At 41.3% G+C, this 1011115-nt stretch overlaps 12 protein-coding genes, 5 long non-coding RNA genes and 1 pseudogene across 22 annotated transcripts in view; 6 read left to right on the top strand and 12 right to left on the bottom strand.

Moving 5' to 3' along the window:
* LOC135494025 (gamma-aminobutyric acid receptor subunit beta-4-like) overlaps positions 1–40612 on the bottom strand; it is a 98585-nt gene extending 57973 nt beyond the window's left edge. The window contains exon 1 of the mRNA XM_064781776.1: positions 40527–40612. The gene's annotated coding sequence lies outside the window, so the exon portion shown is untranslated. The remainder of the gene's footprint in view (positions 1–40526) is intronic.
* Positions 40613–73602: 32990 nt separating this feature from the next.
* On the bottom strand, positions 73603–74973 carry LOC135494024 (uncharacterized). The gene has a single exon (XM_064781775.1). It carries the CDS (start codon positions 74971–74973, stop codon positions 73603–73605), a length of 1371 nt encoding a protein of 456 aa, XP_064637845.1.
* Positions 74974–87419: 12446 nt separating this feature from the next.
* Positions 87420–89067, top strand: LOC135493947 (uncharacterized). The gene is made up of 3 exons (XR_010448324.1): positions 87420–87492; positions 88359–88422; positions 88704–89067. It is a non-coding gene; the product is annotated as an uncharacterized LOC135493947 (long non-coding RNA).
* Positions 89068–155910: 66843 nt separating this feature from the next.
* Positions 155911–756080, top strand: LOC135493844 (gamma-aminobutyric acid type B receptor subunit 2-like). Of its 2 annotated transcripts, XM_064781458.1 has the most exons (17): positions 155911–157759; positions 300588–300725; positions 342163–342333; positions 383015–383128; positions 386818–386883; positions 416579–416767; positions 459480–459701; positions 487199–487259; positions 525356–525451; positions 527643–527793; positions 549714–549846; positions 592788–592904; positions 635412–635534; positions 684650–684985; positions 707284–707439; positions 707752–707906; positions 755084–756080. In XM_064781458.1, the coding sequence occupies exons 1-17, from the start codon at positions 156149–156151 to the stop codon at positions 755826–755828; spliced, it is 4584 nt and encodes a 1527-aa protein (XP_064637528.1). In that variant the 5' UTR covers positions 155911–156148; the 3' UTR covers positions 755829–756080. The 2 variants fall into 2 exon arrangements, with proteins under 2 accessions (XP_064637528.1, XP_064637529.1); XM_064781459.1 differs by lacking the exons at positions 300588–300725; positions 342163–342333; positions 383015–383128 and having other exon boundaries at positions 157724–157759.
* LOC135493510 (thymidine kinase 2, mitochondrial-like) lies at positions 581394–584253 on the bottom strand (annotated as a pseudogene).
* On the bottom strand, positions 675580–677883 carry LOC135493848 (golgin subfamily A member 6-like protein 7). Its single transcript, XM_064781468.1, has 5 exons — positions 677727–677883; positions 677171–677242; positions 676843–677073; positions 676345–676520; positions 675580–676096 (listed from the first exon to the last, which is right to left on the bottom strand). The coding sequence occupies exons 2-5, from the start codon at positions 677200–677202 to the stop codon at positions 675906–675908; spliced, it is 630 nt and encodes a 209-aa protein (XP_064637538.1). The 5' UTR covers positions 677203–677242; positions 677727–677883; the 3' UTR covers positions 675580–675905.
* LOC135493150 (uncharacterized) lies at positions 723474–724560 on the bottom strand. Its single transcript, XR_010448201.1, has 3 exons — positions 724494–724560; positions 724128–724193; positions 723474–723722 (listed from the first exon to the last, which is right to left on the bottom strand). It is a non-coding gene; the product is annotated as an uncharacterized LOC135493150 (long non-coding RNA).
* Positions 727163–728528, bottom strand: LOC135493909 (uncharacterized). Of its 2 annotated transcripts, XR_010448319.1 has the most exons (4): positions 728471–728528; positions 728045–728120; positions 727767–727837; positions 727163–727546 (listed from the first exon to the last, which is right to left on the bottom strand). It is a non-coding gene; the product is annotated as an uncharacterized LOC135493909 (long non-coding RNA). The 2 variants fall into 2 exon arrangements; XR_010448318.1 differs by lacking the exon at positions 727163–727546 and having other exon boundaries at positions 727554–727837.
* A 46910-nt stretch (positions 756081–802990) lies between the features above and the next one.
* Positions 802991–804820, top strand: LOC135493659 (uncharacterized). Its single transcript, XM_064781148.1, has one exon. The coding sequence runs from the start codon at positions 802991–802993 to the stop codon at positions 804818–804820; it is 1830 nt and encodes a 609-aa protein (XP_064637218.1).
* A 7596-nt stretch (positions 804821–812416) lies between these two features.
* LOC135493096 (uncharacterized) lies at positions 812417–814523 on the top strand. The gene is made up of 3 exons (XR_010448183.1): positions 812417–812489; positions 813365–813428; positions 814190–814523. It is a non-coding gene; the product is annotated as an uncharacterized LOC135493096 (long non-coding RNA).
* Positions 814524–912192: 97669 nt separating this feature from the next.
* On the top strand, positions 912193–918865 carry LOC135493847 (uncharacterized). Its single transcript, XM_064781467.1, has 3 exons — positions 912193–912293; positions 913466–913756; positions 917959–918865. The coding sequence occupies exons 1-3, from the start codon at positions 912253–912255 to the stop codon at positions 918554–918556; spliced, it is 930 nt and encodes a 309-aa protein (XP_064637537.1). The 5' UTR covers positions 912193–912252; the 3' UTR covers positions 918557–918865.
* Positions 918866–933297: 14432 nt separating this feature from the next.
* LOC135493170 (G2/M phase-specific E3 ubiquitin-protein ligase-like) lies at positions 933298–934535 on the bottom strand. Its single transcript, XM_064780193.1, has 3 exons — positions 934373–934535; positions 933755–934013; positions 933298–933383 (listed from the first exon to the last, which is right to left on the bottom strand). The coding sequence occupies exons 1-3, from the start codon at positions 934387–934389 to the stop codon at positions 933318–933320; spliced, it is 342 nt and encodes a 113-aa protein (XP_064636263.1). The 5' UTR covers positions 934390–934535; the 3' UTR covers positions 933298–933317.
* Positions 934536–935620: 1085 nt separating this feature from the next.
* Positions 935621–937242, bottom strand: LOC135493367 (uncharacterized). Its single transcript, XR_010448225.1, has 3 exons — positions 937188–937242; positions 936284–936355; positions 935621–935679 (listed from the first exon to the last, which is right to left on the bottom strand). It is a non-coding gene; the product is annotated as an uncharacterized LOC135493367 (long non-coding RNA).
* Positions 937243–939672: 2430 nt separating this feature from the next.
* LOC135493658 (uncharacterized) lies at positions 939673–946843 on the bottom strand. The gene is made up of 7 exons (XM_064781147.1): positions 946819–946843; positions 946564–946647; positions 944177–944245; positions 942676–942744; positions 941956–942039; positions 940323–940436; positions 939673–939854 (listed from the first exon to the last, which is right to left on the bottom strand). The coding sequence occupies exons 1-7, from the start codon at positions 946841–946843 to the stop codon at positions 939673–939675; spliced, it is 627 nt and encodes a 208-aa protein (XP_064637217.1).
* Positions 946844–947283: 440 nt separating this feature from the next.
* Positions 947284–955631, bottom strand: LOC135494143 (N-lysine methyltransferase KMT5A-like). 2 transcript variants are annotated; one of them, XM_064781950.1, is made up of 5 exons: positions 955609–955631; positions 954723–954851; positions 953987–954140; positions 952568–952775; positions 947284–947367 (listed from the first exon to the last, which is right to left on the bottom strand). In XM_064781950.1, the coding sequence occupies exons 1-5, from the start codon at positions 955613–955615 to the stop codon at positions 947305–947307; spliced, it is 561 nt and encodes a 186-aa protein (XP_064638020.1). In that variant the 5' UTR covers positions 955616–955631; the 3' UTR covers positions 947284–947304. The 2 variants fall into 2 exon arrangements, with proteins under 2 accessions (XP_064638020.1, XP_064638019.1); XM_064781949.1 differs by lacking the exon at positions 955609–955631 and adding an exon at positions 955344–955503.
* A 14665-nt stretch (positions 955632–970296) lies between these two features.
* On the bottom strand, positions 970297–976054 carry LOC135493822 (uncharacterized). 2 transcript variants are annotated; one of them, XR_010448298.1, is made up of 2 exons: positions 973270–976054; positions 970297–970338 (listed from the first exon to the last, which is right to left on the bottom strand). XR_010448298.1 is itself a non-coding variant. In XM_064781406.1 (2 exons), the coding sequence occupies exons 1-2, from the start codon at positions 975016–975018 to the stop codon at positions 973467–973469; spliced, it is 1170 nt and encodes a 389-aa protein (XP_064637476.1). In that variant the 5' UTR covers positions 975019–976054; the 3' UTR covers positions 973063–973466. The 2 variants fall into 2 exon arrangements, 1 of the variants encoding a protein (XP_064637476.1); XM_064781406.1 differs by lacking the exon at positions 970297–970338 and having other exon boundaries at positions 973063–973474; positions 973857–976054.
* A 15967-nt stretch (positions 976055–992021) lies between these two features.
* On the bottom strand, positions 992022–1002764 carry LOC135493904 (uncharacterized protein K02A2.6-like). Of its 2 annotated transcripts, none has more exons than XM_064781551.1 (2): positions 1002653–1002764; positions 992022–997268 (listed from the first exon to the last, which is right to left on the bottom strand). In XM_064781551.1, exon 2 carries the CDS (start codon positions 996698–996700, stop codon positions 992561–992563), a length of 4140 nt encoding a protein of 1379 aa, XP_064637621.1. In that variant the 5' UTR covers positions 996701–997268; positions 1002653–1002764; the 3' UTR covers positions 992022–992560. The 2 variants fall into 2 exon arrangements, with proteins under 2 accessions (XP_064637621.1, XP_064637620.1); XM_064781550.1 differs by lacking the exon at positions 1002653–1002764 and adding an exon at positions 997641–997688.
* Positions 1002765–1006072: 3308 nt separating this feature from the next.
* LOC135493655 (uncharacterized) lies at positions 1006073–1008248 on the top strand. The gene is made up of 5 exons (XM_064781145.1): positions 1006073–1006101; positions 1006532–1006604; positions 1007540–1007620; positions 1007839–1007928; positions 1008144–1008248. The coding sequence occupies exons 1-5, from the start codon at positions 1006073–1006075 to the stop codon at positions 1008246–1008248; spliced, it is 378 nt and encodes a 125-aa protein (XP_064637215.1).
* Positions 1008249–1011115: the final 2867 nt, after the last annotated feature.

Here is a 1011115-nt window from a genome sequence, read left to right as displayed (position 1 = left end):
TATTTATACCTCAACAGGAAGTTGACAGATACTGGTTCCTGTAACATAGCACATGTTCTCAAGGTAAAATTTCGAGGGCAAAAAACTCAAACAAAAGATGGAAATAGTTGACAGTTGGCTTTGTCTATGAAATTGTTTTTTTCGCCATCCTTGATAATTTTGAAGTTATGAGGCATAAAGGTGAAATTTTTCAAATTTCCGTTAACATATAAGGTATATCATGCATTGCGTTGCATCAGTCTATGCATGACTCTATGTCTAGACGGCGTTGAAACTTGGCCAGATGTATTCTAGAAGTGGCAAGCTGTTCAGAAATATATAGGTTTGTGTGAGAGTAAGGTACTGCCAAGTCTACAGCCGATGGAACTGGGGTATGCAGGAAATGACGTCGCATCATTTTTGGAGGCAGGTAGGCCTGGCCTCTGCACTGGCTAGTGAGACCATAACGTAACACACAATTTTGTGACGTCATACGATGTAAATGGCGACCTTCATGGGCCAGAGTGGTTTTTTTGGCGGGAATGGCCAGCCAAACGTTAATAGGCCCATAGAAGTCATATACAACCTGATATCCGCTCAGAAGTTTCTGGGTCGTTTTAAATGCTCGCTGTGAATACAGAAATGAAAAGCAGTGTGACTCTATTCTACTTATTCTTTAACAATCCATTCACCCATCCACGTTACAGAAAAAGCATCAGTTAAGTTTTATGGTTTTGGGGTACCCTTTCAATAATTGCAAATGTATTATGATCTGGTCAGAAGACCCTAAATCCAATCTCTATTATGAAGTGTGCTCAGGTGACACACTTTCTTGGGAAGGTTTTCGCTTAAACAGGGCGTGAAAAAATGTGGCGTCTTGTCAACGTGGTTTTACTTGATGTTTATAAGTGAGCTAATAGACGAGCTCGACAACACCAGCGCCGGATTATTAGTAAGTATTTGCAATATAAAGCGCGGCTCACCGTGTCACGCAGATAACCTCACGTTGCTTTCTCTTACAAAATTTGGCCTCGATTGGATGATGTTTCGTTCGTTTCAATATCTAGTGTGTGGCGCTATGACTACAATGCTGAACAATGTTGTGTCATAGTTCTACGGGAAGCAGCTGCACAATGGAAGCGAACAGAAAACGAAAGAAAAGTAACCAGTTGGTCAGTGAGAACGTCTTTCATGTTCACCTCGGGATACTAGTTCATAAATACTTGAATTCTACGTAGAGAATTGTAGAATCTGCTCAGAAACTGAATAATGCACTCATTCATGAGCATCATTGGACCAAACCAGCAGCTAAATGATTTCAGCCCAACGATAAGCCATATTGCCTTGCAAGAGCTCTGTATATGGAGCTGAAATTTGGTGTCAAGAAATTGCCCTCTCAGAGCTAATAATTCTAGACGAGGCCCATTGTTACTACCTTTTAATAAAATGACACACGGTTTGAATCGACTGACTAGCACATCCGTATGTCAACCAATGTTAGGCAGTCCTACGTTACAATGTTGTTTAACAGAAGGTGTTTGCAATTTTTCGGGCAAATGTAAACGTGCCTGTAAAGTAACTTTCACTGAAAGTTTTGAAATATAGATACGCCCATGTGGCGCAACGTGCGAGCAAAGCTGAGAGTGCTAAAAGTTTAGGATATATTTTCCGAAGCTAATAAATCTTATGAACATACACAATTACCGCGAATATCTGAACGGTTATTTGGAAAATAATGGTAGCTTTCCAGTAAACGAAGCCGGAAAATATCAACTCGCGCGCGATCTGGTAACGAGAATCTGACTCTGGCAGTATTCGTACTGTCTCTTTATAACACATCAAAAAACGAGAAAAGAGTACCTGATAGTGTTATGCACCATTGACAATACCCCGGAACAATCGACTAATCGATTAATCGACCCAATGAAGTTTTGAGTTTATAGCCGAATATCAACTACGGTAGGAAGAGGCGGGAACATCAAGTCCTTCATATATTGGACACTTCTGTATCGAAATGTTTTATTTATCATTTAGAGTATATCTGGTAATATCAGTTTTTAAAGCACCTTATGCGATAAGGTTTGGTTTCCCGCCCGACCAACAAGTGCAAGCATCAATGTTCTCGCAGGCCGCTAATTCAGTGAAAATGGTGAACAGTTTTAACGGGATCATCACAAGTGAAAATCAGATTTTATAGATTCCCGCTTCTATTGTTCAAGACATGCCAAAGGGTCGGGCAGATTATGGGTAGGGCTTTGGTTCGGCAGTCTAAAGTAACAAATGTTACCAATTATTAAAAATTCCAATAATGGTTAACACATTGACCTTCATATATGGAAGCAAGGAGCTACTAGTATATGTGTAGCAATCTTTTCCAATTTCAACTGTACATGCAAATCGAAAAAGGAAAAGGTATACGACTGTAACAAGAGACTCATTTCGGAACTAGGCCATTTTAAGGACAAATGGACATGCCTGGAGCAGATACGCTGTTTTCTTATACTGTTAATTAACTGGATGGAATAATTTGATGGTCTTTGTTTTGAAAATCACTGTATTGCATTTACATGAAATAACTGCAGAAAGACGCGTAAATGTTGTCAATTCAGCTGCTGAACAGCATGCAAAGCATGCCTCCACTCCTTAGCAATCTCCTGCTTGGTGGCTCCAAATGTAATTGATCACTAATAATGCCTAGATGCAATGGTCATTATGTATCATATATTAGACCTAAAACATGATTAACCCGATACGTTTTGCATGGTGACGTCAAATTATTGCAGCTAATCAAATACATGTACTTTTTTTGAACATGTACATGTTAACATAGTGTTTGTGGTAAACATTTTCTTTAAAAATACCCACACTTTACTCCTGACAATTGTTCGATTTAATGCCAGCGGTGAGTACTTTATTTCAATATCGTATTTCTGTGCATAGAGGTTGGAGTAGTCCGGTATCTGGCCCAAAGTGAAACATTCACTATCGTTCTAAATGCGTACTAACCACTTATACTCAAACTCGGCGACAGAATCAATACCAAGTTGGCGAAGTGAAAGTGTCTTGTCGACCAAAACACACTTGAAATGCTTGGGCAACTTCTTTCTAATGTTATACTTTGATTACTGCCTTAGATGCAGAGCTCACATTTGTACCACAGTTGCTATAAACCAGTAAATTATGGTGATTTAGATTACTGTGACAGCAGGCCTTCCCGACCGTTTGTCGGTTTTTGTCGTGGCTAACCCGGATGCACAAACTTTTGACTAGGAACGAATCACGACCAGTGAGTTCGACTCGTATTCATAATTCCTGGCGACTCTCCTGCAAAGAAACGGTGTTACCGTTATCAATCGCTTACAGACTTAAACATGTAAAGGAGCAGGGCTGGCGTGTTATCCTTTCAAAATGTAGTCCAGGCGCTGAGCGGGTTTTTGTGTCACCGAGAGATGCCCAAAAACACTCTTCGAATTATCAAAGTAGAGCATCTGAATATATGGCAACAATTTCGTGGTCCTTCCCAAGACAATTATTTGGTGCATCTCCCGAACGCATGGGGCTAAAGATTAACAGCTATTGCCGGCCTGGGCAATTAAGCCACTCGGCGCACATGCTTATTGGTCACAGCAGGCCTAATGGAAAATGCACACGAAATATCAATGAAATTAGCTTTTCGGGTGGGGTGTTAAAATAATACCGGCTCCCGACTTGGCATTTGCATAGGTTGAAAATTGCTTAGCTAGTAGCCTGTAGTTTGAATGATAGAGAAATTGCGTTTTCGGAGCTTTTCTAGCTGGCGGGCTTCTTTCATCATAAGCCTTTACGAAGTAAGTGGTGACCCCTGAGGTAATCCGGAAGTAACCTGGATTGCGTCAGAGCGCCAGGTCCCGAATTCCATGCAGCAGGTCCTAGACTGAAGCAAAGCAAGCACCCATTGTGCGACCATATCAGATATACACATTTCCTTAATGTTCCTTGTCAGGATTCCTGTATCCACCTTGTTGTATGCATTGTCTAGATCAAACAGACCTATTGCTGTGTGAATCTGTTTCTGCATAGTCTGTTGTATTCTGTGTGCAAGGACATCCATGTTGGAGATGGTTGATTTTCTTGGGCTGGCTCGCGCTATCTCAGGGTCTAGGCATTCGCACCCTTTAAGGTCCTTAAATATGCTGGCCGGCTGCCACCATACATTTGACATGGTAATAAATCTGTACACCTTCAGTATGGTGAGATTCTTATCAGGCTTTGATAGAGTCACGCCAATCAAAAGGTATTTCGCCTTTTCTCATGAATTCGCCAAATAATGTGAATTAGTTCTGCCATTGAATTGGCCCGGTGGCGAGGAGTCCATCCTGATATTTTGCAGGATGCGTTTAACTTCATCAAGTGTTACATGTGGCTGATTGAATTCGTCGCTGTTCTGCTGGATGCTTGTTTTCACCTCCGCCAGTGTGGTATTAACCTTGTCATCGGAGTCTGCCTGCAGTTGTGATAATAATCTGGCTTGATACGTTCTTAGTTGTTCACATTTGTGTCAGTCCTCTTCTGAGGTTCCATGCAGCAACTTTAACAGCTTCGCTAGTTCCCAGAAGCGGTGGGTCGATCGGGTCACTCTCACCCCAAAAAGCTCCAATTTTCTCTGCTTTCTTTTATTATTGTTTGGCTTCATACCGGGCTTCTAATCATACTTGTAAAAACTCGACCATTCATTGCTTTACTCGTGAACTCAGTGAGCAGGTTAAAATGTACCTAAGTTTGTCAAACACCCTGTAGAAATATCATCCATTGCTAAATATTTTTCTCTTTATGGGGTTTACATGATATCAAGCTCTTCTTACTTCACTGGCTTCCCCAGACATTGTATCATCATTGTTAAAAGAAGATAAACGAGCTTCCTAGACCGATCTTTCATCCTTTGGATATGGTTCATGAATTAGTTATTTCTTTTGTCGAGCAGCTTCAGTTGTCACAACTAGAATAACGACTCGTCTTTTTTGCACATATATGAGCTAGTTGTACGGGTATGCATAGAGTAGAAGCCTCAAGAAAGAAGACTTTATGGCATGCTGCAATGTACGACAAATAATCTCAAAAACAGATTAGTTAAAAAAAACCTCTTACTTAGATTTCCTCATTGCATGAAATTGCCACTTTTCAACCCCTACTTGGCGGTCGCAGTTTTTGAAGGATTGTTATGGTTAGGGTCTCAAAATGACGCTAATGCTCTCAATTTAAACATTGATTAAGAAACTCTATCACCTGAAGACATTATATGCACATCTTTTTTTTGTCAAAACTGCCTGTCATGAGTGTGATGGTCATGAGGAGTACAAAGTGGCAAAATTTTCCAATAGATCGCGCGTAGATTGATTTGCATACCACTGAACCAACACACATAACTCCTCCCTCCAACTTGCTGTGAGGTTTTGTCCCCAACTCACACCATCAAAATTGATGGTAGGCCTAATTAGCTATACACGTGGCATAAAGCTTTGCAAACCATCGATGTATGGAAGAGTCATGTAATATGAACAACATGTCATTTCACCAAGCTCTTTACATCGCTATTCCTGGCCATGCTGGCTGTGAAGTCACCATACTTCAGGATTATCTAATAAAATTCCTGGAAAGGCCACAGATTTTTCATATGCTTTAACATTTGTAGGCCTATGCTCATGTCTGTACATTGGCCTTCAGTGCGATGTTGGTCCAAAACTGGTTCCTTTCAAAACCTCATGACTAAGCCCATCGGAAGTAAACTGAAAAAAACGCAAATAAAATCATCATTTACTCATAAACTATGTACATGTAGGTGATTTTTTTCCGCAAAATGACAGCTTGCCCAAGCAATGACCCTTATTCACGCATTGATAAGGTTTTGGGCAGAGAAAAGCCAACGTGTTTGCTTATTCATTGCACCAACAAATTCTTTTGTTTCTCATAATTAGGAAGATTTGTCAACCTGATAGACCGTTTCATTTATTCAATATTTGTTACTGACCCCAGATATATCTTTGATATAGTTAGCAAGCAGCATTCTTTATTTTATTTCATATTTTAGGTTTCAGACTTGGAAAAATTCACCCAGTATCTCTGCCTCTTATAACCCCATCCTCGACAGATACTCCAGTAATCACAGAAGGTGCTTGTTACTGAAATTGATGATGAAACATAGTCACATGCTCTTTACAAAAGGGCACAGAGTAAATAGGCGGATTTTATCATCAAATATCGAAAATTTCTTTGTTGGTTCAATTATCCATAGTAGAGTTATCCTCTGAAGATTTTAAAATCCCAGGTCAGAGTACATTCATAATAATAAAGAAAGTTTTGTACCAGGTCTTGTCAACAGGACGCAGACACAATGTTTGATCATGTCACTCCGGTAGAAATTGGCAGATGTCATTTTCAGTGCTGTTTAAGATTTTACCAGAGATGCAGGCATACAAAATCAAAGTTATCCACATTACAGAGGAAAATAATTAAATCTTGAAGGAAAAATGTGACCCGCTCTACCAAAACTAGGCGCTTGTCGCATCTGAACTTGACAGGTTGATACGGACTTGTTGTTCATTTCCCTATTGTAGAACTTTGTGTCACATTCAACAAAAGTTCTACAATAGGGAAATGAACAACAAGTCCGTATCAACCTGTCAAGTTCAGATGCGACAAGCGCCTAGTTTTGGTAGAGCGAGTCACAAATACACATTTTGGCCGAGTTTGTCTGTAGTTTGGCAAAATGAATATCCCCAGTTTGTTGGCCGCGGGCTGCGCAGTAATCCGACATGATAATTCTAACTGCTGCTCTTGTTGTTGGGGACATTCAGTTTGGGACATTTAGAGTGGATCGAATCATCTGCCCTTCTATCATATCCCCACCAAGGCAATATGACGTCAGACGCCTTTCAGCCGGGTGTTATTAAAGCCCGCAGCACACTAGCCGCCAACTTTGGCGACAAGAAGCGTTCAGCTGACGCCTCTCGACGCCAAAGTTGGCGGCCAGTGGATCTCGGTCAGAGCACACCTTCCCAGAATCGGCGTCCAGTAGCGTCTTTTCCGCCACTTTAGGCTGCCATTTTGAAATCATGTGACATCAAGACGCAAGCTGATTGGCCATAGCCTTGCCGCCGACGCCAATTCAGGCGGCCATCCGTAGCACCCCTGGCTTTTTCTTGCGTTCAAACGCGGCGACACGCGTCAAAAATCAAACATGTTAGATATTTGGCGTTAAGTTGCGGTAAGTGGCGGCAAGTCGCGTTCGCCGACGCCGTTCGTAGCAGACTAGGGATTTTTCAGGCTTCAGGACTCTTGCGGCAAAAAACGCCAGTGAACGCCGAAGTTGGCGGCTAGTGTGCTGCGGGCTTTAGTGTGTATTCCCCCGCGTAAATCCGCCATGCGTGCGGGATAAGGGCAGCAATTTCGCAAGGAATAACCCCATATCCCTTCGAAAGTCATTCTATCATCCCTCCCAGCCATTGGGTTTACTAGCATAATACCCGTGGCTTGGCTTACTGTGGGGTTGGGGCAATTTGGGTGAAATGAAATGATATGTCTGTGATGTTGTCTTGATTTTGATGATTGCGACAATCTGGGTGATATGAGTTGATTGGTCTAAGGGGTTTTGACTTTGTCTTCTTTTGGTGATTGAGGCAATCACGGTATATGTATTGATAGGTGGGGGGATTTGTCTTCATTGCGTAAAATAGGTCGATGTGTGATGTGGAGCACTCCGCGCCGACCCAAGTGTTTACAAATCAAACATGATGATTTCGGGGGATGATTTTCCTCCAAATTACTTACACTATACGCGTTTTTGGCCAAAACGACCGGAAAAATCAAACTCCACCACTCTTCAAAGTGGTCTCGAGTTATTTTGACGAACTATTTCGCGAATGGTGAAGAGGCAATGGCGTGAAGTTACGAACTTAGTACAACAAATGCCGCGAGCATAGTGGGTGGCAGCACCAGACGGAGGAAGTAGTTCGGCTAGGGTTTTTTCGACACCCTCCGCACGGACTCCACTCGTTCCGGAACACTCACTTACATGTTAATCTGCAGTGGTTAGCCTGTTTTCATTGCAGTAAAGAAATGTTAATCTGGATTTTATATTATACATTGTATTTTATATTTGCCCCGGGTAATCATATAGGGAGCTGTGCGCTACTTTGCGCCCAGTGCTTGGGTCGGGTGAGGCGGTTTTGTCATTATGTGACATGTATCACGTGATGAATTCCCACACGGTACTTCGAAAAATTAAGAGCAATTAACAACGTAAGGTGAAAGAGTACGACCAAAATAAAGGGGGAAAATTGCGGAGATGGATGAATGTTTTAAACATAGTGGCCCCAATACTTTCCCGGCTTATTTTCGTATAATCCCACACTTTTGAGTTAAGAGATGACCCAATATGCAAATTCAGACCTGCTGAAATGCCCCCTTATATTAAAGAGTATGCCCATATATAGAAAGAACAAAAAAAAGCTATTTCTTCGAGATCCCTGCAAAGTTTACCCATTTAACCCGGCGAGGACCATCTCCATATCAACCACGACTTTCAGGAAAAGTTTCGAGGTCATCCGATCTGAACTGACGGAGGAGATGTGTGACAAACTATTTCAGCTCTACGTCCATTATAGTAGTGATTGTGGTATGGAACAGTTCTAGAACTGTTGAACGGTGACGATATACTTGGGACATTTTCAACAATACAATAGAAGGGAATGTTCTGTCACTGTTCCAACCAACATCACATTTCTTCAATGGTAACCTGGCCTAAATTGATTACGGGATGACAGATAGATCAAGGTCATGATCAATTATAAACTGTCAAACCTGCATCAAAGGGGTATTATCCACTGAATACTACATGCACACCCTACAAAGTTTTCACATTTTACTTGTAACCTTGTTGTTGAACTAATCAAAGTAGATTCTATTTTTAAACACAGTGAGCTATTATTGCTAACTTCCATACTGGATTGGCCTAAGCTCTACCATGGCAACACTCATTACTTATTCATGTGTGTGTACACTAGCGGCACATAGGGGGATAAAATAACTTAGCAGGACCATTGCCTCAAAATTGGGCTCAGTTGTAAAAAAACAGCTGTACATACAATGAAACATGGTGACGAATTGCTTAACTGAAAGATTAAGACGTAAATGACATAGGGTAGTAAAAGCAAATGCAGCTCAGTGGTACAAGAATCGTCGGAATCGGTAGACGGGTCCCTACGGTGGCTGGGAAGGGACATATGCAAAGAAAATAAATCTCGTTTTCCCGACTTTTTTATACTACTTGCGCAAAATAAAATTTTTCAAATCCGTTTTCCTGACTTCTTATATCCGTTTTCCCGACTATTTGACACATGTTGCATGGCGGTGCCGTGTTTTAGGTCAATAAGCTATTGGTAAGTCCCCAACGAAGTACTTTATTTTTATACAATAGATGGACTATATAGTAGCCTACATCGTGACATAAGCCGGCTGTGGGTAAAATGTCGGGAAAACGGAAGTAAAAAGTCGAAAGTACGGATGTAAAAGTCGAGAACACGGAAGTAAAAAGTCAGGAAAACGGGAAATAAAAAGTCCGAAAAACGGAAGTGAAAAGTCAGGAAAACGAAAAAAAATGTCAGGAATACGGATTTGAAAAATCTAATTTTGCGTAAGTAGAATAAAAAATGCCGGAATTTTTTTAAAATTTCTTTCGCGTATGTTCTTTTCCAGCCACCGTAGGTCTGAACCCTGATCTACAGCTGCCGAAAGAACGGCTATAATATTTCTGTTTTTTAAATTGGAGGTTTTTTTGGACTAATCTGTTTTTGATAATGTCTATGATATGATCATCAAAATCAAGACCCATTAAATTAGAATGTAAACTTAATCAACCAATCACAGGCCCCGTGCCAGAGATATAATCTTAATCGTAAAAATTGAATCAGCACAGAGACTACATGTTCTTCGACAAATGCAGGCGTCAATCAAAATAGTCTGCTAAGGATCGTTTTTTGACCTGAGAAGTTTCAATCAACCTGATAAATGGCGGATTGCAAGAACGCATGCCCAATGTCTGGTTCCAGCTGATTGTTGATTGGTTGGTCATACTGCACTTCCATTTAGCATGTTTAGTATAAAAACTGAATGGAATCTTTCGATCAGTCACAGATGATGAATTCTTCCAGAGTTTAACAGACACACATTTTGTATTGATGATATCTTATTGCAAACCTCGATCTTCACCTAAACATCTTTACATCAACGGGATGGTAGTTCAGAACGCATAAAGTCGATACTGCTTGATGATTACAATGCAAAAATATTTCCCAAGTGTTCAGATACAAGGCGTATCAATTTATCATACAAGTGTTTTTTCTCCGAAATTTTGACGAATTTGACGCATTTCATTAGTTCAATTATCGAAGCGTAAAATAATAACCATGACGAAGTTGACTGAGTCAAACGTGAACATTTTTCTTACAGGCTCTCGATCACATCCAGAAGGTTCAGATATGTCCTGTCCTGCTACAGATATATCATGAAAAAGCAGCTGACTTAGAGCGCGTATGAGGACGAAAACCAAGCCGCCGTGGGAGCCATGCAATCCTGATGTACCTACACCACACTGAAAATGGATTGAGTACAAGTTGTTGGTGTTCACGTAAGGCCGTGAACGGACAGTGCCTTTATTGTTCCAAAATGAATTCAATATTCGATACACTCCTAACCAACCATACATGCCGAGCTGAAGCACAGCATTTTCTCGAGTAAAGTTCCTTTTCCGTGCATGCATTTCTGCCAGATGCAATCGATGTTCAAGGGATCTAGCTCTCATAAAAAAGCTGTGATCAATTCGTGTAGCAAAACTGGAATTTCCCGAAAAACTCGGGTGAGTATGGGTTACTAACATGACTGTTGAGTAAGAACTGGTAACGTTTGTAATGACTGCATAGTATATAATTATATGCAAATATATATTAGGTTACCCCACTTACTGTACTTATGCCAGAGCAACATAATCATACTGTTTATACATGTATATATTAGACTTGAATATGAAAATACGTCTTTTTATGTTAAAAGAGAATAATATACATGCATTTATCTAAAATTGTTGTATCAGGTGGCGAATAGCATTTCTTCTTAACTGTCTGCTTTTTCGAAACAATGCATTGTTTTTTTTTTGGAAAAAAGGTTTCCTAAATTTCCGCCCAGAAGGGGTAAGATTTGTTTTAAACGTGATAAGCGGTTTTCGTCGTAGCATGCCCTCTGACGTGTTTGCCAGAAATGTTACATTTTGCAAATACCGTCAACAGAAAAATCGACGGCCTTATAATGTCGATAAATCAACGATATCAGCGAGTTAGCGTCATGATTTTCGTTGAAAAAATTGGAAATATCTTGGGATACATGTCAATTCGACGTAGATGTGGTGAAAATCGTAGTGTTATAATGGCTTCGTTGCAGGTCGCAGTGACAAAGATCAAATCCATCTCAGGGCAACTTGATTTTTCTGTACTACATGTAATTTCATTCATACATTGTAGTATTTGTTATCACTGAAAATTTACAATATGTTTTCCACACAATCTCTTATTCGTCATCAAATCTCAGAGAAGTGATGTTTTCAAAGATGGAGGGGCAAACCTTTCTCACCGGTGTTGGGTGGCAAATTTATTCATTCCGGTAAATTTTTTTTCCCCCACTCTATCATGTCCCACAACGTCCCACAACGAGTGATTAAAATATCTAGCCGTGCACGGTGGTTGAACGGCGAGGTCCGGCATTTGTCAAACAAAGTCAATTCAGCTTACAGAAGAGCGAAACGGGATGGTAGGCAGGGCTCTTGGAATAGATACAAGGTGATACGTAATCGGCTGAGGGATAAAACGAGAGCGAGTTATAGGCAGTACATTGGCTCTTTAGGTCGGGATGTTAAAAAAAATCCAAAGCGTTTTTGGTCGTTTTACCAGTCTAAGGTCAAAGCTGATAGGATCCCAAGGAGAATAAGCTCCAATGGAGTGACTGCTATTATAGCCGACACTGACAAGGCTAACGTGTTCAATGATTACTTCCATTCCATTTTTTCGACTGCTGATTACGAGTTACCTGATGTACCTATTGTCAATGATCCATCTCTTGAGCTAATAGCATTCAAATTCGATGAGGTCTATAAGTGCTTGAGTGCCTTAGATGTAAACAAGGCCAGTGGTCCTGACAATATATCTCCAAATTTTTTTAAGTCTTTTGCATTTGACCTAACTGACTCATGTACATTTATGTTTAATATGAGCATGTCGTCAGGAAGCATGCCTTCATCATGGAAGCTGGCTAATGTAACTCCAGTACATAAAAAGGAGGATAAGGGCAAGGTAAATAATTACAGACCTGTGTCACTTTTACCTGTTGTTTCAAAGGTCCTAGAGAGATTAATTCATAATAAAGTTTATCCTGCTATCCTACATCATTTGAATGATGCACATCACGGGTTTCGAGCAAAACGCTCCACGGGTACACAAATGGTTGATGTTCTCCATCAGTGGGGAGAAGCTCTAGATAAGGGTAAGCAAGTGGATGTAATTTATCTGGATTTCAGTCGTGCTTTTGATGTTGTTCCACATAGACCTTTAGTCCACAAACTACAAAGTTTTGGCATTAGTGGTAGACTGTTGAAGTGGTTTGAGTGTTATCTTACAAATCGTCAGCAAAAGGTTGTCATGAATGGTGTCAGCTCACAAGCTCGGGATGTGACTTCCGGCGTGCCCCAGGGGTCAATACTAGGCCCCCTCTTGTTCTTAATGTATGTAAATGACCTGCCCAACGTTGTCGACATAGATACCCTTATGTCGTTATTTGCTGACGACTCTAAAATTTCAAGAGTGATAAACACGGTTCAGGATAGTCTGATGTTACAAGCAGATCTTGAGGAGATAGATAGATGGTGTGTCAAATGTGGTATGAGCTTAAATCCCATCAAATGCCAGTTCAGGTGTATTACAAGAAAACTTAATCCTGTAAACTTTTATTATAACATTCAGGGTAAAGTCTGGATTAGAGTTGACGAAATAAGGGATCTGGGCATCATAGTCAGTAAGGACCTAACTTTTAATAAACATATCAACTGCATTGTAGGTAAAGCCAATCAGAGATGGGCAATGATAAGGAGATTATTCGACCGGACTAGGCACCCCACTATGATGCGTACATTGTTCAATGCATTAGTGAGATCCAAACTGGAGTACAACTCTGTGGCGTGGGATCCCTTAACTAAGGAAAATCTGATTAAGTTGGAGAAAGTACAGAGGAGAGCAACTAGACATATGGTTGGAAACCCAGATATGAATTACAAGGATAGGCTAGAAGTTTTAGACATGGTGCCTTTGTCCTACCGTAGGGAAATTCTAGATTTGTGTTTCTTGCAAAACTGTCTCCAAGGTAACCTGGACTTGGATGTCAATCGTTTCGTATCATTTAGAGAGAGAAGAGGTGACCCATTTTTCATGAATGTTCATCTGATGCGCACATAGACTTTTTGTCGGTCGTATTTCAATCGTATTAGGGGCATCTGGAATGAGCTGCCCGTTGGCACGCGTCGTCCGGTGAATATTCAGAGGTTCAAAAAGGAGCTAAGGGCTGAATATGGACAACAGATATTTGACCCGGAGGACGCGTGCGCGTGTGTTAGCCGCTGCAGGTGCCCAACCTGTCGTCTATAAACATATGGTTAAAAAGAATGTAGGTAAAATAGGTACAGGTAAATTAGGTACGGGTAAAACAGGTACGGTAAAATAGGTACGAGGTAAAATAGGTACAGGTAAAGTAGGTACAGGTAAATTAGGTATGGGTAAATTAGGTATGGGTAAAATAGGTGCTAGGTAAAATAGGTACACAAAAAAGAGAAACTAGGTAATATAAAGGTATGATCATATATTTTTATCATGATTCTTTTATTTCTGATTTTATCAATGCTTATTGAAAGAGTTCTCTTTATGATAACTTTTTACTTTTTATGGGAAAAAATCATGCACTTTAGATAAGTTTAAGTAAGTTCGATAGATTAATGCATTTTCATTTAACTGTGCCAAGTTTGTGCTGTAACTCAGAGGTCGTCATTTGTGTAAAAATAAATACATGCAGTTTCATTAAACTGTATTTTGCCTTCGTTTTTACCACTTGTCGTTGTCACCAAAAAACTCTCAATTCAACATATAAAAAAACCCAGGAACCCAACCCCAGACTTGAAACCTAAGAAGCCATACGATCATTAAAGAAGAACTTTTCCCCTCTGTTATTTTTGATGAGACATAGAAAACATTGAGGCCATACCAAGATGTTGGAAACCATACAAAAGCAGAAAAAAGCAGGTGCACTCTTGCTGTTGTACCAGACAAATCTATTTTTCTAACAACAATCAATCATAGTTACTTAGCAACAGTTAATCATAATTAGTATTAGTTGGTAGTGATATCACCACCAGAAAAAAACAACAATCACTAGATAATTATTTCAATAACAAGCATTAATTAGCACTCCAAGTAATTGATTAAAACAAAATTATCATAAAGTGAACCCTTTCAATAAGCTCAATTAGCATTGAAGAAGTGAAAAATTTAAAAAATCAGGAAACTCAGATAAAATTTTGTGATTGTACCTATTTTACCTAGTTTCTCTTTTTTGTGTACCTATTTTACCCGTACCTATTTTACCTAGTACCTATTTTACCCGTACCTAATTTACCCGTACCTATTTTACCTGTAGCTATTTTACCGTACCTATTTTACCCGTACCTATTTTATCTGTACCTATTTTACTGGATACCGGTTAAAATACTCTCTTTTTTGTTTTAAAATGTTGGTATTGTAATTTAATTTTAGCGGACACCCGCAAGCAGGTCTCTGACCTTTGGGTAGTGCCGCATGGGCACTGGTTTTTAGGCTTGTTTTTAATTTGTTATTTAATTTGTTCAATTATACTTTATTACAATTGTATGTATCTTTCTTATCAGCGTCCATGAAATAAAATAAAATTATATTATATTATATTATATTATGTCTATTGAATCTTGACCCAAATGGCTTTGATATTGCTTCAATGTCACACAACGCATGTATTAGGGAGGATACAAAATAAAGCAAACACCTCTGGAAGTTCAGATTGCCATATTGTTATGTTATTTCTATAGGTAACCACTAGAGGGATAAAGTCTGTAGATAACAATCATACAGTAACAAATATATAATATATTTTGCCTTGGAGTAGTATACGACTTGGGACATTGACACCCCTATCACTATTGATCATTGCCGAAATGTAGATTGATGTAAATACATGTACACTGAATTCTATGGGTTAAAACCAATTCCATTCCCCAAAGATTTCGTCGGCTTGCACGATGTTATTCATGGAATTCACAAGGCGATATTCCAGCCAATTTATTTGAATGAATACTGGCAACTTTCTGGCAACATAGAATTGAATGACAACATGCAATGCAGTACAAAGCAATTGGGAGAAAAAAAATCTTGAGGTCAATGCACGTGTGGGCAAAAAATAAATTAGATTGCTGATTCTGTTGTAAGCAGAAGATAAAACCAGAGTCTTTCAAATAAACTCTGATAAAACGAAGGATGGGGAGACATCCAGATCCTCTTCTCATTTCCCATTAACAGAAAAATTGAAGGAGTATTTTTGCCAGCAGACAAACTGCACAAGAGAAACATGACAAACGGCAAGACTGACATAGATACGGATCGAAACTATATGTACTACTTCATATTTCGAGTTGTTCTCCACATGAAGATTTATGCACAAAATTCCAATCAATGTTTCCGCTAACCGAGTGAATCTAAGTAATCAAAGTTTATTTGACAACTTATGGTCCGTATGCACTTATGTAGCAAATATAAAGTATTGTCGATTGTTTGAGTTGTCTTCCTGTGACAGTTCTAATGTGATGTTTGCAATTACATCCCTTCATGACTGAATTCGACATCCTTTATGCTTTCAAGCCAAATTTCATAATTCATCATCCTTGTGCATGGTTCTATGTTTGCACGGATAATGCTTTTCTGCAACATGAAATTTAGGCCATTAGGTAATTTTTGAATTTAAATGAAAAAAAGAGCTCTTTTATATAGCACTGTCAATTGTCTCACATCGCGATACATTTACCACCTGAGACTAACACATACGCCTTTCTGTAGAATTATAACGAAGAACAACCCGATGCCATACACTCTAGTAAGGCTTTTTCTTACTTTTAGCGGCTTCTCTAACTTTTTCCCGATTAATATCCGACACAAATTCGACATTCTCATATTTTAGAAAACCGGTGAAAAACACTGGGAGCCAAACACTCCGAGTGACCTCGGACAATGTCAGATTTTTGTCGGATAGCACAGGGAAATGTTACAGATGTTACCTCGGCTCTCAGGTCTTCGTCTATGGCCGAGTTCGGGTGCGAAGAGTCAGACCGGAACGTCGGATCAGTACAAACGCCCAGTAGGTTCATTCTTACTCAAAATGCAACATTCAAAACTCGACCTGGCACGTTTTCGAATGTATGTTTAATGTCTTCTAACTCGAAACTAACTTACTTTACTAACTAGGTATACGGTTAAATATTTAGAAGATGAGGTTTGAATACTGAATGTTTAATTTTGAGTGACCCTTTCTTGGCTATTGTATTCCCGATTCACCTCTCGTGACGTCATTATTCACCTTATTTGCCATGCTGGAGGAGCCAAACCGGAAGTCACGTGACCCAAATACCAAGAGAAAATGACATGATTTATTCATGTTGCTCCTATTTCAGTTCATTGACCAATACTAGGTACATTTTCGTAATATGATAATCGGTTAACAAGGACCATCGTGTTGGTTTTAATGAATTCTTTTCAAACTATCTGAAAAGAACTAAGATACTTTTACTCGACTATCAGGAGATAGTAAATTATACACGACATGTTCATTTTAAATATGACGTTGTACCACGTGACACTCCTCCTCTACCCTCGGGTCCCAGACAAACTCGGCCGGGGTAGAATGGGAGTGTCACGTTGTATTACGCCGTGTTTAAAATGAACATGTCGTGTAGGATTTACTATCCCTGTTTGTCGAGTCAATTCCTCTTGATTAGTTTGAAAATAATTCATTTAAACCAACACGATGGTCCTCAATAACATAATATATTACAAACATATAGTACCTGAAATGGTCAAAGAACTGAAACAGAACACAAGATGTGAGTATGTAAATACATGGTGTCGTATTTTCTTTCATCAACGGTCTAGTTTTTTACTCTATATGTAACGTATATGACTAGATTTATTTTGAACGAGGAGGCGTGTTGGAGGCGCGCCTTTAAATATTTCAGTGACATTGATTGATCGCCGCACTGTCACCGCTTGCAGAACTAAAATGACCTATTACAAATCGATGCAACTCTCGAATATGGAGGGTTACGGCATTTTTGCGTGTCTTCTAGTTAAAAAATGGCGGATTTTTAGGAGGTTCTTGACAGATTGAAATGAAACTAACGTTGTTCATTGGAGAAAATCAATATATTTTCTTTGAGATTAATTAGATTAGGCTGATTGCTTCACAATTATCTGAAGAAAACGCCTAACTCACTTCGTACTTAGTGAAATCTTTCCCTTTATACTTTTACGCTTAAGTATATTGATCGAGAGTTGCTATTGGTGGGCTTCCACCCGATCTACCACATTGGAGCCGCATGCCGATGAACCAGCCTCGCAGATCAGCCAGACATATAAAACGAAGTCCCTGATGTCAACAATAAAACGAATACCCCAAAACTATAAAACGAAGACCCTGATGTCAACTATAAAACGTGGACTCCCGAACTATAAAATAAAGACCCTGATGTCAACTATAATATGAAGACCCCCGAACTATAAAACGGCGACCCTGATGTCAACTATAAAACGAAGACCCCCGAACTGTAAAACGACGACCCTGATGTCAACTATAATACGAAGACCTTGAATCACTATGCAAGTACCAGGTGAAATCGGGTGCGTTTCTTCCATGATTTATACTCTCCCAGCTGCCAATCTCGTCCCAGCTGACTTTATTGATAGCTTAAATTTGTCAGTAGTTCCAGAATCCACCTTTTTGTGGAGGACGACGTCATCATGGAATGCATTGGAAATGCTTTGTTGTCGTTAAAAAATAAACTTATATTCATTACGGGCCGCAATGGTAGTTGATAAAGCTTGGAATCAGTGAAACCATGTAACCAGTGATAAACCTTGGAATAGTCAGTACTAAACCGTGGAATCACTGTGCAAGTTCCGCGTGAAATCGGGCGCGTTCCTTCCACGATTTATACCCTCCCAACTGCCAATCTCGTCCCAGCTGACTTTATTGATAAGCCCCCCTTTAGGAGGGGCTCTTAAGATACACGTGTGTGTGGGAGTATATACTGATTTGATGAGAAATAAAGAGAGTAAATATTGTATATCCTACAAACAATTTTTTTTGGTATTTTTCTGAATTAACTCCGTTGAGTTTACCGATTTCTCCGCGATCTTCCGGTGGTGGTTGCTATCCCATTGATTGAAATTAATTTAAATTAATTTAAATCTTCATGGGAATTCGCTACATCATATGCCTAAGAAATTGGCCAATTATATTAATATTTTTATTAGAGAAATATCCGTCCTAAATAATGACAGAAAAGGGTGGTTTATTTCAATTTTGTGTCGACATGATCGAGGTCACGTGACATAAAAAAAACAATCGCACACACCCGTCCAAAAAAGGCACTTTAAGAAAAACAAATACGTTTTTCCAGCTTAAAACCACACTGACGACTAAGTTATATTGGTCTTCTGCCCAAATCTGAAGTATCAAAATGAATCACAAACTAGAACTAGCTCTATTTAGCAAAAGTTGCGTGAAAAATTCGGGTGAGCGACATTCTGCACCCTAGCGGCCAATAATTAAACTACTTTCAGCCGTCTACTCCGGTCTCGTTAGGGAGTTTTTCCCAAATGTACGCGATGATGACGTGCCCCATTAACAGGACGTAACATCTATTTTAAAATGCGTTTCCAAAGTGAATGCATGAGGACAACCTATTTGTGTCGTTTATCACTGGAAACGCCCGATTCCCGTGAATAAGGACAATCACAATGTATTACATTACCAAAACAAAAATGTGTCGGAAGGAACTATATGGATGGTCCCATCGCACCCCCCCTCCAGCAGTATGACACAGAAGGGCTAGTTGACTGTCCACCGGGGGGGGGGGGGGGGGGTTTGGGGGGAGCTTCCCCCCAACGCACTGGTAAAAACCTATGTCGACGGAGGGGGGTTTGGGGGTGTCCCCCCATTGTAACAGCTGTAGTTGTTAGAGCTTGCACTTAACATATGCTCGTAGGGGGGTTCGGGGGAGCTCCCCCGACCTAAAGGGGGCTCACTAAGTCCTTGACTTTACATATTAGCAATTTGCCAGTAGTTCCAGAATCAACCTTTTTGTGGAGGATGACGTCATCATTGAATGCATTGGAAATGTGTTGTTGTCGTTAAAAAATAAACTTATATTCATGACAGGCGCCATTGGCAAATATCTAATTATTGCTCTTCGATGAAAGCAAAAGTAAGCTTTTGTGATTGTTTTGTATTCCATATACTAAAATAAAACGTTTTTATTAGAAGAATCATTTGTATATATAATGCTCTGATAAAGCTCAGTAGATATGACAAACACACGGGAATCACTAAAAAATGTGTCCGCTTAGAACTGGTTACATCACGAAAATATCTCTACATCCCTCGATGTATACATGAATATGCGAAATCGCGCACAGCCAAGGAATTTATTCACATTTTTCATCTCCAAACCCGGCTAAAACCGGTACTGCATGATGTAGTCAATCTTCTCTGTATCACCCTGTATGATTACACCGCTCCGTAGTTCAAATATACCCCGTGTGGTGGCGTAGTAAGCGGCGCGCTGATTGTTCCATATTATTGGTGTGTGGTGGCGTGTCGTGACGTGCATGCCTATATTTGGGAGATCAGTAATGTACACTGGAGGCGAGGTATGACTGGGTTGTTCTAAAATATAGATTATTGAATCGGATATGCGACTGATTTCTAAACTACCGTCAAATTCCGATCTGATCATGTAAAAATAAGCTCCAAATATTGTTTCGTAACCACCTTAGGTTCAAATGGCATTATTTCATGTTTTTATGCATTTTTAGGACTGATTCCAAGGTTTATCACTGGTTTCAAGGTTTCACTGGTTCCAAGCTTTATCACCTACCGGCCGCAATTGCAAATATCTAATTATTTCTCTTCAATGAAAGCAAAGTAAGTTTTCGTGATGGTTTGAATTCCATATACTAAAATAAAACGTTTTAATTAGAATAATTATTTTGTATAATACTCTTATAAAGCTCGGTAGATAGGACAAACATGCACACGGGAATCACTAAAAATGAGTCCGCTTAGAACAATCTGGACACTAAAGATCCATGCACTTCATTGCACCAACGTTTACGAAAACGTCGCGTCTCGTCACGTTTACACTAATGTAAAATGGTAGTATGTAAACACTGAAACGTTTCAAAAGAAACAGGTCAAACGAAACGAGTCAAAGTTAAAAATATGGCATGAAAATGAATATTACTGAATAATAATACTGATGATCCGTTAAATTGATAACAATAATTCTGTTTGCGTACTTTGATAGTCTGGATCGATTTTTAGGCGATGAATTTGGTAAATTGTTTGCAACACGGCGACCCGCCTTGGCATTCCACATTTTCAGCGCAATAAGTAAATCGGCCTCGTCCCCGTGCATGCTGCATGTAATTTGATTGGCTGCTATTTTTAGATTTGGAATAGATTGAGCTGTATAACCATAGATTAACGTCTTCGCAATTTGTCTTATCGGACGGTGACGTCACTGATGTCTACAAAACCACACCATAGGACAGGGAAATGCCAGATAAAATGCGAAAAACATGAATAATGCTATGACCTCTGCTCTGCAGCGCTGATGCTCCGTTTCCGAGTGCTACGTTCGAAAGAGTTCAAGACAAAATTGGACATGTTACATTCAACGTGTTCCAATAAATCGTCGTTATTGTCGTTACAAGTATACGATAGCGCTATATATTGGGCAGGGTACGAGGTTATGTGGGGAAATACCGTTTTATGTAAATTGTGGAATAGCTGAACGGACTTTGGTAAATCTATTTATAATTAGTCGCTTTCTGTTTGAATTTCTGTGGCTTTTATGCGGTAAAAATACAAAACAGAGCCTTGAAATACAACACATCTACATTGTGCATTGTCAATTTCGCGTTTTGACCATTTATTTGACTCGTTTCGTTTGACCTGTTTCTTTTGAAACGTTTCAGTGTTTACATACTACCAATGTAAAATGCATGGTGACGTGACGACGGCCAACACTACGTCATGTAAACGTTGTTCCCAATCAAGTGCATGAATCTATAGAGACGCTGATTTCGTTCCATACAACGCCTCTATAACTAGTAAATTGCCACCATCTTGAAAAGCAGTACCGCGGACATGTAGAACAGGAAAGAATCGTTCTTATTGCTGTGAGGCTATGGCAATACCACAAAGCCCGCGATGCCCTCCATACAATTATCTTAAAATCCACTATAGATTCATGCACTTGATTGGGAACAACGTTTACGAAGACGTCGCGTTACGTCACGTTACACTAATGTAAAACCGTCAGAGTTACAATGCATCGTGACATGACGACGGCCAACACTATGTAAACGTTGTTCCCAATCAAGTGCATGAATCTTCTGATTTATTCGTCTTTACTGTGTGTCAGAATGGTCCTTAGATGGTCAAATAAGTCCCGGACCGTCGCCACTTTCAAGATGACTCTTTTTGGTTATCGCATTTGATTGGTCAAATTTCCATCACATGTCAAACACATGCATGCAATCTGTACAAAGATTGGTGCTGTCATCGTGAAAGAGGCACCGGTACGGTGGCAACAGGACTACCAGCCTTAAACTGTCTCCTCACACTTTCCCGTAAAAATGGACATGCATCCCCGAAGGGTCCCAGTTGGAGAGTCTATTTAATATAGGGGTACAGAAACATAGGCGAAACAGGAAGTAGGCGAAAAAGGAAATAGGTGAAGCGAAGCAGGTAATACCTGTAGGCGAAACAGGAATAGGCGGAACGGGAACATGCCTAGTACCTAGATCTACCTAACCACCCTACCTAGCATACTTACGACGAGGTTGGTCTCACAAAAGTCACATGACTAAGTCATGGGAACGGTGGACATGGACACATGAGGTAAACGCAGATTGAAGCTTTTTTGCTACGTAAGGTAAAATGGGGTATTTGTAGCCCCGGTCTAATTGCAGCCGCTGGCAATGTTTTTGTTTCATCTTCCCCAAGGCCACGGGGTATTTGCAGCCCCTGACAACAAGTCTTGTATTTTCTCTGAGAGGCATTATTTTAAATTAAGTGCCCTAAATTTAGGCTGTAAAATTGGAAGAGGTGCCACTACAAGATGCAGGGCGGTTTTAGTGAATCTGCCTGGAAATCTCTTGCGTGACCAAAGTTTTAGGTGAAAAAGGGGCTACAAATACCCCATGTTACCTTACGTAACAAAAAAGCTTAAATCTGCGTTTGCCTTATGTCTCATATTCTGTCGTACGGTACCGCGAGATTCATCAACCGAGCTTCGAATATAAGATGTTGAGACCTGATCGGGAGTAAAGTCAGGTAGACCGAAGTCCCAGGACCGAAGTGTACCAAAAGGACACTTCGGTTACACGGTATCATGGGTATTGGTTTGGTGTACCAAGCATAATATTGACTTCAGCGTTACTGCACCACTGCAATTTATATTGGCGGGAAGCTGCCAAGCTACGTTACACCGCTAGTGTAACAGACTTAATGTCCCTATGAAAAGTGTCTTTCCCTGTTATATAATGACGATTGAGTTGTGGCTAAGACAGTCAATGCCGCAGATAATAAAAGTCCACATCAGAATTCGTTGTTCTATGGCCACTCTTGCAATGCCATAAGACTGCTACCCTGGCAATGAATATATGTTATTGGTACATACATAGGCAGAGAACAAGAACCGCTAGAACTACTTGACTCAGGAGTAGGAGATCGCATTTCTTCTTGAAGCTAATACATAGAACTTCAGCAAATATACAGCAGATGTGTCGTCTGTTTTCGGTCAGTATAGCTCTTGACATCCCGCCAAAAACAAGTAAACTTTCAGATATCAGGTCGATTTACTAACATATTCTGAACATTCTTTTGGTTCCATGTATTAAAACAACGGGTGTGGACTGAACATTTGTTCGCAGGATGAAGTGTCCGGGGACAAACGATTCTATAACAAGAGGCTCAAGAGCCTGGCGCTCAGCTGAAATGGATAAGCGAAGGCAAGGGCCAAGTGTGTGTTGGTACCGTTATTATGAGGCAACGTGAAGCTGTAACGTCTAGCACGCAGAAGTGCTGGTGCGAAAGACCTTCTTGCTATATCAGTGCATGCTGAAGTACTGAGTTGACGTCACCCTGCTATTATGACGTAAAGTAATTTCTATTGCCGTTGCAGTAACTAGTGGGGTGTGTGATGACGTCAAGGAGTCGTGTGGTGACGTCAAAGAGTGGAGTCCTTGTCTTCATGCAGCGTGGGTAGAACTAATAACATGCACATGGACACAAGGTACATAATTATTACAGTGTATTTTGTGAGGTGGGGCCTTGTGCTTTACAATGGTCAAATGAACCGACTGTTGTCTGGACATTGATGAAGTGGATGCAGCCAAATGTTTGGGACGGTCTTTTTTGTATGTGAAGAAAAGAAGATAAAGAGTTGGTTAACAAAATGAACTTTATTGGTGCGGCAGATATTTGAAGCCTTTCGGCAGATATTTGAAGCGCCTTGCGGCAGATATTTGTTGCCTTGCGGCAGATATTTGATAACGCTATCCGGGAATGGAAAGCAGTAAAACGAGTAAGCACACCTTACTCTAAATGTGGGAACAGCAAGTGCTTTCCTGGACTTGAAATGTGTCAACGACTCCTCTTGCAATAACCAACAACAGTTAATCTGTAATAAAAAGAGAAGAGAAATTAACACTGACTGAATAAAAAAGGGTGACATAGACGGGGAAATGTACACCACCGGATACAATCTGTGCTTGATCAGGCATTTGTCAGATGATATCCTGAACAAGGCATCTATGGAAGCAAATCCAGAAAGAGACTTAACCTTCGAAGGGCACACTTATTACTCAGTGAAAAGTCAGTCCTGTGGGCTGTTTTCCAATTCAAAATAAAAGTGTAACCTCTTTAAATTAGTCTCACAGACTGAACCATAACACTCAACAGCCAACCGTGCCCACATGACGTGAGCCGAGAGCTGGGCTTAAAAATGAGCGAGTGGTGTACTACATTTTGAAAATTGTCTATCGTCTACGACATGCGACAGAACAGGATCTAGTGGACTTAATGATGAGGTACTATCAAATAAGGTGTCCATCAAATGAATCATGAGGGCCTGTTGAGTTATACTCTAAGCCTGCTATCCTATAGGGCTAGGCTATCGTTTTTGTCTTTTTTACAGCCTACAGTACAACCATGCACAGCGCAGTGTACAGACAGTACAGGATTGCAAACCAAAAACATGAGCATTGCTGCGTAACGAAACTGCAGTGGAATTCATACTACGATGTCATAATGTGACTTTCAAAATAATTGTTGTCACGGCCAATGACCAGACAGGGAGAAAACAAACGTAAATGGCGAGATTTGTTGCAAAATTGCCAGCCACAACAACTCAGGGACCGTAGCCGAAATGGCCGACGGCGAATTCTCCGGTCGCTAGCGCAGCCCATAAACAAGCATCAATTTTACCAACTTTGGGTGCAAGCTTGGTCATAAAAGTTACAGAACTGTTAGAAATACATCTAAACAACATATATATACAGTTAAAAGTGCATAAAAATCCCGATTCAACCTCCGGGCGCTACCTTTTTTTCTCCGCCAGACTCCGGGCCCTACCGGTCGTTATTTAGTGCGACCGTCACCAGAGTGTTTATCAAGATCTTTCGCCGTTTTAATTGCGCGTTTTAGGCAGATTAATCAATTATTACATGCATGCATTATATATCACCGAAATGATAATTGCGTAGGCTATTTGAAACTAATTTCAGATATTATTTTCGATCTTTGAATTGAATTTAGGCGAGTGATTTTTGACACCCGGTCACACGTCCACCCCGGCAAGCTTGGCGCTGCCCTTGCAACGAATGTCGCAACAAAGATTAAGAAGTCCGCAGCTCAGGAGATTTTTATGCCCGCCGCAGAGATTGTGAATCAGGTATTCCTGAACCAAGACATTCAGACCAGAACAGAGCCCATCGAAGCGCTGCAAAACCCCGTGAATTTAGCAAGAGCAGCGAATCGTTTTCGGCAGAAGATGCGTCCAGCTGAACCAAAAGACCTACAGTTCGAAATGGACGAAACTCACATTCCCGAGGACTTCTTTCGTGAAGAAATTCGAGTAGGTGGAAAACGGTACATGGTACATCGATGGTACGTTCAAGGTCGTCAAAGATCCCTTTACGCAGCTGCTGAGTGTCCACGCATTCGTACGACAAGGTGACGACATGAAGCAAGTACCACTGGTGTTCGAGCCCAGTACCGCCAGATCCAAGGGAGACTATTCGCCGTATGGGATGACTACATCGAAGGAAGGAAAAACGCTCGTCAGTTGCTCCGTTCATGTTCCCATCTCGTTGCCCCAAGTTCGGACGGTTATATGGACTAAATGTGATTTGAACTGTGATTTGAACTGTAATTTGAACTATACAACTATATAAAATCTATACTATACTATAATATATAATATAATAAAAAATATATACTATATAAAAGACTCATTATTATTATTATACTTGCGCTTGCTCTATAGACCCTGCCATCAAAGACAAGTATCTCTTGAAAAGATTTCCTCAGGATGGAATACTATCAGCTGACACCCTCAACTACCCTTTGCTCAAGGCGGTACAGGGCCGTTTTGACCCGGGACCGTTTTGACTCGGGGCCGTTTTGACTCTATTAAAGCGGGGCCGTTTTGACCAGGGGCCGTTCTGACTGGTAAGCGGTCGACATATCAGGACTTGCAAAATTCAAGCGAGATCGCTTGCATCATCGGCACGTTTGAAAAACCGAATTTCACAAATTCCACAAATATTTATCACATACCATATGTATCACCACAGAGGTAACTCTCTAGACTATTTGAAACCAAGTTCAGATACTTATTTTCACAAAAATTCGAAGCTATTCAAGCGATTTTTCACTGGTAGAGATCGACGGAAACAAATTTCTCGCTCTAAAATGACATGAGACGAGCACCAACTTTCGCTAATTTGTGCACAAAATTTCCGCAATATTATAAAAAACTATTGATAAATCTGAATTATATAGAATCTTTTCAGTACCTTAACAAATTTCAGGTACATGGTCATGTTGATTAAAAGAGTATCAACCGATTGAACATGAGAAATTTCACTCACCTTCATTGAAGCAGCGACTACGGCCATTTTTAAATGGTGGCATCTCTTCTATCGATCGGCCTATCAGCGGCACTGCTTGCAAAAAAGTTGAGCCACCGCCAAATTTAAAATCGCCAAAATTCAGTCAATGTGCCTGCAGCGCCAACTGGCGGTGAAAACTATATCAATTCCATTAAAAGTAAAAAATGAAAAAATATTTAAACGTATTTAGCCACATTTAAAAACAATATTTGCTCTGTGGACCGAGGTAAAAAGGGAAAGAAATCTAAACGCGAAATGACCTCATTCTAATTCAACGAAGTGGCTAGGCCTTCCTGGTCAGAAATGTCCAATTTTGTCCACAGATGGTCCCTCAGTTAGATGGATGGATGGATGGATGGATGGATGGATGGATGGATGGATGGATGGATGGATGGATGGATGGATAGATTGCAGGACGGACACCATTTGAACAGCTATTCTACTAGCTCCGTTTTAGCTCTGAGCTAAAAAGCTTTTAATCTCTAAGGTAAAATTCATGGGCCTCAGGACTTTTCCGCAATCAGAATATGTTACCATAGATGAGGATGGTTCCACTCTTTTCAGGAGGACCATTAGAACTGTAACACCGGTATTCTGGCCTGAATGACTTTAGACGATGGCTAACTTCCTTCGTTAAAATGTTCGACAGTACAGTAGACACACGGCAGAACTCGCCGACATGCATGCATCGCATGAAACCTCTAGCGGTCATTTTAAAAACAACTTCGCCCGCCCGGCAATTAAACGAATAACAACACTTGAACAATGATTGACCATTTGTTAACTGGTCTCACTTGACTGCACAATTAGCAACAAGTTCATTGGCGAGCCAGGTCACTGAGAAAATCATGTGAAAAGAAAAAAGGGAAATAATTTCTATCGGTTTCGAACTCGGGACCTTCGATTTTTGATCGGTATCCTCATCTCCACCAAGTCTTGGTTTTGATTGGAAAATAAAGTTGCACATGATGGGTTAACATTATGCAAGGACGTCGCGGCGTAGTTGTAAATCACATGTTAATTCAACATAACAATCCGTGGCCGAGAAAGTATCGAAAACAGAGGTCCTGAGTTCGAACAAGCTAGAAATATTTTTCTTTTTTTTCGTTTCACGATGATCTGTCGCGTCAATAATCGTGCTGTCTAGATCTGCGCAGTCAATTGAGACCAGTTGTTTGGTGTCAATATATGTTTCAACTGGCGTTGGTCGATCGATAGTCGGGTGATTTTGTTTTTTATCTTGGTCGCTGGGGGTTTACTTGCAATCATGATAGACTTACAAACGTCCATGCCTCTGGTGCATTTCGATTATATGATAGGTCAGTATCAATAAAACTAAATACGGATTTAGTCTCGCATTACCCATCTTACATCTTTGATTTGATACCGACGACATTCTAATTTTTGAATATTGAGGCGTCACTTCTGTGAAAACACTTGATTAAAAGAGCAGCTCTTAGCGATATTTGATTAGGCTGGTTTGTTTGGGGATTTATTTTTCTCACATTATTAGATAAGCACTTCATGGGATATTGGTTCGGCCGAATATCAAACTCATCGTAAGCCACGATCATTGCCGGTGTGTCCATCCACTAAGGGGTATTATTCGTGACTGACGTCCCCACAGTCTTAGGCATTCTCCAGCGCAGCGATAATATTCAAGCATATTCTATCTGCCAGTATTGGCTTCCATTGCACGTGTAATGCATGTATACTGTACACAAATGTTCGCGGCAAGAATGCTCGAACAAAATGCCGTAAATGTGGCGATTTACTAAAGCTATTCAAGTCTGCTGTATTGTAACCCTGTTTAATATTACTGAAGTGAATATCTATACCCATTTAAAGCCGATTAAAACTATTCAAGGACCAAATCTCACCTCGCTTTCCCTCGCTTCAAAGCATCGTCTGCACACACAAACCTGATAAGACAGCAATTTTCCTTACCGAACCAAAATAGTGCGCATAACATCCCTCAAAATCAATTTGTTTTTGTAGAATTTTTTTCAGACAAAGACCTTTAAATGCACCATGACAACCTTCTTTGAATTTTTGGAATAAATGAAATGGCCAGGGCCATTGTGCTCACCTCATGTGAAGGAAAGATGGATAAAGATCATGGTATTGTGTCATGTAGTTTTAGGTTTGATGTAGGTCCAAGCAATTACAATTTCCCCAAAATGGCCAATTTACAGTACATTTGACCTCTGTGACCTTGCCGGTGTGTTCATCCACCCTGGAGGCCAAACGGCAAATCAGATCGGACCAAACTTCGGTACCTTAGATCACCTGACCAAGGGGTACATGTGTACTTAGTTTGTGATCAAAAGTCATTGCGGTTAAGAAACGTGCCATAGTTACGGCCTGACGGCCAATTTACGCCATTTGACCTATGTGACCTTGAAAAGTAGGTAAAATTAAAAACCTGTGTGACATATACTGTATGGTGGTTAGATGTACTAGACTCATTTTTGCGTCGGACTGGGCTTTCATCGATCCCAGTCAGCTCACAATGTAAAGGACCCGCATACACGTTCGATCCGTTTGAAGGATCAAACAAAACGCTTATAGATCACATTTGCATAAACTCGCTACTGCTTGAATGTTTGAAGACATGTGAAGTGGTGGAAGATGTTGATCCAAATACATCCGACAATTTAGCCCTCCATGCAATACTGAAACTCAGTACCTCAGAAACAAAGGATCATTCCAATGAGGAACCATTGGTACAGCGAAAACGAAAACGATAATGGAAGTATTGCGCCAAAACTGATTTCAGCAAAATAGTACAATACCGGCAGGAACTGAAGCGCCAGTTGCCCGACATAAGTCAGAGTTATTTCTTTACCAGTCGCGACATTGACAATGCGTATCAATCCAGTCGTCAGCGCTATGTTAGTGGCATCCGCGCGAACTATACCTGAATGTGTGTTTCGAAAGAATATCCGTCCAAATTGGAAGGAAACGCTCAAGCCACTTCACCAGAGAATGCGCGACGCCCGGCTAGCCTGGACAGCAGCGGGTAAGCCCAGGGACTCAGACTCGACTGTCTACAGAGAGTATAAAGAGAAGAAAAGTGAATTTCGCGCAGAGTTTCGCCAACAAAATGCAAAGCTACAACAAGAGTTCTACCGGAAACTTAATGAAAGCGCAGAAATTGACCAAACCAAGTTTGGGAAACTGCTCAAAGCCAACCGTCGGACCCCAAATAAACTACCGCCACCGATGCGCTTTGACGGAACAATCTTCTATAGTTCCACCGACATAACGCGTAAATGGGCGGAACACTATGAAACGCTCTACACACCAAAGGTGAAACCGGAATATGACGCCGCCTTCAAACGATTCGTGGATACCAAACTAGAGGAAATGATGCGAGAATCGGCTGCCAATCACGACCCCTCATTGGACGCCCCCTTTACCACTGAAGAGCTAAAAAGTGGGATTCGACAGCTAAAGAACGGGAAAGCCGGAGGGCATGGTGGAGTAGGCAACGAACACATCAAATATGGCGGGCATGCCCTTCATGTCAAAATTACAGAACTCTTTAACCTGTTCCTCAAACATGAATATATTCCGAGAGATGCAAAACGGGGAGTTATACATACACTGTTTAAAGGTCATGGGAAGAACAGGAGTGGTCCGAATAGCTATCGGCCTATCACATTGTTACCAGTCTTGTATAAGTTATTTGAAAGGCTACTGCTGACTCGGTTGCAAAACTGGACCGCAGACAATAATATTGTCTTTCCGAACCCACAGCAAAGCGCCTATCAGAAAAATCGCAGTTGTGTATCCACGTCATTTGTCATGATGGAATCGATATACCATCAGATCGAAAACATTCTAAAGTGTACGCTTGCTTCTTGGACACCCGTAAAGCCTACGATACCGTCTGCATTGAAGGTATCCTGTATAAACTATTTCTGTTTGGTATAAATGGGAAATTCTGGCGAGTTCCAAATAATTGTTATACAGAAATAGAAAGCTGTGTCACAGAAAACGAATTCTCCTCGCCGTGGTTTGCGCTTAAACAAGGCGTGAGACAAGGTGGCGTCTTGTCAACGTGGCTTTACTTGTTGTTTATCAACGCGCTAATAGACGAGCTCGACGACACCAGAGACGGATTAAACATTGATAAAATAAACTGCGGCTCACCGTGTCACGTAGATGATCTCACGTTGCTCTCTCTCGCCAAATGTGGCCTTGATAGGATGATGTCATGTTCGTTTCGGTATTCAGTCAAGTGGCGCTATGACTACAATGCCGAAAAATGCTGTGTTATAGTTCAAGGGGAAACCGCTGCGCAATGGAAGCGAACTAAAAATGAAAGGAAATGGGCGCAAGGTAACCAGTCGGTCAATGAAAAATCCTCTCATGTTCACCTCGGGATACTAGTTGATAAATACTTAAAGTCTACGCAGCGAACTATTGAAGCTGCTCAGAAACTGAAGAGCCAAGTGGTTTCAGCCCAATAATAAGCCACAACTTGTACAGAACGATTTGCCTTCCCAGAGCTCTTTATGGAGCTGAAATTTGGTGTCAGGAAATTGCTCTCTCAGAGCTGTTAATTGTAGAAAGAGCCCACCTTTACTGTCTTAAAAGGATGCAAGGATTTAATCGGCTAACGAGCACAACCGTGTGCCAAGCAATGATAGGCAGTCCTACGCTACAGTGTTACTTGGACAGAAGGTGTTTGCAATTTTTCGGGCAACTTGCAAAAATGTCTGAAAATTCCCTTCCTTTGAAAGTTCTAAAATTCCGATATGCCAATATGGTCGAACGTGCGGATAAAGACAGTAATAAAAGTTTAGGCTATGTTCCAATCCTCGTAAATCTTATGGACAAATATAATTGCCGTGAATATCTGACCGATTACTTTGAATCGGATACATGTAGCTTTCCAGATAAAGGAATCTGGAAAATTCTAGTGAACGAAGCAACATTACTGTTTGAAAATAAACAATTTGTGTTAGACTGCCAGGAAAATGGCCATCAGAGAATACTGAACATTGAAAAGTCTCTAGACTTTCCGTCTATGCTCTGGATTTGTGCAAAGAACGATCCGAACTTAGCATCAAATTATGCCTTTCTGGCAAAGTTGTGTACACTGCGTGTCGAACCAACCGAAAAATCCTGCGAACAATGTAACAGCGTCTACACGGACCCTCAAGTTCACCCTTTTTGTCAATGCAATGCCTTTAGCAGTAACAGCTGGGAACGGTTTTGGGACAGCATTGAGCAAAAATGCGACGCTAATGTTAGAAGCGAACTCTGGAATGTGATGGACAGTGATTTGGTCGAAACATTGCTGGGGAGGCAAACAGATAGCCTCGATTTTGATGAAATGTCACAAGTTCTGGGTGTTACTGCCGCCACCTGGCGGGCGTGAGGCGAAATAGTTCAGAGACACCTTTACTTTAATTTCTTGATTTGTCTCGTGCAATTTTGATTTGTTGCTTGCTGTAAATAACTATACATTATTGTTGTTCTGTAATCTTCCTACAAGGAGGAAATAAAGAAATATATATATAATCACATTTTTAAGGTTTTTGGATTTTGCCCCTGGTGGTCAAGTGGTGAATCATATTGGAGCGAACTTCGGTCCCTGAGATCACCTGACTAAAGGGTACTTGTGTACCAAATTTGGGATTGCTAGTCATTGCAGATTAGAAACGTGCCATAGTTACATCCTAATGGCCAATTTACGCCATTTGACCTCTGTGACCTTGAAAAGTAGTTCAAATCAAAAACTCGTACGATATGTGATGTACCTACCATAAAATCTTTATTGAAAACGGATCATTAATAGGAGACATATCACACTTTTTATGTTTTCAGTTTTGGCCCCCTGGTGGCCAGACCGCACCGAAATTCAGTGTCAGAGTAGCTCTGACCTAGGGGGTTTATGTGTACAAAGTTTCAAGTTCATAGCACTAGCGGTTAAGAAACGTGCCACAGGATACGACGACGACGGACGACGACGGACGACGACGGACGACGATGGACAATGACGGACCACGACGGACGACGGACACAGGGCTATTGCATAGACTCCCCTAACGGTGAGCCAAAAAGCCACAGAAAGTCATATTCTTTTGTAAAGAGCTTCTTTACCACATTCAGATTGCATTAGCGGCCAATTCAAGCAGTGAGAGTAGGACGGCGCCTTGTCACACTACTATCACTGCGCAGGGAGTATGAGTTTTTAGATGACGAAGAGGAAGTTGGTTATTACGGTAATGATAGAAGTATTTCTTGGGTCTATCGGGACATCAAACCCTGCAATATGATATCAACAGCCATGTGGAGAGCTATATTGCTGATCGACAAACGTGCAATACTTTGATGATATCATTTACATGTGATGTCCATTTTGCCTCCGGTATTGGCAGTGTTTCACAGAGGAATATTCTACTCACTGTCTATATAGTATATACAAAGCCAGAACAGTATATGCAATGCAAGAAAAGGCGAAGCCGAACCTTTTAAATCAATCCAAAATAATTTAATATTCATATAACGGTTTTCATGTCTATCTCCTCCAGGAAAAGGGAGGAGATGCGCGTGCAGACAGATTCATGTGCTGCAATACCTTAAGGATTAAAGGGAGACAATAGGGCCGTATTGACGACAGGAAAAAAGCCACTTGCGATTCGCTTGAATCCGAATGTGGTCTAAATTTTTCCCGTCTAAATACATGATCCGCATCAATGTCGTCCCATCCGGATTATAAAAAAAACATCGATCTAGGTAGTTTTTAATCTAGATGCATCCGAATCAAAAGCGTCGTCTAAACCCAAATGGATACCAAATCCGGATTAACCTAGGCGCATGCGCACTTACATATATATTTTTACACCTCCGCAAGCAAAAGGTATTGGAGAGTTCCACATCTACAGAAATCCGTCAAGATGAGACCGGATTGCGCTGATCGTTTAAATGCGCGCATTTTTTTAGACCTGAATGTGGTTCGATCGGATCGCATCCGCATCCGATCCGAATGTGTTTTATTCGCCTGCCATCTAAATGGCCCTTATAGCTAAGAGCCAGGTAGGCAATACAAAGTTGCTCAATGTCGCCAAAAGGGTGTTTCCTATTTCAGAGATTATTAGGAATATAATAATAACCTAATCAAACACAATTAAGTTCCAATGCTGTTCATATAATTCACCCGAGGACAACCTATTTGTCCCCCTCCCCCCCCCCCCCCCCATAGCGGGGGAACTATTATCCTAGTTACGAACGGGCAACTCCCACTTACCACATCGTTTTGCACAGGCCTAAAATTTTCTAAGTTCGCATTGGTCACTCATAGTAGCGGGCGGATGGCTTTAAAAGAACAGACATAATGCCGCTGGCTATTACGTGTAGGGCTACCAGTATTTTTATGTCCGCGCGCATTACCGTGGGGGATTTCATATTTGGTTTTCATCAATATACCTGAGTTTGCCAAAGACAGGTTTCAATCAGCTTTGCTTTGCAGAGAGAAGACAGCGCGGATGAATTTACTAGCCCTGATGCGGGTTTTAGTGATTTCCGTTTGGACGATTTTCATTCTTGTTGTGAAGCGATGGATGAAGAGAACGAGTTAGGACCACGTACCTCGGCGAAGGTTGCAAGTGTATTCCATGCAACAGAAAATTTACTATTTGGATGAGTATTGGCTTGCCCACCTGGAGGGATTGGCCACGCATGCACCCTACCAGCTTTTCCTGTTTCCGTAATATTCGGGAAGTAATATTCCGCGAATGGATCAGGAATGAAGATGACCTCAGACTCACTTATGAGGAGAGCCAGCGAATAAGGCGTATGAGGCGGTTCCGGCAACTTGGAAACGGACTTTGGCCGGAGGTTGAAGGCACTATAGACGAATGTTCAGGGACAGAAGAACAAAGGATTTCGGAAAGACACCCCATATCGTATCGCCGGTCAACACGAAATTCGAAGAAAATCCAAACAAAGCCGCCCAACTCGTTGTTGAGTTTCAGGCGCTGATTCGCCATCAGATGCTTGAAAGGGACATTCCCAAAAGACACCTCCTCAATATGAGTCAAACTTGTGTGCGGTATGAATATTCACCGAATTACACCATGGACTAAAAAGGCCTACTGACATTTAGGACATCCGAAAGAAGGTTGCACTGTTACCCTGGGTGTATCAAGTGATGGAAGAAAAGGCATAGCGGAGGTGAACTTCCGCCGAATTGTGAGAGATGGAGCGGTTATGGCAGAACTGAGGGAACACGTGACAGCAAACGTACTGGTAACCTCCAGTCCCAATGGATGGGCGAGAATAGAGTTATTGGTGGAATGGGCTGAAACAGTGCTGAATGACTTCGTGCCTGATGGTGAAAACTTTTTTCTCGTCGTGGACCGATACCCTGCCCACCGTAACGAACGTTTTCTGTTAGCTGTGCAGGCCATCGGAGGAGAACTTGAATTCGTTCCCGACAATAATGTATGCGTTCAAATGCAGGCTAAAAGCCATCTGGAGAGCCTGGAAAATTGGATACACTGATGAGAACGGACAATGTCCATTGATAACCCGCCCTGAAGTTTTACGAATGGTTGGCCTCGCATGGGAGCGCATCGAGCCCGAAGCTATATGGATAACTAGGTGTGTCAGTCTTTTAGTTGCAGAAAATGTAGAGATTAATCTTAATGACTTGTGAATTGAGGAAGAGGACGATGTAGAGGGTTTACAAATTTTGTCAGAGCCAGAAGATGATTACTGAATTGACATGCACAATGTAGAAATGAATTACAATCAATCGCGATTCTATCGGTGTTGTTCGTTTTGTAATGCTGATTCTACCCAATGCCAACTAAAAAGAAATGCAATAAAGAAAGTCCTTAATTAAATAGCATTTAATTTTAAGGACTTTCTTTATTGTTCTTTACGGATTTCCTTTCAGGAAAAATTTAGTGAGTCATAGGGCAAGCAGTCAAACTATTGAAATTCAATGCGTTCCTGAACATGATCTACGCACAAGACATGCCACCTTTCAATAGCAAATTATTGCGACCTTTAATGAGCATAAAGGTGACATTCCACGTGAGAGTTTTCTATCAGAAGTTCACTCTGAGACACTCTCAGACACCAAGTCGCATGTGGACAAGACGCTGCGAGCAGCTGTCCGAGAGCGATCAATAAATGTCAGAAGTGTTTAGCTGGGCGATCTTATGTCATGTGGACGGACCAAAGGTAGGTCATTTCGGACACTTTTTGTTATGTCAGATAGTGCTCTCAGTAAATAGGACTGGTTCTATTTTGCAATAAACTTCCAGCAAGTATTCAATGCATTGGTCATTTGGCGCATATGCATAGCTACCAGCAACATGGAAGCAAGAAAAGAGTGGAGTCGGAACGACACGTTCCAACTGATAGCTGTGTTTGAGGGCAACCTGTGCCTATGGGATGTGCAATCTAATCTCTACAGAAACAGGGGAAAGAAGGCGTTGGGGTGGAAAGAAATTGGGGCAGTTGTGGAGAGTGATGTTATAGAATCCCAACCAGTATTGCCAACTCTTCGAAATCAGCTGCTGTCATGTGCAGAAAATTTTGAAGATGCTTCGGATCTTCAAGGAGTAATTCCTGCTGAAGAGCATGATAGGCCCCATAGGTTTCTCTTCTCATCAGCCACCTGTGAACCCAGATCTTGTGTTTCCTCTTCGGTTTCCTCTTCGTTTGTAGAATAATGTACACCGCTGCCGCGGCTGCTACCTCCGCTCTCTTCGAAGGCAACATACTAAATGACCTTTCCCAATAGGCCTAACTCGCACGTGGAGGGATCAATGACCGTCCGATGGCTGTTTTCTGACAGTTTTACTCTGACGTGGAAGAAGCTACGAAAACATTCTCTCGAGAGAAACTCGCGATAGCTAGAAATCATCTCTCCGATAGGAACTGTCAGTACGATTTCCTCGCACGTGGATGGATCAAATATATTCATGTCGACAGTCACTGAGAGAAAATGTCGACACTTTCTCTCACGTGGAATGTCGCCTTAATGAACGCTCATTGAAATGGTTATGGTTATCCAACTTTCAAAGGCAAAAATTCGAACTGATGACAATAATAGTGGCAGTACATTACTTAGCAAGTTGTGTCACATTCTCATCCGCCAGAACATGGTTATTTCGTCCTGTTCATTTCATCAGCATTCAAATGACCACACATACCCCCTACTGAAATCGGGAAAAATCTGGCCTATGCGCATGAAACGATGTAGTAAGTGGGCGTTTCCCGTATATGACATAAAACTATTTCGCACGTCGTCCCTTTTTATATATCAGGGAGGATGTCAATTGGCCGCAAATGTTTGGAAAGACATAGTAGGCCTACAATGAATGGTTGGGTGTTCCAATTGAACAGAATAATTCTTTTAATGGCATAATATGTTGAGTTGAATAAATAATTTTTTTCTCAAACGCGATGCCCTACAGGGTATGTAGGGTAGCCAGCCAGTAATAGCACTCATCATGTATTCACTTATCTTGCACGTCTGTCACTTGATAACTAAAAACATCTCAAATAATAAGCACGGCTCCGTAACTACTTCATCTAAGCCGTTCAAAACCCAATATCATCACCAAAACCTGATTCATTTAACCTGCGTCATTAACTCAAAATATAGGATTACTGAATTTTCTGACAACAAAGATTAGCTTTTGTCATTAAAGGAAAAATATAGACAGCAGCTAGGCAGGCAAAATGAAGTTACACATAGTTACCAATAGGGGTCTCTCATATATCACAGTGGGTCAAAATGATTCACGTTTGAACGAGGAATATATTTATTGCGGAATCTGACATGACCAAGGGCCCTTACAGTGTATATAAGTCACCTGAAGATGGCCAAATTAGCCACTCAGCTCCTGCCTATAGTTCCCCTTTAAATCAGCCAATATCCCCAATGTTTCTCATTGATTAATGAGATACAAAAAATATCCACCATCTGAAGGTTTCATTCTCTTCTGCGGTATGCATTTGGATTGTATGTACAAAGACGACATGGCTACAATCTTTATCAGGGGCATCTTATAAAACACTAAAGAGGAAAATAACGTTTTTCTATTGATTATTTTTGCAGGTTGGTTCGAAATATCGCGCCGCTTATTTTGCCATTCCCTTAATTATTGTCCATGTTCGTTCATCCGTGTTGTAGTTATATGGATATGGGATAGGATAGGAAGAGAAACTTCGTCAATTATATATACAAGTCTATCCTCGTGTAACCACTTCAAGGCCGTTTGCAATATCACAGTATTGCTGAAGTACGTTCTCAGGGAGCAGCCTCTCAGCACAGCGGATACATCAAGCACGAGTCGAGCCTGATTTCCACTTAAGAGCAAGATATCCAATGGAATACAAACGACATCACAGGCCATCATTCGTCACCCTATTAGCGCAAGTCCTCTGGGTTAAGAAATTTTTTTGCTTTCCCAAATGAACTGGATCCGTATTGTTACCCGTGACATGGCCTCTTTACAAGGACAAACCATCTATATGTTCGAGGAAATTAGAATTCACCATCAGCGACATGTAGGGAAAGAAATTGGCCGTCCGTGTGCAGCGATCAATGCGGACCTTGTATCCCCTTCCTCCTTTCAGGCGATCGACACTTTGTCGAGACCAAAAAGTATCTTGTTCGAGCAAAATTTGACCAATCACCCTGGATGTCGTCACTGTTCACCACGAAACCACCTAGTTTCTAATGCTGTAGGAACGGTGCTCATATCCAGATAATCCCAAGCGAAGGTGATGAACGCCAGGAGATCACGGTCACGACCGGTGCGATGTACCAATATTGATAATTTACCAGTAAATCACCAGAAGAGACGAATGCAAAGTGTGCATAATACCAAGAATAAATAAAGACTAGTCTTCATCAATAATTAATAATACCGCCCTAACTTTCTCATTTGAGAAGCCATATTGGCAATCGGACCCTCAACTGTCTCTGACAGGGTTCAGCAATATTTCGCTACATTGCATTCTTCGCCGGAAAATCGACATTTCACAAATACGATCGACAGAAAATCGAGAGAAGTATAATGTAATTTCACAGTATTTCAAGTCCATTTCAATTATTTCAGTGCATTTGTAGCTGCATGGCGTCTCTGGCTGATCATTGGTATAAATCCGTTGCTCCATTTTATAACACACAACATCGCCAGAAATCACTGACATTCAGAATTTCCCGCCATTTCTACTGCCGCGAACGAATGACGTCATCTGTCACGTTCACCTGGCCCTAAGCCCGAGTGCCTAAGCCCATGGAGGGGTGAAGGCCTTCGGATATGCCAAGTGGTCTCCTATTGACCTAGGCTACAAGTGCTATTAGGACCCCCTAGACATTTGCCCCCAACTGAAGGACTCGCTACCAGTACCAGTATCACTGCAGCGCCATCTACAACACTGTATATACCGCGTGTATTCGTTGAACAAGACGGCTAATCGGGTCCTAGATCGAGGTTGGTTCACTCTGATGAAGGGTATTTTGAGACTGTCCCTTAGATCAGGTGGTTGTCATGTGACAGCCTCGAATTTCATACTGGTAGACGCATCTCGACAACAAAATACGGTCAGAAAAAGGGTTTCTGGGGCTGCTGAGGGCCTCAATTCTCGCTACCAGGTTCTCAAATTTTTCACAGGTTAGCAAAATTTGATGCACTTTGTTACTAAACTGCAAGATAATCGTATACTCTAAAAATAAGATAAAAATAGAGCTGATAGTTCAGAACGTTTCCCGTCTGATTCGATTTTGGGGCAGACGCTATTTTGTATTGGGACGAGGAAAGAAAATCATTTTTTCTTCCAGATTTGGCTACCAAACTTTGCCAGAACACTGAGAAACAAGGCCAATTTTCGTTTCGCTTAGGGAGCAGATTGCAAAAATGTTTGAGCCTCAATAATGCATTTAGTTCGGAAAAATGTGAGATACAGGTGTTTTTTCGACAATGAGATTTTGGGGTGACAAAAAACGACATGGGTATTAAGCAGGACCACATTTCTTAGCTCATGTATGGATATTCCCCTTTACCATGATGACCCGATTGCTCCTAATCTGCGCATGCGCGATGTATTCTATGCCCGTGATTTCTGGCGATGATGTCCTTTCTGGAGCGTAGTATCGACATAACGTCAGTTAAAGTGTAGGATAAGACATTAGACAAGTCGGTGACTCTTATGATAACTAGAACCAAGTATATGACTACCGTTTACCTCCTTCTCTGCACACTTTCCAGTTTTATAAATTTCGTGATTAGGGCCCATTTCACAGCGACGTATTCTAGCTTGGATTCTAGCATCGATTATTCAGGGGCAAAAGAATAGAGGAAAGTTCACTGAACCTGACCCGGACAGTACCCTGATTAACCCTGGCCGGCCCTAAGCTTGACCCTTACCCCAATTTCTTGACTTATGATTAGCTCCTCTCTGTATCCAATGTCCGGCATTTTTCCTGGTATGTTACATAGGAGATATCTCTTCGAAATCCTCAATTTGGTCTTTCTCGTAAAGGGGGGACATAGAGCCCAGAAAGTATAGGAGGTTTTGAACATAGAATCCGGGGAGCATATAGAACCCGGACTCTTCATGACTGTCAGAACATTTATTTTAAAACTACAAAAATCATGATAATAATGAAGTCTAAACAGAAATGACAGACAAGTTTTAGCCACGGAAGAGCCGAATAAATGAAGCCTTCTCAGCCTGCCTCCATTATGCTTTATCAGTAGCAAAACGCAATCTCTTACATCCGTACAAGTATAACGATATAGTTAGGCTATCAAACCTATTTAATATTTGAAATAAACTTGAATAAACCTACATATGTACGAACATAACTTTCTAACAAAACGAACGCAACTCTAGCCCCCCCCCCCCCTCTTAAGTCCCAAGATTAGTTTAAAAGAAATTCACATAACGCTAACCTACCTTCGTATGTGTATAATCCTAAGAAGTAGTGTGCAATCATTATCGTTGTGAAATAGAAATAGAAACTCGACGTCCAGGACACTGCCTTATAGCACTCTTACATTAGAACTAATCGATTTCTAACAGCAATCGACAAGAGTAGCACCGCCGCCTGGCAATCGAAGCCACCGGTGTTGAATGGCATTTCTAAAAACATATCACAGTTGCACATTTTATCATTTTATGACCGCATTCTTCTGTCTGGGATAGAGCCTCATTTGCGTGACCTGCTCTCTAACGAGGGACCAACATACAACATCGGGTAATTCAGAAAAACGCCTGTCTTTTATAGTTTTATAACTAAACGATGAACGAACAGAAAGTATCTAAAATTTGCGCACATAGGTTCAGCAATTATTATGTAAATTTTAGCACGGTTGCTATTGTATCTTTAACAAGGCCTTGAATTTTACAAGATGTGTGAAAAATTTCCGTATCAAAATTCACGTTTTTAACCAAAATTTAGTCACGAGCAGGCATGCACAACAAAAGAAATTTGATCAGCACATAGTGTTCACTTCGATCCTCGTTATTGCAATTGTTAAGTGATATGATACGTTATTGGTGATATAAATTACTAGCCATTTATGACCCGAACTTATTACTAACATCGGTTATTGCTCTAATGACGCCATCATTCCCAACCATAGACATGATAAATAACGGTGTTTGCAACTCAAAATTGCTCCGGTCAGTCTGAAAGTATTATGTAAGGAATTGCATGGATATCATTCTAGGCCGTGTCTCTACTATATCATTTATCACAAATGCAATAATAACAAATACAAATATGGACCATTTTTACGCGTGACTCATCTGTAAAACCGAAATACTCAGACTTAGCGATGATGTCACATCAGTGGCAGCCAATCATGTATCTGATAACTTTACTAGTAAAATAGGCTATGAAACAATCAAACATGTTTGAGGCTAAAGTCTATTTTTTTTCTTTTAGTGTTTTGTGGTCCCGTGGCTTTTAACCCAAAATTTATTGCTGGCACTTTTTCAGAGAAAATGGTAAATCACTGATACGGTGATATTTCAGGCGTCCTTAATATAACGTTACTATTTAACATATATAATCGCCACGGTGCTGCAATTAACTGGCGGGATGTAGAACTCGTCATTAGAGATGTGTATGAATTGTATTTGGTCGCCTTCTTGATACGGAACTCCAAAGAGCAGTTTTTTTCAGAATAATCTGATATGATCAGCGTCGGCGTCAACCACAACACTTTGACTTTCCAATTCTTAAAAGCGGCAGGCAATCGTAATAACATAGATTTTTCTGATGTTACAAGCCTTTACGGTCGATCGCAGCAGAGCGTTTTACTACATTGTACTTATTGATTGCACAGTTGGTTAACGTAAATTTGTTTTTCTTTAATGGCCATTGCTCTTAATACGAAAGCCCAGACGAATCATTAGAAATACGAAATACAAAATACGAGATTCAATATCCAATCCAACCAATCAGAAGGCAGTTAACATACTGATAATTCTCATGGCTAATGAAATGCCGTCTATAGCATTCGCCGTTGGATCATAATAAGAGTGACCATAATTCTGGATGTACAGTCCTTCCAGAAAGTAAATGTCCACCGTTTTTAAAAAATATCACAGAGATAAATTAAGATATTTGAATGCAGTTTTCAGCAGAGTATGGTATATTGTGTTCGTCATATATCTGTTGTATTTGGATGCACCTAATTCCATCACTTCATTATGTAATAGACACTTGAAAAGAGGTCAAAAAATCACTTTTTTAATTTCATGTGCCTTTTCAAAAATTCAAACGAGCCCAGAACTGTGCTTTATGACCATCATTTTTTGGCACTTGTAATTCCATAGAGTGTGTTCGATAGTCATGACAGATGCATATTTTTTTCTTATGTAGAATTTTTATGTTATTTTGTTAATCTCTTCCATTACCTTTAATAAAGACCCCCAACCCTTCGTGTATGAGATGAGTTGGCCATAAAGACCCTGACTGACTGCATTGCTGACTATGAGGGGTGTTCTCAAAGGTCACCAGCTGTCTGAAAAAAAAACAATTACCTGTAGCGAGCTAAAAACTATTCTTCAAAATAAAAGAATTTAGCAGGAATTTTCTAGTAATGAAAGCAAAAGAAATTTGTTGCATCATAGTTCACCCATACATTGTGAAAAAGAACGAAAATGAAATTTAAAAAAAGGTGACGTTTTGGACATTTTTAAAATTGCCTGTTACATAATGAAGAGACATGATTAGCTGGGTCCAAATACACCAGGTACAAGACCAACTAGATATACCATCACCGCGGAGAATCAACTGCACACTCACTGCACACTCACCGAGATTTTTGACTCGGCAGCGCCCTCTCCGAACCAGTTATCACACCTCACCGAGACAAAATGGCGGATCGTGCGGTTTCCAGCGATGATATCGATAAAAAAGGCACCAAATATCTTGTCAAAACGATGCGAATCACACTTTAATATGATCTTTGCTCTGCCTAAGATACCGATGCATCAATTCATGCTTCATTTATTTTGATTACTTTTCCCAGCGAGTCGTTTGAACTGTTCCCGTTGCCAAGATCACGGATGAATCTTCATTTGAAACCAAAACCTTGCTCTGTGATGGTCGAAAAGCAGGCAATTTTATGGTTCTCTTCATTAAAATCATGCCTTTTTCACAGCATACACGTAATTTGCTAGAGTAAACTATATTACATGCAATAAATGCATTGATGAGTCGTGAATGTTAATAATAACGTGTATGTTTGTCAAAACAAATTGAGCAGCACCCTCTCCGAGCTCGCACAGGCTTCATAACGATTTAGTGAGGTGCTGGTTTGTCTACATGCTGGTCAGACTTTCGAAAATACTGAGAAGTACTGAAAATTGCCAGGAACTTCTTTAAAATGCCAGTGCTCTCAATTCTCATATACAAAGGATCGGAGTCTGGCAGCCCCAGTATAGGCATATATACTCTAAAGCCTTGTTTTTATGGGTACACGTCCAATATTCTAGTCCATGGAATAGATCACGCCCCCCCCCCCCAAATCGCACTAGAAAAGGGCTACTAAGATCTATTCAAAGGCATGGCCAATGGGCCTACCACCGAGGCAGAATGACATCTGGCCGACTTCAGTATGGCCAATTTCAAGGTGTCCACGGCCGATTACGACGATCGTTTCGACTAATAGGTTTTGTCACCAATTGCACAAGAGTGGCAGACAGACATTCTGTCTTCTTTCCTATATGTCCTCAAGGTCATCCTAGGCCTGTATAAGCGGGTATCTAGTTCCAGTTGCTCACTTTGCCAATTGTGAAGATGGATGGTCAAGAGCCATTGCGAAAACGCCGGAGAAATTATACAGTTAGAGAGAAAATAGCCAACTTGCAGGACCTTGAGGCTGCTCTGTTGGACGGAACCGTCAGCAGTATGCGTGAATTTTCAGAACACTATGGAATCTCAGTCCGAACAATGCAGATATGGAATTTGTAAGAACTAGAAGAAAAAGCTGGTGAAGGAAACGGCAAAGTCCGATACGTAAAAGAGGGGAACGTTGGTCTTTGGCCTGATGTTGAAGAAAGACTAATCGTCTGGTTTAGAGGGGTCAGAGAAAAAAGGCTGCCTGTCGCCGTCGAAGACATCCAAGAGAAAGCTATGTCAATTTTCGAAGACTAGTGGCACGCGTTACCCGCTGACGATAGACAAGATTTCATCCGGACTCGATCAGTCATGCACGAATTTCACGCTTCGAACGGCTGGGTAGCGAACTTTATGGACTGGAAGAAAATTTCATTCCGGAAAGCTAACAAAAATACGACGACCCTCCCAGCTGATGTCGCCAATTGTGTGCAAGTGTTCAGAGAAACGATCGACCGATTTGAAATCCGATGAGACTTCTCTTTAACAAACGTTTGCCTTGTTTGAGCTACGACCAACGTACACATGCAGCATAAAGGGAGCAAAGTCCGTGGAAATCCGCACCTCAAGGTCCAACACCAAACTTGGAAGTACAGTTACTCTTGCAATCACTGCAACCGGCGGAAAAGTGGCGGCTCACGTGACTTTTCCAAATAAAGGATTCGTCAGGCAGCTTGCAGCCTTGGCGGACCAAGAGCTACCAGAAAACGTGGTCATAACTTCATCAGCAACAGGTTGGATGAAGGAGGAGACACCCGAACATTGGTTTGAACACGCCTTCCAACCGTATATAACCGCGGTACCGGATTCATCGAACGGAAAATTTCGGTATGCAAACTATGAACCTTGGGGGAATCCTCGATTTCATTTCCGCCGGTTGTACATCACTTGTCCGACCCCTGGCCCTGACTGTCATGAGATCCCTCAATAACCATATGCGCAAGAGGTGGAAAGCATGGAAAAAGAACCACACGGATAGAGAGGGCCGATGCGAACCAATTCAGCTGATGTATGTTGTCACCGTTGTAAGTGAGGCTTGGGCTGCAGTTGATGGGGCCGTGATTGAAAAAGGTTTTTGGATGGCATTGTGACCGGTCCCTATTGAAGCTGGGCCATTCCCCAACCTTGAGGAGGAGGAGGAAGATGAGGAACCGGGTTTGGAATTCGTACAGGTTGAAAGGGACGAAATTAATATGGACTGAACTCTTATCATTTGGACGTTGAGCATTATGACATGTAAAAATTAAAGTGTCCATTTAGGATTTGGGGGTAACTACTTCAAGAGTCCTTAATTATTGTTTCAGAATTATTCTAGTAATCTATGGATAAATGGTGGAAACAGCAATCTTAATTGTGATAAGTAAGTATTCAAGTAGAATAAATGACTATGAAAGGAGAATCGTCGACAATTCGACAATTACCCTATCCAAAACCTGTGTTCGGAACGGGCACCGCAAGCCTAGCATTCGCTAACGTTAACACAGGTTTTCATGTGCATTTTTAGTGTAAAAGGTGGTGTTAACGCTAGGGATTGTGTTATCGGAGCCAGTTCTTAACCTCTCGTGAAAGCACTCTTACATGACAAGACCATATTATACAAGCGCTAACAGTAACGTTAGTCTTAGGATTTCCTAAAACTCGTATTTATCCCAGATCTCGCCCCAAACCATCCAATCCCAATAAATCAATTCACTGATTAATTTTTGGAGCCACCCTGTATCAAACCGCGAGTTGCAATAGGCCTTCTCACCCAATGGGATCAATTTCAAATCCAGACTACATGTCGATTTCACGACCCGACAAGCGACTGAGCGAAGTTCCTTCAGACATTCATAGAGAACCCGACCTTAGCCATGGTAAGGTCCCATTGTAAAGACACCATGCATGTGAAATAATTGGGCCGGTCACGCAAGATTTTAATGAGGTGGACACTTGTACCCATAAAAACAAGGTTTTAGAGTATCTTTGGTACATGTAGACGCGGTACTAAGAAATGGGTACATGAACTATATGTTATTGTTTTTTTAATTTCAGCATCAACTTCGACAAGTGTCATCAGTTGGGCTCACTTTTGGACCGATGAAATCTCATAAGTACCGTTCTATGGCTGCAGCAAAGCCTTCCGTAGAAGTAGAGACATGGTGCGCCACGAGGAGTTTTGTCAACGATGAACTGTTTACTTTATGCTTTGCGTTCAAAATATTTTGTGATTCTTCGGAGACATAAGATGTTGGAAATAACCTGTAAATATTTTGTGAATATTGTTGAAAATGGTCATAGATTGAGGTAATGAGATGTCATGATAGGTCATAAATTGGTTCTTCTAATGGTTACCATATACTTTAGGCTAGAGCAGTTGTTACCTTAGAAATCATGAGATTCGCCATAAAACACCAACTGGTGATTGGAATTCCAGTTTTGTAGCAAATCGTTCAGTACATGTCTTCTATAATGAAGCATGTAAAAAAATAAATAGGCAAGAATCATTTGGGAAGAGTTATTGATTTGGAATAAATTTTATTTTTTTTAATAAAAGGTTTGACTCTGCTTTTTTGTGTTGGCTCCACCACATCAAGCATGAGGTGAGGTATTTCTTAGCTAGCACTGGTCCTCATACATGTTGTATGCTTGATTTGGATACTCATTTGGATGATCACTCAGAATCTCTTTTCTTGCCACTTATAGTAGTCATAGTATGGATGACTTGAAGTGTGCTTTCATCCACACAGTGGGCTCACAATCACCTGTTGAAGGAAGGAACACCATGGGAAATCAAGAACCACCTCGGAGGGCTGCGAACTCGAAAAAAACAACCACGCAGAGTTGGGTGCAAGGCTACCTCTAGGAATTGAACTTAGTCCACTGCGAGAGTTAAGTTGCCTTGATATGGAGAGATGGTTGCCGAATCCTTGGGATAGACAGTCTCCTCCAAGAGTGAATTCCTCTTGGTCTCCAATATATGGCAGGACTGTCTCCATGGGACTGTCGGAGTGGTACAGTGGAAGCATCTGTGCCTGTCACCTCGAGGTCCCAGGTTTGATTCCCAGTTGGTCCCAGTACTCATGTGATAAGAGAGGACGACTCTCTTCGACTGCTTAGGTTTCCTCCGGGGTCTCCAGTTTCCTCCTACTTACATTACAATAGCCCAACATTGTTTATAGAGCAAATAATGTCCTAATTAGCTCTCAATTCAATAATTTACCATCTCCCGGTAATGCAAGGACTGAACTTCAGTTGAGATCCCAATTTGTTGATCTTTCTAGACTTGAGGACAGCTTCTTCAAAATGTCCATAGCCAGACTGTGTACCAATAAAGTACGAGAGAGGGGAAGATAGGGGAGCGGTTGAGGCCAAGTACATGTAATCAAGGAGGGTTGTCCCTGTTTGCAAGAGGGTTGTCGCTGTTCACGACAACAAGGGTGGCTCCAATAAATGGCCGACATCAAAGGCATTATTGTTACTTCTCATAAGTTCTTAAATAAGCTGGACAAGACACAGGTAGACACAATAAGGCCACTTGATTCTCATTTGTTATACGGTTACACTGTACAAATAAAATGTATTTTCTATTTACAAAGTTCAAATTGGCTCCACGTATTTTTAAAATGTCCATTTTATATTATGTTTGACGAAGCCAAGTTGAGGTCGTCCTTACATAATATATTCGTGAACAACTTCAGCTGCGTTCAATTTGGAAACGACAGCAGGCATGGCACTGGCAGACTACATCATTTTGTTAGCTTCTGTTCCTCTTCATTCATCAGGGCCTGAAAAAGAAGATTGATGATTCTAAGTTCATACAACAAATTCTATTTTGACCTGAAGATGGTAAAATAGGCTGGTAAGGGTATTGTCGCGACTCATTTTTGGGACCAAATTCACATGAAAAACTAGCTGAAACTGTCCAGCTGCATACATGTAGTACATGTAGTATGGTCATGCATATATTGACCGTGACAGACTCGTTATGAAGCCTGTGCCAGCCCGGAGAGGACGTTGATCAACCTGTTGGGGTCAACAGACGCCCTATCACGAAAGTATGAATCAAAGTACTCATCACATGTATTGCCTTTCAGTCTTTCAAGAAATGTATGATGTTGGCAAAATCGGTATGAATTTTACGAAAGAACGTCATTATATTGCATGCACGAAAGGACAATCGGCTAACATTTTTGTTTTAAAAGAAAATGTATATGCAATTCCGGCAACTGGGATTGTTCAAATGACTCATTGGGAAAATATATCAGAATAACAGACGCACGAATTGATGCATCATTATCTTAGGCAGAGCAACGATCATGTCAAACTGCGATTCGCATCGTTTTGACAAGATATTTGGTACATTTTTTGATCAATATCCTCGCTGGAAATCGCACGACCCGCCATTTTGTCTTGGTGAGGTGTCAGAACTGGCCTGAGCCAAGTCGAAAATCTCAGTGAGGGTGCTGTTGATTCTCCGCGGTGACCATTCTCTGCTGAAAACCGCAATCAATTATCTTATTCTATCTCTCTGTGATAAAAAACAACAACATGCGAACATCTACTTTCTGGAGGGTGTGTACATGTCGAATGATGCTTGCTTGCCTTTTCCCTCCATATCCCGCCATTGAGACGTTCAACGGCCATGATGTCACTATAAATGCCAGCAGAATGAAAGTTACAGTTGATAAGGGGTTTCAGACGTGTGAAACAGTCGTTGTAGGTTGCTTAGAAGAGATTAAATACCATTCAAAACTTTAAAGATATTTAGGGAGAGTTTGCTTGACAATGTGTCAAATGATAACGATACAATATATCGGCAATACTCGATGTTCAACTATAGCTATTGTACCAGTTCTGTTATTCAAATCTATGACTGTTGGGTTGGGTTGAAGTATGTTGACATGTTCGTCACTGCAGGATTCTTGCTGGAACGACCAGATGAACAAAACAGGACCAACACGGATGTAGCCATTACTCCACATGGTTTATTACCCGCACTACGCATGCGCACATAGATAATATCTCATACAGCTTGTCTCACAAAAGAGGCAATACACTACATATGTAAATTGAACATAATTTCACACTCATACATAATGAGTTCTTGTGAGCCCCTCATGCTCAGCTGCTATGGATGGGTTTAGTGACTAAGCGCAAGCATTAAAAATAGACTGAAAGGAGTGACTTGCTGTTTGTATTCTGAAGTAGTTCTGGGCCTACACTCCAGAATATTTGCAGATAGGAATGTTTCTTTGTGAAACACCTTGTTTGATGAAAGTTCTTAATAATAATAAATGAAATATTAAAAAGTGCTTATATAGCGCACTACGTTTCAGTGAAACCTCAGTGCGTTTTACAATATAAAAAATATTGATTTTAAAACAATTTTGAAACAACATTTAAAAGGATTTTAGAAAGGTGGGTTTTAACCACGACCTTGAAGCTGTCCACCGAACCAGCAAACCTGATGTGTGGGGGCAGATCGTTCCACAGAAGGGGAGCGGCGACTGAGTACGCCCCAGCACCGTAGAACAGTGTTTTGTAACGAGGAGGAACGATCAGCCCCATTGACGAGGAACGTAGAGTTCGTGCTAGCTGATGGGCAACCAAAAGGTCGCAAAGGTCCATTAAAACATTTGTATGCTGAGAGCAGAAATTTAAAAACACATCTTAATTGTGCCGCTAGGTGGTGTTGATTCAGCGAAACATGAAAAATCGCCATCTAAAGAGTATTTTCCAGCCGTGAAAAGGAGTTGATCTCATTTTCTATCACTAAATTCAGTCCAAGATATCAATTGAAATAATTATCTGCCTTTACTTTCGAGGAATCGTAATGCTTGTAAGGAGAAAATTGCATTTTTATTTAAAAAAATATTGTGAAAAATTGCAGATTTTCCGGCGATGGTCGCTGTTCAAAATCTTCACAAGAGCAAACCTTAATATTTTTTACAAATTCTTTTCTCAAGAAACTACTGATAAATGTCTTAATTTTCGGTATATGTTAAGATTATATGCAGATTAAAGTGGGTTGGCCACCGACCGGAGGAGCGATTTCCAACTTTGTTTTTTCTACGGCAATATGTACTCGATGAGGTCTTAATTATATGCAGCGACGTCATCGTGGTGAGAGAATTTTGCGAGACACGGGGACGCGGGCTACTGACTGCCTAAGAGAACCAAACGAGTCACTTAGAACAGAAAATTTTCGCACCATAAAACTGTCGCGAATGCCAGCTGGTGGACATTATTCCCGGCATAGCATTTTCGTGCGTGAAGATTTTTTTCTTATTAAAATAAAAATTGTCTATTTTGACCAAGAGCTACTTCTAGTGAATAGGTGCTGAAGTGTACTTGTCTATACAGTCCATTGTCAACAGGTCTCAAGGTATGGACTAATCAAGCCGATTGCACAACAGATGAGCGTTGATGTAGGCAAAAGTCATTGAAGAGGTGTTGAATTTGTGCTTGGTAGGTGAAATTATTATTAGGTGCTAATTGCAAGAGTGTACGCGGTCTCTAATTAATCACCTCTTTATGGTTGAATAAGCTTAGCTCTACATAGGGCCTGGCTGGATGCAATGCCAACGATGAAATGGGACTCTTTCGCGGCAGAATATTATCGCGAGCATGACCTACTCGCAAAATTAGCGAAATATCCTGCTCGCGGAAGGTTATCGTTCTTCAGGGTGTTTCAAAAAAAGGAAACCGAATTAATTTGTTAATTTCCTGGACATGGCTAGATATTTTGGAAATTAGCATCACCATACCCAATGATGTCCTCTTTCTTAAGACACTAAGAAATCAAATTTACTATCACAGATGACTGAACACGAAACAGTTCAATCAACCATGGCAGAACTGGTATTGCACCATATAGACGTTTTGGTAGTAAACTTTGTCTGCCCAGTGCAGGGATTTTGTTTGTCTCCGGTGCTCCTTTTCTTAGACCAACAAAATGCAACTTACAACTAAGTGCTCAGCGTGTGTTTGAGGTAAAAGAGTGGTTGGGGACTGGAAGTCTCCAGCAAGTAGCAGATGCATTTGGTGCGATCAACCAAGAGATTAAATGGCCATCGAGGTCCCCTGACCTCACCCCCTGTGATTTTTTTGTGGGGACATCTTGAGAACCAAGTTAATAAGTCGCCTTCACAAGATATCAATGACCTATATTTAGGCATGACTTCTCCTTTAATGACTCTATTGGAAATTGACATAATGTGAGCCTAGTGTGACTTTGTGGATAGTTATAGTTGGGTGGAGTAATTTTAACTTGTGCTATATATTATGTATATTGTTCCATGTTTTGGTTGAATGGTTTGTTATGTTGCTGTTGTACCTGTAAACGCGCTTTTCTAGTTTGTTTTTTTAGTTTAAATAAAGATTTTATACAGAGCAGAACGTTCGTTCCTTCGTGCTCCCAAAACTAAACACAGTCCTCGTGCCAGAATCGTCGCTGCAGTTGAGACCTTAAGAGGACAGTGAGACGTAATAAGGAATGCATTGAGAGCAATGAGAACCAGAGCTTAGGAATGAGGGGCGTGTCGAAGGACATTGGAATTAGGTTGGGACAGGAATGAACACCCAGATGTTAAATCATTGAATAAAAATATTGCTAAGGACGCACCGGTCTTTCATTTTTGTCTGAGTTCCGCTGCGGTAAATCTGGTGCAAGACCCGTTCTGACTTGATTGATTGAACTGCTTCGTGCTCAGTCATCTGCTACAGTAAATTTCATGGTATCATATGAAAGAGGACATCATTGGGTCATAAATGGTCGTTGCCAATTTCCAAAATTAGCCATGTCCAGGAAATTAAAGAATTAATCTCGGTTTCCTTTTTTCTGAAACACCCATTATAATGATAATCTTTCGCGAGCAGGATAATTTCGCTAATTTCGCGAGTAAGTCATGCTCGCGAAAATATACACCTTGTACAGCATAAGAGAGATATCACACTTTTTAGGTTGCCACCTCTCTCCCCCTGGTGGCCACATGGAGAATCAGATATGGCCGAAATTCAGTGTCAGAGGTCACCCGACTTGGGGGTCCTGTGTACAAAGTTTCAAGTTCATAGTCCTAGCGGTTAAGAGACGTGCCACTGTTGTTGAACAGGATACAGACGACGACGTACGCCGGACTCTGTGGTAATGTATAAACTTCCCTTCGGTGAGCCAAAAAGCCAAGGTTCGCTACTTTATTTTAAAAGAAACTACAGTTTTTTTTGTAAGCACCTTGTTATAGTTAAGGAGAGAAAGCTCGTTCTTGACAAACAAATCAGATTTGTAAGCAAGGTTTGCTAATTCAAAGTGCAGGATGGGGTCAAATTGGTTAAATGCAGGCTAATGTTAATACAAGCCTATCGGCGTCTGATTCACAATGTGGTTTGTGAGGAGTGTCATAGTCGTCAACAGTGTAGCTTACGTATTTCGAAGACCAGTGGAATTGGCGGCGTCAAATTATTAGTGAAATTTATAATTTACAAATTACAAATTACAAATCGTTTATTGAAACCGTGTAAAAAGTTACATTTTACATAAGATGAAAGTACAATGACCATAAGCATGATGAACTAAATAACTGGTGTGACATTGTTGTGGATTTGGTGGTGTGCAGCTGGAGGAGTGGACAATGTCACAACCAGGGTTCCTACATTATATACAGTGGAACCTCCGTTAGTAGACACCTCTCTATTAAAGACAACCTTTCCAATAAGGACACTGGTTTTGGTCCCAAATTGGTTGTTTCCATTCAATTTTGACTTCTCTAATCAGTCTTTGGGTGTTCCGAATGCTTGACACATTTCGAACATGTTTTGGTTGGAAACAACCCTACAGTCTTACACTTATGGCTGAATGAATGACAGTGCATTTTCGTGTTAGCTCGGTGACGAAATGCTGCGACACTATTCGTCACCAACATGCTTGATGGGTGGTGCCATCTGCACAAAGGACGATGAATTAAATAACTGATGTGACATTGTCGCTGCATTTGCAGGTGTCCACATCGAAGAGTAGATGATGTCACTACATGTACCAGGGTTTTTACTTTCATACACAATGGACCTACTTTTTGTGGACACCTTTCTATTGAGGACAACGTCTTTAATAAGGACAGTAGTTTTTGGTTCCAAATTGGTTGTTTCCATTCAACTCGACTTCTCAGTTTAGGACACCTCTCTGTTAAAACAGCACTTTTCAGTCCCTGGGGCATTTCTGGAAATTTCATGCTATAGAGCAATTGGTTCAGCTAAGTGACAAGAACAGTACTATAAGACGGTTTTAAAAAGTTGAAAATTATTTATTTAAATGACATATGAATGGTTCAGCAGTAATTGGCAGTGTGCATTATGTAATGAAATATGATTTACATAATATAACATTTTTGTGACAAATAGTACAGATGATGGATAAATCGATACAGTGGATAGCTGTTAGAATATGCAATACATGCAATAGCATTTGTTTTTATTGAGATTTTGCGAGAACCAAGTGGTATTTTGACAAGATAATAGAAAGCCAATAACACATGACTTCAATACATTGACATTGTAGTACTTGGTATACTAAAAATATTCAAAGATGGGTATCTTGAGTTAAAGTACAAGATGTATGAATGAAGGAGGCACTCGGGTAAGAAATGGTGTCGCTAATGAAAGATTAGAATTAAGACATATCTCTGTATTTCATGTGGTGTACTGACAAATGGTGCAGTTTGTTAGCAATTTTGTACATAGTTGGTGTGTCATGTTTATTCATACATCTTGCTATATAAAAGCGAGTGAGAGAGGCATTGTGACATTAGAGTGTTGTATATCTATAGAATATGTGACCCGTCACAGCAAAACCAGGTACATGTCGCACAGAAGATGAGCCTAAATGACACCAGGAGATAATGGAAGAAATTGATGTGCTCATATTTTACAAAAGGCAGACAATAGATAAATGAACAAACAGTCCGTCTCAACCTGCCAAGCTCAGAGCGACATGCGCCTGGTTTTGCTGTGACGGGTCACATATACAAAGTTTACATAAAACAAGATTTGTATGTTTATTTAGGAGGAGTACAAAAGTTGTATATAAAATGCCGACTTCATAATGATTTATAGGACACAAAATTTGACATGACAGCATTTTATAAAATATGAATAATCTATAATGAGAATAGTTTTGTAGCACCAATGATTTGAAAATACTGAATTTATTTATTGCATGAATAGAACACAAATGAAATGGCCAGGGCCATTGTGCTCACCTCATGTGGAGGAAAGATGGATAAAGAGCATGGTATTAGGGCCGTTTAGACGACGCGAAAAAATCCGGATGCGTCCCGAATCCGGATTAATTTTTCGTCGTGTAAACGCAAAAAGATCCGGATCAATGTGGTTGCATCCGGACTAAAAAGGTACCATCGCCTTGGGTGGTTTTAATCCGGATTCATCCAGATTCGATCCGAATGCGGTCTTTTCGCCTGTCGTCTAAACGGCCCTATTGTGTCATGTAGTGTTAGGTTTGATGTAGGTCCAAGCAATTACAATTTCCCCAAAATGGCCAATTTACAGTACATTCGACCTCTGTGACCTTGAAAAGTAGGTCAAATCAAAGAAGACCCGGGTGACACATTGAATGGTTGTTAGAATTAGATGTACCTATGATATAAAATTGGTGCCAATCGGGCAAGTCATTACTAGGAATAATGGCATTTTGAAGAATTTAGGATTTGGCCCCCTCCCTGGAGGCCAAACGGCAAATCAGATCGCACCAAACTTCGGTACCTGAGATCACCTGACCAAGGGGTACATGTGTACTTAATTTGTGATCAATAGTCATTGCAGTTAAGAAACGTGCCATAGTTACGGCCTGACGGCGAATTTACGCCATTTGACCTCTGTGACCTTGACAAGAAGGTCAAATTAAAAACCTGTGTGACATATACTGTATGGTGGTTAGATATACCCATGATATCAAATCGGTGGCAATCGGGCAAGAAGTTAAGGAATAATCACATTTTTAAGGTTTTTGGATTTTGCCCCCTGGTGGTCAAGTGGTGAATCATATTGGACCAAACTTCGGTCCCTGAGATCACCTGACTAAGGGGTAAATGTGTACCAAATTTGGTATCAATAGTCATTGCAGTTTAGAAACGTGCCATCGTTACATCCTAACGGCCAATTTACACCATTTGACCTCTGTGACCTTGAAAAAGAGGTCAAATCAAAAACCCGGAGGATATATGATGCACCTTTGCTAGAAGTACCTACCATATTTTTTTCAAAATTTCCCGACTACTATTAAGGGAGATATTGCATATTTTCACTTTTAACATTTGGCCCCCTGGTGGCCAAACCATGAAACGAATCGGACCGAAACTTGGTCTCCAAGGTGTCATTACATAAGGGTACATGTGTACCAAGTTCCAACTCAATAGCTCTAACAGTTACGAAACGTGCCCTGCTAACGGACGACGGACGACGACGACGACGACGACGACGACGACGACGACGACGACGACGGACGACGGACGCCACGGTATGGGATAAGCTCACCTCTGCTAAGAGGTGAGCTAAAAACAGGATGATTACATGATTGTCACATGCGTGAAATATATTGTCATGGATGGGCATTGGGAACAAAAAGAATTGCTGTTATCAGCTGCATTGGTAGCGATTGCTTTAGCTGATTTTCAGAAACTGACAGGAATGAGAATGTTGATATATAGTGTTGAAAAAATATTTTTATAACATACATTGCATTCAAATAACACTAAGAAGTAGACGAGTACTAATTTCGCACACTTGAAAATATATGGACATTGACTGTCACTGGTAGTGGTAGTAGAGTAATTTCATGCCATCAGCAGCACTAATTCAGACAGTTTTCGCTGTGCTTCAGTAACTGACTGGAATGACTAAGTTTGATTGTGCTGAAATGATACATAATTACGTACATTGCATAAACAAAATGATTACAAGATTTGTACTGTCTTGAAATATATGGACAGGGACAGTCACTGGAAGTTTGACATGCCATCAGTTGCACTGCTCCCGACAGTTTTCACTGTGCTTCAGTAACTGACTGGAATGACTAAGTTTGATTGTTCTGTATTTGCCTCCATTTGGATTTTGTGAACAAAAGTTACTAACCTTGTGTAATTGAAGTGTCGAATTCGCCTTGGTCGAAATGATAATACAGTAAATAAATCTATTGAATGTTGCTGAAAAGAAAACATTTACTACGTTAGAAGCCATGTACATGATAACACCACCACCACCATTATCAATATCATCACAAGTCAACTGGGGAATATGTGTGATATTTGTTCAAAACTTGCGTATATGGTATTTGCAGGTCTATTGTATTGTAACATATTTTTCACTTTCAAAATTAACTTTTTTACTAGAAATTATGAATCAATACTAACCCTAAGAAGCGTATGAAATTACAGAAGGCCTTCGTCGAAAAATGTAATGAACTTGTACTCATTCGTGTCATTAATCCTGAAAGCAGCACAGCATAACAGTGAAATTACCGTGACATCAATGGATGTCAAACTAACGTAGTGACGTAAATTTGAATTCGAAGTGCACAATTTCACAATTAAGGTTTTGAACACATTGAGAACTGAAAAACTTCATACAAATGCTTTCACACCAATGATATGATTGTGGCGCTCCTGATGAGGTATCGCCCTCTGCTAAGCAGCTTTGGTCGTAACTAGGGTAAATGTTTTTTTCAAGTGATATGAGCGATGCAATACCTTAGTTACCACCAGCGCCACGTAGCAGTCAATGAAGTTGTGCTGGTACCCCATTAACGTCATGCTTCAAATTTGAAGAAATTAATATTACCTTCATCAAGTACGTAATATTACACCAGGCCTTTGTCGAAAATGTAGATCTCGAAGTCTAACTGTAATGAAAGAAAACATCAATGTGACAATATGGTCTACTATTTATGAGGGGGAGAACGGGTATTTTCGGGACACTGGGATGGGCCGAAAATAACTGTCGGGATTCGGGATAGACATCCTTATTTTAGCGGGATTCGAGACAAGCCGTGTTTTGCGTCACGATTCGGCTAAAATTGCGTATTGGGAAACGGGATAAGCCTTTTTTCCTAACGGGACGTCGAGACAGTTCCCCCCCCCCCCCCCCTTCCCCGTTCCCACCCACCCTCATGACATGTAGCATTGACTAGTATTGTTACTCACAATCTATTTCTTTGTAATTGATACTGGTAGTATCAATGTGAAATATGCCACACGTTGGGAGCATGCAAGGCCTAGTACAATACACCATCATCACAATCAAATATTTCAATAATACACTGTCAACGAGAGTGAATGTTCAACCATCAATCACGTGCATTGTTGTGTACATCCCCCATGACCGCTTGCGCCCCGCTGACACGACGAGCACATGGCTGATCCAATCCATCGCCTATACACTACTTTACAAAAATCGACACCTACTGAAACTTTCACTAATTATTCTCGGAAATGTACTTTATCGTTACATCAATAAATGCACATTCGAATTTCAAAACTACCACTTATTTTTGCCGTGAAACCATGGAGGTATTATTAAGAAGGAGAGAGAACGGCCTAAGACCTCAGAATTAATCCCCTACTAATCCCCGGCTTGCATTGTTTGCCCCATTGTTCTCCAATACACATTCCTCGCGGCAGCGCTCTTTGAGTACGATCATCCCTTCCGACAGCGAACCGAACTGCAGCGCCCTCTATAACATTCGACCCGTAGTCGAAAGTTTTATTCTCGTGTTTCGCGCTTTGTTGTTGTTGATTTAGTTATGGCCGCGAGTTCTTCGAATTCGCGACAGAATTCTCGAAAAAAAGAGACCAATATCGCAAAAATCGGTTGATAGATTCCAGACGCACAGTAGATTTAAGGTTTGTACTATACTTACTTTCAAATTAAGAATTTAAGTGTTTCTAAAACTTTCTAGAAAGAACGATTTTGACCAATAAATAGATGAAGGTTTGAATGATTGTATACATATTGTCAAATGCATGCGAACTGATGCGAACATTTAGAATTTTGTTTCTGAAGATCACCGTTTTCTGGAAAAGCAGTATGGCCACACCCCTCTCTCTAGCTACTTTCTATGGCCGATTAGTCACGGAAGTTGCCGATCGCGACTCGGAAACTAGCTCGGCAGTTTCCGATACTTTCCGACATAACGCGCTCGGCCGGCCGGGGTATTGGAAGGCATTAACGCGAGGGGTTTCGAATACACATATCTATTGTTGTCCAAACATCGGAAGGATGATTGTATCCTTTGAAGCGGGCTCCGTTCTCTCTCCTTCTTAATAATACCTCCATGGTGAAACTGACCTGAGTTATCGACACACCGTCACTACGAAAAGAGGAAGAAGCAGGTCCGCATTTATCGAAATATTGCTAAATATAATTGTCAAAATGTCGACCAAATTACCAATTAAATCACAATAAACTTATCAAATGTTCACTCATGCCTTTGGGTGAAAAAATACTGATTTTTCAATCATTCTCAATTTTACAAATCACCAATCACAAAAAGAAATAATGATGCAACCCAAAATAGATGAGATTTGACCACTGGTATAATTCCGCCATCTTGGATATCGGCATCGTCACCACCACTTCAAATTCTAAAGTCTTATTCAGGCCTAATATGTGTCACCTGCTGTGGTAAAATGGCTTGTTTTATCAATAAATAACAAAATATGATATTTGTAAATAAAATCGGAGATCTTCTGGTGTGTTTTTATGTGAATTTATTACGAACTATCAATGCAGCGCAGGGCAGCCATCGTGTTCTCATGCGTAGTGGCGATGCGATAGCCATCCGCGGCACTGCTTTTCAAGATGGTGGCAATTACCCAGTGCTGGAGGCGTTGTAAGGAAAATTGAGAACAGGCCCCTAATGAATGAACTCTCAACGATATCGATATATTTTCGTAATTCCAGCACAACTGTTCAACAATGAACGTCCACCGACAATCCCACTTAACGAATATTAATATCAATTCATATCATGTATCTTAAAACGCTTTTATTTCATTTTAAAAAGAGTTATCGAGTGAACGATGACCTCCTACCGTACCCTCGAAATAAACAGCCAAAATGACCACAAAAACACCTTTTTAGAAAAAAACAGCGATTTTTACGAAATAAATGTCATCAGAGACGAAACTAGACACTAATTTAGCTAGGTATGCACAGTAATAGTACCTGAAGTGATCGATTTCAAGGAGAAAATACACTGAAAACAACTTTTCAGGAACAGAAATAAGATCACATTGTGAACATTGTGAATAAAAAAGCCGCCCATATATTCCTTTAGTCAATATCATTTTCAAAAAGAACAAAGATATTAAAGTGAAAAATCATCCACTCCTTTCAATGAACAAAAGATCTACCGGGAATGGCCATGAAATATAATTCTAAAATACCTTGGTACCGTAAAGTCAACTTTTAAATGGAAAATGCATAAGCCTCGTTCTGAGAGTGGAGTGTTTTGGACACGCAACCAAGATGCTCCACCAAAGTTCCCTCGGGTTGCACTAAAATGTGGAAACCATGCACACAGCTCACTTCAGAAGTTTGAGGCTCTCAAAACACTGCTTCAAACACAAATCAGCCAAGGAAGCATCAACCACCCTAAATTTTTTAATGAGCACTACACATATTTGCTGAGAAAATCGCTCCAAATAGCCCATTTGCGCGGATTTTAGCATCACTTGAGCGAGCCGATGCGGACTTCCTATACGCGCTGCCGTAACATAATGTAAACAACGGCGCTACCGGCGCTCCGGGCCGGCGATGGATGGTATTTGCCAAATTCGCACATATTCAAGTTATTTTCGTGGCCTATCTTTTTAAGTTTGAGGTATTTTAGAATAGAAATTGAACCCTCGGCTTCGGACCTTGGTTGAGTTACCAAGACACTCTCGAGTGGAGCTAAATTTTCGTCCAAACCCTCGCCTATCGGCTCGGGTTTGGACTGTATTTTAGCTCCACCCTCGAGTATCTTGGTAACTCAACCAAGGTCCTCCGCCTCGGGTTCAATTCCTTAATCTAAACAATTTTTCCCGGGAATATCGAGTGCCATCTATTATCACAAGACTTAAATCAAAACACTGCGATGGAAGCTCGATGCTGGCATTTTAACGTCGTGATCTATCTTGATAAATCAATTAAAAGTCGAATGACGAGCTCGCCCTGATGTCTTCTACGTTTCTGTTTATGATTAATGTTTTCCTAATCCAGATCGACTCCTTCCCACACAAGAGGTATCGATTTGGTTCCGATTTGATGACCTTGCTGTCCTCAGAGTGCATGGTTGGTTTTGGCAACATACTATTATTGACTTGTGGTATTCGCCGTGTGATATTTTTCTCTGACTACACGAGCGAATTGTTATTGTCGTGTTCCGATTTCTCCCCGTCTCGCCAATGTATGTCTTAGGACAATACCCGCATGGCATCTGGTATACTTTTAAATCCGAGACGTCCTGGATGTCAGGTTTGTCTTGAAATGACAAAGATGTGGAGGTCTGCTCGCTGTGGATACACCCACCTGGTACTCCGTGTATATATATATATACGGGGCACCTGCTGTGTCCTGCTGGTGGGGACCTGCTGCTTTCCTTCTGGTTTAGACGGTGTCTTTTTGCTCCTGTAGCGTTGTTTCTCGACCTCGCTTCTGGCCTAAACCAGGTAGCTACATTTTCTCAGGGCGTTCTTGATGTGTGCCTTCTCGATCGGTCTCTCGATCATGTTGGTTCTTAATAGTGAGAGTGTATGGTGAATGGCATGCTGGGTTGTGAAGTTCTGTAGACATGGTAGACCGTGGTCTAGTGACTCCATCTTTGGCCAGAATCCACACAAGCTACTCGTGTTTTTCACCTGGTAGTTTTTTTCCTTGCCCTGACACCAGATATCCTTGGTTTTACTTCTCATTCGAAGTACTGTGAAGAGCTAGGAACTTGAGTTCCTTGAAAGCCACGCCGGTTCATCCAGAAAACCTTGTCATATATAGGCTGGATTATTGCAACGATCTCATGTTGAACATATCCGCTGAATTGGCGTCAAAGCTCCCAATGGTGCAAAACTATGCTGCACACCTGGTATATCGCACTCGCAGACGCGACCATATCATACCAGGGCTACGGGACCTCTACTGGCTGCCGATAAGAGCGCGCATTGAGTTCAAGATTCTCACCATAGTGTTCAAATGCCTACATGACCAGTCCCCAGCATACCTCGTGGAATCCTTAGCGCCATATAACCCGACGCGTACGCTTAGGTCTGCGGAAAAAAGTCTTCTCGCAACGTCAAGGTTCCAAAGCTTTTTTTTGGGGAGAACTTTCATTGCAGCAGCTCCATTGTTGTGGAATTCCCTCAACCAAAGCCTACGCCAGATTGACACACTTGAGAAATTCGAAGGGCCTAAAGACGGAACTATTCAGGAGGCACTTCATGGTGTGAAAAAATGGGGGGATTTTGAAAATTTCTAAAGAGGAAATAGTGCCATATAATTTTAACTTTACTTACTCACTTACAAGAAATACACTTCTGGGTTCTACCTGGGGTCGGAAATTTTTTTTTAAAAACCACCAACGTTATCTACTGAATAAGTTTTTTCCTAATTATTCTTTGTGTTATTTCAACTTAAACTCTTCCCCTTTTTGTTATTCCCGACGGATTTCTTAAAAAACACTTCATGCAAAATCTGCAAAGTTCTGCAGGGTGCATTTCACTATTCAAATTTCAGCCAATGAGAGTGCTTGTCGACTGCTGTCTTTGTTTTCAATTGTGACCGCGTTGCTAGGAAAGATGTTGGAGCCATTGATTAAGTGAGCGCACTTTGTCCGCCTCATCCAGGGAACAACCATATGTTTACTCGAAGGCCAATTCAACTGCAAGCCAGGGTAGGAGCTGATAACTGACCCTTTTATTCAAGTCTGCCCGGGTTGATGCCCGAAGTGGAAATTATTTGTAGAACAAAGGATTTTAACGAGAGTAACCCATTTTCAGGGTACACTTATCTACAATAATATTATGAAAGAAAAATATTTGCTCTTTGTCAAACGATTTTATTTTCGAAATTTAATGAAATAACTCCTCATTGCAAGCACAGAACAACGCATAGTTTCATGAGACGCACGTGGATCCATACCAAAACTTGATGCACTTTATTCTTCGTCGACTCCCAACGTGTATGGCTGGCGGGAGTGGACAAATATCTGAATTAAGGGTCGGGATAAATCAGATTTATACCACGACTATATTCATAATAGTAGACAGCCAATCAGACCCCCGCATTTCATGAATTATGGTGACCATTAAATCTGAATTATACCACGACATAAATGAATCAACCCACGACTATAATCGTTTTAGACCCACGACTATATTCGTAATAGCAGACAGCCAATCAGAGAGCCGAATTTATGGACGGAAGTGCGATTTATGGACGCCGGAAGTGCGATATATGGACGCCATAAATAGCACTTCCGGCGTCCATATATCGCACTTCCGGCGTCCATAAATCGCACTTCCGTCCATAAATTCGGCTCTCTGATTGGCTGTCTGCTATTACGAATATAGTCGTGGGTCTAAAACGATTATAGTCTTGGGTTGATTCATTTATGTCGTGGTATAATTCAGATTTAATGGTCACCATAATTCATGAAATTCGGCTCTCTGATTGGCTGTCTGCTATTATAAATATAGTCGTGGTATAAATCTGATTTATCCCGACCCTTAATTCAGATATTTGTCCACTCCCGCCAGCCATATTATGGCTGGCGGGTATGGCTGGCGGGAGTGGACAAATATCTGAATTAAGGGTCGGGATAAATCAGATTTATACCACGACTATATTCATTATAGTAGACAGCCAATCAGAACCCCGCATTTCATGAATTATGGTGACCATTAAATCTGAATTATACCACGACATAAATGAATCAACCCACGACTATAATCGTTTTAGACCCACGACTATATTCGTAATAGCAGACAGCCAATCAGAGAGCCGAATTTATGGACGGAAGTGCGATTTATGCCGCACCATAAATGATACGATTGCCACCTTCTGGTTGGTCTAAATATGCCACACCACAATTCCTATTTATGCCGTGGCATAATTGTGAATTCTGCCGCGCCATTATTCACGAGATCCGATGCTTTGATTGGTTGATTTATGCCGTGGCATAATTCTGAATTTTGTCCACTCGCGCCAGCCATAGGCGCAAGCATTCCACATTTCGTGTTTAAAACAGTCTGTTCGTCCTTGAATTTGCTCGACAATCATCCCTGGCTGGATGATTAAATCAGCTGTTCATCGGACTAACCATCCTTCCTGACCGTAAATTGGATGCGCTCCTCAGTCACGAGTTCCATGTCGCATGGGCAGATGTCGCTTCCAATTCGGAATTCATTGAACAGACGATGTCGTGGTTTGCTGTGACCGCGGTCTAAACGTGTCTGAGTATTTGCAATTCCGAGTAGTTTGAACAGATTTGAATACAGATTGACATGTATTTATTTTTTCCAAATTGAAAAGTGACGGTCTCTCTAGCTATCCATTGTATCGAAGCATTGAAATATCGGAAACAACCAAAAACGTGCAGAAAAAATGTATCGTACATGTAACTGGATCAATATACATGTATAATTCATTCGCGAAAAGACAATCGGATGCAATACAGAAGAAGAAAAATCTTGGCTCCCGAATTCCTAAAACTTTCGGGTTCTTAAAAAGGCGTTCGGGGTTAACAACTAGTTGAATAATCCAGCTCGTATTGGAGGGCCTAAAAACGCTGATACTGCGAAAGATTTCATTGTGTTAGAAGTATGGGGCATATAATTTAAATTTCTCCATATAGATATTCACCCTGGAGAATCAATTCCCCATCTTGTATATTCAAGGCAGGCCTTCCAACGTACCAAGCAGTACTGCATAAAAGATTCCTGGGAAAATGTCTGCATCCAAAAAAAGACAAGCCAAAATGTGCGCTTATTGGTAAATTTACTAAATAATATAGGTTCATCTACTGGAGATCTGGAAACTAGGACACTTGGACACACATTAAATCTTGCCCTTCATTATCATTTTGTTGGAAGACTCCAACTTGACACATACAATCCAACAATATTGAAAAACCTTCTCCTTTCACGGGACGCGGGACAGGCTAGCTAAGTTTAGAGGCCTGGTCGATTCTCGGAAGTCTGGGGAATCGATTCTCCAGGGCTGATTTGCCTCATTGAACAAATAGCACCATTCAATGATTGTAGAAGAGTTGTTAAAGCAATACTATGAATAGAAGATAAAACCATACGCCGGCAAACGCTATAATACGTGAAAATCATTTTGCATTAAAAAAGATAACTCTCCCGACCAAAAACATTGTATGAAAAATGTAACTTTCTTATTTAACACCCATTTCAATTGATATTGGCCACATTCCGTGAAAAAATGTTAAGCCCTAATCAACCAACAAATACATAAATATATCGGGTTGCCCCTCAAAAATTGTCACTTAATTCACAAGTCGATGACTCTATTACATTGAACGATATAACAGTGAAAATGTGAAAGCCTTTATTACCAGATAATGACTGTCGATGGTTAATATTTTAAGGTTACATGTTTGACAGTTTGGCAAGTAAAGAAAAAAAAAAAAAAACCCAGCGTCCGGGAGGAAATTACTTTAGACGAGGTAAGGAAATACATTTCTTCTATGAAAAAAAGATACGAGCAGTTTGCGGGCAACGCCGAGGACATATTGAGTATTTATTCAAGTAAGATTCTGGTAAATACTTAATTCCGGCAAGGTTATATTTTATTTTCCTCCCTCTGACAAAACTGTCACTTTAGTGCAGAAGGCGTTGTGAGTCTCTAATTGACAGTCAATTCAAGAAAACTTGTCATGATTTGTCCTGATAATCCTTTGATAAAGACAGAAGACAGGAGTGTAGTAGCTTGCTGGGGGGGGGGGGGGGGGGGTTACACTTGGCCCTTTTTTTACCGTGATTTTGGCCGAAAAAGTCTTAAAAATTGTAATTTGCACCTCCCCCAACTCAGACCAAAAAGTTACCGACGCTCCTTGTCGAAAAAGAGGGGACTATAGACCTCGATGTGAGTGGGATTTATTCAAAAACAATGGACCGGGTATTGGACTAAGCCAAAGTTTTTTTATTTCATGAGAATGCATTGCTGTAGCAGTTTTTTTCCAAATTTTTCCATGTATATATTGTTGCAGCCGGGTAAAACTACGCTCCTCCTTGCGAGATCTCGTGATATTTGGGTGGTCGATCTCTCCGTTCATTGAAAACGTAGCTACAATCCAACCTTGCGTCCGGAATTGGCGGATGCGCAATGACTTGAGACGAGGCTGATATTGGTGATTCTACAAATTGCATCAACCGGAAATATCAAACGTAGTCTAATTGGGAGAGGGTACAGGTACATTAGATTATCTCTATGCCGTTTGGGACCCCGGTTGATAACATTGCTGGCCAGAATAATTTTCATGTCTGACATCTGAACCCCGAACTAATCGAGAGATACAAAGTTCAGTAGAAACAATCGTCAAACCGCTTACCCATAAAGACAACTGCCAAAGTTACTATAATCTCCACATCACATTGTGTAATTCATTTTGATTGTCCCTTGTGGGCTCCAATATGCGATGTTGCAGCTCACTTCAGCAGAAATTCGTTATGAGCTAAATCAGTTTTATGTCGGAGAAACCCGGGGGTATTGGCTGATTAGACTGGGCTGACCGAGAAAATAATCACCAATGCACTGCGCTATATGTAAAAGCAGGCTATTTCTCGCAGCCTTAGTCGTATTGTCCATTGGGACAGTGGATTGCTGCAATAAATTAGAGAGAGTAACGAACGTGCGTTTATTTTCAGGCGAATATCAATTAACCTCTGTCAGATCAAATCATATCAAAAATTAAAACAAAGAATTAATTCACTATATTCATGACAGGTATCTTTATTTTGTGCCTATCAAGCGGTTAGTTGAGAACTTGAAATTTGTAATTGAAGTGGAAAATCTCTTATTGCTTGAATACATAGTAACATAGATTTCAGCAATGCCGTTATGAATACAAATTTACAAATACTATAAATACCAAGTTTCAGCAAATTCGTGAGCAAAACAAGTACACTACCTCCTGGACCACCAATAATTCCGAATGGCGTACCCCTTTAAAAAGGAGTTACATGTATAGGAAAGGTGATTTTGAAATTACTAAGAGTTTGTTGGCCACAAGATAGTGCTTTAGGCGTGTCAGAGTAGTATTTACACGTAACTGCAACGCAGACGAGTCGCGATCGGGTAATCATCGCCCAATTGTAGGCGATATACAATACACTAAACCACGTGAGTTGGATTTCTGAGGTATCACACTAGTCAACTCGATGGGGGGGGGGGGGGGGGGGCGACGTCACGTTCATGTCAGCCAATTAGGTGTCAGTAGTGTAACCTCACGTAAAATCACCAGCGATTGCGTGTCTGGTAAAAGCTGTGTAGTGAAACAATATTCATATCAATTGACATATGGATTTGTGCAGGGGACTTGAAATATTGATCGAACGTTAGTAACCTAGGAAAGATGAAGCATTTTTACGGCTTTTCTTGCTGTCATGCCTTTTTGGCTCACCGTATTTTTTTTAAAATTTAATTTATTCGTGTAAAATACATGTACAATATTAAAATTAACATAACAAGACATTTACAACCAATATACAACATGATAAAATGTACATGTACTACACAGGTAACCATGTAGGTCGAAACCTATTATATGGTACCTGGAGAAAAGCAGGGATCGTCGGGATGCAGGCGCCATGCGCACCAACTAGGTAGGCCGACATTTTGCACAGCGGCAGAAAGTGACGAAGGTGCACATGTCATCAACATCCAGACGATCCAACCTGTTGACATATAAAACCTTTATTGAAGGTTTAAAAGTGTTCTTTTTTAAAATACGTATTTGAGTCGGGAGACTGTTCCAAAGTTTGGGTGTCCGAACCCAGAAAGACGCACCGAACGCTTCCGAGTGGAATCTCGGCTGCCCAAGTCGTAAACCGTCACCCCTTTTAAGAGCCGGGCTTATAAAAACACGTGCATCAAAATCCAGACGATTATACAAATAATTGTGTATAAAAACCAAATCCTTAATTTCGCGACGGTACGACAGGGGCAGCAGAGACAACGCTCGCAAACGTTCAACATAAGGATTGTCTGGGCCACAGATGTGACGAGTCACTCTCCGCTGAACACGTTTCACGCCTTCCAGATTACGCCGTACATGTGTGTCAAATACCTCCGTACCATATTCAAGGCGACTACGCACCAGTGATTTGTATAACATAATATTAGGGGAGTCTATAAACACCGCTGTGTCCGTCGTCTGTCGTGGTCGTCGTCGCGCGTCGTCGTCTGTATCCTGTTTCAAAAACAGTGGCACGATTCCTAACTGCTAGAGCTATGAGCCTGAAACTTTGTACACAGGACCCCCAGGTCAGGTGACCTCTGACAATGAATTTCAGTCCTATCTGATTCTTGACTTGGCCACCAGGGGGCCAGAGGTGGAAACCTTAAACGTGTGAAATCTCTCTTATGAGTGACTCGTTTTCGATGAAATATTGTCATATCCAGACAGTTCTTCAACTCATGGGCGACTCTCTAAAAGAATCCAACAGAAAGACGAATATTCTAAAAAGCACTCTGTTCAACGTTAATTAATATGAGGAAGGCTCAGGCCTTGATATGGAGCTCTTCGTTAATAGGGCTGGTAAGCGAGAAGACTCGGTAGGGGGGGGGGGGGTTATATAATTAGGATGATGCCATCATGGCAGTTTACCGAAGAAGCAGTTGGCTAGCACACAATGTCAATGATTGATGGCGAGTAGTTGGTGGGTGGGAGAGGGGGATATAGTTAGGATGATGCCATCATGGCAGTTGACCCAGTAGACGCTGTCGCAGTATAGAAAATAAGTGGGGAGAATGTGGGAAACTAAACACAACAGGAGAAGGATAGGTATTTTTGCCCGGAGATAAGCATAATGATCCCAAGACCCAAGTGTAATTAAGATTTATATTCTAATTCAAAAAGACCAACGTCGCCTAGACATACAGTCATGCATAGACTGATGTAGCACAATGCATGAGACACCCTGTATAACGCAAATTTGAAAAAATTTCACCTCTATGCCTTATAACTTCAAGATTAACACCTGATCACTTGGTCAAACTTGGTCAGATGTATTCTACAATACAAGAGATATGCTATTCAGAAATGTATTGGTTTGTGTGAGAGTAACGTACTGCCAAGTCTACAGCCGCTGGAACAGGGGTATGCATGAAATGACGTCGCGTCATTTTTGGAGGCAGGTAGGCCTGGCCTCCGCACCGGCTTGTGAGACCTGAGGGTAGCGCGTGCGTTTGAGTTAAGTGCGCATGCGCTTTCTACGGAAAATTAAAATGGCCAGTGTTGTGGACGAGTGGTTTCAGGTTTCACGGTAGGATTTTGACATGGAAACGGGGAAATAGACATTGAGACCAATGTACTTTCAAGATTATTGCATTATTAATGGAACCAGACCGTTGACATATTGTCACACCCCATGATATTGACGAAATCGTCGTCGAAACGGGCAGCCCCGGACCGATCATGTTGGTGCGCTTGAAACTACGGAAAAGTTAGCAGACGGAAAATCTTTTGCGGAATTTTGCCAGTTCAAAGCACGATTTCGTCGCGGAAAGAGAAAAATAATCTCTGGCAGCGATGCAGCTTGTTGTTTAATGCATTTCGATTCGCCCCAGGGTATCGTTACACTTTGATTCGGCCCTGTTTTGACGAAATCTTCAACCGAACAGCGGCTTCTCTGCGTAAACATCGTAGCGTCCCGCTGAATACTTGACTTGCCAAACTCAGAAATGCAGCGCCACTCGCGGACAAAGAGAGAACAACTCGACATTTTTTTCACCGGTTTTCGCTGCGCATGCGTACCAGCCATCCGGAAACTAATAATGGCGGCAATCTGAACTTGTTTTGTGTAAGTTTTTGAGAGTTCAAAAAGTTCTTTAAGGCTCATGATTTAAGATAATTTAGCAATCTGATAACTATTACGTGTTAAGAAACAGACGTACCACAGTTATAATCAGTTTACCTGTGTGAATTTGCTTTCACTGCGTGTAGAACAGTTGTTTTTCTCGTCCGTCGCCGCGAACTGTCACCGTCCACATAAATCATGTATGGACGTATCATGTACATCATGTATTAATGGTGTGTGTTTACAGTGCCAGTGGCTGAACATGTAGGCTAGGACCTACCAAGTGATCAAAAACGGACAGTATGCCTTTAAAGCATGCTCATCATGCTCATCCATTCTATTATTAGGCCGGCCCCCTCTCAGTCCTGTAGCATGTAGTACCATGAGTACATCACTACAGGGCCAGGGGCAGGGGCCTTAGGCTAGCCCTTATCGCTGTCAATCACTCAATGTCTGACTGGGTTCATCAGCATTATTTAACACAACAAGCAACGATGGACTCAAACTCAAAAGTCGAGATCAACAGACAACGAAGAGGATGCCTCCCTGGCACGGCTGCTATCACATGGAATGTGTTTATACATACTAGTACCCCTATATCCAACTTAGTTTTCCAATTTCCGATTTCTATGTATCATCTTCCTGTTAAAACTATATGAAACAAAAAATGTTTTAAGCGTCTTTTTGTATTGCCGAATTGATAAACTCCACCAGAAGGATGTGCAGTACATGCATGTACCTGGTCCTCAGGAATCCACATATTTGATGAAAGGATGGATGTTAAAATCCAATGTGAATTGCTTAGGAGAAATCAATACTGCTTTCACTGTGGATGAGACCTTCCCCCTAATGTCTGCCTTGGCATCTTGAGGTTTACTATGTTCATAGCCTAGGTGTCTCCAGCATCATCCTGAGAACTCAAGTGTTCACCCCCCGGCATTGTCCGAGGGCAGGATGGCATGGATCGTGCTGATTTGTCAGGAAGCCAGCATTGGAATGTGCTAAAAAGAACCCATTTAAGAATTTCAACTGAAGCACATTCCTAGATTTGACCACATTATAATTTACCCTTCACCAAGGTGAAGTGTGTACGACATGTACAATGTTTCCTGACCCATCTGTGGAAAGAATTGTGTGACATTTAGTCTCTTCTAGAAAGACTCCCATCCCAAAGCAAGAATGATGAGAGTATTCTGGTCATCTCATATTGGTTGATTTTAAGGTTTTTTACCCAGTTGCCAGCAGGACAAGTCTCAACAGATGTCTGGTTGTCTGTCCTGAATCTGAGGTTGTCCTGTATAACACTAACAGGCTGTGAATGAAAACTGGAGAATCTTCAGTTGTCCAGATATCTGTAAATCACGTTGACCCGGACAAGTGCTCTCATGAAGGACCCCAATGCTGTAATGTCTTTCCTTCAGCTCCCTGCTGCCCTGGAACTGCTCCCCCCAAAAGCTGGTATTTAAATGAGAAGTCTTGAACTGGCTGTCTCTGAGTACACATCCACACAGGCACCGGAGGAAATCAGTTAATTTGTTACATTTCTTGCAGGTCTTGATCAATATTTCACTTCCTGCAAAATGTGTAACAATGCTGTTTCGATAACCTGTGCCCTTATTTCTCATTTCAGTACCAGCAACTTAGGTACTATATGTGACAAGTAACTGAAGGTTGTCAATATTGTCCCAATTAGTCTAAACATGCCAGATGAACCCACTAGTGCTAGTATTTCTATGGACAGCCTTAGGCTATGGAACATCAAGGCATTAAAATCGTACCTGGCAGCCCGCAACCTGAAGCTCTCAGGTGTGAAGGACGATTTGGTTGCAAGGGTGTTTTTTGCGAAAGAATTGGGTCTACCGGAGGTTCCCCAGGCAGCTGAGAGACTCCGGCAGTCCCATGAAGAGTACAAGGCCCTCCTCACAATGCCAGATGGAATCACCATCCCGGACCCCCTTTGCCTGCAGACAGGATGGATTAAAGAGGATGAGGGCGTTGTGCTCTGGCCCCCCGTGTTTTATCAGGACATTAAGAAATACCTGATGTGCGAACACCCCAGCCTTCAGAAGGATCTCTCAGTAAGGATTCTGAATGCGTACAAAGAAAATAAAGCATTCAGCTTGTTCGATCGCGCATGGGTGAAGGAACTCCTGATAAACACAATCAGTGACTCTCACCCAATGTGCCTCTTGAAAAACAAATGCACGCCAACAGAGAAGATAGCCGGAGACAAGCTTTATGAAATCTGGGTGGCAGTAAAGAAGGTTGATGGGGAAATTCTGCGATCATACTGCTCATGTCCTGCAGGGTAAGTAAAAAAAATTACATAAAAAATGAAAACAAGTAGATTTTACAGGTAAATAATGATTTATTGGATGTGATAGCACTACATTGTCCACCACAGAACAGCTTTTCATACATAAAAGAAACTGATGGATGGGAGAGCATCACTTCAAAATGATGGTGATACAATGATAACACAGATGTACTAGTATTTTTTAAATGTCTACAAGAGCATGGGATGAAGCCCTCACACAGTAATGCAGTAGAGCCACCTATCAGTACGAATTGTAACTAAACGAAAATGAAGACAAGGTCTTAGGTTGTGACAACATTACCACAATATTACTCACAGTTCTGACTTTTATTTTCCAGTTTGGGTGGCACATGCAACCATGTTGCAGGGCTACTCTTCAGATTGGAAGAAGCCAATATGACTGGAGAGACAAACCCTGCATGCACCTCCAAGCCAAGCAAGTGGGTGATACCGCCAGCCAGAACTTCGGTAAAGAATGTGCCCCTGCAAGACCTGATAGTTGATTGGAATAAGCCCAAACATGGAGTTAGAAGTAAGTAGGCCCACATGTACAGTCAATCTCGCCTAAGACATGCATTCTCATCATCTACATATTATCACATATTGGAGTACAATGTAATGTAGTCTTACTCAATGACTGAATGTTCATTTCAGGTCAAAGACAGCCAATGTATGCCTCACAAAGGCAGAAATTTGATCCTCGGAAAACCAGAAAAGCACCCCCATCGCTACAGGATTTCGTAGATGTAATTCGGGTCAGCGCTCCAGGAGCTGTGCTACTGACTGCTGTCGAAAAGGAGCAGTTTCCTGATGACGAGGCTGAGGGTGCCGACGTAACACAAGAGGATACAAACAGAGAGCCCCCTACACTTCTTGATATGGCCAAGACCTACACGCAATCAACCTTAAATGTTAATGAGGATGACTTTATTGATTCACTAATGGTCTTTTCGGAAAAGGACGCAACAAATTTGGAGGAGAACACAAGAGGACAATCAGATAATCCTCAGTGGGTCCGTCACAGAGCTGGCAGAATCACTGCATCTAATTTTAGAAAAGTGTACACCAGGTTCAAAACCCTGAGCAATGAAACAAGTCAGTGTACAGGTAATCAGAACCCAGAGCCAATCGTGAAAGAGCTCATGGGCTATTCATCTGTTCAAGAAGGGATTGCCGCCTTGAAATACGGGAGAGAGATGGAAAGTGTGGCAAGGGCCAAATACGAAAGTGTTATGAGAACAGATCACGTTCACAATAACATGATTGTGTCACTGTGTGGATTAGTTGTAGATCCTCAGTACCCATTTCTTGGAGCCAGCCCTGATGCCCTTGTTTCATGTGACTGTTGTGGCCAGGGATTGTTGGAAATAAAATGTCCTTCATCCATAGCCCAGGAGTCTCCCTTGACAGCAAATGTGTCATACCTTGAAAGGACAGATTCTGGTGAGCTGACATTGAAAAAAAATCATCAATACTATGCCCAAGTCCAGGGCCAAATGGCTCTGGCAAAGAGAAAGTGGTGTGACTTTTTTGTTTTTACCAAACGGGGGTACTTTCTGCAGCGGATCAAGTTCGACCCAAATTACTGGCAGACCATTCTTGAAACCCTGAAGAAATTCTTCAGAAAGTACATCGCCAGGGAGCTGCTCTACCAGGAGATCCGACAGAAATTGGGTGGCTCTCCGGCCCAACTGGGTCCCTCCCCTGCAAGACCACCATCAGGAGCCGACGTCCCCTTAATAATGGACCACCAATCATCCCCAGAGGGGCTCCACAAAGGAAAAGGCAAGGCGCCCATGAAGAAAATTAAAAAGAGTCAATTCATATGTAGAGCATGCCAAAAACCCTGCCAAGAGGAACCTAATATAAAGCGATTCGGGCAAAACAGCATTGAGTGTGACGATTGTAAGACCTGGTGGCACTTCAACTGTGTTGGTATCTTCAATGAAGACGATATCCCTGCCGATTGGGACTGCATTGACTGCGAGGCCAAACGGAGACCAACAAAAAAACAGAAGGGCATGTTGGCCATTTATAACTAATTCATACTGTCATTGCTCTCAAACTCAACCAACCATGATGACAAGGGCCTGTGGTGTTCACACTAACAGTTACATCAACTTTGAAATCAACATGGTGTTGTTTATACATGTACCATCAAAAACTCCAACATTTTCAAGACAAAGTATGAAGTCCAGGGTATGAAGTTCGAATCACTCATACTGATTCAAACAGGTATTCCTAGGGTTTTTTTGCATTCTTTTTACGGTCTGGTGGGTTACATAGAGCGGGGCGCAGGTTGCTTAGGGCAATACATATAGTTAGCATGTCATCCAATTGTGGCAAAACTGTAATTGGAACTTCATACTTTAAAATTCTGAAGTATTTGATTCGCCGTATGGCCTGTTCAACATAGATCCTTGTATTGGCTATGGCTTTGGTTCTCTTAACTTCTGCCTTGGTCAATTGGGCTTGTCCTTTCAGGCCAGGTGGAACATGTAACTGACACAATTTAGAAGCAAGTTCTTCTTGAATGGGGAAGCCCCGATCAGCCATAACTTCATCAAATGGCTCAAGAATATCCAAGAAACCAGAATGTCTAGAGATACTCAAGTCACTGGTCCTACCACCCCAAGTTTTTGACCGATATTGGATATGACCATTTGGTGTAATACTAATAAGGAACTTTGCAGTGTTGTGGTGCTTGTACGAGGACCACGTAGCTGCTTGGATCTCAGGGTCATCACTGGTTTCAACAAATATTTCTGAACAATCTATAATATGTCGTACTTTTGGGAATGACGTGAATTCAGTAGGGCGATTTTCATGGAAAACATCCTTGGATGGAACAAATATAAACTTCTCAAATGTTTTGGCCAAAAATCTTAACCATGTCGCTAAAATCCGAGAACACACACTCACACTTACTTCAAACCTATCCGCCAAATCCTTCTCCAAAGAACCAAGTCTCAATCTCATCAACGTGAGCATGAATTCATCCTTTGCAGTCAAATGTCTATTACTACTACGATGTGGTGTCACTTTGTACTTTCTCTTTATATTTGCCTTCACACATAAATGAGCTGGGCCATGCCAGTATCTCAGTGTCTTGGCATCATACTCGAACAAATCATAGAATCTATCAAATGTCTCTCGGTTCGGAAGACCAGTGTAGAACTTTATATCAGTGTCCTTCTGTAGATGAGTATGTGAGAATTTATGAGTTTGAATGACCCTTGACAGTTGTGGTGTCTTACGTTTTAATTGTTCTAGTTCAAGTGATTTTATCTTGGCTTGCAGTTTTCTGCAAGATACACATGCTACCTTTTCATCTTGTGTACTAGTTGTTACATGAATGGCCCCAGGGCTTTTTCCTGCCATGGCAGGAGATGTGAATGATTGGTCTTCACCAACACTGATTGTCTCTTGGCTCTCCTCCATTGCTGCATGAGATGTTAACAGTCCTTCTGACTTGTCGTCTTCAGGAAAATCATCAACACCGGTGGTGCAAATGAAGACTGGGCTACTAGTACTATCCATTCCAACTGAAGCACTGCCTGTTTCATCACGCATGTCACGATTCTGATCCTTGTGAATCACAGGTGATGGCATCAGTACAATTGGATCTGATTCTGAATCCACAGTGGTACGGATAGAATGATCACTAACCCCTGGTTGAGGTAAAACGATCTCACTTTTTTCACTGATACTACCATATACTGCAACATTTACGTCACTGTTTTTTGTATTGGCTTCACAAAGCGACTCCCCACACACTTTCCTCTTACGAGAAATTTTTTTTTTCAAAGGATGCCCCATTTTACACACTGGATAGGGATTTTCCTGCGATGGAAAACCATCCACAAAGTGGACAGAACAAAGACACGACCTTTCATTGGGCTCCCACGGTCGTTGTCTCTTATCCAATTTGTTGATCAACAGTGTCCATTGCTGCCTTTCCATTATTATCCTCGGGAAGCGATGGAGAGTAAACAGAGGAGGGCATGAGCATGCCTTTTCAGTATAGGCCACATCATGCTTTAAACATGTCCTCAAGCTCCATTGTTCCAACACTCTACCGGTGTTTGGGCAGCCGATGGCTTCGCAGACGTACTCTCTTTTGAGTGGCATGATGCACGATCGGAAGAGTCAAGAACAGTATGGAATGGTTTTTCTACAAATAACGTGTCACCACTCATCACTCTACAGCCTGAAAGTGACAGAGAGCAGATATCAGTGAAGAGCAGTAATATACGTAAATGCTCACTTTCTGTTTCTCCCTAATAGAAAATCCTCCCCCCCCAGACATTTGCCCAAAGGATAGTCACCTACAGTGTTCAATTCTTTGGACGTCACATCCATGTTGTGGCATAACCTTGTAATTGTCACAACCTTGTTTCGTACAACATTGCCTCATCCTTGAAGACATCTCCTTATTCTTGGTATGTTCTGTAGTATCTTATGATGCCTTATTTGTGTTTTCTAGTTATACTTTTGCTATCTATACATGTATATCCTGTAACTATGTACCAGTACCTATCATCATCGCAATGATTGAATAAAGAATAAGACTGATTACGACCAGGATCGTACTACTAGTATACCAAAGACTTTCGTTCGGTCCTTGATTTTTGGAGAAGTCACAGTAATATAAAACTCACCAGGATTGATAGTGCCACCAACACTGTTCTTTCCTTCAGTAAGTTCTTCCCATATTAGTGCAAATGATACCATTCATATTTATTGGATTGAATGATCTGATGATGCATTGTATTGTCATTGTTGACATTGATGTCGATGATGGGGTGGATGTGCCATGTGAATGTCATGTGCGGTGGCACCCCGGCCTGGGCCCTGCCACTGCACTGGCAGTGTCAGCATGGTCCTCTAGCTCAGTGACGAGTGTCAGTGTCGACAGTGACACTCATTGCACTGTCACTCACTCGTCACTGTCCACCATGTCCACTGACAGTGATGTGCACACTAGGCCTACACTACACTTACAGTACATTCCGATCCTTGGACCTTGCGATCAACGCCATAAAAACGGATAGAAAACGACGTTCATCCGCAGCTCCACCTTTGCAACTAGGCCTAACTACTTTCCGAAAATGATCATGATTTTTTCAACATTTTTACCTTTTTTTGATCATTTTGTCGGTCGGCGAGAAGATTTATTTATAGACATGACCACGAAAAGCGGAAATCAACTAAAGATGACGGCTGGTACGCATGCGCAGCGAAAACCGGTGAAAAAAATGTCGAGTTGTTCTCTCTTTGTCCGCGAGTGGCGCTCCATTTCTGAGTTTGGCAAGTCAAGTATTGTTTGGAAAAAGAAAATCTCTCCCCAGGTAAATTGCTGTGCATTAGCGTATACGATTCGCGTGCAAAAATGTCACCTGGGTGCGGAGGTTTTCTGGTTCCGGTCAACCGGGTCAAGTTTTTTTCGTTGACGGTATACACACACACACATTCGACCCTTAACCATAAAGCTCGCTTAAGAGCTCCCTATAATTACATACACTATAGTTCTACTCTGATGCTGATGCGATGCTGCATCCCCTGCATCCAACTCTGAACCGCGCCGAGACACGGCACGCACGTGGCAACAATGTAAACAGACTGCGTCATCCAATCACGACGCGACTACAACAGAATGTCGTGACGTCGAGCTCTAAAATGTAAACAAACACACACGACGGAGAACGGCCGCAAATGTGGTTCAGAACATCGCTGATAAAAGTATGAAAACGGGGAAATATAATGCAATGAACACACAGGTTTGATTCTACATTGGCAGACGAATCAAACCTGGTACTTAGTTTAGAAATACATAAAGGGACAGAGTCGTAATCATCGACGGGAGACGGGGCAAAATGCCGAGTTTTAGCGAGAATACACAGTGAAATATACGCACAGAAACCGCGCTTAAAGAAAGTTCTGAATCACAAATGCAACAATGAATATACTTATAAAACCTATATAAAACTAATCTGAGAGTAGTAGTAAATGCCTCCCGAGAGTATCACCCTGCTATACTTAGCCAAATTATAATAAAAGCAATAAATCGAAGTGCGTTTGCGCGGATGACTCACATAAATTATCTCCCGGAAGAACCGCTTCCAAATAAGGCCATGACGTCGTCATGACGATGGAAACATTGGGTTTCCCCAGAAAGGGGCGTGGCGCCCTGGCAATACAATATTTATGGTAGGTTCACCTAGTAAAGGATACATCACATACTATACGGGTTTTTGATTTGACCTAATTTTCAAGGTCACAAAGGTCAAATGGCGTAAATTTACCGTTGAGTGTAAATATGGCACGTAATTTCTTAACCGCTAAAGCTATGAACTTGAAATTTGGTACACATTACTCCCTACGTCATGGAACCTCGGACACCGAATTTCAATCTGATCTGATTCTCGGCTTGGCCACCATGAGGCCAAAAGTAAAAAAGGTAAAAAGTGCAACATCTCGCTTATTAGTGACTTGTTTTCGATGATATTTTTATGGTAGGAACTCCAAACAACGATACATCACATCTCATACTGACTTTGGTTTGACCTATATACTATATATGTATACTATACATGTAGCATGTTTCTTAATCAGGATGAATTCCTATCCAACAAATATCTATACGGTGAGCGAAATGGCCCTTGGCCATTTCATTTACTTCTTGGCACAGGGATAATCGGACTTTTGGGGTCTTTAAAATGGCACGATTGCCAGTTGAAAGTCATTATCTAGGTGTGTGTTAAACTACAAATGACACAACATTAGAATTAAACTTTCATAATAGGATCAGTTTGGGTTTTGAATGATGGTTGTGATGCTGTTCAATTTTAAAAGAGTATTTTTTGTAACACCTATAGCTAGTGTACGAGTTGTTCAAATAGATATTACGCAATTACCATTATTACCCTAGCTATAGTCCTCATGTACAATAAAAAAATTACGACGTTTCAAGAAGTATCCGAAGTGCATATGTACTACACTACATTTAGATTGGCAATCTCTGCCAGCTAAGGTAACCAATTAACTGGTTAATTTGATTGAACAAGGACACACACACAGATGAAACCTCACTCCGGCGCTCTACTAACATCAATGACACTGATCTCCTGTTTGGTAGCATGCAGGAGCGAAGTTGAAGAATCGAAGAACTCAGAGACCCCGGAAATTGAGACTTTGAACAAGAAGGTCGGCCGAATTTGATGATTGAATCTTGGTAGGACATTGGTAAATTATCGGAGACGAAAATGAAAAAAGCCCAAAACCCCACCGGTTCCCATCAGCATGGCGAAGTTCCATTCTGTCCCCAGCACCTCTGAAGAACTTAAGATTTAGCAAAAGGGCCTTTTGGAATCAGCCCCAAGAGTAAAATCTAGCCACGATAGACAAGTTTTCCTTGGAAACGCTCGGATTCGAGGTGAGGTCACGCCAGAGATCCTTAGAAGAGAACCGTAAGGGCGGCGATACATCATCAATTCCCTACGATGGCAGATTTTGACTTGGACCCCAGTGCTATGGAATTTAGGACCAGGAGGAATACGTACCTGGAACTGACTACAGAGAACCTGATCGCCTTTGAGGAAGAACTCAGTGGGAACCCGGACGCAGATAAAATGGAATCAAAGGAAAAAGAGCCTCCGAGCAGAGGACCTGTGAGTGTGACGAGGAGTCAAATCAGCGGGCTGAAGTCATCGGTTACAAAAGCTATCACAAAACGGAGTCAAGCGGTTACAGATGACAAAGGTAAACATGAGATCGAACAGTTGGAGGTGATGGTGACAAAAAAGAAAGACAGAGTCGTCGAGGCGTTGGAAATATATGGAGCGGAAAAAGGAACAGAACGAATGATGCTGGAGGAGATACAGGGATATGAAGAGAAGATTGAACTAGAGTTAACAAGAGTAAGAGAGCTGTTCGAGGCTTCAGTCGTAGGGAGTACTAGAACAGGACATTCCCATAATCCGTGAGATTCCAGAGACGCACACCGCCTCAAGCTGCAAGACGAACGACGATAGACAGATCGACACAGGATAACGTACATATTCCTGCAGAAGAGCAACAGCCACCTAACAGTCCAATTCGCGCACCGAGAACAGAACCTCAGCACACAACGACATCACCACCTGTAGTACACCAACATATTTATCCGAGCAGCCAACCACAGGAGCCCTGGATGTCACCGCCTGTAATACCACTACAGACTTGTCCAACTAGTCAACCACCGCACACCATGATGTCATCACCTGTAGTACATCAACAGATTGGTCATATTAGTCAGCCACTGCACACAATGATGTCATCACCTGTAGTACATCAACAGACTGGTCATGCTAGTCAGCCACACGATATTGGGATATCGTCACCCGTACAATACCCACAGACTCAGCCAACTAGCCACGCAACGGACACCAGGATGACATCATCTATACTGCACCCACCGATCAATCCAGCCAGCAGACGCTCACACCCAGCCCGAGGATTGGCAAAAATTCAGCTGGACAAGTTTCACGGAAGAATACCCGAATACAGAGGGTGGCGTGCAGCATTTAATGTAGCAGTCGACCGGACGGAAATACATGATGATCAGAAGATGCTGCGGCTTAGAAATGCACTGGGATCAAAAGCAAAAGCTCTAGTAGATGATCTGCAAAATTTCTCATCGGCACAGTATAAAGAAGCTCTCAGGAGACTTGACAGGGAGTACGGTACAGATCAAAGAGAAGGAGCACGCCTGCTTGACAAGCTACACAAGTTCCCTCCAATCAAGGAAGGAAAAGAGAAGGTTGAAAAACTCAAGGAGCTACTGAATGTCCTTAACACGACCATATCATTTATGCAGTCAGCCGACAGAGAAGCAGAACTGGGTGATGGTATGATGCTGTCAGTAATTAAGAGCAAGATTCCTGAGAATGACCTCTTCCTGTATCATCAATGGAGAGAGCAGAAAGACCAAGGCCACACGCTGATGTCAATGAGGGATTGGCTGGAGCAGCTGGTCGAAACCAGGACCATTGTGCGAGAAGCAATCTATGGATTTGAAGACAGAAATCCTGGTCAAAATGAGAAGCAGCCATGGAAAAGGCAAAAGGAACTGGGAAACAGCAGGACTCTAGTCACTATGACAGCTGAAAAGTCTGACAAAGAGAAATGTACGATTTGCCAGTTTTACAACCATCCAATGACGGATTGTCGGAAGTTTAAAAGGTTGACACTAAAAGACAGATGGCAAGAGGTGAAGAGAAAAGGCCTTTGCAGAATTTGCCTTCGTCAAGGACACATGGGCAGTGACTGTCCACAGAAATCAACAGATGAAAAGAGCCACTGGTTGCTGAGACCTAGTCAAGAAGTAAAGAAAAGTAAAGAGTTGAAAGAAACGGCCACCAAAGAGAAGAAGAACACAGAAACTGCATCTCCAGAGAAGAAACAGCAAGGCCCAGAGAAGAAACCAAGTCCAGGGAAAGGAGGGGACGCGATAGCTACTGTAAATACAGGCAGCACCATCTCATTGAGGACAGTGCTAGTTATCCTGAGAAATGGGAGCAATACGGTGCAGACAGTGGCGATGTTAGATGATGGGTCAAGCTCAAGCTACATCTTGGAAGACATAGCACATGAACTAAAGCTGGAGATGAAAAATACTACCACCAAGACAGCCACAGTATTTGGCGATAGGAAGGAGACCTACAATTCCTGCAGAGTAACAGATTTCTTCATTGAAGATTTGGAAGGAGAAAACAGTATCAAGCTGAAGGGCCTATGGACACACCCAGTATTGGTAGGAAAGGCACCGGTAATTGACTGGTCAGATGCCTCTAGAAAATGGAGTCATTTAGCAGATGTCCCTTTTGTACCACAACCAAGGAAACGAGAGATTGGCATTTTGATAGGGAAGAAGATTGGGAACGTAAAGACCAACCCTCCAGAAGAAAACGGATTTTACATCCCAATTTTCCCCGTAAGGAAAGAAGAGAGGGAGACAACCAAGGTTCGGATGGTACTTGACTGCGCGGCGAAATTTGAAGGGAAGAGCCTCAGCTCTGAAATCTACCCAGGACCAAAGCTTTTGAATGATTTGGTTGATGTCCTCTTGCGATTCCGGAGATATCCAGTAGCAGTGAGTGGAGACATATCAGAAATGTTTTTACAGATAGAGCTGAAACCAGAGGACAAGAAATTCTACAGAGTAATTTGGAATGGAGAAATCTTTGAGTATCAGAGAACTGTTTTTGGTGATTGCTCTTCACCATACAAGGCCAACCAAGTTATACAGAAACACACTGAGAGTCACAAAAAGGATTTCCCAGAAGCTGCCGACACTATAGAAAACGCATTGTACATGGATGCTGCCTTAGATAGTAAATGTACCCCTGCAGAGGGGCGCCAAGTCAGGAGGGAGTTGTCAGAACTGTTGACAAAAGCTGGGTGGAAAATGAGAAAATGGATATCCAACAACCCCTCAGTATTGGAAGAGATAGCCATCGACGAGAGGGCCTCATCTGTCAACCTGGACCGAGACCGAGACCAATTGCCTGTTCACAACGCCCTTGGAGTGGTTTGGATTGCTGGTGAAGATGTTTTCACATACAAGTCTAGCGTAGTGGGACAAGAAGAAACCTTTTCAGCCACGAGGAGGGGTCTGCTCCGGTGTATGGCCAAGTTATTTGACCCTCTAGGATTGCTGGACCCGTACAGGATAAGGGCATGGATCATTTATCAGAAAACATGGGTGCACAGTCAAGAGTGGGATGCGCCGATTGATGAAAACCTAGCAAAGGAATGGTATGCATGGGTGACGGAACTCCAGAGTCTGAGCAGCATCAAAGTCAACAGACACATCGGGATGAGTCGCGGTCTCTCTACAGAGCTACATGTTTTTGGAGACGCATCCAAGGAGGCATTTTCCACCACAGTCTATGCCAGAACACAGATGCCTGATGAGACCTTTCGTGTGAGGCTGATAGTGGCAAAGACGAGGCTTTCACCATTGAAGACGGCATCAATCCCAAGACTAGAGTTATGCGCCGCTGTCTTGGGGACGATAATAGTTGAAAAAGTCAAGAAGACACTTGAAAGTGGACGAGATGCTCAGCCCTTGAACGTCACGTACTGGAGCGACTCCATGAATGTCTTGTACTGGATAAGACGTCCCGGAAAAGAATTCAAGACCTACGTCGCAAATAGAGTTGGTGAGATCCAGGTGAGAAGCTCAGCCGACCAATGGAGGCACGTACCTACAAAGCAAAACCCAGCAGATCTACCCACCAGAGGTCTTAGTCTTGGAGAATTAGCTGAATCTCAGCTCTGGTGGGAAGGTCCAGATTTCTTGCAGCAAGATGAGGACAAGTGGCCCCCCAGAAAGATCCCACTTCAGGATGACATCATTGAAGAAGAGAAATCACCAACTTTTGCCATTGTAAAAGAAACAACAGGAGAGGACCCAACCAAGTTCTGCCTGCATCCAAGTCGTTGGAGTGATATGAATCGCCTTGTCCGGAGGATTGGCTATGTCAGAAGAATAGCCCAGTGGATGCTGAAGAAGCCATTACCTCAGGGAGCCAAATCCGGGCGGGGAGAACTTTCCCCTGAAGAAATTCAAGAGGCTGAAGACTGCTTAGTGAGACAGACTCAAAAGGAGAGCTTTCCAGAGGAGATTAAAGACCTTGCATCTGGGGAGAAGAGAGTCAAAAGGTCAAGCCATTACTACTCACCCCTTTCCTCGACAAGAAGAGACAACTGCTCCGTCTTCAATCACGTTTGGAAAGGGTTGATTGCTTGAAAGACAGCGCTAAGTTTCCTGTGATATTACCAAGAAGAGGAGATGTAACCAGACTGGTTGTACAGAGAGAGCATGACAAAGTTGGTCATCCAGTGGGAAGGGAAGCCACAATCCACCAAATAAGGCAAAGATATTGGATCCTGAAGACCAGAGAAGCTGTGAGAGAATGGGAAAGAAATGCTCCAACTGTATCCTGCGAAGGGCAAAACCTGCTCAGCAGATGATGGCACCAATCCCAAGATTTAGGTTCAGTCAACCTTTGAGAGCATTTTCAAAGTGCGGCATCGACTTTGCCGGGCCTTTCTTCACTAGACAAGGCCGAGGAAAAACCCAAGCCAAGAGATACCTCGCAGTCTACACCTGTCTACAAGTGAGAGCGGTCCATCTTGAGCCCGTATATTCCATGGACACGGATGGGTTCCTTATGTCTTTTTCCAGAATGACGAGTAGAAGAGGAGTGCCCGAGGATGTCCTCACCGACAATGGGTCCAATTTTGTAGCAGCAGAGAGAGAGCTGAGGGAATTGGTGGCAGCCATAGACTGGAGCGCCATTGAGAGAAAAACCGTTGGCTATAAGAACACCGAAGGTATAAGATGGCGGTTCAACCCACCGGGAGGACCTCATTTCGGCGGGACATTTGAAATTATGGTGAAGGCTGCAAAAAGGGCTCTGAAAGCCATCATGGGGAAAGCAGACATCTCAGATGAAGAATTCCATACCTCTGTAGTAGAAGCTGAGGGGTTAATCAACTCCAGACCCCTGACACCCCCCAGTTCAGACGCTGATGATGAGCCACCATTGACACCAAACAGCTTTCTACATGGCCAGTTGGGAGGCCAGCTGGCGCCACCGACTACAGACGTCATCCGATACAACCCCAGAAGAAGATGGAGACATGTCCAGAATCTGTTGAGACACTTTTGGCAAAGATGGCGGCAAGAAATCCTCCCCCGGCTCCATAATCATCAGAAGTGGCTTTACCAAGAGAGAAATTTGCAGCCAGATGATCCAGTACTGGTAGTAGATGACAAACTTCTGAGGGGTCTGTGGAAACTTGGACGCATTGCTGAAATCCACCCTGGAGAAGACAAATTGGTACGTGTGGTAACGGTGAAAACTTCAAATGGTGAATACAAACGTCCGGTAACTCGAATCTGTCCACTGGAGTTTCCTGCTGATAACTAAACGTGCAAGGAAGGAACTTTTGAACACAAGTCTTCCATCAGATTGTACGTCATCCAGTTTTCTAATGGAAGAGTCTTCAAGGACGCTGAAATCGCCGCTGATCACGATCGTCGCCATAGTAGTATCTTCAAATCGCCAGGATATAAAATCAAAAGTCTGTGTGGTGAGAAATTATTGACAAAAGAGATTTTCCAGGGTCAAGGCCAATATGCATTTTTTGGATTTGGTCAACATTTGCTTTTTGATTTTTAATACTAAACAGTAAACAGTTATACCTGTCATTCTCAGAAGAGAAGTTGAAAAAATTAATTGAGCCTTGTCCAGGAGAGTTTCTCATGTCATGAATTTCTCTATGTGTTTGGCTTAAGCCAATGCTAGTATTCTGATTCGAAAGGATTGTGAAATTTAGACAAATGGGAGTGTAATTTCCTTCCATTGCCACTGCACGTGGTGCATTTTAGAACTGTGAGTTACTTGTGGCATGTGAGGGTGAAATAGGACACTCCAGTGATGCCAAGACTGACACAAAAGGAACTCCTAGTGTGTGATTCATCGGAAATTCTTCCTGCCTTCAGTATAAGCCTGATGATCCTTCTCAGAGATTAAAGTGCAGCTTCCTCTAACTTCTGATCCTCTCATAATTAAGATAAGATTAGCAGTTGTTGGTTAAAAAAGGGTTAACGCCTGGATTCAAATAGTTACCACTTCCAAGTTTAATGTTTACATTTATACTCTGCTTTAATTTGATTTACTCTGGGTTAAAAAGTTGAAACTTAAAATAAGATTTTGAGATTCTTTGATTATAGAAATATGTTGCTATAATTCACAGTAGATAACTGAGAGAAATGTTTATTTTGGACTGTCCGGGTGTCGCTATGATTTATTTGAAAAGGGATCATATCGAGAGGAGGGGAATGTGGATGAGAAACCGGCTAGGTACCGTATGGTCCTTATAATTCCAAGACAATTTTTGATTTAGTTACTTGAATGTAGACGGCGCTCGGGTTTTGGCACGAGCGCTAGGATTTGCAACACGTTGAAGAATAAAGTTACAATCAAAGTTGAAATTCTCGTTGTTGGATTCATGGAACAATTACACCTGTGTGCACGTATAGATAAGATCCGGATGCAAAGAATTTGAGGGCGACCAACACCTGTGTTTCCACATTCAGGCTATGATTTCTGTCCGTGTCCCTCATCAAATCATCCCTCACCAAGTCACAGATGAAATGTATGACTTCAGAATTGAATCTGTACTTTTTCTGCAATTTTATCTCACTAAATTCCTCCAACGGCAATGGTCTGTGGCGGAAATTACGCTGAAATCTGCGATTTTGGGCTGGAAAGTCCAGGAGCAGCATCCTGTGCGCAACCATCTTGGATGATAGAGCAGACGACAAATGCTAGCGGTGGCTTAGCAAGGAGATATCGGTGCCCCCTGGGCCCGCTAAATATGACCAGATTTAGCAGGGAGATAATGACCCGCTAAGGAAAAAAAAATTTGAACAACCCAATTAGCGACTCGCTAAAGTTAGCAGGGGTTTATCCTGTACCTAGCCAGTCGCTAAGAGTTAGCGGGGCTTTGAACAGCCCAGCCAATATCATCAACACCAGCAGCTATAAGTTCCAAAAATAATGATATCATGTGTCTGAAATTGTAAGAGCTTATGGCCGCCGTTCGCGTGCTTAAATGTGCGTATTCCACACATCTATTCTAGGTTGGATTGCATGAGACGATCAAACAAACAGAAAAAGCTTGACGTTTAAACTAGGATATAGGAATCTGAATGTCCCGATTTAATTCTAGAGACACCAATATCTTAGAGTTAACTGTTCAAATGTATCCGAAGCACAAATAAATTCGAACCAAGTAGGAAATAAAATCGCATCGTACTAATCAAAAGCTCTCCGCAAACGAGCAACTTTCATCACTGCGACCTACGAGCGAAGCCATAACATCAATACGCTAATTGAGATTGGAAAGTAGCAGAAGATCGATTGGTTTAATTGCAATCAATCGTGATGTTGTAATGGCCACACTGCGACATATGCGAGTATCGCTTGTTTGTGAAGCTCCGAAAGTGGCTTATATCATGATTGTTGAATTGCTGTGCAGTTTGAGTTGAGATCGCTAGCATGATGTCAATAAGAAAGTCGGCGTGTGTTCGCCACTTTCCCCAAACAGAAGTAAGGTTGGATTTCCTGTCAAGTGACATGTAATGACCGATCACAACCCCTACTCTATCATGGCCGTGCTTACAGCGCCGAAAAAGCGTCATAGCTATCATCTGATTGGTCAGTAGCTGACAGGCCCCAAATTGCTTCTTGCAAAGTGGCTAATGGAATGTTTCATTCACGTTATCGGACATCATCACCCTGGGGAATCACTTCCCAAACTGACCGAGTTTCATGTTTATTCAAAGCAAGGAAGGTCTTAAAGACTTACCGAATATCTCGTTAGGAAAACATATGGTAGAGGAATTGGAAAATGTGTGCATTGCAAGAAAAACAACCAAATATGCGCTCATTTATAAATTTACTCAAACATGTGTTCATCAGCCAAATAGAAAAATAAAACATTATAAGCACTGAATATTGAGGTAAATTATCCCCTGGACGCAAGGGCCCAACGCGCCGCGTAGCGGCAAAAAAGCGAAGCTGGCGAAACATTTATAACGGGTCACCGTCACTTATTATTGGACTTATAGCGCATTTACGGGGTTGCAACTATTTTGCTTTATAGTGTCACCAGGAAAGAAAAGCATGCGACCTAACGCCGATCTATTTGTATAAAGTGATAATCGGAAGGTATATAGTAGGAAATATCAATAAAATAATCATTCCATTTCGTCTTTTGAGGGCATTTTTGATTGTAAAAAATATATGTGTACGTCACCGTAGTCTCTGCAATGATAATTTTATCAGATCAGTCTCGCGCAAGTAGAAGTTCTTTACCTGTTAGTTCTTCACTTATTAGTCTCAACGTCTGGCGCAAAGCCAGACGTTTTCCATTACGATTTCACTACGATGTTTGACAAGAAGGAGCAGTGCGCGAGATATGCTAATGAGCAGACTTCCCTCGCTTGAGTTTCTGAAGAATGTTCCATATCGCGCTAAGCTAATCACTACTGATTATGACAGGCGTGCAACGGTAGGTATCTGCTCCCCAACTTCCACCCTAATACGGTACAATAAGTTACCATTTGATGGGAATGGGACAATGCCCTCACTGTGTATGGAGTCATAGGGATAAGAAGACATTATTCATTAGTGTTGGTACAAGTGATTTTGCCCAAAAAGCATGCGCATTCAAAAAAAAAAATATGCAAGGTAATCATGTACATGACCATGACGACGTGCAGAAAGTGCACTGGCCAGTGCATACCCTATGGCTATGTACTAGCAAACATGATAAACATGAACAACATCATTATTCATCGGCAGTTCATTTTACTCCGAGCTTTTCCTGAAACATATAGCCATGATGATTAGGCCTACCATGTACCATGACCAATAACAGCACTAGATCATGTAGATGTCAACAAGTTCACATGAACCGTATAATCCCGCATGGCGCATGTGGGGCATGCGTCTTAACCAAAGCCCCAAAATCACTTGTTTTGGTCTATTTCAGTTTCACTTGTGTTTCCCCCGTCTCCCAGTCCATAATACATTTACAGTTTACAATCCCCGATCATGGCCCAACAAAAGGTCATCGGTTGACTAAAGGAACACAACTGTTCAATGTATTTATAGTTGAATGCGATCAAACTACGTCTTTTCAATCGTGGATTGTAAATTTAACCCCATGGGCCTAGGGAAGGCCCTATAACAATACTTTCGACACAGTTATTATCTCCGCTGCCTCCACCATGTTACACACAGTGCTCACTGCTGATTCTAAAATGCGCCACCTAGTCAAAACAGGACATATGTTCTTCTAGGAATAGATCTCTTTCCAATATTTCGTCATTCCACTATCGTCATCACCTCATCATACTTTCATTGACATTACAGGCACACATCCACAGAGCACTCTTCAAATCATCTACACAGTGGTTATCCAACTAGGATTATAAAGGTAATTTCTTAGCCCCGCACAGTGGGTTTCAGTCTTGATAAAGGGGCACTATCCAAGATAAAGTTACAAGAAGTAGTCAATAGGGGTCTCTCACCTCTCACTGTATGTCCACACTATTCACGCTTGTACGAGGAATACATTCAATGCTGAATCTAACAACACCCAGTGCCCTTACTCTGTATATTAGTCACTGGAAGATGGCCCATTTCACTCCTTCCTTCTAATTCACCTATAGTCTCATTGCAAACGCCTCAGTTCTATGATATCACATTCACTTTCAGCTGTCATGCAACGCAACAACTGTGCTATCTGCCATCGCACATCAACGAAGAAGTGCAGCCGCCCACATTCCACCTCACGTCTGTCCGACCAGCTGCAATCCTCGAGGACGCCCCACTGTACCACGATTTCACTACGATGTTTGACAAGAAGGAGCAGTGCGCGAGATAGGCTAATGAGCAGACTTCCCTCGCTTGAGTTTCGGAAGAATGTTCGATATCGCGCTAAGCTGACCACTGCTGACCATGACAGGCGTGCATTGGACTGGTACAGGTTGGAATTGAACATTGAATATGCTGGTGGTGACGCTTTCTGATGAGAAGTTGGTCGTGACTGATGCAGTATCCTTGGACTTGTCCACAGCATCGTTCAATCATTGCTCTCTGAGCTGCCTTGATTCTGTACTTACCCAAATACTAAGACCAAAGTCTGTTGACTGTCCTTTAAGAGAGACTGGCGCCATGCCTAGAGATATGACTGACCCCTATTGGCAAATTTGTATGACTTTATCTTGCCTACCTAGCTGCTGCCTATAGTCTCCCTTTAACTGCGGAACACTTCAAAGTCGATAAAATACCATGTTCCACCTTTTAATGTGTTCAGACCGCCATTTTCAAAATAATCGAGTCAGGACACTGCCTTCTAGTCTCATAATAAATTTTGCTTTCCTCAATAATAACATTTCTTCTTCTTCAATGCTTTCATCATTCCAAACTTCTCCTCCTCGGACTTTTACAGGGGTACAGTCATGGCAATCAAAACCCAAATACTGAGACCAAATGCCTGTTGACTGTGCTTTAAGAGAGACTGGCGCCATGCCTAGTCTCTCTTAAAGCACAGTCAACAGACACCAACCCCCTCAGACTCAGAAACCACAAACGCCCAACCCTTCCTGCTACCTTAATACTTCTGGGTAACTCTAAAGTGCACACTCGAAATCAGATCATACTTGGCAATTTCTTCGCTGCAAACAGAACATGACGGCGGTGGATGTTCTCTCCATACGATGCAATGAGCGCAATTCTCTTTGATGGGAGACTCCAACCATACACTTTTATCACATTATCTTGATTTTTTTCATCTCGCAAGTCGGGCAAACGCGACAAATCGAAAGGTTCGTCTGATTCTCGGCAAGCTGGTGAATCGATTATTCAGGGTGACCATGTATACCATAGTATAGAATACACTGCGCACTAACCCATATGTTGCCTCCGAAGAGAGTGATTGAAATATACCACCATCAATCTTAATAGTCGCGGCTCTGGGGATCTCATCCGTCTGGGCTAATGTGCCGCCGTATTGTTTTTCAATGGAAATTCACGAATCTTTCATTCGGCATGTTAAGCGTTTCGTTTGACTCGTAATTTCAGCATCGATGAGTTTGTCCGGAAGCGTGCGTAGGTTTCAAAGCTATGAATATTTTAGCACTGTGTAATGATGGAATGTTTCCAAGCGATTACAAAACAAATGGATGCGGTTTCTGTGTCTTGAATCACGCTATAACCAAGCAAGCGCAGCTAACATGTGAAAGGGGTTTTAAGAACTTCTTTTGACCAGTTTTGAATCGCATTCTGCTTGTCGTTTGTCGATTTATTCGACCCGACTGTTCATGATGATCTGTTGTCGGCGTCGTCGTCGTCGTCGTCGTCGTCGTCCTCCTCCTCATCCTCATCCTCCTCCTCCTCATCATCATCATCACCATCATCTTCAAGTTCCCTTAACCTAATTGGGACTATATGTAAAACCACTCAAGAATTGGCACACATTTTTGACCAGTCTGTACATGTTTTTTTCTCTCAAATCCTTTATTTGCCCGATCATTTTTAGACATTTTAAACTACGCCTTTACTACAGTATTATGAAATTCAAGCAACATACTACAAAATCTCTTTCCTTTGATAAGGGCAAGGTCCGAGCCAGCCCAAAATTTATCTTGTACTGGCAAAACAAAATATTGCGCAGATATGAGATACCCGTATCGATTCGTTAATTTCAGTACACCAAGGTAAAATCGATACGGAACGTCATGCCTGCGTTATTTCCGATTTGTCGGAACTCCCTGTTGGCAACTGGCCTTGAACCAGAAACAGCATTCATTAGGTACCGGTGACAAGATAGCGTATAGCTGTGGTCGTTTTGATATTGGCCCATTACGCGGTAGTCGGTGTCAAAGCACATCGGTTGTTGCACCCATATTCACCGTGGTTAAAGTGGTACGCTGTTCGTAATTACTGGTCATGTTGTTGGTCCAGTAAAATGGAAATGCACTGAATACACAATGCCGTAGTGCGGAATTATGCATACCAATTTGTAGAAACCAGGTACTTGTACTTTGTATAATAAATTATTTGTATACACATCGCCGTGTCGAAATTTATATCCAGTATGTATTTAAACAATTTGATCAAATATCACGACCGGCCTTTATTGAGTATTCCCACAAAGCGTCTCTACTCTCGTTCATCAATCATGGAGATGACATTTCTTCAAGCCGCGTTACCATGGTAACAGGCCTATGTTGGAATACATGTATGTGAAATCAGGCCAAATTCGGATAAATTTATATATTTACAATCGGCATTTGTATCAAAATGAAAATATTTGCTTCTGTTGTTGTGACTAAAAGGAGCAACTCCGGACACAACTTAAGAGAGTATATCTTGAACAAAATACATTGTATTTTGTGAATTTGAACAAATTAACTTCAGATTCTCCATAAGACTGCACACAGAATTGACGTTAAAACATCATTTCTGTTTGCACTCTAATAGAGAATCTGAAGTTAATTTGTTCAAATTTTTAATCATTTTGACTACAGTCTGAAGAATTTATGTGGCTACCAGCTACACCAAATTGAAGTTTACGTGGTGAAACAAATTGAAATATTATTTTTTCCACTTTCCCAGAGACTTGTTGCTTTCCCCGTGCAAATCAGATAGTTATCTCCGCAGCGAGGCAAAGTGCCTGCTGTCCGATGCGATATTGATTCACCGGGGTGATATTAATATTCGGAATGATGATCCAGTAAAGAGATGGAGACAGTATATCAATAGACCTAGCTCAACTGCCAATAAACCGGGATGCCAATATATCTAGACGTATGAAGAATATCTGTCATTTCCGATAGATAATCAATATGTCAAATTGCTTTGGATAATATGAAGGACACCATTCGGTTTGAGCACAACTAATTAAAAACACATCAAAACACAATCCAAATTAAGGCACGTGTGTCGCGCGCCCTACCTCACGGAGCGCCCAAAATGTCGTGTTTGAGAGTCCGTCGGTGCCTACGCCTAAAAAATCGGTTATTTTTCGTACCAAAAAATCGGTGGCCACGCCAAAGATGATGGTTGCATGCACAGCAACATGTTCTGCGCGCTCATGGTGTCATCATATTTTCGTTGGACATTGACATTTGTGTATAAACATGTGCAGTCCTACCAGAAAGTAAATGTCCATAGATTTTTTTAAATATCACAGAGATAGAATAAGATAATGGAATGCGGTTTTCAGCAGAGAATGGTATATCTAATTGGCCTTGTATCTGTTGTATTTGGACCCTGCTAATCCTTTCTCTTCATTATGTAAAAGGCACTTCTGAAAATGTCCAAATAGTAACTTTTTTTAAATATTTTATTTTCGTTCTTTTTCACAACGTATGGGTGAACTATGATCCAACAAAGGTTTTTTGCTTTCATTACTAGAAAATTCCTGGTAAATTCTTCATTTTGAAGACTAGTTTTAGCTCGCTACAGGTGATTGTTTTTTTCAGACAGCTGATGACCTTTGAGAACACCCCTCATGATTAGCAATGCAGTCAGTCCGGGCCAACTCAGCTCATACATGAAGGATTGGGGGTCTTTATCAAAGGTTATGGAAGAGAATTAAAAAAAAATCATAAGCAAAAATGTGCATTTGTCATGACTATCGAACACACTCTATGGAATTGCAAGTGCCAAAAAATGATGGTCATAAAGCACAGTTCATGGGGTAATGTGATTTTTTGAAAAGGCACATGAAATAACAAAAGTGATTTTTTTTCCTTTTTAGAATTGTCTATTGCATACTCGCAGACTCCGTAGCGACTCAGATTTACTACTTGTGGTACCAGCTACGCGCTGCGTAACTTTTGGGGACCGAACTAGGAAAGCTATGGAACAATCTTCCCTGTAACATACGGTTAGCAAGTAACATCGGCCAGTTCAAAGCACTCCTTAAGTGTCATCTTTTTAGGGAGTGTTTTGCATTGTAAAGCGCTCGAGAATATGCCTTGCATAATTCGAGCGCTAAAGAAATTCTTTTATATATACTCTTATATATCTTATATATATAATGAAGGGATGGAAATGGGTGCATCAAAATACAACATATGTATGACCAACTAGATATACCATAGTCTGCTGTAAAAAAACCGTATTCAAAGATCTTATTTTATCTCTGTGATCTTTTAACAAAACGGTGGACATTTGCTTTCTGGTAGCACTGTACATGAACAGCTGGAGACTCGTTATTACACTCATATGCGGCATATCCACTAAAACTATGTGACACAAAACTACCATTATAATTTGTTAAATCCGCTGTATCCGCGGAAGCCGCGAAGACAGTTTTTCGACAATCGTTGGTGGTCGGAGGTTCACTTTCATTGGATAGTGGTGTTATGCTTTGGTCAATGGTTCGATTCTTATGATTTCTTCTTCAATGGGAATACAGCAGAACCTCTCTTTTAAGGATACCCTTGAGACAAACAAGAACTGTTCTTAATAAGGAGGCTAAGTGTGATGTAATGCTTTGGTCATGTGTTCGATTCTTAAGATTCTCTCTTTAATGGGTTGGTGTAGTGCTTTAACAGGTCATTGGTTCGATTCTGCAAATTTACTCCTCAATGGGGTGGTGTAGAGTTTTTAACCTCATTGTGTATCAGATCGGAAGTAGGGTGAATGTTGCCTTATTTCGTAGATTTAGGAACAAATGGTGTCTCAAAGCAGAGGTAGGACGCTCAGAACAGAGGTTTTGAGTTCATATGGTGTCACAGATGGGTGGTAGGATGATTTGTGTCTTGGATCCGAGGTTTTGGATCACATGGTGTCTCACAGCGGAGATAGAGTGGTTGGTGTCTCAGATCAGAGGTTACGGATCATATGGTGTCTCAGATCGGAGGTAGGGTGAGACACAAAGCACCCTACCTCCGATATAAGACGCCATGCGATCCAAAACCTCAGATCATAGACACCATGCGCCCTATTTCTGATCTGAGACACCTTTAGGCCCAAAGCCTCCGATGTGAGACACCATACATCCTACCTCCGATGTCAGACACCTTTAGGCCCAAAGCCTCCGATCTGAGACACCTTTAGGCCCAAAACCTCCTATCTGAGACACCATACCCCCTACCTCCGACCAGTGACACCGAACTTAATCAGTGCCTGTGTAATAGCCTTAAATGTCCCCAAGGAAGAAGTGTTCTTCGCTATTTGTATGGTGATAGATTGAGGAAGAGTTATATAAAGACCTATAATATGCGATACAAAAGAGATGAGCCAGATTCCAATCTTGACTCGATTGGCATTGATTGTACGGAGAGAGCTCATAGAGATTCCAGAATGTATGTTCGTAATATTTGCAGCCCCCAAAAATTATCACATGACGACGAACTTCACACAGTAGACAAGGATATATGGGAACGCTATAACAAGTGAAAGTTGTTAGCTTGTCTAAATTGTCGTCTGCCAATGATTACAGGACCATCATTTTTGGCGTGGCCAGCGATTAGCAGGGTCAATATGTAAAAAATATCCCCTTACCCCAAAGAAATTGAAACTGCTTTACCAATGGCTGAAGCAGATGAGAGAGCGTCGCCTCGCAGTCTCCGTTCTCGACATTCAAGATAAGGCGTTGGTAGTGTGGCATAGCTAGTGGAATGAGTTGGCCCAAGATGTCAGAGAAGTGATTCAGCATTGTCGCCCTCAGCTATGGGATTTCAACGCATCCATAGGCTGGGTGGAGTGCTTGAAGAAGAGGCGCCACGTGTCCCTACAGAAGGTGACCAAGAATACAACGACCGTCCCCGCTGATGCTGTTGCAAGGATCCAGACCTTGTCCGAGATGCGGTTACTGGGACCATCGATTGTCCTGTTTGACATGAGAACCATGTAGACGGTCAACACCACGGGGGAGAAGGCCATAGACGTCCGATCATCCAGGTCCAATACCAAGCTGGGAGGCACCGTCACCCTCGCATCGCAGTCTCTTGAGCAAATGTGCCGGCGTACATCAACTTTCCCAGAAGAGGTGTCATCCGGGTGTTTGCAGCCCTCCAAGACAACCCACCAACAGATGGAAAGATTACCCAATCGGAAACTGGTTGGATGAGGGAGGAAACGGCGCACCACTGCTTAGATGAAGTCCTATCACCCCACGTCACCGACAACGAGGCCGACCAGTTCCTGTTAATCGTCGATCATAATCGGGTCCACCGGACAGAGAACTTTCGGACGAGAGTCCGCAACATGAGAGGCAGCCTGGATTACGTACATGCTGGTTGCACATCCCTCGTACAACCGTTAGTCGTTGCAGTCATGAAGTCCTTCAAATGTCACGTACGGCGACAATGGAAATCGTGGAAGAAGGACCACACGGACGAACTAGGAGACTGCTTTCACATCGGCCTGAGAGACGTGACCAACACCATCAGAGATGCCTGGAATGGTGTCGATGAGGACGTTATCATCAACGGCTTTGAACATCGTTTCGACCAAGGCCAATCAAGCTGGACCACAGGCTATCTTGGAGGAAGAAGAGGAGGCTGTCGTGGATGGCCCAGAGTTCGTGAATGTAGTCGAGGAGGACATTGTGATGGACTAGAACTAGAATTGACTGTGGGTGTTGTGAATGATTGTGGGTACGATTCTGAACGCTGGACAATCTAATAATTTTTAGTCCTTCACTGATCACTTCGGACAAGACTGTACATTCCGAAGGATGTTCGGTTTTTCCTTTCCTTTTTAGGCGCGCGCACCGTCGTTTTTGGACCCCCAAAACCGACATTTCAGGCGCTCCGTCGCGTTAGGCGCGCGACACACGTGGGAGTGGGGGGGGGGGGGGGGAGAAGTTGGTTTCTTAGCCCTTCCTTGGACACATATTATTATGACGATTTTTGACCTTGATCGCAGGCTGGACACGATTGGGTCGGAATCCGGCCGAACTCCGATCGAATTTTGTCATTAACAGTTTTAGAGTAACCCATTAGATCATTGTCTTTGTTGAAAAGCCACACATCAATAAATAGAGTCATATAATCATACTCTGGACAAGTCCCGAAATACATTTATTATTCCTTACAATTCTCGCCAATTTCTGCATGTCAACCAAATCGGCTTGCCACTTCTGTTGATCAATGAAAGATGCCACTATTTATAAAAATGTAAATTTCTTAATGGCTAATTTATGCAGTTGGTTAGTTGGCGTGATGTCGAGAAATTCGTTGAATTCTTTTTGCTTGGTGAGTTTCTAATCTTCCTCGACCTGTTTCCACAGCTTACTCAACAAACTGTAAGCCACTGGACATTCGTGATTGTAAAACAAATATCTGGGGATTGTTTTGCTATAGGCTTTTAGGACTTCCATGAATTTTAGGACCACGCATTCTGCTAGAAATCTATTGGTAAAACGAGTCATTTGCTAATTGATATAATTGCTGGATGTTATACATGCGCAGCTATAACCGGAAAGTTTTGCTGCATTCCCCAATGACAATGGCATGGCTTAGTTGTTTGAAAGCGTTCCCCACAGTTGCAAATGTCTTAGCATGTTATGGTATTCCTTGAAAACGTAATATTCTGTGCTGTAGTTTTCCCTTCTAAAGTCATTGGGTGTTGCTGATATCTGCTTGACACGCGTGTACGTTACCGAACGCCAGTTTTGAAAAGCATGCTCGCCATGCTAAACACACGAAAAATGCTTTTCCCTTTTATCTGAAAAGACGGGTTTGTACAATCATTGTTGACCCTATTAGGCAAAAGCGGCTTGAAGAAATGACAAAAGGTCTCAGGAAAAGAGGTTACCCAAGGAAACGAATTCAAAACGGAATCACTACGAATCAATACGTTAAAGAGGTCCAACCGCGAGTCCGAAGCCCCCAGTAGTGACATCTGCGACTTTGTGACGTCACTACTTCCATATAAGGAAGATCATTTCCATAACCTTACAACTTTGCTCTCTATGAGTTAAAATTTGCGAGCAGCAGGTGGATTCCCCCAGCCAGAGTACTGTCTGCTGTTTCCATTATGGGTTACATAATCGGCAACAAAGATGCCAGTCATCTGGTATATGAATAAATAAACAAGCCAAAGGTCATCAATAGTTATCTTGGTCAACCGCCGCCTGGAACCACGGCTGGAACCTCGCCAACGCCATCCATTAACGCGAGGGTCACGTGAGGGCCTGAGCGGGTCATCAAAGCGGTTCCCAGCACAGTTCAGATGAGCCCTTGGAAGAGGCTAATTCCCCAAAGCGCCAGGGACCTTCATTAATGTTCATGTATTAATCATAGATCATGTGATCCTACGTCACTGACGGGAATTTCAACATAGAAGCAGGAAAACGGTTATGACTGTGGGGTGTTTTCCCTTGCCTTTGCGATATCAATACTGCATGATGATCATCCTGAGCACATATCATATACCAGCAATTCTACTGTTTTCAGACATCACTTGCAAAAGTGTCTTGCAAGCAGAAAGTTTGTGCCCTTCCCAGCATGCAATGTACCTTGTAAGAAACGCATGACCAGGTGAACAATTGTCGACAGAGTTCAGTGGATTTTTGACCCTTAATAAGGGGGGGGGGAGTTGATACTTGTACCAGAGGCAACTTGCTGAAGTCCAATCCTGTACTGTAGGATCTAGGTCTGCTTTTCGAAGGGGTTTGCATGGTTTTTAAAAGTCATGAAAACTTTGTGGACCTTATTTGCTGGTAACCAAATTTATGATATATATTTATATTTGCATCTTAGAATACTGCCGACAAGATCAAACTGTAAAAAGTGACCACAGTAATGAATGTTGAACTATTGGAATAAATTGCATTCAAGAATATAATTTACTTACTGTTGTTTTTTTTCAAGTTACAACAGGTCTTGTACCCCAACTGGCCTTCAGTAACCCCGATGTGAAAATGGGTATCAAACTTAAGGTTCCTAACACCTTTCACCTCCCAGTTACAAGGCCTTGAGTTCTAGATACCTTACCACTGGGCCACACCCAGATCAGGAGTCGAAGATTATTCCCTGTGGTTGGGCAAACCCCAAACTCCCCAAACTATCCCATGATATAAGAATTAAACCCATATTTTACTCTGCGAACAAAGCACTAAGATGACCTGTCAATCTTTTCATAAGAAAATTTCAAAAACATTGGATACCCCCAAACTTTTAAGCATAAACAACTACTTGAGTATACTATAGTACTTCATCCATGTAGATTTCTAAAAATATCAGTTACAGGAACCATGTGACATTGTGGATGTAAACAAATGGCACGTGATCTCATTGATAGCGTATAAGTCAATATGATGTCATACATGAATATTAATGAAGGTCCCTGGCGCTTTGGGGAATTAGCCTCTACCGGCCCCAGAAGCGATCACTCTCTGCGGACGCATATGTAATCCGCCTTCGAGAACGAGAAGACCTGCCCTAAACCTGATGACGTCATACACAAGAGTTTGCCAATCTCGGTGAATTGGTTCTCGGAACGGGATAGCGAAACCTCACTATTATAACCCATGTTGATCACACACAAAAATGCACTGCCGCAGAATCGACCAGTACTAAATGCTTCATTAACTTGAGCGCTCCTCCTAACCTTGATAACCGTGACTACCGCCATTTCCCGGAGTATTGCTTTTCACGTTGTATCAAACCGCTACTGACGGTGAACGATCGGCTTATTCAGGTGGAAAGAGCAATTGACGAAGTGGCTTGCAAGGAACCGATTGATGACAGGTCCAGATGGCCCTCTTTATAATGCGATCCATAAGTTGTAGTGATGACAGACGATGTATGTCTACCCAAACATGTGGTAGTGACATACCATACACGAATGCCGTTAAAAGGTTGATAATTTGGACCCACACGCAAACCAGAGAGCTGGCCTTTTTTCCCATCGTTCCTTGTAAATCCCTTAGCCACTGACTGACTACCTAATTACAAACCTATTCATCCGTTATCTCTACGCACCAGATTGGTTAAACGACGGCGAGTGGGTTTAGCTTTAGCGACGAAACAAGTAAGATTATACCCATACTGGCGTATATCCACATTCGTGATAATGTAAGCAAAAACAAGTAAGGATAAGCATGATCCGAGAAAAGGCTCATTGCGAAAAGCTGCAATTGAGGAGAAGAGAAACTTAATGGTGTATTTTTGTTTGTACGGCGTATGGCTTAAAGGCTCCACTTTGGAAATTTTTTATTTTATTTAGTGACGAGGCACATTTCGACCCGGCATCAGCCCGACAGTCTAATGAGCAAGCGCAAACATCCCTGAGTCTAAACAACATGACTACATTATAGGTGGTGCGCAATATAGAATGAAATTGATATATTTACACCGCAAAATCCACAATATTTGTTCTGATGCGATGGAAAAACATCGTCTGAAAAGGTGGGCCCACGCCTAAAAATTCAGCAGTCTTATAGCATTTTAAATGTCAAAACCAAGCTCATTATAATGCCTCGCTGCACGGACAAGGAAGCTTTATCCTACCTCCGTACGCTACCACTCGATACCTGGGGATCCGCAGGAAACATTTGTCTTATGACCTCTATGATTGCCCGGGGTCGTTTGACGAGAGACGATCGGAAATGTATTAAGCATTAATTGATTTGTAGAGCAGTAGCATTGTCTTGAATTCAATACGTTAACAGATTAGAAGCAAATTTTCCTGAAACCTATACAAAGTAGACGTTGTGGCCGCGAAACAGGAGATGAATTTAGTATCCAAATGGGGACTCGGAAATGCATTGAATGTTCCGCTACAGTTACCTCTCGTGCACCTGTGTGACTGTACGCTATGGTTACATCATGAAGTTAGTGGACAGTCATGACAGTGTCCAGTTGTAATCATAGCGGACAGTATACCAGCTATAACTGCATTTTAAGTCACGTTATGAAACACTTCAAGCCAAATGCTTGTTATAACATCTTCCTAGTGGTGTACATGCTACACAATGCAGCACGTGCAATGATAATCACAATTTAGGCAGATATAAGCGCAATTTGTACTCTTAATTGGGCGTAGGGCTACAAAAACACTGATTTCACTGCTTAGGTAGGACAGCTTAAACCTATTAACAGATGTTTTTGAGCTATCTTCTAGAAATACGAACCAGCTAATCCTCGTCGAGTGCCATAGAACAGGAACTATTCGCGGTTGAATCTGCCTGTGCTTTCAATTTATTTGCTGTCGTCTGCTAGCAGCTTCGGTAACCATAGCATACAGTGATTTGCTGACACTGTCCGAATCCCCACACTGGAAAGACAGCGTTTGAAAATTATGCTTTGACGGCATATTAATGCCAGGCAGATCTAACGCCCCGTTTTCATTTTGCAAAAGTTTACCAGAAATTAACTTCTGGTAGTCGTATGAAGCCACTGATAATGCTTGTTTAACCCATCATTTTCAGTGTAGAAGTATTAAAATACCATTTCAATTCAGTGGCGTTAGCAAGAAATACACTTTTTTCCAAGCATTTCTTCTTTTTGAAATGCCATTTTGTTGTTGTTTTTTTACATGTGGTGTTTAACAAAAGGACACTTCATAATCAAATGCACTATGTATACTGCACAAAAAGTCACCATATTACCTGGCACAACCTTTCCTTCCGCTGAAGACAGTGTCATACTCATGAGAATAGATAAATCAGAAGAGTTGAAACATCACGTTTTTAAAGTATCATTTCCATATTATACATGAAGATAGTGATTGTCGTTGTGTCTCCTGTTACCTACCCTCGGAAGTATTCGCAGCTTGGCGATCTCACAATGGTGACTCTGCCACACTTCCCTTTATCCAGTAAGATCCAAAAAAAATGTTATTCACATTTTCCGTACTGGAGTAAAACTATTATAAATCAGAACAGAACATCTCTTATTCGGCCCAGAGGGTCAGAACCTGAGCATTGACAATGATGAGGCGACAGCTCTTGAGACATATTTAAGGCTTGGTAACCATGAAGCATAATTTATCACAGAATTGCAGTTCCTCTTATTAGGGCAATGTGTTTAATCTAGAAATGATTCAACTTGATGCCACGAATCTACCGGCCATGCCATTTTGTATCAGATGTGTCTCCAGCGTTAGAACATATTTGTTTACTGACTATTGTATCTTAACCAAAAGCAGCAAATGCTGCTTCTTAAATCCCGCGTTCTGTTGCTTTCGCATCCTGTTAGAGAAAAACAGCCACAACTACGATTTTGGATTGGTTATGAACTGTTCTTAAAAGCCGGTCCAAGAACTTGGTAACCAGAGATTAAAATAAAGATATAAACAATCGACTTGATTAGGGTACGGATGTTAACATAATGATGAACGATAGAGATACCGAATGCAGGAACCTCATCCTGGAGAATCAATTATCCAGACCGCCGATAATCTTATCAGGCTTTCTAACTTACCGAGCAGCCCACTCTGGATAGAGGGTTTCTTTTCTGCGAGTTGCGAGTTGCGAGATGGATTTGCGAGTTGTGAGTTACATTTGCGAGTTGCGAGTTACATTTGCGAGTTGCGAGTTGGATTTGCGAGTTGCGAGTTACATTTGCGAGTTGCGAGTTGCGAGTTGGATTTGCGAGTTAAAAATGCCAGATGCCTTCTTTCAATTCCAGTGTCATTAAATGGGTCTAAAAATGTCAAACTAGCCCAAATCGCAAAAGAAAACCCCCGGGTAAATCTTTTCTGCGAGTTGCCAGCTGAAATTGGCAAAGCATGGCCAAATGCCCTTGTATTTAGTCATGTATGGCCACACTGGTAGGATGCCTCATATCAGAGATGCCCCCTCTCATTTCCAGTGTCATTTATCGGGTCTAGAAATGGCTAACTAGCCCAACTCGCAGAAAAAAAAACACCCTGGGGTAATTCTTTTCTGCGAGTTGCCAGCTGAAATTGGCAAAGCATGGCCAAATGCCCTTGTATTTAGTCATGTATGGCCACACTGATAGGCAGCCTCATAGCAGAGATGTCCTCTTTCATTTCCAGTGTCATTTATCGGGTCTAGAAATGGCTAACTAGCCCAACTCGCAGAAAAGAAAACACCCTGGGGTTATTCTTTTCTGCGAGTTGCCAGCTGAAATTGGCAAAGCATGGCCAAATGCCCTTGTATTTAGTCATGTATGGCCACACTGATAGGCAGCCTCATAGTAGAGATGTCCTCTTTCATTTCCAGTGTCATTTATCGGGTCTAGAAATGGCTAACTAGCCCAACTCGCAGAAAAGAAAACACCCTGGGGTAATATTCTTTTCTCCGAGTTGCCAGCTGAAATTGGCAAAGCATGGCCAAATGCCCTTGTATTTAGTCATGTATGGCCACACTGATAGGCAGCCTCATAGTAGAGATGTCCTCTTTCATTTCCAGTGTCATTTATCGGGTCTAGAAATGGCTAACTAGCCCAACTCGCAGAAAAGAAAACACCCTGGGGTAATATTCTTTTCTCCGAGTTGCCAGCTGAAATTGGCAAAGCATGGCCAAATGCCCTTGTATTTAGTCATGTATGGCCACACTGATAGGCAGCCTCATAGCAGAGATGTCCTCTTTCATTTCCAATGTCATTTATTGGGTCTAGAAATGGCTAACTAGTCCAACTCGCAGAAAAGAAAACACGAATGCTGTGTAAGGTAAAATCGGGGAAAAGCAACCACCTTTTTCACTATCACCTCGATTAGGCCTACACCTTTAGATGCACTAAAACCTGCAAGGATAGTGTAGAGTGGCATGTCTTCTAATGATAAAACAATGCCTGTGAACGCATGGTAAGACTGGTGATTAGGGGTTGCTTTTACCCCAAAGCCAAGAGGTAAAAGAAATATGTACATGTATTTGAATTATAAATTTGGGAAATATTCAAGAGAATTTACCATGATTTGCTGATTTCAGCAGGCAACTCGCAGAAAAGAATTACCCCTGTGGATTTTCTTTTCTGCGAGTTGGGCTAGTTAGCCATTTCTAGACCCAATCAATGACACTGGAAATGAGAGAGGGCATCTCTGATATGAGGCATCCTATCAGTGTGGCCAAACATGACCAAATTCAAGAGAATTTACCATGATTTGCTAATTTCAGCAGACAACTCGCTGAAAAGAATTACCCCTGTGGATTTTCTTTTCTGCGAGTTGGGCTATTTCAACATGTTTTGCCCATTGAATGGTACTGGGAATGAAAGAGGGCATCTCTTATATGAGGCATCTTACCAGTGTGGCCAAACATGGCCAAATTCAAGAGAATTTACCATAAATTGCCAATTTCAGCAGGCAACTCGCAGAAAAGAATTACCCCGGGGTTTTTCTTTTCTGCGAGTTAAACTAGTGCAACATTTCTAGACCCAATAAATGACACTGGAAATAACAGAAAGCATCTCTGATATGAGGCAGCCTATCAGTGTGGCCAAACATAGCCAAATTCAAGAGAATTTACCATAAATTGCCAATTTCAACTGGCAACTCGCAGAAAAGAATTACCCTGGGGGTTTTCTTTTCTGCGAGTTGGGCTAGTTAGCCATTTCTAGACCCAATAAATGACACTTGAAATGAGTGAGGGCATCTCTGATATGAGGCATCCTATCAGTGTGGCCAAACATGGCCAAATTCAAGAGAATTTACCATAAATTGCCAATTTCAACTGGCAACTCGCAGAAAAGAATTACCCTGGGGGTTTTCTTTTCTGCGAGTTGGGCTAGTTAGCCATTTCTAGACCCAATAAATGACACTTGAAATGAGAGAGGGCATCTCTGATATGAGGCATCCTACCAGTGTGGCCAAACATGACCAAATTCAAGAGAATTTACCATGATTTGGCAATTTCAGCCAGGCAACTCGCAGAAAAGAATAACCATGGGGCTTTTACCTCTTCTGCAAGTTGGGCTAGTTCAACATTTTTTGGCCATTGATTACCAGTCGTTCATTACCAGTGTCATTGATTGGGTCTAGGAATGTCTAACTTAGTTGCCTGCTGAAATTAGCAAATTGTGGTAAATCCAACTCGCAACTCACAGATGTAACTCGCAACTCGCAAATGTAACTTGCAACTCGCAACTCGCATGAAAGTCGCACTCATCTGGATAATGCTACTTGAGACCCGGGAAAATGGCTGCCTCACAAGAAATACTGCCAAAATCTGCACTAAATTCGAAGATAAATATAAATAACCAGCGGGTTACTTTGTGTGGTCCACGGAACAAATCGATTGATGCAAATTGTCCAATTTGCACGCTATTCATAGGAAAAAATAACAGTGCATTATTCATCTATATTTGATTCAAATAATGCTTGTAGAACCTTATTACCAAATAAACACAGCGATATATTGTTGAAAGACTCAAACGACACAGTTTTTTCCCGCCTTTATTGAACATTTGTTTCCTTTCCTAGGACAGGCTGGATAGGCAAAATGGAAGGCCTGCCTGGTTCTCGGCAATCCGAGGTTTTGATTTTCCAGGGTGTACGTCACCTAGCTAGCAATCAATGAAAAGCCAGATCAGTTATTACTATTGGCAACAACATGCTCTTAAAAACCAAAAACCAAAAACCCTAATTCCGTTGTGCGAGATGGGATTTTTACATGGGCATCGCAACTGTTCCACAGGATGGTACTATCTGTATTTTTCCCCATACCAGTAGCATGTTCTCTTGATGTTTCTTCCTTAAAGAGTAAGTAGAAAGCATTTAAAATCGTTCGAAATATAGTTTACACATCAGACATTAACTCGATACATCACAACTGACCAAATTTCTGTGCCGAAATATTGCCACATGACCTATATCAGAGATTTAAATCGGCCGTTCAAGGGGCAAATATCTTGGCGCCAAAAACAGACGTCGGCCGTGTTTTGAAAAACGACGTCATACCATGTAAATTCCAAGAAGGACGTCCTCGTGTCACCTACGGGTCGGGTACTTGCGAAATTTACTCACCTCGGCGCAACAGAGGTCGACATGACGTACCATACGATGTTAATGGCGGCCTCCATGGATCAATGCGCTATTTCGGCGGGAATGGCCAGCCATTCGTAAATGGACCCATAGAAGCCATATACGACCTCATATCCGCTCAGAAGTTTCTTGGTCGTTTTTAAATGCTCGCTATGACTACAGTAATGAAAAACGTGTGGATTAGACTATTGTACTTACTCAATCAACTTACTCTTTAACCGAAAGTCCGAACCACCATTTCAAGAGCCAGTCCATGCGCAGTGCAAAATCTGCCAAAAGTGATACGATGGCGGAGTGGGGGGGGGGGGGGGGGGGGGGGGCGATTCCGGTTGATTCTAGTTGATTCTTTACCAAGATTATTACTGGTAGAGCATTTTTCAGGTTACAATTAAAGGAATAAATGGCAGGCAAACACGTTTTCAGTTTCATTGGCGAAAATTACCCCAACTTCAAAACAGGATTAATGAAAACTCTTTGAATTGCAATAAACGATACACTAGAACGGGATGTAACCTTAGGCTTGCCTGAGATTAGCAAGCCATGCCCAAAACTGCCTTCCAACACTGGTGAAAAATTGTTATCAGGGCACGGCATCAGTGTAATTCTACAAGTGGCGGCGCATTGTGGCAAGTTGGCACATTATCCTCCTGACCAGGTAAATCACACATCCAAGTTGTCCCTTTAAGGACGGTCACTATATAAGCAGGGCATATCAAGAAGCTACTTTTAAAGCATTTAGGTTATGATAACAGCGTTTCAGGTAGTGCTTTCATTAATTACATTTCCTTGGGCGGTGATAATGAACTTTCTTATTTCCTGTTTATAAGCCCGGCGCAGATTAGTTAGGGAGATACGGCTTGATGAACATGCGGACAATAGGGTATGTAATAGGGTTTAATTCAGAGACTCGCGTATGGCTTGATGATGCATGAAATGCTTTGATACCGACTGGGAAGCGGTAAGGGCATTGTATTGAAGCTCGCTTTAGAGGTAACCTGCAACACTTTTTAACTTAGGGAAAAAAAATAGGGCATAAGATAACAAACACAGTGGTGAAAACCGCGTAAATATCGAACTACCCATCTTCTAGTAATGGCAGGTATTAAATTCAAACATGCTAGGTAGTGCAGGAAGAACAAACTGATAATGTACATGCCTATATTTTAAAATTGTACATTTACATGTTCACTAAAAGCTTATTCCTGTGACAAGGCAATTAAAATATAAGCATGAAATTATCTAAACTTCATTTCAGTACAGCACAATGTACATCATCAATTTGTTCATCCTGCAACACCTGGAATGTTTGAATTACAAACTGCTATAACTTTAAGATGAGTACATGTAGTTAGATTTTTATGCAGTTTTCACACTTGTGTTTCTTATGTTATTCCCTATTATTCATATCCCAAGTTAAAATTTTAATGAAAGCATTTCAGGTCACCTTTAAGGAGTTTCTTATTGGTTAGCGAACTTCGTGTTTTCCTAATGAAAAGCGGAAGTTTGTTCCAGGGATCTGGAGCTGATTTTTAGAAAGACCGCCCCCAAAAATTCCTTGTATCTTGTGTGCGGCACTATCAAGGTAGGGTGCTTTCAGATCTCAGGGAGTAGGACGACCCTCGGCCAAGTTCCACCATCTTGAGACAAGACCACTAATGAATATTCATAGGTTGGAGGCTCGAGGCCTATCAATTAGACGAGTGCATGTTTTTTACTCTCAAGTACATATTTGGAGAGGTATTGAAAAAATATTTGCTGTGGCAAGTCTACAGATATAAAGAAATTATTTGATGAAAAAATTAATTTCGAATTTTGCTAATTGGGTAATAGGGGGCGTGTTTTGAGTTTTTTCTGCCAGTTGGCTGAAAACAGTGGAAATATCAAAGTCTGCCTATTTGTCGATTATAAAAAAATTTCCATGGTCAATCACCAATTTCCATCGCACCAGTTACTCGCAAGACTAACCCGTATATCATATCCGAATTTCAGTTTCACTACTTGACGCGTTCTTTGATGCGTCGCGGTCAAACATTGACAATTTAACTGCTAAAAGGCTTAAAAAATCAATTGTGGTCTTGTCTCTATTTACACTACATTTTGGGTCAATATAGTGAAAAATTTGAATGTGCTCAAATCACTCTAATTCATTTAGAATATTGTATTGCTGATGATTTAAGGTCAAAACAAGCTAAAATAATGAGAAAAAAACTTAATTTGACCCAAAAAAGAGTCAACCTAACCCCGGTCTAAGTTCGGTTTCATTTTTACAAGTCTTGTTGTGTTGCCATTCATTTTGTAATTTCTTTGAAACTACTTAGGCCTTGATTCTGAAAGTTGTGCCCTAAGCAGCAAAGATATTCCTAAATCACATCCTAAATTTTCAGCTCCATAGCTTGCATATTCTGGCCAGGGCAGGTCTTTGAATTTGGTGCTGTTGGCTGCAAAATCATGACTTTTTGTCGATTTTGTCCTCTTTCGTCGCTTTGGCACAGTTGTACCACTCTTTGAAATGTCTCTCATTTCTCCAAAAATGTCCAGATATGACTTTCCTTTGTTGGAGAGTTGTGGGATGTCATGTACATTAGTTTGAAAAAAATCTCAAAATGTCAACCCCTGAAATGTACCTTCATTGAGACAAGACCACTAATGAATATTCATAGGTTGGAGGGTCGAGGCCTATCAATTAGACGAGTGCATGTTTTTTACTCTCAAGTACATATTTTGAGAGGTATTGAAAAAATATTTGCTGTGGCAAGTCTACAGATATAAAGAAATTATTTGATGAAAAAATCAATTTCGAATTTTGCTAATTGGGTAATAGGGGGCGTGTTTTGAGTTTTTTCTGCCAGTTGGCTGAAAACAGTGGAAATATCAAAGTCTGTCTAATTTGTCGATTATAAAAAAATTTCCGTGGTCAATCACCAATTTCCATCGCACCAGTTACTCGCAAGACTAACCCGTATATCATATCCGAATTTCAGTTTCACTACTTGACGCGTTCTTTGATGCGTCGCGGTCAAACATTGACAATTTAACTGCTAAAAGGCTTAAAAAATCAATTGTGGTCTTGTCTCTCTTACTCAGATAGGCTGGTGCAAGTCCATTGATCATGATTGCCTTATATGTGAGCAAAATTACTTTGAACCCTAGCCTTGACTGGCAACCAATGGAGTTTAATCAGCACGGGAGAGATATGGTTAAAACGCGGAACAGGACTAACAACCTTTGCAGGTACATTTAAGACTCGTTGCAGCCATTTACACAGCTGTTCAGAGATGCCACACAGCAGAGCATGTACAATAGTCTAATTGTGATGTTACAAACGCATGTAGTTTTTGTTGTTCCGGCACTGAGAAACCTGCTAACATGTGTCTGCATCGACATGTGTTTGCCAAAGAAGACAAAAGTAGACAAAGTGTGATATGGTCATCGTCAATCTCAATTGAAGCAGTGTCAACCTTCTTCGGTAATTGCCTGGACCCAATCAGAGGAAACTCTGTCATAACATATATAATCATATTATGAAAATATACCTGGTATTGGTAAATTAACTGAAACGTGACACAGGAGGTGAGTAATATGAATAAAAAAATGGCATATTTCGCTTGGTCTTTGTTAGTCTTATCACGTGCTCTCACTTATAGTCAGGTGACTTACTCGGGTCGGCCCCGTTGAAGGTCGGACCTGCATCGCGAATGATAATGATAATAATCATGAGACTTATATAGCACTAAATCAAACTGGTTTCAGTCGCTCAAAGCGCTTCACATTATTACCCCTAGCTGTTGGCCTGTACATTCGTGATTTAAGCTCTAGTATAAGGTCTAAAGTGACGTCACGAGAGGTGAATTAGGAGCCCAGAAGGCCCACTAGAAAATAAACATTCCATAATAAAACATCATCTTCAATATCGAACCGTTTACTGTAAATAGTAAAATAAGTTATTTTCGAGTAAGAAAACATGATCCATATATTTGCAAACCTGCCTTGGAGTTCCATAATAATGTCTTTCAAGGTGAATGAACAAACACAAATTATGTTAACATTATTAAGGTTGATCTAAGATATTGTCGTCTAGGTCACATTATAGCAAGGCCCTAGATTCAAACGGACATTTAATTTTGGGGTCGGGGAAATTAAAAAGCTGAAGCGCCATAGTCAATGAATGACCCCTGACGTTCTTTGATATTATTTCATCTAGGTAGATGTCGATCAAGAAGAAGTAAATGTGCATGGCGATCAAAACAGCCAATTCAAATTTAGGGAAAACGTTCTTGACAACGGCGGCTTTTGAAAGCACTTTTCAGAAATACCAGGGTCTGCATTGAATTGCTTTACAACCACCGCCACGCAGTCTTATATATCTCAACATACGCAATCCTTGTATCAATTAGTTGGTCCTCATCAGCTCGACCTGTTGTCCTGAACACCATCAACTTGCAGTTGTTATTTGAGCCTTCAGCATTCTTGTCACCACCAGCGCGAGGCAGTGAAACATTGTAATATGCTGGCAACTGACGAGCTTCTATCCGGATATGAGTAGGAGGTTGTCGACTTCAAAGAGGCCATCATAGTGTAATATTACGACGATATTGGTCAGGTTCTGAGTTGACAAGATTCTTATTGCGGCGTAATTGCTGGAGATGTTTCTTTCACTGTGTATTGCTCACGGGCTGTTTTAGCCAGTGAACTTAGGGCCAAATGCATGCATGGCTTAGTCTAGAAAATCTGATCAAGGTCTGAACATGTTTGGGTATAGACCATTATTACAAACACAGCCAACTTTGCGGCATAATAATTAACTTTGTATTCGGTCTATGATATTGTAATTTTGAAGGCAGTCAGATAATGATGCTGTCTGTGATTCAATTATGAAGTGTTTATACACCATCCAAAAAAGCTGAAAAAGCTTTTGTTTAATCATAATTAATTATGAGACTTACGTATAGCCCTACCACAATTGCTGAAAGCGCTTCACAGTATTTTTACCCTACCTATATTGACCTGTACATTCGTGATTTATGTACATGTAGTAATTTTTGACCATGTAAAAAAGATTAAAAAAATACCAATTGGCGCATTTCAACATGTAACTCGATGATGATTGAGATTGAGATTGGGTTACGATGAAATAAGTTAGGAAGGCTCACCCATCTCTCTCATGGAAATGTCTGGCAGGGATGAAATCACTAACGAGACGAGAAGGGCGAATATATAAATAATAACATAGTTGCCTATTGATGTGTCCGTAAGGCATGCAGTCAAGTAATTATTACATTAGGATGACTATCCTCATGATGAACATAATTAATGCACAATAGAGCAATACGGATGTGTAGAAAATAACCCGTCATGAGATAGAATATACATTCTGTCATTCTTCTCAGCATATACATCACAGGCGCATACGTATCTAGAGACACCTTGCTCCTGCTCTGGAGCTCTTTTAAGCAGTGAACTGAAATTTCAAAGGTGAGATGGGAGTCTGATCGTTGTTGTCCAGAGAACAGCCTCCAAGGTTTTGAATGGGCATTCACTTCATTTTTAAGGAGTTCTGGTTGCTTTAGGATTTCAAATTCTAGCCAAAATGGCGTTCCCTTTGGTAAAACCTTTATATCTAATCACTTCTCATTCTCAACAGCAGACATAACATTAAGCACTCTTATCATTCTTGTCGATTTTCCAGGTTTTCCATCTTCTTCTTCGCATGTTACTTTAAAAGATCGGATGATTGTTCGAACCAGCGAGGTACATCTCCCTGGGACCATCTCTACAAAACCCGGCGCATTTTTAATGTGACGCTGCACCTGTACATTTCGATGGGCCGGGAACATGTTCCATATCAACAGGAACGGAAATTCGTCCCCTACAAAGAGAATAAGACAATCGTTCACCCATGAAAGATGGGTCTGCCAGTTGGCTCAACCCGTTTCGGACGCCGACACACGAACGTTGTTGGAAGCATTTTCCCTCAAACCCTTAATTTCTGCGCCGTCTGCCCTTAGGCCTTAGAAGATGACATTTGAAGGCGTTTTCCTGACATTTACTGTTCAACGTACTCTCTACTATACAACAGTAGAGCATTTCACTGTTGTCGATATGGCATTAAACAGTGAACATTCTACTGTGTGTTTGCTTTTGCGCACATTCTCTGCGCAACGAAGAATACCATTAAATATTCTGGAATATTGTTGAATGACCACGTGTTTTTAATTTGTACTATATATATCGTTTTTGACTGTAGCCGAATAGATAATCAATCAATAAATCAATTTGAATTTGAAATTTTGACTCTTTTATTTCATTTTAGCAGTGAGCATGGGCGGCTACAGGGGGATCATTTCCAACAACCTGTCACAATAAGAGACCTTTTTCCCCTATGTGCCAAGAGTATGAGGGGTTGGGGCGGTTAGGTCCTATCATTCACAGCCACGAGTCACAATCTCAATGGTAACTTTTTGTCTCACGTATGGGCCCACTCATTGTTAGTTCAAGAAGCGGATAATAGACGGCGAAAGCATCTGGCCAACTGTGAAATGTCTACTGTGTAAGCGGAAAATGGAGACAGTGAAGAGTTCACTGTTTTGTGCGGAGCATGCTCTGTACTGTTATACCCAATGTGACAGTGCACCCTAATTGTGAGTTACCACGAGAAGTACGCACATCAATTTGTTTCGCTCCCTCAGCGTTGTGTGTGTACTGTGGTGCCATGTCATAAAGTGCAAAAGTTTCATTCATATTAATAACAAGGTCTATCCCATTTTGGTCAAAAGTCTGAGCAACTTGCTGCCGAAAATTTGCAACACGCTCATCCGCGTTTTCGCATGGGATAGCTGAGGACTTTTACATTGCTTTCGATAGCTTATGCTATTCCTGGAGAGAAAACTGGTCAGCCAACCTTTGGACGCCCTGAATTCAACTTGTTGAGGCCGATGCTCACGGTATTACATGCGCCCACAGAGGCCTTGCTCATCCGACCTCTTCTTGATATTGTCACATTTCTTCAAGGCCTACTCGCTACAAGAAAGGCTATTGTGCACCAGCAGAATGACATGGTGTTGTATGGAGAGATGTCTAATCAACTTAACTGGACCTAAAACCGGGATATTCAACGACTTTCCATTCGAACAAGTTTCGCGGGCCGACCGATTAACGCATACTATACATTATATAGACGGCATGTTTAAAAAATAACCTGCCTGTTTTTTTTCAATAACAACTTGGCTTTAATAGAGACATGTATACAACCTAGTTTTCTTCGATGAAACATAGTTTTCATGGAAGAAGCATAGGTTATAATACCATTGTTCAGACTTGCGAAAAAAAACCAAATGGTTTTTGTCTCGAAAACTTGGGTTCATTGAATAAAAACGTGGTTTTCATCTATGAAAGTAAATACGAGCAAGGGGAAGAACAGGTAAGGTTGTTTTTGTACTGAAAACTAGGTATTATCAATGATTGAACTGCAAACGGCTTGCTATAGTACGTCGTCAGAGGAAAGATGCTGATGCAAGAAAATTGGGTTTGAAGTTGATTTGAATGAGCAGGTCAATGAATCCTTTGGAGAAGGACACAGGAATTGGATGATGGAAATCTTGTTTTGCAAAGATAAAAATAGCCAGATGTCTTTAAGAAAAGGATGTCAGCAGATTGAGACACTCATTTGGAGACGCATCAACAGGTGCATATTATAGAGCAGTCATCCTAATGGAAAATCTAGATAGGATTCTTCAATTATTATAGTCTTATATTAGTAAAGATGTTGCTTAGTTCCGTGTACATGGACATGCGTTACATTATTCGTTTAATATTCTTTGTTACAACCTTAACTAAGAATCTTACAAGAACCTTGTAACGGGTGTATGTAAACGAAACTGAAAATCAAGATCTTAATAAATAATCTTATAAAAACCTGATCTGGATTTTTTTACCTGGAAATCTACACCAGAGAGTTACCTATGGCAACGGCATAGTAACTTCTCGTCTGGTAGCTTCAAAGACCAATCTCGCCCACTCTTGTCGCTAATTAGTAGGCCTATACCGATCCTAGAGATCATGACAGCGATTCTCAACCTGCATTAAAGCTCAATAAGTTGTCACAGTCTAGGGTCACCTTCTGGTGCGACAGTTGTAACGTTCTATGGTGGATAAGACGCCCAAGTTAAATGTTGAAACTCTTCATAGACAACTGAGTAGAGGAAATGCAATGCTGTACAGATGGAGATCTCGACACTGGAGATTTCAGCACATTTTCTTACTGTCAAGAGCCGTCAAAATACCAGATTTGGTCAGTCAGCAACAGTTGAGGAAACCATTCGAATTGGACCAAGCGCATCAAATGATACGCAAACGGTAAACCAATGAAAGGCCAGTATCTATTGAACCTTACAAGTGATTTGGGGGCCTTGAAACTCCTTATATTTATCAATGAAACCTTATTCCCGCCTAAGGTTTTGACCGGGCCGTGCAAAACTCCCCTTTTTTTCCCAGGCAGTTTCCTTTAACCAATCATTACCTTTCTTATATCGTAATTGTGATAGTTTTATCATTCATGATAATCTTCCTACATGTCCAATTCAGCCAGAATGACAAGAGAATAGGTTTGATACAAGAGCTGAAACAGTGTTAACTGATATCGGATTGTGTATAACCGGAATTATCAATCGGTCAGATTGACAACCAGCTGAGAATGATGAATCTCTATGCCCTTGCCACGTTGCTGAAACGTGTGGAGCAGAGAAAGACATCCATGATGCTGAAGGTTTCCTTATCAGAAAATCTTCAGGCCAATCGTCGAAAAACGAATACTCATCCCTGAAAACGGAAGGGAGCATGCCAGAGTCGAGTCCGCTTGCCAGTCTAAAGCCAAAATGTGAGAGGGGTGTTGTATTGAAAATCTGGACACTAGACATCTTATCATCAAAGCAAGGTACCATCAGGCACCTCGATTTTTTAGGCGTCCAATAGGGATACTTGCAGCACTATAGCAAAATACTGGATAGTTCGCGTTCGTGAGGAGGTGGGAGACGATGAGGCCAACACTAACTTCTGTAGTTCTAGGAGACTATAGAGTCACCAACCAGCCTATGGCTCAATAAACAATGTCGGGGGTAACACAGCCTCTTCGAGCCTTCACTAACACATCCGTCGATTGCCCCAAACATTTCTAACAAACATATTCGACGAGTTCAAATAAATATATCGTTGTGCCTCTTCACATGCCACGCATCCCGGGCTCTGCATTTAGAGATGGCTTAACCCAACGACACTGACTCAGTAGTATGGGCTTTACATCATTTTACCAAAAGAGTACGAGGGTGCCGCTTGAAATTACATCTGGCAATATTTGTATTTTTGAGGGTGCCTCAGAGAACTCAATGGAGTTATTCACCAACCTTTACACACATACTTTGTGGTCTTCATAAATGCGGCTGCCAAAATGAGTGATAAAAGATATCTTGGAGCAATCAGACATCAAAGATGAAGAATTGCAAACTGCCTTTGCGGGAGATGAGGCGCTACTTTAGGTTATTCGAGTCCTTTTACATACAAGTTTGCAGATACTCTGGATGTACTGCCTCTCATCACCCCTATAATTACTTTCTCAATGGCCACCGGTCAGCTTTAATAAGCACCAGAAAACGATTATCATCGATGGAACCCGTTTTACACGCTGGCAGAAGATACAGACAAATTCCAGATCTTCTAAATCATTCTTTTGAGAATTTGATGTGGATTGTTCTGTTAGGAATCCATACATGAGAGGTAATATTCTTCAGTCAACCAATTATTTGGAACAAACTCAATAGAGGTATCGGGGAACATCCCTCTTCCCCTTTTTTAGTTGACTGAAAACATTCACATCCCTGGCAATCTTGAAGACGCTAGTTGAATAAATTGCTCCCCTGTTGTAGCACCGTCACAAATGGAGAGATACGAAGAAGGATTTGACCGTTGGAGTTGTCGTTCATGAAGTCACCGACCGAGGTCCAGCAAGGGGAAGTTAGTCTCGTGAGGTCGGATTACCAAATAATTTCCCGGAGAGGATTGTCACGCCAGAGTCTAAAACGTCTCCCGAAAAATTTGGCGCGAAGACTGTGGTTCGCCCAATCGTCTGGTTGGGTCCGTTGGATTGTTTAGGACATCAACCCAGCGGAGCAGCCAAATGTGTCATTAGGATTCCCAGCCAAAGGCAATACGAGAGGCCGCCTATTATCGTTAGAATAAACATCCAAAAACCGCAAGACCCTAAAAATGCAAACTTATGTCGTCAGCCTCGGTGGACTTATAGCGGGACACATGTGACCCTCTGGGAGGTATGGAACGGTTGAGAAGGGTGTTATTTTGATTTTATTTCAACGGCGATTGTCGTTACCTGTGTCAGTTATTTAGGTCAAAGCCATAAACATTGGTTGATTATGTGTTTGTGGCATGTTATTTAGCAATTGGTGATGGAACCAAACCATGCACACTATTCATCTAGACTTGAACTTGGGGCGAGGTTGACCGAATAATGGCGGTGCAGTCCAATGATGCGAAGACTAGTGTCCAGAATCCGAAATCTGCTTCCAGCTTTTACCAACTACCCGTATCTCCTAAGCCTAAGCGATGGAAAATTGTGCGCTAGCTAAGATTAATATTGCTACTTAATGACAAATTTGGTCCTATGAATGGTAAGAGATAGGTGACTACTAGACACAAAGCGCTCAGGTAATCGGAACTAAAAATAATACATTTATAGTTGCTGCTTTTGCTACTCGCCGCACCTAATACTGTTTTCATTTGTCATGCAAGACTAAGCAAGGCAGACTGACCCCGGTGACACTAAGATCGACTCTGGTGAATATAGGGTGAAAAAGGAGCGATCGATGCTCGTGCAAGTGATTGCGTCCTGTATGGATACTGATCAATAGATTGATTGATATAGCTCGGATAAGAAGCTAGCGTGGCAACGCTGTCCTCAACGTAGCTATCACACGCCATGTATAAAATCCTTCTGATGCTGGCAATTAGTAAATACATTTTTGTATTTTGATTCATCATTCAACTTGTAAATTTACGTTGAATGTTGAAGTACAGTAAGATTATGTGCAAAGCTAAAAACTGCCAGAGAATAGTGAATTAGTTACATGCAGGGGAAGGGCATCCTAGAGTAACGGCCACACCAATTTCCAGTCATTTTTCATGGCACTTTTAACATTTGACGCGTTTTCCGTCAAACATGTCAGAGAACGACCTTGAAATTGAAACTTTGCTATATTTCATCAGCCAAAAGGCCCAATTGACACATATATGGCACATATGGATAGGATTTTATATTTTCTTTTCCTACCATATATGATGGCAATACTGGAGGGGAATGACTTAAGTAACACTTAAGGAGCATCGACATTTTGCACAGATGGTGGTGACATGTTATCCTGATACCTTTTGTTTAGTTTCGAAAATTCACTTCAGTGGAGTAGTAATTAATTTTTAATCTGATCAATCAATTCTCCTTACCATGCTCAGATACATCATGACTTTGAAAACGGTGATATACGTCGCAAGAAGATGATGCGACAAACTCGGTGAATACCGGGATTACCACATCCACAGCGGTTGCTCAGCCCATGCAACTGTTGAATATAGGTATTGCTTACATATATCATCCTAACAAGCAGGGCAAATAAGTTATTAAGCCACTGCATTACTAAATAGCTTCTGAATCTGAGCGTGGTAAGGGTCTTCGCACTACGAATCAAGCTGGCTCCCACAGATGCGGTCCAAAAATACCAGTTCCCAATACGACTGGCATACGCGCTCAGCATCAACTATGCTCAATGACAAACATATCAGAAGATATGACTTTTTGCGGCCAAAACCACTCTCACTCGGACAATTATACGTCGAGTGTTCAGAGCCCGGACAGTCTGGCGTCTTATTGCATTTCAAGCCACTTTATAGAGCACTTTGAGCCAAGTGCTTGTAATCATATCTGCATATTCTTGTGTACATGCTACACAACACAACACATGCAATAATCTTCACAATTTATGCAGATATGGTAGAAATAAGCGCAATTTGAACCCTGAATTAAGCATAGAACTACAAAAACACTGTTTTTTTCTATTCATTCAGGATAGCTGCACCAATACAAACCTATTGACAGACGTGTTGAATTTATCATCTAGAGATATCTACCAAGAAATCCACGTCGAGTGCCATAGAACAGGAATTATTCGCCGTTGAATCGCCGAGTTTTCAAATTTGTTAATGTCGTCTGCTAGCGCTGTGGAAACCATAGTGGAAAGTGACTTTCTGACACTGTCCGAATTCCCAACACTGATGTATGGTCCACATTATTAAGGTACAAGTTTTGATTATAAGTTATAGTTATTTATGTACGAGGGAAAGTTTTGGTCGACATTTGGAGTAGCTGTTGATCATGACTTTACCTCCAAAATATTATTTTTAAAACTCATTCGTCAATCGGATGTTGATCGAGGGTCGGAGTTCGAAAGACAACTTGTTGCTTCTTTACCCCAATGCCCCTTTCTTGTTGCACATACAGATAAACACGGTTTACACCTCTACATAAAAAAGTGATCCAGCCTCTGCAAGGTTTATGACAATGTTCTTTCTATACATGTACAACTTTAAATGTCTTACAATTTTACTGGTAAAGTAATTTTAGTTTAAAAGCCTATTTGGCGAACGATACAACTACAATTGCCATTTTTCCTGTCACGAGCATGTACGTTAACTGGATATCTGAATTCAACTGTTGTTTTTGTTATGTTGCTGAATATAATCATCACATGCGCTACACATCGTACACAAGAAATGTCCTTCGTTTCCACACGCTTCGTTTCCTTGCTTCCACATAGACACCATCATCGAACATTTCACATACCTACTGCTAAACAGGGATTCGGAGAACAACATGACTGCCTGGGATAGTTCGGACTTTTTTTATCGGATAAATCAGGAATTGAGTTAGAAAACCATTTATGGCAGGAGACGCTGGTCTGTAACATTAAATACACATAATAATACTCTGCTTTTACAGGGATTATGGTAGCGATGATTTTGCTTGTAGTTCATTTGTCACTGTCCATGATTGCGGGCGATAAACCAGGTGCTTAGGAAATTGGTACCATGTGCATGTCATTATGAAATTTATTTAGCTCGCTGTAGGTGCTAAGCGTCAACCATCATCGGTGGCCTATGTTCCGGGGGATTTTGCATGATGGCGTGAGTAATGGGTGAGTTTTTAGCTGCGAGACTATGGTAGCTTGAATGCAACACGAATTCAAACTTTTTCTTTTTTCCTCAAGCGTTCAGTGTTTGTCGTTGATAGCTAAACATCTACCTAAATAGTATATAGATATCCGTACTAGAGATGGGACCGCTGCACACTACACTGCACATGCAGGTATGATGAATACGGGTCCGAACGTCCCAATGGCTTTTAAAAATCCAAGTCGTCCTGAACCTGGTGAAAACTTCCTTCTTATTTGGTTTTTGTGAGTCGTCCGGATCCCCTGACCTTATAAGTCGCCCCCCCCCCCCTCAGATGTGATAGAGAGTTTTAGGTCCGCAACGCAACTTATAGCAAAACTTATACGTATACTTACACGCAATGTAATGTTTAGTTTACAAAAGGATCGCAGCAAAAATGTTGAACCCTTTTTTTCTTTCGTGACTGGACGATCACACAACTGATTTGCTTTTCTGAGGATTATAAGGCAACATCTTGATAATTCGTATCGCTCCAAAAGGTGCTTTAGAGCTGTACGAATGGTTTTATCTTCAAGGAGCTGTACACGTAATGCATACGATGTACTTTCCCAGTCACCGTACATAACAGATATCATGACTCCTGCAAGATGTATGATTGCTGTGAGCACTCTGATTGTTTTTAGAACACCCCGGTATCAGACAGAAACACACATTGATTAGGCTTCTTATTCGCCCGTCACGTGACTGATACTGACGTACTGACCTGATCATGAAGCACCTTGACTTCTTTTTTATTGTTGTGTTAATGAACATCACCCTGTACATGCAAAGCGATAGTTCGAATAGACCCTAGAAACATTGTGCTATATGTAGATACACTCCCTGCAAGGCGAACTACCTGACTGCTGCATGTATTATATTCTCAACGCTTGGTTGCGCAAGATATTCCGGAAAAAAGCAATTTTGATACTAAAGGTGCTGATTTTGTTCCTTACAAAGCCTCTAGAACTGGTAACTTGCCACCATCTTGGAAAGCAGTGCCGCGGATGTAGAAAAGGAAATAATTTTTCTTATTATAATGAGGCTACGCATCACCCCTAAGCCCGCGAAAATGATTGCTGCACCACGCTGCGTTTATAGTTCTCCATACAATCATCTTAAACCCACCAGTAAGAGTCAGATTTTATTGATAAAGATCATATTTTCTTAGTTATCAATAATTATCGTTTTTGAGAGAAAGTGGCACTAATTCGGTCTGAATAAGATTTACTGTCCGAACTGGTGATGCAGTGGATGACGTAGGATTATCAAAACCCTGAATCTCAGGATGCTGACATCCAAGATGGCGGCAATTGATCAATTTCAGTGACTGAATTTTTTAAATTTCGGCACTGGGGCGAGTTTTGGAATATAGCTGCCACCTTTGATAGCCATCAAACCGTGCGTATACACATGAAGAAAACTGCTGATATCAGCATGGCAGCTATTGGGATGGTGCTCTTCCTGACATTCAGACTTCATAACAGTGTCACACACCAGAAAACTAATTACTTCACTCATGTTACGCCTGCAGTATTTTGAAACGAATTTAGATCATACCGTTGATGCCGCTCATAGTACCGAGCCAAAAGTCGATCGTTAAATGACCATTGGTATTATCAAGGGCAATATCACCAAGCAGTCAGGTGCCCAGTTATCTCTTATTCTACGGGTAGTTGGTAAAAGCCAGACTCGGATTTTGGACTCGCTGTGGGCCTTATCGAATTTGCGGACGGATTGGACTGGAACCGTTCGGGAGTTTTATTGCAAAAAAACCCCGACAAAATTCCTAATAAATTCTTCATTCTGCGTTTTTTTTTATTTCAAAGATTAGTTTTAGCTCGTTGTAGGTGATGGTTTTTTTTCAGACAGCTGTTGACCTTTGAGAACACCCCTCATGGTCAGCAATGCAGCCAGTCAGGGTCTTTATTGACAACTCAGCTCATACATAAAGGATTGGGGGTCTTTATCAAAGGTTATGGAGAGATTTTAAAAAATCACATAAAAATCCGAAGCAAAAATGTGTATTTGTCATGACTTTCTATGGAATTGCAAGTGCCAAAAATGATGGTCATAAAGCACAGTTCATGGGCTCATGATGTGAATTTATAAAAAACGTGATTTTTGGACCATTTTTGAAATGTTTGTTACATAATGAAGGGATGGAATTAGGTGCATCCAAATAAAACATATACATATATGGCCAACTAAATATACCATACTCTGCTGAAAACTGCATTCAATCTTATTTTATCTCTGTGATGTTTTTAAGAAGCGGTGGACATTTATTTTCTGGTAGGACTGTACACCAGGCTAGGCAGATACGATAACGTGTTCTACAAAGTGACTTAAAATGGAATATATGACTGCAGATTCCGCTATGGTTACTTTCATGCACTGCTATGACTGTCCGCTATGGTTACACTTGTACATTCATGACAGTGACACAGGTAACCATAGCGGACAGTCTGCCGTCTTTTATTGTATTTAAGTCACTTTATAGAACACTTTGAGCCAAGTGCTGGTGTACGTGCTACAGAAATCTGTTCAGGGGTCTATTACGTAACAACCACTTATCAGAACAATACGTGTTATATCTCAAAAAAATTATCATAGCCTCTACTTTCCACATCTGAAGTTTTTTCTGCATACAATAATTGATAAAAAGGTATTAAGAGTTCAAAACGTAAAATTATTTTAATCATCATGTATACGGAGCATATACTTTACTCTCAACAAAATATCATGCGTTCTCAATCCTGAGAGACGCTAACAATTTAGAATGTTGGGACCTCTTACCTCTTACCGTTTCAGAACACTTCCAAGGAATGAATTCAGAGCTTTAAATCTTGACAGATTAAATTGTAGCATTCCACACCGTCAAGCAGTGAAGGCTGGACTAGAGTTTTATACAAAGTCTTAGCATCAGTTGCCTAACCAGGAAACGGAAATCCCTTATGGGCAAGGCCAAAAGCGGCTTTCCTAGCTTTAATGATTCTCTACATGGCTAGATACGAGCGAAATGGGGAAGCGACCATTAGGTTTTACCCCGGTACGTCAAGTTCGATACATGGTGTCAGTCACCAGTGAGTGATGACCCACAACCAGGCAGCTGAGACACATGTCTTGTTGGACATGCCTACCGATTTTTACTGAATAAAAGCGTAACTTCACTTCACACTTTTCGGGGTTGAAAATGTACTCACGTAAATCACCAAAATTACATGCCAAATTCGCACGACATGTTATTCCTCAAAGCTTGGAAGCTCAAATGTGTGAATGTAATGTATGCGCGTAATGTATACTCTCAGCAAGCGAATAGTTTTGATCGTCGGTTTTTGATACGAATCATTTCCTGTATGGCCGTTACAAGCCGTTGTCTGAATATGATGTGAACCTGTTTACCGTTCAATGCTGCCCCCTGTGACGCTGTACCCGCAAATGTTCAATGAACAAAATGCTGATAATGACGTACACGGCTTGTTCGCATCGTAAACATAGTGGTACCCGGGTTAACTGTCTTTGCGTTTGGCCTGATTTTACAACGATTACTCCCCATGTAACCACGATCTAGGATGGACAGGCTGTGTATTATGAATAGGAAAAGTCACCTAGGGACCGTTGCGTAGAATACTTTTTTGGCGAAATATTGCGCAAAGTCCAGTAAGCCCGATGCCTTACCATCATCGCAAAAATACATCAAGGTATTTTTTTTCACTTTCTGACGTTCTTTCCCTATATTCCAATCTGGCTCAGTCTTAAAGGTGACCTGAAACACTTTTTCTTAAAATGTTAACTAGGGGTATAAATACTAGGGCATAACATAAGAAAGTGTGAAAACCGCATTAAAAACCAAACTACTCATCTTAAAGTTATAGAAGTATGTAATTAAAACATTCCAGGTGGTACAGGAAGAACAAATTGATGATGTACTTTGTACTGTACTGAAATGAAGTTTTAATAGTTCCTTGCTTATATTTTAATTGCCTTATCACATATACGAGCTTTAAGTAACATATTAATGTACAATTTTGAATTTTAAAATAATAGGCATGAAACTATAAAAAAAACTTTATTTCAGTACAGTACAATATACATCATCAGTTTGTTCCTCCTGCACCACCTAGAATGTTTGAATTTTATGCCTGCCATATATGATAACTTGAAGGTGGGTAGTTCGATATACTATGAGGTTTTTCACGGCTGTGTTCGTTATCTTTTTGCTTATGTCTAATTATTCATTCCCTAAGTTAAAACGTGTTGCAGATGACCTTCAAAGGGATTCACTCCAGAAATCACAATTGGGTTTTCTCTATACCGAATGTAAAACGCCAAGAACTGGGCATAATTCTGCACAGATATCAAACAATTATTTTAACCCAACTGGCGTCACAGCACAGACTGTTACATCATCCGCGTATGCAATACTACGGTTGCAGGGAAAGGACATGGTGATTTTTATTTTCAATTACGATGTTTATTTTTTATCTCAGGCGCCTGACTTACTAACTCAGGCGCCTGACTTACTATCTCAGGCGCCTGACTTATACTTACTTACTCAGGCGCCTGACTTACTAACTCAGGCGCCTGACTTACTATCTCAGGCGCCTGACTTACTTTTTCAGGCGCCCGACTTACTCTCTCAGGCGCCCGACTACTAACTCAGGCGCCTGACTTACTAACTCAGGCGCCCGACTTACTAACTCAGGCGCCCGACTTACTATCTCAGGTGCCCGACTTACTAACTCAGGCGCCTGACTTACTATCTCAGGCGCCTAACTTATACTTACTTACTCAGGCGCCTGACTTACTAACTCAGGCGCCTGACTTACTATCTCAGGCGCCTGACTTACTTTTTCAGGCGCCTGATTTACTAACTCAGGCGCCTGACTTACTTTTTCAGGCGCCTGATTTACTAACTCAGGCGCCTGACATACGAAAACGAGGCTGGTTGATGCACGCGATACTGGGCATTTTACATTTTGACATAAAGACGTCACAGAAGAAGAAGGGTCACTGCGGACGTATTTAAGTATGGTATGTATCACTATTGTGTAATGACGATGAGATCAAAGACAGTTAGTAGTATTTGATTCAATTAGGTCTTTTTGGCAACTTAACTATATAACTAGGCCTAATTTCAACACGTACGGCATGATGCTTGGCTATTAGCAGCGGCACTGCCAGTGGTGACACATCCAAAACACACACAGTGTATTAGGTACATAGGCATACATGGTAGTTGATCTGCAGGTATACTAAAGTATTCAGCATCCGTAGCGACGTAAACCGCCACGAAGCTGTGTTAAAGGGACAACTTGGGCATGGGATTTACCAAGCCTGGAGGATAATGTGCTTAATTGACACCATGCGTCGCCACTTGGAGGTTGATCTCTGATAATGATTTTTGCCAGTGCTGTGAGGCTGTTTTGGACATCATGGCTTGCGAATTCCAGGCAGGCTTAAGGGGTAACCGGAAAAACGCCGACCGACCGACCGACCGACCGACCGACTGAGCTGCCAACCTACCGTCATATGCAGTATCCCTTTCGCTTCTCTATAGCACATGTATCTGTGTAGTGCCCAGCGCAATGGACGTGATGGAGTCCGACGTGTCTGACAGCAGCATCTTCAGTCAATTATACCGGGAAAACGAGCCCACGCGGTAAGGAACTGATAACGATACTCTAAAGATATGCTTTGTCCACATGGTCGGTGGATATAAAAACATGATTTGGGCCTAATCTATGCACTGTAGTTTTTCTACTCGAGTGTATCGACCGATGCAATGCATGAACTGCAACGCGCAACATGCATTTGTTGTCATTTGACCAGTGCACGTGCGCTTGTTTACAATTTCATTTCACATGACCTGCTATCGTGGATTCTATATATCACATTGACTTATGAGACCTGTGACTCAACTACGAAACTCCTTGGGTTGGCAGGTCAGTCGGTCGGTCGGTCGGTCGGTCGGTCGGTCGGTCGGTCGGTCGGTCGGCGTTTTTCCGGTTACCGGCTAAATGTTGCACCCCGTTCTTACGCATTGTTTATTGCATTTCAATGATTTTTCATTGATCCTGCGGCGGAGAAGTTGCGGTCATGCTCCAAGCCGTTTTTGCATGATAAACCTACATACTAAAGTAGCTTATGCCAAAGTTTGCCATTTAAGTGAACGTGACATTGATGACAAAATTTCCTTTGTCTCAACCAGGCCCTGATTATCAAATTCGTTTTGCCCTCCCCCGCCATAACCACAGTTACCAACCGTGATTTTAAAGGGGCCTATATCAGTGAGCAAGTGGTATATTGATCCTTAGAGCAGAGAGTTTATGCAAGTATCAATTTGTTACTTGTACCCCCCTCCTCAAGGGTAGTTAAGCTATCACCACTAATCTTTGCCGATGCTTGAGTAGTATTTATTTTTCCTTTAGTGAAAATTTGGCGAAGCTGGAAAGAATAAGCACGCTAATGTGTCGATGTCTTGTCGAACATACAGCCTTACCCAGTAAAATTAGTCCGGTTACTTTATATGATGGTGATAACTGATATATTGTTGAGGGTGATGTCTTGACGAAAGAAAAAGTAGCATTGGTGAAAAAAGGGGTGATGCTTGAGCCTTAAGATGTCGTTATAGGGTGATAAGGTGTCGTACCCTTGAGGAGGGGGGTACAAGACACAAATTGATACTTGCATTACGGATGCGACGGCTCTCTTCGGTGAGGTCTGAATATGATATATTCCAAATCACAAATGTCATCCGTCGAATGTACGCGGGAAATGCGCGCCGAATTACGCGCCAGCGACATCAGAGTGACGCAGGTTTTTGTGAATTGGACCGTAATACCGTTACATTGCTTACCTTTTCATTAACAAATGATTTGTTTTCATTTCAGGATGAGCAATTACGCGAATTTCTCTTGTCGGAGAGAAAGTTGCCAAATGAAGTTGTTGATGAAATGCGAGCAGAGAAGGTATGTTTGAACTATACAACTCTATCCATAAATCGCTTTATTAAAAATACAATCTTTTAATAGAAATATAAAATATTCAATGCGACATTTCTGTAGAAAACATCGAATTTGTAATCAATCTTCAAAAAAAGCATTCAAAAACACTGAAAGGGTTGTTTGAATAAGGCCACATCAAAAAAAATATTTTGGGGTGATTTTTCACCTCTGAAATGGCACCTCACCAGCCAAAGCAGCATACTAGAACGAGTCTGAAGCAAAGCATGATAGTTAGTATCCATGTTTTTCAATGTAGCTCATCCAATGCATTGTGCTAGACTCATTCCATGCTGCTTTAGGCTACTGAGGGGCCATTTCAGATGTGAAAATCACCAAAAAAATAAATTTTTGGAAAAAAAAAACAACAAAAAAAACCTCCCTCCTCACTTTTTAGAGGTGTAACTGATGCTAAACTAGCTTTTTTTTATGTGGCCTTATGGGAGGTAATCAAGACGTCCCCTCTCATGCACTGTGCTACCAGCCTTAGGCTGAAGTTATAGAATGTCACGTTCAGTTTTCAGGGCAACTACTTGAATTTCTTACTGAGTGTTTATTACATTACTTCATTCTTTTATCTTTTCAGATTGACATCACAACGATTCAGCTAATTCTTTTATCTTTTCAGATTGACATCACAACGATTCAGCTAATGAACGATGAACAATTAGCGGTATACATCCTACATTTCGGAGATCGCCTTGCCACAGTACAGTTTTGTAACAACTTTTCGAAGTCCGTATCTCACTCTGTAGTCATTGGCATGACCACCAAAAAGAGGAAAGACAATCTACTTGAAAACTTAAGGAAAAGGTTTAAAACCAATAGCGAGGGAAACAAAGAGTTATGCGGCCGCAACTCGCGGCCGCAAAAAGATCGGGTGGTTGAAATCGGCTGGAGCCATTTTGATCAATCTTCACTAACCTACAAGCAAGTGCGCAAACACAACGGAGGGGCACTAGACATGTGCGTGTGGAAAAACAAGGAAAGAAAAATGACGTTCTGAAAAAGACAATCGATATATTTTTCCCCCATTGCGTTTCCCCGAAAGGACCAGCAACGGACTTCGCATTTTCGTTAAAAGATTTCAAAGGGTCAGATATTCAAGATGACATCACTCTCGGCGAAATGTATGATATCACTAAAATGCGCTAATTATGATTTTACATGGCAACAAGCAAGAAAGGGTGTGATAACGACGACGACGATGATGACAGTGATATAATGGGAGCTACAATGCATTCAAGTCCCACCTCACGAATCCAACAAACCCAGCCATCCCACGCCGAGGGTAGAGCACCAGCAGAGTTCCTACCTAACTCACAAACCCAGCCATCCCACGCCGAGGGTAGAGCACCAGCAGAGTTCCTACCTAACTCACAAACCCAGCCATACCACGCCGAGGGTAGAGCGCCAGCAGAGTTCCTACCTAACTCACAAACCCAGCCATCGCACGCCGATGATAGAGCGCCAGTAACTGATGAACTGCCGGTAGGGCCACTTACATCAACACCGCAACATATGTATTTAGAAGAAACAATACAGTTCGGGCCGATATTGGGATTGGACTTTCTGGAACCCTTGGATGACACGGTGCCACTACAACCTAACTTCGAAAAAGAGCCGAGGCAGCTTATTATAAAGCGGTCGTCTTGTCTCGATGACATGATAAAGGCATTTTCAGATGAGTCGATTCGGTCCGAACGACTGTACTGCAGGTGGAAAGCGGACAGTGGCGATCTTGAGGCTGCTGTTGGTGATGGGGTGTTTCGAGATTGCGTCTCTCAAGTCTGGATCGAGTTTTTCAGTCAGTGCACAGTTGGCGGCCAGTGTTGCGAAGTGCCTTTCCTCAGACACGATTTCACGAGTGAGAAATGGAAAGCTATCGCGAGAATATACCTTATTGGCTGGCGCGAATTTAGGTATATTCCGAATCTTCTTGCAGCCCCATTCATGGAAGAGGTTATCTATGGGAAGACGTACAGCTCCCTAGTCGAAGCGTTCATCAACTACGTAGATCGAGATGAAAGGGAAGTTTTGAAAAAGATGACGCAGGATTTCCAACCCGAAAAACTAGATGACCTGATAGAGGTACCTAGCACGTACGATTGCAGAAAACTTCTAAATGCGAAAAACTATCTTGCCATTATTGAAGAAATTGCCCACAAGCAGCTAATACAAACGCCAATGTACGTAATAGACCGCTGGCGCTTAATCTTAGGGCCCCTGGCGTTCGAAAGCCATGCATCATTTATGCAACTGTACGCGTTGTTGACCCCTTCCAACAAGCTTGTGAAAAAAACGCTCATCTTCCCAGAGAAGATGACAGATGAGAAGAAGGGGGCAAGCAAATATCTCACGAAGTTTGTCGCAGGGCTTGACGACAGGTTATTGAAGAGATTTCTCAGATTCTCTAAGGAGGTAACCACTAGTGCGCTACTTGTTCCAGTGCTAACCTTTCGTCAGCCCGCATCATTAGCAGAGTATAGGTAGTAATTAAGGGCAAACCTTCCAATCAAGCAAAGTAAGGGCTAACATGTTGAGATCCGCAGCATTTTTAGCTCAGCTGACAAAGTCAGCGGAGCTAGTAGAATAGCTGTTCAAATGGTGTCCGTCCTGCAATCCATCCATCCATCCATCCATCCATCTAGGGACCCATCTGTGGACAAAATTGGACATTTCTGATTGGGAAGGCCTAGCCACTTCGTTGACGGTGCTAAATTAGGAGTTGCCCAAGGTGAACTCAAAACACGAAAAATCAGCGCGATCCGACCTGTATTAAGAGAATGAGGTCATTTCGCGTTTAGATTTCTTTCCCTTTTTACCTCGGTCCACAGAGCAAATATTGTTTTCAAATGTGGCTGAATATTTTTTAGTATTTTTTCATTTTTTACTTTTAATGGAATTGATATAGTTTTCACCGCCAGTTGGCACTGCAGGCACATTGACTGAATTTTGGCGATTTCAAATTTGGCGGTGGCTCAACTTTTTGCAAGCAGTGCCGCTGATTGGCCGATCGATAGAAGAGATGCCACCATTTAAAAATGGCGGTAGTCGCTGCTTCAATGAAGATGAGTGAACTTTCTCATGTTCAATCGGTTGATACTCTTTTAATCAACATGACCATGTACCTGAAATTTGTTTAGGTACTAAAAAGAGTCTATATAATTCAGATTTATCGATAGTTTTTTATAATATTGCGGAAATTTTGTGCACAAATTAGCGAAAGTTGGTGCTCGTCTCATGTCATTTTAGAGCGAGAAATTTGTTTCCGTCGATCTCTACCACTGAAAAATCGCTTGCATAGCTTCGAATTTTTGTGAAAATAAGTATCTGAACTTGGTTTCAAATAGTTTAGAGAGTTACCTTTGTGGTGATACATATGGTATGTGATAAATATTTGTAGAATTTGTGAAATTCGGTTTTCAAACGTGCCGATGAAGCAAGCGATCTCGCGTGAATTTTGCAAGTCCTGATATGTCGACCGGGTGTCAAAAATCACTCACCTAAATTCAATTCAAAGATCAAAAATAATATCTGAACTTAGTTTCAAATAGCCTACGCAATTATCATTTCGGTGATATATAATGCATGCATGTAATAATTGATTAATCTGCCTAAAACGCGCAATTAAAACGGCGAAAGATCGTGATAAACACTCTGGTGGCGGTCGCACTAAATAACGACCGGTAGGGCCCGGCGTCTGGCGGAGAAAAAAAGGTAGCGCCCGGAGGTTGAAACGGGATTTTTATGCACTTTTAACTGTATATATATGTTGTTTGGATGTATTTCTATCAGTTCTGTAACTTTGATGACCAAGCTTGCGCCCAAAGTTGGTAAAATTGATGCTTGTTTATGGACTGCGCTAGCGACCGGAGAATTCGCCGTCGGCCATTTTGGCTACGGTCCCTGAGTTGTTGTGGATGGCAATTTTGCAACAAATTTCGCCATTTACGTTTGTTTACAATTATTTTGAAAGTCACATTATGACATCGTAGTATGAATCCCACTGCAGTTTCGTTACGCAGCAATGCTCATGTTTTTGGTTTGCAATCCTGTACTGTCTGTACACTGCGCTGTGCATGGCTGTACTGTAGCTGTAAAAAAGACAAAAACCATAGCCAAGCCCTATAGGACAGGCTTAGAGTAGAACTCAACAGGCCCTCATGATTCATTTGATGGACACCTTATTTGATAGTACCTCATCATTAAGTCCACTAGATCCTGTTCTGTCACATGTCGTAGACGATAGACAATTTTCAAAATGTAGTACACCACTCGCTCATCTTTAAGCCCAGCTCTCGGCTCACATCATGTGGGCACGGTTGGCTGTTGAGTGTTATGGTTCAGTCTGTGAGACTAATTTAAAGAGGTTACACTTTTATTTTGAATTGGAAAACAGCCCACAGGACTGACTTTTCACTGAGTAATAAGTGTGCCCTTCGAAGGTTAAGTCTCTTTCTGGATTTGCTTCCATAGATGCCTTGTTCAGGATATCATCTGACCGATGCCTGATCAAGCACAGACTGTTGTTGGTTATTGCAAGAGGAGTCGTTGGCACATTTCAAGTCCAGGAAAGCACTTGCTGTTCCCACATTCAGAGTAAGGTGTGCTTACTCGTTTTACTGCTTTCCATTCCCGGAGAGCGTTATCAAATATCTGCCGCAAGGCAACAAATATCTGCCGCAAGGCGCTTCAAATATCTGCCGAAAGGCATCAAATATCTGCCGCACCAATAAAGTTCATTTTGTTAACCAACTCTTTATCTTCTTTTCTTCACATACAAAAAAGACCGTCCCAAACATTTGGCTGCATCCACTTCATCAATGTCCAGACAACAGTCGGTTCATTTGACCATTGTAAAGCACCAGGCCCCACCTCACAAAATACACTGTAATAATTATGTACCTTGTGTCCATGTGCATGTTATTAGTTCCACCTACGCTGCATGAAGACAAGGACTCCACTCTTTGACGTCACCACACAACTCCTTGACGTCACCACACACCCCACTACTGCAACGGCAATAGAAATGACTTTACGTCATAATACCAGGGTGACGTCAACTCAGTACTTCAGCATGCACTGATATAGCAAGAAGGTCTTTCGCATCAGCACCTCTGCGTGCTAGACGTTATAGCTTCACGTTGCCTCATAATAACGGTACCGACACACACTTGGCCCTTGCCTTCACTTATCCATTTCAGCTGAGCGCCAGGCCCTTGGGCCTCTTGTTCTTTTATGGGTGTCAAGTGGCATTAAGACAAGTTTATTGCTTTGTATTATTGCGTACATACCAGTGCATATTTCATTGCATTACTGATAACAGACAACGCAATAACGGTCGTCAAAATGCACCTCGTTTTCTGATCTTAACCAAAGACCATAGACTCTGTTTTAACCCTCTCTAAAATCTAGGGTAGATACACCCGTGCATACTCAGTGGATCAAACTACATCACTAAATATGCCCCTGCTCAACGAAGTTGAGATGGAGGCATTATGTTCTTGGCTGGTTTCCGCGTCCGCGTCCGCACTCTATTCCGCTCTATAACTGAGGAACCGCTTGTCCGGTAGACTTGAAATTTTTATGGTGTGAAGGCCTAGGGTCTCGAAGGTTCCCTATTCATTTTGGACCAAAGCCCAAATCCAAGATGGCCGCCAGGCCACCATATTGTTTTTTTTGCATTCCGCCGCCTAACTATAGAACTAAGTGAGTGATAAACCTGAAACTTCTGTGGTGTGATGCTCTAGTGTAGGGGAGGTTCCCTATTGATTCTGGGCCCGAACTAAAATCCATCATGACCGCTAGGCGGCCATCTTTGTTGTTTGCATTCTGCCCCATAACTTGAGAACCGAGTGAGTGATAAACCTGAAACTTCTGTGGTGTAATGCTCTAGTGTAGGGGAGGTGCGCTATCGATTTTGGGCCCGACCCAAAATCCATCATGGCCGCCAGGCGGCCATCTTTGTTTTTTTATTCCGCCCCATAACTTGAGAACCGAGTGAGTGATAAACCTGAAACTTCTGTGGTGTGATGTTCTAGTGAAGGGGAGGTGCCCTATTGATTTTGGGCCCGACCAGGCCACAAACTTGATTTTTGCATTCCGCCCTATAACAGTTTAACCCGAGAACCATTCCATCTCCATTGCATACTGTGATCGGCGGAGATTTCAACTACAATCTACTCAAAGAACGTCTTCAAGTGCCGGGACACCCCCTCCATTCATTTCAACAACTCATCAAGGAAACCACAACACTCAACTACACACTGTTAGATCACATCTATATCAAGTCGCATCCTGATGAAATACATGCAGGAGTGTGCAGAACATACTACAGCTACCACAACCCAGTCTACGATACGTTCAATCAGTAATAGAGTGGCCACTCGGCATCCCTTGGAAGCAACTCCTCCTCTTCGACCACTGCCTCCACAGCTGCTACCAGAACACCAGCTACGATACCCATCCAATTGATGTTCCTCAACTCCCACCTCAGCCCAACACACCAGCCCACAAATTCGGCTTCTTCCATATAAAGCAATGGCGGACGAATGCCCAAGAGCTGTAACAAGCAAACCGTTTCCACTGTGACGACTGCCTTGATCCACAGCTGCTCTCCGAACACCGATTACGATGCCAATCACCGCTTCAAGGCTGATTACTCCACCAAGGACACTTCTTTCCACTGTAACCACCTCCAGAGCTGCTCTCAGAGCACCAGTTACAGTGCTCATAATCAGTCCTTTCATGGCTGATTACTGCAACAAGGACACGGTTTTCACCATGACCACTGTCTCCAAAGGTACTCTCCAAACCCAACTTACGATGCCCATCATCAGTCCTTTCATGACTGGTTGATGAAAACATGTCACACTACATACCGTATTTATGCGCATTTTAGCACATGCGCTTATAAACAAAAATCGCTTGTTTTAGGGTATATTTTCAGCCTTCACTTTGCCCAATTATAAACGCATGTGCTAATATTTTTCGGAGACGTCATCGTCACTGCATCGAAGGGAGGCTGCATGACTTCTAATAGCATGCTGGAAGAATACGTGAAGAAACTGTCACAGTCCCGTGCTGCATGCTTCCATGTTTAAACCCGCTAGCATGTTAACTCTGAATACCGCGCACTGCCACATGAAAGACGAAGAGAAAGACACTTTTAAAAAGCAAAACACACAACTGCTGTTCATTCCAGGTGGAATGACCCTCTCCTGCCACCAATCAACACGCACATCAAGAACGTTTTTGTTCAATTATAAGCGCACTGCGCTTAAACTGTGCTTATAATTGAATTTAACTGCACCCTCAATTAGCGCGTGCAGTGCGCTAAAATGCGCATAAATACAGTAAGCAGATTACTACCAGTATAAGCACTTAAATTCATTTCCTTCAACCTACCCAACATTAAAAATATGCCCACTCAGCGGGGGCATACATTGCGATTCACACGAATCGCGTTGTGTCTAGTTCAAATATTCGATTTAGAGCAATATACCGGTACCTTAACATAATTTGAAGTAAATGTGTCTGAATGACTGCGGTAAACACACAAAAATCATCTTACTGTGGAGATAATCTTTGCCACGAAAAGCCATTTTGGTTAATCCCCTTCTAATCCATTTATGGTATTCTCTTTGTTGGGAAAAGATAATGATCAATTTAAACTCTGTCGTGGACAAAATTATGATCTGGGGCAAAAAGACGGTGTCTTCTAATATAGGTAACGATCATCTCTGAATAAGACGGTTTTTTGTGAGATTGATGGCAAGAGACTAATAAATTCTTATATAAATTATTTATTCATACATTGTCTTTTTGATTTACTTTGCCTTTGAATGAACGAAATAATTGAACGCATGTCCAGGTATGCCTGAAGAAAAAGGAACGTTGTAAACTAATGTTTATAGTTATAGAAGCCAGTGCATAACAAACGGCGAAACAGTGTTGCACTAAAATCGGCCAGGTCAGGCTCGAACGATGACAATTATTTCGGGATTTGTAACCAAGTCCGAAATTCAATCCACAGCACCTTTCTCTCATGTCTGTGCATTTCCTTTCATCGCCTAACATGCCAAACACGCGCCTATGCTAAGTCATAAGTGCAATGAGAATGTCTCTCAGAGTAATGTATAAATGTCTGGCTTCGTCAGGATTTCTAAGTCATAAGTGCATTGAGAATGTCTCTCAGAGTTATGTATAAATGTCTGGCTTCGTCAGGATTTTTTTTTTTTGGGGGGGGGGGCACCAGACCGTTCTCTTCCAAGAAGGATGCAACATAGTTCAAACATGTCCTCATCGCAAGGATACTGCAACTGTAATGTGCAGTATTACTCACAGGCTCTCACTTTTGCGTCGTCAGCTTCACAGATGTAGTCGACTGTATCGAACGATTCCGGCACCGTGTACATCATGAAAGGACGTCCATGATTCATGCTCATATTGCGATATCCGCGGATCTTGTGGATATTCCATAGATGTGACACTTCTCTCAGTTCCTCCTGTAATGGAAATGCAATCATCGTAAAAAGTAGTCGCCTATACATGTAGAAAGGGACGACACATTACGGGATATACATGAACATTAACTTATCGATTTTGCAAAATGTAGATCCATGACGGGTACCAGTAGGCCCAGCACAGTGTCACTGTGACCGAGTTCAAATAGCGACCCCAATATGGATTGAAATTTAGGTGGGAAAATGTGGAGTTTAACGAGGGGCAAGCCCGGTGTAATCGCTCTAGGCAAGAACTCGGAGGTGATTCTTAGTAGGCCTGCTAAGATGTGAACTTTAAACGGGCCCCATCAAGGTGACAACATCGTTCAAAGATTAGCCTACCTGTATTAAACCCATAAAGCAGAATCGGATCAGCTCCTTTTCAATCAACTCTGCGCCGAAGTAACCCTGGCCTTGCAACTCACTAAAAAGAGCAATCCAAAAAAAATCCCCACCATGACTCTATTCGCTGATTCGCCGTGCTTCTGCCATACTGAAAGCACCGTTCCCCATCGCCGGCACCATCCTCCCTAAGAAATGTCTGCATATGCTCAGTGTGTCCGTTTTCTGTACCTCGGTCTGCACGTATTAACCGTGGACAACCGCTGTGTTTTCTGACAGCTTTAATGAAATACCCTCCAATTACTGCTGGGTCACTGTTAGTTCTATATGCTTCCAACCACAATAAATATCGCGAAAACCCATCTATACAGCCACTGATACATATTCCGTATGGTGTAAGTTTGTCATATCCATCAATGTGCCAAATGCAATTTGGCCCTTTGACGGTATATCTTCGTCTGATTAATCTTCTAGCTTTTCTTAACTCCACGCCCTCAGGATCGAGAATACTCAAAATGATGCGCACTGTCTCTTTACTAACAACGTAGTCATTGCTAATACATTTCAGATGCATGAAACGACACCCATGTAGTTGCCCTGATTTAGACAACTGTGCGTTAATAAAGTCAACCACTTCGTCGAAATCGGTGAATTGTCGCCTATACAGCTGCAACTTAGCAAGGACGCGTCTTAGATGCCTTGCACTAATCCTAATGCCGAACCGCTCTTTGAGAACAGCGAGGATTTCCTTATGATTCAGCGCAAGACCGAACAGTTCCTTAACGATGGCATCCATCTTGAGCTCACCAGCCTCGTTTTCGTAAGTCAGGCGCCTGAGTTAGTAAGTCAGGCGCCTGAGAGAGTAAGTAGGCGCCTGAGATAGTAAGTCAGGCGCCTGAGTTAGTAGGTCAGGCGCCTGAGATAAAAAATAAACATCGTCATTGAAAATAAAAATCACCATGTCCTTTCCCAGCCACCGTACAATACAATTGTAAATGTCATCACCAATATGAATTCCAGTCTCATACGTGGACAGCCTAGTCAATAGATCGTTTGCAAAAAAATTAAAAAGTAGCGGAGATAATGCACTTCCTTGACGTATCCCTTGTTATTTTGAACACCTCACTTTACGAACAGTTACTTAAGATCGTGGCAGTAGATGATTTATACAGGTCAAAAAGAAACAGCCAGCTTGGGAGGGGTAGTTTGCCTCTCAGCTTGTAAAAAAAGACCCGCATGCCAAACTTTATCAAAGCACACTGCAGACCTACACCAGTGAACCCTTCTGGTTCGAACTGCAAAAATGTCATTAAGGAAAGAACATGCTTGGGTCGTACCAACACCTCGACGAAAACCAAACTGAACATTATTACCATGGTCGCTTTGCCTCACCCTGAATGTGAAGGCTAATTTTCTCAGACACAATTTGGTCACTCTGAGTGTTTGGTTCACACCTCATTTAACCCCATTCACCATAGGCCTTTGATCTTCATTGCTATTGTTTATATGACAGTATAAGTCTGCAAAATAATTGTTATTATATTTATCAGCATGCAATGATCGTCGATCAGTGCTTTCAAGTTTGGCTTAGGGCTCCTCGTTGGGAAGCGAACAGATGCAGCAGAGTATTAGACAAAGAAGTTAATGTAAACAGTTACCCAGCGGACAAAAGCGCCTGACACATTTAAATACGATTTGTTGCTGTTTCTTGATGCTATTTATCGAATAATTCCTTACTCGGCAAGAATTCCATGGTAACCGAGAAACACCATGAATTAGTGAATAACTAGTGATTGCTAAACATTTCTTCAGAAAACACAGACCCGATATATTTCCCGAGGCTGTTTAGGGTTGACTTGTACTGATTTCATACAGCGTTGTTATTATACATTATCTTACCGAAAAAAGCACCAACCATAAACGACAAAATTGTCCGCAGGCAATTTATATTTTTCTACAGCCATCTTCCTCTGACAACCTTTTAAGAATTTGCCTGGAAAGGAAATAATCATGCGCTAAAGATAACATTGTATTGATTGAAGCTACTACGCAGAATGTAGCTTTATCGAAATGATAATATATCATCCAGTATGTGGCATTCAGTGGTTCCTTTTTTTCGTGAGACATTAAGTTTACATTTTCTGGAATAGCTTAATGTTGTTCACGCTTTAATGTTGTTATACGTTTATTTTGCGTAAACAGTCGTGCAAGAGGGTAGTGAAACGGTTTAACCGATGTTGTAATGGAAAAGGAGAGGGGGGGGGGGGGGGCTCTTTCGGCTATTTTCACTTAGTCTCGGGCCCAACTTGTGAAATCTTAATAATCACGATGCCCTGATATGCGATTATTCATGCCATTTCTTATGGTGTGTAAGGCCTGTCCATGAATGCAATAGGCAAGGTGCAAGCTATCCCCTTCAAGCTGAGAGAGCTGCATAGGGCATCAACGTATATTCTGTCAAATGAAATAAAATAGCAAAATATGAAAAATAAAAAAAACAAACTAAATCGTGTAACACAAGTTGGAACTTTTGGTGTAGTTGGCTAAGGCCTAGAGTGTATATGTTTTGGTTCGTGGTTCGGTTTGTCCAGATGAAGCTACTTTGGATTAACTTTTTGCTTTGCATTTTGGATTCGTGTGGTGATTTCGATGGACAATGATGATGATGGGGCGGACGATGAGCAGGCAGGATATGAAAAGAGGCGTCTTCATGGTTACAGCTTAAATCAGCGGTTGGACTACGTTGACATTTTCAGTCGCACCATGCGATAGGCATCGACCATCCCCAGCCTGTTCTATTTAGTATCCACTCACGGACTTTTTCTGGATGGGTAGATGAATACGAGGAAATGGCAGAAAGGCGTGATCGATGCACACAAGATGAGAGATTCCGACGTAGAATTTGGCAGCATGGCCATGATGATCAAGGTATCTCCACTATTTGTCAATTCCACACCCGGCAGAAGAAAGCCTTTGTTTGCCCCATTTAGTACAGCAAATGCATTACAGGTATAGGCTATCTCGAAAAGTCCCAGTAAAGTGCCCCTCAAACTTGGCAGATGTGATTTGACCCCAACTCATATACGAAATATTCCATTGGAATACAAAAACTGTATGCAACTGCATCAAAGTATCAAATATCAAAATGTCAAAATATGAAATATCAAATTTTCGAATCCTTCGTGTATAGAAAGGCTAAGACAACACTCCTAGCATGTCTGGCGAGTGTCCCGAAGGATCTAAACGTTTATATTTTTAAAGTTCTATTGTTAAGGTGTAGAACAATGGGAAACGTTGCAGTTGCATCTATTTTTTTACATTCAAATGGCATATCTTGTATATCCTTATTGGAGTCAAATCACATGTGTCAAGTTTGAAGGGCACTTTACTTGGACTTTTTTCGAGATAGCCTGTACCTGTATTGCATTTGCTGCACTAAATGGGGCTAGCAGTGGCTCCATCCGACTCGTGTGAAATTGACTGATATAGTTATGTACCACTCGTATTGCGTTAGTTTACCAATACCACGCAAGCAAATGTTCCTGGCCAATGGCATTGTTCGATTGACATCATGTGATCTTAGGTTATCATATCGTATTGGATCCAAAAAGGCAATGATGGATCCAAATAAAAAAGGAATGTAGGGTAAAATCCCCCCCCCCCCCGGTAAATATCCCCCCAGTAAAAATCCCCCTACTGTTAAAATATGTGTATTTTGCATTAGGCCTATAGATTAGGCTCAGGCTTGTTTTCCATGATTACGTATATTCCCCGATTCTATTGTTGGGCAAACCTTTTCTTTGTTGCCCAAGTAAAAGAAGTGAGCACCATAATTTGTCTGAAAACAATGGTGTAATTTATTTTATAGTGATTCTGCTATAGCCCACAACAGGACTACTGTAGGGGATATTTACCAAGGATATTTCATCCTGTCGCTACATTATGTAACAGGACATTTTTAAAATGTCCAAAAGTCACTTTTTTATTTCATTTTCGTTCTTTTTCGCTTTTGTTAAAAAAACCTGCTAAATTCTTCATTTTGAAGATTACTTCTAGCTCGCTACTGGTGATTGCCTTTTTTTAGACAGCTGGTAACCGATGAGAACACACCTCATGGTCAGCAATGAAGTCAATGAATGGGGCCATTCAATTCAATTGATGGTTCAATTACAATTATGAGCAGAGGGTTGTTCAAAGGCTGTCTGTTGCAACTGATTCCTAAACAAACCGTGATATTTAATTGTTGATGGCCACACAAATGTTTACTTCGAAACCCAATGACTATAGTCATGTCCATAATAGGAAATGTGATATAAGTTAGTTTTACTGTAATTGTATGGCCCTATCTAAGAGCTCGAACAAAGTTGGAAAAGCATCACACACGTATCCATAAAAAATTGTTTACTGATGAACCAACAGAAGAACCAACATACTGCAATAATAATGCCAATCGTCCTTTAATGGTCCGTGGAGCACTTGTTAGCACTTCTTTAGAGAAATGGACCTACGCGCATAATAATCGGGGATGAGGGTCAGTTAAAATGGATAAGTTAGACCCTTTTGTAACTTAATGAACTGCATCCCACATCCTTAGCAGACGTTTTGATACAGACTCTAAATTTATTATTCATATATCAATTGTTGACCTGACTACAAAAATATCTATCGTTTGTACTGTTTGGTTCATTACCGCACGCTCACTTCATTATTCAACCATAAACTAGGCTGGTGGAAAAAGAACGAGGTTATCTCAATGGAAGAAGTCCAACCGTTAACAGTAGGACGAATACAATAGCATGCTGATTAACAGGGAACAGGTCAAGTTATGTGGCGTTCTTTACTGCTGCTGTGGGCTTAATAGGTTTTACTAAAAAATGAAAAAGCTAGAACCTGGATTTCGAAAAACAGGAGTTGGTCTCTCTTGCACTGTCTTGTAACTCAAAGACAATTAGCATTGCACTGCATCACGTCATTTTAGAAAAACATTGGCTGGTGAACTGGTTCAATATTCCTTTTCCAAAAACAGCATTCGCTTTACAGAAAAATAACATAAACAAAGGTAACGCTTTAATTGGTAAAAAAGTTTTCCCTATCAATCATCAGAGAATCAATCGTTGGACTATAGAAACTGTTTAAAGATTGGTCAAACATAATTACGAGACAGTACACTATGATACAGAGAACTGTCCAAATATCATAAAATAGAATCCATTTATATTTTGTATACACATTATTATATGGTTTCTCGCCAGATTCAGTGAAAATCTGAATTTACAAATTCAAATTCAAATTCAAATACGTTTATTGTTACCATATAAAAGTTACATTTCATATCAGCAGAAATTGCAATAAACGGGTGTAAGGTGCAACTATGACAGGTTAGAAGGTATTGAAGCATGCTGAACATTTATTCAAACCATATACAGTAAAGAGAAGAAGAAGTGCAGTGGTGCGAGACTTGGTTAAGTATATGAAAATATTGTACAAAATAAATTCGACTCTATATTAGTAAGGATCGACAATGAAGTTTTTATGGAAGGTTTTCTAGACTGAATTTGAAACTAGTTCTAGACACATGTCCTTCAGATGACATGTGAAATATAAATATACCCATGTCAGAAAATTTGCAAATTGACGGATAGTTTGTCTTTAAAGGATGCAACATAGCGTTCCTTGCAATACTATGTTTAGGACAATTTAAGAGAAAGTGAAATTCGTCCTCAACGACTGTGATATTAAGAGAATGACAGAAGTCGCAGAACCGTTCATCTCTTGGAATAACAGGCCTTTCGTATCTGCCAACCTCTATTTTAAGTCGGTGACAACTTAACCTAAGACGAGTGAAAGCAATTCTCTGACTTCTGCTTTTAATGTCATTCACCTAATTTTAATCCTCAAATTCATCCTTAAAAATAACAAGACTTGTAAACTTCCCTCCATCCTCAACCCTGTATTTACATATGAATTTTCCAAACTCAAACAGGCTAAAATATCTGAGGTTTCAAAACTCTGAGCCAAAGGATGAAATGCCAGAATACGAAGATTGCCAATTAAATATGTATATTGTATTACTACCCAATTTTATATAGTGATATCAATGGTTATTTTTTTTCTGCAGTATTTGGGATGCTTCATTTACAACAAAAATAGTCCAAGTCACATTGAGAAGGAAGATCTCTAGAGATGGGCGGAAAATACAGTATCTAAATCATTGTCTCAGTCTACACTTTCTGTAATTTAATTTTTAGTTATGCACTGGTTTTTTTTGGCCACATATCAATTTGTCCTTCGACAACTAAAATAAATAAATAGTCCTAGCCCGTGCTGCAGTTCCATTGGATACTCGTGCTAAATACGTACGTTCCCCCAGATACAAGCTACATGTTAATAGTTACATTGACCAGAACTGCTTGGCAATCAATTAAACCACAGTGTCAGTGTTTTCTTTAATTTACAGGAATGGCATCGACCAGCAGGACATTAGGTCACTGGACGACTAGTCAGCTTACATTTACCATACTTGACATGCCATTGGCTGTGAGACAGTAGGCTTTGTTTTTACTGGAAATGTCACGTACGCAGACAATCAATATCGTAGAGCGCTATATAAGGGCAAGCATTCTAGACATACCTTAAATAAAACACGCATGTCTTCATGCGTCCGACGGTTTTTATATAACACTACTTGGTACGCAAGGTAGCAGCAGCAGTAATTGAACGTTATCATGTTTTTTTGACGACAAAGGTTCAACACCGAAAATCAGTGTTTTAGTACAACTGTAATTAACTTACCGTTAAACACATTTGATACCCCCCCCCCCCCCCCCCCCCGGGTTCAACACCTTATCGCCTTCTTAAGGGTCAAGCATTGACCTCAGTTCACCACATTTGACTGCTGAGTTCACTGAATAGATATTACGACTCATGGATCACCACCGCCTTGATGAATTGCCAAGTTCCCAAATCCCTAGCATTTCCCAACATGTGCTTCAAGTGTCGACTCTGGCACTGCCTTGAATTCCTCACATAAATAGCCGGGCTATTACCGGCTATTCTACATGAACTACAAACCTGACAGAAAGTTTGTATGATTGTAGCTGAAGAGCTACCTAAAGCCGGACTCAGACAGCAAACTATCTAAAGTCTTTTAATTGATACCAACCCTTCAGGTAACTTCCTTGTCTGTGTGTTTGGTCCCCAAACTTTTCTTTGCAAAGTAATTTGATACTCTGCCAAGTGTTGGTGGCTGAAAGCGCCTGCTCTATTCTCACCAAGCAATTTGTTTATATTGGCGTGTTGTTGACAGGTGTGTTGATATCTAAACTAAGTTGGTCAATGGTATTGACCTCAAAATAGGTCTATTTCTGGTGTTTTGAGTGATACCAGATTGCATTCCGGTGTCTGAAAATGCTGGAGATATGTGTAGTGGGCATTTGGTCAGTAGTATCCTGTATACTGAATAGAAGAAGAGCTCTCGCAGATACTTGTAACATATTTACGGCGGAAACCTTCAAATTCATAGAGCTGGTACAGGATCGAACAGGGATATGGGATGTCACGTCAAAAGAATACAAGAACAAGCATATCAAATCCCTAAATAACATTGAAATTGCCCTTCTCTTCCTCTGGACAAGCACTGTCAGCATATCAACAGTAGCCATCTTTGTATTTTCCCTCCAGAACCATCAAGGTCAATCTTCGGTAGCCCACCGCAGGTGCATGGATTCAATTAAAATAGAGAGTTAGATGTTAGTCTGTCTGTGCACTGTTTAGATACTTGACCAACTTGGCCACACCTGCCTTCAATACTTGGTGACCTAGAACTTTAACAGTGTGTAGTCTGTGTCCGCTTTAAGTCAATTAGTGAAGGATTATGTACTTGAGTCGGGGCATCCGATAGCAGTTAATTTATAAAGCATGATGCTGAGTATTGCAACATGCACGGTAGGCTACACCACAGAACAGCATGCAGTGCCATCCAGGCGGTGGTGATCCGTGAGTCACAATCAAGTGCATCCCGCAGCCGGCCCCCCCCCCCCCCATCTGCACGAGTCGAAATGGCTAAAACTGAGCGACCTTTCTGAATCATTGTGATTGCCTAGCGGCCAAATTATCAAATGACTGCTTGCCGACATATACCAATCATAAACATCGCACTTCTGCAATCCCTAGTTACCCCTTCCGAGGGTAGAAAGACTGTCCATCATCGTTTTATGAAGCTGTCCTGCCAAAAGGATTAAGTCGTCCCCCTAGATGAATTAGCAGTCCCCCTCGAGATGATTTGCAAAAATTAAGAAATTCCTTATACAATGACTGCTTGCCGACATACCAATCATATACATCGCACTTCTGCAATCCCTAGTAACCCCGTACCGAGAGTGGAAAGACTCTATCATCGTTTTTTGAAGCTGTCCTGCCAATAGGATTAAGGCGTCCCCCAAGATGAATGTGCAGGCCCCCTCGAGATGATTTGCAATAATATAGAAATTCCTTATCCAATGAGTACTTGTCGACATACCAATCATATACATCGCACTTCTGCAATCCCTAGTAACCCCGTACCGAGGGTGGAAAGACTGTCCATCATCGTTTTTTTAAGCTGTCCTGCCAATAGGATTAAGGCGTCCCCAGATGAATTAGCTGTCCCCCTCGAGATATAAGTCGTCAGATACTCAAAACCGTAACACATTACACGCTAACATGGGGGATTCGCTTGATAGCCCTACAGTATGCCATTACACTGCGTAAAATATGTGTTGCAGCAAGGTGATATCACGTTTCTCGGGCAAGGAAAATCGTATTGTCATCGACAACCAGCTTTATTTGATCAGACGACTAAGGACTGTGCAAAGAGCCCTTAGCAACCGTTACCAATGGCTATTCTCGGACATTGAAAACGGTACCATGCTGAAACATCATAAAGCGTGGCAGCAGGATTGACAATGACATTATTCCTTCTCACCGGCGATTCTAAACATTTCACTTAAAGTACGTGTATCATTCATGTATATCCAATTTACATTGTTTTTTTTAACTAATGTATTCCTTTACTTCACCAGAAATATTGGCGAAGCTCGTCTCCATGGATACAGTTGGCAGCTTTTAAACAAAACTCAGAAGAATGTATTTTGATACCAACCTGATGATTAACCGAATAAATTAGAGTGATATGTTGGCGTTAATTATTTTCAAAGATACAAATAGCAGATGTGGCTGGTAAGGTGATAAAATGCATGATACATGTACTTAGTAGAGCGTCAAAAATATGTCCGAGCACTAAGGCTTGAGATATGAGTCACGCGTAAATACTTCAACTTTGAAAATGGCATATATGTTTTTTATTCATTTATTGCCCATTTGTGCAATGTAACATAACTGATCATTCTTTCATTTCGTAGAGTATAAATTCCCATTGACATGAATCATTTTTGGGTACTACACCCCATTATTTAAGGATGTTTGGGAATGATGACGTCCTTATGGCGATAAGCATTCTGATTTTATCAAAAATATCGGGTAATAAAGACCGAGAATCACTAATAACGTCTCATTTAGCAATTGAATTGACTAGAATATATTGTTAACTCGCTTTTAAAAATACAGTGTAAAAACAAGACCATTTTAATTTTCGGTGCATGCAGCGACACCACACCTGGTCATGTCTGAGAGATTTCAATGCAACGAAAATTTCTTGAGAGCGTCCCCATATCCATGAAAGCACTCTCAGCTGATTGAACCCGAGATCAGACCTCTACCCAAACAGATGCAGTAGATCGCAACGCATCAATCACGGAGTCGATCAAGACTGACACGGGTGGGTACCTTTGTCCGCCAAGGACGTGCTTTCAGGTTTTTCCCCATTATTGACCATTGTACCGTAAAGAAGTAACCTTATGTACTATTATTCAATGCCAGATTATATAAATATTGCACGTCAAGCCATAGAATAGTATGTGATCACCTCTTCTAGTATAAAAGGTAACACACGACTCAACTTGAACACTAAAATTACCGGTGTGACAGCGGATATAGTCCCCCTGGAGTCATAGTCCGGTAGCATTGTATTTGACCAATTAAGCAGCATGATCTATTGTACCGCTAACCCTAACCAAAACATTTAGCAATGCGGGCTATTGTTACACGGACTATCAGCCCTAGGACTACTATCCCTTCCACACCTGTTAGGCAGTTGTGTAAAAAATACAGGTCTGAAATATCGCGTATGAACGACAATGGTAAAATATTTAATTCAAGTAGCCTGGCGGAATAATCCTTTTCGTTACCTAACATATGCCGGGTGGCACGACGTTGGACCGTTTGGAGACGACACAGGTTCCGCTTTCAAGAGTGTCCCATGCAACCGAACAGTATTCAAGTTTACTGCGCACTACAACGCTGTTATACATAAGTTTCAAAATATTCACGTTTGAGCAATCACCTGTGACTCTTCTGACCGCATACCATGCCCCACACGCACTAATTGCGGCCTGATCAATGTGCTTGTTCCAAGTTAGGTCGAATTCGACGGTGATTCCAATGTCTTTTACATCATTAACCCTATTAATGAGAGATTCACGAAAGTCGTAATGAGAAATGACGGGGTTAACCTTACATGTTATAGAAATCACTTGACATTTGGCGATGTTGAAATTCAGACCCCATTTTGAACTCCAGCTCATCAGACTGTCGAGATCACATTGCAAGTCTATACAATCGGTCAAACTGGTAATTGTTCTATAATATTTCGCATCATCGCCGAATAGACTAGACTCAGTCCGATTGCTTACAACAGACGGCAAATCATTTATAAGTAACAGTGGGCCCAAAATGGAACCCTGGGGCACCCCAGAAATAACAGGCCAACGAGAAGAATCTGCTCCATCGATGATCCCTCTTTGCTCTCGGCCCTCCAAATAGGACCTGAACCACTCTAAACGTTGACCGTGAAAACCGAATGAACGTAACTTGTGACATAACAGGTTGTGCGGCACGTAATCAAACGCCTTGGAGAAGTCTAGGTACAGGACGTCAACCTATCCACCACCGTCCAGAACCCTACCTATTTTCAGTCAACTTCAGATGGCTGAATCTTGACTTGATGGTATCATTGGGCAATATTATGTGCCAAGAAATGTTATTGTATGCGTATATATACTATAAACGTGAGTTCGTGTCACTGACCTCAGCAATTGGATATAAAACTATGTGTCGAGAAGTCCTGAACTCGGCGTGCAATCGCGCGGGTAGAACATTTTTTTCGCGCCAGGGGTTGTGCATGCAAAAATTAACGAATAGCACGTTTTTTTTAAACAAGAAGCAGAAAAAATGGATCAACGTAAGGCACTATTAGATGAAATATTTTAATTAGGATACAGACGAAGGACAAACTAACTGAAGTAGAATGCCGCTCACTCCTTCAATCGTAACGCTTATTTACCCGAACCAGAATCCGTTACGGTAACCTTATTCAAACCTTACCCTCTTATCCTGAGATAAAAGGCAAATGTGCCTGCTTTCATCATTGCATGACATGTACAAATCTTTAAAGACCAGATTTTAAGTTCCGCATCGAATCAAGTTTGGTCAAAATTGAAACATGCAGTCAAGAGATTTTGCCAATGACTGTTTTGTTCACATGTTAGGCCTATGTAACAGCTTTGTTTTGGTTTCTAAGGGACGTCAGATTTTGGATTTACTGACATAGATAGGCTAATACAGATAAGGCTGATGTTCGATTTTATACTAAATCTGTCTATACTACATTTCCTTTTTACAGGGTGTGTCAAAAAAGTATACAGTTTGATCAATAACCCCAAAATTAGCACTTTATATTTTTGGAAAAGATTTTCAATGGATATTGGTAGGTTGGGGTTTAATGCACATCTGTACAAAATTTCACACCCAGCTTTCACGCATTAGCGAGAAAGGGCAAATTGCCTGAACCAAGTTAAAACACGTTTGCACCGCAAAAGGATGGTATTTAAATTGGATCAAAGACCATGGGAAAGGACATTGGGCATCCACCTTGTTTTCCACAAAAATTGCTAATTACAGCATTAATCCTTTGGCCTCCACATCAATTTCAAAAAGTATACATTTTGATAAATTACCCCGATATTAGCATTTTTTATAATTTAAATTTCATTTTTTTATTTCTAGAAAATATATTTCAATGGATATTGGTAGGTAGGGGTTCAATGCATATCTGTACAAAAAATCGGACCCAGCTTTTCGCGCATGAGCGAACAGGCGCAATTTGAAATCTTAAAACTGCCATGCGTGAAAAGTGATGGCATTTAAAACCATGGAAAGGAAGATAAGGCGCATCTGCTATGTTTTCCACTAAGTTTCCAGATTACAGCATTAAACTTTTGTGGAAAACGAGGCGGATGCCCAATGTTCTTTCCAATGATCTTTGATTCAATTTAAATGCCATTCCTTAGTGGTGCAAACCAGTTTTAACTTGGTTCAGGCAATTTGCCCTTGCTCGCTCATGCGTGAAAGGCTGGGTGTGAAATTTTGTACTGATGTGCAATAAACCGTTACCTACCAATATCCGTTGGGCATATTTTTCAAAAATATCAAGTGCTAATTTGGGGGTAATTTATCAAACTGTATACTTTTTTGATACACCCTGTATAATGGTACATCGCAGCATTGAATTAGAATGAAGTGAATTACAATAACAGATGCTGTAACTGGCGTACAGATATTTTTTTACAAGTTTTCTCTTTTATGGATGGATATATTTGAAAAATTATTTTTGTACAATATAGCCATTTGTGCATTCCAGATGCTAACGATAGCTTTTTTAATGTTTTGGCCGGAAATAAAGAATTGTAATAATAGCAACTAAAATGGAATGTATTCTTAGAAAAAACGGATCATTAACACCTGCACGCAGCATGCCTCGATGTGAGAGTTACAATCTGAAACGGGTATCTCGCATCGTAAAGTCTGCAGAATTGTTCAAAACTCAAAGTATGACCTCTAATTAAAAACGAATTTACTCTATACTGATCGGTCAAAATTGTAATTTTTTATGCTGAGAGGGAAGATTGGAAATGAAACATACATTGAAATAATTAGGTACCGTTTAATTATGTTCTATATGTTTATATATCTTTTTGTTGGAAGAGCGCACAAGAGATGTGTCATAGGGGCCTAGGTGAACACCAGCCTTAATCAGACCATTTGTGGATATATGTTGAATGTAATTCATTCGCTCAAATAACAGTTTTCTAATGTGAGATCTGGCTTCTAAAATAAATATAACCTGTTTACAAACACAGCGAAAATATAATTAAGTCATTTTTTGGAATACAATAAACTCATTCTCATATGCAAAAGTATGCTTTCATGTTTGAACACTAGAAATATCAATGAAAAACATATTTCATATCATACAAATTTTTAGTTGGATTGAAGGATATTTTTTCCTTCTAAGTAGGGCAATAGCCTGATCTACATCGCATATTGTGGTGAACCCGCCGCCTGGCTCCAACAGACCAGTTGCTAGCCTGGTAATGTAATCTAGTTGTTAAAGCTGACATGCATGCATAAAAGCCCTAACGGACAATTTAGAAAACGACCGTTCGGAGACAAGACCACAATTGATTTTTTAAGCCTTTTAGCAGTTAAATTGTCAATGTTTGACCGCGACGCATCAAAGAATGCGTCAAGTAGTGAAACTGGAATTCGGATATGATATACGGGTTAGTCTTGCGAGTAACTGGTGCGATGGAAATTGGTGATTGACCACGGAAATTTTTTTATAATCGACAAATTAGACAGACTTTGATATTTCCACTGTTTTCAGCCAACTGGCAGAAAAAACTCAAAACACGCCCCCTATTACCCAATTAGCAAAATTCGAAATTAATTTTTTCATCAAACAATTTCTTTATATCTGTAGACTTGCCACAGCAAATATTTTTTCAATACCTCTCCAAATATGTACTTGAGAGTAAAAAACATGCACTCGTCTAATTGATAGGCCTCGACCCTCCAACCTATGAATATTCATTAGTGGTCTTGTCTCAATGAAGGTACATTTCAGGGGTTAAAATTTTGAGATTTTTTTCAAACTAATGTACATGACATCCCATAACTCTCCAACAAAGGAAAGTCATATCTGGACATTTTTAGAGAAATGAGAGACATTTCAAAGAGTGGTACAACTGTGCCAAAGCGACGAAAGAGGACAAAATCGACAAAAAGTCATGATTTTGCAGCCAACAGCACCAAATTCAAAGACCTGCCCTGGCCAGAATAAGCAAGCTATGGAGCTGAAAATTTAGGATGTGATTTAGGAATATCTTTGCTGCTTAGGGCACAACTTTCAGAATCAAGGCCTAAGTAGTTTCAAAGAAATTACAAAATGAATGGCAACACAACAAGACTTGCAAAAATGAAACCGAACTTAGACCGGGGTTAGGTTAACTCTTATTTGGGTCAAATTAAGTTTTTTTCTCATTATTTTAGCATGTTTTGACCTTAAATCATCAGCAATACAATATTCTAAATGAATTAGAGTGATTTGAGCACATTCAAATTTTTCACTATATTGACCCAAAATGTAGTGTAAATGGAGACAAAACCACAATTGATTTTTTAAGCCTTTTAGCAGTTAAATTGTCAATGTTTGACCGCGACGCATCAAAGAATGCGTCAAGTAGTGAAACTGAAATTCGGATATGCCGCGTCCCCGCCAGAATATGACCCATCTATTCGGGCACTTCGTGTCAGCAACGTTTCAACATGACCAACACCATTTGTAGCTGACCAAATAATTGCAAAATTGAGCAATTATCTCAGGATGAATACAGGTAAAGAAGCCTTATACATAGATATAGAAATAAATTTTCAAAAGGGATTTGAAATAATATTTTCACAGTGCTCACGATTGTCATTGTAACACGTGCTTCTTCGGTTCTTTTTTGCTCCGAGTACCCGCATGTCCCAACTAAATGACGCTATTTTCTTGTAGAGGCAATCAATTGTTCATATCAGCATTACCTCATAAATTATCCGTGTTCACGAAGTTCTATTATGCCGTCAATTGATTTGTGATCGCAATAGGGTAAATGGTTATGCAGACTGATAAAGTCACCCTTTTCGCCGATTCAATATGCCATGAATATGCCAAGTGTCAAAACATCATTTACATCTTATTTGCATGTCAAACGTTATTCGATGACCAATCAAATATGTTTTAGCTCAACATGACACCAGGGGTAGTACAAGTCACCATAAGACCGCGCAATGACCCCTGGGTAATCGAGGTTGGGTGTCTATCATGTTTCAAGTGCAGTTGGTCGTTTGGTGGTCGGGCGTTTGTGTTTTTCTAACTTGGCCGTATGGGTTTTTATACATGCATGTCAGCTTTATGCTTATAATTTTTCGCTTTGTTTGTAAACAAGTTATACGGTGTACTATATAATGCTCATATCTGTGGAATGGATAGGACCATAAAATGTTTGGTGCACTTTTACTCAATCCTTAAATTACCAAGTACATGTATTAGTATGAATTGTTCGATACCTGGAGTATCGGCCTTTACTCATTAAAACTAGTACTTATTTGTTGATATTTAACTGTAAGATTAGCAACTTTGTTACTGTAAACAAAAGGGTAAGACAAATATATCTGGCGATTGAAAAATATGTAGACCACATGACACAATCACAATGCTAACCTATTTTATAACGATTTAGACTGTATGTTATCAAGTCGAATCCTGCCGTGGAGAGCTAGTTATGTAATCTGAAACGATAACGTAAATGAAACCCTACAATTGTTATCGGGATGCCCAGTTGTCAGCCGCAAGCTTAATTTTGTGAACGATCATTGCTAATTAGATTCTAGAACATCACACAAAAACATAACATTAGCGAGCTGTCGCAAATTTCAGTTCCGATTTCCGAAATTTTACAATGTAGTCATCATAGCAATTGACGATATAACCTTTATTTTGCTCATCCAAAGTAGGGAGCCTTTGTGATACCTTGGCGTCTATAATCCTTCGTCGTCGCCGTTGTCGTCCGCCATCTGTTAGCGGAGCACATTTTGTAACTGCTGCGCAAGATGGCCGAAACTTGGTGTGATGGTAGCTTTTTTGGCAATATCTGTCCAGAGAACGTCTTCGTTGTCGCGATTATACTAAGTTTTGAAGCCAATCGTTGTAGCTACAGAGTTACACATTTTTCATGGTAGGTATATAATAAGGTTTCATCACATATGAGACGAGTCGTTGATTCGATGCATTTTTCAAGGTAACAAAAACTGAACTCTAAAATTTCACTCAAGGTGGAACCTTTCTTCACCATTTGACAGCTTCTTCAAATATGATATGTGGACAATCATAAGGCACCTCTGCAAATTGCCTCTATCCGGCAACCTATAACATAGCAATGGTTGTGAAGCGATATTTACCCTTCAATGGGTTAAGTGCAAATCGCGTTGAAAAGTCCGCTGTCGGTATATATACAGAGCTTGATAATTCTCATGACAATAATACCTTCATAGATATTTGGTCCGTGGTGAATAAAAAATTCAATTCCCGAGGTAGTTTTAAAGTTTGCCATGCATTGATATCAAATTTCACTCTCAATGTACGGCGCCACATCTTCACCGCAGTCCACAAACTGCATTAGGAGCGGTTTGAATGTGCTGTGAATTCGCCATTAGATTCTGATATCGAATATATTGGTTTGTCATTGATAACTTGCACAATAATAGCTTTACTACCGACTGTATCGGATGCAATTTCAAACAGGAGGTGATTTGGATTTCATATTGAAATAATGTAACAGGGATCGTTGTTCTGTTGAAATTAGACGGAGTTGGAATACAAGTGCGTGGTTTCACTTGGTGCTATTACATTGTATTATGTTTACCTACATTTTGCGCTTGTTATATTCAATAGGTTTTTTCAAATCAAGCTGAATGCGATTATAATCGCATTTAAAATTTCTGAGGCAACTGAATTGAATCATTAATCATTAGTACGAACTTATGATATCAGTGATACGGATAAATTACTTCTGATTCGATTTTACTTGCTGATTTACTTGGTGAACAACACTGCGATTGAATGGCATGCCCTACAACCAGTCCGCCATTACTTCATGAAAGTAAGCAATATTCAGAGGCACTTCAGTAGTAGTAGCCTATAATGATCCTCTTCGCTGACAAGATTACATTCCGGTATTTGTAACTATTGTGCGCACTACAACATGCACAAGAGGAATGAAAATGTCCAGAGTTGATCAATGTACCTACTGATAGCTGATTATCACCATATTGAAATTACATATATTTGTCTGATAACCGAGATCGATGGCATTCGCCATGCTTCATGATGTCTGTCTGGTTCTTCAATAATACCCGACTGGTCGAGGTGATGCCGCGTCTGATCGACTGGACCTGTCATACATGAAATATGAGTGAGATATTGACTGAATAATGAATATCCCAATAGTCATGATGGTGGTCATGGTGGGGAAATTTCACCACACATATTTACCACACTGGTAGTGTCATACTGAGTAAAATGTTGTTATACGCGGTCGGTGTAGAGTAATGACCCCATGCCATACTGTAAACTAAAGGATACTCAGCTTTCTACTGTGCATATTGGACTACGGCGAGACTGTATGGTTTGCCAGAAAAGAAACCCCGATGCCAGGTGGTTCTCAGAGTGTTGCAAGTAAATCTCTAACAAATACGATCCTGATAAATTTATCCTAGTTTGCCAATCTTATTCGAATCGGATGATCAAAATTGTATAATGCATTCACTAAGAAAGATGACATCATGAACCTGGAAATTGACCAGTTTCTTTTCAAATTCCCGATTTCCTGCAAGGCAGGTCCATGAATAATCGATATATGACGTGACACAATTTAACGCGAAATCAAATTTATGCCAAATACATGTGTACAGTATTGGCCTTTTCTGGGCGGGAGTTTGAGAAAACACTTTCTTCAACTGGCCAGGAAAGAAAACATACACTGGAAGGTGCAAGCAGTTTGGAAAAATACTACATTGTATTTGCAACCTGATAAAACAGCGGATAGACGATTGAGTTAATCGTTTATCATCCTTTGATTCAGCCTACTGGAAGGATGTTTTACTGTGGAAACTTATGTTACCTTCCAAGAAATTCGGTTTATACGAATGAACAATGTTTGTGATGGCGAAATGTGACTTAACCTCTAGCGCCTCTTTAGTATAAAATGTGTTGACGCCCATACATGCCATACTGGTTATTAGTTTCCAGTACATTTATTGATATTTTCCTGACATTTACCTAACTTCGATGCCTGGATTGATAGACCTATTGCTGATTTTGACGCAACACATTTAGCTTATAGTAATTTGTTATTAAGCAATTACAATATATTCATTTGAATTGGATCATAGGTGAAATGTTCAAGCAGGTCTGCTTCATGTTGAACCATCTTGCATCTGCTGATTACAACGCAAAATGGTCCGAGTTGGGGTTCTGGGGATCGAGAGCTTGAATTATTTCTGTAGTTTTAACCGGCGGGGATTCTAGAAGCTACAATTCACCGCACTCTTCACCGCGCAGGGCGTGAATATATGAGTGTCTGCAGAATGAGACAATAGGCTGAGGGGATCGAAAGGCACGGCACACCATCTAATTAGATAAATTTCCTTGTCATTTTGATTAACCAATGTTTGATATGGCTGTTCGACTGTTCGATTGTACAGCGATATTCCGCCACTCGGGACGAACACTACAGTGAGGAACCTGCTGCAGCTTCGTGATTTATCCGACAACGTCATAGAGCTGTTGCAGGCGCAATGTTATCTGAGAAAAATGCCGTTTTGTGATTGGACGTTTAACGTTCATAGTTACCCGTCGTCGAGACGCCAAGTCAACGAATAGGCTCTGTTCAGTAACGTTGTCCACTGATTTAAAACAGAATTGATCATGACCTGATGTGAAAAATTTTCAACCAAACTCGTCCATCTTCTTTTCATTGTTATCAAGACAAGATTTCTCACAACTCAAGGTCAAAGATCTTTCAGAACTTTTAAACATTCCAGTTATTGCCCTTTTCGAGGCGTTTCAGAGTAAAATTTCACATATTTTGTTGGCACTAATCGTATTTAGTAATTAACTTTGAGGCAAACCAAGCGTCCTGCGAGCTTTATATAAGGGCGTCAAATGCTTTTTGCCCTGAAGTTACTCTTATGACGTTTACGGAATACTAAATCAACCATTTCAACGATAAGAGCCCTGAAGTACCCGTCTAGATCTACCCGTCTAGGTGGTGGTGGCTTCCAAATGAAACTGGAAGAGTTATTGAAATCGATATTTGGAGTAGCTGACTTACCTGGTACTCTACTTTTGTGGAGAACGGGCCGAAGAAGGTCACGACATTTTGCACAAAAAAACAATAATTTCTCCATAATAGTAATAATCAATAAAACAAGAGGTGTGAGACTAGGTTACGTGTATATAAGAATAGAAAATCTAAACAAAATTAATCAATAAATCTGAACATTTTGTGGTAGATCCATGGGAATTCTAGTTCCGGTATCTCATGCACTGTTGCCAACCGAAGTACCGGCAGAATCTTGAGCAAGTGGCGGCGACGTTGGCGGAGGCGGGAATAGACGGGAATAGACACCCAAATATTGTGTACATTTGTTAGTGCATTTTAAGATAAAAATTCGTATGGTTTATTTGTCGGATGCACTGCACTGTCAGTGTCAATATATGTGATACTGCCGTGAGAAAGGGTATGTATGTGTGATTTAACTGGAAAGAAATGATTGATCCTAGATTAGGACGACAATGAAGTGTCATGGTTGGGGTTAGCAATAGAATTAAAAGGAGGGGTCGTGGTTGGGGTTGGCATTGACACGATTATGAAAAAAAAATTTCATGGTTGGAGTTAACAATGCCAATAGTATCCAGCTGAAGGGTCACGGGTTAGCAATAGCATGAATAGGAAGGGCCATGGTGGGGTTTAGCAATACCATCAAAATGAAGTGACATGTTTGGGGTAATCTATAGCATATGAAAAGGGTGTTGATGTTAGTTAGGGCACCAAGATGAAGGGTCGTGGTTGGGGTAAGCTATAGCATATGAAAAGGAAGGGTCATGGTTGGGGTTAGCTGTAGCATCAAAATGAAGGATCACGGTTGGGGTAAGGTATAGCATATAAGAAAGACGATTCAGGGTTCGGGTTAGGAAGAGTATATGAGAAAGACAGGTCATGGGGTTGGCAATAAATCATCAAAACTAATGGGTCATGTTGGGGGTTGGCAATAAGCGTCAAAATTAAGGGTCATGGTTGGGGTTAGCAAAATAGCATCACAATTAAGGGTCATGGTAATTGGAGCAAGCTGTAGCCAGGGGCCATTGTGCTCACCGTACAATTATATGTTTGGTGGTTAGGAATTCATGCTGGTTAAGAAACATAACCTCTGTCACCTTGAAATGTAGGTCAAATCGAAAACCCGTAGGATATGTGATGCATCCTTGCTTGGAGTACCTACCTTAAAAATATTATCGAAAACAAGTCACTCATAAGCGAGATATTACACTTTTTCCTTTTTCAGCTTTGGCCCCCTGGTGGCCAAGTCGAGAATTAGATCGGACCGAAATTCGGCATCAGAGGTTATATGACACAGGGAGTCATGTGTGACTAAATTTCAAATGTATAGCTTTAGCGGTGAAGAAACGTGCAATAGTTAACACTCAAAAGGCCAATTTACGCTATTTGACCTCTGTGACCTTGACAATTAGGTCAAATAAAAAAAAAACCCGTATGATATGTGTTGTATTAGGGAATCCCCGGGACCTCAGATGTGACATGTGCGGATGTTTCCACTGCGCCACTCCCACAGCCTCCGACAGCCAAATCGATATCGGGTAGCAATGACTTCTCAACAGGGTACGACGTGAACTTGCTCAATATGATTCGACCTAATCTTATCCAAAAGGTTTCATAAATTTCTAAATCACTTATAATGCATGTTCTTGCGGTTTGTCACTCTTACCGGTATGTTTCATATCAAAGCAGTAGGATTTTTAAGCGTCAACATGCTCAAAGGATTGCAAAACAGGCTCATAGGTCATTAGATAGCGTTGACAAATCACGAGAGACAAGGAATCATTTACACTTGAACCCCCTGGGAATCAAAATAATGGACTCCTAGCATTACAAGTCGAGGCACCGATGAATAAAAGAAATATCGATTTCCCGTCGAAGTCATTCTTCTGTCGGCGGTTCCGAGATCTTATCACTAGAGGGTCGAGGCCTACCGTGAAGCAATCACCAATACAAAAGTTGATGAGCATAGGCTTTAGCAGTCATACATCATATTTCAAATCGGCATTGTCATCGAAATTCACAAGCAAAATATCATAACACAATTGTTTAGCCCTTGAAACAAGGGAGGGCAGTTTCATAGAAACGGAATCGAGGAACTCGACATTTAAGACTGCTTGGTGCTCGATCGGTACTCACATTTGCCTCTTTCTTCTCTGGGGTGAGAAAAGGATTTGGATCGGTGATCACCACACCGCCTTATTCTTTGAAGAGAGGGATAAGCAGAGATTCGGTTGAAAATGAGCACACACTTGCCCAAAATATGACCAATATTATTGGCTTACTGGACCCAGAAAGCAGCAATAGCTTGGTGTTTTAATTGAAGGCTGCCATCTCAAATCTAAATCAGTGTTGATGAAGTATCTTAAGCAACGCCATCCTCAATCCGCCACACAAGCTCGCCATCATTGATCCATAAGCTGCCGGAGAGAGGCGAAGTAGTGCGAGACTACAGGAGCGAAAAGATCAATCTAGAGTCTGGATAGGGATCAGTCTTCACACGACTATAATAAGGCAAGCATCATTCAGCACTGGATGTGCACGATATAACCGTAACTAGGGAAGCATGTGTAACCATAGTGTTCGGTGTTAGAATGAGAGGCAGTGGATCTTTTGCTCTTCTTTTTGCGGGATATATTGGACGGCAGTTTGATAGAACTTGGTAGGACAGGGCTACCATCTCCACCGGAACGAATGTCAAACAGGGAAAATTACCATTCTTTGAAGTTGTGCTTTGCTTTTACCGCGGAATTATGGGGTGCTTGTTTAGTTATGCGTTCGCATTGCTGACGAGTTTAATGTTCATACACATGCACTTCTGTGACATAAATTTTGAAAGGTTTAAAGGGGAGAATAACCAAAGTGCGAATAATTACACTATCTCTGCTGAAGGTGAGAATCACACTTTAATCAGTGATGGATTTGATATCAGTAATGGCTCAAATTTTGGAAAGCAACGTACTTTCGAAGGCAACCTAAATAGTGCAAGCGATGACAATTCCGACATTTTGGATAATAGCAGTTTTGTATCAAACACCTCAGCATATGCCAAAGATTATAATATTGCAAAACACACAGAGATTGATGACAATGATGTCGGTGATATTGTAGGACTTTCTTCAGGTATTTATCCAAGCACAACCATAGATGCTGCCGAAAATAAAATTTCTTCCCTCCATTCAGAAGGATTACGTGGCAATTTGGAGTATGCAACTGGCGGGAGAACTAATAGACCAAGTAGCAACGGTTTCGGGGAGGATTTGACAAAAAGGAATGGATACTATACAAAGAGATATTCAAATAGTGGTTATTTTCGTTCTTCAAATGTTATTGATTCGCTTGGTGTAAAACGTCAGTCTGGTGCGGTGAATGGTGGCGATAATTTTGAGTCTTCACATGATACGTTGTCAAACTCCAGTGACAAATTGATATCTAGCAGTGGTGATGTAGTGTCTAAAAGTGATGTTTTGTTGGCAGGTAGTGATTTTGTTCATGAAAGCAGTACTTTGTTGACCACAAGTGATGATAATTCAGTAACAATAACTAACGTTTATGTAACAAATAATTATAACATATCTAATTTAAGTATCGTTCAAAGTAGTAGTTCATATGTTGCCGATGATATTAATGTGATGGCCACATCTAACAACTTAGATAAAAAAGGCAAGCAATTTACTTTAGAAAGCGTAGCTGCAGTAGCGACCAGTCGAGAGTTGATTGACTCTTTCGACGGGATACGACCAATGACCCCCTTATTGAAATATCGAACAGAAAAGGAAACTTTGCATCAGAAGTTTGACGCACATAAAATCCACAAATCCGAAACGCCATTAGAAGGATCTTTCTTCATCACTTACACTAATAATAATACTTCCAAGTCAGACCTTGTTTTACCCACCAAAACAATTCCGTTGTCCTTCATGCATACCACCAACACAGTTGCCTCCAAGAGAATACATTTCAACGAGCCATCGCGGCACATACTTCCAAATAGGGTCAAGTCGTTCAATGAAAATGCAACTATGCAAAAACAAAATAAAACCTATCGCCCACTTTCTAAACTCAGAGATAAAGATACTCTGCCGAGTAATCGTACCTTACCCAACGTTATCAAAGGTAAAAGGGTGAGGACGGATTTCCATAAGTTTCTCCGGACAGGAAATCGTGGTCTTGGCGGCGCAGCGGAATACAATTCTAACTCAAGGAAAAGAATTTATATTGGGGGTCTGTTTGAGTTGAGCCAGACCACGTATAGTGTAAATGGTCGATCTGAACTGGCTACGGCCCAGATGGCTATTGATGACGTGAACGAGAGAGGGATACTTAAAGGATATGAACTAGTGATGAAACACAATGACACAAAGGTAGGCATAATTTTACTATGAACATTTCGATTTGTTTCTGTGTCGTAATAGGGTAGCTCCTATACTACGTTTGTCGCTACATGGCACTGACTGTAACTAGGGTGTTGTATTGTTGTGACTGAGATGTGGTTTCCTTTCTGTGTAAGGTTTGACGTCATTTTGACGGGTACTCTACTGACAGTTAGTGCCACCTATTAGGATGACGATACCATGCAAAATATCTTGATATGCCATGCAGCATCTCACTGTACGGCATTACAGTGACGTCGCAGAAAATCAGATGCGAGCAAAAATGAAGCATATTTTTTCAGTGGATTTTGTAAGATTATTTATTAGTTCAGGCAAAACGTATCGTAACGTAGTGTAATGGTCAGAAGTGCATGGGCTGGAGCAATGATTGAACCGTTGATCTGATGTCTGCATACTGAAAAGTGTGAAGTCAGATGATAACCTCTATGTCTGACAAAATCCAAAATGTTTACAAGACATACAATATCTTTTTATCCTGCCGAGCAACTAATACACTTATTCTATTGTTAGCGCTAATTGTGATCGGATGGAAATTCTGAGACGAAATAGTTCATTTTTATGCGGTTTAAAAAGTAAAGCAATGATGACTACAGATCAATCTATATTAGTTTTTTACGAAGAAATCTGTATTTTTCATCCCAATAATATTTAGAATTAACCAATGGTTTCAAATTACGCTTAAGACGTTGATATCATCAAACTAACTCCCCGAATTTTTTTTTTCCATTATTCGTTTAGATAACTACTCGGTATTTGACTGCCAAATGCCGATGCAATTGTGCAAAACTTTGCTTTTGGTTTAGCAATTGATGTTGCAGGTGAGATCGCCTGATGCCTTTTTGCAGACGATTATAGCTAATCTCCAACTAGCGCGCTTATTACTCTATTATTGCGTCGTGTGGTGGTAATATGTGACAGAAAGATTAACTCCCAGACGTGTTCTGATCTAGATCTCTATGTTTCTTAGCCACTGAGTCTGGTCAATAAGTAATACGCCATTCTGAATACAGGGACTGCTAGCCTTGTATGAACGTCAATTGGTTCAGTGATAAAGACAGCCGAAAATGTTATGTGAGGATGTCCTTTTCCTTGGTCGATATCCCAGCGACACGGCCTGTCTTATCACGAATTTCATGCTTAACAGGAGTGTTACTCCCAGCATAGCTCAACAATCGGAATTTGTCAGTCTTCAAAAGAGGATTTCTTTGCTCTCGTCAATGTCTGCAATTTATTCTTCGCCTCTCAGAATGTTTGCTTATCCCTTGGTGACCTTTCCTGCTCTTTACCAGATCCTATTTTTCTGTCTTTTTTCACCAACTCGTGATACAGATAATACAGTGCTCTCTTGAAAGAACCTTGTTTCGAATTAACCTTGGGAATGTAAATGTCAACAGCCTCACAAATCCGGCGCTAAAGAATTTCCCAAGCTTCCTAACACCGCACTTCATCAAGCAGAGACAAATCCATTCCACTCAGTCTATCTTAGTCCATCATGGGAACTAACATGAGAAATGTATTCCAATGTCACCGATGCTATCGCAAATTGTGACACTGTCAGGTTATCATAATTTGCATTTTAAGCTCGACCGTTGGTGAATTTTTGAGAGGGAAATATATTTTTTTTCGGTAAAGCATTTTTTGTTCAGTTTTTCTATGTTTGTTTTTCACTGAGCAGAAAAAAGGAAGTTAGACTGTATCTTGAAACAACATGTATTATAAGGGGATTCAATATGTAGTGATCGGATAGGGCCGTGTCGGTAAGCAATCTTCTAGTAGAATAGGCTTATCAGCCTTCATTGTTATTACTGCTCTTAATCATTGAGGTCGTAACTTCATCGCCAAGTATTCTAAAATGGATAGCCTCACCGTCAAGAGACTAAACAATGACAGTGTCTTTCATATGTGTATGTGCTATATCATATAGACTGTAAAGATAACAAGTCTCAAGCAATGTACATGTATCTCCAAGTCCCGGGCAGTGTTGCGCTATGTTTCTCTCAGATTTTCGTAAACGAACGCAATATTTTGCTTCATCCTTTTACTGTCATTATGATTGTTTCGGTGCGTTCAGCTTTCGGCCAGATCGGTGAGTTTTATGTGTTTGACACAGCCATGATTGGGGTTTACGCTGTGCGAGACAATGTAGCAGAGACCAAAGGAGGCGGAGTCGTATCTTCTGAGCCTATACCGTATCAGTTGTGTTGTACAGCATCTTATAGTGACTAATTGCGGCAATGGGCCTATACTTCATGATTAAGACCTGTCATGCCTGTGAGAGATCTATTATTGTGAGAAATGTTAATTTCTAGTGTAACGGGAAAGCCGTTCCGAGCGGTCCAGGTGTCACTAGAGACAGGGACAAAGGCACAATCAGGAAGACATTTCTGAATTCCTCAGGCAGGGACTTTCAAAAGGGATCAGGGCCATGGAGAATCGGAGGATATGACTGAGTCAGGAAGATGAAGATGCTACTCTACCACAAAGGACAGACACTTATATGTGATTATAGATTTTAATATCAACACTTGACTTCAACTATTTACAACTATTTACAACTACACGAATACGAGGACACAACATGGAACTCTTTAAACACAGCAAGCAGCGCTTGGTCTGATTAAAACACTCCCCAACAATCTCATATTTACAGTAACTGGTTGAGAGAAGGATATTGACTCATGTCAATATCCTCGCCTTCTATAAGACGGACCAAGAGTTCAATTAACTCGTCCAAAAACTCAACTAGATCTTCTAGTTCTATAAAAGTGCCTATGATGATGATATCATCTGGATATATGTGCACACTTGGTGCATTCAGGGGAACCGAAGGTTCTGGCATCTTTAGAATTGATTGTTTACCTCCCCAGAAATACCAATAGATTAGATAGGATTGCTCAAATATAACCCTCTGGGTTTAGGAGCTGACTCAAGTCAATTTGGAGTTGGTACAACCAAAAAGATCAAGGCTACTGTCTTTGCTTTGTCTATAGATTAATCAAAGGACATTCATCCTCATGGATAACCAGTGCTGCTATAAGCAAGCTACACAATGCATGAACATGTGCGTGAGGAATCTGACAGAATGTAAGACAGTACTAACCTTACCTAAATGATAATTCTCAGTGTACTAGTAAGAGTTCTACTAGGAGAACCGCTAGTCGGCTAATTGGTCTAATTGATGTAATTGGTGCAATTGGGCCTGGTGTGCAGGCAATCTGATTGTTTTCGGGCTTACATGAGCTTTTATACCCCCCTACGGGGTCCTTCCACGGGCTACCCCGTCCCCAGATAATTCACGATCCTTGAAAGATGCTCGAAGTTTTGAAAGATGCACCAACTTTAGGCACAATTTGTGACCACACTTCAAAATCCAGAGTATTGAAATCGACATCCCCAAATGCTATAAACATAGTTTTACCACATGAAACACTTTAAAACACTCTTTGCTCAAAATATCCTGCTTTTGAACCACTTTAAAACTTACAACACGTGAAAACAAAGGTCCAGCTTCCAAACAAATTGATGAGAATGACGTCATCAAACATGGCGGACAAGTTTACAAAAGTCCGAAATTGCACCCATAAAAACACTTATTACAAATACACAGTTACTTATAAACTTACCAGGAAGCTCTAGATAAATTGGTCCTAAGGAGACAAAGGTCTCTCCAAAGTTTGATGATCTAACACCACACAGTTTTGTGTAAAATTGTCTTCAAACACGAAAATCTGCTCCGGTAAAAATCTTCTAGGTACACATTAAATGCAAACCCGGAGAACGAGTACTGACGGCACAGCGGTTGTATGTACAATGCGGACTTAAACAGGTCCCAAGACGAAACGAAGGAGCTAAAGGTTAATTTTGTTACACTAGCATAACGCGTTTTTCTAGGTTGGACAATTCCTTAGGATGTTTGTTCTTCATGTTTTCAGTCAATCGTAACCCGCAACGGATCATATCGTAACGCGTACCGTTGGTCGAAGACAGTATGTCGTAGTAGATGTAATCGCGAAGCAATACATCGATGATGGTTTCAGGTTAAGCATTGACGAATCCTTTTATCCCGGTCACTTCAAACAGGTTTCATCTAGTTTTATTTTCTGACCCAATTGAACTTCCTAAAATCAAAACAGCAGCACACTCTTTAGGTGACGAGAGCGATAGCCATATGAAAATAAGCGTGTTATAAGCCAAGTGCTGTACCAGGGACGTGGGACGTGTATACACTGGATGCGATTCACGGCTTCCACCTAATTGTTCCTAAGCGGACAGGGGTGTATTAGAGGTCAAATTACCAGGGTTTGATTTGGTGGATGGGTTCTTGCTAGACATCTGTTCTCTCTTAGAGTCAGACTTTTCAGATATTAAGCAGATAATTTGTTCAGATGGCATACACATTGATCCTCTGAACATATCTTTTGTCGATTGTTGACAATTAAGCGTTGGTTATTTCTAGGTTAATACATAGTTTGACGAGTGCGTGCCAATACAAGCTAAATTTATTTCAGATTATCACAGAGATAAAATAAGATACTTGAATGTGGTTTTCAGCAGAGTATGGTATATTTAGTTGGTCATTATATCTGTTGTATTTGGATGCACCTAATTCCATCCCTTCATTGGGTCAGGTCAAGTCTTGGGGTTGAGAAAGTGTTAGGTGTTGGTTTTGGTGTAGTGTTCGTGTAGGAGGCCTACCCCAACCCCTCACACCGAGCTTGGGTTGGACATCGGTGTAACACTTTGAGCAACACCAGGGTGACACCGGGTGTAAGGTCCCGGTAGGTGTAAAGCCGAGGACACACTACCAAGAAAAATTGGCCAATGGTGATTAATTTAATTGACTGCAGATGTCTTGTCATATGTGAACGGTCCGGCAATTCACTTGGCCAATGAAATTAGATACTCTCACCCAGTCTTGGTGAGTTGGTGGGGAGTTCTATATTTTCGCCAAGATTACCACCACAGGGGGGCTACTTCAGGTAGGATTGTCGTTTGTGAATGGTTCACCAACTGTTTCGAGCAAGGAAAATGTAAACAAGAGGTTTTGTTTTTAACTCTTTCAAGCCCTTCACACCAAGCAAAAATGAATTCATGTTACTAGGCACTAGCTTTTTTTAGCTATTTGAGTCTACATTTCAAGGTGGAGTTCCGATTATATGTTTTTGACATGTAAACCCGTACTTTGAAGATTGTTGGCTGTTTTGAGAATGTCCATGGGCCTATAAAACTACAGGTATATACCTGATTAATCAGGAGCAATGACAGCAATGGGTCTCATAAGTAATTTTTCCCTCCATTGACGTCACAGACAGGTACAGGTGGCTTAAACTGTCTGGGCCTGACATTGGTGTGAACGCACAGTTGTTGAGGCCAGCAAGAGTGACTTGCCAGGTGACCCTACATCTGTTTCTGATCTTGGTGAGCAATAGACGGTAGTCTGTCCTCGGCTTAACACTGGTGAGTTGACTAGGTGTTTGAGTTCACGCCGACTTGTTTTCTCGCTTCAACCAAAAAAAGACAATTTTACCCTTATTGGTGATTATTTTCGAGCCCTAAGTGAGATGTGAGACCAGGATTTTTGTGAAGACTGCCGATTTCGTCTCGGCGCGGCCGAAGCGGAATCGATGATTATCACATCAGCGGAGTTGACTGCGGAACGGCAAGAAAAAATCGATATGTGAAGCCGCATGTGTGTGGCGGAAAAACTGTGTCAAAAGTACTATTTATACCAAAATTCCTTGTTTCTCATTTATCTTTATTTGGATAAAACATTACTCAAGGATTGTAATGAGTGTGACTGTTTGGAATGTCATCGCCTTTGTCTGACATTTGAGTCTTTTGATGAACTCAAAATTTCACAGATTTTCCAAAAAATGGCGGCCGGAAACGTCAACACGATCTGTCACTTCGATATTTTCGAATTTTGTTGATTCTTCTGTACTTACAAATTAGTGAAGTATCTAGAATAATTTTTAAAACAACAATAGTTTGCGTGGCTTTGTTTGGCGCATGTATGCCTCTGTCGTGCTGATGATAAGCTAGTTGACCTGGACTCGTTATTTCACAAAAACTGGGACAAAAAACATGGCTGACTGAACACCTTGACAACCTAAAAATTTGACCACTCCCAAACACCTACCTCTAGGAGTAGGTGTTACACCTGTACATTTCTCCAATGCATTTGCCTTGTTTCTTCAGGTGGGCCAGGGTAGGTGTAACACTAGTGTCAGAAAAGTGTAACACTTTCCCAACACTAGTGTTGAAATCTTGGGGATTCCCTCCTCAAACACCGGTGTTACACCGGTGTAACCCAACACCGAGCAGGGTGGTCAAGTGTTGGTGTAGTGATGGTGTTACCTTGGTGACGGTGATACACTAACACTTAACACTTTCCCAACCCCAAGACTTGACCTGACCCATTATGTAACAAACATTTCAAAAATGTCCAAAAATCATTTTTTTTTATTTCATGTGCCTTTTCAAAAATTCAAATTAGCCCATGAACAGTGCTTTGTGACCATCAGAGTGTGATAATTCTAATTCGGTTCGGCATCATTAGAACCATGGCCATGACCATTGACACAACACATATTGTTACACTGGGCCTGTGACTGTGTACCTAATTAAACTTCAGACTTACTGTAGTTTCATGAAAATAACACCACTTCATTAACAGCCGGTGTCGCCGCCCCTGACTCATAGGGTGGCGAACAGAGCTGTTGAGAAGGCCGATCATTGGCTGGGATTCCAGAGAGGGTTGTCCAGGCCTCATATCCAATATACTTCAGTTTCGAGTCCAATCCTTATTGTTTGGGTTGTTGAAACCGATTCGTAGGTCTCCTGTGAATGGGATAATGGGATCGGGCCTTCGGCCATTGTACTGAGTGTCCCAGAACATTTTCAACTAATCGTCATTGGTAGTGTAAAGGGTGTCTCAGTGCTAATGGCTGATAGTGTCCAGGGTGTCCATGAAAAAAGTCCAACTGACATATTGGCTTCTGCTGGTTTTAGGGACTGACCTGCCCTTTCAAACTGAGGCACTGCTCAGGGAGGTAATGGAGCAAGTCTTCGGGTCTTATCATCCCTTCGGGCTTTCAAAGATACTTTGCAGTGCGAAATTGGTAAGAATGAGAAGTTGTCCGTCACATATCTGGAGACAAAACCGAACATCCCTCTGAATGTACAGTCTTGTCCGAAGTGATCAGTGAAGGAATAAAAAAGAACGATGTGCGCCGGCAACTTTGCTCCAGAGGCTGCGATGCAGAGGGTGACGGTGTATCCAACCTTGGTAGACCTGGATGATCGAACGTCTATGGCCTTCTCCCCCGTGGTGTTGGCCGTGTACATGGTTCTCATATTAAACAGGACAAAGGTTTGGTCCATGTTAAAGAAGAACCGCATCTGTATATCAAGACGATCGATGCTCCCAGTAACCACATCTCGGAAGGTCTGGATCCTTGCAGCAGCATCAGCGGGGACGGTCGTTGTATTCTTAGTCACCTTCCGTAGGGACACGTGGCGTCTCTTCATCAAGCACTCCACCCAGCCTATGGATGCGTTGAAATCCCATAGCTGAGGGCGACAATGCTGAATCCCTTCTCTGACATCTTGGGCTAACTCATTCCACCAGCTTTGCCACACTACCAACGCCTTATCTTGAATGTCGAAAACGGAGACTGCGAGGCGACGCTCTCTCATCTGCTGCAGCCATTGGTAAAGCTGGTCCTCAACCTGTGGCCATAACGGATCACGGGGCTCCATCACCGTCTTCTTCCGGCCATGCCCTTGTTCTTGCTTCTGCTCGAGGTCCTCGAGATTCCACCTTCTTAACGTCTCCCAGGGGATGTTATAGTGGGCGGCGAACTCTCTCATACTGCGCACCGTACCGTTCACCAGTGCCTCCGTCTGGTCTCTCAGGTAGGCAAGTTTTTCTGTTACGGTGTAGCGCCGGCGTCGTTTTCTCAGCAGCTCTACAGCATCCATTGTCGCACAGGTTGTCTGCAATGTGGGTACCCTCAGTGGGGCTTCATTTATAGGCCTAAGAGGCCCTAGAATTACTCAAGAAAACCACAAATCCTAGAAACTTCGATTCTTTTTTCTCCCACGTAGGCCTAGGGAGTCTAAATCAAAACAGAGGGTTGTAGAAAAACAGAGGATGAGCTCCTCGTTTTTCTTCGGAATTTCGTGACTACTATCATTGCCTGAATCTTACTTTGCTTTACTAATGCAAGCATTCGTAGATTTTTCTTCAGAGTTTCAATAAGGACTTTTTTGTTTTGGGGGATTTGGATCAATCTAAAAGGTGCTTCAGTTTTATGAGACAACCTGTATAAACGGTCGGCGAGTGGCCTTACCACATGCGCACTCATCGACCAGTAGGCCCACAACACTTCGAATCAATAGGGCTGCGGTAATAAGTGGTTTAGCGTAACCGTGACAGCTCGGCTGAGCCATCACAAGGGCCAGCGAAGTCACTCATTGGTTACCTCTGGTGAATAGACTCGAGAGAAGAGGCCGGGCCTTGAATATCCCGAAGTGGTGTTATTTTCATGAAACTACAGTACTTTCAGCATTTTGACTTATTATTATTATCATTATTATACAGAATTTATATAGCGCCCTAATCAGAAAATCCGCTCTATGGCGCTTTACAGAGATAAAACATTCATTGCACACAAATATTGAAAAAGATAAGATATTGATAATACATGTAAAAACTTGTAAACATTTAAACATTGTAATAGCTTTTAAAAAATAAGGTCTTCACTGACTTCTTATATACATCGAGACTGGAATTGTCTTACGGCCAAGGACAGTGCATTCCACAGGCCAGGTGCCACCTGTTTGAAAGATCGATTTCCATGTCGTACCGGTTCTCGGTAACGACAGAAGGCACTGGTCTGTGGAACGCAACGCTCGAGTTGGCGCGTGTTTCTTTACTAAATCCTCAATGTTTATTGGCGCTGTTCCATTCAGTGCCTTGTAGGCATACAGCAGAATCTTATACTGTACCCTACAATGCACCGGAAGCCAGTGAAGCTGAAAGAGAACCAGAGTTATATGGTTACTTACTTGACTTTCGGTAGGATCTTCGCCTTTCTCACCACAGACTCCGGCCTTGCACATGTTGACATGTAATTTCAGTGATATAGATCGATTCAGAAACTCGGGCAAGTACCCATCATTTACATACTTTACTACTACTAATTACCGCACTGCAGTGAAGAACTTGAATTATAACAAAAAGCCAATTTGTTTGGTTTTTGTGGGTGTTGAAAAGCCAGAGCTGGCCATTGATTATGAAGGGAATTTCAAATGAAGGTGACCATGTTGTGTCGAAGAGTGCGCTACTACGTCTTGATGTATCTTAAACGAGGAACTCTTCTGACCGCCTATCACATCCTACATGTGGGTCAGATTCATCTTTTTCCTCCTTCACCATTACGTTTGTAGCTTATACAATACCGTGGCGTCCGTCGTCTGTCGTCGTCCGTCGTCGTCGTCGTCGTCGTCGTGGTCGGCCGTTAGCGGAGCACGTTTCGTCACCGCTAGGGCTAGATGGATAAAACTTGGTGTGATGGTAGTTTTGTGTAATATGCCTAGATGTATTTTTCTTTTTCGCCATATGACCTACTTTTTGGCCTCCAGGCGGTCATTGTGGAAATTGCTTTTTGCCTTTTTTTAAGCTAATGGTTGTACGTAGAGTGACGACATTTTCATTGTGGGTGTATATAATAAGGTTAAATGATATATCACCCGGGTTTTTGATTTGACCTACTTTTCAAGGTCACAGAAGTCAAAGTTCACTAAAACACCGATAGGTGGCACATTACGTTTCGATTTGGTTTTAAACTTGTGAGGACATGTATCTAGAGACCCTTTATTCTACCCCAAAAACTTTGTTCCGCTCGGACTTCAAATATGGCTGTCAGGCGTCCATCTCGAAAATTAAACAAAGTCGGATTGCAACCAAATTTCACGTGATTGTATATCTATTTACTTTCTACAACACCCTTGATTTTCAGCAAAATCCATTGACCAATATGGCCGCCAGGCGCCCATCTTGAAAATTAAACAAAGTTCTATTATTCCGAAACTAATGATCGGATTGCAACCAAAATTCATGTGATTGTGTATCTATGACATGTACACTCTTCAATAACCCTGAAATCCAGTCAACCTTATAACCAAAATGCTACCGGTAATTAACTTTCTTTTGTGCCACTGAGCCGAAAAGAATAATTTTATCGAATGGAATTAAAACTGGTAAACTAGCCAGAAACTGTTCTCCCATATCCACTGCAAATGACATGCATTACATTACCCGAGGTGAGCACATGGTCCCTGGACCATTTCATTTATGCATAGGAACGCTTTTCGCACTGGTTTTTGGTCTTTATTGGTAATCATTCGGTATTATTCCAATCTAGGTTGACGACGTGATTTTGCTGTGTAAAAATACAAAATTCTATTTGTAACATTTGTTGTACATTTCACCTTGTGTCAGACAACAGCTTGTGATAATGTAAATTGACTGACGGTTTTGTTGACCGCCGTTAAAAACTATTGTTTCATCAGAGATGGGTCATGTCAGGTCAACCCAAATTATTATAGCTGGCTTCACTTTAATGGTTACGCAATGTACATGTACCATCAGAAATGCTCCTATCTAGTCAATGGTGTGGCTTTAACTAGAGACACCAGTAACTTTGAAAATACTTTATTTCGAAATAATGTTTGATAAACTAGTATGGAATCTCAAATGTATCATTGTTGGTACATAAAGGGTTACCATTGTATCGTTTGTATCTAAATCAGATATTTTTATGATCAAATAATATAATCTAGGTATAAGAATAAAGAAACCTATTATCTTTATGATTAATGACAGGATATTGAGCTATTTATAGGGGCTATAAAACCCCGAACCAACGCGCTACAAATACCCCGAGGGTACCTTGGTCAGAAAAGTGTCTCATCAAAATTTAGTTTTGATAATGACATCAAATGCCGCATACAACATTCTCTATACTCAATACTAATCAACTGAACCCAGAAGAATTAAGGGAGCAGGAAGGGGTGGGCGTTGGTGATTTCTGAGTGTGAGGGGGTATAGTGGTGTCTGTTGACTGTGCTCTAAGAGAGACTGGCATCATGTCATATAATATTATCAGCGCAGTGCCCTGGTATAAGCGCGCAGCGCCTTTAGGTTGGGAACCTGCTATAGTTCCTTCCGCCAATGTTTTTTTTTGATAGACAGTTTTTCCGTGTAACTCTTTAGCAGTAACTCAACTCCATCATCATAATAGCTGGCAAAGAAATGGAAAATGCCCCCCCCCCCCTCCTGAAAGGTGTCCGGACTATTGTAGTCTGGCACCCTGGCAGATTCTTATGAAAAGTGCAAGCTCTATTGAAATCGCGCAACTGTCAACATGGAGAACCCCCCCCCCCCCACCCCCGTCCTTCTGACATGTTTTAGCCAGTGCATTGGGGGAAGGCCCCTCAAACCCCCTATTGGCCTCTCAATAAGTCCTTCCGAGCTGCTTACCCCGGGGCGCTCGAGTGGAACCCCCAAACCTTCATGATGGTACAGTCCTGCGACACGTTTAACCCAGAGCGAGGAAGAGGTACTCCTTTGATGGTACCCTAACCCCAACCATCAACCATCATTACCCTTCATTTTCACTGGCATGATATTTGCAAGACTGCCAAAAGGTCGTACTGGTGGCTTCCTTGAGACAATTGCTTGTAGTTGTACCCGGGCAACCAATTCAAGGGGTCAGGGATCAGGTTTTTCCCCAACCAACATGTTGCCGAATGGTTGATGCATAAAAAATTGGTTGGAAAGGGTTTTTGCAGGCCAAAGGACTGGAAGACACTTGACTCTTGAGGAACACCAGACTGATGAACAAAGAACCTGAGGAACATAGAACACTCTTCATATCTGGGAGCATAAAAAGCCTCCTAGCGAATGTTGATTATTCTTTAGAAAAAAACAGAAGATCTGCAAAATCAATGGTACTCCATGAAAACATACATTCCTCCTTGTGTCTTCGGATCCCACCACGGCCCATATGGAATTCGTTCAAAAGGTTTATTGAAATCTCAAAATATTTTTTTTTCTCGAAACGCCTGCCCGTTTTTTGCTTCGTTAAGTCGGGATTATATCCATTTTAAGCATATTTTGGATATTATTACTGAAGTCTCAAAAATCAAAACACATATTTGCGCCAGACTAATAAGTGAAGAAGGTCTGGCTGCGTGAGACTACTGTGATACAAATGACCATTGCAGAGACTCTGTGACGTAGACATATACTTTTTACAATTAAGAATGCTCTCAAAAGACGATAAGGAATGATTATTTATTCACATTTCCTGAACTATATACCTTCTAATTATCACTTTACATAAATAGATTGGCGTTAGGTCGCATGCTTTTCTTTCCTCGTGACAATATACAGCAAAATAGTTACAACCCCATAATCGCGCTTATATGTAAAGTCACAAACTTAGTGCACCCCCCTTTATGTCAGGGGAGCTCCCCCGAACCCCCCTACGAGCATATGTTAAGTGCAACCCCCTCCGTCGACATAGGTTTTAACCAGTGCGTTGGGAGGAAGCTCCCCCCAGTCAACTAGCCCTTCTGTGTCATACTGCTTGGGGGCGATGGATTTCATGATATTATCCAGTGCAATTTGAGAGGGAATGAAAATTGTGTCTTTGGACTTGGTTGTGACTGCCAAGTCAAGTGCCAGTGCCACAAAATGCCAAAAATAATTATTGTGAAAGGCCGTGTTATGAAAAAGGTCTCTAAGTATGTTCTGAATGGTAATAATGATCAATTGAATTGGTTTACTGCTGTTAAAATTACTAAATATTGCAAGAAATTTGGAAAATTTGAAAGGAAGAATCGAAATCGTGTCATTCGTGTACGGACGCCTGAAGCAGACGGCCAAAAGTAGTTTGTTCTCTGTCCACTAGGGTGCAGAATCTAGATGGTGTATATTTAGAGTTCGGCCAATTTGCCAACTGAGACTTGTTTCACGAATCTGCGCGAGTTTTGATTCCGCAAATAAACAGCACTTTTGTACAGGATTTAAGCTGTTAAGGCGGACATGCAAATGACATTCTTTGATCTGTCCTGAAGTATGTGTCGGGTGGATAAATCCCGATAAATCCCCCGCCCCCGAACCCCCCTAAAATTGTTGGGATTATTAGGCCACGGCCGATGTGGAAATGATTTCGCAGTGGTGTATATATTGGCAAAAGAAAAAAAGTCAATGTCACGTGACCTCGGCAAAATTGCAACAAAACGTCGGCATTTTTGTGAGTAATGCGTGATTTAGGCGGCAGTTTTTCTAATTAGAATACAAATAAATGTTTCCTGTTTTTTTTAGGCATGTGGGGGGGGGGGGAAAGGCCCCCCGAACCCCCTAAAATTGAAATTAATTCTTGAAAATTGAAAATCAGCCAATGGGGCGCGACCTACCGATCCACTGGAGTGACGCACAGACCCATGAAACTACCCCGCATATTTATCAGCGCCATTTTTGACCAAAAATTTTTGTTTCAAGCTATACAGAGAATTTGTAATGGAAATGCACTAATTCCTTCGCGCATGTATAGCTTACGCACCCCTACCTAAAGGGGGGTGTATAAGTCAATAATGAGATCACGGTGACCCGTTATAAATGTTCCGCCAGCTTCGCTATTTTGTCGCTACGCGGCGCGTTGGGTCCTTGCGTCAAGTTTCAAATATATCAATGCTCTGTAATTGTGGAAAATTCATACCTGCGAAAAGTTCGATCCAAATTTTGTTGTGCCTGTGTCTGATAATGTTTACTTCTTATAGCCAACGCTCTTATATAACATGTTGCATAATGCAAAACTATTTATGTTGTGATACTCTAGAGTCACTTCTATCATATCTATGCTTGGGTTGGCTGAATAATTCCATGGTTACCGGAATATTAATCAAAAACATAGTCAGGGGCTACAATTACCCCATTTTACCTTATATTGAAACCGCTGGTTAATACCTGGATGGGCCAGTCAAGGAGCTGCTCGTGGTTTAGCCCATTTCAACCTGCCTGCACCACAGGTATAATGCTAGTAAAAATGATCAATTCTTGTCTGTCAGATGCATTCGTATTTTGTCAGTCTCACTGTGTGTAGGTATCAATTCCGCTTCGCTTGAGGACCATTCCATTTTAAAGATGGTATGTCGTAATTTTAAACAACCTTACACTCTTCCATTTGACTGTCCGCAATGTTGTACGGTATTAAAGGGACAATATAGGCATTGACAAACTGTATGACGTAACATGCCGTAGCAAACGCTAGATGTCGCCCTTTCCAGCAAACCCATTTAAATTCTCCACAAACCTAATACGCAGGGCCTGTTCCGAAGCAGTGCTACAACTTCTATGTGCAGAATACAAGATCATTGTCCGAGGTTACTTCACTAGCGTGTGTACAGAGAGCTATTGCATAGCGATGCATCGAAGAATTTTGTGCAGTAGCGGCTCTCTTGGTACCTCACAAACAACTATTCCCGGAGTTTTCCAGCGGGTGCGTCCCGGCTTTGATCATTGGTATTATCAAGGGAATGATTACCAAGCTATCGGCTCTATCCTCTCCATGTGGACCGATGAAGGCGCAGCATGGAGCCATGGATCTACGTTATGACGTCTTGTTGTAGATATCCGGTACTTCCTTGTTGCGTGAGGAATCGGGGGAGCCCAAAACAGATGGCGGATGACGTGACATGCTTTTGTTTGCAGATAAAAATACACTGAGTATATTCGTCGTCTTTTCCTAACGTGGCCTCGAACATCAAGAAAAATGGCAAAAAAACAATCGTAGTTTGCAAGGCTCCCCCCCCCCAAATCTCGGTTTGAACACTGCCGTCACTGCCCTAAGTGACCGGCTGTTGATGAGGTTAACTCAAAAAGACATCGCGGAATCCCGCGGGCTTCGGGGAGCGGGAAAGAAACTGGTGCGCTTGAGATTCGTTGACCATTCGATTGCGAAGATGAACGCGTTTTTCTTATATTTGAGATCGTAAAAACAAAATTCAAAAATCCTCAAAAACTTTCAGAAGTTTAGTTTGCTATAATGACACAGGAGAAGAATAAACTTTTTGAAATAAAAGCCGCCTGTCCCTTCTCGGAAATATGGGTGAAATTTGGGTGCATCGTTGATATAACTCTTCACCAGGTTTTTCATCAATTTCGGGGGTTTAATTATCGTTATCTGTTAACCCTTGTGTGGCAATTGAACTATTGCCAAAAACAGTTTGTGAATTTGTGACAGCATTTGGCTTTTTCGACATGGTTAGCCCAAGTGGCAAATATTTGCACAACGCATCGGTGATTGGTTACGCACCGATGCAATTCTTCTGAAAAATAGTCGATATAACATAATTTGTGAGGCCTTTTCCAAGCGCATCATGGTAAAAACAGCAGATATATTTGCTGTACTGACCTCAAGGAGGCTGTGCACTTCCCGTAGTTGCAGGTGTAAAAGCATAATTTTTACTCGGACTCTTGGGCACATCCAAGTTACATCTTGGGAGTAAACGTGTTGTCACATGTTTGTTATAACCCATTTTGAAATGATGCCCTGTTGTCAAGACGCATTGGCTAGCCTTCGTAACAGAGCGTGTTAATCCAACGTATAGTATAGGGAAATAAACGTTTCTAGTTATTTGTTATCTTCCAGATAGTTCGACGGGTAAGAAATTTAGTTTCCATTGCAATTCAAGAAAGCATGCATTTTGCTTTTCGAATCGAACAAAAGACAGTGAATAAATGTAAATCAGACATATTGAATCTCATACTCCAATGTCTGACCATCATGTATATTTCGATATATACATGTTTTAGCAGTTACGGAAGCTTCCCCCATTTCAAATTTAGTTTATTGAAAAAGACGATATTAAACTTGATGAAAGGCAGGCGCGAAACGTTTCCATCAAGAAAGGGGACACAAAAGCGACGTATCATTGACGGATTACATCTTATTAAAATGTCCCTCAAAATCGCAGGATAAATCTCAAATGATGGAAGCCGACCTTTACATATCGCCATGTTCCAATATCAAGTAAGCCACATTCGCTCTTGTATCAATATTAGCAATGCTCGAGTTTTATTAAAATTGAATCGAAAATCTCATTTGATCTCGAATGAAGCAAAATTCATTTGATCTATTAAACACCTGATCTAGCAGAGGTTGCTTATCTAGACATCTCCTCAAAGCTTGAGTGAAGTATGACGGCATCTAAACCCCGTATTCGACTGCCTCGTATGCACAGTATCCAAATAATTCCCAACGTTGATACCTTTTTATGGTGTACCGATTATTGAGAAATCGAGTCAAGAGTTTACAAAAGTACCAAAATAAACGCGATACGCTGTGGAAGAAAATAAATACCAGCCCTTTAAGCCCTTAGCTGTAGGGCTATTATTGAAAAGGATGACATGAGGTTATGGTATGCCGTTCGTCCAATAATTTACAGAACTTAGTTTTTGATATGAACACCTGGTTTTCTACTTTAAACCTATGCTTCTTTCATTAAAGCTTCGTTTAATTGAAGAAAAGCATATTTTGGTAAATAAAAACAAGTTATTTCTTCATCAAAACACCGTTTTTATTGAAAAAGAGCAGTTATTTTTTCAAAAACCTAGTTTCCAATCCACTCGCGTAGAAAACCTAGTCTTTATACCGCGTCACCTCAGCACGCGTGTTTCTTCTTGTAGATCTGTGCACTGTGTCCCGTTTAACCAACCAGACTACACCTTCGTACCAAGTGAGGGAGCCAAGCCATGAATAGGGTTTATGTGGTGAGATGATTATTTTCTAAATGAGACTTCCCCAGGCAGTCCGTGTGGTCTCTGGACACTTGCCCAATGCAACGTTATCGGGATTTACAGACTTTATATAACTTGCAAGATGCTGAAGTATAGTCCTTTTAGTGTCCCTGGCACAGTACCTTGAATTAGGTGTTTTAAGTGAGAATTATCGGAGTCTTGGAATTACTCAATCCGTGCGCGTTATTTGGGCTGGCTTATTATAAAATGCAGATTTTCTAGGTTCAAATGAACTTCACTCTTTTACTATTTGGAAAGCATAAACCAACAATCATGACATATATCGTCAATGTCATAAGATAATATTGTTTTCTTACTATCTTTCTCTCATATGTTGCACCAGAGCATTTGGAGTCCATGTTACTCCTCCACACTGATCCAGGCAAAGTCACACGACTCACCTTACTGACTTTGCGTTCAAACGCCGTGAAATCTATTCCGGGTAATTAATGGAGATACATCCTTTGCCTCTCGTCATGTAACAAAATCAATTCTGTGAAACTCAAAAGTTCCCGTATGTGTCAATAAAATGTATTTCTGAAATGAATAGGAAGTTCATATAAGTAGCCTGTTTACATGTACGTATGCCAAAAAATGCACTAATTGCCTCTTCTCTAACCATGCACTAATGACTACGTCATGGGATACGCCAACCTCTCAGGCTATGCGCTGATTGGTTCGTTTAACTGCGTTTGACCAGTTAGTCTAAAATGTGAGTAGGAAATCAGCCGGAATAGCGAACGTGTAGTTTTACATAGCCACTTGACTCTTGTCGCCTGCCGCAAATCATGGAGCCATGCGCAAATAGTGAAATGATTTTTTTTTAAGTCATGATATTTCTCGAATTTGTGCCATTCTTTTTCATATATTCTGAAATGCTATTGAGACAAAATTTCACATTTCTGCTAGACAAATTTTGTAATATGGATTTAACATTAATTTGGGGCCAGGGTAAGCATTGAAGTATTTAAAATTCTATATCTATAAGATGGACAGACAAAGCTAGATTTGTAGCACGCCTCAATAACTGCATTATCAGTGTCAGTGATTTACTTTTCAACAATTTGCTCCTGATAACTTTTTGATTAAACGCCTCGTGATCACAAAAAACAACTACAACATATAAACGTCAATAGCTGTTTGATGGTTTGGGAGCAGATCTGGCTAGTAATGTGATCAGATTTATGACTGCCTGCCAATGATGTGAGCTCATCAATATAAGATGAACCACGCAACTTAGAAAATGGCAAATATTTTCTATATTGATTATCTGTATATTGCCCATTTGTTACCAATGTAATATACGTATATGAGTCCATCAAGCTCAGCTAGAGTATATCCATTCATTTCGTAAAATACTCTAAAACCTCGAATGCAAGGAATAAGGAATTTGAATGGAGATGGGCCAATAAGTCATGTCTTATTCTTTTATCAATGACGTGGGCCAATGGAGTTCGCATGTGTTATAATCTTACTCTGATCTGGGCTGACATTGACAGTGAAACGAAATCAACATCACTGGTTATAGCAGGCCCATTTCTTCTTATAAAAGAGACCCGATTGTGTCGTTTCTTAAGAATTGATATTGAGGTTTTAGAATACCTCCTCCATTGTAATGATTGGGGGGGGGGGGGGGGGGGGGGGCTCATTCTTTGTATTTGAGTATACAGGTTATCCTTTCATATAATGTATTTTGGGTGACATTGCAATGAAGGTAAAAGGGGGTAATTGCAGCTCCGGTCGAATTGTAGCCCCTGACTATGTTTTCGATTTATATTTTATATTCCGGTAACCATGGAATTATTCAGTCAACCCAAGCATGAATTTGAAAGAGGTGACTCTTGAGTATCACAACATAAATAGTTTTGGATTATGCAACATGTTATATAAGAGCTTTGGCTATAAGAAGTAAACAAATCAGACACATGCACAAAAAAAGTTGGGATCGAACTTTTGGCAGGTATGAATTTTCCTCACTTACCGAGCATTGATATATTTGAAACTTGGTTGGGGTGATCAGCATTGAGTGTAGAGAATATTGCATTGGACATTTGATGTCATTATTAAACGTAAGTTTTTCAGAGACACTTTTCTGACCTCGGTGTATTTGTAGCGCGTTGGTTCGGGGTTTTGTAGCCCCTATAAATAGCTCAATATATCCTGTCATGAATCATGAAGATGCTAGGTTTCTTTATTCTTATACCTGAATCATATTATTTGAACATAAATCTTTCTGATTTAGATGCAGTAGATACAATGGTAACCCTTTATGTACCAACAATAATGCATTTGAGGTTCCATACTACTTTGTCTAACATTATTTCGAAGTAGAATATTTTCAAAGTTGCTGGTGTCTCTAGTTAAAGCCATATCATTGACTAGATAGGAGCATTTCTGATGGTACATGTACATTGCATTACCATTAAAGTGATGCCAGCTATAATAATTGGGGTTGATACATAACCCATCCCTGAAACTAAAGTTTTTAACGACGCACGACAATACCGTCAGTCAATTCAGAATATCACAAGGTGTTGTCTGACACAAGGTGTAATGTACAACAGGGGTGATAGTTAGATCTTTGTGTTTTTAAACCAGTTTAAAATCAGTTTGATTTGTGACGATATTGTTTCAATTGTTGGTAAGTGATTGCATCGAACATCAAGCACAAACGACTCTTGGCGTCAACCATAAAATTTGGCCTGCCTACTATTGTTGGCCTAGTGAGAGGCGATCTTAGCTCCAGTTCCTTTTGAATTGCCATCTTAGTCAAATGATCCCTTCCAAATGATTCAAGATGAGCAGTAACCCAATAAACGTGAAATTGACTTCCCTCATACTAGATAGGAATGGATAGTGGTTCTTGAATAATCCTATGTAACCGGGCAAGAGTAGGACTAGAGGGTGGAATTTACTACAAACATGTCTTAAGTATTCACAACCACTCTTGGTGAGACCCCTTTGTGGGCCTAATGAAATGTATGGCGCATCTTTAGTTGTACATGAAGGTATAAAATACGTTATAGGCAAGGATAACCTGTATACATACGCTGCTCGCTGGAGATGTTGCCACTCTCCTCATGGGGGAAAATACAACAACGAAATTGATCGGAAATAAACTTACTTTTCTTTACCGATATCTTCAGGAGTCTCACCATTTCTACCTCTCACACAAATCTACAATTAGTGGTGATATTAAATCAAATTTACAATTAGTGGCGTTTGGACTACGGAAATAGTCTGTTAGCTGGGGTTAATGAGCAACTCCTGCACAAATTACAACTAGTGCAGAGCCGTGCAGCAAGAATAATTACAAGGACTCCACTACGTGAGCACATAACACCCGTTTTGAGAACTCTCCACTGGCTTCCGATACCATATCGTATCGATTTCAAGGTTTTACTCATGGTGTTCAAAGCCAAAAACAACATGGCTCCATCATATATCTCGGACATCCTGCCATCGTATGTCCCAGGGCGATCCCTGAGATCGGATAACCAAGAGTTGTTGGTGACTCCCAGGTATCGCCTTGAGACATTTGGTGGCAGAAGCTTTACAGTTTATGCCAGCAAATTATGGAACTCCCTGGACACTAACACCCGCAACAGCTCCACCGTCAGCGAGTTCAAAAGAAGATTAAAAACCAAACTATTTGAACAGTGTTTTTGTTAAGCGCAGCTGAGCAATTTTTCTAATTGGATTTTGCGCTATATAAATGCTATTTGTATGTATGTATGATATATGGCTTATTTCTCTAGTTATCGTGGTGACAAGACATATTAGTTCATTCTCTTCCACTCTTTACCCCTGACGCCTGTCCTGGTGCTACACTACAATGTGCTAGGAGGAGCAGTACTAGGCTGGAGAATCAGTCATTTCTGATAGCCAAGATGTCAGCGGTATGATGAGCGACCTGACAACGAGCGCGAGAAAGAGATATAGAAGATCAGTAACAATAAGGAAGACCGCCGAGTATCTGGCGGTCTTAATAAATATGTTACAGCATCATTGGCGTAGTGGTTAGGGGAAGATTAGTGGCGTAGTGGTTAGAGAACCGGGCTCATAATCAGGAGGTCATTGGTTTGAGTCCGGAAGGGTCACTGTTGTTTTGTCTTTGTGTACTTGAGCAAGGCACTTTACCCTACTTGCTTCTCTCCACCCAGGAGTAAATGGGTACCTAGCTGGCAGAGTTGGCACACTATGAATGTTAGTCCTGAGCGCTGTATAGCTGTAGCTCGGACATGTAATACTCACAAAGAGTAGAACTTGAACCATGAATGTACTGGCCAATAGCCAGGAGTAATAATGTGAAGCGCTTTGAGCGTCTTAAAAAACCAGTTGGATTTTGCGCTATATAAATCTTATAATTATAATAATTGTAATAATTGTAATGATTGTGATAATTGTAATAATTATAGTAATTATTATTACTAGCACATTAGAACCCGTGTGTGTGCTGTCTAAACTCGTTCAGTTTTTTGTGGGACTTTCGTTTGACCATGACTCCACACATTTTACCCTCTCTATGTATATGATAATATGAGAGTCGTTTTGTTTGTAATATTATTCGTACAGTATCATAAACTTTCGTATTTGCACTTGAACTCATAGTCTATGTAGGGAAGGTACATCTACTAACAGATCCTTCCCCACCCCTCTATTTTGCTGATTCACATATGCACCCTTCACAGTGTATTGTATCTTCATCTCATATGAATCATAATTATGAATGTGTATTCATAATAAACTTAGGTGAATTTGAATTTGTCTAAACTGGTTACCTAGATGATCCCCTCGTACACTGTATTGTAATATAGTTTTTGTGGTGTGTGTGGTATTGCAATATGCGGATGTTATCGGGGTGTCCTGCACGACTCGTTGCAACATGAAGTTGCCCATGTGCAAAGAAATCCTTCGTGAGATAGAGTCCTACTTTTGAAAGTGTTTGTCCCTAAGCCTTTTTAGCTGTCATTGTGAAAATGGTCGTATGGGGAATTGACGTCTTGTCATCTGGAACGGGAAGATGTTGTCCGACGGTGAGATGGGTATCCTGAGGATGAAAATTGTATTTCCTTGGTGTATACCAGTAGCAACTTCAGCTTCGATTATATGTGAATGTAAGCATTTTGTTATGTATCTAGTTCTGTTGCAGTGGCCGTTTGCTGGGTTCAAGATTCTTAGAAGCATTATTGGGCAATGGTTTGATGTTGAGAACACGAGGCGGCATGCCAAAAGGACAGAGGCTGTTTAGGAATTCCACTGAATATTGGTGGTTGTCAGAACTTTTGTATTTCTTGATGTGTCCCGGGAATGTGTCAATCATGTAGTTATTTGATCAGTAGCCTGATTTGCGGGGCTGGAATTGCTCTGGAGCAGAGTCATTGTGGATTGCGCTGGTTTTCCTGTATTGCTTCGAAAACAAATACACCAAGGTTTACGAGTGTGTCTTCAGGGAGAACATGTTGGGTTGGCAGACGTATCTTGTTGTCCCCTATTTCTGGATGAACTGGCATTAATCCTTCTCCTATTTTTAAGAGATCTTTTGCTAATTATCAAGAATGGCGAACCAAAAATGATGATATACAGAAGAAATTAGAGTGCCATGTTGGCATTGAGTTCATTTCAAGATCCAAATAGTATGGATAATTTATCATTGCACCACCATCTCTTCAATTTTTAAGCCTTGCCGATACACTGCGGAGGCCAGTGAATGAATCGAGTTAAGACTTTTTCGTCCGAATATTTTAAATTGATCTCTTGACGCTATCACTCAAAGAGCACTTTACTGTGTCAGCAGAGAATGCCTCGCTTTCCGATCGAGTTGTGCACTTGGGGTATGGGTATATTCTGATCAGTAGACGATCAAAAATGCACATCGCGAACATTCCCGAGTGCTCGGCTTCGGCCTTACCCAGGAATGTATATTTGAACAGTCAGCTTTAATTTCTTCCTGCGCTACACATGGGACATCAAATACTCTGTTTGCTCACGTATACCGTGTTCGGGCGCCATATTTAAGAGGCCCAAAAGGATGAATACCTCCCATACCTAATACAAAGGTTAGGCCGAGTTGATTTGACTGATTGGCTAAGATCGTGGCGCAGACCTATGACCAGAGACACCCAATACTTGCAGTCCACTACCACTGGTTGATGAGATTTTAAATGAATTGAATGGGTTGTATTACCAGACAATCGTGTTTGGGCTTTATTCATGGCATGACCGAGGCGGAGCAAATGGACAATGCCCATTCATCACGTGGGCAAAGGAAAACCTCGCCTGATGTCGTGAACCCGATTGCGTTCCCCACCAAATGAATGGACACTGTTATTTTGTATTAGCGGTATATGAAGACGGTATACGTGAGGAAACAGACTAATTCGTTACAATGGTTAATGTTTGCGATTGCCCCGATTTCATTTTACCACAGTGACCTGCATATTCGTATGCGGCCAAAGTGATCAGGATGTCGATAAGCCATAAATAACCCATGCGAATAGCGGTTGCGGCTCATTAATAAACAATACATCTGTTTTGAATTAGTCCACGGACAAATCTTAAAGAAAGATTGCATGATCGGGAATGGCTGTTTGCTTACGTTCATGTCGTTCGCGACGCATCAAATACATTAATATATGTTTTCACTATTCCTAAAGCGGTTGCATGCATACAATCATGTTCATCTAGCTCATAATATGAACACCTTCTTCCTGCGACTAAAATTTAGCTTTTTTGGGCTATTCACAGAAATTTAGCTTGCTAACCATAGATTATGGGAGGAATATGCCTGCCTGCGATTTTTTCTTAAGGCTTGCATGCATGCGAAGCACCTATTGTGAATAGATGGGGAGAGTAAAGGGCGAGTGACAAACTCGTCCTCAGTAAAATGTGTTTTTTTTAATAGCTGAGTGGCATTAGACTGTGGTCTGAGGTAGGAGGAAACAGCAGACCCCGAAGAAAACCTACGCTGTCAAAAAGTCACCCTCTTTGCCACATGAGTGCCAGGGCAGACCGGGTAACGACCCCGTGACACTCCGAGGTGACTGAGGCATGTTTACTGTGCGCCAACCCGGCAGACCGTAAAACGCCATTGGTGATAGCTAGGTTCATAAGCATCGTACTTCCTCGATCAGCAGTCATGTTAGTAGAGCGAAATCCTTAATCGATATGATGGCGATGTTCGAAAACGGGCAACTCAGCCACAACAATGCCGTTGAGAATGCTGCACTTTGACGATGAAATAATAATTTTTTTTAGAAGCTACATGCAACTCTAGTGGAACCTCCCTTAGCGGACACATCTCTATCAAGAACAACCTTCCTATGAAGGACACTTGTTTGGTCCTAAATTGGTTGTTTCCATTTCAATTTAACGTCTCTAACCGGGACACTCTCTATTTAGGACAGCATTTGTCAGTCTGTATTCGTCCATGATAATGATTTTCTTCAATGATAGCTAGGCGTCATTTAATGCGTCAGTTTTGGTAACAAATCGGCTTTAAAATGACACGATAAGATCGACCGAGTGCAACAGTGGAAGATCGGTTAATTCCGACGTTTTAGAAATGAATGTGTCAAGAAACCACAAAGGCTCAAGTCAGACATACCGAAATTAATATGTAAAGTCAAGGACTTGGTGAGCCCCCCTTTAGGTCGGGGGAGCACCCCCGAACCCCCCTACGATAGCGTAACGTTTTTACCCAGTACAATGGAGGGGAAACCCCCCCAAACCCCCCCAAACCCCCCATGTTGGGACCATCCATAGTTCCTTCCGACACATTTTTGTTTTGGTAATGTAATACATTGTGATTGTCCTTATTCACGGGAATCGGGCGTTTCCAGTGATATACGACACAAATGGGTTGTCCTCATGCATTCACTTTGGAAACGCATTTTAAAATAAATGTTACGTCCTTGGGCACGTCATCATCGCGTACATTTGGGAAAAACTCCCTATCGAGACCGGAGCAGACGGCTGAAAGTAGTTTAGTTATTGGCCGCTAGGGTGCAGTATGTCGCTCACCCGAATTTTTCACGCAACTTTTGCTAAATAGAGCTAGTTCTAGTTTGTGATTCATTTTGATACTTCAGATTTGGGTAGTAGACCAAAATAACTTAGTCTTCAGTGTGGTTTTAAGCAGGAAAAACGTATTTGTTTTTCTTAAAGTGCCTTTTTTGGACGGGTTTGTGCGATTGTTTTGTTTATGTCACGTGACCTCGACCATGTCGACACAAAATTGAAATAAACCACCCTTTTCTGTCATTATTTAGGACGGATATTTATCTAATAAAAATATTAATATAATTGGCTAATTTCTTAGGCATATGACGTAGCGAATTCCCATGAAGATTTAAATTAATTTCAACCAATGGGATAGCAACCACCACCGGAAGATCGCGGAGAAATCGTAAACTAAACGGAGTTAATTCAGAAAAAAACCAAATAAAATTGTTTGTAGGATATACAATAGTTACTCTCATTATTTCTCATCGTTATATACTCCCGCACACGCGTGTATCTTAAGAGCCCCTCCTAAAGGGGGGCTTAATATGTAAAGTCAAGGACTTGGTGAGCCCCCCTTTAGGTCGGGGGAGCACCCCCGAACCCCCCTACGATAGCGTAACGTTTTTACCCAGTATAATGGAGGGGAAACCCCCCAAATCCCCCCCCCAAACCCCCATGTTGGGACCATCCATAGTTCCTTCCGACACAATTTTGTTTTGGTAATGTAATACATTTGTGCTTGTCCTTATTCACGGGAATCGGGCGTTTCCAGTGATATACGACACAAATGGGTTGTCCTCATGCATTCACTTTGGAAACGCATTTTAAAATAGATGTTACGTCCTGTTAATGGGGCACGTCATCATCGCGCACATTTGGGAAAAACTCCCTAACGAGACCGGAGCAGACGGCTGAAAGTAGTTTAGTTATTGGCCGCTAGGGTGCAGTTTGTCGCTTACCCGAATTTTTCACGCAACTTTTGCTAAATAGAGCTAGTTCTAGTTTGTGATTCATTTTGATACTTCAGATTTGGGTAGTAGACCAAAATAACTTAGTCTTCAGTGTGGTTTTAAGCAGGAAAAACGTATTTGTTTTTCTTAAAGTGCCTTTTTTGGACGGGTGTGTGCGATTGTTTTGTTTATGTCACGTGACCTCGACCATGTCGACACAAAATTGAAATAAACCACCCTTTTCTGTCATTATTTAGGACGGATATTTATCTAATAAAAATATTAATATAATTGGCCAATTTCTTAGGCATATGACGTAGCGAATTCCCATGAAGATTTAAATTAATTTCAACTAATGGGATAGCAACCACCACCGGAAGATCGCGGAGAAATCGTAAACTAAACGGAGTTAATTCAGAAAAAAACCAAAAAAAATTGTTTGTAGGCTATACAATAGTTACTCTCTTTATTTCTCATCATCATTCATTATACTCCCGCACACACGTGTATCTTAAGAGCCCCTCCTAAAGGGGGGCTTATCAATATTGCTTTCTGATATGCAGGATCTGAACTATATTGTGATTAGGGTGTCTGCGAGTGCGTGCGTCTGTTATTCTGGGTTTGGTGTCTGTCATACCTTCACTTTACCCCTGTGCCAGCAGTCACAACCCTGTAAAGGCGACCTAGCCCTAGGCCCTAGAAACACGAATTGAAAGCATCATTAAAATTCAGGTCTCAGCTAACCGGGTCAAGGTGAAATTGATATATCGAAGGTCGAATTCTTGTTTGACACGCTCTGTTACCATCGATAACTTTACTTCTCGGCAAGCAACAAATACCTTGACCCAAGCAAGTTACTGGCACCATTGTCTCTTTCTACAATCACTTTGTGATTGCGATATTGCGGTATTTTAAATTTTGGTGATATGTCATGACTTAGTGCAGTTAACAGAAACAGAAACAAACATGTCTTCCTCGTCCAAATGTTGTGTTATATCAAAATTTTCACACAAATCCGTCAGCGTCATGTAATATTATGAAATATGAAGTAATATTTTTATATCTTAAGACTCTTATGATAATGTGCATTAATTGTACACCCGGCGCTAGATAGTAACCTGGAACAAGCACCTGCACTGAGGTTATCGATCAAGTTCGGAGTTCAAGGTCAAACTGCTCTAAAATGGAAACCTGCTCAATAGTTCAATTCCGAACTTACCAGTGGTGTGGAACCCGCATATACACCGAGAAGCCCTGAAGAAATTATGACCATTAAGGTCAGGGATCAAGATCATGCATGGTCAATCAACTCTAAATTGGGATGTCCTCATAACGAGCAGATACTAGCTAAGGGCCTACAGGTTATTGGAGGTGCTCTTTCATAATATGGGATTACATTGAAGTGCGGGGGTCAAGGTCATGGTCTTACCAGTAATAAGCTCATCGGAAAACTGTAGGAGAAAACTGTATCTCGTCTAGAGGGACTGATAGAAGCATTATAATGGCCATTCGATGTCGATGAAATAATCAATTACGAGGTCAAAGATCTAGGTCATCGTGATACTGCTCACTTTTGATAGTGACAAATATCCCAATTTCTGGAACAGAAAGAAAGAAGAAACCACGTCGCATGGATGTTTGTTATGTTCGGGAATTTCATGGTCTTACCACATTCAAGGTCAGAGACCTTTGTTCTAGGATTTTAACTGGAAAATATTTTTAGACGCCACTACGTTGTGACCGTGGCGAAGGAGGCAACGAAAACGTTACATTCGTATAAAGAATGAAAAGGTTATATAATATCCGTTTTGCAGATAACATACATACCTTTTTATCTGGAGAGGGAAATTTCGAACGATATCAAACAACAGTAAAAACAACAAACAACTCGGTATATGGCCGATATGTTTTTATGAAGAGATGACGTTTCTTTTACATTGTACATCATTTCATATTATAGGACTTGAAGTTCAAGCCAAGGAGACGTCACCGCGACTAGATCAATTATCGCGTTACTGCAGCTTAACGTTCCCAATCAAAATCTTTTAGAAAAATAATTCAGTAGTGAATAATAGTACAGGAGAAAAACAGACATATTGAACAAATAACTCTATAAATCATTTTAGCTGCAATCACGTAAGTATGGCTTGGGAACCATCCCACGCCACTCAATACATTTTACACACGCTACATACAGGCGCTTCCACCAAAGATCAAACACTCCTATTTCATCGATCCAACAATGCGTAGTACAATAAATACATCATGTAACTGAAAACCACCGTTGTCAGTTGCTTTGCACAAAAGAAATTGCACAGTGATTGGTAGATATGTGATATTCATGTGACGTAAGTGACGGCACTGTCTTGGAATGTCAACAATTTAATGTCCGTACAAGCTTAAAGTGTTCATGCCGAAAGCAAATGATTCAATTTCCACGCGCCTCTGATAGAAGGGTTAAGCCGAAATGAAATGGCTGAAATGGTCGAAATGGTCGAAATCATCGAAACAACCGAAAGATGTTTCAATATAGAGAGTTGTGGGAAATCATCGATGCTGTTGTGAACTATCAACATAACCTAATCAATTCATGGTTGCAACCGCCAAAATAGTAATCTCTGTGCCTTTGTTCATGCCATGCACCACGCAAAGACTATGCGATACATGGCCAGAAATAGTACGACTGAGATAGTCTGGTTCCTCTGACAAACGACAGATGGCGTCTCGAATCCAAGTCAGTCAGTTGACCGAAATTAAAAGGTCATTGTTATTACGAGGATATACCCGAGGCGCGGGCTGTTCGAGGTATAAAAATCGGATTGTGTGGGTGCTGGTATGTTGTGGGTTTGGTGTAAATGGGGTGCTGGTTTGTGAGAAACACTTTTTTTCATGAGTGTAATACTTCTTGAAAACGGAACTATGTAACCATGTACATGATGTACAGGCGTCCACAATGCTAAACCAATTCTCGGAAAACCAAGATGGTGCAGACTGGTGATGTACTCGATAACAAGCAGCGATTAGCGCTAGGAGGGTTTAAGTTACCGGTGTGTGCGTAAATCTTGTCTCCCGTTGGGTACATTGTGTCCTAAGATGAGCTATTATTGAACGAAGGCTATGGCACGCCAAAGCGGAAAATATTCAAGAAATTGAATCCATATAAAAAATATTCAAAACATGTGAGATATTATGTAAAATGACAATGCCAACTGTGGCAAAATAAAATGTATTCACAAGTCACATTTTTTACTTCGAAAGGCATTACAATTTGTAGCAGAGGCTAGTTCCACCGTTCCTATTCTAGATGGCGCCAGCACTTTCACAAGCACGGAGGAAGGATATTTGCTGTGTGGAGCATGGATTAACGCTGTGTTCTTGGAACTGAAACGCTGGCGCCATCTAGACCAAGGATTGTAGAACTATCCTGTGTCAAAAAAATGTATCCCTTAGAGTCCCTTTAACTAATTATCTAGGGTGTATCAGAAAAAATTAGACTGTCGAAAAAAATCATCATAAAATGAACATAGGGAGGAGTTTTGAAAAACTGGCTACACCCCTTTGTAGAGGGTGTGATTCTGCATCGTATTATACCAGTGTCATCGTTAACACTTTACGTTCCAATGAGCATGGACAATTTGAATTTTGAAAAATTAAAGTCCTTTGCGCACGGGAATGTGAGGGTTAAAATTGGATGTGTCAAAGTGAATGAAAAATTTAGATGGAGTTTTACTCGCATGCCAAAGCGTTTTTGAAATAATTAACCCTTTCACCCTCTAATCCTGAAACAAAACTATCTCATTTCTGAGTGTAGATCTTCATCAAGGGGTTAACGCAATGGCATGAAGTGGTCGTGACCATAATAACCATAAGTCCTATCTTGTCAATTTCATATTTTCTTCAAATAGCTACCTTATGTTGGTTAGATATTAGGCCTAACGTAATTCCTGGCCATAAATCTGTGAGCATCTGTGCATTTTGTCCTCACTGTTTGGCTTGTGTCCTGTGGTATGGATGCAAAATGGTCAGGCCACAGTATACCCCTCATCAGAGGTCTTTTCTGGTTACTGAATATCTCCAAACCAAAAGTGTCCCTACTGTTCTTGAGCGGTTCCAACGTCAATTTCCAAATGTGAGAGTTCCAAGTCGTGCCACTGTCTTCAACAACGTCAATAAGTACCGTACTTCTGGAACCAGCCACAATCTCAACAAAGGGAGGTCGGGCCGACGAAGGACGGAACGTACTCCAGCCAACATTTAAGCAGTGAGGACCCTCCTCGACAAACACCATGTCGGACAAGAGAGAGAGGAGACCATCAGCTGCAGAAGGAACGGTCTTGGCATGTCGTCAACCACATTCAATCGTATCACGCGCCTTGACCTGCGATTCCACCCGTACCAAATGATTAAGAGGCATCAACTTCTTCCCGGCGATTTGGCACGTCGCCTACGATTCTGCCAGTGGTTGCTTGGACAGCGGCAACGTTTCCTCGATGACTTTATCATCGGAGATGAGTCTGGCTTCGCCATGAATGCTTTTGTGAACAGCCATAACGTAAGGGAATATCACCCGAGGGGAGAGCAGCCACTTGATTTTGCATACGAGCGCAATGACGCCCGGCACAAGGTGACGGTCTGGATTGGCTTAGTCGGCAACGGAGCCATCGTCGGACCTTTCTTCTTTCGCCAAAACCTGAATGGCCAGGACTACCTCCAAATGATCAATGAACGTGTGGTTCCCACTATCAACAGAATGCGCAGGTTTAGACCACAAGGAAGGGATGCCATCGAATTCCGGCGCGCTTGGTGGGCGCAGGATGGCGCGCCACCCCACAGACGGATATGGTAGGCCGTAGGGGACATTAATGCCGATTTAAGTTCTAGAACATAATTATTTATTGTCTAGCACGTAAATCAGCCTATCACAGAGCACGAATTTAGTTCTAGCACGTTAATCAACCAATTGCTGACCAGGAATAATGGTCTAGCACATAAATCAGCCTATCACAGTGCAGGAATTAAGTTCTAGCACGTTAATCAACCAATCGCTGACCAGGAATAATGGTCTAGCACATAAATCAGCCTATCACAGTGCAGGAATTAAGTTCTAGCACGTTAATCAACCAATCGCTGACCAGGAATAATGGTCTAGCACATAAATAGCTATGGTGATTGGCATGAGGGCCGTGTTGGACATAAATTCATTACGGTCTAGAACATAAATCAGCCAATGGCAACCATCGTTTCAAACATTTCAAACTGGTCAGCGATTGGTTGATTAACGTGCTAGAACTAAATTCCTGGTCAGCGATTGGTTGATTGACGTGCTAGAACTAAATTCCTGCACTGTGATAGGCTGATTTATGTGCTCGACTATTATTCCTGGTCAGCGATTGGTTGATTAACGTGCTAGAACTAAATTCCTGCACTGTGATAGGCTGATTTATGTGCTCGACCATTATTCCTGGTCAGCGATTGGTTGATTAACATGCTAGAACTAAATTCCTGGTCAGCGATTGGTTGATTAACGTGCTAGAACTAAATTCCTGCACTGTGATAGGCTGATTTATGTGCTCGACCATTATTCCTGGTCAGCGATTGGTTGATTAACGTGCTAGAACTAAATTCCTGGTCAGCGATTGGTTGATTGATGTGCTAGAACTAAATTCCTGCACTGTGATAGGCTGATTTATGTGCTCGACCATTATTCCTGGTCAGCGATTGGTTGATTTTTTGGTCGTTTTTATTAACAATTATAATGACAATTATGTTTATGTATTTTTGGTTGAATGGACATCATAAAAGTCGGAGAATGCCGAGGTTGCGTCATTTGGGTGAATTTGAAAAGGCTGGAACATTAGCGGAAAAGGAAGTTACGCTGTGCGTACGCATGCTCATTGCGAATGCAATGCGTAATGCGTATTAGGCGCGCAACACTACGAATGCCAATGCGGCTTGGTCAGAGGGACTTTGTTAAAGCGGTTAAAAACGGACTTGAGTGTGACGCCCCAATGCGTATAAACAATTTGATACGCAGTCAATTCGCATTAAAAAACGATAGTGTGACCACGACATACATCGAAAAGAGGAGAGTTGACGAATGCCAATATTCCCTTAATACTCTATCGTCAACGTGAAATGGGAGATGCGCAGTGTCACTCGGGAATCTCTAGGGTCACGAGTGATATTACGCAACGAGCATTGATCGTTGATCACTTGTTTGGTAGAAGCGGGGGTGGAACGACATAGTGAAACATCTTGATGTACTCATCGCACGTAAACCGGATGGACATGTGAAACTCCTGGTATACCTCAAAGCGACACACACATATCAAGACCTTAGTTTCACCTCACACCACCCAATACATCAGAAATTGGATGTGGTCAGGAAACTCATTGACCGATGTCAAACCTTAGTCAGTGAAATAGAAGACAGAGAAGCCGAGAAACGCCATATCCGGGAGGCACTTAAACGCGGTGGCTACCCGGGTTAGTCCTTCAAGCAAGTGAAACAACTGATGGTCAGACCCAAAGCCACCAGGAACAAGAACAGACAGGATGTTCGAGACAGTAGAAAAGGCATGGTCTTGATACCGTACGTACAAGGGGTCCTAGAGGTACTGGAAACAGTTTGCGAGAAACACAAAATCTCGCCAGCCATGAAGCCACACATGACACTACGCAAAATGTCGGTCCATTCCAAGGATAAACGTGATATCAAGGAGTCGTGTGGGGTTGTATATCAAATACCTTACAAGAACTGTAGTCAAGTGTACATTGGTGAAACCGATAGACAGTTGGGGATAAGGCAGAAGGAACATCGGAACGAAACCACGGAGGTCTATGAGTAACATTACACCAGAGCGCAGAGAAAACTCTCAGAAACGACGTTCCATAGATCATGTTGAAGGACTTAACAACACAATTTATTGGGACAATTCTTAACTGTTAGCACAGGGGGACCATGCGGGTACGAGAAAGATCAAGGAAGCCGTAGAAATCGCAAGCAACAACAAGAGGCCATGAACCCAGACGAGGGCAACTAGTTCTTACCCAGGGTATACAACCCACTGCTTAGGCGGAAAGGCAGAATTGCGAGATCTCACGAGAACTCGCACTCTAAACTCAGTGGTCGAAAATATTAGCCAGGTAAATAAATCCTCAGTTGTGAAAAAACGAAAACTTTTCGGAGGACCTGATGCAAAGCCGCATTGAAACCGGTTATAAATAGTTTAGGCGATATATTAAATTGTAGGTGTTGATGTTAATATGAGGTAAACTGTACATAACATGCAGGCCTCGTATACTTATTAAACGCAGCAAAAGCCCATATCTCGCAGCAGGTTGCAGAATACAATCTTTGCATTAGGGATGCGCATTCTACCCTGCTGCAACCCGCTGGCGAGGCCTGAGTCCAAAGAGAGTGAGAATATTTCTCTGTTTATACTGTTTATATTGTTGTTCACTTGTCATTAACTAGACGTAGCTAGCCATCGCCAGCTACACGCTTTTAATGCCTCTTGCACCACATTCGACAAGCCAATGCCGAGCAATAAACTTATTATATCAATTCATTCATGGATGATTATAACGGTCACCAACCAAGTTAGCCAAGAATTCCTTTAGTTTACTCTGCAGCTGCGATGAAAACACACAACACTGTTATCGCAGGGAATACAATCCGATGTTTCAAAAAGGCGGTTCAATGGTTTGCTGAACCTCTCTATCCTATTCGACCAGCAAGATGGAAAAGCAAATATCTCAGATATTTTAGGCAAGATTGCATGTTGAACGCTTCTTCGTTTTTAGGTATTTTGAGTGAACTTGCGTTGACTTAAGGCTAATCGTACTGATTATGTCAGCTGCAAACGCATTTCTTTCCAGAAATCTGGCAATTCTTTTACTTGATCGTGCTTTATTTCAATCACTCGAGATCTTTTTCATAGCTCAATCCGGCCATCCTTAAACGAGTGGGTGGCTTTTTACTTCAATGTTGTTCTTCCCCTGTATCATTAATAAACTATTTTTTCTGAAAATGTTTGACCTCATCCAATTCATCTCAACTCTTAGACTGTAGAAACACGTATTAAAGGAATTTTAGTAGAATGATGAATGAGATATCTTGATGGTTGGTGAACTGCATAGCTTCTGTTCATAAAGGGTATATCAGTAGAAATGCAGGTCCTCGTCAATGACCATGTCACCTTCGTGGCTAGAGCAATACACTTTACACTCATTTACATTCTAGGATCTATATGGCCTTTGACAGAGCACTTATATGTTTGACTCTATTCTTCACTACATCATGGGCCTAATGCAAGATACTTCATTTGTGCTGGGATATAGGCATTGGGCAAGATTTTTTATACTTCGCCGTGTTCAGATATTGGGGCTCGGGCAAGACACTAACTCTGTACAAGGATGTTACGCATCGGGTGAGACTCACTCTTTACATTCTGTTGAGATCTTGGGGCCTGGGCATGATACTTAGTTTGTGATAGGATATTGGGCGTTGAGCAATACACTTTACCAAGTATTTTCTTGTTTTTACAGGATTCTATAATTTGACGGATAAAAAGCAACATGATGTCAATGCTAAACAATTATGTTGCGTGCCTACACTATTTATACAATAGTTAATGAAACTCAAAATAAATGTGCAATATTGCTTGCCTTTTCAAAGAAAGTATGAAAGTTCCCCTTTTACATGTAAAAATAAGTATGCAGTTGACAGCATCACAAAAATGTAGCGGGCTGACAACATTGCAATTCGCATCGTTCAAATATCATGGACTATCTTCAGTTACTCCCTTGGCGCGTGCGGAAGTAACTTGGGTTGAACATTGGAAAGATCATATTTTTGCCATCTGATATATTCGTGAGTTACAAAGTAGCAGTCCGATTTTTAGAAAAACGAATCATATGTCGAGTACATTGTAGGAGATAATCATGTTAGTCATAGTTATTATCTGCACATACATGATTGTGTAAAATATTTGTGACCAGTGATGGTGGTAGTGATTCACATTTCTTTAAATGCTCATGCCTGGATAGTAAAATATTCACCATCATTCTCGCTACGCATTCAGTGGTACCTGTGGTATTTATAGTTTTGATGATTAGTAAAAATATGTTATAATTCAGCTAAAAGTATTACATTTTGGTCGATAATGATTCAATGATCCAATAGCTTGTGCTATTGCAAAATCGTTTCTCAGCAGCGTCCTTTGTGAATCGATATAATGGCTGGATTAACCTAATAAATATCAAACACGAGTCACATTTGAGTACATTGTTGCTTGAAAAGGTTCGCATATCGATCACACGCTTCGGATACGCGCGCTTCGATATGTGGCCTGGCAACTTATTAGCCGGAGGGGTAGTTTTAATTTGCTAAGTCACTGCTTGTGCTGATCCGGTTTATTGCGTTTCGTTGATGTTGGGATACACTGCAGGCTGTTTGTGTGAGCGGAGTGGCTTCAAGACGTTTTATAGCACCAGCAAAAAACGATTCTATATAGACACACAGGTTGCCTGTTTAGAATGATAAATACTGCATTTTATCAAATTTATTGTTATATTATTGCATTTTACCAAATTTATTATTATAAGTGTTTGCATATCTGCCAACGATTGAAAAATACAAAAAATGGCACTTGCTCTTAATAAATGCAATAAATAAAGGCCATGGCGGGTTTTCCTAGCGTAGTTCGATTTTTGTCATCATGGAAAATGCTTTCAGGAAAATTATAAACGTGGATTTAGGTATTAGGCATAAGCCACAAAATCTCTAAACATCATTAACTTTTTCAATGTTCGAATGAAAAAAACAAAAACAATTACAGCCACTTATATTTCATAACCTGCCATACACTTAGCTGCAGTTTTGCCAGAGGAACAGAAATTTCGAAATCGAACATGCAGTCATGTACCATGACACAATCGATGCGGAAAATTTAGCCGTTTTGCGAATGAGCAGCGCAGTTGGAATAACTGAAGGAGAAAATTTCGGACAATGGAAAGTGATTTTCATTTACTAATGAATGAGCCTTTTACAATGTGCTGCAAATTGCAGTGTCCCAAATTAGTCCGTCAGAAAATATAAGAAGCCTTGATGATGCAAGATGCATTTTTATCATTACCGTGTACCGGTATGGCAATTACATTCTACAGAGTTTTGGCGCTGTATAAGATTAGGTTGCACTCGGTAGTTGATAAAGCTTGGAATCAGTGAAACCTTGGAACCAGTGATAAACCTTGGAATCAGTCCTTAAAATGCATAAAAACATGAAATAATGCCATTCGAACCTAACGTGGTTACGAATCAACATTTGGAGCTTATTCTTACATGATCAGATCGGAATTTTATGGTAATTTAGAAATCTGTCGCATATCCGATTCAATAGTCTATATTTTAGAACAACCCAGTTGTACCTCGCCTCCAGTGTACAGTACTGATCTCCCAAATATGGGAAGACACGCCCACCACACACCCATAATATGGACCAATAGCGCTCCTCTTATAAATACGCCACCACCACGCGGGGCCTATTTGAACTACGGATCGGTCTGTTCATACAGGGTGATACAGAGAAAATTGGGGGCCTGTCATGCATTATGCATGGATAAGGTTGACGACTATGTCTAGGCCTAATTGTCTATGATTGACTGATATTTTATAACAAACGATGAATAAAAGAAGCCTAGTCATGTATGTTTATTACCGAAGTTTGCGGATGAAAATTTCCTTCGCCGTGAGCGATTTCTTACATCTTCCAGTACGCATCGAGGGATGCAGAGATCTTTGTGACGTCACCAGTTCTAAGCGGTTTTTTTTATTCACGTGTGTGTTTGTCCTATGATCTCGTGCATCTAGTACCGAGCATAATACTTTATCGTCTATGGAATACAAAACAATCATAAAAACTAATTTTTGCTTCCATTGAAGAGAAATAAAATATTTTAACGACCACAGCGCATTGCCAATTGATGACGTCATCCTCCACATTAAAAATGTTGGTTTCTGAACTAACTGGCAAATTGCTATCAATAAAGTCAGCTTGGACGAGACTGTCAGTTGGGAGGGTATAAATCGTGGAAGGAACGCACCCGATTTCCCGCGCTATTTGCACAGTGATTCCATGGTTTACATTGAATATTCCAAGGTTTATCAGTGTTTCCAAGGTTTCACTAATTCCATACTTTATCAACTACCGTTGCACTCATATTTGACTCGGGATTTGATCAGCTTACGTGTTGTTCTTCACCAGAAAAATTAAGCAAGGGATGATGGTAGAGTCCTGATCTCGCTAGAGTTGGAGGGGCACTGTTGATGACGTTCGCGTTCATCCTGATCTTCAGGGCTGTATTTGCTCACCGTAAGGGAGTCTATACAATACCGCAGTGACGGGGTCCGTCGTCGTCGTTTGTATCGTATTTCATAAATCAGTGCAGCTACAACTGTCAGTTCTTTCCTCCAGATCGTTGCTTATGTATCAAGACAGACTTACTAATTTGTGTAAATTCAGTTAAAGGAATGGACGGCGTTCAACTGCAGTATGTTTGTTCTTCTTCCGGTCCCTTCTTCAGTAAACTATTTTTCGGAACGTGTTTAATGGGCGGTTTTATCCGCAAAAAAAGGACGTTGCAAAACAAGGTGATTATAAATATGTGTTTTTAAACGAGGAGGTTACGAAACGCGAGGTCGTACTTGTTATAGACGTTTGGTGGCGCTGGTAAGACGTGTTTGAATGTTTTTTTTGAAACAAGGTCGTACTTTTTATAGACATTTTGGGGCACTCGCAACACGGGTTCGCATGTTTTTGAAACAAGGTCGTACTTTTTATAAACGTTTGGAGGCGCTCGCAAAAAATCCAGCAGACGTTTTCGTGTGTGTTTTTTAAAACAGGGTCGTACTTTTTATAGACGTTTGGTGGCGCTCACAAGACGTGTTCGTTTGTTTTTTGAAACGAGGTCGTACTTTTAATAAGCGTTTGGAGACGTTTGTAAAAATCCAGTCAGACGGCAATATTGTATCTTGTGGGCCGGGGGGGGGGGGGGGGGGCTCTTGCAATCAATCACTTTTGAAATGTGCACAACGACATTTATCGAGCCTCGAAGGAGAGACTCTACCATGAAGTCAGCATTGTCCTCCGGATCTACATCCCTTTCTATAGATATTTGTACCTCGCGACGAATACGATTCAGGCGATCAGTGAAGTGGTTAAATAGCAAGGCCTTTGACATTATCGTAAAATAAGCCCTGTATGTCGATCGCACGTCACTTTACATACAGCAATAACAAAATTCTTCGCTTATAGCAATATCAAAGTTTTCACGAGCGCCCCCAAACGTTTATAAAAAGTACGACCTTGCTCAAAAAACATTCGAACACGTGTTGCCAGCGCCACCAAACGTCAATAAAAAATACGACCTCTTGTTTCAAAAAACATGCGGACACGTGTTGCGAGCGCCCCCAAACGTCTATAAAAAGTACGACCTTGTAACAAAAACATGCTAACACGTCTTGCCAGCGCCACCAAACGTCTATAAAAAGTACGACCTTGTTTCAAAAAACATTCGAACAAGTGTTGCCAGCGCCACCAAACGTCTAAAAAAGTACGACCTCGCGTTTCGTAACCTCTTTGTTCAAAAACACATGTACAACCACCTTGTTTTGAAACGTCCTTTTTTGCGGATATAACCGCCCATAGTGTTTGATGCTGTTCCAATATTGTTTCTGCTCTTAGATAGTAAAAACACGCGTTATTCGTAATTTTTAGTACGCATGCACAAGTCCTGGCGCGAAAAACCTTTCCCGCCCCGTAAGTGCACGCCGAGATTGGAGTTCACGTCACCCCGCAATTACGACGCAACTTCGTTTCCGTCAGCGTCGCAGTAGTGGGGTAATGAAGAGCAATCTGGAACGTCTGGATATATCGATATCAACACCAAGACGTCACAGGGTGAACCATGGCTTCAGGAAGCACCTCATACTCGTGCATCGGTCCACACGGAAATAATCAGTCAGATTTTGAAGTTTAAGCTAAGCTGGCTTTGCAGCGTAGCTTATGGTTTGTACTGGAGCTGGCCAAAAGTTGTTCAAGCCAAACAGTTGCATTTTCATCAGAGTTTGCTGCAGCTGGGCCAGAAATTTGCCAGGATACCAATATTTTGAACTCTTGTTTCTATAGGATTATAGCTTTTTACAGCAGAAAGACTAAACGCCCGGTAATTGTCAGCAATTGGCAGATTTTAAGCTGAACAATTTTCGTCTGCTCAAAACTGACAAAACGGTCACGATCCTACCTTTCTCTGTAATGTGTTGAACGCGCTACACTTGGCATTGGCATTGGCATTGCCCTAAGTCATTGCAGTCGAAGCTGATAATGTGATGGCCGCTTTGTGAATGTATATTGAGTGTGTACTGTAAATGCTGGCCACCTTTGGCACTCTATTTGTTGGGAGTAGGGGTACATGTGGAGCTCAACAAGGTAGTAGAATGTAGTAGGACTATAACTCTGCCGTAATCATTGATTTCTTTATTTCTCCAAGTCCTAAAACCAAACCGGTGAAACTTGTAAAGACAGAACGTTTCGACACTTAAAGGGGTTGTGTGAAGTAAAAGGTACGCCATTATGAAGTGGAAATTCTGCTTCTAGACACTAAGCTGAAGATGCCAATATCATTTTTTTTAAATCGGCCCGAGTAATACGCTTATCAAGGTCCGCAACTTCCCGCGCAAATTTGAAGTTCGCGCATGCGTGGTATCATTGTGGAGCAGAATGCATTCGGCGATGACTCAGTCGATATGTGATCATTCGCACATCGATCGATCGCGTCTGACATGTCCGACGTAGGCTAACCATAGCAAAACAAAACAAAGACTAGAATGCCTCGGCAATGTTCTGCCTTGTATTTTGTGAACTTTGCGAATCTAATGGAAAGCAGCCATGTTTATTACTAAACGGTACTTCCTGTGGCAAAACGGCGAATCTTCCTTGATTGTTCGCGCTGCCGCTGGCTCGCAAGCCGGTACACTATGACGTAAAAATGACATTTGGCGGAAAATTCGAAACTTACGGTCATTTTCGAAAAAAAAATCATTATACATATTCTTTCCGTAACTTAACCTCGTTTTGGATATATCCGGCCTCATGAAGACAACATTCCTGTTTTGGACCCCTAATTCACACAACCCATTTAATACAAGTCCAAACTTGGCTCTTAATGGTATTGCAAAGAAAGTTTCTTGAATCCGGTAAACAAGTGTTGTTAATTATACTAAACAAGTGTTGTTAATTATACTAATACTGTGAAGTCACATCATTGAAGGCAGAGAAGTCTCATCCTTGAGGACGACCTACTACTGGAACTATAAAACGCTCTCACAGCCTCAACATTAGGCTAATTTTAGATACTTAGATGCTCTCTAAGATATAGATTCTCAGCATAAAGTATGCCCTCAATAAGAACCTAGCCAATGCACGAGTACGCACAACAGTGTAGCACTACTGGGGCCACGCCCTTAGGCCTCAAAATCAAGGACCGTCCGAAGACACTTCTTGCTCCAAAATGTACTAAAAATGCACCTGGCCGTATCTTAGCCTAAACGAATACTAGAATAATAAACCGTGACCCTTAGAGAGCACAGTCATGTAAGCGGTCGGGGGGGGGGGGGATTGCCGGTCCGAAACAAGTCGCAATAAAGATCAATTTTAACAATGTTTTGGGCAGCAAACTTCCAGACTGTACACAGCGAAGGGACAATATATTTATCTTGTTATACTTATTTGGTATCATTACCTCTTTGATCCCAAACGCACAACACTTGAAATTTAACTTGGCCGAAAAGTGGACTCTGACATTCTTTAAAAGCAATGGCGAAAAAGCACTGCGCAATCGCAGAAGCTGAGCATATTTCCGTATCCGACTGTTTTTGCGCGCTTTCGTTGCGCGTCCCTTAGAAGCACTTGCATGTTCGTTCATTTCAAAACATACTTCTAATCTAAATTTGTCATAACGAGCAGTTAGAAAGTGGTATTTCCCTATTTTTTTATTCTTTATGGCAATATGCCTTTGAAACTGGTCGTTTTGTGGGGTTATTTTGTCTGATTCTAATTGATATTGCCCATAAAAGACACGTAGAGAAACCCAGATTCATGCATTCAATGCTCCGTTTTAGTTACTATACTGTGCTGTAGATGGCTCTACTGTAGCTTACAATTCATACGCATGGGCGAATTAAGGGAGTATAAGGCTTCCAATGCCTCGTTGGTTTTATCCCCCCCCCCCCCCCCCCATATTCCGCATCTGTGTCATTTTTATTCTCTTTGCAAAAAATATTCTAAGTCATCGGAGCTATCTCTTCTCTGTACACATTTTCTTCAAAAGGAGTTGACCTTTTCTCATGTTTCTTGTCAAAATAACAATGATGTCGTAGAACTCTGATAATGACACTGGTCAGAGTACACAAATAATAGCGAGGAAGTAGTCTGCTGGAATTGCAATTACTTTTCAACGAACAATAACACTGCCATTCTCAGTCTATGCTGATACGCAAAACCGCGAGGGAGCTGCGTGAACTGGGCCTACACTATTTACCATACATTACACACCCGATACCGGTACATGAACAAATGCAATGCACTGCAGCATATGTGAAGGAAAGTAAAGTATGCATTGCAAGTCGTGTGTCCAAACTGTACCAAGGTGCACTTTAGTAAATAAGGGTGATTTTTTTTCAAATTTAACTTTTATAATTTTTTTGATGATTTAGGCCTAGGCCAATTTTATTTTACCCCCCCCCCCCCCAGTTCACTAATTTGCACCCAGGTTTTGATCTTTTTTTACATTTATATTTTACCGTACCACAAACATGAACAGCGAGCCATAAATGGTTGTATATCCTCTCACGACAGACTACTCATTCAAGTTGTTTTTGTAACATAATCGGGTATGTCAATAATAAATGTCGACAGGGTTATCTCTGAGTTGACAGTATTATCTTATTTTGATGGTGCTCTTTTTAAAGTGCTATTTTTTTCTAATTTTTACAGGATGTTGCAGTCTATTATCTACGAGTCATTCCAGTGGTTTCCGCATATGGCTGGTGCGAGTGAATAAAATTCAGAATTATGCCACGGCATAAATCGGAATTGTAGTGCACCATATATCAACCAATCAAAAAAATCGGATCTCGTGAATTATGCCGTGGCAGAATTCAGAACTATGCCACGACATATATAGGAATTGTATAATTAGACCAAGCAGAAAGTGGCAATGGTTTTATTTATGTTGCGGCATAAATCGCACTTCCGTCCACAATTCCTATTCATGCCACGGCATAATTCACGAGATCCGATGTTTAGATTGGTTGATTTATGGTGCACCACAATTCCGATTTACTTCCGTCCTCCATAAATGACACTTCCGTCCACTATTCTTATTCATGCCGCGGCATAATTCACGAGATCCGAGGTTTTGATTGGTCGATTTATGGTGCACCACAATTCCGATTTATGCCGTGGCATGATTCTGAATTCTGTCCACTCGCGCCAGCCATATCCGCAGGCATAGTGGTGTTACTGTGCATGCTGCGGAACTGGTGACACGAAACCAATCAACCAGTCAGCCATGAGATTGATAGGATCGGGAAAGAAGACGCTCTATCTTAGCTGATTTGTCCTTGACGTTTTGGTCCTGATTATACATGTTGATTGAATAAAGAAGCCTTGAAATTGAAAATGCAACTCTGAATTTTTATTTATTATAAAGAAAGCTTGTCTATTAAACCTAAACTCTTGAAAATGCAACCTTTAATTGAAAGCTCAATGAAATGTAACCCTACATTGGCGGCATTGTAGAATCCCACTTCCTGCCTACAATGTAGATGAGAGTGCGTTTGGATGTAACGCTATGAAACATTGGCATTGAGTCCTAGCACGCACTGAACCTTCAAACTGAGCCGATGAAATACCACAAGGGTGCCTTATGTTTAAACTGTTGAAGTCATCCAAAAGACCGATTTTTTTCTTCTAGAGAGTATGATCGGTAACGGCGAGAAGGTCGGATATCAACATCATCATCTACTCCATTATCTATAGGCAATACGAAATTGTTCCGAATGACGAGGAGTGTTAGAAATTTCTCGCCGAACATCATTTTGGTTTCGTCTTCAAACGAGTAATGTAATGCAAACATGCGCCAACAGAGGCCTTGCTCATCCGACCTCTTCTGCATATTGTCACATTTCTTCAAGGCCTACTTGCCAAAAGAAAAGCTATGGTGCACCAGCAGAATGACATGGTGTTGTAAGGAGAGATGTGTAATCAACTTGACGAGACCTAGAACCGGGATATTCAACGACTTACCATTCGAACAAGTTTCGCGGGCCGACCGATTAACGCATACTATACAGTACATGTTCTGGACTGGCCACTGCATAAACCGGTTTGTTGCTTATATGTATACTGAACTGGTCTCCCCTGAAAAAACGGTTGGTAATGTGTAGAATGGAATTTGCATTCGTTGCTGGACCAGTTGATTCATATAAAGAGTGCTTTCACGACCAGCCTTATTGGAGGGTAGGCCAATGATTTTTCATTGTCATATGCCTGACTTTACTGAATCAAATGCTGTCCTGGTCATCCGTGCTTGCATTCTTTTGTCTGTTCTTCCAGCATGGAACGTGAGGACATCACATGAAAGTACTCTACATACATGAAAGATTTTATCCAGTACGCATTTAACCCTGCGAATTAATTCGTCCCATGTCTTCGTGCCAATGTGGTGACTCAATATTGCTATGCAAATATCGGTAATCAATTGGTAGGTTGCTGGACCTAGCCTGAGCTTGGTGGAGCTTTCATGGATTTATAGTCCTACGTGTATACTACCCCCAAGTGGAGCTGATCATTAATTCAGTGCACTCCAACAGTCGGCAGAGCTGAGGCCATGTTACTGTCAATAGTATGTGTCAAGGTACCGTGGGTTAGATGCGCCGATTTTTAATTGGGATTTCTGACTGCTGGTAGTATTTGGGGTCATCATGACTAATCAGGGTCCATGAGGTTACTCCGAACTTGGTTCTCTTCTGATATTTTCTCTTTACAGGTTGTAGGCCTAATTCTACAGCTATCCTAACCATTGTATGCTTCCCCTCTAACCTCGTTCTTCAAATAAACCTGCTGTCCCGAGGCGGGCGGTCTATCTCAGTGCTTGACATGTAGAATTCGTGCGTGTACATATGTAGATGACGGGCTAAAGAAAGGTGAGTTTCATCGCCCGGTGAAGAACAACTAGATTCATGCCTGGACCATGGGGCCAATTGGTGAAAGGTAAGACTAAAACAATTAGGTGGTTGCGGGAACCGCACTAGCAGACCACCAGTAACAATCAATACTGCAGTGAACATTCCTATTAGTTGACAAAGGACAATATGTGCGAGTATCAAACTGGCAGTTATGAAGGTACCTTTCAGCTGACGTACTTACCTAGTGACATTAATTAAGGACCATTAGAGCCAATCTGGTCAAGATATGGTCCCTTCACATACAGGTATAAGTCTGCATTGTTGCATGATTGATATAAGAGGGTGATGTAAGAGACTGCATCATAGCCAGATGTCACAATCCAGTACATCAAATAAGAGACCGCATTGTAGCCTGAATGATATAAGTGAAGAGGGTGATGTAACAGACGGCATTATGTCTGATGTCACAATCAAGTAAGAGACGGCATTGTAGCGTGATAGATATAAGCGAAGAGGGTGATGAAGGAGACGTCATCATGCCTCATGTCACAATCAAGTAAGAGACAGGCATTGTAGTCTGAATATTAAGAGAGAAGAGGGTGATGTCACAATCAAGTAAGTGACCGCATTGTAGTGTGATCGATATAAGAGAAAAGGGTGATGTAAGAGACGGCATCAGGCTTGATGTCACAATCAAGAGATTACATTGTAGCCTGATCGATATAAGGGAAGAGGGTGACGTAAGAGACGGCATCATGCATGATGTCGCAATCAAGTAAGACTTCATTGTAGCCTGATTGATATAATAGAAGAGGGTGATGCAAGAGACGGCCACAATCAAGTAAGAGACCGCACTGTAGCCTGATTGACATGAGAGACGAGCGTTATGGGAGAGAATAGGGCAGTGTCACAAGAACTAATCTAAACTAAAGGTAATGACGGAGATATTTGCACTAACCTACCTTTATGACCTTCTGCCCTACTTTAGGACTGTTATAGCTGAAGTAGTCGTGTTTGGTATTGAACTAAAGGTAATGAACAGTAGGTTTGTGCTAACCCATTTTCATTACCAACTGACTTACTTGGAGACGCTTAAATCTAAAGGTGTCGCCCGTGTTTGATATCAAACTAAAAGTTTTGAAGAGTAGGTTTGCCCTGATCTACTTTTATGACCTACTCAACAACTTAAACCTCGTCAGAGGAAGGCAGTCGCGTTAACGGTATCAAAGGTGTTGAAAGAGCAGTTTTGGGCTGACCTGCTTAAACACACTTGTAGCAAAGGCAGTCGTCTTTGTCATCAAACTGAAGTATTGAAGAGGGGATATGACAAAAGAACCACTCAACTACTTCACTAACTGCAGTTCAAATAAAACCTTCACAACTGTCATCCACTCTAGGGGCCAAATTAATAAAGGGCGTTTAAGACATGTGTAACTTCTCCCTGATTAGTTTCAGGGTCTATTCATATACTATAAAGCTTTACATGAAGGACCTGAATCTGTCTATTCAGTAGTTAAACGTTGTTTTAAGCTAAACGCCCTTTATGAATTTGGCCCAAGCTTGATTCCATCTAGTCTGTCCACATCTCCCTATCTACCATAAACCTACATTTTGGTACATGCATATGCCCTGTCATTCAACTCATTCCTTGCTATTCAATTCCGCCAGCGTAGCTTTTCAGGCCGTCCGACCTCTAGTTCCTTTTTTGCTGCAATTTGTTGATGGAAATTACTTATGTAGAACAGGAGGTGACTGGGCAGCCGACCGCTTTTCCGATGTTGACTCAGATTTGACCAGAGTTAGCTCTCCATGTGTCGATCCTTTCCATGAGGAACGATGCTCTAGTAAGACGGTTCCTTGAGCCATGGATCTCCCCTGTGACGTCTTTAGTTCCTGATATCGAATGTGTATCCTTGTAAAACTTTTATGGTCCACTGAAACAATCCAACACTGGGAAAATTGTCGCAACATTCAAAAAGTGCATGCAACATTTCGAAAATTACATCAACAATTTTAAAACGACATGCAACCCGTGAAAAATACATAGCAACACTTTTTTAATGTTCAACGATTTTTTGTGCAGCACTTTTTTTGCGTAACATTTTTTTTTCGTTCAAGTTTTTTTTGCACAATTTTTTTTTCGTTCAACATTAACGTGGCCACGCTGCAGTCACATGACCTCATAATTGATGACGTGTTATACCTGTTGGTGTCGTACTACGAGTTTACCTTAAACTTACAATTAACGACAACAACAACGCTGTTGCTCATGTTGTTGATGTCGCCGGGATAAACTCGTAATAAAATTCCTGATGGGCTGTAAAGAAAAGTATGAGTTCAAATCACTTAAACTATTGTAAGTTCTTGATCTGTTGCACTTATAATACCATAATAAAACTTTTTTTATTCCAAGAATTATTTTATTCAACGCACTAAAAAGCTCGGTACATACAAGCACAACTGTCAGACTTGGCAGGACGGCGGTACCAGTCTAGACTTGACCAGAATACTCAGTTCTAACTGTAAACAAATACACGTGTTCCATTCTAAAAATAATAAGTTGGCGCATGCGCAAAGGTGTACCTCCTCGAGTGACTCACCCGTACGTCATCAGTTATGAGGTCACGTGACTGTAGCTCGGTCACGTGAATGTTGAACGGAAAAAATGTATGGCGAAAAAAAATGTTGAACGAAAAAAAATACCCCATCGGTTCTCAAAGTCATCATGGAGTCAGAATTTCTGTCGAAGGATACATGGTCCGAATTTTTATGAGAATTTTTACTTGAAGCGGCAAGGAACAAAAATGTTTGGTGAAATATGCCCTATCCAGGGGACCCTCCAAATGAACGTTGGACTTCGCTGAAGAATTTGTTTATTTTCGACTTGAAAGTGCTAAACCTCTAGATTGATAAGCGTGATTTTAAGTTGGACGAAGTCGATCGAGGAACGGCGAGAGTTCACATTTCCATTGTGTCCTTCTAGGGATGCACGAGGAAGTAGTACTGACAGGAAAGAGGGCAGGACATATGTGGGTAATATTTGGCAAATAAGCGGGGGCTTCCCCGATACTCTTTCTGAAGTTCAAGGCCCATGAGGGAGCATCATATGGCGCATGTCACTAAACATTTGACGTTGTGTACCACAAGGACAGTTCTCCTATCAACAAGCTCCATTGGGGATGTTATTTTGTCCAAGTTACATGAGTTCAGGTAGATCACATGACGCAAATCCTATTTCTGCTTGGCTGGCAACTTAAATATTTTTTGCAATATTGCAACAAAGAATTGCTTTGCATTTAATTGCAAGATTTTCACAACATTGTAACATTCATATTCCTCTGTGCACACTATGCAACATTTTGCCAACCTTTGTTGCAACCAAGAATGTTGTAAAAATTTTAGAAAATGTTGTCAGTACAGGACGTACTCCTCACCAGAAATATCAGGGAAAAAGTAATAGGCGCTTGACGTAGGCGCGCGATTCATGATAGGGAGTTTTTGTAATTAAATCCCACGAAACGTTCACGTGAACGCCTATCTCATTGTTCGAGGTCAAACAATGAAGTAGGTGTCCACTTTGGCGTTCCGGTGGATTTGCGAAAAATCCCTAGCGTTGGTGAAGGTTTACACATGCATTACGTGTAATATGCAAGCATACACTACCAATTTTCTTCAAACAACCGCGATATATTTATCAATGACCAAGTGTAATCCGTTCATGCACATTCGAATCAACCATAAAGCACTATATTCATATGTTCATGGTCATTACGAAGCAGACATCTCATGAGGGATACGAAGACTCAATATAACATAGTCGATGATATCCCAAAGGAACATTGGAAAGTTCTTCAATAATGCATATACCTCACAAATTATTGTCAATTTCGACTTATGTGTATTGTGTTTATCAAGATTCCCAAAAGGTGATGTTCGGAGATTTGAACGGTCCTTGAAGCAATCGATGGCGTTGTAAATTATTTTAGGATCTCGTTCCCTAGTCTGAGTCACACAATAATGCGAGTTCGCAGCATTTACAACTCTTAATGCCACCACACACAATGTCCGGATTCCAGTGTGTTTGGCATTTTTTTCCAACTGTATATTGCTAGAAATGGAAAAACGGTGCTCCATCTAGGACATTACAACATCGATCCACATGTTTTACGTCATAGATTCGCTTCCTTCTGATTGGTTGAATGTTTTGCTGATGTACACTGTGTTGTACGAAAGGTTCGGGGAAAAAATTGTCACTCCTCCTTACCTTTTGGTGTCATTATCAATCGCTGGCTGTTGTCATCCTTCAGACCACATTCATTGCCAATTAATGTCCAAACAGTAAAGTTTAAAAGCCACCCTTAGCTAATAAACTGAACTAAATTGCAAAACCTTTCATGTAAGTAACTTATAACTGATGCCAATCTTTCATCATGACTACAGTAGTTTAGACAGAAACTAATAAAATCAAAATCTGTGTTCAGTAATATAGGTCTATGCAGGTGTAATTTGGTACCCACAGCATATCATTACAGTAGATTATACTGTCCAGTAATCTTATAAGGTAGAAGGCTTACTGGACTTTGCGCAATATTTCGCCAAAAAAGTATTCTACGCAACGGTCCCTAGGTGACTTTTCCTATTCATAATACACAGCCTGTCCATCCTAGATCGTGGTTACATGGGGAGTAATCGTTGTAAAATCAGGCCAAACGCAAAGACAGTTAACCCGGGTACCACTATGTTTACGATGCGAACAAGCCGTGTAAGTCATTATCAGCATTTTGTTCATTGAACATTTGCGGGTACAGCGTCACAGGGGGCAGCATTGAACGGTAAACAGGTTCACATCATCTTCAGACAACGGCTTGTAACGGCCATACAGGAAATGATTCGTATCAAAAACCGACGATCAAAACTATTCGCTTGCTGAGAGTATACATTACGCGCATACATTACATTCACACATTTGAGCTTCCAAGCTTTGAGAAATAACATGTCATGTGCGAATTTGGCATGTAATTTTGGTGATTTACGTGAGTACATTTTCAACCCCGAAAAGTGTGAAGTGAAGTTATGCTTTTATTTAGTAAAAATCGGTAGGCATGTCCAACAAGACATGTGTCTCAGCTGCCTGGGTGGATGTGGGTCATCACTCACTGGTGACTGACACCATGTATCGAACTTGACGTACCGGTGTAAAAGTAACCCACGACCTACCTAGCTGGAGTCCGCCGGACTCTAACTCCTGGGAATCTAAGTCCTACGGTTCTGGACGGCTAGGAGCTGGAGTCCTAGGACTTAGGTTACTAGCAACCAATATCCTTGGACCGTGACTCCTTAGGAATGTAGGTCCAAAATCTAGTAATCTCCGTCCTAGGTGGACTTCCATTACTAGAACAAACTACTTTAATACCTTGCGAATAAGAACCAGCGGCCATTTTTGTCTGGGCAGATCCACCAATGTCATAATGCATACGACAGCCGCCCTTGCCATTCATGTGCATATAGGCGAGACCAGGCCTAGCACCAGTTATTGCGTGACACAATCTGTGGTTTCTTCTGTGATGCAATGAGACATGTTAGTTACTGAAATGCTGAAATGGTTATGTGGACCAGGATGAGAATAAAAGGAAGGGTAATTCTGGGATTGTCTGTCTGCACTATGGCTGAACATCCTAGAAGACGCAGGCGCTACACTCTGCGCGAAAAAGTAAAGCTTCTCGCTGACTTCCATGCCGGTAATGAAACCGTGGGAGCGTTTGCCATCACAAACCGCTTGCCAAAATCTACAATGATGAAATGGTTAATGAGTGAGGATGACATTCATCATCATAGAGCATCGTCAAAAGCCAAGGGTTCAGAATTAGCGTGGAGAGAACGTGGCACTGGTAAGTCTAGGGAACCATGGCAAAGCCCCCTGAACATTAAGGGTACAGCTAAAGTGAAGGGAAACTGAAGGATGCATTTTTGCATGGAATGTGGCAAAGAACAAATTTAGTGATTTGCTGACAGAGTAAAATGAACTGTTATCTTTTAGGCCTATACGAAGAGATGGAGGCAGACCTAGCTGATTGGCTCGATGAGAGGCGTGCCCTGAGAATGGCGATATCACATCACAACATCAAAGATGCATCGAGGGAACTGTATCAACAGTGGTGGGTTGGATTGGCTATTGCAGAACAGACCCGTATATTGAACGATTACCCACGGAAATCTCACTTTACAGCATCAAATGGCTGGTTATCAGGGTTTAAGAAAAGGTACAGCATCTCCCTTAGAAGGAAGACCAAGGACAGCCGACAGGTGCCAGATAATGCTGACGCCCTAGTAGCTGCATTTAGGGAAAGCGTGCATGAACAGCATGAACATTATGAAGATTATCAAGTGGCAAATGTAGACGAGGTTTTCACCCTTTTTGACAACCATGGCAGTTATACCTACAACCGAACAGGGGCAACGCAGATTGATATCAAATCTTCGTGGGGCAATCCTAGGCTGGGATGTACCGTCACTTTAGCAGTCACAATGGCAGGGGGAAAATTACCCCCGCACATCACCTTCAGACGTCCAACTGCAGCCGCATGGCAAGAGCTTCAAGACAATCTGCCTGAAGATGTAGTCGTGGCACAATCACCAACGGGGTGGATGAGAGCAAATGTTATGTTAGATTACCTCGGAGAGGTGTTCATCCCCTTCATGCATCAGGACCAGGACGACCAGGAAGACGGGTATCTACCTTTCCTTCTCATATGGGATCGCTGCCGTGTGCATCTTACAGAAGAAGTTGCCCTTCTCATCATTGAGAATGGCGGTGTTATTGAGTTTATTCCACCAGGTTGTACCCCCATTGCGCAGCCCTTGGATGTTTCTGTCATCCACAGCTTCAAAGTCCGTCTTCGGCTGCTATGGAGATTGTGGAAACAGGAACACACGACGCCGGATGGAAATTGTCCAAGGATTTCAATTTTAGAAGTGACACGCCTTGTCCGAGACGCATGGCAGGAAGTACCCGAACAGGTGGTGCAAAATTCATTTCATGCTGCTGGTATTGGGCGTGGGGTTCCACTGGTTGGGGCAGAAGATCTCGAACAACCTGCTGGGGACGTCGATGAGGGACTAGAATTTTTTAACCTGCCAGAGGAAGACCTTGTCGAGGACCCTGATGAATAACAGGACCTGCAGGCTTCTTGAAGCCGTCTCATGCCATTACCTTTTTTGGGCTACCCTGTAGAAGTGTTCATTTTGCCATTAAATGACCACATCAAATCTTGTTTCTTGCAGGCATCCGCAAAACTTGCTTTTTTCTTAGAGGTTAAAATGCATTCAAAATTCCTTCACCGACGTCACCCTGCCGAGCATAAAATTGAAACAGTGTGTAACCATCTTTCCCATTATGGTATACTAAGGGTTAACATGGTGGGATTTGACCACAAGTCAACGACATCGATAAAGAATTCCCCTTTATGTCAATTCCCGAAGCCTATTCATGTAGTCAAATCAAGCACGCCTACTCACATGTCGTGGGCGGGACAAGTTAGGCCTCACTGGTGGCCAGGATCGGTTCTTATTCGCAAGGAATTAAAGTAGTATTCCAAGTCCTATGCAAAACTACAGTAGATTTTCAAGGAAGATACATTACTCTACTCAAAGTGCCTGCACCTAATTTTCATTCGCAGTGAGGTGTTGCAGCTTACCGATTTTCTATGGCAATGGCTTTTACAATTTCATTCGCCTTGTACTGTACATGTATGTACATAAATAAATCAACAAGTCATTCTGTTTTACCAGATTCTGTATTTAATGCAAGTATTCACAAGGGTTGACATAAATACTAGTATCATACCCTGCTCTTGAATTGGGCTCTCAAATCACTCTGTTTTTAACCAGAATTGATACATATTGTGGTATTGATAATGTGTTGACAGTGACATGAAGACTGGAACGTAGTTTATTTCTTTTCATTCTCAGACGGCCCCTCATGCCATATCTTTAAGTTCGCCCCGTTTATTGAGGATTTCAAGTGGATACCATCCTCGTTCGTTAACAAGTATCCCCCGCTCTTGGTCTTGCTCCTTATGACATACGGGCCCAGCCAAGGTAACGCAGATTTTCCCCCTTTTCGATCCGATCGTACCAAATTTTTCTTCAGGACCTTAGTTCCAACGGGGATATACTGGAACAAAAAGAAATATGAAGTTTGAGAACAGAAGTTTGCAATACATGTAAGGTGCCACTTGCCTTAGACAATAGCTTCTTTGCAACATTTCCCTTCTTCAGATCAGTGACGTCATCTTCGCATGGTCAAATGAAGCAACATTTTCATGAATAATACATGAATACGTTTTGTCTAACACTCACGTTTTGAGAGATCCTCCTCTTGTTGTAATGCGTTTCTTGTCGCCCCTGGGCCTTCTTGATGTTTTTAAGCACTTTCTGCCCTATAGACTCTCGCATTCTAGTAACTCTCTTATTGACCTCTGCATGTTGTTCACTCCCACTTGGTCGGGGTTCGTCTGCTTCGGCGTTTCCCTCAGGTTCATCCACATCTTCAGGAAGAATGGGTTCCCTAAAATGAATAATGATTGAACTTGCGCGACACATAATAAGAGTGATTCAAGGATATTGTAACCACTTATAGCTACACACGCAGCGCTTAAAACAATATTGATAACCAGTTAGTACTTGGAAACTGGTAAGTACATGTCAGAACGAATCACTTACTTATTATCAATCTAAGCTGAATTTAAGACTTTTTTGGTGTCAAAAGTTTGGGTCAATTTTCCTTTCCTTTTAGACAACAGAAGACCAATAATTACCTGCCATACATGAGGAAAAAGGGAGAAAATCCCGTTGAGGCGTGCTTTGAGGTGTTGTACGCGAACACGACTTGAGGCAATTGGTTCTCCCAGTCATCACCTGGCTCCATCTTTAGTAGCATTGCTTCCAATGTCTGATTGAAACGTTCTGGAGAAAAAAATACAACAAATGAAGCGAAATTAATTTACGTATAAAACAGAATTAGAATATGTGGAATTGTAATGTATTGTCTGCATTTATATAGCGCTAACAAGTTAAGTTGCCTTCAAATTAAAATTCGCTTATTTGATATAAGTGTTCAAGTGTATCCTTAGAACAGTAAGCACATCAGTAAACACTACGCATAAATTAACCATCCATCGCTTACCTAAGGCCGACGAGTGGAGATTCGCAAGCGCGTCATCGATCTGTTTTGGCGTCATAAGGACCTTGCGCCAAGGACTTTCGTGTAATTCCCCATCTTGGTCAGCATCATCGTAAGTGCCTGGGACGTCGTTTATCTTCTTTTTCAGTCGCCGATACATGAGTTCACCGCGTTCAAGCTGTAAAAAGACGTATGCTGGTGTTAACAGTGAAAGCATTCATGGTTGTTGCTTCCCAGTCTAGTTTTTTTTTAGAAATTTGAAATTTTTTTGCTTGCAACAAAATTGCCTGTTTGGGATGAACACTGTAGTCGTGCGTACATAGCATAGGCCTTTTCCTCTCCAGCGCGAAATCTAATGGTACACTTTTTCGACAAATATGTGCAACAAATTCGGTGTTGCTGATCTAGATTTCAATACATTTTAATGGCATGGGGTCTATATATTGATTGAATTTGAAACATCATAACCAAAATCCTACGCAACGCATCAATAGCCTTCTCAAAAATAAGCTTCCTCCAGTCATCCGGACCTATTTTCCTAGGAAAAAAAGTCCCCAAGACCTCCTTTCCTAGGAATCTAACTCCCCGGACCTTCTTTTCTAGGAATCCAAGTCCCAAGACCTGCTTTCCTAGGAATCCAAGTCCCCAAGACCTGCTTTCCTCGGAATCCAAGTCCCCCAGACCAGCTTTCCTTGGAATCTAAGTCCTCAGATCTGCTTTCCTAGGAATCCAAGTCCAAACTTACCTTAAAATTGTTCTTTGCTGCTCGGCGGATGGACCGCTTCCTCGAAAGACTGCAACGAGCTGGATGGGCATGGTCCCGTAAATAGCGAAAAATAATGTGCGGGTCATGAGGTGTTCTTTCGGTTGACATCTAGGCAGGAATGAAGGCCAATACAAGTTTCCACTTGCGTTTTATAGGCCTAGGCTACACTGATGATCATGATTGAATGTTGAGTCACTCGAATGATTGTAATCGATTGTGCAAGATGTAATGAAGAGAAATAAACAAAAAAAGAATAGACCGAGCGGGACTCGAACCAGCGGTTTCTGCTTACTAGGCAGGGACCATGACCACTACACTATGGGGGATTGGCTGGCAGACATCCCAAAATTTTAAATATTTGAACGCATGTTCTATTATATACCGAAGGACATGCGTATGTAATTTAAGTGGGTACGGACATTGGTTACGGGGACCTCAATTTCTGTCACTGTTGTAAAAGAAATCTAAGTCCCCCAGTAATCAAAGTCCTACCTTCCTTTTATATATATAGGAATCGTAGCCCAGGAAGGGAAGTCCGGTTAGGACAACCGTTCCCAAGAAATGGGGGCCCGTAGGGCCCCCATTCCTTGGGAACCAAGGTCCGTAGGACCTTGGTTCCGGGCGGACTTGCATTTCTTTTACACCGGGGTAAAACATAATGGTCGCTCCCCCATTTCGCTCATTTCGTTTCGTTGCGCAAAGTCCAGTAAGCCAAGGTAGAATGGGGTATTTGTAGCCCCTGCACTGTTTGATGCATGGGGATATCGATCAATACTATAGGCAGGGGCTACAATTAAACCGGGGCTACAAATGCCCCACTCTATCTTACATGTCCAGGACACCTAATGAACGAACAAACAGGCGCCAAGCTTCTACAACAAGGCCGCATCACATGGATCTCAGCAGTCGAATTCCTTGCAGTATGTTGGCGGCACCAGCCTGTTGAAGAAGGAAGAAGGCTATTCACTTTGTTGAAATGTACTTCTGGTGCATTTTTATGTAGCTTACATCTCAGAATTTGAACTGGAACTAGACGTTTTTAATTTTTAGTTTTTAATTTTTAGAGCATTCTTTGAGATAATTATGCCTTGTCAAACACCTAGCGATGAAGTAGAGCTGATGTCATGGGCAACGTCAGGGCTTCCACTACAAGGAGCGGCAGCTATAGTTTACTATGCAATGTACGATTTGTCTCAGCTTGTTGATGGTGGGTTCTAAATCAACTTTAGATTGCAATTACTGTATCTGATTATGAATGAGTTGGCTCTAGGCCTAGGGTAATGTCCTTCTATTTCTATTCTTAGCTCGACCTATAGAACAATTCCTGCGTATTAACCCCATTTTACGACATTAATTCAAATAAAATATTGGCGATGCTACCCACGACGACGTGGTGATGGCGTTAAACAAAACAGAACATATATTTTGCACTCTAATCTAGTGCTCCCTCATTCACAAATTTTGTGACAATGTTGAGCATGGAGGAAACATTCCTTGGTTGAGCATGAGGCGAGGCGGGGGGGGGGGGCTTAGATGGCACTGCACGTCTCTTTAAAACAATTTAATACTATCTGCATGGGATTTTCTTAAATCTGGTTGTGACGGTATACACATTAAGCCTGTGCATGATGAAAAGGTAGGCCTATATCGATGCAAACAAGACTTGCACAGATCGTGTATTGTACTGCATGCATGAGCACAGGCCTGTCAGAGCACCACGGATGTCTACCAAAATTGGCTCTGTATATCTAAACTTCAGAACCAAATAAGAGACGCATTTATTTTCCGGGATATCCACGCGCGATACTGATAAATCCCATACGCTATCCCTTACTTTTTGAACCAAACATGTTCTAATCGAGGAAATCCGGGATTGGGTGTGGTCATTGACATGCGTCATGTTTCGCACTTGTATTAGAATATTTTTGGACTTGTATTAGATATCAAAATCTTTCAAAGAAGAATGAATAGCTGGAAAAAAAATCGCGGACTGGACGGGCCCCGAACCCACTCTGTCTAGAGTACCAGCACAACGCCACAGACCACGCATCCACTGAGCCAGCTGCCAGAGATTGAAAATTTCTACATAATTTACACAAATCCTTATACTATATAGTGCTATAGAGACCCTAACCCTACCCCTATCCCTACCCCAACCCTAAACCGTCCCGGGATGGGGCTTGGAGCCAGGGCGGGGAAAGAATCGCTAAAAGCCTGTATATCTAAAATATAGAGGAAAATGTTTAGTTCATATTTCTGCCACTACACGTATACAGTGGCGCTACTAGTAGGGATGGACCCTCTCTTTCAAACTCTCTGTCTTTGTTTACATTGTGTAGCGTAGCATAGCGCAGTGGAATAGAGTCGGCCTCATGATCAGGAGGTCGTGGGTTCGACTCCCGGCCGAGTCACTCCTTGCTTCCCCGACTGGTCAAGTTCAAGTGAGCGCCTTCTCGTTGCTCCTTGAAACCCCTGATTGATTTCTGTGGAGATAATATATATTCTGTGGAGATAATAATTTGATATCCCACAGCGCTTTAACAGTTCCGTTACTGAGGAGCGCTATATAAATGCGTGACATTATTATATTTCCTAAGAGATGGCAACACTGCACCATACGCGAAGAAGGGGTCATCTATCCGTTAATTTACTGCAAAAACTAAAATATTTGGAACATGCAAAATGCTGTATACAGGCCTTAGTTTTCTTTGACGGAAAGTGTCAGCCGTAAAGAAAAGCCGTATTGTGGATCTGATTCGTGTTTTCTTGATAATAAATTCCTTGCACTTTTCTTTATTTGCCGCGCAATCCAGGAAAAGTTTCATCAAAAAGAAATGGTCGAAAATTGGTAAAGTCATGCTTTATTCTAAGAAATTCTGAACAGGCCGCCGTATGTTACATCCGCTGTGGTGGCTTAAGTACGGTAGCTACCGTGCTTAAGTTTTTGGAAAACTTAAGTTGGCCAGGCTACGAGAAACCGGTGTGACAGCGGATATAGTCCCCCTGGAGTCATAGTCCGGTAGCATTGTATTTGACCAATTAAGCAGCATGATCTATTGTACCGCTAACCCTAACCAAAACATTTAGCAATGCGGGCTATTGTAACACGGACTATCAGCCCTAGGACTACTATCCCTTGCACACCGGGCTAGATTCTGAACTCTGTATCTAGCTTAATACACCCACCTGACACTAAGCGTGGCTCCCAAATCTCAATGTCATTGCAAGTCCCACTTTAAAACATAACTGCGTCGCGTCTATCTTTTAACATCGGCCTAATGAACCCGGCACAAACCAATCTAATTTCTACCGTTCAAAATTGGTGTTTAATGATCCTGATCGGCTTCAATCCTACTGCGAATAGTAGCTGAAACAAACCGGGTTTTAGGGATTAAGATCCGGAATGATGAAATTTACACCCAATCCACACGTCGATGATTGGATATTTAGACTAAAAACTACCATTTTGACCTTTTCGGGCAAACGTGACTTGAGTTACTTCGACGGATATTTCCAGTATTGCCAGAGGTCAGTGAAACTTTGGTAGTTGGCTGCGTCAACTGATATCATGGGATAATTGTCATTGACCTGCCGATCTATCGCTGTTGTGCATCGGCATCCCTCCTCGACCGCCGTCCCTGTCCCCAATAGAGAGAGAGAGTCGGGCGTAAAGAGAACAAAGGTGTTCACTAAGAAATGTTCATCTGTATAGTCCAATAAACTTGTGTCCTTCTCTACACTGTTGGGCAAAGTGGTTGTCACCCCTGCGATGGCAGATATGATTTCATATCCATTTTTAATTTATTTTGATATGGTAAACATTAATGAGTGGAAACTTTGCAGTTTTACACACATGGTATTAGCGGGTGTTTTTGGGCCATAAACTTGCACATGTTTGCCATCAATTGCTTATTAATTGACAATTTATCTACGGAGGCTCATCAGGGACCTAAACTATGGAAAACATCTTTGTCATTGTTTCACTCTGTTCTCTCCATCTGACCAGATTTGATTGTCCAAATTGATAGGAATTGCACAATTGGGTTATTTCTCACTGCTTGCATACCTAATATCGCGTATTGCCCCCACGGGCTGCAATGAGCGCTGCAATTCGTCGGGACATGCTCGTAACGAGGCTTTGTATCCTTCGTTGGGGGATTTCGCCCCAAATACGTGTCATGGGAGAGGGGCGGCGACGTCTCAACTTGCGTCGAGCTTCTTCGGTAGATGTGCTACCGGGATCCGACGGTGAACAGGTCGTCACCTCCAAGTGCTGCAGGAGCTAGTAGTATGATCGTCCTCCAATATCAGACGTACAGGGATGATAGGGAGATGGTTGCTATCCACTCCATGTCACAACAGCACGCTGCTAAAGACAGACACTCCATCCGTGATCGTGATGAGATACTAGTAAAACAAGTCTGACATACATCACCTGTATGTACATTGTACACAGAATCGACGAACTATTCCGTTTCACGTTTGCACACTGCCTTCGGCTTTATAATCACAGATACATACATAGTACATACATACATACACAGTACATAGTACATACATACATACACAGTACATAGTTCAAGAATCCGGACAACTTCCGCCCACTTCGCACACGTGCGCCACACTGTCAGAAGCTCATTTCACTACAGTCAAGTTACACAAACGAAACTCGGCTCGGACTCCCCTGCGAGGACCCCGTTGCGCCCTTTTATTGGGACGGGAAAGGAACTTGTGGAAATGTGAATCAATCAGCCAATCACAGTGCTCGCCGGTTTCACATATTTGTAAAAAGAGGCAACGCCTCTATCCTAAGATTACGGAATTATTTAAAATACGATGGGACCACGTTGACCCAGTTTAAATTGAAACGAGATAAATCTACTCCCCGACATACGGACAATTGTATCACCAAGGTCGGCAAGGTTCTGAGGCTGAGGGTCCACATTTTCGAGTTCTCTGCCGATATGGTCCCACAGGTGCTCTATAGGGTTCATATCCGGGCTGTAAGGAGGCCAGTCCAGACGGTTGACGTCTTGTTCGTGCAAGAAATTGTTCACTATTGCTGCTCTGTGGGGTCTGGCGTTGTCGTCTGCTAGTGTCCAGGTGTTGCCGAAGTGGGCCCTTCTGGGAGCACGTGATCTCGGAGGATCTCCAAGTAGAGGAGACCGTTTACATTTTGCTCTAGGACGCGGACTGCAGTTTTTCCATGATAATGAATGGCGCTCCAGATATGGACTGAACCACCTCCAAATGGAACACGCAGCCCTACACAGTCTTCCCGAAGCTGTTTGCCTGGTAATTGACGAACTCTGACCCTGCCATCAACACGGAACAGCAAGAAACGGGACTCGCCACCAAAGACGATGTGGCGCCACATTTCGTCCGGCACGTCAGCATGCGCTCTCGCCCACAGAAGCCGTCGACGTTTTGCCGCATCTGTCAATTTTGGACAGACTACCTGCCTTCTTGCATGATGCCCGGCAGCAATCAGCCTACGTTTTACCGTTGTCCGACTAGCGTCAACATTATCCTGGTTTGCCAGTCATTGCGCAGCTGTGTCGTCGTTTTCTTACGATCTGCACGGCAACGACGCAAGATATGACGGTCGTCTCTTTCATTAGAGATGCAAGGACGACCAGTAGGTCTCCCAACGTTAACATTACCGTCCTGTCGCCACTTCGAAACCCAACTTTGCACCGTCCTTTTCGAAAGTCCCATCACTTCGGCGATGGCGCCAGGACCTTGCCCGCTGCGCCACCTTCCAATGGCCTCACCTCGCTGAATTTGGCTGTATGGGCCGGGCATGACAAGTTCTGCATTGGCTGGTCAAGAAAATCCAATAGGATTGCGTTGGTTAACCAGGAGAATGCACGAACACCTAGTCGGCTGTGGACTAGGCATAGGACAGAAAGGACATGGTCAGCAGAAACACTCCTTTTATAGTGTCTTATTACATCACACGACTGCCATACCCTGTGACGAAATTGAATTAGGTCACTCATGTCAATTTTAATCTAAGAATGAAAGAAACCTGACCATGATTGTGGAGAAATATGGATATAAACCTGAAACTCACAATTTTCTATAGGGGTGACAACCATTTTGCCCAACAGTGTATGTCACCCTTGGTAGAGATTAATCATATTCTGCTTAAAAAGGCAAAATACAATGACCTCTTGTGGTGCACTTTATTTGAGGAAGATCAAAGTTAGATCAAGCAGGCACCACTGAAAAATGAGTCTACGGATAATGAGATGCTGATTAGATTTAGTGATGTAATACCGTGTATTCCAATTTAATGCGGATTTTGATATTCACTTTAGTTTTAAAGTTCCTATCAGAACACAATGACACTTATGTTGTAGGTGGCTCTGCGATAATGGCGCAGTATTTTGGATTTTTCTCCCGCAAAGGTTGTGTTTTTGGCTCACCGCAGAGGAGTCTATACAACACCGCAGCGTACGGTGTCCGGTGTCGTCCGTCGTCGGGCGTCGTTTTCTGTCGTCGTCTGTCGTCGTCTGTATCCTGTTTCAAAAACAGTGGCACGTTTCTTAACCGCTAGGACCCCCAGGTCAGCTGACCTATGACAATGAATTTCGTTCCGATTTGATTCTCGACTTGGCCACCTGGGGGCTAGTAGTGGAAACCTTAAAAGTGTGATATCTCTCTTATGAGCAACTCGTTTTCGATAAAACTTTCTCGGTAGGTTGTCCTAGCAAGAATACATCACAGATCATATGGGTTTTTGATATGACCTAATTTTCAAGGTCACATAGGTCAAATGGCGTAAATTTGCCGTTTGAGTGTAACTATGGAACGTTTCTTAACCGCTAAAGCTATGATCTTGAAATTTTGTACACATGACTCCCTACGTCATGTAACTACTGACGTCAAATTTCGGTCTGATCTGATTCTCGACTTGGCCACCTGGGGGCCAAGACTAAAAAGGTAAAAAGTGCAATATCTCGCTTATTAGTGACTTATTTTTGATGATTATTTTATGGTAGGTACTCCAAGCAAGGATACATCAATGTCATACCGACTTTGGTTTGACCTGTATACTATACATGTAGCATGTTTCTTAACCAGGATGAATTCAAATATCTATACGGTGAGCACAATGGCCACTGGCCCTTTCATTATTCAAGACGTAGTGATGGTTTCTCCGCATCTTATATAGAAGACATTAATGAAGAAATATAGACTTATATCTGTTGGACTGTTTCTTCTATTCCTGGTTAGCTGTGTTTGAGCCACCAAAAGCCAAAATACTTAGACTTTTTGAGCTCCTTGTATACACATACACGCACTGAGGCCCATAGTTCTCGTCACGCTTTAGGAAACATAAGTATTTATATATGAGTAAGGGCGATGACTGCTCACTTTACAATGGATTCGTTTACTACGCCTCTGAAATAAGACGATTTAAAAAAGAGAATGCGGTAGGAGCTCTCTCCAATGCGAGGCATTTGCCCAGAATAGAAACTGGCGAAGGCAGATCGTGAGAATCTAGATGGCGTGAACGAGGAAGTGGACGCAGATGGCGCGGGGAATGAGGCCCAAGAAAATCATTTGGTAAAATCGGGTGGAGCCGAGAAGGACTGTGTGCTGCGGGAGGCTGTGATTCTTCAACCTGTGTTAGCGTACATGTGGTTCGGCTTACAGTCGGCGACAAATGAACAGGTCAAGAATTCGGTAGTTGACTTTTACACAAGGGGTCAGATCTTGATTGCGAATGAATTTCTATGGGAGAAAGTTGGTTCTGAAGTGATCGGTAGGATAGTTTCCAGAAAAACCACGAATGTAAGAAAGGAGGAGGAATCAAACACGATTGAAATAATAAACGCGTTGAATGCTCTAGACAAACAAATGAGATGTCGATGCTGGCAGTTCCGGCGATGGACTTGAACTCGTACCCTCGGTCTCATCCGAGGGAAATAAACATCATCTCTATCGTGGAGAGGCTCAGTAAACTTGAGAAACAGCTTAGTTCCATTGAGGACAGAACTGTGAAAAATAGGTTAGATATTAGCGATGTAAAGGTGAATCGTGATGAGAGGAGTTCCGGTGGATGGAGCCGATGGATGGAGTGTATCTTGTCTCCCTTCAGCGGGTGCAGAGAAGAAGTTATCCTCGTGGGTGGACTACAAAGTCGAGGAATGGAGGGATAGCACATGAGATTTATCAGATAAGCCAAATAATATAGTGAGTTACGCTGAGAGTGTGGTTCAAAGTCTGAACCTGCGCGGTGGTCGTGGCGGAGGAAGGGGTTCCGCAAGGGAGCCGTCTATCCTTGCGGTTCCATATCGTTCGGTTCTGCGGCTGAGGGGTTGCAACTGCTCCCTGAATTCCAGAGACTCGGAAGGTTGCACCTCAGTGACCAACAAGAAGATTAATCGGAGAAATGTGATCATAATCAGTAGGCCTAAATCAGACTGTGCACTCAAGGGGGCTCCTGAACCGAAAAGAGACTTATTCATCTTTCGGCTAGATTCGGAGCCGACGGATGAGTCTCTCAGGAACTACATTGTAGAAATGGGCATTGTTGTGAATGAACTGGAACTCAAGTCTGAAGTGAACGCCAATTTCAAGTCGTATAGACTAAGCGTGCCGAAGTCGCAGTTTGCCAAGTTATTATTTGGGGACATGTGGCCAGAAGGTGTGGGTTTGAGAAAGTATTTTGTACCGTCTAAACAACGGTGATGTGGGCGTCCGGACATTTACTGTTTTTGATCATGAGTATCATGAACTTTACTTCATATAATAGCTGTTGACTTGGGTCGGGGCGAAAGGACTACATTGCTGCCTAATTAAGCCTCAGGAACATTGGATGCTTGATCAGCAGCTTGCTAAGTTGAGGGCGGACTTGGGCAGTGATATCTTATTGCACGGGGTATCCGGTATAGGAAACACTTCTTTGTTTAGGGCGTCCGTATGTTGGCGTAGCAATAGCTTGGCATGAACATTTCAAAGGTGTTGTCACTCCGATGGATTTTGATTCTAGGAGTTTGTGGGATCACCATAAAATTGGATGGGCTTGATGATTATATTGCATTTACATGCCTACTGATAGTGGGGGTCAACAGAATCTTCAAGAGTTTCAGAACACGCTGATAGAAGTGTCTGTGTTATTGCACGGTCATGAAACTTCTTATGTCATTGTTGGGGGAGATTTGAATACCGACCTAGGTAGACTTGCACTTTTGGATTTTATGAGACAGGAAAATTTATGTTCTGCGGTTAATCATTGGCTGGTATTTTAGAATGTTCCTTTATTTTGGTCAAAGGTTAACCGATCATAAGGTAGCCATTGGGAAGGTCTTCTTTTCATAAGGTTGACCTTAGGATTGTCGTTTTTAGAACCGATCTTATGCAATTCCTTTATCGAGGAATTCCTTTTGTGAAAGGTGAACTTTAGGAGGGCCTTGTGAAGGGATTCCTTATGAAAGGCCTACTTAAACCAATTATCTCCTCGGCGCACAATGGGGAAGGGTGCAACATATTTTAGCAACATATGTGTTCATGGAGGTCTGTGGCACTTGGCCCTCTAGTAGTGAATGAAATGGAGTCAAAAGGAGGAGAAAGTGGAGGAGGGAAGAAGAGTAGTCGCATAATCTTTTCCGAGCTCGAAAAGCACTTGCTAGTGTCAATCCTCCAGAAGGAAAAATAAATCCTAGACGTGAGAAAAAACACGACCGAGGCAATAAAGGACAAGAATGATGCCTGGGAGCGTATCGTCGCCAAGTTCAATTAACAAAAAAGGATACTGCCTGCGGATATGAAATCCCTCAAAAAGGTATGGGACAATAGGAAAACCAAGGCAAAGAAGGACGTCAGCAAAGAGAAAAAAAATCGCCAACAGACGGGTGGCGGCACAATAGATCCAGATGCCACAGCTGATGAAACCGCCCACATGGTGTCCTCAATGTGTAGTGATGTGCTAGCGCCTCTAGACAATGATGTTGAGGATGACACAGGTTATCATGGCCAAAGTAAGTTATCTTTATTTTCCCAGTCTGGTACAGCACTTCATAAAACACGATACAGCGAGGAATCCCTGCAACATACCAGTCTTACATTTATCATCATCATATATTGGAGTAATGTACATGTATGCTGGCATGATCATGTGCATGCCCAGTATGGAAAATACAAAATCGACATTGGAAATTTCCGAAGTTAGCCCATTTCTAACAATTTGACTTATATGTCTCTCAATTTTCGAGCATATTTTCATTTCTAATTCTCTTTCGAGTAAAATTCTCCTCAGTTTTGCAATTCTAAAATGAGAACAATTTTAGTCATTTTCATGAAAAATTGTAAATTTGTTACTTTGTATGTTTAGATGTGACTCCCTTCCATTGTTCAAAATTTCAGCTTGCAAAACGTCATTGCCAGAGTCTTCAACATCCAAAAGATATGATGAATTAGATGAACCAGATTCACCACCGATGGTCGAAGTTGACAGTCCCGCACACCGCTTGACCACACCTACGCCAGCTGCATCGGAGCCGAAAAAGGGAAAGCCACATATGAACATAAAGGCACAGCTGGATTGATGCCGTCATCAGAACAGTCCAATACGTCAGCTGTTGACAGGGCACTCGTAATGCAGGAAACGAAACATGAGCAACAGGTTAAACGTCTGAAGCAGAAAATCACGTTTGAAGAGGAAGAACACGAGGAACGTTTGAAATTGATCAAAATGCAAGAGGACGTTGTCAGAGAGTTACATGACAGAATGGACACTTCTGCTAGTGGTTCAAACCAGTCCAGTTATTCATTGTTCCAAATGCTCTCTGAGATGAGTTACCAAACTGTCATCTGAAGTGTACATGTAATAAATTCTGAAATGATTACTGAAAATATTGTTGAACAATAGTTTGCCTCACGGCATTGCTAAATGCATCATTGTCCATTTACTCATCCTCATCTCCATCACCGTCCTCTTCATCTTCATCTTCTTCATCTGAAATGTCAGGTTCCCCAATGTCCCTAGCGAAGTTATGGAGCACAGCAGTTGCAGCTATAACTTTCATTGCTGTTTGTAATTTACATCGTATGCCAAGTTTCAAACAGGGGAAGCGTTTCTTCCAAATCACAAATGTACGTTCCACAGTTGAACGGGTTGTGACATGTGCACGATTGTAGCGGATTTCTCGCCTGCCATTTGGGTTGCGGAAAGGCGTCATTAAGAATGGTCGACACGAGTATCCCTTATCACCGAGCATTAAACCTGTTAGTTCGTTATTTTCGAATCTGTGGCATATCACGCTGTTGTCAAAGACCCGTGAGTCATGTGTCGAGCCCGGCCATCTGGCAACAATATTTATGAAACGGTGGTCCGCATCACAAATGCCTCGTACGTTTAATGACATGAAGCTTTTTCTGCAACGATATATTTCCTTATTTTCCACAGGCGGGCTTGAATGCTTATGTGGACACCATCAACACAACCGATAACCTGTGGAAACCCAGCGATATCGGTGAATTTCCGCTGCATAGCTCTAGTTGCTGCCTGCTGTTCTGGAACATCCTTATGAACTGTGGTCGTTTCCTTGCTCGGGCATTTGAAACTTTCACAACAATTTTTGAAATCGATGATTGTGAAATATCAGTTAAATCACCTGCTACAATTTGAAACTTCCTGCTGCATAGAATCGTAATGCTGTTTTCAGCTGAATATCTGGTGGAATCGGGTTTCCTCGATTGTCTGGCGGCTCGGGTAAATCGTCTTGTAATAGGTCCAACATTTCCGTAAATCTTTCCCTGTTGAATCGGTACTGTTTTTCGAATTCTCGGTCATTCCTTCGTTGATCAGGGTCAACATAATTGACGTGACGTATCCTCGGAACCCGTGGAGCACCAATATCCTGCAGCCTCTCTATGTTTGCAAGCCTCTCTACGTAGTCGCCCATATTGATGCTTTAAAAGTCCCATGCAAAATGACAAAGAGAGAGCAGTTTAAAAGCTTAAGGTCGGCTAAAGGTTGCCTCAGACCATCCTTAGAAATAAAGGAATTCCTAAGCAAAACTAAAGGTTGACTTTTTGATAAGGAAAGTTCTAAAAACGATGTCGACCTTACGAAAGGTAAAGAGAGAAGGTTGGCCTTTTCCTGCAAATAAAGGTTGATTCTAAAATCGCGAAAGGTTGATCTAACATGAGAACAATAGGCAAAATGTATACCTTTAGACTAATGGAACATTCTAAAATACCAGCCATAATGTATCGCAGGTGGACTTCTCTTATGAAAACAAATCAAATGGTAGTAGATCGTTGATTAATCATTTCTTGATTTTTTAAAGCATGTTTGATCGCATTGATTTATATGAGGTGTAGCCGTCAAGGCCAGAAAAGTTCACACGACCCGTAATTCTTTTTTAATGTTCGGTAAACTGTAGGAAAACCATTTATTTGTTAATCATTAACAGATATAATGTACAGGTATTGGCTAAGAGAAAACTGAACAGAATATAATTTGAGAAATACAAGTTTAAATAACTCACCAATTCGTGGCTAGTTTACTGGGTAAAAAATACACCGCTCCAAGGGCATGGAAGAAGACTAACTAAAATAGGTTCCCTCATGTGCACTCACAGCTCAGGCCCAGGTTAATTATATAAGCTATCTCATTAGGCCTACTATTATTACAGCAAGTCAGAAATTCCACAAGGGCCTGAGCCATAACTGCAACAAAAGGGAACCAAATGTAAAATATAAAAAGGTAACTTAAAGAAAAAAGTAATTTGAATAAAAATTGAAAGAAAACCTTCACAGCCACCCCCATGACAGCGTTGTCTGACAACGGTGTCTGAACAACTCCAAACGTTAAGTACTTCAAACTTATATACATACCGGTATTAAACTATATACAACACGTGTTCATCTTTGTTTACTTTTTGACATTCTATAATTCAAACAATATTATCCTATTCTACCAATCAAACTATCATTTAGAACAGTGTGACAATTACATGTAACACCATATTTGATGAAACTTTCTAAATCTTTGTCTTCGCTTGTTCAAGGAGACATAGCCTTGCTACAGGTCGCATCAAAATTCCATCTTTTGTTTTCACTTTCACAACTCTAACTCGTCCATCTGCGCTAGGACAGATTTCAACAACTCTGGCAAGGGGCCAATTTCCACGAGGTTCATTATTGTCATTCATCATAACTACATCGTCAACACTGAGGTTGGGAACATCATCAGTCCACTTTGGAGTAATAGTCAATGTAGGCAGGTATTCTTTTTTCCAACGACGCCAAAAATGGTCTAAGAGAACTTGTGTTTGGCGCCATCTTTTCTACTACACATATCTGAATCTGAGGACTCCACAATTTGTGAAGTGTTGTTTGGAATGCCAAGTAAGAAGTGAGCAGGAGTTAAGGGTTCCAAATCATCAGGACTAGAACTAACATGAGTCAAGGGACGGCTATTCAAAATAGCCTCAACTTCACAAAGAAACGTGTGGAGGGTATCTTCAAAGACACAGTGATTTGTCAGGACAGCATCGAGCGAACGCTTGACTGAGCGTACTAATCGCTCCCATACGCCACCCATATGTTGCGCCTTTGGTGGAATGAAATGCCACTCAATACTTCTTTCAGCGATACTCTTGTGGACTTTGTCCGAATCAATACTAGCTATTGCCTCCTTAAGCTCCCTGTTTGCTCCCACGAAGTTTGTGCCGTTGTCGCTAGATATGCCTCGGTGAGCCACGACGAGCGATGAACCTTCTAAGTGCTAAAATGAATGCATCAGCATTCAGTGAGGGTGCTAATTCTAGATGGACAGCACGAACTGACAAACTAGTGAGGAGACAAACCCAACGTTTCTCTCGACCACGGCCCCGCTTCACCATGATTGGTCCAAAGTAATCACAACCTGTATTATACCAGACAGAATTCATTTCAAAGCGAGCCAACGGAAGCTGAGCCATCTTTGGCACCCTAGATATTATGCGACGCCTATGACAGATGCGACAAGCCTGAATTACACTTTTCACACGTGCACGAGCGCGCGTGATCCAGTATGTTTCGCGTAACCTAGCAATGGTGAGCTCAGCGCCTGCGTGATTTACGCCAATGTGTATTTTCAGAATCAACAAAGTGGCTATTGGATGCTTGCCAGGGACAATGATTTGATGCTTACTTTCATATGGAAAGGGAGTATTGGTCAAGCGACCACCGATCCTCAGAACACCATCAACCATTACTGGAGTCAGTGATTTCAACAAACTGTCACGTGGTAATTCTTTACCCGTGGAGAGTGCCGAAATTTCATTCTCATAGTATTCGGACTGTGCACATTTGATCCAATAAGTTGTCGCTGCCTCTAGTTCAGAAACTACCAAATTACCACTGCGACGAACCTGGTTTCTCAAATTATGACAAAAGCGCATGCGCCAAGCAGTCACACGCAACAATCGAGGCAAGTTTGAGAAGATGGATACATCAGCAAGAGGAGTCTCGTGAACAACCAGAGCGACAGAGACTTGCTTCAATTCACTGTCATTCGATTCCAACACGGGAACATACAGGCCACTCATTTAACCAAAGAAACTCTGGACCACGAAACCAACGGTGATCAACACTCAAGTGATGCAACTGAATACCTCTAGAACAATCATCAGCTGGGTTCAAGACACCCGGTACAAACCGCCATTGAGTGTTTTCCGATTTGGACCTTATCTCAGACACGCGGTTTGCAACGAATGTCCTGAGCCTTTTGGATTCACTGTAAATGTATTGATATTGAAGCACAATTAATGAATCTGTCCAAAGGAACGAACTTCTGATATCAAGATCCAGCTCTCTCAGAACAGTTTCATGCAACCTCACAGCCAACACAGCACCTTGGAGTTCAAGACGTGGCAACGTAAGACATCGGTCCTTCAGAAGAACAACCTTAGTTTTTGACATGACAAGAGATTCGTACAATTCACCACTTTCTGATGAAACAAACAAGTATGAGCAGGTCGCGAACGCAGACTCAGACGCATCACAGAAGGTATGCAACACGAACGTTTCCGGGACAAACTCGCATGGCCAGTAACATCGAGGGATATGAAGACCCGGGAGCTCACTTAGCTCTTCACACCATCGGGTCCAATCACTGGAGTCCGCATCACTTACAATGTCATCCCAACCGTAACCTTTCTCCCAGAGACTCTTCATTATCAACTTTGCCCTGAGAACGAACGGTGACAACAAGCCCAAAGGGTCAAATACGGAACTCATTTTGCTCATGATTCCTCGTTTGGTGCAGACATTTTGAATCACAATTGACTCGAAGCAAAACACATCCGATTTCATATCACAATTGATACCAAGTGTTCTACGAGAGTGCGTATCATCCAGGTTCAAATCTACAACCGTTGAGATTCCCAGGCTATCATCCAGATCTTTCAAAGCGCTCAAAATTTCTGGACAATTTGAAGCCCAAGCTGTCAATTTGAAACCACCTGAAGCAGTGATCTTAATTAGCTCCACAACAAGATCAATAGCTTCTTCAATTGTGCACTTGTACAAAGCTTTCAGCATGTCATCAACATAGAAGTTGTGCAACACAGTATCAATCACCAAGGGACTAAACTCATCGATGTGGTCCAACGCACAGCGGCGCAAGCAGTAATTAGCGCAGCATGGAGACGATTTTGCACCGAATATGTGCACGACCATTTGGTATACATCAGGAGGATCATCACTTTCTAAGTCATCTTTCCAAAGAAACCTGAGAGCATACTTGTCATCTTTGGGAACCAAGACCATGTGAAACATACTTTCTACATCGGCGGAGATTGCTATGGGACCACATCTAAATCTCATCAAAATTCCGATCAAATTATTTAGCAGATCAGGACCCACTAACAAGTGATCGTTCAAACTAGAACCAGCATACACAGCAGCAGCATCGAACGCTACTCTCAATTTGTCTGGCTTTTTTGGATTGACAACTCCATGGTGTGGCAAGTAATGTGTACGCTCACTCGATTGACTAACCTCCTCCGGGGACAGTTTACGTGCAAAGCCCTGAGAAATACACTCATCAAAGAAAGTTAGGGACCACTTTTTATTTTTAACATATTTTTTTTTAAATACAGCACATATTAAGGACTAGAAAATACCTAAATATTAAAATATGAATATCCTGTATGACCTCCAAGACACAGTCATCAAGTTCACATGCTGTTTGTTACAGTTGTTGCATAACTTATTTCTAAACTTGTCACAACCTGAAAATGGGTGTTTTGGTGTGTCAACTTTTTCACAATTTTAGCCTAAATGTCTTGTCATCAATGTCAGCATGGTCAGTAGCGAGTATGGCCTCCCCCTGCTGCAATAACAGCCTGACACCGCTGTCTCATTGAGTTTATCAGACGATTAACATCTCTGACATCAATTGCATCCCAGGCAGCCTCCAAGGCCACACTAAGCTACTGCAACCCATTTGGCTGCACCTCAAGCGCTCCAATACTCCTTCCCATCATGTCCCATACATGTTCTATCGGATTCAAGTCCGGGGATTTCGCTGGCCAGTCCATACGCTCAATTCCATGATCCGCCAGGTACTGTGTCACCACCCTCGCTGTGAGGGGACGGGCGTTGTCGTCCATGAAAATGAAATTTTCCCCAGCGTTTTCTGCAAAGGGAACCACAAAAGGTTCCATGATTTCATCTCTGTACCTAACACCTGTAATTGCTCCCCCTGGGACCACATAGAGGCGAGTGCGTTGACCGTAGCTGATTCCGCCCAACACCATGATGCTGCCTCCACCATAGCGGTCATGTTCAGCGATGCAGGCATCTGCAAATCTCTCTCCCTGTTGTCTCCAGACTCTAACATGTCCATCATTGTGGTCCAGGCTGAATCTGCTCTCATCTGAGAACAGAACACGGCGCCATTGCTGATGGGTCCATCCCACATGACCACGAGGCCAATTGAGACGGATTCTTCTGTGAGCAGGGGCTAATGAGTTGCATTGCAGTGGCCTCCTGGCATGGATGTCGGCTCTGTGAAGTCGGTTACGGATGGTTTGATTTGAAACAGTCACCCCAGTTGCAGCAGTGAATTGGTTATTGAGTCTGTGAGCACTACTGAAGCGGTTGCGACGACAAAGAGTCACTAAGTAGCGATCATCCGTCGCAGTTGTTGCTGATGGGCGGCCAGTACAGGGTCTCTGAGTATCGCCTGTCTCCCGGTGTCGTTGGTTAGCACGACTGGTGACACTGTGAGACACACCCATCATCTCAGCTACTCGTCGCTGACTGAAGCCAGCTTCCAGCATCCCTATGGCTCGTGCAACCTCTACTTCACTCAAGTGGCATCTAGGCATCTCTCTTGTCAGAATGCTGCCTGAGCTTGGTGGGAAATGCAAGGAAAAGCACTTGCATGGACTTTTGTACCACTTTATGTGGTCAGCTGACACACCAAAAACACCCATTTTCAGGATGTGACAAGTTTAGAAAGAAGTTATGCAACAACTGGAACAAACAACATGTGAAATTGATTACTGTGTCTTGGAGGTCATACAGGACATTCATATTTCGGCATTTTCTGGTCCTTAATATGTGCTGTAAAAAAATATGTTAAATATAAAAAGTGGTCCTTAACTTTCTTTGATGAGTATATACTTATTGATCACATCTCTATACTTGTCGCGAAAAGGAGGGTTGTTGTTCAGTTCACGTTGCAATTGTTCAAAGCGGCGCTCTGCTTGTGGCTTATTATCTACAAGATCCGGGGGTTTCGACCATAACATGCTGACTTCATAATGACCGTTCTCTGTAATACGTGTTGTTGTGTCAAGCGTTTCTTGTGCTCGTTTATCTTCCATTGAATAGGGGACATCTGTTGCATCGAGAGTACCAAAGCTTTCGGTTTTCCAGAACCGTTCAACACTCTGTTCCAAGTCGGTGATCTTGTTGATCAGAAAGTTGTTGACACTCACATCATGTTCATTACCAGAACTATCAGGTTGAGTACGATCCACACCCATTACAGTCCATCCCAAGGGGGTATGTACGGCGATTGGCAGATCTACAGGGCCTTCCCGGACTTCTAGTTGTGTGTGGGCCTTGGTAACAATAACCCCTATCAAAACCTTTATGTCTAGCGAGTCAGGCGCATGTTCCAAGTTCAAATGTTGTACATGTGGCCAGGATGAGAAATCTGCATTGTTACCAGCATGAACCGAAAGACTAAAAGGCTCACTAAAAGTCCACGCTTCTTTTACTCTAATTAGTGGTTTGGAATCATTTTTGGGATCACTCAACCAAAACGATAGACTTGGACTTGGACACTTGGACTGTTGTTCCGATAGATTGCCACCAACGCCACACACGCGTAACTTTGATGAGGGACCTTTCAAACCAATACTTTTTGCAAAATCTTCTTGTATGAGTGTAACCTGACTACCACTATCAAGTAACCCGTATGTATCAACGACCTGTCCACTGGGAGTGTGAATTCGCACCGGCAATGTCTGTAGATATACCACTGATTTTCCTTTTTCATGAAACCAACACCAACGGAATGGACGTCTGGCTTACTTCCTTCCTTTGGCACGCCTGCTTTAGTGTGATCTGATGAGAAACTACTTTGAGCCAGCTTAGGAGCCAAAAAAGCTTCATGAAGGATTGTAGCATGCGATTTACCGCAATCTTTAACTTTGCATCTTAGCTGGAGGAAACATCCACTAGACCTGTGGGTAGTTTTGGTACACGGAAAACATCTGCCCTTTTCCTTAAACCAGGCTAGACGCTCACTTGGCGTATTACGGGAAAATTTAGCGCATGAGTCCAGCCAATGTTCACCATTGCAAAAGACACAGTATTTCTTAACCTGGGTATAGGGTGTAGTCAATGTGGTTACCGTTTTCTTCACCTCATGTCCCTTCTTAGACTTGTCAATACTCTGATAACACGGCGGATCTGACGACAACGATGTAAAACGCAAAGCATTCTCTTTAGACTTCAGCCATTGACAGAACAACTCAACTGTTGGGTTTCCTTCGCCCTTCTTAACTACCCAATTCCCCCACGATTCTTGCATACTATCCGGAATTTTGGAAGTCAAATCACACAGGAGACATTTAGCTTGTAAATCTGCTTCGTAGCCCATGCCTTTAAACATTTGAATCAACTGAGACACATTTGTGAAAAAAGTACCCAAATCGCAAATACCGCGTAACTTCGGCCACTGACGTACCTTTCTAATGAAGCCATCAATTACCAGTGCTGGGTTACCATATCTATCCCTAAGTTCAGTCATTTGGGGTAATCCTTAGCGTCCAGTAACAGACCAAATACCTTGCTGCGTGGCTCCGGGCCTAAATACGTTTTAAGATAGCCTAACCCTTGCCCGTCAGTCATTGCGGGATTATCATGAATGAGGTTTTTGAATCACAGAAACCACTCAGGCCAGTCAGCCGGTTTACCACTAAAAACTTCTATCTTAAACTCAGGCAAACCTGGACCATAGTGAACAAAAAACAGAGGATTGTGAACATTTGACTGAAAAGGCGCAGGTGGTCTATACACCTCCTGCTGTTCATGATTAGATCTACAATTATTTTCATGATGGGGATCCTGGATCCAAGAATCAACTTTAGTAGCAGATCTTAGTACAGGTGGTTGCACTTTCGCATCAGCTTTATAAACATTTTCATGCAACTCGAAACATTCATATATAGTCATCATAGACACACTATCAGATTTTGAATTCAGTTCAAGTTCCTTTAAGTCATAACTAGCACGCGCGGTTTCTAGACGTTTCTGAATATTCAATTTGCGTGTTTCAAGTTCAATCTGTTCTGTCTCCAGTTCAGCACATTTTGTCTCATAACGAAGGCGCAGCTCAGCTTTCTTTAATTCAACGGAATTACATGTAGTTCGTTCACTGGATGACAAGTGTTCACGGGGTTGACTACCATCAGGAACTGCCAGTGTGTCAGGTTCGTCAAATTCATTGTCTATTTGTATACGGACGTCCTTCTTAGGGGTTTCGAGGACCTTCCAGGCGGTGTCAAGGGCCTTAGCTGTTGGGCGTATCTGACGACCATACCGAGTTTTATGAGTAGCCATGTGTACTATTTAAAACTACTCACCTGCCACGCCCTGCACTGAAGCTTGAGGAGCGGTGTCCGTATTTGGTACCAACTGGTTTCCTAATACTAGGAATTGTTTACTGTAGCCGTCAAGGCCAGAAAAGTTCACACGACCCGTAGTTCCTTTTTAATGTTCGGTAAACTGTAAGAAAACCATTTATTTGTTAATCATTAACAGGTATAATGTACAGGTATTGGCTAAGAGAAAACTGAACAGAATATAATTTGAGAAATACAAGTTTAAATAACTCACCAATTCGTGGCTAGTTTACTGGGTAAAAAATACACCGCTCCAAGGGCATGGAAGAAGACTAACTAAAATAGGTTCCCTCATGTGCACTCACAGCTCAGGCCCAGGTTAATTATATAAGCTATCTCATTAGGCCTACTATTATTACAGCAAGTCAGAAATTCCACAAGGGCCTGAGCCATAACTGCAACAAAAGGGAACCAAATGTAAAATATAAAAAGGTAACTTAAAGAAAAAAGTAATTTGAATAAAAATTGAAAGAAAACCTTCACATGAGGTGTTACACCAAGGTCATAGTTTGTCTGATCATTCTAGTCTGCATCTAGGTTTGAATATTTCTTGTAGTTCTCGATAGGGCACCAGGCCTAAAACACGTGGGAATGAACCATGTTGGGAGAAAGCGCATATCGGCGACGTTGAAAATTATTGCAATTTGTTGGATGAATACTTGAGTGCTATTGATATTCCTGTGGATGCAATAAATTGTAGAAATTATTTCTGTAGGTACATCAAGCTGAAATAGAAAGGCTTCAGGACGGTATAAATGATGCATGTATTAGTGCTGCTGATGTCTCTATTCCTGAAAAGAGTGCAAAGTAATCTAAGGGTATTGCTGACTGGAATGATGAGGTCTAGGTTCTGAAGGAGAAAGCTATTCTCTGGCACACCATCTGGGTTAAAAATGGACGGCTTTATAACGACAAAGTAGCCGACAGTCGTCGTCGGACTATGGCATCATATCATTATGCTGTGAAAAAGGTAAAAAAAATAAGAAGGAGAGAGTAGCAACTGTTAAATTAGTCATAAAAACGCAAGGCAAGAGTAGTATTTAAGTGCATGTCCATGATACCACCATACAGAGGGTGGCAAGGTGGGGGTCAAAAGTTTTTAATGAGATTTGGCATGCAAGACCCATTCACTAAGATAACAATCCACAGCAATTATGAGCTCAGCCAAGTAACTGGTTGCTGAGCTAGGGGTGGGCCTATTTTTGGGGTCACGTTAAGCCATTTTTGGTCAATTTTAGGCCATTTCTGAGGGCGACTTTGGACATGCGGACCAGGACGAAAGAGCAATTCTGGACAATACCCTTTTGTGTGGTAGTAGTACATGGTCTGTTGTGTTCACCCAAGAGAAATCATAAAGCCATGGCCTCTGCCCAGGCTACTATAGGCCTAGAAAGATTATGTAATAGGTCATGGTTACAGAAGAGGTCAATTCAGACCAATGGTTCTCAGCCATTGCAGGTCTCTGGATGTTGCAATATGCCTCATATTGAAGGTAATTACATCACCATTCAAAATCCAAAAGAAAAATCCAGGGAAGTCCATGGGTTTGGTCAGGGTGTCCCAATAAAAAAGAGATTTTTAGCAAAAAAAGGAGATTTTTCACTCATTATCAAGTGGCGCCGCCTATTGTGTATTTATGGAAATAGTCTCTTCATTGCCCAAATTGGTCCTTGACCACAATTATTTCCTTTGTGGTACTGTGTGATGTTATAAAAAGGACAGTTTGGGTCACCATTGCAATGCATGGGCGGGGGGGGGGGGGGGGGGGGGGGCACTCAGTGATCTGAAGAGATTCCACTTCCCAGGGTGGTCGTGTACCTAAGCCTCCTCTTCGAAATTTCAATCCTCGGTTGGCGGATAAGGGACACTTTTCATAAATAATCCACTCCCAACGATGCCTGTAGCCAAGCTAACTTTTCAAACAAAATCTAAATCAATATCAATATCGTTGTATATAGGGGACACCCCCTCCCGATTCATGGTTGGTCTGCTTGGACCAACTATTTCTTTAGCGTTACATCCAGAAAAGTAAGGATTTTCACCTGCATGATCAGGCAACAAAGCCAAAGGTCAGGACAGACCTCTGCAGACAGCGAATTCTATCTAATCACACATGAACGAGAAAAGTAAACAAGCAGTCCACCAGAAATAATGAAAATTAGTACTACAATGTATAATGTACTATGACTTCTTTTCACTATATATGACTATTTACAACATGAACACATACAAAAACACATACAAACATACAATGGCCAGCCCCCCCCCCCCCCCACAGAGTTTTAAAGCAGCTGACCTTTGACCTGGTAAATACACAATACATTGTATATCAAAAACAACAACAGCCGTAATGACACCAAATGTCATCCTGGGTATACATTTGTATCTAGTGTACACATGTACCAAGGATAAAAACGGGGCAACAATAAGGATCCTCAACTTTGACCGGATACCAGGACCAAGTTTCTGATTTCTGTGGCATTTCTGAAGTTAGGCTGGTATGGCACTGAAAGCAGCCACTCACAAGAGTTCGGTCTGAATCTAAGCACCTAATACCATAATTATATTGTACATGCAGGGTGTCCCAGAGAGTGCGCCACAGGGCCCATTTGGCTGTGATAACCATCCAGACTACAAGGCTGACAAGTTGAAAGGTCAACAAGAAACTCTTTTGCCCTGTCTAAATATTGGATAATACCGTATCACTAGAGCTATCAGATTGGTACAAAAATAGCTTTTAGTCTCAGTATGAACATGGATTGATAATATTAAATACAGTCCAACTGGTGTCTCATCTGCTGTACATGTTCCAGGGTATACAAAAAATCCAGTCGTCTTATTCAAAAACATGATGCATTCTACATGGAGGCCATGAAAAGAACTTCTCATTTCTCTAAAACATACAACGTACAGGTCAGCAATCCTCTTTTCAAAGAGAGGAATTGGAACAGATGCTTTATGTCTAGGTCACCATTCATTTCATGCTTCAGTAGCAATATTCTAGGTTACAATATAAAAACTGGCCCTGAGGTCAATGTTTGACTAGATTTTTTGAAAAAATGGAAATTGGGAAGTTTTTTCCAGGGTCACCATGCAGATTCAATGATCACAAAGATCCAACGTATTAGAAACCTGCCTCCTGAGCAACTTTGTTTCTGAGTCTGCGTCGCACCACAGCAGCAGATACAGCAGCAACTTCCTCCTCAGTTGATTCTTCAACAACTGGCCCACCAGGGAGATGTCCACATTTCTGCTTTGTGGACAACCTACTGAAATAGCTCATCACCTGCTGTGATGTTAGCCAGTGCTCCTTGCTGAATGTAGCCTTCAGACGTGTGGCAACATTTGAGGGATTCTCCTTGATACTGGTGTCGACACCTTTCATGAACTCTTTCCCGCACCTCTGGGGCATTGCGCCGTGCAGTCCGTTGGCCACGCTGAGCCCATCCTATTTTAACGAGGCTGGTTCCAGACTCAACGGTGCCCGACACTTCAATAGCACCACTGGAAACAGAAGGCTTTGCAAGGGCATCGACTTTTTCAGTCCACTTCTTCTTGACTTTATCGATTTCCGTGTCCTTCAGTGGGAGGGCATCATAAGTACCGCAAGCCATGTGCATGGTGAGTGCCTCCTGGCTAGGGAACATCCTACCGCAACCATCTTCCGGGCATGGCACTTGCACAAACTGTGAGGAACTGTGGGCACTAAGACTTCCTGTGATTTGATCTGGTAGAGTGTAATCACCTATGACTACACCAGATGATCCCTGTCTGGTCTTCTTCAGTACAACATTGTGGCTATGGAATTGGCCAACCCCGACACCATACGCTGTCCAAGCCCGAATGCCTTCTTCCTCAAATTGAAAGTTTGTGTACGACGTTATTCCTTGCCAAGTGCCCTTTTCTTTGGCTGCTCCAGGCTTAAGCTTTAGGGTTGCAACGACAACATAGCAACCGCGTACTCCACCATACGTCTCAAGAGCATTCTTCATATCCAGGGCAGTCTGGATATCATGCCCTTCATTCACATATCGCTTCATGTGAGCCTTCATTGGGGCAATTTTTCTATCACATATATCTTTGCCCGATTGGGCCTCGCTAAAGTCATATCGTTTTATGAAAATCCCCTTGGCTTTAGACAGTGATGGCAGAGACAATAGCAGGGAAGCGTTGTGGTAACAACCCGCATTGTCAGACCGAAGGAACAGCTCTGTCACTTGTGGTAATTCGACTTGAAGCTTTGCGATGCAGGCCTCAATCAACGAGTAGACACTGAACCAATCCTGCTTGCACTGATCGAGCACGTGGACAAAGCAGTGTATCTGGACATTGGAAATCCTTTATTATTTCAGAAAACCGCACTTTAGTTGAAGTGTTCTTTCTTCCTCCATGCTGCATCCATGCAAATGACCTGATAACATGTGCCATGCTTGTGTAACTGTTGCTGTTGTTGCATGCAGGACGGTTTCCAACCTAACCGCTTATCTCTCGAAAGGGCTACTCGGCCCCAAAAGGATTAAAATTGAGGGGTGGCGGGGGAAATGGTAAATTTCATATCCTAAATGTCTCACTAATAAGCGCGCAGCAGAAAAGCCGAAGGCTTTTCTGCGAAGCGCTACTATGGTTAACGTGCATACGACGTCATCCAATGTAAACAATGTTTCTCAAGTCCATGGATTCGTTTCAAATGGCTTAAATTTGACTTAAAATGGCCGCCAGAAGAGATAAACGCGCGAAAGTAGTAACTCGACTATTCTAAGCTCCGAGAGAGAACCACACGATTATTCTCACTGTTTTTTAATCAAACTTCAATTTCAGGGGGTTTACCCCCCGACATATGTGTTTTGATTTTTGAAACTTTAGTGATAATATCCAAAAGATGCTTAAAATGGATATAATCCCGAAATAATGAAGCAAAAGACGGGCAGGCGTTTCGAGAAAAAAAAATTATTTTGAGATTTCAATAAACCTTTTGAACGAATTCCACACGGGCCGTGGTGGGATCCGAAGACACCTCAAGGAGGAATGTATGTTTTTATGGGGTACCATTGGTTTTTTCAGATCTTCCGTTTTTTTCGAAAGAATAATCAATATTCGCTAGCAGGCTTTTTATGCTCCCAGGTATGAAGAGGGTTCTATGTTCCTCAGGTTCTTTGTTCATCAGTCTGGTGTTCCTCAAGAGTCAAGTGTCTTCAAGTCTCTTGGCCAGCAAAAACCCTTTCCAACCAATTTTTTATGCATTCGGCAATATGCTGGTGGGGGAAAAACCTGATCCCTAGATCCCTGACTCCTTGAATTGGTTGCCCAGATACGACCACAAGCAATTGTCTCAAGGAAGCCACCAGTACGACCACTTGGGAGTCTTGCCAATATCATGCCAGTGAAAAGGAAGGGTAATGATGGTTGAGGGTTGCAGTTAGGGTACCATCAAAGGAGTACCTCTTCCTCGCTCTGGGTTAAACGTGTCAAAGGACTGCACCATCATGAAGATTTGGGGGTTCCACTCGAACGCCCCAGGGTAAGCAGCTCAGAAGGACTTATTGAGAGGCCAATAGGGGGTTTGAGGGGCCTTCCCCCCAATGCACTGGCTAAAACATGTCAGAAGGACGGGGTTGGGGGGGGGGGGGGGCCTCTCCATGGCGACAGTTGCGCGAGTTCAATAGAGCTTGCACTTTACATTAGAATCTGCCAGAGTCCCAGACTACGATAGTCTGGACACCTTTCGGGGGGGGGGACATTTTCCATTTCTTTGCCGGCTATTATGACGATGGAGTTGAGTTACTGCTAATGCGATTCACGGAGAAAACTGTCTATCAAAACAAAAAATTGGCGGAAGGACTATAGCAGGGTCCCAACCAGGGGGTTTGGGGGGTTTCCCCCAACCTAAAGGCGCTGCGCGCTTACTAGGGCACTGCACTGATAATATTATTGGCTCACTGTCTATAGTGACCATTAAAGTTGCATGGGTTTTTTAACCTCATTTTGCGATAACCTCGTTTGTCCATAAGGGCTGACCGATTCGGGCGCAATCGGCATCATTGGCTGTGTTTGGCATCATAGGTGTGTCTCGTGAAGTGATTTTGGACAACAAACCATCGTATATATCTGGGTTTTTTTTTTTTCCATGTAATTTTGCCACGCCCCTTTTCCAGGGTGTTATTCATATTGATTTATTAAGCGCGCAGCAGAAAAGCCGAAGGCTTTTCTGCTAAGCGCTACTATGGTTAACGTGCATACGACGTATCCAATGTAAACAATGTTTCTCAAGTCCATGGATTCGTTTCAAATGGCTTAAATTTGACTTAAAATGGCCGCCAGAAGAGATAAACGCGCGAAAGTAGTAACTCGACTATTCTGAGCTCCGAGAGAGAACCACACGATTATTCTCACTGTTTTTTAATCAAACTTCAATTTCTGGGGGTTTGCCCCCCGACAAATGTGTTTTGATTTTTGATACTTTAGTGATAATATCCAAAAGATGCTTAAAATGGATATAATCCCGAAATAATGAAGCAAAAGACGGGCAGGCGTTCGAGAAAAAAAATTTTATTTTGAGATTTCAATAAACCTTTTGAACGAATTCCACATGGGCCGTGGTGGAATCCGAAGAAACCTTAAGGAGGAATGTAATGTTTTTATGGGGTACCATTGGTTTTGCACATCTTCTGGTTTTTTCTAAAGAATAATCAATATTCGCTAGCAGGCTTTTTATGCTCCCAGGTATGAAGAGGGTTCTATGTTCTTCAGGTTCTTTGTTCATCAGTCTGGTGTTCCTCAAGAGGCAAGTGTCTTCAAGTCTCTTGGCCTGCAAAAACCCTTTTCAACCAATTTTTTTTTTTGAATTAACCATTTGGCAACATGTTGGTGGGGGAAAAACCTGATCCCTGACCCCTTGAATTGGTAGCCCAGGTACGACCACAAGCAATTGTCTCAAGGAAGCCACCAGTACGACCTCTTGGGAGTCTTGCCAATATCATGCCAGTGAAAAGGAAGGGTAATGATGGTTGAGGGTTGCAGTTAGGGTACCATCAAAGGAGTACCTCTTCCTCGCTCTGGGTTAAACGTGTCAAAGGACTGCACCATCATGAAGGTTTGGGGGTTCCACTCGAGCGTCCAAGGGTAAGCAGCTCGAAAGGACTTATTGAGAGGCCAATAGGGGGGTTTGAGGGGCCTTCCCCCCAATGCACTGGCTAAAACATGTCATCAGGACGGGGGTTGGGGGGAGGGGCTCTCCATGGCGACAGTTGCACGAGTTCAATAGAGCTTGCACTTTAGACTTTACATTAGAATCTGCCAGAGTCCCAGACTACGATAGTCTGGACACCTTTCGGGGGCCGGGGGGGGGACATTTTCCATTTCTTTGCCGGCTATTATGACGATGGAGTTGAGTTACTGCTAATGCGATACACGGAGAAAAATGTCTATCAAAACAAAAAATTGGCGGAAGGAACTATAGCAGGGTCCCAACCAGGGGGTTTGGGGGGTTTCCCCCAACCTAAAGGCGCTGCGCGCTTACTAGGGCACTGCACTGATAATATTATGGTCATATGTACGTACATTCGTACAAGGGGACGAGCTTACTATGTTCCAACAAATCGAGTACATGTACATTCGCAAAATGTTGATTTTTTGGACGCGTGTGAGTAGTGCAAATCGGCCACAAACAATTTATTCCATTTGATTCCATTTGATTCAATCGACAAATATTTAAAGAAAAGAACGAATATCGTGCCAGTTCGATAGTTTCAGGTTTGATTAGTAAGGTTTGATCCGGGGGTGTGATAATGATATGCTACATTAGCCGATAATCAACCTGGGATCGATGAAGTATTGCAGGTGTATGACTGTATGCAACTAAGCTTATGGTGAGCATTCGGAACGAGGTAATCACCGTAATTCCCGTCATCCATTAATGTTTACATCGTTCACTGCTTGCTTTCCGTACAAAATCAGTAAGTTTTCAGATGTCGAGGTGATGGAAATACTCATCGAAGTGTCAATTAGTTGTCTGTGAATCGCTGGCAGCATTGGTATGACCTGGTTTGGGTGACACTGACTGACAGAGTTGCACTTGCAGCCTGATGCGGATGGCCGGTGAATTCTGAAGTCAACGTATACGTATAGGCCGGACATCCTAAACAGCGTCCACCAGCGTCCACCAGGTTTCAAAGTTATCAAAATTATATTTTCGATCCGGGGGTGTGATAATGATATGCTACATTAGCCGATAATCAACCTGGGATCGATGAAGTATTGCAAGTGTATGACTGTATGCAACTAAGCTGATGGTGAGCATTCGGAACGAGGTAATCACCGTAATTCCCGTCATCCATTAATGTTTACATCGTTCACTGCTTGCTTTCCGTACAAAATCAGTAAGTTTTCAGATATCGAGGTGATGGAAATACTCATCGAAGTGTCAATTAGTTGTCTGTGAATCGCTGGCAGCATTGGTATGACCTGGTTTGGGTGACACTGACTGACAGAGTTGCACTTGCAGCCTGATGCGGATGGCCGGTGAATTCTGAAGTCAACGTATACGTATAGGCCGGACATCCTAAACAGCGTCCACCAGGTTTCAAAATTATCAAAATTATATTTTCTTGACATAAATCAATAAAATAGGTTATTTAAAACATATTTTGCAAGTTTTATTGCAATATATTGAAAAATAAGTGAATTATCTGTGCTGGAAGGCTGTAGGAAAAACCCGGAGGAAAGGCTGGCGGTATGTTTCTTCTGGATTAGGCCTACCCACAAGTATGTCTGTGAATAATTTAACAATCTGTAATGAAAAAGGTGAATTCACTGATGACGGCTCATCCAAGGCAACCAATTTGGCCCCAGGCTTTGGCCAGGATTATTTGCCTTCTCTTCCCAACAGCGATGGCTATGAAAACTCCCTGCACTCCTTCGTGTACGTGGTGAAGTCTTTTCAATGTATTTCACTATTTTTAAACAAAGATTAGATTGCTTATGTAAACTCATTCTTATCATGTACATGTATTTTGCAATTAACGTAGCGAGAAGTCACCACTATAACAGATAAAACTTACATCAATACGCCTGCATATTTCACTGGTACAGTAACCTGGCCCACTAGCACTGGCTCCACCATGTCCACTTGCACTGGAACGGCTACAATAATCGTTCGTGCCAACCAACAAAAAAATGTCCAAAAACGAAGAACATCTAATCCGCCGACATTTTTCTAACAAGCCGGCAGTTTCATAACCCTGGTATGCAAAAGTTATATGGCTCTTGAACGAACTCCCCAACGCCTCATTATCCACGTACTTCAAAATTGATACAGAAAAAATTGCAGTACGCTTCTCGTTGTCCGACACTCCCGCCATTTTGGTTTTTTTCTTCCATAACCTCGGCGGACTAATTCCACATCGCCCGCGGAATGCCGAAGACATTAGAAACCTGCACACCAAACGTCGTCGGCTAACTGTACACCTTACGACTTTGCCTCCAGACGTAATATTATAGTAGGAGGAGTACAGCTTCACACCACAAGTTTGTTGTGGCAATCTACGTCATCATGTCTTTAGTGGCCGCATCAGGGACACCATGCTAAGTCACATAAAGTGTGTTGTGGAGGTGTGTCCGCCAGACTACCGCGTGATTGGTTGACCTAGTTGATATCTGTGTCAATTCGTTGTTTTTGCGACGACCAATAATGACGAATCATCAGCAAGAGTATTGACTTGTCGTAGTGGCCGGTAAGGGCGATGGGACGAGGCCTTATCACTAAGTCCGTAGTGTAACTAGTTGTAACAACCCTTCTTGGTTTATGCACATTTTGCAGTATTTATACCCTTAAAGAAGCAAATGTTTTCAACACATATAATCTGTGCCTCTTAATGATTCAGCGATATCTAGAAATCATCACTTGCGTGTTTCCAGGGAATGTGAAGATTGTTTCATATTTTTGCATTTTTCTCCAAATATAGGGTTTAAAATGTGCCTTAGCCTGATTATACTTCTAAGCTCTTCAATTAGTACTCGCATTTTAGTCTGGTGGTCCGCCATCTTGGATTCAGTAAGTGAACCAATTGGTCCAGTCCCTGTTGACAACATTATAGCAATCATTTCTCACAGTGAGCCATTATCGCCGAAGGGCTTGTTCAAATAATATTTTGGGAGGGATTCATAAGGGGATCCAGAGATATATGCTTTATATGGTCTCCGGGAGGGGACCCCGGAGGGACGCGCAGTCGGGCCCGCTGCGAAGAAACCAGAAGAGTTCCCTGGATTTTTTTTTTTAAATTGAAAAGCAATATAGTAAGCTTTATCCATGTAAAGGTCACTTGCCAAAGACCTGCAATGGCTGAGGAATCTTGTCTCAAATATGGCACATTTTTCAAAAATGGGGTGTAGAGCATTTTTGGGACACCCCTTACCCTCCTATAAGAATATTTTGGGGCAAATAAAAATTATGGAAAATATGGCTCAAGGCCCCATCTTTCAATTCCACATCAATAGTATTCTACAAGAATTCGGGAACTGGTGCCAAAATTAGCTGCAATTGGTCTAGTTTGGGGGTATTTTCTAATAAATAATGCATAGGAAAGGGTTAATGGTCGTACACTGGAACCATAGGGTGTATGGCCAAACGAAGCCACCAGCCTTCATACCTCCCCCAGTGTACCCCATGGTAAAAATTGCAACCAAATCTGTTGACCCCCCATCTTGCCACTTCTGTATGATATTGCATGGTTCTCTCATGGACTGACACTAAAGAGTTTTGGAAAGATGTTAGTAAAATCAATAAGAGAAATAACATTCTCCTTAATACTATGGACAAGGTTGATGAACCAGAGTCTGTTTGTAAGGTTTTTTTTGCTGATACAAGTGTATAATCATGATGATGGTGAGATTGAGGCGCTTATGCTGGATATGAATAAGGGTGTACGTGAGAAGTGTTGCAGAGGGGGTTGTTCAGAAGGGCACTCAATTTCATATGAAGATATAGTTTGGGGCATGGAAAAGCTATAGAAAGGCAAGAGTGATCGATTGAAGGTCTCAAATGTGACTATTTTATTAATGGGGAGAATGAATTGAAGGTGATGATATTCCTTTTGTTGTCATCAATGGTGACTTCAACGGACAATTATAGAGGCATTTCAATAAGTAGTATTATAGGCAAGATTTTGGATTATGTTTTCCTTCATAAATACCGCAATGTTTTTTTTTTCCGTCAGATATGCAATTTGGTTTCAAACATGGGTTTTCTACTGCCACTTGCAGTACGGTGGGTGAGGTGATTGAATATTCTAATAGTCAAAATACTAATGTATATTGTGTTATGCTAGATGCCTCGAAGGCGTTTGATAAGGTGCATTTTACTAGGTTATTTCGACTTCTTTTGCGGAAGGGGCTATGCGCACTGGTTTCTAGACGCAAGGATCCAACGCGCCGCGTAGCGGCAAAATAGCGAAGCTGGCGAAACATTTCTAACGGGTCACCGTGGCCTTATTATGGGCTTATAGCGCGATAGTGGGGTTGTTATTAGTTTGCTCTATATTGTCACGAGTACAGAAAAGCACGCGACCTCACGCCGACCTGTTTATGTAAAGTGATAATGGGAAGGTATATAGTTCAGGACATGTCAATAAAAAATCATTCCATATCGTCTTTTGAGAGCATTTTTAATTGTAAAAAATATATGCCATGTCACAGAGTCTCTGCAATGGTCATTATTATCACAGTAGTCTCGCGCAGCCAGAAATTCTTCACTTATTAGCCTGGCGCATGCCAGACTTTCTTTGTAAGAGACGTTTTCCAGCATGTTGTATGTGGGCAGAAGCAACACTGCGCAAGATTACCTCTAGCAGGGGCTAATAATAGATTATGCCAATGAGCATGCGATTTATTTTTTCACACCAGGTGCGGCCATTTTGTTTTCCATATATGGCAAATGCGTCATAATTTATTCATTTATTGATACGAATGAATTGACGTTTTTGGTCTTGGAAATCCCCATTGAGTTCGCGCGCCGGTCACCGCACTGAATGACCTACCTTTTGTTTTAGCGCGCGATAATTAGTTTGCTTAGCTCGCGCAAGGATCCAAATTTTTTTCTCGAAAAACGTACATTCTACATGCAATGACGATGCTGCATAAATTATGCTATATAGGGAAAACAAAATGGCCGCACCTGGTGTGAAAAAATAAATCGCAATGAGCATACCTTCCTCATTGAGTTTTCCCATAATGGTCCATATCGCACGAAGCTCGGGACGGCATGGTTCTTCTATTGCATGAATAGAGCATTTTCAATTGTGAATAATATATGCCTACGTCACAGAGTCTCTGCAATGGTCATTTTTATCACAGTAGTCTCACGCAGCCAGACCTTTTTCACCTATTAGTCTGGCGCAAGCCAGGCGTTCTTTGTACTAGACGTTTTCCACCACAATGTACATGGCCCGAAGAAACACTGCGCAATATTACCTCTCGCTGGAGCTAAGAATAGATTATGCTAATGAGCATACTTCCTCATCGAGTTTTCCCAGAATGGTGCGATTTGAAAAGCCTGTGTTTCACTTCGTGAGTGGCAAACCGAAATTGAGATAATGAAATATTCGTTCTTCTATACAAGTCATTTATTGCAGCCTGTATGTCTCTCTGTGGGTATCAGGGTAGGATCTATCATTTCAAGGAATTGAGAATATATGTGGCATGGTTAGTATGTATTAGAAAACTTCTGAGCTTACCGTATCGTACGCATAATGCTTTGATTCCGTTTATCATACAGGATTTTCCAATTCAAGCTCAGATAGAAAAGCGCTTTGTCACCTTTTTTGAGACTCTGGGTGTCAAACAATGTATACCTTCGTCTTTGGAAATGTAATATTGAGGGTGGGAGCAGGGCGTCTTTGGGGAAAAGTTTTAATTTCTTGGTTTCTTGGTTGCTAAGCATAGATGGGATAGGAACAAATTGCCCATGTAATATTCTATGACGCGGGATGTTAGGATGATGGGTATTTTATTTATCTATGCATTTATTAAAACCTCCTTTGCAGGAGAAACAGTACATAACACAAATGCATAATACAATCAGTTTGGCACACTATTTACATAACTAAAATGCTTTAACTAGAAGCCTCGCAAGGTGATAGGTGATATATGTGGCTGGGCAAATCAGGACGTTAATGAGTGGTAGGGATAGGGGATTAATATTCTGAAAATGGGGGAAATTGAGGACGTGCTTTTTGAATTATGCGTCAATTAATTGATTAGTGGCCTCTGTATAATAATAGAGTACAACATGTAGGACTGTAAAATAACTTAGCATTTGTAGTTTGTATGCCAGGCTTATTTCTTGATAGTAGGCTACCGGTACTGTTAATTTATTTGTCATGCACGACCAACTGTAATGCACCCCTGCACTTTGATTGTACCAATATGTACGAATAAACATACATATATTGCTCATCTTATAATTATCATTAAATTTTTATAATTTCTCTGATTAGGTTCTACCAATTATTAAGTTTATTGTTATGTAACCTGATGCTTTCTTTGTAATCCAGGTTATTATGACAGACTTCTTCATAATTGTATACTCAACACATTTTATGGTAAATTTCGTAATGGTATCTGAATTAAATTAACTAGTATTTCAAGGCAATATTTTATATGCTTAGAACATAAAGTTTGAGACATTTACTATTTTTTTAGGTTTCTTTGGGAAAGTGGGGTTTACAAACCATTATATTTTTCAAAGATGTCTTCTATCAAAGCAGTATCTAATAATACCCCGAGTTTTGCGACACAAGACAGGCGTTATTATTCACTAACATTTGAAGAAACCAAACAATTTTGTGCTCGCGATATATGAATCACGCCAGGTTGAAAAGAAGTCGGTACAAGCATAAACGTTGTGCTCCATTGCATAACCGTAACCTTCGTTTGATTGCCGGTTCAGTAGAAATCGATTAGTGATGATAAATTAATAGGCATATCGGGTGAGTTTAATTTTCATCGGTAGATGGTACATGTAGTTCATGATGTAAAGGCATGATTGGCATAACTGGTACCCTGCCACTGAAGAACTTCTATTCATGAACAGTGGGCACCTGTTTCAGCTCCGCGCTTCGCAGTAAGGTATGAATAATACGCTGTGGAAATGTCTCCTCAACCGAAGAAATGACGGATGGCTCCTTCGAGAATTGATATTGCCTGTGATACCACAGTGGGATCAAGATATTCAACCTGTTTTTATAATCTTCACACATCTGGATCATCGACGCAATTTTCTTGAAGCTCTGGTTCCATTTCTTTATTTGGAAAATAAAACTTCAAGACTAAAGTGCCAGAGAAATATTTGTTTGTTTCTGATGCTATCAATAAAAAAAGGACGAATCCCTTGCTTTATATATTCGGTTATTCAGTAAAAACTGTCTGACTGTCTTCATAGTAGACAAACAGAAAGTAATATGTACCCATTTCCGATGTAATGTCATACATATGTCGGGTAAACTAGGACGCATAAAAAATCACAGTAAATTTAATTTGCTATTTTCTTTAAAAATGTGCCTCTTACAACTTTTGGATTAAAAGTCTCGGATCACAAAAATACACACAAAAACACGTTCACTTTCGACATGATGTAATATCACTGAGACTCCTACTCTCATCCCCTCGGTTGAGTTCCTCTGGGCCCAGAGGGTAGAGAAGGAGTGTCAAGTGGTATTAAGTCATGTTACAAATAAAAATGTCATGTATGATTTACTGCCGTCTGATTGTCGACTAAAGATATCTTATCCTATCTTATCTGTTATGGTATACGGAAAACTCCCACTCACCACATCGTTTTGTACAGGCCTAAAATTTTCTGAGTTCACATTTGGTCTCTCATAGTAGCGGGCGGTTGGGTTTAAAAGAACAGCCATAATGTCGTGGGCTAACATGGCTATTACGTGTATGGCTACCAGTATTTTTAAGTACGCGCGCAATACCGTGGGGGATGTCATAATAGTATACATTGGTGTTCATCAATTTACCTGAGTTTACCAAAAAATACAGGCGTTTAGTCAGCTTTGCCTTGCAGAGAACAGGCAGTACGGATGAGAATACTATAGGCTTGATGCGAGATTTGGTATTTTACGAATGGTTGGCCTCTCATGCGAGCGCATCGAGCCCGAAGCTATACAGATGCTCATTGAAATGGTTACGGTTATCCCATTTTCAAAAACACAAATTCGAACCTATGACAAAATAGTGGCAGTACTACATAGCATAGTTGTGTCACATTCGGGATATGCCGGTAACAGCTCATCCACTAGAACATGGCTATTACGTCCTGTTCAATTCATCAGCATTCCAACGACTACACATACCCCCTACATAAATCGGGAAAAAAATCGGACTCAGAAAATTTGGCCTACGCGCATGAAACGATGTGTTAAGTGGGAGTTTCCCGTAGTTTCAAAATAATTGACTGAAATTAAACGAAAACGAGAATCCTTGTCAATATAATACTATTACAAAAACGTACCTGGTATCGAACAATCAACTGAAACGTGACAGAAGAGGTGAGTCAAGTGAATAAATGTATACGTCTTGTCTTTCTTCGTCTTGTCACGTGCTCTCATCCCCTATGGTCACGTGACTTCATCGAGTTAGCCTGACATATTTTGAGAGTTGAGCCCGCATCGCGAATAAGGTCAAAAATGACGCCACAAGAGGTAAACGGGTATGCGAAAACCAAGAAGGCACACTCAAAATGAAGTATTAAACGGATTTTTAAATTTGAACCGTTAACTTCAAAAGCAAAGTATGTAAGTCATTCTCGAGAAAAAAATGAAATAAAACATACATTCGCAAAGTCCCAGATCGAGGTTTGAATATAGCACTTTCAGAGTTTCAATGAAGCAATTGTGCTTTCATACCGATCCACTGGTTCGGTCTGACTCCTCAGACCCGAGCTCAGCCCTCGCATCCCCGGCGAACTCGGCCTTACGAAATTGGTACATGTTGCAAAACATCTAATTCCCGAGAGGCGCATATAGGCCTGCGACTCAACAAGTTTTAAATGCTGATCACGATAATTTATGAATTAAGTTTGAGAATGATATGCACATATATACGGTGGCCCATATAGGACATGCGTTTATTTTCAATATGATAGAAAAAAATTCTTTTTACAATGCGTTTTTTTTCTCTCGAATTACAACCGCCGTCGGATTTATTTCTCACCGCCGAAAAAATAATTTCCACCGCCGGGTAAAAAATAATAATTCCCACCACCGCCAAAGAAAATAATATCCACCGCGGTGGAAATTAATATCGACCGCGGTGGAAATTGATATCGACCGCGGTGGAAATTAATATCCACCGCGGTGGAAATAATATCCACCCGGTGTCAATAACGAATTAGCTCCCGCGGTGGATATTATTTCCACCGCGGTGGATATTATTTCCACCGCGGTCGATATTAATTTCCACCGCGGTGGATATTAATTTCCACCGCGGTCGATATTAATTTCCACCGCGGTGGATATTATTTTCTTTGGCGGTGGTGGGAATTATTATTTTTTACCCGGCGGTGGAAATTATTTTTTCGGCGGTGAGAAATAAATCCGACGGCGGTTGTAATTCGAGAGAAAAAAAATGCATTGTAAAAAGAAAAATTTTCTATTATATTGAAAATAAGCGCATGTCCTCTATGGGCCACCGCACATATACATGTACTATTAGATAAGAACAAAAAAGGGTAAAGCATCGGTTAATGTGAACTTTTTTTCTACTGCTACAATCCGTCTGAAGGGCATGTATTTTACCCAGTGGTTAGAAATATCGAGGGATGGAGTCTATTGAAAAACACTGGTGCCTGGATGAGATGGGATAACTTTCGAATACATGTCGATTCACAGTTTGTTCTAAATAACATTTGGTGGTTATTGTCATTTCAATCTTCAGCGCCGTCACTAATTTACTAAATCAGCATGTAGTCAACATGTTGCTAACGATAATATCTAAATTCTTACAGGAAGCCGTTTAGAATGGACCATCAGCAGCTATCTTTTATGTCAGCGTCTAAATTTTGCGGGTCCTCGAGTACGAGCATCTCTGCAGTTATTGCAAAGAAACTTTATAATCATAACTATCCATTGAATATGTACAGAAAGTAAATGTCCACAGTTTTTTTTAATATCAGAGAGATAGAATAAGATAATTGATTGTGGTTTTCAGCAGAGAATGGTATATCTAGTTAGTCATGTATCTGATGTATTTGGACCCAGCTAATCCTGTCTCTTCATTATGTAACAGGCAATTTTAAAATGTCCAAAAGTCACTTTTTGTTTTATTTTATTTTCGTTCTTTTTCACAATGTATGGGTGAACTATGATGCAACAAATGTTTTTTTTTGCTTTCATTACTATAAGTTTCCTGCTAAATTCTTTCATTTTGAAGATACGTTTTAGCTTGCTACAGGTGATTGTTTTTTTCAGACAGCTGGTGACCTTTGCGAATACCCCTCATAGTCAGCAATGCAGTGCAGGGTCTTTATGGCCATTACTCAGCTCATAAATGAAGAATTTTTTTTATCAAAGGTTATGACAGAGATTTTTAAAAATAACATAAAAATCCTTAGCAAAAATGTGCATTTGTCATGACTATCGAGCACACTCTATGGAATGCAAGTGCCAAAAATGATGCTCATAAAGCACAGTTCATGGGCTCATTTGAATTTTTGAAAAGGCACATGAATTAAAAACGTTTTTTTGGACCATTTTTGAAATGTTTGTTACATAATGAAGGGATGGGATTAGGTGCATCCAAATACAACAGATATATGACCAACTTAATATACCATACTCTGCTGAAAACCGCAATGAAATATCTTATTTTATCTCTGTGTTACTTTTTAAACGGTTGCCATTTACTTTTTGGAAGGACTGTACATCTGTTGGGATGGCTTTAAAAACCTTCAGAATAAGACCCGCACTGTAAAAAATATCGGTAAATTTACAGGGAATAAACAAAAAAGTGCTGACAATTTTTACAGGCGTCAACTGTTTTTTCATTTAACCATATAATGTACGCTATTTTCACAGATTGCCACTGTTTTCATCACATAAGTGCAAAATTTTACTGAATATTGGTTATTTTACAGATTATTTTTTAAGTCACAAAATATGTACTATAAAAGACATTGGTGCATCAGTAAATGTTCGTGTAAAACACAAGAAGTGGTTTTAATTTTTACTGAATCCACTGCCTTCACGTTTTACCAAATAAAATGTACTGTATTCTTACAAATCATTTCTGTTTTCATCACATCGTTACCGCACTTACAAATAGCTATTTTTTTAATAGTTATTTACCAGAAGGGTCTGTGGCAAATTTGTTTGATACAGTACTGTACTGTAAAACTGCGGTGTGGGGGGGGGGGGGGGCATTCCCATTCCTTTTTATTCCTCCCTCCCTCCCCCGTCCCTCTCCAACCTCTCTCCATCCACTTCAATGGCTTGGTATCCATCTCCCTCCCTCCATCCCGCCGGCGTTTTCGATGGGGGGGGGGGGGGGATACCGGTACATAGAGCGCCATCCGAAGCCTATACGTGGAAGAAAACGTTCTCTTATATTTACAGAAACCTCATGCATAGGCGCAATGCTGTTGATATCGTAGGTCTAATGTGGGGCCCTATAAAAGGCTGTTTTCATCACAAATGCAACTTTTAACAAAATTTGTCTAATTTTTACAGAGGTTTTGAAACACAATCACAATGTCTGTGCTGTAAAATCGGCACAGAAGAACAGACACTATGTGAATTGATGTGACACAGATGCTGGTCTGCTGGTAAGACCCATATTGTCGTTAATGTAAAATAGTTATGAAACATATATACGAAAAAATCCTTTGTATAAGAATATTTATTAGTGTAGGAGGTATCCACCCATAAAATCCAGATCACCGTCAAGTCGATATTTCTTGAAATGAAAATGAAAAAAAACAATATATAGATCTTTCAGAAATTATTTAGGTATCACATTTTCGTATCTCTGGTCACTTAATCTTATTGAAGGTGGTCGTGATCGCGTGATAGACGAACGCCTACAGCCCTTGCCGCATATCTTTGCTATTTTTTAACTACGTCTTATACAACCAAGTGTATTTGGAAAATACTGAGATGTAGATAAAATTACAACTATGTTTTCTATGAACTGATGGTACTGTAAAATTACAGTAAAAAGTACTTTTGGCAGTTTCTACTGTCAACAAAAGAACGGGCTACTGTAGCATAATACAACAACAACTGTAAAAAGACAGTTGTTTTTATGGATAGATAGTGATGTACATTTACAGTAGAAAGTACTGGAAACGTGCTTCCAGTACCATTTACTGTGAAAAAACCGATATTTTTTACAGTGCGTGTGATGTCAGCAAGAAGTCAAAGATTAAGTATTCTTCTGATACTGATTTCATATTGCATCTCTGCCTCTCGCTAGCTTTACACGGGAAAGTGTATCTGATTGACCTGCGAACTGAACAAAAGTCATCCCCTGACACAAATGACAACAACATAAGTGGGTGAACGAAAAAGAACAGGCCATCAAGCTAATGTCGCGCGACATTCATCTGTTTCAGGCCTATCGTGCAATAAGGAAATGTGCACAAAATATCCCGTAGTTACCATGGTGATTCCAACATTCCATCATCGTATCATAGCCATGCTAGAACCAAGCAGATATCACGCAACTTTTACAGTGCTCTTAGAATAAAAACTTAGGATTAATAGTTTGCGTAGATGTATTTATATTAATTCGGGCTGGATTTCAAGCAGGAGGCCAGCTGGTTTTCTTTGAGGACACATGTTTCCTTCATCGTTTACGAAAACTATATCTGCCGCGTATTTGGTTTTTGCGCTCAAACACTTCCCCGACATACTCGAATAATACACAGAATGCTTTTTTTCAAAATGTGCGGCAGATCCCGGAGAAAAAAGGATATGCAATATATCCTCCAAAAGCAGCAATTTTCCCCTAAATACGTATAATACACATTTGCTCATGGAGTGCAAATGGGATAGAGGAGAGATACGTTATTCGCAATACCGCTATGATGACTCAGAGTTTTTAAAAACAAAATCAGAGCACCAATCGCATCCGCTGCGGAGAAAAATCTGCCCGCCCCTGATTTGTGGAAACTCTCATCATGACAAGTAGAGTATTCACTTACTATGTTTCTAGGCAGAAAGTATGTACGTAATGGCTAAAAAGTATTTTCGGTAATTTTTTAATACGGAATGAACTATCAAATTTCTATCATTGTTAATGCTTCTAAATACCTTATGAATTCTGTTCCGCACCTCTTAATTTGAAACGTGATAACTTTGTTTGTTATGCCACCCGATATAAACTTGACTAACGTCCTCTTTCCCCATGCCTTCAGACCCCCAAGTGGTATCAGTCTTTACATTTACGTATGGTAACAATATAACCTTTAGGAAAGGTATGCCCGCATGTTCCGTTTTATTTGACCACTTGGGAGCCAAATTAATCTGAGAAGAATCCAATATGTCATCCCCATGGATAGGCTTTCCAATATAAAGTCGCAATGCCGACGACATCCATGCCTACGCAAAAAAGGAACGTATAGTTACTAAGATTATAGAGGAAGGCAGGCAACTTTTACATCTTGGATAATTGAAAACTACGGTATTTTATCATATGGAAGTCATAGTTTTCACCTGTTGGGAACTTATGCGATACCTTGGCGTCCATCGTGCGTCGTCGTCCTTGGTCACTCGTATGTCGTCGTCCGTTAGCGGATCACATGTCGTATATACTGGGGCTATATGGCTGAAACATGAAATGATAGTATATGTTGTGAGAATTATTTCATTTTCGCGATGTTGCCTACATGTACGTTCCTGTCTCTAGGCGACCATATTGAAAACTTGTTTCAAAGCTAGTGATTGTAGATAGAGCGAGTTTATGAAATAAGGATCACATATCACACGGGTTTTTGATTTGCCCCCTTTTTTCAGTGTCACAGAGGTCAACGTTCAAAATTTCACCGTCCGGTGGTACGTTTCGTTATTGTTATATTTAGGAGAATAAAATTTCAAGAAAGGGTTTATGCAGATACTTTATATGTGTACGCCAGATTTCGGTCCTATCAGACTCCAAATATGGTCGAATCAAATATGGTGGAATGTGTTTTTCCGCATGGTAATATCAAGGTCATGGGTTCAATCCCCATGTACGGCGCAGGTTTTTGTCATCTTTTTTTCCTTTATTTATTTTCCTTTTCAATTTTATCTCACTTTTTATATTTAGTTCTAAATCAATTTTGCAGTGGCCATTTTGGAAATTCATGTTTGCCATTTTAAATTCAATGGTTGGAGTTACATGTAGAGCGACACTTTTTTTGGTGGGTGTATCTTATAAGGCTACATCAATGCCTAACCTACTTTTCAAGCATGCCGTGCAAATCCTGTTAGGGGGCTAAGTGTTCTGTTAACAGTTGGAGTTCCTGAAATAATCTCCCTAACCGGAATTGCTCTTGGTGATGTCACAGAGGTCAAAGTCTCCACTTGTTACCAATCCGTGAACGTATTGAGTTCAAGACAATGCTTCTCATGTACAGGGCAAGAAACGGACTTGCCCTTGTTCACATACACTGTTGGGCAAAATGGTTGTCACCCCTGCGATGGCAGATATGATTTCATATCCATTTTTAATTTATTTTGATATGGTAAACATTAATGAGTGGAAACTTTGCAGTTTTACACACATGGTATTAGCGGGTGTTTTTGGACCATAAACTTGCACATGTTTGCCATCAATTGCTTATTAATTGACATTTTATCTACGGACGCTCATCAGGGACCTAAACTATGGAAAACATCTTTGTCATTGTTTCACTCTGTTCTCTCCATCTGACCAGATTTGATTGTCCAAATTGATAGGAATTGCACAATTGGGTTATTTCTCACTGCTTGCATACCTAATATCGCGTATTGCCCCCACGGGCAGCAATGAGCGCTGCAATTCGTCGGGACCTGCTTGTAACGAGGCTTTGTATCCTTCGTTGGGGGATTTCGCCCCAAATACGGACAATTGCATCACCAAGGTCGGCAAGGTTCTGAGGCTGAGGGTCCACATTTTCGAGTTCTCTGCCGATATGGTTCCACAGGTGCTCTATGGGGTTCATATCCGGGCTGTAAGGAGGCCAGTCCAGACGGTTGACGTCTTGTTCGTGCAAGAAATTGTTCACTAGTGCTGCTCTGTGGGGTCTGGCGTTGTCGTCTGCTAGTGTCTAGGTGTTGCCGAAGTGGGCCCAAGGAGGATACCGCGGTGACGTCACATCACATGATCCCGACCCATATTACTGATCGCTATGGCCAATCAGATTCAGTCTACTGACAGCAGCAGCACTGAACACATCTCCACGTCACACTGTCTGGTGCGCTCCTGTACACAAAAACACCAAAAGACATGAAATATTGCAATACCTAGTATGGATTCTTCCTGTGTAAAATAATATTTACAGAGCAGATCAACTTCCACGAATAAAAAAGACGTTTGGCGTGGCCAAAGTGCGGAAATAATGTCTCCGGTAAAATACACTACGAAATACACTAGGCAATGCACTACGCAATATACAGTAGAGATGCAGTTGAGTTTGTTATTGTTTTGACTTAGAAGCCCGCCCATATCATAATATATTCATGTATTCATGAAGTATGAACTCATTTCTGTCCCATACAACTCTAAGAACAGTCAATTTCTCCTTAAATCATCACCGAAACCGCGATATCCGCAGGAAGATTTCGTTCTAGTGTCCGAAAATGCATGATCTTACAGGGGCGCTAACTCGACAAATAGAGGGGATCTATGGGGATCTATGCGAGTTTTAGGTCCTGCAGGTCTCGAACTTATAAAATCTGTAAACATGCCTCCAAATCCCATTATGATAATGAAGAGATTGCCCCATATCTGGGAGACTGTTTTAAACCATCGCTAATTTTGTAAGATCGGTGCCCGGCTATTTGGTTTAAAAAACCCTATTTTTCCCCATCAAAACAGCACTTTTCATTATTCAAATGATAGCTTATTGTCTGAAGACTTATTTCATAGCAGAAAAGTACTAATAACTCTGATTTGATGCGAAAAATCTAACTTTTTTGATGACTTGATTTTCCCTTGGCCGTGGATCGAGTTTACAATATGCAGCGCCATCTTGGAAAGACGTGACGTCACCGCGGTATCCTCCTTGAAGTGGGCCCTTGCTTCTGGGAGCACGTGATCTCGGAGGAACTCCAAGTAGAGGAGACCGTTTACATTTTGCTCTAGGGCGCGGACTGCAGTTTTTCCATGATAATGAATGGCGCCCCAGATATGGACTGAACCACCTCCAAATGGAACACGCAGCCCTACACAGTCTTCCCGAAGCTGCTCGCCTGGTAATCGACGAACTCTGACCCTGCCATCAACACGGAACAGCAAGAAACGGGTCTCGTCCGGCACGTCAGCATGCGCTTTCGCCCACAGAAGCCGTCGACGTTTTGCCGCATCTGTCAATTTTGGACAGACTACCTGCCTTCTTGCATGATACTCGGCAGCAATCAGCCTACGTTTTACCGTTGTCCGACTAGCGTCAACATTATCCAAGGACGACCAGTAGGTCTCCAAACGTTAACATTACCGTCCTGTCGCCACTTCGAAACCCACCTTTGCACCGTCCTTTTCGAAAGTCCCATCACTTCGGCGATGGCGCCAGGACCTTGCCCACTGCGCCACCTTCCAATGGCCTCACCTCGCTGAATTTGGCTGTATGGGCCGGGCATGACAAGTTCTGCATTGGCTGGTCAAGAAAATCCAATAGGATTGCGTTGGTTAACCAGGAGAATGCACGAACACCTAGTCAGCTGTGGACTAGGCATAGGACCGAAAGGACATGGTCAGCAGAAACACTCCTTTTATAGTGTCTTATTACATCACACGACTGCCATACCCTGTGACGAAATTGAATTAGGTCACTCATGTCAATTTCAATCTAAGAATGAAAGAAACCTGACCATGATTGTGGAGAAATATGGATATAAACCTGAAACTCACAATTTTCTACAGGGGTGACAACCATTTTGCCCAACAGTGTATTTGCTCTCTTCCCGTTGACCTCGGGCGACCCATGAGGTCTGAAGACAACTGTCTCCTGGGGATCCCCAGGTATCGCCTGGAGACGGATACGGTGGCAGGAACTTCCTTAGACTTTGGATAGTACTCAGTCTTGAAAGTCAACTGACTAAGACTGTTGCCATACATTTTCAGGCGTGTGCTAAAACCCCATCTGTTTAGACGTTTTTTTGAGGCACGGCATTAGAGCAAATTCATTTTGGATTTTGCGGTATACAGGACGTGTAAATTTCATTCAGTCAATTATTCAAAATTCAAGATTACACTGAAGGAGGCACATTGCTTTTTGACATGGACTCTTCAAACACATTTTACTTATTAGCATAAAGGAATAACCATAGAGGTCCCACTTAAAATTACGTATTGGGCATTTTTTCACATTATTGTAAAGCTATCGAAGCATATCTTCGCATTTTGGCCTCAAAATAAAGATATTGATTTCCTCTAACAAACGGCGTTGATCGCAATTCAATCCGTCAATTACTTCTTAAGATATCCCCCTTTAAAGTTAGAGATAAAGTTAGAGGGGACAAGAAAAAATACACCGTGAACCCACTAGCGTGAGGGTCTTATTGACCAATATTGTGTAATGTTAGTTCTGCACGGGTTGAAAATATAGCGACACTGATTCATATGGTACGCCGTTTGCTTCAAAAATTCCAAAAAAATTGAATATAATCAAAAAGAAAAGAAAACACAATATCTTGAAATCAATGACTCAAATTTACAAATATTACTTTGTTTTAAGAAATATTATCAGACCAAACAAAAATAAAGCGAGTGAAAACGGGTCATCGAACAAAAAATGTAATCGAACATTCAAAAAAATTTCATCCAACAAAAAAAGACATCCAACAAAAAAAGTTATCGAACATTTAAAAAAATATCATCGAATAAAACAGTCATCGAATATGAAGAAAAGAAATTGAACATTTTGACGTCATCATTTCTTGTGTGTGCAATCCCCGACCTTGGCCTTGGCACGTGTACTTGTTTACTGTTTGAACTTTGAGTATTCTGGCCAAGTCCGACAATGTTGTGCTAGTACCTACTTTATTGGTGCGACGAATAAAAAAATCATTGGGATAAAAATGTTTTATTATGGCATGATAAGTACAAATCACTCCAAATATTGAAAAATCTTGATCTGTTTTACTCATACTTTTCTTTACGGCCCTTCCGAAATGTTTGTGAGTCCCCCACTCTCAATTAAAGTATTCACGATATCATTCCCAGTTAACTCACGTTCAGCAGCTGACAAATTGACAGCTGCTGCAGACCCGCGATTGCGTTCCTCCGCCATTAAATTTAGCCAACCGCATGTACCACGGGAAAGCAGTTCAAAAGAACTAGTGACGTCATAATGTTCGATTTATTTTTTTAATGTTGGCTTATACTTTTGTTTGATTACTTTTTTGTTGGATGACTTTTTTTCTCGATGATATTTCTAAAAAATGTTCTATTACTTTTTTGTTCGATGTCTTTTTTTGTTGGATGACATTTTTTGAATGTTCGATTACATTTTTTTTGTTCGATGACATATTTTCCCTCGCTATATATTTTTGTTTGGACAAATAATATTTCTTAAAAATAAGTAAGTAATATTTGTAAATTTAAGTCATTGATTCCAAGATACCGTGTGTTTTTCCTTTTCGATGATATTTATATTCTTTTGGAATTTTCAAAGCAAACGGCGTGCCATAGATTCATTCAAGCCATCAATGTTATTGAAACAGCCAACATGCCTCCTCATTATAATTGAAATGTGCCGAATAACCACCGAAATTGGCCACCCATGCAAGAACGCATCTCAGCGGCTGTGCCCTAACACATTTCAACACGACACATTTACTGACATTAGTAATGTCAGAAATCTAGTTGTCGGGGTGGGAAAAAGTACTGGTTAACCTTCGTAGCACAATAGAAATAAGGTGTTCCCATTACAGTGTTGGAGGGATACAATCGGATAATAACAATAAACTAGCATAACCGTGTAGTGGGCATAATTCGGGTGGTAGCTAGAGTTGAAAGGCAGGCCTATATTATCATAGGCTGTGCCACTGACCGTGTTTTGTTTGTCATCCGTTCAGTATGTACACACATTTTTCCAATTTGTTAGATACCCCCCCCCCCCCCCCCCCCCCGTGTACGCATAGGTGATACAAAGTAATGTACAGCAAATTAATGTATTGGAGTACGCAAAATGGCCCCTATATCGTAACCATGGTTACTGAAATATAAAAACCAAACTTTGAAGAAATCGGCCCGGTAGTTTCTGGAGTCACCCAAAAGGCCAGTTGTGGGGGCGTTGCCGGACACGCATTTATTTCTTTATTGACTTTTGTCTTTTGCATGATAGGACCCAGCCGGCTACCACCACACCACCCTCGGCTAGGCCTATGAATATGATTATGATAGGACCCAGCCTACCACCACCCTCGGCTAGGCCTACCTATTTCCGGACAATATCACTGAACGAACATACGAACGTAAATGAGTGCAACCTTTGTACATGTAAGTTGCTGGGCGGCTGGCGTTGGTTGACAATGACACGCTGATCATTGCTGATGGATTGGTGCTTGGCCGTTGGCATTGGTGGTGTAGGGCGCGCGATCTATTGGGCCAGGCGGTATGCTAGGCCTACACCGCGCCGTCGCGACTCAACTTGTCGGCGCGGCGGTGGGTCGATCAGATATTCCGGCATGCAGTCATTATTTGTGGGAAATTTCCTTTTTAGAACGACAAAATTGCACTCGCCTTGCTCAACATGCAGTCGACAAATTCAACTTGGACAATCTCGCAAATTCGCACGAACGGTGTGATTCTCTCTGTGATGACGTCATTAGCAACGCGTAGAGAAACTTCCAGCGAAATCGCAAATGAGTGCTTTAGCAAGTGAGTTCTTGCGTTTTCCTGACAAATGCAAGAATAAATTGGCCGCTGACTTTGACAAATGGTGCCGAGGAAGCAAGTTTAAAAATGCATGTCGAATCGTATAGTCGAATCGAGGGCTTAAAAAGAAGTTGCAAAATGGTCGATCTTCAAAAATTTACTGACACTTGCTGCGAAAACATGGCGGTCGGAGTAAGACTGAGACGGGGAAAATCTATATAAAATCTTTAAATTTTAATACTTTTCATGTATGATTAGCGATTTGACCTATACGTTGCATCAGGAGAGTATATTCCAAACAACCATGCCGAATTTCGAGGCAAAACAACATCGGCAAGTGTGAGTTTATTCGTCCCCCTTCCAGTATTATTATATAGATGCTGGTCTGAACGCCCCTTAAAATGAACTCATCGTTTGTCTGTTTCTGATGGGTCGTCATTTCCTCTCACGGTAAGCACATGTTTTTATTTTGCAAACCTTTTCCCACCTTAGATTTGTATGTCGCATAACGTGTAGAAAACGAATGGCATTTTGAGCGAACTTTGTTGCAGCTGTTGAGAGAAAACAATAAGGATTTCTTCGAAGGCATACACGAGCAAGCAGGAAGTCATAATGTCGAGGAAATTCAATTCAATTCAAGGATTTAGAGATGAAGTTTAAAATTCATTGCCAAAGGCGCCGTTGGAGTAGAATCATTGGCGCGATCTCGGAAAGACAACGGCAGATTGGCGCTACAGTTCACTAATAAATGCCAATTCACTGCTAAGCCACTCTACGCAGCCTATACATTATTAGGCGAAATTACCCTAATGATGTCAGGTCTAAGTTACTTGTTGAAAGCTGAGTCTTATTGAAAGACTCCGTTGAAAGTAAATATTACAGTTCTCGAAACCGCCCTTACCAAATAGGAACATGCAGTGTGGTTTCGGCTAAAGCAATTATATGATATCATAACTATTGCAAAACATCCCGAAACGAAGCGTTGTGACTCTTACGTTATTGTTTATGTTGTAGTCAGTAATTATGTTGAAATGGGTTAGCCAAGAAATTAAGATTAAGGTTAAACATGTTAAAGCTGATATGCATGCATAAAAACCATAGCAGCCGAGTTGGATAGCACCAAAAATGTATAAGCGAGCGAAAAATGTCCAACTAGAATCACACAAAAATATCCAATTTTCAACCCCTAGCATTTCATTCGATTCCTACCAAAACACACCAATTTTGGTCTCATTTTTTAGGATGGGGTGATTTATGTACAATAAGCCATGCATCATACAGCTTATTATCACAACATTGCTGAAGATTACCAATTTGTGACCTATCTATGCCTAATCTAATCCAACGCCGAAGAATGTTGGTCTTGGGTAAGGTATCGTCAGGTAGACGGGAGCGCAGGTCTTGTGTAAACATTATGCTCTTAGAAGCACGCAATTACTGCCAATCACTCCATTGTCACTGTTACGACTTGCGGATGAATAATAAGGCTTCCTTCACGACTAGCAGTTAAACGGATAGTCGAGGCTGTTGAATAGGCAAAGAAAAACAAATCTATCAACGGGAACAATTTCGAAAAATAGCGCCAATTGATTCAATTCAGTGATATAAGACATTAATAGTGAATGACAGTTAATTTCCTAACGTGTAATGATTTTTAAACATCATTCACTTACTAATTTGAATGCATGCATGAGGATCAACAACCTCTTCCAAAACAAAGTCAAATATGTCTATCAATATTCTACCAAAAGATATTTTAAATGCAAATATCATATTAAATGGTGTGATATATAACATTCTGCAGGATGTCAGTGACGAGTTACTGAAATAATAGATTTTCGGTCAGGTTTCTTTATCGATTAACTGTCGGACGAAAATATCCTGAGGAGGTCGAAATATTGTCTGGAAATGAGTAGTGTAGTAGCACTGTCTACAGGGTGGCCCAGAATTATTTTCCCTCAGACAATGGATACACAATAGAATACTATTGTGCATGGGAAAATAATTCTGGGCCACCCTGTAGAGGTACGGGAGCTTTAATGTATATATACGGCAGTTCTTTTGCGCAGGCCCTAAACGTTTTTCCCTCAGTTGCACAGGTTAATCACAATCATGACAGTGACAGTGCACGCGTCTCTGATTTAATACACTGGGCGAATGTGAAAATGCTTTAAAGAATATTTCAATTGACGAAATATTAAGCGTAAGATCCACACATAAGATCGCGTTTCAGAAAGAGCGCCGTGGCCTATTGGATACGGCAATGGTCTCAGATCCCCGCGTTGATGACGTAGGAGAGAAAACTAACACTGAATCTCAGAATTTTTGTTATTAGTCGGTAAGGTATCAAAAAGGTGGATGTGATTAAATGGCAGCACGCTAACCAAAAGGTAATTGACTCAAGAAGAGAAGTCTCACTTCTGCACCCAAGATTTAGCTGATTAACGGCATTGATGTACTGCAAAATAGACCTTTAGTGGACTGATAAACCATGACAAAAAACTTTCTACAAATCCATTCAGAAGCTTTTACTTTAAGCTGGACAAAATACCGTCCTCTAAAATGAGAAAAATACGTTTGAAGTTTGCCCTATAACGATATTTTACCTGTTTTAACATGGTTGATCCTTACACCCGAAAGGCTGTGCATCCGTACTTTTGTCTGTGTTGATCAGTGTACGTCTTGATGTGATGTACCAATTTGATATTCTAATATCATCCTAATGGTAGGAGATGAAATACCTATTTGCAACACACAGTGTAGCAGAGATCCTTAGCTTGGTCATGTGAATAGTTAATGGTTAGATATTATCGAACTTCGACTGCAGGGATGATTTCTAGAGGACCATTGCATGATCTACGAAGGAGCTAATAATTGACCTATTTCAAATTACGAAAGAACTTTGAGTGGGTGAAACACTTAAAATTGGCTCATTCTCATAATTACGGTAGTTTCCAAGGCGCAATATGGAAAGGATTTTGCAGAGTTAATGAAAAATGACTTTCATCTAAATTTCCGTCTGCTCAAGAAAAGTCATAAAGCATTGCTACGCATTTGGTAAATCGTGTACGTTGACCATCGTGGTACGGCTGTTCACTCAGATAATGCGGCTGCTACAAGTAAAACAACTATATTAGCTCACATCTATTTAAAACCGCCAACAGATAACCACAGACGGAGAAAAAGCATGTTTGTTGGTCCTTTTCTGCGTTTAATCCTTCAAATTCTCATACGCAGGCCTTAGCTGAATACAAAACTCACATGTCAATGACGTGCCTTGATGCACTAATGACGTGAATTTAGGGATAACAATTGCGATTTGGACTGGACATAATTATGGCACGCCAAACAAGAAAATATTCAAGACTCAGGAATATTATTCAAGAATTGAAAGAAAAAAAAATATTCAAGATGTTCAAAAATATATTCAAGATTTTCAAAATATATTCATTATATTCAATGATGTTCTGGAAAAAACTGTTCAACAACCACTACTATAATGGACGTAGAGCTGAAATAGTTTGTCACACATCTCCTTCGTCAGTTCAGATCGGATGACCTCGAAACTTTTCCTGAAAGTCGTGGTTGATAATATCAACCACGACTTTCAGGAAATGCACCTCGCCGGGTTAAATTGGTAAAATTTGCAGCGATCTAGGAGAAATAACATTTTTTGTTCTTTCTATATATGGGCAGGGGCCTTTTCAGCAGGTCTGATTTGCATATGGGGCCATCTGTTAAATCAAAAGTGTGGGATTATACAAAGATAAGCTGGGGAAGTATTGGGGCCACTATGCTTAAAGCATTCATCCATTTCCGCAATTTTCACCCTTTATTTTGGTCGTACTCTTTCACCTTACGTTGTTAATCGCTCTTAATTTTTCGAAGTACCGTATGGGAATTCATCACATGATAGACGTCTCATCATAACAAAACCGCCTCACCCGACCCAAGCACTGGGCGCAAAGTAGCGCACAGCTCCCTATATGAATACCCGGGGCAAATATAAAATATGATATAAAATCCCGATTAACATTTCTTTACTGCGATAAAAACAGGCTACCACTGCAGATTGACAAGTAAATGAGTGTTCCGGAACGAGTGGAGTCCGGAGGGTGGAGGGTGTCGAAAAAACCCTAGCCGAACTACTTCCTCCGTCTGGTGCTGCCACCCACTATGCTCGCGGCATTTGTTGTACTAAGTTCGTAAAACGCCAACTCTTCACCATTCGCGAAATAGGTCGTCAAAATAAGTCGAGACCACTTTGAAGAGTGGTGGAGTTTGATTTTTCCGGTCGTTTTGGCCAAAAACGCGTTTACTGTAAGTAATTTGGAGGAAAATCATCCCCCCAAATCATCATGTTTGATTTGTTAACACTTGGGTCGGCGCGGAGTGCTCCACATCACACATCGACCTATTTTACGCATATCAAAATCAAGACAACATCACAACCCCCAGACATAAAATTTCATTTGACCAAAATTGCCCCGACCCCACTGTAAGCCATCACCCTAAAACAACCCGCGCCACGGGTATTATGCTAGTGAGTAACAAATATTCAAGACTCAAGTGACCCCGAAAGTGATGACGTCATTGCGCATATAAAAACATGGCCGCGGGCAGGAATATGCATGGCGTGAACCATGATATAAATGATTTAATAACTGCATCAAGTTTTGAGGATGTTGTGTGCGATCTTCGGCGTGATGCAGGAGATGTACCACTGCAGGAACTGATCCGGTTAGTGAGTCTCGAATATTTTTCAACGCAAGGTTGAAAAAAAATTTTCCACAGCATCATTTAATATATTTTGAATATATTTTGAAAGTCTTGAATAAATTTTTGAACATATTGAATAAATTTTGAAATCTTGAATACATTTTGAAAATCTTGCATATATTTTGAAAATCATGAATATATTTGAAAATATTCAATATATTTTTGAACATCTTGAATAGATTTTGAACATCTTGAACACATTTTTCAATTCTTAAACAATATTTCTGAGTCTTTTTCGTTTTCTTGTTTGGCGTGCCATACATAATTGATACGAATACGTGGTCACATAAGTTGGGGTTTTCTCAAGTCATCTTTCTTTACGTTTCAACGTACGCGGTTGTCTACATGTACACGTTTAAGTTTTGCCATACGTTGCGGATCTCAACATTAAGTTGACTACTTTTTGCAGGCCAGTCTCTGGTCAGTCATGAACAGCACTGAAAATGACATCGTCTAACTTATACCATGGTGACATGTAAACGGACAAAGACTTATTACATGACTTACTCCATTATTATGACATACCCTGGCCTGGGAGTTTTGAAATGGACAACTCTATTGCACCTGAATTTCTCGGAATAATCCCGTCAGTGAATAAGCAGTAGGCGGAGCTTCAGCACCGGAGGATGTTAAACGGTCCCTCGCGTCATGGAAATTAGGTGACATGCTACCTGTCGTTAATTTGTGGTACTGATGACCCTTAGAGCACATCCGTCAGCAGCCAGAAAAGCCTGGATAAATTAGCAATTGCTAGGGCCATTTTTCGGTTGAAGTTGGAACTGAAACACTCCAGTCTATACTGATGTTTACTTTGGACGATATAAGCTACAAAATGAGACCAAAATTGGTGTGTTTAGATGGGAATTTAGTGAGCTGCTGGGGGTTGAAAATTGGGTATTTTGTGTAAATTTAATTGGACGTTTCGCTCGCTTATACATTTTTGGTGGGAGATAACAAACGGATTCAATTACTAAGTTTGCAACATCTAAGGTTTCAACAAGTTGTAACGTTTCAAAAAGTTTTAACTTGTTGAATAAATCCTTAGAAGTTAATTAAAACTGACTCAAGCGTACATTGTAAACAAGCTTCATGTCATGTATATATATATATTTATTTATTAAAGTGTCACCATTACGTACAATAATGCCAGCCTATGAAGGCTTACGAGACACTGTATGTAGCCAGTAAAATATTCACCTACAAACAGAGTCTTTCAAATAAAGAGTCAGGACACGGCAGGTTTCCTTTGATCCCAAAGCTCTCTCTGGCAATTAACTTGAAGCCATGGTGAAGCCTATTTTAATTCAGCTTCAAACTAGGCCTTTTCGATGAAAATTCAACGAAAACATATACTCTGCTCATGCAATGTATATATGATTTATCGGGTAACAAATACATAATTTGTTGACTTACATTGATGTGAACAATCTAACAATTAAGTAAATTTTGATTAGCTGCTGATTGCCAAAAAAATCAATAATCAAACCGCAATTAAGCTTTTATAAATAATTAGGTTGTAATCAATGGCTTGCTTGTGCCAAGCACATATTCCGTTGTGTCTTGTTTGTAAGGTTTATAAGACAAATGGCATGTTCAACAAAATTGGAACGGCATTCCTCACCACGTTGTGCTTTAATGTTTGCCGAAACAAGCTCATCAATGGGGAAATGAACCGTTTTCTAATCTCAAAAACCAAGAAACTGGACTTAAAAATAACAAAACTATCAAATATCCCAGTAAATAACAGTCAGATCAAATTAGGAAGTTTTTATAAAACACAAATTTGATTTCTAAACATGTTAACGTTTGACCACAAAAGCCGAGACATTTTGCATTTGTTCATACTTTTTTCGTTTTTTACCGCGAACGCAAAATTAAACCTGCTATAAAACTCGTTGTATTCGGTCAAAATTGTTTAGATATGAATATCCCATCAGATGACAACAAAAGGAACCATGTGATACCCCTAGATGGACCAATAATCTCAGACATACTTAACTACTAACCACAAAACATAATATGTGATGTTCTCACAATTCTCATAATTCTCACCGTCCTACATAAATGACACTTCCGTCCATAATTCCTGGCTTTCTGATTGGTTGAGTGCTTTTGCCGAAAAGACCAACACACATACGCACCTCTACACTGAAAAATTACTGAAAAAGTACACACATATTTTGCTTATTTTCAAGTTGTAAATCGCATAATTTTACATGCTTTTAATGCCAATCTTGAAAGATGCTGGTTAATACTTTAGACTCAAGATGTTGAGATCTGCAATGCTAGTTTGTCATTCAGGATTCAGTTTTTTGGCATTCTTATCCATCAGCAGTAGATCCAGCGTAATATTATAACGGTCATTGGCAGCAGCATTCGGGCATAATACAAATTTGTCATCTGGATTTCTAATGTTCTTTGCATTAAATATAATTCACAAGTCGCGTAAAATGAAAGTTTTCTCGACTACGGTGATAAAGAGTTGCATGAATTCTCCGTAATTCTGACTGGATGATTTGCCACATCAGTGAAAGAGTAAGCTCCCCATCTCTAAGCTCGTTATACAGGGTGTTCCAAAAAAACTGCCCAAGCATACTTTCACTACCCAATGTCCGAAACCACTGGTATGAATGGATAGAGTATTATTTCGAGAAGAAAAATGAGACCAAGGTGACTCGATTCGGTCCAGTAGTTTTACTCCAGAGTCACTTTTGTGAAGCAAAGTCAGTGGTCCTTTATAACTAACTCACCAGTGAACCGAGAATTAAGCATGATAGATACAGGGGATTAGTTGTTATGCAACAATGCTCATAGATAAGTGTGTGTGTGTGTGTTTTCAAGTCACCAAAAGCTGGTTAGGAAGGGTGGCCTCAACATGGCCCAAGCCAGACCCCAGTACATGGCTGAGCAACGTACGTTTATGGTTCTGACGTACAACAGAATTGACAACGTGGATGAGACCCTACAATTATTTGAGAAACATTTCCCAGAAGCTCGTCAATCAGCCCTGCAAAAGTACAGTTGGTCGGAATTACGAAAAGTATCAACAACATTTGACTAGTTCAAACAGAAACAAAAGGAACTCTGGTCGCCCTCGAACAGTGAGATCAGAAGAAGGAATTGCAGAATTCCGCCAAAGCATCTTGCGAGATCCACATCAATGCAAGGGACGGAACACTATCGGTGTCGGACCTACGTCTTTCACTCGTCTTGGTCATGAAATCAAGTTCCATTCCTACAAGATGCAGGTGCGACATGGAATAATCGAGACAGATTATCAACGCCGGCTGAATTACTCCGAATGGTTCCTTCATGATAACAGGAAATCTGTCATTATCAGAGATGAAGTGAAATTTCCTCTAAACGGCAAGGTGAATACTAAAAATGTAAGGGAGTACGACCAGTTCGATAATCTTCCTCTAGATTTCAATGCAGATATTCGTACGGATGTTCGAGATTCTTTGCATCGCTGGTGCGGCCTGACAACTGGAGGAGTCTTCTTACTTGGGCCGTGAAAATTCGAAGGAAACCTGAATGTACTGATGTGTCTTGAAATGATTAATGAATTCGTGCTGCATGAATGTGAGCACCTGAGTGTGGAGACCAATGATCATTGGTGCTTTCAAGATGGGTGTCCAGCTCATAGGACAATATAGGCTTCAGGAGATATTCCCTGGAAGAGTCGTAGGACTTGGACATCCCATTGAATATCGTCCTCGATCACCGGAAATGACACCTCTCAATTTCTTTCTGTGGGGATATGTGTAGTCTACCGTGTATGTACCCCCCTTTTCCCAATATTTAAACATTATACGGGAACGATTGGATGAAGCACTGAGAAACGTTCCAAGTGATATGATCATTCGATCTACGCAGGACGTGTAGAGGAGAGCAAAAGTATGTGAAATACAAAGAGAAAGGCATGTTGAACGACGCATCGCAAAGTGAGCTTTGAGACACAATCGGTGGTGTAAATTGGGACGGAGAGACCGATGCCAAATGGATTACTAGTAGCCTAACTGTTCCATAAGATGTTAAGTTGAAAATAAACTTTGATTTTCATGTTCGACATTGGTCTGTACTTCATTTTCGTTTGACCTTCCCACGGGATCCCGGCACAGGATAATACTTTTGTCAGTTAATAGGCGACGCTGCTGCGTATGCTCTTGATTGTTCTGTGAGGAACAATTCACCAAGAGCCTCGACCTTGCTTTACAAAAGTTGCTCTAGAGGTAAAACTTCTGGACCAAATCGAGTCATCTTGGTCTTAATTTTCTTCTAGGAATAATCTCTATTGATTCATTTCCATGGTTGTGGGCTCTGGATGGTGGAAGTATGCTTGTGCGTTTTTTTGGACCACCTAGTATGACGAGCTTAGATATGGAGAGCTTGAGCAGTTAGATTTCGAGATATATAGGGAAAAAATGTAACTTTGGCGGCCATCTTCGATTCAATATAGCGGACATCTGGCTTCAATTACGTTTGTTCTATTTAATTCGTCAGACTCAAAAACAAGGGGTAGGCGTTGGAATTAGGTCCATAACTGCAGTCGATTTTGAGATATGAGCAAAAACGTGTGATTTTCTCGGCGGCAATTGTGAAATCTGTGAAATTTTGATGGTGTCATTTGACTGGTTGGGTTCAGAAAGCTAATTAAAATTAATCGAATGGAACAATCGAAATAGAGGCCAGATGGCCGCCGAAAGCCCCATTTTTGTATATTTCTCGAGTATTAGATGGATATCAACGCCTATACTGAGCTTTCTGAGCTTTCTGAGCCAAACCAACCAAATTCAACCATGAAAATTCCAGCGACCATCTGGATTTCAAAATGGCCGCTAAAATGACACTTTTTTTGCCTATATCTTGAAAATTAGGTTTCTACCTACATTGAGTATCTCGAGTATTGTAATAGATAAAGGATGGATTTAAGAAAGCTATAGGCATAAGTATTGCCTCTAATTTTCATTTCTTCGTCGGTTTTCTCCTTGAAATCTATTACTACATGTCTAATTTTTTTCACAGCCTAGCTAAATTTGTATGCAGTTTTGTCTCCCGTCAGATTTATTTGGTATAAATCGCTAGTTTTTTGAGAAAAGGTGTTTTTGTCGTCATTTGTCCGTTTATTTCGTGGTATTTTGGGTGATGTCCGTTTACTCGATAACTGCTTTTGAAAATCAAATAAAAGGTTTTTAAGGTATTTGATATGGATTAACACAGCTATTTGTCGAGTGGGAATGTCGTTAGACGTTGACTGTTGAACAGTTATGCGGGAACGACGAAAATATGTCCTCATTGTTGAGAGTATATTTACTTCATGAATTAGAAGAACCTATTGCCTTTGAGAATGCCGAATTGTAAAATGGAAGGTGATTGACAAACCTGGTGTTTGTCGCCAAAATTAATGTATGCACGTGTTATTACTGTTTATTGGAATTTATTTCTTATTTTTGATAATTTCGACGTGTTCTTATAGAGTATTGCGTCATTAATTTTTTGTGATTGCGGAACGCCTTTTAAGTTAACAAGCCGTTAAAATTTGAATCGAAGGGCTGAAAGCTGAATATTGAAACGACTACGGTATCGTTTTGGTCCGTAAGATTGCTTTTATTTTTAATGACAACTATACCTTCGTCATCCCCAGGTTTTCAATTATGTATCCAATCTTTTGCAAGAGAAGATCAAGTCCGTCAAGGTGTTTCTGTTGGCAATTTTCATGTTAAAAGTTCGCTGTTTACATTTTCTGGTTCGTCCACCATTTTTTATATGTCATGTGACCTCGAACTTTTTCATGGGTTAGTTCAATACCTGGCAAATGACAATGGGAAATGGCGATGTGCCAAAAGTATATCAAGCTATAAAACAGTACCTAATTTTCAGTGGCCTGTGGTCTAACCAATCCAACGGTGAACCTGAGGCGATAGGCTTGTTGATTCACTTGTTAGTGACAACGATGTCATTTGTAGCGCCGATTTCTCGGCGATGGCATAACCAATGTTCATTCAAAAGGTATCAAGGTGATGATCGCTAGTTGTATCCAGTTCAATCAGAAATGAACATAAATGTCCATAGATATGCGTTTTTTTGCACTTTTTGAAATCAAACCTGGAAGCAGGGTGCAGCTGTGTACGATGCTCATGTTCATGCCTTATATAAAGAGGTAATAAAATGGCAACCTGTGGCGAGAATGGAATTTTGTTGTGCAGATTCACTGAACGCGGTAAGTTATATACATGGATGTATACAGACGGAAGGAGTCTATTGGGATTGAGGTTACCAATCCTAGCATTAGCAAGCATGTCTATAGATAGCATGTGCACGGCACGGATGTACTCTAATAATAGTCTATGGATGTACTCTAATGGTAGTGCGGAAGTACGGTAATAGTACTGCTAAGCGATAGATAAAGTGCCTGTTCCAAGATCTCCAACACTAGAGGATACCCGAGTTCCTGTTATCAAGCAATCCGTCCTGTGTCTGACAGGTAGTAAACAAGCGTCTCGGAGGACTAGGTCAATGTTAACCGGTTCCTGCAGTGATCTCTGGCTGCCTTTGTCCTGAAGCGGTGACAAGGGGTTTCTGCTCATGATTCTGGGACTAAGATCAAGTGGGAGACCTCTAGATGGGCAGAGAGAGGAGTGAATCCTACCCGAGAGTTTTAGGGGATGCTCGGCGCCCGTCTAGTGAAACACATAGTCATGCAGCATTCAATGAACAACCATGATTTGATTTACGTTTTTGCGGTGAGCTTTATTTCGAATAAGAACTTGGCCGGAGGTTTATGTCGACGTCCTATGGTTTACGTTGAGTTCTCGGAGGACTAGGTCAATGTTAACCGGTTCCTGCAGTGATCTCTGGCTGCCTTTGTCCTGAAGCGGTGACAAGGGGTTTCTGCTCATGATTCTGGGACTAAGATCAAGTGGGAGACCTCTAGATGGGCAGAGAGAGGAGTGAATCCTACCAGAGAGTTTTAGGGGATGCTCGGCGCCCGTCTAGTGAAACACATAGTCATGCAGCATTCAATGAACAACCATGATTTGATTTACGTTTTTGCGGTGAGCTTTATTTCGAATAAGAACTTGGCCGGAGGTTTATGTCGATGTCCTATGGTTTACGTTGAGTTCTCGGAGGACTAGGTCAATGTTAACCGGTTCCTGCAGTGATCTCTGGCTGCCTTTGTCCTGAAGCGGTGACAAGGGGTTTCTGCTCATGATTCTGGAACTAAGATCAAGTGGGAGACCTCTAGATGGGCAGAGAGAGGAGTGCATCCTACCAGAGAATTTTAGGGGATGCTCGGCGCCCGTCTAGTGAAACACACAGTCATGCAGCATTCAATGAACAACCATGATTTGATTTACGTTTTTGCGGTGAGCTTTATTTCGAATAAGAACTTGGCCGGAGGTTTATGTCGATGTCCTATGGTTCACGTTGAGTTCTCAGAAAAAGGCAGCTGTAGAGTTTCTTAGTGAGCTATGAGGTTGTCAAGTGATGGTACTGAGTCTGTCGCTCTTTTCTATTGATGCAGTGAGTGATTCGTATGGGTTAGGTTCCAATTATGTAAGTTCTTTTCTGATATGTGTGCTTGAGAAGATAGTTCTCTAAGTTCTGCAAGAAAATCATGCTCAAGGCAGGTGTGAATCAACCTGCCCTAACCATTGCACCAGCCTATCTGTTCGATACAGGTATATGTTTTAAACTATTACTAGATTACAAAGTATCATTCATGCAAGTACAAGGTGAGGTACATTATGTATACCGTACTTCATGACTTGGCAGATGAAAAATCCTTGATGTTAGCCCCCACCATGAAGACATGAACTAATATAGGCCATATGTTGCAGAAGGCCCAACTAGAGTGGAATAAGAACTTAGCAGTGCACAAATTTAAAAGCATCTCGACAGATTCTTGTCCCTTCAACAGATTACGATCCACTCGAAAGGTTACGAACTTCATCTCTTTTTTCTTGTTCCCCTTGGTTCGTTCTGAGCGATTAAGATTGACACTGACTTTTGCAATGATGACAAGGTTCTTCTCATAGTCGTTCATCTCCTGCATATTCAAACGTATACTGTGCACTAGATTAGGGTCCAACTCTTTCATACAGAGTCATTTCCTGAATGCTGCATAGCCACAGAGGAAATTTGCGATCTTCTGAATTTCGACTGCCTCATCAGGATTGAACATCATATTGGCAACACGTTCCATGGCAGCATCAGCATCGTCATGTACATAAGGTCCCTGTTCATCGGTGTCTGATTAATCAGAGTCATGACCAGCTATAGGAGGGGCAGGCTCAGCAGCACCATTATCAGTAGTGTGTACATCATGTACATTATCAGCATGTAAAACAACCTCCTCAACAACATCGTTATTATCATCGAAATTTCCACCCGAACCCCCTGGATCATCATTTTCAAGATTGTCAAGAAGCGTATAACCCTCCTCAGTGTCACTTTCATTGTTTTCAGAGTCATTATCGCTACTCACAGCGTCCTGACCACCAAAGATATCGTCGAAGAGTTCGGCAAATTGTTCCCTATCAATTGCCCCGGCAAGATTTGCCGATTCCAGTGCGTTCAGCGCATTTGCAACGCGCTGAGCACTCTCATTGTCTGCTCTATCCATTCTACAACACTATTCACTCACTTACATCCACTTTATTTTGATTTAAATGCTCGAAAGTGAGACTTTTAAACCGTAAATTACGAACGTGCTTACTCCGCGTTATTAAAACATGGGTGCTGTCATATTCCCACAATGCATTGCGCGGAGTGTCTCGACCAATCAGCGTACAAGAAGGTTTTGTTTACGCCTACAGGAGTTTGAAAACCTTGGTTTGATTGGTTCAGGTTGACGTCAGCGGAAATTCCAATGCCATATTTAGAAAGTAGAGAGATTCCCCGTTGTAATAATACCAAATATGGCGCAATGGGATTCCCAGGTCGTCCGCGAGAATGCGGAGAAAAATGCCAACTTCTGAAGAAAAAAATGGATAAAACAAAGACTTCTCAAGACATGCTTCATAGAAAATTTCAAAATTATGGTCATCTTAAATGTTTTTTTGGCTATTTTGATTTTTAGGATCGTTAGATTGTATATTAATGAACTCATTTTTGCCATAATCTCAACTTCGTCGAAATCTGCATGTTACTGTGTTTTGTGCTGTAGCTCATAATTGGCCTGTGCGCATTCCGACTCATTTTGCTAGCAGGGGTCACAGTAACCAGCTAGTTGTGTCTGCCAATCAATCAGAATTATTACACCGTGAATGAGGATAACCATAATGACCTCATTTTTCTTTTGTGACTTCCTTCTTTTACACCGCTAAGTATTAACAAGAGATAAACTCAAGTCTTATACAATTGCTAACATTTTACATAAAATCGAAACCTCTAAGTCGATGCCATGTATAAAAGCTGTGAGTGTTAACCCTTTAAAACAACAGACCATACGGGTAAACCGTACATCCCTCCTTACCAACAAGACATTACTCCGGAATGTCTTTTCAGAAAAGTTTTTGCTTAAAACTCTACTGAAAACTAAAAAAGAAAAAAGTTTATTTTTGTGCGATCTAAAGCTACGTATTGTCAAATTCCTCGTACACAATTCAGTAATCCCAATGTGGTTTCGCTGGGGGGGGGGGGGACCTAGGACCATCTGCGTGTAAAGTGGTGTAGTCATTAATCCAGCCAGTTGTACTTTATCATCTTGTGTTGTAGTCCTAGGTACTGGGTGACTTCAAAGTTGGTGTTAGTGTTAACTTTGGGAAAGTGTTATAGTTTTTCAGCAGCCCTGGATGCATCATTTCCACAAACAAGGCTGTATACCCTTAGCTTTACACCTTAAGTTTGTGTTGATCGCAGCGTCATTCAGAAATATTGTCTTTGTTGCTGCATAAAAGCCCTAACACTTTTACAAAATTAACACTAACACCAACTATGAAGTCACCCAATGTGGCCGATAGGTCATACCCTCCTATTTGTCGGGAATTTTCGAAATAAGCCTCCGTGTTATGGTAAGTGACAGGTGCCGATGCGTGTTCGTATTCTTTGTGATAATGCCGAAAGGTCTGCTGTTGGTGGTGCTGCAGTTTTGTTGAGAGTGCTTCTACTGTCGATACAGGGCTGCTGGATAGGAGGTCTTTAAATGTGTCCGTTGTAACTTCCGCTTGGTCTTTAAGAATTGCAGTGGCAATGGTTGGTGAGACATCGTGAGTTACGGGGCGAATGCTCTCCGCTGTATCGCAATCGAAATCGATGTGGGTTGTATTGGCGTTGTAAACATCATTGAATCGGGGCGAATGGGAAGCCATGGCGCTTAAAGCTTCCCCGTCCCATAGGCGTTTCCCGACAAATTGCTAGGCCGTGACTGTGTTGATGTAGTTGCATTCTGTGTCGGTGGGTATGTTCTGCAATTTTCAGTGGTGCGTCCACCCACACCGTTGTGTTGACAATACATAGGCGAAGGGGTGCTGCTGGGGGTGGGCGAGTTGTTGGTGCTGCTCCATTCGGTTGTGGTTGCCAGCATCTGGACGCAGTATTTCCTGCTTTACCGCAGTTGGTACTATGAAGACGTTGTCGGTTGTAGCCTTCTGTAAGAGGCTGTTGCACTCCACTTGTTTGCGATGGTTGCATTGCACTACTCTAGATTTGGAATTTGTCATGGGATGACATGATGCAGTTAAACTTTTGTTGCGTGGCCAGTTGGGCTCTTTCAAACTCGACGCTGGTGACAAGATGCTGACACTTATGTAACATTGTGTTTGCCGCCTCCATTACATGCCGTATGGGTGCCAATTCCGCACCTGGGAGTCCTATGTCCCTACATGCCTCTACATTCATGGCATAGGCGATGGCTTGTTCCAGTGTAAGTGGCCTTTGACGAAGAACGGCTGACTTCAGGGTAGATACAAAGTCTTTGACAACGATTATGCGTCGTTCCTCTACAGGAATACGTAGTCGTACGCATAATGACTGAAATGTATTGACATAGGGTGAGTTGACATTGCTAATTTAATCTGGTGTTAGGTGTTAGTGTAACAGATTTTTCACACTAATTATAAATACTAGCATAATACCCGTGGCGCGGGTTGTTTTAGGGTGTTGGGTTACTGTGGGGTAGGGGCAATTTGGGTGAAATGAAATGATATGTCTGGGGGTTGTGATGTTGTCTAAACTCCAGCACTCTTCAAAGTGGTCTCGAGTTATTTTGACCAACTATTTCGCGAATGGTGAAGAGGCAATGGCGATAAGTTACGAACTTATTACAGCAAATGCCGCGAGCATAGTGGGTGGCAGCACCAGACGGATGAAGTAGTTCGCCTAGGGTTTTTTCGACACCCTCCGCACGGACGCCACTCGTTCCGGAACACTCACTTACTTTTTAATCTGCAGTGGTTAGCCTGTTTTTATTGCAGTAAAGAAATGTTAATCAGGATTTTATATTATATTTTATATTTGCCCCGGGTATTCATATAGGGAGCTGTGCGCTACTTTTCGCCCAGTGCTTGGGTCGGGTGAGGCGGTTTGTTATTATGTGCCGTGTATCACGTAATGAATTCCAATACGGTACTTCGAAAAATTCAGAGCAATTAACAACTTAAGGTGAAAGAGTACGACCAAAATAAAGGGGGAAAATTGCGGCGATGGATGAGTGTTTTAAACATATAGTGGCCCCAATACCTTCCCGGCTTACTTTCGTATAATCCCACACTTTTCATTTAATAGATGGCCCCATATGAAAATTTAGACCTGCTGAAATGGCCCCTTATGTTGATGAGTATGCCCATATATAGAAAGAACAAAAAATGCTATTTCTCCGAGATCGCTGCAAAGTTTACCCGTTAAACCCGGCGAGGACCATCTCCATATCAACCAGGACTTTCAGGAAAACTTTACGCTCTACGTCCATTAAAGTAGTGATGAAGTGACTTGTGTTACATGTGTGTTTATGTCGGTGTTAGTGTAACGGATATGATGAGAAATCTCAACATACTTCTAAGCCTCACATTACAGCTTTATATAATGTACACCATTCCCAAAGTAAAATATTTGGAGAACATTTCAAAAACCGCCTTTGAAAAGAAAATCGTATAATAGCAGTGTTAAGTTAGAGCGTTTTCATCATTAGTCGTTGGACCAATCGTTAACTATTGAATTTTGCCCTACCTGACCTTTGTGAAAATGAGGTCACACCAAAAACATGCATCCTCCTTATATACACACTTGCCATACACATTTCAGTGAAATTCTCTTGAGTTCAGTAAATGCATTTCTTTTTTGCGGATACCTCCTAGTCATGCTAGTGTTGAAACCGTTAATAAGATCAGGTCAATTTTCAATAGCCGACTGATACTGATATGCTATATTATTTTTCTTCAATTTGAAGATAATAGGCTTTTGATTTACTGCATATCAAAAGAAATCAATCCCAAAAATCTTGAAGCAGACTCCAGCGTTTATGTCGTCAGTTAGACTCTATCATTATCAAAAGTCCACCAAACAATTTATACAACACAGAAAACCCCATGCAATCCAAAGATTTAACTATTTATGTGTTTGACAACTAGATTACCTAATCAGGCTAGCAACTGACTTTTTAGAGCCAGGCGATGGGTTCACCACAAGCTGTGACGAAGAATCAGACTATTGTCCCACTTTGGAGGACAAATATCTATTAATCCTACCAAAATTGACGCATGTCTGCTTTTCATTGACATTTTCAATGTTCAAGTGTGAAAGTATACTTTTGCCCATGATAAATTTAATTACTGATAGTTATATTTGCTTAAGAAGCCAGATATCACATCTAAAAAGTTTTATTTTAGCTAATGCGTCAAGTGAGAAAACTAAATCAATCCCAAAAACAACATAGACCCCCAACAAATAGTCCAGTTTATTAGACAATCCAGGCAAGCTTTGATTATTTTTTTCAAGTTTGCTTATTTTTACAGAAAATGCATCAAATGCATCAATATACTATACTTTACACTATCAATATGTATTTCTAATTAAAAGCTATGGCATACCTTATAATAAGATAAGGTAATACCTTATAATAAGAGAATGTAATAATTATTTGGTAAGAAATCCAACATCAGCCTGACCTATGTCAGTGAACCCGCCGCCTGACTTCACTTAGAAACCAAGGCTGTTACATAACATGTAAATGAAACAGTTAATTTGCTGTATCTCCGGACTGAGTGCTCCAATTTTGATCAAACTCGGAGTTCTAAATCCAATCTCTTAGGTTTTTTACATGTCATGCAATCAATAAAACAGTAATATTGGCGCTCCATCATCATCTTGCTCTAAGTGGTTCTAAAATCAATGAAATTCATGAAATGATCGTAGAGAGGCAACTATTCCTCTTTTTATTATCATAAAGCTGAAGAGAAGGAGACAAGAATGTCATGTGTGGTCGAAGCTATTTAATTAGTCTCTCGCAGCGTGATCTCATACAAGATACATAGAATTACAGTAATCAAAGCAAATTACCAAATTATATTAGAGGTTTACATATCAAGGGTTAGCCAGCTCGGGCGGAAGACGATTTCGCGTGAAGGTCTCAAAGTTGACTACAAATCGTTTACGTAGATACCAGATAATAATAATGATAGGTATTGGATCAGGATAAAACAAGGGTGAAAGAACAATTTAGTTGGTGTGTACTACTCGTCACTTCCGGTATTATATGGGTGAGTTAAGCTGTTAGAAAATGAAAGTGTGCCGAACAGGGAGATCTGATCATATCAGGGGAGTAGAAATAAGCCATCAATGAAAAAGTGCAAAATGTGAAGAACTGTGGGACCTGAAAATGTTATTGTTATGGTTAGGATGGAATCAATTGGGGTCACGTAATCTTCTGTGCAAAATACATAGTCTGTGTCAAGACCACTAGCGAGTCGAATCACAAGTGCACAAAGATTACAGGTGGAGGAGCACTCGAAGAATGTGTGATTTGGATCATCGTTAGCAGAGCAGAAAAGACAGTCGGGAGTTCGGGCAAAGCCAGCATAGTAGTGGAATACTTGGTTGGCTATGGCACCATGAGAAATCCGCCATTACACGTCTTTATGCTCTGTTGGAATGGAAGAAGTGTAAATAGCCGAAAACCTCGGATAATTTGCCGACAAGAGAAAATCCTTTCACTTGTATCCCGGTTGGTTGGCGTGTGTTTGGGAGTAGTGGGCACTACAAAAAATGTTGTAGAATTTCTTGGTGGCCAGATCCTGAAACCACAGATCCGAAATCACTTTTCTGAATCGAGTGGATCAAGGACACTGAGGGGCGTGCAGGTTTGCTGGCCCAAAGGAGGGGACTCCGGAGACCGAATTATTTCGACCCAAGTTTCGGGAATAGCCCTGAGTAGTTCATGATGCTCCTTTTCCAATAGGCGAAGAGAGTGGTTGCTTGCAAGCAGATGGATTTCTTCCACGGCTTTGAGGGAACCATCGGATTGAAAAGACCAGCAATGGTGGAAATTTGAGTGAGGTTTAGGATAGAATTTGAGGGGGTGTAACCTGGCAGGAGGGTCGGGTTGAAAAAGATTGTTCCAGAGACAATTTGATATCTGTTGTCAACAGTGCTGAGGATGGTTAAAACAGCTTGGGAAGTCATGCAATCCCTCATGCACTAATAAAGTTTGGTGGACGGATGCTAAAACTCCATCGGTAGATTACACATGAACCACTGAATGTCATAGTTCAACGCCCGATAATCTCTGAAAAAATATATCGGCACATTCCAAACGCAGGATGGTCCGCCTCTCCGAAATACATGTGTTTGCAGAAAGCTAGTCGGAACAAAGCAATGTTGGATGCTACGCCAACTAGGCCGAGGCCACAATCATCCACGTGCAGAGAAAGAAGGCTTTGCATTACACAGTGACGCTTACCATGCCAGAATGAGTTGGTGAAAACAGCCTGAATGTCAGAGACGAGTTTCTTGGGAGGTGATAAAATACGAAATTTATGCCACAGCATTGAAGCTGCCAGGCAATTGATGACTAGGACTCTGCCCTTCAGAGAAAGGAACGGGAAGATGGGCTTCCATCGACTAATTATGCGCTTGACAGATTGTAAGGTATTCTCCCAGTTCTGGTCTTCAAAGGTTACATTATTCCAGAAATGGATACTTAGAAATTTCAACCCATCACTACTCCACGAGAGGTTGAGTAGCGTGTCCAATCTATCCTTCCAGGCCCCACACCACAGACCCTTTGTTTTTACCATATTGATTTTTGCGGATGAAGCAATCTCATAGAGATCAAGGCAACGTGACAGGGCGGTGAACTCAGAGTTTCTGGCTATGAAAGCATTAATATCATCAACGTAGCCAGATAGCTTTTGAAAGCTTTTCTCGTCAATGGAAAAACCAGAAATATTTGGATTAACCCTGATGTAATGAAGAAGCGGCTCTATACATATAGGGTAGAGTGAACGTGAAAGAGGACAACCCTGACGAATACCCCTTCCGAATTTGAAAGGACAGGTGAGGTCCCCATTCAGCTTGAGAAGACACTCAGGATGGCTAAAGATAAGGTTGACGAAAGATATAAACTGTACCCTAGCGCTGATAGACACATGAGAAGCCCTTTGTGATCGACACGGTCGAAGGCTTTCTCCTGATCAAGGGCGATTATAGCAAGAGGAATGTCCCTATCATAACGAGGTTAATAGTGTCCCGAATTAAAGAGAGATTATGATATATGGTTCGATTTGGAACCGTGTACATCTGGTCCGGATGGATTACTTCAGCCAATGATTGCCTTAATCTATTTGAAAGTACCTTAGTGAAGAGTTTGTAATCTGTACACAGCAGAGAGACTGGGCGCCAGTTTTTGATAAGACCAAGGTTGCCAGATTTGGGCAAGAGGGTAATGACAGATCTTGTACAAGACTTCGGGAGTTCATTATTTTCAACCGAGTAGCAAAAGACCTTGTACATGTCTCTGCCCAGGGTGTCCCAGAACACTTCGTAGAACTCAAATGGAAGGCCATCTATTCCAGGCGTTTTGTTCCGTGGACTATCTTTAACTGCCGAGTGAATTCGTTAAGGTCACAATCTGCATCAAGGGTATCCTTGGAAAGTTCGGAGAGACGATGCAAATCCTTCAGAAGCTCATCTTGTGCCTTTTCATCTGTAGGAGATTTTGTATAAAGCTGTTGGTAGAAAGCTTCGGCAGTTTTCTTGATTTCCAAAGGATCAGTTGTTATTTCACCATTTTCATTTTCTAAGGAGGATAGGGCTCTCTTGTTGCCATTTCTGTGCTCCAAGTTGAAGAAGAACTCTGTGGGTGAATTTAGGTGATGCTGGAAGGGAAACTTGGTTCTATTACACGCACCCTGGACTTTTCTCGACGCTATTTGTTCGAGCTGTTGCCTTTCCTCAGTCAAGAGTGTAACCTCCTCTTCCGAAAGTGACGGCCGGTTTTCTAGCCTCTCAATAGAACGCTTCAGCCTGCATTCAGCATCCCGTATCAAACGGCTGCAATATGAACAGTAGTCCTTTGTTATTACTCGGATGTGGTTTTTGCCTATTTCCCACCACATGGCAAGAGACTGAAAATCGCCCTGACTGTTCTTCCAGTCTGACCAAAATGATTTAATTTCATCTATGTATTGCCGTTTTGTAAGAATGGATTGATTTAGACACCAATGATTTTTGAGGATTTTGATTCACGACCAAGCTTCAAAGACAACTTGATTGAGTTGTGATCAGACCGGAAGGATGGAATTATGGACGAATGCCGGGCGAAAGGAATGAAATGATCATTTATGTAGAATCTGTCAAGCCTTGCCGCCGAAGAATCAGGCGCATCACTCATCTTCCTGTACTGAACTAAATTGGGGTGATGTTCGCGCCAGGCGTCGATGAGGTCAATTTTGTCAAGAAGAGTCTTAAGAGCCACACTGGAGGGCAGGTGGTTTTCCTTTCTTACATGTTCTATCCAGCATGGGGTTTAGGTTGAATTTAAATCGAAAAGACTTAATGTGACTTAGGCCCTTTTCCCTAGTACAAAGGGGGATGTAATGAATGTTATTAGTTACTGGTCCGAATTGACGAAGCTGCGTTAATATAGCATCGTTGGGTAGAAAGAGTGGTACCCCCGAAATGATGAGATTGGTGGTCGGCTTACCAACCGGGTTAACGTCCAAGAAGTTGACCCATGAGCAGCAACAAGGTCTGCAAAGTTTTGAGACTTGAAGAAAACTTTGAAGCGGCGATAATATTCTTCGCTCCGACAATCTTGGCTATTTGGACTAGGTAATCATCCAAGGTAGCGTCATCAATAAACCTGCATTGTATTCCATGTTCACGGCTCATACCCAAGAAAGGGTCCTCTTTAACCAATTGAGTAATCGGATCATTCAATACCTCCGCGAATGACTTGCTGCTATTGATTGGTGATCTAGGCCTGCCTGCACTACCAGTGCTAGGCGGGCGTGTAGGCCTATTGCGTGGTGCTGTGTATGCCTTACTTGGCCCGGGAACCTGCGAATCTTGCATGATTTGGAAAAACAAAGTTCACCAAAAACCCCAAAACGGGCACAAAAGTGACCAAAACTAACCAGTCAGAAGCTAGCCTGCGTGTTTACAAAAACAGTGAAACAATAAGCGAAGAAATACTTGAATCCTAAATAGGCAAAAAATGCGTGAATATCGGATACCAACATGAAACGTGAAAATAGCGATTATAATAATAATAATAACACTTTACTGTCCTCCTTAACAGAAGAATACAATACATGTACAGACAATAAAAGAATATAAACTGCTTACAGAGACCAGATAAAACATTACATTGCATCTTACTCATAAAATACAGCAGTAATTAAAACACTACATTACACAACCAGCAGTAAAAACGGCAATAGTATTACAATAACAATGGATTAAAATGACTTCAATAACAGATTTGCGAGTTGTTTATCCCTTGGAAGTGCACTGATTAAAACTCTCAGAGTGTAGTAGGGCCCACAGGCTATCCACTACACCGTCCGCAGAGACGCAGTCTTTCTGCATCAGGGCAGTTTTATTGCTGGCCAGGGCTATAGTTGATGGGGAGAAACTACCCCGGATAATATTGCTTATCAGCGTGCCGGGGCTATTACTGCTGGTTGTTATGTTCCGTACGAGAAGCACCATGTTTACGTTTCTGACAGGAGTATCAAATTTAAAAATACGGTTATATAATGAAAGCTTTTGCTTATTGATAAAATCCGAAACTTTGCCAATATCTAGGGTTAAAAGTAACTTGGTGTGGCAACACCGCTTAGCAAAACCAAAAAATACGTTTTATATTGTCACTTTGGCACTTCTCCAGCAGACGGTATCCTGAGCACTTAGGGATAAGAAATTCATTCCAAATGTGAGGATATGACTTACAGTCGGTCATGTTAATCCGGAGCGTGCCATTTTTGATAAAATGTTGACCAGCCCCCAGAGTCGGTTCGGAAACGTAGTAATAGTATTTAATTAATGATTGTGATCGTGAGATTTGATTGATCTTTGCCGAAGCGTCTGATTATTCGAAAGTCACACCGAGTGACGAAATGCTCACGTAAACGTGTCATTGTCCAGTTTGTAATAACAGTGAGTAATGTCGTTAAAATAGAAGAAAGTGGACGTTCACGTTCAGGTGAGTTGCTGAGTGTTGAGCCAATACTTAGATTACTTAAATTAGTGAAAAGTAGATTCGTAAACATCGATAAGATGACTTATTAATCTCGTCGGTCGTATGAAATGGTATCAGGACACTTCCCCCCTGGACATTTGCCCCCCGGACTTCTGCCCCCGGACTTCTGCCCCCGGACTTCTGCCCCCCTAGGACATCTGCCCCCCGGATTTTTGCCCCCCGGACATTAGCCCCCCTAGGACTTCTGCCTCCCTAGGACATCTGCCCCCCGGATTTTTGCCCCCCGGACATTAGCCCATTAGAACAGTAGAAATCCATAGTAGAAAAGATACAGGCTAAACAAACATGCACCAGAATTAACACCGATACATGCACTAATATTTTTACCAGCAAGTATATACTGAAAAGTCTGAATTGCTTAACATAATATCAATATCTTTGAAAATTTGGCTTGATTCTAGTAATGACAAATACACACTACCTGTGTTCACCAAATCATTCACCATACAAGCTATACGAATATAACATATGAGCTGACACTAAAGCAAGTTTACACACATCTGTGAGTTGGAGGTAATGCCGTTATGCTAGATGACTACAGCAAAATTTACATTAAATTGACCACTTTGTAAAGATTCAGATAACTTGGTCATATGCATGGCACAGAAGAGCAAATACACAGACTGCTCACCAAACTTGATGAAGTTTCCGATTGAATGTCACATTCCACACCGTGTTTGTATGAAATCACAATATGCAACACACGCGCAAGTTATTTTCAACTGAGTTGCACAAACACACTGAATTGATAATGTCCAAGAGTCATAGTCTATCCTCGATAAAGCATCAGCAATCACATTGTCCTTTCCTCGAATGTGCCTTTTTTTGATATTGAGTCATTGCAAGTACATATACCATCTCATAAGTCGAGCATTATGATTTTTCATTTTATGAATGAACACCAAAGGGTTATGATCTGTGTACACAACCACTGCATGCGATGGAGAATCCAGAAACACCGAAAAATGCTGCAGAGCGAGGATCAACGCAAGACATTCTTTCTCTATTGTAGAGTAATTTGACTGGTACTGGTTGAGCTTTTTAGAAAAATAACAAACAGGACGATCGACACTACACTCATCTTCCTGCAAAAGCACACTGCCCACGGCCAAACCACTGGCATCAACAGCCAACTTAAATGGTTTAGAACAAGAGGCCCAAGGGCCTGGCGCTCAGCTGGATGACCTAATAACATAGGACTGAGGGTGTAAAGTAGTAAATATCGGCTTTATACTACTGTTTGAAGGTCAAGAGAACACGTTATACCACTAAAATTTCCAATGCAGAGCTGCCAGCTGGATGAAATATGATTGAACTAATCATCCATGGTATGTAAATATTACAGGAGGCAATGGAAGATATCCCTACTTCAGTATGTTGTATCGGTAGCTTTACAGAAAAGAAGTGTCAGAGAGGATGAGACTTCTCCATGGACAACTGTGGTATGTCCAGGCTGGGTGTAATTGAGAGGTATCCTGATTTAACAGAGGTCAAAATAAATAGAAATGACCAGTTTGGGACTAACACCACTGTCTTTTTTTTAATAAGGTAGAGATTACAGGAGTCAACAAAATTAATTTTATTGAGAGAAATTGACCTGTCCTGCAGGTGATTGGAATTTACAATACAAAGGGTCGTTTTTCATGACATAGTGCTCTACTGCGTATCCCTAGTGAGTCGATCGGGAACCAATCTATCCTTGGCGCAGACAGGTTCAAATTGGCTATATCTTGAATAGATTCAATTGCGATGAAAATCTAATGCAATAAAGGAGCAATATCGAAGAGACAAATTAATCAAACCAATTGTCCACAGACTCGGACCCTGCAATGGCGTGGTGTATGCGTGCATATAAAAGTATATCAATTGGTCCGATAGAGATGATGAGGCAATGACAATATGCCTCGTTCCTTAGTCAGCAATATGCCCCTTTTTATACAGAGAAGAAGGAGAACCCAGATAGGCATTCACATGTCGGCTTCCAAATGGCTCGAGGAAAACTGTACTATCACTACTATAACTTTAAAATGCGTGCTCCTCCTACATGTAGCAATGTCTCGGCCAAAAAGGCACTTAGTCGACAGGCAAGCTAGAAGTTCAGCACCGTGAGCAGCTCCTTGGTAAGTCCATGTCAGGTTCCGCCCGCCTCTTCAGATACATCAAGTATTGAAAGCTGTGGTGAGCACATAAAAAGACCATGGTCACCTTAATTTGAAAATCCCTTCATAATCAAGGGCTACCTCTGACTAAAACAGCACCCATAAACAATAGACCACCAATTTGACCCCAGCTCCTAACTGCGGGAAAACCCAAGTCCAGCAACCAAAAGTACCAAAAATACATTTTTGTTTACATTTGAACTACTGCACACATGCGTATGTTTACAATTTCCCGCGAAATCTCGAAAATCAGGTGACCTGCAATCGTGGATTGAAAATAACCTTAATCGGGGTTCAGCAGGTCAGCAGGTATACCGGCTGTTCCAATCATCCCCCCTACAGCCAGCTGTTCAAAAGGTAATGTTATTCACCCCACAGGGAGTGCAGGTAATTGATTAAGCCCCTGCATGACTTAACAGCAATGGCTTGGCTTCTGTGAGTGGTAAGGATAATTGACAGTGTCCGATTACAAATCCCTCATTACTGCTCCGCTGTAGCAAATTTTTGAATAAAACCAAGACGTTGCATCAGGGTATCCAACGCCTCTAAGTGTGACTTTATTCGTCCCCCTTCTAATATTATTGTATAGAAGATTTAGACCAGCGATGACGTCATTACTGGTGATTCCCTACGTTGTCCAATGAGCGCTTTTTAAAGTGTGCCATTTGGCATGCATTAGCATGCAATGCATTTTATCAGCGCTGCCAATTGCCGAACAGAATGCCGTAGCTCCATCAATTTGCAATCAATTTTTATGTGAGTAACATTATTGTGTTGCTTAAAACGTCTACTTTTTACTCATGTAAGAATCGTAGTACTAAAAACTAATATGCAAACAGAATCATGCCGATTCACTGCACATACTGTGGGAATTCTCCACTTCAAAATACATCGCGAACAGAGCGTGCACTTCCGATATCGTTTTCACAGAATTGTGGCCAAATTTTCATGAACTAATTTCTGAAAGTATTCCCTTAAGACCTTATGACTACCCACTGAAAGGAACTAGTGATAATATCGCCTGCTTGACTACTTTTTAGCAGAAAATTGGTTACTTGTTGCAAAATCAGTCTTCCATCTTTAGACTGGCCACAGTGGGTATGCTGAAATATAGCCTGGTTCCCTGGCCAATTCAATGCGCAGAATACAACTGCGCAACTATACGTCATAACCCGGGCTTTTAAATCGTCAAAAAATCTGTCAAATGTGCCTGTAGCGCCAACTGGCGGTGAAAACTAAACTAATTCCATTACAAGTCGAAATGAAAAATTATTAAAATATATTCGGCCAGATTTGAAAACAATATTTCCTCTGTGGACCGAGGTATAAAGGAAAGAAGTTTAAACTTCCCAATGACCTCATTCGCCGAATGTAGGTCGGATCGCGCTGATTTTTGGTTTCTGAGTTCCCCTTGGGCTACTCCTAATTTAGCAGCGTCAACAAAGTGCCTAGGTCTTACGGTTACAAAATGCCCAAAATTGACATGGAAGGAAGGATGGCAGGAAGGACGGACACCATTCCCTTAGTAATATGACCAGCTTCGCTGACTTTGTCAGCTGAGCTAAATATCTGGAGCGACAAGTACAGAACTGGTCATCAAAAGTGCCTTCGCCTTTTGAAAGCTACTTTCGCATTCACCATTCCATAGATATGGAACCTCCTTTTTTAACATATTGGTCAGCGGAGCAACTATTTGAGATAGGTTGGGGCAAAAACGCCGATAAAACCCAACCATACCGAGAAACCTCATCAGAGACTTCTTGTTTCCTGGAGCAGGATACTCCAACATAGCCTTCACCTTGGCTTCTATGGGTCGAACAAGGCCATGCCCAAGAACGTGGCCGAGATAGATCACCTAACCACGGAAGAACTCGCTCTTGACCAAATTAATTGTGAGGCCAGCATCACTGATCGGGACTCGCTCAAAAAAATGACTGCATGGCAGCTATGTGTGCATTAAACGAATCGTCACCAAGTATAGCATCGTCCTGAAAACATTCAGCATTGCTCATCCCCACCATCACCCGATTCATCAAACGCTGATAGCTAGCTGAAGCATTTTTAAGTCCCATCGGCATAACTTTTTGACGATACAAACCAGTAGGAGTAGCAAAAGCAGAGATATCCTTGGCCCTGTCAGAGAGAGGGACACCCCAATACCCCTTAAGCATATCAAAAGTGCTAATGTATCTAGACTTTCCCACTTTTTCAATGCAGTCATCCTGCCTTTTGTTCGGAAAACAATCCGTTTTTGTGAGCAGGTTTACCCGGCGGTAGTCTTGAACCACCCTGTAACTACCATCCTTTTTAGGGATTAAAAGACAAGGACTGGACCACTCACTATGACAAGGCTCAATAATATAATGTTCCAACATATACCCTACCTCTTTTTCAAGAGCTTGGTTTTTAACAGGACTATTATGATAAGGACCAATTTTTACAGCTTTTGCATCACCAACATCAATATCTTGCTCAAGAACATTAGTCTTAGTCGGAGCATCAGAAAATACATGAGAATATTCCAGTACAAGACTCTTGACAGCATCTCGTTCACGCTTGATCTTAATATGTGCTAACTTTGCATCTAATGTTTTTGATACATCTGAGTTCTTCAACCTTGGAACATAGTCTGATACGTCTTCATCACAACAACTCTCAGGCACGCAATTTAATGCAACCGAGCCAAGCAAAGTATCAGTAGGACAGACATCAGGACCGTGATACGCTTTTAGCATAATTATTGACATGACAAAGTCTAGTCTGTTTCACCCTGTCTGGAGTGGAAATGACATAGTCAGCGTCACAAACCTTTTTGATAATGTTGTAAGGGCCAGAATACTTGGCCTGGAGAGAGTTACCCTGAAGGGGTAGAAGAGCTAATACACGGTCTCCTACTTGAAAATTTCTCTCCTTGACTTTTTTGTCAAACAAAGACTTAATTTTTGACTGACTGGATTCCAAATTTGACGTTGCCATCTCAACAGCTCTAAACAACCGGTTTCGAAATTTCGAAACATAGTTTAGAAGATTTACACCACGTCCAGTACCAACATCTTCTGACTCACAAAGCCACATTTCTTGGATCAACTTCAAAGAGCCTCTAACCTCGTGCCCAAACACCAACTGAAAAGGACTAAAACCTAAAGATTCCTGAACACAATCATTCTCTAACAGAGAAAAGAACCAGTGGGACTCCTTCATCCCATGACTTTTCATTCTCATAGCAATAGGCAGAAAGCAAGTTCTTCAGTGTAGAATGGAACCTATCCAAGGCCCCTTGAGATTCAGGATGATAAGGACTGGATTTTACATGCTTTATTCCAAGCTGACTCATAACCTGTTGAAATATTTTTGAAATAAAGTTAGAGCCGTTATCCGACTGCGAAGCGTCCTTTTGCAGGCCGACCCAACTGAAGAACCTGATCAACGCCTTTACAACAGATCTGGACGTAATGTTACGGAGAGGTATGGCTTCGGGGAACCTTGTCGCTGCACACATGATCGTTAACAAGTATTGGTTTCCACTAGACGACTTTGGCAAAGGGCCAACACAATCAATGATTACCCTGCTAAAAGCCTCCACAACAGATGGTATCGGTCGAAGGGGTGCCTTGGGTATTGTCTGGTTTGGCTTTCCAACAACTTGACAAGTATGGCACTCTCCACAAAATTTTACCACATCCGATCGAAGACCAGGCCAGAAAAATTGACTCAAAACCCTCTGATACGTTTTTGTAATACCGAGGTGGGAACTCATAGGGGCGCCATGAGCAAGTTTCAAAATTGTCTGCCGGCAGGACAACGGAACAACAACTTGATGTCTTACCCTCCAGTCATCTAACTTACTAGCATCTGGAGGACGCCAACTCCTCATCAAAACACCACCTTGTTTAAAATAATAAACCTGTTCATCTACACCCGCAACATCAACAACTTTCTCAGCGAGCTTACAAACCTCAGGGTCGCTTTCTTGATCCCTGATCAAATCTTTACGGCTGAACATAAATACATCATCATCACGTGAAATATTTTCATTAAAATGCTCAGTACCAGCAGGTGAATCTAAAACACCCGACACACCACCAGTCTGCTCAACAGACTCAAAAAGATTATTCAATGGTACACTCAAATCATCTTGTGCAAAGGCAGACAACTCAGCCTTAGTCTTAGACCTTGTGAAAACACAGCTTGTAAAAACTTCAGGGAATTCCTTTCCCAAACCATCACAATCACACACTGAGAAATCAGGCTTAACCTTGACAATGGGGTCTACAGTAACTTTACCACCTGCTAAATCATTGCCTAAAATAAATGACACACCACTTACAGGCAAAACAGGCCGCACACCAACTTCTGCAGCACCTGAATACAATTCAGACTTCAGATTGACATTATGCAATGGTACAGAAATGAAATCCCTACATTCCACCCCCTTGATCAGAATGTTTTTACCTGTGTGAATCTCATCACTCAACTCCAAAACACCCTCCAGCAGTAAAGACTGAGAAGCTCCTGTATCTCTCAAAATAACAAATGGTACACAAGAAGATGAGCCTGGAATAGAAATATAGCCAGTTGATACAAAATGTAAATATTGAGAACCAACCTTGCAAGTATGACGGTTTATACCACGATCTACAATGAGTGCACTCTCACTTGGCATCTTTGTGTTCTTTCTTTTCAAAACTAGACAGTCAGCCATTTTATGGCCTTCCTTTTTGCAATAAAAACACCTACTATCTCTTGTGCCCTTACTACCTGGCCTTGGCTGAGAAGAGGCTGCCCCAGACTGACTAGAAATAGAAGAATTTACCACAGGTTGTGAAGATGCAGCTGCAGGCTGACTGGAACTAACTGATGAATTTCTGGCCTGCGAATATGAGGAGTAAGCACCCTCTTACCAAATACATGTTTGTGTGTAAGGTAATAATCATCTGCTAGCGTAGCTGCTTCCTCTAAATTCTTCGCTTTGTGTTAATCCAAGAACATTTTGATTTCTGAAGGCAAACACCGTTTGAACTCCTCAACTAAAATCAAGTCTCTCAAAGAACCATACTCTTTGGCACTGACTGAAGTACACCACTTGTTAAACAAGTCTTCCTTTTCCCTAGCAAACTCAACATACGTGACACCATCAGCTTTTCTAAGATGGCAAAATTTCTGACGGTAAGCCTCCGGAACAAGCTCATATGGTTTTGAAATTTCCCGTTTTACCACCTGATAATCAGCTGACTGACCGACTGACAAAGATGAATATGTTTCCTGGGCTTTACCCTTTAAAACACTCTGTAGCAACAAGGTATAGATCTCCTCAGGCCATGCTAAACTGTGGGCCACCTTCTCAAAGTGCAAAAAATATTTGTCGACTTCCTTTTCATTGAAAGGAGGGACTAACCGGATATGCTTGCTTGCATCAAAACCAGACGCATGCCCTACTGAACCAACATGTATACCGCGGAAAGCAGTAGCCGCTCTCATCTCTAATTCTTTCAAACGGATCTGATGACCAAATTCTAACTTTCTTTGTTCAAATGCAAGTCTCTGTTGCTCGAGCTCTAACTCCTTCAATCTAATTACGTCAACAACCGGTTCATCACTGCCAATAGGTTTTTTGCCACTTGCCACACTAAACACTTCAACATATTTCACAATTATCTTCTCCAGAAGACCAGATACCAAATATCTAAGATAACCTGCTTCCTGTCACGTTTTGCGACCAAAATACCGAAATGATCAGCTAGACTGATCAAATTGACCTTTAATAGGTCCTCCAGCATCCCCCAATCAGGATCCTCCACAAAGGCTTCTAAATTGAAAGCCATCATACACTAGCACAACACAAAAATGTGACAAAATATTCAAAAATAATTCACACGAACTTCAAAAATGTACTAAGTGTAATTCAAAATCTGTGCACAGACCAAAATTGCTAGAAGACTTCAAAGTGACTCAATGATATCACAGTCTACGCACGAACAATATCTGCCACAAGCAAGGTTAAGTAAAAATTATGTACCTGTACTCAATCAAGTGCAACAATCGCACACAAAAGTTATTTCTCAGACTCAACTGAGAAATACTACAAGAAGAAATCAGAAACCATACACGGGTTTACAGATTTTCACAAATGACATGCATGTGAACATATAATTTAATGCCAGTCAAATGCACATCACATAGATGCACAGCACAGTGCAGTGCAGTGCCCGTGTTTACAGTCCGCCAATACAACAATGAATGGCGATACTGGACACAATGCATGTACTAATATGAGTTTTACTTGCCTTCGCAAGGGTCAAGCGCGCCATGTTGAAAAAACTATTTTCCACTAATCGGAATTTGGACGAGCCCCCATATGTCACGATACAACGGCTCGCTAAAGTATCGTGGCCTCAAAAGAATCCACAAAACCATAGAAATCGAATAGAAATAATTTAATGAACACAACTTGAGATGGATAGAGAAATTTACAAAAGTTTGGAGACAAGAAAATCTACGTGTTCACTGGTTGAGAGATGGCGGCGCTTGACCCAGAACAGTGGTGCCATCTGCCCAAAGTAAACCACACTAACGTCACAACCAAGGACAGAGAGACAAGACGAAACGGAGACAAACCAGCTTCGTCACAGTGTCCGAAAACGTCGGTGTCCGCGCCCACAAAACGGTAATTTTTCTTGCCAAAAACATCGGTGGCCACGCCAAAAATGACGTTCGTGTAATCCTTGAGATAAGCTAACAACTATCACTTTGTATAGTGGTCCCATATATCTTTGCCTTCTGTATGCCAGTTCGTCATCAGGTGATCAGATTTGGGGCAGCAGATATTACAAACAGATGTTCTGGAATCTCTATGATATATCTCCGTACAATCAATGACAATCCAGTCAAGATTAGGATCTGGTTCATCTCCGCTGTATTGCATCTTTTAAGTCTTTATGATTATAACCCTTCCTTAACATATCACCATATAAATAGCAAGGCAAACTTTTTCACTTGGGATATTTAAGGCTATTACACCGGCACTGTCTAATGAAGTACACTGATGAGGTTATGAGCTGCTGACTGTCGAATCAGTAGGAACAAGGAATACAGAGCAGTCTATTGAGAACAGGCAGTGCACATGGCGGTGTCCCATTCGACTACACCCAGTTTGCATACGTTCTTGAGTTTGTACATATGAATGTGATGCTTCCGTTACATTGCGGACTCTGCAATCATGGCAATATCGCAAGGCACAGCTCGCACTCGTTTCGTCAGCACCCTGCAAACAAATGATTTTCATCGCACGGTTTACAATTATGGCTGCAATTAACGATACAAATACCTCTGGTCTAGCGGTAAAACCGGTAATTGCCGTGTGTAACTTGATAATTGCAGGGCGCAGCTATTAAATATCGATTGTTGACCATCGAAATAGATTTTTCCGGCTCGCATCGAATCATGATAGCAGGTCGCAGCAACGAAAACCGCCCGTTTGAAAGACGCTTTCGGCTCATAACCTGTGAAAGAAAAATAAAGCGAGAATAGCAGGGATTCGTCATGACTCTCTCTACATCATCCTTTCTTGCCAGAGCTACATTTGTAACATGCATGTAAGATGATACGCCCGAAGCTTCGTGTTTCAGATTAAGTACTGTTGCCGACTGAATGTTATGCAACAAGTACGACCCACGTTCCTAAATATGTTCTTTTAACCAAAGGCTGGAGACTGGATGTGTATCAACTGTAGTCATACACTTCCCTAAGACGCTTCTTAATCTTATAAACTGGTGGTAGTAATTAAAAACTCCCCCTACCAAAAGCAATGGCCCAAATAATCGTGGCGTCGGCATAGATCAAACAACCTTTAAAATCGAGTTATCACCCCACCGTGCTCAATAGTTTATAGCTAACAGTTTATAATCACAACACCTTTCGGGCTGTTTACACTTCGTGTAAAATCGAGAGGCGAAGGCGAATGTAAATGCGACCTCAGTCCTTGATATTGCCAATAGTGACCTCCATGTTACGATGCGACATTAGACAGACCTTCCTCTATAGGAGCTATGTCTAAAATGACCCGAAAATGAAAACAGGCGCGAAAAATGCGTCCATCTAGAATAAAACTTCGAAATAAAATATCTCATTCACCGAACCAGAAGCGATAGATTCGTAGTCACATACTGCTAGATACCAACTACACATGCATGCAAAACACCCTGGCGACTTGCATATGAGTGTAACAACGGGGCTCGAGCTGTTCATGTGGTAGGCATTATTTAAGGAGCTGTAGAGGCATGTTCCTAAAACATGCATTGTGACGTCAGTTCATGCATATCAATGAATTTGTGACCTATATAACACGCATGCGCAGTGATGTGCCAGCGGGAAAGTATGGTGGTTTTTTTCTGAACTTGTAGGAAATGATATGTTCTGTTTGAGTTGGGTGACTTTTCTTTTGCAGACTTGAGTACCAGTAGACCCTACTTCGAGTAGAGTACCTACCTTTTCTGCATCATATACATGTATGTCTTAAAAAAAATCAAACAAAATTAGTGGTGATCCGGATACAACATGTTTGTCTCATAAATGCTTGCACTTCTTTATTCGAGCATCTGCATGCCACTCTACCTGCTGTAGATTAGGCTCTGAGGAATATATAGGGATAGATGAATAGATCTGGTCTGATCGGCCTCATAGCAGCCTGGCCTCACAGGCCTTGAAGGCTTGGCGATTGTTAAAAAAAGGTTTAATTTGCTTGGCATTCATTTCCCCTTAAATTTAATCCCAAGATACTTTTTATTACTACTGCCTTGTTGGAAAATTACCAATCCCGCCCCCCCCCCCCCCCCCACCACCATGCGGCATGACTTGAAGCAAACAGGTGGAATAGATATTGGGGAGAAGTGGGTTAAGTGTACAAACTCTCCATCCGATCCATGTAAACACAATACCCCACGTGTTATTTTTGACGGAAATGATTACAACCAATCGCATTGGTCACATTTTCTCATTTAATATGTGTGTTACATACGTCACAACCTCATTAATATGCATGGACTGACGTCATAAGGAACATGCCTCTACAGCTCCTTAAATAATGCCTACCTGTTCATGTTCACGTACAGACCCAAATTTCAACGAAAGTACGATGACGTAATGAGCGCAGAATGTGTTGCTGAGTCTGCAACCATTATTTTGCTGCGTGGTCACCGCTTTTTTTGGTACGAAAAATTACCGATTTTTTAGGCGTGGGCACCGACGTTTTTGAACCCCCAAAACCGACATTTTAGGCGCTACGTCATAGGCGCGCGATAAGCGTCAGGTTAATTATGCGCAAACGCAGTGCGAATGAGCAGATATACTTGATTACTGTTTAAGTTGATAAGAAGAAACAATCAAGTAAAAAGCCTTTTCGATTACAACTGAGGATAAGCCATTTTCCTGAAAATGTATGAAAAAAAATCAAAATGGCGGATAGCGAGAAATCTTAATCCAAAGCAAAATTACGCAAAATTAATCCATTCAAGCACTTTATGGCTTAGTTATACAGTATATTTGCGTAATGTTATATGTGTATTTGTAGCTGATTTTGAAGAGATAGCAGTACATTAGAAGTAAACGAAACATCCAAGACCAATATTTGTATGACATGACATGACATGACATGACATTTCCCCCCCCCCCGGACAATTCCCCCTGGACAACTCCCCCTGGACTTTGCCCCCCCCCCGGACATCTGCCCCTCTAGGACATTTGCCCCCCGGACATCTGCCCCCCTAGGACATTTGCCCCCCAGGCACCCCGCTTCCAAATATGCTCCCCCCCCCCCCCCCAATGAGTCTTTTTCTATCAATTTCTCAGCAAAATCCATTGTGGATTTCCAGGAATTCTAAATGCTTATATGAATGCACTGCATGATTCAGTGAATCTGTATGACTCCCAAGATTGCCACGTCAACATCATTTGTCAAGGCTAGACTGCACACAGAAGCTAGCATAACAGGATGGAGTTCACAACAACCATCAGAGGGGCCCGAAAATTAATTTTTGAGGGCTACTGCTATGTAAAACAGAAAGCCCAGCAGGAGGCAGGGAGTGCTTCGAATGTGAAAAGAGGAGAAAGAACCAATGCAAAGCAAGGATCCATATAATGGGGAACAGAGTGGTGCAACGGACGATCGGTCATACCCATGCGGGGGATGCTGCAAGAACAGAAATGCTAACAGCTCGTGCCAATATGAGAGAACGGGCAGAAACGACGGAGGAAACTCCACAGCAAATTATCACGGAAGGTACCCGGAACTTGTCTGACGGAGCAAGTGGGGCAATGGTTGCCGTGGACAACCTGCGCCGCAATATCCGAAGAAACAGAAAAGAGTTGGGAATCCACTGCCGGTTCCCGTAAATGCAGCTGCTGTAGTTATTCCGCCAGGTCAGCAAGTGACATCTAGAGATGGTCCCTTTCTGGTGTTCGACAATGGTGAAGGGAATCAAAACAGAATCATAATCTTCATGAGTGAAGATGGAAGACAGTGCCGTCTTGGATCAAACTACTGGTTCGCAGATGGAACTTTTAAAACTGTCCCTGAGGTGTTTTTTCAACTATATACCATTCATAGACTAGCAGGCAATGGGAGAGTTTTCCCTTGCGTCTACGCCCTCCTTACCAACAAGAGACAGGAGACATATGAACGTGTTCTTCAGGAAGTGTCAAACGTTGCTGGTGGGGTTAACGGGCTTGCTCCGACAGAGGTTCTCATCGACTTGAGAGGGCTGCCGTAAACGCACTGGTCAATGTCTTTCCCGGAGTCACAGTCAAGGGCTGCTTCTTTCATTTAACTCAGAACGCCTACCGCCAGGTAAGTAGCGATGAATAAAATACACTGGCAAATCATAGTGTACACTACAGTTGAAAAACCAGCGCTCAGCCTTTGTACGGTTTAAATTCCCATTTCGCCACTTTCCATTTCACCCCCTTCCCGATTCGCCCCTTTCCCATCTCGCCCATTTTTGTACATTTTCAAAGAAGCTATAACCAAGTTAGGCCCTGTGACATGATTTTGCTTTTAACAAAAGAGGGGGCAATCATGGAAAGAGGCGAAATGGGAAGGGAGGGGCGGAACGGGAAGGGGTGAAATGGGAAGAAACCCTTTTATACCTGAAATCTTTCAGATATGTAGGCCTACCTACTTCCAAATCTTGGTAGAGATTGAGGCAATCCCCCCCCCCCCCCCGCCCCAACTATAGGGCCTAGGCCTGCACCTTACACCTACTTTGCATTACAGATTCAGGCCCGTGGCTTAGCCGATGCATACCAAGCTGATGCAGAATTTGCCTTGGAACTGCGCATGATTCCTGCCGTGGCATTCGTACCCGTCGCCGATGTTATTGACGTAGGTCTATTCAATGAACTAAGAAACAACCTACCTGATAACGCACATCCCATTGTTGAGTACTTTGAGGCAACGTATCTTGGTGCACCGAGGGAGGATGGAAATGGTCGAAGGAACCCTATGTTTCAAATCGGAATGTGGAATATGCATGAGCGCACTATGCAGGACATACCGAGAATCAACAACCATGTGGAAGGGTGGCACCGTTGCTTCCAAGCAGACGTGGGGGCACACCACCCTAACTTCTGGAGGTTTCTTGATGTACTGAAGCGTGAAGAAGCCCTGACCCATATGGAGATGGTACAACAGCAGGCAGGGGAAAATCCTCGGGCTCAAAGGGCCGTCTACCGAGATGTGCAGCTAAGGATGAGGAACATCGTGGCGGACTACGCTAATAGGCCTACCATTGCTTTTCTGAGAGGCATTGCACACAATACTAGTGAGGGCTCTTGATGCAATTGACAGGTACTAATAGTAGCCTACTTACAGTGACATATCAGTGACCAGTGTGATTTCTTCGAAATTGAAACTTAATTTATAAGTTGGAAGTTATATGCACACATCAAACTACGTGTACATTCAATTCAAGAAATGTGAAGTTTGCATAATCCTTTTGGGCTTTCTATAGCCTACATCAGGTGCAAGTGAAAAAGCAAACATTTTGTTGCAGTAATTGTTGGTGATTGAGACAAGAGGACTCTGGTGATTTAATTGCTTTCCCTCCTACTGGTTAGGTTGAAATTGGACTTTTAAACAAATTAGAGACTGACAGGGTCAAGAAAAAAAATCACTTTTTGGTTTTGCATTTCTTGTAATTTGATACAATGTAAAGGTTAGGAGTTTGGATAATCCTTTGATTGAGCCTAATGTTGACCTCGAACTAGAACAAGGACCCTACCTTGACATGAAGCAAAGGTCCACTTGAAATTGTGTAGGAGTGAGCGATCTTTCATGATAACCGGTTGTTGTTGTTGTTTTTTCAAAATAAGGACATTGTTTGTGGATAAGGACGAAGCAAAATTAATTCTTTGTGGATTTTTATTTTGTAGTAGTTTAGTTTGTTAACTGGCTAAATCATTATGAAGCTCACTCATGTAAGGGATTGTTCAAGAATTACATACACAGAGCTAGGGTAGGGGACTGAGAGGTGGATGGGTAGCTGTGCCATGGGTGCATTCAGAAATTGCCAAAGTTTGTGTATGTTATACCGTAATTGAATGACCCCTTACCGGAACACATTAAATCGGGGGAGGTCGTCCTAGGGGCAGAATAGGTTGGGGCAGATGTCCTGGGGGGGGGGGGGGGCAAATGTCCTAGGGGAGCAGATGTCCTAGGGGGCAGATGTCCAGGGGGGAAATGTCCGGGGGGGCAAATGTCCTAGAATCAGTATCATGGCTAAAAAGCATCCTGCAATTAGTGCAGAATATTTACAATCCCCCTAGATAAAGTTACATCGACAACATTATGCGACAACTCAATTATTTGGGAACTATGCTCGCATTAATTCCTCAGCCTGGTTCGTTGTTCGGTAGCAATATTTTGCTGTGAAAAAGCAATGTATGTATTCATACGCCCTTTACATCTCTGTATTATACAGTGTAAAGCGAATCAACTTTTACATGATTTCTCGAAGTAGTCCGGCACTAATGGTTATATCGAAGAAAAGACGGTATGCGAAAAGCTTCGCTGGCAATTAAAAATTGCAAGTTGTAGCGATTTTTCCTCCTGGTTGACTCGGTGTTGTACCGGATGCTTCTGAGATATAGCACCATCCATAGAGTGTCACACTTGATCATTGTCACAACCATTACTGTGGTTTATAACAACCTGGTTAAAGACTTGTCTTGACAAGTCTAATATATGAATAGGATAACCCAAGTACTCTATAGATGATCCCAACGTACGTTATCCGAAGGGCGCCGCTACAAAGTATGTGGGTAGGTATAAATGGCCAACAAAGTCATCAATTTTAACGAAAACGTAGATTTCTTTCTGTCTCATAAGGTATTGTACATCGATCAGGCTCATAACCTTGCTCAGCAATAAATTCCTGTAACATAACCTAACGGTCGTTTCATATATTTGCTTTCATATTTAGTATAAGCCATGGGTGGCCCGATGCCATTTAAAGTAGAACATTAGTGTATTCACGACCCTTGTCAACTACACCAGCGGCGTCCCGACGGGGCGGAGCCCGCCGGGAGCCTGAGTACCAACCTTTCGGCTTGAGACCCAAGTCAAGAGTGATTACATAACAAAATTTTACGTCATTTATAGCTTCACGACGTCACGCCACATCCAATCACGAGGCTAGAATCACGTCACGTGACCCGAAATTTAGTCAATTTTTGAGAGTGAGTGCCGAATATAATTCGAAACGGCAAGCATGCGGTTCTAATAACCAGAAAACTGAAACATGGAATTGATCCCATAATGTTAGAAGAAAAGATAGGAAAAACTTCCATGGCTTTTTAATGGAAGAGTTTTGAGCACTTTTGAACTAAACACAGGGCATCTAGGAAATGACGCCGCCGTGCGTAATGGTTAAGCCTTTAACGTAAATGGATGTGACGCCGCATTCTCAATTTATACCGATACGATCGCCTCGATAACTCTATAACGAAACATATAATCTTCAATCGAACCCATCCAAATCTTCCTAATGATTCTCAAGATCATATATACAAATTTTGATAATGGTTATATGTCTAAATCTTACATATTTTAACTTCTAAAACAGGTGTCGGACACTGGAAGCTCGAGCGTCTAAGGTATTACGTCAGTAGAATAAGACGGCGGAATCGCACTTCATCTAGCTTTGTCATTAAATGTCTTAAACTAAAAGCACATAACCCTAAAATGGTTACATACTACTGGTAGTTGACATAAATAAGAATTCGTATTCAGGATTTAGTGAGATTTTGATGTATGGTTTAGGAAATATTAAAGAATGACTGAGGGACGTGTGTCCAGACCGAAAGTGTACGTCGTTGTCAACGTAAAGTGACTTGACGCGGATCACAGGCCGTAGAAGGCGTGACCCGTAAAACTTGAAAATATAGTATCATAGATGAGTCATAACCCGAAAAAGACGTACACCATTGTCTCAACAATATCTCTGACTACAAAGTCTTTAAACATGAAAGAGTTCATATGCGTAGGCGGGCCTTTTTTTAATGGATATACGGTGGATTGTCCGAAAGAACTGTCATCCAGGCGCGCGGAGAAGAGTCCGACGGCGCGTCAAAAGTGTCCTATCAAATCTCTGATATCTTCATTAAACTTTCGATCATATCATGATTTGCATAGCAAGAATATGAGGTGAGTGACCGCAAGTACATCATCTGGGCGTAATAAAGGATTTGGTGAGGAAGAAAATATGTTTTAGATGGAGTTTTGAAACGTAAACAAGTATAAAACCGTAGCGGTGTAATGTACACGAAATGTACACAGAGCATAACAATGGACCACACAATGTGATACACACAGAGACAAATACTGTTACGTTACGTGAAGGAGCGACCAGTTTGATGATTTATGGCACTCAACTCGGATTCAAAAGCTTATTTCTTATCTCAAACTAGAGTATCTGTATTTTCACATACAACAAACCCAAACTAAGGCTCGAGTGATGGAGGTAGTAATCAAGGAGCAAAATTTAAAGGGGGAAAAGGAAATTACAGTCTTACTTGCTGTACTGGACAAACAAAGGGGCGTTTCAGTGGTAGATGGAGACTATGGAAAGGAGGGTGGGAATAATTTTGAATTGCACGTAAGAATTTACCAAGAATTTACCAAGAAAAGAAGCGAAAAAAACGTGATGTTTGAGTTTCAGGCGAGAAATCTCGCTTAGGAAGTGCTCGAGAAGAGTTCGAGACTAACACATCGTTGTTCGCTGATGATGACGTCATAGCCCGTATTTGCGAATCCCTTGCATCCGTGCTTCTGCCCTGGTAACAAAAGTTGCTGATTGGATCGCCTGAATTACTGCAAGAGGAAAACTGAGGTTTTTAAAAATACAGCCTCGAGAATGGACAGCATTTAAAACCCAAGGATGATATTTAGTTTTTATAGAAAAAGAAGAATCGTGGTAGTCCAAGATTAGAATGAATTCCATGGCTACATAGGCATGCTATGGAGACAGTCTTATTTTCTTTGCTTAGGCATTATGGTTAGATTTCTTTCAACACTTTCTCCCTCCAATGTTATTTTGCAGGCGAATTCATCGATGCGCTTGAGAAATCTTCACCGAATGGGCGTGTTTGTATATTTTAGAAACCTATTTTTGGCTATTGATCAAGGGCGCTGCACATCACAATATGCAGCATTCCGCAATAGAAACATCCAGCCCTACATTATATGCACATGGTTTGTATACCGGTACTTCGAGGAGCTCGCGAGCAAGAACACTGCAATAGAGGGAAATTGTTGGCGCTGTTCCTCATCATATTATGACAAAATTTGGACAGCGATGGCTGTCATGGTTATATTCGTCGGAAATAGTTTTTGTTGTGTTTTTCTTTCTAATATAAACCTTGCTTTTATGCATTTTTAGTGTGACCCTGGTGTTGGTATGGACGCCCTGTTTGATTTCATCTACAACAAACCCCAGATTCACATGGTCATCGGTTCAGCATGTTCGTCCGTCACTCAGACCATTGCTCAATTAGTCTCGAATTGGAATCTACTCCAGGTGAGTTGATCCTGGTGTTAAGTTTTCTTTTCATTTTACCTCAGTCTGGTAATTGTCGATGTTTATGGTTGATGATTATCCAGTTATTTTAAAGCTGACTGCATGCATGAAAACCTTAGCAGCCAAGTTAAAAAACACAAACGCCCGTCGGCCATGTTTTAAAGCTGAACTTCATATACAAAAACAGAAGCGTCCAGTTATTAAAAAAGACCACCGCGCCGCTGTGCGGTGGCCGAGAGAAATGCAAACGCCCGAAACACCTTCAGAAGTCTGCCAGAAACATGATAGTCTACGGCGAAACACTAGCGCTGCCGTCAGTCTGTCACTAGAACACTGGAAGTGCTGTATCATGAGTTTGGGTACACATACAATAACACGTAGGCTATGTCCAACCATGCTGACGGAATACAATTTACCTCCATGGTCGTGCGAGTGTACTGATGAGAAGCTGAACGTAAAAAAGAGAAGTTGGAATTATGCTGGAAAATAAATAAGAAAATAATCTGTTCCCCACCAACAAATAGACCTACATGAAGGTCTACATACTCTAAAACCTCGAATACGAGGAATGAGGCTCCGCCCTCACTCACTACAATGGAGGAGGGATTTTAAAACCTCAATATCAATTCTTAAGAAACGACAAAATTGTGTCTCTTTCATTAAAAAAACATGGGCCTACTATAACCACATGATGTTGATTTCGTTTCACTGTCAATGTCAGCCAAGATCAGAGCAAGAGTATAACACATGCGACTCCATTGGCCCATGCCATTGATAACAGAATAATAGTAATACCCGATTTATTTGCAATTCTCTCGGCCACCGCGCTGGGGCGCGGTGGTCTCTCTTTAAAACAGACGCTTCTGTTTTGTTCATGCAGCTTAGCTTTAAACTGTAGAGTAGGAGTGTCACATGGTATTACGCCATATCAAAAATGAATAGTTCGTTTGGGATTTAATATCACCTTATTGTCGAGTAACGGTATCTTAATTCAGTTTGAAAAGAATTTATTCAAACCAACACGATGGTCCTTGTTAACACATTAATATTACGAAAACATGACGCAATGGGTGAGTAACATGAATAAATGATGTCATATTTCTCTTGGTCTTTGTTTGTCATGCCATGTGCTTCTACGTACGTATGGTCACGTGACTTTCTCGGATTGGCTCCTTTAGCTTCTGAGGGTCGAGTCCGCATGGCAAATTAGGTCCAATTGGCGTCATGAGAGGTGAATGGGGATAACAATACGCAGAGGCTTCCACAAAATTAAACAGTATTCGTATCTCATCTTTGACCCAACAGGAGCCATAGCCACCTTGCTACAAGCCGCCACGAACGCCCTGAACCGCCATATCTATGGCACGCCAAAGCGGAATAAATGCAAGACTTGGAAATATGATACAACGTTTTGAAATATATTGCAATCCTTGAAAAAACATGCCAACATTTCAAAAACTTATTCAAGATTTTCAGAACATGTATCAAGAAATTTGAAAATATTATGCAACATTTCCTAAAAATGTAGGTCAACTTGTTTTCAAAAATATGTGGCAACCCTTGAAAAAAACATGGCAACATTTTGAAAAAAAGTGCAGAACCATTCACGTTACCAAACAATACCTCGTGACCTTCCTTTTCCACTGAGGAACGAGCTTTAATGCGGTGGTACATCTGTTGGATACATGTCGTCCATATGTGCACCAAGTAACATGAACATGCATGACATGTAGTTTCCGCATTTTCGAAGTTTGGAAATGATCGAAGATCTTTAAATCGAATCAATAGGTCTGGTTCAATATCGGACTTTGGCTGGCGTTTGCACTATTCGTCGCTATCTCACAGAAATACCACTGCAAGCTCGCTTCCAGGTCTTTCAAGCCCATAAAGGAAAGTCACGTGAATGTTGCGAGATTTTTTTCAAAATGTTGCCATGTTTTTTTCAAGGGTTGCGATATATTTTTGAAAACAAGTTGACCTACATTTTTAGGGAATGTTGAATTATATTTTCAAATTTCTTGATACATATTTTTAAATCTTGACATGAGTTTTTGAAATGTTGGTATGTTTTTTCAAGGGTTGCAATGTATTTCACAAAGTTGCATTATATTTTCAAGTCTTGCATTTATTCCGCTTTGGCGTGCCATACATATCAACGTTGTCCTTTAAAACGGCTGAAATACCCAACTTGGCAATCCCCGACTACGTCATCCTATTCATATCAAGCCAATGTACTGGGCTATCCAAATATGGAATAAAATCTGCGGGTTTCTGTTCTTGGTGTCGGGGAATCACTGGGATCTCACGACGGGAAATCCCGGGATCGCGGGTCTTCATTTTTTGTGCAGTAAGGTCGCCACCTGCATCTCTCCATAGCGATGAAGTGAGTTTGGCTCCAAGAGTTGACCCCAACCACCACCAAAAGTTTGGCAGAACTGAATTCTTTAGTTTATTAGCTTTCATATTAATATAACTCGTTATACATGATTTTGAATTCCAACAATTCATAACGAACATTGAAAAATTCATGACTGTCCGGATTTTTGAAATCCTAAAAAAATAGACGGTTACAGATGAAAGTGCCAAAAAAATAGGTGGCTCTATATTGTACCTTTTGTTGTGCCCGGGGTTTTGCCACAGAAAAAAAAGGATGCCGTTTCATTTATTTGAATATTATTATTTGATATCTGTGACATTTAGCGTCAAAATATAAATCATCAGTTATCAAGAGAAACAGAACTATTGCATCTTTTATAAATTGTGTTAATTTATGTTTTCTAATTAGCGCAACACAAACAATATATAACTATTTTTCAACACTTGTGATTGTCCCTTTAATTTCGGGCAGAGGGACCATGGGACAATTTCAGCGGGTGCATGTAAATTGGACATTTGGCGGGAGATTGTATTTCACGGTCAGGTCATGCGATAAATGTTTCATGCATCTTTTGCACATTTCAAAATAAAGTCTGCGAAGTTATGAAGAGCAGTGGCCTTTGCATTGTCTTATAAAAGCCGTACCCTGGAGCACAGTCCGTAATTTTGGTTGAATTTGAATGGATTTTTGTGGCCTTTTAGGGAGGTTTTCGTGGTCTTGTCAACCGGATCACTTCACTTAGGGTATATGATAAATTCGCAAATGTAACAGATCGAGTTTTGAATACTGCAGTTTGGGAATGATAAACCTACTACTTGGCGTTCGTACTGATCCACGCGTTCGGTCCGACTGTTCGCGCCTGAACTCGGCCTCAGATATGATAGACTACCAGCAGTGGTGCTACCGTATTCACTTACATAGCACTGAGCGTGCACCATCGCTATGATCATCACTTCACATGCATACTGATAAATGGCCCTTGCGCGCTCGCGCGGACATAGTAAGAAATCGAATGTATTCTCATCGAACAGTCCATAAAGACACGCACGGTTTTAATACTAGCATATAGCAGAAAAAGATTTTGCATCTGTAAAACTAAAATACAACAACTGCGAGCTCCTATGATTATCATAGGTTTTCATCCATCTTCCTTTCATGTATCTGATGAATTCACTTTCCCAATATTGTAAACGGACACTCTTTCAAGCCATATTGAAACTGAAAATGGTACAGATGGCACCCCGGATAAACAAAATCCTGAACTCCGGGCATTGTGTGCCAAATCCATGTTCCTATCCCTTGATCGTGCGTCCAGGCAAACGGCGCTCCCTTGCTACTTAAGACGCGATAAAGTTCTGATTCAACTTATGCATTCGGATTTTAGGATCTTAGAGAACACGATCGGTGAAGTTTCACATAAAAGGTTCCGTCCGATAGGCTGCAATAAGTGAGAAGCTTTTGTTGTTAATACTTGCTTTACGATCTTTTGCTTCGACTGCCGCCCTAGCAGAGATATGGTGCTTAAAACCAGTCCGTAGCAGGCCCAATAGCTCTAGATCCGAATGTACGCGTCAATTAAATTCTACCATTTTAGGTATGCCGTGGAAGAGCTTTTTTTTTTGAGGAAACCACTGAGAGACTCGTAATTCACGAATACCAAATGACTTAGAACCCGGACTCGCACACAATGCCCGGAGTTCAGGATATTAAATCTCCGGGTCAAAAGGTATCCTGACATAACCAGTGGTTTAAAATATACTCCACCTCTCGATATTTCAAAACCCTGATGAAATCCATGCCCTTCAGACGGACTAGCGGTAGGAAAAAAACACGCCCAATCAGCGCGTCGCTCTGTATTAAAAGATTTCGCACGAGCAACACAGAACAGTTATTACATCATCAACAAGTCATACCCGGATTTCTGAGTGGAACTGGAAGCCTATTGTCAAATGTTCATCCTTAGAGTACTGATCTGCATCGGGCATTTTACAGGAATTTACCGCCCCGGAAAATGTCAACCAGAGGTTGATTCGCTAGCAGTGCGAAATCCGCTTTTAAGCTTAAGTTATCGAAGGCTATATGTTGAATTGCGCGTCCCTCGCTGCAAATTTACTTCATTTCGTAATAAAGACAAAAAAACACTTCAACAGAATGTTTAACAGTATGAAATCGATGTAGCTTAAGGAATCAAAATGTTAGAAACTTGTTAGATTTTAGCAAGATCTGTGTTTATCGTATGATACCGCAAATCTGAAAATAAACTATACATTGGGTGAGTTCACAACTCAGCTTACACACTGTGTTATATGTCAGTGTAACAGGTATGTTAACATTATGTTAACCTCGACACCTAAAATTGTGGTTCAGTTAACATCCTGTTTATTATGGTGTTGACATCATCTGGCTTCTTTCAATGACAGACCACTATGGTTCGACATATCTTTTTACGTATCTGTTACAATAACTACGAATGTGAACTCGGCACTAACATTGGTGTTGCATACATGTTATACTGGCATTAGTGTGACAGATCTGTTGACTCCGAATATTTTCTGTTAAACCAAACAGATCTGTAATAGGAGATGTTGAATTAATCCCTACAAACTGGAATCTGTTCAAGCATTGATGTCATTATTTTCTAATCATCAATTGATCTTTACAGTTTTTTTGCAAAAATTTTACTTTTTATCAATACGTAGGGGAATAGTTGCCTCTCTACGATCATTTCATCAATATCATTGATTTTAGAAAACTTCACTAACACTAACCACTAGAGGTTTAGCTGGTGTAACATCGTCATGAGTTCACAGCTCAAATCTGTTAGCAGCCATCTTCAAAAGCACATTTAGAGCAAGCTGATGATGGAGCGCCAATATTCCTGCTTTATTGATTGCATGACATTTACAAAACCTCAGTGACTGGATTTAAAGCTCCGCATCAAATCAAGTTTGATCAAAATTAAAGCACTCAGTCCAGAGATACAGCAAATTAACTGGGCCCGTTTGTTAGAAAAAAAGTTTATTTTAACATGCCGTTACCAAACAAACCGTAAATATGTTGTTGTTAGAAGCAACATTTTAAGCATTTTTGGTAACAGCTAGTTAACAACATGTTATCTTCTGTTCAGAAAAAAAATTCCCATAATTCATTGCAAATTTTTTGGAATTGATCTACTTCCTGTAAAAAAAATCAAAATGATGACAAAGAAATCCAAGAAGCCCAATTTTACAGCCAGGGAAGTAGCAATTCTGACTCAAATGGTGAGGCAGAATGCGTCGATAATGACATCCAAGTTCCGTAACATGACCGAGAATGATAGGAAAAATGAGTTGTGGACAAAGATAGCCACCAGTGTCAATGCTGTTGGCATTTGCAAGAGAACCTCGGATGAGGTGAAAGAGAAGTGGCGCCAGTTGAAGGCCAAGGCCAAATCACAACAGGCCAAGGCCAAGAAAGAAGAGAAGAAGACGGGAGGTGGCCCAGCTGTCGCACTGGATATGGTGTCAGAGACCATAGCTGATATATTCAAGGCTGACCCAAGCTGGGAAGGAATTAAAGGAGGCTCGGAGTCTGCAGCTTGTGCGTTTACTACTCCACCCCCTGCTGCTACTGCCATAAGTCATCATGCCATTGCCAATGTTGCCAGTGAAACATTTTTTCCTTTGACAGTTGGACCAGAGCCAGCATTTTTGACCAAGGTAAATCATATATGTTAGAATCATTCCTTTTGTGCATATTTCAAAGTCAAAATTTGCCACATTATAGGGCAAAAGTGAAATGACAGCCAGCAATGCCAATGAGCAACCAATCAAAAACTTATAATATCTTTTTTATGTCAAATACTCCTTCATTAAATTTGCCTTTAAATGTCAGATCTTTATTGCCTAAGTCATGACAGTTTGTTCTTGAGCATACATCTTTATTATTCTAAGGGTAAAAGTAACTCATTAACTTGAAAAAAACACGCGTGCTTGCAGTTCATGAGTTGGCACTGTGCCAGCACCAAGCCTAAAAAAATCAATAATGGCGGCCATGCTGCTTCTGACAATCTGATCACAGTGCATGGGTTTTCTGTGTCCGTCTCCATTGAAAGGAAGGCTGACTATTCATATAATACACCCTAAAGTGTTCACCAGAATATAATATTTTACAACAGTTCACCTAATAGTCATGCCATGTCGAATTATGCCTCCAAAACATGCTATGACTCGAGATTACTTTCAATGCATGTCCGGCTGGTTTTACGAAATGTATGGCCATATAATACACCCTAAAGTGTTCACCAGAATATAATATTTTACAACAGTTCACCTAATAGTCATGCCATGTCCAATTATACCTCCAAAACATGCTATGACTCGAGATTACTTTCAATGCATGTCCGGCTAGTTTTACGAAATGTATGGCCATGCACACTGATGATGCACACAGCTGCAAAGCCAATGGTGTCAGGTGATTTAGTTACATTAACATAGTTTGTTGTCAACGTTTTTGAGATTTAGAATTAAATAAGTACCAAAAAAATTAAATCTGAAAGAAGACAATTTATTGTTTCGTATTTTCATTTTTCTGATAGCTAATTTTTAAATTAAAAATGACTGAAAATATTCATTGTAGTGTATAGCCCAAATACCTATGATTCCAGCTATTGCTCCTCCAACTCAGTAGTATAGGGTGCAGATGCAGTAATAATACCATGATAGTGGCTCAAATATGACAATCATTTCAGCTCATGATATAGTTGCAATATTTCATGACAAGATGAAATCAACTTCATCTTTATGAGAAAAAGAAGTAAATTTTCTAAAATCTACTTTTGCTGTGAAAATATTCCAAGTCATTTTTTAAATATTATATAAAACATAAATCCTTGTTTAACATCAATACCAGTATACACAATGTTAAAAAGGTACCTTCGATTTTGGTAATTGAATTTACTATTATTTTATTCTCTTTTAAAGCCTTGTCGACTGTGGTCGAAATAACACCGGAAAAAGAAGAAGTCCAACGCCTCTGCATTGAAGCCTCTAGTGGACATGTTGAGGACCTGGGGAAGTTTGAGGAAATGCCCATGGAAGAAGATGGTGCAGAACTTGAATCGCTGAGATCGATGGCAAGACGAATAGAAAGAATGGGGAGGGGTAGAAAGAGGGAGAAGTCAGCAGTGAAGGCCACAGAGGAGAAAACTTGCGGACATGATTGAGTCAGAAATACGCAACAATGAACTCAGGAGATGTGTTTTGGAACTCAAGATAGAAAAGTTAAGGTTGGAAGTTGCGAAGTTGAAGAGAGAGAGTTGAGTTGAGAGTTGAGTTTGAACTGAACAGAGAAAGTGAGAGGAGTATAAATAGGCTAAAGGCTTTTTTGGACTGTAGAGACTGTATAGAATTGTTATCTTATTGTTATAGAATTGTTATCTTAAAATTGTTATCTCATGAGACTGTTTATGATATTTCTTTTCATATTGTTAATATTATTGTAATATTATTTAGGACTGTAGAGACTGTATAGAACTGTTATCTCAAAATTGTTATCTCATGAGACTGTACATAATATTTATTTTCATATTGTTATTATTGTTATCCAAGGAAAATGTATGTAATTGTTATTTTGATATTGTTATTGTTGTTATATCATGTAGTAAATGTTGTTATTAATTAGAGAAGTTTATGATTTTAACAAATTAAGTACTTAATTTTCTTTTTAAAGAAGTATTTTGAAATACTGACTCAATATATAGGTTCCGATATCTAACAAATGCCAAATAACAACTTAACAATCTGATCAATGCTGATAGGTGGACATGCATGCTACTTCGACTTACTATAGTTTATGAAGTTAATAGTCTAGACAGACAGACAGACAGACTTGAAACAAAAGGACGTTCAAACTATAACATAACATAGACTGGCTGAATGACCTTCATTGAAAATATGACTAGAAAATATAAGTATACATACATGTACACTTATTTACAGAATATTTACACATGAGCAGCAAAAACAGAGCTGAGTAATACATGTATATCACAAACAATAAAGTCAGGTTGATTTGCATTACAGTGATCACGGAACCGGTAGCCATCACTAAGTCTATCACAAGAGTTCTCCAAAATATGTGTAAGCAACATAGTCTCTCACATGGCCACCATCTTCTTCTCCATTCTAGATAAATCTCAGCAACGGTTCTGGGACATCTGGTCCTTCTGGAAGAGGTTCCTTGAGAAGATGTGCAATGTTGTGTAGCACCGCATATGCACAAATGATGTTACACACTCTGGCTGGACTCATACGAATTTCCTGGTGCAGGACACCAAATCTTCTCTTCAAAATACCAAAGCATCTCTCAATGGTTGCTCTTGTCTTCTTTTGAACCCGATTGTAGTGCCATTGTGCATTGGTCATCGGCCTCAAGTAAGGGGTAAGAAGGAATGGCCTGGAGTAAGAAAAAACAACAACTAAGTATAGGAATATGTCATACATTAAAAACCATAAAAACATGAAAAACAAGAGCACAGTCTCTTCTTATGGGGAGTGAGTCATCTTTAAAAAGAACAAGCTTTTTTATACCCTTATCAAATTATGAAGTCTTAGTTTTTATTCAAAATATTACCTGCATGGATAACCACTATCTCCAAGAATATATCCCTCTTCAATGCCATGGTTTCCCTCTGAAAGGTATTGGCCAATCAAACTTTCTTTAAATATGTGGCTGTCATGGGTGGCCCCAAGCCATTTGGCAACGACATTCAAAAGTCTACCTGAAATGGGCAATATTGTGGGTATATTATCCAATATCATAATCGGTATTATAATTCTTGAAAGATAATGATGATTCCAAATTTTCCACTATCATATTATTATTAGGTCACAGATAGTATCTGAAATTGACCCAGAACAAAGTCAGATTGATAGAACTCACTTTAAGCAGAATTACGTGATTAATTCAACAATTGCACCCCATATCCAAGATAAACATGCACCAGCTGACCCCATCCATTGCCATCATGGCGTTTCAAAAATGGAAGTTGATTTTTTCTGTATACTTTTTGACTGTTTTTACAATAGCAGACCTCTGATGTGGACACAATTTGTGGGTATTGAGAAGAACATAGTGGAAGCATTGTAAAGGTTATTTTACTTACATGTGTCATCGCAGGTAGCCTGCACGTTTATGCTGTGATAGTGGGCCCTGTTGACAAATGCTGCTTCGTAGCTAGCCCTCTCAGCCTGATTGACTTCTTGGAGTTGGACATGCCAGTGTGCAGGTGTGCTGGGGGCCTGTATCTGAATGTGTGTGCAGTCAACACAGCCACAAACGTTTGGGAAGCCTCCCATACCATAGAACCAACGCTTGATTTCCTCTCTTCTTGTAGGACTTCTTGGCCACATAACAAACTCGTTTAACTTGATTGCTAAAGATTGGGACACATTTGCAATGACTCTTGAGGTAATACCAATGTTTATTCCAAAGTTGTCACCGATGGTAATGAGTTTATCCTCTGTGGCATAAAATTTCAGAGCTATCAATACTTGAGTTATTGTACTGAGACTCTGAGTTCTGTCTGTGGGCCGGCTAAGCTCATTGTCCAAGAGGTTACAGATCAACTCAATACCCTCTCTCCCAAAGCGAAAACGTTCCTTATTGCCTCGTCTCCTTCGAAATCAGTTAGTGGGCAAATTTTTCTACGAAATGTCCTTTTTTTAAAGGTGAAGTTGAAAATTATGAAGTAATTGATCATGTAAAAGTATCCTGGCGGCCATTTTTTTGCAGGTAACATGTACCTGACGCAGCCCCTTGACAACGTTATTTGTAACGACATGGTAACATGAAGATAACATGATGTTAGCATCAAAATGCTTTCTAGCAACAGATTTAACGAGTCGTTTAGGGTAACATAGACTTAACGACATGTCAACATACCGTTAGGGCCTAACATGCTTTCTAACAACCGGGCCCTGGTGTTACTTCGATCGGAGTAAGCTACTCCGAACGAGGTCTGACGTCACGGCGCGATACCCCAATCGAGGTAAAGTACCCCAATCGAGGTAGAATGGTTACTCCAATCGAGGTAATCGAAGCTTGAAACTTGACTGTCGTCTGTTCTTTCACCAATGCGCACGATATGCGCATGCTCCGCAGGTTGTTTCCCCGTTCAATGCATTCGCGCCATCTAGCGGAAAATTTTCACCTGACATTGACGCGTGGTTTTCCTGGCGGTTTTTTAAAATTTTGGCGGGAAAGGTAGGTGCTTAATCAAGTTACACGAGTTATGAACCACTTAGCTTATAACATGTATAATTGAGCTAATATCTGACTGCAGTTCTTTTAAATACGAGTAAGGAGGCTGTTCCTAAGCAGGTTTAGGCAATGACCTTTGCAGGCATGTACTTTAACAAGTGTTTTTGATGCAAGTTTTGGCCATCAAAACATGGAAAAGTACTAGTACATGTAGTGTCTTTTGCCTCCCTCCCCCCCCTCCCCATCTTATATTAAGGACGTACGGCCCTGCTTTAAAGGTGCGGTACACTGCCCCAGGGCCACCCTCCCCACCGTGGACTCTGACGACTATGGGTTAGGACCACCAGAGGAGGTCTAGGCATGCTAGGAGGGGATAGTTCTGTCGTGCATAGGCCCATCGTTTGAAAGCTTGTCTTCCCTATGTCGGGGGCGTGATACAATACTGGTACTGGTACTTTAAGTATGTGGTGGGTGAAAGGAGTGAGCAAATCCTAGGCCTTTATTATTATATGAGATTTGTTTCATTTTTACAATCATTTAAATCATTTACATTTTTAGTGGAGAGTCATGTCGTTCCTAAGTGAGGAGGAAAAGGCAGTGGAAGCCCTTCTGTGTTCGGAGGTAGCAGTGGCACCGGTCATCTTAATCCCCGAGGTCAATGGTAGTGGTGGTGGAGTAGTTGTGGCTGAATTTGAGGTCGTCACGCCGTCAGCCGAGCCCACCCCAAATCCGACAGAATCAGCTGCTAAGGTAAAGACACTTTGAACCCCAGTCACTCTCACTTTAATCAGCACTAACTTTGTACATGTTGTATTTCCCTGCATTTGTTCTGTCTTTAGCAGGTTAATGGACCCCCAAGCAAGAAGTTCAAAGGGATGTCGATGATGTGCCATAAGCATCACACTGGGCCAATGAACACATTGGTGTACATCAACGATCCTCACCAGAGGATGAAAACATTCAAGTCCAGGAAGGACACTATCGTTGATAAGGTAAGCTCAGATTTTGATCACATACAGACCACATCTTACAAGTTGCAACTTTCAATGTGTTGCTAACATGCTTATTTCAAGAGGATTTGGGTCTTGGGCAATGGTGTCGGTAATGTCCTCATCACATTCCTGCTCTGCTATATCTGTAAGTAAACTATAGTACAGTTCTACAAGTTTGTATTTGTTTTGGCATGCCTAAATGCCCCTAAGTGTTTCCCCTGCAAGTCATTGTCATTGATATTCTGGATTGTTTCCAAAGTCTGTTCCTTAATGTCATCTTTTGTCTTGTTTTTCACATCTGAGAAATGTTCTTCCTCTTCTTTAGTGACGGGTGAAACACTTACTGTCTGTGGTGTGGTATCATGGAAAACACTATCCAGAAAATCTTTATGGACTTCTCTCCCTTTCTCCATGAAGCAACTGAGTTCACTACACAGCCTTTTCCCAGAGACGGAGCGAAGTGGTTTTGCTTCACCTGGGTCGGTTACAAATACTGCCCCGCACAGCATGGTTCTTGTTGCTTTCACTTCTGCATCATAGTTGCGGGGTGCTCTCTGTGATGAACTTGAAATGTCAGCAATGCCCATTCTTGAGAAGGTAACAGTGCGTAACTGAAATATTAAATGAAAGAGACATTATTTACTACCGGTATTTTATAGCATCTTTAGACAGAATCCTCATTGGACAATAATTTTTCAGGCTAGATCATTAAGAGCAACTACCCATGCAAGGGTTCACCTCGAGATTTGGGATGAGCATGGTAAATCATTCAAGCAAGGGGAAGACATTTTTGTGGCCGACACCATGCCCGCCAAACCTGCAAGCGAGATGGCATGTTGCAGTACTCAAACGGAGATGCCATCAATGTCGGATCAGTCTACCCAGTCAGAGGTCCAGGAGACTGTTCCAGGACCAGCACCTGCCACAGCAACTCTTTGCAGGATTTGCAAACGAGGTGATGCATCGAATGGACCATGGTTGGGTTGCGATGTGAGGTCATGCAAGTATTGGGTACATGGCCGGTGCATTGGATTGGTGTTCAATGTTGATGACTTGTCAACTAAATTTTATTGCCCTACTCACATTAAGAAATTCAAAAAATGAACAAGAACCAATTATAATGAACTATAAATAAATGAAGTAAAACCTGATGGAGCTGATGACTTGTCAGAATCAACTTAATTTTATTGCCCTACTCACATTAAGAAATTCAAAAAATGAACTAGAACCAATTATAATGAACTATAAATAAATGAAGTAAAACCTGATGGAGCTTATCGTAGTTATTGCATTCTCGCATCCAATTCTCTGGTGTTTCCCTGGATGGTACGAGTTTCTTGATTTCTTTATTCAAATTCTCTAAGATCAGGCGCCTCTCCCTTGGTCTCATCCCCAGACACAATGAAACATTCCGTTTCCTAGGTACTCTTGCTCACAGGAGGTGGGTATCTGCAGCGATCTAATACGTCCTTAGTCTCAATCTGTCTATATTTGGGGTGGTTCCTTACGAACCACAGTGGCGCGAAAGCCCACCGCCCGGCCAACATTTTTTCGCATGCCGGCACGGAACAAGTACATGCTGTCTATAAGGGGGAGTAGACACTTCAGCATCAGTTGGTAAGTCGGGTCCTCTTGTTTATCCGCCCATTTGAAGAAGCCATCTAGAGTAGCACCAGCAGCCCCCACTTCGCGGACGTACGGTCCAAGGATTTCATCGGCAAGAGCCAGTTGCGTTATCATCAAAATGTCCCATGATTTATGGTGGTCGTTAGCTCTTTTGCAGTAGGCCTGAGCATTAGCAGTTTTGAAACCCATCAATTTTGCTACTTCACTTATGATGATTTCCCAAGCAAACTCGAAGATGGACTTGGTCATGTTCATTTCAATGTGACCTCCACCCGGGCGAAGCAAGACCCAATCGAACTCTTTATCTTCTTCATTGATCTTTAAAAGTAGTGTAAATGGCAGTCCATCACATACGATCTCCAACCATTGACGTCCCTCATCGTTGTTTGTATATTTGGCTATACCAGTCAATTTACCAATGTGTGTCTGAACTACTTTCAGAGTTTTGAAACTGTTGGGTTGACCATACACGGAGGTAACACTGAAACACATACTTGATCCTTCTTCTGATGCCGAGACTGCGCTGCACTATAAGGGTCATTGATGTCGGTAGTTGGTGCTCTGTCCGCACCCTGTTCTTCCTTGATTATGCCATCTAGTCTCTTATGAAGGAATGCATCGAAGTGCTGCTTAGACATACGTTCTCTTGTTTTCTCTATCAAATCCAAATTTTCCTGAAGTTCACGTGCACCACTTCTATTCCTCCACTGTTTGGGCGACAACTCTGCCATATATTGTAAACGACTGGTGGCCTTCGACGCGGATTGAATTTGACAAATTGTAGTTATGATGCTAACTGTCATCTTTGAATCATTGGTAACCCTATATGTTTTCTTTAAGAGCTGTTCATTGTCGAATGCAACACAAATATCCCCATCGAATACTGACGTTGGCCTCAGACTACAGTTATTCAACCAGTTAAGCATCACAGTGTAACTGCCTGATGTAGATGATACACCATTCAGAGTTGTTGCTAATCTACTTCCACTAACTGTGTATGAGACGAGATTTTCCGCAAATGCCATTCCTGATATGTAATTTAGATTTCTAGCATGGTTTAATTGGTCTACTGTTTTTAATAAGCAGTACAGTTTCTTTTCAGATACACCTTTGCAGTAAGGAGGAATTCCCATCGCCCCCAAAAACACTGACATCAACAAAGATGTTTTGTCGTCTTTAAGATGTTTCTGTCTCGCCAAATTCTCTTCAGTCTAGCTAGTACAGCTGCAGCCTTAGCTATACACGTTTTCGCCTCCTTGAGGGAAATACCATCCTTCCTTTGTGTGGCACCTAGGTAGATGAACTCTGCCACACGTTCTTGGTGGTAGTCTCTTGAACAACGCGACGTAATTTACATTATCGTTGCAGTACATGTAGCGGTGTAATCAAGCGCCTTCAGCGAGACGTCGTGGTGTAGATTTTCGTAGGCCTCACACGGGTCTAGTCGAAACCAACATCGGAAAAGTGTGTTAATTCAATCTGTTTTTGATTTTTTCCCCAATTTCCTGTGTTATCTCAATGATCAAAACTGCGACTGTAAAATGGATGGTAACTGGGCAAACGACAGCATGGTAATAATGCCCTTACTAATGCCAACGGTCATTGAAGCATACGTCGATATGTTCACCTCCACTGGATCTCATTGTCTTCGTCTTCTCGAGGCAGATTTCCATATAATATATGCCACTGGTTTTGTCAACCTTCTGTGAGCGGTGGATTTGGTCACTTGTTGAGCCATGTAGGAAATCGATGTCAACGGCAAACCTCAGATCGCTGATCGTTCCACCCGTGAACGTCAAGGGTGACTCCAGTTCAAGGAGTGACTCGGCCAGGATGTTCTCGATGAAGATGTTGCACAGAGGTGATGGTAGAAAGCAACCTTGCCTTACTCCCATAAATGCCGGCTAACCCACAAGTTTGTCGATATTCAGAACTTGATTTTGGATTTTCTATAACAAATTACAAACCGATCACGAATCACTCAATAATTACTAATACAACTGCATAAATTGTTAGCACGTTTGCATCAATATCATCCAAAGTGGTATGACGTCACGCTGGCACGTGACTTCAGCATTGCCTTCATTCTGGTCTTGAAAGCCGCCGGGAACGGTTTGTGTCGGCCCATTGCTGGAGGAGATTCACTGAGCTGGCGCGCCTTGGGGTGACTCAGTGCATTCTAATGATAAAGTTTTGTACTGTGTTTTCCTGGGGCATGCATGCTTAGGCTATATCAGTCTATCCTGGGGATAGACATACTGTCCTGCGGACAGTCACCTGTCCGTGGGGACCTAAACCGTACCGTCGGGGCCAGTTTGTGTCTATCCAGGGGATAGACAGGCTGTCCGGGGGACAGTCTCCCGTTCTAGGGGACGGGAACCGTTCCTAGACTGGCCTTTGGCGGTCAGAGCTAAGAAATATGAATTGTCTAGCCTAGGGAGACCAGCTGAGAAGCTAGTACTTCTCGGTTGTAGATTTGTGGAAATGAACATTCCTCAGGGAATATGGTGATCGTAGCCTTTGTTGGCATATCAACCCGAAAAAAGCTGATTCTCCAGATGAAGATAGAATGATGGATGAATGAACATTTTGACAATGGAAAAAGTCGGAAGAGGCAATAAGAGATTCCCCTCAGATTTGCGGGGAAATACAAATCAGGATATTGGCGATATAATGGAAAGTTTGAAGTTGTCCAACTTGATAACGTTTATATCAGTTGGGGATAGAAAGTTCGAATTCTGGGTGATTTGACATCAGATTAGAACCTAGAGGGGTAATCTATATATTGCTAGGAATTGGCGCTCGATGCTTAGCAATATGCAAAGTGGACAACGGTGCTGTATTTACCATAAACAGCATTTCCTGTATCAGACGATGTATGTTTAAAACAGACCGTCTCATCAAGCCGTATTCCAATTAAAAACGTCCAAGATACGCATTAACTACATTTGGAAATACGTATTACGATTGTTAATGGAGTGCACTGAGCCTTTGTTAATAGCCGTACTATTTGCCTGTATCGAGATTTGTACCTTATCATCAGACGAATGGTAGGCACGTTTGACAATTGTTCAAGCTTTTGAAAGGGGTATCGAAAACGCCAAATTATCAATGTTTATCAGATCATTGCAACTTGCTTGAAATCCAAGGTATGCAGAATCTGTTCACTGACATACAGTTAAGCGACTTCGCCGAGAACGGTTTATAAAAGGCAATCTGTAGGTCGAAATTCAGTTTCAAATGTATACTGCAGCAATTCATGCCACGATAGCGGCGATTCTAGGGCATTTGCCCCCCGGACATCTGCCCCCCGGATCTTTCCCCCCGGACATTTGCCCCCCGGACATTAGCCCCCCTAGGACTTCTGCCCCCCTAGGACATCTGCCCCCCGGACATTTGCCCCCCGGACATTAGCCCCCCTAGGACTTCTGCCCCCCTAGGACATTTGCCCCCCGGACATTTGCCCCCCGGACATTAGCCCCCGTAGGACTTCTGCCCCCCTAGGACATTTGCCCCCCGGACATTTGCCCCCCGGACATTAGCCCCCGTAGGACTTCTGCCCCCCTAGGACTTCTGCCCCTAGGACATCTGCCCCCGGACATTAGCCCCCCTAGGACTTCTGCCACCCTAGGACATCTGCCCCCATAGGACTTCTGCCCCCCTAGGACATTTACCGCCGGGGACAGTCAAAGAGAACTTGGATGAGTCGGTCAGTCCAAGAGTAGCAGGATGATCAGCTCTGGCCTGTATTAATAGATTTAAGAGCATACTTATATGCATTACTCCAGGGCAATCCATAGGTCAAATGTAAGAATGGTAAGGATTGCTGTATTTCTTTTAAATGAAACAAACTGAAGGTAGCAGAATTACTGAAGGTAGCAGATAGGCCACCCTTCAGTAATTTTCAGCACAAAATAACTTAAATAATCATTACCTTCTTTGACCTGTACTATGACTTCATTTCTTGATTGGTTGTGATGGTGGAAGGAGACGGAGGTATCATGTGAAGTTTTCTATTTTAATCAAACAACAAACAAGTTTCAAAACATCAGATATACATGTACATGTAGTGATATACATGTGCATATAGCAGCACAAAAAAGAAAAAGGCAAGAATCGCCAGAGAAAAACCAAATACAAATTACAGCTTGGTCAATGAACCTCTGACCATTTTAGAATGAAAACAGAATGAAGAAGATCAGAACTCCAACCCTGAGTTAAAATGTACTGTAACACTCGTGAGTACCCCTAACAATTGCTCATCTAGCCCGCTTCAAATGACATCAAGGTAAAATGAACAAAGTTTCAATGTCAACTTAATTTTCCCATCGACACTACAAGTTAAAATTATGGGCAACCCCTCTCAAAAATCCAATAATGTCCCTATTGGGGTAGTCTACTACAAGGTTGTGCAACCTCTGTTGCACATTCCTGTACACAGCTCGCCGGACAGGAGGATTTTGGCCTGCTTGATTTTGGACCATTTGAACATGTGTCAGAGCATCCTCTCGCTTTAGGACCTCAAGAAATTTCCAGAAATTAGGGTGGTATGCCCCAACATCAGACTGAAACCGCCGGTGCCAGCCTTCCACGTGGTTGTTGGTTCTCGGTAGGTTGTCAAGTGTGCGCTGATGCATATTCCACATGGGTATGGGAAAGAGGGGATTTCTTCTGCCATTGCCATTATCTCGCTCTTCTCCAATGTATGTAGCTTCGAAATACTGCAGAATAGGAAGAGCATTATCTGGGAGATAATCCTGCAATCCATTGAAACCAGCAATAACATCATCTTCAGGGAGGAATGCCAAGGAAGGAATCATACGGAGTTGTAACGCAAACTCTGCATCTGCCTGGTAAGCATTGGCCAATCCTCGGGCTTGAACCTGACACAACTATGGCAAGCAATAAGGGCAAGCAAAATATTTTTAGATTATCGCCCATGGCAATTGTCGGGGCCGCCGGTTAAACGTTTTAATTTTTTATTGAATCGTGGTAAATCCGTAAACAATTGCTTTGACTGATAAATGACGAGTTGAAGAACCTGGAGAATCAAATATACCGGGTACGATTATCAAAAATCAATTAGAAAAAGAATTTGGGAGGTCATATGACAGACGTTCCAATTTTTGGAATGTTTCAATTTCTTTTGGAACTCCAAGCATACTAAAATTGGTATGTCTGATTTATTTTGAACGAACCAAAATTTCAGGTTTTCCCCCAACTTCGGCATATTTACCTGACGATATACATTTTGAGTCATGTGAAAGAAACATCCTTTCACCTCCACGTCGGGGAACACGTCCAGTATGGCATTCATGGCTGCCCGTTCGAAGTCAATGAGCACTTCTGTCGGCTGGAGGCCGTTCACCCCACCTGCGATGGCCGACACTTCTCGAAGAACACGCGCATAGGTATCCTGTCTCTTATTGGTGATGAGAGCGTACACACTAGGGAAAACACTTCCGTTAGCTGTTAAACTGTGAATGGTGTACAGTTGGAAAAAGACTTCTGGCACTACTTTAAATGTTCCGTCGGCAAACCAGAAATCAGACGTTGCAAGGCATTGTTGCCCATCTTCACTCATATTAATAAAAGTATTCTGTCAGCTTCTCCTTCACCATAATTATCAAACCGTAAAAAGATACCATCTCTAGCTGTCATTTGATACTGTCTGGGGATAATAACATCTGCAGCACTGGCCGGGACAGGAGGTTGGTTTCCAGCACGCTGTCTGTTTCGTCGGATATTTCTGCGGACGTTTGTTATGGGTGTCATAGCTCCAGCGGCTGCATCACTCATGTTTTGCACTCCTGCTGTAATTATCTGTTGTGGAGTTTCTTCAGTTTCTTCCGCTCTCTGTTTCATATTGCTCCTCACTGTCAGCATTTCAACTCGAGCAGCATCTCCAGCATGTGTATGGTCGTTCACCCTCTGCACAACCTGGTTGTTCATGATGTGCAACTTTGCTTTGCACTCACTTCGTCGTCTTTGCTCACATTCCCAACTTTCCTTCCCCTCGCTTAAATCTTTTTGCTTAACATAACAGAAACCTTCAAAGAGAAGCTTCCTCCCTCCACGACTAGTTGCTATGAACTCCATGACTGATTGACACTGGCAGAACTGTACTAGTACAAGCTCTATGGTCGGTCACATGTACATGTACTAAAAATAGATTCACAGAAACATTGTATGACAGAGGCATTTCTCAGAAAAGGCGTATCATTAGGCCACTTTAAAAAAAAGCTGGTTAGCGTCCTTGCTTCTGGGAGGAGGTGGGTAGGGGGAGGTGTTTTTGTTTTTTTTAATTCATTTTAAGGCTGAAAATAAAGCTGCTGAGCAAATAAAGAAAATCTGAAATATGGAAAAATCCGGGTAGGTGTACATTCTAATGTAACATGCACTATACATTTTTTTTGGCTCTCGAGCACTTTGTCGAGTAGGAAGGGGACGCTAACTAACTTTTTTTTATTCGGGCTTCGCTACGCAAGCCTATCGCGTCACAAGCATCGGAATAGCATTCCGCGACGTTACTATATATAGAATTATCGTTACTATAAATAGAAAAGAAACAATGTATTCATAAATCCTATGGGGGCTAATGCCCGGGGGGGGGCAAAAATCCGGGGGGCAGATGTCCTAGGGGGGCAGAAGTCCTAGGGGGGCTAAATGTCCGGGGGCAAAAATCCGGGGGGCAGATGTCCTAGGGGGGCAGAAGTCCGGGGGTAGAAGTCCGGGGGGCAGATGTCCAGGGGGGAAGGGTCCTGATACCGATAGCGGCATGGTGATCCCAGTTAATTCGTCTACATGAACATCCTATCGTGGTTCTATTTTATATAAAACAGAACAAAAATGTAAGCAAACAACAATTTGGCTGATAAAATTTTACTTAAATTTTCAGCAAGCAAGTTGTTCTCCGCGCAACGGTTCGTAATACGTGTGAATCACTGGTGTGCGATCAGAGCGGAGAGACGTGAAGTGTCAAAATGGCCGCTCAATCAGCAAAAGGCACTCAAACATAGCACCGGCGAGAACCTTTAAAAGTGTGCAGTGTGCGACAAAACCTACAGACATAAAGTGCACTTTCCGGGATGGTGTATGAGATAGTGCTCGACGAGACCGTTCATTTCCGCCGACGTTTTCTCACAAAAGTTGCATAGAAACATTGCTCCTGAAATATTGGGGTAATTGAAGGCAACTCCCGCGCCCGGAAAACATCAAATATCAACTTCTGGTAGTAAGGTTACATTTTAGATTGGGAAATATATGACTGTTCGTACCAAATTTCGAGTGAAGTGCGAGCAATAATGTTTAATCGCTTGACCATAAATACAACCTTTACACTTTCAGTGCGTTACATTGCTAAACCAGTGTGCAGTACATTTTCATGAAGTCAAGATATTTTACGCTGTATCTCAGCAATGCAAAATGCATAGTACTTCCTACTTCGTTAGTCTTTACTGTTGGCATTGTAGTACAAGATATCCCTGCATGAGGCGTCAATTTCAGAGGCTTTGCCATAACAAAACATCAAATGTTCACCTTTTAACGTGAATATTAGCTCTGTTTCTCCAAATTACATGTACATTCCTACCAGAAAGTGAATGTCCACAGTTTTTTCAAATATCACAGAGATAGAATCAGATAATTGAATACGGTTTTCAGCAGAGAATGGTATATCTAGTTGGTCATGTATCTGCTGTATTTTATTTTATTTTATTTACGAAGGTTATTTATTGTTCATCCCGGCTTCATCACTAGATATATGTTTATAATACTGTAATATATAGCATGCCGTGTCAATAATAATAATAATAATAATAATAATAATTCATTGTAAAAACCTCCAAATAAGGAGCAGACAACACAAATATGCAATAAAAATCACACACAGAGAACGAATAAAAAAGCGATCAAAAGGGTGAAAGTAAAAGCTTCAATAATTTATGGTTTTTCCGGTTTAGATTGGCACATAAGGTTTTTACCGAATCGACAACCATTCTCCTCCCTGGTGATACGTTTAGGCCTACTTGTTGGATTTACAAACAGGACATTGGCGGCAGAGAGGCCCGACGAACTTAACACTCGGTTACACAGGGTACCCTTCATTATTTTTTTTTGTGCCAATGACGACGTCTCGTGCTTTACAATCGATGGAGAGAATCCTTCTTGAAAGTCCAATTTGCTTCTGTTCGATTACTTTCCGCAGGTTGTCAATATCTAATGCCTCTAATAGAGGGCTATGGTGACAAAATTTCGATAAACCAAAGCATCGTTTGATCAGGGAACCCTGCAACTTTTCCAGTTTCCGAAAATTGCCCCGACTCAGATCAATTGTGTGCATACCGTAAAATAGTGACAGAGAGCACACGCTCTCCCAAAGTTTCACTTTCGCACCAGTCCAAAGACCTAGATAACGCATACCACAGCCACTTAAACTAAAGAAGGCATTTCTACAAGATCGCGCGCGGTTTTCAACATGTCCACTGGCGACTTTCTCGAAAGCGAGTTCTCCATCACACATCCAGAAATAGCCCATTCAGGGTCTTTCTTTAGTATTGATTTACCGATCACCATACACTTTGACTTTTTGATCCCGAAGGAAAATCGCCATTCTTTGGCATACGAGTCACAAAGATCAATAAGATATTGTAGGCCAGTGGATGTCAGACTCAGCAAAGTAATGTCATCGGCATAGGCAAAACATTTTAAGACAGTAGCACCAATCCGTATTCCACCGGGACCAGGACATTCAAGTTTTCGTAACAGGTCATCAATAAAAATGTTAAAAAGAAGTGGAGATAAAACACTGCCTTGACGGGTTCCTCGTGTTATTGGAAAGACTGGGCTTCGACAGCCGTTCCAACGGATCTCAGCGTTCAAGAAGAGTAAAATTCATAAAGAAACATCCAATTGTCCGGAGGCAATTTATCCATCACTTTGAAAAAGAGGCCTGCGTGCCAGATTTTGTCAAAACATTTTTCGGCGTCCAATAAGGGGGAACATTTCTCCTTTGCATACATGGATACATCATTAAGTAACACAGAACAGAATTCTGTACCTCTCCCTTTGCGGAAACCATATTGACAGTCACTTAGATCCACCTCCTCCTGTGGTTTCACAAGCAGCTCAGCTTACCTCGCAAAAACAGATCCCAAGGTTATAGGCCGGTAGCTATTCGGTAAGTTAGGATTGAGAGTAGGTTTCTTTAACAATGGGATAACTACCCCGGTTCTGAAACAGTTCGGAACGACATGCCTAGAGAAGACTGTAGAGTACAGCGCCGTGAGGTGTCCGATCAGGCCAGCTGAGCAACCGTATGCCAATTGCTCCGACGTGATACCGTCTTGCCCCGGGGCACAACCCTTGCGTAGACCAAGGACTTTCATTTTAATTTCTTCAGAAGAAACACATGAGCTGAAAACTGTGGCAGAGTTTTTTGAGTAAAAGTCCTTAACTTCAGTTTCAATACTGAGTTGCCGTTTCGTCACATCTTTTTTCTCATCATGCATAATGTTGCTGAAATGAGCCATAAAGTCGGAGACAGTGAGCAGAGACGGCACTTTTTGAGGGCTCCGACTCTGTCTAATGGAGCTCCAGAAAACACGACTGCGATTCTCCTTGTATTGATCCGCAATACGAATAACCCGGTTATTTAGCCTTTGCTGAATTAGAAGACGCGACGACTGGCGATACTGTTTTTTTCACATTTTTGTAACAGTCAAAGACAGGGCCACTTCGTGGGCGGCCGTTATCTACCCACAGTTTCCACCAAAAAGATTTCCGCTTCTTTAACTGGGTCATTTCAGGACACTAATACTTTCGACGGGGCCCAGCAACACGTTCACAGTTCGAATCCTGCAGCGCACCATGCATGGAGGCAATAATAGTGTCACAATATTGGTCAATGCGAGACTGAATCGACTCGCGGTTTTTGCCCGGGCGCACACAAAAGACTGGCACGCGTTCAAGTTTTTCCGCCAGGAGTTGAGCATACGAGTCTTTATTGTTAGTCCAATCCTGCTTAGGTGGAGGAACATAGCGAATTCCCCGGTCAGTTTTGGGAGCCCCTGCTTTAATGCGCAGTTTGAATTTCATTGCAATTGGTAGATGGTCACTAACGTTGTTGCTCTCCTCCGGAATGATCCTACATTCTGTGACAGAAGCAACATCGTGGGTGTTGGCCAAGATGTGATCAATCCATGTGAAAGTCCGAGATTTATGAACAAAGTACGTGTATTGGACTTGTTGTTTATACCTGAAGTCCACAACACTCAGTTCATTTGCAGCCATGAAATCGTACAAGAGAACACTGTTAGCATTGAAACACTTCTCCGTAGCCCAGTTACTATCTATCATAGTGTCCCTTGGCAGACGGATGTTAAGATCACCGCACAGTTTTATGGGAGCCTGCGGTCCATATTCGTCAATGATACATTGTAGCGCATCTATAGTTTCAATGTACAGTGAGAGTTGACCAGCGTCACCAGACTTGAAGTACGGTAAATAAACATTGACAATGATGGAAACCGGAAAAACGCCGACCGACCGACCGACCGGCCGACCGACTGACCTGCCAACCTACCGTCATATGCAGTATCCCTTTCGCTTCTCTATAGCACATGTATCTGTGTAGTGCCCAGCGCAATGGTAACCGGAAAAACGCTGACCGACCAACCTTCCGACCTACCAACCCAAGGAGTTTCGTAGTTGAGTCACTGGTCTCATAAGTCAATGTGATATATCCAATCCACGATACCAGGTCATGTGAAATGAAATTGTAAACAAGCGCACGTGCGCTGGGCAAATGACAACAAATGCATGTTGCGCGTTGCAGTTCATGCATTGCATCGGTCGAGACACTCGAGTAGAAAAACTACAGTGCACAGATAAGCCCAAATCATGTTTTTGTATCCACCGACAATGTAGACAAAGCATATCTTTAGAGTATCGTTATCAGTTCCTTACCGCGTGGGCTCGTTTTCCCGGTATAATTGACTGGAGATGCTGCTGTCAGACACGTCGGACTCCATTACGTCCATTGCGCTGGGCACTACACAGATACATGTGCTATAGAGAAGCGAAAGGGATGCATATGACGGTAGGTTGGCAGGTCAGTCAGTCGGTCGATCGGTCGGTCGGTCGGTCGGTCGGCGTTTTTCCGGTTACCTCTTTAGAGTATCGTTATCAGTTCCTTACCGCACCGACAATGATAGGCCATGGGACGAGTGGCAAAAATGTGTCTAGAAAAAGGATTCCGTTTGACAAATTAGCGGGCAAATTGAAAACAGTCGTTTTTGAGTAATATGGGGGTGCTGATTTCAAAAATCAATTTTTCTCCCGCGTAAAGTTGCACATTAAGTCAGAAATGAGACCCTTAATAGGGCCTAATGGTCCCAAAGTAGGGGTCAACAAGTTGATGTCATCGAAACATATCATCATGGGTATCAAAATGAAGGTCTATGGGGGTACTTTAACATTGCATAGTTTTTGGCCCCCTTAACGAACCGTGGGACCCCCCAAGGGAGGGTCAAAAAGGGCAAAAGTGGTAACTTTGACCCTGTCCCACGATCTTCATAGGGACTATAAATGGATAAAAACTGTTTTATTTGACAGTAATCGTATAGACCTTCAAAATGATACCCATGACAACACTCTCGGGGTAAGGGTTGCCGAGATAGTAATTTTGACCCCTTTTTAGGCTCCAAATTTAAGATCTCGAAAACCTTTTGCCCAAGGGTGTCGTCATGGGTATCTATGAAGAGGTCTATGTGAGTACTGTCGAATAAAACAGTTTTTATCCACATGCGGTGCCCATGAAGCTCATGGGAGCCTCCCTACATACACAGCCCTCGTTTTCGGGTAAGAGGGGGCCGCCGCAATATGAGATGCTGATGAAGTAGCATTTTCAACATTTTCCGAGAATGAGCCCGAAGCAGCTGCATGGGTTATGTCCTTCACTTTTACGCGAGCTCTTCTCCGAACTCTCTTCTCCTCCCTTCTCAATTTCGATTGTTGCCATTGGGAAAGCGCGAACCCGCTAAGGTCCTGCTTCTCCTCGTCAATGTCTGTCTCTTCCGAAAATGAAGACACCGAGGCTTCTGTCCCAGAGTCGGCTTTGGCAGCATCATTTGGAAGGCACACATTACAGTTCTCACCCGCTCCGTGGTTACCGCTCAGACTGGACACAAGGCTGAAGAGCTCCGCAATTTGCTTTTTCATGCGATTGATTTCGGTGTCTTGGTCCTTTACGGTTTTTAGGAGGATAGCATAGTCATCATCAGTGTTTCCCTTGGTTTGTGATGCCTGTGCAGCATCCGTTTGGTCATTTGCATCATCTGTTGCGGGTTTGAATATCCTGCCAAGCTCTTTGGAGTGCGACCTATTCACAATACTATAGCCTATGGGAAAAATATCGTCGACCAGTTTATGTTTGGCATTGCGTTTGACGAGACTTTTCTCACTGAGGTCTGGAAGACACTTGACACACACCGAGCACAGGTGTTTGCGAAGTTCATTGAGATTATTCTGTTGTAGTTTCGAAAGGGAGACTCTGATATCATTCTGAGCAAATTGAAAAATATTCCCAATCGACACCTCAAATAGGGTCACAAAGTTCGTCTCATTCTGCTTGGATTCAAGTTCCTCGAGGGTGTTTAATTCAGCCATTGGAGACGTCAGAGTCGCTGATGTACGATGGCACGCGCTGCCTGAGCTGGCGATCTCTTCAGAGAAACGGGCAGCGTCACATTTCGCACACAATAGTAGGTCTCCTTGTCTGAGACGAGTCTCCGATTGTCCTTGTGCATGCGGACACGGTCCGTCCGGCAATAAACAATGGAAAACGGCTTAATTCCCCTCAGACAGCCATATTACATGATCCTTTTTGAATACCAAGTATTTACAAAACGATAAGTGTGTTTTTTCAGCTGGTTGTTTATTGATTAACTTATCACAAACTATACCAAGCACATCATCAAACTTGTATCTAAAGAAATTATCTGCACCCCAGATCTCTGATCCATATAAACAGATTGGTTTAAGTAAGTGGTCAAAGAGATGAATGCATATCATAGGATTAAATTCATGACCTGAAATATCATATCTTAGTTTAAACAAGGTCTTCTGAGCCTTATTAGGTAATGTTTGTTTTGCTTGCAAAAAGACCCTGATGCATTCAAAATGATGCCAAGATAACGATAATTTTGTACATTGCGAAGTAACGTACCATCAAAAGACGGATTAGTTAAAAAAATTAACTTAAAAAACAGAAAAATATCCTTTTTCGGCAGCTGTGTAGATCAGGCACCAGTCTACTGATTCAGACGATTATTGTACCACTGAGCTGCATTTGCTCTCTACTACCAAATGGCATTTACTTGTTAGTCTTTCAGTTGAGCAATTCATCACCATGATGTATTGTATGTACAACTTTTCTATTTTACAACTGAGCCCAATTTTGAGGCAATGGTCCTGTTGTGTTCTTTTATTCCCCTATGTGTCGCTAGTGTACACACACATGAATTAGTAATGAGTGTTGCCATGGTAGAGCTTAGGTCAATTCAGTGGGCAGGTCGTGGAAATTAGCAATAATAGCTCACAGTGTTGAAAAATCGACTTTGATTAGTTTCTTTTTGTAATTCTAAACAACAAGGTTACAAGTAATACGTGTGAAAACTTTGTAGTGTATGCATGTAGTATTAGGTGGATAAAACCCCTTTGATGCAGGTGTGTCAGTTAATAATTGAGCATGACCGTGATCTGTCATCCCGTAATCATTTCAGGCCAGATAACCATTGAAATATGATGTTGGTTGGAACAGTGACATAATTATCGTTCCTTTCTATTGCATTGTTATAACTGTCCAAAGTCTATCGAAACCTAAAAATTTAATTTAATTTAATAATGCTGCTTGCTGACTTATCAAAGAGATATCTGGGGTCAGTAACAAATATTGCATAAACACTCCTAGTTTAAATCTGGGGTACTTGTGGCAAGAATTATCTAACCTCTTAAAGTTTATGTCTTCTGTCAACATGGCACACTCCTCTCATTAGGTGTCATTAGATCTGCCTCAAGAAAAACATTCCATTGACATAGGAACCTTTTTGTTTCACAAGCCTTATCAGAATATAGCAGGCACAAAGTACACCTGTTCTATTGCTATTCATGCCAACTCAGTTGATATATTACGAGTTTGTTTCACTTCATGTTGACAACTGTTGCTATGCCATTCATGTATTAATTTCTGCTCGTGGACTAGACAAACTTAAGGTGGAATTTAGTAGGTTGTATCATTATTCTGCATCCTGACTCATGTATCTCATATGATGTCTCATATGTATGAGGTGATACATGTGGAAGATATGTATTGTATGTGATAGCATAGGTAAATTTTGCAGAGTGGTCAGTAGCCGAGTAGGCACAAGAACAATTTTTGTTTTTTTTGGACCACATACGCTTTGCTTTGAGAATGAAGTAAAAGGATGACCAGTAAGTACAACATTATTATAACTTTATTTCGTATTGGAAAATTTGGCATATAAGTAATTCTATAGTGAAAATCTGCAATGTAGGCGATATGAATAGGCCTACATTAGTAGTTTGGCGTCAAGTTTGGGAAGGACAAGATTTTATTGGCTTGGGGTAAAATGTAAAGTGGACACATTTATTATTGGTTCATAGCAGCCTTCTAGATTTTCTGCAATTTTGGTCAAAATTAAATAAGGAACTTGAGCCATGGTCGTGGGCCATAGCCCCCCCCCCCCCCCCCCCATACATGTTGCAGGCCCTACCTATTCATGGTAGCATTGAAATATTATAAGTTTTCCATTTTTTACACTAGGTTATCCAATATATACATTATCATAATTTAAAAATCCATTCTTCTAATGTTGCAGAAATGATGACATGGCTGATGTTGCAATGAAAGGATGGACGAGCAACAACTTCTTTCAACACTTTCAACACACCTTGAAGGGTTGACTCTAGAAACAGCGGACACCAATGCAATTCCTTTGATCGAACTGGATGATTTTTATGCCTGGCTTAGGAAAATAAATGCAACGTCAAAAAGTTCAATGTGGCAGCTGTTATAAGTAAATATGACCATGGTAGCGGTATTCGGACTGTTGAGAACAAAGCAAAATTTTCCTTCTCTTCGCTTTTACGTTACATCTTTGCCAAACAGGATGAGGTGGAAATATGCAAAAGTGTTGCCAGTGATTTATCTAAACTACTGTTAAAATGTGCTTTTGGTGGAGACGCAGTGGATGTAAGTGCCAAGGGACTAGCAGTAACACCAAAACTTACGAAGCCAACTGTGTACGAACTGTACTGTGCATTAAGGGATGACGAGAATATCTTTGGTTCTTTGGAGGACAAGAAACTGGGCTTTCTTAATGAGGAGCCACCATACATTTGCAGTGAAAAATACAATGATCGGAGACTGTTCGATGAGGATACAGTTCATGGAAGAGAATACGATTGTGAAAGGAATGCCGAAGGATGCTGCCATAACAGAGACATGGCATTTGCCATCTTGTCAAAATCAAGATGTTTACAAATGCAAGGATACCCTGTCCTTGAAAAAGGCAGATATGAACCAGGCTTTGTTTTCTTTAACCCCAGCAGAAGTCAGACAGGAAGAATGTTTCAAACATGAAGCATTCTGGGGTCTAATTACTTCCTCCTTCATTGAGTTTCGGAAGAATGTTCCATATCGCGTTAAGCTGACCACTGCTGACCATGACAGGCGTGCATTGGACTGGTACAGGTTGGAACTGAACATTGAATATGCTGGTGGTGACGCTTTCTGATGAGAAGTTGGTCGTGACTGATGCAGTATCCTTGGACTTGTCCACAGCATCGTTCAATCATTGCTCTCTGAGCTGGCTTGATTCTGTACTTACCCAAATACTGAGACCAAATGCCTGTTGACTGTGCTTTAAGAGAGACTGGCGCCCAGTCAACAGACACCAACCCCTCAGACTCAGAAACCACAAACGCCCAACCCTTCCTGCTACCTTAATACTTCTGGGTGAAATGACATGTTATTCATATTACATGACTTTTCCATTCATCGATGGGTTGCAAAGCTTTATGCAACGTGCATAGCTAATCGGGGCTACCAGCAATATCACAGCAAGTTGGTGGGAGGTGTTATGTGTGTTATACGCAAATCAATCTATGCGCGCTCTATTGGAATATTTTGGCACTCTGTACTCCTCATGACCATCACACTCACTCATGACGGGCAGTTTTGGCCAAAAACAGTTGTGCATATAATATCATCTGGTGAAAGAATTTCTGACTTAATGTTTAAATTGCCATGTTCGACTGTAAGGGGAGGGCATTACGTAATTTTTAGACCCTAACCATTACAATCCTCCAAAATCTGCGACCGCCAAGTAGGGGTTGAAAATTGACAATTTTATTCAAAAATTTAGGAAATTCAAGTTAAAGGTTTTTTGAACTAATCCGTCTTTGATACTATTCAAGTGAAATTCGTTTTTTTTCGTATTTATTTCCAAATGCGCACGTTTGCAGTATAAACCCAATTGATTGATTGACTTCTGAAGGCCAACTGCGCAGCTGATAGAGATAACCATACAAGATCATCAGCATACAAAAGGCACCGAATTATTATTAACTGGAATAGTATCGGGCAAATCATTCTTAAACAGATTCAAAAGAAGAGGGCTCATTATTTCACCTTGTTTAACACCAGTTGTAACATTAAATGATTCAGTAGTATCATTATCAAATTTGATTCAGTCTGAGCTGTTTTCATACATATTCATAATAAGATCAAACATCTTACCTCTTATATTCTGTTTTAGTAATTTATAATAAAACCCTTTGTGCTAGACACTCTCGAAAGCCATCTTAAAATCGACAAAACAGGCAAAGAGTGTCTTTTAGAATCGTTCAACATATTTTTCTATTGGAGTTCTGAGGACAAAGATGTGATCCGCTGTTCTAGCCTTTTTCTTAAAACCTATTGTGGATGGACGCATGGGATTTGGAATCCCAATCAACTCAGAATTCTTGATACACTCTCGAGACGACTGGAAACAAACACAGCATTGGAAAAAATTAATTTATTCTCGGCACTGACATTCGCTCTCTGTGACTCGGTAAAGTGTCCAACGTCCAACAGAGGGAACATCTGAGTCACGACAGATTTAAAGGCGGGATGGCACGAACATACTCCCTCCGATTGGTCTAAAGGATCGCGAAGACTATCCAATCCATACGTGCCATTGCGCTCGAACAGTCCATTACCGTATTTGGTACCACGTAAAATGTCACTCAAAAAACAATGAAAGTGTCTGCCAGAACTTACACTGGCAGTGAAGTCCAATTACTGTCCTTGCATCAATCTACATTCACAAATCCAGAAAACGCGAAAAGATTGTATAGAATCCGATATGCACAAAAAAACACCATGTCTCGTCCGAAGTATTTTTGGCAAACCAAGATTAGCTGTGCGCAGAAAAATTGCCCATGGCAGAAATATTGTATAAGTTTTGGACCCATACAAACAACGAAACCAGAAACCCAGAAGGCTACCTACCCTCTAAATATGATAGCAACACAGCTCTCGCTTGGGATACTGCCATACAAGATCCGACATGAACTAAAGCACTATAGAATCGCATATCCGATATCCGATAACTGAATTTTGAACGATTCACTGAATCAATTAACCCTTAACTACACTGGGTTTGAATAATTGATATTCAAGCACTATTCTGTAGCAAACCTGGAAGAGGCCAAATACTACCAGAAGTTAGCAAATTAAAAAAACCATTTAGTGAGATGTCCAGATTAAAACACCACGGTAGCGAATAACTAAAATCGTGATGGTCTTTACCAAGTGAGCCCATTAAATGCACTGAAACAACTAATCACATCCTCGATCAACTTACTGAATCCAACAACGAACGAAGAGTTTCGCACAGAGTATGAGTCCGTCCTCCTCAATGTCCTTATCAGCAACCGTCTGCGTGCTTTCCTCAAGCAGACAAAGCTTGTGAACTGGACGTTTTAGAAAGGAATCTCCACGTTTCACTTACACGACACGAACATGACTACCATCTCCCGGATTCTGCCCATTGGCCAATGGACCCGAACCTTGTCGTCATCCGACACCAGTACCATATCTCCAATCTTGGCATTTCGTTGCGGTAAATGCCACTTCGCTCATTCTTGCGGGGTAGCCATGTACTCAGGTACGAATCTTCTCCAGAAGTGGTTTGCCAAAAGCTGGACGTGACGCCACTTCCGACAGTGATACTGATCTGTGTCCTCGAAATCTCCTTGAGGTAGAGATATGGCAGGTCACTGAATGAGCAAGTGCGCTGGTGTCAGCACCTCCTCATCCTTGCTGTCTTCGCTGCTTCTGCACAACGGCCGGCTGTTCAGTATCCCTTCGACTTCTACCACAGCAGAATACAGCACTTCATCGGAGACTAAGCTTGTGCCCCAAATGGCGTTAAGGCCAAGCTTAACCGACCTCACAAGCCTTTCACATATGCCTGATATGTGAGGTGCTTGTGGTGGCTAAAAGTGCCACTCCCGATTGATCTGACCTTGATTCCAAGCTGCCAATGCTTCGCTCAGCTCCCGATTTCCACCAACAAAGTTTGTCCCATTGTCAGACCAAATCTCTTCTGGCTGACCTCTACGACATGCAAATCTCCTGAGTGCATTCAGAAATGAGCTCGTGTCTAGGGAATCCGCCATCTCAAGGTAAATAGCTCGAACGTTTAAGCAGGTGAAAAGGACTCCCCAAAGTTTGGTAGTACTTCTTCCCCTTTTGGTCAGCATCGGCCCAAAATAATCCACACCAGAACGTGTGAACAGGGGATCATACACCCTCAGCCTGTAGTCTGGGAGTTTCGCCATCATTTGCGTCATCCGCTTTGCATGTCGCTTGCGGCATCCAATGCAAGCTCTAAGTACCTTCTTTAGGAGGGCACGGGCTCTGCAAATCCAGAACTCTTCGCTCAACTTGGCGAGTACGTGCTCCTGACCGGCATGACCAACAGCATCATGGAAATAACGAACCAGCACGTCCGCTACGTGATCATGGCTTGGCAGTATTATCGGAAATTTACTGTCAAAGGACATCGGTGCTTTTGCCAATCTTCCTCCAACACGTAACACCCCATCGACCAACACAGGGTTCAGTCGATGCAACTGACCTTTTTGCTCAGACTCTTCCCGTCTGTTGGATGCTGTCAATTTCTTCAGCAAACGCAACTGCCTGCACCAACTTTACAACCGTGAGTTTCACTTCAACCAATTCCTGGACCGTGATTTCTCGAATAACTGAAGACTTGTCTCTCAGGTATCTGCAGAACTTTGTCAGAATCGACACAGCTCTCAGCAATCTGGTCCATGATGAGTATCTCTGCAGATTATTCTCGACTGACGGTGCTGATGTAGCAACCGTCCCAATAAACTTCTCTTCCTTGATCTCCGAATCATTGCCAGGCAAACACGGTACACCTTTGGAGTAAACGAAGTGTACATTTCCAAGTTGCTGACCAAATTGATATCGTACATGGCTTTTTCTACATATCGACGTCATATCAGATGACCGAATGCTCAGGAGTGGGCAATGATGAGGAGATTACCAGGCAATGGAGTTGGGATTATCGATGGTTCGCCACAACTGATCAGGAGGCCGTATCGAGGAAACCTGCAACAACTGTTCTACTCAGGTCACCGCCACTCCCACGTGATGAACGCGCAGTTGCTGGTTGATTCGGAGAATTACGAAATCAGATGCCGTCCTGGTTTCCAGGGATCAACCACTGATGCTCTCTGCTACAGGTAGTTCCTGATATGCAATTTCTTTTATTGGTTACCAACAACCAGATCATTTTAAAAGTAACAATTCATTATCTCATAAGTTAACGATGCTATCCCCTGATGGTGAATGTAGGAACTAGGCAACTAAAACACACGAAACATTTGGTTTTGGTTTTATAGTGAAAATTGGACAGATCATTCCTCAATCCTGATTTTTTGTAGGATAATGGAAGAACCATTGGTACCACACGGGACGAACATTCTGGCAGATCAAGGGTATCCAGATGAGGTCCCACTCGTGGTGACCCATGGCCGTGGAAGAGAGTTCAGGGCTGGACGGGTGAGAATCGAACACTGTCTTCATGACATAAAGATTGTTCGGGCAGCAGGTGTTCGGTCACGACATCGCCGAAGAACAATTCCCGCAATTTTTGGTTTGGCAGGTGGTTTAAGGAACATGCGCAGAAACAGCTTCAGAAGAATGAATGTCCTCGTTGGTTAAGTCATTTAGGGTTAGAGCTTTATAGATGTCCCACTTTATAGATGAGGCACCAATTTCTGACTACCTCCGTTTTAAGTAAAAGTTAAACGAATCTGAAATTATTTTAATGGGCAGGGACCAGGCTATACTCAATTCCTTTTTCGGAGAGACCACCTGACTCGGCCAGTGTTTGGTGCTTCATTATCATGTGGCCTGTCATTTTTCAATCCATTAACTACTTCAGTTCAGGCTTATCCAAAGCACCCATTATTGGTGGAGTCACGTGGTCTCTTACAAAAAAGATTAGAGTATTTCTCTTTGTATATAGTGCATTGCTGGTTTAGACCAGCGGAGACGGTATGAGAAAAATGAAGAGAACAAAGAAAAATACTGTAAAGATACGAATAAAGTTTATTCTTATCTATACATGGCCTTTGCTGTTGGATCATTCATCATCAAGATGCAGGTTCTGTCTCATAAATCGGATCATGTATCCTCTAAGTTCATCTTCCTCGGCCTCTCTTGCCGCCATCCTGTGTAACATGTCTCTCATCATCAACTGATTCTGCGCCTGCAATTGTCGGAGTCCACCCCTGAAATTCAAATTTATCATCAGTTGTTCCAATAGTTATCATCAGTTGTTCAAGGGAAGTATTTAGATGGCAGGACAGGGCATTGGTGAGTGGTTTGGAACACATACTATTTTCCTTCATCTAGTAGTCGGATAAGTATCTCAGTTTAGACATGGCCAGCATCTGCAATAGGTTATTGATGTATCATCAGCTTATATAAGACTATCACCTTGGAAGTTCATTCGCAGCTCCCTCTTGTCCGACTGGCTCTTGTTGACCACCGTCTTGTTCACCACCATCGTTCATTCTTGCCACTAGGTCGGCAGCTTCGTTGGCCTCTGCTTGGTTCATCTGAGCCTGGATGAATAAAGTTTAAGAGGTATGACACAAGTTTTTTCTGACCAGACTAATCAATAATATAACTGCTTTCACGCCAGTAGTAGCCGAACACATGCGGGCAAATATCCCGAGAACATCACGAATACTGATTGGTTGATTGATGATTTTGCAAGAGCAACTCTTGGAAAGTATAAAAGTATTGAATTACCTAAAACATTTCAAAGCGTCAGACAAGGTTGGTCCTCGAACATTGCATACTTACAGCTAACTCTTCTGGATTGTTTAATCCATCAAAATTGAATACAAATCGATCATCCCTCCTGGATCAGCAGGCAGATGGCCATCTACAATTTCCCGTCTTCTTATTGCTCGACGAACAACGCGGAGGCGATTGATGATGCCATTGAGGTGTCCATTGTAGATGGCGTGCGCATGCGGCGTCAACTCCTCCCGTCCTGCCAGGAAGGCCCCGATCCTGGCGTTGTCATTGCCCAATTCATGTTGGGCTTCGCGAAATGCTTGGATTTCCTCATCGGTTACTGCATCTGGGCGCTGCCTTCTTGCCATTCTGATCTGTACTGTGCCTGCTGACAGTCCAACTGACAGTGATTCAAGACTGTCTGGGCCAATACAATGGCGGTACCACAACCCAGACTGTCCTCGAGATTACAGCAACCAGTTATGTTTTTTTTCAATTAACTTTCTTGGCATTGGAAATAATGTGCTATTGATGTAGGCCTAATAGATCAGGGTCTTACCGTTTAGGCCTAAACTCACTCATGCGACCCAATTGTATTCCAGAATTCAGAACCTTGCCCAGTTCTGTGTTATCTAACTAGGCCTTACATTATAACAATAATAATAATAATAATAGTAGAAAATTGTGTCATATTCCCCCAGACAGTGTCAGGACTGGGACTGTCCTGAGTAGGTAACAATGTTAATTCGACCACAATTCCAGAGCTTCGGGAATGTCCCTGACAGAAGGACATGATTAAATAACTTTGTGTAAATATGAAGGTATTTTGGTAACGATGCCTTAATCATTTCATTACTGATTCTATCAGGACCAACCGATTTACCAAGTTTAAGGTCTTTAACTACCTTGGAAACTTCTGCTTTAGAACTTTCTAAATCCAACTGAGTAAAAGACGGTTCTGATGTTGATGAAGAAATCTCCCTCAACATTTCAGGAGGCGTATTCGGTTCTTCTTAAACCAATACATCGTTTAGAGGAGAATCCGGGTTGCGAAGTTCATCAACCAATTTCCAAAAATTCTTTGGGTTCGAGTTTGAAAAGGATTCAATTAATTTCTGCTTAACCTGAAGTTTTTTCAATTTCAAATTCGTCTTATATTGCTTCTTCTCCATAAATAACTTACCTCTAATAAACAGTCATTTGGATTCTTAACAAGCTGTTTCCCTATAACTATAAGGTCTTTCCTAATGCGAAAGCAAGCTTTATCAAACCACTTTTTGTTTTTCCGTGAGATCACTATATCTTTATGAAATGTTCGTTTCATATACTTCCCAAGTTTAGCTGCCTTTCGGGCTGCTGATATTAGGATGTTATTCAAGTCCGTCACATTCGAGTCAATACCGTCAAGTGGAATGTGACTGTTCTTTACCAGTTCAATTTTTTCCAAACATGCTTGAGAAGAAAGGGCCTCTTGAAAAAGGTTTGTTGAATCACCACCCCATATAAATTTGGGTGGTAATGGTGTTAGATTTACTCGGTCAGTGACAATAGTAGATCCATCCTGAGAATGATCTTTGAGTGTCAGCCTCAATGAAATCATACAGTGATCACTGAGATCCTCAAACAGATCATGAACTCTAAAAAACAAAATATCTGTGAAAGTGCTAAAATATGCTAAAGAATAATCTACTGTGCTGCTGCCGTTCCATTTATGGCAAGTAAACGCACCTCTCGTGTCTCCCAAAATGCGTTCATTTAAAATCTTTATACCAGAATTCAATAAACGATCTACATACTCTGCTGGGTGAACAGTTTTATCTCTATTGAGCCTGTGGAGATTTACAAAGTCCATAGTATCATCAGACAGATACGAATTAGGAAGGGAGTCATACAAACAACGTCGTAATCTTGAATAAATTACATGAAGGATTGGGGGTCTTTATCGAAGGTTATGGATAAGATTAAAAATATAACATAAAAATCCCAAGCAAAAATGTGCATTTGTCATGAATATCGACACACTATGGAATTTCAAATGCCAAAATATGATGGTCATAAAGCACAGTTCATGTGCTCATGTGAATTTTTAAAAAGGCACATGAAATTAAAAAAGTGATTTTTGGACATTTTTCTAGTGTTCGTTACATAATGAAGAGATGTAATTCGGTGCATCAAAATACAACAAATATATGACCAACTAAATTATATCATACTCTGCTGAAAACTGCATTCAAATATCTTATTTTATCTCTGTGATATTTTTAAAAAAAACGGTGGACATTTACTTTCTTGTCGGACTGTACATCCACATGAACAACAACGACCGATGATGCACGCATAATAAGCAGAACCGGATTAAATCACAGGAACTTACCGAAAATTATAAAAATATGTGTTACTTCGAATATCATAGAAAAACGGAAGTTCCCAATACATATTGGTCGCTAAACCGATACGATTATCCACCGTGATGATGGGTTTCCGTTAAAGGATCGTTATGATCTCGGAGACATGTGTGTAATGAAGGTCCTATACAATTTTTATGAAGAATTGAATTGGTAGTTGTCACTGTGGTCAAGCGCATCACATGCATACAATAAGAACAATACGATATAAAGCGAGCTCGACTGGTATTTGAATAAACCCTCATAACACTCTGCGGCTGCGGTCGATAGGCTCTTCTCATTGGGTTTGAGAAGTTGGCTCCCAGTTCTCACATACTTATTCGTGCCCATTTTGAAATTTGTTATTTTGCCTGCGATTACCTCCAGTATGGGCGTGAATCAGGACCTGGGAGTTAGGTCAAGTAATACCCAGTTCTCAATTCAATTTTCTCTTAAATATTAACCATCCGAATTCCGATAACTCCTTCGATTGGTTTTAACCCCTTGTTACTCAAGCTCCCGATTCTCATTGCTTGCTCCCGATTCAACTGGATGTCCGCTTAACCGTTTGTAACTCCACTTCCCGATTGAAATCCTAGCTCCCAATTCAACTCCAAATTCGTTTAACCCTTCCCGGATCAAAATGCTAGCTCATTATTCATTTTCCGAATCGTTTTACCCTTTCTTATTCCATTTCCCGATTCAAATGCTAGGTTCCGCTTCAATTACCAGTCAGTTCAACCCTTTAGTCCATTTCCCGGTTCAAAGTGCTAGCTGCTTATTCGTTTTCCAATTCGTTTAACCCTTCTTACTCCATTTCCCGATTCAAATGCTAGCTCCCAATTCAACACCCAATTCGTTTAACCCTTTGTAGCTCCATTTCCAGTTTCAAAGTGCTAGCTCCTAATTATTCGTATTCCGAGTCGTTTTCCCCTTTCTTACGCCATTTCCCGATTAAAAAAGCTTGCTCCCAATTCAACTCTCAGATCAATAAACTTTTTCTTAGTCCATTTCCCGGTTCAAAATGCTGGCTCCTTATTCATCTTCCTAATCGTTTAAGCCATTCTAACTCCACTTCCCGATTCAAATCCTAGCTCCTAATTCAACTCCTAGTTCCTTTAACCCTTTCTCAGTCAATTTCCCTGTTCAACATTCTAGCTCTTTATTCGTTTTCCAATTCGTTTTACACTTTCTTACTCCATTTTTCAATTCGTTTTACCCTGTCTTAATCTTACTCCATTTTCCAGTTCATTTCGTCATACCATAACCAGTGATTTTCAATATACATGTACTCTGCCTTTTGTATACGAGGTAGGAGTATCAAAAACCTGTATCTCAGGGTGAGTTTATTTAAGCCTTTCTTACACCATTTCCCGGTTCAAAATGCTGGCTCCTTATCCATCTTCCTTATCGTTTAAGCCATTCTAACACCATTTCCCGATTCAAATCCTAGCTCCCAATTCAACTCCTTGTTCCTTTAATCCTTTCTAGGTCAATTTCCCGGTTCAACATTCTAGCTCCTTATATGTTTTCCAATTCGTTTTACCATTTCTTACTCCATTTTCTAGTTCATTTCGTCCTACCACAACCAGTGATTTTCAATATTGTCATATCCAGACAGTTCTTTAACTCATGGGCGACTCTCTAAAAGAATCCAACAGAAAGACGAATATTCTAAAAAGCACTTTGTTCAACGTTAATTATAATTACATACACTATATAGCTCTACTCTGATGCTGATGCGATGCTATCCCCTGCATCCAACTCTGAACTGCGTCATCCAATCACGAAGCGACTACAACAGATGTCGTGACGTCAAGCTCTATAATGTAAACAAACACGCACGACGGAGAACGGCCGCAAATGTGGTTCAGAACATCGCTGATAAAAGTATGAAAACGGGGAAATATAATGAAATGAACACACAGGTTTGATTCTACATTGGCAGACGAATCAAACCTGGTATTTAGTTTAGAAATACACATCGATGGGAGACCGGGCAAAATGCCGAGTTTTAGCGAGAATACACAGTGAAATATACGCGCAGAAACCGCGCTCAAAGAAAGTTCTGAATCACAAATGCAACGATGAATATACTTATAAAACCTATATAAAACTAATCAGAGAGTACTAGTACATGCCTCCCGAGAGTATCACCCTGCTATACTTAGCCAAATTATGATAAAATCAATAAATAGAAGTGCGTTTGCACGGATGACTCACATAAATTATCTCCCGGAAGAACCGCTTCCAAATAAGGCAATGACGTCGTCATGACGACGGAAACATTGGGTTTCCCCAGAAAGGGGCGTGGCGCCCTGGCATTACAATATACTCCGCCTTTTGTATACGAAGTAGGAGTATCAAAAACCTGTATCTCAGGATGAGTTCATTTAAGCCTTTTTACTCCATTTCCCGGTTCAAAATGCCTATATTAAACCTATATAAAAACCAGCTATAAATCGACTATAAATCGACTATAAATCGACTATAAAGCTATAAATCAGCTATAAAACCAGCTATAAATCGACACTCAGATCATTCAACCCTTTCTTAGTCCATTTCCCGGTTCAAAATGCTGGCTCCTTATTCATTTTCTTAATCGTTTAACCCTTTCCAACTCCATTTTCCTATGCAAATGCTAGCTCCCGATTCAACTCCCAATTCGTTTAATCTTTCTTAGTCTATTTTGCAGTAATCAAAGTGCTAGCTCCTTATTCGTTTCCTGATTCGATAAACCTTTTCAAACTCCGTTTTCTGGTTCAAATGCTAGCTCCCGATTAATCTCTCTACTTTGACTGGATGTGATTTTGTGTAATAATGTACTAACAATGGTAATGACTCTGTCTCACAGCTGGGATTGGATTTTGCTATGTCCACGTGCTAGCAGTGTCGAACATTGTGTCGTAAGGCTAGGACTGAATGTGGACGTGTTTCCTACTTGCTAGCATTGTAGATGATTGTGTCTCGTGGCAAGCACTGGATGTGACAGTGACTCCTTCGTGCTAGGGTGTGGTGATGAATGTGTCTCAAGGCTAGGACAGCTGGGTTTGCCAATGACTCGTACATATAGCAATGTAGGTGATTGTGTCTCGAGGTCTGGGTGTGGAAATGGGCCATCGAATGGATGTATTAAATTACGAGTTGGCATTTCTCGATGCATTAATTGGATCGTGTGATAATATAATAGAGTGATACATTGGGATGGCTGAGCGATTTAATTTTTCACACCAGGTGCGGCCATTTTGTTTTCCATATATGGCATAATTTATGCAGCATCGTCATTGCATGTAGAATGTACGTTTTTCGAGAAAAAAATTGGGATCCTTGCGAGAGCTAAGCGAACTAATTATCGCGCGCTAAAACAAAAGGTAGGTCATTCAGTGCGGTGACCGGCGCGCGAACTCAATGGGGATTTCCAAAACCAAAAACGTCAATTCATTCGTATGAATAAATGAATAAATTATGACGCGTTTGCCATATATGGAAAACAAAATGGCCGCACCTGGTGTGAAAAATAAATCGCTGGCAGAGTAGCTGGGGGTATGTAGCAATTTTTTATGTACTTTTAGGACATGCCTACTTTTAAGCTGTTTCTTGCCCTGGGGGATGTTGTCTTTTGGGCGTCCGATTTCTAGTAAAATAGATGATCTAATTTTTTCGAGCGATGAGTGGATTACGCGATTACGGAAGGTATCGTGATTATCTCTTCAATTTTGGGTGTTTTGGGGGGCCGGAATTTTTACAAAATATATTTCTTAAAAACTTGAAACTTCGTACTTGCCTGTGTGGCTGTTGGAATGCTTCCGGGCGGGCTCATTTAGTGGGTTTTTGGTGGGGATGAAGCGGAAAATAGGTGACTTATAGGGGAGTTCTCCAGTGCCTAAAAAACCTGCGTACTCAGGCGGGGATCAGATCTTTTTCTAGTACTTGTTTTATAATCCTCAGATAAGCAAATCAGTTGTGTGATCATCCAGTCACCAAAAGAGGCAAAGGGGTACAACAATTTGCTGCAGTGTTTTTAGAAACTACATTATGTAGAAAGTTCGCATATATCTTCTAACAATAAGCTTCTTTTAATTTAAAAATGACTGAAAAATAGCGAGTTATAACTATCTAGTTTGACCAGTGTTGGTCATATTGCGCGCTGTCCATTGCTTAATCTAACCCGCCTATTGTCCGACAGCTGATATCCCATTGTAATGCTCGAAGATCTGTTCAGGGATGAGGCTCATGGGCAAATAAGCCCAATCTTGGGAGGACCTGAATTGTTCGAATTAGGTTCTGAGGGGCCGGTAAACGTAATGAACGCACGGCAAATTCGAAGGTTCGTCCGATTTTTGGCAAGTTGGATTTCGTACCCCTCGACCGAACCACTTTCACCTCAGATGTTTTATTTTTTCAGATCTCATATGCTGCTACTTCGCCCGCCCTCAGCAACACGGATTATTATCCGGATTTTTATCGCCTTGTTGCCGCCGATTCATCACATAACACTGCTCGGAGGATTTTTATTCAACATTTTGCCTGGAATACTATTGCCACAATCACCGAAGATGCAGAAATTTATACACTCGTGAGTACATTTATCTAAAGATCATTTATACATAATTGTATCCGCCTACGTCGTACATCATGACCCAGAAGTATCCCTAAATGAATTTCCTCTCGGGATACTCTGAATGCATTACCTTGAAAAAACACCTCGGGTGGAGGATCATAACACCCAAATACAAGAAATTTGCTTTTCAATGCGTTGAAAGAAATAATATACTCAAGCGAGAACTCACTCGCAACCTTCAACAATTTCCTAAGCCCGAATAATGACGGCGCTAAAATAATGACATCATCTGCATAGGCAAAGGCGCCAAAGAACATGCTGCCAATGTGGCAGCCAACCCCAGATTTACCCAATTTATCTAAAAGTTCGTCAAGATATATACCGAACATTACTGGTGATAAGACACCTCCTTGTTTCACACCATTCCTAACTGAGAATTCCATTGATAAAACCTCACCCCACTGTACTTGCATGATCTGATTTGTATATAAATTGGCCAGAAGTCGTGCAATTAAAGGGCACAGGCCTTTCTTCATCAATACCTTAAATATTTTAATGAAATGAACACAATCGAAGGCCTGACTTGCATCAAGCATAACACAGTAGACTGCAGTTTTGCAGCTATTGTAATATTCTATAACCTCATTCACAACAGTGCTGCATGTAGCCGTTGACATCCCAGCCTTAAAACCTAACTGGGAGTCAGATGTAGATAAAATAGAATCGTACTTCTCTAATAGGATGTTATCAAGAATCTTGCCAATAATGCTGCTCAGAGAAATACCTCTATAATTCTCTGATGAACATAAAGACTTCCTATTATTTTTAGGTATTGGTATTACATAAGACCTTGTAAAATTAGTAGGACAGTAACCATGTGAGATTATCAAACTAAGCAGAAACGATATATACGTATAAAGTTTAGGACCACCATTTATAAAATGATAAGATCTAATGTCTGAAATACTGTCCTTTTTTCCCGCTTTAAGCTGTTTCACCCCCCAACCAACTTCTTGCACATTAACTCGATGATCATTCTGGCATTGACCAACACAGCAATTTTGTAAAATACTATCATTTAGACTCATTTTCAACTCATGCATTTCATCAACTTCATTCGGAACTGAGTTGTATAACCTACTGAATTTATTTGCAAAAACTTGACATATCGCCTCACTCTACTCAACACCGTCCATAGTATTAGGTGTCACACGACCTGTACCTTTTATTTTCTTTACATCTGTCCAGAATTCCTTACTACTCTTACCCCTAGTTGAGTTTGCCAATTTTTCTGCAGTTACCTTATCTTGATTCTTTTTCACCCGTTTTACCGCTAAATGATATTGTGCCCTAGTGTGGCGACGTATGTCTGCGACGTTACCATGTCTTGGTCTCCCATTTTCCTTCCATAACTCATGCTAAACTGAGCCCGTCTGTTTTGCTCACTGATTTCTTCGTCCCAACCTGCTCTACCGCGAAAGGTACTCTTATTACTAAAAGGTATGGTTTCATCACCTACCCTAACGCATGCCGATACTATATCATCGTGGAATTTTTCTATATCCCCAGTGTGGTTCGTACACGAGTAATTATTACAACTAAGTGCATGAAAGGGAACATTTATTTCGCCTAATTTGGCTGTTAATAAAATACTTCCTGATACCTCACAATGTCGTCTTGAGCGACACTGTCCCATAACTGCGTTTTTACCGCCTTTCTATCATTGATATCGGACTTTTTATCAGTTTGATTATTTACTTCAACAACCAGTTGTAAACTAGAGTGGTCAAAGAGGTTGTCTGCTTTGTGCAGGGCACTATATTTTTTGATTCTATTAAAAACACTCTCCGATACCAGAAAATGATCGATGAGTGATCTGTCACCTGTTATTTTGCTCCCATATGTGTAATCTACGTCACAAGTAGTATGTGTCTTTCCACAAAGTAAACTCCCCTCTTCCATAAATTTTAAGAGAGCTCGGGTATGTGCTGAATCAGCTCTACTAAAATCTGTGTTCCAGTCACACACCCATTATAATATCCGGGGTATTTGCAGCTGCAAGTATCGCAGAGATTTCTTCTGGTGGCCTCCCGAATTGGTCGGCATGTACACATTTAACAATATAACTTTGTTTTCTATTTTTTAACTTTTAACCTCAACAGCACATACACGTTTCGAAACCCATTGTACAGGTATAACAACTGCATCCATTCTTTGGTCCCAGGCAATCGCCACGCCTCCGTGCGGCCGGCCAACCAGCAATTGCTCAACGTTCATACCAGTAACACCATGAATGTTCACATTGATACCCAATTCACCTCTAAGTTTTTGCAATTGGTCTTCAAACTGCCAGTGTTCTTGCAGTAATAAAAAGTCAGTGCATGCGTTCAGTTCACACATGTGTTCAACTCGCTCTGATCCGAGTCCATTGCTATTGTACGAAGTTCAGCAAGCCCATAATCATACAACTAACAAGAAAGAGTTGGGTACTGGTGATTGTTTTATCACTACTCTTGGGAAACAAATACTGTCTTTTCATCGATAAACCACCGGTTCCTAATATTCAGGCCAAACCCACCTTATGATGGTACGTAGTAGAGGATCACAATACACGCATGGTAACGACCAATAGCAGTAGACTGTCAATTTGGAAGGCAGGCCTAGGTTTTAGAGGAGCTGCTGTATGTTTCGCAGGTGACCTAATAGGGTTGCGTCATTTGTACGGACGAGTGCCGCGGCGGAATAATACGGGGTGTCCCACAAAATACTCCACCGGTTTTTACAGGATGTTCAATTTCAAAATTTGAGTACCTTAAAAAGCGTAAAAAAGGCATATCAAGGCTTGTTTGCTAAGTGTAATGGATGATTGAGAGGAACTTCGAACAACAATGTCTGGTCCATAGTTTGGAATCCGGGAGAATTACCTTAGCATTTTAGTTGGGACAACACGTACGCCTAATAGGGCAAAAAATGTTGAGTAATCAGTGAGGTTTCAGGCGTATGTAAAGTTTGGGTAATGTCGGAAACCTCTTCTTGCCTTGCCTACAACTTGTAGAAATATGGATGAGCCACTGCCTAAAAGAAAGCGTAGTTATTCCATGACGGAGAAGCTGCGATACCTGCGATACTTTGAGGTTGCCACTGGAAATGGCACTGTGCGAACGATGACAGAATTTGCCAACCACCACAACATACCTTTTGAGACGTTTCGCAGGTGGAACCGTCATGACCTGGAATTGAAGGAGGAGCAGAACCGGGGCAAAGACCAAAAGGTGAAGCAGAGGATGATTGGTTACTGGCCTGAGGTCGATGACCAACTAGAAATTTGGTTCCGGGATGTTCGGCGAAGACGTCTACCTGTTGTGATCCAAGATGTCCAGGAGAAGGCCGTGCAACTATTCCAGACCTGGTGGGAAGCCCTCCCAGAAGAGCGCCGACAACTCGCCACAGAGGCAAAACCACTAATGCATGATTTCCATGCATCCAACGGCTGGGTGGAATTTTTTTGAAGAGGAAGGACATCAGCCTGCGGAAGGTCATGAAGAACACTACCACCATTCCAGAAAACGCCGTTGTCCTGGTTCGAAACTTTCGTGATGAAATAACCAACACCATCGAAAATGTTGGTATACGAATGCGCCTGTTCTTCAACATGGACCAGACTTTCCTCCTTTTTGACCTCCGCCTAATGTACACCCTCAATGAGAAATGTGCCAAGGCTGTTGATGTACGAACCTCCAGGAAGAATGCAAAGCTGGGATGTTCTGTTACACTTCGCGTGGCGGCAAATGGCGATAAGATGCGAGCCCACATCACCTTTCCGAGAAGAGGACTTGTTCGCGCGCTTCGAGCTCTGGAAGAGGCCGAGTTGCCCGAAAACGTTGTGGTCACATCGTCCGCCACGGGATGGGTCAGACAGGAGACGAGTCACCATTGGCTTGACGAAATCTTCATCCCATACGTCCATGAGGCCCATGCTGAACATTTCATACTTTTGGTAGATCAGTTCAGAGTACATCGAACGGAGAACTTCAGGAATCGTCTCACTGCAGAAGGGGGCAGACTCAACTTTGTACCGGCCGGATGCACATCTTTGGCACAACCCCTGGATGTGGCTGTCATGAGATCCTTCAAATGTCACGCCAGACAAGCATGGAAGTCATGGAAGACCGAAAACACCAACGAAGCAGGCCAGTGTGATCCAATTGGACTCAGAGATGTTGTCAACATCGTCAGCCGTGCCTTGGAAGCGATCAGCCCAGAGGTCGTCGAGCATGGATTTGAGAAAGCGTTACGCCCACAGAACATAGACGCAGGTCCACACCCAGTTCCGGATGACGACGAGGACGACGAACAGGGGGTAGAATTCCTCAATCTGCCTGATGAGTTTGAGCCTGAAATAGCAGGGCAGTAAGCAATCGGGTCAACAGAGAAAATCGACAACCGGACCAGAATAAAAATCCAAAATAATGAATAAAAAAAAACAAACAAATGAGAAATAAAAAATAAAAACAATGAATAAAGGCAAAAAAAGATGAATAAAGATTGGATGAAAGCCAATCTGAATAAACCTGAATGCATGAAGCATCGCTGTCTTGAAGCGATGCTGGTAGAGCCCCCAAAAGGCCTGTGATGCCCACTCAAACGCGTTTTATGTGAGAAAGGGTTAACGTTGATCTATCAAACAGACCCAAACCGCAAAACCGCACTGAAACCGCAAACTCAGACCGCAAACCACAATAAACGCGAGCGCTTTGCATATCCTATGTGTCTCGTTAGGCCAATCTGTCATTCTACTAGTAATACACCTACTTCATTCAACTTTCGACCAATGAGTGAAATGGTATTGTGCCCTGTGCTCGCGGTAGGCGTATGCATTAATCCTAATGAACCGGTCTTACATCGATGAAAAGACGGTATATCATGATTTGTCCTCGGTGTTTTCATCCTCCTTTTTGGAGGGACGTTGTACTTTCTTACACGTAGGCCTTTAGGCCATAATGCGTCGTCAAATAATCTGCTGAATTCTGACTTCGCTACAATTAATCGGAACGATCTAAACTTAGCATTGGCATGCGACACTAGCTGTAATCCCCTGATTTCAATCTTGTTATCAGCGAGATGTTTCATAAGGTCCTCTTTCTCGGTGAAAGGGTCAAGCCGAAAAATAAACAAGTCCCTGTTGGGTTCAGAAGCACCTTTGAAACCACAATTCGCATCTGATATGCCTGTGATCACCCTCGGTCCCCATTTCTCTCTCCTTTTTAACTTTTTCTGTTCATAACTGGATACTCGATATTCCCCATCATAATCATCCGCACTAGTTTCACTCAGGGACCGGCAACTTCCCCTCAATCTTAACACGTTTTGGGGCATAGGCGGATTAGTGCGCCCGTGGCCACGCGCACTTCTAGAACCCCGCCCCCTACTCATAGGTCTGGATTTCGAACTATATATTATACTGTTGAAAGTCATCTGGCCAGTGACTCCGCTTTCGGTATTACGTATAGTCTGGGTATCGCCCCATATCGATTCACACCGAGCCGGCTCAACGGTCGGCCCAGTCGGCCTACGCATCGCACCACTCTCCTCATCGTCAGTGACAGTACTTTATGCTTCCATGTTTCGGCATATGATTTGTGTGGTTTGTTATCGGCATTTGCTTTTAATTCTCTCGTGTCATGTGAACACTTTTCTACCATCTCTTGCATCTGACTCATTTTGTGTTCTAAACTATATGATCTATCAGCAAACGATATATTGTTCAGTTCCTCAGGTCGGGATCACGATTCTCGGCATTTTATTCACTTTGTCAAGCTTTCTCAGTGCGGCAATGATATCACTAGTATTCGCCTCCTCCTCCGGCCTCGCGGAAGATGACTTGCGCACTTGCAAGTCACCTATTATATCACACAGATTAGGTTTCGCTCCCCATAACTTATTTTTCGCAACACGAATCTGACTAGCAGAGTTATAACCAACCACTGCTTTCCGTACATTATCATTCGTACCCGTTTGCTGTCCAAATACAATATATTGCAATACAGGATCATAAATAATTGGTAGGCCAGTATCTTCCTCCTGTGGGGCGGTATCTAGTTGTTTCTCAGAAGACCCTGCATCGTTCTCGGCGCGTTCTGGTTCCCCCGATTCGACGTGCTTGTCAACATGATCTCCCTCTCTTCGTGCCATTTTCTGGTCAGGGCTTCCTAATCCCTCCTGTGGGGAACGCTGATTTCCTTTACACTTTTCACCAGCTTGTCTCGGTGTTTCTGTGGTTCCTAAAAGTGATCGGTTATTGTTTTCGAAGCCATTAGAGCGGAACAGAATTCCGGCTATGGTGACTACTGTTGTTCTTTTCGTGTCACATACACACACGCATACGCATATACAATGTACATGTATGTAAGTCCTGTTCACACTCAGGGAAAAAACTTCCCTCACTATTTCTCCAAAGAAGTAGGAATGGAACCTCCTTCAAAAGAATAACACCTAGACCTCACTTTTCTATAATGTACGACGTATGTCTCCTCATCATCCAGTCAATAGGAGACAAGGTGTTTCCAAGATAAACCTTTTTTTATCAGCGCAGGCTAATCGAAACAACCGCCGTGGCAGCCATCTTTTTATGACAATAGGAATGAAACGAAAGACCCGATTATTCCAGGTAAAGCAGCTGCTGCTTTCTTAGCAAGTTCCTTAAGCCAATTAGCAAACTTCTTGAGACCTCCTTTTACTTTATCTGGTATTGATGGTTCTGGTTCTGGTCCTGGTTTAGGTCCTGGTAGTGTAGGTTTAGGGACAGCTTTCAGAGCGTTACTGATAATAAAACCTAGAGTTGTGAAGATCATAACTACAGATGATACTATGGCACCAATGGTTACTCCATACGTTTTAAAAAGTAACTTAATTCTATCATTTAATGAAATATTTGAATCTGGTTTAATTAATACATCTTTTATTAAACGTTTAACATTTTCAGTTTGTGACTCCCTCTCACTGTCAATCTGCCATACCTTTGCCCTTTCCTCATGCAGTTTGTCTTCTAGTTCAGCTATTTCCTTTTGTAGTTTATCCATCTCAATGTTTTATTAATCAGTTGACTTTTAGCTTGATCATAATCACCTTTAACTTTATCAAAATCATCTTTAGCTTGATCAAGATGATCTTCTAATGCTTGGTTTTTTTCTTCGTCATCTTCCCAACCTTTTAGATAATCTCTTGTTAAGTTTTTCATTGTATTTTTGTATTTTTCCAATATCTCTTATAATATATCTTTCTCTTTATTCATTTCCTCTATTTGATCGTTTAGTTCCATTATCTGCATATCCTTTTCCATTTTTACTGCAGCAAGATCATCACCAGCCTTTTTTAAGGCTCTAACTTCTCTCATTACATTATCCGTGAAGCATAATTCTTTAAGTTAATCATCAGTTGCGTCAATCAATTTATCTATTGGTTTGGGTGATTTAATAACTTCATAGATTAATGTTTGTGTCCGCGCCTACCAGTAAAGACTGCCGCGTTGCGCGGTTTGGGCGGAATATGTCTTGTGTGTTGTAACGACACCAGTACGATCGCGTCAATTTGTGTCACGGGATTTCGGAACGGGACAGTTTTGGACGAAATTGCGATGAAAATCAAGACAAAATGTTAGGAGCATTGGTTGTAAGGCAAATAAATTAGTTTTGAGATCTTTTGTATGAGTTTAGTCCCTGTGGATACGTTGATGCATACACTGATACAGTCGTACGCACGGAGCGTACATGGTGACACAAAAGGGATATGTTGAACTGAGGTCGATCGAATGACCTACTTTACCCGAGTAATGCCGTCCGCGATTGACGGACTGGTTGTCAGGCGGACATGTTTAACGTTGAAGCGCGTCACTATGGAGTGGTGATCGGTAGTGGTCGCTATGGGAAATCTTTAGTAGGACCACGGAGATTTCCGGTCAGAAACGACTCGAACTGAATGCTGAAAGGACTGTGTAGAGGCCTACACTGTGTATACACGTAGTGTATACTGGAATAATTCAAACGTGTTGCATCCTGATGCATGGACAGATATTTGTTTAATATTTTGCTTCGTTTTATCGACTATCGTGCTGTGTCAGGTTGTGTGCCGGAGGCAAACCAGGCGGTGCCCACTAGCCCTCTTCGAGCGAAGCCGCCTGCGATATAATCAGCTTATTCAGAGGCTAGCATGGAGATGCCCACGCGTTTATACTTTTAGACATGACCGTTCAGTCGTAGTGAACCTGAACTTCTTATATCGGGGAGACGATATTCACTTTACTTCGCGTCGCGGGCTAGAACTGTATCATTTCAGTATCCGGGGAGCTATAGTGATTGCGCTGCGTATTCTATGGTAATAGGTTGAGTGAGGTAACCGGAAAAACGCCGACCGACCGACCGACCGACCGACCTACTCGCCGACTCTGACAACCTCACTTACGGCATCCCATTCGCGCCTCATAGCCCGGTAACCGGAAAAACGCCGACCGACCGACCGACTGACCTGCCAACCTACCGTCATAGTGCAGTATCCCTTTCGCTTCTCTATAGCACATTTATCTGTGTAGTGCCCAGCGCAATGGACGTGATGGAGTCCGACGTGTCTGACAGCAGCATCTCCAGTCAATTATACCGGGAAAACGAGTTCACGCATTAAGGAACTGATAACGATACTCTAAATATATGCTTTGTCTACATGGTCGGTGGATTTAAAAACATGATTTGGGCCTAATCTATGCACTGTAGTTTTTCTACTCGAGTGTCTCGACCGATGCAATGCATGAACTGCAACGCGCAACATGCATTTGTTGTCATTTGACCAGCGCACGTGCGCTTGTTTACAATTTCATTTCACGTGACCTGCTATCGTGGATTGGATATATCACATTGACTTATGAGACCTGTGACTCAACTACGAAACTCCTTGGGTTGGTAGGTCGGAAGGTCGGTCGGTCAGTCGGTTGGTCGGTCGGTCGGCGTTTTTCCGGTTACCGTTGAGTGACACTTATTAACATTGAGGCAGTCACGGTTCGGAACTTGACTGTTATGTGTAAGCAGCGACCTATAGTAGATACTAGTCTCGCACAAGCTCATGGCTGGATTGTTGCCAACCTAAGTTAAAAACTGTTGTGTTTGTTTGATAGCTGGATTGCCAGCCCTTGAATTTATATAATCGTTTGCAGTATACCTGCATGGCTGGATTGTTGCCAGCCTGTCATTTCATTGTTTGCATTGTAATTCATGTATGGCTGGATTGTTGCCAGCCTAAGTTGAATCGGCAGCATTAGAGTATTCGACTGGATTGTTGCCAGTCTGAGTTAATCATCATCGTACCAGTAGTCGTTGATGACTGGATTGTTGCCAGTCGAGCTGGACGCAAGGGCCCAAAGCGCCGCGTAGCGGCAAAAAAGCGATGCTGGCGAAACATTTATAACGGGTCACCGTCACTTATTATTGGACTTATAGCGCATTTACGGGGTTGCAACTATTTTGCTTTATAGTGTCACCAGGAAAGAAAAGCATACGACCTAACGCCGATCTATTTGTATAAAGTGATAAATGGAAGGTATATAGTAGGAAATATCAATAAAATAATCATTCTATGTCGTCTTTTGAGGGCATTTTTGATTGTAAATAATATGATGTGAACGTCACCGGAGTCTCTGCAATGACAATTTTATCACAGCAGTCTCGCGCAAGTAGAAGTTCATTACCTATTAGTTCTTCAATTATTAGTCTTAATGTCTGGCGCAAAGCCAGACGTTTTCCATTACGATTTCACTACGATGTTTGACAAGAAGGAGCAGTGCGCGAGATATGCTAATGAGCAGACTTCCCTCGCTTGAGTTTCGGAAGAATGTTCCATATCGCGCTAAGCTGACTACTGCTGACCATGACAGGCGTGCATTGGACTGGTACAGGTTGGAACTGAACATTGAATATGCTGGTGGTGACGCTTTCTGAGAAGTTGGTCGTGACTGATGCAGTATCCTTGGACTTGTCCACAGCATCGTTCAATCATTGCTCTCTGAGCTGCCTTGATTCTGTACTTACCCAAGACCAAATGCCTGTTGAATGTGCTTTAAGAGAGACTGGCGCCATGCCTAGTCTCTCTTAAAGCACAGTCAACAGACACCAACCCCCTCAGACTCAGAAACCACAAACGCCCAACCCTTCCTGCTACCTTAATACTTCTGAATTCCTATTGGAGATCGTCGACGGAGCAACATTGTACTTAGTACCGTACTAGTGGAGGTTTGAATTTGAATTTTGTCAGAATCGCCTTGATAACCTTGTGGTTAGATTGATGCTAGCCCAAGGTGAGACAACGTTGGATTTGGTGGTCGAATTTTCGTCGACCCCAGATCGTTTCAAAGGATATCAAAGCATACACTGGTATGTTATAGTATTGGATCTTGTTGCTGTACACGTCATGCATGTGTTGTAATTGTCTCTGCTGTGTATCTAACTCAAGAAGATTGGAAGTTTGAGCCTCATTTGTTGTTGCTGTTTATTGCCGACAGTGTGGAGCAGCCATCATATCAGAAATATATTGGTCATTGTTCGCCCTGGTATTCGATGTACCCATCCGAGGTCGTATACTAATCACATTGAGCTCTGAGTCAGAGTGAAGGACTTGGAGACCTGTGCTGTGGCATTATAAGGTTGGAAGTCGTGAGCAGTATATGAGTGGACCATTTGGGATTGAGTTTACCAAGCGTGATTGTGAAGACATTGGAACAATATGAAGGGATATGAGGAGGACAGCAGCCACCAGGCAACAGTGAGGGCAAAAATCCAGCTTGCCAGTGCCACAAAGCTCCCAAGCTGGACAACTGGGAATAGGGCTAGCTCGAGACGAGCAGGTACCCGTAGTAGTGGTGCAAGCCAGATACGAAGACACTTGCAAGCAGAGAGGAAGAAAACCGAGCTTGAAGCCCGACAGCAAATTGAGGAGGCAAGAATTCAAGCAGACATAGCACGTGCTGAGTTGCGCATAAATTCCCAGATGCGCCTTCGCATGATTGATTTAGAATGCGAAATGCAAGCTACGCAATCTGACCCGGATGAAGAACTTTCATACCGATTGCATGATTTCAACAATGAAGACCCTGTGAATAATCATCCTGCTCTAAACGAAGATGCTATGATGGATGATTATGAAAATATAGCTGAGGGTGATCAGTGTGTGTTCGGGTTGCGGTCAACCGGCGACACAAGTGATGAGCATGCTGCCACTGAAGAACAGCAATGTGAAGATACTGGTGAAGACCAGGTTGTTTCGGGGTTACAAGAAAAGAAAGGTAGTCGTAAGGAGCCTTTATGTAAGCCTGGGGAAACTGTGACACTAAACCCTGTTAGTGATCATGGTGATCATAGTGTTGGCGTAGATCATAGTAAGCTGCCTCACGTTGATTCTGAAGACACGAATGGGCATGTTGACGCTTTTGGAGATGGGATACATCAGCCCAAGCCTTATGGATATATTTCCGAGCCAAATGTCGGAAATGAAGGGACTTTCATGTTAGTAGCTGGCACCCAGGCCAGCCATGGTAAAGGCGGCATTGCAACTGTAGGTCAGAATGGCAGAGGTAATAATGCCATTCCAGCTGGTCAAGAGTACAATGGAAGCCAGTCCAAGCCTACGTATAGTATTACGCAGAATACTAGAAGATCCGGTGTGCGCCCAATCAGTGGTACGCAGATGAACATACTGCATCAGTCTGAGACCAACATGGTTGGATGTGAACAGACGAGTCAGCTGCATGTTGATGTTCAGGATCAGGATGGTCAGCAAGTCCAGAGTCCGGCTTACCAGGTTAAGCAGAACCACACGGATCAGCTAGTCCCGGCCCAGGAGGCCAATCAAGTCACGAATCAACAGCCAGTCATTTACGGCCCTAAGCCAACAGCCTTAGTGGCAGCAGGAGATTTGGCCAACTTAGCTCAGACACTAGAACGAATGACGGCACACCAAGAGTTGCCCGCACCTCCAGTTATGATATTCGATGGGACTTCGGCTGATTACCCTAAGTTCATTTGGAATTTCAGTGACCGGGTTGGAACGAAATCATTCACTGACAGTTTCAAGTTGTCACAGCTAATCATGTGCTCGCGTGGTGAGGCCAAGAAGGCCATTGATCGCTACGAAGGAACCAGTAAAGGTTATGAGATGGCCTGGAAGGTGCTTCATGAAAGATTCGGTCAACCGTTCCAGATCGTCAAGTCATCTGTTGACAGACTAACAGCAGGACCCAGAATTCAGGCTCAGGACAGAAAAAGCCTGCTTGAGTTCGCTGATCAGTTGGAAGCTACACTGCAGACCCTGGACGATCAGCACCTCCTTGCCGAAGCCAACACCCAAACGTTGCTTTAGGCAATCTTTAGCAGACTGCCAGCCCATGTGCAAGGAAAATGGGTTAAAAAGGTTGTGGACCTTGAAGCTGCAAATATCCAACCGACGTTAAAGCATCTTGTACGTCTGGTGTCGTCCTTGGCGAAGACCGCCAATCATGCTGTGTATGCTGTGGCCGCCAGTGGCAGAAACAATCAGAATGCTGTCACTGGGTGAGCAAAGGTCATGGAAAAGGGTTTGAGATTACCAAGACCAGTCACACTCGGGATCCTGAGAAGAAATCCACATGCACAACAATGTCAACGCAACCAATGTCTGATCAGGGAGTTGCTAAAAGTGGACAGCAGGAGTCGAGCACAGGACACAGTGTGCAAAGAAATGGTGCCAAGTTTACTAGGGTGTCAAGGCCCAGAAATAATGCTGCTAAAGATGAGGCCAGGAGCAGTGGTGGTAATAGCGAGGCTAAAGCCAAAGGCACGAGAGATACGAAGTCTCACAATAAGGAGCTGAGAAGGTGCCAGTTCTGTGATCAGGACCACCTTGTCTCGAATTGTGCTCAGTTTAAATCTAAGTCGGTGGAGTTTAGGAAACAGTTCGTCCGCAAGGCGGGATTATGTTTTTGCTGTCTTTGGAAGCATTACGTAAAGGACTGCAAGTGGAAAAAACCGTGTACAGAGACAGGATGTGACAGACTCCACCATCCATTACTACACCAGGAACAAGAAGTTCATATTGGATCATTGGTTAGTACTTCCAAGCCAACCCAGTCTGTTTTGCTGAAGGTTATACCTGTGCGGCTCTACTCAAAGGACAAACAGAGTCTGACAACGTTTGCTATGCTAGACTCGGGTTCGACAGTTACAATGATAGCCAAGTCCATCGCAAGTAGGCTCGGTATTACTGGTTTGCCCGAGGTCCTAAGTGTCAACACAGTCTTGGCAAAGGGTCAAATTAAGGAGGTCAAAATAGCCGAGTGCTTCCTCAGTCCAACTAGCGAGGAAGAATCTCTGATACCAGTGAGCAGAGCTCACGTAGTGGACGAGCTACATATAGATGAAAGGTACAGGCCTGACGTCGTAGACTTGTCAGGATGGAAACATCTACAAGGTCTTGATCTTTCAACTGAAGTGGATGTAAAGACTGTTTCCATATTGATTGGTGAAGACGTACCACGGGCACATGCTGTGACTGAAAGCCGTTATGGAGAGTGCCCGGACACCCAACCTTATGCTGTGAAGACCCCCTATCATGGTGTGTTGCTGGACCGACTTGCAAGACTGGAGATCAGCCTGTGCCCAGCTGCAATGTACTCGTGGCGAGTACTGATGTGCTTGGGGGTAATGGTGATCGGACGAGTGAGTTGGCCAGCGAGTAAGTAGAGCTTGAAGTGAAGGGAGGAGGAGAGGCATGGTTTTACTTGTGACGGCATAAAAAGGATGTCGGTAGAAGACAAGAGAGCTATGCAGATCCTGGAGTCCAAAACTGCATTCGTTGATGGGAATTACCAGATTGGGCTGCTGTGGCGCGAGGAAAACCCATGTATTCCTAACAACAAGGCATCAGCCGAGAAAAGGCTAAGAGCACTGCAGAAAAGGTTCGCCAAGGACTCAGAGTATGCTGCAATGTATCGCAAGGCGATAGATGACTACATTACCAAGGGCTATGCTGTGCAATTATCTGACGAGGAAGCAGCAGTGACCACAAGCAAGACTTGGTACCTCCCGCAAAATGGTGTGCAGAACCCTAATAAGCCTGGAAGGGTTAGAGTCGTGTTTGACGCCGCGGCACGTTATGGTGAGACTTCTCTGAATCAAGAGCTCCTGCAGGGACCAGACTTAACCAACAGCCTAGTCGGGGTCCTGACGCATTTCCGTCTAGGAAAGATTGCTGTTACTGCAGATGTTGAAGCAATGTTCATGCAGTTCAAAGTGCCAAAAGAGGATTGTCAAGCACTAAGATTCCTGTGGTGGTCAGATGAAGCTGACGCTACTCCGCAGACGTTCTGCATGACCCGACACATATTTGGGGCAACAGATAGTCCCAGTTCATGCACATATGGTCTTCGAAGATGTGCAAATGACAACGCCGAGGATTTCGACAAATCTACTGCTGTGGATGCAGTCAACAAAAACTTCTATGTAGATGATCTGCTAAAGTCTGTTGATTATACGGCGCCTGCTATACGTCTGGCTCTGCAGTTGATCGAGATGTTAGGTCAGGGAGGCCTAAGATTGACGAAATTCATTTCAAACTCCTTGGAAGTTTTGTCTGCTATTCCTGAGGAGAATAGAGCCATAGGATGCAAAGACCTCATCATAGGTAGTCCACCATTAGAAAGGGCCCTGGGAGTGTCATGGAATGTAGCATCAAACACACTGAGTGTGAAAGTTGGTGAGATGGATAAGCCAAACACTCGGCGAGGATGTCTTGCTGCGGTCAATCCTTATATGACCCACTTGGCCTGGTAGGACCAGTCACTCTTCCTGCCAAGAGGATCCTACAGATGACTACAAAGTTGAATCTTAGCTGGGACGAGCCTTTACCCGAAGTGATTCTCCATTCTTGGTTTCGATGGAAAGAATGTCTGAAGAAACTGGGCCAGTTGTCTATCCCTAGGTGTTACTTTAGCGAACCTGAATCGGCTTACATTTAACTCCATCATTTTGCCGACGCATCAGAAGTTGGTTATGGGACCGTCAGCTATCTACGTCAGGTCTCAGCATCAGGAAACATCAACTGTTCAATGGTCATGGCGAAGGGCAGGACAGCTCCCTCTGTGTTTTTGACAGTCCCACGCTTAGAGCTTCAAGCAGCTGTTGTAGCGGCTAGAGTAGACTGTCTCATCAGAAAGGAAATGGAGTTGGAAGTGTCACGTGCTGTTTTCTGGACAGACTCGAGGATTACCCTGCAGTACATATATAATAAATGCCGGCGGTTCAAGACATATGTAGCGAACAGGGTGACCGAGATAAGGGACACCACTAGCCCGACACAATGGAGACATGTTCCTGGAAAGGACAATCCTGCGGATGACATATCCAGAGGACAGACAGGTGAAGCCTTCTTAAAGAATCCGAGATGGTTTCAAGGGCCTAAATTTCTGAGTCAGCCCGAAGAGAATTGGCCAGCAGCAGAAGTGAAGCCCCTGGAGGGAAACGATCTTGAAGTTCGCGAGGAGAAGGTTGTTGGATTGTTGCTAACATCTTCTGCCTCTTTGGATAACATGATTGCAAGATGCTCCAGTTGGATAGGCCTACAGAGAAGAGTTGCTCTTCTGCTTAAGTTTGCTGATATGATCAGGAAAGAGGAGAGGCCAAAGCTTGGCATGGATAGAGCAGCTAAGTCCATTGTCATGTATACTCAGAGAGGCTTCTATGCAGAAGAAATTGCTGACCTCAAGAGTAATGGAAAAGTAAAGCAATCAAGCCAGCTACGTTTACTGAATCCAGTTCTCGTGGACGGAGTTCTACGTGTTGGTGGGCGACTGTCAAGAGCCCCTACCTCATTCGATGCTAGATATCCGATGATCATTCCCGGAGGCACTCATCTATCGTCGGTGTTGATTCATCATTATCATCAGACGACGGCACATGCTGGACAGGAGCATGTACTTGCAGCGTTTAGGGAGAAGTTTTGGATACATCGAGCTAGAATCTCTGTCAAGAAGATAATACGTTCTTGCATTGGCTGTAGACGACGCTTGGCGAGCAGACTGACCCAGAAGATGGCGGACCTCCCGGCAATGAGATTGGTTGCTTACGAACCGCCTTTCTCCCGTACTGGGCTAGATTACTTTGGCCCCCTGATTGTCAAGCGAGGTCGCTCACAGCTGAAACGACGGGGAGCGATTTTTACTTGTCTTATTGTAAGAGCAGTCCACCTTGAAGTTGTCGAGTCACTCGATGCGAGTTCTTTCATCAACGCCTTGAGAAGATTTCTCGGAAGACGTGGGGATCCCAAGGACATCTGGTCTGACAACGGGACCAATTTCACGGGTGGTGAAAGGGAACTGAGAGAAGCCCTGCAGCATTGGAATGCACAGAACGTTGATGATGAGCTTGCTCAGAGAGGAATAAACTGGCATTTCCAACCGCAAGCAGCATCCCACATGTCTGGAGTCTGGGAGCGGCTTGTCAAGTCGATTAAGCTCGCCTTGAAGGCTCTACTCGGACAGGCATTGGTGAGCGATGAAGTCCTCGCAACAACCTTTGTTGAGGTTGAATGAGTCCTTAATAGTCGACCTCTGTGTAAAGTGAGCGACGACCCGAAAGATGATGAAGTTCTGACACCAAGTCATTTCTTGCTGCAGAAGCCGTGCAAATCGCTACCGCCAGGCCTCTTTGTTAAGGAAGACGCATATCATCGGGAAGCGCTGGAAGCACTGTCAACTGCTTGCCCAGCACTTCTGGAAGCGCTGGTTAAAGGAGTACTTGCCCGCATTACAGGAGCGATCGAAATGGCACCAGGAAATGAGGAACGTGTCGGAAGGAGGTCTCATTATGATCGCTGATGATGACACCCCCAGGGGTCAGTGGCCATTGGCCAGGGTGTCTCGAACATTCACCGGAGACGACGGTCAAGTTAGAGTTGTGGAGGTGAAGACTAAGACATCCACATTAGTGCGACCCATTCATAAGCTGTGCATGCTGGAAGCGAGCAACGAGGATTTAACTTAGAGACTATTATGTAACGCGACGCTGAGGACACTCTTATATCGTAGTGGCACCTTGGTTGTTAGTATTATGCGCGTAGTTATAGGACACTTCGTTGCAGTTGTTTTGCGCTAAGAACATTCCGCGTTTTTGTTATGATGTTTGGTACATTTGTTGGACTTGTGTGCGCGTGCATTCACGGTATTTAGATTGCTTTGCGCTCTTTTGTCTAGTGAGACATATTTCTGACTTTTGCGTTCGTTTGATTGTGATTTGGACTTGTGATTCGATATTGCACCTTGTGTGCCTTGGACCTTTGGATTACCAGTAGGATCATTCATATCGTGTTTGGACTGATAATGTTGTTAAAGTGGCACGTTTGGCGCTCTGGTTTGTAATGGCTCGACTTGTTTACGTCACCCCATTGGGGGGAGTATGTCCGCGCCAACCAGTAAAGACTGCCGCGGTGCGCGGTTTGGGCGGAATATGTCTTGTGTGTTGTAACGACACCAGTACGATCGCGTCAATTTGTGTCACGGGATTTCGGAACGGGACAGTTTTGGACGAAATTGCGATGAAAATCAAGACAAAATGTTAGGAGCATTGGTTGTAAGGCAAATAAATTAGTTTTGAGATCTATTGTCAGAGTTTAGTCCTTGTGGATACGTTGATGCATACAGTCGTACGCACGGAGCGTACAGTTTGTGTTTCACCTGATAATAAAGGTTGTCTTAAACTTCTACTACCTTTCATAGGCAATGTTGCTTCATCTGGAACATATGGTCTTGAATCTGGTTGAATCATTCCTTTAATCTTGTTAGCAAAATTTGCACCCAAATTTTGTTTTAATGTACTTTCAGAATATAACTTTCCTTTACTACCATAGGTTAAAGGAATTCCCAATTGTTTACCTTTTGGTGTATCTATTACTTTCAATTTCAATTTTATTTGATCGTCAGTAAAACTAGAGATTTCTTTTTCGTCAGGTAAATAATAAAGTTAACATAAATACGTGTAATATATTTCTGTGTAAATTAATTATCTTATCACAAGATCTTTTGTAAAACCTCTTGCTATTTCTGGTGTAGAGATTGAAGTATCTGTAGTTAAATTACTTTCAACACCTGGATTACTATTGTAGCTTGTATCACTAGTATCACGAATTCTTTTTGAAACATTAGTATCCATACTTTCATCAATGGTTTCAGTTGGTCTAAGACCACCCATTTCCTCCATTTCAAAATCTTCACCTCCTTCATGCATATTTATCATGTCTGAAATTATCTAATCAGAAATTATCTAATCAGAAATCACTACTGTTCGCGCCTAAATTGTGAATTGACTGACTCTGGTTAGAAAAGTAGTTATAGTGAATGGCTAGTGAATTGTTACCTTGATTCTTAATGTGTATAGGAATGAAACTGAATTCTTTTGCTGGATTTGGGTGTAACCCGTTTGTGTATATGTTAGTTAATTGGGTTTAGAATTTGTTAGTCTAGTTCCAGCTGTGCCATAGTGTAGAATGGTTTTTTGTGCAGTTGCAATATACATGACTAGCATTGTACCCGTGGCGCAGGCAGGTTCAAATGGGCTATACCTTGAATAGATTGAATTTCAATAAACATCTAATGCAATATCAAAGGAGCCTCACGAAGAGACAAAGTAAACCAACCATTTGTCCACAGATCGGACCTAGCTGTGGCGTGCTGTATGCGTGCATATAAAAGTATATCAGTTGGTCCGATAGAGATGATGAGGCAATGCCTCGTTCCTTAGTTAGCAATATGCGCCTTTTTATACGGAGAAGAAGGAGTACCCAGATAGGCCTTCACATGTCGGCCTCCAAATGGCTCGAACCAATTGCACTATCACTACTATAACTTTAAAATGCGTGCTCCTCCTACATGTAGCCAGGTCTCGGGCAAGGCACTTACTCGACAGGCAAGCTAGAAGTTCAGCACCGTGAGCAGCTCCTTGATAAGGCCATTTCAGGTTCAGCGCGCCTCTTCAGATCAAGTATTGAGAGCTGTGGTGAGCACATAAACATACCATGGTAACCTTCATTATCAGGGGTTTATAGCTCTGGCTAACACAGCACCCATAAACAATAGACCACCAATTTGACCCCAGCTCCTTACTGCGGGAAAACCCAAGTTCAGCAACCGAAAGTACAAAAAATACATTTTTGTTTACATTTGAACTGCACACATACGTTTGTTTACAATTTCTTTCCCCGCGAAATCTCGAAGATCAGGTGACCTACAATCGTGGATTGAAAATAACATTAACCTTGGTTCAGCAGGTGAACACGTGTACAGGCTGTTCCAATCATCCCCCTACAGCCAGCCGTTCAACAGGTAGTGTTAGTCACCCCACAGGGAGTGCAGGTGATTCATTAATACCCTGCATAACTAAACAGCAATGGCTTGGCTTCCGTGAGTGGTAAGGAGAATTGACCGTGTCCGATTAAAAATCCCTCATTACTGCTCCGCTGAAGTAAATTTCCGAAAATAAACATGACGTTGCATCAGGATAACATATCACATGCAAACGTGCAAAATTTCGAGACGAAACACGACCCCTAAATGGCACTTTAGCGAGCCGCCTTATAGTATTATGATATAGATTTTATCTTGAAGAATATACATTCCTCTTATGTGAACCATCGTTAGTTATCAACTATTTCGAAAACGAGCGAAGAATATACATTTCTCTTATGTGAACCATCGTTAGTTATCAACTATTTCGAAAACGAGCCCATTCATGGTCTCTCCGACCGGATACAGCGAATAGTGCAGAGTGCCGACTTTTGATACGTGGATAGTGCAAAACGAACGAACCTTGGATAGCATGAACCTTTGGATTGTTTGTGAATGAAACTTGGTGACTTGTGACTGAAACCACTCGACCCTTTGGGGTACTTGTGGAAACCCGATATAGATGGTGAATTCATGTGGTGAATTCAGTCTTGATCCAAACGAAACGATTGGAGCCTTGAAAAGGTACTAGTGGTATTTCGATTTGGGTTTTGAATGACTCTTAGTGAAATTCGACAAAATTGATAAACATGGTATTCGAAACTTATGCGCAAAACTATACGAACATGTTCAAGCGTTACGTAATCTGAAGGAGCCTACGGAATCGTGGGATTCGTGGTTGGTGTACGTGCTGAAAGTCAAGTTGGACCGGGAGACGAGGATGGAATGGGAACGGCATGTTTCGACGGCTAAAAATCCGAGATTCGAGGAAATGGTAAAATTCTTGAACGAGTTTGCTAGCGCGATGGAATTGTCGGAGCAGAAAGGAGCAAAGGGCAAACGGTCCTCATCAGATACGTGGCATTCGAATGGGAGTAGTCTGTCGCAGAATCTGATGCACTCGGCATCAAACCGGGATCAGTGCTTTCTCTGTAATGGTGACCATAGATTACCGCAATGTAACGAGTTTCTGGCATTATCTCCGGAGGAGCGCAAGAACAAAGTGCGCGATTTACGCTTGTGCCTGAATTGTTTCTCTCGAAAGCATTATATCGTAAATTGTCCGAAACCCGCAAGTTGTAGCCATTGTAGTAAAAAACACCATCCAGTGTTACATTTCGGTAACCCTGAGGTGCAGAAAAGTGCGGCTTTCGGTTCCGGTACTTCTAATGTGTACGTTGCGAGTTCTGAGGACAGAACTGAAACTCTACTGCCAACAGCGTTGGTTCAGATTCGCGCTGCAAATGGTCAGTTGCCATGCCGTGCCTTGATTGATTCAGGTTCGCAGATAAGTTTGGTTACGTCAGCCTTTGTGCAACGCGCTCGCTTGAAAAGGGTTAAAGCAAAATGTGAAGTTCTGGTGCGTGGTATTGGTGGTTGTACTGAAGGTGCTGTTTCGGACATTGTTGAGTGTGAATTGACACCAGCTGGTACCCTCTCGGAGCATGGCTTAGTATTCCAACCTTATGTTATGGACAAGATTACTGGTAATCTACCTCTACAAAGGGTCGTGGTTAGTGGTTGGCCAGAGTTACAAGGCCTGACATTAGCTGACAAGCATTGTGGTACGCCTGGGCCTGTGGACATGCTTATTGGCGCCGATCTTTACCCGAATATTTTAATGGCTGAAATGTTGAAAAGTCCTGATGGTAATCTTGTGGCGCAAAAGACTGTGTTTGGTTGGATCACTGAATGACCGCTTGATGGTTGGGCCGAAAGTACAGGATGACCTATTTGATCTGTTAGTGAGATTCAGGAAACACCCAGTGGCGCTTTCAGCAGATGTTGCCAAGATGTACAGGCAATTTCGGTTAGCAGATTCTGATAAGGACTATCGTCGTTTTGTGTGGCGAGACAACCGTACAGATTAAATCGGTGACTATCGAATGACTGTTGTGACTTTCGGAGTTGCATCGTCTCCACACCAAGCACAGCGTGTGCTAAAGCAATTGGCGCATGATGAAAAGGACAATTACCCTCTTGCAGCACCTGTGCTTGAGAATGATCTCTATATGGATGATGTGGTTTCTGGGGCAGAGGATACAGCTAGTGCCATCTGTTTGAAATGTCAACTTGATGGTATTACTGACACCTTGAGCTTAGAAAATGGATCTGCAATGACCCTGCTGTGATTCAGTCTGTACAGAAATCTAATGATGGTGTCTTGGATATGGACCTACAGACACTGGACAATCCAGTGAGAAAAACACTTGGAGTTGTATGGGACTCTTCATCTGATTCATTTCTGTCCGAGTAGATTTCGGTGCTAGTGAAGACCAGAACCCTGATAATGTGACAAAGCGCCAGTTACTGTCAGAGACATGTAAGGTGTTTGATCCACTGTGATTATTGGCACCTACAGTGATGTGCGCAAAAGCAATGTTTCAGAAACTGTGGTTGCTAGGCCTCAACTGGGATAATGTATTGCCAGACACTGAGCTGCGCGCATGGTTACTTTGGAAATCGGAGTTGCATCGTGTCAGTGACAGTGTTGAAACCAAGCGTGAAATGAAATCGACAAGGATTGACACAGCTACGGCGCATGTACATGTAGTGGAATCAAGCGTGATGGCGAACTTTGACTTGTTTCCGTACTCAGTTCTGTACAAGCCTGTCCGCATTAGCGCGTACTGCTTACGATGGCTACAGGCACGTGATCCTGGGAAACATGTGCTTAAGGGTCCCCTTACGTGTGCTGAATTAGACAGTGCTTTGAAGCTTTGGATTAAGCAGGCACAGAGTGATAAATTCAGTGAGGACATGTCGAGGCTGAAAGATGGTGAAACTATGGTCTCAAAAAACTTACAGGCATTGTGCCTCTTCTTGAACAGTGAGGATGTTCTCTGCGTTGGAGGTAGACTTCAGGAAAGTACGCTCAAATTCGCGACACGACATCCGATTCTATTACCAGCTAAGCATAAGCTGACATTTTTTATCATTGACGCTGAACATAAGCGCAACTTGCATGCTGGACCGCAGCTGCTGCTAGCTTCCTTGCGCCAAATATACTGGATAATAGGTGCGCGAAACTTGGTGCGTTACTTTGTGCGTCAGTGCGTAGTATGTTGCAGACAACGCGCGAACGCAATTCATCAAAAAATGGGACCTCTTCCCGCTGAAAGACTGGCCCCCTCTTGCTTAGGATTGGCAGAGGCTGAGGGTGCAGAACTGAGAAAGCATGGATTGCATTGTTTATATGCTTAGCGGTGAAAGCAGTGCATCTTGAACTAGTCTGTGGCCTCACTACAGAAGCGGCCTTCCGTAGGTTCATTTCCCGCCGCGGGAAACCTGTGACAGTGTTTAGTGACAATGGTAGCAATTTTCGCGGTGGATACCGAGAAATGCGCGACTTGAAGAAACTGTATGACTCTCGATCGCACAACGAGACCGTGGCAAAAGCTTAGGCTGAAGAGAATATAAATTGGCAATTCTCTCCTCCACTTGGTAGTCCCTTTGGTGGTCTATGGGAGGCTGCAATTAAGAGCGTCAAACATCACTTTAATCGTGTCATTGGAAATGCTCGTTTGACCTACGAGGAGATGTCTACGGTTCTCTGTCAGAGGCTTGTTTAAACTCACGACCTCTATGTCCACTGAGCACAGATCCATCAGATCTCCAGGTCCTCACTCCAGGACATTTCCTCATCTCTGCTGAGCTTAATGCCTTGTCGGAACCAGATCTCACTGATGTGCCAGTTAATAGACTAAGTAAGTGGCAGCACTTGCATTTGTTGCATCAACATTTCTGGAATAGGTGGTCTCTAGAATATTTGAACACTTTGCAGCAACGGAATAAATGGCCCCGGCCTCAGAAGAACTTGTATGTTGGAGATCTAGTCACATTGCGTGAGCCGAGCTTGCCACCCATGAAATGGCTTATGGGTAGAATTGTCCAGGTTCATCCTGGCAAGGACGGACTTGTGCGTGTGGTTACCTTGAAAACCGCTGGTGGGCTACTTAAGCGCCCTGTGGTGAAGTTGGCGCTGTTGTTGCCAGCTGAGAATTAGATGATGTGATATTGAATGTAACTGATCTAGTCATTCAAGGCTGGGGGCATATTCGCGCCTAAATTGTGAATTGACTGACTCTGGTTAGAAAAGTAGTTATAGTGAATGGCTAGTGAATTGTTACCTTGATTCTTAATGTGTATAGGAATGAAACTGAATTCTTTTGCTGGATTTGGGTGTAACCCGTTTGTGTATATGTTAGTTAATTGGGTTTAGAATTTGTTAGTCTAGTTCCAGCTGTGCCATAGTGTAGAATGTTTTTTTGTGCAGTTGCAATATATATATGATTTTATCTTGAAGAATATACAGTCCTCTTATGTGAACCATCGTTAGTTATCAACTATTTCGAAAACGAGCCCATTCAATCACATAATCATAAAAACAATAAATGCCCCACAGACTGCATACAGTATGAACGTAATTGTATTATGTGTTTCATTGTCATTTTTAATAGTGAAAGGAGTAACAATATCAGTACTAGTTCTGATATCATTCTGTCTGTTAGCTCCTACAGTAGTGGTAGTAACATGAAGATCCTTAACTTTCTCAACATTAGTCTTAACCTTTATTTCCTTAACACTATCTCCTTCCATTACTGGTGTTGCTACTATCTTTTTTTATTGATATCGTTAATACCAGGCATTACTTGGAGCTATCAAGATGTTATTATTGTAGTTATCTTACCTGCATTTAGAACCATGTTTGACCCTATGATGTACAGACCAGGTCCTATTACAAAATCTAGTCTTGTATGTGTTTTGGTAACATCTTTCTGGTACCTTAGAATAGAAGTCAGAATATCCACATGTTTATTAATTGAATCCTTAAGCAGCTTTTTAAACTGCATCTGAGCATCTAATTCTGTCCCGGGTATTCAAACTATCGGTGTTCTAGTTTCTCCCTATGATCCCAAAAGACAGTAAACATATGTCCTGATAGAATCCTTCAATCTCTCTATCCCTGGATTTGAAAACCCTTATTGTAGTTATCTTACCTACATTTAGAACCATGTTTGACCCTATGATGTACAGACCAGTACTGATGTACTGGTGACTTAAGAGTCATAAATTGTTGGTATGTTCAACATGGTTTCTGTTCTATCACATCAAATACATTTTTATGTCTACTGAAATGATCCTTGATGAAAATATCAGGGTACTTAAAATTAGTCATACCTACATCCCAATCAGCTTTAAACATTGGTGGCATTCTGTTCTCATGTACTTGCATCAGAAAGAAATTAATTTTAAAATTATTGATGTAATAACCTGGATCTGTTATCGTCGGGTCGTAATCCGGTTCACTCAAGGAAATCCACCATCCATTACTTTCAACACTGAGGAATGATATTCATCATTAAGCTTAAACTCACTCAATAACTGTCCTAGTTTATTACGATTATGTTATTGTTAACTTCATTAAGAAGTGTTTCACCTGGTAAAGGAATTTGCAAGTTTTTCATGACTTTACACATTTGATAACAAGCGTGAAATCTGTAAAATGATCTTATCATTGGATCACTGTGGTTTGAATGGTCATTAATTGAAATCCCATAACCAGTTGTTGCAAACCATACAGCCAGGTTAAATTGATTCTGGTAAAACGATAGTGGATTATCAATCAGTCTTAGACAATCCTTACTATTTTTCAAACTTATTAACCCAGAAGTTATGTTAAGTTCTTTTAGAGTGAAAAACCTATTAGGGGTAACATAAACATCAAAGTTAAAAAAGTCATATGTAAACATATCCTTATGTTGTATTGTTAATGGGTAATACCTAACCAGTTTTTTGTGTGGGCTAACCACTTTTGGGAGTTGAATGAAATCCTGTCCATGAGACCAACTGTTACTCCTAAGACTCTGGTGAAACGTCATGTGATAAAATAACTACCATTTTTAATTATTTACCATTAATTCTGTAATAATATACCAGTGTACAGGTTTTACAGACTTTACCGGTTGTAGTAAAGTATGTAAAGTTTAAGCATAATGCATGCAAGATTATTTCGGTTTTGTATTGGAAATAAGGCAACTTTAATTTGGAAATAAGGCAACTAATTGATAAGTTTTGGCTTTTTTTCTACAATAGTCGTAGATAGCGTATATTTCATCATCCTAATACTAATGTGTCACACTATGGTCGCTAGCAACGATCATTTTCAGAAGGATGGCCGTCAAGAGAATATAATTCGTTCATACCCAAGCTGTGATGTGAACTCGGATCTTCTGTGTGGTTATCAAGTATAATTACCATCGCAACAGAAGTCCTTTATCTACTCTTAAACCATACAGTTTAGATTAAATGCTCTGGTGATCTCATTAAAACATGGGCCTACTTCCTGGATCATTGTATCGGCCTGGAGCGATCAGACCTGGATTGGTGTGTGATTGGTGTGGACATGGTGTAGTAATGCGAAAAAGTGGTAAGACTAGAAATTGCCTTTTTCCTAAATAAAGCATGAAAACGAATGTTTCTATGCTTGTTTTAGGAATAGTCGTTGACTGTCGTACTCTCATTATCCTACTACTGAGTTGGCACTACACAGTGGGGACGGGGTCCGTTTTGTTGACATACATACATAGACGTATCACCTAGACGTATCACCAGGGAGGAAAATGGAATTGTCGATTCGGTAAAAAAACCTTATGTGCCAATCTAAACCGGAAAAGCCATAAACTATTGAAGCTTTTACTTTCACCCTTTTGATCGCTTTTTTATTCGTTCTCTGTGTATGATTTTTATTGCATATTTGTGTTGTCTGCTCCTTATTTGGAGGTGTTTTTTTTTACAATAAATTATTATACATACAGGATGTCACATCACCTTCCTTATAGATGAACATAACATGAAGTTGTAAACTTTGAATTAAGATATTTTGGTTTTGTATATAATGTAAACTAATGAAAGATATATGACTTTAAAATTTTAAACTATAAATTGATAAAATTGTCTCTTGATTCATAAACTCTCAATTGTCTCTTAATATGTTAGGCTTTTCACGTGCTTTCTGTCTCTGGTTGACCTGCGGAGTTGTTGTTGTGGTTTTGGTTCACTCGACCGCGACTGAATATTAAGGTTTACTTCAGGTCCTTGTGATGAAATTGATTTGTCAACATTAAGTTCATTTTTTACGTTGATTTTATCAGGCACTATTGAAGCAGCGGGTATGTTTACATTCGGCGCGTTTACAAAGCTGTCTGAATTTGCTACCTCAGCCTCAGGTGCAATTGGCACTTTGTCCTTGGCCTCACCGTTGATGCTGGTTCTATCAGCATCTGATTCTGATAGCTCTGATTTGTCTCTAAACAATAGTTATTTGAAGAATGATGAGTTTCTGGTAACATTTCTCCCATCTACATTTGCTGTTATAATGCTACCTTTCTAAGCTATGACAGTTAGTGATATTTCGTTGGGAGTGTTTCCTTTTGCCACGTTGAATTGGAGTTTCACAAGCATAGCACACCTATTGCTGGATCGTTCGTTTTCACATAGGATTAATTGTCAGCATGGGTTTTCAGTTTCAGTTTCTTTTCGTAATCACGCTTTTTGACTATTTCAGCAACTGGATCGATTTCTGGTATTTGCGGTAGTTAATTCTGGACTGAACACCTTAAGAACTTGCGGGAGCGATGCCGTAAGTATCATGCGGTGAAGTTCTATAGTCTCTCAAGAACGATTGCAGTCCTTTTTAAAGTTGGTTCCTTGCGTTTTTGACACTTTCAAGTGCTTTTTGAATGCTTGCACGAGTCTTTCAATTTCGCCATTGGCACGCGGCCAAAGAGGTGTAATTTAGCGGTGCTCAAATCCAAGGATATCTGCGAACTTTGCAAATTCATGTCCATCAAATGGAGGCCCATTGTCGGATTTGACATTCCCTGGAGTACCAATGGTTGAGAAAATCCTATCTAGCTTTGGAATTACGCACTGGGCAGAAGTACTCATCTATCAAGCACAGTTTCACCTTCTGCGTAAGCAAAGTCAACACTTGTTTTGTAATAGGGTTGACATTTCCAATGGTTCACGGGTTGTTCCGAGTGTATCGATTTGACATGGCAGACAAGATGTGACCTTTTGCTCTACCATCTTTCCATAAGCGGAAACCAGGGCCCATATTCATAAAACTTCCTAAGTTAAGTATGAATAAACCGTAAGTATCATGCTAAACCAAGCATGATACTTAACTTGGAATTCATAAACCTACCTAAGTGTCATACCTGGCTTAGTATGATGCGTAAGTCTAGTCATCATGCATAATTTTCCCGGCTGGTCGTTGTCAGGGATTATGTAAAATTTCAATCACCGCCATGTTAAATTTTGTGGTTAGAGTTGAGTGAAACGTACTGAAAAGTGACAAGTATAGCGTCTAGACGGGAAATAAAACCTGTTGGCTCAACTGTTCCAAGGCTTATTCAAGTTCAGTTAGCAATGGAAGCAAAGAAAAAACCGAATTTCAGTGAAATCGAGAAATTTCGTCTTTGCGAAGAGTATGAGCGGGAATTCTCTGTTCTCACATCAAAGTTTTCTTCAACTGTCACGAATAAGAAGAAACACGAGGCCTGGGAGAGGATAACTGCCAATTTGAACAAAAGAAACCCTTCGGTCACCCGGACTGAAGCACAGTTCCTGAAAAATTGGCAGAATCTCTCTTCAGCTATGAAAGATGAATATCGCCTGTATAGAATGATGATGCCACTGCCAGTATCAGGTACGTCATCACTCACAACGCGTTGCTAAAGTTAACATCACGTATATTTTGAAAAAGCAGTGAAAGGCAACTACATTTATTTACTAGTAGTCTGTTAGCATAATTAGCATAATAGGTATCGGGACTGTTTGTACAATACTGTCTATCGTGTCAAAACCTTGGCTAAAGTATGATTTCAATACCATACAAAAAGAGTTAACAAAAAGCATTTTACACTTGTTTCAGTTCTCAAGATCCAATTATCAGCGATTCCAGTGAGCAAGATGAAACAACAGTATCGACCCCGCAAAAACAACTCCCCAAAAAGTCCTGTCATGTTGTCCACTCCTTAACACACAAGGGTCCAAGGTCTTCCACTGCGCCAGCATTACCAACTCCATACCCTCCGTTGGATGACTATCAGCCTGAAAATAGACCAAAAGGCAAATTTACCAATGATAAGAGTGATGTCATTGTTCTCCAAAAATAACTTTTGGCTTTAGAGAAAGAGCGAGCGACACGTGAAATTGAGAAACTCGCTTCGGAGAAAAGGAAATTAACACTCGAGATCGATGTATTGAATTTGAAGAAACAGAAGTTAACTACTGATATGCAACATGTTTCGCCTGGGACCAGTCAAAGCGGACAACATAGCTACTACTTACATAATAATAATAATTCCCCTTTCGACTATTCTCTTACAAATTTGTAGGAAATATAGTTTTGGAATATGCTGAAATAAAGAACATTTATAACGCAGAACATTTCTTCTGTCCTACTTACAAAATGTGTTTACTGGAAGTGATTGTTCACAATGACGTTCCGCGCAGCAGCTCCATTTGCTCTATCTGGAACTACAGCAGCATTTTCAGGGTCATCATCAGGTTGTGGTTGCCGTCGATTCTGATGCTCAATATGCACATCTTCGAAATATGGCAGTCCTCTGTTAATTGCAATGTTGTGAAGGGCTGCACACACCGCAATTATCTCGCATGATTTCTGCGGGCTGTGTCTTAGTTGACCATGCAGGCAGTTGAACCGTCGTTTCCATTGACCCATTCCTCTCTCAACAAGGCACCTCGTTTTCTTGTGGGACTTGTTATAGCGACGTTGTGCTGCTGTCTCGGGGTTTCAGAATGGCGTCATCAACCACGGTCTGACGGGGTATCCACTATCTCCAAGTAAAATTATTTCACCATCCTGACGCGACATGATATCTGAAAGTCCACTCTCCCTTAGAATTACTGAATCATGCGTACTTCCGGGCCACTTGGCAACGACATTTATGAATCGATATTGTGCGTCCATCACAACCTGGGTGTTGATCGAATAGTACTTCTTCCGATTGATATACCGCCATTCGTGCTGCGATGGACCTAAAATCCACACGTGAGTTCCATCCACAACGCCCACAACACCGGGAAAGTTGGCTATGTCGTGAAATTCATCAACAATGTTGGGAATTTCAGCCCGCTCTGGAAACTTAATGAGCCTTGGAAGCAAAGGCAAAAGGGCTTGGGTTACTTGAGAAATAACCCTACACATCGTAGGTTGTGAAATGTGCACTGAGTCCCCAGTAAGTATCTGAAAGGACCCCGTGCCATAAAAGCGTAATGCAGCAAGAACATTCAGTTCCCTCGGTAGGGCATGGTTCCTCAATATTTTTGGGTCGAGTTCATCCCCAACGGCATCAATTAGTTCCAAAACCGTTTGACGGTCGAGTCTATACCTTCGGTAAAGTTCTAGATCGTTGTATGCGTCTAGGCATGTAGGCGATCTCGGAAAACTCGTTCTCTTCGAATAGCACGCCGTCTGACAACTTCTTCTTGCACGGCAAGCATTAATGCGGCCATGCTGCTCCAATGTCTCTTGGGGAATGTCCAAAAAATCTGTGAATTACCAACAGGCTTATACTTAGGACAGCCGAATGGGTGTCTCAGATCTAAGTGCCAATTTGTGCATGATACATTAGGTAAGTAGTATATAGAATTCGACTTAAGCATGATACTTGAGTTAAGTGGGAACCTAAGTATCATACTTTGAAAAAGTATGTTTATGATATTCATAAAAGTTCCCAAGTTAAGTATACCTAAAGTCTCAGTGTCATACTAAGCTATGCATGATCCATACTGTAAAGTTTGCGATAAGCGGTCGTGGCGCGAAACCGGCAATACAGAAGATCTATGAATGTTCATGTTATGGGCCGGTATTTGAATGCACTGGAATAAACAGGCGGAGTGCGTAAAACTAGGGGTACTGGCTATTCACCTTTTGTAAATAAAAATCGATAAGGTAATGAAGTTAGTGTCACGTAATTTTAAAGGGAAAAATTTTAAAGCCCTACTGTATGCCATGCGACTCTTCGTGTAGTACATGTACTGTACCATGAATCTGAAGAAAGTAATCTGTGTTTTTTGCCTCCTGGCACACTTGGCCTTTTCTATGGAAAACGGAGGTGACGCTGTTGGTAATGCTGATCCTGAACCTGAGGATGATGATGAAGTTTTTGACGCGGCACAATATCCTCGCCGCCATAGGTCATACTCAATTCAAGAAAAAAATCGTCTAATCGATGATTACCAAAATGAAAACATCAGGGTTCCTCGCGGCGTGACTGCGGCAGAGTTTACAAGAGCTCACAACATCCCTGCAACAACTATGCGCCGATGGCTTAACGAGGAAGATCTCCGAGATAGACATCGGGTAGCCACGACAAGGCAGAGCCACATGCAGAGACAAAGAGAGAGAGAGATTGGTGAGTGTTACCTTCGATGAAAATGCCAAAACTAGTCTCTCACAGAGGAGTGTGGTTATGTAAAATTTAGAATTCGGAAGCACTAGTTTTTTTTGGAAAATTAGTACTCTTTATTCTTTCAGCGTATTGGCCCGAGGTGGACAAACACGTACGAGAGTGGGCAGAGACTAGGCGGGAGCAGGGAGTACCCGTTTCCGGTGAAGACTTGATGGATAAGGGACAACGGTTTTTTCAATCAATGGTGGGCAGAGCTTCCAGCAGCGCGGCAGCAAGAGTACCGGGATAGTAGGCCTCAACTGGTTGAGTTCAGAGCAAGCAAAGGATGGCTGAGCGGATTTTTAACAAGAAATGGCTTTAGCTTCAGGAAGCAATGCAAAGATTCGCGAACAATACCAGAAAACGCTGGGCAACTTGTGGCGAATTTTAGGGATGACGTAGCTCAGAAAGTTGAGGAAAATGGAATCAACCTAGTTGTGAACATGGATGAAACTTTTGCACTTTGGCATATGGCACCCCAGTACACGTACGATGTCAAGGGCAGGAAGCAAATTGACGTGCGAACTTCTCGCAGCAATTCTAAATTAGGTTGCACCGTAACACTTGGAATTACGTTCGATGGCAGAAAAATGACAGCAAGTGTCATTTTAAAGGGTCTCGTCGCAGATGGCGACGAAATTCAAAATTTGACGGAAAACGCTCCTGAAAATGTACAAGTTAGCGGATCTGAAACGGGCTGGGCGAGTTGGCAGACTATTCTTTCTTGGGTCAACGTATGCCTTCTTCTTTTTGTAGGTGACGCCTTCCCATTTCTCTTGATATGGGACATGTTCCCCGCTCATCGAAATGCACAAATCCGTCAGGAAATTGAAGATGCCCCCGGTTTCATTGAGATGATACCGGGGAGGTGCACACCTTTAGTGCAACCACTGGACAAGACGATTATCAGATCTTTTAAAAGTAATCTCCGCAAAAGGTGGAAAGCGTGGAAGATTGAGCATAACGATGAGCGAGAGAATTCCCCTCCCATAACAAGGGGTGAAGTGTTAAGTTTGATTGGCGAATCTTGGGCCCGGATAACCGCCGAGGCAATTCACACCGCCTGGCGAGCTTGTGGCCTGCTTCAGGCTGATGAACCCGTCCCTGAACACGTAGACCAGGACATTGTACACTTTGATGACCATAATGACGAGGACAATGATCTGCATTTTCTTGACGACGAAGAGCTGTAATACCCATTCTTTCGAATAAAGAGCGCCTTGTTATGAACTACTCGTTCGTTTCCATTGAACTTGTAAGCCTAGAGGTTCATGTCACAGTGTGCCTCATAGCGTATTAACCTGGAATGTAAACGGCCCTGAACATGTGTTATTATTGATTTACCATATTGCCGGTGTAACATCTCTGGTTGTTTCCCATGTGTCAGTGTTTCCAAACAATAGGCAGCTAGAGAGACCATGACTTTTCAATAGGGGGAAACACATAAAAACTTGTCAATCTATCTTTTAGCGTTCCCAAACAATGATGGGAAACACTCAAAAATAGAAACACTCAAAAACATTACACCGGTTTCGCGCCACGACCGCTTATCGCAAACTTTACAGTATGTTGGAATTCATAAAACTACTTGGGCGTCATGCCTTGCTTAGTGTGATTAACAAATCTAGGCATCATGCATAACCTTTCCGGCAAGTCGTTGCTAGGCCAGTATGTCAAATTTCAACCATGATCATGTCGATTTTTGTGGTTTGGCTTTGAGTAAAATGAAAGGAAATGGGCGAGATCGTGTGGATTGATGGCCAACTGGTTGTTCAGACAGTGTTATACATTCTAAAAGTGTGCATTGGCTTCTTTCAATGATCTCTGTGGTGGAGAAGACGAAGAGAAAACCAAACTTCTCGGAAGCTGAGAAATTCTCTCTTTGCGAGAATGAAAGATAATTTACCACGCTCACAGCAAAGTTTTCTTCCACTACGTATTTCGAACCATAAAAAACATGACGCATGGAAGGAGGTCACAACGGCCCTGAATAGGAGAAATACTTCAGTTTATGGCAATGTTATGAAGGGCTGCACACACTGCAATTATTTGGCATGATTTTTGCGGATTGTATCGTAACTGTCCGTGCAGACAATGGAATCGTCTTTTCCATTGACCGATTCCTCCCTCTACCAAAAACTCTCGCTGCAAAAACTTTCAGTTCTCTTGTTAGGGCGTGGTTCCTTAGTGTGAGGGGGTCAAGTGCGTCACAAACAGTATCAATCAGTTCCAAAACTGTTTGTCGGTCCAGTCTATATCGTTGGTAGAGTTGCACATCATTGTAATCGTCCAGTGGATGAAGACGGTCCCGAAACACACGCTGTCTTCGTATTGCACGTCGTCTGGCAACCTCTTCTTGTGCTGCCAGCATTAATACGGCCATACTGCTCCAATGTATTTCAAGGAATGGCCCGAACCGACTGCGAATCACCAACCTTCTTAAACTTAGGACAGCCCAAGGGGTGTCTTAAATATAAGTGTAGAAATATGCATGATACATTAGGTAAGTAGTTTCTTGAACTCCACTAATGCATGGCACATAAGGTAAGTGTGATATAGAATTCCACTTACGCATGATACCCTAGTTAGGTAGCAACATAGGCATCATACTTCACTTAAGTAGGTTTATGAATGCGGGCCCTGACCTTTTTCTCTTAGTAGTCCTTTGGTTTACGCGATTCCAAGATGTCCTGAATGTGCGATATCGGTAGTTCTTTCCGGAAGGCTAATTGCACAATGCGGTCAGATTTCAAGACAAGGGTATCAGTACATGTCAGTTCGTCTTTGATTCTTTCGAACCTGGAGAGTCCTGCCAATGACATGCTTAATGGCGGATCGTCCATTTACCAGATCGTAATGATGACATTGTGGCTTGCAATAATGGGTCTTGTGCGGTAGCCAGTTCAATTTCAGCAGATGTCATTGCTTTCGGTATAGCGTTTTCCACAATGTATGCAACGTGATTGTCCCCTTCATCAATGGTCACTTTCCCTGGCACACTTATTGGATGACGTGATGCATAAGCCCCTTTTCCACTATCAAAAATTGCCGGGCCTTGACCCGGGTCGAGCACGGCTCGGTTAAAAAAAGTGTAATGGAAATGGGTCGACCGGGCTCGGCACGGTCCCATTTCCATGTGGGCCGAACCCCCCAAAAGGACGTGAGCTCGACCCGGGTCGAGCACGGTTCGGCAATAAAAATCAGCAGTGGAAACGCGAACTGGGCCGGGCCCACTTATCTGAGTAATAGTGCGCAAGCTCACTAATGACCTTGACCGTTGTCATTCCCCGGTATTTCTGTCACTGTGCAGTTCTGTCGTAAGTTATTCATTTATATCGCTACAACATGCCAGCAGCAGCACCTTCAGCAACAACAAGAGGGGCAACATGGAGCGTTCCGGAAACGCTCCAGTTGATTATTATTTGGGGCGAGGAGACGATACAGGCTCAATTGGAGGGGGCTCGCCACAATAACAAGATTTTTTCGCAAATCGCCGTGTCCCTCTCAATGTCAGGATTCGAAGGACGTGATGGCAAGCAGTGCCAGGAAAAAGTGAAAAAAATGGAAAAAAAGTATCGGGAAGTTCTTGATAACAATGGCCATCTTTAGAGAATTTTACTTACATTCCTAACTCCAAAAATAGGAGAGTAGCGCTGCTGACAGCGGCCGATGTGGACACCAGAATTTGGCCTGGATATTATTGCGCGCAATGGAAATGGTACAAAACAAGTGGGCCGGGTCCGGACCGAGCACGGCACAGTTGAACAGGGACAGATTGTGCGGTAGTGGAAAAGGGCCTATAGTCTGGGGGATTATTTGATCCTGGACGGTATTCCACTGTGAATCGGTAGCGTTGAAGATCTATTAGCCATCTCTCGATTCTGGCTGATGGTTTTGACGTAGGATTGTTGAAAAAATTCACTAACGGCAAGTATGGCATGCCAAAGCGGAATTTATTCAGGACACATTTTTTACATCAGGACTGAATTTTTACGCCAGAATCACGCTACAAATTGCGAAATTGTACAAAAATTTATCTCAGGACAAAGATTTTACAACACCAGATAAAATAATCCTATCCATGTATTTTTTTTCCCTTCAGAATAATTTATTTTCACGTTTTAAAAAAAATGATCAGGACGAAAAATACGGCAGGACTGTTTTTCCTTCAGAATTTTTTCGACGCCAGGACTCACGTGACTCCTTGCAGAACGCACGTGACCACTTAAACCGATGACGTCATATATAATATTTTTCGCAACTCACGAACTTTTCTAAAGTTTGGCGATTTTGCTATATGCAGCTAAAGAGGTATCATCATATTTCTCTTAACCGTAATGTGTAATCAAATCGGCATTAAACCCTAGTAATTACTTACTTTTAATGATAAAACACCACCAAAATCAGCCAATCCACTGTATATTGGATAGTACATGTTGCATTGGAATTGGGGTTTCCCGGCCCCGGTAACCTGGAGCCCAGTGAAAAATCATTGATACCAGGGCGCCGAGTATCAACATGCATGAACATGCAATATCGTTCGTCCACTGTTAATCAACGAGGCGTCCTGGACCATCCGCTGCGCGGCGGATTGGGTCGAGGTTACCTGGACTAAGCGAATTGGCAAAACACAGAAATGGTGAATGGAAATGCAGCGATGATGCGCGACGTATTCGTTTTCGCGGTCACGTGATTTCTGCCATGAGTCACGTGATCGCTGGCAGGAGTCACGTGAATTCTGCGAGAATTTTTCGTTCTGCCCGCAAAACGTCCTGACGTCGAAAATATTCTGAAGGAAAAAAAGTCCTACTGTATTTTTCGTAATGAATTTTTTTTTTAAAAGTGAAAATAAACTATTCTGAAGGGGAAAAAATACATGGATAGGAATATTTTACCTGTTGTTGTAAAATCTTTGTCCTGAGATAAATTCTTGTACAATTTCTCAATTTGTAGCGTGATTATGGCGTAAAAATTCAGTCCTGATGTAAAAATAATTGTCCTGAATAAATTCCGCTTTGGCATGCCATAGGCAAGTGATAAGTTATCACGCGGCATTCTTTCCTGTAACAGTATAAATGGAATCTCTTGATTGACCAGTATATTGACAGTGCCTCGCGATCAATTTGCGGATATCTGGATTCAGTTGGGGTCAGCGGATTACTAGCGAAGTGAAGCGGGTCGATGTCTTTAGTTTTTAAGTCCTGTTGCGTAATCACAGCACCTAAGGCAACGGGACTGATGTCAACAAACAGAATGGTTGGCTTTTCGGGATCAAAGTAACTTAGCGTAGTCTTTTCAGACAGAGCCGATTACAGTTTATTCAGTGAAGCTAGTTCCTCTTCTACCCATTGCCATGGGACGTCTTTGCATGTCAGGCGGCGCATTGGTTTCGCTATGGTTGCGAAGTCCTTGATAAATCGATTACAGATTGATGCGGTACTAAACAAACTTCTGACTTCAGTTACATTTGTCAGAGCCTTTATCGCCTGAAGATTTGCGACCTTTTTCGGATCCGGAGATATTCCTTTTGCGCTGAACTTGTGTCCGAAGAATTTCATGCTAACAACTCTGAATAGACACTTCGGTAGATTGACGGTTAGATTGTTTTCGGATAGTCGTTGTAACACTAGGCAGAGTCGTTCATCGTGTTCCTTTGTGTTTTTACCGCCAATATATATATCGTCACTTATGTTGCGTACTCCTGGGATTCCTTTGATCACATCACTGATCTTTTTGTGAAATATCTCTGCCCAACAGGACATACCGAAATGCAGCCTCTTATAGCGCCATAATCCGATATGAGACGAAAAGGTTGTCAATTGACGTGATGCTGGATCAAGTAAAATTTGATGATATTCTTGTTTAAGATCGAGTTTACTGAACACAGAGCAGCCATTGAGGTCAGCAGTTATGTCATCGATAGTAGGAATCACATGACGTTCACGAATGGTTGCACGGTTAACACAACGCATATCCACGCATTTCGGATTTCGTTGGGATTATAAGTTTTGGGTACGACTACAATAGGCGATACCCACGGAGTAGGTCCTTCGGCATGTTCGAGGATATCGGAATCTGCCAAGTCCAATATTTTGTCTTTGACTCGTTTTCTAACATGGAAAGGTAACTTTCGATGAGGTTGTGCAACTGGTATGGCATTTGGGTTAACGTGGATATTAACAGGATCTCCATTGCAGGCTCCCATAACTTTGGTGACGTTAGGGAAATCGACAAGACAATCAGGAATTTCTGTTCCCTTGGTAACGACGTTAGCTACCCTGATTAGGTTTAGCTTTTGAGAATTTCTCCAAATGATTAGCGAACTGCTTGGTCCTTCCACGACGTAGAACGCTTTTTGACACTGACGATTGTCATTGCAGAGGTCTGCTTCAAATTTGCCACGCAAGTTAAAAGGAGTATCAGACATATATGGAAATATTCTCGTTTTCGATGAGGTTAGCCGTGGTAGAGGTACGATATTGCGATAGTCTTTCGTATACAGAATATTCAATGTTGCTCCAGAGTAAGCCGTTACTCGTGTGCGGGTGCCGCATATTGTGACGCTGAAGACTGAGTTTTTTTTACTGATGGACGTGGTGGTGATGTGGAATGAATATTCATCGTCGTCTTCCGAGTTGATGTTGTGGTTACTCGGTATCATGGTTACTCGGTCTCGGTTAAGATTTGCCTCGATTCTGGTTGGTAGGCTTGCTCGTGTCGTAACGACATACTTTCCAGAAATGATATAATCGACCACAGCGATTGCGCTCCTTGCCCTTTGCAGGACAGTCACCTCTATGTGGATATGATCCACCACATAGACCGCATACGTTATTACGATCACGATGATTACGATTGCGATTGCTCGGATTTTGCCTTTCGATGATTTCCTATGCAAAGCATTGGACTGATGTGTATCACAGTGCTTTTCGTTGTCAACAGTTTGGCTGTCTTCCAGTTCCATAGATCTAGCCGTTTTTCAGCAGATTGGCTAAGGTCAACGATTGTTCAATTGATTTCCGGCGTAGTCGATTATTGTTCGTCCCTTGTATAATTTGGCGTTTGATTTCAAGATAACATCTGCGAACTCACACCGTTTTGCAAATATCACAAGTCGTGTGTAGAATTCACCTACAGTCTCAATGTTTAACTGTTTCCCTCTCTGGAATGAGTACACCAAATGATCGATACATTTCTGAGGTTCTAGGTACTCACTAAACGCTTTCACCACACACTTGTATACATTGTCAATCAACGTGTCCGTTGCATCGACTTCAGGCACAGCCAATGTCTCGAGTATGTCACTTGTTGTTCGCCTGCATAATGCAATAACATTGCTTTCTTTCGTGCGGCTTCCTTGATGGCCATTGCATCAAACATGTTGTTTATACGTCGAATGTATTTGGTGAATCGTATCAGAGCAGTTTCTCTTGGGATAAGGTCGAATTGGGTAGATTGATCGCCGCCATCTTGGATTTCAAGATTTGGAAAGTTTATGTGAGTAAAAGTTCGTTTCCTAACGTTTCCCAAACGCGTTTTGATAACATCGATAGTTCATTTGAAAATACGGATCCCATCCTCGTCGCCATTGTAATGTCCCTTCTGTCCATAGCCGACATGTACTAATCAAGTTACACAGTAAGGGTATAATATGACACATTTAATATACGTCTTTGATGGTGTCCTCCGATACATCCGGGTAATCTAATTAACATATAAATACATACATACAGGATGTTACAATGATCCCATGTTTCCCATCAAATAAAGAAACTAGATGCATTTTGCTATCTACTGGTGGAAATGGAATTCCCAAATCATTCTTTTTGAACCACTTTAGGCCAGTTTGAAGATCGTACACATTTTGCCATTTATTGGTCAATTCTTTATTATTTTCGGGATCCAAGTGGTGTCAGAGGTGCGCCACCTATCAGTGTATTTATGAATTAAATGCTATGACTTCTCTGGATTCATACGAACCCAGAAATGTATAGATTATGGTGCCTGTGATGTATAATTTGGCCTAAGCAGGAACTGAAATACTACCTTGTGTCGGTTGCCGGGGGCCTATTGGACGCTGCCCGTGACACCGTCCTCCGGACTGTGTAGTGCCACCTGAATTCACTATTTTTAGGGACGAGGTTGAAACAGATTTAAAAACTGGAATTTCTAATGCGACCCATTTGGAACTATACTGGTAAAAGCTTAGAAATCATTTAATTTACATTCAATATACATGTACAGTCCTACCAGAAAGCAGATGTCCACGGGTTTTTTTAAATATTACAGAGATAGAATCAGATAATTGCGATTTTCAGCAGATAATTGTAGTTGGTCATGTATCTGTGTTGTATTTGGACCAAGCTATTTGGACCTTTTTTGTAATGTTTGTTACATAATGAAGGGATGGAGTTAGGTGCATCCAAATACAACACATATATGACCAACTGATTGTATACCCTGCTGAAAACCACATTCAAATATCTTATTTCATCTCTGTGATATTTTTTTTTACGGTGGACATTTCAGGTAGGACTGTACATGAACGAGCATAAATCTACTTTAAAAGCAAGTATGATTGATGAATGAGTATATTATTTTTAAATGTGGGTAGTTTCATATGTGGTGTCAGGCTTACATGGTTTGGGAACGTTCCAAGGTTAAGACCCTAACATGCTCAGGCAATGCCTGACGCATTAAGGGCTGCATTAGGCAAAGAAAGGATGCCAATATCTTAAGGGAGGGGGGGGGTTATTTAAGTAGGGCATAGCGAAATGGTTGTGTAGGAGTATGCACATGGTTGCATAATTATGACGGTTGCATTAGAATGGGAAATAATGTACAGAGTGGCATACAGGTAATAGGTTTTTATCTAAGTTAGCTTATTAAAAACTAGTAGTTCAGCTTCAAGAGGGAGGGGGGGGGGTTATTTAAGTAGGGCATAGCGAAATGGTTGTGTAGGAGTATGCACATGGTTGCATAATTATGACGGTTGCATTAGAATGAGAAATAATGTACAGAGTGGCATACAGGTAATAGGTTTTTATCTAAGTTAGCTTATTAAAAACTAGTAGTTCAGCTTCAAGAAACAGCAACTTTTATTTTACGCCCTGTATATGAACGTATGTGGTATATAATACTCTGTTTCGCTTTATTGGTCTTTAGCGTTTAGCTCTCTTTATAATTGACGCATAGCCTAACCTATTCGTTTTGCACTTTTGTGGAGGAGGCTTACGTGTCTAAATGAGCTAATGAATTATACACGGACTGGTCTGACATTGATTCTAATATCTTACAATGTCTAGTGTTGATTACGAATAACTCAGCGTGAGAGAGAATTAAGTATTCCTATTGGAAATCTAGGAGGCGTTTTGACATTTTCCTTTTTATTACAGTGTTCATTGTGACCGTATTTGAGCCTTGGTACTCTACAGTAAACTAAGGCAAAAATCTAGAGCATGATTTTTGTTTCGTACGGTGATAAGTACACGCTGTGCATTGCATTGTTGGGGAGTCCCCTTCCCGAGTTTCAACCTCGTGATGGGATGTTTTGCCTTGGTGAGTTTTAGTCCGTGTTTTACCCCTTTTATCTCTCCTCAGCGATCATCAGCCTCGCTAGCTGCGACCCTCGAAGCCAACGGACTTGTTTATTTATGTATTTACTTTACTATTGACTGGCCATTAATACAGATTAACACATTGATAATTTCAGGCAGTAAGCGATATGTCTAAAGTTTTCGAAGGTGCTAATATATCCATCATGGCTTCGCCAACATTCCGAGCCAGCGAACACAAGGACCTACAACTAAAAATGGAGGATTTACAGGCAAGTTTGAACCAATTCTGCAAAACGTATTCCATTAATTCCAGGATTTCTTCGCTGTGAGATTGTGGAATGTGATAAACTAAGGATTGACCTGATATCACCTAAAGTGTGATAGATTCTCGACGATATTCCAGACGTTTATATGTGTGGATAGATTGCATGAATGGTTACGGACGCCAACTTGCATAGCTCCTAATCCTTCGTACTTGTATGGTTTCTTTAAAGTTGATTCTCAATCAAATCAACATCGACACACTCTGATTTGCATAAATTGACACTGCCAAACATCAATATCGTACGGAAAGCAAACGGATTACGAAACTAACACGACTGCGTGATGACATTTCTGCAAAATCGAAAGCCAATTTAAAAATCTCGCAAAAAGATGCCATGTAATAATTTAACATAACTTTGCGTAAGTTACGAACTTGTTCAGTGCTGATCTTGAACTACTTGTAAGCTTACATAATCATACTCAACGCCGGAGAACTTGACACAAACCTAGCAACTAAAGTACGCGAGTTACAGTCAGCCCTACGCTAAGTATATTCAAGCCTTTTATCAATATCAATATACCTTATCTGCAATGATTCGGTATACAAAAGGAATATACAAGGAATTTTAGTTTTCCGAAAGATTCATCCAAATTATTTTAATATCACAAGAGGTGAACCAGGAACATTAGATATAGGTCAAAGTTTCTGATACCCTTCCTAACATTCCAGTGTATTTTGAAGAGACGTGTGCGAGAATGCATTAAAGCTGTCATGCAGGCATTATAACCCTAATGGCCAAATAAGAAAAAACACAAACGCCCGCCCACTAAACGACTAATTGCACTGTACTCACTTGACTGCAAAAACAATAAGTTCATTGTTGGGATAGATATATGGTGTCCAAAAGCGCATTGAGTAGGGAAACCTGGAAAGGCGCTATATAAGAACTCAATATACACGTATCATGATAGAATGGCGTCTTGTGTGCCATCAGCACCGTTATCAGTTTCATAGTGGCCTTTAAAAATTTTCCTTTTACAATATCATTGGCAAAGTGTCATAAAAAAGATGCATATTAATCAGGAGAAGAACATGACACCCTGTCATGATTACATGAGCACGCAGCTATTTTTCGAGTTTTAAAGATGCAAAACAAGTATTAACACCATGCGTGAGGAACTATCTGATGAGCTGGCAGTCGATTTTAAACAATAATCGCGCGAGGTCGCAATGGCCACTAGTAATACTTATGTATGAACTGATGCTCATAGCTACGCCCGACGCAAGGACCCAACGCGCCGCGTAGCGGCAAAATAGCGAAGCTGGCGAAACATCCGTGGCCTTATTATGGACTTATAGCGCGATTGTTGGGTTGTAACTATTTTGCTGTATATTGTCACGAGGACAGAAAAGCACGCGACCTAACGCCGACCTATTTATGTAAAGTGATAATTCGAAGGTACACAGTTCAGGAAATGTTGATAAGAAATCATTCCATGTCGTCCTTTGAGAGCATTTTTAATTGTAAAAAATGTATGCCTACGTCACTGAGTCTCTGTAATGGTCATTTTTATCACACAGTAGCCTCGCGCAGCCAGAAGTTCTTCACTTATTAGTCTAAAGCATGCCAGACTGCAATTGTCATTTTGATCACAGTAGTCTCGAGCAGCCAGAAGTTCTTCACTTATTAGTCTAGGCATGCTAGACTTTCTTTGTAGGAGATGTTTTCCAGCCCGATGTATGTGGGCAGAAGCAACACTGCGCAAGATTACCTCGAGCAGGGGCTCAAAAAAAGTTTCATTCTAAAATTGTGTGATCATTATATTGGTTACCATCAACCAGGGTAATTCAGGTGGGTCTGCGTTTTTTAGCTCGGGGTCTTCGTTTTGTAGTTGGGCCTGCGTTTTGTAGCTCGGGGATCTTCATTTTGTAGTTGGGTCTGCGTTTTGTACATGTCTGCACTCTTCGATCTTCGGATTGTATACACCCGTTTACATGTTTTTCGACTAAAAGTCGGACCAACGCCCGAAAAAAAGGGTAACTTATCATTTATTGCAATTCATCAGCCGGCTCGGGTTGGGCGGGGGGGGGGGCGGAAAACGCTGATTCCTTACACTAATATTTTTTTACTAACCCTAGATATCTCTTTGATATAAGTTAGCAAGCAGCATTCTTTATTTTATTTCATATTTTAAGGTTTCGGTCTTGTAAAATATTTAGAAAAAGTCACCCAGAATTTCCTCCTCTTAAAGCCAATCCTTGAAAGATACTCCAGTAATCACAGACGGTTCTTGTTGCTGAAATTGATGATAACATGGTCACATGTTCTTTACAAAACAAAACAGTGCCTTGATTTTTTAAGACGTTGAAAATTGCTATTTTGGTTCAATCGTTAATAGTAGAGTTGTCCTCGAAAGAGAACCGTTCTAAAATTCTAAAACCCAAGGTCAGGGTATGTCGTAATAATAAAGAAAGTTTTGTAATAGGTCTTGTCACGCAAACGCACAATGTCAGATCATGGCACTCTGGTAGAAATTGGCAGATGTCATTTTCAGTGCTGTTTTTTTACGATTTTACCAGAGATATAGGCATACAGAATCAAAGTAATCCACAATGCAGATGACAACAATTACATCTTGTAGGAAAAACAAATATTTAGGCCGAGTTTGTCTACATTTTGGCAAAATGCATATCCCAATTTTGTTGGCCACGGGCTGCGCAGCATCCGACATGATAATTCTAACTGCTGCTCTAGTTGTTGGGTACATTCAGTTCGGGACATTTAGAGTGGATGAATTATCTGCGTTTCCATTATATACTGACCAGGGTTATTTGACATCAGACACCTTTCAGCCAGGTGTTATTTGGTGTAAATTCCCCCGCGTAAATCGGCCATGCGTGCGGGATAAGGGCACCAATCTCGCAAAGAAGAACCCCATATCCGTTCGAACGTCATTCGATCATCCCTTTGAACCATTGAGTTTGTTGTGGTATGGAACAGTTCGACAGGGCACATAATCATTTACGGTGCACAATAGAATTGTATTGTGTATCCATTGTGTGAGGAAAAATAATTCCAGGCCACCGTATAGAACTGTTGAACTGTGCCGATAGACTTTGGACAATAGAAGGGAATGTTCTGTCACTGTTCCAACCAACATCACATTTCAGTGGTTACCTGGCCTGAAATGATAACGGGATGACAGATAGATCACAGTCATGATCAATTTTTAAACGGACACACCTGCATCAAAGGGGTTTTATCCACCGAATACTACATGCACACACTGCAAAGTTTTCACATGTGTTACTTGTAACATTGCTGTTGAGAAATATAAAAGGAAACTAATCAGAGTAGAGTCTATTTTTAAACAATGTGAGTTAGTATTGCTAATTTCGATATTACTACCAAACCACTGGATTGGCCTGAGCTCTCTCATGGCAACACTCATTACTTTTTCATGTGTGTGTACACTAGCTGTTAAAGAATGGTCTTAAAATGCACGAGTACGATGTCAGTAAATACATTGTACACTTGGGTTTACTTTTTGTGAATTATTGAGTATGCTTATTAAGGGTTGACCATAGGTACTACGATTTTGCCTAGGACTTTACTCTAAAAACAATTAAATCTCTTTCAAAAGATGGAGATGGAAATGAGTCGTAACATAATGCTCAATTCAATCTTTTCAGGAGGAAGATGCTCGAATCATCATTGGAAGTTTCGGCGAAAACGCAGCCAGGCAGGTGTTTTGTGAGGTACTGTAATCTACTGACTGGTTTGTAGGCCTGTTTTCACTACAACGGCGGTTTTGGGAAACTGTGATGTTATCACAGCCGTTGAATTTATTTTGATGTGTGTTATTGGTTCGTAAGAACAGCAGTGTCGCTAGAGTACCCCGCTGTAGTGAAACGAGAGTTTTGAGTGATGACGTTGGTTACCATTTCGCGTCATTGTTTTAGGGACGCTTGGTTCAGATCGACTTCTTCTGCGTTTCTATCACAAGGTCAATGAGATATATCTGAAATGAAATATTGCAAACACTGGCAGTTGTTTATTTTTTATTCCGCCTATTGTATAGTATGACTTATCCGGCCATTACGACCAACTTGTCCAACGAGCAAATTATTGAATATACACATTCCAGGCAAAGTTGTGAAAGGCCTGATTAGGGTTACATGCTCATGGAAATCGTCCTAGGCGTACAATGGGTGATTTCAAAGTTGGTTTTGGTTTTAGTGTTGGGTGTTAGTGTCTGTTTTATTCTTAATTTCTACCCTTCATAACCTATGTCTGGATAAGACCAAGTTGAGGTTTTAGTTTAACACCAACACCTGGTTTTATCTAAACTTCTAAAAGCTGGACTGAAACTAAGAAGAGGTTTTATTTTGCAGGTAAAACTAACAACATCTGCATTTTCCATAATGAGCACAGATGTGAGGAGACTAAATGCCAACATTGTGAAGTCTTCATCTTGACCACAGAGCCATCACTGTGACTGAATGTGCTTGTCTTTGTCAATGTCTAACGTGCCTGAGTTGTCCTGACCAGCACGATTTGAAAATGGTGTCAATTCCAGCCAGGCCTATATTGTGATCAAAAAATATGGTCTGCTGTTGAAAAGAAACTCATAAGTGAAAAGCCCATAATTTGGCCTGGATTATGTACATGTATATTATTCAATAATTTGCGTGTTAGGCAGGTTAGTCGTAGTGGCCTGATAAGTCATACTATACATTATTGTAGCAAACATTGTGTGCGCATGCATTGAGGTCGAGAAGACTTTGGTCGGTACTTCACAGTTTTATTGCCCAAAAAAAGTTATAAACACGGTAAACTGAAATATAGCAAGAAAAATACATTTATAGTATTAATATATTTCGGATTTGTAGTAACCACTTGACGTATTCGTGGTGTTGGTCGAGGCTGGGAATCGATATTACATTAGTTTATTAAACTAACAACAAGCGACATGCGCATGTCTGGTTTTATGGGCACCTATGCAATCTAAACCTGGTCGAATTCTATCCTCAGAGTTAATGTAACGGTATGTGTAAAGTTGAAAAACAGAACAGCCATATTTTGAGAGTTTTTGCTTATTACGATAAGGTCATTTATGTATATCACTTTACATTCGCTTAAAAATGAAACACAGAAAAGAAAATCGACCGCTGCGAACTCGGGCCGCTGGCTTGTTACGCCAAGTGTGTTTACCATTTTATCATACCCTATTGTGCACTGATCCGGCAGACAAGACATGGGAAAAACAAAAAAATTACCACGAAAAAATGCATTCAAACTTCACCAAAATCAAGGACATTGTACAAACGACCGACTTTAATAAGATGACACCGAACTCGCCTCACCTGATGTACGTGATTGCCTCCAGAGCTTGGCAAGTAGTACATTTGAGCAAATGAAGAGAAAAGGAAATCTACTATAAAATTATTATTAAACTCTGAACTGAATAGATACAGTACACTCACTACACATGCTGCAGATAATGCAGGAAAAAGTATGGGAAAGGGAGTGGCAATGTGTAGAACTAGTGAAATAGGTCTAAATAATATCACCTCTGTCAAACGGTTACACGTGAATATAACTAAGATGTTACCTGGTATAATGATGTTGGTTGTTTGAATAATTTGGGATTAAAAACAGAGAAATTTGGGGTAAACCAGCACCAGGTTCAACATCAGTAAGACCAAGATGACCTCAATTAGTAACAACTGAAACGCATACATTAATTAATGATGTAATCAGTTCAAACCAACCAATTGATAGAATAATTGACGCCCCGAAGAAGAATTAACTGCACTAGGTTTCACAGAATATGCCTTGAGAGAAGTTAAAAGAGGCTGGTTATGATGTTGCTGCTGTAACGAGGTTTAAATATATGCAAATAGAAGAGCTAGAAAATAAGCTTAAAAATTCAACCAGAGATTATGTAAACTCTGTAGAAGAAGATGTTGAAAAAAATCTAGCATTACAAGAAGAAATTGTTAAAGTTAAAGACAAACTTGATATGGAAAGAAGAAAGGTATTTGAGTTGGACAGAGAAACGGAGAGTGGTGCAAGCATAATGAAACGGTTAATAACTGATGTCTTGAAGAAACCAGACACAGAAATCCCTCTATAGGATAGAATTAAGTTTCTCTTCAAAATGGAAGGCTTAACAATTGATGCCGTAGTAGCAGCTATTCCTATGGCGTTAACAACTCTAGGCCTGCTTATCAGTAGTGCTTTGAAACCTGTTCCTAAACCGGGATCAGGACCAGGACCGGGACCACCTAAGCCCGATCCTAAACCTTCGATACCAGATACTAAGGACGTTAAGATCTGGTGTTACTGGTGAAACTAGTGACGAAAAGACATTTAAGAAAGTGTTCGGTAATAAACACAAGCTACCATTGAATTTTGAGATATATTACAGTCATGCTCCGTTTTACAGGTTTCCAATTGATGAGTAAGTAATCATTGAGATCACATTAGCGCCCAAGGAAAAAATCATAGTAACAGACACAAGTGTAGCAATGAACTACAAACTTGAAAATATATGTTTTGAATACAACACAGTAACTCACAAAACAATATCCAGTCTGCTCAGTAACAAGTACAATTCTGGCTTCTCAATCTATTACGATTGGGGAGATCATTTCAAGACCGTCAGTGTTCAAGCTAATGATACAGTAATTAACGAGAATATCAATTTTCCAAGGATGTCCATTAAAGGCGTATTGCATCTATTCGTGTCAGATTATGTTGACGGTTCTAGAGTTTCCGAGATGTTTGAAAACCCCAATATCACTAAAGTACAGATTACAAGAGAGGTTGTTTCTCATCAAGTGCTCCCCGAAGGAATGAGAATGATGGACCAATGGGAGGGGTTCAAGGAGCAATTCATGTCTGAAGATCTAAGGAAAACTCATGACTGTTTCATGACAATAACATTGATTCTAGAGACTACCCAGAACGGAGTTCAAGTGATTTAGCTATCAATCTCAAAAAAGAAATTCAGAGTTCATATAGTGTTAGCTTAACTGATGCAGGAATACCTTGTTCCTTTCACAACATAAGTGAAGCTATGGATAATAACATATTTTATATATTAATTGGTCGACTGTTGTCAGAGATTACGATATCTGATGGTCTTTGTGACCTAGAAAGTTTTACAAAAATGTTTGCAAATCAATTGAAAGAACATAACGTAAGTAGAAATGCTGATAGATTTTATTTAGAAGAACCCACCAGCAAGGTGTACATGCAATTAATAAAGAGAAGGAATGAGCAATATCAAATTATGTTTATGGGTAAAAGCAATGTGTGCTGACGATGTAGTTTTCAAGCGTCTGCTATTAGTATAATTATGAGGGTCAAGGTCATATCATAATCGAGCGCCCTGATTGGTTGGTTTTTTCTGACTTCGCGGCGGTCGGAGTTGGATCATTGCGACAGACAGAAAAGTCTTGGAAGAGAGAGGATCGCCTATTTTTCAGGATTCAAAAACGCCCTAAATTCGAGAACGTCATGCCAGGGGTATAGAAGAACGAAGCCTGCTGTTTCCACAGACGGACGACCTAGAGAAGGAAGGACTGAGCATCTTGTATCCATCGAAAAAATGAACTTTTGAATCCTGTCAAAACATTCAAAGTTTGAAGGCGTAGCCGCCATTTTTAAAACTCCGTCTTATCGTAAACATTAAAAATAGCTAAATAAGATCATAACTACTTGGCAGGGGATCCCCTTATAACATTAAAAACCTCTCTTCCGAACTTTGGCCAAATTTAACTGATTTAATATGTTGACGTCCATGTTTTAAAGACTTTAGTTAGACAATCATGTTGACTTGTTTAGTCTTTTAACATATTATTACATGGCGGATGTACACTGTATAGTACACCGTCTTCAGTTACATATTGTTTGTGTCGGAATTAGCCGGCAGCACAGTATTTAGTGCATTTCGCACAGTGCATTTACTGCACCTGTGTCTCACAACTGGTTGACCAGTCTTACCGAGCCAAAGGGTGTCGCCACTTGGGAGCTGTTATCGTCGAGCTGCCCAGCGGTAGGGGGATTACGTTTCATCTAGAATTGACATGCATTTACAGATGTTTAGATAGATGTCGCCATTATAGATGATACCTGTTGCAGTCTAGTCTTTTAGCCGGACGCCGTTCGTACCCCGTTATTGCCATAGTGATGTCAAGTCGTTGAGCCAGATGTCACTTGTAAATCCCCGTTAATACCGTCAAACTAACGTAGATGTCGCCAGCTGTGGATGTCGCCGCCGTAGATGTCGCCTGCTGTTGGAGGTCACTGCAATATATGTTGCTGATCTGATGTGACAGGTGAGAAGCCAGACGTGGTCAGCCGAGTAAACGTTGTGAGTTCACTATTATTCCAGTTTTGAACCTTTAGTTAGTTGGTCACACTGGTATATATATTTTAAGCATTTACTGCTGTAAACGCTTGTTAGTCAATAGTAAATATCAACATAGTGCTATATAGTTGAAAGCACTCTTAAGTCATAACATTTAAACGACCTATACCGAACTAAGACTTTATAACATTGAACTGCCCCTTACGAGGAGAACCGATGTCGACAACAGGATCATCGAGGACCGCCTGCTGAATCTTCATGCCAGGGATCCAGAATCCAGTTTTCAAGAATACGTTAGCCTGCTAGTAAGATATACCTATTTAGAGTAGATATAGATACATACAGTCCGCAATCGTCGGTACATGGTCTCTCCGACCGGATTTATTAGAAGACCAGCCAGATAATCGTTTGTTTGAATTTAAAATATTTCTCCTCGTAAGTTATAATGGCGTTCTTTCAGCTTCGAAAATCCACTCGTGCCAGACAGCGACCATCGTACCTGAGAGACTATGAAGCTTATGGAGATGACGATGATAACCCGTTGGATTTAGAGAAAGTAGAAGTGGCGAGGCTCGCTATCCATAGTCGTATGGTCCGAGATGTCCAGAAAGTCAACGCCAAGATGTTGGCGAAAGGGAGCAGAACTCTGTTGAGAAGACTGGTGGTGAGAATGGCGATGGCCTTGAAGGAGCTTGAAAAAATACGGAAGGTGAGCTTGCTGACTTCCCGAGACGATGTAGAGAGAGTCACACACTGGTATGAAGGAGTGAGAAGAGAGCTTGAGGATTTAGAAGATGAAGTAATCGAGCATAATGATGACAGGGCGGATGAGACAGCCACAGCATTTAGTGATGTAGGAAGCCTTACCTCAGCTCATCAGCCCTTTGATGAAGAAGAAGAAATTAGTGCAACTGGTGGGATGGGTGAGATACCACCAGCGGAGGAACAGCCTCCTGTTGTGAATGGTGAGCCGCCAGAGATAAACCAGGTTGAAGATGAACAGCACCCCGGTGAAAATGGTGCAGTCGAAACCAAAGCCGATCATGTTGGCCCTAGAGAGACAGATGTCAAACCAGAAGTACAGAAGCCAGATGAGTTGGATGAAGTTCATGCACTGCCAGACAACCCTCTTTTACAGTTAGATGCAGGGAGAGTTAAGACCACAGCTACTACTGTCACAGCCCCAACCTCTGTGCCTCAGCAGGAGATACCACAACTGAAGCCTCAAGTTGACAGGAAGGAAGCCAAATTAACCTTTCCAGCCAACCTTCAAAAAGTTGAGAAGACAACGGTGTCGGATAGAGCCCAGAGAAAAGCCGAGATAAGGACTAAAGTTGCTGAGTTCCGTGTGAAGTAAGAGAAGTTGCGTTATCTTGAGGAGCATAAGATTACAGAGGCTGAGCGAGATTTAAAGCTGAACCGTACCAGGGATGAAGCAGAGAGAGCCGCCTATGAGACAAAGTTGTGGAACGATGGAGCCAACAACATGCCGTCCTCTCCTCATTCGATCCCGGAGATGAGTAAACCTACCTTTATGAAGCTTTCAACTAGTAAGCCACCCACTTCAACTTCAAAACCAATGGTTACTTCCACTCCACGTCCACCCTTAGCTGAGATTATGGAGAAGATTAAAGACAGATCTGAGGTTTCCTGGAAGCTACCATCACCTTCGTTTAACCTATCAAAAGTTCACACTGAAGAACTTGTTGACGAAGATCTAGCGAAAATGAAGAATGTCCCGACGTTGTTTCATCGAATGGCAAAGCCTCGTTTACCTACTTTTGGCGGGGAGAGCGATAAGTATGTGTATTGGAGAGCACAGTTTAACTTGTTTGTGGATAAATTGGATCTGCCTATTCATGTTAAGATGTTGATACTCAAGCAGTCACTCTCTGGAAAAGCCCTGCAGTTGGTAGATCGTCTTGGATATACCGACACTCAGTATACAGTGGCATTGGCCAAGTTAGATCAACGTTTTGGCGGAGAGAGAAGATTGCTCCAGAGGCATATTGATTCCATTATGAGACTCCCAGTCATCAAAGAAGAGAACAATCTCCAGGCCTTGGAAGAATTGTCTGACCGTCTTTGTGATGCAGTGGCGGAGTTAGCAGATGCAGGTAGAGAGTTTGAGTTGATCGGCCCATCTCCTTTGTACTCGCTAGTAATTCAGAAGATACCTGAATCCATTTTGTTACAGTTGCATGAGAAGCGGATGTCTGATCCAGATGGGATAGCTGCCTTTGCGGATTGGTTGAGCCAGTTGGTGGCTCTCAGACTGGAGCTAGCCGAAGTTAAAGGGAAACAGAAAGAGCGAGACGGTGGTGAAACAAAGAAGAAATCAGCCTCAGAATTCTACTCGAAATCTAGAAATTTCCATAAGAGCCAACGTTAACCAAATAAAGCCACCACTGCATCCATGACTGCCTCTGGGAAAGAGGATTGTTTAGCTTGTGGACAGTTGCATAAATCTGAAACATGCAAAGGATGGAAGGCGTTAACACTTACCCAGAAGTGGGATTTAGCTAAGGAGAAGCGAGCTTGCTATAGATGCCTTAGTATTTCACATTTTGGGAAGGATTGTAAACAAGATCAGAAGTGTGGATTTGATGGATGTCAGTATAATCATCACCAGCATCTACATGCCCCTTTAACTGAACCTCATAACACAGCACGGAAGCCAAAAACAGACAAGTCAACAAAACCTATCAAGAAGAAACCCTATAGTGTCAAGAATACCAGCACAACCTGTAATAAAGCGAGTCAAAAGAGCCCAGGAAGTTTAGATGATGCAATAGCACTGAGATTGCTTCCAGTCAACGTGATAGGACCAGATGGTGTGAAATTGGCTCTGCATGCCTTATTAGATGAGGGATCTGACACAAGTTACGTGAAGGAAGAAGTATTACATACCTTGGGAATCAAAGGAGAAATGGGAAAACTATATATCGCCACCATTTCCAGTGAGGTTTCTTGTAAAAGCCAGAAAGCTGAGTTAGTTATAGAGAGTTTAGCTGAGAATTTTAGAAGGAAGATAGAAGTCTGGACAATGCCTAAGATGTGTACTAACCTGAGGGTGCTGAATTGGAATCAGTTGAAGAAAAGCTATGGTCATCTGAGTGGCATCCAGTTTCCAACCAGCCCTGGTGGAAAGAATGTTGATGTGGTACTTGGATCAGATTATCCCGAGCTGGGAATTTGTTTAGAGAAACGGCAAGGAAACCCAGGCGAGCCAATAGCCAGAAGAACTCCATTGGGATGGACCTGTGTCGGGAAAGTAAAGACTGGAAGAGCCCGGATTGGGAACAGCCTGTGTACATCTATTCGATCAATTACCAGACCGAGTCAGATTGATGAAGAGATGAGAGCGCTGTGGAATCAAGATTTGATAGAGAATCCAGATGTAGACAATTTTAGTCCTGATGAGAAGAAAGCCATAGCCAAAACCAAAGAATCTTTGAGATATATCGGAGATAGATTTGAAGTTGGAATACCTTGGAAGGGAGAGAAACCCAATCTTCCTGACAATAGAAGTATGGCTGAAAAACGACTGAGAAGTCTGGAAGAATCGTTCCTGAGAAGGCCAGAGGTGGGAGAGCAGTACAAAAACGCATTCAATCAGAATATCGAGAAGGGATACATAAGAAAGTTGTCACCTGAAGAGGAATCCGAGAAAGGATGGTATCTGCCCCACTTTGCCATTGTGAAGAAAGATAGAGAGACCACAAAAGTGCGAATAGTATACGATGCAGCTGCGATGTTTGAAGGGAAAAGTCTGAATGATGAGATGTTGCCCGGGCCAAATCTGCAGAATGACCTTGTTAAGATATTGCTCAATTTTCGTCGTCGTCCCGTAGCCTTGGTTGGAGATGTGAAGGAGATGTTCAACCAACTTGTTTTGAAACCAGACCACTCTACTAGATTTCATCGCCTGTCATTGAGAGATTTACAGCCAGATCGTCCCATAGATACGTATTAAACAGTTAGAGTGGTATTTGGAGATCGAGCTTCACCTTATTTGGCTATGTTTGTACTGAGGGAGCAAGCAGACCGAGAGTCTAAGAAATATCCAGTAGCTAGCCAAGTGATAAAATCTTCGACTTACATAGACGACATTATTGATAGTTTTGAAACTACAAAAGTGGCCAGGGAAATACGAGAAGACTTGCAGACGGTAGTAAAACCAGCAGGGTTTGACATCAAAAAATGGGGAAGCAACCAGATAGAAGTTTTAGAAGGTGTAGCTGAAGAATACAGAGCAGCAGGAGTAAAAATCAAAGAGAACAGCTTGCCTAGTATGAAAACTCTAGGAGTTTGGTGGGACGCGGAGAGTGACCGGTTCACCTACAACGTCAAACTGGATCAAGAAAGCATCACAACCAAGAGGCAGTTGCTGAGCCTGGTGGCTTCGATCTTTGACCCCTTTCAATTGTTGGCCCCTCTGGTAGTCAGAGGCAAGATCGCCCTGCGGATGTCATGGTTATCCGGGCGAAACTGGGATGAGGAACTGCCAGCAGATGTCCTCAAGTTGGTTGCCAGCTGGGTGACACAGATGAAGGAAGCCAAGAATCTGTCCATTCACAGATGTTACCGTCACCGGACTGTCACAGATATCCAAGAAGTCACAATTCATATATTCACCGACGCTTCCAAAGACGCTTATGCTGCAGTGGCATACTTGAGGTTCGTGTATAGTGATCGAACAATAGAAGTGACGTTTGTTGCAGCGAAGATGAGAGTGACGCCACTGCGAGCGACGAGTATTCCTAGGTTGGAGCTGATGGGAGCAGTAGTGGGTGTGAGACTAGCCAAGTCAACAGCCAAAGTTTTAGAGATACCCCTACAAGATCACCACTTTTGGACAGACAGTACTGACGTTCTGTATTGGGTTCATGGACAATCCAGGAAATACAAGCATTTTGTGGCTGATCGAGTCTCGGAGATACATGAAGTTTCTTCACCCCAGCAGTGGGCTCATATTCCTGGGAAAATTAATCCAGCGGATGATGCTACTAGATGTCTTAATGTCAACGAGATTTCAGACCAGGACAGGTGGTGCAGAGGAGCAGAATTCCTGAGAGAGGAGAAGGATAAATTGCCAGAAATGAATGTGATGAAAACCAAAATTGTTTTTTCAGTGAGTGCAGAGGCTGGAGCAGAGGAGAAGAAGAATGCTAACACCACTTTTACTCAGAGGAATTTCGAACCAACCATTCTTACTGACAGACACTCAAATTGGGTAAAGCTCAGGAGGGTGATGGCATGGGTTCTGCTGTTTGGAGGTGTCATCCAAAGGAAAGAGACCCGGTAGACATGTTAGAGGAGTTAACGGTCTACTCGCAGATATAAGAGTGAGATTCTGGCCTGTGAATGGACGAGAAGCAGTGAAGAAAAGTGGAAGAGGCTGTATAGACTGTAAGAAGCAGAGAAAACAGATGTGTGAACAGAAGATGGCGCCACTTCCAAGCCTAAGAGCTAACATCCCGTTAAGAGCGTTCGCCCATTGTGGAGTGGACTATGGAGGACCATTCCTAGTCAAGTTGACCCGAAATACCAAAGCCAAGAGATAATATATGTCTATTTACATGCTTATGTTCCAGAGCAGTTCACCTAGAAGTCGCCTTTGGTTTAGATTCGGCCAGTTTCTTAAACGCCTTGACCCGGATGACCGCCAGGCGAGGACGTCCTTTGGAGATGGTCTCAATTAATGGGACACACTTTATCGGAGCAGAAAGAGAGTTGAGAGAATTATTGCAAGAAATCGACCAGACAAAAGTTGGTAAAAGGTTAGCTGAGCAAGGAATTCACTGGCGGTTCAACCCCCCTCTTGGGTCGCATCACGGAGGAGTATTTGAAAGCATGATCAAAGCAGCAAAGAGAGGAATGAAAGCGATATTGGGTGAAGCTTGCGTAACAGACGAAGAATTACTAACCGCAGTGAATGAAGTAGAGGGGCTGTCGAATGCAAGACCGTTAACCTACTGCAGCAAAGATCCTAAAGATGAAGCTGTACTGACGCCTAACCACTTTTTAATGGGACAGGCTAGAGGTCAGTTAGCACTCATGGTAACAGACGAGATAGCATTCAATCCCAGGAATCGATGGAGATACATCCAAGAATTAGTGAAGAAAGTTTTGATAAGATGGCAAAAGGAGTATTTGTCATTGTTGCAGAACCGGCCCAAATGGATGGGAGAGCGAGAAGATTTGAAAATAGGGGATATTGTGTTAATGGTAGACCCCAACTCTCCGAGAGGAAAATGGCCTTTAGGGAGAGTGTCAGAAGTATTCCCTGGACAGGATCGTAGATAATGATAATGAAGTTCTTGTATAGCGCTTTTCCATGGATTTGGTCCGTGCTCAAGGCGCTCCCTCTCCGTGTGATCTTGTAAATAAGTGCGTTTTTAGTTGTGCCTTGAAAGTGTCAGTGTTTTGGCAATCTTGTATGCGCTTGGGGAGTTTGTTCCATAGCCGTGGCCCACATGCAGCGAAGCTACGGTCCCCAAAGTTCGTTTTCGTTCGTTTTTCACAAATAACCGTTGAACCAGATCTTGTTGTTCGTGTAACCTCCTTGGTGCAAAGAAGTTCCTGGAGGTACGTTGGCGCAGATTGTCTCAGACATTTGAATACCTGCAGGAGGATTTTGAATTCAATCCAAGCAGACACTGGGAGCCAGTGTAACTCGCGCAGTGTTGGGGTTATGTGCTCAGATTTCTTCGTCCTGCACACAATTCGCGCCGCAGTGTTTTGTACACGCTGCAAGGGCGCGATCGTCTTCTTTGGAAGGCCGTACAAAATGGCATTATTGCAGTCCTATCTGGAAGTGACGAATGCATGCACTAGGCGTTCTCGACTTGTCTGATCTAGGTATTTTCCTATCCGGTCTATGTTGTAGAGATTTGCGTACGAGGCCTTGCAGATCATTTTTATATGGGTCTGCATAGTCATATTCTGATCGATCCAAACACCAAGGTCACGAACACATGGAGATTTGGGAATCCAGACTTCTCCTACTGAGATACCTGTCACCGAGCCTGTTCTACGAGAGGATACGATGTTACACAGATCAGTCTTAGGAGCGTTTAGGGCGAGTTTGTTGACGGACAGCCATTCCTTAACATCCGATATGCAGCTCTCAGTCTGATTCACCATCTGTGTGCCTTGAGATTGATCACCACAACGTGCCGAAGAGATGAGTTGATTGTCATCAGCATACAGTTCGTATGGGACACCATTTCCACGCATGACATCACTAAGCGGCAACGTATAGATTGTGAATAAGACGGGTCCCAGTACGGAGCCTTGTGGCACTCCATATTCAAGAGTAACGCGATTCGAGGAGGACTGACTGATTACTACCGACAATTGTCGATCTTGAAGGTAGGATTCGAACCACTTTAATGTCATATCGTTCAGACCAATTCGTTCGTGTAGCGTGTCAAGAAGTATCACATGATCTACAGTATCGAACGCGGCTGACAAGTCTAAAAGCACCAATAACACTTCATCTCCAACATCCAGAGAAGTTAGTACATCATTGGTAATCCTGAGTAGTACTGTATCCGTGCTATGGCCCTCTCTGTAGGCAGACTGGTGTGGATCATACAGACTGTGTTCCGTCATATGTTCCCTCAAGCGCACTGCCACTATTCGCTCAATCAGCTTTGAGAGATAAGTCAAGTTCGAAACTGGGCGATAGTTACCCAATACCTCTTTGTCAAGTGACGGCTTTTTGAGGAGCGGTTTTACTAACGCAAACTTTAGGCATGGGGGCACATGGCCCAACTCGTATGACATGTTTATGATCTTTACAAAGGTCGGCAAAAGCGAGTCAACACACTCTTTCATAAGCGATGTAGGGATTGGGTCGAGAGAACATCCCTTAGACGGAAGAGAGAGTATGATCTTCTTGATCTCACTTTCTGATGTTGGGCGAAAGTTCCGAAGTACATGGTCACCATTCGTTTCTATGCGACCTGACGCTGTTCCTGTAGCAGAGGCACCATTTTCGAAGCTGTTACGAATCTTCCTGATCTTGTCACTGAAAAACTCGCTAAAATCCTCAGCAAGCTTTTTTGGGTCTGAATGTTCTGGTAAAGGTGACACAGTCTTTTTCCCCAGAAGCTCATTGACAATTTTGAACAGGTCACGGTTGCTACTCGTTTCAATCCTGGTCCGGTGAAACAACAGCTTAGCTTGCTTGATAAGAACACATACCGCATAACTCTGGGCTCGTAAGATTTGCCTGTTTATCTCAGTCTTGTCCTTCCGCCATGCCCTATCATACCTCCGCCGGACCAATCTGGCTTGCGAGATCTCATCCGTGAACCAAGGGGCCTTATTCCTAACCACTACTGAGCGGGTAACCTCGGGCGCATGCTTATCTAGAATATTACGGAGTACAGAGTCATATTGCTCCACCAGATTGTCCAAGTCGTTGCATGGGTTTAACACAAGACTCGAAGCCTGAACATCCTCACGGAAAAGCTTAGCATCAATGTCTTTGAGTTTCCTGTAGATCACTGATTTGGTAGCATTTTGTGGTTTCGGTATCTTTATCGCACAATGAACAGCGAAGTGATCAGTAGAAAGTGATGGATCTACTTCGATATCACAAACAGCACTGACATCACTACTGCGAGTAAGCACCAAGTCTAGCATATTGCCCTTGACATGTGTGGGTGCGATTACATGCTGAGTAATACCGTAGAGTCAGAAAGGTCCAGGTTTACTCCGAAGGAAAGGAGTGAAGACGTCCTGTCAGCAAACTAGCCCTGCTGCTGCCCGGAGCTGAACGAGAAGAAGATGTAGATAGTCGTTAGAGGCCTTAGACAAAATTAGATGAGGAACCAGAGTCAGAAATTAGCAGAGATAGCAGAATTGATGCGTGACTATGTCTAGTCACAGGGGGTGATGTGCTGACGATGTAGTTTTCAAGCGTCTGCTATTAGTATTATTATGAGGGTCAAGGTCATATTATAATCGAGCGCCCTGATTGGTTGTTTTTTTCTGCCCAGTTGGTCCAGCCAAGCGGGGAAGGACCGGAGCGATCTGTCACTCAAAACACCGTTTAGCCCCTCGCACGTACCAAAGAAGCAGTGAACGTCAGATATTGATAAATCAAGCGGATAAAGATACCCAAAAAGGTCTATAATCCTTATAAAAACTAATCGGTTGAAAGGAAGAATTTTAATACTTGGATACGGACGAAACAGTCCATTAGCTTACAGTCAGCTGCCCAACGAGGCTTCACTATATGTTGCCGCTTATTAACTCTTAATGACGCCTTTTAGTTGCTTAAAGGAACTTCCTACTCATAATGGTGTAGTGGAAACCAATCCTATGACCAATGACCTTATTGGCCGTGTACACATTTGACTAGATACTGACCACATCGGGTTCGACACCTCCGGATCAGTATAAGCGGTCCAGAACCAGTTCTGGCGAGAGAGCGACTTTAAGTAGCATCGGCGAGGGGTATTAAGTTATTTTGACGGCAGATCTCAACCTTAAAACGAGCAAGGTTCTGCTCAAAGACCCAGAAGGAATCAACGCAGGGGAATTTATGCTCGTCATGCCGAATCTTGACCTTATAGAACCCAAAGTGTAATACCAAATAATTTCAGAAGTTTTTATAAGTAAGGAAAAATAGAGAAATGAGCAAAATGCTTTGGGACCATCGGTCACTACTTTGACATCTACAACACCTCCCCCCCTGGGGAAAGATTCGACCCGAATCTCCCGGCCCTACAACTCGCGATAGGCATTCAACGGCAATACATACAATGACTATAGAATCATAAAAAGTTACAAATATCCACATACCCGTAATGAACTATAATATAGTTAGAAATTTCCAAAATATACACAGTCATACCCGTGGAATATAAACTGTCAGATATTTCAAAATATCCGAGAAAAAAAGGAAGAAAAATAATATATATACTAGGCCAGAGCCCTCTATTTAACAGTGTGTACATTTTGACCATAACTTTTGGTGAAAAAGTACACTTAGGACCAATCAATCAGCACAAAATTTTATATGTAACTATCAAAAAGCAAATTTCCGTGATGGCCTGATTCTGTAGATTAAGAATCAACCACAGATTGAGAAATACGTGTAATTCCACTTTGATCCATCCCAACTATGTATTTACCACAGCTTGGCATTTTGATAAGCACTATGTGCCAGTGCCACACTTCCGGTCGTGGATTAATACATGTATCTGCCCTATATATGTAAATGTACCCCGTTATGCCGATTCTGAGGAAATCATTCGGTATATCCTTGACACAACACGTAAAAACAAATATTTGCAGTTGGTAGTCAAAATAATCTCCCCATTCATAAAAGTAATCACAGTTCGTAAAGTCCGTAAAGTCCAAAATGATCTGCCAATGCAAGGTACTTCCCTGAGAGCGTAAAAATAAAAACGACTTGAGAGTCAAAAGAGAGTCTAAAATATTTCTCAAATGACAAGTGTCACTGTTACAGTCACTTCCCTCCCGGGAAAGAGGACTCGTCCTCGATGTAAAAGTTCCTTCTGGCACCAGCATCTCCGTTTAACACATACTGCACCGCTGCAAAGCCCTGTGGTGATGGTCTATATGATGTGCTGACGCGTAGGTACTGCCTATAAATCCGATATATATTTTGGGGGGGGGGTCGGTACCGGCAATATGTCAAGCGTCCCACAGCGTCTTAGAATCCGATGAAAGCGAAGGTCGGGCACCGGCAATAGGTCAAGTGTCCAATAATCTGGCGACCAGGAGTTCCGGAGTTGAATAACGTTCAGCAGCTCCGTGACGTGGTCCTTGCAGGTCAAACCGCACGGAGTTTTCGAGGCAATGGTATATGAGATAGGATACGACGGCATCAGAACATCCGTTTGAATATATAGGAGTACCCTTCCGTTCCATCGGCATGATATAATAGCTGGTATCTGGCGGTTACGTCCGTTGGTCGGTTATGCCCAACCAACACGGCAATAGATTAGACGTAATGTCATTGGACGTTGGTTATGGCCAGTTACGCCCGGCCTGGTATCATCTCGAAGGTGACGTGGCTCAATGGACATATTTTGGTATTCAAAGTCCGCACTCGCATGGCTTTGAGTTTGGTGGCAGTATGCATAAATGAAGATAGTATATAAAGTTACCAATTTATTTCGACGTCCGTTCGAGATGTACATGTAGTTGACAAGGCAGAGTTCATACAATATGGTTGATACAGACGTGTCAATGAGCTGGAGCAGCAGAATAGGTCCCTATAGCTGGGCATCCAAACCAAGGATGTAGCCTATTCGCTTGCTATTCCGGAACTCCAAAACATGATCACAGAGCGACCTTATATAGTCTAGCAGTTATGAAACAGTTACGAAACCAAAACTGTTTACTAACAACGATCACAAAATAAAGTTATCATACTTGACTTGCTTCAAGAACTGTCAAACCCGTCAATCACGGACCTACCAGCCAGGTAATAATTGCATAAAACATGTAACATGTAACTCAAAATGGTCCCTTAAACGACTTGCACCCATTAGCTCGTCACGGACTCCTATGTCTTAGTCATTAAATTCCCAAATAATCACATTTGGAGCCAAAACCTGACCATAGGAATGTTATACCCTAACGACGAGGCTTTAAGTCGCCTTATGTTTTAGACTACTACTGAGAAAGGCTTCTGAGGAATTTCATGAACGGTGATAAGTGCCCTTTCACACGACCACAAGTTACGGCTATTAAACAACCGAATTTAATAACTTAATGAAGCCCTAAAATCCCTGTCTGGACAGTAAATCCGGCATTAAGAGTTATTACATCCACACGATCAGCCTAGACTGTCTTATACGGAAGTTACGCCTACTTTACACAATACATAGTTTAACAATATACATATGAACTTCATGATAAAGTAGCCAACTGGAACACTATCCATTAGACCGATAAAGAAATCTAACATTGGAGATATGATGACATACACATTTGATAAACCAATACAGTTACCATGTAAATCAAAGTTCAATAAAATAGAGATCATATTTTAATATGATCAGTTAAAACTGATGAAAACGACAACATTATCAATCCTAACGGTTTTGACGTAAGATACCAATTGTTAATAAAGACTATGACTTCGTCATAAGAGCAAGGCTCACTTCGTCAATAGAACAAGGCTCGACTATGACTTCGTCACAAGAGCGAAGCTCCAAAGCTCAACTATGACTATGACCATGACTATGACGTCAAGAGAGTTTTGCTCGACTTCGTTAAGAGAACAAAGTTCGACTTCACCTAACTAATAAAGGGTAAATCACCCTAATTATATGACAGGTATTGGTGCGATGATTGGTGGTGCTTTGCTGTTTTCAACCTGGTGATTAATTTCAATCCCTTTTTAACCTTAAGTTCGTCTATGTTATACTGCCTCTTGTCTTTAGAGATAACACTTTTTTCTTCTAAGGCATCTTAAATTGCCGTTTCATCCTTGTAAACAAACAGGACTAAAATCCTGATGTTCCCTGAAATCCTTCACAAACGAATTGTAATTCTGAACCAGTAACCAAACAGACAGATAATAGTGTCTTCCGGAAAAGGCTAAATGACATAACTCCGAAACCTTTTTCTTTGTGTCTCTACATTTAGCACAATCATCGATAATGAATAACATTTTTGAACCTGTAAATACTAGAGTAGCAAAATGAAGCACAAGATCCAAGTCACTTGACATAACTTCTGGATTAACTATGTGGATATTTTTATCTGCGTAAATCCATTTCCTGACGTGTGTCGTATTGTTGAAATAATATGTTGGACAGAAAATTACTATTTCATGGAACTAATTACGATATCCCTTTTGTAAGAGATCAAGAGTAAAATATATCTTGCCACTATAGTCACACCGGAGATGAGCATGTGGCTGGTAAATAAGCAGTTCTTCGAACTCCGTTCTCTGTTCGAACTCCGTTCACATGACTTTGTTCTGTTCTAGCTTTGTTTGCATTTCAAATCTATTGAAATAGAAATGAATTCAAAACTGGATACTGAAACAGAGCTCGAACTCGACAAAGTCCAGAGAACAGAGTTCGAACAGTATCGGAGGGATTTGTACTACAACCCTGAAAGTCATGTAGCTTATAGTTCATTGAGTAAAATGTAGAAACAGGTAAAGGAAGATAAAGTTCTGATAAAGTACAAGGAAGTGAACTAATTTCTAGATACCCTGCCAACCTACCAACTATACAAAACAGCTACTAAGAAATTCACCTTTTGAAAGACAATAGTATCTTATATCGATCAACAATTGCAAGCTGACCTGGTTGACATGCAGAAGTAGAATAAAAATAAAGGTTACAGGTACAGTCCTTCAAAAAAGTAAATGGACACACAAAAATCAAATTTTCTTGAAAACGGCTGGTGATAAATCGATGCGGTTTGCTGCATTTGATAGGGCATTTAATTGTGCATCATGATATCTACCACTTGGAAATTTGCTATTTTACCTATAAGTCAATTTTTTCGATTTATGAAAGGTTCCAAAATCAACTTTTTTATCACGCATTTTTTGGGGGCAAATTTTATATTGACTGGAAGCTTCTGTTGAGTTATGAGTGAATATCTAAGAAATTCCACAGTTTTCACTTGAATCTGCAACTTATTAACCCATTCGTGCAAAAGGGTTTTGTTACCCGGTCTTCTACTGCGGAGATGCCCCCTTGATATTATTCACCTGGCCCAGACAACCGGAATCATGTCACCATTTCAATGGCCTTGTTTAATATGCCTATGAATATCTCTCCCAGGCCTAGATTTGGCAGCTGGACAATGGGTTCACCAATATTACTTTACCCTCGCGTTTACAATACATCAATGTTAACAACATTTCCACCCCCATTCAAAACCTCAGCCAATAAGGAATTAACACTCGGGCTGCATGTTGAAACTGACATAATTGGCTATGGTCGACTTCTCCAAAGTAATTCCAAAGTCAATAAACAAGGTGCAAAATTTTGACATAAAGTGATGTTTTCCCACCAATTAACACAAGATATTTTCATCACCTTGATGGGGACGTGGGTTTTTCATCATGGTGATTCATCCTATCAAGAACAAGTACGAAAAAAATCGGAAACGAAAAAGTTGATTTTGGGGCCTTTTGTAAATCAATAAAAGTCGGTATTAGATAAAATGGCTAATTTTTATGTGGTAGATACCATGATGCACAACTAAATGTCCTATCAAATGCAGCAAACCGCATCGATTTATCACCAGCCGTTTTCAAGAAAATTTGATTTTTATGTGTCCATTTACTTTTTTGAAGGACTGTACATACTGACAGTCATAGATTTATTCAGCCGTTACGCTTGGGCTCTAGCAGTGAAGAGTAAGAGAGAAGAAGAAATCAAAGACGCATTTAAAGTGATTTTCAGAGAGGCAAAACCAGAAAAGATTCAATTCAATCCAAACACTTCAATGAACTCTTAAAAGAAAACAACATAGCATGCTTCTCAACATTTTCAAGTAAGAAGGCAACAGTGGTAGAAAGATTTAACAGATATTTAAAGGATACAAAATGGAAGTATTTCACTGCTAAGGAGACCAACAAGTGGACTGACCAGCTAGATGACTTGGTCAGTGGTAACAATAGCTCATTTCACTCATCAATAGGTATGTGTGACATGTACGAAGGAATAATGAAGAGAACGACTGGATGGTTCCTATAAACTTTGTTTCTGAAAAAATAGAAATGATCCAAAATTGATAACACTCTGAAATCCAATAACACCTTGTCACATGTCACTTCCGTTATATAGTATTAAAAGAAATTACTACCTGGAGTCACATAAATAGGCCGAGAAACAAGTACCTTGACCAAGAAACTCATTGCAAACAATTCCCAAGATCGTCAGGTGCTGCCACCAACACTACGGTGGACAAACTACAAAATCAGAGAAATCTCACATTTTCACTCTCTGTCATGAAAAGACCAATATTTCCCAACCAAATACCTAGATCAAACAAAGATTGAGGACAACAGTTCAGCTACCAGCAATGGCGTTTGAAATAAAATGGGAACTCACCATTATTGCAAATAGAGACTTCACCCTGAACATAATCACACAGATGGATATTCCTTCATACACATCAGCGTATGTCTATCTATAACCTGACCGGGACCAAATTAAAATGACAGCCATGGCTTTCAAAGTACTTTCCTGAGTCTTTTACTCACTTTCTATCAACATGATGGGGGTAAGGGGGATTATGTGCATTCTCCCTTTTTACCTGGAGTTGTTTCCATCCAGTTTCTTGGACAGAAAAAAGGTGTAAAATCCCTTCAACGAAAGGGGAAAAAGCCTGGGAAAACGTTCCTCCACACAGACGCAGAAAGAATCGCGAGGTCACAGAGAAAGTTGGCGCGAGTTAAAAAGCGCGCAGAATTCAAATCACAGTGTGTACTAGAATCGAAGAGCGCCTCAATTAAATTGAAAATAAAAGATTTTAAGTGAATATTAGTGCGCTTCACAACAGTATGAAACCAGTAGATGCTAGAAAGATTTAAAACGAAGAATCGGTATGGTACAACCTTTATGGTCTTCACCTCAAAAACCTTCGGTGATCCAAAGTACAATGTAGGTGACAGCGTAAGAATTTCAAAGTATCAGTCTATTTTCGGTAAAGGCCACCTTCCCAACTTCACCGAGGAAGTATTTCAGATCAAACAGATCATCTTCACCTATCCTATCGTCTACAAGCTTGAAAATTATCACAAAGAGTAAATACAAGGTTACCTCTACGAACAGGAATCGAGTTACGTTCCTGATCCTGATCCTGACCAATCAGAGTACAAGATCGAGGAGATATTAAGGTACAAGACCTGTAAAGGTAAGAAATACGGATTAGTGAATAGAGAATAATAGTAGAGAATATATTTAGTGAGTAACTACTCCATTAAACAATATTTGGGTTATTTAACCACCTCTTTCACAACGGGGGTATCTACCATTACAGGAGTATCTATCATCACAACCTTCTCTTTAACACTCTTTTACTTTTTCTAAAACTTAAAGTAAATTATAGCGACAATAACAACTGCTGCCACAGCTAGCTTACTTTGTAAGTTACCAGATGAGGTCTTAGAGACAGTTTCTTACTCTTGTTCAGGTTCTGGTTCAGGATCGAGCGAAGCCCTCTTGACTTTGTCTAGCTCTCTGCTGCTGGTTTAGGTTCTGGTTCAACCTTGTTGGGCTCAACCGGTTCTGGTTGTCTGGTATCCCTTTTCAACCTCTTAAATTCTTGTGACCTTTTACCTAACTCTCTAGACCATACTAATTGCTTCTCTGATCTTTGTTTCTTGGGTTTCTCAATGCTTGTCACCTGCATCACAGGAGTCTCGTGGTCCATTTATCTAAATTGATTTTCCTGACTTTGTCTGTTCTGGCGTTGCACATTTTGAATATCCTGACAATGCACTAAAGTGATAAGAGTTGATGATGCCAAAGCAGTTAATGCTCCCATCCTAAGACACAGCCCTAACCACTTGTCAAGTTCATTGGTAACGAGGTAATCATTTCTTAAGTCTTCATAAAGATCATCTGCATCATCAACCGGCAAGAACATCTTTGTTAATTTAGTCTAAGATTTCAAGACTGTCTTACCTTTATGAATCATTTAGCCATCTTTGTCTGGTAGACTCTATGATGTTTCAAGATTCCTTCTCTGTCATGCTATCTACATCATTAAAGGTAATCTGTTTATTCAGAAATATCTGCTTTAACAAGTAGCAACTAACACTTCAAGGTCTTGTTTGGCTTTAATACCACTATCAATTAAGGCTTGTTGACTGCTAGAGCTTTGTTGACTGCTAGTCGTGCCTAGTTGACTCATAGTTGAGGCCAGTTGACTCGTATTTGAGGCTAGTTGGTGACTAGGGTTACTAGCCCTTGACTAGCGTTACTAGCCCTTGACTAGGGTTAACTAGCTCTTGACTAGGGTTAACTAGATTTTAACTATTCAACGACCCTTGTCACTTTGTAGTGTAGTTTTGTTGAATATTTGTTCTACCTTGTTGATACCTTTGTTGTGAATTAGAGTTAGTTACACCAATATGTTTCATCTGTTGTTCGATTACCGCTGTGTTGTTCATTGTATTTATTTCAATGGCATATTCAAGTTTGTTTTAAGCTTTACTCTTACGTTCTGATCTACGATAAGATAAGATATATCTATTAGCCTTTAAGCGACATGGTAAAACCATTCGAGCTCTGGAGCATTGCTCCTGGGATCAAGTCATGCTCTCGGGAAAAAGTCTGATTCATTGATCAGTATCCTTAGCAATGATTAAAATCTCATTAACATCTTTCTTCTCAATTTAAAAAGAATACTTCTTGTGAAACCATTCCATATCTTGTTTAAATCACTGATTTGTCAATTTTAGTTGATAAAAAGGACATTTTTCTAGTTTGTAAAAATGACACCAGGTGTCGCTTTTTAGTTCATAAAATGACACCAGGTGACAACATCCCTTATCCAGTATGGTTTAGAACTGTTCTGATTGATTGTTGGCATAGACTGGTGGTAGAGATACTTGATTTCCATTCAGAAGTCCCGAGTTCATATCACAGTTGGCTTGTTCTCTTAATTCTAGTCTGATGAAAAATTTAGTTAAAAGACTAACAACTAGGTGGAGTTGGTCAGTTGCTAAGAGTCCTGGCAACGGCGATCATGCCAGGAGTACCGTTGCTATCAAAACAAGTGCGGAAGCTCAAATATAAATACTCACTGGTAACCAAGCTCATACCAGGAGCACCGTTGCTATTAAAACCAAGAGTACGAAGAGCAGCTACACTACGAGAACACCCATGTCTGGGAAAATGATTTGATCCATCGGAAACTAGATAAGGGGAGTACCCATACCAGTGTACAGGGTGTAGAAATAGGAAAAAGTGGTAATTCTAGAAATGGCCTTTTTTCTAAAATTGAGCTCAAAAACCATGTTTTTAGGCCGTTTTTAAAAAAGTCGTTGATATATCACCTTTCCTATTACTCAAGCAAACTTCTTCTATCAATTCAGAGCATACTATGGATGGGAGACAGCAGAGTAGAGGAGCCAGCTGCAGTACGATATTGACGATTAACAGGCATGAATGAATGAATGAAAATATTTTTTTTATAGCGCCCTCCCCTATTCCACTGTAGCAATGTTCTACAGCGCCCCCCACATAGTTCCTCACGCCCCAAAATAACGACGGAAAAGATGCGTCTTTAGGTCCTTTTTAAATGAGACTAATGAGGTCTCCTGCCGCAGTGCTGAATCAGTAGGTCCTGTGCCCCTTAATGCATGCTTAATAATCGTACTCATCCCAAGATTTAGCAATGTAAACATACACTAGCCTGCATTTTCCTTTCTATTTTCGGACACAAAAAACTACATACAAAATGATCTAATTCATAATAAATAGTAATTTTTATTTTTTTTGTAACTTATGGTTACTTCACACATAGATATAAAAAAAATCGATCAATACTTCTTCATTTCATCAGTTTAATTCATAATCGTCTAAATCTGCTACAGCATGTGCTTTCTCATTCTTTATACCACGATAGTCATATACAGGGTGTCACACTCTCCCCTACTTAAAAAGGAATGGGCCACATAAAAAGTATGAGCCACAAGTCAGATTCGCCACCACAGGCACAGTGTAAACAACACTGACGAACTGCTCGACCTAACCCGCTGACAACAACAATTTCTTTAATTCTTCCCATGGAGAGTCGGACAATCTGCATATGTTACAGTGACAATCCAAATACACAACTCTTGGTATGGTGCTGCACAGAAATACACTGATTTTCCATGCAGAACATTCTGAGAGTACTGTAATGTGGTCCAAACTTACTATCTTTGAAGTCGCACAATTAGCAATTTTTCATGTCCTAATAATACACCCATTTCTAACATTGTATGGACATGAACTACAACACACTGACTTTAAAGCGACCAAAACACGGATTTCATCTCGGGAAGAGACTGGGTAGCCATCAATGCACATTGCCAATGAAGAGAGGTTACTAGCACATCATCCAAATATTACTTTTCTGCAGCAATCTCCAAGCAGAACTGCTAAACTAAACTCACCAGATTCACAACCCAAACGCCAAGTCAGTCATTGTTTGCAGAACACAATATCACTGATCTCATAATACAAGGTTATACTACTTAAAACTGTTCACTAGACCTGAGTTGAATGTGAAAAACGTTTTAAATCTAAACGTATTTTCAGCAGATGACTGTCCTGCGACATTGCAGCAAGTTGGTGAGTAGGCTGAGCAATCAAGACCGAATTGATGGAGGCGACAGTTGCCTAAGTTGAGCCGTTCTTATCCCAACCTGGATAGCATTCAACGTGGCAGCCACTTCCTCCACGTGATTCACTGTCTCTGTACATTGTGCATGTACCGTTGCATGTCCACGTGACAAAGTATCGGCATCAATATTCATTTTACCGGAGCGATATTTCAGAATCAGCGGAAATTGACATAGCTCAGCCATCCATCAATGGCCTGTTGCATTGAGCTTAGCGTTGGTAAAGACTCTGAGCTGCTTTGTCTCAAGCTGCACTTATTTGATGTAAACTTCAAAGGAGTTGATGTAAATGTCCAGACTGTCTTTACTGCTTGCCTCAAGGTGGTGACAATGCATCTACTGGACATGTTCTACAATTCAAAATAATTCATATAAAGGTCCAGACTGCATTTAATGGCTGTCCCTAGGTTGTTACTGGACTGTTTTTTCTCCGCCTGAACTTCAATGGATTTGGTGTGATGATCCTGACTGCAGTTACTGGTTGCGACCATGCATCTACTGGGTTGTGACTGTCCAAGGATCACCATTGCAACTAGTAAGATTACCTTCAACTCGTAATCGTGCTCTTTGTATGAATTCATATGAAGTTATATGTGTAAAACCAGATGGACCAAGCGAAGCTCTCTGGCCGTAGGTCTCTAGTTTAACTTTCAGTTCCATATCATGTTAAAAAGAACAAATTATTCTGAAACGAGCCAAATTCAGGTTAAATAGATTCAGTTGTTACTCGAGGCCTTTATTTAGACTAGCTGGACGTAGTAAAAAAAACCTCTTATGCAGTTCACTGACTGGAGTCAGTAATGTTATGCAACGTTATGTATTGTTACCCAGATGCCCAACTCACATAATCAACTACCTGGGGGAACTCGAAACTGCTAATATTACACCTCAATTTGTTGGTTTTTTTTTAGATGGATATCCCTTGTGCATTGCAATTGCTAAAATCCTCATAGAAAATAACCGCAAGCGTTACATGTTCAATTCATAGGGTGATATGCATAAAAAGGTATTTATTACTGTTAGAAGCAAAAAGGAGAAGTATCAACTAGCAGTAACTAGTAAATGTAAGTAAAAGGTCTATTTCGAATGCATAATATTTACCTTTTACTTCAAAGGTAATGCTTCTACCAGACTAGTAATTACTAGTTTACAACTGTGATGTCAGCCTATTCAGAGGCCTGGACAGAGGTTATGTAAGCTTGCTTATGCTGTTCTTAACTATTGTACTGCTTGACCCTTTTGTTACCTCTTTCAAAGTAGTAAAGTATTTTGATGATATGCATAAACTGGCTAATGCTTTTTACTTGAAATGTATTGCCTCATCTCATTCTCCGAAAAAGCAGTTACATCCAAATGGCATTTTCTTCATGAAATCAGAAATCAGGTTTGATTGATTGGACGGGGTGTTGGTATTAGGACATTTATACTTCTTCCTTTTCTTCGAATCTTTTATTAATACTGCCATTTGACAGAAATAACTCCGATGTGCTTGATTTCCAAGGTTGTTCTACAGCTACCTTGAGATCTAGGTGTATTTACTACAAAATATGTAGTATTTACTTCATTTTTTGCATTTCGAATGAACTATTTACTACTTTTTAAGTCAACACTAGACGAGTAAGTACAAGTAAGTAAGTCCATAGAAAAGGATATCCGACTTTAAATGCAGATTACTAGAATCCTGGGCAATGTTCCTGAAATACAAAGGTAGCAGTAGAAAGCCTAGTCTGTCTTTTATCACATGTTACCTGGATCATTATGTAACTGCCATGGATGACTGAGCAATCATGACCTTTATGAATTGTGGTAAAATCAGCACTGTGCCAAGTTAACTTATTTTGTGGCAGTGGATGCGTATATAAATGGCTTTTAGTTTTCTTTGGCTGTTACATAATGTTAGGGGACCGGCCATTCATAATGCACTATTATTATTATTATTATTTATTAAATCCAAATAAACAAAATTACATATTGAGACAATTGCCAGGGCTTAGGCTGAAAGCATTAATAGCCCTGGTTACAATGGTATACAAAGAACAAGTTAAATCAAGATAAGGTAACATACTTTGAATGGAAAGAAAGGGATGCAAGTAAAGGTAAAGTAACACAAATAGTTATAGTTTGTACAAAGGTAGTGATTGATGAGGGGTTCCATTGATATGGCACTAGTTACCAGAAAAGGCGATAATATTACTGAGAAAAGTGGCTGTTTTTTCTACAACAAGCCTGTTTGAAGTAAGGTCCAATGAAAATTGACCATTAAGAAGAAAATGGAGCCTCTCATCAACACGAAGATTGAAAAACCTAACAGAAGTAAGGTGTGGCAGCAAACCAGGATCATTCAAGAAATCGTTACGTAAATCATTTAATAAAGGGCAATTAAAGAGAAGGTGTTTAGTAGATTGGGAGTGAGCCCCGCAATCACAAGATGGACTTAAAACGTTGGTAAAATTGTGGGAATAAAAGTGACACCGAAAAACTAAGTCACACCTTGTCCTATTGAGTGAAAGTTCATTTTTACGAGTAAGAGCCAATTTTGTAGAAGTAAGAAGGTTATGTTTACCTCCCAGAAAAATTCGGATATTGTATTTAAATGAGTTTCTTGAGAAGCAGTTTTTTATATTGACAGGCACAGACTCCCAATCTCTAATTACACATGGCACAGTTGACTTGCTAAATCTTGCAGATGATCTAGGGGGAAGTACATAGTCTCGCTGGGTCCTTAGACGGCCAGGAGGCGCCCGATTACGATAAATGTCAAATATTTCATTGACATAACATGGTACCAAATTGTGTTGTACCTCATACAAAAGCACCAATCTTTTTTCCCTACGCCAAGCAGAAAGTGTCATCCAATCCAAACATTTTAAAACCTTTTGGGTGTTAGTCCCATGAATACAACCACTGACTATAATGGCACCCCTATAATGGATTTTATCTAATTGAGAAAGTAGACCCTGATTGGTAAAGTCAAACAAATGTAATAGATCCATATTCAAGATGAGGTAATATAAATGATAGATACATGCATTCAAGATGCCTTGATTGAACCGTAAACTTCAAAGCATTCAGTGGATTTAACATGTTGTTACATTTCACTACAATATTGTTGATATGCATGTAAAAAGTCAAACACTCATCAAGTGTAACACCAAGGTGCTTATGGAATGCGCCCCTGGGAATAACTCCCGTACCCAAAGACAGAGGTGGATGGTTATTGATAGTTTTACGAGGAGAGTGAAATATGACCTCTTTGCTTTTTGACGCTTTAAAATCAAGTTTCCACACATCCGACCAAACTGACAAATTGTGAAGGTCATTTTGAATAAGAGTATGGGTTTCGTCAATGGAATTCGGCAAGGCCGGGAAAAATAAAGAACTGTCATCAGCATAAAGATACAAGATACAATTTTTAACAACATCACTTAGATCATTAATACACAATAAGAAGAGGAGCGGGCCAAGTATAGAACCCTGTGGAACACCACTATTTATATAACCTGTCGGGATCAGATCCGAAGAAGAACTTTCGATCTTTACCTTAACCTTGCGGTTTGAAAGATACGACCTGAGCAGTTCAAGAAGTTTTCCCCTTATACCATAGGCCTTAAGCGTTTGAAGGAGAAGAAAATGTGGAACAGCATCTAAGGCCCCCGCAATATCAAGAAAAACCCCTCTAGTTTCCTTACCATTTTCAGAATTTGAAAGAATCATATTTACAATACTTAGAAGCTGCTTATCAGTACTATGACCAGGAAGAAAGCCAGATTGACGTTTGAATAAAAGCTCATTGAGCTGCAAATGATCATGCATAGATGAGTACACAACCTTTTCAAACAACTTAGACATGGAGTTTAGCAGGGTAACAGGACGGTAATTAGAAGGACATGACTTACTCCCTTTATTCTTATAGATCGGCACTATGATGCCTAATTTCCAACAATCAGGAAAACTGCCATGCTGTAGGAGGACATTAAATAACTCAGACAGTGGTTTTGCAAGAGAAGAAGCTACAAGTTTGAGCATTTTATTTGTTACACCATCGACGCCGCCTTGTTTTGAGACGTCCAAGTCCAATAGAAGTTTTCTGACCTCGAGTTCAGTGGTCCTCAGGTCACTAATTGATGCCATTGTCCTTGCAGGGAAAACTGGGGACAAGACCTCATTGTGGTCATGATGAAATTTGACCATAAACTGTTCCAAGAATAGCTGGCACTTTTCCTGCTGGGAAACATACATTATTATCATTGTGAACAATACATGGGATACCAGAGGCAAACTTTTTACCGAGAAGTTGCTTAATAATATGCCAATAGTTTTTGCTGCTGGACGAACTGGTATCATAATGCACTGAAGGAAGTGTAACCCCCGTATGTACGAATTTTTGACCGAAAGCATAACGGGTGTGGTAGCCTCCGGATGGAGCCCCGCCTCGCCGACTAATTATTGTTAGGGATCGTTTGAGAGAACTATTTGGTAACAGAGTAATTGCACTGTTCCATGATGTTGAATGGCCTACTTGATCGCATGATCTTACACCCGTCAGACCCCCAGCTAACATCCAGGAGTAATTTAATGAATCATTGTGTAAATCCCTAAGTTGAATGCTAACTTGGCACAGTGCTGATTTTACCAACTTTCATAATGGTCATGATTGCTCAGTCACCATGGCAGTTACATAATGATCCAGGTACCATTTGATAGAGGAAAGACTAGGCTGAAATACTGCTAAGAATTCTAGTAATCAGCATTTTAAGGTTGGGTATACCGTTTTTATGGACACCCTGTACTTTCAAGTAAAATGTTTTACTTCAACTTTATGAATACAATTGGAAGTAAATGCTACAAATTTCAAGTAAAAAGTATTTACATGTACCTGTTTTTATTATCTTTACATATTTTAATGCTATACAACATTTTTGACCAAAAAAAAATTGTTCTTCATTCAGTCTGTTCTCTACGATATCTTATTTGCTTTGTGTTGTTTTCAATCTTATCGGTGGTAGGACCCAGAAAATGTTGAATAATTGATTTGTTTCTTCCGTACATGTACATCTTTTTTACATTTTTCATCTTTCCTAAAAAAATGAATATTTATCGTTCATTACGCTTATTGAAATCATTATAGCCAAAATATGCGGAAGGCACATGTTTAATACATCATTTTTATGTATCTCCTCAATATTTTTGAAAGGTTTCAACAGTATTTTTTTTAAACAGTATTTTTTCTGTAAGACTCTGAATGAATGAAACGAGGGGTTACGTGTTAAAATTGAAAATACGATTTTCATAGGCTTACATTTTTTTCACATTTTTCATCTTTCATTTTTTTAAGTAAAATCAGCAGATACACCGTTGGTAAAATCTATCACGCATTTTGCTTGTTGACTTTATCATAGAAAAAACCGCAGAAGGCACTTGTTTAAGCCATCATTCGTATTATTTTATCACATTTCATTTCATTTTTTATGTTTTTGAAAGGCGGTTTTCAACAGTAATTTTACTGTGAGACTAAGAATGAATGAAACTAGATCTGTACCGAGGCAATCAGAAGGCTTCCTGGGCTTGTGGCCTAAAGCATCCCGAAAAAATGTTGTTGTGTTTTGCTCCAATTCGTCACCTGTTTTTTTTTTCTTCAAAATGCTCTATGTATCTTGTGGTTCATATTTCAGCGAAATTTGTTGACCCCGTTTCTATGTCGTTTCAGGCTTACCGTCTTGGCCTGTATGGTCCCCGCTATGTCTGGATGATACTTGGCCAGTACACAGACAGGTGGTGGACTGTTGGAAACAACACAAACTGTACCGTGACGCAGTTGAGCATGGCAGTGTCGGGACTGTTTACAGTTGATGCACTGAATGCCCTCCTGGGGGAGAACCCTTCAACGTCTGGACTGGTAAGTAAAGCATGCAGTGAATTGGGTACGGTGGTCAATTGAAAATGCATCTCACGTTTGCGTTGAATTGAACAAAAATAGCTTAAAGCGAACTTCGTACAAGCAATAAAATGCCCTTACCGCCCTCAGTTGGTATCAAAGCAATTGATTCATCGTCAAATCATACGCGAGTTTCTGAATTGAGCTCTATTGCAGGCCCTACTGTCCGCATATTCATTAGCCCAAGGCTAGCTCACTGAGAAGGTTTAATTCTTATCGCCCGAGAAAAGTGAAAAGCAGACCGAAACGCTGGTCTAGCGAAATCCCCTTTGATGCTGGGATTCACTAATGACAAATTCAGTGTGCGCTTACATCATAAGGATTTATAACATATTGATCACCAAATGTTGCCTCTGTATTTCGATATATGTTTTAGGTCCAACCTTTTTACTCCCATTCTGCATGAAAAACTTGGAATCTCACATCAAGGCCTGGTGCTTGCATGTGCCATTGATCCGTGTTTTTAGAATAAAAAAACCAACCTATTTAACTGTTATTAACAATTTAATGCCCTATTGCAAAAGGCCTAGATTTCCAACTTTCTGATCATTTCAGCCAATGTTTTGAAAAAAGTAATCGATACTTAGCAGCTACTTAAATGTACATGTGGCTACACAGGACCTGACTCTTACTAATGAAATAGTATTTAACTTACTAATTAAATTAGTTATTTGTTACCAATTAATTGATAAGATAAATATTGCTAAGATTTAAATTGCAAGAATCTTATTAGAAAAATCTAATTAACGTTTTCTTAAGAAAAAAATATAAGAAAAAGTTTGCTTCAAAAAGAAGAAAAAATCTTATCGAAATCTTACACGATCTCACACATATCATTATTGGTAAGAAATGAATTGGTAAGAAATTAGCAAGAATATAACTGATAGCACTTTTCTTAATAAGAAATTGGTAATTTCTATCTTATAATATTTTAATTAAGAAAAATCTTGGTAATAACCTTGCTGAGATAAATATTTGCCAGTGCCGTTAATTCTATCGCAGCAGTAAACTTTTATAAAAAAGCTAAGTAACGAGCTGATTTAAGACCTTTACGTATGTCAAATAAGTCTGGGGTAGGAAGGGAAACTTTCAATGTAGGAGGGTTCATTGTTTCTGCACATATATATATATCACTAGTGGGAGGCTTTTTCCGACTTATCAACAGTTTTCTAACTTTTTCCTGATTTATCCGAAATTTTTCCGACATTGTCCGACTTTGTGCGTAAGGTCAGATTTCCATAGACTCTGTGAAAAAAAAGGTCTTCCAAAAGTAGGCCATTAAAGATCAGAGTCATTTGATAAATGATTTAATGAGGTGTGTTGCAAACACCCAGAGTGACCCTAGTTGTGAGTACTAATTACTTCTTCCCCTTTGGAACATTTTCATGTCACATATTAGTGCATCTGGCTTGGGTCACTCCATGTAATGTCGGATAAATAAGGAAAAAGTTAGAGAAACCATTAATAACCATAAATAGTCGAGAAAAAAAACTACCACTATAGTGTATCTGATCTCAGCGTAGCTAAGAATCGGTAAAACTGCACTTTTCCCCTCACTAAAGAACATTGACATCGAGTTTGGCGGCATGTCCTCTATCTTAAACCCAAGTTGCATTGACACTTTTAGCATTCTGCTTACCTTTGCCTGCCATCGGATAACGTATGCTTTTCGATTCTCTTGAATCGGTTCAACTATAGCTAGAACATATTGCTGGACACCAAAATATGTATTCTATGCCAAATATGAAGCGAAATATGGCCCAAAATTGTGACATGGCGGCCATTTCATTTTTTACGTCACATTTTGACTCTTTCCGGGACCAACATTATCCTTAACTTTTATATGTTATATATGTTGTTCATGGCTCTAGGAAAATTCGTCCCCGGATAATTCGTCCCCGGAAAACTCGTCCCCGGAAAATTCGTCCCCGAGAAAATTCGTCCCTGGAAAATTCGTCCCCGAGGAAAATTCGTCCCCAGATAATTCGTCCCGGTGGATAATTCGTCCCTGGAAAATTCGTCCCTGAGGAAAATTCGTCCCCGGAATATACGTCCCCGAGGATAATTCGTCCCCGGAAAATTTAACAAAAGTTGAAAGTTTCCGACATTACTTTCTAGTAATAACTACTACCTTCTCCTTTCGACTTTTCTCATTCAGTGTTATATCTCTATTTACTACCCTACTAGCTAGTTACCTACTCCACTTTTTTCATAGTAGGTAGAGGTAGGCAGGCAAAATACATTTTTTTTTCTTCAAATAAGTATTTTTACTGGTCAGAATGAAAGAAAAGCTCTAAATTCTTCCATAAAATATTTTGCCTGCCTACCCTACCTGTTATAAAAATAGTGGGGTAGGTAACTAGCTAGTAGGGTAGTAAAGAGAGATATTACACTGAATGAGAAAAATCGAAAGTAGTAGTTATTACTACAGTCCATTCGACAAGACTTAAGGGTCTTAAAAAGTAAAGTCAGAAACTTTTAACTTTGTAAAATTTTCTGGGGACAAATTATTTTCGGGGACAAATTTTCCTAGGGGACGAATTATCCAGGGACGAATTTTCCTTTGGGACGAATTATCCGGGGACGAATTATCCTCGGGGACAAATTATCCGGGGACGAATTTTCCTAGGGGACGAATTATCCTCGGGGACGAATTATCCGGGGACAAATTTGCGGGGACGAATTTTCCGGGGACGAATTATCCGGGGACGAATTTTCCTGTAACCGTTGTTCATATGGCCCAGCAGTAAAGGAAAACACCATAAAACGTGTTCTGTCAATTTTTTTTAGGTGTTATTTTGACTCCACTAGATGCTGGCCTATTAGCAGTTCTCTGAGCTGACCTACTGTTGCTCTGTATTACCTCCTAGTATTGTCCCTGGCATAAACTTCGTTTATATCATAATCTTAACCTTTGATGCATAATCTTATCCCTAGATCATAATCTTATTCTCAGAATGTTTTTAGGGGTAAGGTGCTATTTTGACTCTACTGGATGCCTATTTGCAGTTCTTTGAGCAACCCTGTGGTGCTCTGTATTATCTTCTAGTCTTGTCCCTGGCATGAACTTCGCTTAGATCATAATCGTATCCTCTGATGCAGGTTGTGTTTCATCCACACTTAAAAAGGCACATTCGAAGCGCCGTTGTTCCAATCACTAGCTGCGTGACCGGTTTCGCCTTGCAGTTAACCACTCGTAGCAGCTTCTGCATGCTATCTCAACATACCGGAGCTCCCAATGTCGTGATCTTCCCTCAGATTGATATCCATCCATTCCAGTGATAATTTGATCATCTTCCTGCCAGTATCTAATGAGGGTCTGAGTTACCTTTACTACCATATGTTTGTTGACTTCCAATTCTCCTTGTACTTAAGGTAAGACCATTCTCACTTCTAGTATAATGAAGGCGTTTTGGTACTGGTATATACATGTAATCGACAATACACCGTCTGGAGTTTGACTTTGATAATCGCGTTTCTGGTCTCAATAATTCATGAGTTTTAGGCCAAATCTGACAACTTTGTTTTACCAATGAATTACGACACTGCATCACAACCTCGTTAATGGTCATGATGACTCGATTCACCCCTACAAGCTATAGCCATATACCAGAATTGTCGGCCTATGTTCTATATTGTCAGAGCTATTGCCAATAACCAAATTTAGGGATGATTGTTGTAGCTATCTTGGATTTTCTATGATGCAATCTCCTAACACATTCTTAAACATCCTTAGATTAGAGGATTTGTTTACTACCAAAAACTACGGCCGTACTCCTAAATTGTCAGCCTGCTGAAATGGACAACGAGTTATGGCACATCACAGAATTTAGGCAGTCACCGTGGCGGCCATCTCTGATTTCCAATAATGCAATTCCCTTACAACCTCATGAATAGTTTTGAAGGATTCATTTACCCTTCCTGTTACCCGATCTCAAGACTCATACTCTGCATTGATTATGAGCGCTCCGACAACACGTTTTAAAATCCAAAAATATGTAATTTATTACCTCTTGTTTTAAGTGATTAATTCATCAAGTACTTCATTTTACATCAGAAACATGGTATTGATTGGATAAAGCTGATTAGCGCATTACTATTGCCTTAACTATACCCTTACTAATTCACAATACGACTAGTTGGAGGGCGTACAATTAACTCATGTTTCGGAAATTCATAAAGTGATACCTCTGCTATCTATTTCAATCATACTGTAGTTTCATGAAAATAACACCACTTCGGGATATTCAAGGCCCGGCCTCTTCTCTCGAGTCTATTCACCAGAGGTAACCAATGAGTGACTTCGCTGGCCCTTGTGATGGCTCAGCCGAGCTGTCACGGTTACGCAAAACCACTTATTACTGCAGACCTATTGATTCGAAGTGTTGTGGGCCTACTGGTCGATGAGTGCGCATGTGGAATGACGTAAATGGTAAGGCCACTCGCCGACCGTTTATACAGGTTGTCTCATAAAACTGAAGCACCTTTAGATTGATCCAAACCCCCCAAAACAAAACAAGTCCTTATTGAAGCTCTGAAGTAAAATCTACGAATGCTTGCATTAGTAAAGCAAAGTGCGATTCAGGCAATGATAGTAGTCACGAAATTCCGAAGAAAAACGAGGAGCTCATCCTATGTTTTTCTACAACCCTCTTTTTTTGATTTAGACTCCCTAGGGCTACGTGGGAGAAAACAGAATCGAAGTTTCTAGGATCTGTGGTTTTCTTGAGTAATTCTAGGGCCTCTTAGGCCTATAAATGAAGCCCCACTGAGGGTACCCACATTGCAGACAACCTGTCCGACAATGGATGCTGTAGAGCTGCTGAGAAAACTACGCCGGCGCTACACCGTGACAGAAAAACTTGCCTACCTGAGAGACCAGAAGGAGGCACTGGTGCGCAGTATGAGAGAGTTCGCCGCCCACTAAAACATCCCCTGGGAGACGTTTAGAAGGTGGAATCTCTAGGACCTCGAGCAGTAGCAAGAACAAGGGCATGGCCGGAAGAAGACGGTGATGGAGCCCCGTGATCCGTTATGGCCACAGGTTGAGGACCAGCTTTATCAATGGCTGCAGCAGATGAGAGAGCGTCGCCTCGCAGTCTCCGTTCTCGACATTCAAGATAAGGCGTTGGTAGTGTGGCAAAGCTGGTGGAATGAGTTAGCCCAAGATGTCAGAGAAGGGATTCAGCATTGTCGCCCTCAGTTATGGGATTTCAACGCATCCATAGGCTGGGTGGAGTGCTTGATGGAGAGACGCCACGTGTCCCTACGGAAGGTGACCAAGAATACAACGACCGTCCCCGCTGATGCTGCTGCAAGGATCCAGACCTTCCGAGATGCGGTTACTGGGAGCATTGATCGTCCTTATTTACAGATGTGGTTCTTCTTTAACATGGACCAAACCTTTGTCCTGTTTGATATGAGAACCATGTACACGGCCAACACCACGGGGGAGAAGGCCATAGACGTCCGATCATCCAGGTCCAATACCAAGCTGGGATACACCGTCACCCTCTGCATCGCATCCTCTGGAGCAAAGTTGCCGGCGCACATCACCTTCCCCAGAAGAGGTTTCGTCCGGGTGTTTGCAGCCCACCAAGACAACCCACCAGCAGATGTAAAGATTACCCAATCGGAAACTGGTTGGATGAGGGAGGAAACGGCGCACCACTGGTTAGATGAAGTCCTATAACCCTACGTCACCGACAACGAGACCGACCAGTTCCTGTTAATCGTCGATCATTATCGGGTCCAACGGACAGAGAACTTCCGGACGAGAGTCCGCGACATGAGAGGCAGCCTGGATTACGTACCTGCTGGTTGCACATCCCTCGTACAACCGTTAGACGTTGCAGTCATGAAGTCCTTCAAATGTCACGTACGGCGACAATGGAAATCGTGGAAGAAGGACCACACGGACGAACGAGGAGACTGCCCTCACATCGGCCTGAGAGACGTGACCAACATCATCATAGATGCCTGGGATGGTGTTGATGAGGACGTTATCGTCAACTGATTTGAAGCATCGTTTCGATCAAGGCCAATCGAAGCTGGACCACATGCTATCTTGGAGGAAGAAGAGGAGACTGCCGTGGATGGACCAGAGTTCGTGAATGTAGTCGAGGAGGACATTATGATGGACTTGAACTGACTGTGGGTGTTGTGAATGATTGTCGGTACGATTCTGAAAGCTGGACAATCTAATGTGTATCTTTAGCTTTGAAAAAAAATTGAATCGGGATTTGCATAGTTCTTTTTTATTCCTTCACTGATTACTTCGGACAAGACTGTACATTCAGAGGGATGTTCGGTTTTGTCTCCAGATATGTGACGGACAACTTCTCATTCTTACCAATTTCGCACTGCAAAGTATTTTTGAAAGCCCGAAGCTGGTAAGGGATGATAAGACCCGAATACATGCTCCATTACCTCCCTGAGCAGTGCCTCACTTTGAAAGGGCAGGTCAGTCCCTAAACCCAGCAGAAGCCAATATGTCAGTTAGACTTTTTTCACCCTGTACACTATCAGCCATTAGCACTGGGACACCCTTTACACTACCAATGACGATTAGTTGAAAATGTTCTGGGACACTCAGTACAATGGCCGAAGGCCCGATCCCATTATCCCATTCAAAGGAGACCTACGAATCGGTTTCAACAACCCAAACAATAAGGATTGGACTCCAAACTGAAGAATATTGGATATGAGGCCTGGACAACCCTCTCTGGAATCTCAGCCAATGATCGCCCTTCTCAACAGCTCTGTTCGCCACCCTATGAGTCAGGGGCGGCGACACCGGCTGTTAATGAAGTGGTGTTATTTTCATGAAACTACAGTAAATTTGTCAAAAACCGGTTGAAAAAACATTTTTAAGGGTGAACTTGTGAACAACAACGTTTTCCACGGACAATTCCGCTGAATAAAGCCATCATGTTGGGAAGATACTCATGAAAATACAAAATCTGAAGTAGGGAATATATTCACTATAAACCTTGGTCATGAACTGTATGAAGTATTGTTGAATTAATTGAAGAATTACAGGATATACACCACTTTGAAATATAGCCGAAATCGATGGTCTCTCATTTTATGCTATGGGCTATAGCTGAAAAAAATACAATAGAAAATGTTGATATTAAAGGTTCAAAAATCAACAACGAAGTTTTTGATCTTTTTTTAATTCAAGGGGTAATTGTTTTTAAAGTACTCATTTGTATTCGCCTTTACAATCATGCTTAGTAGTCCTTATATCATTTTTCCCTATAAAGCACCAGTAATCTTCCATTACCCATAAAAATATGGGATTCATAGCTTCGGAATCAGGAAAGTTATTAGTTATCATCTAGGGGTTATTCACACAGGTCCAGAATGACAAAAATCTCGATTTTTGAAGATTTTTTTCCACTTACTAAAGTGGTAAAATGCAAAAACGAAAACGATGGGGACCGACGAACTAAATAACTATGCAAAAAAACCCGACTTATCTTTTGTTTCCATCGCGAACAGTCAACAACGACTTTTTGATACGTCAATTTTGATAAAACTTATGAGATTGATACAAATTAATGAAAGTCATGTAGATTTCCTAAAACTTGGCCAATTGATATGATTCGACTTTTGTGATGAAGGGTACTATCTCCTCTTCAATTTGATAGGATTTTTTTGTAAACTGTCTTTAATGTTATTTAATGGCCGGTTTCCATAGAAACCAATAAACAGTGTTATACAGCAAAAATAGTTAATTTGGGGCTTTAAAAAATCCAGTTGCCTCTATTCACATAATTATATCCCAAAAGAATGGAGACTGTTGCTATGATGGATCAAAAATTGTTTCATGTTGTTACAAATTTATTTTCGAGACTATTATTGGCATTAATGAACGCCAAAATAGGGGTAAAGTCAGCAGAGTTTTTACAATTTGATGCATGCATTGTAAAAACTTATTCAATATGATACACGGTACCTCTTGGTATATTTCGGGTTTAGTAGATATTGCAGAAAAGAATGCTTTTTGTCGCGTTGAGTTAAGACGTACATTGCCCAAGTAATTGCAGTTTTTGTAACCAAGCCTCAAGCGTTTCTTTGACTGGGAAAACTATGTCCCAAGCACTATGTCGTCGTCATATAGGTAGGGTTTTTCTCGAGGAACACCCGGGGAACCGTGGCTGCCTTCTACCTCAACTGGTCCGGGAGATCGAACTTGAAGTTGTGTCCCCCCTGTGGCAGCCATCTTGTTTTTGACGTCACATTTTGACCCTTTCCGGGCCTTAATTTTCCTAAACTTTTGATATGTTGTTCACATGACCCAACAGTACAAGCAAACACTACAAAACGTTTTCTATCAACTTTTTTGGGTCGTAAATCGACTCAACTATTAAATAGCAGCAGCAGAAACTCAGCATGGCAGTGTGCGTAATATCTCATCGTTAAGATATCTCTTATTTTTGTTGGAGTATGAAAGTAGGTCGATTTGGATCAAATTGTAGGTCTCAATCTCATCGTCCATTTGATTCAATCCCTTTGATCATTAGCAGTTTAGGTACATTGCTATTAACCCTTTCTCACGAATGCACGAGTATTCATTTAGTTCATTAATATCAATGGGGAATTCTTGATCCCAGATGTCAGATATTGCATATGGTACCACCCAGAGCTTCGTTGCCAGAATCTACATCTGTTTTAGATTAACCCGGGGCCACGGGTAGCGCTAGATTAGGACTTTCTCACGTTCGCAGTTTGCTTTGATGTCTGTAATATGCCACATTTGTGGGAAAATAAAGATATGATGATTCAGTTGTTAGTATGAAACCATCGTGTTTAGTTCGCCATCAGATCTGCGATCGCTGCAACTCCCATTTAGTAAATGTGTAGGAAACATCTTGCCATTTATGACACCAGATTCGTTCAACCTTATCGGTTACTTTTTCATGCAGGACACCCGTGACATGTGGTTAACAAAGATTAAGCGAGCACGGCTTCGCCGTCATGATCTGAAAAATAAAATGAGTAATAAAGATAAGCTTACCCTGACATTTTCAGGAGCATGTTGCTGTAACTCCTCGATGACATCGGCAGCTTGGTTGCGGAAAATCACCTCTGAACGTGCTTTCCGACCGTCGGCTGTTATGGTAAGGGCCATCGTAGTTCCTAGCTTTTTGTTAACGCAGCTTGAACAAAGGTCCATCCTCCGGAAACCTTTATCGTTGTATTGTAGGTGCAGAGTGGTATCGAGTCGTATAAGCACGCTCTGCCGGCAATCTTCAATCAGCTCATTGGCGTTTGCAGGGAGGGTTTTTGAATCGTACGTGTGACGTCGGTTATTCATGTGAGTCCTGCCAAAAAGATGAAAGATTATTCAAAAGGATACAAATCTCAGGGCACCACACCGACATTTTAGGACAAAAGTATAAAATACATGGTTTGCTTTATATATTGAAACTCTTCATCTCGTTGTTTCTGTAACGGGCAGATAAGGATGTTTACCAGCATCTAACTAAAAGAGGTGGCACAGACTGAAGGACAAATTATCTTTTTTTCCCAATAAATTCATCTTGGTACATCCGCAAAAAGTTGCTTAACAACCCACTCGATGCCCTGAATGCAATAAGATTGAGTTGGGTAGGCTGGTACTCCTCTTTGTCCTCTTGCGGTAGCTCAATCCACCTTGTTTGAAATGGTGCCTCGACTGCAGCCTGCAGCCTCGGGAATCCAAAAGCTCTTCTTTGGTCGAACCATTTTTGAAGGTGGTTATAATATAATATAATATAATTTTATTGCATGGACACTGATAAGAAAGATACATACAATTGTAATAAAATATCATTGAACAAATTAAATAACAAATTAAAAACAAGCCTAAAAACCAGTGCCCGTGCGGCACTACCCAAATGTCAGAGACCTCCTTGCGGGTGTCCGCTAAAATCAAATTACAATACCAACATTTTAAAACAAAAAAGAGAGTATTTTTAACCATATGTTTATAGACGACAGGTTGGGCACCTGCAGCGGCTAACCCACGTGGACGCGTCCTCCGGGTCAAATATCTGTTGCAGCCTGTGTCCATAGTCAGCCCTTAGCTCCTTTTTGAACCTCTGAATATTCCCCGGACGACGCGTGCCAGCGGGCAGCTCATTCCAGATGCCCCTAATACGATTGTACGGCAGCATTTTAGTGCCACTAAAGAAGAAAAAAAAGAAAACATTTCTCGTAATAACGACTTTTAATCTCGTAATAACGACTTTCTTTCTCATAATAACGACTTTTAATCTCGTAATAACGACTTTCTTTCTCGTTATAACGACTTTTAATCTCGTTATAACGACTTTCTTTCTCGTTATAACGACTTTCTTTCTCGTTATAACGACTTTTAATCTCGTTATAACGACTTTTAATCTCGTAATAACGACTTTTAATCTCGTTATAACGACTTTTAATCTCGTTATAACGACTTTCTTTGCTCTCCTCTGTACTTTCTCCAACTTAATCAGATTTTCCTCAGTTAAGGGATCCCACGCCACAGAGTTGTACTCCAGTTTGGATCTCACTAATGCATTAAACAATGTACGCATCATAGTGGGGTGCCTTGTCCGGTCGAATAATCTCCTTATCATTGCCCCTCTCTGATTGGCTTTACCTAAAATGGAGTTGATATGTTTATTAAAAGTTAGGTCCTTACTGACTATGATGCCCAGATCCCTTATTTCGTCAACTCTAATCAAGACTTTACCCTGAATGTTATAATAAAAGTTTACAGGATTATGTTTTCTTGTAATACACATGAACTGGCATTTAATGGGATTTAAGCTCATACCCCATTTGACACATCATCTGTCGATCTCCTTAAGATCTGCTTGTAACATCAGACTATCCTGAACCGTGTTTATCACTCTTGAAATTTTAGAGTCGTCAGCAAATAACGACATAAGGGTGTCTATGTCGACAACGTTGGGCAGGTCATTTACATACATCAAGAACAAGAGGGGGCCTAGTATTGACCCCTGGGGCACGCCGGAAGTCACATCCCGAGCTTGTGAGCTGACACCATTCATGACAACCTTTTGCTGACGATTTGTAAGATAACACTCAAACCACTTCAACAGTCTACAACTAATTCCAAAACTTTGTAGTTTGTGGACTAAAAGTCTATGTGGAACAACATCAAAAGCACGACTAAAATCCAGATAAATTATATCCACTTGCTTACCCTTATCTAGAGCTTCTCCCCACTGATGGAGAACATCAACCATTTGTGTACCCGTGGAGCGTTTTGCTCGAAACCCGTGATGTGCATCATTCAAATGATGTAGGATAGCAGGATAAACTTTATTATGAATTAATCTCTCTAGGACCTTTGAAACAACAGGTAAAAGTGACACAGGTCTGTAATTATTTACCTTGCCCTTATCCTCCTTTTTATGTACTGGAGTTACATTAGCCAGCTTCCATGGTGAAGGCATGCTTCCTGACGACATGCTCATACTAAACATAAATGTACATGAGTCAGTTAGGTCAAATGCAAAAGTCTTTAAAAATTTTGGAGATATATTGTCAGGACCACAGGCCTTGTTTACATCTAAGGCACTCAAGTACTTATAGACCTCATCGAATTTGAATTCTATTAGCTCAAGAGATGGATCATTGACAATAGGTACATCAGGTAACTCGTAATCAGCAGTCGAAAAAATGGAATGGAAGTAATCATTGAACACGTTAGCCTTGTCAGTGTCGGCTATAGCAGTCACTCCATTGGAGCTTATTCTCCTTGGGATCCTATTAGCTTTGACCTTAGACTGGTAAAACGACCAAATACGCTTTGGATTATTTTTAACATCCCGACCTTAAGAGCCAATGTACATAACTCGCTCTCGTTTTATCCCTCAGCCGACTACGTATCACTTTGTATCTATTCCAAGAGCCCTGCCTACCATCCCGTTTCGCTCTTCTTAAAGCTGAATTGACTTTGTTTGACAAATGTTGGACCTCACCGTTCAACCACCGTGCACGGCTAGACCTTTTAATCACTCGTTGTGGGACGAAAAGGTTAATGCCATGCCTTACCAGCTGTTCCAGGCCACCTCAATATTCCGACCCTGATGTAATTCTTTAAAACCTGAACCTGGACCAAGTTGTTCATGAATAAAGTTGCGCAATCCATTTATGTCTGCACGCCTCCAATCCAGTACTGGCCTTGACATTTGATCTGCCCTATAAGCATGTGCGTCAAACTGAAAAACGATTGGAAAATGGTCAGAACAAAACGATCCAGGCCAAACTTCGAGTTCATTCACAAGCTCGGGTTTATTGGTCAAAACAAGGTCTAAAATATTTCCGGCTCTATGGGTAGGTTCATGAACAGCTTGCCACAGCGAAAAATCAAACAATAGATTACAAAAATCTTGCGTAACATCATTGACCGTCGGTGCCATAGCATGCCAATCAATGCTTGGAAAATTGAAGTCGCCCATAACACACATATGTGAAAAATTTTGTGAACATTTTTGAATGACGTCATGCAGGTGAACAACAAAATCATGCGCAGGTAAAATCTCGTTTGGAGGGCGGTAACACAATACTATTCCAAGCATTTTGCTGTCACTAAGTCCTACTTCAACAACCAAGCATTCTAACGCATCAGACTCAAATTCCTGCCTCCTGGTGGATGGGATACAGCCTTTAACAGCTAGAAATACTCCACCACCACGCACGTCATTCGGCCTATCCCGTCCATACATTTCATAACTGTGTGGTAAAATTTCACTGTTTAACAAACTAGAATTTAACCATGATTCTGTCGCCGCAGTCACATCAAATTCATTACATAACACTAAACTTTGAAAATCCAGAAGTTTGTTTTTCTCATCATCAACTGTCTTAAGGCTACGCGCATTTAAATGAATCACATTCAGGCCAGAGCATTTATCGGTCGCATTTTCCTACGCTGATGAGTCCCGTCTATCGCCATTGCGCCTTTCCGACGAAGCATCCCTAGGATGTCTTTGTCTGGGATGGGAGTAATCCATCGGGGTCATACCCCGGTTACCGTGTTGATGACGTCGATTAACTCTCTCCCCGTTAACGTTTCTATCCCGTACACTCGCGTTATCTAGTTCAGCATTACCTCGCCTACCACGATTTGGACCAACAGTTGTCCAGTTCTCATTTCCAGAGTCCCGGTCCTGGCTTCGAGGTTGACTATAACCACCATGATTGACCGCGACCACGCCACGAGCACCCGGTATATTATTCACAATAGCCATGAAGTTTGTCTCCATGTCGCGCACTTGTTTTGATTTGTCATGGTTGATCGACACTTGTGCATACATGCGGCTATCTCGGAGTCTACTTTTAGCAACCATAACGTTCCTTTTATCCTCTGCATTCTTCAGACTGGCAATCACAATGCCTGGTCTTGAATTGTACGACTTCTTGCGCTCAGCGTAGTGTACCTCCACGGACAATTTGATCCCTTCCCTAATCAATGCATTCACTTTGCGTTTTACGTTCTCATTTTCACTCTCCCTTAGATTTCGAATGACAATATTCAAGGAGATGTCATCAATAACTGAAGCCTTCTTTACTGAATCAATCTCGTCCCGTATATCCGAGAGTGATGCTTCCATGTCCTCCCTAACAGAACGAACTTTGTCGTTGACCTTGGCGTCAACGGTTACGCTTAGCCTATCGAATATTCGTTCCTCAAAGCGTGTTTCGAGATCGTCTATCTTAGTCGTAAACCTAGCTTCAGAATCGGTGATTGCTTTAAGAACTTCTGAATACAACGAGTCAGTGACTTTAGCACCACCTTTGACCTTAGACTTTTTCACTTGTTGCTTTTTTACTGGTGCCTTCACTTGTTCCGGTACACACCAAGTATCTGTCCCGGAGTCCACAGTCTCACAGTTTTCTCCTTTCGAGACATTCTCCACACTGGCACCTGAATCACTTTGAATGTCCAAGTCATTTGTGGGTTGTTTAGACAGCTTTAGTGATTTCAGATATGAAAGCATACTAGAGTTTTGCTGAAGCGTGGCGTTGTCCAGTGACAGTGTCCTCATACGCTTATTAGTGCCCGTACATTTGTTAGCACTTGCATGCACTGCGTCCGCCATATTGGAACACACTGATTCAGAATTTTTGATCACAAAAATCTTCAAAACCCCACACTTACTGTCAGTTTTATCAAATTTTATCCCAGTCAATCGTCTCACGGATATTTATTCCTTCAAATATGGCACTTGAGACACACTTTTATAAAATCCTAACTTAGTAACACGACAACTTTACGGGTCCCATAAAACACCTGTCCAGAGTCAATCGGTGACATCACTAATATGTGGTTCTCCACAGCTTCAAATTCACAGATTCAAAAGGCATTAAATTCCCAAGACCAACCCTCCATTAGCGCTAACGGTGCACTATCGCTGGTTAGTGTTGTACATTTCATAAACCACAAAAAGTGGCTACATTTAGCGTGTCGGACCATTCTGTGGACTTCAAACCTGTTGGATTTTAAAATAATCGATCGTCTGATTGTTCGTCAATCGATTGTCTCAATTAGAACACAGAAAGCCGTATGTAGCCGTCTTAACTTACCCGCCTCTAGCCGTCGACGTCCCCCTTCCTGTGTCGGTCGGTGCTTTAGCAAATTTCTGATATCATCCTCTCGTTGGCTAACAAATCACGAAACGTTCGTGGATGTATTCGATAGCGTCAGGCGTACGCCGTAGGGGTCCGGCCATGGGCATGGCCTAAAATGTGGATCTGAATTTAGTCATCGAGATAGCGAATCTTCTCGGCAACCGTGTAAGAATGGAGATGTCGTGTAAACCTGCGCAAGATCCATCCAAATCAATGCCGGTGTAAAAGAAATGCAAGCCCCCCCCCCTTTAATCTAAGTATGGTCTTTTGGTTAAAGTGGATAGAGTCGCCGAGTTCCTTTATTGAAGATAATGTAGCTAACCCCAACCAAACCATTATCCTCATTCGTTGACAATTCACAGCTATTGTATGGGGTCCTGAATTCCTAGGACGTCCATTCCTTTTACACCGGGATTATCCTCAACATTATTGTATTCGTCAACATCACTGTCGTTGTCAGTCACCATAGCCAAACACGGATGTATATGGTGGCTTAAAAACAAAATCTCCATATTCATGAAAACATGGAACAAGAGACTATAAAAGACTAGAAGTTCAGATTCTAGGCCTACTAACTTAATCATTAATGACAGATGGTTACTCGTCATTTTGCGAAGGAACTCAAACTAGTAGGCCTTCAAACCCACGTTCAAACCGCTGTCGCGTGAAGGGTGAATCGCCGACTCTAAACTGCTATTGTTAGGGAACATCGATATCCTTTCCGCACATAGAAACGCGAAATTACTGTAGGTGGTAGGAAAATTCATGATTTTCAATAAATGAAATAAAGGAAATATCCACCAAAATCTAGATTGATCCATCAAATTTATTCTGTGAATTATTGTTCAGTAGGCCAATAAGTTGTTCATATACACTGGTTTCAAAAACATTTCGTTTGTATAGATGCTGACATGGACATTAAATAATATACTTTAATACCTTGCGAATAAGAACCAGCGGCCATTTTTGTCTGGGCAGATCCACCAATGTCATAATGCATACGACAGCCGCCCTTGCCATTCATGTGCATATAGGCGAGACCAGGCCTAGCACCAGTTATTGCGTGACACAATCTGTGGTTTCTTCTGTGATGCAATGAGACATGTTAGTTACTGAAATGCTGAAATGGTTATGTGGACCAGGATGAGAATAAAAGGAAGGGTAATTCTGGGATTGTCTGTCTGCACTATGGCTGAACATCCTAGAAGACGCAGGCGCTACACTCTGCGCGAAAAAGTAAAGCTTCTCGCTGACTTCCATGCCGGTAATGAAACCGTGGGAGCGTTTGCCATCACAAACCGTTTGCCAAAATCTACAATGATGAAATGGTTAATGAGTGAGGATGACATTCATCATCATAGAGCATCGTCAAAAGCCAAGGGTTCAGAATTAGCGTGGAGAGAACGTGGCACTGGTAAGTCTAGGGAACCATGGCAAAGCCCCCTGAACATTAAGGGTACAGCTAAAGTGAAGGGAAACTGAAGGATGCATTTTTGCATGGAATGTGGCAAAGAACAAATTTAGTGATTTGCTGACAGAGTAAAATGAACTGTTATCTTTTAGGCCTATACGAAGAGATGGAGGCAGACCTAGCTGATTGGCTCGATGAGAGGCGTGCCCTGGGAATGGCGATATCACATCACAACATCAAAGATGCATCGAGGGAACTGTATCAACAGTGGTGGGTTGGATTGGCTATTGCAGAACAGACCCGTATATTGAACGATTACCCACGGAAATCTCACTTTACAGCATCAAATGGCTGGTTATCAGGGTTTAAGAAAAGGTACAGCATCTCCCTTAGAAGGAAGACCAAGGACAGCCGACAGGTGCCAGATAATGCTGACGCCCTAGTAGCTGCATTTAGGGAAAGCGTGCATGAACAGCATGAACATTATGAAGATTATCAAGTGGCAAATGTAGACGAGGTTTTCACCCTTTTTGACAACCATGGCAGTTATACCTACAACCGAACAGGGGCAACGCAGATTGATATCAAATCTTCGTGGGGCAATCCTAGGCTGGGATGTACCGTCACTTTAGCAGTCACAATGGCAGGGGGAAAATTACCCCCGCACATCACCTTCAGACGTCCAACTGCAGCCGCATGGCAAGAGCTTCAAGACAATCTGCCTGAAGATGTAGTCGTGGCACAATCACCAACGGGGTGGATGAGAGCAAATGTTATGTTAGATTACCTCGGAGAGGTGTTCATCCCCTTCATGCATCAGGACCAGGACGACCAGGAAGACGGGTATCTACCTTTCCTTCTCATATGGGATCGCTGCCGTGTGCATCTTACAGAAGAAGTTGCCCTTCTCATCATTGAGAATGGCGGTGTTATTGAGTTTATTCCACCAGGTTGTACCCCCATTGCGCAGCCCTTGGATGTTTCTACCATCCACAGCTTCAAAGTCCGTCTTCGGCTGCTATGGAGATTGTGGAAACAGGAACACACGACGCCGGATGGAAATTGTCCAAGGATTTCAATTTTAGAAGTGACACGCCTTGTCCGAGACGCATGGCAGGAAGTACCCGAACAGGTGGTGCAAAATTCATTTCATGCTGCTGGTATTGGGCGTGGGGTTCCACTGGTTGGGGCAGAAGATCTCGAACAACCTGCTGGGGACGTCGATGAGGGACTAGAATTTTTTAACCTGCCAGAGGAAGACCTTGTCGAGGACCCTGATGAATAACAGGACCTGCAGGCTTCTTGAAGCCGTCTCATGCCATTATCTTTTTTGGGCTACCCTGTAGAAGTGTTCATTTTGTCATTAAATGACCACATCAAATCTTGTTTCTTGCAGGCATCCGCAAAACTTGCTTTTTTCTTAGAGGTTAAAATGCATTCAAAATTCCTTCACCGACGTCACCCTGCCGAGCATAAAATTGAAACAGTGTGTAACCATCTTTCCCATTATGGTATACTAAGGGTTAACATGGTGGGATTTGACCACAAGTCAACGACATCGATAAAGAATTCCCCTTTATGTCAATTCCCGAAGCCTATTCATGTAGTCAAATCAAGCACGCCTACTCACATGTCGTGGGCGGGACAAGTTAGGCCTCACTGGTGGCCAGGATCGGTTCTTATTCGCAAGGAATTAAAGTATTATTTCTAAAATGCATTACCATATCCAGTATTCACTGAATAGGCCGACACGTCTGGCGGCCATTAACAAGTGACTGCTTTTTGACAATAGGCTCAGTAGCGCCGAGGTGAATTCGGAACTTCATTGTTTTTTTTCTAATGATTCCACAGTCACTTTTTGATTTTGTTTTCAGAGTTTATGTGTTTTGCAATGATGGGAACTGCCACTGTAGAATGGAAGGTGACTGGAGAGTTGACAGCTTGGTAATAATAATACCCTTCATGATGTCATTGGTCTTCAAGACATGTGAGCTACAAAAAACGAATAATCTCACTGCGCATAATAACCTGTTAGAGAAGAGACATTTTAGCCTTCGTTCAGCGTATCTCGATCACTGGCGTGAAAGCTACCCTCGTTTAGTGGTGGTTGATTGTGGTGAAAAATAAAGCTCTTTCATTTTAATAAGATAATGACTAAAGTTGTCATGCGTGCAGGTTGAAGTGAGCTAATTATCCTGGATGTGTAATTGTAATCATAGACACTTGCACCTTGTTGTCCAATGGGAAGATTGTCATCTTCCCATTTGGAGCATAACTTTATCTCGATTTATCCATACCTGCATCCTACTTGTCATAGCCCTGATGTGCCTGATGTCTTAACATACATGAGAGCGCTTGACAAACTCTGAATAGGATCTTCACTACATCTAGATGACTCTTGTTTGTTTTTTTTACTTCGTCTTCTAAGGCCGATACCAAGCTTTCTGATTCATCAAGTCGTTTGCCTGAACTCATTTTTTGACAGCCCATCCCTCCCTGTTGTAATTTTAGGCCATTCATTGGTGACCAAAAAAACTCGCGTCTCACGATCATCGTTATCATCCTAGTGGTTACATGTGACAGCAAGTGAGCAAGGCATAAGGGACAAATCCCCATCTGCCTAATCGGTATAATGGTCAATTGTTTTCCTCTGGAGAGTAATGTTTGGCGGTTCTAATATTTTGTCTATATCTGCAGTACATTTCTCCTCTGGGTGGGCTGACTCTAGCTCCTCACCACTTGTCTTATTGATGACAGTCTGAACGGCTCCTGACTAGGCCAGTGTTTTCGTTGTCCAACATGTCGGGACTCATGGTCTCCTTCCCACGTGCGTGCGAGCAGGTCAACAAAAGGGAAGACGCGGCTCGGGACGATTTTGCCTTTCTTTTTATGGCGGGAACATAGAGAATTTACCATGTTCGTCGGAGTTCGTCGAAACCGATTCCCCTCAAAACATGAACAACAGTATTTTACTGAGGAATTAAACTGGTACATGTACGTGTAAAATAAAAACAGTTTTGCTGCTGAGAAAGTAAAACTTTAATCTTTTGATAACTTTTAAATCGTATTCGATACTTAAGTTAGCAAGTCAGTAAAGTAAGTTTACTCACTCAAACGACCATGTACTGTACATGGTATACATGTACATGGTTGCTAACAGGTGGAAAAAAACATGTAAAACAATTTTATCACCGATCTGTACACACACGTCCCCCGCCACGTGAGTGCACGCCGACATCGAGGTTCACGTCACCCCGCTATTACGATATAAGGTTTACAGCCACTTGAAGATGAAACCATTCGTACAGCTCTAAAACACCTTCTGTCTTATAATCATCAGATAAGCAAAGCAGTTGAGTGATCGTCCAGTCACGAAATAAAAAATGGTAAGCTTTTGGAAAATATACATTTCGCCTACAAATGTATTTTTCTAACAAATGGCTATTTTTAGGGCGTCCGAAGTTTGTGGCACCAAGAGACTACAGGGTGTTAAAAACACTTTTACTTTTTAAAATCTAAGTAACTTTTCTAATAGTGAGCTTTGGCCAAACGACGACATTGGTCATCAGAATTTGCGCTTTACTGACGCGTACACACACGTTTTTCGGATAGTCTATTCGCAAGCAGCTCATTACGCGTATGTAAAAAACAGATAATAAAACAAGAGTATTTTTCAGTCTTGCATGTAACCAGTGAGTCGTCGTTCACACAGCGTTTTCGTTTCGGTTTTCTTCATTCATACAATGAGACTTATTTCATGTTTTGTATTCAGTTGATGTTACATGTATATTTTCCACTTGTAGTGAATGGCATATCCATGTTAAAAGGCATATTTCCATTGAGAAGCCTGGGCATTTCGCAGGTGATCGACTACCGGGTGCTTTTGTGACGTGTGCACTTGTTTCTAAAAGTCGCAATCTAATTACCGACGTCTTACAAGCTTCGTACACGTTTGTTGAAAACAGTTACAGAAATCATCTAACGGTATCCTTTCAAGTCGGAATAAGATCAAACTGTTTTGGAAAGAGATTCTTAATACCCCTATCTTTTATTTGCTGTGGGTTTTTTTAAGGTCGTTGAAACTGTAAATGCCACATTTTGCCGTTGAAATGTAAGCTCTAACCGTTGAAACAAGTTTCCCCTGGCGTGCTGCGTTGGCTGCGCCATGCACGATATAGAATGTTCCATTCAGATAGCAGTGTAAGGAAAATAAATCTCTGGAAATAACTGTCTCGCTGCATTTGTTCTTTTCCATGATCGTCCAATTAACTCTGGTGCGAACGTAATTATGGGCCCCACGTGGTATTAGTCCTACTCTATTGTTCACAGATTTTTCAGGTATTTATGGCCTGTGAAACCAACGTCCTGTAGGTCACGTTAAAACGTGACTTTCACCCTGTCACAACGGGACGCCATCTATTTGTCAAAGAATACAAAGCTGGCTTGCAGTTTGATAAAAAATGTATTGTCATTCATGAGTATACTATCTGTATCGATATATCTTAAATCGGATGGGAGAGGATGTAAAAGGCCTATACCCACATGAGTGATTCGGAGAGTTCTTTTTAAGGCTTTTGTTATTTTACGCCGCATTGTCCACGAACAAACATCGTATCTTCGTAGAGAAACGCTCTCAATCGCTTACGTTGATACCTTAGGACTGGTTGATGCATGTGACTTCTACTCTTATCAAAATGGCAAAATGTGCCGTTTCAATTCAAGTTGACACTTCAGGCTGAAGGAAATCGAAAACTTGCACTCTGCTGTCTCATTCATGTTCCTTTCGATCACATTCTTCACAGCAGATTAAATCCGTAACAAAAAAATAGAAATAATCCGAAAATATTCTGCACGCGAAATATTTCCGCTCTACAGTATGTAATGCATAATATTTTGAAACTGTAAAATTGAGATACATGAACAATTTACAGTGTTCATACTTTAAGTGGAGTTTCAAATGTTCTGGAATAGTGGATTTTACTAAGAGGTCTCATCCTCATTGCATGAATCCAATCAAAATTAAATGCCATCGGTTTTTGAAATGAGGGTAACATGTATGTTTATGTTTGTTATGTTCACTATATTGCAATGTCCATTGGTTGCGCTTAATTGTAGAATAGGTTTGAGAAGTTTTGTCAGGACTCCATGGAAAGTGAAAGAGGAGAGGAATGTCTGTTTTACTTTTCTATCGCTACCTTCCGAGATGAATGGGTTCAGATCGGTGAACTTTTTAGATTATGCCAGAGTTTGGTATTTGAAAGACTCTGATTATGCAAAGAGAGTGTTCACAGATCCTCTTTTTTTAAATGAGACATTTCACTACTATAATTGCTCATTATGTTCACACGAAACCTAATCATCAGTCAGTCAGAGTTTGAGCGAAATCAGCCCAAACACAAAGCGTCCTATAGTACATAAAGTCTGTGACATTTCACTAGTTTTTGAGGTTTTTTTGTGCCAGTGGGGTTTATAAAACAATCTTTAAACAAAGATGAATGATCTCTAGGCAAAATAGCATTATATTTTTGTTCAGGCAAATCAAATTTATCAATCTGACAGTGGTTTCACCAAAATTGAGGCAAGAATATGATCACTATAGAAAAGCTATATTTTGTAGATTATTAAATGCAAGAAGAGTGCTTACAAATTCTCTTTTTAGCTCACCTCTTAGCAGAGGTGAGCTTATCCCATACCGTGGCGTCCGTCGTCCGTCGTCGTCGTCGTCGTCGTCGTCATCGTCCGTCGTCCGTTAGCAGGGCACGTTTCGTAACTGTTAGAGCTATTGAGTTGAAACTTGGTACAAATGTACCCTTATGTAATGACACCTTGGAGACCAAGTTTCGGTCCGATTCGTTTCATGGTTTGGCCACCAGGGGGCCAAACGTTAAAAGTGAAAATATGCAATATATCTCCCTTAGTAGTAGTCAGGAAATTTGGAAAAAAATATGGTGGGTACTTCTAGCAAAGGTGCATCATATATCCTCCGGGTTTTTGATTTGACCTCCTTTTCAAGGTCACAGAGGTCAAAGTTTGCTGATTCACTGAACAGTAGCATGTTTCCTATCTATTTTAGCTAGAAGGTTTTAAACCAGTGTGGACATATATCTGGGGATTCTCTATTCCACCCCTAAAATTTCGGCCGTTCGGACATCAAATATGGCCGCCAGGCGGCCATCTTGAAAAATAAACACAGTACTATTACTCCAAAACTAATGATCGGATTGCAACCAAATTTGATCTGGATGTATATCTATGTACTCTCTACTAAATCCTTGATTTTTTATCAAATGTGATAGCCAATATGTGTGCCAGGCGGGCATCTTGAAAAATTCTTAGTTTGGCCACCCGGGGGCCAAATTTAATGTCCAAAGTTAAAATGTTTGATTGCTCGTTTAATAGTGGTCTGATTTCTATAACATTTTTATGGTAGGTACTCCTAGCAAGGATACATTTCATAAATGTGGGTTTTTGATTTGACCTACTTCTCAAGATCACAGAGGTCAAAGTTTTCCTATGGCACCGCCATTTTACAATGACGGCACGTTTTGTCACTGCTTTAGCTACAGATCCCTAACTTGGTACGAATGTACCCCTATACTCTTAGACTAAACTGCAGTCTTTTTCTGATTCTCAGTTTGGCCAGCAGGGCCCCAAATGTTAATAGTGGACTCTCCCCTTCACAAGAGGTGAGCACAATGGCCCTGGCCATTTCATTTGTAAGATGAGATATTTCACTGCAAAAACTGCTCAAATATCCATACATACATACATACATAACGATACTGCAATAGGCTTTTAGCCTGTGGCAGGTTTTTTCTTCAATACTTTTGTTTGCGTGGGCATGGCGGGGTGTGTACGGAATTTGATGATTGACCTAGGTTCTGTGCTGTAGAGTTCGGATTTGAAATGAGTGTCAATCATATTTTTGAACTGGTTTAGCGAGTTGGCATTCACTGCTTGTTCTGGCAAGTTATTCCACGGATCTATGATTCTGTTGGTAAAAAAGTACTTTCGGATGTCTAGTTTGGCTCTTGGTTTGTTTAACTTATACGAATGACCTCTGGTTTGATAGGTGACATCGACAGGTTGGGTTAGATTAAGTCCATCTATGTTGTAGTAACCATGGGTGATCTTGTAAGTTTCTATTAAGTCCCCTCGAAGTCTTCTTTAGGATAAACTCGGGAGTCCTAATTTGCAGAGTCTCTCCTCGTAACTGATTTCTCTTAATCCCGGGATTAACTTTGTTGCTCGTCTTTGTACGTTTTCCAGTACGGTTATGTTTTTTTTTCAGGTGGGGGGCCCATATGACATTTGCATATTCGAGGTGTGGCCTTACCAAACTTTTAAATAGTGTCGCAAACATCCTAGTATCCAAATGGTCAAAAGATCTCCTGATCATTCCAACAATATTTGTTGCTACATTAGCTACATTGTTAATGTGGTTTTCAAAAGTCAGGTTTCTATCGATAATCACCCCCAAGTCCTTTTCGCAATCTGATTCTAAAACCTCATGTCTCTGGCCATCTTTCCTCAGAAAGTATTCTGCTTGTGGATTGTTTCTTCCGAGATGTATACTCTTACATTTATCCATATTAAATCTGAGTTGCCATAGTTCGGTCCAATCATCAAGGTTGCTAAGATCTGTTTGCACCGACTGTGTCTGCTCTGTTGTTACGACTTCTGCTATGAGTTTGGCGTCATCCGCAAACATCATTGCTAAGTTCTCCACGCAGTGAGGGATGTCTATGGCAAGCCAAAGCGGAATTTATTCAAGACTTTAGAATTACCATTCAAGAAGTTAAATATAAGTTCAAGAAGGAAATACATGTTCAAGACTAAAATATGTTCAACCTTGAATCAAATGTTTTCAACCTTGAATAAAATATGTTCAACCTTGAATAAAATATGTTCAACCTTGAATAAAATATGTCCAACCTTGAACAAAATATATTCAACCTTGAACAAAATATATTCAAGACTCACGTGACCATATTCAAGACGCACGTGACCACAAAATTGATGACGTTGTTGCTCATGTTTTGATGCTTTACGGACTTTCCCGAACCCGCGTCCAGACTTTCCCGAACCCATGGTACTTGTGTTGCGTTTCGGAGCTCGAATTGTTCGCACGAGGTTGTGACACATGGTTGTACACGTACCTAGCCGCCTACACCTGACATGTACTGTAATCCTACACATCATGACATGGATGCCGAGTGAATGTCAGAGTCGATACATGTTTCACAGACATATAAGGCAAATTATAGGTTCAAAATGCGCAATGCCTCTCACCTTTCATTCTTAAGGCCGACACCACTGTATCGGATTCTCGTTGTCTTTTGACATGTTTGAGTGTTTAGGCTATACAGGCAATCAATCATGTCGTGAAACAGAACGCATTAGAAGTACCACAGATTCTACGCTCTACGTCATCAATTTTGTGGTCACGTGCGTCTTGAATATGGTCACGTGAGTCTTGAATATGGTCACGTGAGTCTTGAATATATTTTGTTCAAGGTTGAATATATTTTGTTCAAGGTTGGACATATTTTATTCAAGGTTGAACATATTTTATTCAAGGTTGAACATATTTTATTTAAGGTTGAAAACATTTGATTCAAGGTTGAACATATTTTAGTCTTGAACATATATTTCCTTCTTGAACTTATATTTAACTTCTTGAATGGTTATTCTAAAGTCTTGAATAAATTCCGCTTTGGCTTGCCATAGATGTCGTTCACGTAATAAATAAACAATAGATGTCATCGTTGTGTAAAAAGTCCAAATGGTGGCTAATTTGAGTGTGCTCGAGTTGGCACTGTTGTCCGAAGATGACGACCTGCTTCTCTACTCGTTGGAAGATGCAAGTTCTTCATTATCCACCTTGGACCCAAGTTATAGTAGATTCAATATAAATATGATCTCCGATGAGCAGAGCAAGGTGATGTTTAGGTTTACGAAAGATGAAATTTCCCGACTTGCCACTGCTCTGGACATTCCACCAGTCTACGAAGGTCCCGATAGGTCTGTGGTGACAGGGCAAAATGGCCTCTGTATGCTCCTACGCTGGTTAGTGTACCCAAATAGGTTATGCGATATGGAAAAAATCTTCGGGAGGCCGAAAAGTGTTTTATCAGGACTAATTACTACAGTACTTGAGGACGTGTATTCTCGGTTCAGGGCGAAGTTTACTGACCTGGAATCGCACCCATGGATGAACAGAGATACCATTCGACAATTTGCCAATGCCATTCACGAGAAGGGTGCTCCTTTACGAAATTGCTGGGGTTTTATTGATGGCACCCCAAGACCTATTTGCAGGCCGACAGTGAACCAAAAAGTTTGTTATAGTGGACATAAAAGGGTGCACTGCATTAAATTCCAATCTGTTGTGGCTCCAAATGGACTCGTCGTAAATCTTTACGGACCAGTTGAGGGAAGGAGACATGATTCAGGCATGTTGAGGATGAGCAACCTATTGCAGGATTTGGAAAGGGTCAATTTCACGATGAATGATCATGAGCAAACACCTATGTGTTTGCATGGGGATCCCGCTTATCCGGTGAGGGCTCAGCTTCTGGCACCATTCAGGGGTGCCATTCTTACAGAAGATCAACAAGAATTCAACAAACGAATGAGCGCCGTACGAGAATGTGTTGAGTGGCAATTTGGAAAAATTGTTAACAACTTTGCTTTCCTAGTCTTCAAAAAAAATCTGAAATTGTACCTCCAGCCTGTTGGCAAGCTGTACATTGTAGGGGCTTTGCTGGCAAATTGCCACACGTGTCTGAATGGTTCTGTCACTGGTACCTACTTCAATGTCGACCCACCAACATTGGAAAACTACTTGGTCTTACAATAGGAATATAACATTTGGCATGTTTGGAGTTGATATGCATAACTTGCTGTCAGAATTAATTACCTTAGTATTTCATTCCAGCTTTAGGAAGACTGGCCAGGGGAGAAAAAGAAACAGTGAAAAATGGCCAACTCAAATTATATTTTTTGTCTGTTTTGGGGAGAATCTGTAATCCAATAAACTGTTGAAATTTGGCCCAAGTACAATAAAAAAGCTACCTGTGGGAACAACATTTACACTTTATTTATTCAGTTTAATTTGGTTCCATAAGGTGAAACAATGTAAACCATCTTGTCCCATCAAGGGTCAACATTCACAAGACCAGTTGATCTGCTCATTTTGGGTCAACATTCACAAGACCAGTTGTGGGTGCGCGCATGCCTTTGAATTTTCCCGCCTCCAAACTTTTGAGCTGAAGCGCGGCGATATGGGATGTTTTGGATGCGTGCCCAGCCCCATGTGTTTCCGCCTAAAACTATACAATGATTTTGTGAAGAATCCGTGGATTTTTGTCTCGTAAACTTTGAATTTCTCGAGGACTGAGGGTGTACAGAGGTAAATGTTCTTAACGTATATCAAAAGTAACATGTATAGACTGTACTGACGTAGTTGTCATGATAATGATATGACGCATTTAGATACAAATTCAGTGTTTTAATCGATGGGTTTCCTCACCCTCGCTGTCTTTGTAATTTTGTAGTTCCCAACTGTAACGATAGGTGGCAGCAGCTGTCAGTGAAGACACTGCTCATCTTGTTGGTTTTAATGACAGTACAGAACATCTTTAATAGTTTATGACTTTCCTCTTGCCCCTTGTAACATCTTAAGAGTCTCTATAATAGCTGTCCTTGTAGAATCCCTGACTGTCTTCCTGTACAAGTTCCTAGCTGTAAATTCTGTCTCTACAGTAGTGTCTCCTGTAAGACGTCCCTAAGGTTGTGACACACCATTTCATGTACCGTACTACTAATGTAAGGCCCGCTGTATTCTTTATCCGTCCCTTTCCTATTAACTGAGATATTTGATTCTCCTATGATTAATTTCTATGTTTTCTTATGATTCCAATCGTTTGTATATTTTCAGTTTTACGTAGTGCACGTAGTGATGATTAGTAGTAATAAAGACGAAATTGAGAAGATTGAACGTTATGACTTGATTTCTGCACTACAGAGGCCACACCAGTTGATCTGCTTATTTCCAACCTTGACTTGACCTCCAGTATGTTGAATTGTGCTTGGAGATTCAAGATGTGTAAAACCTGAAAAGTTATTTGTTTGCCAACTTGAGGAGAGCCTCCATAAATCCTCTCCTTTCTTCATTTGCTGCTTCTAATCTCCTTTCTTCTATGGCTATCCTCCTCTCCTCTAGCTCACTCTTTTTCTGCAGATAATCCCCCACATCAAATTTCGATTTCTTAGGTGTTGGCTCCTCTGAAAAGAAAATGAAAACCATTCCAAAAACATTATTCCAATACAATGACATTTTAGCATGAGGGGGATGGTGTTGCCAAGTGGTATGTGAGGCATTCTGTACACAGTTATGGACTTACTACTCAGTCCTTCCATCGCCTTTCGGCGGACCTCCTCTCCTTTCTTTTCCAATTCCTTTATCTTCTGGTCAACCTTGCCTTTTTACTCTTTCTTGGCCTCCTCAGACTCCTATTTTACATCACGAATCTCCTGTAATAGTTGATCCCTCTCCGCATATTCTTCTTCTGTTCCTGATCTGAAATATGACGCATCATGGAAAGATTTAACATAATGTGTGCTTAAAATTCTGAAAGAAATAAGTTTTTGGACTGAAAACCCACCTATTTCGACTGGTCTCCTTTAGCCTTCACTGACTGGGTGTTTTTAACCTATCATATCAATCATGTTCAGAGGAATGAACATGGTATAGGTCCTATTTATCATGTTTATTATTTGCATGAAATTGCTTTTCTTCATTCATGAGAAATTACTCATCTGTGAAAGCTCAAGGTGAGTAAATTCATGCTCACCGGCTTAGAGAATCATGGAATACTCACTTCTTCAGATTTGCCATATCCTCTTTTATATATGCAGTAAGAAGGACACTCAGTCTATCCTTTACTGATCTCTCTGTAAAGGGTTTGGCATCGGGCCGGAGTCGGGTAACAGCTCTGTTTGTTTCTGCAGCAACTTTTTCCCATTTGGCTGGGTCCGAATATGGATTTACTGCAGCAACTTCTCTTAGAAATATTATGTCGATGGCTGGACAGAACCTTATGAACTTTTTCTCACTTGCCATGATGGTACAGTGGTGAGGTCACAGTCAAAGATATAAATCTGAAAAAAATGATATTTGTGAGAAAATAAAAGCTACTAGTTACATTCCATAGTGACAGTCCAAGTATTTCTATGTACCCCCTTTGTCATGTTTGTACTGTGAACCCCTGAAACATGCCTTGGTGCAAGGGTCTGGGTGGGGGGGGGGGGGGGGGTAGTAGGACTCTTCAAACGGTGTGCCAAGTTTCATTTTAACAAAAATTGGCCATGTCTCTGTCTGTCAAGACCACCAAAATTGTCAAAGCCAAAGGCTCCATTTTACTTCATTTGCAAATCTCCAAACCTGGAAATATAGTGATGGGCCTCAAAATTGGATTGAAGAAAAACAAACTCATAGTCCACTGGGTAGTTTTTGCACAGCAGCCCAAAATACGTGGGCATATTGCCTAGGCCTTCACCGCTGCAAACAAAACAACTGTGCAAAAATAACATTTGACATGACATCTACGCAAATGCCAATGCATGCAATGTATTGCATGCTGAGGGTTGAGCTGTTGAAAAAACCAACAGTGAAAACACAGTCCCATTTGTCGTTCAGATGACCGCTAAATTAATAAAAATGGCTTTGTTACATCCTCTTTATGAACAACTTGCCGTTGGACACTTTGCAATGTTGGGTTATTCTCGTAAATGGGAGAAACTGAGCGAAAAGCTACGACGTTTGACACTTACAAGATACAGCAGGTTTATCTCGGAAGACGTGAACGGGATAGAATCAAAATATGCGCGAATCGATGACGTCACGTCATTTTCTGATGACGCGGCGCTAGGCTATCACGATCCCGATCCCGGGAGCGAAATTTTTTTCTGCAGGATACTTCTGCCACTGTGTACATCTGACAGCCAATCACAATTGGCGCGATCTTTGACGTCACACTGTTTATTTATGCATGATAATGCAAATACAATGGACGATACCGAGTCGCATGCCGAGTGCCACTTCAACTGTGAATGTGACAATAGTTCATTGTCTGACCCCAATTATGCACAACTCAAGGTTTGTGTCGTCGTGTTTAGGAATGAATTGCACAGATTCATTGTAAAATTGATGATATTATGCGTACAAAAGAGGCATCAGCTGATCTGATCGCTACATTGCAGTGCATGCATTGATTTGTGAAATTTTAAGGGGCAGTGACACTGACAGTGTTGCCAATGTTGATAATTATTAAAGGGACAGTGTATTCGATGTCTCGCGATTTGTGAAATTTTAAGGGGCAGTGACACTGACAGTGTTGCCAATGTTGATAATTATTAAAGGGACAGTGTATCCGATGTCTGCTGTTGATTTTGGTAGTTTGAACATTGTTGAAGGGCCATTGTATAAAACACATTTTGACAAGCAAACAAAATAAATTGAATGGTGGCGTCACCTATGCATATACATGCAGCAGAACTAGTTACACGGTTGACAGATAAACATTCAACCTCGGCTATTTTGCCGAGCACAGTGCGCCTTTAACAGACAAGTCCAATAAATACAGTCCACTCGACAATGAAAATACATGTTAAGATACTGCAAATAAATATATTTTAGCTAATATACTCCTCAACCATTTGCTAACTTGTTCTTTCCAAGATTATCAGAACACGTGGCATTGTTGACATTATTGCGCCATGTGGAAAGATGATGTCAACAAAGACACGTGCTTGCCTTGAATTCTGATTGGCTGTCAGATGTACACTATGCCAGAAGTATCCTGCAGAAAAAAAATTCGCATCCCGGGATAGCCGAATCTCTCTAATGTCGGACCAAGGACACTGCCTTGTGGTACTTCGCTGGTCACAGCCGCCCACTCGGATGCTGCTCCGTCTACCATAACCCTTTGCCTCCTATCTCTTACGAAGTCACATATCCAGTTGTAGATATTTCCTCGCACGCCGTAGTATTGTAACTTATTTTTCAATCGCTCATTGGGCACAGTGTCGAAAGCTTTGGAAAAGTCTAGATAAATTACATCTACAGGGCTACCTTGATCTAATAAGTCGGTGATTTTGTCAAAGGAGGTCAAGAGCTGGGTGACACAGGATCTTTTTTTTTTTAATCCATGTTGGGTAGCAGACAGCTGCGGGGCTAATTGATTGTTCAATTTAGTCTTTATAAAGCCTTCCATTATCTTGCATACCACTGATGTTAAGCCAATTGGTCTGCAGTTGCTGCTCCTGGACTTGTCTCCTTTTTTGTGTATGGCTGTTATTTCAGCTTGTTTCCAGTCGGCCGGCAGTATACCTTCTCTTAGCGACTTGTTGAATATGATACACAGAGGGCTTGCTAATTCATTCCTTAGTTCCTTAAGGACTCTGGGGTGAATTCCGTCGGGGCCAGGCGATTTCGATGCATTTAAATTCTGTAACTTCAACAAGACTTCTTCTGGGGTGATGGAGAAATCGTCATTAATGTCTGGTATATCTCGAGTATCTGGTTGTGGGGTTAGGGTTGGGAGGTTATCGAGATTCTCATCAGTAAAAACACTGGTGAAGAAATTATTTAACTCGTCGGCTTTCTCCTTGGCACTATCAGCTTTGGTATCATCATTTCTGTTTATAACTGGAATTCCAGCTTTTGTTCTCGTCTTCGATGCTGCGTAACTGTAAAAGGCCTTAGGGTTTGTCTTGGCATTCTCAGCTATCTTCTTCTCAAGTTCTTTTTTTGCTTTCCTGATTTCCCATTTGACCTGGTTTCTGTAGCGTGCATACTGATCATAGTCAATTCCTTCCTTGGTTTCCAGGTACCTTTTGAAGGCTGCCCTCTTTTTTTTAACTTTTATCATGGCATGTGGGTTTAGCCACAGTGGTTTCCTTCTCGCCATTGGATGGGCCCTGGTTGGCACGTATCGCTTCGCAGTTTGCAGGATCTTCGTCTTAACAAATAACCAAGCTTCTTCAGTGTCTAACTGCCCGATTTCCTCCTCCCATCTAATGTTCTTGAGATCACTTCTCATCTTATCGTAATCCCCCTTGGCGTATACTGGTTTGGCACGGGACGTATTACTATTTACGGTATAGCATTTATATAGGAAGTTTAGGCAAGTATGGTGGCTTTTACCCAAACGAGGGAGTATATGTACCTCGTCTATCATATTCTCCTCATTCATAAATATCAGATCCAGTACATTTGGATAATCATTGCCTCAATAGTGTGTGGGTTCCTTCACATGCTGGTACCAATAGCAGTCTCTGATTACCTCAAGAAAACGACTGGCTGAGTGGTTTGGTCCTACGTTTGACGTTGATGAATTCAAGTCTATCTCTGGGTGATTGCAGTCGCCCATGACTAAGTAGTGGCTATAACCCAGGTTGCTGATCTCATAAAGTGCTTGCCTCATTTTTTCCTCGTTGTCACCCCTCGTAGGGTTTGGTGATCTGTATATACAACCGACTAGAAGTTTGTCATTGTCTCTAAGCTTTATTTCAATCCATACGCTCTCCTTAAATTCGCTTACACTATGGCTTAACTTGGTGTATTCAATATAATTTATAACGTATAACGTATAACGTATATTCCAACACCTCTTTGCTTGTCATCTGCTCCAATATTGCTGACAAGATGGTATCCATCTAGGTTAAATTCTGACTCTTGGACTGGATAGCGAGAGTTTTTTGGGAGGATCTCTGAAACTCCAACTATGTCCGCCTCACTTACATACATCGATTGCTCTAATTCTGATCTCTTATTTAACAGGCTATCCGCGTTTAACGATAAACATTTGAAACCTAACTTTGAACGAGTGTTAATATTAAACTTAGTTGAAATATGTGCAGAAGGTAACTTTGTAATATTTACATCATTGACTAGGTTGGGTGTGCACCCTAAATCTACACGTTCTCCTCCTCCTCCTTCTTCTTCATTTTCTCGTAGTAGGCTTTGGCCTCCCTCTGTTGGAGTGGAGTCATATTCCTCTTCATGTATATCCTTTTCATCATTGGATCCGGATTGTCTTTTAGTAGATGACACGCCCGAAGTACGGAGTATTTTGACCTAGAGTCTTTAATTTCTACAATTAGTTTTCTGGGATATGTGACACTTTTTTTCCCTGTCCTTGTGATTTTTTCTGCTACCACATCCTCCTGATTTATGGCTCTACAAATAGCTTAAAATGTCTGTGCATCGTCTTCTATTCTTTGCCTAGTATCCTCGTTGTCACTCTCTGGAACATTGAAAACTACTAAGCTATTTTCTCTTAGGTTTCTTTGTCTCATTTCTCTTGCACTATCGGAGATAACGGCATCCCTAGTTTTGTCTAATTTGACACTTACTTTATGCATAATTTTCGCAGGTATAACTCCTCGACAATGCTTTCAAGGGCAGAGACATTTTGCTCTAAAGCATTTTGCCTCCCCTCAAGTTTTGAATAGGCTTGGAGTAGTTTTCCTGCTGATCTGTTACATTTTTGACAGTACCAGTGTATGCTACTATCCTCGTTAGAATTTTCTTTAAGGAACTCGTAGTTTGGGAATGAAACGTTCTCACATTCTATGTGGTGCCAGAATTCACAAAATTCACACTGAAGTGCGGGTTGGTTATCTGCAACATTCATCTTACATGAGCCGCAGGGCGCAGGTCCTTCCTCTTTCCCAGTGATTTTTTTTGGGTCTTTGTTCTGGTTTCCAAGAGATTGGGAGGATGAATGATATAAATTCTAGCACTATTTACACTAGCGTTTTCATGACCTGCACTCCGATGCACGTACCAGTAGTAGTGAATGCACACAATGGTAAACAATGACAATATGACGTCCTTGGTAGCCGAATTTTGCCTGATGGGGATTTCAACAATCCCGAGTTAAACAGTTGATCGATTTCGTTCTTTTTACTTCTACCTAATGTTGATACCGTATATTCGAGGATCTGCTAGTTATGCGACTTGAAATTTGAGTCGTTAGTATGATTTTTGACGTAGAAACGGGAGCAGTTTAAAATTCGGTCCGATACCCCGCGCATGCGCAAACCCATGTTGTCACAGACCTAATAATCAGTCTATCAAAGTTCTAACAAAGTTGGCTGAAACATAAAGCGCCCTTACAACAACATAACTTTTATAATCTGTGTAAAATTTATGTTCATCAAAGTCACTATTTTCAAAAATCAGCCATGCTTCCAGTCACAGTAGTCCTAGCTACACTAAATACTAATAAATATGTTAAGCATAGTATATCATATACTATACTAGTAACTGATCTCAACATCGGGTGAGACAGAATGTATTGTGTAGGACGTGGCTTGTCTTACACAATATTTTGTAGATTAATACAAAGAGAGTGCTTGCATATCTTCTTTTTTTTGTAAGATAAGATATTTCACTGCAAAACCTGCTCACATATTCATGTTGTAACATACCTAATAATCAGTCTGTCAAAATTCTAACAAAAGTAGCCCGAACATAAAGCGTTCTAAGAACAACATATCTTTTATAATCTTTGTAAAATTTCTGTTCATCTAAGTCATTATTTTCAAAAATCAACCATGCTTTCAGTCAGAGTAGTCCTCACTACACTAAACAATGATATACAGTAAAATCACCTGTTGTTGGTGTTGGTCAGAAATTTGGTAGGCCCTGGTATTGAAGATATTTGAGGCCCGGAATAGGGGTATTATGTGGTCATGCTGGATCGCCTTGTCTGATCAGTGAAGTAGACACAAAAAGGCTATGACTGGCGTTGATTTCATGATGGACATTTTTATTTGGGGTTCTTATGAGGCCCAATATTCTTTTTAGACCAGGGGTTCAATTGTGTGTGCCTGAAGTAGGCCAATGAACTTGATGTTGGTATTGACCCTTCCCGTTTGCAGGCTGCCTTCAAACTGACAATGGGTGGTGTGCATAAAAAAGAAGTAAATATACTACTAGTAGATGAAAAATGTAAGATCATTTACTAGTAGTAAATAGTAAAAGTATAAGTAAAAGGTCAATTTCATATGCATAATCTTTACCTTTTACTTCAAAGCTGATGCTTTTACTTGACTGGTATCTACTTGTTTACAACTGTGAGGTCAGCCTATTCAGTGGCCTGGGCAGAAGTGATGTAAGCCCAGTTATGATGTGGTAAGCGTGTAATGCGGCTCCTTTGTTATATCTTTGAAAGTTACACAATATTGTCGTCGTGCAAAATGAAGCATACAACAATTACACTGGGAACATTTTTCAGCTGTAACCTAACACGTCCTTGCAGGATAGGGAAACGTTTCTTGTCCAAAACACCGTTCAATTATGACTATTTCCTTCTCATGACACTTGTTGTAATGATCTTTGCTCTGGTAGATTTACCGGGTCCTTGAATGGGGTAATAAGCCAGGGGGCAATACCGTATCCATCATCCCCTAACAACAAAGCATCCGTCTCCGATTTGGCCATGAAAAGTCCCAGGTCAGAGTATTTCCAGATTCTGCTGTCGTGGACAGATCCTGGCCAATTGGCTGCGACACTTTTGACTACTCTCCGGCATCACACGTTGCTTGTACATTCAAAGTGGCCACGCCCTTTCGACAAATGAACTCATCTCCGTGGTTTTTGGTTTGAAAATCTGCACATGCGTACAATCCAGTGCTCCAATGGCACAATGAAATTGATATTTCGCTTGCCACGAATCCTTAGCAGTCTGAATATCTGCTGCTTCAGTTGGAAACTGGATCCAAATATCGGCTTTCTCTACAATCTGGTCAAGAATGGCAGCAAGGGTCCTTGATGCTATGCACTGATGTAACCTGGATCCCCAACATGCCTAAAAAAAACCTCCATTTGCTGCTTGGAAAAAAGAGTGTCACCCCTAGTCTCAATTCGTTCTACAAGAAAATGTTCGGCCATCCAAATGACGTTTTCCTAATTAAATCAAAATTCCGGTCGATACGTTGAACCTGATGTTGGTCTTCGTGCGTTATGATCCTTCCTCTTCCTCGGTACACCCATAAATGTAGCCATTTCCCAAAAATATGTCTCTCCTGTTTGACTTCCAAGGTTGGTCTGGAGCTACCTTGGAATTTTGAAGTATTTACGAGAGGATTGGTAGTAATTACTTCGTTTTATGCATACTGATTGCAGTATCTACTAATTTTGGAGTAAATGCTAGAGGAGAAAATACTTCTTGCGGCTACTAGTAGTAAACACTTTTAAGTAAAAGGTTTTACTTCATCTTTATGCATACAGATGGCAGTAAATACTAGAAATTTCAAGTAAAAATTATATACTAGTTTTTATGCATACCACCCAATGCGTCTGTACATCCTTTACCTTCTCTTTAACTCTCTCCTGATCCTCTGCGTAGGAGGTATGGACCAACAAAACGATGGGAATGAGCCACAGGGACGTGTACCAAGACGGCATAACAGCTACTCTGTTGCAGCCAGGCTTAGGCATGTCCTATATTGTGAAACCGCTATCGAACATGGTCGTGTACGTGATGTTGCAGAGTATGCGGGTAGTTGTAAAACAAGAAACACAGAAACGAAACAGAAACACAGAAACGAAACAGAAACACAGAAACGAAACAGAAACACAGAAACGCAGGAACGAAACACAGAAACGAAAAATAAATGGGTTTTCATAAAAGTTGGAATTGAGGCACAGGCATAGATGGCACCTCGATTGTAGGTATTATTTAAGGAGCTGTAGAGGCATGTTCCTAAAATATGCAATATGACGTCAGTTTATGCATATATTTATGAAGTTGTGACATATATAACACGCATGCGCAGTGATGTGCTGGCGGGAAAGTTGATAATGGCCGAAATGACAGATGTCATTTTTGACAGATCCGATCCATGTAAACACAATACCCCACGTGATATTGTTGATGGAAATGATTACAACCAATCGCGTTGGTCACATCATCTCATTTAATATGTGCGTTACATACGTCACAACCTCATTAATATGCATGAACTGACGTCATAAGGAACATGCCTCTACAGCTCCTTAAATAATGCCTACCTACTTGATACTTTCCATGACCAAGTCGTTGTTATCGTCGTTAAAGTAAACTCTGAGGATGACTCCATCAGGGGCACGAAGGGAGTGCAAGTGTAACAAAAGCTGGCAATAACAATATGCACTCGAAAAATGCAAGGCCTTGGAAAAAATGAAAGCAATACCATAAAACCAACTCCATTTCAAAATGTAAACAAACACACGTGGCATTGTTAAAAATAACGCGAGTACGGCAATGTGACCTCATCTGGATGGCGCGCACGTGCACTATGTTTACATTTTGATGTCAACTTACTTGACCAATCAGAAGCCGGTTGACGCGTTCTCCCTAACAGCAAGTTTCCGGATTTTGAGGGAGGTTTATACTCATTTGCATAATGTATGAACTTCAGAACCTAGGAGCACCGCTATCGCTATCTTGAGGCATTGAGGAGGCTAAATGGGATATTGGAAAATGAGCATTTCTTCTTCCATCCGACAGAGTACCAGTTTTTGTTACACCAGCTTTTGCGGCAACAACCATGGCGACAGGATGGCGTCTGAGGACCAGAGTTCGCCACAGGAGTGGCTGTTCCTGCGTTTCTGTGTTTCGTTCCTACGTTTCTGTGTTTCTGTTTCGTTTCTGTGTTTCTTGTTTTACAACTACCCAGAGTATGCCAGGCGTTATCGCCTTGCGGAGACAAGTCTTAGACGATGGATTACTAATAAAGGCTGGTTGATAAAATAAGCGGACACTAATGCTGAATCAAGGCGGATTTGCGATAGGGGTCGAGGTATGTGGCCTGAAGTTGAACAACGAGTTCATGATGATTTCCTGGATAACCGCCGTCTCGCTCTTCATGTGACTTGTGCAGATTTACTGCAGAATGCTGAACAGCAATTTCAACTTCGGTGGAATGAGCTTGACCCGCAACAGCGTGATGAACTTAGCTTTAAAAGGCTTTAGGTATCTCACTTCAGAGCATCTGTAGGTTGGGTGCACAACTTTATGCAAAGAAAGCACATTTCAATCCGCAGAAGGACACTGCTTCGTTACCAGCTAATGCAACTGAGCGTGTGAGTTTGTTTCAGCAAAATGTGAGGGACGCTGTAGCTCACAACCACGTTAATTATTTGTACAACATGAACGAAACATTCATGCAAATGACATGGACTTCCCGCCATTATACACTGCAGCTACCCATGGGGAAAGGAATATTAACATTGGGTCATAAGAATAAAAACTAGTGTCACGGGTCGCAAAGAGTGTGCCAGGGCCTTGTCCTCCTGTCCTCCGTAAGATGTTGTCTGGGACTGTAGCAAATAAATGGTAGGGACACTCGAATGGCTAATCAAGAGGTCGGGAATCAGATACGCCGAGACGAGAGGAAGTCGTTGAATGTAAGTTAATAACAACACAAACAAGAAACGAATTATTAGGTCATGCTAGTCACTAATGTCCACACAAGAATATTCAGTTTCGCAGATTTTATAACATATGATATCACAATACTGGTGTGAGCTTACTTCCACGACAAGCTGATAAAATGTTTAGCCCTGAAGCTAGATTGTTACGCTCGGGAGCGGAGTTGAAACCTTTGCCCTGAGGCTAGATGATAAGCTCTGCTCGGAAGCTGACTGTTACGCTCGGGAGCGGAGTTAAGACTATTGCTGCTACTTCGTTGAGAGCTGTTCGTTCTACAAACGTACCCTTATTTAGGAATCAAAATCAATAAATACCGAACGAACGTATCTTCAGACCCGTAGAGTGTGCGTCATTGCACTTTTCTGTAATTCTAAATAGTTAGGGTTTCCCAAGGTTATCGTGGTCTGGAAGTTCAAGCTCGAGATGTTATCTACCTTGCACCATCAGCTACACAGGTGTTTACAATGTTTTAGAGAAAGCGTGGGCTATTTTAGCTTCAACAATTGCACTACGAACTATCTGACTATGGAAAGATGACCAGATTTTGACATTGGCTTTTGGCTAAAATTAGGAATGGATTGGAGATCGAAGTTATTTGGCTATAACACTTACAGGTTTTACAGGTTTGTCCGATAGTAGTTTCTTAAAGGGTAATTTGATTGTGTACATGAAGTACCTGAGGCTGATGTAGTAGATAATAGTTTAATTGGTTATTTGTACAAAGGAATTATATTACATAAGTGGCGTCATAGCGTAGAGGATGGGATTGTTTTACAATTTGGGATGACCCCGTAACATACCCCTCTGCTGCTAATGTTCGGCCTGAACATTTTTTTTTTATTTATTTATTTTTTCATTGTTGTTATTTGTGACGACGTTATCAGGAGTCTCTGCATGCAGCACTGCCAGGTCAATCAAGTTGCTCTGTTCTGAGTGATCTGATTTCATGCATCCTCGTGGCTGGGTGATGAAATTGGCCACGTGGGTACCTGCGTACAACATTATTGGTACGTTTGTCAAATTTGTTACTGGTTGTACTAATTTATTGCGTCTGAGTAACTTTTGTTGCAAGGACAGCAAGAATATATGGAATTCTTTCATTCGTTCCATTTTTGGTACTAGTCTTCCCGTAAGAGGTCGATTCACCGTCGTTTTGAGCTGGAGTTTAAGGTCAGTTATCTCTAAAGGAGCCAATACCTTACCCGTGTCCATAACTACTCGATATACGCGTGTTGGGCTTGGAATTGTTATCAATGGCACACCTTCAGAACCATTGATTGTCAACAGATTTTTGCTAAAGTATATTAAACACCTTTCCTTTTGCAAGAAATCATAACCTAGGATTACCGGCACCGACATTGTATTGCACAAATTGAAGGGGAAGTGGATGGTTTGCTCACCTATTTGAAGTGGTAATATCATGATTCCTTTTATACCATAGATTCACCGCTAATAGACCTGGCTGATGTGAACGAAGGCGCATATAGCTGCCATTTATAAGGATGTGTGTCCAACGTGGCTAACATGGATTGTTCTACCAGACTGATCGATGCACCGCTATCGCATAGGGCGTGGCACGTAGTACCAAACATTTAAATTTCGACATAATTCCCAGTTTTACTAAATTGACCAGCAGCCAAGGGCTGAAGATTATTGCAAGTCTATTGGTTATCATAATTTGTCCTATATTCCGGCAACTCGCTGATTTCTTCTTCTTGGTTCACCAGGTCAGACATAGTATCATTTGGATGAGCCTTAGAATAATGCATAAATTTATCGACAGGATTGTCTCTTATTGGTGGAGCATTCTGATTTGATTCTTCAATTGCTACACCTGTTTTGCCGTGTGGATTTTCCTCAGGCGTTGTGGTCTGGTCGATGTTTTCAGGTGTGGCTAAGTGCCGTGAAAGTTCTGTCAAATGAGTTACCTGGCCAAGCCGTGGAATTCGTTCGTTTTCTTTTTGTTCTATCACATCGACACGAAACACATTTTGTTTACCATTTTTCTCAGTGGAATCGTCTGCGACAACTTTGATTGTCAAATCATCAAGAAATATCGATGGACGTTGATATACGTCTATGTTTGGCTTGTTTTCATGATTCATGATATTTGGCCGAGTTACAACACTGGCTACATACTTACACCATTGGCTTTCTTCGACCTGGGTCGGGATTATTTTATTCCCTATACCTCCAATATTACACTTTGTCTGAACTTGAATTGGGTTGGACCCGTTTTCATATGTACTAGTAATTACTTGTGTGCTGAGTACTGGAATTTTAACTATTTCTTCGGCCTGAGCCGGCACACCTTCTAAACCATTTTCTTTCACGTACGTGGGTACAATTTTCTGCTCACACTTCAGTGGGATTCGCACTAACGGTAATTTCTGCCAATTTTAGTTCTGTTATTGGTTCTATTTCATAGTCAATACTGTCTATTGGTTCATCAACATAATTCATAACACATTCCTGCACAGGTAATACAGAAAATACATTTGGATGTTGACTGGCCAAAGTCGGGACACCTTTCCATTTAGGATTCTGTTGACTAAGGCGTCCGTCTCTGCTTGACAACCTATTACCTTACAGAGCATGCTCCGCACAAAACAGTGAACTCTTCACTGTCTCCATTTTCCACTTACACAGTAGACAGTTCACAGTTGGCCAGATGCTTTCGCCGTCTATTATCCGCTTCTTGAATTAACAATGAGTGGGCCCATACGTGAGACAAAAAGTTACCAGATTGTGACTCGTGGCTGTGAATGATAGGACCCCGACCCCTGATCACTGCCAAACTTTATATGTGAGACAAAAAATTCCTGATTGTGACTTACGGCTTGGAATGATGGGACCCCGACCCATGACCACTGCCAAACTTTATATGTGAGACAAAAAGTTACCAGATTGTGACTCATGGCTGTGAATGATAGGACCCCGACCCATGATCACTGCCAGACTTCATACGTGAGACAAAAAGTTACCAGATTGTGACTCGCGGCTGTGAATGATAGGACCCCGACCAATGATCACTGCCAAACTTTATCTGTGAGACAAAAAGTTCCCAGATTGTGTCTCGTGGCTGTGAATGATAGGACCCCGACCCATGATCACTGCCAAACTTCATACGTGAGACAAAAAGTTACCATATTGTGGTTCGTGGCTGGGAATGATAGGACCCCGACTCATGATCATTGCCAAAATTCATACTTGAGACAAAAATTTACCAGACTGTGACTGGTAGCTGGGAATGAGAGGACCTAACCACCCCAACCCCTCATACTCCTGGCACATAGGGGAAAAAGGTCTCTTATTGTGACATGTTGTTGGAAATGATACCGCCTGTAGCCGCCCATCCTCACTGCTAAAATGAAATAAAAGAGTCAAAATTTCAAATTGATTTATTGATTTATCATCTATTCGGCTACAGTCAAAAACTATATATAGTACAAATTAAAAACACGTGGTCATTCAACAATATTCCATATTATCATACCTCATTAGTATGTGAGCCAATCACGTCGCGTCATTCACGACCACGTGCCATGCGATAATTTTGACTATTCCACGGCATTATTCCACGGCTGACGTCATCGATGACGCGATATTGCAAATGGCGGCCATTAAGATTTCGACGAAATCGGCGATAAAAAACAGCATATTTACGGCGTTTTAAGCCAGGAAGTTGCACAGTGATACTGTCAGGGTCTTGAATTACACCCACAAAGTAGGTAGGTTGCATTGGGTGGGACTGTTACATCCACGAACAGAAAGTACAAGGCATTCAAGTTGGGCCTGGACTCGCTTCAAACAAACATCGTCTGCTAATGTAAACACACACTGTCTACAGTACATAATGTACACGTCTTGGCTCCATACATGATTTGCGTATCTGCCGATTAAAAATCACTTTGACAGTAGTTTGGGTCGCTGTGCAAAACCTGCTGGGCCGATTTCTTCAAGGTTTGGTTTAAAGCCTCGTGAAATAATTTTTGACCTGACAAATAATTTTGACTATTCTATGGCTTGACATGCAATATTTATATAATATTCAATGGTATTCTTCGTTGCGCAGAGAATGTGCGCAAAAGCAAACACACAGTAGAATGTTCACTGTTTAATGCGATATCGACAACAGTGAAATGCTCTACTGTGGTATAGTAGAGAGTACGTTGCACCTTATTTTGCCATGTTAAATCCATCTGTAAATCTTGTCCGTAGTGGTCTTCATAGCGGGTTGGATCATACCGATAGACATGTCCTCGCGTATCCCGCTCTACTGGTTTCCCGATTGTCTGTTGAAATTGCCTCCCGTTTGGTTTGCTGCTCCGTATTGTCTGGCTGGGACTGAACTCGGTCCAGAGTTTAGGGCGAATCCATGGGTGCCTGGTCCTCATCTTCCGTACACTCCTGCTTGTCGACATTCTGCTGTTGTATGATTGCAACTGTCATGATTCCTGCAGTATTTATCCTGTCTTCTGCCACTGTCCATTTCCTGGTTCTGCTGTGGGTTGCGGAAACAACGGTCGTAATAGTGTCCTGAACGCTTACAATAAGTGCAGAAAGGCCTCGTTGACGGCTTCGAATTGTATTGTGGGGCTTGCGGTGTTTGCTCCATTACCCTATTGAAAGAGTCCCTAATCTCGGTCTTCAAGGAACTCGTCATATCCTCGATCTTTCTAGTAATTTCTGCCTTTTCTCGTTCTAATTCGGCGGTTCTGGGTGAAATGCCCATAACTCTTCGAACATAGTAATATGCAACAAATCATCTTGTTGTATGTACTTTATATATCACTATATTGTTTTACAATAAATTAGAGTTAAAATGTAATTAGAATATCAAGCCTTCTACATCTATGCGTTTGCATGTACCTTATACTACAAGCCACGTGCTAGGAGGCCCCGGACTCTTTTTTCCTATACCCAATATGGATGTAAAGCTTCCGTCTTGCCTGACCCCACAAATTGCCGCCAGCAGTGCATTTATAGCGGGCTCGGTATTCGGCTGAAATCGCTATCGTGAACCGGGATATCCCCTCTTTAATAATGGGACGTGGTGATAAAACTTGTTAGGTATTTTACCTTTAAATGTTAAGATGTTTTTTTCTTCATCCGCTCGAATGTCTTATTTCAGAAAACAGATGAGTTTTTAGGAAAGTACACATCTCTTGGTCTTCCATCTCCAAGAAGTCCCTATGCACCACAGACTTATGACACTGTATGGGCGGTGGCGCTCACCTTGAGAGAGGCAATTTTAAGAGAAGCAAAAATATATGAGTTCACATACAACAGTGGAATAAAGATGAAGAATATGTTCAAGAATATTGTGGAAAACCTGGAGTTCTTCGGAGTTTCTGTAAGTAGGAATGTGGGCGTTTGTTGTGTCCTTTTCGATGTTTCCTTTAACAGTTAGTTGTTATCTTCGGAGAATGATCGCTTCAGCCTTAAAACACAACTTATAGTATTTCTCTGATTTCACCCAGACACGAAGAAGGCCTATCTTGAAGTCGGTGAGAGAAGATCGAAATCTAAGATTCTTGATAATGCCATTGTTTAAAGGAATGGGCGACCTTTTACTTCAATAGGTTCATTATTCTCCGGTTTCATAAGCACACTATACATCTGAAAGTTTTTGACAAATTTTAGCACAGCTGACGAAAGTTAGCAGAGCTGGTAAAGTAACTATTCGGATTGGCGTCTGCCCCTCCATCCGTCAACATGGGTGCACGTTTTTAAATCTTAAGACCTAGGCAGTTCAAATCTGGCCATGAGGAAGAACAGCCAAGGAATTGCCCCTGACAGAAAATTAAGCACGGCTCGACTTAAATTCTTCTCACCATGGGGCTAAAGGCGAAATGTCGAAACATATATTTGCTGCTTTATTCCAGAGAAAAAATCTTCGCTGACCTAGTTTTGAGCAGATATGAATTTCCTGTTTTTTTATTTTCCATGTATGTAACATTTCTTTATTTTTTCTCTTTGGAAGGCGGCCAGTATATGCATTATGCGGTGGACCCCCTTGCGGGCCTTTTTTTGCAAAATTTTATAATTTTTTTGGTCGTCGATCCTACTTTCATCAAGTAAATAGGTACTTTGTTCACCGCATAATGCATATACTACACCATTAAGCCGAAAAAACACTAACATACCAAGGTCCTAAACTTCCTAAAAAACGTCTAAATCGATCATCGAAACCATTTTCTTCACCAAAAACATTAATCTAAAAATCCGACACATCCAAATCTCAAATATTCCTGACTTTTCCACACCCGAGGGGAGTTAAATCCCAAAAAACTATAAAAAAAACGTTACAATCCTAAACCAGATATTTCACCAAAAATGCTACTCACACCTCCAACAATAAATAGATATTCGTAAGGTTTCATTTCCCCCACTTGATTGTTAAAAATCTTTTAATTCTGGTCTTTTCCCAAGTTGTACTCTGTTCTCTGGGTGAAGTTTGTTGTAGAGAACAAAAGATGCATCAACATTTTGAAAATCAATCGCACTTTCATTTTCTCTTTTCGATTGAAGGTTAACGAAATCAATGCTCTGTTTTCGATGATCATCCCAAGCCTTACATTCTCTTTGTAATTTTTCAACATCTAAATCATGTCTTTTCATTTCATTTTGATAACCATTCTTATCTATGGTTTTGAAAAGATATCCTGCCCCAGAAAAGGCAACAGCAACTAGAATGTGGAAATATTTCACTGCAAAAGAGACTTGCAAATGGTTGGAGATTCTTGACAATCTAGTGAATGGTTACAACAACACATCTCACTCATCCATGGAATGAAACCAATAGAAGCTAGAATAGAAGATAACGCCGGAACAGTCTGGTACAATCTCTCTGGTGCATTTCTACTTAAAGATTATGGTCAACCAAAATACAATCGCACTTTCATTTTCTCTTTTCAATCGAAGGTTAACGAAATCAATGGTTGTTTTCGATGTTCATCCCAAGCCTTAGATTCTCATTGTAATTTTTCAACAGCTAAATTATGTCTTTTCATTTAGAAAAATCACGTCTTTTCATTTAGTCTTGATAGCCATTTTTATCTATGGTTTTGAAAAGATACCCTGGCCCAGAAAAGGCAACGGCGTTTACTACGGCACCAATTATCATTCCAGCCATTTACAAATTGTGAGAAAATGTTAGTTAAATTAATGGTAAAACCTTCGGAGAATTCCACGGAGAAAGAAATTTCAAAAGAACAATATCTGAGAGACTTATACTTTAATCCCCAAAGCCCTGTGGCATATACCAATGCAAGTCAACTTTGGAGAAAAATAAAATCTGACGGCAAACTTTTTAAAAATTCACTTTCCGAAAAACAATGATTTCTTATGTGGATCAACAATGGCAAGCCGATTTAGTGGATTTACAGAAGTATCAAAAAGACAATAAACTTCAGATACATTTAAACTGTCATTGATTTATTCAGTCGTTACGCTACTGCTTTACCTCTCAAGACTAAGAAGGGAGAAGAAGTTACCGATTTATGTGTCACTATTTTCAAAAAAGCCACAATTTGATGATGGTGTCACGGGTCGCAAAGCGTGAGGCCGGGGCGTGTCCTCCTGTCCTCCGTAAGATGTTGTCCGGGACTGCAGCAAATGATAGGGACACTCGAATGGCTAATCAAGAGGTCGGGAATCAGTTACGCCGAGACGAGAGGAAGTGGTTGAATGCAAGTTAATATCAACACAAACAAGAAACGAATTGCTAGGTCATGCTAGTCACTGATGTCCACACAAGAATATTCAGTTTCGCAGATTTTATAACAGATGATATCACAATACTGGTGTGAGCTTACTTCCACGACAAACTGATAAAATGTTTAGCCCTGAAGCTAGAATATAGTCACTGCTCTGAAGCTGACTGATTGTTACGCTTGGGAGCGGAGTTGAAACTATTGCCCTGAGGCTGGTTGATAAGCTCTGCTCGGAAGCTGACTGTAACGCTCGGGAGCGGAGTTAAGACTATTGCTGCTACTTCGTTGAGAGCTGTTCGTTCTAGAAACCTACCCTTATCTTGGTATCAAAATCAATAAATACCGAACGAACGGATCTTCAAACCCGTAGAAGGTGCGTCATTGCACTTTTCTATAATTCTAAATAGTTAGGGTTTCCCAAGGTTATCGTGGTCTGGAAGTTCAAGCTCGAGATGTTATCTACCTTGTACCATCAGCTTACACAGGTGTTTACGATGTTTTAGAGAAAGCGTGGGCTATGTTAGCTCCAACAATTGCACTACGAACTATCTGACTATGGCAAGATGACCAGATTTTGACATTCGCTTTTGGCTTAAATTAGGAATGGATTGGAGATAGAAGTTGTTTGGCTATAACGCTTACAGGTTTTACAAGTCTTTCCGATAGTGGTTTCTTAAAGGGTAATTTGATTGTGTACATGAAGTACCTGAGGCTGATATAGTAGATAATAGTTTAATTTGTTATTTGTACAAAGGAATTATATTACATAAGTGGAGTCATAGCGTAGATGATGGGATTGCTTTACAATCTGGGATGACCCCGTAACATCCCCCTCTGCTGCTAATGTTCGACCCGAACACTTTGTTTTATTCATTTATTTTATTTATTTTGATTTTTTTTTTCATTGTTGTTATTTGTGACGACGTTATCAGGAGTCTCTGCATGCAGCACTGCCAGGTCAATCAAGTTGCTCTGTTCTGAGTGATCTGATTTCATGCATCCTCGTGGCTGGGTGATGAAATTGGCCACGTGGGTACCTGCGTACAACATTTTTGGTACGTTTGTCAAATTTGTTACTGGTTGTACTAATTTATTGCGTCTGAGTAACTTTTGTTGCAAGGACAGCAAGAATATATGGAATTCTTTCATTCGTTCCATTTTCGGTACTAGTCTTCCCGTAAGAGGTCGATTCACCGTCGTTTTGAGCTGGAGTTTAAGGTCAGTTACCTCTAAAGTGGCCAATACCTTACCCGTATCCATAACTACTCGATATACGCGTGTTGGGCTTGGAATTGTTATCAATGGCACACCTTCAGAACCATTGATTGTCAACAGATTTTTGCTAAAGTATATTAAACACCTTTCCTTTTGCAAGAAATCATAACCTAGGATTACCGGCACCGACATTGTATTGCACAAATTGAAGGGGAAGTGGATTGTTCGCTCACCTATTTGAAGTGGTAATATCATGATTCCGTTTAATACCATAGATTCACCACTAATAGACCTGGCTGATGTGAACGAAGGCGGATATAGCTGCCTTTTATAATGATGTGGGTCCAACGTGGCTAACAAGGATCGTTCCACAAGACTGATCGATGCACCGCTATCGCATAGGGCGTGGCATGTAGTACCAAACATTTAAATTTCAATTTATCGACAGGATTGTCTCTTATTGGTGGAGCATTCTGGTTTGATTCTTCAATTGCTACACCCGTTTGCCGTGTGGATTTTCCTCAGGCGTTGTGGTCTGATCGACGTTTTCAGGTGTGGCTAAGTGCCGAGAAAGTTCAAACAAATGGGTTACCTGGCCAAGCCGTGGAATTCGTTCATTTTCTTCTTGTTCTGTCACATCGACACGAAACACATTTTGTTCACCATTTTTCTCAGTGGAATCGTCTGAGACAACTTTGATTGTCAAATCATCAAGAAATATCGATGGACGTTGATATGTACGTCTATGTTTTGCTGAGTTACAACACTGGCTACATGCTTACACCATTGGCTTTCTTCGACCTGGGTCGGGATTATTTTATTCCTCATACCTCCAATATCACATTTTGTCTGAATTTGAATTGGGTTGGACCCGTTTTCATATGTACTAGTAATTACTTGTACGCTGAGTACTGGAATTTTAACTATTTCTTCGGCCTGAGCCGGCACACCTTCTAAATCATTTTCTTTCACGTACGTGGGTACAATTTTCTGCTCACACTTATCAATGGGATTCGCACTGACAGTAACTTCTGCCAATTTTAATTCTGTTATTGGTTCTATTTCATAGTCAATACTGTCTATTGGTTCATCAACATAATTCGTAACACATTCATGCAATACAGAAAATACATTTGGATGTTGACTGACCAAAGTGGACAGCGTTCCATTTAGGATTCTGTCGACTAAGGCGTCCGTCTCTGCTTGACAACCTATTACCTTATTTTGCCATGTTAAATCCATCTGTAAATCTTGTCTGTTGTGGTCTCATAGGGGGTTGGATCATACCGATAGACCTGTCCTCGCGTATCCCGCTCTACTGGTTTCCCGACTGTCTGTTGAAATTGCCTCCCGTTTGGTTTGCAGCTCCGTATTGTCCGGCTGGGGCTGAACTCGGTCCAGAGTTTGGGACGAATCCATTGGTGCCTGGTCCTCTTCTTCTTCCGTACACTCCTGCTTGTCGGCATTCTGCTGTGGTATGATTACAACTGCCATGATTCCTGCAGTATTTGTCCTGCCTTCGGCCAGTGTCCATTTCCTGGTTCTCTTGTGGGTTGCGGAAACAACGGTCGAAATAGTGTCCTGAACGCTTACAATAAGTGCAGAAAGGCCTCGTTGAGGTCTCCGAATTGTATTGTGGGGCTCGAGGTGTTTGCTCCATTACCCTATTGAAAGAGTCCCTAATCTCGGTCTTCAAGGAACGCGTCGTATCATCGATCTTTCTAGTAATTTCTGCCTTTTCTCGTTCAAATTCTCGTATGATACCAGTTCTTGCCGTTTTTTTATGGACGTATTGTTGCCTTGTAATACGGATGCTGTCAGGGCGCCATCTCCTGTTGCGGCATCACTTTCTATTTCCAAACACACCTCCTCTGTGAGGGCCACGGCGATGGCATCATTCAGGGTATCTGGCTGATGCCTCACAACAGTGGATCGTAGCCATGGTTTTAATGCCCTTATGAACATGGTTATGCGTTCCTCTGCCGTGACATTCAGGCGAGCACAAGCAGCAGTAAAAGCGTCCAGAAATTGTTCCAATGGTTGGTTAGGACCCTGTCTGAAATCATGAAATCTCATCCTCTGCACATACTGTGCTTGTACGTTGTTAAATCTTTCCACGAAAACACGTTTGATTTCATCAAAATTTCCGTCGCCTCTCAAGTCCTCGTCCAATTCACTGTACCACTGGAATGCTCGACCGTGCAAATATAGGCAAAACTACTGGCACCATCTAATCGGCCTTATTTGAGCGGCAATCATAAAATCCTGGAATTTAGTTAGAAATTCCTCCTGGTTTTCAGAGCTATGTCCATAGAAAAACCGAGGGCGTAAACTTTCTACTCCTTTTGGTATGGCAGCGATTAATACGTCATCCATTCTGTCTCTCATTTGATCAAGTTGCACTTGTATTTCATCCATTTTAAAAGGAAACAATGTCAATATTTACCAAGTCCTGTTTAAAGTAGACCCTCACTTCCTCTCACTCCACTATGTCACGGGTCGCAAAGCGTGAGGCCGGGGCGTGTCCTCCTGTCCTCCGTAAGATGTTTCCGGGACTGTAGCAAATAAATGGTAGGGACACTCGAATGGCTAATCAAGAGGTCGGGAATCAGATACGCCGAGACGAGAGGAAGTCGTTGAATGTAAGTTAAAGGGAACTGCCCGGGAAAAAAGGTTGTTTGATGAAAACTTTGCAAAGTTTCTTCTTGGGACTCGAAATCCATACTACTATTCTCTCCATTTTCCATTTTCTCCTCTCTCCAACTCACTACTATCGCTATTGACTGCGTAACATACACTAACATTCTTTCGCTATCATTGCTAACTTCATTTACTAGAACACTGACCTCTTTGTAGCCGATTATGTAACCCATAGTGGAAACACCTGACAGCGCCGCCGGGCATGATCCACGTGCTACTGGCATATTTATAAGCCGAAGGCTTTTCTGCGAAGCGCTACTATGGTTAACGTGCATACGACGTCATCCAATGTAAACAATGTTTCTCAAGTCCATGGATTCGTTTCAAATGGCTTAAATTTGACTTAAAATGGCCGCCAGAAGAGATAAACGCGCGAAAGTAGTAACTCGACTATTCTGAGCTCCGAGAGAGAACCAGACGATTATTCTCACTGTTTTTTAATCAAACTTCAATTTCTGGGGGTTCACCCCCCGACATATGTGTTTTGATTTTTGAGACTTTAGTAATGATATCAAAAAGATGCTTAAAATGGATATAATCCCGAAATAATGAAGCAAAAGACGGGCAGGCGTTCCGAAAAAAAAAATGTTATTTTGAGATTTCAATAAACCTTTTGAACGAATTCCACATGGGCCGTGGTGGGATCCGAAGACACCTTTAGGAGGAATGCATGTTTTTATGGGGTACCATTGGTTTTGCAGATCTTCTGTTTTTTTCTAAAGAATAATCAATATTCGCTAGCAGGCTTTTTATGCTCCCAGGTATTATGCTCCCAGGTATGAAGAGGGTTCTATGTTCCTTGAGTTCTTTGTTCATCAGTCTGGTGTTCCTCAAGAGTAAAGTGTCTTCAAGTCTCTTGGCCAGCAAAAACCCTTTCCAACCAATTTTTTATGCATTAACCATTCGGCAACATGTTGGTGGGGGAAAAACCTGATCCCTAGATCCCTGACCCCTTGAATTGGTTGCCCAGGTACGACCACAAGCAATTGCCTCAAGGAAGCAACCAGTACGACCTCGTGGGAGTCTTGCCAATATCATGCCAGTGAAAAGGAAGGGTAATGATGGTTGAGGGTTGCAGTTAGGGTACCATCAAAGGAGTACCTCTTCCTCGCTCTGTCAAAGGACTGCACCATCATGAAGGTTTGGGGGTTCCACTCGAGCGCCCCAGGGTAAGCAGCTCGGAAGGACTTATTGAGAGGCCAATAGGGGGTTTGGGGGGCCTCCCCCCAATGCACTGGCTAAAACATGTCAGAAGGACGGGGGTTGGGGGGGGGGGGGGGGGGGCTCTCCATGGCGACAGTTGCGCGAGTTCAATAGAGCTTGCACTTTACATTAGAATCTGCCAGAGTCCCAGACTACGATAGTCTGGACACCTTTCGGGGGGGGGGGGGGCATTTTCCATTTCTTTGCCGGCTATTATGACGATGGAGTTGAGTTACTGCTAATGCGATACACGGAGAAAAATGTCTATCAAAACAAAAAATTGGCGGAAGGAACTATAGCAGGGTCCCAACCAGGGGGTTTGGGGGGTTTCCCCCCAACCTAAAGGCGCTGCGCGCTTACTAGGGCACTGCACTGATAATATTAACTCGTAGTAAATAAGGTTGTAAAAATATGCAAATGAGATGCCGTGTATGGAAACCATGACGTCACTAAGCAGTTCTTATTTCTGCTACGGGTGGCGCTGTTGCTTGCTTCTGGAGGCGCTCTTCAACCTCTTTAATAACAACACAAACAAGAAACGAATTATTAGGTCATGCTAGTCACTAATGTCTACACAAGAATATTCAGTTTCGCAGATTTTATAGCATATGATATCACAATACTGGTGTGAGCTTTCTTCCACGACGAATTGATAAAATGTTTAGCCCTGAAGCTAGAATATAGTCACTGCTCTGAAGCTGACTAATTGTTACGCTCGGGAGCGGAGTTGAAACTATTGCCCTGAGGCTAGATAATAAGCTCTGCTCGGAAGCTGACTGTTACGCTCGGGAGCAGAGTTAAGACTATTGCTGCTACTTCGTTGAGAGCTGTTCGTTCTAGAAACGTACCCTTATTTAGGTATCAAAATCAATAAATACCGAACGAACGTATCTTCAAACCCGTAGAGTGTGCGTCATTGCACTTCTCTCTAATTCTAAATAGTCAGAGCATGCTCCGCACAAAACAGTGAACTCTTCACTGTCTCCATTTTCCACTTACACAGTAGACAGTTCACAGTTGGCCAGATGCTTTCGCCGTCTATTATCCGCTTCTTGAATTAACAATGAGTGGGCCCATACGTGAGACAAAAAGTTACCAGATTGTGACTCGTGGCTGTGAATGATAGGACCCCGACCCCTGATCACTGCCAAACTTTATATGTGGGACAAAAAGTTACCTGATTGTGACTTACGGCTGGGAATGATGGGACCCCGACCCATGACCACTGCCAAACTTCATACGTGAGACAAAAAGTTACCAGATTGTGACTCGCGGCTGGGAATGATAGGACCCCGACCCATGATCACTGCCAAACTTCATACGTGAGACAAAAGTTACCAGATTGTGACTCGTGGCTGGGAATGATAGGAGCCCGACCCCTGATCACTGCCAAACTTCATACGTGAGACAAAAAGTTACCAGATTGTGACTCGCGGCTGTGAATGATAGGACCCCGACCCATGATCACTGCCAAACTTTATATGTGAGACAAAAAGTTCCCAGATTGTGTCTCGTGGCTGTGAATGATAGGACCCCGACCCATGATCACTGCCAAACTTCATACGTGAGACAAAAAGTTACCAGATTGTGACTCGTGGCTGGGAATGATAGGACCCCGACCTATGATCATTGCCAAAATTCATACTTCAGACACAAATTTACCAGACTGTGACTGGCAGCTGGGAATGAGAGGACCTAACCACCCCAACCCCTCATACTCCTGGCACATAGGGGAAAAAGGTATCTTATTGTGACATGTTGTTGGAAATGATACCGCCTGTAGCCGCCCATCCTCACTGCTAAAATGAAATAAAAGAGTCAACATTTCAAATTCAAATTGATTTATTGATTTATTATCTATTCGGCTACAGTCAAAAACTATATATATAGTACAAATTAAAAACACGTGGTCATTCAACAATATTCCAGATTATCATACCTCATTGGTATGTGAGCCAATCACGTCGCGTCATTCACGACCACGTGCCATGCGATAATTTTGACTATTCCACGGCATTATTCCACGGCTGACGTCATCGATGACGCGATATTGCAAATGGCGGCCATTAAGATTTCGACGAAATCGGCGATAAAAAACAGCATATTTACGGCGTTTTAAGCCAGGAAGTTGCACAGTGATACTGTCAGGGTCTTGAATTACACCCACAAAGTAGGTAGGTTGCATTGGGTGGGACTGTTACATCCACGAACAGAAAGTACAAGGCATTCAAGTTGGGCCTGGACTCGCTTCAAACAAACATCGTCTGCTAATGTAAACACACACTGTCTACAGTACATAATGTACACGTCTTGGTTCCATACATGATTTGCGTATCCGCCGATTAAAAATCACTTTGACAGTGGTTTGGGTCGCTGTGCAAAACCTGCTGGGCCGATTTCTTCAAGGTTTGGTTTAAAGCCTCGTGAAATAATTTTTGACCTGACAAATAATTTTGACTATTCTATGGCTTGACATGCAATATTTATATAATATTCAATGGTATTCTTCGTTGCGCAGAGAATGTGCGCAAAAGCAAACACACAGTAGAATGTTCACTGTTTAATGCGATATCGACAACAATGAAATGCTCTACTGTGGTATAGTAGAGAGTACGTAGTTATGGTTTCCCAAGGTTATCGTGGTCTGTACCATCAGCTTACACAGGTGTTTACGATGTTTTAGAGAAAGTGCGGGCTATGTTAGCTCCAACAATTGCACTACTAACTACATGTATCTGACTATGGCAAGATGACCAGATTTTGACATTGGCTTTTGGCTAAAATTAGGAAAGGATTGGAGATAGAAGTTGTTTGGCTATAACGCTTACATGTTTTACAAGTTTGTCCGATAGTGGTTTCTTAAAGGGTAATTTGATTGTGTACATGAAGTACCTGAGGCTGATGTAGTAGAGTTTAATTTGTTATTTATACAAAGGAATTATATTACATAAGTGGAGTCATAGCGTAGAGGATGGACCTTTTTTACAATTTGGGATGACCCCGTAACAATGGTAAAGAATTTTACAACAGGTTTCTTAAAGAATTACTAGAAAAAATAACATCTAATGGTTCTCAACTTTCTCAAGCAAAACAGGCAGTTGTTGTCTAAAGATTTAACCGCACTTTAAAAACTAGAATGTGGAAATATATTTTACTGCAAAAGAGACTTACAAATGATTGGATATTCTTGACAATCTAGAGAATGGTTACAACAACACATTTCACTCATCCATTAGAATGAAACCAATAGAAGCTAGAAAAGAAGATAACGCCGGAACAGTCTGGTACAATCTCTATGGTGCATTCTGCTTAAAAATTACGGTCAACCAAAATACAAGATTGGTGACAGTGTGAGAATAACTAAATACAAAACAATATTTTCTAAAGGTTATCTTCCTAATTTCACAGAAGAAGTTTTTAAAATAAAACAAATAATTTTTACAAAACCTATTGTCTACCAACTTCAGGATTATCAATCAGAAACTATAGACGGTTATTTTTACACAGAGGAATTAAGTTACGTTCCAAGCCCAGATCAGATCGAATACAAGATTGAAAAAGTTTTATGTTACAGAACAGTTAAGGGGGAAAATATGGTTTAGTTAAATGGAAAGGATACTCAGAAAAAATCAATGAGTGATAACCGATTTCAAACATCAAATCAATTTAAGTTGAAATTTTAAGTGTTTTTTAAGAGAATTCTGCCTGCCAAGTGAGGCCGGGGGTGGAATAACAATGACTAGGATCGATTTGGAAATCGTTTATATTGATATCTATCAATTTTTCATAAAGGTATGCTAAAAGTAATCCATCAGATTTTAGGTACAGATCTATAAACTGCACGCTTTGTGCCACTCCGTGTTGGTGTTGGCTTTTGTTTTTAAGTGATCCCAAATCTCTTTTGCTTTTTGATAAACCTCCGGTGACTCTATTTCATTTTTCAAATCGTTAAAAAACATATCTTCTCTTAGTGTTTCTATGTAACTTTCTTGTGAGGTGTAAAAAGAATATGGTACAGAACCTCTCTTTCTCAGTAATTTAAAATCTTCGTTGCCTGGGTAAAACTTCCTGGTGATTTTGAAGTCATTATCTACCATTGATTTTGTGATATTGTCCAACCCGGATTGCAGAAATCTGAATGAATCCAAAAACCGCAAACAACCAAATAGCATTCCGCGAAGATGAGGTCACTGCAGCTGCTGCCCTCTATTTCCCCATTGCTGAATTACAGGCAATGTCGGACAAACATGCGGTTTCGTAATGGATTCAGGCTTTTTAACTAGGGCAGTTAGATTCAATCTGGCACATGTCCGAGTGTTGGAAATACTACATAATTGTTCTGAATATTTCTCTCTCTGACTCTATGGTATCAGTCATGCTAAAAACAATGCAGGGTCAAAGATAATTGACTTTGAAATAAGCTCAAATGCGTAGAAATAAGTGTCGATGTCCGACTGTCACGTGACTAAAACGTCATCAATATCTTATGCAAATGATCTTGTGAGCTATAAATAGTAACTTCGCGGAATGCTATTGAAAAGAAATATATTCCTCTGCTGATTTTGGGAGCAGTTTCAGGCAGTTAACTTTTGTCTTCCAAATCAATGTTTTGACCAGTGTTTTGACGAAAATATGAGAGTCATAGTGACAAAGATTGTGGAAGAAAATCGGAACAAAGTTGACGCGTTTTGCCAAGAGGTTACATAGGTTGTTGGCTGCACCTCTGAACTTACAGCTGTCATGATCATGACCCACGAACCAGCGGGAGCTGGCGATCCATTTTTTCAGTGTTCTTAGTTGTTTTACCACAATAATAACAGTTTCCATTTTGTTCATCAAACTCAAACTTTGCTTGCTCTACGCTAGTCAATTCCATTTTTAATTCCGTATTTAAAAGTTTCCCAAATTCATCTTCCCTCTGCATTAACCATTCACAAAACCAATCAACCGCGTCCTCCCCGCGGTATGACAAATATGCGCTTTCAAAAAGTTCTTGATAATCTGAGTGAATGTAACATCCCACAGCAGAGGCTTTTTGGGTTTTTAATCACTTAGTTTTTTCTGAATCCTCAGTGTATTCGATACCCTCAATGCGTTCAATGTGCGTTGCATGCATGTTTTCAACAGCATTTACATGCGTGCTAGTTGCTTTGAAATCGGCATACACTACGAAGTAGTTTTTAAATTTAAGATTTGCTGTTGCGCTTCCCTTCTGCAGCATTTTGATTTCACAATAATCATGAATCCCCAATTTCTTTTTGTGATTAAGTAGAGCAATTTCCCTATCAAAAGCATTCATACACCTTCTACATAAATATTTTTTATGACTGGTATTATTCCGAAAAAACACAGATATATTTTTCGGTAGCATATATGTTCTTGGTAATACACGTATTCATCTTCAAAACCTTTGGACAGATAGAGTGTTTCCAAAATGTAATCCAGAATATTTTCTGAACCTACCTTATTAGTTTTCAACCCAAAAATATTGATCAAAAAAATATTTTCTCGTCCTATTTTTGGTACATCTTTTTTTACACATACTGGAAAATTACCTATTTTGATTTCACCTTCATACTTTCTGTAGAAACCAGCATTAAAATGGTGATTAGTTGGTTCATAACGTGCTGCTATTAAACTCTACAAAAAAACACTTCCTGTCATTACATTGTACATCAATTATCGAACTAGATTTGTAAGGAAGTTTAACGAAGTGCCCACCTTTGGTGTCTCTGTACACAACTAATATTAAATCAGATTTGTTCATCTTTTTAAGCGTTAATCCGCTGCTCATAAAATACCTCTCCTCGATTTGTAGTTTTAAGTAATCCAAACATTTTCGTAAAGCAACTTCTGGTTAACATTCCAAAAAGACCACCTCACGTGGCGATTGAATACCATGAAGGATTTCGGTGTTACGCTTTATGCTTTATCGAAATTATGTTCCACGGTAATACTTATCTTAAAATGGGAGCTGTTCATGAGAAGAGATAACACCTCAACAGATTTCTGTTTATATTTCGCCAGGTTTGTTGCTTCCTGAGGTTGTCAAAATTATACAGTTACAAAATCTAGAGGAAGTCCACTCTTGCCACCGAATTTTTACCTTTAATTTTCCTAACCTTTACAGATTTTTTTTTTCTCTTTGAGCATTAGCTCCCACTGGAGGGTTGTGAGGTCGATTCCTTTGGAGTGTACGAAGTAGCGCGAAGCGTGCTATCTCCTTCCGGAATGCCAGCTTCATTCGAAGAATACGGCTCAGCAGGTTCTTCCTGGAGTTCCTCAGGTTTCACCGGTAGCGAAGCATATGGCACAGCCAGTTCGTTTGGCAGGGCGAATATTTTATTGATACTCTCCAATGATTGTTTTAGGCTATTTTTGTGTTTTTCAGATTTTAGATGTTGTTTGTATTGTTTTGATAAACCTTCAGAGATACAAACACTGCAAAGTCTCTTTTTTAGTTTTCTATTTGAGCGCATCCATCGGGAGCTGGCGTCCCCTTAAGACACGAAGTGCTGTGAAGCATTAATGTTGCTCTTTCTTAAATCGTAAAAAACTCGGTTAATGCGTCTATCTAATGAAAAAAAATGTATAATAAATGGAGGGCCAAAAAACTAAAAATCAAGGCATTGAAGAGAGCGAAAATCTTTTTACATTTTTAGAAGATTTTAACGAAGATTTCAAACCTAAAACAGAAAAGAATTATGATAAGCTTGAAGACCTAGATATTGGCGCAAAATTCAAAATCAACGATATTTCCAAAACACAAAGTAAGTTTGGTGAAAGATTGGAAATTACTCTAGAGCTTTTAGAATTGGAGAGTATCGTTGACATCACAGTTTACCTACCACAACATTTCAACAAAATAAAATAAAATCCCAGAGAGAAACCTTGAAGGGAAATCCTGAGATTTACTTTGTTTACAATGGGAAAAATAAAAACCAACATCACGAAATCTGATTTGTTCAATAAACCTATGAATCCAAAGAAATTTAGAAAAACAAAAATCACTAAACACCAACTGATGTACAACTAGAACCTCTCTTCTTACTAAATGAGTAGAATTTGGGGTTACTCGAAGCATCCAAAAAACTTGAAGAAAATACAAGGAGAAATTCAGGTAGATCCGGATGATAAATATCAAGTTCAACAACCTCCGAAGCAACCGGTAGCGGAACATACTGCGAAGCAGACATTATTGTCATTAACAACAAATATAAGGATATTCCTAGGGAAAATTGTGGCACCCAACTGAGATTCTAGCAATTCGCATCTTTAAAATTATCTTAAATAAATGAGTGAGAGTAGCGAAAATAAAATTTACCCTGATTTACGGGCTACGCCACATTCTTCGATACTCGCATACACCCATGTTGACGTATCTGCTTCACCGTATTCTTCGACACCTAAACCACAAGAATTCAGACTCCAACAGATTTTTGAAGTCAAGAAATATTTGGAGGATGAGATTGAGTTTAGGAGAAAGATATTATCCAAATACAAAATGGCATTCAATGCAGTTACTGGTATTAGTCACTTTCTTAATTTAACTAATATAGCAGTTGGTGTGTCCGCATTAGCTGGTGTCATCGGCGCACCAGTAGGTTTTGCGTTAGGAGGGGTGACAATTGGAAGTGCCCTTATCTCATTGGGAGAAAAAAAACATAATTAATAGGAATGTTGGCCATTTCAAAACTTAACACTATAAATGATTTAGTCAGTAAAGCCATAAGTGATTCCCACATTACAACCAAGGAATTCTCATTAATTATCAAAGAACAGAAAGAAATATAATATACTTCTTTCTTATTATTTCTATGAAAAATGCCATCCGAAAAAAAACCCCGAGTGATACTCCTACAGAATCTAGTGTTGATGTTGAAACCCTGAAACAAACTTTTTAGAGCAGGGGAAAAAAAGCACTAACAGAATTGCTAGAAAAACTCAAGTCACAGTAAATTATGTTTACAACAACAATTATCCAACGCGCTTTGCGCCACTCCGTACGCCACTTCATGTCCCTTTGGGATGCCAGCCCCCTCTGGAGCACGCTTCGTGCCACTCCATGCCAGTGCGCCTCCCTATTTCGTTTAAAAAAAATTATGCAGAAAAACATAGGAAGACCATTGACTATGACGTTTTTAATTTTGCTGTTTATGTGAGTGATGATTACCTTTTCAAAATAAAAGGAAGTAATATAACCCTCACCGAAAGGCAGTGCACTGAAAATGACTGCATCACACTGCTTTTGACTGAAACCCCCACTGCATATGACTGTCTTAGGCATATTATTTTTTCTTAATGTTTTAAAACCACTGATTTTGACTGAAAGACCACTGCAAAGCACTGCCACTTGCATATCATTATGAACGACGTATTTCAAAAACACTGCCTATGACTGAAAGACCACTGATTTTCACTTCTCCAACTCTGATCGAAACCCGTGGCATTTTCAACATGACTGAAAACCGCTGATTTATGACTGTTGGGATTAAGACTTGATGGCAGTGTAAAGCAGTGGTAATTGCAGTCAAATTCAGTGTTAAATATCACCCATAATGCAACCTGAGACAGGAAGCTATTAAGTTCGAATTTGATAGTCAAACATTCAAGAAATCATGGTAGCTCTTCATATTTCTCGATATTTACCCGAATTTCAATATGAGAAGAAGGGAGATTTAGTCAGTTTGAATTGGAACACATAAGGAGCCAAATGAATGCAAAAAGGGTAATCTAGACAGACACTGAAGTTGTATTTTCAGCAAATCAAGAAGGCTGTAGGCCCTATAGGTGTTGTAATGTATGCATAAACTGCAAGATATCTGCATGGGAGCTGCAGTCAACAGCTGATGTTGTGGGCAACAATACACAATAATCAGTCTGTTAGATCATTATTCTACAAGCCACGTGCAGTTACTTTATTTGGACGTCAATTTGATCTAGCTTCAATCCCTGACATCACTGACAGTAGCTATGTGCCATGTGTTGTTTCAATTGCCTAGTAACCCCATCTGACCACTGTCATTATGACAAAGTTTGCAATGACGTAGGTCAAGGACGCGAATTTGTCATCTTTTTACTGTGTCACGTCATCATGCAATGGCGATGTCCTCTATTTGTGCAGATGACGTCATCACTGCCATAGTGGACGCAAACACACCGTCTAAAATAGGACAGCAAAAGTAACAGTTGGCTAGAAGTTTTTGCTTTTTCGAACACTTTCTTTGGTTGTCATCAGCACAGGGGGGTCACGTCCCCCAAACCTCTCTCGGCATCCGTGCCTGCATGCCATTGAATAAATTATTCATGCATATTAACACTGAAAATGACTGCTCCCTCCAGGAGGTTTTGGAAATGGCAGTCAAAATCAGTGGTGTTTCCGTGTGGATTCAGTGTGCTGCGAAATATTTAAATTAACACTGAACCCCACTTCCAGCCCTGTGCATGATGCATAGTGGGGAGTCATTTTCAGTGTCAAAAAACAGTGGATCAGTTAGCCTAAATATTTAAATGAGCACTGCTTTTGACTGCCTTACCACTGATTTTGACTGTCTTACCACTGCTTATGACTCCCTAATCTCTATTTTTGATTGCTGTATAACTGTATGCTTTGGTAACGCGTGACTGAAAAACACTCTCTATGACTGCTTTCCACTGATTTCAACACTGCCATCAAAATGTGAGGTAACACTGCAACCTGACTGAATCCTGACTGATATCACACTGCTTTTCGGTGAGGGAAATCCGGGATTTTTACGATTGAAAAATGGATCAGATTGTTTGCGACTGGAAAAAAAACCTTGCCGTATGGTTTGCAACAACCGGTTGTGGGTTTCAGTCAACGAACACTTGAACCACTTAACTCCAATGATCATATCGTTTTATAGATTTCACACATATTATTAGGTTTGTCTGGGTGAAATCAATTTTAACGAAACTAATAATAATATTAATCGTCGAAGGCTAGGTGAGTTGCTAAGTGAGTTTGGGTTAAAAGACGAATATGATTTTCGGTGTTTGATGGATGGACCTCCTGCAGTGTCCCAGACTATAATCTCAACATTACAGATCCGGGCTATTACATAAATGACTCAAAAATAAATTTCTTCCTGATGCAGGTTAACGAAAATAAAATGTCTCCAATGTTTAATGCGGATTGGGATACTGGAATTGCTACCTTCAAATACCCAGATACATTCATCAGGTGGCATGTTAATCAACATAAAAATGTTTTGACATTATCAAACAGGGTATCAGGACCCTTCCCCCCTGGACATCTGCCCCCCGGACTTCTACCCCCGGACTTCTGCCCCCCTAGGACATCTGCCCCCCGGATTTTTGCCCCCGGACATTTAGCCCCCCTAGGACTTCTGCCCCCCTAGGACATCTGCCCCCCGGACATTTGCCCCCCGGACATTAGCCCCCATAGGACTTCTGCCCCCCGGACATTTGCCCCCCGGACATTAGCCCCCATAGGACTTCTGCCCCCCTAGGACATCTGCCCCCCGGATTTTTGCCCCCCCCGGGCATTAGCCCCCATAGGATTTATGAATACATTGTTTCTTTTCTATTTATAGTAACGATAATTCTATATATAGTAACGTCGCGGAATGCTATTCCGATGCTTGTGACGCGATAGGCTTGCGTAGCTAAGCCCGAATAAAAAAAAGTTAGTTAGCGTCCCCTTCCTACTCGACAAAGTGCTCGAGAGCCAAAAAAAATTTATAGTGCATTTTACACTAGAATGTACACCTACCCGGATTTTTCCATATTTCAGATTTTCTTTATTTGCTCAGCAGCTTTATTTTCAGCCTTAAAATGAATTAAAAAAAAAAAAACACCTCCCCCTACCCACCTCCTCCCAGAAGCAAGGACGCTAACCAGCTTTTTTTTAAAGTGGCCTAATGATACGCCTTTTCTGAGAAATGCCTCTGTATGACAGAGGCAATGTTTCTGTGAATCTATTTTTAGTACATGTACATGTGACCGACCATAGAACTTGTACTAGTACAGTTCTGCCAGTGTCAATCAGTCATGGAGTTCATAGCAACTAGTCGTGGAGGGAGGAAGCTTCTCTTTGAAGGTTTCTGTTATGTTAAGCAAAAAGATTTAAGCGAGGGGAAGGAAAGTTGGGAATGTGAGCAAAGACGACGAAGTGAGTGCAAAGCAAAGTTGCACATCATGAACAACCAGTTTGTGCAGAGGGTGAACGACCACACACATGCTGGAGATGCTGCTCGAGTTGAAATGCTGACAGTGAGGAGCAATATGAAACAGAGAGCGGAAGAAACTGAAGAAACTCCACAACAGATAATTACAGCAGGAGTGCAAAACATGAGTGATGCAGCCGCTGGAGCTATGACACCCATAACAAACGTCCGCAGAAATATCCGACGAAACAGACAGCGTGCTGGAAACCAACCTCCTGTCCCGGCCAGTGCTGCAGATGTTATTATCCCCAGACAGTATCAAATGACAGCTAGAGATGGTATCTTTTTACAGTTTGATAATGGTGAAGGAGAAGCTGACAGAATACTCATTTATATGAGTGAAGATGGGCAACAATGCCTTGCAACGTCTGATTTCTGGTTTGCCGACGGAACATTTAAAGTAGTGCCAGAAGTCTTTTTCCAACTGTACACCATTCACAGTTTAACAGCTAACGGAAGTGTTTTCCCTAGTGTGTACGCTCTCATCACCAATAAGAGACAGGATACCTATGCGCGTGTTCTTCGAGAAGTGTCGGCCATCGCAGGTGGGGTGAACGGCCTCCAGCCGACAGAAGTGCTCATTGACTTCGAACGGGCAGCCATGAATGCCATACTGGACGTATTCCCCGACGTGGAGGTGAAAGGATGTTTCTTTCACATGACTCAAAATGTATATCGTCAGGTAAATATGCCGAAGTTGGGGGAAAACCTGAAATTTTGGTTCGTTCAAAATAAATCAGACATACCAATTTCAGTATGCTTGGAGTTCCAAAAGAAATTGGAACATTCCAAAAATTGGAACGTCTGTCATATGACCTCCCAAATTCTTTTTCTAATTGATTTTTGATAATCGTACCCGGTATATTTGATTCTCCAGGTTCTTCAACTCGTCATTTATCAGTCAAAGCAATTGTTTACGGATTTACCACGATTCAATAAAAAATTAAAACGTTTAACCGGCGGCCCCGACAATTGCCATGGGCGATAATCTAAAAATATTTTGCTTGCCCTTATTGCTTGCCATAGTTGTGTACGAAATGTCATTTTTTTCAGGTTCAAGCCCGAGGATTGGCCAATGCTTACCAGGCAGATGCAGAGTTTGCGTTACAACTCCGTATGATTCCTTCCTTGGCATTCCTCCCTGAAGATGATGTTATTGCTGGTTTCAATGGATTGCAGGATTATCTCCTAGATAATGCTCTTCCTATTCTGCAGTATTTCGAAGCTACATACATTGGAGAAGAGCGAGATAATGGCAATGGCAGAAGAAATCCCCTCTTTCCCATACCCATGTGGAATATGCATCAGCGCACACTTGACAACCTACCGAGAACCAACAACCACGTGGAAGGCTGGCACCGGCGGTTTCAGTCTGATGTTGGGGCATACCACCCTAATTTCTGGAAATTTCTTGAGGTCCTAAAGCGAGAGGATGCTCTGACACATGTTCAAATGGTCCAAAATCAAGCAGGCCAAAATCCTCCTGTCCGGCGAGCTGTGTACAGGAATGTGCAACAGAGGTTGCACAACCTTGTAGTAGACTACCCCAATAGGGACATTATTGGATTTTTGAGAGGGGTTGCCCATAATTTTAACTTGTAGTGTCGATGAGGAAAATCAAGTTGACATTGAAACTTTGTTTATTTTACCTTGATGTCATTTGAAGCGGGCTAGATGAGCAATTGTTAGGGGTACTCACGAGTGTTACAGTACATTTTAACTCAGGGTTGGAGTTCTGATCTTCTTCATTCTGTTTTCATTCTAAAATGGTCAGAGGTTCATTGACCAAGCTGTAATTTGTATTTGGTTTTTCTCTGGCGATTCTTGCCTTTTTCTTTTTTGTGCTGCTATATGCACATGGTACATGTACATGTATATATGATGTTTTGAAACTTGTTTGTTGTTTGATTAAAATAGAAAACTTCACATGATACCTCCGTCTCCTTCCACCATCACAACCAACCAAGAAATGAAGTCATAGTACAGGTCAAAGAAGGTAATGATTATTTAAGTTATTTTGTGCTGAAAATTACTGAAGGGTGGCCTATCTGCTACCTTCAGTAATTCTGCTACCTTCAGTTTGTTTCATTTAAAAGAAATACAGCAATCCTTACCATTCTTACATTTGACCTATGGATTGCCCTGGAGTAATGCATATAAGTATGCTCTTAAATCTATTAATACAGGCCAGAGCTGATCATCCTGCTACTCTTGGACTGACCGACTCATCCAAGTTCTCTTTGACTGTCCCCGGCGGTAAATGTCCTAGGGGGGCAGAAGTCCTATGGGGGCAGATGTCCTAGGGTGGCAGAAGTCCTAGGGGGGCTAATGTCCGGGGGCAGATGTCCTAGGGGCAGAAGTCCTAGGGGGGCAGAAGTCCTACGGGGGCTAATGTCCGGGGGGCAAATGTCCGGGGGGCAAATGCCCTAGGGGGGCAGAAGTCCTAGGGGGGCTAATGTCCGGGGGCAAATGTCCGGGGGGCAGATGTCCTAGGGGGGCAGAAGTCCTAGGGGGGCTAATGTCCGGGGGGCAAATGTCCGGGGGGAAAGATCCGGGGGGCAGATGTCCGGGGGGCAAATGCCCTAGAATCGTCCGGAACTCCGCCATATTGTTGCTTGTGAAGATGACGTCACGCAGCAAGGGAATTCCCAGTCTGCTAGCTCGATTTCTACCATTTCCTCGTCTTTGACCTCTTCTGAATCCTGACTGACGACCTCGAAAGAGTCCTCGGGTATCCTCCCTACTTCACAAATCCCAATATCGGGGAATACTTCAAAATCTCGTGTTCTTGACATTGTTTTGTGGGGCTGAGTCGTTGCTTCTTGGTGAAAATAATTCGTCTGCTAAAATTCAGAATTTTATACCTACCCAGGCGGTCATTGGTTACGATACCAAGACCGCTCCGATCAAAACGAGGCGTAATGTATTTTGTATTAGAAACAATGATATACTGTGACTAAGGCCTTTTAGAATATCTTTTCATACCTGTTAAGGCCATTGCTTCATACCTATTTTCAACCTATTTCTTCATAGTAGACCATTCAGTCTTTACTATTTTAGCTGATTAGCTCATTTTTGGATTGCCTCATTGTTACAAATAGTTCAGTCAAAAAAGTATTGTTCCTAACATATCAACTATCCTATTTTACGATTTAGAAAACCGTCATGATATTTATACATATAAAATATGAGTTTTGTTTTGATCCTTGATCTGATTCTAGGTTTTTAACTACTTGTTTTAGACTAATGTTTCAAGGCTGATCCTTACTTACTTTCTGACTTACATCCTATAGATAGCCACTTGGCTACAATTCAAGCCTCTTTCAGCAGGTGAATCCTCGCAGTTATGCAATATTTACAGGTGTTTTCCAATAATGTGTATCAATGGGAAGCACAGCCGCTAGTGTACGAGGCCTATGTGGGATAAACATGCAACATAACATGCATAGTTACATATAAAGAATGGAATGATTTTGCTTCAAATCGTCTCTAAGTATAGTGATGAAGGCAGCACTATACACTTGTTCTGGTATCGCATCTAATTGATTGATTCTTTATTCATAAGTCTAATTCATTCAAGAGGGAAACTAGAGTTGACGTAGCGTCAATACTTTGAAATCGATAACATCACCTTGTTTTATTTCAATAGGATGGGAAAATATTTTAGTTTCAGTTTTATATTTCACTTTTTCTACATCCGCTATCGCTGATTTTTTTATTTTTCCTTTTTATCTTCTATTTACTGTTACTGCTATATCATAGGGACGCACAGTATCTACACTCAATCCAGCTCTTATGATTCTGCCATCACACATCATGATATAACCAGTTTTCCCACTTCTACCAGCACAAAAGGTGAAATCATAAACACTTTGATGTAATTTTCCTTTTTCACAAGCCCTTATTGTAATAATGGGCTTATGCATATTCAACTTTCCAAATTCTTCATCAATAGCAGTAACATTTTCATTGTACTGATGTTGTATATCCTCTAAATCTTCAATACTATATTGATGATCATCACTCGGGCCGGTACACATTTCATTCATGTTTTACTTCAATGAACAATATTAGCACAACGCTGATCTCGAATAACTGCCATTCAGTCTGCTACCACAAAGACTAGCATATCATATCCTCTCTCAGTAGACCTGGTCAATTCAAACTGTAATCCATGCTTGATGTTATTCATTGACTTGTCAGTACCATGCAACTCATTGTCCCCAAAGTCCAAATTGGTTTTCATAAAAAGATTTAATGTTCTGAAAGGTAACTTCGTTTATTTTAACTTCTTCGCTCATAAAATGTTTTTTAGCTTTCATCCAATTTGATGACATGCTTTCATACCAGATTTGTAAATACAGTGACTGATTCCTTCAGATGTATTGGTGACATTGGTGATGTCTGGATTCTGAATGGATGTTCTCTCGCCGTCATATTCAGTATAGGCATTTTGGAAAAAAAATCGAATTCCCTTGACCGATTTACGGTTGACATCAATATTAATATCTGTGCGCTTGAACATGCCAATAGATTCAGTACGGAGCAGGTGAATATCATCAAACTCATATTGTTGACCCGAATAATTAAGCCTCTGTCATTAAATTTGATATTGTATTCTAAAGGTTCTGCTATATACCATGGATAATATGGAAGTTTTGAATCAAATAGTTCGAATTCCAAATCAATGCAATAGCGTTTGCCTATATGCTTTTACAATGGATTTGTTTTCTGTATGTTTTTGTCAAAACCTTGCAAAGCTCTGTTTTTCCGTTGGTGTTTGATTAGCCGAATGTCTCTGAAGGTATTCAATATGTAAGCTTTTACATTTCAGTAATAGTCATTCCTCAAAATTTAGTTGTAATCCGATAGACTAAATTTCAAGGTCAATTTGATTGAATGGGGAACAATCACACAATCTTTTTCAAGTTGGGGAATTTTCACACAGAGAGTTTCCCCAGGTTTTATTGTGTTTGATTATTAATGATGACCTCATAATTGGCATCGCTTGGCACCAATTCCATCTAAAATACGCCTTAAACGTTCTACATCTAAATATTTTCCTTATTGAGACATGTTTTATTATACATACAAAAAAATTATAAAATAAAAGATGGCGGATATGGATAATAATATAATTTGAAAATCCTGGCTATGATGAAAATTATGACGATTTTCAAGATGCTTTAGAAAAAGATAAGCTACAAACTTAGGCTGAAGTTTATGATAATGATCATATAGGTGAATTTCCACAGGTTGAGCAATTAAGTTCACCAGAGCGAAAAATGCAGGTTATTGAACAGAAATTAATTGCCAAATATGGACGATTGGATGCATTAAACATGGGTGATTTAAAAGTTCATATTACATTTAGAGATGGCGCATATTATTATACGGCAGATGATAATGAACTTTGATTAACATATCTAAAGTAGTAAAAGTCGAGGTATTAACAAGGGTGATTTAAAATCAGCTGATATTTTACGTGGCAAACAACATATTTTAGCAGCCAAATTCTTAAAATACTTCGATACACCAGCAGTTGATCAAAGAGTAGACGAAACGCCTAAGAAAGGGGAAGGTATTCCGAAGTCAAATTCCTTTAATGGGAGATTAGATAAAGAGGCTGAATCTAATGTGATTCAAACTTACCTAGCATGTCGATGATTCAACCACATTTAAATGTTGATGGCCTCACAAAAGTAGGAAGTGTTTACTTAGAAACCCATTGAATATAGTTACATTCGTCATAGGAAATATAATGTGATGAGGTAATTGAAGAGGTTAAAGTCATAACATAAACGCCCGTAACTTTTATTGTTGGAGATGGTACATCTTGGCCATTGTAATGCCCTACAAGTTTGAAAAACGTGGGCAAAATGTTTTGCTAAAAAATAAATGCAATCGAAATGCTTAAGTTATAAAATGTCCCGAAAAAATGGGCGTGGCTCACTCGGAAAGGAAGGGGTTAATCGGAACCGAAATGGGTGATTTTTTTCTATTCCAGCCGCAGTACTTCACAGCTGAGAAATATGAAAAAAATCGGAGATGGTGTGTTTCCAACTTTCGTCAAATCTGTAGTGCTGATCTTTGAAAAATTGCCTCTTTCTTCACACTGGATAGTCGAATACATTCCCATGGAATACCTGGGGCTCTTTCTCAGGTAGCCGATTCTGTTGTTTTGGGATAGGCTGAGCCAACATACGGAAGGCGTCAGCTAGACCTGAATCCCTCTCTGTATATTTATTCTTAGGAGAAAGTGTCATTTTTGTCTTAATGTTTCCGAGTCAGCTGTGATCTCGCAAATAGATTCGCGGACTTTTTCAATGACAAAATTGAAAAAAAACCGACTTGAATTGGCGTCGGACAATGACAGTGATGCCATATCTGAAAATGACGGAGATGCTGCCACCTGTGTCTATCAGACCAGGGCCGAACCAGTCCAGTGCCTTACCGAGGTTGAGCCTGTTAACCGTGATGAACTAGTTTCTCCTGTCAAAAAATTGCCGTGCAAGTCTTGCAAATTCTACCCGCTTCCCACATGGATGGTCAAATCTGCCACTGACGATCTTGGATCCATCCTACTAAATGTCATCAATGCATCTCTGAGAGATAGGGAAGTCCCTCACTCGATTAAGATCGCGCTTGTGACACCTCTGCTAAATAAGCCACAACTTGGCCCGGGGTGCCTGCAAAACTCTCGCCCTCTGAGCAATTTATCGTTCTTATCCAAGCTATTGGAACGGGTCATTGCACTTCGTCTGACAAAGCATATGAACACAAAACTCCTACATGATATCTTTCAGTCCGCATATAAACCTCATCACAGCACGGAAACTGCTCTGCCGAGAGTGCAGAACGACATCAGGATGATGGTCGATGAAAATGGAGCTGCAATTTTAGTCTTACTCGATTTGAGTGCCGCATTCGACACCATTGATTATAAGATCCTCCTGGAGCGGCTCGAAAAGCTTGTGGGCAGTGGCTACACACTAAAGTGGTTTGAGTCATATTTGTATGATAGAGTTCAGCACATTCAGATAAACGGATAAAAGTCTTCCGCCCGGAAGCTTTCTTGTGGTGTACCACAGGGGTCTGTGTTGGGCCCTATTCTATTTCTTAAATATATCATTCCACTTGGACACTTGATGGACCAAGGTGCTAATCCACGTGACGGATATGCTGGAGACAACCAGCTACATGTCGCCCTTCAAATATGTTCAGCCGCGTTACGAATTTTAAATCTTGAGGATTGTCTTGCCTTAGTTCAGGGCTGGCTGATTGTAAACAAACTGAAAGCATTATTTCAAATCCGGCACGTCGGCCGCATGCGAAAACTTCTTACGCTAGAAGTTTCTTGTGCAATCGACTGTAATCGCCAGACGGGATTACTGCAAAAGCCTTCTTGTTGGCGCGGATGAAAACGTCCTTGACAAGCTACAAAAGTCAAGAATCACGCAGCACGAGTGATCACAGAGACACGTAAACGGGAACATATTACCCCCGTGCTGAGAAATCACCATTGGTTACCTATCCGTGCGCGTATAGCATTCAAAGCAATGCTCCTCATATACAAAGCAAGAAACGGACTTGCCCCTGCTTACATATCTGAGCTCCTGTCATCCTTTTGTCCCGGGCGATCTCTGAGGTCTGAGGACTACCGTCTCCTAAGGATCCCAAGGTATCGCCTGAAGACGTCCGGTGACAGGAGCTTCCTTGTGCAGGCGGCCAGATTTCGGAATAAACTCAGTATTGATATCAAAAAGGCTAAGACTGTTTCCATTTTCAGGCGCGGACTTAAACCCCATCTGTTAAGACGTACACGGCGACGATTCGCCATTTCAGTAAGGAATTTATCGTTTTCTATGGTTTTCTCTACTTTCCGCTGCCGCAAATAATTCACTTAAACCTGCGATCGTAGTCTACTTCAACATCAAACACGTTCGATGCCATGCTTGGTTTTGTTTATACGAGCAACGGGAGTGGTTTTACAGTGGTAGTTGTTACGATCAATGAAGAAATAAAGACGTCTCTCATTCTAAATCGAATGTTCATTGACCTCACACCAATGACGGGTTGTTCCTTTGTCTCTTACCGAGGACAGAGGACAGACATTGACTATCAGCCGTAGTATTAAGTTGCTGTCTTTATATTGCAACAGTGAAGACACAGAAGGGCTTTGAAACTTCACTAAATTAAACACTTGTTTCATCAGCTAAATACCCTAACCAAACACAGTTGGCACTGCAAACATGTCAACTAAAACACTCCTCTTGGGCCAATTAAAAAAGCCCTGCAGAGTGACAGTGCCAGAAAAAGACTCTTTCTGCTGTCATTTCGTTAGGAATTACCTCCATCCCGGCCTTATCTTTTTACAATTTTCGTATCAAAGGCATGGTTAAAGTTTACGATTGCGGTGGACGGGAATGGCATCTTTGCATGCTCGCTAATGAATTGGCGCGAAAGCAAGGTTCGCCAAATTTGTAATTCGTTACGAAAAACATAAATCCTGTCACAAAATGAATTCCTTCTTTTATTGAGTTTGGCAACAAAAATATCCTTTGAATATATTGTTTTTAAATGTGACCATTTTTCTTACAATTGCATACCACAACGACCATTTGTGTGTCCGGCTTGAAACTCTGTGTGATGTTCATGCCTTAATGGAGATAGTATGCACCATATCTGAACCTAAAATCACAAACGTTTTTACCAATATAAGCATTTTATTGGTTGCATTTTTGGGGGGTCACCCTGTAAAAATATGTACCGGAGCCATGATAATTTGGTATCTAATTCTTTTTTAGGGACCAGTGTCATTTGAAGGTCCGGACAGGCGAGGTGTAACCGTTCTTCAGCAAAACCAAGGTAAGCCAGTGACCAAACATACATCAGTACTGTGCGAGGGCGCAAGGGTCATGGTGTCGCTGCTACTACACATGCAGTGCTCTGCGTTCTAGGACACTTCGTCCTGGACAACTATCCCCCCCCCTGTCAAATTGCCCCTGTAAAATACCCCCCCCCCCCAGTCAAATTGCCCCCCCCCATGAAATTGTCCCTCGTTAAATTGCCCACGATTAAATTGCCCCAGTGATTTTTTTCTTTACAATGTGTTTTCTCCTCAATTTGCATCCCCAAGACTCCCTCCCTCCTGCCAAGTCCTATGCAAACCCATCTAAGAGAAGCTTTCGACCACTTATAGCTCCATTTTTCGAAATTGTCTATGGCTATGACTGCAAGGGATCATGGATTAAGATTCCTTGTGGAGAAACTGATCTTCCACTACCATGAAATTCATTAAAGGACGATCTCATGAATTTTTTCTAATGGCAATATTGCTGTGGGCCGATTTTACGGGGGGCAATTTGGCTGGGGGGGGGGGGGGGAAATTTGACTGGGGGCCATTTGACTAGGGGACAATTTTACAGGGGGGCATTTTTCTAGGGGACAATTTTCGCGGGTAATGGTCTGGGGTGAATTGTCCGAGGGGAGGAGAGTTGTCCTGATATACCAGTGATCTGTCATGTCTGTCAGTGAATACGGTAGAACCACTGCGGACTGCTGATTGTCTATCATATATGAAGGGCAGTGAAGTATGACATCTGTGTTACATCTGTGTCTTATATCCCATGTACAGTCCTACCAGAGAGTAAATGTCCACCATTTGAAAAAAATATCACAGAGATGAAAAAATATATTTGAATGCGGTTTTCAGCAGAGTATGGTATAATTAGTTGGTCATATATTTGTTATATTTGGATGCACCTAATTCCATCTCTACATTATGTAACAAACATTTCAAAAAAGGTCCAAAAATCATGTGCCTTTTAAAAACTTCAAATGAGCCCATGAACTGTGCTTTATGACCATCATTTTTCGGCACTTGCAATTCCATAGAAAGTGTTCGATGCACATTTTTGTTTAGGACTTTACGTTATTTTTTAATCTCTTCCATTACCTGGGATAAAGACCCCCAATACTTCATGTATGAGCTGAGTTGGCCATAAAGACCCTGACTGACTGCATTGCTGACCATGAGCGGTGTTCTCAAAGGTCACCAGTTGTCTGAAAAAAACAATCACCTGTAGCGAGCTAAAGCTAATCTTCAAAATGAAAAATTGAGCAGGAATTTTCTAGTAATGAAAGCAAAAAAACCTTCCTTGCATCATAGTTCAGCAATGCATTGTGAAAAAGAAATAAAATAAAATAAAATAAAAAAGTTATTTTTTGGACATTTGCCTGTTACATTATTGAGAGACAGGATTAGCTGGGTCCGAATACAATAGATACATGACCAACTGGATATGCGATTCTCTGCTCAAAACTGCATTCAATTATCTTATTCTATCACTATGATATTTGTTTAACGGTGGACATTTACTTTCTGGTAGGACTGTACATGTATACAGTATACATCTTATGTATAATAAAACACACAGCATCATGTCATGAATCACATGCGTTGTTGATGCTTTACATGGTACCAGAAGTGGCCAATTTTTTACATTAAAATCAAAAGAGTATCGTAAATGCAAAAGGATGAAGTACTAGACGAAATTTCAATCAACAAGAAGACATTGATCGAAAAACCGGATGCATGGTATTTACGATTGAAGTTGATGGTAACTGAGCCTGTAGGACAGTGCATTGAATGCCCAGGACGTCATGTGCATCGTAGAACACTTTCTATATTAGTCGTATGTGCATTGACTGACGTCTGTAACCGTAACGATGTATAAAAATCCACATATGAAATGGGAACACGATGATTCAATCAGAGAATAACAAGATGATTAAATCAGAGAATTTCATTTCCGAATTTCAATTTGGAGGCCCCTTGAACGCAAAAACTGAACAAGAAAAAGTAAATTACCTGATGACGTAAATGGGTGATAAGGGCCGTGAAATCCATTTTACGTTTCTCTGGACCCCTGCCGTGGCTGCAGCTGCAGACAATGGTGTGGCCGCAGTACCAGCAGCAATTACACCCTACCAAGTGTATTTGCAAAGTTTGAGGCATACGTCAGGCCCAAACGCAACCAGATTCGAGCAATGGCGAACTTCCACAGAGTGACGTGACAAAAAAGTCAGAGGAAAAGTTCGATGTTTTCGTCACCGACTTGCGTATCCTCCTGAAAGATTGTGACTGCGTAGACGAAGACCGGATGCTAAGGGATGCGATAGTTCTAAGTTCCCTGCATCAGAGGGTTCGCGGACAATAGTGTCTTGATAAAGGCGATGACCTGGACCTTGCCCTCGTAGTGAGAATAGGTCAGAATTACGAAGTTAGCCACCATAGCATGAAGATTATAGGCGAGGACCAGAAAGTTAACTTTGTGAAACACTGCTAGAAAGTACGATTCCATGGTAGTTGATATAAGTTGGAATCAGTGAAACCATGTAACCTGTGCTAAAACCATGGAATCAGTCCTAAAAATGCATAAAAACATGAAATAATGCCATTGGAACCTAAGGTGGTTACGAATCAATATTTGGAGCTTATTTTTACATGATTAGATCGGAATTTGACGGTAGTTTAGAAATCAGTCGCATTTCCGATTCAACAATCTATATTTTAGAACAACCCAGTCATACCTCGCCTCCAGTGTACATTACTGATCTCTCAAATATGGGCATGCACGTCACGACACGACCACCACACACCCATAATATGCACCAATCAGCGCTCCGCTTACTACGCCACCCTACGGGGCCTAATTGAACTACGGAGCGGTGTGATCATACAGGGTGATACAGAGAAGATTGACTACATCATGCAGTACCGGCTGGCACTTATCCGTACATAATCTTAAGCATGACAAGAAACGTATAAGAAGATTTATTACCGAAGGTTTTAGCCGGGTTTGGAGATGAAAAATGAGAACGAATTCCTTCACGGTGAGCGATTTCGTACATTTTCATGTACACATCTGGATGTAGAGATATTTTCGCGATGTCACCAGTTCTAAGCGGACACATTTTTTAGTGATTCCCGAGTGCATGTTTGTCCTATCTACCAAGCTTAATCAGAGCATCATATATACAAAATGATTCTTAGGAATTAGTCGCAGATCCGTTTTAATATTCCATATTTTGGAAAAACCCAAACGTCCTCCGGGTAGGCCTAGTGACCGGCTAGTGACCTAGGCTTGGTAAGGTCCGTATAGGCCTACCCCTGATGTCACTAGCCGGTCACTAGGCCTACCCGGAGGACTGTTTCACCATTCTTTCAAAGAGCCTGCTAATAAATAAGGATACAAGAATTCCCATTTCTTTTACAAGGGAAGCCTTTATTTTAACGATATAGAACCAAAACTTCTGATGAAAGTAAAGACTTTTTCCATTGATTGTGTGAAAATGAACATTTGGGTTTGTAGACTTTCACAATCAGATGAATATTTTTAATGATATGCTGTAAATGTGATATGTTTGATATTACCCGGTGATGTTGTGATCTCTGAGTGTTGGTGTTGCTGTCAGTGCTGTTGGATATCACTCAGTGTTGTTGTGGACCGTGAGTGTTGAGGTTGATGTCAGTGCTATTGTGGTATCTGACAATCGAAAGTGTTGTTATATGTTCGATATACTCCGTGTTGTTGTGAACGCTGTATGTTGAGGTTGGTAAGTGCAGTTGGTGATCTCTGACAATCGAACAGCTTTTGAATATGTTGAATACTTCTCAGGTGTGCCACGGGTTTGTGAACTCTGAGAATGCGTTGGTGATCGGTTCGATATTACTCTTTTCTGCTGTAAACTGCGAGCTCTTATAGATTGATGGCAGTGCTATTTGTGATCGTTTACAATCGGACTGCTGGCAGTTCAAGCCAAACATGATGAGTGATCATCGGAAGCCTTATATAATCCCTTAATGATGCCTCGTTCGTAATACCCCCCCCCCCCAATCCTAGCTCCCCGGGCGGTTAGTTTAAGGGTTAGGGTTATGGGCAGAGGTAGACCAATACTTCGTCCCGAAAAGTGACGAAGTGCGAGGGGCCTATTGTGAAAATGATTGGTTAACCAAACAATGGCATGATTGGTTGGCTAGCCTTATCGGATACTCTTTGTAATTTTTCAATAGCTAAATTATGTCTTTTTACCTCGTCTTGATAACCGTTTTTATCTATGGCTTTAACAATATATCCTGCCCCTAAGGAACGGCGTTTACTACAGCACCAATTATCATTCCAGCCATTTACAAACTGTGAGAAAATGATAGTTAAATAAATGGTGAAACCTCCAGAGAATCCCATGGTGAAACCGTCTACGTCGCTCCCTCCGAAGAAAGAAGTTTCAAAAGAGAAATATCTGATAGATTTGTACTTTAACCCCCAAAGCACTCTGGCATATACAAATACATGTCAACTTTGGAGAAAAATAAAATCTGATGGGAAGCTTATCAAGTACAGAGAACTAAAATATTTCCTAGCTAATTTGATAACCTACCAACTGCATAAACCAATCACCGAAAAATTCACTTTTAGAAAAACAATGGTCTCTTACGTGGATCAACAATTGCAAGCTGATTCAGTGGATTTACAGAAGTATCAAAAAGACAATAAGATATATTCTATAATATATATATTACGTCAGATATATTTCAGCTGTCATTGATTTATTCAGTCGTTTCGCTTTGGCTTTACCTCTCAAGAAGAGGAAGACGTGAATGATGTATCTGTCACTATTTTTAAAGAAGCAAAACCCGAGAAACTACAATTCAGTGTTGGTAAAGAATTCTGCAATAAATCGTTAAAATACTTACTGGAGAAAAATAACATCGAATGGTTCTCAACTTTCTCAAACAAGAAAGCAGCTGTTGTCGAAAGATTTAATCGCGAATTAAGATTTAAACGAGAATGTGGAAATATTTCACTGCAAAAGAGACTTTCAAATGGTTCGAGATTCTTGACAACCCTCTTGACAAAAGTGAGTGGTTACAACAACACATTTCACTCATCCATTGATAGGAAACAAATCGAAGCTAGAAAAGAAGATAATGCCGGTGCAATATTTTTGAGTGTTTCTGTTTTTGAGTGTTTCCCCTCATTGTTTGGGAACGCTCAAAAATAGATTGACAAGTTTTTCTGTGTATCCCCCCTATTGAAAAGTCGTGGTCTCTCTAGCTGCCTATTGTTTGGAAACACTGACACATGGGGAACAACCACAGATGTTACACCGGGACTGTCTGGTACAATCTCTACGGCGCATTTCTACTGAAAGTATATGGTCAACCAAGAAGTATTTAGATAGCAGGAAGGGATGGGCGTTTGTGGTTTCTGAGTGTGAGGGAGCATAGGGGTGTCTGTTGACTGGGCATGGTGCCAGTCTCTCTTAAAGCACAGTCAACAGACAACCATGCAGTCCCGAGTTTCGCGCGATATGGACCATTCTGGGCAACTCAATGCGGAAGGTATGCTCATTAGCATAATATATTATTAGCCCCTGCTCGAGGTAATCTTGCGCAGTGTTGCTTCTGCCCACATACATCGTGCTGGAAAACGTCTCGTATAAAGAAAGTCTGGCATGCGCCAATAAGTAAAGAACTTCTGGCTGCGCGAGACTACTGTGATAACAAGAGCAACGCAATGCGTGGCATATGCCCCCGTGGAGCACATTGAGTTGGTGTATTAGGAAAGTGAAGTGTTTTTCAGACAACCCCGGGCAGCTGGTGTCATAGCTGACTGGGTTTAGTTGACATCGTGAAAGAGTTATTGGCCAGTAATGCCCGCTGTACACGTTGTCTTTTTCTAACCACATAAAAAGTTACATGGTTATTACTCAAAGCGTTCTCCTTAAAATGAGTGGAAACGACAAGTTTACAGACGGCTAATGGAACGGACATTAGTAAAAAAAATGCCTCCGCAATGCATTACGAATTGGCGGGGGCATAAAAATGAATTTGATCAGAAAAATGGTTCTCGTGCAATTGATGGAAACCGATTTCAAGCACGCCGCCCTGGTGGCCATATTGACGATCGGAACAAGCCAGTTTTCGAAAGGAACCTTCTTCCAGTCACCCCCAACGCAAATACCGAAAAATAAATTTGATCGGACGAACAGTTCTCCTCGAAATTGACGGAAACTGATTTCAAGCACGTCGCCCTGGTCGCCATATTGACAATTGGAACGAGCCTGTTTTCGAAAGGAACCTTCCTCTGGTCACCCTCAACGTACATACCAAAAATGAATTTGATCTGACTAACGGTTCTCCTCGAAATTGACTGAAACCGATTTTAAGCACGCCGCCCTGGTGGCCATATTGACAATCGGAACGAGCCTGTTTTCGAAAGAAACCTTCCTCTGGTCACCCCCAACGTACATACCAAAAATGAATTTGATCGGACAAACAGTTCTCCTCGAAATTGACGGAAACCAATTTCAAGCACGCCGCCCTATAGGCCATTAGAATCAGAACAAACCCGTTTTCGAAAGGGACCTTCCTTTAGTAAAGATCAACCCACGAAAAAAGTTTCGTGGTTATCGCTAAAAGCGTTCTCCTTAAAATGAGCGGAAACGAAACGTTTTCAGACGCCTGACGCCTGACGCCTGAAGCCTGACGCCTGAAGCCTGACACCTGACGCCTGACGGACATCGGTAAAACATGAATAGTATTTAATAACCTCATTGACAACAAATGTACAGTCAGTAGTTGATACACCCTTTTTATAGCCAAATTGCATGTCTGAAGACTGAAGAGTATCGCTACATTTTTGTAAAATGACCATTTCGAATAGTTTACAAAACGGGCGGTTCAGAGCAATGGCTCTATAGTTAGAGGAATCATTGAGTGATTTAAGAGCATTCTTCGGAATGGGCAAAATGGTACTAGATAACATATTATTAGAGGCATAACCGTGCCTTAACATACTCGTAAAAAGGATTGATATCAGAGTGCACAGCCTCGCCGTACCATGTTTCAAGTGGTTCGTAGAGAGAAGCGTGTGGCCATCATTTTTGTTATACTTAAGTGAATTTACAGCAAGGATAATGTCATCAACCGTGGTTTGGTGCATATTAGAACACACACTCTGACCATTACAACACTTAGACAAGGTCATTGGAATCACCTAAAACTGAGTCCATATCCTCTCTGTCATAGGATACCGAGTTATACAGTGTCTCATACTTATGAGCAAGATGCCTGCATATAGCCTCTTGCCCTACATGGCCATCCACATTAATGGCTAAGCGGTTGGATGTTGGATACCTCTAGAAATCCTGAGAAGAATGCTGATACCAATCCAGTTCCTGGCGATGGGATAAATTATAACTCGTCATCGAGTACGGGAAGTAATTTAATAGTTGGTTCATCATTAGATTTTAGGGATCCGAATGTTGACTACAGGACGATATTCCCTGTGGATTCATCAGATGTATCCGAAATAAAAATAAGGGGAATTCTAAATGCTCCTGGTTTCATAAATAACAACCCCCTTAAGATTACAAAAGGAAATTGAAAGGAACTGTTGGGTCTCGTTAGCTCACCTCTTAGCAGAGGTGAGCTTATCCCATACCGTGGCGTCCGTCGTCCGTCGTCGTCGTCGTCGTCGTCGTCGTCGTCGTCGTCGTCGTCGTCGTCGTCGTCGTCCGTCGTCCGTTAGCAGGGCACGTTTCGTAACTGTTAGAGCTATTGAGTTGAAACTTGGTACACATGTACCCTTATGTAATGACACCTGGGAGACCAAGTTTCGGTCCGATTCGTTTCATGGTTTGGCCACCAGGGGGCCAAACGTTAAAAGTGAAAATATGCAATATCTCCCTCAATAGTAGTCGGGAAATTTTGAAAAAAATATGGTAGGTACTTCTAGCAAAGGTGCATCATATATCCTCCGGGTTTTTGATTTGACCTCCTTTTCAAGGTCACAGAGGTCAAATGGTGTAAATTGGCCGTTAGGATGTAACGATGGCACGTTTCTAAACTGCAATGACTATTGATCCCAAATTTGGTACACATTTACCCCTTAGTCAGCTGATCTCAGGGACCGAAGTTTGGTCCAATATGATTCACCACTTGACCACCAAGGGGCAAAATCCAAAAACCTTAAAAATGTGATTATTCCTTAACTTCTTGCCCGATTGCCACCAATTTGATATCATGGGTACATCTAACCACCATACAGTATATGTCACACTGGTTTTTAATTTGACCTTCTTGTCAAGGTCACAGAGGTCAAATGGCGTAAATTCGCCGTCAGGCCGTAACAATGGCACGTTTCTTAACTGCAATGACTATTGATCACAAATTAAGTACACATGTACCCCTTGGTCAGGTGATCTCAGGTACCGAAGTTTGGTGCGATCTGATTTGCCGTTTGGCCTCCAGGGAGGGGGCCAAATCCTAAATTCTTCAAAATGCCATTATTCCTAGTAATGACTTGCCCGATTGGCACCAATTTTATATCATAGGTACATCTAATTCTAACAACCATTCAATGTGTCACCCGGGTCTTCTTTGATTTGACCTACTTTTCAAGGTCACAGAGGTCGAATGTACTGTAAATTGGCAATTTTGGGGAAATTGTAATTGCTTGGACCTACATCAAACCTAACACTACATGACACAAGACCATGCTCTTTATCCATCTTTCCTCCACATGAGGTGAGCACAATGGCCCTGGCCATTTCATTTTTTTTACGATAAGCTACGTTGAAAAGATTATGAAAGATAAAGATTTCAAAATGAATTGTCCTGGAAATCCTGAATTTAAAGATAGAACTCTATACATGCATAGTAAGAATATTAAAGGATAATTAGTTTTGGTTAGGATAACGGATCCCCATGAGAGTTTGTTAAAGCTAGATGAAATTAGGAAATTTGATGGTGGTGACTTGGTAGTGTATAAATTAACTACATTGAGTCATTATTAAGAACCCGAAATTCAAATTTCTGGTAAAAGAATCGAACAAGAGAGAAAAGAAAGAGAACCATCAGAACAAATTCAGATGCATGAGATTGTTCCTGAATTACAACCACCCTCACCGACACGAACCCGAATCAGCAGACCAACAGAACAGAGATCAAATTTAGAAGACCAAATCGAAGATACAATTCATAGTGATGATGGAAACTATGGTTCAAGCAATCTCATTGAAACATAAATGACAATTGTATCTAATACAACTGATCAAGAAGTAGAAGAAGTATTCGGTTCTAGAGAAATTAAAAAAGCAATCCTCAGTGTGTGAAAGAAATGACTAAAAATATAACCGAACCTGGAAATGATATTGAACTACTTGACTTGACGAACAATACGGCCAGGAAGCTGATCCCGCGGAGAAACGGAAAATAAAGGAATTATTAGACAAAGAAAATAAAAATTTGAAATCCCTTAACTATGAATATGATTCCCAAATTGAAAGATGGAAGAGAATCTTGAACGATTTTCTGAAACAACCAGATTCAAAGATTCCCCTGAAAGATAGATTAAAGCAGATATCCCAAATCTTTGTCAAAATGGCAAAATCTTTGAAACAGTTGATATCATTTGAAACCATAATTATGCTCTCCTCAAAATAGAGTTTGAATAATAATTTTTTGTTGGGCCATTTGGCATCTTGGCCGATAGCAACACCCTTGACAGCGTTTAATTACATCCCTTGTCAGCCATGTTGCACCATTAGAAAACAAACCACACATGGTTCAGTCGCTGAGCATTTTTAAAGTGACATGGCCTCCATGTGTGCCAATCCGGACCACAACATAGGTGTCAGGTTTATGGATGTTTCTGTAATCGTATTGTGTACAGAGGTTGTTGTCATTGCTTATCGTACCTTTAAGGAACAGGTAGCATGTATGCAGGACCGAAATAGTTTACAGGTAGTTTCAGGTGCGATTCCCCCGCTGCAATGCGCCATAATGCTAGCCTTTCATTGGCTGCAAAATGTTCCAGTCAGTGGCACATTGCCCGGGCGCATTGCGGGCCTACCTGTGTGACGCAGCGATGACGCTTTATGCTGCATTGCAGTGGCGTATTGCAGCCCCTTTTTGGCACCCTGATTGGTTGGTTCCTGTAGATATGCCCTTTCCTTGAAGGTGGATATACAATTATTATTATGATTTCGGATAGTCAAGTAAGAGTCAAATAAACGAAAGTACGGATCGTATCTACTTCTCGTGTGGAAGTTTCTCCTTACGATCCCGGAGAGTTAGTTTCCCCAGGATGGACGGAAAGGTAAAAATTGGTCTCCCCCTATAGTTATGGCCAATACGACGAGTGGAAAACACGATTAGATAACACTGGTGGAGAATGCAGTGGTTTAAGGAGAGACGGAAGCACGAGAAGGACGCTGAATGTTTGGTTTTGGAGTAAAAACACGTAAATCGACTCAACGAGATTTTGACGCTGTTTCCTCGATACTCAATCCAAGCATGGCTACTTCGGGCGAAGCTGCGGAGAGAGCGGAGCGATTGATCAGCGAACTGGAAGAACTTCGCGTGGCTTCCGAATTGCAACGAGTTTCCTTCGACAAATACCGGCCACGTTATTCGTGAATGCAAGCTGAAAAACGTACAGTGACATCAGTGTGGTGCATAGGGTCATGTTCGAAACAGGTGTCCTCAGCGAGACGGGCCCAGAGATTCCAGGCCAACCGAGCAGAGAGCCGGAAATGAGAGCCAACAACAGGCCCAATAGGGCCCCGGTAGACAGAAGTGGCAAAATCTGTCAAAACCAGCAGCGCCTCCAGATATATCAGAAGAAGGACAATGTAATAAAGATTCAAGGACGTTACATAACGTAACGCCGAATGTCGGACTGTCAGGACAGCCAGTCACTCCCGAGTTACGTGGAAAGAAGTCTGACATTCCCCACTGCGACGCTGTGAAGACCAGGAAAAACGACCGAAAGAAAAAGAACCGTGGTTCCAAGAGGAAAGCTCCATCTGATTCCGGACTCAATGACGAGAAATGCTCACCAACCATTGCAAATTAAGATAGCAGGACAATTCCGTTGAAAATCGGGGACACGACCGTGGACACGCTTTTGGACTCGGGTGCATCAGTGTCGGTATGTAGTTTTGATTTTTTCAAACATTTCCAAGGTCCATTCAATTTGCAACCATCTCAGAGTACTTTGGAATGTGATATCACCTGTGCTAACGGGGGGAAAATTACCCCGTGGGGATCGGTCAAATTGCAGATCTCCTTATTAGATAAAGACATCACCCAGCAGGTAGAAATTCTGAAAGGTATCACACAACCTTTAATTTTGGGAATGGACTTTTTAACTGCAAATGGCATTATTCTAAATTTGAAAAATAACACCTTGCAAATGGATGACATAATCATACCGATTGACACTGATGCCAAATTCGTGTCCCGAGTCCGGTTATTGTCTCAAAATACTGTTATTATCCCATCAAGATCAGAAGCTATTATTCGAGTATTTACAGCGGGTAGAAATAAGGCAGAAGGCCAAGCAGGGTTTTTAGATCCACATAATAAGTTGTTTCAGAAACATGGGCTGTTTGGAGCCCACAGCATTGGTATTATTAAACGCCGGGTGTGTCCGATGAAAGTGTTGAATCCCTCAAATGCACCAATTCGAGTATTTAAAGGGGCACATCCTGCTACCTTGTCCACAGTTGATCTTGATGCAAAAATACCTGACCAAGAATTAATGTCCGTAGATGATGAAGGCATCGGTAACGAACCAAATACACCACTGTTGTCACATTTAAAAGATTTGGTTGAGAAGTCGTCATTAACTGGTACTGATAAGGATGAGTTAGAAGCTTTGGTGACCCAATATTCGGACATTTTTGCTGAAAATATATTAGACTTAACCGAAGCAAAATATTTCGAATGTGAAATTGAAATGAAACCTGGTGAGATTGTTCGTAAACGCCCGTACAGGGTGCCCTATGCACTTCGTGACATCTTAGACAAGCAATTGGAAAAACTACAATCAGCTGGTATTATTGAACCTAGTACGTCAAATTGGAGTTCACCTGCCTTACTTGTCCCTAAAGGAACTGGACATAGGTTGATAGTAGATTTTGGAGCCGTTAACAAACTTGTAAAATGTCAGGCAACGCCAATTCCATCTATCAATGAAACATTGGCCATGTGCGGCCAAGCTAATGCCTCTATCTTTTCAACGATGGATCTGAACTCAGGTTTTTTTCAACTTAAACTGTCCAAAAAATCACGTGAAAAGCTTGCTTTCGTGACGAGCCATCCAGGTAAGCTTTGGCAGTTCTGTAGGCTGCCGAGGGGTGTCTCTGCGTCACCCGCTATTTTTCAGCAGTTTATGCAGAGTACTATACAGGGCGTTCAAAATACCATGGTTTACCTGGATGATATCATTTCGTTCGCCAGCTCATGGACTGAACATAAACAACATTTAGAACAACTTTTTATACGGCTACGAGCTGCAAATCTCAAATTGAAACCCAGTAAATGTAAATTTGCAAGAGATCAACTGAATTTTCTCGGCCATGTTTTAAATTCCGATGGGATTCGGGTGGATGACAATAAAATTAAAGCTGTGAGCGAGTATCCAAGACCACAATATTTGACGCAAGTCCGTGCATTTTTGGGCCTAGCAAATTACTTTCGTAAAATGATCAAAAACTTTGCTGCTATGGCACTCCCGTTGAATCAGCTTACCAAGAAAAATGTGCGTTTCCATTGGTCACCTGAGTGTGACGTTGCTTTTGAAAAGCTAAAACTTGCATTGACTACTGCTCCTGTCTTAGCGTATCCAGATTTTACAAAACCATTCTACCTGCATACGGACGCATCAAATTTCAGTATGGGGTATTCACTTGTACAAATTAATGACAAAGGGCAGGAGGTTGTGATTGGCTATGGCGGCAAAGCATTTGATTCGGCACAACGGTCATATTCGGCATCTGAGCGAGAATGTCTAGCAATAGTATGTGGCATCCAGCACTTTAAATTCTTTCTTTACGGGAAGCCATTTATCATCCAAAGTGACCACTCTTGCTTACAGTGGCTTTTCAAACAACAGAGTGATGGTGTTCTTACAGGTAGATTGGCTAGGTGGAGTTTGATTCTGCAAAGTCATCAATATACTATTCAACACAAAAGTTGTCCAAAATGTGGTGATGCAGACGGTCTTTCGAGACGACTGTATCACCCATCACTAAACACTATCAATTTTGAGAATGTAAACCTTCCCAAAGAGCAACGTAAAGACCCTGCGCTCAAACAAATCATTGATTACCTTGAAACTAAAGTACTACCTGACGACAAGTCGGCAGCTCGCCGTTTGTTGTTGCGAATAGACCAATTTGTTCTGAAAGATGATGGATGCCTAGTACACCTTACAACTTTAAACCGAAACGCTGATAAAGATATGGTCGTATGCCCAGTGATTCCTAGCCACCTGCGTGCAGAAATCTTACACGAATTACATGAAACAGGTTTTGGTGGGCACCAAGCCATTGAACGAACATATCTAAAGATAAAAGAACGGTTCTATTGGGACAATCAGTACGTTGATGTTAAGGAACATGTAAAGTCCTGCGTAGACTGTCAAATCCGTCAAACAAACAAACCAGTGACTCGGGCTCCTTTAAATCCATTACCAATTCCACCGATCATGTCTGCTTGGAGTATTGACTTTGTGGGTCCATTGCCTACCACGCCACGTGGTCACAAATATTTGGTTACTTTTATAGACCATTTCTCGTCTTGGATGGAAGCATTTCCAATCAAAGATATGACTGCCAAGACAGCAGCTACTATTTTAGTGGATGAAATCTTTTGTCGATTCGGAGCAATTTCTACAATCTTATCCGATAGAGGGACGCAATTTTTGTCACAATTGTTCAAAGAAACTGTACGCATGCTTGGAGCTCAGTCATTATTCACGACGGCTTACCATCCTTCCTGTAATGGCAAACTCGAGAGACACCATCAAAGTTTGGGACAAATTCTCTCCAAGATGGTCTCGGACAAGTCACAAACGTCGTGGGATCTATTTGTGCCCTCAGCTTTATTTGCTCTTCGAACGTCAGTTGGCACAGTTTCAACGAAATTCTCCCCATACGATATCGTGTACGGTCGGCAAGCCCAGGTACCCATCAAGAGAGCACTTAATCCGCTAAAGGAGACATTTACTACCTACGAGGATTATTACGGTAACCTGGTCGCAAAACTCGATCTCATCCATGACACGGTAAAGAAGAACTTTGAGGATAGTAAGCGAAAGATGCGTCAACAATACAACAAATCTGCTAAGGAGGTTGACATAGAAGTCGGAGATCGTTTTTGGCTCTATCACCCAGTCTTGAAGGTTGGTCAATCCAAAAAGCTGGCGCAGAAATGGATCGGCCCGTACCGCGTCATCGGTAAGCAGGGAAACGTCAATTTCAAGATCCGTACGGAGGATAACAAACCTGTCACGCAGCTTGTCCATGCCAACCGTCTCAGGCGAGTTTACGATCCCCATAGACGACCCAAGGAGCCACCCGTCCAACTTCTCCCAGCTGACGGACAAGACCATGCCGTGCTGAAACCAGATGAATTTCCACCTGATGCCTTTGAACGGGATGTACAGGTTCCGTTAGCGCCACGAGGGGACAAGAAAATCAAACAGTCAGGGCGACAACGCAGAGTTCAGGAGGCGATCGCACCTGGATCTCAGCCTCAGGCAAAAGAGGAACCTGATGACATTTACTATGTAGATAAGATCGAAGGCCATAAAACGGTCAAAGGAAAGCGATCGTTCAAAATTCGTTGCATCGGTTTCTCACAGACAACTTGGGAACCTATTGAGAACATTTTGAATAAGAACTTGATTAAGGAATACGATGAACAGCGAAAGCTGCGCAAACGGAAGGATTAGTTACTTCCGGGTGTTTCTGCGTAGACGAGACTTACAAACTTCTACCTTCAGATCTGAGCAATATATCTTGCCTATGCCGCCTAGAAGTAAGATAGGCCGGCATAGTACACACCTTACGGTACTTGGATTAGTTCCAACCGTTGTTTATAAACGGAAAATTAATGCATGGTGTTTAGTGCCGACAATACATGTCATTGCTACACCTGCATCGCTAACGTTTGTTTGTTTATATTTTACAGTATAATGAATGAATGACGTGACCAGGTGCACCACGTGATTAAGGAGTTTAGTACGAGAATTGGCAATAGGTTTCGAAGGACAGTTATTTCATAAACGATTCTCCCTCATAGCCATTGCTACTGGTGTGGACAATAGACATGGCGTTCTTCCCATATCGCTTGTTTCTCTTAACAGTTGCAGTAACTTTAATGACTATTGCAAATGTACGTGCCGACTCGCCAAAGAAGACAATTCTCAGAATCAATAGTGGCGTAGTCTTCCACTATATTGCAACGGGACACCAACAGAACTCATATTGGTACCATAGCTTTGCATTGGACTACTTCGACTTCACTATTTTGGACACACATATTTGGACACCGTCATGTCCTTCCCCAACGGATTTTTTCTGTGACGACGTACAAAAAACAGTCTTATTGGCCAACCGTCAACGTAGGAAAGCTCTTTCCCGTATCCGGCAATTACAAACATTGATTAGGGAATTGATGCCTCGACCGTCTTCGGCGAAACGTGCAAAGAAGGATTTGATCGATTTTGGTGGAACAATTATAAACGGACTTTTCGGGGTTGTCACAGAAGCACAGTTAGATCAAGTCAAATTGCATCTTAATAAACTTTCTAGGGCAGGAACAGTCAACCGCAATCAAATCATTAAGATCAAAGGACAGCTTTCATCCCTTATAAATATGACAGACACACGTTTTCAGAGTGCCTTTGAAGCCATTAAGTTAAATCACCAGGACAATTTACTGCTGCAAGCCCGTCTTGGCAAACTTCAGGCGGACGAATTCAGACTGGCCGATTATGCACGACAATCCTACCATTTCATTGGTTATTTAATGGTTTATATGGACACCATCATGACAGTGGAGGAACAAACTATTAGCTGGTTGCGAGGTATTAACACTTTAATGAAAGGCTATTTGCCTGCAGAATTGATTCCTGTACCGAGTCTTCAGATCATCTTAGCATCCATCACCACGGAACTCAAACTGAAATATTCTGATTTTGGACTGCTTTATGACAAACCAAGTATGTACTATCATGCAAAGGGTCTTGTTGCTTACACTCAGACGGTACACTCCATTGTCATCAATCTCAAATTTCCTGTTACCAGTCGTAATACTCGATTTTTGATATATTCGGTACAGTCCATTGAAATGCCTTTAAATTCAACAACTACGAACACCACACGAATTATCAATCTCGACCCCTACCTTGTAGAACTTGTTCAGGTGAACATATTATGTACTGTACGGCGGGCATTCCAATGCGGCCCCGCAGTCGTCAATCTTGCCTTTCTGTTTTGTTTTACGACCAGCCCGGAAAGGTATTGGAACATTGTACTTTGGCATATAAAACGCATTATGATTTGAATTCAATTGTCCAAATTGACGACGATCACGTTTTAATATCACCGTCAAAAAAAAATTGGCAAATACGTTGTCCAGGGTCCAGATTGATTCATGAGCAACCAACGAACTACGGGCTAATAGCACTACCTTGTCAATGTAGTATTGAGTCTCCAGAATTTTACTTACCCCCACGGATTAGTAACTGCCAAGCAAAAACGTATAAGCTCACAGTGTACCATGCAATCAATTTACCAGTTTTAAAGGCGTTGTCTGACCCAATTACCCTACAGGGGGTGCGTTTTCTCATGCGTACAAACAACCACAGAAGGCGAAGATTCCTGCTTTCCCCGTAAAACGTGGTGATTGGTCTCGAATTATGGCAGTCGAAAAAGATGCCGAAATCAATTTTAACAAACTCGCTGCATCTGCCGCGAAATCAGATAAGGAATTGTATGCCAGTCAGGCCGATGAACTCTTTGATACTTTGCAAACAACAAGTCCACGAGATTTGCCAGTGGTCAACTCCGCTGGAGTTTTACTTTCTCTATTGATTAATGTCATGTTACTTATCAAGGTACACAAGCTTGGTATTTTAGTCGTTTCCCTTCAGGTGCCAAGGGCATCTGCACTTCCGGTTAAAGTTCTTAATTCAACTGATGTCCTTTCGTTAAGCTTTTCTAAACTGCAAGAGGTTATTAAGGGTGAAAGGACAATTGAAGCTATTTTGAAATTTACGCTCTTAAGTGCAATTTTGTACATTACTGTGCGGTACTTCATAAATGACGGATGGCGGTTTTTCGGAAGGCGTTTGTTACGCCGCAGTTCAATTTCTAGTCTCGTTGCGGGCAGGACGCCGAGTTATTACTTGAGATTGATTCCCCAGATGGGCGTGATCAGGTTCTTCTTAGTCTGGGTCAGGTTCCTTGCACAGGTTGGCCTATTGCAGTGACTCATTTGTATCGTACACTTGTTACCTTCAAACAGAGTTTTGGAATGGTGCGTATTCACATAGAATACCCACCTGAGGTGCATTTCCAACAATATCTTTTGGCTAACGTGTACCTCCTTACGCTCTTCCGGTCGAAGCTCAAATTCTTAACAGCATCCGACCAAACACAATACAGACTGTATTAAAATTATGACAATGTCTGTGTTGTTTTAGCACCACCATTACAACCGGCGATGTCTACGTCAGATGTTTTGGCCTAATATTCTAAACATCTATCGCTAAGTGGAAACCTTTTCGTGCCACTATTACATCAAATGGAACAGCCTGTGCAAACGTTTATTACAGTGTATGTTTATTACAAAGGGCAATCTGCCAGCAGTACTTGTTTCTAAATAAGCCAGAATCATTGTGTCATTGTTGGCCAGTCTTCAGCTCACATTGCTTTTACCAAGGTAGCACATTTTCTCAGCATTTTGAAGAAGGTGTTTTTCATTACAAAATTTCTATTTTTTTTGGTTAATGCTATTTAATATTTCCCGTAGACCTTGGGTAAGAAACATTTGAGCTGAGGCCGACGGTTGTTCTTCGTCAAATAAAATAGGCAGGAAAGTTACTACGAACGTGGTCATATTCAAATATGTCCTGACTTACTCGTTGAACGTACAGTCCTTCAAAAAAGTAAATGGACACACAAAAATCACATTTCTTGAAAACGGCTGGTGATAAATCGAAGCGGTTTGCTGCATTTGATAGGGCATTTAGTTGTGCATCATGATATCTACCACTTGGAAATTTGCTATTTTACCTATAAGTCAATTTTTTCGATTTATGAAAGGTCCCAAAATCAACTTTTTTATCACGCATTTTTTGGGGGCAAATTTTATATTGACTGGAAGCTTCTGTTGAGTTATGAGTGAATATCTAAGAAATTCCACAGTTTTCACTTGAATCTGCAACTTATTAACCCATTTGTGCAAAAGGGTTTTGTTACCCGGTCTTCTACTGCGGAGATGCCCCCTTGATATTATTCACCTGGCCCAGACAACCGGAATCATGTCACCATTTCAATGGCCTTGTTTAATATGCCTATGAATAGCTCTCCCAGGCCTGGATTTGGCAGCTGGACAATGGGTTCACCAATATTACTTTACCCTCGCGTTTACAATACATCAATGTTAACAACATTTCCACCCCCATTCAAAACCTCAGCCAATAAGGAATTAACACTCGGGCTGCATGTTGAAACTGACATAATTGGCTATGGTCGACTTCTCCAAAGTAATTCCAAAGTCAATAAACAAGGTGCAAAATTTTGACATAAAATGCTGTTTTCCCACCAATTAACACAAGATATTTTCATCACCTTGATGGGGACGTGGGTTTTTCATCATGGTGATTCATCCTATCAAGAAAAAGTACGAAAAAAATCGGAAACGAAAAAGTTGATTTTTGGGCCTTTTGTAAATCAATAAAAGTCGGTATTAGATAAAATGGCTAATTTTTATGTGGTAGATACCATGATGCACAACTAAATGTCCTATCAAATGCAGCAAACCGAATCGATTTATCACCAGCCGTTTTCAAGAAAATTTGATTTTTGTGTGTCCATTTACTTTTTTGAAGGACTGTACCTCCCCAGACAGATTGAAACCTCCTCACTATGCTCACCATTTTGTCAAAATTGAAACTTGCAGTGATTAAGTTAAGGTCGATAATATTGCTCAGTAAGTTTAGAAAATCTGAATTGACATTGCATTGTTCTGATATATGTGGGTATTTTAATGTTGTTTCTTAAAAAGACAGCAGACGGGGTATACTCTGTACGAGTACGTTATTCTTGTAACGAATTGCGTGACAGACATTTAAAAAAAAAGAAAAAAAGTTGTGGGTCAGCGTATAAATCGTCTGCTGTCGCAGGTATCGGAAATATTCCGCAAGTAATAATGTTTGGATTGAACGTTAATTTTTAAGGTACCAGGACATATTCCTTTGGTTTCCAATTCTGGAATGTTTTTCAACGCATTCAACGGCGGATTGAGTGCCAAGAATTATATTGTATTCTGCTTACCCCACCCTAAGACAAGTGTTTTCAATTCAAATTTATTTTTCCATTTTATTAATGTTCTCAATATTTTATCAAAGGTATACGCATGCATGTATAGGCGGTTACAAGGGTTAATATGCTGATTTCGGAGATAGTTACCTATTTATGTTTTGCAACTGCAAAGTAGACAGTCTTTCCATCACCGTCCGGTCATAATTGCCTCCTGGGAAACCGCCAGAGATAATCCAATTCTGGTGCGGTGTCCGGATACGCTAGCACCACATCCCCTCCTACGTAGGGCGTCGGGTGCCTTATTCGAATATAGACGTTCGTTTCCTCTCGAAAACGGTAAAAGTGGGCCGGAATGTCAGCAAAATAATATCCGTAGATATAGGGCAGACCCATATCTTCCCCTCCCGCATTAAGATCGAGACAAAGACTGCCTCCTTGCATCAGTGCCCTAAGAAAGGTCAGGGTCTCTTCTACGGTGCGAATGTCAGTTGGCAACCGCGGCAAAGCGGCCGGATTGTTGTCCCTGTCCTCATCATTGCATGACGGTAGAATGATTTCGGCCGTTTCTTGGGTCACTAGGGCCAGCACGGGCGGTGTCAGGGAAAATAGCGCTCTGCGGGCTATATCCCTTTCAGCCGTGTGCCGATGCGGCGTTTCAGCTACCATAAATGGCAGATTGTCTGCATTGGGCACTGCTTGCTCCATTGCTGGCCGAGGAGCTGGCTCATGATCAGGAACTGGGACTGGTTCGACCAGTCCCGGTGGCTCCTCTGGAACTGTGTCCACGTGATTGCCCTCTTGACGAGCCTCCTCACGTGGAGACTCGGGCGAGTCGGCAATGACCACCGTTTCCACTGTGAATGACAAAAATATTGACCTATTTTGGAATTTTATTGCAATTTAAGCTATTTAATCAATTCCACTGAGCATCAAATCTTGGTAACAGTAACGTAGCTGCCTATATGTATGTGTTGCATAACTACACGTATCTATAATCTAATCCATTGTCGAGTGTTGAGTTTAATTTCATCATATTTAAATTTTTATTGTTTTTATTTTTCATTTGGCCGAGTTATTTACAAGCGGACAATATGTTTCCACATCATTATTCAATACTATTAGCCGATATATTTATGAACATCTATTTGAATTCGCCTATGCCTTCCGTACTAATGCAGAGAAAGTTAAGTAACTTACCAGTTCTTGGTTTTTTGGTTGGCGTAGCCATTTTATTTAAAATCCACTGATTTCCTTTTATTAGTCCGAAGTCAAACGGCAAATTTCTGGCCATGTGCCTCAGAAATAGACAACTGGACACCAAATTGCTTAAATTTCCTTTCATTTTTTTCACACTTTCCTTAGTCTAGTCAAGGCACCGCATTGAATTATATCACCGGTTGTGTCTTAAAGTAACTATACATCATTGATGCACTTAGTGATTCTCATTCTGTACAAATAAAAAAATAAAAATTCTTTCCACAACTTGTTTAGGTCTGCGTTCTGTAATAACGGGATTTCTTCGAATTCTTTACACCAACCTCCTCACTTTAATGATTTTTCACTTGACTGCGAAGCAAATGGACCACGTTACTTCTGCATTGGCACCTTATTCCGTTTCAATCACTATAACGATTAGAATTTCACAAAACAAATGACAAATACGAATTAGCTTTCTTCACTACGAACGATGATTCCGCCTCGGGCGTTATTTAAATTCATCGGCTTAATTCCTTTTGTTCGGGAAAACAAGTATCTTACCAGTGTATGACACTTTGTTTCTTTGTTCATGTCAACGTTAAAGTCAGCCATTCATCATAACACACATACATTCGTCGAAAAGGTGGTGTTAATGCCAATTTGATGAGTACATATACGACATTAATTACGAGTTACCACGATGTATTGCTTGTATATTTAGCTTATTTCAGCCTTGTGCTGTCTTGAACAGGGCCTAGGTATATTGGTGCAGAGTTTCCGTGACCGTACCAGCCTCTCCGTGCTTCTATTACTATTTTATGAACGATAATTTTGTAAGAATTAAGTGATGTGGTCTTAAGGACAGTCTAATGAGTGACATATGAAAGCAAAGTTTATTTCAGTCGTTTTCTATTAATAAGTCACAACTAAGAGATCGGGGTACATCATCGACACGTTGCACCGAATTTGCTCTATGTGTAATTGCCTTGTTATGAGTATTTAGTAAGCCCCCCTCTTAGGAGGGGCTCTTAAGATACACGTATGTGCGGGAGTACATAATGTAAATGAATGATGAGAAATAAAGAGAGTAACTATTGTATATCCTACAAACAATTTTTTTTTGTATTTTTCTGAATTAACTCCGTTGAGTTTACCGATTTCTCCGCGATCTTCCGGTGGTGGTTGCTATCCCATTGGTTGAAATTAAGTTAAATTAAATTTAAATTAATTAAAATCTTCATGGGAATTCGCTACATCATATGCCTAAGAAATTGGCCAATTATATTAATATTTTTATTAGAGAAATATCCGTCCTAAATAATGACAGAAAAGGGTGGTTTATTTCAATTTTGTGTCGACATGGTCGAGGTCACGTGACATAAAAACAAAACAATCGCACACAGCCGTCCAAAAAAGGCACTTTAAGAAAAACAAATACGTTTTTCCAGCTTAAAACCACACTGACGACTAAGTTATATTGGTCTACTGCCCAAATCTGAAGTATCAAAATGAATCACAAACTAGAACTAGCTCTATTTAGCAAAAGTTGCGTGAAAAATTCGGGTGAGCGACATACTGCACCCTAGCGGCCAATAAATAAACTACTTTCAGCCGTCTGCTCCGGTCTCGTTAGGGAGTTTTTCCCAAATGTACGCGATGATGACGTGCCCCATTAACAGGACGTAACATCTATTTTAAAATGCGTTTCCAAAGTGAATGCATGAGGACAATCCATTTAAGTGTCGTATATCACTGGAAACGCCCGATTCCCGTGAATAAGGACAATCACAATGTATTACATTACCAAAACAAAAATGTGTCGGAAGGAACTATATGGATGGTCCCATCGCACCCCCCCTCCTCCAGCAGTATGACACAGAAGGGCTAGTTGACTGTCCACGGGGGGGGGGTTTGGGGAGCTTCCCCCCAACGCACTGGTAAAAACCTATGTCGACGGAGGGGGGTTTGGGGGGTGTCCCCCCATTGTAACAGCTGTAGTTGTTAGAGCTTGCACTTAACATATGCTCGTAGGGGGGTTCGGGGGAGCTCCCCCGACCTAAAGGGGGGCTCATTAAGTCCTTGACTTTACATATTATCACGAATTATTATGAATTCAAATGAACCCCTAGGCGACGGGTGTCGCCCTTTTTCGAAAGGGGGGATGGTGTAATCGTATTGTGTACAAAGGTTGTTGTCATTGCTTATCGTACCTTTAAGGAACAGGTAGCATGTATGCAGGACCGAAATGGTCTACAGGTAGTTTCAGGTGCGATGCCCCCGCCGCAATGCGCCATAATGCTAGCCTTTCATTGGCTGCAAAATGTTCCAGTCAGTGGCGCATTGCCCGGGCGCATTGCGGGCCTACCTGTGTGACGCAGCGATGACGCTTTATGCTGCATTGCAGTGGCGTATTGCAGCCCCTTTTCGGCACCCTGATTGGTTGGTTCATGTATATATGCCCTTTCCTTGAAGGTGGAAATACAATTATTATTATAATTTCGGATAGTCAAGTAAGAGTCAAATAAACGAAAGTACGTATCGTATCTTCTTCTCGTGTGGAAGTTTCTCCTTACGATCCCAGAGAGTTAGTTTCCCCAGGATGGACGGAAAGGTAAAGATTGGTCTCCCCCTATAGTTATGGCGACGAGTGGACAACACGATTATATAACATTTCCAATTAAGTGTCATTGCATGGATAGACCATGCAAAAAGTGATAACCTGATGGTTCACCGATTTCAATGAAATTTGGTGGACAGGTACACTTGACCAACTTATGAAAGAATGTAGGATATGAGAAAAAACTATTTGTTATTTATCGAGTAAACTAACAATTTGTAAATTTCGGGGTCGACGAGGTTATCTTTAAAGGATTTTCAATCGGTTATTACAATTGGTCCTCAACAAAAAACGACAAATGCTGCAATATTGCTTTCCCATCATATGGCCTGCTTAATTCCAGAAAACCAATAATAAAAATCCTGAAATTCTGGAGATAGGGGCCAAAGTATAGCCCTTCCACCCTCAACAGGGCCTTTGTGTCGGCAACTTCAAAGGCGAAAATCTCAACTGCCACAGGGATTTGGGTAATAAAACTTTGTGGATGTATGGCCACTCACACCATCTTTTATAATCAGCAATCAAAACTTCGTGCGCTAGTGTAGTCTTTGAATAACAGTCGTCGATAACCATCATGATTTATATGATTTTTCACGTCTGGACTGCTTTTCCCTATTACACCGGTTACATCTAAAACATGGAATGCAGTCTTCAATATGTTGAATACTTAGCAGGAGGGCTCTGAACACCTATTGAAACATCTTTTCTAAGCCATGCATCCCAGAGAGGCCAATTTGCATGGTTGTAGGGGGAGTTGCTTGTACTTGGCTCCTTGCACAAGTCCATTCCAGGCTGTTCATGACAGTAAAATACAAATAGCAAGGTAATGTTCATCTGAGAACCTCTTCTATTGGGTTGTTGGGAGGGCTTAGAGAATGAGTTACAGTAGGCCCCTACCATCAACAGGCCTTTGCACATGTACTCTCAACCATCATGTGAATATAACCGCATATTCCTCTCATTATGCCGCCATGTTCTCCAGGAGGATACCGCTAGAATTAAGGAAGAAATGAACAACAAGGTCGATAGTAGAGAGAAGCAGTCATGTGTTTCTCAGATTTTTATTATATGTAGAACTAAGAGTAATATTCAGACTATTATGATCATTACACAGTGAACCCCGATGATTGGTTATCCTGGTCAAGGCAAATGCACACTTAGTAATAGACCACTCAACTTTAGTCCTGTAATATGCCATTGAGTTTTGAACAACAAAACAGACATACTAGTCCTTAGTAATACAAAACCTCATAGGCCTCTATTTTAAAACAGGGAGACATACTAGTCACACTAAGTCCTGTAATACATGTACATTATGTATCATTACATTACAAATCAACCTGTTCAATCACCTGAGCTTGTCATCATGCTGTCAGCAAGTTGATGCTGGGCATCGGAATGGCTGTCAACTCTATCTCTGCTCAAATGACCACATTTCTGTTGGCAAGCAAGCCGGGAGACATAGCTTGAGACCTGCTGTGTTGTTAACCACTCATCTTGTGGAAAGCGGCCCTTTATCTTCTTGGCTGAAAGTAAACAGCAGAGAGAATATCATACACTGGTATGCTATAATGTCGTCTTATGAAAAACAATGACTGGGTAGGCTAGGACTAGGAGTAGCCTTACGGTAGGCCTACCTGCTGTTGTTGATGCCGCACTTTTTCCGCCTCCACCGCCTCCTTGTGGCCTGAATCGCAGTCTTTACAAATTGCTGCAATGTAAAAGATCAAGATGCCAAGAACTACCCTAGGCTAGACTGATGCGATACATAGAACTGGAAAGGCCTCCGAGACCTAGGCCTATGTATGTAGTATCAGTCACGCTAAGTTTGATTGTTGAAATGAAACAATTAGAGATGGGAGCCAACCTACCTGATCCAATTGGCAGCAAAACATTCCAAATCTGGTTTATCTCCTTCGAGACTAGCGCTGGAATGGCATGGTCTTTACATGGCACGCGTTTCGAAGATACCGAATGGAGGGGGTGCTGGCATTTACGGGATGGCTTCCAGTCAAGGCCCAGTTTATATCGGTGGGTAGGGCAGATTGTCAAGTCCTGGTCGACATCACCAAACAAACCTGCACGCAGGGCGATCAGCTCCCATTCGGCCTTTGGGCCAATGCTACCTTGCACATGTCTGAGAAGGGGAACTTTCAGTCCGAGAAGATGTCTGTGTATATCCTTCTTACACTTCTTCAGAACAACACAACTAGCCTCGCCTGGATACTTCCGTATAAAGCCACATCTCAATGCAGGGAAGATGTCTGAAAACCCGCAGTTAATGGGCTTTGGGCCCTGTTTTTCAGTCATTTCTAACAGAACTGTCAAAACTCTTCATTCATGCATGCACTTTTTTTCTTTCTTTTGCATTTACAAGTAAACTTGTAAAGACCAGTTCCGGGGCTGCCGTACAGGTCTGGTTGAACTATAAAAAACGGGTATAGGGCCTACCCTAAGTAGAAGGGTTGTTGAGGGTGGGTAGGGGGTATCTGGGGGCAAACATATGTCTTTTGATGACTTTAACTGAGGGAATGACGACACTTGCTCGTATCACAGGGGTTTATGCCCATTTCCTGTGTAACTGAAAAACCACTAAAAACCAGGGGTGTTCATGACCCTCAGTAAAATAAAGGAAAGTACCGCACAAAGTTTTGATTGTTCTAATTGAAAGATTAACACTTCATGTCACTTATGATAAAAGATTATTTTCCCAAACCCTGTGGCAGTTGAGAAAACCCAAAATATGTTCAACTAATTTTTTGGGCCCTAAGGGACAGGGCAACTTTAAGGGCCATGATACCCTTAATCCCAAAATGATATGAAGCCCATTTTTTTTCAGAATCCGGCAAATGACCTATACTTCAAAACCCCTGAAAACAATATGTGGTAAATTAGCTGGGGCAGGTGCAAAAAATTGAGAAATGTGGTCGATTTTTGGTTAAAAAATCTCACTTTTTTAAAGGGGAAATGAACAAAACAGAATTTGACCCCTAAAACCGGACCAGTGTGTTTTTTTGCCGAAAGGCTTTACCTGCCCACACCCTACCCTAAGACCAAACTTTGGGGCAAATATAAGCCAGATCCGTGATCCAGTGGGTTATCACCTCCTTTTGGTTTTTGCATGGTCCACTCATGCAATGACACTTAAATATGCTTGTACGCCATTTTCCCCACAAAAGAAAAGAAAAGGGCAAGGATACGAACACTTTAATCCAAACTAAGTTAAAAGAAGATTGTTGTTCCCATCAGTGATCTGAAGTAAGACTTTATGATATAAGCAGCTGGTATTTCGAAAACAGTCCTTGATTTAGGCCTACCAACTTCAGTACAGACACATCACAACCTACCTCATATGTTAAGAAAGATTGTATAGTCCAAAGTAATGCATACAGATTCCAGCCTCCTCCTCTGCACTGACACCTACATTTCACATTATGGATACCAAACTAACAGACCTCTGGCCACGCAAAGCACATAGCCATAGCCTACATTTCTTATCTAAAAAAACAAGTTCAATGACTTGATGACTGATGCGTTTGCTCAACAGAAATTTCTCATGAGAGTAGCTGAATGCAGCTATGGTAGACCATGATGAGATGAAGGAATATATTTTCGATGATGTCGATTCATTTGGTTTGGGTATGTGATCAATTAAGAAAAAGTCATTTATATCTCTGGGAATTCAAAAATAATTTTTCAAATAATTAAAGTGAAATGGTTCTAATATCAAGGGACTCAATCACCATTATGTGCCATTAAGCATCTTATCGACAATCCCTGGTTTCTTTTTGCAGCCGTAACACTTCCATTCCTCAGCAAAATCTGACAATTTTCACGCTTATACCCGGATGTTCTGGGCTGATATACATTTTATTTTATAGGCAGATAAACATTTTTCGTTCTTTGACTTTTTCTATTCTTGCTGTTAACCATCAAATTGTACGATAAAATACCACCATCAGACTCATATCAGGCCCCAGCAAAACTATCCAGAGTCACTGAGATATATACTTTAAATCCTAAGAAACAGCCTGGTAAATGAGTTCATGACCCCATAATACATTTATCTATTCAAGCTGTCTGGCTTCTGAGCATTCTATCTGTGCTGCTGAGTCTGTGTACACAGTTAGTTGACCTAAATGTGACCTGCGACAAACAAGCTATATGGCCTACATTTTGTACACAGGAACAATCCTTGGTGTCATCAGAATACAATTACGATTAAAATTGTTGTCATTCAGTTCGTTGGAATAAAGCTGTTCAAAATCATCAAAAGTATCCCCTTCTCTGTCCACAAGAATTATGCTCTAAAATCTTCATCCTGAAAATTATCTCATGATGAATATTCAGAGAGATATTTATCACTTTTGTTTGAGCCACATGGTATATAATGCATACTGTTGTGCCACTGGCCACCTTGTTTTGTTTTCTAATGGTGTAATGTAGCAGTGCTCATTAGGCCATAGGAATGATTAATCCTGTCCGAGTGATTTAAAAAGATGATGAGGCTTTTTTTCATTTTTCATTATTCATTATCGGTTTACAGTCTGATTTACTGGTCAAAACACGCGATTCAGCAAGTTCCAGTAAATGGAAATCAGGTCGGCCATCAACATGAGGCATTGAAAAAAATGTCATTATTATGATGAAGAGCCTACCCTGCCAAGTTTTTATTGTGTTTTTCAATCATTTAAGGTAAATATGAACCACTGGAAAGATTATTTAAATAAAAAAATGATGGCAACAATAAAATAAATAGATTTAAAGAAAAATAATGAAAATATTTCATGTTCGCTCAGAACCCATGCGGGAGGTGGACGGTAAACAGGATTAATAATACCCATGGCCTTATCATATGGATTAATTCTGCATTGGAACAATTAATGACTTAAGGCCTTCTTGTTGGAGATAAGTGATTTTTTTTCCTCTTGATTATCAATTTGCCTGTACTGGCCTCACAGGAAAACACTTTTTGTTCAATTTTGGTATTTTCAGCAATTATTTGGAATATCTCCTTTAAGGTTACGTTTTAAAATTGATTTTAGAATTGGTTTAAAAATTAGTAATAGCTTTAATGACCATTGGCATTATTATTGCAGTATGTTTGTTTTTCAGTTGGTTCATTACTAAACTATTGTTCTAAACGTGTTTGATGCTTTTCCAATTTTGTTTCAGCTCTTAGATAGTAGAAAAACGCGTTATTCGTTATTTCTAGTATAACAAGTCCTGGCGCGAAAGACGTTTCCCGCCCCGTGAGTGCATGAAACCGCTATTAAGACGCAACGTCATTTCCATTTATCATCGGAAGAAGCTATATCCGCAGTAGTTCCCTTACGCGCAGAAAAATCTAATGATTATTAAATGAGGTCTTAAAATGGTTTCAGGAGTACCATTATTATGACGTCAACGATGGAATTTCCTGGTTGGACTTAGGAAATTTATGATGAAATGACTAGGACTGTGGACTTGGGGAGGGGCCTTCCCTTCCCTTACTTCGTTACTTCGAGATTGGTTATAACCACTCACAGTGGAAAAACTGATGATTGGTATTTTTTAACTATATATAGAATCATAGTAAAACAGGGAATCCTCATGATGGGCTAAGTGATTTTGCCAAGGGTGCGTATGCAGAATTGCATACACAAAGCATATGACCCCCCCCCCCCTCCCCCTATACACTCTCAATACACTTTTGAATGACCCCAAAGTGGACCCGGGACCTTCTTAGTGAATGAACCCATGCATTTTCCCGCTGATCCATTAAAGAAGTCTGCCCACGAAATCTCAACAGCCTTCAGTCATAGGTGCTGTCCTCCCGCGCATTTTCCTGTTCCAGCAGTCTCAGTCTCTGGACTAATTGCACCCTGAAATACCCCAAGGGAACCTGTATGCAATGGTATGAATAAAATCTGTTGACTCTAATGGAGCATACAGTGTCGGTATATTTCGTGGGCAGACCTCTTTAAGTGTATGATGAAGATAAACAAAGGGAACAGAGTCTTAAACACATTTTAAATAAAAAAAACATGTTTATTTCAACGATGCACTTGAAAAAGTAAAAAACAAATACATGTTCTGGGTTTGCCGGATGTTGCTTCATATCGATTCTTAAAAACAGAATAGGCCTATACAAATACAAATTTATGAGCACCTCTGAACATTGAGTATACATTTATGGCACACTAACATAATAGTGCATACTTTATGAACAATGTTCATACATTTGGCGCAGGCAAGAGTGTTGTGTGATGAGGCATACTTATGGCAGACTTTACAGCCATTGACAACAGTAACCGTCAGATCACTGCATGAAACAGAACGTTTACTGTTAGGGAATGGCATAATATAACAATTCTCTAAACAAACTTGAAGTTGCATTCTCAGAATGTCTTTATCAAGCCCCATGGTTACAGGATCTTGTCCATTGCAGAGAGCAACACCATTAGCTATGGCATGCAATCCACAGTCATGTCCATTCAACTGCCTGTTTTTCTCCGAAAAATGTGTGGCCCATGTCACATTGGTATCATCCGCCATTTTGTTTAGTAAACTAATTAAATACTCATGAGTATCATGGTAATTTATTTATGAGCTTACGCGAACTACTGCGGATATAGCTTCTTCCATTTTTCAACGCAGTTGGGGGTTAATGTGACGTCGGAAAAATCTATATCACCATGACGTCAAGGGGCTGAAACGCCGTACTAGTGCATCGTTCAACGTGGAAAGAATCGATGCGTTTAGAGCTAACTCGGGTCAAATCGGAGTCAACATCGGAAATGCGCGATGGTCAGATTTTGAATTTTTCCTTTTTTGTGCAATTTGTTGATGGAAAGTTCTTATCTAGAATAGGAGGTGACTGGGTAACCGACAGCTGGGAAATATTGCCCTGGATAATGCCAATGGTCCTTTAAACACACATGTTAATATGAGTAGTATGGGACAAATTGACTTTTGACCTAGTTTCATATGACCTTGGAACATATGAAAATTCATGTGTTTGACCTTGAAATCGGTATGGGGATATGTCTTTGACCTTGAACGACATGAATGTCGATATGTGGGTAAGTTTATCACTTTTAAAACTAGACCATTGGGTCGAATGTCCCATAGCCACCCAATACATCTTCATTTTATGGACAATAAAATTACTTATCTAATGCATGATACTTTGTACATTATACATGCCTAAAGTGTGACAAATTCCCAGCACATACTCTACTATTAATGAAAAGTCCAAATGTTTTTCAGTGTTCTACAATGTCCATCAAGAGAAAGGTAAACTAATGGTAAATCCATACTATGATAGTACAATAGTTAAAGAAACACAATACTCAATGCTCTGGTCAACATATATATGGAGTGAGGGTAATCTCAACCTTGCTTTCGAAACAGCCCTCAGCAAGGAGTCGGGTGAAATGGTGTATGTCGAAGCGTGTCAATGCAGCATGCAGATAATCCTCCTTTCGCCTTCATTCTCAAAATGAAAGTTCTCGTTCATACAGCAATCATGGTCAGTCTGACTGCGCAAATCGTTCAGGCATCCTTCACAAGTGAACTCCTAATCATCATCCAAATTCGATTGCATGAATTTTGCACTTACGGCAATGATCTGACGGTCAAGGTGGGAATCTTTCAGTCCATCAACTCAGGAATGTTGGCTAAAGTTCCTCTCTCTTAATACTCTTCACACTGGGATTTTCATGAGCACGCCATATCTAGTTGGTTCCAGTGGTCCATTCTTGTCGATAACGAAATTTCGAATGTCCACATTCATTTTACGATTGAGGAATGAAGTGAGAAAATAGATTTGATGATCAAGCATCCACAGCAATAGTAAAAGGAAAGATGATGAACGACAATCCATGACTTTTTTAAAAACAACCCCAAAAGACATGGTATTTGACCTTAATTATAGTAAAAACGCCATTTCTAGAAATACCGCTTTTCCTTAATACTAGGGCTAAGCTTATGTTACTAGTAGTTGTGTTGCTAAATAGAGGATTTATTTACCCATTAGCAACACAACATAAGGATATGTTTACGCATAACTTCTTTAACTTTGATTTTTACGTTACCTTTTTTTTCTGTAAAACACTTTAACATAACTCCTGGGTTATTAAGTTTGAAAAATAGGAAGGACTGTCTAAGATTGATGAATAACCAACTACTGATTAACCAGAAATAATTTAACATGGCTGTATGGTTTGCAACACCTGGTTGTGGGGTTTCAGTTAAAGACCATTTAAACCACAGTGATCCAATGACCAAGTCATTTTACAAGTTTCACAGCTTTTACCAAATAAGTGAAATCATGAAAAACGTACAGATACCACCACCAGGTGAAATAAATTTCAATGAATTAAACAATAACATAAATCGTTATAAACTTGGACAGTTACTAAGCAAGTTTAAATTAAATAATGAATATGGTTTCTTAGTGTTTGAAAAAAAATGAAGGGTGGACTTCCTGGAGTTTACCAGTTCTGTCAATTTCCAAAGCGGCCGAAAATGGGATCTCCTATTGCAACCTACACTACATCATGTACACAACCCATCCCTATGTAGGCAAAATATTGGTCATCTTCATAGTGCTCAAAAGTTAAGAAAACGAGGGGATGGATCTAAGGGGGTCTATGGTGGTTTCTGTCTCGGTAGTTCGTATTTTTGAGGGACAGGGTTGGGAAATTCCACTTTCTGCTTCTATCAATAAGAACAACCGCATAATGTGAAGGTCACTCCATATCAACATTTGGATATGCTGCGAACATTTACCATGATAAAAGTCGGAAAACTAATCACAGACTATGAATTCTGTTTCATCTCATTATCACGTCACTACGTGATCACTTGAGATAGTGTACGCCCACTAGCTCCTCACTTGTGACCTTGCTACGCTCCTTGCAAGACGTTCTTTGTTTTACTTCCACTTGTGACCCATTTCGGATTTTATCATGGATTCTGAAGTTTTGGACTACATTGATGATGATGATGTTCAAGCGGGCCCCTCTAATAAGGGTGCCACGGATACTAAGGATGCCGGGGGACCTTCCCTCGGTGCAATTCTGCTGGGTATGTCCCAGACATTAGAGCGCCTTGATAAGCGCATGGGCGAAGCAAATATTGTTGAGCAGCCCAAGAAAAGAAAAGTCACACAAGAAGCGCTAGACGCTGGTGCTGACGATGATGTTGAAATGGCCGACGATGATGATGCTGAGGCCCTGCTGGCAGGATCGTCTGATGACGATCACCCTGCCGAATATAATGAGGAATCTGAGGACGACGATCCGTTTTCCTCGATTGCAGATGAGGTCGTAGAGACCGAGAAGTGTGGCCCTGAGCTAGGGGCGACTCTTGCCAAAATTATAAATAAACGGTTCTGGGAACCGACGGCCCTTGACCTAATCAAGGAAAAACAGGCAAATTATGCAAAACCAAAGAACTGTGAGGCTTTGACGGTCCCACAGGTCAACCCGGAGCTAAGACGCAAACTGTCCAAAGAGTTGAAAAACCAGGACAAAGGGCTCGGGTTTTGCCAAAAAGATCTGGTGAAAGGGTCTATTGCAGTTGCTCAAGCAACTCAAGAAATATCCAAGCTAATAAGCAAGGACAAACGGGAGCCGATCATTAGAAAGCTCATCGAGGCTCTAGCGCTATTTGGCCATTCTAATTATTCCCTTTCAATGCGACGGAGGGAATTGATCAAACCGGGCCTAAAAGCCAAATATGCCGGTTTGACCTCCGAAACGGTCCCTCTCACGAAAAACCTGTTTGGGGACGAGATAGAAAAGACCTTGAAAAAAGTTGGTCGTACGGATGATGTCGGCAGAGATGCCGCTATCAGTTACAGAGGAGGCCACCGTAGTTATGGTTCAAAAAACTACGGAGGCTACAACCCCCAATACGGCCGGGGGAATTATCGAAACAACCAATACAGGGGAAGAAACTCAAGAAAGCCCTGGCCCAGACAATCATGGAAGAAGCAGCCCGGCAGCGGGACAGCAGACAGAAAGTAGAAACTAGGATTGTCACTCCGCAACCCAGCTCTCCAAAAGCTGTGGTGAGTTGCTGTCTCCCTTCTTCTGCATGCATGAACTACCAGAAATTTGTAGATAATACAATTAAGATTTCAAGATCTGAAGTTGAGAACTTTGAAGCCGGCAGAGTGGCTAAATTCAAAGATAGGTGGAAAAACTATACCTCTGACCCAGTCATTTTAAACGCTGTGTCGGGATACAATATTGACTTCATACAACAACCATATCAGGTTAAGCCCCCTCATGAGACGAAATTCACCGAGGAGGAGGGCGCAATAGTTGACAAAGAGATCTCGCAACTCTTAAGAAAGGGTGTGATCTAAGAATGTGATGAAACGGTACTCTTCCGAAATAAGGAGGGTGAATTTATTTCTACTGTTTTTACCCGCCCCAAAAAAGATGGGACGTCTCGAACAATCCTGAATCTAAAATATTTGAACCGGTTTGTTGAATACCACCATTTTAAACTGGAATCGCTGAAAACAGCTGTTGAAATGATGACACCAGGCTGTCACATGGCGACAATTGATATCAAAGACGCCTACTACTCTGTACCCATTTCAGAGAAGGACAGAAAATACCTCCGATTCCATAGAAAAGGGACAAAATATCAGTTCAGGGTCTTTCCCAACGGACTTGCCCCTTGTCCTCGTATATTTACCAAACTTTTGAAGCCTGTTGTGGCAATGTTGAGGAGAAGTGGAGTACAACTGGTAGTCTACATTGATGACATTTTTACTTGCGCTGGAAGCTCGTCGGAATGCCAGCGCAATGTTCGCCTAATTGTTGAAAGCTTACAGACGTTGGGTTTCATAATCCACCCAGAGAAATCATCTTTACACCCCAAGCAAACAGCTACTTTCTTGGGATTTGATCTCGATTCATTATGCATGGTTGTGAAAGTTGCAGCCAATAAACGACTAGGGATAAAAGATGCATGTAATGAACTCCTCCAACTAACCAATCCCAGGATAAGGTTTGTGGCTGAAGTCACTGGGAAACTAGTTGCAGCATGTCCGGGTGTGCAGATGGGACAACTTTATTACCGGCAACTTGAGAATGAGAAAATCAGTGCACTGCGGCTTTCCCATGGCAACTTTGAAGCCCGGATGACATTGTCTGACCTCGCGAAGTCTGATCTGAAGTGGTGGGTCATAAACATTGACAGTACAAGTAAACCACTCTCCCTTGGCAACCCAGACTTTGCAATCTGGACTGATGCTTCAGATGCTGGATTCGGTTTCTCAAGACCGGATATTAGTGTGACCAATGGGGACACATGGAAACCAGATGAGGCTGGTATGCATATAAATGTGAAAGAAATTACTGCTGTTTGGTTTGCATTAAAGGCGCTGTGCCCTCATGAAAGAGATAAACATATAAAAGTATTCACTGATAATATGACCACCTTGGCGTACATAAGAGACTTTGGTGGGAGCCATTCCTTGCAATGCAACGAAGTGGCCAGAAAGATTTGGGTTTGGGCTAGGGATAGAGACTTGTGGATCTCTATTGCCCATGTTCCGGGTGTTGATAATGTTACAGCGGATCGGGCTAGCAGGCACTTTGATCATGAAACAGAGTGGATGTTGGACCCAGATGAGTTCAGAAATATCATGCAACATTATCCAAAATTCGATATAAAGCTCGACCTTTTCGCATCGAGAAAAAACTATCAGTTGGATAGATTTATATCCTGGAAGCCCGATCCGGATGCAGAGGCGGTAGACGCATTCACCTTGAATTGGGGAACTGAAACATTTTATGCTTTCCCACCTTTCAGTATAATCAGCCGAGTCCTTCAAAAGATCATCCAGGACAAGGCCTCCGGCATCCTAGTGGTTCCAGACTGGCCCACTCAGCCTTGGTATGCGACAGTGAGGAAGCTGTTGATAGACAAGCCCCACATCATTCAAGCGAGGAAGCATCTCCTACGAATACCGGGAGTAGACAAGCTCCACCCACTTTGGAAACGAATAAAGCTATTGGCCTGCCCCTTGTCAGGGAGTCGTTGTTAGAGGAAGACATTTCTGCAGAGGCCGCCGAGGTTATCTTACGGTCTTGGCGGGGCGGGACACGTGTCGGTTATGACTCATATCTCAGGAAATGGGAGTCTTTCTGTCTCAGGCACGGGTGTGATAAAAGACATCCATCTGTGAGCAAAGTGCTTGACTTTTTGCTACAACTATATAAGACTGGCCTGGGACATAGTGCACTTAATTGTGCAAGATCAGCGCTGTCTACCATAATCATCTTTCCAGGAAATGTGCCTTGCGGACAACATAAAAGAGTTTGTCAATTCCTCCAGGGTGTCTTTAACGAAAGACCTTCATTGCCACGCTATACGGTTACATGGGACATCAATCTCGTCCTTCTTTACCTTGAAAAAGTGGACACTTCTTCCATCAAAGAGTTGTCGCAAAAGACAGTTACCCTATTGGCCTTACTTACAGGTCAAAGGTTACACACACTACATAAATTAAAAAGGGAGAATCTCAAGTTTTCAGTTGGTGTGTGCAGTTTCTATGTGGATTCTTTGCTAAAAACAACTAAGCCAGGCAGACATCGGAAGGCCATTGTCTTAAAAGAATTTACGGATAGGCCTGATTTGTGCATTGTTGACACGCTTAGACATTATGTCTCACGGACAGATGATGCCTGTACGGATGGTGCTCTGTTTATTAGTTATGTGAAACCTAATAAGGCGGTTAGCCGTGACACACTTTCCCGTTGGGTGTCGTGTTCTTTAAGAGACTCTGGTGTTGACATTACATCATTTTCACCACATTCTTGCCGTTCTGCCTCTACCTCAAAAATGAAAGCGATTGGTGTGCCGATAGACGATTCTTGCATTGTGGAGGATGGGCAAATGCAAAAACTTTTGCGAAATTCTATGATAGGCCGGTTAACACATCTGATAATGATGCCAATGCTGGACAGGCTCTAATTAAAGCGCTACCTGCTAAATAGTGGTTTGCTGTTGTGTTCTGGTGACTTATGCAACTTCATACAATATAATATGTACTAGTAGAGTCGAGTTATTACATACTCTAATACAGTAACTAAGGTAGTTTGTTTATTGTTACTCATGTCCTCAAGTCTTTCAAGTCTCAAGTGATCACGTAGTGACGTGATAATGAGATGAAACAGAATTAAAAAATTACACGAGACTTACCTGGTAAGTTGAAGTGTGATTGTGATTCTGTGAATCTCAGAATCACAAACGGAGGGATCACGCACCCTCCCTAGGTTTGTTCCCTTCCCTGTGATCCTTTTTTCTTTGAGGACATTCCTTATTTGTTTAGCTGAGGATTCAGCTTCGTTCAATAGTGAGGAGCTAGTGGGCGTACACTATCTCAAGTGATCCCTCCGTTTGTGATTCTGAGATTCACAGAATCACAATCACACTTCAACTTACCAGGTAAGTCTCGTGTAATTTTTTAATTTAACATTACTGTTGTGAAAATTAATTAAATTCAATCATCTACTAGTGGATAACACTTAGGGGTATTAGTTCGTGATTGTTTATTTAGGTAGTTCATGTGATTTTATAATCGATGAAAACGTCGATAGCAACACGTGTCTTTGTTTACATTAAAGCCGCCATTTTGAAAAAATGCTGTGACATCACCGTGGAACCTCCGTTGTGCGATGTCATTGGTGATTAGATGACGTCATCAGTGGGTTGGTCCCGCCAAAATAATTATGGTCGGGTGAGGAAATACCGCAATGTCTTTAATGGCGGGATTCTCGGAGACTAGTACTGTTTTGTTAATAGTTTAGCTCATCAGAAACCAGTGTTGGGTTTTAACGGTTGCTCATGCGTGCGTGCATCTTTTTGAGAATAAAAACCCCACAAAAAGTCTTGTAGTTTCGTGGATGTGGCTTTTCACCACATTCAGCTTACAATGGTGGCCATTTGAAGCAGGGACGGAACATCGTCGATATAAATAGTTCCGATCATGCGCAAGGAACGTAACAATGAAAATGACCTGAAGTTGTGTTGGGGCTTTCTCTGGATTGCACTTCTCCGGATATAACTATAGCATCGCAGATTTCATCCTAACTCGTGTCGTAATTCCTTCGAACTTTTTCTCACATTTTCTCTTTAAAACATTAGTTTTAATGAGATTTTAAGTGGGGAAGACTTCATTTTAAGCAAAAGCATCTCGTTCGGACACTTTCCCTGATTCTAGGAAAGTTTGCACTTACTCTTTGTGGAAACAAATTTTGATGTTTTTCACAGCATGTCTGACGGATCAGTGCATATATGGTATATGATAAGATACAGAAACAAGAGGAATTTGACGATTATTGGTGACCCTGTACGGCGCGCGGAATCGTGGTCGATTGAGACCAGTAATTTATCCCATATCTTAATATCGACAATGTGTGCACGGGATGTTATACCGCTAAGGATACTTTGTTACCCTGAGCGATATGGCGTCATGGGCACTCGATCGCTTAACTATTCTCATTCCGTTTTGGAACAATCATTTTGAGAGATAGAGACACGGCGAAGAGTCTTAGCATCCTTGTGCCATTAATTTATTTTTCGTAGCGAAAAATGATAACACTAATGAATCTGCCCTCGTACCTGTATCAGGTATCAAAATTACTTGGTCAGTTCATGTAACTAAAATACACCAAGGTTCGGCCTGCTACAGTAACAAATCCATCTTCTATATTCCGATTTTCAGGTGGTAAAATGGTACGTCTTGCTCTCTGCTACCCCGACAGTGATACACTTGACTTCCAATGTCCTGGATGTCAACCTGTCCTTTGGCAGGGCAAAGGTAAGTCAGGAGTCATTTGAATTAATGGAACTGATCGAAAAGTTGTCAATGGAAAATGGGGTGAGGCCAGATTAAGAGTAAGTACGGCATCAAAGATGGCGGCAATCGATCAATTCGAGTGTCTAAATTTTTTTTAATTTCGGCTCTTTGGCGAGTTTACTCAGAAGCAACAATCTAGCCGATACTGCATTACTTTTAATGCAAAAACATGTTACTGAAACTAAAATATGTAGGACATGCAAACTATTGTATACAGGCCAAAGTTTTCGTTGACAGAAAGTGTCAGCAAAATGCGAAACATGTCGCTTTTCGTATGTTATCTTTGACATTATATCTAAATAGTTTAATAGAGATCAGTGACTCTGAAGCAGGCGTTTGCTTTAAAACGGGGTGTTTGTAACGACCATGTTCAGCTGGTCGAAGAATTGTTCAAAGTCCTGCTGAGCGGAATTGGCTTGGGTGTACCACGACACCCGGGAGACCTCTGTCCCAACGCGCGTCTATCGGAATGGTCGTTGGCTTTGATGTTGAAGCCATATGCTCCCTAGTTGGCTGAGTCTTATTTGAAAAACTCTGATGTGACTAACCATACATCGTACTTCTCGCAGTCAATCAGGAAAACAAGGTTCTTTGATTTAAAGGAATGTACTGCTAAACAATTTGGGGTTGTCTCATGAAAAAAGTAGAGGGAATGTGAAAACTTACTTTTAAATCACCACACTAAGTTCAATCAAACTGAATTCAAAATCAAGCCTTGCAGGGGAGTGGTTCACTTGTTTTTTTGACTGATATGGCAACTTAACAGCACTAACACTTACAAAGTGCTTTTTCGTGATATGACGTACTCTCTGGCCTCCAGGCGGCCATCTTGGAAATTGTTTTTTGTTGCCTTTTTGAAGCTAATGGTTGTACGTAGAGTGACGTCATTTTTAGCGTGGGTATAACTAATAAGGTTTAATGACATATCAACCGGGTTTTTGATTTGACCTACTTTTCAAGGTTACAGAGGTCAAAGTTCACTAAATCACCGATAGCTGGCACGTTTTGTTTCTATTCGAGCTAGAAGGTTCTAAACTTTTGAGGACATGTATCTTGAGACCCTCTATTCTACTCTAAAAATTAGTCCCGGTCGGACTTTAAATATGGCCGCCAGGCAGTCATCTTGAAAATTAAACAAAGTCCTATTCCTCCAAAACTAAAGATCAGATTGCAACCAAACTATATGTGATTATGTATCTATATACTCTTATCAATATACCTAATCTTCAGTCAAATCCCATTAGAGACAAGGCCACCATTGATATGCTAAGAATTTTAGCAGTTTAATTGTCAATGTTTAACCGCGTTGCATCAAATACTGTGTGGGGTTGTGAATCTGAAATTTTGATATGCTATTCCGGACAGTCGAGCAAATGATTGGTGAAAAGTAAACTGGTAGTTAACCACGGACATTTTTTGATAATCGACAAATTGCACAGACAATGATATTTCCACTCTTTTCAGCCAACTGGCAGAAAAATCTCAAAACACGCCCCCTATTGCCAAATTAGCAAAATTCACAATTAAGTTTTCATCAAATAATTTATTTATATCTGTAGATTTGCCACACTAAATATCTTTTCAATACCTCTCCAAATGTGCACTTGATAGTTAAAAACATATTCACGTCTAATTGATAGTTCTGGAACCTCCAACCAATGAATATTCAATGGTGGTGGTCTTGTCTCATGACAAATATGGCCGCAGGCCGCCATCTTGAAAATTCAACAAAGTCCTATTTCTCCTAAACTGTTGAACAGCTGTCAACCAATTTCCATATGACATGTACACTCTTCAATAATCCTGAAATTAAGTCATCTTTATAACCAAAATGCTATAATTAGTTGGTACCGGAAATTTTCTTTTGTGACATTGAGCCGAGAAGAATAATATTATTCAATGGAATCGAAACTGGTGAAAATTGCCAGAAACTGTTCTCCCCATATCCACTGCAAATGACGTGCATTACATTACCCGAGGTGAGCACATGGTCCCTGGACCATTTCATTATTTCAATATTTTCAATATAACTCTGGCATACCTAGTTTTCAGTCAAGTTTCCCTGGAAATCCTACCCTGGGCGATAACTTGAAGCGATGTATTCGATATATTATTGAAATTCACTGCACTGGGGGCACATTTTTATTTTCAGGTGGAAAGGTTCCAAATGATAAAACGAATATCAAGTCGTACATGAAAGTCATCCAAGTCACAGCATTTAATGCCATCACAGGCATCTCGTGTTTCGGAATCACGATGGCATTAGTTTTCCTCTCCTTCAATCTTTTTTATAGAAAATTAAAGTAAGTATATAACGCCATGTCATTGATTTACTTTACGTGTATAAATTCAAAAGTATAATAGATCCGATGCACTCTCCTTAAATTCAATTCCCGAAAACACGAAATACATTGCACATAAGATGTCTACTACTCAAAATATTGAACACTTACGCCGCATGCAGAGTTATTATGTTTTTTGTTACCACACAAATAGCTGAGTTGATTGAGTCAGAAATGTTAGTATTGGTTTTGTAAGCCATTCAAAGTTTAATATTATTTAGCTTATCTCAAAATAAATAACATTGATTGTAACATTGATACATGTATTCAGTGAGGCATTAAAAATCAAGAATCAAGCCTCCCTCAAACATTTAATGTCAAAGATGTATAAAATATGGTGTGTTTATTAAGGAATATTGTGTTTTTATAATTTCTCCATGATTCATGGTTGCTCAGAGAAATTTGTAGCAAAAATATAATTCTTTATCTTATATAATTTTTTATCTAGCACTGGGTATCTAACGCAATGGTAACCATAGTGTCAGCGCCTTGCTGACACTGTTCGAATCCGAACTCTGTTAAAAGCAGTGTTTTATTCCCAGGGTGTATGTAAATCATTTTGTAACTCAAAAACCTTTCCGTCTTAATCTTAATACCTTAATATGAAGAAAAATTACTAATTTTGGATGAGTATGTTTTACCTGACTTATCAACTGCTTAGATCACAATTGCTGAGAATTCATGCTTATTTATTAACAATAAACATGAAAAGTAGCTAATTCAATTTGGGTAGTTTAGGTCATTACTCGCACGCCCTCAAAAAGTGGAGACTCCACTGTACTTTGTGTGAGCACAATGGCCAGCTCGCATCCATTCCCCGATGGCAAACTTGTTCATAAGATACGTGCCCGGCGCTCAAATAAATATTCATATTATTTCGGGCTATTCCAATTATCGACTGAATGGGTGGCTCGGGTGCACTTGCTGAACTTGCAAAAAAGGTAATAGGTCCGCGGCCACTCGGCAGCGTGCCTCGCCTTCGGCCATGACATAGATCTACGTGGGTGTGTGATGGTGCATTGAGGGCACATGTAGTTAAGGTGTTTCTTATGGCCTATCTATAACAAGGCCTGGGTCTAATTAATTCCGTTGCTCCAGTGATTGATGATTAAAAGCTCCGACTAGGCCTTAGATTTAGAGCCCATGAGAGATGTAACTACATTCATTAATGCTTTTGAGTCCCCCTCCGGTCTATGCTTTAAGGTCTATTTGAGGGGAATTTCAAGAAGACTGAAACCACTAATTCTGTGAGGAATTAACGGTGAGGGGTGGTTATTCCACAGGAGCCAAATGGCTGGGGATTATTGTTCCGGGGGAGGCTAATCAGGGCATGTTGTCCTGGGGTATTTGTCAAGGGGGTACTTTGTTCAACAGACGACCATTTGAACCACAGTGATCATTTGATTAGGTCAATTTACAGGTTTCATGTTTAGTATCAAATGTTAAAGATACTTAAAAATCTAGAGATACCAACACCGGGTGAAGGTAGTTTCAATGAAGGTAATAACAAAAATCAACCGTAAGAAACTTCGAGAGCTATTGCGTGAGTTTGGTTTAAAGGACCAGTATGACTTATCGGTATTCAATGTTAATGGTGGTTGGCAGGGTTGGAGTGAGCCACATACCATTGATAAATGATCCAGGGTTTTACCTTATTGATGCTAAAATTAATTACTTGTTACACCAGGTTTATGAAAATAGAACATCTCCTATGTTCAGCAAAGACTGGGATAGTGGTATGGATACGCTTAACTGGAGTTCAGGGTGGATTAGAGATTCCCTCAATAAACACAAGCATGTGTTTCTTTCTCAAAACCAGAAACCTACTCAAACATATCAGATGTTTATTATTAAAAAATCTAAAGGTTTAAGTAATCCTGGGATACATAGGTTTAATGAATCTATCAGGACATATGTTTACTGTCTTTTGGGATCACAGGGACATACTAGAACACAGATAGTACGAACACCCAGGACAGAATTAGATGCTCAGAGGCAGTTTAACAAGCTGCTAATGGATTCAATGAATAAACACCCTGATATTCCGACCTCAATTCTAAGGTATCAGAATGCTGTTACCCAAACACATACAAGACTATATTTTGTAATAGGACCTGGTCTGTATATCATAGGGTCAGACATGGTTCTAGATGTAGGTAAGATAGATAACTACAATAATAGCATCTTGATAGCTCCAAGTAATGCTAAACCTGGTATTAAAGATATCAATAAAAAGAATATAGTAGCACCACCACTAATTGAAGGAGATAGTGTTAAGAAAATAAAGGTTAAGACTTATGTTGAGAAAGTTGAGGATCCTTCTTTTAAGACCCATGCAGGAGAAAATAGGCAAAATGATAATAGTACTAGTACTAATGTTCCTTTTAAGAAGGATTATGTTGCTCATGTTACTATTAAACATGATTATGACGCACATAATGTAATTAAGTACACACTGCTTGGTAGTCTTGGAGCATTGTTTACTTTTATGATTAGATAATTTCTGATTAGATAATTTCTGAAATTATAAATGTTGCTGAGGGAGGATAAGGGTTTGAAATGGGGGAAATGTATGGTTTTAGACCAAATAATATTCGTGATGAAAATATGGATATAAGTAATTTAAGTAGAATTCGTGATACTAGTGAAACAAGCTACAATAGTAATCTAGGTGTTAAAAGTAATTTAACTACTGAAAATCCATTCTCTACACAAGAAAGAGTAGGAAGTATTGTAACAGAACTGGTGAAATTAGAATCACATAACACAGCTATTGAGGATAAACTAGATGGTGCATTGAAAGGAACAAATTGAAAATATGATATTTATAAACTGAGTATTCTTGCACCAGATATTTTCGATAAAGATGGTGCTTTAGTATTCTATCCATCAAAGGAAGAAGTTAATAAGTTGACACCAACCCAAAGAAAATAATGCTATCACGTATTCTGACAATGGTTATATTGTATTTCCTTTAACTAAAACTAATGGTGAATTCTACTCTTACAGAACTTCAAAAGAAAAGTTTGGTACAACATTTGCTGACATGATTAAAGGAATCATTGAACCAAGTTCAATACCATATGTTCCAGGTGAAACAACAGTGCCTATCGAAGGACCAGCACCTGTAAGACAACCTCAGTTAGTACAAGAACCTGAGGTTAGAGCTCGATTAGAACTAGAAAACCAAATTACTCAAACAGATAAATCCGTAGAAAAATTGTCAGATACAAAGGAAGAAGAACTTAGGGCATTCGGTTTTAGTGATCAAGATATTAGAGAAATTAACGGGATAAAAAATCAAGGTAAAAATATTGCTGGAATAAGCTTGATTAGAACTAGAAAACCAAATTACTCAAACAGATAAACCCGTAGAAAAGTTGTCAGATACAAAGGAAGAAGAACTTAGGGCATTCGGTTTTAGTGATCAAGATATTAGAGAAATTAACGGGATAAAAAATCAAGGTAAAAATATTGCTGGAATAAAAGCAGAAAAAGACGCACAGATAATGGAACTACAAACATAGAAAAATGAACAACAAAGACAAATAAAAGAATTAGAAAAAGAACTAGAAGAATATGATGCAGTAAAAGAAGAAGAAAAAGAAGAGTTAAGAAATACAATAAAAGAAGTAGAAGAGAAATTAAAAGAAGAAAAGGAAAAAGTAATTAGGATAGAAAATGAAAGAGAGGGACAAATTGAAAGAATGAAACGTTTATCAATTAATGTTTTGAAGAAACCAGATTCAACGATTCCTTTAATAGATAGAATTAGGTTACTTTCTAAGATGGACAGGTTAACTATTGTTGCCATAGTAACAGCTGTAGTTATGATCTTCACAACTCTAGGTCTAACTATCAGTAATTCTCTGAGTAAAGTAGTTAACCCAATCCCTGATAGTAAAACAACTGCAGCTAAACATGAAGATAAACCTAAACCAGAACCTAAACTAGAACCTAAACTAGAACCAACAATATCAGACAGAGTAAAAGAAGTTCTCAAGAAGTTTGCTGATTGGCTTATGGAACTGGCCAAGAAATCAGCAATTGCTTTACCTGGAATAATCGGGTATTTTGTATCATTCTTATGTAAATCAGTGGCCGGTGTTGTCGGTTTTCTGGCTGAACACATGATCATAGTATGTTTTATTATTATTACCTCAATAATCTATGGATTGATAGAGGGAGTTAAAGTAGTAAAGAACGTAGAAGTAGAAGTAGAAGTAAGTCCTAGTCACGTAAAGCGTAATAGTAAGAAGTAATAATGAATTTTACCAATAAATAATGAATTTTACATTGATAATAAATAGAATGGCAGGATATTTACTCAACATGGATAGAGCACATAAGATTCCACTTGGATTGAAGGCTGACAGGCAGCACCATGTGATTACACATAACCCCTCAACTGCTAATCCAAAGGAAACACTGTACGTTAGGATACCGGCATTGAGAGAGAATACATTCCTTGTCCCTAGATCTCTTTATCTGTCGGCTGATGTCACCATCTCTGGTGATTCAAAGAATAGTGTGGTTAATAACCTCGGTAGAAACTTGATATCAAAGATGGTAATTAAGTGGGGAACAGAACAGGTATTTGACCTCAACGAATACAAGGCATTATTCAACATTTGAAGATTTGTGGTTAACAGAAAAGGAAAGAAATGATAGGGTGTGTCAAGGTATTCAAATAGACAATCTAAGGAAGTTAAGAAATGATAGGGTGTGTCAAGGTATTCAAATAGACAATCTAAGGATGTTAAGATCTGGTGTATCTGAAGCTAATGTCACTGGTGAAACTAGTGATAAAAATACACTTAAGAAATTGTTCGAGACCAAATACAAGATACCACTAGATTTCGAGCTATTCTATACCAATGCTCCATTTTACAGAAAGCTAAACGAACAAGGCGTGCAAGATGAAGAAAAACCAGTGATAAAAAAACTAGAAGAAAAACTAGTGATAAAAATACACTTAAGAAATTGTTCGAGACCAAATACAAGATACCACTAGATTTCGAGCTATTCTATACCAATGCTCCATTTTACAGAAAGCTAAACGAACAAGGCGTGCAAGATGAAGAAAAACCATCACAAGATGAACCAGTAATAGCACCTATTGTTGATATCAAACCACTTGTGATTAAACCACCTTTTGTGAATAAACTGTCTGGTGTCCCTGTAGTGGTGAAGCCACCTTCAAGATCTACTAGATCTTTGTGAAATATAACTGCTGCTGTTGATTCTAGTTTCTCGCATTAATTAAATGGAAGACCGAAGTAGGCTTTAGATTTGAGTAATCAAAATAAGAGTAATCAAAATATGAGTAATCAAAATATGAGTAATCAACATATGAGTAATCAAATATGATCGATGAACAGAATAACCAGCCTATTGGGACGAAGTCCGACCTAAACCCTCAGGGTTTCAGACTTAATCAAATCAGTGAAGTTAAGAAGTTCTTTGAAGCTGAGATTGAATGCAGGCTGAAAACATTTATGAAATACAAGAAAGGTTTTGATGTGATTACTGGGTTTAGCCATGCCCTATATTTCACAAGTGTGGCTGCTGACTCTGCTGGTATTTCAGCAGTAGCAGGAGTCATCACTGTTCCAGTAGGTTTTGCTTTGGGTGGTGTGACAATAGTAAGTGCCATTACTTCATCACTACTTAGTTTTCAGAAGAAGGTGATACTTAGGAAAATTGAAAGCATGATATCACAATTGGCCATTTCCAAACTTAACACAATCAATGATTTGGTCAGTAAAGCCTTAACTGACTCTCACTTCTCTACAGAGGAATTCAGTTTAATTTAATCCTCAAGGAAAAGAAGAAGTTCATTTCCTTGAAGAATGCCATTAGAAAGAGACAAAGGGAGGCTAGTTTTGACGTAGAAACCCTTAAGAAGACTTTTCAGAGGAAGGGAAAAAACTAGCACAGACAGAGATGTTAGAAAAACTGAAACATCATCATTATTATCATTATTCTAATGTACAACAATCATTGCCTTCAGCGCCACCTTATTCACTTTAATATTAACTAAATTTATACTATTGAAAGGACAAATGTACAAATTCATTCCTTTTATAGAGTACTTTAGTTTTTATTATTTTTAACTTGAAGACCAGGGCCCGGTTGTTCAAAGCACCGATAAGGTTATTGGTCGATAAGTGTTGTCGGTGGATAAAAATCAGTTGTCGGCCGATAGGTAATCCACCGACAAGTATGAGTTGCTCAAAGCCAATTTTTAGGCCCTTTTAGTTGTCAGTGTATTTGTCAATGGATTATCCCACAATGCACCTTGTCACCTTACTTCCTGAATCACGAAAAAATGTCTGACCAAGAGCTGTCTGCTGCAGAAGAGAATAGTAAAATTGTTAGGAAGAAGAACTTTACCGATAAAGAGGTGGCTCTGCTGCTCGACTTAGCAGAGCCACACACCAAGCTCTTAACGTCGGTAGTTGATAAAGTATGGAATTAGTGAAACCTTGGAAACACTGATAAACCTTGTAATATTCAATGTAAACCATTGAATCACTGTGCAAATAACGCGGGAAATCGGATGCGTTCCTTCCACGATTTATACCCTCCCAACTGACAGTCTCGTCCCAGCTGACTTTATTGATAGCAGTTTGCCAGTTAGTTCAGAAGCCAACATTTTTAATGTGGAGGATGACGTCATCAATTCGCAATGCGCTGTGGTCGTTAAAATATTTTATTTCTCTTCAATGGAAGCAAAAATTAGTTTTTATGATTGTTTTGTATTCCATAGACGATAAAGTATTATGCTCGGTACTAGATGCACGAGATCATAGGACAAACACACACGTGAATAAAAAAAACCGCTTAGAACTGGTGACGTCACAAAGATCTCTGCATCCCTCGATGCGTACTGGAAGATGTAAGAAATCGCTCACGGCGAAGGAATTTGTTCACATTTTTCATCTCCAAACCCTTCCAAAACCTTCGGTGAAAAACCTTCATCTACGTTTCTTGTCATGTATAAGATGATGTACGGATAAGTGCCAGCCGGTACTGCATGATGTAGTCAATCTTCTCTGTATCACCCTGTATGATCACACCGCTCCGTAGCTCAAATAGGCCCCGTGTGGTGGCGTAGTAAGCGGAGCGCTGATTGGTCCATATTATGGGTGTGTGGTGGGCGTGTCGTGACGTGAATGCCCATATTTGGGAGATCAGTAATGTACACTGGAGGCGAGGTATGACTGGGTTGTTCTAAAATATAGATTGTTGAATCGGATATGCGACTGATTTCTAAACTACCGTCAAATTCCGATCTGATCATGTAAAAATAATCTCCAAATATTGATTCGTAACCACTTTAGGTTCCAATGGCATTATTTCATGTTTTTATGCATTTTTAGGACTGATTCCAAGGTTTATCACTGGTTCCAAGGTTTCACTGATTCCAAGCTTTATCAACTACCCTTAACGTCAATGTTGACAAACACCGTCACCAACAAACTGAAGAAGAGCGTTTGGTTCAATATTTTAAGACAAATCAATGCCCAGGGGGGTGGAACAAAGAACCTAGAGGGAAATCAAGTGCAAATGGCAAGGGCTGACAAGTGGAGCCAAGAATAAGATTGCTAAGGAAAAGAGAGAGAAGAGGAAGACCGGAGTTGGACCAGGCCCACGATCGTTAGACCCCGTGTCACAGAAGATTGTGAGCCTTTTTGGTGACAGCCCAAGCTGGGCTGGAATCTCTGGTGGTGTGGAATCTGCAGTGTCATCAACATCAGCAGCACTGCCAACAGCACCAAATGCCAGGTCAAATGGGTATTGGTCTTCTAAGACAGCCCCAGAGATGCTGGCTCAACTAACCACCGGTTTTCCCCCACCTACACTGTTAGAAGGTATGACACACGGATTTGTCTAATTTAACTTTCATTTAGGCCTATACTGTTCAATTACATTTTCAGGAGAGAAAACAAACGTCTGCTAGGCCCACCACCATCTTTTGGCAGACTGCCAGCCAGGAAATCGCATGTCGGCCATTTTTTCATTCTTTTCAAAAAGTTCAAATTTCGAGTCATAAAAACTGGTAAAAACAAACAAATTGGTCCTTGACCTTCGAACATCCTGAACTCTAGATACTCATAACCGATGTGAAGATAATCTCATCTTATGACAACTTCATATAGGGCCTGTGTGTGAGAGAAAACGAACTTTAACAGCAGTACATGCTTGCACACTGATTGAACATGTTAAATGATGCCGCAGGTCCAGTGACCTTGACCCTATAATTTATGCAAGTGCATAACATATGGGGTGCTGTTTGTGAATCGAAAATATTGTTGGAAATAGACTTAGTTTCTAGCTTCCATTTTCCTAGTTAATACTGAGTGAATAACAATCACATTTTAATGTCATGAATGTTGTTGTGTTCATTGAAATTTTTAAAACTTCGAGTTTCCAGGACAATTCAAAACCATTTTGAAAACTTTGTGACACAATGTAAAACACTACACACTACAGTGAACCACTCCATCCAAATTGGTGTTACTGTTATTTCAGATAGTCAACATTCCTATGAGTACAACGAGGAGCAGAGGGAGCTCAGGAGACTTGTGGAAGAGGCCAGTGGAAGATGGGAATCGGAGCAAGAGCCGTCACAACCGGTATCCACAGACTCTGAATTCAATGCCACAAAAGAAATGGCCATCGCCATAGAGCGGAGGGGCGGAAAAGGGAAGAGCAAGGGGAAAGGGAAGGGGAAGAAGACGAGCAGTGCATCTACTCAACTTCCTGCCACTGATGGACAGTTGTCAACTGTAGATTGTGTCAAAACGTACCAATGCATATGCCCTGTCCAGCACGCTCTACTCTTAAAGGAACTGTCAAATGCCGCCCTGAATGAAAAGAAGATGAAACTGGACATTTTGATGTTGGAGATAGATTAAAACTGTTGGATCTTTACAACTCCAGAATTGCCACTTTCGTCTTCATTTCATTCCACAAAGAATGTCAAATGTCATTTAAACCCTATCTGTATTTGAAGGAACTGTAATTATTTTATTATCACCCAAAATGTTACGTCTTACAGACACTTGTATATAAAGTTCAACGTCAAGAATAATATTTGTTTATCTATGAATTAATCTTAAAATCCTTTTCTTTTGCAGGGTTCAGTTTCAAATTGCAGCAACACATACACGCCGTACATCCATGAACTCCAATGTATTAGTTACTGTTTACCTAAAGTGAATACCATTATGTTTTTCATTGTGAATGTCAAGCAGGTTCAACATTAAAATTGGTATGATCTAAGATCAGAAAAATTTGTTTTTGGAAGAAATAACTCATAAAAGATATGCTGGTGTATCTGTGATGCTTGTTTTGAAAGTAAGTCTTACTACATACACTCGGTGAACCCTGAATGTGTATTTAGAGAGAGGGGGCATACTCCGTCAAAATGATATGGATTGTTGAAGTTTGCCTATTAGAAGAATCGTTCAGTGACAAATTTCCGCATAGCAAACCCATCATTGGGACCCTGGTAGACATGTCTTTGTCGTGGTTCTCGCCTTGGACGTCCTAACAGCGGCTCTCTTCTGTCTATAGCAATACTGTGCAGGACACATTAAGCTATGATGGTTTTGCGTGTTCTGTCAGGACGCATGCGGATTTCCCCATGAAGACAATGAAATCGTCTCTTCATCACCCAAAAACAACGCTCGATGGAATTGCGTGTCTTCTTCTGAGCTGAGTTATAGCGTTTCTCAGCACGTGTTGTGGGCGTCAGATAGGGGGTTAAAAGAAACGGCTTACACGGATAGCCGGAATCTCCCAACAGATAGCCTTCTTGCATGTTGTTCTCGGAGGGGTGCTGTCCGATTTCTCTCTCCTTGAAGATGTGGGACTCATGTGTGGCTCCAGGCCAGCGAGCTACAACATTTATAAGTTTCCCAGCAATAAGTTAAAAAGAATGTTTAGTAGTTTTATCTTAATATCCTTATAGAGATCCTTGGGCACTGATAAGTACCACAGTCACACAAAGAAGAGGATAGGGGCAAGATGAAGTTACACACAGTGGTCAATACGGGTCTCACCCATCTCACAGTACGTCAAACCTATTCATCCTTGTATGAGGAATATATTTAGTGCTGAATCAAACATGACCCAGTGCCCTAACTATGTAAGTCTTCTGAATGTGGCCAATTTAATAGCTTCCTGCTCCTGCCTATAGTCCCCCTTTAAGTTTTTTGATTGAGCATTAGAATGATAAGCATCGCAGGACATATTCATAGATCAAGCTTTTATTAGATTTTTAGTTTAGATAAATATTATACAGAAATTGATTTTAAATTTTTTTTTTGAGTCACACTGTAGTTACGATTTTGAAAGATATGTCATCCCATATGCCAGGAAATTTGTGCTATCACACACTGTCATGACTGTTTTGACACACAAAATCGCATGGTTTCTTCCCAAATTAATGATCTGGCAGAGTAGGTACGCAGTATAGAAGTGGATGTCTGCGCTTTTCTGTGCGTTTGATGAGTTTTCAGGTGCCCAATAGCCACAGAAATCATGAAATGAGCGAGTGTAGTGTAGGCGGTGACAGTCTATGTACATGATGTACATGATGTACATGATGTACATCAAGTCAATGGTTAAGATACACTCACACTCATTTCACTGACTGCTAGAGTACAAGCAGTAGGCCTTTGTGTTCAAATTACCTCTGTGGTCACAGATTCCCTGTGTGTTGATACTGTGGTACTGCCTACGGTTGACGAAGCAAGACTCGTAGGTCGGTTTATTAGGGCCTTCTCCATTTTCACGAAACCACAGTGGGGTTGATGGTGACTGTATCTTAATGTGGGTACCATCAACGCATCCGATGACTTCTGGAAACCCAGCCATTTCAGAGAATCCTGTGTGAATTTTTCTGCACTCGTCCTGTTCTGTGGGCCATTTGATAACGTCATCTTTGAAGCCAACCAGGGCATTACTAACTGCCACGACAATTTTGCTTCCTGTGCCCTTATCGTATCCCTGTAAATCTCCAACGATTTGCAGAAAAGACCCTGAGGCGTAGAAGCGAAGGGCTAACATCACTTTCCTTTCAGAAGAGAGGCTTTTGTTTCGCCTGGTAGGCCTCTCCAGTTTGTCCTTTATCAAGTCAGTGATGTAAATAATACTTGGCCTGCTGGATCTATATCGTTTTCTTAACCCTTCATCATCATATACATGTATATCCAAATCATTCTCTCTATGCCGGAAAGTTTTGGGTTTTTTCATCAAATTGGAAAACAGGAGCATTCTGTGTGCGGCCATTTTGTTTCTGAGAATGCCTGACAACAAGAGTTGTCAGTGTTTTTTTAGGTTTATCGGTGCTCAAGAGCACCGTTAAATATATCGGTGGTATTGTCAGCAGTTAGAGCTTGTCGGAGCTTCTAACAACCCAAAACTGTCGGTGGTTAAAGTTATCGGTGGTTTGTCCGCAAACTATACACCGACAAGAGATATCGGTACTTTGAACACCTGGGCCCAGGAGTTAATTGGGTGTAATCCCTTATGTTGTAATCCATTACAACACATGGGTTATGTACGTCCTAAGGACACAAAAAATATCTCTCATGATACTCATGATACTCATACTCCTGTTACTGTTACTCCTGATACAGCAGTACAGCCACCTATGAAACAGTGTGACATAAGTACAGAATCTAAGGTTGAAATATGTCGTAATTGTAAATGATGGACATTGTTTGAGTATGCTAAAAACTTGAACCTAACAAGGTTCACAACTAAAAGTATTAAGTACACGTTTTGTCCTGGAGCCGAGTAACAGTGACAGGGGTCAATCTGACAGTAATTCTCAAATAAATCAGCTAAAAGTAACACATCAGTTTTAAGGTACAAGTCAATGAACTCCCTGTGATTCCTGATCCCATAGGGTCTTAGCCTTTTCATAGGCTGAATCCGATGCCATTTCATTTTTCAATTCGTCAAAGAACATGGCCTTCCTTAGGTAAGTAACATTGTAACTTTCATGTGACGTGTAAAAGGAATAAGGAACTGATCCTTTCCTCCTCAATAGTTTGAAGTTTGTAGTATCAGGGAACATCTGTCTAAACTTGACTGTAGAAATCTGTACGAGTCTAAGAACATAAAACGCCCGAACTGAAATGAAATGTATTGTTCTGCGGTTTTAGCAAGTAATTTAAGTTTCTTATGTTGGGGTGGTTTAGTCATTAAATCGTTAATGAATAGGTAAGATTCATAATTACTTAGATTGTGAAAAAACACAGGAACGAACATTGCTTTCTTTTCATTCAGATTCCAAGAGCTGTGAGCAGCAGCTCTAAAACTACCACTGTAGTGATCATGGTCCTTGACCATATCATAACCTAGCTGATCGCAGTAGAAACAGTGTGCTTCTTTTGTGGTATCTCTTCCAGTCTTCATCTGTCATCATTAAAGGAATGTTTAAGTTCAATAAATTAGAGAATTGTTCCTCCATTTTTAATAAGTCAATTACAGACACCAACGCCCCTGTGACATTTGCATTCACTATTGAAGTGTTTTGGAAAGTCAGAGTGAACAAAAACTCCAACTGCTGATGCCATCTGTTTAAATAGCTTTTTGCTTCCTTCATTAACATTATTTTACTGGGTTAACAACAGGAATACCTACTGATTCAAAATTAGCATATATCACAAAAGAAACTCTGTTCTTGAATGAGGGTTTTTTAAACTTAAGTTGAGACCATTTACTATTCGGTATAGGTAGACTGATTTTGCAGTAGTCATGGTCACAGCATTTATTTTTATGATTGCCTAATGTTAATTTCCGGTAAAAGTAATTCATACATCTCCTGCAAAGATACACTTTATGGGAAACTGACCTGAAGAAAAGATTGATGTCTCTTATGTACATGAAATGGTCTTTGAAGTAAAGCAGATCGATTACTTCATCATCGTCATAGTTCTTACCGTTCCCAGACAGATAGAGATTGTTGTCATGCTCGATCTTGGGGATATCCTTGACACAAACAGGAAAGGTGTTAATTTTGATTCTTCCTTTATTGAGTTTGGTTAGAGTTTCAATTGTGATATTATCAGTTGTAATTTTATCAGTTGTGATTTTGTCAAATTTAGCAGCCAGTAGACTCCAGAAAAAAACATTTGTTATCATTTGATTCCACATTGATTACAGCTTTTGCTTTGAATGGTAGTTTATTAAAATGACCGCCCTTACACCTCTTGTATGAACAAATGGTCATGTCACATGACTCTATTACGTTCAGTGTCAGGCCCAATCCTAGAAAGTATCTCTCCTCAATCTGGGCCTTAATGTAGTTTAACTGGTTGGTTATTACATAGGCATCTTGGTTTCTTGATATAATGCTTTCCATTGGATACTGAATTGGATATACAACGCTTTCACCATTTCTATTGAACTGAGCGAACACTGATATGCTTACTTTGTGGTGGTAGTCATTGAGTTGAAATAACACTTCTTCTAACTTATGTTTGTATTCATACACTTGTTTCGCTTCTCTGCCAATTTTCACTAATGGTGACTGCAGGCTTACCAAATTCCTTTACAATTTTTACACCAGTCACTTTTCTTATGTCATCAAGCTCTTCAGTCTCAAATGCAAGTTTCTTATCTTCACGTTTAGGAATCAGTGGCTGCACCCTTTGAGCAAGCACTCCTTGAGTTAAAGATAATGTTTGCAATCCTTGGGTTTAAGTCTGCGGTGATGTGGGTGGTAGAGCAACATGGATATAATTTGGATTTAATCTGGTCTGATATCCTTTGGTTTTCCTGTGAACGGCCATATTATTGTATGATATGTATTTCTCACACGTATGGCAAATCTTATTTTTATCAATCATTTCTATTTAATTTTAAAATATCTATTAAATGTCATTAATCATAGAATGAGATACCAAACCTACTGTATCTAATTTCACTATTAGGCATTTGGCTATTTTCAAATATTACCGCATCAATATGACACAGAAGGAATTCCCTGTGCTCATTGATGATGTAATCACCATACAAACGATGATTGTTCAAATAGCAACAACAGTTCCGAGATGTACAGATGACTAAAATCAATACAATATTTTAGTCAGTAGGCCTAACTGGTGAACATCGATATCGAACATGCTTTTGCATACTAGTGGAAAGTATGTAAGTTTTGGAAAGAAAAAGTAACTGTGTGCATTATTGAAGTGATCAGTCCAGAGCACCAGTTTTCTGATGATTGATTGATGCATGACAATTGGTAGTTGATGTTTGGTTGATGATTGGATGTTGATATTGATGTCGAGGATGCAGACTGCCAACACGGTAAAACACGAAAGAAGAAACTGATGATAAAAAAAAGATATAGTGGGGGTTGAAACTCCATTCTTACCCTGCCAATGATAACTAACCGTAGAAGTTGTTATCATGTGACAGCATATGTGTGGACTATGCAATATCAGGCTATGGTATCACCTTATTTGTTTGTTAGGCGATATGGCCTGTAAAAACAGATGTTAAAAACAGATGGTTTCCACGCAGGATACCCGAGCAATGATTGCGCATGCCTGACATTTACATTGCGCATGCCCGGTGTTTACCTTGTAGTTTCATGAGATACTGAAAGATGTCACTGGAAATTGGTTGTTAAGGATGAATATTTCCTGTTAACATTGACGACCATCGTTCTTAGAACCATTTTTGCTATTGCATGCTAACTTACGGCAAGTGCGCATGTCCGTTTTCAAGGCGAAGGGAATTACGGGAAATTATCAGACTTAGAAATCCCCGCCAAATTAAAACCTCTGTCGAGAATGGTCTCTATTTTGTGATTTTGTGATCAGTGCTATTAATAGGGAAAGGCGATGGGATGGTTTTAGTGTTTATAATTGAGCCATTCTTAGTATTTTCGTTCCAAATATTGCCGAAATATTTGGAATGAAATACTAGGAATATTGCGAAAATATCATGACCTACATTCCTACCAGCGCCTTTCCCTTTTACTTTAGTTAATTAGAAAATGTTATTCATGACCACACTCTACAACCATTGAAAAACTGTGACTCCCATCTCCTGACTAAGCCTATTTTGACCAAACATCTTTTCATTGCGTTTTTATGAACTTACTTCACCAGCACTACCTTAGAATTAACCAGGCAGCAAACTACCAAAACCGCATGATTTGCAGGAGAGTCAATTGGATAATTGGATTGTTCTCCCAATCAACCTGAACTTTTTCAACCTATCATTGAATCTTTCTACATGTATTCTTGCCTTGTAGCGATTTTCCTAGTCAACCACTTCTTGTGGAGTCAACTTCTCTCCCCCGTTACGAAGGGGGGGGGGGGGTATGTACACATCAACCTGCTTTCAATGTTCAAGTAGACTTTCTTTAATCGTAAATCCCTTATCTTACTAGAATCGATTCACCAGAAGTAATCGCATCAATCATTCCATACTTCTCAACTCACACTTGTCTGCCTTTGACCCAGATCACGCAACATTGTTTGTCCGCACGTGACACTTGTGCACAATATTTCGTCAGGACATCAAATCGGGGAATTACTATTTTAGCTCCAGTGCTCATTTCTACTAAGAACGATTTCGTTTCTGGGTATTTCACGAAAATGAACAAATCCGTTCCTGACTACAATAGACCCGAGGAAATGAAAATTTTAGGCAAAAGTCGTCGTTGGATGTCGTTTATCGTTGTTCTCATCGCGACAGAGGGACAGGCATATGATCAATCTAGGCGAACCATCGTTTACTCAGAACACTGTCTGCAAAGAAGTCCTCTAAACCAACAATTAGGTTACATTGCCATTGCTCCCCCCCTCCCGTATTATATGGACATCTTTTCCTTCCCTTCAAACAAGTACTTCTCCACGGGTCCATCTCTAATTTCTCATAATCTGCGAGACCTTCAAAGAGATCATTCAAAAAGCAATTGCAAAGGTGCTCCCTCATGTGATGGAAAATGTCAGTCTCTTGACAAACGTCCAACCACCCGATGTTGCAGATGTCAGATTAGTCGGATGAGGATGACGCAAGAATGTGTTAACAGGGATAGAACACTGAGCACTATCGCCAATATCTAGTGACAAAGTCCGATGGAGGCCTATATAGATGGGGGAGAGCGTAAGTCATAGAAGGGCCCAAGTTACATAAAAAATGTAATACAAGTTGGACCTTGTGGTGCAGGAGGCTTAGGCCTAGAGTGTATGGCTTGAGGTTTGTGGTTCGATGTGTCAATATGAGGTTACTAGTGATACTATGTGATTTACAACTTTGCGGAAATACGTCCGTTTTTAATTGTTGATCACAAATGTAAAGCTCAAATTTTCCATTTTTAATTAGATTTATTATAAAATCGCTGAATGTAAACCACCGCGACCGCGAAAATGTTCATGTTGTGACGTCATCAACGAAAACGGCATCGAAGCGAGCCGTCCGGGCGGGATTAAACCATCAATTTTTAGAAAATGTGCATTTCGATTCGAAAACCTTACCGATTTATGAGAAAGGGACGTAGTCATTTGTCAAAAACAGCTAAACCATTATATGGTGAAATTTTACACGAGTTACCTTTTAACTGTTTGGTTTGCATTTTTGATTTGTGTGGTGATTTCGATGGACAGTGATGACGATTATGACGATGGGGCGGACAATGAGCAGGCAGGATATGAAAGGAGGCATCTTTATGGTTACAGCTTAAATCAGCGGTTGGACTACGTTGACACTTTCAGACTGCACCATGCGATAGGCATCGACCGTGTCTGGTCTATGCGTTTCATTTGCGAACCATTTTCGTATACACTCACAGACTTTCTCGAGATGGGTAGATGGATACGAGGAAATGGCAGAAAGGGGTGATCGATACACGCAAGATAAGAGAATACAACGCAGAATTCGACAGCATGGCCGTGACGAACAAGGTACCTCAATTTTTTTGTCAGCAATTGACGAAAAACGTTTGCCCTCAAGTGGAGTAAAAGATCATTGTGAGCTGTTTCAGTCAGTTGCATTTTCGAGATTTGTGTTTGAATAATTTTGATCAGGTGACTGTTGTTAATCCTTGAAAACGCACCGGAGAAAAAAAACGTCACTTTGCTTCAGACAGCCGAAGCGATCACGTTATATCAGGAGGCGAGGCGTAGGCAAGCACTCACAGGAACTTTTTGTTTTGTGTCTGAATACGGCTGCCCAAAAAACGAAGAAATGAGATATCCCTAAACGTCTCAGCCGTATTACTCTGCGTGCGCCTCGCTTAAAAGAAAAACTCATTCTGATACGGATCACCAAAATTAAAGTTTCATTTTCTTTCTGGTTTTTTTTCAGTATTTTGGCCAGAGATGGAAAACCAACTCCCCCTCATCGTAGATCAATACCCGACCCATCGGCATCACCTCTCCAGTCTAGAAATCCAACGAGCGAATAGAAAGGACTACCTCCTCCCATCTGACTTAACCTTTAACCCCATTTTAAGAGCCACCTCGGGTTCTAATGGAAAGCATGGGAAATTGGGCATGCCCATGAGGTATTAAGAAGGACACTGTGGTCTGATTTCCCGCCTAGAAGTAGTCCGTATGATCAGTCTCGGCTGGGAAGATTGACCGAACGATTGATCGACAGTAGATTGTGGCTGAGCTGGCTTCTTCCAGAAGGAAATGTGGGCGCAGTGATCCTACCTTCATTAAATGACGAACTGATAGAGGATGATGATGATAATGAGTTGAGGTTTGAATCGGATGTCGGTGATGATGATGATGATGAATGATTCAACAATAAACCTTTTTTAGTAACGTTCATTTAGTTTAATCCATTCATTTGTTCAAATACTGCCAATTACCCCACTGTCAGACCAACTTAACAGTTTATCAATTGGCCAGACAATTCGATTGGATAACCTTGTATTATTGTCCCTGTTCAAACTGTGAAATCCGAAATCCCGGTGCCCTATCTTGTGCTGTAACACTGGAGAGCATACGGGAGCTGTTGTCATGCTTTTGCCCGGTTGCATACCGATTACCTCATAGAGTTAAGGACACTTTTATGGTTATCTAGGCCACCGACCATATAATATACTAGTCTACTCTAGTTGGAAGGCCAGTGTTGTGGGGGAGTGAATTAGATCTTATTTCCAAGTGTTGAGTATTTGGAGGCATGTGGAGGGTTGTTATGCGTCATGGTTCAGGTTCTATTGTATGACACTTAACAAAGGGAAACCAGATATGGTCCTGAGTACAGTAGTCGAATGGAAGAAAACACACGCTGAAGTGGCCGCCAGTAGTAATTGTAGAGGCCTCCATCACTAACTTTAAGAACACATCGCAGACACTGGGATGAACACTGCATTTCTAGTGTGCCGAGGCATTAAATTATTCCGAATTACGTTGTAAACTGTATGAAATTGTCCTCAGAAATGCACCGAACTGTGGAAAATTTTTACAAACATAATACAAACAGCTGGAGACAGGTTCCGATGGTACTGTACCGAGGGTTTCAACTTCATCTTGCAGATGGCAGCACTGTCCTTCAGAAAGTAAAACCCCGAAAAACTATGTTTGCGCTGAAAATATGGAATCGACAAATAGCTGAAGTTTTTTCGCATGGCCAATCTGCTTCATACTTCCAAAAATGACCAAATACAACCCAGTGGTTAATGGAGATACGGCAAATTACGCCAAATAGGGTCCAGTAATGATTTATATATTGGTATAGATTCACTCAAAACTCTCAACTAAAATGTATAGTTTCCGCATTCCTTGTATAAATGTATCCACATAGAACGTATGTAATACTGATCATGAGGAGCCTCATAGCCTCGTGGTTATCACTGCTGGTTACCACGCAAAAAGTCCATGTTCGATCCCGGGGAGAACCCAAGATTGTATTTCTGGATGAAACGGCGTTGCTTTCAAGGAACTAAATTCCTTGCTCTTCACAACACGTAGAATACAATGTATGGCGGATGAGACAAAAAGCCGTGGTCCCTTGTACCTGAGTGTCTATACCAGGACAAGTAAAATGTCCCACATCCGCCGATAGTGAACTCCATACCTCCGGCGAAATTACAATAGGGTTACGACACCGGTAACGATATGATATGATGATGGTACTATAATGTACACAACATATTATATTTATCTTACCATGTAATATTATCTAATTTTTGTTACAGAAAAGAATATATAGATATAATTGTCAATTATATCCTGGCTAATTTCTTGCCAATAACAATATTTTCAGATATTGTAAGATTCTAATTAGTATTTTAAATCTTGGCAATAATTATCTTAGTAATTAATTGGTAATATATAACTAATTTGATTACAATTAAATAGTAGGATTCGGGCCCTGGGTCCAGTGCCTCAAAAAAATATTTTGGTCGTTTGGTCATTTGATGCTGCAGCTGCGGGAATATGCGTTTTGAGCGGTTGAGGAACGATCTACTGAATCGCTCTAAATAGCCACCCAGACAGCCATCCGTGTAAGATTCATACAATATTCTTAGTTGCGATCATAGAGTTTCATGAACACGTACAGTCCTTCCAGAAAGTAAATGTCCACAGGTTTTTTATTATCACAGAGATAGCACGAGATTATTGAATGCGGGTTTCAGCAGAGAATGGTATATATGGTTGGTCATGTATGTTGCATTTGAACCCAGCTAATCCTGTCTCTTCATTATGTAACAGGCAAGTTTTAAAATGTCCAAAAAGTATTTTTTTATTTTATTCTATATTCGTTCTTTTTCACAATGTATGGGTGAACTATGATGCAACAAATGTTTTCTTTGCTTTCATTACTAGAAAATTCCTGCTAAATTCTTTCATTTTGAAGATAAGTTTTAGCTCGCTGCAGATGATTGTTTTTTTCAGACAGCTGGTGACCTTTGAGAACACCCCTCATAGTCAGCAATGCAGTCAGTCAGGGTCTTTATGGCCAACTCAGCTCATACATGAGTGATTGGGGGTCTTCATCAAAGGTTATGGAAGAGATTAAAAAAAAGAACATAAAAATCCTACGGAAAAATGTGCACTTGTCATGACTCTCGAACACACTCTATGGAATTGCAAGTGCCAAAAATGTTGGTCATAAAGCACAGTTCATGGGCTCATTTGAATTTTTGAAAATAAATGAAATCAAAAAGTGATTTTTTGACCTTTTTTGAAATTTTTGTTACGTCATGAAGGGATGGAATTAGGTGCATCCAAATACAACAGATATATGACCAACTGAATATACCATACTCTGCTGAAAACCGCATTCAAATATCTTATTCTATCTCTGTGATATTTAAAAAAAACTGTGGACATTTACTTTCTGGAAGGACTGTACATGTACATTCGTAACGACATACTTAGTTAGGAACTTAAAGGCCATATATCAAGGTTTGAAAACATGCTTGATACTCATGAAATATGTTGAGGGTTAAAAAACAAGATCCCAGACATTAAACAAATTCTAATAATAAAGTCATTATTTAGTTATTTCAATTTTCAATTTTAAACTATTTGAATTTCCCACCACAAACAACTTTAGATTAGTTCCACATGTGGCCGCTAGGGATTTTTTGATGACGTAGATCAGGTCAGTCAGAACAAAGCAAGATGGTTTCCGCATACAGTTCAGAGAGTGAGAGCAGTGAATTTGAGGATGTTTTGGTCGATACAGAAGGATATTTAAACGTTGAGCCGTACATGTTCGAGCCATTAATATCACTAGATCATAATGAGAGTGATCATTCGGACGAAAGTGATTAGAATTTGTGGTTAATCAATTTGCATGGCAGACCTGCCGATATAGCAAAGAAGACATTGATAGACGGTTGCAGATACATAACATGTATGATTTTTGAATAGACTAATGTTGCACAATATTGTTTCGCCTTGTCAGTGTTGTATCGCCAGTTATGTCATGACGCTGAACTACTATTGAAAAGTGACGGTATTATGCACAATCATCTTGACGTGACGATATAATGCCGTGCAACGTTAGATAGGCCTAGATGTCAGATGGCAATAATCTGTCATTGACAGTGGCTGTCACTGACACTGACCTGTGTCGCTGTCACCTTGCTATGGCTGGAACACAAGAAGACACTATGGGGTATCACAGGCCCCAATAGGGCCTACACATTATGTATAACAACCGACCTCAGCAGCCTCGGGCATTAAATGCAATTGACATGGTTGGAACAGCTGTTTTTAACAAGTGGCATTTAATATTCAGTTGGATGCAGATATCCGGCTTCATGTGATAATCCGTATCGATAAAGTGATCACTGCAAAGTTTGGCCGAAGGCCCAGGCTTCCAACACTCCAAACGTTTGCACTTCCGAATCCACAGCTTCCTCCTCTCTCGTTCAACTGGCTTTGGAAATTCATGAAAATGGGTCCCATCCGTCATTCGATTGTTCTTTGTGCTATCCTTGACACAATTCGGAGCCACACAATACACCATAGTGAATGAAACACATTACTTCCAGGTGTGCATAATTAATTAAGGCCCTCCTGCTTTTATGATTGCATGACATGTACAGATAACCTGATCTACATCACAACTTTTGCTGAACCCGCCGCCTGGCTCTAACAAGCCAGTTGCTAGCCTGATTAGGTAATCAAGTTGTCAAACACATAATTGGCTATATCTTCAAAATGGATGGAGCTAATTGCATTTGGTTTTCTGTATTGTATAAAGTGTTAGGTACACTTTTGAAATCGTCTTACAGCAGAAAATGGCAAAAAACCTTGATATATGGCCTTTAACTAAGAAGTTTAGAAAAATCTTGAAATTTTGCGGGGAGGAAGAGGAATATTTTCAATGTCTTCGATCTGTGACTCAAGAAAAAACTTTTGCGCTACTTTCAGATATATCAAATTATCGAGTCCCCGACTCAACAACGTGGCTGTGATTGGTTGTATATGGGTCTACTTGGCTGTCATCCTCCTTGGTTTCGATGAAAGAAATATCCCAGAGGCCTTTTCCCCTGCAGCTTGCACGGTACGTAATAGTCAGGAATTTTCAATTTCACAACACAGGGCATTGTGCCAATCTTGCGTATTAACTCACCTCACCAGCCCACTATGACGTTATTTATATTGTTTAATCTAGCTTTTTTAATGGGACATCGATGGTTCCTGATGACACCACACATTCCCCAATTACAATTTTGAATGATTTAAACCATGGAGGTATTATTCTTAATAATACCTCCATGTTTAAACAAAACCTCGGGCAAGAATTTATTTTCTTATTAGTTGTTATCGGCGATTTAAAGATACTAGAAGTGCGATCTTGATCACAGGCTGCACGAGTAGGACGCTTTTTCCGACCTTTAAGCAGTTTCTCCTACCTTTTCCTGATTTATCCGACAATTCTCCGACATTGTCCAAAAGGTCGGATTTCCAGGAAACCTGTGAAAAATATCAGGGCTTCCCAAAATAGGCCATGATACAAATGACTTAGTTAGGGTTAATGAGGTGTGATGCAAACACCCAGAGAGATCCTAAGTTTGAATACTAATTAGCTACTCTCCTTGGACCCATTGCATGTCACACATGTGTGCACCTGGTTCGGCCCAATCCATGTAATGGGCCCTATGAATAAAAATTAGCATTTCCTTGGAAGGAAATTCTTCAAGTAGAAGCAGTACAAGTATTTGCTAAAATTAGAAGATTATGCTTGTTTTGGTATGAATAATGTGGGCCTTACACTGCAAATGCTTCGCTACAAATCTTCAAGCAAATGCTTGACTGTCAGTCCCGATATTATATTTCTTATGAATATTCGGTGCAGGTAATCTATTTCATCTTGTGGTTTTGGTATTGTTAGAAGATGTAAAGCATCCTAAACTTCAGGGCTTTTCAGTACTTGGCACCTATAAATGACCAAGTTTTTTTAGTTGTGTGGGAGAGGAGCACACAACTGACCCTGGTATTCGAGGATAGGGGGTCCTGATGAAAATATTTTGGCGAAAGTGCTAAGTGTTCTGTCCTCGTTAACACACTCTCTCGCGTCATCATCAGCCAACTCATCCAACGTACTCTCTACTATACCACAGTAGAGCATTTCACTGTTGTCGATATCGCATTAAACAGTGAACATTCTACTGTGTGTTTGCTTTTGCGCACATTCTCTGCGCAACGAAGAATACCATTGAATATTATATAAATATTGCATGTCATTGTCAAGCCATAGAATAGTCAACATTTTTTGTCAGGTCAAAAATTATTTCACGAGGCTTTAAACCAAACCTTGAAGAAATCGGCCCAGCAGGTTTTGCACAGCGACCCAAACCACTGTCAAAGTGATTTTTAATCGGCGGATACGCAAATCATGTATGGAGCCAAGACGTGTACATTATGTACTGTAGACAGTGTGTGTTTACATTAGCAGACGATGCTTGTTTGAAGCGAGTCCAGGCCCAACTTGAATGCCTTGTACTTTCTGTTCGTGGATGTAACAGTCCCACCCAATGCAACCTACCTACTTTGTGGGTGTAATTCAAGACCCTGACAGTATCACTGTGCAACTTCCTGGCTTAAAACGCCGTAAATATGCTGTTTTTTATCGCCGATTTCGTCGAAATCTTAATGGCCGCCATTTGCAATATCGCGTCATCGATGACGTCAGCCGTGGAATAATGCCGTGGAATAGCATCCTGAGCTTCAGGTTTTTGATACTCCTACGTCCCATACAAAACCCTGAGAAAATCCATTAGAATCGACAGCGAAGGGTGGCTGTTCTGATAACCTGATACACTGTGCGTAATGTATGTATATATAGTGTTTTATATGACAATAAAATGTATATGAATAAAGTTTAAGATAATCCTATCGTCAAATCGTTTTATACTTCATCGATTCTATGCTGTTAAACATTGTGTAGACGTGTAATTGTGTTTTAATTAAGTAATGAAATAAATTTGCAGCGGGGTGCGCGCAATACGAAGGAACAGCACTGAAAAATTCAGAATTTTCATAAATACCCGGATGTTCTAAAAATAGCAGCTAATGAAAATACGCGTTTCATGGCGCTGATTGACGCCATCTTTGAAATTTAACTAACCTACCTCGGACCCGAGCCCTATGGTGCAAAAGACTATACAATTGATAGTGCATCTGAGAGCATTAATTCCTGGGTCCGTGGTTTACGAATTTCCGAGACTCAAATACAACCGACGCTCTGATTGGGCGCTTTTTTTTCTACCGCTACAATCCGTCTGAAGGGCATGGATTTCCCCAGGGGTTTGTAATAGCGAGAGCTGGAGCATATGGAAAACCACTGGGTGCCGAGGATGTGGAATAGTCAAAATTATCGCATGGCACGTGGTCGTGAATGACGCGACGTGATTGGCTCACATACTAATGAGGTATGATAATCTGGAATATTGTTGAATGACCACGTGTTTTTAATTTGTACTATATATATAGTTTTTGACTGTAGCCGAATAGATGATAAATCAATAAATCAATTTGAATTTGAAATTTTGACTCTTTTATTTCATTTTAGCAGTGAGGATGGGTGGCTACAGGCGGTATCATTTCCAACAACATGTCACAATAAGATACCTTTTTCCCCTATGTGCCAGGAGTATGAGGGGTTGGGGTGGTTAGGTCCTCTCATTCCCAGCTGCCAGTCACAGTCTGGTAAATTTTTGTCTCAAGTATGAATTTTGGCAATGATCATGGGTCGGGGTCCTATCATTCCCAGCCACGAGTCACAATCTGGTAACTTTTTGTCTCACGTATGAAGTTTGGCAGTGATCAGGGGTCGGGCTCCTATCATTCCCAGCCACGAGTCACAATCTGGTAACTTTTTGTCTCACGTATGAAGTTTGGCAGTGATCATGGGTCGGGGTCCTATCATTCCCAGCCGCGAGTCACAATCTGGTAACATTTTGTCTCACGTATGAAGTTTGGCAGTGGTCATGGGTCAGGGTCCCATCATTCCCAGCCGTAAGTCACAATCAGGTAACTTTTTGTCTCACATATAAAGTTTGGCAGTGATCAGGGGTCGGGGTCCTATCATTTCCAGGCACGAGTCACAATCTGGTAACTTTTTGTCTCACGTATGAAGTTTGGCAGTGGTCATGGGTCGGGGTCCCATCATTCCCAGCCGTAAGTCACAATCAGGTAACTTTTTGTCTCACATATAAAGTTTGGCAGTGATCAGGGGTCGGGCTCCTATCATTCCCAGCCACGAGTCACAATCTGGTAACTTTTTGTCTCACGTATGAAGTTTGGCAGTGATCATGGGTCGGGGTCCTTTCATTCACAGCCACGAGTCACAATCTGGTAACTTTTTGTCTCGCATATAAAGTTTGGCAGTGGTCATGGGTCGGGGTCCCATCATTCCAAGCCGTAAGTCACAATCATGAATTTTTTTGTCTCACATATACAGTTTGACAGTGATCAGGGGTCGGGGTCCTATCATTCACAGCCACGAGTCATAATCTGGTAACTTTTTGTCTCACGTATGGGCCCACTCATTGTTAATTCAAGAAGCGGATAATAGACGGCGAAAGCATCTGGCCAACTGTGAACTGTCTGATCTGTCATCTAACTGGGAAAATCCTGCTCGCATCCGTTTAATAATTTGCCACGTTATGCCTCTACTGCTAAGGGAGGGCCCCCTTGCAATTGTTTTGGAATGATTACTTCGATAGAAAAAATTGTCCTCCACCTCGCCAGACCGAAACCGGAGTTCTCGCAGATTGTGAAGAAACACTTAACATTTGTTCTTTCGTGCTTAAAGACCCATCTCGACTGTCGTCCGAATAAATTGTAAAATGCTATGACCTCCGCTACACGTGGCCAAATAAAATCTACACGACATGGCTTTCATGACAAATACAATTTTCGTGACCAAAACGCATAAAATTAGCCATTCGGGAGATGACAAACCTCTTACTTCAACTTTCTAGGCACCTCATCAGGAGCAACCTTGAAAAATCGAAGCATTTCCTATTAAGTGAAAACCATATACTATGCGTTATTCATATGAAGACAAGCATTCTCTCTCTTTAGAAGCAAACTCTAGCTGATAAAAAGCGTTTTCTTCGACTTGTAGCAAAAATTTCAATTTCCGAACAAGGTTTTATTCGTACGAGTACCAGCAAAGCCTTCAAAATCGGTAAAGAAAGCAAATGTTTTTATTCATATAGCCCAATATGCTTTGAGTTGAAACTTACGCAGTGTCTAGAGAAGATTAACAGGGCCAACCCTGTTACGTTAGTTTAAAATCCAGTTCATATTAGCAGCGCAGTGGCCATGGAAAGTGAGGTATGTGTGATCGAAAAAAACAGGTTTACCATATGCTACTTTATATACCGTATACATATAGTGTACGATGCATACGGCAGAATCAGATCAAATGTGGGTGAGGTGCACCGAAAAGTGAGGGGTGCGATATACATGTACAGAAAAATTACACGTATTTCTTCAGTGGTATGGGCGGCGGTAACGGAGGCAATACTGCGGGAAGTTCAGTATGCTGTGAGCCGTGTCTTTGTCCGTTATTGGGTTGCATCCTGGTTGGCAGATTGTCAATTACTATCACTGTCATACAAGAACCAAAAAACAGATTTGGTTACCAATTTTCAACAACGCTGTATGTAGTCAGTACAATGCCAAAGCCATGGCTGATGGCCGCAGCGGCGGTTGGACCCGCCGCATCACCAACATCAGGCTCGAAACGTTAAGGGTTGGCAATAGGTACCACTATTTTGGCTAGAACCTGAAATTCAAAATCAATTAGAACTCCTTCAAAGTGAAGTGAATGCCGATTTAAAACCTGGGAGGCTGTTCTTTAGAAAACAAAGAACAGACTCCCACCCTTGAAATTGCCATTTCCTTTGTTTTGAAGGAGTTCTAATTGATTTTGGATTTCAGGTTCTAGCCAAAATGGGGGTACCTCTAGCCAATCCATAAGGCTCAATCCCTCCAAACTCAGGACAGCTTCTTCCACGCGTTCCGCAAAATCATCTGCGTTAATAATAATTGATCTTTCATTGCTATCTTAACGTAAATTTGAGATATTTTATGAGCAATCGCTCGACATTTAGCATTCGCACTCGTCGTCCATTTTTGTTTTGAAACAAGGTAATGGTGGGTTCCAGAGCAAACGTCACGAGCCTCATTAAGATCGATCAAGAGTCAAGGGGTTTTCCCCAAGGCAAGCACATTCAAAGCTATCCATTGGACTCTTTTCGCCGATTTTAGGCAGAGTCAGCGCTCGAGGAACTTCAGTAATGCCTAACCGCAACCCTGAAATGTGACAGCAATTATAGGCCTTGGTTTTCAATTGTCCGCTGATTTGCGCATACTATTTCGAAAAGCACTGTAGTGGGCTCGTGTTGTAAATAGTAAACAAACCGACGTGAGAGATAAAGTTTAAAAATGTTCAAGCAGTTTTTCTCCACTTTCATAAAACATTTTTCAAAGGGGCTGTTCACTTTATAATCAAGGGTGCAATTTGTGGTCCCCGAGAAAACCGTAAGAGATATTGCGCTGCCATTCGCAGGGATACTCTAGTGTATTAAATCATTAATTATAGTGCAACAATGATTTTGATTCCTTCTAATTATTTAAAACAATAGGATTTTGTGCATCAAAAAGGGTGAGAAATAATGCGATTGGATTCCTGAAACTTGGCACATGTATTTGGAAAACATTTAAGCTAATAAAGAAATTGAAAAAATCTAATATTTTGACTTGAAACCAGTTGAAATCCAACAGAATATCATACCTTTCATGCTATCCGAAATCGAAAGAAAGTGATAAGATTTGTGGAGTTATTTCCAGGTATGGAGATCTTATTCTCATTTGGGGGTGAAAGGTGTCATTGTGGCTCTGAATGAGTGTTTGGTCAGAGTCATGGGTCATTATTAGTTAAGCCTATGTAGTAACTTGCCTGGGGTCCGAGACCAATGACCCATGTTGGCACTTGTTGTTTTTGAGCTGCTTTATTGTTCAAATAGGCATTTACAATAGGGTTTTAGAATACTTCAGGGATTTGGTTTGCCAGGTGCACTGGTCTTCAGCTGGGGGTTTGGAGAAAACAACAGATTACAAGAGCACTTGTAATATGAAAATGCCTTCATTTACATGTAGGCCTTGACAGTGCATGTCACAGCCCAAGTTCATTAGGCCTATAGCTTCAGGACAAGATAGATGTAGTTTAGTCATCAGAGACTGGTGTTGGCAAGATGGTGTTGCATCTTTGCGAACGGTGTGGTGCCGTTGTGATTGATGAGGACAACAGAAACTCACATCTGCTTCGGCATCAAAAACATTTTTGTGAGAAGTCGCCAGCCGGTCCATACTGTTACAGGTGTGGCCACACATTTTCAAGGAAACAGTATTTCTTGGATCACTTGTGTCCCTTTTCTTCCATCATCTTGGAACCATATACGACGCTCATCAAACCAAAAGATGCTGCTTCCCTTGTGGACTCTCTTCGAGACAATACATTTATGCAACGAGCAACAATTTGCAAGTCAGGAGGCTGGGCTCTACCAGGATGCTGGCCCCTCACGTTTACTCCTTCCTTCATGAACCAAACGGCTACGACAACTCTAAACGACATATCTCTAGTCAATGGGTATTGTCAATTAGAGACAATGATGGAACAGGATACGCTAAAGTACGACAGTAACATTCAGGTATTCGATGAATCGAATGCAAAAACCTACTCTCTGATGCCACCCTGGACTCTACCGAAACCAAGAAATGGACTACGTATTGATATGAATGAGAATGTGGTGCAAGTACGCACAGGTGTACGGGTAAGTTCCCCCTCCTCCTCTGTCTTCGCAAACTGTCATGTCTCTCAATTTCAAATTCAGGCCTTGTGTTTCTGCCCAGGCCAGGTGTAAACAACCTCGCAAACAATGAAGGTCTTAATTCATGGATTAACTCCAGTCTAATTGTGAGAATGTAGAAAAACGCAAATATCTCGAAAAGTAGGTCATCCACTTCTTAAAAACTTGAATATTCGATTTATATTAATAGACCTTTTCGCCAATGGCTCCCGGAGGGCTTCATCCCATTGTTGGAGCCTCGGAGCTCCATTGTTTGGGCATACAAGCATAGGCCCTCTGGGAACCATTGACGAAATGGTCTATCATCTTTGTAAGGTATATGCCAAGTTTGATCAGATGTTCAATTCAAATTCTGATATAAAAAGCGATTTTTATGTTGTCATAATGCATTATTCAATTCGACTTCTCCGGATTACAACTTTTGCGCTGCTTGTGAGGAGAAACGTAAGGCCTCTATTGAGTGTTAGATCTTCAAAGTTGATTTATGTTTTCTTCAAAAAGCCCAACTTGAGCAATAGCATGTCTAGTTGTCATGACTGTTGAGTCTCTATCACAAGATAAATCAAATACTGAATTTGTCTAAGGTAATGGGCCTTATTCGAAAGTGCAGAGGTCAAAGTTGGAACTAAAATGTACACATGAAAATGTACAGGGCAATGCACAGGAACGATCGGAAATCAGTCCGTTTTTGCCAAAGTACACCAGTTCAACAAGCATTTGATACTCAGATGGGACTCTCTACTGCAGAATAGTGGAAGAGAATCAAATGGTTGTTGAACTCTTCTTGGTTTGGCAAAAACAGACTGATTTCCGAACGTTCCTATGCATTCCCTGTACATCTTCATGCGTAAACCTTTTAGTTCCGGCTCTGACCACTGGTGATGAGCGCCCGATGAGCGCACTTTAGAAACTTGTCCATTAGCGGCCTGTTAATACTGAACACAAAGTGTAGTGTGTGCCAGAATTTCCATTATTCACTCAAGAACAAGGCAACCAACTGCGACAGTCACAATCTCACCCTGCCATTCAGGCACATTATACCCTCGTCAATGCTTGTCTAACTTGTATGATGCGGTTCTGTTTTTTGTCCAGGTCTTGATGCACAGCAATTGCACACCAGTGCTTGTTCTTCGTTACTAAACACTATACCACTTCCCTTTAATTTTGCTGTGGTCCATCAATTTTTGATGGAGGTGGAACCTGACAAACTATAGTATAACTGAATAGAACTGAATATGAAATCATTTTAAATCTTTCAGGTTGACAACAGTCCAGTCGTGGTGGAATACAACCAACAAACAGAGGAGATACCACTCGAATTGGAATCTACTATGTGTAGCAATAAACAATGTGGATTACTGTCTGAAACATTTGGAATAACAGCCGAATCAGAGGGATTTAAAAGCGATGGGGGCGAAGTTGCTGAATTCAGTTTTGTGGAACATGTTAACGCATCTAATGATGAACAGAATTTGAACGAAAATGTTGAAGGAGCCACGGATAGCAATAGCTCAGACCCGGAGTATGTGTATGGAGTAAGTGATGCACACTTTGATTCATTTACATTCAGAAGGCATTGGTGGCCAAAGACGGAACGACTAGACGCAAACTGTTCACGAAAGCCCTGGATGTTGCCTGCTTGGCAGTTGGAAAATCTTTCGGGAATGAAGGTTCCACATTTCTGGGAGTTGGTCTGGCAGCAGCAACAGCGATCAGCCACATGTAGGGAAACGAGTCATGGGTTGGATATCTCTGCCCATGTACTCCTGTACAGACACAAAATGCGGGCAAACCCTGACTTTCGAGATCTAGCTGCCTATTTCATGTTGTCTTTAGCAACTACACATGATATTTTCTGGTCACAGTTGTCCGTTCATGATTTCAATTGTACAGATATCCCAGTGTTGTGGCTTGACAGGGCAACAACTGATACAGAAAAAGATCTGGTTTACAATAGCATGAAAGAGAGGGAATCCCCTCTTCACAAGGAATTACTATCCTACTTCGAGGATCCGAAAAAGAGTGGGCGCCTCCCAGTTGGAGTATCTTTGGACTCAAAGAAAGTTCGGATTCAGAATTCTGAGGACTACGAAACCCAGAAAGACGCCTACTATCCAAAGAAGGGTGGTCATTGTGCAACATTCACCACTCTAGTTGATACCTCTGGATATGTTGTTCTTACAATTCCTGTTGGAGCTGCTGCCACACCAAGATGTGGAGACAGCAGTTTCATTGGATTAGAAGTTCGACTGTCACAAGATGAGGGGGATGACATTGCCCCGCAGGGGCTTCTTTCTCTCCTAAAGGGTACAGAGGATTATTTCATAGTGCTTTCTGTGGACAAAGGCTACATCTTCGTTCCACACAACGTCAGTCAAAGTAACACTACAAATCTCAAACAATGGTGTTCAGATAATGGTTGTCAAATCATTTGGCCAAGTGATGGTTCTGATGACATTCTCCAAGTTTCGCGTGATGGAAAAATTGAGCTTGTGGCTTCGCCTGCTGATCCTGTCCTGACTAAGAACAGTCGAGTCATTGTCGGAAAATTGAGGTTTGGTGTCGAACAGTTCCATGGTGCAATCTCTGACGAAAAGATCCTGGACATGGCTCCATACCAATTCCTGCAACCCTTGGGGGAGGATTTTTGCACAAAGTACGGCATACCAAATGACTATGTCAGTTGCCCTCGCATATTTCTAATATGGCTAGCAGCAGTCAATCATTTCAATAAGTTTCATCCAAAATTCAATGTGAATTTTGTAGATGGTGATGAGCAGGTTCGACTGGCGAACTTGATCAAGCACAGACTGAACAAGACCAACTTTCTGCATGACCCAGCAGTTACGCTGCCACCTCACATGCTTCAATTTCCGAGCTCAAGAAGTGCAAACTGGAACAGGACAGACGTGAGCGATATCAGAGAGTTGAGGTCACAACTACACCTACCAACAATCGGTGAAGAGAACATCTATGAAATGTCACTGGGACCTTATCTTGTTAGACGAGGTTGCTCTTATATCACTCACCTTAGACAACTTGAGATGAGCAACAGACTGGAAGCATTCAGTTCCATGCCAGAGTACTGGGCATCTGCAAAGGAATTACCAGCCTCCACGGCAGTATTTTATACAACCCTGGAGCATGCGCCAGATGGATGGGACAATGACACTTATTTCCGATGGCCAGAGTCTGGGTTAAAAGTTATAACCATGAAGCTTCCCTCTGCAAACCGTACGAACAGAAGTCCCGCGAATCTGAAGCGTCCAATGCTTGCCTTCGCAGAAAAAGGTGAAATTGATGAAAACTATCTTGGGTTCACAGGACCGCTGGATACTTTGTGTGGATGGTCTTGTGGAACCACTACGTCAGCTGATCTCGGATCAAGAATGTTGACATCAGACGCTCATGTTGTAGCCCTGTTGATGTTGTTGTGCGGTGACAGATTTCGGGCCCCCATTATCCGGAAAACCCACCTTGCAGACCCTAAGTTGCCAGCCCATCTTCAACCAAGGTACACTGCCCCTCATGGACAAGGTCAGCATACACAGCCTCGCAACGTGTCAACCTCTGGGGACACTCCGATGGATGAAAACGCAACCAACCCGGGGGACACTTCCAGTTCCAACTCCAGGGACACTCCGATGGATGATGTACATGTACTGAATGAGAGATTATATCCTTGTCGGGGCCTCCTGAATGATGCTAACATTTGCTATGCAATAGCTGTGGTGCAATGCCTCAGACATGTTGATCTTGCTGAACAGTTGGTTCCTGTATCAGACCTTGACAATGAGTTCTTAGATACCTGTTTGAGAATGGAAAGATGGGAGGAACCATTTTCAATTCAAGCACTGGTACAAGCATTGAATGATGAAATTGTAGGCACGGGTTACCAGTTTGTGATGCCAGATTATCATGATGCAGGAGAATTCCTAATGAATCTTACACAGAAAATGAATCTCCACGAAGGTTTCCTAACTTCTTGGCCTGTGCAATTACATTGTCCTCTTGGTCATATCGATTTGCAACTAAGGGACAGCAACATTCTCAGAATAAGGGCTCCTGCAGGACCAGAACTTAGATCTTTGACAGCTATTTATAATGGCTATTTTGCTGACTCAGATGTAATTCAGGGAAGGTGTGGAAATCGTGCACGCAATGGGCGCAACTGTGACCGTCTTGGGCAAGGCTTCCAGATAACTTTGGATGGAAACCTTACCATCATTGAGATTGACCGAAACATTGACATTCAACACAAGAACATGACTAAGATTGGACAACCGGATGTGGTCATTTGGAGGGTAAGGCAGTCTTGGGGGTGATTTGCCATACTGGGAATAGGGGTGCTGAAGGCCACTGGTTCTGCTTTTTGAAGCACAATGATTCTTGGTGGAAAATGAATGATGCCCATCCACCAATCGCTGCATCACCTTGGGAACCTCAGGGTGATAATTTCACCATCAACGTTTTCTTTTTGAAGTAAAGCATAACTTTCTGACTGTCATACAATGTGACGATGAACAGTTGCTGTACAGGGTGAATAGTAAAGATTATGTTTCTCTTTGGACAAGAATTGACTGTTCTGGACATCGTAGTGAAGTCAGTGAAGATTCTGCTTTGTTTTGGATTTAGAATTGGCTGTTCTGGACACCGTAGTGAAGTCAGTGAAGATTCTGTTTCATTTTGGATAAGAATTGACCATTTCGGAAGTCGGTTCAGCACTATGACAGTTATGGTACAATTTGGATTACTTGGATCGGACCTTATTCAACAAAGAGTGAAGGTAGGCTTATTGGTAAAGTTGAGATAGCATTGCATTGCATGAACTTATTTTCAGCATTTCTTAAAAAGAACAACACCTGCAGTTTTTGATATTGCATTTTGTCAATATAGAATTATACATTGATTACAGTGCACATCATATTGACAACCCTATGTAATTGCGCAAAGGCTGTTTATGAAGCAGCATCGCGAAGCATATATACTTGAAAAATCGGATAGGAGCCACTCATAAGTCCGGAGACTGATTACGGTGTTGCAACTTGCAGAAGAGGCCATCACTAGCCAGACTCGACTCCAATAATGGAGAACTTGGGGTCAGGCATCATAGTCATTGAGAGTCGGCCTCCCTGAGGCCCTTTCAACTAATGATAGCGCCGAAACAATTTGATTGCTTATGGGCGGCTCCTAGCCGAAACCCCAGTACGCACTATCAACATGGCCTGCAGCATTTTTCAAAGACTTCGCGAAGGGATGGGGACGCCAGTTGGGACGCATACTGTACCTTGGTAGGATCGGATCCAGGTTTTTAAACCAGGCTCTATCACTATCAGGCCTTTCAGTAACATAGGTGAAGACTGGGAAGTGGCGGAACGAGAGGATTGTACAGTAAAGAGTGAAGTTTTTAGGGCGTTATTAATGGAAATCTCTGTACAGATGTGTGATTATAAATAATGATCAGTAAGGCCTTTTCATACCCTGTTGAGCAAGTTGAGGCAGACTGGATATCAATCATTGGTATTGCCTTATTCAATCAAGGTCAAGAAATTATCTCATTTCATTCACTCAATGTGAGGGTGGTAGCATGTCAAAGACACATGAACTTACATTACTTTAGAATATTGCTTTTAAGTTAAAAACATCCACCTACCAGGATGAATGTCTTTAGCATGAAAAACTCTAGCCTAGCTGACAAAGATACTCATTGTTCTTCTTGAAGATTCTCCATCTACTACTGTTGTATACCAGCGTTTTGTAAGGAAAATGTGTGGCTACATCAATAAAATATCTGTAGCAGGACAGTTTATTCTTTGAGATTGAAGAAAACAAGCTACATTTACAATGTAGGCAAACATGGTAGGAGTAGTTTGCCCATGTTTGCCTACTTCATAATTATTCATGTTATTTTGCGAAACCCTTCTAGTTCATGGATTGCTAATTATTTTTCTGCCATTCCTAGCACTCAATCGAAGTTCATAATTCCAGTAGATTTAGGCTGTAGTGAACTATAAGTGAATGAATAAACTTCAAGAGTACTGATACTAAAACATTTGATTTGTAATAGAAATGATTCTTTGTTCATCCCCCACCCCAGCCAAGAAAAAAAAATCATTTGTTGTCCAATCCCCCATCCTGTTTACTCCAAGCCAGCTTACATAAACATTCACCAATCTATTCCCAAATCCAGTAGGCCTATTTATATGTTTATGCATTGTAGGCCTTCTTGACAGCACACCCCCATGGAAAATGGCTCACTCCAATACCCTGACAATAGCACAGAACCCAATGAAGCTATTCAGGCTGAAGTCAAGTTGACAAAAGCAGTGAACAATAGGCTTTTGGCACACAGACAGTTCAGCTACTTCAAAAAGAGAAATATCAGTCTCCTAAACTGCATTTATTTGATACTGAATCACCAAAACTCGCAGGATTTTATCCCTGCATCAACTTCAGAAGGCCTTTCCACTACTTTTGACCATATTTGTTTTGACAAATCCTTGTTGTATCATACAGTTTCAGGGCCTCAAAGGCCTATTGTTTTAAATAATTAGAAGGAATCAAATTCATTGTTCCACCGTAATTAATGATTTAATACACTAGAGTATCCCTGCGAATGGCAGCGCAATATCTCTTATGGTTTTCTCAGTGACCACAAATTGCACCCTTGATTTCAAAATGAACAGCCCCTTTTAAAAATGGAAGAGCTTGAGTAATAGGGTAAGGCGCTGGTAGGTAACCTACTACATAATATTTCGGCAATATTTGGAACGAAATACTAAGAATAGCTCAACGATAAACCCTAAAACCATCCCAGTGCCTTACCCTATTACTAAAAAATAGAGAATAACACGAAATACTACACACAATAAAATAATCACGTTTGATAAATGGAAATTCTGAAAATATTCGTTGCTGAAGAACAGAGTTTCAGTATCGAAGTTCTAGACCCTACAATGTCATGTGGTTTAACATTCAAGAAAGAGTGAAGTAAACAGGTGGTTGGCTAAGTGTGATATGACATACTATCAGAATCAGGTGAACTGTTTATTGTGCCACAACGTTGTCTGGACTACCGGCGTGACAGAGGTTACAATGCCGCTTGTCAAATCCATCTACCAATTTCGTGTTTACTATGAAGTTAGGAAGATACTTAAGCAAATGGAAGAACCATTACCCACGGATGATGCATTTGTCTCTGCCAACAATCCCTACAACGTAACATAATTCTTCAGAACATTTAATGAATTTAACGTATCTACAGACTTTGATTTTAGAACAAAGAAAGAAGACAATTATGGTCTCGGAACAACATATTTATGGGGTGCGGTTCGTGGAAATAGATTCATAGATCATAGAGATCACTATGCTTTACCTGATAAACATTACACCTATGCTTAATCGTTACACATAGCCAAGATAGAGAGAATTGTTCAGAATGATGATGGTTTGAAATACTTCATTAAGTCTGACAAGAAAAGCTTAACTGAGCCTGAAATCGTTAGACTCAACGACAGCATAAAAACTTATGTTTACTGTATTTTAGGAGCACAGGCTGAATCAAGGACAGCGATAATTGGTAGTTTTGGAACTGAATTGGATGTACAGAAGAAATTCTTTTAACTCTTACAAGCTTCAATTGATTAACACGTGGATATCCCAACTTCAATTGCTAGGTACCAGAAAGCATTGTCTGACACTCATACAAGATTAGACTATGTAATAGCTCCAGGATTGTACATAATTGGATCTGATATGATCCTTAAGATTGGTAAGATCGAGAAGAGAACTAGAAACTGAAGCTCAAAAGAAAGAACCACAGAGTAAAGAGGCTGCGGATTTCATAGGAGCAGTGGGAAATAGAGGTCCGGAAACAGTTTAAGAACCACAAGATCAACCTCTGATGCAGGATCTTGGTCATGAATTACGACTACCTGATACACCAACATCTATGGAAAAACCAAGAACAGCCATCCAAATGCATCAAGATTGGTTAACTCGTGAACACCCCAAAAAACTAGTAGTTGAAGAAACAAGGTTTGCTATCGCTAAAACAATTGAAGATACAATTAACAGTGATGATGGAAGCAGTCCAAACCAACTAATCAAATAAGTTGATAGACGCAACTGATGAAAAATTAAAAGCAGTTGGTTTCACGAATAATGCAATGAGGGAAGTAAGAGCGTTAAAATGGGCTGGTGCTAATTTAGCCTCAGTTGAAGAGGTTAAGGACAGACGAATACAAGAGCTTGAAAATCTGACAAGAGACTATGTAAACTCTGTAAAATATGGAAAGTGGAACAAGCAGAGTGAAACGCTTGATAACTGATATCTTGAAGAAACCAGACTCAGTGATACCTCTAAAAGATAGAATTAAGTTACTTTTTAAGATGGAAGGTGTAACAATTGGTGACAAAGTAACTGCAGCAATTATGTCATTTAGCACTCTAGGACTAAGTACCAGTAATGCTTTGTCTAAAGTTGTACCTAAACCAAACCCAACACCAGGACCAGGACCTAAACATTCAAACTTCAAAGTTCGATTTTCTAAGTAAATAAATAGAAGGGCTACAGGAGGATTATGAAATAATGAAAAAGACGGCATAAGATTCCACTTGGTTTGAAGGCTGATAGACAACACCGCATTATCACTCATAACCTCTCTTCTGCTAATCTCAAAGAAACATTGTATGTTAGAACACCGGCATTGAGAGAGAATACATTCTTTGTCCCTAGATCTCTTTATCTGTCGGCTGATGTCACCATTTCCGGAGATTCCCAAAACAGTGTATACGTAGTTAACAACCTCAGTAGAAACTTGATCTCAACGATGGTGGTCAAATGGGGAACAGAACAGATATTTGATCTCAATGAATACAGTTATTATTCAACATTTAAAGATTTATGGTTAACAGAAGAGGAAAGAGAAGACATGGTGTTTCAAGGTATTCAGACAGATGTCCTCAGGAAGTTAAGATCTGGTGTAGCTGAAGCTAATGTCACTGGTGAAACAAGTGATGAAAAGACACTTAAGAAAGTGTTCGCTATCAAATACAAGATACCATTAGATTTTGAACTATTCTACACCCATGCTCCATTTTATAAGTTTCCGATTCAAGAAGACATTATCATTAAAATCGCATTAGCACCCAAGGAGGAAATCATTGTAACAAACACCACTGCAAACATGAACACCAAACTTGAAAATATCTGTTTTGAATATAACACAGTGACTCACAAGATGATTACCAGTCGATTGAGTAACAAGTAACATTTTGGCTTCTCAATCTTTTACGATTGGGTAGACCACTTCAAGACAGTCAATGTTACTTAAAATGAAACTTTAATAAGCGAGAACATAAATTTTCCAAGGATGTCCAGTGAAGGCATATTGCTTTTATTCATGTCTGATTATGCCGATGGAGCAAGAGATTCTGAGTAGTTTGAAAACCCTAACATCAGTAAAGTACAAATTACGATAGAGGGTGTTGCCAATCAAGTATACCCAGAAGGAATGAGAATGATGGATCAATGGGATGAGATCAAGAAACACTTCATGTCTGAGGATTTTAAGAAAACTCACGACTGTTATATGACAATTGAGAAATACTATGGTGTCTCTAATCATTATGGATTGTGATTGGACTTGAGAACCACAGAGGACAACCGCGTACATGGATCAGGTAAGAAGCTTCAAAACACAAAGGATGGAATCCAGTTATCGATAACAAAGAAAGCTGGTAAGGGACCATACAAAATGCACATATTCGTGGTGTCTGATGCTCAGGTTAACATCCAGAATTCTCAGATTGCTCCTTTACAACATTAAACATTTTAGCTTATTTCTAACATTCGATTTCCATCTTAATAAATGGATACCCCAGGAAAGAAAGACAAATCAATACTCTGTACCAAATTATACTATTGGCAACAACAACAATTGGTTACCCTTACTTATCAAGAAAGTTTTTGAAGAATTAACAACGGTTCCCCAAGTCAGGAAAATCTAGAAGAGATTCTTAAACTGGGTGGAACCGTAGCTATTAGTAATGGAACACTAGAGTACCTCTATGATCAAGGTATCTTACCCAGAAACATAATGAAGTAGAGTAGCTTAAATTTTACCTTAAGTTAAATAAAATGATAACTGTGTTAAACAGTGATTCTAGAGACTACCCAGAACAGGATGCAAACGATTAAACAGTCAATCTTAACACTGACATTCAGGATGCTCGTAGCATTAGTTTGACATATGCAGGAATACCCTGTACATTTTACAATATCAGTAAGGTCAGTAATTATAACAAATTTAAGAATTAATCGGTCGTCTGTTGACAGATTACGATACCGGATGTCCTCTATGACCTAGAAAGCTTTTCGTTAACTTTTGCAAATAAATTGAGAGAACATAACGTTAGTAAAAGTTTTGGTTAGATTTAATCTACATAAAGCTATCGGTAAGGCTATCATACAATTAATGAAGAAAAGAAATGATCGGTACCAAATTATGTTTCTGTGTAAAAGCAATGAATTATTTGGCTTTGAACATTCTGAAACTCCTGATTCTTCAATTGATGGTGAGCTCATAAGCGACAGTCCCATCAATTTTAGACCCATGAATTTTTTTTTTCACTGTGACATAATCAATTCTAGTAATGTACTTAGTAATGGTGAACCATCAGATGTGCTAGCCACAACACTGATTAAGGAAGCTACTCTAGGAGACACGATAGCATACGGTTTTGATAGTCCAATAAATATACCATGCAAATCAAGATTCAATAAAATAGAGATCAAATTAACAGATGAAAACGGTGATATTATCGATCTTAATGGTTTTGGTGTACAGTATCTGTAACGGTCTCCATCCACGTTCCCGATCAATGAACCAATAACCAGTGTGGTTCTGAATATGCTGAACGCTTTATTGACCTCAAAATTGAACGTAAACTGAAATGAAATAACCAAACATTGTCAGACAAAGTTAAACTGGTACTGGTCTCCAAAGTGGAGAAGACAGGTTGTGACTGTCTTACAAGACGTCTCCAGTAGGTGCTGCCACCCGGCGTTACATGATTAAACTGAGGCTTTACCAAATTGACCAAAATCACCTTACAAATCATCACAACTGGTCCATAAAAATCTGATAGATTGAGACAGATAGTCTTAATTAATGATGGTGTCCTGACAACGTTTAAATCATGCTTTAGATAGCAAGAATGGTGGGCGCAACCACACCCCCAAATAGCGAAAGCGCATGGTCTGCATTTACACTACACAGTGGCGGCAAAAGTTGGCCGCAGCAAATATTGAATAACTTCTACGAACATTAACTTTATATTACACAAACGCACTGTGATTCGATTCCTCGCGGGCCGCGAGTAAGCGCCGAAGACATGAGCCACACCCAACACACCGGCTCCCTAATTGCAAGTGTTAGATGGAGCAATTATCATAACCTAACTAAATCCTTCATGTAAGTCACAGCATATAGCTCAAAAAAGTTCACGGAATTATGCTTCAATCAAAGTCCTAAAATGCTCTAAAGTCCTGAAATGATCTATGTATCTGAGCGAAAATTCAAATTAACCTTATGTGGTACACACATGATCCAAGAAAGTCTCCTTTAACACACAAAGGTATCTAAACATTACTCCAAGTTCGCTGCATTTGAAAATTGTCCATAAAGGCAACATGTGGACCACGGCGGTCAGTCACTGAATATACTACTAGTAGTCCTTACTGTATCACATCAAAATTATATAAGGCGCGCTCATACATCTTTGATCACAACGAACACAAACACAGTCATATAGGCACAAGTCAGCCTGCTTGTAAACAGTTTACAAGCTTAGTCCGCTTCAAGAATGAGACATAGTTTAGTAATTGGACGTTTCAAGATGGTGGTCTCGGTTTGGACGCTAACGACTCGCACGAACCCATCGCTATCCTCGACAACGTCTATCACATGACCCAATGGCCACTGGTTCTGATGCACGCTGGTGTCGGCGACTAACACAACGTCTCCTATCTGGACCGATCGTCCGACGAGATACTCCTTACTCAAACGTCGCCAGAACACATTAGCGATGTGCTGAATCTGACGCCATTTTCTCTTGACAAAGTTGTCCTCCTTTACAAATAACCCTGGTGGTGGTGCCTGGTCTGAATGAAATCTGAGTAGGTGATTCGGCGTTAACGCTGGTGCATCCACTGCATGTTAGATACTCGAGTGATCGGCATATTATTCAAAACATACTCCATCTCACAGAAGAGGGTCTGCAATCCTTCATCGTCAAGATGTATAACTTGCTCCTTGGCATCTCCGTAGAGTATTTTACGGACTGATCTGATGAGTCGTTCCCAGGCTCCTCCCTGATGGGATGCTGTAGGGCAGTTGAAATCCCATTCTATGCCTTTCCGACGTAACGCATAGCCAATTTGGGACTGATTCCACTTGGACATTTCTTCTCTCAATTCTTTGCGGGCTCCAACTAAGTTTGTACCGTTGTCTGATCTCAATCTCTGGACAGCTCTCCTTGCGGCAAATCTTCTAACAGCATTAATGCAAGAGTCTGTTGTGAGTCCTTGGGCAACTTCCAGATGAACTGCCCGGGTTGAAAGGCACGTAAAAATAACACCGTATCTCTTGAGTGTAGTGTTCTTTCCTCTCTTTATTATAAAAGGACCAAAATAGTCCACACCTGACTTTGTGAAAGCTGGCTGATCCATTTCAAGTCGCTGCAATGGAAGGTCTGCCATTTTCGCTCTGTACTTGCGACATATAGTACATTTGCTGATGATGCTTCGTATAAGTAGGTTTGCCCTAAGTATCCAATATCTCCGTCTCAGTAAGTTTAACGTACTGTTAGAACCAAGATGACCGACTCTCTGATGTGCATCCCTGATGACGAGTCTTGTCACTGGCGAATCATTTGGCAATAACACTGGGTGTTTGGCTGCCATTGTGATCCTTGCTTGTCGTAGCCGACCCCCAACTCTTAAAAGTCCTGCATCATCTACGAAAGGATCAAGTTTCTGTACTGATCCCAGGTGTTTTCCGTTATCTGACAAATGTTGTTCCTGCAAGTACTTGACAATGGCTGACTCCGCAGCCCGTAACTATGTGAAACTTAGCGGTGTCAACTCGTCCTCTGCTGAATCTCTGAGTGTTTTACCATTACTGCGACGCTGCTTAAATCCTTTCGGTGCTCTCAGTAACCATGCAACCATTGTCTTCAGTGGCTTCCAATTTGAGTATCTGGCGAACAGCTCATCCACAGTCAGGCCAACAGTAGCAGTCGTCTTTGTCTGGGTTTCTTCATTGTCGTCCACGTTGTCCGCTGCAAGGGTAGCACGCGCCTTCTTGACATCCGGGTCTTCTGGTGACAGCTCCTTTGAGAACTCTGACTTAGGCCACTGTGACTCCGGCTCCCATAGAAACTTAGGTCCTGATAACCATTGCTCTGTAGCCTCTTGATCGCTGACTTGAATCCCACGAGATGCAGCATCGGCCACATTGTACTGAGTCGGTACGTAGCGCCACTGGTCTAGAGTAGAACCTTCTTGAATAGTTGTGACCCTGTTCGCAACAAACGTATAAAATCGTACTGTCGTATTGGCAATGTATCTTAGTAGGCCTACTGACATGCTGTCTGTCCAATAGAATGTCTCATCGAACTTCAAATCCATAGCTGCGGTAATCATGGCGACAAACTTTGCTGCTACGCTGGCTGCTGTCAGCTCCACCATCGGCGTTGTGACTTTCTTAAGTGGAGCGACTCTAGCCTTGCCAAATAAAAGAGTACAGCGGATCCGTCCCTCGTCATCTTCAAGGCGTGTGTATGCTACAATCCCATAACCACTGTCTGATGCATCGGCGAATGCATGTAGCTGGATAGATACGATGGATGTAAACTCTTGTGGTTTGACACTTCGCGGTACAGCTATTTTTTTCCAACTGCAGGATATCCACCAACCACTGCTCCCACTGTTTCACTTCCTTGTCACCGATATTGTCATCCCAACCTATCTTTCCGCTGCACAGCTTCTGCAGCAGGATCCTAGCTGTTAAGACAAATGGTCCTGCTAATCCTAAGGGGTCAAAAATGCTGCTTACGACTGACAGGATTCCTCTTCTTGGAACTGACTTCTCCTTCAATCTGATCTTAAAGGTGAAAGTATCTGCTTCAGTGTCCCATATGATTCCCGATGCTCTCTCTGACTGCTGTGGGTGGTCACTTTCGATGGAATGGCTTCATTCAATACCTCACTATTACTATTCCACTTATGAAGTCTCCATCATCCCTTAGCACAGGCTGTGGTGGCGCCCTCTCTCATAGCAATAGCTTGCTCATCATCATCTAGTGAATTTAAAAAATCATCGACATAGAAACTCTTGACGACAGCATCCGTTATCGCTGTAGGTACCAGCTCCGTGCCATCCAGCGCACACTGTCGAAGTGCTGAAGCTGCAGACGCTGGAGATGAAACTGCTCCAAATGGATGTGACGTCATTCTGTATGTCTCTGGTCGTCTATCCAAATCTCCATCAGGGTACCAAAGAAGTCGCAGAAAGTCCCTGTGATGTTCACTAACCTTGACCTGGTGAAACATCGCTTCCAAGTAACCCATGATCCCTACTGGTGATTGCCGGAACCTAAGCAAAACATCCACAACAGTGTTGGTCAAGACTGGGCCAGAGAAAAGAGTGTTGTCAGGGACACCCCGCTTGACTTGGCTGAGCAATCAAAAACAATCCTTATTTTGCCTGGTTTGTTAGGATTGTAAATTCCATGATGCGGAATGTACCAAAGTTTGCCTTCCTCAACTGTACTACCAGAGTCGTCCACCTTTTCTGCGTATCCCTTCTTGAAAAAGTTGTCCATGAAGGTGGTGTAGTCCTTGCGATAGTCTTCAGATTTCTATAGTCTCCTACGTAAAGCTAATAGCCTGTCCATGGACTGCTGCCAATTACTCGGCAATTTAACGTCTGACTCCCTAAATGGTAGGTCCGTGTAGTAATGACCATCTCGATACTCCATTGAGCTCTGTTTTATATCACTGAACTGCTTATCACTGAACTGATGGCTCCCGCTTGCTATCTACACCACGTTCTGGAAAGTTCATGTTGATTGCTTATCTGACCAAGGTTTCGAGTCTTTGCAAACTTTCAGCTTCTTCGATGGCAGACACTTCTGCTCTGTTTACTGTACGATGTTGCTCCCATTTCTTTTCCTCCCACTTGTTCTCTCGGACTAAATTCCAAACAACCCAGCCAATGGCTGTCCTCGCTGCATGAGGTGTGCCCCTTGGTCCTGTCTTCAGCTGTAGTGGTGTGTACACGTCTGGCACAGTATTCCTAATCAGCCGGCCAATCCCTGCACTGGTCACTGGCAAACTAATCTCCTTTAAGTGTTCGAATCTCTCAATGTCCTTCTGAGTTGGAATTAGATCGCTTGTGACAGGCATCTCTGATTTAGTAAACACTGTCCCCAACGGTATGCTGATATCACAATCAAGACTGGTTATCTCAAGCCCTGAGATCTGGCACGTTACAAAGTTCTGGGTAGCTCCCATTGTCTCTAATTTCATTGTGGTACGTTTCCCCTTGACTCCCAGCTGAAAGGCTAACTGATCTGTGCAGAAACTGACATTACTACCTGGATCAAGAAAGACATAAGTCTCTGTAACTATGCTGCCATCCGAATTTTTTATTTTGACAGGAATTATTGCCATTGTACACTCTCCCGCACTCTCCGCTCCGGCTCCCATAAAGCACTGTAGGTTGTCTCCACTACCACTTGTTGCGCTGGCACCAGTTTCACTTGTAATAGTTGACGTGCATGCGTTTTTTCGGTCGACTCAACAGGTGGATCAGTCTCTCTATGAAGCAGTGTAGGGTGTGATCTACTACAATTCAAGCACTTAGCCCGGTTCCGACAAAATTTGGCTGGGTGCCCAGGCTTGAGGCACCCAAAACAAAGCCCTTTCGATTTGACAAAGTCCCTCCTATCATTCAGTGACTTGGCCTTTAATTTACTGCAGTGCTCCATAGTATGTCCTTCCTTACAGAACCCTCATGGCTTTACAAACGCAAAGTCTCCTCCAGGTTTTCCTTGCTGACTACCACTGCTATTACTGGCACTACCGGTACTACCATTCGACTTGGGGTACTCACGCTGAGACATTGATGGAGTTTTACTAGCATTTCCTTAGGTCAGTTCAGTAGCAAAGTTCTTCCGTTTGACAACTGGCTTCTGGTCTTTACCTCCCGATTGCCGATTTGGCCCCTGCATTGCCTGCCTGCCATACAGTGGATCCACACCCTTTTTGGCCTCCTTCTGCACCATTTTTACCAGATGATCAAACTTCACAACGGCACCCTTATCTCGTGTTTCCTGGGCTATGCTTCTCCGTTTGTCATGAAGCCGATATGGTAACTTGCTTATAAGTCTCTTTAAGTTTTCTGAATACTCTAGGATTCGTAATGCATTTATCGCCTTGACTGCGTTCTGACACTCGACTTAAAATATAGCATAGGCATCAAGTCCACTTGGATTGTCTGCTTTAATTATGGGCCATTCAAGGGCACGTCTGATGTAAGCATTTGCTACCAACTCCCTGTCACCATACCTCCTCTCAAGTTCTGATAGAGCCGCTGGATATCCAACATCTGCCTCCAAACAGCTGTAGCCTGAAATTATCGTATTAGCCTCTCCATCCGTGAACTGTTCCAGATAGTTCAGTCGTTCATCGTTAGTTGTGGTATTGCTCACCACTCGTGCATTAAATTGGCGTAAGAAACGGCGATACTCAAGCACATCACCCGAGAATTTCTTAAGGTCCGAATTTCTTAAGGTCCGAAGCAGGTTTCCTTAGCTCTTTAACAACAGAGTCCATCTGCACTGAAGCATTTTCACCTATATTACCACTGCCCTGCATTCCCTGTGACGGCATCCATCCATCCAAAATGGGGGTGTCATACAAACGCCTTTCACCTTGTGCAGCATGAATAGGATTACTACCGCAATACAAGGAATAACTCCCACCTTGCCTTCCTTGTACTGTATTGTACATGTTATAGTTATCTGGACTAAACCCTGAAGGATTGATATTATCCCTATCCTGCACTGTTATAGGATTGTGATTCCTTCCACTGTCCTGCAGTCTTGGCTTGCAATCGATCTGCATTTGACGACCTGCATTAAAACTAGTATTATGCATAGTCTCCTCCATTTCATGAGGTGAGGCTGCACCGTCTCCCTCTGCACACTGTCATCTTTGACTTGCTGCTTCTCTGTTTCACTCTGAAGCTGCCCCCTTTTAGAACCAGGGACAAACTCTGGCATCCCCAAATGAAATGTAACACCCTTGGCCTTAGGGGTTGATGCTACCTGCTTCTCGGGTGCAGATTCTTCCAAGAACCCTAAATTGACGAAGTCTCTCAGTATATCCTCGTCCTGTTGTTCACTTCTTTCCAACTCCTCTAAGACTGCCACTCTAGCATCTGCCACTTTGATCTCGGTTCTTAACTGAAACTCCTCTTTCTTGAGTTTGAGCCTGAGTTTCTCCTCTTCGAGCTGCTTCTTTTCCCGAAGTGCATGAGCCCTGGCCAGTAACTCGGCCTTTTTCTGATTTCCCTCTGCCTTTGCCATTGAGACACCACTCCTGCTAGACAGACGCGAAAATCTTGACTGAACCGAACCACCATATTTCCCATCCTGAGCTTCAGGTTTTTGATACTCCTACGTCCCATACAAAACCCTGAGAAAATCCATTAGAATCGACAGCGAAGGGTGGCTGTTCTGATAACCTGATACACTGTGCGTAATGTATGTATATATAGTGTTTTATATGACAATAAAATGTATATGAATAAAGTTTAAGATAATCCTATCGTTAAATCGTTTTATACTTCATCGATTCTATGCTGTTAAACATTGTGTAGACGTGTAATTGTGTTTTAATTAAGTAATGAAATAAATTTGCAGCGGAGTGCGCGCAATACGAAGGAACAGCACTGAAAAATTCAGAATTTTCATAAATACCCGGATGTTCTAAAAATAGCAGCTAATGAAAATACGCGTTTCATGGCCATCTTTGAAATTTAACTAACCTACCTCGGACCCGAGCCCTATGGCGCAAAAGACTATACAATTGATAGTGTATCTGAGAGCATTAATTCCTGGGTCCGTGGTTTACGAATTTCCGAGACTCAAATACAACCGACGCTCTGATTGGGCGCTTTTTTTTCTACCGCTACAATCCGTCTGAAGGGCATGGATTTCCCCAGGGGTTTGTAATAGCGAGAGCTGGAGCATATGGAAAACCACTGGGTGCCGAGGATGCATATTTCCTAGATCCTGTCCTCCCTTTGGAGATAGGCCTGCACGTACGTGGGGCGTCGTTTTCCAAGAACCACCGATCCAACCTTTCGGTGAAATCCTCGAAGTGTTCCATTTCATCCTCTCAGTTTTCATCGAAAGCCTCCTTGTATTTCGCCGATAACATCCCCAGAATATCCTTGTGCAATATGATGTACTGTTCAAATTCCCTCAACCACTCCGAATGCTTAGGTCTCATGTCCTCTACGCTAGTTTCACTAGTAATGAGCATTGGCTCCAGTTTAGCAGAAATGGTTTCGAGCCTAGTGAGCTGAGTTTCCCTCCTTCCATATGCTGACTTAACCTTGGCCCGTGTGGCCACTGACACCCTGTCCTGCATAACTGACTCTCCGATTTCATGCCTACTTTGAATCTCAAAGAGTCCTGACCTTGTATCTCAAACTTGAAACTGGATTGAACTGTACGGAACTAGAACAGAACCATACCACAACATAAATTCAATCAAGAGTCCACTTAGTCTCTCCTGTTCATTCACAATGAACCTCTGAATCGGTCTGTAGGAAGTGAAATCTACAGACACAGTCCGCTGACAATCTGCACGACTTACTGATTTCTTGCTTGAATCCCTGATATGAAGACCTCATTGAGTTCACTGTGACGGTCTCCATCCACGTTCCCGATCGATGAACCAATAACCAGTATGGTTCCGAATATGCTGAACGCTTTATTGACCTCAAAATTGAACGTAAACTGAAATGAAATAACACGAACATTGTCAGACGTTAAACTGGTACTAGTCTCCAAAGTGGAGAAGACAGGTTGTGACTGTCTTACAAGACGTCTCCAGCAGGTGCTGCCACCTGGCGTTACATGATTAAACTAAGGCTCTACCAAACTAACCAAAATCACCTTACAAATCATCACAACTGGTCCATAAAAATCTGATAGATTGAGACAGATAGTCGTACATAATGTTGCCGTCCTGACAACGTTTAAATCATGCTTTAGATAGCAAGAATGGTGGGTGCAACCACACCCCCAAATAGCGAAAGCGCATGGTCTGCATTTACACTACACAGTGGCGGCAAAAGTTGGCCGCAGCAAATATTGAATAACTTCTACGAACATTAACGTTATATTACACAAACGCACTGTGATTCTGCACTGTGATTCCTCGTGGGCCGCGGTAAGCGCCGAAGACATGAGCCACACCCAACACAGTACCAATTGTTAATAAAGGGAAATCAACCTAATTAAATGCCAGGTATTGGTATGATGATTGGTGGTGCTTTGGTCAATGCATTTGCATTCACTGGATCTGGTTACCTTTTTAAATCATTAGACAAGAACGGTTATGAAGCTGAAATCGAAAGGAATTATAAAGCTCAAAAAGAATTACAGAAGGCATCAACAGAATGGGAAGAACACAGAAAAAACACCATAGACTTCGTTAATCTTGAATTGAAGAGAGAGAACGAGTCAGCTGTAGATTTTAGAAATGCTGACACTGCACTTTCAATGTATAATCACTTAAACCGACATAATTCAGTAACAATTCCTAAACAACTTCAATTAAGTGATTACTATCAACCAAGTGATGAAATGAAGAATTACAAATACATCTGAATTATCCTGGGAATGGGCGTTTTAGGGTTTGGGATTTATTACTTTATGGGTAGAAAGAGAAAGATTAAGCTATGCTCTTGACAACAAGGTTGGATTAAACATTAATAAATCAAATGTATGCTAAAGTATGTTGATTAATTTTGATCCCTTTTTCAACTTAAGTTCTTCCATGTAGTACTGTATTTTCTCCTCAGGGATATAACACTATTTTCTTATAAAGCATCTTTCATGGCTGATTCATCCTTGTTAAAAAACAGTACTAAAATTATGATGTTCTCTCTGTAGTCCTTAACAACTGAACTAAACTTCTGAACTAGTAACCAAACAGTCAGATTGTAGTGTCTACCGGAAAAAGCAAGATTAAATAACTCCGACACCTTCTTCTTTGTGTCTCTCAAATTAGCACAGTCATCAATTAGGAATAACATATCTGACCCTGCAAAAGTTAGAGTAGCAAATTACAGCACAAGGTCCAAATTACTGGCCACAGCTGCAGGGTTAACTATGTAGACACTCTTATCTTGATAAATCCATTCCTTTCAAATGTCTTATTATTGAAATATGTTGGAGAGAAAATGACTGTGTTCTGGAACTGGTTACAATAATTCTTTTCTAAGAGGTCAAGGGCAAAATGTGTTTTACCACAATTGGTGACACCAGAGATTAGCATGTTATGTAGCTCGTTAACAAGCAGATTATTTAATGATCTTTGATCATCCATTTAAATCAATGCGAAAGAACATTTAGAGAATGAACCAGACAAAGTCCAGAGAGCAGGACTTCGTCCCAGGAGCAAAGCTCGAAAGCTCGAGCAGTATCTAAGAGATTTGTGCTACAACCCTGAAAGTATTGTGGCTTACAGTTCATTGAGTAAAATGTGGAAACAAATAAAGGAAGATAGTGTTACTGGTAAAACTAGGAGAAGGTGAAGTACATTTCCATAAAAAATGCTATTAGAAAGAAAGAAAGGGATACCAGTTTCGACTTTTTTTATAAAAGGGCAAGCAACTAGCACAAACAGAGATGCTGGAAAAACTGAAAAGCCAGTAAATCGAGCAGGACAAAGTCCGAATATTACCGATATAAGCTCTCATGACGAAGTCAGGGTGTATCAATATAACTGTTATCATCCGATGAGTAATGATAGTCTGAGTTCTCATAATCTGAATAATCATAATTTGACATTACCCTCAGCACCACCATATTCATTACTTCAAGTGGATTAATGATTTTTAAATTTAAAAAACAGATATCATGTAAGTGTACTTGATGGATAGGATGTACCTAAAATAGTATTTCAGTCAGTGGAAACCTGAACATCATAAGGGTTTTATTCGCCCTAGAGACATATCATCACTCATGAAATCATCAGATATGAAATCATCACTCATAAAATCATCAGATATGAAATCCTCGGATTCCATTCTTAATGATGATCTTAATGATCTCAGTGATCTCAGTTATTATTTCATGACTGAGAAAGAACTTATTGATTATTTCATGACTGAGACAACCGGACTACGTTCAGGACTTCGTCCCAGGAGCAAAGCTCGAGAGAGCAGACGTAGTCCAGAATGTAAGACAATACCAAAGATGAAACAGTATGATACCAGTACTGAATCCAAGGCCGAATTATGCCGTAACTGTAAACGGTGGACCCTGTTTGAGTACATGAAAAACTTGAATCAAACAAGATTTGATCCTATGAAAGATTGTGATCCTATCACGTACAGATTCTGTATTACTTGTAATGAAACTATTTACAAATCTTGAGATCAAAATTGAGAATAAAACATGTTACTTTGACAGCATCCTTAGAAGGCTTGGATGGAGACGTCTGTTAGAACCGGCAGTAAATTACCTGAACGAGTTATTTGAAACATATTTACAGAATTACTTCTCTAGTCCAAGAAAATGGCGTAGTAAGGAGAAGTATGAAAAGACAATTCAGTCAACTTTAAAAATGGCCATCGCCACTCTACCTCTTAATTACGGAATCAGGGGCTACATGGTGAGGCCATGCTCATTGAATTTCATTGTTGAATTTCATTGCGGTGAGTATGACTAGTTTTTAGAGACATAATTCATTAATCAAGCTATTGACAAGCCTCAGTTAACTGAAAACAATTTTACTGATCTTAGGTTGGTTGACTATGCATTCCTAACATATCTGTATTACTGTGGTGTGAAGGTCAAAATTAATTACAAGGTGTTTTTACACCAAGCCTTTAAAAAGTTGATAATTTATTATGTAGTCCTGAACCCTTATTTAACTAACAAGGAACGATTTAATGATTTGGAGGAACTATGGTATGGTTAACTAAAAGTAGTTTCTTCCAGAATTACAGACATGAGAAGGAATAGTACCAGTAGATTGACCAGCAGTTTGACGTTTTAATTAGTGCTAGTGCAGATTCATTATTTCAAATCTTTACATTGAAAAGCGTTTTACATTTTAACACTTTTTTTTCCATACTATTAAATGGATAGTTAATTAATGATAAATCAGCTAATGATAAATCAGACATCAGCTGTAATTTAACAACACATGTAACAGATTGGTGTACGCAGTCAAATCCAATCGGACTTCGTGCTAGTTACCAACAGAACACTGGTAGTAACTAACAAAGTTCGACTAATTATCAACAGAACTGCACTACAACGCAACAAATTTCTAACAAGCAGTTGAATAGTTCAAATGTAGTTATCCTAGTCAAGTAATAGTCAATTCTAGTTGTCAACTAGGCTCGACTAGCAATCAACAAAATTTGAACTATTTGACTGATAGTGGCCCTAAAGCCAAACGAGACCTCGAAGTTCTGGTGGCAACTGGGAAAAGTAAGATTTTCCTGAATAAACAGCTTACATTAAATGACTAAGATAACATGACAAAGAAGGACATATTTAAACACCATAGAATCTACGAGACAAAGATGGCTGCGAGACTTAATGATTCTTTGGGTAAGACAGTCCTAAAAGCTTACACTAAATTATCAAAATGGATATTACCAATAGATGATGAAGAAGCACTGTACTTCGATTTACGAAACGATTACATCATTACCAATGAACATGACAAATGGATCGGATGGATACGTCTGAGAATGGGGGCACTAACTGCCCTTGCCTCATCTTTGCTCATTACTTTAGGGTATTGGCAGGATGAACACAGTCAGGATGGCCGAAATCAGGATGGACAAGAAAATTTCACTAAGATAAATGGAGAATCAGGAGACTCCTGTGACACAAGTGACAACCAATGAAAAGCCTAAGAAGACCAGATCAGAGAAACAATTAGCATGGTCTAGGGAGCTAGGTAAAATATATCAGGAATTCGAGCGGTTAAAAAGGACAAGACAACATTCAAAGAACATGAACCAGAATAACCTTCAGAGCCTGAAATCCCCGAACACTCAAAGGCAGAAATGACAAACTCAGGTTTGACAAACTCAGATTCAACACCATATGTCTTTTTAGCTATGTTAGCTATTGGTAGTGTAGCTTTCATTTATTAATACACAATGTTTAAGAAAGTTAAATCAGTAGTTAAACCAGTGATGCCAGTAAAGTCTGATAATCGAGCAGACACCGTTTTTAAATCAAAGAGGGACGACAAAAACAGTTTTAGTTTAATGGAGTAATGTCCACTTAATCAAACACATTAATCTTAGTTTCAAGTGAAAAATTTAAGGTAATTGTTGTTTCTCTGAAATTAACAAGTTTACCATCTTCATCGGTGATTTCAAATTTGAGATAATTAGTACATTTATTGGCCAGTTTATTACAATTAAGCTTGTATCTTTGGTTCTTTATCTGGTCGCCATCTTCCACTGTTACAATGCAAAAGATGTCAGAAGGTTTAAAGTAAATTAAATTAAAGTAAGTCGTGTTCTGTAAATTGGAAGTGGTTTTGTAGTGTAATGTGTTCCCTTCTCGGTGAACTTATCCTGTTTAAAACCAAACCACGTATTCACCACTGTGAGTATATGTTTTCTAATCTCTGTTATTGTATTGCTTATCTGGATAACTCCTTGTTCCCCCAAAAGAGTTTGTACTGTTGAAATTTTGAGATCTTCATCTTTTTTATCAAATGTTTCTTCCAGTGAGAAATCTTTGTCCTCTGTAAGTTCAATGATTAGGTAATTGTTGCTGTCACAGTGTAGTTTAACATGGCTATATAATTTCAGCACGTTCAATAAAGCCTTGCCATACTTCACAAAACTCACTTATACTAAAATGACACGAGTATGGAAAATCGTATTCATGTAATATTGCTTCTTCAAATACTCTGGTAGAAAATCACCTGTCTACCACGAATTGTTAAGGGATATCGATTTCAAAGTAAAAGATCAGCCACTGGATAGTTAGCGAGGGGATGAAAAGCATTTTGAACAACTCAAAGTTAGCAACCGGATAACTAGCGGCCGGATAGCATTTTTAGCGATCGGCTAGTGCTAGCGACCGGCTAACTTTGCGGGGGGCTTTGAACAACCGGGCATTTATGTTTAGTTGATCTGATAAGTAATACTCAAAAGTGGCTTCATTACATTCTGGTTCATTAATTATGAAATCTATTTTCTATTTAATTAACATTTAATTCGAACTCTGTTTTCGGGACTTTGTCCTATTAACGACCTGACTTTGTCAAGCACAGGTTCATGAATTTCTCCCTAACATCTTCCATTTTCTCATTCCCATTCACAACGGTAACCACACATGGTAAATCCTGTTGGTTTTCAATGAATAAATTTTAATGAAGCTTGTGAACCATTTTTAGGTAATCTAAACAACTAAATTTTCTTCTGAACGGTTTCTCTTTTTTATTCTTTCATAGCAAACTGTTGGATCTGTTCTGAGGTAAATTATGAAATTGGGCTTATCACACATATTTTTGTAGTGTTTGAAATATGTGGCCTCTAAATTAATAAATTGATCATAAGTTAAATTATCATTTAACCATCTCAGGAAAAGATATGGTGTGTTGAGAAAATACTTCTCTCCATAGTAATTGTTTTCCCGTTAACCGAACTTTGTCGAGCTTCGCTCCTATGACAAAACTCGTGTTCTCTTGACGAAGTCATAACACAGCACCATCTCGCAATGAATGTTTCCATCGCCATCAATTGAAATTCTTCAGAATATCTCTTCGGGTTATGGTACATGAGCTCAAGTATATTTTTCCCATGATAATTTCTCCACACTTCTAATGGTTCTGGTAGTATTACTACACCTGAGACTTCTTTCATGCTTTCTACTAACTCTGACTCCCGGAGGCGATATTACCCTCAACTAAAATTCTCTTGTTTCTAACAATCTATTAACCAATAAAACATTAAGCAAAGTTTGGATTGGTGTAATCTCTGTATTTCTCATATTACATACCAAATGGCATCGTGGAGATTCCATCATCTGAGATGAAGCGTCGTTTGTCATCAAAAGGACACAGACTTTTCTTTTCAACCTCTTCCAAATACATCTGGTGTCTCTCTGACCTTAAGTGACACATTTTGTGGTTAAATGACCTTCTCTTTTCAAGACACTCAATGTAGTCATTTAATGTGTTATTTCTCTTTACAACATTTTTGGTAATTCCTTTCAATTTCTTTGTCTCTGAGACTTTGTCAAGCTCTCTGGACGTAGTCCAGGTTCTGTAAACATACATCTTACTTCTCAAGACAATGAATTCTATCATCTCTTCTCCTCCTAGCTTATCCTGGCACCTTCTTCTTGTTAGTGTCGTAGAGTGGATGATCTTTTGGGTAACCCTTTGATGTCTTCAATTAAGTCATCAGTATTAATTGTCAGTACAAAGGAATATGTATCAAGATACAGTAGTTCCAGGTTCTTCTCACCAAAATATGGTTGAAGCACCTCATAGTAGAATTCATACATCAATTATTTGGCCAGTTCCAAGACTGTAGCACCTATGTAAAGTGGTTTGTTGAATTTCATGGTTGTTTTCCTCATGCTAATAGCAGCATTATGTTCGTGAAATACGCAGATTGATGAAAACCTGGGATTGGCCATGATACTCCTGGCTCTCTCACCGTCTGTTACATATTCAATTTCTATCCTGTACCTTATGTTCTCACAAGTCTTTCGGTAGAAAGCATTGTTCATCAGTTTAAAATAATCTTTCTCAAAATCAGTCTTAGAATCCATCCTCCTTTTAGTGTTAAAGTCACTGTAGGGCGCCAACAATTTTGACTGTTTAAAGCTGATCACAGAATGAACCCTATTAAGTACCATTCCGTGCTTGAGGTAAAATTGAAGCATCCTGTAATGTACTATGTAGTTGTTCTTATCCTTTTGTGTGAGGATTAGTTTCTCTACCTTGGTTCTTTTCTCATCACCCAGTTACTCTTTCTGGTAATCACTTAATTCATCATCATCAATGAATAGAGACTCGGGGCGGAATGGAAAGTTCCTTGACTTGAATTTGATGTTTTGGGGATAAGTCAAATCTACCTCTAAGAAATAGCCTACTTCACTGTCACTTGGTGTCGCCATAATCTGCTCTTTAGTGATGGTTTCCATTGATTTTTGATCGCTGTTTTTAATCATTTCAAAACTACTATAGTTTTGAGGTTCCATCATGGTCAAGTCGTACAGGTTGTTTGCGTCAATGTACAGGAGTTTGTGGTGAGCATTAAGTACAGGTTTTGTCCTGGAGCCGAGTAACAGTGACAGGGATCAATCTGAAAGTAATTTAAATTGACAACCCTGAACTTCTCAAATAAATCAGCTAAAAGCAACACATCAGTTTTAAGGTACAAGTCAATGAACTCCCCGTGATTCCTGGTCATGAAATGATCCCATAGGGACTTGGCCTCTTCATAGGCTGAATCTGGTGCCATTTCATTTTTCAATTCGTCAAAGAACATGGACTTCTCTAGGTAAGTAACATTGTAACTTTCACGTGACGTGTAAAAGGAGTAAGGAACCGATCCTTTCTCCCTCAATAGCTTGAAGTCTGTAGTATCAGGGAACATCTGTCTTGTAATTTTGAAGTCATCGTCTACCATTGATTTGGTTATGTTATCTAAACTGGACTGTAGGAATCTTTACGAGTCTAAGAACCTAAAACACCCGAACTGAAATGAAATGTATTGTTCTGCGGTTTTGGCAAGTAATTTAAGTTTCTTGTGTTGGGGTAGTTTAGTCATTAAATCTTTAATGAATAGGTGAGAATCATAATTACTTAGATTGTGAAAAAACACAGGAACGAACATGGCTTTCTTTTCATTCAGGTTGTAAGAGCTGTGAGCGGCACCTCTGAAACTACCATTGTAGTGATCATTGTCCTTGACCTTATAATAACCTGGTAACTGATTGCAGTAGTAACAGTGTGTTTCTTTGTGGTATCTCTTCCAGTCTTTATCTGTCATGTCAAAGGAATGTTTAAGTTCAATAAATTCCATTTTGACAAGCAAATTACAGAACACGTCTACAGCACCAATGCCCCAGTGACATTTGTATTCACTATTGTAGAGTTTTGGATAGTCAGAGTGAACAAAAACTCTAACTACTGATGCGATCTGTTTAAATAGCTTTTTGGTTGCTTCGTTAACATTATTTACTGTCGAACTTTGTTCCCTTGACGAAGTCATTGGGTTAACAACAGGAATACTTTTTGATTCAAAATCAGCATAGATCACAAAAGGAACTCTGTTCTTGAATGAGTGTTTTTCAAACTTAAGTTGAGACCATTTACTATTCGGTATAGGTAGACTGATTTTGCAGTAGTCATGTTCGCCACATTTCTTTTTATGATTGTCTAATGTTGATTTCCGGTAAAAGTAATTCATACATCTCCTGCAAAGTAACACTTTATGAGAAACTGACCTGAAGAAAAGATTGATGTCTCTTATGTACATGAAATGGTATTTGAAGTAAAGCAGATCGATTACGTTATCATCGTCTTAGTTCTTGGACAGATAGAGAAGTTCCAGTTTTGCATCAAGGGTGCTGAAACACGTCTATCTTGCGATTGTTGTCATGCTCGATCTTGGGGATATCCTTCTGGACACAAACAGGAAAGGAGTTAATTTTGATACTAACATTATCTAGTTTGGCTAGAGTTTCAACTGTGACCTTGTCAGATGTGATTTTATCAGTTGTGACATTGTCATTTGTGATTTTGTCATACTTAACAGCAAGTAGAGTCCAGAAAAAACATTTGTTATCATTTGATTCCATTTGATTTGACTGAATTGGATATACGACGCTTTCACCATTTCTATTGAACTGAGAGAATACTGATATGCTTATTTTGTGCTGGTAATCATTGAGTTAAAATAACTTCTTCTTCTAACTTATGTTTGTATTCATACACTTGTTTCGCTTCTCTGCCAATTTTCAAACCAATGGTGACTGCAGGCTTGCCAAATTCCTTTATAATTTTTACACCATTCACTTTTCTTATGTCATCAAGCTCTTCAGTCTCAAATGCAAGTTTCTCATCTGCACGTTTAGGAATCAGTGGCTGCACTCTTTGAGCAAGCACTCCTTGAGTTAAAGATGGTGTTTGCATTCCTTGGGTTAAAGCCTGCGCTGATGTGGGTGGTAGAGCAACAGGGATATAATTTGGGTTTAATCTGGTCTGATATCCTGTGGTTTTCCTGTGAGAAGCCATATTATTGTATGATATGTATTTCTCACACGTAGGGCAAATAATCTTCTTATTCTTATCAATCATTACTATTAATTTTAAAACATTAGTCATAGTATGAGCTTCCAAAGCCACCTAATTTCACTATCATTTTTTAAATATTCCCACGATTGAGTAGGCGACGAAGTGAAAATAATTACGAATTCCCAAGCTATGAATCACCTTAGGCTTGCTATTTGAACAATCATCGTTTGTCTATGACCCTATGCTGATGAGGTCATCACCATATGCTGGAACATAGACAAACGGTGATTGTTCAAATAGCAATCCTAAGGTGATTCACAGCTTGGGAATTCGTAATTATTTTCACTTTGAATTGCCTACTATATCGTTGCTAACCACACCCTTCATGCAACGCAACGGCAGGAACAGCGTTACGGCGGTAACTAAGCTAAGACTCCATCTTGCCACACCCTATGTCTCTAACGACGGCAGGAATGGTGTTCCTGCGGTAACTAACCACCATCATTTGGCCAAATCGGTACATGCTTTTGAATGCATATGCCAATATAAAAATTGGGCTGCGACATTGTTGGATTATAATAGTGTTCAATTTTCATTTTTAAAAAAATCACTAAATTTGCGAATACACAATTCTCATTATAGCGAATTGTGTCATCAAGATTACCTAATGGTGGAAAATTAACTTACATTTATCATTCATGTATATTATCATTTAACTTGAATTGATTGGCGCTATTATTGAAATTGGTCCTATTTACGGATTTTTCTTTTCCTGTGGCATGTTTGTATAGGAAAAGAAAAATCCATGCAGCTGTCTTGAATGAGTGGAAAACGCAGTATTTTGTAGACCTATGCCAAATTCAGGATACAATATGTGCTTAGCCTAAGTTGTGAAGAGTATTGCATGTGCTGTGTTGTGTAACCTATACACCAGAATAGGAAAATTATGATAACACGCACTTGGCTCAAAGTGCTCTATAAAGTGTCATAAAATGCAATAAAAGAAGGCAGACTGTCTGCTATGGTTACCTGTGTTACTGTCATGACTCTACAGGTGTAACCATAGCGAACAGTCATGGCTGTGCATGAAAGTAACCATAGCAGACAGTCGGCCGTATTATATTTTATCTTAAGTTACTTTATAGAACACTTTAAGCCAAGTGCTGGTGATCGTATCTCCCAAATCTGGTGTACATGCTACACAAGGCAATATAATCTTACACAGGTATGATAGAAATAAGCAAATTTGTACCCTGAATTAGGCATATGACTACAAAACACTGTTTTCTATATTTATTCAGGACAGCTACACTGATACAAACATATTAACAAATATGTCAAAGTTATCATCTTGAAATATCTACCAAGAAATCCACGAGTGCCAGAACAGCAAGTATTCGCCGTTGAATCGGCCTGAGTTTTCAAATTTATTATTGTCGTCTGCTCGGGCTGTGTGGACACCCTAGCTACACCAATATCAACATATTTATAGATGTGTTAAGTTATCATCTAGACATATCTACCACCAAATCCACGTCGAGTGCCACAGAACAGGATTCCTGCCTGAGTTTTTCAAATTTGTTATTGTCGTCTGCTGATGCTGTGGTAACCACAGTGGACAGTACCCTGCTAACACTGTCCGAATCCCACACTGATGAACGGATACCTATTTCACCCTTCGGCGCTCCTTTTTGAGCACCTATTCTAATACTCTGACCATGTTTTCTTGCGTAATTTTAGCTCGACACAAAGTGCCCAAGCGGTTTTGGTGAGACAATTAATACCGACAGTGAGGTATCAATTTCTGCTCTAAAACATCTCTAATTAGACAACGAATAATGTGGTTTTAATTGCCATTTGACTTCTTCTATATTTTGCACTTACCCAAACGGTTATGGCTTAAGGAATTAATACCGAGCTGGCGGTCATTGGTTGTATAATCAAGACCGCTCGGGTAGACCGAAAATGCAGTCCAAAACCCGAGGCGCTTCGCCCGAGGGTTTTGGACGTAATTTGAGGTCTACCCGAGCGGTCTTGATTATACAACCAATGACCGACAGCGAGGTATTAATTTCTATTCTAAAAGGTTTCAAAATTAAACAAATTAAATACGATTTGAAAGGTATATATGTTCCGTTTTCGTCAAAGAATGATCCAGCCTGGTGTCCGGAACGCCGCCATATTGTTGCTTGTGAAGATGACGTCACGCAGCAAGGGAATTCCCAGCTCGATTTCTACCATTTCCTCGTCTCTGACCTCTTCTGAATCCTGACTGACGACCTCGAAAGAGTCCTCGGGTATCCTCCCTACTTCACAATCCCAATATCGGGGAATACTTCAAAATCTCGTGTTCTTGACATTGTTTTGTGGGGCTGTGTCATTGCTTCTTGGTGAAAATAATTCGTCTGCTAAAATTCAGAATTTTATACCTACCCAGGCGGTCATTGGTTACGATACCAAGACCGCTCCGATCAAAACGAGGCGTAATGTATTTTGTATTAGAAACAATGATATACTGTGACTAAGGCCTTTTAGAATGCTTAACCATAACCGCTGAATTCAAAACGAGGCACCGTAGGCACATAGTGCATTTACACTGTTAACTGCGATTCATTATGAATTTATATGATTTCGAATTATTAACAATTTTTATGTGATTATTGTTGATAATTGGACCGCTCGGGTCGTTATCTATGTTTGACAATTTTTGATCAAGTCGATGCTACGCTGTTTTCATTTTAATTTATTCCTTAAACGTGCATACCAAATTTGTGACCCGCTCTACCAAAACTAGGCGCTTGTCGCATCTGAACTTGACAGGTTGATACGGACTTGTTGTTCATTTCCCTATTGTAGACCTTTTGTGAAATGTGACCAAATCAGTTTGTTATAGATTTCACAAAAGGTCTACAATAGGGAAATGAACAACAAGTCCGTATCAACTTGTCGAGTTCAGATGCGACAAGCGCCTAGTTTTGGTCGAGCGAGTCACATTTATTGAATGCAAATTTTATGTCAAGGAATTCATTGTCAAACGATTTTTTACCATTAACCCTTTAGGCCCCATGCAGCCCAATCCCGCCACTTTGTTCTGTGCCGGACCGCCCAACCCAGCCTGCCTTTCCTGCGCCATCTAAAGGCCAGAAAAAGAACTAAATCTGTGTTCGGTTCAGCAATGGCCGTCGAATTAAGGGGAATGGTTTTAACAAATCTATTGCTTGATACGTGTTACAAATTTTCAAATGAAATAACAAGTACACAATATCTATTGAAAGGTTTCATCGATGCAGCTGGTAGATATATGAAACCGAAGTTTAAACCATTTCACTACGATACAACACGCGCTTGAGAATATGCTTGCATAATTCGAACGCTATATAAATTTTCTAATATAATACATATCGTATCATTATTATATTATTATTTTATATTATCATATTATATTATTATTATCATATTATGTTATTATATATTATTACATTATCATTTTACACCAACTTCCAGAAATATCGGACAATCTACGCTCAGGCATGCGTAAGGTATGCCCGAAAGATAAATGACGTCAATCTGATGAAAGCTCTGGACAGAGACGAAAGCCTCCAAACTCTTTTATGCAGTAAAATGGCTTGAACGTCGGTTTCAAGAACAAAATGTGATGTAAGGAAATCGCCACCGCGTAGTCTTTTGTTCATATTGCCACACTTAAAGAATATTTACCATTTGGCTCACCGTAGGGGAGTCTATATAGCACCGCAGTGTCCGTCGTCCGTCGTCGTTTGTATCCTGTCTCAAAAAACAGTGGCACGCTTCTTAATCGCATGAGCTATGAACTTAAGACTTAGTACACATGACCCCCCAGGACAGGTGACCTCTGACAATGAATTTCGGACAGATCTGATTTTTGACTTGGCCACCAGGGGGGCCAGAAGTGGAAACCTAAAAAGTGGAATAACTCTCTTATGAGTGACTCGTTTCCGATAAAATTTTTATGGTAGGTTTTCTTAGAAAAAATACCTCACATATCGTACTGGTTTTTGATTTGACCTAATTTTCAAGGTCACAGAGGTCAAATGCTGTAAATTGTCCGTTTGGGTGTAACTATGGCACGTTTCTTAGCGGATAAAGATATGAACTTGAAATTTAGTACACATAATGACTCCTTACGTCCTATATCCTTTGACATCGAAATTCGGTCCGATCTAATACTCGACCTGGCTAGCAGGGGGCCTAACGTTAAATCCTAAAAAGTGCGATATCTCGCTGTTAAGCAACTCGTTTTCAATGTTATTTTTATAGTAGATACTCCGAGCAAGTATACATTACATAACCTACATTTCTTTGATTTGACCTGATTTTCGAGGTCACAGAGGTCAAATGGTGTGAATTGGCTGTTTTAGTGAAACTATGGCACGTTTCTTTACCGCTCAAACTATGAACTTGAAATTTGGTACACATGACTCCCTACGTCGTGTAGCCTCGGACAACGAATTTTGATTTGATTTGATTCTGGACTTGGCCACCAGGGTGCCAGAAGCGGAAAGCTAAAAAGTTGGATATCTCTCTTATGAATGACTCGTTGTCGATAATATTTTTATGGTAGGTTCTCCTAGCAAGGATTCATCAGATATCATACTGATTTTTGATTTGACCAAATTTACCAGGTCACAGACAAGGAGGATACCGCGGTGACGTCACGGCTTTTCCAAGATGGCGCTGCATATTGTAAACAAACTCGATCCACGGCCAAGGGAAAATCAAGTCATCAAAAAAGTTAGATTTTTCGCATCAAATCAGAGTTATTAGTACTTTTCTGCTATGAAATAAGTCTTCAGACAATAAGCTATCATTTGAATAATGAAAAGTGCTGTTTTGATGGGGAAAAATAGGGTTTTTTTAAACCAAATAGCCGGGCACCGATCTTCCAAAATTAGCGTTGGTTTCAAAACAGTCTCCCAGATATGGGGCAATCTCTTCATTATCATAATGGGATTTGGAGGCATGTTTACAGATTTTACAAGTTCGAGACCTGTAATACCTAAAACTCGCATAGATCCCCATAGATCCCCTCTATTTGTCGAGTTAGCGCCCCTGTAAGATCATGCATTTTCGGACACTAGAACGAAATCTTCCTGCGGATATCGCGGTTTCGGTGATGATTTAAGGAGAAATTGACTGTTCTTAGAGTTGTATGGGACAGAAATGAGTTCATACTTCATGAATACATGAATATATTATGATATGGGCGGGCTTCTAAGTCAAAACAATAACAAACTCAACTGCATCTCTACTGTATATTGCGTAGTGCATTGCCTAGTGTATTTCGTAGTGTATTTTAGCGGAGACATTATTTCCGCACTTTGGCCACGCCAAACGTCTTTTTTATTCGTGGAAGTTTATCTGCTCTGTAAATTTTATTTTACACAGGAAGAATCCATACTAGGTATTGCAATATTTCATGTCTATTGGTGTTTTTTTGTACAGGGGCGCACCAGACAGTGAGACGTGGAGATGTGTTCAGTGCTGGTGCTGTCAGTAGACTGAATCTGATTGGCCATAGCGATCACTAATATGGGTCGGGATCACGTGATGTGACGTCACCGCGGTATCCTCCTTGGGTCACAGAGGTCAAATGGTGTGAATTGGCCGTTTTAGTATAACTATGGCACGTTTCTTTACCGCTCAAGCTATGAACTTGAAATTTGGTAAACATGACTCCTTACGTCATGTAACTTCGGACACCGAAGTTTGATTTCATCTGATTCTCGACTTGGTCACCAGGAGGCCAAAAATTAAAAATAAAAGTGCAAGATCTCGCTTATTAGTGACTTGTTTTCGATGATATTTTTATGGTAGTTACTCCAAGCAACAATACATGATATGTCATTCCAACTTTGGTTTGACCTATTTATCATACATGTAGAATGCTTTTTAACCAGCGATTTTATGAGGCTATCTTGTGTGAACTTGGGATCGGGTCACTACCCTCAATTTGAGGTCATACGGTAACGCCGTTGGGCGAGATTTGGCCTAGTTCAACGTGTGCTCATGCATATGGGTTCACCCTAAGCTACATTTGAGTAAGCCGCAATGACCCTGCATCAAAATTTAGAAATAGTATTATCCTTGCTATCACAGGGCGATTCTTTCAGGTGAAAGTAGATATATTTTTTCATTGAGACTTGGACCAGACACACTTCAGCATCACGTCGAGAACATATTTTGCCAATTCTTGACCGTTTGCAGGATCTGGTCGTGTCAGAGGTGGCACAACCTACCGGATTTCAAAACAACTTCACATGCTTTGCCCTTTTTTTCTTCTCTAGACACTGTGTAAGTTTTATGCAAAGGTCATGCATTGTGTTTTTTGAATGAAACACAAAAATGATACACTTGCGGAGATATCAGACCAGCGATGGTCAGTGGCATGTTGACTTGTTACCAATGTGTGTACAGCGATGCCGTTTATGAGTGAGTTATAGCCGATCAACTTCATTTTAAAATAAATTGCATATAAATGCATGCTGTACTTTTCGTCAAGATATTGACGCGCGTTGTCTGGAAGCTGAGCATTGTCAATAAATTGGGTCAAGATGAATAGTTGCAGTACAGGGCAGGTGAGATAACGATAAATGATTGCATAAATCTTTTTTTAGATAACAAACAGTAAACCTTTTAAAAATTAAATATGTTTATGGTACACTCGGATGTGAAATTTCGAGGTCATTTATGACAACAATTAGGAATGATAAAACAGCGAAATGTCATATTTTCTAGAGCCAACCATCAGAAGGCCGATTCGAATGCAATTTAGAGGACAATGAGGCCATTGAGAGAACAATGGATTTCTAGATTTTTGTTGTTCTTAGATTTATTTGAGGAATTTTTATTATATCTAGTGGTTTTACCATTATTTTTGAATTTTTTCCACATTGCTCAGAGAACCCATAATAAATTTTCCTCCCAAAACAGTGAATGGCCTTACTTTTTGGTAAAACAACTCACTGCTCTGGATTAGATCATGTTTCTGAGAACATACGAGTAAAAACGGCATCTTTTCAGTATTTTCCTTAGTTTGGGAACTTTCTACTAGCTGGAGAGAAAACAATATAACGTATTGTGTCAACAAAGGTCAAATTGCGATTATTTTCTAATAAGCCATTGGAATGATATAACGAGGATAAACTAAGACATGTATATATTCACAGAGCAACATGTCGCTCCTAATCTACCAGATGTAGTCATTTCTTCATTTCTATAGTTTGAAAAAATATTTTCTTCGAATAGAATTTAGCATATCTACAGTATCACTTCTCGATGGTAGCACGTCAAAGATAAGATGTAACCGTATTTATTTTCTTAATTCAAGTATAGGCATTCAAACTTGTATAATGCATGCTGAAGTCAGAGAATGCTGTTGTTGATTTTTAGACATAGCCTATTGCATTTTAGCGTCTGTATATTTTGGAGTAATTCTAAAATGTTAAATTCATTTCTCTACTCTTTTTGCAGGTTCGAGCTTTTTTATTCGCAGCAGGGTTTTCCCTTTCATTTGGGGCAATGTTCACCAAGACCTACCGTGTACACCATATATGTTCCAGAGCAAGTAGTGGCTTAGTTATAAAGAAGGTCAGTTCAATATTCAACGTATTATTTCCGCACTTTAGAAAGTATCCTATTTTTAGGCTGGAAACTTGCAACGCAGAGGTCCACTCTCAGAAATTATGAAACAAACAATAAAAAGTCCAGAAACATGGCAGTCTGTAGTATTTTACGGGTGGGCTGCAAACATTCAATATGGCAGCCAATTATAGTGATCAATGGATATAGGAAGACAACCTTGTATATGTTGTCAATTCATTAACGCCTGGTCGCGGCCAGGGCCAGTAATCCCTGTAGTCAGGGTGATGATTATTGAAGTTACGTAAGTCTATTACAAGTCCATATAAATGGTTGACCGATCCAGAGTCTTTTAAATGATTTTTTTTTATCTAATCGATTATGGAATCGTTTTCTTGAGGGGAAAATTCAATAAAGGGAACTTTCGTGTCAAATGTCACAATTGTTTTCTGCCATCTTGCTTTGACCACGTTCTTCTGGTAAGTTTGAGTTTGTGGGTAGGCCTAACAGGCACCATGATGATCTTAACGTATGGAATGGAGTATGGAGATGATGTTGACAGCCCTGACCCTGATACCACTACTGATGATGATGATGTAGATGATGCTAACCAAGCTGTACCGGGTGCACGTAGGCACCAGAAAAGCTACAGTCCCAATCAGAAGATTGACCTTATCGAGACATACCAATTGGAGCATGCTATAGGATTACGTCATGCTGAAACTGCGACATCCTGTGCTAGACACCACCGCATAGCACCGCAGACATTTAGACGTTCGATAAGCACACAGGATGACTTGTTTGCCCTCAGAGATAAATCAACTCAATACCATAGAAGAAGGAGGAGACAACTGCAACACGAAACTGATCCACAAGGTAGTTTTTCTTCAAGCATTCTATTCCTCGCTAAATGAATTTCCTTCTTTGTTGGCCTATACTGACTGGAATAAGTCCGCTTCTGTGTCACGGACAGAAGAATAAGTCGCATGATACATCAAAGCGACTGACCCTGACCATGCCTTTAACAATCAGTATTATTGTTCCAGGGACCTTTATTCTTAGGACTAACATTTCGTTCATACCAGTGGTCATCACCAATTAATATTTCCAAAGATGTTCAACGTGTTAGCTTTTTTATTTCAGCACAGTGGCCCGAAATGGAAAACAATTTGAACACCTGGTTCCTTGAGCGCCGAAGACTTGGTTTCCCTGTTTCCGTTGAGGATATTAAAGGGCAAGCTGGAAGAGAATTTCGGCAATGGTGGGCAGAGCTTCCGAACGAAAAGAAGGCCGAAAGACAAGAACAGAGACCCCTGCTATACCTTTTCCATGCATCTGCACATTGGCTTAGCAACTTTATGGAAAGGTGAGCTTTATTCCGCTGTTGCATGGATTGGCCTTAACGTATGGATTGCATTCGGTGACTTTTAACAATATGCAAATTCCATTTCAGGAAACAAATCAGCTATCGAAGGAAGACCAACGATTCAAGGGGGTTACCTGACAACGCCCAGGCTTTAGTTGCCGACTACCGGGGAGATTTTGCCGACCTCATCAGAGACGCTGATTTTGATGTCATCATGAACATGAATGAGACGTTCGTGTTGTTTGATATGGTGCCAAGATCAACAATGGAAGCGACTGGATCCCAGAATGTTGACATTAGATCATCCCAAGGCAACCCGAAACTTGGATGCACGGGTGACTCTAGTAGTTACGACAGACGGACGAAAAGGACGAGCCGAGCTCAACTTCAGAGGCTTGACACCAGATGGTGACGTCATTCGGCAGCTTCAGGCGGATGCTCCAGACAATGTGCGAGTGAGTATTGGCATAGAATACAAGTCCGTGGTTGTAGTACAGGACATGTACCTGACGTCATCAGTGCTGTCATTGACGTTCAGACATTCTAGTTAATGGTAGTATTTTTTTCGGAAAATCAGAACTTCTTTGACTAAGATTGTTGTAGGTTTGTCATAGATGCAACCAAAACATTGTGCGTGTCTGACTGTTCAGAAAAGTAATGTAAATGTTCATACTTGTTGTTTGCTTTTCCAGGTAACTGGTAGTCCACAGGGTTGGGCACGACACCAATCGCTAATCGAGTGGTTGCAGGCCCTGATTGTGCCATTTGTAGCAGGGGCCACGTTCCTGTTACTTTTAGACAGGTATCCGGCGCATCGAAATCAGCAATTTCGTGATGCAATCACCGCAGAGAATGGGACAGACACTTTTATCCCAGGACGATGTACTTCGCTGTTGCAGCCCTTGGACTTAACCGTAAACAGGAGCTTCAAGTGTCACCTGAAGACCATTTGGAAAGTGTGGAAAATCGGCCACACCAATAATCAAGGACATTGTGAGCGGATCACCAGGCGGGATGTGGTCAGGATGATCAGCCTCGGCTGGGAAAGGGTCGAACAACAGACGATTATGAAGGGTTGGAGAGCCAGTGGCCTAGGTCCTGAGGACGATGACGAAGTTGGGGAGGGGGTAGAGATGGTAAATGATGAGCTTGAGCAGTTTGTTGAGGGGATTGAGTTTTCGGAAGGAGAAGAGGATGATGATGTTATTGATTATGACGTGTAAATCCCATTTGGATAATAAAATTGATTGGTAAATTAATAAGTAAATCTGTTCTTTAATTCATTCGTTGACAGCAAGACTTCTTTATTGGGACATTCTGCAGACCCATGAAGCTGGCTTTATCATAGACACTAGATTAGAAATTTCTGGTCAACCAACACTATAGGTATACAACGAGCTAGGACGCCAGTTGTATTGTATTCATTCATTCAGTAGATGACTACCCCATGTCAATGTTCATGTCGTTTATCCACTTACGTGGAAGGCATTGGCATTGCCCACGAAAAGGGAGTCAATTATCAGCTGTGGTTGTTCTTTCTAATGTTCGCCTGCCACCAGTAAAATCGGCCTATTCATTCGGACTTTGTCATTTTACGATTCAGCCGCGCTCGGTTAAGTGGGAGAAGACAGTATATAGCCAGCGAAGATTTTTCAATATAGCACCAGAAAATTCCTTTCAACGTCAAGATTGTAGTTGGCGACGTGTATTCTTCAGGGATATAACATGGAAGACGGGTTAGAAACGTGTAAACTGGGGCTTTAATTAATCGAGTCTTCAACAACAGCGTCCAAGCATCTGGCATTGTACATTGATGATAGAGAAAGGACTGATCTACGATAAAGAAAGAACACAATTTTGAGCATATACGCAAATCACACGGAAATCAACCGTCCAAATCGAAACTAGGATCCTTTACTCACTTGATTATGGCCCATTTATCCCTTAATCTAATGATCTCTGGGTCCAGATTATACTTTTAAACACAGTGTTCGTACGGCAACAGCCATTTCTTCAAAAATCAAGTTCTACGCGCACCTCGTTCTGATACACTCTAAGGTTCCTCAAGGACAAGAAATTCTAAATGCGTCCCGAGTCCAATTACACCGGCCACTTAAATCCAGTATCTTGAGATTTACAAGTCCAAAAGTGTCCACAACTAATGACTAACTGAATCACACAAACTCAGAACACAACTTAGAACACAACTAATTTAAAACGTTTTCTAACTAACTCTCCTCAAGACCTTAGACATTCAGTTTGAATACTAGTAGTCTTCAGTGAATAATGGTGCATCCAAAAAAGGTTCAATGACACACTAACATTTGACTTTCAAAGGTTAGTCCTCTGCGTTTAGCAATTTAGCCATCTTAGATATAGGTCTATTGTAGGTTCCATTCTGAGTGCGAACTTCGCAAGTTCTAACATGACCATCGCGACCTTCCTGAACTTTAATGGCTCTGCCTACTGGCCAATAGGCCCTACCAAGGGTACTATCATGTAGCACAACAATATCGTTCTTTTTAGCTCACCTGGGTGAGCTTATGTCGTCACGTCTTGTCCGTCGTCCGTCGTCTGTCCGTCCGTCGGGCTGTAGGTACGGACGTCCGTCCGTCCGTCCGTCCGGCGTCCGTCAACAATGGTGGCACGTTTGCTCACCATTGAGTCTAGGAGGTTGAAACTTGGTGTGTGGATGTCTTATGTCAGCGTGACCTGACATACCGAAAATCATTGCAATTTGACCTACTTCTGGGCTCCAGGCGGCCATCTTTGAAAACCTTATTTTGTCAATATCTCATGAATGCTGATAGCAAGGATCTTGAATTTTTTTCTGTGTATACCTCTGAAGAGACTACATGACATAATACCCGGGTTTTTGATTTGACCTACTTTTCAAGGTTACAGAGGTCAAACTCTATAATTTCACCGCAGGTGGCACATTTCTTCATCACTTGTTGTAGACTCTTTAAATTTGGTATGTAGACACTTATTGAGCATCTCTACATGTTGACCAAAAAAGTAGGTCAATGTGACCAACTTTTCAGTGATAAGTAGGTCAAGTTTGTAAAATCCTATGAAGACATTATTATTACTGTCAATGCTTCTGATGAGACTACATGACATAGTGTACGGGTTTTTGATTTTACCTACTTTTGAAGGTCACAGAGTTCAAACTCCTATTGGGCATCTGTACATATTAACAAAACTCTGGTCAATGTGACCTACTTTGCAGGTGTAAGTAGGTCAGGTCATAAAACTCAATGTCAGTTATATCAAGAAACCTTCACTGTATGATCCTCAAAGATGCATCATTGATCGATATGATCAAGATTGACATAGAGCGTATAACATTTTGACCATGAACTGGTTTCCAAGGTCAGAAAGGTCAAACTCGAAAATTCCACTGAAGTTGATACGTTTCACTACTATTTGTCTGAGATGCTTCAAATTTTATATGGAGACACCTATTGGGCATCTGTACAAGTTGACCCTAAGGGGCCAATTAAGGTCAATTGTGACCTAGTTTATTAAGTTCACAGAGGTCAAACTCTTATAGTGTCATTGACAGTGCCACATTTTGTCATATCTCAAAGTCAATTTAACCTCCATATGTAATTTCATCTACAACTACATGTAATTGATTCCCAGGTGAGCACAATGTCCCCAGGACATTTTTTAGATCTGGCTCCACGTTCTGCCATTTATTCCTTTCCTGCAGGGTCGAAACGTACAGCTTATTGAACTCCATCCAAATCTGATCAAACACATGATTCACTCGTTTCCATCTGCTTCGGTAAATGTCATTTTCCCCACTTAGATTCGTGTCTGTTTCAACAGTGTTAAGTCCCATAAGACGATTCGGCGTGATTGCCATCACCGCATTGTCAGAACTAGAAGTTGTGGTAAGTAGTCTAGTGTTCACTATCCACTCGGCCTTGACCATAACTGTGTGCATTTCCTCCTCATTTAGCCTTTGCTTGTTCATAAGTCCATACATACTATTTCGCACGGATCAAATCTGCCTTTCATAGTGTCCTCCAAAGTGACTGGCATGAGGTGGGTTGAAGTCCCACTCGAACTCCTCCTTGGCTAGCTTTCCTTCGATCTTCAACTGTTTGTTCATTTTTAGTAAGTCTAACTTCATCTCCTTACAAGTTCCAACCAGGTTACTGCCATTGTCGGATCGTAGTCTTCGGGGTTTCCCTCTGCGATTCGTGAATCTACTGATTGCTAAAAGGCAAGTCTGTGTGTCCATCGTTCGAGCTAATTCCAAGTGTACTGCTCTAGTAAAGTTGCATCAGAACAGTACTCCGTATCGCTTCTGTTCACGACCTGATACTGACACACGCAAAGGTCCAAAGTAATCTATTCCTGACGATTAAAATGCTCTCGTAGCGGCTATTCTATCCAGCGGTAGGTTTCCCATTTTCTGTGTCTCTTGTCTTGCCTGATTCTCTTTGCACAGCACACATCCTGTTAAGACACTCCTAACTGCCGCTGCCATCCCGGTTATCCAGTAATCCATATGGAGAGTGGAAATGACATGGTTTCTCCCAACGTGTCCTTCCATTGCATGCGTTCTCCGAATCAGGTTTCGTACCAATGGTTCTCTTCCAGGAAGTATGATCGGATGCTTTCCTTCATACGGTAACAAAGAGTTGCTCAGCCTTCCTCCTACTCGCAGTAGGCCATCTCGATCAATCTCTTCCGGCCTCCGCTCTCCGATCATCAGGTATCTTGATCAAAACCTCTGGACGATTACTGGCCCACTTTCTCAACAGAAAGGCTGAACGTTGGCAGGTCTCGTCAACAACTTCAACTTTTCTTCGAGCTTCATCAGTGTTTTCATAGGAATCAAGGTGGTCGTCAACGTAGGTATCTCTAGCAGCAATGAAAATTTCTCTCCGGTCTGAATTTGCTTGATCTTCTTGACAACTGTTCAGAACATGGCATGCTACAGCTGGTGACGGTTTCGATCCAAAGGGGTGGACTGTCCATCTCCAGTATTCAGTCTTGCCTTGGTCATCAATCCACAAGAAGCGGTACCAATTGCGGTTTGCTGGTGGAACTTCTATCTGGTGAAACATAGACTGTATGTCACTATTGACAGCTACTGGGTGTTCTCTGAATCTCAACAATACTCCATCCAATCTATTGGTCAGATCTGGACCTTTCACCAGTGGGTTGTTTATTGAAATGCCATTTCTTTCAGCTGATCCATCAACGACTATTCGTAGTTTTGAGTTCTTCTTCTCGTTCACAACTCCATGGTGTGGTAGATACCATATTTCGTTCACTGTCTCAAGCTCTTTTTCTGGAACCATTTCGATGTATCCCTTTTCTCTCAAGGTATTCATCTGCTTGTTGTATACTGCTCCATAGTTCGGATCTCTTCTAATTCTTTTACGTACACCTGACAATCTCTGCTCCGCCATTGGTCGGCTGTCTAGTATCGGTGGTAGTTTTTTCTTCAGCGGTAGACCAACTTAATACCGTTCTTCTGTGTAGGTTGTATTCTCCTTCAGCTTGACCATGAAACACTCATCATCTGGGGACATAGGAATATCTTCTCCTCTTGCTCCATCATCAAATTCTCTACTGAAGTGAGCACTGGATATATGACGTCTGGCTGATTGGCTCCAAACAGCAAACCAACTGGGGCATCAACGGTTTTCAGGTCAACAATCTTCAGCTCCGGACATTTCCTAACATCTTCTAATGACGGAATCTCCCCAGGGCTGATAGCCACTGTATTGTGCGTATAAAGTTAATTCAGCTTTATCCAGTTATCTCCCGAGTTAAGGCCCTTCACCTCGAGGTTCCGAATCTTTCTTGACTGTGTACTGCTACAGGTTTGGAGCATCATGGAAAGGTCAACAGTTACAGCTTGTCCTCTTAATCCCATTTTTCTTGCTAGGTCATCAGTAATGAAACTGGCTCCACTTCTCAGCTTTACTGGTAGGACTGCCATTGCTATCGTTTTATTTTTCCAATTCTTCTTAAAAACACTTCTTCTGGTTTTCCAGATTCAGGTTTCGCTTCTGGCTTTGAGTTTTCTGCTTTCGTGGTTGTCTGGTTACCATGTTCCTTAGCTTGGTGTCCACGTTCAAGGCACGTGAAATATCGCCCTGTCTTCTTCAAGAATTCACCTCTTTCAGTTCGTGGCAAATTTTTCAACTTTCCACACTCCTGTATCTTATGATCTTCTTTGCAGTAGCTACAGTGTTGTGTCGTACTTCTATCAGTGGGCTTTTCGTTGGATCTTTCACTTGTGGGTGCAACTCTAAAAGCTGCTCTGGCCTGGTTGTTTCACTGGAATAGGTCTTGATTGTTTCTTTTCACCTTGTGAAGTCCTTGTATCATCTCCCGTGTTCTGTCTCTGACCGTATCTTGGGTTCATAACTACATTTGCCTGGACTTCTACAAACTTGACTAAGTCTCTATATTTTGCGGTATTTCCAGTTCTGCTGAAAACTTCTGTATCTCTTATCCACTTATAGCGTAAGCAGTCCGGTTGCTTTTCTACGATCTGGCTCATCATGGAAGGATGTTCCAATTCTGTCAGCCTGCCAAGTCCGGTTAAAGCATTGAGACTATCCCTCAACAAAATCGCAAATCTGTCCATGTCTTCAGCTGCTTTCATGTTTAATTTCGGCCATGCCTTGATTTTTCTGATGTACGCCCTACTAGTATCGTATGGTGCTCCATATCTGGTTTCTAGCAATCTCAGCGCCTCGGCATATCCTTCTTGGGGTCTTAAATGTACACCGCCAAGTACAAGTTCATGTGGTGTTCCTGACGTATAGGCCCGTAGCTGTGTCAACTTCTCTCTGTCAGACTCAGCCCATTTCGCAACATACTCCTTGAAATCGATAAGAAACTCTCGGAATTTTTTTTTGCATCTCCATCAAAAAATCTCTGGTTCAGACCTAGGAATTCTCATCTGTTTAGTCAAATCCCGTTGAGTGTCAGCAATAGCACGAAGAGCCCTTTCTGTAGCCTGCGTCAAATTTGAGATTTCCGAGACATTAGGTCCCACAGTAACATGCATGACTGTAGATTCGCCTCTTGGTGTGAACGGTTGCGCCCTGATGTCAATACTGCCTAACAATCCTCGGCTTGGTGTGCTTGGGGCCGTCAGACCATCGGCCTCCATTTCCTTCATTGTGTCAATCCATCCTGCTACTTCAGCTTGGAACTGTTCGTACATTTCAATTCTTGAGTCACACTGCGCCTGATCATTTTTTTTTCTGTTTCAATATATATATATATATATACGTATAACGAGTCTTGTATAGCGCAGTATCCGATCCATTAGGATTGCTCAAAGCGCTGCATCACTGCTGATGAAGGCTTCAGAAAAGAGGAAATGTTTCAAGGAACGTTTGAAAGGAACAATGTCTTGGATGTTTCTGATAGTTGCTGGAAGTTTATTCCACATTTTTGGTGCACCAATAGAAAAAGCTCTAGTTCCCATTGATTGCACCTTTGCTCTGGGAGGTTGAAGGAGAGTTTCAGCTGAGGAGCGAAGGGGACGGTTAGGTGTGTAGATTGATATAAGCTCGGAGAGATAGGATGGGGCCAGACCATGGAGACATTTGAAAGTAAGGAGGAGGACCTTGTAAGCGATACGTTGTTCAACAGGGAGCCAATGTAGAGACTTGAGGACTGGGGTAATATGTGACCTCTTTCGAGACTTGGTAATAAGACGAGCCGCGTTGTTTTGCACTAACTGCAGTGGACGGACAGTAGATTTAGGCAAGCCAAGAAGAAGGGAATTGCAGAAGTCAAGTCTAGAAGTGATGAGGGCTTGAATATAGAGCCTGGTGGTGATGACCGATAGATATCTGCGGATCTTTCCAATATTGCGGATATGAAAGTATGAGGCCCTAACACAAGCACTGATGTGCTGTTTGAAAGTGAAATCACTGTCAAAAACTACAACAAGGTTTCTCGCTGAAAGAGAAGCATACATATCAGCGTCAATGATGCGGACTGATTGCAGCCTAAGCACGTCGATGTGCTTCTTGGGACCAATGAACAATAGATCTGTCTTTTCACCATTACACTTGAGAAAGTTTCTTACCAACCATTTGTTGAGGTCGAAAACACCGGTTGACATCAAGTCACATGTGGGGCCGAGCTCAGGCAGTGTGAAAACCAGGTATAACTGACTGTCATCGGCATAAAAGTGGTAAGAAATGCTATGTGCCATGATGATAGCACCGATAGGTGTAGTATAGATGGAAAATAACAGGGGACCAAGTATGGAACCCTGAGGTACCCCACACTTGATCATACTTGGCTTTGAAAGTTTACCCTCAACGCACACCTCCTGACACCTGCCACTAAGATAGGACGTGAACCATTTCAATGCCACCCCTGAGACTCCCATTGCACCAAGGCGATTTATCAGCTTCACATGATCCACAGTATCGAAAGCAGCGCTCATGTCCAAAAGTACTAAGAGGACACATTTCACTGGAAGTTTAGACTGGTACTCAGCGTGAATATCGAGGAAGTTTTCAACCAGCTCCTTGAATTGGCCTAATAATATCTCGACTTTAGCAATATCGTTCCCAGCATCCATTAATGTATGTAGACAATTTTTCTTAGCAGTAATAGGCCCGGTCAGTAACGATTTGCTCCTGCTAATTTGCTTTAATTCTCTTTCCTTGGCGAATTTTGCTTGAGCAGTTCTTATTACCCTCCCGTCGGGGGCTCCGTCATCTTCTGTATTCTCTTTGTCAACCTCAAGATTCTTCCCGCCGGCCCCTGTTGCCGGTTCTTCATCGCCGCCTGCAACATTTCCCGCGTCTTTATCGCCCATCTCCACTACTACTAATACTCAATACTAATAGCGGTACGTCCCTTTAGGAGCCTCATGATCACGTCGTCGCTCGACTAGTTGACTACAGCCTAATTATCCTCGCCCCTATGACTTTGTGGTCCACCGCTGCGTAGTGTATACAAAGTATATGTAAGGTTGTGTTCCAGGCAGTCAACCCTTTAAGTATTATCATTATAGGTTACCCTCTTTAAGCCACTGGTTAGATTGTGTTGACTCCCTGGTTGAATACTGTAGTGCCCTATTGTGTAATTATATATTTACTAGCCATAACCCGTGGCGAGCACGGGTACGGTGGTGAGCACGGGTACAGATGGTGCGAGTCTTTTAGGGGATTTCCTTGAATACTATGTTTGGAGTGAGAGTCTGGTTTGGATTAGGCTAACCTATTTTCGGACACCTTCGTAATCAACCACTTTTTAAAAAACGTACAATACCCGGATTAGGCTAACCTTTTTTCGGACACCTTCGCAATCTTTCGGTTAAAAATCGGTTAAAAAGTTACACATAGCAACGGGGATGCAGAACCAGTTATCAGAACCACCATGCCAGGGTAGGCATGGAGTTCTGTTAAAAATGTACAATACCCGGATTAGGCTAACCTATTTTCGGACGCCTTCGTAATCAACCACTGTTAAAAATGTACAATACCCGGATTAGGCTAACCTATTTTCGGACACCTTCGTAATCTTCAAAAATCGTTTAAAAAGTTACACACAGCAACGGGGATGCAGAACCAGTTTTTAGAACCACCATGCCAAAGTAGCCGATAAGGACTTTACTATCCTATAAGGGCTACAACAACGGAAATCACATCGTGAAAATGGCGTGCATTTATGTACAGGGCCAGGGGAAGACACGTTTTTTACAATTTATTGTTTCTTTAACTGGTCTTTAACTACTCCAAAATCGTTATTCGGGAAAAGAGTAGGTAGTGTAGCAATAGCCCGTAATCTTATCTTCGTTTTCTTATCTTCCAATATGATTCAGTTTCGCTGAGATTCTTTAAACTCACCTTTTATTTGACTAAAAATTGCGTTTTCGTTGAAATTGTAAGCGTAGTGATATTATAGAATGACTATGTGAGCGGTGATGCGGCGGGTGTTGCGCGCTAAAAAGTGCCAGAATAATACATTGGTCATAATTTGACATATGTTATATCATTCGATTTTTTTTTTTCTTAATTACAATGTTCGATAATGTCGATAAATTTAATATACAAATCCCGGTAGACAAAAAAGCCAATGGGCACATTCAGGCATAAAGGACACTTTCGGGCATGAGTGATTGACCGCGGGAAATCTGGAATGCATTTAATCGAAACGCGACGCTAACATAACAACAAATGGAAGCGATAAGATGATCGTGGAAATTAGTAAAATTCACCTGCGGAATCCAACAAATATGTCTTTTGCTGAATATGTTGTACGATTGAAACGTGGCCTATGGTCTTCACAATGTTTGTATCTACCCACATGTCAATCAACGAATTAAACAATGACACCGTTTCAGAGGAGATGCGGATACGGACAAAAATGACCTTCTCCTAATAATATATAAGATAGTTCCCATATATGTCAATATGATGTAAGGCACACCTAATGCCTTTTGGTGTGGCCACTTGTTGGAGGTAGAAAGCAAAAGGCCTCGGGAGTCCGGAAGGACCAGTTGTGAGTGATAAATGCTAAACTACGAACATATCATATGTGTCGACTTGTCCATGTCTACAGAGATTCGACAGTAGGTTGTGGACCAAAAGACACGACCACATTTGGGGGCTCAGCCGGTCCTACTGTAACGATATACTAGTATGACATTGTGAAGTTTCTCCGACATTTGCAGTACTGCTGTTCTGTGTCTGGTGAGTCGTCGACTGGAGGAATGGAGACGTTACGTGAAATAACTCGATGGAACGTTTGGTATTCCTTGTGTTTCTTTGCTTTACCCACCTAGAGAGTGCATTTAGATATTTGGAACGTTGGCCTGTCGAAGTCTAGGGCTGTTAGTTCAATTGGGGCAATTGCAATGTGTGTGACTGCGCACGCAAAAGTGTGTTTCTCAGTATCTATTCGACCAACGATGATTTCGCTAGCGACGGTTCGAGACTCTAACGGTGAACGATGCTTTGACTGTATTTTGGTTTTCTTCACTGGACGTTGACACTGTATTTCTGTTGCGTGACATTGACTTTTTATTTTGCCGACAGTGACAATTGACAATTTTCTGTTGACATTAATTTGCTTGCATGTGACTGAGACTGAACAAAATTTTCGTAAATCATAAACTTTTCATTTACTGCTCTGGAGGTGAACCAAATTGGACCAGATTTTGAAAAAGATAACGGAGCTGGAGGGCAAGATGGCTTCCATGGAAAAGGAGAATAAACGGCTGAAGGCCAAAGAGGCTGATCAGAGAGCCTCCTCTCATGGTAGCCAAACAACATCAAATGTCAAGCCATCAACATTTAAAGGCTATTGCTATTATTATAAAAAGAGGACACAAGCAGGTGACATGTAACACAAAGAAGACGGATGAGAAGAATCGGACTCTGCTAGTTGGATAGCCGTCGAAGGAACATCTGCTGCAACAGGTACAACCGGGTTGGTTAATACAATTACAACGTATCCAATCTCTTCATCTTCGTCTTCCACCACTTCCAGCGGTCTCACATCGGTCTGCTTATTTGGCTTCCTTGGTCTAGGCTTCGGTCTTTGTCTTGTCTCTGGTGCATCATCTCGTAGCGTGCCAACCGGCAACAGACGTCGGCTTGATACATGCTGAAATACAATTCAAAGTATTCATATAACCTTAAAACTACAAGAATGAAGTTATACCTCATCATGGCGAAATAATTTCCACTATAGGCAGTCAATATTACGTCACATTGTTTGTATTGCAGCGTTCACGTCAAAGTGCAACGGCAACTCGTGCTTGTGTCGAGTCCGATGATGCTTTCGATGAGCTGATGGAGGCACCGATACAGACATTCGGCAATTACTCCGACTTCGATGAACCAGCTGATAGCCAGGGCGAGGATTTTCGCGTTGAAAAGTCGCCTCCAAAAAAGACTGCCCGTGTTAGCCCAATTACAAGTAACAGTACAAGTGCAGGGAAGAAATCCGTAACCGATATGATGCTGGACGTTGAAACCCGCCGGCTTGATGTTGACAAGCGCCGCTTGCAGGTCAAAGAGAAGACTCTGACCACTCTTGAGCAACTTGTTGACATTGAAAAGAAAAATTGGAACTGATGACTCGCCAACAATCTATCAGCAATGCTCCTAAACCCCGTCCCAATGTAAGCGCCATCACTGAAGGTTTATTTCAAAAGCTGGGTAAGAAGGGTGCGCACTAGCCTTCTTCCAAAAATTATCAAGTAATGTATGCGGAAGCCACTCTGTATTGCAACTATGTAGTGTATTATTGAATAATTACATACTTCAATTCCCGAAATTTTGTCTGATTACTCTGTTCCTTACAGCTTGAAAATCCGCATCATCTGGATAGAGTGGGGGGTTTCTGTCCACGTCTGCATCGTCCACCAAGTTAGGTGGTGCACCCCGTGGCACTGGTAAACCATGCTCCTCACATATGTTATGGAGGATAGCAGTTGCCATGATAACCTTGCAACTTCTCTCCGGCCGGAGTGTAAGGTTGCCACCTAAAAGAAATGCAAATGAGTTTTACATACTTAATGTAGGTCCAATCTGTCTAAAACCTGACAATAAAGTCAAAGATAGCCAAACTTTAATGGCACTGTATAGACCTTACAACAGCGGTTTTATGGCACTACTTACCATCTCTATGTAGGCACAACCACCGCATTTTCCACCTCGAAAATGTTCCCTCAATTTTTTGTCTCATACGTCTGTGATAAAAATTATACCTCCTCTCTGCCTCGTTTTCTGGATTTCGAATGGGTGTCAAAAGCCACGGCGCCAAGGGATACGCACTGTCTCCAAGTAGGTAGCCATCCTTTCCTCCACCATTCTGCAACAACCGGTTGAGATGGCATTGGCGCCAAATGAACGCGTCATGAGTAGCCCCTGGCCAATTTGCAACTATGTTGAGGAATTTTTTATCCTCAGAGCAGACATCTTGCACGTTTATTGCTGGGTATTGATGCCTGCATACATAAGCCTCTTCATTTTGTGAAGGGCGCTTGATCGGCACGAGACTACCATCTACACATCCCAAGACATTTGGGTTCCTGCGGTCATCACTGTAAAAGCCCTCTTTCACTCTATTTTGTCCCGCTTGGTCCATCGGAAATCGAATTATCCTGGCAGACACCTCTTGTAGAGCAGGCGAAACTCTGAAGATTATTCGGGATATGACTTATATTACCGAGGTCTCCCGTAACAAGCTGAAAACTTCCAGTTGCGTAATAGCTGATTGCACATAGGATTTGAAGCGCAGCTGGTATTGCATGCGACCTATTGGTTGGGTCTTCGAATTCGTCACGAATCAGATCTATCACTTCCATCAAAACATGCCTTGGCATCCTGTACCGTGATACGAGGTCTCTGTCATCATAAATATCGAATGGCTCCCTTTGCCAATGTTGTAAAAGGGCAATTTCTAAAGGCCACTTTGAAATTGAAAATGGTACAAAAATGGCAGAAAAGACGCCATTCTGTAAGGTTTACGCGTGGAAAGAAACACTGAACAATACGTTCATTTACAACAACGACTTCATGGCATAATGGTAAGACGGCAAAGATTTAGTGTCGTGGGTTTCGAGTTCGAACCTGCTCGAGGAATATTTTTCATTTTTCTTTTCACGAGGGCGTCTGTGTTACCTGTCTCGTCAATGAACTTGCTGTTTGTACAGTCAATGTGGCCAGTCGCTGGGTGTTCGGACGCATTTGGTCGCTAGTAGGCGCTTTTTAATTGGTCGGTTGTTGTCGCTGTTAAAACAACAACTACCTCACGGCGTGGATGGAACGTCACGGCGTTGCTCGAAATGGGCACGAAATGATGAGGACGAAAGTTTTTGTAATGAATGAATATTGAGTTTACTAAATGATATAATTTACAGAATGCCGAGTTATATCCGATTACGTCGAAACATTGGTATCAAGAGCGCAGTTTGAACAATAATTAAGAACTGTAAGCATTCGAAACGTCCGAAAACGATGCCCTGAAGGACGGCGTAAAATCCGCCGGCGAGCAACCCGTGAACGTGCCTAGTGCATGTAATGTACAAGACGATGTACATGATGTACAGAACGATGTACAGGAGGAGCCGAACACCGCGAGTACGCTCGGGAATGCAGAGGACCTGCAGGATTACGAATACCCGTCAGGATTGGATCGTGCAGAGGGTGATGCTGCTGATAAAGGACCCGATAAGTCTTATGAAAGCATGGTTGGCATTGCCATTGACGTAGCACGACATCAAATGCATGTTCGTAGCCTTAGGGCTGAAAAGGCCAAGGTGAAGTCCAGTTTCACGAGATCAAGAAGAAAGCTTGTAGAACTGATTCATCTGGCAAGCAGAGCTATTGATGAATCCCATGGTAGCCGTGATGAGGACGACATGATGGATAAGATAAATCATGCTGCGAAGGTTCTCGATCATAGTCAACAGAAGGCAATGGATGTCATGTCCGAGTTGTCTAGTGAACTGATGATGATGGGTCGTTGGATGATTTTGACAAAGTATGGGAGGAAATGGAAAAGATGGAGAGTGAATTTTCCGAGGCAGAGACATTAGTCGTAAAGCATAGTCGCCGTGTCCAAGACAGCTTTCAAGGACAATCACCGCTTTCGCAGTCTAGGGAAAGGAGACCCTCCATAGAACCAGGACTGTCGTTGAGTGGAGTCAAACACTCAACACCAGCCACCCCCCAGTCGGTCAGATCAACCAATCCTATCAGCCTTGGCATCGGTGTTCAACCCCAAGTCAACTCGACAAACATCACTGCATCAGGACCACGAGAACACAGTGCTAGACATGGGACTTGAGAACAGGGTTCCATCACCTGAACCAGAACTGTCTCCGAAGACATCAGCTAGGGTGTCACAACTAGAACTGTATCCGAAGACATCAGCTAGGGTGTCACAACCAGAACCGTCCTCGTGGACCTCAGCTAGGGTGTCACAACCGGAACCGTCTTCGAGGACCTCAGCTTTCGTGTCGCAACCGAACCCGTCTTTCGTGTCGCAATCAGAACCATGTTCGAGGACATCAGCTTTTGTGTCACAACCGAACCCGTCTTTCGTGTCACAACCAGAACTGTCTTCGAGGACCTCAGCTTTCGTGTCGCAACCGAATCCATCGTTTGTGTCGCAATCAGAACCGTCTTCGAGGACCTCAGCTTTCGTGTCGCAACCGAACCCGTTTTTTGTGTCGCAATCAGATCCGTCTTCGAGGACCTCAGCTTTCGTGTCACAACCAGACCCGTCTTCGAGGACACCGGCTTTTGTGTCACAACCTGATCCGTTTTTAAGTACAGTAGGAAACGTTTAACAACTGGAACACAGTAACGTTGCACTCAATCGATCTACAAGTCAGGAATCAGATACCAGGAGGCCAGTTCACACTCGCAACCAGTTGGATAGGGACGTCAGCAGCAGTCTGGGGAGAGTAGCAATCCCTGTTTACCGGGAACAAGAAGGGATATGAAGGATGGAAAGCGACTTTCTATTCGTGTGTTGACCGTGCAGTGGCCACGCCGGAGTACAAACTTTTACGACTTCGAGAGTGTCTTGGTGGTGAAGCACTGTCAGCCTTTGAGAGTCTGGGATACTCTGCTGCAGCATATGTTATGGCGAAACAGAGACTTGAACGTAAATATGGAGGTGTCAGGCGAGGACTCATGCTTCGTATGGAGGAACTTGACAGTTTCAAACCAATCAGAGATGGTAACGAGAAGGACATTGAGAAACTTGCTGAACTTTTGGATGTTGTGATTGTGCATTTGAAGGATGCCGGCCAGGATACTGAACTTGGTAATGGGACCTTGTACATAGCTGTCCAAAGAAAACTATCGAGAAACTTGTTAGCAAAGTATAGACAGTGGATCTTCGACAACCACCTGTCGGAGAATGTCACAAATCTCCATGATTTCATCAATCGAGAAGCCGAATATTTGATCATGGCAGCAGAGACAATTTCAGGTATGTTGAAGGAGAACCAAGGCAGTGGTGCTACGTCTGGTACCACAGCCAAGTACACCAAGAAAGATAAGCCTTCAGGAGCGTCGATGACGACATTCATAACTCAGCAGTCTGAGAATCCAGGAAAGAAGGCAGTCTTAAGCTGTAAAGTCTGTCACAAGCCGCACGGACTATGGGCTTGTGAAGAGTTCAAGAAGTCAACAGTTGATGATCGATGGGACACTGCTAGGAAACATCAAGCTTGTTTTCGGTGTCTAGGTTACAACCATCAGGGGAGCAAATGTAGTAGAAGCAGAACGTGTGGGATTGAAAACTGCCGATCGTCACACCACCGCTTGCTGCATGATGGAAAGGAACACCAAGCCCCAGCTGAGAAGAAGGAGACCGAGGTCAAGGTCGAGTCGAGGACCCATGTGTCTACCATGATGAGCACGAACGTACCTAAGTTTGTGGCGTTGAGAACAGTGCCAGTGTACCTATCCAGAGGTACAAAGAGGATTAAAGTGAATGCTTTGCTAGATGACGCTAGCACTAGAACCTACATCAATGAGGATGTCGCGGGTGAACTTGGATTGGCCGGAGATGCAGAGACATTAGTTGTGAACGTTTTGAACAATGCTAAAGAGACGCTAGAAACTTCATTAGTTGATTTCAAGATTAGCAGTTTAGACGGAAGAGTTAGCAGAAAAGCGTCTGCTCACACAACGAAGAAACTAGTTACCGGCAATATGAAAGTGATCGATTGGAACAAGGTAAAGGAGAGATGGAACCATTTTGAAAAGATTGAGTTCCCTAGTGCCAGTTCCAGCGCAAGGTCGATGGTGGACATACTGATAGGAGTCGATCAGGCGGAAATTTTGTACTCGATCACAGACATCCGAGGGAAACCTGGCGAGCCGGTGGCAAGGCTTACCCCGTTAGTGTGGACGTGCATAGGAAACCCTGATGGTGAGACCGATACAACCAGTACGAATTTCACCTTTTTGACGAGAGATGATGACACTAGCCTGAACCAGTTGGTACGTCGCTATTGGGACATCGATGATTCACCAGACACTCTTGTAGTGAAGCTTGAAGACAAGGAGGCGATGAAGACAGTAACCGAGACGTTGAGTTATGATGGTAAACGCTACAAGGTGGCTTACCTTGGAAGGAGAAGACGTGTACGGATGATATACCCGATAGCTACAAGATGGCGCTCAGTAGGCTTGAAAATACTGAAAAAAGACTGAAGAAGGATCCTGGTGTCAAGGAAGCGTACAGCAACGTACGGGAGAGTTATCAGCAGAAGGGATACATCAGAAAGGTGCCATAAGAAGACCAGGCTGAAAAGGGATGGTACCTGCCACACTTCCCCGTACTTAGGCCTGATAATTCAACAACTAAGACACACCTAGTTTTCGGTGCCTCAGCTAAGACCGAAGGAGTTGCACTGAACGACCTAGTGCACCAAGGACCCAAACTGCAGAATGAACTACCGTCAGTCCTACCTCGCTTTCGACGTGAACCTGTAGCTATAATGAGTAATGTTGCGGAGATGTACTGCCAGATTCACCTCAAAGAAGAAGATCGACCGTTCCACCGATTTCTGTGGCTAGCATGGACACAGATCAGGAACCGGACATCTTCGAGTTTGAACGAGTAGTTTTTGGGGTAAACTCGTCACCGTTCTTGGCACAGTTTGTTGCCAGACAGCATGCAGAGAAACATCGTGTTCAATATCCGTTGGGAGCAGAGACGATTTTGGATAGCACCTATAAGTACTGAAGGCAATCCCCGCTGCAGATTGCGTTGCTGAAGTTGATCTCGACAAAGGCGAGATGCCAACGGTGAAGGCATTGGACATCCTGTGGTTGCCAAAAGAAGACAACTTCATGTTTCGTGTGAATCTACCAGCTGACCATGTCATCACCAAGAGACTGTTCCTAAAACGAATCGCAACGTTGTTTTATCCCATTGGATTTTTGTCGCCATACGTCATTCGAGCCAGAATCATACTCCAAGAACTCTGGGCAAATGGAGTGGACTGGGACAGTCCTATTGAGGGAGAACTGTTTGCAAAGATCGAGGACTGGTTCATGGAGCTGAAAGATCTGCCAGAAATTCGAATCCCACGCTGTCTCAAACTAGATCTGGACGTTGATGAGCTGACCTTACACGTGTTTGTTGATGCCTCTCAGGACGCGTATGGGGCAACAGTGTATAGTAGACATTGCTATAGTAATGGGGAAATCAGCAGTCGGCTAGTCACATCCAAGGCTAGAGTTGATCCGTTACAGTCCATCAGTATCCCACATCTAGAACTCATGGGAGCTGTAGCAGGGCTGCATCTTGTGGAGAGTGTTGGGAAAACACTCGGCATCGACCAGAGCAAGTGGACTTTTTGGAGTGATAGCATGGACACTCTGTATTGGATACGAGGCAGAAGTAGAATGTTCAAGCCATTTGTTGCAAATCGTGTAGGAGAGATCCAGAGAGCCACCGACCCTGAGCAGTGGAGATACATTCCAACGAAGGAGAATCCGGCCGATATGCTGACTAGAGGGCTAACAGTGTCAGAGTTAGCTCGGGAGGAGCGTTGGTGGAATGGTCCATCGTTTTTGTCACAGGAACCTGCAACTTGGCCAGAGACCAAGATAGAGACCAAGCTTCAATCAGACGCCACAAAGACTGAAGTTAAGAAACAGTTTCTGAGCAGTGAACAGAATGCAAAACGCAGTGAGCAGAATGCAGACCGCAATGAGGAGAATGCAGACCAGACACACATGACGTATATTGCTACATTAGAAGATGCAGCTGGAGAAAGCAGATTGCAGACGTCATGTTACGACAGTTGGGAGAAACTTTGTCGCGTAAGGCATGGACCCAGAGATTCATCGATCACCTTCGCCTACAGAGGGGAGGTGTCTTGACCCCAGATGAGATCAGAGATGCTGAGGTTTTCTTCATCAAAACCTGCCAGAAGGAAGCATTTCAGGCGGAGATCAGAGCATTTCAACTAGGGAGAGAACTGCCAGCTGGCTCAAAGCTGCTACGTTTGAGGCCTATCTTGGATAGCGACGGAGTACTGAGGTCAAATAGTCGTTTGGGTTATGCCGAATCGATATCCTGGGAGATGAAATATCCTGTGATCCTGCCTAGATGTTATGTGACTAAGTTGATAGTCAAGGACTGCCACGAAGAGAACCATCATGGTGGGACTAACCAAGTTCTAGCCCAGTTGTCATAAAAATACTGGGTGATTTCGGCCAGAGAAGTAATCCGAGAATGGGAACAAGAGTGCAAGGCTCCTCAGTGTAGGTTAAGGAGAGGTTTACCCTATAACCCACTGATGGCGCCACTACCGGAATTCAGAAGCAGGAAGTCGATGCGGGCCTTCAACGAATGCTCAGTGGACTTTGGAGGACTGTTTAGTACTAAGCAAGGTCGAGGACGCGTACGGCAGAAACGATATCTGTGTCTATTCACATGCTTGGCAACAGGAGCAGTTCGTTTGGAGATAGCATTTATCATGGACACTGATAGTTTCCTAAATGCCTTCTTTCGATTTGCATCGACACGCGGATTGTCAGATGACGTCTACTCAGACAACAGGAGTAATTTCATTGGGGCAGACAATGAACTAGGAGCACTGGCTGCATTGGAAAATCTATATCAGGACAAAATCAGAGACGCCACCTCGTGTTATGGAGTGCGCTGGCATTTTCAACCGCCTGCTGCTCCACACTTCAGTGGAGTTCAGGAGATACTGACCAAGGTTGCAAAACGCGCTATCTACTCAATCTTGGGATCTGCAGACATTAAAGACGAGGAGCTTCTGAGTGCTATGGTTGGTGCTGAAGGATTGATTAATTCGCGTCCGCTTACGTACCAGTCAATGAATCCAGCAGACATTGTACCTTTAACTCCAAATCATTTCCTGCATGGAAGCCTCGGAGGAAAATTTGCACCAGAGACGGTTAATACCACTGATTTCAACCCAAGGAGACGTTGGCGCAGAGTGCAGGAGCTAGACCGTCACTTTTGGAATCGATGGATTCAGGAGTGGTTGCCAGGGTTGAGCGCCAGAAAGAAATGGAGGAAGAGTCAGCCGAACTGCAGTCGAGTAGGAGACGTCGTATTGGTCATGTCGGAGAATGCCAAGAGGAAAATGGCCCTTGGGACGAGTGATTGAGACCCATCCGTGTAAAGACGGAGTTGTCAGGGTTGCTCAAGACAAAGTTGGAGAGAAGGTGATAAAACGACCTGTCGTGAAACTCTGTCCTCTGGAGCACTACAGCGAGGAGGAGTCGGATTAGAGACATTTTATAGGACATTTAAATCATGTGAATAGTGGAAATGAAGGACACTTGCAGTAGGGTTGAATGGGTTAACGCTTAGTCTCCTACACAACAACCATGACTGACCATTGATGATAATAACAATGAAATCATGACTCTCAACCTCTCAACTTTTAGAAATGGTAACGGTAAGATCAATATATCAAACTATTTGTATACATGTACCTTAAACTAATCAACGCCATCATATTATTCTAATTTCTTCGGTTTATCATCAGGAAGCCCGGTCAGGAAGGTCTCAGTTCTGACATGGTTGATTGAACTGTTTGGTGCTCAGTCATCTGTGACAGTAAATTGGATTTTCTGGGTGTCATAAGAAAGATTACATCGTTAGGTAATAAATGCTGGGTGCCAATTTCCTAAATGTTTAGCCATGTCCAAGAAATTGACAAATAAATTTCGGTTTCCTTTTTAGCTCTTCTCTGGGGAGCTTATACGATACCGTGGCGTCCGTCATCCGTCGTCGTCAGTCGTCGTCCGTTAGCCCAGCTTGTTCGTCATCACTAGGGCTAGATGGCTAAAACTTGGTGTGATGGCAGCTTTGGGCAATAAGCCCAGACGTTTTTTTTTTTGCAATATGACCTACTTTCTGGCCTCAAGGCGGCCATCTTGAAAATAGTTTTTTGCTTTTTTGAAGCTAATGGTTGTATGCAGAGTGATGAAATTTTTATGGCGGTTATGTCTAATAAGGTTAAATGATATATCACCAGGGTTTTTGATTTGACCTACTTGTCAAGGTCACAGAACTCAACGTTCACTAAATCGCCCATAGGTGGCACGTTTCGTGTTTTTTTTAGCTAGAAGGTTTTAATATTGTGAGGGCATCTAGGGCCAGGGACTCTCTATTCTACCAAAAAACTGTGTCCCGCTCGGACTTCAAGTATGGCCGCCTCTATCACAGGCAAAAGTTTCCGTCCACGGATAGCTGATGGCCCATGAACGTTCCATCCATGGAGCCCATGGATGGATAGTTCATGATCATCGCAAACAACGTTTAACAACTGGTCTCCCATCAGCTATCCACTGATGGGCCATGGGTGGAACGTTCATGGGGCTTCCATGGACGGAACGTTCATAATTAATCACCATCAGTGCCTATGATTTATCAACAATCGTGTTTACAAACAGGCTTTCACATAATCATATTCCATTGTACAAAATGTACAAGAGATTGTGTGTATAGGGGCCCTGTGTGTAGTTACATGACAGGCCGATCGATGAGATGCATGCATGATGCACGATGACGATGCAGGACGAAATTGTATCCTTCAAAATGAGCTCCGAAATGCCTATTTCGATCACAAATTTCCACCAACTAACTTGATGCACTTGTTCTACATAACCATTACAAAGAGTTAAAACCCATTTTATGATAATTATTTATTAAGAAATATTGATTGTTTCAAGTCGGAGTAGTCGGAGAATACTTACGACTCAGGCAGGTCCCAGACGTTTTCACAAGCGAGTAAACAACATAACGCGGTGAAACCCCGTTCTTATTGATGACGTAGTTCACAAAAAGGGAATCACCCGGAGTGGGGGTGGGAGTCGGAACTGATCTTAATTTAAGTGGTTTGGTTTCACTCAAGAGAAGTTTAAAAAGAGAGGACAATACTACTCCACTAAACCTCTTCAATTTTACGTAACAGATCTTAGTTTAAGGGCAAATTTGATTATAGTAAGACATTGTTTTATAATGAACCTTCTGATACTTTTTGCATTGTACCTATAGAGGAGGGTGAACAAATAAAACTTCAAAGATATGAACTTGTACTGAAGTTGCTGAATAAATGTACTAATCATCTCAAATTTGATGGTTGTGGTTGTCTGGTATCTCTTTTTAACCTCTTAAATTCTTGTGATCTTTTACCTAATTCTCTCGACCACGAGAATTGCTTCTCTAACCTTTGTTTCTTTGCTTTCTCAATAGTGGTCACCTGTGTCACAGGAGTATCCTGGTCCATTTATCTTTATTGATTTTTCCCGACTTTGCCCATTCGAGCTCTCCTCTCGGGACGGAGTCGAACTTTGTTCTCTTGATGAAGTCATAGTCCGATTCTGGCTTTGCCCATTTTGAATCTCCTGACAATGCACTAAAGTGATAAGAGTTGACGATGCCAAAGCGGTTAATGTTCTCATCATAAGACTCAGCCACCCTGACCATTTGTCAAGTTCATTGGTATCGAGGTAATTATTTCTTAAGACTTCATAAAGATCATCTGCGTCATCAACCAGCAAAGAACAACTTTGTAAATTTAGTGTAAGTTTTCAACACTGTCTTACCCATTGAATCATTTAGCCTGGCAGCTATCTTTGCCTGGTAGGTCATATGGTGTTTCAAGATTTCCTTCTCTGTCATACTATCTATGTCATTAAATGCGACATGTTTATTCAAGAAATCCTTGCTTTTACATGTAGTAACTGGCACTTCAATATCTTGTTTGGCTTTAATACCACCTCAGTTAAGGCTTGTTGACTGCTAGTAGAGCTTGGTTGACTGCGAGTCGAGCCTAGTTGACTGCTAGTTGAGGCTACTTAACTTGTATATGAGGCTAGTTGACAACTAGGGTTAACTAGCCTTTGACTAGAGTTAACTAGACTCAACAGTCCTTGTTGAAATTTAGTCGAACCTTTCTCTCTTGACGAAGTCATAGTCGAGCTTTATTGGTCACTAGCAGTACATTGTTGACAACTTTGATTAAGCACACCATGTTCGATCACCGCTGTGTTATTCATTGTATTTATTTAATTGGTATATTCAAGTTTGTTTTCAATTTTTACCTTTACGTCCTGATCTATGACACGATAAGAGATACGTTTTAGCCTTTAAACTACATGGTAAAACTATTTGAGCAAAGCTCCCCGGACTAAGTGGAACTTTGTTCTCTTGACGAAGTCATAGTCCTGCTCCTGTGACGAAGTCATGGTCATAGACACTTGATCAGTATCCTTAGCAATAATTAAATTCTCAGTAACAACTTCTTTCTCAAATTAAATTTTAAAAACTTGTTGTGAAACCATTCCATAACTGATTTAAATCACTGCTTCGGTCCTTGTTTGTAAGATAAGGATGCAGCACTACCTAATCTATTTTTAATTTAGCAAAAGCTTGGTTTAAAAACACTGTGTAATTTGTGGTAACCTTACACCGTACAACCAGAGATTTGTTCTTAGGATTTTAACATCTGCCATCTTTTCTCTTTAGGTGCTGTTCGTAAGGTCTTTGTCAGTCAGGAAGTTGTTCGTAAGGACTTTGTCAGTCAGGAAGTTGTTCAATAATTTGGATGGTCGTTTGGCGATACCAAATTTAATTGCAGATTGAATTGTCTGTTTTCATACAGTTCATGATCTAGGTTAGGTGAACATGTTCCTACTTCAGATGTTGTCTTTTCATAAGTATCTTTGCAACATAATGGCTTTATTCAGCCGAATTGTCCGTGGAAAACGTTGTTTTTTATGATTTCACCCTTAGAAAATATTTGTTCAACCAATTTTTGACAAATTTTGGATTGAAATAAATAGCAGAGGTATCACTTCATGTGTTTCCAAAAGATGACTTAATTGTACTTCATCTAGCTAGTCGAATTGTGAATTAGTAAGGGGGTAGTTGAGGCAATAATAATGCACTAATTAGGGTAGGACGATTAATCTCAATAAAATCCGCTTTATCCAATCAATACCATGTTTCTATACATTTTCGTGTTCGCATGCATATCCTGAATGCACTGATGTAAAATGAAGTACTTGAGATGCTGTTTCGATGAATTATCCGCTCAAAACAAATGGTAAAAAATTACACATTTTGGAATTTTAAACTTTTGGTCGGAGCGCCATAGTCAGTACAGAGTATAAGTCTTGAGATCGGGCACCAGCCTACATGGAGGCTACCATATTGGCTTAAAGTTGGTCGGACCCTAAGTCGCATCCTGATAGGCTGTTATTGGCGTGTTCAGGTTGTAGTAGTAGGAAAAGTGGTAATTCTAGAAATAGCCTTTTTACTAAAATTGAGCTCAAAAACCATGTTTTGTGAGGCCGTTTTTTAAAAAATCATGGTTTGTCGCACATCATCCTTCATATTACTGTAGCCTAAGAGGTCCGTCGCGTGCCAAATCGTCGGACGGGTATTGCATGTATGATATACACTAATATATGTCTAACCCTAACCCTAAACCTAATCCTAATCTTAACCCTAACCCTAACCCCTAACCAAGCAATCTGATTGGCTCCGACGATTCGGCACTGGACCGTAGTGTTAATAAGGGTGAAACTAATCCGGGACGTGGCGCTGATACACAACTTGGTCACGACGGCGTCATTGAAAGTGAGGCCAACGTTTTTTTCCATTTTTTTGGAAAATATACCCCAACTTCTCTGACCAATATATTAGAACCTCTTCGTTAAATTTCAAAGTTTCGATATCTAGTGTTCGGGTCTGCTGGGAGGTGGCCATCTACAATTTTGTGTCTCCTGATTGCTCTTCTAACAACTCTTGGTCGATTGATTTTACCATTCAGGATCCAGTGTCGATGCGGCGCGCATGGGGGGGGGGGTTAATTTGCCCCGTCCTGCCACGAATGCCCCGGACATTGTCGTTGCCAAACTGATGCTGGCCCTCACGAAATGTTTCGATTTTTTTCTGGAATAACGGCATCTGAGCGCTGTCGTCTTCCTGCCATACTGCCCTCGGTGCTGACACTCAGACAGGGATTCAAGACTGGATAAGTACAATGGTCAGACCACAATCCAGACTACCATGAGCTTTTAGTTTTCTTGAATAGGCCTAACTTTCTAAGCATTGGAAACGATGTGCTATCGAAATTTCAGAAGGCTGGCTTATTAATGTTTGGTGCTATTCATGACATAGGCCTATTAGATCGGAATGTTACCATGTAAACCCACTCATGCATGCTACTCATTGTACTCAAGAATACAATCAGAAACAGGCTAAGTTACATGTTATTCAAATAACAATTTTTTCCCCCCCCCCCCCCCCCTCTCCCAGACACTATCGGGACCGAGACTGTCCTGAGTAGCTAACAACTCTAGTAGGTCATCAAAAGCTTCCTGTAGGCCAAGGTCAGGGGCATTGGTTCATGAAGAAATCATGGCGAAGTTACATGCACTTCTTGCATTTTTCATTTGCGCTCTTGCCTTGTGTTGATCGATGGATCATGGTGATGTTTCAGAGGATGACGATGTCTATGTTCAGCAGCGCGGGGGGGGGGGGGGGATTTGCGAAGAAGATGCAACAGACGGTGGGGTGAACTCCCGGAGGCAAGTGGCGCCCAAAGTGTTAATGTCGCAACAACTAGATGAAATCTAAAGTTGGGTTGCACGGTTGGACTTGCCTGGCTCAAATGTCGAGAAACCCCCTATCCGACTTGTGTTTAGTCAGCCTGGCTTTGTTCGTGCAATTAGAGCTCGTTATGACATTCCCAATAACGTACGTGTCACGCCTTCTCTTACAGGATGGGAAAACACTGAGACACTTCTACACTGGCAAGAAGAGGCGTTCTTGTCATACTTTGGTGAATTTAACCGAACTGATGTACTGCTTCTCGTACACCGTTTTCGTCCTCACCAAGCAGAGGAATTCGGCGAACCGCTTGTGGAAGCTAGTATCCTCCTCGACAACGTACCCGCTCGCTGTACGTCATTAGTCCAGCCAATGGACTTGTGCATCTTGATACGTTTTAAGGCGTTAGCCAGGAAGCTCTGGAAAATGGCTAATGCTGACGAAAATGGTCAGAGTGTTAGGATTTCCTTAGCAACGGTTCTACAGATAATGAACTCTGCATGGGATGGGGTGGTGCCAGAGTCTGGAGCACATGCATTTGTGGTTGCTGGACTTGCACCATACAATGATGGACATTATAGAGATGTCATGGACGATTTGGTTATTGGTGAACATGAACTTTCCCGTGAAGAAGAGGATATTGAGTTTGCGTACTATAAAAAGGATGAAAATGAACAGGCGATTTGAACATATAGCAAAAGTGTAATAACGTTGTTATGATTTTTTTCAATAATTGTTAAAACAAGAAACTCTTAGTTTTTTTTTCTTTTTTCACCACACTGTTTTTTTGGACCAACCTGTAGCTTTCCACATGGATTCCGGTGTGTCCAATAGTGACAAATGGGCCTATTCTCAATAACAATAAAAATCAAATACATTTGAAACATACGCTAGTTATTGTAAAGACGTGTTCATTGGGTAGTTTCCTTCTTTTATACCCCGTTGTTGTCCTAAAATGCATATTATGATGAGGAAAACCTTGTGTCAGTCAATCACGCCACAAAACCAGTTAATCGAGTACCCTTTGTATATACGTATCTATGTCGATGTTTTTCCTGGCGGAAGGTCGCCATGTAATGTATCGGCCTAGTTCGTATCGACTATTGCACGGTCAAGGAAGAATAACCCGGCTGCTCTGAAATAGCTTGAATCCATCCTTCTCAGGCCACAGTCGGAGTCAATCTCCCCTGCAGAAAGTACCCCTTGGTTCACCGGGTAGCATTGCATAACAAGGCCTTGCATGAGATGGCACAGGATGTTCCTATTGGCTACTACCAGTGAACATAATACATATTCATATGTTACACTACTATAACACACATCCTGAGAATATCAGAAATGTTAGGATTCGTTGCTCTCTCACCACAAAAACCCCTGAGGTCATTCGCGGCGTTCAGGGAAGTTAGAAGGCTGGTATATCAGTTGTGCATACCAACGGTATAAGATATTCTTCTTGATTAATTATTCACGATTTTTGTAAGAAAATAAAAGGTATTGGTTTTCTGTTACTCCGTTATTGTTATCTCATTGGGAAGTAAGTAAGAAACAGTTGATAGACGCTGTTTAGAGCGTATATAATGACAGTTTCTCAATTTGCGGAGGGAAAAGATCACTTGCGAGAACAGCCGGAATTTCTCGGGGAACACCTAGGGTGATATAGATATAGCCGACCAATAGAAATGCGCGTTACAAGGCCGATGCCGAGGAAAGTCCCGGATGTTTTCCTTATCAACTGTTTTGACACATTTTTGTTGAAACATTCTCTAACACGACTTGTGAGCTAACTTCTGATTGGGCGCTTTCGCTGCTGTGCTGGGCACTCCACCAATCGCCGCGAATGACATCAGGGGTTTGTGTGCGGGACGTAGGATCTAGCGCTAAGAACGAGAAGCAGGTACCTGGAGCGCGGAGACCTCACACATAGGGAAATCTCACATATAGGGAACTCACGATCAGGGAAGTCATTTCAGTGCATCCAGGCGGCGGTGTACACTTACTCATAGTGTGGTTATTTAATCGAATCACAGGTGGTGCTCAAGTTGTATGTATCTACTATGGTCTGTTTTGAATTTTTCATGGAAAGTAAATTGATTTTTAGTCAACACACTCATAATGGGGAGACTTTTAACAGTTTATGGCTATGGAAGGTATACTTAGTATGCCTATCGACAGTATCGTTAGTTATTCACTAGTAAGCAGGTCATTATAAATGTAATAGTAAGCATTTTATTTTTAGGATTGTTTTTTCCCAACAAATGTTCCTCTTTTTGGGTGGGTGGGTGGTGGCGGGGGGGGGGGGGGGGGCGACTGCTGATGCGTGTATTTTATTTTAGGGGAAGGTTGGGTGTCGTCTCCAACTGAACCCAAAACTTTTGATCCAACCATTACAATTCTCTACACATCCTTAACTGGACGACCTATGCGAAAAATATTAAAGGGAAGTTATCCCCAATTTTATTAATTTGTGGGTTAAAGGGAATTATACGTGAATTATATAAATGTCATTTTTTATCATTAACCGAACAGTGTTTGTTTGCTGGAATTAGTGTGGTTTTGTGAGTAAAAGGCATGTATGTATGTGAACCTGAAGAGCACCGCTTCCCTAATTGTGAGTGTATCTTATATCTTCCCCTCTCCTACACAGGAAGTTCAGTCAGTATGTCACTTTGATGTTCCTGTATGTGAGGTCTTATCTACCTCGACACCATCCCTGGCCCTGGATGTGAGGTGGGGGGATCTTAAGCCTTACACTACAGGAAGTTATAGTGCGTAGTTTTCTTGATTTCCCTGTATGTAAGGCCTGGTTTACCTGGAGACCAACGCTTCCCTGAAATTGAGGTGAGTGTATCTTTTATCTTCCCTCTCCTACAAAAAGTTGAGGCAGTATGTCACTTGATTTTCCTTCATGTGATGTCTTACCTACCTCGACATCATTGCTTCCCTGGATGTGAGGTGGGGGTATCTTAAGCCTTACACTACAGGAAGTTATAGTGCGTAGTTTTCTTGATTTCTCTGTATGTGAGGCCTGGTTTACCTGGAGACCAACGCTTCCCTGAATGTGAGATGAGATTATCTTATGTCTTACCTCTCAAATGTGAGAGTATCTTTTATCTTCCCTCTCCTACAGAAAGTTGGGGGCAGTATGTCACTTGATTTCCCTGTATGTGAGGTCTAATCTACCTTGACACCATCTCTTCCCTGGATGGGAGATGGGAGTATCTTATACCGGCTTACACTACAGGAAGTTAGAGTGCGTAGTTTTCTTGATTTCCCTGTTAGTAGGTGAGGTATAATCTACCTCGACACCATCGCTTCCCTGGATGTGAGGTTTGTGTATCTTATACCTTACACTACAGGAAGTTAGGATGAGTAGTTCTCTCTACTTCCTTGTATTTGATATATGCTCTCACCAAAACAATCGGTTCCTTGAGAATATTTTATATCTTGCCTGTCATACTATAGGAAATTAGAGAAAGTAGTTAATTTTTTATTTCCTTTTATGTGAGCTCTGATTTACCTGGAGACCATCGCTTCCTTGAATGTGAGGCGGGAGTATCTTATATCTTACTTGTCCAGCATGAAGTTAGAGTAGTTCACTTGCCTTCCTTTTTTTGAGGTTTGATCTACCTTTGAGAGCATCGCTTCCCTGAATATGAGGTGAAAGTATCTTACCTGTACTGGTAGTTTGCGTGGGTTCAATTGACTTCGCTGTATGCGAGATCGGATTTTTCTTGCTTGTTTTTAGACGCTATGAATTTAAACATGAATGTAATACATGTACAAATGGACAGGAATATGTCACCTTTAGACAGATAAGCTGAACGAAAACATCGATAGAACTTGTTTTGTTGTAAAAACTGTCCATTTGTCATGACTTAATTTGACGAATTTTGGGACAGGCTTTTGTCGAAAACATTATCGTCTTGGTGAACCCTATTTCTCTGCCAACGCAAGTTTATGGCCAAACTCAGACCATCAGACCCTTCCTTAGTCGCGTTTGCAAGAACGGGAAAAGTTATTGTAATTAATGTGATGGCCGAATTAAGCCCTTCACTACCGGTATTGAAAAAAACAATCTCCGGGGCTTAAAATCATATGGGCACATACTGTCTTCTCCCACTTAACCGAGCGCGGCTGAATCGTAAAATGACTGAGTCCAAATGAATAGGCCGATTTTACTGGTGGCAGGCGAACATTAGAAAGAACAGCCACAGCTGATAATTGACTCCCTTTTCGTGGGCAATGCCAATGCCTTCCACTTAAGTGGATAAAAGACATGAACATTGACATGGGGTAGTCCTGTACTGAATGAATGAATACAATACAACTAGCGTCGTCATTTTATGCCTATAGTCTAGGTTGACCAGAAATTTCTAATCTGGGGTCTATGATAAAGCCAGCTTCATCTGTATGCAGAATGTCCAAATAAAGAAGTATTGTTGTCAAGGAATTAATTAAAGAAGATCACAGATATACTTATCAATTTACCAATCAATTTTATTATCCAAACGGGTTTTACACGTCATCATTAATAACATCATTATCCTCTTCTCCTTCCGAAAACTCAATCCCCTCAACAAACTGCTCAAGCTCATCATTTACCATCTCTACCTCTACATTGTCCCGAGATAGATGTGTCTGTCCCATTCTTTGCGGTGATTGCATCACGAAACTGCTGATTTCGATGCGCCGGATACCTGTCTAAAAGTAACAGGAACGTGGCCCCTGCTACAAATGGCACAATCAGGGCCTGCAACCACTCGATTAGCGACTGGTGTCGGGCCCAACCCTGTGGACTACCAGTTACCTGGAAAAGCAAACAACAAGTATGAACATTTACATTACTTTTCTGAACAGTCAGACACGCACAATGTTTTGGTTGCATCCATGACAAGCCTACATCAATTTTAGTCATAGAAGTTCTGATTTTCCTAAAAAATAAAAAAATACTACCATTAACTAGAATGTCTGACCGTCAATGACAACACTGATGATGTACACGTTCTGTACTACAACCACGGACTTGTATACTATGCCAATACTCACTCGCCTGAAGCTGCCGAATGACGTCACCATCTGGTGCCAAGCCTCTGAAGTTGACCTCGGCTCGTCCTTTTCGTCCATCTGTCATAACTACTAGAGTCACCGTGCATCCAAGTTTCGGGTTCCCTTGGGATGATCTCATGTCAACATTCTGATACCCAGTCGCTTCCATTGTTGATCTTGGCACCATATCAAATGTTCATGATCATGTTCATGTTCATGATGACATCAAAATCAGCGTCTCCGTTCTTGTCTTTTGGCCTTTGTTTTGTTCGGAAGCTCTGCCAACCATTGCCGAAATTCTCTTCCAGCTTGCCCTTTGATATCCTCACCGGGAACAGGGAAACCAAGTCTTCGGCGCTCAAGGACCAAGTGTTCAAATTGTTTTCCATTTCGGGCGAGTATGCTGAAACGTTTAACATCTTTGGAAATAGTGATTGGTGATGACAACTGGTATGAACGAAATGTTAGTCCTAAGAATAAAGGTCCCTGGAACAATAATACTGATTGTTAAAGGCATGGTCAGGGTCAATCGCTTTGATGTATCATGCGACTTATTCTTCCGTCCATGACACAGAAGCGGACTTATTCCCGTCAGTATATGCCAACAAAGAAGGAAATTCATTTGGCGAGGAATAAAATGCTTGAAGAAAAACTACCTTGTGGATCATTTCCGTGTTGCCGTTGTCTCCTCCGTCTTCTATGGTCTTGAGTTGATTTATCTCTGAGGGCAAACAAGTCATTCTGTGTGCTTAACCAACGTCTACATGTCTGCGGTGCTATGCGGTGGTGTCTAGCACAGGATGTCGCAGTTATCGGAAATAATGCATTCGTGTTCCAACTCGTTATGGCGTGCAGTACGACTAAAATCCTTGACATGCGCAATAAAGCACCTTTTCAAAGAATTCCCATTTTTTATCAAAAAAATTACTTATAGTTATACAGAAACGCCCAAAGAATGGTTTCCTATCTGAGATTTTCAAAACCGGCTCTAATCGATCTTGAAATTGAAGTAGTTCTCGTTGGCGGAAATCATAATCACTGTTCTGGTGACCAGGACGGTGTGGTTGACTTGCTTGGAGTTATGCTTCATTCGGAAGACTATATTATCAAATCATGAAAACATCATCCGGCAAGGCTACTAGTTGAAGCTTTCCAGCTATCTATTTTGTATGTTTCATGTACGCATATAAGCTGTGTTTTACCTTGGAGTATTACTCCAAGGTTTTACTATGTCCATGTATACTTATGTTTCTCCTGTAATATAAACGGTATTAAATGAATGAATAAATAGTCCACCAGGATTTACCGTCTTGACTTGAAATATATGTAGGGGTATTGTCCAACTCCGTATTTTGACTGAAGTATACAAATATGAAATAATCTCTGCATTGTAATTTTATCGAAGTCATGATGTTCGGTGGTTTCTAACATACACAGAGGACTTGATAATGAAGTTTATATACTGTAGAATCCCGTCTGTCCCGCCAGTGTTAGGCCTACGCAACATTGGTTTGCCGAGAAAACGCAACTAAATATCAGAATGTAAAGGTAGAATAATGTATGTGACGGCAAAGAATGATGCTGATGAAGATTTGGATATCATGCCTACATACAGGAAATAACTCCCTTCGCTTACCACCCAAACGTAAATGTAAGAAAGGGTATCCAAGTTAACTTAAAATACGGATAAGTTTTAAAGATAACAACGGCATCTGATATATAAAATTTCACTCTAAATTCATGTATAAGAGGGAATATATACTGTAGTGTAGAATTCCGCCCGTCCCGTTAGTTACCAGGGTTGACAAAACTCCACTTGCAAAGTTTGGGATTATTGTTTTCATCAGGTATACCCCTTAGATGGAAGGTTGGTAATGGATTTAATGATAAATGAAATGAAATGGCCAGGGCCATTGTGCTCACCTCATGTGGAGGAAAGATGGATAAAGAGCATGGTATTGTGTCATGTAGTGTTAGGTTTGATGTAGGTCCAAGCAATTACAATTTCCCCAAAATGTCCAATTTACAGTACATTCGACCTCTGTGACCTTGAAAAGTAGGTCAAATCAAAGAAGACCCGGGTGACACATTGAATGGTTGTTAGAATTAGATGTACCTATGATATAAAATTGGTGACAATCGGGGAAGTCATTACTAGGAATAATGGCATTTTGAAGAATTTAGGATTTGGCCCCCTCCCTGGAGGCCAAACGGCAAATCAGATCGCACCAAACTTCGGTACCTGAGATCACCTGACCAAGGGGTACATGTGTACTTAATTTGTGATCAATAGTCATTGCAGTTAAGAAACGTGCCATAGTTACGGCCTGACGGCGAATTTACGCCATTTGACCTCTGTGACCTTGACAAGAAGGTCAAATTAAAAACCTGTGTGACATATACTGTATGGTGGTTAGATGTACCCATGATATCAAATTGGTGGCAATCGGGCAAGAAGTTAAGGAATAATCACATTTTTAAGGTTTTTGGATTTTGCCCCCTGGTGGTCAAGTGGTGAATCATATTGGACCAAACTTCGGTCCCTGAGATCACCTGACTAAGGGGTAAATGTGTACCAAATTTGGTATCAATAGTCATTGCAGTTTAGAAACGTGCCATCGTTACATCCTAACGGCCAATTTACACCATTTGACCTCTGTGACCTTGAAAAGGAGGTCAAATCAAAAACCCGGAGGATATATGATGCACCTTTGCTAGAAGTACCTACCATATTTTTTTCAAAATTTCCCGACTACTATTAAGGGAGATATTGCATATTTTCACTTTTAACGTTTGGCCCCCTGGTGGCCAAACCATGAAACGAATCGGACCGAAACTTGGACTCCAAGGTGTTATTACATAAGGGTACATGTGTACTAAGATTCAACTCAATAGCTCTAACAGTTACGAAACGTGCCCTGCTAACGGACGACGGACGACGACGGACGACAAATGAAACAACCTGTTATGTCACATGTCCACAATAAAAGCCTATCATTCACAAAAAATACAGGACTTAAATAGGCGGGACAGACGGGATTCTACAGTAAGTACTCTCACATCGCATTCAGGGAAGCGATTGTCCCGAGGTATGATCAGACCTCACATACAGAGCAACCAAGTGAACTTCTCACCACTAGTATAACAGGTAATGTTCAAAATACTCCCACCTCACATTCATGGAAGCGATGGTTTTCAGTCAGGTAGAGTCTATATCAGACCTCACATACAAGAAAGTCAAGTAAATTACTCACTCTCTATGACAAGAGAGATATAAGATACTCTCTCACCTGACATTTAGGGAAACGACGGTCTCCAGGTAAATCAGACCTCACATACTAGGAAGTCAAGTGAACTACTCACTCTAAATTCCTGTATGGCAGGTGAGATATAAGATACTCCTACCTCACATTGCTTCGAGGTAAATCAGACCTCACATACAAGGATATCAAGTGGACTACTTACTCTAACTTCCTGCATGACAGGTAAGATGTAAGATACCCCCACCTCACATTCAGGGATGCGATGGAATCCAGGTAAAACAGACCCAACATACAGCGAAATCAAGTGACATACGGACCCAACTTCGTGTAGGAGAGGGAAGATATAAGATACAATCCGTTTCAGAGAAGCGATGCTCTTCAGGTAGATTAGACCACGCATACGCGGAAGTCAAGTGAACTACTCTCTCTAACTTCCTGCAGGACAGGTATGATATAAGATACTCCCACCTCATATTCAGGGAAGCGATGGGGTCCAGTAGGTAAATCAGACCTCACATACAAGGATGTCTAGTTAACTATACTCACTCTAACTTCCTGCAGTGTGAAAAGAAAGATGTATAAGATACTCCCACCTCACATTTTGAAAAGGTGGTGGCTTGTCGTTTGCATGAGCACATGTCGTCGAATGGTCTGTTTAATACCAATCAGTCTGCATACCGTAAATGCCATAGCACCGAGACAGTTCTACTGAAGATTACGGATGACATTCTTACAGGCATGGACAATGGAAATGAGGCAATTCTTGTCCTTCTTGATCTCTCTGCCGCATTCGATACTGTCGACCACAGTATTCTCATTGACAGGTTGCAGCAGAGACTTGGTCTAAAAGACACTGTGTTGAGGTGGTTTTCATCCTATCTCCATGGCAGGACACTGTCGGTTGCTGTTGGTGGTTGTTGCTCTGAGCCGATCTCCCTTCACTTCGGTGTGCCTCAGGGCTCTGTGTTGGGACCCATTCTCTTCACCATCTACACCTTGCCACTTGGTGATGTCATGCGGAACTGGACCATTCCTTTTCAATTGTACGCTGACGACAACCAACTTATAAATTTCATGAGGTGTGGTGATGTTGAGGAGAGTGGTGTGGTTGTTTCCCGCACTGAGGATTGCATATCGGGGGTTGGGGATTGGCTTGTTGCAAACTTGCTTTAAATGCTCCAAAGACGGATATGCTGAACATTGTATCGCCAAGAAGGACAGGTTCAGTTCAAGGTATCACTGCAAATGGAGTCTGGGTCCCTAAGTCAAGCAGTGTGAAGGATCTTGGTGTTTGGCTGGATGAGGGCATGAGCATGCAAGCTCAGATAAAAAATGTTTGCAAGGCCGCCAATTTTAGCTTATATAAGATAGGTAGGATCAGAAAGTATCTTAATCAACCTTGTACTGAGCGGCTTGTTCATGCCCTTGTCACGTCAAAACGTGATTACAATAACGGGCTACTATACGGATTGCCTAAAAAATCCCTTGTTCCTCTCCAACTGTTACAGAATCGAGCTGCGAGGCTGGTCAGTAGAAAACGGAAGCGTGAGCATATCACACCCGTGCTAAAAGAACTGCACTGGCTTGCGATTGAGGCACGTGTTCAGTTCAAGGTGCTACTTCACTGTTTCAAGGTGCTCCACGGACTGGCCCCTGGTTATCTTCATCTACCTCTCGAAAAAACTGTTCGTCATACGAGGTCCTCATCTAGTGTCAGGTTGCTAGCAAAACGCACCAGGACCTCGTATGGCGACAGAGCCTTTTCTGCATGTACCCCCTTCCTATGGAACCAGCTCCCCCCTGAAATCAAATCAATCCAAAGTACCAATATTTTCTCCTTCAAGCGTCAGCTGAAGGCATGGCTATTCCGTGGAGCTTTTTGAGGAGTAGCGCCTTGAACACGTTTTTTCACGGTGGTAAGGTGCTCTATATAAATTTTACATTACATTACATTACATTACATTTAGGGAAGCGATGGTATCGAGGTTAATAAGACATAAATATTAGGAAGTCAGGAGAACTACTAACTCTAACTTCGTGTATGACAGGTAAGATATAAGATACTCCCACAACACAACACAACACTTTCAGGGAAGCGGATGGTATCCAGGTGAATCACACCTCACATACAGCGTAGACATACTGACTCAACTTCCTGTAGGAGAGGGAAGATATAAGATACACTCACATTCAGGGAAGCGATGCTCTTTAGGTGAATCATACCTCACGTAGTACAAGAAAGTCAAGTGAACTACTCACTCAAACTTCCTGTATGACAGGTATGACATAAGATACTCTCACTCACTCTAGTCGGTAAATCCGACCTCACATTCAGGGAAATCTAGAGAACTACTCTCTCTAACTTCCTGCAGTGTGACAAGATATAAGATACTCCCACCTTAAATTCAGGGAAGCGATGGTATCGAGGCAAATCAGCCCTTACTTACAGGCCCGGGATATCAAGTGAACTACTCACTCTTACGTTCCTGTATTGTGACAGGTAAGACATAAGATACTCTCACCTCACATCTAAGGAAGCGATAGTCTCGAGGTAAATCAGCCCTCAGAAACTTGAAAATCAAGAGAACTACTCGCTCTAAATTCATGTAGTGTGACAGGTAATATATACGATACTCTCGCCTCACATTCAGGGAAACGATTGTCTCCAGGTTAACCAGACCTCGCTGGCCGGGAAATCAAGAGAACTACACAATTCAACTTGGTGTAGTCTAATGTACAAGATACTCCCACCTCACATTCACGGAAGTGATGGTATCGAGGTAAATCAAGACCTCACATACAAGGAAGTCAGGTGAACTACTCAATCTAAGTACATGTAGTGTAAGTAAAGGATACTCCCACCTCAAATTCAGGGAAGCGATGGTATCGAGGCGAATCAGACCTCACATACAGAAATCAAGTGAACTACTTACTCCATCATTCTGTAGTATGAGGTAAGACATAAGATAGTCTCACCTCACATGCAAGGAAGTCAAGTGATCTACTCGCTCCAAATTCATGTAGTGTGACAAGTAATATATACGATACAAACACTGTTCGGTTAATGATAAAAAATGACATTTATATAATTCACGTATAATTCCCTTTAACCCACAAATTAATAAAATTGGGGATAACTTCCCTTTAATATTTTACGCATAGGTCGTCCAGCTGAGGATATGTAGAGAATTGTAATATAATGGTTGGATCAAAAGTTTTGGGTTCAGTTCGAGACGACACCCAACTTTCCCCTAAAATAAAGTACACGCATCAGCAGTCGCCCCCCCCCCCCCGCCACCACCCACCCACCCAAAAAGAGGAACATTTGTTGGGAACAAACAATCCTAAAATAAAATGCTTCCTATTCAATTAACAATGGCCTGCTTACTAGTGAATAACGATACTGTCGATAGGCCTGCTAAGTATACCTTCTATACAGGGTGTATCAGAAAAAATTAGACTGTCGAAAAAATCATCATAAAATGAACATAGGGAGGAGTTTTGAAAAACTGGCTACACCCCTTTGTAGAGGGTGTGATTCTGCATCGTATTATACCAGTGTCATCGTTAACACTTTACGTTCCAATGAGCATGGACAATTTGAATTTTGAAAAATTAAAGTCCTTTGCGCACGGGAATGTGAGGGTTAAAATTGGATGTGTCAAAGTGAATGAAAAATTTAGATGGAGTTTTACTCGCATGCCAAAGCGTTTCTGAAATAATTAACCCTTTCACCCTCTAATCCTGAAACAAAACTATCTCATTTCTGAGTGTAGATCTTCATCAAGGGGTTAACGCAATGGCATGAAGTGGTCGTGACCATAATAACCATAAGTCCTATCTTGTCAATTTCATATTTTCTTCAGATAGCTACCTTATGTTGGTTAGATAATAGGCCTAACGTAATTCCTGGCCATAAATCTGTGAGCATCTGTGCATTTTGTCCTCACTGTTTGGCTTGTGTCCTGTGGTATGGATGCAAAATGGTCAGGCCACAGTAGTACACCCCTCATCAGAGGTCTTTTCTGGTTACTGAATATCTCCAAACCAAAAGTGTCCCTGCTGTTCTTGAGCGGTTCCAACGTCAATTTCCAAATGTGAGAGTTCCAAGTCGTGCCACTGTCTGCAACAACGTCAATAAGTACCGTACTTCTGGAACCAGCCACAATCTCAACAAAGGGAGGTCGGGCCGACGAAGGACGGAACGTACTCCAGCCAACATTGAAGCAGTGAGGACCCTCCTCGACGAACACCATGTCGGACAAGAGAGAGAGGAGACCATCAGCTGCAGAAGGAACGGTCTTGGCATGTCGTCAACCACATTCAATCGTATCACGCGCCTTGACCTGCGATTCCACCCGTACCAAATGATTAAGAGGCATCAACTTCTTCCCGGCGATTTGGCACGTCGCCTACGATTCTGCCAGTGGTTAGCGGCAACGTTTCCTCGATGACTTTATCATCGGAGATGAGTCTGGCTTCGCCATGAATGCTTTTGTGAACAGCCATAACGTAAGGGAATATCGCCCGAGGGGAGAGCAGCAACTTGATTTTGCATACGAGCGCAATGACGCCCGGCACAAGGTAACGGTCTGGATTGGCTTAGTCGGCAACGGAGCCATCGTCGGACCTTTCTTCTTTCGCCAAAACCTGAATGGCGAGGACTACCTCCAAATGATCAATGAACGTGTGGTTCCCGCTATCAACAGAATGCGCAGGTTTAGGCCACAAGGAAGGGATGCCATCGAATTCCGGCGCGCTTGGTGGGCGCAGGATGGCGCGCCACCCCACAGACGGAGGGTTGTTACCGAGCGGCTGACAGAACTGTTCGGAGACAGAGTTGAACAGACCAGTTGCGTTGAACAGACCAGTGGAATAGCCTCCGCGGTCTCCCGACCTTACACCACTCGACTACTTCCTGTGGGGCCACCTTAAATCAAGGTTTATGTCACACCCCCTGCCAACCTGGATGATCTTGAGAGAAGGATCACAGCCGAAGTTGAGATCTTAAGGGAAGACGGAGCGGTGATAAGGCGTGCTGTTGGGCACATGTTGCGAAGGGCACAAATCTGCGTTCAAAGAAACGGTGCCCACGTGGATGACTAAGGAACTTTTGATTGTCCCATTGCACCATGACAGTGAATTCCAGAAAGTACGAGAACTTTGTAAGGAGAATTGTGTGATTTGACAGTTTAATTCATTGTACATTTACATGTACATGTACATTGTGAATGCTTTGTTTAAAATGCCAATGGGCTACTGTACAATTGGGTTATTTTTTTCTTTTAAGTGATCTTCCTCAGCCGAACAATGACGGTGTACGCTTACATTCATGTAAACCTAACAGTCAGTACATGTAAAACAGTTTAAGTTTCTTGACCCTTTGATGAAGATCTACACTCAGAAATTAGATATTTTTGTTTCAGGATTAGAGGGTGAAAGGGTTAATTATTTCAAAAACACTTTGGCACGCGAGTAAAACTCCATCTAAACTTTTCATTCACTTTGACACATCCAATTTTAACCCTCACATTCCCGTGCGCAGAGGACTTTAATTTTTCAAAATTCAAACTGTCCATGCTCATTGTAACGTAAAGTGTTAACGATGACACTGGTATAATTCGATGCAAAATCACACCCTCTTCAAAGGGGTGTAGCCAGTTTTTCGAAACTCCTCCCTATGTTCATTTTATGATGATTTTTTCGACAGTCTAATTTTTTCTGATACACCCTGTAGTCATAAACTGTTAAAAGTCTCCCCATTATGAGTGTGTTGACTAAAAATTAATTTACTTTCCATGAAAATTCAAAACAGACCATAGTGGATACATACAACTTGAGCACCACCTGTGATTTGATTAAATAACCACACTATGAGTAAGTGTACACCGCCGCCTGGATGCACTGAAATGACTTCCCTGATCGTGAGTTCCCTATATGTGAGATTTCCCTATGTGTGAGGTCTCCGCGCTCCAGGTACCTGCTCCTAAGAACACCTGATACTCTCAGTATGATAAGACGTGTTCTCAATTTAAAACGTATTTGGCGGGCCACAAAAATGTATTTGTCATGTAGAAACAGTGGTGAAACGTAACGGCAAACTAGACGGGTCAGAGGTCAGGCATACTACGTCACGTGTGACGTAGGGGTGTTACCAGTGGCTATGGCACAGTCATTTTGAATTGCTGAACAAGTAGTCCCCGGATGTCAGTAGTAGAAGTTGAATATACCTATTACCATTGTTATGATATTAGTCTGGGGTATACCGAATGAAATCGATATCATTAGGTGAGGGCATTTAACATTGGTGGGTTAAAAAAGGGAAAATCATGTACGTCAGACTAAGAGTCAAAGGTTTACCTTGTAAATGTTACAGTTATGTAACACACCCACGTGAGTTGATATACGGATTAACGTATGGCAAATGTATGATGTTGGCGATTCCATCAGTCATGAGATATACTTAGGGTTGAAAGTTTATTTTGGGGTTGTCACAGAACTTGTATAAATAATGAGGGAAAGAAAGAAAAATGAGTTGGAGTAGAAGTAGAGTTTGGACGTAAGTTGTAGACCTAGTGATAGGCTGCCTTGAAAATGGAGTTAAAGGATGTGATGTATGATGTAGGATAGCAATAAAAGCCATACAGAGGTATAGGTCTCAGTTGGTACATTCCACCAAGGTGCCTAGGAGCTCGTTGTCCCCCATAACTAGTTGAGTATTGGAGTAAAGGGAAACAACAACCTACCATCTACCCGCAGAGACAAAAACGCGTAAACCTCACACCCTCACAAATAGAAAGCGATGCATTCACTGCAGACACCGGGGGTGCACATCGAGTGAGAGCACCAGAGATCAGTATACAAAATATTTAGACGTAAAAGATAAATTTACCAAACTATTTTTATCTTTAAAACAAATCAACACAAACATATCACCCTAATTCTTTCGGATTATCGTCAATTTGAGCTTTTCACCGATACTGATATTGAAATATCAAATTTGAAAAAAATAAGTTACAGCCTCAAAATTGACAAACCAAAAACGCTCTATTTTATTTCGAGACCAACTTGATGATAAGCCAAATAAATTAGAGTGATATGTTAGCGTTGCTCGGCTTCAGTCTGTGGTCTTGGGGAAAGTATATGTGACGCGTCAGCTTGAATGTCCAGGTTTTTGATTGCCAATTTAGTTACTTTAAGAGCAACGCTTATACTCTATTCATTTCTTTTCAGCTCCTTAAAGATAAGCAGCTCCTCTTCATCGTCGGTGCCTTACTGATCGTAGACATCTTCATCATATCACTGTGGGCCATTGTTGATCCTATGCAAAGACAAGTCCTTAACTTTACTGAAGAGGTAAGTATTAACAAAAGCATATTACTTCAAATGTTGTTTTTTTGTTTTGGAAAGTCTTGTTTTGACCTATCGTATATCGTTTGATATTGTTTATTTAAGTGGTATGACGTCACGCGTGCACTTGACTCCGTGACAACCAATGCTGTTCTTCAAGCCGCTAGGAAAGGTTGGTGTCGGCCTATAGCTATTTCTCGAGGAAAGAACTAATGAGCTGCCGTTAGTGCAAGCGTATTATACTGTTTCTGTTCTGTTTTTTCTGCGAACATGGGTGATTAGGCGTTGTTATATGGTTTCGGAATGAGGTGGTGGTTCAGAAGACTTTTCTCTGTATGTATATTTGTCTTGTTATACCCTCTATCACGAGGATAGATAAACAGTCGGGGGACAATTACCCGTCCAGTGCCGTTAGTCTATCTTGGAATAGACAATATATTTTAGGGATAGACAGACTGTCCAGCGGACAGTTTCCGGTGAGTCTATTCGGTGGATAGACAGCACAGCATGAAATCTGCCATTTCTGAGGAACTTGATTTCACCATTTGGGCCAATCTTGGATAACGTGCCGGATAATCGCTTAAATCGAAGTTCATTACCCTAGGCCTCTCATCCTGAGTACCAGAGTCAATGAAGGCACGGTTAAGCGTATCCGTTCCTTTGAGGAAATGAAACTCCACATCATACCTATGCAGACGCATCAGTAATGCTGGTAGACGCTTTGGCGCTTGACTTAGCGGCTTTTTTAAGATTGCAGCCAAAGGTTTGCGATCGTTTTTAACAAATGACTTTAGTCCCATTGGGATATTGATCAAAACGCTCAAGCTCAAACAAACTGACAACAGTTCTTTCTTTATTTGCGCCCAAGATATCTGAGCATTCGAAAGAGATCCCGTTGCGTATTCCACTGGGCGGCCATCTTGCAGCAAAACTGCGCCAATACCATCCTTACTACCATCCGTCTGAATCTTAACTTTTTTCTTGGCAACAAAATAGGCCAATACTGGAGCAACAGTCAGTGGTTGTTTCACAGTTTCGAAAGCTTGGTCACAGGCGGTCGACCAATGCCATTGAGTCTCTTTCTTGGTTAGAGCTCAAATAGGACCCAAATCATTGGAAAGGTTGGGCTGGAATCGTGACATATACTGCACCATTCCACAAAATCGCTTCACATCAGCTACGTCAGTTGGAGCCGGCATCTTTCCGATTGCCTCAATCTTGCTCTCATCAGGCTTCACTCCGCTATCCGTGAAGCAATGCCCATGGAAAATCATTTCCGTTTTACCGATTTCCTTTTTCTCCTCATTCAGTACAATATGCCTCTCATCACAACGCCTGTACAGCTGTTCCAGCTTTACGTCATTGTCCTTGAGGGCCTCATATTTTTATGCTCCACATCCGGCGACATTGATGCCGTCAGCTATCGTGAAATCATCCTCGAGTCCACTTAGAGCTTCCGTAAATCTCTTCTGAAAAATCTCACTGCTGACCTTCAATCCAAATGGTAGGCGACGCGATCTATATCTACCAAATTGTGTGATCATAGTAGTCAGCAAGCTGGATTCAGTATCTAACCGTACGTGTCAGAAAGCATTTTTCACATCGACTTTATTTTTGCCTCACTGACACTTTTGCCTCACTGAGCATGGGCAGAACGTCAAGTGTAGGGAGTTTGTAGTGCTCCCTCATGAGTGTTTCGTTGAGCGGCTGCGGGTCCAAGCAGATTTCTTAGCCGACCGATTGATATACGCACGACTGCCATTTGGCTTACCCACTTGGTTGGTTCTGACACAGGTTCTAGGACGTCCAGATCCACCTGATGATCTAACTCACTTTTCACATCCCCTTCAGCGCAATTGGCAGATTCTTGCATGGTAGAACACGAGGTTTAACGTCATGATTCACATGAAGATGTGCCTCCCCAAGGTCATCGAGTTTTGCTTTAGTCTCAGTTTTCACTTTGCGACGAGACGATCCTTATTCACAGTAATCAGTCCCATCTTTTGCATCGTACTAAGACCAATGAGGCAAGACGGGTTATTGGGCACAACTACGAACTTGACAGGTTGTACCTCTCCAGTACGGATGTTCTTTAGGGAAAGAGTCTCTTCCCCTTTTGGTTTTACTTCCGCACCGTTCCACATGATTAATTTCTTCCTCGACAGCTTGACCTGGTCTTTTTTACCCCCACAGTTGTCACAAGTCTTTCCGCAGGCAGGGCACTTTCTTTGATCATCGGATGGCTTTACCCACAGAACTTACAGTCCTTGGCCGGAGTATCACCGCGGTTCTTGGCAGAATAATCAGAACTATCAGTAGTAGCGCTAGGCTTTGCACCGGGCCTTCTTGGCCTACGTCCATCTTTAACGCGTTCGACACTGACAGCAGCATCACCATATGCAGACAGCGCTTTGCCTTGAGTGTTAGCATTCTCTGCAGCTTTACAGATGTTAACACAACCCTCAAGCGTGAGGTTGCATTCCCTCAGAAGTAGTTTTTGAGTCTCTTTATCATTGATGCCCAGGACAATCATGTCCCTGAGAATCGAGTTAACAGAGTCAGCATGGTGATTGCAAATCTTGATCAGAGCTCTTATTGCAGCCATGAAAGCTTCAAAAGTTTCATTGGTCTGTTGGTTACGTTTATTAAACAAATAACGCTCATATGTTTCATTGACCTCCCCTAAAGCGTAGCCGTCAAACTTGTCGAGAATTTCAGCAACAGTTCGAGTATCATCCGGAGTGTAGAAACGATATCCATTGCAGATGTGAAGTTCTGCATCCCCGAGAGTGTGAAGCAGGAGAGCCACCTGGTAAGCACGATCATGGCCGCGGAGATTAGTGATGACGGTTTAATGAGGAACCGGCGTTAAGATAAATGCCAGTGGCGGCGCCACAATCGATCGTACCTTCTGACGCCATGACGTCATTTTCTGGTCTGTTGACGTCGCATGAGGTCAATCACGGAAAACCATTGCGTACATTTTTGCACAGGATTTCAACAACAGAAAACGTGCCCAATAACTGGCATCGCGCATATTTTCCGCAAAATTATCTTAAGAAACTGATAGCTCTATAGATTTAAAACAGGAAGATGCAAACGTCGCCGAAATCGGTCGAAAATAAGCGATCATTTTCGGGCTCAGAAATAACATGATAATGCATTGGAAATGGAGTTTTGGTATGATCGATTGCAGCGCCACGCGGCGGATAAATCGCGCCGGTTCCTCATTGCTCCATTTCTGCTTGAATATACGCCAATGCTCAGCAATGCTCCCCACAGCAGATAAATCAGCTGGCTGTGGTGGTCTAATGCCCTGCACAGGACGAGAAACAGCCCCAGCCATTGGAGCTGCTGGAGCTACTGGACCTGCATCGGCCATGCTCGTTTTAGAGTGTCAAAGATGTACACGCACAGGGTTGAGACACTGCCTAGAACGGGACAGATTTATACCATCAGTTCAACACGTTACAGCACCGACGGAGGTTATCAGACCGACGGGAAACAATTATAGTATACTCTTTAATACCGCTGCCACCATGTTTCGTGGGTCTTGCGGTGGCTATAACTCGGACAATTTAACTTTGGAGATGAAGCTTTATTCGCCGACTCGTGGTTATATCTTACAATAACAACCACTTCATTCCGGTTGGGTCGCGACCCACTCTTGCTAGCCGCAGACACATGATTGTGACCGGCAATCATCAATACGCAACAGAAAAGGATGAAAAATGCCATCCAAAAAAACAAAGCTTCTGAATCTAGTGTTGATGTGGAAACCCTGAAACAAACTTTTTTAGTGCAAGGCAAAAAACTAGCACAAACAGAAATGCTAGAAAAACTAAAGTCACAGTAAATTACGTGTACAACCATTATTATCAATGGGAAGTCGTTCCAGTTGGCGCTGGCACTCCAACGCCATCTGCGCCTCCCTATTTCGCTTTAATAAATGATGTATTACCCACTGGCAGAAAAAAATCGGAAGACCATTGACAATGACTTTTTAAAAAATTTCTGTCTATGTGAGTGATGATAGCCTTTTCAAAATCAAAGAAAGTAATATAACTCCGGGATTTTTACATTCGAAAAATAGAGCAGACTGTTTGCGACTGGAAAGAAAACCCACTCTCATTTTACCGGAATCAATTAACCATGGCAGTATGGTTTGCAACAGCCGGCTGTAGGGTTTCAGTCAACGAACACTTGAACCACAAAACTCCGATGATCAGATCGTTTTATAGATTTCATACATATTATCAGGGACCTGTTTCATAAAGCCTAATAAAGTGCCTTTAGCCCTAATGCTAGGATAAAGTCACTCCTTAAAGGAAGAACGCGTTTCATAAACGTGTCTTTAAAATATCTAGGTTAATGTTACCATTAAGAGTGTTTCAGGTAGTAGTTTTATCCTGTCTTTATTTTATTCGGTTCCTTTAAACCTGAAGGTAGTCTAGAGTTCCTTTAGCCGCGAAGAACATATGTTTCGATTTTTGTCGTCAGCTGTCGGAGGAGTTGGAGCATCCTGCTCAGAGAAATGACGCCCTCCCAGTATCATTTCAAGTGTGTATAGCATTACGATATTTCGCAACCGGGTATGAACAATCTAGTATCGGTGATATTAACCATGTGAGCATTGCGACAACATCGAAGTGTATTGGCGCTGTGTCATCCGCGTTTGCAGCACGCATTGACCAACACGTTCACTTCACGAGGGACCTCCAGAAGGTCAAAACCAAATTTTTTGATAACACGGGTTTTCCAAGAGTAATTGAATCGATCGATGGGACCCATTGTCGTATACGCAAGCCTCACATCAACGAAAACGTGTATATCAATCGGAAAGGATACCACAGCATCAATGTCATGCTAGATTGTGATTGGGATATGATCATAAATAACTGTGTGGCACGTTTTCCGGGAGGGTCTCATGACGCCTTCGTTCTCCACAGTTCAGCCCTTGGCCAGGCATTTGAAAACAATCCACCGAATGGTTGGATGTTGGGAGACTCGGGGTATCCTTGCAAGAGGTGGCTTTTGACACCTCTTGCCAATGCCCAAACCAGACAGGAAGGGGCATTCCAGCGGATGCAAATAAGAGCCAGATGCATCATAAAACGTTGCAACGGTGTCCTAAAGCAACGGTTCAGATGCCTCCGCAAGGAGATTCAATACACACCACAAAAGGCAAGCATTATTATTCAGTCCTGCTGCCTGCTCCACAACATTGCTGTCCGGGATAGATTGCCCTTAGTGGAGGATTTAGATGACGATGACGATGATGACGAGACCTCTGATGATGACGCAGGGGATGATGACTTTCCTCCTCAAGACACAGAGTTAATGCATGGAAAGGAAGTTTCGTATGTCGAAAGGGCATTCATATAGTGTATAGGAACCAAAGACACTGAAATTGATACATTTTGCCACGGCCCGATCATGTATGACGAATCTCAACACAATAAATCATTCTGCGTTCGAGTTTGCTTTTTTTTCACCAATGAGGTACACCATACAATCATTTATTAATGGCAGGCCTGTTAAATTTAATGTAATGGCAGAGTAAAAACGAGTTATGAAACGCTTTTAATACGCAGCTTTAAATAGACGTTATATCCTTCCTTTATGGTACCTTGAAGGAAGTATGTTAAAAAGTTTTATGAAATAGGCTCCTGGTCTGTAATATTATAAAAAACTTACAGATGCCTAGTCTGGGCGAAACCAATTTTAATGAAACGAATAATAGTATTAACCGTGGAAAGCTAGGAGAGCTGCTAAGCGAGTTTGGGTTAAAAGACGAGTATGATTTTTTCGGGTTTTTTTCCTGATACACCTCCTGGAGTGTTCCAGACTATAATCCCAATATCACAAATCCGGGCTATTACATAAAGGACTCAAAAATATATTTCTTCCTGATGCAGGTTCACGAAAATAAAATGTCCCTAATGTTTAATGCGGACTGGGATGCTGGAATGTCTACCTTCAAATACCCTAATGCTTTCATCAAGTGGCATGTTAGTAAGCATAAAAATGCTTTTGAGGTTATCAAACAGAACAGAAGTATTAACAATTCATGATACTCAAGTCAGCAGGTTTCTCGAATCCTGGTATAGAGAGACTGAATGACTCTGTCCGAACATACGTGTACTGCATACTTGGTGCCCAAGCACTCACCAGAACTCCCGTTACAGGAGCAACAGGAATTGAATTTGATGACAGAAAGAATTTACCAAACTATTAAAAGACTCAATCAATAAACACGTTGATATTCCTACCTCAATTAAAAGGTATCAAAAAGCAATTGCCAAAACCAATTCTAGATTGGATTATGTAATTGCTCCGGGCCTATACATTATCGGTTCCAACATGATACTAAAAATTGGTAACATCATGAACTACAACAAGGATATTTTGATAGCACCACCAAAAATGAATGTTTGGGAAAATGACATCAACGGCAAAAAGAATACTGCTCCTCCTTTAATGAAAGGCCCACCCGTATAGACTAACAAATTGAAAACAGTGGATAAAAAGATACCGGAGGCTGGCGTTCCTCCCGAGGAAACTTCTGAAATTTCATCTGTAAAAACATTGAGTGGGAAAATTAAAAAGATAGTTTTGGAGATGATGATGCTACTACTCATGAAATGAAATGGCCAGGGCCATTGTGCTCACCTCATGTGGAGGAAAGATGGATAAAGAGCATGGTCTTGTGTCATGTAGTGTTAGGTTTGATGTAGGTCCAAGCAATTACAATTTCCCCAAAATGGCCAATTTACAGTACATTCGACCTCTGTGACCTTGAAAAGTACGTCAAATCAAAGAAGACCCGGGTGACACATTGAATAGTTGTTAGAATTAGAGGTACCTATGATATAAAATTGGTGCCAATCGGGCAAGTCATTACTAGGAATAATGGCATTTTGAAGAATTTAGGATTTGGCCCCCTCCCTGGAGGCCAAACGGCAAATCAGATCGCACCAAACTTCGGTACCTGAGATCACCTGACCAAGGGGTACATGTGTACTTAATTTGTGATCAATAGTCATTGCAGTTAAGAAACGTGCCATATTTACGGCCTGACGGCGAATTTACGCCATATGACCTCTGTGACCTTGACAAGAAGGTCAAATTAAAAACCTGTGTGACATATACTGTATGGTGGTTAGATGTACCCATGATATCAAATTGGTGGCAATCGGGCAAGAAGTTAAGGAATAATCACATTTTTAAGGTTTTTGGATTTTGCCCCCTGGTGGTCAAGTGGTGAATCATATTGGACCAAACTTCGGTCCCTGAGATCACCTGACTAAGGGGTAAATGTGTACCAAATTTGGTATCAATAGTCATTGCAGTTTAGAAACGTGCCATCATTACATCCTAACGGCTAATTTACACCATTTGACCTCTGTGACCTTGAAAAGGAGGTCAAATCAAAAACCCGGAGGATATATGATGCACCTTTGCTAGAAGTACCTACCATATTTTTTTCAAAATTTCCCGACTACTATTAAGGGAGATATTGCATATTTTCACTTTTAACGTTTGGCCCCCTGGTGGCCAAACCATGAAACGAATCGGACCGAAACTTGGTCTCCCAGGTGTCATTACATAAGGGTACATGTGTACCAAGTTTCAACTCAATAGCTCTAACAGTTACGAAACGTACCCTGCTAACGGACGACGGACGACGACGACGACGACGACGACGACGACGACGACGACGACGACGACGACGGACGACGGACGCCACGGTATGGGATAAGCTCACCTCTGCTAAGAGGTGAGCTAAAAATGAAATTTATTTTAGCCACCACAGTGGGTGGAGTCGTAAGTTTGGTGTGGTATTTTAGCTAATCTAAATGGCTGAAGGTGTAGGTAAACCCCCAATTGATGAATCTGAAAACATAGAAATGGGTGATATAAGTGATTTTAAGTAGTAGAAGTCATGTAGAATGCTGATGTCAATTCAGTTCCTAAAGATCGAGCAGCTTATAACACAACAATCAGTCCACTGTGGCACTCTTTTGTCTGTTTTCTTCCTCAGACATCGGTCCCATGTTAAACCTAGAGAAACATAGTTCTGGGTAATCCTTGAATTCCTTTATTGGTAATACATGATCTAACTCTTTTTCAATTATGGGAGTTAGTCTTTTGTAGTTTAACCACTGTTTGAAGAATTCATCGGAGCAACCTGTAACATTTTCTATCAAAATTTAGTTGTTCAAAATTATGTGTCCCTTTAACTATCTTATACATAGTTTCACATTGTCTTTCCCTCCATCTTGAATACCCCTCTTTCAAGACACCTTTCTTTCAAAGTAAGTTATACTACTTATTTTATCTTAAATCCCCTATTTGCCCAACCAGATTGGTACCCACTTGAGTTTAACAGGTTTAAGATTTTGTCAAGCATCTCCCTCAATATCCTGTGTACTTTGGACTTCTATCATGGACTGATAAATTTGTCTTTCAAATCTGCCGCCAGTTTTGTTTTTAGCAGTGACACTGCACAATTTGAGTGTAATGCAGCACAGAGACGCTGTGACTCATCTTCACGTATAGTACTACATGTATCATGTACAGTGTACATTTTGTACACAATCAGCTGTTTGTAAAACTGACTGTCGTTTGTGAGTGGAGTCGAGATTTTCGGGTTAGAATCTAACAAAGTCGCTCGTTAAAATCAACCATATTTTACCTAAAACAGTCCTAGAGACACTGTTCTCAGAACTACCTGTCTTCCTCTTCCAAGTTGACATCCTTGGGGACTTCAAATTAATACTTTATAGCGGTTCGCTCGCTTTATATATGGGCGCCGCCATCTTGTCAAAATGGGTTTTGTGGGTTTCGCACCAAGTTGGATTCGTACCTTCTTTATCTCGATTTTTGCTCGTTGAAATTTCCTATAAATTCATATTACGATGGTTGAGACATTTGTCCGCATCCTTGACCAAATTTTGAAACTCATTCGCCATTGTCAAAATTCACATCGTTTGGTCACCACTGTCATTCCGCCTGTCGACTGGTGTCTGGACCTCGTGGTGCGATCACGCATCTCTCCATTTCGTGGAAAGCTTTATAGCCAGAATTTTCCTCGTTAGAATCCGCTATAAGTTTGTACTACGATAGTCATAGCATTGATCTATAGCCTGAACCAGATTTAGCCGTGTAGTCCGAGTACTTTCGTCAAAATTGGCAATATTGTCGACCTCACTGTTTTACTTGTCGTCTGCTATATTCGGCCATTGTGCGCGTGCATGATGCCGCTCGCACTTCCTTTCTCCACTTCACGGATAAACGTCATGATTTAAAATTGCCTCGTACGAATTTATTATTACTTTACAAATTGATATTCGAGTATTTGACGAACTTCATCATATCTAAAAATATTATTTCGGTTGTGGGAAAGTTGGTGTATTTTGGCGATGTTTTCGGGACACCCCCTCGCCTGTTGTCATGGCAAGGCCTGAAAGACCGCGCGTAACTTCAAATATCTTAAAAACTACTCTTTGAATTTTCGTCAAATCTCGTTTACTCAATCTTGCATACCATATCTCTCTTGTAATATATTCAATTCCGCGACGGATTAGCCAGTTGCTGAATTATTTAGCATCTATTTCGACCTTTAGGTGGTTTTCGTCGTCATTTTGTAAAGGCCAACGGCTGACGTCACGTCGTAGAATTTATCCTCCCGGTGTGCGGAAAAGTCTACATATTTCCTTCTATCGAAGCGACTCTGTTTAAATTGTGGAATTATTGTATTGGATTCTAGTAGAATAGCTTGCCCAAGTTTCGTCAAGATTGCACGAGCCGTTTTCTAAATATTAGCAAGTTTGTACAGCGCAAACTTGGTTTCGCGTCATCTTCGTATCAGTTTACGCCTGGCCGGTGTGCGGAAATGTGTGTAAATATTTATCTCAGTCAGTTGGCCGCGCCCCCATATCCGCGTAATTCTCTCTGCGCTATGACGTCACTGCATATAATTACGAGCTCATTATCGCGTACATTTAGGCGTGAAAAATATGAAGTCGGAAATCGATCCTAAACTTGCCAAAATCTTTCTGAATGACATGTAAACTGAACATATTATTCTAGATGAAACATTAATTAGTAGTTTCATTAAGAAAAAAGTGTAAAAAGTCCTGAGGTTTGCTGTTTACGTGACTTTGAACAGCGGTCGTCGCCCGAAAATGTGCAATTTTTTCACGTAATTTTGTTGAATAAATGCACGTAACTCATCAAAAACATCACGCGTGCTCGGAAGTAATGACTGATATTTATTGTTATATGTATCTTTGACTGAATAAAACGATAGTTAAAATGATTATTTCCGTCGCACGGCTGGAAAATACGTTTAAATTGCCTCTGATTTTTTGTCAGAAAATGTTGCAGCCGGATTTAGGTTCCGTCCACACCCGAAGTTGAGCCGAAGAGGCCCGAACACTAGGATCGCCACCATCGCTACAAAACGTGTTCTAGAATACTGATTATGAAAACTTGTCCAATAGCCCATCCTGCCGTCCCATCCCTCCTTTCATGAGACCACCACTGCCCAAATTTAATGACAAAATGATGCAAAGAAGAAACTTAACATTAAAGATAACTAATCCTCTCTTCTGCATCTTGAAACTCTTTAACAGTGAAACGCTAACATTGAAACAAGAACACAAATAACAAACAGACAGTCAATTATTAAAGGGTGTAAAACACAATGCCAAATTCAAATTCTTGCAAGTGGTGCTGTTGAACTTTTCAAGTGGAAGGAATCAAACTTATTTTCATTCGTGACGTTATTTGCTAATGATTGTTTACACCATTCAACAGCTTGACATGTTCATCAAACCCGATTGACTGGAGAAGTGAAAGTATTAGCTGAAAGATAAAGCAGATTTTTCCTGAATGACAACAGCATGGATGTACAATTACAACAGACAAATTGATGACAAACTTTGTCGTGTCTTGAAGTATTACTGTCGTCTGCTACAGCAGATGCTGTCACCTTGTTATGAATGATGTAACTGGACTCTCCGGAGTCTGGAGACGGGATGATGAGTAATTAAGAACACTAGCATATACCCATGGAGCGGGCAAAGTTGAAATGTAATATACATTAGCTAAATGGGCACGATGATTGAGCTACATTAAATTTCTAACGTTACTGAAGTTTCATTAAAGGTTAAACACGAAATGAACTGCATTTAGGGACTTATTGCTGCTATCTACATGCAACCCCCAATAGATTGATTGGAGTACGCTATTTTGCACAATGCATTGAGACCAGTGACAGCAGGTCCTGTTCCAAATAAGGCCCTCATATATTAGGCATATCACCTACCCACTCCCGTACCCAAAGCCACTGTCGGACCAAAGCCAGGCGCATGGAGAGATGCAGAACGCAATTCAAACTGACAACATCAGTCAGTAAAGAATAAAACAAAGAGCAAGCGCTGGCCACTGTACATATTTTGTCCATCCTGGCATAACTGTTTATTGATACCCTGACTGCATGTTCCGGTAGGCCACTCTGCAGAATTTGCCTCATCACTCAGGTCAGTGTTTCTCGAATAGAACTAAAATAGAATAGGCTAATCATTAATCTCCCTGCTAATACCCTGCACCATGGACCAGGTTGTATAGCACTACATACGTGCTGGAAGCTAATACTGATGTGGCAGGGAGAATATGCGTGAAGTTTGTGTATGCTTTTGAGAATGAGCGGAGCTCTCCAGTCGACGTGCTCTCTGAAAAGTTGTTATTTATTCTAAAACCACGAAGATATTCGACGTATGACACCCTCAGTGACACTCTTACTTATGATCCACACCTACGAAACCAAAAGTTGCAAGAATTCGGCGCATTTTCGAGGCCCAATTTTGAAACAAAAATCGCCTCCTATTTAGCGGCCACAACGCGCATTGTAGTATAGATTGTTATTATTTACAAGACTTGCTTCTTTCATTGATGATTGCTAATGTTACGATACCACATTGTGGCGACGAGGATGTGTGAATAGAAGATAAGAATCTGCTGCGCGGAATGAACTTTGTCCGGCACTCTTACAATGCTCCATTGCTAGAATTTTGGGAACTTTTGCTCATCACTTTGCATCCATGTGTTTTTAAACCCGTCCCTAGGTTCGATTTGTTTTCTCCCTACTACGACCTTGCCGTGCTGCTGACATTACTTTCAACCTCGTTCCTAGGCACATTTCTACGAAATGGCATTTTCTGTGCCACTACCTGCACCGTTCCTCCAGAGTCCTGGTAAACCTGCTTTTCAGTGGAAATTCTGGAAGTCGATGTTTGAGAATTACCTCATTGCTGCTGAAGATGAGAGGAATAAATTCTCACCGCAACGCAAGAGAGGACTCTTACTACATTCTATTGGGGCTGAAGCCCAACGTGTGTTTTACTCGCTACGGCAGGATGCTGTTGAGTATGCTGATGGGGATGACGTCTACGTGAAAGCGCTTAAAGGCCATATATCAAGGTTTTTTGCCATTTTCTGCTGTAAGACGATTTCAAAAGTGTACCTAACACTTTATACAATACAGAAAACCAAATGCAATTAGCTCCATCCATTTTGAAGATATAGCCAATTATGTGTTTGACAACTTGATTACCTAATCAGGCTAGCAACTGGCTTGTTAGAGCCAGGCGGCGGGTTCAGCAAAAGTTGTGATGTAGATCAGGTCATCTGTACATGTCATGCAATCATAAAAGCAGGAGGGCCTTAATTAATTATGCACACCTGGAAGTAATGTGTTTCATTCACTATGGTGTATTGTGTGGCTCCGAATTGTGTCAAGGATAGCACAAAGAACACTCGAATGACGGATGGGACCCATTTTCATGAATTTCCAAAGCCAGTTGAACGAGAGAGGAGGAAGCTGTGGATTCGGAAGTGCAAACGTTTGGAGTGTTGGAAGCCTGGGCCTTCGGCCAAACTTTGCAGTGATCACTTTATCGATACGGATTATCACATGAAGCCGGATATCTGCATCCAACTGAATATTAAATGCCACTTGTTAAAAACAGCTGTTCCAACCATGTCAATTGCATTTAATGCCCGAGGCTGCTGAGGTCGGTTGTTATACATAATGTGTAGGCCCTATTGGGGCCTGTGATACCGCATATTGTCTTCTTGTGTTCCAGCCATAGCAAGGTGACAGCGACACAGGTCAGTGTCAGTGACAGCCACTGTCAATGACAGATTATTGTCATCTGACATCTAGGCCTATCTAACGTTGCACGGCATTATATCGTCACGTCAAGATGATTGTGCATAATACCGTCACTTTTAGTAGTTCAGCGTCATGACATAACTGGCGATACAACACTGACGAGGCGAAACAATATTGTGCAACATTAGTCTGTTTAAAATCATACATGTTATGCATCTGCAACCGTCTATCAATGTCTTCTTTGCTATATCGGCAGGTCTGCCATGCAAATTGATTAACCACAAATTCTAATCACTTTCGTCCGAATGATCACTCTCATTATGATCTAGTGATATTAATGGCTCGAACATGTACGGCTCAACGTTTAATTATCCTTCTGTATCGACCAAAACATCCTCAAATTCACTGCTCTCACTCTCTGAACTGTATGCGGAAGCCATCTTGCTTTGTTCTGACTGACCTGATCTACGTCATCAAAAAATCCCTAGCGGCCACATGTGGAACTAATCTAAAGTTGTGTGTGGTGGGAAATTCAAATAGTTTAAAATTGAAAATTGAAATAACTAAATAATGACTTTATTATTAGAATTTTTTTAATGTCTGGGATCTTGTTTTTTTAACCCTCAACATATTTCATGAGTATCAAGCATGTTTTCAAACCTTGATATATGGCCTTTAAGCTGTTAGAGAGTCATTTTGCACCCGTGGAAAATACCATTGCCGCGAGGGTACGTTTCCGGAAAAGATCTCAACATACCAATGAAACTATTGATCAGTTCGTTACAAACCTGCGTGAGTTAGTAATTTCGTGCAACTACGGAGATCGGCTTGACGAAATGGTACGTGATCAGATAGTGGAGAAAACCAACAATCCGAAGTGCCAGGAGTGCCTGCTTTTAGAGAAGGACCCGTCATTGGAAAAAGCCTTGACTATTGCACGTCGTGTTGAACAAGCACAGAAAGAATCGAAAACGATGGGAAAAGAGGCCGCTAAATCAGAGGATACAGTCCATGCAATGAAAGCCCATCATAAAAAGCCAAGCCATCGACAGTTGTTTTCAAAACATACGAGGCCTACGCTGTCTACTGACAATCGCTCATGCTATAGATGTGGTTCAAGATCACATCTTGCTAACTCTACGGACTGTCGTGCTACACAAGTTACGTGTCATGCCTGTGGCAAGAAAGGTCACTTACAGAAGTTATGTATGCAGGCAAAACGTACAAATGCTACTACAGTTAGGCACCTACAACTCGATCATACTTTGGAGAATGATCTTACTGGTTGTATGACTACACATTCCGTGCCTGGACCTGAGATGCATGTGCTGTCACTTGTGAATGCACCCAAGGACACCAATGCAATCTCGTGTACGATTACGATGAACCATGTTCCAATGCGCATGTTAGTCGATACAGGAAGTCCGAGAACTCTAATCTCCGAAGCGCAATACGAAAAGTATTTCGCCCACGTTCCCTTACAACCTGCTGAGGTACAACTCAAGTCTTACTCTATGGATATCGTTAAAGTCTGTGGAACTTTTACCGCCGACATCACTTACAAGGATCGTATCTGCCAAGTACCTGCACATGTTGTTAAACAGGGCGTTGCCCTTCTAGGACGTGACACTATTATCCGTCTTGGAATGCAGATTGATGGTCGGTTAATGAAGGTAAACGTCAATCAGTTGGATTCGGTAAGGTCGAAGCTGTTCAGTGGATCTCGGGATTACCTGCCTGCTAGTTTGCCAGAGGATTTACGTTCTGAGTTTGCTCACCTGTTTGAACCAGGTTTGGGTAAAGTTAAGGGATTCTCTCATAAAATCCGTGTGAAACCTGACGCTGTTCCAGTTCAAGCTGCGTTACGTGCGATACCGTTTGCTATTCGTGAGGAAGTTCACAAGGAATCGGATCGTTGGGAAAAGGATGACATAGTTGAGAAGATCGATGCTTCAGAGTTGGTGTCCCCACTTGTTGTCGTTCGTAAGAAAACTTGTAATATTCGTCTTTGCGTTGACATGCGTGCGCCAAATAAGGCGATTGTCGTTGACAAGTTTCCTATTCCCAGCATTGATGAATTACTCGGTGAATTACGCGGTGCAAAATACTTTGCTCGTCTAGATCTAGCCAATGCTTACCACCAACTTGAACTTAATGAGGAAAGTCGTGACCTCACATGCTTTCTGACTCACCAAGGCCTTTACCGTTTCAAGCGCGTTCCATTTGGGCTTGCGTCCGCGCCCAGTGCTTTTCAGAAAATGATGAAGATCGCCTTACAAGGACTTGAAGGTCTACAGTCGTACTTCGATGACTTAGTAGTCTACGGCCGTACGTCGGAAGAATATCGCAGGAACTTGAAAGCTGTTCTTCGCCGATTAAGTGAACTAGGAATCAAGCTCAACCCGGCTAAGTGCGAGTTTGATTTAACTGAGATGGAATTCCTAGGTCACATGGTTACACCGGAAGGTATCAAACCTGCTCCTTCAAAAACCCGTGCAATTCTGGACGCTCCTCCACCTAAGGATGCCACAACGTTGAATTCGTTTTTAGGACTTGTTGGATTCTATAGTAAATTCTGCCCTGGCTTTGCTTCCAAAGTAGAGCCAATGCGCAAGTTGCTTCGTGGAGATCAGAAGTTTGAATGGTCTGAGGACTGCCAGACTAGTTTCAAATGTATCAAGGAGGATATTGGGAACCATATCACTCTGACCTTGTTTGATCCTGATCTTGACATTGTTGTTACAACAGATGCTAGTGGTTATGGACTCGGTGCCTACATGAGTCAATACAAGAATGGTCTTGAACGTATTGTTACGTGTACGTCACGTACGTTGACTGATTCTGAACGTAAATATGCAGTGGGAGAACGTGAAGCCGTTGCCTGTGTTTGGGCTTGTGAGAAATGGCATACATACCTATGGGGTAGACATTTCACTTTGCGTACTGATCATCAGGCCCTTACAACGCTCCTGTCATCGAAAGGTAATGGTCATTAGCCCATGCGTATCGCTCGTTGGAATGCTCGACTCCAACAGTACAATTACACAGTTGAGTATAAACCAGGTCGTGAAGTTTGCTTTGCCGATGCTCTCTCTAGATTGCCACTAGAAGATACTACTGGTTTCGATATTGAGGATGAAGCCATTTGTTTGACATTCGACAATGATACTGCGTGTGTTACTCTCGCTGAAATAACTACTGCTACGAATGAGGATGAAACCTTGCAAAAGGCAATACGTTACACTGTGTGAATGGTTGGCCAGATAAACTGGATGCTGTGGACGAAGCTGTCCATGGTTTGTTCAGATTCCGAAAGGAGTTGTCTGTTTACAAGCAAAACCTGTTGCGTGGAGATCGCGTTGTCATACAGAAAGCGCTTACCGCACGAATCATAAAAATTGCACACAAATGCCATCAGGGGATTGTTCGTACTAAGCAACGTTTACGTGGACTATACTGGTGGAATGGTATGGATATACAAGTGGAACACAAGGAGGATACCGCGGTGACGTCACGGCTTTTCCAAGATGGCGCTGCATATTGTAAACAAACTCGATCCACGGCCAAGGGAAAATCAAGTCATCAAACAAAGTTCGATTTTTCGCATCAAATCAGAGTTATTAGTACTTTTCTGCTATGAAATAAGTCTTCAGACAATAAGTTATCATTTGAATAATGAAAAGTGCTGTTTTGATGGGAAAAAATAGGGTTTTTAAAACCAAATAGCCGGGCACCGATCTTCCAAAATTTGCGATGGTTTCAAAACAGTCTCCCAGATATGGGGCAATCTCTTCATTATCATAATAGGATTTGGAGGCATGTTTACAGATTTTACAAGTTCGAGACCTGTAGGACCTAAAACTCGCATAGATCTCCATAGATCCCCTCTATGAATTGTCGTGTTAGCGCCCCTGTAAGATCATGCATTTTCGGACACTAGAACGAAATCTTCCTTCGGATATCGCGGTTTCGGTGATGATTAAAGGAGAAATTGACTGTTCTTAGAGTTGTATGGGATAGAAATGAGTTCATACTTCATGAATACATGAATATGTTATGATATGGGCGGGCTTTTAAGCCAAAACAATAACAAACTCAACTGCATCTCTACCGTGTATCGCGTAGTGCATTGCCTAGTGTATTTCGTAGTGTATTTTAGCGGAGACATTATTTCCGCACTTTGGCCACGCCAAACGTCTTTTTTATTCGTGGAAGTTAAACTGCTCTGTAAATTTTATTTTACACAGGAAGAATCCATACTAGGTATTGCAATATTTCATGTCTATTGGTGTTTTTGTGTACAGGAGCGCACCAGACAGTGGGGCGTGGAGATGTGTTCAGTGCTGGTGCTGTCAGTAAACTGAATCTGATTGGCCATAGCGATCACTAATATGGGATGTGATCACGTGATATGACGTCGACGCGGTATCCTCCTTGAGTGGAACAAGCGATCCACACGTGTACCACTTGTCAGATGAATGATAAAACTGCGTCTACTAGGCCTGCACCGATGCAGCCTGTTTCACTACCCAATAAACCATGGGAAAAACATTCGATGGACATTGTAGGTCCGAATGATAGTGCACCACACTCAGAAAGGTTTGCTATCACTGTGCATGATTACTTCAGTAAATGGCCCGAAGCTGCACTTGTACCACGTGTTACCACTGACGTTGTCATTTCATTCCTTCAAGGAATATTTTCACGTGAAGGATACCCTCAAGAGATTGTTACCGATCATGGACCTCAGTTTGTGTCACATGTTTTTGAAGACTTCTGTGTGAGGAGAAATATCCGTCATACTACTTCAGCTATCTACCACCCACAAGCTAATGGTGCAGTTGAACGTTTCAATCAGACTTTAGGAAATACTATTCAGCTTGCCACCAAAGAGAGAAAATCTCTTACTCTTGCTGTTCGTGAATCATTATGTGTATACCGTGCTACACCTCATGCGACGACGGGAGTTTCACCGTCTGAACTCCTTCATGGTCGGCGTATGGTAACAGGATTGGACATTCCTGGTCTACATGTTGTCAAACCCTTGGAACCGATTGATTCTGTTCGCAATCGTGTCCGACATAAGCAAGCAATATCTAAGGCTTATGCTGACAAGCGTCGTACAGCTAAGTTTTCCGATTTAGAAGTTGGAGACTATGTCCGTGTCAAAATTCCAAGACATGTCCGTAAAGGATTTTCTAAGTATTCCGACCCAGTGCGTATCACTGCCGTCAAAGGTCCAGCGACTTTTCAAACAGAGGATGGAAAGGTGTGGAATAAGGAACTGTTGTCGCACTACCGTGCTCCAGTGTTGCCACCAAAGGACAATAGAGAGATATCAGTGGATGATGTTGACTTTGATCATGGTGATAACCCAGATGTTCCTGAACTTGTTGCGCCCTATGAACCTCCGCCTGCCAGGCCTGTGCGAAATCGTGTTAGACAAGCCTGGTATAGAGATTACATTGTCGCTCGTTAGTTAGTGTTCTAAAATAGTGTGTGTTGATTATAGTTACCTTACTCTTAGTAATTGTAACATTGATAATTGAAGTACTAGTGACATTTCATAAGTGAGATTGTTAAGATTGTGTGTTTTAGATAAGACTTTTGGACTTTTGCATACTGTTTAATTTCACTTATAATAATTTGCAATATTCAGACAGTACAGCACTTCTTATTAACAGAAGGGGGAATATGTCGTGTCTTGAAGTATTACTCTCGTCTGCTACAGCAGATGCTGTCACCTTGTTATGAATGATGTAACTGGACTCTCCGGAGTCTGGAGACGGGATGATGAGTAATTAAGAACATTGTTATTATTTACAAGACTTGCTTCTTTCATTGATGATTGCTACTGTAACGATACCACAAACTTCAAGTTAAACCAATCACAATCTTGCAAGAAGATGTCCTGTAATAGGTTAAGTTTACACCTTTAGTTTAACACTGGCATTGGTCATGCTGCTCAAATTACATTCTTTATCAGCTTTTTGGTATTATCTTTTACTGATACAGCAACTCTAAAAATGAGATGATGGCAAGTTCTGTGCGCGATGTCTGGCACAAAATAACTCTTGTGGGGGTACTGATGAGGCTATTCCCGGCTTTATAAGCATCATTGATGGTTTGGAAGCCCGTTCAGACCCAGGCCAGGGTCAGGGAAAATAAACTATCCATCCAAAGGTCGTCCAAAATTACCAGACAATGTCTATTATTGAGCCATGTCACGTAGTAGGCCCTGGTGTTTTGGACCGTGAAGACCCACATTGTAATGTGTATATGATTTCTTTTCCAGAACTTTCCAGCCTTTTACAGGCAAATCTGGCAAAAAAGTGCCTAAACATAGGCAACTAAAATTACCAAACAAACAAGAGATATATCATTATGAGAAAGTTTATTTTCACAGAGGATATACAGAGAAATTTCTGAAGAATCAGCCGGATTGCCCAACAGTAGTAGTAGACATCTCAGTCACCTGGATCTTTTCGGAAGTGAAAGTCATGGCTCATGCTTTACTATTTGAGCACATCCACACAAATCGATAGTATTCCTGGTCAATATCAATGACGATATGGTGGAACACATGACATACCTCCAGTCTCATGACATAACATAACACTCACTCAGTCACTGTCACTCTGACATGTCTGATGACTATTCTACCAGTAGCTTTATCAAAAGGCTCAAAATCATCTGGTCATTTGGCCACAAGTTGTAGAAATTATAGTCAGACTAAGCATATTCATCAACAGAACTCAAACAGGCTACCATCATGCCATTCTCACTTTTAACCACAATGTTTTTGAGACACGCTGTGCATTAAAATATTTTTACAATATCGCGTCGTACACGCAATTGCCGCGAAAAACGGCTTGATTAACATCACATGATCCAAAACGTCATAAATATTAATGAGATTTCTTCGAAAAATCACCAAATTAAGTGCCAAAAAAGAAATATTTAGGAAACCGGGTGCTCAAATGTTTTAAAAGATATGAATTCATTTAGGATTAGTCAACCACTTCGCAAAAAATCAATTTACCAAATATCGTCGCAAAGTGGGAAAATATCTTTGAGTGAGGTATGTTCAGCGAAGATTGCGAAAATATAATCTTTCGAAAAATTGATCAAACTCGGTTGATTTTGCGTGGAATTTGATGAAATAAACACCAATTTTTTCTTTCAATAACTAACAATTTCGCCATCTTTGATCAATCGCTCTCCCCGAACAGTCGTGCATGCTACAGAGGTTTTAGTCTCTGCCACAAATATGGCGCGAGTTAGTACCAAATTTTTACCGATAGGTGACAGTAGCAGCGCAACGCAGAGAGAAACGCTTTTTGAGCGCTGCGAACGGGGGCGCGGCCAACTGACTGATCCAGCGAGGCGATTTTGCCCAAATTCTGGAAATATGTTTTTCTTTATCATCAAGACATATTGTCAAAGTTTAAGTAAAACCCTACGAGCTGTTTTCATAACTTTTGCGGATTAGTCGGTGGGAAAGTCGTAACTCCGTCAATCTTGCTACTGTGAAATGGCTTAGGAGCCGTTTCTTAAAAAAACCTTGGGGATCTAACTTCAAACTTTATTAACTTTGGAACCGCTCGTTAGGTTTTCCTATTCTCTGGTTGATTATGTTCCTTATCGGGAAAAGAAACTTCTCAGGAGACGGAATTTTGATATTCATCTTATAACTGTAGTTTTAGAGTGAGTTTTGTCAGAATTTCTTACAAAAATTCCCGTTTCTGCCAACTCGCGATGCGAATCCGCGACGCTGATTGGCTGGGGACTGCGTCATTTTTCTATAAAAGACGTGCTTTTTTCTAGTATAATCAGTCTTGATCGTGTGGTCAATCCGACAACATCGACTCAAACCCAGGTACGCACCAAACCTGTCGCGCCTCCCTAGCCGGGGTCCGGCAGCGACCGTAGCCTTTCCATCCCGGCTACCCGGCGTGTTCCACCTCCGCCATGGGTTCCAATAGTTCTGATCAGACTCACTCCATCCATACCATGACCACACTATGTTTGCATGTACATTGAGTGTTCAGTCCATTGAACATTTTGCGCGTAATCAGCGCGTGTTACTTAAGCTAGATTTACATGTATACGTTGAAACGGATGCGTGATACGTTTCCATTTCCAGCATCCGAGTTTCCGATACACATTTATACGTAATATCGAGCGCTTTATTAAGGGCAAAACTTTTCTATAGATTCCCATGCATTAAAGCATTTTTTTTTAATCGTGGTAATCAGCATGCTTCGGATTGTACAGGAACGGACGATCTCGGACAGCGTTCACCAAGTCCTCCACGAAATTTTTCTTCAACCCTGTCTTCCTCGGCATGGTTTCGTAGACAAGGGTCGACTTCAAGGAAAGTATATCCCAAAATGACGTCATTTCAAAGGAATTTCTATCCGTTCACGTACCTGATAGCACGGATGCGTTGGATTCGACCAACGTATGCGCTTAAACGCACCCGTTTTATGCAGTTGTCGGAGATATGTGAATGCGCAAATGGTTAAGCAGGTGTTGAAAAATTTTCGTTGGACGGATGCGTTAAACGCATCCGATATACGGACTATAAAACGTATAAATGTAAATCTAGCTTTAGGCCAGCAGCGCCTGTCGGTCGTTAGCCATGAGCGAAAACGTGTTAGACTTAAGCTAGAACTTAGTCAAATTTCATCTCCTCGTAACTATAAACATGCCATAAGTGATCACCTGTAAATATTTCGTCAAGGACCTTATCCTATCATTTGAAGTTTAAATAATATGTTATTAGTTATCTTATGACTTTGTCGGCCATTATTTAAAACGAATCCCACATTGTAGCAACGCCCTTTCGATGAGCTGTACGGATCTTTCTCTGAGGTCTGTTTCTGAGGCACATGTCTATTAGTTAGTTTCAGAAGAACTTCTCCATTTTTAATGATTACGCTGAGTCCGAATATACCTTACCAAGGCTTCCTGTCCCCGCATTTACTGATACATTGAGCCAGTTACCTTTATCTACGTCATTAGTTTAGTAATCTAGTCTTAATCGTGTTGTGACATAAACTCTAAATCTAAGTTGTGAAAATAACCACAATCAAGACAAGACTCGTGGTGTATCAACTGCTTGATCTATATCATAATATGTCCGGTCCTACCCCAAATCACCAAGACGTGACGTCACCCATTACGTCATTTGCTGTGACGACCGTTGCTCTGGGGTCCGCGCAGTCCGTTACCAGGACTACCAACTAGGACTCTGTGACGTACGCCAAGCTGTGAAGTCGGTCATGATCCGTTAGTTTAGTGTAACCCCCCATCGTCCCGTTTCTAAGAATCGCTACAAACCTAAACGACTTCGTCCCATAAGCAAAGCTCCAAAGCTCGAACAATTGGTACCTGGTCCCTTAGATATCCTGTTTAGACCAACACTCACTTTATGTATGTATCTATTACCATTCTGGTCAAGGTGATCAATTTTGAAATATGAATTCCAACAAGATCTACTTTGCTTCTCTTACCGTCGTTGGCGAATTCACCATCACCTAGTAATTTTTCTTCACCACCTTTAGTGCATTCATTGTTTACTGTTACACCACATACTTTACAATAATCTATTAATTAATGTATTCTATTCTACTTTCAGGCGTTGTTGTGAAACATTTAGCACATTACTCAATAGGACCTAACATCACATCCCGATAGGCCAGTGGAGCTGTATACACATTGACTGTACCCTAGTTTGTAACCTCATTTTAAAGGAATAATTATGTTTTTAAAATTAAGTTGTTCTTTTTTTTCTTATTTCTGAGACTTTATCTCAGAAACTGGTAACCACTCATTGAATTAGTCACTGTAAACCTTAGCTTCCACTTCACTAGTCCATATTTCTTACCTTATATAGTCTTGTACCTATATATCTTCTCGATCTTGTATTCTAGTTGGTCAGGATTAGGAACGTAACTCAATTCCTGTTCGTAGAAGTATCTTTGTATTTCCTCTTTTTGATAATCTTCAAGCTTGTAGACAATAGGATGAGTGAAGATGGTCTGTTTGATTTGGAATACTTCCTCAATGTAGTTGGGAAGGTGACCTTTACCGAAAATAGACTTGTACTATGAAGTTCTAACACCGTCATCTACTTTGTACTTTGGATCACTGAAGGTTTCTTTGAGGTGAAGACCATAAAGGTTGTACCATACTGCTCCTTCGTTTTCAATCTTTCTAGCATCTACTGGTTTCATAACTATTGATGAATGAAATGAGTTGTTGTAGCCACTGACCAAGTCATCTAACAGGTCCTTACGACCTTGAGAGCTTTGCTCGAAAGCACCAATCCATTTGACTGTCTCCTTAGCAGTGAAATACTTCCACATTTTATCCTTTAAAGTCCCGTTGAATCATTCTACCACTGCTACCTCATTACTTGAAAATGTAGAGAACTATTCGATGTTGTTTTATGTTAAGAGTTCCTTGAAGTGTTTGTTGTAGAATTCAGTACCATCATCGAATTGGATCTTTTCCGGTTGGGCCTCACTGAAGAGCGCTCTAAATGCGTCTCTGATTTCTTCTCCTCTCTCACTCTTTACTGCTATGGCCTAAGAGTAAAGACTGAATGAATCTATTACTGTCAGTATGTATCTGCAACCATTATGTTTACTCTCAAACTTCTGCGTGTCAACCAGGTCGGCTTGTCATTGTTGGTCGATGAAAGATACTATTGTCATTCTAAGGTGAATTTCCTGATTGCCGGTTGATGTAGATGGTAGGTTGGCAGGGTGTCAAGAAATTATTTCACTTCTTTGTGTTTAATAAGAGCTATCGAGCTCTGATTTTGTCTATCTTCTTTTAATTGATTCCACATTTTACTCAATGAACTGTAAGCTATAGGACCACCAGGGATGTAGTACAAATCCCTCAGATACTGTTCAAGCCCTGACTCAATCTTGTTGGTTTCAACCGTTTTGTACTGGCTTTCTTCGGTGTCCTTTTTTGAATTCATTTCAGTCCCGGGGGTATAGCATGCCCCCTGCCCAGGGGCATTTTTAGCAACACACAGCCGCTTCTTATTCCTGGATGCAGCCATGTGTTTCAGGTGCAAATTGATGGATCATTAAATTGATGACCACAGGACACACTAGTATATTGGGTTTTATTTCAACCAAAAGGCGGCAGCACCTGTCAAGATAACACATGCACAAGGCCTGGTTGGCGGGATGGCATCCCGCTGTGGGCAAATACAATGGAACTTATGCAGGATGCTGTCCCGCCTGGGGACTCAAAAGGTAAATATATTTAAAAATCAAATGCAAACAAAGTTTGAAATGTAAGCAAAGCTTGAAAAGCAAACAAGGCTAAAAGAACTGCTTATTTACGAGCCACAAAACATGCTCATCTCCTGTGTGACGAATTGTGGTAAGACATATTTTGCTCTTGACCTCTTCGTAAAGGAGGAAATGGATTTACACCGATAGAAATGTCTACGTAGTTTATCAAGAAGCTATGTCAAGTGACTTGGATCTTGTGCTTAAATTTGCTACTCTAGCATTCACAGAGTCAAATACGTTATTCATTATCGATGATTATGCTAACTTGCGAGGCACGAAGAGGATGGTTTCAGAGTTATGTCATTTAGCCTTTTCCGGTAGGCACTATGGTCTGTCTGTTTGGTTACTTGTTCAGAAGTACAATTCGTTTATTAAGGACTTCAGGGAGAACATCAAGATTTTAGTCCTGTTTTTTAACAAGGATGAAGCGGCTATGAAAGATACCTAATAAGAAAATATTGTTATCCCTTAAGGCAAAAGGCAGTATTTCATAGAAGAACTTAAGGTTAAAAATAGATCAAAATTAATCTTCAGCTTGCAACATCCCTAAGGCTTTATTCATGTTCAGTCTTATTATTCTTTCTACCCATAAAGTAGTAAATCCCAAAACATAAAACACTCATTCCTAGGATGATCCAGAGGTACTCGTATTTCTTCATTTCATCACTTGGCTGGTAGAAGTCAAGAAGTCACTTAATTGAGGTCGTTTAGGAATTGTTACTGAGTTATGTGGGTTCAAGTGATTGTACATTAAAAGCGCAGGGTCAGCATTTCTAAAATCTACAGCTGACTCGTTCTCTCTCTTCAATTCAAGGTTAACGAAGTCTATGGTGTTTTTTCTGTGTTCTTCCCATTATGTTGAGGCCTTCTGTAACTGTTATTGTGCTTTAGCATGCCCTTTAATTTCAGCTGTCGAACCATTCTTGTCTAATTATTTAAAAAGGAAACTAGACCCAGTGAATGCTATTGCATTGACCGCAGCACCACCAAGCATCATAGCAACTCCAGCCATTCAATTAGGTCTATTTTTTCCTTTATTAGTTAGGCGAAGTCTTTATTAACAATTGCTATCGTAAGTCAAAACCACTAAATTACGTTAAACCCAGTTTAAGAACCTCTTCTAAGTTGGCCTAACTTAGTGAACCAATATTGATTCTTAAAAACCTTCTTAGTAAGGCTGAAAGGGTGGATGTCGTCCTGGGTGCCGACAAATGGTACCCATGTTCGAGATCGATTGGACAAGAAGCACCCTGGGTGCCATTGCACTAGACAAACAGCACCCAGCTTCTTTTTGCCTGGCTTACGGATCTTAGGGACGAGGACCTTTCTTCAATCTCGTTTTATCTCGCGCCGTGGTACATATCACATGGGGCTAGGGAGCGTATGTCAACCTCCTCCAGGAACCAATGAAAATCCGTTATTATAATGAGGTAAACAATGACACGTGCTAGTCTTGTAGTTTGCCATCTTCAGGCAGCGATGACTGTGACGTCATACATCAGATGGGCGTGGGCACGATATTCTTCACCCGCGAGTGACTGCATGCTGTTTGACACATGTGTCTTGTACAACCGTTATGTGGGCCGGGTAACCAAGGCTTTGACCCAAGAAGCATCTAAGTCCAAATATCGAAGAAGATTGATTTCCTTGATATATTGTATTGGCTATAAACAGACATCAAAAACAACACAGTTATAAAGACGTACATACAGCTTGACGGTTCTAATACTTCTCCTCTTCAATCAGTTGATTACCCATAAGCCAATTAGCTTCGTAACCACGTGACATGTCAATCATTTCAAGTAGTGATCGACCAATCACTGGAGGTTCCCGACATTCTCCGGGGGCACTAAAGATTCAGAAATACACGTTGTTTACACAAATCGAAACGAAAGCTATCTATATGAGAAACTATGAACGAGTGTATACTCAAACTACAAACTACAAACAATTAAACATGCCCAAACCGATTGTCATTCAATATAACGAACTAGTAAACTTTCACACCCAGTGCTGGAAGCAAGATCGTAAGCATTGCGTTGTGTTGAGAGTATTATAAGTGATTAAAGTAGTGGGTGTCCAAAGATCGAATGAGGTTCGGAATCTAAATTACCAATTCCGAAAACAATGTATTCATGTTGACGTCGCAAAAGTCTGGTAAAATATATCGATATGGACCATCAATACCATGTTCCTACGTGCGTGACTCGGAGTTCAGTGTTTTACATCTAAGATGAGCAGTTCAGCTTGGAGCAATTTCTGGCTCCAGTTTCTGATTTTGGAGCGTGCCTCGGTTGCGGCGCGGCGAGACAACAAGGTTCTCGTATTGTCCGATTGCTCAGATTCAGGTTTTGCATTGTCATTCTCTTGTTTTTTCGGAGGAGTGTTACACGTAATTTCGAGTGGGTAGAGTTTTGCGATTGGCCTCGAAGTTCGACCATTTTTAGTCTTTATTATTACAGATCTGACCAGATTGTCTTTCCCATAGTTCAGTTCTTCCACGATTGCTAAGCCCCAATACAGTCTGCGTTTTTCATCACTGTGGACAAGAACAACGTCTCCTACTTTGACAGTGTTTTCAAGTTTCCCGCCGCAATTCTCTAAGTGCCTTTCGCGAAGCGCAGGGAGGTACTCGGTTCGCCACCTTTCCCAGAAGTGTTGAAATAGAAGAGCGAGGTGCTTCACGCGCTTTCTCATGGCGTTTTCGTTTATCACAAAGTCCGGATCAATCAGTTCAGTTTCATCTACGCGTGAGTATGGCAAAGTGGTCATTAGGCGACCATGGACGAGGTGCGCCGGAGTCAACGGATCAAAGTCACCGACGTAGGTTAGCGGTCTGTCATTCAGAACAGCTTCAACTTGTGTGATTAGAGTCATTAGTTCGTCCAGGTTGACGCGTGCGCGGCCTAACACCTTCTTAGTTGTTGTCTTCGCAAGTCCGATTGCGCGCTCAAAGAAGCCTCCCCACCAGGGAGCTCTCTTGGGATTGAATGTCCAGGTAATGCGGTGGTTAGCCATGTATGTCTTGACTTCAAGCGAATCCATTAATTTTTTCAACTCTGATGCGGCAGATTCGAATGTGGTTGCGTTATCTGATATCATCTGAGAAGGTACGGAACGACGGGCAGTAAATCTTCGAAACGCGTTCAGAAAGGATGCCGTTGTCATATCGGGTACGAGTTCGAGGTGGATCGCTCGAGTTACTGCACAAGTAAACAAACACACATAGACTTTGATTTCATCGCTCTTCCCTTTCAGTAGGACATAGAGGGCGCCTGTAAAGTCACATCCACAAACCTGAAATGGATTTGCTTCTTGTTGTCTGAACGCTTGTAGTGGGGGTGATACAGGTTTCTTGTATGGTTTACCGGCAACACGCTTGCAGGTGACACATTTGCGAACGACCGAGAACACGACTTCGCGAATTCGCGGAATCCAGTATCGTTGTCTGAGATGGGTAACAGTTCCTTGTGTCCCTGTATGAAGACACGTCCAGTGGGCGTGTCGTACCATGAGGTCCGTGAAGTGGTGTTTTCTCGGGAGTAGAAGTGGGAATTTCGTTTCTTCTCTGATCGGCGCGTTGTTTAATCTACCGTTAAGTCGTAAGTAGCCCCCAGCGTCAAGGAATAATTGAAGTTGTTGTACCAGTGGAGCCCGTTTGGCGGAGGGTTTGTTTAAGGTGTGGATTTCCTGCTTAAATTCTCTGGTTTGTACAGTCTTTATCCATAACTGTTCGGCCTCATTCATCGCATTGGCGTCGATGTCAATATCCGGCCGTTCTCCCTTGAATGCTTTCACAGCTTTCTGGACCATGGCAGTAACGCGCAGAAGTGTTTTGAGCGAGTGATAATCCTTCACATGGATTATACAATCAAGTCCGGTTCCCGGTTGATTAACCCCTTCCTTTCCTGCGTCATTGTTTTGTTCTGGTAATTCCTTATCCAACTGTAACAATACTGAGGCGTCAGAGAGTTCGCTAATTGGCCAGTCGCCGTGAACAAGCCAGACGGGCCCATTCCACCACAGCTTTGAGTGTATTAGGGAATTAGTGGTAATCCCTCTAGTCAATAGATCAGCGGGGTTATCTTGAGTCGGACAATACTGGACTTTGCCTGGGAAAGTTCTGATTTCCACAACACGGTTCTGGACAAAGAGCGGCAGCTTCTTGTTCCCTTTGATCCAGTGTAGGACAATCTGACTATCTGTCCGAAGAGTAGAGTTGTTGATCTGCACAGAGTTTGATAGCGCGTTGAGAATATGTTTTGTGAGCCTTGTTGCTATGAGGGCTCCCATGAGCTCCATGCGCGGTAGCGTGATATCCTTCAGCGGTCTTACGCGTGTTTTTGCCATGACAAGAGAGGTTTTCCCGCCGCAAGTGATATACACAGAGGCGCCGTATGCATGGGGGCTGGCATCACTGAAAGTATGAATGTCGCATTTATCCGTGGGCTCTAATCCTGCGATATGTTGACGTTTGATTTTAATAGTTGACGTTTCTTCAAGATCGCGTTTGATATCCATCCATGCAGCGGCAAGCTCGTCTGGAATCAGCTCATCCCACTCTAGTTTGCGCTCCCACAGTTTCTGAATGAGTTGTTTGGCTCTGACCTGTACTGGTGACAGATATCCGAGGGGGTCGAATATCTTTGAAGATGCGCGGACGATTTCACGTTTTGTGGGCAAATTCGCTTTAAAGTCACATTGTTTTTCCGGATAAGTCAGTTCATCTGATTCAGTTAGCCAGGTCATTCCTAACATATTAACATCTTGTTTCGCGTCAAGAATGCCATCCTTCTCGGCGAGAGCTCTGATTTCTGGGTCATTGGAGGCCCATGCGCGCAGGGTAAAACCGCTGGAGTACATCATACCATTTGCCTTCGTATAGTAATCCACAGCTGATGTAGTATCTGGTGTACCGGCGGCGACATTGTCCACAAAGATGTTCCGTCTCATGTCTTCTGCTTGAGAGGATCCGTCCTGTTCCAAGTGGGTTTTCACAACAGCATTGAGAATGAATGGAGAGCAAACGGCGCCGAAGAGCACTACATTGAAGTGATAAGTTTGAAAGTCACTCTCAGGGTCGGCGGGGTCCGAAAGCCATAGGAACTTGGTGAATTCTCTATCCCTTTCATCGAGCTGTACATGTAAGAATGCTTTCTCAATGTCACTTGAGAGGCCGACATTGTTAACACGGAATCTAAGGAGAATGTCACTGAGATCGTTTAAAAGTGGTGGCCCTGGCTCCAAGCAATCATTCAAGCATGGATTTCCCCTTCCCTGGCTGCAACTACAGTCGTATACTATCCGAATAGGGGTAGTCGCTGAGTCCTTCTTCACGGGGTGATGCGGGAGATAATGGCCGCGGCTGGGGTCAGCATCTGACCCTTGGGAGACGAAGTTGCGATCTAATTGTTCTCGAATTATCTTATGGTATACTGAGCGTAATTCCGGCGTCAATTTCCTTACCATAGATCGTGTTCTTGCTTTGGTCACTGCGAAATTGGTTGGTAGAGGGGGGTGGTCGTCTGCCCATGGAAGACTGGCAATGTACTGTCCTGTATCCTCATTTCGCCTGATCTTGTTGTCTCGGTAGCTTTCGAATGCGTCTCGGAGGGTAGGATGAACGCTACAATCATCTTTGATCCCGATGCTCTCCAGATCCCAGTAATTGGACATGACCTTTTCTTCCAGAGAGATGTCAGTAACAATGTTCATCACAGCAGTGCGAGTTTTGGCTGATGGTCCCTCGTGGGTTGGCCCTGAAAGAACGTATCCAAAAACCGACGAGACCGCCGTCGGTCCTTTGCCTCTCACGACGTCGTCACCGATTACACTCCAGTAATAGTCAGCACCGATAAGAACATCAAGGGATATGACGGCATCATCGGTGGACTGAGCGAGCTTCAGGTCTTTAAGGTGGGGTAGGTTCAAAACCGAAGACGTAACGTGTGTATTAAGCGGCGTTGATATTTTCGGCACTACCAGCACTCTCATGTCCAAGCGATTTCCATCCTTTGTTTCTAACGTAAGGTTTGCACTTTCCATTGCGCGAACTCCCTTGGCGTCGTCTCCAAATGACGCTATATTGATGCGTTCGGTTCCTAATTTTTCTAGTTGTAGAAAGTTCGCGGTTTTTTCCGTGACAAATGAGCGTTGTGCTCCCTCGTCTATAAGGATGTTCACATCAATCTTGCGTGATGCATTGACAGCAATTGTCTTGGCAGTTTTCAGTATTACCGGGCCTTCCGGGGTAGCATGTTTACCAAATGCCAACTTTGCATGTGTAGTTTCAGAGTCCGGTGCGGGGTTAACAGAATTCTTAGTGGGATTACATAGTGCGGTATGATGGCGCTCCTTGCATTTATAACAGCGAAATTTCGATTTGCAATAGACAACTTTATGCTTACCCAGACAGTTGTAGCACAGTCGATCCTTACGCACAATCTCCATACGTTTTTCAACATCGCTGACTATCGTGCACTCACTCGACGGATGGTCACTGCGCTTCACATCAATCTTGCGTGATGCATTGACAGCAATTGTCTTGGCAGTTTTCAGTATTACCGGGCCTTCCGGGGTAGCATGTTTACCAAATGCCAACTTTGCATGTGTAGTTTCAGAGTCTGGTGCGGGGTTAACAGAATTCTTAGTGGGATTACATAGTGCGGTATGATGGCGCTCCTTGCATTTATAACAGCGAAATTTCGATTTGCAATAGACAACTTTATGCTTACCCAGACAGTTGTAGCACAGTCGATCCTTACGCACAATCTCCATACGTTTTTCAACATCGCTGACTATCGTGCACTCACTCGACGGATGGTCACTGCGCTTGCAAAACGAACACCGCTTAATGGCGGGGAATCACTTTCGCGCACATTTTCACTTTCCGATTTTGATTTCACGGCGAGGAACGCGGCGGTAGGCACAGAAGAGGCGGCGGGACTGCTTGATGAGTAAACACCGGATGATCCACTCAAATTTGAGAATGATCCAGCTTCGGCGGCCTTTATTTCCTGAAGAATGGCTTCCCGTAGAGGTCGTAATCTCCACTCCTTGTCTACATGATCCCTCGTAATGGTGATTCGAATCCGACTCGGCAGCTTGTCGAGTATGAGGGGGACGAGTAAAGCCTCATACGACTCTTGTGGTTTGCCTAGCGCTTCTAGGCCTCTGACGTTACTTTCTAGTTGATCGTAAAACGAGCGTAAAGACACGACATCATCCGCAGGCGGTCCCATTGACCACAGAGCACGCATATGTTCATGAACAATCTTATGCTGTTGTCCGTAGCGTTCCTTGAGGAGGGTCATAGCGACGGCATAATTTTCATTTGTCAGGGCTAGACCCGCAATTACTTCTTTGGCCTCACCGTCCAACTGGCCCCTCAGGTACTGGAATTTCTGTACATTCGGAAGCTGGGTATCGTCATGGATGGCTGCTGCGAACGTATCCGAGAACGACTTCCACTCGAGAATGTTTCCGGAGAATCTGGGGAGGTCCAACTTTGGCAAGTTGACTTTCCTCTTAGAGGGTGTGCGCTCCGGTTCCGCACGAGAGTTAGAGTCTGATTTCTCATTTCGCTTGAGAAATCTTGCAAAGCAGTGTTTTTTGGTACGATACCTTGAGAGAATCTCGTCAGCATCCGTGAATTCTTTTGCAAAGTCCTCATCCTTTTCGATTGCATTGAGAATGACATTATCCAAATCACGGAGCATCGGCAGCTTTTCCTCTAGAAGGGCAATGATAGCACTAAGCGTATCGAGTGTGTCCTGTTGAATATCCGATTCGACCAAAATAGCGTCGCCGTCCTTGAGAAGTTTTTCCACTGACTGGCGATAACCAGCCCTTGACCGTTTAGGGTTTGGTACAGTTACAGTCACTGTGTCCTCGGGCATGTTGAAGAAAGAAACAACCGGGCTTCAACAAAAAATGTCCTGTTTTCCGTTTAAACTCCAATAAATCCTAGTCACATGCACCAATGTGGGCCGGGTAACCTAGGCTTTGACCCAAGAAGCATCTAAGTCCAAATAACGAAGAAGATTGATTTCCTTGATATATTGTATTGGCTATAAACAGACATCAAAAACAACACAGTTATAAAGACGTACATACAGCTTGACGGTTCTAATACTTCTCCTCTTCAATCAGTTGATTACCCATAAGCCAATTAGCTTCGTAACCACGTGACCTGTCAATCATTTCAAGTAGTGATCGACCAATCACTGGAGGTTCCCGACACGTTATTAAACAATATACAATGGAGTTTGGCTTAGGCCAAAAAGGTGAATAATCAAGTTATCACATCGTGCTAAATGCTACATTTTAGTCTATTCGATGTTGATAACAAGGTTTAGGCTAGTAGGCCTAAATCGGCTGCTAGCGCTAATTAGGCCCCTCAAGGGCCTAGATGCCAGCATCAGCACTAGGCCTACCATCATCCCGACACGCATCATGTATCATGTCCATCCATATGTGTGTTAAACTGCACTCGGTGCTCTGTGTGTAGGCACTACTAATCGATGTTGTGTTCGGATTTGGAACAATGGGGGGGGGGGGCTGAGCAAAAAAACAACAAAAAAGCAAGTTTATGCCGGCTGTATAGTGTATATCAACATAGTATACAAGACTAGCACGTGTCATTGTTTACCTCATTATAATAACGGATTTTCATTGGTTTCTGATGGAGGTTGACATACGCTCCCTAGCCCCATGGCCATGTGTACATATCGACTGATTGTCAAGAAAAATACGCAGCAAATCCATTCATTTTGTCATCACACAATTTGTCATTCTCTGAATATATCCCTCCTACAATCCGAAATGTGCTTTCAAAGACAGACCTATAGGCCTAAACGCGTTTTTTTCTGTTTATCTGTTCTTTTTATTGCGCACTGCTAATGCCGCAAGTACCACGGCACGAGACAAAACGAGATTGCAAGAAAGGTCCTCGTCCCTAAGATCCGTAAGCCAGGCAAAAGAAGCTGGGTGCTGTTTCTCTAGTGTAATGGCACCCAGGGTGCTTATTGTCCAGTCGATCTCGAACCTGGGTACCATTTGTCGGCACCCAGGACGACATCCACCCTTTCAGCCTTAGTAAGTAAGAGTATCCAATACTTGTTATTGCTATTAGTACGTTTGTAAGGCCCTTTTCTTGTTTCTTTTGTAATCGATAATTATATTCCATCCTTTGTGTTTTGAAGCTTTTTACCTGAATCATGGAGGCGACTGTCCTGTGTTATTCTCAAATCCAATCGCAACCTGTAATGATTGGTGTCACCATAGTATTTCTCCATCGTCATGTAACAGTCATAAGTTTTCTTAAGATCTTCAGACCTGAAATGCTTCTTGATCTCATTCCATTGGTCCATCATTCTCATTCCTTTGGGAACACTTGATTAGAAAAACACTTTATTGTAATCTGTACTTAAGTGATATTGGGGTTTTCTAACATCTCGGAAACTCTAGAACCATCAGCATAATCTGACACGAATAGAAGCAATATGCCTTTAATGGACATTCTTGGAAAATTGATATTCTCGCTAATTAGTGTATCATTAGCTTGAACACTGACAGTCTTGAAATGATCTACCTAATTGTAATAGATTGCGAAGCCAGAATTGTACTTGTTTCTGAGCTGACTTGCTATTGTCTTGTGAGTTACTGTGTCGTATTCAAAACAGATATTTTCAAGTTTGTAGTTCATGGCTACAGTTGTGTCTGTTACGATGATTTCCTCCTTGGGTGCTAATGTGATCTCAATGATCAAGTCCTCGTGAATAGAAAACTTGTGAAATGGAGCATGATTGTAAAACATTTCAAAATCCGTTGGTATCTTGTATTTATTACCGAACACTTTTCTTCAATGTATTTTCATTACTAGTTTCACCATTAACATTAGCTTCAGATACACCAGATCTTAACTTCCTTAGATTGTCTGATTGAATTCCTTTAAACACCCTGTCGTTTCTGTCCTCCTCTGTTAACCACAAAGCTTTAAATGGCGAATAATGACTGTATTCGTTAATATCAAATATCTGTTCTGTTCCCCATTTAACCACCATCTTGGAGATCAAGTTTCTATCGATGTTGTTAACCACACTGTTTTTAGCATCACCGGAAATGGTGACATCCGTCGACAGAAAAGGGGTTTTAAGTAGAAAGAATCTCTCAATGCCGGAACTCTGAAAACGTACAATGTTTCATCAGGATTAGCAGAAGACGGGTTATGAGGGATAATGTGATGCTTCCTATCAGCCTTCAAACTAAGTGGTATATTATGTGTCCTTTCAGTATGGAGTAGTCCTTCTGTAGCCATTCTATTTATTTAGATTAACAAATCTAACTAGTTCCTTTGTTTAATGGCTTTAACACCTTCTATTAACCCGTAGATCACAGAGCTGACGACGATAGCCAATATGATGACCATATTTTGAGCCAGAAAGCCAACAACAGCACCTATTGATTTCAATGGGAATGAAAAAATAGATCCTATTATTCCTGGTAAAGCCGCAGCTGATTTCGTGGCCATTTCTTTAAGCCACTCAGCAAACTTCTTAAGGCCATCTTTAACCTTATCTGGTATCGAATGTTTAGGATCTGGCTTAGGTGGTCCTGGTCCTGGCCGTGGGTTTGGTTTAGGAACAGGTTTCAAAGCATTACTGATAAGCAGGCCTAGAGATGTCAACGCCATAGTAACAGCTGTTAGTATGGCACCAATTGTTAAACCTTCCATATTGAAGAGTAACTGCATTCTATCCTTTAGAGGAATATCTGAATCTAGTTTCGTTAAGACATCAATGATTAAGTGTTTCGTTCTTCCTACACCGCTTTCCATTTCACTATCCGATTCAAATACTTTTCTTCTTTCCATATTAAGTTTTTTTATGACTTCTGCCTTTTTTTCTCAGTCTTTACTTTTATCTTTAAACCATTCTTTGTTTATGTTTTAATCTTTTCTTTTAATGTTAGGTTTTCTTTAACATCTTTTTCTACTGTGTTTACATAATCTTTTTCAAGTTGATTTTCTCGCTCTTCTATTTCATGTCCATAACCTTCTTTACAGCAGCAAGTTCATCACCCGCCTTTTAAACCCTCTTATTTCTCTCGATGCATATTATGTTAAACCGACTGCTTTTAATTCTTCATCCGTTGCGTCAATTATCCTATTGATGGGTTGGTTTGAACTGATTACATCAATTAATGTATGTTTTTCAGGGTGAGGTTGTCTTACTGATTCTGGGTCTTCCATATGTGCTGGTTGATAAGGTGCTGGTGTATCGTGTGCACTCAGTTCTTGAATTTTTTGAAGAAAAGTAGGGCCATTTCTTTGTTTTATTGTTTTCTCAGCAAATAACTTACCATCCTTTTTGTTAATTCAATTACTGGTATTTCCCCTTTTTCATAAGGTAAATATTTCATCCCCTGTCTTTGGTTGGAGTTGAAAAATTAACTATCAATGAGTTCTTTATTTGATCGTTTGTAGTAAAGTTTGTTTCCTTCCACTTGCATTTGTTGTGCGAGTTTATTCAGATTGTTATTTTTGTTTTCCCAGTTTGTTCCTTTCATTGCAGTATCAAGCTTGTCAATAATAGCAGTGTACTCTAAATATTTTCCCATCAATTCAGGGACAACACCTCTCGCTCTCTCTGGACTTGAAAAGGTAGTTTCAGCAGTTAAAAAATTACCCCTATTCCCTGTGTTGTATTCTGTTATTTAATCATCAAAAATTGTATTGCTATCAATAGGATCGATAGGATCATCAGTATTATCTCAATTAACATCACCTTCTACTGAGTCTTCTCCTCCTCCTTCGGCCATATTTATTTAACAAGTAAAACAACCAAATTACCAACCACCGTGTACAGTAGGAATTTAATGGTATCATGTGAGTCATCATGAATTGTTGGTATGTTTGGCATGGTTTTTGTTTGATTACATCAATTACATTTTTATGTCTAATGACAGTGTTCTTGGCTCCCACATTGAAGAACGTGAATTTATCCATTACAGCATCCCATCCTTCTTCAAACCTTGGAGACATCTTATTTTAGAGGGCTTTCGCGAGTAAGAACGTTTTTAATGATGTTATTACATAATACTTTAGATTGGCTATGTTGGGGTCGTAATCCTGTACAATCCAGGAATTCGAGCCCTCATTACTTTCAAACACTGAGAAATAATATTTAGCATTCAGTTTAAACCCACAAAGTAACTGTCAAAGTTTCTTACGATTTATGTTATTGTTTAATTCATTGAAATTTTTTTCACCAGGTGTTGGTATCTGTAAATTTTTCATAGTTTTATTTATTTGATAAGTAAGCATAAAATCTGTAAAATGACCTTATCCCACAACCAGTTGTTGCAAACCATTGTTATAATCCAAACTCTATTGACTATTCTACAATTCTATTCTACGGACTTTGTGTTACGTGAACTTTAATTTGTGTTACGTGTCGGGTAATACATACCGCGCGCAGGGAGCGTAGGGGCAGACTAATAAATAACACCGAGAAGGCCGCACAAGACTTTGAAAGTAGGCAGAATGAAGGCGGAGTCCTGAAGTCCGAATGTTGAGTCCGAGCAAGCTGAAGGCAGGGGTGCCGCGACATGAGAAAGCCGAACAAAAGCTCCATGAGGAGGCCGAACGGAAGCTGTGCTAACAGGGACGAATCGCTGGGTCACGAGACGAGCACGGAGAGAAACGACATAAGATACAACTTGTATGAATGATTCGAGGAATCACGAGGCGTCAAGTTTGTGTGCGTGCTGAGGTAATGCAATTCGAACTTAGTGAAACAATTGAAACCGTAAAGTCTGCTCCCATCGCGAGAACTTAGGTCGACACGCGCCACTACTCAGTTAAAGTCATTTACAATACCGGTACATATGTTATTTTGTGAATTAAACTTGTATATTATATTTCCTTTGAAAACCTCGTTCAATTCCTTTATACACTGCATCGATCTAGTGCACAACGCGACAACCCACGGAACTCGCCTTAGAGTTCGTAACAACCATACAGCAATGTTAAATTGATTTTGGTAAAACGATAATGGGTTTTTCATCAGACTTACACAGTCCTTTCTAATTTTCAAATTTGTTGACCCGGGAGTTATGCTAAGTTCCTTTACGATGAAAAAACTATTAACGGAAACATAAACATCAAAGTTAAAGAAGTCATATTTTAACATATCCTTATGCTGTGTTGCTACTGGGTAATAAATCAGTTATTTAGTGTTAAACCCCTTGTTTAATATTTAATACCACTACTAGTAACATAAGCTTATCCTTAGTAAAAGGACAAAGTGGTAAAACTAGAAATGGCCTTTTTCCTGAATTTACGTTTTCTAGGCTTGTTTTGGGAAAAGTCTTACTTTGTCTTACTCGCATTATCCTATTACTCATAACGGTATATCATTCTGTGAACTGCATAACTACAGTAGTTTAGATTTTAAAGTTTTCTACTAACTGGCCAATAAACTCAATCTTGAGCATATTCTGATCTACTTCAGTATGAGTAACGTTGGAAATACATGAATATCAGTCCTCAGCCCACGTAACCATTATGGTATCGGTTTCAACAATTTATGTCTCTCCCGGCTTTCTTATTTGTTCTTTTATTCTTTTATCATTACGTTTCTTTTCTACGCAATTATGGAGGTTTTGGGAGTTTTGGGTAGTTTGGGGGATATTTGAAGAGTTTTTGGGGGAATGAGGGAACTATTTGTATGTTACACGGTTAACTCAAGTAATACTTCCTAGCGAGACGATAGATGTCGCCGAGGATGTGTCCACATCCATGACGACATCTATTACGCCGAACGCAAAGGAAGCTTTGCCTACCCTTTTTTGTTCATTATTCTCTCTTGTGACGTTGAAAGGATAGCACAGGAGGCGCTCCATTTTGACGATTTGCCCTCCGCCCTTACTCTAGGAATATCATTTCGATGGATAATGGGAATAAAATGTACTGCGGACTTATCCTAAATAAAACCTCTACCACTTCGTTGTTGTGAAGGACAGCTGTAAATTTAGTGATGCCATGCTCATAGGCTGCATGCCTGTAGTAACCATCTCATGATACATACATACCGAATTTCTATAGCGCCCGTTTCAAGCTGATGCTCGTTCAGAGACCTTTCGCTATCCCGTTCCGAGAACCGCGCAACCGAGAATTATTCTCGTTCCCGTTCCCGGCACACCAACTCACGAATCTACTTTCGCAGTCCGGCGCCCGAGAAACGCAGTTCTTTATAATTCCGCTAGATGGCAGCGCCATAGACGCAAACATGGCAACGGGAGGAACGGCGCGAATTTTGATGGACCTGGCCATACAATTCGACGACGAAGATTTATTGGATTTTGTAATGGAGAATGAGCTACTTCACCAAAAACAGCCGACGTTTGACCTCAACTGGAGCCGATTTGATCTTGACTCACTGAACGAGGCGCAATGCTTGGACAAATTTAGATTTGGAAAGGATGAGATAAGAGATCTTGTCTCTGTGCTCGACTTGCGACCGGTGATAATTTGCAGAAACCGGTCTGTAGTACGGGCAGAGGATGCTCTCTGCATGACACTCAGGCGCTTTTCATACCCTAACCGTCTGACTGATATGGAAGAATTGTTTGGCCGACCCATCTCAGTGCTATCACTTGCCATAAACGAGACGGTCGACTTCATTTACAGAAGGCATGGTCATCTTTTAAATCGGGTTGATCAGCCGTGGATGGATGCCAACCATCTTCGCTCCTACGCTGACGCGATTCATGGCCGTGGTGCCCCTCTAGAGAACTGCTTCGGCTTCATAGACGGGACTGTAAGGCCGATATGCCGACCAATTCGTCTTCAAAGAGTGGTATTCAATGGGCACAAGAGGGTACATGCGATTAAATTTCAATCATTGACGCTTTCTAATGGACTAATCGCGAATCTGTGGGGGCCGGCTGAAGGACGCAAACATGACTCCGGTATTTTGAGGGAAAGTGGTCTTCTTCGCCAGCTCGACCAGTTGCCCCGAACGGCAACAGGAGACAACTTCTACATATACGGAGATCCAGCTTACCCAAACCGCCCTTGGTTAATTTCCCCGTTCAGAGAAGGAGCAGCTGTTCTCACTCAGCAACAAGAAGACTTCAATTCCGCAATGTCTGGTGTGCGCACTTCGGTGGAATTGACATTTGGAAAAATTCTGAAATATTGGGCCTTTGTTGACTTTAAAAAGAATTTAAAGGTCTTCCTTCAGCCTGTTGCCAAGTATTACTTAGTGGCAGGGCTTCTGACCAATTTTCACACTTGCCTGTACGGATCACAGACCGGCTCCTATTTTAAAATGGAGGCTCCATCACTTCAGGATTACATTGGGAACTAATGACGATTTACAAGGGGGACCAATAAAGGACCAATAAGAGCCACATCATCAACTCTCAGACTCTTCATGTAGGATTGGCTTTCTATAGACTATTTTTGGGAAATTAGAAGTTCAGACTCAAGTTGAAACATAAACAATATTTTTATTTCAACAATGAAAATTCAAAAATTCAAAATAAACTATATGACAAATCTCAAACTACTGACCTATTGGTCGTGTTGGCAGTGAAATGATCAAAGTTCACCCAAATGAGTTGTTTAGAAATGAACACTCTCTAAACCGGACGAAAATTCATCTGACGAAAATAACACTTCAGGATGAAAGTTCATCCAAAAAAAGTCAGATGAATTTTCAACAGCTGCTAGACTGGTAACTTGCTGTAGTTATACGTTAATAAAGTTATTGTAATTGTAATTGTAATTGGTAACAGTCATTCTGCCTACAGGGTGGTTAAGAAAAAGTGTCCCTTGAACAAAATAGGTAGACAACGATAACACTACTTTTTCATACTCTCAAGCATGGTCTTCATCATCGAAAACATTCTCCCTTTCTCCTCTCTTTCCATTTGCAGTTCCTGCTTTCTGACCTCCAACTCTTCCTTTCTAAGCTCAATTTCTGCTTTTTTGTACTCTACATACTCAGACATGGATTGTGTTCTCCTGACCTTTTTCGATGGGGTAGAGTCATCTGAAATAAAAACCCGTGAGATATTACAGGTAGATAGCGTATATCGGATTGAAATATTATATGGCACAGATTATGTTCAATGCGTCAAACATACCATCCAGGCGGGGGGAGGGGTGTCTTGGTGTAAAACCATATAAAGAGGATAACGAGTACTCGGGCAAAAACAACAACTTGCTATACATTACAATACCTGTACAATACAAGAATCTGAATAACTTGGGGGCCTTTATTGAGACCAAAATGCTTACCTTTTTTTGCCATGCCTTCCATGGCATGTTTCCTTACGGCCTCCCCCTGTTTTATGATGTCTTTGTCATCGGAACACTTTGTCTCAGAGGCTTTTTTGACGTGCGATTCATCCTTCATCTGAGATATCTCAGTCAAAAGGCTGTCTCTCTCTGTGTATTCTTCAGCTGTTCCTGATCTGCAAGAAAAGACAGAGTAACATGTACCATCAAGGCCCTTTGATTTTAGAGTTTAGCTTACTACACCCACCATTTTGAAAATGGCACATAGGAAACAAATCAATTTAAATATCATTGAGCACAAGTATTGAGTATTTTATCAAAGATTCCCCATTTCTACAGTGGATGCATCTGCCCTGCAATAGGCTACATATCATTTGTTTCTGTACATACCTTCTGTGATACCCTCAGGCACACATTGATGCATCACTATTAGATGCAAACCCTTGGAAACTAGTGTGGTTGCATGTTCAAGTTCACTTAAAATTTTACATGTCTTACATTCTCAGTGCCGCCATTTGCTCTGATTTAAAAGCTTTCAACAATTTCTCCACCCTCTCCTTGATTGATCTACTATTGACGGCCTGCACATCGGGGCGCCTTTTCATGAGCTCTTTATTAAAGGCCTTTGCAATCTCATCCCATCTACTGGCGTCATCAAAAGGATTGAGGAGAAGGACCTCCTTCAGCACACTTATGTCATACCCGGGGTTGTACCGAAGCATCTTCGGACTGAAAAAAATTATCAAAACCACATTAGGGCTTAATGTTTTATGATTTCTTCAGGAGACAATATATTTCAGGTGTTCAGGTCCATGTCTATACATACCCTGATGGTGCCTCCTTGTGTTGGTCAATCATCTGCCCCTTCAGATGGTTCTGGTATCGGTAATTTTAAGTTCTGAAAAGAAAGAAACCCATAATGCAAATAAATATCAAAATTTATGCTACACACCACACTCACCCCAAATCACGGTGAAAGTCTGAAAAAATCCACAAATTTCTTGAAATGTAGGGGCTGAAGCCCCCACCCCGGGCCCGGCTGCTACACCCATGCCTACTTTACTCGATGTGCTCCGATCCCTCACCCTGATACTCGCTGATTTTTAGGTTCACCTACTGGTACAATTTGTTTACATATCTAGAGGTTCTATTTGGCTCGCTTGCACGTTCTCCAGAATACGACAACACAACGCGACTCGATCTGTCATCATGCAATGATGCATGCATGCATGTATATCCGCCCATACAATGATACATAAGTGGGCTGACACAAGAGCGGCATATTTTTTGCACCTTGGGGAGCCCAATTTACCACATTTTCATTGCTTGATTAAGATTAGCACTCTACCGTTACTGCCGTGCATCTCTACAAAACGACCTACCGCAATAGTGTCCCACAAATTAGCCATTTTGTTGTTCAATGTCCTCGTTTGGCAATACGAGATCCAGCGCCTGATTCTCGGAAACCGCAATCGGGATCGGAAAAACCCACCCATAGACTGATGACGTCACACGCATAAATGGCTCATTCTCGGTGAATTTCTCGGCGGCCCGGGAGCGAAATTTTTTTCTGCAGGATACTTCTGCCACAGTGTACATCTGACAGCCAATCACAATTGGCGCGATCTTTGACGTCACACTGTTTATTTATGCATGATAATGCAAATACAATGGACGATACCGAGTCGCATGCCGAGTGCCACTTCAACTGTGAATGTGACAATAGTTCATTGTCTGACCCCAATTATGCACAACTCAAGGTTTGTGTCGTCGTGTTTAGGAATGAATTGCACAGATTCATTGTAAAATTGATGATATTATGCGTACAAAAGAGGCATCAGCTGATCTGATCGCTACATTGCAGTGCATGCATTGATTTGTGAAATTTTAAGGGGCAGTGACACTGACAGTGTTGCCAATGTTGATAATTATTAAAGGGACAGTGTATCCGATGTCTCGCGATTTGTGAAATTTTAAGGGGCAGTGACACTGACAGTGTTGCCAATGTTGATAATTATTAAAGGGACAGTGTATCCGATGTCTGCTGTTGATTTTGGTAGTTTGAACATTGTTGAAGGGCCATTGTATAAAACACATTTTGACAAGCAAACAAAATAAATTGAATGGTGGCGTCACCTATGCATATACATGCAGCAGAACTAGTTACACGGTTGACAGATAAACATTCAACCTCGGCTATTTTGCCGAGCACAGTGCGCCTTTAACAGACAAGTCCAATAAATACAGTCCACTCGACAATGAAAATACATGTTAAGATACTGCAAATAAATATATTTTAGCTAATATACTCCTCTAACCATTTGCTAACTTGTTCTTTCCAAGATTATCAGAACACGTGGCATTGTTGACATTATTGCGCCATGTGGAAAGATGATGTCAACAAAGACACGTGCTTGCCTTGAATTCTGATTGGCTGTCAGATGTACACTATGCCAGAAGTATCCTGCAGAAAAAAATTTCGCGGCCCGGGAGCGAAATTTTTTTCTGCAGGATACTTCTGGCATAGTGTACATCTGACAGCCAATCAGAATTCAAGGCAAGCACGTGTCTTTGTTGACATCATCTTTCCACATGGCGCAATAATGTCAACAATGCCACGTGTTCTGATAATCTTGGAAAGAACAAGTTAGCAAATGGTTAGAGGAGTATATTAGCTAAAATATATTTATTTGCAGTATCTTAACATGTATTTTCATTGTCGAGTGGACTGTATTTATTGGACTTGTCTGTTAAAGACGCACTGTGCTCGGCAAAATAGCCGAGGTTGAATGTTTATCTGTCAACCGTGTAACTAGTTCTGCTGCATGTATATGCATAGGTGACGCCACCATTCAATTTATTTTGTTTGCTTGTCAAAATGTGTTTTATACAATGGCCCTTCAACAATGTTCAAACTACCAAAATCAACAGCAGACATCGGATACACTGTCCCTTTAATAATTATCAACATTGGCAACACTGTCAGTGTCACTGCCCCTTAAAATTTCACAAATCGCGAGACATCGGATACACTGTCCCTTTAATAATTATCAACATTGGCAACACTGTCAGTGTCACTGCCCCTTAAAATTTCACAAATCAATGCATGCACTGCAATGTAGCGATCAGATCAGCTGATGCCTCTTTTGTACGCATAATATCATCAATTTTACAATGAATCTGTGCAATTCATTCCTAAACACGACGACACAAACCTTGAGTTGTGCATAATTGGGGTCAGACAATGAACTATTGTCACATTCACAGTTGAAGTGGCACTCGGCATGCGACTCGGTATCGTCCATTGTATTTGCATTATCATGCATAAATAAACAGTGTGACGTCAAAGATCGCGCCAATTGTGATTGGCTGTCAGATGTACACTGTGGCAGAAGTATCCTGCAGAATAAAATTTCGCGGCCCGGGATTGTTACATCGGCTTACAGAAGGCACTAGTTTAAAAGATGTGTTTTGAGCATTTTTTTTAAGATGTTTAGACTGGGTGCCTTTTGTAAGCCCTCTGGCAACTGGTTCCAGAGCTTGGCGGTGAAAACGCTGAACCGCCGTTCGCCGTACTGTGTCCGTGCACCTTGGATAACCAGGGTGAAAGAATTTTCCGACCTTAGGAGCCTTTGAGGTTTGTAAATATTGATCATATCAGAGAGATACCTAGAAGCCTGGCCGTGCAGGCACTTGAAGGCCAGAACCAGAGTCTTGAACTGAACTCGCTTCTCCACGGGCAGCCAGTGCAACTGCTTTAACACTGGTGAGATGTGTTCATGCCTGGGTGTGCGGGTTACGATGCGGGCTGCAGTATTCTGGACCCGTTGCAGCCTCTTGGTAAGAACTTTAGGCAGCCCGCCGAGAAGCGAATTACAGTAGTCAAGCCTGGAAATGACCAGACCAGTAGCGATAGATCTCGCTGCGCGGTTGGTCAGGTACCTCCTGATATGACCAATGTTTCTCAATTGTGCATAGGCGGATTTACAAACGCTGGTCACCTGTTTCTCCATGTTCATCTTGGTGTCAAAGATAACACCAAGATTTCTTACATCTGGTGAGGACCCGACGAGGCAGTCACCAACTTGTATATTCAATTCAATTCAATTCAAATAAGACTTATATAGCGCAATTATCCAATAACGTATGATTGCTCGGCTGCGCTTTGAAAACAAAGTCACCATAATCTCGACTTCAGCACCTTTTTGAATGTGCTCACAGTTGGAGCATTTCGCACATTCATGTCTAGTCTTTCCAGAGTTGTGTAGCATACACCACAAAACTTCTGCCACCATATGATGCCAGGCGGTACCTGGGTACTTGGAGCAAACCTAGGTTCTGGGACCTCAGGGATCGGCTGGGTTCATACAGTGGCACAATATCTGATACATAGCATGGGGCAAGGTCAGCTTTGCACTTAAACAAAAGGAGTGACACCTTGAAGTCAATTCTTTGAGGAATAGGAAGCCAGTGTAGCCTCCTGAGCATGGGTGTAATGTGCTGGTCACGACGAGTTCGAGTTATTATCCTGGCTGCATGATTTTGTGTAAGATGGAGTTTGTGCATTAGGTTCTTGGTAATGCCGGCAAGGAGGCTGCTGCAATAATCCAGTCTTGTTAACACAAGGGATTGGATCAGGAGTTTAGCTGCACTTTCGGTAAGACAATTGCGTATCCGGCCAATGTTCCGAAGATGGTACGTTGCAGATTTTACAACACTATTCACTTGATTTTCCATTGACATTGTTTGATCGAAAAGAACTCCCAGGTTTCTCACTGGTCCTGTTGTCACTTGGACGTCAATCCCCGCTACTGAGAGGGACTCTATATTGAGACGGTTCAAAGCTTGCTGAGAGCCAAACAACTTGAGTTGTATAGCAATGTGGTCCAAGGCTTTGAGGTTGTGAGGAGAAGCAAAAAGCATGACTTCGGTTTTGTCGTCATTCTTGCTCAGCATGTTGTTAGCTAGCCATGTGCCAGTGGCAGCAAGGCAATTTTCAGTGCAAGAAACGGTGTTGTGTAGGCATCTAATGCGGAATGATTTGTAGAGTTGTGCGTCATCCGCATAAAAGTGGCGATTTGGATTGTGAATCCTCAACAGGTCACCGAGGGGTTTTGTGTACATGGTATACATCTTGGGCCCCAGGACAGATGCCTGGGGAACACCACACTTTAGCAGATTGGGGTGGACTGAGCATTGTCAATCAGCACTGATTGGTATCTGTCTGTTAGGTATGAAGACAGAAATATCTCCATGCGTCGGTGGGATGTGGGAAACTGAGCTTTTCCTTCATCCCTGTACATATCGGTGGTAGTTATCATGACTCTCCGCAATCTGATTCGCTGTCAGCATTAGCCTTCGACTCACTGGTTCAGATAACTATGCAGGACTTCATTCATTGTTTTCTTGGCAAAATGCTGCCACAGCTCGCATCATTGGAACAAACAACATGGCTGCCTCATCTTAACTGGTAGAAGGAAATAATACATGACAAAAATTCCAAAGTCTTTGTGATATATATGTATTAGTTCGTAATCTGAATATATAAACAACAGCAAAAAAGACTTTAAAACTTCTCACAGAACCAACATGGCCGAGAGAACCGGGGCGCACGTACGTGAGGACCAATGGTTTAACATTACATATCTATATAAAAGTCAATAGTATGGCGCAGATATAGCTGGAAAGTATTATCTAACCAAGTTTGAACTCTCAAAGAGGTATCGGCAGGTGCTGCCAACCCCTCAAGTGAAAGAAATGTCAGCCTTCTCTGTTCCGAAGGGCACTACTGATTTGTGGTTATGCCGTTAGGTTTGGTGAATGCACCGGCCAACGTTCACAAGGTTAATATGGGTTGTATGAAAGGGACTAAAGGATGCAAGCCATTACTTCAATGATATAATTCTTGGTTATTTACCCTGGGTTGACCATTCGTGACTTCTTGACAAGACTCCGAGATGGACGTCTGACTGCCAAAGTTTCGAAGTGTTTCATTTGGTTTCAGAGTCTCGACTGTTTCGGAAACGGACGTCCGTGGCGATGTGCTGCTATCGCATAAGAGCAAGATCAAGGTGATGAGAGGAGCTCCAGTACTAGTTACTAAGAAACAGGTGATCATGAGGGCCTTCCTTGGGTTGATTGACTTCTACCGCAAGTTCATTCTAAACTTTGCAGAGATTGCGCTACCATTGACAGGCCTGCCGACAAGAATTCGATGGGGAGATGTAAAAGACAAGGCTTCAACAAGTTAAAGACCATCATATCGGTTAGTCCGATTCTGTGACTCCACAATTTGGAGAAATTTTTATCGTTAGGGCAGATGCCTCCGATGCCCCCCTGCTCGAGGAAGATGGAGGAGTATTGTAGCAAGTCCTGTACGCCAGCAAAAAGTCGCTGCCAAGGGAGGCGAACGACTCAACGATTGGAAAAGGAGTGTTACGCAATTATATGGGATATCCTCATGAAGTTCCAGAGGTACCCCAACGGTGGAAAGTTTACCGTTGAGACCGATCATAAACCGCTCAGTTCCTGTTACTGCAGCCAGAAGCGAGCTTCAAACTTGAGACTGACGAGGTGGTCGTTGCCTGATGCAGCCATTCCGATTCACAGTGAGATAAGCTTTTATTAAGGGTGTGCACAATGTCGGAGGGGATTACTTAAGAAGAAAGAATGTTCTGAGTTCGAGCTTTAGAGAACGTGACCGTGTGGTAAAAATATCATTGGTGCAAAGCCCGATAGAGACAGTGTAGATATGAAGTGAGTATTGTACATGGTCTGATAATTTATTCTGTAAGAAGCAACAAATACGTATGGAAAAGGCATTGTCACAAAGTGACTTAGGTTTGCATGTGTGTGTTAGTTTGAATATAGTTTGGTGTGATTGTGATAGACGGAGGTGATGTGATGTGTTGGGTGATTGGTGTTTAGTTTTTATGGTTGGTGGGTGTGGTGCTGGGGACGTATTTACTTTTGGGGTAGGAGAGAGACGTCCTGTAACGAACAGATAATCACATATTTATGTTTTACAGAGTTCTTTTTATCAAACAACATCTAACTAGTTGACTTCGTTACGGTGGCTGGGTAATCGTTTAAGACGTTTTGACAATCTCCTAAACTACTGGACACTTGCTAATGTTTTGTTCCCCAAAATTAATTTTAAGAAAATATCAAAAAACAATTATAAAACTTAAAAGATAATCAATTGGTTCAGGTAATGAGCAGGACTCGGGAACAACCTGGTCGTTTTCAAGATCACTATATAGTTATATTCATTCAAATGGCCGAAACACTTTCGAAAATAAAGAAAGCATTCAAATCTTAACGAAGTGGCTATGTACACAGCATGTCTGCTGTGGACGCAGCCGAACAAGGTAGTTGCATCCACAGCATAGGCGAATTAACATAACCGTTTCATCAATGACGTCAGCTGGAGAATAAAATGGCGGTGGCGTTGGACGATCTGCCCGCTTCACTTCAAATTGGGGCAAAATGCAGCTCATTTCGGCCGCTCCAACAAGCTCGTTTTTATATCAGGAGAAACATAAAGTTGTTATTCGCCACTCGAGGACCATCAACGCACAATCAATGCAAATAAATCGGGTCGTTTTCGGGACATCCGCCACCGCCTATGAAGTGTTAATAAATTGACAGGCGCGACTAGCAGATGTAATTCAATAAAATATTCTGGGCCAAATTCATAAAGGGCGTTTAGCTTAAAACAGCGTTTAACTACTGAATAGACAGATTCAGGTCCTTCTTGTAAATCTTCACAGAATATGAACAAGACCTGAAACTGATTAGAGAGAAGTTGTACACGTCTAACCCTTAAACGCCCTTTATGAATTTGGCCCTCTATGTTTAAAAATCGACGACCAACCTCTGTATAATACGTTGTCCCTACATATAAGCTCCCGGTAAGTGGCCAGTGTGTAACCACACTATGTATGACGTACTGGGTTCACAACATGCAGCATAAAGTCAGTGGCGGAGCTCTATAATGAGCCGAATGATTATTTAATGTAAATGCTGTGAACAGACAAATTACTGTCTACGTTGCTCTCACACCATGAAGTGTACGGAAGTGCGTTGCTTGCTTGCTTGCTTCCTTGCACTCCCATCATGCAGTGCCGTGGAAGCAACCATATTTTTTCTGTTCCATTCATATCATGATGTGTATATAACCTCTACCAAATTTTAAATCCGCATTTTTGACAAGAATTTGAGGTTTGGATGAGGCCTTTAAGCACTTTTTCAGTCGGTAATCCTTTTGCCTCTTAATGCGATTCTCTTTTTCACAATTTTCCAGATATCAAAAGAAGACCCTGACGTTATATTCGTCCCCCAGCTTTCCCGCTGCTACTCCATACACATACAGAAATGGACTGGTGCTCTATATACCTACAAAGGCCTCCTGCTTATATTTGGCGTCTACATGGCTTGGTCTACCCGGCATGTAAAAATTCCTGCTTTGAATGATTCCCAGTACATCGGCTTTAGTGTCTACAATGTGGTCATCATGAGTGTGATCGTTGTGGTGCTGTCAAATATTCTGACGAATGAACCAACCATGTCGTACCTCATCATATCATCCTGTATATTACTCTCTACGATGGCAACGCTATGTCTCCTTTTCCTACCAAAGGTTAGTAATCTTCTATCATTCTTGCCTTTTATGAAATTATATGAGTATAATGCATCGATCAGTGACAATCCTGCACCCATCCCTCCCCCCCCCCCCCCCCCCAACACCACCACCATCCCCCACTCAGGCGATCGGCACTTAGTCAACGCCCTTTTCAGGCTCAGGATTTGACAATTATTCTTCTCCCTCGATTGTAGAAAGAAGCGATTTACTCGAATTTTCCACTGTTAGTGATAATTTCAATTGACAAAGGTCACTTTTACATTATACTTTTCCAAAATATAAATCTATCAGACAATACCACCAGAACTGAAATGGGCCCGTGATTGTTCCTTAACATGTTACTTCTTTTGTAAGATTTAAAATATCTTCAGTTACTAGAGTTTCAAGGCCCATAGTCATAAAAGGTCTTAACTTAAGTGTCATAACCCTAAGTCGTCAACTTCCCAAAGTTCCCCACCTAAAATCGGATTCATAAAACTACTCAGTGCCCCACTTAGCCCAGTTGACCGCTTAAGTTTGAGTGGAACACTTATTTTTCTTCAAAAGACACATCAGGTACCCGTGTCATATTTCTTGTTGATTTCTGCCTATAAATTATATCATTATTCATTGATCGTGGGTATTCAATAGTGCAAATTACAAATCATTTTTCTGTACACAATTGTATCATCGTTGCCCGGGGATGTTAGGCTTCAAAAATGGCGTCATAAGCTAAGGCCCCAATGGATACCCTAAGGATGACCTCATTCCCTTCCCAACGTCTTATATTATCTCCACTCATGAAAAGAAGGTCCTAGAATCCTAGTACTGTAGGCATTCGATCGACCACACTGATAACACCGTGAAATCGAAGAATCTGATAATAAAAACAGATGATTGAGGAGTATCATCTTGTTTCAGAAATTTGGTTCAATGAGGTTGTTACCTCCACAATTACTCGACTCGTGGTTGGTTTGGAAATGTTGACAGTATCACCAGCTGTTGGAATGATCCGCAAGGGTAAAAATTGTAAACCGGAGAGTCGCAAGCAGTTTTAACTCAGGGGGCAGCGCGTAATTCCTCCTAGTTTCCAATTCGTGGTCATCCCTCACAAGAATAATGTTTGCCGATCAAACCGATATCGCTGATATAATTATAAGTCGTTTTAGAAGTCTTGTGGTTGGAGGCGATCACGAAAAACCATTTCCCTGCAAATTGCACGCCTCTGTGCAATTTCATGTTGCCAAGCCAACATCAACAAACTCATCTCCGATGAGCGCCATGCTAGAAATGAACTGAAAGAACCAGTCCACTTAGAGATAAGACTGCCCCGGAGGTGTCTCAAATCTAAGATTTGATTTGAGTGGACAACCTGACCTAAGTATATTTATGAATATGACTTATTTTAAGTAAGTACCCCACCTAAACTTAAGATGCATCGTAGGTGCCCCACTTTGACTTAAGTAGCTTTATGAATACGGGCCCTGTATCATGATTGGCTACACGTAGGCCTATTCCTCGCTTCAATCTATCACTCAATGTCATTGAAACATTTCGAACCGGGCCTACAACACGCCTCCTCGTCAAATTCAAAATTTGCCTCACAACTACCGAAATTGACCCACGCAAGAATGCAAGCCGTGTGGATATGACCAAGCCCATTTCCACATAGCTTACTGGAGAAAAAAATCCTATTCAACATAATCGTATTTTACATGATCGGGAGTGTGAATGATTTCCATGCCTACGGTTAACATTCAGACAGCTGGTTTCAATAGTGTGTTTCACTCACTTCATTCAAAAGTTTGCTTGGTGATTAAGTATGGTATATCGTTGAGAAAGGTAGATCATGAGTTGCAACAAATATTATTCAATAGTCCTGTCCAAACTTCCTAAGTGTGGTATTTGTGGTCACACTCCACAGTTTCAAAATCCGCCAAAAACGTCCCTCCCTAACGTAGTTCGCACAAAAACGGTATGTTCCTTTGAATTGGCGGTGCTACGTCTACCAATCGATTTAGTTTATTATGCAGAACAGCTTTAGTGAGTTAGAGCAATAGAGCTTTTCCTCCTATCTACCAAAACCCGGCCGGCGCAATTATTTCGTGGCAGAGCTCGAGAATTTTTTGGCCCGATTCTTGGCCACCGAGCAGGATTCGGGGTGTATCGAATGTTGCGACACCTACTGATGAAGAAACTAATTAAATGCACTGAAAATGCTTTAGAAAGCTTCATTAGGACTCTGCATCCATAAAATGTTCAGTATGGGTACTGGTGCCAGAAGTTTGGTCTCAGCATACGTCTGGACACACCGGGCGCTGGTTTGACATCCGCTTCACACGTGCATTTGTTGGCGATATCAGGCACTGATTTGACGTCACGTCTGATGGATTAAATGAAACTGTAGAGTGAGACCTTTTAAATATTCTGTTGTGGTGATTAGGACTATTTTGGGAAGAACTTCATGTGGGCAGCTTACTGATTTTCCTAAATTATGCATGACGTCACATGCCAGTGTAATCAACCACCACACACTGGGAGATTGTACAGTGACGTGAGTGACATCATCGAGGGGCGAGAGGGGCATTGCTAACTGACTGATTCGCAGCCTAAGCAGAAACAAAGCCTCATCTCTTACATTTGGCAACCTTAGCAAAATTATTCGTGAAATCCGGCAATATCAATGCTCATTACACAGCAAACTCCAATGAGTAAACTGTCATCTGCAAATTTCTTTGCTACAGAAAGGAAATTGTCAAAAAGCTGGATTTGATACTTAAATGATAATGTAGGCTCGTAGTTTATCGCCCGCCTTCCTGGATAGGAAATAAGTTATCGTTTCCTTCAACCAGATTCTCATGCTGAATGGTAATGTAGCAACAGTGTATACCGGATTAGAGTTCGTTTCTGGTGCCGAGGTTGTAGATTATGTAAAATAGGATCATGCTCAATAGGACTATACTTCTTCCGGTAAGCGTTTTAACACGACACAATAACTGACATGAGTAACGTCATAAGTCTAGTTGTGTATGTTGCATAAAGTGTACATAACGAAAGGCATGTTAAACTTTGTGGCAACTGTTGAGGGAAAACACAGAGGACTTCATCGAAGTCAATGTTGAGAAATGTAAAAAAATGGTGAAGGAAATTCAGAGATGAAGTTTAAAAAATAATAATTTATCAACAAGGCATCAGCCACAGATTGGTGCTACCGTTCGCTACTGAAGGGCCACTTCACGCAGCCTACAGTCGGCAAAATTATCCCAAACAGGATAGCACTTATTATCTTGTTTTACCACTGAAGGTGGGATAATGTTTTTTTAGGTGGGCTAACCACTTTTGGGAGTTGAATAAAATCCTGTCCATGAGACCAACTGTTACTGCTACGCCAAGACTCTGGTGAAACGTCACGTGGTAAAATAACTATCATTTCTATTTATTTAGCATTAATTTTGTTATCATATACCAGTGTACAGACTTTACATGTTATAATAAGTCTAAAGTAATAGGAAAATGCATACCAGGTTACTTCGGTTTTTATTGGAAATAAGGCATTTTCAGTTAGGGTATGCATAGTATGCATACCCTAATTGATAGGTTTTGACCTTATTTTTCAACTACAAAAGTCGTAGATCCGTAGATTGCATTTTCCTATTACTCACCATCTTCATCATTTTTCATCATGGCCATACATGCATGTACAATGGCTCAGGAACAGCAATACTGAGTGCAAGAGCGATGATTTTATGTTCGCCATTAGATAAATATTTCACATGAAACAAGTTATCGAAACTCTGATCGGAGAAACGCTTCACACAAGACTCAGTACTGAGTCATCATTACCCTGCTACCCTGCGGGAATAGTTAGACTAATTATGATCAAATCACGTCTATAATCCAAGTCGAAGGGTAATCAATGCCCGCTATTGTCAAGGTAGAAATTGACAACTACGCTGGACTTAATTACTGTATAGTGATCAAGGAACCTTCCGTCAATGTCTCTGTTTGTTCCTGATCAGTTGAAGACTTTTATAAGCGAGGAATCTTCATCAATGTTTTTGTTGCGATGAATGGGTTTTACTTTGGGGAGAGATTTAAAAATTAGAGGCTTGGCAACTTGGGGATGAAATATTGGAAATCATGCTTGATCCGTTTTGGGTACTTACGAGTATAGCGAGGAATCTTCATCATTGTTGCTGTTGGATATGGGAATAAGTATCCATCGCCATTTGATTACAGTCCCACCCACTGATTTCCTATAATTTCTTCTGTATTTTTTTCTAATTTGCCTAAATTCTACTTGTTAATAATGCATTTGTTCAATGTATTGTGGCTCGACTGTTTTATGTATTATCTTAACAAAATAAGGAATATACAGGGTGTTTAAAAAAATGAAACCAAGATTAATTTGTTAATTTCCTGGACATGGCTAAATATTTTGGAATTTGCAACCACCATTTATTACCTATTGATGCCCTCTTTCTTATGACACCATGAAATCCAATTTACTGTCACAGATGACTGAGAACGAAGCAGTTTGATCAACCATGTCAGAACGAGTCTTGCGCCAGATTTTACGCAGTGAAACTCCATCAAAAAAGAAATGCCAGTGTGTCATTAGCAAAAATTGTATTCAATGATTTAACATCTGAGTGCTTATTCCTGTCTCAACCTAACTCCAGTGTCCTTTGACATGCCCCTCATTCTTTTCAACACAAACTTCAGCTCTAGTTTGCATTGCTCTCACTGCATTCCTGCAGCGACGATTCTGGCACATAGGTCATTGATATCTTGTGCAGGCGATTTGTAAACTTGATTCTCAAGATGTTCCTACAAAAGAAATCACTGGGGGTGAGGTCAGGGGACCTTGATGGCCATTTAATCTCACGGTTGATCGCACCAAATGCATCTGTTACTTGCTGGGTTGCTAGTCTGAGAAAATGAGCACCCTTTCCTACAAAGGATTGCATAATTTGGAGGCCGAACAAAAGCCCTGCACTGGGCAGACACGGTTTATTACCGAAACCTCTATCTGGTGCAAGACCAGTTATGCCATGGTTGATTGAGCTGTTTCATGTTCAGTCATCTGTGACAGTAAATTGGATTTCTTGGTGTCATAAAAAAGAGGACACCATTGGTTAATAAATGGTGGTTGCCAATTTCCAAAATATTTAGCCATGTCCAGGAAAAATAACAAATTAATTTCGGTTTCCTTTTTTCGAAACATCCTGTAGTGAGGATATGGCTTATTCGGTTGAAAGTATTAGGATTTTGCATTCACATTAAAGTGGATTAGGGTTAGGATCAGGTTTAGGGTTATAGCTATTAATTCTAACCCTAACATGATGAACCCTATATCCATAACCTTAATGAGGTTAGGGTTATAGCGTAGGATTGATAGCATATAAACGGATTGATAGAGTTTCATCAGTCATCTTCCTTATTTCGTTGAGGTTCCATACCCTGTAGGAAAGCGGTCGAGTGCACATTTTTGGCTCACCGTAAGGGGAGTCTATATGATAGCGAAACTTTGTACACAGAATCCTAGGTCAGCTGACCTCTGACACTGATTTTCGGTCCGATCTGATTCTCTGTTTGGCCACCAGGGGGCCAAATGTCGATATCTAAAAAGTGTGATATCTCGCTTATTAGTGACTTGTTTTCGATGAAACTTTTGTTGTAGGTACTCAAATATACATCTTATATCATACGGGTTTTTAATTTGACCTACTTTTCAAGGTCACAGAGGTCATATGGCGTAAATTGTCCATTAGAGTGTAAACTATGGCACGTTTCTTAACCACTAAAGCTATGAACTTGAAACTTGGTACATATAACCCCCTATATCACATAGCCTTTGGTGCTGAATTTCAGTTTGATCTGATTCTCAACTTTGCCACCAGGGGGCCAAAAGTAGAAATCTAAAAAGTGTGATATCTCGCTTATAAGTGACTTGTTTTCGATAAGATTTTTATGGTAGGTACTCTTAGGAAGAATACATCACATACCTTACGGGTTTTCAATTTGACCTACTTTTCAAGGTCACAGAGGTCATATGGCGTAAATTGGCCGTTAGAGTGTAAACTATGGCACGTTTCTTAACTAGTAAAGCTATGAACTTGAAACTTGGTGCATATAACCCCCTACATCAGATAACCTTTGATGCCGAATTTTGGCCCGATCTGATTCTTTATTCGGCCACCAGGGGGCCATAACGGAAAAAGTAAGAAGTGCAATATCTTGCTTATTTTTAGTGATTCGTTTTCAATAACACTTTTATGGTAGGTTCTCCTAGCAAGGATACATCACATATCATATGAGTTTTTGATCTGACCTGCTTTTCAAGGTCACAGAGGTCAAATGGCGTAAATTGGTCGTTTGATTGTAACTATGGCACGTTTCTTAACCACTAAAGCTTTGAACTTAAAATTTTTTACACATGACTCCCTACGTCATGTTACCTCGGACACGGAATTTCGATCTGATCTGGTACTCAACTCGGCCACCAGGAGGCCAAAACTAAAATAGGTAAAAAGTGCAATATCTCGTTTATTAGTGACTTGTTTTTGATGATATTCTTATGGTACTTACCCCAAGCAACGATACATCACATGTCATACCGACTTTGGTTTGACCTATATACTATACATGTTCAATGTTTCTTAATTTGGATGAATTCCAAAGCACCAAATATCTATACGGTGAGCACAATGGCCCCTGGCCGTTTCATTATCTTATTGTATGTTTAAAGTTCTCACAAGCCAGTTGGGAGAATGCCTCCAGCTGAACCAACGAGCAAGCCCAGGTCTAGGGTGCGAGGCCTATACATGTTGAGATACCCAGTGGAGATGTTTAGAGCACTTTTGATGGATTTTATTTGATAGTTGACACTAGGTTGCACAACCTTTTGTAACACACGGGTCCTAAAAATGGTGTGAAATCGGTCCAAAATAGGCCTGATGTGTGTTAAACGATACTCGTTTCTTCGTAAAGCAACAAACATGTGATAGCCAGGGTAACACCATTCTTAAATCAAATAAAAAAACCTTTGGGGTTTCGGCTTTACATTGATAAAAGTTGACTTGAAGTGAAACGACAGGAATTGACTATCGCGGAACTATCGTCAGACTCGCCCGGCAGATTGAAGGTATGTTGCATATTGTGTGGGCGATTTTTTTTTATTACTGCCACACCCTACATATTTGTAGGTTCGTAGAGACCCAGTGCGCATTTTAGAGGAATTTGGACGGATTTAATGTGATACGAACCCAATAGGTTGCACAACCTTTGATACCCCCAGATCCTGCAAACGGTCAAAAATTGGCAAAAAATGTTCCCGCTGTGATGCTGAAGTGTGTCTGGTGAAAGACATAATGAAAAAAGATGTATTTTCACCTGAAAGAACCACCTTTTGATAGCCAGGAGAATACCTTTTCAAAATTCGATAAAAAAATGCAGGGTTGTTGCAGCTCTTCCTTACTCAAATGTAGCTTGAAGTGGGGGGGGGGGGGGGAAAGAAATAGTTTTGGGGGGTTATCCACGGGCTGCGGAAACCATGATACACAGACGATATCCAAGTTTGAAAAATAGAGGCAATTACAAGCAGATCTGATTTCAGTCAAAACCGTCAAAAGTCAGATGGGCACATTGACTTCCAGTGGCCCCCCTGGCACACTGATACTCACATTGGCCATTATAATTAATTTTGGATGGTTGCCATTAGAGACGTGACCAAGAGTATGAAATTAAATAAGAAATGGTACCTTATAACGGAAATTTGTCCGCTTGATCATTAATGCACAAATGATATCCTTCAAACCGCATTTTATCACAAATATGAAAACTCGGCAATTACAAGCACAGTGATATGCCACACCATGGGTTTGCAACAAAAGAAGAATATACTGTAGTTTCATGAAAATAACACCACTTCGGGATATTCAAGGCCCGGCCTCTTCTCTCGAGTCTACACCAGAGGTAACCAATGAGTGACTTCGCTGGCCCTTGTGATGGCTCAGTCGAGCTGTCACGGTTACGCTAAACCACTTATTACCGCAGCCCTATTGATTCAAAGTGTTGTGGGCCAACTGGTGGATGAGTGCGCATGTGGAATGACGTAAATGGTAAGGCCATTCGTCGACCGTTTATACAGGTTGTCTCATAAAACTGAAGCACATTTTAGATTGATCGAAACCCCCCAAAACAAAAAAATCCTTATTGAATCTCTGAAGAAAAATCTACGAATGCTTGCATTAGTAAAGCAAAGTGAGATTCAGGCAATGATAGTAGTCACGAAATTTCGAAGAAAAACGAGGAGCTCAGCCTCTGTTTTTCTACAACCCTCTTTTTTTTATTTAGACTCCCTAGGCCTACGTGGGAGAAAACAGAATCGAAGTTTCTAGGATTTGTGGTTTTCTTGAGTAATTCTAGGGCCTCTTAGGCCTATGAATGAAGCCCCACTGAGGGTACCCACATTGCAGGCAACCTGTGCGAAAATGGATGCTGTAGAGCTGCTGAGAAAACGACGCCGGCGCTACACCGTGACAGAAAAACTTGCCTACCGGAGAGACCAGGAGGCACTGGTGAACGGTACGGTGCGCAGTATGAGAGAGTTCGCCGCCCACTATAACATCCCCTAGGAGACGTTTAGAAGGTGGAATCTCGAGGACCTCGAGCAGAAGCAAGAACAAGGGCATGGCCGGAAGAAGACGGTGATGGAGCCCTGTGATCCGTTATAGCCACAGGTTGAGGACCAGCTTTACCAATGGCTGCAGCAGATGAGAGAGCGTCGCCTCGCAGTCTCCGTTCTCGACATTCAAGATAAGGCGTTGGTAGTGTGGCAAAGCTGGTGGAATGAGTAAGCCCAAGATGTCGAAGAAGGGATTCAGCATTGTCGCCCTCAGCTATGGGATTTCAACGCATCCATAGACTGGGTGGAGTGCTTGATGAAGAGACGCCATGTGTCCATACGGAAGGTGACCAAGAACACAACGACCGTCCCCGCTGATGCTGCTGCAAGGATCCAGACCTTCCGAGATGCGTTACTGGGAGCATCGATCGTCTTGATATACAGATGCGGTTCTTCTTTAACATGGACCAAACCTTTGTCCTGTTTGATATGAGAACCATGTACACGGCCAACACCACGGGGGAGAAGGCCATCGACGTCCGATCATCCAGGTCCAATACCAAGCTGGGATACACCGTCACCCTCTGCATCGCAGCCTCTGGAGCAAAGTTGCCGGCGGACATCACCTTCCCCAGAAAAGGTTTGGTCCGGGTGTTTGCAGCCCTCCAAGACAACCCACCAGCAGATGTAAAGATTACCCAATCGGAAACTGGTTGGATGAGGGAGGAAACGGCGCACCACTGGTTAGATGAAGTCCTATCACCCTACGTCACCGACAACGAGACCGACCAGTTCCTGTTAATCGTCGATCATTATCAGGTCCACCGGACAGAGAACTTCCGGTCGAGAGTCCGCGACATGAGAGGCGGCCTGGATTACGTACCTGCTGGTTCCACATTCCTCGTACAACCGTTAGACGTTGCAGTCATGAAGTCCTTTAAATGTCACGTACGGCGACAATGGAAATCGTGGAAGAAGGACCACACGGACGAACGAGGAGACTGCCCTCACATCTGCCTGAGAGACGTGACCAACATCATCAGAGATGCCTGGGATGGTGTTGATGAGGACGTTATTGTCAACTGATTTGAAGCATCGTTTCGACCAAGGCCAATCGAAGCTGGACCACATGCTATCTTGGAGGAAGAAGAGGAGACTGCCGTGGATGGACCAGAGTTCGTGAATGTAGTCGAGGATGACATTGTGATGGACTTAAATTGACTGTGGGTTTTGTGAATGATTGTGGGTACGATTCTGAAAGCCGGACAATCTAATAATGTGTATCTTTAGCTTTGAAAAAAAATTGAATCGGGATATGCATCGTCTCTTTTTTATTCCTTCACTGATCACTTCGGACAAGACTGTACATTCAGAGGGATGTTCGGTTTTGTCTCCAGATATGTGACGGACAACTTCTCATTCTTACCAATTTCGCACTGCAAAGTATCTTTGAAAGCCCGAAGCTGGTAAGGGATGATAAAACCCGAAGACATGCTCCATTACCTCCCTGAGCAGCGCCTCACTTTGAAAGGGCAGGTCAGTCCCTAAAACCAGCAGAAGCCAATATGTCAGTTGAACTTTTTTCATGGACACCCTGTACACTATCAGCCATTAGCACTAGGACACCCTTTACGCTACCAATGACGATTAGTTGAAAATGTTCTGGGACACTCAGTACAATGCCGAAGGCCCGATCCTATTATCCCATTCAAAGGAGACCTACGAATCGGTTTCAACAACCAAAACAATAAGGATTGGACTCGAAACTGAAGTATATTGGATATGAGGCCTGGACAACCCTCTCTGGAATCCCAGCCAATGATCGGCCTTCTCAACAGCTCTGTTTGCCACCCTATGAGTCAGGGGCGGCGACACCGGCTGTTAATGAAGTGGTGTTATTTTCATGAAACTACAGTATATGAAACATTTTAACGTTGTGTGCGTATTGCGCGATGATTCTTGAACAGAGGTGATTTTCAGTCAAAACTGTCAAAAGTCAGATGTGGGCACATTGACTTCCGGTGGCCCCACTGGCGCACTGATACTCCCAATGGCCAATAAAATTTATTTTGGATGGTTGCAATTGGGGAAGTGACCAAGGTTATGGAATCAAATAAGAGGTGATACCTTATAACGGAATTTATTCACTTATTCATTGATGCACCAATGACATCCTTCAAGCTGCATTTTTTAACTAATATGTAAACCAAACGCAATTAAAAGCACAGTGATATGTCACACCATGGGGTTACAGCAGTAGGAGTGGATATATGAACCATTTCAACGTTGTATGCGTATTGCGCGATGATTCTTTAACAGAGGTGATTTTCAGTCAAAACTGTCAAAACTCAGATGTGGGCACATTAACTTCCAGTTGCCTTACTGGCGTACTGATACTCCCAATTGCCATTAAAATGGATTTTGGATGGTTGTCATTGGGAACGTGACCAAGGGTATCAAAGAAAAAGTGATTCCATTAAGGTCTCACATGCCAGTGCGGAGAATATCTCCAGCTGAGCCAAAGAGTAAGCCCAGGTCTGGGATGCGAGGCATGCTCTGGAATCCTTCTGAGGTCAATCATTTTGTCCACAGCCACTACAATCTATAGATCTTTTAATTTGTAGAGACCCAGTCGAGCACTTTCGATGGTTTTTATTTGATAGTTGCCATATATTCATTTCTTCGTAAAGCAACAACTATGTGATAGCCAGTGGAAAAATATTCTTAAATCAAATTAAAAAAACATATGGGTGTTGCGGCTTAACATTGATCACATTTTTGTACTACACGGGTCCTAGAAATGGTGTGAAATCGGTCCAAAATAGGCCTGATGAGTATTAAGTTCGCCTAGTTATAGATGTGAAATTATATTTATTTCTTCGTAAAGCAAAAACTATGTGATAGCTAGGGGAAAACTATTCTTAAATCAATTAAAAAAACATATGGGTGTTGCGGCTTTACATTGACAAAATTTGACTTAAAGTGAAACGACAGGAATTGACTATCGCGGAACTATCGTCAGACTCGCCTGGCAGATTGAAGGTATGTTGCATATTGTGTGGGGAGATATTTGTTATAACTGCCACACCCTACATATTTTTAGGTTCCTAGATTCGCAGCGATGCATTTTAGAGCAATTTGGACAGATTTGATGTGATACGAATCCAATAGGCCCGACATCAGCTTTTATACCCCCAGATCATGCAAATGGTAAAAAATTGGCAAAAAAGTTCCCACTGTGATGCTGAAGTGTGTCTGGTCAAAGACCTAATGAAAACATGTTTATTTTCAACTAGAAGAACCACCTTGTGATGGCCATGCCAGGAGAATACCTTCTCTAAATTCGATCAAAAAATGCAGGGTTATTGCGGTTTTTCCTTACTCAAGTGTATTCTGAAGTGATCACGAGTGACTTTGCGCAACGAGCACTGATCGAAGATCACTGGTTTGGTAGAACCCATGGTGTGTGGATGCCAGTTCATTGTTCTCCTGTTGAGCTGTTAGTTTGAGGCCAGGGGCCTGATTCACAAAGCACTATTTGGGACTTACGGGCCCGTAACATACTCTTAGATAACACTTAAGGAGTTAAGTGGTATTCACAAAAGACCCTTAAACTTACGCAAATACATAGTGTAATCGTAACTCTACGTGAGGTACCGGACCCATCTTAGTGTACACTTAGGGCATTTGGTAAGGCAACGCGCGCTAGAATGGCGGCTGTAATATTTGCTGAAGAAGACGTCAGACGAGCTCTCTGTCGGGAACGGATTTTCGGTATCGGTTGCACCCTCTTGATGAGTATGACGACGTCGATTTGTTCAAACGGTACAGGATGTATCGGTGATGTAACGGTGATGCCAGTCACATCAGCCAACCTAGTGTCTCAAGGGTTGTTTTACGAGTTGCTACGGCACTGGTGAGAAAGGCACAACAATTCGTTTCATTCCCTCAGCCGGATACCCAGGAACGTATTATAGAGGGTTTCTACAGCGAGCGACGCAGAATAATCAACACATGTCAAATTTAATGTTAGTATTTTTTATCGGGCGGGCCCAACTCCCTCCCACATGATGAACCAAGCAACATATCAAATTCACGCCCTCGTATTCTCGGAAAAAAAATATTTAGCTAGCCTTCAGAGCCAGAACATTTATTGCTCTTGGTAATGATAGAGAATAGCTAAAGCCTTTTCATAGGCCTATTGACGGATGTATGAACACGCTTACTTACTTTACGTATTTTCCCTGTGTTTTCGGTAGTAGCATATTCACCCGCAGTATCTACCCCACCTTCAAGGCCACACACAAGATCTACACCCAGCAAGCCAATGATCTTTTCTTCTGTATCGTTTAAACCATTAGCATTCTCATCACCACCATTCTCGCCGTCATCAGAAAATGGAACATTTCCTGTCACCTGCCTCTTTTTCATTTCGTCATACCCTTCTTTTTTACCTTTTGCTTCAAGTCCTCCCACTTCTTCTCTCGGCCGGATGCATGGTGCAATAGAACATATCTTCTTGGTAATTGTTACGAACTCCCCCTGTGAGTTCAAGTGGGTTGTTGGTTCTATGCAAGATGCGACACTTCTGTGTATGAAAAAACTGAACGAGACTGGTTTTAAATGTAAACAAATATAAGTTTGATACAAAATACATACAGGAATTCTATTCAAGAGTCACTTCAGAATGAGTTTCAGCACGTGTCGACATTATTGCGTTTCGCGAAAGGGAGCAGACTTCGACACTAGCTAGATTTCGGCGCTAAGTTCAGAATATTGAGTTACCTCAGCATACAGGCTAGACACGCCTTGTGGATTCCAGAATCATTCATGCACGTGCAGTTACATTCGGTTCCCTCGTGGACGTCTCGTGACACTCCCGAACCATTCTTTCTCGTACAGCATACTATTTCGTTTCAAGCGTTGGCGGCACTCGGCCTCAGCACTGAGCTGGCTTCCTTGCACCCAGCCTAACTCCGGGGCTCCGTCTCAACGTTGCGAGCTTTTTCGTTTGCTCTCAATCACGTTCTGCTTTCTCGGCGTCACTCTCAAGTCTGCTCTCCCTGCGCTCCCTGTGCGCGCGGTATTTTATGTTTCATAACACACCAAAGTTCATGTAACACAAAGTAATCAAATCTGAATTTGCTTGAAATCACTTTGTTATGCTGTTGCACCAGGTCAGTGAGTTTGTCGATTTCTTTCGGAGAGAAATTGTTTTTTCTAGGGCGTTTTTGGGCCATTGTAATATTGGGAAACGCCGTTGGAATACCACGTATGGAAGTCTTCTGTACTGCCATGCAAACCCTTAGGCCTTCTGTCACGATTGTGTATAAACATGCAATGCAATGAGCTAAAATACCTTACCCTTTCATTACGAGAGACGTTTTAAAGTTTGCTATAGCAAGCTACGTGTGTTCACTCAGGACTTATTCATTCACTTTGCGTAAGCAATTGCTTAGATAATACTTAGATAGCTTCATGAATAACACTTAGGGTTCCCTAACCTTTCACGTAAGTTCACCCTATGAGTGCTCTCAGAGTGATCTAAGATCGGAAATCTAAGAGTGCTTTGTGAATCAGGCCCCAGGTCTGTTGAGTTGGGTTTTGGTTCTTGGCTACGTTCTTGTCCAGGATTTGTTAATTATAAGTTTTATATGATATTATAGACCTGCGAGGGCAGCCTTGCAAAGGCTTAAAAATATAGCCCTGCGAGGGCAGAGACATTGCCTTGCGGAGGCCAAAATGCCCTTCGAGGGCAAGATTAAGCAGAAACGAGCAAGGGTGTCTGCCAACCCAAAGGATTATAGGGGTCATGCCCAAATTTAGTAAAAAAATATAGTTTATGTGAGGCCTGGCCTAATCCATGTCTATACATAATCAATATACCAAGTATACGAACATGGGTAGTGTATAGGGCCTACCGCGTTCTGTTCAGCACTCCTGCTTGCGGTCGATAGGGTCAGCGAAGCTATAACAACGCATTTGTTTAGGGTGTGTTGCTTCTGTCATTGATTTCCAGCTGTGCTTTGATTTACGCTGAATAAGGCCGTTTTATACCCTGTGTTTGGTATGGGTTGTTATATATATATTGAGGGCCTTCAGTCTCTCAGGCACATTCGCCCGTTGTTTAAATTAACATATGAACGTTTCTTGTAAAATTCACTTTGCGATGGGAGAGTGTTGGGAGAGTATTGGGGAAAATACTCAAAAGGTATGGAGGGTACTACTTCTGTGTAGTACATAGGAAAGAGGGGAGTTCACGAATGCCACCCCCCCCCCCCCCAAATACTCTATAGTCAACGTGAAATGAGAGATGCACAGTGCTACTCGGGAACCCCTAGAATCCCATATGAATTAGCCCACGCTGGACTAGGCCAAATCTCTTCCTCCGGCTGGACATATGTTACCGTATAATCGCCAACCTACGGTAGTGAACCGGTCCTAACCGATCCTCTGTACATGGAAACTAAGATCATGGTGTTAAAGTCAATAGTATTTGGAACACGATTGATCCACTCATATTCATGGAACCGGCCGGCGTCTAAAGAACTAGGTTTCTGGGAGGGGGGGGGGGGGGACAAGGTGACGACCTTGTATCCACTGGCAAGTGAGACCTTATTTCACTTAACAACTGGGGACGAGGTTGGAGTCAAGCAAATGATGACGTCATCAGTCAAAAAACGTAATGGGTACCTACATCATGATAATCAATTTCGGTGGTTATTCGATCAGGGTCCGGAGAGAGTGATCGCTGCTGGGGCACTTCTGATCGCTGCTGATCGCCGCTTGGAACCGCTTTGATGATAGCCGCTCAGGCCCTCACGTGACCTGGTCTCCAATCATCATTTTGCCAGTGCGCATGCGTTGATAATGAACTGAGAGTGGCCAGGCGGTGCAGCGAAATCTTATTTGAATATTCTATCAATAGTTGAGTCAGGGGAGGAGGGGCTTAGCATGACTGGGATAGATATCCATTTTGAGTTCCCGTATCTACTTCGACGGTACTGGACCGAAAAGTAAGGTGATCTCTCCTGGGGACTATCACAGTGTCTCCACTAAAATGCCACTGATTAATGCCATTAATCAATCAATTCTGGTCAGATAACCTTGTTCGTCGCTGCTGAGGACCTTGAGTAAGTCCCGTTAAATACATCAGTGATCAATGCCCTTAATCAATCAATACTGGTCCAACAATTAAGCTGATCGCTCCTAGGGACCCTCAGAGTGTCTCCACTCAAATGCGAGTAATCAATGCCGATAATGAATCAATACTGGTCGGATAAGTAGGTTGATCGCTCCTGGGGACCTTCAGAGTGACTCCACTTAAATACGAGTAATGATTGCCCGTAATCAATTAATAATGGTCAGATAAGACTGTTGGTCGCTGCTTGGGACCTTTAGGCAGTTTCCTCGAATATATCAGCGATTAATGCCCTTAATCGATCAATTCAAGTCATATAAGTAAGCTGATCGCTCCAGGGGACCTTCAGAGTGTATCCACTTAAATACGAGTAATGATTGCCCGTAATCAATTGATAATGGTCAGATAAGACTGTTCGTCGCTGCTTGGGACCTTTAGTCAGTTTCCTCGAATATATCAGCGATTAATGCCCTTAATCTACCAATTCAAGTCATATAAGTAAGTGATCGCTCCAGGGGACCTTCAGAGTGTCTCCACTTAAATACGAGTAATGATTGCCCGTAATCAATTAATAATGGTCAGATAAGACTGTTCGTCGCTGCTTGGGACCTTTAGTCAGTTTCCTCGAATATATCAGCGATTAATGCCCTTAATTGACCAATTCTAGTCAGATAAGTAAGCTGATCGCTCCAGGGGACCTTCAGAGTGTCTCCACTAACATACCAGTGATTAATGCCCTTAATCAATCAATACTGGTCGGATAAGTAGGTTGATCGCTCCTGGGGACCTTTAGAGTGACTCCACTAAAATGCGAGTGATTAATGCGTTAATCAATCAATACTGGTCAGATAAGTAGGTTGATCGCTCCTGGGGACCTTCAGAGTGACTCCACTAAAATGCGAGTGATTAATGCCGTTAATCAATCAATACTGGACCGATAACCAATTTAGTCGCTCCTTGGGACCCCCAGAGTGTCTCCACTAACATACCAGTGAATAATGTCCTAAATCAATCAAAACTGGTTGGATAAGTAGGTTGATCGCTCCTGGGGACCTCCAGAGTGTCTCCACTAAAATGCGAGTGATTATTGCCATTTATCAATCAATACTGGACCGTTAACCAATTTGGTCGCTCCTCGGGACCCCCAGAGTGTATCCACTAAAATACCAGTAATTCATGCCGTTAATCAATCAATACTGATTCGATAAGTAAGTAAATCGCTCCTGGGGCCATTCAGAGTGTATTCACTAAAATATAAATACTTAATGCCGTTAATCAATCAATACTGGTCGGGAAAGTAGGTTGATCGCTCCTGGTGACCATAAGAGTGAGTCCACTAAAATACGAGTGATTACTGCCCTTAATCAATCAATACTGGTCGGATAAGTAGGTTAATCGCTCTTGGGGACCTTCAGAGAGTCTCCACTAAAATGCGAATTATTAATGCCGTTGATCTATCAATGCTGGACTGATAACCGAGTTGGTCGCTCCTGGGGACTCCAAGAGTGTCTCCGCTAAAATATCAGTAATTCATGCCGTTAATCAATCAATACTTATTTGATAAGTGAGTAGATCGCTCCTGGGGACATTCAGAGGGTATTCACTAAAATGCGAGTGATTAATGCCCTTAATCAATAACTACTGGTCCGATTAGTAAATAGATCGCTCCTGGGCCCTTCAGAGTGCCTCCACTAAAATACCAGTGATTATTGCAGTTAATCAATCAATACTGGACCGACAACCAAGTTGGTCCGCTGGGGACCCCCATATTGTCTTCATTAAAATACCAGTAATTCATGCCGTTCTTCAATCAAAACTGGTTTGATTAGTAAGAAGATAGCTCCTTGGACATTCAGAGGGTATTCACTGAAATGCGAGTGATTAATGCCCTTAATCAATAAATACTGGTCCGATTAGTAAATGGATCGCTCCTGGGCCCTTCAGAGTGCCACCACTAAAATACCAGTGATTATTGCAGTTAATCAATGAATACTGGACCGATAACCTATTTGGTTGCTCCTGGGGATCTTCAGAGAGTCTCCACTTCAATGCGAATGATTAATGCCGTTAATCTATCAAAACTGGCTCGATACCCAAGTTGGTCACTCCTGGGGACCCCCAGAGTGTTGCCACTAAAATGCGAGTAATTCATGCCGTTAATCAATCAAAATTGGTTTGATAAGTAAGTAGATCGCTCCTGGGGACCTCCAGAGTGTCTCCACTGAAATACCAGTGATTCATGCCATTAATCAATCAATTCTCGTCAGTAAGCTTGTTCTTCGCCGCTGGGAGCTTTTGTGAGTCTCCTCGAATATGTCATTGATTAATGCACGTAATCAATCAATACTGGCCCGAATAGTAAGCTGATCGCTCCTGGGACCTTCAGAGTGTCTCTAAATAACGGTAATTATTACTCTTAATCAATCAATATACTGGTCCAGTAAAGCTGATCGCTCCTGGGGGCCTTGTAGAGTGCCTCCACTAAAATACGAGTGATTAAAGCCATTGATTAATCAATACTGGTCGGATAAGTAGATTGATCGCTCCTGTGGATCTTCATAGTGTTTCAACTAAAATGCGACTGATTGATACCATCAATCAATACTGGACCGATAAGTTAGTTGATCGCTCCTGGGGAAGCACAGAGTGTCTCCACAAAAATACCAGTAATTCAAGCCCTTAATCAATCAATACTGGTCGGATAAGGAGGTTGATCGCTGCTGGGGACCTTCAGGGTGTCTCCCCTTAATTGCGACTGATTAATGCCGTTAATCAATCAATACTGGTCGGATAAGTAAGCTGATCACTCCTGAAGACATCTGAGTGACTCCACTAAAATATCGGTAATTCAAGCCCTTAATCAATCAATACTGGACCAATAAGTAGGTTGCTCGCTCCTGGGGACCTTCAGAGTGTCTCCATTAAAATTCGAGTGATTAATGCCGTTAATCAATTAATACTGGTCGGATAAGTAAGTTGATCACTCCTGAGGACCATCAGAGTGACTCCACTAAAATATCAGTTATCGATGCCATCAATTTTGGTCAGATAACCTTGTTGATCACTGCTGGTGAACTTCAGCAAGTCTCGTCGAATAGGTCAGTGATTAATTCCATTAATCAATCTATATATATGTTTATTTCGTACATCAAAAAGGGACATATTTTACAGTGCCATGGTCCGAAAAACCAGTTGATCACTGCTGCATGGGGACGTTCAGCGTGCCTCCTCAAAATTATCACAGATTCATGCCATTATTCAATCAACTCTGGTCAGATAACCTTGTTGATCGCTGCTTGGGATTTTCACAATGGCTCCGCCTCCTTTCTTGCAGAACATATTTTGTTCTGAAGGGGACAAATCTGTGTTGAAACAGGTTTTAAATTCTAGGGGCATAGCCCCCCCCCCCCCCCTCCCGCCGATATGCCTCGCCCACACCGCACTAAGTATGGTCCGGAATATTGTTGAGGGGACTGGGCAGTTGATCAAAGGGGTATTGTCTTTTTCATGCTCTTCTTTTGATTCATCATCAATTGCTTGAATCTATAAACACAGTTGATATCATCCAGTATCTTTTAGATGTCGATGAATGCCATCAAACCAATCAATATCTCCTATAAAATCATCAATATATATCACCAGAATAATTAATCGAAAGCTCAAAACATTTTATTCTATCATTTAGAGACTACTATTAAACATACATAGGGAGTTTACTACTCCCTGCCAAACATAAACAATAAAATACAAAGAATAATAAAATCGTGATAGGCCTAGCCGTTGCATCGAAATTACTAGTTTGACACTATATACCAGCTGTTTATAATGATCCTCCCCGGCCAATCAGAAAGGGTGAATTCCGAGGGAACGGGTTAGTAACACATGTTTCATGATTCATTAATTCCTTATGTTCCGTTTATAATGTAAATATACTCAAATACACAAGATAAATAAAGTACAGGGACTTGACGCACTCCACCCCAGAAAAAAAACCTATAATAAGCACAAAACATCTGAAGTCCTAGTGAAATAAAAGGCCAGCTATTGATAATCAGGTTGTCATGGTCAACCGCCCTCTGGAACCACGGCTGGAACCTCGCCATGATCACCTTCAATCAACGCGAGTGTCACGTGAGGACCTGAGCGGCGATCATCAAAGCGGTTCCCAGTAGCGGATCAGAAGTGCCGCAGTAGCAATCACACATTTTAATTTTGATGAGGGGGTGTGTAGAAGGCGCGGTTCGATATGTTTCAGTGACATTGATTGAATAAATCAGTATCGTCGCATTGTCAACACGCGTTGGATGTTGGTCAATAAGGCTCTCCCGAGGGTGCGTTTGCGGCTTTTTTCTGGTTCTCTCTAACTTTAAAGGCAGATTTATCAAGAAATACTTGACGTATTGACTTGAGACCAATGGTGTTCGTTAGAGGAAATCTATATCTTTATTTTAAGACCAAAAACGCGCAGATTCAAAAATGATGTGACTGATTGCTTTACAAATAATGTAAAGAAAACGCCCCAATTATGCAATTCTAAGTGTGACTTATATGTTTATTCCTTTATGGCGGTACGCTATGAAATGTTCTTCTATTTGGCTCGTCAGATAGCATGATTATTCCTTACATATACCGAACATTTGTATGCAGACCACATCTTTTCTGAAGTTGAGAGGGGTAAGACTCAAAATATAATATGTGATGGTTACCTGGATTCAATATCGATTTTGAATCGGTCAACTTTATAAATGACGGTTTGGCGTTCTTTTAAATATAGCAACTCTCAATTTTGTTTGGATGCTCTATTTGATTTAGGAACGTGGAAGATGTTACATGTAGGCTTTGTTTGACACTCGGAACTTATACATTTGAAGTTTAAAGAAGAAAAGCTTCAAAGACCTGATCTATCTTTCTTATTGTTTATATACATATTATTACTCTACATGATGTCTCCGTACAAAAAGCCTAAACCTGCAGTAACTGGACGTACTGATTTGTTAGGCTGATTGTGCATAGCCCGAGCTCCCAAGGCCTTATGAAATGTATCAAATCAAAGGCACATTTAACCTCTAACATTCGCAGTGACGTGCAATAATCACCTCCGGTTTAAACGACATTTTTTTATCGATGATTAACCCACTATATGGTAAAACTTCAGTTTGTACCAAACCTTCCAAAGTCACCAGCTTCGCATTTCTCTGGAACTTCTTGATTCTCGAGAACTACGACCTTTCAGGTCACGCAACTCTACGTTTTAGGCCGTTTTCCACTTAAAGGGCCATTGTCCATTTATTGAGGGGAATATTACCCAGCTGTCGGCTGCTCAGTCACCTCCTACTCTATATAAGTAGTTTCCATCAACAAATTGCGCAAAAAAGGGGAAAGGGATAATTTCAGGGTTTGGGGTGTACGAAGGTAGGGGGATGATTTTTGACGGCTTTTAACCCGCGAATCAGCATGTTCAATTGCGAGCTGATTGGTTTAATACAAGTGCGTGACTTAATAGATGGCAGTTTTCGGTTGTGGTTACAAGGAATGAATGTTTTTTTACGAAAACAATTTCATTTCAAGCAACAGGATGAGATGTAATCTTGTTATGAAATTTAGACTGAAATATGAAGGAATTAAAGAAATAGGCATTCTCTGGGAAACCGCCTTTTTTGCTTTTCTGGACCAACAGTCTTTATTCTCAATCGTTGTCTCGTGCACACCGCTAGGAGAAATGTTTAGAAAAATGTGGACCCAAGAAGATATATAGGAGTCAGATTAAAAGCATCGAAATTAAGGATATGAACACGGTTGATCGGACGAAAAAAGTATTCAAGCTCTGCTTGGACATTCCTCTTCCTACATTAAATCACCCCTCAGCGTTAAAATCAGTTAACTTAAGTACATGTATTATAGATACGACGTATTCTTTGTATACAAGAACTAATTTTTTTTCAGTTTTACCTAATGATATCAAGATTTTCATCAGGAAATCTTCAACAACGCATTTTTCGACATACGTTGTTGTTCTTGTAATCCGTTTATCAAACCACTGCCAATATGCATTTAGGTGCCAAATTATGGTATCATCTTATTAATATTCTGCGAGTCATTGAACCATAATTGGTAAGAAAAATATATCCACCAGATACAATATAAATCTTTTATCTTCTCAACACATGCAATCCAAGTTTATTAATTGTACATGGAATTGTAAGCAATTCCTCTTCAAATGGGATTCGAACCAAAACCCTCGCATAAAGCAAGACAAAGGGACATCACCACCGCGAACTACTTGCCAAACTTCTTCCACAAAATGAACATAATACATAGTTTAAGTGTGGTTTGCGAACACGGGCAAAAGAATCACCAAAATCTTAAGATTTCCCCGAATCGTTCAATTATTTTCAATATCAATTTCAATTTTTTTTTCTTAAACAGAGACATGAAATTTGCAAACATATAGAACTAATCTCTTTCCGATTAATGCATTCCCAAGACATGCGCAAATTTGGCTTCGGTGGTATTTTTAATTCCCACCCAACCAAATGTATTTTTCAGATTTATACTATAGTGAAAATGGGCGGGAATCACGTAATAACTACGTCCGGATTAACAGTGGAAGCCAATACGAGGCGCTTCATTGTCGATGACAGAAAAGAGATGTATTACAGGGCGGAGGTGCAAAATCGGATTTTCAACAGAGAAATAAGGGAGGTAAGCATAGGCATTATCCATATATATAATTTTATGGGATCCGCAGGTTGGTTCGCTGGAACCATGGCGATAATTGCCATGAGTGCTAAGCTCAACATCGATGAGTATTTACTGGCTAAGACTATTAGAATACAACCATGTACAACATTTCATCCATATTGTTAGTCATTCGTCACCAATACATTATGGCATTTTAATCATATAAATTCTTTTTTTAGCTTTGATTTTTATCATTTTAGCACTACCGGCAAATCAGGCTTCAAAAGTTAAGTTACTCTCGCCCTGAACTGTTTTAAACTTATTATTCTGCAGCTTTATCAAGAAATATCCCGATTAGAGCTGCTGTCAGAAATGCCAGCGTCACCTCGGTATCACAAGAAAGATGAATATGTGTTGATATACCCGCCAGACAAGAGAAGCGGCAAACCAGAAAATTTCGGCAAGGGAGTGAAATCAGAAATAAAACAGTAAGTTCTATATGTACAGTTTAGCTCATATCAATATCAATACCTAAAACTTATGATGATACCTAAACTATTCAACCGTTTTCAACGAGGTTTGCACAAGGTTGTAGCATAAAGGAATAAGCATAAAAGTCTCACTAAGAATTACGTAATTCAAGTGTTTTCTTAAAAACATTGTAAAGCAATCAGTCGGTTTATGCCTGTTTCGCCTATTCCTGTTTCGCCTAATCTTGTTTCGCCTACAAAATTCCTGTTTTGCCTATTCCTGTTCCGCCTGTTCCTGTTTCGCCTATTCCTGTTTCGCCTACTTCCTGTTTCGCCTACTTTCTAGTACCCCTACAATAAATCGACTCTCCCAGGGGGAACCTTAGGGATGCATGTCCATTTTATGGGGAAAATGTGAGGGGACAATTGGATGATGTTAACGATGTGATTACAATTTGACTAATCAAATGCCATCAACTTTGTTAACAAACCATGCCATGACCGTTTTGAAAGAGTCACCTTGAAAGCGGGGACAGTCCGGGACTTATTTGACCATATGACCATACTGACACACAGTAAAAACTAATAGATTAAGTAGAGTAAAGCAGTCGCTTATTTTATAAAAACAGGAATTCATGAGTTTTTGATAAAAATACATAATATTGTACATTCTCATAATTATTTTATCAAAATCAGCTGTAAAACCCATGTCATATTAAAGAACAATGTAGCTATAGGTATTCTTTCTATTACGAAGCCAGTTACTGACTAAGACAAAAGAAAGAGAATCCACAATATAAAATGCAGGCCTAAGAAACCTTTCTCAAATCTAATGAAAGGGTAAACTTTCTTACTATTTTATTTCTTTCCTTTTAAAATAAGCTAAAACATAAGCCGATGTAAGCTATGTATAATTTTCCAAAGTTATTCCGAATAATACTGAAATAATTGACATGTCGCTAAATCCGTTATTTCAGACTTTATTCTTAATGATAGCCTTTAACACTATAGTAAGGGACGGTTCATATTCCTACGTCTGTAGGGAGGTTAGCAATACATTTGAATAGGCGAAACAGGAATAGGCGAAACAGGAATTAGGCGAAGCAGGAATTAGGCGAAACAGGAAGTAGGCGAATCAGGAATAGGCGAATAAGGAATTAGGCGAAACAGGAATAGGCGGAACAGGAATTGACCAATCAGTCATTGTATTTTTTTATTTCTTCCAACGAACAGCGTTGGTTTGAATTCAATGTGTCAAGTACTTTTGGAGAAATCCACAGCTTTGCACAAACGGACACAATTTTTAAACGTTATCTTATCAAATAACATAAAGGAAACGCACGCTATTTCATCGCTAACATCTATGGCCAACATTTTTATCGATAACTGATAAAAACCTGAAATGCTTAGCCCTTGTGGTTTTGGAGATATTCTATGTGTATTTGGTGTCTTTTTACTTTGAAATACAACTGTACATGACTGTAGTTGATTTTGATTAAGACAGAGGAACCACCAGACTCTTTGGTCTCCAACATCATGACGTGCGGGTTCGCTGATTGGTGTCGTAATAAACTAGGCCTAATAACGTGCATACCACCATTTTTTACGCCGATTCGGCTTGCTTACCGTTCCAAGTAAGATAACCTTATTTAAATGAACATGGTGAAAGGACAACACTTTTGGGCAAATGATTCTGGAGGGTTTATTATGGTTCCTGGTTCTTTCAGAACAGGAACCATATTGTGTTTGGTCATGGTGTCTGTCTGTGTGTGTGTGTGTCTGTGTGTCTGTGTGTCTGTGTGTGCGTGCGTCTGTGTGTGTGTGTGTCTGTCCAGTCTTATGACTGTCACAGCTCAGTTAAAATGAGGGTTAGAGGTCTAGAAACAGTTCCTACCCCTAGGTTTGTGGACACTAGCAATCTAATGAGCCCATCATTGTCAACTTACGACACGGGGATCATGGTGAAATTGACATTTTGAGATGTGAGATTTTGTCTGTCACACTTTTCAGATGCGAATATCTCTGTCCCTATTCAGGTTAGAAGTTTGGAAACAAGGTCTACCCTAGGTTATTGATGTGCCTGATTTCAATGAGTGCATCAAATTCAATCTCAGTTATCAGGGTCATGGTGATATTGATATATCGAATTTGATATTTTGAGATATCTTGACATCTGAGTAAGTTAGCAATGTGCAACCAAGTCTAGGTAATGTGTAGTTACCAAAGAGTTAAATGACATGAAAATGTACAGTGTCAGGCATTTGGATCATTAAGATATCATGAGATTTTCATATAACAATTTTGATAATTTGAACTATCTCGGTCTGTGGGAGGAGTAGAGTCATGGAACCTTCACCTATGCCCAGGTTATTGAGGTTGCCCATTCAGGTTATGCAATGACCTTGAAGGTCAGAGGTCAAGGTCAAGGTCAAATCACCTGCCAATGAAACCACTGATATTTCAACTGTTTAGTCTATGACACGGGAACAACATGCCAATCTATATCTTCTGTGATGCTTTGAAGGTCAAACGTCAAGGGCAAGGTCGAAAGTTATAAAGCAGGCATCCTCTCCTATCTCGGTCTGTCGAAGGGGTTGAGTTGTGGAGCCTTAACCTATGCCTATGATAGGTGGCAGTTTAGATTATGCAGTGACTTTGAAGGTTTGAGGTCAAGATCTGATCACCTTGAAACATAAAACTGTTGCTATTTTTGAGTGTATTTCTTGTGATATTTGAACATGTTTTGGAGGTGCTTTACAAGAAATGTGTATGATGACGTCACAGAATGACGAGAGCGTAGCATATTTTCGATACTCCATGCTACCAGATCAAAATAAAACGAAATCCTTAGTCTCTGGCTTACAGAGATGCTGAACATGAGATTAACCGGTTCCGCATCGTGCCACACCGTTTTCAGTGTGAACACTTAATACGAATTAAGGTTTAAATTCAATTCGAATTAAAACTAGTGTCAACAGAACTTTATTTCAACATTCAGCACATCGGGAACCATCAGACATTTACAATGTCATCTTGTTGTTATCCGAGATTGTCCAACCCGCATTGTTTGCTCGCAAAAAAGGTGTCTTTTTGATGGCTGTGTTTGACGTAATTACAATTTGGAAAAAAAACTAACGTTAGCGGTGAAATAGCGTGCGTTTCCTTTATGTTATTTAATACGATAACGTTTTGAAATTGTGTCAGTTTGTGCAAAGGTGTGCGTGAATACGGGGTGGTTCTCCCTTTGTACATGAACAAGTAAAACAATGTTATCACCAAACAAATACTAAGTTTAGATAACCTAAAGAAGATTCATTAACTTCATGAAAATCTATTCATTGAAAACCAACAGGATTTACCATGTGTTGTTATTGTGTTGAATGGGAATGAGAAAATGGAAGAGGTTAGGAAGTAATTTATGCAGATTGTTTGATCATAAATTTTGTTAGATTTAAATAGTGATGGACTTCATAATAAGATAACAAGAATGTTATGAGGCTTCTTTGAGTATTACTTAACAGAACAAATAAATATTAGATATAATAATTACGTTGAAATCGATATCCTTTTACAATTCTTGGTGGACATTTGATTTCCTACCTCCTAGTGTCACCATTTTCACATTCATAACCGATTTATTTAAAGTGACAAAAACTGAGCCAACAAGAAACCCCATAAAATGTTCGGATGAATTCACTGAAGAACCATTTTTTGGGCGGGAAGCATGTTTTCTTGTGAAGAATTTAAAGATAGATACCCATTTTATTTTTAAAAAAACACAACCACAAAATAAAATATTAGTGTGTATAAGTCTTTTGCGTTGGCCCCTCTCCTAGGGGGCCTTTTAATTGCAAAAATGATAATTTACCCCCTTCTTTGGTCGTTGATCCTACTTTCAACAAACAAATAGCTACTTTGGGCAATGCAAAGGACATATGCTACACCTTAAGTGAAAACACTAAAATACCTAGGTCCTTAATTTCCTAAAATACATCTAAATCAATCATCGAAAATCATTTTTCTTCACCAAAAACGTTAATCTAAAAATCCGACACATCCAAATCCGAGGGGAATTTTAAAATCTCGAAAAACGAACATCACGCAACACACATAACACACCTAGATCAGATATTTCACCAAAAATCCTACACCTATCACACTCCGAACAATAAATAGATATTCGTAGTTTTTCATTTCCTGACTTTAAAAATGTTTTAATTCTGGTCTTTTCCTCAGTTGTACTCTATTCTCTGGGTGAAGTTCGTTATAGAGAACAAAAGATGCATCAACATTTTGAAAATCAATCTCACTTTAATTTTCTCTTTTCAATTGAAGGTTAACGAAATCAGTGGTTTCTTTTCGATGTTCATCCCAAGCCTTAGATTCTCTTTGTAACCTTTCAACAGCTAAATTGTGTCTTTTCATTTCATCTTGATAACCATTTTTATCTATGGCTTTGAAAAGATATCCTGCCCCCGAAAAGGTAACAGCGTTTGCTACGGCACCAATTATCACTCCAGCCATTTACAAACTGTGAGAAAATGATTTAGAATAAATTTGAAAGTTGAATAAATTGTGAAACCCCCAGAAAAATCCCATGGTGAAACCGCCTACGTCGTATGCTTCGTTACCTCCGAAGAAAGAAATTTCAAAGGAGCAATATCTGAGAGACTTGTACTTTAACCCCCAAAGCACTCTGGCCTATACAAATGGAAGTCAACTTTGGAGAAAAATAAAATCTGATGGAAACTTAGCAAGAACAGAGAACTAAAAGATTTCCGAGCTAATTTACCAACCTACCAACTACATAAACCAATCACAGAATAAGTCACTTTCCGAAAAACAATGGTTTCTTACATCGATCAACAATGGCAAGCCGATTCAGTGGATTTACAGAAGTATCAAAAAGACAATAAAAACTTCAGATACATTTTAACTGTCATTGATTTATTCAGTCGTTACGCTTGGGCTTTACCTCTAAAGACATAGAAGGAAGAAGAAGTGAAAGATTTATTTGTCACTATTTTTAAAGAAGCCAAACCCGGGAAACTATAATTTGATGATGGTCAAGAATTTTACAACAAGTTTCTGAAAGAATTACAGGAGAAAAATAACATGAAATGGTTCTCAACTTTCTCAAGCAAAAATGCAGCTGCTGCCAAAGGTTTAACCGAACTTTAAAAATAAGAATGTGGAAATATTTCACTGCAAAAGAGACTTACAAATGGTTGGAGATTCTTGACAATCTAGTGAATGGTTACAACAACACATTTCACTCATCTATTGGAATTAAACCAATCGAAGCTAGACAAGAAGATAACGCTGGAACAGTGTGGTACAATCTCTACGGAGCATTTCTCTTATGGTCAACCAAAACACAAGATTGGTGACAGTGTGAGAATATCCAAATACAAAACAATATTTTCTAAAGGTTTCCTTCCTAATTTCACAGTAGAAGTTTTTGAAATAAAACAAATAGTTTTCGCAAAACCTATCGTCAACCACCTTCAGGATTATCAATCAGAAATTATGGAAGGTTATTTTTACACAGAGGATTTAAGTTAAAACGTTCCAAACCCAGATCAGATCGAATACAAGATCGAAAAGGTTTTACGTTACAAAACAGTTAAGGGAGAAAATAATGCATTAGTTAAATGGAAAGGATACTAAGAAAAATTCATTGAGTGGTTATGGCAAGCGGAGTGTCCAGTAATTAAAAAAACCTAGATTTATTTTTAAAAACCCGGTTTGTGGATAGAAACAAGGTTTATTAGGTAAAAAATATAGTTTTTTTTTAAAACAACCTTGTTTATTAGCTAATAAACCGAGTTTCTTTAATAAAACCAAGGTTTTTACCTAATAAACCTTGTTTCTATCCACAAATGTCAAGTTTAACAAATAAACTTGGTTTCATTCCCTAAAATATAAGTTTTTCATCCAGTGGTAATAAACTTAGTTTTATAGCAAATAATCTTGGTTTATTAACAATAACTGGACAAATGGCTAATAAACCTACCTTTTTACGTAAAAAACTTGGTTTTATACAAAACAACTTAGTTTTTTGCAATAAAACCTGGTTTTATTGTAAAAATGTAGGTTGTTTTGAATAACTGGACAAACGGCGTGCAAAAACCTACTTTCTATCGAGAAACTTGTATTTTCTACCTCGCCCCATGTACACAAATCCGCGATGTTATCGGGACGAGGATGGGCAACCTCGGCACCACGTGATACTACTGCCCTGTAGCCAATGCGATTCTTGCGCTAGCGGCAGCACATGTAGCATACAATCCGGTATCACTATTGAACCTCGTTCCTAGTCATCATGATCACCGCATTCATACATGGGAAAGCTTTGGAATGCTGCACTGCACTGCACTCTGTAAACTAGTTAGTGAGACCCTAACCTCATCCCAGATAACTCAGTGTAGGTAGGATCGAGGTTTAAAAATGTAAGTTTTCTAAGTTTTCTAATAAAACAGGTTTGTTTTAAAAAACTAGGTTTATTAGTAATAAACATAGTTTTTTAAAATAAACTAGGTTGTTTTGGTAATAAACCTTGTTTTATTGAATAAATAGACATTTCTGTACAGAAACTTATATTTTATACGATTATGTGGTAAAAAACCAAGTTTTTTAGGTAATAAACCAGGTTTTTTAGCATAAAATGTTAGTTTCTGTTAAAAAACTTACTTTATCAGGAAAGAAAGTAAAAAACTTGGTTTTATTAAAGAAACTCGGTTTATTAGCTAATAAACAAGGTTGTTTTAAAAAAACTTATATTTTTTCCAAATAAACTGAGTTCATTAGGTAAAAAACCAGTTTTTTAAAAATAAAACTAGGTTTTTTTAAATTACTGGACACTCCGCTTGCCATAAGTGGTTACCGATTCCAAACATAAAATCAACTTCAGTTGAATGTTTGTTTAATGTTGAATTTTAAACGTTTTTTAAGACTATCTAACCCAAAGCTGAAAAACCACACAGTTCGATTCCTTTCTGCTCTATTTGAAAACTCATAATGTTCTAGAAAATATTTAGCGATTTGAAGTTGAAGTTTGTACAGACTGTGATCTCCCTCTGCACTCTTCTTACGATTTTCTTCTCGACTAATTGGATTTATATTTGACCAATGCCAACATACTTCTGGAACATCTCCAAAAGGAGCCACCGGCAAAACATGATCACGTTCTTCATCAACAATAACTTTACCGTCTCTTTACCAATCCAACCAATCATAAAAAACTGGTTAGTACAACCGAGGTATTTTTTTTAAGTTTCCCCATTGTACCACAATGTCTCATAGAAACACGCATTTTATGAATCACAGGTGTTTTATTCGCTATAGCCAGTGGAAGTTGGTGCTCCATAAGGAACTGTTGAAATTCCATCATCAAAAATATATCTCTTATCGTTGAATGGATTTAAATTGCTTTTATTAACTTCCTCCACAAACATTTCGTGCCTGTCAGATCTTAACACTCTCATATCATGATACCATCTTTTTCTATCGACCAACGTACTGTAGTAGATGTAAATATCAGTTTTTACCACATGTTTGCTTATTCCCTTTAACTTTTCTAATTTAGAGGTCTTAGTTTTATAGGCATACATTTTACTTTTCAAAGCAATCTTTCATTTTATCCCCAGCCAACTCATCCTTGAAATATCCCGGGACATTCACCCTACTCTTATAACGCAGTGGATGGTCTTTTGGATAGTTACTGAAGTTGAAATGTCCCTTCAGAGTTGTAAGGTCCTTTGTCAAATCGTCAGTCTTTAACTTTAAGACAAAACTATTAGTATCAAGATAGAGCAACTCTATGTTTTTCTCACCAAAATGTGGTTGTAAAATTTCGTAGTAGAATTTATACATTAGTAATTTAGATAGTTCTAGAACTGTGGCCCCAATGTAAATTGGTTTATTAAACACCATACTAGTTTTTCTCATCTTCAGCAACTTCGGTTAGCAGTTCGAGATTGATATCTGTATATTTCAACCCCGATTGCCAAGTGAGACCAGGAGTGGAATAACAATGACAAGGATCGATTTGAAAATGGTTTAAATTGACCACTCTAAATTTTACAAAAAGGTCTGCTAAAAGTAACACATCAGATTTTAGGGAGAGATCGATAAACTTTCCATGATCCCAGGAGGAACTAGGGTTGGTTTTTGCTTTGAAGTGTTCCCAAATCTCTTTTGCTTTTTAATACACCTCCGGAGACACCATTTCATTTTTCAAATCATTAAAAAAATATCTTCTCTTGGTGTTTCTTCATTGTAACTTTCTTGCGAGGTGTAAAAATAATATCGTACAGAACCTTTCTATCTCAGTAATTTGAAATCTTCGTTGCTTGGATAAAACTTCCTGGTGATTTTGAAGTCATCATCTACCATTGATTTTGTGATATTATCCAAACCGGAATGTAGAAATCTGAATGAATCTAAAAACCGCAAACAGCCAAACTGAACAGAAATATATTCCTCTGCTGATTTTGGGAGTAGTTTCAGTCTGTTACCTTTTGTCTTCCTAATCAGTGTTTTTTTAACCAGTGTTTTGATGAAAAGATAAGAGTCATAGTGACTAAGATTGTGGGAGAAAATCGGAACAAAGTTGGCGTGTTTTGCCATGAGGTTACAGAAGTTGTGGGCTGCACCTGTGAACTTACCGCTGTAATGATCGTGATCTAGAACCATTTTTTCAGTGTTCTTAGTTGTTTTACCACAATAATAGCGGTTTCCATTTTGCTTATCCAACTCAAAACTTGCTTGCTCTAGTCAATTCCATTTTAATTCTGTATTTAAAAGTTTCCCAAATTCATCTTCCTTACTCATTAACCATTCACAAAACCAATCAACCACGTCCTCCCCGCAGTATGAAAAATATGCGCTTTCAAAAAGTTCTTGATAATCTGAGTGAATGTAACATCCCGCCGCAGAGGCTTTTTGGGATTTTAATCTCTTAGTTTCTTCTGACCCCTCAGTGCCATAAGCATCAATACATGTGTGTCATCAACATCACTAACGTGTGTGACATCGGCAGCATTTTCATGTGTGCTAGTTGATTCGAAATCTTTATACACTATGAAAGGAACCCTAATTTTAAACATGTAGTTTTTAAATTTTAGATTTGCTGTTGCGCTTCACTTCTGCGGCATTTTAATTTCACAATAATCATGAACCCCACATTTCATTTTGTGATTAAGTAGAGTAATTTCCCTATCAGAAGCATTCATACACCTTCTAAAAAAATATTTTTTATGACTGCTTTTCCTCCGAAAAAACAAAGATATATTTTTCAGTAGTATGTAATGTACTTGGTAATACAGAATGTTGATGACGTTTTCATCTTCAAAATCTTTGGATAGGTAGAGTGGCTCTCAAGTGTAATCCAGAATGTTTTCTGAACCTACCTTATAAGTTTTCAAGCCAAAATTATTGATCAACAAATTATTTTCTCGTTCTATTTTTGATTTCACCTTCATAGTTTCTATAGGAACCAGCATTACAGTGGTGATTAGTTGGTTCATAACATGCTGCTATTAAACTCCACAAAAAACACTTCCCGTCATTACATTGTACATTAATTATTAAACTAGATTTGAAAGGAAGTTTAACGAAGTGCCCGCCTTTGGTGTCTCTGTACGCAACTAAAATTAAATCAGATTTGTTTGTCATTTTTAAGCGTTAAACCGCTGCCCATAAAATACCTCTCCTCGATTTGCAGTTTGATGTATTGTAATCCAAACATTTTTGCACAGCAACTTCTGGTTTATATTCCCAAAATACCACCTCAAATGGCGATTGGATACCATGAAGGAGTTCGGTGTTACCCCTCAAAAATTATGCTTTAACGAAATTAACTTCCACGGTAATACTTATCTTAAAATGGGAACTGTTGAGAAGTGATAACATCTTAACAAATTTCTGTTTGTATTTCACCAGGGTTGCTGCTTCCTTGGGTTGTCTAAATTGTGCAGTTACAAAATCAGTCTTGCCACTGAATCTTTTTACTATTTCTATACCTTTAATTATGCCCCCGCTCAACGAAGTTGAGATGGGGGCATTATGTTCTTGGCTGGTTTCCGCGTCCGCGTCCGCGTCCGTGTCCGCGTCAGCACTCTATTCCGCTCTATAACTCAGGAACCGCTTGTCCGGTAGACTTGAAATTTTTATGGTGTGAAGGCCTAGGGTCTCGAAGGCTCCCTATTGATTTTGGGCCAAAGCCCAATCCAACATGGCCGCCAGGCCACCATATTGTTTTTTTGCATTCCGCCACCTAACTATAGAACTGAGTGAGTGATAAATCTGAAACTTCTGTGGTGTGATGCTCTAGTGTAGGGGAGGTGCCCTATCGATTCTGGGCCCGAACTAAAATCCATTATGGCCGCTAGGCGGCCATCTTTGTTTTTCGCTTTCTGCCCCATTTCTGCCCCAACTTGAGAACCGAGTGAGTGATAAACCTGAAACTTCTGTAGTGTGATGCTCTAGTGTAGGGTAGGTGCGCTATCGATTTTGGGCCCGACCTAAAATCCATCATGGCCGCCAGGCGGCCATCTTTGTTTTTTTTATTCCACCCCATAACTTGAGAACCGAGTGAGTGATAAACCTGAAACTTCTGTGGTGTGATGTTCGAGTGAAGGGGAGGTGCCCTATTGATTTTGGGCCCGACCAAAAATCCAAGATGGCCGCCAGGCCACCAACTTGATTTTTGCATTCCGCCCTATAACAGTTTAACCCGAGAACCATTCCATCTCCATTGCATACTGTGATCGGCGGAGATTTCAACTACAACCTACTCAAAGAACGTCTTCAAGTGCCGGAACACCCGCTGCATTCATTTCAACAACTCATCAAGGAACTTACAACACTCAACTGCACACTGTTAGATCACATCTATATCAAGTCGCATCCTGATGAAATACATGCAGGAGTGTGCAGAACATACTACAGCTACCACATCCCAGTCTACTATACGTTCAATCAGTAATAGAGTGGCCACTCGGCATCCCTTGGAAGCAACTCCTCCACTTCGACCACTGCCTCCACAGCTGCTACCAGAACACCAGCTACGATACCCATCCAATTGATGTTCCTCAACTCCCACCTCAGCCCAACACACCAACCCACAAATTTGGCTTCTTCCATATAAAGCAATGGCGGACGAATGCCCCAGAGCTGCAACAAGCAAACCGTTTCCACTGTGACGACTGCCTTGATCCACAGCTGCTCTCCGAACACCGATTACGATGCCAATCACCGCTTTAAGGCTGATTACTCCACCAAGGACACTTCTTTCCACTGTAACCACCTCCAGAGCTGCTCTCAGAACACCAGTTACAGTGCTCATAATCAGTCCTTTCATGGCTGATTACTGCAACAAGGACACGGTTTTCACCATGACCACTGTCTCCAAAGGTACTCTCCAAACCCAACTTACGATGCCCATCATCAGTCCTTTCATGACTGGTTGATGAAAACTTGTCACACTACATACCGTATTTATGCGCATTTTAGCACATGCGCTTATAAACAAAAATCGCTTGTTTTAGGGTATATTTTCAGCCTTCACTTTGCCCGATTATAAACGCATGTGCTAATATTTTTCGGAGACGTCATCGTCACTGCATCGAAGGGAGGCTGCATGACTTCTAATAACATGCTGGAAGAATACGTGAACAAACTGTCACAGTCCCGTGCTGCATGCTTCCATGTTTAACCCCGCTAGTACTCTAGCATGTTAACTCTTAATACCGCGCACTGCCACATGAAAGACGAAGAGAAAGACACTTTTAAGCAGCCAAACACACAACTGCTGTTCATTCCAGGTGGAATGACCCTCTCCTGCCACCAATCAACACGCACATCAAGAACATATTTTTTGTTCAATTATTAGCGCACTGCGCTTAAACTACGCTTATAATTGAATTTAACTGCACCCTCAATTAGCGCGTGCAGTGCGCTAAAATGCGCATAAATACAGTAAGCAGATTACTACCAGTATAAGCACTTAAATTCATTTCCTTCAACCTGCCCAACATTAAAAATATGCCCACTCAGCGGGGGCATACATTGCGATTCACACGAATCGCGTTATGTCTAGTTTTCCTAACATCTACCAAAAAAAGTCCTCTTTTCCGTTGACTGTGAAGTTTGTTCATCTGGAGTGACAGCAAGGAGGATTCCGCGGTGACGTCACGGCTTTTCCAAGATGGCGCTGCATATTGTAAACAAACTGGATCCACGGCCAAAGGAAAATCAAGTCATCAAATAAAGTTAGATTTTCCTCATCAAATCAGAGTTATTAGTACTTTTCTGCTATGAAATAAGTCTTCAGACAATAAGTTATCATTTGAATAATGAAAAGTGCTGTTTTGATGGGAAAAAATAGGGTTTTTAAAACCAAATAACCGGGCACCGATCTTCCAAAATTAGCGATGGTTTCAAAACAGTCTACCAGATATGGGGCAATCTCTTCATTATCATAATGGGATTTGGAGGCATGTTTACAGATTTTACAAGTTCGAGGCCTGTAGGACCTAAAACTCGCATAGATCCCCATAGATCCCCTCTATTTGTCGAGTTAGCGCCCCTGTGAGATCATGCATTTTCGGACACTAGAACGAAATCTTCCTGCGGATATCGCGGTTTCGGTGATGATTTAAGGAGAAATTGACTGTTCTTAGAGTTGTATGGGACAGAAATGAGTTCATACTTCATGAATACATGAATATATTATGATATGGGCGGGCTTCTAAGTCAAAACAATAACAAACTCAACTGCATCTCTACCGTGTATTGCGTAGTGCATTGCCTAGTGTATTTAGTAGTGTATTTTAGCGGAGACATTATTTCCGCACTTTGGCCACGCCAAACGTCTTTTTTATTCGTGGAAGTTAATCTGCTCTGTAAATTTTATTTTACACAGGAAGAATCCATACTAGGTATTGCAATATTTCATGTCTATTGGTGTTTTTGTGTACAGGAGCGCATCAGACAGTGAGACGTGGAGATGTGTTCAGTGCTTGTGCTGTCAGTAGACTGAATCTGATTGGCCATAGCGATCATTAACATGGGTCGTGATCACGTGATGTGACGTCACCGCGGTATCCTCCTTGGAGTGACAGCTTCATTCGAATCAGGTTCCTGGAGTTCCTCAGGTTTCGCCGGTTCGTTGGGTGGGGTGAATATTTTATTGATACTTTCTAATAATTGTTTCAGGTCAGTTTTGTGTTTTTCAGATTTTAGATGTTTTTTGTAATTTTTTGATAAACCATCAGAGATACAAACCCTGCAAAGTCTCTTTTTAGTTTTATATTTGAATGCACGAAGTGTTGCGAGGCACTATTTCTGCTCTTTGCACGTTCCATTTAAGATATAGATTTTTCTTAAACTGTTAAAAACTCGGTAAATTCGTCTATTTAACAAAAAACTAGAGGCCTGTCGGCCTAGGAGCTTTGCTGGGTTACTGGTGGAGTTGTATTAGGAGTAATGCAGTGTGCTGGTGACATTTCCAATAGAGCCAGAACAGGCAGAGTTTATCTGTAAACTAATAATAAGCAAGCTACCTGGCTGTCAAAAACATATTCCTCCAGTTTCTCTCCAGTTTATGCATGTTAGGCCTTACGCCATTTTCACAGCAAATCACATGACCAATTCACAAATCTCCGCCTCGGGAATTCCCGGTGGCAGCATTGAGATTACCATCAAAATGTGGTCCGCATATTTATCATCGTCAAAATTATGCCCACCACATCTACCTTACAGAAAGTATCATTGTTAATACGCATTTACAATCCCCAGATAGAGTATATTACAAGCCTATCGGCGTCTGATTCACAATGTGGTTTGTGAGGAGTGTCATAGTCGTCAACAGTGTAGCTTACGTATTTCGAAGACCAGTGGAATTGGCGGCGTCAAATTATTAGTGAAATTTATAATTTACAAATTACAAATTACAAATCGTTTATTGAAACCGTGTAAAAAGTTACATTTTACATAAGATGAAAGTACAATGACCATAAGTGCAGTGTGGACACATTCGGTAAGAAGAAAGAGTGGGAGAAGATTGGTGATCATAAATAGGTATGTAGTATTCAGCAGTGTTGACCTACAAGGTTCTAATATATATAGTAATCAGCTATACAGTCTTTCTTATCTGGTAAGCAAAAGGAAGTAAAATTGTCGTGGGGGGGCTGGCGATTGTATTGGCTATGGCAATTTACGGCACACGATTTGATGGAGAGAGTTTCATGCATTCATGTAAGTGTAGGACTGCAGCGTTATGCCAGCTATGAAAAGTTCGAAATGTGGCAACTATTTGAAACAATCGGCATCTATCACAGGTAGTCTATGATGTTTGTGAATTTATGATCATAACAATTTATTGCAATCAATGACTAAAATCCTTGTGGATGATGTTTAGGATGACCCATTTTCAACTAGCAGAGAATGAAGCAGCCAGCAAAAGAATGAATACCCTAATGGCTGCAGATGACTGGAGACCAGGACCATTTATTCAGCCATAAGGTTGTTTCCTGTCAACAATGTCACAACCAGGGTTCCTACATTATATACAGTGGAACCTCCGTTAGTAGACACCTCTCTATTAAAGACAACCTTTCAAATAAGGACACTAGTTTTGGTCCCAAATTGGTTGTTTCCATTCAATTTTGACTTCTCTAATCAGTCTTTGGGTGTTCCGAATGCTTGACACATTTCGAACATGTTTTGGTTGGAAACAACCCTACAGTCTTACACTTATGACTGAATGAATGACAGTGCATTTTCGTGTAAGCTCGGTGACGAAATGCTGCGACACTATTCGTCACCAACATGCTTGATGGGTGGTGCCATCTGCACAAAGGACGATGAATTAAATAACTGATGTGACATTGTCGCTGCATTTGCAGGTGTTCACATCCAGAAGTATTAAGGTAGCAGGAAGGGTTGGGCGTTTGTGATTTCTGAGTCTGAGGGGGTTGGTGTCTGTTGACTGTGCTTTAAGAGAGACTAGGCATGGCGCCAGTCTCTCTTAAAGCACAGTCAACAGGCATTTGGTCTCAGTATTTGGGTTTTGATTGCCATGACTGTACCCCTGTAAAAGTCAGAGGAGGAGAAGTTTGGAATGATGAAAGCATTGAAGAAGAAGAAATGTTATTATTGAGGAAAGCAAAATTTATTATGAGACTAGAAGGCAGTGTCCTGACTTGATTATTTTGAAAATGGCGGTCTGAACACATTAAAAGGTGGAACATGGCATTTTATCGACTTTGAAGTGTTCCGCAGTTAAAGGGAGACTATAGGCAGCAGCTAGGTAGGCAAGATAAAGTCATACAAATTTGCCAATAGGGGTCAGTCATATCTCTAGGCATGGCGCCAGTCTCTCTTAAAGCACAGTCAACAGGCATTTGGTCTTAGTATTTGGGTAAGTACAGAATCAAGGCAGCTCAGAGAGCAATGATTGAACGATGCTGTGGACAAGTCCAAGGATACTGCATCAGTCACGACCAACTTCTCATCAGAAAGCGTCACCACCAACATATTCAATGTTTAGTTCCAACCTGTACCAGTCCAATGCACGCCTGTCATGGTCAGCAGTGGTCAGCTTAGCGCGATATGGAACATTCTTCCGAAACTCAAGCGAGGGAAGTCTGCTCATTAGCCTATCTCGCGCACTGCTCCTTCTTGTCAAACATCGAAGTGAAATCGTGGTACAGTGGGGCGTCCTCGAGGATTGCAGCTGGTCGGACAGACGTGAGGTGGAATGTGGGCGGCTGCACTTCTTCGTTGATGTGCGATGGCAGATAGCACAGTTGTTGCGTTGCATGACAGCTGAAAGTGAATGTGATATCATAGAACTGAGGCGTTTGCAATGAGACTATAGGTGAAGTAGAAGCAAGGAGTGAAATGGGCCATCTTCCAGTGACTAATATACAGAGTAAGGGCACTGGGTGTTGTTAGATTCAGCATTGAATGTATTCCTCGTACAAGCGTGAATAGTGTGGACATACAGTGAGAGGTGAGAGACCCCTATTGACTACTTCTTGTAACTTTATCTTGGATATTATATTAGTATTGAACTTCTAGCCATGGAATATGAAGAAATTGAAGTTGTAGGCATGGAATATGAAAAATTATTCAACGGTGAAAGACATTATTCCATGAGGCTTTGCCGTGATCGCAAAGGACGCGACGTGATTGGTTCACATGCTAATGAGGTATGATAATGATAATTACCTCTATAATGCTACTTGGATAGCGACTGTGTCGTTGACTGCAACAGTGGTCAATGTCAATGTGTGCCTGTAATGTCAATGAAGTATGATGAGGTGATGACGATAGTGCAATTATTAAATATTGGCAAGAGATCATACTGCAACATAGGTCTTGTTTTTGACAGATGACTGTGCGACATTCCCATTGGGTCTTGTTAGAGTCAGCGCTGCATGTATTCCTTGTACAAGCTTGAATAGTTGTGACCGACTTTGAGGGGTGAGAGACCCCTATCGGCTACTTCGTCTAACTTTATCTTGCCTACCTAGCTGCTAGCAATAGTGCCCCTTTATCAAGACTGAAACCCACTGTGCGGGGCTAAGAAATTACCTTTATAATCCTAGTTGGATAACCACTGTGTAGATGATTTGAAGAGTGCTCTGTGGATGTGTGCCTGTAATGTCAATGAAAGTATGATGAGGTGATGACGATAGTGGAATGACGAAATATTGGAAAGAGATCTATTCCTAGAAGAACATATGTCCTGTTTTGACTATAAGGTGGCGCATTTTAGAATCAGCAGTGAGCACTGTGTGTAACATGGTGGAGGCAGCGGAGATAATAACTGTGTCGAAAGTATTGTTATAGGGCCTTCCCTAGGCCCATGGGGTTAAATTTACAATCCACGATTGAAAAGACGTAGTTTGATCGCATTCAACTATAAATCCATTGAACAGTTGTGTTCCTTTAGTCAACCGATGTCCTTTTGTTGGGCCATGATCGGGGATTGTAAACTGTAAATGTATTATGGACTGGGAGACGGGGGAAACACAAGTGAAACTGAAATAGACCAAAACAAGTGATTTTGGGGCTTTGGTTTAGACGCATGCCCCACATGCGCCATGCGGGATTATACGGTTCATGTGAACTTGTTGACATCCACATGATCTAGTGCTGTTATTGGTCATGGTACATGGTAGGCCTAATCATCATGGCTATATGTTTCAGGAAAAGCTCGGAGTAAAATGAACTGCCGATGAATAATGATGTTGTTCATGTTTACCATGTTTACTAGTACATAGCCATAGGGTATGCACTGGCCAGTGCACTTTCTGCACGTCGTCATGGTCATGTACGTGATACCTTGCATATTTTGTTTTTTGAATGCGCATGCTTTTTGGGCAAAATCACTTGTACCAACACTAATGAATAATGTCTTCTTATCCCTATGACTCCATACACAGTGAGGGCATTGTCCCATTCCCATCAAATGGTAACTTATTGTACCGTATTAGGGTGGAAGTTGGGGAGCAGATACCTACCGTTGCACGCCTGTCATAATCAGTAGTGATGAGCTTAGCGCGATATGGAACATTCTTCAGAAACTCAAGCGAGGGAAGTCTGCTCATTAGCATATCTCGCGCACTGCTCCTTATTGTCAAACATCGTAGTGAAATCGTAATGGAAAACGTCTGGCTTTGCGCCAGACGTTGAGACTAATAAGTGAAGAACTAATAGGTAAAGAACTTCTACTTGCGCGAGACTGCTCTGATAAAATTATCATTGCAGAGACTACGGTGACGTACACATATATTTTTTACAATCAAAAATGCCCTCAAAAGACGACATGGAATGATTATTTTATTGATATTTCCTACTATATACCTTCCAATTATCACTTTATACAAATAGATCGGCGTTAGGTCGCATGCTTTTCTTTCCTGGTGACACTATAAAGCAAAATAGTTGCAACCCCGTAAATGCGCTATAAGTCCAATAATAAGTGACGGTGACCCGTTATAAATGTTTCGCCAGCTTTGCTTTTTTGCCGCTACGCGGCGCGTTGGGCCCTTGCGTCGAGGAGTAGATGATGTCACTACATGTACCAGGGTTTGTACTTTCATATACAGTGGACCTACTTTTTGTGGACACCTTTCTATTGAGGACAACCTCTTTAATAAGGACAGTAGTTTTTGGTTCCAAATTGGTTGTTTCCATTCAACTCGACTTCTCAGTTTTATAGGACACCTCTCTGTTAAAACAGCACTTGTCAGTCCCTGGGGCATTTCTGGAAATGTCATGCTATAGAGCAATTGGTTCAGCTAAGTGACAAGAACAGCACTATAAGACGGTTTTAAAAAGTTGAAAATTATTTATTTAAATGACATATGAATGGTTCAGCAGTAATTGGCAGTGTGCATTATGTAATGAAATATGATTTACATAATATAACATTTTTGTGACAAATAGTACAGATGATGGATAAATCGATACAGTGGATAGCTGTTAGAATATGCAATACATGCAATAGCATTTGTTTTTATTGAGATTTTGCGAGAACCAAGTGGTATTTTGACAAGATAATAGAAAGCCAATAACACTACAAGAACATGACTTCAATACATTGACATTGTAGTACTTGGTATACTAAAAATATTCAAAGATGGGTATCTTGAGTTAAAGTACAAGATGTATGAATGAAGGAGGCACTCGGGTAAGAAATGGTGTCGCTAATGAAAGATTAGAATTAAGACATATCTCTGTATTTCATGTGGTGTACTGACAAATGGTGCAGTTTGTTAGCAATTTTGTACATAGTTGGTGTGTCATGTTTATTCATACATCTTGCTATCTAAAAGCGAGTGAGAGAGGCATTGTGACATTAGAGTGTTGTATATCTATAGAATATGTGACCCGTCACAGCAAAACCAGGTACATGTCGCACAGAAGATGAGCCTAAATGACACCAGGAGATAATGGAAGAAATTGATGTGCTCATATTTTACAAAAGGCAGACAATAGATAAATGAACAAACAGTCCGTCTCAACCTGCCAAGCTCAGAGCGACATGCGCCTGGTTTTGCTGTGACAGGTCACATATACAAAGTTTACATAAAACAAGATTTGTATGTTTATTTAGGAGGAGTACAAAAGTTGTATATAAAATGCCGACTTCATAATGATTTATAGCACACAAAATTTGACATGACAGCATTTTATAGAATATGAATAATCTATAATGAGAATAGTTTTGTAGCACCAATGATTTGAAAATACTGAATTTATTTATTGCATGAATGGAACACAAAAAACAGGATGATTACATGATTGTCACATGCGTGAAATATATTGTCATGGATGGGCATTGGGAACAAAAAGAATTGCTGTTATCAGCTGCATTGGTAGCGATTGCTTTAGCTGATTTTCAGAAACTGACAGGAATGAGAATGTTGATATAGTGTTGAAAAAATATTTTTATAACATACATTGCATTCAAATAACACTAAGAAGTAGACGAGTACTAATTTCGCACACTTGAAAATATATGGACATTGACTGTCACTGGTAGTGGTAGCAGAGTAATTACATGCCATCAGCAGCACTAATTCAGACAGTTTTCGCTGTGCTTCAGTAACTGACTGGAATGACTAAGTTTGATTGTGCTGAAATGATACATAATAACGTACATTGCATAAACAAAATGATTACAAGATTTGTACTGTCTTGAAATATATGGACAGGGACAGTCACTGGAAGTTTGACATGCCATCAGTTGCACTGCTCCCGACAGTTTTCACTGTGCTTCAGTAACTGACTGGAATGACTAAGTTTGATTGTTCTGTATTTGCCTCCATTTGGATTTTGTGAACAAAAGTTACTAACCTTGTGTAATTGAAGTGTCGAATTCGCCTTGGTCGAAATGATAATACAGTAAATAAATCTATTGAATGTTGCTGAAAAGAAAACATTTACTACGTTAGAAGCCATGTACATGATAACACCACCACCACCATTATCAATATCATCACAAGTCAACTGGGGAATATGTGTGATATTTGTTCAAAACTTGCGTATATGGTATTTGCAGGTCTATTGTATTGTAACATATTTTTCACTTTCAAAATTAACTTTTTTACTAGAAATTATGAATTAATACTAACCGTAAGAAGCGTATGAAATTACAGAAGGCCTTCGTCGAAAAATGTAATGTACTTGTACTCATTCGTGTCATTAAACCTGAAAGCAGCACAGCATAACAGTGAAATTACCGTGACATCAATGGATGTCAAACTAATGTAGTGACGTAAATTTGAATTCGAAGTGCACAATTTCACAATTAAGGTTTTGAACACATTGAGAACTGAAAAACTTCATACAAATGCTTTCACACCAATGATATGATTGTGGCGCCCTGATGAGGTATCGCCCTCTGCTAAGCAGCTTTGGTCGTAACTAGGGTAAATGTTTTTTTCAAGTGATATGAGCGATGCAATACCTTAGTTACCACCAGCGCCACGTAGCAATCAATGAAGTTGTGCTGGTACCCCATTAACGTCATGCTTCAAATTTGAAGAAATTAATATTACCTTCATCAAGTACGTAATATTACACCAGGCCTTTGTCGAAAATGTAGATCTCGAAGTCTGACTGTAATGAAAGAAAACATCAATGTGACAATATGGTCTACTATGTATGAGGGGGAGAACGGGTATTTTCGGGACACTGGGATGGGCCGAAAATAACTGTCGGGATTCGGGATAGACACCCTTATTTTAGCGGGATTCGAGACAAGCTGTGTTTTGCGTCACGATTCGGCTAAAATTGCGTATTGGGAAACGGGATAAGCCTTTTTTTCCTAACGGGACGTCGAGACAGTTACCCCCCCCCCTTCCCCGTTCCCACCCCCATGACATGTAGCATTGATTGTAGAATGTAGGCCTATTGTTACTCACAATCTATTTTTTTGTAATTGATACTGGTAGTATCAATGTGAAATATGCCACACGTTGGGAGCATGCAAGGCCTAGTACAATACACCATCATCACAATCAAATATTTCAATAATACACTGTCAACGAGAGTGAATGTTCAACCATCAATCACGTGCATTGTAGTGTAGCCTACATCCCCCATGACGGCTTGCGCCCCGCTGACACGACGAGCACATGGCTGAGCCAATCCATCGCCTATACACTACTTTACAAAAATCGACACCTACTGAAACTTTCACTAATTATTCTCGGAAATGTACTTTATCGTTACATCAATAAATGCACATTCGAATTTCAAAACTACCACTTATTTTTGCCGTGAAACTGACCTGAGTTATCGAAACACCGTCACTACGAAAAGAGGAAGAAGCAGATCCGCATTTATCGAAATATTGCTAAATATAATTGTCAAAATGTCGACCAAATTACCAATTAAATCACAATAAACTTATCAAATGTTCACTCATGCCTTTGGGTGAAAAAATACTGATTTTTCAATCATTCTCAATTTTACAAATCACCAATCACAAAAAGAAATAATGATGCAATTACCCAAAATAGATGAGATTTGACCACTGGTATAATTCCGCCATCTTGGATATCGGCATCGTCACCACCACTTCAAATTCTAAAGTCTTATTCAGGCCTAATATGTGTCACCTGCTGTGGTAAAATGGCTTGTTTTATCAATAAATAACAAAATATGATCTTTGTAAATAAAATCGGAGATCTTCTGGTGTGTTTTTATGTGAATTTATTACGAACTATCAATGCAGCGCAGGGCAGCCATCGTGTTCTCATGCGTAGTGGCGATGCGATAGCCATCCGCGGCACTGCTTTTCAAGATGATGGCAATTGCCCAGTGCTAGAGGCGTTGTAAGGAAAATTGAGAGCAGGCCCCTGATGAATGAACTCTCAACGATATCGATATATTTTCGTAATTCCAGCACAACTGTTCAACAATGAACGTCCACCGACAATCCCACTTAACGAATATTAATATCAATTCATATCATGTATCTTAAAACGCTTTTATTTCATTTTAAAAAGAGTTATTGAGTGAACGATGACCTCCTACCTACGGCAGCAGATTAGTGCCATAAAAAATAAAATATTATCTCGTTATTACGAGATCTTTTCTCGTTATTACGAGATCTTTTCTCGTTATTACGAGATCTTTTCTCGTTATTACGCGATCTTTTCTCGTTATTACGAGATGTTATCTCGTTATAACGAGATGTTATCTCGTTATTACGCGATGTTATCTCGTTATTACGCGATGTTATCTCGTTATTACGCGATCTTTTCTCGTTATTACGAGATGTTATCTCGTTATTATGAGATCTTTTCTCGTTATTACGCGATGTTATCTCGTTATTACGAGATCTTTTCTCGTTATTACGCGATCTTTTCTCGTTATTACGAGATGTTATCTCGTTATTACGAGATGTTATCTCGTTATTATGAGATCTTTTCTCGTTATTACGCGATGTTATCTCATTATTACGAGATCTTTTCTCGTTATTACGCGATCTTTTCTCGTTATTACGAGATGTTATCTCGTTATTACGAGATGCGAAAGTGCACGCAACATCGAGGATTAAGGTCTCATTAGGGAGTTGGTTTTTTTTATTCATGCGCGGCCAAGCCCTAACCGTAGTTCCTAAAATCATTGATTTCTCGGTCCTTACAGTATGTCGACAGCGTTGATTCAGCAGTTGTTTTGGCAAAGACATGTTTTTTTGGAGTTTCTGAAACCTAGAGCGCTACTCAATAGGCGACTAACAAGAAACTACGCATTTATACGGTTGTTGCCGACGTATGTGTACACTGAACTTGGGATGTGCGTCGGCCCCGTGTTGAAATGCCGTCCAGTACCAGTTGGTGCGTTTTTCGCTGATTTGTGCAGAATTCAACATATCTCAAAAGTTCAATGGTTGACCCTCGAAGTGTATAATATTTTGGGGTTTTTCGTGATTGTCTGGCCCAATTGGCAATATTGCCATTTGGGATCGTGAACAGAGCTAGGAGCAAATGCGACGCTTATGATTTATTTAAAGAAATAAAATGCCCGATTTAACATCCTGCAGAATCAGGGGAATCGGGCGTTTCCAGTGATATACGACACGAATGGGTTGTCCTCATGCATTCACTTTGGAAACGGTATGCACAGGTATGCACAGTAATAGTACCTGAAGTGATCGATTTCAAGGAGAAAATACACTGAAAACAACTTTTCAGGAACAGAAATAAGATCACATTGTGAATAATATTACAATGACAACTCCAGCTCGATTAGCGCTTGACAACAGTCTATAATAGATGACCTGATTCGTGACGTCATATCGCTTGGGAACCCCCACCTCAACATAAAATCTAATATGAGGAAGGCTCAGGCCTTGATAGGGAGCTCTTCGTTAATAGGCCTGGTGAGCGAGAAGACTCGGTGGGGGGGGGGGGGGGGGGTTATATAGTTAGGATGATGCCATCATGGCAGTTTACCGAAGAAGCAGTTGGCTAGCACACAATGTCAATGATTGATGGCGAGTAGTTGGTGGGTGGGAGAGGGGGGATATAGTTAGGATGATGCCATCATGGCAGTTGACCCAATAGACGCTGTCGCAGTATAGAAAATAAGTGGGGAGAATGTGGGAAACTAAACACAACAGGAGAAGGATAGGTATTTTTGCCCGGAGATAAGCATAATGATCCCAAGACCCAAGTGTAATTAAGATTTATATTCTAATTCAAAAATACCAACGTCGCCGAGACATACAGTAATGCATAGACTGATGCAGCACAATGCATGAGACACCCTGTATAACGCAAATTTGAAAAAAATTCACCTCTATGCCTTATAACTTCAAGATTAACACCTGATCACTTGGTCGAACTTGGTCAGATGTATTCTACAATACAAGAGACATGCTATTCAGAAATGTATTGGTTTGTGTGAGAGTAACGTACGGCAGCAGACTAGTGCCATAAAAAATAAAATATTACCTCGTTATTACGAGATCTTTTCTCGTTATTACGCAATGTTATCTCGTTATTACGCGATCTTTTCTCGTTATTACGCGATCTTTTCTCGTTATTACGCGATGTTATCTCGTTATTACGAGATCTTTTCTCGTTATTATGAGATCTTTTCTCGTTATTACGAGATGTTATCTCGTTATTACGAGATCTTTTCTCGTTATTACGCGATCTTTTCTCGTTATTACGAGATCTTTTCTCGTTATTACGAGATGCGAAAGTGCACGCAACATCGAGGATTAAGGTCTCATTAGGAAGTTGTTTTTTTATTCATGCGCGGCCAAGCCCTAACCGTAGTTCCTAAAATCATTGATTTCTCGGTCCTTACAGTATGTCAGCGTTGATTCAGCAGTTGTTTTGGCAAAGACATGTTTTTTTGGAGTTTCTGAAACCTAGAGCGCTACTCAATAGGCGACTAACAAGAAACTACGCATTTATACTGTTGTTGCCGACGTATGTGTACACTGAACTTGGGATGTGCGTCGGCCCCGTGTTGAAATGCCGTCCAGTACCAGTTGGTGCGTTTTTCGCTGATTTGTGCAAAATTCAACATATCTCAAAAGTTCAATGGTTGACCCTCGATTTCTTTTTTGATTTTTGTGTAGCGTAAGCAACTGTCTTTCATGGGAGAATGGTCTCTGTAAGAATTATTCAGGAAGAAATGTATAATATTTGGGGTTTTTCGTGATTGTCCGGCCCAATTGGCAATATTGCCATTTGGGATGGTGAACAGAGCTAGGAGCAAATGCGACGCTTATGATTTATTTAAAGAAATAAAATGCCCGATTTAACATCCTGCAGAATCAGGGGAATCGGGCGTTTCCAGTGATATACGACACAAATGGGTTGTCCTCATGCATTCACTTTGGAAACGCATTTTAAAATAGATGTTACGTCCTGTTAATAGGGCACGTCATCATCGCGTACATTTGGGAAAAACTCCCTAACGAGACCTAAAGCTCAGGATCAAGCGCGGGAAAGGTCCGTACTTTATAGACCCATATACCATCATCGCGTAATAACGAGATAACATCTCGTAATAACGAGAAAAGATCGCGTAATAACGAGAAAAGATCTCGTAATAACGAGAAAAGATCGCGTAATAACGAGATAACATCGCGTAATAACGAGAAAAGATCACGTAATCACGAGATAATATTTTATTTTTTATATTTTTTATATATATATGTTTATTCGTACTACTTTCCGTTGTACAGATAACAAAAAATAAGGTGCAATAAGACAATACAGAGTTGGGTGCAAATACAAGTTTACGATAAGGCAAACAAAGTAAAAGGTAAGACTGAGAGTCGAACCCGAAAACCTCTCATTCTTGGAGATGATCCTGAATAAGTTACATTAGTATCTTGAACTATCACAAAAAAACTAACACCAAAAACAATACTCCATCAAATCAACCTGTACACAAAAAGTTAATTATCATGTCTATTTCCTCTTTTGTGAGAATATGATTCCCTGCCTCCCGCATTTCAAGCAATTCCCTAACTTGGATGGCAACCCTATTATGCCCCAATCCCCAAAATTCCCTATTGATGTCCCTTAGCATTATACATTCATCAGGCAGCTGATCCCTATTCCAGTTGTACTTTTGTAACACCATAGTTAGACTTTTCCCCACTGATGAGACGCTCCCGGCAAATAATAATCCAACTGTAACCTTTACGAGTGTATTTCCTGATTTCCGCAGTCCTTTGATGAATTTTACGAACCTTTTCTCCAATTGAGTTTGAACGCTACAGTCCTTTATAATGGCTGGTAACAGGTCATTATGAGTGCGATATGGCAAACACAAAATCTGACGAATACATTTACGCCATGCAATATACAATTCTTCCATGTATGGTTTTGAACAATCTAGCAACTGGTAACCATACAGCGGCATACAAAAACTTTTGAATAACTTATATCTGATTTCAAAGTTGGCGTACCTAAACTGAGCCATAAGCATGTTGGTCCGTTTTGTACAGATCATTAACTAAAACCTGAACCCTCCTCCGACGAACATCAGGACCAAGAAGAATGCCCAAAGGAATTTCTTCATTAGAAATTTGAACCCTTGTACCCTCAAATACAATCTCCCCTGGCGGGTCATGTGACCCGAAGACTAAATATCTACTCTTAGATGCGTTGAAGGATATTCTGAATTCAATAGAAAATTGACGAGCCGTGTTTAGCATCTTATTTAACCCATAGAACGATGGTGCTAAGAGAATAACATCATCGGCATATGCAAATACACCGCAAAAAATGTTGCCAACATGGCAGCCGAAACCGTCAGTTTTTATACTCGTAATAAGCGCATCCAGATAAATTCCAAAAAGAACGGGGGAGAACACCCCACCCTGCTTAACTCCATTGGATACAGTAAATTCACCAGACATATGCTTCCCCCACTGAACCTGTACACGTTGTTGTGTGTAGATGTTGGCTAATAGCCTAGCCGCTAATGGACATAGCCCTTTTTTGATCAAAATTCGAAATAGCTTCACAAAATGAACACAATCAAATGCTTTGCTTGCATCAAGCATTACGCAATACACTGCGGTGTTGCAACCGTTATAATGGCACTAATCTGCTGCCGTAGTAACGTACTGCAAAGTCTACAGCCGCTGGAACAGGGGTATGCATGAAATGACGTCGCGTCATTTTTGGAGGCAGGTAGGCCTGGCCTCCGCACCGGCTTGTGAGACCTGAGGGTAGCGCGTGCGTTTGAGTTATGTGCGCATGCGCTTTCTACGGAAAATTAAAATGGCCAGTGTTGTGGACGAGTGGTTTCAGGTTTCACGGTAGGATTTTGACATGGAAACGGGGAAATAGACATTGAGACCAATGTACTTTCAAGATTATTGCATTATTAATGGAACCAGACCGTTGACATATTGTCACACCCCATGATATTGACGAAATCGTCGTCGAAACGGGCAGCCCCGGACCGATCATGTTGGTGCGCTTGAAACTACGGAAAAGTTAGCAGACGGAAAATCTTTTGCGGAATTTTGCCAGTTCAAAGCACGATTTCGTCGCGGAAAGAGAAAAATAATCTCTGGCAGCGATGCAGCTTGTTGTTTAATGCATTTCGATTCGCCCCAGGGTATCGTTACACTTTGATTCGGCCCTGTTTTGACGAAATCTTCAACCGAACAGCGGCTTCTCTGCGTAAACATCGTAGCGTCCCGCTGAATTGTTTGGAAAAAGAAAATCTCTCCCCAGGTAAATTGCTGTGCATTAGCGTATACGATTCGCGTGCAAAAATGTCACCTGGGTGCAGAGGTTTTCTGGTTCCGGTCAACCGGTTCAAGTTTTTTTCGTTGACGGTATACACACACACATTCGACCCTTAACCATAAAGCTCGCTTAAGAGCTCCCTATCACGTGACATCATAATACGCCGTTGGCGATTTACATTTTCATAAATTACCGATTCAAAAAGGCGTCAAAAACACTTTTTCGCGAATTTCCAGTGGCTTATCTGTAACTTTGACGGAAGGTACCATAACATAGGTAGCCTAAGTCATATGAAGTGGCTAGACACTAACACGCTTTGTATCGTAAATATTCGCCTTCAAACTCTTGAATCGAGTGACAATTTGGCGGCCATTTGTTTGTTTTGTTTAAGTCATTTTTCCACTACAGCGCATGCGCATACTACAAACATAAATACGCGAACAAATAGTTATGATTGAGTGCAAGTCGTTATATGGACAATAGTTATGATCTGACAATTCAATTGGATGAGCCGTTGACTCATGTTGTGGGTATGAGAATTGTATTCGCTGGACTTCCCTGCACGTTTTACAACTTTTCTAGGAAATTAGTAAACGACGCTTTCGTAATCAAAAAGGGGACTGGTAGGTACTACGTTATACTTCCAGATGGACTATAAACAGTAAAATCTTTCATTATGGGTTTCAGAGATCATATGGTAAGAGATGGGTATAACGAAAATCATGACACTTTAAATTCCTGGAGACAACCGGTAAACTTGGGATCATCTGTAGAAAAAAGATCAACAGCAGTATTGTCTAATCATAACAGAGGGAGTAAAATATCTTTTGGGCTTTAATGTCCACAAGAGAGATTTTGTTGAGTTTTTAGGAAAACCTGACGAGTACATATGGGGTGACTAGCCAGTTAATTTTAGACGTTTCAACACTTCCACGTTCATTGTGATATTATTGATCAAGATGACATCATTTACAATTCAAGCAAGTCCAATATGCTTGTTAGGATTCCATTGAAAGAGTGTGATTTAGGTGACACACTTAAACATTATTTGACGGGGTTGAGAAACAGACCATATGCAAAAACATTTAACACATTTAGGATCTGGATAACTGACGAACATAATTGTCCTGTGGACTTTAATGGGGCAGATGTACGACTAGAAATTCTCTTCTTACCAAATGAGTAGAATTTGGGGTTACTCGAAATGTCAAAAAAATTATCTCATTGGGGTGTGCCACTCCTTAACCGGCTGAATCGTCCAAGTCAGCAGACTATCCTTCTGGAACACCTGGTTCCCCTGACCCTTCTGGAGTGCCTGGTAGACCAAGTAACAATATTAATAGGATAATTGATTCAACTGATGAAGAATCAAAAGCACTCGGATTTAGCGAAAATGCAATGAGGGAAGTTAGGGGGTTATAAAACAGGCAGCTGATTCTTTCGCAGTTAGTTAAAAATAGAATAAATCGACAAATAGAAGAATTAGAAGACCTCCAAAAACACCTTAAAAATCATGAGAGCATCAAAACCGCCTGGACCGAATTCTCATGGACCTTCAAAACCGGATAACCCAGATAGAGTGTAAAATGGATTAAAGAAATTTGCGGAGTGGTTAAAAGAATTAGCGAAAAAAATATGTTGCAGCTCTACCAGGAATAATAGGTTCGGTGGTGTCATTCATTCTGAAATCAGTTTGGACAGTTGTTGGCTTTCTGACAGAGCATCTCATCATTTTATTGTTCGTTGTTGTAAGTTCAGTTGTTTATGGTTTGATCGAAGGAGTAAAAGCATTCCGACGGAAATCCTCCTGAATAAATGGCAACTGGAAAAGTGTTAAACCCTCAAAGAAGCAATCTCGTTCCACTGGGTTTGAAGGTTGAACGTCATCATCACGTTATCACTCACAATCTCTCATCGGCAGAACCAAAGGAAACTATGTATGTGAGACTTCCAAAATTAGGGAGAAAATACATTTTTTGGACCTGGTTGTGTTTATCTGTCGGCAGATGTTGTGGTCGCGGGGGACAGCAAAAATTATGTAGTAACTAATTTGGGTAGAAATCTTATTTCAAAATTGTCAGTTAAATGGGGAACAGAAAACCTTCTTGAAGTTAACAACTACAATTGTATGCCTCTTACAAAGATTTGTGGCTGACAAATGAGGAGAGGGAAAACAGAGTATTTCAGGGAATCCAAAGTAGTAACCTCAGAAAATTAAGATCTGGTGTGGCTTTGACTGATATCACCGGTGAAACAAATAACGAGAAGATTCTGAAAGCTGTATTTGACAAGAAGTACAAAATCCCAATTGACTTTGAATTGCTTTCAACCAACACACCGTTTTACAAATTTCCCATTCAGGAGGACGTTATATTTAACATGACCTTGGCACCAGAAGAGGATGTCGTTTTTACGACCTCAACTGCGGATATGAATTATGAATTGAAAAATATATGTCTCTAATATGACACAGTTACAGACGAAAGAGTTGCGAGGCAATTGCTCAATAATTACAATAACATTCTTGATTTTCGGTATTTTACGATCGGATTGATCATTTTAAGACTCGGAACATAAATGCAGATGAAACAATAACTAATGAAAATATCAATTACCAAAAAAGATCAATCAAAGGAATTTAGTTACTATTTGTAACCGCACATAACGATGGTGCCAGAGAAAGTGAAAAGTTTGAGAATTTGGGAATTTCAAATTTGAAAGTTACAATCGAAGGAATTGCTAATAAACTCTACTCCAAAGGAATGGGGTTACTAGATCAGTGGGAGGATGTGAAAAATATTTCATGTCCGAAGATATAAAGAAGACAGTAACTGAACGACTGTAATTTAACTCTTGAAAAGTATTATGGTGATGAGAAATACTTTGGGTTGTGGATTGACCTGAGAACCACGAAAGATAATGATCTGTATGGCAGTGGAAGAGCATTGCAAAACACAAAAGATGGAATTCAGTTGACTATCACAAAAGAGGGGACAAAGGTCTGTACAAAATGCATATCTTTATTGTTTCAGACGCACAGTTAAATGCTCAAAATTCTCAAATCGTGAGTGTCGTGCACTAATTACATTATCTTAATTTTCGCGGTTTATGAATGGAGACAATACACAAGAAAGATATTGTGAACACACTTTACAGAAGTTCTGTTTTATCGTGAACAACGATTGGTTACAGCATTGTGATGAGAAGGTTTTTAAAAACGAAAATTAGCGATCCTAGCCAGGCTGATATCAATGAATTTCTAAAACTTGGTTTGGTTGTTACACTTGGCAATTTGTCTGCGGATTATCTATACGATAGTGGCCTCATGCCATGGAATCCAATGAAATAATATCGTGGATAAAACTCTTTGATAAATCTCTATGATAAATGACATTACCGACTTCGCTACTCCACTTGTTTATTTACGAACCTTTTAATGCCATTATTTCTGGTTACAAATTGTGGGAAAACACATTTCGTGTTAGATTTGTTGGAGACTTACCACAAGGGACATTTTGAAAAACATTGTTCTGTTTTGTCCAACCTTTGAATACAATCAATCATACAACCAAGAGTGGATTTTCAAAGATCGAAAACTCATTGTTATTGATCCCAATATTGTGAAAAGGGGCCTGGATAAAACATTGCTGGCTTCCATGCAAGTTTACAAAGGTTCAAACACCCTTTTGATCATTGACGTTTGTGCTAATTTGCAGGACAGTAAAAGGAAGGCTAGCGAACTTTGTAACACGGCGTTTTCGGGAAGGCATTACGGAATTACTATTTGGGTTTTAGTTCAAAAATACAACTCTATTGTGAAGGACTTCCGGGAAAAAACATTCGTATGTTAGAACTCTTTTTAGCTCACCTCTGGGGAGCTTATACAATACCGTGGCGTCCGTGGTCCGTCGTCGTCGTCCATCGTCCTCCGCTAGCAGCTGGAGCACGTTTCGTCACCGCTAGGGCTAGATGGCTAAAACTTGGTGTGATGGTAGCTTTGGGCAATATGCTAAGACTTATTTTTATTTTTTTCGCGATATCACCTACTTTCTGCCCTACAGGTGGCCATCTTGGAAGTTGTTTTTTTGCCTTTTGAAGCTACTGGTTTTACGTAGAGTGACGAAATTTTTATGGTGGGTGTATCTAATAAGGTCAAATGACATATCACCCGGGTTTTTGATTTGACCTACTTTTCAAGGTCACAGAGGTCAAAGTTCACTAAATCGCGATAGGTAGCACATTTTGTTACTATTCGAGCTACAAGGTTCTAAACTTGTGAGGACATGTATCCAGGGAACCTCTATCCTACCAAAATAATGTGTCCCGCTTGGACTTCAAATATGGCCACCAGACGACCATCTTGAAAATTAAACAAAGTCGGCTTGCAACCAAATTTCATGTTATTGTATACTTATGTACTCTCTACAACATCCCTGATTTTCAGTCAAATCCATCAACCAATATGACAGCCAGGTGGCTATCTTGAAAATTAAACAAAGTCCAATTACCCTGAAACTAATGATCGCATTGCAACCAAACTTCATGTGATTATGTATCAATATCCCTAATTTTCAGTCAAATCCCATGACAAATATGGCCACCAGGCCGCTATCTTGAAAATCTAACAAAGTCCTAGCACTCCTAAACTGTTAAACAGATGTCAACCAATTTCCATGTGACATGTACACTATTCAATAACCCTGAAATTGAGTCAACTTTATAACCAAAATGCTATACTTACATGGTACCAGTAATTTGCTTTGGTGCCATTGAGCCGAGAATAATAATACATGTACTATTCAATGGAATCAAAACCGGTAAAACTAGCCTGAAACTGTTCTCCCCATATTCACTGCAAATGACATGCATTACGTTACCCGTGGTGAGCACATGGTCCCTGGACCATTTCGTTTAACAAAGATGAAGAGTCAATGAAAATGGCGTTGCAGGAAAATTACATAATTCCCAAAAATGAAAGGGATGACATTTTAGATAGGTCATCAAAATTGATTTTACGTTTAGAATTTCCCAGTGAATTTTTGGTTCTTAAATGACCAGAGAAAGAGCGTCCAGTGAAGATTTGGTAGATGTCATAGCGTCCTCAATGCCGACTAGCAGTCAGACAAGCAGATAGACTAACAATCAACTAAAGTTGACTAAAAATCGACTAAATCAGACTAGGCAACAGACAACTAGTCAAAAACCAGTCACTCCCTGTCAAGTCTTGTCCAAACAGGGTACACACGCAAAGGGAGATCTTGAGGTTTTAGTTGCCACTGGCAAGACAAAAGAATTCTCCGGGAAGCAATTCACTTTTAACAACATTGACTATATGTCCGAAAAAGACATCTTAAAATCTCACAGGATCTATCAGAGTACTTTAGCCTCTAGAGCTAATGACACACTTAGCAAAACGATCATCACTGCTTATTCATCTTTAGCGGATTGGATTTTGCCAAGTAGTGACAGAGATAATCTCTATAAGGACCTTAGGAACGATTACATCGTGATGAATTAGTTGGAGAGGCGGACTGGTGTTCTTAGTTTGAAAATGGGTGGTTTGATGGCAGTGGCTACAACGGGTTTACTTACTCTCAACAACTATAGCAAAGTATACTGCGAAGCGACAGCTTCATTAGAAACAGGTATAGAGTAGCATACGGCGAAGCCGTTAGCAGAACCCCCACAGATAATCAACCATTACATTTAGAGGAAATAAATGCAGAGTGGGGAGGACAAACTGCAGGCGAAAGATGTAACAGCCTCTGAGTCGAATCGAATTAAGTCTCTACTACTGAAAAAGCAGAAATCACCTAAGCTGATCGATTGGTCGTGGGAGTTGGGTAGATGCACAAATGAATTTAAAAAACAAAAGATGGATCGTATTGATGGAAAAATGGTCAAAGAATTACCACCAACGGGAGCTAAAGCCCAATCATCTCAAATTTCTGAAAGTGTAATCCAGAGAATTGGAACTAATGTAGCAGCGCCAGAAACATCTGAACAACCTAAGTCAGCGTCTGAGTCTTCTTATAGTAAAATTAATTATTTTCAGTTAAAAAAGGAGGCTGTAGTTTCGACAGGGGCAGTCATTTCAACCGGGTCGTCGTTTACCCAGAGGTGGGAAACAAAACACTGCAGAAAGCTCCATCTATACTCCTCATGGAATAAAATAACCTCAATGTGGGTGAGGGATGCGATAGGTCTCGTCATTCTCATTCCAACAATACCTCACTTGATAGGGTCGGGCGAAAGATAACAAAGTTATTTCATGTTCTACGTGGGGATGCTTTGCATTAATACGTTTGGTTCAGTATATCCTCTACCATACCTTTAAGAGATCACATGTACAAGAACAATGAGGATATTATTACTGCAAATGCTTGGTATTCAAGACTTCACTTCCGACACAGATGACCTTTTTATTGGCCTCTAGCATTATACCTTAACTACGGTGATATGATTCGTTGCTATGTCGTTAATGAGACGATCGATTATTCCGAGTTCCGGTATACTTTGAAATCGATGCGAAAAAAGATTTCAGATTTTTTCATGCACAGATCTACGCAGGAAAATATGTTTTCATTTTATTCGCACAGATCAGCTTTTAGATTGGATGTTTAATTGATTAGTGAGAGTGGTTGTGGTCTGATGACGTGTGTGTTGATAGCAGTGGGATGTAGTATGGGTTTCAATTCAATGCGTTGGTTTACGATGAAGTGGTGTGTTTTAACTCCCCTCCGGTGTGGAAAATTCAGGAATATTTGACATTTGGATGTGTCGGATTTTTAGATTAACGTTTTTGGTGAAGAAAATGGTTTTGATGATTGACTTAGACGTTTTTTATGAAATTAAGGACCTAGGTAATTTAGTGTTTTCGACTTAAGGTGCAGAATATGTCTTTTGCATTGTCCAAAGTAGTTTTTTCTTCGTTGAAAGTAAGATGGACGACCAAAAAAGAGGGTAAAGTATCATTTTTTGCTTTTAAACGGCCCCCCTGGGGGCATGGGCCAACGCAAAAGAAATACTTTAGTGAATCTAGATTTCCATGCACATATTATCATTTTAGTTTAAGTGAGTTTTGTAAAGAATGGCAAGATAAAATAAAATAAGCTGGAATTGACCCTGTTAAACTCAACTGTGATAAAAATAATTACATAATAATTGAACTTAGGATAAAGAGTTCTTATTGGAAGACATATTTGATGTAGAAGGACCTGAAGAAACTAAGATTAAGATAACACAGGCTGATAGATTTGAAGCGGAAGAAGATACTAAAACAAAAGAGGTTAGAAAAAACACAATAAAATTGGTTGATAAGTGGTTTGGTTTCAGCCAAGAGAAGTTTAAAAAGAAAGGAAATAACTACTCTACTAAGTCTCTTCCATTTTACGTAACAGATCTTATTTTAAGGACAAATTTGATTGACCGTAGTAAGACACTGTTTAACAATAAACCTTCTAAAACCGTTTGCATTGTACCAGTAGAGGACAGTGAACAAATAAAGCTTCAAAGACATCAACTAACTGCACTAAAAATTGTTGATAAATGTACGAACCATCTCAAATTTGATATCACTGATGAAACTGACAACCTAGTTAATTTTAGAGGAACATTTTAATTACCTTACATTTTTCACTTGAAACTGTAGACAATGTATTCACTAAATTAAATGAGTAACTATTCCATTATAAATAGTTTTTGTTCTTTAACCACCTCTTTCACCACAGTGGTATCAGTCACCACAACCATCTCTTTAACAACAGTCTTTTCTGGTCTTCCAGGTTTTAACTTTAAGCTTAGCTTAGGATGAAGTAAGAAAACCAAACGAGTGGGTTTTTGAGTGGAAATATCACATGAGTGGTTGTCTTGGCCCACGAAACCCACGAAACTGCAGGTCGAGTGAGTTTCCGGGGGCCAAGAGAACCACGAGTGTGATATTTCCACTCAAGAAACTCATGAGTGTTGTTTTCTGTTTATCACATACCACAACTGCGATTTCCAGCTCATCATCGCCAATTTCACCCCGTAAATCCAAGACTAAAAGTAGGCCTTGCGACGCAATGATGTGAAATCCACGGCCGCAATGGTAGTTGATAAAGTATGGAATTAGTGAAACCTTGGAAACACTGATAAACCTTGTAATATTCAATGTAAACCATGGAATCACTGTGCAAATAGCGCGGGAAATCGGGTGCGTTCCTTCCACGATTTATACCCTCCCAACTGACAGTCTCGTCCCAGCTGACTTTATTGATAGCAATTTGCCAGTTAGTTCAGAAGCCAACATTTTTAATGTGGAGGATGACGTCATCAATTGGCAATGCGCTGTGGTCGTTAAAATATTTTATTTCTCTTCAATGGAAGCAAAAATTAGTTTTTATGATTGTTTTGTATTCCATAGACGATAAAGTATTATGCTCGGTACTAGATGCACGAGATCATAGGACAAACACACACGTGAATAAAAAAACCACTTAGAACTGGTGACGTCACAAAGATCTCTGCATCCCTCGATGCGTATTGGAAGATGTAAGAAATCGCTCACGGCGAAGGAAATTTTCATCCGCAAACTTCGGTAATAAACATACATGACTAGGCTTCTTTTATTCATCGTTTGTTATAAAATATCAGTCAATCATAGACAATTAGGCCTAGACATAGTCGTCAACCTTATCCATGCATAATGCATGACAGGCCCCCAATTTTCTCTGTATCACCCTGTATGAACAGACCGATCCGTAGTTCAAATAGGCCCCGCGTGGTGGTGGCGTATTTATAAGCGGAGCGCTATTGGTCCATATTATGGGTGTGTGGTGGGCGTGTCTTCCCATATTTGGGAGATCAGTACTGTACACTGGAGGCGAGGTACAACTGGGTTGTTCTAAAATATAGACTATTGAATCGGATATGCGACAGATTTCTAAATTACCATAAAATTCCGATCAGATCATGTAAGAATAAGCTCCAAGTGTTGATTCGTAACCACGTTAGGTTCGAATGGCATTATTTCATGTTTTTATGCATTTTAAGGAGTGTTTCCAAGGTTTATCAGTGTTTCCAAGGTTTCACTAATTCCATACTTTATCACCTACCGGCCGCAATGACGTGATGACGTTACTACAACAGCGACAACGACGTACCCCCAATCCCCGTTGTCAAGACTTCAATAATGACGCGTGTTGTCACAGAGACTGTCTAACAGAGTTCACCCGTGTGATCCGTCCATGTGATCCAGGAAAATATCACACGGCTGGGAGGCAGGCTTGACAACGCACAGATACAATCGAAGACATTTTTTTTGCCAAGTCTGAAATCGGTTTTAATAGTGTTCACCCGAAAGCTCATCAAAAGATCTAGGGTTTGGTATGATTTTCTGCCACAATTTATATCAGATTTGATTTTGAGATGGGTTTTCGCAAAACCTCGATGACATCTTGGCATGTGATAAAAGTAAATGATGGTGACAATAGCAACTACTGCCACAGCTACAATCATACCAGGTGAGGTCTTAGAGACAATTCATTACCAGAAATACATGAACGCACGATCAAAAAATTAAGTCTCGTGAGTTTCAAATTAACAAAGGACAGACATCTAAGGCTCACTCACGTTGTTAAATTTGTTTTAACAGTGAAGTCGGATTACCTCCAGGATTTCGTCGTCGGCGTCCAGCATGACTTGGGCGCTCGTTCATCAGTTTTCCTATTTTGTTTTCGTTAGCCAACCAATCGCTGAAGGTTCTTGTATGGATGCGGTTGTGCCTCGCAAATACAGCGGGGGGGGGGGGGGGGGTCCTAGCATGGGTTTCACCTAAGGCGCCAGGATGTAATCATCCATGTGGTAAATTTTCTGCTTTAAAGAATAGGCCTTTTGGTGTTGTCTTGGCGGATTTTCCATGGGGGCAGCTTTCTCATCAACAACGTTTCCATGATCTTCATCACCATCCTCATCACTCTGATGTGCGTCATTATCGTCATGCACCATTGCCAAACATTGGCACAAAAACAAACCCCAAACAGCCAGAACAGAACTTTATTATGCGTTAATATTCTGTCTGCATGCTCTCCTGAAAGTGGACATTTTCGTAAAATAATCATAAAACCGACAATATATTACACGACATATAACACCCCAACGTACTCTCTACTATACAACAGTAGAGCATTTCACTGTTGTCGATATCGCATTAAACAGTGAACATTCTACTGTGTGTTTGCTTTTGTGCACATTCTCTGCGCAACGAAGAATACCATAGACATAGGCGAGAGGGAATGGTCTTTTTTTTTCAGGATGATCACTGTCGGGATTCGGGATAGACACCCATATTTTAGCACAATTCAGGATAATCCGGGAGGGGCAGAAAAATTCGGGTTAGGACCTTTTATAACCAGGTTGTTAGAACGGGACGTCGGACAGGTACCCCCTTCCCCCCTCATAGGCTATAGGCTATTTAAAATCATTATTTTTTGGGGCCTCACAGTCACAATCCTAATGCCAACAAACATGCATGTGCATGTATGATCATGGTGGAACCAGGTGGAACTGCTCACTCGAAAACTTCGTTCAGTTGATCAGGATGCTTTTCGTAAAGCGGATCGGCTCTGGACATACCATCGGCTGATGCCACGCTGTCCGATATGTGCCACACGTATGATTTCTCTATATGCCGTATCCTTGATAATCATGCTCCTGCAAAGAAAAGACTTGTGACAGTTCGTCCCAGCCACAAATGGTTCTCTGATGAACTCTTCTGCGCAAAACGAGAAAAGCGGAAAGCTGAACGCACTTGGCAGAAGACCAAGCTAGTAGTTCATAAGGAGATCTTTCTAAAATCCAAGATTCACTACAACCAGTTACTCAAAAACACTAAGGCAAATCACTTCACAGAAAAACTCAGTGAAGCCGGTGTAGAAGTTTAAAATGTCCTAGGATAAAATGTTCGGGAACAAAGGATTCTATTATGCGCTGAGCTATTGACGGTCATTGCCTCTATAGAACCATATGCCATAATCTGTCAGAATACAAAAGGCCCGGACACTTTTTCTAGGGGGGACACTTTTTACTTTTAAACCGGCAATGACAGTAAGGCGGTGCAGCGAGTGTTCAATGAGATCCTTCTCAAGGACAAGGAACTGAAACTCCCTCGGCATGATGATCCAAAGGTCCTGGCCAACAGATTTGCAGACTTTTTTTCGGACAAGGAGGAGAATATACGAGCGAGCTTGACAGACATTTCTAGTGCATCTCAAGAACAATCCATACCATGTACCTCTCTGTCTTTGTTCGACCCACCTACTGACGATGAAATCCAGAAGATAATAGCAAAATCACCATCCAAATCTTGTAATTTGGACCCCATGCCGACGTGGCTTCTGAAGTCATCTATATCATCCGTTGTACCCTTAATAAGGTCAATCATCAGTCGCTCCCTAGCTGAAGGCAGTGTTCCTGACAGTCTTAAACAGGCTTTTGTGTCACCCCTCCTGAAAAAGCCATCACTAGATTGTGAAGTTCTGAAGAATTACAGGCCAGTCAGTAACCTTTCCTTCATTTCCAAAGTCCTGGAAAGGGTTGTAGCATCGCGATTGAATGCTTACATGACAGCCCACGATCTTCATGATTCATATCAATCGGCCTACAAAGCAGGTCATTCGACAGAGACGGTAGTGCTCAAGGTTCAGAACGACCTAAGAACCATGGTGGACCAACACGGAGCTGCAGTTCTCGTGCTATTGGACTTAAGCGCTGCGTTCGATACAGTAGATCACTCCATCTTACTGGATAGGCTTTAGATTCTCCTGGGCATCACCGGATTAGCCCTCGAGTGGTTCCGTTCCTACTTATCTCAGCGAACACAGCAGGTAGTGATAAACGGTGCTAAGTCCAACGTGAAACACCTTGACTATGGAGTCCCTCAGGGGTCTGTTTTGGGACCCTTGTTGTTCCTTATTTACATTCTTCCACTTGGTGACATTCTGAAGGGCTGCTCCATTAGTCGCCACGGCTACGCCGACGACATCCAAGCGTACAGGGCACTCGTGTGTCTTAGGGCGGTTATTCAATGTGCAGAACTTGAGCAAAAGCTGAGCAGCATTCAGGACTGGCTAACTGTGAACAAGTTGAAGGGTAACCCCAAAAAGACGGAATTTATGTTGTTCTGCCACCAACGGGCATTACAGTCAATCGTGCTGCCAACTCTCACCAATGCTGGGACTGTTGTTCATGTATCAAAAGTTCCTGTTCGAAATCTAGGGGTTCTGTTCGATTCGAATCTGTCGATGGGTCTTCATGTGTCAAGCGTCGTGCGCGCGGCTTCTTACCATCTTGAGGAATATTGGTCTGGTCAGGAGACAGCTTACAACTGAAGCAACAACGAACCTGGCACAATCCCTTGTCCTGTCCAGGCTAGACTATTGTAACAGCAGTCTCGCCGAAATTTCCGAGAAATCACTACATAAGTTGCAGCTTGTGCAAAACCGTGCAGCGCGTCTTATCACCAGGACCCCGCGGCGATCCCACATTACTCCGGTGCTAGCAAGGTTACACTGGCTGCCTGTGCGCGAGCGTATAATTTTCAAACTACTCCTCCTGACCTTCAAAGCATACCACCGGCTTGCACAAATTTACCTGAACGATCTCATCCAACATTACGTGCCTCCTCGTTACCTTCGCTCTGAATCTCAGGACCTTCTCACTTGCAGGAAATATAGATTGAAAACATTTGGAGGTCGAGCATTCGCCACTTTAGCACCTCAACTGTGGAACTCTCTTTCACCCACCTTGAGAGCTACATCGGATGTCTCAACCTTTCGCAAAGAACTCAAGACCCTTCTTTTCAATAGAGCTCACCAGGGCCGGTGAACTTTTGTTTCAAGTGATACAGGCGCTTTACAAATAACAATTTATTATTATTATATATGTAGCTAGCTTTTTGGTTGGGGGGAGGGGGCAAACATCCTGAACTTAGGCGCCAACACTCGGCACTAATGACCGAGCTTATGTAACATGTGTGTCACAATCCTCCATGGTCTTGGGTCTTGTTCGATTAAAAATGAAAACAAATAATTACCAAAGAAACATATCCTTTTACGTGGCATCCTTCAATCACCTTTAGTCCGGAGAATACTAATCACTCACACAACGTAGTGAGTGTAATGGTTACGTATACACTGTATATAAAGTGTAAACAAAATTCATATATCCATCATGTCCATCGAATCTGAAAAAATTTGTGCAGACCCATGACAATTCTGGTTCCGGTACAGTGTGTCGCCTTCCATATGGGCCGCGCGTTGGCCGATCCTGCATTCACGACGCACCGCACCCACAGTTACCACGTCGGACGCGATTCCCATTGTTTCATTCCTCGTGACGCAATTATTTCATGACGTCATGAGCCATTGACCATTCATGCAAGTAGATTTATTCACACCGGCGCCACTGAAGTGCGGGTGTGGGACATCATGTATTTAAAAATCGTCTGCTAGGACATACAGGACAACGTCGGCGGAGACAGTTGTGACATTTCATTGCAGACAAAGCAAACGTCCTCTTCTTCTCGATTTACGTACTTTACTTCAAAAAAGTCAGTTTTACCACAACTAAATCCAGATCCAGTCACGTGATTTCTAGTAACTGCCAAACTCGACCTAGTGCCGGAACTGTGAAGTAATGATGTAGGTCACGTGGTCAGAGTGCAGGAGTTCCCGTACCGCCTGGCTATCCGATTTAGCATCTACCCGTCCCGGAACGACATCAGCGCCTCTGGTGTCAAGATCGTAAATTTGCCATTCTTGATTTTGGCGCCAAACGAATCCAAAAAAACGCGTTAAAACAATTAAGAATATATCAGCTACAAAAATTCGTTATTAACTAACTGGTGAAGAAACATACACAAATATCTAGGCTAGCAGGAGGAAAATTCAATTATTATTTCACCACAAAGAGCTGCTTCTGTCCGCAGATATGAGACAGCTACCGGGGCGGGGACTATTTCTTTATGGGGCCTTATTGTTCAGCGTCTCCAAGTAATTCTATTTTTAGAGTCCAATGGGGCCTTCCCCCCAATGTACTGACTAAAACCTGTCACTTTCGGAGGGGGTTTGGGGGACTCATCCCCCAATGTACTGGCTAAATATGTCAGAAGGACGGGGGTTTGGGGGGCTCCCCCATGTCAAACAGTTGTGTGAGTTCACTAGAGCTTGCTGTTTACATATTATATAAACCGTTTTTAATACATTAAAATTGGTTTCTACGGATTACGATCAAAATGTTGTGTTTCGTTTTAGTTGAATTACTAAGTGGCCGTGACAGTGCCGGAGACACTTTTCAGTGAACCTTTGTCTTCAGCTCAATCGGGTTTTGTCTCTCAAATCATTTTAGCAGTGAGGATGGCCGGCTACAGGCGGTATCATTTCCAATATGTCACAATAAGATACATTTTTCCCCTATGTGCCAGGGGTATGAGGGGTTGGGACCGTTAGGTCCTCTCATTCTAAGCCGCCAGTCACAATCTGGTAAATTTTTGTCTCCAGTATGAATTAATGATCATGGGTCGGGGTCCTATCATTCACAGCCACGAGTCACAATCTGGTAACTTTTTGTCTCACGTATGAAGTTTGGCAGTGATCATGGGTCGGGGTCCCATCATTCCCAGCTTGAGTCACAATCTGGTAAATTTTTGTCTCACATATAAAGTTTGGCAGTGATCATGGGTTGGGGTCCTATCATTCCCAGCCACGAGTCACAATCTGGTAACTTTTTGTCTCACGTATGAAGTTTGGCAGTGATCATGGGTCGGGGTCCTATCATTCCCAGCTTGAGTCACAATCTGGTAAATTTTTGTCTCACATATAAAGTTTGGCAGTGATCATGGGTTGGGGTCCTATCATTCCCAGCCACGAGTCACAATCTGGTAACTTTTTGTCTCACGTATGAAGTTTGGCAGTGGTCATGGGTCGGGGTCCTATCATTCTCAGCCGCGAGTCACAATCTGATAACTTTTTGTCTCACGTATGAAGTTTGGCAGTGATCAGGGGTCGGGGTCCTATCATTCCCAGCCACGAGTCACAATCAGGTAACTTTTTGTCTCATGTATGAAGTTTGGCAGTGATCATGGGTCGGGGTCCTATCATTCCCAGCCGCGAGTCACAATCTGATAACTTTTTGTCTCACGTATGAAGTTTGGCAGTGATCATTGGTCGGGGTCCCATCATTCCCAGCCATAAGCAACAATCAGGTAACTTTTTGTCTCACATATAAAGTTTGGCAGTGATCAGGGGTCGGGGTCCTATCATTCACAGCCACGAGTCACAATCTGGTAACTTTTTGTCTCACGTATGAAGTTTGGCAGTGATCATGGGTCGGGGTCCCATCATTCCCAGCCGTAAGTCACAATCAGGTAACTTTTTGTCTCACATATAAAGTTTAGCAGTGATCAGGGGTCGGGGTCCTATCATTCACAGCCACGAGTCACAATCTGGTAACTTTTTGTCTCACGTATGAAGTTTGGCAGTGATCATGGGTCGGGGTCCCATCATTCCCAGCCGTAAGTCACAATCAGGTAACTTTTTGTCTCACATATAAAGTTTGGCAGTGATCAGGGGATCGGGGTCCTATCATTCCCAGCCGTAAGTCACAATCTGGTAACTTTTTGTCTCGCATGGCAATGACTCATAGGCAGTGAAAGTCAGGTAATTTCATGTTTAGAACCGGTTTGAGATTTTGGCGGAAGTACCATTAACTGGGACAATTCTTCCTAATAACAATTACAGAACTGAACAGCCCATGACGGGCGGCAACTCAGGGGTCAATCAAGTGAGTTTCAGTTTCCAGAGAAAACAGAAATCATTGAATAGTCTTGGCTGCAAATTAGTTTACTAGTCAAAAAGTAATTATTTGTGGCTAAAAAGGGCAAGCCCACTCATTGTTAGTTCAAGATGCTTTCCCCGTCTATTAAGACGGGGAAAGCATCTGGCCAACTGTGAACTGTCTACTGTGTAAGCGGAAAATGGAGACAGTGAAGAGTTCACTGTTTTGTGCAGAGCATGCTCTGAACACCCTCAAGGACATTGTTAGATATGATCCACACCATAAACTCATTACTTCAAAAAAACCTACAGCCAGGATTTCCTTAATTTTGCATGAAATTGCCATTTTTCAACCCCTACCTGGCGGTCGCAGTTTAGAAGCATTGTAATGGTTAGGTCTCAAAATGACACTACGGCTCTCACCTTACAGAAGGACAGGGCAATTTATCCATTAAGTGATCAACTTTATCACCAAACGACATTATAAGCACATCTGTTTTTTCAAAAAACTGCCTGATTTCGATGGTCATGAGGAGTGCTAAGTGTCAAAATATTCCAATAGAGCGCGCATAGATTGATTTGCATGTATACTTCTAAACCAACACACATAACTCCACCCACCAACTTGGTGATGGTAACAATAGAAGCATTGCTTTACATGCATGGGAATGTTACATGATTTATTTTGGGAATAGAGAAATATTTTCTAATGAGTTTTTGGTTGTCAAAATAACCAGTTCATTTAGAGAAAAGAATTATTCTTCTGCACTTCACTTGACAAACATGAATAAACATGCTTTGTCCAAGAAACCCTCAACTTGTTTGAAGATTAAGGGTTGACCATATTTGAGGTACCGCATTTTGGCTAGACCACAAAATCCTAAAGCAATTGGAACGTTTTCAAAACGTGGTGAATGCTCATTTCAAGGGCTGGAGTCTAATCTGTTCTTAGTTTTCGAGAGAACAGCCTCCAGGATATAAATGAGCATTCAATTCATTTGGAAAGAGTTTTAATTGCTATAGGATTTTGAGGTCTAAACAAAATGGCGGTACCTATTGTCAACCCTTAAAGGGGTTGTGTGAATTAGGGGTCCAAAACAGGAATTTTGTCTTCATGAGGCAGGATTCCAAAAGAAGGTTAAGTTACGGAAAAAATATTTATAATGTTTTTTTTTCGAAAATGACCGTAAGTTTCGAATTTTTCGCCAAATGTCCTTATTACGTCATAGTGTACCGGCTTGCGAGCCAGCGGCAGCGCGAACAATCAACGAAGAATTGCCGTTTTGCCACAGGAAGTACCGTTTAGTAAGAAACATGGCTGCTTTCGCATTAGGCGACAATTCAAGGCAAAACATTGCCGAGGCATTCTAGTCTTTGTTTTGTTTTGTTATAATAGCCTACGTCAGACATGTCAGACGCGATCGATCGATGTGCGAATGACCACATATTGACTGAGTCATCGCCGAATGCATTCTGCTCCACAATGATACCACGCATGCGCGAACTTCAAATTTGCGCGGGAAGTTGCGGACCTTGCTATGCGGATTACTCGGAAACTACTGGGTCGATTTTTAAAAAAATGACATTGGCATCGTCAGCTCAAGTGTCTAGAAGCAGAATTTTCATTTCATAATGGCTTACCTTTTACTTCACACAACCCCTTTAAGGTTAAGAGATACTGGGTGAATTTTTACAAGTCTAAAACCCAAATCATGAAATAAAATGAAAACTGTTGTTTGCTAATTTATATCAAGTATCAATTTGGGGTCAGTAAACAATGCTGTAGGTATGAAACAGTCTTTCAGGTTCCCATATCTTCCAAACTATGAGAAGCAAAATAACTATTTTGGCATAAGGGATGAGGAAACCTATTGAATTTTCTCTGACAAAAACCTAATCAATACGAGAATAAGGGATTGCTAGGGCAAGCTAGCATTTTGAAGAAGAAAATCACCTATCGTTTATGAGTAAATGGTGATTTTATTTACAGTTTTTATTCAATTTTTTCCTTGGCAAAACTGCATGTCTTTGCTGTGAGGTTTTGTCCCCACCTCACACCACCAAAAAGGCCTAAATAGCTATACAAGTGGCATGAAGCTTTGCAAACCATCGATGAATGTGAAAAGTCATGTAATATGAATAACATGTCATTTCACCAAGCTCTTACATCGCTGTTTCTGGCCATGTTGGTTGTTAAGTCAAACCTTGTTGTTGAGAAGTAAAAATGGAAACTAATCAAAGCAGATTCTATTTTTGAACACTGTGAACAATTGTTGCTAATTTTCATAATACTACCCACCCACTTAATTGGCCAAAGCTCTAACATAGCAACAGGCATTACTTATTCATGTGTGTGTACACTAGCGGCGCATAGGGGGATAAAAGAATACCACAGGACCATTGCTTCAAAGTTGGGATCAGTCGTAAAAACATATGTACATGCAATGCAACATGGGGATGAATTACTAAACAAAAATACTCAGAAGTAAATGAAAGAGGGTAAAAGAGAGCAAATGCAGCTCAGTGGTACAGGAATTAACTTTTTAGTGTTGTAGCAAAACCTTGAAGTCTAAGCTTTAGCTTCATTAGATTGAAGCTAAAGCAGAAGTATAAAATACATGCTTCGAAGTTAATCCTTAGAATGTTCAAGGTAGCTTCAGACCAAGCTTAAAACTTGAACTGGTCAGTCGTGTTGGAAATGGCCGCTGTCTTGTAACTTTGGGGGCGAGGGGCGTCCGAATGAGGACCCCAAGGAAATCATATCGACCATCGTTTTATCGACCATTTTATGGATTTGATGAGCCAAGTATGGAATGGTTAGCTGATCATTTTTTTAATGACACTGGTTACGACGATATAAATCGGATCCAGGTTTTCAGTTGGGTGTTGCGGAGGGCGTTGGAATTTTGCATAGCATTTTATATACCGCTAAGTAAAATCCAATCTGTATGCTAAAACCTTTCTGTTTTTCAGCTCACCTCTGGGGAGCTTATACGATACCGTGGCGTCCGTCGTCCGTCGGCCGTCGGCGTCTGTCGTCGTCCGTTAGCGGAGCACGTTTCGTCACCACTAGGGCTAGATGGCTGAAACTTGGTGTGATGGTAGCTTTGGCCAATGCCCAGACTTATTTTTCTTTTTCGCGATGACCTACTTTCAGGCCTCCAGGCGGCCATCTTGGAAATTGTTTTTTGCCTTTTTGAAGCTAATGGTTGTACGTAGAGTGACGAAATTTGTATGGTGGGTGAATCTAATAAGGTTAAATGACATATCACCCAGGTTTTTGATTTGACCTACTTTTCAAGGTCACAGTGGTCAAAGTTCACTAAATCACCGATAGGTGGCACATTTCGTTTCTATTAGAGCTAGAAGGTTCTAAACTTGTGAGGACATATATCTAGGGACTCTCTATTCTACCCCAAAAATTTGTCCCGCTTGGACTTCAAATATGGCCGCCAGGCGGCCATCTTGGAAATTAAACAAAGTCGGATTGCACCGAAACTAACGATCGGATTGCAACCACACTCCCTGGGATTATGTATCTATGTACTCTAATCAATATCCCTAATTTTCAGTCAAATCCCATGACAAATATAGAAAATCCAACGAAGTCCTATTACTCCTAAACTGTGGAACAGATGTCAACGAATCTCCATGTGACATGTACACTCTTCAATAACCCTGAAATTCAGTCAACTTTATAACCCAAATGCTATACTTCGATGGTACCGGTAATTTTCTTTTGTGCCATTGAGCCGAGACGAATAATATTATTCAATAAAATCAAAACTGGTGAAACTAACCAGAAACTGTTCTCCCATATCCACTGCGAATGACATGCATTACATTACCCGGGGTGAGCACATGGTCCCTGGACCATTGCGTTTATAACTCAATGCTCTTTACTTGGAAGATATATTTTAAATTTCCAGGCATTTGCTTTTGTTTGCTATTGCACATCAGAGGTAAAATCAAATATTAGTTTTTATTCATACACCAATGGTTTCATGTTCTCTATCGAATTACTAGTCTTTTGCTAAAACAACAAATGCAATATTCAACTTCTTACTTGGTACGAGTCTACTATATCCAACCATTCTGTATTCGTGTGTTTCAGGCTCGACCAAGTCACCGACGAAGAAGACATATCCGATCTTCCGGACGTCTGCGCTGGCCATTTTGCTGACCGAAAACAGCAGATGGACAAGGAGGATTCAGGCATATATACCATGTCATTTAAAAGCAACCGCAGTTGCATGTTGCAACCAATAGAGTCGACGTGCTCCATAGACGAAGAGACAGAGCTAACAGAAATAGAAGGATTAAAAGAGGAATTGCTAAATGAATACAGGTTGAGGAATTTCTCCTCCGAGTTTTATATGTATTCAGAAATGGACAGTCACGTAGTCCGAGGTACGAATCGTCGCCAGACAAAATATGAAGGAACTCAACATGAACGGCAGTCACTTTTACGACACTGTGAGCAGTCGCCGACAGAAAACACATGTGCACTGGTGTTTGGAAGGACATGTCCAACAGGGCCTTTGGGTAATGATCTTGAAATGACTGTGCTGACTTCATCTGGTGCTAGGAAATATGTTATAAATGAATCGACAAAAAACGTTGGCGGATCACATGATAAACAAGATCAGGGCAGTAGGATTAGGGCATGCACATTTACACCTTCGGTGGAGGTTACTCCGCCACCTGAAGAGGGTGATCGAGGACGAAATCATGGAGGTGACGCTAAAGGAATACGCAAAAGCCGGAGTGAACAGGAAAAGATTCAGGTGGAGTTTTCAAAAATAAAAAGACAATTAAAGTCATTAGGTGATTTACAAGTCGAGGTTGTCCATGTATGACAATGGGGTCACTGAAAATGTCCAACAACGATAATTTTATGGCCAACTGAGTAAATGTATTATGCGATTAACGACTACTGCGAATTAATTTAAGGTAAATCACTGTTAAGGAAAACTACTGTTTTTCCAAAAATATGACCTTACTATCAATTTCCAAAATCACAGCCCTCACAATACATTTACTTCAAAACAGAATGACTGCTCAGAGAGTCAGCAAAAACAGCGCGGTGGACTTTTTTTAAGACATGGACGCTTCTGTTTTTGTTCATGTAGTTCAGCTTTAAGGTCAGTTAATACTCGCTCGCCGACCCACAGTTTCGCTTTGGTAGGCGAGTAGTCAACGCACTCCGCCGACTTGAGCGGACCAATCGTCCGACTAAAAATGCAATGCGCGCGCTTTCGTCCAGGCAGTGACGGATCCGGCTAGCGTGTTGTGGACGCGTTTTGGTTACACTTCAATTCATTACTTTACATTTAAAAGTTTCCATTTCATCTTTTTGCCTCCAGGGTCACCGCTTCGACCACCTTCAACAGACTTTTTCACCTTCGTGTACTGATCTCTCAGTTAATTTCCACCTCTCTTTCATATCTTTCCAGTGTCTGTCATCAAAATGGTGACCAATGGATACCCAGCTCTATGGGCGGTTATTTCCGCATAAATAGAGGTTGTCTCAAATAGACATTTTATGTCGTGTTATGACTCGAATAGACGTTTGGTGGCGCTCGTTTTAACGGAGACGTACCTGAAATAAACATATTGTGTCATATCTAAAATAGACATACACTTAAATAGACGTTTGGTGGCGCTCGTATCTCAAATAAACATACATTGTCTGGTTTTCAGCTTTTTGTTAATAACTCTAATAGAGGTTTGGTGTCGCCTTTCCGCAAAGATGGAAGTTCCCTATTTAGACGTTGTGTGGCGCTGGCGCGCGGCAATTCTGGAGCAAGTTTGGAATTGGTTTATCTGCCACGACGATATTATTGTTATTGCTTTAAGCAGTGCACATCAAGGCCATCTTCTCCGGATTGACGCAAACCCCGAGTGTTTTAGCGAGATATAAAATCAACAAAGAAATAATCAACAATCTGTCTGCATTTCCTGACAATACATAAGTACATCAAATGTACATGCAATACATGCAATAACAATGCCGCTTACCGCAATGATAATGTCAATATCGCTGTTACCGACATTAAAATTGATTCCAGCGTCACACAATGTCTATTTGGGGAACTTCCATTTTTGTTGAAAAGCACCACCGAACGTCTATTCGAGTTATTAACAAAAAGCTGAAAACACGACAATATATGTCTATTTGAGATACGAGCGCCACCAAACGTCTATTTGAGTGTATGTCTATTTGAGATACGACACAATATGTTTATTTCAGGTACGTCTCCGTTAAAACGAGCGCCACCAAATGTCTATTCGAGTCATAACACGACATAAAATGTCTATTTGAGACAACCTCTATTTATGCGGAAATAACCGCATTGCGCTTTGCACCTGGACAACGTGTGCGTAATACGTAAACGTTTGTAATCCGTTGGACATAACCCAAATTTAACTTTTCCCGCATTACGCCTTTAGGTTGTGGAAGTCTACATTTATCGCCATGTCTTCGAGGAAGAAAAAACCTTTTTCTACTACTGAAGATGAACGTTTGATCGAAGAGGTTCGGAAATATCCAAACCTCTACAATAACTCTCTGTCCGAGTACAGGAATCATGGCAGATGCGAGGAGAGATGGGTATCCATTGATAACCATTTTGATGACAGACACTGGAAACACATGAAAGAGACGTGGAAATACCTGAGAGATCAGTACACGAAGGTGAAAAATTCTGTTGAAGGTGGTTGAAGCGGTGACCCTGGAGGCAAAAGATGAAATGGAAACTTTTAAATGTATAGTATGAATTGAAGCGTAACAAAAACGCGTCAACAACACGCTAGCCGGATCCGTCACTGCCTGGACGAAAGCGCGCGCATTGCATTTTTAGTCGGACGACTGGTCCGCTCAAGTCGGCGAAGTGCGCGGACTACTCGCCTACCAAAGCGAAACTGTGGGTCGGCGAGCAAGAATAGACTGGCCTTAACAAAAACGCGTCCACAACACGCTAGTCGGATCCGTCACTGCCTGGACGAAAGCGCGCGCATTGCATTTTTAGTCGGACGACTGGTCCGCTCAAGTCGGCGGAGTGCGCGGACTACTCGCCCACCAAAGTGCAACTGGTGGTCGGCGAGCGAGTATAAACTGGCCTTAAAGCTGAACTACATGAACAAAAACAGAAGCGTCCATGTCTTAAATAAAGACCACCGCGCCCCAGCAAACGTCCGAAACACTCTTCAGAAGTCTGCCAGAAACATGATAGTCAACAGCGAAACAGTTGCGCTGCCGTCAGTCTGTAGTAGAACACCTAAAGTGCTGGATTATGTGTGTAAGTACATGTACAGATGCACGTAGGCCATGTCCAAGCATGTAGGCGGCCTATAATGTACATACAGTAACGTGCGTGTGTCCTTATGATAACCTGAAAAAAACAAATGATACAAGTTAGAATTATAGAAATAGAAATAAATGAAGACAATCCCCTTCCATGCCACATCAGCACATAAACTTGCACCACTATTTGCGGGGAAGACGTGGTAGATAAATTGCTCGTCACCGGTGTGCAAGGGATAGTAGTCCTAGGGCTGATAGTCCGTGTAACAATAGCCCGCATTGCTAAATGTTTTGGTTAGGGTTAGCGGTACAATAGATCATGCTGCTTAATTGATCAAATACAATGCTACCGGACTATGACTCCAGGGGGACGCTGTCACACCGGTTCCAACGCAACGGTCGTACAGAAATAGATACGAGGCCAAGTTGGTAATTGCACGCCGACAAAGAAAAACGGCATAAAAACTTGCGAATATTCACCTATACTCCATCGTGTATTATCCGAAGCAAATTAGCGTAAAGACAGAAATTCTGCCATTTCGTCCTGAAATCCTCCTGGCCAGATTCAATACTGCCATGTTTTTTCCGCGTAGGCCTAAACTCATGACCTTCTTTGATAAAAATTACGCAAGCGTGGTTGTAGGTTGCTCAAATATTATTCGCAATCCCTTCATTAGGATTGCGCAATTACCAACTAGGCCTCGTATCTATTTCTGGACAACCATTGCGTTGGAACCGGTGCCGAGCAATTTATCTACCACGTCTTCCCGGCAAATAGCGGTGCAAGTTTATGCGCTGATGTGGCATGGTGGACATCCAATGCTTCGATGCGCTTGATTTCACAAACCAGCAAGCCGTGGGACGATGCGGACCTTCGCAGAGAATTCTGGAAGGAACAAAATAAAAAGGTCCTCTCATCGGGACTCGAACTCGAGACCTCTGGTTTTATTTGCCAACACTCTTATCCTCAAGGCCACTGGGCTCCTTGAAATGCTTGTCGTTTAATACACCTTTATAGAATGTGCAAACATTTTTGTGTAATCTTTGAGCGGCTTTCAGTGGGCAACTGCAGGAAGAAAGTCATTTTTTCTTTGCTCTGCGGTCGCAGTTTCTGGAGGATTGTAATGGTTAGGGTCTCAAAATGACGCTAATGCTCTACCCTTACAACCAAACATGGCAATTTAAACATTAATTAAGAAATTCTATCACCAGAAGACATTATATGCACATCTGTTTTTGGCCAAAACTGCATGTTATGAATGAGTCATGAGGAGTACAACGTGCCAAAATATTCCAACAGAGCGCGCATAGATTGATTTGCATATATACCACTAAACCAACACACATAACTCCTCCCACCAACTTGCTGTGAGATTGCTGATAGGCCTAATTTTATTTATTTATTTATCTCTGATCGTACAGTGTACAGTTGGTGCAACTCCTCTACCCTCGTCTGTTTATGGGTACTTTCAAATTATGCAGGTAGGCCTCCAGGCCCAGCCCCTGCCGGTATCATTCAGGTATGGAACTATTCTCGGCCATTGATGTGCATTCAACTGGCGCTGACCAAGGCATTTGTGGCAAGCGCTGGCCCTGTCATCATTCGCGATTTTTTATACAGCGTGCGCCAGAAATAATGAATCATTGTACTGTGAACTTGGGGCTCTATAGTCAAATTCATCAGTATTCTTCAACAATGAAGAGGACTTTAAAGACCTAATTTTCGGTAGCTTCCGAAGGGTCCTGCATGGTCCTGCCGACCGCTGAGCATCCAAGGTGAGGCGATCGTCTGCGGTGCAAAGAAGAGCATTGCGCGGTTTTGCGGGTCATTCCGTTCACCATTTCGTTATGTGAGAACGTTACGTGACAAACTGTTGACCTGGCCCGGCGGACGCGATGATCCTGTCAGTTTCTGTTAGGACTAACTTGTCACATTTTCTTCCCCAGACGGTCATGGCCATCCTGTCACCAGAAAACTGGGGGCCTATCTCCCTAATGTCACAAATTTGAAGATGGATCGTCAAGAACAAGAACCTCTGCCAAAACGACGCAGAAGTTATACTGTCACCGAGAAGATCTCCTATTTAAGGGATTTCGAAGCAGCTCTACTGGATGGGACTGTCGGAAGCATGCGTGATTTAGCCGCACATTACCGAATCCCCGTGCGCACAATGCAGAAGTGGAACCTAAGAGAGCTGGAGGAGAAAGAAGAAGATGGAAGAGGAAAAGCTAGACACGTCAAAAACAAAGGCGTTTATGGGTACCTCATTAAAAATCAGTAGTACCTCCCACATTACTACATGGATTTTGTTTGACAAAGAGGCCCATTTGTGATTGCTGGTTCGCCGGGCTCGGTAAACGTTTGCGGTTTGCGGCGTACCATGGTTATGAAACAGTATTTAGTCCACGAAAAAGCGGCCATTCGGGAATCCAGGCACACGTGGTTCTATAAAAGTCAGACTGGAAGTGTGCTTTCATACAGGGTGTGTCAAAAATCAAGTACCGCAGTCAACGATAAGTAAGGGAACTGTTTACCGCTCAAATTTGAACCGCGTCACTTCTGCACTTCTTTTGAACAGTCAAAATTGGCACAAGACGGCACAGGAGCGTAGTTAGCGAGGGGGAGGGGGGGTTGGCAAATGCCCCTCAAAAAAGTGTTTTTCATTCAGGTCTTGACAAGAAAGTGGCAAAAGATTTTTGCCCCCCCCCCCCCGGGCGATAGCTACGTCTCTGCTCTGCAGTTACTCGAAGGCTGAAGTTACAATCACATCCCAGTTGATGAAGGCCTACTCCATAATGTCTACTTCCTCCCGATCTACATTTTCGAATTCTAGTCCTTCCTCCTCCTCGTCAAGAAGAGGCAATGGTCCTCCATCGACGGGGACAGGTCGGAAGGCTCTTTCAAATCCGCTTTCGACGACTCCGACCGGTACCGTATCCCATGCCTGACTCCCTATGCGAACAACATCTAGAAGTTCAATGCGTGGACAACGCCCTTCGTTGTCTGTGTGGTCTTTCTTCCACCTCTTCCAGGCTTTTCTCATTTCGCTCTTCATGGATTTCATCACAGTTAAATCTAGTGGCTGCACGAGCGAAGTGCACCCCGCCGGAATGAAGTCAGGGACACCTGCCAGGTTCATCACTCTCATACCGAAGGCTTCCGTCCGGTGGACTTTGTATCGATCTACAAGGAGCAGGAATTGGTCAGCTGCTTCAGCCGTCATATAAGGCTCAAACACCGTGTCGAACCAATGTTCTGCCGTCTCCTGTTTCACCCATCCCGTCGCTGAATTCGTTACAACTACATTAGCTGGCAGTTGTTGGTCTTCAAGGGCCGCAAGTTGTCTTACAAATCCTCTACGTGGAACGTGATATGGGCTTGCAGTTTTCCCCCTGTGGCGGTGATGACAAGTGTTACAGTGCTCCCGAGTTTGGTGTTAGATCTCGAGGATCTAACGTCACAACAGTGTTGGCCCCTTTAGCATTGGCAGTATACAAAGGGCGTTGTTCGAATAGAGTGAACGTTTGGTCCATATTGAACAGAAATCTCATGGCAATTTCGAGTCGTTCGATGGTATCGGTGACGTTATCGCGGAACTGCTGCACTCGAATGGCGGCATCAGCGGGCAGAGTTGTCGTGTTTTTGTTTGTTTTCCTGAAGGAAATCTTCTTTCGTTCCATAAACTGGTGCACCCATCCGTCCGACGCATGAAATTCGTGCAAGTTTGGCCGTGACTCGACAAGGTCTGGTCTTTCATCGTGCGGCAATACATTCCACCAGTCTTCGAAAAATGGATGCAGCTCTTTCCTGGATATCTTGAATAGCGACAGCCGACCTCTTGTCCCGGACGCCTCTAAACCAATCGAGTAATCGTTCCTCGACGGTGGGCCACAGGCCAACGCCTTTGTTTTTGACGTGTCTAGCTTTTCCTCTTCCATCTTCTTCTTTCTCCTCCAGCTCTCTTAGGTTCCACTTCTGCATTGTGCGCACGGGGATTCGGTAATGTGCGGCTAAATCACGCATGCTTCCGACAGTCCCATCCAGTAGAGCTGCTTCGAAATCCCTTAAATAGGAGATCTTCTCGGTGACAGTATAACTTCTGCGTCGTTTTGGCAGAGGTTCTTGTTCTTGACGATCCATCTTCAAATTTGTGACATTAGAGATAGGCCCCCAGTTTTCTGGTGACAGGATGGCCATGACCGTCTGGGGAAGAAAATGTGACAAGTTCGTCCTAACAGAAACTGACAGAATCATCGCGTCCGCCGGGCCAGGTCAATAGTTTGTCACGTAACGTTCTCACATAACGAAATGGTGAACGGAATGACCCGCAAAACCGCGCAATGCTCTTCTTTGCACCGCAGACGATCGCCTCATCTTGGATGCTCAGCGGTCGGCAGTACCATGCAGGACCCTTCGGAAGCTACCGAAAATTAGGTCTTTAAAGTCCTCTTCATTGTTGAAGAATACTGATGAATTTGACTATAGAGCCCCAAGTTCACAGTACAATGATTCATTATTTCTGGCGCACGCTGTATAAAAAATCGCGAATGATGACAGGGCCAGCGCTTGCCACAAATGCCTTGGTCAGCGCCAGTTGAATGCACATCAATGGCCGTGAATAGTTCCATACCTGAATGACACCGGCAGGAGCTGGGCCTGGAGGCCTACCTGCATAATTTGAAAGTACCCATAAACAGACGAGGGTAGAGTATTTACAAAGGTGCTTGAAAATTAGCTCTACAAGTGGCATTAAGCTTTCCAAACCATAGATGAATGGAAAAGTCATGTAATATGTATGTACAACATGTCATTTTACCAAGCTCTTACATCGCTGTTCTTGGCCATGCTGGCTGTTAAGTCACCATACTTCAAGATTATCTAATATAATTCCTGGAAAGGCCACAGATTTGGCATATGCTTTGAGATATAAAAGTGTAGGCCTATGCCCATATCTGTTCATTGGCCTTCAGTGCAAGGTTGGTCCAAAACTAGTTCCCTTTAAAACCTCATGATTAAGCTCATCACAAAAAATTGAAAAAGCTGCAAATAAAATCACCATTTAATCATAAACTATCTACATGTAGGTAATTTTCTCTGCAAAATACCAGCTTGTCCTAGCAATGACCCTTATTCATGCATTGATAAGGTTTTGGGCAGAGAAAGGCCAACAGGTTTGCACCAAAATATAATTTTTTTTCTCATAATTAGGAAGATTTGTCACTCTGAACGACTGTTTCATTTATTCTATATTTGTTACTGATCCCGGATATATCTTTGATAAGTGAGCAAGCAGCATTGTTTATTTTATTTCATATTTAAGGTTTCGATAGACTTTGTACAGTTCTAACAATACAATTGAAATGAATGTTCTGTCACTGTTCCAACCAATGTCATATTTCAATGGTTACCTGGCCTGAAATGATTACGGGATGACAGATAGATCACAGTCATGATCAATTTTTAAACGGACACACCTGCATCAAAGGGGTTTTATCCACCGAATACTACATGCACACACTACAAAGTTTGCACACGTATCACTTGTAACCTTGTTGTTGAGAAGTACCAAAGGAAACTAATCAAAGTAGATTCTATTTTTAAACACTGTGAGCTATTATTTCTAATTTCCATATTACTACCCCGCTGCTGGATTGGCCTAAGCCCTACCATGACAACACTCATTACGTATTCATGTGTGTGTACACTAGCGGCAAATAGGGGGATAATAGAACACAACATGACCATTGCCTCAAAATTGGGCTCATGTGTAAAAACAGATGTACATACAATGCAACATGTAGATGAATTGCTTAACTGAAAGACTAAGAGGTAAATGCCATTCGGTAGTAGAGAGCAATTGCAGCTCAGTGGTACAAGAATCGTCTGAATCGGTAGACTGGTGCCTGATCTACAGCTGCCGAAAGAAAGGCTATATTTCTGTTTTTTAAGTTAAAGGTTTTTTTGAATTAATCCGCCTTTGCTTAAAGGAATAGAGGATAAACTTGCAAAAGCATTACGTAAAGCAGAGATGAACTATGACAAGAACAAACTGAGTAATCTTGCACCACTCATTCGGGTTGAGGGAAGGATACTAACTGCAAGTACGCCAGACGCGCATAGTTTTAGATTTCCCACCAAAATCAGAGGATACGGTACGTGCAGGCTTGTGGTATTCGACTCGATGACTCGACGACGCGATGACTCGTTGGAATTTTTTTGAAGAATATCACTGCTTGGACTGTAATTTATACATAGAATCATAAGTGGAGGAAAATAAAAAAGAACCGATCATTACCAACCCCTTTCCAGCTATTTTTGTTACAGATGGCAACTTACTGGTATTTCATGATGTATTGGCACATTTAGAGTTTGGATAACCTTTATTGAATTCTGGATAGATTAGAGTTATCTCGGATTGTCATCGAGATTAAACCACATGTTGTCCAGATAAGGATTAGGATTAACTTCTTAACATCATTATGTTAAATCCTTGAGATGCATAGTAGGCTCGTTATCACGTAGTTAATACGATGATGACACATGTTAGTGCAAAAAGGTTTCATCACTTGAAGGGTTTTCCATTATGGAAGTATTACATGTATATTGACATTTTTTTGGTTTGTTTAATAGCCGTAAATTGGTATATCGCGTTAGGGCACTAAGCTCCTTTATGAAATTACTAAGAAGCCCTTCTAAGAAGAGGTCTAAAAGACAGGCGACATCAAGTCTCGTTGTTAGGCTTTAAAATTCCTTTGGTCAAGTTTAGGGCTTCAACCGTGATATTTGGGGATTTAATGATTGAAACCTAGGGGTCATTGACTAGTTAACAGGTTCAAATGGCTTAAAGTATGATTTAAGTAACATTTTATGGAATTATTCCCTGTCTGGCAGGTCCGTGATTGACAGATCGTCATTTCTTAGATAAGGGTTTGTAAGATTGTTTGTTTTGAGATTGTTGCTAGTAAACAGTTTGGTTTCGTAATTGTTACAGGACAATATAAGATCGCTTTGTGATCTGGTTCGGGAGTTCAGGAATAGTAAGCGTATAGGAAACACCCTTGGCGAGGACCTCCTGCTACAGGAACCTATCCTGCTTCTCCGGCTCATCGGACACATCTGTATCAACCATTTTGTATGAACTCTGCTTTGTCAACTTCATGTATATCTCGAAAGGACGTCGCAATAAATTCTACCATTTGTAACTTTATATCTATACTCTGCATGGATTTCCTGACTCTGCTTGAATTTACCAACAACATGCTGGCCTAGTGTATCGCCATGGCACTAGGTAGGCAAGATCTACGGCCCCCTCAACTAGAGGTTTGTTACATTTTCACCGTATCTAATCCGACCATTTTTCGTGTCCCACAAGTTCGCATTTTTTATAAAACCATGCGCCATGTTGCTGTGCAAGCCACTGGTATCTTACCGTGAATACAGCTAAATACACCTAAATATAGCTGGATCAACCTCCTACCCAGGTTCTTTACTAGCAGAAATTCCAATGTTAAAATGACACGCGAGTTCCTGGAGACAAGGTTGGCTCTGGATATCCGTTCAGCACGGCAGAAGTGGAAATGTCCAAACCGGTATTACCAAATGAGAAAACACAACACCACATGTTATCTGAACATTACATGCGGTTACAGACAGGTCGTCATCATTGTATTTACGCATGTGCGAGTAACCGGATGTAAACAAATTAAGTCACGTGCATTTGATTGAAGATATTTATAGCTCTCCACGTGCTTTTATTTACAGAATGGGTATTCCATGAAATAACTGGATTTCTCCTGGCTTGTCATCATGCAATCTACAGTTATTTAGTTGAGCCACACTTTTTAAAATAATTTGGATTTTCCTTCCCCTATTAATTAGTAGAAAATAAAAATAAACAAACCCCCCCCCCCCCCCCCCAGTGTGGGCATTTATGCCTGAATTATTTTATTTCAACCTTAGAGTAAAAGGACTTTATTACTCCAAATGCTTCATTCGTAAAACACGTGGATTTGTTTACACCCGGTTACTCGCGCATGCGCAAATACAATGATGACGACCTGTCTGTAACCGCAAGTTCTGACATTGGCCACTAGAAGCTTGTGTGTCAATTAAATCTCCGGTCATTTTGCATGCTATGAAACTTCCGCGAGTCCTTTAAATATCAAAACCAACCGCGGGGACCAATCTTCAGTGGCCATGGCTGGGGGGGGGGGGGGGCACATCCTTCCACATACCGTAGCTGGGTATGGGAAGGCCGGGGGGCACATCCTTCCACATACCGTAGCTGGGTATGGGAAGGCCGAGCTAAAACCTCTGCTATTGGAGCGGTAGCCCGGAGACCAGGAGCATGGGATTCCGTATTTTAGCAAAATCCATAGCAACGATCGCGTCATCGAGCCATCGCGTCGTCGAGTCATCGAGTCGAATACCACAAGCCGTACGCGAATGCCGAGCACCTGCGTTATTGGTATTCGGCAATTTGTTTTATCAGCGGACCCATACGGTTCACAACTACGGCAGCAGATTAGTGCCATAAAAAATATAAAAAATAAAATATTATCTCGTTATTACGAGATCTTTTCTCGTTATTACGCGATGTTATCTCGTTATTACGCGATCTTTTCTCGTTATTACGCGATCTTTTCTCGTTATTACGAGATCTTTTCTCGTTATTACGAGATCTTTTCTCGTTATTACGCGATGTTATCTCGTTATTACGAGATCTTTTCTCGTTATTACGAGATCTTTTCTCGTTATTACGCGATCTTTTCTCGTTATTACGAGATGTTATCTCGTTATTACGCGATGATGGTATATGGTACGGACCTTTCCCGCGCTTGATCCTGAGCTTTAGGTCTCGTTAGGGAGTTTTTCCCAAATGTACGCGATGATGACGTGCCCCATTAACAGGACGTAACATCTATTTTAAAATGCGTTTCCAAAGTGAATGCATGAGGACAACCCATTTGTGTCGTATATCACTGGAAACGCCCGATTCCCCTGATTCTGCAGGATGTTAAATCGGGCATTTTATTTCTTTAAATAAATCATAAGCGTCGCATTTGCTCCTAGCTCTGTTCACCAGCCCAAATGGCAATATTGCCAATTGGGCCGGACAATCACGAAAAACCCCAAATATTATACATTTCTTCCTGAATAATTCTTACAGAGACCATTCTCCCATGAAAGACAGTTGCTTACGCTACACAAAAATCAAAAAAAAATCGAGGGTCAACCATTGAACTTTTGAGATATGTTGAATTTTGCACAAATCAGCGAAAAACGCACCAACTGGTACTGGACGGCATTTCAACACGGGGCCGACGCACATCCCAAGTTCAGTGTACACATACGTCGGCAACAACAGTATAAATGCGTAGTTTCTTGTTAATCGCCAATTGAGTAGCGCTCTAGGTTACAGAAACTCCAAAAAAACATGTCTTTGCCAAAACAACTGATGAATCAACGCTGACATACTGTAAGGACAGAGAAATCAATGATTTTAGGAACTACGGTTAGGGCTTGGCCGCGCATGAATAAAAAAAAACAACTCCCTAATGAGACCTTAATCCTCGATGTTGCGTGCACTTTCGCATCTCGTAATAACGAGATAACATCTCGTAATAACGAGATAACATCTCGTAATAACGAGAAAAGATCGCGTAATAACGAGAAAAGATCGCGTAATAACGAGAAAAGATCTCGTAATAACGAGATAACATCTCGTAATAACGAGAAAAGATCTCGTAATAACGAGATAACATCTCGTAATAACGAGAAAAGATCTCGTAATAACGAGATAACATCGCGTAATAACGAGAAAAGATCTCATAATAACGAGATAACATCGCGTAATAACGAGAAAAGATCTCATAATAACGAGATAACATCTCGTAATAACGAGAAAAGATCGCGTAATAACGAGAAAAGATCTCGTAATAACGAGAAAAGATCTCGTAATAACGAGATAATATTTTATTTTTTATGGCACTAATCTGCTGCCGTAGATTTGTACTTAGCAAGTGGTAATATTTTGTATTTCCAGATTTTACGGTAACTTGTAGTACAGCAACTTGTTGAAATAGAAGTCAAGAACAATCCTTATTTTTATCTACGGAAGTTGTCAAGTCATTTCCTTTGTTTATCTGCAATGGGTGGACCGGTGCAGCTACACTAACCTTCTTTCTGACAAATGAAAAACTCAGTTGCTTTACAGAGAAACAAGTTAAATAGACCTGACATGCCGGATGGGGAATAAGGGACATGCACAATCATTCCTTTGACACAAGAGAATGGTATGTTCTATGAGAATGCATTAATTAAAAAATATGGTACTAATATTGCATGGCAGATACAAGATATGATTTCACTTGATGAAAGAGTACAAGTGCCAGAAATAACAAAAAGAAGGCCATAGGTCATAAGCCCGTTCTACACGAGGGCAGTTGGAACTGGCTTCGAGCCAGCTCGAGGCGGGTCAGGATAATTTTTACCGTGTAGAACGAAATCAGAACCGTCTCCAAGTGACCTGACCCGAGGCGCGTTAGCACTGCAGTCTCGAGTCACTTGACGCTTAATCTCTCGTGTAGAACCGATCTGGCCTCGAGTCACTTTGCGCACGGTACTAAAATCGAGTAGCGCAGTATATCATATACTAGCATTGTACCCGTGGCGCAGGCAGGTTCAAATGGGCTATACCTTGAATAGATTGAATTGCAATGAAAATATAATGCAATATCAAAGGAGCAATATCGAAGAGACAAATTAAACCAACCATTTGTCCACAGACTCGGACCCTGTGGCGTGCTGTATGCGTGCATATAAAAGTAAATCAATTGGTCCGAATGATGATGAGGCAATGTGAATATACCTCGTTCCTTAGTCAGCAATATGCCCCTTTTTATACGGAGATGAAGGAGAACCCAGATAGGCCTTCACATGTTGGCCTCCAAATGGCTCGGACCAATTGCACTATCACTACTAAAACTTTAAAATGCGTGCTCCTCCTACATGTACAATGATGTAGCATGATCTCGGGCAAGGCACTTAGTCGACAGGCAAGCTAGAAGTTCAGCACCGTGAGCAGCTCCTTGATAAGGCCATGCCAAGTTCAGAGTGCCTCTTCAGATACATCAAGTTTTGAAAGCTGTGGTGAGCACATAAACATACCATTGTAACCTTAATTTGAAAATCCCTTCATAATCAAGGGCTAGCTCTGGCTAATACAGTACCAATATACGATAGACCATCAATTTGACCCCAGCTCCTTACTGCGGGAAAACCCAAGTCCAGCAACCAAAAGTATCAAAATACATTTTTGTTTACATTTGAACTGCACACATGCGTTTGTTTACAATTTCTTTCCCGCGAAATCTCGAAGATCAGGTGACCTACAATCGTGGATTGAAAATAACATTAACCTTGGTTCAGCAGGTCAACACGTGTACAGGCTGTTCCAATCATCCCCCTACAGCCAGCCGTTCAACAGGTAGTGTTAGTCACCCCACAGGGAGTGCAGGTGATTCATTAATCCTCTGCATAACTGAACCGCAATGGCTTGGCTTCCGTGAGTGATAAGGAGAATTGACCGTGTCCGATTAAAAATCCCTCATTACTGCTCCGCTGAAGTAAATTTCCGAAAATAAACATGACGTTGCATCAGGATAACATATCACCTGCAAACGTGCAAAATTTCGAGACGAAACACGACCCCCCAAATGGCACTTTAGCGAGCCGCCTTATAGTATTATGATATAGATATATGATCCACCGAATAAAGAGTCACATGCGCCACCATGCGACGGGTTAGTGGTTTAAGTGGCCTGAACTGACCTTGGGCCGGCGATTTGATCCGTCTCCGTGTAGACAGCGCAAAGCCAGTTACAGGTGATCCGGCTTCAAGTGGCTCGAGGTGAGGAGGGCAAAAACCGTCCTCGTGTAAAAGCAACTATAGACCAAGAGTTGATCCAATAAGCCCTCAGTTAGTAGCTCAGACGATGTATGGTGAGCAAAGCTCAGCTCGTGAAACACAGACATTAGTTGAAGGGGTAAACACTTCGTATCAACCAATTGATAGATGATAGTTGATAGATGCCTCTGAAGAATCACTAAAATCACTAGGTCTCACAGATGAGGGAATTAAGAGGTTTTAAAAAGGCTGGTGATGATCTTGCGGCTGTCAAGATGGAAAAAGACAGGCAAATAGAAGCCCTAGGAGAACAGCTTGAGAATCTTAACAAGAGACTACATGACTATAGAAAAAGACCATGTCACAAAAGAAGACAAGAGTTGAGCAAAGAAAGTGAGTGAAAAGTTAAAGAAGACCTTAGTTTGGAACGAAGATAAGTATTTGAGTTAGATCGAGAAAGTGAAAGCTTTGCAAGCAGAATGAAACGCTTAATCACAGATGTCTTGAAGAAACCAGGTTCAGAGATTCCGTTTAAGGATAGAATTAAGTTACTTTTGAAAATGGAAGGTTTAACTATTTGCGCCATCGTAACAGCAGTCATAATGGTATTATGGTAACTACTCTAAGCTTGAATATCAGCAATGCTTTGAAACCTGTCCCTAAACCGGGTACACCAGGACCCCCTGAAGCAAGCATTAGAAGGCATTGAGAAGTTTGTTGAATGGCTTGAAGAATTGGCTGCAGCTTTGCCAGGAATAATCGGTCCTATTATTTCGTTGCTCTTGAAATCGATGAGTGATGTTGTTGGTTTTCTGTCATGTTTTTATCATATTGATGATTGTTGTGAGCTCCATCTATGGTTTAATCAGAGTTTTTCAAATACAGAGTCAGGTCACGGCAAATTTCCTTTGATCCCACAGCTCTCTCGGGCAATTAACTTGAAGCCATGATGAAGCCCATTTCAATTCAGCTACAAACTGAGCTGAGTTGCAAAACAATAATAGAACGACCAAATATTCAAAAAAAAAACATAGGCCTACTCTACACGTGCGGTAAAAATATGATTTATCGGGTAACAAATACATACAGTATAAATTGTTGACCTATATCAATGTGAACGATCCAACAATTTAGGCAGATGAGTCGGTAAATTTTGATTAGGTCTCACTAGCAGGTGAGAAGGCCAGGCCTACCTGCTGCCTCCAAAAATGATGCGACGTCATTTCATGCATACCCCTTGTAGGATCCAACCAACCGAACCATAACAACCAACGAATAGAATAAAGCGAAGAAATGCGTGTACTGTAATGACGACGATTTTACTGAAATAAAATAAAAGTTGCAATGTACAAAAATATAAATCAACCTTTTTCCATAAAAAACAACAATACATAAAGTCAACCTTAACATAAAAATCCCTCAATTTCTAATCTAACCTAACCTGCAAAAAACCCTGGCCTAAAACCATGTGAACACCATTAACATCAACTATGACCCCAATGGTCAAATATGCAAAAGTTTAGAAAACTAAAGAACAGGCAGAGCCACCTATTGTCAACACCTGAAATATGACCCGAGGCAAGGGCCTAAAACATGTGCTGTAAATGCACATGCATAACAATGCATACAAAATTACCAACCATAGGCCCTATATCTTAACTTCCAAATTACAGAAAAATTATAAAGATAATTAAAATAAAAACTCACCAAACTTTGCTCCATTGGTTCACTATTAATCCCACAGATTACAAATCCTTAAAATCCAAACCTTCCGAGAAGAAATTGGAAAAGAAAGGGAACAACATCCTTTCTAAACCTCCTCCACCATCTTCAAGTCCAAAAGAGGCCCACATAGAATGTAAGGGGCTATCTAGAGGCCCACAGAACCATAACCAATCAAAAATGTCAAAAGGGAGGCAAATTTAAAAGGTCCAAACCAGAGCTGCCTCCTATCCTAAGATTTCGAAACTAAATTAAAGACTGGGCTCTACATTCCCGCCCCAAATTGCCCGAGAGTCACCTAAAATAAACGAGGCAATTTAAAAACGAGTCCAACATTGTATAATCCAAGAAAGAAAATGTCGACAAACAATGCATTTTCCGATGACATTCCTGACTGTAGAGTTAGCATTGATCACCCAAAACTTCCTCCTAAGTTGTGACAAAACATGATTCCTACCAGAGTGCAATAAGTCCTCATGAATTTGTCTGATGATCAACATAGTAACATTGTTATTTTTAGGCAAAATAACCGGATGCTTGCTTTCCTCAGGCATCACAGCCCTACTGAGACGACCTCCAACTCTCAGTAAATTGTCCTTATAGACAGGGTCAAGTCGAGACAGTTTACTCATCTTCTTGACTCGATACTCAGGTTCTTTAACAAGACAGTTTATTTCCTCCTGATAACACTGATATTGAACAAACTCAGAATGGCTGATTCAGCACTCGAAAGATCATTCGCTGTTACATTCTGCCTGTTTCTCAGATTCAACCTTTTCAACCAGTCCTTTCTTGATCCTTACGCATCGCCTCAACTTCTCTCGTATTTTCAGAATCCAACCAACTGACACCTTGAGTTTGTGCCAGGATGAATGATAGTTTATCAGCTTCTCCACAGTAGCTACACCATCTCTGATTCCTTTATTGCTGGTGTCACAATCTACCTTGATATCTGTCCTCATAGACTTTACTTCTGGATCAGCCTTATCCAAGGGTATGCTATCTGGCACATCAGGGTACGTAGGCCACTCCTCCTCCGGTGTTCACAAGAATTCAGGTCCTCTCAACCAGATTTCATTTTTCATGAACTCCTCTGCTGACTGTCCTCTTGAGGTAACATCCGCAGAGTTAGATTTCGTGTCAATATAATGCCATTGACACGGCAATGAACCATCATGTATGACTTGGATACGGTTAGCAACAAAAGTATTGAATCGAGTGTTCTTATTCCTGATATATTTCAGAACAGATGTGTTGTCTGTCCAGAAATGAGACATTTCAAGAGGAATGCCAAGCTCTCTTTTCAGCATTGTATCCACACGGACAGCTACAGTTGCAGCTGTTAATTCCATTCTAGGGATCGTCACTTCTAAGTGGTGCTACTCTAGATTTGCTGAAAATTAGCACACAATGAATCCTACCAGAAGCGTTGATTATTCTCAAGAAACTCACAACACCATAGCCAACTCCAGAAGCATCACTAAAATGACACAGCTGTGCCGATTTGATCTCACCAAAATCCTTTGGTTTGATGCAACGGTCCACTTCAAAGTTGCTGATTTTTCCAAGATCTCCAAGCCAACTTTGCCACTCAAACAGCTTCTGCTCGGGTATCTCTTCATCCCATCCTAACTTGAGACGACAGAGGTCCTGCAAAATTATCTTTGCCTTCAGAATAATTGGAGACAGAAGTCCAAGAGGGTCATACAGTGAACTGGTCAAAGACAAGATTCCCCTTCTTGTAGCTGGTTTGCTTTTCTCAAGCAATTTGAAACCAAGGCTATCTGTTTCTGGATTCCATTGAACTCCTAAAGCCTTTTCTATTGGAAGCATATCATTCTGTAGGTCCAAGTCCTTCAAACCTTTAGCCCAGTCCTCCTCATCAATAGACTCCATGACTTCTCTACTATTGCTCACACACTTAGTGAGTCGAAAACCACCCTTTGAACAAAGTTCTCTAGTGTTGGCTATCAGAGGAATAGCTATTTCCCCTGATGAATAATTCCCAAGATAGTCATCTACATAAAAACAGTTCAGGATAGCATCAACAGCTTCCTTTGGAAAGTAATCCTGGTTGTACTTTGCCGTCCTTCTCAAAGCGTAGTTTGCACAACTTGGACTTGAAGTTGCCCCAAACACATGCACAACCATCTGATACTCAATGATTGGTTTCTCCATGTCGCTGTCCTCCCACCATAAGAAACGAAGGAGACTGGCATCATCATCTGGTACACGTGCTTGATAAAACATAGACTCAATGTCTGCCATTACTGCTACCTCATCAGTTCGAAATTTCAGTAATGTTCCTACCAGCGAGTTGGTCAAGTTGGGTCCTTGCAGCAACTGGTCATTGAGCGAGATTCCTCCATATCTGGCTCCACAGTCGAAAACTACTCTCAATTTCTTCTTAGTAGGGTGGTACACAGCGTGATGGGGCAAGTACCACACTCTGCCATCATTACGACCTAACTGCTCCTCAGGCACTTTACGAGCAAAACCTTTGGAAAATACATTGTTCATAAAGGCTGTATATTCAACTTGAAACTCATTGTCCCTGTGAAATCTTTTTCTCAGGAGACCCATCCTTTGCTTAGCTTGTTTTTTGTTGTCTGGCATAACAATAGTATCATGTTTGAATGGTAAACCAATCACGTAGTGACCATTCTCGAACTTGCATGATTCAGACACCAATTTAAGAAATCTCTTGTCCTCCACTGAGTTTTCTTCCTTGTCATTGACTGTACTCTCATTAAAGTCAGTGTTGTAGTAGTTCCTTAACTGCTCATCCAAGGTTACCTTAGTGAAACTCACACTAACAGGTGTCGCAGAACTACACGTAGGATTATTACATCCTTTCAAGGGTCCATTGATAGACCAACCAAGCAATGTCTTGACTGCATAGGGTCCATCTCCTTCAGACTTAATCACGTCCCAGGGTTCCATAGCCTTAGGAACATCAGTACCAATCAACAAACCAATATCCGAGTCAATCGACGGAAGGCGAATCCTTTGAAGATAAGACCACTTATCTAAGTCCTTTTGAGTTGGAATGTCCTCCTTGGATACAGGCAACATTTGACGAGTATAAACTACTGGCAACTTCACAAAAGTGTCACAATTCAAACCACAGATTTCAAGTCCTTTCACTGAAAAAGTTTCAACTGGCTTTGAAACATCAGTCATTGTGTTGAGATTGATTTTTGTCCTCACTCCATTTAGATTTAGACCTTTCATCAACTCCTCAGTACAGAAAGATGCTGAGCTTCCTGAATCTAGAAATGCATAGGTGTTAACTTGTATGTCACTGTTAACAGCCTTCACAACAACAGGTACAATAGACATGGCACATTGCTTTTCCATACCAGTACAACCGCTATTGACACGAGGACTAGTTCCTGAAGCAATACCTGTCCTATCTTCATCTTGGTTTCGATGCATAACAGTGGGGTGACTTTTCGAGCAGATATGACAAGTAAGCCTGTTACTACAAAACTTGCTATAATGTCCAGCTTTCTGAAGACAACCAAAACAGAGAGCTTTGGACTTGAGAAAGTCCAGTCTTTCTCCATGAGGCTTCGATCGTAACTGGTTACAAGTCTCTAGCCTGTGATTACCACCACTGCAAAATTCACATCCTTGAATAGTCCCTTTAACAGAAGTGTCACTTGATTGTACCCTACCAGTACTATTACTAACTGATGTCAGCTTTACCTTGGACGTCTCCTCAGACTGGGCGTCCGTTACCGATGTAGCATAAGTACCCTTCGATTTCTTGCCAATGCCTTTGTTTCCTGCCCTTTTCTTACTCTGATTCTGACCACTGGATGAACTAGGTTTATCTGAAATGTTACCAAAAACTGGTTCATTGAAAATCCTGGATTCCTTATTGACAAATTTGACAAAGTCATTGAATTTCACACGCCTGCCATTAGCTCCATCTGTGATTTCAAAAGCATGTTTCCTCCATGCTGACTTTAGCTTAAAGGGCAATTTGCTCACCAATTCCCTGATATTGGTAGGATGATCCAATTCATTGAATTCCATGTCAGACAATGTGTTCTGACATCCTTGCAGAAACAGTGAGTATTTCTTTAAAGCATCAGCATCCTCTGAAGAAACCACTGGCCAACTCAAAGCTTTCTCAACGAAAGATGTAGCTATCTTGTATTCACTACCAAAGTTCTCCTTCCACAAGTCCATAGCCTTCCTGTAACCAACAGCGGGATCCAAACAAAGACAACTACGCACCAAATCTCTGGCCTCACCACCAGTATATTGTTCGAGATAATAAATGCGATCTTTGCAACTATCTGTTTTGTCCTCAATACCATGCTCAAATGCTCTGACAAATAGCTTGTACTCCAAGGGATCACCAGAAAACACAGATATATTTTACGAGATGGAAGTGACGACTTTAATGTCTGTTTCACAGGAGTTTCAGTAATTGCATTCTGTTTTTCCATTATGCCCTGCATAGCTTCTGCTAATTCAGAAGAAATCGCTGATGGTGCAACTTTAACTTCTGTCTTTATACCACTACTCTCAGAATGTTCACTATCTTGTTGAATGTCCGACTGCACCCAATCTTTGTCAACTGAAATCTGATCCAAGTAGGTCTCATATAGGTTGTCCTCCTGTCCATACTTTTCAAAAATCCTTGACTTGACTTCAGCCAATTCAATCTTCGATCGCATTTCCATTTCCTCCTTCTTTTGGCGAATACGAAAAGCTTGTGCATTCGTAGACTGAGCTAATCTAAACTCTTCCTCCTCAATCTCCTGTTTCATCTGAAGATGTGAAGCCTGAGCCTGAAGTTCAGCTGCTTTTACATCCTGTCTAACCTTAGCTATTGACACACTACTGGCTTTTGACCCGCCAGAAACGACAGAAGCATGATCTTCAGCCTTATTCCTTACCTCAGAATCATTTCCCTCCTCAACTATACCTTTTTCCTCGGTATCCTTTCCTGCCTGCTCCTTTACTTGTTCTGCCAACCATGACTTCACTTTTTTTCGAAGTGGAAGACTCCTAGCTTGTTTCAAAGCTTGTAGTTGAGATTCAATAGCCTTTTGCGTAGGCTTCCTATGCCTAGAACCTCTCCTCGGCTCAGCATGCGGATCCATATTTTTATGTTCCAGGGCAGACATTATGCACTTTCTCAATTTTTAACTGAGACGTATCCAAGAATAACGAATCCTAGTATTCGAATCCTATGGCAACCACCAAATATGCGTAATATCAGTCAAAAAGGCCACTTGCACCAAAACATTCCAGGGAATCAGCCAAGTTAATCCAAATCGTTCCACATAAAAGCAGAGTCGATCCAAAATACCAGTAAACAGCCGAGTTTAATAACTGTACCAGTCGTTCCAAAGTTTGTAAAATAATGTGGGATCCAACCAACCGAACCATAACAACCAACGAATAGAATAAAGCGAAGAAATGCGTGTACTGTGATGACGACAATTTTACTGAAATAAAATAAAAGTTGCAATGTACAAAAATATAAATCAACCTTTTTCCATAAAAAACAACAATACATAAAGTCAACCTTAACATAAAAATCCCTCAATTTCTAATCTAACCTAACCTGCAAAAAACCCTGGCCTAAAACCATGTGAACACCATTAACATCAACTATGACCCCAATGGTCAAATATGCAAAAGTTTAGAAAACTAAAGAACAGGCAGAGCCACCTATTGTCAACACCTGAACAATGACCCGAGGCAAGGGCCTAAAACATGTGCTGCAAAATGCACATGCATAACAATGCATACAAAATTACCAACCATAGGCCCTATATCTTAACTTCCAAATTACAGAAAAATTATAAAGATAATTAAAATAAAAACTCACCAAACTTTGCTCCATTGGTTCACTATTAATCCCACAGATTACAAATCCTTAAAATCCAAAACTTCCAAGAAGAAATTGGAAAAGATAGGGAACAACATCCTTTCTAAACCTCCTCCACCATCTTCAAGTCCAAAAGAGGCCCACATAGAATGTAAGGGGCTACCTAGAGGCCCACAGAACCATAACCAATCAAAAATGTCAAAAGGGAGGCAAATTTAAAACATCCAAACCAGAGCTGCCTCCTATCCTAAGATTTCGAAACTAAATTAAAGCCACTGTTCAAGCGGCTGTAGACTTGGCAGTATCTTACTCTCACACAAACCTATACATTTCTGAATAGCTTGTCACTTGTAGAATACATTTGGCCAAGTTTCAACGTCGTCTAGACATACAGTCATGCATAGACTGATGCAGCACAATGCATGAGACACCCTGTATATTAAGGCAAATTTGAAAAAAATCACCTTTATGCCTTATAACTTCAAGATTGACAAGGATGGTGAAGAGGGTGCTCCACCCTCAAACCCGACTATCGTCAGTGCATTCGGCATATAGGCCTACGTGTATTCATATCAGGGAGTAAACCAAATTCACCAATGGTCCGTGGAGCGAAACCAACGAAGAGAATGCGGTCGGCCTCGGGAAACCCCGATGAAGACGCTATGTCTAGTCTCTTCACAGACTCGCTTATCCACGCCCTACGAAATGCGGAGGTACAATCTTGCCTGCGAGAAGCTCTCCTGACCGACACCATGATAGAAAAACTTAAGGTGAATGTAATTTCTCCCAGTATCAATGAACATTTGTCCGCTGTCCATGCCAGGCTAGACTCCTTAGCACAACAAAACGACGATCTTGAGCAACGCTCAAGACTCAACAACCTCAGGATCGCTGGCATCCCTGAAACACCGGCTGAGGACACTGACACCATCGTGGTTGACCTTGCGAACAGCATCGGCCTGAACTTCACATCATACGAAATATGTCGAAGCCACAGAGTTGGCCCAAAGCATAGAAATCCAAACCGCAACATCATTGTCCGATTCATTAGTTATAATTCGCGACACCATTTCTACTACAACAAGTACAAACTTCCCCGGGGAATTTACGTGAGGGAGGACCTCACACGCACACGTGAGGAACTCTTCTATCAGTGCAGGTGCCTCAAAAAGGATCGTCAGATCGTACGGACGAAAACAGCCGACGGTGCCATCCTGGTCGAAACGTTGGAAGGTAGGTCGGTCCGCATCACAAAGCAAGCCGACCTCGACGCTATTGGAGTACAACTTTCCAATAGAACCGGCATCAACACCTCTCGTGCGAACCAACAGCCAACCCAACAAAGAGCCGCAGGCCTCAACACCTCTCGTGCGAACCAACAACCAGCCAAACAGGGAGCCGCAGGCCGTCTCCACCCTGCAAAAAACGTTTCTCTGACTACGAAGCCGACGAGCAAGAAACTAAAGCCGAAGAAGACTGGTAAGTCATCCCGACATCTGCCATCAAATCCAGCGGAAACACCGGCTACATCAACTGCCTGGGTCCCGTCACAGATCCACGTGATCGACAGCGTACCATCGCTCCAATCCACTCCAGCAAAGGAAACAGCTGAATCATCTAATGACAGTGCCCCAGCCAAAGCCAAACCGAAGTCAATGGTTCAGACAGAGCTGCCCTCATCCTTCTCCCAACCAGTACCATTGTCCCTGTCTGCTGACCAGCGCCAGGAGGAACCAACAGTCAACATCAACCAGGACTCCGAGCCCATGGATGAACGGCCCCCCGAGGACACTTAGTGCCTTCGTTTGACTCTTCCGTGTTCTTTGGACTCTTCTGTGCTTACTTTGCTTTTGCTACTAATCAGGCCCATGACAGTTCCTCACGGAATTGCCTCGGCAAGACAATCCGTGGCGCATCTACTTCTCTGAACTTTATCGGATAACCTTAAGTGATATCATATATATTCAAAATCTTTTACCGTTCACGTGAAAATAACTCGAAAACCTGGATTACTTGTCAACACACAATGTGAGTATCTCTCCTTGTCAAGAAACATGGTTCAATGACTTTAAAGGGTTAGGATTTAAAACATACACAAATCAATATTTGGCACTGTGCCAAAATTTATCCGCAAGGCTACCAAGTCCTACTCCTTTTAATCCAGCCGTGTATCTTACTGGTTAAATCGTAATTGTACTTAGTGAACACCATGCTGAACCACGAAAGAGACCCTACATAGTGACTATAAACAAGTGCTCACATTTCCACATTTTTTTCCACACTGACTAAAACATTCGAATATTTCTCAATCAGTACTGTTGTATAAATACTGTGATGTCGCATGAATGTCTCATGTCCAAGGGTATTATCATCACCCATGTCTGACCCTCTGATCTAAGTTCTGTGCAAGTAATTCTTTATTTTTCATAGTTACATGCTGATAAATCTTACTGAAATCAAACCTCCCACTCGCCATGCATGTATAAGGCATGATTAATCCAGGTACATTTCAACCTGTAAATAGCCCTGTGGCAAATATCAGCCGACCCGTACAGAAGACCTAGTCATACACCTTTGTACTTCACATGCATAATGTGGCCTTCCTTTGGCCAAATCATGAATGTGACGCCATACCAATATCTCTCATCATCGCAGTCAGAAATTGATTACACTTGTATCTGTGGCCTTCCCCAGGCTAAATCATGAATGTGACCCCACACCAATATATCTCATTATCGCAGACAGTATTGTTAACACTAGTATCTGTGGCCTGCCCTTGGCTTAATTTAAGAATGTGGCGCCACACCAAACATCTATCATTATAGCAGTCAAAACTGTAACACTTGTATCTATGGCCTTTCTTGGGGGCTAAATCACGTATGTGACGCCATATCAATATCTCTCTTTATCGTAGCCAACAATGTAGCAATCGTAACGTTTCTCCGACCTGCCCCTTTAACTTTTGAAACTTTTTTTTTCCTTCTAGCGACCCAACTAAACTCTTCTCCTCGGCTATTAAAAACTTCAAACCAACTCATAAGATCTTTGGCCTTCTTGGCCCATCCTCAGCACGATTCCTTTTTGACTCTCATTAGCCAAAACTGCTACCAGTACCATCAGCCAACACCTATTCAGCACCCCCAGTTGTCACCCTGATAGAAACTATCTTGAACCCAGCAGCCACTAATTCCACACAATTCTATATCATTATAGATATCGTCTCCTATTCACTATACATTACCACAGGACCTCACCATTCATTCATTTAATCCTCCAAAAATAAGCACATCCTACCTCAACCACAATTACATGTACCAATTCCATGTTTACCAAAAACATGCTCTATCATCATTGTTCAACTTATCCGTCATCACAATCAATTTCATCCCACCACAACATTAAAATCGTTATCCATTTAATCCACCCGACAAGGCCTACCGGCCCACTCACCACGATCACTTTCGCCACTCATAAACTGTCTCGCCCTATACAGGGCTATGCTTAGACGCTCTGCTTTCTACTTCTTCGTTTTTTTTTTCATTCATGCACCAATGCACCACACTTCATCCAGGCACGCGCCTGAAGCTAACCGTTTTAACCCCTTCTCAATCCAGTCCTACATCACCCTCCAACAAATATCGTTTTCGTTCATCTCTTCGAAACGCAACATCAAGGCACTATCCTTAAAACTAAATGGGAAATTGAGCACAAACAGGTGTAACACATCCCCTGACACCATGCCCTCGTACATTCTGTATATATTACTCCTAGCTTCGCTAGCTTTCTCCGTACATTGCATTCTACTCGCCATCACTTCTCCATCGGAACATGCTGGGACTAGCGTCACGACAATCCCAACCACACACTTTAACTTTTCAAATCTAATCCTCTTATCAGGAGACGTGGAATTAAATCCCGGGCCCAAACTTTTCTCTATCAACATCAACAGCCTACGCAACAAAATTGACAACCTCTACGCGGAACTTCCACCTGACATCGACATATTATGCATATCCGAAACCAGACTAGACAACTCCATCACAGACCAGGATATCCTAGTACCAAGCTTCCATGACGTATTCCGAAAGGATCTGACCATTGCAAGTGGTGGAGTCTGCCTCCAGCTTTCCGACACCCTCATCGGCGAACGCCTAGATCACCTCGAAGAACCAGAACTGGAACTGCTATGGGTCAAGGTGACCCACCAAACGGGCCACCTGATCATCGGTGTGGGCTACAGAAATCCGGCACTCCCCGTCGCCTACTGGGACAAACTTTATGCTAACGTTTCAAACGTCGTCGGCTTGTTTGGTCAGCAAAAGGTTATGCTCGTTGGAGACTTCAACCAAAACCTACTGAAAGACAACCCAGGTCACCTATCACTCCTCATAGACTCCCTCAACATGTTCCAACTCGTCAATACTCCGACCCACTTCACTTCTCACAACCAATCCCTCATTGATCCAATAATTGTAGGTCAGCCCGACTTCTTCTCCGATGTAAACGTCCTCCCTCAGGGCATCAGCGACCATTGTCCCGTGGTAGTCGACATACCCCAAACCAACCCCAAAGCAGCATTCAAGCGCCCGATCTGGCAGTTCAGCAAGGCAAACTGGAATGACCTCAAACAAGAAATGTCAAGCGTGGATTGGGACAACCTTCTACACACGGCCAACCTCAATGTAGCGGTAGAAGTCTTCACCACCACCCTACTTGAGACAAGTAAAAGATTCATCCCCTTCCAGCGGATCAAATTCTCTTCAAACGATAAGAACTGGATAACCGCCGAGATCAAAATAGAAATCAACAAAAGAAACAAGCTCTTTGGAAAAGCAAAGAAATCCGGTTCTAACATCGATTATGATATTTTCAAAAAACAACGAAACCACGTTATCTCACTGATCAAGAAGGCAAAGGATTCCCACCTTTCGTCGATAACGGACAAATTGAAAAATGGAAGAAAGGATAAAGACTGGTGGAAACTCGCCAAAAGCATCTGCGGTCAAAGCAAAAACAACACAACTCCTTCACTAAATGTCAATGGGTTATCCGTAGACGACCCTACAACCAAGGCCAACATCCTCAACGCTCACTTTGCCAAAATCTGCAACGTAGATGAGACAAACATACCCGCCCAAGGAGAACTCCCAAACCTCACCAACAACGAGCTCAACGACATCATAATCACAGAGCAGGATATCGCCGATCAAATCGCCATCATGGACACTAACAAGGCCATCGGCCCAGACGGCATCAGCCCTCGCATAGTTCATTCCTTGACGCTCCAATTGACCAAACCGCTCCACATCCTTTTCAACAGATCCCTGAATGAAAACATATTCCCAGAAACATGGAAAAAAGCAAACATTACCCCCATATTCAAGAAAGGTGACAGGCATGATAAATCCAACTACAGACCCATTTCCCTCCTCAGTGTCATAGGAAAACTTTTCGAAAAAATTGTCCACAGAAATGTCTACAACCATCTCCGTTTGCTCATCTCGAAGAACCAATCTGGATTCCTGGCTAACCACTCTGCAGTTACCCAACTCCTTGAAATAAACCATCAATTACTAATGGACCTCGACGAACAGAAGGAAGTTTTCTCACTATTCTGTGACATTTCCAAAGCCTTTGACAAGACTTCTCATAAAGGCATCGCATCGAAACTTTACCAGTTTGGCATCAGAGGAAACCTGCTATCATGGTTCAAGAGCCACCTCCAAGACAGGCAACAACGGGTTGTAATCAACGGAAAATCCTCAGAGTGGCTTCGAGTCAACGCTGGCGTCCCCCAAGGATCTATCCTAGGCCCACTGATGTTCCTGGTCTACATAAACGACGTCACGGAGGAAACCAACGGCAGAACGAGACTGTTTGCCGACGACACTTCAAACGCATTCGCATCACGAAACCTCATAGCATGCACGCCCGAAATCCAGCAGGATATAAACAAACTTTACGCATGGGCAATGAAATGGGCGATCACCTACAACGCAACAAAAACGCTGTATCTGATTACGAGCAGGCGGAGACAACCCTCTGTTATCCACTGTCATCTCAACAACGTCGCAATTGATCAAGCCAAGTCACACAAGCACCTCGGATTAACTTTCAACGACAAAGGAACCTGGGAAGACCATATCCAGTCAATCGTTACGACCGCAAACCGCAGACTTGGCATACTACAAAACATCAAATACAAAACGGATAAACAAACTTTACTAACGCTCTACAAGACATTTGTCAGAAGCAAGCTCGAATACGCAGACGTAGTATGGGACGGACTCCCCCAGAACTTAGCAGCAAAACTGGAAAAAACTCAAATCAATGCAATGCGATGTATAACAGGATTAACAATCAGCTCTCACCACCGCGACCTTTACATAGAATCTGGCCTTCTACCACTCGAAAAGCGCAGGAAATTCCATCGCCTCGTAATGTTCTACAAAATTTTAAACGGACTTGCACCAACCTACCTCAAAGACCTCATCCCAGAACTAACCGTCGATAGTCACTACCATAACACACGTTTAGCTACAAACAACAATATAACACCTTTCCTTTGCCGCACAAATAGCCTCTACTCAAGCTTTTTCCCTTCTACAATCCGTGACTGGAATGCTCTCGACCTTTCTATACGTGCGAAACCAACTCTAAACTCTTACAAATATTCCCTAACCAAACTGCCAGAATTCTCTATCAAACCAATCCCCTCCTGGCTAGACATCGGCCCTCGCCCACTTAACATCATTCTCACACGTATGCGAAACAACTGCAGCGGACTAACATCTGACCTATACCTAAACCACGTTTCGGAAACCCCCACTTGCCTCATGTGCCCAATGCATGTTCCAGAAACCTCTTCACACTTTTTTCTCGACTGTCCTAAGTACGAAAACCAACGCAACTCCCTAATCGCCAATACCCTCCAAATAACACACATCCATAATGCAACTCTAAACTCAAACATCCTTCTCAACGGCCATCCATCTTTCTCCAACCTCGAAAATGCTCTCCTTATCAAATCAACCCTAAAATTCATTTCATCCACAAATCGTTTTCCAATCTAACTCAAAGAAAAATATCTGACCCCCCCCCCTCTTTTCCGTTTCCGCCAACCCCAAACTCGTATGATCATTCCTAACTCTTGCACCCCCGCCCCCCTGCACTTTCCAAACTATCTATCCTTTTTTTTTTCTCTTTTTTGCGAAATTCACTACATATCAACTTCACATGTTTCTCAATTATATATTCTGTATATCTCTTCAAATTATCTTTAAAAAACTTATGTCACTATTCGTATCTTCATAAACTTATGTAACTATTTGCATATATTTTTATTTTGCAGTAGTTTAAGCCTTCGGCTTTTAACTGTAAAAAAAAATGTGCAATATAAACCGAATAAACTCTTTGTAAAAAAAAAAAAAAAAAAAAGATGGTGAAGAAAAAAATTCATACACATCTACTCATACCTTGAGAAAGCCAACTGACGACTTTTTTCAATCTTTTATATAAAATAGGCTGTCGTTGCGGCTTTTGTTTGAGTTTTTTGCCCTCGAAATTTTACCTTGAGAACATGTCCAATCTCACAGGAACCAGTTGATGTCAACATCCTGTTGTGCTATAAATAGCATGCGGGGCCTGCTCACCGCGCAAGTGCACAGAAGAAACTGGTATTTTCCTCAAATAATATGCAGAGCTACCCCTTCACAAAAAACATCGGACATTTACATTTCATTTGAACAAGTAGCAATAGGGATAGAGTAGCACCCTAAGCGAGATCTCGCGAGAATACATTTCTCTCGGCCATTTCGATCTTAGACGCCGCCGTGTAAGCCACGTCCCCGGTTTCGTCTCCGGTTCATTATTTTCCCGATTTTTAGGTAAAGTATTTATTTTCTTTTGGCGAGAGGGGCCACATTTCCTGGGCATTGTTGGGCCGTTTGATAGTTGATGGCGTGAGGGGCCATTTTAATTGGCAGGAGGGCCAATTTTTGGAGGTTGGTGGGTCTCAAACTCAGATATTGCGGGACATGTGTTGTGCCTAGGGCTAGTCGGTCTATGCTATGCATTATGTTTTGTATAGTTAGTTGTATGCACGTTTGCCCTGTTGGTCTTATAGTGTGAAACATCTATCGAAACGTGGCAGGTAGGCCCTTCTATGTGTATATTGCTAGAATGATTTTTTTAACTGAACTCATGAGGAAAAAGTGGGTGTCGTCGATCTGTTTTCCAGATATTTTTGGTTTTTCTACCTGAGAACAATAGGCATAAGACTTCACCATGTTCACCCATGTGGGCTTTTATTGCCCGTGAGTTTGTTTACACCCTGGGTGGACCAAAACATAAGGGGTCTAGTCCTGGTAAACTGATGCCCATAATTTTTGCTCTTCATCTGCTGTGTAGGGTATTGTCGACCTCTAGATGTTGCATGATTTGTGTGGTTATTTTATATCCGGGCTGCTAGGGCCTATTTCATTTTACCGGGGCAAAATAGAAAGTGCAGGCAGTTCTGTGGAATTATTGGCGCGGAACAGCGTTGGTGGTTGTAGTTTAATACGCGTTATTGTGCAAGATGGCGGATGGGTACTCATGCGTGCAAAAGGCCTGCAATGGGCAGATTGGGCTTTCTTGGATCGTAGGATCGCTTTCTTTTCATAACACTATTAAATTCCCGAGCTTAGTCCTCATGTTTCACTACCTTTATAGAAAGAGGGGTGTGCCTTATGCAGGACATTTGATTTTGGGGACACTTCGTACGATTTCCCGCTATAGGTTATAATTTGTGTTTTCAGAAAATGGTTTTTCCAACCACCCTGAAGAAGAGGCATTCTTTGGTTGGAGTCAACATCTTACCACTGGTAAGAAAAATGATGGACAACCCTTCCTCACCTAAAGAGTACGCACGGTACGATAATGAATCAAGCGTTGGTCTGCTGACACCAGAAGAACTGAAAAGCAAGTTCCACCACCTCACCGGGGAAAATGCATCCGAGATTTTAGATATGGCAAGAGTGGATGAGGACCCCAGCTCTTTAAAGCTGTTGACGCACTTTGCCATAGTAATGGCCAATGAGTTTGGACAGCCGAAAGGCCAAGTTCTAGCGGTGAGTATATATGCTAATAGTAAGCTATATGTTTCAATGAGTTTCGGAAGACTGGATTTAAGGTTGAAGCTGTATTTATATCCATATGGTATCAGTGAATAATGGCGTGAGTCTGAATACGCTCCTCGTCTGGCTCTGTTACTTGAGCACTTACTGTAGTTTGTTTTGAAGGCCATGTATGCTAAACTCGTAGCCTGGTTCCCAGACCGTGCAGTATTGCTTGCTTTTATGTTATGTATAGACGACAGCATGGGAATGTCCATAATGCATCTTATTTGGGGGCGGCCATCTGTAAGGGGCCTATCACCTGATGGTGCAGATAGATGTAGACTGATATCCCAACTAGTGATGCTTACTACAACGTTTTCGGACCTCTAAAGTACACTCAACGGGGATATTCTCATCAAAAACAGCATTGATATGCTTCTTTGGGAACAAATTTTCTGAAACCAGGACACTTTGCAATCTCATTTAAGGAGTTCGGTAGTTTGTCCCTTTGGAAAATTAAACAAATATGTTTGTTGGGCGTTTTAAACGGGTAACGATTGACTCATCTGTATCTGTATCGAGCCTCCTTTGCAATTTTAAGCTGCGGAGAGGGCCGTAAGATTACCCGAGGCATGACAGGGTAAATGAAACAAAACTTATTTACGTCAACCCCCCCCTAGCTATCGGTCGATTTCCCTCTTACTGGCGACCTCGTATCTCGTCTCGGGTATTTTTGTGTTTTATATTTATCTTAACAGCTTGATATTTAAGATTCGTTGTTGATATTTAATCCGTTATCCTCCTTTTAGGAACCTTCCGGCTCCGACGATGGAACTTCCGACACTCCTCCACCGGCGAAAAAGCAGCGTCTCGAAGAAACCAGCGTAAAACAAAAGAATGAGGCAAACCAATCAAAACCATGTGAGGCCCTACGCATAGCAAAAGAAAAGGTGAGGTCGGTGGCGACACAGAAAAATCCAAACGAATCTTTGTTGCTGGTTTATTTGGATGAACTGAGTTCCATGGCTTCTACATGCAACGATGACAACGCAAGTGTTTTCAGAGAAAAATTAACGCGTCAAGCTAAATACAATCAGGGTTCAGTTGACATTTCTTCATTCACCCTCTCAGTTTTGGGAGGGGGTGCGTGTGATATTGTAGCTAAAGCATTGTCAAAATGTGTAAAAAATGGAAAAGTGGCTTCAAAGGGGGAAAGATCCAGCGACAATGGCCAAGCAAATTTTAACCAGCGCGCGGCTTCCCCTTTGGCCAATCTCTACCCTCCCCATTTTGAAGGTATTCCTTCCCCTTTTCCATGGGGCTCTCCTTACCAGTTCGGGTTTCAGGGCTCTAGATCTTGGAGGGGAGGAAGAAGGGCGAGGTTCAACATGAATAGCAACAATAGTAGTATGCCCTGTTACTTTTGCGGCTCCAGTCAGCATTTTATTAAGAACTGTGAAAAAATGAAAGCAGCAAAAGGAAAAAGCTAACATCTAGGCTTTCGGTTCTCAACCCGGGGAGACTAATTCCCTAGTGGGATTCCTTTTTCTCACGTGGGTTGGGGATCGGAGGCTCTTTCCACAGGTATGTTGTTTGTATGTTTCAGGTTGATTGTGACCCTGAAATCCCAAGTTGGGAGCGGGACTGTGATTTGAAGTTTAGTAAGGACAAGTTGGTCTCTGCACAATCGACAACCTGGTTGAAGTTTTCGGATCCATGTGGAAAGAGCCTCCGAACTCCAACCCATACCGTACCTTTTGAAAATATTCTGGCAAATTGGCCTCCGTATGTTTGTGATTTTGAAAGCTTATATGTCCGCAACCCAGACAGTTTTGTTGCGGGAGAACTCCACAATAGTTTACCAGAGTGAGATAAAATGTTGGATTTTTTGTCAGAAGCTGGGTCTCCTTGTGAAAACGGAAGACGGTGGCTCCATCGGGGTGTCGGCATTGAAGAATTTTTCACTCCTTTTACAGGGGTTTTTAAAGGGAAGCGATATGATTCTCCTTTACCTCCAAGAATGTTTCTTAAAAATTCCCCAAGTTGTAAAAATTTTATTCCTTTCATTACCACGGAACTTAAAAAGAAAGTTGAAGATGGCACTCTATCACTGTTAGGAAAACTGGGGGAGTGCGAGCTTCCACATCTTGTGTTACCTCTTACCGTGGAGCCCTCTAAGCCCCGCTTATGTCACGATGAACGTTTTTTAAACCTTTGGATTAAAGACCTGCCATTCAAATTAGATACTCTTCGCGAGGTACACAGGTTGGTGGGCAAAGGAGCCAAAATGGTTTCATGCGACGAAAAGTCGGGGTATAGCCACATCAAACTGTCCCCTAATTCTAGGACGTATTTCGGGGTACAGTTTGGGGGGTACGTATTCACTTACAACACCCTCCCTTTTGGTTGGAAGGCGTCAGCTTTTGTGTACCAATCAGTTGGCTCCGTCCCTTCTCAGTACTTGAGAAAATTTGGTATCATTAATACACTGTACATTGATGATAGGCTGGGCATTGAGAGCATAAATAAGGGTACTGGGGAAGTAGTGTTGCACATTGATGTAGTAAGGTATGCCTTGGTTCAATTGTTTACCAGACTAGCATATTTCATTGCTCTATGCAAGAGTTTCCTTGAAGGATTGGTGTCTTTAAGACATTCAGGGTTCATTGTCGACTCCGAAAAACAGGCGTACATCTTGCCGGAAGACAAAAAGGAAAAATTTATTAAATTGCGAGAATATATTCTTTCTTGTCAGGATGTAGATGTTAGGACTCTCCAAAAGTTTTTGGGTAAATGCATTTCTATGATGTTGGTTGTGCCGGGAGCAAGGCTCTATACAAGAGAGGTGAATAAGGCAATTTCTTTTTGTCTGCGAACTAACAATGACGTTCGTTTGTACCCGAAGTTAGTTGCAGAAATAGAACATTGGAGATTTGTAGATAACTGGACCGGTTGCATGCAATGGAGAGTGGAGCGTCATGTGCAATTACTTCTTGCTACTGATGCCTCTCCTTACAAGTACGGAGTGTCTATTCTGTCAGGTGACTCCAAAGATCTCCAGTTTTCTGATTTTTGGAGCGCGGGGGATGATCGTCCGATTCACTTAAAAGAAGCAGACACATTATACCAAGCTTTGTTGTCCCTACAGTCACATGTATCTGACCACAGGGTAGATGTTTTGACTGACAGCAAGGTGCTTGTTGACACATGGCACAGCCAGGGCAGTAAAGACAGGAATTTGAACGATATCCTTAAATGCATTTTTAACTTCGTCTTGTCATCTAATATTGACTTAAACGTGTCTTACATTCCTTCTAGCAAGAATCCGACCGATGCTCCTTCGCGCTCTCTGAATATGTCCGATGTGATGTTGTCACAACAGTCATGGGAAAAGGTGGAAGCTGCTTTCGGACCACATTCAGTGGACCTCATGTCTCTGGACAGTAACACGATGAAAGACAAGGACGCTAACCCTTTGCGCCATTTCACTCCAACACCCAGTCCCGGTTCTTCCGGTGTTAACGTGTTTGCTCAGAAGATTGGGCTTGAAAAGAACCCCTATGTATTTCCACCTTTTCCCATGATCTCGGTGTTGCTGAATTTTCTCCTGGAAGAAAGGGTGAAGTGCTGTACGTTGGTTGTTCCAGAGCGCTCCTTACAACCAGTATGGGACCCGTTGGTTAAAATGTATTCAACACAATCATTCCTTCTAGGTGGAAAGGGTGAGAAAGGGGTGATATATGTGCCAAGCAAAAAGGGTTTTATATCAGATACCGACGGTTTACCTTGGCCTCTTGTAGTACATAGGTTGCGTTTTGAGTAATGAATGTTTGTATCTCTGTTCCAGTTAGACGGGCGCTCGCAGGGTCTCCGGATAGACTTCTTAGCAATTGATAATCGGTTAGCTTATCTTGAGAACACATGGAATAGAGGCACTCAGCACAGGAGACGGTGTAGCCTTAGAGGTAGTTTGGACGATTTCTTGAAAGAAATGCCATCTGGTCCGTCTGTTGCATCATGTGGCCCAAACGATGTTTTGAAATTTTTGATTTGGAAAGACGTCCATGGGAAAACTAAGGTTCACACCATTCAATGTCCAAATTTGGGTGACAAACAAAGGCGCGATTGTACCTGTCCAACAAGATTGGCTTCTGGTACGGTGAATAATGTAGTTCAAAAGTTAGTAGATATTTTTGAATCGTGTGGGAGACCAAGGGTTTGGGACGAGAAAACACATTCTGGAAACCCCGCGTGCGCCCCGCAGATCAAGACTTATTGTAAACAGATTGCTTTAGAGCAAGCAAGAGCCAACATTTTACCAACCCAGGCCAAGCCTATTTTTCTTGGGAAAGTGTCTAGGGTATGTCGATACATAGATAGAGAACTTGAAAAACCGAATCTTGCCCTTAGGCAAGGCTTCGTTCTAATAAGAGATCAAGCCTTTTTCAAGTTGCAGTGTTTTGCGGGCGACAGGGCCACAGACTTGTCTACAATGCCAACCCAAGAAATCAAGAAGCTGGAAGACAATTCCGGCTTTATTTTTTGCCATACTGTCACTAAAACAATTCGCGGAGGGAAAGGGAAAGCTAATAGATTTGTTATAAAGAGATGTAACGACCTATCTGTGTGTCCAATCGCAGGCATAGAGCGCTACTTTGCATGGTGCAGGGCGAGGGATGTAGATCTGCGTAATGGTTATCTTTTTAGAATTGTGGATGGGTCCGGGAAGGTTCTAGATCAGAATGTAACATACGAAACTATGTACGCCCGCTTGAGAGAATATTTGGTGGCTTTGGGCATTTACGAGGGCGAGACACCCCATAGTTTTCGAGCCGGGTGCTCTATCCAGCTTGGGATGTCGGGTTCCGCTCAGTCAGAGTCACAGTTAATGGACCATGTTGGTTGGCACACGCAAGAATCCGCCGTCTATTACACTAGAGTTGAAAAACTTCGAGATGCCTCAATAGTAGCAGGAAATCTTGCCCGTTCAGTGGAAAGCTCCTCACAAATAGAGAAGACATTTTTAAAGCATGATGAGTCTGGTTTGGGGAAAGCGTTTGTTTAACGTGACACGTATTTATAGGCCTACAAGCATGTTTGATAGAGTGAATGAACAAATAGGCTGAACAACGGAATTGTATTCTAAGATGATAGATAGATAATAAAGTATAAAGAAATTAATTTGTTTGTTTGTTCCATAAGGCAAAGATTTAGAATTTGGGCTCAGAAAACTGTAAATCTTATCAGGGAATTCCCCCTAAGTGTTCAGTCAAGGACGTTTTTCTTTGGGACTGGGCCCTAATTCTAAACCAGGTTCGTTTTTCAGGTTTCGCGGTATTTTAGTTATGGGTGAGGTTTGGGAATGTTCGGATTTCTAAAATACCGCAAAACAGTCGGTTAGGCGTCGATTTGACGCCCTATACATGTATGGGTTTGGCATTCTGCTCGTTTTCCCCTCAATACTCTATGCCGTGAAGTAATGGATGATTAGAGATCTCACTTAGGGTAGCCATACACCCTAAGCGAGATCTCGCGAGAATACATTTCTCTCGGCCATTTCGATCTTAGACGGTAGACGGAGTTGCAAGTTTCTTGTGCAGACCCCTTTCAAATGGATCACCCCAGATTTCGTTCTGTCTACGTTCGGGTGGTTATCTCGACCCGCCCCTTCCCCCCTCCCACCCCAACTGATAAGAGTTTTGTCTCCATTCATTTGCTTCTTCGGCATTCTGCTCGTTTTCCCCCCAATACTCTATGCCGTGAAGTAATGGATGATTAGAGATCTCACTTAGGGTAGCCATAGCCCATCTGTATCCATGGTAATCACTCGAGATTGAAGTTTTTTGGGAGGGTACAATCCCGACCTGATCACCACTGGCTAGTGAGACCTTGGCCGCTAATTGCCAAACAAAACCGCAATTAAGCTGCATGCAATCACCGATCGGCCAACCGCAAAAATATGTGATCATGTGTCGTAAAAAAACGCATTTCGAAAATTATTCTTAAATCAGTGCCATCACTTATTCTCAAAACTGTCGAAATGTAAAAGTCGAAACATATCGCTTTTCATATCAATGTTGTCTTTGACACTATATCTAAATAGTTTTATAGAAATTGTAGACTTGAAGCCGTCGTTTGCTTTAAAACGGAGTGTTTGTAATCGACATGTTCAGCTGATCGAAGAATTGCTCAAGTTCCATTTGTGCGGAATTGGCTTGGGTCAACGCGTGACCCGAGAGTGCTCTGACCCAACGCGCGTCTTTTGGAACGGGCGGTGGCTTTGATGTTGAAACCATACGTTCCCTAGTTGTCTGACTATTTATTTGAAATACTCTTGTTTAACTGAAAGTGTTAAGGCGGTGAGGTTTAGGCGTATTCGTCTCTGCGGGGTAGAGGGTAGGTTGTTGCTTCTACTCTGATCCTCGGCTAGTTATATGCAGGACCACTAGCTCCTAGGCACCTTGGTGGGATGTATCGGCTGATACCTTTCCGATATATGGCTTTTATTGCTACATCATTAATCACGTCCTTCAACTCCATTTTCAAGGCAGCCTATCACTTGGTCTACAACTCACGTCTCAACTCCACTTCTACTCCAACTAAATTTTCCTTCTTCCCCTCTTTATTTAAATTCAGGTTCTGTGACAAACCCAAAATATCATATATGTATCTCATAACCGAGAGACTTTCCCAATCACCAACGTCATACAACATTAGTCATACGTTAATCCCTACATCAACTCACGTGGTTATGTTACATAACGGTAATATTTACAAGGTAAATCTTTGACTCTCAGTCTACCGTAAATGAGTTTTAACCAACCAATGTTTAATGCCCTCAAATACACTAATTTCATTATCTTCACTCTGTTCAGTTGCCGATGGGCGTTCCGAAAGAAGATAACGACGGATTTAAACTCTGAACACTTGAAGTATATTTCTAGAACATGACAGCCATTTTGAACAGTACCCTAATCTATCACGAGGTGGCAGCACCTCAAACTCTATGACCCATTTATTCAGATTACACTACATCCCCCTTTCAGTCCTTTGAAAGTCCAATTTCCAATAACCCAGGATGCATCACAACCTAAAGTCTGGTCTAGGCAAACTATGTGTACAGACATACAAACACGTAGAAAATTAGCTTAACTAAGTCAAAACTAAAATGCTGTGGAAATATATCTCAAATCCTACTCGGCTACTACTGACTCCTGTCTATACTTAAGACAAACGAAAGTCCAAAATACGTTGGAGAGTAAACACTACTTATGTGAAAGATATTGAAACTCTAAACATAAACATTTTAACTCGATAACTTCCAACTAATCCGAATATGAAATCACATCCTCAAGTATAGAGAGAATACCACAAAAGCACTATTTGAAAATCATTACTTAGATTTCTCTATGAAATGTCACTGAAATTTCAGATTAACCCTCGGTCACTCTCACACCCTAAAGATCTAGTTTAATGACAGATTTTGAAACCCTGCCTGACCTGGTTACATATTGATCAGAACAACTAGCAGAACGTCCTGGAGAATTATTCACAGTCGTGCTAGAGACACTTTGATCTGATTGAACATTATTCTGGCCATTCTCAGAAGATTGTCCAGCGTTTGGCCACACAATGCTCTGTCTCTCTGGGGGAGGCAAAATGTTCTCCTGCACTGATTCATCAGCTGGATTGTCCTGGAGATTCAGTCTCGGAGCAAGCCGACGTAGACTCCTGCGATTTCGTCTCAAAGATGATCCTGTTTCAGTCTCCAGAGTATACGACCGCGGTGTTTCAGCATTTCCCGTGATTATGGCGGGAATGTTTTTATCGCACACCCAAACTTTCTCTCCTTCGCAAAGATCTGACAACACCTGTACACCATGACGCCTGTCTGCGTTTTTCGCCATTTTCATGCGATAATCCTGTTCTGTTTGTACAAGATTGTTTAGATCTGGCCATGCTGGGGCCAGCATATTTGGATGTTACGGTAAGTTCGTACGAAGACGTCTCCCAAACAAAAGTTCGGCGGGACTGTACCCATGGTACAGTGGTGTAGCTCTGTAAGTCAACAAAGCTAAATATGGATCCTTGCCTTTCTTCACTAGTTCTTTAACAGTTTTTACAGCGCGTTCAACTTCTGCATTCCCTTGCGGGTAAAGCGGGGAACTTGTAACATGTTGAAATGTGTACACATCGGCAAAGTCTGCGAAGTCCTGCGCTGAATACTGAGGGCCATTGTCAGAACGTACCCGTTCTGGCACACCATGTCTAGCAAAGATCGATTTAAGATGATTGATAGTAGCCCCCGACGAGAGCTCGGTCAGCTTAGCAATTTCGATATAGCGAGAAAAATAGTCCACCACTACTAGATAATGGCGCTTTTTAAACTCGAACAAGTCAGTGCCAACAACCTGCCATGGTCTCTTAGGGAATTCGGTGGTAATATTTGGTTCATGCCTAACTACCCGCTCTCGAGCACAAATGTTACAGTTCTGGACTAGTGACTCTATTTGTGAACTGAGTCCTGGCCACCAAATTGATTCTTGGGCTCGCCTTCTGCACTTAGTGATACCTTGGTGGCCCTCATGGATTTTGTCCAACAGTTCTAAGCGCATACATGTAGGAATGACTATTCTGGTTCCCTTCATCAATAGTCCATCCATAACAGTCAGTTCACCGGCAACCTGGTAATATGGCAGTATTGCCCCTTTAACAAATGGTCTGTCCGGCCATCCATCTTGACAATACTTGACAACCTGACGGCAAACTTCGTCTTCTTCCTGTTTTTGACGGATTTCCTCGAGCCTTTTCTCCGTCGCAGGTAAGTGTTCAACAACCATGTCAACATACGCTTTTACATCCTGCGCAAATCCTTCCTCGACAGTAGACAATGGCGAAGATATAGGTGCCCTGGACAACGTATCTGCAGTATAAAGTTCTTTCCCCGGAACATGTACGATGTCATATGAGAAACGCATCATACGCAGTTTAAAACGTTGAACTCTCGCAGGCAGTTCATCAACACTCTTCGAACCTAGTAGCGCAACAAGCGGTTTATGGTCCATTTCTAGGGTAAAGCGCTTACCCAGAAGATACACTTGGAATCGGTCGCAGGCCCAGGCTGACGCCAATGCTTCCTTTTCCACCTGCGCATACCTTTTCTCAGTGTCCGATAATGATCGCGACGCATATGCAATAGGCTTCCACATATCGTCCTCCTGCTTCTGTTTTATCACGGCACCTAACCCGAAAGAGGATGAATCCGCAGAAACAACAGTGTCCCGGCTTGGGTCGTACATTCCGAGTACCGTTGTAGAAGACAAACATGCTTTCAAATCCTGGAAAGCATGGTCCTGAGATGACCCCCAACACCATTGATTCTTCTTGCTGAGAAGAGACCTAAGAGGCTCGGTTTTGTCCGCTAAATTAGGAATAAACTTTCCCAACTGATTTACCATGCCAAGGAAACGCCTAATGTCTGACACATTTTGCGGTTTTGCCATTTTCTGGATAGCGTTTATCTTGTCACTATCTGGAAATATTCCCTCGGCTGGGATCAAGTACCCAAGATACTTAACCCTGTCAACTGAAAACTCACACTTGGCCTCATTAAGTGTGACACCAGCATCTTTAAGTCTCTGAAGAACAGCTTTGAGTCTCTCATCATGTTCTGCCTGATCAGCCCCAAACACTAGAATATCGTCCATGTGGCACACTACCCCTTCCAGACCATCTAACATCTCCTGCATCCTGCGCTGGAAGATTTCAGGAGCTGATGAAATCCCGAAAGGAAGGCGGTTGAAAACAAATCTCCCGAATGGCGTTATGAAACAGCAAAGACGGGACGACTCCTTGCTAAGAGGAATTTGCCAAAAGCCAGAATTTGCATCTAGCTTAGAGAAAACTTTGGCTCCACTGAGCCGCGCTAGTGTAGAGTCAACTGATGGCAGAATGAAATTCTCACGTTTTACACTCTCATTTAACTTGGTTAGGTCCACACAGATCCTAACAGTTCCATTGGATTTTGGAACAACGACTATTCCCGCGCACCAATTGGTAGGCTCAGTTATTCTTGAGATCACCCTAATTTTTCCATACGTAACAGTTCGGCTTTCACTTTATTATAGAGCGGTATGGGAACTCTACGTGGTGATGAAATTGCGTACGGATTCGCACTGTCTTCCAACTTGATCTCGTACTCACCAGTCATTTTCCCAAGATTTGCGAAAAGTTCTGGGAACTGTTTTTTCCATTTGGTGAGTTGACTTTTACAAACGGCGCGGACTACTGACACAAGATTTAGCTTACGAATCGCTTTATCTCCTAGCAACGGTTTTGCTAGGCCGCGCACAACATACACCTCTGCCAATGTGGCGTGCTGCCCTTTAGCAAGCTTAGCATGAAACATTCCAAGAACATCAAGCTTGTTACTGCCAGCTCCAACTAAGACTTTATTGGACTTGTGAAGTTTTCCGAAACTCTCACGATAATCGCGTAGTGGCAGGCATGTTACTTCAGCGCCTGTATCGATTTTCAAATCAAGCTCATGACCAGAAATTTTTACACGACTCGACCATAAGTTAAAATCGTCGTCCTCAGATTCCACGTTTACCGATCCTAGAAATGCGGTTTGCTGATCTTCCGAAATCTGGATTTCGTTGACCCGTTTGCGCGTTCTACAACACTTCTTGTAGTGACCTACTTTCGCACAAAAATGACATTCCGCGTCCTTAGCTGGGCACGGCCTGTTATCATGGTTGAGACCGCAGTTCTGACACGATTTACCCTTTCCTTTAGGCTTGGCCTGAGGTTTACCTTCAGCTGGCCTGCTTGGTTTGTCTTGCTGTTTTGCTTTATGACTGCCTGACTTTTTTCCTTTTTGGAACCCAACTTTTGCCACAACAGCCGGAGAAGTTGCTGCACGAAGAACACCTTGTTGCTTCTTGATTGATTCACTCTGGCGAGTTTTATCCATGGCCGTCTTTAACGAGAGGTCAGCGTCAAGTTGCAACCGTTCTGAAAGTTTACTGTCCCGTAACCCAACGACAATTCGATCGCGAATTAATTCATCGTGCAAAGTTCCAAAGTCACATTTCTCCGCGAGTGTATGCAAGTCAGTTATGAAAGTATCGACACTTTCACCTTCTCGCTGGAAACGTTGGTTAAATTTCGCCCGTTCAAAGATCACATTTCTCTTAGGTTCAAAATAACCTTGTAATTTGGTTTTGATTACTTTGTAATCTTTCTTCTCGTCATTAGTGAGTCTCAACGAGGTCAGAATGTCCTCTGCCTCATCTCCCATGGAGTACACCAGCGTGTTGACCTGCTCCTCTCCCGACTTGGCAGCTAGGCCAGACACCTTGTTGGTGCCATAACGGGGTTTACAGTATATTGATGTTTCGGATGGTGAAATTTGTTACATCTGCGGCGTAACTTGCTGTCGGATAATTTGCCTTGGAAGCAGCAGCAAGTTACGAGAGCGAAAGAAGCAGGAAATCGGGAATTTTCTACCTGAATTGTATCTCCGTCAACTTGTGTTGTGATTAAATAAGGAAAGGAACATGCGCAGTTCATTTGTGTGTTATTGTCCGATCATTTGGTAACTTGCTGAGTCTTAATTTGGATGGTTTTGACAGTGTCGGAAAAGCCCGCGGAAATGAGTGGCTATTAATACTCGTCCCTAGGATTTATGTGTACAGCAAAGGGTGTCTTGCACGGATTTCTTATAACCTCGTCCCCAGGACGGCAACTGATTTGGGATATTGGTAGCTGATGTAACAAGTTTGGTCCAGTTTTTGATGATACGGATTTTAATTAGGACTGCAGTTTCTTCATTTCCGTTCGTGACATTATAAATAATATGATGAGCATAGCAACATAGGATTTTGCTGCAATGATCAACGTTAATAGGTTTGTGTGAGTTTTAAAGGGACACTGGTGATATTTGACAACTTGGGACTTTGCTTAAGGCATACATAAATTTTGAATATGGCAGATCAGCATGGTATTGGGAACCAGTCTTTGAGGCCTAGGAACAGGAGGCCTAGCTCGTTACTCGATTGGGATGCGATCGCTGCGGAGAAATGTGTGTCCTTTAAAAGATCATTGGGTCAATTATCAGCAATAGTGTTGAGGAAGGTTGGTAAATTGGAGGGAGGGCTCACAGGAATGTCCGTAGAGGAAATTGAGGATGCTGAGGAGGACATCTGTTCATCGTCGGAGAAATACAGGAAACAGCTGGATAATTTTAGTGCTGTGGCGTTACAGCCCGAGGCACGCGTCGCATGGGACAGATATTATGAAATAGGACGCCAGGTAAAGCATATTTTGGAAGTGGCAAGGAATCAAATTAGTTACCTGGCTCAAATGCAGGGCATGGATAGTTCTAACGTCGCTAATGGGATGGCGCCACTGTCGGATGATACTCCTAGCAGTGGAGTTTTGCATAAAGCTCAGAATTGTGAATCTCAGGGGACCACTGCTCAGAAACAGGATAGATGTAATTTAGAAAATGAGATTCACGTTATGGAAGAGGAATGCAAGAAGCTGGGATTACTTTTGGAGTATGAGATGGGAAAACGCCAGGCTGGTATAAAGGGAGCACAGCAGTCTGTTATAACCAAGGAGATTGGTGATAATATACATGTAGCAAACAGCAGAGTACCGGTACGCAAAATTGCACGGCACACAGTGCATAGTCAAAATGAAGTAAGCCCTGGGATGGGGCTCAACCCGGATGCAGTGAGGTTCACACCCATGGGATCAGGAGCTATTGGTAATTCGCCAGGAGTGATTAGATTAAAGCCTGAACCGGGAGTCAGTGGTAGGCCTATAGATAAGGAAAGTGACACTAAAAAATGTTACGACCAGTCAAGGCCAATGATACAGGAGGAAACCTACACAGGATTGTATCAGGATATAAACCATCAGAATTACGAACCCGTTTAGTATTTACTGGACTGCGCGAGCCAAGCACAGTACTCAGGCCGGGTAAATGGTGAAGGCAGATTTCAAAGGGGAAATCAAGTTCACAGTGCAGGTCTTAGCTACACAGATCGAGGTGACTATATGGATCATGGACCTAGGAGCAGTGCCGTACATCAGGACCTATGCTACAGAGATCGGATGGCAAGAGACATTTGTAATACCGGTATTAAGCCAATGTGTGCATACACTAGTTCCATGGCAAACTATCAGCCCCAAGCCGAAATGGAAGTTAGTCAAATCCCTTCAAATGTTGTGCATCATAGCAGTGATGATAGCAGGCAACACTATCATGGCAGGGGGCAAGAGCATTTTCCAGCTGCAGGGACACAAGTTGATTACCATCAAGGAAGAGCAGGGGCGGGTCAAATGCCTCGAAACTCATATCAAGTACAACCAGGTGCAGGGCCAATGGAGCTCAACCCAGCTGGTTATAGTCAAGTCGATCATCAGCTTCCTGATGGGGGGAGGTGCCAGGGCGCATCGAGTGACGCAACATTGGCATTAGTATTGGAGAAATTAGCGCTTCAGACTGAGTTGCCTACTCCTCCACCTATGTCTTTTGATGGTACTCCTTCGGAATACACCAAGTTTCGTAGATCCTTTGATTTGAGAGTTGGGACTAAGCCTTTTACAGATAGCTTCAAACTGTCACAGTTGCTGATGCTCACAACGGGAGATGCACATAAGGCAATTCTGCATTTCGACGGGACCAAGGATGGTTATACTCAAGCGTTAAACGTATTGAAAGACAGATTTGGTTGACCATATCAGATTGTGAAATCTTGCATCGAGAGAATCACTAGTGGCAAGAGGATTACCCAACAGGATAGCAAAGGATTGCTTGAATTCTCTGACCAGTTGAATGCTGCGTATAAGACTCTGTCGGATCTTGATCTGCTGAGGGAAGCCGACACTCAGGCGACGCTAAGGGCTGTGTTCGATCGTTTGCCAGCAGGAGTACAAGCCAGATGGGTGAAAGAGGTGTCGAGGTTAGAAGATCAGGATAGATTTCCACACTTGTTTGATATGGTCGACTTCGTAAAGCGCCAGGCCAAGGTTGTGAACCATGTAGTGTTTGAGGTGAAATCAGCATCGTATTCTACCAGTAGTTCATTTGCCACGAAGAAAGATAAGTCTAAGCAGACAGCCTTAGCACCCAATCCGCAGTTCAAGGTTACGACTCTGTCTACACAAGCTGCTAGCGAGGACAACCAGCAGAAGCAGGATAGCACTAAGCCACAGTGCCGATTTTGCAAAAGGGGTCATTTCATCGGGGACTGCTTCAAGTTCAAGAAAGAGGATCCTCAGGCTAGGAGAAAATTTGCACGGGCAAATCTTTTGTGCTATGGATGTCTTGGAAAGCACAGGATCAAAGACTGTAGGAGGAAGAAGCCATGTGAGACCTGTGGTGGTGACCACCACTCACTGTTACACAATGACAAACGCAAGGAGGGATTGCCTGGAGGGTCTTGGTCAACACCTGCTGTGGATAAGGACAGAGAAAGGAGTCAGACAGGTTCCACTTCCCAGACGGTTGGGGCCATGTCAACATCTAGGCCAGGTCATGGGGGTGTTTTGCTGAAGGTTGTGCCAGTGCGGGTGCTAGCAGAAAATGGAAGGTCAGCCACAATATTAGGACTGCTAGACACGGGTTCGAGCACTACACTGATAACAAAAAAATTGGCAAAGATATTGGAGTTGAAGGGGAAACAGGAATCAATTCTGGTGAATACAGTTCTTGTCCAAGGACAACCCAAAGATGTCACAGTGTGTACATGTAGTTTACAGCCTATTGATAGAGACCAGCCTGTCATCCCAGTAGCAAAGGCATATGTTGTTGGTGAACTGTACATTGACAGTCGGCATCATCGAGAAGCCATGGACTTGGCTGCATATGATCATCTCAAGGGGATTCAACCTTCTGCGAAGGTCGACATTGATGCAGTATTGGTGCTCATCGGTGAGAGTGTGCCTATAGCACATGCGGTATTGGAAAGCTGCTATGGTAAAGACCCTAACAATCAGCCATATGCTGTTAGGATGGTGGTGTGGCTGGCCCAATACAAGATGGTGCAACCTCAGAAGTGGATGTCAACCACATCGTTACACACCAAGGTGCAACTTCAGAAACCCGGAGTACAGGCGAAGATGCCAACCTAAGAAAAGCGGTTGAGAAGTTGTGGGAAGTGGAGAAGCATGGATTTGAGGATAGCAATGTAAAGATGATGTCAGTTGGTGATCGCCGTTGTTTGGCTTTGTTGGAGAATACAACCCATCAAACAGAAGCAGGCTACTATGAGAATGGACTACTCTGGAAGAGTAGCAACCCAGAGCTTCCAGATAACAAGCTAATGGCAGAGAAACGATTGGCCAGCCTGAAAAGACGCTTTGACAAGGATCCAGAGTATGCTGTGATGTACCAACAAGCGATGGATGCGAATTTTCAAGAGGGGTATGCAAGGGTTCTTACACCGGAGGAGGCAGATTCTTCAAATGGCAAAGTATGGTATTTGCCACACCACGGGGTGAAGAATGTGAACAAACCCGGACGTGTAAGAGTAGTATTTGATGCTGCAGCTGAGTTCAAGAACATCTCACTTAACAAGGAATTGGGGCAGGGACCCGACCTCAACAGTAATCTTTTGGGCGTGCTCATGAGGTTCAGGGAGCACAAGGTGGCTGTTACAGCAGACATCAAAGCCATGTTTTCCCAGTTTAAGGTATCGAGAGCAGACTGTGAGGCGTTGCGGTTTCTGTGGTGGCGAGATGGACTTGAAAGGGACCCAGCTGTTTGTCAATTTAAGAGGCGCATCTTTGGTGCTACAGATAGTCCCTGTGCATGCACGTTTGGACTGAGAAAATGTGCTGAGGATCATGGCAGGAAGTACGATCCAGGTGTAGCAGCAGCAGTACGTCGAAGTTTCTATGTTGATGATTTCCTGAAGAGTGTCGCCAAGGTCGGAGTTGCAATCTTGCTATCGCTAGGCCTGATTGCACTGTTAGCTGAATGAAGGATGCAGTTGACAAAGTTTGTGTCAAATTCCACTGAGGTCCTAAAAGCCTTGCCTGGAGAAGTACGTGCTACCGGATCTGTAGACCTCGACCTGGATACACCAACAGTAGAAAGACCACTTGGAGTCAAATGGAACTTCCGGAAAATCTGTTGGCAGCATGGGAGACTTGGAAGAAGGATTTGCCTGGTTTACGGAGCGTCGCTATACCACGTTGGTATTTCACAGCTGAGACAAAGGGCAGGATACAGTTACATCATTTTTGCGATGCAAGTGAGACCGGTTATGGAAGTGTGGCATACCTGAGAAAAATATATGATGACGGGAGAATAGAGTGTGCCTTCCTGATTGCGAAGTCGAGAACAGCTCCTGCTAAGTTTGTATCAGTACCACGCCTTGAGCTACAGGCCGCTGTCATTGCTGTCAGAGTGGATGGACTGGTACGCCGTGAGTTGGATCTATTGGTGGAGGACACATATTTTTGGACGGACTCCAAAATCACGTTGCAGTATATCAGGAGTGAAGATCGCCGGTTCAAGACTTACGTTGCCAACAGGGTTGGTGAAATTCGTGATGGGTCAAAAATAGATCAGTGGCAGCACATTCCTGGATGCATGAATCCAGCAGACTTAGCATCGAGAGGACAGTCAGTCAAGAGCTTTCTCAAAGCAAGCCATTGGTTTAGAGGACCAGAATTTCTCTGGGGATCAGAGGAGAACTGGCCAAATGTAGAAGTTCCGCCACTGCCCAATGAAGACCCTGAGATCAAGGAAGAAAGAATAATTGGAGCTATTGGTGTAGAGGAGAAGCCAGTTGTATCAAAGCTACTGGAAAGGTATTCGAACTGGACTCGATTGGTGAGAGCTGTTGTCATTTTGAGGAAGTTCTGCAGCTATCTACGGGACAAGTCATCAGTTGAACGGAAGATTATAGCAGATGACATGAAGGAAGCTACATTAGTCATTGTCAAGTCAGTTCAGAAAGCTGAGTTTCAGGAAGACATAGAGAGTCTCGAGAATATTGGCCGTGTCAAGACCAAGAGCAAGCTGAAATGTTTGAGCCCTGTACTGATTGATGGCCTGTTACGAGTGGGAGGACGGATCGCCGGAGCCCCAGTGTCGTTCGATTGTGCTTATCCTATGATTTTGTCTAAGCACCATCACGTCTCAAATTTGCTGATTGAGCATTTCCACTTGGCAACCAAACATGCTGGTCAAGAACATGTGTTGGCAAAAATGCGAGAGAGTTTTTGGATTCCGCAGGCCAGGTTTGCAGTACGAAGGATACTAAAAAAATGCATCGGATGCAGGAAGAGATTGGCTCAGAGGATGACCCAGAGGATGGCAAACTTGCCAGATATGCGATTGATTGCGTATGATCCACCCTTTACGAGGACAGGAGTTGATTATTATGGGCCAATGTTAGTTAAGCGTGGAAGATCGACGGTCAAGAGATGGGGAGTACTGTTCGAGTGCATGAACGTGAGGGCAGTACATCTCGAAATAGCAGAGTCAATGGACACCAGTTCATTTGTGAATGCCCTGCGGCGATTCATTGGACGCAGAGGATGCCCCTCAGACATGTGGTCTGACAATGGAACCAATTTTGTCGGTGGACAGAGAGAATTGCGAGAGGCAATGGAACAGTGGAATCAAGGGCAGATTGAAGCTGAGCTGAGTCAGAAAGGGATTAGATGGCATTTCCAGCCACCTGGTGCACCACACATGTCTGGAGTGTGGGAGAGACTGGTACGGTCAACAAAGCGGACTTTGAAGGCTATCCTGGGAGAAGGCCTAGTATCAGACGAAACTCTTCACACCGCTCATGTTGAGGCTGAAGCCATACTTAATAGTAGGCCTCTCTGTAAGGCGAGCGAAGACCCTAAGGATGAAGAAGCACTCACTCCTGGTCATTCTATTGCAGAGGAGGGCCATTCGGCTACCGCCAGGGAAATTTGTTGAGAACGATCAGTATCACAGGAGCAAATGGAGACATGCTCAGGTGCTCGCTGATCATTTCTGGAAGAGATTCCTCAAGGAGTATTTGACACTCTTGCATGAAAGAACAAAGTGGCAGTTGGAGCAACGGAATGTCAGGGTTGGAGATTTGGTCCTCATTTCGGATGACGACAGGCCAAGAGGACAATGGCCAATGGCAATCGTCACTCAGACATTTCCGGGAGCTGATGGCTGCGTGAGAGTGGTAGAAGTAAGAAAGGGAGGAGGAGCATTGTACAAGCGCCCAGTTCACAGATTATGTTTCCTTGAAGAAAGCAGTTAAGTGGAATCTTGGGATTGTTGCTCAAGTTCCACCTTATATATTTAACATTTGGAATCTTTGGATTGTTTTGCCAGAGTTCCAGTTTCACGTAGATGCACTAAGTATGCTGATAATGAGACATTCCGATTATTATGATTATGAGACATTTAGAAATCTTCGCGTCGTTCCATAGAGGATGGTTGATTGGGACTTATGCGTGATTGTGTTCGTTGATTTGGACAATAATCAGTGGTTATTAGTACGATATAGTGGATTTAGTAATTCGTGTTGTATTTGCGATGTGTTTAAAAAAAAAAGAAGGTGAATCATAATGATTTTGGACTTTCCGTGTCATTGTGAATGTGGACACTTTGAGCGGCCGCGGTAATTTCGATGATTTTCTTTAGCATAGATCATAAGGCTAAATGCACAAGGTTTTGTGCTACATGTGTGTGCGTGCGATATTCTTAAGTAATCTTAGTATAAGATAGGACACTTGGAATCGTGTGGACTGAATTCTTTGGACTGTTCTGTGGGTTATGGCACGTGTTTGTTTGGATGGTTCCTCGTTTTCTTCGACTCGCCATCGGGGGGAGTATGTTGGTGCCATAACGGGGTTTACAGTATGTTGATGTTTCGGATGGTGAAATTTGTTACATCTGCGGCGTAACTTGCTGTCGGATAATTTGCCTTGGAAGCAGCAGCAAGTTACGAGAGCGAAAGAAGCAGGAAATCGGGAATTTTCTACCTGAATTGTATCTCCGTCACTTGTGTTGTGATTAAATAAGGAAAGGAACATGCGCAGTTCATTTGTGTGTTATTGTCCGATCACACCTGTCGAAATCTGTCAAATCGCCGGATTCACTTATTCCACCCTTCAGGTTTACCAAAGTCAAAAGACTCAGGTGGCTGCACTTGGAATTGTGCCATTGTTGTAATAACAGTAACAGGGAAGGGCAAAATGTCACGAAAGTTCCTTAGATTATCTTCAGATTCATCATTCATGGGCGCAACTCACTGTTCAGCACATGAAAAGTCACTGCACAGCACCTTTATACACATGATGCACACGAGATGTACATGCAGTCATCAGAAATATTTCCTCTGACTGGGGAAAGATTCACGAATCTTGGCTCAAAGCTCATCAACATCGACATCTCTCAACAAAATAACAGTCTCTCCCAGTTCATGAGAGTCTTCTTTAACTTCTGACACCATGTTCAGTTGCCGATGGGCGTTCCGAAAGAAGATAACGACGGATTTAAACTCTGAACACTTGAAGTATATTTCTAGAACATGACAGCCATTTTGAACAGTACCCTAATCTATCACGAGGTGGCAGCACCTCAAACTCTATGACCCATTTATTCAGATTACACTACACACTCAACACTGATATCATCACACTCCTCCCCCCTTTGAATAAGTTTAACTCCCTGTTGAATCGAAATACACATTCTCCTTCCTCTCTAACCTAACATTTGCTTTCAAATTTTTCAATTCAAGTATCCAAGAAATATGAATAAATGAATTCATTGAGGGTACAGTTCCATGTAAATACTTTGTATCAAGCATTCATTTCTGCATCTAGTTCATTTACATACTGAACTTCCAGCGTTGTCGTCGTCGTCGTTGTCTGTATCATGTTTTAAAAACAGTGGCACGTATCTTAACCGCTAGAGCTACGAACTTGAAACTTTGTACTCAGGACCCCTCAGGTCAGGTGATTTCTGACAATGAATTTCGGTCCGATCGGATTCTTGACTTGTCCACCAGGGAGCCAGAAGTGGAAACCTAAAAATGTGATATCTCTCTTATGGCCAGAGCCCTCTATTTAAACCTGTGTACATTACGTGTACATTGTTGTGCATAAGTTTTGGTAAAAAAAGTACACCTTGGACCAATCAATCTGCTCAAAATTTTATATGTGTCAAGAAGAACCCTTTGCCAATAGCATTATAAAGTTTAAAAACATTCCAATACCGATTGCTTGGGAAAAAAAGATTTCCGTACACCATATCCATCAAAACGTCACTGGCGCATTGATATGGCCCTGCCAAAATACAAGTTCTAAACTGACCAGTGAGACCACATTTTCTTAAATATATTATCAAAAAGCATATTTCTGTGATAGCCTGGCTCTGTAGATTAAGAATCAACCACAGATTGAGAAGTAACTCCACTTTGGTCCATCCCAGCCATGTATTTACCACAACTTGGCATTTTGCACACTTCCGGTCGTGGATGAATACGTGTCTCTGCCCTTATGAGTGACTCGTTTTCGATAAGACTTTTATGGTCGACCTACTTTTCAAGTTCACCGAGGTCAAATGGTGTAAATTGATCGTTTGAATGTAACTATGGGGCGTTTCTTAACCTCTCAAGCTATGAACTTGAAATTTGGTACACATAACTCCCTACGTCATGAAACCTCGGACACCGAATTTTGATCCGATCTTATTCTCGACTGGCCACCAGAGGCCAAAACTAAAAAAAGTAAAAAAGTGCAATATCTCGCTTATAAGTGACTTGTTTTCGATGATATTTTTATGGTAGGTACTCCAAGCAACGATACATCACGTGTCATACCGACTTTGGTTTGACCTACATACTATACTTGTAGAATGTTTCTTAACCAGGATGAATTCCTAACCACCAAATTTATTTGTGCTGAGCACAATGACCCCGGGCGGTTTCATTTTTATCTTCTGTGGACACTGCGAAAGTTTAAACGTAAAGAATATATTGTGGTTTTTGGATGAGACACAAAAACGCTACACTTGCCGAGATATCAGAGCGCTAATCCAGAAGTATTAAGGTAGCAGGAAGGGTTGGGCGTTTGTGGTTTCTGAGTCTGAGGGGGTTGGTGTCTGTTGACTGTGCTTTAAGAGAGACTAGGCATGGCGCCAGTCTCTCTTAAAGCACAGTCAACAGGCATTTGGTCTCAGTATTTGGGTTTTGATTGCCATGACTGTACCCCTGTAAAAGTCAGAGGAGGAGAAGTTTGGAATGATGAAAGCATTGAAGAAGAAGAAATGTTATTATTGAGGAAAGCAAAATTTATTATGAGACTAGAAGGCAGTGTCCTGACTTGATTATTTTGAAAATGGCGGTCTGAACACATTAAAAGGTGGAACATGGCATTTTATCGACTTTGAAGTGTTCCGCAGTTAAAGGGAGACTATAGGCAGCAGCTAGGTAGGCAAGATAAAGTCATACAAATTTGCCAATAGGGGTCAGTCATATCTCTAGGCATGGCGCCAGTCTCTCTTAAAGCACAGTCAAGAGGCATTTGGTCTTAGTATTTGGGAAGTACAGAATCAAGGCAGCTCAGAGAGCAATGATTGAACGATGCTGTGGACAAGTCCAAGGATACTGCATCAGTCACGACCAACTTCTCATCAGAAAGCGTCACCACCAGCATATTCAATGTTCAGTTCCAACCTGTACCAGTCCAATGCACGCCTGTCATGGTCAGCAGTGGTCAGCTTAGCGCGATATGGAACATTCTTCCGAAACTCAAGCGAGGGAAGTCTGCTCATTAGCCTATCTCGCGCACTGCTCCTTCTTGTCAAACATCGTAGTGAAATCGTGGTACAGTGGGGCGTCCTCGAGGATTGCAGCTGGTCGGACAGACGTGAGGTGGAATGTGGGCGGCTGCACTTCTTCGTTGATGTGCGATGGCAGATAGCACAGTTGTTGCGTTGCATGACAGCTGAAAGTGAATGTGATATCATAGAACTGAGGCGTTTGCAATGAGACTATAGGTGAAGTAGAAGCAAGGAGTGAAATGGGCCATCTTCCAGTGACTAATATACAGAGTAAGGGCACTGGGTGTTGTTAGATTCAGCATTGAATGTATTCCTCATACAAGCGTGAATAGTGTGGACATACAGTGAGAGGTGAGAGACCCCTTTTGACTACTTCTTGTAACTTTATCTTGGATATTATATTAGTATTGAACTTCTAGCCATGGAATATGAAGAAATTGAAGTTGTAGGCATGGAATATGAAAAATTATTCAACGGTGAAAGACATTATTCCATGAGGCTTTGCCGTGATCGCAAAGGACGCGACGCGATTGGTTCACATGCTAATGAGGTATGAATGATAATGATAATTACCTCTATAATGCTACTTGGATAGCGACTGTGTCGTTGATTGCAACAGTGGTCTATGTCAATGTGTGCCTGTAATGTCAATGAAGAATGATGAGGTGATGACGATAGTGCAATTATTAAATATTGGCAAGAGATCATACTACAACATAGGTCTTGTTTTTGACAGATGACTGTGCGACATTCCCATTGGGTCTTGTTAGAGTCAGCGCTGCATGTATTCCTTGTACAAGCTTGAATAGTTGTGACGGACTTTGAGGGGTGAGAGACCCCTATCGGCTACTTCGGCTAACTTTATCTTGCCTACCTAGCTGCTAGCAATAGTGCCCCTTTATCAAGACTGAAACCCACTGTGCGGGGCTAAGAAATTACCTTTATAATCCTAGTTGGATAACCACTGTGTAGATGATTTGAAGAGTGCTCTGTGGATGTGTGCCTGTAATGTCAATGAAAGTATGATGAGGTGATGACGATAGTGGAATGACGAAATATTGGAAAGAGATCTATTCCTAGAAGAACATATGTCCTGTTTTGACTAGGTGGCGCATTTTAGAATCAGCAGTGAGCACTGTGTGTAACATGGTGGAGGCAGCGGAGATAATAACTGTGTCGAAAGTATTGTTATAGGGCCTTCCCTAGGCCCATGGGGTTAAATTTACAATCCACGATTGAAAAGACGTAGTTTGATCGCATTCAACTATAAATCCATTGAACAGTTGTGTTCCTTTAGTCAACCGATGACCTTTTGTTGGGCCATGATCGGGGATTGTAAACTGTAAATGTATTATGGACTGGGAGACGGGGGAAACACAAGTGAAATAGACCAAAACAAGTGATTTTGGGGCTTTGGTTTAGACGCATGCCCCACATGCGCCATGCGGGATTATACGGTTCATGTGAACTTGTTGACAACAACATGATCTGGTGCTGTTACATGGTCATGGTACATGGTAGGCCTAATCATCATGGCTATATGTTTCAGGAAAAGCTCGGAGTAAAATGAACTGCCGATGAATAATGATGTTGTTCATGTTTACCATGTTTACTAGTACATAGCCATAGGGTATGCACTGGCCAGTGCAATTTCTGCACGTCGTCATGGTCATGTACGTGATACCGTAACCTTGCATATTTTGTTTTTTGAATGCGCATGCTTTTTGGGCAAAATCACTTGTACCAACACTAATGAATAATGTCTTCTTATCCCTATGACTCCATACACAGTGAGGGCATTGTCCCATTCCCATCAAATGGTAACTTATTGTACCGTATTAGGGTGGAAGTTGGGGAGCAGATACCTACCGTTGCACGCCTGTCATAATCAGTAGTGATGACCTTAGCGCGATATGGAACATTCTTCAGAAACTCAAGCGAGGGAAGTCTGCTCATTAGCATATCTCGCGCACTGCTCCTTCTTGTCAAACATCGTAGTGAAATCGTAATGGAAAACGTCTGGCTTTGCGCCAGACGTTGAGACTAATAAGTGAAGAACTAATAGGTAAAGAACTTCCACTTGCGCGAGACTGCTCTGATAAAATTATCATTGCAGAGACTACGGTGACGTACACATATATTTTTTACAATCAAAAATGCCCTCAAAAGACGACATGGAATGATTATTTTATTGATATTTCCTACTATATACCTTCCAATTATCACTTTATACAAATAGATCGGCGTTAGGTCGCATGCTTTTCTTTCCTGGTGACACTATAAAGCAAAATAGTTGCAACCCCGTAAATGCGCTATAAGTCCAATAATAAGTGACGGTGACCCGTTATAAATGTTTCGCCAGCTTCGCTTTTTTGCCGCTACGCGGCGCGTTGGGCCCTTGCGTCGAGCAAAAGCGATGGTCAGTGACCTCACGCTAACTTGTTACCATTGTGTGTACATCGATGACTTTTATGAGTAATAGCTGATCAACTTCAGATTGAAATAGATTGCATACAAATGCATGATGTACTTTTCGTCAGGGTATTAGACGCGCGGTGTCTGTAAAGTTTAGCAATGTGAATACATTGAGGGTCAATATGGTTCATTTAGCACTCTTAAACAGTTCGGGAGTCCTCATGATGAATGTGTATTCAACACAATTGCTCTATTCCTTCAGAAAGTTCTCTGGAAGTCTCTTAATTATCGTAACAAATCATTGAATAGTTTAAATTATTATGCAAAAATAATTGAATAGTTTAACTTTTATCCTATGTCTCTGCGTCTGAGCTCTACATAATTGGCCTCGATATGCCGCGAATGTCATTGATCAAGGAGGACTGGACAACGTTAGTGCCGTGTGCAAACGATTTTCAAGGTCATTTACGTCAAAGTGGCGCGAAATGACAAAAATTTAGAAAAACTTCCTTCAAAAAAATATATAAAATTTAGTAAATTATCGATATCATAGGTTTTATATGTATATGATTTTGAAGAAGCCAGAATAATTTTTTTGAACAAAAGTTGGCGCTGTGTGTTTTTCCGGGGAAAATCATACTGCTTTCGAGGCTGATTTTCTTATTATTGGTTGGATCACTATCAAAAGAAATTGCAGAATTTGATTTTCCATTAAATTGTACCTAAAAAATGTTGAAAGTGACCCATAGTGATCCAGTTATCATGGGTCAATTTGTTTTTTGAATGAAGCACGTGAATTACGGAGTTTTCGTTAGAGGCGTTTAATTGCACCGATTCGATTACTTAATTTCGCTACGATTCTTGATCTTGACGCAAGGGCCCAACGCGCCGCGTAGCGGCAAAAAAGCGAAGCTGGCGAAACATTTATAACGGGTCACCGTCACTTATTATTGGACTTATAGCGCATTTACGGGGTTGCAACTATTTTGCTTTATAGTGTCACTAGGAAAGAAAAGCATGCGACCTAACGCCGATCTATTTGTATAAAGTGATAATTGGAAGGTATATAGTAGGAAATATCAATAAAATAATCATTCCATGTCGTCTTTTGAGGGCATTTTTGATTGTAAAAAATATATGTGTACGTCACCGTAGTCTCGGCAATGATAATTTTATCAGAGCAGTCTCGCGCAAGTAGAAGTTCTTTACCTATTAGTTCTTCACTTATTAGTCTCAACGTCTGGCGCAAAGCCAGACGTTTTCCATTACGATTTCACTACGATGTTTGACAAGAAGGAGCAGTGCGCGAGATATGCTAATGAGCAGACTTCCCTTGCTTGAGTTTCTGAAGAATGTTCCATATCGCGCTAAGCTCATCACTACTGATTATGACAGGCGTGCAACGGTAGGTATCTGCTCCCCAACTTCCACCCTAATACGGTACAATAAGTTACCATTTGATGGGAATGGGACAATGCCCTCACTGTGTATGGAGTCATAGGGATAAGAAGACATTATTCATTAGTGTTGGTACAAGTGATTTTGCCCAAAAAGCATGCGCATTCAAAAAACAAAATATGCAAGGTATCACGTACATGACCATGACGACGTGCAGAAAGTGCACTGGCCAGTGCATACCCTATGGCTATGTACTAGTAAACATGGTAAACAAACATGAACAACATCATTATTCATCGGCAGTTCATTTTACTCCGAGCTTTTCCTGAAACATATAGGCATGATGATTAGGCCTACCATGTACCATGTCCATGACCAATAACAGCACCAGATCATATGGATGTCAACAAGTTCACATGAACCGTATAATCCTGCATGGCGCATGGGGCATGCGTCTAAACCAAAGCCCCAAAATCACTTGTTTTGGTCTATTTCAGTTTCACTTGTGTTTCCCCCCCGTCTCCCAGTCCATAATACATTTACAGTTTACAATCCCCGATCATGGCCCAACAAAAGGTCATCGGTTGACTAAAGGAACACAACTGTTCAATGGATTTATAGTTGAATGCGATCAAACTACGTCTTTTCAATCGTGGATTGTAAATTTAACCCCATGGGCCTAGGGAAGGCCATATAACAATACTTTCGAGACAGTTATTATCTCCGCTGCCTCCACCATGTTACACACAGTGCTCACTGCTGATTCTAAAATGCGCCACCTAGTCAAAACAGGACATATGTTCTTCTAGGAATAGATCTCTTTCCAATATTTCGTCATTCCACTATCGTCATGACCTCATCATACTTTCATTGACATTACAGGCACACATCCACAGAGCACTCTTCAAATCATCTACACAGTGGTTATCCAACTAGGATTATAAAGGTAATTTCTTAGCCCCGCACAGTGGGTTTCAGTCTTGATAAAGGGGCACTATTGCTAGCAGCTAGGTAGGCAAGATAAAGTTAGACGAAGTAGCCGATAGGGGTCTCTCACCCCTCAAAGTCCGTCACAACTATTCAAGCTTGTACAAGGAATACATGCAGCGCTGACTCTAACAAGACCCAATGGGAATGTCGCACAGTCATCTGTCAAAAACAAGACCTATGTTGCAGTATGATCTCTTGCCAATATTTAATAATTGCACTATCGTCATCACCTCATCATACTTCATTGACATTACAGGCACACATTGACATTGACCACTGTTCCAGTCAACGACACAGTCGCTGTCCAAGTAGCATTATAGAGGTAATTATCATTATCATACCTCATTAGCATGTGAACCAATCACGTCGCGTCCTTTGCGATCACGGCAAAGCCTCATGGAATAATGTCTTTCACCGTTGAATAACTTTTCATATTCCATGCCTACAACTTCAATTTCTTCATATTCCATGGCTAGAAGTTCAATACTAATATAATATCCAAGATAAAGTTACAAGAAGGGGTCTCTCACCTCTCACTGTATGTCCACACTATTCACGCTTGTACGAGGAATACATTCAATGCTGAATCTAACAACAGCCAGTGCCCTTACTCTGTATATTAGTCACTGGAAGATGGCCCATTTCACTCCTTGCTTCTACTTCACCTATAGTCTCATTGCAAACGCCTCAGTTCTATGATATCACATTCACTTTCAGCTGTCATGCAACGCAACAACTGTGCTATCTGCCATCGCACATCAACGAAGAAGTGCAGCCGCCCACATTCCACCTCACGTCTGTCCGACCAGCTGCAATCCTCGAGGACGCCCCACTGTACCACGATTTCACTACGATGTTTGACAAGAAGGAGCAGTGCGCGAGATAGGCTAATGAGCAGACTTCCCTCGCTTGAGTTTCGGAAGAATGTTCCATATCGCGCTAAGCTGACCACTGCTGACCATGACAGGCGTGCATTGGACTGGTACAGGTTGGAACTAAACATTGAATATGCTGGTGGTGACGCTTTCTGATGAGAAGTTGGTCGTGACTGATGCAGTATCCTTGGACTTGTCCACAGCATCGTTCAATCATTGCTCTCTGAGCTGCCTTGATTCTGTACTTACCCAAATACTAAGACCAAATGCCTGTTGACTGTGCTTTAAGAGAGACTGGCGCCATGCCTAGAGATATGACTGACCCCTATTGGCAAATTTGTATGACTTTATCTTGCCTACCTAGCTGCTGCCTATAGTCTCCCTTTAACTGCGGAACACTTCAAAGTCGATAAAATGCCATGTTCCACCTTTTAATGTGTTCAGACCGCCATTTTCAAAATAATCAAGTCAGGACACTGCCTTCTAGTCTCATAATAAATTTTGCTTTCCTCAATAATAACATTTCTTCTTCTTTAATGCTTTCATCATTCCAAACTTCTCCTCCTCTGACTTTTACAGGGGTACAGTCATGGCAATCAAAACCCAAATACTGAGACCAAATGCCTGTTGACTGTGCTTTAAGAGAGACTGGCGCCATGCCTAGTCTCTCTTAAAGCACAGTCAACAGACACCAACCCCCTCAGACTCAGAAACCACAAACACCCAACCCTTCCTGCTACCTTAATACTTCTGGGTGGATACTCTGCCAGACGGCATAATTTTGCGTATAAGCGGCAGAGTGGGCAACTGGTGTTATTGGTGGCGCTGGCTATGGCAGGCTGAGGTATCGATGTTATTGATATCAGTGGTAGAGTTCCACTCTTTGATTGTCTTTGGAAAAAACGAGTTTTTGAAGTCGTCTGTATTGCCCCTGTATACAGCCAATTTCTGCTGGTTTTTGCTTCTGGTATTGGAGGGGCGTGGTTTTAGGTAATCCTCCATGGGGATACCGATTTCCCCGTTCATGATTTTCTTTAGTGTCTTTAGCCGTATATTTTTACGTCTCTGCTGTAGAGTCTCAGCCAAGTTTGTTTATCATATGGGTAACGCTTTAGTCCTTCGGTAATCGTAACAGCCGAAGCGGGCTGCTCTACGTTGAACCATTTTTAGGTCTCGAATGTCCTTTTCCTTGTACGGATCCCATACGGCACAACAATACTCTAGACGCGATCTCACTAAGGATTTATAGGCAGTCGCCTTTAACTCAGGTGGTGTGTATTTTAACGTCCTTTTCACAAAACCGAGGGTGCTATTAGCCTTTGAGCAGGTGGAGCTTATATGCTATCCAATGAGACGTTGTTGGCAAACAAGACCCCAAGGTAGGGCGATTGGGTCACCCCTGTGAGAGCGTGGCTATCGAGATCGTAAGTAAATGATAAGGGGACTGATATAGGTGGAGATGATCTCAGTATATAACATTTTGTCACGTTGAACTTTATGCCCCAGGTTTAGGCATGTGCCAAGGACTGTGCCCTGGGGGACACCTGATCTTACTGACGCGATGTTTGACTTTTCTCCCTCGGCCACCTGCTGAGTTCTTGCAGATAAGAAGGATTCTATCCACTTCAGAACATTTCCCTGGATTCCAGCATGTTCAACCTTCTTCAGTGGCTTGCAGTGTGGAACCGCATCAACGCTTTTGAGAAGTCCAACACAGCAACGTCGACTTGGGTTTTCAAGGTCTCTGTACTTGAGGAGGTCATGGGCTGTCACCAGTACTGGGTTTCGCAGGAGTCCGGAAACCATGTTGAACTTTGCAGAGGATGTTATGCTTTTCTAAATGCTGTCAGATGTGGCTACAAATGACGTGCTCCATCAGTTTGCAGCATACCGACGTAAGTGAGAATGGGCGATAATTTTCTGCTGCATGGCGACCCCTTTCTTGAAGACGGGCGTGATGAAAGCAGACTTCCAGTCCTCTGGTAGTTCTCCAGTTGTCAGTGTCCGGTTAAAGATAGCTGTTAGGAGTGGAGCCATCTCAGCTGCAGTTTCCTTCACGACTTTGTTGGGTAGGCCACCGGGGCCACTTGCCAAGGGTTTAATCTTTCGAGGAGTTTCCTGACACATTTCTCTTCAACACGTAGCTCTTCGATCACTGGCTGTCTTGGTCCTGTTGGTGAGGGGGTTCACTTCCATCATCCTGATTCACAGCTTGTTGTGCAAGTCCAAGCTCTTGCCGTCATCTTTGGTGATTCAGCAATCACCATGTTTCATTATTTTACATTTTCACTCATAATTTATTTAGATATCATGCTTTTTATCGCCCGACAAAGCTTTAAAATCAGGAGACCATTTCACTGAAATTCACTGATTGGCTGAAGATCTGCTAAAATCGAATGGCCGGCGCGTATTGACCAATCAGAAGGCTTTTAACATAAAAGAAATATTCAGATCGCCGAGTGGGAATCAGGTCAGATGCACAACAACCTTATGTTCATATACATTGTATTTCGTTTCCATCATGTTCTGGCAGTTCAAAGTTTGTAATGATTGAGAACTCGTAATGATAGACGCCATCGAGTGTTGCACACGACGGAGGCCGACAGTGCACTGACCAGTCAGATGACGCGATCCAGCGGTATATTAGTTTAGATTTTCGATCACATGACTGATTGTCCGGTCCTCCTTGGTCCTTAATAAGACATCCAAGAAGCATCCTTTGATTGTTCCAGTCTCACTGGACATCACCATCATACCCCTGTTACGTTACTGGATACGTCACTGGACAATCCCTACTGCCTCGATTGAGACAACTTTTCATCATCATTTCTCGCTGACAAGAGCTATGAGTTGACCATGAGCGGACTGCACCCTTCTCCTGTTCCTTGTACTTTGAGCCTTTGTGACCGAAGGACAAGACTGGACTTCTCTTGAGTTATTTCATTCTTTCAACGGTTAGGTACTAAGTACAAGCAGAGGTTCACTTCTAGACTATGGAGTTGGCGCTGGATGGCTTGTTGTGGCGAACCGTCTGGGAATTCCCAAAATTTCTCCCTGAGTCCACAAAACGCAGGGTTTATATACCCATATTTCTGATTCAGGTATAGATTTTGTTTCACAACTGTTTTACAACCCCCTTGGTTACTTCCAGGTCACGATGAAACTTAATTCCACCAGCAATTTTCCAAAACGTGATTTCTTACACCTCTTATAGTTTTCAATTTCAAGCCAACCAGACTTACTATCAATACGCGATATAGAAAAATTAACATAACAGATTAGATCAAATAACCTCGATTGACTGTGGGCCGTGTGGCGGACAATGGAGCCAACACAGTGTTCTTCTCCCTAAGGCCTTAGTAGACTGCCAAATGCCTAGTTGGCTGCTCCATAGTCTGCTGCTATTTTCCTATTCATAAAACCCTGCTAAGAACATTGCCAGGAAGTTGTCAACTAAGATTTTGTTAATTGTCAGCTGGGCACTTGGACTTTGTCTCAAACCACATACCACAAGGCGCGTTAGTTTCACTTTCAATGGGGATGGCATGTAAGCATTGTGTGTGTACCTTTCGACTTAATGTCAACACCTAAAATAATTTGTAACTCCGCACTAGATTGACAGATTTTGATTCTGTTTGGGGCATATGGTTGGAATTGTCTATTATTTCCCTACTGACATTTTTTTAATGTTGCAGGGTTTTGATAGTGTGATTTTGAGAATTAAAAAGGCCCCAAAATAAAAAAGATATACATGTACCCTGTTGATTAAATTTTGTTTTGTCCACGTTTTGAGTTTTGCTGGAAACTAGAGTTACTTCTAATACTTTTAGTGAAACAAAAATTAACCATTAATGTTCGTGATATTGTATAAAAATTATCAAAATTTTAACATTTTGATATTCTTTGATATTTAGGATTTTTCAATGTCATTGAATACTAGAGGGGGTTGTTACGTTCCAACTCTATAATAGTGCCAACTCTGATGGACATGATTCCCACTTTAATATGCCAACTCCAATGGAGATAGATAAGTACTCAGCCGCAAGATGTCTCTACCGGTGAACGGTTTGTTCCAACTCGAAGATGCCAACTTTGAAAGCGGAACTTTGTATACAGTTTCGATACACGTGCGAGTCAATATATAACGATCATTCATTATACTTTCTTCGGTTATCACGTCTATGACGCGTGAAGAAGAAGCGAAACGCCGACCGAGAACTGCAAGGACAACAGAGGAATATCTATTCGAGGAGTATTTAAAGAATACAGCGTCTTTCTCATCTGTGGAGGCAATGTTGGAATTCATTGAACTCAACCAAGCAATTGAATGTTCAAGATTGGGAACACCAGTCAAGAAATAGCATGCAAGAGCGATTCTTCGCAACAATCACCAACCATGGTCTACAGGTTAGACGAGAAATTGAAGGCGAAGGGAAGTGCATGTTCGCAGCTCTCGTCGACCAGTTGGAACGTGTCGGCATAAACGATTTTAACCCGAGAACGCTAAGACTAAACATCGTAGAGTTTTTACGACGCAACCCAAGAATGTCAGATGGCACCGAATTATTCTCGTTTGTGAGTGGTGACAACAGTTGGGAGGAGTACCTGAGTCGAATGAGCCGCCAAGGTACATGGGGAGACCACTTAATTCTGCGCGCTGCTTCACAGATGTTGAAAATGCAAATTGGGGTAATTTCGAGCGTATCTGATCGTCCTGTTACCATCCACCCTTCTGCTGAAACCACTCAGTGCCAAAGACTCCTACTAGGACACCTCTTTGAACTACATTACACGAACCTTGAAGAAGCCCAGCATCAGGCAGACAGTCCCAGTATCGGTGCTGCACACTGGGACCCAAATGAGGCATTTACAAACGAAAGTGTTCTTGAGAGTACCGAAAATACCTCAGATAATGTGCGTGGTTCCGTAGACTTGCAGTCCCAAACAGTGTCGATGGGAAAACCCCATGAAGGACCCGATGACCCATCAGATACTTTACCTCTGGATGCTGAATGGCCTTTGGATGATGATGAAATAAGACAGGCTGTAAGAGCGGAAAGGGGTGAAAATTTAACGGAATGGGATGCTGTCCCAGAAAATCACTGGCTCTTTGGCATAACGGGTGCAAGCGTGCTGTGGGCCAGAGATGCACAGACGAGAGGAATCACACTGGAAAAGGTCAATGGGCATTACGTTTTGAATGAAGAACTGATGGACGATTTTGACGCATTCCAGGGGGAAATGACAGCAGAGGATTCTCGAAAACGCTTCAAAGACAAGCTTCTTAAAATTTGGCTTGCCAAATTTCGACCTTCAACAGCTTTTCCGGAAGACGGTGATTTTTTTTCTAATGAACTCAACATCAGCTAGAGAATTTGATGAGTGGAAGTGCTCCTATCTGATATAGTTAATAACAACCGTAACATGTGTAGCTTCACTTTACTTTACCGTGAACAAAGGTCTAGTTTTGTTTAGTAAATAGTCAACTAAACATATAATTAAACATGACATGAACCATGATTATACACTTTATGATAATTTTGATGAGAACCGTTAATTTCGTTCAAAGGCTATCATTCCAGAGATTTTTCTGAGGAAAATATATCGTAGTCAGTAATTGTACTATCTGTATCTATTAGAAAATACATAGTAAGTGATCTTAATGTTTTTATACTTGGTTTTCTTGCTTTTTAATGTATTTGTACGGATTCATTTTACGTCAGTCAAAGCACCAAACGAGGCGAATTTTGCATTTCTAGACACTTTAGGCAATAGCTTTGTTCGAAAAAGACTAATAAGGGTCTAATTTGTTAGCCAACTCTTTGAGACACAAAATGATGTCGTGCCTTTTCCACAAGCTAGCTTGCCAAATTAAAGTGCAATTAGACCTTAATTACTTATTTCTGTCCATTTTCGATGAAAATATGGAAATGTCTAAACAAGTGTCAAAGGTTGTCAAGGGTGCTTATTTTCAAATTCACAAAATCTCAAAGATCCGTAGACACCTTGACAATAAAACTTGTGCCCGTGTAATTAATGCCCTTGTAACATCAAGATTAGATTTTCAAAACAGTTTACTATAAGGACTACCGGAGTGTGAACTTTCAAGACTACAAAAAGTTCAGAATGCAGCTGCTAGGCTTCTAAGTAAGACCAAAAAGAGGGAACACATCACCCCTGTACTTAAGGAGCTGCACTGGTTGCCAGTGAGATCACGTATCCAGTATAAAGTGCTACTGCTGACGCATCAGGTCTTACATAATGACCAAAGCCCGGAGTACCTCAAGGAGTTCCTCAGTCTTCGTGCCCCGGACCGCAGGCTTCGGTCTTCGGAGGACCATTGGCTCCTTTCCATACCACGGACAAGGGGCGTCTTCGGAGACCGTTGCCTGGGGAACTTGGCGCCCAGGCTGTGGAACTCACTTCCGGCCTGGATGCGTGATCCCATTGGCACCAGCGCCTTCAAAAAACATCTCAAAACTCACCTTTTTATTGAACACTTCGACACCAGCGCCTAAATGTTTTAATCTCTATGAATGTTTTAATCTCTATGTACAATTTTTCTCTTTTACTATGTGTGGTTTTTTAAATTGTACAGTGCTTTGCAAATGATTTTCATTCAAAAGCACTTTTAATATAATAAATTATTAGTATTATTATTATTATTATAAATTATTATTATTATTAAAGTTAGGCCTCTTTTTGTCTTAGAGGTTTAGAAATGCAAAACCTGCCTCATTTGGTAATATTAGTGGTAATGGGTGTCCCCACGACTCGATCATCTGACTAGTCACGGATAGTCGGACCGAAGATCTTGGATCTCAATGCCAATTGTCAACTGAGATATCCTTCATCTACGATTGTTTTATCCTTACTAATATCTGTCACAATAACCTATATCTAAAGATGATGAGCAAATGTCAATAAACATGAATAAGCAGGGACAAGTCCTGATGCAGGGCGGTCAAACAATCTTTGGAGGACACCATGTACTTTTTCTACACTGAAAAAATCAACATGAAAATCATACAGCCGACGCAGAGGCATGTCAAATGCATGTGCCGTCATTTTACAACCCGCATTCATTAAACACCAAAATACCAATTGCTACAATCAAATTGTTGCTCTTTTTGTGCCCAATATCTTCAGGATGTTCAGGAAGTCAGCTGAATGGACCATGGGAGATCTTTGCGTCCTTGCGGATAAGAAGACGAACGATCATCCTGCCTTACTTAGGCGTTTTTAAATCATTCAGACTGATTGCAAACTCTCGTATAGTTGCCATATTAGAGTTGGAACAAACCGTTCACCGGGTAGAGACTGAGTACTTATCTATCTCCATTGGAGTTGGCATATTAAAGTTGGAATCATGTCCATCAGAGTTGGCACTATTATAGAGTTGGAGCGTAACAGGGGTAACATGAGCATACATAAAAAATAAAATAAAAATATCACCTGTAGAGGTAGAAACACATCAAAACTAGTATGATTACGATGATATAATAATTCGCTTAAAATTTCAAGATTTCAACATGTGATAATGCAAAAGTTTATGGAATATGTCATGGGGGAATGAACAGAACACAGTTGCATTGAATATTCTTGATTGGCCAATTTTGAAAAAAAAAAATTATATGTTGATATATACATGACAAAAATTAAAAAGCATGTCTCTGAATATCCCGTTATTTTCTCTTCACACGATGCAATTTTGCCAGCTCCTGAATTCATCTTGCCTCTGAATCCAATGTACAATTGTCAAAATTGGTTGCCAACAAGTGACTTAGAGGTACCCCAGAGCACCTCTAAACTCAGCAGACAACTTAAAACCAAACTGGGCTTAGCGGGGTTTTATGAATAACACTTAGTATCCAACTACGCTTAGTTGGCAGCCAGGGTCAAAAATAGTGCACGTATTCATGAAGCTACTTAAGTCAAAGTGGGGCACCTAAAATGCATCTTAAGTTTAGGTGGGGTAGTTACTTAAAATAAGTCATATTCATAAATATGCTTAAGTCAAGTGGCCCACTCAAATCGAATCTTAGATTTGAGACGGTGTACCCCCATTTCGCCTACACCCATTTCGCCTACACCCATTTCGCCTATTACCCATTTTGCCTACCCCCATTTCGCCTACCCCCATTTCGCCTATTCACCATTTCGCCTACACCCACTTCGCCTATTCACCATTTCGCCTACTCACCATTTCGCCTTCTCACCATTACGCCTACTAACCATTTCGCCTACTAAAAAGGAAAAGAGTGGTGTGCGCTGGACATTTGAACAATTTTACAAATTGTTGAGCTTGGTTTTTTTCCTTCATATTATAGCATATTTCCCAGTTAAACTTTACCATACTTTATCATTCCAACCCGGCCTCTTGAGACAAGACCACCATTGACTTTTTAAGCCTTTTTGCAGTTAACTTGTCACAGTTCGACCGCCTCGCAATGCTTCGGGTTGTGAATCTGAAATTTGGATATGACATTCCAGACAGTCAGGCGAGTAAATGGTGAAATTTTATTAAAACTGGTGGTTGTCCACGAATATGAAAGCCATTTTCATCGATGTCAGATTATCAAGCTCATGACCCTACTCATGACCCTACTCAGTTCTTCTGATAGTATTTAGTTGGTATTTAGTTGGATAAACTGCATATTTCTAAAAGCATTACAAAATTCTGGCACCAATAGACATTTCAAATCAGCCTAGAAGGCTGATACATCTTTTGAATTTGAAGTCACTATCAAAAAACATTTGAAATGATGTAGGCAAGATGGGTAATTGGCGAAATGGGTAATAGGCGAAATGGTGAATAGGCAAAATGGGTGTTGGCGAAATGGTGAGTAGGCGAAATGGTGAGTAGGCGAAATGGTGAATAGGCGAAATGGTGAATAGGCGAAATGGTGAATAGGCGAAATGGGTGTAGGCGAAATGGTGAGTAGGCGAAATGGGTAAATTTTGTAGGCGAAATGGGTGTAGGCGAAATGGGTGTAGGCGAAATGGGGATGAACCATTTGAGACACCTCCGGGGCAGTCTTAACTCTAAGTGGACTGGTTCCTTCAGTTCATTTTTAGCACGGCGCTCATCGGAGATAAGTTTGTCGATGTTGGCTTGGCAACATGAAATTGCACACAGGCGTGCAATTCGCAGGGAAAAGGGTTTTCGTGATCGCCTCCATCCACAAGACTTCTAAAACGACTTATAATTATATCAGCGATATCGGTTTGATCGGCAAACATTATTCTTGTGAGGGATGACCACGAATCGGAAACTAGGAGAAATTACGCGCTGCCTCCTGGGTTAAAACTGCTTGCGACTCTCTGGTTTACAATTTTTATCCTTGCGGATCTACTGTCAACATTTCCAAACCAACCACGACTCGAATAATTGTGGAGGTAACAACCTCACTGAACCAAATTTCTGAAACAATATGACACTCCTCAATTATTGATTCACTTGACAAATGTGATCCTTAAATTCATACGATCTATCTGAGGCACTGATTTTTGTGACTCGGATTGTGCAGCGATGGCTTGACGAATATTAGTGCAAGAGGCATCAATGTGTTGCTAGCGATGTCTAGTTGTGTCTAGTAAAATAAAAAGTGAACATAATGGCCTACAAATAGGTGCAAATAGGTCTTTTCGGACTTTTGGAAATCAGACCTCGATGCAGGTTGCAGCTGTGGGCTTACTGTATTTAGCGCGATATTACGCCTATTTAGCGCAATATTACGCCTCGGGAGCAATCATTATTTTCTGACACAAAAAATACAATGGAACAAAGGTAGATGTCAGTTATCGTATCATCTCATAGATGGCGCGCCTATTGATCTACTATTATATACTAGTAGTAGTACATGGTGTGGTGGCGGTGACCTATAAGCTTGAATATCATGTCTGTTTTGCTTTGGGATAATAAAGATTACCTTAAAGAGACAATATAGGCAGCAAGATAAAGTTACACAAAGTCGCCAAAAGGGTTCTCTCACATCTCACGCTTGTGTAAGGAATATATTTAGTGCTGAATCGGACATGCCCCAGCGCCCTCACTGTGCAAAAGTCGCCTGAAGATGGCCAAATTAGCACCTCTGCTCCTGCCTAGGCATATAGTCCCCCTTTAATAAGCCCCAGGGGAGTAGGCATTTACTAATGGATTAGCCTCGGTGAGAAGAGGGTGGTGAGCGGGGAAGGCCAGTGATGGATAAAGAGGGGATGGGAACGGAAAGGGAATCAGGAAATAAGGGTTGGTGGGGAGATAAGGAAGGCAATATTGATCATTTTCTAGCTCCCAGATCTATCATCAGGAGGTTGACTCCGAAATACTACTGTCAAGGTCATGACTGGCCAAAGGTCACTGAGTGCAAAATCACGAAACCTCTCAGTCTATTGCCCGATCATCACCAATCTTGGGACATGTATGGGTCTTTAGTGGGTGTTGACCCCAGAAATGCCAGAGGGCCTTTTAAATAGTCAAAGGTCAAAGGTCATGATTTTCAAGGGTCACCGAGTGCAAAATCATGAAAAATCCCAGATCATCACTAATTTTGGGACATGTAACATTAGGAGTAGAACGTGACCCCGGCTTTGTAACCAACTTGTCCCTCAGACCATACTCTTGCGTTCGCAGGGCTTTGCTACACTCCCCCGCAGTGGGGATGACGGACGCCGCAATCCGAAGAGACTGGGTTAAGAGTCTAGGCTTTGCTGGTTCCTAATTTCTTGACGATTTGAGGCAATGACAACACACAAGATAAATGAGGCGAACAGCATTTTATTCAAACGATGATTTTAATTAAACAGGATTTACGCGTTTCGTACTATCAAAATAAACTGTGCAGAAGATCTTCTTCTTCTTCTTCTTCTTTTAAACTACTCTACTTCATTAATGAAGGTTGTGGCAGTTGGACAGTTTGCCCATGCACGGAGGGAAGGGTAAACGTGTTTTAAAAGTCGATGCAATGTCCAAATTAACAATTAACGTGTGGTAAACAGTTCATAATGACGTAAGTGGTGCTGGGGACATCATCGACGCTAAATATTAATAAAATTTGTTCTACAGAAGATGAAAATATTAAACTGGGGTGCAGTGCTGATATCTACATTGTGCATATAAAAGAAAGAGGTGAAGAGTAAAGGAGACCAGGGACCTGTCTTATGGCCGGGCAGTTCTCCAAAGAATGTAAGTTTAAGTGTACATGATACATAAAGATCGTGGTTGATTAAAGAATTACTACAACGATTATATTATTAATATCTGGTGGCCCAATAAGAACGCGTCCACCTTTAAGGCGCCATTTCAGGCCGGGTATTCATCCTACATCTATGATATTTGCAGTAATTTGACGTACGATACGATATTGTATTTGGAAGGTTATTTTGGAGTGGTCACCTACCGAAGTATAATTAACAGTCTAATTAACAGTGATGAGAAAAACATAATGGCATTGGGAAAAGGTTTTATTATAAATGCGACTCATTGAAAATTATATTGCAAGTCATAGGCACTTACTATCACCGGTCAAACAAGTATTATCAGTAGCATTAAGTGTTATCTCATAAATTTGGGCAAAGAAAAACAATCGGTGTGTGATTGGCTGTCAGGAATGTGACGTCATCATGATTACTTGATTGTTACATATTAAAGCCATGATCGGGAGATCACTCAAGTTATTTTGACTGTATAGGCATAATATTAACGATATCATTGTCTGATAAGATTAATTCTCTGTTACATATAGGGCGTAATATCGCCGGTTAGATTGACAAATATCCTTATTTGAAGAGAGAAAAAAACAGGCGATTACCCACAGATGACAGATGATACACGATAATCGGGACCTAAATACGATAGGATAATACGGTAGAACCATAAACCAGGGGTTTTTATATCTCTCTCTTGTATTTTGAAACGCTCGTAGCTATATCTTATGTAGCCCAAATGAGGTGAATGAAGAAATGAATAAAAGTATACGTTTTCTGCAGATTGAGTCCGAGAATATATTTAAAGGAACACTCCAATCATTGGAAATTGATTCTAAGTCATGAATTCGATCAGGCGGCAATTAAGTGATGTCACCTGAGAGGCACCCCCGCACCTACATAGGCCGTAGGCTATATTAGGACAGGCGGATAGTGCTGTTAGGCTGACACAGAATATGTAACCAGGTCCACGTGATTCCATCATTTTTAATTTCAGATAGGCAGTTCACCTTTACAAATACTAACACCGGTATTTGTTCCATTGTAGTTTACCCTTTTATCGATGTCACTACATAATCTGTTCTTTAGTCTACGGCACCACAAGATGGTTTACAAAAAAAATCAGCTTCCAAATAACCTACCACATGTCTGTACAGCTGAATTAAGAAATTAATGTAACGACTCTATGATACCGACTTTATAAGTACATGTATGCGACCTACAGGGCAAAAATTACTGGGTACATGGGTTTCAAAATGAACAGAAATATGCAATGAAAATACAGAACTGCGGTGTAATGTTTTCTTATTCCGTCAGTCTTTTGACTGTATGGAACACTATGACACGGGGAACACTTAAAAAAACGTTACGCCGGTGTCCACTAGCACTGTCTCCGACAGTCAACATTATTGAATTACAATTTATACCTGCAGACATTTCAATAAATCGCTTTACTTTGCAAAAATGACAGGTTGGCTACTATAACTATATAACGTTTTATAACATGACCCCACCCCAAACCTAATATGCAATGCAATAAATGACAATTCGTGTAACATGACCCCACCCAACCCAAATACTGCGATGAAACTTGTGTGACAAGCAGTCACTCGCGCTATTTCGTACGGTACATCACAAAAGAAAAGTCGAAAATGGGCATTGGTAATGCAGTTCAACCGCTACTACATGCGCTGTGCCTTCCCTCTATGTAGGAACTTTGAAGTGAAGCTCGTTCAGAAGATACTTTGCGTGGCCCTCGTTTAGCCTCAAAATCACATTGCCCTCTTCCCTAACCAAACCATCCCAAAAGTAAGGGTGACGACTGAGGATGCATTTGCTGTCAATGTGATAGTACGCATTGCGTTCTTTCACTTTTGACACCAGCCATTCTCCGGATTCCTTATCTGGGTATTCATATCGCTCTTTGTGCGCAATACAGATGTCTAATGGCTTGCACATGACATTGCGTTGGAAAAGGTTATCGCAACCAAGACATTTTCTCGCATACGGGTAATCGCTTAAGAAGACAACTTGGAACATGTTGTTGTTATGGTAGTATTGATCATACCTGAAGGCTTTAGGCCGATCAAGACCCGACAGACTCTCATCAACGGTCAAAATTGGTTGCTGTCGGGAATTGTTGATGCCCTGGCGCAGTTTCGAACCCTTTTTCCCAGCTCCCTTGGTCTTCTTGTAGATGCTGCCCGTTGCTCCAGCGGTTTTCTTGCCATTATGGTAATCTACAAATCTTTTCATCTCCTTCAGGAAGTTTGCTCCAACTAAAGTATGTTCACACACTCCATCAAAGGCCTGATAGCTTCGGCAGCTGACAGAGCACGTGGCTCTCCCTGACTTGAGCAAATCCAACATCACTGCTTCCTTTTCTGTGACTATACACATACGGCTGTCGGTAACTTTGACAGACTGACGGCATGTCTGCATCAACGCTGAAGCCCTTTGCCAGAGGAGCTTCCTTTGCGATAACGGCATCGACTCTGCAAGGAAGTCGGTGTATGGTATGTCAAGACCTACATCGGAGTGACAGTGGATATCAAGGCCGACCTTGATTTTCTCCCCGAATACTCGCTTCAGGTGGGCTTCTCGCTGTTGGGCGCTCATCTGAAACAACAAGTCATCAGCAAATTAATTGCATTCATTCATGAATGGCAGCAGTTTTGGCAATAATTGCTTCTTGCCTTGTATTTCATGTTTGCCAGACCCTTGAAATCTTCTGCTTATGAAAACAGCGAGTTTAAAGGTCACACTAGAAGGCGGATTTCAATAACGCACCAGATAATGTAATATATTCTTTACAAAATCTATTCTTCAGCCATGCCAAGGAAAGTTTCAAAAGTTTCAAATAGTGAAACATCACAGTCATTCAGGTAATCATCCAAAGTGTTGGGTTCAGTTTTCAGGTGAAGATATGCTGTAAAGTTTGGCATCAACTGCTGCAGAGGTCTCATCTGTCCTGCACTTTAACACCGGTCAATACTGAAACCCTTGGCCTTCAATGGAACTCACATGGGCTGCTCAGTCTGCCCTACAGTCTGATCATTTCTGATCGATATTCATTTATTCAAAATCAAATTTCATGCAGGTAAAAGGGTTTAAATCAGTGATTTCTTGAGCGCTAGTCAGAAGGACTGATTGTTGACCCGGCAGTTGTGATTATACATACTTAGAGCAGCACATATCGTTAGCACTTGTTCTAATGCCAAAAACTATTATGATAGCTTTGAATAATATGGCCAGATGTCTGTGCCATGTCATTTTTATAGACCCCACATACAACAAATGTGCGGTCTATATTGAGATTACTAGGAGAAGGTACTAGGCTTCTGCATTCTTCCCAGGTTATATTATGGAGGTAGTCCAGCAAAACTGCTATTTCAACTGAAAAACTGTCACCCCTGTCCCATCAAACTAAACTCGATCTAGTGCACCTGGCAAAGATTTTTTCGAAATTCGGATAATTTTGATGACTTTGAAGCGTTTTTATGCGCCGATTTTCTGATTTGCTTTCAAATCTCCGGCACGATTCTGTCAATCACACGTATATTAGCATAAGCTCCGCCCCGTAATGGTGACGTCATATCCTCATGCATCATGGCGGCGGTATCTCTTTGCCGAAGTGGCGAGCTGTCGAGTATTTTGAGCAAAGAACGACGGTTGACATGGTTGAATGAAGGAATAAAATAAAGGAATAGCCTTAAATGCTTATCGATGATCCATCCTGCCCATCTGAAAAGGTTAGGGTGCTGTTTAAATGTTACTGTGCGTGTGATTTTGAGAAAGCGCGAGCGTGTTTGTCCGAAATAGATCATCCGCAAAACGAAATAGACTTCACTCCTCCATACGTGTACTGTGTGGGCCCGTGGGGGCTATCAAATTTGCTGACAAGCACATTTCAAATTTCTAGTTATTCTTATTCTGTCATAATTGTGATCTTTCATCCTCAGAAATTCACAAGAGAACGACATGGACCTCCCACATAAAAAGCCTCAACCTACTCCTTCTGCAAGGTGAGTCTTACAGATCTTGATGGCTGCCTCATAAATGAAAAGCCAAAGTTTTAAACAGTCTTGGTACCTAGTTATAATGTGGCCGGTTGGTTAGCCTCCAGCTGGTTATTATTGCGTCTAAACTGCCTCTTCACCAGGCATTATCAACTCTTCTTTCTCTTGGCTTTAAAGCAAAACAACTTCATGAAATGAGTCAAAGAAATCATTGGACACAGGGGACATGGAGAGATTGTCTGCCAAAATCAGCTACAGCTGTCATCAATGCAAATAGTGAAAAAGAGTCTCACCAGTGCTTGCTTTGCATATATCCTCCAATGTAGTCACATGAACATTGTATGCATATTGTATTCAATTCATAGAATCTGTTGAAATGATTGCTGTTCATCAATATCAACCACTGCCCCTATTTTTTTCCAGCCATGGTAACAAAGATATTCCAAACCCCAGCTCTCCTACTCCATTATCATCATATGCCAACTGCTACACACCATCGAAAGTTAACCCTGGCACTCCATCCTCATCAAGGTAAAAACCATGTCTGTAATGGATCAATCCAAATTTATTTCATCAAACGCAGGAGTTAAAAGACAATTGCAAGTTGATTCACCACCGCCAAAATCACAGAGAGCTGATTGTAGTCACAATGATGGACGTCATGACAGTGAAGGTTTCAATGTTGACATTGAGGTCACGAAAAGAACTAGCTGAAAAACAGTTTCTATTCATTCCACCAAACAAACAATGGCAACAAGAAGTCGTAAGCAAATTAATGCCATTGATGGTTGGCATTAGAAAAGATATTGTAACGACTCCATATTATGGTAATGTTTCGGTGCCTCCTCTCATATTGAATAAGTCAATACCATCAGAAATACGTAGTATCGTTGGGGATGGTACCTGCTTCTTTCGTTGTATTTCATATGTAGTGACAGGCTTTGAATGTTTTCATCATATTATTCGTAATCTTGTTTGTGAACATATGGAAACACTTCTTGGAAACATCCAGAATGACCCAACTGGGTACCTGGGCCACTGAAACAGAAATATTCGCTGCAGCTAGCCTTCTGGGCACAGATATTTACATTTATTCCCCCATTCCAGGGGCCACAGATCAATGGGCATGGCATCGTCACAAATCAGGTCGTGCTCATCAACAACTGTCTCCGTGTGTTTATCTTGCCAATACAAGTGGAGTTCATTTTGAAGTTCTGTCCAAGGTATCGCTTTCTCCCAGGTTTTGTCCAGCAAATATTCATGCCCTTTATCCATTTCACATAGATCATCATCACCTCTTTCAACACAAATTTACTCCTCCTAATCAGAATTGGCAGAAGCAGCAGTATCACACCTTTTCATTGTCTTTCTCAGCAGAAGTTCATTACATGCTTCACAACAGCACTTTCTCAAATAACAATGTTTCTGTAGCAAGCCATGCAGCTACTGATGGGCAAATATCACTCTTCAAAGCATTGAGTTACTGTATCACTGGTTCTATCGAACATGGCGACCAACTGCAGCGTCATCTCATCCAGCATGAATTGCATCATCAGGTCAACTTCACCAAATACTTATCACATGGGGAAACGTTCCAGAATCATATAACAATGCTACGCCAAGGTTCTACCACAACAGACACTGACATTGCAGCAGCTGCATCACTCCTAGACATTCCCATATATGTCTTTCATGAACTTCAAAGAAACAAATGGGCATGGAAGTTGTTTGAACGTGATCCACTCAGTAGATTTAGCAATTCAAAGCCCCGGACACAGCCTCAAGCTTTGTATTTGAAATATGATGGTCCCAATAGTTATCATGCAGTGAATGTTGTCACACCTCTGGCTCAGTACATGGCAGAACATCAGATGAGGAGTCCAAAAGTAAATGCACGTTCCAATCGCCTTGGCAGGCGAATCCAGGCCACCCACCAAAGAATGAAACGCATGATGGCTGAGAAGGACCCAACTCCACCACCTTCCAAGTCGTACATTTCAAAGAAGCGGGTGCGTTCACCTAGTATTTCCGCTGCTCGCCATGCAAAAGTATCTACGACGATGTCCAATGAGAATGGATTGCATGATCAAAACAATGATATGCCCCACATTTTCAATCTCGATGCACCAGTGATCATTTCAGAAACATCAACTGCCGCACTTCCTGTCTCTGAAAAGGGATGGAATCGGGATCGAACTAAGTACATTGAAAAGGTTACAAAGCACATCCACACCAAAACACATCTTGGCTATATCTGTGTGTCTGACCTAAGGTACCATACACGTGGAAGTGTACACCTCCTGCGGATGCATCGAAAGACCTTCACTGAAATACAGATGCAACACTTACTTATCAATTATGATGCCAGCACAGGAAAACCGGTCACAAAGTCTTTTGATGGCAATTATTATGTATGTTCGTCCTGCCAACGCTCAATCAGAAAAGGCCATGTTCCTTCTTGCAATGAAAACAAGTTCAACTTCCTTGTGCCACCCTTGCCTGCAGAATTTGCTAATTACGCTACTATGAAACTGAATAAGTGTGAAGCTCATTTATTGAAATTAATCATCCCGTTCATTCGTGTCGCCAATATCCCAAGAGCTAGTGAACTCAAAGTGCTTGGACCACTGATTTGTGTGGAGTCCAGAGTGAATGCTGCAATAGACAAGATTTGACCGATACAGCAAGATCTTATACCAGTAGCCCTCAAGAGAAGACCTGAATACAAAGGTTCTTATGTCGAAGAAGTTGTGTCTAAATCGAAAGTTTTAGCGTATTTTCAGCACTAAAAAAACCATAATCCGATATACAAGAATGTTGAGCTTGACCAAGAAAAACTTGATGACTTCCTGCAGTCAACAATGCGTGATATTGTTAACCAAGATGATTGGAAGGAAGCGCAACATAGGGAACAGAAATCAAACGATGACATGGAGGGCTCACCAGATGTACAACACGTTGATGAGCGCATGCCTGCCACCCAAGATGTCCTAGATGATTCGATGCCCGAGCGTAAAGATGTTGTTGATAGCTCTTGCGATTGCCCACACATCAATTATGACCTCCTACAATATTTAACAGAACTACCTGATGATACCATTTTAGACAGTTTCAACAAATTTGACACGAATACTAGTGTCACAGATCAAATGGCAAATGCCATCATTGAGAAAGAGAAGTTATGTTGATTGAATTTACGTGAAGTGTCAAATGACGTCTCTAAAGAACTATTATAAAATGATTATAATGCACACATCAATAATTAGAATCTGCTAATCCGAATAAATGTAAAATGTAGAATTAACCTACAAAGAGATCAAATTATGCAAATAAAACACTAAGTCTCTGAATACACCACAAATGTCTTGTCATATAGTGGACCGTCCATTTTTCAATTTTGATAATGGTGTGTTAATGAAGTTGCCAAACGAATTGGATAGGCGTATAGACACATACTTAATCACTACCAGATAACCAGTTGCGAATTTTCAGTGGTGCTCTTTTTGCAGATTCCCTGGTGGGATGGCGATTTTGCGAGTTATCTGTGACAGTTTTGGTGGTAAGGGTACTGTTCCCAGCGTCCCTGAGGTTAACGAACATCCCTCAAGAGACCTGGTGCCGTAGACCGATGCTGAACTTGTAGACATACTAACTTAGCAGAGAATGAACTCGGAAGTCAGGAGTAATCATATAATAGTTTATTTGTACTTACTTGATTTAGGTGTTTCTGATTTAGCTAGACACTATTGGATGCAAGCTGGGCCGCCCAAGAGAGGAAAGAGAGAGAGAGAGAGCCGGCGTGCCCAGTACTTAAATACCCAGACGCCAAGTCACGAGCTCAGAGTCCAGGATTACGGAAGACGAATACTAATTAAAGGAGCAACCCGGTCCAGGGTACAAGGCCGTCCAGAGAGAGACCTAACAATGTCAAGTGCCTCCCCCTGGTAGCTGAAGACCATTGGGAAGCTATGATTGGACGCCTCGTACCAGGTGACCATGATCGGAACGTTAACTGTGCCAAGATCACTGGCCATCCCTTTAAGGACTTACTGCTGTCACCGCAATCCTCCGACTTGGAACCGCGTGACTCGGACCCCTGGACTCACTGCTTATATTGTATAATAATATTAATCAAGGCTAAGAACAATGACGAATAGCCTGATAAGGCACGTTCGGTAGACTTCAAACGAATTGAGTTAACCCTATGAACACCGTGAAGCCTACCTTTTAAGGGCTTCACGGTACAGTACCACTGTTATCAATATTGTCGCGGGTTTTGTCACTGGCGTGAACAGTTTTGTCACTTGACTGTTCACAATTGTCACTGTTCTGAACTTCAAGAGGATAGAGCTTTGTGATCGGGCGGTTAGTGCGGCCATTCTTTGTCCTAATGTTGGCAGCGCGGGCAATGCCATCATTGCCAGTAATCAAAGACTCAACAACAGCTAAGTCCCACATCAAACATTTTTTCATGTCCGCGTGAACAAGTACAACATCGCCAGGTTTGATAGTGTTTGTCAGTTTACCAGTTCTGACACGATCATGTCGCTCCCTGAGGGCAGTGAGATATTCATGTTCCCACTTAATCCAAATAGTTCGCTGAATTTCTCCCAGAATTGTGGAGCGTTTGGTAAGTGTCGCTCTGGTTTCGTTAGTAGGGTCCATGATTTCATCAGAGTCTGGGATAACATGTGGGAGAGTGTTCAACAATCGACCATGCAGCAGATGAGCGGGGTTAAAGCTAGTGCGTCCTTATCATCACCGTAAACATACGTAAGAGGACGGTTATTCAACACACATTCTATTTCGCATAGAAAAGTATTCATCTCGTCAAGGGTCACAAACGCGCGTTCAAGCACCTTTTTCAGCGTTGTTTTGACGAGACCGACCAGACATTCGTAAAACCCACCCCACCAGGGGGCACGTTTCGGAATGAATGTCCAGTCAACATTGTTGTTTGCCATGTAGGTTTGCACAGTCGCGTTTTCTATGATATCTTTAACGTTTTGAGCGCTAGAAATGAATGTTGTAGCGTTATCACTAACTACCGAGCGGGGAAGCGAACGTCTCGCAGCGAAACGACGGAAAGCGCGCAGAAAGGACTTAGTGCTCATATCTGTGACCAATTCTAGATGAATGGCCCTCGTGTTGGCGCAGGTGAATAAACAAATGTAACATTTGCGTTGACCATTTTCGGTTTTCACGATCATTTCACCAGTGAAGTCCACTCCAGTTATTTGGAATGGATGTGCGTTTTGCAAACGCCATGTCGGTAATGGCACGCGTATTGGTTGAGCATATGGTAAACCACAAATCAATGTACAAAGCCAACAGTTCCAGATGACGGACTTGGCGGTTACGCGTATTCTAGTAATCCAGTATGTTTGTCTCAACAATGTAACGGTGGCCTGTAGGCCCGAATGCAATGTTTTATCATGCGCATCATCGATCACCAGCTTTGTGAAGGTATGCGTATGCGGCAGCAAGATTGGAAACTTCGCATTCTCACCGAGTGGTGCGTTATGTAACCTACCGCCACAACGAATATAACCCTGGTTATCAAGAAATAACTTGAGTTGTCGGACAAGTGGAGGCGGTACATGCTTCTGTTCAATTCGCATTTTCTGTATTTCGCGCTGGTAGGTGGTTTGCTGGACAAACTGAATCCATTTATTATTTGCGCGTTGAATTTCTTTGGCATTGAGAGTGGCATCATGATTTCGTTGGTCGGGTGCTTTCTTTAGATTGTCAACGAATCTGAGGACCCATGCGGAAATGCGATTTAGTCTGCGCAATGTCGCGTAACGGGTGATGTCAATAGTTTGTCCGATACCAAGCTGGTCATCGGGCTTTGCGGTGTTGACGAGATTTACCGGTTCAGGAGACTGTCCGATACCAACCTGGTCATCGGACTCTGCGGTGTCATTAAACAATAATAGATCGGTGTTGCAAGCTATTTGCTCGGGGAAAGAACCTGTTCTGAGCCACTCTGGCCCATGCCACCACACTTGGTTTTCAAGGAATTGCTGAGTTGTGATTCCTCGGCTAATCATGTCTGCCGGATTATCAGCAGTAGGGCAGTACAGGAAATGGTTAATGTCATAACTATTTATCTCTGTTACCCGGTTTCGAACAAAGATCGGCAGTGTTTTGGTACTTTTTAACCAATGCAGTACTATCTGGCTATCAGACCAGAGGGTGGATGACGTAATTTTCAACTGTATTTGACTGCGCACGTATTTTAGCAATCGCGCGGCTAATAGGGCGACCAGTTCCAAGCGTGGAAGTGTGAGTTGTTTCGTCGGGGCAACTCTTGTGTTTGCAATTACCAGGGGAGTATCTGTTCCGCAGCGTAGAAAAACACAAGCGCCATAAGCTTTTATGCTACTATCACCGAAGGCGTGGAGTTCACAAGACTCAGCTGAGATGGAATCAATGTTTGGAAAGTACTGTCGTGACATTTTGCATTGTTCAGATGCTAGATTTCCACGTTTTACTGAGGTTTGCTGGCAATGGTTCGTCCCATTCCAAACCTTCTTTCCAGAGCGCTTGGATGAAGATCCGCGATATTATGGTTACGGGACTCATATGGCCCAATGGATCATAAACAGAGCTTGCGTATTTCAATACCTCGCGTTTGGTTGGTGTTTGAGTACATGAAATATCACAAGGTTTGAAACCAATTGTATCCAAGTCGGTATCCCATTTCAGACCAAGAAGTGATGCGTTGCTACTGTCATCAAGCACACCTTCATTTTTTGCAGTTTCTTTCAGTAGTTGGCTGTTTGTTGCCCATGATCTGAGATGGAAACCACCGGATTCTACCAACTGATTTGCTGAGTTGAAATAGTCTAGCGCATTCTGTTCATTTTCAACACCACTGATTACGTTGTCCACGTAAATGTTGGTGGAAATGTCTCTGGCGGTTTCAGAGTCATTTTCTTTTAGGTGTTTACGGATGACCGCGTTTAGTATGGCTGGGCTGGCGTTTGAACCGAATAGGACAGATGAGAACCTGTACACGATGAAGTCACTCTCTGGTTCTTTGGGATTAGACAACCAGAGGAACTTGGTGAAATCTCTATCTTGTTCATGTAGACCAACATGAAGAAATGCCTTCTCAATATCACTACTTAGTGCTATGGGATGAAGGCGGAAACGCATGATTATGCCTGCCAAATCATTGAGAAGTTCTGGGCCTTTTTGTAAACAATCATTCAAGCTTGGTGTGGTTGCGGATTTACAACTACAGTCGTAAACTATGCGAATGGACGTGGTAGGCGAATCCTTCTTTACACAGCGATGCGGTAGATAATGACCCAATCGGTTGTCATCATTCAATACGTGTTCAATGAAGCCACGTTGTTCCTGTTCATTTATGATGCGGTCATAGATTTTGATGGTATCAGGTGGGAGGTGCCTAACCAAGTTTCTAGTGCGCGCGTTGGCAACATTGAAGTTGGTCGGTAGGTGCGGGTGATCAGGTTTCCATGGTAGTCTGGAGAAATACTGTTTCTCACGTTTTTCAATGTTCTCTGCGCAAAATGTTTCAAAGTCATCGGAAGCTTCACAAGTTTGTTCACTAGGCCTAATGCCAATGCTTTCTAGATCCCATAATTTGGTTAAAGGATCAGTGTTTGCGGATTCGAGCGTTGGTGATGTAACCATCACTTGAAAACTTCTCACTTCCGTTGGGAAGGTTGCGGTGTCACGTGACGTAGGTCCAGACAAAAGGTAACCAAGAGCGGACGAAACAGCGGTGGGGCCATCCCCTTTTAGCACGTGGTTTCCAACGAACTGCCAGTAGAAATCGGCGCCTATCAGAACTGAAATGCTAAGTGAGTTCTGAACTGTGATTGGCTGCGCTAATCTTAGGCCACGAATGTGCGGGAGGTTGAGAACGTCTGCAGTTACGCGGTTCTTCAACCAAAGGTTGCGATGTTTACGGTTATCTCCCCATCCGGCTTAAGTTGTAACTGGTCGGCCAACTCTGACGTAACGAAGGATTTAGTTGAGCCCTCATCAAATAGAATATTGGTTCTAGTGGAGGATAGATTGGATTTTATGTTCGCACATGCGGTTTTTAGGAGGATTGAGTTCAGGGTCTGTGCACCATCTGGTGTTGCCACGGTGTTTGTATGGACTTGGTTGGCGGGTTTCGCGTTAGTGGCTGGCTTATCAGCGAATTTTGATGGAGTCGGCGGATTAGCGAAAAGGGTAGCGTGGTGAAGCATAGTGTGATGCTTTCCGGAACACATGCGGCATTTAAAATGCGACTCACAATGGCGGGATATGTGTTTGCTACTGAAACAATTCCAACACAAGTGCTCTTTCGTAACGATATCCAAGCGCGTATTATGGTCTTTAACCCTTTGGCAATCAAGCGCGCGGTGATTTCCCTTGCAAAACACACAGGGCCTTCGAGGTTGCGATTTCGCGTCACCAGCGTTGGTGAGAAGTGCTTGGGCGGATGCGGTTCTGGGGGCGCTGAAATCAGAGTAATCATGCACACTTGAATTAGATTGACTAACACAACTTATATCCCCTCGCTTTCCTGCTCGCATGGCCGATATCTCCTTACGAATTGCTTCACGTAACTCCTTCAGTGTCCAGTTGTCTGAACCGTGATCCCTAGAAATATTCCTCAGAAGTTCCTCGGTTAGTTTCTCGGTGATGATGGGAATCAGGAGTTCCCCGTATGTTGATTCTGGGCGTCCGATGGCCTGCAGTCCCCGTACGTAGGCCTCGACATTGTCGTGGAAGGTCTGTAGAGATGAAATGGTCTCTGTTGGTAACGGCAGAGACCATAAGGCTTTCATGTAGGCGTTGCGTAACTTGTGCTGTTGTCCATACCTTTCCTTCAAAATCTCCATGGCGTTGGTGTAATTGTCACTAGTCAGGGGAAGCCCCTCGATAACGAGAGCCGCCTCACCCTTCAGCTGGGCACAGAGATATTGGAACTTCTGGATATTCTCCAATGCTGAATTCTTGTCAATGGCAGCTTCAAACAAATCTATGAAGCTTTGCCATCGTAGAATGTCCCCTTCGAACGTGATCAGTTGTAATTTCGGCAAATTGACAGTTTTTGGTTTATGCGACGTAAATGATGTTGTACTTACGGCTGCGCCGGAGGCAACACTCAGTGAAGTATCCACGTTCGTCTGTGGTCGGTTTCGTTCAAGAAAGCCTTTGAAACACCTAATGTCCTCGTTTATTCGAATCACATAATCATCAGACACTTCGAATACAGTACCATAGTCCTCGGTGCCGAGCAGTTTGTCCAATATCTTCTCGTGTATTCCTTCAATCACTTCGAGTTTAGTGGTCACAATTTCGATTGTCGCCCCTTACAAGTCTGCCTCTGTATCTGAAAGTTCCGGTTTGTCACAAATTACCCTTCCTTTGGCAATTTGTTTGTCTAGTTGAGCGCGACGGCTCTGCACTTTTTGCTTTAACTTATCCATCACAAAATCGAGAGTAGATCCTGGTCACGGCACCAATGTGCGCCTTGGTGGCACAAAGAGTAGGATCTTATGGAAAGATAATGAATAAGTTCATGCAAGGAATGAAGTGAACGCCATGGTTCCAAAAACGTGACTAACTATAATTCATAAAACAAGACAAAAGGTTACAATAATACAAACAATTAACATGATTGGTCAATATTAAAGAGGGTGTGATTGTATAGTGATAAAGATTAAGGAAGCTGTCAATCATGACATGAGTGGAGGATTAATACATTATACAAGACAAATGATGGGCACCAGTTACCACATTATCAGTGACCACATGACAATCAGAGATCACCTGGGAAGAAGGGCTGAGCTACACTCAATTCAGAATCGAACAAAAACCTTGCATCTCCCATCCAACATCAGAGCTCCAGTCGATTCTCGTAATCACTCTTTGTCAATGAAATGCTTATCTTAATTTTGCCTAAGATGTCTTTATAATAACTCCATGGATGAAGAAAACAGTAGCAGTGTTTGTCAGAAATTATATGATGTCCATTCTATTTGACGATCCCGAAGTTTCGACATTATGGCAAAATGGCGGATGCCGTCATTGGATTGAGATTAGAGTCAAGCCAGAACCTTTCGTTACACTATGCGCTTTTAAACTCATTTTGTTGGGTTATAATGACGCCGACACTACTCATCGGGTAAACATTCACTAAAAATAGTTGCTTTAACTTTTGTAAATGTGTCGCGAGTGCTCAAACAACCATTTTTCTCAGTGATTTCCATGCTCCGTTCACCCACTGTATAAATGTACAGAACTAACGTTGTAGCAAATGCATGCGGGAGACACATCTACTGACATGACTGAGTGTGTAGTACGTGAATCCAAAGTCCAAAAGTAAATAAGTTAACACACAATGTCAACTGGTAATATGATAATATGATTGCTAACGGTGATCCAAGCTATTTGAATGTAATATTCATACGTAAACTCATGATTGTAAGCAAATCTTTTGTAATAGATTAGGCCCCACAACCCAATTTTCACTTCGAGTACATGGAGTAGGCCTATGCACATGCATGCCATGTATGCCATTACAGGGGCCTACATTCATGGACATTTTCACTATCTGCTAATAGGACCAGGAGTATGAGTTGACTAAATTGATGATCTTTCTCTTCTTATAGTTATACTAGTCTTATATTTACTACCCAAGCCTTGGGCAGGGCAGGCTTTATTGTTGACGTGGCGAATTGGTGTGTCCATTGTGCCTGCTGAATGAAAAAAACATTCAGGGAGTGTCTTGACACTAATGACAGCTGTAAGTGTTAGACCCGTTATTGTCATAACGTCTCAGTAGTATAAAAGTGACAGTTCTAACTCAATGACGTTTTGACTGACTTTCCTTTCAGTCAAACACCAGTCAACACTTCACACAACTTCTCTCAGTCAAACACCAGTCAACACTTAAAGGACAGTTCTCGTTAAAACGCTTAAGAAATTGGTGTGCTATGAATGGCCCGGTAAAAACCTAAGGCGGAAATAAGCTTTCATTGATAAATCTAAGGAGTTTCAAGAACCCCAAATCACTAGTAAGGTTCATAGGATACTGGTCTGTCATTGGTTTAGGTCTCCTTATCATTTACATACTCCAATATCCAGAAATATAACAATATTTACGATAACTTTTTATGTTTTTGACATTATTTGCGACCATTATCGATAACGCGCTCCATGCGGATTCGTAAGGTACTATTATAGTATAACACCATGCCTCGTCAAGTTACCTCGCTTGCGGAGCCACCTGGGTGACCCACGTGCTTAGACTCGTAGTAAACATTGTAGTAGAAATATGCTAATGACTATCCCTTATATGGAAACCGAAGTAGTTGAATATTTTCACTGCAGGTGTCTCTGATAGTCACGTGGATTGACGAGCAATCTCCTTTAATTCATTTCCTTTCAGTTAAATCCTAGTCAAACAAAACTCAGTCAAACACCAGTCAACACTTCACACAACTCCTTTCAGTCAAACACCAGTCAACACTTCACACAACTCCTTTCAGTCAAACACCAGTCAACAACTTAACAATATTTTTCATTTTTCCAAGTCAAACACCAGTCAACACGTTCCCCAATTTCGGGGAACTGACTTACAGTCAAACACAGTCAACACACAACTTCTTTCAGTCAAAACACCTCTTCAATTTCGAAGAATAGACTCACAGTCAAACACTAGTCAAACTATTTTACACTTCGCTCGCTTCATTCAAACGCTCGCTGAACAACAATTCTACAAACCGCTCGCTTCGCTCGCTGAACAACAATTCTACAAAGTTCACAACTTCTTCAACGGAACAACTTCTTCAACAGACACAAAATAGATAAATTTAAAAAATTATTTTTTGTACATAATAAAGTATGTCCTTCCTCTCCGACGAACAACTTGAATCACGTATCACAAGATCAACAAATTATCTAAAGTGGAAAGAGCTCCCGTCATACGTGATCTAATAAAAAAATTTTATCTTGTATATAAATGAACACACCCATGATGATTTAACTCGCTACGCTCGTCGCTTGCGCTAAAATTCTCATGGGTGTGGTGAGCCCTGAATCCTACATTTTCGACCAAGTGGTGATTATATAGGATACTAAAATTCACAAAAGTTCGGTCCTGTCGGGGTATTGAAATTTTTGTTGTATGTGAGTTTCAGATTATAGTAAAAAAACTTGACTAAAAAATGACTTACCGAAAGCGAAACCGAAACTAAAAGTGGGGAATCCCCTTTTCCATATGTGATCTAATAAAAAATTAATTTTGTATATAGATAAATACAGTGGAACCCCGGTCGGCGACCACCTCAGTAACGCGACCACCCCGCGAACACGACCAAAATTCTCCGGTCCCGAATGGTTTTCTCTCTAATTCTCATTAACTGGCCCTCGCTAACACGACCACCCCGGTACCCAGACCGCGACCACCAGCTTGGTCGGTCCCAAACTGCAAATTAACCCCGCTAACGCGACCATGAGGCCTAATTGCCGTAATCAACCATGACCGCATCGTATCAATTGGCACCTTCTCGCAAATCCGTGTTGATAGTTAGCACCTCGAACACAATGACCATGGGAATCCATATGAAAATAAATGATGTGTAAGTGAGTTTGATCAAATGTCAGCGCAAATAAAATGAAGAATAAACTTTCTTTTCGACTCACGGTTTGTTTTTCATCATTTAGTATTAAATGATGTCAAGAGGCATGCACACGTAGTTTTTAGGACAAATAAATTATGTTGATTAGTAAGAGTACCGATACTCAAAGTAAAGAATGCTTACTACGTCGTAATATTGATAAAATACGTTTTTAAAAAGATGATTTAATCAGTACCAGTTCAAATTGGCTGAAGTTAAAGCAGGAAGACATCAGGAATAATTCTCAACATCTTCTCACATCACCTCTCTCAATGTTAGCGGGAATATTAGCTTGACATCAAGAAGGGCAGCTGCCGATGGTGTGAATGACATGCTTGCTCTAATTAGCATGCTCAAGTTTTAATGTAATGTTTGGTCTAATTAGCTCTCGTCAGTTTATTTACTCATTTACATAAGTTGTAAATTAAACGCAAAACACTCAAGAAAATTTTTTATTCGTGATATACACACAAATTATCGAATCACCCGGTGGCGTAGTCATTAATGCATGTCAATGCACACACAGCATATCTGCTAGGACGATGTTTTGGCGGGAAAACCTACTTATGATTCTTAAATTCACTAACGCGACCACCCCGGTAACACGACCACTTCGGCTTAGTCCCTTGGGAGGTCGTGTTACCGGGGTTCCACTGAATGTCTCTTTCATATCACAAAATTTCCAAAAGTCCAACAGGACTGGACGTTTATCCAGCTGAGGCTTATCTACTGACGAATTGAAAATACTCGCCTACAGAAATAAGGTGAAAAATTATGGTTCACTTTCAAGAGAAAAGTTACTTGAACAACTTCAACAAATACCAAATAGTTTCAATGATATTGAAGTTAAAATTGATAAGTCAGTTTCTGACTTATCTCAAATTGAAAAGCGCGTCCTTGCGCAAAGACTAGGTGTCAATGCTAGGAATTTCAAAAAAGATCAATCGAACACAATTTTAGAGGAGAAAATTCAGCATGTGAATTTGTCTGACATTAAACCAAAAGCCGTGAAAGCTAAAATTTCTATCAGAAAGCCACTTTTACAGCAAGTTAAAGCACTTGGTCATAAAAATTTCCAGAATCTCAACATTAAAAAATTGAAAGAACTCTTGACCAAAGAACCAGTCAAAAGATTACTAAAATCTGACCTCATTCAAAAAGCGAAAGAGTTTGACATCAATGTCAAACGTTCAATGAGTAAAAAATTCATCCAGGAGTTGATCAAACAACATTCTGAATCAATTTCCTTCGTAAAAGTCAACTCTGCTTTCAAAGGTTATGTCAAACATTTCAGAATGCAAGGACTGCCTAAAATTGGAATAAAAGCTTATCTTGACAACATTAAGTCAGTTTTACAAGATAAAATTAAAGAAGAAACTCAGCATAGCAGTTTAAAAATTAGCATTGTCTTATATATTTCAATGCAAAGGAAGACTGAAGTTCAAGAGTTTCAGCTACGATCTAGGCACATCCTTGGCGTGGGACAAGAAGTTAATTATGACACTCTCATTGAAGATATGCTTAAAGAACTGAAAAATTTAGTTCAGAAAGGATCTGGATGGAAATTTTTAGAAGAAACAAAGATTGATTTACACACAGTCAATTACACACCACTTTCAGGATCTTCTTACATTCCTTTGCCTCAACAGATTCAAAAGAAAAAAGCGGTGATTAATGTGCAAAATACTGATCAGCTATGCTTCAGATACTCAGTTGAAGCTGCATTGTTAAATATTCCCAAGAACACAGAGAGGGTAACAAACTATAACAAACCTGAATTTGACCACATGTTCAAAGGTCTAGAATACCCAGTTACCCTCAAAGATATTGACAAATTTGAGAAGAACAATCCTGACATTGCGGTCAATGTGTATACGTTTATACCTAGTCAAGTAGTGAATAAAAAGGATGAAGAAACTACCATTTACCCAATTTCCCCTGCTAGAATTTCAGAGAGAATTTTATCAGAAGACAAGTACATCAATCTTTTACACTACAAAGATGAAGATGATATTCCAGAAAATGAACACATGGAAGACGTGAAAGATGATGCTAATTACCATTACGCTTGGATCAAAAACTTCTCAAGACTTGTATCTGCGGCTAATTCTAAACACGATGGACATGTTAAAAGTATGCTTTAGATGTATGAAAATTATATCAGCATCAACGAATGAATTTCTCGATAAAAGATACCATGAACATCTTGATAACTGTAAACAATTTGAATGTGTAAAAGTTAGTATGCCTAATTCTCACACAAACCTCCTCATATTTAAAGATAAAAAAATGGAGCAAAAGCATCCTGTCATTATAGTAGCTGATTTTGAGTCTACCTTGAAGAAAGTTGATCAACAATTAGGTGAAAAAACAGTTCAAATTGAAGAGCACATTCCTAACTCATTTAGCTTCTATGTTGTATTTGATAAAGAACAAATTAAAGCTAAAAATCTCTTAGTAGAATATAGCATTGATATTGATGATCCTAGCGAAAATATAGGAGAAAGATTTTGTGAAGAACTTGAAAAAATTGTATATAAAATTTATGACAAGTTCTTGAGTCAATCTAAAGCTATGGAAGTATTAACACAAGTACAACAGGATAACTATGAGTCAGCTGAAAAATGTTATCTCTGTGACAAAGAGTTCACAGCAAAAAAGTGCACCGACGAAGCGCAGCGAGTGTGCAAAAAAGTCTATGATCACAATCATTTCACAGGCAAATACAGAGGAGCAGCTTGTAATAAATGTAACCTTCAATTTCAAGCTCCAAACTTCATACCAGTCTATTTAAACAATCTGTCAGGTTATGATGCTCATTTGTTTGTGAAACATCTTAAAGGACAGCTAAAAGTGATCGCGAGTAATAGTGAAAACTATATTTCTTTCAGTAAGGTGTTACATGTTGAAGATGGGAAGAGATTGTCAATCAGATTCCTTGACTCATATAGACTCATGCAGTCATCACTAGCAAATCTAGCTAAGAATTTGCCTAACACAGAGAAAAAACATCTGTCAAAATATTACAAAGGTGAACAATTTGACCTCTTAACTAGAAAAGGAGTATATCCTTATGAATGGGTTGATTCATTTGAAAAATTTCAAAGTCAACAATTACCATCCATTGATGCGTTTTATTCCACGTTCAATAATACTGGAATAACACAAGAAGAGTACTTACACGCGCAAAATGTGTGGGAAAAATTTGGGTGTAAAACATTCAGAGATTACCATGAAGTGTATTTGAGAACTGATGTACTTCTACTAGCTGATATCCTTGAAAATTTCAGATCTGTGTGCATGAACATTTACAAATTAGATCCAGTGTGGACTTATTCGGCCTCAGGATTGTCTTGGCAAGCCATGTTAAAAAAGACTGACATTGAGATTAAACTCCTCACAGATGTGGACAAGTATAAATTCTTCGAATGTGGTATTCGAGGTGGAATATGTCAAGCAAGTCACAGATACGCAAAAGCTGAAGAAGGTAAATCCGTCATCATCAATTTAGATGCGAATAATTTGTACGGCTTAGTGATGAATCAAAAATTACCACTTTCTAATTTTAGCTGGATGTCTCGATTTCAATTAAAAAATTGGCAAGACATCCCTTGCACACTTGAAGTTGACTTAGAATATCCTAAGCATTTGCACAACTTGCACAATGACTATCCACTTGCCCCCGAACACAAGAATGGTAAACTCATTCCTAACCTTCAGGATAAAGAGCATTACATTGTGCATCACAAGGCCTTGAAATTCTACTTGAGTCAAGGACTCGTATTGACTAAGATTCATAGAGGAATTTCCTACACAGAGTCATACTTTTTGAAAGAATACATTGACTTAAACACAAGTCAACGTGCAAATGCTAATAATGACTTCGAAAAGGACTTCTTCAAATTGATGAACAATTCATGCTTCGGAAAGACAATGGAGTCTGTGAGAGACAGAAAAGACTTTACTTTAGCTACAATTGTCAAACAGCTTCGAAAATTGGCCAATTCGAACAACTATAAATCACACAAAATTTTCGGTGAAGATCTAGCCATGGTTGAGAGGCAAAAAGCAAATGTCTATCTCAATAAGCCCATATTTATGGGACAAACGATTTTAGACCTCTCTAAAATACACATGTATGACTTCCACTATAATTACATGCTAAAGAAGTATCCTGGAAAAGCACAACTACTTTACACTGATACTGACTCATTAGTCTATCATATCGAAACAGAAAATCACTATGATGATATGAAACACGATGCTCACTTGTATGACTTGTCTAATTTTCCTGAAGATCATCCATTGTATGATGAAACCAATAAGAAAGTAATTGGCAAGTTCAAAGACGAAGAGGCTGGCAAAGTGATCAATGAGTTCATCGCTTTGAGGGCTAAATTATATTCTTATACAACTGACAAAGATGAAGAAGTCAAAAAGTGTAAAGGTGTGAAGAAGCAAGTTGTGAAAAGTGAAGTCACCTTCGAAGACTACAAGTCTGTGCTTTTGGATAAAGTCCCAATCGAAAAAAGCATGAATGTGTTTAGAAGTCGGAATCATCAACTTTACACTGAGCAAGTTTCAAAGGTGGCTTTAGATTCAAATGATGATAAACGAACAATTTTACCAGATGGTATTTCAACCTTAGCTTTAGGACATTATAAATTAAATAAACAAGTTCTAGACAGATTTGTTATAGAAAGGCAGTATGAAACGCATGTTGTGAGTAAATTTCTAAAACAACATTATAGAAGAGGAGAATATTCACACATTGGTGTATACAATCCAAAAGGAACATTTTTCATTAGTAGAGAAGATGGACCCGAATTTATCAAATTATACACAGAATGTATTGAAATGGGGTGTGATATTGGATTAGCTGAAAAACAAACGAAAGAAGGATACAATCCAATTATTGTTGATCTTGATATAAAAATGAACCCATCTGACTATAAAAATACTGAACATCTATACACAAATGAACAACTAATGAAAGTTATTATCATTTATCAAAAATTCCTTCGCGATCATTTTAAAGATATAACAGAAAAAGCATTAGAATGTTTTGTATTAGAAAAATCTATAACAACTAAAGACACTAAATTATCAAATGGAATTCACTTACATTTTCCTTATTGTTGGATAAGTAATATTGACTATAAAATGTTTATTATCCTTATTAAAAATGGTGTGAATAGATTATTCAATCAAGAAGTTTTGGATACTGCTGTTACTAGTGTACCATGGTTAATGTATGGATCTAGAAAGAACACAAACTCTCATCCATATTTAGTAACTAAAATAATTGACTCAAATCTTAATGAAATTAAAAATGATTTCACATTAACTGAGTTGATTCAAATATTAAGTTTGAATTTGAATAAAATTAATAAATGAAACGGCCAGGGGCCATTGTGCTCACCGTATACATCTTTTATTAGGCAGGATCATGCTTAGTTTAGAGGTGAATATGGTGAACACAATCAGGCATGAAGACTTTTTTAGATGTGTATTGATGTCAAGTAATAAGACAGGGCAGTATATATAAGTTTATGATCCAACCAATAATTGTCTATGACATCAACAAGATCAATATCGTGTGATTGCTAAGAGTCCCTGCAATAAAAAATTAATCGAAAAAAAGTCATTAATAAGCGAGATATTGCACGTCCTACTTTTTCAGTTTTGACCCCCTGGTGGCCAAATCAAGAATCAGATCAGGCCAAAATTCGGTGTCAGAGATTATCTGATGTAGGGGGTTACATGTACCAACTTTCAAGTTCATAGCTTTAGCAGTTAAGAAACGTGCCATAGTTACACTCGAACGGTCAATTTACGCCATTTGACCTCTGTGACCTAGAAAAGGAGGTCAAATCGAAAAATCATAGGAAATGTGATGTATCCTTGCTAGGAGTCCCTGCCATAAAATTTTATCGAAAACAATTCACTCAAATAGGCAAGATATTGCACTTCTTCCTTTTTCCGTTATGGCCCCCTGGTGGCCGAATAAAGAATCAGATCAGGCCAAAATTCGACATCAGACGTTATCTGATGTAGGGGGTTATATGCACCAAGTTTCAAGTTCATAGCTTTACTGGTTAAGAAACGTGCCATAGTTTACACTCTAACAGCCAATTTACGCCATATGACTTCTGTGACCTTGAAAAGTAGGTCAAATTGAAAACCCGTAAAATATGTGATGTATTCTTCCAAACAGTACCTACCATAAGAATTTTATCGAAAACAAGGCACTTATAAGCGAGATATCACACTTTTTAGATTTCCACTTTTGGCCCCCCGGTGGCAAAGTTAGGAATCAGATCGAACCAAAATTCAGCGCCAGAGGCTATGTGATATAGGGGGTTATATGTACCAAGTTTCAAGTTCATAGCTTTAGTGGTTAAGAAACGTGCCATAGTTTACACTCTAATGGCCAATTTACGCCATATGACCTCTGTGACCTTGAAAAGTAGGTCAAATTGAAAACCCGTATAATATAAAATGTATATTTGCTATGAGTACCTACAACAAAAGTTTTATCGAAAACAAGTCACTTATAAGCGAGATATCACACTTTTTAGATTTCCACTTTTGGCCCCCTGGTGGCAAAGTTAGGAATCAGATCGAACCAAAATTCAGCACCAGAGGCTATGTGATATAGGGGGTTATATGTACCAAGTTTCAAGTTCATAGCTTTAGTGGTTAAGAAACGTGCCATAGTTTACACTCTAATGGCCAATTTACGCCATATGACCTCTGCGACCTTGAAAACAAGGTCAAATTAAAAACCCGTATAATATAAAATGTATATTTGCTATGAGTACCTACAACAAAAGTTTTATCGAAAACAAGTCACTAATAAGCGAGATATCACACTTTTTAGATATCGACATTTGGCCCCCTGGTGGCCAAACAGAGAATCAGATCGGACCGAAAATCAGTGTCAGAGGTCAGCTGACCTAGGGCATTCTGTGCACAAAGTTTCAAGTTCATAGCCCTAGCAGTTAAGAAACGTGCCACTGTTAGGATACGACGACGACGACGACGACGACGACGACGACGACGACGGACACAGCGCTATCGTATAGACTCCCCTTACGGTGAGCCAAAAATTAAGGAAAGAATATGATTTAGAACTTGATCTAGAAAAACTTGATGTAGAAGAACAAATACAAGACAAAAAATATCATAACGATGATGTAGAATTTGACAATAATCTTGATGATTGTAAAATATTACTAGATTTAATGTCATATGAAAGATCAAGTACATATAGAAATTGGATATTTATTGGACAAATATTACATACAATATCTAACACTAAAGAATCATTTGAATTATGGGATAAATTTTCACAAAGATGTGAACAGAAATATAAGTATGGTGTATGTGTAGAAAAATGGAATAATTTCAGAACCACGATATTTCTGTCTTTCACTCAATGGCTAAATATGACAATAAACAGAAGTATGATGATGTTAAATTCAACTAATTCTGTTGAATGTTGATTTGGAGTAAGGACATTACACCTGCTGTGCTCATAAAAATATTATATAAAATAAATGGAAACATTTCCTTCATATCTTAAATTTAACGCAGATGCAAATTATCCACTCAATTACAAGGATAATTCAATCACAGATGACCCTTTCATTCATCACCACATTCAAGTAGCACCACATCAAAGCTTTGAATTCAATACAATTGATATTTTTCCTAATAAGATCTCTCCACGAATTTTTTCAACTTATGCACAAGTACAAGAGTACTTAAAAAATGCGACAATGGATAACTGGGAAAACCAATTTAAATTTGCAATATTTTGTGCGACATCGGGCTGTGGCGTATCATGGCACAATCATATTAACCATGCTGACCCTTTAGTACAAAGTATCTTTAGATTCCATGTGTACTTTACCATCAGAAAGATATTACACCAGCTAAAAATTCCTTTACCAGGAAATCCTGACTTTAATTCAAAGAAGAACCCCTATCACACACAAGCATATGAAAATTTGAAGCTTGAATTTGGTAGTGTTGACTTCAATTATTTTCATCGTGGGAAAATGCAAGCATTAGACATTGTAATGGATAATGGTAACTATTACTTAAGTGACCCAAGTAAGTTCCCATTTAATGCGGACAAAAAAGGATATGTGTATGCAGATCATCGCAGACTTTATATTGATACATTATCATTTATATATTCAGATGATTGGACCAATTTCATCACTTTAGACAGTCAAGGATTGACTAAAGCAGGCATGAGTAGAATCAATGAATCTATTAGAACGTATGTGTATTGCATCCTGGGTGCACAAACTATGATCAGGCAAGATATTTTAGACTCCTTAGATGCACAAAAGCAGTTTGGTATTTTAGTGGAAGATGCGATACAAGGACAAACGTTAGTCGATTCCATCAAAACATTTCAGTCAGCAAGTATATTAATTCGCTCAAAACAATCGTATGCGAACGCCTTAGAAAAAGTAGGTACACGACTAGATTTTGCTGTTGGTTTAGGGTTACAACTTGTGCCAAGTCATATGCGCTTACATATTGGCACGATTGAAGGGTATAATAACTCTCTGTTAACTGCCACGGAAAATACAAATTTTGGAATCAACACACATATCAATGTAAGAAAAAAGCGTCAAGCGCTCGCAGTAAGTTCTGCGAGCACACACTCACGAGCGGAGCGAGTGGCAAGCACAGCGAGTGAATCACCTACAGCGAGCACAGCGAGCACAGTGAGCACAGTGAGCACAGTGAGTGAAGCGAGCGAAGCGAGTGGCGAGTTAATCACCTACAGCGAGCACAGCGAGCACAGCGAGCACAGTGAGCACAGTGAGCACAGTGAGCACAGTGAGTGAAGCGAGCGAAGCGAGTGGCGAGCGCAGTCATCTACCTTTTACAATAGGATTAATTACTGTAGGTCTTTTAGTTCAAAATATTCTCTAAAATAAATATGAGTGTAATGCAAGAAGAATATGCGAAGTACTACTATCCATCTGCTTTAAAATTTTATAAGATCATGAAGAAGAAAGATCCTAGCATAAAATTTGATGACATTGATGCATTTGTAAAGCAGCCAAAAAGTTATCAGCTTCACAAAAAGCAGCCACAAAAAATTCAGGGACACATTATAGCCTATCGTGAGAATGCTCTATGGTTTATGGATCTTTTAGACATGTCAAATTACTCAAGACAAAATAAAGGTTACAAATGGATACTTCTTGCTATTGATACATTTACTAGAAAAGCCTATGCTGAAGCTTTAAAAAATAAGACAAAATTTGAGGTGAAAAATGGCTTTGAACACATGTACAAAGATTCAGAGGCAATAAAATTAATTATTACAGATTCATGCAATGAATTCCTGAATAAGTCAGTACAAGACCTATTCAAAGAGTTAAACATCAAGCATGATACAGTGGACATAGGAGATCATCATGCGCTAGGACTTATTGACAGACTTTGCAGAACCATTAAAGAGATGATATTCAAGGACTTTACAGAACGAAATTCAGTAAAATGGGTTGATCATTTGCAAGAGTACATTTCAGCTTACAATAGTAGACCACATAGAGGAATTTTAAACTATGCTCCTAATGAAGTAAATAGCGCTGCTAGCGAGCGGAGCGAGCGTGATAGAATAGAGACTGAATTAGTTGAGCACAATTTAGGAAAGTCTATGCCAGTTGAACACAAATTTAAAATAGGTGAAAGTGTTAGAAAGAAGTTAAAGAGACCTATATTTACTAAAGGTTATAAACAAATATGGTCCAATAGAACTTCCACTGTAAAAAATATTGAGGGTGTTCATGCAATATTGAATGATGATGAAAGAGTCAGACTTGATGCTTTGCAGCAAGTGACACACGCTCGCTTCGCTCGCTCCGCTGCGCTCGTCGCTAACGCTAAAGATTTTGAGTCTGTTTCTTCTGTGGTTGATCGCGTTGAAAAAGAAGCAAAAATTGAGTCAACAATAAAACACAAAGAAGGCTTAGATCCTGAAAATATTATTGACTCACGGTTGAGAAAGAAGTAACCTTATAGATTGTTTAATACAACCTATAAGATTATTCTTGTATTTTTGCAATAAGATCAATTATTTTATTTTCAGCCTCAGTCAAATATTGCGGTGTTGGTAAATCACCAGTACTAACATGGGAAAGGTCATTAAGCATTGATTGTGGAATAGGGGAATTATGTTCTTTAAATAAGGTCAGAATAAATGCTAATAATAATTTAACTCTCACTTTGTTAACTCTGTCTGCTAATTTCATTCGTTCTTTAATATTAACTAGTACATGGTCAATCTCATAATCCCACAAATTAAATCTATCTTTAACCTTGAGAATGTCTTCATTAATCTTGAGAATGTCTTCGTTAACCTTGGGAATGTCTGCATTAACCTTGTCTTGAATGTCTTGAATTTTATCATGTAATTCACTCATATCTTTCACATCTTGACATTCATTTGAACCAAAGTTTGTAAATAAATTACTCATTTATTTTAATTATTTTTTTCTATAATAAATGGACATGTCCTACGGTAAATACTTAGATCCTTATCGAACAAATAAAGAATCGAGAGGCTTAAAAGCCAAAAGAAATGTTGAGGTCATTACACATAATCCTAATTCTGTGAATCCGGGGGAAACACTTTATGTGAAGATTCCGAAGCTTGAAAAAGGACAAGTGATTGTCCCTGAAAGCATGAAACTCACCTTTAAACTTTCTACCACCTCAAAAGCAAGTAATGCAGCCAATGCTACACCTGCTACATTTGTGGCTAATGTAGGTCGAAATATTGTAGAAAGAATCACCACAAGCTTGGGAGGTAATGCCATGAGTGAGGTGAATAAAGCCTTCATCTACAACACCTTCAAGGACTTTTGGCTCACTGAGAAACAGCGAAAGAATCGAGTACAACAAGGAATTGTGAAAGATCAGCGAAAAGATGGCATTAAAACAGCTTTTGAGGATCGTTACTGCATTCCTATTGAATCAGAACTATTTGATACACATGCGCCCTTTTACCCAGCAGCTATTTTGGAATCCATTGAGTATCACATCAAATTCAATGATGCAAAGTATGTTGTCGCAGGAACAGCAACATCAAAGACGTATGCTGTGACGGATATACAGCTCGAATATGAAACAGTCGCCTCTGATGTCCTGGCTGAAACCATTGAATCAGTGAACTCTGAGATGAGATGGATGTTTGAAGACGTGCATCTTTTGAGGACAGAGTCAATCGGAAAGAATAAACGAATGAATATCAATGTAGATGTCAATCGTGCTTCTACAAAAGGCATCCTAATATTTTTCCAGAAAAATTTCAGTGAGTATGATTCCGAAAATACAAGTTTTCAAAATCCAGACATCACTAATGTGAGCATTACTTCAGAAGGAATTTCTCACTGTATATTCAAGTCGGGATTGAAAGCCTATAATCAATTTGACGAAGTCAAACGACTTTATATGTCAGAAGACCTTAAGCACACTGAAGGGTGTATGATGGATGTCGAAAAATTCTACGACAAACATAAATATGCACTGTGGATTGATCTGAGAAGTACAGAAGACAACACTGTGCATGGATCAGGAACAGCCATGAGTAATATCAAGCATGGTTTACAACTTGAACTTACCAGAAGTTCTGACACAGAATATGATATGCTAGTCTTTATTGTAGCAGATGGACTAGTAGGACTTGAGAATAAGAAAGTGAAGGGCATTGTACACTAGCGCTTACCAGTGTAGCAGCGAGCGGAGCGAGCGTTGACACAAAAATATTCCGCATGTGCTGACTTTCTTTCCTCGTTCTCCAAATTTGTAGACCGAGTTTGTGCTTCTTCAAAGGTAATTTCTTTGTAGTCAGTTCCTTCTTCAAAATGTTCGAAAAGTATGTGCTTGTTGTTGTTAAAATAAATGGATGAATTTTATTGTGATGTACCTTTCAACATGTTAGTTGTAGGAATGACTGATTGTGGCAAGTCATATTTTATACTTGACTTACTAGAACAAGAATTTCAAAAGAAATTCGATGACATCGTGATATTTTGTCCTACGATTGACATGAACAAAACTTATCAAGATAGAACATGGATTACACAAGACAAAAATATACACATTTACCCATCTAAGTTAGTGTTAAGCGATTTAATTGCATGCTTAGAAGATGCCGTTAATGTTCTAAAAAGTCAAGATCATCAATCACTATTTATCATTGATGATTGTGCTAATTTGTGGGAAGCGAAGAATAAATGTACTAAATTAACTGAACTAGCTTTCTCAGGGCGACACTTTGGCATTTCTCTATGGCTTTTAACTCAAAAATATAATGCAGTCGTAAAAGACTTTCGTGAAAATTGTAAACATATGGTCATCCATATGTTGAATGATCATTGTTCTCTGGATCAAGTGTTTAAAGAAAACCACTGTATTCCCAATAGCAAAAAGGAAACAGTGCTTGCACAGATTGATGCAGGTAAACGGCTTTTACTGCGCAGAAAGATTCCTTTTGCATACTCGCTACACTCGTAAGTATAGCGCAGCGAGAGTAAAATTTTGTAATATAATAAATGGAGACGATAGACGTGAGTGTAGACAACCCGTGTGATTCTGTGACAGAGATACGTTCAGAACTTTTAGCACATTATCAAAGCGGACTTTTAACAAAATTAGGCATAAAAGCAAGTGAAGCGACTATCAAAAAGGCAAGTGGGAAAAACCTTGAAAAAATGTACAATGAATATCAAGCGCGCTATAATACACAGATTGCAGACGATTTAGTATCTAATTTGCTATTTGGATATACGCAAGCTGTGAAGGTGATGTTCCCAAATTTAGACCAGAAAAAACTTCATGCCAAATTAAATGACAATGTTATCATCAACAATGAAATAAAGAAACAACTGGGTCAATATATGAATCCAACACTTTTAGCTGCAGGTACAATTGTAGCAAATACCGCAGAAACTGCATTGGAAGCACCTGCGAGAAGTATAGCAGCGAGCGAAGCGAGCGAGTGTTGAAGACGCTCAATAATTTTATAGGGTGTGTTATACCTTATAAAAGTGTTGAAGTGAAACTGTCGCTAATAGTCACTTTAATAATGACTTTAATAGTCGCTAATAGTCACTTTAATAATGACTTTAATAGTCGCTAATAGTCACTTTAATAATGACTTTAATAATCGCTAATAGTCACTTTAATAATGACTTTAATAGTCGCTAATAGTCACTTTAATAATGACTTTAATAGTCGCTAATAGTCATTAATATTTTTTCATATAAATAAATGACGGATGTACAAGGAGACACTAAAGAGATTACAACAACAGAAGAAAAGCCAAAGATCCCTAAGAGAGTTGAATGGGGTAAGAAATTAGGTCAGTTGAATAAAAGAAAGAAGAAGCCTGTTCAACAAGACGTTACACCCGCTATGAACTACTATCCTTTTATTGTGGTAGGTGGTATTGGTGTAGCTGCATTTGTGTGGTATTACAGCTCAGCAGCAGCGAGCGGAGGGAGCATAAACTCATCAGGCAATGCAAAGCCTATTGTATATAAATCTAATGTAGGCTCTCAACGCGGTAAGACAAAGCTAGAAATTTAATAATATTTTTTTATATAAATAAATGGGCACAGTGATCGATACGAAAAATATTGGAAATACAATTTACCACTCTGCAGTTTTAGCAGCACTTGTTGTTGGTTATGGAATGGCTGCAAAGAAACTACTGAAGTCAAACATTGGAGATCCTAGTAAACCTGACCTAATGGAAGCTGTTAAGCTCACTGGTGCAGTGTCGCTTGCTATTATTACGAAAGGATATCTTGAGAAAAATATGAATCTACCAAAGGATATTACTAATTAAAAAATTTAAAAAAATAAATGGCTGCTATTGGAATGCGACTGCTTTTATTGGAGGGAATGCCATTTTCCATGCACTAGATGCACAGAATGCTGCAGAAGAGCGTGAAAGACATGACTTAGCGATTGAAAAATTACAAAAACAATCTGCGACGTGGTCACGGAATAGAATTAAACATCTTGACTTCCTTTCAGAACAACGTCAGAAAAAACATCAAGCACAATCAGACATCTTAGACATGAAAGACTCTATTCGACAGTATGACAACATTCATCCTGAACCTAATTTGACTCATTATTATAAACCTAGTGAATCTCAGAAAAAGTATGAACAAGCTTATATTGCTGCAAGCATTATTGGATCTGCTGCTTTATCAAAATTTATATAAAATAAATAAATGGCTGATTATCAAGGGTTTGATAATCCTGTATATAATGATGCATCACCTAACATGGATATGAATGAAACACTTGATCAACAAAATGATGCTGATGCAAGTATGCAAGAAGAATTAGCTGGAGGTGATCATTTTATTAATAATCTTGAAGGGGGTGATGATGTGCTTGCTAGAGATAATATGGAAATGTCTACTTTTCAATCACAGAAACAAGCTGAAGTGAAAGGTAGAAGACAAGAAACAAATGTAGATGCAGAAATATTAAAGGCTGCAGATCTTATTATTGACCAGATGCAAGAAAAATATGGCATGGATATAGCTGGTGATCGAGCTGCTCTAAGAGAAAAAATGCTATATGTTAAAAAGCAATGGGTTTATGTAGGTCCAAAAGGAGGAACATATAAAATTACAAATGTTGATGGAACACTCAAAGAATTAGAGACAATTACGGGTAGAAGTAAAGAATTTGGTGAATTCTTTACTCCATCTAAGGTAGTTTGAATTGAGTCAGAGGATATAGGGAAAATTTCAGAAGATATTTTAGATGAGGCAGAACAAGTAGAATTTTCACAAGATACAGACCCTCTAATTAATAATCAAAAGAACAAGGTAAAAGCTATCAAATATAGATTAAATAGAGCAAAGAAAGAATATGCTACTGCAAAAGAACACAATGATGAACAAGGAATGAAAGAGGCTGCAAAAGACATTGATATTGAACTTAAAAACATTCGGCTTACAGCAGATAAATTAGCATATTTATATACAGAAATAATTAATGACCCATCAAGATCTTTGGGTGAAAGAATTAGAAATTTATTCAAATTAAAAGAGGTTAAAATTGGGTCAATTGTAACAGCTGTTATATTGGTCATTTCTTCTATTGGAGGTCTCATTGGTGGATTACTTAAGTCTAAAACAGTACCAAAGCCTGACAAACCTGTCAAGCCTAGTAAACCAAGTGAACCTGTCAAGCCTAGTAAACCAAGTGAACCTGGTAAGCATGGTAAGCCTGACAAGCCTAGTAAGCCAGGAATTCCTAATAAAATTACACAAGGTCTGATAAAATTTAAAAATTGGTTACTTTCCTTGGGTTCAAAAGCTTTAGCAGCTCTCCCTGGAATTCTAGGAGCCATTGTATCCACTCTCTTAAAAGCAGCTGCAGGTATAGTGGGATTTTTAGCGGAGCATTTGATTATCGCAGTGGCTGTCACTATTCTTGTCATTGTTCAAGTATTGACAAACAATATAGGAAGCATTAAACATAGAGCAAATAAAATTTCTCGTAAAATAAATGAACATTAGGTTCCACAACACATTAAGATGTGAACTCCCTGTGAGCATACAACCATTTAAAACGGTAAAAGTTGAAAAGGCTGTTATTCCTATGACTTACTATAATATTTCAAAGGAATTAAAAAATGACCATCTACGATTTGCGACTGCTGTTGAAGGAGTCTATACGAATCAAGACTTAATCACTATTCCCAACGGATTTTATACTCCAGTTACCTACAATAAAGCAGTACAAGAAGCACTGAGTAAAAAAGGACATTCTGATAAATTTGAGTTAACTTATTTACCCAATGAAGGTAAAATTAAAATTAAATCCAAGCCTCCATTTGCAGTAATAATGCATAAAGAACTATGTGAATTATTAGGAATAACTTTTGTAGGCCTTAGCTCTCTACTCGGTGAAATTACGAGTGATAAGCCTTGTCAATTTTTACCTCATCATGAGTTTAGAATTTCTTGTAATATTGTTGATACGAGTAAAAATTTAGTGAATGGAAAGCGTAGTGATCTTATTACTACATTTGTTCCCAAAGGTAAATATTACGGAGATATGCATGAATATACCTCCCTGCAAAAAGTAAAGATCAAACAGTATGACTATTCTTATATTGAAGTTAAAATCAAAGATCAGAATGATGAGCCTATTGAATTTTTAACACCTGTTACAATTGATTTGTTGTAAGAATAAATGACAAACATTTGTACTGGACTTAGAGAAACTAACCAAGACATCATTGAAGATTTACAAGACCTTCAGATTCAGAGTAATTCAAACATTGATAATATTAATTTAGAATTTGACTCAATAAACACTCAAATTCAAAATTTTATAAGCAAACCTGTTATCACAATATATGCAGATGAAAGAGGGGTTCTGCATGGTGATATTGCAGATTTTAGCTTTGGTGATGGCAGTCAAACTAGTACAACAGGTTATACCATGATGACTCCTGGTAAAATTATTTGCATGGGAATTACTACAGATGCAAGAAAAGCCTATAAAATTCATGATATTGTAAATGGGGTTAAACAAGCATTTATTGAAGGAGACGCTAGAACAATGACAAAGCAAGTAGATGTTCCTTTAAATCAAAATGATGTGATTAGTTTTCTCAATGAAATTAGGGCATCTGCACGGTCAACAATTATCTGCCTATTGATTGAATCGAATCAGATCTATAAATAAATGGATGATGTCGATGGTGTTGGGGTTGAAGAATTTAGACTTGAGAAAATTAAAGATAAAATTACTGAATTAGAGCTTAATATTGGGGAAAGAAAAAAATTACATAACAGATATAAGAAAGCCAGTCAAATCTTGCATGGTTGTGAAATTGGAATGTATATCACCAGCATCACTGTGGCATCGATTGGTGCAGCGACTGTGATTGGAAATGTAGTAAGCATACCAATTTCCGCCATTTGTACTGTGTTAGGGTTGTCTGGAAAAATTGTAGTCCCTAAGTTAAGGAAAAAAGAGAAGAAACATCTAGATATTTTAACCATGAAAAAAGCGTGCTTAAATAATGTCAATAATTTACTTTCAAGAGTCATTGACAATGGAACTATTTCTGCGAGTGAATTTGAGCTCATCATTACATCCTAGAATCCGAAATGACATGACTTTCATCTGAGATAATCAGTTTGGGCTATTTTAGCGAGTCACACAAAAGTAGTGTGGATGTAAATTTATAAGCTTAAGAGCTTATAAAATTATTCCACCAGGTCAAACCCGTAGTAATTCTTACCGTTGTTTGACTCTTTCATACCTGTGGACCGTTTATACTGGTGGTCAGGCGTGATTTTTCGCTTAATCACACTCGTAGACCACACGTTGACATTGTGTCCTTTTGAATCTTCTCGGGAGAGTAACATTGACTCACCCACTTTAGTTGTTAAATTTGTGATAGAGTTGATTTTGTACCATACATTCAACGGGAGCTCTTTCCACTTTAGATAATTTGTTGATCTTGTGATACGTGATTCAAGTTGTTCGTCGGAGAGGAAGGACATACTTTATAATGTACAAAAAAATAATTTTTTAAATTTATCTATTTTGTGTCCGTTGAAGAAGTTGTTCCGTTGAAGAAGTTGTTCCGTTGAAGAAGTTGTGAACTTTGTAGAATTGTTGTTCAGCGAGCGAAGCGAGCGGTTTGTAGAATTGTTGTTCAGCGAGCGTTTGAATGAAGCGAGCGAAGCGAGCGAAGTGTAAAATAGTTTGACTAGTGTTTGACTGTGAGTCTATTCTTCGAAATTGAAGAGGTGTTTTGACTGAAAGAAGTTGTGTGTTGACTGTGTTTGACTGTAAGTCAGTTCCCCGAAATTGGGGAACGTGTTGACTGGTGTTTGACTGGGAAAAATGAAAAATATTGTTAAGTTGTTGACTGGTGTTTGACTGAAAGGAGTTGTGTGAAGTGTTGACTGGTGTTTGACTGAAAGGAGTTGTGTGAAGTGTTGACTGGTGTTTGACTGAGTTTTGTTTGACTAGGATTTAACTGAAAGGAAATGAATTAAGTGTTGACTGGTGTTTGACTAAGAGAAGTTGTGTGAAGTGTTGACTGGTGTTTGACTGAAACGAAAGTCAGTCAAAACGTCATTGAGTTAGAACTGTCACTTTTATACTACTCGTCTCGATGATGTCATGGTGTCCTGACCTATACTTAATCCTTAATCCCTCTTACTCATAGAATATATATTGTAGGTTGGCATTTTGTGTTTTGCACTTTACCTTTTGCAGCTCATGATAAGCCCAGGCTGATATTTCCCGAGGTAGACCTAACTTAGTTGTGATGTTTTGAGTGACACTTGACAGTCATGACAGTGCATCTTGTGTGCTAAAGCATACAAAATGATGTCAAAACATGGTACCACTACAAGAATGAGAACCCAACTTTGGTGGAGAATTCGGTCATTTCGCCAGAGGCTGCTGGTAGTGCTATTGCTAATGCTAAGTGTGTAATCTAAAGAACCTTTTCTTGGCAATGGTATGATTTACTGATTTACTGACCCGAACGACAAAAATCACCAACAACAGGAGAAACCCAATGTACACTTCCAAGATGAACAAATACTAGGGACAAGGAAACCCATCGGCATCACAAGAGACCAACCAAAGTCAAAGAACGTCTCAAACGCCCACAGCTATGAACGCCAACAGCCCACCGCAAGTCCCCACATACGCAGTAAGTCAATACGTAAGAGTTAAATCCCTTATGGACAAGACAGTGAGATATAATCTACACAAGGAATACCTCACCAAATATATCAACAAACAAATGATCTCAACAGGACTCCTCATCAAATTAACACCATCGTTATGCCAAGAAAATGAGGATTTCGTTCATCACTGGGACTCGATACTCCAAGACACATCATCACGCCTCATGACCTTCCTACTACGTAACATCGACGAAGCCATCACTCAACTTACGATGGACCTGGACACCGCCAAAGCTAACCTCCAGCAATCGATCAATGCAACGCTCTATGTCAGATGCACAGCCTGGATTGAATAGACAATCAATTTCAGGAAACTAGAACACCTGAATCGAAAAGAACGTAAATTAAACGATCAGCTGACCACAGGAACAACTGAAGACACACCGTCCACATCCTCTTCTACTAACGACATAATTCGACGCAACCGACCGAGAGAATGCTCAAGCAAGCCAAGTGAACGCAGACGCAGTAACCACCACGAACAAACGCCAAAAAACGCCAGAGGAACCCCCCAAGAGACAAGAAGACCGAGGTCCAATTCCAGACAAAGGAATCAGTGGAACCAACCAAATCGCCGACCACAAACGGACAACAGGACTCCACGTGGACGTCAAAATCAACCGCGAAGACAAGGTCAATACCAACAACGACCGGTAAGTCTGAATGCTCTAGGTCTGGACCCAAATGCCATGACAGTCCTGGGTGGGTTCCTAAATCAACTAGGCGATATGCTAGGGGGAAACCCAAGACAGTAAAATCCCTTGCAGAGAAAGAACTTAAAAGATCGGTAGTAAACCTCAGTGACTACAAACTAACCAACGACGAAATGAAACTACTTAGCAAAGGCTTAAACTTCTGCCCTGCCCCAAAATCATATGACAACCATCAACTCAACCAAGACACAGAAGAATTCTTCAGAAGAATCAGATTGAAGGAATTCTTTAACACAGATGACGAAACAGACCCTCAGACTGCAGGTACCAACCCAACTGACTACCAACTACGCGAAAAGTCTAATTGGACTCCGCCCACTGACCGCAACGCCCACCTTGAATCCTACATTACCACCACATATTCTGTCAATCTCAACAGAGCCCAACCCCAAAAAACCTTTGACAACATATCGCCAGGTGAAAGAAAAGCACTTAGCTCACTGGGTGACAACTCGGACATAAGCATGAAAAGGGCCGACAAAGGTGGTGCCACAGTGGTACTAAACACCTCCGATTACATCAAAGAATGTAATAGGCAACTACTTGACACAAAATTCTAGATGAAGAACAATCGACCGAACTCCCCACCCGCCACGAACTTCAGACACAACAACTTATCGACAACATGCGCGACCACAGGCACATAGATGAGAAAATCCACAAATATCTATACCCTGTGGACTCCCGCACCCCCAGGTTCTACTGCCTACCAAAGATCCACAAAAAGGACAACCCTGGCAGACCAATTGTCTCTGGCAACAATAGCCCTACAGAGGCTTTGTCCAAATTTGTTGACCATCATCTCAGACCATTGGTCAAAGAGACAACCACATACTTAAAGGACACTACGGACTTCATCAACAAACTTAACACTGCTGATCTAGGACCACAAAACCCAGACAAACCCAAACCACTTTTAGTGACCCTAGATGTCACCTCCCTATATACCAACATTCCCCATGATGAAGGACTGGTTGCAATGAGAGAACATCTCAACACCAGACAGCAATGTACCATTCAAACGGACACCCTGACGGACGCTGCTGAACTCATACTCAAAAGCAATAACTTCACTTTCAACAACAAACACTATCTACAAAAATCAGGCACAGCCATGGGCACATCCATGGCCCCATCCTATGCCAACCTTTTTCTGGCTAAATGGGAATCAGACTTCTGGAATCCTCGTGCCGACAAACCTCTTATGCATGTCAGATTCATAGACGACATCTTCATGATCTGGCCACATGGCAGAGAGAAACTAGACCAGACTATACGTGACATCAACGAACATCACCCAACCATAAAATACACGGCTAACATCAGTGAAAACTCAATAGATTTTTTAGACGTCACTGTTAGCATTGGGGACCAAAACAACATAGAAACTTCCCTGTTCACCAAACCCACAGACTGTCATAGCTATTTGGTTTCAACTTCGTGTCATCCAGACCACACCAAGAAAGGTATTGCATACAGTCAAGCAATCAGAATTCGCCGAATCTGCTCACGTATTGAAGACTTTGACCAGCATAGCAAACGTCTCATCAGGATGCTACATGTCAGAGGACATAAACTGAAGGACCTAAACGAAGCAATAGCCAGCCAGATTACTAGACAGGGACAAACTGCTGCGAGAACAATCAACAACCACCAATAGAGACAATGTCATTCCTCTGGTCACAACGTACAATCCATCACTTCCGAATCTACGAGAAATCGTCAACAAACACTAGGATGTCCTGGAAAGCTCTGATAAACTAAGGACTGCCCTGAACTCTGCCAAACCACTCATCAGTTACCGCAGATGCAAAAACCTACGGGACATTCTCACAGGAGCCGAAATCAAGAATAAAAAACTGTGTAAACCTAAAACTGGCATAATCAATGAGTTAGAAAGGCAAACCCTCCTACCTTTCGCACCCCCACTGACAAAAGGCAGCAACAAATGCAATAATAGCAAATGTGCCAACTGCAAATATATGCAGAAATCAAACACGGTCACTAGCAGAGTAACCGGTAAAAAACAGTATGTTAAACAAAACATAACGTGCAACTCAGAAAGAGTTGTCTATCTCATTGAATGTGCCAAGTGTGAATACCAATATGTAGGCTAAACAAGAAGGACACTCAAAACCCGAATGAACGAACACCGCTCTGGTATCAACAATAAGAAAACCACATCCATTGGCTCACACTTCAATAACAGTAACCACTCTATTAAAGACCTCCGTGTCTATGGACTTGAAAAGTTATCCCAATCGAACAATGAGAGAACCTACGAACTAGAGAATCGCATTGGAATCTATACTTTGCGAACCGCTCGTCCCCTTGGCCTAAATGTCATGGACCAACTGGTATCAGTCATCGAATGAACATCCCTCGGATGCCTGGCATCTTTACCTACCTTAATATATGGCGTGGAGTTACTTTCATTCCATATTTTTATGTAATTTGTAAAATTATCTCTTTGTAACTCACTGAATCATTAACTTGAACCGCCATTGGACCTAAAGAGCCACCTATCGGCCACGCGATGCTCTACAGTTCCTGGAAACCACGCCCCCTAAAAGCCTCAGCCAATAGGAATCAATGTAAATATCAACAAAGCACATCACGACACGAGGTCGCTGAAGGCGTATGTTAAGACGTAGCATAGCGCAAACCAGAATCTCTGTTAAATTTTATAACTCACACAACGTAGTGAGTGTAATGGTTACGTATGTATAAAGTGTAAACAAAATTCATATATCCATCATGTCCATCGAATCTGAAAAAATTTGTGCAGACCCATGACAATTCTGGTTCCGGTACAGTTTGTCGCATTCCATACGGGCCTCGCGTTGGCCGATCCTGCATTCACGACGCACCGCACCCACAGTTACCACGTCGGACGTGATTCCCATTGTTTCCTTCCTCGTGACGCAATTATTTCATGACGTCATGAGCCATTGACCATTCACACAAGTAGATTTATTCACACCGGCGCCACTCAAGTGCGGGTGTGGGACATCATGTATTTAAAAATCGTCTGCTAGGATGGAAGGTCAAGTGAGCGCTTCAGAGCTGCCCCTTGATACCTCCTGCCAAAAGACAAGTTTTGTTCTACTTTCCCTACTCGTAGGACAAAAACAGTGACTACATTCATTGCATGAAGTTATTCTGACAACGCTCAAGCAACTCCCAGGATTCTGGAGTATATTGAAAGTGCCATTCTGAGGACTTTAGTGCTTCCAACTATCAGGCTGAAGATTGACAGTGCCCATTTTGTGTACAGAACCTAGTGTATTCACATCTTTACACAGCAGACATACTAGTGCTTTCTAGTGTGCTGTAGAGGATTAAGTGAAATGAACATAATCCGAGGACAAAGCTACTCTAGGGGAGCACTCCTTCAACTCAGGAATCGGACAAATAGTTTGTCTCAGTGGGAAGTCGAAAACCTAAGGACCTTGGGAATTTACAAAAGGAAATCAACCAGGCGTAAAGCACGAGGACGTGGTAAACAGAGGAAACAAGCAACACATCGCAAAGCAATCGGTGGAACTCTGTGTATCGGACTCTTGAATGCTCAATCTGTGAGGAATAAGACTGATCGAATTCGAGACGCAATTATAGAACATGACTTTGACATTTTGTGCTTGACGGAAACGTGGCTCACTTCTCTCGCCAAGGATGATTTCTTCATGAAAGCTCTCTGTGTTTCCGGCTACAAACTGTCGCATGTGCCAAGGAAAGGAAATAAAGGATGGGGTGGTGTTGCAATTATGCATAAAGCAACCATGACAATGTCGGCTCCCTCTCAAACAATTATGTTTACCAGCTTCGAAAGCACAGAATTGTGGTTCAACACAGGATCCCGATGCCTCAAGGTTGTCGTCTTCTACAGACCACCTCCATCTCGAAAAAACAAACTGAAGTCATCTACGTTCTTTGATGAGATCATGCCCTTCCTAAACGATCATGTCTCCAACCCGGGAGACCTCATCATTCTCGGTGATGTCAATTTCCACATGAACGAACCAGACAAACCTGACACTGATCGCTTCAACGACATACTAAGCTCAGAGAATCTCTCACAGCATGTGACCTTCCCAACACACACTTCTGGTAACACATTGGACGTTGTCCTAACCCGCAGTGACGATAACTTACTTCGCAACATCAAGCAAGGAGACCAACTATCCGATCACAGCTTGGTCATTTGCGAGGTGCTTCATCCCAAACCAAAGCCTCTACGTGTCGAAGTAACAATAAGGAAACTCAAGGCAGTGGATGTTGCTGCTCTGAAACGGGACATAGATAATCTCGACGAACATACGTGTACCGATGACATGGATGTTGTGACAATCTGCGATCACTACAATAGTTCCCTCGCAGACATTCTTGAGAAGCATGACCCGTCAAAGAAGTGCACGATTACCGTCCGCCCGAGTCACCTGTGGTACTCTAACGACCTTAGAGCCATGAAGTGTCAGAAACGAAAGGCTGAACGCAAATGGTGCGACACCAAACTGACTGTCCACAAGCAGATATATCGTGACATGAGAGACCGCTACAACAGCATGCTCGTGAACGCCCAGGCAACGTACTACAATGCGAAAATACAAGAGAATTGCAGGAATCCCAAGGATCTGCAGAAGATCTACAACACCATTCTGCACCGAACCCGAGAGAGAAAGCTCCCTTCCTCCTCAAGCGGCCACGTACTTGCAAACAAATTCGCAGATTTCTTCACTGACAAGGTCGACAAAATACGAGCAAACCTTCCAATCGTACCGCCAAGCCCAAGAGACAACGATTACAATCCGGTCGTCGACGATGCCTCTATGCTGGTTCTCGCTCCAGTAAACGAGGATGTTCTGAAAAGGATAATCAACCAATCGCCCACCAAGACATGTGAACTGGACCCACTGCCCACATCGCTATTGAAAAGCACTGTGCAAAGCCTGCTGCCTCTATTGGTATCAATCGTCAATAAGTCGCTGACGAGTGGTACAGTTCCCGAGTCGATGAAAGTTGCGCTTGTGTCCCCAATCATAAAGAAGCCGTCATTAGATCCTGAATCGCTGGCCAACTACCGTCCAGTAAGTAATCTGCCTTTTCTGTCGAAGGTACTCGAAAAAGTAGTGGCTGCTAGGGTAAATGCATACATGGACTTACATGACCTCCATGATGTAATGCAGTCTGCTTACAAACCAAGGCACAGCACGGAAACTGCACTGCTCCGCGTTCAGAACGACATTCGCTGCATGTTAGACAAAGGAGGTGCTGCTATTCTTGTGCTTCTCGACCTGAGTGCGGCATTCGTCACTGTCGACCACAGAATTCTCCTGGATCGAATGAAGTGCATAGGTATCGACGGCTCAGCTCTAGAGTGGTTTAAATCGTACCTCTCGGGCAGGATTCAGTACGTGACCAAACAAGGAAACCGATCAACTCCTCGTCCACTCAAGTGCGGCGTTCCGCAAGGTTCTGTGCTTGGACCTCTCTTGTTTCTGATTAACGTGCTCCCACTCGGCCGCTTGATACAATCACATGACCTAGACAGACATGGGTTTGCCGATGACAACCATTTGTATACAGCAATACAAAGAATACACGACGCCATCGCGGTACGGTCTGAGTGTCGAAGGATCGAGGTCTGCCTTGTTTCCATACAGGCCTGGCTGACAAGGAACTTTCTGAAGGGTAACCAAACCAAAACGGAGATCCAACTGTTCGGTACACCACAGCGCTTGATTGCACTATGCATCGAATTCCTGTCGATTGACGGAGTCGAGGTTAAGGTGGCAAACGGCCCGGTGCGGAATCTTGGAGTCATGTTCGACTCTGTGTTGTCCATGACCTCACATGTGAATAGCATTGTGAGCTCAGGTAACTTCCATCTCAGAAACATCGCGCAGGCTCGAAACATGTTAACACGAGACGCGACAAGAACTCTCGTTCAGGCTCTTGTGTTGTCCAGGCTGGATTACTGCAACAGCCTATTGTTCAATATATCCAGTGAACTCTCATCAAAACTACAAATGGTGCAAAACAACGCTGCACGTCTGGTGACTCGCACTCGCAAACGGGACCACATCACACCAGCGCTTCGAGACCTGCACTGGTCACCCATACGAGCGCGGATTGAGTTTAAAATCCTATCAGTTGTCTACAAATGTTATCGCCAACTGGCCCCGAAATATCTGGAGGAACTGTTAGTGCCGTACGCACCAAAGCGATCTGCGGACAAGAACCTTCTCGTCACCCCACGGTTCCAAAGCTCGAGTTTTGGCGGGAGAGCTTTCAGCTCAGCGGCGCATTGGCTTGGAACTCTCTCGGCTAAGGCCTACGCCAGGAGGACACTCTGAACAAGTTCAGGAAGGCTCTAAAAACTGAGCTTTTCAGAAAACATTTCTAATGACCGTCAACTATAGTGGGGAGCGCTTTTGAACATTTTCAAATGGAAACAGCGCTTTATAAATTTAACTTTATTATTATTATTATTATTATTATACAGGACAACGTCGGCGGAGACAGTTGTGACATTTCATTGCAGACAAAGCAAACGTCCTCTTCTTCTCGATTTACGTACTTTACTTCAAAAAAGTCAGTTTTTACACTACTAAATCCAGATCCAGTCACGTGATTTCTAGTAACTGCCAAACTCGACCCAGTGCCGGTGTAACATCTGTGGTTGTTCCCCATGTGTCAGTGTTTCCAAACAATAGGCAGCTAGAGAGACCACGACTTTTCAATAGGGGGGATACACAGAAAAACTTGTCAATCTATTTTTGAGCGTTCCCAAACAATGAGGGGAAACACTCAAAAACAGAAACACTCAAAAACATTACACCGGAACTGTGAAGTAATGATGTAGGTCACGTGGTCAGAGTGCAGGAGTTCCCGTACCGCCTGGCTATCCGATTTAGCATCTACCGTTCCGGAACGACATCAGCGCCTCTAGTGTCAAGATCGTAAATTTGCCATTCTTGATTTTGGCGCCAAACGAATCCGAAAAAACGCGTTCAAACAATTAAGAATACATCAGCTACAAAAAATCGTTATTAACTTACTGGTGAAGAAACATACACAAATATCTAGGCTAGCAGGTGGAAAATTCAATTATTATTTCACCACAAAGAGCTGCGATCTGTCCGCAGATATGAGACAGCTACCGGTGCGGGACTATTTCTTTATGGGGCCTTATTGTATTGTTCAGTGTCTCCAAGGAATTCTATTTTTAGAGTCCAATGGGGGGGGTTGGGGGGCCTTCCCCCCAATGTATTGACTAAAACCTGTCACTTTCAGAGAACGGGGGAGGGGGTTTGGGGGACTCATCCCCCAATGTACTGGCTAAATATGTCAGAAGGACGGGGGTTTGGGGGGCTCCCCCATGTCAAACAGTTGTGTGAGTTCACTAGAGCTTGCTCTTTACATATTAACAAATTTTTGTAGCTGATATATTCTTAATTGTTTTAACGCGTTTTTTTGGATTCGTTTGGCGCCAAAATCAAGAATGGCAAATTTACGATCTTGACACTAGAGGCGCTGATGTCGTTCCGGAACGGTAGATGCTAAATCGGATAGCCAGGCGGTCCGGGAACTCCTGCACTCTGACCACGTGACCTACATCATTACTTCACAGTTCCGGCACTGGGTCGAGTTTGGCAGTCACTAGAAATCACGTGACTGGATCTGGATTTAGTAGTGTTAAACTGACTTTTTTGAAGTAAAGTACGTAAATCGAGAGGAAGAGGACGTTTGCCTTGTCGGCAATGAAAAGTCACAACTGTCTCCGCCGACGTTGTCCTGTATGTCCTAGCAGACGATTTTTAAATACATGATGTCCCACACCCGCACTTGAGTGGCGCCGGTGTGTAAATCTACGTGTGTGAATGGTCAATGGCTCATGACGTCATGAAATAATTGCGTCACGAGGAGGGAAACAATGGGAATCACGTCCGACGTGGTAACTGCGAGTGCGGTGCGTCGTGAATGCAGGATCGGCCAACGCGCGGCCCGTATGGAATGCGACAAACTGTACCGGAACCAGAATTGCCATGGGTCTGCACAAATTTTTTCAGATTCGATGGACATGATGGATATATGAATTTTGTTTACACTTTATACATACGTAACCATACACTCACTACGTTGTGTGAGTGAAAATGCGTTTCCAAAGTGAATGCATGAGGACAATCCATTTGTGTCGTATATCACTGGAAACGTCCGATTCCCCTGATTCTGCAGGATGTTAAATCGGGCATTTTATTTCTTTAAATAAATCATAAGCGTCGCATTTGCTCCTAGCTCTGTTCACCATCCCGAATGGCAATATTGCCAATTGGGCCGGACAATCACGAAAAACCCCAAATATTATACATTTCGTCCTGAATAAATTCTTAGACAAAGAAAACGTGCTCTTCTTCTCGATTTACGTACTTTACTTCAAAAAAGTCAGTTTTAACACTACTGCACAAATATAGAGTGGTCTTAAATTTCCATTTGGATAGAGATTTGACGGACTGATTTGGAAATTCATTCCAACCATGCAACTGTTTCAGAAATGAGAAAAAGCTCCTGGGTGTCATGACATGCATGATGTGTCTTGCCTCTGCATTTTTGTACTCAGACATGTCAGAGGGTTTTCAACTTTCATATCATTGAAGAAATAATTCATTCCAATCTACAAGTATATCAATCACATCATTTATTTAAAACTCGTCTGCTAGGACATACAGGACAACGTCGGTGGAGACAGTTGTGACATTTCAATTTTCATTGCATAGAGATTTGACGGACTGATTTGGAAATTCATTCCAACCATCCTGGGTGTCATGACATGCATTCAATTATTATTTCACCACAAAGAGCTGCTTCTGTCAGCAGATATGAGACAGCTACCGGGGCGTGGACTATTTCTTTATGGGGCCTTATTGTTCAGCGTCTCCAAGGAATTCTATTTTTAGAGTCCAATGGGGGGGGCCTTCCCCCCAATGTACTGACTAAAACCTGTCACTTTCAGAGAACGGGGAGGGGGTTTGGGGGACTCATCCCCCAATGTACTGGCTAAATATGTCAGAAGGAGGGGGGTTTGGGGGGGGGCTCCCCCATGTCAAACAGTTGTGTGAGTTCACTAGAGCTTGCTCTTTACATATTATAAAACCTGGTTGATCTTTTGATTCTGTATCTCTTTGGAAAAGTGTCAAATACACGAAACGTCGAGAATACGTAGATCGTTGCTTGTGTTTTATTCACTATAATATGATTTACTGATGCAACCAGAAAAGAAATCAGAAGAATGGAGAAAGATTGAGCAAATTATTCTGTAAACATTGTTCTGATCTGAATACTTGACTTGCTAAACTCAGAAATGCAGCGCCACTCGCGGACAAAGATAGAACAACTCGACATTTTTTTCACCGGTTTTCGCTGCATGTGCGTACCAACCGTCATCTTTAGTTGATTTCCGCTTTTCGTGGTCATGTTTATAAATCTTCTCGCCGACCGACAAAATGATCAAAACAAGAGGCCCAAGGGCCTGGCGCTCAGCTGGATGACCTAATAACATAGGACTGAGGGTATAAAGTAGATAGTAGTAAATATCGGCTTTATACTACTGTTTGAAGGTCAAGAGAACACGTTATACCACTAAAATTTCCTATGCAGAGCTGCCAGCTGGATGAAATATGATTGAACTAATCAGCCATGGTATGTATATATTACAGGAGGTAACGGAAGATATCCCTAGTTCAGTATGTTGTATCGGTAGCTTTACAGAAAAGAAGCATCAGAGAGGATGAGACTTCTCCATGGACAACTGTGGTATGTCCAGGCTGGGTTGTACAGCACAAGGATACAAAATGATGTCTGTAATTGAGAGGTATCCTGATTTACCAGAGGTCAAAATAAATAGAAATGACCAGTTTGGGACTAACACCACTGTCTTTTTTTTTAATAAGGTAGAGATTACAGGAGTCAACAAAATTAATTTTATTGAGAAAAATTGACCTGTCCTGCAGGTGATTGGAATTTACAATACAAATGGTCGTTGTTCATGACATTGTGCTCTACTGCGTATTCCTAGTCATAGTGAGTCGATCTGGAACCAATCTATCCTTGGCGCAGACAAGTTCAAATTGGCTATATTTTGAATAGATTGAATTGCAATGAAAATCTAATGCAATAAAGGAGCAATATCGAAGAGACAAATTAATCAAACCAATTGTCCACAGACTCGGACCCTGAAATGGCACGATGTATGCGTGCATAGAAAAGTATATCAATTGGTCCCACAGAGATGATGAGGCAATGTCAATATGCCTTGTTCCTTAGTCAGCAATATGCCCCTTTTTATACGGAGAAGAAGGAGAACCCAGATAGGCTTTCACATGTCGGCTTCCAAATGGCTCGAACCAACTGTACTATCACTACTATAAATTTAAAATGCGTGCTCCTCCAACATGTAGCAATGTCTCGGCCAAAAAGCCACTTAGTCGACAGGCAAGCTAGAAGTTCAGCACCGTGAGCAGCTCCTTGGTAAGACCATGTCAGGTTCCGCGCGCCTCTTCAGATACATCAAGTATTGAAAGCTGTGGTGAGCTGAGCACATAAAAAGACCATGGTCACCTTAATTTGAAAATCCCTTCATAATCAAGGGCTACCTCTGACTAAAACAGCACAATAGACCACCAATTTGACCCCAGCTCCTAACTGCGGGAAAACCCAAGTCCAGCAACCAAAAGTACCAAAAATACATTTTTGTTTACAATACATTTGAACTGCACACATGCGTTTGTTTACAATTTCATTTCCCGCGAAATCTCGAAAATCAGGTGACCTGCAATCATGGATTGAAAATAACATTAACCAGGGTTCAGCAGGTCAGCAGGTATACCGGCTGTTCCAATCATCCCCCTACAGCCAGCTGTTCAAAAGGTAATGTTATTCACCCCACAGGGAGTGCAGGTAATTGATTAAGCCCCTGCATAACTTAACACTATAACAGCAATGGCTTGGCTTCTGTGGTAAGGAGAATTGACAGTTTTTTTACGGGAGTAACATTATTGTGTTGCTTAAAACGTCTACTTTTTACTCATGTAAGAATCGTAGTACTAATAATAACTTCAACTTATTTTCCGGTTATGATAACACAACACGCATCTTTATGATCATGATATTTCTCAAACTAACTGAATGACCTAATCGCCTTAGAATGTAGATAATGAGGTGATAGGAATCTAGGTATTTTGAAGCTATTTTGACAAAATCCCTTAGATGCCTTTTTGCCTCAAATTAGCTTAGAAACCCCTAAGAACCAGCCACCTCATTATCTACATTCTTAGGGAATACTACAGCTCAATGGGTTAATTCCTTAAAATAAATGGCCTTTTTACTGTCTTCATTATCCAAAACTGAAGTTAAAACCAAAGTTATCAGATGGCAGCACTGACGTAATTAATGTTAAACAGATGTTACCTTAAACAGATGTTACTGTTAAATAGGCATAAATGTCATTGATCTAGTAGAAAGTTCAATAGCCGAGTGTGTAAGGCATGGAGCTTCCACACATGAGGTTATGTGTTGGCGTGGGTTCGTTTCCCGGCGAAGGCAACATATGAAGACGGGTTTTAGTTGTGGCCAATAGAGTGGCTGCAAAACTTATCACGCCGTGATAAGTTTTTATCCCAGTGGGATAAGTTTTTGGGTCACTGGGATAAGTAAGTAATAGGGAACCCTGTCATTTTATCCATTTTACGTATTTGGTAAAACTGTGATCGTTTGCGCATGTCCGTTGCCAAGCTGACAGGAATTATGGGTAATGAGACTGCATGCCACCTATAGTGTATGTGCATGATCAAGCCAACACACCGCAGTTGTGTGTGTGATTTACCAGTGTAGTAAGTGGAATGATGTACCAGTTTGACACCATGTGGCGCCACAGTAAAGAGCAATACTACAGTGGCGCCAAGTGTTTTTTAGAGGCCTGCTCTTGGAACTATTATTAATTTTACGAGTAAATAAATACAAGGTGGCCACTGGTTATTTATTAAATACAGATAGAGCACATAGAATTCCACTCGGTTTGAAAGCTGAGAGGCAGCATCACATCATTACTCATAATCCCTCTTCTGCTAATCCCAAAGAAACTTTGTATGTTAGAATACCGGCATTGCGGGAGAACACATTTTTTGTACCCAGGTCTCTTTATTTGTCTGCTGATGTAACCATTTCTGGTGATTCTAAAAATAGTGTTGTAAATAATCTAAGTAGAAATCTAATCTCAAAGATGGTGGTTAAGTGGGGAACAGAGCAGATATTTGACCTTGACGAATACAGCCATTTTTCTACATTTAAAGATCTGTGGCTAACTGGAGAAGAAAGAAATGATAGAGTTTTTCAGGGTATTCAATCAGAAAATCTTAGAGAATTAAGATCGGGAGTAGCTGAAGCTGATGTCACTGGTGAAACAGCTAATGAAAAGACACTAAAGGAAGTGTTTGATAAGAAGTACAAAATACCATTAGATTTTGAATTATTCCATCATCATGCTCCATTTTACAAGTTTCCAATTCAAGAAGATGTGATTATTGAAATAACTTTAGCACCAAAGGAGGAAATCATAGTCACCACAACCACAGCTAGCATGGGCTACAAACTTGAAAATATCAGTTTTGAATACGACACGGTTACTAATAAGATGATTGCAAATCAACTGAGCAACAAGTACAACTCTGGTTTCTCGATATTTTATGATTGGGTAGACCATTTTAAAACAGTTAATGTTACTGCTAATGAAACACTGATTAATGAGAACATCAACTTTCCAAGAATGTCAATTAAAGGATTATTGTTATTATTTGTGTCTGACTATGTAGATGGAGCTAGAGATTCAGAGAAGTTTGAAAACCCTAACATAAGTAAAGTACAAATCACAATTGAGGGTGTTGCCAATCAGGTGTTCCCAGAAGGAATGAGAATGATGGATCAATGGGAGGAGATCAAGAAACACTTCATGTCTGAAGATTTGAAGAAAACTCATGACTGTAACATGACAATGGAGAAATACTATGGTGATTCTGATCACTATGGTTTATGGTTGGACCTGAGAACTTCTGAAGACAATAGATTACACGGATCAGGAAAGAAGCTCCAGAACACAAAAGATGGTATTCAATTATCTATTACAAAGAAATCTGGAAAGGGACCATACAAAATGCACATATTCGTGGTTTCTGATGCCCAGGTAAACATCCAGAATTCTCAGATTGCTTCACTCCAGCACTAAGGTGCTGCAAGAACAAAGTTCGCTACAACATTAGATTTTCATCCTAATTAAATGGATACACCTGGAAAGAAAGATATCATAAATACACTGTATCAAAGTTTACTGTTGGCATCAACAACAATTGGTTACTCTATGTTACTGAAAAGGTTCTTGAGAATCAATATCGGTCCCCCAAGTCAGGCCGACCTAGAGGAAATTATTAAACTGGGTGGAACTGTAGCTATTAGTAATGGAACATTAGAGTACCTTTACGATCAAGGAATCCTACCCAGAAATATTATGAAGTAAGAATAATTTACATAACTAAATGGTAACTGTATGAACATCGATTCCAGCGACTACCCGGATCAGAGTTCAAGTGATTTAACAGTCAATCTCAAGACTGAAATTCAAGATGCATGTAGCATCACTTTAACTTTTGCAGTAATACCTTGTACATTTTACAACATCAGTGCGGCCAGGGAGAATAACCGAATCAAAGTTAAGGGGTTTGATGTGGCAGAGATTACGCTACCAGATGGTCTCTATGACCTACAGAGCTTTTCAAAAGTATTTGCGGAGAAGTTGAAAGAAAATAGTATGAGTCGAGGTGCTGTCAGATTTGACCTTGAAGAACCAACAGGTAAGGCCATCTTACACTTCCTAAAGAGAAAAAATGAGGAGCATTATCAGATCTATTTTATTGGTAAAAGCAATGAGTTATTTGGCATGAAAACAGAATGGCCTTACCCTTCAGACAATAAAAGTAAGGATGATGTTGTAAGCGAGAAACCCATCAATTTTAGACCAATTAACCAATTTGTTTTTCACTGTGACATAATCGAATCTACTAGTGTATTAACCCTTTAGCTACGACGGATCCTACAATTTTCTACCTGCTGCTCACTGAAGTTTTAAAGCCAAATCATGATTTTGACCAGGTAAAGAACTTTTGAAAAAAGAGATACAAAAAGTTGTATGTCATGCACTACAACTGTTATTTATTTGGTAGAATACATTCATATCTACACGATTTTAGGCAATTTTAGTTGAATTAACCCTCCACGAACCAGAATTAACCCACCATCTTCGAATCTAAAATTTCAGCACAAACACCTCTTTTTATGGATAGAAATGACCAAAAATGTCAATGTATCACCACAGAATGTCATATATTGATGGGTTACTGGCAAAACATATCGATCTTCCACTAATAACTTGCTATTTATGCACTTTTACTGACTTTTTTTAGGTGATAAACACGCACAGTGTATAAGCATGTACATTTACATGTAAGACTACTGTAGTGACCAAGCGGTATCATGCATCGGCTTTCGGCCTATATTACGCCCTGTGATCGTACTTCATGAATGTCCAGACCATCATATTCCAATTGTCCAGTCTCCTAACAATCTTTTGAAAGTAGTTAGATGAAAATCTGTCCAGTTTTGGTTCCACAATGACCCAATTTGTGTCACGAAATTTTCAATCATAATCCAACATGGCGGCATTTTCACCAAAGTTCAAGATGTTCATTCAAAGTTTTTTTTCTCCATGAAAATACATTGTAGCACACCTGGACGAGTTTTAAATGAATTATAAGGTAGGCAACCATGTCCCCATGGTGTTATTAGTGAATTATGTGCATTGGTACAGGCACAGTGGTAGATTTAAACAGGGGCGGCTACGGGCGGATCAGTGAGGAGCCGGGCGGGCGGCTACGGGCGGATCAGTAGCTAAAGGGTTAAGTAATGGTGAAACATCTGATGTGCTAACCACAAGACCAATAAAAGAAGCTAATTTTGGGGATTTAATAGCATACACCTTTGAGAAACCAATAGCAATTCCCTGTAAACCAAGATTCAATAAGCTGAATATTCGCTTAACGGATGAAAAAGGTGACATCATCGATCTTAATGGTCATGATGTACAGTACCAATTGGTATTAACACATCATTGAAATTAAAATTTGTTGAAATTAAATGGCTGGCATTGGCATGTTATTTGGATCTGCAATAATCAATGGATTAGCATTTACTGGATCTGGTTACCTTTTCAAGTCACTAGATAAAAACGGTTATGAAGATGAAGTGAAAAGACATGATTTGGCTCAGGAGCAATTACAAAAAGCTTCAACCGAATGGGAGGAGCATAGAATGAGTACTATTGATTTTGTTAATCTTGAATTAAAGAGAGAAAGAGACGCTTCTTTTGATTTTAACAATACTGATTCAGCACTTACTGTTTACAATCATTTACATCCCGATAGAACTATAGTACTAACTCAGAGACCACAATTAAGTGATTATTACCAACCTAGTGATGAAATGAAGAAATACGAGTACCTATGGATTATCCTAGGACTTAGTGGTTTAGGATTAATAATTTATTATTTTACTAGGGTTAGAAAGACTAAGACCATTGATGAGAAGCGGGACTAAGATTTTTGATGTGAAAGAGTAAATCCAAATGGATGTTGTAGTCTAATGATCAGTTTTGATCCTTTTTTCATCTTAAGTTCTTCTATGTAGTACTGTCTTTTCTCCTTAGGAATAACACTGTTTTCTTCTAAGGCATCTTTCATGGCTGATTCATCCTTATTAAAAAATAATACTAAAATTCTTATGTTCTCTCTGTAGTCCTTGACAACTGAATTGTACTTCTGAACTAGTAACCAAACAGTAAGATTGTAGTGCCTGCCAGAAAAGGCAAGATTACATAACTCGGACACCTTCTTTTTTGTGTCTCTCAAATTAGCACAGTCATCAATTAGGAATAATGTGTTAGAACCAGCAAAGGTCAGAGTAGCAAATTGAAGCACAAGGTCCAAATTACTGGCCACCGCTTCGGGATTAACTATGTAGACGCTCTTGTCTTGGTAAATCCATTTCCTGTCATATGTCTTATTGTTGAAATATGTTGGACAGAAAATGACTATGTTTTGGAATTTGTGTCGATACTCCTTTTCTAAGAGGTCAAGGGCAAAATATGTCTTACCACAATTGGTGACTCCAGAAATTAGCATGTTATGTGGCTCGTAAATAAATACTTCACCCATTTAAATGGATGTAAAGGATGACACACAGCAGTATCTAAGGGATTTGTACTACAACCCCGAGAGTCCCGTGGCCTACAGTTCTTTGAGTAAGATGTGGAAACAGGTCAAGGAAGATGGTAAACTTATTAAACAAAAAGAAGTTAAAGAATTTCTAGAAACACTACCAACTCACCAACTACACAAACCGGCCATTAAGAAATTCACCTTCAGGAAAACAATGGTATCGTACATCGATCAACAGTGGCAAGCCGACCTGGTTGACATGCAGAAATTCGAGAGTAAGAATAAAGGTTTCAGATTCATTTTAACAGTCATAGATCTATTCAGTCGCTATGCTTGGGCTCTAGCTGTTAAGAGTAAGAGGGGAGAATAAATCAGAGATGCATTTAAAGTGATATTTGAGGAAGCTAAACCAGTTGTGGCGATACCAGAAAAGATCCAGTTTGATGACGGTACAGAATTCTACAACAAACACTTCAAGGAACTCTTAACAGAAAATGACATAGAATGGTTCTCTACAAAATCTGATAAGAAGGCAGCGGTAGTAGAAAGATTCAACAGGACTCTTAAAGAAAAAATGTGGCGTTATTTCACTGCTAAGGAGACAGACAAGTGGATCGACGTACTGGATGACTTGGTCAGTGGCTACAACAACACATTTCACTCATCAATAGGTATGAAACCTGTAGACGCCAGAAAGATGGAAAACGAAGGAGCTGTGTGGTACAATCTTTACGGTCTTCACCTCAAAAAAACCTTTGGTGATCCTAAGTACAAAGTAGGTGACAGTGTAAGAATTTCAAAGTACAAGTCCATTTTCGGTAAAGGTTACATGCCCAACTTCACTGAGGAAGTATTCCAAATCAAACAGATCATCTTCACTCACCCTATCGTCTACAAACTTGAAGATTATCATAAAGAGGAAATTCAAGGATATTTCTATGAAGAGGAATTGAGTTATGTTCCTAATCCTGACCAGCTAGAGTACAAGATAGAGAAAATCTTGAGGTACAAGACCAGTAAAGGCAAGAAATATGGATTAGTGAAGTGGAAGGGATACAGTGATAAATTCAATGAATGGTTACCAATTTCAGGAATAAAAAGCCTAAAAACATAATTTAAAATCTTTTTATCCTTTAAATCAAGCTAGAAATGGAAGGACAGATATTTAACGTTAACTATGGTACTGTCAATGTTAATCAGTATCCTGTTTATCAGTATCCTGTTTATCAGTATCCTGTTTATCAGTATCCTGTTTATCAGTATCCTGTTAATCAGTATCAACCAGTAGTTTCAGGGCCTACATTTAAATGTGTTAAGTGCGATGTAACAAAACCTGAAAGTGAATTTGGAAAGAACAGACGTAATAAACTACTTGATTACTGTAAAGAATGTGGTTCAACTGAAATCAAGAAATGCGGTAAATGTGGAGAAGTTAAATTACTAAGTGATAGTGAATTCGGTAAAGATGGAAATAGAGGTAACTGTAGATCATGTTTTAATTCATATTACAAAAAGGATTACCTTGACCAAAATGGTAATAGAGACAGACACAAAATTAGGGTTGGTCTTAACCGCATTTCTAAGGGAGAGTGTACTGGTAATTCATCATTCAATCTAGGATGTACAGACAGTTTCTTCTCACAGTGGTTAGAGTACCAGAGGAGTCTATCTCCAATAGTAGAAGAAGAGTTGGATCATGTCTTACCAATCAAGGAATTCAAAGATAAACCTGAACTGTGCTTTGCTTGGTTTAACATTCGACCAATGTCTAAAACACAAAACAGGCAGAAGAGTGCTACAGTCGACTTGAGTATTTTCAAAGAGCAATTTGACCGCTTATTTAACTTTATGTTCAATAAGCTTAATGAAAACTGGTTTGACTATCGAGACCAAAACGTGATAAACGAGTGGAGAAGGATAACAAACAAGTATTTTTGGGATAACCCAGAATTTAACGATATCCTTCTACTTAATTAATTTTCATCTTTATCTTCATCTGAATAAATGAATAGAACTTGGGGTTACACAAAACGCCCACGTAATTGGAAAGAAAGATTAGAACGATTTCATAGAGAATTAGAGGCAGAAGTAGAGTCAAAATTGGAGCCTGGTCCCGAAAAACCTTTAAAACCTGTTGGGTCAGAAAAACCTGCTGGGTCAGAAAAACCTTTAAAATTTAATGTACTTCAAAAACCTGTAGTGGCTGCAAGATCAACACTAAACACTAGAAATGACAGAACAACTGATTCTAGTTATTCCCACTAATTAAATGGATGGAGACAACAAGGTTTATCCAGATTTAAGTAACTTAAACTCTGAAAGTCAATTAAACTATGAAAGGTCTGAAAAGCATACAGAAAGTAACCCTCAGGCTTTCAGACTACAACAAATATGTGAGGTTAAAAGTTTCTTAGAAAGCGAGATTGAATTTAGAAGAAAGATATTTTCAGAGTACAAAAAAGCATTTAGCGTAATTACTGGCATTAGTCATAGTTTTAATTTTGTAAGCGTTGCGGCTGGCTCAGTTGGTGTGTCTGCACTGGCTGGTGTCATCACCACACCGATAGGTTTAGCTTTGGGTGGTGTGACAATAGGAAGTGCCCTTTTTTCCTCATTTCTAAGTTGGCACAAGAAAAGCATACTTAAGAAAATAGAAAAACATGAAAAGTTGAGTATGCTTGCAATTTCAAAACTTAACACCATCAATGATCTGGTGAGTAAGGCCATGAGTGATTCGCACATTTCAACAGATGAATTTACCTTGATTCTCAAAGAAAAGGAGAAATACATTTCGATGAAAAATGCCATTAGGAAAAAACAAAGGGAGACCAATTCCAATGTCGATGTAGAGTCTTTAAAGAAGACTTTTTTAGAAGAAGGAAAAAGATAGCTCAGACAGAGATGCTAGAAAAACTAAAAGTTCAGTAAATCAAACAGGACTCGAGCTATGCTCTCAGGACAAAGTCCGACTTAATAGTCCTAATCCTAATGTGGTGTATCACTATCACTATCACCATGACTTCGGTGTTAGGGGTGAATTTCCGCCAGTGCCACTACCATCAGCGCCACCATATTCATTAGTTTAATAAAGATTTTGCACTCAAGCGAAGTTTGAATCGCTGTAATCTATGTAGCCTTCATAATACATTCCAAATGGTAACGTTCTTATTCCATCTTCAAGTATGAACCTCTTATCATCAAAAGGACTGAGGCTTTTTTTGTCAACTTCTTCCAAATAGATTTGGTGTTTATCTGATCTTAGGTGTCTCATCTTGTGGTAAAATGACATACTCTTCAAGACAATCAACATAGTCATCAAATGAGATATCTCTCTTTACTACATTCTTGGCAATACCCTTTAATTTCTTAGAATCGTAATCTTTTATCGAGCCTTGCTCTCCAGACATAGTCTTGGACCTGTAAGCATACATCTTACTTCTCAGGGCAATGAATTCAGTCATCTCGACTCCTCCTAACTCATCCTTGAAATAACCTGGCACCTTCTTCTTACTGGTGTCATAGAGTGGATGATCTTTTGGATAATTACTGAAGTCAAAATAGTGTTTCAACTCCTTTAAGTCTTTAGTTAAGTCATCAGTATTAATGTTAAGTACAAAGGAATCTGTATCTAGATACAGTAGTTCAATATTTTTCTCACCAAAATACGGTTGAAGAACTTCATAATAGAATTCATACATTAATAATTTAGACAATTCAAGTACTGAAGCTCCTATGTAGATTGGTTTGTTGAATTTCATTGATGTTTTCCTCATGCTAATAGCAGCATTCTGTTCGTCAAATACGCATATCGATGAAAACCTTGGATTGGCCATTACACTCCTGGCTCTCTCCCCGTCCGTTACCAATTCTATTTCCACCCTGTTCCTTACATTCTCACAAGTCTTTCCGTAGAAAGCATTATTCATGAGCTTGAAATAGTCTTTCTCGAAATCAGTCTTAGAATCCATACGTCTTTTAGTATTAAAATCAATGTATGGTGCTAACCACTTTGATTGTTTAAAACTTATCACCGAATGAACCTTCTTAAGTACCATTCCGTGCTTGAGGTAAAATTGTAGCATTCTGTAATGCACTATGTAATTAGTTTTATCCTTTTGTGTTAGTATTAGTTTCTCTACATTTGATCTTTTATCATCGCCCAGTAACTCTCTCTGGTAAGGACTTAATTCATCATCTTCAATAAAGAGAGATTCGGGACAGAATGGAAAGTTCCTTGACTTAAATATTTCCTGGATACTCCAAATCCACCTCTAAGAAGTAGCCTACTTCACTATCACTTGGAATTGCCATAATCTGCTCTTTACTGATAACATTCATGTTAAGTGGATCAATATCTATCATTTCAAAACTACCATAGGGTTGAGGTTCCATCATGGACCATCCGTAAAGATTGTTTGCGTCTACGTAGAGTAGTTTGTGGTGTTCATCTGCCTTGACATGTCTTGTTCCCATAACACCCGAAATTCCACCTCGTATTGCTTTCTCAAAAGTAAGTAAGATGTTGGTATCAGTCAGTAGTTCTAGGTTTATTCCTGTGTACTTCAAACCGGCTTGCCAGGTTAAGCCTGGTGCCGAGTAACAGTGACATGGATCTATCTGAAAGTAGTTCAAATTGACATCCCTGAATTTCTCAAATAAATCAGCTAAAAGGATCACATCAGTTTTGAGGTAGAGGTCAATGAACTCACCGTGATTCCTGATCTTGAAATGATCCCATATTACCTTAGCCTCATCATAGGCAGAATCAGGTGCCATTTCATTTTTCAATTCGTCAAAAAACATAGACTTTTCTAGGTGAGTGATATTGTAGCTTTCATGTGATGTGTAAAAAGAGTAAGGTACTGAACCCTTCTTCCTCAATAGTTTAAAATCAATGGTATTTGGGAACTTCTGTCTCATAATTTTAAAGTCATCATCCAGCATTGATTTGGTTATGTTGTCTAAACTGGACTGCATGAATCTGTACGAGTCCAAAAACCTGAAACAACCAAACTGAAATGAGATGTATTCCTCTGCTGTTTTGGCAAGTAATTTCAGTTTCTTGTACTTCGGTAGTTTAGTCATTAAGTCTTTGATAAACAGGTGTGAATCATAATTACTAAGATTGTGAAAAAATACTGGAACGAACATGGCTTTATTTTCATTCAAATTGCATGAGCTGTGAGCAGCACCTCGATATCTACCACTGTAGTGATCGTGATCCTTGACCTTGTCATATCCTAAAGGTTGATTACAGTAATAACATTGTGTTTCTAATTGATATCTCTGCCAGTCGGACTTCGTCCTGAGAGCAGAGCTCGAGTCTTCATCTGTCATTGTTAGAGGAAAGTTACAGTTCAATAAATTAGAGAATTGTTCTTCCAGCCTGATTAACCAGTTACAGAACACATCACAACATCAGCACCCCTGTGAGACACATACTGGCTACTGTAAAGTTGTGGGTAGTCTGAGTGAACATAAACACCAACAGCTGATGCATGTTGTTTGAATAGTTTTTTAGTGGTAACAGTGGTATCTGTCTGAGTTGTGTTATCGTTGACTGTTGTGCTTATCGCTTCGAAATCAGCATAGATTACAAAGGGAACTCTATTTTTAAATGAGTGTTTTTCAAATTTAAGCTGTGACCATTTACTGTTAGGTGGAGGCAGACTGATCTTACAGTAATCGTGTTCTCCACATTTCTTTTTATGATTGTCTAGTGTAGACTTCCTGTAAAAGTAATTCATGCATCTCCTGCAAAGATACACTCTATGAGCGAGTGACCTGAAGAAAAGATTGATGTCTCTTATGTACATGAAATGGTCCTTGAAATAGAGCAGATCAATGACATCATCATCGTCATAATTCTTGGACAGGTAGAGAGGTTCTAGTTTTGCGGCATAAATGCTTTTAGCCCATTCGTTCTCTAACTTGAACACATTAATTTTGAGATTATTATCACTCTCTATCTTAGGGATATCCTTTTGAATACATACAGGAAATGAGTCTATTTGTACTCCGTACTGAGAGCAGAGCTCGATTTTGATATCAGTAGTTTTCGAACTCTGTTCTCGTGACGAAGTCATTTCTAGCATATCAGTAGTGATATTGAATGTACTCTCAGGATTTTCTTTTAGATATTTAGCGGCCAATAAAGACCAGAGAAAACATTTATTGTCATTCGACTCCACATTGATTACAGCTTTTGTTTTAAATGGTAATTTAGTGTAATGACCACCTTTACACCTCTTGTAAGAACAGATGGTCATGTTACAAGACTCTATTTTGTTCAGTGTAAGTCCAGACCCTTGAAAGTACCTTTCCTCAATCTGTGTCTTAATGAAGTTTAACTGGTTGGTTATGGCATAAATTGCCTGGTTCCTTGAAATTATGCTTTCCATTGGAGACTGTATGGGGTGTGTCGAGCTGTGCTCTCTGGACGTAGTCCGGGTTACACTTTCACCTTGACGATCAAACTGAGCAAATACTGATATGCTTATTTTGTGATGGTAATTAATCATTGAGTTGAAATAATACCTCCTCTAATTTCTCTCTGTATTCATACACTTGTTTAGCTTCTCTGTCAATCTTCAAACTAATGGTGACTACAGGCTTGCCAAATTGTTTTACTATTTCTACTCCACTCACTTTCTTTATGCCATCTAGCTCATTTTCCTCAAATGCAAGTTTCTTATCCATACTTTTAGTGATCAGTGATTGGGCTCGGGGTTGAGCAATAGGGACATAATCCGGATTTAATTTGGTCAGGTGACCTTTGGTTCTCCTGTGAATGGCCATATTATTGTATGATATGTACTTGTCACATGTAGTGCAAAGTATTTTCTGATTCTTATCAGTCATTCTATTTTATTAGACTAAAATTTATTAAATTCAATAAATCTCTTGAATTAAATAGAAATGGACTTTATAATCAGTGAACAAGAATGTAATGAAGCCAAATTTGAGTACCACTTAATAGACCAATTAGACATAAAATCCATTACTTTGAAATCGATAACCTTTTACAATTCATGGTGGACAGGTGATTTTCTACCAGAGGGAGTCAGGATTTTCTCATTTCTAGTCGAAATAACCAGAATTACAACAAATGAGCCCTTAGATAAACAATTATGGTGTATGGATGAATTTAGGACATTATTTGCTCCTGGACTTGAAACAGATACACTTGAAAAGGAAGTCATGAAAATTTGCGAACGGCATTTGGAAAATGAATCTACCACAACTAAAGACACCATTACTAAATACACATTTCCATACTCTCGACATTTTAGTTTAAGTGAGTTTTGTGAGGTATGGCAAAAATACATAAAAGAAATTGGAATAAGCCATGTGAAAATTTACTGTGATAACAATAATTACATAACCCTTGAACTTACAGAGGATAAAGAGTACCCTCTGAAAGTAGACAAGTTAGATAAAAATGAAAAAATCAAGATTGAGAGAAACACAGAAGGTCTTCAAATAAGCAAAACCATAAGAGAGTTGATAAAAAAACAGCTCACAGTGGTGAATGAATGGTTCGGCTTTAAGCAAACTAAATTCACCAAGAAAGGAAAATACTACTCCACAAGACCACTCAACTTTTACAGAAAATATCTATTCCTGCAAGCTAATTTGGTTGACAAAGCTAAGACCCTCTACAACAATAAACCATCTAACATTTTCTGCATCATACCTGTAGAAGATGGTGACCAAATAAAAATGCAGCGATACGAACCGAATTGTAAGAAAACGATAAATAAGTGTACTAATCACATAAAATACGAAATCACTGATGAGAATGGTAAGCTAGTTAATTTCAGAGGAACAGAGGTTTCTTTAGAGTTAAGAATAGAGTTAAACTCTTGTGGTGAAGACAAGCACCTCGGACCACCTGATGAGATCATTCCATTAAAGGAATAGTACATTTCTTCTCTTTAACTACAGGTTTAACAAGAGGGCTAATTGACCCCTTCCTGAGTGATCCTTTCATGACTGCTTCATTCGGACTGTGTCCTGAGAGCATAGCTCGATTCAAGCCTGATCGCTGCTCTTTACTTACTTTTTTAGGAAGTTTCTTAAACATGATAAATGCTGCTAAAATAATTGCACCTAAACCTACATAGACATAGGTATTCTTGGTAGATTCACGCAGTGATACATTAGTATTTTGAGATTGTGGTTCTTCTTCCTCTACTTCTTCTTCCTCCTTTTCCACAACTCTGTTGTTTGGTGAGGAGTACTGTACTTTAAATGTCGTCTTATCCTTTTTTATCCTCTTAAATTCCTGAGATCTTCTACCCAGTTCTCTAGACCATGCTAATTGTTTCTCTGATCGAGGTTTCTTAGACACTGAAACTTTAGTAGTATCAGTTACAGTTTCAAGTTCCATTTATCTTGGCCGAATAAATTCGAACTATGTTCTCATAACCAGGTTAATTTAGTCTTCTTTATCATCACTACCTGTGATATCTAGACTTTCATCTATTGTTTTGTCACATTCAGAGACAGTCATATTTGCTGTATTCATACCCAATGTATTCATTGATGATTCCTCATGACAATGGCCTAAAGTAATAAGTGTTGTTGAAGCAAGTGCAGTTAGTGCTCCCATTTTGATACTAACCCATCCAAGCAATTTGTCAAGTTCATTGGTAACGATGTAATCATTTCTGAGGTCATGGTAAAGATCATCCTCGTCATCTATTGGTAATAACCACCTTGATAATTTAGTGTAAGCTTTAAGTACTGTCTTACCCAAAGAATCATTAAGTCTGGCAGCCATCTTTGTCTGGTAGATTCTGTGGTGTTTTAAGAGTTCCTTTTCTGTCATATTATCTAAGTCATTTAAAGTTAGTTGTTTATTAAGTAAATACTTGCTTTTCCCAGTTGCAACTAAAATTTCTAAGTCTTGTTTGGCTTTAAGGCCACTATCAGTCAAATAGTTCAAATTTTGTTGATTGCTACTTGAACCTTGTTGATTGCTAGTTGATCCTAGTTGGTAACTAGAATTGACTATTCCTTGACTAGGAGTAACTAAATTTGAACTATTCAACTGCTTGTTTGAAACTTGTTGATTTGTAGTGCAGTTCTGTTGAAAGTTAGTACTGTTCTGTTGGTAACTACCAGTGTTCTGTTGGTTAGAAGCCCCGACTCGAGCTATGCTCTCAGGACTGCGTCCGACTGGGTTTTGATTGATAACACCAATATGTTTCATTGTTGTTCAATTACAGATGATGTCTTACTATTCATTTGCTGACTGTTCATTTAAAATAATAGAAAAATGAGTGTTAAGTGCAAAATGCTGTTTTCACAAGTTTATTGCACTTAACACTAGCTCGAGCTATGCTCTCAGGACAAAGTCCGGCTGGTGCTAACTTAATACTACTGATGCAGTTAATGTCTCGACCTGCACTAGCACTCAATAAAACGTCAAACTGCTTGTCAATATCCTGGTCATATTCCTTCTCAACCTTGTAATTCTGGAAGAAAATACTTCGAGTGAAATCATACCATAATCTCTCCAAATCATTACCTCGCTCCTTGTTGGTTAAAAAAGGTCTAAATATTACATAATCAATTTTCATCGTTTTAAAGGCTTGGTGTAAAAATACCTTGTAGTTAATTGTGACCTTCACACCACAGTAATGCAGAAATCTAAGGAAAGCATAGTACACTAGTCTAAGGTCAGTGATATTCTCATCTGTTAATTGGGGTTTACCAATAACCCTGTTGATAAATTCAATGGCAAGAAACCAGTCATATTCCCCACAGTGAAATGCAACAAGTATGGCCTCGCCATGTAACCCCTTTTCCCGTAACTTAGAGGGGAGAGTGTTAATACCCATTTTTAAAGCTAAGTGGACTGTACTTTCATATCTCTGCTTACTAAGACATTTTCTGTGACTTGAAAAGTAGCACTGTAAATACCCTTCCACAAAGTCCTTTAAATATTTGAGAACCGATTCAGACAAACGTCTCCATCCAAGCTTTCTAAGAATAATGTCAAAATAACGAATCTTGTTGTCAATATTGATCTCAAGAGTCTTAAAATCATCATCATAACTGGTTGCATTACAAACAATGGAGAATTGATACTTCACAGTTTTAGCGGCGTTCCTGGCTAAATTTAAATTCTTTTGATACTCAAAAAGTGTCCAACGTTTGCAATTACGGCAGAATTGGGCATTAGTGTTGGTACTGACGTCATATTCTTTCATTCTTGGCAGGACTACTTTGTGTGTCTCAGTAGGCTTATCAAATTTCCCACTGTCATAATTCTTGCTGTCATTTTCTTCACTAAAATTTCTATCCATGACCCTAGGACGAATGTATCCTTTAAGATTCTCATTGTTCCACTCACTAGAATAATAATCTTTAAATGAGATGTATTTATTCATATTTACATGATAATTATTTTTTTAAACATTGTTTTTTGATAGAAGTTCACCTAAGACCTTTTACGTGATATTAAGGCTTTACGTGATTTTAAGGCTTTAACACCCCCAATTAAACCATAGATTATGGAGCTCACAATAGCAATAACTGCTATGATCAGAAGTTCAGCTAGAAAGCCAACAACTGCACCAACTGTTTTCAGGAGAAATGAAACTAAAGACCCTATTATTCCCGGTAAAGCCGCAGCTGATTTCTTGGCTAGTTCTTTTAGCCATTCAGCAAACTTCTTGAGACCTTCTTTTACTTTATCCGGTATTGATGGTTTTGGTCCTGGCCCAGGTTCTGGTGTAGGTCCTGGAGTTGGGTCTGGTCCTGGAGTTGGGTCTGGTCCTGGAGTTGGTTTTACAGATTTAGTGGCACCACTTAAAGCACTACTGATACTGAGACCTAGAGTTGTAAATGTCATTACAACAGCTGTTATTATGGCGCTAATGGTTACACCATACGTCTTAAAAAGTAACTTTATTCTGTCCTTTAGAGGAATAGTTGAATCTGGTTTCTTTAGAACATCAACAATTAAACGTTTAATTCTTCTAGTTTGTGACTCCCTGTCATTGTCTAACCTCCATACCTTTGACATTTCCTCATGCAATTTGTCATTTAGTTCATCTATTTGCTTTTTCAACTCCCCCGTATCTTTAGAACCTTCTTCTACATACTTTACATAGTCTCTTGTTAAATTATGAAGTTTATTTTCTAATTCCTCTATTTGCATGTCCTTATCCCTCTTTACTGCAGCTAGATCATCACCAGCCTGTTTTAACGCTCTAAGTTCTCTCAAAGCGTTTTCTGTAAAACCAAATGCCCTTAATTCTTCATCATTAGCATCTATCAGTTGATCTATTGGTTGGTTTGAACTGTTTACCTCATTAATTAGTGACTGTGTTTCAACAGCTTGAGTTGATATCAGTTGTGGTTGACTTACTGGTTCCGAGCCTTCCATAGGTGCCATTCTAGGTCCTTCCATATGTGCTGGTTCATCAGGTGCAATCATACCTTTTAAATAATTAACAAAATTAGTACCAAACTTATTCTTTAATGTGCCTTCAGTAAAGAATTTACTATCACCCTTAGTTAAAGGAATGATCCAGACTTTCTGATTATTAAAAGGATTAGTGACTAGTTCAATATTTTTCTTTTGTGGTTCTGTAAAGTTTGCGAGTTCTTCATCTGTTGGTAAGAAGTAAGGATCGCTGTTGTGCACATAAATACGTGATGCTAGATTACTCAGTTTGTTAGGGTCATATTTCCATTTTGTTTCTTCCAATGCTTTTGCAAGTTTATCCTCTTTAAATAGTAGCCAACTCTTCTCTTTCTCTAGTTGCGGATCAATACCTCTTATTCTTTCTGGAGTTGTAGTGAATGAAGTTTCAGTAGTAAGATTTGTATTACCTGTGTTGTATGTTGTGCCGTCATCTTGAAAATTTCTATTGGTTTCACCTGTATTAGGATCATCCACATTATGAATGTAATTATGATCGTAATCATCCATTTCATAATCTGCACCTCCTTCAGCCATAATTACTTATTTATCTAACCATAAAAACAATCAATGTACCAACAACTGAGTAAAGCGTGAATTTAATTGTTTCATGAGTATCATCCTCCCTCTCAACTTTGGTGTTCCGTTTAGTAGTAGGAGTATTCTTTGATGTTTCAGTTGTTTTTGGTGCATCAACATTACTCTTTGGTGTATGACTGGTCTTGACAGTATCAACACTACTCTTAACTCTTATTTTCTTAGAACTATTTCCTTCCATCAGTGGTGGTGGTAAGGTCTTTTTGTGGTTAATGTCATTCTTACCAGGTTTAGCATTTTTTGGTGCTATTAAAATGTTATTATTGTAGTTATCCAGCTTACCAATAACGAGTACCATATTTGACCCTATGACATACAATCCTGGTGCTATTACATAATCTAGTCTTGTATGAGTGTCACTCACTGCTTTTTGGTATCTTTGAATTGAAGTGGGAATATCAGGATGTTGATTAATCGAGTCCTTTAATAGTTTGTTAAATATCTTCTGAGCATCCAATTCTGTACCCGGTACTCCAATTATTGGTGTTCTGGTCAACGCCTGAGCACCCAGAATACAGTAAACATATGTTCTTATTGTATCATTCAACCTCTCTATTCCAGGATTAGAGAAACCATTTGATTTAAATATCATGAATTGTTGATAGGTTTGACATTCATTTTGTGTAATTACATCAAATACATTCTTGTGTCTCCTGACATGATCCTTAATGAAGGTATCTGGATATTTGAAATTAGCCATTCCAGCATCCCAATCAGATTTAAACATTGGTGGCATTCTATTTTCATGAACTTGCATGAGAAAGAAATTGATTTTAGAATCATTGATGTAATATCCGGGATCAGTTATGTTCGGGTTGTAATCCGGTACACTCCAGGAAGTCCACCCCTCATTACTTTCAAACACTGAGAAATCATATTCGTCTTTTAAACCAAATTCACTCAATAACCCTCCTAGTTTCCTACGGTTAATGTTATTGTTTGTCTCGTTGAAATCACTTTCACCTGGAATTGGTATCTCTAGATTCTTCATGATCTTCAATATTTGATAGTAAACATGAAATCTGTAAATTGACCTTATCAATGGGTCACTGTGATTCAAGTGATCATCTATTGAAATACCACAACCGGTAGTAGCAAACCAAACAGCCATGTTAAATTGGTTCTGGTAAAACGATAATGGATTCTTTTCCAGTCGCAGACAGTCTTTCTTATTTTTCAGGCTCAAAAACCCAGGTGTTATCTTAGTTTCTTGTAGTCTGAAGAAATTGTTACTGTTAACAGTTACTTCTAAATTAAAGAAGTCATAGGTGAATTTACTTTTATGTTGATTTGCTATTGGATAATACATTTAATTTACTTGAATTTTTCCTTGAATTTTGGATAATGAAGACAGTAAAAAGGCCATTTATTTTAAGGAATTAACCCATTGAGCTGTAGTATTCCCTAAGAATGTAGATAATGAGGTGGCTGGTTCTTAGGGGTTTCTAAGCTAATTTGAGACAAAAAGGCCTGTAAGGGCTTTGGTCAAAATGGCTTCAAAATACCTATTATTCCTATCACCTCATTATCTACATTCTCGCCTTGGACGCACAACCACATATCAATCCGCCCCGACGATCAACAACAAAGTTTTCGTGCTTTTAGCTGTCAACATCAATGGCTATAATATACTCCTGCAGAATAGTAGAATTAATAGAACTAATTTCCGAAGTTTCCAATAGTTTGAACACAAATCAGAACATCACCCATCAGCTGGACTCAGATATGCATAAATTACGATAAATAATGAGGTCGTCGCTTCAATTTCGCAAAGAAAGTTGACTCCATTCGAAGGTTGTTTTGACCAAATTCCGTTGAACTCATCGTTATGAGGGCATTTGAACACATTCTCGTTGATCTTTTCTATAAACGTGTGAAGTTTCGTACCAAAATACATTTCCGTAAAGGCTCAAATAAGAAAATTTGTCACTTACAAATCATCGCTCCGGTAGAAATAAAAAGGTCGCCGCCATTTTCTTGATGATAGTTCTCCAGGTAACCTCGGCGGGAAATTTAAAGCGGGGTCATCCGGGGTCAAACAACAGTTTTGCTCACTACCGCCGACTGGTGATATAAATCGACACTAATCTATTTTATATCAAAACTTCTGTATCATGAAGACCTTTTCAACTTTACTTCAAGCTTTTATCTGCTGGAATAGAGCGTCAAAAAATTGTTCTTTCATTTACGCATTTTGCCCCCTGGGGAGCTGAATTTGAGTCGAATCGCCCAAATTTTTTTCCGTAAGCAACATTTTCTGCGGTGTTTATAAGCAAGACTAGATTTGAAGTGCCTCGGTTGTATGATTACAAAATGCCCAACTTTGTCTACAGATGGCTAGATGGAAGGATGGCAGGATGGATGGAAGGAAGGACGGACACCAATCGAATAGCTATTTGACTAGCTCCGCTGGCTTTGTCAGCTGAGCTAAAAAGGTAAAAATGTTGAAAGAATCATGATCATTTTCGGAAAGTAGTTAGTTGCAAAGGTGGAGCTGCGGATGAACGTCGTTTTCTATCCGTTTTTATGGCGTTGATCGCAAGGTCCAAGGATCGGAATGTAGTGTGCACATCACCGTCAGTGGACATGGTGGACAGTGAGTGAGTGACAGTGCAATGAGTGTCACTGTCGACACTGACACTCGTCACTGAGCTAGAGGACCATGCTGACCTGCTGACACTGCCAGTGCAGTGGCAGGGCCCAGGCTGGGGTGCCACCGCACATGACATTCACATGGCACATCCACCCCATCATCGGCATCAATGTCGACAATGACAATACAATGCATCATCAGATCATTCAATCCAATAAATATGAATGGTATCATGACGCATGCGACGTCATCAACACTGCATCAGTCCGGCCAGCTGCTTGATTGAAATGGTAGTATGTAAACACTAAAACGTTTCAAAAGAAACAGGTCAAACGAAACGAGTCAAAAATAAGATATGGCATAAAAATGAATATTACTGAATAATTATACTCATGATCTGTTATAATGATTACAATAATTCTGTTTGCGTAGTTTGATAGTCTGGATCGATTTTTAAGGGAAATTGAATTTGGTTAATTGTTTGCAACACGGCGACCCACCTTGGCATTCCACACTTTCAGCGCAATAAGTAAATCGGCCTCGTCCCCGTGCCAATCTCCAAAAGAAGAGTTAATATTATCAGTGCAGTGCCCTAGTAAGCGCGCAGCGCCTTTAGGTTGGGGGGAAACCCCCCAAACCCCCTGGTTGGGACCCTGCTATAGTTCCTTCCGCCAATTTTTTGTTTTGATAGACAGCTTTCTCCGTGTATCGCATTAGCAGTAACTCAACTCCATCGTCATAATAGCCGGCAAAGAAATGGAAAATTTCCCCCCCCCCCCGAAAGGTGTCCAGACTATCGTAGTCTGGGACTCTGGCAGATTCTAATGTAAAGTGCAAGCTCTATTGAACTCGTGCAACTGTCGCCATGGAGAGCCCCCCCCCCCAACCCCGTCCTTCTGACATGTTTCAGCCAGTGCATTGGGGGGAAGGCCCCTCAAACCCCCTATTGGCCTCTCAATAAGTCCTTCGGAGCTGCTTACCCTGGGGCGCTCAAGTGGAACCCCCAAATCTTAATGATGGTGCAGTCCTTTGACACGTTTAACCCAGAGGGAGGAAGAGGTACTCCTTTGATGGTACCCTAACTGCAACCCTCAACCATCATTACCCTTCCTTTTCACTGGCATGATATTGGCAAGACTCTCAAGTGGTCGTACTGGTGGCTTCCTTGAGACAATTGCTTGTGGTCGTACCTGGGCAACCAATTCAAGGGGTCAGGGATCTAGGGATCAGGTTTTTCCCCCACCAGCATATTGCCGAATGCATAAAAAATTGGTTGGAAAGGGTTTTTGCTGGCCAAGAGACTTGAAGACACTTGACTCTTGAGGAACACCAGACTGATGAACAAAGAACCTGAGGAACATAGAACCCTCTTCATAACTCACACATCGTAGTGAGTGTAATGGTTACGTGTGTGTATAAAGTGTAAACAAAATTCATATATCCATCATGTCCATCGAATCTGAAAAAATTTGTGCAGACCCATGACAATTCTGGTTCCGGTACAGTTTGTCAAATTCCATACGGGCCGCGCTTGCCGATCCTGCTTTCACGACGCACCGCAACCACAGTTACCATGATTCCCATTGTTTCCTTCCTCGTGACGCAATTATTTCATGATGTCATGAGCCATTGACCATTCACGCAAGTAGATTTATTCACACCGGCGCCACTGTCCTGAAGTGCGGGTGTAGGACATCATGTATCTAAAAATCGTCTGCTAGAACATACAGGACAACAACGTCGGCGGAGACAGTTGTGACATTTCATTGCAGACGAAGTAGACGTCCTCTTCTTCTCGATTTACGTACTTTACTTCAAAAAAGTCAGTTTTAACACTACTGCACAAATATAGAGTGGTCATAATGTTCCATTTGGATAGAGATTTGACGGACTGATTTGGAAATTCATTCCAACCATGCAACTGTTTCAGAAATGAGAAAAAGCTCCTGGGTGTCATGACATGCATGGTGTGTCTTGCCTCTGCATTTTTGTACTCAGGCATGTCTGAGGGTTTTCAATTTTCATATCATTGAAGAAATAATTCAGTCCAATCTACAAGTATATCAATCACATCATTTATTTAAAAATCGTCTGCTAGGACATACAGGACAACGTCAGTGGAGACAGTTGTGACATTTCAATTTTCATTGCATAGAGATTTGACGGACTGATTTGGAAATTCATTCCAACCATGCAACTGTTTCAGAAATGAGAAAAAGCTCCTGGGTGTCATGACATGCATTCAATTATTATTTCACCACAAATAGCTGCTTCTTCCAGCAGATATGAGACAGCTACCGGGGCGGGGACTATTTCTTTATGGGGCCTTATTGTTCAGCGTCTCCAAGGAATTCTATTTTTAGAGTCCAATGGGGGGGTTGGGGGGGCCTTCCCCCCAATGTACTGACTAAAACCTGTCAATTTCAGAGATGGGAGGGGGTTTGGGGGACTCATCCCCCAATGTACTGGCTATATATGTCAGAAGGATGGGGGTTTGGGGGGCTCCCCCATGTCAAACAGTTGTGTGAGTTCACTAGAGATGGCTCTTTACATATTATTAGTAGTGTGCATTGTTGTGCGCATGAAGTACTCCTGGTGACAAGGTCTTCGGGAATCCCCGTTATATGGTGCGCTGTATGCGCCGTAAATCACAAGCACCTTGTAGTTTGAAATAAACTTATACTCTAGACGGGCCGCGAAGTAAGTTTTTGTGATTGTTTAAAATAGACTCCAATGTGCAGTCGCATATGGTTGGTTAGGTTCGGTTGGTTAGGTTGATTGTCCTAAAAAAATTCAGTTCATCATCGACTTATAACTCACACAACGTAGTGAGTGTAATGGTTACGTATGTGTATAAAGTGTAAACAAAATTCATATATCCATCATGTCCATCGAATCTGAAAAAATTTGTGCAGACCCATGACAATTCCGGTTCCGGTACATTTTGTGTCATTCAAACTTACCTATGGAACACTTTTGCATGTTACTCCATTTGGGCTCAAACACAAGAGTATCCCTTTAATTTTCTAAAGGGAGAACTGAGTTAACAGCTCGGCCGCCAGGCGGCGCCCTGACCGATCCCGCGAGATCGCGCCGATCTCATGCCGCCATATTCAGTCTTTACTCTTGTGCTTCTACGAAGCACATCGTTTTTTCAAAGCTGCTGTGAATTCGATTTAAAACCAAATTCAACCAGCCAAGTCTAGACGATTTTTGGGTTCATTCACCTACGGAGTAGACCGCCAAACTAATCTTGGCATTAGTATTGTCCAGTCTATTTAATTATAGACATTTTCTTAGCTAGCTTAGTCGACCCGGCTCCATTATTTTGATCTTGGTAGGGTAGAGTTAAGTAGGCTATTCTCCGATCTATTGTAATGAACAAGACTCAGATCCATTGCAATAGTGTTTAATTCAAGTAGGCATGTTTTCCTTTCCATTAATTATTGCGTCCTTTCTGGCCTACTTGGGGTTCCCAGTGTTTTTATTGTCATTGGTACCATTTTTTATATGGCGTACCCCTCCGACGGCATCCTTTGTCTCACCACAAAGGAATGCGTCTGGTGGCGGGAAACGGGCCGCGAAGACGCCTAAACCCTCTTCCGGTTCCGTTTCCGGGCATATAACCCGGAGGTCTAGCAAACCTCCCGCAACCACCCCTTCCGTCAGCCGAGTTCCGGTTCCGGCCGGGGCTGCGAAGGATGCGGGATCTGACATTATTAATGTCTGTGGTCCCAAGGGAGACTTACATCCAATAAGTCTCCAAGGGTTTAATATACCCCGGACCTCAGGGAACCTTCCGGTTCCTCTGTCGTCCGCTCCCCCGAGTACAAGCCCTTTGTACCCGCGGGAGCACCCTGCTTCCGGTCCGCCGATTGCAGTTCCGGTTACTGACGCGGGCTCCCGTTTTTCAGTAACCGAAGACTCTACTGGGGGTTTTTCTCAGTCTTTACTGCGAAATAACCCCAGTCCTCACGGACACAGTAGAGTAGGGCCGGACCTTATAACGCCACCTCCGAAACGCCATGCGTCTTCGGTAACATCGTTTCCGCCCTCCGTACCTCCTTCTAATAGGGCTTCCGGTAGCTCCATACCGGCGAAGGAGTAACGGGCATTTCCGGTTTCGGACTTCGTCCTACCGGAAATGCAGGCACCTTCCTACGTTGGCCAACTTCTTGGGTGGAACCAACCGGAAGTGCCACCCCCTCCTCGTAGCAGAGGCGTCGTTCCCATGGAACGAGCTACGCAGAGAGGACATCTGAACTCTGGTTCAGAATATGGGCATCTTCCGCTTCCGGAAGACCCATTCGCCCGTACATACGGCTTCCAGGGTTCGCTTATGCGCTCACCCTCGCCTCAACCGCCCGTCGTTGAGAGAAGCCGCACGTCGGGTCCGGAACCCGAGTCGGGACAGCAACTGTCCCAGCTCATCCAGATGGTAGCAGGTCTTACTGATGGACTCAGCCATCTGGAGCAGGGTTCCGGTTCCTCTGGTGCGCCTGGTCCCATCGGATACCCACCATCCGACTCCTCTATTTTAGAGGAATTTTCTGAGAACGAGAGTTCTCAGCCAGGCTACCGCTCCCCCAATCAGGAGGAGCTGTCACCAGAGGAGGCCAGTATCTTGTCGGATATGAGGACACTCAGATCCTTGATCAGAGCGTACCTCCGGCAGGATCTGTGCCCTACCCCGCCGGAACTGCCAGCCTTGTCAACACCGACCTTTTCACTCTGGGGACAGGAAGTGGATCCCAATCCACAGGTTTCTCAAGGCTCCACTTGGGCACTTGAATTCCTTCCTCCCTCCCCGTCGGTGGTAGCAGTCTCTGAACCTTTGGAGCATACAATCAGAGACTCACAAGGCGCCCACCAACGTACTTCCATCCCTGTCCTTCCGGCAGTCGGACCGGAAGCTTGGTGTAAACCGGGGAAGTTGTTCACGGCACAACTTCCTCCCGTTAGGCAGTACCGCGCTGACTATTATCGAGTCAGCTCGGCCGGCTGTCCAGCTGCAGCATCGACTTCCATATCAAAGGACGATGTACAGCTGGACCAACTCGTGCCTATGGTGACCTCCTCCTCGGCTTACCGAGACCTTAGAGCACAAGAGGGTCTGGCCAAAAACACGTTAGCGGTGCTCTCCTACGCAGAGCACACTAACCTGGCCCTAGCCAGATCCCTAAAAGATAATGAGTCACTATCTGATGACACAAAATCGCTTGTGACATCCTTGTCACATTCGATTAGGCACGCTATTGCTCTGTCCGCCAAGACCGCAGCAAATAGCGTCCTACTCCGTAGAGACGCCGCACTGGGCTCTCTCAATGTGATCAGATCCCTCCAGCTGGAAGGGGCCTTAAGAACCGCTCCTATGGACGGTTCTTTCCTGTTCGCAGATTCTGTACAAGAGGCGGCTCAAGCACAGAAAGATTGGGACAAATTATATGCCCCCACTGCGACACAGAGGGCCAAGACCTCTCTACCTAACACTAGAAAGATAGAGAGGCCCCAGCAGGCATCGGGTTCAATCCGGTACGCCAGGCAGGTCCTGCCTAGGCCTACCCCGCCTAGTCAGACTGCTCCTGCTGGATCCTTCCGACGGGAAGCGGAGGGTCGCCGGACTGGAAAGAGGAAAAATACTTCCTCTAACCAGGGTGGATCCGGTCCGACTAAGCACTCCTTTCGCCCAAGGGGTGCTGGCCGGAAGAGGTGACTCCCCCCTCCTTTCTCCTCCCGGACGCAAAAAGGAGCCGACTCCGGTAGTCGGGGGCCGTCTGCAAAAATTTGCAGACATTTGGGACGATTGGTGCCCAAAGGGGTCCCCAGTCCCAAACATGTTGAGGTACGGAGTGAAACTAGATTTCAACCGTACCCCCCGACTACCATATATCCAACCCCAGTTCAGCCACCGAAGGACCCAGTCAAGGCCTCTGCCCTCCAAACAGAGGTCGCGACATTACTGGAGAAGCAAGCTATCCAGGTCCTTCAAGATCCATGCTCCCCCGGCTTTTACTGCCACGTTTTCTTGGTTCCCAAGAAAGCAGGGACATGGAGGCTGATCATAGACCTTTCCAGGTTAAACACCTTCTTGAATGTTCCTCATTTCAAGATGGAAACCACCAGGTCTATAGCAACGGCGATACAGCCCAACGATTGGGCGGTATCGATGGATTTAACGGATGCGTACTTACATGTACCGATCCATCCAGACTATCAACACTTCCTTCGATTCCATTACGAAGGAAAGACGTATCAATTCAGGGCCCTGCCGTTCGGTCTGGCATCGGCACCCCTAATTTTTACGATGATAGTCACAGCCTTCGTCGCTCCCTTTCACGTGATGGGGTTCAAGCTCCATCACTACCTAGACGATTAGCTACTCCGTTGCAAATCGCGGGAACTACTACTGCAACAACTTCAGGTTCTAAAGCAAAAAGTAGTTTCTGCAGGTTGGATTATCAACGAAACAAAGTCAGAATTCATACCATCCCAAGACTTCGTTTACGTTGGAGTTCGGTTCCTTACGGCCATAGGGAAAATGCTGCCCCCCCCCCCCTGGACAGGATAAAGAAAATTCTTCATCTCGTCGCAGAATTCAGAGGAAGGACTCAAGCTCCCGCAAGGCGATGCTTGAGCCTTTTGGGACTTCTGAATTCGGCAGCAGACCAAGTCCCCCTTGGCCGTCTATATATGCGTCCCATCCAGATGTTTCTAATGTCTCTATGGAAACCCCACAGGGACCCATTAGACAAGTTGGTATTGATACCTCAATACCTACTCAAGAAAGTCTGGAACTTCTGGGAGTCGGAGACTCATCTCCAAAGCGGTGTAGATCTTGCTCCACCGCCCCCAGAAGTGTCCCTGTTCACAGATGATTCCCTACTAGGGTGGGGAGCACATCTGAACAACGGGGACATGTCCATAAGGGGTCTATGGACAAGGGAGGAGACCATTCTTCCAATAAATATATTGGAAATGAAGGCTGTCCTTCTTGCCGTGAGGTCTCTTTCCCTTCGCCTGAAGAATCGGAGAGTAACCCTGTTCTCCGACAATTCTACAGTAGTAGCATATGTCAGGAGACAGGGAGGCACAAAGTCCGGCATTCTTTGCCAGCTAACTTGGGAGCTTTACCATCTTTGTGCCGACCTTGGAGTATCGATATGTGCCAGACACATACCGGGCAATCGCAACATCCTTGCCGACGCCCTGTCCCGTCAGAACAAGCTAGTTCAGACAGAGTGGACACTCCATCAGGAGATTGTAGACGACCTTTGTCGCCTTTGGCAATCTCCGAAGGTAGATCTGTTCGCCACCAGGCTGAACAATCGCCTTCCCATCTATTACTCTCCACTTCCGGACGAAGAGGCCCTGGAAGTCGACAGCCTTACAGCCTCTTGGGTCGGGCTGAACGCATATGCGTTTCCACCCCTCCCTCTCATCCAACCAGTCCTGAACAAGATCTTGACCAGCCACCCGGTGAGAATAACTCTCATCGCACCTTGCTGGCCAAATCAGGCCTGGTTCCCAGCCTTGCTGGAGCTCCTGATAGACCACCCCAGGAGTCTTCCTACTTGGAAGCACCTCCTGTGGCACCCCCTGGGGAGATGCTACCACCAGAACCCTGGATTTTTCAAGTTTCACGCCTGGAACTTATCCAGTTGCATCTCCACCAGAGAGGCTTTTCGGACATCGCTGTCAAGCGCATGTCCGCACCTCAAAGGGGGTCTACCCTTGATGTATATCAAGGAAAGTGGTCTACCTTCACTTCCTGGTGCAGGGAGAGCGGAGTTAATCCGATCTCTCCCTCTATATACAGATTAGTTGATTTCCTTATTGAATTATTCACGGAAAGACAACAATCTGTCACGGCTATAAAAGGGTACAAGTCCGCCATCGCTTCTACCCTCCGTGTTTTAAGCACCTGGGATCTTCGTTGGGAGGACCAAATAACCCCTCTTTTCAGAGGAATGTTATTAGAGTGTCCTAGACCGGTTCACAACACCCCTAAATGGGACCTTTCTGTTGTCCTTAAGGTGCTCATGAGGCATCCTTTTGAACCCATGTCTATTTCATCCATGAAATATCTGACACTCAAAACGGTCTTTCTAGTAGCCTTGGCTACCGCCCAACGGAGATCAGAGCTCCATGCACTTTCTTTTAAGAAGCTGGCTTTTAGAGAGGGAGGGGAGGTTATCCTGGCTTTCATACCAGGATTTCTGGCGAAGAACCAGGGACCGGCCGCCTCTCGGCCCCCGGTTACTATTCCCTCTCTGTCAGGAACGATCTCTTATGATCTTCCTGACAGAACTTTATGTCCCGTCAGGGCCCTAAAGTTCTACATAAATAGGACAAAACCTCCCGGTATCCGCCAGGGGAGAGAGCGTTTGTTTTTGTCCTATAAGGAGGGAAATAAACGAGAGATAGCGGCCGCCACTATTTCAAGGTGGATTGTGGAGACTATTCGTCTTTCCTACAACACCTTGAAGACTTCCTCTGATCTTCGTGCGCTAGCTAACATCTCAGCGCACGAAGTTAGAGCACTAGTCACCTCCTGGGCTAACTACCGAGGAGTTGCTCTTCAAGAAGTCGTTTCCGCTGCATGTTGGAGTAATCACTCCACATTCTCTCGTTTCTACCTACGAGACGTTTCTTCCCTCGTAGATGGCATGCACACAATCGGCCCGATTGTGTCTGCGGGGCATGTTGTTTGATCCTGGCTAGATCAAAAAAGGGGGGGAAGCCCGATTGCGCCATTTTTTGATATGCCCTATCTTCAACAATCCAGGCAACCCCTAGTAAACTAGAAAGGACGCAATTTCTTATTGTTGTTTAGCAATAACTCATTCTACACCCTTCAACATGCCTTACTTGCTCTAAGCTCTGTTGCCGGAAAGAAGATGGTTTTATTTCGCAATTCTAGCGTTTTCCGGAGAATGGGTCTATTACTCTCTATAATATGATTGTAATACCGAGATCAAAATACCGGTCCTCCGGTTTCCCCATTTCTTTCCCCTGGCGGTCCTCCTTAGCTAATATGCCGGTGGTGCCTCCTTGATGGAACAACAGCTCAGCCTTAGGTAAGTCCTCGTTTCCCACCTCCAATAGGTTGCTGGGATTCGATGCAAAAGTGTTCCATAGGTAAGTTTGAATGACACAAAATGCCCATTTCCTTACAAGAAATGGCCATTTTGTTAGTTCATACTTACCTATGGAACACGGCCCTCCCGCCGTCCCCACAAACGGGACATACTCTTTATTAACGCTCAAGAGTAAAGACTAAATATGGCGGCATGAGATCGGCGCGATCTCGCGGGATCGGTCAGGGCGCCGCCTGGCGGCCGAGCTGTTAACTCAGTTCTCCCTTTAGAAAATTAAAGGGATACTCTTGTGTTTGAGCCCAAATGGAGTAACATGCAAAAGTGTTCCATAGGTAAGTATGAACTAACAAAATGGCCATTTCTTGTAAGGAAATGGGCAGTTTGTTGCATTCCATACGGGCCGCGCTTGCCGATCCTGCTTTCACGACGCACCGCAACCACAGTTACCATGATTCCCATTGTTTCCTTCCTCGTGACGCAATTATTTCCTGACGTCATGAGCTATTGACCATTCACGCAAGTAGATTTATTCACACCGGCGCCACTGTCCTGAAGTGTGTGGGACATCATGTATCTAAAAATCGTCTGCTAGAACATACAGGACAACAACATCGGCGGAGACAGTTGTGACATTTCATTGCAGACGAAGTAAACGTCCTCTTCTTCTCGATTTACGTACTTTACTTCAAAAAGTCAGTTTTAACACTACTGCACAAATATAGAGTGGTCTTAAAGTTCCATTTGGATAGAGATTTGACAGACTGATTTGGAAATTCATTCCAACCATGCAACTGTTTCAGAAATGAGAAAAAGCTCCTGGGTGTCATGACATGCATGATGTGTCTTGCCTCTGCATTTTCGTACTCGAGGGTTTTCAACTTTCATATCATTGAAGAAATAATTCATTCCAATCTACAAGTAGGCCTATATCGAGGGTTTTCAACTTTCATATCATTGAAGAAATAATTCATTCCAATCTACAAGTAGGCCTATATCAATCACATCATTTATTTAAAAATCATCTGCTAGGAGGACATACAGGACAACGTCGGTGGAGACAGTTGTGACATTTCATTGCATAGAGTTTTGACGGACTGATTTGGAAATACATTCCAACCACAAGGCACAACTGTTTCAGAAATGAAGCTCCTGGGTGTCAAGACATTGTACTCCGAGGGTTTTCAACTTTCATATCATTGAAGAAATAATTCATTCCAATCTACTAGTATTCCAACCACAACTGCTCACAACTGCTCACAACTACTCACATAATTTAAATTTGCACAGAGGGCACAGGGCCCAGCATGCCAGGGGTTTCATGTCATTTAAATCAGGAAGGGGCTGTAGGCCTAGGTCAGGCCCGATTTACTAATGCATTTTAATTATATAATTGGGGATCAAATGCTGCACAAAATCATCATTCTAGTCATACTGTAGCAGTTATGGTTGGATTGGAATGAACTTTTGAACAGATGAAAACAAAACTATATAGGCCTAGTAAGTGCCTAACACTAACAGAGTTTTTTAATTCTATTATTTTCATTCAAACAGATTGAGAGTTCATTCAACACAACAAGATAATGAACGAAAAAAATCCTAACATGATCGATCATTCCTATTCTTGTCATCCAACACCAGTATTATCGCCGAATTGTCAAATTAAGAGTAAGACACCTGAACATGAAACATGTTCCAACTTGGATCACTGCGACCAGCAGTATGTAAGAAAAAGACAAAGTCATATGGAACAGACAGCGACAAAAACTCAAACAAAGGACAATCGATTATCAATACCTTCTGATAAACTCTCCATTGGTACGGAAGTCTTCAATGTGCAAAATGTCCCTGGGGATGGGAACTGCCTTTTTCATTGTCTCAGCCTTGCAATCCATGGAGACACTTCCCATCATGGACTGTATCGCCAACACATTTGTTGCCACATTGAACAAAACTGGGATCATTTCGAACAAGCCATATCAATTTGCCATGAGCTGCCCCAACTTACCCCTGAATGCTATCGAGAAGTGATGATTGCTGGTAGCGGATATGCTACTGTCTGTGAAGTTAATACTGCAACCAACATCCTCAAGTGTGACATTCGATACTACCTTGAAGAGTTCACCACTGATGATCCATTGAGAACAGTCACTCTTTTACTAAGACACCAGTATTTCTTGTTACTGGTAAATGATACACCACCAAATCCACCTTTCCAACACAAAACAATTAACCTCCAGTTTAAGAAAGATCCGCCACCAGTTGATAAAAGTATCACAAGGGACAGACCAACCCAAAAAAGGAGAAAACAATCTGATGATGAGGCAAAAACAAGGGCAAATCAATTAAGAAAGACCAGCAAGAAGAAAGGAAGTAAAGATCACAAGCATTCAAAAAGACAAAAAAAACAAATTCAGCACTGCAATGAAGACAATATAACAGAACCTGAACCTGAACCCACATCATCCAAGCATTTTAACCAAGCAAAGTTAGATTCAATTCGCAATTTTGAGATAGAGCAGATGGCCTACCAGTTCAAATTCTGCAAAATTTGCAATGAAAGAAGACTCGAAATGAAGATTTCAAAGTATCCCACAGTCTGCCAACGATGCTACAAAGAAAAAGACAGCATAACACTATTCTCCTCACAAAACAACATGGATCCAGGAGTCGTTCCACCAGACCTTCAGAATTTAACTGTCATAGAGCAGCAATTAATTTCTCGAATTTCACCATCAATTAATGTCCACATGCTTAATCATGGTGGAATTGCAGCAAATGGACACTGTGTCACCTTTCCACAAGCCATTGGAGAGGTGGCCAAAATATTTCCTAGACTTCCATCAGAAATCAACATAATCAGAGTTCGCAGGCAGGGCAAAAATGAAACAACCAATGAATTCAATGTCCGGAGAAACGTTGTTGAAAAGGCTTTGAATTGGTTAAAGAATAACAACCCTGCATATGGGGATATAACCATATGTCCTGAAAGGCTTAGCCAGTTGCCAATTGATGGGGAGGTAGACAACTTGCCAACAGTAGAGTACGATTCAACAACAGTGCATAGAGATGACAGAGGACCTGCCCCAGACCAAACAGATCCTGGAGAGACGAATGATGGGGAAACTGTTTCAGGTGTCCTCCTGCCAGATCCAGCAGTTGATCTGAGGCAAAACGTCGAAAATGTTGTAAAGGATGTGCTGGGTGAAAAACATGGAGAGGTTACAGCCACCAAAAGGGGAACTGTCACCATCCCATGGCCAACCCGAGGTGATAAACCACTGTCAGAGTTCACCACCAGGAATTTCTTTACCTTTGCATTTCCATGTTTATTTCCAAATGGTACAGGGGACTTTTTTACCAATCGCAAAAAAACTTGCACTTCTTTGGGCGACTGGGCAGATCACCTCATGTGGTACCAGGATGGACGATTTGCTCGCCACCAGTATTTTAAGTTCATTCTCCACAACATGATAATGAGGAAGAGAGCCCTTGAAAACTCTACGTATATAATCCTTCAGAGGTTAGGTGACCAACACCTCACTGTTGAAGAACTGAAAGAAAAGATTCAAAATGGTGACAAATCTATTGCAAACAAGATACTCTACTTCAGTGCCAGCCTCAGAGGAACCTCTCAGTATTGGTCGCAAAGATTGAAAGAGGTCCAGTCTCTCATTCACTACCAAATCATGAAAGGAAAGGGTCTCCCTTCACTTTTTACTACCGGGAGTTGCGCAGAAAATTATTTTCAACCATTGAGGAGACTTCTAGAACTATATATCAATCAGACAACAGGAAAGGCCATTGACTTAGAAAACAAAAGCAAACTTTTCATCGCATTACAGGAACATACTCACATTGTTGGTCATTATTTTGATCTTCGTACTAAATGCTACTTCGAAAAAGTGATGAGGCCGGCCTTTGGAGTGGAAGCCTACTGGTACAGGCAAGAATTTGCCAAAGGCAGGGGGATGATTCACTGGCATGGCCTTTGCTGGCGCGGTGATAGAGAACCACACAATCTCATGTATCAAGCCTTTAAAGATGATATTGATGAAAAACAAATCGCTGAACTTCTATCAAACTGGGCTCAAGATGAGGTCAGGTTGACAGCACTCCATCCAGCATATTTGCCGAGAAAAACGCTCCAAATAGCCCATTTGCGCGGATTTTAGCATCACTTGAGCGAGCCGATGCGGACTTCCTATGCGCGCTGTACAAAATGTACATGTCTCATTTTCTGTAACGTTGCCGTAACATAATGCAAACAACGGCGCTACCGGCGCTCCGGCCGGGCCGGCGATGGATGGAATTTGCCAAATTCGCACATATTCAAGTTATTTTCGTGGCTTATCTTTTTAAGTTTGAGGTATTTTAGAATAGAAATTGAACCCTCGGCTTCAGACCTTGGTTGAGTTACCAAGACACTCTTGGGTGGAGCTAAAATTTCGTAGGCTCAGGTTTGGACTGTATTTTAGCTCCACCCTCGAGTGTCTTGGTAACTCAACCAAGGTCCTCCGCCTCGGGTTCAATTCCTTAATCCACGGGCACCCACGCAAACTTGCCCAGTGACAAGGCAATGGGATTGGAGAGACATCTGTATTTGTGTCGAGGAGCCAAGGTCATGCTGACGAGCAACATCAATACCTCAGTGGGACTCTTCAATGGTTCCATAGGACTCGTGCATGACATAATCTACCAAGATAACAAAACCCCCACCACTGACTTACCAGATGTCGATGTCGTAATGGTTGAGTTTCCCAAATACACAGGACCAGCATTCATTCCATCTACTAAGATAGTACCAATAGAAAGAGCTATGGATTGTCATTGCCATCACTGTAAGAGACGCCAGCTTCCTCTCAGGCTAGGATAGGGTACCACTATTCACCGGTGCCAGGGCATGACAATTGGTCAAGGCGAGATGAACCGCTACATAGTCATCAATCCGGGAACAAGAGCTTTCGAATCACGAAATCCAGGGGCACTCTTTGTTGCCTTGTCTCGAGCAAAAACAGCTGGCTGCTCACGTCAAGATCCAGATTTTGCATGGCACCCGAAAGTGTTCGTAAATGAAGACAGACTTTGTCATGTTGTCAGGACACCAACCCAAAGAGCAAGGACTCTGGAAATTGAAAGGATAAGAAAGTTATCAACAACTACAGAGCTAGACTTCACCTCCTTGTTCAATGATGACAGTATCATTCAATTTGTTGAAAGTCTTCTACAACGATACACAGAGGAATAAAATATCGTTAACCATGTATATTCGGATTGGTGGGTGATGACAAATAGATCGCTAACCATGTAGATTCGGTGTGGTGGGTGATGACAAATATCGCTAACCATGTAGATTTGGATTGGTGGTCGATGACAAATATCGCTAACCATGTAGATTCGGAGTGGTGGGTGATGACAAATATCGCTATCCATTTAGGTTCGGTTTGATGGGTGATGACAAATATCGCTAAGCATTTGGATTTCAATATTGGTGGTCGATGACAATTATCGCTAACCATGTAGATTCAGATTGGTGGGTGATGACAAATATCGCTAACCATTTAGGTTCGGATTGCTGGGTGATGACAAATATCGCTAACCATTTAGGTTCAGTGTGGTGGGTGATGACAAATATCGCTAACCATGTGGATTTCAATATTGGTGGGTGATGATAAATATCGCCAAGACACCATCTAAATTATTGGATAATAGGAATTGAATGACGCACTTCCGAACTTCTTTTTATTACAGAAATGAAGCACATCGTGTATTTGTCAGACTCTCGAGGCTTTCAGCTTCATAATAACTTACAATCAAATGAGGATTCTTTCGACATTCAAGTGCATACAATCAGTATAGGAGGTGGCAAAGTTTCAGTCCTTCAATCTGAAGGAGCATCGTTGGTGAGGGAAATTCAGCGGCAGCATCCAGAAGACCAGATTCATGTCGTTTTGTCCGCTGGCATCTGTGATCTAACTGAAATGGAAAAGAGGTCCCATGGTTGGGGATTTGAAGTGAAGTATGTTTCTGGGACTAGGCACGGAAACTTCATACAAGACATTCATCCATTCGTTTATTATTTCACCACAAAGAGCTGCTCCTGTCAGATAGCTACAATATATCCAGTAGACCTTGTCAAATATAATAATCACCGTGTGGCGACCGGACGATTAGACCATAGAACGTATTCCGACTTTACAATGAAATCACAATCAGAAATTCTTCAGGCTGATATTAGATCAGTAAACGCCAAAATAAAGATTATCAATGAAAACAATGAACGACTTGGTATTAGATTGGATCGAACAACAACCAAAACAACTATTCACAGGAACTATAGATTATCTAAATTCACGAGCAGACACCTATACGACGGCTGCCGTCCAGATACCAGGCTCGTCAACGTTTGGACCTCCCTATATACCAGAAGGCAGGAAACAATAAGCTGGATAGAGGTGGACGATGGATACTATTAAGGTGAATATCAATAAAAAAATCTCTATTTCTAATGTACCAGTAAGAGTATTTCTATGTGTCAAGAGTCACTTTAATTAAAAAACTTTATTATTATTGATTATTACAAGACTTACCTTTATGTTTTCAGGTGAAACTGTAAATACTGATATTGTGAAGTTACCAGGCGTCGAGATGTGCAAATGCTTTTATTTAGGAGAGGTGGTGAGTACATATTTCAACTAGAAACAATAAATTCTCAAACCAAAAACACTGGACTGATTATTATCACAAGACTTACCTTTATGTTTTCAGGTGAAACTGTAAATACTGATATTGTGAAGTTACCAGGCGTCGAGATGTGCAAATGCTTTTATTTAGGAGAGGTGGTGAGTACATATTTCAACTAGAAACAAAAAATTCTCAAACCAAAAACACTGGACTGATTATTATTACAAGACTTACCTTTATGTTTTCAGGTGAAACTGCACATACTGATATTGTGAAATTACCAGGCGTCGAGATGTGCAAATGCTTTTATTTAGGAGAGGTGGTGAGTACATATTTCAACTAGAAACAATAAATTCTCAAACCAAAAACACTGGACTGATTATTATTACAAGACTTACCTTTATGTTTTCAGGTGAAACTGTACATACTGATATTGTGAAATTACCAGGCGTCGAGATGTGCAAATGCTTTTATTTAGGAGAGGTGGTGAGTACATATTTCAACTAGAAACAATAAATTCTCAAACCAAAAACACTGGACTGATTATTATTACAAGACTTACCTTTATGTTTTCAGATGAAACTGTACATACTGATATTGTGAAGTTACCAGGCGTCGAGATGTGCAAATGCTTTTATTTAGGAGAGGTGGTGAGTACATATTTCAACTAGAAACAATAAATTCTCAAACCAAAAACACTGGACTGATTATTATCAGACTTACCTTTATGTTTTCAGGTGAAACTGTAAATACTGATATTGTGAAGTTACCAGGCGTCGAGATGTGCAAATGCTTTTATTTAGGATAGGTGGTGAGTACATATTTCAACTAGAAACAAAAAATTCTCAAACCAAAAACACTGATTATTATTACAAGACTTACCTTTATGTTTTCAGGTGAAACTGTACATACTCTGATATTGTGAAGTTACCGGGCGTCTATATGTGCAAATACTTTCATTTAGGATAGGAGAGTAGGTGAGTACCATTTCAACCTAGAATACAAAAAATGACTATTTGACTCTCAAATAAGCCAATAAACATACAAGATTGACAATAATTAGCGCAAATACAGGCGCACAATATCCAGACTCCTCAACCATGTGCATAACTCAGCGATGGGCGTAGACTAAACCAATGCTGGCCCCAACAAACAAGCTGGGGAACAGCAAACAAGACTGCATGGTCACACACCACATATGACATGCAAGTTATTTTGTAGGTTAAACCGAATCAAGGTTTGTAACTAGGCCTATATCCGCATATTTTGAAAAAGTGACTAGGCCTTTATTCAGTATTTATTTACTTCACCGTGGAGCTGCGAAGTAATAGAGGAATTCCCTGATGTAGTTCACGTGGTCAGGGTGCAGGAGTTCCCCTACCGCCTGGCTATCCGATTTAGCATCTACCGTTCCGGAACGACATCAGCGCCTCTAGTGTCAAGGTCGTAAATTTGCCATTCTTGATTTTGGCGCCAAACGAATCCAAAAAAACGCGTTAAAACAATTAAGAATATAATTATAAGCTACAAAAATTCGTTATTAACTAACTGGTGAAGAAACATACACAAATATCTAGGCTAGCAGGTGGAAAATTCAATTATTATTTCACCACAAAGAGCTGCTTCTGTCGGCAGATATGAGACAGCTACCGGGGCGGGGACTATTTCTTTATGGGGCCTTGTTGTTCAGCGTCTCCAAGGAATTCTATTTTTAGAGTCCAATGGGGGGGGTTGGGGGGGCCTTCCCCCCCAATGTACTGACTAAAACCTGTCACTTTCAGAGAACGGGGGAGGGGGTTTGGGGGACTCATCCCCCAATGTTCTGGCTAAATATGTCAGAAGGACGGGGGTTTGGGGGGCTCCCCCATGTCAAACAGTTGTGTGAGTTCACTAGAGCTTGCTCTTTACATATTATTTGAAGGAGGCATATACCGTAACGTACATCAATCCGGGCAACAGTCACACTTGAAAGCAGCCTCGTAATATGTGTTCCGTTATAGGGAAGGAACCACGGTGGTGTCGAAGATAACATGCAAAGTTTATCAACACCAAGAAAAAAAGCAAGAGGAAAGAGTCGATCGGAATGGCATGAATGGCGCTTCAGAGGATTAAAATCTGACCGATGAAATGTGCAGATAACTGGTAGTTCTTGCCTCTGATTTATGATTTATGTTGTTATTTGTATAATATAATTATCATTAAATATTATGCGCGTTTTTACTGGCGGCTTTGTGATTTTTCCGCGGATTTCCGCGGAATCCGCGTTTTATAACAGCCGCTTGCCGTACGCTACCTGGTGCGGAAGTGGTCTATTAATTTGAAGTAAGGTAATTTTTAAGTTAAAATAGGATTTTATGACCTTTTTTACGCCTGAAATGTTGTTTTACTGCATCAAAATTGCTTTTTAAAAAAGCATTGTACCTCCTTTTCATTCAGTCCTAGCGGAAACATTGCCTATGCACACTTCACGTCCATGTTAGTCAATATGCATACTGAAAGGGCAGGCGGTATTTGCACCACGCCACCACGGGCACCACGCGACCACCACGCCACCACGCGAACAGGCGGAGCGATCATAATGACGATATCAAAACAGACCATCAGACCACAGACACTTGAGAGTTGTGGTTACACCTACCAATTATAGATGGCATGTTGGTATACTGCGTTGGTGCCTGTAAGGATTATATACAATGTATCGTAATAATGTATAATAATGATCACAATATTGAAGATAAGAAGAAGAATTCCCAAGCTTGTTGGCTTGGGAAGCCTAGTGATTCACCTTCCCTAAAGAATGCATAAGATTCGAGACATGTCCATTAAAGGGGCACTATAGGCAGCATCTTGGTAGGCAACATAAAGTTACACAAAGTAGCCAGTGAGTCTCTCACCTCTCACAATTTGTCCTAACCTAGTCACGCCTGTAACAGGGATACATTCAGTGATGAATCAAATAAGACCTAATGCCCTTACCCCCTGCTCCTACATAGTCCCCCTTTAATGGGAAACTATAGGCAACAGCTAGGTAGGCAAGATAAAGTTACACAAAGTCGCCAATAAGGGTCTCTCACACAACAGTATGTTGAAACTATGCACATGTGTTCGAGTGAGTGATAAATCTAACTCCTCCCCCCCCCAACCCACCCCACCCAAACGAACGGCCACCCCTTTAAAGGGAGACTATATAACCCACTCGTACTCGTATGGTTTTTGCAGGTCAGTCGTCAGTTGGAGTAGGTCTAGTTACTCAACGGTAATTCAGTACGTATTTCAGTAGTTGGCGTACGCCTTTATTCCAATAATCCCAAGAACGGGCATCAGAGAAGCTAGGATAGCAGCCAACGCCATCTATAATTGTTCCAAGAAACCATGATCCAATGAATCGACCGCTATTTTGATATCGTCATTATGATCGCTCCGCCTGTTCGCGTGGTGGCGTGGTGGTCGCGTGGTGCCCGTGGTGGCGTGGTGCAAATACCGCCTGCCTACTGAAAGAGGGTCTAGTAGTGAGAAATCCGAACCTCCGCATGGCCAGCACACAGCCACACTACCCACCTGGCATACATGTATTCAAATTCAATGTGAATTTCTTTAACATCTTTTTTTCAGGACACCTGCAGGTGCAGAAGATTCAAGACACCTGCAGGTGTACGGTCAGGATTTCATTCTCAACGTACTTGGAGTGGTCAAGTTGCCCCCCCCCCCCCCAGCCTATGCAATTTCTCAACAACAATTGGAATTTTTCTTTGACCTCGATTTCACTGTTCCAAGGATTGCAGCTATGCTACATGTTTCTGTATCAACAGTGCGCCGCAGGTTGAGGTAAGTCATTTGCTCAAAACTCATGATATAGCATGTCTAGAGCCTAGAGGCAATAAATAATGCAGGCTACTGTGGGCTATATTATTAATACTTATTTTAGGCCATTCAACAAAAAATACATGTACTTGTCAACAGTCAGTCAACTTGATAATAGTTGGTGGGGTGGACCTTTGATAATCAATATTTGAGCCCCTAAGAACCTGACTGGGCCATCCCATCTTAGCTTCGTGTTCTTTAGAGATAATTGGACTCAAAGTTTTCAGTCCTTTGTCTTGTCATACAGGTAATTGGAAATGCGAAATACCGGGTGGCCAAAAATAAACGTTTTGAACTTGGATCTCAAAACTAATTTGAATTCTCGGGTGTCTTGAAAATTTACACAGGGAATTAACATGGATTAAATTGGCTGCTGAATGTTGTTAAAAATTACATAGTCATTGTCATAGCTAAAACTGTACATAAAAATTAAGCAGTTGCACATGTTTCAAAAAACCCAAATTAGCTTGTCTGGCGGGATATTTCCATTTTCCTTCTTCAAAAACCACACCCCTGACAGCTAATATTGTGAAACGGAAATTCCTATCTGTATTTTTCTTGCTTTGCGATACTCCTTAAAGTTCTACCTTTACTTGGGCCTAAACGGGTCATGTATTATGCCGGGTGTTCGATCCACCTTACAATGTATTGTAAGATGTTGATGGATTGAAAACTATTGTTGTCTGTTTCCCTGGTTGACTCATTTTGTTTAGTTGTCCCGGGTCGCTCGCAGAGAAAATACCTGCCATCCGTCCATCTGTACGGCCACTTGTGAGCGCAAAATCCATAGAAGTAAGCCAGGTATCAAATTAAAAACACCCGACTGAGAATATTTTTTTCATAATAGATATTTAGCTTCGTTTTCACCACTGAGGTTTGGGTGAGACAACCCAAACCGCTTGGGTTGGTGCAAAATGTGGAGTCATTTCAAAAGCATTTAAAACATCACATAAGTCGATATTTAATTTGAGATGTTTTTAGAATAGAAATTGATACCTCACTGTCGGTATTGATTGTCTCACCCAAACCGCTCTGGTGAAGCCAAAATATTGGCCAAAACCGCGGCATAGCGAGGTTTTGGTCTACATATATTCTGATAGATTCTCTGAAACATTCTGTATTATTATATCTTTCAGATATTATTCCTTGTCATACAGATTGCGTCGTACCAGGATAAACAATATGCAACTTGATGCAGTTGTCCGCACCATCTGTTCCTTCAATCGACATCTTGGCTACAGATTAGTTCACGCCAGGCTTGTAAGCGAGAATATCTATGTTTCTCGGCAGCGAGTTAGAGATAGTATGCTTCGAGTAAACCCGACATCGGTGGCATTAAGGTGGTGTCATTCAATTAGGAGGCGTTCATACAGGGTTGCGGGACCAAATTCCCTTTGGCATATAGATGGAAACCATAAGTTGATTAGGTATGTACCATCACCAAGTCCATTAACTTTTCAATTTCCGTTCAAAAGAGAACTCTGGTAAAAACATTTTTGGTATGTATTTTGGGAGTGACTAGAGGAAAGTTCATTTCAAAAAAGGGACTTGTTTGATTCTTGATATATAACACCTGGGCAGCCACCTTGAAATCGGTTTCTGTCAATTTGAAGTAGAACCATTTGTCAGGTGAAATTAATTTTTGGTCTGAATGTTGGGGATGACTAGAGGAAAGTTCCTTTCGAAAATTGGCTCATTCGATTCGAGACAAGACCACAATTGATTTTTTAAGCCTTTTAGCAGTTAAATTGTCAATGTTTGACCGCGACGCATCAAAGAATGCGTCAAGTAGTGAAACTGAAATTCGGATATGATATACGGGTTAGTCTTGCGAGTAACTGGTGCGATGGAAATTGGTGATTGACCACGGAAATATTTTTATAATCGACAAATTAGACAGACTTTGATATTTCCACTGTTTTCAGCCAACTGGCAGAAAAAACTCAAAACACGCCCCCTATTACCCAATTAGCAAAATTCGAAATTTAATTTTTTCATCAAATAATTTCTTTATATCTGTAGACTTGCCACAGCAAATATTTTTTCAATACCTCTCCAAATATGTACTTGAGAGTAAAAAACATGCACTCGTCTAATTGATAGGCCTCGACCCTCCAACCTATGAATATTCATTAGTGGTCTTGTCTCAATGAAGGTACATTTCAGGGGTTAACATTTTGAGATTTTTTTCAAACTAATGTACGTGACATCCCACAACTCTCCAACAAAGGAAAGTCATATCTGGACATTTTTGGAGAAATGAGAGACATTTCAAAGAGTGGTACAACTGTGCCAAAGCGACAAAAGAGGACAAAATCGACAAAAAGTCATGATTTTGCAGCCAACAGCACCAAATTCAAAGACCTGCCCTGGCCAGAATAAGCAAGCTATGGAGCTGAAAATTTAGGATGTGATTCAGGAATATCTTTGCTGCTTAGGGCACAACTTTCAGAATCAAGGCCAAGGTAGTTTCAAAGAAATTACAAAATGAATGGCAACACAACAAGACTTGTAAAAATGAAACCGAACTTAGACCAGGGTTAGGTTGACTCTTATTTGGGTCAAATTAAGTTTTTTTCTCATTATTTTAGCTTGTTTTGACCTTAAATCATCAGCAATACAATATTCTAAATGAATTAGAGTGATTTGAGCACATTCAAATTTTTCACTATATTGCCCCAAAATGTAGTGTAAATGGAGACAAGACCACAATTGATTTTTTAAGCCTTTTAGCAGTTAAATTGTCAATGTTTGACCGCGACGCATCAAAGAATGCGTCAAGTAGTGAAACTGAAATTCGGATATGATATACGGGTTAGTCTTGCGAGTAACTGGTGCGATGGAAATTGGTGATTGACCACGGAAATTTTTTTATAATCGACAAATTAGACAGACTTTGATATTTCCACTGTTTTCAGCCAACTGGCAGAAAAAACTCAAAACACGCCCCCTATTACCCAATTAGCAAAATTCGAAATTAATTTTTTCATCAAATAATTTCTTTATATCTGTAGACTTGCCACAGCAAATATTTTTTTCAATACCTCTCCAAATATGTACTTGAGAGTAAAAAACATGCACTCGTCTAATTGATAGGCCTCGACCCTCCAACCTATGAATATTCATTAGTGGTCTTGTCTCATTCTCGATATGACAACCAGGGTGGCCATCTTGAAATCAGTTTCTATTAATTTGCATCACGCCTTATCTGTATTCCCGCACTCCCCATTTCCAAAACAGCATCATTCATAGACCTATGCTGGAATAAATCATGCTATAATCGAAAAGTGTAATCCTTTACATTATATTACAATGGTGGTATCAAAATAAAAAATATTTTCATTGTGCAGTTATGAATAAAGTCCTCTAATGCCGTGGTCACACTGGGGTTTTAACACGAATTGAATTCGAATTAAAACGTTGATACGTATTGGGGCGTCACACTCAATTCGGTTCATACCGATCTCAATCCGCTTTAACCAACACGGTTCTTAAACCGAATTGAATGCGAATCAGCTAATCCGAATCAACGAAACCGTATTGAGATTTCAAGTGTGACGCGCTTGATACGAATTAAGGTTTTCGATCGCACTGCTCATGCGCCCGGCGCATGGAAAGTGACCTTTGACCGCGGGAACTAGTGCTCCGAACTAGTTAACTGATGTATTTAAATTCATTAACTCAAATCGTTTTTGTTATGCCATAGAATAGGGAAAAATCAACTCCCTTGCACGTGACTTGCATTCTCATTTCCTGGCAAGGTATGTTGCCGCCGGTTCGTTGGTCAAAGGTACGCTGGTCAACAACATCGTTGCGGCGGGGTTTTCCCCGGTTTTGGCCTCGTTTTCGAGGGCGAGGCCGGGATTCTCCGCATTTAGCGACGGTGGTGTTGACTCGCTGAGGACACTCCTCTTTGACCCGAACTTTGGCAATAGGCATGGCCGGGAGATGGAAATGGTCAAGCACCTTTCGCGATTTTAACTTGTTAATAATGACTGTGTGATACTGTGATATTATATACTTATATATTTTGTACTTGTAAATTTTATTCTCCCATATGGGAGGTTAATGAATAATAATAATAATGATAATAGATGGCGCGTCGTTAGTACGCATTAGTGTGGCGCGTTTTAAACCGATTTGAATGCGTATTCGGGCCAGTGTGACGCGACCGTTCTGAAACTGGATTAACCAATTCGTATTCCGGAGAGCGCTCTACGGAATACGGTTTCAATTCGCATCCAGTGTGAACACACCATAAGTCTAAACACACCTGCGTGTGGTAAAAAAACCTAAAAAGTTCTCAAACTGCTTTTTTCCTGCAATATAATGAGACTGTTCTTCTGACCAGAATGATGCCGATTGGAAAACTAGATTATACATACATGTCTAAATATATTTTTTACTAATTTTGCTAATCAGGTCACGTGACCGACCTCAATAATTTAAAAAACCAATTTGCATAATGTTTTATCCTGGAAATGAACTATAGTCTTCTGCAAAGAAGTTCTAACTAAGGCTATGTAGGGGAGCCAAGTGCAAGAATTGTGCAAAAAAAGGGTTTTTAGGTTACAAGTGCTATAAACATTTTTGGGTAGGTACATCCATTCTATGAATTGAGGGGTTTGCCTAGCCATCTCTTGGAAACTCCTGTTGTGGACCATTATGAGACTCGAAAAAATACCCAAAACGTCATTTGTGTATAGGAATCATTGAAGAATATCATCCGATGAGGTATCGTCTGAAAGGGTTTGGCCTAGGCTACGATTTGAAATAGATTGATTATTGACCACACCTTTATTTAGTAATTTAGATCAGCAGAGGTCAAAATGTTCACCCGGAAGGGCCGAAGTAACAATCTAGGATGTCTCCGCATTAAAAGTCCTGGTGTGACCTTACCAACTGGAGCAATTGAATGAAATTAACACATATTTTTTATTTAAAAGAGTACCTTATTTTTGATAAATATAGTCATAGGGTATTTAAGATTATCCTCATTTTGTTTATTGACAAAAAGAGTTCCCAAGAGAAATGGCTGAGTAGACCTCTCAATTCATATGTAGAATAGATGGGGCTACCAAAAAATGTTTAAGCTAAGGCACACATGACGAACAAAATGACATAAACATTTTGTTCAAGATGACCGTTGTGTGCATGCATGTGACAAAAACAAAAACATTTGTTCCTGGAGAATTTTTTTCGGATATTTATGTGGAAAACAGATATGCGCCAAATGTGAACATGGTCATCAGGCAGTCGTTGATGACGCTCAGCATTTTTGACGTGACTCACTAGTGTCAAATGGTCCATCGTCTGTAGGTGTCGACGCTGAAAACATGACAAACAGCATGTCCCCTGGGCTCTTGAGCCCATTGGATAATACTCGTATTGACCAGTGTTGTCGATCGGCCCTTTTGTTCGGGAGCCCATGGGACATCCTGTATGTATACATACTGTCGTGGTTCTTCTACAACCACCCCGCACCCTTGCACTGTTATGCTGTTTGTAATGTAGTTGGCAGCCAGAATGCCATTAGCAGGGGCACATTTTTTGTCCAAATTGTTTCGACCACAATTAGTCCTGTGAATATCACTTTGATATACTTATGTATTTTATTTTATATTTTCAGATGGGGCTTTGTCATCCATGGTGGTATTGATGGGTACAGCCGTTTGATGGTTTTTCTGTCCATTGCGTGCAACAATCGTGCAGCAACCGTGCTAAGATCTTTTCGGACTGCCACCTCAACATATGGAATACCATCAAGAGTAAGGGCGGATCGTGGAACAGAAAACAATGAAGTCGAGACCTATATGAACGTCAATCGTGGGATGAACAGAGGGAGCATGATTCGTGGCCGCTCTGTTCATAATCAAAGGATTGAAAGATTTTGGCGTGACCTTTTCCACGGTTCGACTAATGTCTATTATGATCTTTTTTATTTTATGGAGGACTCTGGTATCCTTGATATAAATAACAATATCCATCGTTGGTCCCTTCAATATGTTTTTACACCTCGCATGCAGAGAAACATCACCATTTTCCAAAATCAGTGGAATAATCACCGACTTTCCTCAGAACGTGGTCATACCCCTTGCCAACTTTATATTGAGGGTATTCTACGTCTGTTAGGTTCAGGACATTCTCATATCGATAATATGTTTTATGACCCTGGTAGTAATGACCATTTGGAGCCAAATGATCTTCCAGATTATGGTATTGATTGAGAAGGACCGACCGCAAATGAGACTGATACAGTTCATGTAGCTGACTCTGATTGTCCACTTTCTGCAGAACATTTTGGTTATTTGCAAGACTCCATTTCGCCTCTTGGAGAACCCTCAGATCGCTATGGTATCAGCATATATTTGAGTGTATTGTATTTTATTAGCTCCCGTGACTCTTGAGTGAAGTTATTTCATCACTTCCTTGCACCCAGCAGCTATTATTTTTTGCGAATTTTATTGAGTCACTGTTTGTTTCTTGAAAATATTTGTGTTTTTTCAACATACAGGGTGTCCCAGAAAAAAGGTAATCCTGGCAAAAAGAGTTAATGTGATGAGATCATGCATTTTAACACTTTTGGCATTGGCAAGCCATTGCTTCTTAGTAAATCAGAAGCTATGAGCTTTCCATTGATGCTACTGTGACACCCATGCTGCTACGCATGACTGAGCACCAAGGCTCTGAAAAAGACTTGCAGATTTTACCTTGTTCCAAGTTGGGAAACTCCATCCTGATGTTATGCCAGATTATGTGGGCACAAAAGCATTCGTGTTTGAATAACCAATAACAGCTTACCCTCTTTCAGATACATTTTGTTCCCTGATAAATCCAGAATTTTACAGATTGAAGGCCATAACTCCAGGTATTTTGCCATTTCCTGCTGTAAGACGTTTTCAAAAGTGCACCTAACAATTTATATAATACAGAAAACCCCATGCAATTTGCTCCATCCATTTTGAAGATATAGCCTTTCAGGTGTTTGACAGCTAGATCACCTAATCAGGCTAGCAACAGGCTTGTTAGAGCCAGGCGGCGGGTTCACCAAAGTTGTGATGTAGATCAGGCTATTGCCCTACTTGGGAGGACACATATAAATTAATGCTCTTAAAATTGATATATGAAGTCTGTTTTTCATTGACATTTTCAATGTTCAAGTATGAAAGCATACCTTTGCCCATAATAAATGAGTTTATTGTATTCCAAAAAATATTTTAATTAAATATTTTATTTTTTTGGGAAAACCGGTTATATTTATTTTAGAAGTCAACTCTCACATCTAGAAAGTGTTATTTGAGCTAATTCATGAAGTGGGGAAACAAAATCAATGCCAAAAAAAACATAGACCCCACAAATATGGTCCAATTAGGTTTTCTAGACAATTCAGGCACATTTATAGAACTTAATTGATTTTTCAAATTTGATTCTTTTTACAGAAAATTGCATCAAATACATCAATTTATACAATACTTAAACTATCATAATGTTTTTCTAATTTAAAGCTTCGATATACCTTATAATAAGGTAAGGTAATACAGACAAATTTATACTATTTATAGTAAGAAATCCAACGTCAGCCTGATCTATGTCAGTAAACCTGCCGCCTGACTTTACTTAGAAACCTAACCAAGGCTGTTACATAACATGTAAACAAAGCCGTTAATTTGCTATATCTCTGGACTGGGTTCTTCAATTTTGATCAAACTTGATTTAATGCGGAGCTTTAAGTCCAGTGTTTAAGGATTTGTACATGTCATGCAATCATAAAAGCAGGAGTCCTGGCCTTTAAGCCGCGACACCCTCCACGTGGCCTCCTCCTCTTTCGATGAACAAGCCTTGGTGCTCAGTCATGCGTAGCAGCATGGGTGTCACAGTAGCATCAATGGAAAGCTCATAGCTTCTGATTTACTATGAAGCAATGGCTTGCCAATGCCAAAAGTGTTAAAATGCATGATCTCATCACATTAACCCTTTTTGCCAGGATTACCTTTTTTCTGGGGCACCCTGTATATTTTAGGGGGGTAAGTTTTTAGCTCACTGAGAGGTGAGACTATAATATACATGGTTTTATGGTGCTGTACAAAGTATTGTAGTATTTCTCAGTTGAAGCCTAGAGTCGAGGTATTGATAACTCCTATGAACTGTTTGTAAACGCCGTGTACTGAATGATGAGAGTTTTAATTGCTTACACGGAAAAGCCAGCTCAGCCTTTAACACGGATAGCCTTGAAAATAGACTAATTGAATGTATAAGTGTAGAGGGGGTAGACACCTGAACAACTTATGGGTGAATGGGGGGGGGGCCTGGGGCATATGCACCTGAATATTAACTTGTGGGTGAATGGGGGAAGAGGGAGGGGGGCATAGACATCTGAATAACTTGTGGGGGAATAGACACCTGAACAACGTTGGCAAAGCTCTTAATGGAACGGTAGGAACAAGGCCAACCCCTGGTCTGGGGTAGGCTCGGTGAAGTTCTCAAATCCTGTCACCACATATCATTGATATATTGTTGTTGATTATGAGCCTATTAAGCTGCCAATAGTATCGCTTTAATAAGCCTAGAGGACTTTGGTGAGTCATGATGCAAAAGCAGGCTTTTCACAGGTTGCCTAACTGTATTAATTTCAGGGGTGGATCCAGGTTGGCGCCCTGGCACTTTCTTACAAATACAAGTAACGGTCAATTTGTTATGAAGTTCACATTCAATTTCATTTTCAAATATTTTTAAGAAATAAGGGACCTTATTTATTTGGTGTGTGTGTGGGGGGGGGGGGGGGGGGATCCTACTAGCTGTACCAACATGGGAGCTAAAGCTTTGATGTAAAGAAAAACAAGGATATGGTATTCAGTAAATTTCTTATATTTTTTTGTAGTTGTATTGTCTACATGTCTTCTTGCTTTTTAATGTGAAAACAAGAACGATCAAACAAGAAAGACAACTAGCAATGATGTGTTGCATGACGCCAATTATTGAGCAGGAGATCAAGACTCAAGAAAATACTTTGCTTATAGAAGTTTTGCTATGCTTATTGCAATAAATAACCACCACAGTCATGACACATGTATGACAGTATAAACACTTGATACAAATTTATTTTTTCCGGCAGAATCATGGTCAACCTCATGGTCAACCGTAAACCAACCAACAAATTAAAAACATGTGGCCTAACAAGAAATGTACATTAATACTATATACCCCGGTACATAAATATACAAGGATGGGCAAACAAATTATCAGCCTAATTCATTGTCTCATCTTAGAAAAATACATTATTTTTTGCAGACAATTTCAATATAAACATGTTTGCAATAAATCAGTGATTTACTAAGGAAACCCTTGTAAGGCGTGACTATAAAATAACAACAAACTACCTCCAAATATAAAACACTTGACGCTGACTTAACAATTAAATTGAATTTCCTTCATCTTTATTAGTATGTCAAATCGGGAACGAAAAATTAGTTTTGGCATATTGCACAAAGGTATCATCACACCAAGTTCCGGAGAGTATTGCTCCTCCAAGGCGGGATGAGTGTTTATGCCTGACACTACGGATATGCGCCAATTGGGTTTATTGGCGTAGTGAATCCGACTTCAGCTAGAGGTTGAGTCCACGCAAGCGACAATGTTTCTCACTTGGAGGGGTCTTTTACCTTTACTGCTGGATCAAATCAAGATATTTTTGTATCATTTTACTTCCAGAAAGATTCTCCATCCATTGGTACCAACAGTTTGAGTCTGAGGGTGTTTGAAGTTTGCCTGTCTGTTTTTATTTTTGCTACCTATAATCAAATAGCGATGTGTGATTAAGCGCAATACCCCTAGCGTCGCTGCGCCTCGATATAGGTAATGTTAGCGGAAAAGTCAAGTTTCAGACACGATGATGATGATGATGATGATGATGATGATGTTGATGATTTTGTGGTATAATGATTTGCTAAACCTATCTAATGTGTTGACAGTTTGCACTCATTGATCTCCCATGCTTTCTCAATATTCCTGGAACCTCCATCAGGGAGACCATTTAGCTCGTTGCCATAATAACGCGCGAGCCACACCTTGATAGAGATAATTTAGTCAATTAAATCTCTGTCATTTGATTGGTTAACTACTAGTTTCACTTTCAAGTGACGAATCACAAAGGAAACTTGGTCACGTGGTCACAGTGATGACGCGTGCCAGTTTCGCCGTGGGCCGGCACTTGAGGAAAGTTAGTCGAAAGTGTAACATCTATTCTGAAGGCTAAAAGATCTTGTCTGGGATTCTTTCTCAGGTCACCCAAGTAGGGAACTAGTTTAGTAGTATGAAGTGCTGGAACATGTTTAAGTGAGACAGTCTAATATGTCAGCTGACATGTAACCCTGAGAGTACTGAAATGGAGTAGATAAACGGATTTCGTTAATAGACACTTCCTTCATTCCATTCACGGACTTTCACCATGTTCACAGAGATTCCCAAGGAAAGGTTTTCATCTTATGTCGTGTCATAACATCATACCAGTCCATCTAAGATAGTGAGCCCTTCACTATATAACAATCTGGCATTGTTGGATATTTCCTTGCTGTGCAAAAAGTTAAAAAGCTATGTGTCATCATCATCATCATCATCATCTCCGCATCCTGCTCCTTGTAGATCTTTGCCTTTAAAAATACTGTGGACACTCACTTTAGCCGTAGAGTCGACATAAAACTATCCTATTTTAGAGATGGTGAATGTTAGCCTTTCTATGCCATTATCTTTGGCTCGGGAATTTGGGTTGTAATGAAGGTGGTAAAATATGGTTCAGATGGAAACAACACTTTAGGATATGAGCCTATGAGTGCATGTGAATAGCTGTAATCGACATGTATTGCTATGAGTTATTCTGAATAAAGAAAGTTGCGTGATATCTGCATCCTTATTGTTATTTTATAACCCCTTTTCACCTCGGAGTGGTGTTATTGCAACACTATTGCCCTTCATGTTTAATTAGTTCTGTGAATGTAGAATGGGGTTGATAACCCTAATCAATCTCACAATGCCTTTTAAAGGAAACCCATATCAGTTAAACCATAATCCCTTTCAATGTTCCTATCACCTTGATCGAGTCTTTAAAATCAGTCATACTGAGGATAAGCAAGTATCTTGAGGACTTCTGCTCCAAAAATGATTAGTCTGACACCATATAAAAAATTTTCATCAAATCATGATGGTCACAGTGAAAAGCATGACCCAGTGACCCAGATGACAATATAATTGATACAACACATTAACACCTGGCTGCCATGTAAACCGCGCCTGTTTAAACTGGTCTCTAGTGAGCATGGTCTGTCACCTTGTGTAAGAGGTTTCTGTTGTGACTGGAGTCGCGTCTTTTGATGTCATAAAGTGCGACATGTCACTTCAGACTAAAACAACTTGTTGACTCTTGTAAGAGGGTTTGGTTGTGACTGAAGTCAATCATTTGATGTCTTCCCATGAGATGTGTCCATTTTGGCCCAAACCACTCGACGTCTCATGTGTAAGTTGATTTGATTGTGACTTGACCTAATCATTTGATGTCTTCCCATGAGATGTGTCCATTTTGGCCCAAACCACTCGACGTCTCATGTGTAAGTGGATTTGGTTGTGACTGAAGTCAACCGTTTGTTATCTTCAAATGAGATGTGTCCATTTTGACCAAAACCACTCGACGTCTCGTGTAAATTGATTTGATTGTGACTTGACCCAATCATTTGATGTCTTCCCATGAGATGCGTCCATTTTGACCAAAACCACTCGACGTCTCATGTGTAAGTTGATTTGATTGTGACTTGACCCAATCATTTGATGTCTTCCCATGAGATGTGTCCGTTTTGGCCCAAACCACTCGACATCTCATGTGTAAGGGGATTTGGTTGTGACTGAAGTCAATCGCTTGATGTCTTCGAATGAGATGCGTCCATTTGGCCCAAACCACCAGACGTCTCATTTGTAAGTTGGTTGTGACTGAAGTCAATCATCTGTTGTCATCGAATGAGATGCGTCCATTTTGTCCAAGACCACTAGACGTCTCATGTGTAAGTTGATTTGGTTGTGACTTAACCCAATCATTTGATGTCTTCCCATGAGATGTGTCCATTTTGACCAAAACCGCTAGACGTCTCAGTTGTAAGTTGGTTGTGACTGAAGTCAATCGTCCGTTGACTTCGAATGAGATGTGTCCATTTTGGCCCAAACCACCAGACGTCTCATGTGTAAGTGGATTTGGTTGTGACTTGACCCAATCATTTGATGTCTTCCCATGAAATGTGTCCATTTTGACCAAAACCACTAAACGTCTCTGTTGTAAGTTGGTTGTGACTTGACCCAATCATTTCATGTCTTCCCATGAGATGTGTCCATTTTGGCCCAAACCACTCGACGTCTCATGTGTAAGTTGATTTGGTTGTGACTTAACCCAATCATTTGATGTCTTCCCATGAGATGTGTCCATTTTGGCCGAAACCACTCGACGTCTCATGTGTAAGTGGATTCGGTTGTGACTGAAGTCAATCGTTTGTTATCTTCAAATGAGATGTGTCCATTTTGACCAAAACCACTAGACGTCTCATGTGTAAGTTGATTTGATTGTGACTTAACCCAATCATTTGATGTCTTCCCATGAGATGTGTCCATTTTGGCCCAAACCACTCGACGTCTCATGTGTAAGTGGATTCGGTTGTGACTGAAGTCAATCGTTTGTTATCTTCAAATGAGATGTGTCCATTTTGACCAAAACCACTAGACGTCTCATGTGTAAGTTGATTTGGTTGTGACTTGACCCAATCATTTGATGTCTTCCCATGAAATGTGTTCATTTTGGCCCAAACCACTAGACGTTTCTGTTGTAAGTTGGTTGTGACTTGACCCAATCATTTGATGTCTTCCCATGAGATGTGTCCGTTTTGGCCCAAACCACAAACAAGCCTGTTGGTCATGTGAAATCATACTTTTTGACATTCAAATTGCCCTCATTCAATGGACATTCCTATATGATCCTATATGATCAGTTGTTTTATAGTTATTAACAAATTTCTGGGGGGATTTACTTTTGTTAAGGTGTTTAGTCTGGGTAGGTTTTATTCATTCATCACGCGACTGGCGAGGGTTGGTGTCTGTTGTCACATTAGCTTGTTGACTCCTGATCCACCTCCACCAGAAAGTAACTGTACAGTTTAGGTGGAATACGTTTCAATGCAAAACCGCAGGATCCCATTGTAAATCATGTAAAAAGATTCACTTTTATTGTAAAAACCATTACGTAAGTCATGGCAGAAAGTTGCATTTCCTCAAAATGACCTCAAGGGAATTTATTGGCTTTTGCATCTGAACTCTTCAACTGTTTTTTAGCCTATTGGCCTTGCAGCAACACAACAGAACACATCCTCTCCTTTCAGTCATGTTTTATCCACAAATTCTTCTGATTACATTCGCCAAAACAGAAGTAAAAACGACACTTTAATTATCATTACAGAATATCTTTTATTTCGTAATTGCGTAATTCGAGATACTAAGTTTAGTTAACTTTCAATTTCTCTCTAAATAAAGTAACATATTGGAGAAAGTGCAAACCATCTCTATTCCTAGACAAATCATACGAGACATAGCAATGCTTCACCATCATGCTATAGCAGCATTGCATGTTTGGTCAGTGAAAACCGCACATCTCTGCTCATGGTTAAAACAAGGGTTAAGCTGCTCCCGGACACCACAATTCTCTGTATGGAACTACTGGGTGTGGATACTGCAATACACAACGCACTGCGAAACAACTCTCACCATAAAGAAAAAGGTCATGTGGATTGACTCACAGATAGTCATCCAACAGGTTAACTTTGAAATGAAATGGCCAGGGCCATTGTGCTCACCTCATGTGGAGGAAAGATGGATAAAGAGCATGGTATTGTGTCATGTAGTGTTAGGTTTGATGTAGGTCCAAGCAATTACAATTTCCCCAAAATGGCCAATTTACAGTACATTCGACCTCTGTGACCTTGAAAAGTAGGTCAAATCAAAGAAGACCCGGGTGACACATTGAATGGTTGTTAGAATTAGATGTACCTATGATATAAAATTGGTGCCAATCGGGCAAGTCATTGCTAGGAATAATGGCATTTTGAAGAATTTAGGATTTGGCCCCCTCCCTGGAGGCCAAACGGCAAATCAGATTGCACCAAACTTCGGTACCTAAGATCACCTGACCAAGGGGTACATGTGTACTTAATTTGTGATCAATAGTCATTGCTGTTAAGAAACGTGCCATAGTTACGGCCTGACGGCGAATTTACGCCATTTGACCTCTGTGACCTTGACAAGAAGGTCAAATTACAAACCTGTGTGACATATACTGTATGGTGGTTAGATGTACCCATGATATCAAATTGGTGGCAATCGGGCAAGAAGTTAAGGAATAATCGCATTTTTAAGGTTTTTGGATTTTGCCCCCTGGTGGTCAAGTAATGAATCATATTGGACCAAACTTCGGTCCCTGAGATCACCTGACTAAGGGGTAAATGTGTACCAAATTTGGTATCAATAGTCATTGTAGTTTAGAAACGTGCCATTGTTACATCCTAACGGCCAATTTACACCATTTGACCTCTGTGACCTTGAAAAGGAGGTCAAATCAAAAACCCGGAGGATATATGATGCACCTTTGCTAGAAGTACCTACCATATTTTTTTCAAAATTTCCCGACTACTATTAAGGGAGATATTGCATATTTTCACTTTTAACGTTTGGCCCCCTGGTGGCCAAACCATGAAACGAATCGGACCGAAACTTAGTCTCCAAGGTGTCATTACATAAGGGTACATGTGTACCAAGTTTCAACTCAATAGCTCTAACAGTTACGAAACGTGCCCTGCTAACGGACGACGGACGACGACGACGACGACGACGACGACGACGGACGACGGACGCCACGGTATGGGATAAGCTCACCTCTGCTAAGAGGTGAGCTAAAAAGGTTACCAACATATATTCAAAACCGTGTGAACTTGATTCAACAGTTCCCAGGTGACATCAGATGCCTGCCCACACAAAACATAATCCCGCCGATCTTTTGACTCGCAGAATTTCACCAGAGATCTCTGTGAGTCAGATTTATGCTGGTCCCCGTCCTGGCTCAGCAACGGAACGATTCCGCCATCTAAAGATAAGATGGATGAAACCGTACTTCTGCAAAAAACCCGCTCTGAAACCGCCATCTTGAAACAAAGTCAAACCAACAACCGCAACAGTTAGCGGAACAATCTCTTATCCTCTCTATTTATACAGCATAATGATACGAAATGAAATGACCATAACACAATATAATTATTATCTTTCCTTATTTACAACTAGCAAATTATCAGTCATGCTGGCAGGTCGAAGTGGGCTTATGCAATATCGAAGACACAATTTCAACAAATAAAGATTCCAAATGTAGACTTGGTCAGAACCAATCACGATGTTCTGGACAAATTAAACAAGTACAGGGTGTGTCTAAAATTTTGACACAGCTGCAAACTTGAAAAACATTACTCTAAAATGATTTAGACATATTCATTAGGCTGAGTTTGATCTCCAGATACCCAAGTATTAGCATCAAATAGTTGGTTGGTTCCCAGTTGTCAATGTTTGTTCGGAGTTGTTGGAGTTGGAACAAATCCTGAGGGTTTATCGCCATTTCGACTACCAAAAAATGCCATTTCGCCTACAGTCTTTTCGCCTACCTGCCATTTTGCCTACCCGCCATTTCGCCTACATACAGAAAATGCCATTTCACATAATTCTGAATATATTTGTTTTAAATCCTCCATATTGATACCAGTAACAGTAAAAAATATAAGTTATCAGGCCTTATACCTACTGTTGCAGAGGATTTGCAAATCCACCACATTTATTTGGTATCTGCCAAAAATATATGTTTGGCCCTATGTAGGCGTACTGTTGCAGTTTGTATCCCATTTCGTTTTTAGAGTCCCAATCATCATACACTAATTTGTTGTTGTTGAAGCTCTAATTTGGTTACTGGATTAATTGGATCACTATAAAGTGTGTCACACAACACAAGCAAACTAACTAATTTTCTGCTAATGTATAGTGACCGTACTCCTATCTGCCAGCTAAAAATTCGCCTCAAACCACCTCTGTTCAATACAAATATCCAGAAAGTCCTATACTTTCCTTCCAATTCATAAAAAAACAAAAATAGCAGTAAAAGTAGGCAAAATGGCTAGAAGGCGAAATGGTTAGTAGGCGAATTGACAAGTAGGCGAATTGACAAGTAGGCGAATTGACAAGTAGGCGAATTGACAAGTAGGCGAATTGACAAGTAGGCAAATTGACAAGTAGGCAAAATGGCTGTAGGCGAAATGATTGTAGGCGAAATGGCCATACACCATTCTGAGAGCTTCTAGTTCACAATAATCTGCAATTAGTATGCGGAATATATTTAAACAAAAATTATTCAATGCTGCAACTGTGCCCTTTTTAAAAAATGTCAAATGTAAGTACACGTATGTATTTCTGAAACGATGAAAACGAATAGCCAGCTCAAATTAACCCTTTCAATGCAGAAGAAAAATTGGGGACTGGCAATTTTTATTTCAAAAAAATTAATACAAAATTATAAACATAAAACACTCATCTGATCAAACTGACAACTGTTCTGAAACATATAGACAACTAAAAATATGTCATTTTCAATATGACCAATTACGAAAATTAGATGACAATTAGTGTCATATGACCTAAATAGCTAATGAGGTACTGGCATCTTAATAGGTGGCGCTCCCTGTCACTAGGGTATTAATGGTTACTGGTTTTATACCCGTGGCGCAGGCAGGTTCAAGTGGGCTATACCTTGAACTGCATGTGCCGTACATTGAATTGCACTGAAAATCTCAAAGGATATCAAAGGAGCCATATCGAAGAGACAAATTAAACCAACCATTTGTCCACTGACTCGGACCCAGTGGCGTGATGTATGCATGCATATAAAAGTATATCAATTGGTGCAATAGAGAGGAGGCAATGTCAATATGCCTCATTCCTTAGTCAGCAATAGGCCCCTTTTTATACGGAGAAGAAGGCGAACCCAGATAGGCCTTCACATGTCGGCCTCCAAATGGCTCGAACCAATTGCACTATCACTGTTATTACTTTAAAATGCGTGCTCCTCCTACATGTAGCAAGGTCATGGGCAAGGCACTTAGTCAACAGGCAAGCTAGAAGTTCAGCACGATGAGCAGCTCTTTGATAAGGCCATGCCACGATCAGAGTGTCTCTTCAGATACATCATCAAGTATTGAAAGCTGTGGTGAGCACATAGGCAGACAATGGTCACCTTCATTTGAAAATCCCTTCATAATCAAGGGCTAGCTCTGGCTAACACAGCACCCATTATTAAACAATAGACAACCAATTTCACCCCCAGCTCCTAACTATGGGAAAACGTACTCAAGTACATTTTTGTTTACATTTGAACTTCACACATGCGTTTGTTTACAATTTCATTTCCCGCGAAATCTCAAAGATCAGGTGACCTGCAATCGTGGACTGAAAATAACATTAATCTGGGTTCAGCAGGTCAGCAGGTACAGGTCGGGCTACTTGTCTCATAACATAACTTTATGTGTTTGATGTAACAATACCAAAATAAGGTGTGTAGAAGTATGACGTCAGTTGTTTTAGTTCAAGAGAATAACTTGCTCATTGCGCTGAATGAGTGCTTAACACAATCTCTGAGAATTACTGACTCAAAATATTTGTCCTATTATTACTAAATAACTTCTAGAACTTACAGTTTTAAATCGGCCGATCTCCGATGAGTGACTGCAGCACGAGATGACTGCAAAATTTGCGCACAACTTGCCACAGCTTTTCGTTTACATCAATAGACAATAACGCAAATACCCTAGTTGCAGCCAGGGCCATGTTGTGGTGAAGTGTCGCCTCCTTAGCACAACGTGATTAGGAAAATATTTCAAGTATAAAATCCTCACATAAAAAAGTTATAGACTATTCCGATTCAATTCAAAATATACACAATACAATGTACTTCAGACTGGAAAAGTAGACCATCTGGCTTTTGGACGGCTGGCACTCAAAGGGTTTACATCACCTATTACATACAATATCTCAGAAAAAAAGATTCCTAATAAGTTTGTTCCGTGTTTGTAATGAGAGATTGCCTGCAGATTACTACCCATTAAGGTGCAAGGAGTGTAGCACCCGACACCCTAAAGTGTACTTCTTCACAAAAAACCAAACACCATCCACAAAGATACATAAATAAATCCTCAATAAAGATGAGACATGGAATGGCATTGTCCTCATGACACTAGGAATCAATTACCACTCACTGAATCCATACGCTCAGGAATGAAATAGCCTGGGTGAGCTATAAATGAAATGTACGGGGACATTGTGCTCACCTGGTAATGTTTCAGTGATGGATGAAATGAGAGTGAAGGTCATTCGCCTCTTGAGACATGACCCATAGAATTTTATGACACTGACCTACTTCCACTGCAGCTTAAAATTTTTGTCAACATGTAGAGATAGCCAACAGGTGTGTACATACATGGCCGACGTCTGATTTTGGCACCAAGATATTTGCCCCTTACACGGCCGATTTAAATCCCCGATATAGGTCATGTGGCAATATTTCGGCACAGAAATTTGGTCATGATATATCGAGTTAATGTCTCACGGGTAAACTGTATTTTGAACGATTTTAAAGGCTTTCTACTTACTCTTTAAGAATTCCAGGACAAATAATGAAGAAACGTGCCACCTTTGGTGAAATTTTCTACTTTGACCTCTGTGACCATGAAAAGTAGGTCAAATCTAAAACCCGAGTATTATGTCATGTATTCTTGTCTGAAGTTACCACAGTAAAAATGTCATGATTCTGACTATGAGATATTGACAGAGAAGGTTTTCAAAGATGGCTGCCTAGAGCCCAGAAAGTAGGCCAAATTGAGATGATTTTTGGTATATCAAGTCAAGTTGTCATGAAACATCCACACACCAAGTTTCAATTTTCTAGACTTAATGGTGAACAAACGTGCCACCATTGTTGATGGACAGACGACGGACAAAATGTGATGACCCAGGTGAGCTAAAAATTCATATTTTATTGAACCCAGATGCCAAGCCGTTCTTTATTGCCTGCCCAAGAAAGTCCTTCGCGTCAAACACCACCTTCTTGTTCCTGTCTTTCCTATCCTTCAGGTTTCTTGGCAACCACAGCCACAACGCACATGTCGAGACCGACGGCAACCGTAATGTGCCCTCCTCCTGGTCATAAAACTTCACCACAATTGCGTTGTGGTTAAGCCCCTGAGGCGGAAGTGAAGCCAGTCCAGTACAAAATTGTAGAACATCATTTATCGTGATATTGTTCTTTTGATCTGCAAAATAATAAAATAAAAGTTTTAAAAAAATGCAGCCTGTTAAGTGTTGGTTATTTTCCCATTTTCTTGAAGATGTAACTGCCTGCATAAAATTGGAGGTGGGGTTAAATTATCGAGGGATGAATTATCCGGGCAAGTGTTTTGCTGCGGAACAAATTTCCACAGTCCCTGTAACCTTTTGGTAGGTCACACCTAAAGAAATAGATGGCAGGACTCCCGGTCTATACCGGGTGTGGGCCAGGGGTACAGTACACTCCCCAAACCCTGCAGTAGTGAAAGCATTAAGCAAAGCAGCTCGATCATTGATACTTACTCTCACAACTCTGAAGGAACCTTTCGAAAGTTAACATTGTTACTTTCTCCTCCTCATGCTGGGCCTTGTTGTCCTCTTTCTTGGTGTACTGGATTCGATACATCGATTTGAATGTTTCGCGGGTAAGTGATTTATCACCCCCGCACATGCAATTTTGAAAGTCTGTTGGGTTCTTCCCCATTACTGTGAACAGATCACCAAGGCTGTTCATACCACTGGTGAACTGATCGATGGCCGGCTTTACTCTGCAAAAAAGTGTAGGTCTCAATTACATGTTTAAATGTAAGTTCATATATAGAGCTCATAATACTGTAAAAAAGTCTCTAAGGACTTTACAATTATTTCCCCAGCCTAATAAGTTTTTGAGTAAAGAGTGGCACTGGCTCGACCACCGTGCACTGCGCTCCCCATGTTGTCGCAAGTTAACACTTTCAGCGCCCAGCCATATTTAGCGTACTTCCCCCAAGGGCCAAGGTTACGCCCCTTTTTACCCTTTTTCAAAATTATGAAAACAATAGAAGGAATAAAGATAATTACATGAAATTTTCTGTTTTGGTTCTTCTTTATTAGATCTCTTTACAATGCTTATTTGGAATGATAGTCAGCAAAGCACTTGATTTTGCACAATGGTACCCCACACATAGAACAGTAATATCTGGTGTCTTTCCGAATACCCGCTTTTTGGCATACTCTCGGCTACATCTGCCCCCGTCATCAATCTTCGACCCGCCATTGCGCCTATTCGAATGCAGACGATCTTGGCTATAAATAGCACATTGGCTGAACATCATACTATCACCTCAAGCGCTGTATAGTTAAATTATTTTCCCCTATACTGCGCTGCTAGTCGCCTCGAAGACAAAGCGGGAAATTTTAAAATGCGACGTAATATTACGTCGGATGGCTCAACCGTGTGAACTTGCAAGACGTAAAATTACGTCGGATGGCGCTGAAAGTGTTAAGATAGAGGGTCAAACTCAAAACATGTATTACATGTGATTAGCATTCAGCTGATTAAGGCCATACAGTCCGAAGCATGAAATGTTCATGCGATAAAGCCAAAAAAAGGGAATCGAGAGCTATTCATTTGATTCATGATTTTACCAAGATGCAGCAACCCAATCACAATCACACACACATTTCAAAGAAAAACAATAATACTGACACATACCTATAAAACAAATAGAATGCATTTAAATGCCTCAGGAGTGGTGACCTTTGATTGAGGGACTTCATCCCAATGATCTGGGGGCAACCGCGATCTTATCCCCAATCTGCAAGTTCCCTGCAGACCTGGCAGAACTCCTGATCAGTCTTGCACTCCTTCAACTGAAACAAATTAAATAATTTCAAATGATGATGATAATATAATACATCTGCAATCGGGGTTGTCTCTACCACTCATATTTCCATTGGCTTAATATGGGTTATTGTTGTGTCTGTAACCTTGATGTGGTGTATATGTAAGAGCTTGCATGCTTCATTGACCTGGATGGCAATGCTAGGTGAAAACTCCTGGTAGGTTCAACCATGCCAGATTGGCTGAAGGCGAGAAGTCAGATTAAAATCAGACTCCTGGTGCTCTGTTGGGGGGGGGGGGGGGGGTTCGGCATGGCATCCCTAAAAGTCAAGTAAACCACTTCTGAAAAGTGTTCAAAAGTACCCCACACATGAGAGACTTGAAATGGATTCGCATTTACCTTGTTTAATTTATTCTGCACATCAATATCTGGCACATGGCTGACATCCTCATCTTCAATGACTCCACCGGTCATCAGTGACCACACTTGGTTGCTGAGGTACTTAAGACCGGGGCCACCATGGAGCAAGCTCCATGCCAGGAAACGACCAGCCTGGAAGTACCTCTTCTCCTCCAGATGGCTAATGTTCAGTGAGAAGGAACGCTTCTCCGACTCACCATCGAAACAATCGCCTACAACTATTGCGTTCAGTAGGAGGCTGAAAAACAAATATCATGGATTTCAGGACAATCAAAGTATCAAATAACCTGAAATATCATCAACTATGTCATTTTTTGTTGAAATCCTTCTTATCCAGAACAAGATCAGAACTATTTAACACAATCCAGATAAAATATGGGTGTCTATCCCGAAAATCCCGGCCGTTTTTTGGCCTATCCTGGCGTCACCAAAAAGACCATTCCCCTCTATGCCAAATTCTGTGGTGGACCTATGCCAAATTCAGATTGGCAAAAACAACAATGGGAAAACTTGGCAATCTCTCCCATAACTGAAATGAAGTTGTTGGTTCAATATTTTAAAGTTTAGAAGTACACTGGTGATTCAAACACAACATACCTAAAATATTCCCTCATCGGCCCGCCAAGATCGGTGGCATCTTCCCAGCGAATTCTACTTCAGGGACAGCATAAAAGTTGAAATTTTCATCCTCCTCTACTGCTTCCTCTGTACTCTCCAGGACATCTGCCCGGTTGACCAGTACACTTGTCTTAATTTCCCCAGTTGGTTCCCTGGTGGCAATTTGGAAATTGATGATCAAGTCCTCTGCGGATATTGGCTTTTTGGGCGGTTGCAAAAGAATACTGGCGGCCAGAGCTGCAACCATATCCTCATCTTCTATGTAATCCACCCTAAAATAATCATTTAGAAAAAAGATGGTCGACGTAAGTGGATGTGCAAAAATAGGTCAATTAGAGATATTTCACATTTATCTTTGGAACAAATAATTTTACACCTAGTCCCAGCTCATCAAAATGCTAGAGCCAGCTAACAGCTGATCAGGCCAGAACTTATCCTAAAATAATCATTTAGAAAAAAGATGGTCGACGTAAGTGGATGTGCAAAAATAGGTCAATTAGAGATATTTCACATTTATCTTTGGAACAAATTATTTTACACCTAGTCCCAGCTCATCAAAATGCTAGAGCCAGCTAACAGCTGATCAGGCCAGAACCTATCCTGGTGTCTGTAGCTTTAAGCCACTAGGAGTATCACTCCCAGGGGGTTTACTCTCCATTACATGTGTGAAGAGCATCCTTAACCCTTCTCGCTGGTAAGATATCATATCAACCCTTACTATTCATCTCTGAATGGGCATGAATATACCTGATATATACATTGGGGAGTTAGGATAAGAGTATCAGGGAAGAGACACAACAGTAAAGTTCGCGACCCGCGCTCTCATTTCCCGATCCATGAAATAGTTTGATGCTCGACTTGGAGGCCTTTAGCAGTTTTAAGGTTTTCGAATTTTGCCTTCTGGTGGCCAAATGGTGAATCAGATCGGACCGTACTTCTGTACCTGAGATCACCTGACCAAGGGGTACATGTGTACCAAATTTGAGATCAGTAGTCATTGCAGTTTAGAAACGTGCCAGAGTTAAAGCCCAACGACCATTGTACGCCATTTGACCTCTGTGAACTTGTGGCCAAGTCAAGAATTGGAACGGAGTAGCTGGGGAAAAACAAATTGTTACCAAGCTTTCCGGTAGTGTTAGATGATGACAATGAAGTTGTACTCTTCCAATGGCAATTTATAAACTCTGAGTAAATTTATCTTATAGCAATGTTACTTACACATCATGAGCTGTCTCCTCCTCTGGGATGCCGACTGAGCTTCTTGCAGATTGAACTTGAGGTGCACCCTGCAAATTAATCTAATGACATTGTAATACACGTAAGAATTGAATAGCACACAATTAAATTCAGTGAAGTGATCACCCATTTTTATTATCATGGAATGGCCAATCAGGGATAATTTTGTCCTTAATCAGAGAATCTCTGGCGTAACTATTTGAAGTCGATTTAGGCACTTCCAAAAGGCCAATCATGATATCTAGAATATTTTTCATTATTTTCTTTACACAAGAGCGTCCCCCATGACTTTTCTCGTCAATGAACTTGTCGTTTGTGCAGTCAAGTGTGACCAGTCGCTGGGTGTCTACCATGTTTCAAGTGCAGTTGGTCGTTTGGTGGTCGGCGTTTGTGTTTTCTAACTTGGCCGTTAGGGTTTATATGCATGCATAACACTATATATATAGCCTGCTAGTACACCAACTCTAAAATCTACAAATACACAAATCCCTTAGAGGCATACTGCTGTCTGCTGTTCTCTCATCTTGAAAGCGAGAACAGTCCTAACCACCCCAACCCATTTCATAATAAAAAAAAGAGCAAATAAAAAAAGGTAGCACTAAATAGTTTCTCCAATGAAATGAATTAATATGAATGATGCAAACAACCACATACCAATGCACTTGCTACCGCTGATATATAGTTCCTAGCATTAGTTGCAGCGGCTCTCTGGGGTCTTATTGAAGGCTAAAATTAGAAACATGTAAAATAAAGGGACTTAACAATGAAACCAAGAATAAAACATTAACAGGCACACCAGTATATATATATTATTTGTGGACACAAAACTTGCCAAACTCTAAAGGGTAGATCCAATCCAAATACGTTTTTTTCATTCTAATTGATCATTCCAAATGAGTGAAAAAAATCTAAAAATTTAAAAAATGGGCACTTTGCACCGCCTGGCACGTTCAAACCTTTGCAGACTCGCGCACCCTGGCGTAACGTCATGCTAGGGTAATTCAGCTGTGCAGGTACTGAATGGCATGTTAAATTGAACAGAGAAGTTGGTAGGCCCAATGAGATACATAGACACGACACAGACTGAAAATCAACTGTCCAATTTCGTTCAAAGAGCAAACAAATATGACCAGTTTTTCCTAAAAATTTGTTGCGCTTGAAGACTTGGGAGGCGCATCACAGCATTTTGGCACTTGATGTAATAAAAGTGCCAGTATGGAATTTAAATCCTTGATTGGATTAATACATTTCTCGCAGGGATTATGGCAATATCTGCATCTACTCTTTAAAGCGCAAAATTACCAATGAAGTGTCCTTCTCATGAAATGAAATTTTTCAGCCGTTTAGGTACATGTATTTGTAAGAGAAATCTTGGGAGTCTAGTTATCCTGTGGTGTGCAAAACAAAAACAGGGGTCTAAGTCTGAAAATGCCAGTTGCCAACCAATTATTATGAAATTCAAATACAATGTGTCATTATAGAGCAAAAGTAGTTAGCACTTTGATTGCTTAGGTTAGGTTTATGATAAATGATAAACTTGCTAGATTGACTAACTTACCCTATGCACAGATCGTCTGCTTGTCCTTTGCACTGCATTGTTCTGATTCTGAAAGCACAACACAAGAAAATGTGAAAAATGAAACAATGCATTATATAACAAGTAATAATAATTATGGATGCCTGCGCAGAGAATTGAGTTGTTGTCTATTCATGTACAGTACAGGATTTTAATATTGTTTGGCCATTGTGTTCGCCCTTTCTGTCAATAGACAACAACTCTACTAGTGCTCAACTAATAGTTGGACCACAATACAACTAGGCACCAGCATCTAATTCCCTGTGTATTCCAGTACAAAGTGCCCATTTCCTTACAAGAAATGGCAATTTTGTTAGTTCATACTTACCTATGGAACACTTTTGCATGTTACTCCATTTGGGCTCAAACACAAGAGTATCCCTTTAATTTTCTAAAGGGAGAACTGAGTTAACAGCTCGGCCGCCAGGCGGCGCCCTGACCGATCCCGCGAGATCGCGCCGATCTCATGCCGCCATATTCAGTCTTTACTCTTGTGCTTCTTCGAAGCACATCGTTTTTTCAAAGCTGCCGTGAATTCGATTTAAAACCAAATTCAACCAGCCAAGTCTAGACGATTTTTGGGTTCATTCACCTACGGAGTAGACCGCCAAACTAATCTTGGCATTAGTATTGTCCAGTCTATTTAATTATAGACCTTTCTTAGCTAGCTTAGTCGACCCGGCTCCATTATTTTGATCAGCACTAAACTTCTACAATTGTTGCAGGTTTTGTAACTGCTTCACCTATGGACGATTCTGTGAATATCTGGCTATATGTGCCATCCCTGGAAACCAGGGATTTACAGGGAAGGCAGATATAGAGCCTATAATATTCGTTGGATGGGGAAAGGTTGAGTGTATGCTATATGATTGGGCTCAGCCAGTGCCACTTTCTAACTCTCAACTGGAGTGAAATGCCAAAAGGCCAAGTGATCACTCAATTTTGGCTGTTTATTTGTGGATCAGGCTGGGAAACTTTTGTAAGAACTGTGAACAGGCAAAACATGTCTGGATTGAGCCCTACAAAAATCCTACCCTTTCTGCAAAAAACATTTCTCTGTTTTTTTCCTGTCTATTGGTTTCGAACACCTTTTGCTGGAATACAACTAAGATCTTCCAGACCATCTCTAACTGCAGTTCACCAAACACATAGAGGTGGAAGATTTGTGAAGAGAGAAGATTCTTGATTGACAATGCATAAACTTTAAATCAATATTGCAACTTTCTATCAATGTTACACAGGATTTCACTTTTTTTTCCAGACCAAACTAGTTTTTCCTGACTTAAGCTCAGGATTCCTGCATTTTCCAACAGTCTTTAGTTAAAATATAGCCAAAACATACCACCATTGTCAAAGTTCATTGCCTTAAAAACCAGTTTGAATCAAAACCCTGTATAACCTCGTGATGTAGTCCCCTCTGCAGAACACACACCATAAAAAATTCATCAAATTTCAACCATTATTAACACCTTCAGTACCAAAAGAAAAATAGCATGCATATAAAAGCTCATGTCCTATGATAATTATGCTTGCCGGCGTTTCACTCTCTCTTTTTTTGGACCCCCTAGTCATGCCTGTAAAAAAGAGAAAAATCCAGCTCCGGGTACAAAAAATGCTGTTAAGGAAGTTATTGCACATGGTGCCAAAAGCCCCCTGGTGGCCAAACCAAAAATCAGAAAGGACCGTAATTTGGCCTGCAAGTAGCGGTCATTCGGGAGTATTTGTAGACTGGGAAATTTTCATGACCATATATTTTTGCAATCTAGGAATAGAATTGTATAGAATGTAATGCGGTGGTCGCACACATTTTAGTTCCAACAACGTCGATAGGTGACGCGCAAACCGCACGACCCTTTTCCGCTCAAATTCTAATGCATTTCCAGTTATTTCTGACCATATAAATACCCAACTCTTCTCATCCAAATTCAGCCATACTTTACCTTTTCGACTCAAATCTAAAGAGGTACACATCCAGACGACAACATCTGCCCTAGATAAGCACATCCAGGAAATAAAGCACTTTTTCTGATTGAAAGTTTTAATAATGCTAAATGCATTACACCATTTTACCGCACGTAACGTCATAAGTTCGACGCCGTGCATCAACAGAAGGTCATTGCGTCATAGGGCATGCGCTGTGCCGCATTTTTGGGTTTCTTCCGTGTCTTGCGGTGACATTGCCATCTGGCATAATAGTTCTGCGACCACCTCATTGCGAATGTTAGTTTCACCTCTCAATAGGGGGAAAATTGCGCCAATTTTTGTCCTCCTGAACATTTCCTGGTTAATAGTACATATCTATCAAGTTTGGCTTCAGAAGTAGTTACGAAATGTGCCAATAATATCTAATGACGACAGGCAACACTAGGGTTTTTTAGAGGGGCACAGTACCCTGCCACTGCCATGGGGCTAACCAGCCATGCCTGCTCTACCATTTATTTCATTCAGCTAGGGGCCTGCTGAGAGATCAGATGGCCACGCTTATAATAAATGATGCAGAGTTTGACTCACCAGCATTATGATGGCTACTGACTGACTCTTCACCCAATGTCTTGGACTTTTTTCGGAGGCTTTTTAAGTCCGTAAACAAGTTCTTGTCCATGTTTCCAATGGCAACACTATCGTCCGAGTCCGAAACTTGTTCATCATCTGGAAAAGAAACTCTAGTGAGTGAGGTGCAACAATAGAAAAACACACCGGGGCAAAGTACTGCAACCCAATTATTTTTCAAAAATGAAATTTACCCTTTCCTTCGAAAATTTATCAAGAAGTTGGTAATCTGATATGAATGATAATAATCCAGGAAAACAACACTAACGGAGATATGCAACTGAACTACAAGAGATCTAAAAACACATTGACTGCAGATCTGGGATGAGTATCTCATGTGTGTCAGTGAAGTGATTTACAGTCAGCGAGATAGAAAACTAAAGTGGTCTGTCCTTTTGCAGATACTGTCAAGCTCATCTACTACATGTAGCCTAACCCTGCAATGTGATTGGATGATTTTTATGTATCTTGAAGTCTTTGGGATGCTCAGATATTTTTTTCCTAGACTTCTGATGCAACAATTTGAATTGAATCTGAAACATCGATAGTAAACTTCTATTTGCTTACCACCAGGGGCATAATCTTCATCAGAGGAATGGTCGACCTCCTCTTCCATATCTTTCTCCATACGATGGTGCCGGTGGGTTTCCGTCAGGCTGCTTTCAACCATGCTTCCATTGTCTAAAAATGAGGTTGTGAAGAGGTCAATTATATCAAATGATTGTAAGCTACATCAAAAGAAAATGCCTCATGTCCATTGGCAAACATTCTCTTATTTTGTAGGAACATCATGTCAGTTAAACATGACGTAAATAAATTTGGCATGGTTCATTTGCACTAATAACACAAAGCAGAAGACAATTCTGTAACACATCTGAACATAATCATACAATTTTTTCAAAGTGGCTGCTGCCATTTTCCTGGCAACAGACGTGTTTTTCCATTCCAGGTCTCGCAAGGAAATCTCACAACAGTATTCTGTAGTATCGGCTCCGGAGTCGCGATTGTACATGAAGTACTAATGGAGGCAGTGTATTAAAAGATTTCCCGTTCATAACAAACTGTGTAGTGGTAGATGTCACATTGTATTGCTGTGGGAGCCACTAACAATACCCAGAACAAAATGCCTAGTGTTACTCTCCACATATTTCCAGGGGAAGAAGAGCTTATTTTAAGGTGGATAGTGAATATTGGGCGGAATGTTGGCCCATCGCATGCTTCCATGTAGAGCAGTGCAGCCGAAGTTATGCCATACGGCACATAATTCGGATTACACAATGGCTGCCTCTATCCTACTAAACCTGATATACAAATTAGCCTATAACATGTTAACTATGGTAGGAAAGGGTGATTCAGTGGCATGTTTTGTTATAATGAAGTTATTTGAAAGGATCGGGCTATATTCATTTGCTCATGCTAATGTTCCTTTATTTTGACCCAAACCTCTCAAATAGATTCAATGATCTTCGAGAGGAGAATCTGATTTCTGAATTGGCAAAGAAAACTTCAGTTCTTAAACTACAAATGACTGAATGATCAAGGGTTCCCTTCAATTTTGTGACCAACAAAGATTTTTAATTTTTTAAGACTGTTTGCCACATTAACTAATCCAAAAGCCAAATAATGGGGTACCGGCACAACTTCATTGACCGCTACGTGGCACTGGTGGTAACTAGGGTACGGCGACGATGGAGCTTGAAGTACGTGTAGAAAAAACGACAACCAAAAAAAAGACCAGACGATTTCTTGCCAATTTTTGTCATTGAAATTGATTTTCACAGTGCCATATTGTCATAATGTCATCACATACACGGCATTGGCATCTTGGACAAGCAGTGAAGGTGCGAAACGTAGGAAAATTTTACGTCTTCATCGCTGCTTACATTGAAGCGAGTCGCTTATATCACTTGAAAAAACCATTTACCCTAGTTACGACCAGCGCCGCCTAGCGGGAGGCCAATACCTCATTGACCAACATTGGCTAAGGGGTGAGGTGTTCAGGGAGAAACTTCTTGATCATTCATGGTTATGCTAAGTGCCAGTCGGACATACGTGGGAACCTGAATGACTTGGGCCTGACACGATGACTCTTTGAAACAAAATAAAGGAAATTAGAAACAAACCATGATGAAGTAGGATAGTTATAAGAAGCAGACTACCAAGGTAGCCAAGAAGGAAGAGTCAATAAGGATAAAAGTACCTGGCACTTCTTTGGGGTTTTCTACTTGGCCAACCACTTCTGGCTGCTCTTCCTCAGGGCATGCTTCACAATCTTCATTTCGGACTGGAAGAAAAATATTTCCATGAAGTCACAGCCTTTCATGGTACCTCCAAGCACACTTCATTATTTCAATCTTTCACTTCCATCATACTTCATCAAAAATTGTGGACGACCCCGTTTGAAGGGGCGTTCCCAAGTGAAACAACAAAGAGATTGGTCCCCTTAGATACAGACAATGTTGATCTGTGCTGGTCCACATGGTAAAAATTCCAAATACTGCTTCAAATTGCCACTACTGTTACTATACAGAAATCCTTACGCCCTAACATAAAACCCTCTGAACGGGAACATATGTGGTGACCCATGAACAAGCCTGACACCAAGGAAACATTTGGTTGCCCACCAACAGGCTTCCTTTTGTAAATTCCTTATTGATTCACTTTTTTGGTAAAACACAGTTTGCCGACTTGGCAACGTGCACCAGAAGCCTAGAACTCGGACTTCTTCAGGACAGTGCCAGTTGGACACGGCGGAACCTTGATAACCTGGACCTGACAGGATGACTCTTTCGAGCAAAAGAAATGAAATCATTCAGTATTTACAGACAGGGATGTAGAAAAACAGTTAAGCAGACTACAACTACTGCCAAGGTAGTCAAGAACGAACAGTTTAGTTAGTAAGGATAAAACGCTCAAGTACCTGGCACTTCTTCGGGGTTTTCTACTTGGCCACCTTCCACAGGGCATACTTCACAATCTTCATCTTGAACTGGAAGAAGAATATTTCCATTAAGTGACAGCCTTACATGGTTACCTCCCAGCACACTTCATTATTTTGATTTGTGTATCCAGATTATCAGAAGCAGGGAGGCCCTTTGTATTGAATTTTTGGGGGCTATGGGTATCAAAAGCACCTCAATTTGTGCTGTGTATACAACATGAAGGGGACCAACATCCTAACTTGATATTCTGTATTATAGCTGTACATTTCACTACTCTACATGATGCGAAGGCTGGCTTCAGACTCAGAGTGACAAGATTGAGGACAGCTCAGTTTGGAGGGACGTTTTCAAGTAAAACAAAACGATTTGTCCCATTCGACACAGATGATGTTGAATCTGTGCTGATCCACATAAAGAAAATTCCAAATAATGCTCAAATTGCTAATACTGATATTATACAGAAATCCTTACGCTCTAGCAAATAACATAAAACCCTCCAAACGAGGACATGTGCAGTGACCCACAGGCAACCCTGAATCCAAGAAAACATTAGGTTGCCAACCAACAGGTTTCCTTTTGCAAATTCTTTATTGATTTATTTTTTGGGAATAACACAGCTCGCCAACTGGGCAATATATGACCCATGAGCAAGCCTGACACCAAGGAAACATTCGGTTGCCCACCAACAGGTCTTTTTGTAAATTCCTTATTGATTCATTTTTTTGGTAAAACACAGTTTGCCAACTGGCATGCCAATCCACCGTCGTTGTGCATCGGTCACCCTCCTTCACCGCCGACAACAAGGCCCCTGCAAGGCCATCAGGACGTTTGTCACAACATCATAACCTGCAATACACGATTTGCCTCCCAAACCCTCCAAACGAGGACATGTGCAGTGACCAACAGGCAACCCTGAATCCAAGAAAACACTAGGTTGCCAACCAACAGGTTTCCTTTTGGAAATTCTTTATTGATTTATTGATTGGGAATAACACAGCTTGCCAACTGGGACACCTGCAATACATGATTTGCCTATCAGCCTTTTGGCATGTTTGGAGCCTGCCCTAGGCATCTGGAAAACCTATTAGTACTTTAGAAATAGAATCCCTGTATATTCAAATCCAACCATTTTCACTCCAGGTTTATACAGCAAATGAGTTTTTCCATTTACTGTAGCCATCATGTATCAGTATTTTGTCATATCTGTCAATTTGAAATGTTCTGATTGTCCATTTTGTCAAGACCTTAGAAACTTTAAAGAACAGAAGCCCAGACTTTTTCAGGACAGAGCCAGTAGGACATGTGGAAGCCTTGGTAACCTGGGCGTGACAAGATGACTCTTTGAAGCAAAAGAAATGAAATTAATTATAATATAAATAACACTAACAGACCATGATGAAGCGAGTAGGGCAGTTAAGTAGCACAGACTACCAAGGTAGCCAAGGAGGAAGAGTTAGTAAGGATAAAACGCTCAAGTACCTGGCACTTCTTTGGGGTTTTCTACTTGGCCATCTTCCACAGGGCATACTTCACAATCTTCATCTCGAACTGGAAGAAGAATATTTCGATTAAGTTACAGCCTTACATGGTTACCTCCAAGCACACTTCATAATTTTGATTTGTGTTTGAGGGCTTAATCAAAAAATCCAGACAATCAAAAGCAGGGAGGCCCTTGCTTCTTTTTCTAGCTATCATTAATTTGGACACCTTTTACTGTGAAACACATCGACACACCCCAACTCATCCTGACCTCAGGCCAACACTCAGCACTAACGACCGAGCTTATGCCCTGAATAGACCCGGATTGCTGGCTGTTCTCTAACATTACATCACCCACGCCGGTCGATGGTAAAAGATGAAATGGCCAGGGCCATTGTGCTCACCTCATGTGGAGGAAAGATGGATAAAGAGCATGGTCTTGTGTCATGTAGTGTTAGGTTTGATGTAGGTCCAAGCAATTACAATTTCCCCAAAATGGCCAATTTACAGTACATTCGACCTCTGTGACCTTGAAAAGTAGGTCAAATCAAAGAAGACCCGGGTGACACATTGAATGGTTGTTAGAATTAGATGTACCTATGATATAAATTTGGTGCCAATCGGGCAAGTCATTACTAGGAATAATGGCATTTTGAAGAATTTAGGATTTGGCCCCCTCCCTGGAGGCCAAACGGCAAATCAGATCGCACCAAACTTCGGTACCTAAGATCACCTGACCAAGGGGTACATGTGTACTCAATTTGTGATCAATAGTCATTGCAGTTAAGAAACGTGCCATAGTTACGGCCCGACGGCGAATTTACGCCATTTGACCTCTGCGACCTTGACAAGAAGGTCAAATTAAAAACCTGTGTGACATATACTGTATGGTGGTTAGATGTACCCATGATATCAAATTGGTGGCAATCGGGCAAGAAGTTAAGGAATAATCGCATTTTTAAGGTTTTTGGATTTTGCCCCCTGGTGGTCAAGTGGTGAATCATATTGGACCAAACTTCGGTCCCTGAGATCACCTGACTAAGGGGTAAATGTGTACCAAATTTGGTATCAATAGTCATTGCAGTTTAGAAACGTGCCATCGTTACATCCTAACGGCCAATTTACACCATTTGACCTCTGTGACCTTGAAAAGGAGGTCAAATCAAAAACCCGTAGGATATATGATGCACCTTTGCTAGAAGTACCTACCATATTTTTTTCAAAATTTCCCGACTACTATTAAGGGAGATATTGCATATTTTCACTTTTAACGTTTGGCCCCCTGGTGGCCAAACCATGAAACCAATCGGACCGAAACTTGGTCTCCCAGGTGTCATTACATAAGGGTACATGTGTACCAAGTTTCAACTCAATAGCTCTAACAGTTACGAAACGTGCCCTGCTAACGGACGACGGACGACGACGACGACGACGACGCCGACGACGACGACGACGACGACGACGACGACGACGACGACGACGAAGACGACGACGACGACGGACGACGGACGCCACGGTATGGGATAAGCTCACCTCTGCTAAGAGGTGAGCTAAAAAGTGTACCGTTTATTGTCTCAAAACAGCATTTCGAATAAATACAAACTGCTTCCTTCATCAATAAGTCATCGACTCATGTTCCATACATCGCTTGCCTCAATTGACACTTTTATGGTTCTTTTGGGGTATTTCTCAATAATTTTCTCCGATAACGGGGGGAGGATGATTGCTCCTCACAAGATCGGGCAATTACAGGGAATTCCGCAGGTGCGTCACGAGTATTTCAAATTTCAGCCATTGAGGGCGACTTTTACAAAACGTATAAAAAACGCATAGATGCTCTCTTGTTTTCGATAGTGATGGAGTTGCTCGGAATGATGTAAGAGCCGTTTTCATTGAGCGGAGTAGATTGGTCCGCCTCGTCCCCGAATAACCATCGGATTTATCCAGGGTCAGTAACGTGTGCAAGGGAAGGAGGATACAACTGACTCTGGATTTTCAAGGATGATCTCAACTAGGTGTCCTGCACTTTAGCTGTACGTCACTGTACATGATGCCAAGGTTGGCCTCAGAGTGAAAAGATTGAGGAAAGCCCTGTTTGGAGGGGCATTCCCAAGTACCATTATATTGTCATATCTGTCAATTTGAACCTTTCTAATAGTCACAAATACTTCAAGATCAGAAGCCCAAAAATCAGGCTTTTCAGGACAGTGCCAGTATGTTTGAAATGTGGGAACCTGAATGACCTGAACCCGTCGGGATGACTCTTTGAAGCAAAAGAAAGGAAAATACAGTAACAATACCAAGCTGCAGTAGGACAGTTAGAAAGCAGATTACCAAGGTACATTAGCCAAGAAGGAAGAGTTAGTGAGGATAAAACATGCAAGTACCTGGCACTTCTTTGGGGTTTTCTACTTGGCCAACCACTTCTGGCTGCTCTTCCTCAGGGCATGCTTCACAATCTTCATTTGAAACTGGAAGAAAAATATTTCCATTAAGCCACAGCCTTTCATGGTACCTCTAAGCACACTTCATTATTTCAATCTTTCACTTCCATCATACTTCATTAAAGATTGTGGACGACCCCGTTTGGAGGGGCGTTCCAAATTGAAACAACAAAGAGATTGGTCCCCTTAGATACAGACAATGTTGATCTGTGCTGGTCCACATGGTAAAAATTCCAAATACTGCTTCAAATTGCCACTACTGTTACTATACAGAAATCCTTACGCCCTAACATAAAACCCTCTGAACGGGAACGTATGTGGTGACCCATGAGCAAGCCTGACACCAAGGAAACATTTGGTTGCCCACCAACAGGCTTCCTTTTGTAAATTCCTTATTGATTCACTTTTTTGGTAAAACACAGTTTGCCGACTTGGCAACGTGCACCAGAAGCCTAGAACTCGGACTTCTTCAGGACAGTGCCAGTTGGACACGGCGGAACCTTGATAACCTGGACCTGACAGGATGACTCTTTCGAGCAAAAGAAATGAAATCATTCAGTATTTACAGACAGGTATGTAGAAAGACAGTTAAGCAGACTACAACTACTGCCAAGGTAGTCAAGAACGAACAGTTTAGTTAGAAAGGATAAAACGCTCAAGTACCTGGCACTTCTTCGGGGTTTTCTACTTGGCCAACCTCTTCTGGCTGCTCTTCCTCAGGGCATGCTTCACAATCTTCATTTCGAACTGGAAGAAGAACATTTCCATTAAGCCACAGCCTTTCGTTGTTTCCTACCAGCCCACTTCATTTTTTGATTTGTGTAAATCAAAAAGATCCAGACCATCAAAAGCAGGGAGGCCCTTTGTATTGAATGTTTTACGGCTATCATATGCGTATCCTTCATTTGTACATGTTTTTCTGTGAAACATGTGGATTTCTGCCACTGTAGACGATATGAAGGGAGACCAAAACACCAACTAGATATCCTGTACTTTAGCTGTACAACACTCTACCTGATGCGGAGGCTGGCTTCAGAGTGAAAAGATTGAGTACGACCCACGTTTGGAGGGGCATTCCCAAGTGAAATGAAAAACACACATCATTATTCCTTGGCATAACTGATACAACAATATATATTATTGAAAAAATGTGGCAATGCCAATGTTACTTGTTAGTAGAATGACGTTTAAAGAATGAACAAGAATAATAATGATGACACAAAGAAAGACCAGCACTGAGGGCAGCACATCATTTAATCACTTGGCCTAATCTGCATTGCGGAACCATTTAGAAAAGATGGACATATTCATCAGGTTTCAACGCAATGATGCATGCTATGGGAGTCGTCATTTTGATGACGTCATGCAATTTTTGTTGGAAAATATTGTTGAACTGCGTTTTGAGCCAATGACGTCAAACCAGTCATATATAAAGCAAATATTGCCACACACAAAATTAAACAGTAGTGAAGAGGTTAGAATCAATAAAAAATTCAGCAACATTCAACACGAACTTTGGTAAATGCAACAGAATGGAAGGCAGTCTCAGTAGATTGAGAGAGTTTATCCTGGCTTGTAAGAACAGGGCAAGTTGTAAAAACTGGCAGCAAGACTGAGGTGGGTGAAAGGAATCATTCAATCAAGTAGTTTCTTTTCTACTCGTTTTCTTATTCTTTCATGTTTCAGCTCTCTGTGTATGATGAATAAGAGACCAGCAACATCATAGATAGCACAGCTGTCTTGTTTTTAGGCAGGGAACAATGTTTGCTTCAATCAGCCACAATCACGAGTTGTTAGAATAACAATACCGTTGTTTTAAATTAAAAAAATTAGTATATTGCTGCAAGGTGCAAAATGCAAAAACAAACATTTCTGCCTAGTTCCAGACTATCCCACGTGACATTCAGAGGCGAAAGATGGGTGAGCAGAATGTAGCCGTAATACATTCACTGACAGCAGAACTACATGTCCGAGACGAATCAGCCAGTCAATCCAGGAAAAACTCAAAAATTACTGTAAACAGTGAATTTTCTGTGCACCACATTTTAATTGGGGATGTACAATTTTACATCATACAAACGGGGACGTGTGTAATTATGCACAAGACTCATCATCATCAAGTTCATAAAAAGACGTCCCACGGTTGATTTGGACCTTCTTATCTGACCTATGCGGACATCCTATAAACTTAAGTAGAGCTGTAAATTATTCTGCATGTTGCTAAGATCATGAATGTCCCTGTTCGGAGGGGTGTCCCCGATTGGAACAACACAGGTGGGTCCCCATAACACCGAAAAACACACAGTCACTGGCAAATTTTCTTATCATCCTTTCCGCTCGACAACGTAGAATTGGGAGCTGGTTCTCGTTCAAGAGATGAGACCAAGTTCAAATTCAAATTCTAAATATTGCTTGAAAATTTCACTGCTTACAGAAATCATTGCAGCCTAGACAAAAACTCAGGACACATACCAATGCCTCTGGCTGTTTTAGCAGCCTCCTAAAATAAAATGTGAATTGTTGTATCATAAGATCAATGCCTAGAGGGCAGGGTGACCAAAGCACGCAATAAATGAAACGGCCAGGGGCCATTGTGCTCACCGTAAGTATATTTAGTAGACAATTAATTCATGCTAGTTACAGAAAGTGAACAGTATGTAACCAAATGGAAAATACTTAGATCAAGCCAAAACTCGGTGTCGAAGGTTATCTGATGTAGGGGGTTATAGGGGTGCCATAGTTACACTCAAACAGACAATTTATGCCATTTGACCTCTGCGACCTTGAAAAGTAGGTCTAATTAAAAACTTGTATGATATATAATGTATCCTTGCTATGAATGCCTACCACAAAAGTTGAGAATCAGATTGGACTGAAATTCAGCACCATAGGTTATCTGATACATGGGGTTATACATGTTATATGTACCAAGTTTCAAGTGCATATAGCTGCTGCGGTTGGGAAACGTGCCATAGTAACACTGAAACGACCAATTTACGCCATTTGACCTCTGCGACCTTGAAAAGCAGGTCAAATTATAAACCCGTACAATATATGATGTATCCTTGCTATGAATGCCTACCACAAAAGTTTTATCGAAAACAAATCATTAAATAAGCGAGATATCACACTTTTTAGATATCCACATTCGGCCCCCTGGTGGCCAAGTTGAGAATCAGATCGGACCAAAATTCAGCACCAGAGGTTATCTGATATAAGGGGTTATATGTACAAAGTTTCAAGTTCATAGCTGTTGCGGTTGAGAAACGTGCCATAGTTTACACTGAAACGGCCAATTTACGCCATTTGACCCCTGTGACCTTGAAAGTAAGTCAAATTAAAAACCTGTATGATATATGATGTATCCTTGCTATGAGTACCTACCACAAAAGTTTTATCAAAAACAAGTCATTAATAAGCGAAATATCACACTTTTTAGATACCATCCACATTTGGCCCCCTGGTGGCCAGTTTTAGAATCAGATCGGACCGAAATTTATTGTCACAGGTCATCTGACCGAGGGAATCCTGTGTACAAAGTTTCAAATTCATAGGCCTAGTGGTTAAGAAACGTGCCACTGTTTTTGAAACAGGATACAACGACGACGACGACGACAGACGACGGACACTGCGGTATTGTATAGACTCCCCTACGGTGAGCCAAAAATCCTAGCAACTCCAGAATGTGCCTAGTCTTCATTCTGTCTTTGGGTGACTATCCCAACAAGTTTCAACTTTGCAGCTGTAAAAGCGTGTGCGATGTATATCTCCTCAATGAACTGATCTCAGTAAATAGACAAAAACTGTTTGTTTTGGTCATTCCATACCAGCTGAAATATGAGAAGCAATTCCATGATCAGGACATTACCAGAGGATAGTGTGTCTTATCCCTGAAGGCATTTTATGTCATCTCAAGATGGTCAATTGATATTGCTTCAAGCAGTTACCCAATTCGATACTTTATCCTAATATAATGATTTTTTCAGGCGCAGGTGACAATATCAGTCAAAATTTCAATTATTTCAATTATATAGCGTCGCAATTCAGAAAATTTGGCGCAACAAAATATCCCAAAATTAAGATGAAAAACAAAAAGTCATGTCCCCAAAATAGGCAAAAAACTACAGGGTGTATAGGTCTCCATGTGATTGAAAAGCCTGTTTAGGCAGGCTTCACGGTTCAAAAATTCCTTGAAGCTGCAGCTGTACATCCCCCGACATTCCTGAACACCTAGGAAAAGAGAACATCATGTATGATGCGACTTCTTCCTTCATAGTCCTGCTCATGTCCTAAATCAGTGTGACGTGTGTGATGTCACTCTTTGCAGATTCATTCGTCTTGATGACATGCCGCTTGATGCTGACTTGCATGGCATGGTGGATATCTCATTCACATTCACATGAAAGTAGCGTCATTTACTGATAACACTTCAAGCCCCCTCTTAATATGAAAAGTCTACTATGTATGATATACTGGGAATCCAAACTTTCGCAAGCCATACCTATTAGCTCTACTACAGCACATGTTAGGTCTTTGCAAAAAAATGTGGTTGCCAATGCAATAATCTTGTCATGGCAGCGCGTGCTCAATATTGTTGTCACTGTTTCGAATATTCTAATACGGGAATACTTTTCACAAACATCAGTAAATAGCATTGTAATGAGGTATCGGCCTCCGCTAGGCGGCGCTGCTTGTAACTACGTTTCGCACCTTCTCCACTTGTCAAAGATGACAACGCTGTGTTTGTGATGACATTAAATGACAATATAGCACTGTGAAAATCAATTTCAATGACAAATCGGCAAGAAATTGTCTGGTCCTGTTTTTTGTTGTCATTTTTGTACACGTACTTCAAGCTCCATCGTCGCCGTATTGCTTTACATCGCTGACAAAAACACGCAATACCTTAGTTACGACCAGCGCCATGTAGCGGTCAATGGGTTTGTGCCGATACACCATTGAAAGAAAAATGAATGGTCCAGGGACCATGTGCTCACCTCAGTTAATGTTAGTGCATGTCATTTGCAGTCGATGTGCATGTCACTTGGAAATTGGTTGACATCTAATCAACAGTTTAGGGAGTAACAAGGTTTCGTTGAATTTTCAAGATGGCAGCCTAGCGGCCATATTTGTTATCAGATTACATTGAAAATTTGGGATAACATAAAGAGTACATAGATACATAATCACATGAAATTTGGTTGCAATCGTATAATCAGTTTCAGAATAATAGGGCTTTGAATGGTTTTCAAGATGGCCGCCTGGCAGCCATATTAGGTGACAGATTTGACTGAAAATTTGGGATAATGTAAAGGGTACCTAGATACATCAACACAAGAAATTTGGTTGAAATACAATCATTGGTTTCACAGTTATATGACTTTGTTCAATTTTCAAGATGGCCGCCTGGCGGCCTTATTTGATGTCCAAGGGGCAAATTAGAGGGTTGCTAGATACAAGTCCATACAAATTAAGAAGCTTATAGCTCAAATAGAAACGAAACGTGCCACCTTACGGTGATTTAATGAAGTTTGACCTATGTGACTTTGAAAAGTAGGTCAAATCAAAAACCCGGAGGATTATATGATGTACCTTTGCTAGAAGTACCTACCATATTTGTTTTCAAAATTTTCCGACCAGTATTTAAGGGAGATATTGCATATTTTCACTCTTAACCTTTGGCCCGCTGGTGGCCAAACTATGCATCGAACCAGATTGAAACTTGGTCTCCAAAATGCCACTACATAAGGGTACATGTGTACTAAGTTTCAACTCAATAGCTCTAACAGTTTAGAATCGTGCCCTGCTAACGGACGATGGACGACAACGGACGACGACGACGACGGACGACAGACGACGACGGACGACAGACGACGACGGACGCCACGGTATAGGATAAGCTCACCTCTTCTGAGAGGCGAGCTAAAAATGGAAATGACTTGCTTACCTCTACAACTTTAAAGGGGAGATTGCTCACCCCATAATTGTATACCACCTCCTCTCCCACCTGAATTTCGCTGATGGCAAAGAAACAGAGGTGTGGGGTCCCGTCCACCTCCACCGCCTTGACCTTTGCATTTGGTCTTTTGGATGAATGATTGGCAAGGCGCCCTAGTGTTGCATCTCCGGCCAGTGGTTCATTCATTGCATCGATACTGAAAGATAATGAACAAACTTTAAAGATGCAACTGGACTATAAAAGGCAGGAAATGAAATGTCCTTGGGACATTGTGCTCACCTGGGGTTGATTTATTCCTAGATATCATGACAGATTTGTAGTTTGGTAATTGACATGAATTAATGATATATATAGTTGCACTGCAGAGAGAGTGTGAATTAATTGGTGAGGAGCAAATACACAGAGAGGAATCACACTGACTTGGTCAAGTCATGTGTAACCTTGGGCAACACAATTTTCTATAACAATCTCTTCAAAGGATTTTACAAACTTGACCTACCGGTACTTATCACTGAAAAGTTGGTCACATTGACCTACATGTACTTTTTTATCAACATGTAGAGATGCTCAATAAGTGTCTACATACCAAATTTAAAGAGTCTACAACAAGTGATGACGAAACATGCCACCTGCGGTGAAATTATAGAATTTGACATCTGTAACCTTGAAAAGTAGGTCAAATCAAAAACCCAGGTAACAAGTCATGTAGTCTCTTCAGAGGTATCCACAAAAAAAATTCAAGATCCTAGCTATCAGCATTCATGAGATATTGAAAAATAAGGTTTTCAAAGATGGCCGCCTGGAGCCCAGAAAGTAGGTCAAATGGCAATGATTTTCGGTATGTCAAGTCATGCTGTCATAATAAATCCACACACTAAGTTTCAACCTCCTAGACTCACTATTTCGAATTTGCATCTTAAAAGATTTTCACATTGACAACATTAACAAGGTGTAGAAACTAATTTCTCATGTAATAAGGGAATAAACATTTGATTCGGTTGGTGGATACAATCATGTAAATACCATGGTGGTTGAAATGATCGATGGACAATGCACTCACCTGTTGATCAAGGACAAAGGTGGAGAAGAAACATTTCAATTATTTCTTTGTTTGTACCCAGTTTGAAGTCTCCAGCAAATAATTTAAATGATAACTGTGTCTTGTGGCTTAAGTTTCATCCTGAACAGCAGCCACAATCATTTCTTCACCAGAGATGCGACCAGGCTACCCTTTGACTTTGATTGGCGCCTAGCCACAAAAGCAATGGAGCTGTTTTGTACTGCAGTGCAGAGGGTTCAGTGTCAAAAACGTGTACAATATTATGACAACTCCACGAGGACGTCGGACAGACCAGCTCTGCCCTGTCGTATAACTTGCTAAGGTTTAACAGGTCAAACTTTACTTACCATAAGTATTCACCTTTATATTGGAAAAAAAATCGGAAGTTACTGGGATCTACAATCTCTCTTTCATCGCCCTCACTAGCAGAAATCAGATCCCCCTTGTACTCCATTATGAAGGTGTTCTTCTGAATGACTTCAGTTGCCCGCACACCTCTACCTACATGTAAAATAAAAGCAGAAGATATTGTGTCATAAAAGTAAAACTTGTACTCATGTCGAGTCATTGAGTGTCAGTCATTTTGCAATTGGGCTTCTGGTTCTTTCGCACCGAATTTCAATTGGATCTCCACTAGGAATCTCTGACTAAAAATAGTCTGTATTTTGTGATGCAGTGTGTATTAGTATTAGAAAAAGAAACAAGATATTCGTCTGCCTAACTCTCTGTTCCTTTTTTTCCCGACAGACATGACAGACACTGTATTTTTATTTATCCATTTTAGGCCCAGCATCCTGAATCCTGCAATGCCATTCCTGGAGTTAGCAACCCTACTGTTAGCAGATTACCCCATAATAGTGTGAGTGAGCGATAAGCAATAAAGATCATCACAAAGGGACCTTGGGCCAACAAAGGGTTTAAGTTTGCCAACATCGGGGATACTTGCCCTTGATGCAAGAATTTTGAGTCAGTCAAAGATTATGAGAGATTTGAATGTTTTATTGACAGTCACTGTACTGTGACGACATTCAGGTGAGAAGTCTTATATTGTTTGTTTCAATTTTTTGGGCTTCTGTTGCTCACCTTTGCCTGGGATGTTTGGGTCAACACACACACAACCTGGATCCCAATCCTTCAAACTTATCCATGACTGTGCTGCATCAAGAGGATCCACGGCATGATGACGGCGCCTTTTAGCTGAAGTGGCCATGTCTGTAAGGTTAAAGTAAATCTTAAACAAATCTTTTTTACAGGCCAATACACAAAGGCTTGTGAGTCATGAACCGATTTCAAATGCTGAACATAAATATTCAATGTGAATCTTCAGCTGATGTGTCAAGTCTTGTCAGGGTGAATTGAGCAGTGCATTAGTGGAGCCAGTTCATACTTGCGGGAGAAGAAAAGGAATAAAAACAACCCATAGTGGGGCAAGCCTTTATTTCTAAACCCCTCAGTGGGGCAAGGCATTTCAGGTAGTGGCAACCAAATCAGACGCAATAAAGTATTCATTTTCTGAAAGCTTATTTTATGTTATCTAAATATTAGAAATATTCTGTCCCCAAAGAAACTGAGTTAGCTCACATAAGACATTGTAAGAGGGATTTATTGCACCAAAAGGGGGTCAACAAACCTAACCACCCCCAGAACCATGAACATTGACCAATACAAACAGTTGTGCATTCTATTATATTAGAGATGATGTACATGTACATGTATTGTCAAATAAAGTCATAAACTCGAACCCATTCCAGTCATGCCAATGGTCGATTGACGACATTAACGGGCAGAATCGAAGCGCGTTTAAAAATAAACTTTGGTAATGCTTGTGAAAAACGACAAGCTCTCCAGTTGAAACGAACACCAATTTTTCGACTTGGAATCGTGGACGACCCTGAAGCAAAGGTGCCACAGGAAAACTTTGACCTCTGGGACCTTGAAATAATACCCGAAATACCCTTGTTAGTAGTACCTGCCATAAAAGTTTCATGAAAATCGGACCACTATTAAACGAGTAATCAAACATTCTAACTTTTGACATTTTGCCCCCTGGTGGCAAAACCAAGAATCATATGAGGCCAAGATTCAGTCTCTAAGTACGGGTCACAAAGGGGTACATTTGTGCCAGGTTTATAAGAAACTGATCGAAATGTTCGTGATTGCATTTTGGGACATGTTGGCAATGGGGAACCGGAGGAACTAAAACTACAGGCGACGCTGAGGCACAAGTCAGTTTTGACGATAGGAGGCGTCACGATATTTACCTCAGGAACAGAGCAAATGGTGACGTCATGCCTTGAGAGTGGGGGATGTAGTGACGTGCCGCGCCGTCACAGTCATTATGTTAACCTGGCTGCAGGTCAGCGCCTCTGTTGAAAACTGAGTTGTGCATCAGTGCCACGTCACGGGTAAGTTTCCACGCCGGTTCCTCATTATTGTTGGATTGACTCAGTCAGTGTCGCCACAAATTTCATGGGCACTTGATCTAACGTTCACATAATTTAGAGGGCGGGAAATTTGAATTTAACTGAAAACCGTGAGTAAACGGTGAGCGGATTTGAAATCAAAGATGGCGAACCGTGCATCTACGAGGTTAGGGCTGAAAGAAAAGGAACATAAAGAACAAGCAGTGCAGCCTTCAGACAGGCCTATTTCTTGGCTATGATATCACATGACAGATTCAGGAACAAAGCACGCCCATCATGAACAAAACAGTAAAACAATTACTGAACTCTTTAACTCTTTTTTCAACTGGTTGATATTTAACAGTCTTACCCTGTCTAACACTGCCACTGCAATGACACCCAGTCTGTACCCAGTCCAGCTGGCCGGTAGAAACAAAAGTACAATTCGAAGTTGCAATGAAGTAGCACTTCATATGCCAAACAGAAGTCAGTGTAGGAGAAAAAGCACATGCTATTATACCCAAATATTAGATAAGTTTCAAAACTGAACTCCAGTTCAGAAAAGATATCACAGCAAGCATTGAAATGTATTTCTTGTCGAAACAGAAAGCAGGGTAAACTAGGTAATTCCATCAGGATTATAGGTTGCTATAAATGCTAGCAATTCTTATAATCTTAGTGCAGTCTGCAGGAGCAGGACCTACTGGAGTGAGAAAGCAGGGCAGGGCCTGGAAAAAAAATGGGAAGTTTAAATTTTAAAGTGCACTATCAACAAGTAAAACATTATGAAATGGTCCATGGACAATGTGATTTCCTCTTGAACAAGTAAAGAGACATCATTTTGGTGAGTCAGATTTTTTATGCATCTTTCATATAATGTATTAATATCAGCGATAGATTCACTCAGCAAAGATTAGAAATGTCTTCAAATATGGTCGTATACGCAAAAGTTTTCGCGAATTTTAAATATACTGCGAAAATCGCGAAACAGTATTGTTCAGGAGATATTGTTGTCTTTGGCCCCCTTACGGCCCTTGTGGAATTGTTCGAAAAGTGTAGAATTAGAAACAACATCATATTTGAAACCACGTTTTGCCTTGCCCATTTTTCCATCAAAATACCCATCTTTGACGACAACGAACCACAAATAATAGAGATCCTCAAGAACAAGTATTATAGCCAGCGAAAATTGATACGTACGTAAACAATAATACCTGCCAATAAAAAGTATTCTGACGCTTAAATTTTGCCGCCTTTTTTCTTGTCGATCTTAAAATGGGCCTTGTGCCATGTCCCACGGTTGGTTTGGAACTTCGGAATTGATGTAAAATACAAATGTTGACACCCTGTATACTATAGTATAGCAGTACATCACTCTTCATGTTGCTCTGATCATGAGTGTCCCCCTTTGGAGGGGCGTCCCCGATCGAAACAGGTGGGTCCCCATTTGACCCAAAAAGCACACAGTCACAGTTGAATGATCATTTCCGTGAATAAATGCTGGATGAGTTTGAGACAAATAAGAATAAGACGGAGGCTGAGATTGGACAGAGAATAAAAGATCAAGTAAACATCTGCCTTACTCTTCCTTGACTCGAGCAACGTATCATCATTCACATCTAGGAAAGTGCCTATGCCATAGACATGATTGAGAGATTCCGCAAGAAAAGTCTTACGTGGAGCTGCACCTTTAGCAGTGAATTTTCTGCCTCGTGAAGATTTGGGACGAGCCAATTTACATCATTCTCTCAACTCAAACGGGGGACGTGTGTAATGTCCCCAATTATGCACATAACACCTGAAGGCTGAACATCATAATCATGCTCTTAAAATGGGCCTTGTGCCATGTCCCACGGTTAGTTTGGAACTTCCCAATTGATGTACAAATGTTGACACCCTGTATACTATAGTACAGCTTTACATCACTCTTCATGTTGCTCTGATCATGAGTGTCCCCCTTTGGAGGGGCGTCCCCGATCGAAACAGGTGGGTCCCCATTTGACCCAAATTGTACACAATCACAGTTGAATGATCATTTCCGTGAATAATAAATACTGGATGGTTTTGAGACAAATAAGATTAAGACGGAGACTGAGATTGGATAGGGAATAAAAGAAGTCGAGTGATTCCATGGTATTGGTAATGTCAACCAAGGGGCCAACATTTCAAGTGGTCATGAGGAAAAGAACTTTTGATTTTTTGGTCAGGGTGAATTGTAAACTTATTTTTCCAAAAGCAGTTTTATTGAAATTTAACTTCTTTCGGCTGGTTTGGCTTGATTTTTGATAATTTTGAAGGGAACTTTTTGTCACGGAAGAGACACTTCTTGCATAAGCATCAAGTTTACAAGAATGTAGATTTAACTTTTAAGTTGGATTGATCAGGTGCTCTGAAATGTGCAGAATATTTTAGTACAGTGGAACCCCGGTAACACGACCACCCAAGGGACTAAGCCACCGCCCCCTCATCAGGAGTGGCTCTGCTGAGAGGTGAGCTAAACCAATAAATGGCATTATAAAACTGTACAAACTATTTGAGCAAGATCACCAATTGCTCAAAACGTTACTTACATAATCAACAAACGGAAACCAGGGGTCATACAAGGAAATTAAAGAAAGCCAGAGCAAGGACTAATATTCGTAAATATTCTTTCTTCTTAAGCCAGTTAAGGACTGTGGATGATTGGAACGCGCTACCAAATTCGGTCGTCACTTTCCGGTAAAATCAAATCATTTAAATGTAATCTCGACAAGCACTGGGAAGGAGACAACACCAGATATGAATAAAGCTGTCGAAGGATTGTACATACATGTATCTCATTTACACGCACGCTGGCAGTTAGGAAATTTTCGTTTTCGTTTGGTTCTTCATAGACTTGCTCAGCACAAAATGACTTATTAAGTTTGTTACCAGTTAAGGCGCCCGCACGCGTATTCCATAGTTAATATACATCGTTAAAAATAATGAGAAGAAGATGATGATGATGATGATCCAATCCAATGAATCACTAAAAACCACCATGAATTGTCCATGATTGCTCCGCCTGGTCTCATGGTGGCGTGGTGCTTATACCGCCTGCCGTAAAAATATTAAAAGGCTGAACTGAAACCCCTGCTATTGGAGGATTACAGGTCGTGAGTCACAAACTGCTTGTAAAAAGTGTTACATGGTCAAAAATAACCTTTTATGGATTTTTGGATATCAATAAATAAGCCACCCAAGGCCTATCAGCATACTTCTTTCTCTTTTATCATCACCCATTAACGAGATAATGCCAACAAAGCGTCAAGAATTAATAGGATAATGCATTACAATGAACAAACGTTTTCTTCATTTTCTCAAAATAGACAGTCGTCAGAAAAAAACATGTAAAATCATTATTCTTTGCCCAAATTGAGTTCTGTTTGCTTTAAAATGAAGAGGAGACTCTGCTCTATCATATCCAGTCATTAGTTTTCCATGTTCTTTAAAGAAAGTGGTTCATGTGCAAGTGGGAACTTTGGTGTTAAAATTCAAGCTTGAGTCCCTTTGGATGCAGTCAACACTGAGTTTTTTCTCACTTCTGGAAATGCCACCAAAACAGTTTACTCTTTGCTTTGTGGCTGCCATACAGTGTCAACTGGTATTAGACTAGTGAAATGAACTAGATTTGTAAAATAGACTCTTGTATTGTAGAAACAATGAAAATTATGTTTTTTGTACTTGCACCTCCACCGCCACCTGCTCCACCCCTGGCTTTTTTGCTCTCTGACCATCCTTCACCTTTGTCTTTATTCTGGGGCATTTGAAATCAGTCTCATTTGAAAGGCAATAAGATAAGCAAACAAATGACACCTCACTTTCCTGTATGGCTTTTCTACTTCTCAAGAAAATCAGAAATGAATGATGAAAAAAAAGCTGAAAGTAACAACTCCACCTTTCCTATAGTCTATAGAGCAGTATATGACACACGACCTACAAGCATACACCAAGAGCATGCGAATCCGTATTTTAGCAAAATCCATGGCAACAATCGCGTCATTGAGTCGAATACCACAAGCCCATTGGCCAGTTTGGCCCGTCATGGGTTTTCGTGAGTTCATGGCATCGCATGAAATTTCCTCTAAACAGGAAGTAACGCCAGTACAACGACAAACTTGCCGCTAGTTTCGATAGACCGCAATGCACTATGGGAATGGGTATTCCCAATAAAAAGGTGACGTCACAATGGCAACAACAGAATTCCTCATGACTCTCCGTGAGCAATGGCTGCCACGCTATGGATTTACCGAAATATTTTCAGATTTAAAGAAAAAGCGTAACTTCTTTTTAAAAAATGGTACATTCGAATGGTCAATTCGTGTACATCATGTACATGGCATGATGTTATCTATGTTGGCAGGTGAGAGTACCGACCATACATTGATTTGTTTCTTGGTAAATGATGACTTGTGACCAACACTTTCTTCACAAGCGATTTTCGAAAAATCGGGAACAAATGACACGTCACGGTTCAAAATTTCCCCGATTGTGATGTCACATGTTGAGAATATCCTCCGAACATAATAATTCTAGAAAGAAGTCTGCAAAGTCGACTTTCAGGCTTTGTGTGTTAATTTTTGCCAACAAAACGCTCTTTCTGAAAACTCATGAAGAGCCGTGAATTGTCAACTCACAGAAACCCATGACGGACCGGACTGTTGGCAATGCATGCGATGCATAGGCCCTATAGATAGTCAGATTCATAAGTAATGTCACTGCCCATGGGTCACTGTGCAAAAACTACTAGGCCGATTTCTTTCTGCCGCCATCTTTTTATCGATTCGATGATTTTCTGGTGAAATACACTACGAAATCCTAAATATACCTTTCATGACTGAAGTAAATGCTTGTTATTTGTCAATAAGGAATAGTTTTCAGCAGCGGTAGGAATATTTCCTCCGTTTTAGGTCACTGTTTGAACTGCATAACTGGTGGAGTCATGCATGCATTCACATACATACATTAGTCTAGTTACTCGAGGTGTGTCCGCCAGACTACCGCGTGATTGGTTGGCCTAGTTGGCATCCTGCCAATTCGTTAGACGAAATCCGCCGCAAATATTATGACTAGTCGTAGTGGTTATAAAGCGACGGAACGAGCTAATAATCACTATGTCCGTATTGTAATAATGGCCGGCCAAAGGGCTCCTAAGTCGACAATTTTTTTCTTCTTCATTGGCATAGGCCTAGGCCTATGTCTAACCTGGAAATTGTGTTGGGTCCCGAAATTATATTCTTATATTCAAGAAAAACAAAACTTTTAAGAAATCGGCCCAGTATAGTTTTTGCACAGCGACCCAAAAAGGGCGCCAGTGACATGAGTCCGACTATAGGCCTACTATAGGCCTAGAATAGATGCATAGCCTACATTGCCATTCTAAAAACCAACTCAAGATGATAGGCCTACTGCATTTCTAGCAGACATGTGGTTGTCCAGTGCAACCGTGCACATGGTTCCTCCGTAGACTCCCCTATACATTTTCCAGTGGCCATGTCGATTTAGCGGATTCTGCGGAAACCGGGGCGGAAACAGCCATACAGTTAGTGGGAAAATATCTACATTTATATAATTAATTCTTTGGAATATTTGCCATTGTTCAGTTTTTTCCCCACGGCCGCGATGTCGGAATTGTATGAGAAAATGAAACGGCCAGGGGCCATTGTGCTCACCGTAAGTATATTTAGTAGACAATTAATTCATGCTAGTTACAGAAAGTGTTACAGTATGTAGCCAAATAAAAAAGTTTTATGAGGTAAAATCAAAAACCATGTGCAAGTACATGTAATACTGTATGGTGGGTTAGCTGGTCCCATGTTCATCAGACTGGTGCAAAAATCACAATTCTTAAAGTTTTCAGATTTGGGCCAAAGGTGGCCAAGTTGAGAATCAGATTGGACTGGAATGTGTTATCAGAGGTTATCTGACCTATACGGCCATGTATACCCAGTTTCAGGTTCATAGCTTCAGTCGTTTTAAAAGAAACGTGCCAAAGTGACACTCTAACAGCCAATTTTTGCCGTTTGACCTCTGTGACCTTGAAAAGTAGGTCAAATTAAAAACCCGTACGATATATGATGTATCCTTGCTATGAGTACCTACGACAAAAGTTTTATCGAAAACAAGTCATAAGCAAGATATCACACTTTTAAGACATCCACATTCGGCCCCCTGGTGGCCAAGTTGAGAATCAGGTCGGACCGAAATTCAGCACCAGAGGTTATCTGATATAGGTGGTTATATGTACCAAGTTTCAAGTTCATAGCTTTGGCGGTTAAGAAACGTGCCATAGTTAGACTCAAACGGCAAATTTACGCAATTTGACCTCTGCGACCTTGAAAATTAGGTCAAATTGAAAACCTACCTGATATATGATGTATCTTTGCTATGAGTACATACCACAAAAGTTTTATGGAAAACAAGTCATTAATAAGCGAGATATCACACTTTTTAGATATCTACATTCGGCCCCCTGGTGGCCAAGTTGAGAATCAGATCGGACCGAAATTCAGCACCAGAGGTTATGTGATATAGGGGGTTATATGTACCAAGTTTCAAGTTCATAGCTATAGTGGTTAAGAAACGTGCCATAGTTTACACTCTAATGGCCAATTTACGCCATATGACCTCTGTGACCTTGAAAAGAAGGTCAAATTAAAAATCCGTATGATATGTGATGTATCCTTGCTATGAGTACTTACAACAAAAGTTTTATCAAAAACAAGTCACTAATAAACGAGATATCACACTTGTTAGATATCCACATTTGGCCCCCTGGTGGCCAAACTGAGAATCAGATCGGACCGAAAATCAGTGTCAGGGGTCAGCGGACCTAGGGCATTCTGTGTACAAAGTTTCAAGTTCATAGCCCTAGCAGTTAAGAAACGTGCCACTGTTAGGATACGCCGACGCCGCCGACGACGACGACGACGACGGACACAGCGGTATTATATAGACTCCCCTAACGGTGAGCCAAAAATGCAAACCATATTTTTTCATGTTGGTTTTTTCAGTTATTACTTGATAAATACCGCGGTTTATACAGTTATTACTTGATAAATACCGCGGTTTATACAATTTGATATTTACGGAATAATAAGCGCGCAGCAGAAAAGCCGAAGGCTTTTCTGCGAAGCGCTACGGTAACCGGAAAAACGCCGACCGACCGACCGACCGACCGACCGACCGACTGACCGACTGACCTGCGAACCTACCGTCATATGCAGTATCCCTTTCGCTTTCTATAGCACATGTATCTGTGTAGTGCCCAGCGCAATGGACGTGATGGAGTCCGACGTGTCTGACAGCAGCATCTCCAGTCAATTATACCGGGAAAACGAGCCCACGCGGTAGGGAACTGATAACGATACTCTAAAGATATGCTTTGTCTACATGGTCGGTGGATATAAAAACATGATTTGGGCCTAATCTATGCACTGTAGTTTTTCTACTCGAGTGTCTCGACCGATGCAATGCATGAACTGCAACGCGCAATATGCATTTGTTGTCATTTGAACAGCGCACGTGCGCTTGTTTACAATTTCATTTCACATGACCTGCTGCTGTCAGACATGTCGGACTCCATCACGTCCATTGCGAAGGGCACATACACAGATACATGTGCTATAGAAAGCGAAAGGGATACTGCATATGACGGTAGGTTCGCTGGTCAGTCGGTCAGTCGGTCGGTCGGTCGGTCGGTCGGTCGGCGTTTTTCCGGTTACCAAGCGCTACTATGGTTAACGTGCATACGACGTCATCTAATGTAAACAATGTTTCTCAAGTCCATGGATTCGTTTCAAATGGCTTAAATTTGACTTAAAATGGCCGCCAGAAGAGATAAACGCGCGAAAGTAGTAACTCGACTATTCTGAGCTCCGAGAGAGAACCAGACGATTATTCTCACTGTTTTTTAATCAAACTTCAATTTCTGGGGGTTTACCCCCCGACATATGTGTTTTGATTTTTGAGACTTTAGTAATGATATCCAAAAGATGCTTAAAATGGATATAATCCCGAAATAATGAAGCAAAAGACGGGCAGGCATTCCGAAAAAAAAAATGTTATTTTGAGATTTCAATAAACCTTTTGAACGAATTCCACATGGGCCGTGGTGGGATCCGAAGACACCTTAAGGAGGAATGCATGTTTTTATGGGGTACCATTGGTTTTGCAGATCTTCTGTTTTTTTCTAAAGAATAATCAATATTCGCTAGCAGGCTTTTTATGCTCCCAGGTATGAAGAGGGTTCTATGTTCCTCATGTTCTTTGTTCATCAGTCTGGTGTTCCTCAAGAGTCAAGTGTCTTCAAGTCTCTTGGCCTGCAAAAACCCTTTCCAACCAATTTTTTATGCATTAACCATTCGGCAACATGTTGGTGGGGGAAAAACCTGATCCCTGACCCCTTGAATTGGTTGCCCAGGTACGACCACAAGCAATTGTCTCAAATAAGCCACCAGTACGACCTCTTGGTAGTCTTGCCAATATCATGCCAGTGAAAAGGAAGGGTAATGATGGTTGAGGGTTGCAGTTAGGTTACCATCGAAGGAGTACCTCTTCCTCGCTCTGGGTTAAACGTGTCAAAGGCCTGTACCATCATGAAGGTTTGGAGGTTCCACTCAAGCACCCCGGGGTAAGCAGCTCAGAAGGACTTATTGAGAGGCCAATAGGGGGGTTGAGGGGCCTTCCCCCAATGCACTAGCTAAAACATGTCAGAAGGACGGGGGTGGGGGTGGGGGGCTCTCCATTGCGACAGTTGCGCGAGTTCAATAGAGCTTGCACTTTACATTAGAATCTGCCAGAGTCCCAGACTACGATAGTCTGGACACCTTTCGGGGGGAGGGGGACATTTTCCATTTCTTTGCCGGCTGACAATGGAGTTGAGTTACTGCTAATGCGATACACGGAGAAAACTGTCTATCAAAACAAAAAATTGGCGGAAGGAACTATAGCAGGGTCCCAACCAGGGGGTTTGGGGGGGTTTCCCCCCAACCTAAAGGCGCTGCGCGCTTACTAGGGCACTGCACTGATAATATTACATATGTTTATTAGGGGCCTTTTTGTTGTAATACCGGTCAACTCACTCCGTTTTTATGCCGTTTCCACCCAGTTTCCGCAGAATCCGCTAAATAGGCTCTTTTGTAGATGATCGTCAGAGCCACTTTTACTAGCCTACAGCAAATGCATTACACTAATTACAGGCAAAGGCTAACTCGGAAAAAGTCCAAATAAACTTCCTTTCAAACTTGGTTGGTACATGTGATTGGACACCAAGGAGGATACCGCGGTGACGTCACGGCTTTTCCAAGATGGCGCTGCATATTGTAAACAAACTCGATCCACGGCCAAGGGAAAATCAAGTCATCAAAAAAGTTAGATTTTTCGCATCAAATCAGAGTTATTAGTACTTTTCTGCTATGAAATAAGTCTTCAGACAATAAGCTATCATTTGAATAATGAAAAGTGCTGTTTTGATGGGGAGAAATAGGGTTTTTTAAACCAAATAGCCGGCACCGATCTTCCAAAATTAGCGATGGTTTCAAAACAGTCTCCCAGATATGGGGCAATCTCTTCATTATCATAATGGGATTTGGAGGCATGTTTACAGATTTTACAAGTTCGAGACCTGTAATACCTAAAACTCGCATAGATCCCCATAGATCCCCTCTATTTGTCGAGTTAGCGCCCCTGTAAGATCACGCATTTTCGGACACTAGAACGAAATCTTCCTGCGGATATCGCGGTTTCGGTGATGATTTAAGAAGAAATTGACTGTTCTTAGAGTTGTATGGGACAGAAATGAGTTCATACTTCATGAATACATGAATATATTATGATATGGGCGGGCTTCTAAGTCAAAACAATAACAAACTCAACTGCATCTCTACCGTGTATCGCGTAGTGCATTGCCTAGTGCATTTCGTAGTGTATTTTAGCGGAGACATTATTTCCCATTATTTCCGCACTTTGGCCACGCCAAACGTCTTTTTTATTCGTGGAAGTTAATCTGCTGTGTAAATTTTATTCTACACAGGAAGAATCCATACTAGGTATTGCAATATTTCATGTCTATTGGTGTTTTTGTGTACAGGAGCGCACCAGACAGTGAGACGTGGAGATGTGTTCAGTCCTGGTGCTGTCAGTAGACTGAATCTGATTGGCCATAGCGATCACTAATATGGGTCGGGATCACGTGATGTGACGTCACCGCGGTATCCTCCTTGATTGGACACCGATATAAAAACGAAATAGGCATTTGGATTGTGAAAAAAATGGATGCAAATGTGACTTTTTCCCGTTTTTCTGCAACATTAAATTTTTAATCCTACTTGTATTGTTCAGGGCACTCTCCACGCATGCGAGGAGTGTGGTCAGGGCCTTCTGCGAAAGAGTCTATCGACATGGCCTTTTCCAGTGCCTTGGCCTGGGCAGTCATGGCATGCATGCTGTGCATGCTGATGCACTAGGCCTATCGTGTAAAACATTGTCGATGTTGGCCTAAAATTGCCTCTCTTGGAATACGTCAGGCTTAAAAAGCTTAGGCCAAGCTTAATCATATTTAAAAATAGATAAACACCTACCTTCGGCTTCAAGACCTGAAAAATTCTGTGTCCGCCCTTGGCTTTGACGCTGCACTCGAAATATTCGCGCAACGCCAACGTGCACTGCATGACATGACGTGCATGACGTGCATGACGTGATCGACGTCATCCGTATGCAATGACATGTCTGCGGACATCGTGTGTGCAGGCGAAAATATGATACGCCACGTGGTGTCTTAAGTGGAAACTAATTCATCCGTACGGACCAGCGGTATGCGGACTTGCTCCGATCAATCCAAAATCATAATTTCGGGAACCCTTGCGTCCTCTCTTTCCTGAATTGAATGAGATTCCAACTGGGGACGTCCCCGTTAGGCGGTGTGTCCCCGAGTGGAAGGTGTGTATTCAGGCATATGTACCCATTTGCCCCCTGATACAAACGCACGCACACACCCACACACAGACACACGCACACACAGACACACACACACACACACACACACAGACAGACACCATGACCAAACACAATATGGTTCCTGTTCTGAAAGAACCAGGAACCATAACTAGGTCAACCAATCACGCGGTAGTCTGGCGGACACACCTCCACGACACTTTATGTGACTTAGCATGGTGTCCCTGATGCGGCCACTAAACCGCCAGCCGTACTCCGGGTTTTTCCTACAGCCTGTTAATAATCTTCTACATGTTCAAGGCCTAGTATTAGCAATGATTAGCATGATGATTGAAGTGGTCGTTTATGCCATGCTACTTGCTCTCAGTCTGGTGCAGTAGGCGTTAGGAGTATAGTCTGCTGTATACTTTTTAGCGAGTTTAGGATGACGTTGACACTTGGCAGGGGTGATGAGATGCACTGGCCGAGTATTACTTACTTTATTTGGACTTTTTCCGAGTTTGCTATTGTAAGACCCACGGCCGCCGACCGGGTGTGAAAAGCTGGCGGTGCCTCTGCCGCTCTGGCTTCTTTGCTACAAACTCGCCTACCCCTAGGCCTAGTGTTATGTTTTCCTGGTTCCATTTCATTCAATAGAGGCAAGTCCTGGTTTATCGTAGAATATCACTTTATTATTCGAAATGACAATCTCCACCACATGAACAAGCTGAGCGCGTCGCTCCTTCTCGGAAGATCCCCGGATGAACAGGGTCTACACAACCTGTGCCCTAATTAAAGGAGTCTGGGCCTGCTCTAAATATTGTGCTATTTATACATCACATCCCCCTTATTTACTAAAAAATCTTTAACAAAGATTTTTGATTTTTAACTAAACAACCTACTTTACTTCTTAACCTGTCCTGTTTATGAAGTTACACTGAAGTCTAACTAAGATTACATGTACCTAGATTCAAAGTACCTGGATTCAAAAATAGCTTATAACATGTATCAAAGTTACATATCAATGCAACCAATTACATGTACTTCTGTTTTACAACAATATAGCTAGAAACTTACATAATTACTATACAATATTACTAATATTGTATTATCAGACAAGACATCACTTCTTACTGTACGTGTTCCTTCCTGCTTGAAATGTGAACTTGGCCTAATTCACCTCTCTGGATAAAGTCAACTACCAGACAGATACCTGTATTTCACACAAGATATTGCTGCATCACATAACGTCACATTAACACTTTAAAATGACTGTCGAGTTAAATTCTATACGAAACTCAATTGATGCAACTGGAACTTAGAAAACAACTTGCTCATTTACTCAAAATGATCACCTTAACACCATGAGGCATCGAGCATTTGGATACAACCACAAGATAAAAACATTACCACAAAATCATCAACAACACTCTACACTCACAATACCTACATTATCCTTATGAAAAATGGAAAACTCAATACACAAACACAATGTGCACACAAGACTGAGAGACAGTCGCCATTTCAAACCACATAGAATGTTTAGGACCAATATAAACATATACATGGTTTAGCAATGGAAGTACTATACTAGTTCTTCTTGAAATGGCTTCAATCCTACCTCTAGGAGCTGAAAACCTGGAATGTAAAATAGTAATACTATTATCCCTGTGCAATATGCACTTAATGTAGCAAAACACTGTTCTGAACACAGACAGTAGTATATTTTGTCACACAGAGAAAGGATGTTTACCAGAATTGCGTCTATTCCATCCCCCTTGGGAAGGAAAGTTGTACTACAATCAAAATAGTCTGTAAAAGACATACCGTACAATACAAACAACAACGTCATAAGACTGAAAATTACAGAATGAACGATTAGTAACTATAAAACAAATTCTACACATATGAACCTAGATGCACTTTCTGTTAGGCTCAATGCACAGTTATCAAGTAGAATGGCTATGGTCGAACCATTCCATAAAGATGTCTGGCAAACCTTTCGGGTGAACCCGAACATCTCACTTTACTATCTTGTCCAAGGATCTCGCTAACAACCTCGGCACAGTTTCGTACACTGTGAGGATCCCACCAGAACCTGAAAATACCAGACTGCAATGGAAGAGACAACAAAATTCGCAATTGTCCTGCTCGAAACTTGGCTCTGACAACAGTATAGTCTGTGTGAGACGGAGGCGCCATCTGCAATTTCTGCACCAAGCGCACCTGTTGCTCCCTTGACATAGGAACCGGGGCGGCAAACCCATTATTCACCTCTAGATTCTCCTTGTGCACCGACAGATCGATGGGCTGGCCCTGTGCTGAAAAGACCAAATCAGACTCATTACAAGAACAAACATTACTTATTTCTTTACCTGTCTCATCAACAAAATGATACTTAGGTGTGTCCTCGCTGTTGAGATGACACTTGTCCTCTTCAACATCAATCTTTGGTTCGTTCATAGCCAAAGCTTCTCTCAACTTTTGCAAGTTAGAGATATTACTACACTCAGTGGCTCTCATAAATGCCGGCTTAATTCGGTTTACATGAAACACATCTCTCAATATTCTACCCTTGATATCTGCAAGCAATACATGGCTAGGATCCAACACTTGATGAACAACAAACGGACCCACATACTTAGCAGTGAACTTCTTAGCATTGGATGTAAGACTAGAACTGCTGGGTTTATGCAAATAAATAAGCTGTCCTTGGGCATATGTTGGACTCTTTGACAATCGTTGTGAGATCTTCTCATTCTGGGTTTTCTGCTGGTGTTCCTGCAACTGTAACATGAACTTAGATACACTATCAAATTGGTGTTTTAACTGTTCAATATACTCCTGTTGGGACTTGGTCAATCCCAAAAGTGGCCTAAAATTTAAACCACTAACATCTTTCGGTTCCCTGTAAAATAACAAATAATAGGGGGAATGATTCCCTAACTGGGGCGAACAAAATGTGTTATAAGAGTATTGCGCAACCGAATGATACCGTATCCAATCGTCACCATACTGATCTAAATTCACTTTTATCAAATCAGCGACTGATTTAATCTGTCTTTCTACATGTAGCGAACCGTGATTCATAACAGACACAACTTTCTGGCTGATACCAAGTGCAGTACACACAATCTCCATGACTTTACCTATCAACGACGACTGGGCATCTGTAACTAGGACATCTGGGATGCCATAACAGCAAAATACGCGCTGGATAAGGGCCTCACTGATAGCTGGAGCATCCAATGTCTTCATTGGAACACACACAGTATATCTCGTTATAGCACAGGTAACAACCATCAGCCAGGAATATCCCGATTTTGACGTCACCATCTTCTTGAAATCTAAAGAAATAGTCTGAAATGGTGAATAATCCAAAGGAATTCGCTCATGGAATGGCCTCAGCATTTCAGCTTTTCCTTTGAATTGCTGGCATTGAGCACAAGACTGGATATAAGATACAATGCGTTGATACATGCCATGAAAATAGAACAATTTCCTCATTGTGAGGTAAGTTCTAACACAACCTTGGTGATTGCTCAATAGAGAATCATGATACTTGGCTATCAACGGATCAATGAACTGGTCAGGGATCACAAGCTGAAAACAGAAATGATCACTATTAGACGGAAAGAATATTCTGAAAAGAATATCATTGCATAATAAATATTGTTCTGCTCTAAGCATTATCACTCTTGCTGCTTTCTTATCATTGGGTAAAATTTGGTAGGCCAGATAATCATAAATAGGTTTAAAGTTTGGAGAAGACTGTTGGGCTGCCTTGAATTGTTGTGCTTCAAAAGGTAAATTGTAATCTCTGATGACTTTCCGTTTTATGATATTCAAAACTCTGTTAAGCTCAGACTGGTTGGGGATATGACGAGCCGTCAAATCCTCGATCTTGGTGATCAGAGGCTCTGGCTTGCGAAGAAACTCCAGAAATTCCTCTATGTTTGAATCCTCTTTAGCCGGTTTCTTGACAACTCGGTCCACCAGTCTTGGTTCTTCTGGTACTGGCTTTCTGGGTTTCGCAGGTTTTGTCTTTGGCGGTGGGTAGAAGATGTCCCCCGGTATCATTGGTTCGAAGTCTCTCAATTCACCTGGTCGGGGTTGGTTGTCGGCCTGCAGGGGGTGTTGATCATTATTCTCGTTCTGCAAAGGCGGGTCTAAGACGTCCTCCTGTTGATTGACATCTTGAGCATCTGGAACATCTGGAGCATCTGGAATCGGCTGGTCCTGGTTAGCCTCAACTTCAGGGACCTCAGCATCTTTGGGTACGGGTGGTCTCTCCGGAAAAAGTGGCTTGACAGGAATGTTCATCTGTCTCGCGAACGCTCGCGTCACTGGCCTTTCTACTGGGGCTGCTCTGAAAGGAAAGGCGTGATCATCTGCAGACAATGGGCAGAATTGTACTAGCTGGGCTGGAAGGGCTATTGGCATAATCCTTTCAAGGTCATCATCGTCTTCCCTTGGTGCTCTGCTGAGGAAATCTGAAATGACCATATCGGACCCTTTACAGTAAGAAATGTCAAAAGAATACTGAGATAGTCGTTCCCATAGCTTCTGCAACCTAAGAGTAGGTGGCTGGTGTTTTGACTTGTACATCTGGACTAGAGAGGAGTGGTCAACATAGCAATGAAATGCCGTAGATTGTAAGTAATATTTCCAAGGTGTAACATTCATGAGAAGACCTGTCAATTCAAGTTCACTGACACTGTACCTTTGTGCGGCGCTGGGCAAGATTTTGCTGTAATAGCCAACAACACGCTGTTGTCCACAAATATCTTGCATTAACACTGAACCGGTGGCACACCTAGAAGTATCGCTGTACAAATGGAAATCACCAGTGCCTTGAGGGGCACATAAGATTGGAGGGGATACAAGAAGTTCTCTGATCTTCTCAAATCTGTCGTCATGTTCCTCAGTCCAAAGAAATCTCTGATTTTTCCTAGAAAGAGAATGAAGGGGTTTGAAGAGAATCTGGAGTTTCGGTAAATACATAGAAAGAAACGTGACGGCTCCAATAAAGCGTCTCAACTCTCGCTGGTTAGAGGGTTTCCTCATGTTTCTAATCGCTGCGCACTTGTCCATCATCGCTCGGACTTGAACAATTCCGTCTGGTTCTGAAATGGAAATTTCATGACCAATATATGTACAACTTGATCGAAACAAACGGCATTTTTGGGCTGACAGCTTTAATCCATGTTCCTGAAAAACCTGCAGAATGCATTGAAGATGACCCATGTGCTCAGACTCATTACGGCTAAAAATCAAACAATCGTCATGTATAGCAACACAAAAGTCATCTTTATCTGGAATTGTAGCTAATATCTCATTAATCTGTTGTTGCCACTTGGCTGGTGACATGTTCATTCCCATTGGTAACCGTTGGTACATATACATCGGTGCGCCCGGATAGGGGCAAATCCCTGTGTATCTCTGCGATTTTTTAGAAAGGGGTAGAGTATGAAAAGCAGATTTTAAATCTATAACAGAAAGAACTCGACACTCTGATTTTCCTAATCTAGAAAGAACATTCTGCAACGAGAGATAATTCTGTTGAGCTGTCACAACTTTCCGGTTGAGAAACCTAAAATCTGAAACAAATCTAAATTGATCTGAATTGGGCTTCTTGATTAACAAACACGGCGAACTGTAGGCGGAACAACCCTTCTTGAGAATCCCTAACTTCACCAACTTCCGTAGTTCTCTATCCATTATGGGTTTCTGTACATCTGATATTGGATATGGTTTGATATAAAATGGAGTTGTGTCCTTCAATTCAATATCCACTTCAATGTTTGGACAATGTCCTATCTCACCATAAAGACTAAAAGCATCTTTGTGCTTTAAAATCATCTCCCTCACTCTTTGTTTCCCTTCTGTGTCTAAAATACAAGTGTCCGAATCAAGATCAATGGTATCCTTTAAAATCTCTCGAGGTGTCTTCCTGGAAAGGGGATCAGTACATTCAAGGTGGGGATACTTTTTCAGGTTTTTATACTGGACATCTGACTCACAAGAAGCTCTTGTCAAATGCGTCTGTAACATCTCCTGTGGAACTTGCCTGAAAGTATGAGAAAACTCACCCAAGTCAGTAAACGCTACTGGTTTATCAGAACTTAGAGAAATTGATCTTTTCCCCGTATTAGTGACTTGAACAGTACCCGTGCCCTTCTTAAGCTTTAAAAGTATATGAGATGGACAAAATCTGGTCAAATATTTACCAGAGTGTAGAAGGATCTCAGAATTTTTCAATACTTTTGGCAACTTACCTTTCACCAATACATGTTTTGTTTCTCCGGGTTTGATGATACTACGGTTGACAGGTGTGAACCAAACCTTCTTTGGTCTCACAGTAAAAGTACGGGTTGCAAAATCTAATGAACCATTCAAAGCGGACAACGTAGAGGCTCCTACCAACACATCTGGGCCGGTCAGGTTGTCTACTATGCAGGCATAAATTCTCAACCTACAACCCTGAATAGAAACTTCGAATGATAGTGCTTGATTAGTCTGTAGATATTCTCCATTACCAATTTTGAAGCAACATGGTGCAATATCAAATGCTGGCAAGCTACTAAGAAACTTCGATATCTGTATACAAGAACCTGAAATAAGACTAGAAGTTGCTCCTGAATCAAACAATAAGAGAATACCCTCTTTACTATCAAGATAGCCTTTGGCATAATTATTAGCTGTTAACTGTATGGCTGTAGTGTCAGTACCTAAAAATTCAGATGGGTCTTCAGCTTTTCTAACAGTTTCTCGGGGTAACTCAGTTGGTCCTTCTGAACCACCCCCTACTGAAAATTCTGATCTCTATTGGGTTGTCTGGGTCGCCATGACTGTCCTGACCTACCTGAGCCTGGGTCTTGCTGAAAGGAAGACTGGTTCATCATGTGATCGGCTTGCATCTGGAACATAGGGTGCTGACCTTGTTGGGCTGGAAATGGAGAGGGTTGTCCCTGTTGAGCTTGAAATCGAGAGGACTGTCCCTGTTGACCTTGTGCCATCTTGAGGTAACTCCAACACTTTCTCCATCCACGACCAAACTTCCCACAGAAATGACACTGGAACAGACGGTATCCCTTGTTTTGCGGGCGATCAGTTGACCTTCTAGGACTGGGTTCTCGTTGTTGATCCTGGGTGGGAGTACGAGGACGAAAGGGGCTATTAGATCGATGACGATACCCGTGTCCGAACTCATTCCTCATTCTCTGTCTTCTGGGACTCCGACTATTGGGCCTATGATCATCATGACGACAACTTCCTGCTGCATTGCTGGCAAACTGCACCTGTAGGTCTTTGATGCTTGCTTCTAGTTCTTGAATGTCACTCTTGATGTCCCTTACATCTTGGGAGGGAGCTGCTACATGCACCTGATCTGTAAAGGATACACTTTTCGGCATTATATCTAAGTACTTTAGGGCTAGATTGGCAAGAACTTGGGCATTGGCTCCAACTGGAGCGGCCATGACAACTGCTCTCTGGCATTCTTCTGGCAGAGAGTGTAAAAACTTTGTTCGGATCTGTTGATCATTGTAGTTTATCATCTGCCCTGCAATTCTTATCTTCTGCAAGAACTGCTCTGCAGATTCACCTGTTTTGTAAACAATGTTGTCAAAGTATTTGACATTGGCAAACTCGCTATGGTGTTGGCTAAACCGCTGGATGAATGAGGCTCTCATATCATTCAGGTCTGTAAACATGCGACCATGTGCCCACAATCTTGCATTTCCTGCTAGGGACAATCTAAACCTAACCGTTACGGCTGGCATTGCTGCAGCATTGGGGTTGTCTAATCCATGGACCTGCAAATAGTCTGTAAAGAGATACCAATGACTGATCGCTTTCTCATTAGATACATCTTCACCAGTAAACTTAGGGTCTGGAAGAAAATCTGCTGGTCTAAGTACTGGTTGAGCTGGGGCTGCACCTGGAGCTGGAGCTGGAGCTGGGGCTGGAGCTGGAGCTGGAGCTGGAGCTGCGGCTGGGGCTGCACCTGGAGCTGGGTCTGCCATCTGTAGTGCTATAATAACTGAAAAACTAAGAGTTGACAAGTAGAAATCCTAGTATTTGAAATGGCAACGCATCACAAACTATAACTACACGCAGTGTCAACACATTAAGTCTTCCCAGAGTTTAAAATTAGAAATGAAATGACCGTGAGTATAGCATGCCAATGGTTAGGAGTAATGCATGAAGTTCCCTTGCACTACCACGCCTCAAAATGAAAAGCTGACCATGTCGGACAAATGAAAAGTTAACTTGGTAATAAGTAGGCCTATTCCTCCTAGTAAATCAATTTAAGATAGGACTAAGTATAGCTACCGGACAAGGAAAACTGGCAAAGCTGGAAATCAAGAACATTATAGCGAGCAAAAAGTTGACACAAACATTACAATGTTGACACAAACATATGCAATAATGCGACTAAAAGATACCACATATCTGTAACTTGATACCGATTGTCTATGAAGATGGAATATTATACAAACAACAATAATGATCTAGAAACAGTAGAAGTAAACTAGTCTCTCATACACAAAAACAGTGTGCATTATTCGAAGACATCTAAGGATCACTCCTGAAGATAACTGCATAGCGGGTAACAATGTCCATCACTGTTTGACGAGGGGTTGATCACGTTGAAACCTCCAACAATCCTTGTAGGTAGTACTGCAGTAGATAACCATCACCTGGTTACTGGCTATCAAAACACCGTTACTGATGACGTCGACACTCACATACACTGGCAACATGAACTTCGTAAACCGCAGATTGACGATCACGAGACGATAAGACATAGACCAGTACGAGTTTCACTATAGATCATGCACAGTTCGAGTTGACAAATACCATTCCTGGTGGTTGGAGTCTGGTGAGACCATAATCTAGCGTAGGTATAGACAGTTTGGAGGAGTTTACACTTACTTCCTATCCCATGAAACATATCACTATCAGTGTTCCAACATTGCACTCATCACTCCCTATCAGTAAAGCATCATCAGTATCCGAGTATGTGCTGCAACGTATGGCAAGCCGTTTGCTTCAAAAAGTCGAAATGATTTTTTTTCTAGTCGAAATGATTTTTTTCTAGTCAAGATATTTTTTTTTAAGTCAAGAAAAAAAATTTGAAATTAAATTTTTTTTTCAAGTCGAGATATTTATTTTTCTTCTCATTTAACTTATTGAAGTTAAATCAATTAATAAAAATTTCACTGCGAGAAAAAAATGATTATAAAAATCAAAATAGTGTTTGTGAAATATAATAATGATACATAATAAATACAGAAATAGTGTCGAAAGTAAAAATTTCATACTCGAGTAAAAATTTCATACTCGAGAAAATAATCAGTCGAGCGCTACAAAAATAAAGTCGAACATTATGACGTCATCAGTTTTTGTGTACATTGCGCGCGCCGCCTAATTCAACACCTGGCCCGCCGCGATTAGGCCCGTGTGTCGTGTTATTCTGCAAACCCTCTATCGCGTGCAATACCTGATCATTAGTGCTGTGCATGGGCACCAAGACCTCCGCAAAATCTTCTGCCAAAACGGAACCGGTGTAATGTTTTTGAGTGTTTCTGTTTTTGAGTGTTTCCCCTCATTGTTTGGGAACGCTCAAAAATAGATTGACAAGTTTTTCTGTGTATCCCCCCTATTGAAAAGTCGTGGTCTCTCTAGCTGCCTATTGTTTGGAAACACTGACACATGGGGAACAACCATAGATGTTACACCGGCACCGACGTGATCGCATGCACGTATATACAGCGCACTCAGAATTCCTAGAATGTCATCTAGTAGCCTGGAACAGTTCTCTAGTTTGTTTTGATCTAATGATTGTCTGGCCCTTTCAGATCGCCGGACCATAGCGGGACACTGACGCAGACACTCGGCAATGTCAACAACATCGCCTCCCGCTATCTTGCATACTGTATAGACTGGTCCCCTGCTATGTATATATGTGGGCATTAGAATGCGAAGTCGGCAAGAGAACGGCTGGTGACGAGTCTACATACTGTACACGAAAAGTGATGACGTCATAATGTTCGACTTATTTTTTCTGTCTCGAATGTGTTTTTTTTTGTTGAATAGGAAATTTGTCATTTACAATAAATTTTTATCGACTTGAAAAAAAATTTAAAAGAATTAGAAAAATAATCAACTGATAAGTTGTATATAAAAAAATTAATGAACAAATTTTTTTTTTACTTAAAAAAAAATATGTTTATATATTTAAAAAGTCGACTTAAAAAAAAAACTTGTAGAATTGAAAAAAAATGTGTCAACTTGAAAATACTAATCTCAACTTTTTGAAGAAATTTCGTGACTTGAAATATTTTTTCTTGACTTGAAAAAAAAAATCTCGACTTGAAAAAAATCATCTCGACTTTTTGAAGCAAACGGCTTGCCATAGCAACGTAACGTATAAGCAGGTACACCATGTACACGGATAGTTTCAGTCACCTCTCTCCGATCCGATGAAGAAATGATAACAAAATGTTATCGTCAACAACCAGGTCACGATTGAGTGCACCAGCCACCACCAAGTGCCAAATGTACACAACACAGTAGTCAGTACACACTCTACATTTGAGTGCCCCCGATCGAGCACGCCATCCGCAAACTTGAAACGTTCGGATGAAAACGAAAACTACCGTCAAATTAACTCACTATTGCCCGGTGTTCGGCACCATGTTATGTTTTCCTGGTTCCATTTCATTCAATAGAGGCAAGTCCTGGTTTATCATAGAATATCACTTTATTATTCGAAATGACATTGACAATCTCCACCACATGAACAAGCTGAGCGCGTCGCTCCTTCTCGGAAGATCCCCGGATGAACAGGGTCTACACAACCTGTGCCCAAATTAAAGGAGTCTGGGCCTGCTCTAAATATTGTGCTATTTATACATCACACTAGGCTACCTCTCATCATGGAGGTATTATTAAGAAGGAGAGAGAACGGCCTAAGACCTCAGAATTAATCCCCTACTAATCCCCGGCTTGCATTGTTTGCCCCATTGTTCTCCAATACACATTCCTCGCGGCAGCGCTCTTTGAGTACGATCATCCCTTCCGACAGCGAACCGAACTGCAGCGCCCTCTATAACATTCGACCCGTAGTCGAAAGTTTTATTCTCGTGTTTCGCGCTTTGTTGTTGTTGATTTAGTTATGGCCGCGAGTTCTTCGAATTCGCGACAGAATTCTCGAAAAAAAGAGACCAATATCGCAAAAATCGGTTGATAGATTCCAGACGCACAGTAGATTTAAGGTTTGTACTATACTTACTTTCAAATTAAGAATTTAAGTGTTTCTAAAACTTTCTAGAAAGAACGATTTTGACCAATAAATAGATGAAGGTTTGAATGATTGTATACATATTGTCAAATGCATGCGAACTGATGCGAACATTTAGAATTTTGTTTCTGAAGATCACCGTTTTCTGGAAAAGCAGTATGGCCACACCCCTCTCTCTAGCTACTTTCTATGGCCGATTAGTCACGGAAGTTGCCGATCGCGACTCGGAAACTAGCTCGGCAGTTTCCGATACTTTCCGACATAACGCGCTCGGCCGGCCGGGGTATTGGAAGGCATTAACGCGAGGGGTTTCGAATACACATATCTATTGTTGTCCAAACATCGGAAGGATGATTGTATCCTTTGAAGCGGGCTCCGTTCTCTCTCCTTCTTAATAATACCTCCATGCTCTCATGCAAACAGCAACTGCAAAACTATATGAATAATGAATTGTTCATTGACCTGCCTGGTTACAATACATACAGGGTCAGTGTGAGCAGGTGTGTGACTGTTAGCGATTCGACTATGGCTAGGCCAATAGCCTTGCGCTTATTGCTTGACTATGTCCATGTCGTCATGATACCTGTAGGCCTATACGTATACGTTGACTTCAGAATTCACCGGCCATCCGCATCAGGCTGCAAGTGCAACTCTGTCAGTCAGTGTCACCCAAACCAGGTCATACCAATGCTGCCAGCGATTCACAGACAACTAATTGACACTTCGATGAGTATTTCCATCACCTCGACATCTGAAAACTTACTGATTTTGTACGGAAAGCTAGCAGTGAATGATGTAAACATTAATGGATGACGGGGTGCGAAATTTTTTTCTGCAGGATACTTCTGCCACAGCAAGGAGGATACCGCGGTGACGTCACGGCTTTTCCAAGATGGCGCTGCATATTGTAAACAAACTCGATCCACGGCCAAGGAAAAATCAAGTCATCAAAAAAGTTAGATTTTTCGCATCAAATCAGAGTTATCAGTACTTTTCTGCTATGAAATAAGTCTTCAGACAATAAGCTATCATTTGAATAATGAAAAGTGCTGTTTTGATGGGGAAAAATAGGGTTTTTTAAACCAAATAGCCGGCACCGATCTTCCAAAATTAGCGATGGTTTCAAAACAGTCTCCCAGATATGGGGCAATCTCTTCATTATCATAATGGGATTTGGAGGCATGTTTACAGATTTTACAAGTTCGAGACCTGTAATACCTAAAACTCGCATAGATCCCCATAGATCCCCTCTATTTGTCGAGTTAGCGCCCCTGTAAGATCATGCATTTTCGGACACTAGAACGAAATCTTCCTGCGGATATCGCGGTTTCGGTGATGATTTAAGGAGAAATTGACTGTTCTTAGAGTTGTATGGGACAGAAATGAGTTCATACTTCATGAATACATGAATATATTATGATATGGGCGGGCTTCTAAGTCAAAACAATAACAAACCCAACTTCATCTCTACCGTGTATCGCGTAGTGCATTGCCTAGTGTATTTCGTAGTGTATTTTAGCGGAGACATTATTTCCCATTATTTCCGCACTTTGGCCACGGCAAACGTCTTTTTTATTCGTGGAAGTTAATCTGCTCTGTAAATTTTATTCTACACAGGAAGAATCCATACTAGGTATTGCAATATTTCATGTCTATTGGTGTTTTTGTGTACAGGAGCGCACCAGACAGTGAGACGTGAAGATGTGTTCAGTGCTGGTGCTGTCAGTAGACTGAATCTGATTGGCCATAGCGATCACTAATATGGGTCGGGATCACGTGATGTGACGTCACCGCGGTATCCTCCTTGCTGCCACAGTGTACATCTGACAGCCAATCACAATTGGCGCGATCTTTGACGTCACACTGTTTATTTATGCATGATAATGCAAATACAATGGACGATACCGAGTCGCATGCCGAGTGCCACTTCAACTGTGAATGTGACAATAGTTCATTGTCTCACCCCAATTATGCTCAACTCAAGGTTTGTGTCGTAGTGTTTAGGAATGAATTGCACAGATTCATTGTAAAATTGATGATAATATGAGGAAGGCTCAGGCCTTGATAGGGAGCTCTTCGTTAATAGGGCTGGTGAGCGAGAAGACTCGGTGGGGGGGGGGGGGGGGGTTATATAGTTAGGATGATGCCATCATGGCAGTTTACCGAAGAAGCAGTTGGCTAGCACACAATGTCAATGATTGATGGCGAGTAGTTGGTGGGTGGGAGAGGGGGGATATAGTTAGGATGATGCCATCATGGCAGTTGACCCAATAGACGCTGTCGCAGTATAGAAAATAAGTGGGGAGAATGTGGGAAACTAAACACAACAGGAGAAGGATAGGTATTTTTGCCCGGAGATAAGCATAATGATCCGAAGACCCAAGTGTAATTAAGATTTATATTCTAATTCAAAAAGACCAACGTCGCCTAGACATACAGTCATGCATAGACTGATGTAGCACAATGCATGAGACACCCTGTATAACGCAAATTTGAAAAAATTTCACCTCTATGCCTTATAACTTCAAGATTAACACCTGATCACTTGGTCAAACTTGGTCAGATGTATTCTACAATACAAGAGACATGCTATTCAGAAATGTATTGGTTTGTGTGAGAGTAACGTACTGCCAAGTCTACAGCCGCTGGAACAGGGGTATGCATGAAATGACGTCGCGTCATTTTTGGAGGCAGGTAGGCCTGGCCTCCGCACCGGCTTGTGAGACCTGAGGGTAGCGCGTGCGTTTGAGTTAAGTGCGCATGCGCTTTCTACGGAAAATTAAAATGGCCAGTGTTGTGGACGAGTGGTTTCAGGTTTCACGGTAGGATTTTGACATGGAAACGGGGAAATAGACATTGAGACCAATGTACTTTCAAGATTATTGCATTATTAATGGAACCAGACCGTTGACATATTGTCACACCCCATGATATTGACGAAATCGTCGACGAAACGGGCAGCCCCGGACCGATCATGTTGGTGCGCTTGAAACTACGGAAAAGTTAGCAGACGGAAAATCTTTTGCGGAATTTTGCCAGTTCAAAGCACGATTTCGTCGCGGAAAGAGAAAAATAATCTCTGGCAGCGATGCAGCTTGTTGTTTAATGCATTTCGATTCGCCCCAGGGTATCGTTACACTTTGATTCGGCCCTGTTTTGACGAAATCTTCAACCGAACAGCGGCTTCTCTGCGTAAACGTAGCGTCCCGCTGAATTGTTTGGAAAAAGAAAATCTCTCCCCAGGTAAATTGCTGTGCATTAGCGTATACGATTCGCTTGCAAAAATGTCACCTGGGTGCAGAGGTTTTCTGGTTCCGGTCAACCGGGTCAAGTTTTTTTCGTTGACGGTATACACACACACATTCGACCCTTAACCATAAAGCTCGCTTAAGAGCTCCCTAATATGTAAAGTCAAGGACTTAGTGAGCCCCCCTTTAGGTCGGGGGAGCTCCCCCGAACCCCCCTACGAGCATATGTTAAGTGCAAGCTCTAACAACTACAGCTGTTACAATGGGGGGACACCCCCCAAACCCCCCTCCGTCGACATAGGTTTTTACCAGGGCGTTGGGGGGAAGCTCCCCCCAAACCCCCCCGGTGGACAGTCAACTAGCCCTTCTGTGTCATACTGCTGGAGGGGGGGTGCGATGGGACCATCCATATAGTTCCTTCCGACACATTTTTGTTTTGGTAATGTAATACATTGTGATTGTCCTTATTCACGGGAATCGGGCGTTTCCAGTGATATACGACACAAATAGGTTGTCCTCATGCATTCACTTTGGAAACGCATTTTAAAATAGATGTTACGTCCTGTTAATGGGGCACGTCATCATCGCGTACATTTGGGAAAAACTCCCTGACGAGACCGGAGCAGACGGCTGAAAGTAGTTTAATTATTGGCCGCTAGGGTGCAGAATGTCGCTCACCCGAATTTTTCACGCAACTTTTGCTAAATAGAGCTAGTTCTAGTTTGTGATTCATTTTGATACTTCAGATTTGGGCAGAAGACCAATATAACTTAGTCGTCAGTGTGGTTTTAAGCTGGAAAAACGTATTTGTTTTTCTTAAAGTGCCTTTTTTGGACGGGTGTGTGCGATTGTTTTGTTTTTATGTCACGTGACCTCGATCATGTCGACACAAAATTGAAATAAACCACCCTTTTCTGTCATTATTTAGGACGGATATTTCTCTAATAAAAATATTAATATAATTGGCCAATTTCTTAGGCATATGATGTAGCGAATTCCCATGAAGATTTAAATTAATTTAAATTAATTTCAATCAATGGGATAGCAACCACCACCGGAAGATCGCGGAGAAATCGGTAAACTCAACGGAGTTAATTCAGAAAAATACCAAAAAAAATTGTTTGTAGGATATACAATATTTACTCTCTTTATTTCTCATCAAATCAGTATATACTCCCACACACACGTGTATCTTAAGAGCCCCTCCTAAAGGGGGGCTTATAATGCGTACAAAAGAGGCATCAGCTGATCTGATCGCTACATTGCAGCGCATGCATTGATTTGTGAAATTTTAAGGGGCAGTGACACTGACAGTGTTGCCAATGTTGATAATTATTAAAGGGACAGTGTATCCGATGTCTCGCGATTTGTGAAATTTTAAGGGGCAGTGACACTGACAGTGTTGCCAATGTTGATAATTATTAAAGGGACAGTGTATCCGATGTCTCGCGATTTGTGAAATTTTAAGGGGCAGTGACACTGACAGTGTTGCCAATGTTGATAATTATTAAAGGGACAGTGTATCCGATGTCTGCTGTTGAAGGTATCAGGCCTATTTTGGTAGTTTGAACATTGTTGAAGGGCCATTGTATAAAACACATTTTGACAAGCAAACAAAATAAATTGAATGGTGGCGCCACCTATGCATATACAGCAGAACTAGTTACACGGTTGACAGATAAACATTCAACCTCGGCTATTTTGCCGAGCACAGTGCGCCTTTAACAGACAAGTCCAATAAATACAGTCCACTCGACAATGAAAATACATGTTAAGATACTACAAATAAATATATTTTAGCTAATATACTCCTCTAACCATTTGCTAACTTGTTCTTTCCAAGATTATCAGAACACGTGGCATTGTTGACATTATTGCGCCATGTGGAAAGATGATGTCAACAAAGACACGTGCTTGCCTTGAATTCTGATTGGCTGTCAGATGTACACTATGGCAGAAGTATCCTGCAGAAAAAAATTTCGCTGACGGCGTGTAATGAAGAAGCGTGATTACCTCGTTCCAAATGCTCACCATAAGCTTAGTTGCATACAGTCATACACCTGCAATACTTCATCGATCCCAGGTTGATTATCGGCTAATGTAGCATATCATTATCAAACCTTACTAATCAAACCTGAAACTATCGAACTGGCACGATATTCATTCTTTTCTTTAAATATTTGTCGATGGAATCAAATGGAATCAAATGGAATAAATTGTTTGTGGCCGATTTGCACTACTCACACGCTTCCAAAAAATTTGCGAATGTACTCGATTTGTTGGAACATAGTAAGCTTGTCCCCTTGTACGAATGTACGTACATATGACCATAATAAATCAATATGAATAACACCCTGGAAAAGGGGCGTGGCAAAATTACATGGAAAAACGAAAAAAACAGATATATACGATGGTTTGTTGTCCAAAATCACTTCACGAGACACACCTATGATGCCAAACACAGCCAATGATGCCGATTGCGCCCGAATCGGTCAGCCCTTATGGACAAACGAGGTTATCGCAAAATGAGGTTAAAAAACCCATGCAACTTTAACTGGTCACTATAGACAGTGAGCCAATATTCAGCCACATTTGAAAACAATATTTACTCTGTGGACCGAGGTAAAAAGGGAAAGAAATCTAAACGCGAAATGACCTCATTCTCTTAATACAGGTCGGATCGGCTGATTTTTCGTTTCTGAGTTCACCTTGAGCAACTCCTAATTTAGCACCGTCAACGAAGTGCCTAGGTCTTACGATAACAAAACGTGCGGCCCATGTTGACAGATGGACGGACGGCCGGACGGACAGGCCAACAAATCTGAATAGCTATTCTACCAGCTTGCTGACTTTGTCAGCTGAGCTAAAAAAGAGAGACACCGTATTTGAGCCGTTTTATTGCATTTATTACAAGAAGAGGAGCAGAAGATTATTACATCAATTTGTGTTCAACACTGTTCATATATAAAGATTAAGCATGCCTTCGATCAGTTTAATAGGGGCGGTTCCTAATCAGTCACGAGGCTTTGTCTTACACTTGTTTAAACCAATCATAGACCTCGTTACGCACTGACGCAAAACTTCTGCAAGAATGGCAAGTTCTGAGTTGATAGGACGGATGGATCATTCATCATACGGTAGCGTAATGGATACGGTAATTGATAAAACATGACTGAAAGTAAAGAGGATGTGTTCTGTTCTGTTGCTGCAAGGCCGATAAGCTAAAAAAACAGTTGACGAGTTCAGATGCAAAAGCCACTAAATTCCCTTGAGGTCTTTTTGAGGAAATGCAACTTTTCTGCCTTGACTAATGTAATGGTTTTTGCAATAAAAGTGAATCTTTTTACATGATTTACAATGGGATCTTGCGGTTTTGCATTGAAACGTATTCCACCTTAACTCTACAGTTACTTTCTGGTGGAGGTGGATCAGGAGTCCAACACAAGCTAATGTTTCGTAATACTAGTTGTGACAACAGACACCAACCTTCGCCAGTCGCTTGATGATGGAATAAAACCTACCCAGACTAAACACCTTAACAAAAGTAAGTCCCCCCAGAAATTTGGTAATAATCATAAAACAACTGATCATATAGGATCATATAGGAATGTCCATTGAATGACTGAGGGCAATTTGAATAACAAAAAGTTAGATTTCACATGATCAAAAGGGTTGTTTGTTTCACGGATTGTTGATAAGACACCCTGGTATATTTGTGGATAGAGAGATTGAACGACTGACTACAGTCACAATCAAATCAACTCACAAATGAGACGTCTAGTGGTTTTGACCACAATTGACACATCTGTTAGGGCACTAACGTTGGAATGGCCGAGACGGGGTCAGTCCTTCTCCGTGAGAGGGCGTACTTTACAAATTAACGACGATTTCCCTTGCGTTTGGACACTGTCTTGTTGCTGCTTTTCGTGATTTTGCCGCCGTTATAGTTTGTGCCTTTTCATTTCATTTGTTCCGAAATACTAGCGTTGGGATGGCTGTTCGCCATCATGTAATCGGTAAATATTATTGCTTTACGGTCTGGATGAAATAAGGAAAAGTATAGAAGAAGACAAACAAGTTTTTTTCGTTGATTCTGTGAGAAAAAGACGCTTTCCCGTAGGCCTACCGGTACCACAGTTTGCATCATCATTCATACAATCAATGCATGGCGTGTGTGTCATTGAAAATGTCAAGTGTGTGCAGACTTAAGACTAGAGATACCGATGACCTCACGTCACGGTGTGCGACATAAAATCAATAAGTAGTGCATTGACAATGCTGGCCCGCGTATGCGGTATAGTGTTAATAAATTCATCGTCCTTGCGACTAAAAAGACAATATTGTCAATAAAATCACATAAACTGCTACTAATGATCTTACTTCATTCATTTATCAACTTTGTTTCATCTGATGGCGAACAATGATGATCGATGATGATGGATTTTATCTACAGTGGTCTGCTCGAAATTCTGTAAATATTTCCAACGACATTTCGTTTCCGGGGTCACGTTTTTTTAACGGGATGCATCATTGGGTGACCCCTCGCGATGTGAGCCAATCGGATTTCATCTTTCAATGAAATGGCAAGGGCCATTGTGCTCACCTGTCGATATGAAAGGGAGAGTATGAGGAAAAACTTGTCATTGTTAGGGGTTAATCATGCAATAGTTGTGGGATGGTGTGGTTTGTCTTGAAAAAGTGGAGTTAGTCGTATTGTTTTCCGCGTGCACATGTTACTGACGTTGGAATAAGTGAATCGTTATTTGTGGGAGAAGCTGAGAGATGTTTTACTGGCCAATTAAGACGGGTTTACATGTGTCTGAGCAATCAGGGACTATTGAAAATAAACAGCGCATTTACATTTTGTAAAACCTGCTGTCATTGGCCGAAATTTCAAATGAATGGGATGTACCTGTGGAATTGCGTGTGATTACGCTATCTTGAAAGGAGTATTTATCCTCGGCTTGTGATTAGAGAGAAATGTTGAAAAATATGATACAAGAACAGTTGAAGCAAGGAATGCACAGTATAGAATATGATGGACTGAGTAACTAGGTAGCAGTTTGTATTCATTTTTGAGACAATAACATAGTTACAAGACAGCCCTATAGTCGGATTCATAAGTAAATGTAACTGCCCTGGGCCGATTTCTTCAAAGTTTGGTTTTTCTTGAATCTAATTTCGGGACCCAAGAGGATTTTCATATTTCAGTAACCATGGTTACGAAATACTTTTTTTGTATGTATTGGTGTACATTGACGTAGTGTATTGATTTTGACATTTTCTCCTCTGTACTGCTTATTTATGGACGCATTTTGCTGAAATGTTCAGGTTAATTTTTTTTCGTGTGTATCTTTAAAGCTGCCAAGTTTCATTTAGAACTATCCATAAAAAAAAATCGGGCCCTCCAGGTTCCCCCAAAATGGCCAAAGGGCTCCAAAGTTGACAATTTTTTTCTTTATAATTTGCAAATCTCTAACCTGGAAATTGTGTTGGTCCCAAAATTAGATTCAAGAAAAACCAAACTTTGAAGAAATCGGCCCAATAGTTTTTGCACAGCGACCCAAAGGGCAGTCAGTGACATTTACTTATGAATCCGACTATAGGCCTAACTATGACAGCTGTGCTACACTTTGATCATTATCATCATCTACTTTAGTCAACCAGCTCAGATGACCTTTCTTGGGGCAGTGATCGGTAACGGTGAACTCCTTCCGACCCAACAGGCAAATGTTTACATTCGTGTCTCCGTGTATCATGGATTCATATGTATACTAACACCGTTGTTGTGTTGACACACTGACCGACACTGTGTACATTTCTACAGCGACGAAAAACGATCACAGAAATGGTTCTTTTTAAGCACTCGTGACATGTTTACAAAAATTAAAGCAAGTGTTTTTAGTAGAGGTTTACCTAATGAGTAGCGTCTGGGTGATTATAAACCATTAACTTGTGTTTAAAAGCCCACATTGTAACGAAAGGTTCCGGCTTGACGCTAATCTCCAATGACGGCAGCAGCCATTTTGCCATACTCTCGAAACTTTGGGATCGTCAAATGCAATGGAAATCACATAATTTCTGACACACACTGCTACAATTCATCATTTTATTGTTCTTTCACAGTATTATTACGCCACCCCATGTCGGATTCGCAAGGCAGCTTGTACCAACTGGCTCTGCATTGACTATCCCCATTCCAAGCCGAAGAACAGTGTGACAAGTTTCTCATTTTACCTTCCAATCACAGTCAAAATTTTCTAAAACAACCGGCAATGAGGACAAACTAATAATCTCAAACCAATCACAAGAATATAAATAACACATACGACCTCATCCGAAGAGCGGATGATTAAGTTTTAGCATTGATTCAAGGTGATTTAATTCCTTCTTCATCTCGCTTCAAATTCATAAAATGGCTGTCTTCCATACTTGTAGTATGCAGATCTAGTGGCGCAGTACAACACTGCGCATCTGGGATACCCGACGGATTGTCTCGAACCGCGAAATTCAAAACTGCTGGCAATGTGCCGACTGACATTTTTGCACAATACCGCCACCTAGTGATATGAAACGAAATTAATCTATTTAATATAGAAACCTCTATATCAGGCCGACCTCTAAAACTTCATTTCAAACTTCAATCTGCTGGAATAAAGAAAATGGGCTTTTTTAACCTTGACCTACTTATACCTGAATAGTAGGTCACACTGACCTAAATCTGTGTCAACATGTAGAGATGCCCAAAAGGTGTCCACATATCAAATTTAGAGAGTCTATGACCAATAGCAAAAAAAAGTGCCATTATCAAAGAAATTTTAGAGTTCGACCTCTGTGACCTTGAAATGAAGGTCAAATCAAAAACCCCTGTGATATGTGATGTATCTTTATTAGATACACCCACCATAAAATTTTCATCGCTCTAGTTTTAACCATAAGCTTCAAAATGTCCAAAAAAAAAATTGGTTTTCAAAGAGCGCCCCCTATATGGCAGACCAGCAGTCAAATTGCGCTGATTTTCATTCTGAAGGAAGGTCTTGCCTAGGGGTACCCACACACCAAGTATGAACTTTCTGGGTCAAGCGGTTAAGAAACGTGCCACGATTTTGTCAAAAGTTAACGACGGACGACGATGACGACGACGACGACGACGGACGCCAGACGCCGCGGTATCGTATAAGCTCACCTGACAGGTGAGCTAACAAAACAGAAAGCAAAGCGTGCAAAACTGAGATCTCCGAAAAAACTAACCGTAGACCACCAAAGCGAAAAAAGAAGCCGTCTGAAACTGAGACTGAGATGTCGGACCATACTGACAGTGACGAACTAGACGATGCTGCACCAGATGATGCAGTTCAAGATACCAGTAATGCAGTTTACAGTGTTGAGGTTGATGTTTTTGAGGTGCACTTGTTCAGTTCGGGGGAAACTGTGGCTGTTGCTTTTGAGGATGCATGGTAGCCGGGGCAATGTGTCAAATTACTCACAGACGAGAGGAATTCTGCGGAGGTTAAATTCCTTCAACCCACAGAAAAGAGGCATGGCAATGGATTTAAATAGCCTTCACCTAAAGATGAGTGATGTCTCCAACGTGTTTATCATCGGCCATGGCTTTGATCTTCTACCAACTGACAGTGGCTGCCGTCTATGGTACATCCCAGAAGAAGACTTTACCAAACTTCAAAGCGCATATGCAAATTTCCAAGTCAGATTTTTCTAAGTCTGGATCAGTCCGACTTAGAAAAGTTTGGCTTTTGAAATTTTCCTTGACCTACAAGTACAATGGCTGCATGACCTAGCCCCTACTATTAATATTATCCTTGATCCGGTATTATACTATAATACCAGATCAAGGGTAATAATGTATTTCAATCTGCAGTTTTTAATGATTTTCAGTGTAAATATGCGTTATATTCCTGAATACCTTGAACCTCTGCTGCACTTTAGAATTTGTCACTTTCTACGTATTTGCATGAAACATTGCTTCTGAATATTGAAACATAGTATGTATGTATTGATTTAGCTGGATATTTGTAACCTAGAAGGATGCAAAGGCTCCTTATCAGTTTGTACTATACAAACAAGCACTTTTTCATGTCTAAATTATCTCATGTACTTGGGCGTGTGGTCTAGCCGCTGTAAAAAGCTTCCATTTTGCAATGCACATTTTTGGCAAGTGACGTGAAACATTGTATGTATCTATGGTGGTATTGTATTAGCTTGAAATCCTGCAAAGGTGACACAGACTAGTATTTACTATACTGCTGACTACCAATGTGACATATAAACAGTCACATTGCTTGATGTGAAACACTTAGCTGGAAATTATCAACAGTTTTCTATCCGTCCATTCACATAATGATTAATGAACTACAAGTAACGTGAAACATTGTATGTATCTATATTGGTATTGTATTAGCTGGAAATCCTGCATAGGTGCCACAGACTAGTATTTACTATACTGCTGACTACCAATGTGACATATAAACAGTCACATTGCTTGATGTGAAACACTTAACTGGAAATTTATCAACAGTTATCTATACGTCCATTCACAAACTGATGAATAAATTATGCTAATTAGCATAAAATATGCTAATATGCATAAAATATGCTAATTAGATCTTAATCTAATGGTTTGACATGCTTAAGTTATAACCTTGGTCTTCACACCTGATGTGTCCAAGTTTCATGTTAATAGTATTATTAAAAGATAAATTATGTCCATTTTAGTGTCATTTTTGCTATTTTCTGCTTGGAAACTGTACCATTTTTGATACCATGGTAGGTACATTATGCAGTGTATTGATGTACACAGAGCCAATTGATACTTTCAGACAACGTGTACAATCTGCGGAGATATAAACGGCTATATCTCGGTCCAATCTTGACCGATTTCCAAAATTCGAAAAGGTATCGCTTTGTAAGGATGTACTCTTTCAAAATAACCATGAAACTGAAGGTTTGTTATAAGCCTTTATTTTGACCTAAACTCTCTATTTAGACTACGGTATAGGCGTTCAAGCAGGCTACATCATGTCTGTGTTAGCCCAGTCTCACTCTCAGCTCAGTCTCACTCTGCGACTGTTTAATTTTGTGTGTGTTAATCATGATATTGTATTGCCACCACATCGTGGAGTGCATACTATATACCGGTACTATAGATCCATGCACTTGATTGGGACCAACGTTTACGAAAACGTCGCGTCACGTCACGTTACACTAATGTAAAATGGGGTAGTTGTAAAACAAGAAACACAGAAACGAAACGCAGAAACGAAAATCAAACGGGTTTTCATAAAAGTTGGAATCAAGCGGCACGCCGATACTTTCCTTGCCCAATCCGTTGTTATTGTCGTTTAAAAGTAAAATCTGAGGTTGGTGGGTTGCGGCCAGCCGGAATGCAATAGAGTTGTTGAGGGGATACATGGAGCAACTTGGGGGGGGGGGGAGGGGGCGGCACGATATGGGTGAAGTCTTTTGAGGTGGTGGTGTAGTACTTTGGTAGGTTCGATTCGATTCCTACAGCATGTTATTTTAAATGAAGGTGCAGTGCAACATCTTGCCTTGTAGTGTTCAATTTACATGAAGTACCAGGATCATCCTACAAATCCCGTCTGATGCAGCACTAAATGCAAGGTACGGTACCAGTACATGGGTGAATCATTTCGACGTTATGTGAGACGTGAGAGACCAATTTTGGCGACTAGAATAGAGTAAAATGGGGGGGGGGGGGGGGGCGGGCGGGCACTAGACTTGGACTTGGAGTAACTCAATCTTGCCTGCCCAGCTGCTGCCTTTAAATAGTCCCTTTAAATATCTGTTTATGTTAATGAGGTTGCAGTAGGGAAGTTCAGCCTAGTGTCGTGCACAGGCCATGGAATGTACAAAAGAACAGGACTCGCTATTCGAAGGACTATTTTCTATTTACGCCGTGTAGTACATACATGTAGTGTATTGGGGAGGTCAGTGTAAATAGAAAATAGTCCTTCGAATAGAGAGTCATGTTCTATTGTACATTCCAGGCAGGCCTATGGTCGTGTTCTGGTCATTGGTCATGCCGACTTACTGGCGGCTCATATCGATCATAAAGTCCTCATGCCCTACAGATGGTGGATCGGCATGGTCATGGGTTAGATTCCTGTCCTCGAGATTGAGTGGTGCTTTGGTCATCACTCATTGGTAGTTTCTTAAACTAAGGCACTGGTATGATATGCGGCTCAAGGTCAGTCAATCTTTGATGTAACCGCCATCAGGCGGCCATGTTGAAACCGATATGGCCACCATATTGAAACCAAGATGGCCGTCAAACTCTGCCAACACCATTAATATTCTAACCAGGCTTGTAATATATCAAAATGATCGGATGAGAGTAAGGACGCCAATCGACTCTTTGAAATGTGGCTAATAACAGACACAGAAAGACTAGAAGCGTTATAAATCAAGTTCATACATTATTATTCAACTCATTTGCAAATTACAGATGAAAGTAACGGATAATACATCTCAAGTACTATAATGTCGTGAGGGACTAATGCAGAGTCATTCCTGTAGAGCAGGTCACAGAACAGACAAGCTAATCGGTTCGCCATTACAACAACAAGGTTTATTATAAAACACGGAATATCAATATACGAAACGACAGAACATTACATCCACCCTTTTGGATGAAAAGGTTTACGCTTAATAAGTCCAGACGCGGATGTTGGTATCAAAATAAAAACATAATCTCAAATTAAACACTTTTCCTGGAAGCGCAGAATAAACACAAGATTGTCTCTGACTCAAGAATTGTCCTTTTCTTGAATTTGAATGTTCTCGAAGTTATGAATTAGAACATGGCGCAAATAGCGAATCACTCTTCACTTAGTCCTTACACGGATAATGTCTTCATTACCAGAATAAAAGCACATCCATATCGAACTTGAAGTGTCCTATTTAGAACAAAATAAAAGTCCACTATATGAATATAGAACAGTTCAAACACATAAAACTCAGAACAGGGTGTTCTTAACGAAGAACAAAGTCTTTGAATCTTGGGTTAGGCCTCTTCGTTCGAGTTGATCTCCGGAGTGGTTGTGAGGTAGTCTCAGTCATCACAGGCAGTTTCTGGTTGGAGGTCTCAGGCTCAGAAATACCAGAAGGTGTCTCAGGTGCTATAGTGGGCGGAGCATCTGAGTCAGGAATCTCAACTTCCTCTTCCTGAATGTTTTCAAACAGGCTTTCAGGCACCCGTTTGAAAAACGTTAGGTTGCGAGTTATCTTTCGATCATCTCGCTCGGCTGTCAGCATATTACCATCTCGACGCGTTATCTTTAATGGATCTGGATCGAATGGCGGCGTTAGCTTGTTACGTTTCTGCTGACGAACTACAACGGTGTCTCCTTCGGCAATGTTGCTTTCAGTAGCGTTGCGTCTGCGATCTGCATACATTTTGATCTTCTTCTTGCGTTCATTGTCAGTGTCTCTCATTGACGATTGAGAACGAGTTTTCAACTCTGGGTTGAAATCGGCACATGGAAGCTGGGTTTTCATCCTACGACCATAGAGGGCTTCGAATGGCGAGACACCTGTTGTTGAATGTGGTGTCGCACGATACTGGCGTAGAAACTTCTGTAGTTCCTGCTTCCAATTGCGGCCTTCGATGTGTGCGGCTTGCACAGTCTTCGTGATGTTTCTCATGAAACGTTCTGCTTCACCGTTAGCTTGGGGATATAACGGAGTCACTCTGCGGTGTTGAAAACCGAGGCATTCAGCGAAACGTTTGAAATCATGGCTCGTGAACGGAGGTCCGTTGTCGGATTTCAAAATCGACACAACTCCGTGGCGTGACATAATGGCGTCTATCTTTGGTATGACTGTCTTTGCGGCGGTAGAAGCTATAACTTCAACCTCGGGGTAACGACTGTAGTCATCCATCATCACGAGTAGGTAGTCAGCGCTTGGGACTGGCAAAGGACCGTAAAAATCCACAGAGACTTCTTCCCAGGGACCATTCGGCAGCTTTGTCATGCGTAGCGGCTCTGGTTTGCTGGCTCTTCCGGACGTAGCTTGGCAAGGCAGACAGTCCTTGACACATTCTTCAACCATGGCGTCGATGGACGGAAACCATACTTTTTCTCTCAGCAACATCTTCGTTTTGACGATGCCCTGATGACCAACGTGAGCAAGGTCAATGGCTCTTCTCTGCAGTGCGTCAGGCATTACCAGTCTTCTCCCTCGGAGGACGATACCATTATGAACGATCAGCTCATCTTGGAAACGTTTGAATGGCTTCAGGCACTCTTCATCTCGTCTCCAGTAGCCAGTTTCGATAGCTACTTTAAGCTTCTGCAGGGTATGGTCTCGTAAGGTTTCTGATTTTACTTCTTCGAGTTGCATGGCTTTTGGAACCGCATTGTCAATGACATAGTTGACGTAATCATCGACAAAGTTTGCTCTGTTCTGCTCATTGCCTACTACAGGATGGCGACTGCAAAAGTCGGCTGGGTTGGCTTCGTTCCTTCCAGGTCGATATTCCAACTTGTAGTTATACGGCGTTAGACGTAATCTCCATCGTTCAATCCGTAACGACATCGGCTTCTGGCTTTGGAATATTCCGATCAACGGTTTATGATCTGTGACCACGGTGAAAGGGGAAGTCGAACCGTATAAGTATAGGCGGAAGTGTTCTGTTGCCCAGACCACTGCGAGCATTTCTCTTTCTGTCTGCGAGTATCTCGTCTCAACGTCGGTGAGCGCGCGACTAGCGTACGAAACAACGCGACCTTCTTGCATCAGAATCGAGCCTAATCCGCGGGGCCCTGCGTCAACGATGAGTTCAGTTTTCTTACGCGGGTCATAGTACGACATGACCTTTGCTCCGGTGAGCGCAGTCTTCAAGTCTGTTAGCGCTTTTTCATGTTCCGCGTTCCACTGCCATTCTGTCTTATCATGCGTTAGCTCTCTAAGGGGCGCTGTTATGCTAGCATACCATGGAATGAAGCGCGAGAGGTATTGGGCCATTCCGAGTAACGAACGTATTCCACTCTTGTCCGTCGGGGCAGGCGAATCTCTTATGGCTTCGATCTTCTTCACATCTGCGGTAACACCAGCGCTATTGAAGATATGACCGTAGAACTTCACTTCTGACTGATAGAAGTGACACTTGGGCATGTTGAGACGAATTCCGTATTCTTTCAGTCTCTCCATCACGGCTATCAAACTCTTGTCGTGTTCAGCTTTATCTTTGCCATGGATAATGATATCGTCAGAGATATTTCGACAGTTCGGTATGTCACTCAGAATTTCGGCGATCGCGTTCTGAAAGATTTCCGACGCGGCGTTTATCCCAAAGAAAAGACGTTTGTAGCGTCTAAGACCAAGATGGGTGGTGAACGTGGTGATAAAACGTGATTCCTTTGCAAGTTCTAGTTGATGATACGCGCTACTCAAATCTAGGGTACTGAACACAGTGGATCCGTTCAAATCCGTTACTAGATCATCAAGAGTCGGCATAAGATGTCTTTCACGTTTTATCGCTTTATTTGCCTCGCGCATGTCAACACAAATGCGAATTGCTCCTGATTTCTTGGGGACTGTAACTATGGGACTTATCCACGGTGTCGGACCATCGACTTTCTCTATAATGTCAAGTTCCTCTAGACGCTGTAGCTCTTTCTCTACATCTTTGCGGATATGGAGAGGTATGCGACGGTGAGGTTGCTGCTTCGGCTTGGCGTCTTTATCAATGTGAAGTGTCACAGGTTCACGTTTGATCTTGCCTACACCGGAGAAGAGTTCCTCATACTTCTTCAGCGAGTCAGGAAGGGTCTTGGAGCTGGATGGATTGGGCCTCGTTTTCGATTTAACCTCATGTACGATCTTCAAGATTCCTAAATCCGACGCGGTCTTGAAACCAAGTAAATTCCCTCCTCCTTCAGTCACGTAGAACTTCGACCATTTGGTTTCGGACTTGTGACGTGCTGTGGCTCGGAACATTCCTTTCAGCAGTATGGGCGTCTTGCTACCATAGGGGAATACCTGTGTGTCAGCTGGAAGCAACGGGTCTATACCAGGTTGGGCTCGGCGAATAACGTTGAACGTCTTGGAGTCGACTAGGTTGACGGATGCTCCCGAATCTATCATCATGGGTACTCTGGCCATTTTTGGTTTCTTTCCGATTGTTATCGTACACAGCGTTGGGTTGTTGGACTTGGCAGCTTGGGTAAAGTAACAGTAGTCAGAATCTTCGTCAGCCTCTGTCATCAGGGTGTTAGCGCTGTTGGTCTTTGAACGGCACATCCTCCCGAAGTGTCCTATCTTCTTGCAACGATGGCACTCCTGACCATTGGCGGGACAATTACTACTGACTTTGTGGGGTCTCCCTCCACACTTACCACAGTTCTGGTCGTTGTGTTGCTGCTGGGGTCTGGTATCTCGACCATCGCGACGTCTGTCCTGGTCCGGCTTCGATTGTGACTGGAAACGACGTGTCTTCTGCTTAGGTCTGCTCTGTCTTTGGCTCCCTTTGCCTTGGCTCTTGTCATTGGCTCTAATCTTGTGAACGGTTTGATGTTGCGATTCTTCAAGCTTGGTTGCTTGGTGCTCACTCAATTCAAATGCGCGGCCAGTATCTCGAATTTTAGTTAAATTCATGTCTTCACGCAACGCTTTTCTGCGAAGTTGATGTGAATTAGTGCCGGTTATGATTTGAGCGCAAATCTCGCGGTCTACATTCGCGAAATCACATGTCTTGGCAAGTTTTCTCAAGCGAGTATGGTAGGCATCAAGCGTTTCATCCTTTGCTTGAGTACACTGTCTGAAGTTGTATACCTCGAATGCTACGTTCTTCTTGGGTAGAAAATGCGCAGTTAACTTAGCCTTAGCAGTATTATAGTCATCATCATCGCCTGTCTCTGTCAACGTGTCGAATATCTCATCTACATCAGGTCCTGCGTAATGTAGTAGCAATGCTCTCTTCCTTGTGGGATCAGTTAAACCTATTCCAACAAAGAGTCTCTCAAATCTAGCCAACCACCTTTCCCATCTGGGGCCAATAGCGGTAGGGTCAGTATGAGGATCAAATGAAGCAAAGTTAGGTAGAGATATCATCGGTTGAGGCGCAACAGCGGCAGCTGGGTCAGCAGGAGCTCGTACTGGTGATGGCATCTTGGCAACACGGTACTAATATTCTAAATATTATGAGCAAGACTGCTAGAAACTAGGGATATTATAATACTGCACAGTAAACGATAGTGTCGACATCTAACGGTAACACGCGGAAACGCATTCACACGGGCTACATACAGCGCGGCGAGATTTCTATTCTACATGAACGATTGCACGTACACATACATAGCGATAGCGCGTACATTACGCATATATTTCTCGCGGCGTGGTCACAGACTTTTTAAACCGTTAAATTCACAGTAATAACTGCACGCATTTTTCAAAATGTCCACTTCTACGGGTTCTTGGTATCTTACTTTAGCATCGAATATCCTCGTCGCCAGATATAATGTCGTGAGGGACTAATGCAGAGTCATTCCTGTAGAGCAGGTCACAGAACAGACAAGCTAATCGGTTCGCCATTACAACAACAAGGTTTATTATAAAACACGGAATATCAATATGCGAAACGACAGAACATTACAAGTACCATCGAATGTAAGCGCTGCTTGACAACCACAATCCCTCACTGTGCTGAATCTGCCTAATTCTCTTCATCCAACCAGATCTGAAAATAAAGAATAATACCTTAAAATAATCTCAGTCGGTATTGGTACTTTCAATTATATCATTAATGTCAATGAGACATCTCCCCCAAGACTTTATTGGTTCAGAGTTACAGATGGTGCTATAGTACACACAGCTATAGCCAAACATGGCCTGGTAACTCACAGAACACTGTCACACTGTCACTAAAACCATGCAATGCTGAATGCATGAACCAGGAAATGAAAAGAAAAACATTGATATTTTCACCAAACTACCAAACAAAACCTTTAAATACAGAGCATTCGAGTCTCAGGACAGTCAAGAACAACATTAGTCAACTGTCACGAGATAACAAGAATGAAAACATTGTCAAAATATACAATAAACCTACCCAAACTGACTGAAATCAGCTGATTTTCTAATGCTAATTTAATTGGAAAAGTGCCCGGATGTTACGAAAATTGGGCATGCGCCACCATCGGCCAAGTTGGAACTACAAAATAAACTAGTATTGGGCAATTCGCCTAACAGCAAATTGCAGACCATATCCCTGGTGAAAGTATTTTGTCATGTTCAGAAATTAGGTTTGCACCAGGATATAACCAGATAAATCAGAGGCAAATAACCCTGAATAACCAGCTGAATTAGGTTGTGACAGTAGGTGCATCATAAATACTAGAATTAGCGATGGTTCTGGGACTGCAACAACTCAGCATATGGATGGTCAGAATCCAGCAGACAACAAGCAAATGTAATCTGAATCTCAACATCTTTCGTATCTTTTGATGAGTTTTCTGGTCGAGTGAGGGAAACCAGTTGGCCATCTGATATGGCTGGTGGGGATGAAAGCTCCCAATGTTGGGACGACCAATAATACATTGCGTCTCCACAGTATTTATATTATAATACCTCCCTCCATGCACACATGGTTCTGCTGCCAATTTTTTCTTCAAATGATCTAGGTGTCAATCATGCACTTGTGGGTACTGGCACCACGTAGGTAACTTCTGATCTGATCTTAAGTGGCAGGTTTTTGGTGCTTTGTCCTGGTGCTCATTTTTAAGATGACAAAACACTATCACCAGGGATATGGTCTGCAATTGCTGTTAGGAAAGTCACAACCTGGGGACAAAAAATAAATGTGATTTAGACTTCGCATTCCTTTGAAGTGTAGGTTGCAACATCCCAGGCCATTGATGCATGCATGGTCACAACATAGGGGCAACCGGGAATCATGGCAAGGATTTTTACAACCATTCTTTTGAGGTGTAGATTGTGATGCGAGGGAAGTGTCTTGATCTCTACATAAAATTCCTTCGACATGGTGCAACAAACCAGTCCAGTAGATATATACATGGTCATAGCATACGGCATCGAGACAACCAGTATGCAAGGTTACGGCCAGGCCCAAGGGGTATGACCGATCAGCACTAAGAGTAAAAACGTAAAATGCAATAATATCTTTTTAAACTAACTGCCACAGTAGGTTTATTTATTCAGTCTTTTTGAAGTACAGTGAATTACAGTGAAAAGAACGAAATACGGCTGGAATATTATACTGGTTTGTCTTCGGACGGCAAATTCAGCACTGCACCGATGTCAAGGTTAAGACGGTTATACGACTTTGCCTCATCAGCTCCTCGTGGTCAAGGCTCCTATATCCGTGACTGATGCGGTCGCAGAACAGATGCTGATCATCCCCGTCACTGCGTCAGGCTGTAAAACAGAGCGAGGAAATATTTTAACTTCACCAGAAGTTTTATCATTCATTATTCAGACCAACAGACACTGACTACCTGCTAATAGTCTATGAATTTCATTGTCATAATTCAGAACAAACACTTATCATCTTTGCTGACAATATTTACAGAAGGTGTGTACATTCGTGTGTCCATTTACACTGCACGTGTATACGTGCTTTACTGTACATTTCTACAGGAGTGAGCAGGATGTACAGAAAAACGATCTCCAAAACTGTTGCTTTCAGCACTCGCGACACGTTAAGCGAGGTTTAAGCAATTATTTTCAGTGAAGGTATATCTCATGTGTAGAGTCTGGGTGATTTTGAGACATTCTTAGGTGTTTAAGGCGCACAGTTTGATGAAACTTGCCCGAATTCGTAATTTTTTTGATGAATGTATATCCGCCATTGCGGGGATCTGGAAACTTTCGGATGACAAGTTTGCCTCAAAAGATGGACGTGCTCCCTATAATCACCCAAACTAACAGCGAATATATATTCTTAAGATCCTTTTCTTGACCTCTGATGAGTTAATTTTGTCTGATGCAGTGTTTCAACACAAATTTGAGGGCGATTACAATCACGAAAAAATCACACTCACCCCGTCTAGAATGCGTAGACGAAATGTCTGTTGGCTCTTCCATGTAGCGGGTATCCTCCCACCTGTTCAGGTCGGGACAGATCAACGTTGAGCAACTTGCCTAATCGGTAAAAACGCGGGAGGCAGTGCTATTACCGGAACGGTTCAGAACCGGCGATTTTCATCAAAAATCACCCGAAAACTAAAAAAGTAAGCAACGGCTGCAAAAATAAAGTACACGTTGTTCGTTAGCAGGTTATGAAACGTAACCTAACCAAATTTCAGGTCGTTCCGTGCGGCAGTTTCGGAGATACGTGTCGAAAACCACATCCCTCGGGTCCTGGCGATCGGCTCAGTAAAAACAATAGACCATATCCACGGAGTTGTGGATATGGTCTAATTATAAACTCGATTCCGCTGGAGATTTCAAATTATTTTCATTAAAACGGAGGTTTATACTTACAATTACAACTAAATCCGTTTAATTATCATTTCTATGAGATTTCAGAAGGGATAATTAGGTGTTGTTTAGGAGTGTCAAATCTTGAAAATGCCTAAAATCGGTAAATATTGACGGAATTTCATCCGGTTTTGGACGAACAGCAAGAGTTTCAGCAGTAGAGTTCATTTCTGGATAGATAATTTACATAGGTCATATGCCCTTTTGCGGAAAAGGCGCCAAAGATTTGACGAGCAAGTGACAGTTGGCCGCGCCCCCGTGCCGTCCTCATTAACATACCGTGACGATCGCCACGGCGGCCCAAGTTGTGCGTAATTTCTAATTTCTCCCCAAATACTCGATGAATTTATTTGAAATTTGAGACAATGAAAGATTAGATACTTGTTTACCTTGGGTCTTCCTGGTTTCTTCATACATCATCGATAAGACACCGAAATTAACCGATCTTCAAGAGGTGTGAAAAGTTTTTTTCGTCATTTTCTGTGCGTGACGCGAAAATGCGAAAAACGCGAAAATCTATAGCCTATGGTAGGTGATAAAGTATGGAATTAGTGAAACCTTGGAAACACTGATAAACCTTGGAAACACTCCTTAAAATGCATAAAAACATGAAATAATGCCATTCGAACCTAACGTGGTTACGAATCAACATTTGGAGCTTATTCTTACATGATCAGATCGGAATTTTATGGTAATTTAGAAATCTGTCGCATATCCGATTCAATAGTCTATATTTTAGAACAACCCAGTTGTACCTCGCCTCCAGTGTACAGTACTGATCTCCCAAATATGGGAAGACACGCCCACCACACACCCATAATATGGACCAATAGCGCTCCGCTTATAAATACGCCACCACCACGCGGGGCCTATTTGAACTACGGATCGGTCTGTTCATACAGGGTTATACAGAGAAAATTGGGGGCCTGTCATGCATTATGCATGGATAAGGTTGACCACTATGTCTACGCCTAATTGTCTATGATTGACTGATATTTTATAACAAACGATGAATAAAAGAAGCCTAGTCATGTATGTTTATTACCGAAGTTTGCGGATGAAAATTTCCTTCGCCGTGAGCGATTTCTTACATCTTCCAGTACGCATCGAGGGATGCAGAGATCTTTGTGACGTCACCAGTTCTAAGCGGTTTTTTTATTCACGTGTGTGTTTGTCCTATGATCTCGTGCATCTAGTACCGAGCATAATACTTTATCGTCTATGGAATACAAAACAATCATAAAAACTAATTTTTGCTTCCATTGAAGAGAAATAAAATATTTTAACGACCACAGCGCATTGCCAACTGATGACGTCATCCTCCACATTAAAAATGTTGGCTTCTGAACTAACTGGCAAATTGCTATCAATAAAGTCAGCTGGGACGAGACTGTCAGTTGGGAGGGTATAAATCGTGGAAGGAACGCACCCGATTTCCCGCGCTATTTGCACAGTGATTCCATGGTTTACATTGAATATTACAAGGTTTATCAGTGTTTCCAAGGTTTCACTAATTCCATACTTTATCAACTACCATAGCCTATAGGTCTATATCACCACTTAGGGAATAGACGAATTCGAAGAAGACGGAATCGGTGCCAAAACAAATCGAATGCGCACAGTCGGAACATGTCAGAAGGCCGACTTCGACAATGCCCAGAGAGACACGGCGATCCTTTGTTCAAGGGTCAGTGCAAACTTCTTCGAATTCGTCTATCAATGTAATGATGTAACTGGTGAAATAACGAGGAGTAGTGGTGAAACAATGTTGTGCAACGTTATTTTGGGAGAAGGTTGTGGCAGTTTGAGGGACTGTGTGCATGCACTTGAGGGAGTGTGTTCATCCAGATAGGCCTGTTTGAAGAAGAGGAATCGGCGCCATAACAATTTGAACAATGAGTGCGCACGCTTAGAACACGTCACTCGTCAGAAGGCCTTAGCTGACTTTGGACAATGGGTGATATGAATAAAGACTAGCAAATGCTTTTACTTCAATTTTATACAGAAAGGCCTAGTGTAAATGTACATGGAGTTTTAGATAAAAGCATTTACTAGTCTTTATTCATATCACCCAGTGCCTAGGGTAGGAATTATTTAAAGCTGAACTGCATGCACAAAACCAGAGCGTCTCATGCCGCAATAGTAAGAAATTCAAACGATCGAAAGGTCCTTCTGAATCAACGTACTCTCTACTATACCACAGTAGAGCATTTCACTGTTGTCGATATCGCATTAAACAGTGAACATTCTACTGTGTGTTTGCTTTTGCGCACATAATCTGCGCAACGAAGAATACCATTGAATATTATATAAATATTGCATGTCAAGCCATAGAATAGTCAAAATTATTTGTCAGGTCAAAAATTATTTCACGAGGCTTTAAACCAAACCTAGAAGAAATCGGCCCAGCAGGTTTTGCACAGCGACCCAAACCACTGTCAAAGTGATTTTTAATCGGCGGATACGCAAATCATGTATGGAGCCAAGACGTGTACATTATGTACTGTAGACAGTGTGTGTTTACATTAGCAGATGATGTTTGTTTGAAGCGAGTCCAGGCCCAACTTGAATGCCTTGTACTTTCTGTTCGTGGATGTAACAGTCCCACCCAATGCAACCTACCTACTTTGTGGGTGTAATTCAAGACCCTGACAGTATCACTGTGCAACTTCCTGGCTTAAAACGCCGTAAATATGCTGTTTTTTATCGCCGATTTCGTCGAAACCTTAATGGCCGCCATTTGCAATAACGCGTCATCGATGACGTCAGCCGTGGAATAATGCCGTGGAATAGTCAAAATTATCGCATGGCACGTGGTCGTGAATGACGCGACGTCATTGGCTCACATACTAATGAGGTATGATAATCTGGAATATTGTTGAATGACCACGTGTTTTTAATTTGTACTATATATATAGTTTTTGACTGTAGCCGAATAGATGATAAATCAATAAATCAATTTGAATTTGAAATTTTGACTCTTTTATTTCATTTTAGCAGTGAGGATGGGCGGCTACAGGCGGTATCATTTCCAACAACATGTCACAATAAGAGACCTTTTTCCCCTATGTGCCAGGAGTATGAGGGGTTGGGGTGGTTAGGTCCTCTCATTCCCAGCTGCCAGTCACAGTCTGGTAAATTTTTGTCTCAAGTATGAATTTTGGCAATGATCATGGGTCGGGGTCCTATCATTCCCAGCCACGAGTCACAATCTGGTAACTTTTTGTCTCACGTATGAAGTTTGGCAGTGATCATGGGTCGGGGTCCTATCATTCAAAGCCGCGAGTCACAATCTGGTAACTTTTTGTCTCACGTATGAAGTTTGGCAGTGATCAGGGGTCGGGCTCCTATCATTCCCAGCCACGAGTCACAATCTGGTAACTTTTTGTCTCACGTATGAAGTTTGGCAGTGATCATGGGTCGGGGTCCTATCATTCCCAGCCGTAAGTCACAATCTGGTAACTTTTTGTCTCACGTATGAAGTTTGGCAGTGGTCATGGGTCGGGGTCCCATCATTCCCAGCCGTAAGTCACAATCAGGTAACTTTTTGTCTCACATATAAAGTTTGGCAGTGATCAGGGGTCGGGGTCCTATCATTTCTAGCCACGAGTCACAATCTGGTAACTTTTTGTCTCACGTATGAAGTTTGGCAGTGATCATGGGTCGGGGTCCCATCATTCCCAGCCGTCAGTCACAATCAGGTAACTTTTTAGCTCACCTCTTAGCAGAGGTGAGCTTATCCCATACCGTGGCGTCCGTCGTCCGTCGTCGTCGTCGTCGTCGTCGTCGTCGTCGTTGTCGTCGTCGTCGTCGTCGTCGTCGTCGTCGTCGTCGTCGTCGTCGTCGTCGTCGTCCGTCGTCCGTTAGCAGGGCACGTTTCGTAACTGTTAGAGCTATTGAGTTGAAACTTGGTACACATGTACCCTTATGTAATGACACCTGGGAGACCAAGTTTCGGTCCGATTCGTTTCATGGTTTGGCCACCAGGGGGACAAACGTTAAAAGTGAAAATATGCAATATCTCCCTTAATAGTAGTCGGGAAATTTTGAAAAAAATATGGTAGGTACTTCTAGCAAAGGTGCATCATATATCCTCCGGGTTTTTGATTTGACCTCCTTTTCAAGGTCACAGAGGTCAAATGGTGTAAATTAGCCGTTAGGATGTAACGATGGCACGTTTCTAAACTGCAATGACTATTGATACCAAATTTGGTACACATTTACCCCTTAGTCAGGTGATCTCAGGGACCAAAGTTTGGTCCAATATGATTCACCACTTGACCACCAGGGGGCAAAATCCAAAAACCTTAAAAATGTGATTATTCCTTAACTTCTTGCCCGATTGCCACCAATTTGATATCATGGGTACATCTAACCACCATACAGTATATGTCACACAGGTTTTTAATTTGACCTTCTTGTCAAGGTCACAGAGGTCAAATGGCGTAAATTCGCCGTCAGGCCGTAACTATGGCACGTTTCTTAACTGCAATGACTATTGATCACAAATTAAGTACACATGTACCCCTTGGTCAGGTGATCTCAGGTACCGAAGTTTGGTGCGATCTGATTTGCAGTTTGGCCTCCAGGGAGGGGGCCAAATCCTAAATTCTTCAAAATGCCATTATTCCTAGTAATGACTTGCCCGATTGGCACCAATTTTATATCATAGGTACATCTAATTCTAACAACCATTCAATGTGTCACCCGGGTCTTCTTTGATTTGACCTACTTTTCAAGGTCACAGAGGTCGAATGTACTGTAAATTGGCCATTTTGGGGAAATTGTAATTGCTTGGACCTACATCAAACCTAACACTACATGACACAAGACCATGCTCTTTGTCCATCTTTCCTCCACATGAGGTGAGCACAATGGCCCTGGCCATTTCATTGTCTCACATATAAAGTTTGGCAGTGATCAGGGGTCGGGGTCCTATCATTCCCAGCCACGAGTCACAATCTGGTAACTTTTTGTCTCACGTATGAAGTTTGGCAGTGATCAGGGGTCGGGGTCCTATCATTCCCAGCCACGAGTCACAATCTGGTAACTTTTTGTCTCACGTATGAAGTTTGGCAGTGATCAGGGGTCGGGGTCCTATCATTCCCAGCCACGAGTCACAATCTGGTAACTTTTTGTCTCACGTATGAAGTTTGGCAGTGATCAGGGGTCGGGGTCCTATCATTCACAGCCACGAGTCACAATCTGGTAACTTTTTGTCTCACGTATGGGCCCACTCATTGTTAATTCAAGAAGCGGATAATAGACGGCGAAAGCATCTGGCCAACTGTGAACTGTCTACTGTGTAAGTGGTAAATGGAGACAGTGAAGAGTTCACTGTTTTGTGCGGAGCATGCTCTGTCTGAATACGACCTGAAACGTGATAGACCTCCAATGCTTCGATGCGCTTGATTTCACAAACCAGCAAGCCACAGGACGATGCGGACAGTCTTGGAGAATTATGGAAGAGAACAAAATCAAAATCTTCTCCAAGGATTCGAACCCGGGAAGTCGGGCTCAGAATACGAACAGAATACGAACGAATACGAAAAGGATTGATTTCTTTGCCAAGACATTTGGTTGCATAATATAGCAAATAGTGGATATTACACGTCATGCATGTATGATGTAGGCATACGTATGTGGTATACATGTATACATGCATATGTATTGTATAATGTATGTCTTACCCTGTACATCGAAGGTACCAAATTTCGATTTCACCCCACTGCAGCACCATCCCTTGACAAATTTGGACCTTGTGGCGATCTCATAGAACTCAATTGGCCTGTAAAGGCCATCTTTGAAACTGGCATAGGAGGAGAACACCTTTACTCCACTAACATTAGTGATATCTTCGTCCAAAAAGGCCGGCTGAACAGCCGGTCTGTCAAAAATGACATCTGTCATTTCGGCCATTATTAACTTTCCCGCCAGCACATCACTGCTCATGCGTGTTATATAGGTCACAACTTCATTAATATGCATGAACTGACGTCACAATGCATATTTCAGGAACATGCGTCTACAGCTCCTTAAATAATGCCTACCCCTAGCGACACCACGATCTGGTCAGCACCAAAACAATTCCTTCGAATTCGTTTATTTATAGGACCTTTGCAGCAGTGCCAGATACGCCGGCACCAACTATAGGTCGCCAAAAGAAATGATGTTTACTATAGATCTTCACATAAAAGGATGCACATTGTCTCAAGACCATATTAGAAAGTCAGTCAGCCGGTAGCACATGTGTGCACAGCATGATGCACTGTCAAGGATATTTGATTGACGGGACGCAATAGCATCGGCCAGCATCACCATGGCAATGACGGCATGAAAGAGGCTCGGCCTCTCCAGCACATATCGTTTAAGATATGTTTCAAATCAGTTGCAAAAAATTCTACCACTTACATGTATTTCTTTTCTTTTTGTTTTGTAGGTTATGAATGCATTGGGTTACTAAATCTTGGTAACTCACGTTTTTTAAATGTGCCATTGCAGGCCCTCCGTCGCACCCCTGGTGTTTTTAATGCCACTCGCGCCCACACTCAGTGTTTTGAAAAATGTGAAATCCGTAAGTATTTACCAAAATTTTAATACAGCCTTTTATTTTACAATAAAATACTCGAACTACTGTTAAGTTCATTCATGATAAATTATTTGTCTGCATCGTTTATGGGCTATGGATAATGGATTGTAAACGACTGGATGGTCAAACTTTTTCAATACAAATTTTTGATTTAATTGATCTGTTATCGCTCAGAATTGAAAGTTATGGCATCGGTCGTTAGTTTTTAAAAACTGCTTGTTATTTTTTGGCATGTGATATTTGACCCTTTAGATCCTAACCAGCCGATATCCGGCCACTAATTTTTGTCTAGTTCCCTAGCTGCCTGCCAGTGCGTACCTAATCTCAAGCAACAACATCGCCATCATGAAACTAAGGCTGGTTCCCTAATACTAGGGAAATTCATTAGCTGTCTTGTACATTGTATACAGGGCTGGGAGGGGGGGGGGGGCGTTTGGAGGTCTTTTAGGGTGAATACTGGAAACACTAAAAAATTTCAAGGATCTAAAGAGTTAAAACAGAATCAAAAATTTGTTCATCTGATTTGGGTTTTGAGCTGGGTCAAACTTCTTTTCTTAAAATTCATACATGTATCACAAGCTCAGCTCCTGCACCATTCAGTCCATAGAGCTTTTTACTTCTCGTGGTACATGTAAAGGCAAAAAAGGTTTGACTGTCATTGTCTGCACTTAGACAGCCACAGAAAGGTTTGTTATGATGAAAATGATTGTTGAAATGTTTTCAAAGGATTCAAATTGTTATTTTTTTGCAGCGTGGGTGATTAACATGTGTAAAGAAGCCTTTCGTAAGAAGCCAGAAGAGCTTTACAACAATCTTGGACTAGGAGACCTGTAAGATGGCTTATGGCTTATCATTTAAATGTTTTCATTATAAATTAGCAATCAGATACCTTTCAGTTTACAAATGTTATGTTATTTCAGATGGAGGCCATCATTAACTTCTTGAGGGATGAGTTGCCGCAGACAGAGATGAAAACCATGATGAATGTCTGTGTGCCAAAGGTGGGTCGGAAATTTGACAAATGGCCAACCTAATTGATGGTATCTCTCCATGAAATTACAGCACATGACAGGCGAGAAACTTGAAGCGAATTGGGTTAAACTGACCGACTGCAACCAAATGAACTGCCGTGAGATAAATTTGAATCACTTCATGCATTGTCCTGTGGATAGTCATGAAACAATAAAAGACATATGTACAGAGATGGGTACATTTTCAGGCATTTGGAATCATTTGTGCTCAGAGGAGCGCAGTGGCACAACGGTTGAGCATCAACATTGTGATCCGGAGGTCCTGGGTTCGATACCCGGTAGGTGCCACTTTGTAACTCTTACCTTCTGGATAGGCTGGGTAATGAAAGCTCATAAACTCCTTGTTATTATCGTTATTTGGGCTGATTTTGTTGGGAAACACGAATACATGTCACTTGATTGTCCACTGCATTCTTATTATACACTTAATTTGTTATCAAAGTAAAGCATTATCCTCACATCATGGATGAAATTTTATAATTTGATTTTCCAGGCTATGATTTGTTTAGTAAAACACTGCGAAGGACTTAAGAAAATTGAGGCGGAAATGTTCTTGAGGCAGTGTCGGTGCATGGAAGAAACGGAAACATTGGATTAAGGATTTATTTCATAAGTGCATTACACAACCACAAATGGATTACACAGGTTCTGGATTAGACTAGTTCCTGCTGCAACTGATACTTTGGCATTTGACCTCTTTGACCTTGAAAAGTACGTCAAATCAAAAACCTGTATAATATGTAATGTATCCTTGCTTGGAGTATCAACCATAACAACTTTATCGAATACGAATCACTTATGAGTGAGATATCACACTTTCTAGGTTTTCACTTTTTGCCCCCTGGTGTCCAAGTCGAGAAACAGATCAGACCAAAATTCAGTGTCAGAGGTAACCTGACCAAGGGGGTCTTGTGTACAAAGTTTCAAGCCCATAGCCCTAGCAGTTACGAAACATGTCACAGTACGCTCAAACTGCTGTAGCGATTTTCCTACTGGTTGACTCGGTGTCGTACCGGATGCTTCTGAGATATAGCACCATCCATAGAGTGTCACACTTGATCATTGTCACAACCTGGTAAAAGACTTGTCTTGACAAGTCTAATATATGAATAGGATAACCCGAGTACTCTATAGATGATCCCAACGTACGTTATCCGAAGGGCGCCGCTACAAAGTCTGTGGGTAGGTATAAATGGCCAACAAAGTCATCAATTTAACGAAAACGTAGATTTCTTTTCATCTTTCTGTCTCATAAGGTATTTTACATCGATCATGCTCATAACCTTGCTCAGCAATAAATTCCTGTAACCTGGTAACATAACCTAACTGTCGTTTCATATATTTGCTTTCATATTTAGTATAAGCCATGGGTGGCCCGATGCCATTTAAAGTTGAACTCTATATTATTAGTATAATCACGACCCTTGTCAACTAGACCAGCGGCGTCCCGACGGGGCGGAGCCCGCCGGGAGCGGGAGTACCAACCTTTCGGCTTGAGACACAAGTCAAGAGTGATTACATAACAACATTTTACGTCATTTATAGCTTCACGACGTCACGCCACATCCAATCAAGAGGCTAGAATCACGTCACGTGACCCGAAATTTAGTCAATTTTTGAGAGGGAATGCCGAATATAATTCGAAACGGCAAGCATGCGGTTCTAATAACCAGAAAACTGAAACATGGAATTGATCCAATATTGTTAGAAGAAAAGATAGGAAAAACTTCCATGGCTTTTTAATGGAAGAGTTTTGAGTACTTTTGAACTAAACACAGGGCATCTAGGAAATGACGCCGCCGTGCGTAATGGAAATGGATGTGACGCCGCATTCTCAATTTATACCGATACGATCGCCTCGATAACTCTATAACGAAACATATAACCTTCAATCGAACCCATCCAAATCTTTCTAATGATTCTCAAGATCATATACAAATTTTGATAATGGTTATATGTCTAAATCTTACATATTTTAACTTCTAAAACAGGTGTCGGACACTGGAAGCTCGAGCGTCTAAGGTATTACGTCAGTAGAATAAGACGGCCGAATCGCACTTCATCTAGCTTTGTCATTAAATGTCTTAAACTCAAAGCACATAACCCTAAAATGGTTACATCTACTGGTAATTGACATAAATAAGAATTCGTATTCAGGATATAGTGAGATTTTGATGTACGGTTTAGGAAATATTAAAGAATGACTGAGGGACGATGTTCAGACCGAAAGTGTACGTCGTTGTCAACGTAAAGTGATTTGACGCGGATCACAGGCCGTAGAAGGCGTGACCCGTAAAACTTGATAAAAATAGTATCATAGATGAGTCATAACCCGAAAAAGACGTACACCATTGTCTCAACAATATCTCTGACTACAAAGTCTTAAAACATGAAAGAGTTCGTATGCGTAGGCTTGACGTTATTTCAATCGATATACGGTGGATTGTCCGAAAGAACTGTCATCCAGGCGCGCGGAGAAGAGTCCGACGGCGCGTCAAAAGTGTCCTATCAAATGGTAGTTGATAAAGTATGGAATTAGTGAAACCTTGGAAACACTGATAAACCTTGTAATATTCAATGTAAACCATGGAATCACTGTGCAAATAGCGCGGGAAATCGGGTGCGTTCCTTCCACGATTTATACCCTCCCAACTGACAGTCTCGTCCCAGCTGACTTTATTGATAGCAATTAGCCAGTTAGTTCAGAATTCTAAAATACCTTGGTACCGTAAAGTCAACTTTTAAATGGAAAATGCATAAGCCTCGTTCTGAGAGCGGAGTGTTTTGGACACGCAACCAAGATGCTCTACCAAAGTTCCCTCGGGTTGCACTAAAATGTGGAAACCATGCACACGTCACGTCAAAGGAATTTCACTTCACTTCAGAAGTTTGAGGCTCTCAAAACACTGCTTCAAACACAAATCAGTCAAGGAAGCATCAACCACCCTAAGTTTTTTAATGAGCACTACACATATTTGCCGAGAAAAACGCTCCAAATAGCCCATTTGCGCGGATTTTAGCATCACTTGAGCGAGCCGATGCGGACTTCCTATGCGCGCTAACATAATGTAAACAACGGCGCTACCGGCGCTCCGGCCGGGCCGGCGGCGAAATTTTTTTCTGCAGGATACTTCTGCCACAGTGTACATCTGACAGCCAATCACAATTGGCGCGATCTTTGACGTCACACTGTTTATTTATGCATGATAATGCAAATACAATGGACGATACCGAGTCGCATGCCGAGTGCCACTTCAACTGTGAATGTGACAATAATTGTCTGACCCCAAGTATGCTCAACTCAAGGTTTGTGTCGTAGTGTTTAGGAATGAATTGCACAGATTCATTGTAAAATTGATGATATTATGCGTACAAAAGAGGCATCAGCTGATCTGATCCTACATTGCAGTGCATGCATTGATTTGTGAAATTTTAAGGGGCAGTGACACTGACAGTGTTGCCAAT

The sequence above is a fragment of the Lineus longissimus genome, chromosome 9 (genome assembly GCF_910592395.1).
Source record: "Lineus longissimus chromosome 9, tnLinLong1.2, whole genome shotgun sequence".
Lineage (NCBI taxonomy): Eukaryota > Metazoa > Nemertea > Pilidiophora > Heteronemertea > Lineidae > Lineus > Lineus longissimus.
This window is presented reverse-complemented; position numbering and strand designations above follow the sequence as displayed.

Excerpts from the sequence above, each read along its gene's own strand:
- LOC135494024 (XM_064781775.1), bottom strand. The coding sequence starts at position 74,973 with ATGCCATCACCTGTGATTCACAAGGATCAGAATCGTGACATGCGTGAT.
- LOC135493844 (XM_064781458.1), top strand. The coding sequence starts at position 156,149 with ATGGGGTGCTTGTTTAGTTATGCGTTCGCATTGCTGACGAGTTTAATG. Across the intron at positions 300,726-342,162 it reads CGAATTGGAATCTACTCCAG|ATCTCATATGCTGCTACTTC; the intron begins GTGAGTTGATCC and ends TTATTTTTTCAG. Across the intron at positions 487,260-525,355 it reads CGTTCTTCAGCAAAACCAAG|GTGGTAAAATGGTACGTCTT; the intron begins GTAAGCCAGTGA and ends TCCGATTTTCAG.
- LOC135493848 (XM_064781468.1), bottom strand. The coding sequence starts at position 677,202 with ATGATTGACCAACACAAGGAGGCACCATCAGG. Across the intron at positions 677,074-677,170 it reads CACAAGGAGGCACCATCAGG|TCCGAAGATGCTTCGGTACA; the intron begins GTATGTATAGAC and ends AATTTTTTTCAG. Across the intron at positions 676,521-676,842 it reads CAAATGGCGGCACTGAGAAT|ATCAGGAACAGCTGAAGAAT; the intron begins GTAAGACATGTA and ends CTTTTCTTGCAG.
- LOC135493659 (XM_064781148.1), top strand. The coding sequence starts at position 802,991 with ATGGAACTTCCGGAAAATCTGTTGGCAGCATGGGAGACTTGGAAGAAG.
- LOC135493847 (XM_064781467.1), top strand. The coding sequence starts at position 912,253 with ATGCTACATGTTTCTGTATCAACAGTGCGCCGCAGGTTGAG. Across the intron at positions 912,294-913,465 it reads ACAGTGCGCCGCAGGTTGAG|ATATTATTCCTTGTCATACA; the intron begins GTAAGTCATTTG and ends TATATCTTTCAG. Across the intron at positions 913,757-917,958 it reads GGAAACCATAAGTTGATTAG|ATGGGGCTTTGTCATCCATG; the intron begins GTATGTACCATC and ends TTATATTTTCAG.
- LOC135493170 (XM_064780193.1), bottom strand. Across the intron at positions 933,384-933,754 it reads TGCAGAATAAATTAAACAAG|TTGAAGGAGTGCAAGACTGA; the intron begins GTAAATGCGAAT and ends AATTTGTTTCAG.
- LOC135493658 (XM_064781147.1), bottom strand. The coding sequence starts at position 946,843 with ATGTGGACCAGCACAGATCAACATT. Across the intron at positions 946,648-946,818 it reads GACCAGCACAGATCAACATT|TTTCAAATGAAGATTGTGAA; the intron begins GTCTGTATCTAA and ends TTTTTCTTCCAG. Across the intron at positions 939,855-940,322 it reads TGAAGATTATGCCCCTGGTG|ATGATGAACAAGTTTCGGAC; the intron begins GTAAGCAAATAG and ends TTTCTTTTCCAG.
- LOC135494143 (XM_064781949.1), bottom strand. The coding sequence starts at position 955,416 with ATGTCGTCAATCGACCATTGGCATGACTGGAATGGGTTCGAGTTTATG. Across the intron at positions 952,776-953,986 it reads TATAAAGGTGAATACTTATG|TATCGATGCAATGAATGAAC; the intron begins GTAAGTAAAGTT and ends ATTATCTTTCAG. Across the intron at positions 947,368-952,567 it reads TCCCCTTTAAAGTTGTAGAG|TTCGAAATGAAGATTGTGAA; the intron begins GTAAGCAAGTCA and ends TTCTTCTTCCAG.
- LOC135493822 (XM_064781406.1), bottom strand. The coding sequence starts at position 975,018 with ATGGCAGACCCAGCTCCAGGTGCAGCCCCAGCCGCAGCTCCAGCTCCA.
- LOC135493904 (XM_064781551.1), bottom strand. The coding sequence starts at position 996,700 with ATGCCATCACCAGTACGAGCTCCTGCTGACCCAGCTGCCGCTGTTGCG.
- LOC135493655 (XM_064781145.1), top strand. The coding sequence starts at position 1,006,073 with ATGCCTACCCCTAGCGACACCACGATCTG. Across the intron at positions 1,007,621-1,007,838 it reads TGAATGTCTGTGTGCCAAAG|GCATTTGGAATCATTTGTGC; the intron begins GTGGGTCGGAAA and ends GTACATTTTCAG. Across the intron at positions 1,007,929-1,008,143 it reads GGTCCTGGGTTCGATACCCG|GCTATGATTTGTTTAGTAAA; the intron begins GTAGGTGCCACT and ends TTGATTTTCCAG.